Source organism: Schistocerca nitens, chromosome 2 (assembly GCF_023898315.1).
Source record: "Schistocerca nitens isolate TAMUIC-IGC-003100 chromosome 2, iqSchNite1.1, whole genome shotgun sequence".
NCBI lineage: Eukaryota > Metazoa > Arthropoda > Insecta > Orthoptera > Acrididae > Schistocerca > Schistocerca nitens.
The window spans coordinates 1,179,829,914-1,180,983,346 of record NC_064615.1 but is presented as its reverse complement, the minus strand read 5'-3'; the positions used below and the strand labels follow the sequence as shown (position 1 = coordinate 1,180,983,346).

Sequence of the window (1,153,433 nt, the reverse complement as noted above, 5' to 3'; positions counted from 1 at the left end):
GTACAGTGGTGGCTGCGTGTAGCGAGCTGAAAACGATGGGGCACAATGGTCGAGCAGCTCTTCATAAGCATCAACGTTTTGTAGTAAGTGGTGAGCGATGCGGTGCTTGAGGTCGAGTAAGTACTAACTTTATCCCTAGCACTCCAATTCAATGTTGTAAAGTATTAAGTATTTCAGACATTTATGTTGAAACATTATAGATGACTTTCCTCTGAAGACGATACTGTTAGTCGTGCTGAAACCTGGTCAAAGTTTTTACTATGAACTTATACACCCGCCTGCCTGTATACTTACTGAAAAATTTATGTACCTTTTGTTAAACACAACTAAAGAAGTGTGGTGGCTGGATAGCTCTGGAGGAGCAGTGCCGGCCCCCCACCCCTGCCCCCTCCCACCGGTAAATGAAGTAGTCACAGGATACTTCTGTGCGATCTTTGATAATCTTTGCTTCCAGTTGCAAGAACCCCCCCCCCCCCCACAAGTACTATAACTCCATAAATGTCTCAGTTTAGCCAGTCTGTTCGTAGAGAATGGTATAAAAGGTGTACAGTATGACTGGCGGTGCTTTTCCATCCGAGTTTCCTGGAGGCTGAGACAATCCGCCCGTGGACAGTCTTAGGGAGTCGTCGTTTTGGACCCTTTCTATCTCTTTTGCGGAGAAGCTGTATAAGTTGATGTCCCTCACAGAAACTATATCAGCGCCGTCGTATTCTATGTAAAGTGCAATTCTACTTCCAGTGATTCAAAGTGATGAAGCGGAAAGCTACATTATTCGCAATAAATTTATTTACTAAACACCATACACTAATAATATCTACAAAATTAATCATCATTAACTGAAAATAAACAATTTTATGAGAGCATGGTCTTAGGACAGGGCCTAATCGGAATGCATCCTTTCGGCGACTGACGACTATAGTGCGAAGACTGTACCTCGTGCAAACACTCGTGATATTTCGTAGCCGTTCGTTCATTTCCACTAGCTTCAACACTATTAATTTACTTATTAAGCTGGTCGATTTCTGGATTTGTAGTATTGTTGTAAGGAAGCATCTATGCCCTGTAGGCTTCTTGTAATATCTGTAGTGGAAAAAGCGACTTTTGTTAGCAAATATTTCTTAATCAAGACTGCATGCTTGGCGCCACAGTAACTGCGTTCTCCCTACGTACGTCCCTGCTGACGTAACGGGCGATCTACTGTGTAGCCACGGCGGCTCACACCACCGCCCACCGCCCACTGGCTGCGCCATGTGGTCCACATGCCACTTCAACCAGGGTGGCAACTGGTATAACTGGCGACTGGGTGCGTTCTGCAATACGACTTTCTTCACTGAATGCTACATCGTATCTTTAGATTCGATGCAAAACTGTAAATTAGCTTGAAGGTGATGAAATAAAATATGGCTTGGACAGAGAGATACCTTACTCAGTCACAAACTGCTTATTACTGCACTATGCATTTACTACCCGGTTCATGAAGAAATCTTTCTTAAAATTCTAACTGTTCTTCTTCTAACTTCATTTTTTCGTAATTTCTGTGACAAAAAGATTCTAAAACTGGTGTATTTCTTTCATCGTAGTGATGCCAATATTTAAAACAATACTGTTCTGCATTTCACTTGAACAACACTTAAAAACAAATTAGTAGCATATACAAAGTGTGTTCAAGAAGCTGACTCGCAGTCAGTGAGGCTGGCACACACGCATAGAATGCACGGGAGCGTTCCTGAAAAATCTGAAATATCTTACCATATGTACACCTCTGGTCATAGAATAAAAGATATAAAAGTACACTTAAGTCTCACATGCAGCAAACAAACTGGAAGAATTGGAAATTTATTTGTACTTCCTAAAAGCATCTGATCACATGCTAAACGATAATCTCTGAATTCAGTACTCAGTATCAACAACTTTCTTTAGTGTGCATCTACATATTTTCGCGGCGCAATGATTTTTCCATAAAATTTTGGGCTTGCAACCGCATGAATTTCACTTTTTCTTCTAACATTTCGGCTGTACATCGTCCGGCCATTTTCAGAGTGACCCAAGGTCATTGACGCTCTGCCATTGCTCCGTCCTTTCAAATGTGAGGACCGCGCTATTGAGATGCGGCCACAGATACACAAGCCGCCACAGACGTTGATCGGCGGCAAAGGGGTATAATGTTGTTGTTGTTGTTGTCTTCAGTCCAGAGACTGGTTTGATGAAGCTCTCCATGCTACTGTATCCTGTGCAAGCTGCTTCATCTCCCAGCAGCCTACATCCTTCTGAATCTGCTTTGTGCGTTCATATGCCTCAAATTAGATCTGTGGATGCACGGTCGATCCACGTGGTGATATCGATGTATCACCACGAGCTGCATCATCGCGACGTCTTTCTGAGTTTATCACAGAAAGTGCCGCATTCCCTGATTTGTCCAAGCTGAAGCAGCTATCTGTATTAATTAAACTCGTCGCCAACCGAATTTCAGTTGCTTCCATCGCTACTGAGTCCCAGAAAGATGAAGTCGCACACCACAGAGTGCTCAGTGTCAATACAGTGCTCTGCCACCGCCGATTTATTAGTTGTCAGATCCGGGTGTACCTGCGGTGCTCTGTGCATCTCTTACGGACTCTTCGTATCGTCTGTCTGACGTATGGACGGCAAAATTCACGGGGATTTTGTAAACCTGAGGCTTCAGAAGCACCAAATCATCTTTAACGGAACCCAGCAGTGCTGTTGTCTTTGGTGGACGGCGAAAAATCACTTTCGCTTAGTGTTTGTTGTGGACCCGTCCTATTTTTTACGATAGGCTTCCACCGTATGGCAGAAAATACATGGACTTAAAACTTTCCGTGTCTTCTTCTGCATTCCTTATGCCCACTGTTGATTTCATTTGTAGTGTCTCACGTATCTGCTGTGGAGAGTACCCGTTGGCTCCAAAAGCTCTTCACAAGTGTATAAGCTCGTCCTCCAGACTGCTCTCGTCAGCAATGACGCGCGCTCTGTGTACCCTGGGTTCTGAGTACAGTCATCGGCTTGCAGCTATTTGGACGAAAATATAAACCCATATGGGTCGGTTTCCGATGTACTGCATGTCTCAAAGTACCATCGTCTTTGCGTCGGACCAACACATCCAAAAATGGAAGGCACCCATCTTTTTTTTTTTTTATTTACATCATGAACTGTTTATGGATGGAATTCAGATGATTTAATAATTCTTTTAATTTATCTTCATCATGGGGCCCCACGACAAACGTGTCATCAACATACCGCCAAAATACTGTGGGCTTCAATCTAGCAGATTACAGCGCCTTCCTCGATGCTAAGTATTTGGCACAGTCGTAGGTTGGAGAGCCAATATCGGACGCAGAGAAACACCATTCTTATGGGTCTTTGGAAGTCCATAGAGACTCGGAGGAACCGCACCACTTGGTTTCAACTTCTGGTGGAAAGGGTGTAGCGTTCAGAAGCAAAGCAATATTCCTTACCACCTGGCTGGTGGGGCCTTCACAGATCTACCGGTACGTGTTGTCACGTAGTAAAGAGTTCATTTTATCATGACAGTCGTCACGAGATATTAAAACAGTGGCGTTACCTTTCTCAGACCCACTCGCTATCCTGGCGAAACTTAAGTAATGGGGAAACTACGAAAATTACATAAAACTGAGAGTACGTGCATATCTGCCTGGATGTGGCTTCTGCTGGTTTAAGTAACACTAATTTCTTATTAAAATATAGGTGTAGAACGACGTAATTTGCTATAAACAAACAGAAACAGTCCGTATGTATGCTACCTAGCTCCTGCGTGTCTCCAATTATAAAATAGGAAATTCGGCGATCCGGGAAGTGTGGCACCATTCAGCGGTGCGACGCGGCTCCATCTTGGGATGATGGGGTCAACTGGCAAGCGAAGGCTCCGACGAACGTCGATACGATTCTGTGCTGATAGAGCGTGGGAATTTCGGAGGACGCAAGAATTTTACTACTGTCTCCAACACGGCCTTTACGAAGGTACTCGTGAAGTTCCGCTACGGATTGTAGTCGTCAGACGCGTAAAGGCCGTATGAGCTGCCCGTCCATATCGATATGTCATCCGATTTATTTGTTCGAGTCTGGGTCGTAGACTTACACCTGCTCTATAGCACTGGCCCTTTAGATGGTTTTCAGTTATCTTATTGTCAGATCGCTCCCTACGAGGTTGGATGGTCTGTCAAAGTAGTTTTATGTGAGTTTGGTCTATGTTGGGCACTACTTGAACGAAGTGTTCAGAGGGGGATTTGTGCCCGACTCGTTCAAAGTTGTCAATATTTCGTCAGCCGCGCTTGGGAGCCGCGCGGTCTAGGGCGCCTTGTCACGGTCCGTGTGGCTCCCCCCGTCGGAGGTTCGAGTCCTCCCTCGGGCATGGATGTGTGTGTTGTCCATAGCGTAAGTTAGTTTCAGTTAGAATAAGTAGTGTGTAGGCTTAGGAACCGATGACCTCAGCAGTTCGGTCGTATAAGACCTTACCACAAATTTCCAAATGTCAAATTTTGTTAATTCTTAAAGGTTCTAATCAGGTAGTTTAGAACTTTCCGAAATTCAAAGCAAAACGTCTGTGTTATTCGTTCGGCACACTGTGGTGACTATATCTCGCTCAACCCACGCATTCACGTCTCGGTTATTTTACGGTCTACAGCCGAGCAGTGTCTATCCGCCTATCGATGTTGGTCGATTAAATTTCTAGTTAAAACATGTCCTTGAATTTTATATTGCTGTTAGTTAGTTGGGGCTGATACTCCACAGAGTCAGCACCTCAGTACCACATTTGTGTAAACGCGTGGGTCAGAGCTGACTGTACGGCGCCTGTTGAACGGACATCGCCGCAAATTTCTTGGAAGACGGCGTGGTCCCATCTTAGACTTCCTGTTCTATCAGCGGCTGTGGCGTCCTTGTAGCATCCATTGGTACACAACCTACTGCCCGCTAATGAGCGCCTATTTCGTATTGGACTTTGTGTCACGGACTATTGCAGTTGTCTCTCCCAATATACGCTGTCATGGTCACCAAGTGAACTGACGCTGGCTTAAAAAACATTTAGCGTTTCTCACTCGACCCACTGAGACTCCCCTTTCGGTTGATACCCTTTAGTGTCCATTATGTTCACACCCCTCCTCCTTTCCAAGAGCAGAGTCAAATACAACTGCATGGCTGTCGGGTCATTGTAGACGAGGGGGCGTGACGGACCCTCTCACACTCCACCATTGTATGTCCATTGCATATTGGAGGTGTTTACGCCTGTCACGGTATCGCAACTTATTCACCAAAATGTTGAATCCTGTATTTCGTCATCAGTGTATCGATTGAGTTAGCCCGTCTTTGTAGTATTTTTGCCATGGCCCCTTTTCAGGTATACTGATTAACAATTTTTCTTTTGTGGCCCAATTTATATTTAAGTGTTAAAGTGGTTCTGCCATGTAGGATTGTGCTTCTGGAACACGGCGGTCAAGCCTGGCAGTCGGCTAAAAAAATGACACCTCTTCCATTGGCTTAAAAAAAGTTGGCACTGAGTCCCGAGGTATCATATTCGATAACAAAAAGTTTAATGTTTATGAATCCGTTATAACATTAATTTATAGTTACCCAGTAACTGAGGAATGTACGTATAGCATTAATAAGTTATTAAAGCTTGTGAAAACACTTTTCATTAGAAAAATATATGTCTTTGCCTTTATTTTTCTACGACATGCTGCGCAGTTGCAGATTCGAAGTTTGCAGTCAGTGTTGCCACCTTCTGGTGCTCGGGAGAAGCATGAACGAATAAGCTGTGGAAAGTGTGATGTATATCGTACATCGTACCACAGGCCATACAAGGTTCAGCTGCGTACGCTCCCGGGAAAGAAATGAAACCTGGAGGTATCGCATCTGAACATCGGGACTGAAGATATTATGCAGCATCGTGATAAACTACTAAATAGCCGTTTGGTCCACCTTGGGAACGCAATGCAGCAGAGATTCTACGTGGGATGGATTCAGAAAGTTCTTGTTGAAATTCCGGAGACATGAGACATCAGATGTGGACGCATACGTCATGCGGTTCCCATAAATTACGGTCAGCTGGTTTTTGTATGTGAAGCTGTCAGCCGATAGTGCCACACGCAGCGTTCCATAGGGTCCTGATAATGCCGGTTGGTTGGGAGGATATCATAGTGAATTTACTGTCATGCCCTTCATACGACTGCCTTGTGACATGGACAATAATCTCGTTGTCTCGGAAGACATCGAGGGTGAAAGGTTGCATACGCTCCATTCACACAATCCACTGTCGTCACGGCGCTTTCGGTTACCAGCACAGACCCCGTGGATGTCCACCCCACAGCACACTGCTGTCCCCACCATATTCTTCACCCAGCCGATCGCCTGGATGACGGCTGAACTGGACGCTGCCATCGACCTGGCGCAAGTAGAAACTTCATTCATCCGACCAGGCAACACCTATCCATTCACCCACGGCCAAGTCGCGAAGATCCCGTGTTTACTGCACTCGTTATTTACGATGCTGTTGTGCCAAAACGGGAACAGGTATGATTCGAAAGCTGCGGAGCCGCAAGTTAATCAAATCGCGGTTAACGACGCTTGAGCCTTCATCAGTATTGTATTCTGTCGACAGATCTTTTACAGATCCTGCTTTACAGAAGGGGAAATCTCTAGTATCTATATTCTGTGTCTATATTCTTAGAAGAAGCTTGAACGTCACAAATCCTGTCGCCTGCCCCTTATCCGTCTGACTGCTTTGCCAAATTGAAGCCTTCGCGCCCTCTATTGTTGGTTCCTTAACTGTAGACTGTTGGCGGGCTTTGGGCACCGTTGTCTGAGTTTTTGTAAGTACGTTGGGTCGTGCAGGACCTTCACAGTTTTCTTCACGTAGGGGTTTCAATAATAGATGTACAAGAGGTATACAGTAAGTAATGCAAAAATATTTTTTTTTTTTGTGAAAGCTGGGTGGTTTTATTAATGATACCTGTACACCATATTACTGCCCTTTCTTTTCGCTACAAACCTCTATTTCTGAACATTACATATACTCAGTGTGACGCCGCCTTACCGGGAGAGCCTGTAGGCGCTCCTGGTACCACTCCACTGGTCGATGTCGGAGCCAACGTGCTGCTGCGGCAATAACCTTCCCATCAGCCACGTACCGTTTTCCGCGGAGTGCGTCCTTCATTGGGCCAAACAGATGGAAGTCGGAAGGTGCGAGATCCGGGCTGTAAGACGGATGAAAAAGGGTGATCCAATGAAGTTTTGGGATCCGTTTTCGGGTGCACAGACTTGTGTAAGGCCTTGCATTGCAATGGAGAAGGTGAAGTTTGTTTACATTTTTGTGGCTACGAACACGCTGAAGTCGTTTCTTAAATTTCGTGGAGGTATCACAATACCCTTCAAATTGATCGTTGGACGATGAAGGAGGGCATTAAACATATAGCCCCTTCAGAAGTCCATGGCCGTGGCTTTAGAGGCTGAGGGAGCGGCCATGAACATTTTGTTCTGAAGGGGAGCTGCTGTGGTTCCACTACATAGTTTGTTTCAGGTTCGAAGTGATGAACCCAAGTATCATCGCCTTTAACTATGTTCGACATAAAATAGTCACGATCGGCCTCATAACGCGCAAGCAATGGCGCACAGATGGTCCTTCATTGCTCTCTATTGCCTTGTGCTAGGCGGCGAGGAACGCAGCGGGCGCACACCTGTCAATACACCCAACAAGTGGACGTGTGTGTCGGCAAAACCAACAGAAAAGTACAGTTGAGCAGCGAAGTGTCTGACTGTGATCCGTCTATCACCTCGAATGAGAGCATGCGGACCTTCCAACATTACAGGAGTCACAGCTGTGTGGGACATCGGGCAGGTTTGCGCGACCTTGTTCGGTGGTGACACACGCCTTGCCAAAAGACTCAGTGCTTTTGTTCACTGCCAAGTCTCCGTAGAGATTCTGCAAGCGTCTGTGAATAACTGCGATGCTCTGGTTTTCCGCCAAAAGAAACCCAGTGACAGCTCTCTGCTTGGAGCACCCCTCCTTTACAGACGCCATTTTGAAGACTACGTATAGCGCCGCCACCCATCGGAACTTCAAGAAACTACAGTGGTTGGAGCTGGAATATTCCACAACGTCCCATAACAAATTCCGCACTTTTTCATTGGAAACTGTAGTGACTTGGCAAGACAGCCAAGCCACTAGGAGGAAGCCGAAAGGCACGCGTTTAAGCTCACGCAGGCTGGCGTGAGGTCTGGAACAGGTAAAGTAATTATACTAGCAAAAAAAGTGCGTAGCTGCTAGAATACTTAACCTTAATCCATAATTGGTGAACATCGGTGCGACGGTACATGCATCACAAGATAAATAGCAAATGATAATGGCGCCTTGCTAGGTCGTAGCAAATGACGTAGCTGAAGGCTAGCTAGCTAACTATCGTCTCGGCAAATGAGAGCGTAATTTGTCAGTGAACCATCGCTAGCAAAGTCGGCTGTACAACTGGGGCGAGTGCTAGGAAGTCTCTCTAGACCTGCCGTGTGGCGGCGCTCGGTCTGCAATCACTGACAGCGGCGACACGCGGGTCCGACGTATACTAACGGACCGCAGCCGATTTAAAGGCTACCACGTAGCAAGTGTGGTGTCTGGCGGTGAGACCACAGAAACTGGCCGAGAAAAAAGTGTGCTGAATTACTTACAAAACGCCTTTCGTAGTGTGTTGTTGGCTACCTCTTTCAGGTCGTGTTTTTCTGTATTTTTTGGCTGGGTGATCGTTCCCGTTAGGGTATTACAGTGGGAAGGTTTTTGTTTCGGCACTCCCGGGGAAAACGCTATTTTTGACTCTATAGTTGCCCTATTCTTTTAGGGCGGATTGCTTTGCCGCTTCTAGTGTTGTACGTGAAGCATCGTGCCGTATGTCGTCGAGGACTGTCAGGCTCGAATAATTTACGAGATGTAGCCGCATAACGTATTTCAACAGGCGAACACTTCGCCAGTTTCAAGGCACAAATGAAATAACATAAAAAGTTTGAAACTTCCTGGCAGATTAAAACTGTGTGCCCGACCGAGACTCGAACTCGGGACCTTTGCCTTTCGCGGGCAAGTGTTCTACCAACTGAGCTACCGAAGCACGACTCACGCCCGGTCCCACAGCTTTACTTCTGCCAGTATCTCCGTCTCCTACCTTCCAAACTTTACAGAAGCTCTCCTGCGAAATTGGAAGGTAGGAGACGAGATACTGGCAGAAGTAAAGCTGTGGGACCGGGCGTGAGTCGTGCTTCGGTAGCTCAGTTGGTAGAGCACTTGACCGCGAAAGGCAAAGGTCCCGAGTTCGAGTCTCGGTCGGGCACACAGTTTTAATCTGCCAGGAAGTTTCATATCAGCGCACACTCCGCTGCAGAGTGAAAATCTCATTCTGGATAAAAAGTTTGACTCGTTGGTACGGCAATCGGACACAAAAATCGGAGAATCCTGAATGACAATACGTCGCAAATTAGCACCACCACGCAAAGATAACCAAGACCGGACAATATCGATAGCGAAATATTAACAACCCGTGACTAAGTAGCGCTATCTTTGTTTCTCTGTTATTAGCCTATGGGGAGAGCAGTGTTCCAGGCAGTTGTTATATTCTATCGGTTGGCCGGCATTAAGTCAATGTTCTGGAATCACAGATTTCGTCGTCTGTAACAAATGTGCTCTATAATCCCTATCGCTGCATCCCTCCCTCTCTCCGCCTCCACATCAGGGCAATTTCCAGCATCCCCTCTTCCAGATGTTGAACTTGGCCGTGACGTCTATCCTTCCTTCCAACTGTAGCCTGGCCTTGTTCCTCCCGCCTCCCCGCGACCCCCCTTTTCCTCTTCCCTCCTTCTCCCTGAGCGGATTTTCCTCCTTTCCCCTCTGAGTCCCTGCACCGTCCCCTCGACTGTTTCGCTCCCACGTCCTTCCCTCCCTGGCCCTCTTCGGAGCACCCCCTGTCTGTCTCCCCTCCCCTCTCCTCGCCTCCCATTTCCTCCCCACCCCAGCGGTTCCTTCTTCCCCCCTCCCTCGTCTCCACGCCCCTGGCGGATCCTCTCTGTTTGCTCATCGTCATCAGCGTGCTACATCAGTGTTGTGTTTGGTGCTGTTCTCCTGTGCATCAAGAGCTGTGCTTTTATTTGTTTGCTGGACTTGTGTGTAGCGTTACTGTCAGTGATTGTTATGTGATTAGTCGTCCGTCGATACTTCTATCTTATGGGCATACTTCACCTTGTGTTCTTTAATTGTGTGTTTTTTTGTTTTTTTTTTCGTGTGCGCTAATTTTCTACGGTTTTTATCTCCATTTTTCAGTCGCCCATTTTCGTCTGTTTTCTCCCATACTGTTCCCCCTTTTTATTTCAATGTACACCATACTTTCTAGTTTCTGATATTTTTAAAAAAATGGCTCTGAGCACTATGGGACTCAACTGCTGTGGTCATAAGTCCCCTAGAACTTAGAACTACTTAAACCTAACTAACCTAAGGACATCACACACATCCATGCCCAAGGCAGGATTAGAACCTGCGGCCGTAGCGGCCGCGCGGTTCCAGACTGTAGCGCCTAGAACCGCTCGGCCACCCCGGCCGGCTCGCAGTGACCTCTTGATGCGTTGGGAGTATGATTACACTCAGTTGATGAAGTTGGACATCGTCACAATGAAGGTTATAGCGACCACTGCTTCAGTATGTAGAGTTTCTATCAGGTTTTGATCGCAAGGATTATTTTTTTAACACTGCTGAAAAAAGTGCAATATCCTCAAGGAATGTGAGAGGTGGTAGTGTTAATGATTCGTTTGCCGCGGTCATTGGCAATCATATGGTGCTCAGGAGGCTTACCTGTGCAAACTTTGTTTGGACTCCACAGGCGCCGACTGTTCTGAGTTCAGGGGTGAACAGTGTTTGCACTAACTTTTCTGAGTTCAGGGGTGAACAGTGTTTGCACTAACTTTTCTGAGTTCAGGGGTGAACAGTGTCTGCAACATTCACTGTCGGATACAACCATGCACCACTGACGAATGCATGCCCCGCTGAACAGTTCAGCCATTTGTATGGCGCAGCACTGTGGTCCTGGATGGACATACCGGCGGATTGCTGCACATGTTGGCCACCATGTATCGCTGTTGTTTCGCTGCTTTCAACAGTGATCGGTGGGACATTCTCACACCTGTAGACCAGGTTCTGGACGTGCGCGTAGTATGGACGCACGTCAGGATCGACGCACTGTGCCAGCAGCTGTGGCCGACCGAATGTCATCCAGAAACGAAACCCGGACGCACGCTGTACCTGCTGTGTCATCAGGGACCACTGGGAGCCGTCTGCTTTCTGCAGGATGAGGATGACGTGTGCCTCTGTCCAGGCTGCCACTGACACCGCGACACCGCGGAGGTGTGGCTACGCTGGTGCCGTGACTACAGAGTGTAACACCATTCTACTGTCTTCAGTGGTGAAAGTAGGATCTGCCTGCACGAGAGTGACGGGCTTACACGTGTGTGGCGTAGAGCTGGTGAGTGGAGTGTTCCAGAGTGCTCTCGCCTAAGACACGTCCCAGCCCAGGCTTTATGGTTCGGGCCCATCAGTTAAAACTTGCGGTCACGTTTGGTGCTTTTGGAGCGTAAAGTGACCAGTGGCCGCTTCATTAGACAAGCTGTTGTCTCCGTGCTATTGCCATTTCTTCGACAGGAAGGTGTGCTTTTCCAGCAAGTCGATATACGTTCAAGTTCGACTTCTGCAACGCGGCGTTTTCTTTTTTGTGAACAACTGCATTGACCAGCAAGATCACCAGATCTCTGACCAGTTGAAGACGTGTGGGACCTGATGAAGGCCTAAGAGGCACCACTGCCCAACTGCAACAAAAGGAACATGATCATGATGATGGTTTCGCAAGATCACTACCCTTTACTGCGACGTGTGTGTTTCATTTCGTCCAAATGACGAACTGTCACTTCCCTTGTCAGTAAAAAGACATTGTGCTTGAGGCTGATTCATTTTCTTCCGGCAGTGAACTTTGGACAAAATAAGTTGGGCCAGAAAATTGTTAATGCACCGTAAGACAGGCAACCCTACTTACGTCACCTGCACCCTGGTCAAGAAATGTAACCTGGGTTCCTGAGTGCAGGAAGCATTTGCCAGCCGATTTTGCCCATGGTGTGTATTTTCGTATCATGTAGCAGAGTTATTATTTGTATTTCTGCTCATTTGTTCTATCCCTCATAGAACTATCTGAGTATGATCATTGTTGAGGTTTTATACTGTCGACAGACATCAGACAACTGGCTGTTCTCCGTGAAATGGTGCATATGCCATGAATATTGTAAAGGTTTCTTTTGACGGCGTCTACGTATGTTGAGGAGCTCATTTCAGTGGCTGCTTAGACGAATTTTGTACCTTCTAACACCAAATGCCGCATAATTTTTCTGTTTAGCACGTGTTACAGGCACTCTGTGATTGAACAGACGACGCTGTCAGCAATGAACGTGTACAGAGGGGCCGGTTAGTCCTGCGGTTCGTAAGCGCCGTGTGGGCCAGAAGAGTGAGCACGCCGTTTCTGGCTATTCGACTGATTACTAGGGCGACCCTAGCGCAGGGATTTAATGCGACACTCCAGAAAAGGTCTCGCGTAGGGTTCGGCGGGACGGTAGGAGTCCTCTCTGTCCACAATGTCAATTCGTATCTGATCCTTAAAGGTTTAGAGACAATCCAGCCACAGCTTTCCCGTCCGTTTTCTCTGCGCTTCTTACTGTACCGCTTTACACGTAAGCGCTATCGTCATATGGGATGACAGGAATTATGTCTTCTTCCGAAAAAAAAAATCTTCTACCGAAAGATAGTGCTTATGCATAAAAACTTTCGTGTGTGAAGACAGCGTTTTTAAACAAACAGATAGCAGGTTCTCCTGTCTTCTAGGTTGACACGGACACAACCAACCGACGTAATTTGGGTTACCTAGCTAGTGAGCTGGCGACCAGAATAATACACCAAGCGGCCTGTTTTCAGTCGGTTTTAATGACATCTCGGGGCCAGCACGAGACTGGTGGCACCAACCGCTCACCGTCTCTTGCTGCTACTGGTTTTCGTTCGCAGTTGCAACTAGCTCTGCCCTCGCTTCTCGCTTTAAAGCTGCCTCAATGTGTCGAAACTGCTGCTGCGGCCAATGTCAAATGGTTCAAATGGCTCTGAGCACTATGGGACTTCACATCTGAGGTCATCAGTCCCCTAGAACGTAGAACTACTTAAACCTAACTAACCTAAGGACATCACACACATCCATGCCCGAGGCAGGATTCGAACCTGCGACCGTAGCAGTCGCGCGGTTCCAGACTGAAGCGCCTAGAACCGCTCGGCCACATCGGCCGGCCGGCCAATGTCAGATTTCTTTCAAAAATTGTGAGGTGAAACTTTCGATGCAACCCTGCGGACAGTTTCTACTGGCTCTGCTGACATCGTGTAGATGTCATCTGGGTAAGGATGACAGCCTACGACTGTCGACAGCCAGAAAGGGCGTGCTCGCTCTTCTGACCCACACGGCATACAGAGCGCCTGTAACACACACTGAACAGAAAAATTATGCGGCATCCGGTGTTACAAGCTATGACATACCTCTAAGCAGCCACTCAAATGAGCTCCTTTTCCGTAATTTTAGCCTCTCGGTCAATAAGCGAGATGTTTGCTCAACTAAGTGATAGCTTTCTTTATTCATTATAAAACGTGGGCTCTCGAAATTCTGTAAGGTGAACGGTAAAGATTACTGCTTTCTTGTAGCGTCGCCAACTGGTTTCTTGAATACCTGTTCCCATCTAACAAAACAAATCCATAAACAAAGCTTAATTCCATTATCTGGATCGAAGATAGCTTAATTCCATTATTTGGATCGAAGAAGGTTTTTCCAAGTGTCGTCTGTCGTACTACATTTACGTGTTCGGTCCATCTTCAGTCAGTCGGGACAGAATTTTGACATACTTGCCGGCTATCACTTGCTCCAGAGACTGGTACCTGACGCCGTAATCAAATGAAGTCGAACCCTTTGGTTTATTAACGCGAGCTGCGTTACTTCTATTCGCGTTTTTCTTCACCTTGCAAGGCTTGCTTCGGTTACTCACCCACTCAAGTTTGTGTGCATTTCGTAAGGAGTTCCTCACCTCTGGAGTTGAGATGATGTGCTGCAAAAGGAAGCGCCGTAAACGAGGAGTTCCGCGGACACCGTTCGCATCTGCTTCTCGTTTTAGAGATACGTTTATGATGCCCTTTGAAAGCGTAGGTGGTGGACTGTATCACTGAAACCAGTCAAAATTTAATACACACAGCTGATGTTCCGTTATCCAATAGAAGATGGATGTGCGTAATGCCTCTGAACGCGTCACCTCCCCGCTGGATACTTGTATCCCAGAGCGAACTTGTGATTCACAGTAATGTCGGCTGAACCTCTGTAGCCCAGTTCTCTCAGCTGCTGCGTAGACAAGATGCGTCTGTTGAGCATTCGCTGTGTATTACTGCTTCTGTGCGAGTGACACGGATATCTACTATCTGGATGCAGATTTAAAGGTAAGCTTATGCATTTGCTCGCTTTTAGTACTTCCAGAAATCTGTGAAAGGAGAAATTGGAATACACTAGGCGTTAGAAGATTCACCACGCTGCTCTACTTTGCTAAAATCAATGTGTCAGTGAACATCACAGAAGTTTGTGATGTATACCCGAGAATTTTCATGTAATCGAACGCGCAGTTACGAATCAAAGTGGCCTCAAACAGTAGCATAACTCGCTCCATAGGGTACGGCAGCTGGAACTCTCTAAGAAACTGTCGTGTCACGTGACACTACGGATGTGAGCGCCGCCAGAGGGCAGGTATACCACGTTAGCGCCGCCTGCGAAGGCTCTGTCTAGTCAGGCTGGTGTTCAATATGTACAGCACCTGTTACTGCTCGCTTACACCCTCAGTGGACACAGGTAGGAAACGGATACACTAGCTTCATGTTAGACGCTTCTTCTGGACAGGTCCAGTGAGAGTAAGACGTAAACGCCTGTTTGTGGCAACCCAGTTGCATTATCCGATGCGCGGTTTGCATAACGGCAACGAGCGATCTCAGTTAGACTGCAGTGTGTGGGAGGCGTGATAACAGTACCAGACTCCGAGACCGGTACTCGACTCGCATCATTCGATACAGAGCACGTCACGTGTCTATATGTAGGCAATCCATTTAACTGCACAGATGTCCAGTTTGCATAAACCAGAGAAGAAAATGCTATGTTATATCATTCTTAAGTGCATGGTGGATGCAGTAACAGTTCGTATCATCCTGGAACATGAGTAGTTCATCCCGTATGCGACATGTGAAATCTAGGGATGAGCGTAGCCTCCTCATTTTTGTAGCATTCACACTTGACGTCACATGTTGATCGATGGAAATGTGTTATATTTTAACAGATGCAAATAAAAAGGCACAGCTTCTTTTCTATAAAAATTTTACTGAGAATTTTGTAATCCAGTATCCACGGAAGGGTGACGAAGACAGCCCATTTGTAGGGTTGGGCAGCAACAGACTGCCCTTCATTGCGGGTCAGCAACGTCATCTGCCACCCCGAGGAGTCAGCGATCTTTAGCAGCACTCGGGGAAGTGAAGAACTAGCGAAGGACTGGCCGACCGGTCCCAGACCTTTAAGAACGGAGCCAACGGTATTCGCATTAAACGTTGTGTATTCGCGTTACACGAATACGGTTTGATGCGAATACCGTCACACTCCGTGCTATAAGCAGGGGCTGCCACCTCCTCGGTCAGCAGCATCGACGGCGATTCTCCTACCGCAGCATCGGATGGAGCGGAAGCCTGTGTTAGCATCGGAGGGAAACCTCGGCCAGAGCGTGGGGAGAGGCCCTGTGTTAGCTGCAGCAAGGGTCGACGCACTAAACTGGCCGACACCGTGCCACAGCTAAAGGACCACACCCACGCTCCAGCTCCGGAAATCCCTCCTCTGCTGAGGCTACGACTCCATCCTCTGCCACGGCAAGGGGGCACACCTCCTCATACTGCAGGTCGGGAAAACCGACTGTCTTCGCTTCGACACGGGACAGAAATAAATACGTCCCGGTCGCAGCTAGGACGGGCTTTCCCGTGGCCATAGCAGGATAAGGAGGCAAACCCTCTACAACTACAGCTTCGGAGAGAACCGTCTGTCACCGCTTCGGCGCGAGACAAACAAATCTGCCGCATAGCGCGGAGACTTGCCCGCCTCGACCTCAGCTCGGACGGTCTGTCCTCGGCTGTAGCAGCGGAGGAGCCGTAGACTGCTTCTGATCGGGAGGGAGCAGCCGGTGCTCGGTCTGAGACGGTCGGACAGCTGCTTCGGTGCTCCGACTCTGCCCGAGTGCACGTGGACCGCGTCCTCTCAGGGAGGCCTCTCCTCCCAGCCAGCGTTGCCTGCAGCTCCAGCCCTCGAGGTGGCCGCGCCGTCTGCGAGCGCGCGCCTCCACACCGACAGCGTCTGCAATCACCAGAAACGCGCCGCTCATCTAACACTGCTGCTACGTAGGTCAGGGCATCAGTCGCACTTTCCCCAGCCCCTCTGTGAGACAGCAGTGAACGCTACTCACCCGCTACGACGGTCGACGCCCGCCTGCAGCCAATGCGTCGCCTCAGCCAGCCGGTGAGACGCCGGTGTCCGAGGGTCCTCGTAGGCGGAGACCGCACGGAGTGGCGGCAGGCGTCCACTGCTGGACGGAGGCTGTTGCGCCGCAGGAGGCGCAGCCGGGCGACGGCTGGGTGCAGCGGCGCCGCCGGCTGTGCTGGAGAAAGCTGCGGGGCGCGGGCGAGTCCCCACAAGAGGGGCCAGGAAGTGCGGGCCCTCCCCACGCCCCGCGGCCCTCCTGTCCACTGGATTCTGTCGCCCGGCAACTGAGGCGCTCCTACTCTTATAGCCGTTCGACAATGCGGGACGCCGTTACCGGGGAAATGCCTACTGACATCTCGTTCCACCCATTGTCTCTAACAGTTTCGTGCACAAAATTCGCTGTTGTACAATCATCGGCATTCGACGGAGCGGAAAAGTGTACGGACCATCCTCTACCCTCTTCAACCTGCCTGCCTGTACTTTGAACCGTGAGGTTGAAGCATTGATACCTTCTCTAGACAGCCGTCACACACCTACCCAAACATTGCCTCTCACCTCAATCTTCGCATATTATGAGTCTTCTTGGAAGGGAAATTCCCATCTATAGGGATCAATACGAGTTCCGTAAAAGAAATTCGCTCACTCCGGCCATCAGATCGAGAGAGCGGCAGACAGAAGGGCCCAGGTTGTTGCCGTGTTCTTTGACTTTCACAGAACACTCGATACGGTTGCGCGCTGACGCTCGGTGAAAAAAATATTAGCTTAACGATTATCAGTGGAGTGGACTTGAAATCATGTACAAGATAGAATCTAGCACGTCGTTCATAAGTAGACAAGACTCACGGGTGCAAAAATTACTTCGAAACTGTTTAAGCGAGGTTTACAAGGCCTAAATGAGCAGGCCGGCCGCGGTGGCCGTGCGGTTCTAGGCGCTGCAGTCCGGAACGGCGGGACTGCTACGGTCGCAGGTTCGAATCCTGCCTCGGGCATGGATTTGTGTGATGTCCTTAGGTTTGTTAGGTGTAGTTCTAAGTTCTAGGGGACTGAGGACCTAAGATGTTAGGTCCCACAGTGTCCAGAGCCATTTTGAACCTAAATGAGCAAGTCGGTATCTTGACGACCTTTCTTAATGATACTGTGAAGTAACAGGAACGTTGCAATGCAAGAACACTGTATTCAAACGCGGGAAGCCATCGCACAGATTAGTAGTTGGCCATGAACGTGAATAAACGTAGCGTGAGTGAGTATAGCTGCGCTCGACAGCAAGGCATGTTTGGGCCGCACTCTGCTCTGCTGGACACACGGCCCCACAGAGCCGCTGTGTCTCCGCCCCCCTCACACGGCCAGCTACAGGGGGCCGTACAGTTTAACGTGGGCTCCGAACCGCGGCGCACTGCCACCGTTTTCCCAGTCGTACATCAGTGCAAGACACGAAAGAAACGGTAGTCAACGCGAAAACTTTCAGAGCCAATAGCGTATTGAATCTCAGACCTTCTGATTTATGCCCTGTCGCTTTATTTCTGAGTTACCTGAACAGGTATCACTCATAAACAGGCGGAAAGACTGACACCTGAATCCATTACGAAATGGACCGCTCTTCTTTGAAGTTTTGCTACCCCGTCTGTAACGTACTCATACGGCTTCTCCAGTAAAAACGACGAGTGAGCTCTCTTTTCCGGGAAATTTAGGAGACCTCCGCTTCCCACTGTTTTCTGGTTTTTATATGCGAACAGAGCCCGCAGTGTTCCACACAAGAGGTGATTACAGAAACCGTGTTTATTCGTACGCAAAAAGAGTCACCATTCGCTAGCACAGTGTATACACCGTTGCCCTACAAGAAGGTGACGTCAGTGAGACGTTCTGTACTTGTGCAGCCTCCTCACAAACTGGAGCGACCTCGGGCTTATAACGATATGTTTACGTGATGTATATACATAAACATACAGTTATAAATGTCCCCGTTCGTAGTCTCTAATTATAACAATATGTTACTTTTGTGCTGTATCATATAGCTATAATCAGCGGTGGAAACATATTTGCGAACGCCGACCGTCTGCGGCTGTTTCTTGTTGGATCGTCTGATCAGTCGGAAGTTGCATTGCAGAGGAGAGTAAATGCCTATTCAAAATATAATTATTTTGGATAGCTCAACATGAATTTCCTAAGGGACCGTAGTTTATCATGCATTTACCAGTAGAATATGGCGCGGAGAAAATATTTCGCCGCATGCAACCTCCGTCCGAACTCGACGAAAGAATTCGTGACTATGAACTCTCTATTTGGCAGAAACATATAGAAAATTAAATAATTTCATGAAGAAGTGAGACATAGATTCTATAGTAAATGAATAGTCCATACACCAGTTCCATTTAACTCTGAATTTATGGCAATTAATAGACGAACTTACACTGCAATGAAGAAATTAACATGGATGCCGTTTTGACTGGCACTTCTCTTAATGAAAACAATTCCTTTTGACGTTTTCACATACACGTCGCACAATAAATCTACTGCTAGGCACTTTTAGTATTACACATTTACTTTACACTAGAACAATATTAATTTTGACAATAATAATACGGCGGCAAGACATGCGCGTCCGACACAAGTTACAGGAGACAACAGAAGAATGAGTAACTGTTCATCGAGAATATCTCGTACATCTAAACAAAATGTGTAAAAATGTTCTTCTTCTGTCCGTTTTTCGCGCCGCGGTTTTCAAAGTCAATAACTCACAGCATCTCTGACGGCGCTTCGACAATAAACAAGTTACGTCACAGGTCGTCCACCTTTTACATTTTCGCAAAGTTATTTGCTAACTGTAGCTGTTGCCGAGCGACTGCTCGATTAATGAATGATTTAAAATGATAAGGCAATCACATAATGTTACATTGCCTTCCATGGGAATCTTGGAAATCAAGGAGATTACCAAGATTCACATGTCGCCGTTAACATTATGGGATTGAGTACTTTACAGATTTACATTGATCAAACACAGTATTCCTGTCATTTGATTATTAGGATTACACAAATATTGTGATCTCTCATTCATAGACAAAGTCAGTTCTTAAGGTAAAGATACACAAAAAAAAATTTAAAGACTAAGACAGTAAATCTACGAAGTTTACAATTGTACTCATTACAGTCTTTTTTTTTTTTTTACAGAGTTCATAACGACCATCTTTGTGGCCTCAAGTTATTGTCCAGAGCTCATAGGCTCTTTGCTCCTGAAAGAAAACACATAGGATTCATCTTTTTATACACACATAATTCTCACACATGGAATTTCTCACACGTGTCCATTTTTATACACATATACTTCTCACACATGGAATTTCTCACACGTGTCCATTTTCCATTGCTCACTAGTTGTTATAATTTTTACGCTTTCATCGTTTGTGTATTAACAGGAAAGTTAAAATTTGATTCTTCTCCAGGTGAAGCTTATGCCTTGAGAAGTTGGATCGCTACTTTGCGGTCTCCGAGTAGAAAACTTTTCATCAGCTCTGGCGGGCGAGTCTCACTCGCACGTTACGTACACACGTTACATGTAACAAAAAATATAAATACCCATTAGTCTAAAAACTAAGCTTAAATCTAATCTTAGGACTTGGGATTCATAGGAATTTGACTTTGTCACTATTCGCGTGTGGTTTGGCTGTTCGCATTTCATCCACGGGATATAACATTAGCATAGTATGTGATATGTTGTGAACTCATATAAGAGTCTTTTATTTTGGGAGCGGCTTTCATGGAAAGTCCGTTTCGTCGAACTGTAGCAGGAGTGCTGTGCAAGTACATCACTTTAAATTTAACGCGTTTGTTGCGTCGATGGACGTTGACACAGGCTGATTGTTAGAGCTGAATCGCAACTCGAGGCGCTCACTAGCCTCCACGCGGTACTTCAGCTTTTCCGCGCACGGTTCAGCGAACACGTTGCGTCGATGGTGTTGTGGTTTTTTGTGGTTTGCTGAGCTGGTGTGGAGGGACGAAGATTACCAGGGACAGAGACTCCATTGAAACCATCCCTGTCTCCACATTTTCCAGCCGATTTTGAAGATTTTAAGGTAGGCTAGCGCTCGCACTTTGCAAAGCAGCTAACACACTTGGTTTCCGATGCACTGCACGTAATCACATCACCGCCTTCGGTTACACAACTGGACTATCATTGTCCGTCGGCCTATCTGCACGTTTAACACTTTTAATCTTCATCACTTACTTACAACAACGATGCATTGCTTCGTCTCTGTGGCAGACTTCCACACCATTTTAAGCCTTCACTTATACACTACTATGTACACAATTTTTTACAGTTTATAATCAAATAGTTTGTCTCACTTTGAAGCTTGCTAATTGAGAGCTTCGATTATCATGTCCATTTCAATTTCTGTTACTTTGTTGGTAACTATCTTTAACATTTCGCTTTACATTGTTCCTCATCTTTCTCTAAGACTAATTATGCTTTTAGTTCACAGTCACAATACATTAGTTTCTCCGATCTGTTAGCAATTATTATTATTTTAATTCATTTCAACCGTTCTTTCTATTTATTAGATTCATTAAAGTTATCACTGTCATTTCAACAAAAATTCTCTTTTTACTAGATGTGAGGATCAATCAGTCACATTTGATCGCCCTCTCACATGAGAACAGAACACCATTCAAGAAAATATTCAAATTCCTTATCGCGATCTCGGTTTCCGTCTCGGATTGACTTTAAAAGGAAAAATAAAGACATTTCAAAACTAGCTTTTCCCGCTTTCGTTCACGCGTTTCCTTTTGAAAATCGTATGCCAAACCAGCCTTCCACGTCAACCGCATTTCTCAATCTGTGACGTCAAGTCTACGGGACGGGTTTAGGCGGGTTAGGGTATTTACACAAATTCAGAAGAAAGACATAGATATAATAGTACATAGAAGAAGAAATCTAGCAAACAACTCCTTGTTACTTATGACTTAGAGATTAATTTTCCTTTGCGCCGTACGTCTGCGTACGCGCTCCAATTACAAACTAGCTACTTTGTTTTGCCGGCGGTTTCATCGTCATTTTATTCTCGCCTTGACGCCTGCTTGCGCTACACTGCATTGACCTCTATATATGACCTTAAGTCATCATTGCTTTGTCCTTGCCACTTACGCTCTTATACTTGGTATTTATTTCACTTATGGCTTTGAATGTATCTGTCCTGCTTATTGCAATTACAATTAATGCTACTTTGTTTATCTAGCTGAAGGATAGCGCTTTCGTGGTGATGGTGGTACTTACAAGTAACTCACATGCTTCGTGAACATTACGTTATTTTATTGCAGAGATGAACCTGTTCCAGATTTTTGTGTACATTAGAACTTAATCTAGACATAGCTGACTTAGAAACTAGTTACTTGTTTTCCTTTTTTGTGGGATCAGGAACCAATAATTGTCAAGCGACCCTTGTCCTTGACGGAAATAAATTTAGTTTCTGGATCATTGCTCCTTGAACTTAAAAAAAAAATTCTTACATACTATGTTTTATTTTCACTTCTTTAGCATTTCATATCGCAGAAGCTGGCTTGTTAGGCACATCCTTCGCTTTATATTTCATTTTTCTCTCTTAAATATTATCTCCTTAAAACTAAATCTTAAAACTAGAGTTCTTGGAGTTGATCACTTTCTTTGTTAAACAAGAATTTGTTTTTTATTATTTATCAGCTTGTCTGTACTTAAATTATGGCTCAAGATAACATATTTTAAATTCTCTGCTGTATAGCAAGATAGACTCACTGTCGTGTAATTTATTCTAAGCATTTTTTTTTTTTTTTTTTTTTTTTTAACGAAGTCAGATCAGTTGTCACTTAGTCACTAGCGGCTAACCTTCTCTTGCCATTATAAAGCTTTCCTTTTGACTTATTCTGTAGCATGATACTTTTTAAGATCAGAGTGATGGTATAACCCTTTTATTTTTCCATTTGCGGGATCAGAAATCAGATAACAACCTGTGTGCGGTATACGAAGGATCTCGTAAGGTCCCTCAAAAAGACTTTGCCATTTTCGATTTTTGCGTAAGAGCAACGATGGTTTAAAGTGTGTTTTTAGCAAGACCTTTTCGCCTACTTTATAAGTTAACACCTTATCTCAGTACAAGTACGTCATAGTTAGTCTCTCCGTCGAAGTGGTAGCCCCCATTCTGTCTCACAGCATCACTTAGGGAGCTTTCAGATGCTGAACTTAGTTTTCCTGCTTGTGTGGTTTTGATTGGCCTTCATCGTTAGAAAGTTCGACCAATCTGACATTGTGAGAACACTGAGGAACAAAATTACTGTTATGCACAAACCTCGTGTCAAAATGTTGCTGCGTCTGTTCTGGTGTCCAATACGTGTTACTGTCTTCCGCGTTTGCGAAAAATACAGGGGGATTGTAATGCCTTCGCGGGGTCTGATGATTTTTATTACTATTATGATTTCCGGAATTGTTACTGTGAAATCCACCTTCACACTGTGGTTTTCCGTTAAACTGTGTGTTTCTGTACCTTCCCTGCGCTTGATTTTTACTAGGCGCGGAGTTGTATTGGTATGAGTGGGCGTTATCAGCTGTTTGTTGCTGCCCGTAATCTGAGTGTTGGCTGCGCGAGTACGGTGCATTCCATTGCGATCCGCTCTGCTGTTGCCAACCTTTTTGACTGAAACCGTTTCCAAACTTCTGCTTGTACGATTGATTGCCGTACTGGTTACCAGTCGTGTTATACACGGTATTGAATCGGTTGTGTTGATTATGTCTATTCCTTTTGTGCGGATACCCATTGCCTTTATTTCCGTTTTGCCAATCGTTACTATTTTTTGAATCGTTCCCTGGCTTTTCATAGCCGTTACTGTCGTAATGTTGTGGCCAAGAATTGTGCGGAGTATTCCGCGGTTTGTTAGCTCTCATGTCCTCATAGATCAGGTCTAGGGAATCTAATATCGACAGAAAGGTATCTGGATCATCATCTGGTATGGCTATCAGCTTTTCACGAATCGAAATGGGTAATTTAGACTTGAGAATCATAATCTTTACTATTGATAGGGTTATCCCAATACCTAATTTTGCCAAGATATTTTTCGAAGTACTTTCTCAGGCTACTATTCCTGGGGTCAAATTGTTCTGCATTATAGACTTCTTTACGAAGGCGCTTCTGAACACCTTCGCTCCAAAATTTGCTGAGGAAACAGTGCTCAAACTCCTCATATGTTCGACACTTATCAACCATTTCTGTTCCCCATATTGCCGATTCGCCACCTATATATCCGGTAACAAATTGGATACGCTGTCTATCAGTCCACGAATTTGGAAAAATGGCGGAGAATCCACGAAGAAAAACAATTGGGTGGATATTTCGTTTTTCCGGGTTAAAGGTTTGAAAAACTCGATGCTTTATCATGCTTTCTTCCTTCATCATTTTTACTAATGAGTCAGATTCTTGGTTTCGTTGACTAACTGGAATATGTGGTGGTGAAGTGTGTTCATTAGATACAACAGGTATTCGGAATTGCCGAAATAATTCATCTTCTTCCTCTGAGGCTAAAGAGTTAGGATAATTCGGTCTCTGTATTCGGGAACTACTACTCACTTGTGCCTTCAGGTTATTTAGCTGTTCCGTTACCTCTTGCTTCCAATTTGGTAATTCTTGCTGAAGGGTACGCCTAATGCTACCGAGTTCAGACATTACGGTATCTCCGGAGCTTCCAGGAGCTGACAAGATACCAAGAGTGGTTGATTTCACAGTCTCTACTAGGTCTTTGTTAATTTTATCTTCGACAAATTTGTCCTTTCCAGCAATCCAGTTCTCATACTTTTCTCTAAATTCTCTCTCATGACTATCTAGCCTCTCCTTTACTTTCGTTTCCGTTTCCAGAGTCAAGTTTGACATTCCCTCGGTTAATTTTTCTACCTGCGTAGTTACTCTGACTAATCTGTGATTAACCGTGGTTACGGTGGAATCAAGATTCTTGGTTGCGTTTCGGATGTCAGCTGTCTCGCTTTGCATGGTAGCTAAAGTGTCATTCAGTTCGATAATTATTCCACTTCGCATTTGAGAAACAGCATCCTTAACTTGCTTTGCTACTTCTTTGGCTACGTCTTCTCTAACAGTTTTTATTTCTTCGCTTACTGTAGACAGTTTATCTTCAATCGAGGCTAACATTTGGCGATTTTCCTCTTTCAATTGGCGATTTTCGTCTTTCAAATCATTTTTAATGGAATTCACCATTTGGCGATTTTCCTCTTTCAATTGGCGATTTTCGTCTTTCAAATCATTTTTAATGGAATTCACCATTTGGCGATTTTCCTCTTTCAATTGGCGATTTCCGTCCTGCATCATTTGACTTATTTGACTCAGTAGCTGTTTGAATACATCGTCTGTCACTACCCCTGAATTGCTTTCACCTGCATCCCTTGTAACCGGTATATGGCTACGACTACTAGTGGCAGAAACTATGCTGGCATTGTCTAGTTCAGTACCGGTAACATTATGGTGTGAGGCACCAAAGTCCGTAAGATTTCCCACTTCACTTTCTACAATTGATCCAATTGGTGTCTCAGCCATACTAATTATCGTGCGGGACCGTAAGCGACGCGACACTTCACTCGTTTCATTCTGTTCATCTGAATCTAGTGATGACATTTTATCGTCTGCCATAGCTCACTTATTTACAAACAGTAAGTCAATGAAGTTCGTTTGAGCTACGGCCGTCAGCTGTCGACAGAGATGTAATTTATCGGTTGCGAGTCAGTTGTCACTGCTACGTCACAAGATCGGAATGTCGGGAGATGCACGTCACGAGAACAAGAGACTATTCGGGACCGTAAAGAAAGTATGGCTGCACACTGTTCAAAATAAATGAAAACTAAGGCTGGTCAGCTCCGTGAACAGGCAGCGGACATTTAAAAACAAATGATATGCAATACACAACAATGGAATTTAAACAGTACTTGAAGAAATTACTAATCTACTAAATGTAATCTACTGAATTCAAAGCAAATTTTTACTGCAACTACTAAAGACCGTCACAAATTGATTAATGTCGGCTGAAATTAATGAAGTTTGGCTACGGCTAACGAAATTTTAACTTACGTTACTGATGACTGCTTTGGGCGTTGCAACTAGATTTTCGCACAAATTCGGTTCCAAAAAAAAATAATCTCTCTTCCGTAATTTACTCTGAATATCTCCTTTCTTTCGCTCAATGGAAATTTTATTGGATGGCGTTTGATGTCATGTAACAAATAAAAAGCAAAAGATTAGCTACAATTATTTATGAATATTTCCACAATGCCTATCTTACATAAATTTTTATTCCTTTAAGTTTTTTTTTTTTTAATTCGGGTCCCTGTTCGGGCGCCAATTATAACGATATGTTTACGTGATGTATATACATAAACATACAGTTATAAATGTCCCCGTTCGTAGTCTCTAATTATAACAATATGTTACTTTTGTGCTGTATCATATAGCTATAATCAGCGGTGGAAACATATTTGCGAACGCCGACCGTCTGCGGCTGTTTCTTGTTGGATCGTCTGATCAGTCGGAAGTTGCATTGCAGAGGAGAGTAAATGCCTATTCAAAATATAATTATTTTGGATAGCTCAACATGAATTTCCTAAGGGACCGTAGTTTATCATGCATTTACCAGTAGAATATGGCGCGGAGAAAATATTTCGCCGCATGCAACCTCCGTCCGAACTCGACGAAAGAATTCGTGACTATGAACTCTCTATTTGGCAGAAACATATAGAAAATTAAATAATTTCATGAAGAAGTGAGACATAGATTCTATAGTAAATGAATAGTCCATACACCAGTTCCATTTAACTCTGAATTTATGGCAATTAATAGACGAACTTACACTGCAATGAAGAAATTAACATGGATGCCGTTTTGACTGGCACTTCTCTTAATGAAAACAATTCCTTTTGACGTTTTCACATACACGTCGCACAATAAATCTACTGCTAGGCACTTTTAGTATTACACATTTACTTTACACTAGAACAATATTAATTTTGACAATAATAATACGGCGGCAAGACATGCGCGTCCGACACAAGTTACAGGAGACAACAGAAGAATGAGTAACTGTTCATCGAGAATATCTCGTACATCTAAACAAAATGTGTAAAAATGTTCTTCTTCTGTCCGTTTTTCGCGCCGCGGTTTTCAAAGTCAATAACTCACAGCATCTCTGACGGCGCTTCGACAATAAACAAGTTACGTCACAGGTCGTCCACCTTTTACATTTTCGCAAAGTTATTTGCTAACTGTAGCTGTTGCCGAGCGACTGCTCGATTAATGAATGATTTAAAATGATAAGGCAATCACATAATGTTACAGGCTGACCAGTGGCGCGCTGCGTCCCACGGCAGACTGAGGCTGTAGGAGGGGCCAGCAGCTGCCCCACGTCTTCCATACAGAGGACCGCGGGCTCCCCACCACCTCCTGAAGGCTTCCCTTTCTCTAGCGGTGTGAGCTATCTCTCGGTTCCACGATCACCTCTATACCTGCGTCCGCCATATGCTCGAACATGTCATCTTATACGGTGAAGCAGTTTTGGATAAAAGTATGTCCATTTTCGGCTTTAATTTTATCTTATTTCGTCCCGCTGCCATAATGATTGACGAGCATTCGCACAGAAGACTTTATTTCAGTACCAACGTAGGACTAAAATTGTGTAGGTTATTTTTGACAACTCTGCTGGTAATACAGCACATCCGACTTTATTGAGTCCTTATCGGATAGTTGTCACTACTCTCGTTTGTATTTGGTCGAGCTTTCGTCTACCGACAAGAGTTCGGCTTCCTTTCCTGACGGTTTGCCCGCCCATATTTCTACCTGCCACGCTACCTGCCACGTCCACTTCGGGGAACGGCGGCCACACAGTGGCCTGGACAGGTTCGGCTCACGTAGCGAAGGCGAGAGTAGTTTCGGCCTCGGCAGTGGAGCGCACTCTCAGCGAGGTTGTGGTTTGCGGAGAGTGGAGCTGCTTTTGAAGGCCACGAGTCGAGGTTGCTGCACAGCGGGGCTTCGAGCCGTCTGCCTCTGCTCTGTCTCGTGTGGGACAGCGTGGGAGTGTACAGCAAGATCTGTAGCTGTGGTCTGAGATACGTGGGGAACGTTGTTTGTTCACCAGAAGTGAAGTTACGTTTTGTATGTGGTTGGTCGTGTTGGTTTGATTTGCCACGTGTACACTGAACTTAATTCATCATTGTCTTTACAAGATACATGAGACTCTACAGTCATTTAGACATCGTCCTTACACTGTTTTGTATCTTCAAGGTAAATTGTTAGCACGTAAGTTTAGTCTAATTATGGATGCCTCCCTGGATCGTACTGTAAAGTGAACGTGTTATTGGCTGCTATGGAACGCCTGTGGCCGAAAGGGTTGTATGGCCAATAAGGAAAACTTCTAGGGCAAAGTTACCTGAACTGCAATATGTTTTAGTTGGTAAATTATTAATTTAACTCAGTTTACTTCCCAAGTTATCAAAGTGTCAAAGCAGTTGTGTGTATCGCAAGTTCCCTCTTGTGTTGGTTAACATTAATATTGTGTGATATTAGCAAGACTTCATTTGCAGATTTCATCTAAGAATATTTTGGTCTGTTTTGGGTTAAGACTTGCTCCAAGAGAGCAGGTTGCGAGGTTGCAGTCTGTTTAGGTGGGTTATGTAGAGACCATGCCTGAGACGCAGAATGATTTGTAAGTGAAAACTCGTGTGAAAGTATTTTAAAGTTTTAGGATTTGGAATCTTTCTCTTAGTAAGGTTTTTATTGTTTCTTTTGCAAATAACTGTTTCATAAAGATGTTTTACTAGTCAAAATGGCATCGTTTTATGAATATAGTATCCAAAAGCAATTTTGACTTTATAAACAGTTTTTATGCGTAATAAATGCATTACAGTAACGTGATGTTCTTAAATAAATGTGTAGTATGTGTGCAACCTACTTGTGATGTGGCTCAGCCCACCACGTTATCCTTATGTCCCGTCGAGTTTTCCTTTAATTTCAAGATAAAAATACTGAATCTGCTACACTTTATAGTAGCTTCGCAATAGTTTTGTTGCAGCATGAGTGGTATGCTCATTCCTCTCCCTCACACACGGCGGCTCTGTGTGTGACCTACAGTACGTCTGGAGGTGCGGCACCCTTCTTGAGTATTCTCGTCAAGACAGCAGACTACTGGCTCTGGTCCATGTTCAGCTACATCTTTATCATCCTTCTGTCGCACTTGTTAACCGTAAAGCCTTTACTCTCTTAGTGAAGCCCTTGAGGTCACACAATCTGTCAATAAACTTACGCTGCAGACGTTAAGGATGTTTTTTGACCAGTCGTTCTATACATGTGAGAGATTTGGAGTGCCCGGAACAAGACTTCCCTAAACGCCGCTTTACTTTTCAGCGTAAATTTTTACAAAGAATTGATCAAAACCATCCGGACGCTACTCCGTAATGAATAACTGACGGACTAGATGTCACGAGAGAGAGGTCCACAGTACACACGGAGGCGGGGAATATTCTGTTGTCAGTACAGAAGCAGGAATAGCAGATTGGGTCAGTCAGTAAAGCTCAGAGAGTTCGAACGTGGACCAGTCACTGGATGTGACCTGACTAACAAGATCCGTCAGAGACATTGCAATCCTTCGATAGCTGCCTAGATCTGCTGCAGGTGATGTGTGACTGTGAAGTGGCGACGAGAAGGAACAAGCAGAGCTAAACCGTGACCAGGCTGACTTAATGTACTGACGTACTCTGGAAGCATAAGCTATGACCTTTCCAGCACTTCCCAAATTTGTACTAGAACTGACGCTATTTCAAAACCACTTGCGTTGCTGTGAAGTTCTGTCTCGACGTTTTCGTATACAATAGTAGAGTTGTAGGAGACCTTAGCGCCTCCATAAGGACAAGGAAAGAGCTTTCTTGGACCTCGTTTCAGGAAAACGTGGAGTCTCCATGCATAGTTTCTTGCAAGAGAAGTGTCTTGGTAAAGAAGTCCTTAATTAATTTATCACATCACGCGTGTGCCAAGTAGTTACAAAATTTGTGACTGCTCTGATTTTCTGACTCCATCGATATTCACTAGATGTCTCACGATGTTTATTTCTTGGCCGACGAAGAGGAATTTTTTAAGTTGAGTCTGGAGTCTAAAAACACTCCAACACAGTTGCTAGGCATCCCGTATTTTCTTCAAATATCTGTGGAACAACGGCAGTATCAGGCAGGTAGCAGAAACATATCTTCCATTTAAGGTGTCGAAGAAGGTGGGTGAAGTGTTTCACATCCAAACGGCCTCATATTAAGTCATAGAGGCCTCCAGGTGTTATGATGGTAGTCTTTTCCAGTGAGTCTCTTCGGCCTCGATTCGTCAGTGGCCTGTCTACACGTCCATAGCTGAGTAACACATTTCTCCTTAAGAGCAGTCCAGGTGTCATCAGTATGTGGCTATGGGTGCACATCCTTCTTTGTGGTTTTGTCCAGTCATCAGTAGTCGGCACAGAAACTACTACTCCACAAGAAGCAAGGAAGAGGACAGAGGATTTTCTGAATGTTCAGTGATGTCATAATAACACCGTCTCCTCCACCTCCTTTCAGATTATGTGTCGTTGAGCCAGCTAGTTGCCATATGAGGGCTAACTAATTGCTGGATGAGCCAGAGTGATGATATGGTGTTTCAACATGAGGTTCTTGGTCTGTCTCTCCTCCTGAGTTGTTCTCCGAAAATTGGGGCAGAATGGCTGTGACTCACCAACGTGTTTTCTCGGTCAGGCCAGATCGTGTTTGTAGTTCGATAGTCGCTTTCTCACTTGTATTGTCTGTAATGGTGGCAAAGCACGATTTTTCATTGATGACACTACGTTGCACTTTCTGGACTAGTCCGGCTGCCCCCCTGCCCATACTTCAGGGACGAGCTGTGGCTTCTTGTAACAGTTAATGATACAAAGTCCATTTTGGTCACCTACGGTGCTTATTATCGTCGTTGTGTAGACTTGCTTTGTGAGCCTGAATAGGTTTTTACAGCCGATAAGAGATTCACATTTTACCTCAGCATCTCGACAGCCGGCTGGAACTCGTCTTGTTGATGGTGGCGGGATAACAATTTGTTCAACGGCAAATGACCGCTCAGAACAATCTTTTTTTTGGAATAGCTTCGTCGATCTGGAGATCTGACCTTCAACAGTCTATGACTTCATGTAGTCCCATTCAAGGATAACATCAGACTACTGGGGTGTCATCTTCTACATTTTCTGTTACTTCCTGACGTATGGTGTCGGAGATCATGGCTGGTGTCTCTTGTGTACTCCTTTCGACATTCCTGGCTGCCGTACACTGTTCTATCTGTTCTCGGAGAGTGTTCAAAATGGTTCAAATGGCTCTGAGCACTAAGGGATTTAACATCTGAGATCATCAGTCCCCTAGACATAGAACTACTTAAACCTAACTAACCTAAGGACATCACACACATCCATGCCGAGACAGGATTCGAACCTGCGACCGTAGTAGCAGCGCGGTTCCGGAATGAAGCGCCTAGAACCGCTCGGTCACATCGGCCGGCACAGAGCTTGTGAGAGAGGTGAGGTCATGGTGGCCTTTCACAACTGCCACGAGGAGCACATTCGACAATTGGTCACTCTTCTTTCGTCAGTTTATTTTTCTGTTACATTTCCACTATTCGCTGGCACCACCTTGTGAATTCCTCTGTCATTGTGACGTTCTTTACCAGATAAGCTGGATAGACGTCTTCTGCGACCCCTTTTCTATAGTGTGAGATTTCGAAGGCTTCTGTCATATCCGGGTTTACGATGTGACATAGCGACAAAACATTCTGTATGTACGACTGTGCCGGTTCTCTACATTTTTAGGCCTCGAACTTCAATTGTTCGTCCGCTAAGCGGACTTGCTGTTGATCGTCGCCAAAGATTTTCCTCAGTTTGGTCTGAAATTTTTCTTGGCTGTTGAGCTTCTCTCCGTTGCTCTCGAACCACTGCTGGGCTTTGCCGTGCAATTAAAAATACACATTTTCCAAACACATCATGTCACCTTATCTATTTTGTGTGGCAACTCAGTTGAATCCTTCCAGCCCTTTCGTAGGGTCCTGACCAGCGTCTCAGGAAGCACAGATAGATAGCTGATGTGCACCTGACTTACTGCTGTTTTGGAATCCACCTGTGTGCTGAATGTTCGGATCTTTGGAATTCGTGTTCCGGTTCCCCTCCTTGTAGGCAATGGTTTTTACATTCCTCAGTTAGAGGAACGGTGACAGATGTTTTGGAGTATCTGACGTCTCCACCAAACGGCGTCACGTCGTAACCACAGTCAGGTGCGAAACCGAGGTGACGGTCGCCAGTGAAGTGCACCACTTGGAATTGAAATCGCGTTTATTACTGACGCAGACGTACAGCCTGAAGAGAACTGAACTTCTGGACGATGAGTGCGGCTGTTTATAGAAACATTCATTATTTCAGAACATGTAAACGTTGCTAACGTAAAATTGCAAGAATCTTCAGCGAATGGTGCATTTTTGCTAAGAGACAATTGCCCGTGGTCGGGGCTGAACAGGCGACCTGCTGCGCGCGAGTAAGCGACGGCAGCGAGTGCATCACACAGCTCGCGGCGGTGTATTCCTTTCCTCGCCTTTTCTGCGGATAACGTCCTCAGTTCCTACCAGTCAACTCAATTTTCAGCATCCTGCCATTATAAGGCGCGATCAAAAAGTTTCAGTTCGAAGGCCGTACTGTGCAGAATCGGTACGCCAACGACGCCGAATCTCCGCGAGCATCGCGGCAATCATGCCAATGGCGCACCAGGCTGGAGACGTCCGTCTGGTGAAACACCGCCTGCTGCTGCTGCTGCTGCGTCAAGAGGTCTGTAACTGCCTGCCGCACAGCCTCGTCCCACACGAATAGTCAATTCTTCAAGACTTTTTTTTTTTTTTTTTTTTTACATTACTCAAAGCTCCATAATCGCTTGCGGAGAGCTGAGAAGTATAGGGGAGGTGCTCGAATGTCTGCTACCTGAGTTGGCGTAGTTTCTGCATTACAACATTTGCGATGTGGGGACGTGTGTTATCGTGAAGCAACACGGAACTTAGCACACCACTCCACAACGGTGGTTGCGACAGACATGTTGCCCGTAACTTCTTCATTCTCTGGTGGACGTCTACCGGCGTTCGTACTTGTGCAGCCAGGAAAAGAATAACAGCACTTTGGTCTTGTTTGGACGCATTTGGCAATAACGTCACGGTAGTTCACGTTTCCCCATTTACCGCACGCAATTCCGATTTACGCGAATGCCACACTAATGCCTTGCCTACCTGTCGGTGCTTGTATACCACTTGCGTTACGCTGCAGCATAGCTCTCAGACGGCAACGTTTTCATTGCCCCTTATACATGTAACGTCGAGCGCTCCGATCTCTTCCCTTTCCGGTCCTCATACAGCCCACGACTCGCTTCCATGCAGAGCTGCGGCAGGAGACGTACATTCTCAGAAACATCTTCCCCAAAGTTTCTAGCCTATGTTTGACGCTGGTAGAATTCTTCAAGGAAGGAATACTCTCTCTGACTGCACTATTCTCCTTCTCGTATCCTCCCTGTATCGTCCGTCACGCGTTGCTTTTATTCCAGCGTAAGCAAATTCCTCAACTTTATCTCCTTCGTGGATTCCAGTTCTCATGTTACGTTACCTCTGACCTCACATTTGCTACTGCCCAATACTACAAGCCTCATTTTGTGTAGTCTTAATCCATAATATGTCCTTAGTGGACTGTTCACTCCTTTCAACAGCTGCTGTAATGGCTTCTCGCTTTGGGTGAGGACAGCAGAGCATGAGCGAATTATTGATATGTTTTCACGGACAATTTGGAAGCCACTCCAGTAGCTTTCTTTTATTTACCTTATTACAATGAAATGAAAAATCACGTACGTATAAATCACTGCTATGTATATCGTAACTAACGTATTATAATCTGTCTTTGGCATAATATTGATATCGTTTATAATGGGCAACACCCGAAACTAATCCAGTAAAACGAAGTATTACCAACAGGCGGCTTCCGCCAAACAGATAGTTATTAGTATGACGTATTTAAAACTTCTACAAGTTGCACAGCAACAAATGAACAAATTCACGCTGTTCGTTCTTCGATGTACAAGTTGGACAGTAACGCTGAAAGTCTGCATCCTCGGCTCATGCCATTTTCAACATCGGCAGTTCTCCTTTGGTGACCAATTCTTACTTTTCCCCGTTGGTTCTTGCACACATTCCATATTTTCTTGAAGAACCAGGATTTCCAGGATCGTCGCCAATTCGTTTTATTACTGTGACCGGTTGCGACAGATCTACGTTGTCATCATCTGATCTTGTAACATTATTAGATGTTACGAAATCCAATGATGGCAGAGTACATCTGTCTAAACGGGTATGGAAAGAAAAAGAATTGCCAGCGATCTTAGCAGACTTGGTTCTTCAAGAATATTGTAAATTTCAGATCGGCCCAAACGATTAAGGTAATGCCAGACTTGTATATCATCACATTTTACTGTATAGCTTTCTGTTTTTTCTGAGCTTTTGGAACATGTTACACGATTTTACTCTGTAGAGCCCGTGTATACGTCGACAGATCCTATGACGGCGATGTGATTTTTATTAAGTCTGGGCTCCATTTATCGAACGGAACCTCACAAAGATGTCTTTGGTGCCTTCACCTGTAATAAATCCAAACTGTGAATCAGTTTACCGTATGTGTTCCCGACTTTACAGGAATGATGTTGAGGCTGTGCACTGCATCGTTTGCGTTGTTAGCAGTGTCAGTCTCATGAGTGGTCGTTAGGCGCCGCCACTGGTACGGCGACGTAGGGTTGAAAAACAGGCAGCGGCGTGCGTGGCGGTTGCAGACAGTCAGCCCGAGTCTGGACAAGGTGAGCGCAGCTTCACTCGTAAAGCTGTTCTATCAAAACAGCAGCAATCCCGCTGCTGCTCTCTGTGCTTATCAACACTTCAGATGAATAAGGAGAGGTCCTCTTACCACACCTGGGTTGGAGTACACGATTCAGGAACTGGTGACTTTGGAATTGCTCCTCGAAGAGACCGATAGCCAATGGTGCCACAAGTTGTTGAAGAAGTTCCCAGTTCCATTGTTGACAATGCTCGACGCATTGTGCAGTCTTCAAGGAGTGCACCAGCTGTGTCACGACAGCTGAACATTCCACGGTCCACCGTTCGGAAAGCGCTGCGAACGCTCGTGGAATGGTATCTGTACCAACTATCACCACGCGACGCACACACTCGAGTAGCCTCCACTCTTACCTTTCTTGCTAGGGTTGAAGTTGACGAAGTGTGGCTTTGGAACATTTTGTGAAGTGAGCAAGTGCATTTTAGACTCAATGGGGCCGTGAACACTTATAACAGTCACGTTTGCGGATCGTCTCCGCCAACGAATATTCATCGAGTTACCCTGCATACTGAAGGCTTCACTGTGTGCCGTGGCTTCAAGGTACTGTTCACGACTGGTCCATTTTTGTTTGAGGAATTCGGACGCCAAGGACCAAGGACATGCAGCATGAGCGGCACACGTTACTGCGATCTGCTGCGCCAACATGTGATCGGTGCTCAGCAGCACGCATACGCCTTAAACTGAACTGTTTCGATGCACGATTGAGCTACACCTCACATTTTCCAGGAAGACAGTCGCTTACTCCGTTACACATCTGGAGAAAACGCAGTCATTGGTCCACAGTAGATATGAACGCTCTCGAGTTGAAATTAAACTGTGTTGTTTTCAATGGTTTATTCATTATTTGTCTTCCACAACGTTTCATTGTCCGACAGTTATTCGTTTTCTATGAATGCCGTCTCAAGTGAAGAAAGTTTAATTATAAACACTTTGAATTTCCAAAGATATAACAAATTCGCTATCAGAATTTATATTTAAATAATTATTTTCTGCTTTTTAATCTCACGTAACTAATGAGGAGGTATTGAATAGGATTGGGGAGAAGAGAAGCTTGTGGCACAACTTGACTAGAAGAAGGGATCGGTTGGTAGGACATGTTTTGAGGCATCAAGGGATCACAAATTTAGCATTGGAGGGCAGCGTGGAGGGTAAAAATCGTAGAGGGAGACCAAGAGATCAATACACTAAGCAGATTCAGAAGGATGTAGGTTGCAGTAGGTACTGGGAGATGAAGAAGCTTGCACAGGATAGAGTAGCATGGAGAGCTGCATCAAACCAGTCTCAGGACTGAAGACCACAACAACCACAACAACAATCTTGTATGTGTGAAATTTTCCGATGGATTTCAGACGTTTTGATGAGATAACAACAGAACGTGTGGTAAAATTCAGGTTTATTTCAGTTCCTGTTCGCCTGATCCAAACAATACATTGTTTTCTCCCATGCAAATCTCGTGAAAAAACCATGAAGGTAAAAATTAGACACTTCAGTTCAGACGGCGGCTTAGCAGCAATCGTTCTTCCCCAGAACCATTCGTACTTGGAACCGGGAACAACGAGAAAATGATAGTCGTACACAAACTATCCACCACAAACCGGACAAGAAACCGATTTAAAATTGGATTGTCACCCAGTTCTGAGCTATGCCGAAGGTTTCAAGTCGCAAACTCATCTACAAATTACAGCGCCAAACAAAGTACCCCTCACCACACACCAGAGAGCGAAGCACCTTAAAACTGCATTGTCATCCAGTACTTAGCTATGTCGAAAGCTTTCGATGTATGACTCATCGGCAGTTACTTTAAAATCAACTGCAAAATTTGTATCGCACACACAGACAAGGAAGCGACTTAATAAAAACACGTTAAAATACAAAGACGAGAACAGAGATTGGGAAGCACACACCTGCAGAGGAGGACGTTTATTGAAGTAGAGCTAGTGCTGGAGCAGGGCCGTCCAGGAGGCGGCTAGCGGAGCACCGCCGCCGGCACTAGGCAGGAGGCGGTCAGGCGCCTGTATGTAGCGCAGAGGCAGTGCCCAGTCTGCACTACGTTCACCGCCCCACAGACGCAAGCGTGTATACTCGCACTTAAGTGTGCAGTGCTCAAAGTGCACAGTAGCTCTTTGTAAATTGTTGAGAAGCAGCATTATAGCCCAATTATTAACTTCAAAGCGGAGGTCAGACACGTCGGATTACAAGACGTCAATGCAGGACGCCCAGATACAGTCATACGCGGTCCAGTACCACTAATGTGGCCACCGCCTATGTTCAGCGTAAACGTGCAATAACAATACAGAAACGGCGGGTGGAAGTACTAGCAGTGGAGGGTAGATAAAGCGGGTCTGGGGATGTGGAAAACGTTGTAGTTATTGTGGCAATGCGGAAACGGGGCGATTTATCTGACCTCCAGATGTCATCATCACTGGCTATCAGGCCGAGGGCGGAAGGATTTCCGAAACGGATAAGTAGGTAAAGTGTTCGCGTACTGCCGTAGACAACGTATAGCGTGCTTGGAAAAATGGCGCTATCCAAAACCAGCACAGAGGCAACTGTGGTGCAGCGCGGGCCATACGTGACAGGGGCGGACGACGGGTGCGGAGACGCGAGCAGGTGGAAAGACGCGGAACTGACGAGGAACTGACCACCCAGATGAAACAAGTGGATGCCAACGGCGTCTTCTCAGAGACCGTTCAGCTAACACTGCTGCGTATGGGACTCTGCAACGGGCGCCTGCTTCGTGCACCCAAGCTGACTGCTGTTCATCAACTGGAAGTGACACCCCAGTACCACACTGAGTGGCGACGTGTGGCCTTTTAAGAAGAATCATGTTTTATGCTCCATCGGCGTGAAACACCTGAAAGCAAGCACCATGCAACAACAATCGTCGGGCCGGCCGTTGTGGCCGTGCGGTTCTAGGCGCTACAGTCTGGAACCGAGCGACCGCTACGATCGCAGGTTCGAATCCTGCCACGGGCATGGATGTCTGTGATGTCCTTAGGTTTAAGTAGTTCTAAGTTCTAGGCGACTGATGACCTCAGAAGTTAAGTTGCATAGTGCTCAGAGCCATTTGAACCATTTGAACCATCAGTCCCCTAGACTTACAACTACTTAAACCTAACCTAAGGACGTCACACACATCCATGCCCGAGGCAGGTTTCGAACCTGCGACCGCAGCAGCCGCGTGATTCCGGACTGAAGCGCCTTGTACCGCTAGGTCACAGTGGCCGTCTACCATGTCTGTTGCTGACCATGTGACAGCCAAGTGGAAACACGAAGGAGCAACCACAGGTAAACCAATACCAAGGAGACGTTGTCTCCTGGGGGACAGAAATCGGAAGAAATCACTCGAGAGTTCCAAACTGTTACCAGCAGTCCAGGCAGCACAGTGACTGTGGCGTAGGGAGTCGAAAAGAACGACGTTGAATTGTCGAGCAGCCCCTCAGAAGCCACACATTTCTGTAGACAATCCGAGGAGACTCTTCACCTAATAGTGGACGACTGTTAACGAATGACACAAGCGGTGAATCGCGCTGTACCCTGTGTGTTTGGCGAATGCCTGGATAACGCAACCTGACATCTCGTGCAGTGACACCGTTGAAGTACAAAGGAGGTGTTGTTTCGTGGTTAGAGTGTGATCCCCTAACCGCGCTTAAGAAAACGCTAAATCAAAGGATACGAACGTGTGTTACAGTAAGGTTTAGTGCTTACAGCAGAAGTTCGGAGACGACAATGAACCCTGTCATAGAGCAGTATATGATCTGTGGGGCAATGGTTTGTGGACGGTAACGTTTCAGAACTGGGGGACTGGCCTGCTCAGAGTTCCGACCTGAACCTAAAGGAATACCTTTGAGATGCGTTTTAGAACGTCGACTTCCCTCTAGGCCCCAGCTTACAGCACCGGTACCTTCTCTGGTTTCAGCTCTTCAGTAAGAACGGGTCCCCAGGCCTGCACCTCACTGGAGGGAGTCCCCAGCAGAGTCCAGGCCGACATACAGCCGGAGAGCGGACAACACGCACTCTATCAGTGCCCACTAATAGGTGTCTCGATACTTACGATCAGAGAGTGTGTATCCAAGTCTCGTTTCCCGTCACGATATTGTCTATGGATTTTGCATTTTTTGAACATTTCCGTACACTAATCGACACGAGATGGTATATGAATTTGCGTGAACTTAGGCAGAATCCAACGGGAACAATTTTTTTTCACAACTAAATGTCCATGCAAAATCAGATGTACTGTTTTTTTTGTTTTTTTATCGATATAAGATGAACATCAACAAAAGCCAAACGAGGATAATGGGATGTAGTCGAATTAAGTCGGGTGATGCTGAGGGAATTAGATTAGGAAATGAGACACTTAAAGTAGCAAATGAGTTTTGCTATTTGGGAAGCAAAATAACTGATGACGGTCGAAGTAGAGAGGATATAAAATGTAGACTGGCAATGGCAAGGAAAACGTTTCTGAAGAAGAGAAATTTCTTAACATCGAGTATAGATTTAAGTGTCAGGAAGTCGTTTCTGAAAGTATTTGTATGGAGTGTAGCCATGTTTGGAAGTGAAACATGGACAATAAATAGTTTGGACAAGAAGAGAATAGAAGCTTTCGAAATGTGGTGCTACAGAATAACGCTGAAGATTACTTGGGTAAATCACATAACTAATGAGGAGGTATTGAATAGGATTGTGGAGAAGAGAAGTTTGTGGCACAACTTAACTAGAAGAAGGGATCGGTTGGTAGGACATGTTCTGAGGCATCAAGGGATCACAAATTTAGCATTGGAGGGCAGCGTGGACGGTAGAAATCGTAGAGGGAGACAAAGACATGAATAGACTAAGCAGATTCAGAAGGATGTAGGTAGCAGTAAGTACTGGGAGATGAAGAAGCTTGCACAGAATAGAGTAGCATGGAGAGCTGCATGAAACCAGTCTCAGGACTGAAGACCATAACAACATGCACGAAATTCGTCGTCGAGGAAGGCATGAGCGTAACGAAATTCTGCAGACCAACAGTAAACCTTCTTTTCTGAAGGTGATTGATTACAAAAAGTCCACGAAGTGACTGAAGGCATTTTAATTTAATTAGACGATTTCGAAAACCATAAAAAATTATCGCACTAAAGGCTTTGCGTAAAAATTACATTTTTTTCACAACACAAATTCCTTAGATATAGATCAGACTTTATAAAGGGCTCGTGGGTATTGTCAGACATGTAACCTTTTCGAACTTAGATCTGAACATTTTCCATATGAAACAATACTAGTATACATTGCTTAATAGATTATAAAAATCAGAATAACTGAATACATCCCCTGAGATTAAAAATATCTTTTTCTACCTTTAAAGTTTTCAAGGGTTGTATTGGACATGAAATTCCGACGTACAAAAAAGTTAATTCTGCCACAAAATATTTTAATTATATCGTACATGAGAGTAAACTTGAACTTGTCCACCACATCGCCTAATTTTATAAATAAACTGTCAGCTTGTTCCTTGTTGGAACCTGCTGCTCTTTGAAGACTCTTGGCTTCATCTGTCTTCATCCATATGTCTTCATGTTGTTTCATAAAATATAGTCTCATTCAACCACTGCTGTATTTTCACTTGCTCCCCATTTCTGAATATCAGATTTTGGAAATTGTTACTCAAAGTCATAAGCAGGCTACCTAAAGTTTTACCGTAATCCTACATACTGTTTCCTGTTCATCACAGAATGTTTTCACCATAAAAAATTATTGTTTCCTAAAAGAATATTGTTTTCTCGTATGGCTTTATGTATCACGTAACGTACTGCTTGGAACTGAAAATTTCGTACCCGCTTCCCTGACTGTCATTTGAAGATGTCTGACTAGTTTTTCGTCTTCGGTCACGTTATTTTCGTTTCATTTCTGTCTATGCTTATCCATATTTGCTCCTTTAAAAAAATTAAGTGTTTATGCCATTTGTTTTGTCTTGCGCCACCTGAAATTGTATCTGTTGTGCTTTAACATTCCCATTGCTACTACTTGACCTAGACATTTTCTTAGCCCAAAGTCCTATTCTTCTCCTTTTCCCTTTCTCTTTGTCAGTTTCTTACGGGGTCGGCGTTTACATGTCGGTCTTGGCAGTTTTAGTAATTTTGATGGGAGGATGTCCTTGCTGATGCCAATCAACAGGGTTGTAGTGTGAGAAACAACAAACATTTTTGACCTCTCAGCTGGTAAAAATTTGGTTTCGAATTCATTGATGTCTTCTCCGACAATATTACTATCAGTACGCTTTCTTACATTTGATTCGGAAAGGGTTGTGCTCAGTTTGAACCTGCTACGCTGCTCGCCTCGTTCCGTAGTAGATTACTAACAATTTTACTGAACCCCACGCAGAGCCTATCCATCCGTCTCTGTCTTGCACCGCAGTCTCGTGTCCAACACTCGGGTGACAGGGCATCTGAGTTTCTGGCAGACTTCCCGCTCAGTAGACAGCAGGGAGATCGCTGCTGCTGAATACTTAGGTACTTCTTTATGATTTTCCTGTCCATTTGTGCTTGTGTTTCTGTAATGTAGCGTTGCATGGCAGTGAAACGTGGATAGAAAACAGTACAGACAAGAAGGAAATCGCTTGTATGTAGATGAACGCCTACCTGGGGACATTTCAATAAATTTGAATTAATGTCTGTATTTCATAATTACGTTGATTCAATTTCTTTGTTAAAGTGCCTGCACCTAGAGGGCATACTTGCGTTGGCAGTATTGGAGAAACTGAATTTCAATTGGTAAAACTCGAGTTGTTAAGGAAATGTTGAAAAAAGAAGGTTGGTATTTGGCAGAGTATGTATCTGATAACAATGAAGCAGTAGTTCCCGTCCTTAATTGAAGAGATAGTGAGATAACTTTTTCATAAACATTTGCAACATCACGGGCAAAGTGGTGTAATAAATCTTAGAGGAAGTATATTTTCATTCACAGGTCATTCATGGTAAATATAATTGATGACGATCGACAGATTCATTAGAAAATGTAAAAGACTCTTTAGGAGTAAGAGATGATTCGTACCGTAGCTAATTCCTGGTTGTTATACGAGGGTTTTCTGGGAAAACAATGAATTCAGCAGAGTTCCGGCTTGACTCTGAAGAAATAACCTTCAAAATGGATACAAGAGCACCAGGAAGCAGAAAAACAAGGTATTAAGTAAAACCGGATATTCAAGTGAAGATACCCGAAGGCAGGACTCGTATTTTCCACCAAAATCCATACATCGTTATAAGTTGGTCACTGCCCAGTATGGACTAATAGGAAGGTTAGACGCAATTTCTGTAAATGTGCAAGTTATGCAGAAACCACCTGTGGAAAGTCTGGTGTTGGACTCTGTTTCAAAAAAATAATGACTTCTTCCAGAGGTTTCAAATCCAGTAAGACACTAGAAATGAAATGCATCATATGTAACAAGAGCGTCCTCATAGCCCAGTGGGGCACGACTGTTACATATAATTCCTTAAATAAAAGTTGTGTTTTACAAACGAAATGATTTTTTTTCCACCGTATCGTTCACACCGACGAGCAGAACTTCTATATTTACGCTCCAGCTTTTATGCTTTATTTATCCATCTAAAACATATTTCTGTATTGTATATTTAACTGCACGCAGAAAATATATAAAATTACACAGAAGTAAAAGCTAAAGCTGCCAAAATTATATCAACAACAGATTTTTAACAAACTGTATTAGATGTAATTAGCCGTTTTGATGTTATCAATTTACACTATTTCTTAAAGATAATCGTATGCAACACATAAAAATGAATACTATAATGTGAATACTATTAAAAACTGCAGATTTTGGAGTAAAATGGCTACACCAATTGGGCTATTATTTTCAGCAGCACGACTGGTTTGGACGCCGATGGCCATTATGCAGTGGTTCTATGTCAGACGTCCTGAGAGACCACTGGAGAATTGCTTTGGCGGCGGAAAACGGTCGTGCTGTTGAAAATAAAAATGAAAGTCCAATCGGTGCCGTCATTTTATTCCAAACCAATACTACAGTTGCAGAAGAATCATCATCAGACTCCATATGCTGTACAAGAAACTACAGATTTTCCCTGCACTCCCAAGTAACGACCACTTTATATAAAGACGAATGTCTTTGCCAAAACAAATAGAAGACGTTAATTAAGGGAGTTAGTATCACGTATTGACCAATTCCTGCATTAATTTAGATCTTTCATTGGCCAATCTGGGACACGGAGACAAGATGTGGTTCCGCGGCTCCTGAACTCACGTCAGCAGTCTGTACACACCAATTTCAAATGAAGGACAATTCCTGCTGATGGAGCTTGCTTCGCCAAGAACTTCACTTCCTCATTATAGTGGATGCCAGCATGGGATTTTTTGCTGATTGATTGTTTGCCCGACGTATTGTTTGCTCCCTCGGTTTACTGCGGACAAATTGCAGTACCACATCCAAAATAAGCAACTTTATCCCATCTCCGATGCCGAATATTTTTAAGGACACTCAGGGGATAGGACGCGATTACCGTCGTTAAGAAGGGAGTTGAGGATACAAACCTGACTGCTTCCAGTCCCAATTTCACTTGAATACTAATTAGTAAGTGTAATCTAAGGCAGTCATGTTTGGGACATATACACAGCTTTCAGAATGAAATTTTCACTCTGCAGTGGTGTGTGTGCTCTGATATGAAACTTTCTGGCAGACTCAGTCTGTGTAATGGACTGGGACTCGAAATTGGGAAGTTTGCCTTTCGTCGGAAAGTGTCCCACCAATTGAGCTAGCCGAGCAAAACTGAAGACCTTTGCTTGCAGCTTCGTTCTGGAAACAAGCCCCAGGCTGTGGCTGAGCCTTGTCTTTGAGCATACTTTCTTCAATGAATGCTAGTTCCCCAAATCCCGCAGGAGTACTTCTCTCAACTTTACAAGGCAGGAGATGAGGTAGTGGCGGAGGGAAAGCTGTGGAGACAGGTCGTGAGTCATGCTCGGGTAGCTCAGTTGGTAGCACTTGCCTGCGAAAGACAAAGGTCCCGGATTCAAGTCCCAGTCTGGCAGGCAGTTTTAATATGCCAGGAGATTTAATACGCATGGCCTCCTCGGTACCTCACCTGCACGCGGACACGCGCTGGATTACACCCGGTCGGCCCCCTTAGCCTGGAACGACGTGGAACGCGGCCCCGCCGACACGCATCCTCGGCAGGAGGAGTGTGTGCCCCCACCACTCACCCCACCCGCGCGCCCATCTCCCACGCTCTCGCCTTGGCCGGTGGCTCTGCTTGTTTACATCCCTCACTACAAGTGAGACGGAGCGCTTGTTTACCCAGTGGAGCAGGACGCGGCGCGGCGCTGAGTGATCGCCGGCGCTGTTTGTGCTGCTCTCGATGGCCGGCCCTTTGTTGTAACGGCGCTGCTGCAGCATCTGACTGCTCGGCTCCACTCTCGCGGCACCACGATTGCCGACGAGCAGGCGAGGCGAATGGCAGGCCGGGAAACAGCGGCGCCTCTGCTGTACGCAGCACGGACTGCTGTCCCTTGCACTACCTCTATCACAAATACACGGGATGATTCTGTGATGATGTTACAAACTTTCATGGATGTAGCAATCTGAGGTAAGGGATTCTGGTCCGAAAACATCCGCGTCGAAAGTTATAAGCGAATATCGTCCCGACACCTCTGACAGTGGAATACATTTACCGACACTGTTCCTGCAAACATTTTACGGAAGGCAACACGCGGAGGTGGTAGTATGGATCAAAACAAGAAAAATATCAAGTAAACATGGGCTGTAAAATGTAACCTTAAGGACTATGAGCACTTCTTCATCTCCAGTACTGTGAAAAACATCTGCTGAAGAAGAGCTCTTAGATCTTAACGTAACCATTTTTCAGCACGTATTTACTAGACGTGTTTCCTTCTTTTTGAAAGCAAAGACATTTCAGCAGCAGAGATCCACTGTAGAGATGTCAGAAGGATTTTCGCTTACAACTATCGACTCGGCCGTTGCCAGACAGAGTTCAATCCCTCAGATTGATACATTTACCCTTCTGCATCATCCCTGAAAATTTGTAATATCATCACGGAATCTCCCTGTATAGCCAGATACTGATAACCGAAGAAACAGTTGCACCTGGTGTGCAACATATGTGAGACAATCGAAATACCCTCATCCTTGGAGAAGGATGTAATATGCAAAAACGTCATGCTGAGATGTGTGAATTCTAGTTTCTCGCTTGAGAAATACTAGCACGAATTATTACAGAAGATTGAGGAACTTGGTAGAACCCGACCTTGGAGCAGATCAGTAAGGGCTTCCAGAAAAATGGGGGAATACTCGAGGCAATACTGACCCTATGACATACTTAAGACTGACGAAAGGCAAACCTATTTTCACAGCATTTTCAAAAATGGTTCAAATTGCTCTGAGCACTATGGAACTTAACTACTGAGGTCATCAGTCCCCTAGAACTTAAAACCACTTAAACCTAACCAAGCTAGGGACATCACACACATCCATGCCCGAGGCAGGATTCGAAAATGCGACCGTAGCGGTCGCGCAGTTCCAGACTGTAGCGCCTAGAACCGCTCGGCCACCTCGGCCGGCACAGCATTTTTCACTTTAGAATATATTCCTGTCAGTGTTGAGTAAACAATCTTTAAAATACTCAAGACAGCAGGGACAAAGAAAGTATTGAAAAGTTGTAAACAGCTTGAACGTTACCTGTCTGCAGTTATAAGTGCCGAATGACATGCAAGGGAAAGAAGTGATCGAGAAGTGAGTGAGACGTGGTTGTAGATTATCCCTCACTTTCTTCATCTGTGCACTGAAAAAAGCAGTACAGGAAACTAGGGAAAAGTTTACAAAAAGTTGAAGGAGGAGAACTGAAAACTGTCTTTGCCGATGACATTGTAATGCCGTTAAAGATCCAAAGGACTTAGAAGAGCAGTTAAATGGAATAGATAGCGTCTCCAAAAGAAATTATAAGAACATCAATAAACGCGAAATAAGAATAATGGAATGTAGTCGAATTAAATCAGGTGATGCCGAGGTTTGAGTAGCAAAGTAAATGATAATGGGCCGGCCATTGTGGCCGAGCGGTTCTAGGCGCTTCAGTCTGGAACCGCGCGACCGTGACGGTCGTAGGTTCGAATCCTGCCTCGGGCATGGATGTGTGTGATGACCTTAGGTTAGTTAGGTTTAAGTAGTTCTAAGTTCTAGGGGACTGATGACCTCAGATGTTAAGTCCCATAGTGCTCAGAGCCATTTTTGAAATGATGGACACAGAAGAGAGGATATGAAGCTCATGCTATTTACAGCACGGAAAGTGTTTCTGAAAAAGGGGAACTGGTTATCACCTAACATAAACTTAAGTGCTACGATGTCTCGCCTGAAACTGTTTTTGTTGAGAGTAGCCTTGTAAGGAAATGGAACATAGACTAAACATGATGATACAGAAGAATTCTGAAGAACAGATGGGTATACCGAGTAAATAATGAAGAGGTACCAAATCGAATTGGGAAAAAACAAATTTGCGGCTCAACTTGACGAAAAGAAAGTATCTCTTGATAGGATACGTTCTGGGGCATGAAAGAATCGTCAGTATCATAAAAGAGGGGCTGTGGGTTTAAGAATTGTAGAGCTGCGTGCAGACGGCACTTTATTGTTTCGAATGAAGAAAACGACAGAGCCGCCTGTGTAGTTGATAGATGTTATCACAAATCATATGCAAAAATTGCAGTGATATGTATTAATGGATTACTGTTTTCCACAGTTTTACACCTGTATTCAGGAATACCAAGGCAATCTTATTACTATTTGCGGAAAATAATTCACTGATTTTGTTCGACTCTTTGCCTGGACATTACGACACAGACTTCCTTAGGAAGAAAACAAAAAGCCTGTTAATATAATTCGGACTCCATCGGGAAATAGTAGTGTGATTCAGCTTCTGGATAATTTTTTTTTCAATATTGTAAAGCATTTTTCAGAAAATTGTCGAACAACATAAGTTAAGAAAGCTATTTCTGTTTTCAGATTTGTTAGTAAAACAATATTGTTAAACTTCAATCAGTTCTGCACTGTCAGTTTACATCGCCACATTTTACAAATTTGATGCCTGGTACAATATGCAGAACAAGGCCACGATCATCTCTTACTACATTCCAGTTCTGTATAAATAAAGGTAGTAATTACTTTGAAGTGCCTCACTGCTTTTATTTTTTGTAGATCATGTATGCCTGGTAAAAGGAAAATGTTTGTTTTCACCACCAGACACTTTGCATTTTTGTGACGATTACAGGAAATAAACAAGGTGCTGTTTCATAGTTGGCTGACGTAGACCATTCAGAAATTATCATAAGAACTGTGTTACAGGAACTGTTATAAAATATTTAATGTCAGCAAATTACAGTCTCGACTAATGGGAGTAGTTTGTGATGTAACATCAACGCTGCATTGCGGAACAGGAACGGCTGTGCAAACCGCTGTTGTAAGCGATTCTTCGTGTGACTAAACTGCGTAACTTTAACATTTTTTAAATGTACTTGCAGCACACCTTAGGAACTGAAACTTCGTTTCTTTCGGTGTATTTTTCTTGTGTGAAAAATTTCAGGATAAGTTTCGACGGTTTGGACCATACGTTATACGGTCAGTATTCCCTTTCGTGCTCCTATATATATTCAGAACCCAAACTTACCTCCCCTCAGGTCCATTTCTGCCAGTCATTCCACGCATCTATGGGTAATAACAATATAACGTCTATGGGCAATAACGATATAATTTTAGACTAAAAGTGACCTTATTGTCACAAAATAGTAATTCACTTGTCTTCATCATAAAAATAATTTTATTTATAATCTCATGACCCCATACGGGAGAACCACATCATCAAGAGCAGTGACATGAAAAACGCACTGTAAGAAGATAATAAAACGTCGTAACAACGTAATAAAACGTAATAAATGATCCTGCTTCTTTCCTTTCGACATTTATTAAAATTCTATTTTTGATCTTTAATTATTTTGACTGTAGCGCACTGTTGTTTTTAAATAGATTTGTTGTAATTTTGACTGTCATATGGTATTGTTTTTTAAATAGCTTGGTTTATATTTGTGTACTGAATATTCCCATATGCCACACACTTCTATGTTAGTTTCCAGCAGCTCTTAGCTCTGCACCTACAGCCTCCTTGGTAGAATTTCGTACTTCACTTACAATATTTAACTGTTTTATATTGTTATTAGTACTGCTACGGGAAAAAAACTACATTCGAACCAGTTCCTTCTTAAAGAATTCCTATAAAAGGTACCCCCAACGTTGATTCTCATCTCACTTTCTCTAAATTGACGTTATCCTTTGTACAGGAATTTTAAGAGTTTGTTTGACTTGTAGTGTATTTCTAATGGATAAAAATATCAGACTATTATTTCGTATCCTGACGGGATTCCAGTATGGAGCAATATTACAGGCAGTGAGGGATCCAACTAGTAAACGTTTGGTTCCAGGTCTTTTGTATGGTCAAGACAATTTATGACCGATTGCCAGCCTAATTACACACTAAGTTACCTTAATTAGGTTATTCTAAAGTGTAATTGTGATCTGCTATTTTGTATATACCTTACTGTACCTAGGAAAGCAGAGCCAGTTTCTCATCTACGGCACAACAGCTAACTTTCATTCTTACTTTATCTCCAGAGTAATAGTATTACAGCATCCAGATGCATTAGCACTTCCTCTATTCGTTCTGCAGATAATATTATTTAAGTGTAGGCAAAGAAAAATCGGTCATGTGGCGTCTCTATAATTGAGATTTGAAGAATCAGTTATTATCCTAACTCAGTTAAGAAAAATTACTATGTTATGATGCTAACACAATATTAACACACACTTTGAAATTATCATCATTTCATTTATGGCCCATCTCAGCAATTAACCAAATGGTGGCCCTTAAGCTGTACTTTGCCTGAGAATGGTAAAAACTTTCAACTCTCATTAAATCTTCTCTAAACACTTTTCGAAAAATAAGACAAATCGACTAAATTCTATTTTGATTATACCGCTGGATTTAAGCAGATAAGTCTTTTTTATACAACAGTGTAGTACTTTTTACTGCGACCACTTTCATTATTCTACATTACTTTATACACTGAAAAGCCAAATAAACTGATATACCTGCCTAATATTGTGTAGGGCCCCCGCGAGCACGCAGAACTGCAGCAACACGACGTGGCATGGATTCAACTAAAGTCTGTAGTAGTGCTGGAGGGAGCTGACACCATGAATCCCGCAGAACTGTCCATAAATCCCTATCAGTACGAGGGAGTAGAGATATCTTCTGAACAGCACGTTGCAAGGCATCTCAGATATGCTCAATAATGTTCATGTCTGGGGAGTTTGGTGGCCAGCGGAAGAGTTCAAACATAGAAGAGTGTTCCTGTAGCCACTCTGTAGCAATTCTGGACGCGTGGGGTGTTGCATTGTCCTGCTGGAATTGTCCAAGACCGTCGGAGTGCACAGTGAACATGAGTGGATGCAGGTGATCAGACAGGATGCTTACGTACGAGTCACCTGTCAGAATCGTATCTAAACTCACTCCAACGGCACACGCCCCACCAGCTTGAAAAGTCGCCTGCTGACAATGTCGGTGTTGACGGACCTAGGCGAGGCGTAAAGCTTTGTGACGTGCAGTCACTTAGCGTATACGAGTGGGCCTTCGGCTCCGAAAGCTCATATCGATGATGTTTCGTTGAATGGTTCGCACGCTGACACTTGCTATTGGACCAGCATTGGAATCTGCAGCAATTTCATTCTAATTTGAGGAAAGATTGCACTTCTGTCACGTTGAACGATTTTCTTCAGTCGTCGTTGGTTCCGTTCTTGCAGGATCTTTTTCCGACCGCAGCGATGTCGGAGATTTCGTGTCTTACCGAAGGTTTGGTCTTCACGGTACACTCGTGAAACGGTCGTACGAGAAGATCCCCACTCATCGCGTCCGCGGAGATCATGTGTCCCATAGTTCGTGCGCCGACTGTAACACCACTTTCAAACTCGCTTATCTCTAGATAACCAGCCATTGTAGCAGCAGTAACCGATAACAGCTGTGCCAGACACTTGTTGCCGACCGCAGCACCGTATTCTGCCTGTATTTGAATACTTATGCCTATACCAATTTCTTTGGCGCTTCAGTGTATATAAATAAGTTTCTTTTTGATTTTTGCTTTTATTAAGCAGATCTTTCCTTCCATTTCATAACTAACATCTAGAGTTCAGCAAAATTCCAGAAAATTTTAAATTCAATGCTGCACATACAGTACTTACTGAGTAAATAAAAAAACACTTTAAAAATATTTTACGGGTTTAAGTTTGCAAAATTATCGTTCTTTGTAATTTTAGGATACTCGGAATCATTTTCACTAGGATAGAACCCTGTCTATGTATCTGTCTTAGGAAAATGATAGTTTTTGGACAAGTATATAACAGCAACAAACAATTATTTCTAAAAACATACATACACAAGTCACTAACTCAAGCTGTTATTACAGTTCTAAATAAAGTTCTTAACTGTTTGCTGTAGGCGACGGGTGTGGCGTTCCAATGTTGCGGTTACAGAGCCTGTGAATTAGCAGCCAAGCCACTTGATGTTTTTTGGCTTAACGAAATCTTCTTGGCGTCGATTTATTCGTATAACATAGCCCAGTTGTAAGTGCCTTGCTACTATAAAAGAGCAGCCCCAATCTGCGGCTGTTTAGGCAATCATTGGCGCCTAAGCCAATCTCACGCTAAGGCTAAAATATGGCCTCCATCATGCTGCCTACAGACTAACTTCACTCCTCTTTGTTCTACTTAGATGCAGCGCATCAAATGATTCCACCTTTTCGCATTCCCACCTTACGTTCCATCTGAGCTGGGAACTACGAACACTTTTACATTTCGCCTATACAACTCTAATGCCCTCAGCATGAACTTGTTTTCAAGGTGACAGTATTTCTTCTAACACATAAGTGTTATTCAGAAATAAATTGTTTTGAAAACAAGCTATATAAAAATCTTTTCCAAATATATATTTTTATAATTTAGACATAAATATGCTTTATAGCAGTTTTGTTCATAGCTGTTGTTTCCCTACATGTTAATCATTACTGAAACACTAGCACAAAATTACACCTTTGTTATCTTTAACTACAAATATCTTTCAAAATAGCATTCTTGTGCATCACACATATAATTTATCAACATAATTTCTGAAACACATTATATTTACTGAGAAAATTCATTAAAACTGTTTATTCCTTTTCATACTAAAATCATCACATTCACCTATTTTCTAATATTATAATATAACATGATACGATAGTTTAAACTGAATAAACCGATTTATTTATATACAATATACACATATCCTTAAAATCAGAGATGTATTTTGCCGCATATAAAGATACAATGGTAGTTAATTTTTTTGTTTTCGTATATACAAAAAAATATTTTCGTTGCGCAACACTTGTCTGTCTCTTTACAAGAGCTAAGTAATACATTTTTCAAATTTCTTCCTTACTGCACTTCACTGGTTTACCGCTGTATATAGATAGACTATGTATTTTGGAATTTGAAACTTTTATAAATGTTAGAGTTCTGCATTGTAACATAACACAATAGTTAAATAATTATCATCATCAAATATTAAAACCTCCACTTCCATTCTAGTTAAATGTCTACCAGGCTGACTCCATCTCGGACTCCGCATGGTTTTTCGGATCTAGGGAGCACTAGAAAATATGCATTTGGGTCTGGGATCCACTGTAGTTCAAAAGGTACATAATAAATATATTTAAATTTTAAAATTTCATTATTTACTTCACTGAATTTCTCGTATATTTTAATGAGAACTAATTGCCTATAGTGAATTTTACAATTTTTAATTTTTCATCATGCCTTTTAGCTCTAGCTTCTGCTTTTGTTTTTATCAGTTCCCTTACCAATTTCTTTTTCCAATCCAGACTTATCTATTTCCTTGGTGCAAATACAAGTATTACTTCGATTAAACTTTTACTTTTGTAGCCTAACATTATTTCTTCAGGTGTGAAACCAATGCATTCATGGTGTAATTTGTTCAAGATCACTTCAAAATTTGAAATAAATTTGCCCCAAGTTCTATGATTTATGTGACACTAAGTTCCACATAATCTTCCTGACTCACAAGATTACTAGAGAGGTGAAACACTGATATCTGTGTTACTTCTACCCCCTCTTTTCTCCATGCCCTCGAACCATAGTTTAGCAATAAACAGAGGCCGCTGTCCAACTGTACTGTTTTTGGTGTTCTTATTTTATTAAATTATTCTAACATTTTATGAAACACTGCTCTAGCTGTAGCTTTTCTAAAGAGTTGCAATTTTATAAATTTTGAAAATGCATCCAAAATTACTGATACATATGAAAAATTTCCTAATGTTTTGTGGAGGGCTCCATATAAGTCTACTGGTAGTAACTGAAGGTTATCATTTGGTCTTAAACCGTGTGTAGTGTTTCTGTTAGTGTTAGCAGTTACCTCAGCTCTTTGGAAATTATCACAAGGTATCAATCATTCAGTTACATTTTTCAGAGCGTTATGACATATACTGATTACATTTGCTATTTTCTCATTACACTTTGTTGCTCCACAACGAGCGATGTAGTGCAGTGGTTAACACATTGGACTCGTATTCGGGAGGACTGCGGTTCAATCCCGCGTCCGACCATCCTGATTTAGGTTTTCTGGGATTTCCCTAAATCGCTCAAGGCCAATGCTGGGATGGTTCCTTTGAAAGGGCACGTCCGAGTTCCTCCCCATCCTTCCCTAATCCGATGAGACCAATGACCTCGCTGTTTGGTCTCTTGCCCCAAACAACCCAACCCTGCCTCACTATGTCCTTAGGTTACATGAAAATAATCTAGAAGTTCTACTCCAAATTGAGATGGGCAGCAAACTTGCATTTCTTCACTATTGCTTACCTTTCTCTTACACAACACACGTTTAAAGATTTTATAATACTTGAGACTTTGAAGGATACCCTGAACTATAAGCTTAACTTTAACAGATTTCCAGACATTATGTTCATTTTAGAACTTAATATGTTCCCACAAATATTCTCTTTTATGTTGCTACGTGGTACACCGTTTAAATCAAACAGTACAAAAGTTCCTTCCTCTGATGTGCCAGGGTAAGCTGATTTTTATCTTTTGGGAGCCTTGAAGGTGCAGCTGCAACCTGTTTCTCTATGCCTTTTACGTAATGTGTTTGGTAATCAAACTGGTGGAGATATAAAGCCCAATGGTACAATAATCTTTCAAAAAGGTAAATGCATTATGACTTGTATATATTATTATCTTGTGACCCCATAAATAATTGCGAAATTTTTCAGTCCCTAAAATATGGCTAATGCTTCCTGTTCAGAAGTCGTGTGATTTCGTTCTTAATTCGTAGAAGTCTGACTTGTGAAAGCAAGTGATTTGTGGATTACTTATCCCAGGTTCTTTATTTCTTGAAATATTTCTACTCTGTCATCAGTACTCATAAAAAATGGAATGCTAAATCAGGATATTGGAGAACGTTCTTCATTAACACTTCTTACTTTATTTCTTCGAAATCCTTTTGACATGCTGTAGTCTAAATAAATGAGCTGTTTTTTCTCAGTAAATAGTTTAAAGATTGACTGTTAAACACTTGATCCTTAATATGCTCTCTATAAAATCCACATAATGCGAGCAAAGCTTTTAATTGTTTCCTATTTATCGGAGTAGGACACTTTTCAATGGCTTTAAGTTTCTCAGAGTCCTTTTCTATTCCATTAGTCGTAATGATATGTCCTAAGAATTTTATTTCTTTAGTGACTAATTCACCTTTTTTTTTATTTCAGAGTCACAAAGTCATGCCCTCTTTTGTAGAGTAATGAATACTTGTTCTAACAATTCACAACATTCTTTTCATTGCTATGTAGCTATTAAAAAATCGGCTTTATAAACTGTGAGTTTTGTACTTAAATCTCTTCGTAATACCCTATCTAATGCACATATAAATACAGAAACTAACATGTTTGAACTGAATAGTACCGCTTCGTAATGATAACACTTTCCAGCGAAGGGAAAAGCGGTATATATTCTAGAGTGAGCATCAAGGGCGATTTGCCAGTACCCAGCTGTCAGATCCAGATTGGTTCAACATCTAATGTTATAGAAGGTTAGCAACTTTTCGTCCAACGATTCTGGCCAATCTATTTATCTTTTCACAGTTTTGTTCAGTGTTCTGGCATCAATGACTATCCACATTCCTCCATCCTTCTAGCTTACAATAATCTATGGATTATGTGATAACTTCAAACACTTCAGATAACACATCGTGTTCCATGACTATTTGTAACGTCATGGAGGTAAATTCCTGTTCTACACTCTCTTCTTGAAAATCTACATTCATAAGTTTTGCTTCATATTTATGCCAATAATTTCATTGACACAATTGAAGGTTACTTTATGTTTATACAACCAATCAATATCAATAATTATTTCGGCGCTCAGTTGTGAAATCACTAAGAGATCGTGGTTAAATATTTGATCTTTCTATTTTGAATTCCAGTGACGTATTTAGTAGATTTACTTATTTTGCCTTTTTCTCCTATAATCCTGACTCCTTAAGCAGACATAGTTACTAATCCATGTTTGACTTTTATATATTCGTAAAATGACTGAGATAATGCCCTGATTTTCGATCCTGTGTCTAACAGTGCTCGTAATTTATAACCATAAATTTCTACACGAATGACAGTCTGTTTAATCATTCTCACATCCATATCTTTTTCGTCTACCCACAGTAAACACTGTTCCACCATTAGATCATCTCACTAAACGGTGCTCATTTCTATTTCTTCTTCATTGTGAATTAATTCACAATATTCTTTAGTTGCTAAAAAAGAAATTTTTGTCCAGTGGTTTTTTCTTCTTTGGATCCATAATGTCCTATCGTTGTTGGGTAGACATAAGCTCTTCTTTTCTTCTTTCACATTCTGGTAACATTACTATTCCTTCGTAAATTTCGTCTCCTTGTTTAATGTCTTCTTTTGGTAACTTTTCATACAAAGTAAGTTATTCCTCTTGTACTAACATTTCTACAGAACTGACATTTCATGAACTTTCTCTTCGTCTGTTTTATAATCACCTATCTCGTCGGTCTCTTCACCTTCATCTGAGTTAGACTCTTCAAACTCGTTTTCTTGTTCCAGCATAAAAGCTCTTCTTAATCTTTTCGCAAACTACACATCAGCGCTGGTTTTGTAATCCATGCATTGTTGAAAGCGTTCTACTGTAACGAGATCTTCTTTCTTTTCTTCTGGAGAACCAACATTATTTTCATTTATGATAAGTTCGTCATGCAAACTGTCTTCATCTCCTCGTATCACGTTAACTTGAACTTCATTATCTTTCTTTCTTTGTTATTAGGATTCGTTCTTCTGCAATGCTTATCGTTTATTCTTCCGCCTAATGCCTATCCACAACATTATTATTTTCGCTGACCATTGTAGCTCGTGATCTTTTCTTGCCATGATGGCTAAGCCTTTTCCTTTTGTCTGCAGCACATGAACTCTGGGTGGATCCCATTAATAATCTCTCTCTCCACTTTATCTCTTCGTTCTCCAAAATTTTCACCGTTTCAACGGGGCATTTTTGTTCATTACATTTCTGTACGCCGTTATACAGATACTACGTCACTTATCAATTCTGAACAACTCTTTCCTTGATTCCTTTAATATTTGTTCACTCTCATTATTGTCATTTGCGTTAAGTTCCTTCACTACGAGCGGAACACTTTCCGCTTGGCGTGCGCTACTGAACATTACCTGTTATCGGCTCTAGGTCAAGGTATGCTCCTGTGACGTCACAAGCAGCCTGAACAGCTACTGACACCAGTGTTTCTGCTTCAGATCGCTACTGCCGTTCTGGGGCGCTACTTTATATCGTCCATACCGATCGGTGCAGTAGATTAGTCTCGATAGTGACGTTATTTTCGGTTGTTTCCTATTGAGTACGTTTTCTGACACCTGTTACCAAACGGTCCTCCTGCCGATTTTTCGACAACTGTACCAAGAAGTTTTCGAATTCGGTATGGCCTTGTCGTTCGGTTTGCTATGGGGTATTTACACCTATAATGTGTTGTTTTAAACATATTGAGCGGTTCTAGCATTGGATTTAATGATTATTTTACTAAAGTATCACCACAGGAGGCGTTCAGTTGGAAGGTGAGTTCATAATAGACTGTTTCCCTTTGTTTGAAATATGGTTAGGTTAGGTTGTTACAGTGAATGATCACAACAGCAAAAAAAAATTTCGGTCAATATTCTCTCAAAATACCTGTTATTTTTATGCAATTAAGAGTTTAAAGATCATTAAATATCAAGACATCGGTTCTGCTTACGTATATTACATGAGTGTTAGCTGAAATTACGTACTTTTTTCCGCAAATGATTTACTTATTAAGTATCGAAACGCATTTAAAACTTTTAAGGAACAATGAAAAGGAATTTAGTGAAGTCTGATGGAGGAAACCTTCCAAAATTTCACGCATTTATATCTAATGTCCGTATCGCTCTCAAAAATACGATTTTTAGCTCTTTTTATGAACCAAATCGTTGATGTATCATACAGGGAAGTAGGCTGCTTCATCATTGGTATCTCTAGGAGCGAGCTACAACCACATTCTATGCATCTTCTTATTCTTTGACACTCTCTTAAGCAATTTTTTGGGCTCGTGGAGATGTGTTGCGTCTGTGCAACTATTTGCAGGCAGTTTATTCCCATAACCATTTCGCTTCTTTTATTTATGAAGCATCATGAATAAAGGAAGCGAAACGCGTATGGCAATAAACAAACTGCCTTCAATTAGTTGCATAGACGGAATGTTCCTCCATGAATTTTGAAGCAACTAAGGAACGACAGAAAACAGAAAAAATGAGGAACTTTTGGGGGGTTCCTTAGGACGTATTTGTACAGTGTGGTACTACACTCCATTCCTAACTCATGTTCCGAAACGTAAAATCCCAAACAAGACGTCGATGTGACTGAGAATATAATGACATAATGCGACATTTATGACACTTTCCAGAACGCAGTCAATATTCTATCATCATCATGCATTCATGAAAGCATGTGGTCAGCGAAATTTGAACAATATTACGTACTCTAACCACACATTTCAGTACTGTTAAGAATGGCATGCCTGTGTCCGCTGCTAGCCGCTTCGAGTTCGTGCCACTGTGGCGCTGCAGTGCGCTTGCGCGGATCTGAGGCAGATTGCTATTCATTGGTTGGCGAAAGGAGAACTGACAACAGCGTTTCAGTCCGCTAGGAACGTTCGGCATCGCTCTCGAAATGCTTACTGAATAATGCTGGGGCTTTGTTTTGAAAATAAGACCATTCGGAGCGTTTGCTTACCGAAACGATCGGCAAAATGGCGGAAAGATACAGAATAGGGCCCCTGCTCTCGCTCAAGAAGAACTCCTGCTCTTAGCCGACCTTGAGTCATGGCTCTGAGCGTCTGTTGCGGTAGTAGCATTGCCACACACCGCATTAGCACGATACTGCTGTGCTTTAAAATCCGAACATTGTTCCTTCGTCTGGGCAGTGTATCAAGTCCAGTGTCTGTCTTGTGCATAACATTTGCAGATCTTTGTTTTGCACCTCATAAGTTGTAGAATCATAACATGATACATTTCCCTTACCACGATTATTTTACGTAAATCAGCCCCTGCTTCTTCCATTTTGAGCCATATTTCCCCTGTATCTGTAGTTATCATGTTCATGGTTGTTGTTTCTGTGGCTCATATGGTATTCATTCTGGCGGAAATTATGATCCTCACGCCCGTGCTCTTCGTCGATCGCTCTTTCTATCATCATCATCATCATCATCATCATTTAAGACTGATTATGACTTTCAGTGTTCAGTCTCGAGGATAGCCCCCTTATAAAATTCCTCCATGATCCCCTATTCAGTGCTAACATTGGTGCCTCTTCTGATGTTAAACCTATTACTTCAAAATCATTCTTAACCGAATCCAGGTACCTTCTCCTTGGTCTGCCCCGACTCCTCCTACACTCTACTGCTGAACCCATGAGTCTCTTGGTTAACCTTGCTTCTCCCATGCGTGTAACATGACCCCACCATCTAAGCCTGTTCGCTCTGACTGCTACATCTAGAGTTCATTCCCAGTTTTTCTTTGATTTCCTCATTGTTGACACTCTCCTGCCATTGTTCCCATCTACTAGTACCTGCAATCATCCTAGCTACTTTCATATCCATAACCTCAACCTTGTTGATAAGGTAACCTGAATCCACCCAGCTTTCACTACCATACAACAAAGTTGGTCGAAAGATTGAATGGTTCACAGATAACGTAGTCTTGGTACTGACTTCCTTCTTGCAGAAGAGAGTAGATAGTAGCTGAGCGCTCACTGCATTAGCTTTGCTACACCTCGCTTCCAGTTCTTTCACTATGTTGCCATCCTGTGAGAATATGCATCCTAAGTACTTGAATCCGTCCACCTGTTCTAACTTTGTTCCTCCTATTTGGCAATCAATCCGTTTATATTTCTTTCCCACTGACATTACTTTCGTTTTGGAGATGCGAATCTTCATACCATAGTCCTTACATTTCTGATCTAGCTCTGAAATATTACTTTGCAAACTTTCAATCGAATCTGCCATCACAACTAAGTCATCCGCATATGCAAGACTGCTTATTTTGTGTTCACATATCTTAATCTCACCCAGCCAGTCTATTGTTTTCAACATATGATCCATAAATAATGTGAACAACAGTGGAGACAGGTTGCAGCCTTGTCTTACCCCTGAAACTACTCTGAACCATGAACTCAATTTACCATCAACTCTAACTGCTGCCTGACTATCCATGTAGAGACCTTTAATTGCTTGCAAAAGTTTGCCTCCTATTCCATAATCTCGTAGAACAGACAATAACTTCCTCCTAGGAACCCGGTCATATGCCTTTTCTAGATCTATAAAGCATAGATACAATTCCCTGTTCCACTCATAACACTTCTCCATTATTTGCCGTAAGCTAAAGATCTGGTCCTGACAACATTTAAGAGGCCTAAACCCACAGTGATTTTTAAACAATTGTTCCTCATCTAATACTCGCACTTTCTTCTCAACAATACCTGAGAAGATTTTACCCACAACGCTGATTAAAGAGATACCTCTGTAGTTGTTACAATCTTTTCCATTTCCATGTTTAAAGATTGGTGTGATTACTGTTTTTGTCCAGTCTGATGGAACCTGTCCCGACTCCAAGGCCATTTCAGTTATCCTGTGCAGCCATTTAAGACCTGACATTCCACTGTATTTGATGAGTTCCGACTTAATTTCATCCACCCCAGCTGCTTTATTGCACTGCAATCTATTGACCATTTTCTCCAGTTCCTCAAATGTGATCCTATTTCCATCATCATTCCTATCCCATTCTACCTCGAAATCTGAAACATTACTGATCGTATTTTCACCTACATTGAGCAACTCTTCAAAATATTCCCTCCATCTGCCCAAGGCATCCACGGGATTCACCAGCAGTTTTCCTGACCTGTCCAAAATACTTGTCATTTCCTTCTTACCTCCTTTTCGAAGATTGCTAATTACACTCCAGAATGGTTTTCCAGCAGCTTGACCCATAGTCGCCAACCTGTTTCCAAAGTCTTCCCAAGATTTCTTCTTGGATGCTGCAATTATCTGTTTGGCTTTGTTTCTTTCTTCAAGATAACTTTCTCTGTCTACCTGAGTTCTAGTATGTAGCTATTTTTGATACGCCTTCTTTTTCCTTTTACAGGCTGCCTTGACTGTGTCATTCCACCAAGCTGTTTGCTTCATCCTACTTTTACACACTACTGTTCCAAGACATTCTTTAGCCACTTCTAGTACTGTGTCCCTGTACCTTGTCCATTCCTTTTCTAATGACTGTAATTGACCACATACAACTAACTGGAACTATTCTGAGATCGCTGATACGTACTTGTGCCTCATTTCCGTATCCTGAAGTTTCTCCACTCTTATCCTCCTACATATGGACCTAACCTCCTGCACTTTCGGCCTCACAATCCCAATGTCACTGCAGATTAAATAATGATCAGTGTCATCAAAGAATCCCCTGAATACACGTGTGTCCCTAACAGCCTTCCTGAATTCCTGATGTGTTATTATATAGTCAATGACAGATCTGGTTCCCCTGCCTTCCTAAGTATACGGGTGAATGTTCTTATGTTTAAAAAAGGAGTTTGTGATTACTAAGCCCATACTGGCACAGAAATCCAAGAGTTGTTTCCCGTTCCTGTTGGCCTCCATATCCTCTCCAAATTTACCCATAACCTTTTCATACCCTTCTGCTCGATTTCCAATCCTGGCATTAAAATCACCCATGAGCAGAACGCTGTCCTTGTCCTTCACTCTAACAACTACATCACTGAGTCCCTAATAAAAACTATTCATTTTATCTTGATCTGTCCCTTCACAATGCGAATATACTGACACAATCCTAATTTTCTTGTTAGACACTGTCAAATCTATCCACATCAGTCGTTCGTTTACATACCTTATTGCAACTACGCTGGGTTCCATTTCTTTCCTGATGTAAAGCACTACACCCATTGTGCTATTCCTGCTTTGACTCCTGACAGGTAGACCTTGTATTCTCCCACTTCCTCTTCTTTCTCGCCCCTTACCCGAATGTCATAACAGCTAAAACGTCCAGCCCCATCTTACTTGCAGCCTCTGCCAGCTCTACCTTCTTCCCAGAGTAGCCCCCATTGATATTAATAGCTCCCCATCTCATTACCATTTGTTTGCCAAGTCGAATCTTAGGAGTCCCTGGTTTGTCAGTTAGAGGTGGGACTCCGTCACCTCCAAAGGTCCGAGGCATTTTGCTCTGATTGTTGCCAGCATCATATTTAAAGTATCAGGGAAGCAGGTTGGTTGCCTTGCTTGCCCCGAGTCCCATTGGGTTTTACCCCTAACGGCTGAGGGACTAACTGGTGGATTTGGTAGTCTTTGCCGTATGATAACAAAGGTGACCACGACTCAGAATATATCCGAGATGCCCAGCCAGATCCCGACTGTCGGGACCACTTACTTGACCACTCATTCGTTGCCCGTGGTTCATGAACTAGGACATGACTACAGGAACCCACACCATGAACCACTCTTTCTAAGAATAATGAAATGAATTTCTGGTAACTACATATTTTTTTGAGTCTTCAGGTAACTTTTTCCAGAGTTACGAAAATTATTTCGAAATTCGATCTTCAATTTCGTGAATGAGCCAGTCTCCTATACCATGACTCACAAACATGCTTCATGGCCATTCGGACTTTTGCTTTGGACATCCTAACAACAATAAATTCTCTCCAAAGACTGTTCTGTATTTGTTCAGACCAATATTAGCCCAAAAACTTTTGTCTAATCCTACTGAATAAAATTTTTTTCATTGCTTAGGTTGGTCCCCCATCGTTTAGCATCTCCTGCTAAACCACTAATAAGGATATTTACTTTTCCCTAATCAGTGAGATTATCAGTTTGTCATAGTTTTTGATGAAATTTACTGGTGATAATCCACTATTTTTTTCGGCAAGGGCCGAATTTTTCTTCGCCAACTAAAACTTTGTTGTATGCAATCCTTTCCTTTCCATATCATAGAATTTTCCCTAAATACCCCAAGATTTGCTGATACACTTTTCTTCGCATTATTGTACCTTTTTATTTAGTATTTTCTCATATTTGCGAACAATAGTTCTCATTTGCGAAATATGCTTTTCATTGCCGAAATATTTTGCTGAACTTTCGTTTCTACGACTGGTTCGACTTTTTCAGGGATTTTCTCTATTTCAATATCAAACCTTTCATTAATAGTGTTGATTTCTTCCTGCAAGATTTCAAAATTTTTATTGAGGTTGTAAATCTCTGTTTTCACGTTCTTATCTTCATTAGTTACGATATTTACTTTGCTGTCTATATTTTCGAGTTTCATGTTAATTTAACCTCGTTGTTTCTTCACATATTTAGTTTGTGCTTTAAATTGGTCATTTATACAACCATTTGGTTTATAAGCTATTCGTTTATATTACTTGTTTGTGCTTAAGGCTGTACAAATTCAGCTTTTTACAGATTAGAAATAAATGTGATTTATAGAGGTTTTGTTCAAAGCTATTAATTTTCACAAATAAACCATAACATTTACGATCGATTCTTATAAGATAGATTGTATAGAAAAATTTTAGAATGTTACCTATCCATCAGGGACAATAGTGTTACAAACTGATTTTTTTGTAGTATAATTGTAATGACCGATCTCGATGTCACATGCATTACCTGCTACTACGTCAGAAATAGTAGTGGTTCCTTGTAACCATAATAAGTGTCCCTGCTCCATTCCCTCGCCCTTTTTTAAGTTTTATGTTTATTGATCCGTTTGTAATTTTGATTTAGTAATGAAATAATATTCTTTTAACATATTGGTTGAACTTTTTTTACCGAAACATTTCTATTTGTGTTACTTTGTATCTTAAAACTCTAGCTGCTTTGGAATGTTACAGCCACGACATTGTTAGTACAGTCTGATTCCTTTATGAAAAAATTTATTCTATGTATAGTAAGCGTTGTATAGCCTGCCCGGTTAGCCGTGTGGTCTAACGCACTGCTTTCCGAACGGGAAGGCGTGCCGTTCCCCAGCACGAATCTGCCCGGTGGATTAGTGTCGAGGTCCGGTGTGCCGGCCAGTCTGTGGGTGGTTTCTAAGCTGGTTTTCCATGTGCCTCGGCGAATGGGGTCTGGTTCCCCTTATTCTGCCTCAGTTACACTATGTTGGCGATTGCTGCGCAAACAGTCTCCACGTACGCGTACACCATAATTACTCTGCCACGCAAACATTTGGGCTTACACTCGTCTGGTGTGAGACATTCCCGATGCTGTACACTGGGAACCGAACTGCATAATAATCCTGGCTTCGGTGTGGGGCGGCGGTGGGGTTGTGAACCACTGAGGACTATGGCGGGGACGAAGGTTCTCCGTCTTTTCTAGATCCCTAGTTCAACACAATACAATACAAGCATTGTATACAAAATAGATCTCGGGCACTACTGTCAGTAACACCACCTGCTGTCCAAATTGCTTACCGCACACCACGTCGTGCGGTCCATTTCATTTTGGGCACTGGTGGTGTTACCGAACGGAGTAGGAAGTGACGAGAGACTCTGGACTGATTCTAACAGGTACGTTTCTCAGTTTCACTCCATTGTTCCAATTTATCCCTTTTAATACACCGTACTATGTCGTGTGGTTCGTGCCACAGAATTGATGAGGGGGTTCTACTGAAACGCGTGATGAAATGGTAATCAGAATTATTGTAGCGACCGAGACAAGGGTTATATCATTTGATAATAACAGTAAAACGTGTAAGAACAAAAAGATTAGCGAGAACAAAAAGCATAAAAAATGTAAGTGTAATAACTTCATGTGCGCTAATGAAATACCGTAGCGCTTTATACGAAGAGGTATAAATGATGGACAAATTCCTGAATAATTATAGGCCTGCAAACAGAAACGTAGACAAGATGTGGTCGATTAAGTCGAAATGTGGAAACAGATTTAAAAACTGGTCGCTGAAATCCAAAAGAAGTTCAAAATAGATATTACGTACGAATAAATGTTTCGACACTGAGGGAACACTTATTCGGCATCACTTGCAGCTTTATGTTTTCTTACACACGAACGTGTGACTCAGTTGGCAGTTTTGAACCGATATTAATGCATTTATAACTGCAAAATAACTAAATAAATGAACTACGTGCACGCACACACATACATAAATTCTCTCTATCTATCTATCTATCTATCTATCTATCTATCTATCTATGTATCACTCACTCACACACACACACATACACACACACACACACACACACACACACACACACGCAGAGAGAGAGAGAGAGAGAGAGAGAGAGAGAGAGAGAGGACGGAAATGAGCAGTTGTTAGTTTGCCAACAGTTTCTCTGTTAGGCTGGCAACACTTAAGTAAACAAATAAAATGGGCAGATACGGTTACGACAGAAATTGCACACGGTTCGTGTAAGGAAAATATGCAATTAGTGCCAGATAAGTGTTCCACAGCACTTAGCTTATGAAGTATGAAAACTACAAAACAAAAATACTGTGACGTAAAAAAGTGTCGATATTTAATAAAAGGAGAGGCAATGAGTCCCCTAGCCTATTATCAGATGAGACAAAAGATAAATTTTGGCCAGAAAAACGAAGAACTGTAAGTAATAAATTAGCAACATAGCAATTATGATGTGAACTGTTTCCTAATATATATAATTAGCGAATATAAAAACGAAATTGTTTTTTTTTCCATACGAAATCCATTAAAGACGCCTTAATGTAAAAGGCGAAACGTGTGTTCTATATAAATAGCAAGAAAAGAGAGTTTGAGTTTGGAAAAGGCATTTCTTTCCACACGGAAGTGGAGCGGAAGGAAAGAGCGACTATCCTCTTTTGTTATGTTGACAATTCTAAAGACATGGATCCCGCCAAAAAGAGTACGAATATTAGAACTTCATTTCGTTTGGAATCTGTCGTATACACGAGACCTGCTATATTTCTTGCAACCGCGTATACACCCCTACAAATATGAAGACAGAAAGAATAACCATATTTTGCTCTAGTTGGAGAAGCCTGATGACGGCAGTGTGGCATAGGCATGGCATCTACTGAGATCGCCGTGTTATGTACACTCGTGCCACCAAAATCTGCGTCACGGTGTCTGTCAACTCAAACGGTCGTACACATACCAGTTATTTCCCGTGGCCCAGAGCAAACAGTACATCAGAAAATTACTAGCTGATTCCTTTTTTTCTTATTTCCTAAAAATTTAATTTAACAAAATATTTCATTTAAACATTTTCAGTTTAATTATGCAGCAGCAAGGAGCTCGTAATAATTACCTCATTTTCAAGCGTGAAATCGGAAACAAACACGCAAAAGGAATGAAGCCCGGCAGATTGCGCTTCGTCAAGTAATTAAGTAGCACAATTAAATCCGATTACTTCCAGACGTACCACTTTGGAGGAGTAATCCTGTTAGCTGAAGCTGGGTGGGAACTAACCGACACAGAAAGCCTCTTTGGCTCACCGTTCGTTCCTAACGAACACTTCATTTTCAGCATAGCTGACGAGTTTTGTTGCTAAGTCGCGAGGTTAATCGGCAGCTGTATCGCATGTACAGTACTCTTGCATCTAGCTACACTACTGGCCATTAAAATTGCCACACCAAGAAGAAATGCAGATGATAAACGGGTATTCATTGGACAAATATATTGTACTAGAACTGACATGTGATTACATTTTCTCGCAATTTGGGTGCATAGATCCTGAGAAATCAGTACCCAGAACAACCACCTCTGGACGTAATAACGTCCTTGATACGCCTGGTCATTGAGTCAAACAGAGCTTGGATGGCGTGTACATGTACAGCTGCCCATGCAGCTTCAACACGGTACCACAGTTCATCAAGAGTAGTGACTGGCGTATTGCGACGAGCCAGTTGCTCGGCCACCATTGACCAGACGTTTTCAATTGGTGAGAGATCTGTGGAATGTGCTGGCCATGGCAGCAGTCGAACATTTTCTGTATCCAGAAAGGCCCGTACAAGACCTGCAACATGCGGTCGTGCATTATCCTGCTGAAATGTAGGGTTTCGCAGCGGTCAAGTGAAGGATAGATCCACGGGTCGTAACACATCTGAAATGTAACGTCCATTGTTCAAAGTGCCGTCAATGCGAACAAGAGGTGACCGAGACGTGTAACCAACGGCACCCCATACCATCAAGGCGGGTGATACGCCAGTATGGCGATGACGAATACACGTTTCCAATGTGCGTTCACCGCGATGTCGCCAAACACGGATGCGACCATCATGATGCTGTAAACAGCACCTGGATTCATCCGGAAAAATGACGTTTTGCCATTCGTGCACCCAGGTTTGTCGTTGAGTAAACCATCGCAGGCGCTCCTGTCTGTGATGCAGCGTCACGGGTAACCGCAGCCATGGTCTCCGAGGTGATACTCCATGCTTCTGCAAACGTCGTCGAACTGTTCGTGCAAATGGTTGTTGTCTTGAAAACGTCCCCATCTGTTGAATCAGGGATCGAGACGTGGCTGCACGATCCGTTACAGCCATGCGGATAAGATGCCTGTCATCTCGACTGCCAGTGATACGAGGCCGTGGGGATCCAGCACGGCGTTCCGTATTACCCTCCTGGTGCCACCGATTCCATATTCTGCTAACAGTCTTTGGATCTCGACCAACGCGAGCAGCAATGTCGTGATACGATAAACCGCAATCGCGATACGCTACAATCCGATCTTTCTCATATTCGGAAACGTTATGGTACGCATTTCATCTCCTTACATGAAGCATCACAACAATATTTCACCAGGAAACTCCGGTGAACTGCTGTTTGTGGATGAGAAACCGGTTGGAAACTTTCCTCATGTCAGCACGTTGTAGGAGTCGCCACCGGGGCCAACCTTGTGTGAATGCTCTGAAAAGCTAATCATTGCATATCACAGCATCTTCTTCCTGTCGGCTAAATTTCGCGTCTGTAGCACGTCATCTTCGTGTGTAGCAATTTTAATGGTCAATAGTGTATTTTACTGAATGGTTCTGCCTGCATGAGAAAGAAGAACCAGTCTTATAGAGTCCTCGGTCGAGATTTTACCGTGCCAAATCACACCTACCATTACGTGGGAAGAGAGACAGTTTACCGACGACCCATCGAGCGAGGCCCACACCTGCAGTGATTTTACTTCTCTTCATTCTTTTGCCCCTTTAGCGTTCAGTCTTCTGACTGGCTGGATGCGGTGCGCCACGTCCTGCTCTCCTGTGCCACTCTCATCATCTCAGAGCAGCACTTAGAACCAACGCCCTAATTTATTTACCGAATATTCTCCAATCGCTGTCTTCCACTAGAACATTTTCTTTATGTCTCTCCCCGGGTACCATGGAGGTCTTAACACACCTCCTATAGTGCTGTAGCTTTTTATAACCAGATTTTCCCAAATATAATGTTTTCTCGCTGAATCTCTGGGGATCACCCTTATTTCTTATTTTATCACTCTACTCAAATTTCAGTATCCTTTTGTAAGGCTATATGTTGAAAACTTCGATTCTCCTCCTTTCTAGTTTTCTTACAGTCTGTCTGTGCTGCTCAGACTGTTAAGTCCTCTATAGACTGTCTCATTCAACAAGTCATGATATTGTTTGTCACTTTGGCAGAGGGCAGCAATACCATTAGTGAATCTTATCTTTGATATCCTTTCAACCGTTTACTGTACGACTTGATTACCGATGAAATTGTGTAAGAATTAAAAGAAAGCTGATAGTGTGATACAATTAAAATTTAACCACGAACCAAATAATGAAGCACTGAATGCTTTGGATGCCTCGTTACTGACTGAATAAATACAGGACTACTTAGCCAGAATCACGACACGTTACAAATTTAAAATTGTAGCCTGTGTTTATGCTATTTTTTATCTGTTCCACTTGATAACCGACACCAAAACTGCAATCCCTAGCGGGATGTGAAACGCCGATATTTCCAAAAGACACTTTTTTACTTTTTGTGAAAAGTTGATGTAATCACTCCCCTGAAAGGCTCGACAGACCATATCCTGGAAGGGGTGAAACATTTTTAAATTGTTCTCAAGCTCTCAGTTGCCTAATTCTGTTGTGCCATGCCATTTCTCTCGAAAAACCTTACATATGGCAGGTAATTACGGGCTTGAACAGAAGTTTGTCCATCTAAACACAGCAGTAGCATCATTTAATGCTCTGGAAGAGAATGAACGAACTTTTCAGAACTGAGTCGTGCCATTTCTGAACTGTTGAGAGTTGACGCTACCGACATCCGCGTGCCTGCAGTAAATAAACCCCTGACCCAGCTGTTCGTGTTAATTGATCAGCGAGACAAGGGCTGACCTGCCTTTGACCTGCCCCTCTCACACCAGTTCCCTGCAGCAAGGATGTTCCAGGAGAAAGTAATGACGCTAAAAATATTGACGTAAGGCGTGACGTTAGGTGAGTTACAACCAATTTGACAGGTGAGGACTCTAAGTTTCGTGCTGCTGTCAGAGACTAGAATCATTGCTCTTCTGAGCCCCTGCAATCTTACTTTAATTTGACTTGCATTTCTAGCCTACAAACGCCGTTGCAGACAAGTTACGCAAAGAATACCTGGAACATTTTAAAGTCATAGTGCATGTTTTCGACGCTATAATGGAAGAGGCGTCAAATGTGTAATTATTTGAGCGGATTTCATTTGAGAGTGTAGTTTTCCGCGTTTTAATTGCGATATAAGATATCGGCATATTCGCTGAGACGGTGCTTGATCCTCCTCAGGTTTCTCAGCTATTTCGTGAGTCAAACAAACTTGTCGCAACTTACGCTATCCTTTTTCGCACACGTTGAGTATGGCCTGTTAATCATATCAGATAAGGGCCCAACAACGTTAAGCAGTTTTCTAGAAGGAGTCGAATAAGTATTTTGCAAGCAATCACCTTTGTAGAATATGTAGAATTTCCTTTGCCATAGCGATGAACCGAAGTCTGCCCGCCGGGCAGTGTGTCCCTGCGGTTCTAGGCGCTTCAGTTTGGAACCGCGTGACCGCTACGGTCGCAGGTTCGAATCCTGCCTCGGGCATGGATGTGTGTGATGTCCTTAGGTTAGTTAGGTTTAAATAGTTCTAAGTTCTAGGGGACTGATGACCACAGACGTTAAGCCCCATAGTGCTCGGAGCAATTTGAACCATTTGAAGCCTGCCCCTGACTTACCTGCTACGGGCCTTACGCGATATCTCCATTTCATATGGTTCAAATGGCTCTGAGCACTATGGGACTTAACTTATGAGGTCATCAGTCCCCTAGAACTTAGAACTACTTAAACCTAACTAACCTGAGGACGTCACACACATCCATGCCCGAGGTAGGATTCGAACCTGCGACCGTAGCGGTCGCGCGGTTCCAGACTGTAGCTCCTAGAACCGGTCGGCTACACCGGCCGGCTCCATTTCATATCCCCTGAAGCCGATACACCCAGGTATCGGTGTATGAGTTGATTAATTCCAACTGCGACTTGTTCGTATTGTAGTTAAAGGAAAATTTTCATTTTTTTTTTCAATTCGAACAGTTCTTTTAAAATGAAAATTGCAAGTCTAGCACAATGACAGGGAGCTCATTCTCTTGTGAAATTTTCGCATATATACTTTTCACGGCCTTATGTAACACAATAACAATATTACTTGACATTATACTAAAGATTCAAATTCCAGTATGGGTGAACAATTTATAAAAGCTGTCGGACGCACTTAACAATATTTGGATCAGCAAAAGTTTCGTGGGTGGTACGACCGCAAGAGTTCCCTTAAAGCATGCGTGAAACAGGAACTGGGATCTCTGTCGGTGTTTGAGATAAAGTCTACCCCTTCTGATATCGTAGATATAGCATTAATTACCAGTAGTATGTCATGAACCTCTCAGTATTGAAGTCGTATAACATACTCTCAGGAGAAAAACACATCAAGATAGAATATAGAAACTGTCGTTTATGTACTCTGAGCGCAAGCGGTGGTACCGCACTGAGCAGTGCGGGTAGCCGCCGCGACGCCCCGTGTGGCGGCCGTGTCTGAGCAGAGTGTGTGTTGCAGGGCTGCCGGCCGCGCTGGCCGAGGAGCAGGCGGCGCTGCAGGGCCCGGTGTTCCTGCAGGGCCCGGTGTTCCTGCAGGAGCCGCCGCAGCGCGCCCGCTTCTCCAACTCCACGGGGGTGGCGCTGCACTGCTCCGCGCACGGACGCCCGCCGCCGGTGAGTCCCTGCAGCACTGGCTGCCGCCTGCCTGCCTGCCTGGCCGCTACTCACCTGTAAGAGCCTCAGCTGCACCTGCTCCAAGGAGACGTGCCCTTAGCGCTAGGATTTCACCCGGAGCAAGTCCCGCCCATTCACCCCCCTCCATGCCTATCCATAGTGTAAGGCCCTCCCCTATACAGCCGCCAGTTCCGCAAACTAGAAGCTACATCAACGTTATTATCGTCACAATCCAACACATGAGATTCAGTAATGACAATACATTTAAGTTTTACTGGATAGTAATACAACATGAATGTGCATTATTAAAGAAATAAAAATATTTATAGAGAATTGAAAGCATCGCCAGCAATAGAAAACAAAAAATAACGTGATGTTATTTAAGGGCAATAAGGAAAAATTTTCATTAACAAATTCAGATATCATAATACGTTTATTTGAGGTAAACAGCAGAGCAAACACACAATGCGAAAACAGTGGTCTTGAATCTCTCATGTCGTAGTAAAGCCACGGATTCAGTCGACTAACTCTGTTGTCTAAAATCAACGTTATACAGAAATAAGTGAAAGTCGTTTTTTTATGTAGGCCGTCATAGTAGCTCACGATAATTAAAGAATAATAAGAATGCCATAAAGTAGAAATGCCTAATGAAAGCAGTAAGATATTTGCTTGTATGACATATTTCGTTAGTATTTGCATGGGTAATGGGTGAATTTTAACTTGTAAATTCTTCCAGTGCCATACCTGCGCATTATAAACGAGGTTTTAAAGAATTGTGGCTGTTTCTATGTGATTAGTCTCCTACATGCTGTTGCAAACGTCACAGAAAAATAATCTGTCGTTATTCTTTGTCCTGTCTGTTTTCAACCAAAAGATTTATTAATTTTGTAAATGTCATTCAAACCATTTTTTAAAAAATAATAATGATGTGTGTTTTTGTCACAGAGCAGTTATGGAGGAAATAAATGCTGCAGTGTTTCATGGCTCTAAAACGTCCTTCATGCTGTGCTAGTTCTTCCACCCCTAAAACTTTTCGGCAAAACTATTCAGTGAATAACACGCCAAAACAGCTTGGATCGATCTAGCAAGGACAAAGTAATTTTGATGCCATCTGGAAGTATAGTGAACATTGGTGCTTGTTTCACATATACTGTCTGAGTTCTGAAACTCAAGTGTCAAGTATACTGTGGTTCCTCTTTCTTCAAGCAAATTATTCTTTGAGGGTAGGTTTTTCCTCTTGTAGCTTTGGGTGCTTTTTCTCACACAGAAGTATGTTTCTTCATAGGCTGTTCATCTGAATACTGAGTTCTCGTATTTAAAGAATTCAGTGCTAAATTATTTTCTCTTATGTTTGCCGTGGAACTACCTGGCACAGCTGAGGCCAATTGTGCACGTTTTTCGTAACGTGTCTTTTAACTATGTGGCAAAATTTAAGACCTAGCAAGGTATTAATGTAACATCCACTCAAAGAGCAGGCGAACGCGGTAAACCTCGTGGGTCAACTGAAGCGATGCCCAGGCGCCGAACAAAGACCGGGAAAACCGGGGGTGAGTGGGCGGGACTTGTTCCGGGTGAAATCCTAGCGCTAACGATTCCTTCCAAGGAGCTCCTCAGCGTTGTCAAAGCACGTAGCACTCTGTACCACCAAAACACGCACTTCACGGTGAAAGATGCAACCAACAAGAGAGTACCCGGTAAGCCAGTAAAGGCCAAGAGCGTGTCTCCTTCATACGGGGCAGCAGGCAGCACCTGTTACGTGCTATCTTGTTGTCTACACTTTATCCTACAGCCAGAGAATATCCATATATTTCATATATTACTAATTTTTTCCGAAGAATTGCGCATTCAAAGTAGTTTCGGATTTGTAGTCGGTCATTGTTTTCAACACTCCACGACATTTTGACTCAGGTGAGCCGCCGAAGACTTTGATGGCTCACCTTAATGTGACTGGCAGGTGCCCAGCAGACTAATCGCGGAGCGTAGCAAAGCGACGACATGCTGCAAGCCCTGAAGTTTGAATATTTCACTTATTGTTTTATTTCCGGTTCCTTACCTCGTATGTGACTGGCAGGTGCCCAGCAGACTAATCGCGGAGCGTAGCAAAGCGACGACATGCTGCAAGCCCTGAAGTTTGAATATTTCACTTATTGTTTTATTTCCGGTTCCTTACCTCGTATGGAGCCTAGTGGCCTCTGACTTGTCCATCCTTACTGCACTATCTGTAAAATAGCGTGTATATTAAAAGGGAATCGATAGAAAGGAATTTAACTATTGCGTCCACTTGCAGAGGACATGTTTTTACAGGCAAATATTGCATTGGAATAAGTGGACCGTTTTGCCACGGTCAGAACGCCACGCAAGGCCTCGAACGCTGACAGTACACGAATGCCAACCTCCCAGACAACGGTTTCCTTGAACTTGAAAGTCTCTTCGGGTTTGCTGCCGGATCCTAAAATCAATTCGATTCAGTATTTCGGTGATCCAACTCTGCCGCGCGGGATTAGCCGAGCTGTCTAGGGCGCTGCAGTCGTGGACTGTGCGGCTGGTCCCGGCGGAGGTTCGAGTCCTCCCTCACGCATGGGTGTGTGCGTTTGTCCCTAGGATAATTTATGTTAAGTAGTGTGTAAGCTGAGGGACTTTTGACCTTAGCAGTTAAGTCCCATAAGATTTCACACACACACACACACACACACACACACACACACACACACACACATTTGATCCAACTGTATGTTCAGGAGGACGCTAGTTCTGCTGATCAGTCCCGCTGAGAAATGATGCCAGGCTGCAAATCGCCCATCACAGTTGCAGCCCTCCGAGAGTGGGTAGGTGGCGCCTCCCTTAGTAGAACGCCCACGGCAACGATGCATCGCACTCAGAGACGATTTTAGAACACTCGGACTCGCCGCGCCGAGAACGTTCTGCTTTGATGGATTCCACGTCCTGCTAAGAAGAAACCAATTGTCTCTATTGATTACATTACCGGCCAACCTAATTTGAGTTGCCTCTTTACAGTCACTGTTCCAAAAACCATAACTGTTGGAAACTATCGCAGTTTCGTCAAACTTCATACCGTGTCGTTTAAGTAATGTTCTGCTACCACCGATTTTTCCGGCTGTTGTAGCCTCGTATGACGGTGATGTTCCACGTACCTGTCATGAACTATGCGAATCGAATGGCTGATGTAAGTCTTCCTACATTGACTCGGAATTTTATAATGCCAGGCTTCGTAAGCCCCAAATCATCTTTCACGGAGCCGACTAATGCCCTATTCTTGTAAAATAGGCGGGACACACTCTTCATGTTAAAACTTCTTAAAATTCTTTCAGTCTTAAACGATATGCCCCCTGCATAAGGAATTAAGGCCACAGATCCATGCCCCACTTCATGCACCTCCGGTGACGGTCCAAACTCCATACCCCGACAGGTCTACTGTTCAGAGTGCCCATTTTCCTATAAAACAGCCATCAAAGCCGCAAGTTCTTGGGTTACACAGTTCGCGTCGGAAATGGCATGAGCTCTGCGTACCAAAGTCCTAAGGATGCCACTACGTTGGTATGGTGTATGACAACTCATAGAATGCAGATACAGGCTGTATGCGTCGGCTTTCAGTGAACACTATCTGTTTTATTTAATGCTAAGATCTAGGCAGTTGAAGTGGTCCAAAAATCTGATAAGAGCATCACGTCCATGTGGCCAGACGAAATAGGTATCATCCACATACCTCCAGAAGCACGTTGGTTGCAAAGCCGAAGTCCTCTGCGCCACAGCCTCGAAGTCCTCCATATATAAATTGAGGACTATTGGTGATAAAGGACTACCCATAGCTACTCCATCATGTTGTTCAAAATTGTTGCTGTTCAATAAAAAATACCTGGATGTCATCAAATGACGACAAAGCTTTACCAGCTCTTAATTCAGATTTTCACAAATCAAACGAAGGAACTATTCCAGAGGGACTCGTGTAACCAGAGATACCACATCAAAACTCACTAATAAACCAAAAGGACCCAGCCCGAAACATTTCAATTGTCGAATAAAATCCACCGATTCGGAGATATGGTGTTCAAACTTGCCAACATATGGACTGAGAACAAATGTTAAATATTTCGCCTGGCTATAAGTGGGAGCACCCAAATTACTAACAATAGGGACATTTTGACCCACTGCTAAGGTCAGGTGTATACAAAATAATCTGTGACGATTACGACTCCATTTATTCTGCTAAAACAGACAGATTTTTTAGATAAAGATACACGATTAAATAATCTACAATTAAAGAACGTCTAAAAACAACGAAATATACTGCCACAGATATCAATTAATGTCTTAAGGTCTTACATTTTTAAGGAAAGGACGCGCAATGTACATCTTACAAGATTTAGAAATCTATCTGCACTTACACAACCAGTCTATGACTTACTGAAAGACCATACAGACTCCAAGAGCAAATGGTTTTTCGACTGTTTTCGTAATTTCTTATGGACTTAGATTTGTATGCACATATTTGATTGCGAACCATTACGAATTTCCACTCTTTTAATCTATTTCTGACTAATTCCCAGGCTATCTTTTATGACGATTTACCTAGTAGGATATCCAGTTTGGGTGCTCAACGTACTTCATTGTCACAGCGGTATTGTTATTGTAATCAACACATGGAATTTCCTATTTTCCGGTTCTTTTGCACGTACGGTACTCTCGTGGTGATTCAGTGTGTAGTATTTCTGACCACATTATTACTACGGGAGTTCTGCTAGATGTCTCCAAGATCGATAGTGACATGCACCTCAGCTGTCTTTCTTTGACTGGGACCTACGTCTTTGAAAATTACACTGATTTTCATTTTTGACCGGTTTGGTTTGAATATTTGTCAAACCGTCGGCAAACGATGATCGAAGCAATCGCTTCCGTGTAAGGTTTTGGCACGTAACAACCACCTCAGCTGTTGACCACGTATGACCCGATTTCTTGACAATATGCCCATTCATATTACCGATATTTTACGAGGGCAGTTCAATAAGTAATGCAACACATTTTTTTCTGAAACAGGGGTTGTTTTATTCAGCATTGAAATACACCAGGTTATTCCCCAAACTTTTAGCTACACAACACTATTTTTCAACGTAATCTCCATTCAATGCTACGGCCTTACGCCACCTTGAAATGAGGGCCTGTACGCCTGCACGGTACCATTCCACTGGTCGATGTCTGAGCCAACGTCGTACTGCATCAATAACTTCTTCATCATCCGCGTAGTGCCTCCCACGGATTGCGTCCTTCATTGGGCCAAACATATGGAAATCCGACGGTGCGAGATCGGGGCTGTAGGGTGCATGAGGAAGAACAGTCCACTGAAGTATTGTGAGCTCCTCTCGGGTGCGAAGACTTGTGTGAGGTCTTGCGTTGTCATGAAGAAGGAGAAGTTCGTTCAGATTTTTGTGCCTACGAACACGCTGAAGTCGTTTCTTCAATTTCTGAAGAGTAGCACAATATACTTCAGAGTTGATCGTTTGACCATGGGGAAGGACATCGAACAGAACAACCCCTTCAGCGTCCCAGAAGACTGTAACCATGACTTTACCGGTTGAGGGTATGGCTTTAAACTTTTTCTTGGTAGGGGAGTGGGTGTGGCGCCACTCCATTGATTGCCGTTTTGTTTCAGGTTCGAAGTGATGAACCCATGTTTCATCGCCTGTAACAATATTTGACAAGAAATTGTCACCCTCAGCCACATGACGAGCAAGCAATTCCGCACAGATGGTTCTCCTTTGCTCTTTATGGTGTTCGGTTAGACAACGAGGGACCCAGCGGGAACAAACCTTTGAATATCCCAACTGGTGAACAATTGTGACAGCACTACCAACAGAGATGTCAAGTTGAGCACTGAGTTGTTTGATGGTGATCCGTCGATCATCTCGAACGACTGTGTTCGCACGCTCCGCCATTGCAGGAGTCACAGCTGTGCACGGCCGGCCCGCACGCGGGAGATCAGACAGTCTTGCTTGACCTTGCGGCGATGATGACACACGCTTTGCCCAACGACTCACCGTGCTTTTGTCCACTGCCAGATCACCGTAGACATTCTGCAAGCGCCTATGAATATCTGAGATGCCCTGGTTTTCCGCCAAAAGAAACTCGATCACTGCCCGTTGTTTGCAACGCTCATCCGTTACAGACGCCATTTTAACAGCTCCGTACAGCGCTGCCACCTGTCGGAAGTCAATGAAACTATACGAGACGAAGCGGGAATGTTTGAAAATATTCCACAAGAAATTTCCGGTTTTTTCAACCAAAATTGGCCGAGAAAAAAAATGTGTTGCATTACTTATTGAACTGCCCTCGTATATCTGTCAAACTTTTTCTTCTTTCATTTCTTCGTTAGAAGTATGACGAGTACAATTTTGTTGACAACATATACTTTCATAGTATTGAGTTTTTCTGTTTTACTTCTTCCTCTCTAGCTAGAAGTATGACGAGTAAGGATAGTAGACGTATAAGTCACTGCATTCGAATTCTTGCTTCACGTAATTAGGGACGCAGCAATGTTTGTAGATAACATACCAGATTACATTTCCCCTTGCAACAGTCTTAAATACTGACTATGCGTAAGCATTTGAGGAATCTTCCATTCCGTGTTCCTTTTTTTCTCTGTTTGTGGTTTTTGTACTACATGGTATTTACCTTTTTCATAGATACATTATCAGTGAGTTCATACTGATACAATGTCATAGCACTAATTCGTTTGAACTTTACCTAAACTAGCGTTAATGCAGTACTACTTTCATTAAGTTTTCATATTTGACCTGTGTTGACCCTATTGGTGTCACAAGTTACTATTATACATTTCCCTCTTTCCTTCATGCGCCAACCCTGATTAGTAATGACATGTCCTCAATCGTTACTGGTTGATGAAGGATGTTGTGGTTTGTTACTTCATTCCTTTGGACGATCCCAAGGTGCCAGGGGCTTGTTGGATGGTTGTTGAAACACTTTTTATATGCTGATTTGGCTAGGCGCACTGAAACTACTTTCGTTTTACTGATATGCTCGTTTCCTTAGCTTTCCGTCGCCTGTTTGGGTTATGCCCCTGTCAGTATCAGTTTCTGGGTGTGAGTATACCTTTGTTCCTCAGCTTTCCATAGACAGTTTTTTGCTTTGAGAATTCACGCTTATACGATGGACACCTTCGATATCTACAGCTATATCCTTTCTTATACAGAATATAGGTTATTTATTTCATATGGTTTTCGTTTTAATGGTTTAGTTTATTATTGATTTGTATGGCTTAACCGTTTACGGTACGTCTACGTATAGTATGGAGCGTGTAACATGGGGACCTATGTCCCCGCACTATACTCTGATCGTTAAGCATGCTACTATTTGAGGACATTCAGCATATCAGTTTCAGTATGTTGTTTGACTTAGAGTAATCGAACTACTCTTACTGACTCTGTAATCTCCACTAGTTAATTAAGGTGTTTCTCTCCCTTAGTTTTGTACTGTAACGCCAAACAAAACGTCATGTTTCATTTCGTGTGTGTGTGTGTGTGTGTGTGTTTCCTCGCACCCCCCTCCCTCTCTTCCCTGTTTTTGTTCAATCATCACCCGGGATTCAAAAGGTTTCATTGAGTTAACATTTGTCATTTAGACAACATTACGGCGTCTTTAGCACTTTACACGTTGACTGATAACATTAGTCTCGTGATTTTGGTTTAACGGTTTCACATTGCAATAGTTAATTTCTCATTAGCAGTTTATAACACGGACAACCTGGTTATGCATGTTGTTGTTGTGGTCTTCAGCCCTGAGACTGGTTTGATGCAGCTCTCCATGCTATTCTATCCTGTGCAAGCTTCTTCACCTCTCAGTACTTACTGCAACCTACATCCTTCTGAATCTCTTTAGTGTATTCACCTCTTGGTCTCCCTCTACAATTTTTACCCTCCACGCTGCCCTCCAATGCTAAATTTGTGATCCCTTGATGCCTCAGAACGTATCCTACCAGCCGATCCCTTCTTCTTGTCAAGTTGTGCCACAAACTCCTCTTCTCCCTAATTCTATTTAATACCTCCTCATTAGTTATGTAGAGCTGCATCAAACCAGTCTCAGGACTGAAGACCACAACAACAACAACATTAGTTATGTGATCTACCCACCTAATCTTCAGCATTCTTCTGTAGCACCACATTTCGAAAGCTTCTACTCTCCTCTTGTCCAAACTATTTATCGTCCATATTTCACTTCCATACATGGCTACACTCCATACAAATACTTTCAGAAACGACTTCCTTACACTTAAATCTGTACTCGATGTTAACAAAGTTTTCTTCTTCAGAAACGCTTTCATTAGCATTGCCAGTCTACATTTTATATCCCCTCTTCTTCGACCATCATCAGTTATTTTGCTCCCCAAATAGCAAAACTCCTTTACTACTTTAAGTGTCTCATTTCCTAATCTAATTCCCTCAGCATCATTCGACTTAATTCCACTACATTCCATTATCCTCGTTTTACTTTAGTTGACGTTCATCTTATATCCTCCTTTCAAGACACTGTCCATTCCGTACAACTGCTCTTCGAATTCCAATGTCATCGGCGAACCTCAAAATTTTTATTTCTTCTCCATGGATTTTAATACCTACTCCGAATTTTTCTTTTGTTTCCTTTACTGCTTGTTCAATACACACATTGAATAACATCGGAGAGAGGCTACAACCCCTGTCTCACTCCCTTCCCAACAACTGCTTCCCTTTCATGCCCCTCGACTCTCATAACTGTCATCTGGTTTCTGCACAAATTGTAAATAGCCTTTCGCTCCCTGTATTTTATCCCTGCCATCTTTAAAATTTGAAAGGGAGTATTCCAGTCAACATTGTCAAAAGCTTTCTCTAAGTCTACAAATGCTAGAAACTTACGTTTGCCTTTCCTTAACCTTTCTTCTAAGGTAAGTCTAAGGTCAGTATTCCCTCAAGTGTTCCAATATTTCTATGGAACCCAAACTGATCTTCCCCGAGGTCGGCTTCTACCAGTTTTTCCATTTGTCTGTAAAGAATTCGCGTTTTGCAGCTGCGACGTATTAAACTTATAGTTCGGTAATTTTCACATCTGCCTACACCTGCTTTCTTTGGGATTGGAATTATTATATTCTTCTTGAGATCTGAGGGTATTTCGCCTGTCTCATACATCTTGCTCACCAGATGGTAGAGTTTTGTCAGGACTGGCTCTCCCAAGGCTGTCAATAGTTCTAATGGAATGTTGTCTACTCCCAGGGCCTTGTTTCGACTCAGGTCTTTCAGTGGTCTGTCAAACTCTTCACGCAGTATCGTATCTCCCATTTCATCTTCATCTACATCCTCTTCCATTTCCATAACATTGTCCTCAATTACATCGAACTTGTATAGACCCTCTATATACTCCTTCCACCTTTCTGCTTTCCCTTCTTTGTATAGAACTGGATTTCCATCTTAGCTCTTGATATTCATACAAGTGGTTCTCCTTTCTCCAAAGGTCTCTTTAATTTTCCTGTAGGCAGTATCTCTCTTAGCCCTAGTAATATATGCCTCTACATCCTTACGTTTGTCCTCTAGCCATCCCTGCTTAGCCATTTTGCCCTTCCTGTCGATCTCATTTTTGAGACGTTCGTATTGCTTTTTGTCTGCTTCATCTACTGCATTTTTATATTTCCTCCTTTCATCAAATAAATTCAATGTTTCTTCTGTTACCCAAAGGTTTCTACTAGCCCTCGTCTTTTTTCCTACGTGATCCTCTGCTGCCTTCACTACTTCAACCCTCAGAGCTACCCATTCTTCTTCTATTGTATTTCTTTCCCCCATTCTTGTCAATTGTTTCCTTATGCTCTCCCAGAAACTCTGTACAACCTCTGGTTCTTTCAGTTTATCCAGGTCCCATCTCCTTAAATTCCCACCTTTTTGCAGTTTCTTCAGTTTTTATCTACGGGTCATAACCAATAGATTGTGGTCAGAGTCCACATCTGCCCCTGGAAATGTCTTACAATTTAAAACCTGGTTCCGGAATCTCTATCTTACCATTATAAAATCTATCTGATACCTTCTAGTATCTCCAGGATTCTTCCATGTATACAATCTTCTTCTTGAACCAAGTGTTAGCAATGATTAAGTTATGCTCTGTGCAGAATTCTACCAGACGGCTGCCTCTTTCATTTCTTAGCCCCAATCCATATTCACCTACTACGTTTCCTCATCTTTCTTTTCCTACTATCGAATTCCAGTCACCCATGACTATGAAAGTTTCGTCTCCCTTCACTATCTGAATAATTTATTTTATCTCATCATACCTTTCATCAATTTCTTCATCTGCATAGCTAGTTGGCATATAAACTTTTACTACTGTAGTAGGAGAGAGCTTCGTGTCTATCTTGGCCACAATAATGCGTTCACTATGGTGTTTGTAGTAGGTTACCCGCACTCCTATTTTTTTATTCATTATTAAACCTACTCCTGCATTACCCCTATTTGATTTTGTATTTATAACCCTGTATTCACCTGACCAAAAGTCTTGTTCCTCCTTCCACCGAACTTCACTAATTGCCACTATATCTAACTTTAACCTATCCATTTCCCTTTTTAAATTTTCTAACCTACCTGCCCGATTAAGGGATCTGACATTCCACGCTCCGATCCATAGAACGACAGTTTTCTTTCTCCTGATTATGCATATTGTTCTCAATCTGATATGACTGCACTTTTTTTCGGATACTTCCCCCATTGTTCAGTTTACGCCAGGGTATTAAGTATTAGTTCACATAATGTTTTTCTGTACCATTACCGTCGTTGATGGCTAGTGCAACACGTTTCTTTCTTTTTAGTTTGGTCTGCTTGATGTACACGGGCTTTGTTTCCCTAGTATGGTTGTAGAATAATGTACAACAGATTGCAAGTTTAAAATTTCTGATGATATAATTCACTGACAATTTCAATTGGGTTATACTTTATATTTGTATTTTCCTGCATATTATAACTCATTAACATAATTTCCTTATTATGACTGATTGCAACTGTTTCATGTGTAATGTACATATGAGACACCACTTTACGAGGGGTACATAATTATAGATTGTGATTGTTGTATTTCTCGGTAGCAATTTCATACAGTAGACGTGTAACTACACAAGATCTTTTTCATTGGTCTTCAACATACAGAAATATTTCTCTACACGTATTTCTTATTTGGCTTCTAACGTCATTTTTCTTGGCTGCATGAAAGTCATGCACTTACTTTTCTTGAGGTAACATAGATGTTTGTAGGTTTGAGTTCAATGGTTCAAATGGCTCTGAGCACTATGGGACTTAACATCTATGGTCATCAGTCCCCTAGAACTTAGAACTACTTAAACCTAACTAACCTAAGGACATCACACAACACCCAGCCATTACGAGGCAGAGAAAATCCCTGACCCCGCCGGGAATCGAACCCGGGAACCCGGGCGCGGGAAGCGAGAACGCTACCGCACGACCACGAGATGCGGGCGTAGGTTTGAGTTCATTCTAGTTTTTTCACAAGTCCTGTACGCCGCAAGTTAACGTTTCGTTGACTTATTCGCTAACATGTACCCACCATGGTCGCTACACTACGTTTGTTGGCATTATGGTGTTACTGTTGTGAGTTCTTCCCTCTTTACATTGCTTTGATGGTACATGACAGACGTTTGCTTTCACGCGTCTACAACTTCTATTAATTGATTTTTTTTTTTTTACATCGCGTACCTGTACCTGTAATGCCTTGATACTACACGAGACAGAATTCTTGTACAGTCCTTGGCAACCTTATTGTTAAGTAACCATCTAATCATGAAGGAACCACCTGACATATTACACCCTGACGCATGTCTTCTGGCTGTTTTCCTATCGCAGGTCATACTTTCCTTTGCCTTGCTGTGCGTAAAGGCTGCGGAGCAAATAGAGGTACGTGTCCTTGGTTGTTCTGATTGTTATTGATGTCTTTGTAATATACCGCACATGTACTGCAGTTTTCTTTTTTAGACTTACTTCATAATTTATAGTTTCGTGTATGACCCAACCGACACCTTCTTACCAGCAGACTTATCACTTTCATTATAATGTTGGTCATGACCTTTCCCATATATTTCAACACTTACTGCTTAGTGGTAATTCGTTGTGGTATGTTATATTTGATTCGCGGTTTGATTCGCGAAATTACCACTGCATGTAAGACTAGCATCGCCTCCTCTTGTTATGTGTTCCATACTATTATCATTGTTGTCTGCACACAGGGGCCTGAAGATGGCGTAACTTGTCACCGAAAATGGTTGCTCAACAAAATAACAAATGCAAATTTAGACAGCTGAAAGGATTATTGATTCGACAGTCTATTTCTCGGTGAGACTACTGTAGAGAAGTGAAGTAAAATCGGGATGACAGTATTTAAGCATCCCCTGAAACAGAATTTGTGTAATGGTTTCCCTGTTTTTACAGGCTAACGAAGTGTTTTCAAAACACCAGATTCCTATCTGAGTGCAGCAAGGGGCAGCCGGTAAGGCAGCCTCAATTGTAACCCTACTGAATGTCGAACGACTGCGAACGTTGTTAAATGAGAAACCTACTACCTATCAACAGGACATGCAGCACAGCAACTCACAATGTCAGGATAGTCTCTCCACAGAATAATGAAAGAGAAACTTAACGATTTCCCTCACAAAATTTAATGGTGACAACTTTTGAAGGACGGGGATGCGAAGCGGCGATGTTCTTATCGAAATGAGGTGACTGAGGCCTTTGGAAATGGAATAGCCGACACGTATTAATCTGGTTTAGCGCTGAGGCACAGTTCCATCTCCATGGGTACGTCAACAAACAAAAATGGCACCACTGGGCTACTGAGAATGGAAACGTTCAAGCTGCTGCTACAGCCAAAAGTCAGTGTTCGGTGCGCAATCAGTACATAATGCATTATTAGGGTTGTTTTTACTGTGTCATGTCACAGCAGTCAAGTACATGAAGGTACTGGGACATGAAGATGTACCGGCTACACGACGCGGCCGAATGCTCGGAAAATTTCCTGGTACACGCAGGACGAAGCACGTCCACACCGTACTGCGGATTTCTTCGATTTATTTCAGGAGACGCCCAGAGCTAATATCGTCGCCGTGTACACCTTAGCGTTCACTGGAAATGGTGTGGAACGGCCCCCTTATAGTCTCGAGCTCAGCACTTGTATTTGTCAAGGGGTTTTCCAAAGGCCAGAGTATTCAGAGATACACATGTAATACGGCAAGATGTTGGTTCTGCAGTTTCCAGAGAGATTCGTGCAATCTAAAATAATATTTCGCTGAAAGTCATCACAGGATTCAGTTAAAGGTACTACACGCTCATGGCTGCAGACGGAGAGCCCCTGAAAACCTAGTGTATTAAATTTCATGTTGTATACTAACGTAAATATGATATCGAGGATGTATGACCCCATATTATGTTGTAGTGGGCAAAACTTTATGAGCCCTACTTTGCGCCACCTCGCAAATCAAGACCAGACAGACATCAGACACTAACAGACAAGAACTGCGCATTGCGGAGGGCGGTGCATGAAATCAGGGGAAAGAGCCACTCGTGAGTTCCAAGCTGCTGCTAGCAGTCTAGTCATAACGATTGACTGCACGTAGGGAATTGCAAAGGGTGGGCTGCAACAGTCGGGTAGCGCCTCGTGAGCCACACATTTTTCCAGTCAGTGCTGAGCGACGCTTGAGGTGGTGTAAACGCCGATGCCACTGGACAGTGAATGACTGGGAACGAGAGATTTGGAGTAATGACTCATGCTGTACCCTGCCGCAGTCCGATGGGAAGGACTGGGCTTGGCGAACGTTTGCAGAACGGTACCTGTATTGCGTGCAGCGCCAGCTGTGAAGTACGGAGGAGATGGTGTTTCGGTATTGGGGGGTGCGGAAAGTTTCGTGGTTAGTGAGTGGACCCGTTATTGCGGTTAAGAAACGCCAGATACCAAACAATATCAACGTGTTTTACAGTAATATGGTTGGTTGGTTGATTTGGGGGAAGGGACTAAACAGCGAGCTCATCGTTCCCATCGCATTAGGGAAGGATGCGGAAGGTAGTCAGCCGAGCCCTTCCAAAGGAACCATCCCAGCATTCGACTGAAGTGATATAGGAAAATCACAGAAAACCTAAATCAGGATGACCAGACCACGGTTTGAACCTTCGTCCTCGCGAATGCGAGTCCAGTGTTCTAACCACTGTGCCACTTCACTCGGTACAGTAGTATGTATTACGTTCAGTAGAGGAACAGGTTTGAAAATGACTTAGCACGGTGACAGTTGGCTCTAAATAAGGAAAAATGTGAGGTCATTCACATTCTTGGTAGTAGCATCTAGAAGTCTTTTGCAGAAAAGGCCGCTACCACTTGCGCTATATTTCGACGGCATCTATTTTCCCAGTGTGGATCACGCACCTTTTCTTTTGTTTTCTTTTTCTTCTTAAATCTGCACGCGAGTGAGGAAATCTGCAAAGATTATCCACTTATTTGTAACATTGCTTCTAGTTTCTTTCTATTATATGGAATCGTCACTTAATTGTAAAAATGAAAGCCACTTACTGTAGTTCATTATTTCGACCGTGTGAAACAGTTACCGACCATCTTCTTTTGAAATGTAAGACTAAGAACCGCTCTAAAATCGCAAGCGCGAGCACCAACAGGCACCAACAGGAACTCGGGATGGCAACCACTATAATGGCGGCTCCACCAGCGACCATCGCGCTTTTCCACTGACAGACACCCTAGAGCAGTCTCCGGAACAGTACTGAACTCATTGGGCTTGACACATTGCTCCAACTAAGAGACGGACTCGTGTCGTCAGTGGTCGAACAAAGCATCAGCCACAAAAGACGAGCGTCAAAGTAGCGCATTAGTTATGGGGTCCAACATTCACGACTGTGAGCACCGCATTATAAGTGCAGCGTATTCAAAAGGTAGCCTCCCCGCTGCTTGCCACGACAATTAAACCTTTAGCTGTTGCCAGTCGCCACTAATTAGTTTTGCAGACCCTGATACAGGATTGGAGTATGTGCAATTAGCAGCACTGTATCGTCTCTAAAGTATTTAGAAAGTTACGTTAAGTGGTGATCCCGTTAGGCGATCAGTCACCGTCTGACATCAGGAAGCTACAGGCAGTAGCAGCAGCATGAGGTTACGGTGAAACACCTCAGAGTCACAGTAGTGCTGAGAATACGCCAGCAGCGGCAGAGCGGCTCAACGATAGGGACGGAAATCGTGTACACTATTAAAGCAGTAACTTTGTGACCGACGCGGTAGATTCCCCAGAGGCTGAATTCGAGCGCTGGAAAATTCAGCTCACTTTCCGCAGTTGCTGTTCGCCTCTCAGCTGCGATTTCTCCCCAACTACTGTACGTCTGCAGGGCTGCGGAATGCGAGGTGAACTCCTGGACAAAGCGAGAGCAGGACCCCCAGAAGGAATGAACGTAGACTTCTTCAAGCGTTATACACGTTGTATCTTAATTACAAACTTGTCCAACCATTAATACTGCAGTTAACTAAATCAATATGAACTTGCACAATTACTGACTGAATTTCTAGGAAAGTAGACGTTTCCCCAAACTGAAACAGTGCTGTAATTCTTCTACTTCAGAATGAGGGAGACATACAGGCCCTAAACAACTAAAGACCTATCAGCCTCCGCATCCGCAATGTATTAGCACTGAGCGCATTTGGCGTGACACATCGCTCAAGCTAAGAGACGCAGTCGTGTCGTCGGTAGTCGAACAAGGCAGCACCAGCGAAAGACGAGCGTCAAAGTAGCAGTAACATTTCCACAAACTGCAAGCACTACGCATTAGCTTTTCATCAGTCAAAGAAACTATATAATCAGAAGGAGTTGTAGCACGATGGACCTCGTCCAGTGGACAGATACATTTTAGACCGGGATAACGAGAATGAATTACAGGTTTGTCCAAAATTCTAAGATTCTGAGAAAACTACAGTCATTTTGAGCTCAGTCTGTGCCAACACCCTTTGAAAAATGAGGCTGGTGTTTAAATTTGTATTGGTACACTGAAGGACATATAAACCAATACCAACATTGTAAGTCTTGCTCGTAGTATAGAGGAACTAAAAAACTAATGACGTAACTTAACAGAGTATGTTTGATAGTAGCTCTGAAAACCAAAGAATAAAACCGACGGAATAGGCAGTACAAAAACAAACATGAAAATTGACTCTATATGCTGCTTCGCTAACATGTGTGATCCCTGAGCGGACGTCGGTTAATTACGTGAGCTCAAAATAGAGGGTGGAGAGAGGAGGCGGCAAAATCTCATTCATTTAATGTGGAGGGGGAGGGGCAATGAAAATCTCACGTCACCTTTTTTAATTCAGTGAATATACATTATTAGAATTGATAACTTTTGTTGTATACAGTTAAACCCGAGTGTAGACAAAGTTAATGTTCTCGACAGTGTTTATGGCCTCTGTGTGAACTGAACTGAATGTTTTACACGTGTGGTTGACCGGGATTTCCAGTCTGGAAACAGCTGACGCGCAAGTGTCAGCTTTCACTCGGTGAGTTCTCCGCCTGCCAGTGAGTCAGTCGTGATATTCTGCAACGTACATAAAACCGTTGTTATTGTGCTCAACATGAACTTATATCAAAACTTTACCAATGCCTACGTTAAGCGACTTGCAGACGAAGCAGTAAAACACGTTGGAGCAAGAAATCAATTGTCTGTGGAAGAAAGCTAAGCTGAAGTTGACCGACAATAATTCTATTAGTGATCATACGATTCGAAGGAATGTACAACCTGTGCTGTCCTTCATCTGCAAAGTAAGTAAAGATTCAATGATGACATTTAAGGTATATAAATAAAAGGTTAATTTCTTAGGGATCTGTCAAAACGGTTAATACTATTTTTGTGGAGCGTTCTCGTCCGTGTGTTAAAGTCTGTCTGGGCAAATGCTATACTGCTCAATACTCTTTTAATCAATGAATAAAATAAATAGGAAATTTAATTTTTATACGTTTTTACGTGATTGTGGGGTAAACCACGCGTGAGAGATATGGGGAAGGTGGAGTCGCACCACATCTCATCAACTCTCACCAAGGGCTAAGGGAGACTCCAAATTAGGAAAAAAGAACCGTCGCGCTACAAATGGACATCCCCTATTCAGCTGAATAGCGATATCCCGTCACTGAAGTTGTGTAGTTTGCAAATTACTGTAACTGGCTTATGGGATGTAATTCACAAACAATAGTCCACAACTGGTAAGCCCAGGCCGCACATAGTGAATAACTTGACCGAATAACGCTCCTTTCCAGTGATTTTACATTTGTAGACAACTTTCGCCAAATAAACACATAAATTGCATGCAGTTGCAAATCCTCAGTTAGTACTTTGTACATATTGTGTCAAGTTCCGATTACACAAACTGATTCTGAAACACCTAGCGAGTGTAGCTTTCAGAAACATATCTCTCGTAATCATGGACCAGAGTTTAATCTATAGTATCGTACAAGTACACCCGCACGAGTTTTCCTATAGCACAGTACACTAGCACAAAAAAGACATCTTACCGTTAACCACAAAGTCATCTTAACGTGAGCTTTTAAAGTATCGCAAGACACTTCAAGTTCAGTTTTGGTGGCCTAGCTGTGAATACAACCAAGTCCAAATCATGCCCACGGAACACAAAATCCCGCACGACTTTCGAGACGTTTCTCAACATAAATTCCGTCTCTCGCGAAAACGACGGTCCAGCACTGACGTGCGATGCTCAAAATTCAGTTGCGCCATCTGCGAAAGTTTCTGACAAAAGTTCAGTTACGCCGTCTCTGCTAAGTCACGCTGCGGCTTTACCAGTACAGAAGCGGCGTGCCTGCTGTCGCAGTGGGTGCTGCTCCAAAGCCAGACACGCCCCAGCTCCCTGCCGACTTGCTTCAGTTGATCAGTGTTGATTTATTTAAATTTAGCCAGATATTTCATTAAGGAAAGACAGCATGAAACCACTATAAGCTCTTGTAACGAATATTTATTCAGTTATCTAGTTACAGTCAAGCAACCTTCTTCAAGCCAGGGATTCAAGTTGAAGGAAAATTCCTTGGCGTGAGACAGATTATTGGAGCATGTGCCACGCATATATATTACCTTAGGGTCGCTTCTACATCTGCTGGTTCTCTTACAATCACAGCCGGCCGCGGTGGCCGAGTGGCTCTGGGCGCTTCAGCCGGGAACCACGCGGCTGCTACGGTCGCAGGTTCGAAACTTACCTCAGGTTAGTTAGGTTTAAGTAGTTAGTTAGTTAGATTTAAGTAGTTCTAAGTCCAGGGGACTGATGACCGCAGATGTTAAGTCCCATTGTGCTCAGAGCCATTCTTACAATCACAGAAATAGTAAATCCATCGAACATAAATCGAACAAAGGAAACATATCAAACAGTTTTTCTACTGAATAGCACGTCATGTCATTTTGAAGGACCTTTAATCGCTCTTCATTGTTAATATCAGTCTTCATACTACGTATTTTGCTTTCAAATTACACTCAATAGAATTACAACCTATACTAATCGAAAAATAAGTAAATGAGCACTAATAATCGAGAACCTAGTAGATCTTAAGTTGCATCAAGTGGAGAGAGTAGGTTTCTTTTTACTTCGTTATGTAGGATGTGACTGAGATGCAAAATCCAAGTTTTCGACTTCGACAGGCACCCGGATCGCTTTTGAACATCCCAAAAACACTTAAATTTTCACACTTTTTCTTCCTCTTTTGAGTATGACGGCGCACGTTTTCGACAAAGAACATTCGATACATTTTTAAGTTTGATTCAAGTTGCTACAGTTTCGGACCAAAAAGGGCACGGAACACCTAATAGTTCCTGAGATACAGTATTCCAGAGTTTGGCAAATTTTCTAAACTTGAAAATTTTAAGCTTGTTTTCATATTTCATCATATGCGGTTGTCTTTATATATTCATTAAACTGTCTGAAATGATTCAGTGAAGCAAACAATTATTAAATTTGACATTTTGAAGGGCGGTGGGGGGAGAAGGTTTGGTGGGAGGTCACTTTTCACAACAAGGTGACCGAAATTGAAGGAAAAGTGTACATAAGAATTTATTTAACAAACATTTACGTCAGATATATACAAAAAGTGTAAATTAAGTGAATGCTAGTGTACATGAAACGTGTATTAAGGATGATTCCTCCTCTTCGAAGTACCAGGGCCAAGCAAATACCCCAACCCGCCTTCTTTAGTGCCATTTTCACAGTCCTGGACGTCCTTAAATGGAACGAAAATAATTATTTGTTGATTATCCCCAGGTAAATCCTTGTAGAAAAATCCTCATTTAAATGGAACACACACGTTGCTAAGTGTTAATTTATAAAAATAACTTTATTAATAACATCTGTTTAAGTTTTAATTAACGGAAATAACGGTAACTTTCAACAACAACACAAGTGTGGGTATACCTGATGTTGGTCCTCGACTTGTTCGAGCGGCCTATTATCCACCTCGTCGTCGTGGCCGGCGAGGTCGTCCAGTTCGTGGGTGTAAAAATCGACGACTATCCTATTTTCGGGCAGGTTTTCGCAGAACTGGCCATTGCAGGTTCCGCAGGCAGCTGGACACTTCAAACCTGCATTCCTGTAGCTGCAAGCATTTCTGTAACCCTTCTTGCAACTGCCTGAAAACATGTTTAGCAGGTTTTAGGGGGCTACTTCCCTCGACTACATCTTTGGGGAAAGACCTTGGGCTGTTGTAAACCAGGAGTGGATTCTTTTTGTAACCCAGCCACTGCTGCACATGGTGGTACGTGCGAAACGAGTGTATTTTTGCAGCATCTTGCGTGGGAGGAAATGTGGCCAAATTGAAACCCGTCTTGGGTGCAGACCTTGTTAACAACTGGTAGCGCAGGTCGTTGAGGGTCTGACTGAACCTTTCTTCAACGTACAGCTCAATGAGGATTTTCTCTCCGGCTTCTGCTGCTACGGCACGTGTATCAGCTGGATTAGAAAAACTGTAGCTGTCTCTTTGAAGTCTACACGTGGCTGTAGTATTTGAAGCAACTTCAGATGCCCCTGGCCAAAGAAGTACGAGGTTGAATCACGGCCACTGGAGGTATAAGTGAAAGTGATGAAGTTACTGTTAGCGAATGTTTATGTGGTTGAGTAGAAGACACCTTGGGTTTTATTCTTCCATACTTCTAAAAGTACACGGTGCCTTGTTCTGAACCTGTGAGATTAGTGAGCGTCACTGACAAGTCTACGTCTTCTCCTGAAGCAAGCACAACCTGAAGATCAGAGGTCTTTCTGATAGCTGTAGTCATGATTAGCATGTCAGCGTCTTCTTCATCCTGAAAACATCAAAGAGTTTGGCTTCAAATTTCACCTTCTGCTGTTGAATGAATCTTAACTTGATTTTATCACTGGATGAAAAATTTTCTTCGGAAACATTAGGAGTGGTTGTTTCCTCTAATATCACCTTAGGAGGGGAATGTGTCTGAGCTCGGCGATTAATATCAGAGCTCTTTCCACTGTTTTGATCAGGATCTGTTGGATAAGCACCGAATACTCCAGCTAGGTTCTGACCACGCCGTACCCCGACATATTGTACATATCGTGCAGCTATCAACTCAAACAAAGAGTGTTTGGGCCTCACTTCATTGTGACGGAGATGACCACCATCTATAGCAACAAATTTAGTTTTTCCTCGTGACTCATGAGTATTTACTGGTTGAAATCCCATATAGAAAGGGTGAGTAGAGTGAGTTAATAGGAACACTGGGAATGGTGAAAGCTCATACGTGAAGAAATTCTTCATCCTACTTTTTCAAAGTGCATGTGTGTAACAGAGAGTGGGTCGGTAATCCCTTGTCTGTTGCCAACAGTAGCAGTACGAAAAGCACAGGAAAGAGACATAACTTTGGTTTTACCCTCGAATTTGACGTTTCGGAAGTTTTCCCCTACAACATTCCACTTTGCGTTCTTCCTCTTGCCATATGAGAGTTGACTCCGTTTCCTCCTACAGCTCCACTGCTTAAGGACGTCTAGATTTAATTATAACTTCATTCTTCGGGAGCTGCAAGTCACTAATGATATCTGTACAGATATCAGCTTCATATTATCATATCCGTTTTATGAAATACGTTTTACGAGACTGAGGGTACTTCAAAATCAGTGACACAGTCAGCTTTATCTCACGTAATTAGCGATGATCTCATATCCACTGGTAGTTTTTTTTTGTCAACTCACTTATAATATTAGTTTCTATTTCTCACTATATTTCGTCATTCATATATGTATGTATCCTCCTTCTTTAACATACTGAAGAAAATTTTTACTTCACTAAAGCATTTCAGGCACGTTAGTGAACTGCATATGACGAAACACGAAAATTAACTCAGCTGAAGAACAAAATGCTTAAATGTAAATGGAAAGTTGGTATCAGAAAGAAAGTATCGAGATGGCGTATCTCCATCGACATTCAACTGCTACTGTCGTCGCTGTAATCGTATTTTGACCATGCGAACGGATTAAGCCAGGAAAGGTTCGTGTTAAATAACAAACTTTTCAGCACTACAGTTGGCGTTATTCGGTTAGTCTTGCTTCAGCGTAACCGTCATCACGCCGTATGATGTGACGTGTCCACTACAGCTGTACGCACGCAGCCTCGTGTACTTCGCCCAGTTCTCGCCGCAGTAACACAGTGGGTGGGTAAACGTGCTTCGTCACTCGACGGCCGACAGCCTGTAAAGCCCCTGCGTGCATTTATGAGCCCCGTATTAACAGCATCCATAAGTAAAGGCTTACATGCAGGTCGTAAATCTTCATTACTGTCGGCTTTTCTGCTAGCAGCAGCAACACTGGGCAGGATCCCAAGTCAAGACCATCATCCTGTTAATGAAATTTTGTAAGCCCTGTTACCTTTAGACTATGCTCATTAATCAGGCAGAGTGTCGTTTCATTATTTCGAATGAGGCTAACCTGTGTTACGCGAACACTTCTACACAATGAAGAGGAACATTTTAATAAAATCGTCAAACCAAAACAAGTCCGATAGAATAACTTATAGGGTACAGTACACCAAACTATGAATATTTGAATGTGTTTTCCTATAAATGGCATTATTTTTCGTATTCATCCAGTGATGGGGTTCTTCTTGTGGATAGTGTTTTAGTGCACCCAGCATCCTCGGCCAGATCAAGTAATCCTGAGCGTAGATGTAGCAGAAACGAGAAAACTCTGTACTGTGTATCGTAACAAGGTTAGAATTTCTTCAGAAGGAAGGTGGGAACACGTAATGCAGTCACATAAGTTGTCGAACATCGTTTAAAGGAAATTGCAAAGTTTGTATCCAACAGAGAGTCAGACAAGTGCAGGTGTTATGATGTTGGGAGATATAATGTAACTTTATTGTCACACTGTACTCCTTCCCCATGTGCGTCTTTCGAGGGCCGCATTTGGCCCTGACTTCAGTTGTGTCGAGGACAACGCGCGAACGCATGGGGGAGCTCTTGGAGTGAGAGAATATTCGGCGAATCTACTCACATGCCCGCTCCTCAGATTTAAATCCCATCCACATCATGCGAAAATTACTTTCATCGTTTAGTTTTGGCACCAGGTTATAAAAGTTAGTATGAACTATATAATTCATTCTTTAATCAGTTTATTGTCGTCTTGTCTTCTTAGTGCCTCGATTTTGGGTTAATGTTCTATGTTAAAGGCACTGATATTATTCCTTTTGAAGGTTTCATTTAATGCGATACTACAATACAGATTAAATATCAGCTCATTTTGCTACATCTGTTTGACATGGAATACTTAAATTTATTTCTACATGAATAACAATAGTTATTTATCACTATCGCCGTGTACAAGAACACTGTTTATACCTAAAAAGTAATGAAGTACAGTCGCATTTAACTTTAACGTTTGGCAAACAAACTCTGTCGGATCTGCGCTAGGTAGGTGCTGCGGCCACAGAGTGGTCTCGGCGGCGCTGCGCTCTGACGTAAGCAGTCTTCCAACAGCGGCGGCGTACGGAACCTCTTCAGGGTGTGTCCTCGCCGACGGCTCTGATTCGCCGCTGCTCCTTACAGCGACTGTGTGTCGCTTGCGGTTCCGTCGTGAGGTGCCAGCTGTACCCTGGGACATCCCTCTTCGGACGACGCCACACACCGTGTACGAGGCTGCTGCATATTTCCAAACAGGTCCTACTGTAGTGCTGTACAGTACGGTTTCCTGTGTTGCACCAGCCTATTAGAAGCAGCCGTGAAATTTTTGAAAGATCCCCAATGTGACAAAACGTTGCAACATCCGAATATACCGATGTGGCCCGTGTCCGGTAGCACTTCCAATTTATACCGGCCTCCGGCGCTCGACTCGGAGGTAGCCGGTTTGTATCCTAGTCGTGGAAGAACGATACACCGGAAGTAGTGGAGGAGAGTTAGCGGTGTGAAGTTAATGACCCACGGAATTTGCGCCAGTGCCCTGGATTAAATTCTAAACATATAGGCAGCTTCTTGTGGAATGTCGACAGTGTTGATGGTGAACGGTGCATCGGATGGCGATCTTAAGCTCGGCGGTCTCCTTGGTGTCTGACGTCACAAGTAGCCTCTGTGACGGCACCCAGTTTCTCCCTACCCCTTCTCTCATCGTCATATAACACAAACGTTACACCGCACTACACACACACACACACACACACACACACATCCATTACATTGATCTACACCGAACAGACAGAGGTAAGACACAGCTCTCACAAAGGTGCTTTTCAGCTTTCTTTTTGTGGAGCGACGGACAGAGGAAGAGCCAGAGCTGCCTGTGACAACACCGTGGCCGCTGGAGGAGGGGCACAGCGTGCGGGATGGACAGCGCGGCACAGCGTGGTGTATTCTTCAAGTAACTGAACGCGGCTACCCGAGTGGGGGTTTGACGTTTGCGTGCCGAGCTGGGCTTTCTTGAAAGAGGTGATGGAGTTATAGGGGCAAGTTCTGGGGAGAAACCCTGGAGTATCTTCTAAATTGATGGTTGCACCTTCTGAAAGGCCACTGCAATCTATCCAGCGAGAATCAAGTTACGTAAGAACCAGTTGTGGTATGACGAATCTAAAAAAAATGATTCAAATGGCTCTGAGCACTATGGGACTGAGGTCATCAGTCCCCTAGAACTTAGAACTACCTACACCTAACTAACCCGTGGCAGGATTCGAACCTGCGACCATAGCGGTCGCGCGAATCCAGACTGTAGCGCCTAGAACCGTTCGGCCACAAAGGCCGGCCGACGAATCTAAACATTCATTTTCATTATCACGACGCGAAGAGCTCATCGGGACAAAACAACAGTCCGTATGGTGAATCCTGGCAAATTACGGCGTATTAGCTAAATACATTATTACATTAACCTACAAAACATTAATTGCAGTTACATCCTCATAACTACAGACCTGCTGTCAATAGCTACATCCACCCAAATAACTCGGCGACTAATTAACCGGTTTACACAATAAAAGGAAATAAAAGTAAATGGTATGGAAACTGAGCCAAAGCGATGTACGTCAGACGTGTACACGTAGTAACGCAACAATACAGTGTAAACACAGCCATTACTTATCTTCTTACGTGGAAATACTGTAGCTATACGACTAATTTAATAGTAGTATTAAGATTTATTTGCAACGGCGATTAATAAAACTGACGAGATATGAGACCGCTAGGACATGAGGAGGAAAGCGGTGGTTTTTGTGACGGATTAATTTGTAGTAATCAGTGTCTTGTCACGCGTTAGTTTACTAAAATTCATGGCTTGCCAAGAAAATGAAAAAGCTGCCCAGCGAGTACAGCACCGGCATGTAGACATGCAGTCAGTATCAGACAGACAAGAACACGGAATGTATATTTAAAATGCATGATGAACTTAACATTTGTGATAACCACGTATCAGCTCGTTCCACAAGTGTCGACAGAACCTAATATGTGATGATGAAAGTTGTTGTTGTTGTGGTCTTCAGTCCTAAAACTGGTTTGATGCAGCTCTCCATGCTACTCTATCCTGTGCAAGCTTCTTCATCTCCCTTCTGTATCTGTTTAGTGTATTCATCTCTTGGTCTTAGTCTACATTTTTACCCTCCACGCAGCCCTCCAATACTAAATTGGTGATCCCTTGATGCCTCAGAACATGTCCTACCAACCGATCCCTTCTTCTAGTCAAGTTGTGCCGCATACTTCTCTTCTCCCCAATCCTATTCAATACCTCCTCATTAGTTATATGATCTACCCATCTAATCTTCACCATTCTTTTGTAGTAACAAATTTCGAAAGCTTCTATTCTCTTCTTGTCCAAACTACACTCCTGGAAATGGAAAAAAGAACACATTGCCACCGGTGTCAGACCCACCATACTTGCTCCGGACACTGCGAGAGGGCTGTACAAGCAATGATCACACGCACGGCACAGCGGACACACCAGGAACCGCGGTGTTGGCCGTCGAATGGCGCTAGCTGCGCAGCATTTGTGCACCGCCGCCGTCAGTGTCAGCCAGTTTGCCGTGGCATACGGAGCTCCATCGCAGTCTTTAACACTGGTAGCATGCCGCGACAGCGTGGACGTGAACCGTATGTGCAGTTGACGGACTTTGAGCGAGGGCGTATAGTGGGCATGCGGGAGGCCGGGTGGACGTACCGCCGAATTGCTCAACACGTGGGGCGTGAGGTCTCCACAGTACATCGATGTTGTCGCCAGTGGTCGGCGGAAGGTGCACGTGCCCGTCGACCTGGGACCCGTCTCCATGAAGCTGGGCTACGGTCCCGCACACCGTTAGGCCGTCTTCCGCTCACGCCCCAACATCGTGCAGCCCGCCTCCAGTGGTGTCGCGACAGGCGTGAATGGAGGGACGAATGGAGACGTGTCGTCTTCAGCGATAAGAGTCGCTTCTGCCTTGGTGCCAATGATGGTCGTATGCGTGTTTGGCGCCGTGCAGGTGAGCGCCACAATCAGGACTGCATACGACCGAGGCACACAGGGCCAACACCCGGCATCATGGTGTGGGGAGCGATCTCCTACACTGGCCGTACACCACTGGTGATCGTCGAGGGGACACTGAATAGTGCACGGTACATCCAAACCGTCATCGAACCCATCGTTCTATCATTCCTAGACCGGCAAGGGAACTTGCTGTTCCAACAGGACAATGCTCGTCCGAATGTATCCCGTGCCACCCAATGTGCTCTAGAAGGTGTAAGTCAACTACCCTGGCCAGCAAGATCTCCGGATCTGTCCCCCATTGAGCATGTTTGGGACTGGATGAAGCGTCGTCTCACGCGGTCTGCACGTCCAGCACGAACGCTGGTCCAACTGAGGCGCCAGGTGGAAATGGCATGGCAAGCCGTTCCACAGGACTACATCCAGCATCTCTACGATCGTCTCCATGGGAGAATAGCAGCCTGCATTGCTGCGAAAGGTGGATATACACTGTACTAGTGCCGACATTGTGCATGCTCTGTTGCCTGTGTCTATGTGCCTGTGGTTCTGTCAGTGTGATCATGTGCTGTATCTGACCCCAGGAATGTGTCAATAAAGTTTCCCCTTCCTGGGACAATGAATTCACGGTGTTCTTGTTTCAATTTCCAGGAGTGTATTTATCGTCCATGTTTCACTTCCATGCATGGCTACACTCCATACAAATACTTTCAGAAACGACTTCCTGACACTTAAATCTATACTCGATGTTATCAAACTTCTCTTCTTCAGAAACGCTTTCCTTGCCATTGCCAGTTTACATTTTATATCCTCTCTACTTCGACCATCATCAGCTATTTTGCTCCCCAAATATCAGAAGTCCTTTACTACTCTAAGTGTCTCATTTCATAAGCTAATTCCCTCATCATCACCCGACTTAATTCGACTACATTCCATTATCCTCGTTTTACTTTTGTTGATGTTCATCTTATATCCTCCTTTCAAGACTATCCATTCCGTTCAACTGCTCTTCCAAGTCCTTTGCTGTCTCTGACAGAATTACAATTTCATCATCGAACCTCAAAGTTTTTATTTCAACTCCATGGATTTTAATTCCTACTCCAAATTTTTCTTCTGTTTCTTTTACTGCTTGCTCGATATACAGATTGAATAACATCGGGGAGAGGCTACAACCCTGTCTCACTCCCTTCCCAACCGCTTCTTCCCTTTCGTTCCCCTCGACTCTTATAACTGCCATCTGGTTTCTGTACAAATTGTAAATAGCCTTTCGCTCCCTGTATTTTATCCCTGCCACCTTCAGAATTTGAAAGAGAGTATTCCAGTCAACATTGTCAAAAGCATTCTCTAAGTCTACAAATGCTAGAAACGTAGGTTTGCCTTTCCTTAATCTAGCTTCTAAGATAAGTCGTAGGCTCAGTATTGCCTCACGTGTTCCAATATTTCTACGGAATCCAAACTGACCTTCCCCGAGGTCGGCTTCTACCTGTTTTTCCATTCGCGCGAAAAGCGTAAAATCAATTTAGAACTACAACTGCTCTACTAGTACCGCACTTGCTCGAGAAAGGCAAAGTTGCTGATTTCAAATCCCGGTCCGGCACACAGCTTTAATGTAAAAGAAAGTTTCATACCAGCGCGCACGCCGCTGCGGAGTGAAAAAATTGATTCTGGAAGAATGTCTCTGCAGTATCCTTTCTTGCAGAAGGGTGGTCCGGCAAGTTTCGTAGGAGAACTTCTCCGAAGTCTGGAAGGTAGGAGATGAGACACTAGCGGAAGCGAAGCTGTGAAGGCGGGTCGTGAGTGGCGCTTGGGCAGCTTAATCGCATAGGTCCTACTTTCGAGTCCAAGCCGGCACACATCTTCAGTCTGTCAGGAAGTTTTGAATTTAGAGTATGTCCAAAGACAGCATTCCCAGAGTGGATCACAAATGCTTCGTATGAGAAGCTGAATATCGCATCTCAACTGGATGGTGCAGTTCGATGTCATACAAACCAGGAACTGCGTCGAAAGTAAATACGATTTAAAATAAGACTGAAAGCGTAAAATACAGAAATGTAAGAAAACTTGAACAAAAACGTAAGAAAGTTGGGAGCATTGTAAAGGTAGCATTAAAATAAGACAACGCTGAACGTAGAAGTAGAGGTAGCTGTGCAGTGGACGTCAGACGGATAGACCACCGGCGATGGCAGCAGCAGAGCGGGCGGCGGCGTAGGCGGTAGTTTCACCTGCCCTGACGCCTGCATCTGCATCTGCATCTACATACATGCTCCGAAAGCCACCGCATGGTGCGTCGCGAAGGTTATATTGTACCACAACTAGTCTTTTCCTCTGAGCTCCATTCGCATACAAAGCGAGGAAAAAAACAACTACTATATGTCTCCGTAAGTCTTAATTTCTGTTGTCTTTGGGGTCCTTATGCAAAATGTACGTTTGCGGCAGTAGAATCGTTCTGAAGTTCAAATATCGGTTCTCTAAGTTTTCTCAAAATTGTTCTGCGAAACGAACATCGTATTGCCTTCAAGGATTCCCGCTGGAATTCACGAAGCATCCCCGTAGTACTCACGTGTTGATTGAACATAACGGTAACAGATCTGGCAGCTTGTCTCTATGTTGCTCGATGTCCTCCTTTAATCTGCCCTGGTAGGAATCCCAAATACTCGAGCATTACTCAAGACTGCGTCGCACTAACTTTCTACAGTATACCTGATCTCCTTTACAGATCAAGCACCCTGTTCTAAAATTCTCAGTCAACGACGTGGACCACTCAGTGTCCCTACTGCACTCCTCACACGCTCGCCCCATTTCACACCGCTTTGCAGCGTTACGCCCAGATGTTTAATCGACGTGACTGTGTCAAGCCGCAGAATACTAACGCCGTCTTCCAACTTCATCGGACAGCTTTTCCTATCCAGCTGTATTAAATTATATTTTCTACATTTAGAGCAAACTGCCGTTTATCACACCTATTAGAAACTTAAATCGATGGGGCGCTAGGATGTTAACTGTGTGAACGGCTTCCTATAGTAAAGTGGGAGCGAATGAGATGAACTATCACGCGACTAGACAGCATCCAGAAATGATTTCTCATGGCAAATCTCTAACAAATCAAAACATCAAAACAGCTGCAGTGTTGGAACTCACATACGACAGTTGCAGTGTATTAGCATTGCCCTGAAAAAGGGGGGGGGGGGGGGGGAAGCTGACTTGCATCAAATGGTGGTAGCAGGCTTCTTTTATTTCTTGTATGGGATGACGTGACTGAGATGCAAAAACCAAGTTTTTGACATCGGTAGCCTCCCGGATCACTTTGGACATCCAAGAAACTGCTAAATTTTCCCACTTTATTCGCTTTTTCTCTTTTTAAGGAAGAAGGAGCGCGTTTTAGACAAAGACCATTCGACACATTTTTAAATTAGACTGATTATGCTACAATTTGAAATCAAACGGCTTTCTGAGATACAGCTTTTCAAAGCTGTTTTCAATATCGATTCAGGTGTTGCATGCATAGCACTGAGTGGACTTATGCTGCTTCGCTGACGCAAGTTGCAACCCTCTGTCGCTATAGGGGGATGGCGGCGTGTTACGTAGCTACGCCGAGGCTTGGGAAAGAGCGTGCTGTAGTCGAGTTTCTGAAAGCACGCATTCGAAGAGTTCTTAAACACACTGAGCACTCTCTCCTTCAACGTGACAATGGCAGACCACACACGAGCGCTGCGACGCCTGCGCACGCCGACGTCCTGGGTTCCTCTGTCACTGACCGTCCTTCCAGACAGTCCCGACTTGACCCCATCCCTTCTTCATCTGTTCCAATAGCTAAAAAACACGTTCGAGGAGTTAACTTTGATAGTGATGGAATGGTGCGACCAGTGATGAGGTTGTGGCACCGTCAACAAAGTTAACATTCTACAGTGACAGTATAAAGAAACTGGTGTCTCGTTAGGTGATATGTTTTTAGAGCCAGAGTGATTACCTCGTATGTTGAGAAAAACTATGTAGACGTCAAGAAAATAGAGATACCTTAGTTTTCAGCACGCCCTCGAATTTCCCACACAGAAACACCTAAACTGTCGTTTCGTACCGTGGTATATAACACATCAGTTTAATAGTAGAGACTGACTCTCTGCGTATCGCAAAATCGCAGTGAATGTATACATACATCTCACAGCCTTTAGTTTTTGAAGCAGCATGTCATGTGCGTTCTGTATCAAGTACGCTATTGGATCCGGTGGCTTACTGTTTCACACGCCAATAACAATAAACTCGTTTAATAATATTAAAAAAATTAATTATAGAGCTCGTAATAACGTTTATAGTCTGGTGCGCAAAACTTAAGGACGAAAGTAACTTTCGCGTGACGTGTAGCTATGCCGAGGCTTGCTCGATGAAACTTGGACTACACACAGAAATTAATGCTACAGATAATACAGAAGGTAACTGAAAGAAATACGCAATGAGACTAACGGAAATGACACTTTCGTGTCTGAAATCACTGTGATTGATAATGGTCCGTTGGACATTATAAAGCGCGGGACATGGTTCTTCATAGGGTGAGCGATCACCACGGAGGGCAGTCATGCCTGCAATGAGTTCCCATGGTGGCCACAAGACTGATGCGGAATTCCTGCGGCACGTCTTTCTACTCCTCCACCAGCTCTGACTGAACGTCTTCCCATCGCATCCCACACGTACTGTGAGGGAACGGTTAGGCCAGTGCATTCGCCAAATATCCTCTCGTTCCAAGAGCTGCTCTACCTGGGCTGTTCAGTGCGATCACGCATTGTCATCCATAAAAATGATGTCAGGAGCGAATGAACCCCCGAAAAGAAGCAGATCGGAAAGGAATACGGTGTCACAATAATGTTGAGAAGTGAGTGCGCCGTGTTCAAAGATCTGAAGTTCCGTACACCCATGCAACTTTAGGTCTCGTCGCTCCATAACATCTGGACCACCAAAGCGATAGTGTTCGACAGGTGAACCAATTATGAGCTACTCCCCCTATTCCGTAATGGTCGAACTTCTGGAGCAATATTTTGTGGTCAACGCAAACGCATTAGCTAAATCAAAAAACTTACCTAGCTTTCGAAACCTTTTGTTTAACACATCCAGTACCTCACAGAGAAAAGAGAATATAGCATTTTCAGTTGTTAAACGACTTCTAAAGCCGAACAGTACATTTGACAGCAAATCGTGTTACATAAAATTATCAATTATCCTTACATACACAACGTTTTCAATAACTCTTGCAAACACTGATGGCATAGAAATAGGTCTAAAATTCTCCCTTTTATAAAGGGGCCTTAGTACTGATTACTTTACTCGGTCAGGAAACTGACCATTCCTAAAGGAAAAATTACAAATATGGCTAAATACAGGACTAACATGTCCAGCACAGTACTTGAATATTCAGGTAGATACTCCATCATAACCGTGAGAGTCCTTAGTCTTCAGTGATTTAATTACTGACTCAATCTCCCTCTGTCTGTATCACAGGGGAGTATTTCAGACATCAATCTCGGAAAGGTATTTGCCAAGAAAGTTATATGATTTCCGGTACAAACTAAATTTTTATTTAATTCACCAGAAATGCTCAGAAAGTGATTGTTAACTACTGTACATATATCTGGTTTATCAGTAACAGAAATACTTTTACTGGGAACTGACTTTATATCGTCGACCTTGTGCTGCTGACCAGACCCTTCCTTTACAACTGACCATATGATTTTAAATTTATCCTATGAATTAGCTATTCCATTTGCATACCACATACTCCTTGCCTTTCTAATAATATTTTCAAGCACCTTACAATACTGTTTGTAATGGGCTACTGTAGCTTGATTGTGATTACTTGTAACATTTTGATATAATTCCCACTTTGTTCTACAAGATATCCTTAACCCACTAGTCAGCCACCCAGACTGCCTATTACTCTTAGTACCCCGTTTAGAACGTTCTAATGGAAAGCAGCTCTCAAAGAGCATGAGAAATGTGTTAAGGAAAGCATTGTATTTCTCGTCTATGTTATCGGCACTATGAACATCCTCCCACTCTCGTTCCCTGACGAGGTTTAAAAAACTATCTGTTGCTGTTGGATTAACTTTCCTAAATAGTTTGTAATTAAATATGGTATTTGTTTGAGTACAAAAGCCTTTGTGTTTAAATTTGTGCATTATGGTGTGAAAGGCCATTCACGCTTTTACTAGCAGAATGCCCATCTAGTACTGAAGAAAGAATAAAAATATTGTCTATTGCTTTGCTATTGTTCCCCTGCACCCTAGCTGAAAAAAACACAGTCTTCATCAAATCATATGAATTTAGGACATCTACCAACATTGTTTTTCTTGCACCATCATATACAAAATTAATATTGAAGTCACCACATATAACTAATTTCTGTACTTCCTACAAAGTGAATCAAGAACCCTCTCTAGCTTGAGCAGAAATGCTCTGAAGTCGGAGTTAGGGGACCTATAAAAACAAGAATTAGAAGTTTAGTTTCACTAAATTCAACTGCCACTGCACAACATTCAGATATCTGTTCAGTGCAGTGTCGTGATACGTCTGTGGACTCAAATAGAATACTGTTTTTTACGTACAGAGCCACTCCCCCACCCCGCAAGAAACTCCTTGGGAAACAGCCAGCTAATCTGTATCCTGGTAAAGCAACCCTCTGAATTGTCAAATTATTTAAGTGGTGCTCTGAAATATCAACAATTTCGGAGTCAACAGCTATAAGCAGTTCACTAACTTTATCTCGAATACCTCTTATATTTTGATGAAATATGCTAATTCCTTCTCTACTTGGAAACATTACTTCCTCGGAAGGTGAGCCATTAGTTAGAGGGACTTCCTTTAAGCAGGTATACCTATCACCTGACTTCAATCTAAAAAAGGTGCAGCTCTACAACTACTACAGGAACTTTTCCATGGGTGTCTATAAAACACGTCCTGCTGTGAATCCGGACGCCCCCGTCTGTTTCCATACCTCATTCTAGCGGAGCTGCCGATCATTCAGCTACATGTTCATGTTCCACCCGCGATATGGACTGGCGCTAGATACAGATGCAGCAGTAACGATGTGGCTCTCTCATTCGTCGCACTGGACCGTTCTGGTTTCCGATAGAGGGGGGGGGGGGGGGGGAGGGGGAGAGGGATGGGAGGGGAACAGGGGGAGCAGTGGTTGAAAACCTGAGCACGCGTTCGGCTGTAGGGTAGTTTATATCTCCGTCCGGGAATTATTGTTTTATTTTTCAAGTAAATGGATCTAGCAAAGTGTAATGAAGTATTTACTAAAATATACTTCTAAAAAATTTTGGATATTACTCGTAAACAATTACTCTCATCAGTGTGTAAAACATTAAGTTCTTTTTATTATAGTAAATTTAAACCTAACAGCATAACATTTATTAAAGTTAACTGATAAAGAAGCCATGAAAGGCTTCGCCCGTTCGTAATCAAACAAAAACAGTGCCAACAACAACGCAGTTGTATTATGTGCCAACTGGCGTGAAGAAAATATTGCGCTAGAAAGGAGTTAGGTGCAGGCAACTTTGCCCAGCCAGCTGATGACTGAAAGGAACACTAAGGTTTTAAAATCATTAGGGGTCTTGTTGCCCGCACACTGGCTATTTGCTTGAGAACAACATTGTGGATTAATCATTTAGAAACCACTGGAGTTCTCTTTCCCTTCAGTGTACACAGTTTTCTCCCAGTTCACAGGTATAGACGTGAGTTCAAATGTTGCTCTCTCGTAATTCTCACAGCGCACTCTGGTAGCTAATCGTTGTCTTATAACTTTACTTAAATATCGAACAGATATTTTTAACAACTTTTAAATAGATTTATGGCCATTTTTCAGCCGGAAACCTGTGATAACAATATTTAACCCGAAAGTTTAGCAAAAAAACGATTAAAGTTTCGGAGTGCAAAGTAGGTTTCACAGATACATTTCTTAAAGAAACTGATTAATGCATCATAACTTGGAAATATGCAGGGCTAATGAAAGTCAGACCATCAGACGAAAACGTATTGAGCAAATATCTTTGCAATTTGTACGATGTGAATTTAAAAATATATAAGAAATGAATTTTCTTAAACCGTAATAATTGTTGACGAAATTTCGTTGACGACTGATTAGAGTTTGTGGCTGCCGGCATAGATGCATTAAGTGACAACTGGCAATTTCAATACTTACCGCGGAGCTGAAAATATGATATACTCCGCTTGTTATAGAACTCGAAAAACCCCACGTTCTGCAAGAAATGATAGTGGAAAACGGGTGGAAATAGCGAAGCACGAGTGGAAATACGTGGAGCGATCCCAGCCAAATGTGTGCAGCAGCATGACGACCTGCAGAACACTTTGCGAACCAAACAGCGTCCAGCTACCAGTCTCCACTGTGGACGGCGACCTACTGTGGCTTCCGCCTTCGTTACTGAAATTCGCACAAAGGCCTCCGGGTGGCTCTCAAGAGACAAAATCCTTGAGCTCCGCAAGACATTCCGCGTGGGGCCACTGAGAGATATTGCGGAAGCCAGACGAGCAGTGCCAAGCCATTATTACGCGTCGCGATAAACACCTGTGAATATCTGTTTCCACAAACTCGCGACTCAGAATTTTACGTGACCGTTTTTGTTACAAGTGCCATATACCACAACCAGACTCCAAAAATGAATGAATCCAAAGAATCTAATTTAAACCCAAGCTAACACGAGTGTACGTGTATGATTAAAGTTAACGTCAGTGACTGCCAAAGCTACTTACCACATTTCCTCATTAAATTCTTCTGGAGGCCTGTCAGGATGTAGATGGGACTCTTTGCAAGTTGAGCAGAGGGGAGCTGAGCAGGGGAAGGAGGCAGCATCCTACCGTTAGAATAGATAACTGCGCTTTCTGAAGGACGAGCATCGCGCCATCACGAGGGGCTGGGAAGCCAGGTAGAAACATGGGACAGTATGCTCCATATAGGCTAAACGTCTGCCAAAGGGACGCCGTCTGTTTCGTTTCCTAAACGACGTAAAGCCACTGTATCGTGTTTTTAATATGGGCGGTCCAGTAACCCTATGGAGACGCGCCGCGAGCATACAGTGTGGGACCATAGTACCGCAGTGCCCTGCACATGAAGCCAGTATTCTGCGAAACCCAAGGACGGGATGAGCGCAAAGACAAGGTATCTGAAGTGGAGTGAAACAAGAAGCCGTGCGGCTTTTTTGTGTTTCAGAGCACGGAGCCAAGTTAACTGTCCTGTTGTTCACGCTACTGAGAACCACTGGATAATGCAAATAAAGTTCTACAGTGGGAGAATGAAATTAGTGTATGTACATGCGGAAGGCCTGGTTCACTGAAACACAACATGGTAGATGGTAGGAGTAAGAAGCTGCTCGTTTCTAAACTCGTGCACCAAAAAACCATGGCCGGCCGGTGTGGCCAAGCTGTTCTAGGCGCTTCAGTCTGGAACCGCGCGACCGCTACGGTCGCTGGTTCGAATGCTGCCTCGGGCATGGATGTGTGTGATGTCCTTAGGTTAGTTAGGTTTAAGTAGTTCTAAGTTCTTGGGGACTGATGACCTCAGATGCTAAGTCCCATAGTGCTCAGAGCCATTTGAACCATTTGAAAGAGCCATGTCAGTAGCTGAGTCAGTTTAAACTGAGTATGAAAAGGAGATCTTCGAATTCTTACAATGGGTCTGGAAGCATCACTGTCATCGGTGCTTAAACTCATACACAACGCTTGTACATCGAAAGATTGAGTAAAAATTCTGCTTGTTGGTGGGAGCGCTCTGTGGAACTTACTTCCACCCGGGAGTTGCCAGGAGACGCTTCAGCCGCCGAGACAGGGACCTCGACGTCAGGCTCTCGGGGAGAGCAGCCTTCGGTGCAGGCCGCATGACAGAGTTTTCAGCGACCACAGCCGTCACTTGCACGTTAAATATGGTGGGCCACTGCAGCGTTCGCAAACCAAATGATAGGGCATGTGCGCAGTTTTCAGTATTATATTAGGGCCTTCACTTTCCTAATTCAAGTACGCTTATCAGCAATGTCGAAGTTACTCTGTGCTCAACCAAAATAGAAGTTGAATGTATGATTCCTTCTGTCGCTCTTTCCTTCCACTCTGATTAACATTCGGCAGCCAATGTGCGACTTTCGTCAACTTAAATGTTCAATCCAAATGTAGTGCTGACTTTAATCTTTTCACCTCTATTTCATTACCAGAAATTTGCTAAGGCGCTGTTACCCGGGCCGTTAAGAAAGTAACCTCCGGTTGATTTAAAAAAATACACCAAGTTAAATAAAAATATTTTAATATATACATCTACAACTACATCTTTGCACTATTTTTCTACATAGTCTCCATAGCGATTGAGGCACTTATCGTATCTCTTCACAAGCTTTGAAATTCCTTCTGCATAAAAACCACCCGCTTGTGCCTGGAGCCAGCCTGTGACCGCATCCTTGAGCTCTTCGTCGTCATCAAACCGCTGTGACCCGAGCCATTTCTTCAAATGCATGAAGAGGTGATAATCACTTGGCGCCAGGTCTGGGCTGTAAGGTGGATGGTTGATAACGTCCCACTTGAAGGACTCAAGAAGGGCCGTTGTTCTGCGAGCAGAGTGAGGACGGGCGTTATCGTGCAAAAAAACGATACCGGAAGTCAGCATACCACGGCGTTTGTTCTGTATAGCCCGTCGTAACTTTTTTATTGTTTCACAGTACACGTCTTGATTAATGGTCGTACCACGTTCCATGAATTCAACCAACAACACCCCTTTGGCATCCCAAAACACCGTTGCCATCAGTGTTCTGGCAGAAAAATCTTGCGAGGTTTTTCTTGGTTTGGTAGGCGAATTTGAATGTGCCCACATCTTTGATTGTTCTTTTGTCTCAGGGTTCACGTACTTAATCCTGGTTTCGTCACTGGTCACGATTCTGTTTAACAATGGTTCTCCTTCGTCCTCATAACGTGACAGAAAGTCTAATGCAGAGGCCATTCTTTGAGTTTTGTGATGGTCGGTAAGAATTTTGGGCACCCATCGTGCACAGAACTTACGGTAACCCAATCTTGCTGTCACTATCTCGTACAAGAGAGTCTTAGAAATCTGTGGAAAACCAGTAGACAACTCCGACATTGAGAAACGTCGATTTTCACGAAGTTTTGCATCAACTGTCTGAACGAGTTCGTCAGTCACCAATGATGGTCTACCACTCCTCTCTTCATCATGAACGTTTTCTCGTCCACTTTTAAATAAACATACCCATTCACGGACAACTCCTTCACTCATAACTCTTGTTCCGTACACGGCACAAAGCTCACGATGAATAGCTGCTGCAGAATATCCTTTGGCTGTAAAAAACCTTATGACAGCACACACTTCACAAATGCTTCAAATGGCTCTGAGCACTATGGGACTCAACTGCTGAGGTCATTAGTCCCCTAGAACTTAGAACTAGTTAAACGTAACTAACCTAAGGACATCACAAACATCCATGCCCGAGGCAGGATTCGAACCTGCGACCGTAGCGGTCTTGCGGTTCCAGACTGCCGCGCCTTTAACCGCACGGCCACTTCGGCCGGCACGCACTTCACATTTGGCGGGGTTTTCTATTGCAGCACACATTTCAAACTGCCACAAAAACTAAACTAGCGCAGGTACGACGTTCACTCGACCACGGCTTGATGCCGACTGACCTGTTGAGTGCGTGAACGCACAGATGGCGTCGCTACTCCCCCCACAACCCGCACTGTGACCAATCGGAGGTTACTTTCTGAACCGCCCTCGTATTTTAAATCTATTGCAACTTGCGTTAACAACTAGCAGAACTGCTTCGTGTCCTTGTGCACTAGGGTTTAACTTAAAGTCCAGAGCACACTGTAACAAACAGGAGTATATAGTGACCATTGTTTCATTCAGATTTGTTGAAGCTCCTATTTTTATCATCTTGTGAGTTACAGCACCCACGTTTCACCTGTGCTAGGCCACACCTGTTCAATAAATTACATTCATGAAGTAATTAAATTCACGTGATTCTAAGGGCAGTGATCTGATTATCGTTAACGTCAAGCTCTTCCTGACATGTCTATGGATCAGCCTTAACCTCAAAACAACTTCGTATGCAGCTCAATTAAACTGTTTAATTAGTTTTCAGTAAAAGCAAAAACACGTCACCTAACGTCCCTTGACACGCCAAACACGCGGTGTCCATGCTCTCTTGGAATGCTCAAATTCTCATCCAGGTCTCTAACAATTTCCTTATTTTACTGAAATCCTTGAGCTGCATTTCAACAAGCAGACAACTGGGCACAGTCTTCCCCTTTGATCCAGTTCTTTATGGCAGTACTACAGGTTCTGTCTTAATACCCTTTACTTGTGTGGAAGCTGTTCTCAGATTTGTAGATTACGTTATCCAAGTCAAGCATACGAAATGAAAGAGGAAAGGATCAACTATGGATTCCTGTTGGACACAGTACTTTTCAGCTGGAGCTTCCGATACTCAACACCTCAATATAATTCAATACTCAGTTTAATTCCCGCTTGCTATATTTGTATTGCATTGTTTCAAATACAGAATTTTGGAGGACTTTTTTAATCACTGCGCAACGACTTAACACGGCTGATGGTAGAGTAAAGGTCTGAAAGGAAACCACAATTTCTGCTTCTGTTTAACTTGAGCGGGAGTACCAACCTTTACAGCAAGGTTTTTTATGTTTTTTATTTGCGCTGATTGTGAAAATGGCATCATCCAGAAGGAATGGCCTGAATCACTTTAGAGTCGAAGGAAACGCAGAACAGTGGTACCATAATAAATACCCAGTGGCGTGCTCTTTTGTGTGACCGGACAGGTCTGTGTTACGCCATATCTAGTCGGTACAGACCCGTCAAAGTGGAAACGCGCAAGCAGTTGCGGGTACGCTTCGTCGACGTCAAAAGGCGAAATATTAGCATGTTAGTGTGTTCGTCCGGGGCAGAATGATGGCCTCCGGGAAATGGGGTAGTTGTACCGTGATATTCACGTCCCGTATAGGGCACGCTGCTACGACTGTGATACGTGCGTCAAACCGGTGGACACAAGAGGCTCTTAAAGAGCGACGAGTGGGCTCTGGGCCATGCAATATAACACACTTCGGAATGACCGCCTTCTTGTCCATATTACCATTGCTGACAGATTATCTTAGCTGACAGTGTTGGCTCGACATGGAGCACTGCAGCGGGTGTGTCCATGTCTACGTCGACGGTTCGACGCTGTCTGCTGAGGACTAGACAGGTGTCGGCTTCCACTGGCCAGAAACCACCAACGTATCGGATGGTAATAGGCTTGTGAACGACGCGACTGGCGTGCTGAGTGGTAAATTGTAGAGTCCAGTCATGAGACCAATTCCGACTTCAGTGATGAGCACGTATTATTTATTAGATGATTCCGCGGTCAAAGCTATCGGTTAGACTGCATGCTAGAAAACAAACTCCATACGTTTTGGTTCGGGGTGCCACTGGCTACAACGTACGATCTCATCTCCTACATGTTAAGGATAATTTGAAGATGAAGTACTACATCAGAGAGCTTTGAGAGACCGAGGCGTGGCACCTCCTGCACACACCTCAACATGCCTTAGTTCAGCAGGACAATGCCCGATCTCATGTGGTGAGGAATTTGCGAGCCTTCTTCGAAGAATGACGAGTACCGCTGCTTCTCTGGGCTGCACGTTCGCCTGATATGCCACTTGTCGAACATGTCCGGGGTGTGTTTGCTTGGCAATTTTTTCGTTTAGATCCTCCTGTTACCACTATCGATGATTTGTAAACGCGCCTGCAAAACCTGTGGGTGTCCGCTCACTAGCAGCACTTCCAGGCCGTCTTTCATTCCATGCCACAACGTCTAGAGGCTCTGACTGCACCGTGCGACGGCTTCACGCAGTACTGAATTCTCACTCAGAGTCTACGTACAGTTGCGTAATTCTGATGATTTGTGTATTGTCATATTCCTAATCTCCGGAATAAATTTCATTATAACCACATGTGTCCGTCTTGGTGTTGCGTTTTTTTCACATACAGTAATGTACTTTACTTGTTTCAGCTATCAAATATTTCAGGATGAGAATACAAAAAATGGGAGAAAGAAAATGGTTGATACAATGTCAACCCCACGCCGACAATGGATGTCTGGGCGCTAGTAACGCTGCGTTAGGCGCATTTCTGCCGCCTCAGAACCGCCATTAGAATTAAGCGACAATGAACATGAATCTCAGAGCTGCTACACTGAAGGCGCACATCGATCGCGGAGACATCCACCTTAACAGCAATAGCCTTTCTCGAGAAATACTGTGCTAATCACTCAGAAACTCTTCTTTCTTCTGTTGCTTGGGGCTCTGTAGCGTCACACTCAGGGCAGCAGCCAAATAACTCAACCCTTGGTGGTGTGCGGCGTGCGACATCAAATCCACGCCCGTTGCTCCGTGGACTCAATTAGAAACGTTTATTGGTGGACTAGGATTAGTTCTCTGCACTGCCACACTATACAATAAGTTTAAATGAGGGTCGGCAGCATGCCTTTCGCTCATGATACAAGGTTGAACCTCTCACAACTATAAAGTCGTTAGTTGAAAGCGCGCTCCATCTCTATTGACAACATAAAATTACAATGTTTGTTTCAAACCTTACATTAACATGGAGCTGGTTTGGCTCACTGAACTTCAGCTCCTGGAAGAGCTGAAGCCAAAAGACGACGGATTAGAAGCTCTTCATTTCAGTCAGAATGTTGTAAATAAATTTGTTGACTTACGTTGTTTCAGGATGACCATTATATCTTCCCCTTAGAGCTGGCACCTCATGCTGATGTATGCTTTGTTCTTACGTGGTGTAGAATTTATTTTTGGATACGTTTCATTCTGTGTATTAATATCATTAATAAAAGACGTAGCGTTTATAGTCATCATTTATCGCTTTTATTTCATATTTCCGAAAGACTTAATTCAAGCAAATAGTTTTGTTGACAACGCAGCATGTGCAATGCAAAAATTTACTTCCACCATTCAATTCTCGACGACGACAACAACTACTAAATCCGACCTGCTAGAGAGGACAAACTTAAAACATAATTCAAAGACAATCTTCTTTCTACGTGAACAAATTACTTACCTATCTCCCTTCTAAATAGAGTTTGAAAGTTTTTCACATGGTGCTAGTAAAGGTTAAACCAAGGAGCAGGTTTGCTTGAATACTGGTATGCTAAAGTGGTAAGTTCCTGAACTTCTATTTACAAAATTTATTTGCGCAGCAAATACCTGCTAGTTACTTGAGCAGTTATTTTGGTTCACAGTACAATTAATCACAACGAAATTATAAAAGAAACAATGCGGACTTCCGCTCAAACAGTTACACACCAATGGATCGGGCTTCTGTCCGTCAAAACAACAAGACATTAATAGGGTCGTAGCCCACTTACGATTTAACGAAATAGGCTTACAAAACAACCAGGCCTCGGCCCGCAAACACGATTTAAAGAAACATTAACGGGCTGCTCCGTTTAGAGCAACTGAGAACATGACCTACAGGGTGTTTCAAAAATGACCGGTATATTTGAAACGGCAATAAAAACTAAACGAGCAGCGATAGAAATACACCGTTTGTTGCAATATGCTTGGGACAACAGTACATTTTCAGGCGGACAAACTTTCGAAATTACAGTACTTACAATTTTCAACAACAGATGGCGCTGCAAGTGGTGTGAAGGATATAGAAGACAACGCAGTCTGTGGGTGCGCCATTCTGTACGTCGTCTTTCTGCTGTAAGCGTGTGCTGTTCACAACGTGCAAGTGTGCTGTAGACAACATGGTTTATTCCTCAGAACAGAGGATTTTTGTGGTGTTGGAATTCCACCGCCTAGAACACAGTGTTGTTGGAACAAGACGAAGTTTTCAACGGAGGTTTAATGTAACCAAAGGACCGAAAAGCGATACAATAAAGGATCTGTTTGAAAAATTTCAACGGACTGGGAACGTGACGGATGAACGTGCTGGAAAGGTAGGGCGACCGCGTACGGCAACCACAGATGGCAATGCGCAGCTAGTGCAGCAGGTGATCCAACAGCGGCCTCGGGTTTCCGTTCGCCGTGTTGCAGCTGCGGTCCAAATGACGCCGACGTCCACGTATCGTCTCATGCGCCAGAGTTTACACCTCTATCCATACAAAATTCAAACGCGGCAACCCCTCAGCGCCGCTACCATTGCTGCACGAGAGACATTCGCTAACGATATAGTGCACAGGATTGATGACGGCGATATGCATGTGGGCAGCATTTGGTTTACTGACGAAGCTTATTTTTACCTGGACGGCTTCGTCAATAAACAGAACTGGCGCATATGGGGAACCGAAAAGCCCCATGTTGCAGTCCCATCGTCCCTGCATCCTCAAAAAGTACTGGTCTGGGCCGCCATTTCTTCCAAAGGAATCATTGGCCCATTTTTCAGATCCGAAACGATTACTGCATCACGCTATCTGGACATTCTTCGTGAATTTGTGGCGGTACAAACTGCCTTAGACGACACTGCGAACACCTCGTGGTTTATGCAAGATGGTGCCCGGCCATATCGCACGGCCGACGTCTTTAATGTCCTGAATGAATATTTCGATGATCGTGTGATTGCTTTGGGCTATCCGAAACATACAGGAGGCGGCGTGGATTGGCCTCCCTATTCGCCAGACATGAACCCCTGTGACTTCTTTCTGTGGGGACACTTGAAAGACCAGGTGTACCGCCAGAATCCAGAAACAATTGAACAGCTGAAGCAGTACATCTCATCTGCATGTGAAGCCATTCCGCCAGACACGTTGTCAAAGGTTTCGGGTAATTTCATTCAGAGACTACGCCATATTATTGCTACGCATGGTGGATATGTGGAAAATATCGTACTATAGAGTTTCCCAGACCGCAGCGCCATCTGTTGTTGAAAATTGTAACTACTGTAATTTCGAAAGTTTGTCTGCTTGAAAATGTACTGTTGTCCCAAGCATATTGCAACAAACGGTGTATTTCTATCGCTGCTCGTTTAGTTTTTATTGCCGTTTCAAATATACCGGTCATTTTTGAAACATCCTGTATAATTTACGTAGCATTTGCGCGGGCCCTAACCCACTTCAATATGAGCAAAATTATTTTTAAAAAGACTAACGGGCTTCCCGTTCCTATAACCAATAGACAACTTCTAAAATTTACGTTACTATTGCGTGAGTCCTAGTCCTTTTTAATCTGGGAAAAATTATTTCAAAAGAAAGTAATGGGCTTCTGCCCCTTTAAGCAACAGAGAACATGTTCCACAATTTACATTATTTTTGCATGCGCTAAAGCCATACTGTAAACTTAGTAGAATTTTTGGTAAAAAACTGACGGGCTTCTGCCGAAAGGAGTTAAGCACACAGCAAGCTTCTGCTCCTTAAAGCGACAGAGAACTTGCTCTATAATTAACGTTACTTTCATACGAGCCCTAGCCCATTTATGCTTTAAACAGTTAAGTTTCTAAAACCTCTCAGGGCTCAGCACATAAACTTTCTCAGAGAGCACCAAACCAGAGTTTACTGCAGTGGGACGTTAAGGAAATTTTACACATTTAGCATAAAACAGAGTCTGGCTACAGTAGCCAATGAACTCGTAGCACTCATTCTCAAAAAATTTCATGGCTTACAATTTCAGAGGCTTACAACTGAAGCTTACAATTTTTTTAAGGAAACCAGGTATAATAAGACTCAGCTTACAAAGGAATGACACTACTAATCAAGACAACTGCTTGGAAGATGAATACGGTCAATATCCTTTATCCAGACATGCTATCACATAGCACGAGGTATGTTCCTTAAACAGGCGGCTGCTCAATGTCACTGGGGTAGCGTCAACATTTTCAGGCTTTCATTGGTCCCAACTGCCAATGAGGCCGCAGCATGCATTAAATAATCTCTAGCGTACACAGTAACGAGCGGGCTTCTAAAACAGACAGAGAAGCACAATCGGTTAGAGGACGTCTCAAAAGAGGCATCTTTAATTAGGACAGTTATAGAAAGGCCCCTCTTTTTTTTTCCAAAAACTCCTCGAGAAACACTTTACAGATTAACGTTAAGAAGAATGCAGGGTGGACGAACATTTCCAACAAAAGCAAAGTTTTATCGCCAACGAAACCGAAGTAAAGTGGTATATAACCAGTGCCAATAACAAACAATTTCCCTGAGCTATGCCGGCCGCGGTGGTCTAGCGGTTCTAGGCGCGCAGTCCGGAACCGCGCGACTGCTACGGTCGCAGGTTCGAACCCTGCCTCGGGCATGGATGTGTGTGATGTCCTTAGGTTGGTTAGGTTTAAGTAGTTCTAAGTTCTAGGGGACTGATGACCACAGTAGTTAAGTCCCATAGTGCTCAGAGCCACCCTGAGCTATAGGAAAGTGTACTCCTAGATGGAATCCGGCGAACGCCCAACGTTGATTCAACAGCAGGACGGAAGCTCAGACCACACCTTCGAAACAACAGGGCGCTAGCACCACACGCCACGGCTAGTAGGCCAACACAATCGCCATCCATCTGCCCCCCCCTCCCCCCCCTCTCTCTCACACTCTGTCTCTCACTCCGGCGTACGCTGTGGTCGCCAGTCGGTCCAAGACTCCACTGGCGCTGCCCAGCCGCGTCGGGCTGCACTCAGCTCGTGACCCCGGCACGAGGAAAATTGCCAGCTGACGCACCGACCACGTCGAAAGCCTCCCCCCCCCCCTCCCCCCACAACACTTGCGCTTTGCTCGGCGTCGTTTCTTCTGTTGCAGCGACACCCTGTAGCCCTGAGTAGGCAGTGGATACCTTTGCGTTAGGGCTCAGTCGAAGTGAGGAATAGATAGGTACACATCAGTTTTTGGCTAACAGTTTCAATAACATCGAATGTGACAAAATTTCTTTTTCAATAAATATGTAAATTCAAGATCTTAAAAAAATTGAAGGTAGTTGAAAAATTACAAAAACTAGTAACATAAGCACTACATTTCTGTCCAGCTGCCCACACTGTACACAACTCACAGAACTATTTTACTATTGCATTTCAACTATAAGAAATGTGAGGTTGCTATTGAACTTTATTGGATTATACTGTAGATATATGTAATATATCGAGTTGTTGAATGAAAAAAACTGGGAGACTGACCAGTTCGCTTTTACTACAGTACTTTCAGCAAAAGTTCCGAGATCCGTCCACTGCACTAAGTATGTTCACCGCTAATAGTTGAGTATGCCTTCTCAACCTGACTGCTAGCAATTTCTACCGATAATAACCACTCAGAAAAAACAGGAGTACAGTCTAAAGTCAACAAGGAAACAGCCACAAGCACACATTACTCTCAAATTTCCACTGAATAAAGTATGCAAATGCACTTTCGGAACTTCTCAAGAAGTACTCAGTTGATTATTAAGGATCATCTTTCTCCAACATCTGACATACATTGGGAAAGCGCTGCATCTGCCCCAGAGGGTAGTCCACTTCTCGCACATCATAAGGGCTAATGGCCGGTTTCCAGGCCGCTCCACAAAATTATCAGTATAAGGAGCAGGTTGTAGGTATTTTCATTGACATTTACTGCTCACTAGCGGCGCTTCTGTAAGACGCTGCTTCCCGCGAGCACTTTTAGAAGTGTAGAAGAGGAGGGACTGAATAGAACAGGGGAGGAAAGAAATTTGTGGAGCAACGTGACTAAAAGAAGGGATCGGTAAATAGGACTCATTGTAAGATGCCAAGTAATCGTCAGTTTAGTTTTAGAAGGTGACATGGCCCCGTAAGCGTTATCTGGGGGTAGATGCCTGGGAAAACATCAGACAACGCCTGAAGACCAGTGCTTTGAATACATAGAAGTTGTGGGGGTACGGGCAAGCACCGTTTCTCTAGTAAAAGACCCTTTTTTACCTTTAAAATTTTACAAATTTATTAACTTGATTTTAAAATAGCAGGTGAACATTCGTTATCGTTAACAACAAGAACATAAATATAGTTTGTTAATGAAATTTCTTGAACTATTACTTTAACAGATCATAGAGCAGCTTTCAGAATCAAGTTACAACGCTTAAAACTCAAAATTTCTTTTTAAGCAAAGGAAAAAAATGCAAATTGCACAGTGCGAGGTTAAATAAAAGATTCTAACGCCACATGGCAATACCAAAGTTTTCGTACCACCTGTAATCTCTAAAGGCAATAAAATATTTACCACAAAATTGTTAATCAAAACAATTTAACCACAATAAAATCCGATTAGTATCAACGTACACTCAAACCCTGTAGCCTCTACGATGCGCACCGTATCACAAAATATTTTCCTTCCTCTTAAACACTCTACACCGTAAACCTCCCTTCAAGTGAAGCATGATACACCCAACGGATTATGACAATAATGCATAGATATTATAATTAACCAGGTATGTAATCTTTTCCTTTCAAAATAAATAAAAAACACAAAAATCAACTCTTAAACTCAGTGATTGCATACGTTAAAAATGTACAATCCATACCTTTTGATTTCGTCGTCATGCGCTGTTGTGCACCGTGCTCTCCTTCAGTACCACATGCGGGACAGGGAAGATTTTCTACGCTCTACAAAACCGACTTACAGAAACTGCATACTGGGATTATACGTCGATGTGGATGCGGCTCGCAAATCTTAAAACAGGCGAGGGAGTAGCTGCGGTACTACTGAACACTTCTATTTTACCGCACCGCACCAAACGGCAGTACGGTGGGGTAGACAAGAGACAAATCAACAACTTTTGCAAGGCAGCCTCAGCAAGGCAGTAAGAAAATATCTGGGACTTCAAACTCTTGAGAGGGCCACACCAAACCACAGAATGACGTCCAAAACTAATCATGAAAATACTATCGGTGATTTCGCTACGACAAGTTGAACCGTAAAATGCCATAAGAAGGGAGCTGCAATTAAAACGATTCATAAGCATCCAGCTAAACACTTCCACAGTGAATCTTTCACTTTAATTCATAATCAAAAAATTTCGGTCCCAGTTTCGAATCCCGCGGCTGCTTGAATTCTGGCCAATCAGCATTGGTGGCCGAAGACTTCCGGCATAAGAAGTCACTCCTCATTCTGCCAACGGCCTTGTCAAAGAGGGTGGAGGAGCGGATAGAGGTTCAGGGTACTCTCCTGTCCTAGTGGTCGGAAACTGCCCCTAAATTCAGACCAATCAGCAATGATCAACGGCATGAAGATGCAGAAGGATATGGAAATCACTGTATCAAAGACACGTAACGTGTATCCATAGGACATGTGGCCTGTGATTGAAGAAGTGTCATGATGATCTCTCCATTGGCAAAAGATTCCGGAATAGTCCCCCATTCTGATCTCGGAGCGGGGCTGCCAAGGGGAAGGTTACCATGAGAAAAACATTGAATAGTCAACAAAAGGATATCGTTCTACAAGTCGTGGCGTGGAATGTCAGAAGCTTGAACGTGGTAGGGAAAGTAGAAAATCTGAAAATGTAAATGTAAAGTCTTAATGTGGATATAGTAGGGGTCAGTGAAGTAAGTGGAAAGAAGACAATGATTTCTGGTCAGACGAGTATAGGGTAATATCAACAGCAGCAGAAAATGGTATAATGGGAGTAGGATTCGTTATGAATAGGAATTAGGGCAGTAAGTGTGTTACTGTGAACAGTTTAGTGATAGGGTTATTCTTATCAGATTCGACATCGAACCAACACCGACAATGATAGTTCAGGTATACATGCAAACGTCGCAAGCTGAAGATGAAGAGATAAAGAATGTGTATGAGGATACTGAAAGGGTTATACAGTATGTAAAGGGATATGAAAATCTGATGGTCACGGGAGACTGGAATGCAGTTGTAGGGGAAGGAGTAGAAAAAAAAGTTACGGGAGTATATGGGCTGGGGACAAGGAATGATAGAGGAGAAAGACTAATTGAGTTCTGTAACAAGTTTCAGCTAGTAATAGCGAATACTCTGTTCAAGAATCACAAGAGGAGGAGGTATACTTGGAAAAGGCCAGGTGACACGGGAAGATTTTAGTTAGATTACATCATTGTCAGACAGATTCTCAAACCAGACACTGGATTGTAAGGGATACCCAGGAGCAGACATGGACTCAGATCACAATATAGTAGTGATGAGGAGTAGGCTGAAGTTTCAGACATTAGTCAGGAAGAATCAATACGCAAACAAATGGGATAAAGAAGTTCTAAGAAATGATGAGATACGGTTGAAGTTCTCTAAGGCAATAGGTACAGCAATAAGGAATAACTCAGTAGGCAGTATAGTTGAGGAGGAATGGACATATCTAAAAAGGGCCACCACAGAAGTTGGGAAGGAAAACATAGGTAAAAAGAAGGTAACTGCGAAAAAACCGTGGGTAACATAAGAAATACTGAAATTGATTGGTGTAAGAAGGAAGTACAAAAATATTCCGGGCAACTCAGGAATAGAGAAACAGGAATGAAATAAATAGGAAGTGCAGGGAAGCTACGACGAAATGGCTGCAGGAAAAATGTGAAGACATCGAAAAAGAAATGATTGTCGGAAGGACAGACTCAGCATACAGGAAAGACAAAACAACTTTCGGTGATATTTAAAGCAAGGGCGATAACATTAAGAGTGAAATGGGAATTTCACTGTTAAATGCAGAGGAGAGAACGGATAGATGGAAAGAATACAATGAAAGCCTCTATGAGGGGAATATTTGATGTGATAGAAGAAGAGACTGGAGTCGATTTAGAAGAGATAGGGGATCAAGTATTAGAATCATAATTTAAGAGAGCTTTGGAGGACTTAACATCAAATAAGGCAGAAGAGATAACATTCCATCAGAATTTTTAACATCATTGTGGGAAGTGGCGCCGGCCACAGTGGCCGAGCGGTTCTAGGCGCTACAGTCTGGAACCACCCGACCGCTACAGTCGCAGGTTTGAATCCTGCCTCAGGCATGTCTGTGTGTGATGTCCTTAGGTTAGTTAGGTTTAAGTAGTTGTAAGTCCTAGGGGACTGATAACCTCAGAAGTTAAGTCCCATAGTGCTCAAAAGAAGAAGAACAGAAGAAAAAATTGATGTTGGTGTATAGAATGTATGAGTCTGGCGACATAACATCTGACTTTCGGGAAAGCATCATCCACACAATTCCGAAGACGGCAAGAGCTTAGAAGTGCGAGCATTACTGCACAATCAGTTTCACAGCTAATGTATCCAAGTTGCTTAACAATTATGAGTATCGTGTTACATTCTGTATATGGGCATTAAGATAGTACACACCCGAGGTATCATGTCTCTTGTTTAGTGTTAAAGCCACATTTACACACCATGGACAGGTAAACAGCCGAAACATACACTATTGGTCTGTTAAGAATCCTCGTATGCTTCATCAGTTGGAATCTCAGCATCCATGGGGTATAAACATGTGGTGTGGGATAGTGACCCATCCGCTCGTAGGCCTGTTTCTCATAGATGGAACACGGATTGCGCACAAGTATCTCAACCTCCTAATAGAACAACTTCCACGGATGCTAGAAGATGTTCCTTAGTGGGCTAGGAGAAACGTCTGGAGTATTGGGACAAAGTACATTCTACCACGAAGTACCGTTATCTGAAACGGCGGTAATGACGTCATCCAAGATGGCGGTTGTGACGTCATCCAAGATGGCGGATTTTGGCGGGAAGGTTTTATTCTGACGGTAAGATAGGTCACTTGGGTTACCTCCACTACGTCATCCGACCACCACCTCTTCCTTGGAACTGGCGCCAAGTTTGAATTTTGGTGGTAAGGAAAGGTCAATGTGCATATCTCCCCTATGTTAAGAAAATGGCGCCAAAGAAAGGACACTTGGACTACCTCCACTAACCTCAGTCACCCAAACGCCACCTCGTCCTAGGAACTGGCGCAAAGTTTGAAGTTTGGCGGTAAAGAAAGGTCACTTGGGGTTTCTCTACCAACCTAAGACAATTGCAGGAAACAAAGCTCACCTCCACTAACCTAAGTCACCTGAACAACACCTCTTCCTAGGGACTGGTGGGAAAAGGACTCAGCCTGCACTGGGCTGGTGGAGAGAGGAAGTAGTGTACTTTATTTATTTTGTAACAATTTATATCGTATGGAGTATATTTATCACAGTGATACAGAACACACACTCTGACATACCAGACAGCATAGAGACCTGCTAACTACTCATAAATAACTCATGTATAATGCTCTGCACACGAGCCTGCTGGTTGTAAATTGTCAAAATAACGCATTGCACAACCTACAGACATGAGAACCACTCGTTAATAGCGAGCCAGCGTTTTATTTATATCTGAAGTTTGTTTCTTATCGGCGATGGTGTGGCACGAAAATTAATAAAGGTACACGTACACGTTTAACAAAGTTTCTAACCTACCCCCTTTCCTAATCGACCTACTAGATTGCGATATAACTGACTGTGATAGCAGATGCTAATGTAATATTAAAGTGACTAAGGCCATCGTTACCGAATGAAAATAACGCCTGTTAGCTGGAGCAAAGTGCACAACAGACTCTTCTGTAGGAAGAATCTATTCTAAACTTAATCTAAATACCAACCGAACAAGGAGAAAAAAGGTACTACGTAATATTGACTAGAAAAATGACTGATAATACAAAGAAAACACTGATTAGCTTGAAAAAAGGATAGTTACACGGTCGCCAGCCCACTAGGGCAACGAATCTTCAGAATCGTGAGAAAGGTAATGGCAAAGAAATTTAAGCAAATAGTCACTGGTATGGTAACAGAAGATTGTCACGCTTTTCTACAACACAACAGTTCACAAGAAAATAAAAAAATCTGAAAGTACTGAGTTCACAGTTATGTATTCAGAAATTCTAAATATTCAAAGTAAAATTAAATGAAGTAACTAGTTAAATAAATAACTGGCTAAACTTAAAATTTGTTACGAAAAAAAAAATTGCTTTCAGTAACCTCAGTGTAACATAATGCAAAACTAAGAAAGAGGCAAGCAATTTAGTCTTGATTATTGAAATACTGAATTGAATTTACTTCAACCAAACAACAATTGATTTTACTTTTAAAATAACAACAATAAAATACATACCATGCCAGCAGAAGTCACTCGCTAAGCAAAATACAGACTAAATTAAATTTCGCAATCTTAATTTGTGCTGCATCTTTAGTTATTAGTTTTGCCAGTGAAATTTTACTTTACTCTAAGTAGTCTCTGTTATGCAATACAAAATGAACAGTTTCTGAGGGACAAAATTTAGACTAAAACTGGTCATTAGCAAACACACAAAACTGGCAGTAAATAGTTGATCAATTTTCATATTCTTACGACACTCAGTGATTGCATGGATAGAAAGGGGACCTTGCTTTGTAATAATGTCTGAGGAGACACAGGTGCCCTACATGATTTAATTATTGCAGGCTGTTATTCAGCTTAGCCATACTTTGTAATAGAAATGTTGCTAGGTAATGCCTACATAAGTTTATAATTTTTCAGTTAACAGTCTTACAATGTTGTAGCTACGTGGACGGCGAAGAATGAAGCTGACGACAATGCTGAGCTGCTGCTGCTGCTGCTCGATGAGAACCCCGTCCAGATAATTATGGAACAGGCAACAGTCGGAATTTGAGCTCCATCCGCCTGTACACTCCTACCGTGCACCCAATACTTGCAGGTTAACAGACCAAGCGCGTCTTCACTGGTGCAGGCATAACCGCACCCCGCGTCTGCAGAAGCTCCCAACAAACACCTCTGCACTCTTTCATGGCTCAGGCTGTTCTGCCTCCTCTATGCCCGCAACGCGACACAGACTCTCCATACGCAAAGATAAACAACGGCACAGCTACTACCATTTCGTCGTTGCTACCAATACATTTCAACGAAGTTCCTTTGGCTATTACACAGCAATTTACAATATTTTCATTATAATTGCATTCAGTAACATACAGTAAGAAATAAATACACTATTACATCTATTACGTATTAACTGTAGTTTCTGTGATAAAGCTTACAGCTTCAGAATAATAAGCACAGTACAAGTTATCAATGGATATTAAACGGCGAAAATTTTGGATGGTGTTGAAAGTATTTTATCTGCATTTTCGGTGTTACAAGCTGTTTAACGCCTGTGCAGTATTTTGCACGGTAGTTGAACAGAGTTAACCGTTCACACACCACAAATTTAAGAAGTAAAATTATAGGAATTGATACAACAGCGGTATAAATGTTAAGTGCGTCAGCTGAAATAACTACTAGTATAAAATAAGTATTAACACGACAAGAGGGTTAAAACTGTTCCCAGTGAAGCATTTTTACTGCAAAGATATATCGACAGCTTGTAAAAGTTCATAAAGCTCTTTATTATGTGCCGCATTTCTCGAAAAAAGAGTGGCGGCATTCGTAGGAAACCATACTTTCAGACAACCTAACTGCTGCAAAAACGATTGTCTTTGTCGCTCCCCTTTTGCATACGCAAGCAGGATGTGACTGACTTCACCTTCTGAAGTATCAGTGCAGTCACAGAACACATTTGGAGTAATTCCAGTGAGGTGTATGTGCATCGGAAAACATCCGTGGTTGGATCTCATACTGTAGAAAATGCATATCATCCATCTGGGTAGGCGAACATCCCGAAACCAGGATCTGCGTGAAATAACGAGCTGAATACATGCATACCATATTCTCCTGAAGAACTGAAATGAGTTCGGCTATACTTTATACTACACACACACGGGGATAGCTATAATTTTTTCAAATTAAATTTATATCAACCTCTAGCTTATCAAAGAGGCTTAAGTAAGGTATTTCCATTGTGTGTTTCTACTCCTGTTCAACTGGACAGCTCTTACAGAAGTAAGAGAGCAGTCGAAAGACTTCATAGCCTATCACGAGAGTCCCGCTAGGTTGCATTCACACCGCAAAAGCCGGTACCGTGCCTTGCCTTGCCTTTGAATTTCAGCACAGTACTCCGATGCCTTTGCGACACATTTCAGTGCTCACATCCGTTAGCGTTATGTGCCTGTACTCGATGATCCAACAGCTTTCCAGTTTCGTTAAAAAAGATAATACGTTCCACTTTAAAAATCAAAGTGCTTGGCTAGTCAAGATTTACGAGAACGTAACAAGCTCCACAATAACTGCCTCGTTGCGTACCATAATTCGCCGAAAGCCTCGTCTCGATATCTCGATCTGTTCACGGAGTACAAGGGATTTTAAGTTTTAAGCGACTGACATTGTACATTGCCCCGGCTGTACGAAAAGATTTGTGTTGTGCACCTAATGAATTACTGCCACACAACAAGAAATAGCTTGAAGAGTTCTTTTGCTAACAAATGGCAAATTTTTGCATGACCTTCCAAATCGTGTGTCAAGGGAAACGCACCCGGACGCCACACAGTGAGCAGACTTCGGAAAAATCACATCACGCTGCAAGTATTACCCACCTCTACTTGACTTCCATACATATCTGAGGTTAGCCAGCGAGTCCGTAGGGCGTAGACGATGGTGCAAGACGCGTACAGCATGACTGGCAGTGCTTTTCCATACGAGTTTTGAGGAGTAGTGAGTTGCCGTGTAGGATTCTTTCTAGCTGTTTGGAAGAAAATCTTTCGAAGTTTATAGACCGCTCAGAAGCAGTATCAGAGCCATCGGGTTCTTTGTACAGTTCTGCTTCCTGTGATTCTAATTGATGAAGTGGCAAGCTATATTATTCGGAATTATGTTCAAAAGGAATGGCATTATGATGTACACTGAGATGATAAAATTCATGTAACACCCCCTAATATCGTGCCAGACCTCGCATTGCCCGTCGTAGTTGATGGATTCAACAAGTCGTTGGAAGTCCCTTCCAGAAATATAGTCATGCTGCCTCTACAGCTGTCCATAATGCGAAAGTGTTGCTGGTGCAGGACGTTGTGCACGAACTGTCCTCTGGATTATGTCCCATGACTGTTCTACAGGATTCAGGTCGAGCTATATAGGTGGCCAAATCATTCACTACAATTGTACAGAATATTTTTCAAACCAGTCGTGAACAACTCTAGCCCGGTGACATGGCGCACTGTCATTGATAAAAATTTCATAGTTGTTTGGGAACACAAAGTCCACGAAAGACTGCGGATGGTCGCCGAATAGCCAAACAGTGATCGGTTTAGTTGGATCATAGGACCCAGCCCATTCCATGTAAACATAAACTACTAGTATAAAATAGGTATTAACACGTCAAGAGGGTTAAAACTGTTCCCAGTGATGCATTTTTACTGCAAAGACATATCGACAGCTTGTAAGAATTCGTAAAGCTCTTTATTATGTGCCGCATTTCTCGAAAGAAGAGTGGCGGCACTCGGAGGAAACTATACTTTCAGACAACCTAATTGTCGCAAACACGATTGTCTTTGTCGCTCCCCTTTTGCATACGGAAGCAGGATGTGACTGACTTCCCCTTGTGAAGTATCAGTGTAGTCACAGAACACAACTGGAGTAATAAGCACATGCTTATGGAGCCACCAGCACCTTACCTTTTTGCATGGTCCACGGTTTCAAGAACAGTACCATCAGCTCTTACCATCTGAAATCGGGACTCGTACGACTAGGCCACGGTTTTCCTATCGGCGACCAGCGACTACGGCTAACACCCTGTGCGTCATACTTGCATTCGTTATATTTCCTAGCTATTCGTACATTTTCGTTCGATTAAAAATTATTCATTTATTTGTTATGATGATCATTTCTGATGTTGTAATACAAAAGTAGTTAAGACCTGTAGACTTCTCCTAATATCTGTATTGGAAAAATCGACTTTAATTTATGTAGAAAGGTTACTTGCTTCGCACAAGAATAGCAGGTCTTTCCCGATGTACCTCGCGCTCGCGTTCGCTTGTGTAGCCACAGCGCCTGACAACACCATCCACTGTCGGCGCCATGTGATCCAGCGGCTCCTTTAGACAACGTGGGCACTGGTAGAACTGGCGACTGTGTGCTTCTTCCGCTTTACTCACTGAATACTACATGCTATCTGCAGTCTTGATATAACATCGTAAAACTGCAAAAGAAGCAAATGAAAACGTGACTTTAACAGAAGTACATTTCAATGCACTTAAGACTGTTTGCAATGGGTGTACCGCAGCTTCTGTGCCCTTTACGTCGTCTGCTAAAAACCTGAAATGAATCCTTGCCATCTTCTCATCTCCTGTAGCTGTATCGGATCCCAAATTTAAAACAAATTTACACTCTGGATTGAGGTCAGGATAAAATTATTACTACTTCGAAAAATCATCACTATGCACATAGAAAAACATTACGAATATTTCTCTTTACTGTCTCAGACTTGTAGCTACTGCTCTGAACAACATTATCACTATAACTAAGACGAGATGCAGATGCAGAGGAGCTATAGACCAGTATTTTCTTCTGAACCAAATTCTGATTGCTAGTGCGCTGTCTCCATCGATCTCAGATACTCTCACAATCCTCGTACCTGTTGTCTTTCAGAGTACCTAGTGACTCGTCCCTGTGGCTTCTGAGGAGCCCTGCCTGCAGCAGGCGGTGGATTTATCTGCAGACCACTCCCACCCAAACTGTCTCACCAACGGCTACCCTACCTGGTGTCTTGCAGAGGATCTCGTGGCTGGTGTCTGACGGCAGCGAGGCTCTGGACGTGCCCGGGCTGCGGCAGCTGCTGGACAACGGCACGCTGCTGCTGGCGCCCTTCTCGGCAGACCAGTACCGGCCAGAGGTGCACAGCGCCGCCTACCGCTGCGCCGCCCACAACTCGGTGGGCACCATCGTCAGCCGCCGCGTCCAAGTCAGGGCTGGTGAGTAACCTGCTGCCGATTGTGCTCAAAGCTGTGCGTGCCGTGCGGACTTTGCCTTCTGTCTGTACACTAACCTCTGGACTTCCCGTGAGAACTACAGCGTACTGCCTGGTTGCAATGCTGACAAGAAATGCTGACGTCTTCTCACTGTACAGTGATTCTAGTGGTGGTGACAAATTTCTTCACAGTAAGGAAGTGAAGGTAAACCAGACCTCAACCCAAAGATGACTTGAAAACTGCATTGCTTTGCCAGACAGTGTAATATTATAGATGGTATGCCGTTGTCAACATCGGAATCTTGAACTGCCCCGCCTGTTGTTGGCGAACTGCTTTTAAAAGTCGGCTCTCAACCAGAATCCAAAACAGCATTTTTTGACATTTGACAGATATGAAAGAAATGTTAAGCGACAGAAAAAGTCCTAGCAGCAAATGAGGACTGAACACTGCATCTTTTCGTACTCGTAGTTTGACATTCACTGACTTAGCCTGCAATGTACTCCATAACAACATTTTTTCCTTTCAAAAATGGGGTTGAGGGTTGTCTGTTAGTAGAGTAGTGAGGTGATAAACGCTGGAAAGGACAGTGTCGTAGATTGTGGAGATAAGTCTCAGGGGATTACACTCCCAGACAAAGGAAGGATTTTTCAGTGAAATAGATGCCTCCCCGTCACTTGCACCACAGTTGGGACTAGCTGGTTTGGAGGATGCCCAAGCCTCCCGTTAATTGGGATGATTCAGAAAGGGAGTGACACGGACCATTGAATGCTAGGGTCAGTACCAATGCAGATCAGAGATTATGCCTTAACACGGCTCTACTACATTAAGATGTGATACTAACATTCAATATTTGTTGCTAACTCACTTCATTTAGTAATAAACGTCAGTTTTTTACAGTTACGATGCTGTTCTAATAATATGCAATTATTCCATGCTCTGCAACGAGGGAACTATTATTTCTTTTTTGTACCAAATGTAATTAGTTTAATTTTGCATCAGGGAAAATTTTGCTAGAAGCCGCGGTTTCGGAGATATTCAAGAAAAAGCTAAAATGTGATCTCTAAGGCCGGCCGGAGTGGCCGAGCGGTTCTAGGCGCTACAGTCTGGACCGCGCGACCGCTACGGTCGCAGTTCGAATCCTGCCTCGGCATGGATGTGTGTGATGTCGTTAGGTTAGTTAGGTTTAAGTAGTTCTAAGTTCTAGGGCACTGATGACCTCAGAAGTAAGTCCCATAGTGCTCAAAGCCATTTTTTTGTGATCTCTAAACGCTCCCCCATCCCCGTGGTTACACCCCACCGGTCAGTGTTTTAGTATGATGTTCGTGACTCTCCCTCCTACCACTGCACGAAAATACTCATATCCCCCGCCCAGACTACAATTTTCCCTGAGTGGACTATACCTGGCAAATATATGGATGTGGTTATGTGCGACAACAAGACGTCACGCAGCCGTGACCCTTTAAAATCCGTTGCACGGATGGTGGAGGAACTCATTGACGGTGGCTGCGCTGGGCCACGTCCATCGCGACACGGGGGCCGCCGCGATGACCGTCTGGAGAGGAGGGAGCGGGGCGAGCGAGCGACAAGCAGCGGGCAGGCGGCAACAGAGGAAAAGGCCGTCGGATGTGACTGCGCGCCCGCCATGACTGCCGTGGTGGGACGGCGGCAACGAGGAAGCCCACACCTGCGATACGGCGAGGCTGAGCGCAGTTTGGTTCAGGGCTGGCTGGCTGGCTGGCTGCTGGTCCTTTCCGAAGCAGAACCTGCAGGCAACGAGTTCTGCCGAGTTCTCCTGTGTGTGGGGTGGGAGACGGGGCTATTCTCTACTGGCCGGATGTTTGCGAATAATATAAGTTAGTTTGGGCTGTTGCATGTAGTGCACCCTGATCAGGAGACATTATATTACCAGTACTCGCAGTGTGACTTAGGTTCGCGTCTCTGTATTCCTTATATACATCGTCTGAAGTTGTGAGATCCAGTTTCACGTCATCTGAACTCCATTTATGTTTCTGTAACCAACCCTCTCCTTAGAGTGTATTCCCTTTTAAGATTTTAAGTTGAATTAGCCCCTTTACATAATGGTTTTAGTGTCTGTTTAAAATTTTTGACAATTTGTAAGCAAGTTAGTGAGCTATTGGGGAAATGAATTAATTCTTTACAATACGCTATATTTTAATTGATTTTAATTGCGAAGCACCACTGGTGTTTCATGTACGGTATTTTCCAAAGTAAATGGTTTTCACACTATTTCCTGGACATCTTGTTTTTGTCAATGTTTTCTGTTCGCCTGCTACAGAGCTGACTCGTCATTTCGTGTTGTACGTACTCTTCTTCAGTGGGTGGCTCCACGTGACGTGGTTGCAGCTGCGGCGGCGCCTCGTGCGCGAACAAATCGCGACCGGAGTGTGTAGCCCGAGTCTGCCCCGTCTGGCCTGCACACCCAACCTCAGGTTGTGCGGGCACGCATTTCGTCTTCCAAGCCAACTACTCTCACTGAACTTTGGGGGCTCTTTTGTCTGCGACAGTCTTCTCTTCAGGCGCTTTATTCTACTCCGGAACCTTTTTCTCCGTAGCATCTTTTTCTGTAGAGAAAGCCCAGATGCGTTGCTTCCATAAATATATTGTCACTTGACTACAGTCTGTTTCGTTGTACCTCACCTGCTGCAGCTTCACAAAGGGAAACACATACAATGGAGTAGCTGAAGTGAAAATAAGTGCAGTAGCTGAAGTGAGAGCAATCTCTTATTAGTCCAATATCACACCTTTTCAGCGTCAGCCCAGTTCTCTTGCAGGTATATCAGTGAATAAAGAGAACCTAATTACTTTCTCGCTAACTGTTTGTATAATATGAAATAATTGATAATAGCTTCCATTTCTACGCTGTAGCCGTGCAGTTGAAAGGTGTTTGCAAAATATCTATCGTTCTTTACTTAAACCGATCCCTGGACTTAACCGTGAATAGTTATTGCTACATTACATTGTCTAACGATTATGAAATAAAGCTTTCCTTTTCATGGGTGTAAAACAATCTCACCCAATTAAAACACACGCCCAGGAACTAGACCCTCCTTCATAGCCAACCCCTTTGCAGCAGACTGGAAAGGAAGTATCTTCTCGTTTTCCTGCCGGTCCATCATAAGATTTTTTTAATTCAAAATTCCCGTAAAGGAGCTTATAAAATGTGTGATCACTTTTTCAAGTTCGATGGCGCCTTCGGTGTTTGCGGAGCAGAAACTGACCCGCCGCAACGCACGACTGTGTTTTGCTAACTTCGAAATGAGTGATCATAATGGAGGAGTAAATGTATTGGTGAAGTAAAGCGCCATCGTCACAGTGTGGGTACGACAGACTGATCTGCGAGCTCGATCGCCATATCATCAACACTTGAACATTATGCTGCAGTTCCTAGCTGAAGACTGAAAAACTTTACTGCGCAAAGTTTTTGTAAGTCAATGAACTGCTGTAGAAATTTGACAAGTTCAAAGAACTGTAGAAAGAAACATTTCAGTACTCTTCTGGTAGCGAATGGCACGCTTTACATTCGTACCTGTCTTGGCTCGGCGAGGTCACGCAATGCACTGAAGCCTGCAAAATTCCAGCTGTCGTAAGACTCGCAAAAATGTATTGCTAGGCGGCTCAAGCGGCGCACTGTCCCAGTTGAAGGTCGCCTGTCGAAAGCAGCGCTTCCCAAACTTTTCCTCTGACGTAACACTTTCAGACTCTTGCGCTGATGGAGCAACTTGTTTATTTCGAAGCATAAGAAAATGTTTAAATGTCCAAAACTTGTTTTATCTAGTAACTACTTCAATGTTAAAACACAAATAATAATACAGGGAACGTATTAAAATTTTAAAAAATCGCTCAAAATCTCGAAAGAAGGGCCTCTGTGTTATTAATACTTTTCGCCGAGCATTTATTTACTTCCTCCGGAACACAATTGTTGCAGGAATCACTGTCTCCTAAAACTGAGATCTGACGCTTTAAACCCAATGCGACGAGTATTACAGTTAGTTAATGTGCGTAAGTCTCGAGGCAGTGTAAGTGAAAACGCGCAAATTACCGATATTAAATTCACACTGCTTTTGACAAAGAGAGCAGTTAGCTGTATCCACAAACTTTGCGGCTAATTTCAAACCTATTTGAAAAACTGTCTCGCTGGTATTCCCCATAAAACAGTGAAACAAAAGTTTGCCGCTTCCCGTACTTCCGCAGTTCGTGCCGTAAAACTTCAGCATGGGGCATGGCATTTTAATTCGTTACTTCTTTACCGCAACCGGTAACTCGATTCGCAATACATTATGCAGGTAGTATCCACACCTGAAAGCTGCTCACAGCGGTAAAGTACACTGAGGTGAAGAGTCCTGGGATTTCTCACAACACCGTGTCGGACCTCCTTTTGCCCGGCAGAGTGAGGCAACTCGACGTAGCATGGACTTAACAAGTCGTTGGAAGTTGTGCAAGAACTAAACTCTCGACTATGTCCCTAAGTGTTCGACGGAATTCAAATCGGGCGATCTGGATGGTCAAATCATTCGCTCGAATTGTCCAGAATGTTTGCGAACAATTATGGCTCGTTGACAGGGAGCACTGCCATCCATGAGAATTCCATCGTTATTTTCAAAAATAGTTCAAATGGCTCTGAGCACTATGGGACTCAACTGCTGTGGTCATAAGACCCTTGAACTTAGAACTACTTAAACCTAACTAACCTAAGGACATCACACAACACCCAGCCATCACGAGGCAGAGAAAATCCCTGACCCCGCCGGGAATCGAACCCGGGAACCCGGGCGTGGGAAGCAAGAACGCTACCGCACGACCACGAGATGCGGGCAGTTATTTTCCTGCAAATGGTGTTCAGGTAGTGGAACGTAACCATTTCCAATCAATGATCGCTTCTGTTGGACCAGAGGACTCGGTCCATCCCACGTAAGCGCTGCCCAAACCGTTTTGGAGCCACCACCAGCGTGCACAATGCCTCGCTGACAACTTGGCTCCTTGGGTTCGTGTTGCCCAGTGCCTCGCTGACAACTTGGCTCCTTGGGTTCGTGTTGCCCAGTGCCTCGCTGACAACTTGGCTCCTTGGGTTCGTGTTGCCCAGTGCCTCGCTGACAACTTGGCTCCTTGGGTTCGTGTTGCCCAGTGCCTCGCTGACAACTTGGCTCCTTGGGTTCGTGTTGCCCAGTGCCTCGCTGACAACTTGGCTCCTTGGGTTCGTGTTGCCCAGTGCCTCGCTGACAACTTGGCTCCTTGGGTTCGTGTTGCCCAGTGCCTCGCTGACAACTTGGCTCCTTGGGTTCGTGTTGCCCAGTGCCTCGCTGACAACTTGGCTCCTTGGGTTCGTGTTGCCCAGTGCCTCGCTGACAACTTGGCTCCTTGGGTTCGTGTTGCCCAGTGCCTCGCTGACAACTTGGCTCCTTGGGTTCGTGTTGCCCAGTGCCTCGCTGACAACTTGGCTCCTTGGGTTCGTGAGGTCTCCGCCACACTCATACCACGCCATCAGCACTTAATAACTGAAATCGGGACTTTCTTACCAGTCCACGGTTTTCCAGTCGTCAAAGGTCACCTCTATATGTTCACGAGCCCATGAGATGCGCTCCAGGCGACGTTGTGTTGCTAGCAAAAGCACTCTGGTAGAATGTCTGCTGCCACAGCCCATTAAGGCCGGATTTCACCGCACTGTCCTAACGCATACGTCCTTCGTACGTCCCACATTGATTCCTGCGGATATTTTACGCTTGTCATTTAGCACTGACAACTCGACGCACACGCCACTGCTCTCGGCCGTTAACCGAAGGCCATCGATCACTGCGTGAGAAGTAATGGAATCTGATGTTCCCAGTACACTCCTGACACTGTGCATCTCAAAATACTCATTACCGAAATGGAATGTTGTTTGCGTCTAGCGCCCTCCACCATTCTGCATTCAAAGTCCGTTAATTCACATCGTGTGGCCACAATCACATTGAAAACTGTTGTTGTTGTTGTTGTGGTCTTCAGTCCAGAGACTGGTTTGATGCAGCTCTCCATACTACTTTCAATCCTGTGCAAGCCTCTTCATCTCCGAGTACCTACTGCAACCTACGTCCTTCTGAACCTGCCTAGTGTATTCATCTCTTAGTCTCCCTTTACGATTTTTACCCTGCACGCTGCCCTCCTATACTAAATTAGTGATCCCTTGCCTCAGAATGTGTCCTACCAATCGATCCCTTCTTTTAGTCAAGTTGTGCCACAAATTTCTCTTCTCCCCATTTCTGTTCAATACCTCCTCATTATTTATGTCGTTTACCCATCTAACATTCAGCATTCTTCCGTAGCTCTACATTTCGAAAGCTTCTATTCCCTTCTTCTCCAAACTATTTATCGTCCATGTTTCACTTCCATACATGGCTACACTCCATACAAATACTTTCAGAAACGACTTCCTGACACTTAAATCTGTACTCGATATTAACAAGTTTCTATTCACCAGAAACGCTTTCCTTGCCATTGCCAGTCTACATTTTATACCCTCTCTACTTCAACAATCATTAGTTACTTTGCTCCACGAATAGCAAAATTCATTTACTACTTTAAGTGTCTCATTACCTAATCTAATTCCCTCAGCATCACCCGACTTAATTCGACTACACTCCATTATCCTCGTTTTGCTTTTGTTGATGTTCATATTATATCCTCCTTTCAAGACACAGTCCATTCCGTTCAACTGCTCCTCCAGGTCCTTTGCTGTCTCTGATAGAGTTACAATGTCATCGGCGAACCTCAGAGTTTTTACTTCTTCTTCATGGATTTTAATTCCTACTCCGAATTTTTCTTTTGTTTCCTTTACTGCTTGCTCAATATACAGATTGAACAACATCGGGGAGAGGCTACAACCCTGTCTCACTCCCATCCCAACCACTGCTTCCCTTTCATGCCCCTCGACTCTTATAACTGCCATCTGGTTTCTGTACAAATTGTAAATAGCCTTTCGCTCCCTGTATTTTACCCCTGTCACCTTCAGAATTTGAAAGAGAGGATTCCAGTCAACATTGTCAAAAGCTTTCTGTAACTCTACAAATGCTAGAAACGTAGGTTTGCCTTTCCTTAACCTATCTTCTAAGATAACCCGTAATATCAGTATTGCCTCACGTGTTCCAACATTTCTACGGAATCCAAACTGATCTTTCCCGAGGTCGGCTTCTACCAGGTTTTCCATTCGTCTGTAAAGAATTCGCGTTAGTATTTTGCAGCCGTGACTTTTTAAACTGATAGTTCGGTAATTTTCACATCTGTCAACACCTGCTTTCTTTGGTATTGGAATTATTATATTCTTCTTGAGGTCTAAGGGTATTTCGCCTGTCTCATGCATGTTGCTCACCAGATGGTACAGTTTTGTCGGGGCTGGCTCTCCCAAGGCTGTCAGTAGTTCTAGGAATGTTGTCTACTCCCGGGACTCTGTTTAGGTCTTTCAGTGCTCTGTCAAACTATTCACGCAGTATCATCTGTCCCACTTAATCTTCATCTACATCCTCATCAATTTCCATAATATTGCCCTCAAGTACATCGCCCTTGTATAGACCCTCTATATACTTCCACCTTTCTGCTTCCCTTCTTTCCATCTGAGCTCTTGATATTCATAGAAGTGGTTCGCTTTTCTCCAAAGGTCTCTTTAATTTTCCTGTAGGCCGTATCTATCTTGCCCCTAGTGAGATATGCCTCCACATCCTTACATTTGTCCTCTAGCCATCCCTGCATAGCCATTTTGCGCTTCCTGTCGATCTCATTTTTGAGACGTTGGTATTCTTTTTTGCCTGCTTCATTTACTGCATTTTTATATTTTATCCTTTCATCATTTCAATTCAATATATCTTCTGTTACCCAAGGATTTCTATCAGCCGTCGTCTTTTTACGTACTTGATCCTCTGCCGCCTTCACTATTTCATCCCTCAGAGCTACCCATTCTTCTTCTACTGTATTTCTTACCCCCGTTCCTGTCAATCGTTCCCTAATGCTCGTCCTGAAACTCTCTACAACCTCCGACTCTTTAAGTTTATCCAGGTCCCACCTTTTTGCAGTTTCTTCAGTTTTAATCTACAGCTCATAACCAATAGACTGTGGTCAGAGTCCACATCTGCCCCAGGAAATGTCTTACAGTTTAAAACCTAGTTCCTAAATCTATGTGCTAGCATTATATAATCTATCTGAAACCTTCCAGTATCTCCAGGCCTCTTCCGTGTATACAAACTTCTTTCATGATTCTTGAACCAAGTGTTAGCTATGATTAAGTTATGCTCTGTGCAAAATTCTACCAGGCGGCTTCCTCTTTCATTACTTATCCCCATTCAGTATCACCTATTCCTTCTCTTCCTTTTCCTGCTATCGAATTCCAGTCACCCATGACTATTAAATTTTCGTCTCCCTTCACTGCTTGATAATTTCTTTTATCTCATCATACATTTCATCAATTTCTTCATCTGCAGAGCTAGTTGGCATATAAACTTGTGCTACTGTAGTAGGCGTGGGCTTCGTGTCTATCTTGGCCACTAAACTGTTTGTAGTAGCTTACCCGCACTCCTATTGTTTATTCATTATTAAACCTACTCCTCAATTACCCCTATTTGATTTTGTATTTATAACCCTGTATTCACCTGAACCGAAGTCTTATTCCTCCTGCCACCCAACTTCACTTATTCCCGCTATATCCAACTTTAACCTATCCATTTCCCTTTTTAAATTTTCTAACCTACCTGCCCGATTAAGGGATCTGACATTCCACGCACCGATCCGTAGAACGCCAGTTTTCTTTCTCCTGATAACGATGTCCTCCTGAGTAGTCCCCACTCGGAAATCCGAATGGGGGACTATTTTACCTCCTGAATATTTTACCCAAGAGAACGCCGTCGTCATTTAACCATGCAATAAAGCTGCATGCCCTCGGGAAAAATTACGGCTGTAGTTTCTCCTTTCTTTCAGCCGTTCGCAGTACCAGCACAGCAAGGCCGTTTTGGTTAGTGTTACAAGGCCAGATCAGTCAATCATCCAGACTGCTGCGCCTGCAACTACTGAAAAGGCTGCTGCACCTCGTCAGGAACCACACGTTTGTCTGGCCCCTCAACAGATACCCCTCCATTGTGGTTGCACTTATCAGGAACCACACGTTTGTCTGACCTCTCAGTAGATATCTCTCCATTGTGGTTGCACCTACAGTACGACCATCTGTATCGCTGAGGTACGCAAACTTCCTCAACAACGGCAAGGTCCATGCTTCATGGAGGCCAAATGACAGCTTTTCCAATGCACTGTCCTCATATACCTTGTGTACTCGACACTTCAGTGTATATGAACACAACTACACAAATGGTCAATAGCGTATTTTTTTCAGTTTGGGAGACGTTTGGTTTTACAATGGTCCGTACCATGGTGACTAATCCAGCACATTGCGTGGAAGGCTGTTGTAGCAGCCAGCCTGCTTTATAATCTTCTCTCCACTCACTGACGCCACTGTAGCGACATTTCGGATCTGAAGACCTACCGCTCTTTTCTCCGAGTCACGGACTGCTCACCACATAGGAGTGTAGATAGACAAATGGTTAGAGCGATTAAGTTACTTAAAGGTAGGAGTTTTACAGTAATGAAGTTACTTAAAATGTGATGGAAGATTGGGAGCCGCAAGTCGTGTGTGTGTTACATTCTGTTGCACAGCTCAGTACCGCGATGCAAGTGGGTTGCCTGAGCCATCCTTGGACACATTCTCTTCCACATGCGCCCAGAGAACCGACATTCGAATCCGGTGATGGGCGGTGGAGTTCTGTGCCTGTTTACAATTGCATGAGAGGACAGGATAACAACATTTATTGATTAAGGGGGGTAGGACTTCAAACAGGCCGAGTTCGAGCAGCAGAGGCACCACAGGACATATTAATTTCCACTGTCTATACTTTTACAAATAAATTCATAAAACTTTAACAGCATGACCAGGAAGGATTCAGGATTCATACTCATAGCAGTGGAAGCTAAAAAACGTAACAAAACACATTTTTTCCATGTGGAATTTCATCATTTTTTCACTTACTACTGGCTGCATTTGTTGCTATAGGTACACATTTGTTCCTAAGTAAGAGCGATTCTTCGATGACTTTTGCACAGCATACAAACCATAGTTACAAGTGTATGAAAAAATGAATGAAAAGTTAGATTTTAAACTTCATGTTTAGAAAAAACTCAAGTTTTATAGTTAATTATTTCAATTTTTTCCACACTTTTTAATAGATTTGGAAAATTCTGGAGTTTCATACACCTGTAACTACTGTTTGTATGCTATGAAAAATCCATCGAAGAATCTCTCTTACTTAGAAAGAAAAGTGTACCTATAGCAACAAATGCAACCAGTAATAAGTGAGAAAAATGATGAAATTTCACATGTAAAAAAATTGTATTTTGCTACGTTTCTGAACTTCCACTGCGATAAGTGGGAGTCCTCAATTCTTCCTGGTCGTGCTGTTAAAGTTTTATGAATTTATTTCTAAAAGTATAGACAGTGTAAGTTAAAATGTCCTGTGGTGCCTCTCCTGCTCCAAGTCGGCCCGTTTGAGGTCCTACCCCCCTTAAGTGCAATACATTGGTTGCTAGCCCTCTGAGCGAGGTTTGCTTCTGCTCGTAATAGTTTCGGTGACGACTAAGGTGGTCAGTGGACGCTTACACGTGTGCCCGTTGCTGTGACTGTAGCTGTGGTGGCGCAACTTTAAATCGCTGCCTTCGCAGTAGCCCCTACCGCCCTGCTTGTTCGTGACACGGCGGCTGGAACGACGCGCCACAGACCACTGCTGTAATCGCGGCTTGGGATGGCGGCAGTGGGACAGGTCAGTGCCCTGGCTCAGCGACCATCCCCAGTGGCAGCTGTCTTACCTCTGCGGGGCGGGGTCCTTCTCTCCAGCAACAGTCGTGGTGACTGTGGAGGCGAAGTCCCGGGACGATGGCGGCAGTGAGTTATCGCAGTGAACCCCCAGGCAGTGACTCCCGTTACAGCTGGCTTCCTGGTGACAGCGACCGACGATAGTCATAGTGATGGAGACGGTGCCACTCTGGCACCTCCCAGGCGACGACACACTTCACGACGGTGACCACTATGATGACCGCGATGGCAGTGACGACTCCAAACTGGTGGTGGTGGTGACAGGTACAGACTTCAGCGCCTCAGGGTGGTCGACGACGGCGAGCTGGCTTCTGGTCCTTAAACAGGACTTTCTGCTGCTGATGTCTGCGGTTCTTCTTGCACAGAAGGTCGGTGGTATATTCTGGTGTTGCTCAGCTGGCATAACAGACCCATTTAGAGTCCTAGATGTTGACACACTGGCGTGCGGCGAGCTTCCTCTAGTCGTGTCCTCTGCTGGTCGGTGCCACATTCCTCTCCTCCGTGTTGCTTAACTAGGTGCTGCGCCGACTGACTTGCGTCTTCGTACCATACCACTGAGTTGCGCGACAGAATGTAACAGTCTGGCTGTCAGTATTCCTTCACATTTTAACGAACTTCATTACTGCAAAACTCTTACCCTGAATTCACTTAAGCGCTCTAATCATACGACCATCTACAGAAGGTCTCGGCTCTCAGAATCAGTACAGCAGAGGGTCGCCCATCTCCGGTCTGATGACGGAACGCCGTCAGCAGTGGAGTGTGTGGGCCAGGTGGCAGTGGGAGCCACCGTCCACAGGATCCATCATTCTTGTGAGTTTTTTGACACAGCCCACCACGAATTCCTCTGTCTTGTCAACCTCATCATCGTAGGGCAGCACGTGGATCCTACGAACCAAATGGTTTGTTCGCTGTATTCCAGTCTCTGTCTCCTGCTACCATTTTTACCCTCTCCTGCTCTATCGAGTACCATGGAGATTATTCCCTGATGTGTCCTATCATCCTGCCGCTTGTTTTTGGCAGTGTATTCCACATGGTCGTTTCTCCGTATGTTCTGCGGATAGCCTCTTCATTTCTTATCGGTCAATCTAAGACTCTTCTATAGCGCCACATCTAAACACATTGTTTCTTTTATGTGCCGCTTTTCCAACACTCTGTGATTCTCTACCACACAGTGCTGTGATATAAACGTACAGTCTCAGAAATTTTTCCCTCACATTAATCCCGACGTTTGATACTAGCAGACTTCTTTTAACGAGGAATGCTCTCTTTGCATCTGCAGTCCTGGGTTTATATCCTCAAAATGGTTCAAATGGCTCTGAGCGCTATGGGACTTAACATATGAAGTCATAGGCCCACTAGACTAGAACTACTTAAACCTAACTAACCTAAGGACATCACACACATCCATGCCCGAGGCAGGATTCGAACCTGCGACCGTAGCAGTCGCGCGGTTCCGGACTAAAGCGCCTAGAACCGCTTTGCCACAGCCTCGGCTTATATCCTCCTTGACACATTCGTCATGTGCTATTTTGCTTTCAAAGTAGCATGGTTTCCTTACTTTGCTTACTTTGTGGTCCCCAGTTTTAATCGTAACTTCTCATTAATCATGTTTCTGCTACTCCTCATCTCTTCTATGTTCCTTTGGTTTACTCTTAATCCACATTCTGTACTCAACAGCCTGCGTTCTATTCAACAACAAGTTCTGTAATTCTTCTTCACTTTACCTAATGATAGAAATGTCATCAGTGAATATTATCGTTGATATCGTTTCACCTTGAAATTATAAACCAACTCTCGAAGCTATATTTTATTTCCAACATTACTTCTCCTATGTACATATTGAACAGTAGAGCCGAGAAATTACATCCCTGTCGAACACACTTTCTAACCTGAGCACTTCGTTCTTGGTATCCTTTCTTATTGTCCCTCGTTGCTTCTTGTACTTATTGCATATTAACCACGTTTCGCAATACTTTACTTCTATTTCTCTCATAATTTCTAATAACTTGCCCAATTTTACATTTTCGAACAAATCCTATCAGTGTGTCTTGGTTTTCATAAGTCTTGCTTCCGTTATCGTGTGCAACATGAGAACTACCTCTTTGTTGCCTTTACCTTTCCGAAAACCAAACTGATCGGTAGCTAACAGATATTCACTTTTCAAATTGGTTCAAATGGCTCTGAGCACTATGCGACTTAACTTCTGAGGTCATCAGTCACCTATAACTTAAAACTAATTAAACCTAACTAACCTAAGGACATCACACACAACCATGCCCGAGGCAGGATTCGAACCTGCTACCGTAGCGGTCACTCGGTTCCAGACTGTAGCGCCGAGAACCGCACGGCCACTTCGGCCGGTTTCGCTTTTCCTTTCCATGTTTCTGTATATTATTCTTGTTAGCAACTGAGATACATGAGATGTTATCAGACTTATCTGGTCTTGCTATCTTAGGGATTCTCAGCCAGCAGGCTTCCTTAAGCAATCTGTTCATGGATTCCAAAGTTGACTGCGGTGACCTTTTTGATGAGCAAATGGATAACACGTTCTGAACAAATGGTTCAAATGGCTATAAGCAATCTGGGACTTAACATATGAAGTCATCGGCCCACTAGACTTTAGAACTACTTAAACCTAACTAACCTAAGGACGTCACACACATCCATGCCCGAGGCAGGATTCGAACCTGCGACCGTAGCAGCAGCGCGGTTCCGGACTGAAGCGCCTAGAACCGCTCGGCCACAACGGCCGGCTACACTTTGCGGTTTTGTCTGCTGGCACATCACAATTTAGATTTCATTCCTGTCCATAACAACCGCCACATTGCAGCGTTGGTGTGTTCGTTCCATAAATGCAGTCATAAAAATCTAAGTAACTACGATAAATATGTAATTTTCGACAGTGGAAGATGCCGTGGCTAAAAAAGGTTGTGTATAATGAAAATGCTTTTGATCATATATTCGATCGGCATACCCATTTATTCGCAAATAAATAGCATTAATTATCCATTTACAATATTGACAACTATACAGAACCGGATTTTAGCAATCTAAATGACAGTGCTGCATTTCTGGCATCAGTTAATTTAGAATTTCAGTTAACCATAAATAAAACTACCACAAATAAAAATTACTCAGCACAGAGGAATGAATATTAGCAAAGGGCAGAGCGTAAATAATCACTGACAATTTTCCCAACTCTCTTTCATATTTTTCTTCTCTGTGATTCTGTGTGAGAGATACGGTATTACAAACGTTAATTAGTGGCTTTAATAAACTGTTGTAACAACGGTGTATCTTGTAAGAGTACGCTCTCTTGCTGTTGTCACCCTTAAAAAGTGAGTCAGGCGAAAGTAAGTGCGGCCAATAAGAATAAACTTTGTCATTTTTAATCCCCAATAAAGATCTTTTGCGATGTTACTTTCTCTGAAGCTAGAGAACAACTTCTCCATCTGAAAAAAAAAAGATTCAAACAAGAATAGTTTATCCAATTATCGTTGCTGGCACAAAGGTATCTGTACTCCCTGCCCTATTGGGGCCGTAATTTTTGACAGGCAAAATAAGAAATGTCACTTTGATAGTAAGAAAGAGTCCGCTCCCGGTAGCTGAATGGTCAGCGTGACGGATTGTCAACCCTCTGGGCCCGGGTTCGATTCCCGGCTGGGTCGGGGAATTTTCTCCGCCCAGGGACTGGGTGTTGTGCTGTCCTCATTATCATCCTATCATCCTCATCGACTGCAGGTCGCCGAAGTGGCGTCACATTGAAAGACCGGCACCCGGCGAAAGGTCTGCCCGACGGGGGGCCCTAGCCATACGAATAAATAAAGTAAGAAAGAACAGCTAACGTAATAAGTTTGATCATCAAACTACATAAGGAAAGTAAATAAAGTATAAACGATGAAAAAACATATATACCATTAAATGCAAGAAACAAAATATATACGATCCTTTGATAACATCGCCGAGCAGTGGTAAAAACTGACCATGGAAAGATTAAACAAATCGTGTATGAGGGAGGAATTCACCTAGCTACAGAGTGGGCAAAATGAAATTTGGCAGGAAAATATATAATGCCCTTTAAGATAGGCAATAATGCACATCATCTCCCCCAGGGATAAATGTTGTAAGCTGTGTTGCCTGTCTTAAGGTGCGTCGTATACTTTGTAGACCAGTTTTACTTTCTCCGTCCTGTGGAACTGCATTCACAATAGATTACATTGATAAACAACTCCTCTATTTAGACGATGGTTAACCTGGCCCCGTGACCCACAGCCAAGGTTGTGTGGCTTCATGAAAGGCATACTCATTGGACTGCTGAGGGAAGCCGTTAAAAAGAAAGGAGAAAGGAAAGGTGTTCCAGTGGTGGTGAGAGCGTAAATTAATGGATTACATGTGTTACACCGGGCTGCTCCAGCGACGTGTGATCCGCTATGATCTTCTCAGTACCGCGGCACTGTTCCCGCCTTGACATGAATGGGCGGCGAGATTTCAACGCAGTGTCTGCGTAGACACACAAACCAACCGTCAGCAGCGGTCCTGCACCAACATACTGGTTAGACCAAACCATGATTCTTTGTGTTAAGATGAAACATAAATTTTTAGTACGCTTCTAATTGTCCGAATGGAGTTCAGTTTCTCAAGTGTGGACAGATTATTTTTCAGACTGCCACTGAAGCTAGAACTACTGCCGGGTGGATAAGACCTCGTCAACGCGGTGTGGCAAGGAAACAGCGAAATGAAATAAAAATCAAAAAGCAAAACAAAAGCTGGAGCCTACGACATGTCGTGCCAAACCAAGTTGAACGTGACTGGCAACTCGACCGTTCATTCAGGAAGTATTTCGATATAACGCTACTACTGTTCCGGAGATGTCTCTCACCATCTAGAAAGAGAAACCCTCAGTAAAGAGTACAGCACTGTGTTATCTTTATGGTCTATCCGCACTTTCCCCTCCACAAGCGAAAAATCATTAAATTGTGTGAAGAATTTAAAGTTGTGAATAGTTTCATCAATTTGAATGCTGATGAAAATAAGAGGCTAAGAATAGATTATACCGCCGTATTGTAGAGGCTGCTTCTGCAAGCTCCATACCAGGCACCCATTACGCTGTAGTCCCAGCGTCACGTCAGGCATATTTAATTATCACTGGGCTCCAGGCCACTGAAGGTAAACCAATATGATCAAAGTTACAGGTTACAAGAAGGTGCAGGAAACCACACAGATTAAAACAAATACATTTTCATTTGCATTTCCAATGAAACAATGAAATTAAACAGTTTCCTGGTAGACTGAACATTGATTGCACCACGTGAACCTCTTAATGTAGTGTCACATTACAAACTTTCATTGAATAAGTCGTCGCCCACGGTGAGATGCGGGAGATCTTCCGCGCAGTCTGACTGAGATGATAATACTTCGGAGACTGTTGAACTCTCACGAGCGCCCATGAAGGGTTCAGTGTGAAGACATCCAGAAAAAATTAGATCTCAGTACTAGAAAAGTAGACAGTTGTTGGGAGGGGAGGGGTGTGTGGTGGTAGATGCCATTCTGTTAGAAGTACCAGATGTTCATCAGGCGTACACACAAGAACAGTTGAACGAAGGGTACTTTCATGTACGAATAATAAGATGTGAGGCGAAGCTCAACTTCTAGGCTCCGCGCAACTTCACGCTGCTGCTAGACTTTGTAATCTGTCGCTGTATGTCTTCCTCAGGCTAATAATAGCCATATTTTAGTGTGAGCAACTTTACACTCACTTAAAATAAAAGAAGCCTTCGTGGTTCTGAGGGGTTTTGGTCACCCCCCTCTCCCCTCCCACACCCTTATCAACGTCCTGATTACCAAGCCGGAAAACCGAACCTCAATCGTATGTTGAGCCGTGTGTAGTACACTTCTCTTGTGTAGGACAAATGTGTATACCATTTGAGACACATACTGTCTGGAAAACCTGTTATCTGTGAGCTGGTGTGGTGGAGAAATTGAGGCTCGTTGACGCCGTCGCTGCAGCCGCACGCCTCATAGGGCTTTCCAGTCATTCCGTAGAAATCTTGCAGAAGATAATAACAACAGCACGGTGTAAATATGTGTCGTTGCCCTAAGGAGAGTGTGATGGGCAGGAAACGTGCATGTTTTCATGAAATAATTTTTAGTATGCACATGCATAGACGAAAGATTTGTGAGCGAAATCACAGACCGTGTAAGTATACACGGTAATATACTCACGAATGACAAAACAGCTGTAAATATAATCTAATGGTTGAAATCAGTCCCCTGAATCACTCACCCTTCATGGATAATTACAACGCACCAGTTCTAACACTTTACATGTCGCAGCTTTACATTGTCAGAGAAAAATCATGTTAATATCTCAGAAGCGCACATCGTGATTTTATGAGTGAAAGAGAGTGATTATAAGTCCCTGTCTGCACGGATGAATAAATTACCTCCTGGTCAGATTGAAAACTAAGAGTACAAAGGCATCAAGTTCCCCACAGCAATTCGAATGAAAAATGTAACACAAGAAATGAGTTCGATTTTACATAGTTTTAAAGCATATGTAATTTCCTACATTGCAGATGAAACACGACTGTAACTTGCAAACTACAGAGTTCCTTTTAGTAGCATGTTGAATGGGCCCATCACAAACATACAAGTGTCTAAAATACATCCATTCGACGAGGAGGCAGGGACAAGAGTAAAATCTTTTCTCGGCCCCACTAGGTCTGCAGAAACGAATTTTGGTGGCTCGCGCCCTAACTGGGTGTCACAGTTTAAAGCGGCGCATACTAGCGAGATATACGCAGCGATAGCTTGCCAAGATGCACTCCGCTAGCAGACGGAATTTGTTGTCGACCGAGAATCTCTGAGGAACAAGTGGCCTACACATGGTGCGCGTGATGTGAAACAGCAAGTGCTGCCATATTTAAAGAAGAAATAAAATGTTCTGCCAACGATATAAACTGTTATTGTTCGTTCAAACTTCTTCCTTTCACTCAGTTTATCAATGATTCTGTTCTGCCCACAAAGTTCATGAGATTTCTGTGGGCATCTGGAACGAGTTACGCTATGCAGTTTCCATAAGTTCTTAGATGTCAAATGCCTTCGATAGCGATCATGGGCAGCGTCGAGACAGTGCAGCACCGGAGATGCAGTTTAGCCGACGAAACAGTCAGCTGACCACAGTAAGAGGGGCCGGACAATGGAGTCGATGTTTGTGACGGTACATGAGCCCGTAAGGTCTTAGTATTCCTAACATTGCCACACGACGTTTTTAAGGCTTTCTTGTTGAAGGATTTATAGAGGAGCTTTTATGACTTAGTTGTTAAAAACAATCCTCACACACCAACAACAGCATCACAAGAATGTGTATACAAAGTGAGAGCGCCAGTTTAAAGCTATTGACTCACATAGCCATACAGGTGTTTGTACTTTGGTAGGGTGGACGATACGTTCTGTAATGTTTATACCTTCATGAAGAAGAAGCACAGGCATATACTAAGTGCATGGAGCAGCACAACTGTCATCCCTCTTTTTTAGAAAAGGGAAACAGAATAACTGTGATAATTATAGAGGGAGAAGTTTGGCAGTCACAGCCGGTAAGATACATGGTAGGATGATTGATAAGAGACTGTGGACTATATGTGAAATACTTCTTTTAGAAAAACAGAATGGTTTCACGAAGGAAAGGGCTTGCAAAGTTCCTGTATTATTCAATATAAAACAGTTAATAGAGAAAGGGTGCGAGTTTAATATAGAACGTATACTCCCGGTACACATTACGCGAAATCCTTCCATCGTTTAAATGGGCAAATACTATAGAGCACATTAGGCAAACATGGTCATTGTAAAGCAATCATACAGGTTCTAAAATGTATGAATTCAGACACTAGAATAACGTTTAAAACAGCTGCCATAATTTGAGATATGGGACTGTGATCGGGGTGTCAGACAAGGGTGCAATTTTTCAGAGACATTATTTAATATAGTCAATATTGACGACATCTTAGAAAGATGGAAGTAAGAAGTGTGTCCTGGGTTACAGATATCACATACAAAACTGCCCTTTGTTCAGGCGCTCGATTTATGTGTTCGATGATGAAATAAAATTTATGTGCCCTAAATCAATTAATAAAACTGGGTAGTGGCATTTAGAGTTGAGCCAATGAGACCAAACACTGTCATCAATAACAGAAACACACTCTCTCTCTCTCTCTCTCTCTCTCTCTCTCTCTGTGTGTGTATGTGTGTGTGTGTGTGTGTGTGTGTGTGTGTGTGTGTTTGTGTATGTTTGTGCGAGTTCACGCGTATGCATGCGTATGAACTATTAAACCCTTTATTTAAAAATGTATTCACAAATGGGAATAATAGATTGCTACTGTTAGACTGCCATGCACACTGACAAATGAGAGATATTGAAATTAGCACCCTGAGTAGTGAGAGATAACAGAGATTAGACTGCTCAGTGTAAGCAAACTGATATCTGTGGATAATCTCTCTTGCAGGGTGAAAAGTTCGCGCTCCTTCTTATACTTGAGGATCGGCTGCAGTGTGTGTTGTCTGCCTACCAACTCAACACTGAGGTGCTATAGAAGCGTCTGCAATGCTCGTTAGACGTCAATCAAATTAACTTTAATCTCTGCCAATGAACCTGAATGTTCCAAAGTATGGGCATCTGAAACGTCGTCACGGTGAGACAATAACTTAGATGTGCAAATGAATGATTATATTTACTACTTAACGGTCGCCTAATCAGGATCAGTTCTAAAACAAAAGGCAAAGCAAGTCAACACATAGTAATATTAATATATTGAGTCAAAGTTCGACATGAACCACACAGAAAATGACTGCTAAACAGTTACTGGTGAACTGACATTAATTCTTGTTAAATTTGCAGCAAAGAGTGGCTCAGTAGAAGCTAAAATGCGTGACGACACTTTGGACGATATTTGAAAAGTGTCTGGAAGACTGCGAAACGCGATGAACTCTGTTAATCTGCGCATCTCACATTTACGAAGTAAACGGAGTCATGATCCATGAAACAATACACTCGATGGGGCAACACAAGCTGCGTAGCAGATCGCGCGGATTGTGAGGTGCTCAGGAGGCGGAAAGCTGAAACGCAGAAAGTGAAGATTGCTCAAAAATTAAGCTAGCGCGTCGGTTCGGAGCCACACCAGACACCTGTCTTTACTGACGGGCCAAGACGCCTACGTCACACCGAATGTACTCTCCGAACCTCGCTCCTTTATTCTCCAAAAAAACACTACACGGAGGGGAAGACTCCGACCTTTTATCCCAGAGACCAGCTAAAATTTTCCTACATTAACAGAAATGCGGGGGAACCTCGCCGAAGTCTTCCACCCATTGCTTACAGGACGTGACTTAACATGAAAGTTGTTGGTGCTGTGGCTGGTACTAGTGTCCCACCCATTGGTCGTTCCTTCATGGACGGCCTTATTTGATTGGATGACAACACCAGGAAGAAAGACGCTTAATTCCCTCACAGTGCACGGCTTACCTGCCTTACATCTGCCTACAGGCAGGTGCCTTCCACTCAAGCTCAGTGATTCTCTAGGGACCCACGGTGGCTTAGCAAGGGCAACAGAGGCGAACGCCGCCTGTGCCGACAAAAGCACGCGGCTGGTCTGGCCTCCCCAACTTCCGCAAACCGCAGTCCCTTGGGAAGCTACCTGTATTTCCCTTACACAGAGCCCTGAAACCGGCCACCGAGAGCGGAAACACACATCTGGATTTGCTCGTCTTCGTCGTTACAATCTGGAGCTTTATTCCCGAGCTAACAAGCGGCGTACTTTTGTCCAGCATAGTTAAAAATATCAATAAATGGAAAATAATGAAACATTGCACAGCGATAAGTGACTCTAAAGTCACAAGTGATTAGTGCCGTGCGGGTGGAAATGGGCGCAGGCTACTTATGTTTACAAAATGGCTTCAATAGTGAGTGCACAGTACTACAGAGCGATACCTCTGGCGGTTGTCTTTCGCGGGGTCCACTTTCCTCGCGTCCACATTCCTTTGGTGTCTCGCTGTGATTTCCCTTACCTATGTGCTGTCTGAAATCTTAATATTGTCCCGCTTATTGCAGATTACCTATTGAACACCACTGTTTGTTGTTAGCACAAATTAACCTCCTTCGCATTGATGAGTGTCGTTGCACCTTATAGTTGGTAAGGCTGTGCATTACGTTAATTGAAATTGATAAAACAGTGTTCCTTTGATTACCAAATTTTGAGTCAAAGATCGCACAACTTTTGCTGATTAGTGTTGAACTGTGTTACTTTCATGTCACAAGCTTACAATTTGACTATTTCTGCGAGGCCAGAGAACTCATGTGTTAAAAGGAAGCAGGTTTTTGGTCTTGGACAGGCCAGGATTACGTGTGTACCTTGTTGAGTATGTGGATCCTGCATCTACTCTATGTAATTTAAATTTTAATCGTGTTGATAACTTTTGTGTCTTAGCTCAGGGTTTTAGCGTACACTTGTTGATTTATTCGATAATAGAGGATATCTAGAATTTTGAGTGAGAACTCAAATCTTGATTATAAAATTTTGTAATACACCTTTGAACTTTAGGTACTGCTGCATCCCTCACAGAAGAATTTTGACACAGTCGTTTAGGATATTATTAAATGTGAACCAAGATGAATTTTCTTATAATTATCGTATTCCTTTTAAGAAATCTATTTTGGAGGTGTTTCACTTAATAATTTAGTAACTGTTCTCAGTAACAAAGTCGTCAATAATGATATTAGTCCTGTATTATATTTACTCCATCACAAACCTGAGCCTGTGCTGCTTCTTAAGTTACTTCGGTACCGCAATCGAGATGCCCAGCAGCAAATCTAACAGCACGCCTCTGAATACTTCGACGTGTGCCCGTAACCCGAGCTGCTGGGGGGTCGCACACACTCGGCCAGTACTCCAGAATCGGTCACCCAAGTGTTCTGTACGCGGTCTGCTTTACAGGTGTCTCACGACTTCTCCACAACTCTCGCAACGAACCGAAGTCTGTCAGTCGCCTTCCCTGTTGCCGTCCTTATGTGCTCGCTCCATGTCACGTCGTTGCTGCGTCAAGCAGTGCAGCACTAATACTCACAGTATTTTTTCTGCTTTTCAGCCGCCTTCACTTACACTACAAGTTGCCATTCTCAGTACCAACAGAAATTTCTGTCCAAGTCATCCTCACTCAATCTACAGTCAATCAACGTTGACAAATCTGCGTGCGCATCATCGTCATCAAGAAAAAGCCTCAGGTCGCTGCCCACTCGATGCGACAGACGCTTTACGTACATGGAGAACAGGAGTGGTTCTTTATAGTCCTCCTTGGGGCTTCTGGTGAGCCAGTAGCGTTTCACGACATATTCCATATTCTCGGGCTTTCTTGTAAGGCTGTGTAGTATGGCACAGTGTGGAACGCTTTTCGGAAATCTGTTTCAACGATGGAAGAATTTTTTTTTTTTTGCCATTTTCGTACAGACCTAGCCAAGAAAAGTGCTCTCCAATCATTTCGTGAAGGTCGACCATTATTCGTACTTCATTTCATTGACGCCGCACAACATGAGTGAAAAGGTTCGGCTTGTGACTTACTGTGAAATATAAGCGTTCATAGGCACATCAAAGACTGCAGCACATTCGTTTTTGGATGGATATTTTGCTGCGAGAACGATGTGTACTTCGCACATTTTGACCGAAGTCAAGAAGAGGATCGTGTTAATTGCTCTAAGAAAATGCTCAAAAATGGGCAGAAATCCATATAAATCATTGTGACACATAAGAAAAGGAAGCTGGATACAATCGCACGAGCGAGAAACTAAGTAGCTCTCAACCTGTAGTGTGTACCAAAATGAGGTGAAAACAATGACAGTAGTTCCTTGACGAAGCGCTTCCAAGCAACTCCTTATTTCTTTTCTTACTCTGTTCGTCTCGCGACCATTGCTCTATAATACAGTTCACAAACTTTCTGAGACCATTATCCCTGAGTGCAATCAGGTATTAGTTTGACTGTCCCCCCTCTTTCTCATCCTTTCGCCATCCGCCGCCGCCAACTTTAGCGCCTACTAAGTTTTGGCATGAAAAACAAGGTCCTATGAAAAGTTTTATTTTTAAAACGATGAAAGACGAATGTAGTCCTTTTATTAAGCCACAAACTAATGACACGATGAGGCAATTAGGTACTGCATAAGTCTAACAATATTTTTTTTTTATATTTAAGTTTTTCCCAGACAGTGCACATCATAAATCTTGCACCAGATTCATCCAGTTCCTTGTTTCCATTTTCACTGACATCACAGCCCGAAATCTACCATTTCACATTTCTTTTCCATGTGTTGTTTCGTATTGTGTGTGTGTGTGTGTGTGTGTGTGTGTGTGTGTGTGTGTGTTTGTTTGTTTGTGTGTGCTAGATTCAATGCTGAAGCAATTTCCGATGCATCGCGTGTGCAAATCCACCTCAGAAAAGAAACTGCACCTCTTCCTAGCGGCATTTACCTCACCTGCACCCTGTACCCCCATTTAAAAATAACTAAATTAAAATGTGTTTACTATACTTACGTTTGTTTATTACTTAATTCCTGGACTCGAGACTTCTGAACTGAAATTAATGGTAAGACATCAGCGTGCTAATGCTTGCGTCTGATCACTCTAGTGATAATAATAATAATAATAATGCAGCACTAAAATAGTCCTTAAGTAGTTACTCTTTGTAGTGATGTTAAGTGCTTCATCTAGCTGTTTCGAAGTGAGTACAAAAGTAATTTTTTGTCTATTGCTGGAACTATCTACAACTTGGACATTTTCATGGGATATTTTGCATTTGTTACGAAATGTCTGTTTTACTGCCTTCGATGTATGATACAAAGCATGAAGTCTGCGTTTAGTGAGTGGACTATTTCAGGAACCTGCAAGCTACTCTGCATAGTGTCACGCATTAATGCTAGTATTTGAGTATCTAATCTATAGTACTATTAAAAGATTACGGTAATAGTAATGATATTTCAAAAATGGTTTACTTCCATGACTGAAACACAGTTAAACCTTTTTTGGTTTTTACCCGTCAGAAAATATCATTTTACTGTCAGGGGTAATTACCCCATGTTGGGAACTACTGCTTTAGAGGATCTAAGAACAGTTAGCGCTGAATGGTACATAGCTGTAGGTTGACCGCGAGTCGTCGATGGTATAAGGGAAAACAACCTAAAACGTTTATGGGGGCTCCCAAATCCGATTTCCATAAACTAACTGCTTCTGGTTGCTCGAGTTAACACACCAATTTTGATTCTAGAAACTTTGTTCTACCTGCTGGGTATCGTCTACCACAATTTCCTACCGTGTAAACAGTCCACCCTTTTCCACCAGAGGCTCTCACGTTATCAGGCTCCTACTGTTGGCTAATCCAGTCGGAGCAATTTTCGTGCAGCGAATCAGAGGAAATATCAGACTGAAGAGAAGTACTTGACTGAAGACAGGCAGCTATCGTCCTGACTCCGTCGGCAAGCGGGAAATCCGATTTCCAAAGCCCAATCGTGCAAAACAACTGACTACTGGAGATCTGTTATTATACCATGCTTCCAAAATCGATTCAGACCTTTTCTTTTTGGTCATCAGTCTTCTGACTGGTTTGAGCCAGCCCGCCAAGAATTCACGAATTTCTCTCCTGTGCTAACCTCTTAATCTCAGAGCAGCACTTGCAACCTACGTCCTGTATTACTTGCGTAATGTATATCTATCTCTGTCTTCCTCTACAGTTTTTGCTTTTTACAGCTTCCTCTAGTAACATGGAAGTCATTCCCTCAAGTCTTGACAGATGTCCTATCATACTGTCCCTTTTCCTTATCTGTGTTTTCCGCATATTACTTTCTTCATCGATTATGCACAGAGCCTCCTCATTCCTTACTATATCAGTCCACCCAATTTTCAACATTTGTCTGTAGCATCACGTCTCAAATGCCTCGATTCTCTTCTGTTCCGGTTTTCCCACAGTCCATGTTTCACTACCATACAATGCTGTACTTGGTTCAAATGTCTCTGAGCACTATGGGACTCAACATCTGAGGTCATCAGTCCCCTAGAACTACTTAAACCTAACTAACCTAAGGACATCACACACATCAAGGACATCACACACATCCATGCCCGAGGCAGGATTCGAACCTGCGACCGTAGCAGTCGCGCGGTTCCGGACTGCAGCGCCTAGAACCGAGTGACCATCGCGGTCGGCAATGCTGTACTCCAGACGTACATTCTCAGAAATTTCTTTCTCAAATTAAGGCCGATATTTGATATTAGTACACGTCTTTTGACCAGGAATCCCCTTTTTGACATTGCTAGTCTGCTTTTGATGTCCTCCTTCTCCGTATGTCACTTGATATTTTACTGCCTAGGTAGTAGAATTCCTTAACTTCATCTACTTCGTGACCATCGATCCTGATATTAAGTTTCTCGCTGTTCTCATTTCTACTACTTCTCATTACCTTCGTCTTTCTTCGATTTACTCTCAATCCATATTCTGTACTCATTACACTGTTCATTCCATTCAGCAGACCATGTAATTCTTCTTCACTTTCAATCAGGATAGCAATGTCGTCAGCGAATCACATAATTGATATTCTTTCACCTTAAATTTTATTTCCACTCATGAACCTTTCTTTTAATTCCACAATTGTTCGTCGATGTACAGATTGAACAGCAGGGGTGAAAGAATATATCCTTATCTTACACCCTTTTTAATACGAGAACTTCGTTCTTGGTCGTCCACTCTTATTATTCCCTCTTGGCTGTTGTACATATTGTATATGACTCGTCTGTCCCTATAACTTATCCTTATTTTTCTCAGATTTTCGAACATCTTGCAACATTTTACATAGTCAAATGCCTTTACCAGGTCGACAGAGCCTATGAACGTGCCTTGATTTTTCTTTAGCCTTGCTTCCATTATTAACCGCAACGTCAGAATTGCCTCTCTCGTGCCATTACCTTTCGTAAAGCCAAACTGATCGTCGTATAGCGCATCCTTAATTTTCTTTTCCATTCTTCTCTATATTATTCTTGTCAGCAACTTGGATGCATGAGTTGTTAAGCTGATTGTGCGATAATTCTCGCACTTGTCAGCTCTTGCCGTCTTCGTAATCGTGTGGATGATGTTTTTCCGAAAGTCAGATGGATGTCGCCAGGCTAATACATTCTGCACACCAACATGAATAGTCGTTTTGTTGCCACTTCCCCCAACGATTTTAGAAATTCTGATGGAATGTTATCTATTCCTTCTGCCTTATTTGATTCCCCAAAGCTCTTTTAAATTCGGATTCTGATACTGGGTCCCCTATCTCTTCTAAATCGACTCCTGTTTCCTCTTCTATCGCATCAGAGAAATCTTCCCCATCATAAAGGATTTCAATGTATTCTTTTCACCTATCCGCTCTCTCATCAACATTTAACAGTGGAATTCCCGTTCCACTCCTTGTGGTGTCACCGCTAGACACCACACTTGCTAGGTGGTAGCTTAAATCGGCCGCGGTCCATTAGTACATGTCGGACCCTCGTGTCGCCACTGGCAGTGATCGCAGACCGAGCGCCACCACACGGCAGGTCTCGAGAGACTTACTAGCACTCGCCCCAGTTGTACGACGACGTTGCTAGCGACTACACTGACGAAGCCTTTCTCTCATTTGCCGAGAGACAGAATAGCCTTCAGCTAAGTTAATGGCTACGACCTAGCAAGGCGCCATTTGTACCATTGCATGTATCTCAAGATAGTCTCACTTGTATCATCAAGAATGCTGTATACCAAAGGACGATATAAAAGTTAAGTGTTCTAGTAGCTACGTTCTTTTCTTTATCACATTCATTACGAATCCTGTTCCAGACTTCGCGCCAGTCGGCGTGTGTGTACGTGTGCCCTTTCGGCTACCCGTCACTGTGGACTGGCTGCCTTGTCAGTCCACTACACTCCTAATGTTATCACCCTTGCTTTTAATGTCACCGAAGGTTGTTTTGACTTTCATGTATGCTGAGGCAGTCCTACCGACAATCTTTTTCCGATATCTTCACCTTTTTCATGCACCCATTTCGTCTTACCTTCCTTGTACTTCCTATTTATTTCATTCCTCAATGACTTATATTTCTGTATGCCTGAGTCTCCCAGAACATTTTTGTACTTCCTCCTTTCATCGATCAATTAAAGTATTTCTTCTGTTACCCATACTTTCTTCGCAGTTACCTTCTTTGTAATTTTGTTTTCCTTCCCAACTTCTGTTATCACCCTTTTTAGGTATGTCCGTTCGTCTTCAAGGATTTCAATGAGCTACTACTAAGCTATTCCTTATTGCTGTATCTATAGCCTTAGAAAACTTCAAACGTGTCTCGTCATTTCTTAGAACTTCCGTATTAAACGTCTTTGCGTATTGATTCTTCCTGACTAATTTCTTAGACTTCAGCCTACTCTTCAGCACTACTGTATCGTGATCTGAGTCTATATCTGCTCCTGAGTACGCCTTAGAACCCAGTATCTGATTTCGGAATCTCTGTCTGACCATGATGTTATTTACCTGAAATCTTCCCGTATCGCCTGGCCTTTTCCTCCTCCTCTTGTGATTTCTAAACAGAGTATTCGCTATTACTAGCTGAGGTTTATTACAGAACTCGGTTAATCCTCTTCCTCTCTCATTATTTGTTCCAAGCCCATATTCTCCTGTAACCTTTTCTTCTACTCCTTCCCTTACAACTGCATTCCAGTCCCCCGTGACTATTAGCCTTTCATCTCCCTTTACATACCGTAATACCCTTTCAATATCTTGATAAACTTTCTCTATCTCTTCATCGCCAGCTTCCGACGTCGGCATGTATACCTGAACTATGATTGTCGGTGTTGGTTTGTTGTCGATTCTGATAAGAATAACCCTATCACTGAACTGTTCACGGTAACACACTATCTGACCCACCTTACTATTCCTGCTGCTGTTGATATTTCCCTGTAGTCATCTGACCAGAAATCTTTGTCTTCTATCCACTTCATTTCACTGACCGCTACTATATCTAGAATGAGCCTTCGCATTCCCCTTTTCAGTATTTCTAGTTTCTCTACCCCGTTCAAGCTTCAGACATTCCACGCGCCGACTCGTAGAATGTTGATTACTCAGTCTTTTTCTCATGGTAACCTCCCCCTTCGTAGTCCCTTCCCGGAGATCAGAATGGTGGACTATTCCGAAATCTTTTGCTAAAGCAGAGATCATCATGACTGTTCAATTACAGGCCACGTGTCCTGTGGATGCACGTTAGGTGTCTTTAATATAGTGGTTTCCATTGCCTTCTGAATCCTAATGCCGTTGATCTTTGTTGATTCTTCGGCCTTCAGGGGCAGTTTCCCATCCCTAGGTCGTCCGTGGTGGCCGAGCGGTTCTAGGCGCTACAGTCTGGAACCGCACGTCCGCTGCGGTCGCAGGTTCGAATCCTGCCTCGGGCATGGATGTGTGTGATGTCCTTAGGTTAGTTAGTTTTAAGTAGTTCTAGGGAACTGATAACCTCAGTCCTATAGTGCTCAGAGCCATTTTTGAACCCACCCCTAGGACAAGAGTGACCTGAACCTCTGCCCGTTCCTCCGTCCTCTTTGGCAAGGCCGTTGGCAGAATGGAGATGATTTCTTATGTCGGCAGCCAAGGCTGATTATTACTCAAAATTTAAGCTGCGGCGGGATTCGATCCCGGGACCGAAAACATTTTGAAATATGAATCAAAGACGCTACCTCAAGAGCACGGGGTAGGCCAAATGTGTAAATGTAAATTTGTGCAGTGAAAATGGGTAACATACTTTTCTTCACTTTCTGGAATATACGTTGCTTGTAAAGGTAGCAATAGTGGCATTCCCAGTTGTAATACAACAAGTCAACTTATTATTTGACAGATAAAATCACCGTAAAAATGTCACATTGCTCTTAGTGGTCTAATTTATTACCTAAAGAGTTCATTTTAGCAAAAAATGTGCTGTAGCCATTTTAATCACTTCTAGAAGTTATGAGATCAAAGTTTGTCGCGAGGCCAGGGGTTGCGTCCTCTTCTGCACTGGTGGAGGCAGAGCTCCCCTTGGGACGAACTCAATTCAACACGTTTCCACGTGTCTTCTCAGCGTAGAGAGCTCGCTTCCCTCTGTAGCACAAGTCCCGAAGGAACGCCTATTGTGTCGGAGATACAGAGTTAGCGCTCTCCTAGAAACTGCGCAATCGCGTCAAACCAACCCATTGTGTTTCCTCAATTCTTCGAGTATACAAGCAACAAAACAGGTAGCGTCCTGGAAAGAGGAGGCGGACAATGTTTTCCGAGCACCCAAGAAGATAAAACAGATGCTGCGCTCGATTAAGGACAGTCTCGGTCAGAAAGCCCCTGGAATTTATACGTTTCCTTGTAAGTGCGAAAGCAACTTCATCGTTCAGTTTTTCCGTACCGTCACAGACCGCTGTGAAAAACGTCAAAGGTATGTTAAAAATAGAGAAATTGAGAAAACAGTAATTGTGGAACATAGTATCGTAAATATGCAGAGAAAAATGTTTGTCGAAACTGATATCTCCCCCCCCCCCCCCTCGCTGCTCCATATCCATACTGGAATTAAGTTATTAAAGAAGTAGCAGAAATTAAAATGTCCGACAATAATGTCAAGGGAGACAATGGATACAGTCTCAGAAGTCCGTGGAAGCGAGCTCTCGACGCTGGGAAGACTGGTAGCATTCATCTCACGCTAGGTGAGGGAAACCGTACGTCATAGTGACGTAACATTACGACATCGTGACGTAAATAACCTAAATCGACTACATGAGTGCGCATATCGATCTTTGCGGTTGTACCGATAGCGTCAAAGCTAAATGTAAATACATGTGTACAAATGAAGTGACAGGAGTTATCTCTTACGCTCGTCCCGGTTGAATTAATTATTAAGCTGTAATCCAAACAATTTGGGATGGTATTGTGTGTTTCAGGAACATAATGAATGTCTGAACGAAGGAACCATAACGAAAGTAAAGAAAAGCCTTTAGTCAATTTAAAAAAAAAAAAAAAATCCGATGAATCGTGCACAAATCGTGCGGATAGAAACTTGAAGTAATTAATTATTAAGCTGCAATCCAAAGAATATGGGATGTTATTGTGTGTTTCATGAACATAACGAATATCTGAATGAAGGAATCATGACCATAACGAAAGTGTCTTGTTATTTTTCTAGCCTGAAATGAATGCTACCCCATTAAAAAAATTTCGATGAATTGTGTCTAAATGCTGTGGATGGAAACATGAAATAATTAATTATTAAGCTGCAATCCAAAGAATGTGGGATGTTATTGCGCGTTTCATGGACGTAACGAATATCTGAATGAAGGAATCATAACCATAACGAAAGTGTCTAGGCATTTTTTTAGTCCGATTAATCGTGCATAAATCATGTGGATAAAAGCGTGAAATAGGGAGAAATTAAAGTGTTTCGTATTTTTATAAAAGCCAATGAATTGTACATAATTCATGTGGGCAGAAACGTTAAACTGAGAAACTGAAGTTCGAAGTAATTCCGAATGTTGCTGGAAATATTAAACCACCTAGTTCCATTTAATTTTGCCTTGATGTTGTAAATCAACTAAGAACACTGAACAGTGCAGATTCAAGACGCGCACAACAGTCGATGTATATAGAATGCACACAACAGTCGATAGGACAACCCGTGCCACCACCAGTGCAGACGTGGACACAGTCTCTGGCAGCGTGACGTAAAAGCGACGTACGCAGACCGAGCACAAGCCGTCTGTGGGCTGTAAACGATCGCAACAACAGCAGCCACGCCAGTCGCTTGTTACTGACGAAGACGATGGAGGGTTTCGCCATAAGCTCGACATTCTATCCAGATTTGACGCGAGAAGTAAACCTCGAGAAGCTGTTAAATCCTTGGAAAACCATGTATTTTGAGGTATTCACACGTAAAACCCTATAAATTTTAAAGGTGTATATTTGCGAAACGATGTAAGGATTTTTTACAAGAAGATATTTCTTTCATTGTTTATCAAATACTTAAAAATCTGCCTTGACATATTGTATGTTGACAACTCCAGAGTTTCTTCACACAAAGGAAGAGGAATTGTGTGGCCACTAGTTATAAACTGTTTATATCATTTCTGTGTGCTAACATCCTGGACAGGAAAGCAAGTATACCGTGCCTGCTACTGTATTTTGCAGTGTTTTTGGAATTTTCAGTATAAGTTTTCTAAGTTTGTTTCCTTAACGGATTTTTATATCAGTTCATAACATGTAATCTGACTGCTGTGCAATGTTCGTGAATGAATCTACTACATGCAAACTTCAATCTGGATCATTGTAACACCTGAATCTTTGTCTTGAAACAGTGTTGCACTACACAAACGTATAATCTGCTCAGCGCTACGTTTGAGATGATGGTGAGCCCAGCTTGAAGTCGTCGATCTTTTCTTGAAGCCGATTCCTGCGCAAATGCTTAAATGAAATAAGAGACCTACCGTTATTCCTTTCGAGTTACCTCTTACTATTTTCAATTTGTTTTTGGTACCAACTGTTATCATACAGCATCGCAAATCTGGAACCTTAGCATTGACTGCACAATTTTATTTCACTATGTGCATTACTTTGTTATAATAAAACTTGTTCGATAATATTCTTACTGAATAGTCACACCGCTCTAGTGCCTTAACTATTCTGTTTAATAGTGTTGGTTATCTCAATGTTTTTGCTCTACTCCCACATCATTAACCATCGTGAGTCTCACTTGCGCCACTCTCGCCTTTCTGCTCTGTTCTGGCGCTGTCGACATTGCTCTGGCTTCGCCATGCAGCGGTTTAATATTCTGGCGTCGTATTCAATGCTTTTCACCGACTTGCACCGCATGGCTTCATATAATTTGCTACTGAGCGTAATTTCCTTTCACGACAGGTTTTCTTTTTCTTATCAGATTCCTACAAAAAAGTGGGATTGAGTTCAGGATGGATGCCGTTACCTGTACAATAATTTCACTTGTTCTTCAATTAATAGAAATGAAACGTGGCGTCAAACGTTTCCGAATATCGGGTAACGTTACGGTATAAAAATAATGACAGAAAAAAATTTCAACACTTAGAAGGGTTGTCGGACATAAAGCAAAGTTGGTAGGCGTGTTTCTAAATCTGAAAGATAAGGTATATTCAAATATCTCGCCAGTCGCCTAAGAGTGGTGCCACTACGAGGATGCAAATCATGTTTGCCTTAAATTCGCGCTGTAACGTTCATGATCGTTAATTACGTCTGAGATTGGACGTGGTGAGTTGATGTTGCCAAGAACGCCTTGTAAAGTCGACGAAGACACCGTCGTCAGCCCTCACTGAGTTTCAACGAGGTCGTGTAATAGGGCTATGAAAAGCTGGATGTTCCTCCTACGATACTGCAAAAATAATTTCGCAGGAATATAGCCACTGTACATGATTGCTGGCGGCAGTGGTCCCGGGAAAGAGCGGTCACAAGAAGAACCGGACTCCCGACGGCCACGTGGCGTTACTGAGACGGGAGACCCCGGTGGGGCGCACGGCTCCGGCTCATCGTGCAGCACCTGCAGCAGCAGTCTGAGCAGCAGTTACCACCGCAGTCATACAACGAACTGTTACGAATCGATTACTTTAAGTACATTTCCGAACCAGACTCCCTGTAGTGTGCGTTCCACTGACCCGCAAACCACCGCCACTTTCGACTTCAGTGCTGTAAAGCGAGACCTCATTGGAGGACAGGGTGGAGATCTGATGTGTTTTGTGATGCAAGCTGTTTCTGCCTCGGTGCCAGTGATGGCCGTGTGTTGGTTAGAACGAGGCCAGCTGGGGGCCTGCCTCCAAATTGGCTGCTGCTCGTCACACTGCACCTACAACGGGAGTTAGGGTCTGGGGAGCAAAGTCCGTACTGCAGCAGGGCCACTGCCGTTGTTACCCCACGCACCCGGACGGCAAAATTATACGCCAGTCTGGTAATTGGAACTGCCACTCACGAACAGCGTTCCAGGAGGTGTTTGCAACAGGATAACGCTCGCACACATGCTGCCGTTGTAACGCGACATGCTCCGTAGAATGTCGACATGTCGCGTTCGCCTTCTCCATCACCCGACCTGTCTCCAATCGAGCGCATATGAGACGTTATCGGACAACAACTCCGGCGTCATCCAATACCATCCTGTACTGACCGACCAAGTGGAACAGGCATGGAACTCCATTTCACAAACTAACTTCTGGCACCTGTACAACACAATGCATGCACGTTTGTAAGCTTACATTCAGCATTCTGGTGGCTATGCCGGTTATTAATGTACCAGCATTTCACGTTAGCAATGACGTATCTCACGTTTACATCAATCTGAGATCTCGCATTGTTAATCACTTACACAAATGTATTCCTGAAATTTCATTTCCCACAATATTTACTTTCAGTGCTGGACTTTTTTCCGGTCACAGTCCGCCTCTCTGCAGCGTTCTTTAGACAGCGTCGCGTCAGGCCCAGACACCTGCCCGCCGGCAGCGCCCTCTGTGCTCGCCCCCTCCTCAGCCTCCTCCCTCCCCTCTTCGACCTGAACGAGTCCTCACAGCGCCCAACACCGCCCCCTCCATTAAAACTGGAGAGACCCCGCCGAGTCCCGCCTGGGAGCTCCTCTATCATGTGCGCACCCCTACGCGCACCGGCGTCCCGGGTTCTTTAATTAAACGCCCTCCGACCAAAGAGGGCACCCGCGCTCACTCCGCGTAAATCGTCGGCGAGATATTCGGGTCCTCCACGAGCGCTTCGCCATTTTAAAAATTCCCTTTCATTACCTCGTTCTTCATTAAAGACAGACAACCTGTAGCGACAAACTGACCGTCAGCAACTCCATCGGGGCCACAAATGTAGTCCGACGGCTGGAACGACCAGCTGCGTGACCCGCCACCCTTCACTTATCATGTTCCAGCAGTACCAGCGGTAACTGTTCGGCGTGTCTGCACTGCGTCGTATTATTCGTTCACGTAGAACTGCCAGTGACGGCGACTCAAGGCGTAAAAGATACATGCTTCGCATGAGTGAGAGCGAATAATTTATACACGGCGGTCCATTGATAGTGACCGGGTCAAATATCTCACGAAATAAGCATCAAACTAAAAAACTACAAAGAATGAAACTCGTCTAGCTTCAAGGGGGAAACCAGATGGCGCTATGGTTGGCCCGCTAGATGGCACTGCCACCCCCACTTTTTATTACACATTCGTGTAGTACGAAAAGAAATATGAATGTTTTAGTTGGACCACTTTTTTCGCTTTGTGATAGATGGCGTTGTATTAGTCACAAACGTATAAGTAGGTGGTATCACGTAACATTCCGCCAGTGCGGACGGTATTTGCTTCGTGATACGTTACCCGTGTTAAAATGGACCGTTTACCAATTGCGGAGAAGGTCGATATCGTGTTGATGTATGGCTATTGTGATCAAAATACCGAACGGGCGAGTGCTATGTATGCTGCTCGGTATCCTGGACGACATCATCCAAGTGTTCGGACCGTTCGCCGGGTAGTTACGTTATTTAAGGAAAAAGGAAGTGTTCAGGTACATGTGAAACTTCAACCACGACGTGCAACAAATGCTGATGCCCAAATAGGTATTTTATCTGCTGTCGCGGCTAATCCTCACATCAGTAGCAGACAAATTGCTCTATAATCGGGAATCTCAAAAACGTCGGTGTTGAGAATGCTACATCAACATCGATTGCACCCGTACCATATTTCTATGTACCAGGAATTGCATGCCGACGACTTTGAACGTCGTGTACAGTTCTGCCACTGAGCACAAGAGAAATTACGGGACGATGACAGATTTTTTCCACGCGTTCAATTTAGCGACGAATCGTCATTCACCAACAGCGGTAACGTAAACCGGCATAATATGCACTATTGGGCAACGGAAAATCCACGATGGCTGCGACAAGTGGAACATCAGCGACCTTGGCGGGTTAATCTATGGTGCGGCATTATGGAAGGAAGGATAACTGGCCCCCATTTTATCGATGGCAATCTAAATGGTGCAATGTATCCTGATTTCCTATGTTCTACCGATGTTACTACAAGATATTTCACTGCATGACAGAATGACGATGTACTTCCAACATGACGGATGTCCGGCACATAGCTGGCGGGCGGTTGAAGCGGTATTGAATAGCATATTTCATGACAGGTGTATTGGTCGTCGAAGCACCATACCATGGCCCGCACGTTCACCGGATCTAACGTTCCCGGATTTCTTTCTGTGGGGAAAGTGGAAGGATATTTGCTATCGTGATCCACCGACATCGCCTGACAACATGCGTCAGCGCATTGTCAATGCATGTCCAAATATTACGGAAGGCGAACTACTCACTGTTGAGAGGAATATCGTTACACGTATTGCCAAATGCATTGAGGTTGACAGACATCATTTTGAGCATTTATTGCATTAATGTGGTATTTACAGGTAATCACGCTGTAACAGCATGCGTTCTCAGAAATGCCATGTTCACAAAGGTACATGTATCACATTGGAACAACCGAAATAAAATATTCAAACGTACCTACTTTCTGTATTTTCATTTAAAAAACCTACCTGTTACCAACTGTTCGTTTAAAACTGTGAGCTATGTTGTGTTTGTGACTATTACAGCGCCATCTATCACAAAGCGAAAAAAGTGGTCCAACTAAAACATCCATATCTATTTACGTACTACATGAATATGTAATAAAAGTGGGGGTTCCTATTTAAAAAAACTCAGTTGATATCCGTTTGACCCATGGCAGCGCCATCTAGCGGGCCAACCATAGCGCCATCTGGTTTCCCCTTCAAGCTAGACAAGTTTCGTTCTTTGTAGTTTTTTCGTTTGACGCTTATTTCGTGAGATATTTGGCCCGGTCACGATCAATGGACCACAGTGTATATTCGAATAAAATTTGGGGGAAAATATAAATCTCCTTTTATTTAGTGACTATTTATAGGGCTTTGCGAGTCTTTCTGTTGGACCTGCAATGAACATACTGCGCTCGACGGAATGCTAAATGCGGAAAGATTTGAAGGCATTTTACAGCATTCTGTGCCGCGTAGAGTAGAGAAACGGTTGGGTGTTTGCTTGTTGGGTATGACAACACAACTCTCATAAAGCAACATCTGTGAATAGTGGTTTGTGGGCAGTAACATTCTTGAAATGGCCTGGTCTGCCAAGAATGCCGACGTGAAGGCAACAGAACACCATTGAGATACGTTGGGGCGTCGACTTCGCTCTACAACCAGCATCCGACATCGCTTCCTTCTCTGGTGGCAGTTCTTGAGCGAGAGTGGGCTGCCATTCCTCGGACACCTCAATGTAAGTGGCGCCAGCAGGGCCAAAATCGTAAACCGATTGCATTTTCCCAGTATCCTACCAATGAACCGTAGTCTGTGTTTCGGTTTACCGACAATCGGTCCTGTTTGATTATTTCATTTCATATGCCTAAAAATAGTTACACCTACGTATTTGTGTGAGTGGAATTACTGTAACTGTGACTCACAGATATTTTAGTCGTAGGAGAGTAGATTTTAGGTTTTCCGTGATTCCCCTAAATCGCTCCACGCAAATGCCGGGATGGCTCCTTTGAAAGGGCACTGCCGACTTCCTTCCCTGTCCTTCCCTAATCCGATGAGACCGATGACCTCGCTGTCTAGTCTCCTTCCCCCAAAACAACCGAACCCAATCCAATTAATTATTTGTACTCTAAACTGTAAATAAAAATAACAGTGACAATAGAAATAATAATAATAATAATAATGATAACAATCCGTTTGTATGGAATATCGGTTACCAGATCTTGAAGCATAAGAATAAAACGAGTATGAGCAAATACACCGCCGCATCATTTGATACATACTAGTGCGGCACTAAGCCATTACTGCTTTCATAACGGTACCGTACATACGCGTCACCGAACGCCCCGTGTTGCATTTCATAAACTGGTATTGAGCCGGCATGCCGCCCCAATTTAATCATTGGTATCTGGACTGCAGCCCGCTGCGGCACAATAGCTCTGGTGAGGCCATAGCGAGACTGAGCGAAATGCACAGTGGGTGATCCTGCCACGTAACAGGCGAAGCTGGAAGCTCTCTCACGTGTACGAATTAAACACATTTTCTGCAGATTTTCGTCGTACTGACAATTTTATGTAGTCTCGAGAAAACAACACTTTCATTTGAAGGTAGTCATAAAATTTTAATTATCACCTCAATAAAGCCACGTAATTAATTTTTTTCCTGCAGGAGCATGTCCGCAGTCCTAGCACACACTACTAGGGACCCGAGCCACCGCACAGTAGCGGCGGCCAGAGGGCGGAGCAGCTATTCTAGCGGCCTGTCACGGTACTGTGGCGCAGGGATTGTTACCTATACCAGAACTGCAGACACGAATCTGCAAAATAAGTAAGAAATAACATGAATTTTTCAGGTGATAATTAAAAAACCTTACGACTATCCGCTCGTTAAATAACATCCCACCTTGATGCATTATTTGGAATACGTGTACGCAACATCGGTACATATACCGGAGTATCCGTAATTATGACACAAACTTTCAGGGATAGTGCAGAAGGAGAAATGTAGAATTTCGGGATGAGGGAAAAGGGTATGTAAAAGACTGAGTCGAAAGTTCACTTGAGACTGTTACATCTTGCAGCATCAGTCCGATATTCATCAAACTTTGTGGATAAGTTCGTAACATTTCACGTTTCTTTCTCTTTTTGAGTGATCAGTCTTCTGACTGGTTTGATGCGGCCCGCCACGAATTCCTCTCCTGTACCAACCTCTTCATCAAAGAGAAGCCGCTCCAACGTACCTGTACATCCTCAATTATTTGCTGGTTGTGTTCGAATCTCTGTTTTCCTCTACAGTTTTTACCCCCTAAAGATCCCTCTAGTACCATGGAAGTCATGCCCTCATGTCTTAACAGATGTCCTATCATCCTGTCCCTTCTCCTTATCAGCCGCGCGGAGTGGTCGCACGGTTTGAGGCGTCATGTCACGAATTACGCGGCCCCTCCCGCCGGCGGTTCGAATCGTCCCTCGGGCGTGGGTGTGTGTGTTGCGTCAGTTAGTTAAGTAGTGTGTAAGTTTAGAGACTGATGACCTCAGCAGTTTGGTCCCTTAGGAATAGACACACATTTGAACATTTTTCTCCTTATTAGTGTTTTCCACATATTCCTTTCCTCTCCGAATTAGCGCAGAAACTCTTCTTCCTTACCCTATCAGTCCTACTAATTTTCAACATCCGTCTGTAGCACAACGTCTCAAATGTTTCGATCTCTTCTGTTCCGGTTTTCTCAACGTCCGTGTTTCACTACCATACAATGCTTTGCTGCAAACGTACATTCTCAGAAATTTCTTCCCCATATTAAGGCCTACGTTTGATACTAGTAGACTTCTCTTGGCCAGGAATGCGCATTTTGCCAGTGCTAGTTTGCATTTGATGTCCTTGCTCCGTCTGTCGTTGGTTATTTTGTTGCCTAGCTAGTACACTTTCTTAATTACTTCTACTTCATGACCATAAATCCTGATGTTATGTTACTCGCTGTTCTCATTTCTGCTTCTTCTCATTACTTTCCTGTTTCTTCGATTTACTCTCCATCCATATTATGTACTCGTTAGACTGTTCATTACATTCCCAGATCCTGTAATTATTCTTTACTTTCACTGAGGATAGCACTATTCCTTCACCTTGAATTTAATTATACTTTTTAATCTTTCTTTTATCTCCATTATTGATTCCCCTGTGTATACATAGAACAGTAGAGGCGTAAGACCACATCCATGCCATACACCCTTTTTAACCCGAGCAGTTCGTTCTTAGTGTACCATTCTTATTATTCCTTCTTGACTTTTGTATATATTGTATATTACCCGTCCCTCCCTATAGCTTACTCATACTTTTCTCAGAATTTTGAACATTCTGCATCATTTTACATTGTCGAACACTTTTTCCAGGTTGACAGATCCTATGAACGTGTCCTGATTTTCTTTAGTCTTGTTTCCATTATCAGCCATAACGTCAGAACTGCCTCTCTGATGGCTTTACCTTTCCTAAAGTCAAACTGATCGTCATCTAGCACATCCTCAATTTTCTTTCCATTCTTGTGTATATTATTCTTCTCAGCAACTTGGATGCATGAGCTGTTGATTGTGCGATAATTCTCGCACTTGACGGTTCTTGCAGTCTTCGGAATTGTGTGGATGATATTTTTCCGAAGGTCACATGGTATATCGCCAGACTCATACATTCTACACACCTACGTGAATAATCGTTTTGTTAATGCTTCTGCTAATGATTTTAGGAATTCTGTTGGAATGTTGAACACCTCTTCCGCCTTATTCGATCCTAAGTCTTCTAAATCTCTTAAGTTCTGATTCTAATGCTGTATCCCCCTATCGACTACTTTTTCTATTTCTGTCACCTCGGCAGGTAAGTCCTCCCCCTCGTAGAGTATTCAATGTACTCTTTCCACCTATTTGCTCTCTCCTCTTCACTTAACAGTGGAATTCACGTTCCACTGTTCACTTTTAATGTTACTACCCTTGAAGATTGTTTGGACTATCTTACCTGCACTTCCTATTTATTTCATTCCTCAGTGACTTTTATTTCTGTATTCCTGAATTTCGCTGAACATTTTTGTATTTACTTCTTTCATCGACCTACTGAAGTATTTCTTGTGTTATCCATGGTTTCTACATCTACAAGACTACTCTGCAAGTCACACTCTCTAACAGCGTGGGGAAGAGACACCTAGCGTATAACTTTCCGTGCAAGCTCTGGTTTCCCTCATTTTATTATGAGGATCGTTTCTCTCTATGTACGTTGGCGTCAACAAAATATTTCCCATTCGGAGGAGGAAGTTGGTGACTGAGAATTCGTGAGAGGACTGCGCCGAAAAGAGAAACGCCTATGTTTTAATGATGTCCTCCACAAACCCTGTATCATGTCCGTGGTACTCTCTCCTCTGTTTCTAGATAATACAAAACGTGTTGCCATTCTTTGAACTTTCTCGATGTCTCTCATTAATCTTATCTGGTAAGGATCCTACACCACGCAGCAGTACTCCGAAAGAGGATGGACAAGTGTAGTGTAGGCAGTTTCTTTAGTAGATCTGTTGCATCTGGCAATAAAACGCAGCCTTTGGTTCTCCTTCTTCATAACATTTTCTATTTTCTTCGCTGTTACCTTCTTTGTTCTTACTTTTTTTTTTTTTTTTTTTTTTTTTTACAACTTCTGTGTCCACCCTTCTTAGAGATGTCCAGTCCTCTTCAACTGGACTGCCTGCTGAGCTATTCCTACAGCTTCAGAGAACATCAATCGTATCTCTTCATTCTTCTATGGGTACTGATTCTTCGTGAGTAGTCTCTTAACGTGAGCCTGTTCTTCATCACTACTTAATTGTGATCTGATTTCGGAATCTCTGTCTGATCATAATGTAATCTTACTGAAATATTCCCGTATCTCATGGCCTCTTCCAAATATATCTCTTCCTCTTGTGATTCTCGAACAGGATAGTCGCTATTACTAGCTGCAATTTATTGCGGACCTCAATTAGTCTTTCTCCTCTCTCATTCCTCGTACGAAGCTCATATTCTGCTGTAACCCTTTCTTATACTCATTTCCCTACAACCGCTTTCCAACCCCCCATGACTATTAGATTTTCTTTAATTTACGTCTATGGTCACAAACTTTTTGTTAACAGATTACCGGTTCCGGTCTTTAATGACCATCATCAAATCTGTTTCATAAAAACAAAGTCCTAACGTTTTTATGAAACAGATCTGATAATGGTCATTAAAGACCGAAACAGGTAATCTGTTAAGAAAAAGTTTGTGACCATAGACGTAAACTGAAGAAAACTTATTACATATACGGGTCACTGTTTTTTCGCGACGATGTCGCAGCTTGTGATATTTGATTTTCATCTCCCATTATGTACTGAAGTACTCGTTCCGCATCCTCATATGCTGTCTCTATCCCTTCATCTTCTGCTTGCGACGTCGGCATGTTTTTCTGAATTGTTGTTGTCGGTGTTGGTTTGCTGTCGCTTCTGATAAGAACAACTAACCCCTGAACTGTTCACAGTGACACTAACTTCATCTTCATAACGAATCTAACTCCTGTCATATCGTTTTCGCTGCTGTTGGTATTACCCTATACTCATCTGACCAGAAATTCTTCTCTTGTTTCCATTTCACTTCACTGACCATAAATATGTCTATATTAAGCCTCTTCATTTCCCTTTTCAGATTTTCTAGCTTCACTACGACGTCGAAGCTTCTGAAATTCGATGCCCCAACTCGTAGAACGTTATCCTTTCGTTCGTTATTCAATCTTTTTCTGATATTCTACTCAGTCTTGGCAGTCTCTCCTCTCCCAGAGATCCGAGTGAGGGACTGGTCCGGAATCATTTGGCAATTGAGAGATCGTTATGGCACTCACGAAACTTTTTCAGTTACAGGCCACACATTTGTCTTTAATACAGTGGTTTTCATTGCCTTCTACATCCTCATGTCGCTGACAATTGCTAATTTCTCCCATCCCAAGGACAAGAGAGTGCCTTTAACCTCTGTCCGCTCCTCCGCCCTCTTTGGCGAGGCTGTTGGCTGAATGAAGGTGCCAACATCCGACATCATTAGGATCAGTTGTGACCGCCATGGACACGTTTACGCGCTGTATAAGAAGGTTGGAAGGGAGGGTAGAAGCTTATCGTCACTGGTGCTCAACCTGTAAAGAAGAAATATAGAGGAAGTTACGGAAGAGTAATACAAGTGAAAGGACAAGCTATGTTTGGCAGACGACGTAATTCCTCTGATCGGATGTGAGAACACTCAAGGAGACCAATGGAAAACATAGGTAAGCAGACTATGCATAGAATGCGGCTGAAGGATAAACAAAGCAAAGTCCAAGAATGAGAGCGGAATTCTCGCGTCTGGCAAGCAAGATGACATAACTGGACCAGAACAAGAAAGTTATCTGTAATCTGTTGACAGAGGACAAGACACGTTTCCTCAGTATAGCAGCTGCACTAATGTCATATTGTGATATGAAAGCGAGGAGGAATTTTTTGAAAGCTATCTAACAAAATGCCTTTTTTAGCGATCTTCGCTTTTGTTCAGTTACCATTATCTTGCTGAAATGTAAGCCCCTGATGGCTCGCCATGAAGGGCATAGAACATCTTCGATGTACCGCTGTCCTCTGAGGGTGCCACAGGTAACAAACAAAGGGGATCCTGCTACGAAAAGAGGTGGCACCTCAGACCGTGTCTCGTGGTTGTCGGACCGTATGGTGGGCCACAGGCAGATCGGTATCTCATCACTGTCCGGCGGGGTCACCGGACACATCGTCGGCCTGCTGTCTCATTGACTACTGTAGTATTGCCTTCAGTGATGAGTCCCGCTTCAGACTCCGCCCAGATGAAAAGCGAAGGCGTGTCTCAGACGCCCTGGAGAATGCCGGTATACCGGCCTGTCTGTCACCCGCCATACGGCCACCACCGCTTTGGTTGTCATCCGCGGTGTTCTTACACTACAGCTGTACGTCGACGATATTTGACGCCCCCTTTTGTTTCCCTTCACAGCAACCGCCCTGGGCTTACATTTCAGCAAGATAATGCCCACCCGCACACGGCGCGAGTTTCCACTGCTTGTCTTCGTGCTAGGAAAACACTGTCTTGGCCAGCAGACTCGCCAGATCTCTGCCCAGTTGAGAACTTTTCTAGCCCTATGGGCAGGGTCCTCCGATCAGTTCGGGATTTTGACGATCTAGCACGCCAGTCTGTCACTCAGTACTAATAACTACTTCCATAAAAGGGCCGTAGCTGGACTAGCGTGTTACTGACTTGTTCAGTTTGTGAAGCTCTTGCTCTTGCATAACCCATCCAGTTTTTCTGAGATTGTAATCATTCCTTTGTATGTAAGTATGCATCACATCTATCGATTACCGTCCCACTGGGACAATTCTTTTTGTCTTATAATGGGTATCGTTTCAAGCAAATATATAACGTTTTGGTAGAAATACATCGTCTCTGACGCTTGTACATTCACACAGAGGATAATGCTTTTGGACGGTTTTTATTCGCATTTAGCCGTTACAGATGAGGTGCTTCCCGTGTGCGAGACCTTATGACGGCACAAGTCAGACTGACGGGCCGGAAAGTCGAGTTTCTAGCTGGACGTGTGTTTATACGCTGAAGTCACGTACTGTCAAGTTATGGCAGTGAAAACGTTTGTAGCTTCGACTTCTGTTGAGTTGGTCGGCTGCATCCGGTGCGTTGAATCACAGATACCGCCGCTCCATTTCCCCGGAGACACATTTTATTGCATCTCCTTCCGGAGGGCGAGCGGCGGCTCTGCTACTGCTCCCACAACTAATGTCGCTTCTCGGCTGTTTGTCGACGCTGTAGCAGAGCGGAGGCGAAATATGTCTCTTGAAACGCGCGTGGTAGATGCTTCACGTGCACTAACAGGGGACAGGAATGACAGGCACGTAGCAGTATATCCATTTGTGTAAAGTACGAAATTTAATAAATCGTTATAGAAATCAATGTAGCTTACTACTTACCGCAGTAGATAAAATATGCCAACCGCAAGATAACAAAATAACAGGCAACAGATTAATCGAGCTGTAAGTTCGGAACTAGGCCAAGGATCTTCTTGTAAGCAACGAGTACTTGTGGCACTCTCTTGACCAAATGGTTCCAGAAATTCCGATATCGATTCTTTTATTTCTCTTGCACCTCTCTAAGCATTTATAGTGTGTGTTACCGGATTCTTCCTTTTTGCCATATAAAACTGTTATCGAATTCCCTATAGAAAACTTTTCTTCAAAACCTAGTGTGTTTTAGCAGAAGAATGAAAAAGCATAAAAGTTTGTGGAGCAAATTTTTAAATACTTTCGAACCGTTGTTGGAACTTCATAAACCAAACGAGGACTCTACTACGAGGGACGTTCAGTAACAAACACGACACATCTTTTTCATGAAAGCAGGTTGATTTTATTGAGGATTCCAGTGAAGCATATTATTCCCCACTCTTTTGAATAAAAAAACCCTACTCTTCAACATCATGTACGTTCAATGCGACGGCCTTACGGCACCTCACTGGGAGGGTTTGTAGGCCAGCATGGTACGATTCTACTGGTTGGCGTCGGATCCGACGTCTGGCTGCATCAATAACTTCCCCCTCACACACGTACTGCTTCCCGCAGAGTCCACCCTTCACTGGCATAAACAGATTAAAGTCGGAAGGTGCGAGGTCCCGGCTGTAGGTCGGAGGAGGAAGACAGGCGGAGGACAACCGTGCAGTAGTTGTCGCCGGCGCTAGTGGACGGCTGGAACGTCCTTCCTCAAGAACTCCTGACCAATCTGCCGGTAAAGATGTCGGCACACGGACCGTGTATCCGAACGTTCAGCGCTGAGCGTGCCGAGTTGCTAACGTAACTGCGTGGAACAGCGCCTTCGGCACTCTCTACCAACAGGCAGAGCAAAATCTAGCTTGTCAGATATTCTGAACGTGCGTCTCAAGGTTGAAAAATGAGATGGCATAACGCCACCTATGTCTCAATCACGCCATCTCCCTTCGGTAGAGAGTTGTGAGGCGCCATATGGCATTCAGTTGAAGCCCGTATGAATATGCCTTCCCTGAGCACCAGGAAATTGAGAATCTCTCGAAAACCCGTCGTTAATTGTATGATTCGTTGTAATAAAGCAACCATAAACATCATATTTGTTGTAAAAGAATCATTGTAATTTGCGTATTATGAGAGTATCCCATTTGAAGGCAACGTCACGTTGACGATCCATCAAAAGCGCATTGTTCTTGGTACAATTTATTATAATTCAATATCACCTAGTAACGTAGCTACGATTAAAGTTTTCACGAGACGGTAACATGCTCTGATTGGCTAGCCTATATTTGTAGTCGGTTTAGCGTTGTAGCGCTGCGGCCAGGACGTGCTGCTCACGTCCCGTCTGCGCTGCCGCAAGTGTCCGTAGTTGGTTACTGCTTCGTCGCCGCTAGTTTAATCTCTACTGACGTAACGTGGCACATTCATACAGAGAAACCACCATCCAGATTAGCTTTCAACCCGATCAGGCACGGCCGCGAGCGTCTGAAGTGGAACGTTTTATACGTGAAGACGTTAAAATTGATCCGCAGGACATAATCGGTATCCATCTCCCTATCACGAGCAGTGTTGTCTATGTCAAGGTAGAAAGTGACGAGGTGTCCAACAAAATCGTGCGCGCAACAAAATCGTGCGCGCACAGGCGAACGATCTTGCATTCAAACATTCTGATGGCCGTATTGGGGCAGTCTCTATCGATCTAGTAGGGCTTGGCTTCCGTGCGAGTCTTCGAACTCCCCTTCGAAGTAAAACCGGACGTAGTCACCGGGGCTTTCCAGCCTTACGGCAGAGTGGTCAGCCACATGGCCGAAAAATGGGCCACCTTTACAACGCACCCAGTTCTTAACGGGGTACGACAGATCAAAATTTAATTGACAAAACATGTACCATTCTATCTTGTCATCGGCGGATGTAGGGCGATTATTATGTACGACGGACAGCCACGCACTTGCTCCGCTTCTGGGCAAGAAGGACACGTCAGGTCGGATTGTCTCCAACGACGGCTTCCTCAAATCCCGACAGGTGAACCTATGCCTCCTTCTACGGCGACGACCCTTCCTCTCAATTATGCCGGCGTTGAATGGGCGGCCACCCTTTCCGCTGCCGACCACATTAGTCCGATAGCCGCCCCAGGTAGTGAGGCCACGACGGATTCTGCGGTACCGGATCCAGCCACTACAACGACGCCCCCTCCTGAGGACAATCACCGACCGACCTTGCAAGAAAGTACAGATGACAGGATGGGCATTGACCCACGGGTTTTGCCGGTAGTGGCTTTCCTTCCAGACACCGGAGCAGCTACAGAGATCCATCCAAGTTAGGATACTGAAACGCATGTCCGTCAACAGCGTTCCCCGCGGAAACACAAGAGACGGCGGCGTGCTCCATCGGACGAGTGCTTGCAGCGAACGTCTGACATGGACTGTGAACAATCTGACGACGGTACCGGCGGTGCAGAGGCCGCAGCAACATCCTACCCAACAGATCGCCACGGTTACAGCTCCAGTCCCTTCGACCCCACAGAGCAGCAGGATCACACGTAGGCAGCCAGCAGCGCCGAAGGAGTCTGCACCGAGTGCCGCAGCAGCCACCAACAGTCGATGATATGTCATGACGACAGGGCGGACGACGATGAGGAAAACTCCTTTCTCATCGTGTCGGACAACACTGGCGGGAATTCACCGCACTAGTGCTGAACCTTTTTCGCCATCACTGACAGTGATGAGGCAGCCTGACGTCACGTGCACACAGCCCTTACAAAGGTGTTGATGGCCAACACGGGTGCTGTGCATAGACCTCAAACTTATCGTGTTGCGACTATAAACATCAACATTATACCGACGCGAGCTAAGTTACCCTTGCTCCAGGATATGTTGAATTGTACTTCCATCGATATAGCCCTTCTCCAGGAGGTGTACGTCGACGACTTCCCAGGCATATGCGGTTACGATGCTTGCATCTCTCCAGCTTCCCCCACAGGCAGCGGCGTCTGCGGGAAGGCGGACGACATCCTCTTTCTGCTAGGGCAAGAGGAATAGCACTCGCAGTACTGGGTGTCCAACTTATCAATGTCTACGCACCTCCCGGGAGGGACAAACGTCGCGAACGTTCACGGTTCTTTGTGGAAGACGTCGCCCTGCTCTTCCAACGCCGCCACGACCATACGGTGTTTGGTGACTACTATTGCGTACTGGCACACAGAGACCAACTCTCACGACATAATCAGTGCCTGGACCTAGATGGTGGACACTTCACGGCCATCGACCGGGATTTACACACTTCACGAGTCGCTCTACCAGTCGCATCGACCGGATTTATGTCTCACGTTTTCTTACCGCTGGGACACAGGATCCAGAACTGTGGCCTGCACTTTCTCGGACCACTCAGCTAACATCTGTGCCATCACCGGAGAAGCTACAGCACCGGGAAATTAAACGTAGCTCACCTGTCGTACCCGGATTGCCGCCAAGCCGTTGAGGATACCTGGCATTCATGTGAAAATCACCTCCGTGCATATCCCACAACGATCCTCTGGCGGTTGGACTGCGCCAAACCGGATTGAGGCGAACGTTGATTACCTGCGGTCGCGACCATGCTGCTTGACGTTGACATACACACAATTTTTACTTCAGGATACTGCGAGACTGCGATGCTATGGCGCCGTCTCCGGAACGACAAACTGCGGTCCACCGTGCTAAGGCTCAGATCATCGCTAATATGCGATTCCAACTAGTGGGGGGTTGGTCATCCGCTCGTGGGCGCAGGATAGGATAGCGAGAGAACGCCCGCCCATGTTCCACGTACATCGTGAACGTAAACGACGCCAAAGAGCGCTGAGACTCTTCATCGACGCGGAGGACGGTCGTCGCCTCACCACGCAACAAGACATAAGCACAGCGTTGTACGGTCATTATTCCCAGCTCTATTCAGACTCCTGATCAGACAGCACTGGAGGACGTCCGTCAGACGATTTACGGCATCGTCAACCGGGCAATGGAAGAAATCACGGAAGAAGAAGTGATCGACGCCATTAGAAAAGAAGCTGTAACCAAGTATTCGGATCCTGGTGGCCTCCCCTTGGAATTTTACGGGGCTTTTCAATATTTATTAGCCACCCGATGGACAGACATCTGTCGCGGACTACTATCCCCAGAAGTGCCGCTCCCTGCGTCCCTAATAGAACTGATAATTCTTCTTATTCACAAACCGACCGGTGGCTCACGGATGCAGGACTATCGCCCGCTGACGCTATGAATTGCGAGTTTAACATCTTTTCTCTTCTGTTGGCGGCGCGTATCCACCGGTCCATACAACACGTCATCTCACCCGATCAAACGTCATTAGTAGGCGACAATAAAATTCAAACAGCACTCAGTGAATATCGTGACTTGATCTGACTGGCGAGGGCATGTCGTCTTATGGATGCGCTGGCAGCAATCGATTTCAGCGAAGCTTTCGGGACCGCGATTATTTGGAAGCGGTACTCCAACGTATGCGATACCCACAGCCATTTGTCACTGTCGTCATGCGACTACTCCGTGGCGCGACGTCCGAGGTGATCGTCAAAGGCCTACCTACGCAGCCCTTCACCATTTCTCAATATATATGCCAAGGCTGCCCTCTGTCCACTTTACTTTACGCTGTGGCCATGGAACGACTGCTCTGCGGCTTGCGCCAACGACTAACGGGTATGACGTTAGGAGGCCGCACTTTCCGATGTAAAGCGTACGCTGACGATCTGGTGATTGTCATCCGCAACGGCGACTACACCGCCAGCACACTGAATTGTATAGCGAAATATGGCATGGCCACTGGTGGTCGTATCGACGTCGCAAAATCGGTGGCGATGAACATCGGGGTCGGACTGCCTGAGGACAGCGTCACACCCTCACAGCTCAGAGGTACTTTGAAACGTCTCGCCATTGATTTCACAGACGATATACGACGGACCGCAGCTTAGAACTGTTGACGACTTTTACGAAATGTTCTGACGGATAGCGATCAACCGCCTACGAGCCCTGGACATCGTCCAACGGACACAGTATGTCAACACACATTTAGCGTCACACATTCCGCACATCGCCCAGATATTACGTATGCCGGTGATGTTAGCTCACCGTATACTGGCGACTTTTGGGTCCTTCGTGAGTTCAGGAATGCCTTTCAAGGTCAAATATGACACTCTCACCCTTCCCCTGGATCGGGGAGGGCTTGGCCTTTATCACGTTCATGACAGAGCGGTCGCCCTATTTATTGGTGAGCACGTTAGTCAAACTATGGCACCGCCGTCCGGACATTCTGGCGAGTTTGCTAATAGAGGAACTAGCACCACCCTCGCAGATGCCACCTGTGCCGATACACCACGTCCCCTCCTCGCTCTTCTACATCAGTGTCTTTTACCTCGAACTCAGTTACGTTCGGCTTGCCTTACCGGCGACTCGACTGGCGACGGCACGGACGGTTTATAGGGTCCTGCAGCGTGGACGACCCGATAACGTCGTGGAGAGGCAGCACCCGAACGTCAACTGGCGAGCAGTGTGGAGGACAATTCACCACGTAACACTGGACACTCACGTCACGGCGATGTGGTATATCACTGTCAACGGTAAGCAGGTGACCAGATCAAGGCTACCTGTGATCCATGTGGTGGACTCACCCATGTGCACGAGCTGTGGCGAGTCTACCGCAGTGTGGCACTTAGTGAAGCAAATAGCGTACTTCCTTCGAGTGATGCCGAATCATATCGAACCCAAGACTATATTATTCCCGGATGAGACGTGTCACCCAAGCACGAAAACTAATGCCTTGACATGGCTCCGTGGACATTCAGTGCATTATTTGTTTCAAGGCGGCACTAAAGACACTTTACACTTTTGGAACTGTTTGCGGGAATGCCATCGCAAGGTCCTCCGTAACCCAAAGTATCGACAATACTTTTCCAATTATTTGTGGAGTGCGATCCACGCCCCTCCACGCAGCTGGATGATCACTGGTAAGAGAAGCTAAAATTACAAGACGATGATAGAACACTGCAAGGTACAACGTGGGATCTGCCTTGGTCATTGCGAGAAGTCGTACCTGGATGATAAAGCGGATGGAGAGTTTCGTCGGGGCCCCTCGCACTGTGTAGCGGTATTGGGCCCGTTTCCTCTTTTTTTCCCCAGTGCGGAAGGTTCTATGCAGTTTTTGTTTCCCGTCCCATGCAAGATGTAGTACCGGTTAATGGTGGTAAGGATTGCAGCCCTAGGTTTTATTTAATGGCTTCCTTAGCCTCACCCTTTGTTCTCTTTCTGTTTGCCCTTTGCTGCAACTGTCAGTATGTTTTCAGTTGTGTTCGACCCCAATTCGACGCAATGACTGTACTTACGGATTTCAGTTACTTACTGTTTAAAAAACAGAACAAGTTAATTAGTTAAATAAAATAAAAAATTAAATAGACATTCAAAACAATAAAACCATTGCACCCCTTGTACCACATTCGCAGGGATGATGAGAGGGCGGACGCACTGTGGCCAGGCCTCGGGTTGCGACCCCTGCCCACGTTGTCTCCGCCAGTCCACGACCTCGCACATTTTCCATTAAAAAAAAAAAAAAGGCGCAATAAATAACGGTACGGATGGGTATGATAAAGTGGTGGTTCGCATCCCGCATATATAAATAATTTTGTCTGACGTTCCCGTTTTTGATATTTTATGATACTTTCTTATTACTTTAATATTGGTATTACTCTTTTTGAAGAGTACGTTTGTTCGATTGCTTAATCCACAGGACAGCTTGCACTGCTTGTAGTAAGATGTTGAAAGGTCTCTGTTGGATTCCTTTCATGTTAATTTTTTAAATCTGTTGTCATTTACGGCATAAATTCCTCTTGTAAATTTACTGTGGCGTTTCTGACTATCTGGGAGGAGACTGAGCAGTGAAACGTGTTACTTTTACACATAAACAAGAACGATCTGTCACACTACTACACTTTAAAACACAGTTTATATGTAATTCATGTCACACAGTCTCATACGGAACCTACATCCGCTTTCTTTTATATACTGTATATGATAAGATACTGTCATCCCCCGTCCCTTCTGTGTGAGAGGATGAATGAGCAAATGTATTTCTACTTGCATGCTTGATGGTAGCAGACAAGACTGTCTGCTAGAGAACAGTAGGACCAACGTCGGAACAGGTAGCTACGCTTTCTAAAAGCAGAGAGGTTTCTATTCCTAGTATGGTCCTGTCCGTCCCTTGTCATGTTGGTATAGGAAGCTGCCTCTCTGGTCACCTCCGTTTGTATCTGTTAAGCACGCTCGGTAGGAGCCCAGGTCAGTCTGTCCGCGGCGAGCGTCTGAAGTGGTAAGATCTCCGGTTAAGCGCGTGTCTGCTAAGTCTGTAGGACAATGGACTTCTTAAGTTCAGCCTAACTGAAAATTTAATCACCTTTATTTCAGGTTTAGCTCTAAAATATCTAATGTTATCTTAAACTGCAACGCAGTGTAATTAGAGTGTGAAGTTCAGAATATCTTCCGGTAGTTGCTTTGTCACTACTTTGTGAGTTACTGGAACCACGTGTTGATCAGTAACTCTAACTAAGATCATCAATCTTAAATGCGAATGTGCGTGAGATTATAACGCCTCGTCTTGACAATATTTTTCAATATAGCAACTTTTCTTTATCTTCAACCCACGTGCGGTGCACTTTGTGAGACCAGTACCACGTGCTTATACAATTGTTTAACCCATCAGGTTAATAGTAAGACGATAGTAACCAATTCGAGGTTTTTCTTGTGTAAATTGCTTTTCGATCTAATTTATTTTAATTATCAAAATTATTGTGGAGTTACATTCTTTGTGTAAACCAAGTTGACCACGTGCAGCATGTGGTGTAATCATCAAAGTAGCCCTCAGCTATTCTTTTCGGGAAGATTTCAGGGAGAGTTAGTATGAATTTAGTATACCAGTGTGTCGTAACTTCTTTGGGTGAAAATTGAATCAGTTGGTTGCGGTTAATTTCGTCTTGCATATGTTTAACGTTCTTCGTGTGTTATTTTATGAATGCAGTGTCGTATGCAGTCTCCCAATCTTGGCTCCATATTTGATGTGTTCCGTAAGATTACAAACTCACATTTTCACAATCCTAAATAAGGCACCAGTTTAGTTATGAATCAAGTTTAATATGCTGAAATTTCAATGATCAATGTTAAAATAAATTTCCAAATACAATCTGATTTATTTCTTTTTATTTAAATTCTCTTTATATATACACTCCTGGAAATTGAAATAAGAACACCGTGAATTCATTGTCCCAGGAAGTGGAAACTTTATTGACACATTCCTGGGGTCAGATACATCACATGATCACACTGACAGAACCACAGGCACATAGACACAGGCAACAGAGCATGCACAATGTCGGCACTAGTACAGTGTATATCCACCTTTCGCAGCAATGCAGGCTGCTATTCTCCCATGGAGACGATCGTAGAGATGCTGGATGTAGTCCTGTGGAACGGCTTGCCATGCCATTTCCACCTGGCGCCTCAGTTGGACCAGCGTTCGTGCTGGACGTGCAGACCGCGTGAGACGACGCTTCATCCAGTCCCAAACATGCTCAATGGGGGACAGATCCGGAGATCTTGCTGGCCAGGGTAGTTGACTTACACCTTCTAGAGCACATTGGGTGGCACGGGATACATGCGGACGTGCATTGTCCTGTTGGAACAGCAAGTTCCCTTGCCGGTCTAGGAATGGTAGAACGATGGGTTCGATGACGGTTTGGATGTACCGTGCACTATTCAGTGTCCCCTCGACGATCACCAGTGGTGTACGGCCAGTGTAGGAGTGGCGGTGCGGTTCCCTACGGCACTGCGTAGGATCCTACGGTCTTGCCGTGCATCCGTGCGTCGCTGCGGTCCGGTCCCAGGTCGACGGGCACGTGCACCTTCCGCCGACCACTAGCGACAACATCGATGTACTGTGGAGACCTCACGCCCCATGTGTTGAGCAATTCGGCGGTACGTCCACCCGGCCTCCCGCATGCCCACTATACGCCCTCGCTCAAAGTCCGTCAACTGCACATACGGTTCACGTCCACGCTGTCGCGGCATGCTACCAGTGTTAAAGACTGCGCTGGAGCTCCGTATGCCACGGCAAACTGGCTGACACTGACGGCGGCGGTGCACAAATGCTGCGCAGCTAGCGCCATTCGACGGCCAACACCGCGGTTCCTGGTGTGTCCGCTGTGCCGTGCGTGTGATCATTGCTTGTACAGCCCTCTCGCAGTGTCCGGAGCAAGTATGGTGGGTCTGACACACCGGTGTCAATGTGTTCTTTTTCCATTTCCAGGAGTATATATATATATATATATATATATATATATATATATATATATATATATATATATCACCGGTTGTCGTATGACTATGAAAAGATTATAATTAATGTGAGTCTGGTTGGGAATTTGGTAAGCTAGACTGGATACCTGGTGAAACAGTTGCTCAGTAATGCAAGGTTAACTTCCCCAGACAGCTCACAGCTTTTAACCCACTTTTATGGTCTTGAATATCAGCACCGCTTTCAGAACAAATTAATGCAACAACATTACACATAACAACATTACAATATTTTACCCTTTTTTCTTCTAAGCCTCGTATTCCACATGTTGTAAGTATTCTGTTACTGAATAGGAACGGTTATGAAGCAAGTGCTACTAAAGTTTTTATCTTATGTGGAGAACTATTGTAAACTTATATCGCACTATCTGTAATGGAACTTTTATAAGCCGATGTCATTGTTGGCTAGACATGATACTTTCCTTTTGGCCTTAAATAATGTCCATTGATACTGGAGTTTTTATTCGTGTATACTAGAGACAGAACGACGTGCCTAGCATATGGACAACGGAACAAATGTGCGTAGGAATTTCGTAAGCAGTTCGATTTACGAACAGGAAACATCTGACAAGTGCCGCAGTAGCGTGTTGCCGTTACGTATTCGACGTTGGGCCACACGTACCGTGTGCGCATGTCGCACCGTTTCTGAAAGTTAAACGGCCCGTTGGATTCGCCACGCTCAACGTTGATGTTCGACAGGGCGGTGCGTGTAACTTGGAGCACGTTGCAGGCCAAGCATTCCTGTCCGTAGTGGCCGCAAACCCATTCAGAAACGTGTCCCGCCTTTCGTAATGTATAGGGGACCATCGTAAATCACGGTGCCTTCAGTGTAATTCTTATCTTGGAATAAAAATGTGCTTACTGTTTTTTCTCATTGCCCTGTGTATTAGTCTGTAGCAGTTCTTTCAGCGAACTGTGTTCAAATGGTTCAAATGGCTCTGAGCACTATGGGACTCAACGGCTGAGGTCATTAGTCCCCTAGAACTTAGAACTAGTTAAACCTAACTAACCTAAGGACATCACAAACATCCATGCCCGAGGCAGGATTCGAACCTGCGACCGTAGCGGTCTTGCGGTTCCAGACTGCAGCGCCTTTAACCGCACGGCCACTTCGGCCGGCCAGCGAACTGTGTTACTTAGCAGTGAGGCAACAAGAGGAAGTTACTTTCGTCCATAAGTGTTGCAGACCAGTGCAGTAATGTACAAGAAGCTGAAATGTCTTTGGAGAATTACTCGAGCGAGCGTCGCTGAAGAAGAGGCGACGAAAGGTTTCAAATTTCAACTGAGATGCTTGGACCCGCAGATAACTTCACCAGGGGGAGCTGCGAAACGAAGTTTACCTGCGGCTACGAGAAGAACTGCCGGGGAAACACGACCGGCAATTGTCCGGCTCTCTGGGGAGCCATGGTGCGGAGTTGTGCGACGCAGCGCGCAATCTCGCTGTGGCCTGCTGCTGCCGCCACCACAGCCCAACCCCGGGGGCCGCAGCGCCTCTACGTGGCTTCTTCTCCTTCTTCTTTATTCTCATTTCTGCCGTTGTGGTGGCGTTGCTGCCCTCCGGCGCGTCTTCACGTACCGCCGTGTCCTCTGCAAGTCTCTGTGAGGCGCACAGGTCCCACACATCCTGCAATGCGCTTCTGGTTACAGTCGCGGATGTTTTTTCAACTCATTTGTCTGTTTTACAGATTACTCTAACTCGATCATTAGGTAATAACCCAAGCGTACTCTACACACCACTGTGAAGTACATGTCAGAGGACACTTCCTCTTGTGTCAGCTGCTGCAGCTCAGCTAGTACAGTTCCTTCCCTTCCCATTCACATATGGCGCGCAGGAAGAATGAGTGCTCAAAAGCCTCTGAGCACCTCCGCAATTAGCCTCATTTTGTCCTCTCTATCCCTATGACAGCTATACGTAGGTTCAAAATGGCTCTGAGCACTATGGGACTCAACATCTGTGGTCATCAGTCCCCTAGAACTTTTTTTTTTTTTTTTTTTTTTTTTTTTTTTTTTTGTCATCAGTCTACTGACTGGTTTGATGCGGCCCGCCACGAATTCCTTTCCTGTGCTAATCTCTTCATATCAGAGTAGCACTTGCAACCTACGTCCTCAATTATTTGCTTGACGTATTCCAATCTCTGTCTTCCTCTACAGTTTTTGCCCTCTACAGCTCCCTCTAGTACCATGATGGAAGTCATTCCCTTATGTCTTAGCAGATGTCCTATCATCCTGTCCCTTCTCCTTATCAGTGTTTTCCACATATTCCATTCCTCTCCGATTCTGCGTAGAACCTCCTCATTCCTTACCTTATCAGTCCACCTAATTTTCAACATTCGTCTATAGCACCACATCTCAAATGCTTCGATTCTCTTCTGTTCCGGTTTTTCCACAGTCCATGTTTCACTACCATACAATTCTGTACTCCAGACGTACATCCTCAGAAATTTCTTCCTAAAATTAAGGCCGGTATTTGATATTAGTAGACTTCTCTTGGCCAGAAATGCCTTTTTTGCCATAGCGAGTCTGCTTTTGATGTCCTCCTTGCTCCGTCCGTCATTGGTTATTTTACTGCCTAGGTAGCAGAATTCCTTAACTTCATTGACTTCGTGACCATCAATCCTGATGTTAAGTTTCTCGCTGTTCTCATTTCTACTACTTCTTATTACCTTCGTCTTTCTCCGATTTACTCTCAAACCATACTGTGTACTCATTAGACTGTTCATTCCGTTCAGCAGATCATTTAATTCTTCTTCACTTTCACTCAGGATAGCAATGTCATCAGCGAATCGTATCATTGATATCCTTTCACCTTGTGTTTTTATTCCACTCCTAAACCTTTCTTTTATTTCCATCACTGTTTCCTCGATGTACAGATTGAAGAGTAGGGGCGAAAGGCTACAGCCTTGTCTTACACCCTTCTTAATACGAGCACTTCGTTCTTGATCGTCCACTCTTATTATTCCCTCTTAGTTGTTGTACATATTGTATATGACCCGTCTCTCCCTATAGCTTACCCCTACTTTTTTCAGAATCTCGAACAGCTTGCACCATTTTATATTGTCGAACGCTTTTTCCAGGTCGACAAATCCTATGAAAGTGTCTTGATTTTTCTTTAGCCTTGCTTCCATTATTAGCCGTAACGTCAGAATTGCCTCTCTCGTCCCTTCACTTTTCCTAAAGCCAAACTGATCGTCACATAGCGCATTCTCAATTTTCTTTTCCATTCTTCTGTATATTATTCTTGTAAGCAGCTTCGATGCATGAGCTGTTAAGCTGATTGTGCGATATTTCTCGCACTTGTCAGCTCTTGCCGTCTTCGGAATTGTGTGGATGATGCTTTTCCGAAAGTCAGATGGTATGTTGCCAGACTCATATATTCTACACACCAACGTGAATAATCGTTTTGTTGCCACTTCCCCAAATGATTTTAGAAATTCTGATGGAATGTTATCTATCCCTTCTGCCTTATTTGACCATAAGTCCTCCAAAGCTCTTTTAAATTCCGATTCTAATACTGGATCCCCTATCTCTTCTAAATCGACTCCTGTTTCTTCTTCTATCACATCAGACAAATCTTCACCCTCATACAGGCTTTCAACGTATCCTTTCCAGCTATCTGCTCTCTCCTCTGCATTTAACAGTGGAATTCCCGTTGCACTCTTAATGTTACCACCGTTGCTTTTAATGTCACCAAAGGTTGTTTTGACTTTCCTGTATACTGAGTCTATCCGTCCGACAATCATATCTTTTTCGATGTCTTCACATTTTTCCTGCAGCCATTTCGTCTTAGCTTCCCTGCACTTCCAATTTATTTCATTCCTCAGCGACTTGTATTTCTGTATTCCTGATTTTCCCGGAACATTTTTGTACTTCCTCCTTTCATCAATCAAGTATTTCTTCTGTTACCCATGGTTTCTTCGCAGTTACCTTCTTTGTACCTATGTTTTCCTTCCCAAATTCTGTGATGGCCCTTTTTAGAGATGTCCATTCCTCTTCAACTGTACTGCCTACTGCGCTAGTCCTTATTGCTGTATCTATAGCGTTAGAGAACTTCAAACGTATCTCATCATTCCTTAGTACTTCCGTATCCCACTTCTTTGCCTACTCTACATCACTACTATATTGTGATCTGAGTCTATATCTGCTCCTGGGTACGCCTTACAATTCAGTATCTGATTTCGGAATCTCTGTCTGACCATGATGTAATCTAATTGAAAACTTCCCGTATCTCCCGGCCTTTTCCAAGTATACCTCCTCCTCTTGTGATTCTTGAACAGGGTATTCGCTATTACTAGCTGAAACTTGTTACAGAACTCAATTAGTCTTTCTCCTCTTTCATTCCTCGTCCCAAGCCCATATTATCCTGTAACCTTTTCTTCTACTCCTTCCCCTACAACTGCATTCCAGTCGCCCATGACTATTAGATTTTCGTCCCCCTTTACATACTGCATTACCCTTTCAATATCCTCATACACTTTCTCTATCTGCTCATCTTCAGCTTGCGACGTCGGCATGTATACCTGAACTATCGTTATCGGTGTTGGTCTGCTGTCGATTCTGATTAGAACAACCCGGTCACTGAACTGTTCACAGTAACACACCCTCTGCCCTACCTTCCTATTCATAACGAATCCTACACCTGTTATACCATTTTCTGCTTCTGTTGATATTACCCGATACTCATCTGACCAGAAATCCTTGTCTTCCTTCCACTTCACTTCACTGACCCCTACTATATCTAGATTGAGCCTTTGCATTTCCCTTTTCAGATTTTCTAGTTTCCCTACCACGTTCAAGCTTCTGACATTCCACGCCCCGACTCGTAGAACGTTATCCTTTCGTTGATTATTCAATCTTTTTCTCATGGTAACCTCCCCCTTGGCAGTCCCCTCCCGGAGATCCGAATGGGGGACTATTCCGGAATCTTTTGCCAATGGAGAGATCATCATGACACTTCTTCAATTACAGGCCACATGTCCTGTGGATACACGTTACGTGTCTTTAACGCATTGGTTTCCATTGCCTTCTGCATCCTCATGTCGTTGATCATTGCTGATTCTTCCGCCTTTAGGGGCAATTTCCCACCCCTAGGACAAGAGAGTGCCCTGAACATCTATCCGCTCCTCCGCCCTCTTTGACTAGGCCCTAGAACTTAGAACTACTTAAACCTAACTAACCTAAGGACATCACACACATCCATGCCGAGGCAGGATTCGAACCTGCGACCGTAGCGGTCACGTGGTTCCAGATTGACGCCCCTAGAACCGCACGGCCACAACGGCCGGCAGCTATACGTAGGGGATTGTTGTATTGTCTATCCCTAAATTGTTCGCATAAACTTGAGGCTGATCCGTTGAATCCAGAACATGTATTTTACTGCTGTTGTAAGTCATTCCTCATTCCTCTATTGCATTAAAAATCGCTATCTCTTTCTGGAGGAATTAAGCTTCTGAGAAGGTCTATCCTCAATATTTCCATTGGTATTTGGGTACCTGCGTGCCTTTCCTACATCGTTCTCCTATTATTTAAACCGCTGTTCGTAACTGAAGTGAGTGAATGTGAGTCTTCGTAAGAGTGGCACGTGTCTGGTGTCTGGTAGCGCAGATGTCAGTAGTAGTACCTTCGGTGGAAACGTCCGCAGCTGATGGTCTCGCGGTCGCGTTCTCGATTCCCGAGCACGGGGTCCTGGGTTCGATTCCCGGAGGGGTCAGGGATTTTCACCTGCCTCGAGATGACTGGGTGTTTGTGTTGTCTTCATCATTTCATCATCATTCATGAAAGTGGCGAGACTGGAATCAGCAAAGTTTGGGACTTTGTACGAGCACTCATAACCGCGCAGTTGACAGCCCCACAAACCAAACATCACCATCGGTGGAGAGGAAGAGAGGTTTAGCACTACCGTAGGCCAGGTGTCTGAGAGAAGGACCAAAGTTAAGTCTGCAGGGGGCCGTGGTCAGCTCTGGCCGCCCCGTCTCCACTGGAGACCGGAAAGTGGTCATTGTTCGTCCTGTACGACACTCACTCTAGGTTGTCCTTCGAATGCGCTTAGCATGTAGTGTATTTTACCCTTTTGCATATCAGGAGTAAACTATGTTACTTATGGTAGGAGAAATTCCGGATGTACATTTACCATTATTGCTGGTAAATAACCCAACCAGCCACTAATAAAATGCCTTCCTTCATTGCCATTACCAGTTTCCACCTAACGTACCCAATCAGAAGGCTAACATCTCCAATAGCATTGATGTTTTGGTCAGCATCATGACGTCTGCTCCTCTAATAAGGCCGAGTGAACGGAGATCTGTTTTTTGTGGTCCTTATGGTTTTCCAGTATGGTTCAAAAGGTGTTGCATTGCAGTACAACATTTAATTAGATACAATTTACTTAGCATTTCACACTGGATTCGAGAAGGTTTGATAGACTGAGAATGATATTTACACCTTCATTCATCAAATATTACAAGCCTTAAGTAATGAGAGATCGCCAGTTGCTGTTTTTTGCGATCTTTCCAAGGCATTTGATTGTGTAGAACTTGTTACTCTCTTAGGAAAACTGGAGCTTTATGGAACTGATGGCTTTATACACGGCTTACTTCAATCACACTTGACAAACAAAGTACAAGAAAATTGTGCTAAATAATTCGAACAAGGAATTTTGGATCAACTCCCATTCCTGATATACGTGAATGACCTCCACTTAAACTAATGAATTGGTACTTTTTTTGCAGGCGACGCTAGCGTTATAATAAATCCAGTAAGGAGAAAGAAACAGAAGAGATTATTAATTTTTTCAAATAATTATTAACTGGGAAAGCACACTATATTCAGTTCTGTACAACAAACAGAGTCATACCACCAACAGATATAGCGAATGAACAGCAGTCAGAGAACAGGAAAGACAGTCCAAATTTTTGCATGTACCTATCGATGGAAACTTGAACTGGAAGAATCCTGTTACTGAGGCGTTCCAAAAAATTATGTGTCTTTAGCTTGTTTTGCTCTCCGTATGAGTACTAGTCCTGGGAACTGACTGATCAACATCCTGGCAAATTTTGCGTATTTCTACTCCATTGTGTCTTTTGAAACAACGCATCCATTAGAAAGACAATTTTGATTATACAGAAGCGAGTTGTAAGACTAATACGTGGTGTTAACCTATAATAGTGTCGTAGGCATCTCTTCATTGAATTAACTGCACCTGCATATTACATATATTTGCTAATGAAATTCGTCGTTAATAATCAAGCAGAATTTTAGAGGAATATCTACAACGTTAGAGTAAACGACCTGTATGAAACATCAGTCAGTGCCTCAGAAAGCAGTTCTGTATACAGGAACAAACATTTCTGATCGATTGCCAAATATAATAAAATATGTGACAGGTAGCAAAGCAAATTTTAAATTTAAGCTAAAATGATTTCTCATGGACCACTGCTTCTGTTCCATGGATGAATTTTTATTTAAAATCTTGTATATACATTCTGTAGACTGACTCATTCCACAACAATTCGACGAAAGAATCGTTCAAATGATCGACAGAAAGTGTAAAACATTTCTTGTACAAAAAAAATGTCCGTATTAGTTGGAAGGAAGCACAGGTCGTACCTGACTACAAGAAAGGACAGAAGTGATCCGCAAAACTACTATCCTATATCGTTGACATTCTTTATACAGAGAGGTACAGCATGATTGATCACAAGTTTATTTGACAAATCAGCCGGCAACAACTTGAAGACACACGAACTGTCACGAGAACGACTGCTTACAAGGTTTGGCCACCGCTGAGCCAGCGGTAGAAGACTTAAAGTCCTCACATCAGTGATGAAGAGGTCGGCAGCTCTAAAGTCCAGCTGGACAGGCTGGCAGCAGTATCGCAGGTAGCAGTCACCTGGCGAACGGTGATCCGGGCATCAAATGCCCTCCTTGAAACTAGCTCACTGCATCTAGAATGGAGAAGGGCCTGGGAGCCCGGAGCCAGTGACGTCACCCTTTGACGAGAATGACCGAATGTGGCCTGGTCTCTGGTCTCTGGGACTGTCAGCGTTCTTCAGCGCTCCTCAGTGTCTCGTCCGTGACTTCCAGCTTTCCAGCTTGGCACCTTCTGCATGTCAGTGTGCTGAAAGGCGATCTTATGTAAGAATTGTGTAGAGCTACGACAGCGTGCAGTAGTGTCACAATGACGTTGTGTTCCTTGCACTGTGATGTCCTATTGCTGAATTGGCGATTTAGTCATCTCACTCGAGATATATGAGAAGATCGCCTCTGTTGTGTGCCTCGATATTTCCCAGTATCGGCTCTCCTGCCAGCTCGTATTTCCAGATGTGACAATGTATTCGAGCCCCTCTCGACATACCTCGCCGCTGGCTGGGAACAACCTTAAAAAATTCGATGTTCATCCAGTATGTTTTTCTGTGGCACAACTGTGTGATACTTTGGAGGCAAAATATCGTGAAATTGACGAAAGAATGAAGATGTAACCATCAGAGGTGACAGGCAAAGACAGTCTTCCTCACCAAATGAGGACCACTAATATCAAACATTGGCTTTGGCTTGAGGAAGAAACGTCAGAGAATATTATATACCACGAATTGTACAGAAGTGACTCATTGACTGTGGATAAACGTAGAATAAAACAACTAAAGTGCATGAGATTTAGTGTTACAGAAGAGTGCTAAAAATTATGTGGACCGATAAGAAATGGTGAGTTTCTCTGCAGAATCGGTGAGGAAAGGATGATGTTGAAGACACTGACTAGAAGAAGGGACAAGATGATAGGACATATGTTGAGACATCCGAGGATAAACTGGTCGTAATATATCTGTACAGAATGCAGTTGCATCCCTATAATGGTTTGGGGTGCTTTGCAGTCTAGTTTGGGAAACAAACAAACCGCTCACTTCCCTCCAAAAAGTGCCATATTACTACATTACCATCCACAGCCCCGAATAAGTACAGATGGTTAGCCTTAGTCTGCTGTCAGAGGGGACATTCAATCAACATGGAAAATTTCTAAACGTTGTGAAATCCTCACATATAAATAGTTGTTCCAATTTCAGACCGGGTGATTAATTTTTGTCTATGTATACCATCTTCAGGAACAGAGTACATACAAATTTTAAATCGCGTAGAGCCAACATACGTAAATATGGTAGTCAGAGAGTAATATACCAACAAATTTTCGTCTTTTTTGTTTACATAAAACTACAAATCTTTTTCAGCACAGTACTTTACCAAGACCCATATCTACGTTTGTGGTTGAAAAACTGTATGCACTTAGATGTTGACGATGGTGTCCATAGACAGAAAATTAATTACCTGGTGTAAAATATTGTGGTCCATAATTGGAATAATTATAAAACAACTTTCCTGGATAACTGCGAATTTTACTCCGACTATGTCACAAATCGTGAACCCCTTAAATGTGTACTTCATTTCTTGGTCATTTACATATGAGTATCCTATTTACATACCACGGCTGTAGTTATGCAATGAACTCTCGAATGTTTTAATAAGAATGTTCAGCAAACGTAATCCTTATATTTTTCAGATGTGAAAGCCTGCAATTGTGAATTAACGATTCCATTTTTTGCATGAAAACAGTGTAACTTACCTGTCATAATTTCCTTTGTGTAGGAAATCTCCCATGTGACCACTTTCGGGAGATACCATTGTTTACTTTCTGTTTTCGTAGTGAACATTGTATCTCTATGTCTGTTGCGATTATGTTACAGTTTTTGCTACGCATAAGTGAACTGTGATGATTAGCATGTGTTAGTTTCTGTAAAACAGATCAATCAAAATTCTGTAAGTAAACATGATTTCCACGTCGCCTAAAGTCAGTGTTTGTTTTACAATTAAATTTCCGTAGCGATGCACCTCTACACACACAGCGATCGTCACATTGAAGTCGTCATACTGTGAAAGCGTTTGAAAATTGAAATTATTTCCTCAAAAGCGTACATAAATAACACTAATTAAATCACGGCTGACTACATCGAATATTTTAGTTTGTAAAGCGACACTGGTGACAAGTGAACGTGGCCATTTATGCTGATCTATGTTCCGGGGAATGTTAGCTTTAGATGCGTTCTTGAAAATGTGTCTCCACAATGGCATACGGATATTCGTCGGACACTAGTGTGAGTTACACGTGTTACTGATATCGTCACAAGCGTCTTTATGAGTAAACAATGTTAATAGTGTAACTCGGTGATTTGCAACTAGCCAACGACAAATTTCCAATGGGCTACCACCATTTCAGTCTTGAAGCTATTAAATTCGGTATAAATGTCCCGGACAGAGCTCATGCATACGTAATGTCCATCATATTCTTGTATCTCGAGCGTCGATACGTGTAATAATTGAAGGACTGCGAGTCAGCAACCGAATGATGCCTTCTTCTTCCTTCACAAAGTGTTGACTCGTACGTTCAGGAGAGATTAGAACGCTGGACACTGCGACGGCATCGTGCAGTTCAGTGTAAGCACAATACTATTGACTCTGGTACTCTGCCGTCGGGAAATCGTGTACCGTGTTTATATTCTGAAGAGCCAAAGAAACTGGTACACATGCCTAATATAGTGCAGGGCCCCAGCGAGCACGCAGAAGTGCCGCAACACGACGTGGCGTGGACTCGACTAATGTCTGAAGTAGTGCTGGAGGGAACTGACACCATGAATCCTGCAAAGCTCTCCATAAATCCGTAAGAGTACGAAGGGGTGGAGATCTCTCCTGAAAAGCATGTTGCGAGGCATCCCAGTTATGCTCAATAATGTTCATGTGTGGGGAGTTTGGTGGCTAGCGGAAGTGTTTAAACTTAGAAGAGCGTTCCTGGAGCCACTCTGTATCAATTCTGGACGTATGAGGCATCGCATTGTGATGCTGGAATTACCCAAGTCCGTCGGAAAGCACAACGGACACGAATGAATGCAGGTGCTCAGACAGGATGCTTACGTACGTGTCACCTATCAAGAGTCGTATTTAGCCGTACCAGGGTCCATGGATTCATGAGAGTGTCTCCGTACCCGTACTAGTCCATCCACTCGATGCAGTCTGTAACAAAACTCATCCAATCTGGCAGCATGTTTCCGGTCATCAATAGTCCAATGTCGGTGCTGACGGACCCAGGCGAGGTGTAAAGCATTGTGTCATGCAGTCTTCAAGGGTACACGAGTGGGCCTTCGACTCCGTAAGCCCATATCGATGATGTTTCGTTGAACGGTTCGCACGCTGACACTTGTTTATCGCCCAGCGTTGAAATGTGCAACAATTTGCGGAAGCGTTGCACTTCTGCCATGTCGAACGATTCCCTTCAGTCGTCGTCTTGCAGGATCTTTTTTCCGGTCGCAGCGATGTCGGAGATTTGATATTTTACCGGATTCCTGATATTCACGACACACTCGTGAAATGGTCCAACGGAAAAATCCCCAATTCATCGCTATTTCGGATATGTTGTCTCCCATCGCTAGTGCGCCGACTATTACACCACGCTGAAACTCACTTAAATCTTGATAACCTGCCATTGTAGCAGCAATAACCGATCTAACAACTGCGCCAGATACTTGTTGTCTTACATAGGCGTTGCCGACCGCAACACCGTTTTCTGATTGTTTAAATATCTCTTTATTTGAATAGGTATGCCTACTTCAATAGGGCGGTAATCGCACGTCCCCGATGGTCCCTGAGGCTTGTGGATGGGAATGAGGAGACCGTCGAGGAAACTGTCTGGGATCTGCATGGCAGGCGACAAGAGGTCCCGACAAAGACACGTCCACACCGGCACCAGCAGGGGACGAAATGCCCCAAAAACTGTACTGGGGGAGGGGGGGGGGGCGGCGGCTCAGGGTTGGCCGATTTGTTCGTACAATCAGCCTGAATAGCATCACGTACTTCGTTCTACGTGACGTCGGAATGCAGATCCCTAGGAACCGAGCCAAAGGCGAGTCGGAAGTGTTCTGGCGTAACCACAAACACCGAAACGAGGATACGAAATGAAAGACCAGAGAGGGCTGTGAAGAATCGGCGGCCAGTGGTGCGCGCAATCGGACCGCGCCGCGCCGCGCCAGGCGCACCACCTGCCGCAGCTCACGCCTGCCTCGGTTGCACGAGATCGGCACAGTCTATAACGTCATTAGTGCTCCGCTGTACAGATCCGTATCAAGTGGTTCCTCGGACTCGGTGTATAATAAGAACTATGCTGTTTTCATATTGCCTCTCGCTAGTGACGTATAATGTAGTAAAAGTTAAGTATTGTCAATTTGCTTTTCTGGAAATAAAACTACTATTGTGGTTTGTTTGAAATTGTTGTATAGCATTCCGAGAACGCTGCATCCCGTAGCCATCCTATTAGCGAAGAGAGGGCAAGACACCGCAGGAAGACTGCCATAACATTTCAGGGTGCTGATGTTGTGCACAGCACAGTATAATGTAATGAGCGTCGAGGGCACACCCTAAATCGCTCTGGGTGTCTAAGCATTGCTCATCATCAATCTAAAAAACATAAATCAGAATCCTCTGACGGTAGCGCAATTGCGCTATCACGTGGCACATAGGGAGCCCCCCCCCCCCCCTCCGCTAACCTGTCGTGTGTGCACGACCTGAGCACAGCTCCTTTAAAGTGACGTCGGGAGAGGGCCGTGAGCTATACCTTGGCACGATTCATCATCGCCTGACGCTAAGGCGAATACTGCACAATAATAAATTCCCAGAGAAAGGCGAAGGAGAAATCCTTTGCTCGTCGCTGCCACCCCGCGACATACCTTCCACAACCAATCGAGGCCTAGCAGAGGGCCCACCGTGACAGAACAGACTGTTTGCATCACAGCGTCAACTACAAACTGTCCACGTGGTCTCGGTGAGTTTCATAGTGCTAACTCCTCAGCAACCCCAAAGCCTTTGACGGTAGACATATTTGCATCATGAAACTTGAAACTTCCTGGCAGATTAAAACTGTGTGCCCGACCGAGACTCGAACTCGGGACCTTTGCCTTCCGCAGAGTGAAAATCTCATCCTGGAAACATCCCCCAGGCTGTGGCTAAGCCATGTCTCCGCAATATCCTTTCTTTGAGGAGTGCTAGTTCTGCAAGGTTCGCAGGAGAGCTTCTGTAAAGTTTGGAAGGTAGGAGACGAGGTACTGGCAGAACTAAAGCTGTGAGTACCGGGCGTGAGTCGTGCTTGGGTAGCTCAGATGGTAGAGCACTTGCCCGCGAAAGTCAAAGGTCCCGAGTTCGAGTCTCGGTCGGGCACACAGTTTTAATCTGCCAGGAAGTTTCATATCAGCGCACACTCCGCTGCAGAGTGAAAAACTCATTCTGGATATTTGCATAATCGTCAGAGAACGCAGAGGATTAGGTTTCAGTAGCCTGTACCCGACCGACAATATCGCGAGAGAGATAAATGCGCACAGAGCGTGACGCAGCAACTCGAGCCAGATGGCGCATAGTCGTTGATGATCCAGACGCCACTAAACGTGAGTGCCATACCACTGGCATCAGCGATATAGGCAACTGCATCAGCGAGGATACCATAAGACGATCGGCAGTCCACTACGAGGAGGGGAAGCATGGGAGACGGGTGCCTTAAACCATGAGGAGAAATGGTTCAAATGGCTCTGAGCACTATGGGACTCAACTGCTGAGGTCGTTAGTCCCCTAGAACTTAGAACTAGTTAAACCTAACTAACCTAAGGACATCACAAACATCCATGCCCGAGGCAGGATTCGAACCTGCGACCGTAGCGGTCTTGCGGTTCCAGACTGCAGCGCCTTTAACCGCACGGCCACTTAGGCCGGCCCATGAGGAGAAACATGCACCTCCTGAAGGGGGCAGCATCAACGTCCACAGCATACACCTTTCGTATGGAATAATGCCAGTTTATGGCACGCGGGAATGGCATTGACAGTGACGGTGGCTATGCGGTAAGTTTGAAAAGTGCCATCCCCAGGAGGCCGGGCAACGGAAACACGGAGGAAGCGTGGGGAGCTCCCTGTTAGGCCCCTGTGGATGGGCACATGACTGTGATCGGGAGGGGGCGGACGCCACCCAGGAGGTTGTGTCGCTCTGTACATCTCCAGAACGTCCATCCTTAGCGTCGACGTCGTCTGTTCAGGAGGCCATCTCAACCGGCTGGTTCAGGGGAACACTATTTGAGGTGCTCCCACAGGTAAAGTCAAACATAGAACGGGGGCTACCCGTCACATACAGCCGGGGGAGGTTGCTGTCCATAGGATGATACTGAGTGGGTACAGAGGTAGGGAGAGACGTCGCACCGTCCTCAGCTAGGACAGAGCCTCATCAGTAGGAGGATCGTCAGCCTGTGCACACATCCGATGAAGGCACTGATCAGACGATCAGAAGAGGTACGGTGCTGTCTCTTCCTTTTCCTCGGCGAGAGCAACAGCGTTTGCGTAGAATTTGTCAGTGCTAACAGACAAGCAACACTGCGTCAAATAACCATAGAAATCAATATGACACGTACGTATCTAACATTTATGGGACGTAACCGAGAGGTCAGTTCGTGCACAAATTCCTGCACCGGCAACACTTTCGCAACTATGGATGGCTATAGGGGCAGCATGGCTTAATATTTCTGGAGGGGGCTCCTGACTGTGTGCTGAGTCCATCCTACTTAGAGTGGCTGCGCTACACTGGGGAAAAGGAGGTCCGACGCGGTGTTAGGAGGTACCCCATGACTTTAGTCATCCTAGTGTAAAGTAACGCTCAAATCATTATTATTAATTGTTTGCTTTCTCAGAAAATTGATTCCGAGACATGACCCTGTTGTAATATTCCTCATCCTCAGGCTGTCGACAACTCCTCTTTTCTTGCACTAACCTTAGAATTTCTCACAATGCGTATTTCGCGTTTCGGCCGAAGGAAACAAAATGCTTAGAATTTCGCAGACCGTCGTTCGGAGTTTGTACGTTCGGACGCTGACGTCGGTTGCTCCGGGAACACGCATATACTGCCGGACTGATCTGCACAGGTCGGCCGCTTACGGCCTTATATCGGTAGTCAGCGGAATGGCCCGATGTCGATGCCAGTGTGACTGCAGCCTTACAGTTTAAAGTGAACTTCAATCCACCGCGCCGCATTTACAAATCAATGACAGAGGTGAAGGAAACTATAAATGGCGGGAAAAATATTCTGTACTAGAACAGACACTAAACCGTGGGCCTTTCAAGTGGCTGTCGCTGCTCACCTGCCCACTTACTCACCAAGCTAAACAAGCAGGGGCCGAAGCAAAAAGGAAAAAGGTGGAAAAGAAACCGCATCGTGAACGATACGAAAATTTCTACGGATGTGGAACATGATCTTTGAGCATATGCTTTGAGGGGGCAAGGAGAAGCAGTAGGTATGACTATATTCAAAGTGAAAGCAAAGACCATAGCTCTGGCGGCAACTATTACGGACAGGTATTGAATCAGAGAACCGTAGATGGAAAGCGAACAGTTTGATTAATGAGTAGGTTTCTGAACAGATGAAATACGTAAAAATGTTCGAAAGACAAGCTAGAGGAAAACAAGTAAAAAACCAAAAATAAAAGCTAAAGTGCTGCGATAGGTCGACAGGAGTTTCAACGAGCCCTTGACTGCCCCAGGGGTTCGCACTATATAGAGTCATAACAAGACAAAGGGCGTACTTCGGCGCGGAGTTGCTCGCTTCTCGCTGCTGGGTGCGCCCGAGCAGCGGGCTTAGTTGTGGCTTGCTTCGTCCCCAAGGCGCCCTCCGCGAAATATTGCGACGCTGCTTGAGGAGAGTGAGAACCGAAATACGCACAAGGCAGCCACCTGGGCGATTAACTTATAATATTAGTGGGTAGGAATGGTGGCAGAAACTTGCAACAGTCTCGCGGCATCCACGGGGTTAGAGGCGGTGAGCACGTCACATGGTAGAGAATTTATAGAGGAAAAATAAATATGGGATATTTTTGTGTTTACCGGGCGGAATGGCCGTGAGGTTCTAGGCGCTACAGTCTGGTGCCGATCGACCGCTGCGGTCGCAGGTTCGAATCCTGCCTCGGGCATGGATGTGTGTGATGTCCTTAGGTTAGTTAGGTTTAATTAGTTCTAAGTTCTAGGCACTGATGACCTCAGAAAAGTCGCATAGTGCTCAGAGCCATTTTTTTTATTTTGTGTTTACTTCTTCTGTTCGCATTCAACTGTATTTATCAATGTCGAATTTACTGCACATTTACGAATGGCTGTGTCGGTCAGTGTTGAACAGTTTTGTCACGTTCTCTATTGGGAGAGGACACGGACTACGAATTTAAATTGATTCCTGTGCCCTGATAGGTGCCTGAAGAACCAGTCACTAGACTCTGAACAGACAGCATGTACATCTGACAGCAACAATATAGGCGAATGTGAGGAGTAATGGGAAACATGGGAAACGAATATGTATTTCCCTCTGTGAAGCATGTAACAGTATTTTCTTCGCAAGAGCAATTTCGTTGCGTAAAGTTTAATAGACATTTAAAAATAAGACATATTAAAGCTCAGCTTAGGTGACAGCAAGCGCTATAAAATACCTGTATTTGTTTGAGGCTATCGAAGTTAGCGGAAGAGGATGTCCATGCATGTCCTGCGTCGAACTACACAGACAACGTAAAATATTGACAATTTAACTACTGTATCTCATGCCAAAACAAATAAAATCTGACAAGCAAAACATTCCCTCTCCCTGTGCGAAAATATCACAATGTGCGAACAGTATGGGACGAGACACCAGGACATATGGAAGTTTGCGTCGGTCTTGGAGGCGTTCTCGGATAGTCGAAGTGTTGTAACTTTTGCCGACAGACGCTGTGTCACTATGCAATGTGATTTCGAAAATGCTCTCCATGCTCACTACGCTGAAATGTTCGCGGAACACCATCATGCCTCGGACGTGACTGAGGAGATCTCTCGCCTTCCCTATGACACACTAAGGCAGGATGTGCAAATGGAATTACTTCCAGGACCCGAAGGCCTCCCGTTAGAGTTCTGCAGGGCTTACCGCCGGTTACTGACGCTAGCCTGGATGGACATACGCGGTACAGCTTCCTCGCGTCTTCATCAAAGGCTGATTTGTTCCTGCACACAAAGTACATGGTGGAACCTGGGTCAGTGACTATCACCCCCCGTCGCTCCTGAACCCTGAACCAGAATTTTGGCAGCACGCCACCGAAAGGACGCACGCGTCGTGGTCTCCCACTTTCAGGCGACTTTAGGAAGCGATCACAACATCGGAACTGCCTTATGCCGATAGAGTGACGTGATATCGCTTGCAAGGGCACAGTACACGACAGGGGCCTGGGCCTCCCTCGGTTTCTGATCACTGCTATCTGACAACGGTGATGCGGAATGTGGGATTACCAGACAACTTCGTGGAGGTAATAATGCGTCTGCTCCGAGGTGCTACTTCTAGGATCCTGTACAACGGCCGTCTAAGGCCATTCATCCAGGTACAACGAGCGGTGCATCAAGGATGCTCTCTTTCTGCGATGTTACACACTCTCGCCACGGAACCACATTACTTTGCATCTTTCACCAGCTCCCATCGGGACGACTCTTAGCGGCCAGTGTTTGTTGGATGACCTCTCCATTGTGGGTTTACGATGTGATAAAATATCTGGTCATTGATTTTAAGGCCGACTTGCGGCGTTCTGTGCCTCTTAACAGTAAGCCCCTATTACGCCGTATTCGGGCGGAGGTCCTTACCATCGACTCCGAATCCTGAACATGCTTCAATGGACCCGGTATGGTAACGTTTATGTCACGTCGCGAATCCCGTTCGTAGCCCAGCCTTTTCCCATCCCGCCGTAAATGGCACGAAGCATGTTGGCCGCATTGGGTTCCTCTGTGAGGCAAGGAATGTTGTAAGTCAGCTGTGAGTCTCTCACCTTTCTGAGGGGGAAAGGAGGCCTGAATCTTTGTCATGTCCAAATCGACCAACAGCTCTTTTTCTAAGCAGACATATGAATATGTGACGACGTAATGCGACTTGTCTCAACAGCATATTGATGCGAACCCTTACTCCAAGCTCACTCGTTGCCCCAGTGCCGCTGACAGACGTCCCAGAACCCTTTTTCTACTTGAGGTATTTCTTTCTTGAATGCAGCTACATCCGGACTGCGCTTCTCACTCCACGTCTACCGACGGCGAAGACAGTGTAAGCCTCGCTGCAATTGTGCCTTCTTCCGAATCTGAAGTAAAACGCCTTCTAGTCCTGTGTACTGCCCCTAGTCTTGGGTCAGATGTCCAATCCACGTGATACGTGACGGTTAATGGGAAGCATATATGCTAGTTCCGTCTCCACCGGATACAACTGCGGGAATCGCTGTTATGTACTGCGTGTGGCATGCAAGACGACGTTGGCCTTCGACTTGTCTACGGCGAGGAGAGCGATGTTTGACGTCTGGTGAGCCAGATGTTGGCGTTCATCACACACACGACTCCTGCCAGAATCACCACACAAATACTTCTCTTTCTGGACATCGGTATTTTCTGTAAGCGAAGAAACACTCAGTGTCTTGGATCACCCGGCACACTGTCCACTACTTGTTTGGTGGCAGTGCATATCAGTCCTCGATTTCTGGCAATACCTTAACGACGTACATGGGGCAGTTGTTAAGAACCGTATATACCAACAATGTTTCTCGAACTTCCCACAGATATCTTTCCCCAATCCCCTCGCAGCTGGATCATCCGAGCTAGGAGCAGATGACGTACGCCCCTTCTTCCATTTTACAGATTGGATCACCTTAACGGTTCTTCATACACACTTGCGAGAAGACGTGCACCGATGATCTACTGACGTATCGCCACCACGATGTCGAAGACGTACACCAGTCGTTGCGAGGACGTACTGATGCGACGGAGATGTTATTGGAGTCGTTATTGACAGGGTCCGATGGCAGAAGTGGTGGAACATTTTTGGGGAGACTTGTTAAGTTTAGGGTAAAAGTGGCGGTGGCTTTAGCTTCTTTTTTTTATAGGCTAGTATATATTTAGGACTTTGAAGAACCTAGTCAAAAGATAAAAATAAAGTAACATCTCCGGCATCGGTGGGGAGAAAATGAGGATAACGCGCGCCACCACGGCGGCACTCGAATCGGAGGAACGGAGGAAGCCGGCTCCAATCCTGGTGGCCAAACAAAGTTTCACCGCCAGTATTTGAGCGGCGAGGAAAGGAGACGTTATGGTATAAAGCCACTCGTCACCTGGCGGTGCGCCACCGTCCTGGGTAAAGTTTAAAACCGCTGCACGGTGTGTGATGGAGTGATGGCCCGTGGCGCTGCCGGCGCTGATCCGCCCGTGGGACGGCGACCGACGTCAAGCCTGCCGGCCCCGCTGCTGCTACTCGGCAGGCGTCTGTCTGCCGGCACAGAGTTTCGCACTCTCCCTTCTCTCATCATCACGCAACGCAAACATGACGCTACACTGCACACACTCTCATTAAAGTCACTTACTCTCAACAGGTACTCGTAAGATACTTGTCTCATACACCGCAACGAAAGGGCCATTTTGCCATGATTAGGCAAACCCTTTCCGATTAGGCCAACAACGTCATACCACTAATTCTTTCCCTTAATCAGCATTCTATTGCTGCCTTTCTGACAAGGTACAACAGTGTAACATGGAGAAAGAAACGGGACATGCTCATTTCAAAGGAACCATTCCGACATTTACCTCAATTACTTATTAATTTTACGTGACCGGTTGCAACCACTGTATGGTGCAATAAATAGCTTGCACCATAGTCACATTTACTCATTTCCCCTCATGACCCGCCGTCTTGCGGTTAACATGTATCATGGGTTGCTTGTATGGAAAACTGAAATCTTGGACTTGGCATGTCGTGATGATGAATATCATTATTATGAAACTTCCTGGCAGATTAAAACTGTGTGCCCGACCGAGACTCGAACTCGGGACCTTTGCCTTTCGCGGGCAAGTGCTCTACCAACTCAGATACCGAAGCACGACTCACGCCCGGTACTCACAGCTTTACTTCTGCCAGTACCTCGTCTCCTACCTTCCAAACTTTACAGAAGCTCTCATTATTATGTTCTGTAGCTTATTTTCTTGCACCTGTTGATGTGTTAAAAATACAGAGTGTTACAGAAAGAATATACACTACTGGCCATTAAAAGAAGAAATGCAGATGATAAACATGTATTCATTGGACGAACATATTATAATAGAACTGACATGTGATTACATTTTCACGCAATTTGGGTGCATAGATCCCGAGAAATCAGTACCCAGAACAACCACCTCTGGCCGTAATACCGGCCTTGGTACGCCTGTGCATTGAGTCAGAGCTTGGATGGCGTGTACAGGTACAGCTGCCCATGCACCTTCAACACGGTACCACATTTCATCAAGAGTAGTGACTCGCGTATTGTCACGAGTCAGTTGCTCGGCCACCATTGACCAGACTTTTTCAATTGGTGAGAAATCTGGAGAATGTGCTGGCCAGGGCAGCAGTCGAACATTTTCTATATCCAGAAAGGCCAGTACAGGACCTGCAACATGCGGTCGTGCATTATCCTGCTGAAATGTAGGGTTTCGCAGGGATCGAATGAAGGGTAGATCCACGGGTCGTAACACATCTGGAATGTAATGTCCACTGTCCAAAGTGCCGTCAATGCGAACAACAGGTGACCGAGACGTGTAACCAATGGCGCCCCCTACCATCACACCAGGTGATACGCCTGTATGGTGATGACGAATACACGCTTCCAATGTGTGTTCACCGCGATGTCGCCAAAGACGGATGCGACTATCATAATGCTGTAAACAGAACCTGGATTCATCCGAAAAAATGACGTTTTGCCATTCGTGCACCCAGGTTCGTCGTTGAGTACACCATCGCAGGCGCTCCTGTCTGTGATGCAGCGTCAAGGATAACCACTGCCATGATCTCCGAGGTGATAGTCCATGCTGCTGCAAACGTCGTCGAACTGTTCGTGCTGGTGGTTGTTGTCTTGCAAACGTCCCCATCTGATGACTCAGGGATCGAGACGTGGCTGCACGATCCGTTACAGCTATGCGAATAAGATGCATGTCATCTCGACTGCTAGTGATACGAGGCCGTTGGGATCCAGCAGGGCGTTTCGTATTACCCTCCTGAACCCACCGATTCCATATTCTGCTAACAGTCATTGGATCTCGACCAACGCGAGCAGCAATGTTGCGATACGATAAATCGCAATCGCGATAGGCTATAATCCGACCTTTATCAAAGTCGGAAACGTGATGGTACGCATTTCTCCTCATTACACGAGGCATTACAACAACGTTTCACCGGGCAACGCCGGTCAACTGCTGTTTGTGCATGAGAAATCGGTTGGAAACTTTCCTCTTGTCAGTAAGTTGTAGGTGTCGCCACCGGCGCCAACCTTGTGTGAATGCTCTGAAAACCTAATCATTTGCATATCACAGCATCTTCTTCCTATCGTTAACTTTCGCGTCTGTAGCATGTCATCTTCGTGGTGTAGCAATTTTAATGGCCAGTAGTGTACGTATTAGAAAGTATTGTGTTGTAGAACTATCGACCATTGCGCCACGATTCTGTTGCTGGAGGAACTAATGCATTGTCCAATTTATTTTCATTGCCTCTAGATGCCTGTTGTCTTCTGTTTGCTTGGTTGGCGTGTCACGTTGCAAAATAGCTGCTCCGCGACAGAAATCATCTTGTCTTCTGCAGTTTCCGGAGTGTAGTTCCGTGATTACAGTGCAAAGACTGTACCAGTTGAGGTACCAAACTGATGCTCCAAATGGATAGACAATTCGGAGGAGGTTCCCGCAGTTTGGAGACAAAGGATATGTATGTAGGGGGAAGAGCCCTGGCTGTCCTCGTGTTTCTGAGTAAAGCGTCGCACGAATTTAAATCTCTTTCCAAAGCAGTCGTACAAAATCAACTCGGTGTGCCACTCGGGAATCGTAACTGCCTACAATAATTTGGCATGTTTTCATACATCGGTTGGTTATGAAGCCATAAAAGTTACATTTGTTACAGACTCTACGTCATGGCACCTAACACAAACGTGTGGAATTTTCTAATGAAACGCAGAATGCTATGGACAATGAATGATAACACTTTCGCACAATGCGTCGTGTTTAGTGATGGAGCGACTTTCCACCTTAGAGAGAGGAAAAAAAAAAAAAACAGTGTTCGAATTTGGGATCTGCAGAGCTCACATGCACACAATGAACACGTACCAGATTCACCCATAGCCAATGTGTTTTGTGCGATATCCCATTCATTTGTTCACACCTCATTCTTCTTTGATGGAAAAACAGTTAACGGTCAGCAGTATCTTGAAACTTTTCAAAACTGGTTGCTGCCGAGGCTGAACGAGGACTACTTCATTATCAAACGAGACGGGGCGCCCCCTCACTAGAGTAGTCAAGTGCGTGATTATCTGAAGAAAACTATCCCTACCGAGCGTTTGGACTGGTCGTCAAACACCCAGCGACATAGCACCTCTCCGCTGGTCTCCGCGGTCACCGGATTTGACGCCCTATGACTTCTTCCTTTGGGGTTTCATTAAGAACGACGTTTGTGCGCCAATAGAACCACAGAACCTAGAAGAGTTGGAGAACCGGATCCGCATTCGCATAACATCAGCGACGATGGACACGCTTACTCCAGTTTCACAGGGATTCGAGTATCGATGTGTTATTATTTGTGTTGCTGGTGGATGACATACTGAACGTCTGTAATCTAAACTTGAGAGATTCATAAATGTGTGTCCCAAGTTTCATAGTCGTACGTCATACAGCTTAAGAAATATATCCGTTCTTTGTGAAATACCCTGCAACAGTACGAAAAAGTTGACAGATTTTTTAAAACCGAAATGTGATTCGCTGTTCCGTGTAGAAGCATCTTATCGGCTGTATTCATACTGAGACTCTGAATTAATGCACACCCTTGACACTGACACCAGCCACGGAGCAGAAACCGAGTGTTGCACCCATGGGTAACTTCCATTACTTTAGCAGCTTCTGTCTGTTTGGGGCTGCAGAACTGGTCATGTCCGTATTGGAGTGAAGACTACACTAGCACATTCAGTCCCAAGTGCTAACTACTCTCTTCACAGAGTTAATGTACGTACTAATGTTATTACCAGTATAAGAGAGATAAATACCATTCAAAATTTCAAAAAATTACAACAAAAATTATGTTCGCATGTTTGCGGATACAGTCTGTGACGTCTAGGGAGTGTAATGCGTCCGCCCGTAGAAGAAAAGTGCAGGGTCAGGGGCTGACAAAGGGGAGGAAGCAGCTCGCCAGACACTGACGTCACATGGTGGCTAACAGAGCGTGCCTCTGTGCACGTAGAAGGGGCCGCGGCATCTCGGCATGGACGGTGCACCGTGAGCAGGCTACAAGTGCGATATAGGGCAGGTCAGAATATTTACGATACAACATGAAATGCAGTTTTCCGGTTTTGGGTGAGACATCAGCGTCGGTGAGCACATTTCTAGGCAAGTGCGCGGTCCTTTTCTCAGCTTGGAAGCGTCAACGAAGAGCAACGGAAGTTGCTAACAAGTATTTCTATTGGCAAGACGAATAATATGACCTGATCAATCAAGCACAAGAACGCATCCAGGACGAATCTCGCACAACGGCTGGGGGGAGGGGGGGGGGGGGCTGAGAAATGCGCCTATTGCGGGCGACGCTCTGGTTCCGCGCTCATCCTGAGATATTTGAACGTCCGTTGGAAGTTTACTTACTACCGATCGTAAGTGATGTTAATAATATTCTCCGCAGTTGAGCCCCCGGTGCAGTCCAGTCCCGTGCCTTTATGGAAGTAATGCCCGGTGCCTGAAGATGTAGTCTGACGACTTACTCTGTTCCTCCACACTATCCATAGACTCCATGGAAGGAACTACGCCAAAGTACTTCAGTAAAAGTCTTCATCCCACATCGTCTTATTTTGTCTCAAAATAATAATACAGATTCAGGACTGTTACCCGGATATTTTGCTAATCAAACGGACAGACTATTGTTTTGTTTGTAATCTCACATTAGAATGTGATAGAACCAGTGAAAGAAGTTGATTGTTTCAAGGTGCATGATTAAATAAATTTGTAAATAAATTCACTGGTCTATGGGTCAAAACGATTATTCCTTTAGGTGCACTGTAATTTCATTATTATCGCTTGTACGTAGAATACGTTTATTTTAAACGATTTAAATGCTACAATTTCGTTCTTTGTTTAAAATTAATCAGTGTGGCGACTTAAACTATCTCCTAAAACAGAACAACATTTTAAAATCAATGATTATGCAAATAACGTTTAAAAGTGCTTTTAACATGCGTCAAAACATAAATCATCTTCTCAAAGAAGTATACTAGCTCTATCAACTTTTGCTCTGCACCATTTGTCCTGTGCCAATGACTTTCCGATGAATCACTAAACCCACTCTTTTCACTTTTGCACTTCTTTCACTCTCACCATTCGCAGGTCTACCCGTATTGCCTACGCTACATCTTGAAGACCCTATTCGCAGCGTTATAGTTTTCTCCTTAGCGAGTAGAACAGATCGTTAAATAATACTCCCCGTTGTTTGTCATGCTTTAGAACTACTTGTTCTGGAATTTCCTGTTCAGGGGTATAAGTGTCCCTGAGTTTCAAGCCCTGCAAAATATGTCGGAAGGGCGTCGTCCCTTTACGGGGAGCAGCGTATCGCGTCTCTGCCTAGTATAACCCGCTTCCTACAGTAACCATGTATCCAGAAGACAATTTTTAAACAGCAGGCTGTTATTTATGTATGATCAGGTCATGCCCTGGACGACTGTCTTGGTTGCAAATATTGTGCAGCTCTGTGCACAGGCATCTCATTATAAGAAGTGTAGAATAAATTACACGAATTCATCATTATAAGAAACCTTTTCGAGGATGGGTGCCGCTTTTGTAGAAAGCTGATGCCAAGGAAATGTTTGGACCACTCTAAAACCCACTCATAATTTTTAAAGGCTAGAGTGACACAATGTGTGGACGAAATGAAGTGTTGCTCTCGATACTCGACAGTTTAACTCCTGTACCTCAACACCCACCCTCCTGCGAAACGGCCCTCTAACCCTCTCATTTTCGTCATTCGCTCATGCTCATTCTGATGGACTTTACCTTATATCTTACATACCAGTTCGTCACAAACGTTTGCACTCTTTCTGTCTTAAAATATCGGCAGGTATAACGTTCCTGCACTTTTGTCGTGACTGGTCTTGAAGTTTTAACTGTTAGTTGGCTGTCTTTCTCACAAGCGTCGTTTTCGGAAACGAAGTTGCTTTCTACAGACACGACTTTCGGTCTTCAGAACCTTACATGTCAGAGAATTTGGCCGATAGTTTTTTGCATCTGTCCAAATACTGTGACCTGGGCTTTTTTCCCAATCATCAGGAACACTTCGCTCTTCCAGAGATCCACGAGACCTCCTAGAAGAGGGGCAAGTTCTTTGAATACTAGATGTGGAATCGTGTTGGTACCCTGTCAGGTCCAGTGGCCTTCCCCCTGTTGAGCGCTTTCAGATGCTTTTCTGTCCCATGGTCACTTACTTCGAGATCGGACATTTAGTCGTTCGTATTACGATTTAAAAGAGGAAATACAGTGTGATCTTCCTCTTTTAAACAGTTTTAGAAAAAGGCGTTCAGTATTACGGGGCTCTTCTGTGTCGTCCTTCGTTTCACTGTCATTATGGCCGTAGAGCGGGGCCTCTATTCGTTTACTGATTTAACATAACACAAAAGTTGTTAGAATTTTCTGTCCATTCGGCACTCAGATTTTTACTTTCGAATTTCTTGAATGCTTCATGCATGGCACTTCTTGCGCTAATTCGGTTTCGTTTGATTTTTGTTTGTCTGTGAGGCTTTGACTATGTTCAAAGTTGCATTGAAGCTCTCTTTCCTTTCGTAGCATTTGTCTAACTTGGTATCGAACCAAGGTGGGTCGTTTCCCTCTGTCGCAACTTAGCTCGGCATAAACATGTAAGAAATTTATTGTACAATATTCCTGAACTGGTTTTCGCACTGTTAGTGTTGGAGATGAAATATTCGTGCTGACATGTCAGGGCCTGTTTGTTAGCAGCAGATCTAAGATACCTGCACAAGTCGATTCTCTGACTAATCTGCACGAGGCTATTTTCGGATAGGGGGGTTTAGAACAAATTCACATGAACCACCATAATGACTTGACTGTCCCAGTCTATAGACGGTTAGTTGAAATCTCCACCCAGTACCACACAGTGACCAGGAAATTTACGGGAAACATTGTCCAAGTTCCATCACTACTGCTGCTGAGGTGAGGGGGTGGGGTCTATAAAAGCAACCTATGACTATGTTTTATCCACCTTTAACACTCGTCCTACTTTGCATTTGGAATATGAACTGATCTCACTGTATTGTAACGTCTAGATGGGACTCCCGACATGATGGGCACAACTAGAAGTAAATTCATTCTGAGCATCACTTGACAGATAATGCACTTCTAAACCTTTCCAGCTTCTTGCCCATAATCGCAGGAAATTTCTATTATCTGGATATCCAATTTTCTGATATGAACCTCTGACATCGAGTAACATGAAAGCTCCCATGTACAGGGTGTTTCAAAAATGACAGGTATATTTGAAACGGCAATAAAAACTAAACGAGCAGCGATAGAAATACACCGTTTGTTGCAATATGCTTGGGACAACAGTACATTTTCAGGCAGACAAACTTTCGAAATTACAGTAGTTACAATTTTCAACAACAGATGGCGCTGCGGTCTGGGAAACTCTATAGTACGATATTTTCCACATATCCACCATGCGTAGCAATAATATGGCGTAGTCTCTGAATGAAATTACCCGAAACCTTTGACAACGTGTGTGGCGGAATGGCTTCACATGCAGATGAGATGTACTGCTTCAGCTGTTCAATTGTTTCTGGATTCTGGCGGTACACCTGGTCTTTCAAGTGTCCCCACAGAAAGAAGTCACAGGGGTTCATGTCTGGCGAATAGGGAGGCCAATCCACGCCGCCTCCTGTATGTTTCGGATAGCCCAAAGCAATCACACGATCATCGAAATATTCATTCAGGAAATTAAAGACGTCGGCCGTGCGATGTGGCCGGGCACCATCTTGCATAAACCACGAGGTGTTCGCATTGTCGTCTAAGGCAGTTTGTACCGCCTAAAATTCACGAAGAATGTCCAGATAGCGTGATGCAGTAATCGTTTCAGATCTGAAAAATGGGCCAATGATTCCTTTGGAAGAAATGGCGGCCCAGACCAGTACTTTTTGAGGATGCAGGAACGATGGGACTGCAACATGGGGCTTTTCGGTTCCCCATATGCGCCAGTTCTGTTTATTGACGAAGCCGTCCAAGTAAAAATAAGATTCGTCAGTAAACCAAATGCTGCCCACATGCATATCGCCGTCATCAATCCTGTGCACTATATCGTTAGCGAATGTCTCTCGTGCAGCAATGGTAGCGGCGCTGAGGGGTTTCCGCGTTTGAATTTTGTATGGATAGAGGTGTAAACTCTGGCGCATGAGACGATACGTGGACGTTGGCATCATTTGGACCGCAGCTGCAACACGGCGAACGGAAACCCGAGGCCGCTGTTGGATCACCTGCTGCACTAGCTGCGCGTTGCCCTCTGTGGTTGCCGTACGCGGTCGCCCTACCTTTCCAGCAGGTACATCCGTCACGTTCCCAGTCCGTTGAAATTTTTCTAACAGATCCTTTATTGTATCGCTTTTCGGTCCTTTGGTTACATTAAACCTCCGTTGAAAACTTCGTCTTGTTGCAACAACACTGTGTTCTAGGCGGTGGAATTCCAACACCAGAAAAATCCTCTGTTCTAAGGAATAAACCATATTGTCTACAGCACACTTGCACGTTGTAAACAGCACACGCTTACAGCAGCAAGACGACGTACAGAATGGCGCACCCACAGACTGCGTTGTCTTCTATATCTTTCACATCACTTGCAGCGCCATCTGTTGTTGAAAATTGTAACTACTGTAATTTCGAAAGTTTGTCCGCCTGAAAATGTACTGTTGTCCCAAGCATATTGCAACAAACGGTGTATTTCTATCGCTGCTCGTTTAGTTTTTATTGCCGTTTCAAATATACCGGTCATTTTCGAAACACCCTGTATGTTGCCTATTCTATAGACGAACGAAAGAAGAACATTACCTGCTTACTTCCGAGAATCAGCATGGCCAATGTACCTCTTTCTGTTATTTCATTTCTTCACATTCACGAGAATGTGAGGAGAGTTGTATAAAAATATGTTCTGGCATAACCAAAAGCGCCGGAACGAAGATGAAGAACGCGAGAGAAGAGAAGGCGGTGAAACGACGTCGGCCAATGCTGCGCTGATTAGGATCGCACCATGAGAGAGGCGGCCTCGACAAGAGAATATTATCAGCGCTCCTGCCAGCCTCGGACGCTCAGTGTAGGCTCAGTATTAGGACAGGCCTAGCACGGCCTAGCAAAGAGTACTACGATATGTTACTAGTGATCCACAAACTGTGCTTCAAGCTTGCATGAACAATGTATATAGCGAAGGCCTCGGATTTGTGTTGCATGTCGCCCATCGCTTGAGACGCCATTGTAAATTCCAAGTTAAGTATTGTCAATCTTGTTATTTGTAATAAAAACTATTGATGTTATTTTCTTGAATTTTTGTATAGCATTCCGAGAACTCAATTTCATATACGAGACGAGTCTGCAGGACCCCACAAAATATGTATACCTAATTTTTTGCTTACTCTTGAATGCTAATCATTTTCTGTGTATTTCGTGTAAAATCACCTCCGATGGAATCAGAAGCGCCTTATCTTCGAATGTTGTTGGCAATCTATCAAATTGTAACAACGTTTCGCAGCTGTTGCAGTGTGCAATTGTTGGGGAAATGTTTTGTAGGATTTCGATCAACGTTTAAAGAAAATGCATTTGACTCCGTCACAAGATGGTTTAGCGCGCGTTGTCTAAAGAAAATATCGTGCGTTCAGGATTAAATACAGAACAGAATTGCGTGCTGTTGGCCAGTATGAATCATAACAGTAAAGAATGGAAGTGGGCAGCAAGAGGTAGACTGGCTATGCTGGTGCTGCGTCAAGTTCTCTTATTTATTATATGATACAAAATATATTTTATAATAGCAGTCTGATGTTTGCCAACTGAGCACCATGCAGTATCCGATCCCTGGAGAGACTTGGGCACCCTGTGAGGTTTGGGCCCCAGGCATTTTTCCCCCGCCCGACTAATCCAACTCCTGCCCCCCCTTCCCTTGCGCCCCACACCCTCTCCTTGGAGGTAACGATATGCAAGTGACTTGTGGATCGTAATGATCCTCCACATACGTCAATGTTGTACTGGCGTTTTCCATTCTTCATCAGTGGCTGCAAACGTCAATAGGGTGTTCTTTGTTTCCTCGTGTTGCAGTGGTGGTGAAGCAGTACTACGAGGTGCAAGTGTACGATGAGTTCGTGATGGTTGGCAACACTGCGGTTCTCCGCTGCCATGTGCCGTCCTTCGTCAGGGACTATGTCATCGTCACCTCCTGGCTGAGGGGCTCCAGGGACCGCATAGTCACTGACATCGAGTCAGGTACGTCATCGGTATGCCAGTCTAGACTAGAAACCTTCCCTGAAACACATCGTCTGTCTAATACTATCAGGCATAGCATTTCAAAGCAAAAACTGTTTCACTGACTCTCGCGGACCATGGAAGGTAACCAAACACACCACATTTTATCCCAAGTTGAAAGTATCTAATCAAAATCGTATCCTTATATTCAGTGAAAGTATCAGTGATGAGATTGTTCTAAATTAGTTATTCAGCAAACTTGCATCTGGCTGCGTCTGTGAACTTATTTCTTGCACTCTTCCATTTCACCAGAAATGCAACATGTATTTGACTCAGCAATCAAGTTTAAAAGAATAATGCCGTTTGTGCACTGGCATTAAGATGGTACTGGAAAATTAACTTTTGGCCCTGATGTTTATTTGGTTCTTTCATTGGTGGGTAACTTTACTCTACTACTCATTTTCATATTCAATTTAAGCAAAGGATACAATGTTGATCTCAAAAAATTTTAAGTCATACACAAAACCTACATTTCCAACATTTTTGTAGCACGGAACAATCTTACAAAAAATTTTACCAAACGCTTACTGTGTCAAACCTTAGACATACAAATCCTAACTCTGAATATTATCTAACAAAACCAATTTGAAATCATTATATATCTTCTCTCATTTACGTGCTAATGTTTGGTCTGGGGCAGCGAGTGTGACCTACCTTACAGCTGTCACCACACGTGTGCTTCCTCCGGGCACCTACCTGCGACTCCTCCCTTAAAGCTGCCTGCACATGTCTGCTTCCTCCGGGCACCTACCTGCGACTCCTCCCTTAAAGCTGCCTCCACACGTCTGCTTCCTCCGGGCACCTACCTGCGACTCCTCCCTTAAAGCTGCCTCCACACGTCTGCTTCCTCCGGGCACCTACCTGCGACTCCTCCCTTAAAGCTGCCTGCACACGTCTGCTTCCTCCGGGCACCTACCTGCGACTCCTCCCTTAAAGCTGCCTGCACACGTCTGCTTCCTCCCGGCACCTACCTGCGACTCCTCCCTTAAAGCTGCCTGCACACGCCTGCTTCCTCCGGGCACCTACCTGCGACTCCTCCCTTAAAGCTGCCTGTACACGTCTGCTTCCTCCGGGCACCTACCTGTGACTCCTCCCTTAAAGCTGCCTGCACACGTCTGCTTCCTCCGGGCACCTACCTGCGACTCCTCGGTTTTTTTACTGCATGCGCCCGGCTCTCTTAACCATCAAAGAGCCTCCTACTCAAAGATATTATACTCGTTCCACCTTGCGGTTTGCAACTACCGACTATTTTCTGGAGCATACCTTTCAAAGTGAGTTAATGAGAACAATATGAACTTTTAGTGATACACAGTGTGTAAGCAAGCAAATATAAGTAAAACGTTTTGTAGACAGAAGGATAAGATTTTTAGCCTTATGTACAAAGAGAGCAACAGATTACCTACAGTTCCTTCTATAAGCCTCTAGAGAATATAAAGGACGTTTAGTGGTGAAAGAATTACATACTTTTTAGTGACAGCGCAAATCCACCTTCTTATGAAGTTAACAACAAACACTGTTGCATGTGATAACTATCATGTTTTTTTAATAAACTGTTACTGCAGAGATAGTTCCTATGGATTCTATCAGACACGACATACTCCGCTTACAGTGAAGCATTTCCAAGCATCCAGAACAGCCTTACGCTCCTTCGCCTGCTCTGTTGAGTCGTAAGCAAGATTTCTCTTGAAACTCTACAAGAAACTCTCATCTCAGGGCGGTCCAAATAACAGCTGATTTCTACGTATTTGTACTGTAGTCTTCTTGTGCAAACCAATTTATTTGCCAAGGTCGCTATGGTAACACAATTACTGGATTACTAGTTTAGGCAATATTTACTGCATCTTCAGATCTACAGAAGGGAAACAGGCCGAGGTTATAGTCTTACAGTCATAAAAATGTAGTAGGGCATAGACGGCAGCTCAGTGACAAATTACATACTCATAAAACCTGGCAGTGGTAGTTACATAATACAGTGTTTAAACCATTCTGCCACATTAGAACTATACAATATGCGATATAATAATAACGCACAAAATTCTGCTCATATGGACGCATACAATCCAAAGTCAAAATATAAGCATGAATATCTGTAATAAGTAAAATTTAAATAAAAACAGACTATAAGAAAGTCGAGGCCTTACAATGCCATGGCAGTTGCGCTATCATAAGGTATGTACAACTTGGAGTACGAATGGCATGCCGGCCAGGATGGCCGAGAGGTTCTAGGCGCTACAGTCTCAAAAGTTAAGTCCCATAGTGCTCAGAGCCATTTGAAAGAATGGCATGAACAAGACAGATACATGACATATCTTGCCTCTTCGTGGTATAACGCCACGATGGTTGGGACAGAGTACCTAACGACTGGATTTGGAAGCTAGTGCTAAGAGTCACCATCAGATGGCAGTCTGCACTACGTGATGTCAGTTACAACTAATCCAACAGGCTCACACTTCTCTTTAGTGTTGACACTGACAGAAGGAATGTAACATCACGGTAGATAGCCTTGTCCACTGAATGAAAAGGTCAGGTAACCATGATTAGTATTCGCAAACAGCCTCAGACCAATTTGACATGCCAGGAGATCCGGCAGCGATGAGTCCCTGGACAGAGTGATTAACACGTTCTGGTAGGTATCAGCGAGCTTTGGAGCGCCAACAATATATCGCGTAACGTTCAGCTTCCACAGCTGACTGGTACCTTCCAGACGGTATCTCCGCTGCGAGCTAACCCTGTATCACCGCCACCACGCCTGGTTTGAACACACGACTGTTGACAGTGCGGTCTGCCGCCCCTTTTTCAAACTGCTGTTTGCGTGCGTGGTTGAGGGTATGGAAGTGAATAAACGATCGACTTTTATAAGTCTTTAGCCCATATGTCTATTACACGAGTGCAACATAGTTCCAATTCAACATATAGGTTACAAAGTACGGTCTACATAAATTATGAAATTATAGTTCGAGTTTGTTCGTTAATCAAAGACACGTTTAGTGGAAAATAAATAACTGCATTCGAGAATCGTTAGTTGCAACCTGTGCTCATATACTATACAATTACAATCCACGATCAAAGTGCATTGGTTAGCTTCCGTCACCAAGGTAGCTAAATATCACTAGTTCCGTAACTTGGCTTCGTTGCCGGACTTTGCTTCTACGACTCTGTGTGCGCATGCGTCTGTATGTCGCCTGGAAACATAAAGCCCAGCCTGCCTTCGGTGCACGTCGTCCTGCGTGCTATCCCTCGCTAGCCTTTCTCCACCACGTCCGATAAGCATCTCCTGCTATCTGTTCGAACCCATACCTTCTCAGCACGCTCGTTTACCATTCAGTGCCACTTACACTGCACCACTCCCAGCTGCGACAGTCATTCGTGAGACCAGTCACCATAAATCAAATGAAATTCACAACATTACAAGGAATAAAAAAAAAAATAGAAATACTTAAATGTGAAATATCTCATTTATCATTTTGATATAAAACATGATATAATTAGCTAAATTCTGATTGTTCATTGTAAACAATGTGCCATAGTTGTAAGCTACTTTCATTGACCAAATTCTTACAAGACAGAAGTCGTTACACATTACTACGGTTTTGGGCCCTTAGCGCCATAATCAGGTGTAACTGAAACATAAAGTAAAACAATAGTTATAACCTACAGCTTATAATAATTAAAAAGTTTAAAACATTGAAGATTAAATTTAGGACCAAAGAAATCAGATGATACGATTAAAAGACACCCTACCGACCAATTGTAGGGAATTGTGCCCATACCCACATAACTAGTAGACTAACATCTACTGTAGGTGGACCACCATAATAGCATCCCAAATTGTGGCTACAAAGAACCCTAACATTCAAGCGCGACTTAGCAAAGTACCTTTTGTTCCAAAAATGCCACCGAGAAGGCAAGCAGTCTACAAAAATAAAACCATCGTACCAAATTAGGAGGAAGTCATGCGCTAGATAAGTAACGACTATGCGCTGCAGAGAGCGTAAATCAGCTTTAACCCGATAAGGCGAACGACGAGAAAACGGCGTTAACATTCGAGGCTTACCCTTAGCGAACGCTGATACATCGTAGCCTACCTGTGTGACCCGTGTGGCTGCGGCAAGAGGACTGTGCAGTAATGCGGCAGGAGGTATTCATCGTAAACGCGGCGAAGGTGGCGCTTAATATGGCACGGAGAGTAACTAAGGTACAAGCACGTACGAATGCCCAAAAAATGCCGAAGGAATATAGGTAATAACCGAAAGTAATGGCAGACCAGACGTTCGTCTTAACAAGAAAATTCGAAGGAGAAATGACTAACAACAACATAAATGCAAGAGAGCGGCACACACATAGCATGGAATGCACGAATAAAAGCATTAGGCAAAAGGCCAAAACGAATGACAGGTTGCGAACCTATGAAAGTAAAAGATTAAACATTTAAAAGATTAAAAATTTCTACAATAAAAAAATTAAAAAAAATTACAACAATTAATAATATGATGTTATTGCGATAACAAAGGTTATAGGGAGCCCATTAAGTGGTTATGACATGGTTATGAAATAGAAATAAATAAGATGGCAACCTACATCCGAAATGGCCTATTGGAAGCATTGTACATTGTTTTCAAGAAATTTTTATGCTGGAGCTCAACTTGTTCGTTAAGGTGTCAGGATTGTTCAATCTACATTTTAAAATCTCGATCTCTTCCAAAATGTTTAAAGTCAAGAAATATAGAAAAATCCTTAATATCCCCTAGTTCATGATTAATGCTAAGTGCATAGACAGTGCTCCTCAAACTTAGTCTAGAAACATCTGCCAGTGCGTTCAACGTAGTGGTCATCAAACTGCGGATATTAAAGACAATAAATACCTATTCGTGACGAATAAGACGTTGCCCATTATTATGAGGAGTAAAGAAAAGAGGAATTATATTTAAGTCACTCAACTACTTCCCCACTTTCTCCGAAATACTACTGCAATGGGGAATACTAAACTACTTCTATCCTACATCCTGTGCAGGATATATTGCATAAACCTGCCATGACCCGTTAATCTGCAAACCGTAACATTTCTTGTTACAACAACATCAGATAGTCAATTTTGAAAAAAAAAAGTTTTTAATTTTTTTAATTTTTAAAAATTGTTTATTTTTAATCTTCTAAATATTCGACCTTTTAATTCCCCTGGTTCACAGCCTGTTGTTTTCTATGTTGGGATTTCCTGCTATTGTATGTATCTTGTTTTATATCTTTCGGCCTTTCGTTTATCCTTTTATTTATGAATTCCACGTCATGCGTGTGTGTTGCTTTGTTGCACTTCTCCTTTCATTAGTCAATAACAAGCAAATAGGAAGAAACATCATGACTAATAACAAAAGAAGTGCAATAAAGCAACACACACATTACGAGAAATCCATAGCATAAGCCATAGGCAGAGAGACATAAAACATGATAAAATCTACATACAACATCTCTCGTAATTTTCCAATATTACCTTCGGTTATGACCTACATTTTCGGCATTCGAACGTGCTTGTACCTTAGTGACTCTGGAAGCCGAATACGTCCCAAAACGATACCGCACAGTCCTCTTGCCGCAGCCACACGGGTCACGCAGGTAGGCTGCGATGTGTCAGCGTTCGCTAAGGGTAGGCCCCGAATGTTAACGCTGTTTTCTCGTCGTTCGACTTAACGGGTTTAAAGTTGATTTACGGTCTCTGCAGCGCAGTGTCGATTCTTAGTTTAACTTTGGTCTAGCACTTGACTTCCTCCTAATGTGGTATGATGGTTTTATTTTTGTAGACTGCTTGCATTCCAGGTGGCAATCTTGGGACAAGGGGCATTGTCCCAGGCCGCGATTGAAAGTTGGGGTTCCTTGCAGCCGCAACTATGGATGCTACACTACTGGCCACTAAAATTGCTACACCACGAAGAAGACGTGCATCAGACGCGAAATTTAACCGACAGGAAGAAGATGCTGCGATATGGAAATGATAAGCTTTTCAGAGCATTCACACAAGGTTGGCGCCGGTGGCGACTCCTACAACGTGCGGACATGAGGAAAGTTTCCAACTGATTTCTCATACACAAACAGCAGTTGACCGGCGTTGCCTGGTGAAACGTTGTTGTGATGCCTCGTGTAAGGTGGAGAAATACGTACCATCACGTTTCAGACTTTGATACAGGTCGGATTGTAGCCTATCTAAAGATAAATATTTATAATTTCTTATTCATGAAGTTATAAATTTAATATTTACGATTTTGCGCTAAATACATTAGTCATTTTTACTTCCAAAAAAGATCTTACAAATAATAAACCCTTTCACATTTACTCTTCATTTAGCTTCGTCTGGTTCTATCAATTATTTATCTTGCACCGTTTGCTATTCCGTTATAGTTTAGGATACAAAGAGTAAACACAAACGTAATTGCACTTATTCACAATATTATAAAAAAGACGTACGTATGTATGGACCGATTTCAACCAAACTTTGAGCACATATCACTTAGTGTCTGGAATAAATCACTGTGGGGGCGAGAGCTACCTATCAAAGGGGTGGCAGTGGTTGTGCAACAGAAGTGTAGTCCACGACACGCCAATACCCAGACATTATTAATCCAGTATTTGAGAATGAAGGCATTTTGTAACTTGTTACAAACATTACACAGAATTTCAAACCTTTACGAAATTTTTTCTCATTGAAGAACCAGAAAAATGATGAAAGGAAAAACAGTTTATCGGTTACTGCATTTATCCTATTCATCCAGTAAAAATTCAGACGCTTTAGCGTATGACTTCTTTATTACTAACTGTAGTCACGATGTATTTTTCAGACAGTATTCACATATGCTGGTAAATGGACCAACAAAACTATATTATTGCACGAGACATAGTTCAAGAACTATCATATCATAAACATAGTGCTGCGTGAAAAATACACTTCTGGGTGAAATTACAGGTACAGCTAAACTATGTGTACAAATATGTGTGAAATATGTTAAATACAGATATCTTCGAAACATATGTGATGTGTGTGTATGCAGGCAAAGCCACAGGCAAAATTCTCCGCCTAAGCCCCTGGACCAGTTTGAACCAAACTTCACACTCACCTGCATACGATCGGGAAAGAAATACTGTGGCGTACCTCCTATGGGTATCAGGGTGATAAGATGGAGAGAGAAGAGAGCAGGAGGAGATGCAAGAGAAAGGATGGAGAAGGAGGTGGGCAGATAGGAGGAGGAAAATGACAGAGGAAGGGAAACGGAGGAGAAAGATAGAGATGCAGGAGGTACTTTAGAGACAGAGGAGATGGACAGAGAGATGGGTAAGGCGGAGGTGGACCTACTGGGGGTGAGGAGGAGATAGAGGAAGGAGATAGATAAAGGAGGACGACAACAGAGAGAGATGAGCAGATGGACAGAGAAAGTAAAGTGGAGGATATGGACTGAGAGGGGAGGAACTGGAAAGGGAAGTCGACGGGATGGATAGAGAGAGTGGAGAGAAGGAAATGGACAGAGCAAGAAAAGAGGACCAGCTCAGCACAGAGAGGGGAACGAAGGAGCTGGACACAGAAATAAAAGAGGAGATAGAGAGAAGGAGGAAGGGATGGACGGAGAGGGAGAATGAGGAGATGGGCAAAGCGGAGGAGGAGATGGACAAAGAGAGGGGGAGAAGACAATGAGCTCAGAGGGGGAGATGAAGGGGAAGAAGGATATAGAGGTAGGATGGAGGGAAAGATCCTGGTAGGCAGAGAAAGAGGGGAAAGGGGAGACAGACTAATACGGGATTGGAATAAATCCATACCGGGCCACTATTGGGCACTCAGCTAGTATGTATATTTGGGTCATCAGACTGATTTGATGCAGCCCGCCACGAATTCCTCTCCTGCCAACATCTTCATCTCAGAGCAGCACTTGCAACTATGTCCTCAATTATTTGCTCAGTGTATTCCAATCTCCATCTTCCTCTCCATTTTTCCCTCTACAGCCGCCTCTAGTAGCACGGAAGCCTTTCCCTCGTATCTTAACATATATCCTCTCATCCTGGCCATTCTCCTTACCAGTGTTTACGACATATTCCTTTCCTCTCCGATTCTGCGCAGAACCTCCACATTCCTCACCTTGTCAGTCCAGCTAATTTTCAACATTCTTCTGTAGAGATTGTTACACCACATCTCAAATGCTTCGATTCTCTTCTGTTCTGCTTGACCCACAGTCCAAGCTTCACTATGGTGTACTCCAGATGTACATTCTCAGAAATTTCTTCCTCAAATTTAGCCCTGTGTTGCATACTGGCAGACTTCTTTTGGTCAGGAATACCCTTTTTGCCATTGCTAGTCTGTTTTTGATGTCCTCCTTACTCCGTCCGTCATTGGTTCTTTTACTGCCTAGGTAGCAGAATTCCTTAACTTCAGCTACTTTGTGACCATCAACCCTGATGTTCAGATTCTAGCTGTTCTCATTTCTGCTACTTCTCATTATTTCCGCGATTCTTCGATTTACTCTAGTCCATATTCTGTACTCTTTAGATTGTCCATTCCATTCAACAGATCGTGTAATTCTTCTTCACGTTCACACAGGGTAGCTATGTCATCAGTGAATCGTATCACTGGTATCCTTTCATTTTGAATTTTTATTTCACTCCTGAAATTTTCTTTTATTTCCATCATTGCTTCTTCAGTTTACAGATTCAACAGCAGTGGCGAAAGAATACATTCTTGTCTTACATCATTTTTAATCCGAGCACTTCGTTCTTTGTCGTACATTCTTGTTATTCCCTCTTGGCTCTTGTACTTATTGTATACCTTACCCCCATTTTTTCCAGAATTTCGAGCATCTTGTACCATTTTACATTGTCGAACGGTTTTTCCAGGTCGGCAAAGCCTGTGAAGGTGTCTTGGTTCTTCTTTAGTCTTGCTTCCATTATCAACCCCAACGTCAGAATTGTCTCTCTCGTGCCGTTACCTATTCCAAAGCCAAACTGATCGTTATCTAACACATAATAAATTTTCTTTTTCATTCATCCGTATATTATTCTTGTTAGCAACTTGCTGATAGTGTGATAATTCTCGCACTTGTCAGCTCTCGCAGTCTTCAGAATTGCGCGAATGGTATTTATCCGAAAGTCACATGGTATGTCTCCAGACTCCTACATTCTATAGATCAACGCGAAGAGTCGATTTGTTCATGTTATCCACCCCTTCCGCCTTATTTGATCTTAAGTCCTCCAAAGCTCTCTTAAATTCAGGTTGTAACACTGGATCCCCTTTCTCTTCTAAATCGACTCCTGTTTCTTCTTCTGTCACATCAGACAACCCTCCCCCCTCATAGACGCCTTCAATGTACTCGTTCTACCTATTTGCTTTGCATTTAACATAGAATTATCGTTGCATGTTAATGTTACCACCCTTGCTTTTAATGTCACCGAAGGTTGTTTTGACTTTCCTGTATGCTGAGTCTGTCCGTCCGACAATCGTTTCTTTTTCGATTTGTTCATATTTTTTAAGCAGCCATTTCGTCTCAGCTTTCCTGCACGTCCTGTTTATTTCATTCCTCGGCGACTTGTATTTCTGCATTCCTGAGTTTCCCGCAATATTTTTGTACTTCCTCCTTTCATCGATCAACTGATGTATTTCTTCTGTTACCTACAGCTTCTTCGCAGTTACCTTCTTTGTATCTAGGTTTTCCTCCTCAACTTCTGTGATTGTCCCTTTTAGAGATGCCCATCCCTCTTCAACTGTACTGCCTATTGAGCTACTCCTTATTACTGTATCTATAGCCTTAGAGAACTTCAAGCGTATTTTGTCATTCCTTAGTACTTCCGTACCCCACTTCTTTGCGTATTGATTCTTTCTGACTAATGTCTTAAACTTCAGCCTACTCTTCATCACTATATTTGCATCTGGGTACACCTTACAATTCACACAATTTCAGAATCTTTGTCTGACTATGATGTAATCTAATGAAATCTTCTCGTATCAGTTGGTCTTTTCCAAGTATATCTCCTCCTCTTGTGATTCTTGAACAGAGTACTCGCTATTACTAGCTGAAATTTATTACAGAATGCAATTAATCTCCTCTTGCCCCAAGTCCATTTTCTCCAGTAACCTGATCTTCTACTCATTCCTCTACAGCTGCATTACAGCCCCACATGACTATTACATTTTCATCACCCTTTACGTACTGTGTTACCCTTTCAATATCCTCATACACTTTCTCTATCTCTTCATCTGCAGGTTACAACGTCGGCATGTACATTAAACTTTCAAACCACTGTAGAAATTACACTATTGGTCAGAATGACTTCACATTGCAACGGGATACTATCGGAGAAGGGGGAAAACGTATGGCAGAAGAAAAATAAATAGTTACAAAATGTAGCAATAGATGGTGCTGTAAGCATTATAATTTAATAGTGGTCGACTGCAAAAGACGAATGAATCATACAACAATGCTTAAGGCGTATGTTTGACGTTAAACAAATTGTACTACTTAGCGTGCATGGGTGTACACGTGTAATAGTGTTAGTTACGTAAGCCCACCCACCACGGCAAAGTCTACATCTACATGGATACTCTGAAAATCATATTCAAGTGCCTGGCAGAGGGTTCATCGAACCACCTTCACAATTCTCTATTATTCCAATCTCGTATAGCGCGCGGAAAGAATGAACACCTATATCTTTCCGTACAAGCTTTGATTTCCCTTATTTTATCGTAGTGATCGTTCCGCCCTATGTAAGTTGGTGTCAACAAAATATTTTCGCATTCGGAGGAGAAAGTTGGTGATTGGAATTTCGTGAGAAGATTCCGTCGCAACGAAAAACGCCTTTCTTTTAATCATGTCTATCCCAAATCATTTCTGTGACACTCTCTCCCATATTTCGCGATAATACAAAATGTGCTGCCTTTCTTTAAACTTTGTCAATGTACCCTGTCAGTCCTATATGGTAAGGGTCGCACACCGCGCAGCAGTATCCTAAAAGAGGACGGACACGAGTAGTGTAGGCAGTCTCCTTAGTAGGTCTGTTACATTTTCTAAGAGTCCTGCCAATAAAACGCAGTCTTTGGTTAGCCTTCCCCACAACATTTTCTATGTGTTCCTTCCAATTTGTTTGTAATACCTAAGTATTTAGTTGAATTTACTGCTTTTAGATTAGACTGATTTATCGTGTAACCGAAGTTTAACGAGTTCCTTTTAGCTCTCATGTGGATGACCTCACAATTTTCGTTACTCTGGGTCAACTGCCACTTTTCGCACCATTCAGATATCTTTTCTAAATCGTTTTGCAGTTTGTTTTGACTTTCTGATGACTTTAGTAGTCGATAAACGACAGCGTCATCTGCAAACAACCGAAGACGGCTGCTCAGATAGTCTCCAAGGAACAGCAAAGGGCCTATAACACTACCTTGGGGAACGCAAGAAATCACTTGTTTCACTCGATGACTTTCCGTCAATTACTACGAACTGTGACCTCACAAATCCAGTCACATAACTGAGACGATATTCCTTAAGCACACAATTTCACTACGAGCCGCTTGTGTGGTGCAGTGTCAAAACCCTTCAGGAAATCCAGAAATACGGATTCGATCTGATATCCCTTGTCAATAGCACTCAACACTTCATGTGAATAAAGAGCTAGTTGTGTTTCATAGGAACGATGCTTTCTAAACCCATGTTGACTGTGTGTCAATAAACCGTTTTCTTCGAGGTAATTCATAATGTTCGAACACAATATATGTTCTAAAATCCTGCTGCATATCGACGTTAACGAAATGGACCTGTAATTTAGTGGATTACTCCTACTACCTTTCTTGAATACTGGTGCGACCTGTGCAACTTTCCAGTCTTTGGGTACGGATCTTTCGTCGAATGAACGGTTGTATATCATTTTTAAGTATGGAGCAAACGCATCAGCATACTCCGAAAGGAACCTAATTGGTATACAGTCTGGCCAGAAGACTTGCGTTTATTGAGCGATTTTAGTTGCTTCACTACTCCGAGGATATTTACTTCTACGTTTTTCATGTTGGCAGCTGTTCTCGATTCGAATTCTGCAATATTTACTTCGTCTTCTTTTGTGAAGGCATTTCGGAAGGCTGTGTTTAGTAACTCTGCTTTGGAAGCACTGTCTTCGATAGTATCTCCATTGCTATCGCGCAGAGAAGGCATTGATTGTTTCTTGCCGCTAACATACTTCAGATACGACCAGAATCTCTCTGGATTTTCTGCCAGGTTTCGAGACAAAGTTTCGTTGTGGAAACTGTTACAGGCATCTCGCATTGAAGTCCGGGCTAAATTTCGAGCTTCTGTAAAAGATCGCTAATCTTGGGGATTTTTCGTCTGTTTAAATTTGGCATGTTTGTTTCGTTGTTTCTGCAACAGTGTTCTAACCCGTTTTGTGTGCCAAGGAGGATCGGCTCCGTCGTTTTTTAATTTATTTGGTATAAATCTGTCAATTGTTGCTGATACTATTTCCTTGAATTTAAGCCACACCTGGTCTACATTTATATTATTAATTTGGAATGAGTGGAGATTGTCTCTTCGGAAGGCTCCAAGTGAATTTTTGTCTGCTTTTTTGAATAGGTATACTTTTCGCTTACTTTTCGAGGATTTGGGGATTACAATATTCAATCTCCCTACGACAGCTCTGTGTTCACTAATCCCTGAATCGGTTTTGATGTTCGTTATTAACTCAGGATCATTTGTTGCTAAGAGGTCAAGTGTGTTTTCACAACCGTTTACTATTCGCGTAGGCTCATGAACTAACTGCTCGAAATAATTCTCTGAGAATTTGTTTAGCACAATTTCGGATGATATTTTATGCGTACCTCCGGAATCAAACATGTATTTTCACCAACACACAGCGAGGGTAAATTAAAGTCACCACCAACTACTATCGTATTAGTCGGGTACGTGTTTGAAATAAAACTCAAGTTTTCTTTGAACCTTTCAGCAATTGTACCATCTGAATTGGGAGGTCGGTAAAAGGATCCAATTATTTTTTTATTCCGGTTGCCAACAATGACCTCTGCCCATACTAACTCACAGGAAGTATGTATTTCAGTTTCGCGACAACATAAACTACTTCTGTCAGCAACAAACACGCCACAGCCAACCGTGTTTAGCCTATCATTTCGGAACACCGTTAGGTTCTTCGCAAAAATTTCGGCTGAGCTTATATCCGGTTTTAGCCAGCTTTCAGTGCCTATAACGTTTTGATCATCAGTGCCTTCTATTAGCGCTTGGAGCTCTGGTACTTTCCCAACACAGCTACGACAATTTACAACTGTTATACCAATTGTTCCTGTATCTACGTTATTCCTGTGTTCAGCCTGCACCCTTTGTCTCTGAAGCCCTTCTTGTGTTTTTCCTAGAGCCTCTAACCTAAAAAACCGCCCAGTCCCCGCCACACAGAACCTGCTACCCGTGTAGCCGCCTCCTGCGTATAGTGGACACATGACTTATTCAACGGAACCCGAAACCCAACCACCCTTTGGCGCAAGTCGAGGAATCTGCAGCCTACACGGTCGCAGAACTGTCTGAGCTTCTGATTCAGACCCTCCACTCGGCTCTGTACCAGAGGTCAGCAATCGGACCTGTCCACTATGCTGCAAATGGTCAGCCCCGCTTTCATCTGGCACCTGCAGTTGGCTGCATCCTGTGCTCTTCACGGTATCCGGGAGGACCGTTTCCACATCTGGAATGACTCCACCCTGTATGCACAAGGAGTGCACATTGGTTTTCTTACCCTTCTTGTCAGCCTAATCCCTAAGGGGCCCCAATAACGCGTCTAACATTCACTCTCCCAACTACCAACAATCCCGCAGGCTGAGAGGTTTCCTCTGAAACAGGACAGGCGACAGCACCCGGCTCAGCGACAGCGTCAGCCACAGACGGCACCTGGAACCTGTTTGTCAGACAAACCGGGGAGGCCTTACGTGCGGCCGCCTGGGAAGTCTTTCGCAGCCTGCTTCGCCCCAGGGCGACCACCTACTCGACCAAAGGTGAAGGGTCAGTCTCATTGCGAGCAGTAAGTGGGTTGGCCACCGGTGAGGACCGATCGGAGAAATCTGACGTTCTGGGCGTCCGTTGGATCCCCACGGCCGGCTCACAACAGTGGTGCCCATCCACTGCAAATGGTTCAAATGGCTCTGCGTACTATGGGACTTAAACATCTACTGCAGCCTCAAGCTGTGTAACCGAAGCCATCACAGCCTGAGCTGAGAGCGAAGTGTCACGAACTCGGTTCGCATCAGCACTCAACAATCGCAGTCCCTGTCCATACTAAAAGACCGTGGAAAACTAAACTATGCAGATAAACGGACTATCGGCACGTGCTACGCAACTCTGCCCTAGACCCTGAAGGAAACGCACGAACTGTGTCTAGTAATACGCAGATATTCGAAAACCTCATTATCGAAGCACTCAGGTGAAACCAAATAATTTGCCCCTGATTAGGAACTTGTAATATGTCACAAAATCGTTTACTTTCCGACGCAAACGAAAACGCGACAACCGTGGCTATTAGATATTAAATTTACACGGAGAAACTCAAGAAACTAAACTATTAAAGCACACAGGTGATACATTAAAATTCGCTCCTGTTTAGGAACTCGTAAATGTCACAATAGCGGTTACTTTCCTGTTGCTGTGTCTGTCTCGGTCGGCTACTGCTGCCTGATGGGATGAGAAAAATAGGTTTTTATTTGTCATGAAACCAAAAACCGCATACAAAGCATCACTCACATCGGTTTTTAGTTGTACTGAGTCCAGAAACCACATAATAAGCACCAATTAAAATCAAATCGGATTATTAATTTCCGTGTGACTGGCGCAAAACATGTTCAATATGCTGCCCGACGTTTTCTACAACAAGTTGAAACCGAGAAACTGCATGTTTCACAACTGATCCGGGGTCACGTTCAGAATGTGTTGCGCAATGAGTGCCTTCAATGCAGCTATGTTTGCAATCGGGACACTGAACACAACATCGTTCAGATAGCTCCACAGCCAGAAGTCACAAGGATTAAGATCAGGTTTCGGAACGGCCAGGCAGTAGGGAAATTGCGGCTGATAACTCTACCATTTCTGAAATGACGCTTCAGCAGCTGCTTAACTGGATTTGCAATATGCGGAGGTGCGCCATCTTGGATAAACATGATCCCATGCGAACATCCCCGCTGTTGGAGAGCTGGAATGACGTCGTCGCGCAGAAGACACTCATGGCGCTTACCAGTGACGGTATGCGTAACAGGACAGAAACGCCTGTCTCTTCGAAAAAAATATCACCCTATGATAAATGATGCCGTAAACCCACACCACGCAGTGACATTTTCAGGATGAAGTGGTACTTGGTGATTTGCGTGTGGATTTTCTGTCGCCCATATTCGACAATTCTGTGTACTGACATATCCTGTCAGATGGAAATGAACTTAGTCTGTCCACAAAATCTTCCACGGCCAATCATTGTCAACTTCCATGCGAGCAAGAAATGCTAAATCAAAGGTCTCTCTTGCTGCAGGATAACATTAAGCAACTCGTGCACATGGGTAATTTTGAATGGATAGAAGAGAAGGATGTTTCGTAGGATTTTACGCACCGTGCTCACCGGTATGTCCAATATTCGGGCAATTCGCCGTGCACTACACGTTTGCACACCACCACTCGTCTCCTCCTGCATTGCCGTGGCCTCTGCTTCCACCGACGGCGAATCAATTCGTTTCTTCCCTCTACCAGGTTGCACACCAAAAGAACCCGTCTTTTCGAATTTCCGGATCATTTTCTCCAGACCCATGGCAGTCATCGGAGCAACGCCTTTTTTCAAACTCTTCGTGTCCGGAACTTCTGCAGAGCGACGTTTCCACAGTAATCATCCTTGTAACGTAGCTATACAAGCAGAGCGCGATCCTGCATTGAGACAGTCATGGCGAACGTCGCAGACGCGAAAGAAGGAAAAGCCGTGTATCCGGCGTGTTTATACCAACTTTAATTGGTCGTGCGCATGAGAGGTGTTTTCATTTACGTATTCTGACACATACAGCGCCATTTATTGATCAATTTTCACCCTACTTGTTTTCTGCCGGCCGCTGTGGCCGAGCGGTTCTAGACACTTCAGTCCGGAACCGCGCTGCTGCTACGGTCGCAGGTTCGAATCTTGCCTGCGGCATGGATGTGTATGATGTCGTTAGGTCAGTTAGGTTTAAGTAGTTCTAAGTCCAGGGAACTGATGACCTCAGATGTTAAGTCCCATAGTGCTTAGAGCCATTTTTTGAACTTTTTTTTGTTCTGGCATACGTTTTCCTTCTTCTCCAATAATATTCCATTGCAATTTGACCTCATTCTGACCAGTGGTGTTATTTCAACAGCGCTTTGAAAGTTTAATTATAATCACCCTGTATACCTAAACTATCGGTGTCGGTGTTGGTTTTATGTCGATTCTGGTAAGAACAACCCTATCAATGAACTGTTCACAGTAACACACTCTCTGCCCTACCTTCATAACGAATCCTACTCCAGTTATACTATTTCCTGTCGCTGTTGAAATCACGCTATCTCATCTGACCAGTTATCCTTGTCTCCTTTCCATTTCACTTCACTGACCCGTACTATACCTAGGTTGGTCCTTTGCATTTCCCTTTTCAGATTTTCTAGTGTCCCTACCACGTTTAGGCTTCTGACAACCACGCCCCGTCTCGTAGAACGTTATCCTGTCTTTGACTATCCAGTCCTTTTCTCATGGTCACCTCCCCGTTGGCAGTCCCCTCCCGGAAATCCGAATGGGGGCTATTCCGGAACTTTTTGCCAATCGATAGATCATCATGAGCCTTTCTCAATTACAGGTCACGCGGCCTGTGAATACACATTACGTGTCTTTAATTCAGTTGTTCCCATTGCCTTCTGCATCCTCATGCCGTTGATCATTGCTGATTCTTCCGCCCTTAGGGGCAGTTTCCCACCCCTAGGGCAAGACAGTGCGCTGAACCTCTGTCCGCTCCTCCGTCCTCTTGACAAGGCAGAATGAGGTTGATTTGCTATACCAGAAGTCTTCGGCCGCCAATGCCGATTATTAATCAAAATTTAAGTAGTGGCAGGATTCGAACCCGGGACCGAGGAGGTTTTGATTGCTAATCAAAGACGCTACCACCTTCTTTTTTAAAAAAAGAAAATCTCAATTTGTTCATTGTATTTGTTCGGATCCGACGTGTGCTGATGCTTGTTCAAGTTCATCGTTCATCCATTCACTCAGATTTTTTATTACAAAGGGCAGCTAATCTTCTGACCGAAAACGCTGAGCTACCATGCTGGCTAGATCACGGGTGCAGCTAGTATGGAAGAAAAGGGTGAATGATATAAGGAAAAGGACACCTCAACTGCATTCTACGTTAATGTTACTCAATCATTGTTACCATTGCACTGAAAATGATTTGTTAAAAGGCTAATTAAATATGTTTATCATTCTGTTAGTCGGCAGAATTCCCATGTGCCATCTAAAGACATGTTGCTCATTATTGCACCAGCCTTAGTTCCACTGTAATAAATTTCCCTATAAATCTGATTGCTCAGAGATGAATGTTAAAAGGAACGTTTAAAATTAATGCGTGGTTCAAAATTTTACATTAATCTGCGTGAAAACCAGAAAATAGTGTTTCTAGTTTCGTGATGCTTCCAGTGGAAAGTAAGTTACCTGTTGCTGATACGCCGCTGTTCAGACAGTGGGTGCGCCACAGTGTCAGCTTCAGAGAGAGCTGCCCGTCACGCCAGCCAGGCTCTCACCTGAGGGGCACCGCCTCTCCCGCCTGCTTATCCCGCCTCCACTGTCTCCCTGTGCTCAGCCTCTTCGAAAGCACGCAGCGTCTTCAGGTCCATCTCTGAGCTCTTTCGCTGAAACTTTCCTGCTAAAATTCCGGGGTGACCTTCTGTCACCACGCTACACGCCCTGTAACTGTAGATGCGCACTTGAATTACGGTTTGTCTTCGTATGCCAACACTTCAACCCAGTTGTCACGAACACTGCAATAAAAGTGCAGTTGAGTCACAAATAAGTGTTTCATTCACAATGTCTGCTGCGAAAATTTTAAACACTGATTAACATTAACATTCAAGCATAACTGAAGAGCCATATAACCTTGAAAGCCTTATCATGCTATTGAAAGCAAGTGCAGCAATATTTTGATGCTGCCGAAAAAGTTCAAATTCATAACAACTGTAGAGTCATTCCTTGCATTAACATAGATGTATGTCGTATTGTTTAACAGTACGTATAGTAAAATTTAATTTCATCGTAAATGATGTGTAAGACAGCATACAAACTTGAAATAAATGTCTATTTTAATTATTAATTGCATGGAATATTTTGTTTTAAGCGTATTCTTAGTATTCTTTGTTAACCTCTCAAGTGCTTCTCGAAGTTTGATAGGCGTTTCTTTTCATTTACGGCTTTAGACAAAGCTGTACCATCTTCTAACTGTTTTGACATTATTATTTCAGCTCATGCATAAAACGTAATCTTCGGTCCAGCTGCGTTGCACGTGTGAGCCGTAGAATAACATAGGAGTTACTACGAGAGCAGAATATTCAAGTTTATCGTTGGTATTTTCCATGGTTTCAATCTGTGAAATGTCTAATCGGTCTACGATATTCCTTAATACAATATGCACACGCCAAAAGAAGTTTTCATCTCCCCGGTTCCCAGAACTCCTGAAGATAGACGTTGACTGTGGATATTGTACACAGACACAGTCCCTTTGACTGTTGTCACTGAACCCGTCCGAAGATGTAAACAAGCATGCATGAGCAGCGCCTATTAGACGGAGAGAGTCTGACAGCCGATAAGTTCCAATCATTCCACCAGGAAGGAGATACACGGCTCGTGTTTCTGTAGTTCAACCATGCCTAGACTGTCAATACCGCGGTTCGATCGCGTCCGCATTGTTCCTTTGTACCAGGAAGGGCTCTCAACAAGGAAAGTGTCCAGGCGTCTCGGAGTGAACCAAAGTGATGTTGTTCGGACGTGGAGGAGATACAGAGGGACAGGAACTGTCGATGACATGCCTCACTCAGGCCGCCCAAGGGCTACTACTGCGGTGGATGACCGCTACCTTCGGATTATGGCTCGGAGGAGCCCTGACAGCAACGCCACTATGTTGAACAATGCTTTTCGTGCAGCCATAGGACGTCGTGTTACGACTCAAACTGTGCGCAATAGGCTGCATGATGCTCAACTTCACTCCCGACGTCCATGGCGAGGTCCATCTTTGCAACCACGACACCATGCAGTGCGGTACATATGGTCCCAAAAACATCCCGAGTGGACCGCTCAGGATTGGCTTCAAGTTCTCTTCAGCGATGACCGTCGCACATGCCTTCAAACAGACAACCGTCAGAGACGTGTTTGGAGGCAAGCCGCTCAGGCTGAACGCCTTAGACACACTGTCCAGCGAGTGCAGCAAGATGGAGGTTCCCTGCTGTTTTAGGGTGGCATTATGTGGGGTGGACGGACGCAGCAAGGTGGAAGTTCCCTGCTGTTTTGGGGTGGCATTGTGTGAGGCCGACGTACGCCGCTGGTGGTCAGGGAAGGCACCGTAACGGCTGTACGATACGTGAATGCCATCCTCTGACCTATAGTGCAACCATATCGGCAGCATATTGGCGAGGCATTCGTCTTCATGGACGACAGTTCGCGCCCCCATCGTGCACATCTTGTGAATGACTTCCTTCAAGATATCGACATCGCTCATCTAGAGTGGCCAGCATGTTCTCCAGACAGGAAACCTATCGAAAATGCATGGGATGTATTGAAAAGGGCTGTTTACGGACGACGTGACCCACCAACCACTCTGAGGGATCCACGCCGAATCGCCTTTGAGGAATGGGACAGTCTGGAGCAACGGTGCCTTGATGAACTTGTGGATAGTTTGCCACGACGAATACAGGCATATATCAATGCAACAGGACGTGCTACTGGGTATTAGAGGTACCGGTGTGTACAGCAATCTAGACCACCGCCTCTGAAGGTGTCGCTGTATGGTGGTACAACATGCAATGTGTGGTTTCAATAAGCAATAAAGAGGGCGAAAATGATGTTTATGTTAATCTATATTCCAATTTTCTGTGTAGGTTCCGGAACTCTCGGAACCGAGGTGATGTAAAACTTTTTTGATGTTTCTAGAAGGGAAAAATCACCGTGACTGCGCATTTCATCCCCGGGCAAATATGTGTCAGTTCCTAAAAGTTGTGAGACTAAATTTCAACTGATTTGTAGTTATTTTCTCTTATCTTGTGTTGCGGTACCTAAGCCAAATTCGAGCACTTTGCGACACAATCATTGCCTACTAAGGCTCCTGGTAGTATATCGGACCTTGCACGACAGTCCACGTTACCAATGCGTTGCAAAACGCCACGCGCGAAAATGCGATACTTCAGAACGTCATGTCTTTGGTTCTGTTGATCACAGAGATGAGGTGTTTTCGAAAGCGCTTGGCCTATTCATCACTTGTATACCTATTGGAAAAACAAGTATACTGTAACTACCCTACAGTATACCGTCAAAATTTAAACATTAAACTCCACCCCAAGCTGATAAAGCAAATCGGGTGGTTCTTTTGGATTAGGTGTGGTCTAGCGTGGGCCTTAGACAGCTTATAAATGCACCATTTATCCATGGGCGGTTCTCGAAGAAAAAAAAATCTGTGGTAGCTGGGCATCAGAAGTACCAAATGTGCGGATGGAAACTTCTGTAATTTCTTTTCATTTTGGATCGTAAAAATTTTACCAAATGTTTTGAGAAGATTTTCTTGGGGAACCCTGAAAATTTTTTGATACCATTAGCCGTTACCGTGACGCTCAGGTTCAGTTACCGTACTTAGGCATCAAAATTATGCATATAATATCCGGTCTGACGTCGTGAACACATGCAAGGGCTCTGAGATCACCAAACTACGTTTTTACTGGCCATTATTTCACGAATAGAGCTTTATGACGCCGTTTCTCTGTATAATGGGCACTCCACGGCTCTACAGACTGTTTTGTCCTCGAAGTTATTCGATGTCACATGGTGGCGTAAGCACCTTACAGAAAGTCATTTTGACTTTGAAAATTCTTTGTAGCTACATATCAAACACTGAATTTTTTGGTGCACAGTAGGTATAGCCCAAAAATGTTGTGCGTTCTTATGTAGACTAGGTAAAGTGTTTGTGTTAACCTTATATAATGAGTACTTGTCTGTTGTTTGGATGTGTAAAAGTATGTAAATTTGTCGAGTTACGTAAATGAACTGTCAAAGCTTTGCTGATCTACAAAATTATATAAGCAGCACGCCCTACTGTAAAGAGGGAGGAGACAGTGGAAATCAAAAAGAGAGATGCGTAGAGACCATAGGATTTGGTGCTCTTGACTGCTCCAGACTGGCGAACTTTAATGCGAGAAAATTTGCCTACTTTCCCCATCCCCTAAGTTCGCGTGTAAAAGTTTCTCGGTCTAGGGATCAAAACCCTGAGTAAACCGTTCCCAAGAGCATGTGTGGAGAGTAGACAGTGGAGTCGAAGAGAAAGAAAGGAGACAGGAAGCGAAAAAGAAAGAGATAGTGTTCATGGGGAAGAGAAGAATGGGACAAAGACAATGGTAGTGGGACAGAGAGCGAAAGTGGAAGAGAAGGAGACACTGCTAAGAGCGAGAGAAAGGCATGAAGACGGCATCAATGGGAGAGACAGATAGGAGAAAGTGCCAGTGAGAGAAAGAGGAGACAGTGGGAGAGAGACATAATGTAGGCAGTGGCAGAGAGAGGGAGGTGCTGAGTGTGGAGGCTTCAATACAAAGAGAGACTGGGTAAAAGGGTTTAGAATTTTCCGTGTTTAACTGGCGCGAATGTGTTCGCATTACAAGATTTTTGATGAGGAAGTCAATGACCGAGGCAGCTGATTCCCCCCCTTTTTTAGGCTCCAACAGGAGCATTCTTCTACACGACAGTTTCTGAAACTTGTCAGGATTTCCCCGTCTAAATTTGAAAAATCTCATTTATTCGTAACTCGTAAAGGCCCATCTGTTTCTCACGACCGATTAAAGTGTGGTTACTGAGTGTGATTCGGCGATCCGATCCACCGTCTTTTATTTAGCACCTTCGACCTATTTGCATCGCAAAGTGACAGAAAAGGGGAAATAAGCAACGTATAAAGAGGAAAGATAAGAAATGAGGATGATCTCCGCAGAAACAGCGAGGAAAACAATATATACAAACATTTACAGGAACAAGGGATGAGGTGAAGGACATACGTTATGATATTAGCAAACAACTTCCGTGTTTCTAGAGGATTCAGTAGCGTTTAAAAACAGTGTAGGAAGACAGATATTGGAATACAGCCAATAAATACTTGGGAACGTTGTGTGTAAGCGCTACTCTGATCGGTCGCAGGTTCGAATCCTGCCTCGGGCATGGATGTGTGTGATATCCTTAGGTTAGTTAGGTTTAATTAGTTCTAATTTCTAGGCGACTGATGACCTCAGAAGTTACGTCGCGTAGTGCTCAGAGCCATTTAGCTACTCTGAGGTGAAGAGGTCGGCAGAGAAGAGACAGTCGCGGCGAGTCGCATCAAACCAGTCTGAGGACTGACGACACAAAAAAAGAAAGGAAGCGCGAACACTGCAAGACATCTGTACTGGAAAGGAGCAGTCTCTTCTTGCGATAACTGCTTGAGTCAAAGACAGCAAACAGCAGCGCATTGGACTCGTTTCCGTGGTTTCATTGTAAGGAGAGATCTGGCAACTTGTGGAGTTTACCACGTCACGTCACACTGCTTTGCATCGCATAACCTCTGGGTGTCTTGAAGAAGATCAGAAACCACAGGTTTAGCACGGTTGAATGTTACCACATATCATAAAATCCTAAGAAATGTGATTCCGGTTTATCACAACGTATCGCGAGATCAACGACGTATATCAGGGATTGTAGGAGAAAATTGTTGACTGAAAATCCGTAAAATCCGTGAGAAGATTTCCTCATCATCATCGTCTTCTTCTTGGTTCAAATGGCTGTGAGCACTATGGGACTTAACATCTGTGGTCATCAGTCCCCTAGAACTTAGAACTACTTAAACCTAACTAACCTAAGGACATGACACACATCCATGCCCGAGGCAGGATTCGAACCTGCGACCGTAGCAGACACGCGGTTCCGGACTGAGCGCCTAGAACCGCTAGACCACCGCGGCCGGCCTTCTTCTTCTTCCTTACCTTCTTTTCCGTTTTTCACATGACTTGTTACAATGTTAGTGGCAGTTTATGGCTTGTTGCACCTCCTGACGCCACTACTGCCACTGGTGTAGTGACCAGAGTGCTACCACACACGCAGATACCTATTTCTCTGTAGTACAATCACGAAAAACTTTGTTTTTAACATAGTAAATGGTGTCATTCACAAATAATGTCTACGCGAAGGCTATTCCATGTAAGTCAAAAGGACACATGAAATTCAATCTTCCTTAGTAAGGAAGCACAAGAAACTATAAATGACTTGAGGTTAAAACGTCGCTTTACTTACCCTGAGTCTGGTCAGATGCTTGTCGCTGAAGGCAATTGCTTGACAGAGGTGCCAATACTAATGTCTACCAGCGTGTACCACGGCAGTAGCACAGTATCACGCTGCGACATAGGTCGGTGGAGGCGAGGGTTCCAGTAGCAAGTGCTGGCTGCTCCTTGAGGTGCTGCTGTGGTCTGGAGATCCTCTGTGGCTGGTGCTCGGATTGGAACTCTATTCTATTTAGGTTTCACTGAGACACAGTGGACGGATGCTGGCTCCGCACTTGGTGGAAACATGATCTATGTAGGTAATATAGTGTCGTGATGCTGGCGCCGCTCGTTTTTATGAAGTCCACTGTAGGCTAGCTTTTAAACACTTCGGCGGGTCAGTGCGAGTACACCAATTTTATTTACATTAAGCGAACGCCAGCTTCAGTTATGATGACAAGCAGTAAACGTAAATGTCGTGTGATTAGGGCCTCCCGTGGGGTAGATCGCTCACCTGGTGCAAGTCTTTCGATTTGGCGCCACTTCGGCGACTTGCGCGTCGATGGGGACGAAATGATGATGATTAGGACATTCAGGCTTGACATTCTGTCCCGCTGACCACTCAGGTACCGGGGGCGGACATGACAAGCAGTGCCAGCTAGCCCCTGTAGATCTACAGTCAAGCAACCCACCTCTTTCGCCTGCAATGCCAGGTAGTCAAAGTCACACGCGACATCTTGGATTACAACAGTCGTTGCGTAATTTGTGCACCCCATCTGTCTCTGTCTAGAGCAGAGTGTGAGAAGATTTTCTAAATGTTTGGGTAGTGTGTATCTGGGGTAGGATGTAAGCACCAGCACAGTATTTACCCAGTTGGATGAGGGTAATGGCCAAAAGTCACATTAAGACTGGCTGTCTCACTCGCCCTCTTCAATCCAAGACGCAGATTTGATCTGGAGGAGACGCGCCTCCCCAGTCCTGAAAGCAGCACAGTGCTGTGCTTGGTTTTCTGGACGGGTTGTGTGAGAAGATTTCGCTGAAACGAAAATTCGTTCTGATTTATGTATCGCTACCATTGTTCACTGGAAACTTCCTGCTCCATTTCGTGATACCACAAAACCAGGTCCCATTCTTCAAACTTCCTATATGGTAATGATCCCACAGCAGTACTCATGAAAGTAAAGCACATACGAACTGTAATCCGTATGTTACTAGATTTATTGCACTTCCATATACCATTATCTATCAGATCACTCCATTTCAAATCATTTGGAACAGTAATGCATAACTAGTTAATTCCACAACTACCACATCTGAGTCATTCATCGAGTCGAAGATATTCTGCGAAATTCTCTTAATATTGATGTCAGCACCTTACAATTTCTGTGGTTCACGGACAGTTTCCACTTTCTGCAGCGATTAGACATCTTGTTGAAACCGTCTCGTAATTCGTTTTGATCTTCATTTGTCGTTACTAGACGGTAAACTACGGATTCATCTGCCTACAGTCCAAGAAAGCAGCCCATACTGTCTCCTAAATTATTTATATGTACCCTCAAGCCTCAAAGACACAAGTATTGGCATGCGTATTCAAATACACAGATATGAAAACAGGAAGAATACGGCGCTGCGGTCGGCAACGCCTACATAAGCCACAAGTGTCTGACGCAGTTATTAGATCGGTTACTGGTGCTACAATGGAATGTTACCAAGATTTAAGTGAGTTTGAACATGGTGTTACCACAGCATCTCCGAGGTAGCGATGAAGTGGGGATTCTCCCGTGCGACTATTTCACGAGTGTACCGCGAGTATCAGGAATCCAGTAAAACATCAAATCTCCGACAACTCTGCGGCCGGAAAAATATCCTGCAAGACGAGACCAACGACGACTGAAGAGAATCGTTCAACGTGACAGAAGTGCAACCCTTCCGCAAATTGCTGCAGATTTCAGTGCTGGGTGACAAAAAAGAGTCAGCGAGCGAACCATTCAACGAAACATCATCGGTGTGGGCTTTCGGAGCCCAAGGCCCTCTCGTGTACCCTTTAAGACTACACGACAGAAAGCTTTACACCTCGTCTTGCCCCGTCAACACTGACATTCGACTGTTGATGACTGGATATAGTAGGGGTCAGTGAAGTGAAGTGGAAGGAAGACAAGGATTTCTGGTCAGATGAGTATCGGGTAATATCAACAGAAGCAGAAAATGATATAACCGGTGTAGGATTCGTTATGAATAGGAAGGTAGGGCAGAGGGTGTGTTACTGTGAACAGTTCAGTGACCGGGTTGTTCTAATCAGAATCGACAGCAGACCAACACCGACAACGATAGTTCAGGTATACATGCCGACGTCGCAAGCTGAAGATGAACAGATAGAGAAAGTGTATGAGGATATTGAAAGGGTAATGCAGTATGTAAAGGGGGACGAAAATCTAATAGTCATGGGCGACTGGAATGCAGTTGTAGGGGAAGGAGTAGAAGAAAAGGTTACAGGAGAATATGGGCTTGGGACGAGGAATGAAAGAGGAGAAAGACTAATTGTGTTCTGTAACAAGTTTCAGCTAGTAATAGCGAATACCCTGTTCAAGAATCACAAGAGGAGGAGGTATACTTGGAAAAGGCCGGGAGATACGGGAAGATTTCAATTAGATTACATCATGGTCAGACAGAGATTCCGAAATCAGATACTGGATTGTAAGGCGTACCCAGGAGCAGATATAGACTCAGATCACAATATAGTAGTGATGAAGAGTAGGCTGAAGTTCAGGAAGAATCAATACGCAAAGAAGTGGGATACGGAAGTACTAAGAAATGACGAGATACGTTTGAAGTTCTCAAACGCTATAGATACAGCAATAAGGAATAGCGCAGTAGGCAGTACAGTTGAAGAGGAATGGACATCTCTAAAAAGGGCCATCACAGAAGTTGAGAAGGAAAACATAGGTACAATGAAGGTAGCTGCGAAGAAACCATGGGTAACAGAAGAAATACTTCAGTTGATTGATGAAAGGAGGAAGTACAAACATGTTCCGGGAAAATCAGGAATACAGAAATACAAGTCGCTGAGGAATGAAATAAATAGGAAGTGCAGGGAAGCTAAGACGAAATGGCTGCAGGAAAAAGATATGATTGTCGGAAGGACAGACTCAGCATACAGGAAAGTCAAAACAACCTTTGGTGGCATTAAAAGCAACGGTGGTAACATTAAGAGTGCAACGGGAATTCCACTGTTAAATGCAGAGGAGAGAGCAGATAGGTGGAAAGAATACATTGAAAGCCTCTATGAGGGTGAAGATTTGTCTGATGTGATAGAAGAAGAAACAGGAGTCGATTTAGAAGAATAGGGGATCCTGTATTAGAATCGGAATTTAAAAGAGCTTTGGAGGACTTACGGTCAAATAAGGCAGAAGGAATAGATAACATTCCATCAGAATTTCTAAAATCATTGGGGGAAGTGGCAAAAAAACGACTATTCACGTTAACAGCTCATGCATCGAAGCTGCTTACAAGAATAATATACAGAAGAATGGAAAAGAAAATTGAGAATGCGCTAGGTGACGATCAGTTTGGCTTTAGGAAAAGTAAAGGGACGAGAGAGGCAATTCTGACGTTACGGCTAATAATGGAAGCAAGGCTAAAGAAATATCAAGACACTTTCATAGGATTTGTCGACCTGAAAAAAGTGTTCGACAATATAAAATGGTGCAAGCTGTTCGAGATTCTGAAAAAAGTAGGGGTAAGCTATAGGGAGAGACGGGTCATATACAATATGTACAACAACCAAGAGGGAATAATAAGAGTGGACGATCAAGAACGAAGTGCTCGTATTAAGCAGGGTGTAAGACAAGGCTGTAGTCTTTCGCCCCTACTCTTCAATCTGTACATCGAGGAAGCAATGATGGAAATAAAAGAAAGGTTCAGGAGTGGAATTAAAATACAAGGTGAAAGGATATCAATGATACGATTCGCTGATGACATTGCTATCCTGAGTGAAAGTGAAGAAGAATTAAATGATCTGCTGAACGGAATGGACAGTCTAATGAGTACAGAGTATGGTTTGAGAGTAAATCGGAGAAAGACGAAGATAATGAGAAGTAGTAGAAATGAGAGCAGCGAGAAACTTAACATCAGGATTGATGGTCACGAAGTCAATGAAGTTAAGGAATTCTGCTACCTAGGCAGTAAAATAACCAATGACGGACGGAGCAAGGAGGACATCAAAAGCAGACTCACTACGGCAAAAAAGGCATTTCTGGCCTAGAGAAGTCTACTGATATCAAATACCGGCCTTAATTTGAGGAAGAAATTTCTGAGGATGTACGTCCTGAGTACAGCATTGTATTGTAGTGAAACATGGACTGTGGGAAAACCGGAACAGAAGACAATCGAAGCATTTGAGACGTGGTGCTATAGACGAATGTCGAAAATTAGGTGGACTGATAAGGTAAGGAATGAGGAGGTTCTACGCAGAATCGGAGAGGAAAGGAATATGTGGAAAACACTGATAAGGAGAAGGGACAGGATGATAGGACATCTGCTAAGACATGAGGGAATGACTTCCATGGTACTAGAGGGAGCTGTAGAGGGCAAAAACTTTAGAGGAAGACAGAGATTGGAATACGTTAAGCAAATAATTGAGGACGTAGGTTGCAAGTGCTACTCTGAGATGAAGAGGTTAGCACAGGAAAGGAATTCGTGGCGGGCCGCATCAAACCAGTCAGTAGACTGATGACAAAAAAAAAAAGACTAGAAACATGTTGCCAGGTCGGATGAGTCCTGTTACAAATTACATCGAGTGGATGGACGAGTACGGGTAAGGAGACAACCTCATGAATCTATGGACCCTGCATTTCAGCCTCGTACTCTTACGGATTTATGGACAGCTTTGCAGGATTCGTGGTCTCAGTTCCCTCCAGCACTACTTCAGACATTAGTCGAGTCCATACCGCGTCGTGTTGTGACCTGCGTGCTCACAGGGACCCTACACATATTACGCAGGTGTACCAATTTCTTTGGCTCTTCAGTGTACATGAAGAACAGCAAAGGGCATATAACACATTGTTAGGGAAGTTAAGGATATAACTTCAATTTTAGTTGATACGTTTCCGTTAGTTACTAGGGACAGCAATTTTTCTGGCAGGAAATAACGAATCCGGCAGCACAGCTGGGACGATATTCCTTACGCACGCAATTGGATCAGAAGCAGTTTGCGAGGAAGAAAATGAAATGTACTTGAGATCCGTTGTCAATAATACTCACTTCTTCGAGTGGAAAGAGGTCTATTTGTGTTGTACAAAGCAGTTTCCTCTTGTTCCGTGATCCTATTGGAGAAAGATGTGCTGACTTCTTGGTCGTGTTTAACTTTCAGGTTCTGTCCTACATCAACGAGTTGTACTAACTCCAGGCTGTAGAACAGGCAGTCCTGAAAGAGTTGCTTACTTTACAGAATACTGGCTATTTTAATGTAACCCACTGGAGGCCCTGATGGTAACACCACCACAGCTTACCAAAGAACTGTGGTATTTGGATGCAGTGATCCTTTTGATTCTGCGATAGATGATTGAGTGAATTCTTGTAGGCTTCATGAAGGATGATAATAGTGTGGTACGTCGAGCGTCGCTCTGATGGACGTGGGAGAGAGATATGAAATCCAGACGGATGACCAGTAACAGCGCGCAGTTCCCTCACTTCACGAGACAATGGAATTCCACCCAGCCGTTAGGACGTATCCTGGTATTCAGGTTCTATTCCGTTCAAACTAGGTGGGTGAAATGTTTTGTCATTGCCAGTATTTCCTGTAACTAACAGCTAAAGTTGTATCATACGGCATCTAGAGGCGACTATCGCACGAAATATTCTCGCAATAATTTTGCTTGTGGTCGGGTGTCCAGCCACAAGTGAAATACAATTTGTCACTGCCCAGGAGGACCAAATTGTTGGTCTGCAGCTGCAGAATTTGACTTGAGCGCGATTTATTGATGGTCCCTCCTAATGGATGTTATTAATCATGCCAGGATTCGATTCAATCGATTGCACTCACCCGTCACCATCAGTGCTTTTATAGCGACGCTCTGAAACTTTCCATCACGCCTATGTAAGAGCCGACAATTCGCCTCAGCAAAGATTTCCTTGCAAAATTTTCATTCGATACTTTAAGATATAGTCGCAGTTGGTAAATTAAACGCGACGTAGGAATTGAATGAAGAACCCTCTAAAACTACACGGAAACAGCTGCTACGTGCACTCGTGAGCATCACGACACTGCCCACAGTGAGAATGTATGCCTCCCGGCGATGTTGCGCGTGCGTGTCGTGGTAAGAAAAGTATAGGGGTGCCCCAGAAATATTGAGACCAACTTCTAGATGGAACAAATCATAATTGAGAAGTGCATAGCAACCCAAAGCCGCAAACGTCAGTAGTAAGAGCAGAGGTCGAAGATAGGAGAGGAAATAAGAGAGTGATTCATTTAAAACATCTATGGTATTCGACATAACGAGTACACATGGTACATGACATGAGTACAGCCCTAATGATACGACAGATGCTCGGATGTTTGCGTGCCTGATACCGGTGGAGCATTGACTTCCGGGCACGCTCGAACAGACGGGGAATTGCTCTAATTGTAGCGGCTGCCCAGACTATTCTTCCGACGAGATCCACAGGATCGCCGTACATCAAAGAGCTAATGGAAGGATATCGAGGCTCGACAAAACAATGCGGGAATGACCAACGAACTGTTCAAATGCTCACGGACATCCAGTCCAAAATGAGCAGGCGCCCAACCGTGTGTTCATGTCGTACACCATGTGCACTCATTATGTTCATAAAAGTTTCAAGTGAATCATTCTATTGTGTCATTTCCGATCTTCGACTTCTGCTACCACTATCCCCCGACGTTTGCAGAAATGGGTTGATACGCAGTTCTTAGTCCTTACGATGTAATCCTTCCCCTACAACTCCGTCACAAAATTTCTGGTTTACCCTGGATAAGTGGAAGAGGAACGTCGAATCATTCAACTATTATAGCAGGAGCTGTCATCACAAGCACTTTAAAACAAACAAGAAAGACATTGCCTTCCATCATATTCCGTCGGCAGCTCGTGGTCTCGCGGTCGCGTTCTCGCTTCCCGAGCACGGGGTCCCGGGCTCGATTCCCGGCGGGGTCAGGGATTTTCACCTGCCTCGAGATGACTGAGTGTTTGTGTTGTCCTCATCATTTCATCATCATCATGAAAGTGGCGAGATTGGGCTGAGCCGAGGGTCGGAATTTGTACGGACGCTGATAACCGCGCAGTTGATCGCCCCACAAACCAAACATCATCATCATCATCATCATCACCATCATCATCATCATCCATCATGTTCGAGATTAGGACAGATGACTCCAGCATCACGACGTACAAACCGATGGCATATACCATCACCTGCAAAATTTCGAACAGTTTCTAATCGATTAAAGCATACATCTCTGCCGCGCGGGTTAGCCGCGCGGTCTGGGGCACCCTTTCACGGTTCACGCGGGTCCCCGCGTCGGAGATTCGAGTCCTGCCTCGGGCGTGGGTGTGTATGTTGTACTTAGCATAAGTTACTTTAAGTTAGATTAAGTAGTGTGTAAGCTTAGTGACCGATGACCTCAGCAGTTTGGTCCCATAGTACTTACCGCAAATTTCCAAAATACATCTCTGTCTAATAAAAGAGGCCCATTTAGAAGCTAGCTTGAGACCTAAGGTAACAAATAAGACTTGCTACCGAAATTACAGATCAACTGCTGGAGGATGCACTGCCATTCATATCGACAGCTCTCTCAGGCAATACACAAAGCCGCGACCAACTCAGAGGACCATATAAATCACTGCAGCTGCAGTGGAGACGAAAACAGGAGACATGGCATTCGTTTCTCCATACCGTGCGTCACAAGGACACTTGAAACTTGACGATGAGCAGCATTTTTACATCAATGATGGGCGTTGTTTGTCGCAGGAGGCCTAAATTTTAAGCGTGCAGTGTGGAATTCGATGGTCACCAACCATATCGGATGTCTGTTCCTACAAGATGCTGAGAAAGTGCATCCATATGTCTGTGGCCCAGAGGAATCAACTTTATACACGATCAAAGGAGGGCATAGATCCTAGACATTGCCATTCCTAATGCGATAAACAAGTTAATGAAAGTGGAACTTCACAATATGCTTCCATACGATCATCTACCTATAATATTCAAGTTGAACACAGCAGCAGGAGTATGTAGATCAACCTGAAGAGAACAAACTGGACAGTTTACAGGAAGCAAATCACCTGCTCCCTGGCGACGAACCGTGAAGAAGGGGAAGCCGACGTGGATAAGGCTGTGTAACATTTCAGTAACGTAGTGAACGGACCATTGGTGATGTCCACACGACATGAAGAACATTAAACCGTCCTGCCTCTGTGTTGCCGTGGAAGATACTAGAATCGATATGAGAACGAAATCGTATTTGTCAGGACTGGCGAATGACGAGATATCCCCAACACAAGAGGAGGAAATACATACATCGAAGGTAAATTAAAGCTACTGTCATGAACTACGGGAATCGACGACGGGTCGACAAACTTTCGTCACTTCAACCAGATCCATCCGTACCAGACACTGTTGGAATAATCGCGAAGTCATCACCAGGAATGTCGCCACTCGAAGCAACAAGTGGAACAGTCTTCACACCAACAGATAAAACATTAGTAGAACTGTTCGAGGATAATTTCAAGCCGGTGGATGGCTCAATGGATCTAGTGCACCTATGGATGCCCGAAGAAAGCATCACTATCTACCACGACGCACACAACCAGGAAGACGATATGAAGATCTCTCCCACTGATGCCAACTGCCAACAAGATACGCAGCTGCATCAAAACCCGCTGCATCAAAACCCTGCCGAACAAGGCACCAGGACAGGACGAAATCGCTGGAAGAGCAGTAAAGGAATTTCCCCAGGAAGCAAGAACTTTCGACGGCATACCAAGAAGTAGAACTCAACAAAATGGAAGCTAGCTATTACAGCAATAGTTCCAAAGCCTGGGAAGTACAGAAAGGCCCTGACTAATTACAGGCAGCTTAGTAAATCTCCATCTCCGGATGGAATTCCAATTCGGTTTCACAAAGAGCACTCTACGACATTGGTCCCTTAGCTAGCTTGCATTTATGGTGAATCTCTCGCCCAGCACAAAGTCCCAAGCGACTGGAAAAAAGCGCAGCTGACTCCAGTATATAGGAAGAGTAAAAGAATGGAGCTACAAAATTGCAGATCAGTATCCCTAACTTTGGTTTGCTGCAGAATCCTTGACCATATTCTCAGTTCGAATGTTACAAACGTTCTTGAGACTGAGAAGCTTATATCATGGCCTTAGGAAGAAGCATCGCTCGAACAAAACTCCTCTTGCCCTTTCCTCGCATGATATACTGCGAACTATGGATGAAGAGCAATAAGCAGATTCCATATTTCTAGATTTCCGGAAAGCATTTCACACAGGGCCCCATTTCAGGACGTTAGTGAAGGTACGAGCATATGGAATAAGTTGACAGATGTGAGTGGCTGGAAGACTTTTTAAGTAATACAATCCAATATTTGTCCTCGACGGCGACTGTTCGTCAGAGACGAGGATATCGCAAGGAGTGCCCCACGGAAGTGTGACAGGACCGCTGTTGTTTCTATGTACATAAACTATCTGGCGGAGAGGGTAAGCGGCAGTCTGTGGCTGTTCGCTGACGGTTCAGTGGTGTACTGGAAGGTGACGTCGCTGCGTGGTTGTAGGAGCATACAATGTGTCTAAGTTGGTGTGATGAATGGCATCTAGTTGTGAATGATGGAAAATGTAAGTTAGTGTGGAAGTTAGAATACAGTCAAGTCGTTTAAATATCTGGGCATAACGTTGCAAAGTGACATGAAATGGAATGAGAATGTGGGAACTGTGGTTGGGTAGGCTGATGGTATACTTCGGTTCATTGGGGATTTCTAGGAGAATATGGTTCACATGTAAAGGAGACTGCACATAGGATGCTGGTGCGACCTATTCTTCAGTACTGCTCACGTTTTTGGACATGTACCAGGTCGGATTGAAGGAGGACATTCAAGCAGTTCAGAGGTGGGCTGCTAGATTTGTCACAAGTAGGCTCGAACACACACGACGTTAAGTCTTATGGAGATGATTCGGGAACTCAAATGGGAATTCGTGCAGGGAAGCCGACTTTCTTTCCGAGGACCACTGTTCAGAATATTTTGTGAACAGGCATTTGAAGCTGACTGCTGAGGTATTCTACTGCCGCCAACGGACATTGCGAGTAAGGACCACAAAGATAACATACGAGAAATTAAGGCTCACACGGAGGAATATAGACAGTCGTTTTTCGGTCGCTCTATTTGCTAGTGCAACAGGTGAGTAAATGACTAGTAGTGGTACATGACACCCTCCACCAGGCACCGAACGGTGGTTTGTGGAGTACCTGTGTAGATGCAGATGACGATGTAGTCTTTCTCCTCTCTCATTCCTAGTACCAACCAATATTCTCCTGTAACAATTCCTTCTACTGCTTCCCCTACACCCGCTTTCCAATTTTCCATGACTATTTGATTTTCATCTCCCTCTACGTCCTGAATTACCAGTTCAATATCCTCATATACTTTTTCTATGTCTTCATCTTCAGCTTGCGACGTCGGCGGGTATACCTGAACTACCGTTGTCGGCGTTGGTTTGCTGTCGATTCTGATGAGAACAAGCCTGTCAGTGATCTGTTCATAATTAACATATTTTCTGCTCTACCTTCGTATTCCCGTTATACTTCTGCTGCTGTTTATATTACTCTATACTCATGTGACTAGAAATCTTTATGTTCTTTCCGTTTCACTTCATTGAACCATATTGTATCTAGATTGAGCCTTTTTAGGTTTTCTAGCTTCCCTACGACTTTCAAACTCCTGACATTCAACACACCGTCTCGTAGAACGTTGGCCTGTGGTTCGTTATTCAGTCTGGCCTCTTCATACACTTATTAAGTTTGGTTGGTTGATTTGGCTGAGAGGACCAAACAGCGAGGTCATCGGCCCCACTGGATTAGCGAAGGATGGGGAAGGAAGTCGGCCGTGCCCTTTCATAGGAACCATCCTGACATTTGTCTGAAGCGATTCAGGGAAATCACGGAAAACCTAAATCAGGATGCCCATCGCAGGTTTGAACCGTTATCCTCCCGAATGCGAGTCCAGTGTGCTAACCACTGTGCCACCTCACCCGGTACCTATTTATGGCTATCAAACCAGCCTATCTTGCACTTGTAAAATCTGAATTTGTATACATGCAGATTTATATCATTTCGCTACCGTATTACACTTTCACGCAAAGTAGGATGCTATGTAACGTCATGTAAATGACCGGGAGGTCGATGCATGCATGTCATATTTCTGTTCATGTCACGCTGAAGACGGGCGGGAACTTTTGTTGTGTGAGGAGGTTAACAGCTCACACTAGCAGTGAACAGTCAGGGGGCAGGGGAGACATCTGGTCGCTGGGAATTGTGTACAGAATCTCGGCGGCTTTAGCTTTTGATGTCGGGTCTCAGGGACCAGAGTGACGGCCGCTCGCTATTTTTACAATGGCTGGAGCCAGTTTTCTCGCGAAAACTTCATGTTTTGGGAAGGAACACGCCAGCACATAGCCTCGTTTGTGCTGTTGTTTGGGACGTTTCAGAGAAATGGTCGCCGAGTTCCACGGGATAACCGCGAGAATGGCGCCACAAGTACCAGCCCAGTTATCATATACCGTTGGCGCCCATCGCCAAAAATTTCGCCGCACCAAGTCCTGGCGGAGGCTGTGGTAGGCTGCTCGGCTGTTACGTCAGCACACGTTTGCAGTGACCGCCGGGAATTGGCCGGAAGGGCTGGTACTGGCGCCTAGGCTGACGGAGTACGGTAGTGGGAGTCTTCACGACTTTGCTGTAAGTCCAAAAATGGCGAAAGCTTTGTTTATCAGCGACAATTGTTCGTGTTCTGGCACAACGGGGCAATCGCTATCTGGGTGCGCGGCAGAACAGAGGTAGTTGGTACTGGTTCCTGGCCGCCGCAGGAGTCGCTCACTTACTTTGTCGCCGTCGCTGCAGAGTAATTCTATTCGCAGTTTCATTTGTCAAGCCATGAGAACAAACACTTGGTTTCTTCATCCTCGCACTTCGATCGGCATCGAAGGCGGAGCCCACCTGCACGCAACAGAGCCGACCACGGGTAGCAGCCGTCACCAGCACGGCGCAGCTACAGCCTGCACGGTTTCAGTTGATTTTTGAACTGCCCAAAATCGTAAATGAGGTTTCTCAGCTGTGGCATCTGCAGAACCACTTTGCCTCCTCAGTTGATATCGTGGCACTGCACCCGATAACTCACTTGTTTATTGATGTTATACATTTCGCTAATTCTGTTTCTTCCCCCTTCTTGTAGTAGAGAAGCTCACTTGATTCCATGCAGTATCGTTTTACTAGGTTCATGCCCACACCTGTATCAGGTGAGGACTGTTTAAACGTTTAATTTATGTTAATATACATGATTCCAGAATGAGATTTTCACTATGCAGCGGAGTGTGCACTGATATGAAACTTCCTGGAAGACTCGAACTCGGGATTTTTGCCTTTCGCGGGCAAGTGCTCTACCAACTGAGCTACCTAAGCACGACTCACGCCCCGTCCTCACAGCTTTACTTCTGCCAGTACCTCGTCTCCTACCTTCCAAACTTTCTTTCAGGAGCGCTAGTTCTGCAAGGTTCGCAGGAGAGCTTCTGTAAAGTTTGGAAGGTAGGAGACGAGGTACTGGCAGAAGTAAAGCTGTGAGGACGCTGCGTGAGTTGTGGTTGGGTAGCTCAGATGGTAAAGCACTTTCCCGCGAAAGGCAAAGGTCCCGAGTTCGAGTCTCGGTCCGGCACACAGCTTTAATCTGCCAGGAAGTTTCAATATACATGATTGTACCTTGTAAAAATTCATGATCTATTTTCCATTGCTGTGTAAGAAATATAAATGTAGCTATAACTATTTTGGACGGCATTTATCTGTTCAACAGTTGCACTCACCAGAATCCTTTCCCATCATCATTTTAGGAGGGAACTTTGATCAGTTAATTTATCGCACTGACGTCCGCATGCTTAGCTGAGTGATAACGTGTTTGCCTTCTATGCAGCGGGCCCGTGTTCGTTTACCGATCAGGTTGGAGATTTTCTCCGCTCGTGGACTGAGTGTTCGGTTGTCCCCATCATCATCTCATCACACACCAACGCGCAGGTCGCCCAATGTGTCGTCAGCTAAAGTAAGACTTGCAACCCGGCTGCCGAACTTCCCGAATACGGCCTCCCAGCCATCACTGCTACGCGGTTATGTCATTTTTTACCGAATGAACTATATGGGAGGCTAGCAGCCCCACCTTATATCTTGGTCACTATAAGACTGCGTTACACACATTCTGCAGATTCAGTGTAAACCCACGTAGGTGTAATTTGCATGACATCGAAATCTGTCCTCTATCTTGGGTATCAGTTAAGGATCCCACGATACCAAACACGTAACTAGTTTGCAAACTCCGCAAGACGTTCCTTGGGCGCTGTATAGAGGTGACTGCCGCACGCAGCCAGGCAGAGCAGCCTGTCAGAGCTCCGTACTTTTTATACTAAAAAAAAAAAAAAAGGCAGGAGTTTCCGGTGCAGGGAGCTTGCCCGTTTGCCCGTTTACGAGAGGAGTCGGTGTGGACAGCCGAAGCCGTTCAAGTTCAGCCAGAAAAACGTTAAACGTGACTGAGGTAGGGGCTTTTGGTAAGCGAGTCCATCAAGCCCACAGCCCGCTTTTTCTCCCCAAAGCGTCACGTGCCGGTGCCCGCGCTGCACAGAGGGGCCTGCCTTATCGCGTTGCTACGGGAAGGCTCGACTTCATTAATCACCGGCCAAAACCAGTGGCGGGAGCCTATCGCGCCACCTCCGCCTGCCTTCACTATCGCCATAGCTCCGTCAGGTAAAAACAGAGTTCACCAGGTAGCACCCATGGCGCCACGGGGCCATCAGAGTACAACGTCGTTACTCAACGTGACTCATCGCCACGTAATCCATTCTTATGATGCCCCACAGAACAACGACAGGTGTGTGTACATCATTTTTGTGGTCACTGGATTCGGGCCTCCAATACAACGAATAAAGGCAAGTTCGTGTTAAGAACGGTGTAAGGTGGGTTTCCAAACTATCACCACTGTTTGCTTAACCTATACTTTCAAAATGCAGTGAAAGAATTCGAAGCAAATTTCGGAAGGGGATAAAAAAGCAAGGGGGACAGATCCCAGTGCTCAGGTTGGCAGTCGACTCAGAGCTGTTGAAATAATGGACAGGATACTCAGCACAGAACATCGTTCAAGCATAAACTTGTGTATCCTACTGTGTACAGACAGGACACACGTTGTTATCACCAGCACTGGCGGTGACATAGAGGCTGCTGGGACAAATAGGCGGTTCTGATGCTTTATGATAGTGGAGTAACGAAGTGAAAGAAAAGTCAAAAGCAAAGTCCAGACCGCACCGAAAGTCGTTGTAAGCGTGCACAAAGAGTCCAGGCAGTGATTAGAAATGGTTCAAATGGCTCTGAGGACTATGGGACTTAACATCTATGGTCATCAGTCCCTAGAACTTAGAACTACTTAAACCTAACTAACCTAAGGACATCACGCAACACCCAGTCATCATGAGGCAGAGAAAATCCCTGACCCCGCCGGGAATCGAACACGAGAATCCGGGCGCAGTGATTTGAATCAAGAAACATAAACACAGGTGAAGTGAACCACTGTACTATCAATGTCACGTATCTAAGGCTCCAGGGAATAGTGAGAACCGTCAGAGAAGCGTGGGGCGGCGTATTTACGGACTCAGCTGTCGCGTCAGAGGATGGACTCCATGTGAGGAGGATGCAGGGGTGGCGATGCCTTCCGAGCAGCAGTATCGAGTCTGATTATCGCTGACCTTTCTTCCAAGTCGTTGCTAGGCCTAGATGGAGAATCGGCATCACTGCCGGATACTAAATCAACACAGGGAAAATTAAAGCGCTAAAGAGAAGTGGAAAGAAGGCCAACGACCTGCTTTACATCAAAACTGAGATGAACCAGTAGTGCAAGACGTGCAAGAATTCTCCCGCCTAGGAAGCAAAACAGTCAAGGATGGCGAAGCAACGAGGATATCGGTAGGAAACTGGCACGATTGGAGAAAACTTTCTTCAATAAAACAGCACCGCTGGTATTAGATATTGATGTGGAACTGTGGAAAAAGCTCCTGCAACTGTGAGTCGGGAGCACGGCAATCTATGGGAATGAAACGAGAATCATAGGAAATCCGGTGAAGAACAATTCGGAAACCTCTGAAATGTTCAAGCAGCAGGACATGATATATTAGTAGCGCCGTCACCAATGCTGATAACACTTTGTAATAGCATTGGTAGTGTCAGCCGCATCTGTAACCCAGTGAAGGCCACATCTGCCCACAGTGGGGTGTGCAGGAACTGCTCGTTGGGATCTTCAAATACCGCGGCAAGCACAGAGTCAGGCCAACTCTTTCAGTGTCAACATTCTGTATTCAGCGTGACTTCCACACATGGGGAAGATGTCTGGTCCCAGGCAGCGGGCGTCTTCATCGAGTCAGCAGAGTGCTACCCTAGCATAACACACTGTGCACGGGCCCGCGGCGGCGAGTGTATACAGTGCTGGCTCAGTGGGTCGGAAGCGGCCAGTGAAGAGGTCAATGTGGCACAGGAATGGCGTCAGCCCGGCAGCAGACAGCTCCAGCGGCGCTGCTCGAGAGCTGCGGCTTGGCCCAGCTGATGTCTTTCCTTGGTAAGGCTGAAGCTGCTCAGCACCACTGGACCGTCGGCTGGTGCGAGGAGCGTCACGGCGTCGGTGAGTGTGGGAGATCGGATAATAAGTGTTATTGATGGCTGTGTGTGTCTGGGCAGTTCTACCTGTTAGGTAGGTGGAGTCGCGGCGTTGTGCCATGGCATGTGGAAACGCAGTACAGTATTAAGGCTGACTGCTACATTGCAGAACGCTATAGCTTTAGTATTTTAGCATCCAGTAGCAGGATGTCGTAGACGGCTTCCCTGCACGCCACTCGCCTGATTGCGAAGTTTGGATAGCAGCTGATGCCGGTACACATTGAAAAACACAGCTATCCAACAAACTTTTGCGATTTGTAGGCAAAGTCGGCACCGTCGCAAGATATAAAAACATGATAAATGTTCTGGCGTAACATCAAGCGCCGGCACGTCGACATGGAACGTAACCGCAGAGAAGGCTGTGAGGCGACGTCAGGACCGCACCACGACAGGAGCAGCCTCTGTCCGGAGAGAATATAAGCGCTACTCCAGCTAGCCTCGGCCGCGCTAGAAGACGAGCCGTCATCCTAACTGTTTAGCTGAAACTTGTGACCTACATCAGTTGCTTGGATGGTAATTGTATCTATCGACGGATACTGATTATTTGCATGTCGCCCAATTGCTTACGACCCACCTTGTACATACGCAAGTTAAGTATTGTCTGTTCAATTACTGTGATAAACTCCATTAATATGATTTGCTTGTATGTTGTGTAGCTATCCGAGAAAGCAGGTTCCTAGGCAGCCTATAAGACACGAGTGGGCAGGATCGCACAGTAGTAATGTGATGAACACACATCACCCATAGTGTACGGTCACCGTCAGCATGCTAATGCTGGCAGGCGAATGCAAGATCTGGAGCTGTTGGAAACGCTATGGGAAAGTGCGTCGCCTCTGTAGAGGAGATGCTAGTGCCACCAGTTCTCGAAAACTTTTCTGATGTTTGGAGGCGACGAATAAATTCAGAGACGTGCAGCTACCATCGTAACAGGTCCGTATGATCTGTTATGCATTTATTATGTAACAGAAGTGCTTGAAGAACTTAAATGGGAAGCTTAGGAACAAAGACGAAACGCTGTTGGGTAAATTTGGAGAACATCTATTCCAAGGTGACTGCGCGACCATCATGCTGCCACCAACATATGTGTCACCTAGAGATCGTGAGAGAGAGATAACAGAAATTTTGGCCCTTGTATACGAAGGGCGCTCGGTAACTAATGCAACACCTTTTTTTTGAAAGCAGGTTCATATTTTAATCAGGAATCAACTACACCATATTGTTCCCCAGTCTTTTGGCTAGAAAATCATATTTTTCAACATACTTTCTGTCCATAACGACGGCCTTACGCCACATTATTTGAAGGGCCTGAGCGCGGTCATGGTAGCACTCTCTCGACGTCGGAGGCAACGTCTTAACGTCCCCATCATCCACGTATTGCTTCCCGTGGAGTGCCTCTGTTGTGATTGTCAGGAGAGCCATCACCGTGTTACTAGAGGAGGCCGAAAGGCACGCGTTTTTAGCTCACGCAGGCTGGCGTGAGGTCTGGAACAGGACAAGGAGATTAGAATTTAGAAAAACGGACGCAGCTGGTGGAATACTTTAATCCATTAATGATGAACGTCGCTCTTGACGGTACATGATTCACAATATCAATAGTAACTGATAATGGCGCCTTGCTAGGTCGTAGCAAATGACGTAGCTGAAGGCTATGCTAAACTATCGTTTCGGCAAATGAGAGCGTAATTTGTCAGTGAACCATCGCTAGCAAAGTCGGTTGTACAACTGGGGCGAGTGCTAGGAAGTGTCTCTAGACCTGCCGTGTGGCGGCGCTCGGTCTGAAATCACTGATAGTGGCGACACGCGGGTCCGACGTGGCGGTGACACCACATTCCTCCCCCGCAAATCGGCGTACGGTTGTGGTATAAGGCTTCCGCCCGGCGTGGGGAGGACCCCATGTTGACGTATGCGACGAGGTGGGGAGCCTAACAACAGGCGAGGCTGTGCCACCCGCACCCTGCCATTCGGACCGCGGGGAGCTAGGAAACGCCTGAAAACCTGCTCCAGGGTGCACGCCAACATGCGGTGTATGCGCCCGTAGAGAGACAGGAGGGGCCGAAGGGACGACCTCCATCGGGCCGGGGCACCCGACGGGCGAAGACAACACATGGGCCGGAGCGGGTTAGAGTTCCATGTCGGAGGACAACTGGTCACGGGAAGCGATCGGCGGCGCGTGACCCAGGGAGGCGCCCGGCGGCTGCAGCGACGCGTCCACTGCGGGCGTCGCCGGCGGGAGAACAGGCGGCCGCGGCGGTGGCGGCGGCGCGTCGCCATGGGGCAAAATGGAAGGAAGCGTCGGTAACACCTGGGGCTGACGCGAGCCAGTAGATGGGTCCCCAGGGCGCTGACCGGGCGGCACCGTCGCTGAAAGCAGACGGCGAGCGGCAGATCCCGTGCGACGACAGAGGCGCAGCTGGTTGAGATGCCGGCGCACCTCACCAGAGGCCCCCAAAACCAGATACATAGCGCGTCCGAGGCAGCGAAGAATGCTCCCTTCGAGCCAACGCCGTGAACCTCGGTAGTGGCGGTATTAGATAACGTCGCCTGGGGCAAAAGCAGGTGTCTGCCGCTGCACAGGAACCTGATGTGGCGGATGTAGCAAAGACATCAAGGTTCGATGAGGGCGACCGTGGAGCAACTCAGCCGGCGAGCGACCATCTCGGGGCTGAGAGCGATACGAGGACAAAAAGAGCAATAACGCGTCCTCCCGAGAATGCGACTCTTTTAACTTCAACATCTGTGACTTGAAAGTCCTGACCAATCGTTCAGCGGCACCGTTTGACTGTGGCGAAAACGGCACGGACGTCAGATGTTGAATACCATTGGCCTTGCAGAATGACTGAAATTCTGCGGACATGAATTGTGGGCCATTGTCGGAAACAATAGTCTGTGGAAGACCTTCAATGCAAAAGATAGTGGATAACGCTTGGATGGTGGCAGATGACGTCGTGGAAGACATCCGCACAACAAGAGGAAAATTACTAAATGAATCTACCACAACCAACCATCGCGTATTCCAGAATGGACCAGCAAAATGGATGTGTAAGCGTTGCCAAGGGGAAGTGCCTTTTGGCCATGCAAAGAATTTCCGCGGTGGTGCTTATTGTTGTTCGGCACACACCATGCAAGAAGAGCACACACTCGTAATCGCGGCATCGATTCCGAACCAAGTACAGTGCTGACGAGCAAGTTGTTTCGTTCTCACTATACCCCAATGTCCTTGGTGGAGAAGCTGTAAGACAGAGGACTGTAACGAACGTGGGACCACGACCCTGAACTGATCATTATCAGAACGCAACAGCAAAACACCACGTCGAACAAAAAGTCTCTCCTGGTGAGCAAAAAATCGGCGGACCAACGAGTCCCCGATCCGTGACTTTGACAAGGGCCATTGCGTAGCAACAAAACGCAGAACGGTAGCAAGGACAGGGTCGGCAGCTGTGGCTGTAGCTACACGGCGAAAATCAATCGGAAACGATTCGACCACGTCATCGGTTTCCGCATCAATGAACATGCAAGCAAGTTCGGAGGAATCGAATGCCCTATCCTCAGCAACAGGCAAGCGGGACAACGCATCGGTGTTTCCGTGCTTAGCAGTGGATCGATACAAGATATCGTAGCGGTACTGCGAGAGGAAAATAGACCAGCGAATGAATTTCTGCGCTGTACGTGGAGGTACAGGCTTGGTCGGATGAAAAAGCGATGTCAAAGGTTTGTGGTCTGTGATTAAGGTAAAGTGACGACCATACAAGAAATCATGAAATGTTGTAACACCAAATACGAGAGCCAATACTTCTTTCTCGATCTGTGAATAATTTCTTTGCGCGGACGGGAGCAATTTGGACGCAAAGGCAATAGGGAGATGGTGCGATTCATCTTTGTGCGCAAGCACAGCACCGATCCCGAAGTCCGATGCATCTACCATCAACAAAAGGGGCTTCTGGGGATCGAATGGCGTAAGGCAAGTATTGGAAAGCAACGCCGATTTCAACTGGCGAAAGGCGCGTTCACATTCCGTCGTCCAGACGAACGGAACACCTTTACGGCATAATCGATGAAGCGGAGCTGAAATGGAAGAGGCATGTAGCACATATCTGTTACAGTAATTTATTATTGCCAGCACACTCTGTAGCTGCTTCAGATTCTGCGGCGAAGGCAAGTCTTGTATGGCACGAAGGTGCGTGGGTCTGGGATGTATGCCTTGGGCATTGAGTACATTTCCCAGGTATGGCAAATCACGAGCAAAAAACAAACATTTGTCCTTCCGCAAGCGAAGACCATTTTGTTGCAAGACCTGAAATAATGTTCTGAGATTGGCCAAATGTTCTTTTTCCGTCTTTCCAGAGATCACAATATCGTCCAGATAATTTGCTGCAGTAGGGACCGACGCATAAACAGTTTGTAGATATTGCTGAAACGATGCAGGAGCGGATGCACAAACGAATGGCAGTCGTTTGAATCGATACAAACCAAGATGCGTGTTAACCACCAAAACGCGCTGGGATTCTTCGTCCACCGGTATTTGCAAGTACGCATCTGCTAGGTCCAACTTCGAAAAATATTTACCCGGCCACAGTTTGTCAAAAAGATCTTCCGGGCGGGGTAAAGGAAAAGTTGCAATCACTAGTTGTGGATTCACTGTTGCCTTGAAGTCCACACAAAGTCTCAATTTTCCGGAAGGTTTTGGCAAAATTATTAAGGGTGATGCCCAGAGAGAAGCCTGCACACGTTCAATTACACCTTGTGATTCCAAATCGTGTAATGTTTTTGCGACCTCATCACGCAATGCGTGGGGAACATTGCGCGTTTACTTTCAGTTCCAAATGTGCTTTATAGTTCTTAGCGCAACCGAGGCCCGGTGTAAAAATGTCTGCAAATTCTTCACATAGACGAGAAACACTGTCTGAAGGCACAGTCTGGTTCACTGATAGGACATGATTTACTATAGACAAGTTAAACAACTGAAATAAATCGAAACCAAACAAGTTCACTGCAGAAGAAGGACGAAGGACATAAAATGACACAAGTTTTGTTTGTCCTTTGTATGTTGCAAGAAGGCTGCACTGTCCTAACACAGGGATCTCTTGACCTGAATAGCTAGTTAACTTAACATTTGCGGCATGCAACGGAGGTGTGCCCAGCAGTTTGTAAGTGTCTTGATTGATCAGTGAAACTGCAGCTCTGGTATCAAGCTGGAATGGTATCACTTTGCCGTTAATGTCCAAGTCTACAAAAAGTTTATTGTCCTGCTAACGACAAGAGCGACTGTCTCGTGCAACGTGAACTGACACTGGTACATAATCACTTGCGACTTGACGGGAGTTTCGGCGATGTCGACGCACACTATTTGTGGGACGAACACAGTCACTGTTAGAGAGAGTGGCACTGGGCGGAGTGGAATGAACTATATGAATTTCCATGGGCGAAGTCTCGCAAGCCTGAGTATCCTTGGTTCGAATCCGGCGCGAAGCAAAGGGCCTGGAATGGTTGTGAGTTTCCGATCTGAGCTTTTTCTGGCAAACACTCTGAACATGTCCTTTTTTATTACAGAATAAGCAAATAGCTTGGCGTGACAGGCAATTCTCACGCGAATGTCTAGTAGCGCAATGCGGGCATGATTTTAGCAGTGCATTTGCTTGCCTGCGCGGCACACGTGGCTGAGAGCCTGGCGGCAGCAGCGCGGCCGGGCGCGAGGGCTGTTTACTGTTCCGTGCAGCTCGCCCGGCGGGCCAGTTAACCTGACACACGGGTGGCGAAGTTTCAAATTATTCCTGAGCAAAGTCAAGTATGCCCTGCTGATCCAATATGTCCATCACTTGTTGAAGGGAGGGATTGACTAGTTTCAAAATCTGTTCCCTTATACGAGCATCAGAAATGTTCTGTGCAATTGCATCATGTACCATAGTATCTGAATAAGGGAGTCCACATTGACACTCAAAAGCACAATCCCTAGTAAGGCCTTGCAAAGTTGCAACCCACTCCCAATTAGTCTGACCGGCCGTACGTTTTGCAACTACATTGACTGATTCTTCAAAATATGCATCTAATGCAGACAAAATTTCTTCGTAGGACAGAGTTGATACGTCGCATCGGGGAAATAATTTCACCATCACACGGTACGTCTGGATGCCTACGGCGGAAAGGAGAAAAGGCTGCCGCTCATTACCTTGAATTCTGTAGGCGGCGAGATGGAATCCAAATTGGCCTGACCACTCTGTCCAGCTTTCCAGTGCAGCATCAAAAGGTCGAAAAGTTGCTGCAACAGCGCATTCTGGCTGCATTAGCGGTGGAGTGGCGGCTGCCACATCGTTTTGCATTGCACGTTGAGACTGGACGAGCTGTCCAAGGGCATCCGATAATGCCTGTGTCTGCTGATTCTGTAAGTGATAAAATTCGGACAGTACATCTGGAGATTGTGGCGAAGCCATTACACAAGTAAATCAGGGCAGTTTAGAGAAGAACGCGGTTTTGCCTCGTCACCAATGTTGTGATTGTCAGGAGAGCCAACACCGTGTTACTAGAGGAGGCCGAAAGGCACGCGTTTTAGCTCACGCAGGCTGGCGTGAGGTCTGGAACAGGACAAGGAAATTAGACTTTAGAAAAACGGACGTAGCTGGTGGAATACTTAACTTTAATCCATTAATGATGAACGTCGCTCTTGACGGTACATGATTCACAATATCAATAGTAACTGAATATGGCGCCTTGCTAGGTCGTAGCAAATGACGTAGCTGAAGGCTATGCCAAACTATCGTCTCGGCAAATGAGAGCGTATTTTGTCAGTGAACCATCGCTAGCAAAGTCGGTTGTACAACTGGGACGAGTGCTAGGAAGTCTCTCTAGACCTGCCGTGTGGCGGCGCTCGGTCTGCAATCACTGATAGTGGCGACACGCGGGTCCGACGTATACCACCGGACCGCGGCCGATTTAAAGGCTACCACCTAGCAAGTGTGGTGTCTGGCGGTGACACCACAGCCTCCTACATTGAGCCGAACCGATGGACGTCGGAAGGTGCGAGATTCGGGCTGTAGGGTGGATGAGAAAGAGTTGTCTGCTGAAGTTTTGTGAGCTCCTCTTGGATGCTCAGACTTGTGCCAGGCTATTTCGTTGTCATGGAGGAGTTCGTTGGCGACGAACATGACAAAGTCATTTCTTAAATACTCAAGCGTAGCACAATACACTTCGTAGCTGATCATTGCAGCAGGAAGGAGGACGTCAAACAGAATAACCCCTGCAGAATCGCAGAAGACCGTAGCCACGAGTTTATCGGCTGATGTTATGGCTTTGAAATTTTGCTTCGGAGAAGAGCTGCTGGGGCTCCATCCGTGGACGGCACATTTGTTTCCGGTTCGAAGTGGTGAACCCATGTTTTATCGCATGTATAACGAAGTTCGACAAAAAAATTGTCACCGTGAGCCTCGTAACGAGCAAGCAATTGCGCACAGATGGTCTCCTATTAGGCAGCGAGGAACCAAGAAGGCACACTCCTTTGAGTGCCCCAATTGTTTGATGTCTGTGTCAGCACTGCCAACAGACGTCGAGTTCAGCAGCGAGGTGCTCCACTGTGATACGTCCATCACCTCGAATGAGAGTGTCCGCACGTTCCAACAGTGCAGGAGTGGCAGCTGTGTGAGGCCGGCGGACATGTGGGGCATCGGACAGCTTTGCGCGACCTTGTCGTGACGATGGCAGACGCCTCGCCGTGCTTTCGTTCACTGCCAGGTCTCCATAGACATTCTGCAAGCGCCTAGAAATATCTCTGGTTTTCCATCAAAAGAAACGCAGTGACGGCTCCCTGCTTGGAACGCACCTCCGCTACAGACGCCATTTTGAAGGCTACGTATATCGCCGCTACCTATTTAAACTTCATGGAGCTACAAGGGATGAAGTGGAAATATTTCACGATGTCACACAGAAAAGATGGCATTTTAACCGAAATTGGAAGAAAAATAAATCCGTTGTATTACTTACTGAAAGCCCATAGCATATAGGTAGTCCCCCCCTCAATAGAGGAATGCAATATGAAAGACAATTGATAATACTGGTACAACGTGCCTCTCGCCATGAACTGTACAGTGCTTTCCGGAATAGGTATATATAGATCTAGATGTAGAACTGTTGGTCAAACATAGAAAATGAAAGAGGTGTTTTCGTCTGCAAATCCTTGTTATGTTCTGCTTGACTGCTTCTCAAAACACAAGTACATGTATTTGATTATTCAATTATAGCACTGTTTACTGGTATTCTATAGTGTGCCCAGCTACCCTTGTCTGTCTCCTGCTTCCTAGTCTACGAATTACAGTTGTGATCACCCGAGATACAATAATTAGTATTTCTAATTAAATAATGAAATTAATCAACCTCCCGGTGTACCTCAGAACACCTGAGTTTCACGTGAAGATAAGTTGTTTTATACGTTTCTCGTCGTCATATGTAATATCACTTGTGCAGAACCACTTTCGGCAGCGCAACAATGAAGTACGCAGCAGGTGAACCAAGAGGGCACGGTTTTAGTTGCAGCATACACCATTTGGTTTCCTGCTATCTGCTCATAATGTAAGCAATTTGAAGTGGACGAGGAGTGTAGCAGAATGTCCTTGGCTGCAGGCATCGCAGTAAACTGCTCTGTAAAAGGCAAAACAGCTCAGAAGTAGTACGAAACGTCCACCTGCCACAAGATGATGGCGTACCAAACCTTCAGACTAGTAGATTCTTTTTGGGAAATGACACAGTCGCACTTCGTTCCTCAGAACAGCAGACCATAGCGACTGCTCTTATTTTACTGAGCCATAGAAGCAGAATATTTGCCACCAAAAATTCATACAAAGTGTTTTGTCAGTGGAAAAATGAAAGCCATTGTCGATGCTCCATGATTAAAGACAGTCAAGACATCGCTGAAGACGCTACTCAGTGAGACAGGTCCGTGGAGAACTGCAATAGATGGAAAATCCTCAGTGTAAAGGGAGGTGTAGATGCTTGGTGGGAGACGGACCATTATAGGATTAATGGCAATAGCAAAGAGGACGATGCTCAGGATGGAACCATGAGACAGGACGGAGGATATCAGTCCTCCAGCAGGTGTTGTAGGCCTTCTCCAAGTCGAGAAACAAGGCTACAGTTGGGGATTTCCACAGAAAGCTATTCATGACATGGGTGGACAAAGTGACGAGATGGTCAACTGTAGAATGACGCACGCGAAATCCACACTGTACAGTGGTTAGTAAATTGAGAGATTTGAACCATCATACTAGCCGGACGTGAATCGTACATTCTATCACTTTGCAAAGACGGCTGGTGAGAGAGGCGGGGCAGTAGCTAGAAGGAAGGTGTTTTTCCTTACCGGACTTAGGTGTGGGTATGACAGTGGCTTCACGCCAGTGTCTGAGAAACGTGCCCTCTGCGTAGCTGGAGTTGTACATATTAAGCAGAGGTGGAGTGGAGGATCAGGATAAAGTGAGAGCATGCTCTATCTCCCTCATAGTAAAGACGTTATGCCACTAAGCATTTCCCATAATCGATACTTGGTTCGCGTGTGTGAAGATGGTACACAACGATAGGCAGAATGGATGGCATATGTGGATTAGGAGAGAGTTCTAAAATTCTGGTATACAGGAAAGCATGTTGATATTGGCGTTGTGGCCAACTTTGTGGGTGTACGGGATGGTGGGAGATGCAATCCCTATGTCTGCTCAGTTAATTATTTTACCCTATCGTGGACTCTCTGTTGGACAACTAATAGGTGGAATTCTGTTGTGATTATCGGGCCTAACAAAAACGTTACGTAGTTAGGGGAGAGCGGGACTACAAGTTCCGATTTTTAGTAAACCTCAAAATTCGTTAAGAATACTTTAGTATTAATGGGATGCAATCAAAATCAAGACAGTTATTTGCTGTGATATTTTTCAGTAATAGTGTTTTAATGACTAAAGTCATAAAATAACAACATACCCCGACTTGGGGCAAATTGTTACCAAGCTGGCGTAAGTTGTTACCATACATGTAAAAGCAATGATTTGTGAAATAGAAAACAATAAATGATTAAACCATGTCTGTTTATTTAAGTAATGATCAACAATATCGTTCGAATCATCAGGTAAACATTTGTATGTTATATAAGAAGTAACCATAATTTGTACTTAAACTGTTATTAACCCTATAGTAATTAACAGCTTATCAAATAACTTGTAACTACTCAGCCTTGATAATTCAGTTGGAGAGACCTCTAGTGGTAACAGAGGTCCATGCCACCAGGCGCGGACTCGAAACCCATGGCTCTCGGTACAAGAGTGTTCAGTTCATTGTGCTGTGAAATGTGGAAAAAAAAACGCAAATTGGCATTTATAAGAAGAAGAACAACACCAAAAATGGAACAGCAGCGTAATATGTAGAAAATAGTCCACGCAACCTACCACTGAAGGTACTTTGCAGAAAACAAAGGCGAAACGCGTATGGCATGAAATTGTGTTTCATTCAGTTGCTGTCAGATGGTTCATAAACTAAAAATAACCAATACACCGTAATCAATCACACATGCTGAAATAAAAGCAAGATATTGGTTACGTTACGAAACATAGGTAATTTACGCATTGTGTACCAAAACAGTAAATAAATCCTTACAATAAAACACTAAGGCTACTCGTTAAAATTCGTGAGATGGATCAAAAATACCAAATACGAAAATATTTACTTACGTGAACCAGCGACGCAAATGCTATCATTCCAGTGTTCTGGGGACGCCTAGCCTGTTTACGATGACTACCGTCGGTGTGCCGTGGCGTTTCATTTCACGACGTGTTTACTTCATATTCATATGTCTTTCCCTCCCGGAGTTATTTCTAACGGAACAAATTATCTCGGCAACTTCTAGCCCCGCTCTCCCCTACACATCCTTTGAAGAGTACACGACATTTCTCGACGAGAAAATGAAGTGCATTTAAAATTAGTAAACAAATTATGAAATTTTCTCAGAGTGACTAGAGCTAGATACATCGGTTGCGTTCGCTTTTGCCGAATACTTTCGGAACGTATCACACTGCATCATTTATATCTATTGGCTTCAGTGCCATATGTCAAGAGCTGATTGCCAAGGCATCGACAGTGGTGATTAACAGTCAGGAATGTGGCTGCTTTGAATGGTAAAGGCAGGTCAGGCATTTGGCTGCTTTGTGTGGTGACGGCAGGTCAGGCGTTTGGCTGCTTTAAGTCGGTTACCGATGTCTCGCACTGTCTTACCACTAGAAGTGACTAGGACAGAATACTTAGCCAACGACTGTTGCATAAGCATACAACCAAGGGATTACTTCTACAGAACAATGTGCGGGAAATGAACTCCCAATTTCATCATACCTCTATTCCCTATGCAAGAAAGTCACCACATCCGCGCACAGTATGTACGCCACAACCCTACAAGAAGCTGACTACTCAAAGATCGGAGCGCTCTCCGACTTCCACTCCCTTTACAGCTCCCTCTTCTACCGTAGAAGTTATTCCCTGGTGTATAAACAGATGTCCTGTCATCCCGTCGCTTCCTCTTGTCAGTGTTTTCCATATATTCCTTTCCTCGTCGATTCCGCAGAGAACCTTCTCATTCCTTAGCAACGTTCGTCTGCAGCATCACATCTCATGTGCTTCGGATACCTTTTGTTCCGGTTTTTCCGCAGCCCACGTTTCAGTACCATACAATAGTGTCCTCCGAACGTACATTCTCAGAAACTTCTTCCTCATATTAAGGCCTATGTTTGATAATAGTAGACTTCTCTTGGCAAGGAATGGATTTTTTGCTAATGCTAATCTGCTTTTTATATCCTCCTGGCTTTGTCATGGGTTAATTTGCTGCCTAGGTACCAGAATTATTTAACTTTGTTTACTTCGTGATCTCTATTTCTTATGTTCACTTACTCCCTGTTCTCTTTCCTGCTACTTCTCATTACTTTCGTCTTTCTTCGATTTACTCTCAGTCGATATTCTGTACCCATTAGACTTTTCAGTCTGTTAAGCTGATCCTGCGGGTAGCAATGTTGTCAGCAAATCTTATCATTGATATCCTTTCACTTTGAATTCTGATCCCACTCTTGAGGCGTTCTTTTTTTTCCATCATTGCTTCTTCGATGTATAGATTGAATCTTATACCCTTTTTAATGCGAACACTTCGTTATTAGTATCCCACTCTTGATGTTCCATCTAGGTTCTTTTACGTCTTGTGTATTATCCGAATTTCCCTATATATATATATATATATATATATATATATATATATATATATATAGGGAAATTCGGATAATACACAAGATATATATATATAATCTTGAAATTCGAACATCTTGCACCATTTTACAATGACGAACACATTTTTCCGGATCGATAAATGCTGCAAACGTAACTTAACTTTTTATCAGTGTTGGTTTCATTATCAACCGCAACGTCCGAACTACCCGTGCGGTGACTTTACCTTTCCTAAAGTCAAACTGTTCGTCATCCAACAGATCCTCAATTTTCTTTTCCATTCTTGTCAGCAGCTTGGATTCATGGGCTGTTGAGCTTGTGCGATAATTCTCCAACTTGTTTGCTCCCGCAGTCTTCGGAATTACGTGGATGATGTTTTTCGTATAATCTGATTGTATATCGCCGGTCTCATACATTCTACACACCGTGAACAGTCGTTCTGTTGCCATTCTTCCCAATGATGTTACACATTCCGATGGAATGTTATCTATCCTTTCTGACTTATTTGATCGTCTTCCAAAGCTCTTTTAAATTCTGTCTCTAATACTGCCTCCCCTCTATCTTCCCTACAGATTCCTGTTTCTTCTTCAGTCACGTTATTACACCTCCCTCCCATAGAGGCGTTGAATTACTCTTTCCACTTATCTGTTCTGTCTTCTGGATTTGTGGAATTATCACTGTATTCTTAATGTTACATCCTTGCTTTTAATACCACTGAATACTGTTTTGACTTTTCTATAAGCTGAGCCAGACCCTCTGACAATCATTTCTTTTTCGTTTTCTTAACAGCTTTCCTGCAGCTATTTCGCCTTAGCTTCCCTGCACATTCTACTTACTTCATGCACAAGCGCTTTGTATTTCTGTATGTCTGAATCTCTCTGAACATTTTTGTACTTCCTTCTGTCATCGATAGGAAGAAGCATTTCTTCTATTGGCTGTGGTTCTGTCGCAATAACATTCCCGATACCTATGTTTCTCTTTCGAACTTCTGTGATTGCTCTTTGTAGGGATGTCCGTTGCCCTTCAAATGAGCTGCTCACTGACCTATTCATTATCGCTGTATCTATAGCCTCAGAGAACTTCAAAAGTATTTCCGTATCCCACTTCTTTGCAGATTGATTCTTCCTGAACTCTCTTACACTACATCCTACTCTTCGTCATTTCTAAATTGTTATCTGAGCCTATGTCAACTCCTGGGTACACCTTGAAATCCAGTATGTGATTTTGGAATCTCTCCCTGAATATGGAGTAATCTAGCTGAGGTCTATTCCATGTACGCATCCTCCTCTTGTGAGTCTTGAACAGAGTATTCGCTATTACCAACTGGAAGTTTTTGCAGAACTCAATTAGTCTCTCTGCTCTCTCGCCCCTACCACAATCTCGTATTCTCTCGTACACATTTTCTGCTGCTGTTGATACAAACCTATACTTCTCTGACCAAAAAGCCTTGTCTTCTTTCCACTGAACTTCACTGACCCCCACTATATCCAGACTCAGCTTTAGCAGTTCCCTTCTCGCATTATCTAGCTTCCCTTCTTCTGACATTCCATGGCCCGATTCGGAGAACGTTACCCCTTTTTGGTTATTCAGTCTTCTTCTTATGGTCACCTCCGTCTTGTCAGTTCCCTCCCGGAGAACGGAGTGGGGAACTAGTCTGGAATCTTTTGCCACTGGAGAGATCATAACGACACTCTTTCAATCACAGGCCACATGTCCTGTGGATAAATATTATGTACATGTAACGGCTTCTGCAGTCTCATAGCGTTGATCACTGCTGCTTCTTCCGCATTTTAGGGTCAGTTTTCTACCCCAAGGACAAGAGAGTGCACAAAAACTCCGTCCGTTCTTCTGCCCACCTTGACGAGGCAGTTGCCAGACTGAAGGTGACTTCTTATGCCGGAGGGCTTCGACCGCCATTCCCGATGATTTTCATTCAAAATTTAACCAGTGGTGAGATTCTAGCCCGGGACTGACGACCTTTTGATTACTAGTCACAGACACAACCCATAGACCACAGGTGCAACGACTAACGTATCAACAACATACCCACTACTGTTACATTCTCTAGACACATATTTGTTACAATGTATGTCTTGTCCTTTCTGGAACAAGAACATCGTCTCTCGTTGGGCGTGAATGTCATGAAATGTTGCCAGAATTCCAGTTTGTCTGTGCTGCTAATAAGCTGTTTCCTGTGTCGCTCCAGGCGGCCGGTACTCGGTGTTCCCGTCTGGCGAGCTGCACATCCGCCACGTGACGCAGGCGGACGGCGCGCTGGCCTACCGCTGCGAGACCAGCCACCTGCTCACCGGGGAGCTGCGCCTCAGCGCCGCCGCCGGCAGGTGAGCGCAACACACCTCCTACCTGCTGTCAGCCGCTCTGGACACACCGTCGTACCGTCAGACACCGAACAGTCAATCTTCAGAATGAGTCGCACGACACTGAATAAAATTACTAAGCTCTCACAATTCTCAAACTATACATTAAAAAATATGAGCAATTTCCTTTTACCAATGTGTACACATTCTGTCGCTCCTCATACTACAATCTTACGTCATGGGTAAGAAATCGGCTCTATTCTTTACAGGCCATTCTATAGGCATTGATTTCATTCCCTTGAAAACTACTACTAATTGAAACTTCCTGGCAGATTAAAACTGCGTGCCCGACCGAGACTCGAACTCGGGACCTTTGACTTTCGCGGGCAAGTGCTCTACCATCTGAGCTACCGAAGCACGACTCACGCTCAGTACTCACAGCTTTACTTCTGCCAGTACCTCGTCTCCTACCTTCCAAACTTTACAGAAGCTCTCCTGCGAATCTTGCAGAATTAGCACTCCTGAAAGAAAGGATATTGCGGAAACATGGCTTAGCCACAGCCTGGGGGATGTTTCCAGAATGAGATTTTCACTCTGCAGCGGAGTGTGCGCTGATATGAAACTTCCTGGCAGATTAAAACTGCGTGCCCGACCGAGACTCGAAGATTCGCAGGAGAGCTTCTGTAAAGTTTAAGGCTACTGCACAGTTGCGTGTTGTGGCATATTGTTTTTCCTGTACTGCTGCTGGCTACTGGAATTTCTTGGTGCCATGGCATGGCCATGTCAAGAATGTGGAATAACATACCTTGGAGAACAGTTCCACAACTGGTGTGCCCCGGCACACAGGTGTGTGCGGCCAAACTGAAGGGCCAGACGCGAATATTTACATGTTATTGTAGTAAATTAAGGAGTTCCATCTTACGCATACCGCAATTTTTTATGTTCTTAAAGAAATTGAGATTAAAGTATTTCCTTCGGTTTTATGTAAGAATCTGCTGGTTTATTTATTTATTCGAATAACACTTTTGGAGGGCGCAATAAATCGACTTTGGTTTTGCTTTTTGTGTCTAATTTTCGTTTCTCCCAGGCTTCCTTCATCCTTCGAGAGCGATATTCCTTTCCTTCTGGGTCCACTTTCCGTCTTTTGCAGACCTCTTTCTTTCCTAAAATCTTACCTTTTGTATTGTTTCTTTAAAATGTGTTCCGTTATGTATTATGTCCTCTATAATTCCTGTTTCCATATCTCCGTCAGTTTCGCGGAACCATGCGGATTTGCATTCGTAATTGTTTAGTAACTTGAAGATCTGCTTCGTTATTCCGTTATTATGCACTCGGTATATCTGTCCATAAAACCGTAGTCTTCTTCTCCTCATTACACTAGTTATCTTTTCCATTTTCAAATAGAGCTCTCGGTTTGATCTTAATTTGTATTCAAGATAACTATTTCTTCTAGGTCTCAGTATTTTCCTTACAATTCTTCTTTCAACTTTTTCCAATTTTCCAAGATCCCCAAATCGTGTTATTTTAAGTGTTTCTTCTGCACACGGTGTTTCAGGCCTTACCACTGTTTGGTAGTGTCTTAGTTCTGTGTTCCAGGACAAAGTTTTGTTGTTATATATGTTTTCTGTCATTTGGAATGCCCTTTCCGTTTTCTGTCCTCTATTTCCTGTGGCTACCTTTTCTTTTGTGTTGCTTGTTATGTGTCTCCTAGGTAATTAAAACAATTTGTTTTAGATATTTTGTTGTTATGAATTTTAAGATTTGGAGGCGCATCATTGATATTTGCCATAAAATGTGTTTTTAATGATATTTTTAGTCCTATTTTGTCTGCTTGTTTCTGTAGCTGTCTAATTTGCTCCTCAGCATTATCCAATGAGTCAGTTATGAATGCCATGTCATCTACAAAAGCTAGACAATCTATGGCGATTTTATTTGAGTTTTTTCTTACTATTGATTAATTTTCTCCATTCTCTCACTGCCTTCTACAAAGCTCAGTTAAAAATTAAAAGTCATATACCATCTTCCTGTCTTACTCCCGGTTTTATTTCAAAAGGTTTTTGACGGTTTTCCAATAAATTTTACTTTTGAAGTTTTGTTTGTTAAAGATTCTTTTACATCTCTTGTTTTATTGTCGAAATGTTACTCAGTTGATCTTAGTAGATCTATCATAAGCTGTATTGTCATCTTTATGAGACTTTTTGATGCATGTTTCCTTGCTTCTATAAAAAGTTTTCCTTTTATTATCATTCTTATTTGCATTCCAGGCACTTCAAGCTTGTTGTCTCTTGATAATTGTACCCAGAATTAAGGTATTCTTTATCCCAACTGCATTTTGTAATCATTTCCTCTAGGTAGCTTCAGTATCTCAAATTTTCTCGGTTGCTATTAGTTCATTTTTCTAAATATTTATCTAACCTTGAACATAATCGACTTATACACTCCTGGAAATGGAAAAAAGAACACATTGACACCGGTGTGTCAGATCCACCATACTTGCTCTGGACACTGCGAGAGGGCTGTACAAGCAATGATCACACGCACGGCACAGCGGACACACCAGGAACCGCGGTGTTGGCCGTCGAATGGCGCTAGCTGCGCAGCATTTGTGCACCGCCGCCGTCAGTGTCAGCCAGTTTGCCGTGGCATACGGAGCTCCATCGCAGTCTTTAACACTGGTAGCATGCCGCGACAGCGTGGACGTGAACCGTATGTGCAGTTGACGGACTTTGAGCGAGGGCGTATAGTGGGCATGCGGGAGGCCGGGTGGACGTACCGCCGAATTGCTCAACACGTGGGGCGTGAGGTCTCCACAGTACATCGATGTTGTCGCCAGTGGTCGGCGGAAGGTGCACGTGCCCGTCGACCTGGGACCGGACCACAGCGACGCACGGATGCACGCCAAGACCGTAGGATCCTACGCAGTGCCGTAGGGGACCGCACCGCCACTTCCCAGCAAATTAGGGACACTGTTGCTCCTGGGGTATCGGCGAGGACCATTCGCAACCGTCTCCATGAAGCTGGGCTACGGTCCCGCACACCGTTAGGCCGTCTTCCGCTCACGCCCCAACATCGTGCAGCCCGCCTCCAGTGGTGTCGCGACAGGCGTGAATGGAGGGACGAATGGAGACGTGTCGTCTTCAGCGATGAGAGTCGCTTCTGCCTTGGTGCCAATGATGGTCGTATGCGTGTTTGGCGCCGTGCAGGTGAGCGCCACAATCAGGACTGCATACGACCGAGGCACACAGGGCCAACACCCGGCATCATGGTGTGGGGAGCGATCTCCTACACTGGCCGTACACCACTGGTGATCGTCGAGGGGACACTGAATAGTGCACGGTACATCCAAACCGTCATCGAACCCATCGTTCTACCATTCCTAGACCGGCAAGGGAACTTGCTGTTCCAACAGGACAATGCACGTCCGCATGTATCCCGTGCCACCCAACGTGCTCTAGAAGGTGTAAGTCAACTACCCTGGCCAGCAAGATCTCCGGATCTGTCCCCCATTGAGCATGTTTGGGACTGGATGAAGCGTCGTCTCACGCGGTCTGCACGTCCAGCACGAACGCTGGTCCAACTGAGGCGCCAGGTGGAAATGGCATGGCAAGCCGTTCCACAGGACTACATCCAGCATCTCTACGATCGTCTCCATGGGAGAATAGCAGCCTGCATTGCTGCGAAAGGTGGATATACACTGTACTAGTGCCGACATTGTGTATGCTCTGTTGCCTGTCTCTATGTGCCTGTGGTTCTGTCAGTGTGATCATGTGATGTATCTGACCCCAGGAATGTGTCAATAAAGTTTCCCCTTCCTGGGACAATGAATTCACGATGTTCTTATTTCAATTTCCAGGAGTGTATTATAAAAGTAAGCGTACAATGTGCATGCCGCTGAAACTCACAAACGAGTCCCGGCGTTGCCAAGGGAGTTATGTGGTCTGGTGGACCTCTATCCCTCATCCATGAAGAAGGTTCCCGTTTTTTACCTGAAGGGCGTGCTTCTGAAGGAATAAGGGCTGGGAAGGTCCACGCTGTAGAAATTTCTAGAACATTCGAGGGTATTCGATAGCATTCCACAACATTCCAGAATGTTCTGGAGTGTTCCGGGATGTTCTGGAATGTTCGGGAATAGTCTGGAACATTCGCGAAGATTCCGTAATGTTGAGGACATCCCAGATCACTGTGGAACATTGCAGAACACTCTCGAATGTTGCGTAGTTTTCTGTAACGTTATGGACCATTGGTATCTTCTGGAATTCGCCACTGGTGGGACTACCCACTGCCAGGGATATATAAAGCAAGACCCGTCGTGGGTTCCAACGTCAGTTTTTGTAAGTGACGAAGGGAGTAACAGAAAAAGTAGTGCAGTGAGTGAATAAAAAAAAAACAAAAAACAATGAATTGCGTGTAGTCAAAGTGATACAGTGAGTATAAATGGAAAGTAAAGTGTGGAACGTGTGTAATGAGTGTATTCGTCAGTAAAAAGTAGATGTTATTTAAATTTTGGACAACGCCAGTTCTGAAGCAAAATGGCGAAAACAAAAAGAACTGCGAAAAAATGAAAGAGACTAAGAGCGCTAAGCACATATAAGTTTTCAACTAGCGGCAATGAGCATCGTGAGAAGCAGGGAAACCGAAGAACAACGAAATAAGCGTACTGAAGAGCCATGCGACACAATCTTATGATAAGAAACTACGAACTCAACCCAGCCATAAAAATAGGACCGTACGAAAAGCGCGGACGAGGCCAAGTAAACAGCATGAAGCTAGCAAATGAAGAATTCCACTACGACCCGACGAAAGAATAAACACTTCGTAATCGAAAAAATTGATACCATCTGCCAATTTTGCCACACAAAAATTCAGGAAACACCAAGAGTCTTTGCGTGAATGGAAAAATTCGATTACCGCCACTGGAAGCGCCTCCGCAGGAATTTTTACATCACATGGCCGGGGATACTCCAGAATCAAAACTGTGGGATCCTGTCCATTCGTGTTATATAGGGTGCCTAGAAAGCTGTTTTCTCGGATAGCTAGACGACATAAAAGCAAATCACAGAAATCGAGTTTATTAGAGTAACTGAGTTGACGACCCTAACTTGCGTTTCTACAATGAAGTGTCGCAGGCAATTGGCGACATGCAAATGATCAATGTTCTTCGCTGTATACAATTTCTATGCGAGCAATTAATACAAGGCACAAGTCTCAGTTAAACAGTTAGGATGAGGGCTCGTCTTCCGGTGCCTCTCCTACCAGTGCCTCTCCTCTAGAGCGGTTCTTCTGGTGCGGTCGAGGCTGGAAGGAGCGGCGCCCCTGTCGTGGTGCGGTCCTAGTCAGCGTGCTATTGGCCGACGTCCTCTCACAGCCTTCTCTGCAGGTACGTTCCGTGCCGACGTGCCGGCGCTTGATGTTAACCAGGAACAAAAGCACTTTCTTCGAAATATAAAAGCGTACAATGGCTGCTGCCAATTCTTTGTGTGCCACTTCTATCCACACCAACAGACTTGAAATCGATTATGTTTCTTTTCCAACTAAGGTCACATCTATCACAACACGGGATCATTACCATCACTATGCAAAGAAGACCGTAAATTTCTGCAAGTATATTTGATCGGAACTGAAGAAACAGAAATTGATCAACAATTTACAAATACCAGTGGACTCAGACGAGAAGCAGTAGAAGATGTACAGAGTGTCTTACACAAATACAATCAATCGACTTATATATTCAGAACAGCACTTGACCGAATGATTTCTGATGACTATAAAGTTTTAATTAAGCCGATAAAACATCACCTGGAGAATACTAACTTCAATTTAATGCACCTCAAATAGATAAAGTCGCCATCGTAATTGTGGAAAATGAAAACATAAGCAGTGACATAATTGTACAACGAAGAAGAGAAGGACTACAACGCATTGCAGAGACACACCGTTCGTATGATGCCCTCCAACATCAATTACTATTTCTGCATGGAGAGCACGGATACCATTTTGCCGGCCGAAGTGGCCGTGCGGTTAAAGGCGCTGCAGTCTGGAACCGCAAGACCGCTACGGTCGCAGGTTCGAATCCTGCCTCGGGCATGGATGTTTGTGATGTCCTTAGGTTAGTTAGGTTTAACTAGTTCTAAGTTCTAGGGGACTAATGACCTCAGCAGTTGAGTCCCATAGTGCTCAGAGCCATTTGAACCATTTGATACCATTTTAATGTGAAACAAATCCATCCTGAAACAGGCATAGAAACAAACGAACAATTCACTTCCAAGGAGTTCCATGCTTACTGCTAAATGATCACAAACAATGAAACATACACTCAAATTCTCAACACTCGTCGCCTATTCCAACAATTCGTGGTAGACACCTGCGCAAAAAAGAAGCGGAACGGATGCTTAAAGTAAGACTGAATGAGAAGAAGCCACGCACGAAAGAATACATCCATCTTCGAGACGCAATGATAAATGATGGAAACTTTGACGACATAGGAACAATGGTAATCCTACTCTCACCATACATAGGATGTCCGAGAAATACGCACGAATACACCCTGGATTCCATGACCTACATAGGTAAATATGGACCTCCTCATAACATTCACATCACATGCGACTCACTGTTACCAGAAATCAAAGGACGACCAAGATACGGACAAGCTCTCGTGCATCGTCACGATATAACAGCCCTAGTTTTCCAACAAAAACAAATGACATTTATTGAAATCATCACAAAATACCACATCTTAAACATCGTTAGATGGTAGATGTACACAGTAGAATGGCAGAAACGGGGCCTGAATCACTCACACAACCTCATAAGGCTACTCGACAGAATTCATCCCACGGTTATCGACAAAATCATCCAAGCTGAGTATCCCAATCCACAAGAAGATCGGAAACTGTACAACATAGTAGTGAAATACAAGATTCACGGACCATGCGACCCATTAAACCCTAATTCGCCCTGCAGGACTGATGGAAGATGTACAACAATAAAAAAATACCCAGAACCATATTTGGACGACCCTCAAACCGGAGTTGATGCCTATCCCAAATACACAAGACGATCACCGAAAAACGGTGGCTTCACAGCAAAAATATGAATACGAGGCAGTGACGAACTGGAATAGACAATTAATTGGTAGTACCATACAGTGCACTACTTTCCCAAATGTTCCAAGCGCGCATAAGAGCAGAACGTGCAGTTCAGTGAACTCCATCAAATATGTCTAAGTATGTGGACAAAGGCAGTGACATAGCAGTATTTAAATACCAAAGACAGAGGACAACAAAGCAAAAACGACGAGATCCTGATGTACCGAATGGGAAGATAGTCAACAGTAACCAATCAGCGTGGTGGATTTTCAGTTTTCCCACACACAAACGCGAACCAACTGTGCACCATCTAGCAGTATATTTGAAGAATGGTGAAAAGAAACCGCCAGAAAAATTGCAACCTCACAACACAACGTTAATAGCTTTCTACCAACTGTGCCAAATGGATCCACTCCCGAAAACATTACTGTATGTCGACATTCCTACGTATTATGCGCGGAACACAAATATATATATATATATCACGTCTCTGGTCACACATACAAATACTGCGACTATCGAAAGACGAAATGAGAGCACATTTTGCTCAAAAACATTTACACATAGGCGAAGGCACATGTCCTACCGACGAGATGATCGGTCCCATGAAAGTCAACAGTGATTTCTGCAGCATGGCCACTGTTGAAAACGAACTCATGCACCAAATTTATCTAAACATTGTTCGCAACTATACCAATCTGGACTGGCTATCTGAAAGGGCAGTTTTGGTGACCCAAAAGAATATTGTCGACGACATCAACATTAATATGCAAAAGAAAATTCCCGGTGAAGAGAGAATATACAAATCGATGGATACGATGCTAAACGTAGAAGAAAGTGTGAATTACCCTACAGAATTTCTAAACTCTTTGCAAGTACCAGGAATGCCATTACACTGCCTTCTACTTAAAATTTGACCTCCGATCATACTGCTCAGAAATCTCAACCCACCAAAACTATGTACAGAAATAAGGAAGATCGCCAAGCAGCTATCGAATAACATCATTGAAGCCGCACTTATGACTCAACTCAACTGCCATTCCAATTTAAAGGACTGCAATTTAGAATCAAATTAACCTGCAGTTTCATAATTAACAAAGAGAAACGACAAACTTTAAAATATTGCGTCATCAACCTCAAAGACTCCTGCTTCTCTCACAGTCAACTATATTTGGATTGCTCTCGAGCATGAATTTCAAAAGAATTATGCATATGTTCCCCGGATAACAAAATGAAAAATGCTGTTTACAAACAAGTATTATAAACAGTTACAATATGTTTTCAACAATTCCTTTTTACTTCTTACACTTCAAAGTTTGTTCTTTTATTCCATCCACCATACAATTTCATATCATCCCCCTGAGGGAATCTGGAAACCCCAGCTAGTGATAGACAGTCAGTGGTCTGAATCTAAACCGGCGCTCTTGGCAGGTAGTCCATTACATACCTTCATTGCGGAGCATCTGCTTACACCAAAACAAGTTGCTTTTCCTCACAAATCGAATTTGGTAGTTTGTTTTGTAGGTAGTTTTTTGAAGAAACGTAGATTTTAGTGCTATGTTATATTGCCTGCGTAGGTTTAAGACTCTTTCTCCGTTTACGTTGGTTCTTTTATGTGCACGGAGTTGTCCTGCTATTGAACTGTGCTGACGTTCTTTTCCAATTTGTGAATTAAAGTCTCCAGGTAATAATACCGTGCTTTTCGATGAAATGTGATCTGGGACGTTTGACGCATTTTGCGAAAAATTTTTTGTTCGCTCCTCCCGTATTCTGTTTTTTTTTTTCTTTTCGTTTGTTGGTGCTTGTATATTTAAAATAATGTAAACTTCGTTTGATGATTTGAATGTTAGCGTGGAAAGTATTTCATTGTTTGATTAAAATTCTGTTATTGAGTTTAATATGTTTTTGTTTACAGTGACATGTGTTTCCAGCTGGGTCACGTTCTTCATAAATCTTTTTCCTGGATTTACCTTAAATATCTTGAATCCTTGTGAATTGAAAGGATGTTCATCATATCTTTTTTATTGCAGTTCTGTCATTGTTGCCGGCCGGAGTGGCCGTGCGGTTCTAGGCGCTACAGTCTGGAGCCGCGTGACCGCTACGGTTGCAGGTTCGAATCCTGCCTCGGGCATGGATGTGTGTGATGTCCTTAGGTTAGTTAGGTTTAAGGAGTTCTACGTTCTAGGGGACTGATGACCTCAGAAGTTAAGTCCCATAGTGCTCAGAGCCATTTGAACCATTTTTCTGTTATTGTTACACTTTATCTTGTTGAATGTTTATTAAAGTTTTAAGTTTCCTTGTCTTTATGAGTGGATTTACAATAAAAGTGGCTAGGAAACTTGTGTTTCTGTGTCTGATTTTATGGGTTTGTTGTTTAAGGCAGGGTTCAGAATACTCCGACTCATTCCTTGCACGAAATCGTAGGCCCTCAGAATCTGAATGCCTACTTTCCATTTCCTTGGAAATGGGAGATTGGGTGCTCCCTGCGGTAGAATCTCTTTCAAAGCGCATCTCCATTGTTTCCTGAGTTAGACGAAGAATCCCATAAAGACACTACTCGGGGATGTTAGCTCTGAGGAATATGTCTCCAGCCGCACATCTGCTGAACTGACGCTGACCACTTTGCCGCTTTTCACAAGTCGGATGCATTGCGGATTTTTTCCTGTGTTGTTTCTTCGGCTAGTTCGGCCGTTCCAAGATCCGTTCTTTCCGCCTTCAGCACCGTTGAAGTCTCCACTGTAACCCTAACGTGGAGCCCTCACGGGGTGCCACCACCCGGGCCAGGCGAGCCCTGTTTTCTTTAAAACGTTGTTACTACTCGCCTCCTCTCCCCACATCACTTGTAACATGGCGCCCTGGGTATGGGACCGGCATAGAACAGTGAAGTGCTTGTTTATTCATTAATTATTTAATACATGCTGATAACTCTAATATTTTCACGAAAATGATTTTTTTTATATACAGTATTGCTGTCATGCTTTGCTTATCTTCAGTTAATTGTATTCTCGACTGTCCCACTGCACCATCTATGCGGCTAGGGTGAGAGTACCTAGTAGCGCGTACGGCTGGCTGTACCTGCTTTTCCCTGAAATTCTGAGATTAACAAAAATGTCCCTCTCTTATTATTTTTGTTGCTCTGCTTTAATATTTGTTCCAGTCTGTAGCTGCTTCTTAAACTTCATTGTTCTTCTCGTTCGCTACCAAAGGACCCATACATTTCCAGAAAACAATACAGTATTTTAGTTCAATAATATTGTCACTCCACTCTAGACTTCTCATTGTTTGAGTATTTCAGTTTAGTTTTATCACAGCTGTGCTCTGTAGTCTGTGAATATTGCTACACCAGTATTTTCTATTACAATATCATTAAACTATTTTTTTCGATGTAGATAAGTTCATTCTACAGAGTGGTCCGTCATCAAGTGCAAATAATGAAACCATGGAGCCCGAAAAAGCGAAACAGAAAGCAGGTCAAAGGCAACATTGGGGTAATTATTTACCTTAAGGCTTAATTTTTATTTATTTATTTTTTGGAGTGGTGACAAAACGTACCCAATCCCCGAGTGTGTTGCGTGTAGTGAAAAACTTAGTAAATGTCCTAAGCCTCCCATTAAATTAAACTGACATTTATCAAAACAGCACTCATCTGTGTTAAGTATAGGTAATTAATTTCCTCGGTTGTTCGAATAAAATAAAAAACAAGTGAAGCTCATGACCATGTCAGTAACCGTTTCGCAAAAAGTACAGGAAGCTAGCTGTAAGGTTGCGCAACTTATCGTAAAGGCCAAAAAACCACACACAACAGCAGAAACTTTGTTCATACTCGTATGTAAAGAAATGGTAACAATAGCCCTTCAAAAATTCCTCTCTCTGCTCACACAATCAGCTGCTGAGATAGTGTGGCCTGTCCAGTGACGTTGGAGAATAAAATAAAGAACAGTCGTAAGTTCTCACTTCCGAACGACAAGTCCACCGATACTGGCGATCAGGCACAGCTTCTTTCCTAAGTGAGATACGTTGGTGGAGATATACTTTCAATTAATTTCCGTTTTTTGCGAACAATTAATGAATTAACGTGGGAAGATTCCGTTAGTGTTTGTACAGAAGCAGCCGCTTTTATGACAGGCCGAGTGAAAGGATTCATGGGTAAAGTAGGCGAACTAAATCGTAACTTACGAACCGCGCATTGTCTCATTCACCACAAAGCCTGGATCTGACATATTATTGTGGGCTTCACGTATCGATGAGTTGGCATTGAGTTTTCTCTGCGTTCTCTCATTGTAGCAAAGTTTCAGCAGTTACTGTTTTCATGATCCGAGTTACAAAATTGTAAGAGAAAAAATCATATTCTTGCAGTGACCAGGGAAGATGGTTTAGAATAAAGCGAAACGCGTTTGGTCTTAGTAACACTTTTCTCACAATTGCAGAAGCCGGTAATTAAATAATACAATTTATATTACTGTTTCCGCTAAGTTCTCCGAATTATATCATCAAAATAAAGGAAAGTATTGGCTGTCTTTCATTACACTACTAGCCATTAAAATTGCTACACCACCAAGATGACGTGCTACAGATGCGAAATTTAACAGGCAAGAAGAAGATGCTCTGATATGCAAATGATTATCTTTTCAGAGCATTCACTCAAGGTTGGTGCCGGTGGCGACACCTACAGCTTTCTGACATGAGGAGAGTTTCCAACCGATTTCTCATACACAAATAGCAGTTGACCGGCGTTTCCTGATGAAACGTTGTTGTGATGCTTCTTGTGAGGAGGAGAAATGCGTACCATCACGTCCCCGACTTTGATAAAGGTCGGATTGTAGCCTATCGCGATTTCGGTTAGCCGGCCGGTGTGGCAGTGCGGTTCTAGGCGCTTCAGTCTGGAACCGCGTGACCGCTACGGTCGCGGTTCGAATCCTGACTCGGGCATGGATGTGTGTGACGTTCTTAGGTTAGTTATGTTTAAGTAGTTCTAAGTTCTAGGGGACTGATGACCACAGATGTTAAGTCCCATAGTGCTCAGAGCCATTTGAACCACTTGAACTTGTTCGGTTTATAGTATCGCGACATTGCTGCTCGTGTTGGTCGAGATCGAATGATTATTAGCAGAATATGGAATCGGTGGGTTCAGGAGGGTAATACGGAACGCCCTGCTGGATCCCAACGGCCTCGTATCACTAGCAGTCGAGATGACAAGCATCTTATCCGCATGGCTGTAACGGATCGTGCAGCCACGTCTCGATCCCTGAGTCAGCAGATGGGGACGTTTGCAAGGCAACAACCATCTGCACGAACAGTTCGACGACGTTTGCAGTAGCGTGGACTATCAGTTCGGAGACCATGGCTGCATTTACCCTTGACGCTGCATCACAGACAGGAGCGCCTACGATGGTGTACTCAACGACAAACCTGGGTGCACGAATGGCAAAACGTCATTTTTTCGGATGAATCCAGGTTCTGTTTACAGCATCATGACGGTCGCATCCGTGTTTGGCGACATCGCGGTGAACGCACATTGGAAGCATGTATTCGTCATCGCCATACTGGTGTATCACCCGGCGTGATGGTATGGGGTGCCATTGGTTACACGTCTCGGTCACCTCTTGTTCGCATTGACGGCACTTTGAACAGTGGACGCTACATTTCAGATGTATTACGACCCGTGGCTCTACCCTTCATTCGATCCTACATTTCAGCGGGATAATGCACGACCGCATGTTGCAGGTCCTGTACGGGCCTTTCTGGATACAAAAAATGTTAGACTGCTGCCCTGGCCAGCACATTCTCCACATCTCTCACCAACTGAAAACGTCTGGTTAATGGTGGCCGAGCAACTGGCTTGTCACACTACGCCAGTCAGTACTCTTGATGAACTGTGGTATCGTGTTGAAGCTGCATGGGCAGCTGTACCTGTACACGCCATCCAAGCTCTGTTTGACTCAATGCCCAGGCGTATCAAGGCCGCTATTACGGCCAGAGGTGGTTGTTCTGGGCACTGATTTCTCAGGATCTATGCACCCAAATTGCGTGAAAATGTAATCACATGTCAGTTCTAGTATAATATATTTGTCCAATGAAAACCCTTGTATCATCTGCATTTCTTCTTGGTGTAGCAGTTTTAATAGCCAATAGTGTATTTTACTTGGTGAGGTTTCAAGTAGACAGCGGTTTATTACGTATTTGATCTTTGTTTACTGTAGATCTGATTTGAACTAAATGTTCTCTGGTCTTGTGCTAGAGTGGCTGAGTGTCTGATTTGTGCGAGATATTCTCAGTATGTCTGTTAAGCAGATTGTGTATATCAGTTCAACCAGTGGATTGCATGTTCGTGGTTGGTTCTATATATACAATATCTGCCGGAGAATCTAATCAGACTTTCCGATGTATGTCACCCAATGTACTGAAACATTACTTTGTTTTCTGCTTTGGATTTGCAGAGAGTCTCAGTTCCTAACACTATACTTTCTAGGAGACATGTGAATTCACGGATCCTCCAGTATATTACGTCATTTTTCAGTTAATCTCATCCTTCACATTTCTTATCTGGTCGATCATAATAAATTATTTTTGTAATCGTGGTTTTTGAGGCGGCGCAAATCCAGGCGAGGGCTTCTACCGTTAATCACGCTGTTTGCTGTCACAAGCCGCGCCGCCTCTTTCGGTACTCCAGTACACTATTCCGTCAGTGAGCAACTAACATGGGAGGCCACAGCGAGAGGTGTGCCTGATACGTTGGGAGTCTGCTCCAAAACAAGCTCGCCCTGGCCTGTATGAATACAGACAGCCCGCCTAGCCTGACCGAGGTATCAGATCACCAGTCATGAAGTCGGCGCCCACTGTAGTGTGAGCCTCCGCCAGGAGGCCGCCGTCCTGACAGGACCGCCTGGGTCCAGCCGAGGCTGTCACGGCCACCAGTCCACCGGCTGCAGTATGTCCGACACACGCTGCGGTCATCCGCCACCCCTCCACAGTCCAGCTACGCCTACCCACCTCGCCAGCAACTGACCCAGCACAGCACGGCCGAGCTGGAATGCTGGCCTCGCGAGGTCGCCCCGTCGTTGAGCCGAGCTGGGGTCAGCGACTAATGGCTACCACTTACCTACACGTCCCCTGTGGGCGTGAATTCGACGCCGACCACCCACCGCGCGCCTGCTCTGGAAACATGTCTTCTGTACTCAACTGTTGGGAAATAAAGAAAGGGTTAAAATGCGTTGGAGCTGTCAATAACTTGTGCTGCCGACTTACTTCCAACACAGAACACTGGCGCCCTACAGTTTTATTCTAAAACTCTCGGAGTTGCACCTAATTTGAAACAGAAATCGTGTACAATCCACACATTTTCTCCTATTCCAATGGTCCTCTTTGGTGTGTAGGCACACTCGACGAATCCAGGGAAACCCTACAGGTCTCCACACTGGAGCACACGTCGAGGAATCCACATCTCAGCTCATAAGAAATCGACAAAGTTTCTGCGTTGGAGCTCCATACCCAACGGTTCTGATCATCAGAGTCATCCTGTAAATCAGCAGCGAGTCCGCGTGTGAGACTAGCTGTGTTCAGCATGTTGTTGTTGTTGTTGTGGTCTTCAGTCCTGAGGCTGGTTTGATGCAGCTCTCCATGCTGCTCTATCCTGTGCAAGCTTTTTCGTCTCCCAGTACCTACTGCAACCTACATCCTTCTGAATCTGCTTAGTGTATTCAACTCTTGGTCTCCCTCTACGATTTTTACCCTCCACAATGCCTTCCAATACTAAATTGGTGATCCCTTGATGCCTCAGAACATGTCCTACCAACCGATCCCTTCTTCTAGCCAAGTTGTGCCACAAACTTCTCTTCTCCCCAATCCTATTCAATACTTCCTCATTAGTTATGTGATCTACCCATCTAATCTTCAGCATTCTTCTGTAGCACCACATTTCGAAAACTTCTATTCTCTTCTTGTCCAAACTATTTATCGTCCATGTTTCACTTCCATACATGGCTACACTCCATACAAATACTTTCAGAAATGGCTTTCTGACACTTAAATCTATACTCGATGTTAACAAATTTCTCTTCTTCAGAAACGATTTCCTTGCCATTGCCAGTCTACATTTTATATCCTCTCTACTTCGACCATCATCAGTTATTTTGCTCCCTAAATAGCGAAACTCCTTTACTACTTTAAGTGTCTCATTTCCTAATCTAATTCCCTCAGCATCACCCGACTTAATTAGACTACATTCCATTATCCTTGTTTTGCTTTTGTTGATGTTCATCTTATATCCTCCTTTCAAGACACTGTCCATTCCATTCAACTGCTCTTCCAAGTCCTTTGCTGTCTCTGACAGAATTACAATGTCATCGGCGAACCTCAAAGTTTTTATTTCTTCTCCATGAATTTTAATACCTACACCGAATTTTTCTTTTGTTTCCTTTACTGCTTGCTCAATATACAGATTGAACAACGTCGGGGAGAGGCTACAACCCTGTCTTACTCCCTTCCCAACCACTGCTTCCCTTTCATGTCCCTCGACTCTTATAACTGCCATCTGGTTTCTGTACAAATTGTAAATAGCCTTTCGCTCCCTGTATTTTACCCCTGCCACCTTTAGAATTTGAAAGAGAGTATTCCAGTCAACATTGTCAAAAGCTTTCTCTAAGTCTACAAATGCTAGAAACGTTGGTTTGCCATTCATTAATCTTTCTTCTAGGATAAGTCGTAAGGTCAGTATTGCCTCACGTGTTCCAGTGTTTCTACGGAATCCAAACTGATCTTCCCCGAGGTTGGCTTCTACTAGTTTTTCCATTCGTCTGTAAAGAATTCGTGTTAGTATTTTGCAGCTGTGACTTATTAAACTGGTAGTTCGGTAATTTTCACATCTGTCAACACCTGCTTTCTTTGGGATTGGAATTATTATATTATTCTTGAAGTCTGGGGGTATTTTGCGTGTTTCATACATCTTGCTCACCAGATGGTAGAGTTTTGTCAGGACTGGCTCTCACAAGGCCATCAGTAGTGCCAATGGAATGTTGTCTACTCCGGGGGCCTTGTTTCGACTCAGGTCTTTCAGTGCTCTGTCAAACTCTTCACGCAGTATCATATCTCCCATTTCATCTTCATCTACATCCTCTTCCATTTCCATAATATTGTCCTCAAGTACATCGCCCTTGTATAGACCCTCTGTATACTCCTTCCACCTTTCTGCTTTCCCTTCTTTGCTTAGAACTGGGTTTCCATCTGAGCTCTTGATATTCATACAAGTGGTTCTCTTTTCTCCAAAGGTCTCTTTAATTTTCCTGTAGGCAGTATCTATCTTACCCCTAGTGAGATAGGCCTCTACATCCTTACATTTGTCGTCTAGCCATCCCTGCCTAGCCATTTTGCACTTCCTGTCGATCTCATTTTTGAGACGTTTGTATTCCTTTTTGCCTGCTTCATTTACTGCATTTTTATATTTTCTCCTTTCATCAATTAAATTCAATATTTCTTCTGTTACCCAAGGATTTCTACTAGCCCTCGTCTTTTTACCTACTTGATCCTCTTTTACCCATTCTTCTTCTACTGTATTTCTTACCCCCATTCCTGTCAATTGTTCCCTTATGCTCTCCCTGAAACTCTGTACAACCTCTGGTTCTTTCAGTTTATCCAGGTCCCATCTCCTTAAATTCCCACCCTTTTGCAGTTTCTTCAGTTTTAATCCACAGGTCATAACCAATAGATTGTGGATAGAGTCCACATCTGCCCCTGGAAATGTCTTACAATTTAAAACCTGGTTCCTAAATCTCTGTCTTACCATTATATAATCTATCTGATACCTTCTAGTATCTCCAGGGTTCTTCCATGTATACAACCTTCTTTCATGATTCTTAAACCAAGTGTTAGCTATGATTATGTTGTGCTCTGTGCAAAATTCTACCAGGCGGCTTCCTCTTTCATTTCTTAGCCCCAATCCATATTCACCTACTATGTTTCCTTCTCTCCCTTTTCCTACACTCGAATTCCAGTCACCCATGACTATTAAATTTTCGTCTCCCTTCACAATCTAAATAATTTCTTTTATTTCAACATACATTTCTTCAATTTCTTCGTCATCTGCAGAGCTAGTTGGCATATAAATTTGTAATACTGTAGTAGGTGTGGGCTTCGTATCTATATTTTTTCTGTGCTGCCCCCAACTGTTAGGGATAGTGCGAGGGGGGGCTGGTAACCCTCCCAAGCCCCTGGTGCGGTCTTCCACTCTGCGAAATCAGCGGGCCCACGTGAAGGGGAGAAGACCGCAGGAGAGGAGAGGCTAAGAGGGCTAGGCCCATGTATTGCGCATCACTCTCCATGTAACTACAACCCAAGGAAGGTACCTCGCAGCAGCAGCACGACTACATCAAAACCGCGCTTCGAAAAGCCGAGCTCGGATGCAGCCACACCGCCGCCACTTGGCCACCTTAAGAGAGTCACAGTTACTCCCGCCATATGTGCCGGTTTCCAGAAAGAGCTTCTTTAAGTTCCATTTGGAAACTCCCAGATCCCAGCCGATGGAACTCATTGCTGCCAAAGAGAGCAGCGGTCCTCAGTTCGCTGTAACCAGTGCTCCGAATTGCATACGGATGGCCTCATGCCTCTAGCGGCAAATTCCTTCTGTGATGCAAACTGTTTGTATATTTAATTCGTTACCCTCGAGTGACGCACTTTCTGTAGGTGGTGCCATCACACGAGTATCGTTCAAACTACCTACTGTTATATTATTCTGTTGAACTTTCCGGGTTTCTATCAATCTAAGATCGACTGCAACCAGTCTACCAATTCCGAAGTGATTACTTCAAATGTAAACTACTGTCTTCTCCATAACCTAAATTATACGTAATAAAAATTAATTCTGATGTAATTTAAACCACACTTTAGGCCACTTCGCAAAATTACTTGAAATTATCCGTCCCTTTTCCTATCTATAGATTTACTACCATGTTTTGGAAGTCAGAACAACGTCATGCTCTCAATGGCCAGATAGTTTTTCTGGTGGATGAAGTCTATCAAGTAATCTCGCAAAGCAAGATACGAGGACAATGTTCATCTTAATTTTGACGTTAGTTTAGAAAAGCCTTTTGAAGAAACTGGTGTATTTGAATCAAAGCAGGAAGTAAAAATACCTCGCTTCTGAGAAATAATTTCAAGCAAGAGACGATGTTTTCATTACCGATCGTTAATTAAAACATTGACAGAAACATATCAGTATCTTTCATAATACATTGTCTAGACGAAATCCGATCATAGTTTTGCAATCCTCTGATCAAAGAGTATCTTTTGAGTAATATAATGATAAATATTTATTTTTATTTTTAATTAGCATTTTTCTGCTGATATAGACATTATACAGAATTACACAGAAAAACGAAAGCTGAAAGAGAATAATCCCTCTGCATCTGTCCTCCAAAGCCAATCAGAGATCCACAAACAGATTACGCCAGTGAGCCCAATGCCCGATTCTGGTTTTCAGAAAATCGCCCACTTATAAGGTTACTGTATAAGAAGACAGATCCATTAAAAACGCTAAACAGATAATACAGCAAATAAAAGATATAAAAATACCACATACAGCATCACTCCTCTCATTTGATATACAAAGAATGTATTCCAACATAAGGATAGCAGAAACAATAGACATCATAGAAAGAAACCTAAAAACATACAGTCAACATCCCGATGAATGGATTAATGAAATATATAAATCACAGATAGATTTTACCTGCCTGTAAGAGCGCAGATACTTAGCGTCACAAGCAAATATGTAGTTCCTCAGAACACAATATAAACTTCAACCACTCCATGCGAGAAACCTCAATGGTCTGTGGGACTGGTCACGCACAACAGCTAGCTACAGCTTAACACCCATTCTGTCCATCATGCTAACAATTTGCTCGATATGTTAGTGGTACAACTTAAAAGGTGGCAGATATTATGAGACTCCATCCTACATTCAAATTTTGTTTCAAACTATTTTAATACTATTATTACGATTTCATTACTATGTGTGATACTAAAAGTAAAATTTTTAAGCACCTGCGAAGTAAAAAAGTACTGTATGTTTAAAGCCCTGGTCCAGTGCTGAAAGATGACCCTAATCTGATCATGTCACCTAAATAACAGGAAAAAATAAAACAAGTAAGAAAAATCACTCATTAACTTACATAGCTCACGTGAATCATTAAACTTAGATTTATAGATTCTTGCATTCGACCTATGTGTAAAACCTCATTCATGAACACACAAACACCGCTTAAAAAAAGATTTTGCCAGTTGGAACCGTGTTTACAATAACGTCCAACACTTCACTAACTTCCTATCATTACACATTTTAGTTGTGTTTGTATCTCATAAGCCTCTTGACTGAGAAAAGCATTAGCGAAATAAATAAAGGCTTGCGCACTGACATTTCGTAACGCTACATTGCAAACGACCAATAACTCCATTAAACAATCGAACTGATGTGTATAAAACAGCTCGAAACGTCTGATTACTTTACAAATAAGTTAATGCGTTAAATATTTGACATTAAGCCTGTGAAACCTTTATGGCTGAGTAAGCAAAACCCTAGCTTTTCACACATTTCATTACTTATAAAGTCAAAGTTTCTTAACTATGGGTTGTACAGTGATATAATTTTGCGGGTACACTTTATGGCGTACGTGTATGCTGTATGAAAAACGTGTTATGAATAGAGTTAGTAGTAAAGCAGCAAAAACTCAAGACGTCACGCCTGATGCTTAAGTGTCACTATATGAACAGCGCAAATCCAGTAAACGGTGAACTTCCTCCCTTTCATTATTTTGTAGAAGATGTCAGCGATAAAAAGTTTCGAAATGGTTTGAAATAATAAGTAAAGTTTCTTAGCAGTCGCTAAGTCATCTCATTCTCGAATACTGGATGAATATACTGTACTGTTGGTAATTCGCGCACCGTGATTTATATTGCCTCAAGATGCACACACATTTTCTAATTTCAAGACTCGTCTCATTCTGTTAACATAAGATTCTACTTCTTAACCATTGGATAATAACAGCATTTTAAATTGTTTGATTGGGTTAATAATTATGTGAAATACTGAAAATGAAATTTTTGTTGCCTCTGGAAGCCACAAGACAGGCAATCTGCAATTGGGATTTTGCGATCGCTTCAGCCATTTAGTAATATGCACTGCGTGATTCAGATTCTTGGAATTTTAACTGAAGGTATCATGACACAGAGAGGGAAACCCTCGTGAATGATGGTTTTCGGGTAAAACTCGTCGTCAAATGGCCTGGCACATCTACAGGCCGCAAACGATGAGGGTCTGCTTCTTCACTGTCATGTCGTCCGGGCTCCACATGAAACGAAATAAAGTCTATAGTGTCTGTTACATCAGACACAATCTGATAGTAGTAAAAATCGCTGACATGACTCTGAACAGCTTACTGGCTGCTAAGAACGCTTGATACGACATCATGCCTGCTGTCACCCACACTCAAGCAGAAGAGGCGGCGTTGTTGCTGCTCGCAGCTCTGGCCATCTTTGGGTGACGTCAGAGTCTGCTCCAGTGACGCGCTGGCGCTGCCCTCTGTTCGGGTCGGACTGCACCTCGTACTGTGTGGATAGGTAAACATTAAAATCGTTTCGCATCAATGGCTGTGGAGACTCGGAAGTGCAGGTTCAGCTGCCCTGTCCGTACGACAGAATGCCGGAGCAGCAGCCGCCTGCAACTTTAATGCCGCCCCCAGGGAACAGGCGCCAAGCTCTCCGCTTCCAGTGTCAGCCGTCCTGCCGCTGACGCCGGACTTCACTTGTTATCACTGCTGTTTGGACCCTTTCCTACTCCATCCGCGCTTAGAGACCGACATTGATTTATCTTCCTTATGATCTATAGACAAAATAAACTATTCAAAAGAGTTTTGGCACCATCTGCATACCCCATCATCGCATCACCTGCGACTGGCAGCAGCACAGGTACTCAGTAGATGTGGAGCACGCCATCCAATATACATACACAAGTACACTTACACGTACCATACAACTTCATGTTTTTGTATGGGGCGTATTGTTCCAGAATTAAAGTAACAATAGTTCCTATCCCCTGGTTTTGACTAAGGGTAAGATAAAGTGACGATTGGAAATTCCCTCCCAAATATTCCCAGTTGGGACTCCCACTTCCCCAATATCGGCTCTCTTCTCTTTCTGTAGCTGAAAAGTCACTAACTCTGAAGCAGGACAGAGCTAAGAGAGACTGTGGTGTGATCGGAAAAGTGAGGTCCTGTAGTAAAAATGGTACTCACAACGGAACCAGAATCTAAAGATAGCCGATGCCACATGCAGCAACTATTGAAGGGCGTCGGAGATCACACGTCCTCAAGAGGTTCGGTACGCCACTGCAGCTGGAAGTCTACTTAAGTCTCACCGAGCGAAGTGGCGCAGTGGTCAGCACACTGGACTCGCATTCGGGAGGACGACGGTTTAATCCCGTCTCCAGCCATCCTGATTTAGGTTTTCCGTGATTTCCCTAAATCGTTTCAGGCAAATGCCGGGATGGTTCCTTTGCAAGGGCACGGCCGATTTCCTTCCCAATCCTTCCCTAACCCGAGCTTGCGCTCCGTCTCTAATGACCTCGTTGTCGACGGGACGTTAAACACTACCCACCACCACCACCACCATCTACTTACGTCAGACTGCAGCATCACTCACCCCACTCTTGCTTAGCACTCTGATAGCAGTATCATTTGTGTCCCGATCCAGGCAGTGAGCTACTGTCGTTAGTCACAACTGTGTACCAAAATTATAGTTAAATAATATCTGACAGTCATTCCGTACTATTCAAAGTACTAAACAGTTATTGAGTTCTGCAATAATACTACGAGCGGCGATCGACAAGTAATGCGACACATTTCTTTCTTGGCCAATTTCGGTTGAAAAAAAATGTGGAATTTGTTGTGGGATATCATGTAATATTACGGCGTCGACCCCTACATTTTCATGAAGTTTCGATGGACAGCGGCACGATATGTAGCCTTCAAAGTGGCGTCTGTAACGGAGTTGCGTTCGAAGCAGAGAGCTGTCATTGAGTTACATTTGGCGGAAAACCAGAGTATAAAAACAAATCATCAAAGATATCCATTAGCTCTCGCAGAATATCTACGGAGATTGGCAGTGAACAAAAGCACGATGAGTCGTTGGGCGAGACGTTTGTAATCATAGCAAAAATGTATCCCAAACATGTGCGATTTCCCACGTGCCGACAGGCCGCACACGGCTATGACTCCTGTAATGTTTGACTGAAGTGTACTGTGCTACCCACTGAAAAAACGACTTCAGCTTGCTCGTAGGGAGAAAACTGCAAACGTATTCCTACTCTCCATGAAAACGCCAGGCCTCGTACAAGTCTGCGCACGCGAGAGGAGCTCGCAGAACTTCATAGGACTGTTCTTCCTCATTCACACCACAGCCCGATTCTCGCACCTTCCGACGTTCACCTGTTTGACCCAATAAAGACTGCGCACCGCGGGTAGCAGCACGTGGACGACGGGGAGGATACTGGCGCAGCGAGGCGCTGGCTTCGACGTCGTCCAGTACAACGACGTGGTACCATACGGGCAAACAGGCCCTCCCTGTAAGGTGGCGTGAGACCGCCGTATTGAACGAAGGTTATGTTGGAAAATAGTCTTCTGTGGCCAGAGGAGTGAAGATTAATATGGACTATTGGAGTCCTCAATAAAACAACCTGCTTTTCGGGAAAAAATGTTGCGTTACTTATTGACCACCCCTCGAATATTGTCATTCATGTGGATATGAAATCCTTCACTGTTAAAGAGTTTTACTACAATGAATTAGTATTCTTCATACGTGTTATAGTAACCATTCGGCCTCCTCCAGAAGTAAAACTACTGAAATGTCATCTAGGCTTGGTATGACACACTCTAATTTCATGGATGGAGAATGGAAATATAACAAAACATGCACATGTGCAGATCGGTAACGGCTTAGATATGAGAGCAGCGGTAAATGAAAAAGTAAGTCTTGTGAAACGAAAAATATAGCTTTAACGTGAGATAAAAACAAAATATTAACAAAAAATAAAAGCAGTCTGTTTGAAAGTTCATATCTGTGAAATCCACATCCACTAATGACTAACGTTCAATAACATGTTGCTGCCCCTATATATTGTAACGTGCTTCTGTCCTACCTTGCATAACTTCCACTTAGTGCTGGAGATGCTCCTGGTCAAGCTTACACATTCTTCGACAAAAGTCCTCACGTTCTTCGAGAGATGATGTCATCCAAAATGTCAGAAGTGTACCGGAGACGAAGAACTCCAAGTCCCAAGTCGGCCTCAAGCATTCCCATCGGATTTGCATCAGCAGATACCGCAAGCCAAACGCCTCCCTTTGATTTCTGCCATCTGGGGGAAGGTAGTTATAAGATGGGCGTGCTGTGCGCATCCATTATGGACCTGAAAAACAAACGCAGTGCCGAACTGTTGTCAGGTTCTAGAAGAGGTAGGGTAATGCTGCTCCGATTCCACACAGCCCCTCTAATCGCCGCTAGTAGCCCAACGTATGAGAATGATACAGCCGAAACATGATTGACCCACCTCTCTAAGTAACATTCCTGGGACGTTCCTTGTTACGCGCTCATCTTCAGACTCTTTACCAATGTTAATCAACATCGACCAAATCAGCTAGTGAAGAGAACCCCATTCCGTTGACCAAGATTCCACCCTAGGATTTGACGTTCGCCTACTTGGCGCACCACGGAGCTGGGAGACTTCTACTGTTGTGCCTAGGAATCAAATGGACTGTATGGCGATAGAAGCGTAATTTATAGCTCAGCAGCAACCAAAGCAGTAGCGTGCAGTTGTGACATAACGTCGTAATGTGACAAGGCGCGCATCATCTGAATTTCAGATGACCCTGTGAGGAATGCTGAAAGCCCGAACAGTGTACAGAAAACGCGTTGTCCCTTTCACTGTCGGGGACACAAATCGCTGTACTGAACTACATTGAGAATACAGCTTCAGTTTTACCTCCATTACACAACAATTTCCTTCCACCAAAACAATATTCAGAAGGAAGTTTCTCATCAAAAATTACAAAATTCTCAAGTCATGATGATGGTGCAAAAAAATTTTTTACCGGTTTATATCATTTTAGTCTCACCACTCTCTCGCCCCCCCCCCCCCCCCCCCCCGGCCAAACACACACTGAACACATCATATTTCCCATATTTACACCAAATTTGACGCCAACTGCCCAATCGTTTAATCCCTGGTTATTAGTCCTTGTAGTCTGTCAAGCTTGTACCGACACATTGCCAACATTACACTTATTCACTCTCCACACTCCATCTAAACGAAACTAAAACCAGCTGCAATCCTCCGAACAGGGATCTATCCTCCCTTCCAGCTTCGACAGAACTCTCCTTTTTCTCTACATATCTGAGCTCCCGCTCTCCCCAATACTGTTCCTTCCTTCCCAACAGCTTGGTTCACACTTCGGAGTCATCTACCCCTCGTCACATCCAACCTAGATCCTTCCCAACAACTCTCTCTCACAAAAGTCCTCATCACTTGCTCCTCACTTCTGTCTCTAATCAAGAAATACTTTCCAGAATGGGATAAAACCCGCACTGATTTTTTGAATTGAATGCCATAGATTAAGGAGTTGACCACCAGGCGGCAGGTGTGTCTTATTGTAACTTAATGTTCAATGACAGTCGTTCCCGGCAGGTCCTCCGGAGATGGAAAGCTGAGGTAAGACTATTTTTTTACTGCTTACGTGTAACTTTTCTGATGTTTCACTTCAAAATTGTCTAGTACAGGGTTTGAAGAAAGAAGAATAAACGTATTACTCGTTGACACTACTGCATGTAAGTTTCACTTTCACGTGAAGGTAATTGTTCCAGTTGGTCCCTAAAATCAACAATGGCGCTTTTGTCAGAAAATGGTGATGGTGCAAATCCCCGCAGGTGTTCGGGGTAAGTCCTCGCAGCTACATAACAATAACAATGTCCACACTTTCTCCCCTCTGTCACCCCCCTCCCTCCCCCATAACATGTCACTCAGTCTAAACTGTGTGAGATTATCTCACTTGAACACAAAATTCCGCTGCCTAAAATAATGATTTAGGAGAAACTTGCTGGAAAAGCATTGAAATTTGTGCTTCTAACGTCGACGCCCGATAAAGAATGAGCGGGAGAAGAATGCAAGCGAAAAGAAAAGCTGACTTCTGCGAAGGAATAACGTGACAAAGAAAGAAAGAGCATACTATAGAAACAAAAGGCCATAAGCTAAATTTCATTAAATCAGTACCAAAGAAGGAAGAAAACATATCAGACAAGCAGTTAATTGTTATTCAGATTCATATTCAGACTTCTCACATCATGACAGTGCTCAGATATTGATTGGATTTAATATTCGACTAAGAAATATCCCAAGAAGAAGAAGAAGAACAAGAACAAGAAGTACACTGTATATTAGGTACCTACATAGCGTAGCGTCGGTAGCTGAACTCTGCCACGCTACCCTACTAATCCTCCTTTCGTCGAGAAGAAAGTGTTATTTTTGTGCAAGTGTTCTTAAGCATGATGTATAAATTTACGAGGCAGTTTACTCCAGTATTATGTTGGAAAACTTAGCTACTATACAACAATGTTGCAAAGGTTTACTTCAAGCATAATCTTTATTCAGTCATCCATTGTCATCCATATTAGTTTCAAATGGGGCAAAAGCCTGCAATGACGGATTTTATCCATTTTGTTTTAGCTAAATTGCAATCTTCTCCATAATTAGCGATCATACAGACATGGTATTTGGATGGGCTATAGTTAACAACTCAACCTATGACTTCAATCTGGAATCGCGAGATAACTTACCCTTCGTTGTTCACAATATTAAAAAAACTGAAAATTGCTGGGCTGTACCCTCACTGATTCTAATCGCCAACAAAGCCTAATGTAATGAAAGATATCCATTTTATTTGCATTCTCATGAAAAATCGGCTTTTGTCAGGAAAACACGTAGAAATTCATTGATAATGTAACTTTTAAACTACATCTAATTTAACATATTTTAATGTTTCTCAAGCCACTTTCATACTGTCTGAAAAGAGGATGTAATGATCAGCGCTAACAGCCCTTCTCTCTTCACAGAGATGATGTAGCTCTAAAGAAAAATATATAATACTGTATTTACCGAGTTCCATATTTGAGCCCTTTGCCGTTCATAACAAGACCATCGAATTTCTTCTCGTGTTTTCATTAATTTAACTATCTCCGTTAACAAATTGACTGTTATAAGCCAAAAAGTACGCTACCAAGTGTTCAGACGACTTTTTTCAAGCGGACATCACGAGGATCAAATCACTCAAAGAACAACAGTGGAAAGCTACGCACGACTCTGACATCTCGTCCGTCCTGGTTGTATCGCGCGCTACGCTTCAGCAGAAGTCTGTCTACTTTCACACATCGTTTCGCTCCGTATCGAACGCGTTCGTACCGGTGACGTCACAGCGTTCGCCTGAGGGACAGCGTGGTGAATCGTAGCCGGATTTAATACAAGTGCCGGACCAACAACGGCTTACCAGGTAAACCAACCAGTCTGAGACTGTATTCTAGTGGGATCTCAGGTTCTCACATTTTGTTGTTGTTGTTGTTGTTGTGGTCTTCAGTCCTGAGACTGGTTTGATGCAGCTCTCCATGCTACCCTATCCTGTGCAAGCTTCTTCATCTCCCAGTACCTACTGCAACCTACATCATTCTGAATCTGCTTAGTGTATTCACCTCTTGGTCTCCCCCTACGATTGTTACCCTCCACGCTGCCCTCCAATACTAAATTGGTGATTCCTTGATGCCTCAGAACATGTCCTACCAACTGATCCCTTCTTCTGGTCAAGTTGTGCCACAAACTCCTCTTCTCCCCAATCCTATTCAGTACCTCATCATTAGTTATGTGATCTACCCATCTAATCTTCAGCATTCTTCTGTAGCACCACATTTCAAAAGCTTCTATTCTCTTCTTGTCCAAACTATTTACCGTCCATGTTTCACTTAAATACATGGCTACACTCCATACAAATACTTTCAGAAATGACTACCTGACACTTAAATCTATACTCGATGTTAACAAATTTCTCTTCTTCAGAATCGCTTTCCTTGCCATTGCCAGTCTACATTTTATATCCTCTCTACTTCGACCATCATCAGTCATTTTGCTCCCCAAATAGCAAAACTCCTTTACTACTTTAAGTGTCTTTTCCTAATCTAATACCTTCAACATCACCCGACTTAATTCGACTACATTCCATTATCCTTGTTTTGCTTTTGTTGATGTTCATCTTATATCCTCCATTTAAGACACCATCCATTCCGTTCAACTGCTCTTCCAAGTCCTTTGCTGTCTCTGACAGAATTACAATGTCTTCGGCGAACCTCAAAGTTTTTATTTCTTCTCCACGAATTTTAATACCTACACCGGATTTTTCTTTTGTTTCCTTTACTGCTTGCTCAATATACAGATTGAACAACATCGGGGAGAGGCTACAACCCTGTCTTACTCCCTTCCCAACCACTGCTTCCCTTTCATACCCCTCGACTCTTATAACTGCCATCTGGTTTCTGTACAAATTGTAAATAGCCTTTCGCTCCCTGTATTTTACCCCTGCCACCTTTAGAATTTGAAAGAGAGTATTCCAGTCAACATTGTCAAAAGCTTTCTCTAAGTCTACAAATGCTAGAAACGTAGGTTTGCCTTTTCTTAATCTTTCTTCTAAGATAAGTCGTAAGGTCAGTATTGCCTCACGTGTTCCAGTATTTCTACGGAATCCAAACTGATCTTCCCCGAGGTCGGCTTCTACTAGTTTTTCCATTCGTCTGTAAAGAATTCGTATTAGTATTTTGCAGCTGTGGCTTGTTAAACTGATTGTTCGGTAATTCTCACATCTGTCAACACCTACTTTCTTTGGGATTGGAATTATTATATTCTTCTTGAAGTCTGAGGGTATTTCGCGTGTTTCATACATCTTGCTCACCAGATGGTAGAGTTTTGTCAGGACTGGCTCTCCCAAGGCCGTCAGTAGTTCCAATGGAATGTTGTCTACTCCGGGGGCCTTGTTTCGACTCAGGTCTTTCAGTGCTCTGTCAGACTCTTCACGCAGTATCATATCTCCCATTTCATCTTCATCTACATCCTCTTCCATTTCCATAAAATTGTCCTCAAGTACATCGCCCTTGTATAGACCCTCTATATACTCCTTCCACCTTCCTGCTTTCCCTTCTTTGCTTAGAACTGGGTTTCCATCTGAGCTCTTGATGTTCATACAAGTGGTTCTATTATCTCCAAAGGTCTCTTTAATTTTCCTGTAGGCGGTATCTATCTTACCCCTAGTGAGATAAGCCGCTACATCCTTACATTTGTCCTCTAGCCATCCCTGCTTAGCCATTTTGCACTTCCTGTCGATCTCATTTTTGAGACGTTTGTATTCCTTTTTGCCTGCTTCATTTACTGCATTTTTATATTTTCTCCTTTCATCAATTAAATGCAATATTTCTTCTGTTACCCAAGGATTTCTACTAGCCCTTGTCTTTCTACCTACTTGATTCTCTGCTGCCTTCACTACTTCATCCCTCAGAGCTACCCATTCTTCTTCTACTGTATTTATTTCCCCCATTCCTGTCAATTGTTCCCTTATGCTCTCCCTGAAACTCTCTACAACCTCTGGTTCTTTCAGTTTATCCAGGTCCCATCTCCTTAAATTCCCACCTTTTTGCAGTTTCTTCAGTTTCAATCTGCAGTTCATAACCAATAGATTGTGGTCAGAATCCACATCTGCCCCTGGAAATGTCTTACAATTTAAAACCTCGTTCCTAAATCTCTGTCTTACCATTATATAATCTATCTGATACCTTTTAGTATCTCCGGGGTTCTTCCATTTATACAACCTTCTATGACGATTCTTAAACCAAGTGTTAGCTATGATTAAGTTGTGCTCTGTGCAAAATTCTACCAGGCGGCTTCCTCTTTCATTTCTTAGCCCCAATCCATATTCACCTACTATGTTTCCTTCTCTCTCTTTTCCTACACTCGAATTCCAGTCATCCATGACTATTAAATTTTCGTCTCCCTTCACTATCTGAATAAATTCTTTTATTTCATCATACATTTCTTCAATTTCTTCGTCATCTGCAGAGCTAGTTGGCATATAAACTTGTACTACTGTAGTAGGCATGGGCTTTGTGTCTATCTTGGCCACAATAATGCGTTCACTATGCTGTTTGTAGTAGCTTACCCGCATTCCTATTTTCCTATTCATTATTAAACCTACTCCTTCATTACCCCTATTTGATTTTGTGTTTATAACGCTGTAGTCACCTGACCAGAAGTCTTGTTGCTCCTGCCACCAAAGTTCACTAATTCCCACTATATCTAGCTTTAACCTATCCATTTCCCTTTTCAAATTTTCTAACCTACCTGCCCGATTAAGGGATCTGACATTCCACGCTCCGATCCGTAGAACGCCACACTTGCCTGGGCAAATACCAGGCTGCATCCCAACCCCTGCCTTAGAAACACGAGACGCAGCTGAATCGTGAATACACACAGCACGAAATTTATACGGTTTTTCCCCTTGCAGGTAATAGACCATCCTGCTGAAGAAATGCATCAGGCCACATAAATAAATAAAAGTAACATCTCACTCGTAGATAAACGTTTTCCTCTCGTTAGGTACCTGATATTGAAATTTGAGGTCTAGTTTCTCACTACGTACAAAGTGTCAAAATAACTTACGGGAATGCAGCGTGGTGACGTCGTCGACAAACAGATATTTTGACAGCAGACCATCTTCTCATTTTCAAGATAAAACTAAAGCAGGAAAGCGCTTAGCAAGAACATTTTAAACCTAAGTTTGCAAAGCAAGCTAAAACACACTAACACACACACACACACACACACACACACACACACACGCGCGCGCACACACACACACACACACACACACACACACACACACACACACACACACACACAATGTAAACAGTAGCTCCACCACACCAACCAAAGATGAGCGACGGCAGAAGTCATAGATAGTGAAAGCTACTGAACAACAGGCAAGATAGCATTACATCTGTCCCTCTGTTTGTTGACAAGGGAGATAGAGTAGGATTCTAAGCTGTATTTAAGCAAAAAAACTGCATCTATATTTAGAATGGTACTTGCTTAGTAATACTATCCCAATAGCTGGAAGTACGCGGCAGAATCTATTTGTTGTCATATTCTACATGGTGACCGGTGCGAAAACAATATTCTACAGCAGCGTGTATGATGCTTAAGCTGAGTATTCGGGGCCTCCATGGTCCTAATACTTTGACCAATCTATGAAATACCACAACTGGAAGGAATACGGTAGACACCGGCCTTACGGAAACAAGTATCATCCTTAACAAAACCTAAGACGACCCTATTGGAGCTTGGAAAACATTTCAAATCATACACAACAAAAAAGGACGCACAACGAAGAAATTATCCGAATGGGACGGCAGTAAGTAAGTGTGATGCAGATGTACAGACAGATAAATCATTAGAATTTCAGAAAAGTTGGATGATTTGTTCAAGAGAAAAGGCTTCGAAAATTGGGCAAGTCAATAACGCATTGGTCCACCACTCGTCCGCATGGAAGCAATTATTGGGCTGGGGCTTCATTGATAGAGTTGTTGGATGCCCTCCAGAGGGATGCCGTGCCAAATTCTGTACAAGTGGCGCGTTAGATCGTTCAGATCCTTAGCTTGTTTGAGGGCCCCGCTCATAAAGCTCCCAACGCTCTCAACTGGGGAGAGACCCGGCGACCTCGCCGGCCAGGGTGAGGTGTGGCAGGCACGAAGACGAGCAGTAGAAACTCTCCCTGTGTGCGGGCCGGCAGTGTCTTGCTGGAATGTAAGCCCGGGATGATCTGCCTTCAAGGCAAACAAAACGGGGCGAAATATTGTGCCGACGTACCTCTGTGCTGCAAGGGTGCTGCGGATGACAGCCTGTTATGACAAGAAATGGCATTCCAGGCAGTCACTCCTGGTTGTCAGGCCATGTGGCCGACGACAGTCATGTTCGTCTCCCAGCCCTGTCCAGGGCGCCTCCACACGCCTACGCTGGTCATCGGGGCTCAGTTCGAAGCGCGACTGAGCGCTGGAGACAGTTTTACTCCAGTCAGTGAGAGCCCAGGTCGAAGGCAATGCAACTGGGCAACGTAGCAGTTCCCGAAGTTGTTCGAACATTGTACACTCCGAGAGAAACTGAGATCTTACGTTGTTTAGCTCTAAGGAGAGGAAAGATATCATTGCTTGCGACGTTTTGTTAAACTCCGAATCTGTACTATTAGACTGCAATGTGCGCTGTCGTTTTTGTTGAGGTGTCGTGGTTCAAAATACTGTTCCAACATTTGCCAAAGTTGTGCATCATATCAATTCTCCCGCCGCCACTCGCATCAAGCAAAGCACTGGACTAGCTCTTGTTCGTGGGAAGATCCGTTACTCTCGTCGACACTTGGGTTTGGTTTACAAGAAATTGTTTCCACTTCATTTAATGATTGCTTTTCCTTGGGGTTGACTGAACGGTGTTTCATGACTGGGAATTCCATTCTATAACTGCCCGGAATTTGGTGAAGTTTTGACGTTTCCGTGGCTTTGAGTCTAATGACACATCTCGACGTTCTGTAATACATCTCCTGGAGAAATATTTTGACGACGCAGCTTTATCCGTGATAGGGAAAGATTTAAATTTTGCACCGACGCTCAAGCGTTTGCCAGTGGTTGACTGATTAGTTCTGAAGAACAAGTTTCTTTTAAACATTCACGGAAGGTTAGGAGGGAGGCATGTCGTGTGCTGAGTGGGGCACGAGTCACACAACACCAGCAGAGAGGACTGCCTTACATTCACTTAGACTTGATCCGGATATTTTTATGCTGAGCGCGGACAAGGACGATATACCGTTGTTTTGGACTAGCAGGATTACATTCAAAATATGCAGTGTTTATCATCTGATTCAGGGTATCGCAGTATCGCTGCTGTCCCCACACAATGTTTTAAGAGGAAGACAGTCTGCTGAAGAAAAGTTCGCTGCTGCAGGAGACTGTCATGAGCTTTAATACTTATTGCGCTGTTTCCCTCAGGTTATATGGCCTTCCCAAGATCGACAAAGGCTTCCTCTTCGTGTGGTTGTAGCATTGGTGCTCCGACCCATCGTGTAGTAAAAACCTCGCTATTCTGTTGAGTTCAATAACTGAGCATCACATATAAGAACTCAGCGGACTTCTTACGTCAATTACATGGAATGCGTTTGAATGACTTTGATATTCTAGTAAATTTTGATGTGACCTCTCTCTTCACTCGTGTTCCTCTCTCTCATTCGCTGGTTAATTGACTTTAGTTGGTTGGTGTTGAACTAACAAATGTATTTAGGTATGTGTTGGCTTCCAATTATGCTGATGGAGGAACCATTCTGTAACACGATAACGCCTGCCCCCACGTTACCAATAGGGCGAAGGCGAGTCATTCCATGTCAAATCAACACACCTATTTTACCTCACCCTCTTAGATTTTGCTCAAAGATGGTATACTTATAGTGGGCACTGAGACAAAGAAAAATACCAAATTTCAATTTTTTATCTCAAACCATTCCTGAAACCAGCCAAAAATGTGTCAACGGGCTTTTTTTAAATTGTCCTAGGAGCTGCCCTAATTGAGCTAGAGAACTGGGAAAGGTGTCATTTTGCAGCATTTTGCATGCTCTTTCCAGGGATATACAACAAAACATAGCTTCTAATGAATAACCTTTTTCAAAATACTAATTAATATTTTGATTTAATTTTAATTTTTTACAAAAAGTACATAATTGAAAATTTTCAAAATCTGTCCATAACTAATTCACACTATCGTAAAACACATGGAAAAATATAAATCTGGGATGAAGATGGGTTCATTGTTAAAAAAATTATTCTGGACTCTTGTTTTTCACTAAAAGCCCTAGTTTGACCAAATTGACCTTTAACAAACAGGAATTTCTTTAAAATATACTGAAAGGTAAGTAAAAAAAAGTATTAGAAATATCAAAACATCACCTTATTAAACCAAAACTAATCAGCATATTTTATAATTAAGTTGATTGCTTATTTTAATTTCATACAACATCACTAACAGTATATTAACCGATATAACAAAAACATGAAATTGAGCATTTAACTACAAACTGAAATAAAGTATGAATAAGTACAAGTATTTACATAATAGTTCTGGTCCATGATGTTTGAAATGGAACTATTAAACAAATTAAATACATAATGCTTGCTTTTGACTAACAGGTATCTGTACATAGCTAAATTTAACACAATAGGTACTAACAATAATTTTGAAACAACTTTCTATAAAATATACCTTAACACTAACCTGAGACAAAAATTAAGCTTTGAGTTGAAAGCAGTTTCCCAATAAATTGTTTTGGAACTTCACATATTACATTTTAATAAAGCTGACTGGGTTTGGTTTACATCACTTTCATTAAGAATGTATGTTCTCCCTGTCAGAGTAAATGGATTCACTTTTGTGATAACATCCACAACTGACACCCACAGAACATCTGCATGTGCAGGATAAGAGAAGGACTTAGCTGGTCCACATGGATGAAGAAAAGTTATTTTCACTTCATCAAGTTCTTCGTCTTTTTCTAAAATGTACCCAAGCCGCCAGTTTCTGCCATATACGGTGGTGACATAGCCTGATACATCTTGTAACTTCAGTTTGTCTGATGATGTAGTTACTTCCCTTTCCCAACTCTGCATATCACCTGAGAAGTATTTGACTATTAATTTTGATGTAGTGTTGGGAATGAAAGCGTGAAATTGCTGTGTTCCTTTGCTTGCCAATGCAAGTCGGCTTTTTAAGAATATTTCTGAAGTAGTGTAGTCTTCTTGAGTGGAATATGCAAAATCAACATTTGTGATATTATCTACTGCCCACTCAAACAGATCTTGTGCGGTTTGGATCTGATTTTGGTATGGCCTTTGCAAACTTGCACGAGCTGCCAGTCTCTTTACTGAACCCCCTACTCCATCACAAGGCCCTTTCCCATGTGCTGTGGCTGAAAAGTACCACTCAGTTTTTATGTTGAAGTCTTCCTCATGAAGGCAAAGGTTCAGGAAGTTTTTCTTATTTTTATACTGAGCGGCAGAACCGTCAGAATAATAGTATAACTTTTTTGGAATCTTTTGAAATTTATTTGTTAGATATGAAATTAGCTTCTTTTGAAAGTTGTATTGTGCTCCAGGCAATCAGAAACAATTACAAAGCTCATATGCTCAATTTTGTCTTCCTGTTTGTAATATATAACAAAAGGATGAATGGTAATCTGTTGTCTTGTCCAGTGGAAACTCTGAGCTTCATCCTGTAGAACTCTACTATAATTATCTGAAAAATCACATATGACAACAAATTCAGATTCCATAAGGTTTTCTCTTGTGGAGTTAAAGAATGTTCGTTGTTGCTTGGCAATAAAGTCATGCCAAATCAAAGTCGACATCTTACTACAAAATAAATCTATGAATTCTTCAGAAGTTTTCTGAACAATTTCCAGATTACATTGGTCAACTGACATCCACTGTTTGAACTGAACTTGTTCAATTAAGTTTTCATGAAAAGAGTCTTTTAAAATTTTACATATGACAGTTTCTCCTGGGCAGTATTCACAGTTTCCCATGTTGCAATCAACTGATGATGGGTTGCAAAGCATTTTTGCAATACATTGCTTATAATTGTTTAAGCTGCTGTTTGTTACTGTATTTAGTTTGGCATTTTCTATCATTAATTTTATGTTTTGGTGAGTTGTGCACACGCAGACAGTGTGTGCGCCACTCCGGCCAGCTAATACACAATGTTTTGGTCTCAACTCAGCAAATTTAGAGAAACCTATTTTTATGTTAGAAAATTTGTCTTTAAAATGCTTGTAAGCTTCTTTAAGGTTACACAAAATAAGTCTTTTTTGATATTTTTGTTTTATTTCCACTTGTTTCTGTAATTGTCACACAGTCTTTAATACCTGGCATTGCCCTGCTAACTTCATCATTTTCATAAAATGAATGTACAGTTTTGACAGTTTCTGTTGGTAAACACTTCCCTGGTTTTGGGTTTGGACCTTCCATGAATCCTTTCTCTTTCAAAACTTTTTTGGACTGCCGAACAATGTAATTAGGAGCATTAAATTGCCTCATTACTTTCCTGACCCTCCCCTTTTCAGGTAAACTTGTAAGAATCATTAGTTTTTTGCTCTGCTTATAGAATTTTTAAAGTTTATTTTAAGATTTTCTAGAACGGATTCATCAGTATCAGTATCTGACGAAGAAGTTTCAGGAGCAACAAAAAGTTTGTGTGTCATTGATGAGATTTTCTTCACTTTTGATTTGGCATAATGCCTAGATGTTAGTTTTCTCTTGTCAATTGGGGACTCACCTAGCTCTTGATGTGTTGTGTTAGATGTTTTAACAGCTACTGAATTTGGAGTGAAGTCAGGGTCTTGGTCTCGGATGATTATCTCTGATCCAGAAGATTGTTCTTCAACACTTTCATCACTGATGGGCTCTGGGGAATTTTTCAATTTGGTTACATCTTTCCTACATTTATCACAAATCTTGGCACCACTTGGTATTTGAGGAAATAATTTGGGCATCCATGTTGTGACATTTCTCATTTTTTTTCTGTCTGTAATAAAATGATTTGACTTCTTCAATGGATTACAACACTGCATTCTTACTGCAGTGCACTTTTTACTTGGTTCCATATTAATACAAAAACCACTTATAAACTGTCCTTCAATGTATAGATTTACTTGAAAATGAACTATTAAATATAATAGATACAGACTCGTCAACACAGAGGTAACAATTGATTTGCACTAAAACCAGAGTGCACAATAATGCTGTAGTCACACAAAGCCTTAGAAAGTAACAAATCAAACTACATCATCTCAACAATGGCTCCAGTCTCTGAATTATTGTACAGACATCAAGCCCTATGTATACAGTCCTCTTGACGTACTACCTTAAAGGTCAGTTGGGTCAAACTAGGGCCATTAGTGAAAAACAAGAGTCTGTAATATTTTTTTTAACAATGAACCCATCATCATCCCACATTTATATCTTGCCATGTGATTTACAACAGTATGAAGAAGTTATGGAAATATTTTGAAAATTTTCAATTATGTACTTTTTGTACAAAAATTAAATCAAGATATTAATTAACCATTTTGAAAAAGTTATTAATTAGAAGCTATGGTTTTTGTCTATCACTGGAAAGAGCATGAAAAATGCTGCAAAATGACACCTTTTCCGGTTCTCTTGCTACATTAGGGCAGCTCCTAGGGCAATTTAAAGAAAGTCCATTCACACATTTTTGGCCAGTTTATGAAAAGTTTACATGACTATATTTCAGGAATGGTTTGAGGTAAAAAAATTGAAATTTGATATTTTTCTTAGTTTCAGCACCCACTATAAGTATACCAACTTTCAGCAAAATCTAAGAGAGTGAGGTAAAATTTTTATTTAAAGTGTGTTGATTTGACATGGAATGACTCAGGCCAAGCTTCAGCGACTCGAATTGGAAACACTGCAACATCCTACGTACAGCCTGGATCTTCTGCCGAGCGATTTTCACATCTTTGGCGACCTGAAGAAAGACATGCGTGGACCCCGTTTTCAGTCAGACGAGGAGGTGCAGGAGTGGGTGCGTTTGTGTAGCTATTAGCGGGCAGCCGTGTTCTACGAAAGAGGAACTGATCGTCTCCTCTCCCAGTAGGATAAGTGCCTTAACGCACTTGACGGTTAGTTCTGAATGGAACCATTCTATCGTCCCGTTGTGGCTGTTGTCGGTTCTCATTTTATTCCCCCTTATGTTGTAACACTCCACCTGTCACTTAGCTGGTTTTGGTGTGTGTTCACCCTCAGCTAATTGACTAACAGATCAGCAGAGAGTGCAAAACTGCCGCAATATCGGATAATGCAAAAAAGTAATAAGGCCCTGTGACTCCTGATTGAACTGCGGTGGCAGTGTTGACATTAATTTATTCAGAATTGATCACTTTTAATTAAAAAGGGGTGCACATTGATGTTATATTCAGCTATTGAACACCAGATGCAAATGTGGAACATAAAATTAATTAAAAAAGTGACTTGGGATTTCAACTACTTGATTGAAAACAGATGCAGTCGATTAGCACAAATTTATTTTAACTCCCGACCTTCAATCATCACATTACAAGACTCTCCTATCAGGCAGTGGTAATAAATTGCGTTTGCGTGGAGTAAAGCGCGATAACTCAAAAGTAATTCCTATGGACTGACCCAGGCGTAATGCGAAGTGCGAGAAAAATTCTACAATACACGGCCCATGAAACCCTCATGGAAACTTCCAATGTGATCCAACAAATTAATCAGTGGCTGGAGCGGGCGCAATATCACCGAAAACAGCGTGGCGGAGCGGCGTCGTTGTGTGGACGTCGGCCGACCTCGTGGTACTGCAAGGCTGCGCTCGTCTATTCACTCCTAGCTATCTTGCCCAGTACATAGCTCAAACAAAACTTGCTATCTCCAAGTTCAATCGTTCCATTTGCTAAGTCCTAACTGCAGAGATTCTCACTCTTTCTCAGGCAAGCTGAGTAAAGAACGCCTCGTCCGCACTCTAGGCAAACTGGGAACGTAAGACCTCTACCGAGACTTCTCACAGTCTGCTCTTCACCTCGGTTTCCCCTCCAGCAAACTCACTCATGCCAATTGCAGCGCAAGTCGCGTTAATTATGCGTTGCTTCCCAGCGCCGGCCAATGCCTGCTCTGGGATGTGAACAAATTCCCACAAAATTTCCCTTCCTCTCAACTTCTGTTATTTAGTTTCTCCCAGGCCACCCATCAAGGTTAGCGTCTGCATAACACCAAGTTTTCCAGAATTCTGACTCCCAGGAGAGTATTTCAAATTCCTTGGTCCTACGTTCCCATCGGACGCCGGCGTATTTCATTCTGTCGCTCTTCACCTGATTTGCTTCAGACTCTGCAGACCGTGAATTCAGTGTGAAGTTGCTATAGTCACGAACACGCATATTTTGACCTCTGTTGACCGCTCCACCGTAGCTTTGCGTGGCTTTCTCGCATGTTTCACAGAAAACGGGATGACGGACATTTATCAACAGGCATACAAGTTCTCCGTATGTTTCCCGGTACACCAGCATGGAGTCGGGGTCAATCACCCACTCACTGTCACTCATCTTAAGGCGGCTGGAGGCCGCACCCCGTTACCGCTTTCTTAGAGCTTGAGCCGCCCTAAGCTGCCTATTGTCGCTTCCCTTAGCCGCTCCCCCGCCGGCCAGGGTCAATTCTGAGTACTTCCCTGGGGTAAACTAGCCTCCAGTAAATCGACGCGTTTCCACAAAGTTTTCATGTCATGTGAATTACTTTAAAACCATCACCTGACATTAATTATTCCAATACGTCCATACTATACCCTCTACAAGATGCATTGTGCCTTGTCAGTCATTTTTGTTCAGCCCTACTGTTCGCTCAACGTGAGTTAGGTGATCTTTAATGACTTCATGTAAGGGTCATAGTTCTTGCCATCTTACAATGTTTACCATACATAAAGCGAATGGGATTACGCTGTTTTCAGCAGATAGGTCTTGGATCCATGAGGATGGAAGCCCAATCCTCATTTGGCCACCTTGATTTTGATTTCCCCTAACTTACTTCAGACAAATGCAGGGATGCTTACTAGTATAAGACCACAGCCTGCTAACTGCCGCATCTTTCTAAAACTAGACTGAGTAAGTAAATTAAAAACATCAAACATATTTTTTCTTCTTGAACTGTAACATCATGACATGTCTGGTATCCTTGTAACGTGAATAAAACTATTACCATTATTTGATAATACACTCCTGGAAATTGAAATAAGAACACCGTGAATTCATTGTCCCAGGAAGGGGAAACTTTATTGACACATTCCTGGGGTCAGATACATCACATGATCACACTGACAGAACCACAGGCACATAGACACAGGCAACAGAGCATGCACAATGTCGGCACTAGTACAGTGTATATCCACCTTTCGCAGCAATGCAGGCTGCTATTCTCCCATGGAGACGATCGTAGAGATTCTGGATGTAGTCCTGTGGAACGGCTTGCCATGCCATTTCCACCTGGCGCCTCAGTTGGACCAGCGTTCGTGCCGGACGTGCAGACCGCGTGAGACGACGCTTCATCCAGTCCCAAACATGCTCATTGGGGGACAGATCCGGAGATCTTGCTGGCCAGGGTAGTTGACTTACACCTTCTAGAGCACGTTGGGTGGCACGGGATACATGCGGACGTGCATTGTCCTGTTGGAACAGCAAGTTCCCTTGCCGGTCTAGGAATGGTAGAACGATGGGTTCGATGATGGTTTGGATGTACCGTGCACTATTCAGTGTCCCCTCGACGATCACCAGTGGTGTACGGCCAGTGTAGGAGATCGCTCCCCACACCATGATGCCGGGTGTTGGCCCTGTGTGCCTCGGTCGTATGCAGTCCTGATTGTGGCGCTCACCTGCACGGCGCCAAACACGCATACGACCATCATTGGCACCAAGGCAGAAGCGACTCTCATCGCTGAAGACGACACGTCTCCATTCGTCCCTCCATTCACGCCTGTCGCGACACCACTGGAGGCGGGCTGCACGATGTTGGGGCGTGAGCGGAAGACGGCCTAACGGTGTGCGGGACCGTAGCCCAGCTTCATGGAGACGGTTGCGAATGGTCCTCGCCGATACCCCAGGAGCAACAGTGTCCCTAATTTGCTGGGAAGTGGCGGTGCGGTCCCCTACGGCACTGCGTAGGATCCTACGGTCTTGGCGTGCATCCGTGCGTCGCTGCGGTCCGGTCCCAGGTCGACGGGCACGTGCACCTTCCGCCGACCACTGGCGACAACATCGATGTACTGTGGAGACCTCACGCCCCACGTGTTGAGCAATTCGGCGGTACGTCCACCCGGCCTCCCGCATGCCCACTATACGCCCTCGCTCAAAGTCCGTCAACTGCACATACGGTTCACGTCCACGCTGTCGCGGCATGCTACCAGTGTTAAAGACTGCGATGGAGCTCCGTATGCCACGGCAAACTGGCTGACACTGACGGCGGCGGTGCACAAATGCTGCGCAGCTAGCGCCATTCGACGGCCAACACCGCGGTTCCTGGTGTGTCCGCTGTGCCGTGCGTGTGATCATTGCTTGTACAGCCCTCTCGCAGTGTCCGGAGCAAGTATGGTGGGTCTGACACACCATTGTCAATGTGTTCATTTTTCCATTTCCAGGAGTGTATGTCTGTGCGACCCTATAAAGCTTATACGAAATAACTTGCTCCACTTGTACAGCAGGTTATTGTAGGTCTCTGGGGCAGGAAACAGGATACAGGAAGGTTCACATAATCACATAATTATAGGCAATGGGGGATTGTGGGTCCACCTAGATACAAAACACTTTTGTTTAATTTCTTCCCCAAAGTAGTTTCAACGAAAATTTCGCCATCATCAGTCGATTTCTTTATCCTAAAACGTGCAAAGTTAGAATCACTTCAAAAAATTGCATAAAAGCTTTTACTTGTATACTGTATATTTCCACATTTGAATCACTGTATGGTTCCCATACTTGTTGCCGCTTTTCGGCCTGTATCCTATGTTTGTTGGCATTTTATTCGGAAGACAACAAGTCATCTTCTACGGTAGGAGCCTCTGTTATTAGCTAAATATATGGAAATGTGTACATACGCCAGTGTTATGCTGTGTAGATATGTACCTTCACATTTTCAAAATCGCTCAGACAAAACCTGCACTTACTAATAGGAGTGCGCGAGCGGCGAGTGGGATCGTGTTGTTTCAATATCTGTTCCCCAAGATGAACGACCACATGAAACTAGCTGTAGATGAGTCAGATGTCATGTTGAGATTTAATGGAAGAATTCTAAGACGACCTAACTCACCCACGATAAAAACCAACTTACAAAACACTACTTCTGACGACCCTTAAATACTCTACATCATCCGGGGACCCTTATCAGATTGAATTAATGGAAGAGATCCATCGAATAGCGGTGCGTTTCGTCACGGGACTGATTGGTAAGCGCGAGAGCGTCATCGATGTGTCCGACAGAGGCGGGAGGGTTTTGGTATGGAGAACATCATCTGGCAGGCGTATTATGACGAAGAACAAGGATTTCCTTTTGCGACTCTATAAATCTATTGCCAAGTCGAACGTTGTTTTGTTTGATCCCCCATCTTAAGTTTATTTCGTAGTACCGATGTTTACAATAAAACGAAATGCCGCGGGAAAATGACTCAAAGACTTCAGACAATGATCGGCGAAATTTGATCACCTACTACGGAGGAAGAAGGATGGTGGTGCGACACCAGAACACATCCAAGACTTACGAGCGAAGTAAGTGAATTTCTAAATTGTTCTGTCAACAGCATACTAGTGATCTACGTGACACTCTCAGATATTACAGTATGTAAATTGCTACTCACCATATAGAGAAGATGACTCGCAGACAGGCAAAACAAAAAGACTGCTATAGATTTGAACTTTCGGCCAAAAGGGCTTCTTCTAAGGTACAAAACACATATTCAAGCAAGCACAACTCACACATACATAACCATTGTGTCTGGCCACTGAGTCCGGACTCGGACTCAGATAAAGAGGCGAAAAACGTCCGTTGACAGGAAATACGACAAATCATGTTATTCATTAATATGGATCATAATAACTATTGGTATTGCGGATTTACAAATTCAGGTATTTTTAAAGATTTTGAACCGTAACTGCCTTAAATAGAAATAGGAATATATTTTCTGTACTTTCTTTCCTTTGAATCTGCGGATACATACGTTCTTTGCAAGACAATAACGTAAATAGTGTGGGAGAGGGTACACATTCACACTACCTTCTCCTACCTGGGTGGCATAACGGGAAAAAGTATTGTAGATTCCTTGGCGTATAAGACAGATTTCGCTAATTTTACCGTTGCAGTCATTTCGAGAGCTGTATTTTGGAAACAGCAATACGTTTCTTGACACTTAATGCAAGTTGGTAAGGGTTTTCGAGGTTCACGACAGCTGTCTTGGGAGTATTCCCACTAGTGTTTGTTGGGTATTTCTGTATCACTATCCACCATCTTTTACAAAACGAACCTGTGACAAACTGAACAGCTCTTGTTTGAGTCCTCTGTAGCTCACCATAAATCATTCTGGTGAAGGACGAAATTATTCAAGAATTGGTCGAACGAACATCAGTATTACGGAACAGAAAATAGCAGCCTTTCTAACGGCTTCCAGAGGCAACAAACTTGATTTTCAGTTCGTCATACAATTACCGACCAAAGTTAAAAAAATTAAAGTGCTGTCATAATTTACTCATTAAGATGTGTTATCTGTCATTAATGTTTTAACACAATAAGTCAAGTATTAAAGTTACAAAGTGTGTATATGTGTTACGATAAGGCAACACACGGCGCGCTAACTACCCGGACTGTATTCATCTGGTATTTGAGAATGAGAGCATGTAGCGACTTACACCAAATTTACACATAATTTCAGATCGTTTAGAAACTTTTTTCCGCTGACACCCCCACAAAATAATGAAAGGAAAAAATCATCCCATATCAAATCTTCGCTTTTCTTGCAGTAAAACGTCAGCATCAGCCATGCTGTTTTAACTAGTTATTTTTTACTACTAATTTGATCCGCAACACATTTTGCATACAATATCCACATATGCCTTTGAACGTATCTGCAAAATTGTAGCATTGTACGTCACATACTTATGGAGAAATGGCGTCATAAACATTGAGATGCGTGAAAAACTAGGGTTTTGAGCCTTCATCCATAAAGGTCTTACATGCTTAACAACAAATACTGAACATATTAACTCATTTGTAAAACAGTCATGCGGTTGAAGCTGTTTTATACATTGCAGTTAGATTCCTTAAAAATCGGTAGGGGGAGGGGAGGGAAATACTGGTTGGGTTGTATTGTTTGACCACAACGTCCTTAATCAGGGCTCTCTCTTTCTGGATCGGCAGAAGTCAATGGAAGTCGGTTGACTTCGCCCCACTAATGTTTTGTGCCCAGCCGCTGCAACGTTCACGATCTAACAACACAGTTTTTTTGTGTGATTGATTAATGGAGTGCCTTATCTTCAACCCAGTTGCTGATTCTATTTTCCTGCACGATATTTTGACGACCTTCTCTTCCGGTCGTCGAAATATATCGCAGAAAAATGATGTAACTCGGCTGTACACATGAAAGCATACCATTAACTGTTTAAACTGGTCGTTGATTCATCATCATCATCATCATCATCATCATCATCATTTAAGACTGATTATGCCTTTCAGCGTTCAGTCTGGAGCATAGCCCCCCTTATACAGTTCCTCCATGATCCCCTATTCAGTGCTAACATTGGTGCCTCTTCTGATGTTAAACCTATTACTTCAAAATCATTCCTAACCGAATCCAGGTACCTTCTCCTCGGTCTGCCCCGACTCCTCCTACCCTCTACTGCTGAATCCATGAGTCTCTTGGGTAACCTTGCTTCTCCCATGCGTGTAACATGACCCCACCATCTAAGCCTGTTCGCCCTGACTGCTGCATCTATAGAGTTCATTCCCAGTTTCTCTTTGATTTCCTCATTGTGGACACCCTCCTGCCATTGTTCCCATCTACTAGTACCTGCAATCATCCTAGCTACTTTCATATCCGTAACCTCAACCTTGTTGATAAGGTAACCTGAATCCACCCAGCTTTCGCTCCCATACAACAAAGTTGGTCGAAAGATTGAACGGTGCACAGATAACTTAGTCTCTGAACTGACTTCCTTCTTGCAGAAGAGAGTAGATCGTAGCTGAGCGCTCATTGCATTAGCTTTGCTACACCTCGCTTCCAGTTCGTTCACTATGTTGCCATCCTGTGAGAATATGCATCCTAAGTACTTGAAACCGTCCACCTGTTCTAATTTTGTTCCTCCTATTTGGCACTCAATCCGTTTATATTTCTTTCCCACTGACATTACTTTCGTTTTGGAGATGCTAATCTTCATTCCATAGTCCTTACATTTCTGATCTAGCTCTGAAATATTACTTTGCAAACTTTCAATCGAATCTGCCATCACAACTAAGTCATCCGCATATGCAAGACTGCTTATTTTGTGTTCACATATCTTAATCTCACCCAGCCAGTCTATTGTTTTCAACATATGATCCATAAATAATATGAACAACAGTGGAGACAGGTTGCAGCCTTGTCTTACCCCTGAAACTACTCTGAACCACGAACTCAATTTACCGTCAACTCTAACTGCTGCCTGACTATCCATGTAAAGACCTTTAATTGCTTGCAAAAGTTTGCCTCCTATTCCATAATCTCGTAGAACAGACAATAACTTCCTCCTAGGAACCCGGTCATATGCCTTTTCTAGATCTATAAAGCATAGATACAATTCCCTGTTCCACTCATAACACTTCTCCATTATTTGCCGTAAGCTAAAGATCTGGTCCTGACAACCTCTAAGAGGCCTAAACCCACACTGATTTTCATCCAATTGGTCCTCAACTAATACTCGCACTTTCCTTTCAACAATACCTGAGAATATTTTACCCACAACGCTGATTAAAGAGATACCTCTGTAGTTGTTACAATCTTTTCTGTTTCCATGTTTAAAGATTGGTGTGATTACTACTTTTGTCCAGTCTGATGGAACCTGTCCCGACTCCCAGGCCATTTCAATTATCCTGTGTAGCCATTTAAGACCTGACATTCCACTGTATTTGATGAGTTCCGACTTAATTTCATCCACCCCAGCCGCTTTATTGCACTGCAATCTATTGACCATTTTTTCTACTTCCTCAAATGTGATCCTATTTCCATCATCATTCCTATCCCATTCTACCTCGAAATCTGAAACATTACTGATCGCATTTTCACCTACATTGAGCAACTCTTCAAAATATTCCCTCCATCTGCCCAAGGCATCCACAGGATTCACCAGCAGTTTTCCTGACCTGTTCAAAATACTTGTCATTTCCTTCTTACCTCCCTTTCGAAGACTGCTAATTACACTCCAGAATGGTTTTCCAGCAGCTTGACCCATAGTCTCCAACCTGTTTCCAAAGTCTTCCCACGATTTCTTCTTGGATGCTGCAATTATCTGTTTGGCTTTGTTTCTTTCTTCAACATAACTTTCTCTGTCTACCTGGTTTCTGGTTTGTAGCCATTTTTGATACGCCTTCTTTTTCCTTTTACAGGCTGCCTTGACTGTGTCATTCCACCAAGCTGTTTGCTTCATCCTACTTTTACACACTACTGTTCCAAGACATTCTTTAGCCACTTCTAGTACTGTGTCCCTGTACCTTGTCCATTCCTTTTCCAATGACTGTAATTGACTACATTCAACTAACTGGTACCTTTCTGAGATCGCTGTTATGTACTTGTGCCTGATTTCCTTATCCTGAAGTTTCTCCACTCTTATCCTCCTACATATGGACTTGACCTCCTGCACTTTCGGCCTCAAAATCCCAATTTCACTGCAGATTAAATAATGATCAGTGTCATCAAAGAATCCCCTGAATACACGTGTGTCCCTCACAGCCTTCCTGAATTCCTGATCTGTTATTATATAGTCAATGACAGATCTGGCTCCCCTGCCTTCCCAAGTATACCGGTGAATATTCTTATGTTTAAAAAAGGAGTTTGTGATTACTAAGCCCATACTGGCACAGAAATCCAAGAGTTGTTTCCCGTTCCTGTTGGCCTCCATATCCTCTCCAAATTTACCCATAACCTTTTCATACCCTTCTGTTCGATTTCCAATCCTGGCGTTAAAATCACCCATGAGCAGAACACTGTCCTTGTCCTTTACTCTAACAACTACATCACTGAGTGCCTCATAAAAACTACCCATCTTATCTTGATCTGTCCCTTCACAATGCGAATATACTGACACAATCCTAATTTTCTTGCTAGACACTGTCAAATCTATCCACATCAGTCGTTCGTTTACATACCTTATTGCAACTACTCTGGGTTCCATTTCTTTCCTGATGTACAGCCCTACACCCCATTGTGCTATTCCTGCTTTGACTCCTGACAGGTAGACCTTGTATTCTCCCACTTCCTCTTCTTTCTCACCCCTTACCCGAATGTCACTAACAGCTAAAACGTCCAGCCCCATCTTACTTGCAGCCTCTGCCAGCTCTACCTTCTTCCCAGAGTAGCCCCCATTGATATTAATAGCTCCCCATCTCATTACCATTTGTTTGCCAAGTCGTATCTTTGGAGTCCCTGGTTTGTCAGTTAGAGGTGGGACTCCGTCACCTCCAAAGGTCCGAGGCATTTTGCTCTGATTGTTGCCAGCATCATATTTAAAGTAGCAGGGAAGCAGGTTGCTAGCCTTACTTGCCCCGAGTCCCATTGGGTTTTACCCCTGACGGTTGAGGGACTAACCGGTGGATTTGGTAGTCTTTGCCGTGTGAGCACAAAGGTGACCACGACTCAGAATATGTCCGAGATGCCCAGCCTTATTCCAAAGTAACTAGTATCCCGACTGTCGGGACCACTTACTTGGCCACTCATACGTTGCCCGTGGTTCATGAACTAGGACATGACTACAGGAACCCACACCATGAACCACTTTGATTTATCTTGCTTATTCTTTTCCGTGATCGGCTTAGCACTTGTACTTTTGAGGTGGCTGACTCACACCACACCCATTAGATAAGTCCTTAAACAGGATGCTTTCTCTAGAGGCAGTTGAGACGCAACTAATCCAAGAGCAATGTTTTGAAAAAAAATGGTCCTAGTTCTTTAACTAAGCATTAATAGAAATTTCTGCTATCGTCTGTTGCTGTGGGTATGAATAAAACACAATATTAATTGGATGAGTATTTGGAGATACGCTGTTCATCTGATATAACTGTTCGTAACGCCAATGAAGAAAGTTATCGAGAGAGGTATAGTAGGAGCCCTTGAAGCTGATTAATCTCTCACGGGCCATTCACTACTTCTACCGAGTGTGCCGTATGGATAGCTGAAGTATTCGGTGGCTGGGTTAACATCAGACAACGATTAATCAGAAAGGGTAACCGCTCGCGACAAGCAAGCTAGAAATGCTTCGGGTCGAAGGATTTCGGTTTGATCATACTTGCAGCGTTTGATGGAACACTGATGCACGTTAATCGATTCCAGAGCTGCAAGATGGATGGAGAGGCAGTGCAGAATCCGTTATTCGTACCTGTCTTGAATTTATCGAGACAGGAATTCTAGAGAAAATGCATATGTACTTAATGAGTGTCAGCGCATTAGCGGGCCGTTGTGGCCGAGCGGTTCTAGGCGCTTCAGTCTGGAACGGCGCGACCGCTACGGTCGCAGGTTCGAATCCTGCCTCGGGCATGGGTGTGTGTGATGTCCTTAGGTTAGTTAGGTTTAAGTAGTTCTAAGATCTAGGGGACTGATGACCTCAGATGCGAAGTCCCATAGTGCTCAGAGCCATTTGAACAATGAGTGGATAAGCTGTGATGAGAAGAAGGTACGGAATTCTGTTGAGTGTAGGAGAAACCAGAAGAACTAACGCACTAGGGTTCGTAATTGCTCTGAGAGCTTGCCATTATACGGCAATGTGGTTTGTTCCAGTGACCAATTTCAGTGGCGGACGGGCCCAGCGTAGGAGGCAGTGGGTAATCCTTGACGGCGGTGGCCGCACGACACGCTTGCTTTGTGACACCGCCTGGCTAGAGCTGACCTCTTGTTTCCCCGCGGAAACGTTGGACATTCTTCGGCAGTTGACTTCAGGGAATGTCCCGCTCTGGCTCCTCCCATGCTGCCAACCCAAGCGGGCTCTTAAGAGCGTCCCTTTCAAAGGGATCACCGGGGAACTTCTCTCTGATAAGGTTCGTGGTAAGGTCAACGTTGCACATGACCCGCAACTAACATAGCCTTTTTCAACGAATCTGAACTTAGCGGCCTCACTTCCTGTCCCACGAACGGCCACTGCACAAAATTTGCCGGAATATGGAGTGAAGTCGACTTTCTGATTCATCCCCTAGGCGTTCCATTGGGTTCAGGTTCGTACTCTGGGCAGGTCAGACCATCTCAGTAACGTCATTGTCCAGAAACCTTTGGCACACAGATGGTGCTTCACGACAGTGTGCATTGTCATGCTGATATAGTCAGTCACCGGCTTCAAACTGAATCACTATTGTATGCAATACACAGCACTGTGATATGTGTTGATATCCTCTTGCGTTTAGTGCTTTCTTAAGAGCTATAAGGGGGGCATACCCTAACACCAAAAACAACCCCATTCTGTAATAACACTATCTCCTGTACACTGTTTCCACTACACATAATTCCAAGCATTCGCCATGCTGAAACCCTTCCATTCGATTGGTGCGACGTATGACGTCATACATCATTCTAAATCACACGTTTCCAACCTTCTACTGGTCAGAAGCGTCTCCCTTAAGACCATTTCAAGGGCCGCGTAGTATGAAATGTGTGGCTTGTGAGTAGCCGGTCGTCCGTTGTTCCCCATTCCTTTCAGCTCCCTACGCACAGTCATTGTGCTAGCTGCACTGTTGGAAGCACTTTGGAACTCGCTAATGATTCCTTCCGGCCATTTCACGCGATTTTTTACGCCCCCTCCCCACAAAATGTTCGACGGCCACCATCCGTTAGTACGTAAGGTCTGCCTGGTTTTCCTTTTAGCTGAGGTTGTTCATTCGTGTTTCCACTTTACAGTCACATCAGCTGACATGGGCAGCTTCAGAAGTAGTCAAATGTTCGAGATGCTTTTATTACTGAGGTAACATCCGATGACTAATACGTATTCGAATGGATTGAGCTCTCTTGACCGAACTATTCTGGCGTCAGTACGTCTCTACTGACGAGGCAGTGCTCCCCGTCCGCTTTAGTACTGGTAAGTCTGCCTCTCGTGACATACGTTGTTCGATTCCACGTTACAAAGGACTATCCGGAAACTCTTGATCAAATTACGTAAACCACATTGCCTCAATGTCACACATCTAGCTGTGTCACAACGAACATTTGGCTCACTACAAACCCGCTCTCGAGCAGGAGGACAGGAAGGTGAGAGACGGTGGGGCCGCCCGCTCTGTTGCAGACTGCTGGTGACGTCACCGCAGAGCTCGGTGCCGCCGCGCATCACGGACTCCCGCAGCCACGTGCAGGCGCGCTACAGGCAGCCCGTGGAGCTGCCGTGCGCCGCCCAGGGATTCCCGCTGCCCACGTACACGTGAGTACCGCGTGCAGGCCACCACTCACAAGTCCTGCCTTGTCATCTTTCCAATCTCATTGTGATACGTTTAGTTGATAAGCGTCTTTTGAAGGTATTTTTTGTTATTTACAACATTCTAACATTAACATTAACATGGACCTCGGCTCCCTCACCTTCACCGTGTAATGTAACGGACTACTGAAACTACCAATACCACCGGCTGGCGAGGTTTGCGGTGCCGTCAATGAACTTGAAGGAGCAAGTGAACTTCAACTACGTAAACATAAAGTGAAATATTGTTGTTTTGTTACAAAACTGTTAATATGAGGACAATCATGAGGTATATTGCCACAGAACTATATTATAAACATTTTTCATTTTTCATACTATGTTTTTCATACATATATACGTGCGATGTGTAAAATATCGATATACAACCAAGGTTGGCAGTACTGCACAGTTTGTAAGCTCTGTGAACAGGAGCCAGTGGTTGGTGGGTGTAGAGACAATGGGCAGTTGGTGTTGAGACATCTTATCATACGCTTGCTTTGGGAAGGTCAAGGATCGAGGGAACGAAGTGATGTATTGGAAAAACCGTTACATTGAAAATTATTGAATATCGTCACGATGAGCATTTATAAAATAAAAGTTGGAAGTTTACATACGTGTCAGTTCTTACGGAGCAGAATACACACCCTGGACCTCAAATTGATTTAACAAACAGCAGATGGCGAGATTCATCACTGGACCATGAGCGTGCAACAATGACCAATAAAGGTAAGAAAGTTATATTACTCTAAATTCAAATTGTGATGATGCCTTTCTTTCTCCATGTCTTCAACCCTGTATGTACTCTGTTGTTAGAGTGAACGGCGTGACAGGGACTTGTGGTCGACTAGGCACACCAGGGAGACCACACACAGGTGTAAAATTATAATTTGTACCTTAATATACTACTACTGATAATAAGCGCCTTTTGAAGGTATTTTTTGTTATTTACAACATTCTAACATTCTGCGTGGTGTCTGTCTGTTCTAAGTCGTGTCTCCCTACCACTTTCGCGCAACGACGCTCTGAGCGTGTTTTTTAGGGAATTGACTAGTTTAAACCTGGGACCTGTTGCTGGTAAGGAGACGCCAGACCACACATGACATCTAGAGTTCAGAAGAGTTCGGTGAGACTAGCGATGATATAATCAAATACTTAATGATTTCAGCATCAGCTCCACTGCACTCCCTGTAAAAGAATCTTAATACTAACTAAATGTAGTGGAAGGGGTTCAAGGTTTTCCTATTTTTAGTTAGCTGGTAAAATAACGTCGAAAAAGCAGTTAAGTTTACCATTGGAAATTTTATTCTACTCACAAAACATTGTTTATAAATTGCGCTCTTGATAAAAGGAAATATTTTAATACAGGATGATAAAAACCAACTGCGTTCAACAAAAATGTGAACGAATATTCCCTGAATGGGTTTCCAAGTTCTACAATGGATCAAAGGATGACCTATGCCATATCACATCTATAATCTAGGTTTAAGTTAAGATTCATAAAAGAGAAAACTATCAAAATGGTCTACAATGACCCTCAATTATCTTTAATTACTTATCTAACTTGTCGTAAATTACAGTGGCTGATGTGGTTTCTCAATAATTATAAAACAGAAAAATCATCGCGTTTCAGATTTTTATTTCACGTAGCAAATGTGAACACCATGAGATTTAATTGACGATCGACACTAGTATTACTTAAAAAGGGGGTGTAACAGATGAGACTTCTGCAGTTCTGAGTGACGCCTTACGCGCTCAAAAATGCGGCATCGCGTGCGTTCATTACCTTGTCGGTGTTTAGGCAGCGTCAGGGGGTGGCGGGCAGCGCAGCTCCTCACATCTCGCCATCTCGGAAGCAACTCACACCTAACTTCTCCTTACTACAATTTACCGAAGTTGGTTTAAAAAAAGCTATCTGGCTGTGTTTTCAACTGACCAGTCAGTGTCTCAATGTTAACCTTAAGCTCTACCTACAAAAATTCTGTCTATCCAATGAGAAACGTTATACTTTTCGTGGTGGGGCAATGTTTTTAACGTTTGGAACGTAACAGAGACGCGAAAAAGCCTCACGTTAAAACTTGCAGCTGGTGTGGCCCTTTTACTGTTATTGTAAGATCTATACTGTTCTTCTGGAGGGCTCTATCTTTTAACATGGGCTGGGGGGTGGTTTTGGCGGTCAGCTGGCGACGTGGGTGTCCGTCCCTTATCGTAGGGCCTCCTAGCCTACACGATTCTGCTCTCGGCTTCTCGTTTCTCCCCTCGGAACTGCGTCTGTTTCACGGTGGGAAGGTATGACATACATTTTAGGCGTTCTTGTGTTAGTCTGTGGTATTCCATTTGCCCACTCGTTGATCGTATTACTTTGGTTAATTTAATGTCAGGATTTATTCGGAGCTATGTGACATACTGCCGAATTTTGCTATGATGTCAGGGTTTTCGTGGTAGGTGTTGGATTTGCCTGACACCTTACAACATGCTTATCACATTCTACTAGTAAGATGTTAATGACTTTATGTTGACTTATGGCATGACTTTCTAGCTAGGAAACATGTTCGAAATATAGCGCGTACTTCTATGCGACATACTTTTAATAATTTCCACAGCGAAATTCTGTCTCGAAATCTTGCAGAAAAGCCAAAGAGAATCTGGTCATACATAAAGCACACCAGTGGCAAGACGCAGTCAATACCTTCACTGCGCGATAACAACGGTGAAGTCACTGATGACACTACCACTAAAGCAGAGTTATTAAACACCGTTTTCCGGAACTCCTTCACCAAAGAAGACAAAGTAAATATTCCTGAATTCTAATCAAGAACAACTGCCAAGATGAGAAACATAGAAGTAGATATCTTCGGAGTAACGAAGCAGCTTAAATCACTTAATAAAGGCAAGACCTCCGGTCCAGATTGTGTACCAGTCAGGTTCCTCTCAGAGTATGCTGATAAAATAGCTCCATATTTAGAAATTAAATACAACCACTAGCTCACAGAAGGATACGTACTGGAAGATTGCTAAAGTCACATCAATACCCAAAAAGGTAAGTAGGAGTAATCCACTGAATTATAGGCCTTCATCACTAACGTCGATTTCCAGTAGGATTTTGGAACATATACTGTATTTGAACATTATGAAGTACCTCGAAGAAAACGATTTATTGACATATAGTCGGCACGGATTCAGAAAATATCGTTCTTGTGAAACACAACTAGCTCATTATACTCATGAAGTAACAAGTGCTATCGACAGGGGATGTCAAATTGATTCCATATTTTTAGATTTCCAGAAGGCTTTCGACACCGTTCCTCACAAGCGTCTTCTAACCAAACTGCGTCCCTACGGAGTATCGCCTTAGTTGTGCAACTGGATTCGTGATTTCCTGTCAGAAAGGTCACAGTTCGTAGAAATAGACGGAAAGTCATCAAGTAAAACAGAAGTAATATCCAGTGTTCCCCGAGGAAGTGTTATAGGCCCTCTGTTGTTCCTGATCTATATTAACGTCATAGGAGACAATCTGAGTAGCCGTCTTAGATTGTTTGCAGATGATGCTGTCATTTACCGTCTTGTAAAGTCATCAGATGATCAAAACGACTTGGAAAATGATTTGGGTGAGATATCTGTATGGTGTGTAAAGTGACAATTGACCCTGAATAAGGAAAAGTGTGAAGTTATTCACATGAGTACTAAAAAAAATGAGCTTAATTTCGATTACGCGGTAAGTCACACAAATTTGAAAGCTGTAAATTCAACTAAATACTTAGGAATTATAATTACATATAACCTAAATTGGAACGATCACATAGATAATATTGTGGGTAGAGCAAACCAAAGACTGCGATTCATTCGCAGAACAATTAGAAGGTGCAAACAGATCTACTAACGAGACTGCTTACACCACACTGGTCCGCCCTATTCTGGAGTATTGCTGTGCGGTGTGGCATCCGCATCACGTGGAACTGACGGATGACACCGAAAAAGTACAAAGAAGGGCAGCTCGTTTTGCATTATCGCGAAATAGGAGAGATAGTGTCACAGGCATGATACGTGAATTGGAATGACAATCATTCAAACAAAGGCGTTTTTCGTTGTGACGGAATCTTCTCATGAAATTTCAATCACCAGTTTTCTCCTCCGATTGCGAAAACTTTCTGTTGGCACCCACCTAAACAGGGAGAAATGATCATCACGATAAAATAAGAGAAATCAGGGCTCGCACAGAAAAATTTAAGTGCTCGTTTTTCCCGCGTGCCGTTCGAGAGTGGAACGGTAGAGAGACTGCTTCAAGGTGGTTCATTGAACCCTCTGCCAGGAACTTTATTGTGAATAGCAGAGTAATCACGTAGTTGTAGATGTAGATGTAGAAGGGGGATAAGTTACGATCAACAGCTGTTTAATGAACAAATTTATATATTTAGCGTATGTCGTAGTGCATAGCATGAATTAATGAAATACAAACAATACAGACTTTAAAAACATACAGGTTACATAAAAAGAAAGCAGAGTAGACTTACATAAAATATAAAAAACCCACAAATATCTGGAAACACAGCTGAGGCCGAATGTCCATGTTGCTGACATATTCTTTCGCCTTTCGGTAGCATACAGGAAATCGGAGAGGTCTCCAGTGAGGGCTTCAGGTGTATATTTACAAGGCTTGCCTAGTAGCTCCATAATCGCAACTGAAATTCTATTTACGGTAGACTAGATTTTTCAATGCTTATCGAAACCGAGTGCTCTGGTCGTGAGAAATGGCATATTATGAAAGGCAGGGGGTCCCAGTTTAGCCTACTCCTCGTTCCTGCGATTGGTTACACTGTTCAATTTTCTCCAAAATCGTTGGGCTCTTCAGGTGTGAATGTCGAGAGCGCAAGTCAGCGATGTTTTGTTGGAATCTAGAACATGGTTATTCTCGTATTTTTTTGAGTTCTGTAACAAGTGGTTTCTCTCGTCGCAGGCGGGGAGAACTATATTGCTTAGCGTATTAGCCACTATTTTACTTTTACTTTACACGTCTAGTTCCGTGGGACCAAATTAACGAGCAAATCTTCAACGTCAGGGAACGTGTCAGTAGATGAAATTACAACATAAAAGTAATAACAGGTAAGACAAAAAGCTTACGAACCCAAAAAATAGACAAGTCATAACTTTATGCTAAAGCAGTCAAGAATTCAACGCAGGATTCAGTTTAGTTTTCCAAGAAACTCCTTGACAGAACAGACGGAGTGACGCATGAGGAAACTCTTCAGTTTAGATTTGAAGGCGCGTTGATTACTGTCAAGGTTTTTGAATTCTTGTGGCAGCTTATTGAAAATGGATGCAGCAGTATGCTGTACACCTTTATGCACAAGAGTCAAGGAAGTGCAACCCAAATGCAGATTGGATTTCTGCCTAGTATTAACTGAGTGGCAGCAGCAAATTCTTGAGAATAAGCTGATATTGTTAAAAAGAAACGACAGTAAAGAATATATATACTGAGAGGCCAATGTCAGTATACCCAGGCTAGTGAACATGGGTCGACAAGACGTTCGCGAACTTACACTACTTAGTGCCCGAACCGCCCGTTTCTGAGCCAGAAATATCCTTTCAGAATCGGAAGTTAGCCCAAAATATAATACCATACGTCATAAGCGAATGAAAATAAGCAAGGAGACTACTTTCCATCTCGAACTATCACTTACTTCAGATACCTTTCTAATAGTAAAAATGGTAGCATTAAGTCTTTGAACAAGATCCTGAATGTGGGCTTTCCACGACAGTTTACTGTCTATCTGAACACCTACAAATTTGAACTGTTCAGTTCCACTGAGCATATGCCCATTCTCTGAAATTAAAACGTCCCGTTTTCTTGAATTGTTTGTCAGAAAATGTAAAAACTAAGTCTTACTGTGATTTAGCGTTAATTTATTTTCTACAAGCCATGAACTTTTGTCATGAGCTGCACTATGTTGGGGGTTGCCTTTATTGGTACTGTTATGAGGCGCATAGTTCGATTTAGTTTTACGTGGATGAGGCTAGTTTATTTATTTATTTAATCGTGTCTGAGCTACATCTGTAATTAATTAATACGCTATATATGCTAGATTACAAATACAAGTAAATGATAGTTATTCATTCATATATACATTCATGATCTTCACATATTGTAAGTCGTCATTATTGTCTAAGGCAAGGCTCATATCTCTCTCCAGTGTTCGGCACACTTCACTGCAGCGTCGTTGGCCAACCACAGGTCTTGGAAAGTGCATGGGGCCAGCAAAGATGGACAGGTCAGCAGGTGTGTCATGGTTAGTTTTCCTCCACATTGGCAGGGCTCTTCTTCGGCGTATCCCCACTTGATCAGGTTATCCTGTGATCTTCCCATTTGACATCTAAGTCTATGTAGGCTCTTCCAGACTCTCCATTCCAATTGTGATCCAGCAGGAAGTTTTTCTTTAATGTTCCAACTTTTCAGACTGCCTTTATCCAATTTCTGTTTCCATATTGATTCTCTAGTTGTAGACTGACTTTCGGTTAGTGGACGTTCAACTTTTATGAAGTCTTTCCTAGATTTAAGTCTTGCCTCCGCTGGCTGATGTGCGTACAGGGGATGTCTTCTATCTTCGCACTGCCTGCTTCGTTCGGCCATCGCCAACGTTTGCTGTCTGATCTGTGGGGGGGCTATTCCAGAACACATATAAAGGAGATCACGGTTTGTAGGCTTCAGGCATCCCGTGATTAATCGACATGAGGCATTCAGTGCTGCGTCTAGCTTCTGAGCATGTGTGGGGGACAAGGAAGGAGCCTCCCAGAAGATTGTACAAGTACAGTCGGGCGTCCCCTGGGCAGATCCTTCCACACACTGAGCTACGTCTAAAACGACATGTATTCAGAATCTAAAACGAAGGAAAGGCCCTTTTCAGAGCCATGTTTGACAGTCATATCTCTCAACATCGAGGGCATATCATCTGAAAAAGAAGAACTTATATCCAACACATGTAAACTTCATTCCTGCGACGTCCTGTGCCTCCAGGAGACACATAGAGGGCCATCACAACGCCGTCCAAATATTCCTGGGATGACCTTGGTGAAGGAGTGCCCTCACGACCAATGTGGAAGTGCTCTGTTTATTCGGCCTGGAATCAAAGTATCCAACATTCAAGTTTACACCGTTAACAACACGGAAATCATTTCTGTTACTATTGGAAGCATTACGGTGTCATCAATATATAAACCGCCAGGGGAAAAGTTTGCTTTCAGCCAACATGTATGTCACTCACAGCTAATAATGGGAGACTTTAACTGTCACAATAGAGTGTGGGGCTATCAAGACACAAATGAGGATGGAGAACTACTGGAAAGCTGGGCAGAAGAACACGAGCTGAATCTCATCCATGATCAGAAACAGCCTGCGTCATTCAACAGTGCAAGATGGAAGAGAGGGTATAACCCAGACCTCATATTTGTTTCCAAAACCTTGTCCACGTCATGCAACAAATTCGTTCTCAACCCTATCCCAAAGACCCAACACAGACCAGTAATACTGCCACAAAAAGTACCCTTTAAAAGTCGTTTTAACTTCAAAAGGGCAAACTGGAAAAAATTTGCGGACACCTTAGACATGGAAATCGTAAATTTACCATCAAACACTGAAAACTACGGAAAGTTCGTCCAAGCTGTTAAAAGATCAGCAAGACTCAGCATACCTAGAGGCTGCAGAACACTCTACATTCCTGGAGTTTCCAACGACATGAAACAAATATATAACGAATACCTGGAGCAGTACAGCATGGACCCTTTCAGTGAAGAAACCATAAAACTTGGGGATCAGCTAATTGAAACTATAAGCAAAGACAGACAAGAGTCCTGGAAACATACGTTGGAGAGTCTTGACGTGAAGCACAGTAGCAGAAGAGCTTGGAACCTCATAAAGCGATTGTCCAGCGACCCGGCAGCCCCCAAGGATCAGGTTTCCGTAACAGCTAACCAAATCGCACATCAGCTCCTTTTGAATGGTAAACCAACGAGGAACAGTAAGACTGCCACCTCATATAAGAGGCCACAAGTGACTGAAATACCACCTGAGCCATACTTCAACAGAACTGGAAGCTGCTATCAGTTCCTTGAAACCCAGGAAGGCCGCGGGTCCCGACGACGTCATTAATGAATTTATACAGAACCTAGGGCCCATAGCTAAGGAATGGCTTTTAGAACTCTATAATCTCTGCTGGTCAAACAAGACGATACCTAAGCTATGGTTGAAGGCCAAGGTAGTACCTATCCCAAAGCCAGGTAAACCAAGAGATGATGCTAAGAACTATCGTCCAATATCGCTGCTGTGCTGCCCTTTCAAGCTATATGAACGTCTTATCTTGAATAAAATAGCACCACAACTAGAAAGGCAAATCATTCAACAACAAGCAGGATTCAGACCAGGTAAATCTTGCACTGCCCAGGTCCTCTGCCTAACACAATACATAGAGGACGGCTTTGGGAAGGGAGAAAAAACTGGCCTGGTGTTTGTCAACTTATCAGCAGCTTACGACACGATAAACCACAAAATCCTCCTGGGAAAAATTTTCAAAATGACGGGAAACTACCACCTTACTGAAGTTGTGAGATCACTGATCTCCTACAGAAGATACTATGTGGAATTTCGAGAACAAAGAAGTCGCTGGAGGAACCAGAAGAACGGGCTCCCACAAGGTAGTGTTTTGTCCCCCCTACTTTTAATCTGTATACAAATGACCAACCAGTTGGACCGACGACAAGATGCTTTATCTATGCTGATGATGTAGCCATTGCATGCCAATCTAGATTAATCAAACAGATTGAGAGAAACCTAACAGATGCCTTAGAAGAACTAACTGAATATTACAACGGGAACCAGCTTCGACCTAATCCAGCAAAGACGCTGACTTGTTTATTTCATCTAAACAACAAGGAAGCAAACAGGGAATTACAATTGTAATGGAACTCAGTTAAACTTCAACACTGCCCAAACCCAGTTTATCTTGGAGTCCCGTTAGATCGAACATTGTCTTACAAGAAACACGTAGAGAAAACTAGAGCGAAAGTCAACACACGGAACGGCATAATCCGTAAACTTACCAACTCACACTGGGGAGCAAACCCTGAAATTCTACGTGCATCATCCCTGGCATTGTGCTTTGCTCCAGCTGAATATGCATGCCCCGTCTGGAGAAGATCGACACATGCTCAGAAGCTAGATGAGGCTAGTGTGGGTTCTGTTGAGCCAAACCGGTGCACAGTATTCCACATCCAGATAGGGCAAAGCAAGAGCTTGAAGTCCGTAGCGTGAAGCCTGAAGACTCCCATGGAATTATATCTGTCACGTTCGTCTCTTGGATCACATTTCATCATCATAAGCACAGCAATCATGGCTGTGTGCAGACAAGCGCAGAGACTGCCATACCCTCTTTCTTTTTTACTGTCTTATCAGCGTACGTTTTCCGTCGACCTTAACGCTCTTGTCTGAACAACACAGCAGAAAGACGGCTGCCCATCAGAGCAAAATCCTTTTTGTCCGATTCCATCGTTCAGCCACCTTCTCGAATTCCATCTCAGTATTAGGAACCGGACTCTGTAACAACCTCCTGCATTATATTAGAGAACCAAATAACATCTTCACCTTCAGAAGACAGGTAATGACATATCTACCAAAGCAACAATAAGATTACTATTGTCTTTGCACTCACTCTTTACCCTTGTACATCCCTCTTTCCAACCTGATCTTCCTCATTTTCCAGTATTCCTAGCCGATGTATTCTCCTAAAATTTTCTTTACCCACAACTCGCTATATCAGTTAACATTTATTTTGTACATCTATATATTCTTCTTACATCGGCCATTATCATTATTGTTTTTAACGTCACACAATTATTATTATTATTATTAGTATTATGAAATCGTTTAATACTAATTGTCATATTGATATTTTTATTTCTTCGTAACTGTAATGTAATAGATACTGTACGTGTGAAACCCTGGTCTGATGTAAATCAGGATCTGATGGCTCTAATCAGGTTAAATAAATAAAATAATTTAGGTGCCAACCGTTTTCTGCAAGATGTTGTTGCGAGTTTCAAGTTTGGTTGCTGTGTTCTTGAAGCCCTGTGTATCTTTACAACTTACTGCCAGGGCCCAGTTGCGAACATTTTCAAAAATCTGTGAGGTGGCCTCGGACATACCCGTTATGTAAAGGCTAAATAACAGGCGAGCCAGAACGGATCCCTGCGGAAGAGTTTTCTTCAGCTTCATCTGAGTGCTCAGTTCAGCTTCACAAACAAAGAGATGATGCGTTCTCTTCTACAGAGCTTGTTTATGCTAGTTCGCTGGAACACATTCCCAGTGGCACTACCGTGATTGTGAAATGTTTTGATGGCTGATCACTGCGGGGAAATGACCAGCGTGCCTCCTGCTGCTGGTTTAGATGCTTTCGAATTCATCAATTTACAAGTAAATTTGTACTGCGCCGGCCATTATACAGTATGTGGCGGAGATTACAATGTTGGCTGTGAGTATTACCCCTTCCTCAATGTTCTACTTCGATTCGTGAGTAATGTGCTGGAGAGCCACTACTGGTGTAACACAGTACGATCGCTGGATGGCACTAGTAACGTCTGACGTTATTATCGTTGAAAATCTTGTCATTTGATTTTATTAAAGCAATTGCAGCCTGGTAATTGGCCAAGTGTTTTGATTCCAGCGCGTGCTTAAAGAAACTTGTGAAAATAATGGAAATTTCATATGAATGTTACATTTTTACTTTTTTTTTTATTTTCGTAATGGTATACCACAGCAACAGTGTCTCGACTCATTTCGTCCAATATCTGGTAATGAGCCACTCTCTAAAACGAAACAAAATTTCCATATGAATCTGCCTCAAGAAGGCCCAAGAGTACCAACTGACCGTTTTGCAATGCTGAACCGATAGACATAACCGAATGTAGATACGGAGGGATATTTAATCAGCACACCTTTCTCCCAGTCGTGTTCAGTTGCACTTCACTTGCCAATTGCACTCAGCAGATCTTGATGGTAATCCATCCAAGTGCTAGCCAACCCTGACACAACTTCAGTAATGTCACTAGAGTAGTGGGGGAAAGTCGATCCGGGTGCATTTTGTTTGTGTGGGTTGCATACATTTCAGGAGTAAATTATCCGCCTCCCCTTAAACTGTTTTTCTACTAATTGATTTATGACCCCCTGGAAGTTGGTTTATGACCTCCTGGGGATAATCCATCTATCTGGGAAACCCCCATCCCCCATCACCCTCCTCCTCCCCTACCCCTGTGGGAAAAGGGACACTTTTTTGTCACCTTTCCCCAGTTCAGTTCTGAGCCACTTTTGTCCCTCCTGGGAAATACCCAGCCCTCCCCTCCCCATATAGAAATAGACAAGAAAAAGACTGAGTCTATACTGATCTGTTGGTATGAATGTATCTCACAAAACGAAATTCAGTTCAATGTCAATTATCATAATGATATGTTATTCAATTCAGTTTGCATTTTCTTTATTTAATCAGTTTGCAGGAGACAGGGCTCCTCCCCTCCCCTCACCCACTTGGGTACAGCTCCTGGAAAATTCCCAAGCACTCACCTGCTCCCCCCACTTCCCCCTTTCACCCCATATGAAAACTGGTCAGAAAAATTCTCAGTCTGTGCTAAGCTGTTGATGTGAATAATCTCACAACATGAAATTCAAATCAGTGCTAACTAACATAATAATATATTGTTCACTTCAATTTTCATATTCTTTATTTAATCAATTTTTGGGAGACAGGACTCCTCCCCTAAACACTGGAAATACTGAGGCACTTGTGATTGATCACAACAGGTCTTTTGCATATTTGGTGGGAAATATCTCATCAAACTGATTGACTTGTGAAATTTTGCAATTTGTGGAAAAGAACTTCACTTAAAACACTCGCCCCAACCCGTATCTGTAGAAAAAAGAAAACTTCCGATCGCGCCATCCGGCGATTACAGGCTGGTACATCGCATCTTCACACATGTATGCCAGTCAGGAGAAGCCAGCACATGCATCGACCACACCAGAAGTTGCGCAGCCATCTTCTGTGTGCTCTATGCAGCATCGCCGCTGGCCCGCAGAGGTTGAACGCAGCATTCCTTCTATTCCAGTCTTTGGATGTTACCTTACAGCATCTGGCATACATCCTGTTTCTCTCTGATGTTCTGTGGTGACAAACTTTAAGTTCATAAAACAGCTATCTTGTACAGCAAAGAAAACATTGCGTCATTGTAACGAGTCATTTCTGTGTGCTCCTAGTCCTCAATACCACTCAAAGCTGACCTGCAACTGAAGAGTGGAAGAATTTTCTGAGCAACTGAACTGACAATTACCCTACAGTTCTGGTGTTTCAAACGCACACAGATTACAGTTCAATAAATGCTACCACAACTGAAGGAAAATGCTTCACTACTCAACTTAAACATCGAAAGAGTCGTGAAAAAAAACACCACTGATAAACAATGGATCATAATGCAACACTCACATGAAAATCACATATGCATTTTGCAAATCAAGTAATAAAATTTCAGCCACAAATAGATCATAGTGCTAAATATTTATATCCAACATCTTGTATGCACTGACATTTGAGAGCAGGAGCACCCTCCTCCACATGCTGTCGATAACCTACACATCACTGTGTTGAGTCTTGAGCGTCTGCTTGTGTCGCCACTCAACTAGCATATAGGTTAGTTCTCTATTCACCCGCCATGATGGCGCAGCTGTAGACCAGAAGTCGCTTTCCTATGGTATTTTATACCTGGGAAATTCCTGTGGAATTTCTCTCTCTCTCTCTCTCTCTCTATATATATATATATATATATATATATATATATATATATATATATATATATATATATATATCCTCACATTGGTACTTCCTACTATGCATCAAACCCTTAGACAAAGGTGTTCTCCCCCATCCCCTCTCCCACTTCTCATCAATCCACCACATGTGAATTGGCAGGATAAAGACTCAGTGCTATTAGAGGGAAGGATATAAGGTATTTATTTACTTTCTTTATTTTTGTGGGAGGTGTTCTGCTGGATTGTCCTAAAGCTGCCCCCACACACTGCCATCCTCTCCAACCTCACTTTCTGCTGCCCCCTCCCACTTCCTAATTTTTCCAATAGTGCATGTGTGAGTAAACTTTCACCTTGCTGAGTGCCCTAGGCCACAATAACATTTGAAATTGTTGGGGTACCATCCTATTGTCACCCTCTTTTTCCGAAGACAAAGCCTGCTCCTATGAAGGTCCTCGGAGAGGTCTGTGCTTCTACGTCAAAGACTCACAATGCGGTGGTCTACTGCCGACTCGTTATTTATGAAGACGATCTATGGGAGGCTCACACAACATCTGCTGATCCTTCTGTTGCTTGCTCCAGAGGGCTCGCCTTGATGTATTCCACACTCATCCACCTGTATTGGTCTATGGATAGGCGAGGTGGGGTCTTTATTTATTTTCTGGGGTAGTATCCTACAGTGGCCACCTCCAGTGTCTGATATACGTTCACCCCACAAGTTTCATTCCAACACACTGTTGTTGTTGTTGTGGTCTTCAGTCCTGAGACTGGTTTGATGCAGCTCTCTCCAACACACTATGGTGACAAATTTTAAGGTGATAAAACAAATACCTTGTACATGAAAGAAAACGTCGATTCTTTACAACACAGCCAGTAATGCGGCATTGCTGTATGCCCTACACATCAGTACCACTCGACAGACACCCTGCTTTTGAGGGTGTTATCCTATAACTGTCTGCATACACCACTACTTCAACTGCCGCCCTCGCCATGCATCCGATGTGGCCGAGCGGTTCTAGGCACTTCAGACCAGAACCACGCAGCTGCTGCAGTCGGAGGTTCGAATCCTGCCTTGGGCATGGATGTGTGTGATGTCCTTACGTTGGTTAGGTTTAAGTAGTTCTAAGTCTAGGGGACTGATGACCTGAGATGTTAAGTCCTATAGTGCTCAGGGTCATTTGAACCATTTTCGCCATGTATGTATTAATCTATGACACATCGAAAACTTCCAATATTTTGACGTGAAAACTGCAGAACGTCCCGGATATTTAGGAACATCAAACCGAGTAAAAGAGAGAACTATTTTGGTTCAAACTTTAAGTTGCAAAACATCTATTTTTATAAGCTATTGCGAGACGGAAACTTTCAATGGAAGAGTCATATCTAACATCAACCTAGCTCTCATGAGCGACCAGCTATTAGAAAACACAATTGCAATGATAATAAAGCAGTCATGTTTCCACGAGAACAGAGAGAACCTATTTCTTTCAGTTTGATGGACAAGTTGGTTTAGTGTAAAGAGCCTGCCTCGCATTCAAAATTAGTGTCTGTGGAAGTATTGTATATTAATTGTCATGCACATCAGCAGTACATACATTTCAAGTTCAGACAGAACAGTGTCTTTCACGCCTGTCAGAAGGAAAACACACTCATTTTTAAGTTTGACAGCAAGCTACAATGCACATCTTGCTCCCTCCTCGTTATTTTGTAACATCCAATGGAGAAAGATTATGGACTATATTAGCAGCACTCTGATCTTTTTTTTCCGAAATGAGCTTCTCACTTCAATGAACCTATCAGCTAGCTACTATTATTCCGAGCAAAACTCCTGACGGTCTCTCTCTATAAGTATCTTGTGACTGACCAGAAGCAGGAGGGGCCAGTGTGCGCGACTTTTAATATGCGGTGATAGAACAGGGTGAGCTGAGTTCCACATAATCAATACACTTCTATATTTTGCATTCTTAAAGGGCGTAACATTGGTTCCAAACTTGCACAAGCGAATGATGCTGTTGATATAGATTGGTATACTGATTTCAATGTCAGAACTGCCGTTCTGCAAATACTGTTCTGTACCAATCTAACTCACAGTACCCAGTCAAGTACACTCAGTCTCTCTAGATGTGTGCTTGCAGAGGACATTAGCACTCCTTATTGCCCTATAGTATATGTGAAACTTTAGCATTTGAGAGTGTTGTGGTCATATATCATACGGTTAAGTAGAAGAAGAAGAAACATATGTGTTATGCATGGTGGAGGACCAGACAGAAGGAGTTTCAAACATTTTACATTAATCTCATGTGCTATAAATTCTGGAGTATTGTTCTAGTGCTTTGCAGTTCTCCGATAAATTGGTCATGTGGAATACAATGCTGTTAATACTCCAATGCAGTAATATATTTTCAACATCTGTCGTACATTCACTCTGCAAGTTTTGCATCCCAATCACTACGGTGAGGAACATTAAGATGATAAAATTATCTTCTACATCAAAAAATACAGATTTGTATGATACATGCGCTGTATCGCTTATTGGAGGTGTGTAGCACCGACAGTTTACATCTCATTACAGTTCGAAACTCATGCTATACAGGCATAAGTTCTATAAAATAATCGTCAGCAATGGAAAATGCATGAAAAGACACCTTACGGGAAAATAGACAACTGTATGGCAGCTGTGTTTATATGTGAAATTACACACCATGTTGCACTTCATGAAAAGAATAGTCTTCCCATACAGCTGACAACTGTCAAGCGTGTTCCGCCGTAAAGTCAAGCCGACTGCAGCGTCCTCGACACGAAGAGGACATGAGCGCCCCGTCGCCTGGCCACAGCCCAGCTGAAGACTACCAGTTCTACACCAGCGAGATCAAGAATAGCATCAAGACTAGTCATTTCGCTTCTGCTTTGTATCATTGTCTATACTGAAGAGATTTCTTATTTTGTCAGTCGCCCTTTGGCTGTGACACATCTGTTTAACACAAGGTTAAGTATTGTAATCATTTCCTTTTGTAATAATACGATTTGCTTGTTGTCAAGTGATCTGATAAAGTATGTTTCCTAGGCACCCCATATTTGACGAGTAGGCAAGATACAGCAAAGAAAATGTACCTCACAGACCCCTGTCACTGACATAGGATCACTGCAGTTATGAAACTGAAGACTCGATTTATGGACAGAGAACTCTGTAAAACGATCAATGCTCCAGTTACGGTTGAACGCCAGACACGGCAAAGGTCGCAGGAACACATTCATAGGTCAACAGGAGCTTCACATGTTGCCTGACCAGTTCAGGTAGACTCAGCAGTGGCCCGCAACTTGATGTGGAAGTTTCAGTTCATTCCGCTCGCACCCAAGACTGCTAGCTGCACAACGCAACGCCAGACCGCAAGTAATGACTGATAAGCAGACCAGTTTACCTCTCCGTATCGACTCATCTTCCTCTCTATTGTCGTATTTAATCAGGCATTGATGACCATCATTTCACATCCACATTACATCGTTCCACGATGTCTGTCATGCAACACCTCATATGTGAGACTTTAAATAATTCTTGAGACCGTATACTATTATCACGATTCCAAATTCACGTATGATGTTTGATGCTATCAATATATGTCATGACCTCAGTGGCAAGTCCAAACAAAAACTTGATAAACAATATCACGTTTCTTACTGGCCAGCTGGCTATAAGGCGCACCAATTCTCTTTATAATCATGTCCCCTCAACGTAGGAGGAAGTGACTCACAAATTCAGAAACACAACAGGGAAACCTGAAACGTCGTGAAACGATCTGACAGGACAACATGGGACAGGTGTCAGTATTGTTGTACGTGAGTAACTGCATTTACAAGTTAAACCTGTGTGAATATAAACCATGACCATTAAAACTACACACTAAACATACGCTATTATCAGTTATCTAACCTTACACATGGCGTTGTGGCATGACTCATAAATATTTGTCCTGTGTCTAATCACATCGGTTTACGTGAGGTGGCGTTACAATTAGGAGTGATTTGTAAGTACTGGGATGGAGTAAAAATAATTATCAATACAAACCCTATAACGCAAAACGATACTGCCCCATTACTACTATACAACAAGCCACTGGAGGCCACAAGTCCCTTGTACCAACAAACTACAAAATGTCCCTGAACAGCATAGGAAATTACGTCAGAGGAGACCTAGTTCGCCATGTATTCATCGAAGTTTACCAAACAAACCGTTGTACAGCAGTGTTGTCTATACTGGACACGGTACAGAACCGTATTACGAGGCCTAGTACGAATAACTAGCAGCATCACCGAGGAGTTTTAATACTACAGTATTCCTTAGTCAGAGCACTTTAGAAATTCCATGAGATATATATACGGTCCAGCACAGCTCCTATATTTTACAGAGACAAAGAACAGGTCAAGTTAACTACAATCCCTCTGCATGGATCAGCTAGAAACTCTTGCTTAGATTCAGAACAACGATCAACTTAATCACTCTTAAACTCCGCAAAGGGCTATTCTGTTGCTAGCCGCACAGTGTCTGCTCCATTGTATTTAGGCACAGTATCGTTATTGTCTATAAGCAGGTCAAGAGGGATATTTATCAACATATTTTTCATATGTCCTTATCACGTAAGGGGGGCGGGCGGACAATATACTGGGTAGGTTTGAGTAGGACTTGGATAGAACTCGTAGGTGTATCCAACATGCATTACGTCTGGGATAGGGTTCGAAGGTGGATCGCTCACATGTTATGGCCAGGATAGTGTTTGAAGATGGATTTACGATGAATTATGGCCAGTGTAGGGTTCAAAGAACTTGCCCCCCTTCTATCAGCCGTGTATCGCAAGTCTCAAGAGGAACGGAAGGTTCCAAATGATTGGAAAAGAGCACAGGTAGTCACAGTTTTCAAGAAGGGTCGTCGAGCAGATAGGCCTATATCTCTGACATCCATCTGTTGTAGAATTTTAGAACATGTTTTTCGCTCGCGTATCATGTCATTTCTGGAAACCCAGAATCTACTCTGTAGGAATCAACATGGATTCCGGAAACAGCGAACGTGTGAGACTCGCTTTATTTGTTCATGAGACCCAGAAAATATTAGACAGAGGCTCCCAGGTAGATGCCATTTTCCTTGACTTCCGGAAGGCGTTCGATACAGTTCCGCACTGTCGCCTGATAAACAAAGTAAGAGCCTACGGAATATCAGACCAGTTGTGTGGCTGGATTGAAGAGTTTTTAGCAACTAAAACACAGCGTGTTGTTCTCAAAGGAGAGACGTCTACAGACGGTAAAGTAACCTCTGGCGTGCCACAGGGGAGTGTTATGAGACCATTGCTTTTCACAATATATATAAATGACCTAGTAGATAGTGTCGGAAGTTCCATGCGGCTTTTCGCGGATGATACTGTAGTATACAGAGAAGTTGTAGCATTAGAAAATTGTAGCGAAATGCAGGAAGATCTGCAGCGGATAGGCACTTTGTGCAGGGAGTGGCAACTGACCCTTAACATAGACAAATGTAATTTATTGCAGATACATAGAAAGAAGGATCCTTTATTGTATGATTATATGATAGCAGAACAAACACTGGTAGCAGTTACTTCTGTAAAATATCTGGGAGTATGAGAACGGAACGATTTGAAGTGGAATGATCATATAAAATTAATTGTCGGTAAGGCGGGTGCCATGTTGAGATTCATTGGGAGAGTGCTTAGAAAATGTAGTCCATCAACAAATGAGGTGGCTTACAAAACACTCGTTCGATCCATCTTGAGTATTGCTTATCAGTGTGGGATCCGTACCAGGTCGGGTTGACAAAGGAGATAAAGAAGATCCAAAGAAGAGCGACGCGTTTCGTCACAGGGTTATTTGGTAAGCGTGATAGCGTTACGGAGATGTTTAGCAAACTCAAGTGGCAGACTGCAAGAGAGGCGCTCTGCATCGCGGTGTAGCTTGCTCGCCAGGTTTCGAGAGGGTGCGTTTCTGGATGAGGTATCGAATATATTGCTTCCCGCTACTTATACCTCCCGAGGAGATCACGAATGTAAAATTAGAGAGATTCGAGCGCGCACGGAGGCTTTCCGGCAGTCGCTCTTCCCGCGAACCATACGCGAGTGGAACAGGAAAGGGAGGTGATGACAGTGGCACGTAAGGTGCCCTACGCCACACACCGTTGGGTGGCTTGCGGAGTATGGGTGTAGATGTAGATGTAGATGTAGAAAGGTGGATCCGCCACGAGTTATGGAAAGATAGGTTTCGAAGGTGAAGGAAGCCACAAACACCTGAGACGCGCCGGGAGTGCATTCACCAGCGGTGGATCCGGAGTAAGGTCTGGGCCCTCCCCCATGTGAAACCAATAGACACACAGATAGAAAATAGCGCAGTTGCGCTAGGTGTTTACAACTGTATTATATTTACAAGCAAATTTTGGATACGTGGCTAGAAGTGACGTCATGATCACATGAGCAGAAGTGTCTGTATCTCGGATCTTTAGGGTAAGCTGTATATAAAGTTAGCTTTAAAAGTAGGTCGCTCTGTAACATAACTGATGTCTGACAGGCTTGGGAAGGTATGTTGGTGGGCCGACCTGTTTGTTTTGTACCATACTTGTAACCTGTGCAGAATGGAGATACTACTACATTCGCCTCTATAACCAGTATCGTTAAGCAGTTCAAAGCGTGATGTGCAAGAGATTAGGTCAACTTACCCATAATATAGAACAGGCAATGCAAGGCTGGCATCTTTCAAAGACTGGTCTATAGCTATTAAGCAACGTTATGACATACTAAGTGAAGCTACATTCATTTATACGACGGAGATGAAGTCATGTGTTTCCATTGGGTGGAGGGTTGCAATATTGTGATGAAACAGGTTGCCCATGGGTTGAACGTGCTGTGTGGATTTCCAAGTGCTTGTTTGTGCTTCTTACGAGGGTTAAGGATTTTGTGGATAACATCTGCCAGAAGAGAGATGCAAAAGTTACTGCAAAGGTTGCACATCTACATCTATATGGATACTCTGCAAACCACATTTCAGTGCCTGGTAGAGGGTTCATAAAACCACCTTCACTATTCTCTATTATTCCAATTTCGTATAGCGCGCAAAAAGAACGAACACCTGTATCTTTACGTACAAGCTCTGATTTCCCTTATTTTATCATGGTGATCGTTTCTCCCTCTGTAGGTCGGCGTCAACAAAGTATTTTCGAATTCGGAGGAGAAAGTTGGTGATTGGAATTTCGTGAGGTTCCTCTGCAACGAAAAACGCCTTTGTTTTAATGATGTCCATCCCAAAACCTGTATCATTTCTGTGACACTCTCTCCCCTATTTCGCGATAACACAAAACGTGCTGCCCTTCTTTGAACTTTTTCGATGTATTCCGTCAATCCTACATGGTAAGGATCCAACATCGCGCAACAGTATTCTAAAAGAGGACGGGCAAGCGTAGTGTAGGCGGTCTCCCTAGTAGATCTGTTACATTTCCTAAGTGTCCTACCAACACAACGCAGTCTTTGGCTAGCCTGCCTCACAACATTTTCTATGTGTTCCTTCCAATTTAAGTTTTTCGTGATCGTAATTCCTAGGTATTTAGTTGAATTTACGGTCCTTTGATTTGACTGATTCATCGAGTAACCGAAGTTGAACGGATTACTTTTAGCACTCATGTGGATGACCTCACACTTTTCGTTATTTAGGGTCAATTGCCAATCTTCGCACCATACATATATCTTTTATAAATCATTTTACAATTTTTATTTTCTGATGGCTTTACTAGTCGATAAACGACAGTGTAATCTGCAAACAACCTAAGACGCTGCTCAGATTGTCTCCCAAATCGTTTATACAGATAAGGAACAGCAAAGGGCCTTTTACACTACTCTGAGAACGTCAGACGTCACTTTTGTTTTACTCGATGACTTTCCTTCAGTTACTACGAATTGTGACCTCTCTGATAGGAAATCACGAATTCAGTCACATAACTCAGACGATATTCTATAGGTACGCAGTTTCACTGCAAGCCGCTTGTGTGATTCAAATGGCTCTGAGCACTATGGGACTAAACATCTGAGGTTATCAGTCCCCATGAACTAAGAACAACTTAAGCCTAACTAACCTAAGGACATGACACACATCCATGCCCGAGGCAGGATTCGGACCTGCGACTGTAGAGGTCGCGCGGTTCCAGACTGAAGCGCCTAGAACCGCTAGGCCACTCCGGCCGGCAAGCTTGTGTGGTACAGTGTCAAAAGCCTTCCGGAAATCCAGGATTCGGAATCAATTTGATATCCCTTGTCGAAAGCACTCAATATTTCGTGCGAGTAAAGAGTTAGTTGTGTTTCATAAGAACGATGTTTTCTAAATGCGTGTTGACTGTATGCCAATAGACCGTTTTCTTCCAGATAATCTATAATCTTCGAACACAAAATACGTTCCATAATCCTGCTGCATATCGACGTTAATGATATGGGCCTGTAATTTAGTGGATTACTCCTACTATCTTTCTTGAATATTGGTGTGACCTGTGCAACTTTGCAGTCTGTGGGTACGGATCTTACGTCGAGGGAACGGTTGTATATGATTGTTAAGTATGGAGCTATTGCATCAGCATACTCTGGAAGGAACCTAATTGATATACAGTCTGGACCAGAAGACTTGTTTTTATTAAGTGATTGAAGTTGCTTCACTACTCCGAGGATATCTAATTCTACGTTACTATGTCGGCAGCTGTTCTTGATTCGAATTCTTGAATATTTACTTCGTCTTCTTTTGTGCAGACTGTGTTTAGTAACTCTGCCTTCGCAGCACTCTCTTCAATAGTATCTCCATTCATATCGCGCAGAAAAGGCATTGATTGTATCTTTCCGCTAGCATAATTCGCATACGACCAGAATCTCTTTGGATTTTCTGTCATGTTTCGAGACAAAGTTTCGTTGTGCAAAGTATTATACGCATCTCGCACTGAAGTCCGCGCTGAATTTCGAGCTTCTGTAAAAGATCTCCAATATTTGAGATTTTGCGTCTGTTTAAATTTGGCATGTTTTTTTCGATGTTTCTGCAACAGTGTTCTGACCCGTTTTGTGTACCAAGGATGACCAGCTTCGTGGTTTGTTAATTTATTTTGTATAAATCTGTCAGTTGCTGGCGATACTATTTCATTGAATTCAAGCTGCATCTGGTCTGCACTAACATTGTTAATTTTGAATGAGTGGAGACTGTCTCTCAGGAAGGCGTCAAGTTAATTTTTATCTGCTTTTTTGAGTAGGTATACTTTTCGTTATATTTTTGGAGGATTTGAGGGTTACAATATCCAGTCTCGCTACGACAACGCTGAGTTCACTAATCACTGTATCCATTTTCATTCTCGTTATTAACTCCGAATTATTTGTTGCTAATAAGTCACGTGTGTTTTCACAACGGTATACTATTCGCGTGGGTTTATGAACTAACTGCTCGAAACAATTTTCAGCGAATGATGTTTTATGCGTACCACCGGCATTAAACATGAACTTTCGCCAACATATCGAGGGTAAATTAAAGTCACCATCAACTATAATTGTATGAGTCGGGTACGTGTCTGATATTAAACTCAACTTTTATTTGAACCTTTCAGCAATTCTTTCATCCGAATTGGGAGGTCGGTAAAAGAATCTAATTTTATTTTGTTCCGGTTGCCAGCAATGATCTCTGCCCATGCTAACTCACAGGAACACTCTACTTCAATTTCGCGACAAGATAAACTACTTCTAACAGCAAAAAACACGCCACCGCAAACTGTGTTTATGTTCTTCGCAAAAATTTCGGCTGACCTTATATCCGGCTTTAGGCAGCTTTCAGTGGCTATAACGATTTGAGCATCAGTGCTTTCTATTATCGCTTGGAGCTCTGGTACTTTCCCAACACAGCTACGACAATCTACAACAGTTATACCAATGGTTCCTGTATCTACGTTCTTCCTGTGTTCAGCCTGAACCCTTTGTGGCTGAAGCCCTTTTTGTGTTTTCCCGAGACCCCCCACGCCACACAGCCCTGCGACCTGTGTAGCCGCCTCCTGCATGTAGTGGACTCCTGACCTATTCAGCGGAAACCGAAACACAACCACCCTATGGCACAAATCAAGCAATCTGCAGCCTACACGGTCGCAGAACCATCTGAGCCCCTGATTGAGGCCCTCCACTCGGCTCTGTACCAGAGGTCCGCAATCGGTCCTGTCGACTATGCTGCAAATGGTCAGCTCTGCTATCATCTCGCAAGCAAGACTGGCAGCCTTTACCACTTCTGTTAGCCGCTCGAAACCAGAGTGACACATATCATTGGTACCAACTTGAGCAACTACCTGCAGCTGGCTGCACACTGTGCTCTTCATCTTCCTAAGGGGCCCAATAACGCACTTAACGTTGGAGCTCCCAACTATCAATAATCCCACCCTCCCTGATTGTCCAGATCTTGAACGCTGAGAGGTTTCCTCTGAAACAGGACAGGCGACAGCATGTGGCTGAGTGACAGTGTCAGCCACAGACAGCACAAAAAACCTGTTTGTCAGACTAACTAGGGAGGCATTACGTGCGACTCCATGGGTAGTCTTTCGCCGCCTGCTATGCCCTGGGGTGACCTCCCACCCGATCACAGGTGAGGGGTCAACCTCAGTGCGAGCAGTAACTGGGCTGGCTCCCGGTGAGGACAGATTGGAGGACTCTGACGTGCTGGACGTTCGTTGGATCCCCACAGCCAGTCCACAACAGTGGTGCCCACCCACTGCAGCTTCAAGCTGTGTGACTGAAGCCATCACAGCCCGGAGCTGAGAGCAAAGTGTCACCAACTCGGCTTACATCTGCACACAACAGTCACAGTCAGTACCCATAATGAAGACCGTGGGAAACTATACAACCCAACTAACGGACTATCTGCATGTGCTGCAGAACTCTACTGTAGATGCTGACGAAAACTCAGGAACTGTGTCTAATAAATTAAATTAATACGCAGAGATTCAAAAACCTAACTGCCGAAGCACTCAGGTGAAACTAAATAATTTTCCCCTGATTAGGAACTTGTAATATGCCACAAAATCGATTTACTTTCCAACACAAACGAAATCACGAGAACTATGGCTATTAGATATTAAATTAACATGCAGAAACTCAAGAAACTAAACTATCAAAGCACGCAGATGAAGTTATACAGTTCGGTCCTGGTTAGCAAATCGTAAAAGTTACAAAATTGGTAACTTCCCTATTGCTGTGTCTTTCTCAGCTGGCTGCTGCTGCCTGTAGCTAACATGCAGATAACAGCACAGCTCAAAATTACAATTATATCTATAGATGGGAGCTGCTATTGATATATCACACACTTTGCATGAACGGGAATTCATTCATTTCTGCATTTGAGAGGGTGTCCGCCCCCCCCCCCCCCCCCACTCACTACCACCACCCCGTCACATAAGGAAATCATGGTTGGTCTCTCCTGATGCTGGAAAAGAAGATTAACGAAACACAGCCCATTCCGTCAAACAAGACGGATTTGTATATGTGTTGCTGTTGTTAAGTGAATAATTACTGAGAGACAAAGTCTCCTCCGTTCCATATTTGGGGTTCATATCAGCTAGTGAATCCATAACTACAACTGAACTGGACTGTCTGAATCTATAGGGGAACATCACTCCTCAGAAGGCATTGCCATTGGTTGACTTAGTTTGGAAAATCTCTACAAGAGCTGTTGTAAATTTGCAGACATGAAAGTTCCAGTTTCTATCAGCGGGAGGGTGGGTGTGAACACTTGGGGCGCCGGCTGCGGTGGTCTAGCGGTTCTAGGCGCTCAGTCCGGAACCGCGCGACCGCTACGGTCGCAGGTTCGAATCCTGCCTCGGGCATGGATGTGTGTGATGTCCTTAGGTTAGTTAGGTTTAAGTAGTTCTAAGTTCTAGGGGACTTATGACCATAGATGTTGAGTCCCATAGTGCTCAGAGCCATTTGAACCATTTTTTGTGAATAATTGGTGGAAATGGCAAGGTGCAAACCTTGGTCGTGAGCCTTGTCGACAGAAACAAATGCAAGAAGTCCCGACCGCCGCCCATTCAGATTCTTTGCCGTGTACAGTTAATTAAAAAGAAAAGAAACCACAAGCTACCTATGGTGTAGCCAAATTGCTTTGATATCTTCCCAGCCTCTCTCGATCGAAAATATACGTTGATTCCATTATCGTTTTCCATCATTCTTTTTACTGGTGGAGCAGGGAGGGATTCGTCAAAACCAGCACTACTACTACTAAGCGCGACTGACAAAAGAAATGTGATTGATGTTGTGTATATTCTCGAGTTAAAAGACATATAAAATCCACCAATTTTCTAAGAGAACATTAGCTTTGCGACTTAGAAAGTGACTTCATTTTAGTTGATTTATAAGCGATACTTTCATAGCGTGGAACAGCGTGGTCACCTCCTACGACATGTGCACAAAAATTTACTGTGGAGGTGGAAAAGGACCAGCAACTAAACTTTCTAGATTCAGTGGTTACAAGGAATGAAATCTGTGTAAGTTGTCAAATCCTCACCCGAGTTAGAAAGGATTACAACTATGTTCTGTCTGCATAGAGTTTTAACCTTTTACCTGTAAACTACATGGAGATTCTTAGCACTGGCTCCAACAAAGACGATATAAGTGTTACATCACGAGAAACATATTGTCTCATTCTAGGGCGTTGTCCTCCACAATACCATCTAGTGTATATGTCGCTGAATTAGGACAGATACCCACAAATAATGTTATACCTCAAATCTTAAGAAAAAGAACCAGTGGGTCGAGTAGACTTAAACCATTCCCCATTAAACAAACGTCTCCCCTTTAAGCGCACGGAAAAGAAAACCGGAAATGGATGATGTTGAAGTCAAGGAACGAAAACTTAATAAGTTAATGGAAACCACTGCGATAAAGGACTAATATGAAAGCAGATGTATAAGCAAGGTTCATATATTGCTTTAAAAATAGTGTAGGGAGAAGCTTATACGCAATTGGGGTATGGAGGTACTAGCATTTACTGTTAATAGGAACTGTAGATAGTTATACGTTGGAGTAATCACCGAAAATGGCGGATTGGATTATGTTTTCTAGATTAAAGGACACGAGTAAAACTTGTTTACAAAGAGCCCTCTGGATTTGCTTGAAAATGAATGACAATGTTGTATCTAAATGAGATGGATTACACGTAGCGTAACTAGCAACAGAACAATAAATGGTTCAAATGGCTCTGAGCACTATGGGACTCAACATCTGAGGTCATCAGTCCCCTAGAACTTACAACTACTTAAACCTAACTAACCTAAGGACATCACACACATTCATGCCCCAGGCAGGATTCGAACCTGCGACCGTAGCAGTCACGCGGTTCCGGACTGAAGTTCCTAGAACCGCACGGCCACCGCGGCCGGCTAGCAACAGAACAGCTCTTTGCGGAGATCAAGACTGATTAAGCTCAGTCCAAGTCAGTAGCAAGAGTTTCTACCCGCTCTACGCTACTATGCGTTCTGATAAGCAATTGTTGTTGCGTTAGAGGGGCAGAGACAGATTTTAGTTAATTTGAGTTGTTCTCTGTATTTGTAAAATATAGGACATGTGCTAGAATATACGTATCTCATCGAATTCATAAAATTCTCAGACTAAGGAATGCCGTAGTATTAAGCTGATTTTAGCAACTTCTCAGTGCTGCTGCTAGTCATTCTCACTGTGCTGCATAATATGGCTCTGCGCCGTGTCCACTAGAGAGCATATTGCGTATCTACGAGGAGTAAAGCTGTCTGTCTGGTGAACTTCGATATATATGGTGAACCAGACTTCCGACAAGATTTCGGAGGCTGCTCACGGGTATTTTCTGAGTATTTTGGTATGGGAGGCTGGTGGTCTCCTGTGGCTTGTTGTAGAGTAGCAATTCGGTGGTTTCCTCCTGCGTTATTTTCACTGCCTCCCAGCACCTACATATCGCTCCAAATCGTAGTATCACCACATGCAAGCCAATGTGATCAGAACGAGACAGGTCTTCATGAGTCAAGCCACCACACCTTGTGTATGGTTAGACGACTGTTAATTGCGTAGATTTTGTGTGTAGTTTTAGTGGTAACGTTTTATATTCACACAGATTTAACTTGTAAATTCAGTTACTCACATTCAACTATACTGACACTTGTTCCATGTTGTCCTGTCGGATCATTTCGCGATGTTAGAGGCAGCACCGCTGTGTCACTGAATTTGTGAGACACTTCCTCCTGCCTTGAGGGGACATAATTATTAAGAGAACTGGCGTGTCCTACAGCCTGCTGACCAACAAGAAATGTAATACTGTTTTCAGGTTTCTGTTTGGACTTAACGGCTACAATAGGCCTCTGAGATCATAAGACTATTGATATCATCGAACCTCACATGTCAATTTGGATTCGTAACAACAAGTCAGTGACACATTTTTGTGAGGTGCTGCAAACCCTGTGTACACGTTTGCGTAACAGATGTTGTGTGTGTGTGTGTGTGTGTGTGTGTGTGTGTGTGTGTGTGTGTGTGTGTGTGTGTGGAAGGAACAGTACTCTGTTCATGCAGTTAGTGCAACATGGTGTGTTATTTCACATGTGACACACCGCTGCTATGCACTTGTCTATTTCCTCAAAAGATGTCGCTGTACATGTACTTTCCGTTGCTGATAATCATTTTATTGGATGATACGTGCATAGGACGATTTCCGAATTGTAATGGGACATGAACAATGGGTGCTATACACCTTCAGAAAGATATATATTGTATGTCTCACAAAGAATCTGTGTTTTTGAGTGCAGATGGTAGTAGTTTCATCATCTTAAAGTTTCTCACGATAGTGATTGAGATACAAAACATTTAAGGTGAATATATGTTGGGTATTGGAAATATATTTCCTGCAATACAGTATTAATAGCGTTGCATTCCATATGACTAATATATATCAGAAAATCACATAGCTTTAACATTATACAGTGTCTAAGTGTAGAACAGTGTAGCCTTAGCAATACGTGTTTACCCTCTACAATCATTTCTCTCTTTCCAAAACTTTCTTGGTATGGTTTGCAAACACCAGAACAATACTCCAGAATTGATAGCACAGTTGATTCACATAAATGTTTCAAACTCCTTCTGTCTGGAGCTCCATCATGTATAACCCATATGTTTCTCCTCCATCGATTTTTTGTTCTTTTTCTTAATCATAAGTTACATTACCACAACACTCTCAGATGTTTGAGCCTCATATCTACTACACATTAATAAGGAGTTTAACCTCGTTAGCATGCATGTGACTAGAGAGTTCATGTGCACTTGGATGGTTGCTATGAGTTAGATTGGTACGCAACAGTCTTTGCAGAACGGCAATTCCGGCACTGGAGTGAGAATGCCATTCTATATTACTAGCGTCGTTTAGTTGTGCAAGTATCAATGTCTATTGATGACATTGAACTCAGCTCGCTCTGTTCCATCACAGTGCAAAATGCACCGAGTATAGGGCCCTCCTACTTCTGAGCAGTTCCAAATTGAATCGGAGACAATGCTGCATGGTGGGTCGGCCAAATATAGAGGAACAGTTACAATACGCTTACAGAGAGAGAGACTGGCCAGAATTGGCTTAGCATCCTTAGCTGATAGGTTCAACGAAAGGGAAGCTCTTTTCGAAATAAAGTGTGAAGTGTTGCTGATATACTTCATAATTTTACTTCGTTTGATGTTACAAAATAACCAGGATAGAGTAAGATTTGCATCGTAGCTTGCTGTCGAACGTAAAAATAAGTGTGGTTTCCTTCCTAACGTGCGTGAAACACACTGTTCTGTATCGCATCTGAAATTCATGTAGTACCTACGTGCATGACAATTTATTTATTTTTACAAGAGCTCCACGGACACTAATTTTGAAAACTCTTGAACTGTACCATTTTGTCCATCAAACTGAAAGAAATCGGATTTCTTTGTTCTTGTGGAACCATGACAACTTAATTATCGCAGCAGTTATGTTTTTTAATAGCTAGTAGCTTATGAGAGGTAGGTTGACATTAGATATGACTGTTCTACTGAAACTTTCCGTCAGACAATAGCTTATAAAAACAGATGTTTATAGCTTAAAATTTGACCCAAAATAGTTCTCTCCATTACTCAGTTGGATGTTCCTAAATAACACAGACATTCTGTAGTTTTCACGTCAAAATAGTGGGAGTTTTCTATGTGTTATCGATTTTACGCATGATACATATGCACAAGAGATGTGTGACAGGTTAATACGTTCATGGTGTGTGCAGCAATGGAGGCAGTGGTATGTGGAGACAGCTGTAGGATAACATCCTCAATAGTATGGTGTCTGTCGAGTGGTATTGTTGTGTAGGGCACACAGCAATGACGCATTCCTAGCTGTGTTACAAAGAATCACTGTTTTCTTTCGTGTACAAGGCTTTTGTTTTATCACCTTAAAGTTTGTCGCCATAGCAGGGGGATGTATGTCAGACGCTGGAGGCGGCCACTTTACGATACTATCCCCAAAAATAATTAAAGACCCCCACCTCGCCCACGCATAGAAGGGTGGAACGCTGCATTCCCGTCAATTTCGAACAACCTCTGTGAAATAGCTCAGTTGAGTGCCATACATCAAGGTGCAAGTGTTGTGCAGGATCCTATAGATCGTTATCGTCAGTAACGAGTCGGCAGTGGACCACTCAGGGGGGTCTTTGTCCTGCACGCACAGACCTGTCGCAGATCCATCACAGATGTTGGTTTGGTGACAAGAAAAAATGTGTGCAGATGTAGAATATTTTGACGCCAATTCGAGTGGTATTGTGCGCCAGGGCACACAGTATGGTGAAAGTATAATCACACATCATGCACCATTGGAAAAAAGTGGGAGGGGATTGACAGGAAATGGATGTGGAAGAGGTGGTGGGATGTGGAGGCAGCTGTAGGACAATTCAACCAGGATAACACTCTCAAAAATAAAGAAAGTAAATAATACCTTACATCCCTGCTCTCTAGCAACTTAGTACAGACTGAGTCTCTATCCTGCGGATTCACAAGTGGGGGAGGGTTGGGGAGTTGGGAAGGGGGGGGGGGGGTGGGGGGAGGAGTGGCAGGAAACCTAGATCCGCGGGTCTGAGGCACAGGTGTTACAACAGTAACCTGCCACTTGAGAGCGGAAGAGATAGAGAGGGAGAGGGAGAGAGAGAGAGAGACTGTGAGGTCACCGTCCAATGACTGTAGACTGAATGGGCAGCGGCGCTCGTCGTGCCCTCTAGTCGGCTCAGTAGTGAACTATCCAGCATGTCTGTGACTTCGTAGGTTTCTCTGGTGTAATAAGTCTTGAAAGTATTTTTGGGTTTGCGGCCGATCTAGCTGTTCGCTGTCTTCAGAAGCTAGTCCAGCTGGAAATTGGTACCACGGCTGCAGATCGTCGTCTTATATATAAGACGACGATCTGCAGCCGTGGTACCAATTTCTATAGATATCCTAACTGTACATGGTGCATGTGCCACCCATCACAGTTGGTACCCTCCAAGGGTGAGCTGCCCTTAATGGAACAGCGGCGTCATCAATATATCGCACTCAAAGACTATTTTCTCACTCTGATCGGTTAAATAGAAGAACGTTCTCTTTTGATTAGGGCTAGTACAGTGTTCCACGCTCTGTTAAGAGAAAGGCCATAGTGTCTATTAATCAATTTGTCTGCCAACATAATTTCAACTGATTCTTTAAGAACACTGTCCCAAAAACCGGAAGAGTTTGCAATTATGACCAGCTCGTTGAATTTGATTCCATGTCCCTCGCTTAAACAATGTTCTGCTACAGCCGATTTTTCCGTTTGTTCTAGCCTAGTTCGACAGCTATGTTCCACGAACCCGTTTTGAACTGTGAGAACCGAATGGCCAATGTAAGCTTACCCATATAGACGGAATTTTATATATGCCAGGCTTCCTAAGCTCCAAATCATCTTTCTCAGGGACACGTACTGCCCTAATCTTGGAAGGTGGATGGAACACACTCTTAATGTTAAAATTCCTTAAAATTCTCCAATTTTAAACTATATTCCCCCACCTCCAGGGATAAAGGCCACAGATCTGTGCTCCTCTTCGTACACTTCCAGGGATGTCCATAGGCCAACGAATCTACTTCTGATAATATCCACTCTCCTGAAAGACAGCCATCAAATATGGAAGTTCTTGGGTTCAACTGTCTGCGTCAGAAATGGTATATGCTGTGCATATCAGTGTCCTAAGAATGTCACTGCATTTGTGTGGTGAATGGCAACTCTTGGCATGCAGGCACCTATCGCTGTGTGTCGGCTTTCTATGAACACTATGTCCCAGAGTACCATCTCCCTTTTTGTCAACCACGACGTCAAAAATGGAAGCATCTCATTACTTTCCATGTTAAATTTTATTCTAGGATGGAGACAGTTGAAGTGGTCCGAAATTCTGTTGAGAGCATCACGTCCATGACGCCATATGATAACGGTATCATCTAAGTACCTCCAGAAGCACTTTGTTTGCAAAGCTAAATTTCTCGGTGCTGTATTATGAAAGTCCTCCATACAAAAATTGCCGGTACACGACTACCTATAGCCACTCTGCTATCATGTTCTAAAATGTTGCCATTAAAAAAATGGTTTTTCACTAATCATACTCAGAGACTCTACCAGAAGGGCTCATGTAAATAGTGATACCGCATCAAAACTCACTAGTAAATCTGAAGGGCCCAGCCTCAGATATTTCAATCGCTGAATAAAATCCATCGTGTTAGAGATAGGGTATTCACGCTTTCCAACACATGGGCTGAGAACAGAAGGACTGATTATCCCCAGTTTTCATAAATCAACATTACATTACATTACATTAATAAGCAGAACAATAGGTTAATGGGAGAGGGAGGGGATGGTTTTTCCCTGAACGTATGTGTCCTGCTGAATGTATCAAACCCACACAAACAGTGCGCCAAGATTGGGTTAACCCCGATACTGATGGAAACGGGTTTTACCACTGTGACAAGGCCGTTGGCAAATGAATCACCTTCAGGAGGCTTTATTCACAACTGATCTCCAAAATTTCGTCATGGGCGTGATTTTGTGAGCCATGGATTTTGTGAAGATCGACCAAAATCAGTTGTTGTTCCGCAATATGTCTATGTTGTACGTAACACCACTGCAGGAGATGGGCAAACTACTTATCGTGAGATACAGGGTGTTTCAAAAATGACCGGTATATTTGAAACGGCAATAAAAACTAAACGAGCAGCGATAGAAATACACCGTTTGTTGCAATATGCTTGGGACAACAGTACATTTTCAGGCGGACAAACTTTCGAAATTACAGTAGTTACAATTTTCAACAACAGATGGCGCTGCAAGTGATGTGAAAGATATAGCAGACAACGCAGTCTGTGGGTGCGCCATTCTGTACGTCGTCTTTCTGCTGTAAGCGTGTGCTGTTCACAACGTGCAAGTGTGCTGTAGACAACATGGTTTATTCCTTACAACAGAGGATTTTTCTGGTGTTGGAATTCCACCGCCTAGAACACAGTGTTGTTGCAACAAGACGAAGTTTTCAACGGAGGTTTAATGTAACCAAAGGACCGAAAAGCGATACAGTAAAGGATCTGTTACAAAAATTTCGACGGACTGGGAACGTGCCGGATGAACGTGCTGGAAAGGTAGGGCGACCGCGTACGGCAACCACAGAGGGCAACGCGCAGCTAGTGCAGCAGGTGATCCAACAGCGGCCTCGGGTTTCCGTTCGCCGTGTTGCAGCTGCGGTCCAAATGACGCCAACGTCCACGTATCGTCTCATGCGCCAGAGTTTACACCTCTATCCATACAAAATTCAAACGCGGCAACCCCTCAGCGCCGCTACCATTGCTGCACGAGAGACATTCGCTAACGATATAGTGCACAGGATTGATGACGGCGATATGCATGTGTGCAGCATTTGGTTTACTGACGAAGCTTATTTTTACCTGGACGGCTTCGTCAATAGACAGAACTGGCGCATATGGGGAACCGAAAAGCCCCATGTTGCAGTCCCATCGTCCCTGCATCCTCAAAAAGTACTGGTCTGGGCCGCCATTTCTTCCAAAGGAATCATTGGCCCATTTTTCAGATCCGAAACGATTACTGCATCACGCTATCTGGACATTCTTCGTGAATTTGTGGCGGTACAAACTGCCTTAGACGACACTGCGAACACCTCGTGGTTTATGCAAGATGGTGCCCGGCCACATCGCACGGCCGACGTCTTTAAATTCCTGAATGAATATTTCGATGATCGTGTGATTGCTTTGGGCTATCCGAAAAATACAAGAGGCGGCGTGGATTGGCCTCCCTATTAACCAGACATGAACCCCTGTGACTTCTTTCTGTGGGGACACTTGAAAGACCAGGTGTACCGCCAGAATCCAGAAACAATTGAACAGCTGAAGCAGTACATCTCATCTGCATGTGAAGCCATTCCGCCAGACACGTTGTCAAAGGTTTCGGGTAATTTCATTCAGAGACTACGCCATATTATTGCTACGCATGGTGGATATGTGGAAAATATCGTACTATAGAGTTTCCCAGACCGCAGCGCCATCTGTTGTTGAAAATTGTAACTACTGTAATTTCGAAAGTTTGTCTGCCTGAAAATATACTGTTGTCCCAAGCATATTGCAACAAACGGTGTATTTCTATCGCTGCTCGTTTAGTTTTTATTGCCGTTTCAAATATACCGGTCATTTTTGAAACACCCTGTATATGCGCTCTTAGGCACATTGTAGACTGCAATACTTGTGAAAACCTGCTCCTGATCAATTTCATGCAAGTTGATCGGAGCTCAAAAGCAGGCCCTTTTCAATTGTTGTGTGAAAATGTCCAAAACATTCGACCAAGCAAAGGCAAAATCCATATACATAATCGTACCTGTAGATAGAAGTTGGGCATATTCGTACGAGCCAGAAATTAAGCAGTTCCAAGATGAACCAAAGCCAGCTGTAGTGGTTTGTTCAAAAAGCGCTTAGGGGCAAAATCTTTCTTTGGTTACATTGGTCGTGTCGAAACCATCGCTTTAGAGGATCTAGAGCAGTTCATGCTGAATGATATACAACAGGTCGTTCGCTACAAGTCACCGATGACATCAGGAAACAGAACAAAAATCACATCGTTCTTGATCATGACAATGCCAGCTGTCAACCGTACGTCGTTGAAGCCATTGTTGGATGAAGAGAACCCGCTTTTATCGTCTCATCTACATCTAAACCTATATCTAGATTATAGTCCACAAGCCACCTAAAGGTGTGTGGCGGAGTGTGTTCCTAGTACCACATCCCTTTCCCTACTGTATTCGCGAATGCCGCGTGGGAAGAATGATTGTCGTTAATTTTTCGATTTGCTTCTCATGGTCATTGCGCGAGATGTATCCGGAAAGACTTACATTCGTGTGTTGTATAACTCTTCGCGGAAACCGTCCTCTCAAAATTCCAATAATAAATTTCTCCGTGATCCATAACGTCTGTCTTTTAACGTCTGCCACCGGAGTTTGTTTAGCATCTCTGTAACGCTCTCGCGCCTACTAAACGATTCCGTGACGAAACTTGCCGCTCTTCGTCGGCTCTTATCTGTCTCTTCTATTAGTTCTAACTGGTGGGAATCCCAGATGGATGAACAATACACAAGAATTAATTGAACAAGGGACTTGTAAGCCACTTCTTTTGTGGATGGGTACACTCTTTGAGATTCTTCTTGAGAATTTGTCTCACATCTGCATTTTCTGGTACTTTTTATGTCGTCATTGGACTCTAGCTGACTCTGGATAGCTACTCCTAGACATTTTTCTATGGATACTGTTTGCAGCAATTTGTCATCAGTAGTGCAGTTGTACAACAGCGGATATTTCTTCGTATGTATGCGCAATTTGTCAGATTCATTTATGTTCAGGGCCAACTGCCATAGCGTGCACCATTCATAAATCTTCTGCAGGTCTCACATATTCACAGGTGATTTATCTCCTAACTACTAATTTTCGTTCCATAAAGACAATCAAATTTGTCTTGACAGCAAGTTTCATCACCTCGGTTCTTAAAAATGGTGTTTTGTGGTATCAAATTCAGAGTAGATGTTTCTGGAACTGGTTCAAGAACATGAAAAAATATATTAATTTCAAATGCGAATATACTGATGAACAACAAAACGATTTTTAGAAGATTATCTTTCGTAGTTTTTTGTAAAAATTTGAAAACGTGTCCGTCGAATAGTTTTTTCTCTGTATTAGCATCATGACTCAAAACAGAAGAAAGGAGACTATTTAGCGACACGTCAACGACAACACTGCACGCAGAGCGAAAGTACGGGGAAGGAAGTGCGCCGTGTCCGTTTCGAAGATACCTTTCCGGTATTTGCTGCCGGAAGCTATTTAGGAAGACCAGAAAACTTGAATCTGATTTGGCCGGACGGGGATTTGAAACCTGCTCTCGGTATCGTAAGAGTAAGTCTCACCGTGATTCAAAGCAACTTCATTGCTGCGAGACCCATTAGTTTTAGGTGAGCATTTCTGTGGCACGCTCGCTCTCACTAAACAGAACCTAAGCGAACAATACTCAAGAGTCAATATGACAAGTGTTTTGCAAATCAGCTCCTTCGTGAGTGGATTAAATCTACTTATATTCCCTCCAAGGAATCACATTTCAGTAGTCCCGTCGAGTCTGATTGTATAGCGGTAAAACGCATATCTGGAAACTGAGATGGCATGCGATCTAATTTCGGCCGAAGGAAATCTTCAGTCTGCCTTTAATCTAGTCTTCAGCTCTGAACGATGTGGGGTGTCACCAGAAAGGTCACGTAGTTAGGGTTCTACGTTAAGCTGTAGGTCCTCTGTTTCTAGGTGGATAACAGTGGTAGGTCAATGGCGTACATTGAGCTACACGCAGTCTTCCCCATAATGAGAGAGGGACCTTACAATTTGTTCCAGAATGAGTCTTCTGGACGAATTCCCCCAACTATTTACCATTATGTTCCCCTGCTTGACGATTGTGACTGGTTCCAGTAAATGAATGGTATAGGAGTTAAGATAGAGGACTTTCATTAAGGTCAAATGGAGTTTCAACCATCGCGCACTCATTCCGACCTAATTTTTTTTTTTGTTTTTGTGCTTTCGCTAAAGCACATTGAGTAATTTGGAGGATGATTCCTTAAACAAGTAAAGGCCGCCTCTCTCTCCATCCTTGTGCATGAGAGCTCGGTGCAAGTCTCACCTTAGGCCGAATATCCACTTTTTTTTTCCAACGGTTCATCATTGGCGCTATAGTCGGAGAATACTTATTTACTTACTTAGTTAATTCGCTCTTGATCTAACTCGCGTTGTAAAGGTGGTGGTGGGTGGTGGCTAGTGTTTAACGTCCCGTCGACAACGAGGTCATTAGAGACGGAGCGCAAGCTCGGGTTAGGGAAGGATTGGGAAGGAAATCGGCCGTGCCCTTTCAAAGGAACCATCCCGGCATTTGCCTGAAACGATTTAGGGAAATCACGGAAAACCTAAATCAGGATGGCCGGAGACGGGATTGAACCGTCGTCCTCCCGAATGCGAGTCCAGTGTCGCGGTGTAAAGGATACGACGGATTTCCATCTCTTCCTGTCCGCAACAACTATGGCATTTTTGAAGTAGTCACGTCGTGTGTGCTTCATTCAAATAGAAACAACTGAATATCGAATCGTATCAACTATGCTCGTTTTATATGGTTTATTTGCAACAGCAATTAATCCAAGGTTGCTGAAGTTTGCCTCTTGTAGTGCAGGGTATGGGTGTAGTGGGGAGACACAAGAGCGAGGCTTCCGTTTCCAGAACCTCCGCCCGATACTTCATTATTACTACAGACAATGCGACTAGACAGAGCTACCTAATATACTTACAACGGGCAGCAGCATAACACAGAAAAACTTATGGCTCTGTACAACAAACCTCCGTATGAATACAAAAGGCTATATAGCTATCAATCACTTACTCCATCATAGCCACGACTTAGAGTATAGGTCTCACAACTTGTAATAGTTACACGATCTTTGTAAACACAACAGCAGCCACTGGCTGAACCCACTACTTTCTGTGCCCACCACACAATAACTTCACCCTGACAACAACTGCCAGCTGCCCACCAGTATATGTGGGTCATTAAATCAAAGCGCTCAGCATTCTGTGCAGTACAACACTAGTTAATCAACAGTCTTTGCTACCGAGCGAGGTGGCGCAGCGATTAGCACACTGGACTCTCAGTCGGGAGGACCACGGTTCAATCCCGTCTCCGGCCATCCTGATTTAGGTTTTCCGTGATTTCCTTAAATCGCTTCAGGCAAATGCCGGGATGGCTCCTCTGAAAGGGCACGGCCGGCTTCCTTCCCTAAACTGGTGAGACCGATGACCTCGCTGTTTGGTCTCTTTCCCCAAATCTCGTCTCTAGCTGTGGCTGTAGTTCTTCGTCTGGACACCGCTCACCGAGTGGTCCATGTCCTCGTACAGCTTGGCCACGTCCCGTGTTGACCGTTGTGGCTCTCAACACGCTCGCTGGTGCCACGGCACTCCAAGTTCCACACTCCTGACGTTTCCGTCTCGCTTATTGGTCACGGGGAGTACTTGGGCCAATAGAACTGAATCGAAAACAAGTGCAGCACGCTGCCTTCATCCTGTGGCCTTTGGTTACGGTACAGCCAGTCCGAACTTGCAACGCTGCGTTTCCTTTGAAGGCGTCACAATGTCGTTGCTACGCCTTCTGAGAATGACACATAAACAAATACGCTGGTCTCATAGATTAAGAAAGATATTTGTACTAAACCGAAATAAACACCTAAACCCAAGTCACACACACACACACACACACACACACACACACACACACACACATACACCTACTTATGGCTTACAGTTTAATCCCAACTTTTAACCCTTCTTCCCCCAGTAGATAGACAAAATAGTTCACTCTTTTAATTTATAATTTCTCCATGGGCACAGCTGACGGAATCCTTGTATTTAGACTCGTTGCTATGCACACCTGCAGCACCTAGTCATTGCTCGAGGAGGCTTTCTAAATTGCTGTTATTGGTTACTGGGTTATCAGAGATAGTCATTATCAATATGTACGTCCACTACCTGTTTGATATGTTCGTACTCTTGCTCAAATTAGGGCAGCGGTAGCGTTCGTGGAAATAGGTCCCGATACTTGCTTAGCGTTGAAAATCTTTCTACAAGTGGTGATGTTTATATGTGAGTCCAGTAACTGTTGGTATAGCTTTGCACTGCAGCATCGCAGATTTTGTCTGCACATCTCCAAAACGTTGTTGGTGTTTCAGAATAGATCTTATCTTGAGATATTTTTTATGTAGTGTTAAGTATGCTTCTACTGTTTTGAGTAACAGTGCATTCATCGGAGTGGAATCTAGAGCTCCTATGCATAATGGCAGTGCTTCGTTTTGATATCTGTCTAGCGTCTGCAGCAGCTGTCTGGAGGCTGTCCCATACAACGTGCAGGCGAAATCTGTGTAGGTGAGATCGCAGCAGCGCGTCAAATATTTATAAAACTATTACGGGATCCATACCCCACGTCTTTCCCGTCGTGGTACTAAGTATATTCATAATGCTTTGACACTTAGCTTCGATGTGCTCTACATGGCGGGAACATCGAAGCTTATTGCCTTTTATGAAGGCCTACACACACTGATCAGCTAGAACATTAAGACCACCAACATACTATAGATATGAACCCATTCAGGTAACAGCAGCATCACGTGGTGAGGAATGACAGCTAGAGAGATACACGCACGGTGCACAGTGAGCATACTGTCCATGTGTAGAATGGGGAAGACACACAATCTGTTTGAGTTTGACCGAGGGCAGGTTGTTATTGGCTGTGGGTGGCACGAGCATTTCTGAGACGCAGGACTCGTTGAGTGTTCGAGGACTGCCGTGGTGAGTATCTTCAACATGTGGCTAAACGGAGGTGAAACCACGTCCAGACATCGTAGGGTTGGTCGCGCATCCCTCATAACAGATGTCAGTCGTCTTAGGCTGGGCGACCCCTGTGGCCGAGCGGTTCCAGGTGCTTCAGTCTGGAACCGAGCGACCGCTAGGGTCGCAGGTTCGAATCCTGCCTCGGGCATGGATGTGTGTGATGTCCTTAGGTTGGTTAGGTTTAAGTAGTTCTAAGTTCTAGGGGACTGATGACCTCAGTTGTTAAGTCCCATAGTGCTTAGAGCCATTTGAACCATTTTTTTTTCTTAGGCTGTGTAGACTGGTAAAACAGGATAGGCAGTGAACTGTGGTGGAACTAACATCAGACTTTAATGCCGGGCTGAGTATGTGTCAAAACACACAGTCCACCAAACACTACCAATGGCGGGCCTCTGCTACCAACGACCAATGCCTGTACCAATTTTAACACCACGACATAAACAGCTATGACTGGAATGGGCCCATGCCCATCGGCACAGGACATAGGCGCAATGGTAGAGCATTGCATGGACTGATGAATCGCAATACCTTCTTCATCACGCCGATGGGAAGGCGCGAATCCGTCGTCTTCCAGGGGAAAAGCTCTTCAACACCTGTACTGCAGGTCGGAGATAAGCTGAAGGCAGCTCCTTTATGTGCCGGGGAACATTTACGTGGGCGTCCAGGGTCCAGTGGAGCTTGTGTAAGGCACTATGACAACCAAGGTGTACCGTACGTTGGTTGCAGATCATGCTTCCCGAAGGCAATGGCGTTTTTCAACAAGATAATACATCATGTCACAAAGGCAGGAGTGTGATGGAATGGTCTTAGGAGCATAGGGGCGAGTTTGAATTGATGTGCTGGACCCCTGGCTTGGCGGATCTGAACGCAATCGAAGACATCTGGGATGTGACTGAACATGGCGTCACAGCTCATCACACGCCTCCCCTGAATGTATGGGAATTAGGTGACTCGTGTGTGCAGGTGTGGTACGACCTTCCCTCCAGCGACCTACCGAGGCCTCGCTGCTTCCATGACACGGTGCGTTGCCGCTGTTATCCCTGCCAAAGGTGGGCATACCGGCTATTAAGTACATGGTCACAGTGTTCTTGCTGATCAGTGTACACTGCTCTACGAAACTTAAAGGCGAGGTAGATAAAATAACATAACATATTGCTCACTCGGTAAGAATGAATGAAAATGCGAGAGCATGTTGCCAGACGTGAGAAATTTGGACGTCACACGCAGTCAGCGTGAGTATTGCGGCAATAGGCAGTTGAAGGAACTGGAAGAAAGTGGGTGTCAATCTGCAACCAGTTAGGGTGCGCTTTGATGGCGTTTTCACTACCACATACCTTCACACAAGGAAGACTGCAAGGAGGACGAAGCATGACAACTGTAGCCCACAGTTTGGTACTGCTCGCAGCATTGTTTCATTTGCATGGGGAGCGTCCCAAACCTGCCGTGCAAAGGTCAGGAGGTGATCCGCCACGGTCAACTGCAATACCAGATGACCTCTACATTGTTCAACATACAAGAAGGGAACCACGTCAAACAGAAGCTGCAATTGCAACACATTTTACAAAACTGAAGGGCACGCCACCTCTCACTTCACTGTGTCACGGTGATTGCATGGAGGTTGTCTCTTTGCCCGACGACCAGTATGTTCTCTTCCGCTGACATCCGCACGTTGGCAGCACCATTTGCGATGGTACCTACAGCTTAGGGACTAGATCAGCGGGGAGTGGGATTGTGCGCTCTTCTCGGATGAGATCAGATTCAGACTGAGCAGTGATTCTGCACACACCCTCGGACGGCGAAGGATGGGAACACGTAATGTCGCCAGGAACATTGTCGAACAGAATCGTTTTGGCAGTGCACATGTTGTGCAGGGAGGCATAATGTTGGTTTAGCATACTGACCTCCAGATCTTTCAATGCGGTACACTTACAGGTCAACGTCATTGTGACGCTGAACTCCTTCCCCACGTGCGTCTTTTCAGGGGTGCGACCGTTCGTGACTTCATTTTTATGGACGACAGTGCACTACCGTATCGGACGATGCATGTGATTGAGCTCTGGAACGAGAGGACATTCAGCAAACAGAGTATCCTGCCCGCTCGCCGATTTAAATCGTATCGAACACGTGTCGGATTCGTTCAAATGGTTCAAATGGCTCTGAGCACTATGGGACTTAACATCTGAGGTCATCAGTCCCCTAGACTTAGAACTACTTAAACCTAACCCAAGGACATCACACACATCCATGCCCGAGGCAGGATTCGACCCTGCGACCGTAGCATCAGCGCGGTTCCGGACTGCAGCTCCTAGAACCGGATCCGTTGGGTAGGCGTATTGCAGTACTTCCACATGCACCAACGGCAGTCCATTAGTTGTCACCCGTGCTGGTGAAGCAATGAAAGGGCATATTTTTTGCGGTCTGGTCGGGCGGGCTAGTGAGACTCGCCATGTTCTGCGCTTGCTAACGATGTAGCTTTAGTGCAACGCAACGCCATGGCCATCGCTGACATTCACGTTAAGCCGCTGATACCCCTAGAATAGTGCATTGAGAATGGCTAGCCACTAGCCGAAATCTGGATTTGTGTAGTTAAACCTAAAAAAGGACGACTGATTGCTGCACTCTATAATTTATAAACCGCTAGAATAACTGGAAAATAGGGAGGGTGACAGCCCAGAAGAAGACAACGTTATGCGAGCTTTCACATTTTCATAAACGGCCACATGATGCAGCAAATTAAATGCAACATCACTGCTGTTGTTTTAATATTTATCTGCCTTTGTGAAAACTTGGCATCTCAGAAATATTCCATCTAGTTTGTTTGTAGTGAACGTTCAAAGGAACAGCATTGTAAATAAGAAAAAATTTCAAGGGAAGTCTGTCGTTTGTCTTTTACGGTTTGCAGAAATACCTGATTCAATGGTCAATTTCTTCTTCTTCTGCAATTAAATATTAAGCCAATGGTGATCTGTTACGGTTCCCATCTTTTTCTTTTCTTTTTTATCTTTTCTTTTCATCTATCAACTGCCAGTCTCTCTCCTCCATTTTGTTTTAAAGTTCTTTATCTGACGTGGTGGTTTTTGTTTTCACCCAGTTTTTTTTTTTCACACTCCCGATTTTCAACTCCTTTCGAATATATGCGTTTCGTATTTTATCTGTTCTTTTACATCCCTTCACCACTCTTAAAATTCCATTAGTTGTTCCACAGATACTTCAAAATATATTCATCTTAATCTGGATATCTTCTTCGCATGTATACGATATTCTACATTCAAGACAGTTAAAACAGTTTACCTGTAAAGTTGTTTCTACATTAGCTACTATCTTGGTTCACACTGAACATCTTCCACAAAATGCTATTGACTTATATTTACTAAGAGATATTATAATATTATATTCTGTACACACTTTATTTAGATCACAATTTCCTTTTGCAAATCATCGCCTCTAGAAAAAGATCAGTCCAAGATCATCAGCATACATGAATGAGTTTAGCTTTATCGAATTGTTTAGTTGTGCCTTAGTGTTTATCCTAGAATTCCATATGCAGACTGCATCGTCGGTGTAAATATTGAACAGCTTAGCGAATAAACTATAGCCTTTTATCATCTTTTATGATGGTAAATCACGTACAGAGGAGACAGTTCTCGGCACGTGACTATCGTCGAACACTGCCGTACTTTCGATTTTGCAGGAACATTTAGGTATGAAACAGATCTGCCCTGGTGGACTTCGCGCAATTTGGCCAAAGCATAAACTGTCAGTTGGTCTGAAGAAATGCTGAATCACTACGACCGACATACTGCAGAATACGTATATACATCGTTACTGGAGACCAAAGTTGGATACACTCGTCCGAGTCTGCAAGTAAGCATCAAAAAGTAGTTTGGGTGTTCCAAGATGAGTTGAAAGCAACAAAAGCGGTTCCTTTGCGAAGCACGTCCTAGAAGATGACTGCTCGTCTCCTTGGTTACACAGAACATATCGCGAGTACTGTTTTAGAGTATCAAAGAACAGTTACTGCTCAGTGATGTAATGTTTATGTACCACGTGTCCGCGTTGAGCTTATGGAAAGTTCTTCACCGTACACTCTCAGCTGTTGACAATTCATGTAGCAATGGATTATTTGACGGTGGAAAGTGTGGAGTTAATCCCTAGTTACCCATACTAACCTGATTCATTGCAAAATAACTTTTTTGTTCCCTTGTATCAAACAAAAAATTACAAAAAATGTGTGTACATCGAATAATCATCACCTCAGGTTGCTACTGATTATTTCTAGATCTATGTTTCTGAGGTTCAAACATCAGCGTGCAAATCTTTTCCCAGTTTGAGTCGCAAGCAAAACCGTATACATTTTAAAGACGAATATTTTGAAGAGAAACAAAAGTAACAGTCACGTTTTCACTAGCAGGAATGATTTTCTTTCGTCATTTTTGTAAAACCTGAGGCGCCATTATTAAGAGGACGCAGGTGTTGTCACCAAAGTGCAAGCTGTTCTGACTACATGTCTTTCACACAGAAGAGCACTGCAGGGAAGCAGCCTACTCACGCCGTAGTAAATTCACATCAGTCTTTCCATTGTGTGCCAGCCTAGTCCGCTGTAACTAGCTCTGACGTCATGAATGTTGCGCAATACTTTAAAAATCAAGTAAATAACCTGAAACGGTTCTAGCATGTCAGGAGTAATACTAAATCAATATGTGTTGAATATCAGTTAAATAACTTTAACCATTTTCAAAACTTGGACGCTTTTCTGTAAAAATCATTGGCGCAACAGAAAAGAACTAGAGACTTAAAAATTTATATTTAGATTCCTTTTTCATAATTATTTAATAGAAACAGTACTTTGGATTTCACAAATTAAAATTTTAGTGGAAATTCATGATTCTCTGGTTTTTGTCTTAAAAATTAAGGAAGCAAGATAGATTAAGTAGGCTAATAAATAAGGCTAGGATGTTTAAATTTAAGTAGAAGGGAGATCCGCTATAATCATAAAGATGTGAGAAGTTTCAATTGAATAACCATAAAACTATAGCGATAGCGTATCTCCAAAGGGCAAGTTCAGAGCTCGTCTACTGCGTTTAGTGTAATTAAATTAATTCTCTCGCCCAAAATAATTGACTTAGCCACGTCAGACTTTTATTGTGATTACTTACCTGTGTGCTGATTGCACATTTAAATTGAGAGCTTCATCTGCCATCAGCAAAAGAAGCAATGATTTATTCGGTAACTTAAAGTGGTGCTTTACTAGCCCAGCGGCTAGTTGGGGGAGCCGATTTGATCAGGCGTTCCCTTAGCCTTCCGCACCGCGGCTATATATATATATATATATATATATATATATATATATATATATATATATATATATAAGAACGCTGCGCGAGGGAGAAAGGCCCCAGTTCTCTCCAGACGCTGAATAGCACGCCATCTGTGTCGGGAGTCGCGTCGAGTCGGTATCATTGCTATAAACAGCCTCAGATGCCGTAATAAGTTACTCGGGATACGCGTAACCATGATATCATTTTCGTGTGAAGTGTTAATTCTGGGATGACTTTAATTATCTATCTTCAGTTTGCGTATGTCGTATTTTCACGTGCCGCCGCGGGACAGACATTCTACCATTATTTAGCGTGGCGTTTGATGAACCTAATCATCAAATTATGGCGAGCATTCATTTAAACATTTAATTTGGACAGTTATAGTTCCATCAGCGCATTAGAATCTGAACTGCTCTGTTAGTCAGATTGTGTGGATTTTTTTTTTTTTTTTTTCATCTGTGACTTTCAGAATACAGAGAACGTTTTTTCACGATCGTTTTTGATTATGAATCCCAGACAATCTCCTAATTCCTCACAGCTATAAGCTGTAGCTATAAGTGTATTTCTCAGATGAAGTGGGCACTAGGAATTCTAATTACAGGCTTCACGTTTTGCTAATCACTTTCTGGTTGCCAATATTGTAGTTAGAGAGCCAGTGTTGAGAACGGCAAAACAACAGCATAAATAATAGGAACATTTATATAACAATTAATTCCACCCGCAGCCCCACATATGGTTAAACGGCAGAGAAATGCAGTGTTTCTGCATTCTACCAAACATTACATTAATAACAACATAATTCCACCAGCCGCCCCACATATGGTGCATCGGCCGGGAAGTGTTTCTACATTTTAAACAACATTAAATCCACCAGCCGCCCCACAGCACGTTAAGCTCACTTTACAGGGAGACACTATGTTGTAGCGAAATTCACTGGCGGATCTATTCACTTTTAGTACGTTCCAATGTAAACGACACGAAACTAACAGTTGTGAGTGTTTTTAGGTTAGACGCCGTTTCAATAAGTGTGATACGGTGGGTGTAACCAAGACAAGTGCTGGTTTTTGGGCAGTTACACTAGGCATGGATGCTTGTGCTTGTGGGACGTTAGTGATATCATTACAAGAACCAGGTGTCAAGCAATCGTGTACCTGAAACAATTTTTATTGTCATAACCTCGAAGAATTGACGGTGTCAGAGTAACTAACACGTTACTCAAACACCTCTGTTATTTGTGTCCATTTTCTTCATGATCACTTCCGAGGATGAGGCTAACTATCTTTACCGTCTTCAAAGACTATTTTGAGTCCATTTCATTTTGGGCCTGCCAGGAATTCTACTTCCTCTCGGCCTGTATCTGCACAGTTGTTTCGTCAGTCTTTCTTCTGGCATTCTCCTCTCAATCTCTTTGAATCCGTTTCTATATTTTTCTATAGTGTTGTTTACCTTTTCAAGATTAATTTTTTCCCTAATTTGTTCGTTCCTAATACAGTGTCGGTGTGTACACCCTTTTACCGTTCTTAGAAATCTAATTCTGCTACCTGTGTTTTGCTCTTATCTTTTTTTGTGAGAACCCAGGCTTCATTCCCGTGTAGCAGTGACGTGGCAGCCATATCTTCATAAAAGATTATTTTTGTTTCGTTTCTAACGCCATTCTTCAAGCTTCTGTTAATGGTTCAAATGGCTCTGAGCACTATGGGACTCAACTGCTGTGGTCATAAGTCCCCTAGAACTTAGAACTAGTTAAACCTAACTAACCTAAGGACATCACACACATCCGTGCCCGAGGCAGGATTCGAACCTGCGACCGTAGCGGTCGTGCGGTTCCAGACTGTAGCGCCTTTAACCGCTCGGCCACTCCGGCCGGCTTCTGTTAATGGAACCACAAATGTAACGAAACTTATGAAACTAGTTGTTCACATCTCTATTATACTGACAGCCAATTTGAGTTCCTAAATAATTGAAGCTGTTAACATGTATAATTATTCTATTATTGATAACAATTTTTGATCTCATTAGTTCGAGTCCTTTAAATGCTATTAGCTTCGTTTTATTGAGATTCTCTTAACGTATTGTTTCCTAGCAGATACAGTTTATGTAGGGCGCATTGTAAGTTTCTTCCATCGTGAAATACAATAAACTGATCGTCTAGAAAATGTCAATTGTTTATGGTTCCGTAGTGTTATATCTGTAACCCAGGATGCACTTCTTCTTTAGATGTTCTGAAAAGATCGGCAAAGCGTATATTACATAATCTCGTGATAAACTGCACTCTTGTCTGACTATCTTCTTCACAGATCTCGTATCTGAAGTACTTGCATCCCTTTCTATCATTATTTTAGAGTTTGTATACGTATCTTTCAAACCCTTTATGATGTGTTTCTCTAATATTCTCCATAGTGTTTGCCTATTTACACGACGGGGAAGGCTTTTACGTAATCTATAAGGACTGTATGGGTTTCCATATTAAATTCACACCTTTTCTCTATTAACTGTCTTATACAGAATACGCTATGTGTGCACGAATTTTGCTTCCTGTAATCATTCTGTTCTTCTATATGGAGTCTTTCACTCACAGGCTATAACCTGGTGCCTGCATTCTACACATTGTTGTAAGCTTTGTCTATCAACTTTCTCCCTCTATAATTATCACAGTATTCCGTTTTCCCGGTGTTAAAAAGAGGGATGAGAACTGCAGTCCCCCAGGCCCATTCTTACAGCAAATATTAAAAAGATAGATTAATTTTAGCAAGGTACTATCATATTTTATAAGGTCTTTTTGTTTTGTATGAGGAACGATTAAAGAGTTTCCGCTTGAGGGCGTTGCTGCACGAACCCGATTCGGGTCTATCAACACCGACATGTGGACAAGGGGTTAGTGTGGCCTTCCAACCGAAACTTTCTGATTGCGCATTATACTTGTTTAAAGGAGTAAGCCTGAACGCCACTAGTGCCGACGCAACTGCCGCAACTCTCATTTGAGAGACTAAACTAGGGATTCGACACTCGTGAAGCGCCGAAACTGATTTTTTTTTAATTTTGTGCTAATTTCCTATGGGGTCAAGCTGCTGAGGTCGTCGGTCCCTAGGCTTACACACTACTTAATCTAACTTAAACTGACTTACGCTAAGGACAACACACACACCCATGCCCGAGGGAGGACTCGCACCCCGCGAACGATGGCAAGGCACCCAAGTCCGGGCGGCTACCCGTTGCGGCTGTGAATCGATGGTACCGTGTAGACAGCCACTTGCGAAGCTTTATTTGCAACGCTGGTTTCAAGGGCCGAGTTTCGTAACTCGGTGTCTCCGTCTGAACTAGACTTCACTTATGAGCCAGTGCACGCGTGCAGTGCCCGGGCTGGAGGCAGCCACAGCACAGCAGTGGCGCGCGCCCCTTCCCGGCCAGCCACGGGGGTGGGTGCGGGGCTGAGAGCAGAGCAGAGCGGCAGAGTGCGGCGGTAACTCTTGTGGGGGGCGTGGCGCAGCCACTGCCGCGGCCGCGGCCGCTGCCCGTCCATCTCGTGCCCGGAGAGCCTCATTAGCAGCACAACACAGCACGCCACGCCACGCCACGGCGGCGCTCCTACTCGGGAAAGCTCCCTGCCTCTGCCCCGAGTAAAAGGATAGCTCTCGCGGCAGTAATTTTCTTTCTGCCAACGGCGTAACGAAGAAAATTGCGCTTTGTTTCTTGAGCGCCGGCTGTTGTGCATGCAAAGTGAAGGGAACAGCCGACCACTGTATATGCAAAGCGGAAGAGCAAAGCAGAAAGAAATGGAAAAAAAGGAAAGCATATTGGTTCCTGCTTCCTCTTTGTGTGCTCATTTGTACAAAATGCCGCAGCGTAATGCTGCAGATGCTATGGAATTTTAATTTTTGGTGACTCGTGCAAGGAAGCCATGCGGAGATGGGAGACTAGCATACAGATTATATTAATTCTAAAAACAGATACTGCGGTACGAATGGTACGTTTCATTGTAGTTACCTTATTATCTACTGCCAACAAGTTCGACTTAAATTTCCTTGTCTCACGTAATCGAATTAACAAATGATCGTAGAGTTAATTTCTTTTCTGTGTGAAAATTAACTCTTGAAAAGTATTGAACCGTGATTTATTTTCAAAGAATATTGTTAAGAATTTATTTTATTTACTAGCGATTCATCAAGAACATTAACACATTTAATCACACTATGTAAGCATGAAAGTACTTGCCAGGGAGTAACTGATGAAGTCATAACCAAATTCCTTTTAACAAATGGGGATTTTATTCACGTTAATAGTGCCTCAAAGCATTTTTAAAAGGAAGAGATTTAAAATTACAATCAGAAAGCACCCTCTAAATATCCAAGTTACAATTTATTCAGAGGCAGAAAGAAACATGTTTCGAGTATATGAGAACATTGCCGCTCCCTCTTCACACGGCCGTAGCAATGGCCGCTCACGACAGCCTCTGAAACACTACACTGGTGCAAATCTGCAACACACCAGATAACTTTACACTAAGAATTTTAACAATTTACACAAGCACACAAACTATGCACACCGCCCGTAGGAGGGATGGAAATGGTACAAAACACTAACAACTAAAATATTAACCTTGCCACCGAAGGTGCAACTTGATTTTAACTTCTAAGAAAAGTCTTACGGTGAAATGGTGGCAACTTTATATACTAAAATGATCATTTCAATAAAATCCCATGAAATGCAATCTTATATATAATTCTACAAGGTTGGCCAAACAATAGTTAAGATGCTCTACAGTTCTCAGATACCGCCTATCAAGATCATAGGCAATTATATCAAAGTTTCCAAAGATCAAAACATATTTCAGGTACTAGGCCGTTACACTCCAAGCAATAAATTTGTTAACACACGAAATCCGACAAACATGACAGAGGCAGCTACTAACGTACCGTACATTCATAGGGAGATTACCGAACAACCCGAACCGCAGTTTGCTCTTACCCGCCCCTACTCCACAAGGGAAAAACGGACCACCTGATTTATAAACAACCACCTTCTAGAGGGTGGGCAAACGGAGAAGAATGGTGGGACGACTCCAAAACAAAACGGCTGGTGACCTCACTAAGAAAACAAGTAGAATTTAACAAGAATAAATCAAAGAACATATCACCAATCACTTAACTTCTGCAGCGCGGGATTACCCGAGCGGTCTCAGGCGCTGCAGTCATGGACTGTGCGGCTGGTCCCGGCGGAGGTTCGAATCCTCCCTCGGGCATGAGTGTGTGTGTTTGTCCTTAGGATAATTTAGGTTAAGTAGTGTGTAAGCTTAGGGACTGATGACCTTAGCAGTTAAGTGCCATAAGATTTCACACACTGCGATTTCTCGAGAAGACCTGGCGCAGCACCCCCAAATCGCTCTCCCGAACCGTCCGCTGCCAGCCTCTTCACAGGAAAGCGCGCTGATCTCCCCCCGTCTCACGGCGTCGCAGCTCGCGCCGCCAAGACCGATGTCGTGGGTTGACTCCTGTTGCTCTCGTGTCGACCGCTAAGTCACTACCCCTCGCTATACGCCGCGGCCCACTGGACTCACGTGGCGACCTCACATGCGCCGACGCTCAAGACGGACAAGTCATCTTGTGTCTCAGTGCGGGGACAGATGACCTCAGATGTTAAGTCCCACAGTGCTCAGAGCCATTTGAACCATTTTTCTCAGTGCGCGACCGACCAACCGATCGATCCAACCGCCAATGACCATTGCCTGAGCAAACTCGAGCATAATGGCGGCCTAAAGCGCAGACTCAGATGCAAGAACTAAGCCCTGACCGGGCGACCACGTGGCGACCTGTTACTGGCTGAGTGGAAAGACTCTCATTTTTCCGGCTTTAAAGGTTGATCCGAACGACAGACATACTAGCACTGCAACGACAGACAGACACTAACGGCCTAACAAATGCGGACGAGAGACAGAGTAGCAAGCTGGGGACGAGAGACTGACCCAGACTGACTGACTGGCGAGCTCATAGCGCCCCTTAAATGTAGATGAACAGGCAACGTTTCTCCTTTCCCACCAGAGGGAGACGCCAAAGCTGCGATTGCCACAGCGGCGCCACCGTCAGAAACGGAGGGCGACTGCTTCACACTACGCGCTGCGGCGCGCTCTTCAAAACAGCAATTTTCACCACGGCTCGGCTCAAGTATCATATTAGCTCGATATAAATAATTTCGACCTGTGTGCCAACCTTTTCACCTTAGAGTAGCAATTACAGCCTACGTCCTCAGTTACCTGATCGATGTTTTCCTATCTCCGTGTTCCTCTACAATTTTCACCCTGTAGAGTTCCCTCTAGTACAAAGGACGTTATTGCCTGACGTTTTAACAGACATCCTATGATCCTATCCCTTCTTCTTCTCAGTGTTTCTCATATACTCCTTTCCTCGTCGATTCCGCGGAAAAACTCCTCATTCTTTACCTACGTTGCGGTATCCCTGTTAGCACCTCATTTAAAATACTTTGTCTTCTGTTCCACTTTTCCCCACAGTCAGTGTTTCATTGCCATACGATGCGGTGCTCGAAACGTACTTTCTCAGAAATTTCTTCCTCAAATTAAGGCCTATGTTTGATACTAGTAGACTTCGTTTGGCCGTAGTTATGCTCAACAGAAAGTTCCCTCTTATCTGTCTTTGCGACTATCCGTGCATGGTCCGGCAATTTTTGAAAAAGTTTTAAAAAAGGAATCTTGAAGTATTTTGTTGTAATTAGAAGGAATGTTTCGTTGAAAAATACATGTTACTCGTGTTTTATTGCCTCAAATCCCGCTGTCGAACATCCCTGAAATATTATTTGTATTGTTTCCTAATTTATCTTCAGGTAAATGCCGTTCCTTTGCACTTGTAGCATGTCCAGGCCGATTTTTTGTCTATATGCTGGCCCAGTCCCTTCCCTAGGAACTGAAAGTCTATAATTTCCAATTCATTCAAAGCCGATAGGAAAGGAAAAAAAAATTATATTTTATTCAGGGACGGTTCCCTTCAGAATTCCTGCTCTGTGTTAGCGCAAAATGGAAGCTTACCGTTAAAAATTCCTTAGCTGAAATCCAAGTCTCCGCTCGAAACGCACCTGGATTTCTCTCTGTCTTCCGTCCTGTAATATGTAACTTCGTTCGTCACGGTGGATCATCTACTCTCCACTTCAGAAATACACAACGAAAACGCCATCTGCCCCCCCCCCCCTTTCGCCCCAGAAGGCTCACGACTTGCACATCTCACGAGGGCTGCCAGCCGGGTGCTCGACTTAGCTAGCTCCAAATCACTCCACGGAAATATGTAACACTCAGGCATTCCAGCCGGTCACAATCACGATCAGAATGCAGGCTTTCCTGTTCCCTCTAACAGCGCCTCTGCTTCCTAACGGGACTTTTGAGAGTTTCTCTCTGCCATGGATGTTGGTAACACTGGCTATCCCACCATGTCGGCTCCAGCCACAACCCAACTGAGCATTAGGAAAAGAGCAGCCCATCACCTCTAGGTTGAAAATCCTGCTTGCTTCCTCCAGTTCCCGACCCTGTCGTTGACAGTAGCTACAAGGAGAGCGCATAGGTGTGGCTAGAAAATATGTTACAAGCCAAGCTGTACTGTCGTTGCTTAAGTGGCTGTAAACTTCAGTAGAGGCGAAGCTGGGTGATGCACCGCACTTGTGGTTCTAGAACACGAGAACAGAAGAAATTCCCGTGCCACATCAGTTTCTAGTAGAGGAAGGAGGAGAGCTAACGCGTACCTTTGAAGATTGATGGAAAATTTAGCGCTTCGTCGTAAACTTCGCTACGGGAATCGAGAAACTGCTGTTCAGAGCGAAAAACGTAGTGATGGTGTCTTTTTTTTCTTTGCGATGATTTCTTCAGTTACATTGACTCCGGGAGCGTGTTTACAACGCCAGTGAAACTGGACTGCACCTGAGGGGATTCTCACAAGTTCTTTAGCCTCTTTGACACAGGCACATGATAATTTTGGAGATTATCCACGTTTTTCCGTTATCCGTTTACCTAGATAATCGGGAGTTTGCTGTATTTATACGGCAATTTTTCTTGCCTATCACATGTACTTAATACTAATCATTAGTCGGTCGAAGCGGATTTTAAACTGTTGCGGACGTCTAAGATCTCGACGTGAAGAGATGAAGAGACCTTTTCAGATGCAGTAGGCTGACGGTCTATACGTGAGGAAGAACAAGTAGAAATTGACTACAACAGTTTCAAGGGCTATGCAGAGCCTTCAGTCACACAGCAACATCGCTCCTTACAGACCTCCATGGTGTATAGTGTTACGTCGTCCCTAATGGACTGTGATTTAGAAATTGTGGACATTCACAGTATAAAAGGCACATTAAAGCCATTATCTCTGTCAATCACCTTAGTTTGTATTTTATAGTCCATAGGGATGAGTAGTTCCTACGTGCGTGTCATTGTAAACTTGTAAGTTACTAGACACTCCAGAATAACACATGACACTGGATTGTAATATGACATTTTAATACTAATAAAGATGTCGGTTAATTTTAAATTAGATTTACGTGTTGCCTTTTCTTCTTGAAAGTATTCGAAGATTTCGCCGTGAACATTGTTTTAGAATTTTCCAGACTGATTTGCGTCACTCTTAATGCTGTGTTTCTAACGGTCTGTCAATTGAGTTGTTGAACAACTATGTAACTCTTTCAAAGGACAACCCTATTATCACATTCTGTGTCATTCTGTGTGTACACACGACTTGTTCTGTTAGTCTGACCTGATACATTCTTTCGCAGTCAACCAAATTTTCCGGGTGCACACAGTTGAAGCTTGAGGTCTGCTTTTCCACACATGAAGTTACGCAGTAGTTGTTTCGATGGTAGGCAATGAATACCTCGTAACTCCATCTGTCTGTGAAAACTCGTAATTCTAATAACCAGTAATTCCATAATCAAAGAGAGAATTTAAAGTGCATGGATTTTTCTAATCTGCAAAAACTAGGCTTTTACTATGCAGTTACTCATGTAGCAACTTCCTATATCACTTATTTTCTTAAGAAACTGTTTTTGCTTCATCTGAAAAATTTAACGAAGTGGAGTTAAGAGGTTTTCATTGCCTACCGTCGGTCTGTCATATCTCAACACATTCTTCACATGACATTAATGATTTCAGTTGTGATTCATTAACTGTGTAATAAAAACCGCTTCCCCTTTTACAGTTTGCGAAGCATGCCACTGTACGTTTCCTACATTAACGTTTAGTCGCCAATAACTGTCATACAGTCAAAAACATTTTACGTGTTTTAATACATAAATAATTATTCCATCCGCAAATGTAAAAAATAACTAGTACCACACAGTAAGTAATCAAACAAAGACATGAACTGTAACGTCCTTCATACTTCAGTGGAACTTACATGGGGCTATTCATTTGTGCGGTTTCAGTAGACAATAGCCCGGAAACTGCCAGACATACGGAAAGACGACACATACCCGGTGATGGAGCATATTTGCACGTTTCGATCTGTAATACGCAACTTGGCGTAGTTGCATGAGGGGACCAGCGTGTTGGAACACGTAGGCAAACCATCCGCTGCGTATCCTCACACTGATTTAGTCCGCGCCTGCAGATAGGCAACGCAATAAACAGCTTTCCATAGCGGGCTGCGTTCGCTACGTCCCGGGAAATTCGTGTTGGTAACAATAATGAATGGAACATACATACTGACGTTTGCCATGTCAGTAATGAAACCTATATTGAGCGCCTGCAATGTGAGACAAAAACTTGGGGAGATGTTGTTCCAACTGACACGTGTCCGCTTTCTGTGTGTCCTGTAGTCTTCGTGCAGTGGTGTTATGAAACCGCAAGGGGGCTTGTGAAAGCGCTATATTTACTTAGGTATCTGTGGCGGTACGCTTCAATTGAAACCGAGCTTTGTGGCCTTTCAGCCTTAAAATACAAATTAAATTTCTTTTATTTGTGCCTGCCATGGGTTGAAAGAGCAAACACCGTGGAAAATTCATTTTGTCCGTTCCTCGGAGCTTCCGTGGCAACGTGCGGAACGCCAGACAAATTACGCGGCGTATTGCACCGCGGGTTTAATTCGAAACATTTATTGTGAGGCCAGGATTAATTCTCTGCTGCACCAGTAGGTCAGACCAAATATGCGTCTCCAGCCTCTCTGTCAGCCGCGAGAGAGGGTTAAACTTCTCGCGGCTCTGATACCAGTAATCAAAGCCCTCCAGCAGTCCTACTACAGTCAAAAGGATTCCCATAACTGACCACTTTTTCTAGGTTGACAAATCCGACTAAAGTGTCTTTTTTTTCATAAGTCTTGCTTTCGTTACTAACCACAGCGTCAGGACTGCCTGCCTGGTGCCTTTACCTTTACTAAAGCCAAACTGATCGTTACCTAACATACCCTCAGTTTTCTTCCCTATTCTTCTATAGATTATTCTTGCAGCGACCTGCATGCATGTGATTTTATACTGATTGATAGTTCTCGTACGTATCTGCCCTTGCTATCTTCGGAATTGCATGTACGATATTTTTACTGAAGTCTCATGGTACGTCGCCTGTGTCACAGATTTTGCACAAAACTTGGAAGTGTCTTTTGGTTTCCACTTCTTCCAATGATTTTAGAAGTTCGTTTTATCTTATTTGATCTAAAGTGTTGTAAAGCTCTGTCAAATCTGATTGTATTACTCGATCTCCTTTGGCCCAAATCGACTTCCATTTCTTCTTGTATCACGTCGACAGACAGGTATTCCTCCTCGCAGAAGCCTTCAATGTACTCGTAACACCTATCCACTCTCTACATTTACCAGTGGAATTCCCATTTCATTTTTAATACTGACAATTTTGCTTTTAATTTCACAGAAGGTTGAACCGACTTTTCTATACGCTGAATGTTTACCTCCAACCACTATTATTTTTTTCGATTTCCCTGTATTTTCCCTGCAGGTATTTAGCCTTAGATTCCCTGCACTTTATTTCATTGCTAAGCCACTTACGTTACTGTATTTCTGTCTTTTCCCGAGTATTCTTGTACTTTCTTGTTTCGTCCCGCAACTGAAGTATTTCATCGTTGTCGATGATTCATTCGCAGTTACCTTCCTTGTTATCGTATTTCTCTGTGCAACTTCTGTAATTGTTCGTTTTAGAGATGTCTATTCCCCTTCATCTGAAATGACTATGGTATTCACGCAATACATATAGCCTCAGAGAACTTCAAACGCACATTGCAATTCTACATCTACATGGATACTCTGTAAATCACCCTTAAGTGCCAGGCAGAGGGTTCATCAAACCACCTTCACAGTAATTCTCTATTATTCCACTCTCAAACAGCGCGCAGTAAAAAGAAGCTCTGATTTCTCTTATTTTATTACGATAATAGTTTCTCCCTGTGTAGATCGGCGTCAACAAAATATTTTCACATTCGGAGGAGGAAGTTGCTGATTGAAATTTCGTGAAAAGGCTCCGCCGCAACGAAAAACGCTTTTGTTTTAATGGTGTCCATCGAAAATTCTGTATCATGTCCGTGACACTCTCTACCCCACTTCGTGTTGATACAAAACATGCTGCTCTTCATTTAACTTTCTCGATGTACTCCGTTAATCCTATCTGGTAAGGATCCCAGACCGCACAGCAGTACTCCAAAAGAGGGCGGACAAGCGTAGTTTAGGCAGTCTCTTCAGTAGATCTGTTACATTTGCTAAGTGTTCTGCCAATAAAACAGTTTTTGATTTGCCTTCCCCACAACATTTGCTATGTGTTCTTCCCAATTTATGCTGTTCGTAGTTGTAATTCCTAGGTATTTAATTGAATTTACGGCCTTTACATTTGACTGATTTATCGAATAACCTAAGTTTACAGGATTCCTTTTAGCACTCATGTGGATGACCATAGACTTTTCGTTATTTAGGGTTAATTGCCAATTATTGCACCATTCAGATGTCTTTCCTAAATCGTTTCACAATTTGTTTCGATGTTCTGATGACTTTACTAGTCGATAAATGACAGCATCATCTGCTCAGATTGTCTCCCAAATCATTTATATAGATAAGGAACAGCAGTGGGCCTGTAACGCTACTTTGGGGAACGCCAGAAATCACTTCTGTTTCACTCTATGACTTTCCGTCAATTACTAAGAACTGTGACCTCTCTAACAGGAAACCACGAAGCCAGTCAAATAACTGCAATTTCACTACAAACTGCTTGTATGGTACAGTATCAGAAGCCTTTCGGAAATCTAGAAAAACGTAATCACACTTCGTGTGTGTAAAGAGCTAATTGTGTTTCACAGGAACAATGTTTTGTAAATCTGTGTTGACGGTGTGTCAGTAGACCGTTCTCTTCGAGGTAATTCATAATACAATACATTTTCCAATATCCTGCCGAATGTCGACGTTAATGATATGGGCCTCTAACTTTGTGGATTACTCCTGCTACCTTTCTTGGATACTGGTGTGACCTGTGCAACTTTCCAGTCTTTGGGTACGGGTCTTTCATCGAGCGATCGGTTGTATGTAATTGTTAAGCATGGAGGTACTGCATCAGCATACTCTGAAACGAACCTAACTGGTACGCAGTCTTGACCAGAAGACTTGCTTTTATTACGTGATTTAAGTTGCTTCACTACTCCGAGGATATCTACGTCTAAGTTACTCATGTTGGCAGCTGTTCTTGGTTCAAATTCTGGAACATTTACTTAAGTAATCCGTATCCCACATCTTTCCATGTTGTTGCTCCTGACTATTCTCTTAAACTTAAGCCTACTCTTCATCACCACTAAATTGCGCTCTGACTTTGTTAATTCAACTGGAATTTTCCCCTGCCTGAAGTCCCTTTCAGGTATATGTTCCCCTCGTTTGATTTCCGAACAGTGTGTTCGCTATTACCAGCTGGAGATTTCTGCAGACTCCTGCTAGTCTCTCTCCGTGGCACGTAATATCCAGCTGCGATTCCATCCGACCTTATTGTTGACGTCCTTCCAGTGCACCTTATGAGCAGAGTGCTAAATTGTCATCTCCTTTTTGCATACCGAGTTACCAGCGGACTGCCGTCATGTACTCAAAATCCGCTTCTTCTGCTTGTGATGTCGGATGTGTAACTGAATTATTGTTATTTGCGTTAATTTGCTGTCAATTCTAACGAGACTAACGCTATCACGGAACTGTTCAATGTAACTAACTCTCTGACCTACCTTTGTACTCATAACGAATCCTACTCTCGCCGAATATTACATTACTGTTGATATTGCCGTATATTCGTGTGACCATAAATCCTTATCTTCTTCCCATTTCACTTCATCAACCCCCACTATACATACTAAGCCTTTACACTCCATTTTCAGTTTTGCTAGCTACCCTATAAAAGGTACCTCTTATTTTCGGTCCATATTTTATTTCCTTGTTTTTCAGATTTACATTTTATGTTGTGTCTGAGGATATCAGTAGCATTCAGTAACCTCAGGCAGACCTGCAGAACGCTTAACACGGAGTACGATTTCAGTTCCCACGCTGGCATAAGTAGTGGCTGAACCATCTGGCGTTGCCAGCAGACTGTGGGCGTGGCGCAGTGGCTAGCTGTGAGATGACGGTTGCATCAACGAAACCACAGCCAACCTGGTGCGAAGCAAGCGATCTTGTTTAATAAATATTTACTAACAAAAGCCACTTTTTCCAGTACAGATTTTAAGAGAACCTAATCGTTTGCCGGCCGTCGTGGCCGTGCGGTTCTAGGCGCTGCAGTCCGGAACCGCGGGACTGCTACGGTTGCAGGTTCGAATCCTGCCTCGGGCATGGATGTGTGTGATTTCCTTAGGTTAGTTAGATTTAAGTAGTTCTAAGTTCTAGGGGACTGATGACCTAAGATGTTAAGTCCGATAGTGCTCAGAGCCATTTGAACCATTTTTGAACCTAATGGTCGTAAACCCTTTCTTATAACGATATTAAGACGAAAGAAAGCAGTCGCTTCAAAAAACAAATGAACACTGCTTAAGATAAAGGAGTCTTACGAACAGCTACGATGTTTCACGATTGTAAGTACGAGATGTGGACTGTGCGCCATAGTCGCCAGCCGCCAGTAGGATCCCCACCGAACTAATTCTGTCATAAGACCATGCTCTCAAGAAACTGCTGGTTTTGAGATAATAAGTGATTCAGTGACTCACAAAGGTATTCCGCCACCAGTGTTACGTTTTATTTTTACGTCATTATACACAGGCACACATATTACAGGGTAGTCTCGGTACTAAGTGGTATAGGATTATTTAATAAGTAACAGAACAGCATTTTCTTATTTACAAACTTAACTCAAACAACATAAACAATAATACGTAAAGAAACATTCCCACTATCACAGCCAAACAAGTTTTCGGGCGGCAAGTACAACAATCACAAAAATGGTTCAAATGGCTCTAACAACTATGGAACTTAACATCTGAGACCATCAGTCCCCTAGACTTAGAACTATTTAAACCGAACTAACCTAAGGACATCACACACATCCATGCCCGAGGCAGGATTCGAATCTGCGACCGTAGCAGCGGCGCAGTTCCGGACTGAAGCGCCTAGAAGCACTTTTTTTACGACCGCTTTTTTAGTCTTTTTTACCATCTTTTTTCTTTTTTTGCCGAAGAGAATATTGAAAAAATTAAAATAAAAGAAAATATAATTTAATAACAAAAAGTAAATAACGCACCAAACATTTGCGGCGCGATAAAAATATGGCCGCTATGCCTTTTTTAGACCGCTTTTTTTAATCAAAAATGAAAAAAGAATAAAGGGTTTTGGAAGGTTTGTTTTTCTGCTTTTTTATTTTATTTATTTTTTAATTTTTTTTTACGTTATTTTATTTTTATGCAAATGGATAAAAGGAAAGCTTTTCCTCTTCAGCTACATAAACACAATAATAGCAAGTCGTCCCATTACGACAAAGGATGCTCCATACTATAGCCGCTGCTAATTTTTCGATGACTGTCGTCTCGTTGCCATGTTGTTTTCGTTGTTTGTTCAATCTCATAAAAAAAGGAATTGGAAAGAGGCGCTATGGTTATCTTCTCATGTCATCGATAATCCAGCTGCGAGGCAGTTTATGGAATGCGCTCCAAAAAATTAGAAAAATGTTGCTTATATTTAGGGTTTTTGACGATCGCACAATGTCTTTCGTTGAGGTAATAAATCGGGTACTGTCTTTTCGCCATTACCGAACAGGTAGTGAACAGCGTGGCCGCTAATCCACGTCACAGAGTTCGTTTTTGCTCTTGGGAAAAGAGGTGATCGGGTAGTTATTCTGTCGGGAGTCGTGTGTGTGAGAAAATCCAATATCTGGCGCACCAAAAATCAAACGTCCTTTGACGAGCCGCATTCGAAAGGATGTTCATCCGTGTCAATCGCTTGGCATGTGGCACACAAGGTTGAATCGGCGAGGTGGATGTGATGTAGGCGGGACTGGCACAACTGTTTCCCATCAACAGTTACGTACCATGCAAATTGCACGTCAATACCAAGGCTTGTGGCATTCACTGCCTGCCACACAGTGCGCCACTTTGTAGTGGGGTGTTTGTTTTCTATCACATTCGGGGTCCTGTTCATTTACATGGCAGCATATATCGTCGTCGTCATCATCAAGCGTGTGGGTAGTAGTGCGGTGCGGATGTAGCTTAATTCAAGGAAGAACTGGCTAATGTAGAAGAAACTTGCTGGTATGTCAGAGATCATCACAGGGGGTGCCAGTGAGATTGTCGTAAGGCCTCCAGTAAGAGACTTGTGAGGCACGTCGGACTTCGTCGCCATAGTTGCAGGTGAAAGCTGACGAACAGGGCCTTCGCTCTGTTCTGAACATAACAAAGGCCGAAACCCCCTCTGCTCCTCGGGAGGGTTAGGGACTCGTAACGAATCTTAAACAACATGCCCGTATTAACAAAGGATCCCAAAACCGCCAACATGCGGTGAGCCAGGGTAGGTGGTATCGGGAGTATCTGTGCAAAATGGGGGATACCTGACGACAAATAGACGTTAGCATATCGTGTCCGTTGCAGGAGGTCTAGATATCTAAGATGGTGGTCACTTATTCCTGCCCTCATCTGATTCAATAAACGCCTGTAGTTAAGGGCTGTGGAGCGCTTCATGTCAAATGTGAAATCAATGCCAAGACAGCGGATTGTGTCACTGATTCGTAGCGGTGCGACGCTTTCGTGTCATAGGCCTCTGCCTATAGACAGGGCGTGCGATTTGTGGACATTGAGACTGCTCCCCGATGCCGCGCCGTAGGTCGCCACCCACGCCAGTGCTGCACGAACATCGTCATTATTGCGAAGAAGGAGTACCAGATCATCCGCATAGGCAGTGCAGCAAAAAGTGTGTCCACCAAGGGACATCCCACTCAGGCGTTGTCGGAGGCCGCAGAGGAATGGTTCCAAGACGAAGGCGTACAATATCGCCGAAAGAGGGCAGCCTTGTCGCACCGATCGCTGGATCTGTATCGGCGGCGTGAGACGGCCATTATATAACACCTTGGACGTCGCGCCGCGTAGGAGACGCATCAGTGCCTTAACTATAATGTCCGGATACGCCACGTGTCGCAGTACCTCCATCAAGAATGTGTGGTCGACTCTGTCAAAGGCCTGACTAAAGTCGAGTGAGGCCAAAACTCCTGGCAGTTGGCGAGCTTTGGCTACCGCGATCATATCTCGATATCGGCATAGTGCAGTGCGAATATTATGGTCACCACCTAACGATGCCTGGTCCTGCGACACAACACATTGTGCCGATCGCTTTACGCGTGCCGCCAGAAGCCGGGTGAAAATCTTCAAGTCACTATTGAGTAAGGTCAAGGGCCGATAGTCACTGATCCTGGATCCGCCTCGTGGCTTGTGTATGGGCTCAATCAGTCCTTGTAGGAAAGTCCCAGGGATCTGCGTCGTGGGAGACATAAGATCGCGGCAAATATCAGTCCATGCTGGTGCCAGCAATGGTTGATATGTCCGGTAAAATTGCAGAGGAAGGTCATCAGGTCCGGGGAACTTATGAGCAGCCCCCACCTGTATTGCTTCAATTATTTCCTCTTCCGTTATATCTGCAGTCAAATCAGCTGCCGCTGTTGGAGAGATCGTGCCATAAGTGAGTTGAGAGACTTCGGCGATCACCTCTGGGGGATTTCGGTGTTCCGAGTACAGCCTAGTATAGTGAGCATGAAGGGCGTTTCCTTTATCGCACTGGGTATCAAGGCGCCGTCCCTCTTCCGTCGTGATAGCTTGGATCAGTGTCCTGCGTCGGCGCCGTCGTTCTGCAATGACGTGGTACATTGACGGTTCCTCCTGTGCCACTCTGTCGTGAGTGCGCGCTCTGACGACCGCACCCTCAAGGTGGCAACGTGTTAATCTGATCATCCGTGCCTTGGCACGGTTCGCCGTCAGCTGCCGTGCAGGTGAGTACGGCAGTGTTGTACATTCCCTTAACATGCTGTAGTAAAAGTCCATGGTATGTCTCTTCCATGCTGCAACGTCTCGGCCGTAGCCTATCAAGGTCTTCCGGAGGGCTGGTTTGGCGCAGAGTAACCACCACGACAGTGTAGACCGATAGGTGCCACGCCGGTGGCTACAGAGTCCCCGTGTTCTCTATAAGGCGGCGGCATTCCTGAGAGGCTAGTTGGGCGACGTTCAACTTCGGGGACCACGGCTGTGCCATACCTTTTGGCGGCCGAGGGTAATAGCGCAGATGTAGGCCTCGTGGTCAGAAAAATTTGTGGGCCAAACTTCGGCAGCTCCCGTCCCCACAGCTATGGAGCGCGAGATGTAAATCCGGTCGATGGGGCTGGAGGAATGGCTGGTGTAGTGAGTAAATCCGGGCCGATCGCCACAAACATGTTCCCACGAGTCCACCAGTTGAAGATTATTTGTAATTGTCGCAAGTTCTGCGTAGGGAGAATGATGTGGTAACTGATCCTTAGGTGCTTGGCTACAGTTGAAGTCCCCTCCGATTATCAATGCGTCCTGACGGCCCATAAAGAGGGGCGTGATTGTATGACCGATAAAGGTGGATCGTTCGCGACGCCGACCATATCCTGACGGTGTATAGATGTTAATAAGTTTGACTCCTCGGATAGTAAGAGCCATGCCTCTTGCGTCAGGGAGATACTCGACGTCTTCTGCGGGTATACCTTCAAGGAGGAGGATCGGCACACCACTGCCATTGGCAGACATATGTGAGCTCTCAGTCTTGTAGCCATAGGGTTCCTTGAAGTCTGCGACATACACCTCTTGAAGGAGCGCAACGTCGATGTCTGCTGCGTTGAACAGATCCTATAGCATCGCTATTTTATGTCGGGCACGTATGTTGTTGATGTTAATCGTCGCTAGAAGGTATGTTTAGTCAGCCAGGTCAGTAACTGGGTTGTTTAAGAGACCAGGAGTGGGCGGCATGGGTGGCCCCACAGAGGCTGACGATACAGCCGTAGTCACTGTGGTTGGTCGGTGCTGAGTGCAGCCGAGGGAGCATCTCTCCTAGCGCTGTGGTTCATCCTCGACATCATCCGCCCAAGAGTCAGATGCAGCAACTGGTAACTGTTGATTAGTGCCGTCAGTAGAGGGCTCGCCCGTATGTTCAGTAGCAGAAGTGGTGTTGTCAGACCGAGGCTCAGAAATTGTATCCGCCGTAGCATCGTGATGGGAAGGGTGAGTTGTGGTGGTAGAGTCCTGAGTGTCGTCCGACGACGGATGTTCGTCCGGGTCACACATCCGAAGCAGGCAATCATCGGATGGCGTATGACGCAGTTTCTTGCGTTTACGAGGGGACCGTCGTTTCCGAGCATGTTGTTCTGTGTCAGAGTTCGGGCGGCATTCGTCTGATGAGGTCTCGATTGGTAGGAAGGCAGAAGTCGGGACAATTTCCGTTTCTACTTCTCTTTAGGCTTATCTCGGTGGCACAATTGATCACCGTCTCGAGGCAAATCTGTCGATGACGTCGTAGAGGGGGACACGCTGTCCACCACACTGTCATCGACTACTGGCTGCAATATGGTGTTACGATCCTGGGCAGGAACAGCTGTTGCGGTTGCAGCCGCTGCATACGTGATGGCGAGTGAAGTAGGCGTCGCCGGGGATGGAACTCCACCAACCGGTGTCTGAGTCAGTCGGCGTTGAATGCAGGCCGATCGGACATGTCCTTCCTAGCCACAGCCTGTGCAAGTACGCGGTTGTCCGTCGTACACGACAATGGCTCTGCAGCCGCCAATTACTACGAGTAAATAGGATGGCACATGCTTCGTCAGTTCGATCTTAATTTGTCGCACTCCGTTTAGGACGGGGTACGTCTCAAACGTTTGCCATTTTTCAGCCAGGTGGCTTAGCACGTTGCCGTACGGTTTGAAAGCTGTTATCACAACATCTGGCGGGACTTCGAATGGCAGCTCGAAGACTCTCAGAGTGTGAAGGCGTAATCCATCGTGGTCGATCGTGACAGTTCCTATGTGGCCATCAGGATGCTCAAATTTAAGTCCATGAGTGTGTCTGCACACAACATCAGTGCACGCCTTTTCATTGATCAGTTTTATGTAGACGACACTTTGTGTTATAGAAAAGTGGATCCCAATGACGTCTTGGGAATTGTGGACTTGCGGTACGGCTGGGCCACGGCACTACCGAGACACGGACGCGTGACTCTCGCCGCAGCGGACGGTGAACAGTAAACACTCGCGCGCGCGGTGCGCTAACAGGGGGACACAGGCACGGCGACCTTGCCCCACCGCTGCTAACAGCGGACTGAGCACTCGGCCACAGTGGCCAGCTGAAAACCACAACGTTGTACATTGTAATGCCTTGTATGCAGTCCTTTTTGCTTAGTCACTTGTTCCAAGCGTTTAGGCATGCTTTGAACGAGCTTTCGCTTATAATCAGAATTTATATGTCGGTGTTCTTCCAATATTCGTTACTTTAAAGCTTGTTTTGATGTCACTGGCGTTTGTCGTACTTTTCGCTTCAATTCGTTCCAAAGATTTTCAATTGGGTTCAAGTCTAGACTCTGAGGAGGGGTATCCAAAACCTTAGGGCATTTATACAGCGTCCACAGTTTCACAATATCCGCTTTACGCTTCGGATCATTGTCTTGATAAAATCTGAACGTCCTCGAAAGCCCGAAACTTGTAGCTCTTTGCGGTAAGTTCTCTTTCAGGATATTCAAATACTTACGCTTGTCCATTATACCTTCAATGAATGGTAATTCGCCTATCCCAGATGACGACATGGAACCTCAAATCATAACACCTCTATCACCGTGTTTAACTGTGGGTTGCACATGCTTGAATTGAAATTCTTCAAGTGGTTTTCCCCAAATGATGGGTCTTCCGATTGAGGAACATCTGCACTTGGCATTCATCGACAAAAATTACTTTGTCCCACCAACTGACACTTTTATTTACGTGTTGCTTTGCGAGGTCTAGTCGTTTCTTTCTATTCCTCTCATTTATCACAGGCTTCTTCCTGCTTACTCGAGCATTGCACCCCTCTCGTCTGGTAATTCGTCGGACTGTTTCAGGGTGCACGTCCTTCCCATATTCCAGCTGCACTGCGGCAGCAATTTTCGTTGCCGACAGCCTCGGATTTGTTTTAATTTTTCTTATTACTCTGGTTTCCTCTCTTCTACTCAGCTTCTTTAGTCGCCCTGTTTTTGGTTTATCTTCAATTCTATCTTCTCTGTTGAAACTTCGTATAATTTCACCTACAGTACTCTTACTCATTTGTAACAATCTGCCTTTCGCAACGTCCTTTAGCGTGATGGGAAATAACAAATTGTCTCTTTTTCAAATGACGTATTGTTTCCTTTCCGCCCCATCGTACTGTGCACCATGCGTGTCAACAACAGGGGAACGCAGCAAGGGGTGAGCCTGCTCGGTCTACAGCTAGCACCGTCGCCGCCTACACGACCTGTGCCCGAATAATAAAGTGACTGCACGTTGTGGTGTCTTATAATGCAAATATACTTTGCGCGTAGTTAATTATATTATACAGTGACCTGCTTGTGGTACATTGTCAGACAATAATCACACTACAGAAGGGACCGGCAATTGCTTCTCTTGTACTCCAAATATTCGAAGAGAACTTCACCTTTCAAGAACAATGAGAGTGGTCGAATAATTTTGTGATGCACTGTGTATTGTTCATTTTTATCAGATTATCGTTTTTTTCGTAAATAAACACATCATAAGGGCATCTACGAACATTATTACAAAAACATAGCTTCACGTATTATTAATTAGCATTACAGAATATAGAACTGCACTTTTCCAGAAAATCCGATGGGTTTAAAGTCTGACATTACACACTCCGTCTCCAAGCATGTAACCCTTTAGTTGGTTATTCTGCATTTTTTGCTTGGTTACGTCCCCTTTGGCCCGGAGATCCGAATACCGCTCTAATCTGGATACTTTTGCCAATGGAGAGATTATCATCACACTTTTGGAGTTACTGGCCACATGTGCTGTGGATAGACGTTGTGAGTCTTTACTACAGTGATGGAAACCACCGTAGTAAAGACGCAGAACGTCTCTCCATTCTTTGGTTTACAACGTGATCTGTGTGAGCGTTCCAATTTAAGTCACTCTCTCCGACTTACGGTCTCGCTGAGTTGCACAAAATGCAACAAGCAAAGTAACTTCCTACTTCTCCACCCCTGTGTCACGTACGGCGGAGTCCTTACGTGAGGGTGGGTGTCACCTTGCAGCGGCAAGGCTTGGTTTCGAATCTTCTGGTTGATCTGTTGTGTACGCACGTCCTGCGAGTGAGCAGGTGTCCCTTATCCGTTACGGGTACGGAAAGGGAGAGGGGAGGGGACTCAACAATTGGAGATTAATAACCACCGATCGTCAAAGCAGGTAAACCCTATGGTGCAGAGGCTTTCCTCACCTTTGTAAACTCACCAAAAGAGTAGTCATCCTCATGTCAGCCTGAGACAAACAGCACCTTGTTTTTTAGCTCAGACGTACATTTTCACTGTCTTGAACTCATATGAACAAATACTGTATTTACAAATATAATTACAGTATTTCAAGCAACCTACGACGATGAATTGATAAGTTTTGTAAAGAAACTTGGTAAATAATAGTGTTTACTAAACAAAGTATTATTTCTCAATATAATCACCTCTGAGGTGAACGCATTAGGTCCTGTGAGATTGTGAGATTGCACTTCCTTTCATCTACATCCAAATGCTTAGCTTTCCACCCTCGAACGGCGAGAAGGAAAAACGAACACCTAAATCTTTCTGTGCGACATATTATTTCTCTTATTGTATCATGATGATCATTTCTCCCTACGCAGGTGGGCAGCAAAAAAATATTTTTGCAATCTGAGGAAAAATTTGGTGACTGAAATTCCACGAAAAGATACTGCCGCAACGAAAAACGCCTTTGTTTTAATGACTACCACCCCCATTCACGTATCATGTCCATGGCACTCACTCCCTATTGAGGATAATAAAAAACTAACTGCCATTCTTTGAAGTTTTTCCACGTCCTCTCAGTCCCACACTGTAAAGCAGTACTCCAGAAGAGGGCAGACAAGCGTGGTGTAAGCAGTCTCTTTAGCATACCTGTTGCACTTTCTGTTCTGACAATAAATCGAGCTCTTCATTATCTATGTGATCGTTCCAGTTTAAGTTGTTCCTATGGTAGGCCCTAAGTACTGTATTTAGTTGAATTTACAGCCTTTAAATTTGCGTGGATTGGGGATGGAAGGGCGGGGTGAGAAGATGCTGCATGCCGTTGTCGGTGCAAAAGGAGAGGAATTCCTGGCTTCGAAATTGTGGTCCATTGTCCTTGTCTATGGCTTTCGGTAATCCGTCCAAGCAAAATATCTTTGTTAGGGCTGATAAGGTAACGTGCCTGGTCATTGCTGAACACCGAACGACGTACGGGAAATGGGAAAAGGCATCCGTGCCTAGGAGCCATTGGTGGCGCAGAAATGGTCCTGCGAAGTCTAGGTGGATGCGTTCCCAGGAACCGTTCGGCACAGTCCAGTGAAGGAATTTTTGGGGGGACGGGGCAATTGTTGGGCACAGACGGTACAGCGCTGCACCATCTCTATTATGTCAGACGTAAGGCCGATCCAAAAAACATGCCTTCTTGCAAGGGATTTGGTGCGATCCCCCAATGCCCTTGGTGAAGAATGTGGAGGATCGTCAACTGCAGGGATCTCGAAACGTTGACCCTCGGTTCTGCTGAATCTAAGTGAAGGAGAACTCCATCCACCACTGAAGGCAGATGCCAGATGGAATAGCACAACCGGAGGTGGCGTTGATCCTGAGGAGGCGGCAAGGATGGCCAACCATGCAGAACGCAGTGTCGGACGACTCGCAGGAGGGAATCTACTGGGGAGGCTGCAGCTACTTTGACTTCAGTAACGGGAAATGCCTTCAGGGCCTCTTGGACGTCATCATCCATCTGAAAAACGAGGAGGTCCAACTTGTCAAAAGCAGGGTCCGGACCTTGTGGTAGACGCGACAAGGCATCCGCGTTGGCGTGCTGGGAGGTGGTACGGAAATGCACGGTGTAGTGAAACTGGGATAGGAACAACGCCCAACGCTGGAGACGTAGGGATGATTTGGTCGGTAATCGCGCGGCAGGCGCAAATAAAGAGAGGAGCGGTTTGTGGTCAGTAATAATGTGAAAGGACTTGCCATAGAGAAAGGAATAGAACTTGGAACAGGCAAAACCCATGGCAAGTGCTTCTTTCTCGATTTGAGAATATTTGATTTGTGCTGTGGAGAGAACTTTTGAGATATATGCTATGGGGCGCTCTGTGCCATCCGGCAAATTGTGAGAGAGGACGGCTCCCACACCATACTCAGAGGCGTCCGTAGCAAGTATCAAAGGAAGATTTGGATCATAAGGCATGAGGCATGCAGCGGTTTGGCGCTGCTTTTTTAGGGTATGGAAGGCAGTCTCGAAAACTGGGGTCCAACAGAATGGGACATTTTTGCGGCAGAGGTGGTACAGGGGTGCTGCCACTTGAGCTGCAGAAGGAACAAATTTCCTGTAATACGAAATTTTGCCTAAGAAGGATTTCAACTGATGAGGGTGCCGGGGACGGGGTAGGTTGGTAATGGTGTCGATATAAGAAAAATATGGAGAAATGGCATTCTGGCAAATGATGTGACCCAGATAGGAAATAGACTGTTGGAAAAATGAACATTTAGAAATATCACATTTCAGACCTGCAGTTCGCAGGCGGGGGAAGAGGAGGCGGAGGTTGACTATGTGCTCTTCGGAGGAGGACCCCGTGACGACTATATCGTCTAAGTAATTTGTACAGCCCTGGATATCAGTGAGAAGTTGTTCAATGTATCTTTGAAAGATTGCAGGAGCACTGGCTAAAGAGTCGGTTTAGTTGGAAGAGGCCGAAAGGAGTATTTATAACAGTGTATTGTCGGGAGGAAAGATCGAGAGGAATTTAAAGATATGCTTCTGCTAGGTCGATTTTGGTAATGTAGGAGTCCGCTGCCAATTTGCGATAAAGATCTTCCGGTTGTGGAAGGGGATAGTCGTCAACGAGAAGCTGTGGGTTGACTGTAGACTTAAAGTCACCGCAGAGGCGAAGGCGGCGGCCTGGCTTCTGCACAAGCTGAACCGCACTGGCTGGAGAGCCCCTTCATCTTGAAGACGTTGGAGTTGTTCTTTGAGCGGCTGTTGTGGTGCCACTGGTACCTGGCTTGCCCGGAAGTAGCGGGACGGAGTTGGAGCGAGGCCTCAGAGTCCTTGGCGCAGCCGATGCCCGGTGAAAACAGGTCCTGGAGTCCTTTACAGAGTGCATCAACTTCAGGAAGAGGAACGTGCTGAGACACTAGGTGAACATCGTCCGCAATGGAAAATCCGAATAAGCGGAAGGCGTCCAGTGAGAATAAGTCTGCTGTGGAGGAATTGTTGACAACCAGAAACGTGACTGGACGGTGAACCGATTTGTACTTGACATGAGCCGTGCATTGTCCTAGGAGAGCTATCTCTTGCTTATTGTACGCCAGTAGGCGCTTAGGGGCTGGAGAGAGGAGTGGTGAACCGATGTTGGCATATGAAGTGTAATTAATCAAGGATACTGCTGCGCCTGTGTCCACTTGCAGAGGCAGAGGCTTGTCATTGATAGTGACGTCTATAAAAATTTTTGATGTCGAGGAGTTGTCTACCTGGTTGACGTCCATTGGGGTGTTGTTCAAGGCGTCTGGATATGGCCTGGGCTGGCGGTTGCTGGAGGTGGTAGTTTTTGCGCGACAAACGGACGCTAAATGGCCTTCCCTGCCGCAGTGTGTGCACTGCGCCAAGCGGTCTGGGCAGTCTTCTCTGTCATGTGTTGAATGGCAGGTGGGGCAGGAGGGCATGCGCAGACGATCCCCACGACGACGTTGCCCGTTGTGTCGTCGCTGCTGCAGTGGCTTCTGGCTCCGGCCGGGATGGTGCGACTCGGCGTCTTGTTGAGGAGGCGGTCTCCGACCGCGGCGGCGGTAGGAGCGCGGCGTTGAGCCCTGGATTGCTGCGACGTCTTCGGTGTCCGTCGTGGCGTCGTCACGGATTGCTGCTACATCTACCCAGGATTCCAGTCGACGATCGGCGGCTGTAGAAATTTCGAACTTATAGGCTAGTTCTATGACCTGCTCGAGGGACGGGTCTTCTAACTCGAGGGCGTCGTGGCGGAAAGCGGCGTCTGGCGCTACCTGTATCAAGTGGTCACCCACCACGTCATGAGCGTATATGATTCCTTGGAAAGATGTGTGTGAAACTTACATTTCCTGCTGAGACCTTGCAGCTCGGCAGCCCACTGCCGATAGGTGTGCTCGGGTTTCTTCCGGCATTGGTAGAACTCGACGCGGGCTGCGAGGACAAGATATCGGCGTTTGAAGTAGGCATTTAACGTCGCACAGATGGCGGTTGTAATGCACCTCTTTCTCCGGGGGACAAATATCAATTATTATCAGTAGTAGTATATTAAGGTACAAATTATCATTTTACACCTGTGTGTGGTCTCCCTGGTGTGCCTAGTCGACCACAAGTTCCCGTCACGCCGTTCACTCTAACAACAGAGTACATACAGGGTTGAAGACAGAGAGAAAGAAAGGTGACATCACAATTTGAATTTAGAGTAATATAACTTTCTTACCTTTATGGTCATTGTTGCACGCTCGTGGTCCAGTGATGAATCTCGCCATCCGCTGTTTGTTAAATCAATTTGAGGTCCAGGGTATGTATTCTACTCCGTAAGAACTGACACATATTTAAACTTCCAACTTTTATTTTATAAATGCTGATCGTGACGATATTCAATAATTTTCGATGTAACAACTTTTCTAATACATCATTTCGTTCCCTCTATCCTTGACCTTCCCAAAGCAAGCGTATTATAAGATGTCTCAACACCAACTGCCCATTGTCTCTACACCCACCAACCACCGGCTCCTGTTCACAGAGCTTACAAACTGTGCAGTACTGCCAACCTTGGTTGTATATCGATATTTTACACATCGCACGTATATATATATATATATATATATGAAAAACATAGTACGAAAAATGAAAAGTGTTTATAATATAGCTCTGTGGCAATATACCTCATGATTGTCCTCATATTAACAGTTTTGTAACAAAGTAATAATATTTCACTTTATGTTTACGTAGTTAAAGTTCACTTGTTCCTTCAAGTTGATTGACGGCACCGCACACCTCGCCAGCCGGTGGTATCGGTAGTTTCAGTAGTCCGTTACATTACACGCTGAAGGAGAGGGAGTCGAGGTCCAGCGGCTGTAGTTTCGTGAGCAGGACGTACATCTTCGATTGGTTCCATGACAAGAAAAAAGCGCGCTGCCTTGACTCTTGGGTGACTTGATGAATCGTGAAGTGATGCCGGATACGTCATTCGTATGTTTCCCATTCTTCGATTTCATCGTTGAATGCTTGGAACGGCGGTGGCGTCGCGGGGCGGTGGAGGCTTCGGATTTCAGCGATCAGTTGTGTCTGAGTTTCGAAAAACTGGTGCAGAAGTCCTTGAAAGAATTGTTGCCATTCCGTAGGTGCTGCTGTAGCAACCATGATGTTCGTCGGTTCGTTCCACTATACTCGTCGCCACTGAAGAATACTCAGTGTTGTAGAACACTCAGTATAATGTCGTTTATTGAAACTGAACTACACTTCTCGAACAATCACAATACACACACAAAAACAAATAACTTGTAGACGACCATTCATAAAGTGAGTCGGTGAGGTCCGTCGGAGATGGTCCTAGCTCGGCGAGGAACTGGCTGTGCTGCTTTTTTTTCTTTCGTTTATTGATTTTCAATTCCCCCCGAAGGGGGCGGGCTGGCAGCAGCTTAGTGCGCTGCTCTACAGCCTAAAGACTTTTATTTTAAAAAACGGAAGAAGAAAAGAAACAAGAAAAACAGGTGATAAAACGGTGACGTCAAGTGTAAAATGGCGGAAAAATGCGCAAAGTTAAAACAGAAAGCAAAAGGGGTGGGCAACGTTAATAAAAGACACAGGAATCAGACAAGTAACATAGCACACACACAATCAAAAAACACGGCGACAGTCTGGTTTCTGTTCGCAAGAGATAAAAGGCACACTCAGCGAGAGTATGATGGCCGTTCGCAACACTTCCCAAAAAACACAACACGGAACACCCACTGTAATACACTCACTGTAGAACACTCAATGTAGAACACTGCACGAAGTGGCGGCACAAAGATGACACTCCCGAGCCAAAGGCAGATGGGGGGGTGGGGGACCTGGAGGAGGGGGAAGAACAAGGAGGGAGGAAGGAAAAAAACGAAAAAGGGGGGGGGGACCAAGGAGGGAGAGGACTAATAAAGGGGGAGAAGGACGGACGCGAGAGGGAATGAGAGGAGGCAGAGGAGGGAAATGTAAAAGGACTCGGGGAGAGAAGGGGGCAAAGAGAGGGGAGGTGGGGAAGAAAGAGGATGGAAGGGGGGGAGAGGGAGCCCGGGAAAAGGACAGAGGAAAGGAGGGGGAGTGAGGATCAGAGTTGATAGGAGGGATAAATGGAGGGAGAGAGGGCATCATCTGTGAGGGGAGTTGATGGAAGCCACCTTGGGAAATGAGATGAAGGGTGTAGAGATGGAGGGTAGGCGGGACACAACAGTGAAGGCGTGGCAGGGGGCGGGGATGGGAGAGGAGAGGAGCAACCAGGGGGTGAGGGGGTTCAAGGCGGCGGGAGGTATAGAGGATGCGGATATGTTCGAGGAATAGGAGCAGATGGGGGAAAGGAATGAGATCATAGAGGATCTGCGTGGGGGACGGGAGGCGTATACGGAAGGCGAGGCGGAGTGCATGACGCTCAAGGATCTGGAGACAGTTATAAAATTTGGGGGGGGGGGCAGATATCCAGGCAGGACTGGCATAACAGAGGATGGGACGGATTAAGGATTTGTAGGTGTGGAGGATGGTAGAGGGGTGCAACCCCCATGTCCAGCCAAAGAGGAGTTTGAGGAGTCGGAGGCGGTTGTGGGCTTTGGATTGGATGCAGTGGAGATGGCTGTACTGCTGTTGCGCTGGCCTTATAAAGCTGGCGGAGGCCGGCGGAGTACTCCAACTTTCCCTGTATCTGTGAGGCGACGTCTGCAGAAAAAGTTTCGCATTAGTCTCTAGCAACTTCTGTTTGTCTTGAAGAATTGTTTTCCTCTTGGTTGCGCCAGCAAGTGCTTGTGTATGTTATATGGTACACAGCGGTGTCTTGAGTGTAGTCTGCCTGGCAGGGGCTGTCTGTGGCAGACGTAACACTAAAGATATATTTATATTTCGTCTGAAGTAGCATAACAGCGTCATAAACTCCAACCTCATGTAACTTCAACATCTACTACCACGTTTTTGAAACATACGTCCTTAAAAGGCCCCATTATTGTTCTCATCACTCCTCTTTCGAAAATATCAAGTTTATTTCTGTGCACCTTACTTTGGCTCCATGTTACCGGGCCATAGTTTACAACTGGATCAATCACGGCACTTCTTATTTTTGTGATGTGCGACCAAGCTTGGGGTTGCTGAAGATACAACGTTACTCACCCGTGAATTTTGTCAAGACATTGAATCCGGCACCAGAAGGTCGCCGCAATTATGTTACACAAGAAACTTAAGTACGTACAATTGTTGTCATTTATACCACATTGTCAGTCTTTTGCAAATTAGTATTATGCTAACGTCATCGTGTTCGCTGGTCTCGTGGTCACTGTGTAGCAGCTTCGTGAATTTCTGGACATTTCGTGGTCATTATCAAACTCAAGCAGCTTGTAACACCAAAGTTTTGTGTGTAAACATCATCTGCAGTTGGGCCTGTTTTGATAGACACCTTAATCTTCTGTAACTCATTCCGATAGCTGCTCTTGAAGTTGTTGATTTTGTTTACAACTGTCGATTTCATGAAACCTGTATGCTTTCCATTTTTTGCATGTGTCTGGTACATGCAACATCCCACCTCACGCAATCGTGGTATCCAGGGGACCTCACATTCCTGTGTCAGCTTTCGCTTTGATGGAGGCTGATAAACACTTCGACACAGTGCTTTTCCTTGTCCCGTGACTACTGCTGCTTCAAACACACAGATTAAGTACCAGACGCGTACTGAGAGTCGTCAGCTGGCCTGTCAGCCTGTCGTCTCACCCCACACACTGTCCAACGCGTGTGCGCGCTCTTCACTTAGGCCAGATAGACGAACGAAATTCCTTCGTTTCTCCAGCTGCCGCATTAGATAGACTAGCGATGGGATAAACTACGGCTTTTTTCTGTGAATGCTACTTTTCGATAATGGTCATTTTTAGTTATATAGTCACAATTGAAAATCACATTTAATGAATTCACAACCTGTATTCCATACGCTGGTGCCTGCCCAGCAGGTGGTACCGCAGCGCGGAGGGTCGCAGCCAGCCGGTGTTCCAGGGGGGCGGCAGCCGCGTGCGGCAGGTGGGCGGCAGCCTCTACGTGACCGGCGCGCTGCTGCAGGACTCGGGTCGCTACGTCTGCGTCGTCAACAACTCGGTGGGCGTCGAGCGCGCCTCCACGTCGCTGCTCGTCACCAGTGAGTACCGGCAGTCGGCCTCTTAAAACAGGGTCGCCAATTCAAAGCCAACTGTTGTCTTTTTTAAATTAACTGCTCTACCAAGAGAATCTGGATTACATGTAACTGATACTGCTGATTATCCAGCAAGTCCAAGTGAAAAGCGTATGTGACTATAAGTTATGTGTCGACAGCAGTTAGCCTTCACAAAATCAGCAGAAAACAGATTCATTTCCACCAGAAAGAATTAATTATTCTGTACTGCAAGAGGATTCAGTGCATCTCAGGGGGAATAAAGATTATGAAACTTTGAGTAGAGTAGACGATCTCTCTTAGAACATATATGTTTATGCATCTGAAACAACTCTGAAACTTACTTAGATGCAAAAATCCTGGCCTCTGAACAATAAAAAAAGAGAGATTGAGTTTTCGGTGAAACTTGTGTGCTATCAGTGTACTATCAGTGATGCTGCATTAGTTATCAGTCTGCTATATGAGTAATTGTCCAGAAATGTAGAAAAATCGTGTGATATACACTCGTAGTGTAGTAAAATGTGCCATATATTTATGATGACTGGTGCAATTACACAGAGGTTGAATAATTATTATGCCTGCTGCAGATCGTTAGCTTATGTAAACACATGATTGCAAAAGGAACAAGTAAGATTTGAAAAGGAAGTGGCACATTGACATCAGATATTAATAATTGCTCTATTAGATAATCACTTCTTTTACAGAAATTGTAGACCTACATAGAACCTCCTCAACGAACATCGAAATTCATAGACGGCAATGAAGTACTACACGGTATGTGAAAAATAATACCAGAAAAACTAAATGAGTGAGAGGGGTTTTTAGAATCCAAAATGGTCATGGATGACAATTGTGTGCATGTAAAATGGCGTGAAAACTTAAGGACGAAAGTAACTTTCGCATGATGGGTCATTGCTACGTAACCTAGCTCGATGAAACTTGAACCCTACATAGAAATAACTGCCACAGTAAGGTGTGGAAGGTAAGTGAAAGAAATACGCAATGAGATGAACTGAAATGACTCTTTCATTCACAGGCAATAATTACACTGAAGTCACCACTATTTATGAAGGTCCCCAGGGCATTATGAAAGGCGCTAAATAAATCTAAATAGCCTATTTGACCACCACAGACGTCAGTGCATGCTCTACAACGGGCTCCCGTCGTAGCAGGTAGACTGCTAAGGAGGTCTTCAGGCAGCACGACGTGGCTGGCAGCTGCTGGACGGTCGTCGGTGCATGTGTACGTGCCGCGGTTCACCTCCCCAAAGCACCCCACACGTTCCCCACGGACCAACTGGTTGGCCACTTCCCCTGTTGTTCCAAGAGCTCTTCCACTTGAGCAGTTCGGTGTGGTGGTGCATTGTCAGCCACAAAAATGAAGTCAGGGCTGAATGCACTCCTGAATAGACGCACAGAGGGCAGGAGTACAGTGTCACCATAACGTCGGCCATTGAGTCTATGATATTCAAAGATTTGAAGGTCAGTATGCACATGCAAAATTATGCCTGCCCACTCCATAGCACCAAGACCACCAAAATGATCATCTTTGACAGTGTTGGACGTAGCGTAATATGACGAAGCGGAGAACACATAATGTACAGAGGAACACTGTCGAACATTAAAGCTTTGGAAGTCCATATGTTATGGTCTGGCAAGGCATAATGTTGTATAGGCGCATTAACTCCAGAATCTTTGAAAACGGTGCGCAACATTATAGTCAAACCGTCCTTTCCCATAAGCGTCTTTTCAGGGATGCATTCGGTCGTCTGGCAATCTCACATCTTAAGCCAGAAATGAGTATTTGTTCCGGCTGCCAGCTACCTCCGCCACGCACCCGGCCTCCATTCAGAACCGACCTACGAAACCAGCCACACATTTATCAGTGTAATTATAACAAAATATTACAATTGTAGCACCAATATGGTGGCATTCGACAATGGGAGCAATATCAGAAGTAGCTCCTCCGACAACTGTGGCTCTGGAATTATTAATTCTCGCCTTAAATCTATATCCTCCTTATGATTGGATGTAATTCTCCACTTGAAATCTTTCATCCCCCTTATGGGTACGAATGCGCTGAAATAGTAGTTTTTGACATTAGATCTATACCTCTCTTACGACCAGACGTAGTCACACCGTTTATTCCTAATGTCACCTGATACATAAGATATTACAGCGTCTCCTTCTTCCAATATATCGAAAATTTGCACAGACCTGTGTAAAGTTTTATCGCCTGTACTGGAGGAAGACCATATCCCACAGACTATGAGTCACAAGAAGAGGGTTGTTGTGTCGCTGTCTCACAAACAGTTTGATACCTTGATTTTTGCTGTAACACATCGAAGCAGTGTATTAATAAAGCTGTGTACATGCCCATACGTTTTGTTTTTCTATCATGACTTCGAGGTCTGTGCCAAGTGCTTAACCTGCATTAACACGTTTCCATCCATCGGCGCTCACGGAAAGCTGGACATCAAATGGTTTAAGTTAAGATGCTGCCACAATAAACAGGGTGGTTAAAATAAAAGACAGAGGTGGTGTTTCTTATTGACAATAATGTGGAAGACATGTCAATAGAAGTACACTGAAAGAGTTTGCGGCGTTGTGGAGCTCATCCAAACAGCTATCCGATGGTGATGACCTCTACTTTTAATCTTATTTTCCACAAGCTAGCAGGCGTCTAGATATTCTGTTTTTGAAGAGATGCAGAGCATTGATTCCTCATGCTGGTGGTGCATATTGCACCTAGATATGTGATCTCTATGTCCTAGGTGGTAGTCATCCTCACCCCCAAATCTTTGGAGACTGCGTCTTTCATTTTTATGACTTAAAATGCGTGATTGCACGTGGAACAAGGGGGGGGGGGGTATTCTGCAGGACTTAAACGCATAGAGCACAGGTAGCTTGCACCATCAGTTGTCAATCACACCGGTCGAGGAATGAAAAGATTTTCATGCAGACTGGCGAGAGAGCGAGATGTTGTGGTAGGTTATTTATCATACGTTTAACCATTTCTTCCATTGTTCTCTCCGTGTTTTATGGCACAACCTGCGCATGACTAATATACAATTGCATGTTCTGTGTGTGACTTAGAGCGCTGTCTTCCAGCAATTGTTAACAGCATACCCCTCTCAGCAGAGCACTGCCAACGCATGTCTGGTGAATTACGTCTACCAACGCAGTGGAAAACCTATTTTGGCACCCTCCTCTAGAGGAAAGGCAATGTACATGAAGTACTTGATTCCACTACCACATATTGGGCATAAATCAGGTCCTCAGTTTCATAAATGCAGTAATTCTGAGCTAGTTCCAGGGGTTTCGGAGGTACTGCAATCGTGCGTATACATTTGCTTGACAGATGTGTGTGGAAGAGACTGTATTCTGAAAATGGAGTTGGAACAGCATGGCATGTAATTTCACATGTCAAACGCTGCTGCTATGCATTCTATGCATTTCTCTAATTCATCATAAGGTGTTGTTGTTTTATGAATTTTCCGTTGCTGACGATCACTTTTAGGACTGACGATGCGGACATAACAGAATTTCTGAACTGTAATCGGATGTGAACAGTGGGAGCTATATACCTCCGGAAAGCTAATAGTGCTAGATCACAAAGAATCCATATTTTTTTTCCCCGTGTGGAGTAGAAGGTAGTAGTTTTATCATCTTAAAGTTGACCATCATAGTGAATGCAATAGAAAACTTGTAGAGTGAATGTATGCCATATGTTGCAAATAAATTTCCTGCATTGGAGTGTAACAGTCTTTCGTTTCACGCAACTAATATATCGGAAACCACACTGTTTTAAGATTATAGCATGCTTAAGTGCAGAACCATGTAGCCATAAGCTTAAGTGTTAATGTTCTTCGACCATTTCTCTCTGCAAAGTATCTCCTTGGTATGGAATACAAACACTGCAACAATTCTACAGAATTGATAGCACAAGAGATTTACGTAAAATGTTTCAAACTACTTCCGCCTGGGGCTCCTTTATGCATAAATAATGCGTTAGTTCATCTTCTTAATGGCCTCTTATATCACTACGGTACTCTTAAATGTAACACGCTCATATCTACTATACAACAACAAGAAACGCTAAACTCCTCTGCATGCAAGTAGCTACAGAGTACATGTGTAATTGGATGAATGACATGAGCAACATTGGTTGGAACAGTCTTTACAGAACGGCTGTTACGGTATAGGAATGAGAATATTTTTCAATATCACTAGTGTCGGCCAGTACATGCTTGGATCACGCACAAGCAAAATAGCGAAGTGTATTGATTACATGGAACTCAGCTTGTTTTATTCCTTAACGAGACATCAAATGTAGTGGATATAATACCGTCCTACTTTTGGTCACTTTCAAAATTAAATAAGAGGCAGTGTTGCGGGGAGGGTTGGTTAAAGACAGAGGAAGAGTTACGAGACGCATAGGGAGAATTTTGCTCAGGTTCCATAGACGATACGTTTAACGTGGGGGTAGCTCATTTCGAAATAGAGGGTAGAGTGCTAGATCTTTGAATCCCGACTTTATGCTACGATTTCGAGTATACTTTGTGGCTCCCATCCACAGAAGGGGAGAAGCAAATCGTAATAAAATCTTACCGAATTTAAAACAGTGGTTTGGTTAAGGGACGTAGTCTTTGCACCTCCCCTCTGGTGACAGCTATTTCCCACACTAAGATGTGTGATGCAGGCACTGTAACAGGGCTTGCAATACGTCCACGTGTATATGACCATCGCAAGGTAATGTAGTGGGTGGTGTAGCAGTGATACGAAAATTGAGAACTGTGCTGCAGTGACACTGCCTGATAGCATCACGAGATCCACGTGATGAGATGTTCTGTTGACGTGACAGCTTGAAAGTGGTGGTCTGGAATTCGAGTAATTGAGTAAAATTCGTTGAAATTAAGGAAAGCCTGGTAAAATTACGTAAACTGACTGAAAATACGTAAAACTGAACAAAATATGACGAAAAATGTGGAGACATGAGGGTACTTCCTTGCTCGCCTGGGGGTATGAAAATCATTCCATTCCTCCACCGGTGGGATTGACAACTGATGGTGCACACTATCTATGCTTTATGCGTTTAAAGTCCTGCAGAATACCCCCTTATTCCATGTGCAGTTATCCATTTGAAGTCATAAAAATGAAAGATGCAGTCTCCAAAGATCTGTGGGTCAGGATGACTACAGATAAGGAGATCACATATATGGGTGCAATATTCACCACCAATATGAGGAATCAATGCTCTGCGTCTCTTCAAAAACAGAATACCTAGACGCCTGCTAACGTGTCAATGTGGAAGATAAGATTAAAAGTAGTGGTCATCACCATCGGATAGCTTTTTGGAAGAGCTCCACAATGCCTCAAACTCTTCCATTGTCCTTATATTGACATGTCTTCCACATTTTTGTCAATAAGAAACACCACCTCTGTCTTTTATTTCAACCATCCTGTTTATTGTAGCATCATCTTAACTTACACCGCTTGATGTCCAGCTTGCTGTGAGAGCCGATGGATCGAAACGTGTTAATGCTGGTTAAGCACTTGACACAGACCTCGAAGTCATGGTATAAAGACAAAATGTATGAGTGTGTACACAACTGTAGAAATACACTGCTTCGATCTCCACCCACCGAAGTTCTATAAGTCCCTCCAATCCTCAGACGCCATGCTCTCCCTTTTGCTTTCTGCATCTGTTTACGGTCCCTCTCCCCCCACATGGATCCTCTACCATGTCATCAAATTCCCACCCCTCCTAACCTATATTTAACACCTACACATCTCCTCTACCGTCCGCAATAACCCCATTGCCTCGCCTCTGACCACAAACCTTCGTAAACTGCTGCACCTTCACAAATAAATTCCTCCGTCCCTACACCTACACACTCCATATCCTATTCCAACACAACTTCAACCAACTTCCTCTCTCAGACAATAAGATCTTCCCCGATGATTTATCCCTCCTACCAACCTTAATACTTCACCACCTGTCCCATTCCACATCAGGACGTCTCTGTGCTTTTCCTCTCTATCCATCCCCATCCCTTTACTCTTACAGCCACTGCCCTACCATCATGACACGCTATTCCTCACCCTCTGTCTTTCCCAGCGGCTGTATTTTCCTCTATCCTTCTCACCTCCTACCTCTCATCTCCATAGTTTTCCTGTCTAACAAACTCCAGTTTTCCTACCCATACCCCTCAACCCTATGGAATATACACGCTCCTCTAGCAATACCTCTCACCCTGGTGCAGCTACTTCAGATTTTAAGTGACTGTGCAGTGCCTTAATGCTGCTTTAGTGCTTTTTATCCAAAGAATTTCACTTTCCTGCAGTATGTTTTTAAAAAATATATATTTTCTTTGTTTTTAACTGTCCAGCTTTGATTTTTAATTTAAAATAGAGAACAGCCCCAAATATTTTTTTATATTTCTCACTGGAAATTTTTTAATTCACCTCGCTGAAGAGTAGGGAACTGTACAAGAGACAGCCCATCTCCTGCCCATATAGGGTGATGGGGATGAAGTAACAGTGAAGCAGAAAAATAGGTCCACTGGGACTCTGGATCACTGTTCTAATATTATTACGCAACCTTACGTCCCCTCCAGCAGCTATTCACTTCCAGATTGGCAAGAGCTACTCGCTTGCACTTCAGTGATAGATTGCTATCCTATTATTATTACCCATCCTTCCCATATAGAGCTATTGGCAAAAATGTCTGGAGCAACTCTGCGCGCTAGTCTAATATCAACAATATACATCGAGCGATCACTGATGAGACACTCTCTAGTGCTTGATCAGTGTGCAACTACCCATCCCCAACTCCCGTACCTCACACCCAGAGTAAAAAATTAGGATTTTCCTGCAGTTTTAAAATTTCTCGCCAATTGGAGGGTCAAGTTGAACTGCACCAGTATTCTGGATCGGCCATCTTGGATTGTGACATTATAGTTAGACTTTGTCAGTATTCCAAAGAAGATGAAGTAAAGAGAGTACCCAACCTTCTTCCACACCAGCAATACGCAAATTGAATTTTTATAAATATAGCATACATAATTATTAATTGTTATTGTGTCCTCTGCAATACAATGTTATTAGCATTTGAATTTACAGCCAAAATTCGAATTTACCACGCAATTTTGAATTTACCACAGATTTTTTCATTTACCGCCGATTTTTGTATTTCCTGTAAATAGGGGGGGGGGGGGGGGGAGGGGAGAGGAGGGACACTCCGATAGGCTGCGTATTTCTCAGAGGGGATAAGGCAATTAATTGAACTTAATTAATTACTCAATTAATTTGATATGAAAAGTGTGTGCTTGTATCAGCACTGGGGAGGGCGGTTGGGGATTTTCCAGGGGGGTGGGCGGGAGGGGAGAGGAAGTGGGAGTGGGGAGGGGTTTCTCCGAAGGATGGATTAACCCCAGAGGGTCATAAATCAATTAGTGTAACAATAAGTTAAGGGAAGCGGTAATTAATTCATCAGTTTAATTATTTAGCATATGAATTTGATATCAAAATAGCGCCCAAACGATCTTTTGTTTGCAGATTATCAAACTATTTATTCCATGATAATTACACGAGAGACAAAAGATTTTTAAAAAATGTGCCGTTAAGTGTCAGCACAGAAAACACAGTTGTTTCCAGAGTCCAGGCGATTAGCGCCATCTGTGAAGATTGACAACTGAACTTAAACATTAATAAATGCAGTGTAATGTGCGCAAAAAGATGAAAAGGTCTAATATCAATCACAGGAATCGGTCAAAACCACTAGGTTACTAAAAATCACTAGGTTGCTAAGAGTTTCTGTCAGGAATAATATAAGGTAAACCTATTCGCTTACAGATGTATTGAAGAATTCCTAAGGCCTTCCTACAACATGAAGTAAAAGCAGTGGTGGACGAGGAGATGGTCGAGTTTTGTGATGTCTCAACGTGGAATTTCACGTTCCTCAGCATTCTCAGGTGCGAAAGATTGTATAAGACATGTCGGATTTTTACCTCGTGAAGAGGAACGTGACCAATGAGAGGCGATATCTCGTTCTGTGTCGCAAGCCATAGTGGATTCCGTCATTTAGCGTTGGTTGGTTTTATATTAAAACTTGCGTCTTGTGAAAGCAACAACACTTTGACAGTCACTCGAAAAGATCTCGTTTTTGAATCGATTTTTTGTAATAAAAGACAGAAAACGTTATATTGGTGGTTAAAAAATCATCGTATTTAGACGTTATCGTATCATAGCTTGCTCCTTAATAAAGTATGCCATTTCAAAGCAAACGCGCATTCCAGTTTCATTGAAAAAGGTTCGTTTTTGTTACGATTTGTTTTAATTAAATTCCAGTTAATGATGTATCAGCAGTGAAGACTTCAGGTTGTCGTAACATCGAAGAAAAATACATTCAACACCCAAGTTCGCTGTAGTGTAGTGGACAGGGGTGCACAGTGGTGAAGTTGACTGCGGCTAGTTTGTGTCCTACTTTACCCATTTTACATGTTCTAAAAATCCTGGTACTGAATACAGGCAGTATTGTAGCAAGAAAGACCTTAGTGTCTACATGTACATACATACTCCGCAATCCACCATACGGTGCGTGGCGGAGGGTACCTCGTACCACCATAGCATCTTCTCTCCCTGTTCCACTCCCAAACAGAACGAAGGAAAAATGACTGCCCATATGCCTCTGTACGAGCCCTAATCTCTCTTATCTTTGTGGTCTTTCCGCGAAATAAAAGTTGGCGGCAGTAAAATTGTACTGCAGTCAGCCTCAAATGCTGGTTCTCTAAATTTCCTCAGTAGCGATTCACGAAAACATCGTCTCCTTTACTCCAGAGACTCCCACCCGAGTTCCTGTGCATTTCCGTAACACTCGCGTGATGATCAAACCTACCAGTAACAAATCTAGCAGCTCGACTCTGAATTGCTTCTATGTCCTCCCTCAACCCGACCTGATAGGGATCCCAAACGCTCGAGGAGTCCTCAAGAATAGGTCGTATCAGTGTTTTATAAGCTGTCTCCTTTACAGATGAACCACATCTTCCCAAAATTCTACCAATGAACCGAAGACGACTATCCGCCTTCCCCACAACTGCCATTACATGCTTGTCCCACTTCATGTCGCTCTGCAATGTTACGCCCAAATATTTAATCGACGTGACTGTGTCAAGCGCTACACTACTAATGGAGTATTCAAACATTACGGGATTCTTTTTCCTATTCATCTGCATTAATTTAGGTCCGCAGCTCGTGGTCGTGCGGTAGCGTTCTCGCTTCCCACGCCCGGGTTCCCGGGTTCGATTCCCGGCGGGGGGCAGGGATTTTCTCTGCCTCGTGATGACTGGGTGTTGTGTGATGTCCTTAGGTTAGTTAGGTTTAAGTAGTTCTAAGTTCTAGGGGACTGATGACCGTAGATGTTGAGTCCCATAGTGCTCAGAGCCATTTGAACCATTTTTGCATTAATTTACATTTATCTATATTTAGAGTTAGCTGCCATTCTTTACACCAATCACAAATCCTGTCCAAGTCATCTTGTATCCTCCTACAGTCACTCAACGACGACACCTTCCCGTACACCACAGCATCATCAGCAAACAGCCGCACATTGCTATCCACCCTATCCAAAAGATCATTTATGTAGATAGAAAACAACAGCGGACCTACCACACTCCCCTGGGGCACTCCAGATGATACCCTCACCTCCGATGAACACTCACCATCGAGGACAACGTACTGGGTTCTATTACTTAACAAGTCTTCGAGCCACTCCCATATTTGGGAACCAAACCCATATGCTCGTACCTTAGTTAAGAGTCTGCAGTGGGGCACCGAGTCAAACGCTTTCAGGAAGTCGAGGAATATGGCATCCGTCTGATACCCTGCATCCATGGTTCGCAAGATATCACGTGAAAAAAGGGTGAGTTGCGTTTCGCAGGAGCGATGCTTTTTAAAGCCGTGCTGATGCATGGACAGCAACCTCTCTGTCTCAAAGAAATTCATTATATTAAAACTGAGAATATATTCGAGAATCCTGCAACAAACCGATGTTAAGGATATTGGTCTGTAATTTTGAGGATCCGTCCTTCTACCCTTCTTATATACAGGCGTCACCTGCTCTTTTTTCCAGTCGCTCGGGACTTTACGTTGGGCAAGAGAATCGCTATAAATGCAAGCTAAGTAAGGAGCCAGTGCAGTAGAGTACTCTCTGTAAAACCGAATTGGATTCCCATCAGGACCTGGCGATTTATTTATTTTCAACCCATTCAGCTGCTTCAGTGTGAAAATAATAAAAATTATTTAATCTTATGAGGAAATTATTGTAAATTCTTGTCCCGCTATTTGTAATGTATGTTTTGAAAGGTGACGTCATTACTAACTGGACATGCAACTTCCCTTTCTTACTCATTTCATTTTCATGGATAGTGAACTTTTTATTTATGTACAGTACGGACAGAACGAAATAACTAACATGTGGACAAAAAGGAATGCGCTTTTTAATAGAGCTAAAGTAGAAAGTTTAAACGTGGCCGTTTTCATAAATAAACTGCGTGAACTGCGAGAGAGATACAACCGAAAACTGCCGCTGGAGGGAGTCGCAGCCGCAAATCATGGTGAGGATCCTATTCTGTGTGACACACGCGAGAGAGCGCTTTCACAACTCGTTTTCGATAGGTTCTTGAGTGCTGCTTGGGAAGCTCACCATCACCACACTGAATTAATGGAGGAGGTAGAAAAGACTCAAAACTGAACAGTAATATTCCTCTCGATTTTCCTTAATCAACGTGAGAGTGTTACATATATACTGAACGAACCGCAGTAGGAGACGTCACATGAAGAAGGTTGTGCTGCGTGGCGGATCTTGCTCCAAAAGACCGGTGAATCGTGAAGCATATTACTTGTTTCAAAACACATCTCGCATAACGACAAAAGCGATAAAACTTGAAAATTCCGGTTCATATAGAAAGATAATGGCAGTGTTTCTTCAAATATGTCATCCGCAAACGGATTAGAAAGGAGGGAAAATGATGTTGTCATATTTTGTACCCTCGACAAATCTCAGTGTGATTGGCTGCTGTAGTACACACGTAGGCGTAGGATCGATGTACGGTGCAGTTTGTTTTATTACGAGATATTTACTGAAGTTCGTGAAATATGCTTTTCATTCAGGTATATTCCCGTTGTGTGGCAGGAAAGGGCAAATTTCACTAATGTATGCCTCTAGAAACTTAAACAACGCTGGCCTGGGTGGCCGAGCGGTTCTAGGCGCTACAGTCTGGAACCGTGCGACCGCTACCGTCGCAGGTTCGAATGGTTTAAGTAGTTCTAAGTTCTAGGGGACTGATGACCTCAGAAGTTAAGTCCCATAGTGCTCAGAGCCATTTGAACCATTTGAACTTAAACAACTGAAAAATCTCGCCAGTGTTGCTGTATTTCTACGTTCCCAAGACGGTTCAGCCTCGTACGAAACGGATTCTTACCGCGTGGAGTTGCTCAAAGATCTGGCTCTTCACTAGTGTCAATTCAGTTCCAGGTCCAGCCACCAAGATCTGCTGGTGGCGTTCCTAAGCTGCTGAAGTTTAATGGAGAGATGGTTCCCTTGAAAGGGGTACGGCCAGTTTCCTGCTCCACACTTGCCCAGTCCAAGCTTGTGCTTTACCTGTAATGACATTGTCGTCGATGGGAAGTTAAACCCTAACTTACTTCCTTCCAAGTACGTCCTTTGCCTTTCTGAAGAGGAGTTGGTTACTTTGAGATGGGACTAAAGTTCGTGACGTATTTCAGCGCCGCTGTCGGCGTACACGGTTCCGCAGCAGCAGACGGTGGACGTGGGGCGGCCCGCGCAGCTCAACTGCTCCACCGCCGGCCACCCCCAGCTGGCCGTCTCCTGGCTCAAGGACGGCCGGCCGCTGCGCACCTCGGCCAGGGTGGCGCTGCTCTCGCCGCAGGTGAGTCAGTGCTCACCGCTTCTCACCGCGCTGCGCCTCTCCCAGCTGTTAACGGCGGGAAAGCCCGACAAAAGCGACACCCGTTGTGAGGGCTACTGCGCGCGCCATTGCTCCACAGCTTATTGTGCTGCGCTCAGGTACTGAGGAACTGCGTTCTGTGGTCAACTTCAAATCACTTCAATAAAATAATTCTGGATGAGTAAAACTGACGTTTTGCTCACATTTGCAGTAGACATCCTCTGGATCTCGTGCTGTAGTGTGATGTTGGGTGTCCACTTATATTTCATCATAACCCAAATGCCGGGAAGGCGTACACGAAATAAAAAAATGCTTAGATGACATACGGTGGAAGGATTTGGAGGCTTTATTGAATTGGATTCCGGTGTTGAAAGTAGTGGGAATCTACTGTGGTCTGTTGCCCCATTCAGTATTTGTGACGACTGGCAGGTGTCGACACTGTTTTCCTAAGGCAGCACAGTGGACGTGCAGCGGCAGTTTCTTGATGGCACCGCGGGTGTGTCTTATTGATATAGCGAAGTATAGGTCCTGTTGGCTGGCTGCCACGACGGCGAAATCCTGTAATCATCCAGGACGGGTATTTCAATAAGTCAGTGAGATCCTCCATCTTGCACTTCTTCGTACCTGACTGCTTTGCAAGTATACAAGTTTTGCCGAATTTTATGATCTCGCTGCCCTCTTTCTCGTATTCAGCCACAACCAATTTCTTCTCCTACCTGATTCGAATGTGCTCCCGGATGTACTTTGCTTCTGGCGTCCCAGTTTCAGCGATGTATACTAAACTGTAAATGCTCTGTGACTAGGGCCTCCCGCCGGGTAGGCCGTTCGCCGGGTGCAAGTCTTTGGATTTGACTCCACTTCGGCGACTTGCGCGTCGATGGGGATGAAATAATTTTGATTAGGACAACACAACACCCAGTCACTGAGCGGAGAAAATTTCCTACCCAGCCGGCAATCGAACCCGGGCCCTTAGGATTGACATTCTATCGCGCTGACCACTCAGCTACCGGGGGTGGACGCCGATGTACACTGCTCCACACATACAGCCCCCTCGCACCCGCCAACTGTGTGCACAGCGCCGGCCGCGGTGGCCGAGTTCTAGGCGCTCCAGTCTAGGCGCTCCAGTCCGGAACCGTGCTGCTGCTACCGTTGCAGTTTCGAATCCTGCCTCGGTCATGGATGTGTGTGATGTCCTTAGGTTTGTTCAAATGTTCAAATGGCTCTGAGCACTATGAGACTTAACATCTGAGGTCATCAGTCCTCTACAACTTAGAACTACTTAAATCTAACTAACGTAAGGACATCACACACATCCATGCCCGAGGCAGGATTCGAACCTGCGACCGTAGCAGTCGCGCGATTCCGGACTGAAGCGCCTAGAACCGCTCGGCCATCGCGGCCGGCTCCTTAGGTTTAAGTAGTTCTGAGTCTAGGGGACTGATGACCTCAGATGTTGAGTCCCATAGTGCTCAGAGCCATATTTTTGTGTGCAGAGCATCTGTATACTCCCTGCCTCTCTCTCTCTCTCTCTCTCTCTCTCTCTCTCCCTCTCTCCCTCTCTGCCCCCCCCCCTCTCTCTCTCTCTCCGCCTCTCCATTTGGTCAGCCGATTCCGGCACTATGAACTAAACACGCCAATTTCTTCTGCCATGCACTTTCTACCGCAGACTTTCCAGTTTTGAATACATTATTCTGTGAAGCCATCGAGAACGATCTCAACTTTTCCCGCCTTGTTACCCTTGTGCGTTCGGTCTTCACCAGTATTAACGTCTTTTCCAGCGGATCACGTTTCTTCATAATGTGCTCACAGTAGTTCAGTTTTCGTTTGAGTACCAGATCTTCCAAACAGCAGTCTGGTTTTGTTTGCTCTAATACAGACCTGTTTATTCTCTTGCGGTCCATAGACTCCGACGAGTTCCCTCCAACACCACAGTTCAAAGCTGTTTGTTTTGCGTCGTTCAGCCTTTCTTATGGTTCAGGTCTCACATCTGTATAACACAACTGGAAATACCATAGCCCTTGCTACACGTATTTTGTTATTAATGTCTCTACTCCGTAAAACTGATAGCATTTTATCCATGTCGGGCTTGTCATTTGTCACACTTATTTGTGACCATCGCTGTACTTATCAGTTTGGGGATACAGGCATTGGCCATATTTTGTAAGCACATCTCTTACATGTACTACCATGCCCACTTGAGAGGCCATGACGAAATCTTACAGGACCCTAGACGAATCAGTTCAGCAGCAGGTCCAGAGAAAGGCCTTCCAACTGTAACCAAAACTTTGGTTTCGTTAACCCTGATAGTTATTTTACAATATGACGCGACTCTACACACATAAAACATTTGCCTTAACTGAATCTAGCACTTAAAAACAAATTCACTAAAATGGCTATCAGGCAAGTCTGGACAAGTTCTGTGCTTTTAGTGAGTGCTCGCGGTCCTGAAGTGCAACCATGCTTAACCAATACTCCGGGTTTGCCCTGACTCCCTGCTACTTGAAGGTGACAAGTCAGTTACTTCCTTGATCGTGCACTTAACCATAACTGACCCCTGATCTAGGAGCAGGAGTGTGGTTGGAAGAGACGCTCACGTGGTGCACTGTTAGGGCAGTCTACGAAGCCGCTAACTGGTATCCACAAAAAATATTTTATTTTGTACCGTTTCTTTCATTGGGTCATGTTATTATAACGGAGCAGGTGAAACGTTTTCTCATCCAAGCGCATTGTGCCATGGTTGAGCTTCAGTATACAATGCGTAGCTAACGACGAACATAACTTCGATCACTGTGTTTCCCAGTCTCGCAGAATGGTCGCTTCTCGATAACATTTGCTTCATCCCCACTGTATTAAGGTACACTTTCGTTTCATAGACGTCTATGGAGCACCACAAACCTTACTAAAGTTCAGACATCATGCTCGAAGCGTTCACAGATATCGTGCAAATTTCTGTCAGTTCTTCTCCACTTGATGGATACTGTTTACTGGGTTCAAGTTCTTAATTCTTGCCCAAGAGTTTCTACTCGATGTACCCCTTTCGTAAATAAATTACTATCTCTTTTTCGAAACTGTTCGTAAGTCACTACCTAATCCTTGCCCTCTGTTTATCCGTTTGTCTGCCACGAAACACAAGAGCTTCAGGTATTTTGGGTAGTCTGTGTGTGTATTTACTGCTCATGCCATTGTACAGCACCCCCGGAGGGTACTTCGTGTCAGTGACTCCCAATTTATTTCCGATTTTATTCGTGTATTTAGAGAGGTAAAAATGGCTGCCTACATACCCCGGTACGCGCTCTATTGTCTCTCATCCTCGTACCCCAAACGCGAGACATCTGGTGGTTGCAGCAGAACTGCCATGCGGTTCTCGAATACTGCTTCTCTACGTTTATCCAACAGAGTTTCACTTAAACTTCGCTTCTTTTCTTCCAAAGCTTCCCATTTATGTTCCCTTGGAATGTCTGTTGCACTTTCGTGTAGGCGATATCAAAGTGCTACGATCCTACGATAGCGTCTCTGAATTCGCTCGATTTTTGCTATCGTCCAACTAGGTAAAGGCTCTGAGGACTGAAGCAGTACGCTAGGATTACCTGCACTGGTGTCGTGTATGAGATATTCTTTAACAACGCACCACACTTTCTTATACCCCATCCAGCAAACATAAGTTCTTTATTCACCTACTTCACTACAGATTTCATGTGTTTGGTCCATTTCATATAGCTTCTTAGTACCACCCGAAAATATTTGTAGGATCTGACATAATCCACATTATCGCTATTGATCTTGTAGTCAGATGATGTCCAATGGAAATACCGTGGGCTTACTGCAAAAACCCACAAACTCCGCTTTATCTAGTTTCGAGAAAAATGGATTTTTATATTCCTTAGTGAGCCATACATAATTAAATCAACAAATGAATTGTTGCAATGCAATAACTAACTAATGGCGACATCAAGTAAAGGTTAATGCATAAATAGCTTGTTAATGCTTTACAACTTTTTATTAATTAACATGAAATACAAATATTTCATCACATAATTGGTTTTGATAGTCAACATAGTAATTATTTATCGACTTGAGCAAAGTTACATAAAAAACACATACTGAATAATTTGAATCACAATAATGAGTCATTTTATAATATCACTTAACAATTGAAAAACACTGTGGAAGTTTCTTTTCTTCTCCACTCTATACATCTGCTTCGCTGCTGTCGCTGTCTTCTACACCTGGCTCAGGAACTGTGTCAATGGATGCAGCTGATGAAGGAAGAGATTTAGACCAAGAGTAAAATTCTTCAAGAATGACACAATTTTTACATAACTGTATCAGGCAGTTCTTTTTCTTTTTGCTTTTTGACAGAATGTTGCGATAAAGATCTTCTAAGTGAATATTTGCCATATTTAAAGGACGTCCTTTTCCAAATGTATGTATTTCTCTATGATCTGATGTGCGGTCGTATTCGATCACTCCTTTCTTTTTCTTTTTGCTTTTTGACAGAATGTTGCGATAAAGATCTTCTAAGTGAATATTTGCCATATTTAAAGGACGTCCTTTTCCAAATGTATGTATTTCTCTATGATCTGATGTGCGGTCGTATTCGATCACTCCTGGATTGATTTTCTAGTAGCGAAAACATTTCGCTTTTAGCCACTTAACTTTATTTCCGTGAATGTCAGAACTTTTGTTTTTAATGATAGATGCTGAAAGTGTAGATAATTCCATGAATTCTACATTTTTCATTTCATGTACTGCATAAGTAGAACTTTTCTTGTTTCGAACTTTTTTAGATCTTGCAAGTCTGAATATATTAAGCCAATTCTGAATAGTATAAACAGGTACATATTTTTTCGCACACTCAATTGCATTGTGCATGCTATCCACTTCCATGAAGTGGACAACAAATTTCTAAATTTGTTGTCTGAACAAAGTGCGGAAACAACGCAGCTACGTTTTGATTCCTATTTTGACCGCCACAGGTGTCAGATAAAAACTAAATGTGCTTTACACCTGGACGAAGCTGTTTAATATACTTTGTAATGCAGGAACCAATTTCAGAGCTACCTCTCTTTCCGTTTAGCTCAGTCCAAGCGTAGCAGAATGCATCATGTGGCTCAGATAGTTCGTAGACAGTTAAATTGTATGTACAGATTTTCAGGCTGTAGTACATTGGGCTGACATCACTAGTAGGTATATGCAATACAGATTGCAAATCAAATGTGGAACAAAAAAATGGTTCAAATGGCTGTGAGCACTATGGGACTCAACTGCTGAGGTCATAAGTCCCATAGAACTTAGAACTACTTAAACCTGACTAACCTAAGGACAACACACACATCCATGCCCGAGGCAGGATTCGAACCTGCGACCGTAGCGGTCGCGCGGTTCCAGACTGTAGCGCCAGAACCGCTCGGCCACCAGCGGCCGGCAAATGTGGAACACATAAATGTCTTTTCTACCTTACATTTTTCTTTATCAGTGGCTTTTGCTTGGTTCCATTCATTTTCCTTGCAATATGCTCATTATACTCTGCTTTTAAAGCTTTCTTTTCTTCATTACTTTTTGATTTCTAATAACCCACACATTTTTGACACTGATCTTTTTTTGGCTTATAAAAGGCCAGATTATAGTCCTGACAAAATATTCTTCTATAAGTTATTTCGCTGACTGGTTCGGAATCCTTACATTCTTCTTTGTGTAGACTATACATTTTGGATATACTTAGTTTGGAGTCTAAATACAGCCGTTTTGTGGATTTCCTTGAGTAGTGAGATTACATTGTAGGAAACTTTTCTATGTGGTCTTTAACTTTCTGCACTTCAGTAGGTTTAGTTTTATTGTGAGGAATTCCTTTGCCTCTCTTATTACTTCCTACAAACAGTCCACTCTAGTCTTTTCTCTTATATGCAGTGCCTATTACATCAGCCGAAATACAAAGAGTTTTAATAAAGAATTTCTTACATACTCTGACTTTTTTATTGTCTTTGTTCAGGTAGTATACCTTAGAATCTTCACATATTTTCAGTGGCTGAGTAATACTTCGTCTCTGTGCTAGAGTTAAACTCAGTGTGTTGCAAAGAATAAAATCCTTTTGCCTTGTATAATCACACTCCCAGAAGCTTCTACAAATAGAGTACCTAATTTCATCAGGGAAATTTTTGTTGCACTTACATCTACATCTTTCACAGTCAACTACCTCTGGCGTTTTGTTTTCAGTTTTACACTTCTTAATTACAATCTTCTTCCAATTTTTAGGATCACTTTTCTTCCATCTTGATCGTTTACCACTAGTAGTTTCCTTTACAGCACTGATTTCTATGCTCAGGAGATTCGTACTATCTGTATCACTCGAATCTGTTTCGTAGTTAGGATCCTTGATGGAGCAATCTGAGTCAAAATCAACCACCTCCACACTTTGACTGATACTTTCACTTCCACTGTGAACTTACCTTATACAGTTCTTGCTTCGGTTTATCTTCCCCAATTGACTCTATGAGGACTTCATTGAATACTCTGCGTGCATCATGAACTCTGTTTCCAGTTGACACACTTGGAGATACACATTCATTACCGTAAAGTAAAAATATCAAATAAAATAAATTTATTAATTTTAACATGTCAGTATACTGTAACAGTACAGTTCACGTTTACAGTATTATATTATTCTATTGCTTACCTCCAATACCATCTGCTGTGAGTATCGTTTTCTTGGTCAATCACACAGTCGGGGCACTTCCTGAATACATTTTAGAGTTAAACACACTTTAGGCAAACAGGAAAATGCTACCGCACTCACTGAACTAATAGCAGCTATTGCGACAATAGACTCTTATTCAAGCGAACTGAAATAATCGAAAAACTGAAGAAATTGACAATAATGCTGTTCTTGCATTGTTCACGTATTGTAGTGTAGTATAATGGTATTATTACAGCCTATGTGGAATCATGTTCATTGTTGTTGGTTGTTGGAAATACGATACACAGATTTGCCACAGTCTGATAAACGAAGCTGATGTAAGAGATACAAGCTTGCACAGTCGACTTATAAAATTTAAATCCAGTAAGTTGTGGTTTCTTTTTCTGCTGAAATCCATTAATTAAACTTGAAGGATTCTCGTTGTTCAAATTATTTCATCATGCACATTGAAGGGTACTGGAAAAATCATTCAAGCGCACCTGAATAATTTTTACTGTACAAAACAATCACTTATGTACTTAGTGGAATCTTGGCATATCTCTCTAATTCCTTAGAGTGATAAATGCTCTTAACTGGTTTCTCCAGACGAAAGATATTCGTTTACTGATACCGTCTGTGTACATAACTCGAAAATGTCAAAAATTGGAGTTAACGAGTTTTTGCAGTAAGCACACGATATACTAGCCTTGGTCACGACCAGTACCACGCAGTACCATGTGGCCTCCTGGTATATTCCGAACAATGAGACCTGTCGAAAACGATGCGTAGGACCCAGTCGCCATGTATTACACTTTGAAACAATCAGACCTGTCAGAAACAAAATGCAGCATCCTTTCGTCTCCTATTTCGTTCTGAAACAAACTAATATGTCAAAAACAATACACAGTGCCCTATCGTCTCCTACTACATTCCGAAACATAATGATGATGTTCCGTACGCAAAATGATGAGATGAAAAATAAAAATTATGCTGGTGACGAAGACTAGCGCATTTACATTCATTGCTAAAGATGGTCGTAGATCTCCTAAGCGACTTCATGTCAAAAGTGATAAAACAGATGGTATCAGATTCTTTCTCTTTTTTAAACCAGAGGATGAAAGAAAAAGAGGAAAGATAAGGGTTTAACGCCCTGTTGTCAGATTACGGCGTTAACCAGTAACAAATATGTGGTTAACGACCTATACAAACCTTTGAAAGTGAAGATCTTGTAGTAACTGAATGTAAGATAAATTTTATAAAAATATTTACCATGCTATGTTTATTAAGATAGATTGATGTTGTATGATGTTTCTGTAGGGGCAGTTTGTTACCGAAGTCAATACTTGTAACTTTCAGTATGTGAACAAGAATCTAATGTTCCCCATTTTTATTTATATGCTGTGTGATGATTTTTTGTAACTTTCAGTATGTGAACAAGAATCTAATGTTCCCCATTTTTATTTATATGCTGTGTGATGATTTTTTGGTATTATTCTTTTTCGCCTGTGGCTACAAAGATGGTTTTTAGGGCGGGGATGTAAAGGATCCGTGATCCCATGAACATAGATATTAGTATCCGACACCCAGGTCGATTGTAGGCAGGAGTCGATTGTCGAGTGCTGCAGGTGGCAGTGAGACTAGTGTCGAGTGAGTAGTGGTACTGGAGAGACGGGCAAGAGTGGTGGTCGAGTGAGTAGTAAACAGCAAATTCAACGGAGTATGACAAATGAGCGCGTCCCCCTGATCTTCGTGGGGTTGAGCCTCATCAATACCGATTTGCGAGTGATATGGAAACTAAAGTGACAAGTGCCGAATTACGTGTGTCCCGTCAACCGTGTCAGCCAGCAACAACCATGGATTGCAGTGAGGATAAATGTGAATGTTAACCATCATCATTGTGTGTGACGAAGTACTTGAAATCAGCAACCAATAAAAAGATATAACCGTAATTAAACGTGTAAGGCGAAGGTAGCAACTGCCTCAGAATTTGTGTGTTCGTAGAAAATACCATACAATTTGTACATCGCAACCTTTATGGTCTTTAATAATAGACAAACTTTCAATCATTAACTATTCCGTCTCAGAACAGCCGCACTCGGTTGAAATACCTCCGAAACCACAAGAGAAAAACCGATAGCTTTTCATCCATTAAGCACACGGTCATATAATGATAATAATTAACTGTTTGGCGGCTTCGGTAATTCGCGCAAAACCCAGTTAGGACCAATCGTGGGTGTTTCAACGTGCACACTTCTACACTGATAAACATAAAGATAAATAACGAAACAATTGTTTTCCCGTTTATCATGCCACGGTGTAAACTCTTACCTCCAACGCAATTAGAGGCGGCTGTGAAAGGGGGATAATGACGACTGCTGTGTGGAATGAGGCAACCGTCATATCTCGGTAGCAGGACGACTTCACTGAAGGCCTGGACTGAATAGAGAGCAGCCATTCGCTGACAGATGGGAAAGCATGAAACTGTCAGTCCAAAAGCAAAACGGCATCACTTGTTCTTGCATCCACAGTGGTGGAGACGAGCAGGAGGTGGTTTTGGAAGCATGTCTGGTTCCTGAAGAACAACAAGCCTCCACTGCATTGCATCAAATACCGTGGGAAGTCCTACACTAAAGTTCGGAAAAATCGTACATTGCAAAGCTGAGCTGCTCATATGTAGCGTATTTGTAGATACTCGTATTTCTTATTTGTTCTTTATGATTTTTTTACACCTAGTTCTACTGTTCCTACAATGTATCTAACATTAAGGGATAAATGGTTTGCATTAATGTATTTTTTTTCATACTGGAGAATAGTTTGGTACCGGCAGAATGTCAAAGGGGCCTTTTGGTGAGCAGAATGTATGACAACTAAGAACATTTCAGTAGTCTTACCCACAAATATGTCACGGGAGGCAGGAATGGGGGAATGAGGGCGGGGTGAGGGGTTTGGGAGGGGAAGGCTAAAGAGAACGACAGGCATTTACACGACAGGCATTTACAAGAACCATTGTATTGCATTGCTTGTGAGGTGATTGATGTATGATGCATTAGGATAGGAGGAAGGCAGTCTCGATGTCTACAACACAAAGGGAACGTTATTTCTCACACAAATGAAGCTCATTCGCGTGTGAACAATGGAAGATGAATTCTGCTGACGTTTATTTCTCTTCCTTGGAATGCTACACAAAGAGATAACGAGCTTGTGTTATACACTCAGCTATGATTCCGCACAATGATTCGGCGTTTCTCTATGGAGGTTCGTACTTCCGATGAGTCGCGGGCATGTGGTTTTGGCCCTAAACAGAAGCAGCAGTTGTCGCAGTGGATGGCTGGCTCTGAGCACTATGGGACTCAACTGCTGTGGTCATAAGTCCCCTAGAACTTAGAACTACTTAAACCTAACTAACCTAAGGACAGCACACAACATCCAGCCATCACGAGGCAGAGAAAATCCCTGACCCCGCCGGGAATCGAACCCGGGAACCCGGGCGTGGGAAGCGAGAACGCTACCGCACGACCACGAGATGCGGGCGCAGCGGATGACGCCGCTGTTTAAGTATCTGAGCATCTTGTGTGCCTGCAGTAACAATGTCAGTCATGACAGAGTAGTGCTTAAGTTATTTTCCTATATTTCTAGAGTCGTCCATCAACTCTTTGTTCCACCTGCCCAGACTGTCATGGAAAACTTGTACTGCGGAAATGTCAGGAAACTGAGGAAGAATTTTGAGCATGTACTACCAGAGATCTGGAAGAACTGCTTGCTTCAACACGACAACGTGCCATCACGCACCTTACCAATTCTTAGTGAATTTCCTTTAAGAGAGCAGAACAAGACCTGGTCCCTCGCAGCTTCTCTCTCTTCCTTGCTGACAAGGCCACGTCAAAGATTATTTGAACACACGGCACCGACAGTACTTCCCAGTACTTTGAGGAACTTAAAAATCGCTGAAATCACATAACATTGATGAATATTGCTTTCAAAACAGCTGTTACCGTCTTTTAGCACCGTTCACAATTATTCGACACGAATACATTTGTTTTGCATGTTGCTTCAATGGTTTTCCCACTTTTACAATAGCTATTTTATTTCCGTTATATAATTTGGACTAACTGTTGTTTTGCATACTCACTTTATGCAGAAACACTTTTAATGAACTTTTGTAGAAGGTAACAAATTTAATTCGTTTTCGTGGATGAAAAACGATAAATTGTGCTTTCTTAATTTATGACATGGATGCGTATCACTGTAGTCGTATACCGTAATGCGTGGGAAGCTGCAAGAGTTAAATTTCATCCAGCAGTGGATGTCAAATGTCTGGCAATAGTGAAGGTGTCCTGCGACTCTCTGGCACAGTTTTGTTACAGATATGCAAACAGCAGAGGAATTGCGGCTTGGTAGTCAAATTCGATATCATGCTCCCTACGCCAATGCTATAGATTTATTCGAGTCAGGAAGACCATCGCTAGGCAAGCATAGCTATTTGTTCTTGGTAAGTAGTCGAGATGTAACCTGTGTTTCTTTTCCTGTAGTTTGGCATTCATCAACTCACACATAGAGTGATATATGAACACAGATTTCAAATTTAAGCTCATTATTTGTTCTTGGAAATGATTAGAAACAGTCTCCTAATGGATTTCGGAACATGGAACGACAGTGACCACTCAAATCCACAGCCGTTGGAGACGGAAAACGGGCTTCATATAGGATGTATGTCTTCCGAAGGTAGATCCATCTCCTCAAACAGCTCACTTGACGTGAAAAACAGAGATAAGATCTAGCTCCCGTCTGCTGCAAAGACTGCAGTAAAAAGTAGCATCATACACTTTGAGCCATAGTAAACTGATAGCACATTACTTGATACAAAGAACTGAGTTCGGATCAATTATATTTTTCATTTTGTTCTAGACGCTTGAATGCGAAATATGGTAGAATAAAGCAAAATCATAAGACCAGCCGACATTTTTAGTACTTTTTATTACAAGAGCATTGTTTCAACATTAAAGGCCTAACAAATTCCACTAAGCCCTCGAGAAGGACTCTCATCTTTTCAGGAGGAACAGTGTGACTTGACCAAAATTTCCCCGCATATCTCAAGCTACTGAAATGGAACCCACGAAATCTTCCACTGTATCTACAGCCTTACGACGCACTCAGTTCTTCATGTGGCCCCACATAAATTAGTCCACTGCTCCAAAACGTAGCGGCGTCCTGCTGGAATTGCCCAACTCCATCGGAAAGCACAATGGACACGAATGGATGCAGGTGATCAGACAGGATGCTTACTTATGTGTCACCTGTCAGAGTCGTATCTAGACGTACCAGGGGTCCAATATCACTCCAACTGCACACACCAAACACCATTACAGAGCCTCCACCAGCTTCAGCAGTCCCCTGCTGACATGCAAGGTCCATGGATTCATGAGTTTGTCTTCATGCTCGAACACCTCCATCCGCTCGATACAATTTGAAACGAGACTCGTCCGAGCAGGCAGCACGTTTCCAGTCATCAACAGTTCAACGTCGGTGCTGACGGGCACTGGCGAGGCGTAAAGCTATGTGTCGTGCGTCGTCAAGGGTACGAGTGGGTCTTCCACTCTGAAAGTCCGTATCGACGATGTTTCGTTGAATGGTTCGCACGCTGACACTTGTTGATGGCCGAGCATCGAAACGTGCAGCAATTTGCGGAAGGATTACACTTCTCCTCAGTCGTCGTTGGCCCCGTTCTTGCAGGATCTTTTCCCGGCCGCAGCGATGTCGGAGATTTGATGTTTTACAGGATTCCTGATATTCAAGGTACGCTCGTGAAATGGTCATACGGGAAAATCCCCACTTCATCGCTTCCTGAGAGATTGTGTGCCGACTATAATGTCACGTTCAAACTCACTTAAATCTTGATATCCTGCCATTGTAGCAGCAGTAACCGATCTAACAACTGCGCCACACCCTTGCCGTCTGATACAGGCGTCGCCGACCTCAGCGCCCTTTCCTACCTGTCTGTATATCTCTGTACCTGAATACGCATCCCTGCACCAATCTCTTTGGCGCTTCAGTGTATAACGCCGTTGTGGAGGAACTCTTTCTATATGTGACGATTTTTTATGACGGAAATCATGTTTCTGAAATTTGTGGCACCTGCTAACATTGCACGTTCTTATTGCGAAAGGCGTAATGCCGAAACAAGAAATGGTTCAGCCGTCAGATCATGATTTATTCATTTACGGAGTAACTGGTGATAGCTGGAGCAACATCATGCTGGAATTACACGCCTACATCGTTAAGGAATATGACATCCTCTATCAGCTGTGGACGTAGATGATGAAAAATAGTTAACAATTTGTCTATGATCAGTCTATCCGGCCATTCTGTGATTCCTGACATAATGTTCACACCAAACTCTTCTCAGCAGATTAGTCAGAAAAAAAACCTGAATTATCCTAATCTTGGAGCAAGAGTAAATGAAACAAATTTTCGTTTGATAAAAAACAAAATATTGTGGGTGCAGGTGGTGTAATTGTTCTAGATCACAAGGGTGTAATTAGTTCTCATCAAACACGTTCCGAACAATCTTTCATGCTCAGAAAACATTCGCGTGTTCTGCATAGAGTTTCCTTCAATCCACTAGAGAACTTTCTGATCTAAATTAATGTATAATCGCTAGTTTTCTCTGAATCGCCTGTTGATTGTACAAAACGTTGGGTGGCATACATCACCTTATCTGGAACATCTCTTCATAAATACCACTGGACTGGCGTGAACAGCTTAGTGCAGTACCGCAGACAAGGGGGAACTTGGGCAATTTCACGCAAAGGAAACCGCTTGGAAATGACGACACATTAGTATTGCCTATTCCCAAGGTAATGTTCTGTTCAGTAATTGAAAATCAAACGGGAACCAACCACTCTGTCGGTAGAGAGTCAAGAGAATTAATTGCTTTTCTGTAACTCACATCATTAAACGTCTATCTTTCAGCTGCTGCTAACTCCAATGATGTAGAGAAGCAGTTAAAATATTTTTGTACCTAAAACTATTTATTTTGATGCACTCTGGTTCTATTGTAGTTTATGCAGATTTCGTAACATTTCAATTTGTGGATTAGAAATTTCATCCTGAAGCGAACCCTTTGGTTGCGACGGAGTCATTTCCCGCTGTATCTTTGCGTCTCTGTCCTGCATCGAGGGCAGTCATGTCCGCCCCGATAGCTGAGTGGTCAGCGTGACGGATTGCCGTCCTACGGGCCCGGGTTCGATTCCCGGCTGGGTCAGAGATTTTCTCCACACAGGGGCCGGTGTTTTCATCATCATTTCATTCGCATCTGGCGCGCAGGTCGCCCAATGTGGCGTCGAATGTAATAAGACCTGCACCAAGGCGGCAGGAGCTGCCCCGTAAGGGGCCTCCCGGCCAGTGACGCCAAACGCTCATTTCCATTTCAATCGATGGCAGTTGATTCGGTAACAGAGTTTAGAAAAGCCGGAGAAAGGCGAAGTGGGACGCAGATATTCCGGCCTCTGTTTGGGGAGTGCCAAATCAACCGAGTCAGAACAGCACTACCCGTGGAGGTCTTTGGTTCCGCGAACTTCTTTCCACCAACAACCGAAGTTCTTAACGCACAGAAAAATTAACTCGACTGTCAGAAATCACCGTTGTCCACACCCGATCATGACGCCACCACAAAAAAACTTGATATGGAGCTGTGACGTAGAAGAGAAAGATAGGAGAAATCGAAAATTGAACAGAGAGTACAATATTTGTTGACAGAGTAACCACGTGACAGTTGAAAGATGTCGACTGTAAGTGCACTCTGTTCGAAGATATTTTTGACAGAGGCTGAGGCAGAATATTCTCGTACGCCTGTAAGTTGCTAGCACCAATGTGTTACTTACATTGTGGTTCATCTGAAAAGATACCGCATGTAGGACGTTGGTGTGACCTATTCTTGAATACTGCTCGAGTGTTTGGCATTCGTAGCAGGTCGGATTGAAAGAGAACATCGAAGTGATTCAGAGGCAGGCTGCTAGATTTGTTACTGGTAGATTCGAACAACAGGTAATTGCTACGGAGATGCTTCTGGAACTCAAATGGGAATCACTGGAGGGAAGGCGACGTTGTTTTTCGAGGAACACTATTAAGGAAATTTAGAGAACCGCCATCTGAAACTGACTGCCGAATGATTCTACTGCCACCAACATACATTGCGTGTAACGACCACAAAGATAAGACACAAGAAACTAGGGCTCATACGGAGGCATCAGAGAGTCGTTCTTCCCTTTCTCTACTTGCGAGTGGAACAGGAAAGGAAATAACTAGTAGTGGTATAGGGGACCCTTCGCCACACGCCTTGCGGTGGCTTGGGGAATATCTATTTAGATATAGATGTATATTTACCGTAAATGTTACTAAAAGAACACTTCACACAGTTGTAAAATAGGTAAAGAATAATTGTGTAGCCAATAATAATTTCCGTGAGTTTTTAAATCAGCCACCCATCTGAGAGTGAATTACAACAGTTTAAAACCTTATCTGTAGTTTTCTGTGGCTTTCAAGATAGTATCACAATATTCACGCATGGATTCAATCGTTTTGTCCAGAGTAGCGAGTCACCGAGTATTACACTGCACAGTGTGCCTTTCTGTTCAGTGTGCAGATGCAGTAAGCCTGATCTGGATGTCTCCTTCCTTTCGAGTAGATTCAAGGGATCGTTAAACCTTAAATAATTCTAGAGTGAAACTGACCGTCGATCATCTAATGATTTTTTATTTGCGCACATTACATTAAATTTATTTATGAGGCGTAATTGTCAATTTTCACATCAGGCTCTTATCATTTGTTTCAATTTACATCATTTTACCGGCGTGACGTACGCTAAGAAATGGAAACGGTGCTTGACTGTGTATCGTTTCGATACCTGTTGTTTTGATGATGCAATATTGCTATACCTGTGGTACTGTAATTCTGTCCTATTGTTTTCAGACTCTCCTTATAGAACGCGTGGAGAGGTCAGATCGGGGGATGTACCAGTGCGTGGTGTCCAACAACGAGGAGACGGCCCAGGGCACGGCGGAGATCAGGCTGGGAGGTGAGCATCTCCAGGCAGCACCGCCTGCTGCGTGCTAACGTGCTGAGCCCTTGGCTCACTGTTATCCTTGGAACACTGCCAGTCTCCAACTGTTATTCATGTAGGGTCTATTATAAAAACAGATTCAACATCATGACAAATTAAATTTTTCAATTGACACGGCTGCCCCTCAGAGAAAACGCCATACGACTTACTAGCTAGTATAGCAAACATGACAAAGTGACTTTTGGAAAAGCTGAGGACAGGTACTAGGGAATTAAGACTTCGTTCAAAGGAAAGAAGACCGGCAGTGTTTCCACGTCCGTCAGACAACACAGCCCTTGGAAGTGGAGTACCTCGGATTTAACAATGAAGGAAATTCGTCGTAGCTTAGTTTAAAGAGTGAAAAATAACATGGCGCAACAGTTAATTAGCAAATACTCATCTTCCGGCGATCTCCGATGCTGCAGTAGCTGTAAAATAATTTTGCGAGTATCTACTCCATTAAAATTTGCTGCAACTTGCTGAGTTCTTGACAGTGTCGGTTGATTTGGTAGTGGTAAGAGAAATTTCAAGAAATTCGGGTTGACACGATGTTCTCTTTCCAATCACATATTTAATGATTAAGACTGTAACAAAACTGGCTCACATGTGTCAGAAAACTGAGACGCTGATGACTAATTCGCCATTTCTCATAATGTTATACGGGGTGAGTCTCTTAACTATTGCCACCTAAAATACGAAAGTATGATAGCAGCTGAAAAGTTTGTGGGACAAAAGTTACATGGGACAACGGGACCATAATATGACTTTGGGTTTTTGTTGCTAGGTGTGGTCGCGTCAGAGATATGAAAGTCAACTTTGTTTCTTAAGTGGCATGCTATAGTTTGGTACTTATTTTCTGACAGCGGTTACCGGGACAAATCCAATTATGTGTAACAGTAAGGTCTTTGAAGATCAATGAAGGTCAAAGAGGTGGTATGAACGTCCATTTACAGAAGCTGTTTGAAGTGATAGCCATTGGTATCAATGCAGTGCTGCAATCTTTTTATCATGGATTAAGTGGTATTCCTTATCACTTCCGCACTTATTGAAGCACATGCTCTGACAATTCTCTCTCGCATATCGTGCAAATAGTAAATATTCGATGGATACGGCGTATCCATCTAACGTGCCATTGACATGTAAACACCATTCTACTGTTTCGCAATACAGAAATGGTAAGACTAGTATCCTCGGTCAAGAGAATGTGAATGATGTATTCCTTTGAAGAACAAGTCGATATGCTTCTCATTTACGGAGAATGCCAACGAAATTCAGTGAGAGCTAGAGACTTATACGCTGAAATATATCCTCAACGTACTCACCCTACTCATCGAACATTTAAATATGTGTTTGATAAATTGAGAACAACTGGATCTTTAACCGCATCGGAAACATGTCCGGCAAAGAAAAGTTACCAACGACGAAACGGAGATTGGTACTCCTCCTACTGTGGTTCGAGATCCTTGTGTTAGTTAGCGTGAAATCGCAAGGGAGTCTGGCATGAGTCAGAGTAGTGTTGTTCGTATTCTGCATTGCCATAAATATCATATCAGTGTCCACCAAGAATTAACTGGTACGGATTGCATGCGTCACACTGAATTCTGCCAAAGGGCTCAACTCCAGGTTCAGTGGGATGATACATTTATTAATTTGATTTTATGTACTGACGAGGCTACGTTCACGAACCATGCAAATGTTAATTTGCATAACATGCATTACTGGGCAATTGAAAATCCATGTTGGCTGCGTCAAGTTGCACACCAGAAATCCTGGTCAGTGAATGTATGGTGTGGGATTCTGGAGGACAAAACATAGGCTCCTATTTCACCGAAGGAAATCTTAATGGTAGAAAGTACCCCACATTCCTGCAATAAACATTAGGTCTGTTACTGGAAGAAATACTTTTAGGAACAACGAACAGAATGTGGTATAAAGATGATGGGTGTCTGGCACATTTTTCGCTGATGGCTAGAAATGAGTTGCAGAGACAATTCCCAAATCGATGGATTGGACACGGAGGAGGTGTGTCGTGGTCGGCTCACTCGCCAGACTTGGTGCCTCTGGATTTTTTCTTGTGGGGATTCGTAAAAGACATTGTTTATAAAGATGTTCCAACTACACCTGAAGATATGCGAGAGAGAATTGTTAGAGCATGTGCTTCAATAAGTGCCAATGTGATAGGGAATTCCACTCAGTCCATGATAAGAAGATTGCAGCACTGCATTGATACCAATGGCCGTCACTTCAAACACCTTCTGTAAATGGACGTTCATATCACCTTTTTGACCTTCAAAGACCTTACTGTTACACATCACTGTATTCGTCTGGATAGCTGCTATCAGAAAATAAGTAACAAACTGTAACATTCCATTTAAAAAAACCAAGTTGACCTTGATATCTGTGACGCGACCACATCTAGCAACAAAAAACCAACATCACATTATGGCCCCCGTTGTCCTATGCAACTTTTGTCCCACTAACTTTTCAGCTCCTATCATTCTTTCGGAGTTATTCTTAGTGGCAATAATTAGTGACTCAGCCTGTATATTTCTGACGATCACCGCTAATGCCATCGACTATTACAAACAGAAAACTTATGGATTACAATCAAACACTTGCTCGTTGTATACCGATTTGCCTCATCCAGTTACGCATTAATTCGTTCCTCTAACATTCCAAGATAAGGCTTTACATGGCTTTTAATTTCTAGTATTGAAACTGAATAAGGTATTCAGGAATTACATAGGCTAATATTCAGGAATTACATAGGCTAATTAAATAGGCTAATTGGTTGTGTGTTATGTTCAAGTATCGATTAGTAACAGTCTACCAGCGCAGAGATTTTGTATGCCTGCTGAGATCGAAACGAAATTAATATCGGAATATTAATCAGTAAAATATATTAAATTCTAAAATAATTATTACAAAATTTATCATTTCATCTTCATTTCCCCTCTATCCAACATCTGGTCGTGTTGGGGTATAAATTTATATAAGCCTATGAATGTGGCAGGCTGACACCTGAGGTCAACACTTCATGCCATACTCATCCTGACGATCATATACTGGTAAGTTTCAGGAGTTATCCTAGCATACACCTCATTTTACTGAAGGAAAATTCAGAAAATCTAATTTACTACTGCCAAAGTCATTTTTATTCGATTTTAGTCATTCGAGTCACAAACTTTGCAACTATTCAACTCATACACCGAGTGTTTCTCCTATGGGTCGTCACGCGCAATTTCTCTGGCATTTCAGCAGTTATTTGCAGCTTTGTTCTTGCGATAGGTAGCTGCAGACAGTCCAAGCGAATACTACCCAGGTTTGATGGAAAGTGTTGGTTTGTTTTCCACTACAAAGAAAATCGTTTTTAAAACGAAATTTTACTTTCCTATTCGACAGAGCAGTCCTAAATTAGTCCAGTGCTGTACTGTTTTCGTCGATATGTCTTAGCAGGGACAATAAAACACAAAGAATAACCAGTACTCCAGCAGCGGCTGAGCAGCACTGTTGCATGGCGGTAGCAGTCGGCGCTGGCGAGGGCGGTGCTGGTCGTTCTTCGTGTTTTACTGTCTCTGGCAACACACGCTAATGTTTTAGACGACAATAATGTGTAAAGTTGGATTGCAACCTTCCCATTTCTGTTATACTAGTCGACTTACTTGTTGTACACAGCCGATCTTCTTCTCTGGATAGCCGGCTTCTGGAATCTCTACAAACTTCTTCTCCGAAGAATGATGCTCGTTACAGGAACCTTAAAGACTACCTCTCTACTTGCGAAATAATTAGGTACTCGAGGAATACTTTTCGATAACTATCGGTATGTTTGAGCTTCATAAAGAACAAAATTCACACTTCGCACATAAACATTAGACTTCTTGTAAGTCACTCGTATCGTCTCACATTAGAAACAGATTTAAGTACATTTAGCAAAGAGTTGGCTTAACAACCTTAACTCTATTACAAACAAATCGTAAAATACGTCTTGCCTCCAGCAAGTCCAAGATAAGAGTATATTTCAGACTTCAGAATCTCAGTTGTTCTTGTTATTTATAGAAGTGGTCACTGATACGATTAGCACAGAATAACCTAGAAGTTACACGGTTCTTCCGCATATTTTCACTAGAACTTCCGTGGATCGCCGACAAGAACTTGTCGGTGCTGTTTGTGCACCGCGTCTACCTTCTGCTCGCGACTGATTTCACACCTGCACACACAAACATGTGACGTGCAGTAGGTAGGATTCTAGCATCCCATTCTCACATCTAAAATATCGTGTGTTCGAGACGGTAGAAGGCCGAGTGGTTCTAGAATTTACGCAGAAATTCTGGAAACACTACAACGCATTGATAAAAGGAATATTGAATTAGACTGACGTGGGACCACTCTGTCGAATGGGCACATAATATCCCGATTTAACCGGCACGTTCCGTCGATGCTGGGCGTCGGACGAAAGACGTGACGAGCAGTGTTTGTTTCGGCTTACTCCCGCTGCACTCCGTAAAAAGAAAACTGCAAATATCTGCCGAAACACCAGACAAAATGCGCCTGACGATTCTTGGGAGACACACCCTGTACATCGTTCAGTTTATCCATAATAGTTAGTGTTTTTTCCTTACTGTATTACTTTGCTAAAATAAAGAACAACCGGCTTCGGTCACAACCGTGATTTTATTTCAATGCACAACACATCTCGAGCCCCGAGCTCTCATCTTCAGTTGCTTTAACAGTCTCAATCATTTTCTTGTTTTTCTCAAATTTTGGTTAATTCTGGTCCTGGCATAATTACAGTAGTGTATTACGAAGTGCCACGTTGTGAATATAAGATACCAAAACTAAGCCAAATCTAAAACTCACGTACTGTTTCCACTGGTGGATACATGGTTTTGAAGCACACCAGGGAAATGCTGGAAACAGTAACTTATTTTTCGATTTGTCTTAGTTTATTTAACGTATATTCACAATGTGCCACTTTGTAATACACCATTGTGATCTTTCCAAGGCCAGAATTAACACAAATATGAGAAAAAGGAAAACAGTTATGCAGATTGTTAAAGCCCCTGAATATGAGCCCACATACCTCAAAATGCATCGTGCAGAGAAATGAAGTCAAGATTCTGACAGACAGCGATTGTTCTTCATTTTGCAATTATACATATCGGATTTACCCAACACGCACTCACAGGAATTTGCCTATGGCGATGGTTTAGCAATTGCCACACCATGAAAGTCATTTAAACAGCTAGAAGCTACTCTGAATAGTGATCTACATACTCTTCATAAGTATTACACCAAATGGCACTTGGAACCGAATTGTTCCAAATCTGTAAGTATCACTGGGCATCTCAACAATAAAGAAGCTAACTGGAAGTGAAGCCCTAAACTCAACGGAGAGGCAGTTAAACATGAAAACACCTCTAAATATTTAAGAGTTAAACTTGACCTTACACTTTCTTACAGGCACCACCCGGAAGAAGTGAAGCAGAAACTGAAATCGAGAAACACTATACCAGTCAAACAAGCAGGCAGCTCATGGGGAAACGACACAAACACATTGTGCATATCAGCTTTGGCACTGGTTATAGTACTGCAGAATACAACGCCCCAGTCCCAAAAGTAAACGCCCACACAAAAAACTTGATATGGACCCCTACAATCCAATTGCTAGTGCTAGCCAATATACAACCACCAGACATCATACCCAAAGCTGCAATAAAATATTTGTGGAAGAAATATCAAACCAATGTCATCTCCCAGCTCATCAGCATTTACTCACAAAGGACTGACTGAAGTCGAGGATGCCTCTCTGGAAAACCATCCACAGATGAGATGTTTTTGAGGAAGAAAGGGATTGGCAGGAATACTGGCAAATAAACACCCCGCAAAATGGATTCCTTGTTGCTGACGTGACCAAACACGTTCCTGCTTTTGGTCGCCCAGGAAAACTCTGTACAAGATTACACAGAATAAAATCTGGAATGAGTCGCTGTGAAAGCTTAATGAGAAAGTGGGTTCTTGCAAATGGTTCTTTCTATGAGTCTGATGAAATTCAAACTATGGTTGACATTTTAAATTGTGTAATTTATGGTTTCAAAGGAGGAGGAAATAAAGACATCCACTGTGTCTCCGGAGAATCCCTCCAGTGGCAGAGTAATCTTCAGCGTGCTATTTGGCTGTAGTACCTTTCCCTCATATATTATCTGCCTTATTATGATTTGTGTCTTTTTTTCACTTTGTGATGTATCGTTGTGATGTATTTTACTTCATGATATGTTGTTGCCTTTGCCACGTTGAACGAATACACAGCATATTCAGGGTGTTAGGGGTATAAGTGCAGAAATATCTGTTGATGAGTAAGGGCAGTGCACTGAACAACATGACTTCTATGTTTGCTTCATTTGGTCACTAATAATTATAGCTATTACGAAGTAGTGTTTTTAGAAGTACGTCGAAGTACAGGTGGCACAACAAATTGGACCATTGAACAGTAGAAAAACGTTGTGCGGAGTGAGGAATCACGGTACGCAATGCGGCGATCCGATGGTAAGGTGTGGGTATGGCGAATGTCCGGTGAACGTCACCTGCCAGCGTGTGTAGTGCCAACAATAAAATTCGGAGGCGGTGGAGTTAGGGTGTGGTCGTGTTTTTCATGTAGGGTGTTTGTTCCCCTTGTTGTTTTGTGTCGCACTATCAAAGCACAGGCTACATTGATTTTTTAAGTACTTTCTTGCTTCCCACTGTAGAAGAGCAATTCGGGGATAGCGATTGCATCTTTCAACATGATCTAGCACCTGTTCATAACACGCGGCCTGTGGCGGAGTAGTTACACAACAATAACATACCTGTAATTGACTGGCCTGCACAGATCCTTGAAATGAATCCTATACAACACCTTTGGGATGTTTTGGAATGCCATCTTCGTGGCAGGCCTCACCGACCGACATCGATTTCCTCTCCTCAGTGCAGCACTCCATGAAGAATGGGTGCCATTCCCCAACAGACCTTCCAGCAACTGATTGAACGTATGCCTGCGAGAGTGGAAGCTGTAATCAAGGCTAAGGGTGGGCCAACACCACACTGAATCCCAGCATTACCGATGGAGGGCGCCACGAGCTTGTAAGTCATTTTCAGCTAGGTGTCCGGACTTTTGATGACCTAGTGTATTCGAGCTGTACTACTTCCCTTGTCAGATAGAAACTTGGGGAACATGTCTCACATGAACTTACTCGTATGTTTATCACTGAATGGTTATCTCAGGTGCCTTACCTACAGATTCTTCCTTTCCTGTTGGAGATGTGCGACAGCGACCATTTTGTAACTTTTCCTGTAAATAATAATAACTTGTTTTACTTAAAAGGACTCGTTGTAGATGTAGGTGCGCGCGCCTTAGAGCGTGAGCGCTGAGTGCGGTTTTGCCCGCAGACTCGTCGCCGGCGCTGTTGTCTGGGTTCAGCGGGGCGACGCTGCAGCCGGGCGCCGCCTGGTCGGCCGAGTGCGAGGCGGCCGGCTCCCCGCTGCCCTCCGTGTCGTGGCTGCTGGACGGGCAGCCGCTGCGATCCTCCGCCGTTCCCGGGGAGCGCAGAGTCGAGGTAAGACGCCAGGCCAGTCGGTGATAGCGGCAGTAGTAGTAGTATTAGTGGTAGTAACATCTGACTGATGCCAGCGGTCGGGAACGGAGTTGCCTGCTCCCACTCATGACAGGTTCTCATGTCATCGATACTTGCACGTGCACAAAATAGTAGTTACCGACGGTTGTAACGGTGTTCTTCATTGGTAGGGAGGGCGCTGATAACAGGTGCAAGAGCTTCTTATTTGGCTCTGTTTCCCTTCCCCGACGTGGCCGAGTGGTTCTAGGCGCTACAGTCTGGACCCGCGCGACTGCTACGGTCGCAGGTTCCAATCCTGCCTCGGGCATGGATGCGTGTGATGTCCTTAGGTTAGTTAGGTTTAAGTAGTTCTAAGTTCTAGGGGACTGATGACCTCAGAAGTTAAGTCCCATAGTGCTCAGAGCCATTTCTGAACCTTCCCCAATCCTTCCGCCATGCCTGGCTCTCTCCCATTCCAGATGACTGTGTTGTCTGGCAAGACTCTGCAAGTACCTACTGCAGAGGCAACTCAGCATGCACATCGAGCCCGAAAAACAACTGCGACTGGTTTGCGCCCAGCCCCTGCCAATCAACTCACTGTAACAGCAATCCCAATTTTGATCAAACGTAGTTTTAGTTATTGTCCTGTCATAAACGTACATAAAATACAGTTCATAAAATTGTTGACAGATCAACACAGTTTATATAGTCTTTGACCAAAATTTGGCCAGTTCCAGTGCATTTTCCGTTGCCTGCTGCTGTGCAGGCGGGTGGACACAGTCGATACTGAAGCATATGTCGAACAATCTTTTCTTTCCCGCAGCTATATAGGGTTTTGTTTTCTTCAATGTATCTCATTAACGCGTGATCTGCCCTCTCCTCACCTCAGCCTATTCAAGGACCTCCAGATTGGCCAATTCTCATCTTGAGCATCCTGAAAATATTTTCCAGCCAGGAGGGTGGGATGCCTCAGCCCTCCGTAATTGTAGCCTGTCTTCTTCATCAGTGGTTGCTAGTTTCTGCGAAGTTCTGAGGGAACTTTTCCTCGATCTTAGTCGCTGAGGGTAGGATTGTTGCCCATGCATTGGATGCGTTCTTTCCTGTTTCCTGCTATTTCTCTTCGAACAGGGGGTGGTGCAATTCCTACAAGGTGGTAGAGCCGTTATGTCTCGTTTAGCGCAATATTCACCTGTTTGGCATGTGTTCGAGCGGAGTGTTCGAGCGGTTTAAGGCGTCCTGTCACGGCCTGCGCGGCCCCTCCCGCCGGAGATTCGAGTCCTCCTTTGGGCATGGGTGTATGTGTTGTTCTTAGCACAAATTACTTCAAGTTAGTTTAAGTAGTGGGTAAGTCTAGGGACCAATGACCTCAGCAGTTTGGTCCCTTAGGAATACACACACACATTTGAACATTCTTGGCATGTGTTGACTTATACCAAACATGACAGGCACGCTCTGCCGCGGAGTAACATAATTCTATTGCAGAAATAGTCAAATATAGTAGTAGCTGTTTTATTCATTCATGGATCATTTTTACAAGGGTACCGGGCGTGTCACCTGTATCACTAAATGGCTAGAACAATCAGCCACTCAGAGTTTTCAGGTTGCCTATCTAAAAACTTCCAAAGGCAACAAAAATTTCTTTTTCAGTATTTCATATACACTCCTGGAAATTGAAATAAGAACACCGTGAATTCATTGTCCCAGGAAGGGGAAACTTTATTGACACATTCCTGGGGTCAGATACATCACATGATCACACTGACAGAACCACAGGCACATAGACACAGGCAACAGAGCATGCACAATGTCGGCACTAGTACAGTGTATATCCACCTTTCGCAGCAATGCAGGCTGCTATTCTCCCATGGAGTCGATCGTAGAGATGCTGGATGTAGTCCTGTGGAACGGCTTGCCATGCCATTTCCACCTGGCGCCTCAGTTGGACCAGCGTTCGTGCTGGACGTGCAGACCGCGTGAGACGACGCTTCATCCAGTCCCAAACATGCTCAATGGGGGACAGATCCGGAGATCTTGCTGGCCAGGTTAGTTGACTTACACCTTCTAGAGCACGTTGGGTGGCACGGGATACATGCGGACGTGCATTGTCCTGTTGGAACAGCAAGTTCCCTTGCCGGTCTAGGAATGGTAGAACGATGGGTTCGATGACGGTTTGGATGTACCGTGCACTATTCAGTGTCCCCTCGACGATCACCAGTGGTGTACGGCCAGTGTAGGAGATCGCTCCCCACACCATGATGCCGGGTGTTGGCCCTGTGTGCCTCGGTCGTATGCAGTCCTGATTGTGGCGCTCACCTGCACGGCGCCAAACACGCATACGACCATCATTGGCACCAAGGCAGAAGCGACTCTCATCGCTGAAGACGACACGTCTCCATTCGTCCCTCCATTCACGCCTGTCGCGACACCACTGGAGGCGGGCTGCACGATGTTGGGGCGTGAGCGGAAGACGGCCTAACGGTGTGCGGGACCGTAGCCCAGCTTCATGGAGACGGTTGCGAATGGTCCTCGCCGATACCCCAGGAGCAACAGTGTCCCTAATTTGCTGGGAAGTGGCGGTGCGGTCCCCTACGGCACTGCGTAGGATCCTACGGTCTTGGCGTGCATCCGTGCGTCGCTGCGGTCCGGTCCCAGATCGACGGGCACGTGCACCTTCCGCCGACCACTGGCGACAACATCGATGTACTGTGGAGACCTCACGCCCCACGTGTTGAGCAATTCGGCGGTACGTCCACCCGGCCTACCGCATGCCCACTATACGCCCTCGCTCAAAGTCCGTCAACTGCACATACGGTTCACGTCCACGCTGTCGCGGCATGCTACCAGTGTTAAAGACTGCGATGGAGCTCCGTATGCCACGGCAAACTGGCTGACACTGACGGCGGCGGTGCACAAATGCTGAGGAGCTAGCGCCATTCGACGGCCAACACCGCGGTTCCTGGTGTGTCCGCTGTGCCGTGCGTGTGATCATTGCTTGTACAGCCCTCTCGCAGTGTCCGGAGCAAGTTTGGTGGGTCTGACACACCGGTGTCAATGTGTTCTTTTTTCCATTTCCAGGAGTGTAGTTATTGAGTGAAGCAGTATATCTATGAGTTTTCCAGCACACTTTGTTTACCTTTGTGACATCACGTGACAGAGTCATTAATATAGTACGTCACCACTCTTAAGAGTGGCATCATTTTTATCAGTGACTAGCCAGTCTCCCCCCTCCCTATTTCTAACCAATCACAGTGAAGTATTAAAAGTAAAACAGCCAATGAAACATCCAAGATAGCAGAAATAGCCGAACTGTGCTAGTTGGAAATTTAAAACATCCTTCCCTCCCTCCGTCCTACAGAGCAGCCAGTCAGAAATCCAATTTAGGAACTAGCTCTGTTGTCCTTTATGCCCCCCCCCCCCCCCACTTTCCCTTCTCTCCAGCCAGTTGCAGTCAGATATTAAAATGATATGTAAAAATGGGTCAAGTTACATTATTTCCGTGAGACTTACATAAAATTGCCTATACATACATGCCTCTGGTGTAGTATTAAAAATAAGTGTGAAAACGTCGCCAAGTTCAAAGGTAACCATTATTTACGAAAAATTGCATACATATACATACCGGATGGTTATAATTACAGTGCACCCACTCACGGAGGTCCAATGTGTGCTGTAATTATCATATGATAGCTAAACTTGTTAGATATGCTGATGCGTTACTGCGGAACCGATTTACGATTGGGAAACAATTAGTTGTAACTGCGGGCACCAGGAGCAACTCTGGTACTGGAACTTGTTTGTGTGATGTTATGACACCCACGCTGTCATGTCACAAGCCATAACGTGAGTTAATGGTATGGCTATCTAGAAGAGAGACCGTGCGTCTCCAACTGGCCACTAGCAACTCTCGGCCATAACCGCCACAACAGAACAGGAATGCAATTGAAAGTCAATAGGGGAAGAGTCACAACAAACATCATCACTCTCAGACTTGCACGCAAACAACTATAATTTACTGCCTTGAATTAACCCTTACCTAGTTGGTCACATTTACTAAACATCATCTCCAGGGAGATGCCCTAAAGTCCACGGTCACTAATCCACAGCTCACGCCGAGAAAAACAGGAAAGCTCGTACCCATAAATTCCTGCCTGCTTCAGTACTTCGTCGTGCAATAAGCAACTTTGCTGATCGCGAAGCATCACGTACTCCCGACCCAGTTATAATTAAAGTGCATGTACTTAGTGAAATCCTGTGTGGGATGTAATTATCATACAGCGTGAGTCAACAGTAAGGCTATCGAGAATAGAGAGCTTGGGCTTTTAGCGAAATTATTTTATGTGAACGGCAACAATTACAGTGTTGATAAAAGGTGTGAGTAGAGCCCAATGTTATTAAATGGTTTAATGAAGATGGTGATGAAATTCGAAAATATAAGTGACACTGGTGTGGTACCCCGAAGAGTAAGGCGTCCTATACCAGCAGAATTATGGACAGGAGGGAACTTTTGCTGTAACTGACCACACAGAACGTGTTCCGTTTAGTGCAGAGGCACGAGAACCCTCCAGCCCAGGGTCAGCTGTACAGAAAGCTCTGCAGTCTATTTTACACTGGAACCCGTACAAAATCCAGGCTGTACAGCAACTGAACCATCATGACCCGCAGCAACGTTCAAATTCAGAACGTTGCTGCGGGTCATGATGGTTCAGTTGCTGTACAGCCTGGATTTTGTACGGGTTCCAGTGTAAAATAGACTGCAGAGCTTTCTGTACAGCTGACCCTGGGCTGGAGGGTTCTCGTGCCTCTGCACTAAACGGAACACGTTCTGTGTGGTCAGTTACAGCAAAAGTTCCCTCCTGTCCATAATTCTGCTGGTATAGGACGCCTTACTCGATTTCTGGTATGGATCGAAGTTGATGATGTGTGGCAGGCAGTATTCTGTGGAGCGTCGACGCACATTTTAAACTAAAGGGTGCAGTGACTACACAGAACTGACGAATTAGTGGTTGGGTTAAACCACATGTTGTGCAAGAAGAGCCACTGCACGCCCCGTATGTCACTTGTGACTGAGTGGTGTGCATTCACAAGCATCTTTATTCTCGGTCGGTTCTTCTTTCAAAAGAATATACCTAGAGGTCCAATCACGTGTAGCGTCACATCTGCATGTTATCGAGACCTCCTTATACAACATGAATTCCTGCTCTGGAAGAGCGCAGCTGTGTGGAAACCACAGTTTCCCTGCAAGATGGAGCAACAGCCCATGTCGCTAGTCCAGTGAAAGATCTGCTCGATGCAACCTTCCATGAACGTGTTACCTCCAAAGATTTTCCAGATTCGTGGAATGGAAAATCACGTAATCTGAATCCCAGGGACTTTTGAATCTGGGGATATTTAAAAGTTTACCAGGAACACGTTCGGTCTCTACCTGATATGAAGGCCAGTGTACGAGTACAGGAACACATTGCTCACACTCAAACCTCCAGATGTCACACACTCAGATCGGTACCAAATATTGCGTGTCGATAGAGCGTCAACCGGAGCTCTGATTTAGTTTGTACTGTGTGCTGTCATCCAGCAAAATTGGCGTAAACATTAAATAAAAGTAGCATTGGAAATACGGAGCTCAGGAGAAGCATAACTGTGTTTTTTAAGTACAGATTCCGAGGGAAAGTTGTTAGAGCGTTGAATCCTCGTACCGAGGGTCATGGGTTCACTGTATTACGCGTGAAAGTGTTATAAGAAACAACATGTTTGAGGCATGTAAAAGGGCTGTTTGCAGTTTACAGCAATGTTCTCTTAGTCTGCTTTCGCTTCGTTTCTTTGAAAGCAGTAAACGTAAAGAGTACATTTGTAGTTTCACAGAATATACAATTAGAACAGGAAAATAACGAAACAATTTTATCACACTTATGGAAGTAATAGTAATAATAATAATAATAATAACAATAATAATCCCCGTGGAGGCCCGGGAAAAGAATAGGCCTCCGGTATGTTCTGCCAGTCGTAAAAGGCGACGAAAAGAACAAACCACTAATAGGGCTAACCCCCCTTTTAGTGTGATTAGTTGGTTCAGGACAGAACTAAAGTAGCCTCGGACAAGCGCCGTCATGGTCGGGGACGACGCTTGAACCCTATGCCCGCCCACAATGGTAACGACACTGCTAGCCAACTGGAAAATGATTTAAATCCAAATAGAGGTGTTTTGCAGGATATGCTTCCTGCAACCACCCTAGAAGGAAAACAAAGACAGAGGATGAGATGGTCAGATGAAGTTAATCGACACCTCATGTTCTGTTATTACCAAGCAACAAACCTAGGGACCAACATAACTGGATACAGATCACAAGTATACACAACATTTATTACCAGATACCAGGAATTAAAATTTTTAACAGAACAACGACTAGCTGATCAGATCCGTGTAATAATCAAAAATAACAGGATACCACAGTCAGAATTAGAAAACATCAAACAACAAGTACAACAAATACTGGAACAAAATAATGTGCAATCAGAAGAAGAAGAAAATACAGTAATGGACTCAAACATCCCACAGCAAACAAACAAAGAACAACATGCACCAATTAAACAATAAGAGGAAAACGAAATCTTAAGACAGCCACCAGAACAAGCACAAATAGAACACGAAGTGACACAGATGTTAGATATAGAAGAAAAATTTCAGCTGACATGTATAGAATACAAAGACACAAATACAGACATTAGACCATTCTTGCATAGACCACCAAATAACCCACAAGTCGAAACAACAATAAAAACTATCAACACAATCATACACAACAAAATAAATGAAAACACAACTATGGAAGAGTTACAACTAGTGGTTTATATAGGAGCACTCACTACACTAAATATACACACTAGGCAGAGATCAGAACCAACCAACACACAGAAGAAACCCACAAAACCAGCATGGCAACACAGGCTACAGATCAGAATAGAAAAGCTGACAAAAGACATCGAACAGCTAACACAATTTATAAGAAATGAAATCTCGGAGAAAAAACGAAAAAGGTTAGGTAAAATCTCACAACAAGAAGCGACAGAGCAATTACACGAAAAGAAGCAGAAATTACAAGCATTAGCCAAACGACTCAGAAGATACAAAAAAAGTGAAAATAGAAGGAAACAAAACCAAACATTCAACACAAACCAAAAGAAATTTTACCAGACAATAGATAACACACACATTAAAATAAACAATCCACCAAACATAACAGTCATGGAACACTTCTGGAGCAACATATGGTCAAACCCGGTACAACATAACAGGCATGCACGGTGGATACAAGCAGAAACAGACACATACAAGATGATACCACAAATGCCTGAAGTGATAATTTTGCAACATGAAGTCACCCAAGCAATTAATTCTACTCACAATTGGAAAGTCCATGCAAATGATTAAATTGCAAATTTCTGGTTAAAGAAGTTCACCTCAACACATTCACATCTAACTAAATTATTTAACAGTTACATTTCAGACCCATACACATTCCCTGATACACTTACACATGGAATAACTTATCTGAAACCTAAAGATAAAGCAGACACAGCGAACCCAGCTAAATATCGCCCCATAACATGCCTAACAACAATATACAAAATATTAACTCCAGTTATTAAACAGAAATTAATGACACATACAACACAGAACAAAATTATAAATGAAGAACAAAAAGGCTGTTGCAAAGGAGCACGAGGATGTAAAGAGCAACTGATAATAGATGCAGAGGTGACATATCAAGCTAAAACTAAACAAAGGTCGCTGCACTACGCATACATTGATTACCAAAAAGCTTTTGATAGTGTACCCCACTCATGGTTACTACAAATATTGGAAATATACACAGTAGATCCTAAATTGATACAGTTCCTAAACATAGTAATGAAAAATTGGAAAACCACACTTAATATCCAAACACATTCAAATAATATCACATCACAGCCAATACAGATTAAGCGTGGAATATACCAAGGAGACTCATTAAGTCCTTTCTGGTTCTTCCTTGCTCTGAACCCACTATCCAACACGCTAAATAATACAAATTATGGATATAATATTACTGGAACATACCCACACAAAATAACACATTTGCTATACATGGATGATCTAAAACTACTGGCAGCAACAAATCAACAACTCAACCGATTACTAAAGATAACAGAAGTATTCAGCAATGATATAAATTTGGCTTATGGAACAGACAAATGTAAGAAAAATAGCATAGTCAAGGGAAAACACACTAAACAAGAAGATTACATATTGGATAACCACAGCGACTGCATAGAAGCGATGGAAAAAACAGATGCCTGTAAATATCTAGGATACAGACAAAAAATGGGAATAGATAATACAAATATTAAAGAAGAACTAAAAGATAAATACAGGCAAAGACTAACAAGAATACTGAAAACAGAATTGAGGGCAATAAACAAGACAAAAGCTATAAATACGTATGCTATACCAATATTGACCTACTCATTTGGAGTAGTGAAATGGAGTAACACAGACCTAGAAGCACTCAATACACTTATACGATCACAATGCCACAAATATAGAATACATCACATACATTTAGCAACAGAAAGATTCACATTAAGCAGAAAGGAAGGACAATAGGGATGTATCGACATAAAAAACCTACATTATGGACAGGTAGACAATTTAAGAAAATTCTTTATAGAACGAGCAGAAACTAGCAAAATACACAAAGCAATCACTAATGTAAATACATTGGCTACACCATTGCAATTTCATAATCACTTCTACAACCCTTTAGATCACATAACATCAACAGATGTGAAGAAAGTAAATTGGAGAAAGAAAACACTACATGGCAAGCACCCGTATCATCTAACACAGCCACACATCAATCAATACGCATCCAACACATGGCTAAGAAAAGGCAATATATACAGTGAGACGGAAGGATTCATGATTGCAATGCAGGATCAAACAATAAACACCAGATATTACAGCATGCATATTATTAAAGATCTCAATACCACAACAGATAAATGCAGACTTTGCAGACAACAAATAGAAACAGTAGATCACATCACAAGTGGATGTACAATACTAGCAAATACAGAATACCCCAGAAGACATGACAATGTCGCAAAAATAATTCATCAACAACTTGCCATACAACATAAACTAATAAAACAACACGTTCCCACATACAAGTATGCACCACAAAATGTACTGGAGAATGATGAATACAAATTATACTGGAACAGAACCATTATAACAGATAAAACAACACCACATAACAAACCCGACATCATATTCACCAATAAAATGAAGAAATTAACACAACTAATCGAAATATCCATACCCAATACAACAAATATACAGAAGAAAACAGGAGAAAAAATTGAAAAATACATCCAACTGGCTGAGGAAGTCAAGGACATGTGGCATCAGGATAAAGTTGACATTATACCAATTATTCTATCAACTACAGGAGTCATAATACACAATGTCCACCAGTACCATCAACGCAATACAGCTACATCCAAATGTATATATACAACTACAGAAATCTGTAATTATTGATACATGTTCAATCACCCGAAAGTTCCTAAATGCAATTTAACATATACCTTACAGTTAAAAGGAAGTCACGCTTGATCAAGGTCCGCGTCACTTTCCATTTTTAACCAGACATAACGTCTGAGAAAGAAAAGAAATAACAATAATAATAATAATATTACTAATAATAACAATAATTAAACTACTAGCAGTAATAACAAACAAGATCAGTAATAAGTGCTATAAGTACATAACATTCAACAATCAATCCATACACACACACACACACTCACACACATACACACAAACGCACAAAGTGTCATTCATTTAGGAACAAGGGCTTCACCGTAGTGGCTGTATACGAAGAAGTGAGTGAAGCATATTACATATAACAGTTTCATGCGCAAACAGTTAAAAAAATTGTCATCACTGGAGTTCAAAGGCGGAATCTGTGGTACGAGGACCTCATGCTGTACCAACTCACCCATGCGAGATCTACTGACAAGTACTCGCAGATACGCTTTTCCTGTGCTTGGAAGTTGTGTCATTTTTTAACTGCCGTTTACGCATGTTGTACTGGACGGCAGCACATAGCACAAACTAAATCGGTGTTTCGGTTGATACTCTATCGACTCACAACGTTTGGCATCGATCTGTGTCTGACATCTGGAGGTTTGGGTGTCAGATTCCACCGGAACTGCTGCGAACAGCAGTTGATCACATCGTTTTACTGATGCTCATTTTGAACAAATTGTGCAAACGGTGGTTAATAATAAAATCAACATTATGCTTTTCTCTCTCATTTGACCTTTCTTGCCGACGTGCTGTTCCTGATCCATTACATATGGAAACATTTCTGTAAGTCTTTCTTGCATTCACAGCTCCAGATTTGCACCTGGTGGCCAAAACTGCAACTATGTTTTCCATTGTTAATCTGTTCCGCATAAACACCTTAGAATATCTACCATTTTTCGCTCTCATACGATAATTACAGCCCACACCGGACCTCTGTGAGTAGTTTCACTTTAATGATAACCGGACGCTACCGCTGACGTTATATCAAATTGATCTGTAAAAGTGGTCATAAGTTAAAATATGCGTTACTTACATAAAACTGCGTAAGATTCTTTCTCTCAGTTGAATAGACACACATTTCTATGTTTCATACATCAAATACTGCACTCCTTATACAAAGGCATTCCTCTCATACAAAGTGGTCATTTCTTTTCTGTCTCTCGCTCCGTCCCTCCTTCCCTGCTTCCCTCCCTCCCTCCCTCCCTCCCTCATATGTGCGTCGTCATTATACTACAGAAGAAATGAAAATAAAAACCAAACAAAATGTATATATATAAAACAATTTTATTATAAAAAACAACTTTTAGAGTGAATCTTGACGATTCATAGTGTCACATGAAGTGGACATATACTATTTTAATGTATAATTTACATCAAAGATTTAATATAATAAGGCAAATATTAAACTTTAAAAACTGTGTACTAGTTTTGTTTTGGACTTTTTCGTTAGTCTGTGTTTGAAATCTAAAATAGTAAAACCAACACAATTACCATTTTGCAATTTCAGTCTTAACGGTTTCACATTCTTAACAACAAATATTTAACCCATTACTGTATTTGTAAAGCAGTCAGACGTTTGAAGCTGTTTTATGCATGGGAGCTCGATTCTTTCAAGAACTGGGCGGGTGGTAGTGGACGGTGGGGAGGAGGGGGGATAGTGTTACTAGTGATATTAAAATTAAAAAAAATAAAAGTAACATGATTCATGTTAGGCAGATACATACTTAAAAGTACAGTGTGACAATAATGACACAGAGGTTCAGTTGTGACCGCATTATAATCATCGTGACATTCGCGTGAAGTAATTTCGGGAAAGCACGGAAACTGTAAATCAGGTGTCCATATGAAGACTGGAACATCCATCGTCCCGAGTGAAACGCCAGTCTATTTTGAACTATGCTATCTCATTCAGTTTATCCGGTTGGTTGGTTTGTGGGGGTTGAAGGGACCGGACTACAAAGGCCATCGCTCCCTTCAGTTTATCCCTAGTGTACAATACTGTTACGAAAAGAAAATATTTAATGGAAAAGATTATTGCTATGTTGTTCCTTTATTTCTCTTCCTGAGAACTTGCAAGGTGTCGCCTCGAGTTACGTACCTTGCCGTAATACTTGTGCTTCGGACCGGCTGAACCTACTGAATGACGGATCGCTCTCCACTGCGAATTGCAAATTATTGCACAACTGAACACGTGAGAAGGAAAGTATGGCCCACGCATGTGAGTCATAGTTGGCGGCTCTTACATACGACAATAACAATTCATCGTGAGTGAAGGTACTCAGGTACTACACTGACTGTCGTAGTCCAGATTAACCCCAACTTTATTGCCCTTTGTGTCCAAACACGAAAAAAGACCATCATCAATGCAAAAAAGACAATTGTCAATACAAGTCAAAAATAAGAGGAGAACAAGAAATTACTGATCACATACGTTGATACCACCCGGTTGAAACTGAATTAGCTTGAGAAGCCGCTAGGGAAGGATGAGGCAGAGATGCCAAATGTTTTATCAAGTCGCTCCCCATAGATAGGGGTGTGATGACTGGGGGTGTAATGGCTGCTCCAACTGTGCGTGTAAAGTAAGGAAAGTTTCTGCATGCAAAATCTATTAGTGTTGAGAATGAGTAAGCCCATGTTCACAAAACATAACATCAGGGTGCATTAACTATTCAGCTACATGAATCGGATCAAAAGTTCCTAACCCCATCCCTATCATGACATCCCAAACCGTGAGCGGTTCTTACCAGCATCGAGGCTGCGGCTCGACAAAACCTTCACTCACAGTAGCCCGCCGGCAGCGGCCATTCATCGGAGGGTGGGGTAGTGTTTCTGAAGATGCAAGTCTGTTGCCCCTGCCGCCGTCTCAGTTCTGCCATCCCCCTCCCTCTCCATCTAAACTTCTCCGAGGGCTCCCGGCCGAATGTCACCAAAAATCTCTTCTCACCTCTATGCTCCAGCGTTTCCCAAGAAAATTTTGTCACCAGTGGGAAGGCTAGCTAAAAGATTGCCCAAGTACCTTTTTAGGAACAGAGCTCCAATCTCCCACTTAGTAAACGTTTTTCTATTCACCTAATGAGGTGCTTGCTCACTTTGTATGAGAAGAGTTTTGTTGTTCTGCATATTTTCGCGTTTGGCTGACGCCATTCCGCGACCACATAGCGTTCCCATATGAACTCCAGAGAATGCTGTCTTTTCTACGGATACAATTGATTGTTCCCTGCCTGAGAGTGTTTGTTGGTGCGGACCGACAATGCAGCGTGCCTACGTCGAGGCCCACTCAGATCTTCTGCATAATGTCCAATTCATTAATTAGCGGAAAATGCAGTTACAGTATAGACATGAGATCCTCGCAATCACTAACAATCACATGATATGGGGCCTCGTATGCCGATTAATAAAACAGGCCAATTAGTAAACAGATCTCGATCAATGGATGTAAAAGAAGTAAAATATGAAAGAGCAGCCCCAAGATGATGCGTACTGTACATACGTCACGAAACACACTAGACACATTATCAGCAGAATGAAGATTTTGTGTATTACTACCTACCATTTGCCGGCTTGAAAAATTGAGTGAGTATCCCTCTGTAACAAATAAGATGTTGAGCTTAGAAAGAGGGTAAGGTGTTAGTACTATACATTAAATCGTTCTGGGAGAAACGTTTTCCAGAACTGAACAAAAAAAACAGAAGTGGAGAAAACATAGTGTGAAAGTGTTCCGTGGAATGACACAACGGAAACTCCAGGCTGGTATAACAGCAATATAAAGAAAAAAGATAGAGTAGTACTCACCGTAAAGATGACATGAGTTGCAGACAGGTACGAAGGACTGTTACATACAATCTTCCGGCCGAGACCTTCCTCAGCAAAGATAAACTTTGGCACATTCAGACAACCAGTCAGATCTTACGCACATATGACCGCCATATCCAGCAGCTCGGACTGAAATGTGCCTATCTGCAACTCAAAGTGTCACCTTTACTATGAGTTGCAATTTATCTTTTTCCTTATATTGTTGTTCTGTGAAAAGACAGATGCTTTATTATTATTTTTATTATCATTTTTTTTAAATTTATTATTGACCAAACTATTACTCTGTATTGTCCAAGTACATTTTAAGTATATTTTAAAAAACTTCGTTTTAGTAATCTCTTTAACATCCTAGGGCAATTTGTTGCACAGTTTTATACCTTGAAGTTTTGAGTTTCATTTTTATTCTTTAATTTTGTTCCATGATCATGTGCAGAAGTGTTTATGTGCAAAAGATCTTTAGAATGAGCTCGATACTATCTTTTACCATAAATCTTGTGGCACTTTTCAGTTGTTTGATAGTTTTGTTTATATTTTGTGCGTTTGTTCCCCAGAAAAGAATTCCAAAGCCATGGACTGCTTGTATATACGAGTGGTATACCGGGCAGTCACATGAAAAAGGGACAGTCAGAAAAAAGGAAGTAAACTCTTTATTATTTCAAAATTCATCACTATAACTGTTAATAAATTGACCCCACTCTGAGACAATACGGGCAATGCCTTCATGGAAAAATGTTTGCGTTGCCTATGAAAACACGATGGCATCCAGTCATGCACCTCTTCGCCCGAAGCAAATCGACGGCTACGAATGTCTTTCTTCACGGTTCCAAAAACATGGAAATCATATGGGGAGAGACCGGGGTTCTGTGGAGGATCTGTAAGGGCTTCCCAGCGAAACTTCTGCAGCGTACTCATAACAACCTTGGCAAGATGTGAGTGGGAATCATCCTGCAACATGATGCTGTCCTTGAACAATCCTGGGTGTTTAGACTTGATGACAGGCTTCAGTTTCCGAAAAGTGCCCACATACCGCTGTGCATTAATGTATTAGCTCCATACTTAACAATCATATACAACCGTTCACTTGATGAAAGATCCGTACCCAAAGACTGGAAAGTTGCACAGGTACACCAATATTCGAGAAAGGTAGTAGGAGTAATCCACTAAATTGCAGGCTCATATCGTTGACGTTGATATGCAGCAGGATTTTAGAACATATATTGTGTTCGAACATTATGAATTACCTCGAAGAAAACGGTCTATTGACACACAGTCAACATGGGTTTAGAAAACATCGTTCCTGTGAAACACAACTAGCTCTTTATTCACATGAAGTGGTGAGTGCTATTGACAAGGGATTTCAGATCGATTCCGTATTTCTGGCTTTCTAGAACGCTTTTGACGCTGTACCAAACAAGCTGCTTGTAGTGAAATTGCGTGCTTATGGAATATCATCTCAGTTATGTGACTGGATTTATGATTTCCTGTCAGAGAGGTCACAGTTCGTAGTAATTGACGGAAAGCCATCGACTAAAACAGAAGTGATTTCTGGCGTTCCCCAAGGTAGTGTTATAGGCCCTTTGCTGTTCCTTATCTATATAAACGATTTTGGGGACAATCTGAGCAGCCGTCTTCGCCTTCTTTTCCGATGACGCTGTCGTTTATCGACTAGTAAAGTCATCAGAAGATCAAAACAAACTTCAAAAGATTTAGAAAAGATATCGAATGGTGCTAAAGTGACAGTTGACCCTAAATAACAAAAAGTGTAAGGTCGTCCACATGAGTGCTAAAAGGAACTCGTTAAACTTCGGTTACACGATAAATCAGTCAAATATAAAGGCCGTAAATTCAACTAAATACCTAGGAATTACAATTACCATCACCTTAAATTGAAAGTAACACACAGATAATGTTGTGGGGAAGGCTAACCAAAGACTGTGTTTTATTGGCAGGACACTTAGAAAATGTAACAGGTCTACTGAGGAGACTGCCTACACTAAGCTTGTCCGTCCTCTTTTAGAATACTGCTGCGCGGTGTGGGATCCTTACCAGGTAGGACTGATATCGAATAAGTTTAAAGAAGGGCTGCACGTTTAGTATTATCACGAAATATGGAAGAGAGTGTCACTGAAATGATATGGGACTTGGGTTGGACATCATTAAAAGAAAGGTGTTTTTCGTTGCAACGGAATCTTCTCACGAAATTCCGATCACCAACTTTCTCCTCCGAATGCGAAAACATTTTGTTGACACCGACCTACATAGGGAGAAACGATCACTACGATAAAATAAGGGCAATGAGAGCTCGTACGGAAAGATATAGGTGTTCATTCTTTCCGCGTGCTATACGAGATTCGAATAATAGAGAATTGTGAAGGTGGTTCGATGAACACTCTGCCAGGCACTTGAATGTGATTTGCAGTGTATGCATGTAGATGTAGATATAGATGCAGAAGGAACTTCCTGCGCTCCCTCCAGTCTGGTCGCCACCTCGATTGGTGTCAGAGGTAAGCTCCTTACACAGGAACAACAGAACAGATTCCAGATTCCAATTATGAATTAATGTGGGTGAAGTTAAGTATCAAAGATCGGTCAAAAATGGTAATCGGATGCTTTTATAGACCGCTTGAGTCAGGAGCTCTAGCAGTAGAGCGCTTCAGACAGAACTTGCAGAATATCGTTAATAATTTTCCTGAACATGCCATTGGAACTGAGGGTGACTTCAGCTTGCCAGGTATATATTGGGACTGTCATGCTACCGAAACTGGTGCCAGAGACAGGTATTTGTATGACATTATGTAATAAAATGGAAAACCTACAGCCGTACTTACCATGTCATTGATTATATGGCTACCAGTTTCTGCGCTTCAGTGCACCATCTTTAGAGCTTAGCTGACGCTGAGGGAATTAACATCCGTATACAAGATTCATCAGTGGACAACATCCATAACTGGTTTTCGCGACGTTGTCTGCCAAAACCAGTTGCATATATGATCCATTGACAACTTGTGTATGCCTCAGCGTCAGCTGAACACTGTAGATGGTGCACTGAAGCAACGAAACTGGTAGTCACACAATAAACGACATAGTAATGACGACTGTAGGTGTTCCATTTCATTACGTAAGTGAACGGCTGAAGTCCCTCAGACCTCCAATCACAAGGATGGACATGCAAAAACACGTGTGACATTGTCCTGGATGTCTTGTCCGAAAATTATTTTTAGCGGATAATCAAAGAATTAACTCGTGAGAGTAACTTCGTAGACCTCCAAGCCACAAACAGGTCTAAACCTATGAAACTTCCAGTCAGATTAAAACTGTGTGCTGGACCGAGACTTGAACTCGGGACCTTTGCCTTTCGCGGGCCAGTGCTCTACCATCCTAGCTACCCAAGCACGACTCACGCCCCGTCCTCACAGCTTTACTTCTGCCAGTGCCTCGTCTCCTACTTTCTTGCAGAATCAAAGCTGTGAGGACCAGTTGACGTAGAGGAAGGTATCAGCGATCAAAAGGCTGTGATAGCATCTATGACAACGGGTCTTCCAAGGAATGTTAAGAAAGCTAGGAAGGTATTTTTATTTAGCAAGAAGGACAGGATATAAATTTAAGAATATATAAGCAGTTAGCATCAAATGTGGACGAAGATGTGTAGAACAAATTGAAAAAATTCAAAGGCGTTGTGCAATATGCCCTAGATAAGTCTATGTTCAGAATAAGGTCTTAAGGAATGGGAAAGACCCACCATAGTTTAATAGCCGTGTTAGAAAACTGCTACCTTAAGCAAAGAGAGCCTCATCTCAGTTTCAAGAGAAATAAACACCCAGCTGACAAACAAAAGCTAAACAAAGCGAAAATGTACTTATGGAGAGCAGTGGGAGAAGAGTTCAGTGACTTTGAAAGTAAAACTTTGTCAACCGATCTGAGTAAAACCCCAACAGGTTTTAGTCATGTGTAAAATTAGTAAGTGGATCAATATTATCAGTTCATTCACTCAATTATAATGGCACCGAAACAGAAGATAACAAATAGAAGGCCGAAATACTGAATTCGGTCTTCCGAAATTGTTTCACCGTGGAAGATCGTAACACAGTTCCGCCTTTCAACGTGGAAATGGCAGGTATTGAAATAACCGATCGCGGAATAGAAAAACAACTACAATCATTTAGTAGTAGAAAGGCGTCAGGACCAGATGTGATACCTATGAGATTCTACAAAGATTATGCGAAAGAACTGGCTCCTCTTTTAGCAGTAATATATCGTAGATCACTTGAGCAACGGAGGGTGCCAAGCGACTGGAAGAAAGCGTGGGTCATTCCCGTTTCTTTAGAAGGGTTATAGGACAGATGCACTAAGTTATAGACCTATATCGTTGACGTCAATCTGTTGTAGTATTATGGAACATGTCCTATGCTCAATAATTACGACGTTTTCGGAGAATCAAAATCTCTAATATAAAAATCTTAAGCGGATTCCGCAAACAGAGATCCTGCGAAACTCAGATTAGATTAGATTACCTTTTCGTTCCATAGATCCGTGCTGAGAAGATCCTTGTGGATGTGGAACATGTCAATTTTTTAAGCTGAAATAACAATACTAATAGTATGAGTATATACAATACATCATTTGTTTCTATTAAAAAATTCGTCAATGGAGTAGAAGGAGTTGGCCACTAGCCTGAAAGGCTCCTTTTAAACTGATCTTTATTTGTACCTAAATTTTTTATGTTTGCTGGCAAATTATTGAAGATGAGTTTTCCTGAGTAGTGGACCCCTTTTTGAACTAAAGTAAGTGCTTTTAAGTCCTTGTGCAGATCATTTTTGTTCCTGGTATTGTATGTATGAACTGAGTTGTTTGTTGGAAAAAGAGATAAATTATTTAGGACAAATTTCGTTAAGGAGTAAATACACTGAGAGGCAGTAGTTAGTGTACCCATTTCTTTGAAGAGGTTTCTACAGGACACCCGTAAATTTACTCCACAAGTAATACGTATTACACGCTTTTGGACTCTAAAAACTTTTGACTTGAAGAGTTACCCTAAAATATTATACCACATGACATTATGGAAGGAAAGTAGGCAAAGTATGCAAGCTTTTTCATTTTTATGTCGCCTATGTCTGCTAACACTCGAATTGCAAATACAGAACTGTTAAGGTATTTCTGCACTTCTGTGGTATGCTCCTCCCAACTGAACTTATTATCAAGTTGTAATCCCTGGAATTTAAGACTGTCAACCTCTTCTATCTGCTCTTCTTCATACTTTATGCATATGCTGGGTGAAAACCTCTTACAGGTTCTGAATTGCATATAGTGAGTCTTTTCGAAGTTTACTGTCAGAGAGTTGGCTTTAAACCATTTATTAATATCCCTGAAAATATCATTAGCAGATCTTTCAAGAACTACACTCGACATACTATTTACTCCAATACTTGTGTCATCTGCAAACTAAACGAACTCTGCCTTTGGCTGTGTAACTGATGAGAGATCATTAATGTATACAAGAAAAAGCAATGGCCCTAAGATTGATCCTTGTGGGACACCACATGTAATATCTTCCCATTCTGATGATGACTGATGACTTAATTCACTAGTCCCTTGCACTGACACCCTTTGTTTCCTGTTAGCGAGGTGTGACTAGAACCAGTATGCAGCACTGCCCGTGACACCATAGAATTCTAATTTATTTAAAAGGATGTTGTGATTCAGACAATCAAATGCCTTTGACAAATCACAGAAAATGCCTTCTGCTTATAATTTGTTATTTAATGAATTAAGTACATTTTCACTGTAGGTGTAAATAGCCTTCCCAATATCAGAACCCTTCAGAAATCCAAACTGAGTTCTTGATAATATGTTATTTGTGGTCAGATGGTTGAGAAGCTGCCTGTACATTACTTTTTCTAAAATTTTTGAGAATGCTGGCAAAAGTGAAATTGGTCTGTAGTTTGATGGTATCTCTTTATCCCCTTTCTTGAATAGAGGCTTAACATCTGCATATTTTAGCCAGTCAGGAAATGTCCCAGTTATAATTGACTGGTCACACAAGTAACTTAGAATTGTACTAAACTCACAAGAACATGCCTTAATTAACTTTGTTGATATTTCATTGTAACCACTAGAATGCTTTGTTTTTAAAGATTTTATTATGGAAGTTATTTCTTTTGGTGAAGTGGGTGACATATTCATGTACCTGAAGCTATTTGTAAAGGCTAGTTTCAGATATTCAAGGGCATTATTTACTGATCCTGACAATCCCATTCTATCAGTTATGGATATAAAGTACTTGTGAATATAATAGAGGGAAACATTCCACATGGGAAAAATATATCTAAAAACAAAGATAGTGTAACTTACCAAACGAAAGCGTTGGTATGTTGATAGACACACAAACAAACAGACACACACACATACATTTTGTGTGTGTGTTTGTTTGTGTGTATATCAACAAACCAACGCTTTCGTTTGCTGAGTTACATCATCTTTGTTTTTAGATATATAAAGTACTTGTGAAATAGATTTGCCACACTATGCTCATCGGTTACTAATGTGTCATCTACCCTTAGTGCTATTTGCTCCTGTTCCTTTCTGGTTCTACCAGTCTCCTCTTTCATTATATCCAATATTGTTTTTATTTTGTTCCCTGACATTGCTATCTTCTTCTCATAGTGCATTTGTTTAGATGTCTGAATTACTTTTATAAATATTTTACAGTATTCCTTGTATTTAGCTAAATCATCAGCATTGGAGCTATTCTTGGTCCACAGATACATTTTCCTTTTTTTCTTACAGGAAATCTTTATTCCTTGTGTAATCCACAGTTTTATTATAGACTTCTGTTTAATTTGATTAGCTTTTAGGGGAAAACAGTTTTCAAACATGGTACTGACTTTGTTCATGAATTTGTTATATTTTTCATTCATGTCATGAGCACTATAAACATCTTTGAGCAGTTTTCTAAAACACTCAATTTTTGGTTGATTGAATACTCTCCTGTACTCAGATTTGGCAGTCTTGATAATCTGCTTAGAATTTGCATCTAAAACAAGAAGCTGCATGTCATGATCTAATAGTCCATTTATTACAGCTTTTATGATATGATTTTGTTCCTTTGATTTGTCTATAAAAATGTTATCAATGGCTGTCCTTGACGATTTAGTGATCCTAGTTGGAAAGTTTACAGTATGAGTTAGATTGAAAGACAACATTACTAACTGCAGTAAATGTTTACTGGAAGATTGCATTAGAAAATCTATATTAAAGTCACCAGCAATCAAAATTTCTTTGTTTCTTCCTGTTAAATAACCCTAAAGTGCTTCTAGATGTTTTATGAATAGATTAGAATTTCCTGCAGTTCCTCGGTAAATAGTTGCTATTATATAGGATCTGTTATGGAACTCTACTTCTGTTGCACATGCTTCTAGATGCTGCTCTAAACAGAATTTATTAATGTCAATGTTCTTGAATTTATGGCAGTTTTTAATAAATGTGGTAACTCCTCCTCCATCCATATCTACTCTGCAGAAGTAGGAAGCTAGCTTAAATTCTGAAATGTCTAACATATCTATACCAGTGGTCACTTGATGTTCAGAGTGGCAGATTACGTCAATTTGGTTAGATGAATTCATTTCATCAATACAAATGAGTAGTTCATCAACTTTATTTCTGAGTCCCGGAATGTTCTGGTGTAATAAAGATAACTGATACTGCATACTAATGGGATTATAACTGCTTTGGCGAAGATGAACTGGCAGTTTCTGATTACTTTCTGTTAAACATTGTTCAAATGGAGGCTGTATGCTAAAATCTGCCCCCTGTTCATCTGTTTTTTCAAACTGAGTGTGTCTGCCAATCTCTCTTAAAACTCGTTTTCTTTCCCCCTTCCCTATCCTATTAAAGGCATCCCTCTGACACCTGTGACCACTGATATTTTACCACTTTTGACAGTGTCCCCCTTTAAGTTTTCAGCTCCCTCTGTTCCTACAGGAGATCCACGGCGCTATAGATGACGGCGCTCAGGTTGATGCCGTGTTCCTTGACTTCAGGAAGGAATTTGACACCGTCCGGCACTGCCATTTAGTGAAAAAAATACGAGCATATGGAGTATCGGAGCAGATTTGCGACTGGATTTAAGGAGTCCTTGCGGATAGAACTCAACGCGTCGCTCTTAATGGAACGAAATCGACAGATGTAAAGGTGACTTCCAGAGCACCCCAAGGAAGTGTGATAGGACCGTTACTGTTTACAGTATATATACGTGATCTAGCAGCAAGTGTCGGATGTTCTTTAAGCCTCTTCGCAGATGATGCAATTGGCTATAAAATTATCAACGGCAGAAGATAGTAACAATTTGGAGAATGACCTCTAGAGAATTGATGAATGGTGAAGGCTCCGGCAGTTGACCCTGAACGTAAATAAGTGTAACATGTTGCGCATACATGGGAAAAGAAATCCACTACTGTACAGCTACACTACTCATGACAAACTGCTGGGAACAGTATCTACCGTAAAATATCTAGCAGTAACTATCCGGAGCGACCTTAAGTGGAATGGCCACAAAAAACAGATACTGTAGTGGGTAAAGTGGATTCTAGACTTTGGTTCATAGGAAGAATCTTAAGAAATGTCACTCATCCACGAAGGAAGTGACTTATAAGGCGCTTGTTCGACCGAATCTTGAATATTGTTCATCTATCTTGGATCCCAACCAGGTAGATCTGTTAGAAGATATAGATAAGGTCCAACAAAGAACGGCTCGTTTCGTCACTGGATTGTTTAGCGGCGCGAGAGCGTTACGGGAATGCTCAGCAAACTCCAGTGGCATATGTTACAAGAGAGGCGTTGTGCATCACGGAGAGATTTACTATTGAAATTTAGAGAAAACATTTTGGGGAATTGTCGGACAGCATATTACTTCCCCCTACATACGTCTCGCGTAAAGACCATGACGAGAAAATTCGAGAAACTAGAGCCAATAGAGAGGCTTACCGAAAATCATTCTTCCAACGTGCTATTCGTGATTGTAACAGGATTGGAGGGCTCAGTTAATGTTACAAAAGTACCCTGCGCCACACACTATTTGGTGGCTTGCGGAGTATGAAGGAAGATATAGACGCATCGTGTGTGTGTCTGCTTAGCAGTCATTCCTCTCCAGGTGACGCTGAAATCGCCTGGACGAGCTTATTTCGAGAACAGGTCGGTGGCCACAGAGTCCTGGCTGGTCAGTGTACGGAATCACTGTGCTTAGTCAACACGGGAGCGTTTCGGAGGTGCTTCGGGAACTCAAATGGGAATCCATGGAGGTAAAAAGACGTTCCTTTTTGCGAAATATATTTGAGCAACTTTAGGGAACCAGCAATTATGACAGACTGCAGAACGAGTCTACTACCTTCAACATACGTCTCGATAAAAGTTCCGGTCAGCAGATTTGCAGTGAATTTCGATCAGCAAGCATCAGACGTCCAGAGCAGTCAGAAGAAACAGCCAACTACACTGGGATGGTATTCCTGCATTTTTTGACATTGTGTCCATGAAGACTGGCAAGTTCTATAAGGAACACCGAATGAAATATGTCTTTCGTCCTCTGACGCGAGCATGCTTTCGTTGCTTTCTTCACTGATAGGTGGCTCTGAATGTCAATGTCCCATGCGATGGCGTTATAGTCCCGGTTCTTGGCGCTTGCGCTTTTCAAGCAAACTGGTGTTAGGGCTGGCGAGCCACAATAGCTAGCCACAGTCGCAACTGAAAATAAGGGACAATTACTTTGTGGAAATATTGTGCATTTTACAATCCAAAGGTACGCCTGAGAACGTGTCAATCAATCATCGTGTTGTTCCAGTTATGGCGTACTGTGTTCCTCCGTGGATATTCAGGTAACAGTGTTACAACTTCGTTATGTATTACTATGTAACATGGAAGCATGTTGACAGAGATCTCGTCAAAGTCTACAGAGCCACTTCACAACCCAGACAGGAACATAATTCCAAACTGAGTAGAATCTGAAGTAATGTGAATGTGAAAGAGGAAAGGAGTGTTTGCCATGAACTGAGCTCCAGCTTTTAACTTTTCCAGCCGACAGCCACTGCCCAGCTGGATAGCAAATGTTTGTCATTGCAGGAATGGGCTGGGCTCTTGTAAATTGCCGGCGTCCAACTGCGACACCATACTGCCGCAGACTCTGAATCACTAGGACAGCGATCTTTGGTTCCAGCACAGTCTTTCCTTTGTCAACAGATGCCAAGACGATTATTACGAATAAATAACTACATTCACTGACGCTGTGTTGTGTTCCACTGCTGGAGCTCGAAGCCTGACTACTCTGTGATTGCAGGTGACGGTGCAGGCTGGCGGCGTTTCGGTGAGGGGACGGCTGTCGCTGTCAGGAGTGCGGACGACGGACGCGGGGGTGTACGAGTGCGTGGCCAGCAACGCGGCGGGGGAGGCGCGCCACGCGGCCCCCCTGCACGTGCTGGGCCCGCCACACGTGCGGCCCATGCGCGACGCGAGGCTGGTCGCCAGGGAGGACGCCGCGTTCCACTGCCGCGTCACCGGCTACCCCATCAGCGAGATCCACTGGGAGAGGGAAGGTGAGCTGTCAGCTAGTCAGGGGCGCCGGTGTAGAGACAGCCAAGAGTGACTGCCTAAATACCTCCGTGAGTGCTGTAATTGCAATTCTAACTTGTTTCTGCTGTCCCTGCGTGATGGATTTGTGGAGATCTGTAGTATATTACTAGATCCTTCACTTAATACTAGATCTCGAAACTTTGTAAGTAGTCTCCTGTTCGATCGTTCACGTATATCCTCAAGTGTCTGCCGGTTTGGATTTTTAAGCATTTCCGTGATCCTCTGCTGTGCGTCGCACAAACCTGTCATCATTCGTGCTGCCCCTTTTTATGTTGCTGTTGTCCTGCTCTTCACTCTGAACACTGATTCGGTGCAGTTCTCCTGTAAAAACGTCTTTATCTCCACACAACTACTGCAAGCAACAGCATTTCAATTTACTTACAGTATTTAAGCATTCGTCTTCTTCTACAATCTCTATCCCCTTCACTTTCTTCCCTTACCAAATTGACGATTCATTGATGCCTCCGGATCTGACCTATTAACCGATCACCCCTTTTTCTTCAAATTGCACCATCAATTCCTTTTTCCCCAGTACGATTTTCAGTGCCAATTTATTAGTTATTTCGTCTACTCACCTAATCTTCAGCATTCTTCTGTAGCGTCACATTTCAAAGGCTTCTATCTCTTCTTGTCTGAACTTTTTATAATCTACGTTTCACTTCCGTGCAAGGCTGCACTCCATATAAACTCCCTCAGAAAGAATCACTATCGGATTCCTGTCCATCATGATAATTATATTTCCATATCCCTTTACGATCCGAATAATTGCTTTTATCTCATCACACATTTTTCCAATTCCTTCATCATTTTCTCTGCTAGTACGGTTGTAAGTTTGAAGTACTGCAGCTGGTCATGGCTTCGTGTCTATCATCAGTACTACAATGTGTTCACTTTGCTGTTCATAATAGCTCACCCGCGTTACTATTTTCTTATTCGTTATTAGACGTGTTCCTGTGTCACCCTCATCTTGTTTTGTGTTGATAACTGTCAGCTGACCTGATGAAAAGTCCTGTTCTTCCTGCCACTTCAGATCACTGCACTGCAAGAATGTATGTGTGTATGTGCGTATATACACTGATAGAAAAAAAATCGCAACGCCAAGGAGGGGCTTGTGCGGCATAAATGAAAGTTGTTAGACCCGTTTCTACATGTGAAAGGTGATGTCTGTTCAAATTTAGCGTCAGTCACATAGGAGTGGCGCTGATAGCGCCACTATCAGCATGCATATCAGGCAGGTTTGCTTTATTTAAACACTGTAGCGGTCGTGAGCGTTCGTTACGTTTCCCATAGGACATGGTGAGTTAATAATGTTAGGCGAGAATGCCTTTAAGGCAAGCAAGACACCATTACAAACACCTCACTGAATTTGAACAAGGTTGTGTAATAGGGGTACGAGAAGCTGGAAGTTCCTTCTGTGATAGTGTAAAAAGACTTGGCAGGAACGTAGCCACAGTACATGAGGGCCACGTCACTACAGAGGACGACGACCATCGTGTTCAGTGTACAGTTCTGGCACGTCGCACTGCATCTGCAACAGCAATTTGAGCCGTAGTTAACACCACAATGACGCAAATAACTGTTACAAATAGGCCACTTCAAGGACAGCTCAGAGCCAGATGTCCTGTAGCATGCATTTCACCACCGCCATTTGCAACTTCATTTGTGTCAAGTGAGAGCTCATTGAAGGCAGGGGAGGTGTGTAGCGTTTTCTGATGACAGCTGGTCCCGCCTTGGTGCAAGTGATGGTTGTGTGTTGGTCAGAAAGTGGCCAACTGTCTGCGTGCCAGACACTGTGGCGGCTGTTGTAATCTTGATATTTGTTGACCACTTGGTAGGGGTTAGTCGTTGGCGCGGTAACTGTTAATTTTCTTTGCAATAAAATGCCCAGTTTACTGTCTTTAAAACACGTCGTGAAACAGTGTTCGTATCGGAACTGAATATTTCGTAGTATCTTTCTCTCTTTAACTTTCATCTATTAATCGATGAATAAAGACAATAATCTTTAAGCGAGCCCTGTCCAAATTGATTTTACACTCTTGCAAGTAAGTTAAATTCACGTCAAATGTCATTTTTTCTGGCAGTGAAAAATACTATGCCTATGTTAACTTTCGTTCAATTTGATGAAAAATGACAATCGCTACGCTGCGCTGCTTAATGTAGCGATCGAAAATAATTAAATTTCTCACAGTTTCAACTTTGGATTAATTATTATCCTCTGAAACTCCCTATCTCACTCCCCTGAATTCACTTAAAAATTAATTAGCTATTTTTAAGAATAAAACTTTTCCCTTTCAGATAAGATGGAAGGTACTTCTTAAATTAAGTTTGTGATTGCTTTCACACGATATATATTTTCACAGTTAAACATCACAAGCGCTCACACGAGCAACACAATACAGAAAACGTGAGACAAGATAAGCTGAGACAAAATGACAGCGAGACACTATTGTCTCGACTATTTATAGACTGATACAAAACAGAAGTCAACATAACTACAACTTCTTACACCTAGTAATTCTTAGTACACGACTTATTCTTTTGAAATGTTTATTCTTAAATAACTAACAATTATACAAAAATAATAACGAAATTATTTAAAATGATGGCTTATGCCCATATGAGAGTGACTTCAACACACTGGACCTGCACCTGGAGTTACGGTCTGCGGTGCGATTCCATACGTAATAGGAGCAGTCTCGTGGCTATCACACACACCATGGCTACAAATTTGCGCATCAGTCTGGTGTTTCGACCTGTTGTGCTACCATTTGTGAACGGCGTTCCAGAGGGTGTTTTCTAACAGGATAATGCTCGCCCACGTACCGCTGTTGTAACCCAACATGCTCTGCAGACTGTCAATATGTTGCCTCGGCCTGCTCGATCACCAAATCTGTCTCCAATCGATCTCACATGGGACATCATTGAATGACAACTCCATTGTCATCCACAAACAGCATTAACTGTCCCTGTAATGACCGACCAAGTGCCACAGGAATGGATCTACATCCCACAAACATGCGGTACCTGTACAACATATTCATGTACGTTTACATGCTTGATTTCAACACCCTGGCAGTTACACCAGTTAGTAATGTATCAGCATTTCGTATTTACAGTGGCTTAGCTCATACATTAGTTTGTGATCTTCCAATGTTAATCACTGAAATATGCTTCCTAGTTAAATTTACTCCTGAAACTTCATTACTCTACATTAAATATTTTTTGGTGTTGCGATTTTTTTCTGTCAGTGTATGTATGCATGTTCAGGATCTTTCTCCAGACACCTGTATCGATTTCAACCAGTTTTGGCACACAAACAGAAAACTTCACGGGCATCACCACTGTGGGCTTTATAACTTCCTGGCTCCAGTAGGAGAGCAAATACGTATTAGAACGTATACCTGCCGTATAGGATGTCTTACACAGCAGGTGTGCTGTGTCGGAGTAGTATTAGCTTGCCTTCTCAACCGTGCTTGGCATAGCAGCTTACACGTCCGAGGCGAGAAAGTTTCCCAGTCCCTGGGCCATGGGACGCTAAGAAAGAAGGTGACGGCAGGTTGTTAAGGTCAGTATCTAGGTGTTTCACCACTCCTGGATGTGGCCTGTCAGACGCTCGGAGGCGCCAGTGAAACACGATTAACTCGGTAAACATTTATTCCTTAAAAATGCGCAGTTGTCTCGCTTCTGAGGCCGGCTGCAGCGGCAAAACTGGAGTGGCGTGCAGCGCGCAACCGGTTCACCAGCGCCAGCTCGCGGCGTGCAGTCCCATCACGTGACGCCAGCGCGCAGCAGCGGCGTCACGGGCCAGTGGGCACGCTGTGCGGCCGGCTGCTGGCAGCTGCGGGAAGCGGGCGAATTCATGCAGAGTAAAGCTGTGACCATCTGACAGGAAAACGGCCCGCAGAATTGATGTCTAGTCGCAGGACCGTCTACCCACCGTTTTCATGATGTGGAGGAACAAGAACAGAGTACGCTTGCATTGAAGAAGCTAGAACAGTATATATTCTATCAAATAAACCCTTTGTTCCGAAAACTAAAATATTTCCGATATGGCCGGATGAGGAACGCAATAATGCATTGTTGGGATGAAGAGAAGTACTAAAACCATACAGAAGATACATTTCGAAAGAAAATGTCATAAACTTCAATAGAATGCAGCCAAAAGTAAAGCGACTATTCAAAAATAATCTTCGTATATCCATAATTGAAACGGACGACTTGGGACATCAGCTAGTATAATATATGTTAAAAAATGATGAAATTACTCCAGCTGTATTAAGGTGTTGGTTTTATTGCCAACTAGTTTCGATGTTGTCCCATCATCATCTTCAGGCCCTAAATACAACATACCGTACATAAACAACCAATGCAACAACAGTAATTTATGAGTTATTATGCAAAACAATTCTATTATAACCATATTACACAATGGATAATTTTAATGAAACTAATTAAATTTTTGGTCATTTCTGTTAAAATGCCATTACTCTGGACAATAGCCATTTACATGGTATCACTAAATACAAATGAAAAACAGAGATGCTGTAACTTACCAAACGAGAAAGCGCTGGTAGATAGACACAATAAAAAAAACACAAACACACACACAAATTTCAAGCTTTCGCAACCCAAGGTTGCTTCATCAGGAAAGAGGGAAGGAGAGGGAAAGACAAAAGGGTGTGGGTTTGCCGGCCGAAGTGGCCGTGCGGTTAAAGGCGCTGCAGTCTGGAACCGCAAGATCGCTACGGTCTCAGGTTCGAATCCTGCCTCGGGCATGGATGTTTGTGATGTCCTTAGGTTAGGTTTAACTAGTTCTAACAAGGGGAGGCCGCCAATTGTGAAATTCAGATTCGAATCATACTGCGCATAATAAAAGCTCATGGCCAGATGTGAAATGTGGCAAAGCACCAAGATGCACTTCTCAGCCGTTGTCGAGAAAATCGACAGTTAAAAGAAACCGTTGCGGTGAAATACTCTCTACGATTGATAATTTTGCGTAGCGCTGTGGCGCAGCGGTAAGCGCTCGGGTTCGTAATCCGAAGGTCGCCGGATCAAATCTCGCGCCATGCAACCTTTTTTTTAGTATTTGTTTTTTGTAATTCGTATATATAAAATTCCCGACAATCAGTTGCAACAATTATGCATATAATAAGTTGTTGAAAGTCGTTTGTCGTGGAAAAACTGGCGACTTCGAACATCATTATGTTTTCCGCAAGCAAAGTTGTATTTCACAAATGTTATTAATTGTCTTCATAATGTTAACCACGTATAGTTAACGGAAGACGTAGAAACGGTATTCCGAAACGAATACGTATAGCGTAAGTCAAACGTTCGAATTAGAATAGAGACCCCACGAACACAAATTTGCTGCGGCAGGTATGAAATATAAACTCCGTTACTCGCTCGTTACACTTGAAGGACAGATGTTGAATGGGCCGAAACGAGCCGCCGCATAACAGCGTAGTTGCCTGCTAACTTCGAAAGAAGGTAGATGCGGTCCCTAGCGCAACTTATAACATCGTCGAAAATCAGTGCAGACGGGAGAGCTTTGGTACACCCTGTTAAAAAAAAACGGAAAAATGGAGGCGGTACAATTGGAGAGCGATCCGCCTTCACCAACATGCATAAGCAATTCATTAATAGTTTATATATATATATATATATATATATATATATATATATATATATATATATATATATATCTCGGGGCGGTTAGTAGACCCGCAACCGAGCGCCTCCCCAGGTGGCGGATAGGGGAATGCCTCCTAGATATAGGTGGTACCGAGGAAATGAAATACTCGGGGCGGACCAAAACTACTAGTAGCGTCTGTTCCCACAGTGGGCGGCTACAAAAGGCGTCTGCTCCACATGTCAGTGGCGGCCTCAACCAACCTCCTGATCTGGAAAGTCAGGTTGTAGTCGGCAGCATGCCATACATCCAACTACTAAACATCATGATGGTACAACGGGAAAAATCTCACTACCCCGGGCCCCAGTCAATAGACTGGGATCGTCGTGAGCATCGGATTCCGGGGGCTCACGGACATCATGAGAAGAATCGGAGCTTCTCAAACTCCCTCAAGACCAAACGCAAACACTACATCGGCACACTCAACGTGAACACACTGATGAAGACAGGAAAGATGAAACAACTGACAGACACTCTCGAAAAATTTCAAATCAAAATATGTGCACTGCAAGAAACACGATTCACAGACGAAGACCATTTCAACACGGAGAATTTCAGAATATACAAAGGAAAACCATCGAGACAACTGAAAAACCTAAGGCTTTTTGGCACAGGATTTGCAGTACACAGGTCCATCACGGACAGCATAATCGACTTTTCGTCACCAAACGAAAGAATCAGCACAATCACAGTGAAATCAGCCAATAAATCCTACACAATAATCAACGCACATGCACCGACTAATGACTACAACAGGAAAAATCCGGACGAAATTGATGACTTCTGGACGACAATGGAAGAAACTATCAGAAAAATTCCTGCACATAGAGTCAAAATAATACTGGGAGACTTCAACGCCAAACTCGGAAAAGAAAAGATATACAGACATATCACAGGAAAACATACTCCACACAAGGACACCAACAAAAACGGAAAACATCTGATAGACTTTTGCAAAAGCCACGACCTCGCCATTATGTCAACAAAATTCAAGAAACCAACACGAAAACTTACCACATGGAAATTCCCCAGCAGAAAGCAAGAACTACAAATCGACCACGTAATAGTGCAGAAAGACTCACAAAAAGAAATTTTGAACATAGACACCCGTAAAGGCTACTTCGACTCAGACCACCACCTACTACAGATCAGGATTCGTCTTTTGCCCAAGAAAAAGCTCCAGAAGAACAAAATTGTTCGACCAGATCCAGAATACGTTACTTTAAACCAGACACAAATATTACACAAAATTAAAATGGAGAAAACGACAGACTGGACACAACTTTCACGAAGAATCCGAGAGGCCATGAAACTAGCACAAGCACCACGAACACGGAAACACCGTTGGTGGAACCACACATGTGACCAAGCTATTGACCAACGAATCAGTGCATGGAAAAAATTTAGTTGCCATAAATCCCAAGAGAATTGGATGAACTTCTTGAAAACACAGAAGCAATCAAGCAAAATCATTCGCAGTGAAAAACGACAGTATGACAAACGGCGACTGACAGAGATCGAATCGGACTTCATGAAGAACAATACAAGAAACTTCTACAGAACGTTCAGAGAAAATATGACTGGATATCAACCACCCAACTTGTGCTTCAGAAGACCGGATGGAACCCTAGAAACCAATACCAAAAACAATTGTGACATTCTGGCAAAGTACTTTGAAAAACTGCTCAACGCGGACCCCCCCATGGAAGAAATAATGACAGAAACGAGCACATACAATCCAGATAGTGAACCTCCAACTCTGGAAGAAGTTAAAGAAATAATAAAGTCACTCAAGAATCGTAGAGCACCAGGAGAAGATGGCATCATCGCGGAAATCTGGAAGTTACAAGACCCAGAACTCACCAAAGACATCCACAGGATCTTGGAAGACATCTGGAAGACCATGAAAATTCCTGACGACTGGAAAACTGCCCTGATACACCCACTACACAAAAAAGGTGACAAGACTAACCCGAACAATTACAGAGGAATATCCCTATTACCGGTCACATACAAGATCCTCTCTAAAGCTTTACTGAACAGACTAGAATGCCAAACCGACCACTTGATTGGGGAATACCAAGCAGGCTTCCGTAAAGGGCGGTCTTGTGCGGAACAAATTTGGAACCTGAAAATGATTTTACAACACAAACAGAACCTGATCATTACCTTTGTTGACTTCAAAAAGGCGTACGACTCTATCGACCGGAAACTCTCTTCAAAATTCTAGCAGAATACAAAGTAGACAACAAAACACGGGCTATCATAGAGCAAACTTTAACCAACACGACCTCCAAAGTAAAGTTCTGTGGGGAACTATCAGAGCCCTTTGAAATTCGCACAGGTGTTCGACAAGGCGATGGCCTCTCACCTCTCCTTTTCAATCTGGTGTTAGATAAGGTCATAAAAGAATGGGAAACATCACAACAGGGGATAACCTTAGGAAACCTACAGATTAAATGCCTGGCTTTTGCAGACGATTTGGCGATTGTCACGAAAGGTATAAAGGAAACAAAAGACGCTATTGAAAAACTGCACGAAATCGCTGCCAAAACTGGACTACAGATCTCTTACGAAAAGACACAGTTTATGAGCACAAAGAAACTCTCATCTCTGAACACAAAGTATGGCACGATTTACAAAACGGCAAACTTCAAATACCTCGGTGAAACACTACAAATGAGTGGACATAACAGAGACTCAAACGAAGAAAGAAAGACTAAACTGGACAAGGCATACAAAGTAGTGTGGAATCATTACAACAAGAAGTCTATCTCACAAAAAGCCAAATTACGCCATTACGACACGGTGGTGCTCTCCGAGGCACTATATGCAGCAGAGACCACACTAATCCTAGGGCATACACGTATCAGACAATTAGAAAAAGTAGAACGGAAAATACTTAGGAAAATATTTGGCGCAACTAACAACAATGGAATATGGATCAAGAAACCTACAAAGGAACTGTACAAACATACGGAGACAATCACAGAAAAGATTAGAAAACGCAGATTACAATTCTATGGACACCTATACAGAATGCCATCACACAGGCTGACCAAACAGATCTTTGACTGGGTAACCACTAGAAACAACAAATGGGTGGCAGAGGTAGAAAACGACCTGAACCAGCTCAACATAACAGCAGACACAATAAACGACAGAATAAAGTTCAGAAACATCATTAAGAAAAGTAAACTACATGAGATACAATGCGACAAACGAACAGGCATAAAATGGACCGAAGAACGCAAGCAAGATCACAGCCAGAAGATGAAAGAAATATGGGCAACTAAAAAGGCAATCAAGATGAAGCCGAAGACACAAAGCCGACAAGAAGCATGGACAGAGGACCGGAAACAGAAACACAGCGAGCGAATGAGGGAAGTTTGGGCAGCAAGGAAGGCAGCAAAAGGAACTGGCCATGTAGTTTAGTCCAAATGCGCTCTTTAAGGGCAAAACACCAATAATAATAATAATTATATATATATATATATATATATATATTTGAATTACAAAAAAATAATAATAAAAAAATTGCATGGTGCGAGATTCGATCCGGCGACCTTCGGATTACGAACCCGAGCGCTTACCGCTGCGCCGCGACGCTACACGAAATTATCAATCGTAGAGAGTATTTCACCGCAACGGTTTCTTTTAACTGTCGATTTTCTCGACAACGGCTAAGAAGTGCATCTTGGTGCTTTGCCACATTTCACATCTGGCCATGAGCTTTTATTATGCGCAGTATGATTCGAATCTGAATTTCACAATTGGCGGCCTCCCCTTGTAAGTTCTAGGGGACTAATGACCTCAGAAGTTGAGTCCCATAGTGCTCAGAGCCATTTGAACCATTTTTTTGGATGTGGGTTTTAGGCTAGGCGCAAATTGAGACGCGTATAGCGCGTCGCAGCGCAGCGCGTTTTTGTGTAACATCACAGGTTCAAATGGGACCGCGCAAATTGCGACGCGACGCGACTGGGACGCGACACGCGCCTGCGCCAGGTCGCGCGGCGTTGTGGTTGAGGCACAGTTTCTCGCGCCGCACATCGCGCTTGCCTCGCTAGCACCGTGGGAAATTTGAGGCGGGGAGCGGAAAAGTAGCCCGGCCATATGCTCACATCGGAACGGCGCATATCAGCAGTGGTAGTATTGCCAATACGATAAATTTTGCCTTACTGTGTACTGAATTTTATTGCCTTTGGGCAGTGTTTCGTTTTCCGCCATTTAAACGCTCCAGCTTTCTTCGTTAGCACGTTATACTTTTCTGTTATTTATATCTGCATAGTTTTGTTTTGTTTTTCTTCTGTCAAGAAAAATGTATACTTCAGTAACTGATGAGCCATTGGCCGCTGGAATTGTATCATATGCCTCCGCGATGTTTTCAGATCGCAAGAACGGACAGAGGGTAGTGAATAAGGAAGCAAGGAATATTATAAAATCATGTGATTAAGAATCAAGGCAGGAAAGTAAAGCTAGTTTATCTTCTCGCTGCCTAGTAAGCTAGCGTATCTGTACGATCTGTTACAAAAATTTAGAAAGGGATAATCTCCACAGGTGTGATCCCTTTGTGCTTGTGGTAAAAACCGTCCAAGATCTGAAGTATAGAAGTTTCACTGTGATTAATCTGATATGGATGTAATAATGTAATACACCACACTGTACTACATGCATGTGAACAACATATTTCCACTGCAAGCTAGAAGCAGTCGAAAAGCAGTCACAAATAACGATGTTTTAATTGGTTCGTCTTGATGAGTAAAAGCATTTCAATTGTTGCATGGACATTATCAGCATTAATAAACTAATTATACAACAACAGGCTACACAAATGAAGAAAATGGTCGGTATTATTACGAACGTAGGAATATCCTAAAAGAGTGTTATGATTAGATATATTTAATTTGTTGAAATGTGCTGCTGACAAAGGCAGGTCTACTTTTATGACAATGTTTTTCGAACTCCATCTGACAAGGCACACATGGGTAGCTTGTGCATTCCTGTCACACGCATTATCCTTCGCTGCTGACAATACACTGACCATTGTGTTGTGCGACAGACCAATTATTTATTTTTCTCAATAACAACTATTTTATTCGCGATCACGCATTGTCAGGTTGGCAAGCCCTAGGTGAGTGAACAGTATCTGGCATGTGCCTATCATTCCGCCTGAAGGAACGCTCGTCATTATTTTAATACTGCTCAGATCAAGAGAAGGAATAAAATCCTTTGGTAAATTTCCATTCCAGTCGCTCAGTGTTAAAAATACGATGGGTTACGGGGATTCCACCAAAATTCCAACAGAATTGCCAATCTGTTTTTGTGTGAGTTGTTAACCTTTTCTCGTTCGAAGAAGCATCACCATTTATGAGTAAAGGCCACATTTCTCTTGGTGACTGGTTTAATTGTACTTCCTTTGTCACAATGTAATTTGCCCAACTCATCTCACAGCAGCTATTGAGACAGAATTCCGAAACGTAGGGCCTCATTAAACAAGTAATTGGCAATCACAGAGCTCAATAGCTTACGAAAAACCTCATTGTATCGGTTTGCAGTAACATAAAAGAAGAAATTTCATGTTTATTTTCATAGTAGGAAGCTCTTGTTTCGCTAGCTGTCGATAGCTCTTAAAAAATTACAGTCACTGGAGTGAAATAAATAAAAAAAGAAGTATAAGTAGTGATATATCGCCATAGATAAGAAAGTTCCGTGTGTTTAATAATTGGCAAAACACTCTCCTCCTTGTGTGCTATCATTCGCCAAACTTTCGTTTCGATGTCTCGAGTGGTTTAGGAGATACGAGAGATGTTGCGAGTATTTCATTGTCGCGGGCGTGAGATCGGAAGTGAGCGCGCTACATGGGATCCATTTTCTCGAGATCGGAGGCAGATAGAGATCTCCTCCCAAGTCTAAACAAAAATTCAGCATGTTAGCTCAATTTCATACGCAGCAAACGCAAAATCATAGCGACCCCTAATTTTCGTTGCAAACTTTTTGAGTTTTGCTTAGTGCCTCACTAAAATGTGTACATCACAATGTGAATGGTCATTAGCGAGGTGAAGGCACTTCGTCACGAAGCTGACATATAACGCTACAAGTAAGGCAAAAATCATATATTTTCAGAGAATAGTTTCTGTAAAATCGTTTGAGAAAGATAAGAGGTTGCGCGCGCTTCGGTTCTGTCAGCGCAGAGCTTCGCCAGTCGGCGCGTGCGAAGTATGGTGTACGCGTCGCAATATGCGCTGCACCCACGCGTCCCGTGCGGCACGTGCATGTTGCGCTGTAGTGTCGTGTCACGTCACACGTGCTATACGCTTCTCAATTAGCGCCTAGCCTTAAGGGAGAGGGTAAGGAGTCATTCCAATCCCGGGAGTGGAAAGACTTGCCCTAGGTAATCCCGCTCCCGGGATTGGAATGACTCCTTACCCTCTCCCTTAAAACCAACATCCTTTTGTCTTTCCCTCTCCTTCCCTCTTTCCTGATGAAGCAACCTTGGGTTGCGAAAGCTTGAAATTTGTGTGTGTTTGTGAGTTTTTTATTGTGTCTATCTACCAGCGCTTCCTCATTTGGTAAGTTACAGCATCTCTGTTTTAATATATATATGTTTTTCACGTGGAAGGTTTCCTTCTATTACATAAATGCAAATGAAGCTGTATATGCACAATCGTTTTGTTATAGGTCTAGTACCTCATGCCGCGGAAGTCGCACACGCGCCAAAACAAATGGACGTGGTCAGCTATTCCGCGCAGCTAAGGCGCCACCGCTACGCCACGTGCGGACAGCGGCCAATAGCCTCTCCCTCCGGTTTCGTATATAGGGACCCGCTCTGCCCTAGTCCAGCGGATTTCCCTCCTCCCCCCCCCCCCTTGACACCCTGCACCCCATACTTGCCTCTTTCCTTCCCACATCCCTCCCTACCCGGCCCTGTTCAGCGCGCCCCCCGCTCATCTCCGCCATCTCTTCCCCTCCCTCCCTTCTTCAGGTCTCCCTCATCTCCTTGCGCCTGGCAGATCCTCTGTTTTGATCATCGTCAGTGTGCCACATCAGTGTTGTGTTTAGTGCTGTTTCTCGTGTGCGTCAAGAGGTGTGATTTTAATTGTGTGCTGCCTTGAGGTTCGCCGTCATTGTTATGTGCTACGCCATCCGTCGATACTTTTTATGCTCCAGTCATACTGTGCCTTGTGTTCTTTTAATTGTCGCAGTGTGTGGCTTTTTGTGTGCGTTACTTTTAAACAGTTTTTTATCTCCATTTTACAGTCGCTCTTTTTTTCTATTGCCTTCCATGATGTTCCCCCCTTTTTTATCTCTATGTTCACCATATTCTCTCCTTTGTTATTTTTCAATGTCTTCTATTGTTTGTTCTATGTCTTTCGGCTGAAGAGCAGCGCATATGCTGCTGCCAGCCCGCCCCGATGGGGAATTGAAATACAATAAAGAAGAAAGAAGAACCTAGTCCAGTGAGTGGTACTCGCTCTGGATTGAGTTTCTATCTCGGCGGTGCTGCGTTCTTGTCGTTGCTCGTTGTTGACTTTTGCCTGGCTCTGGTTCCGAGTGCATTTACTGTTGGTATTTGGTTTCTACAAACCTCCGTTCTTTATCTCTTCCTTGTTGTGTCGGTCATAGTCGGTTGTGATCGGTTGTTGTCGGTTGTCGTTGGTCTGTCGTCCGACTCGTCCTGTGTTTACCCGGAGGTGCGTGCTCCACCGCCGGCGGCTTCCCCGCCTGGCGGCTCCGACCCGCAGCCCAAGGCGTTCCCGCTGTTGGTTGTGGTTACTACAATAGGTTAATATCAGGTATTAAAAAATGGGAATATATAAAAGCTTAAGTGACAAGCCGTTATTCTAATGGATAATAATATAGGCGTGGAACATTGTAATTTTTTTTAAATAATGAACTATAAAAAGGAGAACATATGCATTGCCAATCAGACATATGTTACGTAAACTTCATTGTTTACTAGTAGTGAACGGTGGGCAAGGTAGACTAAAGTCACTGCAAAATTCTGTACTGTCGTCATACTAAAGTAACAGTGGTATAATTTACTTAGACAACTTCGTTCGTAACACCATGAAAGAAATGGTAAAGGACTGAAAAAATGGTGTGAAACCCAATTGATACAATGTAGTCAATAGTGTAAAATATATACTAATCAATTTAAAAAACTATTCATTCCAATAAAAGTATAAGTTAACACGTTGCTGAAATAATTTCTATGTCGGTGTCTCATCGAAGGCTATGACCAGGGTCTAAAATAATAAGTTCCAGTAAGTTTACATGGTCAAAAAGCACCATCAGGTACATGGCAATGCTCTATAAACTAGGTAATATCAGTTGAAATAAACGGTCATATATGTAACCTATATTTTACTGAGTGCCTGTGTGTGTGTGTGTGTGTGTGTGTGTGTATTTATTAGAGGAACAACAAATATGCTACATATACGACCGTTTATTTCAACTGACATTACCTGGATTGCTTCTATTTAGAGCATTGCAATGTACCTGATCGTGCTTTTTGACCATGTAAACGTAATGGACTTGATTACTTTAGACCCTGGTCATAGCCTTCGATGAGACACCGACATTGAAATTATTACAGAAAGGTGTTAACTTATGCTTTTATTGGAATGAATAGTTTTTTAAATGGATTAGTACAGTGCTATTACAAATGATTGAAGCGATTTCATAAATTCACTGTAGCTCCATTCATTGACATATGGTCACGACACACTACAGATGCGTAGAGAAACTCATAAAGTTTTGTTCGGCTGAAGCCGCACTTCAGGTTTCTGCCGCCAGAGCGCTCGAGAGCGCAGTGAGACAAAATGGCGACAGGAGCCGAGAAAGCGTATGTCGTGCTTGAAATGCACTCACATCAGTCAGTGATAACAGTGGAACGACACTTCAGGACGAAGTTCAACAAAGATCCACCAACTGCTAACTCCATTCGGCGATGGTATGCGCAGTTTAAAGCTTCTGGATGCCTCTGTAAGGGGAAATCAACGGGTCGGCCTGCAGTGAGCGAAGAAACGGTTGAACGCGTGCGGGCAAGTTTCACGCGTAGCCCGCGGAAATTGGCTCATGCCACAACTGAAGACCGACAGCGCCGACTTCATCTTTCAATAGGATGGTGCTCCACCGCACTTCCATGATGATGTTCAGCATTTCTTAAACAGAAGATTGGAAAACCGATGGATCGGTCGTGGTGGAGATCATGATCAGCAATTCATGTCATGGCCTCCACACTCTCCCGACTTAACCCCATGCGATTTCTTTCTGTGGGGTTATGTGAAAGATTCAGTGTTTAAACCTCCTCTACCAAGAAACGTGCCAGAACTACGAGTTCGCATCAACGATGCTTTCGAACTCATTGATGGGGACATGCTACGCCGAGTGTGGGAGGTGTGGTGTCACCGCCAGACACCACACTTGCTAGGTGGTAGCTTTTAAATCGGCCGCGGTCCGCTAGTATACGTCGGACCCGCGTGTCGCCACTGTCAGTAATTGCAGACCGAGCGCCACCACACGGCAGGTCTAGAGAGACGTCCTGGCACTCGCCCCAGTTGTACAGCCGACTTAGCCAGAGATGGATCACTGACAAATACGCTCTCATTTGCCGAGACGATAGTTAGCATAGCCTTCAGCTACATTTGCTACGACCTAGCAAGGCGCCGTATTCAATTGATATTGAGATTCTATTAATGTATCATCAAGAGCGATGTTCTACAAATGTGGATTAAAGTTAAGTATTCTAGAAGCTACGTACTTTTCTTTATAGCATTCATTACGTATCCTGTTTCAGACCTCACGCCAGCCTGCGTGAGTTTAAGCGCGTGGCTTTCGGCTTCCTCTCATTGTGTCTAGGCTGTCTTGTCTAGACACAACAGGAGGAACTTGATTATCGGCTTGATGTCTGCCGAATCACTAAAGGGGCACATATCGAACATTTGTGAATGCCTAAAAAAACTTTTTGAGTTTTTGTATGTGTGTGCAAAGCATTGTGAAAATATCTCAAATAATAAAGTTATTGTAGAGCTGTGAAATCGCTTCAATCATTTGTAATAACCCTGTATGTATTTTACACTATAGACCACCTTGTATCAGCTGGGTTTCACACCATTTTTTCAGCCCCTTACCATTTCTTTTGTGGTATTACGAATGAAGTTGTCCAAGTAAATTAGTCCACTGTTACTTTAGTATGACGACAGTACAGAATTTTGCAAACGTAACTCTAGTCTACCTTCCCCGCCGTTCACCACTAGTAAACAATGAAGTTTACGTAACATATGTCTGATTGGCAATGCGTATGTTCTCCTATTTATAGTTCATTATTTTTAAAAAAATTACAATGTTCCACGCCTATATCCATTAGAATAACGGCTTGTCACTTAAGGTTTTATATATTCACATTTTTCCAAAAATGGTTCAAATTGCTCTGAGCACTATGGGACTTAACTCCTGAGGTCATCAGTGCCCGAGAACTTAGAACTACTTAAACCTAACTAACCTAAGAACATCCCATGCCTGAGGCAGGATTCGAACCTGCGACCGTAGCGGTCGCGCAGTTCCAGACTGTAGTGCCTAGAACCGCTCGGTCCCTCTTGCCAGCTCCCATTTTTTAATACCTGGTATTAATTATATACCTGATATAATTATAAAAACAGTTTTAGAAGGTTATGTAGAAAGGGAAAAGGAGGCGAGGAAGGAAGAGATTCCAGATACTGGATGACATGATGGACGATACAACATACAGCAGGCTTAAGAAGGAAGCAATGGATTGCAGAAAATGGAGAGGCAAAGGATCTGCTAATATAGTAGATAACTGATGATGATGATGATGGTGATATTAACCTATAATAAAACTATTGTGCATATACAGCTTCATTTGTATTTAGTGATACCACAAAATGGCTAATGTCCAGAGTGATGGCATTTTAATGGAAATGACCAAAAATATAAATAGTTTCATTAAAATTATCCATTGTGTAATATGGTTATAATAGAATTGTTTTGCATAATAACTCATAAATTACTGTTGTTGCATTAATTGTTTATGTATGGTATGTTGTATTTACGGCCTGAAGATGATGATTTTAACAACATCGAAGCTAGTTGGCAATAAAACCAACACCTTAATACAGCTGGAGCAATTCCGTCAGTTTTTAACATATATCCGAAAATAAGATGAAATATGCATGGCTGTGACAACTTTAACAAAAGCTTACCCAGCCCAATCATGTGGCAACGAACTGAGTCTATACGTATAGAGTCTGGATCAACAACTACTGTATAACAGGACTTCTGAACAAATTAGTGGATGACTTCGTGGAACGTTTGGCACCAGACTTAGTTGAACAATACATTCATGAGAAACGAGACCATTTCCTGAACAAATGCTCTACTGTTGCGGAATTCCACAGAGAGCTGTTATTTAGGACAGGTAGTGCCCCAGGAACCAGCAATAAACATTACTGCATGGTCCCTTCATAAATGCAGAAAGGGATAAATCATCTTTGTAGTATTTGTAATGATATTTGCAACAAGAGAACTGATATCACCGAATGGAAGACATCATGAATAGTGTCGATAGGGAAACAAGCTAAACCATGTAATGAAACAAACACATAAAGGGCGATAACACTCATACAGAAAGGTCTGGAAAGGATGTAGAAACAAAGACTTCAGTGGTGGTCTGGGCACCACAACTTCTGCCTCAAAACAAACTACAGATTTTGTAGACGACATGATGCGAATCAAACGCTAATACAATGAGTAACCGATATCCAGGTAAGTCTCAGCCGCAACGGATATGTCACTGCTGTTTCAACACACATAACCAAAGCTGGTTGCCAAAACGCGGAGACAGAATATTCCCAGTAGCTTCGTGACCAACTTGCCCACCAACATTTTCCACACTGGTGGAACGTCGTAGGTACATCTGGACATGCAATATATCTCTCCAATACCTTCAATACGTGGTAGATGGAAATCAGGTCGAAAAAACGCGCCGGGCAGTCTATTTGCTTAATATCTCTCATTGCAAGAGCTCTGGCACCTGCAATGTTCGATGCGATCGCGCATTTTTATGAATAAAAATGAAGTGAGGGCCGAATGCACCCCTCAGAAGACCACATGGAGAAGGAGTGCAGTGTTTCAGTAACGTTGACCCGTGAGTGTACCTCACCGTTCGCTTCCACAGAACACCCAACGATTAATCTTCCCCCAGCCTTTTTACCCAGCACAAATGCTTCAGCTTTTTAGTGAAACTGCAGTCCTCCATTTTAATGAACGTCACAACAGTTTTATCATCTTTTAAATGTCTATTTTGTCTTTCTTTCTTTCTTTGTTATTGTTAAACTTTTTGCTTCCTTTTATAAATTATGAAAACTTTTTTAATGATTCATCCATAAATATTCTTGCTGATTTTGGCTGAAGAGCGGGATATTGTACCGAGCGAGATGAAATAACAATAAATAAAAAAACGGGCTGGATCGCTAGTGTGTTTTATATTTGTACTAATATGTTAATAGTATGGTTCAGAAAACCAACCCCCACATCTACGAGAGATGAAGATTAGGGTTTAATGTCCTTTCGACGACAAGGTCATTACATGAAATGTACTTGATGTTGCGAATGTGGACAATCACCAGGTGTACAATGGAATCACGACAATGAAAATTTGTAGCGGACCATGACTTGAACCTGGATTTCCCTCTTATCGCGAGCGGTCGCCTTACCATTTTTTTTTAATGGAATAGAGCTGTCAGATTCAGGCCGTTGGAAGATGGGTGGGCAGGGTTCGAAACCCAAGGCCTGGCCACGATGCCTGCCCCCTTCTCGTCCTTGAACCACCCCATCCGATTTTTTTGTGGGTGTGGAGCAGGAAGGCAGGTTAAACAAAACATCTTTACTCATACAACCTGCCCTTCTAGGGTAAAGAAAGTAACTGAACAACAAGAACAAAAGTAAACCATAAATACAATGTAAAGGACGCCCTTCTGGCAGAACCAACATTAGACACTACACCCACTGCTACCAGCGACCAATATGTCCATGGGACCTTCTAATCTGCCATTGGATCTGGGCATGCATTCACAAAGAAAGGGTCCATTTGGTGCTGTCACTTGTTCCAGTCTGTTCAATAAAATTGATGTGTGCCTCAGGTTAAATTCTCATACTCGACACACCCAATTGTTGCGAGGATGTAAGAAGACACCACCCAGGTAGTTAGCAAAGTACTGGCGGTAGCGCAAGTGACGTCGGAGACAAGTGGATCGCTGCAAAAGCAAGGTCCAAAAATCGAGAAAGTGTTTGTCACCATTCTGGTAAAGATACGATATGGTCAAACCCTTGATCCATGTCACTGCATGCATCTTAGTATGTGGATGAAACGTCATATCTAGGATAAGAAGGGATGTTGTGGTCACTGATGTTGGGGTTGTTTGCTGAACGAGAGCCAACATGAGTCTCATCAACCTCCACACCTCCATGGCAGACCCGCATTCCAGACGATGTTAATCCTTATCACATATATGGCACAGGAAATGTAACTGAGAATCCACCATATGTATAGAATGTAGTCTCTGGCGATTCATATGTTATTGGTTGACCACCAAATACCAGGCTGCTCTGCTGTCCGAATCGAGAAAAGCGCTTTTTACTGAATTCCAGACCACTGACCAAGTAACTGAAGGTAAGCGGCTTTCGGTCAAGTTTTTGGGATGTCCTCGCATCATGTGACAACAAACATCATGGGCCCTCTGCAACCACTCATTCAGCAGGTCGGCATTGACGCGACTGAAGTCCACAAACAACTGATTAAGGTATAGTGTAAATATGCACCACTGAAATCGATGGTTCATGAGAGGCAGGGGCCAGTTCTTCTGTCGAAGTCCTCGTAAAGTGCTGTATAGAAGGCACATGACGGTGTTAATGAATGACAGGGGTGAAGTTAACTGCCATGGCAGATTCTCAAGATACTCATGACACACCCTGTCGAAAGTGTGGTCGAAGTCCACTGACACAAAGGCTCCACACATGCGACATGCCCCCATTGTTGCAATGACATCACGCTAATCACTGACAGCCATAGGGGTATTGCTGTTACTACCAAGACATGTCTTGTCTGTAGAGATGCCTTGGGGAAGGACACTCTGAATGCAGGCAGTCAGAATCTGCAGGCAGTCAGAATCCTTGTTCAGAACTTGAAATTGCCGGCCGCGGTGGCCGTGCGGTTCTAGCGCTGCAGTCCAGAACCGCGGGGTTGCTACGGTCGCAGGTTCGAATCCTGCCTCGGGCATGGATGTGTGTGATGTCCTTAGGTTAGTTAGGATTAAGTAGTTCTAAGTTCTAGGGGACTGATGACCTAAGATGTTAAGTCCCATAGTGCTCAGAGCCATTTGAACCATTTTTAGAACTTGAAATTGTTGTTAAGCAATGTAAGAAGCAGCTAATAGTCAACTTCCATTCCAGCAGATGGCTTGTGGAACGATGTGAGGATGCCATTGACAAAGTCAGGTGGCATTTGCACTGTAGGGTTCATTGGCTCTCAGTACATTGTAACCCATCGGGGCATCATAGCATCATAGAAATTACAATAAATATTGGGAAACCATCTGGGCCCTACAATTTGTTGGTGGCCCCTTTCTGGAGGGCGTTGGCGACATTCTCCGCTGTTGGGATCCATGAGGGTTCCCACCACATCTCCATTAATGGTCCGAGGTAGCAAGTGGAGGACTTCTTCAGTCTCTGGAACATCATAGTCTCCTATGGCATAGAACTGCCCGTAATGATCCAATAAGGTGTTGGTGATATCCTTTTGGGGTGTCAGGCATCGTCCATCTGGTATATCCAGCATGGGAATCATCACTCTTCAATGCCTACTATGTTTGCGGAAAATGTAATGCATGGCTGGCATTTCATCCCAGATCCAGTCCTGACTATGTTCATGCACAAGTGTGCCCTTGAGATGGCGTCATGTAAGCTTAGGGATCTTTGCTTGCACTCACTGAACCTCTGCCTAATGTCCTGGCGATGGCAGTTGGATGGATATCTTCCATAGTAACATAAAGTGATATTCCATAGTGTTCCATTTCCAACACATATCCTCTAGACCACAATAAATCAACATGTGCTGCAGTGCAGGTTTTGCACAATCAAGCCATCACTGGATTGTAGAAGTAAACGTCGGATGCCACCTCTCACAGTTCCCTTACGTCTCCACTATCTTCTGCCAACACTTGGTATCCTCAAGGAGCAAGACATTCATCTTCCATAAGCTCCTACTGCGCCACAGAAACTGTCTTTGAAGGGAGATGGTGCAGAGGTAGGCATCATGATTGGTAAAAGCCATCAACCATATCTCAGCATCAAGCATGTACATAGTACATCCCTGGGAGACATTGACACAGTCAAGGCGACTCGCCAGATGTCTAGTAAATATATGTAACCCTGTCTATAGTCAAGAGTGCTCCACTAGCTATCAATGAGGCGAAGGTCCTGTACCAGCATAATGGTCCCCTGCACGTGCGAAAGTGTAGCACTCGATCCTGTGGTGACAGGTTACAACTAAAATGCCCCCCCCCCGGGTGATAGGATTATATTATCGTGGCATCCCTTGTATAAGGGCACATAAAAAGGTCAAATGGTCTCTCCTCTCGTCTGTACTTGAGTACAGATTTGTACACATTCATAATCCTGCCGCCCTGATATGTGACAGCAAGCCCTTGTGCTGAAGGAGGGTAGGTCGCACCATCGATCACGATGCCGTCCTTCACAGAAATGACTGTACTACAACCACTGTCCGTCCACAGCGGCTGATAAACGTCCTATCCATAAACAGACGGAAACTGGTTGAGGTGCACTTCCTGTAGAAGGGTGATATCGAAATCCACCACCTGCAACATGTCATGAAACATCTACAGTTTGACCTTCAAACTGATGGTATGGGGGTTGATGGTGCGGTAGGCCTGGCAGGGGGAGATGGAATTGTTGGCGCCCATTTGGAAGGGTGGAGATGGGAGACCCAAAGGAGGCCCTGCCATCGACAAAGGTGCCCCTCCTATGTCCATCGCCATTTAACTGTCATGATGTGAAGCAACTGCAATCGCTTTAGCTACGATAGCGTATATAGTGTCCTCAATATCTTCGGCTCTCGTAGTTAGGCTTGTACTGCAATCATTCCTCAGAATTAACAGGGTGGCTCAAGGCTGCAGCACATCCATGATGAGGCAGACACTGTATCCATCTGCTGTCCATTATCCATGCTGACGCTGACGCTGTGAGAGGTCTCCTTTGAGTCCATTGCTGATCAAATCCCATCACGGAAACTGTCGATGATATCTTCCTGCTGAGGGCGATCGCCACCGTCGAGGTCTTCATCCTCTATAGATATCGTACTGCAGGTATTGGATAATGCCAGTTGGCGTTTCATCCGTCTCTTCTGAGCCCATTTTTTTCAGACGTGACTGTTGTCAGATGGAACAGACTGAAGGGCACGCAACACGTCAACCGAACAACCACCATCAGTTTGGGCAACATCTTCTCCTCCTCCATCGACAGTTGCGTGATGCGATGTTACACACAGCTTAATCTGAGTTGCCCCTCTTGCCAGCATCCTGAACTGGTTTTTCGTTGGCCATCGTAAATTGCAATGGAAAAACATCTGCCTATGTTCAAATAGGGCGGAACATATTTAGTAAGATTTATGCACACTTGGCGCACCCCATTCAGAACTGGGTATGTGGTAAAGTGTGTCCATGTTTCCGCCAGATGGTTTATCATTGTGCCATCTCTGCTGGCACCTCAAATGGCAGTTCGAACACTCGGACCGTCCTCTGGCCGAGACCTGTGTGTTCCACTTCCACAGAGTCTATGTGCCAATCTGAATGTCTGAATCAAACTTGCTCATCATATTGAGGATCCCTTCACAAGTAACTTCATCCACCACTTCCATGTAGACCATACTACCCACGATGGAGAGATGAATTCCTCCTAGTTCATGATATTCGATGCAGACGTCACTTCGTGAGAGCCGTTCAATTTCCAATGCTTTTGGTCGCTCATACTTGGTCGTAAAACTAAACTTCAGTGTCGATTTTCGTTGTGAAAATGTGATGGGGCATTGAAGGAAGTAAGCTGCACAGAGACCACTATAAATCACACCATTAGGCTATCCTAGCACAACTCACGGCCTGACACAAACTTCCATATGTCGTCAACCACGCTTACAACCTGCACTCGTACGTTCATTATGTACATTCCTGTACACGGGAGACATTTTAATTGAAAGTTAGCTGACCAGTGACGGCAGATAAATACGATATTGCACCGCCTGTGTTTGTAAGGAGTACAGTGCAACGTTTCCTCAGACATGGATGCATGTCCGAAGGAGCACTGCATAGTACTTCTTACAAACACAGGCGGTGTAATACCGTAATGTCATTATTGGTAGAGTGCAAGCTCGCATTGGAGGAATTATGGGGGCGGGAATGGTGCGCATTCTTTTCAGATAAACAAAACAAAAAGTTCAAATGTGTGTGAAATCTTATGGGAATTAACTGCCAAGGTCATCAATCCCTAAGCTTACACACTACTTAACCTAAATTGTCCTGAGGACAATCACACACACACACATGCCCCAGGGAGAACTCGAACCTCCGCCGCGACCAGCCTCACAGTCCATGACTGCAGCGCCTTAGACCACTCGGCTAATCACACGTGGCTCAGATGAACCATTCTGACATTTGTCTCCAGAGATTTAGAGAAACCGTGTATAACCGTACAGGGGTCTGAACCGGCGTACCCCAGCAGGTGTCCCCCCCCCCCCCCGCCTCCTCCCCCAGCCGGGCAGCCAGCCCGCCGTCACCTCCTGTCCTGCCCGCTGCAACTGCTCGCCGGGTCCACCCGTCACTGTTTCTCTCGCGGCCTCCTCAGCACGTGAACACAACCCCCAGTGCTACGAGCCACGACTGGACGCCCTTTTGAATGACGTGAAATTACCACTCGAGAACCGCTCATCAGCCTACAATCTTTGGGCTGTTCTACGAGATGTAGTATATTTGTAGGCCCATCTCGAAATAACACTTTTGTGTTACTTCTCTACATAACTACCACACAGCAGTTTTCACATCTGATTGTCGGGTGACTTCAGAGCATTAACTGTCGTCGAATTAAAGTGTCATTTCCGATTGTCTTATTGTGTACTTCTCTCAGCTACTTTCTGTGCTGTACTGTAGCACTTCTTTCTGTCTGTGGTCCAAGTTTCATCGAACTTTGTTATTTGGTGGTGACAAATTATGCGAAACCTACTTTTGTCCTTACATCTTGTACACCGAGGTCCTAAACTATATCGAATTTACAATTAATAGTGGAGTGTCCTTTTTTTCAGTTAAGGTTCTTCGAGAGAACCATTCCAGCACTACAATTCGTAATTTTATATTTTTTTCTTGACACTTCTGTATCAGGTATTAGAAAATTCAGGGAAAGCAGATAATACGTACGTAACTACCGAATTTACACTTCATAGCAAAGTGTCCTTTTTGTTTTCAGGTAAAATACTGCCGGAAAATCATCGGCAGCAAGTATTTCCAAACGGGACTATGGTTATCAAGGATGTACGGAAATATGCTGATGAAGGAGGCTACGTGTGTGTCGCTACCAACCCGCAAGGCCAGACCTCGAGGAGCAAAATGAATATTCAGATAATGGGTAAGAGAATTTACTTTATAAGTATGCGTACGGCATATGAGATCGAACTGTCGTATTTTCAATATAAATACAAAATGCTGGCTATCTTTAAAATATGACCCACCATTCTATCCAAGTTCTTCAAGAGCTTGCTAGAGTTATCAATATAAATTTCGTTAAATAATTGGCGAATAATACTTTTTCGTGACACTTTACCACGTTATTTACTCATCATGGTAAACGAGTGCTTGTTGAGACACTGCTCTACAGAAAAACAAAGCTGTATTCAGAGCTGGATTTACGCATAGGCCAGGGAGGCCCGCGCCTAGGAGAGGGAAGGGGCTGCTAGAATTTTCGGTTGACTGGTGAAACAAAAAGTAGGTAACTTGAAAACTTGGAAGGCCAGCCAGTAGCTAACAGCATTTTGTTCACCACTGAGTTCAGTTGGAGAGCGGTTACTGATGTCGCTGGTCGTTAAGTGCTGTATAGGTGAGTTTCGCATCGTTTAGAATACAAAGTGATCACAACGTCCCTTTAGCTGCTATCGTGTGTCCGCTTATTCATAGATCTTCGTAATGTATTAATGTGGGATCGTGACAGAGGACAGCTTTGACGTAGTGTGACTATTCTTTATTATTTATTCCAGACTGTCTGTACACCATCGTTTTCATAACAGAGTATGATTCCCTTTTGTCGCCAGATTACAGATCAGGACTTCGTGATCGCTACTCCAGAGGTGCAGGCAAACGGACAAAACCACGTCCAATCCATTTATTAGGAAATACCTCATTGAGATATATTCTACCAGCAATATCATAACGGGCTGGTGCTCCATTCTACGGCAACCATACAAGACCGAGCAGTTCCAAATCGTGCAGATGTGGAATAAATCAGTCACATAACATGGTGAGATACGCAGTGCGATTCATAGCGCCGTCAAAGAAATATGAACCTACCAAGTGGGTTGCAGACATTTCAGTCTGCAACATGACATGTGGTGGGTTGTGTTAAAGTTTTTCATAAAAATGTGGGTTTTCTTCACTCCAGAAGCAATTATTTCTCGCTTTTGCACTCGATACATTGCACATTTGTCCGAGAAAAACACTTTCCCCGTTGAAGGAAGAGTCGTAAAAGCATCGAACATTCGCCCAGATGCCCTATGATGTCTTTATGTGTCGTTATCATTCAGGTCACTTATCAATTAAGGGTTAAATGCCCTTAACTTCAAATCAGTCTTCATCTGTCCTCGTAATTTCGAGTGTGGGACTCCCAGTTCTGTGACGGATTACGAATGAACGTTTTCGGCGAACATCCAACAGACGCTGTAGCCTCCACACACATTTCCAGTGTTGTTAGTGGTCGTTATGAAGGAGCTTATCTTTTATGCAACCTGCTAAAAAGAGCTTTTTCTCCCTCCACTTTTGTGGAGAGAGTTTCTGAAACGTTAAAGTGAAATCATGCTATCTCTCACTGACTTTCCTGTATGGGGTCGTTCGTGAGCCTACGAATAACAGCAATTCATTAACTTGTGTGTGTGTAACACATAGGGGGGGGGGGGGGGGGGGGGACAACGGCCTTGCCGCAGTGTCAACACCGGTTCGCCGCACGGGATAGTCAAGCTGTCTGTGAAAAATTTAATACCGGTTCCCGTCAGATCATTGAAGTTAAGGACTGTCGGGCTGGGCTAGTGCTAGGATGGGCGTCAATGCGGTATGCCGAGTGCTGTTAGCAAGCGGGGTGCAGTCAGCCCTTGTGAGGTAAACTGAGGATCTACTTGATTGAGAAGTAGAGGCTAGCAAAGCAGTGTGCTGACCACATGCCCTTCCATATCCGCATCCAGTGACGCCTGTGAGTGAGGACGACATGGCGGCCGGTCGGTACCGTTGGGCCTTCATGGCCTGTTGGGGCTGGGCTTAGTTCAATACATAGGGGGTAATCGGACTTTTTGATCATTCTGCGCAAGTCGACATTACTTAAGATGTCAGTTCTTTTAAAAAAATCACATTTAAAAATAAAAAAATGTGGCCTACCCAACATGATGAGTGACGCGAAGAAGCTAAATACTGAAACTTCCTGGCAGATTAAAACTGTGTGCCCGACCGAGACTCGAACTCGGGACCTTTGCCTTTCGTGGGCAAGTGCTCTACCAACTGAGCTACCGAAGCACGACCCACGCCCGGTACTCACAGCTTTACTGCTGCCAGTACCTCGTCTCCTACCTTCCAAACTTTACAGAAGCTCTCCTGCGAACCTTTCACTTGCCCGCGAAAGGCAAAGGTCCCGAGTTCGAGTCTCGGTCGGGCACACAGTTTTAATCTGCCAGGAAGTTTCATATCAGCGCACACTCCGCTGCAGACTGAAAATCTCATTCTGGAAGCTAAATACTGTTCAAAAAAGGGATACAAACTATTGCAGGAAAGAGGAAAACGCCGGTGAAGTTAGAAAAATAAGCTAATATTTTTCTAAGCGTGAAAATGAAAATTTGAACTGCACAGTTGGTGGTAATAACATTAATGGCCAAGGCGTTGTGGCGGTGAAATGTGTGGCGACAGTGGTGGCTGTGACGCGAACCCTGGTTCACGGCGAATATTATAAGCAGCACGCAGTGCTGTAGTTGGAATAAAGTATCTTTGGGTACTCCCCTTTAATCTAGTAGTTTCAGTAGGGTACGATATTCAGGAACCTAGTGTCGCTCTAGTCGAGCCATAGACTCTTTTTGTGGTAAAACTAACGTTTCCTTGCACTTGACAAATTTCATGATTGTTGAATGCAATCAAATTTATGTACATATGGGATAAATATTTTAAGTATTTCTGGGAACCCACCTGTTCCATCGAACTAAAGCACTGGCAGTAGGCACAAGGCGCACCGGGTGTAAGCGGTCCTTCAATACGTGCACGCACACACACACACACACACACACACACACACACACACACACACAAAGACATACATACATAATTTTTTTCCAAACATACACATTTTGCTGTCCCAGTAAGCCATTATTTCACGCCGCGCGGGGCAGCCACGCGGTCTTGGGCGCCTTGCCAGGGTTCGCGCGACTGCCCCCGTCTGAGGTTCGAGTCGTCCCTTTTTGAAACACCCTGTACTTACAATAGTTCTCCACATAAGATAAATATTATTTCATCGTTCTCAATTTTAGTAACTTTCTTATTACTTTGCCACTGTTCCTATTTAGTAGTAGAATCTTTACAACATGTAAAATATGAAACTTAAAACAAGAAAGTGCAAAATATCTTATTGCATCTAGTGCAAAATGTCTTGTAGATTAATCCAATAGAACACTCATTCCTCATGAGAGCGCACTTTTATTTACATAACATCGAATGTTCTAGAAAACACTCTAATGAAAGTAAGAAGCAAGTAAGAGAACCTATTAGAAAATGTGAAAGTAAGTAAAAAAAAAAAGTTTGTATCCAGTGAGACGCGAGCCAGCAACACGTCTGCTGATACCTGACAGTTCTGCGACTCTTTCCATTGTACTACAACGACCATAAATGATTTGTGGCTGTACTTTGCATCTTACCATCTCCTCAAAGCTTTAATCATAGCTATGTTATCAACTGACATCTAATCATAACAAATTTTATCATAAACAATGCGTTTTTTGTGTGTCCTCAATAAGCCGTTGTCTTGAAATGGCATACTTCCATAATACGGAAGTTAAAATAATTCTTTAACCACCAATACAACGTTTTCCTTCATTTTATTACAACAAATCATACAAGTAACGACGGGTTTTCGAGAAATCCTCACCTTAATGCCAGTCAGAAACGACATACATACGAATGGGCTTCAACTCAAAGCCAGTATGGCCTCTTGCGGTTCTGTACGGAAGAGAGGTGATATCCACGTGACGTAGTTGGCGTTCTTCTTCACCAGTGGATTAGTTCAAATGCACTTTCAGACTTTCTGACACGCTAGATATTGCTCTGCACATTCGGCAAGATTCCCCGCCGTGATTCTTTCCAGCTATGAGGTCAGAAAATCGACGCGCTCAATGATCGACGTACGAATGCACGATTAGTGATCCGACTGGCTTAAGCAAGCGATAGGTTTGCCGCTGACCTTAAAGTACTAATCGTTAAAAGTCGACATCATTCGGAACACTCAGTGCTCATTGTTCTCTGCTTTCGATTGCTGCCTCCCTAGCCAACCCCAAAACTGTGACCTGTAATTGTATAACGAAGTGCTGTTATGTTGTGTTTGTGAGCGGATGATAAATTGTCAAATAACACTGTCTCCAGAATGAGGTTTTCACTCTTCAGCGGAGTGTGTGCTGATATGAAACTTCCTGGCAGATTAAAACTGTGTGCCGAACCGAGACTCAAACTTGGGACCTTTGCCTTTAGCGGGCAAGCGTTCTAGCGACTGAGCTACCCAAACTCGACTCACGCCCCGTCCTCACAACTTTACTTCTGCCAGTACCTCGTCTCCTACCTTCCAAACTTCACAGAAGCTCTTCTGCAAACCTAGCAGAACTAGCACTCCTGGAAGAATGCCCCCAGACTGTGGCTAAGCCATGTCTCCGCAATATCCTTTCTTCCAGGAGTGCTAGTTCTGCAAGGCTTCACAGGAGAGCTTCTGTGAAGTTTGGAAGGTAGGAGACGAGGTACTGGCAGAAGTAAAGTTGTGAGGACGGGGCGTGAGTCGAGTTTGGGTAGCTCAGTCGCTAGAGCGCTTGCCCGCTAAAGGCAAAGGTCCCGAGTTTGAGTCTCGGTCCGGTACACAGTTTTAATCTGCCAGGAACATTCAATACTAACTGTAATATTTAAATCCATTATGCAACAGGAGACACAATCACAAATATTTACTAAATGTTTTGAATGTCATTTTCCTGCTATTCATTCAATTGTACTACAATAGCCTTGATTTTATTTCATATTCCTTGCTACAAATGTGTGCCGCACCTGAAGCTGGTCGCCTGTATGATGCATGTTCACGAATACGTGTTACTTCCATTTGAAATTTATGCACAGATGACTGTACGCCTGCTTAGCTGGGTGGTAACGTGCTTGTCTTCCATGCACTGCGCCTGGGTTCGATTCCCGGTCGGGTCAGAGATTTTCTTCGCTCGTGGAGTGGGCGTTGTGTTGTCCTCATCATCATTTCATCCTAATTATTGTCTGCAAGTCGCCAAATGTGGCACCGACTGAAATAAGACTTGCACTTGGCAGCCGAACCCGAATGAGGCATCCCGACCAACAATGCCATCCGATCATTTCATTTCAGGTGACTGCTACGAGGCCCGCACGCTCATGAGTTGTCGGCACTGTGTGACAAGCAAGGAAACACTCCCTCTGTAACGTCCTCTCACCCCATAACGACAAATCTAGCAGTCCCCGTGCCAAGCTTGGTACCTGAGATGATCGGCCAGCTTTTCGCGCGCCTACTATAATACCCCCAGCATATTTTTGATTCGACGAAGGAGTCAGGTACAGTCAACAGCTGCAAATGGTAAGTACTTAATCTTTACTGGAATAGGAGTTACATCTGGCATACTTCCACAGGAGATATTAAATGTTAACACCTATAACAAATGGAAATGTACACTCCTGGAAATGGAAAAAAGAACACATTGACACCGGTGTGTCAGACCCACCATACTTGCTCCGGACACTGCGAGAGGGCTGTACAAGCAATGATCACACGCACGGCACAGCGGACATACCAGGAACCGCGGTGTTGGCCGTCGAATGGCGCTAGCTGCGCAGCATTTGTGCACCGCCGCCGTCAGTGTCAGCCAGTTTGCCGTGGCATACGGAGCTCCATCGCAGTCTTCAACACTGGTAGCATGCCGCGACAGCGTGGACGTGAACCGTATGTGCAGTTGACGGACTTTGAGCGAGGGCGTATAGTGGAATGCGGGAGGCCGGGTGGACGTACCGCCGAATTGCTCAACACGTGGGGCGTGAGGTCTCCACAGTACATCGATGTTGTCGCCAGTGGTCGGCGGAAGGTGCACGTGCCCGTCGACCTGGGACCAAACCGCAGCGACGCACGGATGCACGCCAAGACCGTAGGATCCTACGCAGTGCCGTAGGGGACCGCACCGCCACTTCCCAGCAAATTAGGGACACTGTTGCTCCTGGGGTATCGGCGAGGACCATTCGCAACCGTCTCCATGAAGCTGGGCTACGGTCCCGCACACCGTTAGGCCGTCTTCCGCTCACGCCCCAACATCGTGCAGCCCGCCTCCAGTGGTGTCGCGACAGGCGTGAATGGAGGGACGAATGGAGACGTGTCGTCTTCAGCGATGAGAGTCGCTTCTGCCTTGGTGCCAATGATGGTCGTATGCGTGTTTGGCGCCGTGCAGGTGAGCGCCACAATCAGGACTGCATACGACCGAGGCACACAGGGCCAACACCCGGCATCATGGTGTGGGGAGCGATCACCTACACTGTCCGTACACCCCTGGTGATCGTCGAGGGGACACTGAATAGTGCACGGTACATCCAAACCGTCATCGAACCCATCGTTCTACCATTCCTAGACCGGCAAGGGAACTTGCTGTTCCAACAGGACAATGCACGTCCGCATGTATCCCGTGCCACCCAACGTGCTCTAGAAGGTGTAAGTCAACTACCCTGGCCAGCAAGATCTCCGGATCTGTCCCCCATTGAGTATGTTTGGGACTGGATGAAGCGTCGTCTCACGCGGTCTGCACGTCCAGCACGAACGCTGGTCCAACTGAGGCGCCAGGTGGAAATGGCATGGCAAGCCGTTCCACAGGACTACATCCAGCATCTCTACGATCGTCTCCATGGGAGAATAGCAGCCTGCATTGCTGCGAAAGGTGGATATACACTGTACTAGTGCCGACATTGTGCATGCTCTGTGGCCTGTGTCTATGTGCCTGTGGTTCTGTCAGTGTGATCATGTGATGTATCTGACCCCAGGAATGTGTCAATAAAGTTTCCCCTTCCTGGGACAATGAATTCACGGTGTTCTTATTTCAATTTCCAGGAGTGTATTTTCGAAACTGGTAAATAGTAAATACTTATCATTCGCAACTGTTGGTTCTACCTGACTCCGTCATCAAATAAAATTACTGTGGAGTTGTTGACAATAATCAGCCATGTAAATTGTGGTGTCACTGCCAGACACCACACTTGCTAGGTGGTAGCTTAAATCGGCCGCGGTCCATTAGTACATGTCGGACCCGCGTGTCGCCACTGTGTGATCGCAGACCGAGCGCCACCACACGGCAGGTCTCGAGAGACGTACGAGAACTCGCCCCAGTTGTACGACGACGTTGCTAGCGACTATACTGACGAAGCCTTTGCTCTCATTTGCCTAGAGACAGTTAGAATAGCCTTCAGCTAAGTTAATGGCTACGACTTAGCAAGGCGCCAATTGTATCAGTGCATGTATTTAAAGAGTCTCATTTGTATAGTCAAGAGAGATGTACCAAAGGAAGCATTAAAAGTTAAGTATATTCCAAAGCTACGTATTTTCTTTATAGCAGTCATAAAGTATCCTGTTCCAGACTTGACGCCAGTCGGCGTGTGTGTACGCGTGCCTTTCGGCCTCCTTCTCAGTGTGGCGTAGCTGGCTTGTTACGCCACAACATAAATGACATTAAAATCATGTAATACAGAGAATAAGAATTTTAAATGACTGGGCGCCTGTTCGAGAAAAATTAAATTTTGAGAGATGTATTCCCAGGAGCTGATAGTTGGCACATGCCATTTTGACAACAATTACTTTTTGGAGAGTATTCAAGGGAGTCGACTGTTAGCGCTAACTGGAACAATCGTCATGACATGAGCCATTGACAGATTCGCCACTCACAGAATGACTGCCACAATGTTTGCGATTGTGGGACATAAAGAGCTGCTGATGAATTTAAAAAAAAACTGCTAAAGAAAGAGTACAGTGCGCTGGCCTAATTGAGCCGACTCTGTCCTATTCCTGTGAAAATAAAGTTCACCTGACTTGCTTAGCCTCATAATGTTCACGTCGTTTGACAGGTGCATATGAATGGCGCTGGAAAGGAATGGACACATTAGTAATCTGATCATATGAGTCACTATAAAAACTGACTGGGATCACTGTATTTTGTTCCTTAAGTTGATTTCAATATACTTTTATGCAATATCAGCCAGTTGCATCACTAAAAAATTATGTTACATTATTCAGAAGCTTCATAAACTTCATTCTAATGCTATTATCTCAAATGTTCAAAGTGACAAAAAGCCGATGAGCCCTTCCATTTCCGATACCGTTCACATGCCAAAGGTTTTATAAAAAAGCTACAAGTTATCCTGAAGTCGGATTATTATTCATTCTAATTGCAAAACAAAGTTAGGTTCAAAAATAAAATTGTTAATTAATGTGATTTGTAATGACGTACTTTTTACGGGTATTTCGTCTGTATTTGCCCCGTTCGGATTGAATGGAAAATCGATTACTATATTTATTTTTCAAGTAGTTCATTTTGAAAAAATTAAGTTTCTCAAAAGTAAGTTAAGGGAAATAGTGTTAAAATAAACTGTGCACAGTCTTCTAAATTTTTATAATTGTGAGGCACACGCCTCCTATATTCAACGTACTCGTGTGCTTCACAATGTTCTATAAATAGACTTGTAAGCAATGTGTCCTATTGAAGTCCGACCATTTAATTTATCAAATGAATTTTATGGAACAAAAACTGCCAGAATAATTTGATATCATGATTTGTGTTGGCCAATCATTTGAAAATTTTTGAAATTTGTGGTAAGGTCTTATGGTACCAGACTGCTGAGGTCATCGGTCCCTAAGCCTACACACTACTTAATCTAACTTAAACTAACTTACGCTATAGACAACACACACACCCATGCCCGAGGGAGGACTCGAACCTGTGACAGGGGGAGCTGCACGGACCGTGACAAGGCGCCTCATACCACGCGGCTACCCCGCGCGGTGCCAGTCATTCTTCTATATCACGTTCAGCATATTTTTACCAGCATATTTTTTTCGCGCATTTCAGATTTCAAGTTGACAAACCGTTCAAGCACTTTTCCCGTGCTTAGCCGTCTGACGGAAGTGTGTAGGATAACAACACCGTAGCAGGCCTACAGTTGCTCCAGTAGTTCTTAAAATTTTCGGTGATTAAGATTCACGTGCACGAGTGAAATCTATAACCACATTCTTAAATTTGTTATCCGATAAGACAAAGCAGTGAATGGGCAGTAACTTTGATAAATTCCATTCCTTCTTAATTAATGCCATCAACACATTGTTCATGCCCGTCATTACCGGACAGACGTCTGTACATATAGTATTAAACTGCTTGTAGGTATGGCATTTTCCCTTGCAAACTCCATAATTGCATCCATAAAATCACAACCTTTTGTGTGACGTCTCATGGTTCAAAATGGTTCAAATGGCTCTGAGCACTATGGCACTTAACTTCTGAGGTCATAAGTCCCCTAGAACTTAGAACTGCTTAAACCTAACTAACCTAAGGACATCACACATATCCATGCCCGAGGCAGGATTCGAACCTGTGACCGTAGCGGTCGCGTGGTTCCAGACTGTAGCGCCTAGAACAGCTCGGCCACTCCGGCCGGCTCGTCTCACGGTTCTAACTGCCAGAAAGTCTTCCTCTGTTACCCCTTCATTTGTGCAGTAACGCCAAAATAATGAAAATTGAGCCATAGAAGCAAAATTTTCATTGTAAACACATGCAAGGGGCGAAAGTATTTGCATATTTTTACTTTATTAATTTGTCCCTCCAACACATATTTTGAAATATCGTGTATGTGGTGGCGACAGGTAGCTTCTGGAAGCGTAAGCTTATTTATTTCAGCAAATATTTATTTACTGTTTGAGAACTGTTGAAACAATGTTTGCGAATCAATTACCATATATTGCATTACTAATTCATCATCAATGAAAGATTTCATATTTTTGCAAGGATATTAGAAACTTCTTATGAGACTTTCGTGACAGCCTCATTTTGCCTAACTGCAGGTAACGTGACGTTCTGTTGGTGAGAGTATCATTTAAAATTTTTTCCTTGTTTCATTTGAATCTACAGGAAAAGCTACTGTAATTGAAGTATGCCTACTTGTGTAGTGGTGAAATAAATTGTACGACGCCTGTTCAAAAAGTACCGGAACTTTGTATACAATTTTTTTCTACGCTTACCTTTTGCTTATTGGGCTCCTTCGAAATACTCTCCTCCACAATTGATACACTGCTCCCAACGCAGATTCCACTTCCGGAAGCAGTCTTGGTACACCGTCTGCGAATTTTCTTTCATCTCATCTATCGTTGCAAATCTCCGTGCTTCCAGCGGCCTTTTCAACTTTGGAAAAGTCCGCGAGCTCCATGTCTGGAGAGTCCGGGGAATAGGGCAGCACAGTGATTTTGTTTTTTGTGCAGTAGTCACACACCAGCAGGGATGAATGTGCGGGTGCCTTGTCGTGAATTGCCATGAATTGTCTCTCCACATTTCAGGCCGTTTTCTTCTCACATTTTCTCGTAGGTGTTGCATCACGTCCCCATAGCACCGTCGATTAACAGTGGCACGAATTCATGGTGAACTAATCCTTCAAAGTCAAAGAAAACTACCAGTATGGCTTTGACATTTGACCTGACCTGACGAGCTTTTTTGATCTTTGAGAACCTTTCCTGACCCATTTTGAAGAATGAATCTTAGTCTCAACATCATAACCCATGTCTCATCACGAGTTATGATTCTCTTAAGGAACATCTCATTCTTATTTGAGCGATCCAGAAGCTCTTCACAGAGTACCAGGCGAAGGTCTTTCTGGTCTTGACTCCTGAGTCGTGGGACGAAGTTGGTGGTAACACAATGCACTCCAAGCTGCTGTCTCAGTATTTCATGACATGGTCCAACTGAAATGTTACATTCTTCTTCAATCTCTCGGACAGTCGGTCTTCAATTGGCACGAACAATTTCATTGACGTTCCTGACATGACTGTCGTCGGTAGACGTTATACGACGACCTGAACGTGGGGTCATCTTTAACCTGCGTCCGGCCACTTTTAAACCGTGTGAACAATTCGAGTACTGCTTAAGCACTCATCACCGTAGGTTTCCTGCATCATTTGGTGTGTCTCTGTAATGGTTTTCCTGTGTTTCACGTAAAAATTGATGCTAATGCGTTGCTCCTCTAGCTCTGTCATCTCGAAATTCGCAAAATGTGTGACACAATACAGCACTGAAAAATAACTACAAACATACAACAATGAAACTTACGGCAGTTTCGTATTAAACACAGGTGTGTACACTGTACAGGTATGCCAACTACATTTCGCTCCAACACAGCATTGGCGCGAAATTACGAATGTTACGGAAGTTTTTGTACATACGTCGTATCTCTTCATTGCTAGGACCGTTTCCCGGCGTATTAAGCAAATAGCAGTATCTTCTTTGCGTCCAACTATGAAACAAACTTCTTCTTCCCGTATTCCTTGGAAACTTCTCTTCTGCGCACTCATCTCCCTCATAGCCATTATTTTTGGCGGTACAGCAGATATTATTTAATCCAATAAACACAGTCACATCGAGAACGAGTGCAAAAACACTAACAACATGACTGACGCTCCCGAGTACCGAAACTTGGGGTGCGACTGACACTGCGTCACGTCACGCTGCCTGACACCGAGTGGCGTGACAAAGCTGTGGAGGATGGTGGGCGGGCGCGCCGATGCTGCGCCCAGTCGATGGCGTTTCCCTCGCGCACATAGTCTCTGGGTACGCCTGTAATGTTGATGGGGATTTCGAATTAGATATTTCAGATGAACAATTAACGAAACTCTGGGTACGCCTGTAATGTTGATGGGGATTTCGAATTAGATATTTCAGATGAACAATTAACGAAAACAGAAAGGATACAGGAACATAACAATGAACGGATATTTTAGCATCGCTTTACATACATTAAAAAAATTTCTAAAGCACGTTTCGTCACGGGTGAATGAATTGTAATTTAAATAAAAGCAGAAGCAAATGAAGAGGGAAAAAAATAAGGAGAAAGACTGAATTTGGCAGTGCAGCAACGGTCAGTGATGGACGGAGTTCAGCAGAAAATAATGACGTGGCCTTAGTTTCCACTATAAAACGGCCCAAGCAGTTACGAGAGGAAATGACAAAAAGGCGAGGGGCACGTTCTTCTCCAGAACCCTCCACATCTGAATTGCAATGTAAAAACAATTACATGTTTGGCCTTGAATCTGGATCTTTATTTTCAAAAATTGCAAAGTAAATTTAAGTATAAAAATATTTAAATTAATGTGTCTCCTGATGTATTTTTTTTGCTATCTTAGCCATATTTGTGCCTATTCAGTTGCATGCACCCTTCCTGCGTTTTTTACATGTGGAATGTTTGATTACCATGTAAGCCAGTAGTCTCATTACACATACTGCGATTAAAAATAGTTTGCACCTTGCAGCCGACTGTTTCAGATTGCTGCCAGTCTCAGCGATCCAACAGTTGTGACATTATAGTTGCGTGGTGAAGTGTTGGTTTTACTATGTATGCGGTTGACTTTGTTTAATAATAGTTTTGTTTGCAATACAACCATCACAAAAGCTTGACAAATGATTTAAATATCAGTTTTATTCTATTCACTGTGTTTTACTACAATAGCCTTAATTATTTTAATGTCATTTGCTTCAAATAAGTAACACATTTTTAAAAGACCGCCTCTGTAATCCATGTTACACCCGTGTCAAAATATACATCGCAGCAGTTGATCGGTGCTAGACGTGCATCCCCGTGAGTTGTCAGTACTGGAAGAAAACAATAAAACATTCCCACTCTCACATTTGCTAAAACCCGAAATGGCTGCACCACGTTTCTCTCTGCGCCTGAGGTGAGCGGTCAGCTTTACTTAGCTCAAGGCCGAACTGACCGCCGTCAGTTAACATTGAGCGCATCTTAAAATATTACTGTCTCTGTTAATAATTTTGTTTGTTACTGAGCAGGAAGCTCTTAACATTATATGACATTTCTGGATTCGACTGCCAGTTGCTAGATTCATCTAGTCTCTTCTCTGTGAAGTTCCCTGGTCGCTTCTGCCAGGGTTACTCTCAAGAACAACTGTAGGTATGTCGATCCCCGCGACCGCCCTGCAAACAAGTCAGCGGCGCCCTTGATGCGCTGCTGGCAGTAGTCGGTTGTGGTTGCGCAGTCCGTAAGCGCATGTAAGTGCTGCAGCACGACGGCTGCTTAAATCGTTAGTGGTTATATTCATTACCTAGAGTATTTCTCCGAGTTTTAATCGTAACTCTACGCAAAGCCTTAATACGGCAGTAAAGTCATCTAGCAGTAGATGCTTTGTGTTACCGATGTGAAGCCCAGGCTTCGATAGTATTGTTATAAAATACGTCTGAGAACCGCTAGCCGTACGAATTCTTGAATCCCCAGATAGCACAGTAAGCCGTTTTCAAACTTGTTTCCAGATGTAAAGTTCAAGTATATAAGCTTGATCAAAGCTGGAATATTCAGGCCTGTTAGATGGATTCAAGCTTGAAACAAACATCAAAGTTGGCAGAGTTCAAGCTATATTTCAAGCTTGACTTATCAAGTTTGGCTCCAGCTGTATCTACACACGTGGAATACAGCCTGGTATTTACAGCTTGTTTTAAGCTATATAATTATTAATCTGAATTTATTGAACCTAATTAATTAAATAAATATCAGAATGGAAATGTTGTGAAAAAAATTATCAAGACATTTATGTTTAAAATTTTTTATTTTCAAAGTGTTTAACATTGTTTTATTTCAAAATTTAATTATTCTGAAGCCCCTCCGGCCCCAGCACACAGACCAGAGCAGGATCAAATTTTGCTGACTTCTGCCGGTATAATGATCCTGTAACAGGTAAAAGAAAATGTTAGTCACACCTAAACATAACAAATGTAAAAAGTTGAAACTGATCAACCTAAACATGTAAAGTAATGTTACGCTTATTATAAATACGCTTAACTTTTGCCAAGCATGAGTCACAAGAAATTTTGTGTCCATCACCACAGAAAGAATTAAGAGCTTCAACAAAATCTCTCAAGACTGATGGCGTAATAGCAGACTGCAACTCTGATTTTACTGTTGTCCCAACTTTAAGACTTCTTTGACTTGAATTTTTTGAGTATGTTTACTTTGTACAAGAGTGTCATACTAACGGGAAGAAATTTCATATTACCACAATTAAAGAGCAGTCAAAGCTATGTAAAAAAAGAGACTGACACCTATGTAGTGACTGGTTCTTGATGTACTTTTTCCTGTTCACCATGTCATTACTATTTGTATTCACAAAGAAAACTTTTCGCACTTCACGATTATTCATTCAAGGTGTGACACACGCGAGTACTTACAAGTAAACAAATGTAATAGGGTGATATATATAAAATGGCGAGCTTTTAAAAAGGTAAAATAACATTAAGTTTTAATTTATTGGTGCCACGTACTAGAGAGCTAATTTTAAATGACCTCTTTTTACTGAACAACTTGTAATATGTATTCTTAGCTGGTAATCCATTTCACTTTCATCCAGGCTCAATTTTTCTATGTAAAAGAATATGATATTTCTTTACGTTACGTAATAGTATTTAACATTTGTAATATTAACGTACCACTAGAGAAAAATGCACCAACATACCTGTAATACACTATATATCCTCTTCAGACCCGGTGTAGCAGTAAGGCACGAGACGCCACACACTTACCGAACTATTTTCCAGTATAAAACAAATTCACAACAGTCAACAACCATTAACGCGCGTCACAAAGGTAAAATGGCCATAAACCTAGCAGAGTCAGTGCAAGGCTTATAAACGCTTGTGGCGCTTCCCGTGGACGTCTATGGAAGCTATGCTGCGTGCGCATCTGCTGTACAGCCTTCCATGGAAATTACAGTTTATTTCAAGCTTGGGAAAATTATTTTAATTCAAGCTAAATTTTTACAGCTTGATGTAAACTGTGTAACAGGTTGATTTTTCAATCTTGAATTTTCAACTGAACCTAAACTCAATATCCACCTTGAAATAAGCTGTGTAACAGGTTGATTTTCCAATCTTGAATTTTCAACTGAACCTAAACTCAATCTCCACCTTGAAATAAGCTTGAGTGCTAGCTGGGTCAGGCCGCATGCGACCCGCGGGTGGCAGTTTGATGATCACTGGTCTAAGTAGTAAGTTTGCGGCTGAGTGATTGTCATTCGTTATTTCAGAATGGTTCCTTGGATACTACTTTTACACCCACCATTCTTCAGAAAAATGTATTACGGTATTTCTATTTCATGTTCGTATTTCTTTATTCGACCCGTAAATCATGATGATTTAGTCCCTCGTTCGTACAAACGATACAAGTTGGTCGTACCATACCAAAAGACTATGATACCTTCCGTGATGATGATGATCGTAATAATAATAATTACATAACAATAACGTATAATTAATAGTAATAATAACAATAAACCACTGCCTTGAGTGAAATAGACCTGTGTACATTAGGGCCAACAGCATCTTGGAATGATGCAGTTGTTACTGTACTTTCTTTTTTCATTCCTTAAGTTCAAGCGCATATTAATTCATGGTTGCATGATTAATTTTGATACACTTGCGCTAAGAGATTCCTCTTACGCAATAAGTTAGTCATTTTATTTTTATATGATGATGTTTTCAGAACAAATATGTTCAAGAACACTACCAGAGACAAAAATAACAGAACAAACTTACGCCACACAGGCACAGTACGGTATCGTTATTCTTGCAAACCAAGTGTTGTCATTAAATATGCTTCGAACGTGCCTTAAGCGGGTAACTTTTTCCTCATTTTCGCCTGTAGTTTTGTATATTGCAAGCGAACAAAGGGTAGTAGCAGATAGAAAATTCCAAACACATTTTTCTGTTATTGTCAAAAACTTTTATCCTCAGTTTTGTAAATTGTCAAACAAAAATGTCGCATCTGTTATTGTGGCACCATTAAAAAAAGTGGCTACTCTAACTCACACTCAAGGTTATTTTAACCCGCCAAGTCATTTCTCCATGAAACAGTGCTAATATAGTGTTGGGACCATAGAGTAAATATCTCTGGAGTGAGCTTTCACATGTGCAGAACAGATTTTGTGTTGTTAACATACATTGCCGGCCTGGTCATGTGTTCTCGGGACGTCGTGTGTTTGTCTGTATAGCGCCCTGTATATTTTGAATGTCACTACATCCCTAGAACAGACAGATTCTTTTCGTATGTGTCGTGGATTATTTATATATGTTGAGCAGACATTTTAACAGTATCCATTTGATACCAGAAATAAACCAGCTAAGTAACTTTTAAGGGCAATTGATATTGCATTCTGCTTCTTTGCGATAGGTGTCACAGTTCAGATGCACTCGATTGTTGGTAGTTTTAGGTATGATACGGCACGTTATAGTGTTACAGAGCCTGACGTACATTTTTGCAGTGATAGTCTCGCAAAACGACTTGACAGTACACTAGTACATTTGCAAGTGTCCGAAAAACACCGAATTTGTCACACATTAGTGATAATATTCCTGCTAATTTGTCCTTTTTTTTCTGCTATTTCTACGTATGTATTTTCCCGTTTTTGCGACCTAAAGCACAATTTTTCTTATTGGTGACACTTTGAAGTAGGCCTATTTATTTAACGCATTTTACGTACTTGCTCCCAAATAAATAGTAGACTGAATAAGAAGGAGGGCGGGGGGGGGGGGGGGCGATCGGAGAATAAATGTACTGTATAGCAAATACAGTTGGCCATGTAACAGTCAACCCATACAACACCATTAAGGGAGGTGGAAAGTGACACAAATGAAAGAGTATCGGGACATATTTACTAATATTTTACACTTCTTAATCAAAGGCGGAAGAAAATAAATTGAAGATGAAATACACCAAAGAAGATGAATGTGTACTTCGATTAGCTACACTATTGTGTTTTTTATTTGATTTGTGCAGAAAATGTATTTAAGCTGAATGCAGAAATTTCACACAATACAACATATCATATCTACAAATTCCATTCTGTTCACAGTCCTTCATTCCAATAAACATTAGCATATATTTAACTTAATGTTTACTTTCAATTTTCTGTGATCTAAAAAGTACACACACAGATACAGAGAGAGATTAAAATAAACAGACTGACCATAAATCATATTTACAAATTCCATTTCCTTCACAGTCCATTTCAGTTTGCCATTAGCATATGTTTAACTTCAGGTTTACTTTAAATTTTCTGTAATCTAAAAAGTACAGAGAGAGAGAGAGAATTCACAGTTTTGTCAATGCAGATTGAGTGATTCTGACAAGGGTGCATTATTTTATGAACTTTTTTTTTTTTCAATAAAACACAAAACTTTATCCATCTTACATGGTACCACATGTCAAATAAATTTCAGTTTTAAACTGACCATAAATCATCCAGGTGTGAGCTATTAGGGAAAGGGCCCAATTTCTACCGGTCTCTTTTGAAGTTCACAACTGTCAAATGAAACAGACATTTCTTGAACAGTAGTTCTCAGTTGCCTTTCATGTGTGTGAATACCAACATGGAAGTCACTATAAGGAATGATTACTGCAGGTGACCAAAGGCTTTGTCAACGTTGTTAAACTTCTCACACATAATAGATTTAAAACATTTATATAAGAGGCAACCAAAACAACGAAATACATTAAACTAGTCATTCAACATTCTAAATTCTGTGTGCACCATTTTAAAGTAAATTTGGCCTATTCCATATCTTCAAATACATAATAAATGTATGTTCTGCACAGCAATATAGTTTAACAGCAATCAACTGAAAATATTCCTTTATGTATTTTATTTTTTATTGATCGTGTAAGTCATGTACTGTACAGGAAATAACATCATGACGTGACAGGTGGCAACAGTTGTTGTAATATAGATTATGAAAAACTGTAATTATTCATCTACTGTTACCATACCCCAATACTAATGCCCCTAGAAATGGACCAACTTATTAATTCTATTGTTTTGTAGCAATTCTGTTATTTCTTTGGCTATGTGCCTTAAGCTAACATTGATATGTCACCAAAATCAGCTTAAGTAAAAAGTATCTGTGGTTACCCATTGGTTCTCGTTGAAGAATGTGCTGCATCAAACTACAAAATATGTTTTCATGTTGCATTTCCCTAAGACATTTAATAGCAATGATATTCATGAGGCTTTTCAGGGTCGGTTGACTTCTTGCCTCCACCAATCTGACATGGCTCTCAGCACACTTGCACACTTTAACAGCATCTTGACAAGGAAAAATAAGTTCCCCCAAATTTTTCCTTGAAATGAAGGCATAGTGTTCACTGCTGCTATCATGGAGGGATTCCACACACACTCTGCAATGCAGTGCTTTCGAGATCTTTCTTACGACAAAACCAGAAATGTGTTCCACAATGTCATTCACATAGTCAGTGAAGGTATTTTGTAGAGCACTTGCTGTCACTGCATACAAATGATCATCCTCTGGCAATTGCAATATTGATTCCCAACACAAATCAGTATTTGGCATATCACATATTTTTGCTGAACTGGCATTGAGCACCGTTGTCTCATCCAATGGAACACAATTCGCAAATGCAGAAGAAGTCAGTTGATGGTGAACAAGCAACCGCTTGTAAGCTGCTGCAGATTGTTTTGCTGTGGGGTTGTTATTAAAACCACCTTTATTTCTAATACAACTAAAAACATTTCTAAGTGTCTTGGCTGTGAATTTGTATGTCAGCAAAAACTCTAATTTCTGTATTTTTATCAAATCGCTATACAAATTGAGCACACTTCTTATTGTCACAAGAAATCCTAGGAAACCTGATTTCCTATTTGAGTCTAGTATTTTCACTCCATTAGGCTGGCACAAGGATTTAACATAATTTTCAGCTTCATTAAGGAATTGAAAAACCCCAGAAAAATTTTGTAGTGACATTGGAGATTTCAAGCCTCTGCTTAAAAGATTACGGCTGTTGAGTATATCAAACAAACCATCAAAAATTTTTAGGAACTCAGCTGTTGCTTCAGCACCTAGAAATTTTGGATCCCACCTATCCTCTCCATGTATTCAAGGGCTGTAGCCGCACTGCTGCTGAGAGTGTAGACATTTTGGATCACACCTGTCGTCCTCCATGTATTCAAGGGCTGTAGCCACACTACTGCTGAGAGTTTGTGCAGCGAGATTTACTTTCATTTTCTCCCTCTCCCACTGAACATGTCTTGCCCTTAGCTTAGTTGCTGCAAAAAGACCTTCTTTTACTTGTACTTCTTGCAATTTTACAATGTAATCCCAATTAATTACATTGGACTTAGAGTCTAAAATAAACTGTCTAGAAGCTAAAGTATTCCTCACTAACTTCAGCATGTGACAAACGTCCAGTACAATATATATCTTTTTACCAGTTCCCTTGTGGATGAAATAATTTTGAAAGCCTCCACTATTTACACCCAGATTAGCACCTAGTATATGAGCCATGGTTAAATTGCACCTAGCACCATCAAATGTCAGAGAAACAACTTCCAAACCAATATCTGCAATAAAATCCAGTGTTAAATTGATGAAGTTTGTCCTCTCAGAAGCTCCCAAACCATTGATAAGAAAATAGCCAATTGGTATTTTCCAGTGTCCATTAATAGCATTTAACAGGAAAACCCATGCTTCTTTCGCAACTGGAAGCTGATCAATATCCAGATCTGCCCCATAATCTATGTAGCCATTGAACTTTTGCCCATCCCATTCTACATGTTGCCTAGTCGCAATTTTATCCACTATCATCACACAATATAGTTTGAGCCCCTTACTTGATGCTTCAGAAACTTTTGCTTTTAAAGCAGTTATAGCTTCTGAAGTAAAGGCAGCTGACAGCCATTAACAGCATTATACCACTTTCTCAAAGTGGCCTCACAAGGCAAAGCAATGTCAAAAGTTTCTCTTACATAATTGTAAGCTTTTGTGGAATAGAACTGAAGTGTCAGAGCAAATGTTCTTAGTTCTGGTAAGTATTGTCCCTTTTCCTTGCCCAACAAAGCCCTCTTGACCAATTCTTTCGAAGGTCCTGGGAGTGAGGCCTGAAAAAACACAAACTTATCAAATACCTGTTAATACTATTCAGAATGAAATAATAATTGGACACAATCTTAATATTTACCTCTAAAACTTGACACACTGCATCTGAAATATTTGATTTTACCTTTAACTCATCAAGCAAAGAAGACAAGGAAGTTACTTTCTTCTTGCTCCATGTGTTCTGAATTCTCATAATATCAATCCTTTGGTTTTGTACAGCTACTTGCTTCCTTGCAATAGATAGCGCTTTTTTCACTTTTGTTGGAGAATCCATATCTTCTGGTGTGAAGTCTCCCACATACCTATAGTAAACAATTTTTATGTAGGTTAATGACACAGGTTTAAAACTCTTTGACAATCTATATATGAAAATAAGATATTTTCTGGCAGGTAACAGAAGTTTTTTCAAATGTACATTGAAGGCATTTCTTCTTAACAATTCCTTCCATGCCATGAATTTATTCTTCAGTAGAGATAGTAGTTTTTAAAGAAAACTACCTGTACATTAGCAGGATATACCCATGTAAATATTACATTTTAATTTTTTTTAGTTGTATACAAGTATTCTACCTATGTTGTTTTTCACGTGTTTCATCATATCATAAGGTTTATCATGAATTTGAGCTATGGAACAATTAGGCCTAACTATGGTATTAGTTATAAATATTTTACTTCTTTTACTTTACCTGTGTCGCCTTTTCCTGCTTACTGACATGGAGGGCATGGAGTCAGATGGCAAATTCTCACTTCCAACATCCATCATGGGCTAATCTTGACTTTTTGCACTATTGTCATCACAGTTTGTCAAGGTTTCTGAGTGTAAAGATGAAACGGACACCTCAGTGTACAAACCTATGCCAAATAATGCAGAATGAAACACATTTCTCAGTGAAAGAAAGTAGAAAATATGATAACCACAAGTTATATGTACAAACCTGACAAATTTCGTTTTACAGGTGGTTTTTGTGTGGGTACTTTTGGTAGTAGGTGCTCTGAAAAATTAAAAATAGTTGGTACAGCATCTACCTTCAGCCACTCATGTCCAAATTTTCCTCTGTCTAAACATTCCTCTTCAAGGTGTTTTGAACATACTTTGGAATATTTCGTGGGGACAAAATTACTCCTCCTTATTTTTTGGAGCCACATCTTTACTCGTTTTTCATCCTTCGGGGAACTAAAATATAAATCACACATAATCATTCTCCATGTCCTAGACACACTTAACATTGTCTCCTACTGTAACTTTATAGTAAACAAAAAGGTTTGGACCCAAATATTGTACAAAGACAATTACAGACTCCCATTCTATTGAATTTATCTGTCTCCTGTCTTTCAAATCTATATACATAATTGACAAGTCACTGATAAATGCATGGAGAATAGTATTTTCTGAAACAACTAACCATTCCCTTTCCTGTTCCACTAGCAAATTTACGAGAGGAAGCGATTGTTTGTAAGCTTTTGTACAAGCCATAATATCTATTATATAATCATAAAATCGTTGAAAAATAGGTCTGCAGAATCAAGCCTTAATTATAATGCATCTCGAAATTTTTAAACACATACAGTGTCTGTTACTAATTTGATAACTACAATTAGAGCTACTTGGTATGTACCCATGAAAAGTTACTTTCCCTCCTTTCACATATTTTTCTTTGCATCCGTAGCAACAACAGTAATTCATCAACGCTATTACACTTTTAACAATGGTGAAAACACAACAAAAACTCTTGATATTATAAACTTCAAACTCTGCGGAAAGCACACACGTACAGCAAAGTCCCGAAAACACGTGACAATCCTGGTTTAATGTTGACAACATGCACAGAACGTAATGCTCACTCCAGAGATATTTACTCTATGGTTGGGACAAAGTAAGCTCAAGGAATATCCCTAGAGTAGACATTCATGATCATGAGGAGCAAATAAAACACTAAATTTTGAAGGTAAGGACTGAGAATATATAACTTTATTCAGAAAACAAAGATGATGTGACTTACCAAATGAAAGTGCTGGCAGGTCGACAGACACAAACAAACACAAACATACACACAAAATTCAAGCTTTCGCAACAAACTGTTGCCTCATCAGGAAAGAGGGAAGGAGACAAAGACAAAGAGTTTAAATATGTCTGCTTGTGTCTGTATATGTGTGGATGGATATGTGTGTGTGTGCGCGAGTGTATACCCGTCCTTTTTTCCCCCTAAGGTAAGTCTTTCCGCTCCCGGGATTGGAATGACTCTTTACCCTCTCCCTTAAAGCCCACATCCTTTCGTCTTTCCCTCTCCTTCCCTCTTTCCTGATGAGGCAACAGTTTGTTGCGAAAGCTTGAATTTTGTGTGTATGTTTGTGTTTGTTTGTGTGTCTGTCGACCTGCCAGCACTTTCATTTGGTAAGTCACATCATCTTTGTTTTTAGATATATTTTTCCTACGTGGAATGTTTCCCTCTATTATAACTTTATTCAGAAATAGATTACATTAAATATACAAGTGTTGTACATTTCATCAACTGACTAATTCTCAAGTTACATGTTACACTATGGTAACTATTTGCAAAGAGAATGTATATCTTATGTACACTGTACCATATAGGAACTTTGTTACAATAATTACTGATGCTCTAGTCACATTTTGTTAGTTGTGTTGAAATGATTATTCTTATCAAACCTCCTCAAGTATAAAGGACTTGGTCTTCTTTACACAGTCACTTTACTACCCTCATATCTCACCTCAGTTCCGATTTTGGAATATTCTTCTTAATTGTTTAAAACTGTAGCATATTACCCAACTGCTAATTTATCTTTCCACGTTTTGTGGTGCTGGACATCTTCTTGCATATCACAGTACTTTCAGGATCACCTTCAATTGATAGCACCCCATCATCTTCATTTTCAGCTTACTTTGGCCTGGGCTAAAGTAACTCCATATATTCCAGGAATGTGCACCATTTTACAGAAGTGTTAAATATATTACCTAAATTGAATTTATTACAAATGACAGTTTTCTCATCTTGTTACCTACCGGACGGATTGCAAAATTATACTCATCATATTTAACTTAACTGATGTAAAACCCTACAGGCAGAAGTTACAACTGTTAAAATATTAGGATTACAGAAGCGTCCGATTCCACCCTTCTGCTTTGACCCATGACGTCGCCAATATGGTGGAAATGACCATTCTCAGTGTCTCCAATATGGCGCCTATGACGTCATTACATAAACACGACAACAAACATGGAAATACATATAAAACCAACAAACACATCTCCTCCAAAAATATAATCAAACTAACGGGACCAGCGTGGGAAATTGCGGGTTTGGGGTGGGGACAAACCAAATATAAACACATACAGACACACACCACGATCCCAAATCACACAAAACGATGACATAAAAGCTCCACAAAATTCCAAAACTCCTCGACACTCATAATATCGACAGGAATCAGTCACTTCCCTTCACCTACATAGCTCAACCGCAATTGTCGATACCACAAAATAAAAACTAACTACTCAAAAATTATAATCACACCGTGACTATCGATACAACTAAACCAACACCTAAAACAACAAAATTGGAATCTGATACTTCCCTTGACCTATATAGGTCAACAGCAGCTCATGATACCAAAACACAGCTATGATGACACATTGGAATCGGACACTTCCCTTGACCTATATAGGTCAACAGTAACTCAGGATACCAAAACACACATAGCTACTATGACAAATTGGAATCAGACACTTCCCATGAACTACATAGCTCAAATACAACTGACGAAACCAAAAAAATTGAAATCTAGTACTTCCCCTAAGACGCACAAATCCACCACAAGTGCTGATACCAAAACATCAACCACCAACACATGCATTAAATAACACCAACCCAACAGCACATAAAAACCCCAAACATTAGATACAAAAAACCGACTACTTACCTCAAAAAAGTTCCAGAAATCCACCAACAGTTCCTGGTCCAAGATGCCAGAACTCTGGCCAACCACATATTCTCCTTTCATACGCTGCATTTCACTATCTCCGCCACGAGCCCAAAAAGTTGCAGAAACTTAATGACGGTCAACATGTCGTCCCCCATTTCAGCCCACAGACGTGCACTATTAAACTTAGGAGCCATATCCATACCTAACAAAAGAAGCCACAAATTGAATTAAATGACGTACCATGTGACAAACAGCAAACCAATAACATCAAATGACAGTACAATAACATAAACATAACAGAAACTTTTCTTAACTCACTGAAACCAATTTTCATTCTTCTATAACAGTTACGACTGATAAATGCGCACTTCACACACCGACACCCATATGAACCCAATACACCACATAACATGCCGACCATACATACACCACTAGAGGACACCACCAACCACAACAAGATGACATCTATAAACATAACACACACATTAACTAATCTCCATGCCGTCATGACGTCACACATCACAACACCCATATGTCACGGGTCGAAGCCAACGGGTGGGATAGCACACCTCCATTGACCCAAAATATTTATGACTAACATTGAGTCCAGTTCTGCCACCACAATATTACTTCCTGAAACTCTCAGCCTTCTGGATCACACTTCACACATTGTAAATACATCTCACCTATTTTACTTCTTGCTAATGATGTAATTTTCATGGGGAAAAAAATTTTAAACTTTGGCCCAGCCCTTGGAAAAAGTTACCTGCAAAGGGCCAAAGTAACCCCAGCTTATGGTACCTGTTTCTTATTTTATTTTAACAGTAGAATGTTGTTATTCCACTGCAAGAATTGTGAAACATGTAGTAATTGTTAGAAACTTACTGAAAATTTAAGATGGAATTCTAGTCTGTTAATCAGTCATCATGTTCCATAGTTCCCACAAAGGAGAGGCTTTAGGGGTGTGAAATAAATAAAATTTGTAAACTGATATAAAGATGCAGGTGGCCTTCTAATCTCAGAAATATTTATGTACTCCACTGCTGGAAAGCATATTATTATGCAGTGAAAGCAACATCGTATGAAACCGTTTTGGACAAAAACTTTGTAAAATTAAATTGTACTCATACCATTTTTATATCCAGATTGGACTCATTCGCCACAATACAAAACCAAGTCTTGATATCATAGATACTGGAAACCCAAAGTGTAATGTTAAATAAATTTGAGGGTAAATTACAGTAAACAGTCTACTTTGACAGAATGTACTCAACACCACTTCACTCTCATGAAATAGGCCCATTCTTTCTCTGCCAGAGCCACTTAAGTAAGCTTCCATTCATTCACACAGCATATTCCGAAACTCCCATAGAAGCAGCCACAGCAGGTAAAGTTTACTAACAACAAATTATGACTAGTGCTGTAAGGCCACTGCACTTCCATCCACAGCTTGTGGCTAGCATTGCTGCCTCTGGATTATGCCCCAGGTTTGGTTGCCGGCTGGGTCAGTGATTTTCTCTACGTGGGAACCAGGTGTTGGTGTTGTTCTCATCATCATTCAAGACATGGCAAGACTGAAAATGGAGAGATTGGCAGCCACTACGGGTGCTGACGACCACAATGTTGAGTGCCCCACAAAACACCAATTCCCCCACTGCACTCCCACTTAGATTACTTAGCTGTCATTTTTATCAACTACTTCATACTAAGTGTGCCATTTATATAACTTTTTAGAGCACACAATCAACTGCCTATATATTAGAGAGGTTAAAGTTGTTGAATATGAAACTGAAATATACACACAGTCCAAATATTGTGATAAATTGTAGAAATGGCTAATAAGATACAATTGTGCTTTAGTTTTGGATCGCAGGGGATTCCCATTTTCCTGCTTGATTTCTGTCAGTAGACTCTGAAAGCAACTGTTGTATTTGTAATAAAAGAAAGACAGAAATATTTCTGTTTCATTTTTATTAGTCTCTTACATAAAATTGGTACAATGTCATACACAGTTAAAAAGAGGGTGTATTGGTGCTACATATATATCTACACAAATGCAAGACAAATATTACTGGTATGAGGAAGTTTACATTATTGGAAGTGAGACAAAACTCTTTACCTAAGTTGCTGAACATAGAAATGTTTCTGATTGCAGTCCTACATGAAAATATACAATCATTTTGAAACCTTTCGATCTGTATGGTGGCAAGTTTCACCACCCGGTTCTTTTTATTTAGTTATTTTTTAACTTAGATGTGAATCAGTAATTCCTACCTATCCCCTTTTACACATTACAAAAACAGAAATTCTTTTACATGGCATTTGCTATTTGTGGGAGTTTATTCCCACAACATGTATTACATTGATGATGCCAAATACAATTTTCAAATAGTCTTAGAATACATACATAATGAGAATTTTATGGGTACATTGAAGTCAGGGCAGGTACAGCCTAACTATATTGTTCTTCAATGAGAATTTTATGGGTACATTGAAGTCAGGGCAGGAACAGCCTGACTATATTGTTCTTCAGAATAATGATAATTTTTTGCTGGTTGGTTAATGTATACCGTGATGATGATGGTTAAACCTGTCATTGCTTACCCACCATTCTCTTTACATTAATACAGTCTTTGATAACTTCTTTAGTATCCCTATGCATCACACCTTGCAGTATTCACATAGGATTTCACAATTACGATTAACATAGTTGGTGCTGTCATGACTAAACTGCCAAATCGAATGGTCTGTTCTACATCCGACTACTTATGAACTCATCCTTTTGCAGCAGGTAGTAATGTCATGTCCTCATTTTTTTTACCAGTTAAAATAAAATCGTACAGTAGTTAAAAAACAAATGTGAGGATATTACCAAGGTAATCAGATCAGACATTATGACTAATTACTTCATTTAACAAATGGATAGTATCCTCGTGTTCTGCAAACACTCAAAGCTATACTTTTTGATACTGTAACTTCATGTTTGAAATCTTCCCCAGATTCGAAGAGGGCCATCATTTATATTTAACTAATGTTTAAATTTTGAATTATTCCCTTAAAATGCAGAATGTGGTAAACCAAAGAAGATCACTGTGTTCAGAGAATCATAAGCTTCAGCATTATCAAATTAGATTTTAGAAACATGACAGGGTATAAAAATAGGCATGTCTGGAAATTGCATATTAATTAATTGATAACTTTCAAAGTATTGAAATTTAAGCAAAAGTAATTGCTTTCTTTGAATGAGTAACAGTGGATAACTAAACTGATTAATTAGGTGGCTGGTCGTTTTCAGTTCTAATACATGTAATTTTGCAGAGTAATGAATTTACGTCCCTCGAATTGTATCTTCTGAACCAATTAACTTTCTGTGAAAACCTTGGCCTCATAGTGTTCAGGCTTAGAGAAATCATTTCAGTAATAATAAGAACATGAAATCCTTTACCAAGTGGAAAATTTGACAAATGCATGTACACTAATGGTGCAGTCATAATTCTGTAGTTACGATGACAAGGTAATGTAGGGTGGCATTCACATATGAAGTAGTTATATTAACCATTAAATATGCTACATTTCAGTCTAACATGTCAGCTTTCCTGGAGAAGCAGATAGTGTGCTCGTAAGCTGATATTCTACAAGGTGGCCAATGAGGTTTACTGAGTCAACATCTGTTGAATTACATCAGCTGATATTGATAAGTTTCCAGTCATCATTGTGAGACACATGTTTAGGACCTGTAGACCTGTAAGCTAAACCTGTACCCAGAAGGCATCATTTTAGAGCATTTTTTCCTAATTAAAATCCTGTAATGTGGCATTTAAGATTTATTATCATATTTAATTGTGTAAAATTTTGCTGTACAACTTTAGATTTAATGAACTGACAAGAGTAAAAAATTGAAAAAGATTTAAATCATTGAGATACTGGCATTCAAAAAAATTTATTAAAAGTGCAGTGGACAAAAGATAACTGAGCTTCATGTCAATACTAAACTCAATGTTTCAATAATTATCATTTGGTTTTAAATATCTGAATTTTCATAATTCACTATTTCAATTTTAAAAAATAACATAGTGTGAGCGTAAACACACAAACGTGTTAGGCAAATTCAATATAGCAAGAAGAATGTGTAAACAAAGCATATTTTACCTATGTTGAATTCAAATACAATTCTTTCCCAAATAAGCAGTCTTAAAATGAAAGCTTTTAATAATCATATTGGCTACATGGTTGGTACCTGCACTTTGTTGTAATGAAGCATCTTATAACATTTTCATAACTATATTGTCTTAAATGACTTTCCCCCATTGCGATCATAAGTAACAGACACATTCTCAGAGCGAACTCGATATTAAGAAAATATACTGTGACATTTTATAAATTCTGATTTGAATGAAATGAGATAAGGAGAAATTGACTTCCTGTGATATCAAGCCCATACAAAATAACAATGTCTTTGTCTTTTAGGGTTGTAAAAGGGCTTGCACCACAGTATTAAAACAGGCGGGTTTTGAATTTTAACATTTTGTTGTGTGAGCTCCTCTGTGATGCTTGTCCTTTGGCTGTAACCTAGATAGCCTGTGCATACAGCTGGCCATTACTGCCTTACATAGGTAACTGACAACACATTGTATATTACACATGAAATGACAACAGTGTAATTTCAGATACAGTTAATGCAAATGTCTTAGCAATTGTTGACTCCCTACACCACTTTTGCTTATGCTGACATTGGTGTGCTAAACACAGTCTTGTCTACTAGCTAAGGTTTGTGGCAACCAGAAAAATTGTTAATAATTGTTAATTTTGGCTGATGTTATCCGACTGCCATCACTCAACTTCCTTAGTGCCAACTTAAGAGAATGCATGTAATAAAAAGTTTACAGCTTTATCATGACGAATAGAACTTGCACTCTGTATTGGGAAAGTATATTACTCAGTGATGTATGCACTTAAGGAAAAATATAATTTTGTTGTCTAGTAATTCAGTTCCACAACAAATATAGTAATTTGACAAATATTTTTTCCCTATTTATCTTATACATCGTGGAGATGTTTATTTGTTCAAATGGCTCTGAGCACTATGGGATTTAACTGCTGAGGTCATCAGTCCCCTAGAACTTAGAACTACTGAAACCTAACTAACCTAATGACATCACACACATCCACACTCGAGGCAGGATTCGAACCTGCCACTGTAGCGGTCGCGCGGTTCCAGACTGTAGCGCCTAGAACCGCTCGGCCACTCCGGCTGGCAGATGTTTATTCTCATGTCTTTAACACTACTTGTATTTAGTTTTGTGTTGTATGGTTTAACTCATAATTCAGCTAAAAGTAAATAGTGAAGACTGTGCACAAAGTGTGTGCGTGTTTAACAATAATTGTAATAGTGGTAGTAATAGATCACTTGTAAACTGTGTAAGTACGAGTGTAGTGTATACATAAATAAAGGAAACATGCAGCATATATGTATAAAGAAAAACATTTAATTACTTCTTTCATGATAATATTTAATTATAAGCTGGTCAGTGTTATGTGCTATCTTGCTGTGAATGAAACTGTTCTGTCTTGCTTTATAGGCTATTCAAAATTAACCAATATTTTATTTTCAAAAGCTGACAACTGTTCACTACTCTTTATCTCATGTGGGAGCTTGGAAAAAGGGCTACCGGCAATTATTTGATTCTTACCCATCTGATTCATGTTTTTGCATTTTATGTGATTATTCTTCCAATTTAGGATATTTGATATCTTGAAATCTCTTTCTCTCTGCATGGTTGCCGTAAAGATTATTTCCAATGGAACTAATGGATTTTATCATGTGAAGATCTAACTACTACTTTATATCTAAAAACAAAGATGATGTGACTTACCAAACGAAAGTGCTGGCAGGTCGACAGACACACAAACGAACACAAACATACACACAAAATTCAAGCTTTCGCATCAAACTGTTGCCTCATCAGGAAAGAGGGAAGGAGAGGGAAAGACGAAAGGATATGGGTTTTAGGGAGAAGGTAAGGAGTCATTCCAATCCCGGGAGCGGAAAGACTTACCTTAGGGGGAAAAAAGGACAGGTATACACTCGCACACACACACACATCCATCCACACATATACAGACACAAGCAGACATCTCACAAGCAGACATATTTAAAGACTCTCCTTCCCTCTTTCCTGATGAGGCAACAGTTTGTTGCGAAAGCTTGAATTTTGTGTGTATGTTTGTGTTCGTTTGTGTGTCTGTCGACCTGCCAGCACTTTCATTTGGTAAGTCACATCATCTTTGTTTTTAGATATATTTTTCCTACGTGGAATGTTTCCCTCTATTATAACCATAACTACTACTTTATATGCACACAAAGAACACTGTCCCAGGTGCTAAGATTGTTTATATGTATCCATAGTACATTTTTTATGATGTGTTTCCACGTGTGTGAATTTTAGCTCAGTCCAAAGATTTTTACTTACTAGCAATATACACAGGAAATTCTGCATTAATTGTGAAAAATGGTACCTTCGTTATTTATTGGTGTAGTGAATGCTCATCACCTCCTTGTTAAAAGAAATTGAATTTCATAAAACAGTCAGAATAAATAATTGAATATTTTTGATTATTATGTAAACACTATTTCTTCTGTTTTCAGAGGCACCAGAAATTGATCCAATCATAATCAAACGTGACTTGCAACTGGGCATGCGAATGCGTCTTGTTTGTGTAGTAAGTAAAGGGGACTTCCCAATACTGATTCAATGGCTAAAAGATGGAAGTCCCATACCAGAGGACCAAGATGTTGCTGAGAAGATCCTAGATGAATACTCAAGTACACTGAGTTTCAGTAGTCTGGCTGTAAAACATAATGGAAATTACACCTGCCAAGCTTCAAATGCTGCTGCATCCAGGAACTACTCTGTGGAAATAATTGTAAATGGTTAGTATTTACTTTTAGCAATTTAAGGAAGTATTTCGTATAGTCAAATGATGCCCAGTGCTGCTTCTTATATAGTACAAAGAACGTCCACTCTGTAATTGCATAGACTAATATTCATTATAATACCTGTGATGTTCTGTGGTTACTGCTGACTGTCATTTCTACCCAGTATTTACATCGGCATCTATACTCTGCCAGTCACTGTGAAGTTCATGGCAGGAGGGAAGTTGCCATTGTGCCACATATTAGGGTTTTCTTCCATTCCAGATGCATAAGAAGTGTGGGAAGAGTGACTGCGCATCTCTGCAGATGCTATAATTAGTCAGTTCTTATGAAAGTAATACAGGGTATTACAAAATAGTGTTTTATAGATTTGGAAGATTATAGAGAACAAAATTTTGAATATTTTAAGGTAAAAAACACATGTAACAGGATATATAAAATAAAGTTTCAACAGCCACAACTGAGCTATTGAAAAATCCATGTGCTACCTGTTCGAGAATTCTCAGGTGAGATTCACAGTGAGCATTTGGGCTAGTATTGTTGATCACCTTACTGGACCACACATCTTACAAGATTGCTTGACTGGTGGATGGTATTTGAACTTCCTGGTGTATGCCTTGCCTGATCTTCTGGAGAATATTTCTTTGCAGCTGCGCACTTGTTTGTAGTTTCAGCTCAATGATGGTTCAGCACAGTTTGATCACTGGACCAGGGCATATCTTGCAGACAACTTCAGGCAGAGAGAAACTGAATGGAATGCCCAATGCCCTGCACACTCCCCTGACCTCACTCCTCTTCATTCCTTCCTCTGTGGTTATGTAAAGTCTGTTCTGTACTAAGCGCCAGTAGAAACAGTACCTGAGTTTATTGAGCATATCTTTGCAGCATTTGATGCCATAAGAGGGGATCACAGAATCTACAGAGAATCAGATAGAACATGGTGCACTGTTGAACATTTTGTAATGAAGCTGATAGTAGTCACATTGAACATTTACTCTACAGTAGTGAAGCCGCATGTTCAATTTGTATTATTTGATTGTTCTTTTCTGCCAATAAACATTTTCTAAGTTACAGTATTTTGGTTTTTCACTTAGCCTACCAAATGCACAGAACATGCATTGTGCAATAGAAACTGTATTTCATATTTCTTGCTATAGGTTCCTTATATTAAAAGATTCAAAATTTCATCTGCTACAATCTCTCAAATTTTTAAAACAGCATTCTGTAACACCCTATATACAGTTGTATTACAGCCCTAGATTCCTCACTTATGGCCAGATTCTTGTTCAAACCGATCGGGAATTTGATTTTTTTTTAAATTGCATTTTTTGAAAGTTATATATGTCTGGAATGTTGGGATGAAAAGGTTTTTTAATCCATTCATTACAAAAGTTTCTATAGCCCATTGTTCAGTCAGTGTCACAGCTGCCAAGGTATGCTCTCAGCTGGAGATGCCTGGCTCAGGTAGAAAACTTGTAATGCTGCATGTTCACAAAATGATTTATGTTGCAGTACGATTGCAAACATATTCGCTGATAAAGCTGATGAACAACGTATGCAGGCTGCTGAAAGTTGTATGTCCAGCTCACCCAGATCGGCTTTCTTGTCTAGAAGAATGAGGGAATTGCTGTCCAGCAACAATTTGGGTTAGTGGAAGGGTTCATATACACTCTTGGAATTGCACTTTTCTTGGTCAAATTTTAGTCAAAATTGGTCGAAACATAAATTTTGGCGCGCTGTATTGGATTGGCCATTATCAGTTTTGAAAATATAACTTCAGATTTGTGTTCAACAACAACAAAAATATATAACAACATGTACATTTTGTGCAAATTGGACTAATAATGCATATAAAGGTTTTGTCTAACCATTAAACCATTTTATGCTGAGAAACAACTTTTAAAACTGTGTGCAGCATAAAATAAAAATGGTTCACTGTTTTAACTTCTATCTGTGACCCCTGGGAAACAAATACTTTTCTTGGGAGCTGATACCTATGATATATTAAATTCTTTAATATTAATTATTTCTCATAAATCCATAAAGAGTGAAACAAACCCCCAAAAATCAAACTCAAAGTTTGAATTCGCATCATATCAATAAATTTAAGGTTATTTCATTGTGGTTAGGAAAACATGAAATGAAATGAGCATATGGCATTGTTGGCTAGGAGACCCCATCCAGGGAAGTTCGGCCACCGAGTGCAAGTCTTATTTCAGTCGAAACCACATTGGGCCGACTTGCCTGCCAGTGATGAGGATGAAATGATGATGAGGACAGCACAACACCCAGTCCCTGTGTGGAGAAAATATCCAACCCTGCCAGAAATCGAACCTGGGCCCACTGCACAGGAGGCAAGCACAGCTAAGCAGGCGGACATTATGGTTAGGTATCTCCCATAAATTCAATGTCGCAGCAACTGCTGTTGTTGTTGTTGTTGTTGTTGTCTTCAGTCCTGAGACTGGTTTGATGCAGCTCTCCATGCTACTCTATCCTGTGCAAGCTTCTTCATCTCCCAGTACCTACTGCAACCTACATTCTTCTGAATCTGCTTAGTGTATTCGTCTCTTGGCCTCCCTCTACGATTTTTACCCTCCACACTGCCCTCCAATGCTAAATTTGTGATCCCTTGATGCCTCAGAACATGTCCTACCAACTGGTCCCTTCTTCTAGTCAAGTTGTTCCACAAACTCCTCTCCTCCCCAATTCTATTCAATACCTCCTCATTAGTTATGTGATCTACCCATCTAATCTTCAGCATTTTTCTGTAGCACCACATTTCGAAAGCTTCTATTCTCTTCTTGTCCAAACTATTTATTGTCCATGTTTCACTTCCATACATGGCTACACTCCATACAAATACTTTCAGAAACGACTTCCTGACACTTAAATCTATACTCGATGTTAACAAATTTCTCTTCTTCAGAAACGCTTTCCTTGCCATTGCCAGTCTACATTTTATATCCTCTCTACTTTGACCATCATCAGTTATTTTGCTCCCCAAATAGCAAAACTCCTTTACTACTTTAAGTGTCTCATTTCCTAATGTAATTCCCTCAGCATCACCCGACTTAATTCGACTACATTCCATTATCCTCGTTTTGCTTTTGTTGATGTTCATCTTATATTCTCCTTTCAAGACACTGTCCATTCCGTTCAACTGCCCTTCCAAGTCCTTTGCTGTCTCTGACAGAATTACAACGTCATCGGCGAACTTCAAAGTTTTTATTTCTTCTCCATGGACTTTAATACCTACTCCAAATTTTTCTGTTGTTTCCTTGCCTGCTTGCTCAATATACAGATTGAATAACATCGGGGAGAGGCTACAACCCTGTCTCACTCCCTTCCCAACTGCTGCTTCCCTTTCATGCCCCTCGACTCTTATAACTGCCATCTGGTTTCTGTTCAAATTGCAAATAGTCTTTCACTCCCTGTATTTTACCCCTGCCACCTTTAGAATTTGAAAGAGAGTATTCCAGTCAACATTGTCAAAAGCTTTCTCTATGTCTACAAATGCTAGAAATGTGGGTTTGTCTATCCTTAATCTAGCTTATAATATAAGTCGTAGGGTCAGTATTGTCTCATGTGTTTCAATATTTCTGCGGAATCCAAACTGATCTTCGCCAAGGTCGGCTTCTACCAGTTTTTCCATTCGTCTGTAAAGAATTCGCGTTAGTATTTTGCAGCTGTGACTTATTAAACTGATAATTCGGTAATTTTCACATCTGTCAACACCTGCTTTCTTTGGGATTGGGATTATTATATTCTTCTTGAAGTCTGAGGGTATTTCGTCTGTCTCATACATCTTGCTCACCAGATGGTAGAGTTTTGTCATGACTGGCTCTCCCAAGGCCGTCAATAGTTCCAATGGAATGTTGTCTACTCCCGGGGCCTTGTTTCGACTCAGGTCTTTCAGTGATCTGTCAAACTCTTCACGCAGTATTGTATCTCCCATTTCATCTTCATCTACATCCTCTTCCATTTCCATAATATTGTCCTCAAGTACATCGCCCTTGTATAGACTATCTATATACTCCTTCCACCTTTCTGCTTTCCCTTCTTTGCTTAGAACTGGGTTTCCATCTGAGCTCTTGATATTCATACAAGTGGCTCTCTTTTCTCCAAAGGTCTCTTTAATTTTCCTGTAGGCAGTATCTGTATTACCCCTAGTGAGACAAGCCTCTACATCCTTACATTTATCCTCTAGCCATCCCTGCTTAGCCATTTTGCACTTCCTGTCGATCTCATTTTTGAGACGTTTGTATTCCTTTTTGCCTGCTTCATTTACTGTGTTTTCATATTTTCTCCTTTCATCAATTAAATTCAATATTTCTTCTGTTACCCAATGATTTCTACTAGCCCTTGTCTTTCTACCTACTTGATTCTCTGCTGCATTCACTACTTCATCCCTCAGAGCTACCCATTCCTCTTCTACTGTATTTCTTTCCCCCATTCCTGTCAATTGTTGCCTTATGCTGTCGCTGAAACTCTGTACAACCTCTGATTTAGTCAGTTTATCCAGGTCCCATCTCCTTAAATTCCCACCTTTTTGTAGTTTCTTCAGTTTTAATCTACAGTTCATAACCAATAGACTGTGGTAAGAGTCCACATCTGCCCCTGGAAATGTCTTACAATTTAAAATCTGGTTCCTAAATCTCTGTCTTACCATTATATAATCTATCTGATACCTTCTAGTATCTCCAGGATTCTTCCAGGTATACAACCTTCTTTTATGATTCTTGAACCAAGTGTTAGCTATGATTAAGTTATGCTCTGTGCAAAATTCTACCAGACAGCTTCCTCTTTCATTTCTCTCCCCCAATCCATATTCATCCACTATGTTTCCTTCTCTCCCTTTTCCTACTCTTGAATTCCAGTCACCCATGACTATGAAATTTTCGTCTCCCTTCACTACCTGAATAATTTCTTTTATGTCATCATACATTTCATCAATTTCTTCATCATTTGCAGAGCTAGTTGGCATATAAACTTGTACTACTGTAGTAGGCATTGACTTCGTGTCTATCTTGGCCACAATAATGCGTTCACTATGCTGTTTGTAGTAGCTTACCCGCACTCCTATTTTTTTATTCATTATTAAACCTACTCCTGCATTACCCCTATTTGATTTTGTATTTGTAACCCTGTATACACCTGACCAAAAGTCTTGTTCCTCCTGCCACCGAACTTCACTAATTCCCACTATATCTAACTTAAACCTATCCATTTCCCTTTTTAAATTTTCTAACCTACCTGCCCGATTAAGGGATCTGACATTCCATGCTCTGATCTGTAGAATGCCAGTTTTCTTTCTCCTGATAACGACGTCCTTTTGAGTAGTCCCCGCCTGGAGGTCCGAATGGGGGACTATTTTACCTCCGGAATATTTTACCCAATATGACGCCATCATCAGTTAACCAGACAGTAAAGCTCCATGCCCTCGGGAAAAATTACAGCTGTAGTTTCCCCTTGCTTTCAGCCGTTCGCAGTACCAGCACAGCAAGGCCGTTTTGGTTAGTGTTGCAAGGCCAGATTAGTCAATCATCCAGACTGTTGCCCCTGCAACTACTGAAAAGGCTGCTGCCCCTCTTGAGGAACCACACGTTGTGGTTGCACCTACGGTACGGCCATCTGTATCGCTGAAGCACGCAAGCCTCCCCGCCAATAGCAAGGTCCATGGTTTATTGGGGGGGGGGGGGAACTGATGTTATCCATTTTTTATTCCAGATAACCCGTGAGAGGCTATACTGCACACAGTCTGCGTACCTCAAACTTGTAGACTTTTGATGAAACCATAAATTATGTTCGTCATTTTTTAAAAATTTTTTAATTGAAAGTGTAAAGTAAAGTTCCAGGTATGATCAACCATAAAATCCAGACAGGTCCTTTGAATGTCTTTTCATTGTCTCAAAAAGATATACAAACTTTGCCTATATTTTGCTCATTTGAAAGAGAATCTGGCCTTAATACTGACTCTTGAAACTTAGTAAATAGTCTTTTATGGGATAGTTGGAGTTTATTTTCAAGTATCTGCCAATTCAGATTTTTCATCATCTCTGTGGGTCAAGGGAGAGTGTGACCATGCTGTGTCAACAATGATGTTATCTTAGAAAAATATTAACAATTACGAATGTCCATCCTATTATTTCAACTGAAAACAGCTCGCTCCTATAAATTGTATTGAACGTCCCACAAGCATGTACATGCAGATGTTGTAGATTGTTGTGGATAAATTGCACCTATAATGTCAATGATAGATAAAAATTCTAGTCAGGGTTCAGAATAAAATGACATCTAATTAAATTTTCATTTGTTGAAGCTGTTAGACAGTGTGATAGAAAACATATTTAAACTGAAATTTCATACTATAAATTCCTCCATCTCACTGCTACTACAGTGAATCATCACGTTACCTAATATTATGCTTCTCTCGACTTGAGTCTCAACATCCTTACCATGTCTCTGCTCATTTTCTTCTCTGTTGACTTTTTTAAATTCATTTTTATAGTAGAAATAAGGTTTCATGATATTCTTGGGGCATACATCCTTTCTTGTTCTTTTCATATTTGTATCATAACCATTGGACCATTACTGGTTTTGTGTTTATTACTTCACACACACATATATAAACTCTTTTTGTGTCTGCCTTCCATTACCACTGAACATTTCACACAGTACTGGTAGCACTCATACTTGGACAACTTAACAGGTACTATTATTCAGGACGGTAATCTATTTTTGCCTTACTGCTCTAGTAAATACATTTTGTACCAAAACAAGTGTTCACAAAGTAAATACACATTGTACCAAAACAAGTGTTCACAATTTTCCAGTTTAGCTTCACATAGATCCTTAACAATACTATTGTTTCTGTTCAGTACAACACTTCTGGGACTAGATGGAGGAAAATTTTTCAGCCTCCCAGCCAGCTAAAAATGTTGCATGATATTCATTTCAATTTTAGCCTCATATAGGTTGTGGATTATTACATCAGTAATTCAGATTACATCTAAAGTTCTCCTCATTTCCTCATCTCTTTCTGCTTTATAATTGTTTCTTTTTGTGTCAACCCCACCTTCTTCAGTCTGTTCTCAGACTTAGTACTTCCCTTGCCTCTGATAATACCGGTCAAAATTTCTGACTGAAAAGGAGTGCCTAAAAGGTGAATAATTGCTGTCATACTCAAGCAAACAGAGAGCCCACATGACCTCTCAAAACTTTAACATCGCATTAATGAAGAAGAAATGCAGGCCGCAGATACAGGAAATTAAACAATAGACAATGAAGGGAAATAGAGGTTCTCACAGTCCTCAATCAGGTGATACCAAGATCTCACAGATAAGGAAATAGAAAGTAAACAGAACTCAAACTCTTTGTTCTTTCAATCCTATGAGGCATCACTGTCCTTGAGTATTTTCAAGGATTTCATTGTTTATTTCTGAAACCTACCTATTCATCACTGATAATTACCTGCAGGTGCCCAATTACTTCTTCTCAAATCCTTGGGTCCATCTCAGAATCTCTCCCAGGAATCTATCCCTCTCCTCACCCCTACCACTCCCCAAACTTCTACCTTTATTTATTTATTTTTGAGTCATCAGTCTCCTGGCTGCTTTGATGCTGCCCACTACAAATTCCTCCTGTGTGCATTTAGAGCTTATGTCCTTGATTGTTTGCAGGATGTATTCCAGACCCTGTATTCCCCCACAGTTCGTACCCTCTATAGCTCCCTCAAGGACCACAGATGTCCTGTCATCCTGTCCCTTGTCCACAGCTCATAGTCTAGTGGCTAGCATTGCTGCCTCTAGGTTCGATTCCCGGGCGGGTTGGGGATTTTCTCTGCCCAGGGACTGGGTGTTTGTCATCATCATCATCATCATCATCATCATCATCATCATCATCATTCATGATAGTGGCTAGATTGGACTCTGTACAGAAATTGGGCTGTGTGAAAATTGGGACTTTGTACGGGCGCTGATGACCACGCAGTTGAGTGCTCCACAAACCAAACATAATCATCTTCATCCTGTCCCTTCTTCTTGTCATTGTTTTCCATATATTCCTTTCCTTGTCAATTCTGTGCAGAACCTCCTCATTCCTTAGTGTATCAGTCCACCTGATTCTCAACATTCTTCTGTAGCATTAGACCTCAAATACTTCTTTTATCTTCTGTTTCAGTTTTCCAACAGCCCATGTTTCACTACCATACAATTCTCTGCTCTAGACATACATTCTCAGAATTTTCTTCCTCAAATTAACACCTGTGTTTGATATTAGTAGACTTCTCTTGGCAAGGAATGCACTTTTTGCCAGTGCTAGTCTGCTTTTTATGTCCTCTTTGCTCCACCCCTCATGTATTTATTTGCTGCCTAGGTACCACAATTATTTAACTTCATTTGCTTCGTGCTCCCTAATTCTGATGATAAGTTGCTTGCTGTTCTTATTTCTGCTACTTCTCATTACTTTCGTATTTCTTCAATTTACTCTCAATGCATATTCTGTAATCATTGGACTGTTCATTTTATTCAATAGATTCCATAATTTTTTTCACTTTCACTGTGGATAGCAATGTCATTGGAGAATCTGATCACTGATCTCCTTTCATCCTGAATTTTAATCCCAATCTTGGACTTTTCTTTTGCTTCTATCATAGATTGAATAGTAAGGGTGAAAGACTACGTATCTGTCTTACACACTGTTTAATCCAAGCACTGTGTTCTTGTCTTTCTCTGTTATTGTTCTCTATTTTTCTCAGAATTTCGACCACTTGGCGCCATTTTATATTCTCACTTTCTCCAGGTTAAAAAAACCTATGAAGGTCTCTTGATTTTTCTTCAGTCAGCTGGAATGTCAAAAATGAGTCTCTGCTGCATTTACCTTTCCTAAAGATAAACTGATTGTCATCTAACAGATCACCAGTTTTCTTTTTCATTCTTCTGTATATTACTATTGTCAGCAACTTGGATGCATGAGCTATTAAGCTGATTGTGTGATAATTCTCGCACTTGTTGGCTCTTGTTATCTTCGGAATTGTGTGGATGATGTTTTTCGAAAAACGAAGTCTGATGGTATATTGTCAGTCTCATAAATTCTACACACCAATGTGAGTAGTCATTTTGTTGCCACTTCCTCCATTTATTTCAGAAATTCCAATAGAATGCTGTTGATCCCTTCTGCCTTACTTGATTGTAAGTCATCCAAAGCTCTTTTAAATTCTGGTTCTAATATTGGAACCCTTGTTTCCTCCATGTTGATCCCTGCTTCTTCTGTTGCATCATCAGACAAGTTCTATCCCCTGTAGAGGCCTTCGTACACTCTTTCCACCTATGTCCTCTCTCCTCTGCATTTAACAGTGGAATTCCCAAAGCACTCTTAATGTTATCATCCTTGCTTTCAATTTCACTGAAGCTTGTTTTGATTTCTCTATACGCTAAGGCAGTCCTTCTGCCAATCATTTCTTTTTCTATTTCTTCACATTTTTTAAACAACTGTTTTGCCTTGTCTCCCCTGCACTGCCTATTTATTTTGTTCCAAAGTGAACGCATTTCCATATTCCTGATTTTCCTTGCACATTTTTGTATTTCCTTCATTCCCATCAGCCGAAGTATTTTGTCTGTTTTTTTTTTTTTTTATCATCCGAACTGCCTGTATTTCCATATCCCACTTCTTTGTGCACTGATTCTTCCTAACTAGTCTCTCGAACTTCAGCCTACTGTTCATCATTACTAAATCATGATTAGAGTCTGTATCTGCCCCTGGGTAAGCCTTACATTCCAAAAGCTGATTTCAGAAGCTCTGTCTGACTATGATGTAATCTAACTGGGTTCATCTTCCTTTACATATTTAATTATCTGTTCAGTATCCTCTTGTATCTCCTCTATATCTTCATCCTCATCTTGTGATGTTGGCATGTATACCTGAATCTCGTTTCAGTTTTCTATTGATTCTGATGAGAACAACCTTGTCACTGAACTTCTGCCCTATCTTCCTGTTCTTATATAATGAATCCTACTCTTTTTATACAGCTTTCTGCTGCTGTTGATATTGTCCTACACTTGTCTGACCAGAAATCCTTGTCTTCTTTTGATTTCATTTTACTGTCCCACACTATATCTAGATTGAGCCTTTCAATTTCCCTTCTCAGATTTTCTAGCTTCTCTACCACATTAAAACTTCTGAAACACAACACCTTGACTCATAGAATGTTACACTTCTTATGGTTATTTAGACTTTTTCTCATGGTCAACTTCCACTTGGCAGTCCCCTCTTGGAGAGCCAAATGGGGGTCTAGTCCAGAATCTTTTGCCTATGGAGAGATCATCATGACACTTTTCCAATTACAGGCTGCATGTCCTGTTGATACACGTAGTGTATCTTTAGTGTAATGGTTTCCTTTGCCTTCTGCATCCTCATGCCATTGACCATTACTGATTCTTCCACCTTTTAGGGGCAGTTTCACTCCCCAAAGACAAAAGAGAGTGCGCTGAACCTCTGTCTCCTTCTCCACCTTCTTTGACAAGGCTGTTGGCAGAATGGAGGTGACTTCTTATGCTGGAAATCTTCAGCTACCATTGCTGATATTTATTCAAAATGTAAGCAGTGCTGAGATTGGAACCTGGAACTGAAGACATATTGATTGCTAGTCCAACAAGCTGCCCGTAAACCAGGGTTGCATTATCTTCTACGTGATTCCTAATGTCCGTAAACCCTACCACCCAGGAAGCCACATCAACAACAACCATTTCCTCCACCAACTCTCCACTCTTCCTGTTGTTTACAACACAGAGCTCTGCTCACCACTGTTCATGCCACCTTCCTCTAAAGTATCATCCCTAATGCCCATGGACTTGCTGCTACTGAACACTACATTTCCCAATGCCTGACTGACTCCAAACTTGTAACCTCTCTTCTGGTCACCATGACCAACTACATCCTCACCTACAGTTACTTCACCTTCGAAGGCATCACAAATTTGTGGTACACCAATGGCCACCCACATGGCACCATCCTATGACATCGTATCCATGGGCCATCTAGAGAAATCCTTTACCTGATTTAGATTCATTGATGACGTCTTCATGATCTGTATTGAGGGTGAGGAAACCATATTGACATTCCTCCAGAACCTTAACACCTTCTCTCCCATTCACTTTGTGGGGACCTCCTCAACCCAACCTTCCTCGGACTTCCACCTCAAAGGTGGCTGTGTCAGTACCTCCATCCATATCAAACCTACCAACCACAAGCAATACATCCAGTTCAACAGCTGCCCCCATTCCATACCAAGAAATCCCTCCTATACAGTCTAGCCACCTGTGGCTGCTGCATCTGTAGTGAAGAGCAGTCCCCCTCCAGACATACCAAGGGTCTTTCAGAGATCTTCACATACTGAAATTACTTTCCCGACCTTGTACAGTAACACATATCCCTTGCCTTGTCTCTCCAGTGACCTACCACCTCCCACATTTCTATCACCCAGCCACAGAGAATGACTACCCTTGTGACTCAGTACCAACCAGTACTAGAGCAACTCAATCACATTCTCCACTAGGGCTTTGACTGCCTTTGACTGCCTTTGATCGCGCCCAGAAATGAGGAATGTCCTGCCCACTGTCCTTCTCATCTCCCACCGGCCGTTGGGTGCTCAGCATTTGTTTGCAGGGTACGGGCTTGGTGACCCTGGTGTTTCTGAGCTGGGGACTGGTGAGTGCAGCCATCCTCTGTCACTGTAAGCTCTGGACATGTTTCAGCAACCACCAGGCAGTGTCGCAGTGGAACATTGTGTGTCACAGGGAACAGGGATCTTGGCTTGACTGCCTGGATCCCGAGGATGGTAGAAAGCTCTATAAAAAAAAATCTCTCAATATCAAGGTGTGCTGTTTGCTGATGAGTTGCATGGCTGTTGACGTGGAACAGTCATTAGCAGGCAACTTGTGGAGAACCTGCCACATCTTAGTTGTATAAGGCTTGCCTAGACACATTGGGCTCTGTCTAAGCTGACTTTTATTTCCCTAGCTGCTCATGGGACCAGGATGAATCCTTTGAAATCTTCACTTCCTCCTCCCAACAGAAAGGGTGGGCTGCTGGTAGGTACGAACACTCAGTTAAACAAGAGGACTTGTGTAGCCAGTCCACCAGGCTGGGGGATTACACAGACTCTTTCACTATCGAGTAACAGAACATATGCTGGTGGTCAGAACGTTTCTTATAATTAAATGGACAGAGGGGAGCTCTGAGAAGGATTCACCTTTTTACATAAAAAAAGGATTAGAGGCAATTGCGGGGAGTTTAAAATCTGTCAAGCACTTGTGAAACATAACCCTGTTGGTAGAAACATCTAATTCCTAGCAAGTGAAGAACATCCAGAAAGTTCGATGCCTCAAGGAGTATGCAATAAAAAGTGAACTGCACAAAAACTTGAAATATAGCAAAGGTGTTGTGACTTGCAGGGATCTGGTTGACATTCCCCAAAAAGAGCTGAAAGCTGAGTGGTCCCAGGAATGCAACATTGATGTACAGAACATAATGAAATGAGTGGATTTTGATCTCGTGAAATCAGATTCATTTATACTGATTTTTACCAGTGCAAAACTTCCAGAGCACATTAAGGCTGATTTTCTTTGCCTCAGCATGCGGCCTTATTTTCCCAACCCAGTGTGCTGTCTTACACACCACTGATTTATGCACACTACCTTAGGTTGTAAAGCAGAAGCCACTTGTGGCAAATGTTGTAAGGCTGCCCATGAAGGAGGTGGGTATTCATCTCCTCCAAACTGTGTAAACTGCTCTGGGGATCACCCTGTGTAGAGTAGGGACTGCAGTGTCTGTCTTTTTAGGCCAAAAAGATCATTAAGACCATGCAGCCCTCAATGTTTGCTACCTCCCTTGCATCTCTTCGTAAGCAGCAATTTCAGACTATTGATGCTGCTACACGAACAGAGGTTGCTAGTGTCTGCACTAATACCTCTGTTTGCCAGTGCACTTGTGCTGCTGCAGTACTTCAACGCCTACACTTCCTCCCAGTACATCAGACAGGGCCATGTTTGCTAACTTTGAGGAGCTCCCTGCTCCTGCAAAGGTTCAGTCTGGCCCACTGTCCAGTGCTGCTGCTACCACTCTTGCATTTGTGGCTCCAAAGCCTACCCAGGCAAAAAATCAAAGGTCAGGCATCCGTTGCTGAGCGAGTTGGGAAGTAAACAGTCTGACAATGTCAGTGTGATCCTATCTGACTTCTCTCTACTCTTCGGTAGTGCTAATGGACCTTGTCAGACTGGGACAATCATCTCACACCGAAACTGAGCCCCCACCCATTACGGGCTCCCCTTCCTGTCAGAAAGCCAGGGTGAAAGTGCAACCCCTACATCAGATGGCTCCCATATTACAGTGGAGCATTAATGGGTTATGTACACATGTGGAGGAACTGAAACTGCTAGCACAGAAATGTCCCCTGTGCCTGTGTTTACACTAAAAACATTTTAAAGTCACTGATGCCCTTGTGCAATGGGGCTGTCCCATCACTGAAAAGATAACCTGACTGGGGTCAGTCACAGGAAGGGTTGGTGTGTTGGTCAATAATGGGCATCACTCCTCTGCTATCGCTCTAACTACTGACCTGCGAGCAGTTGCTGTTAAAATTCGCGCGTGTCAGAGGATCCTGTTTGATCACTGTTTTCTCATTGTATCTACCTCCACAAGATGCAATAGACTCTGAGGCTCTCATAGATCATGTGGAACAACTCCCATGACCATTTTGCTACTCGAAGACTTAAATGCCCATCATGTCTTGTGGGGGCTCAACCTCCACTTGCCCCCTGGGTTGGGTTTTTGGAGAGCCTCATGACATCTCATGAGCTGTGCTTCCTCAATACAGGTACTCTCACTCATTTCTGTGCTGCTGCTGCTGGGTCATTCTCAGCCATCGGCCTATCTGTTCTCCAGCCCTCTTCTTTTTAGTGACCACTTCCCACTCCGCATTCACCTACTGGATGGAGAAGCCACCAAAATGGATGGTCAGCAGGGTTAACTGGACACTGTTCTGTCAGCTCACTGTGTTTGAACACTGTGACAGTGTCCACAAATGGGCGAGCCACATTACACGAGTGATCCATCATACCACTGACTTAACCATCCCAAAGTCCCCAGGTCATCTTAGGAGGCAACCTGTAGTTTGGAGTACTGATGAGTACTACTTACCAATCTGGGTCAGGCATGGAACTCTTCAATGATTTGAGTACCACCCAACAGCAGAGAATCTCAAAAGCTTTTGGGTTGCAAAGGCCGAGACTCGATGCATAATTAAGGAGAGCAAGAAAAGGTCAATTAACTGTTCCACGTGTTCTACAAAAGTGTGGGAAGCCATCAGGATTTCTGGTAAACACAGTCATTAACTACAGACCAATTCACTAATGATGGCAGATGGTGCAGCTTGAGACACAGACAGAAATTGGATTGTTGTTGGTTCCAAGTGACGTTTGCGGTAAGTCCATACACGTTCATTGCATTTGGAGAAAGTGTGTGTATTGAAAATTATGTCTCTTGCATGCTAGTACAGAATTAGTTGCTTACCACCACCATCAGCAGTGACAACTTGCAACAAATGGAATAAAAATGCAGTAAATAACTCACTTTGATCATGTTTAATGCTTTTGTTAGTTACAACATTCACAACAGAGTGCTGAGAACACTACTGAACACTCGTTGGTTGCCAGAGAATGCATGACATAGATGTGCAGAACAAATCTAAACTTGACTGCCATCATTGATGACTCTAGCTACAATAGCAGCAGTGCAGAAACAGGAGTGTCCCCAAACAGTACCCAGAGACATTGCACAGACGCTGGCAGAGCCTCATTTTGCAAACACTGCTGCCAACACCAAACAGGATCTAGCATTTTGCTGCTACTGTGCGACTGTACAGAAGGGAAGTTGGACATCAGGTCTTACAATTCAGAGTCTTACAAATACCCTTTCTGTAGGAGCTGGAATTGACACTGTCTGAGATTTGTTATACAGAACATGGTCATGAACAAATTCAGTACTGTCTACACTGACTTTTGCCACCAGGGTTAAAAGAAATCCCCCTCAGATGTTTTCATTTGATATGATAGACAAGTCACTTCCCCAGCTCATGGAGAGAGGCAATTTTGATAGCTCTCCTCAAACCAGGGAAGGATTGCACATGTCCCAGTAGTTACCAGAATATTGCTTTAATGAGCTGTGTAGGAAAGACATTGGAGCAAATGGTAACTGTCATCTGGCCTGGTTGCCAGAGACCAGGCAACTTCTTAGCCACTCTCTGAGGATTCCGGAGATTCAGTCCACTGTCGGCAACCTGACCCTGCTAGGGGCAGCTATGCAACAGGCTTTTCTACGTAAGCATCACTGTACCAACATTTTCTTTGATATCATTGAGGTGTATGATACTACTTGGAGACACAATATTCTCGCACAACTACATTAGTGGGGCTTTCATGGCCACCTCCAAATCTTCATACAGTCTTTCCTGTCTCAGCAGGTTTTTAGGTCCTGAGTTCGTGACACACTATCAGATCGTTTTGAGCAAGAGAGTGGGTCCCTTGAGGCAGTGTTTTGTGTTACCCTCTTTGCCATAGCCATCAGTGGTATCACATCTATCACACAGAGTCCCATACAATGCTCCTTATTAGTGGATGATTTTGCTGTTTGCCATTCCTCTTCTATTGTTGCAACAACTCATCATTTGCTGCATCATTCTCGTCATATTTTTAATTTACCTGACTTGCATATAAGGGATACCATTCTACATTTTAAAGACCCAGTGAGATTTTTGGGAATCATTTTTTGCTCCATACTATCATGGTTACAACATGTAAGAGACGTGAAAGCCAAAACCTAGAAGGTACTGACTATTATCAAATGGCTTAGTCACATATCTTGGGGAGCAGACAGGGTGCATCTGCTCCAGTTTTAAGGCAGGGTGTATCTGCTCCAGTTTTAAAGGGCTTTTGTGTGTACACAGGTAGACTATGGATATGCGGTGTACAGGTCAGCAAGACCTTCTTATTGACATTACCCACCACGAGGGGATTAGGATGGCTATAGGTGCTTATAGGACCAGCCCCGTACCCAGTCTCTGTGGAACCACCACTCACCATCTGGTGGCAACTCCTAATGATGTGTCAGGCATGTAAGTTCTTCAAAGCTCAAAATTCACCTATGTACTATACTGTTGCTTGTCCACACCTGGAACACCTTTTCTCCCATCATCCATTAGCTGTAATGTCATTTGGGATTCGCTTGCAGCGTGTGCTTGATTCGCATGGTGTGTAGTGTGTCCAACCCAAATCCAAGCTTTTAACCACCTGCCACCATGGTTACTACAGAGACCTAGGGTAATTTTAGATTGAGTGCAGTACAGGAGAGATTGCACTCCTGTGTATGTGTGTAATACTGTAGTTTATGACATTTTAACTGAGCACCACAACTGTACAGCAGTCTTTATAGATGGGTTGAAACAGGAGGACTACATTGGTTGTTCTGTTGTTTTCACAGATTGTGTCCTCAAGGTCAGTTGCCTGGAGACCTTACTGTCTTTGAGACAGAATTATATGCAATCTTGTCACTTGAGCAGATGAGATGTGCTTCAAGTGCTAAATTCCTTGTCTGTTCCAATTATTTGAGTTCCCTTAACTCTCTACAATTCTTGTGCGCAGCAGGTAAAGTAGTCCAAAATACCCAGGACGCATGCCCTCAGCTAAAATGCCTGGGGAAGGTGGTGTCTTTCTGTAGGGTATCAGGGCACATGGGTACTGTGGGGAACAAAAGGGCAGATGTAGCAGCCAAGGATGTGTGTCGTGATACTAAACTAGTTCCGTGTGCCATCCCCTGCATGCTATCTCCTCACTGTTGTAGTACAGAGTCGTGCATCAATGGGAAGACGAGTGGTTGGAAGTGACAGTTAATAAGCTGCATCTAGTAAAACCCACTACGTGGCCATGGTTACCTCCATCCAGTCACGAAGACGGGATGAGGTCCTCCTTGCTCATCTTCATGTAGGCTACAGCTCTATGACATATGTCTCCTTACTCCAGTGTGATGACCCTCCAATGTGTGGTGCCTGTGGTATACGGATCACTGTGCACCACATTTTATTAGACTGTTTCTTTTATTTTTGGACCAGAGAGTAGCAACAGGTTTGCCAGCAAATCTTCCCTCTATTTTAAGTGACACTGAAACAAATTTGATTAGAATTTTAAGGTTTTCCAACTTGTTGCTGCAAATTCTAGAGAGATGTGCCTAATGTGTTGTTAACAGGATGACTGGCTCACCCATATTTTTTGTAAGTGGTCAGCCAGTCACATTTCCTTATGCCCTTTTCTTAGCTCTTCTGTGGTTCCATTTCTATTTCAATCCCTTCTCCATTGTATTAAGGCCTGTAAGGCAGAGTGACTGTATGAGTTAAGGTGAGTAAGGTGGGAGTTGTGTGAATTAGTGTCATTTTGTAGGTTTACTTCTCACTGTGTGATGACAAATTTAGTCATTTTCTCCACATTTGTCTCTTTTAGTATGTGTAGAGACACTGATAACCTCAGTGTGACTGCCCATAAGCTGGATGCAATATGTGTCCCGTGCATCCTTCCAACACCAGGTACTCCCTTCCGGTCACAGGCATCGTCTAACCCATCAACGGCAGGGATACTTGTAATATCAATCGTGAAATCTGCAAACTAAGCTGCAACCACTGTGCTGCTTTCTATGTGCACATGACAAGCTGTATGTCCACACGAATGGCCACCGACAAACTGTGGCCAAGAGAAAGATAGACCACCTAGTTGCTGAACAACCTGCCCACCACGACATGCTTCACTTCAGTGACTGCTTCATAGCCTGTGCCATCTAAATCCTTCATACCAACACAATTTTGTGAACTGTGCAGGAGGGAACTCTTCCTGCAATATATTCTACAATGCCATAACTCCTCTGGCCTCAGCCTACACTAGTCCTTGTCCTTCACCCACATATCCCCTTCCATGCTCCCACTCCATCACTACAAAGCCTTCTATCCCACCAGTGCACCCACTAGTACTTTAACCCTTATCTACTTCTCTCCTTTTCCTTCCTCCTACCCCCCCTCCCACCCCTACCCCCCTACCACCCCCCCCTGCCCCCCCGTCAAAACTCCTGATTGTCCCCAACATGTCCCTGCATGCTTCCATGCTTCCACAAGTAGCACTATATCCTATCCCCCCTACCCTGCCATTCCTCCCCCTCCCTGCCCCAGCCACCTCCTCACCCCCATCATTTAGAGATTCCTCCTCTCATCAGGATGTTTCTTGCAGTCTGGCCTCAGTGGGCAGAGACAGTGCTCATAAGTGAAACATACGAACATTTAATTCTGAGTGTTCATCAGCCTCATCTTTTAGTGCAACAAGGCAATGTCAAAGCTGATAAAGTCCTTGCATATTTCTTCATATTTTTTTTATTTTGTGTTAAATTACCTGTGTTGTTTGTCTTTGTTAAGAGTTGTTTTCTAGAACATGGTGTGTAGTTTACAGTAGTTCCAAAGGTAATGTACATCAAAGATATACAGGGCTATTACAAATGATTGAAGCGATTTCATAAATTCACTGTAGCTCTATTCATTGACATATGGTCACGACACACTACAGATACGTAGAAAAACTCATAAAGTTTTTCTGCCGCCAGAGTGCTCGAGAGTGCAGTGAGACAAAATGGTGACAGGAGCCGAGAAAACGTATGTCGTGCTTGAAATGCACTCACATCAGTCACTCATAACAGTGCAACGACACTTCAGGATGAAGTTCAACAAAGATCCACCAACTGCTAACTCCAGTCGGCGATGGTATGCGCAGTTTAAAGCTTCTGGATGCCTCTGTAAGGGGAAATCAACGGGTCGGCCTGCAGTGAGCGAAGAAACGGTTGAACGCGTGCGGGCAAGTTTCACGCGTAGCCCGCGGAAGTCGACGAATAAAGCAAGCAGGGAGCTACTTGTACCACAGCCGAAAGTTTGGAAAATCTTATGGAAAAGGCTAAAGCAGAAGCCTTATCGTTTACAATTGCTACAAGCCCAGACACACGATGACAAAGTCAAACGCTTTGAATTTTCGACGCGGTTGCAACAGCTCATGGAAGAGGATGCGTTCAGTGCGAAACTTGTTTTCAGTGATGAAGCAACATTTTTTCTTAATGGTGAAGTGAACAGACACAATGTGCGAATCTGGGCGGTAGAGAATCCTCACGCATTCATGCAGCAAATTCGCAATTCACCAAAAGTTAACGTGTTTTGTGCAATCTCACGGTTTAAAGTTTACGGCCCCTTGTTCTTCTGCGGATAAAACGTTACAGGACACGTGTATCTGGACATGCTGGAAAATTGGCTCATGCCACAACTGGAGACCGACAGCGCTGACTTCTTCTTTCAACAGGATGGTGCTCCACCGCACTTTTATCATGATGTTCGGCATTTCTTAAACAGGAGATTGGAAAACTGATGGATCGGTCGAGGTGGAGATCATGATCAGCAATCCATGTCATGCCCTCCATGCTCTCCAGACTTAACCCCATGCGATTTCTTTCTGTGGAGTTATGTGAAAGATTCAGTGTTTAAACCTCCTCTACCAAGAAACGTGCCAGAACTGCGAGCTCGCATCAACGATGCTTTCGAACTCATTGATGGGGACATGCTGCGCCGAGTGTGGGAGGAACTTGATTATCGGCTTGATGTCTGCCGAATCACTAAAGGGGCACATATTGAACATTTGTGAATGCCTAAAAAACTTTTTGAGTTTTTGTATGTGTGTGCAAAGCATTGTGAAAATATCTCAAATAATAAAGTTATTGTAGAGCTGTGAAATTGCTTCAATCATTTGTAATAACCCTGTACCTACTCATATACCTATGATCCTTGGCTTTGAGCAAGATCAGTATGTAGTATAAACGGAGGCCCCTCAGACCCCATAACATGCTGTGGCATAGGTTTTACTGTGTAATTATAATTAAACTGATTGTGTTCCGAATGCTGCAGTGCAGGCTGTAAGCATTGCAGGATGCTGAACATCATGGGTATGGTGCGGTATGTTCAGTAATTGGTGTGCATGTGAAGTATGCTAAAAAAATAATAGTTCTGTTTTTCTGCCACAAGGTGAAAATGTGGTGCTGTAAGCAGTCAGAATATGAAACATTTCCTATTTTGACTTCAGTATGATGATTGTCACTTGGTGACACATGTTAGTCTCTTTTTTGAATTGACTGTTGGTGTAAAGGGTTAAGAAGTTTGAAGTTATGGCAGCAACAGCAGTGCCGTATTGCAGGAATATTGCTAACAGAAACAGCTGTGAAGAGGCCCCATGTCAATAAATAGGCTTAAGAATAGGATCAAGAAATTTGAAGAAACAGGTGAATTAGCTGGTGCAGCGTGGAGGAGGAGGAGGAGGAGGAGGAGGAGGAGGAGGCCCTTCCCATGGAAGTTATGAATTTGCTGTAGCAATAGCTGACTGTGCAGCACATGCCTCAAATTCTGCAGCCAGTGCTTGAGCCATGTCATGGGAATTATGTCTCCCTTGGTCAACAGTTCAAAAGATTTTCTGGCACATTCGTTAGGAGATTCAAAATGTTTGCCAAATGAAGCCCCAAGGTAGACTACAACGATGTGACTTTTCCCTTTTTTTCCCGTTTTGACATGCATGGAAATGAATGACATGTGGCCAGGGAAAGTTCTTTGGATGGATGAGGCACATACTACTCTGAATGTTGCTGTGAATGGACAGAATCGTCACATATACTCCATGACATGTCGTGCAGGAACATCCACTGCACTCAGCTTATGTGACTGTGTGGTGTGATTTCACAAGATCATTCATTGTCAGTCCACTTTTCTTCGACAAGATGACACCTTGCAGGTCTCTCGTGTGTATAGTGACATCTGCACGTTGTAATGACCTCCTTGTGTAACATGAGATTCCAGCTTGGAAAGAATGCAACTGTGTCCACTTCATTATTTATATGCATAATGGGGCACAACAATATGTCACTTGCAATGTGAAAAACTTGCTTCAAGAAATCTTTGATAATGACTGCATCATCTCTAGGCAGTTTTGTGCCTTCTAGATCCTCTGACCTAAATCTGTGTGACTTCAGATTGCAAGGGTATCTGAAAGATTGTGTCTGTCAAGGAGGTATCCAGATTGTTCCTGATACAAAGGTCAGTATATGATGACATATTGCTCTGGTTATACCAGATATGCCAAGGGCAGCTGTCAACCATGCCATGTTATTGATGCAGCATGTTGCTCAGTTGGGAGACCATGCTGAAAACGTGTGTAGCTTGTGGTCATGTGCTAATAAATATGTCAGAAGCACTGTTACCAAGTGTTTGATTGTTACTCCCATTTTCCATTTTCCTGCACCTATGCCACATTCTGACTGCTTAAAGTACCATATTTTCATTTGGCATTTTTTGCCACCATACTCCATGAGTGCACCAGTTAATGAACATACCTATGATGTTTCAGCATCCTGTGATGTATACAGCCCACATTGCAGCAGTTGTAACTCTTGTCAGTTTAATTATAACCTCCCATTTTGAGTATTTCATCTCAAAAACTTTGTCTATTTTGTCATACATGGATATGCACATTGCACCACATAATAAGCTATAGGAGGCATAGCCAGAGTCCTGATGCTTGTACCGATATTTTGGACTCTTCCTTTTCTGCTTAACTGGAACCTTCTTAACCCTTTACACCAACAGTCAATTCACTAAAGAGGCCAACAATCATCACCAAGTGATAAACATCATACTGACATCAAAACAGGAAATGTTTCACATTCTGACTGCTTACAGCATAATATTTTCACCTGGGTTCCATGTCAAGCACATATGGAGATCTCTATTGTTTCCTTGAAGCTAGGCCTACTCAATTTAAATTTGAGGTGGAAGATTTCCATATGATAAGCAGTGGCTACTGAGAGGACTATGCACTGCTGGTGAAGTTTTATAGGAATGGCAGCATTAGCAGCACCACACTGTGGGAACATTGCTAACAGAAACAGCTGTAAAGAGGCTCCATGTCAATAAACGAGTAAGATTAAGAAATTTGAACAAACAGGCGAATTAGGTGGTGCAGCATGGAGAGAGAGGCAGCTATTTCCATGGCACTTGTTAATGAAGTTACTGTAGTTAAGCAGGCTGTGCAGAACATGCTTCAAATTCTGCAGCCAGTGCGCAAGCTGTTATTTCTATAGATATGGTTATGATTCCATGGGTCTTCCTCTCCTCATGGCATGAAAATCCACTGATGTGAGAGCTCTTATATCTAAATAGAAGTGCTTCACACTTAGCTTCAAGAATCTTCAAACTCAAACTTAAATTGAGTAGCTTCACTGAAACAAATGTGATCTCCAAATGTGATCAGCATAGTTTTCAAGACTTGCTGACTCATTCTTTTGCAAACACTCTCTGCCCTCAGCACAGTATCTTCTTGCCTACAGCCCTCTCTGTGTGCAGTACATAGCATAAGCTAGTGCACAAGCTGTTGCAATGCGCTGTCCTTGATGTCACAATCCCGATAATAGCTGCATAAGCCTCTACGTTTATCTGGCCACAGCCGTGGAGCCAGTGATGCCACTTGCAACTTCTTGTTTGTGCATTGCTGTACAAACAGGCCAAGTTACAGAATGTGTCATTTTTGGATCTGCCACCTTGTTGTGTTGTGGAAATGGATTATAACATGAATGTTGATACAGCTAAAGTTACTGATGTTCTGAAAGGGCAAACTGTATTTCATGGTAGCCAGTTTGATTTTGCTTGAATTGATGCTCATGTTGTACATGGTCACACGTGGCTTATTATTGCAGAGCTCATGTTGATTCTGCTCTGCATTCATCCGTTATTAAATTGGAGACTCTTCCTCCTTATGATATAAGTAACAACTCAATTGGAAGCCAATTTATGTTTCTTCATTTTCATTTTTCTTCTGACAGTATATGGCATGGAGTACTGTAGCAGATTTAAAATAATTACAGTTTTTACCATACACTACCAATACAAACACATCTAAGAGTTTTTCTGCTTGTATAGTAGCAGCCAGTTGGTAAACACAAAACAATTCTTTGAGGCAAGTAAAGAGCTGAATAGCAATTTTGTGCCAACTCCATGTATGTGTGAATAGGGGTGAGCTATTTCTTTTTTTTTTGAGGGGGGGCGTCAGGTCAGGGAATGAAAGAATGTTACAGTGGTATTCAGCCAGAAGACTCATTTCATGCAGCTCTCCATACCACTCTATTCTGTGCAAAGCTTTTCATCTCTGTGTAACTATTGTAACCTACATCCATAAGAAACTGCTTACTGCACCTGATCCGGTCTCTTTCTACTGCTTTCCCCAATCTCCAAATCCACACACTTCCATTAATTATGAAATTGATGATTTCTTTGTGCCTCAAGATGTCATCTATCAACCAATCCCATCATATATATATATATATATATATATATATATATATATATATATATATATATATATATATATATAAAAAAAACAAAGATGATGTGACTTACCGAACGAAAGCGCTGGCAGGACGATAGACACACAAACAAACACAAACACACACACAAAATTCAAGCTTTTGCAACAAAGTGTTGCCTCATCAGGAAAGAGGGGAAGGAGAGGGAAAGACGAAAGGATGTGGGTTTTAAGGGAGAGGGTAAGGAGTCATTCCAATCCCGGGAGCGGAAAGACTTACCTTAGGGGGAAAAAAGGACAGGTATACACTCGCACACACACACATATCCATCCACACATATACAGACACAAGCAGACATATTTAAAGACTATGTGGAATGAAAGTATAATCTTTATGAAACCAAAAAAATAGTTCTGCTGTGAGATAAAAACAAAACAGTAACCAAGATAAAGACAGCCTACATGAAAGTGTACTTTCTTACACATCTGTGAAATCAGTATCTGCTGCTAGGTAATTTCAAGACCATTTTGGCACTAGCAGCACACTGCAACAAGCTTGGATCCTCTGTGGCATGCTGTCAACAAGGTGGCTGAAGCACTGTAGTCCAGACCTGTCCCTCTCTCTGGCAGCAGCCCCTCCTCTAGTCATACAGTGAGTGAGCTCTGTGAAGTGGGACAGGCAGTGATATGTGGCAGACTGAATGACAAAGTACAATCTGGTGCAGGCACAAGTGTTTTGGAGGATACGATTCAGCACACATTGCAGGACACTTTTGTAAAGAAGTTGGAGTGTTAAAAGTAGGACAAATACAATAGGTACTGGATGAGAAAAAGACCCACCGTGTGAGAAGAAAGTCTTAGTTCCAGCTGAGCAAACTTAAAATCAGTACTATGACTACAAATGTAAATACCTTTCTACAAAATACGTTTCCAAAACCAATAAACTCCAAATTGAGAAGTTAGATACAAAAGTCCTAAATAACTCACTCATAATAGGTGTTGACCTTGAAGTAAAGGGAAAAAAGTAATCAATAGTTCTTCATGGCTCAAGAATACTGTATTAAGACTTTTTTTTTGTTCCAGAGGCCGTTTCATGTAGCTCAATGTCTGGGTGGTAGTATTTTGACTAGACATCACTTTGGTGACTTGTGTGGCCCTAATATACACCCATTATTCAACTGGGAAGGGGCGACTTAAACTTTAACGTGGAATCTGAACCGTGTGTTGTTCCTGGTCTTTCTCCATATTGTTGAGAACTGAAAGCTAGATCAAAGACAGACTGCAAATTTCCATTGTTTGAATTGGATTTGACCCCATGATCTCTCAGTTTCCAGGCATACACTCTACCAGTAGACCACCAGGACTTACAAAGGCTGTTCAGTGCAACATCACCATGAAGTCTACAGTTACAAGAAGAGATTGATCAAATTTATATGGAGATTATGTGTCCATAGTTACACCAAGTGTTAATGTGCAGTGCTTGTGAAACAAATGTGATATGTTACTAATATCTGTAGAAGACATTAAGCCAGATGTATTGTGTGATTGTGAGCACAAGCTGGTTAACGAAGAGGATGAGTACAACAAAGGAATTGATAATCTTTGGATGGCAAGTTCATGGTACCAAGAAACTACCATCTGTGATAATATGTCTATATACTGTGGTGGCCCGGTGTAATGTTAAGCTCTCTCTATACAGCTTAAGCGTTTTCGTGGACTTACTTGTTGAAGAATGCTGGTTCTGCTTTCTTGCAGCACCAATGTCTTCTGCTAGCACTGGATGCTTCTCCGAAGATTTCACTGCTAGGAAGGGGAAATTTTCACTCTCTTGCTCTCTCTCTCTCTCTCTCTCTCTTCTTATTTAAAAAATACGCTACTCTTGGAATATCATTCAATGCACCAGAACATATTTATTTCCACTTTGTAGAAAAAAAGAAAACCACTTAACTTTATGATGTAAGCCCACACATTACCAGGCATCCAGAATCAGTTAATTACACAGTTTTGAACACAATTAATACATAAGTTTTATCGTGGCTGACTAACCACGTCCAGTCCACGTACTCTCAACAGCAGTTCAACGTCTAATAAACAGTCACTATTTCGCGTCTCTCCATTTGTTTTTTAACAATGCAATGCTACATTACTCTTTGCAGCCGGCCACGGGGCTCCCGGGCCGTATTTGTTTATTCTTGGCAGGTCGCGCTGAACACTTGCCAGCATTGAAAAATTATCTCCCTTCCAGTTTCGCCTGCACAGACAATAAATTGGTGCAGTGACTACAGTATGTCAACACAAATCTCAATATAAGGGAAGCAGACCTTATAAATCACAAAAATGCAATATTGGTTATGACACTTGACACGTCTTAGGTTAGCAGTAGTGTTGTGAAGTGGCTTTGATGTATGAATGGGTGACAGAAGGGTACAAAGGAGAGTTCTTGAATTCGGTGAACAGTTGAGGGCTCTTTGTAGTATATAGACTTCCTTCTAAAGATGGTGCATTTCTGACGCCAGTTTAACAGACATTGGTAATTGGGACTACAAAACAAATGCAGATGATCCAGTGCACATAAAGACTGTGGGAAATCAGCAGCCAAATACACTGCAATCAGACTAAGAGTTCATGGGAGAGTTGCCACAGAGGGAAAACAATATGTATTTAGACCTTGACTGTCTGAAATTGGTTGGCAACAGAAAACCATGAATGTTACCTAGTGATGCATTAGAGTACTTGTTCCAGACGCTGAAAACCAAATTTGGAAACATATCTCCACTGATGCCTAAGAAATGTCATAAGGTCAAATCAAAAGAAAGACAAAATAATTGTCAGGGAAAGGACATGGTACACACTTAAACTATATAAACTAATAAGTATTGTTCACATCTTGCATGACTGTTTCAAAGCAACCACAACATTGATACAAAATTTTCTGTAATTTCTTAAAGGCTATAAAGCTATACAGAAAATAAATATAGGAACCAAAGAAGAAGAAGAAGAAGAAGAAGAAGAAGAATAGATTCATAAGATAGCCCATCATTCTTGTATAGCAGCCTGGAACCTAGTGAATGAGCAGAGGAAAATGCGTACTTCCTGCTTAAATGCTAGCAACCGAATAATTTTAACAACTATTTCATTAAAGTTATTGAAAACACTACAAAAGGAATATCAGACCTGGATGTTGGGCTTGTTTTTTCCTTATCAAATAAGATCCACTGTAAAATGGTAAACTGGTAGAAAATGCAACCTAAGGACATAGTGAAAATAGTGAAAACATACAAAGCTTCAAGAAGTGCAAATATTTATGTGATATCCTATACTGTTCTTAATAAAATTATCACTGTACCATCACAGCTATTAGCCATAGCAAGAAACAGTTGCTTGTCCAGAGGAGTCTTCCCAGACTTCTTGAAACTGACACAGACAGTATCAGTTTACAGAAGTGGGACCACCAGTATCAAATTGTAGGCCAGTCTCAATCAGTAAAGTTCTAGCCCAAGCAGTGGAATGTGGTATGAGAAAACAGATTTTTTTTTACTTTGGAGAAAACAATCTTTTCTGTGATGTAAGACATGTTTTTCAAAATAAAAGATGCTGCATTGGATGTATTAACAAAAATAACATTGTCGTTTGAGCAGACTGAGTCTATGGCATGCACAGTTTGTAATCACAGTCAAGTGTTTGACTGCATCCCCCAAAAAACCTCATTCAAACAGCAGACATGCAGTGATGTGGGAGGTGCTGTACTAGCTACCCTTCAATGTCACTTAGAAAGCAGACAGAAGATTGTGTCAGTCCAGCTAGCAATATCTCAGGAGCAGAAGTTAGAAAGCAGCATGCCATGAGTTTCTGTCAAAGCCCATCTGCTTTTACTTATATTTGCAAATGAGCCAGGTGAATATATATGAAGATAGTTAGTATCTTCATATATATAGTTGAAGGCTACCCAGCCATTAACCTTTGTCTGTGCGAATGTGCACAGGTTGCCCAAACTCTTACGGGGATCATCACCTTAGCGTGCGCGAGCAATGAGTGGATGGGCAAATATCTATTAGGCACATTATGTATGTAGATTGGGGACAGTTAGGAATGTGGGTCTCACAGGAAGCATGCAAGGGATAAGTCCCTGCAGTCGCACTATTCATCTGTGACCTCGGTGACTCAGATGGATAGAGTGCCTGCTATGTAAGCAGGATTTCCCGGGTTCGAGTCCCGGTCATAGTATACATTTTCAGCTGTTCCCATCGAGGTATCTCAACAACACCTGTCGGCAGCTGAGGGTTTCAATTAATTATCATTTATTTGAGCCATGTGAAGATAGTCACACAGTATAATTTGCCAATGACACTACTCTGAGTTCCGAAATAAATAATGCTATCTAACCAGTCCTGCAATCAGATGTCCTAATTGAAATGGTGGAATCAGATGTGCTATTTGGAATGGCCAAGGAGTAGTTAATCTCAAATAAAATGAAAATGGATGACGAAAAAAGCTTAGTGTGTGGTTTGCAGCCTCAGAAAACATGTGCTTGGACCGTGTAGAAACTGTGGAGTTGCTTGGTTTTTTAGTATATCAGAAAAGCTCATAGGATGAATACAGTATGTATGGAAGAAGAAACTGTTACATAAAGTATGCCGCATGAGGAGATGGAAAAGAGTAATTACACAGCAGTATCTAGTGATTATATAACATTCTCCATTCAAGAGACGTATTGTCAATGGACTGCAGCTGTTGAGGTCATTCATCAGTATGCAAGGGCATGCTCATACTGCAAAAGAAGGCTTTAAGAATGATGAATAGTAAGCAGTAGCACTGCAGGCCTGTATTCATTAAATTGGGAATAATGTCTGTTTATAGATACTATTTATTATTGTTGCTCATCTTTGCAAGGAAAATATAGCTACTTTCAGCAAGAGGCATGAGACATACAGTGAAAACAGTCAAAAGAAAGAGACCAAGCTGTTGACTGTCAGAAACTAGAGATATCTTTTTGAAGATTGCAGTGAGAATGTTCAGTTCGCCTTTGGAAATCCAGGTCTTACCTCTGGCTAAGTTAAAGAAAAAATTGCAAGAGACTAAAACTATTCCTGCTACATTCAGTACAGATCATTGAGATTGGTCCATTGATCAGTGAAAATGTCATGTGGTGTGAAGAATCACATTTCTTGTTATGCCAGATTGATGGTCATGTCTGGATATACCATCATCCATCATTCATATATGTTTGAAACATGTACTGCACCATGGACTCATGCCGGAGGGGGCAGCAATATGCTCTGCAGGACATTCACCTGGGCATCCATGGGACCAGTGGTAGTAATTTAAGGAATCATGCCAACTGTGGACTACATGCACATTACTGCAGATGACCAACATCTCTCCATGCTTGATGTCTCCACCCGGTGGTAATGGCATGTAGCACCAGGATAACTCTCTGTGTCACAAGATCAGAATCATGGTACAGTGGTTTGAGGAACACAATAATGTTGATGTCTTAGCTCCCAAATTCTCCTGATCTGTACCAAGTAGAACACACCAGACACACTTTTGGTTTGCCATCTCTGCACTATCACACCACCAGCCTCTAGTTTGTGGGAAATCAATGACCCATGCATAGATATCTGGAGCCAAATACCTCCAGAAACCTATAAAAGACTTGTCAAATCATACTATGCAGAACTGCTGCTGTATTGCATTCCAAACTTTGACCAACACACTATTGAGCAGATCTTCATAATATTTTGGTTTGTCAGTGTGTCATAGCTAATAACAAACATCCAAGACAGGTGTACTTACATGTTAAATTTGTACCCATTGCATTGATTATTGAAAGCTGTGACTGTCTTTTTATTGAGTGCAAGTTATTCTTTATTCTTTGTTAGACAGAAAACTCTCTCTTGGAGCTTAAGTTTGATTGACAACTACATGGAAGATCTGCCAGTGGTTAAATGAATTAACAGGAAATGGAACATGAAATATGTCCACAGTTTGCAGTGAGACCATGAATACTGTACACATTAGTGCTTTCTGTAAACTGAATGAGAAAACATAGCAGTTGTCAGGGCTACTTTGCATCATTTCAGATTACAGAGCATAATTTACCAATATTCCATCACACAGATTTTGTTATGTTTTCAGCTTCCCCATTATGTATTACTTTATTCATTTTACTGTAAGTAGCACATTTCTTACGAGATTGTAAGCAACTGGGTGAAAATGTAAGTGTTAGTGTGTGAAAATATTTCTGTATGTGTGTTCCTTCACATAAGACATGTTCTTAACATGGAATTTGGTGAAATATAATTTTGTTTCCTTGATGTACAGAATTAGATAAATGTATTTACATTGAGAACATATAGGCACATCTATTGACTGTGGCATACAAGGAAGGAAAATATGTAATCCAGGATAGCTTCCTGCTGTTCAGTGGAAATTTTGTGGTGTGTTGGTGCTTTGCTTTTCTGACTTTATCCTAAGAAGCAAAGTAAAAAAGCAATCACAAGCGCACAGATGATAGGTAGGTGGGTCTAAGTAACATGTAATAGAGCAGAAACTCGCATTGCCAAACTATGGTACCACTAATATACTAGTGGTACCATGGCATCAATAGTAGAAAAAACACACACGCATAGTAATACCATTTTGGACAGGTAGATGTGAATTATTGAATTTTTGGAAAAAGAGACTTTTTCCTCTAATGAATCTAAATAAAACAAAAATTTAAGAGTTAAAGTTATAATAATTTGAAAATTGAATTATCCACAACACTTTACTTATTATGGTTATTTATTGTGCTATACAAAAAGGTATAATGCATAACACTGGTCAACACTCATTTTCTTGCCAAGGATATTTGAGTGGCTTTAGGATGGGTTAGTGGTGCTGAGGACGAATATAGCAACCATTTATGCAGTTTGGCTCTAGTTTTTGAGATAATGCATGATTTATTCAAAAAATTAGAAAAAATTGCTAATACTGAACTCGAGCGCTACAAACTACAATGAAAAAAGAAAATAATCTTTATAAATAGCTTCTATGAAAACCTGATAGGCATTTGTCCACGTATAAAACATAATTGAAAAGTTTCTCTATAAGTATATCATTTTCCGTCCATGACGAACCGCTTCCTGCACGCTTTCCTTTTATAGGTCTCTTCAGAACAGTCACGTTGCAGATTCCAGCAATAATCTGCCATCATATGCCTGTCCCATCTTCCTTTATATCTTTCCTCTATTCCTTTCATATCTTGATGGGACCGCTCTCCTTGTTCCTCACTGAAATCACCTAGATTACGAGGAAATCGATCCAAGTGGCTGTGAAGGAAGTGCAATTTTATGCTCATGTTAGCTCCTAAGTTTTGAAAGTTAGTGAGCATGTTTTTGACCAGTTCCTCATAATTGGGAGCTTTATGATTGCCCAAAAAACATTTTACAACAGCAACAAAACTGTTCCAGGCCGATGCTTCAGTGAGAGTCATGACACTTGTAAAATTGGTATCGTTGATGAGCCTGCGAATTTGAGGACCATCAAATATTCCTGCCTTAAGTTTTTCACTACTGAGTCCAGGGAACGTATTGCAGATGTATGTGAAGCAATTACCATTTCTGTCTAAAGCTTTGGTGAATTGCTTCATTAGTCCTAACTTAATATGTAATGGTGGAAGAACAATCTTGTCCCTACTAACCAGAGGTTCATTAATGATGTTTGCTTCACCAACAGCCATATGTTCCCTTGGAAGCCATGTTTTCTGCTTCCAATGTTCGTGCTTTGCCCTACTATCCAACATGCAGATAAAACATGGGTGCTTTGTGTATCCACTTTGTTGTCCAAGCGAGAAGTTCACCATTTTCAAATCAACACAAATCAACCACTGGTGCTGCATATACTGAATTTTCTGCAGAACCATCTTGATGTTAGCATATGCTTCACAAAGTTTTGTTGAGTGGGCAATTGGAATAGATGCGTAACGATTGCCATTGTGTAGGAGAACACATTTTAAACTTCTAGTGGAACTGTCTATGAAGAGACGCCAGTCCTCTGGTCTATATTCCGGCAGCCCCAATTCAAGTAAAAGTCCAGGTATATTGCTGCAATACACTATAACCTCTTCTTGGTTGAAGTATGGAAGAAGGTTTTCTTCTCTCGTCCAGTAAGCTGTTATTTTAACACTTGGATGAAGACAGTTCTTTTCCTTAAGCCTGGATGCTAAGAGTTCTGATGCTTGCTTTGAAAGATTGAGTTCTCGTATCAAGTCACTGAGCTCCTTCTGGTTGAACTGCTGGGGCTGTGTCTCACGTCCTCCGTATTCCAAACCACTACTTGTACATTCCTCACCGTGCACATCGTCATCTGATGATGTTAGCGTGGGTAATGTTGTGAAGGTTGGTACAGGAACATCGTTGCTGTGCACCACCGGTCTTCTTGCTGACTCCAAATCGGGATATTCCCACTTTCGTTTTTTGAACCTATTAAAACCTTTCACATTAACAATGCAAAAATAGCAATCATCTGTATGGTTCTTCTGCTCTCGCCATACCATAGGCACTCCGAAGTTTAAGCTTTTCCTTTTTCGTTTTGTCCACTGCCGTAAGCACTCCACACAGCATTTACAAACTTTATGGGGTGCCCACGCCTTGTCTTGATCTCCAAGTTTAATTCCGAAATATGCCAGATACGCTTCCTTCACAAAAGGAGTGATATTCTTCCTGTTCTTTTGAAGAACGTATTCACCACAAATGTAGCAGAACTCATCTGGATGGTTCACGCAAAGACGGCGTGAAGAACTCATGTTTTCCTAAAACAAAATTGCACAAATACTACATATTATGCAGAACTTTCTTGTATTTGCATGTCAATCACATCCAACAAACATCATTAATTGTTTTGTGTGAAATGAATACTCACCTCTTATTTGCTACGTCACGATGAAAAGGTTCTATCTCCTTGAAGCTGCACTGCACATGTGTGTGACTTTCGACCATCGCCATTTTTCTTGTTTACACTGAACGCTACCTATCGGCTGTTGCGGGGATTACCTCGGCCAACAAATGAATGTCGAGTACCGCCGAATTCAAATCTGCACAACCCTCAATATCTTCAACACACACACCGCACAACAGGACTGAACACATGCTGACAGTGTGATGTTTGCATGATGTAATCCTCAACCACACAGATGCACTCCCTGAGCACAATTGTTTAATAAAGATAGTACAATATCACTAATTAAAAAACAGGTAGCAAATACATTACACCATATATGGACCCTGCAGTCGATATTATCCACATGAAACTCTCATTTCCACAAATAACCTATATCTCAAAAACCAGAGCCAATTTGGAAAAAGTACAAATATACTCGGAATGAGTATCATAACAATATCCCATTTTCATTCAAACTTCCCTGGCAACAAAAAAAATTTTATTTTGTAGAGCTGTGTAATATATAAGTTAAAATGAACAGTTAAGATCACAATAATATTTCTTTATTAACCAGTTTCGGGTTATGTACAAGCCACCTTCAGACTTCTGCTGGCACCTCCTTGGATTTCTCGTGACACCACTATCGTACACTCGTGGTGTCATGAGAAATGTGAGGGGCTGCCAGCACCAGCCATAGGGGACCAAACATTCTGAAGATGGCTTGTACATAAGCTGAAACTGGGTACTAAAGAAATATTATTGTGATCTCAAGTGTTCATATTAACATCAGGTTGCTGCTCTCTGTAGACTATGTTGTCAAAATTTATGATGCATCACATTCTTTTGCAGTGCCACCTACATGGAGAGTGGAACCCCAAGATATGGAGGTAATAGCTGGACAACATGCCATGCTAGCCTGTGCTGCAGAGGGGTCTCCAGCACCACATATTTACTGGATGAAGGACACAGGTTCCCTGCCTCCTCAGTATCAGGAACTGAATAACACAAGGATGAACTACAAGTGTGTAAGGCACTTCATAGTGTCTCAAAATTGACAGACAAAATTTATAACAATAATCTTGCATGTTGTTACAGCATCTATGCTTAGTTATTACTGTATTCTGCTACTAGTTCTTGTGAGTGGGAGTGCACCAAGTGTAGTGTTGCCTTGCACATGTTCTTCAATCAGCTGTCATGTGTATGAGTGTGGGATGGCCACTAGAGGCCACTTGCAGGAAGCATGTGCATGGCGCAGTCTATGCCATGCTGTCTACCAGCGACTCACACCTAGATATGAGTGGAGCAGCGCAGACACACTCTCTCAATGTTCTTTTAGTTTGTTCTGCTCACAGGAATTGTTCCATTATTGTTCAGAATTTTATAAATAATGCCATATTTGTGTCGTTTGAAAAAAAAAAAAAAAAAAAAAAAAAAAAAGGAAGTCATGTAGTAACCAAATAATATTCAGAACCAATCAAAGTAACACAAATATGGCTTTATTCATAAACCTCTGAATAATAATGGAAATAAGCCTTTCATGACTCCACACATAATAAGACAAAAGAATCATACAGAAGGTGCAACATAGAACTACACAGAACAACTGATTTGAGCGGTACAAACTAAAAGAACACAGTGAGAGTGAGGATATAGGCATGAGTTGCTGGTAGATGGTTCAGTGGAACCATGCCATGTCCATGCTTCCTACAGGCAGCCTCTAGTTGCCAGCCCATGCTGGTACAGTTGGCAGTTGATTTAAGTACACACATATGGCAACACAGTACTCATCGCACTCACACTCTCACACATTAGTAGCAGACTATTGCAGTTATTCAGTCACTTACAACAAAGTAACCATGTGTTGTGCTGCAGCACTTACTCCAATTCATGGTGGGTCAATGATATACTTCAGAAAGTTTATCGAAGCATGCTGATCATAATGAGTAACTTACAGTGTGAGAAACACAATTACAAAATTGTTATTTTGTTTTGTTATACATTTAGCACAAGGGCAAGCTGAATAGTCTCACCAATGAATGATTGAGGCCTGCAGAAATATATTTGCCAGTGTTAGTACCCTATACATATATATGCATATAATATACCCATTAAAGGACACCACCAGATATATTAAAAATTATAAGACCAACACTTGGAAAAAAGTATTATAAAACACTGCAAGATACTAACATGAATTCTTTGCAGAAGAATGTAAAAGCTGTTAGAAGCCAACATAGGGGAAGATCAGTTTGGATTCAGCAGAAATGTAGAAACATGCAAGGCAATACTGATGCTATGACTTCTCTTAGAAGACAGGTTTAGGAAAGGTAAACCTACTTTTGTAGCATTTGTAGACTTAGAGAAAGCATTTGACAATGTTGAACAGAATACTTTCTTTGAAACTCTGAAGTTGGCAAGGGTAAAATACTGGGAGTATAAGGTTATTTACAATGGTCAAGAGGCATGAAAGGTGAGCAGTGGTTGAGAATGGAGTGAAAAAGGGTTGTATTGTATTGCCGATGTTATTCAATCTGTACACTGAGCAAGCAGTAAAGGAAATAAAAGAAAAATTTCAAGTGAGCATTTAAGTCCAGGGAGCAAAGGAGTAGGGAGAGTAGTTGAATGGAATGCACAGTGTTTTGAAAGCAGGATATAAGATGAACATCGACAACAGCAAAATAAGAATAATGGAATGAAGATGAAGTAAATCAGGTGATGCCGAGAGAATTAGATTGGAGAACAAGACATTTGAAGTAGTAGATTAGTTTTGCTATTTGGGCACCACTATAACTGATGATGGCTGAAGTAGAGAGGATATAAAATGTAGACTGGCAGTGGCAAGAAAAACATTTCTGAAGAAGAGAAATTTGTTAACATCGAGTGTAACTGTAAGCGTAAGAAAGTCTTTTCTGAAGGTATTTGTATGGAGTGTAGCCATGTATGCAAGTGAAACAATACATGGACGATATACAGTTTAGACATCTACATCTACATCTACATCTACATCTACATGATTACTCTGCAATTCACATTTAAGTGCTTGGCAGAGGGTTCATCGAACCACAATCATACTATCTCTCTACCATTCCACTCCCGAACAGCGCGCGGGAAAAACAAACACCTAAACCTTTCTGTTCGAGCTCTGATTTCTCTTATTTTATTTTGATGATCATTCCTACCTATGTAGGTTGGGCTCAACAAAATATTTTCGCATTCGGAAGAGAAAGTTGGTGACTGAAATTTCGTAAATAGATATCGCCACGACAAAAAACGTCTTTGCTTTAATGACTTCCATCCCAACTCACGTATCGTATCTGCCACACTCTCTCCCCTATTACGTGATAATACAAAACGAGCTGCCCTTTTTTTGCACCCTTTCGATGTCCTCCGTCTATCCCACCTGGTAAGGATCCCACACCGCGCGCAGCAATATTCTAACAGAGGATGAACGAGTGTAGTGTAAGCTGTCTCTTTAGTGGACTTGTTGCATCTTCTAAGTGTCCTGCCAATGAAACGCAACCTTTGGCTCGCCTTCCCCACTATATGATTCATGTGGTCTTTCCAACTGAAGTTGTTCGTAATTTTAACACCCAGGTACGTAGTTGAATTGACAGCCTTGAGAATTGTACTATTTATCAAGTAATCGAATTCCAACGGATTTCTTTTGGAACTCATGTGGATCACCTCATACTTTTCGGTATTTAGTGTCAACTGCCACCTGCCATACCATACAGCAATCTTTTCTAAATAGATTTGCAACTGATACTGGTCTTCAGATGACCTTACTAGATGGTAAATTACAGCATCATCTGTGAACAACCTAAGAGAACTGCTCAGATAGTCACCCAGGTCATTTATATAGATCAGGAACAGCAGAGGTCCCAGGATGCTTCCCTGGGGAACACCTGATATCACTTCAGTTTTACTTGATGATTTGCCGTCTATTACTACAAACTGCAACCTTCCTGAAAGGAAATCACAACTCCAGTCACACAACTGGGACTATACCCCATAGGCCTGCAGCTTGATTAGAAGTCGCTTGTGAGGAACGGTGTCAAAAGCTTTCCGGAAATCTAGAAATACGGAATCAACTTGAGATCCCCTGTCGATAGTGGCCAATACTTAGTGCGAATAAAGAGCTAGCTGCATTGCACAAGAACGATGTTTTCTGAAACCATGCTGATTACGTATCAATAGATCATTCCCTTCAAGGTGATTCATAATGTTTGAATACAGTATATGCTCCAAAATCCTACTACAAACCGACGTCAATGATATAGGTCTGTAGTTCGATAGATTACTCCTACTACTCTTCTTAAACACTGGTGCGACCTGCGCAATTTTCCAATCTGTAGGTACAGATCTATCAGTGAGCGAGCGGTTGTATATGATTGCTAAGTAGGGAGCTATTGTATCAGCGTAATCTGAAAGGAACCTAATTGTTATACAATCTGGACCTGAAGACTTGCCCGTATCAAGCAATTTGAGTTGCTTCGCAACCCCTAAAGTATCTACTTCTAAGAAACTGATGCTAGCAGCTGTTCATGTTTCAAATTCTGTAATATTCCATTTGTCTTCCCTGGTGAAGGAATTTCAGAAAACTGTGTTCAATAACTCTGCTTTAGCGGCACAGTCGTCGGTAACAGTACCATCGGCACTGCACAGCGAAGGTATTGACTGCGTCTTGCCACTTGTGTACTTTATATATGAGCAGAAGAGAATAGAATCTCTTGAAATTAGGTGCTACAGAAGAATGCTGGAGATTGGATGGGTAGATCATGTAACTTGAGGAAGTACGGAGTAGAATTGAGGAGACAAGAAATTTGTGGCACAGCTTGACCAAAAGAAGTGATTGGCGATTGGTTGATAGGACACATTCTGAGACATCAAGGGATCACCAATTTAGTATTGGGGGGGGGGGGGGGGCGGTAAAAATTATAGAGGGAGACTCAGTAAGCAGTTTCAGAAAGATGTAGGTTGCAGTAGTTATTCAGAGATGAAAAGACTTGCAGAAGATAGAGTAGCATGGAGAGCTGCATCAAACCAGTCTTCAGACTGAAGACCACAACAACAGCTAAGTGGTGAGCATAGCTGTCTGCCATGCAGAGGAATCAAGTTGGTTTCCCAGTACTGCCAGGGAGTTTTCCTTGGTGGGAGGACCAGAAATTGTCTTGCCAAAAGGCAAGGAATTTTTTTAGGGATTTACATCAAACATCTGCATAATATCATCAAATTTAAAACATCCTCAAGTGACGTTCCCCTGATTGATGACATTTTCTACTGATGCTTTCAGGCTCTGTTGGGTTTTACTGTTGTTATGTATGTTGCTAGTTAATCAGGAATTAATTTATTAATTAAGATGTGAATAGGCAAAAATTTTTGAGTAGGCCAATTTAAAGTCAGAGCTACGATAGAAATATAATTATGTTTCAAGTGAGGATGCTGGATACAAACCATCTGGTACAGCATCTACATACATGTTGTACAGGTAAGGATATTGAGATAAATAGTTGGAAGAGAAGTGGAATCTGAGATTGATTTTTTGGGGGAGGATGAAAGTAGTATCACAACTGTTTGAACAGCGAAATCTGAGAAGAATCAAATGTCAGGTTTGAAGGGTACAGAGTGATGATCAAATTGATACAAGTTCTACTTTGCAGACGTATAGAGTTCGTATTCCTCACTGTTTTGCAGAAATGTGATAGTAACAGATGGCCAGAGCATTTCATTCACTAAATCTAAAAATGTATCGTTTGTTGCTACCTTCAGAAGTTTCTGTGAGTGAATGAGCTTTTGAGAACAGCATAGTAATACTTCTTGTATAGACTGAAGAGACAACATGTATCCAGAAAAACATTACAGTATATAACATCAGTGATACCAAAGTTGTGAAGTCATTTTTGAACTGTCCCCATGACATTGTTGATCAGCTTTATCTCTTACCTCATAGATCAATGTTAATGTGTCAAAAATACTTATAATTAGAAACATGCTTGTCAATACTGGTCACAGGTTTGTCACTGAGTATGTATATTATTTTTTTTTTTGTTATTTTTGTCTGCACTAGGATGGGATGACTGGTTTAGCTAACAGGTAGGGTCATGAGGTATTTTATTGTGCAGCAAGTAATTTGAACAATGTGAGCTGTCCTTGATACAAAATTTCCCAGTAGAACACTACTTCACATAAATTTTTAAATCCCTTGTCAGTTCATAAACAATCTAAAAACTCTACCATTGACTTCTAACTGTACACAGTGTCCTGAAATCTATCAACATGTGATCTTGTTCAAATGTATCTGCATTTATAAAACAGTCAAGTAAGAACAGTTTCTTTTTTTCTGTTAATGAAACCAGGTATGACAAAACTTATTCCACTTAGTATTCAGAATATGTGAGACAAATGGAATACCTGCAGCCTTTATTCAAGAAGATTTCAATAATTGTGATCTTATAGAAGGCAAGTGTTGGCAGTTGTGAATATAACTGACCCATTTGTTTAATAAGTCAAGGCTGCAAAACACTAACACTCACTATTTGCAGTAGAGTAAGAAGACTGCTAGAAGCCAATATTGGGGCAGAGCAGTTTGGATTCCAGAAAAATATATAACTGCGGAATGAACCTACAGTTTATGGTAGAAGGTAGACTGAAGGAGGGCAAACCTGTGTTTTCAGAATTTGAAGGAAAGATTTTTACAATGTTGATTGAAATATACACTTTGAAATCTTCAAGGTAGCAGGGATAAAATACAGGAAGTGAAAGGTTATTTACCACTTGTACAGAAACCAGTTGGCAGTCTAAGGGGTTATGCCATGTCAGGTTCAGTCTGATACTATCCTCTACGCAGATGACTCAACAGCTGTAGTCTGTTGTAAAAATGAGGTAGACCTAATTCGTCATATTGAACAAAAACTTGCGGAAGTGGAGGCATGGGTCAAAAACAATAACTTGACATTAAATTTTACAAAAAACGAAATTGTTCATTTCACCACAAAACAATCTGCACAGTCTATAAGTGAAATAAGGTATATGGACAAAAAATTAGAGACTGCAGACTGTGTCAAATTCCTTGGCATATTAGTCAATAAAAACCTGTTATGGAGTCACCATGTAGACAACATACTAGGTCGACTGAATAGCCTTGTATATATTATGGATATCTTGTATAGTATTACTGATTTAGCTGTAAGAAAAACTGTATATAATGCATATTTTGTTTCAGTCATTAGGTATAGTATAATTTTCTGGGGGTCTGAAAAAACAAATTTCCTTAGAGCTTTTAGACTACAAAAAATAATCATCTGAGCAATGGTGGGAGCAAAACCAAAGCAACATTGTAAACCTTTATTTGTAAAACTAGATCTAATGAGCATTCCAAGCATATGCATCTATGAAACTCTCACTTTCACGAAAAGAAACCCACAACTTTTTGAGGGCAACTTCTTCTTGCATCAATATGATACTAGATATAGAACGAGCTACATGTTACCTACCCACCGTTTAAAATCATATGAAAAAACCCCATACTACAGAGGCATGAAATTTGTAAATAAAATATGGAAAGATATGGAATGTAAAAGGTACCAAAAGAGACCTGGAAAAATATCTGAAAGATAAATGTTACTATAGTGTTGAAGATTTCATGAATGGCAGCAATGCATTATAATTATAATTAAAATACCTCTTTGAAGATGTTACACCATATATATTATTAGTTTATTGTCTATTTTTAGTATTATTATATATAGTGTAAAACTGACAAGGGGAGGAGGGGTGAGGGGGGGAGGGTGAGGGGGGAGGGGGGATAGTGGTGAGGGGCGAGGGGGCGAGGGGGCGAGGGGGCGAGGGGGCGAGGGGGCGAGGGGGTTGACTACTTGACTACAGTAAGCATGTGCAGTAGGATGTAGGTAGTTGTGCAGAACGAAGAAATTTGCACAGGATATGAAGTGTAGAAAGTTAAACAAATCTTCAGACTGAAGACAACAAGAAAAATGTGCGTGAAACAACATATTTTGTGTAAGGTGGCATATGTAAAAGTCTTCAGAGTATTTCATTTTTGTATAGCTTATTTCATGGTATTTTTTAATAAGTACTTTCATACTCTTTCTGCTTAGGTTGATAGTGGGATGTCTCTTGTGTCAATAACTATTCCTCTAGTCTTGAGGATTTCATATCATGGGTAAGTGCTCTTGGCATCAGGACGAGTCATCTCATACTAAGTGTATTGGCAGTCCTGGTCACCATCATAATGTTTATGAATGAATTCAACTATTATAGTGTCATTGTAAGATTTACTATGAAGTGGTGTAGGACTATAATTCATCCCTGAACCCGATTTGTTACCGTTTATTGGCAATTCATGCTTCCCAGACACAGCAGCACTTCCAATACTGCTGTTTGCATTGTGGTGTTAATGTCAGCCTATGCATGGGAAGGTAACTGCCTAGTGTGACTGCTGTTACTCTCACATCAGACCATTGGTGTGGGACGACACAGTGAATCCATTACTTTCTCTTGGCTGGCAGGTGCAGATGTGAAGGAGCTATGAAGTGCTTGGTGCACAACACAGTGGTAGTGCTAGAACATTGCAGTCAAATGTGCCTGCCCTTCCGTTCCCACGTAGTCTAACATCAGGTCACTGTCACACCTGAAAGACCCACAAATCTGGATATTTGACCAGCTGGCCAAATGAAGACCCAGTGATAGCTCAACATTTGATGCTTTTCACACCACTTTCAACCTCTACATCTACATCAATACTCTGAAAATCACACTTCAGTGCCTGGCAGAGCGTTCATCAAACCATCTTCGCAACAGTTCTCTATTATTCCGCTGTTGAACAGCATGTGAAAAAAATGAACACCTATATGTTTCCGCGTGAGCTCTGATTTCCCTTATTTTATTATGATGATCATTTCTCCCTATATAGGATGAAGTCAACAATATATTTTTGCATTTGGAGGTGAAAGTTGGTGATTGAAATTTCATGAAAAGATTCCACCACAGCAAAAAATGCCTTGGTTTTAATGGTGTCCATCCCAAACCTATATCATGTCTGTGACACTTTCCTCTATTTCACAATAATACAAAATGTGCTGCTCTTCTTTGAACTATCTCGATGTACTCTGTTAATCCCATCTGGTAAGGATCCGAGACTGCGCAGCAGTACTCCAAAAGAGGATGGACAAGTATAGTGCAGGCAGTCTCTTTAGTAGGTCTGTTGCATTTTCTAAGTGTTCTGCCGATAAAATACAGTGTTTGGTTTTTCTTACGCATAACATTTTCTATGTGTTCTGTCCAATTTAAATTGTTCTTAATTGTTATTCCTAGGTATTTAATTGAATTTATGGCCTTTAGATTAGTCTGATTTATCGTGTGACCAAAGTTTAACCGATTACTTTAGCACTCATGTGGATGACCTCACACTTTTCATTATTTAGGGCCAATTATTGCATCATTCAGATAGCTTTTCTAAATCATTTTGCAATTTGTTTTGATCTTCTGATGAGTTTATTAGGCAATAAACGACAGCATCATCTGCAAACAGCCTAAGATGGCTGCTCAGATTGTCTCCTAAATCATTTATGTAGATAAGATACAGGAGAGAGCCTGTAACACTACCTTGGGAAATGTCAGATATCACTTCTGTTTTAATCTATGACTTTCTGTCAGTTACTATGAGCTGTGACATCTCTGACAGGAGAATAAGAATCCAGCCACATAACTGAGACAGTATTCCATACGCGTGCAATTTTAGTACAATCCGCTTGTGTTGTACAGTGTCAAAAGCCTTTTTGAAATCTAGAGATATGGAAACAATGTGAAATCCCTTGTCAATAGCACTCACCACTTCGTGCGTGTAAAGAACTACTTGTGTTTCACAAGAACAATGTTTTCTAAATTTGTGTTGACTGTGTGTCAGTAGACTGTTCTCTTTGAGGTGTTGTACAGTGTCAAAAGCCTTTTTGAAATCTAGAGATATGGAAACAATGTGAAATCCCTTGTCAATAGCACTCACCACTTCGTGCATGTAAAGAGCTACTTGTGTTTCACAAGAACAATGTTTTCTAAATTTGTGTTGACTGTGTGTCAGTAGACTGTTCTCTTTGAGGTAATTCATAATGTTTGAACACAATACATGTTCCAAAATCCTGCTGGATATTGACGTTAACGATATGGGCCTGTAATTTAGTGGATTACTCCTACTACCTTTCTTGAATTGAGGTGTGACCTGCGCGGCTGTCCAATCTTTGGGTGCGGATCTTACGCCGAATGAGTGGTTGTATACTTATATACCTTACCAGGAGTTCTGCTCTGAAAGTATTTTTTACCATTTATCCAAGCTTGTACAATTGTGTATCCACACCAATGCACCACTTCATGATCGAGAGAATAAAGTAAAGCTTTTTCCAATTACTGAAGTGGCTCAGTCAGCTGGTTACTGGTAGGTAATGAGGAAAGAGGGATATCTTGTTTAATGTAAAATTGAAGCAGCAGTGTAGTTCAGTATTTTCGTCAAAGAATTTCCAAACCTTTCGCTCAATGAGCATCTGACAACAGTGTAAATGGTATTCTGGCCATAATATTAGGTCAGTGCTGTTGAGGACACTGAGATGTGATGCAGTTCAAATGAGTCAGGGGGACCAGCATGTGGCGTAGCTTCCATTTTGTGGAATAACAGCTAGTGAGATAGGTAGAGCCATAAATAGGCAAGAATTCAGACCAATCTTCTGGCAACCCAGGGAAATTAAAGAAATGCTGTGACCCGTTAAATACATTTTCAGTCAGACAGCATCAAGAAATTATAATATGCCTTGTGACTGTGGTGAAAGTTATGTGGCCAGTCTATACAGACTGTTACCAATCTGTGTTGACCGTCAGTGTCACTTAAATACAGGAATCTTGAAAAGTCAGCTGGCTGAGCATAGCCTGTTAAATAGACAAAAGATTTTGTTTGATAAACAAGAATACTTGCTCATGCATTGAACAATTGGGACTTTGTGAGCTATGAAGCAGTTGAAATTAGACTACATGAAAACAACTTTAGTAGAGACTCTGGCTGTGCATGTATCAGTGTATGGGAGTGTGCATTTGATAAAGTAGGGGCACGCAGGGAGATTTCTTCAAGTTTACCACCCAATGTAAGTAGTGGTACTGCAAGTGATGCTGGATAGACAGCACAAACATAAACTGTGGTGATAGAGTGCACCATACCATTTCCATGATGTCATCATGACTTACTCCAACTAATTAGATACCTCCCAATGGGAATAAAGTGGGAACTTTGCCAGTTTAATGACTATCAGACTTGGCCCCTGGTGGTGGTGATGATGATGATGATTATGATGATGATGATAGATGCAATCATCAAAAGCTCAGGATTCTATCCAAATAAGACACGGCAAGTAAAGAGAGATCTTTTTAACCAAAGAATTTGCTAACTGATATTTATAAAAGGTGCCAACAAAACTCACCAAACTGACTGTTCAGTGTTCTTCTTGACAAAAGTGACATATCATATGGTGGAGGCATTAAGCACTGGATAGCTGTGTAAGTAAGAAGAACTGGAATATAGCAGCTCAGTTTAAGCATTTTTGTTCTTCTCCAAAAGCCACTGGTTAGGGCTTGTATTAAAGAATATACGAGGATATGCCCCCTTTCCTCCTGAACCCCACAAACCTAAGTTGCTACAATAACCAGGGCTACCCCCTAAATGTAGATTAAAGCAGATATTCCATATCACCCCTCTCATACACATAATATTCCATCCTTACATACTAAACCCCTCACAGTATCACTCAATTTCACCTCAGATCTGCTGACTATATCCTGCACCAGGATCTTTCATCACTCTGTGAGGGATATTCTCCCTAAAGTCTTTCTCATCATTTATTGTCTATCCAGTCTACAAAATGTTCTGGGGTGTCTTTATGTTACTTGTATATCCTTAACGGGACCCCAATATCACCAGTGTATCTGTTTCAGCCCAGACTATCTTTGTTGCTGTATTTCTATAGCCTCTCCCTCTATGTTGGTCACATCTTTGTGAAAGGCACATACAAGACTTGTCCCAGGCAAATGCCTGGTGTATTCTGTTCCATCAGAGGCAATGTTACCTGCAGTAGCAGCCGTGTAACATATCAGTTCTGCTGAAACTCTCAGAGGGTATTTTATGTGGGTATAATCCACAGCCTGATATCCAACAGCATGAATGACAACTGCTAAACTGTGGTCACAGGCAAAGTTGAACATACAACGGCAGAGCATCTACATCTTCCTCTACATCTATATTATGCAAACTATTATTAAGTGCATGGCAGAGGTTACTCTTCATCGTACCAGTTATTACAGCTTCTTCCCATTCCACTCACATATGGAGCATGAGAAGAATGATTAGCAAACACCTCTGTATGCACTGTAATTAGCCTAATCTTGTTCTTGCAATCCCTATGGAAGTGATACTCAGAGAATTTTAGTATATTCCTAGATTCATAAGCTTTTTGGGAATAGTTTGTGTCTATTTTCAAGTGTCTGTCAGTTATGTTGGCCTGACAAACCTGTGACCCTGTAGACTTATTGCATTTGGCTAGTATTGTGCCAATGAGATAGTCGCCACCTGCTTTACCTACAACTGAGTTTATGTGTTTGTTCCATTTCAGATCCCTTCAGGTTGTTATATACACATATTTGTATGTGCTGAATGCTTCCAAACATTTCTGTGTTTTGTAAAGTGCACAGTTATACATTTCTGAACATTTAAAGTAATTTGTAAATCTTTCCACCACTTCAAACCCTTGTTGAGATCTGACTGAATGTTTACACAGCTTTTTTTCACACATTGCAGATAACTGCACCATCTGCAAGAAGTCTGAGGTTGCTATTAACATCACCTGCAAGGTCATTAATATACAACATGAACAGCAAGGATTCCAAAACATTTCACTGGGGCACAGCTAAATTTATTTCTACACCTGTCAGTGAATCTCCATCCAAGATAAGATTCTATGTCTCCCTACTAAGAAATCCTCAGTCACAACACAAATTTTGCTTGATACTAGAAGACAACACTTACAATAATAAGCATGTAGCACTGAGTCAAATGCTTTCTCGAAATCAAGAAATACCTCATCTACTGGACTCCCCTGATCCATGACTTTCATTATATCACGTGAGAAAAGGGTGATTTGGGTTTAACATGATCAGTGTTTTTGGAACCCATACTGGTTGGCATGGAGGAGGTCATTATGTTTGAGCTCAGAATATGTTCTATGATTCTACAACAAATAAGTTTGAAGGATATTGTATGGCTCTTTTGTGGGTCACTTTTGCTACCCCTCTTTGAGACACATTTAGTCTGTGTTCTATTCCATCTGCTGGGCATGGTTTTTTGCTGTGCGATAGATTATGGTTAAAAGAGAGGCTAACTCAGCTGCAAATTTGGTACAGAATCTGATAAGGATTTCTCAGGCCCTGGAGCTTTGTTGGGTTTCAACAATTTCAGCTACTGCTGAACACTATGCATTCTAAATCCATTCACTCATCTTTTCATTGGTGTAAGAATCACATTATGGAAATACTCCAGGGTTTTGTTTCATATAGGAACATTTGAAAACAGAGTTCACTGTTTCTATTTCTGCTTTACTACCCTCAGTTTCAGTTCCTGTCTTTGTGAGAGATCTGTCAATAATATTCTGCTACAGTAGTCATTGAGCACTTTGCACAAAGCTCTCTTGACAGCCAAGTGCATTTCACTCATCATCTCTCTAGATTTAGCTGTATACTTTGTTTTACCCCTGTTATGCAGTAGTCTCTTTTTCTTTAGAAATTTCTTTACAGTGACTATTTACTGTGGATGCTCCCTCCCATCATGGACTGTTCTCCTAGGGACATATCTTTCAAGTGATTCATCAACTATTCTTTTAAACCTGAGCCACATTTCTTCTGCATCCTCCTCTCCGGAGCTAAATGTTTTGAGTTCCTTATCAAGATACAACACTATTGCTTCTTTATCTTGTTTGGTGAAATGTAAGTCCCTCTACTTGTTTCATTTTCCTTATACCTTATTAACACAATTGTCAGGGTCACAGGTACAAGTTTCAATGTTGATGTACTCGAAGGAATCCTGTGTATTTGTTGCTGTTAGATCCAATATGTTTCCATCAAGACCTGACTTCCAAACAACCTGTTCTATATAGTTCTCAAAGAAGTCATTTAGTAATGCTTTACAGAGTTATTATCATGTCTGACTTACAAAACAGTAATTTTTCTCATTTGATTGTTGGATTTTTAAAGTCTCCTCCAGTGATGGCAGTACGAGTGAACTTAGGTTTTCTCTAAAGTTCCTTATTACATCTGGAGGTGAGTCTGGTGGTTGGTAGAGGAATCCAATAGAAAGTTTATGTCCACCTTTCAGACTGAGTCTTGCCCAAGCAATCTTACATTTAGCCATGGAAACATCTTGAAAAAGATAGAGTGCTATTAACCATGTAGTGGTAATTGTAAGTGGCACAGACACAACAGAGAGACAGCTAAACATGTAAGCCTTCAGCCTGAAAGCCACCTCTATTTCCTGTTAGCCTATTATTTCAATATGCACTTTGATTTTCTGCAAAAATTTCACTTCTATCATTTTGGGCTTTTACCTGCTTTCTGTATCTTGTATTATGTGAGCTTCACTTTGAACTCTGGCACTTCTTTGCGAAAGCTTTGAAGTTAATCATAAGGATTTTAATACTCTGGCCTGTAGGAGGCATTTCTTTGGACTGCAATCTGACACGGTCTCCTACAGCTATCATTATCTTGACAGAATGCAGAGTTGTCTAAAAAATTAAATTAAAAAATACTTTTCCTGGAATCCACACATAGTCAGCTACCTGGGTAGCAGCATGTGATGTGTAGTGTACACCTAACCCATTTATGGGGCCCTGTAGTTCCCAAGCCTATGTCATAAGTCTGTGATATCACAGCCTAGTCTGTCACACAATAGTCTTTGGTTTAAACATTTTATGTGATGATAAGTCCTGGGGGAATGCTGCAAAATATGAGCTTCGTTGAAACTCAGTGAGTGAGGTTGGTTCTCTCATCCTTCTCTGCTAGTTTCTGGAATGATATAAGTTTGACCTCAGAGCCCAGAGTCAGCATCTTTTGCTCCAACATGTGTCACAATCTGCAGTTAGTTGCACCATGTTTCCTCAATGGCTGCCAGAATAGCCCACTTCAGCATGTTGAATGCGGCTCTGAGGTATACATACTGTGTGCACCTACTCTTCCTTGCCATCCCTTGCTATGATTTCATTATTTGCCAGATGTTTGAATTGCTGATGATCAGTAGACTTCTACTGAGCTGCATTTGTCTAGTAGGTTTCCCAACAATTAAGTGAGTGTTATAAGTTGAGTTTTGGTTTCAGTGGAAGACAATACCTTGAACTGTTTAGTTAGGGTGATTGGAGTAACACTGTGAGTTGGCCCTTGTCCCTGTCTCCTCTGTATAGGGTACCTATCCATATCACTGAGATGTCACTCTCAGTCAAGCGATTTATCCAGTGCTCTCTGTAGAGAAGAGATGATCTGTAGGAGAGGGGAGTATTTGAGGTACCTTTGTTATCATTACTACATGATTCTCAGTAGCCCTCCTAACACATCCATTGGCATCAGCTTCCAATTGCTTGATAGTAGTTGGGGCAGTTTCCAGATGCTCAACAGCCTCAACTAATTCATTTAATGTTTGAGAACAGCATTCACAATGTGGCTGCATTGTGGCTGGTGCAGTGTTTTCAAGAACATTATACAAATAACTTTGAAGTAGACTTGCTGATACGCTTTCAATTTCTGGAGTTGTTAAGCTAAAAGTAGTACTGATTCTCTTTAACAACTGAAACAATTAAGACAAAAACCAAGATTCCAATTGAGGAAACAGAAAAACCCGGTATAAAGTTACTAATTTTCTGAAACTTTTTTATGTTATAATGCTTACAAGCTTCAAAATAATGTTAGTTTATGATAAATGTAGACAGTTCATACTCACATTGAAGAGAAAAAGTAAATGTAACATGAAATGTTTTGCAAACCCTTGTCGCCAGTTTTGTAAACCCTTGTCTCCAGTCTTGTAAAGGCCTTGTCACTGCTGTGGAGGTGTCACGGTAGGTGGAGTTTGTGAGTTTGTGAAACGGCTTCTGGTGCAGTACACTGCTAAGACAATTTCTCCCTGCCACTATTACACAGCTAAGCCCCAGGGTCAGGTTACAGGAGAGGAGAACAAAGGTTCTACAACACTCCAACAAATTAGTAACAAAGCCACACAAATGAGTTAAAAGGTTTACTTATCTTTGTGACTAGTTGAATAATGAAGTATGCAACACTGCTTGTAATATAACACAAAAAAAGCCCTCAAAGGCTAAGTGCAAATAATCGCTGGTAAACTTCACAGTACATAGCAAAAGAAATTTACAACTACTGTGTGCTCACTTCTAAGAGTTCACTAAATGACATTCCCTGTTGAGGTCAGCCCTGGACGATTATCTATAACCCAGTGGGCGAGAGCTGTTCTTCTTTCTTCTGGGTAAGGTTCTGTCCATTTTTGTCCAGTCATTGGCAGAATGTACTTGGCTGCCAACTGGCTGATGCAAAGTCGATATCTGCATGCTCAGCACCGCCGATGGTGCTAGTGGAACTCGTGCAAGTGGCGAGTCTCTGTGGCACTGGCACCAGCTTCCATCTTGGCACCTGTGGTGCTTTTGCCCTGGCTGTGTCATGTTCGTACAACACTGCAAAATGTCAGCAATATTATGTCCTACAGTAACCATAAATCACCAACACTGATTTACCATGAAATATGTTATGCGCAACACATGTGACTTCAGGAAATTCTCAAAAATATGTGTTTACTCACATAGGTGCACCCTGAAATTTGTGGTAAAAATCTTTTTCTTTCTTTTTTAACAGGGACAATTCTGCAAAAATTGTATATAGCTTGAGTGCTAATTACAATGGAAGATAGCACAAAATTGCACAGCATTGCTTGATAATTTACAACTGTCATTGACTATGAAAGCATCACTTGATGCACAGATTAACAAACTGTTCCCTTGCAGTACAAAATGCAACAATTACAAAAGAGCGTTTCATCAGAAACTTTAACTGTCACAGTCCTAAATGATGATTCTGACTGCTGTAGCTGAGGTCTCAAACTGGGGCAGAGCACTTCCCAGATCAGCTCTTTATTGACCTCAGTGTGAGGTGACTGGGTGTTTGTGTTGTCCTCATCATTTCATCAGCATTCATGAAAGTGGTGAGATTGGACTGAGCAAAGGTTGGGAATTGGTACAGACACTGATAACCGCACAGTTGAAAAGGTTGGGAATTGGTACGAGCACTGATAACCATGCAGTTGAGTGCCCCACAAACCAAACATAATCATCATCAGTGTGAGGGCACTGCTGTGCTAAGAGGGAGGTGTGGTCCTGTGGTGTGCCTCCTGTGGGTCGTTGTGAACTGCAGTGAGCTCTCAATAACGTCTGCGGTATTTATTTGTGTTGCCAACTTTCGTGTGGCATCGTGATCTCTGGTCGAACCACAGTTGACCCCACTCCAATTCCTGCCCCCTGAATCACCATACACAATATGCTCATACCATGCCTGTACTGTGGTGACCTCTTTTAGGTGTCACATTGCCAATCCCATTTCCTTGATCTCCTAACATTTACTTGTCCATCCTTTTCTCCCTAATCCTCCTCCCCTTGCCTCTTTTTAGTTTACCTACTCAGTCTGACCCAAACCCTCACCACGTTCAAGTTGTGCAAGGACAATATGTGTGTCTTTAGGGGGGAGGGGGGGGGTGATTGAGGGGGGGCGGAGGGTGGCAGCTGTCATATACGTGTGCATAGGCACTAGCGTGTACATTTCCTTCCTTTATGCATTCCATTGTTTGTATTTCAGACAGAATTTTTCATTATTGTATTTTACCGGGTATATGCTTTTCTACTGAAGTAAGAGATGCAAACTAAGATGTTTTATATCATCTTAAAATTGCTCTAATTATTATTATTATTATTATTATTATTATTATGACTTTGTACCCAAATATGGACTAACAAGAAACTAATTTATCCTTATATGGCAGATACTACATATAGTCCCTAAAGACAGTTAGGAAATAAGGCCCTTAATATCAATTATAATGTAATAGGAAACCATTCTCAAATATTTTTCAAACTCTGGTTATCATACAGTGGTGTCAAAAACATCAAGCTTGTGATGGTTACAGTCAAGTCACATTTGCATATAACATCATGAGATAATATTGATAAGTTTTTCTATTTTGACTCACTTGATGAAACCCAAATGTCTACTATTATTCTGGCTCCTTGGAATACAGGCAAAACACACTTACATAAAATTTCCTGATATTGTTGTTTATACACTGGAGTCATTAGATCTTTTCATTCTCAAAACTTCATCAAATTGAAAATAAACATATGTAATGTTTTCCAGGATTCTTCACAATGGAAGCCTTCTAATCCATAGTGTTCAACCAGATGACAGAGGATATTACTTGTGCCAGGCATCAAGTGGCATTGACTCAGGTCTCAGTAAAGTGGCATATCTTTCTGTTCATGGTAAGAGTGTTTTGTTGGTCTAAGTAGATAACAAATGACCATTTTTTTATTCAGTCATCAAGAAGTAAGCATAGGTTATTAATCATGACAGGGCGGATAATATTAAGTTGTACTTTGCTTATGACTTAAAAAGTGCTGTTCATGAAAGGGTGGTAAATGAAAGTTTGATCTGTCTTAGTGGAATAGAAATTTTCTGTAAAGTTCTTTGTAGTCTCATCCTTGGTGGCTGTATAGCAGGACTAGGATATTTAGGTGGAATTCTGACATGTGTACCCACCTCCTCTCTGCAACTCCCACTCTCATTTTTGGGAAGTGGAACAATCTTATATGTAATATAACACTCATGCAATGTTTTTACAGTTTACAGGTGGTCCATTGACTCTGTCCACTTCTAAAGCCTACTTTTTTCTTTTCTTGACTAAAATTCATTTTACTTTCTGCACAGGTGGTAATAAAATTGTATTGTTGATTGTGAAGAGGAAACTTACCTCATCTCTCGTGTCTATTCCGAAGTAGAGTAACTGCAATATTGTTCCAGTTTTTTGCAATTATCTTTCTCCACAAATAATAGGTAAACAGTTTTCAAAATTCCATTTGTATTACTTTACCCCCAGATTTGGACACTTCTGATTTTGTACACATCATCTTGCATTATTGCTGTTATATTATTCTATTTGTTAGTAATTATCACTGTTTTTTACTTATCTCTTCACCAGTAGAAACAGATGAATGGTGCTGGAATGATTGTACAATGTTCACTCTATTTTTAGTTACTGCACCAATTCCATCTTTATTGATGAAATGTGGTGTGTACCTTATATTGGGTTATGTTTTGTTTTTCTTCATACTCTTTATTATTTTCAATTGTTTCTCTTACCAAATGTCCAACTTGGATACATTTCTGAATATCTTTGTTTCATTAAGCATCATTTGGTTGAAACTCTCTCATTTTCTTTAATAGCTGCATTGTTCTTAATATTTTGCGTTCTTCTGCTTTCTCTGAATGTGCAAGATATTTTGTTGTTTACATAAGTGCCTCTGTTAAATAAACCATGTATATCTCCACAATCTTGACCTCCGTGTACCCTTGTCCTTAGGTGGGTTTTTCTTTCATCTTGAGGTTTGGGTGAACACCCTTCCTTTTTAACTCTCCCTGACATATTTTCTCCTCCTCCCTGATGAAGAAACAGTTAGTTCTGAAAGCTAGATAGTGTGTCCCATTTACTTTTATCTTTGTTTTTTGACAGCACTATAAATTGTACATCTTGAAGGTAAGTTCTAGTTAGCAATTTAGTCTCATAATTTATTAGTTCTTTCGATTGCATTTTCCTTTGATTCAATCGACCTTCATTCTCTAGGATTCTAGACTTGTTGTTTGATTAAATTTGGTATACCCCTAACGAATAAATTCTCATGATTTACATTTTCGAAATTTTTGACTTCCTGCTCGAGGAAAATGTTTTGGGAAAAACTTGTGCAAGGATGCCATAAGAAAAAGGGTAGAACTGAAAACAGAAAAACCATTTCACAAACTTATCAAAGCACTAATGTAAACACTGCACTTATCCAGAACTATGAATGTGGTTTACAGTTTATTGCCAGCTGTATCCATGGACAGTAACAGAGAAATGCATTCTCATGTGTTTACTGCATTCTGCCGGTTGTTTATAATAGCAAAGATCATGCAGAGAACAGATGCATTTCACAGTAGTTAAGATGAACAAGTGGTCATTGCTCTTAAGGTGTGCATTTTAGAGCTCATGTTTACGGAACATTTTTCTTTGATTTGTTTCATATTACCACACATCAAAATATGCAACACATTTTTAACACCCTGCGTACATTCCTGTACATCTGCATACATAGTCTCTTGGCCACCATATTGTACATGGTGGAGGGTATCTTTCATCATTGTTAGTCATTTCCTTTCCTGTTCCATCCATAGATGGAGTGAGGAAAAAAGGACTCTCTATATGCTTCCTCATTTTTTCTTTGAGTCATCAGTCTTGTGACTGGTTTGGTGCAGCCTGCCATGAATTCCTCACCTGTGCCAACCGTTTCATCTCATAGTACCAATTTGCATCCTGTGTTCTCAGTCTCTGTCTTCCTGTACTGCTTTTACCCTCTACATCCCCCCCCCCCCCCTGCCCACCGCCCCGTAGTACCACAGAAGTTATCCTGTCTGAACAGATATCCTATCATCCTATTACTTCTTCTTGTCAATGTTTTCCTTATGTTCTTTTTCTCACCGATTCCATGGAGAACTTCTACATTCCATACCTTATCAGTATACCCAATTTTCAACTTTTTTTGGAGCACCACATCTCAGACACTTCAATTCTCTTCTGTTCTGGTTTCCCAAATTCCATGTCTGCCATACAATACTGTGCTCTAAAAGTACAATCTCAGAAATTTCATCCTCAAACTAACACCTGTGTATCATAAAAGAGGCGAGGAATGTCCTTTTTGCCAATGCTAGTCTGCTTTTTATGTCCTCCTTGCTCCATCTGTCGTGGATTATTTTACTCCCTACGTGACAGAATTCCTTAACTACATCTACTTCGTGATCCCCAATTCTGATGATAAGTTTCTCACTGTTCTCTTTTCTGCTACTTCTCATTACTTTCATCTTTCTTTGATTTACTATCAGTCCATCTTCTGTACTCATTAGACCATTCATTCCATTCAGCACATCTGTACTACTTCTTGACTTTCACTGAGGATGGCAATGTCATCAGCAAATCATATCATTGATATCCTGTCCCCTGAATTTTAATCCCACCTTTGAACCATTCTTTTATTTCTGTCATTGCTTCTTTGATGTATAGATTAAACAATAGTGGCAAAGTCTACATCCCTGCATTACTCCCTTCTTAACCCGAGCACTGTGCTCTTGGTCTTCCAGTCTTATTGTTCCCTCTTGATTCTTGAACTTATTGTACAATACCCATCTTTCCCTATGCTTACCCCTATTTTTCTTACAATTTTGAACGTCTTGCACCATTTTCCATTGTCAATCTTCTTTTTTCCAGATCGCCATTTTTTTTTATTTTTTTTTATTTTATTTTATTTTTTTTTCCCCCCATTATCAACTACAATGTGAGAACTGCCTCTCTGGTGCCTTTGCCTTTTCAAAGTGAGCCTGGTCATGATTTAAAAGATCCTCAATTGTATTTTCCTTTCTCTTGTATATTATTCATATCAGCAACTTGGATGCTTGGATGGAACTGTCAGCCTGATTGTGCAATAAGTCTTGCACTTGTTGGCTCTTGCTGTCTTTGGAATTGTGTGTATGATGTTTCTCCAAAAGTCTGATGGTATGTTGCCAGTCTGGTGTAGATTCTACACACCAGTGTGGAGTTTCATTTTGTTGCCACTTCCCCAATGATTTTGGAAACTGTGACGGAATGTTATCTATGCATTCTGCCTTATTGGATTTAAAGGCATCCCAAGCCCTCTTGAATTCTGATTCTAATACTGGATCCCCTGTCTATTTCCTGTCAACTCTTGTTTCTTCTTTTATCATGTCATCAAACAAGTCTTCCCGTGTAGAGATCTTCAGTGTACTCTTTCCATCTACCCACTCTCTCCTCTGCATTAACAGTTGAATTCACATTGCACTCTTAATGTCACCACTCTTGCTTTTAGTTTCACTTAAGTTTGTTTTGACTTTTCTGTATACTGAGACTGTCTTTCTGACAATCATTTCTTTCCTGATTTCTTCACATTTTTCATGCAGCTATTTTGCCTTAGCTTCCGTGCATTTCCTAATTACTTTGTTCATATGGTCAAGACAGTCTATCCCTGACAGTTTCCAGTGCTATCGTCAGTTTTCAGCAGAAAAGCTCTAATGGATGCAAGTGGAAAGAGTAGCCATCTGTAGAGCTCTGATAAGACTGAGGCATTGCCATAGAGATGTTTACAAAATTATGTATGTGATTTGTCAAGGTAGTCCCATGTAGCTGCTGTGCCCAGCCCACTGCAACTGTCTGGTATGAAGTTAAGCTAACTCAGCTATAAGTGGTCTGTACTTCTGTATTCCAGAATTCCCCTGAACACTACCGTACTTCCTTTTTTCATCGATAAACTGAAGTATTTCTTCTGTTATCCATGGTTTCTTCACAGTTACCTTTATTCTACCTATTGTTTTCTTTCCAACTTCTGTGACTGCACTTGATAGAGACATCTATTCCTCTTCAACTCAACTGCCTACTGAGTTATTCATTATCGCAGTATCTGTAGCCTCAGAGAACTTAGTGTTTCTCTTCAATCCTTTGTACTTCCTTATCTCACATCCTTGTGCACTGATTCTTCCTTACTAGTCTCATGAACTTCAGCTTGCTCTTCATCATTACTAAATTGTGATGCGAGTCTATATCTGCTCCTGCATAAGTGTTACAATACAGTATCTGATTTAAAATTATATATCCAAGCTGTGACTGCCCTAACTACAAAGCCCTCTGCAGAGAACTCAATTAATTTTTCTCCTCTACCTTCCCACTACCAGGCCCATATTTTCCATACCTTTTTCCTACTCCCTCCCCTAAAACTGCATTCTAGCCCCCCATGACTATCAGATTTTCATCTCCCTTTACATACTGAATTACACATTCAATATCTTCATATAATTTCACTACCTCTACCTACATTTTCATCTTCAACTATTGTTCTCAGTGTTAGTTTGTTGCCGATTCTGGTGAGAACAACCCTATTACTTAACTGTTCACAGTAACTCACTCTCTGTCCTACCTTCTTATTAACAAGAAGTCCTAAGCTCATTATACAATTTTCTGCTGCTGTAGATTTTACCCTATTCTCATCTGACCAGGAATCCATGTCTCATTTCACTTTGTTGACCCCAGCTATATCTAGATTGAGTCTCTGCATTTTTCTTTTCAGATGTTCAAACTTCCGATATCCATGTGCCACATCATAGAATGTTATCCTTTTGTTGGTTATTCAATCTTTTTCTCAGGGTCACCTCCCTCTTGGTAGTCTCCTCCCAGAGTTCCAAATGGGGGCTAGTCCGGAATCTTTCGCCCATGTACAGATCACATATCTTGTGGTTACACATGAAGTGTCTTAAATGCAGTGGTTTCCATTGCCATCAGCATCCTTATGCCATTGAATACTGCTAATTCTTCCACCTTTTAGGGGCAGTTTCCCATCCCAAGGGTAAGAGAGTGTCCTGAACCTCTGTCTGCTCCTCCGATCTCTTTGACAAGGCTGTTTGCAGAATGAGGGTGATTCCTTATGTCAGAAGTCATTGGCTGCCATTGCTAGTGATTTTTATTCAAAATTTAAGCAGTGGTGAGGTTTGAACCCAGGACCAAGGATGTTTTCATTACTAGTCAAAGACACTACCCTAAACCATTAGTGGTTCTATATGAGCCATTTCTCTTACATTACATGAGATGTACATTGATGGTAGCAGTATTATTTTACAGTCTGTTGAGAACAGCTGTTTTTTGAATGCTCTCATTAGAGTTTTGTGAAAAGATTGTCTTCCTCCTTCCAGGGATCCCCATTTGAGTTAATGGAGCATTTCTGTAATACTCGTGCACTGATTAAACTGACCGGTAACAAATCTGGCAGCAGCCTTGTAATTGCTTTGGTGTCATCTGACCTGGTAGGGATTCAAAACACTCTAGCAGTACTCAAGAATGTGTCATACAAGTATACTTTCCTGGCAACAACTGAGATATTTCCTGTAGGTAGTACTTATGGGAGCAAACGTTTCTATTTCTGGCACATGTCTCACAGTAACCTCCAAAAAAGCATAGCGAGTTTCCTTCTATGTCCTCCTCTGATCTGAGATTGTATCCCATCTCAGATGACCCAGTTATCAATGAGACATTAAACCCTGATCCTTATTTTGTATCAGAATGGAAATTCACCTGAAAAGTTACTAAAGTTAGAGCTGATTGGCCAGTACTACCTTCAGGTGATGAACTCTGATTACTGCCAAAAGATGCAATAAATATAGCAAGACGAGTTGTGTGTGTAGAAACTGTGTCCAGTCACATTGACTTTTTAAACTCTTTTATTTGTTTGTTAACGAGCTTTTGAACCATAAAAATCGTAAAAATACTCGCAACTTCTGGGATTATATAACATCACCTTAATCCCACCAACTAGCTGGACTTTGGGCAAAGTATGAAGTGTCTGTAAATACCCACCACGTGAAGATCCCCAAGTGAATAAGAAGTTGGGTAAGGGATAAATTTTAGGTAAAAACATTGTGAAGTGATTGGTCACTGTTTCCACTTGAAGAGGTTCTTTGCCTCAAGATGGTGCCAATGGAATGTTTTTATGCAATGATGTCTTGCTGTCTTAAAAAATGATAGTGATGTTTGTAAAATCTGGATACATTAAAGCTTCTACAGAAAAGGTCCTATTCATTTTTTCTCTAAGATAAACAGTTCACATGTTGTAGAGGATCGAAAAATCACAGATTATTAATGCCAGGTTCTTATTCAAATAAGCCAAAAATAGGCAAAGTTTGGAATTTTTTTTACACAATGAAAGGATATACTAGGGATTATGATTGATCATACTCTGAATTTTGTTTTAGATTTTCAATAAAAAATAAAAGTAAAGTAAGATCAAAATAATGGCACCTGTAATTATTATTTGATAAAGGGCCTCAAGTTTGAAGTACACAGACTGCACACAGTGTCGCTCTGCAGGAGTTACTTGAAATCAAAAATTGATATCATAAATTGATACTACATTAAATTTGTGGGAGCTTTTACCTAACCATGATGAAATAATGTTAAATTTCATGATATGGCATTAACTCAATCTCTAAGTCTGGTTTGTGGGGGTTTGTTTCACTCTTTACGGTTTAAAATAGTTAATACTAACAAATTTCACAATTGTAGGTATAAGCTCCCAAGAAATGAGTTTACTTTTCAGGGGTCAAAGGTCGAAGTTAATAGGTTGAACTGTTTATTTTATGCTGCACACAGTTTTGAGAAATCATTTCTTGAGAAAAGCTTGTGTAAAGTTTAGTGAAAACTTTTATTTGTAATATTAGTTCAGTTTACATAAAAACTATGTGGTTTTGCTGAACACAAATCTGAAATAATATTTTCAAAATTCAAAATGGTTAATCCAATATGGTGGATGAAAAATTATGTTTTGACCAATTTTGATCATTTCGTCAGATTTGACCAACTAAAAATGTTTTTATTTCTTACATTAGTCTGTAATTCTAGGACTGTATATCAACCCTTCTTCTAACTTGAATTGTTCCTGGAGAGCAATTCCCCCATTCTTCTTGGTGAGAAAAAAAAATCTGGCTGAGCTGGATATGCTGTGTTCGACGGCCTGCTCATGTTGTTTGTCAACTTTTTCAGTGAATATGTCTGTATACATTATGTAATACAGATCATTTTGTGAACGTATGTCAGAACATGACAAGTTTTCTACATCAGCTTGACATCTCCAGCTGAAAGTGTCTCACAGCAGCCATAACATTGCTTTGTACAATGAGCTGTAGAAACTTTTGTAACACATGGATTAAAAAATCATTTTGTCCCAACATTCTAGACAAATATACGTTTAAAAAAAAGCAAAAAATGGAATCTATTGACCATTTAAACGATAATCTGGCCTTAAAAATAGTTTTTAATGGCATCAAATTAATGTTTACTGTTAAATCAAGTTTTTAATAACAAATATAAAAAGTGATTTCTACTCCTGAATGTAATACAGCTATATTAAGGGATAAATAGTGTACTGTGTATGGACAGGTTAGATGGGGTGGGAGTGGAGGATGTAAGCATGAGGGAGGGTAGTTCACGAGATTGTGCTCATTCTCTTCCCTCCATCACAGGTCTGCATACTAAAGAGTGAGCAGGTAATTCCCCAATCTGTCTATCCCACTAGATCTCAAGAAGCAATTACAGTGTGTTTCACCAAGTTATACTGACCCTCCGCCTTATGAAGCACTGCTGATGCTATGTGCAGACATGGCCGGAGGGTGCTTATTTTCCACAAAGTGCATTAGCATTGCATGAAATACAGATATGAGTTACTAACAATACCAAGATAAGAAACTCATATGCAAAGAAAATATTTAAATCCCTGCACACCATTCTACACTGTTAGAGGGGAAATTGATTCTTAGTCACCCTGTACAGCAGCTGTAGCATCAGAAGACAACTTTCCTCACCACAAGCCCTGCTCGCTTTTCATTTTTCATGGAGACTACACTTCCCAAGTATTTCCTTTTCAGTTCTCTTAAGTGAAGACACAAATTAACTTCACTCAGCTTGTGTTTATGTAATGGAATTATTTTCAGTTTATTAAATGCTTAGCCTACTTATTTGGAGTTGGTATATGAGATATTATGTAAAAAAAAGTTGAACAGCTGAAGCAATCAATGATTTGCCACACAAAAGAGCCTGTTTGAATGTAGCATGTTGTCAATATCTATTCGACAGTGCTCATTTCATTGTCTCCACTGTCGAGGGTGAGGTGCTTTCCACAGCATGATGGGTATCAAATGTATCGCACAGCCTTAGCTCTCTCAGTGTATGAAGAGTTCCAGATGCTTAAATAGGCCCCTCTGCAACAGACGTAGGTAGCCTAGGTTTTGTGAAACTTTGTATAACATAAGTCAAGCAATGTGTTGCAGCTAATTACTATTCTAGACTTGAACACAGTTAGTCCCATTCCTTCAGACATATTCACTCCAGCTTGGAAGATATACTGTGGATATGTTGTGAGTGGCTCCATTCAGTGCAACCTACAACTGACAGCAGTTCCTGAATGGAAGAGATTTATGCAACCTACCACTAATAGAGTTAATGGTGAGAGAAGTACCATAACATTCTGGTCCTTCATTAATTCACTAACAAGTCACTACAACACAATTACTCCACTTTACAATATGCTGCCAATCATAAACAACAGCAAGGATCCCCATTTACCAGACAAATCCCTTTCCCACCAACTCTACAAAAATCACTAACAACTATTCCCTTAAGAATTACACACTTCTCAACCATTATTTATTGGAACATATTTTACATAAAAGCTCACATAAAAACTGCAAATAGGTACCCATATAAGAGAAGTGGACAGGAAATGTTGGGGAAGTGTGGTCTGTCTGCAAAATTAAAAACTACTTTTAATTATCTCTGATTTTTCAATCCCCTGCAATGCAGAAACAGTTAGTCCTAGAGAAGAAATGAATAGGACTTTTTCTGTAGGAAATTTAATGTACTTTAATTTTGTACCAGGTAACATTTTTGTTAGAAGCTGCAGTTTTCAAGTTATTGAAGAAAAATTGTTTCAAAAAGTCAAACACCTCCTCTCCCTTCCCCACCCCACACTGCTCACACCCCACCAGCACATGTTTTTAGTATATTGTTCACTACCATTACTCCTAGCACTGTACAAAAATTTGTGACTACACAATTTTCCCCTCACTGTTTTTCCTTCATTTACTGGACTACACCTACATGATTATTTACAGCAGTAGAGAAACAATGTACCAGTGTATAAAAAGGAAAGTAAGGAAAATGTCTCTAACTATAGACCAATATCACTAATTCCCACCCCTAGTAAGGTATTTGAAAGCAGTATGCTGCCCAAGACAGGTTAGTGCCTTTTTCACAAAACACAGACTGCTTATAGTTTCTCAGCATGATTTTAGAAAAGGCCTAAGCATGACAACAGCAGTTACCCAGTTATGAAGTATACTCTCCGTTGGACCAGAGGGTACAAACTGCAGATAAAATTTTAGACCCAATGAAAGCATTTGACACAGTACACCATAGGTTATTTATAAATAAGTGAAGTCATATTACATAGGAGATTCACACATGCTTGTTATTGCAACATAGTTGTTGAACCATAAGCAATGCATTAAATTGAAATACAAATGGAAACTATCACCCACCAGTGAAACAGTAGTGCAAGCTATATCTCTCGGCTCAGTCCTTGCTCTCTTTCTCTTCCTCATATTCTTGAATGACATGACCCACCCCCTGTAACTCCCATATTACAAGCTCTGTAGATAACATCTCAGTCTTATTCCATAGTAGAAAATGTAAGGAGTTAGATTCTTTTGCTAGAAGTAGGGTAACATAATTAACAAAATATTTTAACTATCAGGGCCTCAAGGTGAATGTTACTAAATCTCACTTATTGGCATTTAAAACAGGGAGTTCTCATCATCATACAACTGTAAATATTGCGTGTAACATCTTGGTGACAGAAATTGGTAGCTGTGATTTTCAAGGTGTATACATTGATGAAAATCTGTAGTGGACAAACCACGTTAGCTTTGTATGTGGAAAGGTCAGTAGTGGCTTATATCTCCTTTGCCAATGTGCAAATATAATTCCTAGTCTGACATTAAAAACAGTTTACCTCTTTATTAAGTATGGGATTGACTTATGGGGCTTTGCATCTGATGTCCACTTAATAATAATATTGCTGCTACAGAAACAAGCAATAAGCTTTATATATGGGATAGGCTGTATAGAATCCTGTTGTGAAGTGTTTGTACAGCAAAAATACTTGACAGTATATTCTTTAAGCATATTTAGATTACTTACACTTTTCTATGAGTCACCCAAGTGAAGTTACCAAGTGCAGTGATGTAAATGAGTACAACAAGAGAACAGAATATAACAATTTTGGATAAGAATAAAATTTGAAAAAAAGATGTTTTTATTTTAACGTGAAATTAGTTTCTTCTGCAGAGGGGAATCAGGAGTAAGTTTTAAAAAGTCATGAGGGAGCAGCAGGTCACTTAGACCCCAGGCTGGTGTAACATACAAGATGTGATAAAATGTAAAGGGAATTTTTTAATTTTGTGGGTTGGTTTTATAAATCTGATTTTTCAAGAAGGTACACATGTTCCTGATGTACATTTGCATTTTCAGCAGTTTTGAATAATTACTTTATAGTTGACAGTCGAAAAGGTTACACATGTTTTCAAGTGCTTGGTGAATTTTTACTTTCAAAAAAGATGGATCAAAGAATGTGCATTAAATTTTGCGTGGAAGATGGAATAACAGGTAACACCACATTAAAATTGTGGACTGTGGTTCTTGGCAAATCTGTTGACAAGGGGTATAAATGTTTCAGAGAGAGTTGAGAAGAGGTTGGAGACGATGATTGCCCCGGACACCCTAGCACATTAATTGCTGACAACAATGAGGAAGAAGTAAAGAAAATGGAAGGAGTAAAGAAAATTTGTCTGAAAATCACCAAATCACCATCAGAGAGGTGTCTGACGATGTCACCATATCATTTGGCTCACACCACACAATTTTTTCAGACATTTTAGACGTGAAATGTTTAGCAGCAGAATTTGTTCTGAAATTGTTGAATTTCAACTGAAAATGACATGTGGATGTTGCTCAAGAATTGCTGAATTATGTCAACAATGACCCAAAACTTCTAAAGAAGGTTATAACAGGTGATGAAACATGGGAATAGGGGTACAACATCTAAACCAAGGCTAAATCATCCCAAAGAATACTCCCTGAAGAGCCAAGACCAAAAAAAAATGCAAAAAGTTTAATCACATGTGAAGGTTTGTCTCACTGTTTTCTTCAATTACAATATGATAGCACATCATGAGTTTCTGCCTTATGGTCAATAAGGAGTACTAGCTGGAAGTTATGTGCCATTTGTGTGACACAATCCAAAGAAAACAACCGGACTTGTGGCAAAACCACTCATGGAAACTGCTCCACAATAATGCTACCACTCACACCTTAAAGCTTTTTTGTGTATTTTTGTCATAAAACAAAACTGTTATGTTACCTCAGCCACCGTATTTACTGGACGTGGCCCCTGAAACTCCACTCTATTCCCAATTCTGAAGAGGACCATGAAAAGATGTCCTTTTGCCACCATTGATGAGATAAAAACTGGATCACTGAAGTGAGTTCCAGAAGTACTTCCAAGATTGGGAAAAGCGCTTGTAGAAGTTCATTATGTGTGAGGGGGATTACTTTGAAGGGGACAAAGTTGATGTTGATGAATAAATAAAGATTCTTAAAAAGAAAAAAAAAAAAAAACAGTTACGTTTTGGTCACACATCATACTGTTCCTTGTCTTACTGCAGCCTTTGGCCTGTGGTCTGGCTGTTGAGGACATCCGAGCCACTTTCCAGTACCTGGTGGAAGGTGGCCTCGCCCAGCCCAGAGTTAATGGGTCAGCCTTTCTGTAATCCATTTAAGTAGTTTTTTGATTGGAGCTTACTGTGATGGCTTTTAGGTTAGTGGCATTCATAATAAGGCAGGAAATAAGCTTGCAAAACGTCCTCCAAGGAAGCATCATTTTCCAGAGATGGACTTGTTGTGACTCGCCGATCATTCAAAGCGCTGCCGCACAATTACGCGCGTCCTCTACGTGCGGCGCTGTCTGCCAGCCATGCAGCAGCTGCGCCACCTAAGCGGCCAGCTGAGCAGCGGCCGCTAGACTGGGACTCAGTGCTTATTCGAATGCTAACGTGTACACATGTCTTGCTTGTCAACTGACTCTGTGACTTATATGTGTTGTGTCGTTCTGAAATATATTTGTTAAACTTGACGTTATAATAATTGGCAACGAGGTAGTGGATTTTTCCTTTTCACCGTTGACCCACAGGGTTCCATGGCTACTGTCGAGCAACTATTGCAAAATCTCCTTGAACAGCAAACGCTTCTAACAGTGGCAATTCGCGATTTCGTCACGGCGTCAAATGCGGGGCATTTCTCGTCGTTGGGTGTACGTCCTTTTCCTCCCTACGACGAGACGGCGGAAGACTGGTCTGATTATGAAAAATGTCTTCAACAGCACTTCTTGGCATATCATGTCATGGACGAACAACAATGTGAGTCTCTGTTCCTTTCCTGGATTTCACCTCAAATGTATCGGTTGTTGTCGCAATTGGCTCCTTTGAAGGATCCTGCATCTTTGTCCTTTGCTGAAATGTGCTCACTTCTGTCTGTCTATTTTCAAAAGCAAATGCATGTGGTAGCCACTCGTGTTGCCTTTTATCATTGTCAAAAACAGCCACATCAATCCTATTGCGCTTGTGCTGCTGAACTTCACGGTCGAAAGTGTCAATTTGTTACTGACGTTCACAAAGAATCCTATGGCGATTCCATGGTATGGGATGCTATTATCCGGTCGGTGCCCGACAAAGAAGTTCGGCAACATGCCCTTCAGTTGGCGAATCCGACTCTAGATGAAGTTCTCGCCATTACGCAGTCTTTTGAAATTTCTCGTGCCGCTGGGGTGCAAATAGAGGTGTGGGTTGATGTTGGGGAAATACAACCTCTGTGCGCTGTTGACGACGTGTGCGGAGCATCCCCGCCGGCCGACGTGGCCACAGTGCGCTCCCACGCGCCGCCTCGGCCTAGCCGTAAACAACCCGCTAAGAAACTGCAGCAAAAACCCCCGGCAACTTCCTTCATGTCCGCGGTGTTTTATGAAACATTCACGCGAGGATTGTCCCCAACGTTAGGCTGTGTGTCACAATTACAAAAAGAAAGGTCATGTGTCTTCCGTTTGCAAATCTGACCGCATACATGATGTTCATGAACATGACGCTGATTCTGATTCTGTGTTGTCTGTCAATTGCACTTCTTCCCTTTCAGGGAAGTTATTCCTCACTGTCCAAATCCTTGGTCGAGATGTTCGCATGCAGGTGGATACCGGTTCTGCTGCCACTATATTTAATTCTCAGACGTATCTTCAGTTGGGGTCTCCACTCCTGTCACCTGTCAATCGGCAATTACGGACGTACAATAGACAGAAGATTTCTCTCTTGGGACAGTTTAATGCTGGGGTATCTTACAAATCCATCGTTCGCACTGTTCCCATATTTGTGGTCGACCAGAGCAACGCAGAAAATCTTTTTGGTTTCGATGCCTTTCGCGTTTTTGTGTTCGCCATAGATGACTCTGTCGATATTGTCTCTGATGCTATTCCTTATGCTTAACTGGATTCCTTGTCGACGACATTTTCGTCCCTTTTTTCTCCAGGGTTAGGCCATGCAAATGACTTTGAAGCTCATATCACGCTCAAACCCACTGCTCAGCCTAAGTTTTTTCGAGCTCGGCCCATTCCTGTGGCCCTTCGTGATCGAGTAAAACGGAAGTTGGATCGTCTCACTACTTCAGGGGTCTTGCTTCCTGTCACTTCCAGTGAGTGGTCCTCTCCTGTCGTTGTCGTTGCTAAGCCAAATGGTGATATTCGTCTCTGTGGCGATTTCAAAGCCACTGTAAATGCTCAATGCCTCATTGACACTTACCCTATGCCCCGTCCTGAAGAACTGTTCACTAAACTTGCTGGAGGCCAGTATTTTTCTAAAATTGACTTGTCAGAAGCTTATCAACAACTTCCTCTCGACGCTGCTTCCCGGCAGTTTCTGGTCCTTAACACGCCTTTCGGCCTCTATCAATACCAACACTTGCCATTCGGGGTTGCTAGCACCCCTGCTCTCTTTCAGCGATTCTTGGAACAATTATTGCTCCCTGTCCCTGGGTGTATCAATTACATGGACGACATTCTTGTCACTGGCTCCACCACTGAAGAACATCTTCAAAATCTCCGCACACTTTTTCATGTCTTACAGACTGCCGGTCTTAAGTGTAATCTTCAGAAATCACAATTTTTTCAGGCATCTATCACGTACTTGGGGTTTCAACTCTCTCGGGATGGTATTCGTCTGCTTCAGCAAACTGTCGCTGCGATCGATGCCCTTCCTTGCCCTACATCTGTTAAGGAACTGCAGGCCTTCTTGGGGAAAATAGCGTACTATCACAAGTTTTTACCATCTGCGACTTCGGTGGCTCAGCCGTTGCATCGCCTGTTGCATAAAAACGTGCCTTTTCACTGGTCCGCGTCATGCAATGTAACTTTCCAGAAATTGAAGACTGTGGTGAAACAGGCCCCGTGCCTGGCTACTTATCGACCTGGCCAACATCTTGTTCTTGCCACAGACACCTCTCAATATGGGGTCGGTGCAGTCCTTGCGCACCATTTTTCTGACAGTTCGGAACAACCCATTGCTTATGCCTTCAAAACGCTCACGCATGCCCAACAAAAGTATTCTCAAATTGAAAAAGAAGCTTTGGCCATTATTTATGCTCTTCATAAGTTTGGTGTTTTTCTCTATGGCTCAAAATTTCATCTTGTTACGGATCACAAACCACTTGTTTCCTTGTTTCATCCATCAACGTCACTTCCCGACAAGGCTGCACACCGCCTCCAGTGTTGGGCTCTTTACTTGTCTCGTTTCAATTATGAGATTCATTTCCGGCCAACGGCTCAACATGCAAATGCTGATGCTCTGTCTCGCCTTCCCATGGGTCCTGATCAGGCATTCGATAGGGACGAACTTTTGTGTTTCCACGTGGATGTTGCCAAGCAGCGGGTTGTGGACGGGTTCCCCATCACTGGGGACAGGCTGGCGGCTGCTACGAGTTCTGACCCTACCCTCTCCCAGGTTTTACGCTGTATTCAGAAGGGGTGGCCAGATCGCCCGTCCGCTACGACTTCTGATCCGTTGCGGAACTATTACGCTTTGCGCTACCGCCTCACTGCTAGGGATGGTGTTATCCTCCTCTCCACTGACAATGCTTCACCGCATGTCGTGGTACCTGCGTCTTTGCATGCTTTGGTCTTGCGCCTCCTTCACCAAGGGCACTGGGGTATGTCTCGCACAAAATCTCTGGCGCGCCGTCATGTGTACTGGCCTGGCATCGACTCTGAAATAGCACACATGGTCGCTGCCTGCGGCCCTTGTGCGTCACAGGCCGCTGCCCAGAAGTCGTCTTTTCCACCGTGGCCTTTGCCTGAGAAGCCCTGGGAGCGAATTCATGCTGACCTTGCGGGACCCTTTTTAGGTACTTATTGGTTCCTCGTAATTGACGTCTACTCTTACATTCCTTTCATAGTCCGTTGCACGTCGCCTACCACCGCGGCAACCACCAGTGCTCTCGCCCACATTTTTTCTTTGGAAGGCCTCCCCTCTACTCTTGTTACTGATAATGGTCCGCAATTTGCCTCTTCCGAATTTGCGGATTTTTGTGCTCGTCACGGCGTTATGCATGTCACGGCCCCGCCGTTCCATCCACAATCCAACGGTGAGGCTGAACGACTGGTCCGCACATTTAAGGCACAAATGCGGAAACTTCTGACTTCTTCTGCTGCTGATGATGCACTTCTCCAGTTTCTGGCATCTTACCGTTTGACCCCCATGGGCGACCACAGCCCGGCTGAGCTCTTACATGGCCGACAGCCCCGCATGCTACTTCACCTTCTGCGGCCTCACACCTCACGGCCGCGGGTGCCTTCCCTTGGCCGGTTCACTGCCGACGACCTCGTCTGGGTACGGGGATATGGCAGGCGGCCAAAATGGAGCCCGGACCGCATCTTAAGACACCGTGGCAGATGCCTGTATGAAATCCAGATGAACATGCGTGTTGCAGTGCATCATTCGGACGAGCTTCGGCCTCGTGTGCCAGCAACGCCTGTTCCGAATGCTGCTACACCACTTTTGGCCCTACCTGACGCTCGGGATCTTGGCATCTCTCAATACTCACAACGCAGCCCTCTCACCGTCATCGCGATGCCAGCACAAGAACGGATGCCACCAGGAGACATGCCCATGCAGCAACCGGATGACCATCCTCTGTCAGAGCAAATCTACTCGCCTCCTCCTCCAACGGATGCCGACACATCGCCCATGTCTCCTGTCATATCAACTGAACTTGCCGCAACGGGCAGATTGGTGCATGGGGCCCCAGCAGATTTGACTCCTACATCTCCTGTCATCTCAAACTGTTATCATCGGGGACACTTCCATCCGTACGGGAAGCCTCCTCCTCGAGACTTTACGGCGAGTCAAACAACGCCTATGGACGTTAGGCATCTCCAGGACACCTCCATCAAGACCAGTGCAACAATTTCAAAGGGGGGAAAAGTGTTGTGACTCGCTGATCATTCAAAGTGCCGCCACGCAATTACGCGTGTCCTGTACGTGCGGCGCTGTCTGCCGGCAATGCAGCAGCTGCGCCACCTAAGTGGCCAGCCGAGCAGTGGAAATGCTTCCATTGCTGAAGATGTTTTGCTGGGATGTCTGAGTGGATAAACAGTTTAGCAGAGCTTCTGGCAGCTCATGAAATTTATGAGGCCCACAGGAGGGAAGTAGTGTGCCTTCTAGAATGTAGTTGGTATGTTATGGATTTAACATTTTTTAACTCTTTAGTTAGTGATCATCAAATCCCTATATGAGAAACTCAGAGGATTTCAAAAGCGTGTTCTTGTGTGCAGGTGTGGGATTCTGATATGTTGTTTTTTGGTTTTATGGGGGAGTGGTGTTATATGCTGAGTATGTAAAGGCCACCTATCTGATTGTAGTTAGCTGGTGATTGTTTTGAATTGCAGAGATGGACTTGAATAGCACTAATTGAAACCAACAGTTGCTTCTGTGACCACTTGAAGTGTGGTGCTTTTATGTAACTTTTCATCTGTTGGCTTTGGATGGTTATCCTGCTTTTTTGTGGATATTATCCACAGAATTATTGGAAACCAGCTGGAGACAGTGTATTGATGGAAATGTAGGTTTCCAGTCCTGTGATTGTGTACTGGAATCTTTCCGAATGCAGCTAGTTAGCTACAGGGCATTAATTACTGGATTAGGGGTAGTGCAAAGGTGAACTGTCTCAAGGGTCAAAGAAAGGCTAGCAACCCTTATTTAGACAGATATTAATAGTGCAGAAATGCACAAAATTAAACCAGGTCTGCTGATTAATATTCCCTAGTAAGTCTTCAGAGCGATCACATAGTTCATCTTGTGTGCCACACTTCACCAAGAGTGGAAATGCCAGGTACAGTACACATCACGAAGAGTGTGCCTTAATCTGGACACAGCCATGAGTAGGACTTCGAGTGATGCCATGACCTCTCCAAGGAGGAGATGAAAAAATGTTCCAAGGAGGAGATCCAGATCCAAATATTGAACAAGCCTGTTGGCTTCATGACAAGTATCAATTTTCTTTGCAGACAGGCCTCTAATCTCATGGAATGACACATAGACTACTGTTTTTCTATTATATATATCTGTGTTGTCATGTAGATAGTAAAACAGCAGTCGAGTATGAACAACAGCTAAGTAATAGAACTGAATAAGCAGCAGCTTTATAAAAGTAATGACCTCCCATGTGCAGGTAGAAAGTAAGTGTCTGTTTGACATAGATAATATTTCCTAAAATAAATGGTCTGTTTTATTGAAATAAGATTCATTACAATCCTTGGAACTGAAAAAATTTATATTACATTGCGAATTATACATAGACGACAGCATCTTACACTGGTTTCTCCAGTTGTTTGGGAATGTTTTCAACTGACATCAAAAGGAACTCTTGTGGTACACTGATGAGAACACACCAGATGCTGGATTATCCCGCATACATTTTTTTGTCCAATAGACTTCCTCCTTCACCCATCCCCACAAGAAGAAGTGCATAGTATAAGATCTGGTTCAATGGTGGCTACTCTTAAGGACAGTGGAGACCCAACTGACATAACAGGAAATGATAGTCAAACCAAATGATAGTCTGATTGTCAGATGCGGTGGGGCAACATCTGGCATAAACATGACATCACTGATATTGCCATACGTGGACACAGGGGAGCAGATTGGGCGTGTCTGCTGAGTTTTATAGGGCTTTCGTCCGATCGCGTCTTGACTATGGTTGCACCGTGTATGGGTCCGCACGGCCTTCGTATCTGAAGATCCTTGACGCAGTACACCATGAGGGTATCAGGCTGGCCACTGGTGCCTTCCGTACCAGTCCCATCCCCAGCCTGTGTGCTGAGGCAGGGGAACCGCCGCTCGCCATCCATCGGAAACTCCTCATGGTGCGGCGGGTGTGTCAATTCCTTGCCTGTCCTACCTCCCCTGCGTACCCTACCGTTGCCTGACCGCCTATGCAACGTCTCTTTTCCAGTTGTCCCAGGGCAACGAGACCATTTGGGATTCATGCCAAGCATTTGCTTGAGTCCCTTGGTGTCGAGCGTGTGGCCCCCCAACGACAAGGTTTTACTCGCCTGCCTCCCTGGTTGCTCCAGAGGCCCAGCGTCCTTTTAGATTTGTCGGAGTACCAGAGGAGCTGCACTCCTGCGTTTGTTTTTACCTCCTTATTTTATGATATTTTAAACCAGCATCCCGACCATGTACCAGTATTTACGGATGGCTCTAAACAGGGGGATTCTGTTGGTTGTGCTGTTGTTTTCCCTGATCGAGTCGTCAAGTTACGGCTTCCTGCGGCGTTTACCATCTTTGATGCCGAATTGTTTGCGATCCTGTGGGCATTGGAGCAGATGAGATGTGTTCCCAGTCGTAAGTTCCTCATCTGTTCTGACTCCCTGAGTGCCCTTCAGAACATGCAACACTTGTACCCAGCGGATACGGCCGTCCAGAACATCCATGATGCCCTACTCCACCTGCAACGGCAGGGGAAGGAGGTTTCCTTCTGCTGGGTGCCGGGGCACGTGGGTATTCGGGGAAACGAATTGGCAGATGTGGCTGCCAAAGATGCGTGTTCCCTCCCTCACGTTGTTGCATGTGCCGTCCCCCTCCATGCTGTTACCTCCCTCCTGCGTTTTCGCGTTCTGCGTCAGTGGGAAGAGGAGTGGCAGGCAGTCAGTGACAATAAGCTGCATCTGGTCAAGGCCACCATGCGGCCATGGCGTACGTTCTACCAGTCATGCAGGCGGGATGAGGTTCTCCTCACTCGCCTCCGCATCAGGCACAGTCCCTCAACGCACGGTTTTTTACTCCGGCGGGAGGACCCCCAAATCTGCAGTGCTTGTGTCATTCAGATTACTGTCCGCCACATTTTACTTGACTGTCTTTTATTCTCTGACCAGAGGGCGGTGGTTTCCTTGCCACCGGATTTGCCCTCTATTTTACAAGATGACTTAACGACTGTAGTTAAGGTCTTACGGTTTTGTGTCCTGTCCAATTTGTTGCCTTGAATTTTAGGGAGAGGGTTTTAATGTGCTGCTGGGTGACTGGCTCACCCAGGTTTTAGGTAAGAGGTCAGCCAGTCACGATTACCTCTGTATGTGAGGATTTGAAACTGCATCATATCTGTGACTTTTAGCCGTTCTCCTTGTTCCCTGTCTGTCTTTGTCCCTTCACTGCATGTGTTCCTGTTTTTATGCGTTTGGGCACTGATGACCCCGCTGTTTAGCGCCCGTAAACCTCAAACACACACACACACACACACGTGGATACAATTGCCCCAACCAAAATTTCCCAGAATGGCAAAGTACGAGCATGAGATCATAGTGTTCAAAGAAGGAACAGACCCATACATTGTTTTGGTGTCATACCACACATCACTGTTATCTTAGGGTGTGTCACATTTTCACAATGGTGGCATGTGGAGAATATTTTGCCCAGTAATGGTAATTAAGATGGTTTACAAATCTTCCATATGAAATGCAAATTTATCACCCCAAATCATATTTGAAAACAATTAGGGAGAAACCTCTGGACTAGAATTTTCCATACTCCAGCCAACAGTAACAGTCTTATGCAGAAAGCCCTTGCAGTAATTTGGCTTCCTCAAATGAAATTCCAGCTTTATTTTAATGACATTTTGGATCATGTACTGCATTAGATCACTTGCAAGGGCTGCCTGGAGTATCAGTTCTTTTTTCCAGTTGAACATTTTCCGTGCTGGGCACCCATTTATCTGTGATATGGTTGCCTTGGGATGACCATTTCTTACACTGTCAATCATGTACCCCATAGCCAACAGTTTTGTATGGCATCTCTTGGTGGTTCTTGCTAAGCAGTGTGGAGCTTGTGTATAGTGTGCCACCATCTCTGTACCCCAGAATGTAACACTTCATGCACTGACAGGCTTCTAACCTTGACAGTCAATTTCTACCAATGCAAAGAAAAAATATCATTGATTTTAAACAAACGTAGTCATATTTATTCAAGTTTCTACATATTTAAAATAGGAACTTACTTCCACCTTCCCCCTTCTGTCCCCCCATAGTTTGCTATGTTACATTTATCCTGAGTAAAGACAGATAGTGTATAGTAGTTTAATAATATATAATAATTATTAATGCAGCTTTGAACAGTTACAGCTTTTTGTTAATGTGTGCACTCATTTGGAAGCTTACTAACAGGGATTCTTCCTGGTCATCATTCAAGAATGGAACAGATTGTTTTATACTGATTTTACTTTTCTTAAAAATTTCCATATTCTCAAATGGTTCACACAATACTGGATGAATTTTTCTTGATGAATTAAATGTAAGCACAGAGGTAATCATCTCAATGGAACTTATTATTTGCAGTACAAATTTATAAAGTACTGACAATGAATCATGGCAAAAGTATTGTTCTATATTTTAAAAAAATGGTAAAAATTAATAAAGAATTTTACTGTATGTGTTGTATTACTGCGATTTACCTTTTTCATGCTGATTGTTATAGAAGTTCTAGGATCATTTTTAATTTGTGTCAGCACTTCTCACATCTTCAGTCAAGTGAAGTGAGATGTGATGAAAATTGGTTGGTTCAAATGGCTTTGAGCACTATGGGACTTAACATCTATGGTCATCAGTCCCCTAGAACTTAGAACTACTTAAACCTAACTAACCTAAGGACATCACACAACACCCAGTCATCACGAGGCAGAGAAAATCCCTGACCCCACCGGGAATCGAACCCGGGAACCCGGGCGTGGGAAGCGAGAATGCTACCACACGACCACGAGCTGTGGACTGAAAATTGGTAATCACCTGAGAGCCTAGTCTTGGAAGAAGAAAGGAAAAAATTGGATGCAAAGATAGTGGCAATGCTTGAAGCTACAAGCAGGGTCACCAAAGCAAAGAGAACCTTGACCCAGAATCCAGTGTAATTGTGTTTGTGACTCTTTCTGTATTCTTCTATTTTCCTCCAATAATTTCCTCTCTTGTGACTGTAGTTCTGAGAGAGAACAGTTATGTGCCATTCTACTTTTTACACTCTTCTGACAATATGTGAATATATTTTTCTGTGTCTATATTGTTAATCTTCACAAGAGTTTTATTGGAGTTGTCACAGTAAAACAAACACTTTTTACAAAAACTTGATTGTTTATTAAGTTTCAAAACAGCAGTTGCAACAAGGGAGATTTTTTGATCATTTCTGATTTTTTGGAGATGATGTTTGAATTGCTTGTATAAAGCACAACTGTGTAAGTAGGAAAAATATTTTCAGGGGGGAATAAAGACATACACCAATATTCAATCTGCTTGTAGCTATCTGTCAGTAATGTGCCAATATTAAATTCAAATATTTATAAATATTATATGAGCACTGGTCACCACTCGCAGCACAGAAAAACAGGAACACAAAGATATGATACTTCTTGTGCAGCTATTGCTTAGGTATGCATGCACATACAACTAAAATTATTTGCTGCAGACAGAAATTGATTAATGAGTTTCAGCATAGCACTTGTGTCATTATGTTCTTTTACCCTTCCTGAGTAATAATACAATTTTTATTTGATCAATTTTAACCTTCATCCTATTGCATATGTTTCTTCTCACTGTTATATCAGGATGAATAAGTATTGTCTGTGGTGAGATTTATCCATGAGGAATATTACCTTCAAACAATTAACAGTCTTATGTTTTCTTAACTTTCAGTTCCTGCAAAATTCTCCACACACTTTACAAATATTACAGTACCAAAAGGAAGCACTGCTTTTCTTAACTGCACCGTGGCTGCTGACAAACCAATATCCATTACCTGGTACCAAAATAATCATGAACTTAAAGCTAAAGAAAACCCAAAAATAAATATTAAAGAAGATAATACAAGCAAAGGAATAACATCAACACTCATATTCAAACATGTTCGCAGAGAAGATACTTCATCCTTTATTTGTGTTGCTTCAAATAAATATGGGAAGGATCAATTAGAAATGAAGCTTATTGTCCAGGAAACTCCAGAACCACCTGCTAATGTTCATGTAAATAACTTCTCAAGCCGATCAGTCTCCCTCAGTTGGGAGGAGCCATATAATGGAAACAGCATCATTGGAGCTTACATAGTGCAGTATAAGAACACAACAGGTAAGCCTTGATACTATTTCCTAATAAAATGTTTCACTCAGTTGTACTTGTTTAAAAATATTAATGTGTAACACTGTGTAATTCTAGCAGTGTGTACATCTGTTAGCAGTTGCTTGGCATCAGAATGTTGTCCAGGTTGTAGTTGGAGGAGATCAGCTGAATGTTACCATCAAGGATCTGAGACCTGCACATGGTTATCAGTTCCAAATCAGAGCAGAAAATTCTGTTGGTGTGTCCAATGCAAGTGAAACAGTAACAGTGACTACAATGGAAGAAATACCAGAGGCACCACCAAGGGACATCAAGGTTAAAGTGAAAGATTCCAGAACACTTCTTGTGACCTGGAGGGTAAGGACTAAATTTAAAAACTTTGTATTCATTTAAAGTGAGAGCCAAAGATAAATAATATTTGTAACAGCAGAGAACCATCATCTTATCAGTCACAAAAGCAGGAAAAACTGGAGTGGCCCCACACTCACACAAATTCAAAATGCAGTTGAAATCACTAAACAGTATAACCGTCAAGTCACCAACAGGCACATAAACAGGACTGAGAAGTTTGCTAGCTTTCAAATGGATCCTTTTTCAAGCTAGAGTACACCAGGAGTTTTTATCACCATATTTAAATAGGTAATGAAATGCGCGTGTGCTGAATAATAAAAGGGTGAATCACAAAAAAATTCTGTATCGGAGATAGTCTAGAGGAAAGGAAATGATATACACTGAGGTGACAAAAGTCATGGTATAATGATATGCACATATGTGGATGGAGGCAGTATCATGTACTCGAGGTATAAAAGGACGATTCACATGAAAAGGTTTCTGATGTGATTATGGCTACAGGACTGGAATTAACAAACTTTGAACGTGGAATGGTAGTTGGAGCAAGATGCATGTGACATTCCATTTCAGAAATCATAAGGGAATTCAATATTCCAAGATACACAATGTCAAGAGTGTGCTGAGAATGCCAAATTTTGGGTATTACCTCACTACAGATGGGTGTAGAGTTGTCAGTGCGGACAGACAAGGAACACAGCATGAAATAACCCAGAAATCATTGTCAGACGTATGATGAACATATCAGTTAGGACAGTCCAGCAAAATCTGGCATTAATGGGCTATAGCAGCAGATGTGAGTGCCTTTAATAATAGCATAACATCAGCTGCAACACCTCTCCTGGGCTCATGACAGTATTGGTTGAACCCTAGATGACTGGAAAAGTGGACTGTTTGAATGAGTCGCATTTTCAGTTGGTAAGAGCTGATGGTAGAGTTTGAGTATGGCACAGACTCCACAAAGCCATGGACCCAAGTTATCAACAAGGCACTGTGCAAGCTAGAGGTGGCTCAATCATTGTGTGGGCTGTGTTTACATGATATGGACTGGGTCCTCTGGTCCAACTGAACCAATGGTTGAGTGGAAATGGTTATGTTCAGCTTCTAGGAGAGCATTTGCAGCCATTCATGGACTTCATGTTCCCAAACAGCAATGGAAAGCAACAGTTGTTCACGACTAGTTTTAAAACCATTCAGGACAATTTGAGTGAATGATTTGGCCACCCAGACCACATGACATGAATCCCATCAAAAATTTATGTGACATAATCAAGAGGTCAATTTGTACACAAACACCTGCACCTGCAACACTTTTGCAATCATGAACAGCTATAGAGGCAGCATGGCTCAGTATTTCTGGAGGGGACTTTCAACAACTTGTTGAGACCATGCCACTTCAAGTTCCTGCATTATGCCAGATAAAAGGAGGTCCAGCATGGTGAAAACAGTGAAAGAAAATACAACAAAGTTGAAGCAAGGGACTGAATTGATGCCAAGAGTCTGGACAGAGCAAATGATCCCTGTACACCATATCTGGACTGTAGTTGCATTTTATGTAGAGAGATGCCTTGGGTGGTGAAACAAGTACCCATTTCCATACCCTAATTTTCAGTAATCGTATATAAAAGATTTCTATAATGTTTTAAATCCATCCCTGGTCTCAGTATGGATTATTGTATACTGATGCACAGGTCTGAATAAAACAGCTCCAGACTTTAAATATAACACCAATAATACTGAAAAATTAAAAAATGGAACGATAGTCTTTTACCTGTTCCTTTGATAATTTTTTTGATTATGTAGACTCCTGGTACTGACAATTGATGTTAGGTAATACCCTTCATAAAATCAGTCTCCAGTTTCACATAACATAGATAATTAATTCAGTACTTGAGATGACGCTCTATAGTTACTTCCCAACTACAATGACAAGAAAAAGAGAAAGAAAATGACAGTAAGCATATGTTGGATGAAAGGAAAATTCCTTGTGTCCTACATTGTCTTCCTACTTCATACACTTTCCTTTCTCCAAAAGTTTAAGAAAGAAGAAATTGAAACCCACTCTTTTATTTTTGTGGATGTGTGTGTGTGTGTGTGTGTGTGTGTGTGTGTGTGTGTGTAAGCAGTCACTTTTTTGTATGTCAGGTATTGTTAATATTTATCGAATGTGAAGAAATGTTGAATTACCAAAGAGGAAGAGTGAGGGAGTTATTACATACTATATCAAGTTGAAACATATAGTTACATAGTAACAGCAGAACAGATGTATTAGATATTATTTTGGAGACAGATCAAAATGGGAGGAATCCAAATAAAAGTCATCACAACATAATAACATTTCACAAGAATGTAATAAATCTATTAGATGAAAGTAACTGCTGCTCTCTAAGTAATGTTTGCACATGATAACTTCATTAGAATATTAGAATACTACATAATTTTGATATATAGATATAAATATAACAGAGGGAAACTTTCCACGTGGAAAAAATATATCTAAAAAGAAAGATGATGAGACTTACCAAACAAAAGCGCTGGCAGGTCGATAGACACACAAACAAACACAAATATACACACAAAATTCAAGCTTTCGCAACAAACTGTTGCCTCATCAGGAAAGAGGGAAGGAGAGGGAAAGACGAAAGGATGTGGGTTTTAAGGGAGAGGGTAAGGAGTCATTCCAATCCCGGGAGCGGAAAGACTTACCTTAGGGGGAAAAAAGGACAGGTATACACTCGCACACACACACATATCCATCCACACATACAGACACAAGCAGACATATTTATTTAACATTATATATTTATTATATTACATATATTACATATTTATTTAACATTATTTAAATAAATATGTCTGCTTGTGTCTGTATGTGTGGATGGATATGTGTGTGTGTGCGAGTGTATACCTGTCCTTTTTTCCCCCTAAGGTAAGTCTTTCCGCTCCCGGGATTGGAATGACTCCTTACCCTCTCCCTTAAAACCCACATCCTTTCGTCTTTCCCTCTCCTTCCCTCTTTCCTGATGAGGCAACAGTTTGTTGCGAAAGCTTGAATTTTGTGTGTATATTTGTGTTTGTTTGTGTGTCTATATATATATATATATATATATATATATATATATATATATATATATATAAAATAGAAAGAAACATTCCACATGGGAAAAAATATTAAAAACAAAGATTCCATGACTTACCAAACGGGAAAGTGCTGGTAGATAGACACAACAAAAAAACACACAAACAAAATTTCAAGCTTTTGCAACCAATGGTTGCTTCGTCAGGAAAGAGGGAAGGAGAGGGAAAGACAAAAGGATGTGGGTTTTAAGGGAGAGGGTAAGGAGTCATTCCAATCCTGGGAGCAGAAAGACTTATCTTAGGGGGGAAAAAAAGGACAGGTATACACTCGCACACACACACACACACACACACACACACACACACACACACACACACACACACACACAAGCAGACATATTTAAAGGCAAAGAGTTTGGGCAGAGATGTCAATCGAGGCGGAAGTACAGAGGCAAAGATGTTATTGAAAGACAGGTGAGGTATGAGTGGTGGCAACTTGAAATTAGTGGAGATTGAGGCCTGGTGGATAATGGGAAGAGAGGATATATTGAAGGGCAAGTTCCCATCTCCGGAGTTCGGATAGGTTGGTGTTAGTGGGAAGTATCCAGACAACCCGGCCATGCACCAAGGTATGTATGGCCACAGGGTGATCCTCATTACCAACAAACACTGTCTGCCTGTGTACTTTCATGCGAATGGACAGTTTGTTACTCGTCATTCCCACATAGAATGCATCACAGTGTAGGCAGGTCAGTTGGTAAATCACATGGGTGCTTTCACACGTGGCTCTGCCTTTGATCGTGTACACCTTCCGGGTTACAGTACTGGAGTAGGTGGTGGAGGGAGGGTACATGGGACAGGTTTTACACCAGGGGTGCTTACAAGGGTAGGAGCCAGAGTGTAGGGAGGGTGGTTTGGGGATTTCATAGGGATGAACCAAGATCTCACGAAGGTTAGGTGGATGGTGGAAAGACACTCTTGGTGGAGTGGGGAGGATTTCATGAAGGATGGATCTCATTTCAGGGCAGGATTTGAGGAAGTTGTATCCCTGCTGGAGAGCCACATTCAGAGTCTGATCCAGTCCCAGGAAGTATCCTGTCACAAGTGGGGCACTTTTGGGGTTCTTCTGTGAGAGGTTCTGGGTTTGAGGGGATGAGGAAGTGGCTCTGGTTATTTGCTTCTGTACCAGGTGGGAAGGGTAGTTGCGGGATGCGAAAGCTGTTTTCTGGTTGTTGGTGTAATGGTTCAGGTATTCAGGACTGGAGCAGATTCGTTTGCCACGAAGGCCTAGGCTGTAGGGAAGGGACCATTTGATATGGAATGGGTGGCAGCTGTCATAATGGAGGTACTGTTGCTTGTTGGTGGGTTTGATGTGGACAGATGTGTGAAGCTGGCCATTGGACAGATGGAGGTCAACGTCAAGTAAAGTGGCATGGGATTTGGAGTAGGACCAGGTGAATCTGATGGAACCAAAGGAGTTGAGATTGGAGAGGAAATTCTGGAGTTCTTCTTCACTGTGAGTCCAGATCATGAAGATGTCATCAATAAATCTGTACCAAACTTCGGGTTGGCAGGCCTGGGTAACCAAGAAGGCTTCCTCTAAGCGACCTATAAACAGGTTGGCATACGAGGGGGCCATCCTGGTACCCATGGCTGTTCCTTTTAATTGTTGGTATGTCTGGCCTTCAAAAGTGAAGAAGTTGTGAGTTAGGATGAAGCTGGCTAAGGTGATGGGGAAAGAGGTTTTAGGTAGGGTGGCAGGTGATCGGTGTGAAAGGAAGTGCTCCATTGCAGCGAGCCCCTGGACGTGCGGGATATTTGTGTATAGGGAAGTGGCATCAATGGTTACAAGTATGGTTTCTGGGGGTAACAGACTGGGTAAGGATTCCAGGCGTTTGAGAAAGTGGTTGGTGTCTTTGATGAAGGATGGGAGACTGCATGTAATGGGTTGAAGGTGGTGATCTACGTAGGCAGAGATACGTTCTGTGGGGGCTTGGTAACCAGCTACAATGGGGCGGCCTGTCGATGTTTGGGTTTGTGAATTTTAGGAAGTAGGTAGAAGGTAGGAGTGCGAGGTGTCGGTGGGGTCAGGAGGTTGATGGAGTGAGGTGAAAGGTTTTGTAGGGGGCCTAAGGTTCTGAGGATTCCTTGAAGCTCCGCCTGGACATCAGGAATGGGATTACCTTGGCAAACTTTGTATGTAGTGTTGTCTGAAAGCTGACGCAGTCCCTCAGCCACATACTCCCGACGATCAAGTACCACAGTCGTGGAACCCTTGTCCGCTGGAAGAATGACGATGGATCGGTCAGCCTTCAGATCACGGATAGCCTGGGCTTCGGCTGTGGTGATGTTGGGAGGAGGATTGTGCAGTTTGGAACTGGTATAGGGACTGATGGAAAGAAGGATTACAGCCAGAGATGGGAACTTTAAGTGTGAGGCCTTTGGGGGTAATGCCAAATGTCAGACAAGCCTGAGTGAATAAAATATGGGAGCGTAATCTGGCTAGGGTGAAGGCATGTTTGCAGAGGGAATGTAAATAAAACTTAATGGGGTCGTTGTGGGGATGTTGTGAGGGTGTCATGTTATTAGAAGGTGGAAAGGGTAACATGAGGCTAAAGTGAAAATAAAAATATATAGGGAGAGATAAAGGTGTGAAAAAAGTCGAAAAAGTGTTGGTTTGAGATGAGCTATGTTGATCCTGTTCTGAACTTAGGTTGGTGAACAACTATGGGTACAAAGGTTAGGTAGTTGTGTTGCCTCCAAAACACGTTAAAGGGTGGAGAAATTCAGGAAAATTTCTAAAAAACTGCGTGTAAATGTATTCAGAAGACCGGTTATGTGCTGGCAGATTATGAAAATGAGGCTAACAATTGTCTGACGAAGAAAGAATAACGTATAAACCTGTGGGAAGCTGCTAAAAAATGATCGGTTGTGTGGGAAAAAACGGGAATGGAAATAAAACGAAAGTTGTTGGAAATAGCTGAAATGATTGTTTAATGGGTGAAAGGAACTGAAGTTGTGAAATACGGTAGTATTCACGAGGTTACACAAAATGTTTGTAAACTGGGAACAGTGGATTTTATAGCAGCGGTAATGTTGAAAGCATTAAAAATATTTAGTTTATTGTTTGGATGTAAATTACGTATCATTGAGTGTATTTAGGCAGGATAAAATGTATGGTAGATTACGGAAAAAAAGGGAAGATGAATACAAAGTGAAACTACTTGTACGAACAAAAAGACGACAGAAAAGATTTCGAAATGCAACAGTGACAATAACAAACGTAATTGTTGGGTTCAAATTAATGATATAAATAAAATAGAAAGAAACATTCCACATGGGAAAAATATATAAAAAACAAAGATTCCATGACTTACCAAACGGGAAAGCGCTGGTAGATAGACACAATAAAAAAACACACAAACAGACACACAAAATTTCAAGCTTTCGCAACCAACGGTTGCTTCGTCAGGAAAGAGAGAAGGAGAGAGAAAGACGAAAGGATGTGGGCTACCGCTGCTATAAAATACTCCATTCCCAGTTCACAAACAGTTCCTATCACCTGTTAAACAACCATTTCGGCTAGTTCTAACAACTTTCGCTTTATTTCCATTTCCGTTTTTCCCGCATCACTGATCATTTTTAGCCGCTTCCCACAGGTTTTAAGGTCATTATTTGTTCGTCAGACAATTGTTAGCCTCATTTTCATAATCTGCCACCACAAAACCACTCCTTTTAATACATTTACACGCAGTTTTTTAGAAATTTTCGCAAATTTCTCCACCCATTAATATGTTTTGGCGGTAACACAACCACCTAACTTTTGTGCACATCATTGCTTACCATCTCAAGTTCACCACAGGATCAACATAGCTCAGCTTCAACCAACACTTTTTCGACTTTTTTCACACCAGATCTCCAGTTGCTTTCTAGTTCTCCTTTATCTCTCCCCATATATTTTTATTTTCATTTTCATTTCAGCCTCATGTTACACTTCCCATCTTCTAATACCATGTCACCCTCACAACATCCCCACAACGACCCCATTAAGTTTTATTTACATTCCCTCTGCAAACATGCCTTCACCCTAGCCAGATTACGCTCCCATATTTTATTTACTCAGGCTTGTCTGACATTTGGCATTACCCCCAAAGGCCTCACACTTAAAGTTCACATCTCTGGCTGTAACCCTTCTTTCCATCAGTCCCTATACCAGTTCCAAACTGAATAATCTATTGCCCTCACCCACCCAATCCTTCACCTATACACCAACTCAGCCAATGAACACACCCGTCAACTCCTAACCTTAATAAAAGTCCCCAATCTTTCCTCCCCCACATGCACACCAGCTGTGCAGAGCATCCTCCTACAGGCCAACCGCAAATTAGAACAGCATGCCACCCTCCACCTCAAAAAACTATCCAATCTCCTGGTTTCCCACCTCCGGAAAGGCAACTCACTCACCCCCCACAACATTTCCAGCTAACCTCAACCTCCTCTCATTGCACACACACCCAGTCCATCCCATCTACTCAATCTCCCACTTCCAGCTCCATTCCCCCCAAAACCTCAAAATTCTAATCAACACAATCTGGAACCACAACACCCTAATTCAGTAGTTAACCTTTCCTCCAAACCTCTCTCCCAATCTGAACCATCTGTCCTATCCAAAGGCCTCACCTTCAACCCTCCTCCCAGATTCAACCAAACAGCCCTCGTCAAATATTTACTGTCCTACACTCGTACTCTCTGCTGGAAATATCACTTTGCCACGAAGAAAAATAATCCTAATCCCACTCCTAATGATCCAACTCCCCAAGACACTATCCAAATTGAACCCTGCCTGGAATAGTTCCATACTCCATCACAGCGGGACCCACCTCCTCTTCCTCAAAATCACCCACTCCAAACCTTCCAGGCATTTCTCACTTCCATCCTTGCCTCCCAATCCTTCTTGAAAAACCTTAATCCTACTCCCAACATCACCACAGCTGAAGCACAGTCTATCCGTGATCTGAAGGCTGATCGATCCATCGTCATTCTTCCAGCGGATAAGGGTTCCACGACTGTGGTACTTGATCGTCGGGAGTATGTGGCTGAGGGACTGCGTCAGCTTTCAGACATATTTATTGATGACATCTTCATGATCTGGACTCACAGTGAAGAAGAATTCCAGAATTTCCTCTCTAACCTCAACTCCTTTGCTTCCATCAGACTCACCTGGTCCTACTCCAAATCCCATGCCACTTTCCTTGACATTGACCTCCATCTGTCCAATGGCCAGCTTCACACATCTGTCCACATCAAACCCACCAACAATCATCGGTACCTCCATTATGACAGGTGCCACCCATTCCATATCAAACGGTCCCTTCCCTACAGCCTAGGTCTTCGTGGCAAAAGAAGCTGCTCCAGTCCTGAATCCATGAACCATTACACCAACAACCTGAAAACAGCTTTCACATCCCGCAACTACCCTCCCGACCTTGTACAGAAGCAAATAACCCGAGCCACTTCCTCATCCCCTCAAACCCAGAACCTCCCACAGAAGAACCCCAAAAGTGCCCCACTTGTGACAGGATACTTTCCGGGACTGGATCAGACTCTGAATGTGGCTCTCCAGCAGGGATGCAACTTCCTCAAATCCTGCCCCGAAGTGAGATCCATCCTTCTTGAAATCCTCCCCACTCCACCAAGAGTGTCTTTCCATCGTCCACCTAACCTTCGTAACCTCTTGGTTCATCCCTATGAAATCCCCAAACCACCTTCCCTACCCTCTCGCTCCTACCCTTGTAACTGCCCCCAGTGTAAAACCTGTCCCATGCATCCTCCGACCACCACCTACTCCAGTCCTGTAACCAGGAAGGTGTACACGATCCAAGGCAGAGCCACGTGTGAAAGCACCCACGTGATTTACCAACTGACCTGCCTACACTATGAAGCTTTCTATGTGGGAATGACCAGCAACAAACTGTCCATTTGCATGAATGTACACAGGCAGATAGTGTTTGTTGGTAATGAGGATCACCCTGTGGCTAAACATGCCTTGGTGCATGGCCAGCACATCTTGGCACAGTGTTACACCGTCCAGGTTATCTGGATACTTCCCACTAACACCAACCTATACGAACTCTGGAGATGGGAACTTGCCCTTTAATATATCCTCTCTTCCCGATACCCACCAGGTTTCAACCTCCGCTAATTTCACGTTGCCGCCGCTCATACCTCACCTGTTATTCAACAACATCTTTGCCTCTGTACTTCCGCCTCGACTATCATCTCTGCCCAAACTCTTTGCCTTTACATATGCCTCTCTGTGTGTGTGTGTGTGTGTGTGTGTGTGTGTGTGTGAGAATACGGCTCAAATAGTTGTGTTAATTTAAATGCGATTCAACCATTACATCATAGTCCACGAGTCCAGCAATGAAAACCTTTTTATTCACTGTGTAATTAAATTAAGATCAAAGTACAAACTTTCTTTATAAGAAGAATTTAAAGGGTGCCAGTCAAATATAAGCAGACGCTATAATCACAAAGTCTTGGCGATAGATTTTATGTATTAAATCTTCTCAGTGTGCACTGGCCAATACCTCTGTTTCCATCATGATGTAAAATATGAGATACGTTCCAATGTACTCTGTGATCTTCAAGTGATCATGTTAGCAGGATAATTGGTATTCATTTTTGGCCATTCTAAAACACTAACTTATGAACTTCTAGATGTTTGTTGGCATCATCAAGTAAATGTTGATAGTGCAACTGTGTCTTTATTAATGAAAATACTATGACTTTGGTTGCCAACTACTTCTCCCTAGGAATTAAACAATACAAAAATCAAGCATGAAATAACAACAGTATTATGAAAAGAATAGTTTGTTACTCGCCATATAGAGGAGACGTTGAGCCGCAGACAGGCAAAACAAAAAGACTGTTACGTAATTTTTGCTTTCCTAATGAGAGAAGAAATCTGTGGGTGGTGGGGATAAGGTGTAGACTAGGGAGGGGAGGGTGAGGGATAGCAGGGTGGGGGTGGGGGAAGGTGTAGTGCTGCTTGTGGAAGCATGCACGGACGTGGCGGTGACAGGGTATGGCTGCTAGGTGCAGTGGTGAGCTTGAGGAGGGTGTGGGGAGGAGGGGTGGAAAAGGAGAGAAGTAGAGGAGGGGGAAAAGCTGTCAAGACCTGGAATGGGAGCATGGAAGAGGAGATAGGTGCATGAAGGACAGGGATTAGCAAAGGTTGTGACTGGGGAGGGGGGGGGGGGGGAGTCCACGGGAACATAGGACACATTGCAGGGAGAGATTTTGCCTGTGCATTTCAGAATTTCAGAAAAGCTGATGTTGGTAGGAAGGATCCAGATGGAGCAAGCTGTGAAGCAATCACTGAAATGAAGCACATTGTGTTGGGCAGCATGTTCTGCAACTTGGGGGACTAGTTAAAAGACCTTCTCTCCTTCTCCTAGTCCCTAGAGTGGAAGCAGTTTCTCATCACCAACCCTACCAATCAGACTCAATGCAGAGCCAATGTTAAATCCTGCCTTACTCAGTCTACTCCTCCAGTCAATCATGATCTATCCCCACTGCGCCCAAACACCACCTGTTAACATTCAAGGATTTGTTAACCTCAAACCTTGCCTCACCATCATTCCCCTAATCCCTCAACATGGAACCTAACCTTTCATAATGCCACACCACCTAAAAACTGATCCTAACCTACTGCCTGCTGACAAAGGCTCCACCACTGTGGTTTTGAACCACAGAGATTACCTGGTCTCTGCCAGCTGTCAGATTCATCCAGCTACAAACCCTTCCACAGTGACCACATTCCAGAAATCCTGCAGTCTCTCCTCATAACATTAGGCCTGTCCCAGAAACTCTCCCCTGAGTCTCTCTCTCTCCTCACCCATACCACTCCTCACACTCATACATTCTACATGCTTCCTGAAGTCTATAGATCCAACCACCAAGGATGCTCCATTGTGCCCGGTTACTGGGGTCCAACTGAGAGAGTGTCTGCTTTTGTGTACCATCACCTGTCTATTGCTCGTAACCTCCTTGCTATATAAAAGACACCAAGCATTTTCTCCTCCAAAGTTCATGCTCCTTTATCACCATCACTGCTCAGCCTATATCTATCTGATCTACCTGACACTTCATCCAGAAAATTCTGCTATGCCGAATGACCTGGCTCTGGCTGTACAACACCAGGAAATGAAGACAACAGAAGAGATTCTAGCCAATGAGCTGTCTTTATCAGACAATTACTTCAAAATCTGGAGACTCCATTCCAGTGTGAGTAAAACAGAAGTGTGTTGCTTCCTTTTAAATAATCAGCTGGCGAACATAAAACTGGAAGTAAGTTTCAGAGGCAGAATTCTTCGCCATAACTGGAACCCCAAATATCTTATTGTCATCCTGGACCAGACATTATGCTTCAAACAACACCTTCTTGACTTTGCTCAGAAGTTGATGACTCGAAACAACATCCTCCATAACTATGTGGAACTACCTGGGGATCTTCAGCAACCACTCAGCGATCTTCTGCTCTGGGTTTGGTGTACTCAAGTGCTGAATATTGTGCACCTTTTTGGATGAACAATCATCATACAAGGCTTGTTGACACCCAGCTGAATACGATAATGCACGTAATATCTGGTGCAATCAGATCTGCTCCAGTTTATTGGCTTCCACTATTGACCTGTATAATGCCTCCTGATCTACGCAGGTGTACTGCCCTTATGAGGGAATTCCACAAGATCTCCAGGAATTCTAACCTAGCTGTGCATAGCAGTCTGCCACTTTTATATCATAAGAGACTGAAATCATGCCACTCAACTCTGTGTGATGCTGCTTACATGGTCGCTAAGGATTTCAAACCCCTTGAAGAATGGAAAGGTCGGTGGGAAGCAGTGATAGATGTGCACTTGCATAACAACTTCACAGATACTAAACTTCCTAGTGAATTCGACATACCACACAAGACATAGACTACTCTCAATAGAATCTGTACCGGCCATGGCTGATGCAGGGATGCTCTCTTTAAGTGGAAGAAGCTGCATAATCCAGCCTGTGACTGCAGGTCTCCATACCAGACTGTTCACCACATTGTCAGTGAATACAGGGTTCGAGCCTATCACAGTGTTGAAGAGGACTTCCTGCTGGCAACTCCAGATGCAGTGCACTGGATTGAAGGACTGGATATTCAGTTGTGAAGCCAAACTTAAGTTTCTTGTGTGTAAATATGTACATACGTATATGTAATTTAATTTTATGATGTCTGTAGTGGCCATATGCTAAATAAAATATCACATGGTGGCCTGTTAGTTGCTATTGATGCCACCTCCCTCTATGCCAGCATTTTCAAAACTGTGTTCCACAGAACACTGGTGTTCCACAGGAAGTAAGTGCTTCATGAAAGACTATTAACAACATTGTGAAATGACAATAGTATGAAAAGGGTAGATTACTACTCACCATATAGTGGAGACGTTGAGACCTGGATTTCCATTTTTTTACGAGTATTAACAACATGCCATTTTTTGAAATTTTGAAGATACTAATCGTATTTCTGTAATTTCATTATGTTTTCAAAATTCTAAAAATTCTCAAAGTGTTCAACCAGAGAAAAAGTCTGGGAACCCCTGTTCTACACTAAAATCCCGAATGCCCATGACCTTACTGCTATTGAACACCATCATTCCCAACACCCTATGGACTCCAAACCTACAACCTCCTTCCTTGTCACCGTGAAAAGCTATATCCTCACCCATAATTACTTCACCTTTGAAAGCATCACCTACAAACAAATCTGTGGTACAGCAATTGGTACCTGCATACTGCGAACGTATGCCAATCTATTCATGAGCAAGCTAGAGAAATCCTTCCTAACCACGTGGAATCCCAAACCCCTCACCTGGTTCAGATCACTGATGACATCTTCATGATCAAGATTGAGGGTGTGAACACCCTATCCACATTCCTCAAGAACCTTCTCCCCTGTTTACTTGTCTTGGTCCTCTTCAATCCAACACACCAGCTTCCTCTATGTTGACCTCCTCCTCCTCAAAGACGGCTATATCAGTATCTCCGTACACATTGGCAATACCTCCAACTCAAAAGATGCCACACATTTCATACCAAGAGTACCTTCCATACAGTCACCTGGGGTTGTCACATCTGTAGTGATGAGCAGATCCTCTCCAAATATACCAAGGGTCTCACCGTGGTCTTCATTGATCGAAATCACTCTCTCTGTCTTGTACAGAAACAGTTCTCTCATGCCTTGTCACTTACCGCTTCCCACATTCCCACTGTCTCTATGCAAATCAGCAATCCCTTCATAATTAATACCACTCAGGACTGGAACAACTGAATCAGGTTCTCCAGTAGGGTTTCAACTACCTCTCATCATGCTCAGAAGTGAGGAACAACCTGCCGACTATCCTTCCCACCACTGTTGCAGTGGTATCCCACTGCTCACTGAATCTGCACAATATCTTTGTTGATCCCTACGCCACCCTGCTCCCAACACCTTGCCTCATGGCTCGTATCACTGCAACAGATGCCTGACCTTCATCATACATCCTCCACCATCACCTGCTCCCATCTCGACACAGGCATCTTCTATCTCATTAGAGGCAGGGCTGCCTGTAAAAGCAGTCACATGATGTACAAACTAAGCTGTAACCACTGTGATGCTTTCTACATGGACATGATAACCAACAAGCTGTCTGCATGCATGAATGCCCAGAGAGAAATTGTGGCCAAGAGACAGCTGGACCACCCAATAGATGAACATGCCACCCAACACAACATGTTCACTTCATTGACTGCTTCGGAGGCTGCTCCATCTGGATCGTTCCTGCCAACACCAAACTTTTCCTGATTTGTGCAGGTGGGAACTTTTCCTGCAGTATATCCTACATTCCCAAAGCCTCACTGGCTGCAACTTTCACTACTCAATACATTTCACCCACATGTCACCTTCCCTGCTCCCACTCCAGCACCTCACAGCCTTCTATTCTACCAATTCTAACCACCCTACCACAACAAAGGTCAAAATTTAATAATGATTGTGGTGTTGCACGCTGCTAAATACTGCATTTTTGGGCAACAACAAAGTTATTATGTGGCAGGTGTCATTAGAGCACAGTTAATTAAGTCATTTCATGTAATAAAGAATAAACTAGGCACTCATCTTTTCGTGTTTCCCATGCTGGTCTCGTTGTAAAATCATGGCTCAATTGTCAAAAATCTAAGTGGCGATTATTCCAAGCTCGGATGCAAAGAGGCGTAGGTTTTATTCTGCTATATTCAAAAGTTTTATAGATGTGTTTCACAAACCATTCTTGAAGATTAAACCTTTGAAAGTTAGCACAATGGTGATGTAAAAATAATCAGCACTCTGAATTTAAGTTACACTTCTTTTTTATTGCTTTCGTTGTAGTATCACGTAACACACAAAACATCACTTCACAATACAAAACATACTTGAAAACATCCTCACTGTTAAAGTTCACATTTTATAAGCTGACTTACAATATGCATCTTTCCAACATGACGTCCAAGACTTGACCTTTCAGTCTCTAACTCTCTAACTAACTAATAATCACTTACACGCCCAAAAATCAGAGTTACAGGTATGCCAAAGATGATAGTGACAAAAGAAAGAATACACATAAGAATAATATCATTGCAACATAAACATATCGATGAATCAAAGTACCTCTACATTAACGAAATCAAATCTGAATGTTGTTTCACAAATATGTCAACTACTTTACAGAAATACAGTAGAATATTACTGGTATTGAGAGGTTCAGGTGAGCTGCCTTAATGGTTACGTAATTCAAGTACCACTACCCAATGTACCAAGTAGTCTTTTTTCCCTTCTTTACTTCTCTCCCCTCCCCCCAAGCTCCCCACTGCACCTAGAAGCCCTACCCTGTTTCCATCATGTCTCTACATGCTCCCCCAAGCAGCAATACACATTTCCCCACAATTATCCTGGTATCCCTCCCACTCCCTGCCCCAACCTACTCCTTACTCCCACCACCCAAAGACTGCTACTCCCACCAGGTACATTTACTGTACACAGTCCAGCCTCAGCATCCAGAGACAATGGTCATGCATGTGTAAGTTGTGCTTATATAATTGTATGTGTATTTTCTACTTCAGAAGAAGGCTTTGTGGCTGAAAGCTCAAATGTATAGCAATCTTTTTTTGTGCCTGTCTGCAACTCAGTGTCTCCTCAATGTGGTGTGCTGCAATCTATCCTTTTCACAATATTCCCCATAGAAATTATCAGATTATTCTAACTCACATTTACTTCCACTTAATTTTTTAGTCCCCCCCCATGAACCATGGACCTTGCCGTTGGTGGGGAGGCTTGCGTGCCTCAGCGATACAGATGGCCGTACCGTAGGTGCAACCACAACGGAGGGTATCTGTTGAGAGGCCAGACAAACATGTGATTTCTGAAGAGGGGCAGCAGCCTTCTCAGTAGTTGCAGGGGCAACAGTCTGGATGATTGACTGATCTGACCTTGTAACATTAACCAAAACGGCCTTGCTGTGCTGGTACTGCGAACGGCTGAAAGCAAGGGGAAACTACAGCCGTAATTTTTCCCGAGGACATGCAGCCTTACTGTATGATTAAATGATGATGGCGTCCTCTTGGGTAAAATATTCCGGAGGTAAAATAGTCCCCCATTCATATCTCCGGGCGGGGACTACTCAAGAAGACGTCGTTATCAGGAGAAAGAAAACTGGCGTTCTACGGATCGGAGCGTGGAATGTCAGGTCCCTTAATCGGGAAGGTAGGTTAGAAAATTTAAAAAGGGAAATGGATAGGTTTAAGTTAGATATAGTGGGAATTAGTGAAGTTCGGTGGCAGGAGGAACAAGACTTTTGGTCAGGTGATTACAGGGTTATTAATACAAAATCAAATAGGGGTAATGCAGGAGTAGGTTTAATAATGAATAAAAAAATAGGAGTGCGGGTTAGCTACTACAAACAGCATAGTGAACGCATTATTGTGGCCAAGATAGACACAAAGCCCATGCCTACTACAGTAGTACAAGTTTATATGCCAACTAGCTCTGCAGATGATGAAGAAATAGATGAAATGTATGACGAGATAAAAGAAATTATTCAGGTAGTGAAGGGAGACGAAAATTTAATAGTCATGGGTGACTGGATTTCCTCAGTAGGAAAAGGGAGAGAAGGAAACATTGTAGGTGAATATGGATTGGGGGGAAGAAATGAAAGAGGAAGCCCCCTTGTAGAATTTTGCACAGAGCATAACTTAATCATAGCTAACACTTGGTTCAAGAATCATAAAAGAAGGTTGTATACCTGGAAAAATCCTGGAGATACTAAAAGGTATCAGATAGATTATATAATGGTAAGACAGATATTTAGGAACCAGGTTTTAAATTGTAAGACATTTCCAGGGGCAGATGTGGATTCTGACCACAATCTATTGGTTATGAACTGCAGATTGAAAGTGAAGAAACTGCAAAAAGGTGGGAATTTAAGGAGATGGGACCTGGATAAACTGAAAGAACCAGAGGTTGTAGAGAGTTTCAGGGAGAGCATAAGGGAACAATTGACAGGAATGGGGGAAAGAAATACAGTAGAAGAAGAATGGGTAGCTCTGAGGGATGAAGTAGTGAAGGCAGCAGAGGATCAAGTAGGTAAAAGATGAAGGGCTAATAGAAATCCTTGGGTAACAGAAGAAATATTGAATTTAATTGATGAAAGGAGAAAATATAAAAATGCAGTAAATGAAGCAGGCAAAAAGGAATACAAACGTCTCAAAAATGAGATCGACAGGAAGTGCAAAATGGCTAATCAGGGATGGCTAGAGGACAAATGTAAGGATGTAGAGGCTTGTCTCACTAGGGGTAAGATAGATACTGCCTACAGGAAAATTAAAGAGACCTTTGGAGAGAAGAGAACCACTTGTATGAATATCAAGAGCTCAGATGGCAACCCAGTTCTAAGCAAAGAAGGGAAGGCAGAAAGGTGGAAGGAGTATATAGAGGGTTTATACAAGGGCGATGTACTTGAGGACAATATTATGGAAATGGAAGAGGAGGTAGATGAAGATGAAATGGGAGATAAGATACTGCGTGAAGAGTTTGACAGAGCACTGAAAGACCTGAGTCGAAACAAGGCCCCGGGAGTAGACAACATTCCATTAGAACTACTGATAGCCTTGGGAGAGCCAGTCATGACAAAACTCTACCATCTGGTGAGCAAGATGTATGAGACAGGCGAAATTCCCACAGACTTCAAGAAGAATATAATAATTCCAATCCCAAAGAAAGCAGGTGTTGACAGATGTGAAAATTACCGAACTATCAGTTTAATAAGTCACAGCTGCAAAATACTAACGCGAATTCTTTACAGACGAATGGAAAAACTAGTAGAAGTGGACCTCGGGGAAGATCAGTTTGGATTCCGTAGAAATGTTGGAACACGTGAGGCAATACTAACCTTACGACTTATCTTAGAAGAAAGATTAAGAAAAGGCAACCCTATGTTTCTAGCATTTGTAGACTTAGAGAAAGCTTTTGACAATGTTAACTGGAATACTCTCTTTCAAATTCTGAAGGTGGCAGGGGTAAAATACAAGGAGCGAAAGGCTATTTACAATTTGTACAGAAACCAAATGGCAGGTATAAGAGTCGAGGGGCATGAAAGGGAAGCAGTGGTTGGGAAAGGAGTGAGACAGGGTTGTAGCCTCTCCCCGATGTTATTTAATCTGTATATTGAGCAAGCAGTAAAGGAAACAAAAGAAAAATTCGGAGTAGGTATTAAAATTCATGGAGAAGAAGTAAAAACTTTGAGGTTTGCCGATGACATTGTAATTCTGTCAGAGACAGAAAAGGACTTGGAAGAGCAGTTCAGCAGAATGGACAGTGTCTTGAAAGGAGGATATAAGATGAACATCAACAAAAGCAAAACGAGGATAATGGAATGTAGTCAAATTAAATCGGGTGATGCTGAGGGGATTAGATTAGGAAATGAGACACTTAAAGTAGTAAAGGAGTTTTGCTATTTATGGAGTAAAATAACTGATGATGGTCAAAGTGGAGAGGATATAAAATGTAGACTGGCAATGGCAAGGAAATCGTTTCTGAAGAAGAGAAATTTGTTAACATTGAGTATAGATTTAAGTGTCAGGAAGTCGTTTCTGAAAGTATTTGTATGGAGTGTAGCCAGGTATGGAAGTGAAACATGGACGATAACCAGTTTGGACAAGAAGAGAATAGAAGCTTTCGAAATGTGGTGCTACAGAAGAATGCTGAAGATAAGGTGGGTAGATCACGTAACTAATGAGGAGGTATTGAATAGGATTGGGGAGAAGAGAAGTTTGTGGCACAACTTGACTAGAAGAAGGGATCAGTTGGTAGGACATGTTTTGAGGCATCAAGGGATCACAAATTTAGCATTGGAGGGTAAAAATCGTAGAGGGAGACCAAGAGATGAATACACTAAGCAGATTCAGAAGGATGTAGGTTGCAGTAGGTACTGGGAGATGAAGAAGCTTGCACAGGATAGAGTAGCATGGAGAGCTGCATCAAACCAGTCTCAGGACTGAAGACCACAACAACAACAACAATTTTTTAGTGGCAGATATTATGAAATGACTTGTGGGGAGTATCAACCCTCAAATGCCACCTTTGCACTTTGAGTGAACAAACTCTTTAGTTTAACTTCACTTTCATTTTAGTTCACTTTTCATGCATTTTCACATACTGTGTATTCGATATTTGTAAATAAAATTGTGTTCAATAAGTTGGTGCTACTATTTGCTTATCTACTGCAAGGGGACAGAAGTTGCCACAGACTCATAGAATAGCTACTAGGTTAACCTTTGTGACTAGCTGTGTCCAATCTTTTTCATGTAGAATTTTGAAGAATATTCTTTAAATATTGCTCCTCATTACCTATTTCATTTTTATCATTATAATATTAGCGCCTTTTTTCAATGGCCATGTGGCATTGCAGCTGTTTGTTGAATAGCATACATCCCAACTTGCAGTCTCCTACAGAAATGTAGAAAAAAGACAGCTACCATTTTAGAAATTGTAATTAGTGGGAGCTACATGGTCAGCTTAGCCACTTAGTTTATCCTAAATCAACCTATTCAGACAGATATTCCTATTAGTACAGTTCCCAAAAGAGAACTGTGCTGAACACTGACATGTGCAGCTAAAATCATATTGGAGGAGAAATATATCAGTGCTGAAATAAACTACCTGAGTTCTGTAATCAGACAAAATATCGATCAGGCACAAAAAATCAAGTCCTCTCTCTCCAGAAACAAGATCACACACAGTATTCTGTATGGTCTGTACAACAATATCAAGTAAAATTTGATTAATCAGAAATGGATTAATCTGAAACAGACACGGGTTTAAAATAATCTTTTGACTACCAAAGAAAATCAGAAAACTGTTGTGTCCTGTGAAGGATGCCCTCGGCCTCAGTACCAGATGTTTACAATACCCATGTAAATTTGACAATATCCATGTAATACTGCCCCTTTGAACTGTTTCCCAATCCTTTATTGAACACCAGTAGTACATACAAGTGCAGAAATCTAGAAACATCTGCTATAGCTGAACGTAGCATCATGAGTAAGCATGAGATCTTATTTGAGGAGAATGAGTTTTTAGCCTGCTTTTCGAACTACTGGGACTTGGTCATCAAGGAGGCTTTGGAAATTGTGTGTGTCAACAGCTTAAATAAAGATACTGGCTACAAACTCAGAGTAGTGTGGAAGTGAGCACTTAATACCAATACACTGTTTAGGAATATCTTCTTCTTAAGTTGCCAATCCTAAGATTGATTTGCAGCAGCTCTCCATTCAGTGTGATTGTCGGCCAGCCTCTTCAATTCCGTGAAACTTCCGCATCCTAGGTCCTGCATTATCTGGCTTATGTACTTTCTTCTAGGTCTGCCTCTTGCCCTTTTGCCCTCCACAAGGCCTTCCGTTATAGTGTGGAGAAGACTTTCATGTCTCAGAATGTGTCCCATCCATATATCTCTCCTCTTCTTGACCGTCTTCCAAAGAACTGGAACTTCCTCCGCTCTCTGCAGGACTTCTTCATTTGTCATCCTGGCCGTCCATGGAATTTTTAACATCCTTCGCAGACACCACATTTCGAATCCTTCAATCCTTCTTCTTTCGTCCTCTCCAAGTGTCCAGGTTTCGCTGCCGTAGAGAAGCACACTCCCAACAAAGGTCTTTATTAACCGCTTCCTTAACGACCGACTTATCATATTTGATGTGAGGAGTCCTTTCCTTTTATAGAATGCAGTCTTTGCCTGATTTATTCTACTTATTACATCTTTCCTACTATGACCATCTGATGTTATTCTGCTTCCCAAGTAGACAAAGTCTTGTATTTCTTTCAGCTTCTCTCCATTCAGCCTTATATTCGTAATTGCTTGATTATTTTGTTTGCTTGCAACTAAGATTTTTGTTTTTGACTTATTAATTTTCATGTTGTACCGTGTAGCAAGAGTGTTTTCCATTTCCTCCAACACTACTTGTAATTCTTCCTCATTTTCCGCTAGGACAGCAATGTCATCCGCAAAACGCAGCATATCAACTATTTTTCCCTGGATCCTGATTCCATTAGCTTGTCCTAACTTTTCTCTGACCTCGTCCATTGCTTTCTGTATGTACATATTAAAGAGGACAGGGGAGAGTGCACATCCCTGTCTCACACCCTGTTTAATTTTTGCTTGTTGTTGATGTTCCCCACATCTCACTATTGCCACCTCTTCTTTGTATATGTTCCATATCGTTCTCCTGTCCTTGTACTTAGCTCCAGTTTCCCTCAATATCTGGAATAGTTTTTTCCATTCAACCTTATCAAAGGCCTTTTCGAGGTCAACAAATGCTATGTAGGTGTCCTTTCCTTTTTCCATTCTTTTTTCTATTATGAGCCTTAGGGCCATAATGGCTTCTCGCGTACCTCTCCCTCTTCTAAAGCCAAACTGGTCTTCTGTGAGCATGCATTCCACGTTCCCTTCAATTCTTCTGAGGAGGATGGTCGTCAAAATTTTTGATGCATGTGATGTTAGGCTGAGGGTTCTGTATTGTGCACACGATTTTGCTGGCATTTTCTTTGGTAATGGAACAATAATACACTTTTTGAAGTCCTCAGGCAGCTCTCCAGTATCATATATTTGGCAGATTAATTTATACAATTTATCTTTTATTTCTGTTCCAGCTGCTTTGATGATTTCTGCAGGCAATGAGTCAATTCCTGGTGCTTTTCCGTGCTTAAGTGCCTGTATTGCCTGATCAAATTCAGACCTTAGTATGCTGTCTCCTAGTTCATCTTTATCTACTTCGTCCTCACTTTCAATCATGTCATCTTGTACGTTGCCTCCATATAATTTCTCTAGGTATTCCTTCCACGTAAGTGCTATATCTTCATGATTATACACCATCTTATTATCCTCTCTTATTAGGGCATTACATCTAATCCTTTGTCCTCCTGAGAAGAAGCGTTTCACTGTTTTCTATGCTAATTCAAGGTTCCCTTTCGTCAGAAGGTCTTCAACTTCTTTGCATCCGTCTTCAAGGAATCTTTCTTTTACTTGCTTCAACTTCCTGTTGATTTTGTTCCTAAGCACTCGGTATGCCATTTTCCCTTCTTCCGTTTCATTATTTTTGAGCTTCCTTCTTTCCTCAAACATAAGTATTATTTCATCAGTTATCCACTCCTTCCTCTTTTCAGGTTTTTGTTTTCCAATTATCTCTTCAGCTGCTTTTATTAGGCCATCTCTCATATTTCCCCAATGTTGTTCTACATTCTCTATAGGATGCTGTTGAATTAGATCCTTAGCCCTTTCTTGGAACTCCTTCTGCGTCTCACGGTTTCCAAGCTTCCCTATATCCAGTTTTCCATTTCCTATTTAGGAATATCTCCCTGCTGAAATGGAAAATTTTTCTCCCATTCATAAAAAACAGTTGCAGATTGTATCAAGAGAGTGCTAAGAAGACACAGTATTGACACATTGTGTAAACCATTAAGAAACATGAACACCACAAACTGGCTACACCTGCTGCTTGCCTTTCAAATGCAATCCAGTGTATATACAAACTACTAAAAGAATCTATAAGACTCTGCTTAAAGAGCAAAATAGCAGTTGTTGTTTGGGCAATACAGATTGTCAGTTGGAGATCATGCACTGGTAGCAGGCAACCACCAACTTTGTTTCTTTGATACTATAGCTTTAAAAGACACAATCCTTACCATTTTAGGAAATCTGTGCTTGGATGTACTGAGAAGAGGCTATAGACATCCAAAAGAACGAAAACATGTTTGACAAAAAGGAATAAAACTGGACAAGTTGTAGGCCTTAGTGTTAAATGAAACAAACAGCATCAACTTTTCTGCACTATGAGCTCTGTAACTTATTTATTGCTTATTTAAGTTTGAAACTACTATCTGAACATCTGATGTTGTTTCCAGCATTAGAAGAATAAATGTTTCACACATAAAAATGCCATAGGAGATGGCATAGTACCTATAAACAAAAATCATGAAAAATGTAAATATCAATGAAAGCCTGTGTTTTATTGGCAGTTGCTTTCCTAACGGAGACAGTGATAAATATTGCTGAAACACAGGTTTATTAGGTAATTAATGTAACAAGTGCACCGAGAACATTTGGTATGACATGTACACAACTTCCTCACACACTTCTACAAACAGTCCTAGTTAAGTACTGCCAGAACAGCACTAATTTTTATTTTGTATCTGACGGCAGCAGCTGCCAGTTATAATGATTTGTACATACTTTTTATGTAGTGTCACCATAAAATTTCCAACAAGAGGGGATGATTAGAGAAGATAGTAACTGACAGTCTGCTTCATGATCCTACAAACTACCATGAAATAAAAACAAAAGCTTTACTCTGATAGAATTTATGTCTGATCATGCTAATAAACCAACAAAATATGTGGAAAGGTCTGCACAACAAGCAGTGAGAAGCAGTTTACCATAAACATTTGCCGGATGAAAAGTATCAGTTACTTTTAAATTCAATTTCTCAACATTCAAGCCATCCTCCCTCAGAAAGGCACCACAACAGATTAACTATGAATAAAATGAAATAGTGACTGGATTTTGAAATTACACAAGGTTTGTCTGGAATGTAATGTCACTGGCTGTATCATGAAGCTCCTATTGATTTGATAGCTCGTGGGAGTTGTTTGGTCCCCAAAGAGACCAATACAGTTTTCTCTGACCTCCTGGAGAGTCAGGAAGTGTCATTTCATGAACCTCTGTTTGGTGACACTGTTCAAGCTGCTACATAACATGCATTTGAACAATGGTATTGAATAAAATGAGAAGTATACTGCCAAAATGACTCCAGTGATTTAGCAATATTTGGGAATGAATGTTTGTCAAAATGGCAGATATTTTGATGGAATAAAGCATTTTTGCTGGATGACTGGAATGATATTGATGTCAAACCCAGCTGTGGAGGACCTTCAGCATTGATAGGTGAAGGCATTGTAATTCATGCATATAAATTTTTGATACATATAGCACATTGAGTGTATGTCTAATAGAATGAAATTTTCACTCAACTGCAGAGTGTGCGCTGATATGAAACTTCCTGACAGATTAAAACTGTGCTCCAGACCGAGACTCGAACTTGGGAACTTTGCCTTTCACGGGCAAGTGCTCTACCAACTGAGCTACCCAAGCACGACTCACGCCCCATCCTCACAGCTTTAATTCCACCAGTACCTCATCTCCTACCTTCCAAACTTCGCAGAAGCTCTCCTGCGAACCTTTCAGAACTAGCACTCCTGGGAGAAAGGATATTGCGGAGACATGGCTTAGCCACAGCCTGGGGGATGTTTCTAGAGTGAAATTTTCACTCTATGTGTGTCTAATAGTTCAGACTCTTGGTATATCTAGAACCACCATCCACAGAACTGTAACTGAACAATTGCAGACAAAGAAAATGTGTTCAAAACTGGTCCCAAAAATTTTGGCATCAGCTGCTTGGTGAGAAATTATCTGGTCAAAAAGGATGTGGCAGTACTGTCACAGCCCACTCCCACCTTACCGTTCTCCCCATGCTATCTCGATCTTTGTTTCCCCAGCTCAAGACAATATGGAAAGTACTCTGTTTTGAAACCAGGGACAATGTGAAAGGTGCTGTTACACATGTCCTAGAAGACATTCCATCCCAGGCCTGCTAGGAATGCATTCAATGGCTGGGAACCTTGCTGGCAAAAACATAATGCAGGAGGGTTCCTATTCTGAAGAAATTTTATGCATTGTACTAATCTTATCAGTAAATTAGTTTGTATGAACTCAGTGACAATACCCTCCAGACAAACTTTGTAGTATCATGTACTAGAAAGAAAGAAATCTACCTAACAATATTAAGAAAAGGAAAGTTTCTACTCACCATATAGTGGAGATACTGAGTTGTAGATAGGCACAACAAAAGACTATCCCAAATAAAGCTTTTGGCCATTAAGGCCTTTGTCAACAATAGATCTCTCTCTCTCTCTCTCTCTCTCTCTCTCTCTCTCTCTCACACACACACACACACACACACACACACACACACACACACACTGCAGTCCCAGACAACTGAAATCACACTGCAAGCAGCACCACCATTGGATGATGGGAGTGGCGACTGGGTGGGGGTAAGGAGGAGGCTGGCGCGAGGAGTCAGAGGGATAGTATGATGGGGTGGCAGACAGTGAAGTGCTGCAGGTTAGAAGGAGGGCAGGGGAGAGATGGGTAGGGGGAGTAGTGGAAAAGGAGAGAAGTAAATACAAAAAGACGGTGTGGAGGTGCATTGATGGCTGTGTAGTGCTGGAATGGGAACAGGGAATGGGCTGGATGGGCTGGGTGGGTGAGGACAGTGAAATAATCAAGGTTGAGGCCAGGATGGTGACAGGAATGTAGGATGCATTGCAGGGAAAGTTCCCACCTGTGCAGTTCAGAAAAGCTGGTGTTGGTGGGAAGCATCCATATGCCACAGGCTGTGAAGCAATCATTGAAATGAAGGATGTCATGTTTGGCAGCGTGTTCAGCAATGGGGTGGTCCACATGTTTCTTGGCCACAGTTTGCCCATGACCATTCTTGCAGACAGACACCTTTTTGATTATCATGACCACACAGACTGCAGCACAGTGGTTGCAGCTTAGCTTGTAGACTGCATGACTGGTTTCACAGGTAGCCCTGTCTTTGATGGGATGTTAGTGACCGGAATGGAGTAGATGGTGGTGGGTGGATGTATGGGACAGGTCTTGCACAAGTCTATTACAGGGGTATGATCCATGAGATAAGGGTTTGGAGCAGGGGTTGTGCAAGGATGGACGATTATATTGTGTAGGTTCGGTGGACGGTGGAATACCACTGTAGGAGGGGTGGGAAGGATAGTGGGGAGGACATTTCTCATTTCAGGGCATGACGAGAGGCAGTCAAAACCTTGGTGGAGAGTGTAATTCAGTTGCTCCAGTCCTGGGTGGTAGAGAGTTATGAGAGGAATCCTTCTCTGTGGCTGGACGGTGGGATGTTGGGAGGTGGTGGGAGACTGGAAAGATAAGGCACAGGAGACTTATTTTTGTACAAGATTGGGAGGATAATTACATTCTATGAAGGCTTCATTGAGACCTTCGGTACATTTTGAGAGTGACTGCTTGTCACTGCAGATGCAATGACCGTGGGTGGCTAAGTTGTACGGAAGGCACTTCTTGGTGTGTCAACTGTCAACGTGAAGGTATTGCTGGTGGTTAGTAGGTTTGATATGGATGGAGGTACTGACATAGCCGTATGCTACTCAGCATCTCTGGTTTATGGTGAGTAGCATATTCGTAATATTGTTGCATTTCATTCTGTATTTTCCATTATTTGATTTTTGCCTGATGGTTTTTCTCTGATCATAACCCACTGCTGTTTCCCTTTGTTATTATTTTCTTATGCATCACTATATTCAATGTCCATCCTTCTTTCCTGTGTTTCTCTTATCACCTTACAAACTGCACTGCACACTCTACTTACAAGCTACACTGTATCATCCGTCTCGGCAGTGCACAACACATAGCTACAAGACCATGCAGATTGTTGGTTAATCTTGTGTCCCACATTAGTCCCGCCGATATAATTAATTCTATACTTTCAAATTGATCGCTCTCGCTGATGCCACATGATCTTGGATCTCATCCTACGAACCCTTCCCCCCCCCCCCCCCGCTTTCCCCCTCCAGTCTCTCCCCCCCCCCCCCCCATCTTCACACTTATCCATTCTCAAACCTGCTACCCACAGCAGTACCAGTGTACATTTGTTATTATTTATTCTTTACTTTGATCCTTGCTTGTGGCTTCTCACCAATTTTAGTGAGTTTTTGCCTTTCACTATCGTCGACTCCCTCAGATTTTATCTTGTTTCCTCCTTTTTCGTCCATTTCATCCTTGTCGTGAAGTTTTACACCTAATTGGGTTTATTTTTGTGAAATCTTCTGGATGTAATTCTACGTTATTTACATAATTTTTTGCAGTTTTTCACCACTATGGATCTTTTCTCCTTCCCTCTGCATCAATACAGAAAAGTTTCCATATCCCTATCCAGATTCCAGTCCCACGTACTGTTCCTGCATTGTTGCTTGGCTCCCTCCATCTGCAAAATTCTCCTGCTATGCAGTCCCAAATTCCTGGGACCTATAACACACATTGAAACACTTGCCTTGCAGGAACTTGAGTAACATGCACATTGCCACCTCAAAAAGCTCTCCATCCTCTCACTTCCTACTCCTGCCTTGGAGTACCATTGTCCACCACCTCTACAACAACCTCCAAACCTCTCCCACGTCCCCTAATAACTGACAAACCCTGTCTCGCAGACCTACTACACTTAACACACCCTCCAAAACTCCCTCCCGCCACCACATAGAATCCAAAACCTAAACAGACCCATACCACAGTCATGAACCTTTCCTCCAGAAGCCTTATCCCCACAGAAATATGTCCTTTCCAAAGGCCTCACCCTTTGCCCCACTCACAAATTCAGTCATGCAGATTTGTTAAAGACCTTCTCTCCTTCCCTACAGTGGAAACACTTTTTCACCATCATCCCTACCAATCAGACTTAACCAAAGACCAGTACTGAACTCTGCCTAACTCAGCTTGCTCCTCCATCCATCCGTGATCCACCCCATAGCCCACAAAATAACCCCCTGTTAACTTACCAGAATTTGTAAGCCTCATACCTTGCCTCACCATCATTCTCCAAATCCCTCAACATGCAAACTAACCTTACATCCACAGAAAGAAACCCAGTCCACCATCTAAAAACTGATCCTGACTTATAAATCTACCAGCAGACAAAGGCTCTACCACTGTTGTTTTGAATTGCAAGGATTACTTGGCAGGAGGACTCCGCCAGCTGTCAGACAATTCCACCTTGTCACAGTGATCCAATTCCAGATATCCAGCAAAATCTCCAGTCAGTACTCAAATCCTTAGGTCAATCCTAGTTCCTCTCCCCAGAGTCCATCTCTCTACTCACCCCTGCCTCTCCCTGCACTCCTACCTTCTACATGCTTCCTAAAGTCCATTGTGGCCAGCTACTGTGGCCCCACCAAGAGAATCTCTGCTCTTGTAGACCAACTACTTCAACCTACTACCTGTAACCTACCCTCCTGTATAAAAGATACCAACCATTTCCTCCACTGATTCTCCACAGTTCCTGTCCCTTTACCACACAGTGCCCTGCTCATTCCTTTTGATGCCATCTCCCTTTACACTAACATTTCTAATGCCAGTGGCCTCACTGCTATTGAACACTGCCTTTCCCAACGCCCGATGGATTCCAGACCAATAATTCCCTTCTTAGTCACCATGACTAATTATATCCTCATACAAAATTACTTCATACAAACAAATACAGGGTACGGCTATGGGCACCCACATGGCACCATCCTATGCCAACCTATTCATGGGCCATCTAGATGAAATCTTCCTAAAAACCCAGAATCCTAAACTGCTCACCTGGTTCAGATTCACTGATGACATATTTGCTATCTGAGTTAAGGGTGAGAACACCTATCCACATTCCTCCAGAACATCAACTTCTCCGCCATTTGCTTTACATGTTACTCCTCATCCCAACAAGCCACCTTCCGAGATGTTGACCTCCACCTCAGGAGTGGCTACATCAGTACCTCCATCGATATCAAACCTACTAACCACCAGCAATACCTCCTCTTCGACAGCTGCCAACCGTTCCATACCAAGCCTAGCCACCCATGGTCGTCACATCTACAGTGACAAGCGATCCCTCTCAAAATATACCGAGGGTCTCACCAAAGCCTTCACAGACCTTAATTGTCCTCCCATTCTTCTACAAAAACAAATCTCTCATGCCTTATCTTTCCAGTCTCCCACCACCTCCCAATGTCCCACTGTCTAGCCACAGAGAAGCATTCCCCTCGTAACTCAGTACCACCCAGGACTGGAGCAACTGAATTACATTCTCCACCAGGGTTTCGACTGCCTCTTGTCATGTCCCGAAATGTGAAATGTCCTGCCCACTATCCTTCCCACCCCTCCTACAGTGGTATTCCACCGTCCACCGAACCTACACAATATACTCGTCCATCCTTACACAATCCTTGCTCCCAACCCTTACCTCATGGCTCATACCCCTGTAATAGACCTAGATGCAAGACCTGTCCCATACATCCACTCACCACCATCTACTCCATTCCGGTCACTAACATCCCATCAAAGACAGGGCTACCTGTGAAACCAGTCATGCAGTCTACAAGCTAAGCTGCAACCACTGTGCTGCAGTCTGTGTGGGCATGATAATCAAAAAGGTGTCTGTCTGCAAGAATGGTCATGGACAAACTGTGGCCAAAAAACAAGTGGACCACCCTGTTGATGAACACACTGCCAAACATGACATCCTTCATTTCGATGACTGCTTCACAGCCTGTGGCATATGGATCCTTCCCACCAACAACAGCTTTTCTGAATTGAGCGGGTGGGAACCCTCCTGGCCTCAACCATCGTTAGTCACTGTCCTCACCCATCCAGCCCCTTCCCGGTTCCCATTCCAGCATACTCCTCTCCTTTTCCGCTACTCCCCCTCCCCGCCTCTCCCCAGACCACCGTCTAACCTGTACTGTCCACCACCCCACCATACTATACTTCCCCCTTCCCGCCCCAGCCTCCTCATTACCCCCACCCAGTCGCCACTCCCATCATGCACTGCTGCTGCTGCTGCTGCTGCTGCTCCTGCTCGCAGTGTGGTTTCAATTGTCTGAGACTGCAGTCGTGTGTGTATGTGTGTGTGTGTGTGTGTGTGTGTGTGTGTGTGTGTGTGTGTTTGTCTATTGTTGACAAAGGCCTTAACGGCCAAAAGCTCTGTTTGGGACAGTCTTTTTGTTGTGCCAATCTGCGACTCAGCATCTTCGCTATATGGTGAGTAGTAACTTTCCTTTTCATAATATTGTTACATTCCATCCTGTATTTTTCATTTTTAGAAATGTACCTGAATTAGAGAATAAGTCGAAATTGAACTTTGAAAGTATAGTGTGAGTGGTATGTTAGACTGTTAATTGAGTGATTAGAAAGGGCAAAGGCAGGAATTGTGCACAGAAAATTTGCAGCTGAAACAATGCAATGAAAAGTTTTTCGTTTTTTTTATTAGTCGAACAGGCTAGAGATGAAAGTAATGTTATTGGTAAAATCAAAAAACGGAAAATGCAGGATGGAATAATCACAATATTATGAAAATGATAGTTACTAATCACCATGTAGCAGTCCGGCCCCAGTAGCTGAGTGGTCAGCGTGATGGAATGTCACTCCTAAGGTCCCGGGTTCGATTCCCGGCTGGGTCGGAGATTTTCTCCACTCAGGGACTGGGTGTTGTGTTGTCCTAATCATCATCATTTCATCCCCATTGACGCGCAGGTCGCCGAAGTGGCATCAACTTGAAAGACCTGCACCAGGCGAACGGTCCACCTGACGGGAGGCCCTAGCCACACGACATTTCATTTCATACCATGTAGCAGAGATGCCAAAGTGCAGATAGTGTAGTGGTTAATAAAAAAGAAAAAGAGAAGAAAAGGAAAGGTTGAAAATGTGGGAAGAAATCGTGAATAAAAAGGAGTTTTTAAAATCTTTAATGACCGTGGAAAAGGGAAAGAATGAAATGCAAGTCGGAATTCGTATTACAGAAAAGTTATCGGACTTTGTGATTTGGAAAAGCTATTGTTGGGGTGGTCCTTGTGGCGTTTCTGAGCAAAAGTCAAACCAATTTCCACTACAAAAATTATTTGAAAGAGAACGGAGAGTAACAAAATGTGATTAACAGGGGGAAATGGCGTAGATAAGAGTTCATTCTTTACCATGTTAACATGTCTTCTCTCGTGTGGCGTCCAGGTCTTATTCTCCAAAAATTTCCTGTTTCATTTCTGTGTGAAAAGTCGTAGCTGCTCCAAAATTTTGCAATCGTCCAGGAATCACTAATTTATACAAATCAAAACCATCTTGGTATTGAATGCAATTTATTTTACGTTGCTACTTCCATCCTCCGAATTTCGTACCAACTTCCACAATACATTTGCATATCAATGAGTTTTTTCGTCTTAATCCGACCGCAACTAGCTAATAAGTAAGTTAAGCTTCCGCTCTCAAAGACAAAAGCGGGTAGAAAAACAAAAAGAGTTACAATTTTAGTACCTTCAATTTCTTATATATTTTCTCTGCCGTCGAGCGCTCGTACAGCTGCGACAGTATAATTTATATCTGAGGGAACAAATGCAGCGCGGCGAAATTCAAAGTCCTGCTACAATAGGTACAACAAAAAGACTGTCAGTCAAAGCTTTTGGTCAAACTGGTCTTCATCATAATTAGACTACATACATACACACATTCACGCAAATGCAGCTCGCACACAGCCTGTGGATATGGCCAGAGATTCTGGTCATGTGTGTGTAAGTAGCATTTACATGAGTGTTTGTGTTTAGGTTGTCTTCACTGTGATGAAGGCCTGTTTTGTTTGGCTGAAAGCTTTGTTAAACAGTATTTTGGTGGGGCCTGTCTGTGAGTCAGCATCTCTGCTACATTGTGAGTTGCAACTATCCTTTTCATAATATTGTCATTAATGTTATGGTAACATTTTTGAATGGTATTTGTACCAGTTTATCAATAGAAAACTAGATGTATGTGTGGTAAAACAACAGAATATGTAGCAATTTAAATTAAACCACACAAACCATGTGCTCTAGACTATGGGAGAATAACTTGAAAGTTGTGCAGAAACATAGTAAAAGATACCTTTGTCAACTGTAACGTAGTTGGAAGTACACAAACTAACCTGTAAGCCAGTAAGTATGAAATACGTAGACTGATCTACAAGTCGGTAAGTTTGAAGGAGGAGACAATAGCCAAAGATATAATTTCCTCTATTTCCACACCACCTTTATTCACTATGTGTCAGAGATGGATTCCATATTCCTTTATACACAAATATTAATATTTTTCTCCATAACCTAATCTCTACAGTCACAGCCACCAAAGTACATTTGTGTAATGGCACTCATCTCTGAGGTATCCAGGTGGTGGAAGAAATTTTAACTGCCAGTATTCAGCCACCAAGGGGAGGAGAGATGGTAGCATAAAGTTCCTGATCACCAGACCTTTTGCCAATATTGTGCATTAAATTTCAAATCTATATGTACTGTATAAGTGATAGTGACCACATGGAAAAATTGATGATGGTCTGTCCATTCGATGGTGATGTTAAAACTTGACAGTCACCTCGGTGCTCTTCCCCCATGAACCATGAACCTAGCCGTTGGTGGGGAGGCTTGCGTGCCTCAGTGATACAGATGGCCGTACCATAGGTGCAACCACAACGGAGGGTTATCTGTTGAGAGGCCAGGCAAACATGTGGTTCCTGAAGAGGGGCAGCAGCCTTTTCAGTAGTTGCAGGGGCAACAGTCTGGATGATTGACTGATCTGACCTTGTAACATTAACCAAAACGGCCTTGCTGTGCTGGTATTGCGAACGGCTGAAAGCAAGTGGAAACTACAGCCGTAATTTTTTCCGAGGACATGCAGCTTTACTGTATGGTTAAATGATGGTGGCGTCCTCTTGGGTAAAATATTCCGGAGGTAAAATAGTCCCCCATTCAGATCTCCGGGCGGGGACTACTCAAGAAGACGTCGTTATCAGGAGAAAGAAAACTGGCGTTCTACGGATCGGAGGGTGGAATGTCAGATCCCTTAATCGGGCAGGTAGGTTAGAAAATTTAAAAAGGGAAATGGATAGGTTTAAGTTAGATATAGTGGGAATTAGTGAAGTTTGGTGGCAGGAGGAACAAGACTTTTGGTCAGGTGATTACAGGGTTATAAATACAAAATCAAGTAGGGGTAATGCAGGAGTAGGTTTAATAATGAATAAAAAAAATAGGAGTGCGGGTTAGCTACTACAAACAGCATAGTGAATGCATTATTGTGGCCGAGATAGACACAAAGCCCATGCCTACTACAGTAGTACAAGTTTATATGGCAACTAACTCTGCAGATGATGAATAAATAGATGAAATGTATGACGAGATAAAAGAAATTATTCAGGTAGTGAAGGGAGACGAAAATTTAATAGTCATGGGTGACTGGAATTCCTCAGTAGGAAAAGGGAGAGAAGGAAACATAGTGGGTGAATATGGATTAGGGGGAAGAAATGAAAGAGGAAGCCGCCTTGTAGAATTTTGCACAGAGCATAACTTAATCATAGCTAACACTTGGTTCAAGAATCATAAAAGAAGGTTGTATACCTGGAAAAATCCTGGAGATACTAAAAGGTATCAGATAGATTATATAATGGTAAGACAGAGATTTAGGAACCAGGTTTTAAATTGTAAGACATTTCCAGGGGCAGATGTGGATTCTGACCACAATCTATTGGTTATGAACTGCAGATTGAAAGTGAAGAAACTGCAAAAAGGTGGGAATTTAAGGAGATGGGACCTGGATAAACTGAAAGAACCAGAGGTTGTAGAGAGTTTCAGGGAGAGCATAAGGGAACAATTGACAGGAATGGGGGAAAGAAATACAGTAGAAGGAGAATGGGTAGCTCTGAGGGATGAAGTAGTGAAGGCAGCAGAGGATCAAGTAGGTAAAAAGACGAGGGCTAATAGAAATCTTTGGGTAACAGAAGAAATATTGAATGTAATTGATGAAAGGAGAAAATATAAAAATGCAGTAAATGAAGCAGGCAAAACGGAATACAAACGTCTCAAAAATGAGATTGACAGGAAGTGCAAAGTGGCTAAGCAGGGATGGCTAGAGGACAAATGTAAGGATGAAGATGCTTGTCTCACTAGGGGTAAGATAGATACTGCCTACAGGAAAATTAAAGAGACCTTTGGAGAGAAGAGAACCACTTGTATGAATATCAAGAGCTCAGATGGCAACCCAGTTCTAAGTAAAGAAGGGAAGGCAGAAAGGTGGAAGGAATATATAGAGGGTTTATACAAGGGCGATGTACTTGAGGACAATATTATGGAAATGGAAGAGGATGTAGATGAAGATGAAATGGGAGATAAGATACTGCGTGAAGAGTTTGACAGAGCACTGAAAGACCTGAGTCGAAACAAGGCCCCGGGAGTAGACAACATTCCATGAGAACTACTGATGGCCTTGGGAGAGCCAGTCATGACAAAACTCTACCATCTGGTGAGCAAGATGTATGAGACAGGCGAAATACCCACAGACTTCAAGAAGAATTTAATAATTCCAATCCCAAAGAAAGCAGGTGTTGACAGATGTGAAAATTACCGAACTATCAGTTTAATAAGTCACAGTTGAAAAATACTAACGCGAATTCTTTACAGACGAATGGAAAAACTGGTAGAAGCGGACCTCGGGGAAGATCAGTTTGGATTCCGTAGAAATGTTGGAACACGTGAGGCAATACTAACCTTACGACTTATCTTAGAAGAAAGATTAAGAAAAGCCAACCCTATGTTTCTAGCATTTGTAGACTTAGAGAAAGCTTTTGACAATGTTAACTGGAATACTCTCTTTCAAATTCTGAAGGTGGCAGGGGTAAAATACAGGGAGCGAAAGGCTATTTACAATTTGTACAGAAACCAGATGGCAGTTATAAGAGTCGAGGGGCATGAAAGGGAAGCAGTGGTTGGGAAAGGAGTGAGACAGGGTTGTAGCCTCTCCCCGATGTTATTTAATCTGTATATTGAGCAAGCAGTAAAGGAAACAAAAGAAAAATTCGGAGTAGGTATTAAAATTCATGGAGAAGAAGTAAAAACTTTGAGGTTTGCCGATGACATTGTAATTCTGTCAGAGACAGAAAAGGACTTGGAAGAGCAGTTCAGCAGAATGGACAGTGTCTTGAAAGGAGGATATAAGATGAACATCAACAAAAGCAAAACGAGGATAATGGAATGTAGTCAAATTAAATCGGGTGATGCTGAGGGGATTAGATTAGGAAATGAGACACTTAAAGTAGTAAAGGAGTTTTGCGATTTAGGGAGTAAAATAACTGATGATGGTCGAAGTAGAGAGGATATAAAATGTAGACTGGCAATGGCAAGGAAATCGTTTCTGAAGAAGAGAAATTTGTTAACATCGAGTATAGATTTAAGTGTCAGGAAGTAGTTTCTGAAAGTATTTGTATGGAGTGTAGCCAGGTATGGAAGTGAAACATGGACAATAACCAGTTTGGACAAGAAGAGAATAGAAGCTTTCGAAATGTGGTGCTACAGAAGAATGCTGAAGATAAGGTGGGTAGATCACGTAACTAATGAGGAGGTATTGAATAGGATTGGGGAGAAGAGAAGTTTGTGGCAAAATTTGACTAGATGAAGGGATCGGTTGGTAGGACATGTTTTGAGGCATCAAGGGATCACAAATTTAGCATTGGAGGGTAAAAATCGTAGAGGGGGACCAAGAGATGAATACACTAAGCAGATTCAGAAGGATGTAGGTTGCAGTAGGTACTGGGAGATGAAGAAGCTTGCACAGGATAGAGTAGCATGGAGAGCTGTATCAAACCAGTCTCAGGACTGAAGACCACCACAACAACAACAACAACCTTTGTGCTAGAGTAGACTATGTACCAACATTGGGTTTCATCTTCTCCTTTTTCTGTTATAAGCATAATCATCCATAAACTCATGGCACTCCACTCCGCACATATTTATCACAGTCACTTACATAAACATGAATAGCATTGAGCAGTATAGCATTACTTTGTTTTTAATTGAATGTACTGATTAAATTACTACAATTTGCTTGTGTTTTTTTGTTGTTGTTAATGTATACCTTGGCTTGTTTCATGTCTGTGAAGGTTCTCCTTTTTGACATGACCTGTGAAACAGTGAATTAATGACTGAATACACTTAAGACACAACATTTGCACTTTACAAAAGAAATGTACCCGATGGGTGTGAATAAAGAAACTCTTTTTAATTTAGGATTCTGCAGTTGTAGAGGATATCTCAACCAACAACATTATATGTCTTTTACATTTTACCTAAGTGGCACATTAAGAGAATACCCCATTCTTCATAAAACTGTGTACTACACAGCATAATGTACTAAGGATACGTGATCACATGTAAATGACATAAATTTATGTCAATGAAAGTGACCAAAAACACTTATATAGTTTTGAAAATATTGTAGGATTTTATTTTATTTCATTTTGACACTGTTGCATATTATGAGGTCCAGTTCTGTCACTTGACCTCCCCTCTGTTTTCGCTTGGGTGGCTAAGGTTTATATATGTTACTTTCTCCTGTGGTCTCCTTGTGATCTTGCAGAAGAGTTCTCTCTTCCCGCGGTCGGGGTCCCAGGTTCGATTCCCTGCAGGGTCAGGGATTTCTCCCGCCTCGAGTTGACTGGGTGTTGTGTCGTTGTCATCTTCTTCATCATCATACATCCCCATTATGGTTGGGGGAAGGTAATACCAAACTGCCTCCACTAGGGCCTTGACTAGTACAGTGGATGGGTCTCCTGCATTGTCCCGTATGTTCCTAGAAGTGTGGGACATCATCATCCTGTGAGATTATTGTAAAACTGTTAAACTATATATACATTTTATAGTCTGTTAAGTTTTTACATCAGTCTGATACATGTACAAATATTTTTCAAATATAGGATTTTACTAAACATTGTTTTTCATAATGTTATTTTATCCATCAATATGTTCACAGCTTGATAAATTATATGTACCAATTTAAATAAACCAACAGATTGTGTAATTTATGATTTTAAATGATTATTTAATTTTTCCATGATCCATTACTAATCAGCCCTTCATCTTACAAATACAGGGCAGTTGTGGGAAGAAATGTATAACATTTGCTAGGTATAGAAAAGAGGTTAGAAAAATTCCATAGCAGCCCTGTCTTAAGCTGTTCAACAGTCAGTTTGTAACGTTCTCCTTGGATCATTACACTTAACTTATATTTCTTCTGCCTGGTCCTCTGATGAATGAATATGAAATTTTCATGCTTCACAAAAATGTATTTACATTAATTTACAACCGAACTGCACACTCATCATGTAAACAAAACACAAACTTACTTCACTGATCTCTTTGACTTCCAAAACTAACTTCCAAACTGACTGACTGACTCCCCCACAGCATTGCTGCATTGCTTTATATAGAATTTTAACAATAAATTTCAAAATAAACCATTATTAATTTTTACAATTTCAGTGTTACAACTAAAATTTATGAAACAAATGTTACAGCCGAATAAGGTATAAAATACAATATCAAATGACGTAATCTTTTATAGTAATATCTTCAGTTTTCCATAAGAAAATCAATCTGAACTTTAATTACAATAATGTCTCTTTTTATTATTTTAGTTATGTAATTAATTACAGTTTGGATTTGGTTACTAACATTCAGTGATAGTACAGAAATCGTGCTTTATCCAATTACATACATAAAATGAACAAATAAGGCCTAAAATTCTGGAAATTGGAAAGTTGTGTAATGTAAACAATTGGAGGGTTAAATAGAAATGTAATAACAGAGGACATAAAAACAGATAACAAATGAACACACATCACTTGGTAATAACTTTTAAGCTGTTTCTCAAGATAATGAGGTTTTCTGTGTTTACTCATTACTCATTTGCAATTATGGTAATTAGAGGCGTTAGTTATTTGTGCCAATATTTCCACAGCCTCTTGTTAACTGTTGCTGAATATTTATTACATAAATTTCTTGATGAGATATTTAATTTAGCATATGTACACAATTTTATTTTTGACAACAATCTATTGACAATCACGACAATGCACGTCCTTCCAGAATATTCTATATGCCTCCACAATGAATATCAAGTGGTTTTGCAAATTGGAGAGAGTGATATATCTTAAAAACAGGCAATCGTAGATGATAATCTCATTATATCAGTAGTTTTGATTTACATTCTGTTCACTGGATGTAACACTGCATGGATTTTTTAATTACAAACATAATACTGTACATGATTTTTGGCTCTACCTATATTTGAAATACATGTAAGGTAGTGACGTAAAAATTTGTAGCAAAACTGAATAACTGCTTTTTTTATTTTTTTAAATTACAGCCACCTGACAAAAACCTACAGAATGGAGATATATTGGGATATTACATTGGGTATAAGATCAGTAACTCATCAGATCCGTTCCACTACAAAACTTTTGAAGTAATTCCTGGAATGGAACTACAAAATACATTCAATGAATTGGAGAAATTTACAGAGTACAGCATCTTAATTCAAGCATACAACAGAGCTGGTGCTGGCCCACGCAGTAAAGAAGTCACTGCTACAACAGAGGAAGATGGTAATCAAATACTGGATGTTATTTTCATAAATTAAGTGGCCATACTTAGAGGTTTTAATAACAGAATCAAGAACTTGCCATGTATCTCAATTTTATTAAATACATTTGTCCTTCAGGAAAAGAATTCAGAGTTGAGAAATGTATAGAGAAGTGAAATTGTTGATTAAGTTACTCAGGTCATTAATTAAGCCACAGGCACTACTTTTTTTTTAAAATATATCATTTATTTTCTCTGCTTTTCTTTCAGCTCCCTAGACATTTACTCTTGTACATTATTAACAAAAAGTATCTATAAGACATTTCATTCTAAACAGTACAACATAAAGCATAACCATTGTGATTAGCCAAGCTGAGTCTGTGGTTGTATCTTCCAATAGTTTGTACATGAAGAAAACATTATAACAAGTCACAGTTTATTAAATACAACATACGTAAAAAAAATGGCTCTGAGCACTATGGGACTTAACAGCTGTGGTCGTCAGTCCCCTAGAACTTAGAACTACTTAAACCTAACCAACCTAAGGACATCACACACATCCATGCCCGAGGCAGGATTCGAACCTGCGATCGTAGCAGTCACACGGTCAACATACGTAAAATGACAGTGATTTTCTTCAAGAATTACTTAATCGGTGTTGTTCTTATCAGCTTGATGTGCATCTACCACTCAGTTTCATAGTTATTTTATCATCAGCTGAAGAACATGCATGATAACACCACTGGAATATATGGGGAAAACATTAATTTCATTCATGTGTTGTGTTCCAAATACTGAAACTGTTAACATGAGACCAAATTGCAGACTTTGTATCAGCCACACACAACAACTTAATCATATTTCTGCTGTGTTAGCAGGATCTTCATATCTACATTTCCAGTTGTCCACCACTTTCCAGCCTAACATGACAACATCATCAGTTTTCTGTTGCGTTAAGAGGTCCTATGCATCTACATCTCTGGTGGTCCATCGCTTCCTTCTTAACACCTCTATATTTTTTCTTGTGGAGCATATCATCTGAGATCTGCTATCTCTTCCTCCCCCACCTTCTCATCCCTTCCACAAATTCTGCGGAAGCTGCTTTTATAAGCCACTCCTTCTTTTTTAGTGTATGTCCTATATATTTTCTTTTCCTTTGTATTATTACATTTAGTAACTGCCTCTGCTGTCTCACTCTTCTCAGTACAGTTAAGAAAGTCAATTGTAAATAGTGCAGCGCAAGAAATAACGCAAAATGCCAAAAACTGCTAAGGGCAGATATGAGATGAAGCCAGTCAACACCAACCATCCACTGATAGTAAGAAGGGAATGAACAGATTATGTGAAGAAACACGAATACCACAGAAGATGCTTTGAAAATAAAAGCAAAACGTATCTGGTGTAATTCTTTTTAATCAGAATCCAGTCAGCTCAAGACAGATAACCTATAATAACAGATATTTTCTTTTTGACTAGTTCTGAAACAGTGTTGGTGTTTGCTTATCACTATTTATAATTTTTTTCTGTATGGTACTTCTTAAAACATTCTCTCAGGTTAAGTACAGGCTTCCTTTTGCATGTTTCATAGTAGGAAATTGTTTCTCTGGTTCCTCCTTTCTCGTTGCATTTTCTGCATACCATGCACTTCTCTGTTGATTTTGTTTACAAATACAAATAAAATTAGAAATGTTTTATTCCACCACTGAGCATATTTACATGCAATTGGCGTTGTCAGTGTTTGCATAACAATAATAATAATATAATAATAAAATAATAATAATATAAACTTTGTCATGACAGATGTTATTAACTACAATATAATAATCCAGGATGGATACAATACATATCTGTGCAAATTTCAATAACAACAAGACGTTTCTAATAGATGAATTACAAGATAAATGAACTACATAGTTGAGTGAATAACAAATGAATAATCAAACAGATGTTTAACAATAAGTACATGAAACAGCAATAAAATAGTTGCACAGTGTGGGATATGTATAGTTTGGAGTTAATTTATTATTTATTCTCTTAAGGAAAGTGGTTCATTAGTCACATACTCAAGAAACTCCTGAGCAGAGTAAATTACTTTACTTTTGATCCACCTCAAAAGACTAGTTTTAAATTTATTTACTGGCACTGTCTAGGTATTTTCAGGTAATTTGTTGAAGTAGACAGGTCCTAGATATTTGTAGATGTTATGTGTCTTTGCAAGCCTAGCATATGGCATATTAATTGTATGTCCACTTCTTATGTTATGGTCATGAACTGTTCTCCTTAAGTCAAATTTACTCAGGTTCTCTTAAACGAAGACAAGGCAGTTGTAAATATACAGGCCAGGACTGTCATTATATTTAGTTTTTTAAAATAATCTCAACATGATTTATATGGGCTAAGTTCTACTATGTACCTTATGGCTTTCTTTTGCCATTTAAACACTAATTTTGATCCTATAGAATTGCCCCATAATAGTATTCCATAACTCAGGTGCGAATGGAAGAATGCAAAATATGCATATAACAGAAGTTCTTTCTGACACTGCTCCTCAGCTTATACGGCAGATATATGGCACACGCCAATTTGCCACATATCTTCCCTGTGTAGGTATCCCAGCTGAGCTTTTGATCTATATGAAATCCCAGTAATTTTACTGTTTTATCATGACTGGGAGCATTCAGACTGAAAACAATAGCTTCAGTTTTAACTTAATTCTTCTGCAGTATATTTGCCTCAAACCGAGTAGTGCACCTCTCCATTGCTACTGCTATGCTGTGTTGCACATTTTCAAGATTAGTATCACATGTGAAGAATGTTGTGTCATCAGCATATAGCATTGCATCACATGATACAACTGAAGGTAAATCATTTATATAAGTAATGAAAAGGAAAAGTCCAAGAACAGATTCTTGAGGTACATCCTTTACAACTAGGAGACATTCTGACATTTGGTTATTTACATTAACTAACTTTTTTCTACTGTCCAAGTAGAGCATTCTCTCTCATTCCGTAGTGGTAGGTTTTTTTTATGAGAATATTGTGGGAGACCATATCAAAAGCTCTTCTGAGGTCCAAAAGTGTTGCACAGGTAATATCTTCATTTTTAAAACAATTTTATATTTTTGCTACCATACTCTCAACTGCTTTGACTGTAGAAAGGCTAGATCTGAAACTATACTGTGAGGAGGTGAGTATATCATTGTGTTCAAAATATTGACTCATCTATTCAAAAAGATTTCGGGCTTGCAGCCGGTCGTTGTTAGCTTCCATCCATGATATTTCGACTGGACAACTGCCAGCCATCCTTAGGTGAGCCATCGAAGACTGACGAAGATGCCCTCCATTCTGCAATATATAGCGTGCAGCGATTATTCCGTGCATGCGTCAAAATCATATTGACCTACGAACTGCACTGCTAGCCAGCAGCACTGTCACTGGTGGAACTGCAGAACTCAGCTGTCTTCGGCATTGTCAATTGCTGCGGCCATCAGAGTACTCTGATGTCTTCATCTGGAGCAGATCTTAGAGATGACGGGTTCCACGCATTATCTAGCTGATAGCCATTGTCGTGGTTCATAAGATTGTCTGCCATGTGAATTTCCACTGATTCTTTTATGATGGAGTCCCAAAAGGATGTTGCTGTGGCCAAAATTGTTGTCTTGTCATACTCCATTGAGTGTCCAGTGGAAATGCAATGCTCAGCAATTGCAGACTTGCTAGGTTGCACAAAAGGCGAGTACAGCATTTATGTTCAGTGCAATGTTCTTCTCCTGTTCGCAATGTTTGTCCTATATATGACATGCCACACTGACAAGGTATTTTATAAATTCCCGCCTTCCGCAATACCAGATCTTCTTCCACTGATCCCAGCAGGTCGGAAATCTTCGATGGTGGATGGAAAATCACTTTCACTTGGAAACCATGGAGGATTCTTGCAGTTTTGAAGGAAATGTTGCCAACAAAGGGAAGAAAAGCTAAAGATTTAGTAGGTGTGCTCGCTTCTTTCTCCACTCCCTGTTTCTTTGGCTTAATTGCAAGTGCCTTGCTAATTTGCTGGGTAGAATATCCATTCTCTTTGAAAACCCTGTTCAGGTGGGCAGGCTCTTCAGGCAAACTATCTGCATCTGTCACTTCATGAGCTCTGTGTACAAGTGTTTTAAGTACACTCATTGTTTGCGATGGGTGATGGCAGCTGGACGAATTTAAATACAAATCAGTATGTGTGGGCTATCGATAAACCGAAAGCCCCATAGAGCCATCACTCTTCTGTCTAACTAGCACATCCAAGAAAGGGAGGCAACCATTTTTCTCTAATTCCATGGTAAACCGAATGTTCTCATGAATGAAGTTGAGGTGATCTAAAAACTCCATTAATTTGTCTTCTCCAAGAGGCCACACTACAAGAGTGTCATCCCCATACCTCCAAAAAACAGTTGGTTTGAGGGCTGCTGATTCAACTGCTCTCTCCTCAAAATCCTCCATAAGAAGGTTGGCCACCAAGGTAGACAAGGGGCTACCCATGGCGACGCCGTCAGTCTGTTCAAAATATTCTTGGTTGAACATAAAATATGTTGAGGAGAGGGCATGGCAGAACAAAGCAGTGATTCCCACCTGAAACTTACGTCAAAACTAACTAAAGGATCAAAAGTACTTAGGCGGAGAACCCCCAGTCTTTTGATCAAATCGGCCGAGTTTCGTATGTGATGTAGAATTTTGCCCACAAATGGCCTCAGCAAGGATGCAAGATGTTTGGCTAATTCGTAAATGGGGGCCCAAATATTGCTCACTATTGGCCGTAAGGGTAGTCTGTCTTTATATACCTTCAGAAGGCCATACAGTCTTGGAGGTACACTGCCATGAGGTCTTAAGCGCTTCATCGTCTCTGGAGGCAACGAGGAAGAATTCAGGAGTGTAGATGTCTTCCGTTGCACAGGTCCTGTAGGATCGTTATCAATCTTCCTGTAGGCAGAATCACTTAGTAGACCATACATCTTATCCACATACAAACTGTGAGGTAACATTACAGTTAAATTGCCTTTATCGGCCTTCAGTACCACAACATCCGGATCTTCTCAGAGATTTCGCAGTGCAGCCCTTTCTGCGGAGGTTATGTTACTGTGTTGAGGAGGAGCTCTCAGAAGAGCACGGCAAGTTTCCCTGCAAGTTTCTTCTGCAGTTTCCATAGGAAGGTGTCATATAGCTTCTTCAACACCACTTACAAAACTTACCAAAGGTGGTGCTCTAGGTGTAGGTGCAAAATTCAAACCCTTACTTAATACCGACAGCGTCGCGTCATCCAAAATCTTGTCCGTGAAGTTAACAACAGAACGTTTTGCAGTAATCCCCTGTGGCGACGACTGTTGTGGCACCAGATGATCAAGTTTTGACATCTGCCGAGAACTTGCATCCTTGTGTACCCACTCAAATTTGGCGGAAGTCACTCCATCAACTCAGTCCCATGATACAGTAGACAGATGTGCTGCAATCTTCAGATGCAGGTGGAACAATTCTTCTGAAATGGCATCCAATCTTCGTCTTCTGTGGCAAATCCTCTCTTTAACAATAGCGTGACCAGCCTTTTCCGTTATCTTCCGTGCAGTGGCAGTCTTAATGAAAGGCGTCACTCTGGCAAATTTTGCTATTATGCCATGGTCCCAACATCTCAATAAAAAGTTCAAAGAACACAAAAGCTTAGCTCTCTTACCACATAGTTTGTCAAAACTTCTTACATGTGAGGCAATCTCCTCCCTGTAAAGGCATCTGATGTGAAATTTAAAATTTTCCCAGCGAACTAAATATTCAAAAAGATTTTGGGCTTGCAGCCAGTTGTCGTTAGGTTCCATACACGATATTTCTTCAGTCTTCGATGGCTCACCTGAGGATGGCTGGCAGTTGTCCAGTTGGAATATCATGGATGGAAGCTAACAACGACCGGCTGCAAGCCCAAAATCTTTACCGAGGGAGGTGGCGCAGTGGTTAGACACTGGACTCGCATTCGGAAGGACGACGGTTCAATCCCGTGTCCAGCCATCCTGATTTAGGTTTTCCGTGATTTCCCTAAATCGCTCCAGGTAAATGCTGGGATGGCTCCTTTGAAAGGGCACGGCCGACTTCATTCCCCATCCTTCCCTAATCCGATGAGACCGATGACCTTGCTGTCTAGTCTCCTTCTCCGAACAACCCAACCCAACCCAACCCCCAAAATCTTTTCGAATATTTAGTTCGCCGGGAAAATTTTAAATTTCACGTTGACTCATCTCTTTAAGCATGCAGTATTCTATTATTTTTGATGTTATGGGTATAAGTGATATTGGGCAATGGTTATCTGATGAGGCTACGTCTCTTTTCTTATTTACTGGTTTAACTACAGATATTTTTAAACATTCTGGATAATTACCTTCTTTTAAAATTCTGTTAATTATTTTAGTCAGTGGTGTTACAATTTGTTTTCTGATATATTTAGTAACATAATTTGAGAGACCATAGTAATCTCCTGCTCTAGAATTACTGAGCTTAGCTATTGATTCATTGACCATCTTCTCAGTTACACAAGTCCAGTGCAAGTTGTCTGTCTGCTTTTGGATTATAAGATGCATCTTCCCATTTACTCTTTCCTTGCTCTCAGAAAATGATAGTCTTCTTCTTTTCTTGGAATTTGCATTTCTCACCTGGTCAACTAGTTGCTGATTAGATCTCTTCTGTAGAAAAGATGGGTCTGCAGTTGTTCCCCACATTTGTTTTTATCTGTTGAGTAAAGAATATAACTGTTTACTACAGCAACTTCAATCAGTCACAAGAATAATTTTTTCTGTTACTTTCCTATACGACAGTAGGTTCAGGAATGGCACAGGCTCTTTTTTTCCTGCAGCCAGATGGGTTTGAGGACAAAATAATTCAACATAGTCACTTAGCTCTCGTCATGCAATGAAAGACACGTAATTTTCTCTCTCACTTTGATAGGCACATAAATCATATTCAGCAAGTTTCATCTTCTTCAAACTGCATGAAAAATCCTTCCGAGAAGCATAACTGTACCTGCTAAATAAAATTTCGTTTTGTGCTGTCCATGAGCAAGTTGAGGGCTTTTTCAGAACATGTCAGTATAGATGTGATAGCCTGAACTACCTGCACAAACAAGCAATTGGATGCCAAATGAAACACTATTTGGGTCTCTAAAGGCATATGAGGATGAATTAGACTTTTTTAGTTGTCTTTCCATTATATGGAATATGAAAGAAACATAATCATTTTCAGAATCACGCAGATGGAAAGCTCATAAACCCCACTTTGTAGGCTTCTTTGGATTGTAGCACTTGGATTGATTTCTTCCTTTGAATCCTTCTATGCTCTCATCTATAGCCACATTTCTTTTTGGTAAATAAAGTTATTTGTGTTTACTGGCAATATACTCACTAACATTCACCTTGATCGCTCTCGTTCATTGATACCATTGAGATACGACAGGTGGAAGTAAAGGCAGCATCTAAAATATTTGGAAGGAAAAGACAGACAAAAAAAGACATCCTTGAAAAATGGAGTTTGTTCTAGCCAGTCTTCTGTAAAATAGTCAACTAATTCTGCTTTTAAATTAAAGGCCATGTTCAGTATTATACCAAAAAAAGCCTTCAATTCTTCTAGTGAAATATCCCTCCATGAGTGCAAGGTTTATACTATCCCTTCCCATCTCCCTTTTAAGGTTTGCTAGTCCTGTCTTTTAGCAGTGTTCTTACATTCAAGGTACCCATCCGTGTTTTGATATCTTGACCGTGCCTCCTGTCAAGATTAAGAAGATTGTATAATGCCCTCTGTTAGCATACTCTGTGGTGTTACTGAATGGTTTGAATCTTTGCCTTGCCAATGTTCTGCAGTGATAGATTCATCACTATGCAAGGTGTATCCTATTTGGGCAGAGTATTTCCTTTCATTGAAGTCAGTAGATTCAACCGCATCATTTGGTGATTTTATGCTGATTCTTTCACATGCAGGGTTATTTATGTGTTGGTCCCATTAAAATGCCAATAACTTTAATGCCATTCATAGAGAGTTCCCTATTTTTGCCCTGTTGAAAAAATGCATTGTACAGTGTAAGTGATGGATTCTTTCCACCAGTAATGAATGTTTTGCAAGTTTATAGAAATAACATGCTTTTCTGGTTCTAAAGTGTGATTGCAACCAAAGGAATTTTAGTATGATGTAAACATATGAATATAACCTTCCTGCACCTACAGATCACTGATATATGAGTAGGTGCATAGACCTCGACAGTCAGTGTCAATTCAAATAAAGTCCTATTGGGTGTTGATCCAAATCATAGTGTTAAAAACAACAATGAGACAAAACTGACATTTTGACTGATACTGATTCCACACTTTTAATTGCATGAGACTATGTTTTGCATACCATTTTATAATTCAAAAAGATCTAAATTTTATCTGGGCTTCTGTTTCAGTGCCAGGAGCACCACCTACTGATGTTAGGTGCACAGCATTGTCTCCACAGAGAATTTTAGTACTGTGGTCAAGTCCTCCAGAATTTGCTATTAACGGAATACTGAAGGGTTACAAAGTACTCTACCGCTCACTGGCAGTCTGGGATGGTAAAAAAGAAACTTAATTTTATAAACTAGAGATATTTTTACCCTCCTAGTAATATGTATGCTAATTCTAACATTATCTCACATCAATTAAACAACACATAATACACTGCTTCTAAACAGCAAGATCCTTGGATTTCATTCTGCTCATTAGTGTACAAGTACTATTCTAAGAATGGTCTTTTTCTCTATTTTTTCATTTTTTAATTTATATTGATGAAGAAATTGTCATTCTCCACTCTCACACTCAGCTTATTACAAAATTAACTGTAACTATAGCTCATACTTTCTAATGAAATATCTGATCAGAAAATATTAAGCACTGTTTCTTTTCTTTTCTCTTTGTTACTAATTTAAATTCTTTGTATTTCTAGTAGATCAAAGATAACACAGTTTCTCTGAGAAACTCCACATACACAATGTGATCAAAAGTATCCAGGCACCTGGTTGAAAATGACTTACAAGTCTGTGGCTTGCTGGAATTCAGTGTGGTGTTGGCCCACCCTTAGCCTTGATGACAGCTTCTGCTCTCACAGGTGTACATTAAATCAGGTGCTGGAAGGTTTCTTGGGGAATGATAGCCCATTCTTCACAGATTGCTGCACCAAGGAGAGGTATTGATGCTGGTCAGTGAGGCCTGGCAAGAAGTTGGCGTTCCAAAACATCCCAAGGGTGCTCTGTAGGATTAAGGTCAGGACTCTGTGCAGGCCAGTCCATTACAGGGATGTTATTTTCCTGTAACCACTCCGCCACAGGCTGTTTATTATGAACAGGTGCTCGATCATGTTGATAGATGCAATCAGCATCCCCGAATTGCTCTTCAACAGTGGGAAGCAAGAAGGTGCTAAAAACATAAATGTAGGCTTGTGCTGTGATAATGGCATGCAAAACAACAAGGGGTGTAAGCCCTCTCCATGAAAAACATGACCAAAACATAACACTACCGCCTCCAAATTTTGCTGTTGTCACTACACACGCTGGCAGATAACGTTCACCGGGCATTCCTCATATCCACACCTTGCCATTGGATCGCCACATTATGTACCATGATTCATCACTCCACACAATATTTTCAATTGTCCAATGTTTACACTCCTAACACCAAGCGAGGGGTCATTTGGCATTTACTGGCGTGATGTGTGGCTTATGAGCAGCCAATCGTCCATAAAATCCAAGTCTTCTCACTTCCCACCTAACTTTCATAATACTGGCAGTGGATCCGGATGCAGTTTGGAATTCCTGTGTGATGGCCTGGATAGATGTCTGCCTATTACACATTATGACCTTCTTCAACTGTCAGCGGTCTCTGTCAGTCAACAGACGAGGTCGGCCTGTAAGCTTTCATGCTGTATATGTCCCTTCACATTTCCACTTCACTATCACAACAGAAACAGTGGATCTGGGGATGTTTAGGAGTGTGGAAATCTCACATACAGACTTATGACATAAGTGACACCGAATCACCTGACCATGTTTGAAGTCCGTGAGTTCCACAGAGTGCCCCATTCGGCTCTCTCATGATGTCTAATGACTACTGAGGTAGCTGATATGGAGTACATGGTAGTAGGTGACAGCACAATGCACCTAATACGAAAAATGTATGTTTTTGGGGGTGTCTGGATACTTTTGATTACATAGTGTAGTTTTTCTTTATTCAAGACCTGAGTACAAAAACGTATACAGAAAATAGGGGTGCAAACTCTCACTGCAAAAAAAAAATTTAAAAAAATAAAAAATAAATAAAAAAAACACTTTTATGGCAGGTGGAAGCAAGTTATCAGATCTAGAAAAACTCTAAATGGGCTTCAAACCCTCAGCTCTTTTATCCCAAAAAGTAGATGAAGGCTTCTGGAAGAATGAAAATTTATATGAGAACTAAGTTTCTAATGGCATATACAATGTTCAAATAACTAGGTTACATCATCAGAAAGCACCGATGTTTTGATAGGAGCTCACACTGTTGTTTTCTAGGCAAACCTGCAGTAAGCAAATGCTGTGCAAGGGAAATTAAAACCTCAGTTTGCTGAGAACCTTGGAAATATTACACACACACACACACTGTAAACACTAGTGCCATCACAAAGTTATTCCATAGGATGATTGGTGTCAAGACAATGTCCTGCATGGTGAATTTGCTTGGCTGTTGTAAGAATCACCATCTGGCTCAGTGTGAAAGAGTACTTCGTACCTTAATTCACAGGGACCACATCATTTCAGACACTGAGAGTTTGTCAGCTGAGTGAGCCCACATCAAAGTCACCTTTTGTCAGATGGTTGTAGTGAAAGACAGATCAGACGTACATTGTGCTATCAACCAAGTTGTGCACTGGGTGAGTGATTATGATACCGCAGGGTGCCAAAGTCTATGTCCTTTTTGCCTTGCATAGGGAGCATTTCAAACAGGTTCGGTTGTATTTTGTGGAAATACAATGTGAAGTATGTTTTACGACCACCAACTAAGATCATTGTCCTTTTAGTTTCCATAAAGAATGATCTTCGATTCCATAAGCCAGGTGTCTGCTGTATTCCTTGCAGTTATCGCACGTCATATATCAGTGTCAAGTAGCCTGTTGCCGATAGCCTACAGTCCCTCTTTGTATTGCTACGTGCCAGGTCTGGCCAGCAGTATGTATGTGTCAACAGGTCTGTACTCGCCACTACTCTGTAGAGTAGGTTGGGGTAAAAGTATGCAGTTTTAGTTTCACTACATATCTAAAAAAAATAAAGCTCATAACAATATTATGCAGTTTCACATATTGGAAACATTGTGTAAAAGTTTCACTGTCATCCAGCTATTATTAGAGAACTAATAAAAGTTTCCTTAAAAATTTCTTTTGCACACTTGCTACATGCTGTGGGGTAAGAGTATGCAGGCCTGGGACAAGAGTACACAGTATGTAATCCTACCCCAGCTGATAAAAATAAAAAGGATTACAATTAAATATGTGAAAAAAATTATAAACTCTTTATTTTATCTGAGAGTAAGGATGAAAAAACTTTGAGGCAAATGCAGTACTGAACTATTGTTTGGTTTTCTTCCCATGAAAAAGTTTTAGTGAACTGGCCAAGGTGCTCACTACTTTTGCTGTTTTTAAGATGATTTCTTAAGGCAATTGGATGCTTGCTGTATATAGCTACCATCTTCAGTAAGGCTTAGAGCTTGATGATAAAGTAGTCCTGTTAATGGCTGTTGAGTTGATGTCCTCAGTCAGTTTGTGGAAAAAAAATTCTGCTGTGGAAGACTTACTTATATTCGAAGTCTGTTCCAGACCCATTGAAAGAACAATTACAGAAAAGGAAAATTAATTTAGGTTTTCTAAGGTGGATAATGAGGCATTAAAGGTAAATAAACACCAATAAAAAATGCATGAATACACTGGAAGGGACTACACAAGTCCTGTGGTAAAGGGTAAAAGTATGCCCTGTAAACTTTTACCCATTACACCTGCATACTTTTTCCCATTCTGTTATTTTTTTCTGGCAGTTTTTGAATAACACAAACAACTAAAATCATGGAGATCAAGGCAGATACTGGAAACTTACAGCTGCCATTTCCAGTATTGAGTTTATCTGATTTTATGTAGATTTAGGTGCACCTAACACTGAACGAAAACTATACAAATTTTGCATCAAAAATGAACAACAGTGACTTATCAGAATTTCTCCAGCTGTGTCGACTGTGTTGAGGATTCAGACTAGAATTGAGCAGATGATGAGGTATGTGCTGCCTGGTGGGGGAATGGTGAACTTCTGCTTCAGAGACCTGAAAACCTGACATGTACTCTTTCCCTATGTGCGCTTAAACCCCACTTACCCTGTGCATCCACAAGCCTGTAACCATCTCTAGGCTATACCTATTCTGTATGCTGTCACTCTGTGTTGTAATAAACTGTGAAGTTTTTGTATCTCTGGTTTTCATTGTGTTCCAAGTTGCAACAAATGTAAATGAGCAAATGTGGGAAGCAGGCAACTGTAACAGAGGTTAGGATATGCTGGCAGTGTGGGTGATGAGAGCAGAGTCCCTCTTGCATGGTTGATAACTGAATATTTTTGTTACCTGTATTCTCAAAAAATTTGAGAAAGGCAGTGTATCATAAAATGGTTGCTTATTTCTTGTAGCACAAGTTTTTGACAGATTCACAGTTTAGTTTTAGAAATTTCTCTTCATTCCTTCTAGAATGAGATAATGGGGATGTAACTTTGTCACATCTCTCTTTTTCTCTCTCTGTTTTATCAGAAGAGGGAATGAGTTTTCTAGAGCTAATGATTGCATTACTTTCTTTCTATGTTTGTCCATGTTTCCAGCCAAATGGTAAGTAAATGTTTCACTTCAATGAGGCTCTCAGGTACTGCGTTGTTGCTAAATGTGATAATTTCATCATTGGTGGAAGGCTCAGTAGGACATTGTCATGGCAAGACATGATTACATGTTTGTTAATGTTAACATGTTTATCAGGAGAAGGAATGAGTTTTCTAGAGCTAATGATTGCATTACTTTCTTTCTATGTTTGTCCATGTTTCCAGCCAAGTGGTAAGTAAATGTTTCACTTCAATGAGGCTCTCAGGTACTGCATTGTTGCTAAATGTGATAATTTCATCATTGGTGGAAGGCTCAGTGGGACATTGTCATGGCAAGACATGATTTCATGTTTGTTAACCAGGTGTACTTTGTTTCAATATCCTAATAATAGTGTAATGTGTCGGAAGACGACAAAAATAAAGAATAGGTTCCAGAACTGAGACTTACACTATTGGATCATCATTTCAAATAATCCTGACCTAACTTCTTCTGATTAGTCTCTGCCTAGTCCACTTAAATACTAGTACAAAGTCAACAGCTTTTTATGAAACAAAAGTTGCATAGCAATAATGCATTCACAAATTTGGAATGCATTAATCAATAAATTATTTACTATTACAAATTTATTCTTACTTCATATTGACCATCTTCGATCATGTCCCAATTTCAATTCATTTTCATTTTTTGTTGTTACAAGTTCTTCAAATATTCCCCTTTCATGTAACTTTCTTTCTTCTGTCCATAATGATCTTGTCTTCTCTGCCTTGGAATATTTCTGTTGTATATCTTGTCCTGGTGAGATTCATTTATTTTATGTATGATTCTTGAATATTATTTCGTTTGAAAATTTTCGTGACCCATTTGAACCAGATGCTACATGTTGTGAAACAGCAATTGGTGTAAGATATCTTGTGGTCAAGTGCATACTTCATTACTGAGTGATCAAATTAGCATTTGGCAACATTTTAGCAGTGGCCAACTTACGAATAGATAGCTGGTTGATCTTCAGAGCCACATAAAAGGCATAAAATAATTGAAAATGAATTCATATTTGACAGAAATAATTTTTGGTATTAGGCCACACTAAACACTAAAAACAAGTAAAATACTGATGTCAGTATTATGAAAAGTGTAGTGGACTGTTAAGGCAGCCAGTCCACAGTGACGGGTAGCCGAGAGGGCACGCGTACACACACGCCGACTGGCGCGAAGTCTGGAACAGGATACGTGATGAATGTGATAAAGAAAAGAACGTAGCTACTAGAACACTTAACTTTTATATCGTCCTTTGGTATACAGCATTCTTGATGATACAAGTGAGACTATTTAGATTCATGAAGTAACTAATGGCGCCTTGCTAGGTCGTAGCCATTAACTTAGCTGAAGGCTATTCTAACTGTCTCTCGGCAAATGAGAGAAAGGCTTCGTACGTGTAGTCGCTAGCAATGTCGTCCGTACAACTGGGGCGAGTGCTCGTACGTCTCTCTAGACCTGCCGTGTGGTGGCGCTCGGTCTACGATCCTGACAGTGGCGACACGCGGGTCCGACATGTACTAATGGACCGCGGCCGATTTAAGTTACCACCTAGCAAGTGTGGTGTCTGGCGGTGACACCACAAAAAGAATATTTGTTACTCACCATATAGTGCAGATGGTGATCTCCACTATATGAGTAGCAATTTATCCTTTTCCTAATACTGTTAGTATTCCATCTTGGATTTTCCAGTGTTTAAAATGCTGATGTATTTTGAAGTGGTCCTCTTCAAGATGAAATGTTAGTATTTTCATTGTTTTTAGTGTTTCATAATGGCACAGCCTTCCTCTCCTCTTCAGGACCACTGCAAAGATACTCAAAATGTTGGTATTTTATTGGTTTTGGTATTTTGTAATGAGATGGCCTAATATGCAAAATGATTATGTACAGATATATTATTATTATTATTATTGTGATTATTATTTTTAATACTGAAACTGGCCATGGTAGTCTGAGGACTTAAGCAGTTGATACCGATAATTGATTTGGCATCTTTGCCCTGTAGCCCTGCATCTAATGTGATGAAATATGTGGAAGCAGGACATATTGGGTGCATGCATCTGATAGGTATTTCATATGGATAGACCTGTGTGCAAAGGATTCAAAGAAGGAGTCAAACTTGAATCAACCGAAGTACTTTATAGGTTGAGTGCGCAGCAGGCTACTCCTTTGGGAGAGGTAGGAAGGGTTTTGGGAGGATGTTGTTAATTTCAAGGCATGTTGAGAGAAGGTTAAATCCGTGATGGATGGACGATTTGATGTAGAAGGTATGGCAGTTGTTGTTAGCACTAACTGATTTAATGTTCTATCTTGCTTTCATTTTATTTTAATAAACTATACAACTTGCATTAGCCTATGAAAATAAAAATTGAAGAAGACAGAACATTGTCTTAATTAGTAAAACTGTGACCTATATAATGATTTTATATTTTACATTGACAAAGGTATTGTCAAATATGGTATTGGTTGTCATTTCCTAGGTTGTAGTATGCAATAAATTCTTAATTCTAAGGGAGTTCCATTGGTGTTGTTCTGGAGGGCCACATAATTGGAGAAATAGCCCAAGTTGATAAGTATACAGTATCCCATATCCTATGCCATTCTTCTCATTCTTGATCTCTCTTATGACAAATTTGGTTTCAAAGTATTTGAAAGAAAGTATCAAGAAAATAATAAATTCTTCATTCACCACACTTTTGTGGTGAACTTCTCCCTGTTGTCCGTTTTTGGACTATCCCAAAATGCGTTCATGTGTGTGGTCTACCTAACTTATTTGTGGCCAGTTAGTAACTTCCATTCAGAAAGTTCTGAATTCATCATTTGCATATTTTTGTAAGGCTAGGAGACTATTATTGTTTATATTGTTTACCTAACTACATTATGTGAAGCCTAGAAAGAAACTGTCAAAAACTGTTTGATTGGAATCATCTGCACTTGCTGAAAGTATCACTGGTGGAAGTAAGTTTAAATCATACATTAATGATTCAAGTATTTTGTGATTGTTTGTTTTATGATAGAAAACCACTGCTGAAATCTCCACAAACAGTGTTACTGCTGTTTTTCTTAGAGAATTTTATTGCGCAGGTTCTACTTTTGCAGGGATATTTTTAATGTACTTAAGGCTTCCCTATAATTTATTAGTGTTACAGAAGCATGTGTTTCTAATTGTGTATTGATGCCATGACATTCATAAATTGGTCAAGTATGTTATCAGAATGCAGGATATGTCTAACCTATCTTTCATTTAAATTTCTCATATAATGATTCCTTGCAGAAGTGTCCATTCTATTACATTAATTCTGGAAGATAAAAGGAGAGCTGCTTTTTGTTTTGATTAACATTTAATTACAGTGACATAATGATTACAGGGCATAGTCTCAATATCTGATGTCATCCTTAGATACATTCACAATTTTGCGAAGTATGAAATGTGTGATGGCTGAGTAAGTTGTAATAATTATTTTGCACAAAATCTGTGGAAGTTGTTTTTCCCTGAAACATTAAAATTCCTTTGTGAATCTTCTTTAGAAAAATGGCAAGGTTCGCACCCAAATGCACACCACACCACAAGTGAAAGAACACATTTATTTTAACATATACACAGAACAATTTTTACAATAAATCATCACAAAAAGAAAATTATGCTTACTTCTGAGTTCATATCACTGATAACCTTCCTAGTCCTTGCCCCCCATTAACTTCCAATGAGTTTTCCATCTCAGGTTGTCGATTGGCTTTGTCAGACAGTCAACACATTCTTATCACTCGCAATATATTCCAAACCTACGTTGTTGGCTTCCACCTCCTCTTGCATGAAGAAAATCTAAACTGATATGCTTGATTCTTTCTGAACAACCACAATTTTTAGCAAGTTTCTTTGCACTTTGATTATCAATGAAAATCTTCATAAGATGGGACAGAAAACTATCTTGATCAATTTCTTTCAGAAAATTGTTCATTCACTTTGTTTTTCTTACAGATTCACCCAGTGCAACAAACTCTGCTTCAACAGTGTAACAGTTCATTATTTTCTGTTGCTGTAGCTTATAGCTCCGCTTCCAACAAGTATCCACTAAAGGGTTTATGGTGATTTGGATCAGGTCTCCAGTCTGCATTGGTATACATTTTGATTTTCTTACCATTCTTGTGGTAAGCAATAATGTAGTGTGTGTGACAGCATGCCAGCACTCCTCACTTGGATTGCTCCTGAACTGGCTTAAATAAGTCACTGGGTGTGCTAAGTCTGGTCTTTCATGTGGTGCCAAGCATAGAAGACTTTCAGATGTAGGTTTGTATTTTGATACAAGCTGTTCCTTAAGCTTGTATTTGTCTGTCACATTTTGTAGCTTTACTTTCATGATGAGAGGTATTTTCACACATTTGCAGTTTTCCATTTGGAATTATTTTAAGATTACTTTTGCACACGCTGCTTGGTCTAAAATCAGTGTTCCACCTTCTCTCGTAACTCGAACTGACTGTATGTCATACCACTTCAAGGTCTCTTACTTCAAATTCAGTGCTTTTACTTATTTCACTTTTCTTGCCATACAACATTATGTCATCCTCATATGCAGTTACAATGAGTTCATGCTTTAGGTCATAGTAAACACGCAGGTCACATACTGACCACAGCATCCCATGTTTGCACAGGTACTTCTCAAGTGCTGCTGGACTGATGCAATCCACAGATGTGCTTTCCAGACCTGCAGATCAATTTGCCATTGTTCAGTTCCTTTTGTTCTGATATGCCAATGAATTTTCATCATAGTTTGTCAGAGGCATCTGTGAAACCTATGGGTGATTCCACATGGGTTTCATCTTTTATGTTAGCTGCCAAATATGCCATAATGACATCTAAATGATGAATTTCCCAATCTTGTGGAACTGCTGTTCCTGTAAGTAGTCACATGGTTTTCATTTTTTTCATCTCGACTGTAACATTTGTCACAATCAGTTCCTGGTCTTTGTTCATTACCTAAGACTACTACCCATGCTGTATGTCTGGCAGTTCCTCCATTTTCATATTTTCACTTGAAAACCGCTTTTATTCATATTGTCTTTGTGTTGTTAGTACATGGTACAAATTTCCAGGTTGAGTTTTGAATTAGGTTTTCCAGTTCTTCCGCAGTGATTCTTGCATTTGTTTTTGTAATCAGCATGTGTGGCTTCCTGTATACTTCGTGGACCTTTTGAACTTTTGTAGTCACATTTTCAATAGCACACACCTTCTTCTTTCCATTTGACTTGCAATGTGTCAGCCACTTCATTGGTTTGACATGTCATCTATAATGTGTTCTGCAATTTTTGTTTATTGTAGGTTCTCATAGTCCACATTTATTATCATATCTTGTGGAGTAATCATTGTCAGCACTCTCATCCTCCCATTCAGTCACCTTTCCTACATCAATGAGTTTGGAGCCCACACATGTTTCCAAATCTCCACTTTGTTTGATGTCAGATTCTTATCCTGTTTACATAACATGTACATTATGTGATGATCCTTCATCATCTACAGTGGTTATGGTCTTCAGATCAACCACTTTTGTAACACGTTTGTCCAACTTTGTGGGAAAGATATTTGCATCAAATACAACTTCTCTGATAATTCTTATATTTCCTATTTCTGTATTTTTCCACAGTTTGCAGGCTTTCATAATTTATAAATATCCAACCATTACAAGAGGTTGCACTTTTGATTCAAATTTGCCATTATGCGTTTTTCATTTTTGCCCATGCGTGACGTCCAAATAATTTTAGATGATTAATGTTTGGTCCTCGTCTGTGCCATTGTTTGTAGGGATTTTCTTCAACATTTGCTGTTGTAAAGCATCTATTTTGCTAGTAATTTCTCATTGCTATTGCTTTGCCTCAGAACTTTTGTGACATTCCACTCTCAAAAAACTTGCATCATACAGTATTTAGAAAGATTTGAGTGTAGCGTTCTGCATCACCATTTTGTTGATGTGTGCCAGAGATGGTCAGCTGCCTCTGAATTCTTTCATTTTGCAGATATTCTTGTAATTCATTCATATATTCATTTCCATCATCCATTGTATGAACATAGCATTCTTATCCTTTCCTGCTGAAAATTTTCTGCATAAACTTTGTATTCTTTGAATGACTGAAACACTTCACTTTTGACTTTGAGTAAATATGTTACTGGATATCTTGAATAATCTTCAATTAATATGAAAACATATTTCACTCCACTGAGAGATTGTGTGGCAGACACTCAATACACCACAATGTACCAAACATAGAGGTTCCTTTGGCCAAGGATCAGCAATCCTGGGCCCATAACCTGGAATCTGCTTGTATAAACTGTGAACCATTGTGAGGTGTACAACAGAGGGTATGTCCCACTGTACCAAGTATTAGGACTCTTTCCCCATTCCATTCATGTGTTGAGCATGGGAAGAATGATTGTCTAAATATCTCTGTATGTGCTGTGATAAGTCCAATCTTGTCCTCATGATACCTATGTGAATGACACACAGGGGATTATACTATATTCCTAGAGTCATCAGTTAAAGCCATTTCTTCGAACTTTTCTTGGGATAGTTTACATCTATCTTGAAGAGTCTGCCAGATCAGTTTCTTCAGCAACTCTGTTACTCTCCCATCAATCAGACAAATCCGTGACCTTTCATGCTTCCCTTTTTTGTAGGTGTTCAGTGTTCCCTGTTAGTCCTATACAGTATGTGTCCCGCCCACTTGAATTATATCCTAGGACAGGTCACATGAGTTGTCTCCTTTGTAGACTGACTGCATTTCCCTCATTATCTACCAATGAACCAAAGTTTCCTATGCCCTTTACCTGTGGCTGAGACTATGGGATCACTCTGTTTCATATCCCTGAAAGTTGTTACACCAGGTATTTGTATAAGTTGTCTGATTGTAATTGTAGTTCATTGCTGTTATAGGCTTAAGGACTGTTTATTTTTATTTTGTCAATTGCATAATTTTTTATGCAAAACTCATCATCTTCCATAAGCAAAGCATGTACCTTCAGCTCATATTGATCTACACAGAGCCATTAATTAGTGTGCACCACTATAAGCAGAAAATACAGGCTACATTGTGTTTTGTGTGCTTATGAAAGCTGATAAAGCTGATGTATTGGGATTGTGCACCACCTAATTTCAGAAGTAAAAGCATAAGAAATCACCAATTATTTGTTTAAAATATGTTCCCATAGAACATAATGACTGTAACTATTTTTCCTAATCTGGATTTATTAATCTCAACTATCAAATATTCAAATAATGTTTAACACTTTGTTGTAATATCATTTCCAGATTTCTCACATCCCATGGAGGAAGTAACCAGAGACAATAAATTGGAGTTAACTAATCTTGGTCAGTTTTGTAACTACAGTATAGAAGTGTGTGCATTTACCAACAAAGGTGATGGTGTTAAAAGCCAACCAATATTTTGTAGGACATTGGAGGATGGTATGGCTTATGTTAGTTTTCACAACAGTTTTATTTTCACCAAGATAATTTTTTTTAATTTTTGTAAACAGTTCATGATGCAATTAAAAGAGTTTTCTATATCAGTCATTTATTAAACCACTAAGCATTTCAGCTGTTCATACCGTCATCAACATGTTTAATGTTATGCAGTTACATTCCTGGCAGTACTCAACAGTAAAACCACATGTGTAGTGTGAAGTACACATTCAACACATAGCAGTATGCAAAGTTTATTTGAAAATTTTCTTCAGCTAAAAAGAAGAAACTTAACCTCTTGTCCACTTAGTCTGCTGCTGTCCTCACTAGCACTATAGCTATAACTATATAACATGATAGTTATGGCATTGCCTGTTAAAGTGGATTGTGGTATAATAAATGAGTGATTGACATAGAAAACTGTTTTATTAGTGTTTAATTATTAGTTATAAGCCTGTCCTTTATGGGCAGATTAATTATTAGACAGCAATTCTTGCTGTAAATATAAGATAGCAAAGTGAAGCTTTTAGCCAGGTAGGTAACTTAGGTGTTGTTAATGCAGTAAGAGCATTGGCCATTAAAGACAAGGGTCCCAGTTTGAGTCCCAGTCCAGCAAACAGTTTTAATCTATCAGAAAACCTCATTTTCTTCCATACATATTCACATGATATTTCTGTATTTGTAACATAATATACACTCCTGGAAATTGAAATAAGAACACCATGAATTCATTGTCCCAGGAAGGGGAAACTTTATTGACACATTCCTGGGGTCAGATACATCACATGATCACACTGACAGAACCACAGGCACATAGACACAGACAACAGAGCATGCACAATGTCGGCACTAGTACAGTGTATATCCACCTTTCGCAGCAATGCAGGCTGCTATTCTCCCATGGAGACGATCGTAGAGATGCTGGATGTAGTCCTGTGGAACGGCTTGCCATGCCATTTCCACGTGGCGCCTCAGTTGGACCAGCGTTCGTGCTGGACGTGCAGACCGCGTGAGACGACGCTTCATCCAGTCCCAAACATGCTCAATGGTGGACAGATCCGGAGATCTTGCTGGCCAGGGTAGTTGACTTACACCTTCTAGAGCACGTTGGGTGGCACGGGATACATGCGGACGTGCATTGTCCTGTTGGAACAGCAAGTTCCCTTGCCGGTCTAGGAATGGTAGAACGATGGGTTCGATGACGGTTTGGATGTACCGTGCACTATTCAGTGTCCCCTCGACGATCACCAGTGGTGTACGGCCAGTGTAGGAGATCGCTCCCCACACCATGATGCCGGGTGTTGGCCCTGTGTGCCTCGGTCGTATGCAGTCCTGATTGTGGCGCTCACCTGCATGGCGCCAAACACGCATACGACCATCATTGGCACCAAGGCAGAAGCGACTCTCATCGCTGAAGACGACACGTCTCCATTCGTCCCTCCATTCACGCCTGTCGCGACACCACTGGAGGCGGGCTGCACGATGTTGCGGCGTGAGCGGAAGACGGCCTAACGGTGTGCGGGACCGTAGCCCAGCTTCATGGAGACGGTTGCGAATGGTCCTCGCCGATACCCCAGGAGCAACAGTGTCCCTAATTTGCTGGGAAGTGGTGGTGCGGTCCCCTACTGCACTGCGTAGGATCCTACGGTCTTGGCATGCATCCGTGCGTCGCTGCGGTCCGGTCCCAGGTCGACGGGCACGTGCACCTTCCGCCGACCACTGGCGACAACATCGATGTACTGTGGAGACCTCACGCCCCACGTGTTGAGCAATTCGGCGGTACGTCCACCCGGCCTCCCGCATGCCCACTATACGCCCTCGCTCAAAGTCCGTCAACTGCACATACGGTTCACGTCCACGCTGTCGCGGCATGCTACCAGTGTTAAAGACTGCGATGGAGGTCCGTATGCCACGGCAAACTGGCTGACACTGACGGCGGCGGTGCACAAATGCTGCGCAGCTAGCGCCATTCGACGGCCAACACCGCGGTTCCTGGTGTGTCCGCTGTGCCGTGCGTGTGATCATTGCTTGTACAGCCCTCTCGCAGTGTCCGGAGCAAGTATGGTGGGTCTGACACACCGGTGTCAATGTGTTCTTTTTTCCATTTCCAGGAGTGTAGATGAAACGCTGGGTGATACATGTGCTCTCCACTTGGAAATCTTATGTATATGAACAAGAGGTACGTGTGCAATACCTAACATGAAAATCAACAGCCAGTAACTTAATGTAATAATGAAAATACCTGTTCATATAATGGATAAAACACTGTATCATTCCAGAGAAGCAGTTATGTTTTCTTGCTTGCTCTTTCTTCATCACTGATTCCATTGCTGACTATTATTCTGGGATGGAACACTTGAAATGACATGTAATTGTAAGTTGATTTTGATTTTTTCTGACTTCCTTTCATTTTCTCTATTGGATTTGAGGCTTTGGGGAAGTCAGAATATTGGTGAATCAGAAGTCTGAAGCATTGTAGGTTTTTTCTATAAATAAATAATCAGTATAATAGAAAGAAACATTCCAAGTTGGAAAAATATATATAAAAAACAAAGATGCTGTGACTTACCAAACGAGAAAGCGCTGGTAGATAGACATAATAAAAAACTCTTTACCCTCTCCCTTAAAACCCACATTCTTTTGTCTTTCCCTCTCCTTCCCTCTTTCCTGATGAAGCAACCTTGGGTTGCGAAAGCTTGAAATTTGTGTGTGTGTTTGTGTTTTTTATTGTGTCTATCTAACAGCACTTTCTCGTTTGGTAAGTCACAGCATATTTGTTTTTTATAAATAATCAGTATTGTTGATAAAAGTGAAACAGTGGTACATAATCAGTAGCTAAATATTATAAATAAAAATGCAACTTTTACCTTTGGAAGTAGTGACTTTTCTATTAATTAAAGTACTTATTGGAAATGGTTTCTTGCTTATGTACAATATTATTTATTTAAACTTATTATATACTTAGAGTAGTGTTAATGATGTTGTTGTTTTGGTAATAAGCAGAAACTTTGTCATGTGTGCTTCTTTTTGTTATTTAACTTCATGATGCATTTCATATTCTCAAAAGTTCTCTTTTATAATGAAGCCTATGGAGTACATTATGTTATGAATGAATGAGTGAATGAATGGATTTATGCTTGTTGAACAAGAAGGTACCACAGGGATTGGTACTGGGACTGCGCTTGTTCTTGTTACATATAAATGATCTTCCATCATTTATTCAATAAACAGAAATAGTTCTCCTTGATGGCAGTGTAAGTATTATAATCAAGACTAGTAGACTATTTACAACATTTGAAAATGTAAATTAAAACTTAACAAATATAGGAGGCATATGAGAGACAGTCCCATATAAAGGTAGACTTAGAGTATGATTCAGCTATAAAATAAAGTCCTTCATCAAATGGATAAAAACACATGCACATTTTTATACATACAATCTCTCTCTCTCTCTCTCTCTCTCTCTCTCTCTCTCTCTCTCTCTCACACACACACACACACACACACACACACGTCATCTTTGGTTGTTGTGGCCCCTGTGCTGTGAGTACTAAACTCAGCTAGGTTCAATAGTGGGGGTACAGATGAGGTATGGTGCATAGAGGGCAAGGTTTAACAGCGTGTATGGGTAAAGATGCTGTTGGAATTGATACCTGAGCTGAAGCACTTGACATTGCAGGGGGGGACTGCATCATTACCCATGACCATTTAACACCACACCATGCCAAACTTAAAGTTGGTGTCACTAATGAAACAAAGAGTGAAGGCCAGGTTTTTTGCTGGAGGCTTGGGAGACCGACCTGACTGAATACATTGAAGGACCCATTGAATTAGGTAGCACCAAGTTGCTGTAGCAGTTTACAGGGAATAATAGGGAACTCGTCAAGCAGTTGCTCCAGTTGGCTTTCCAACTGGGAAAAAAGTGTGTGCTGGCTATCAAATTCAGTAAGTTGATCTGTTGTATGATGAAGCTGTGCATCTGTGATAGAATGCTGAATGGAAGAAAAATAGTGAATGGATATTGGAAATTTGCCAAATAGAGCACTCCGTTAATGAAGCCTTGGATCCAATCAGTGACAAGCAGTTCACAGTTGTTGAAAAGATGAAATTTGTCACAGAAAAAAAAAATGAATAACTCTTGAAATTTATAGACACCAAAGTTGATGTTCCTTTTCTGCCTGAATGTAATGCTGCTGATCTGGAGTAAGTGTTTATAACTTAAATGTGATTGGTTTCTCTGTGCCATCATTACTTTGAGAGAACAGTGGAGTAAATGTTTATGACTTAAATGTGATTGGTTTCTCTGTGCCATCCTTACTTTATGAGAGAACAGCCCCAACACCATGTGAGGTCATGTGGAGGCCTGATTTTAACTTGTGAAAAGCCCAGTTACACTGTTCGGATTGTTCAGAATGGTGTCCCTTTATATGGAGATGATTTAGTGGATGGACTATGGAAACTGGATGGGTTGTGAATAGAAATCACACATTGGTGGAGCAAAGGTTGTCTTCTCTTAGCATAAAATGTAAATAACTGACTACTGCGTGAAAGAAGGAAAAGTTACACTTAAGGTCTTTCTGTGCAGAGATTATGGAAACCAATTGGAGACTGAGCAAATGCTCCCTAGCCATGTCAAAAGGCAACCTATGATTTTTTATAAAGTCAGAATGGCATGTTCAGGACTAATACCTCCTGTGAGTCTTCATCAAGAGGTGACTGGAAATATGCTTCTGCAAATTGATTTTGGAGTATAGTTTACCTCGTGAAAGTTTAGAAAAGAGTTCATCTGAAAAAAGCAACAGATGTGAATCGACATCCACTGTAGCATTACTGGTTTGCTTAAAGTCTCCACACAACCATTGACTGCCCCCAGGTTCCCTGACAGTGACTAACAGTGGAGCCCACTGACTTGAAATGGAGGAAAAACTTGTTGATGTTCTAGTCCATATAGTTCAACGTTAACCCCATCCTTAATGACCAACAGAATTCAGCAAGTGTAAAGTCTAGAACTTGCTGTCCGCTTTAAGCCAATGTAGATCTGTAAGTCAATCAGTGGTGCAAATGAAGTGTATCAATAGGAGCACAGGGTACTGACAAGCTGAGGGAATGTATTGCTTGAAATAATGAAAATCCAAAAGTGAAATATGCATTGAGGCCAAATATATTCTCAACTAAAGGATCCACCACAACCGCCACCTCAAGGCGACTCCATGTCCATGTCTTTGAGTGTGCTTTACTGAGCAAGGGAGCACACGCACACATACATGGGCTGACTTATAACTGAGATCAGTGTGTTGGTATCAGAAAGAAAGAAAACTAGAATGTCTTACAGTGGTGCCTGTAACAAAGTTTTACACAGTGCCAGCATCGGATCACTGCCTGAAATGTTATTAATTTGCATTGGTTGGGGGTGTGCTATCTGATACCAGCTGTGCCACAACATACTTCGTAATGTGACTTCTATGTAAACACTCATAGCACTTATTCTCAAAATTTGGACATTCCAAGGAAAAACAGTTTGGGCAACTTGGTAACAAAGTGAATTGCTGTGAATGATGCCTGGTGCAAGCCCGGGATTTCAGAGAACACAGACAGGTGGCTGCTGCTTGTTTACCACTTAAGAATCTGTGACTGAAACCCACTGCACTGTATCATGTAGCTCTGCGCCACCTGTGAAATGTTAGGACCATCTGAAGAGAGAAATGTGTCTGTTTGCTGAAATAATATAGAGTACAATTGAACTTTCTTGTAACAACATCAGTTACAATGCTAACTCATTTCTGTGGTACATCCATATTCGTTGTAAGGAACATACCTACTTCTCATCCTTGCTTAATACGACAAATGTATATGTGTGTAGCTCATATATAATCCCATTTTCAGCTTGAGTTAGCAACAAGATTTTCCAAGAATCAATGTGCTGTACAAGGAAATCTGTTGTTGTAATACAGCAACCTGGCATATTCTTGTATCTGCCCTTCCATCGGTGGTAGGTGTAGTATATGCTCATCACCTCATAAATACTCTAGCGCATTCATACTACAGTAGTAGTGACAGTCACAGAACTCTTCAACAGTACATGTGATGTCAGTTTCCATAGCAATTTGTTACAAAGCACACAAATTTTAGAACAGCATAGACAGTAAAAGAAAGTTTTAATGGTGGGAGAAAAATTTAAACTGATTAATGAAATCTAGAGTGGAGCTAAAAAGGTTGATGTGTCGCTAATTTGGCCACCAAATTCCACAGGCCAAACAACTTGGAAGAACAAGGATAAAATTGTTACTGCATGTGAACAAACTGGGTCTAAAATTAAGTTTCTACAAAAAGCGGACTGGAATGATGTGCATGAATCACTGCTTAAGTGGTTTAAGCAACATAGAAGCTTCAATGTAATCATTAGTGGACCTCTCCTTATGGTGAAAGCAAAAGAATTTGCCTAGAAATTAAAAGATGAGGAATTTGTGTGCAGCAGTAACTTGATTGACAGATTCAAGCAACATCACGGAATTACTCTTGACAAAGTGAGTGGTGAAGCCTTCAATGTGAATACTAAAACATTTCAACAATGACTCACCACTGTGTTGCATAAAATTCGTGAAGTATATGCAGATTGTGATGTCTTAAATTCAGATGAGACTGTCATTTTCATTAAATCAACACATGACAAAACTCTGCAATTTAAGGGTGAAAAATATCTTGAAGGCAAGTTATCTAAAGAATGAATAGCAGTTCTGGTTTGTGTTAATGCAGATGGAACTGATAAGAAAAAAACTGCTCATGATAGGTGAAAATAAATCCTGGGTGTTTAAAGCATATAAAAATTTAGCCAGTGCACTACAACGATAATAAATGTCCTGGATGACCTCTGAACCCTTTATAGCTGAAATAAGGCATTGGGATCAGGAGCTTAAAATTCAGAAAGGAAAGATACTGTTGACAACTGTCCAGCACATCCTGCACTCTCTGATATGGAGAATATTAAGCTAGGAGTCTGAAGTGCCACTACTGAAAATGATCACATCAAGAAAACATCAAGAAACACATCAAGAAAAAGGCACCACATTATTTCTGATCAACTCTTATGTCTTACTGGAATTTAATTTCTCACATTAAGAATGGACAAGTTGATTTTTTTAACAATATTAATGTGTAGTCATTCTACCATCTATGTTCATCCAATACAATACTCCATTTTCTTTGTCTGACAAGGAAATTTTAGATTTAATTTACATTACAGAGAGTGCCATTAATCAGATCTGAGCCGTGCAGTTAGAGGCACCATGTCACGGATCTTGCAGCCCCTCCTGCCGGAGGTTTGAGCCTCCCTTGAGCATGGGTGTGTGTGTGTGTTGTTCTTAGAATAAGTTAGTTTAAGTAGTGTGTCAGTCAAGGGACCAATAACCTTTGCCATTTGGTCTCTTGGGAATTCACACACATTTGAACATAATCAGATCTGACACTGTCTCTCACAGATTCTTCATAAGAATAATCATCTTGAGGTTCTTCTCCATTGGTGGATTCAAGTCTGCAATTTTGATTGTTTCAGTCTTCTATAACCATTTGTCTGCAGTACTTAAATATTTGTGTACAAGTTTAACAACCATCTCACGTATCACATAATATTCATGTACATATCTTGTTCATGGCTTAATTTGGCACCATGCATAGCTCCATAGGAAGTAGCAAAACAATCAAAGGATTCCCCATAATATGAGTGAGAAAATTAAGTATATAATGGTCGTTAAAAAGTTTCCATTCGAGGGCATTGCTGCAGCATATATGCAGTGTAATACAGCTGAAATGCAGATATAAAAGCACCAACATCTAGACAAAGGATTAGTGTGGCATTCATGTTTTTCCACATGCATCTGGTAAATGTGGAACTGTGAACTATGGCGATGTTATAGCCAAATGTGTGTAAATGGGACTAATGTGGTATTTTCTTTTCTTGTCTACTGGAGGACAAATACCGGAGACATCCATCAAAGAATGAAGAATATGTGTAAGGCAGTATGTCTGTCGAAAACCATCATTGTGAAAGGGTTCCGTGCTGGTTGTAGTTAGACGCAAGATGCTGATTAATCATGGAGGCTAGCTTCATCCATTACATAGAACAAGTGGGTAGTTGATGATGTGATTAGGGTGGGCCAACACATAATCGCACACGCACTAGCAAAGAGTCTCAACATCTGCTTCAGTAGTGTGCAACACACAAGCTGTTAGGAGTCAGGTTACTGTAATGTCTGTGGCCTGTGGTGGGTACCCCAGGTATTGAATGCCAAACAAAAAGCCCGTGGCCTATTGATTTCAAGAAAACTGGTATCTGCATCACTGGGGAACAGTACTGCACAGTGTTGGAGATATTTCAGTATGCACTTAAGGTGAAACACCCAGGAAAACTTTGCCAATGGGTGCTGCTGCTTCATGATAACCCATGTCCCCGTATCACAAATAAAATAATTCAGATGTTATGCCAACTCTAGTGGGAGACATCTGAGTACTCACCCTATAGTCCTGGTCTCTTCCCCTGTGGTTACCTTGTATTTAATACCTTAAGAAAGGCCTTGAAGTGTCAACAGCTCCTGTCGAACGAGGATGTGCAGCGAGTAGGTACAGGCTTCTTCACACAGTAGGACATGCTTTTTTTACCAAAAGGGTATCTTCAACCTGTTACATTGGTGGGATGATTTAATTACCTCCTTGCTCACAGTGATTCTGGGTTGTGCAGCCTCTGGATGGAAACTTTTTTATCGCCTCTGATTCTGACTAATTTTTGAGCTATGAATTTTGCTCCTAATAATGTGTTTCTAAACATTTACCTGAAGGCAGGGCAACTAATTGCAGTGTTAGAGCCATGGTGAGTGAGGGAAGCAGAGAAAGGGAAAGGACTGTGCAAGTCTGCTGGGCGGCGGGGGGGATCAGAAGGTGTTTGTGACACTGGAGTGGGAGCAGGGGAGGGGATAAAGGAAAGTGGGTGACAACAGAGACTAGCAAAGGTTGAGGCCAGGAGAGTTATGGGAATGAATGATGTGTTGCAGGCAGTGTTCCCAACAGGTCTGTTCTGAAAATCTGATGGTGATAGGAAGAATCCAGATGATACTAGTCTGTGAAGTAGTCATTGAAGTCGAGTAGTCCATGCTGATGGGCATGCACAATATCTTGGTGGCTCAGCCATCTCTGGGTCACATTTTTTCAGACACAGCATTAGTAGTGTTCTGCCTGACTCAGTCATGTCATTTAAATATCTGGGCATAATGTTGCAAAGCACTATGAAATGCAACAAGCATGTGAGGATTGTGGTAGGGAAGATGAATGGTCAACTTTGGCCTATTGGGAGAACTTTAGGAAAGTGTGGTTCAGCTGTAAAGAGGACCACATGTAGGATGCTGGTGAGACCTGTTCTTCAGTACTGCTCAGGTGTTTGGGATCTGCAGCTGGCCAAATTGAAGGAATACATCGAAGCAGTTCAGAGGCAGGCTGCTAGTTTTTTTACCGATAGCTCCAAATAACATGCACATGGTATGAAGATGCTTCAGGGAAGACAATGTTCTTTCCAAGATACACTATTGAGAAAATTTAAAGAACCCACATTTGAAGCTGACTGCAGAACGAGCCTACAGCCACCAACATAAATTCTGTATAAGGGCAACAAAGATAGGATAAAAGAAATGAGGACTGATGTGGCGGCATACAGAGAGTTGTTTTCCCACCAATCCATCTGTGAGTGGAATAGGAAAGGAAGTGACTAGTAGCAGTACAGGTTACCCTCTGCCATGTATCATACAGTGGTTTGTGGAGTATACATGTGTAAACATAGAGGCTAAGTTGGTAGAATACATGGCTGCCTACACAGGTGGCCCTACCCTGCTATATCCTTCTCCCTTACTGTATCATGTCCCTTCTGTATCCCAAGTACCCATCCCAACCAAAACTCACTGCAGTCAAGCCTCAGTACCAGGAGGCGACAATATTTACACTTGTGTTAGTTGCGCTTGTGTTAATGTGCGTGTGTTTTTCTGAACTGAAGAAGAACTTTATCCCATAGCTTAGTCTACTTTTAAATATATCTACCTGCTGCTCAACACCTTCTCTTTGTCATGAGTAGCAGTCTACCATAATTAATGTTATGGTTTCATATTAAATACTTTTGGATTAAAGGAGACCACTCACCAAAAAGCAGGAGTGTTGTCTTGTTAATATGCACACGCAAAAGATACAAAAATTACTAGGTTTCAGAGTTACCTTTTGACAAACTAGAGTAAATCACACACACACACACACACACACACACACACACACACACACACACGTGTTCACATGCGTGCGCCAATGTCTCTACATGATGCCAGCATGATGTAGAGGCATAGGTGTGTGTGTGTGTGTGTGTGTGTGTGTGTGTGTGTGTGTGTGTGTGTGTGTGTGTGTGTGGTTTTTTTTTACTCTACTTTGTAAAAGGATAACTCCGCAAGCTAACAAAATTTCCTTCCTTTGTGTGATCCTATCGTTAACTCAATGATCTCCTTTAATCCAAAATGAATTACATTATACAAGAGATTTCCTACAATAGGTTTCATATTAAGCATATTTATGCACTTAATAGGCAATAGATAGTATTCTGTGTTAAGTTACATAAATGCTGTATTTGAAGTACTAGATAAACACAGTAGCTGGGTACTGTAAGATGACAAGTAACAGGATTTTTGAGAGTAGCTGCTATTTTGCTGATATAATAGTAATGAAGTAATTTAGAAGGTATTTTATTCTTCTTCTGTCATGCATTACATCTTGCTTGATCTGTTGAAGCTATGTTTGGTTCTTCCACCTTTTTGCTGGTCTTCTGGTGCATCTTTTACTTTGAAGAATGAATTGCAAAAATGTAGTGGTGATCTTGACTTCTCCACATGCAACTGATGGGATATCCATTTTTGGCTGTTTTCTTCAACCCCTTTGTATACATCAGATATTTTCAGTTCCTTCCTAGTATCTACTTCTCACTGTGGTCTTAAAGTATTTCAGTTTTTTGTTCTGTAACCTTATTTCATCTTCTTTTCATTACTCATACTCCCATGTTGGTACTGACATAACTTTATAAAATTTAAGATAATTTTCTTGCCTTACAATATTTTGAGCAGATGTAATGGTGCTGTATAGGTAACTGAGCTTCTCAGTTTTGTGTTTTTGATCCAGGTACATTAGCCAGTACATCAAAATTTAAATCCATCAACTTGCTCTGTGATCTTGTTTGCCATTGCTGCTTTTGTCCTTACTGGGTTTTTACCACAGACAGACACAGCTTTTGTTTTTTGTTTTGATATTGACATGTTGTACATCTAACATACTTTTTACAGTTCACAGACAGCTCTATGTTGGCAGTTTTCACTGTTCTTCATTAAAATCTGATCTTATACAAGTAGCGTTGTCATTATATAATATTGTTGGTTTAAATTGGATATGTCATTGTGTTGTTTCTTTTTTCATTGCCATACAATTTAATTGATGTGTGTGTTAAAGAACATAGACAAAAGGCTGTAATGTTGTTGAACTTCTAAGTAAATATTATCTATTTCTTTCTTCTTTTTTTAATTATCACCAGTAATTTGGATTCTTGTATTACACAGTATGTTGTGGAAGGAGAAAAGGGGTGGGGTTGGGGGTGGCTCTAGAGTCATAGCAAAGCTAGCTTTCGTAGGCAGTAAACCCTTACAAGAAAATCAGGCAAGTTGGAAGTCCATAAAGTGGCAGCGCCACTGTCCAACTATGCTTCGTAAAATGGGCAGGCAATATCATTAGTTACTGGCAAGCTGCATAAGAGAGTAGGCTACACAGAAGTCCATATAATGAACTGGTACAAGAAAAAGGACAGGAACTTTGGTGTAGCATGATATGTAATCTAGAAGTAATTCTCACAATTAGCAAAGGGAAAAAAATTAACATTACTTACAACTATTTATTAATACTTTAAAGAAGTAGCCTGCAGTCATCCCTTCTGCTAGTTAATGCATAATTTGATGCAATCTGCAACCATGAAGAATCTCATTCATGATGGGATTTATGGATCACTGAATGTAGACAGACAAATAAATAGTGATACTACATTATGATGATTTTGAATACTAGTTCAAGGATGATGAACAACAGAACTGGACAGTTTTGAGCCCGGGAGAAATTTAGTATTATTAATTTCGTAAGTTATTGAGTATATATATTGAAAACACTAGATTGATACAAGAGACTCCTAAAACCATGGAATATTCCCAGTCAGATGGTGGTAATTGACTCTGAAATCTTGGCTTTGAAAATAAATAAATAATAAACTGAACAATGAAAAGTCCAGAATGGAATAACAACAATATGGAAAGAATAGATTGCTACTCACCACATAGAAGAGATGTTGAGTCGAAAATAGATACAATGCAAAATTATGCTAGAAATATTTTCAGCTTATGGACACACTCTTTCGATGCCACTCTTTACACTACCTTGAGTGACACTCACCATTAGCTACAGAAATGTGTGGTTACTGAATTGTTGATCAGTATCACATTCATTTTCACTCTCTACATACAGCCATAGTGCTAGGTGGTCTGATTCCTTCTTCTGATTTTATGTGATTTTTGTAACTATTCTGTGCAATGGTCAATGGCCCCTGTCCTTCAGTAGCTGTGATTGTTCCATTTCATTTCCATATTACTACAATCACATCACCAACAGCCATCTCGAGTAACTTTAGAAGGCTTGAAATATCCCTGATGGTTTTGTTAGGTGATATCCAATGACTGGTCCACAATTGAAGTCACTAAGCTCACCTGACCATCACATTCTGCTATTATACATTCTCTACTGACAAGACAGTACTCCCCATCTCCTTTTATACTGGCAGGTCTGCATTTCGTGACTTACAGTAGTCTGTTCTGCATTACATAGGGGTGTATGGATATTTTTGGTCAAATAGTGAACACTGAGAATTTTTTTTTTACATCTACATAGATACTGTACAAACTGCTGTCAGGTGCATGGCAGAGGGCATTTGGCATTGTACCACCTGTTAGGGTTTCTCCTATTTCAGTCAGGTATGGGGCATGGTAAGATGAACAATTAGTGCTTAAATGTCTCTGTGAGTTCTGTAATTAGTCTAATGTTGTCTTGGCAGTACCTACAGGAGTGATGCACAAGATCTGAAGTATATTCCTAGACTCCTCAGATATTAGTGGTATCTGAAACTTTGTGAGTAGGCTTTTGAGGGATGATTGGCATCTATATTCAAGCATCTGCCAGTTCAGGTCTTTCAGCATTTCTGTGATGCTATCCTAAGAGACAGACATACCTGTGACCACTAGTGCTGCCTGTCTTTGAATAATTAAATAACCTGAGCTTGTCCTATTTGATATGGGCCTTACACACTTGAGTAGTATTCTAAAAGGAGATGCACAGGTGTAATATAAGCATTCTCCACTGTAGACTGACTGCATTTACCCACTATCCTACCACTGAACCAAAGTATTTTTTACTCCCAAATGAGCCTATGTGATCATTCCCTTTCACAACCTGTGGGTGAATTGGCAGAAAGTGGTGCACAATGAGGGCGAGCGGATGTGAATTGGAAGAAGGTGCTAGGACAGAGGAGGTGAACACTGTTGGGTGGAGAGTGTGGTGACAGTAGGCTACTGTAGGTTGGATGATTTCAGGAACCGAGAATATGGTGTAAGGATAACTCTCATCAGCTGGGAAGCAGTCATTGAAATCAAGCACACTATGTTCAGCTGTGTGTTGTGCCACAGTGTTGTCATCTTTGCCCTTGGCCATAGTTTATAGATGACCATTCATCTTGGTGAACTGCTGGTTGGTATTCATTCAAATATAAAAAGCTGTGCATTGATTGCAGCAGAGATGGTATATGACATGGCTGCTTTCACAGACATCCTGGCCTCTGGTATGGTCATGTAGCGATAGTGTCAGAAGGACCCATGCCGGTCTGAACCTGTGCTAGGAGACCATCATTGTTTTTTCATTGAGCAAGATATCAAAGATATATGGGTTGAGAGTGGGAAATGGGCTGGAATAGGGCAGTTGAACTGGTGGCCAGATTATGGCATTACACAGCATTACATAGTCACAACCTGACTATGCCTTGTGTACTAAGGTTTTCGGAGCACTGTGTGTGGTAGATGGTGGCACCTTCAAATTGTGGATGTGGAGCTTCATCTACTGCACTGACACAAGTAGGTCTGCTGGGTTGGGAGTTGGTGAGAGTAGCATAAACTCCACTGGGAGCATAAAGGATTCATTGTACAAGATTTCTGCAATGGAAGCTCATAGCTTCTTCTTAAATTCCATATGGATGCTGAGCAGCACCCATGGAAATGCCTTCATCCACAGTCCACCATGGCACATGAGAGCAGTCTTCAGAGTATGGTGTCACCACTCTATAAGCTCATTACTCTGTGGGTGGTTTGTGGTTGTATGATGGTGGGTAATGCCACAGATGTGGCAGAGTGCATCAAACTGAGAGAATTTGTACTGGGCCCTTAGTAATGGAGGTAATTATTTCCTTGCAGTCAAAGTGAGACATCCATGCACTGATGAAAGCTCAAGCGGTGGACTCCACTGTTATGTCCTTCAGAGGCACGATCCATCCCAGTATGAGACCCAGTCAGTTATTGCAGATAGTATTTTTAGCCTTCTGATTGTGGTAGGGTGTTGATGAGGTCACGGTGCGCATGCCGAAATCATGCACATCGTATATCATAGTAACTGAGAGGAAGCTGCATATGGAAACAGACCTTTCTGTATTGGCATGCCAGACAAGCCTGTGACTAAGTACGGCAGTCATATTTTATGTTAGGTCAAATGAATTATTCAGTTACAAACGAACCCCAGGTTGTGAAGCTGGTCGAAGATCAGTTGTTGTAAGTGGACATGGGGATGAGAGTTCAGCTGCTGTTCTGTGAGACATTGCAGAGGATGTGGCCACATGTGCCAGGAATCACTCACTGTTCACTGCAAAGAATGGAGGTATCACATTTTTCCACAGAGCTACAACATCAATGCTTACATCTCTCTTTGAAAACCATTAATTGATTGAGATAAGTTTGAAATCTTTTCAAATGATGAAAATTGCAACAGCTGCTTCAAAATGATTTATTAATCACAGCTTATATTATGACATTATAATCATATCTTCAGAAACAAACTGTTGCCCTAAAGAAGTAACAAAAATAGTAATTATAATTATCTTAAAACAGCAACTACTGAGTTAATATAATGTCAGTTAACAAGTGAGGTATATGGATCTTTCAAATAATAATATCTTCAAAATCTCTGTAAGGTTAAACAATGGAAGTTCCCTGCCTTCCTTAGCTGCCAAGTGATTTGAGAGTTTGAAATCATTCTTCTTATACATACATTGTCCAAACGATTTGTGAGGATCCTTACACTGTCATGTTGATGATATCTATAGATGTGTTTGTATTGTTATGGAAAAATATATAAAATAAATCAAGAAAAATAATCAGTCTTAGAAAATGTAAAATAGTATCAATAAAAATTATCTACGTACCTGGTGGCAGCAGGAAAAAAAATCTATAAAAGATGTGGAAATGCAGAAGTTTTCATGGCCAGTGGCTCCTTATAGCCAAAAGAGTTTAAGGGAAAGGAAGAGGAATGAAAGAAATGATTGGCAACATTTAGGAAATGGAGAGGGTTACAGAAAAGTACACACAGTCCTAAGTCAGAGAAGACTTACTGGAAGGGTTGGGAGGGAAAGAATGGTTGTTATTGCCTGCACCAGACAAGATATGAAAACCTGAAAACTTAAAGGTGGAAGAAAGGGTCATAAGCAAGACACAGATTATTGGAGGGGAAAAAAACAGTCTGCAATAGTCAATAAGAGAGTAATGCTAAGAGCATTATATGTGGTAGACAGGCAAGGGTGGTGAGAAAATTAGGCAGGTTGGAAAATAAACAAAAGATATAGAAAAATAAAGGGGAGTGAAGAAAATGAATATTTACTGAAAGAAATGCTGAGACCATAGAAATTAACATAAATTTTTGCCATATGAGTAGTGAGAACCAAGCACATGTTGTAATGCCAGGTGGGTTGTGAGAACCAAGCACATGTTATAATGCCAATTCCCACTGTGGGGTTCTGAGAAACTGCTGTCAGGGGAGAGAAACCAAATGGCATGTGTGGTAAAACAGGTATCAAGGCCATGATTGTAATGTTGTAAAGTGTGCTCTGCAACAGGATTTTGTGTACCAGTATACAGCCTCTGTCTGTACCCATTCATTCTAACTGATAACTTGGTGGGAGTCGTTCTAGTGTAGAAGGCCAAACAGTGTTTACATAACAGCTGGTACACAACATGTCATTCCATAGGTGACTCTCCCTTTGATAGTATTTTTTTTTGCCAGTTACAGGCCTGGTATAGATGATGGTAGGAAGCTGCATCAGGCAAGTCTTATGATGGCCACAGGGGTAGGAGCCAGTCAGCCCAGTTCGGAAAGACTTCCCAGGTCATCACATCCAATTCTGGTATTGCTGTAAGGATTTCATTTCTTGTCAGTTAGTACTATCCTGGTCTTGAATGTATTAATCAGCTGCTTCGACAAGGCTGTGACTTCCTAAAATAATGTCCTGAAATGAGGTCCATTCTGTCGACATTTTGCCCGAGCTAGAATAGTTTGCACAATGGTTTTATGGTAATCTTTGCCTTGCTTACTACCCTAAATTCCACCTTGGAGTTCTCAAGTATTCAAATCTTCTCTGGTGTAGCCACCAACAATCAGACTTTCCTTCTTAACCTGTCCAGTAAGTCTTCCATGACACAGGGTTCTGGGCAACTTTTCTGTAATTCCCCTCATTTCGTAAACCTTGTCAGTCTTTTCCTTCATCTGTCTTCTTTTCCCTTCAAGCCTCCAGTCAATATGTAAAATAAATTATGAAAATGTGGCAGTGTTTATTGTTAGTACTGACCCTCTTTGTCAAATATGTTACAGTACCCAGTGAACCTGCAGATATAAAGGCTCTTATAATGGATTCAAGAACAGTTTTAGTCTCTTGGAGACCTCCACAATACCCAAATGGCAGAATACAGAAGTACAAAGTATATGTGAGATCACTGGATGGAATAGGTTTGGTTAGTATGGTCACCTGGATTTCACTAGAATATCAAAATTTTTGTTGAAATAGCTTATACTGTGAAGACAAAAAATTATCTACCAGGCCTGCTCACATCATTAACATAATGAAGTCAGTTTTGTAGCTTTCTGAGTGATGGTCAGATCTTTTCAGATCTAAACTCTGTATCTCTGTTGCAGCTACATTTGCAATTGCATTGTTATTTAATGCAAAATTATTTTCAGCATTAATTCTTACATTAAAAACACTATATGCTGACAGAAGAATGTCTTAATGCAATAGAATCCATGTGCTATAGCTGTTGTTCTCTTTATATCTTCATCTCTGAATCCTCTCTATGCTTCCTTACAGATTACACTGATCAGCCAGAACATCAAGGTCACCAACCTAATGGCTAGTATGTCCACCTTTAGCACAAAAAACAATGGTGACACATCGTGGCATGGAAGCAGTGATACCTCGGTACATCGCTGGAGGGAGTTGGCACCTCATCTTCGCACACACGTCACCTAATTCCCGTAAATTCTGGGAAGGGGGCCAATGAGCTCTAACATCACATTCAATTACATCCCAGATGTGTTCGATCAGCTTCACATATGGCCTGTTGTGGCGATGGCACATCAATTGAAACTCACCACTGTGTTCCTTGAACTGCTCCATCACACTCCTGGTCTTGTGACATGGTGCATTTTCTTCAAAAATCCCGATGCTGTCGGGAAACGTGATCATCATGAAAGGGTGTGCATGGTCTGCAACCAGTGTATGATACTCCTTGGGCATCATGGTGCCTTGCACGAGCTCAACTGGACCCACGGAAGCCCACATGAATGGTCCCCAGAGCATAATGAAGCTGCCACCAGCTTCTCTGTGTCCTGCAGTACACTTGTCAAGGAGCTGTTCCCCGGGAATTCAATGGATTCGTGCCCTCCCATTGGCACGATGAAGACGGTATTCCGATTCGTCAGACCAAGTAACACGCTGCCACTGTGCCATCATCCAGTGCTAATGGAAAGTATCGGGACTCTTCAGACCGTGCAACAGTCTGCCGCTGCACTATTGTCCAGTGCCATTGGTCACGTGCCCATTTTAGTCACAGTTGCCGTGGCTGATCATTAGAAGTGTTCAGTGCACTGTGTGTTCAGACACACTTTTACTCTGACTAGCATTAAAGTTTGTGTTAGTTCCACCACAGTTTGCCACCTGTCCTGTTTTACCAGTCTGACCAACCTACAATGTTGGATATCTATAACGATGGGTGGTCACACAACCCCGTGATGCCTGGACATGGTTTCACATTGGCTTTGCCATGTGTGGAAGACACTCACCACAGCACTCCTTGAACACCCAACAAAAGTTTTGCAGTTTCTGAAATGCTTGTGCTTAGCCTGTGGGCAATCACAAATTGCCCTTGGTAAAACTCAGATAGATCACATGCTTTCCCCACTCTACACACAGACAGCACAACTACATGGATTGTGCTAGCACTAATTCCTCACCATGTGACACTGTTATCGCCTGGAGAGTTTATATCAATAGTAGATTGATGGTCATAATGTTCTTGCTAATCAGTGTACATTCTGGAACAACTTTTCCAACAAACAGAAATTTTGCATTACCATTTAACATTTGTAACATGTTCAAAGAATCAGTTTATGTTTTACAAGGGTCAGTCAGGAAGTAATGCCTCCAACTTTTTAATTTTTATTCTAAAAGAAAAGTAAAAGCCATATACATAGAACAACAGCTACAACATTCCGGATTCATTTGCCACTTTTGAATATAATCACCATCTTTTTTTGACATTTTTTTTCCAGCTTGAAACAAAAGCATGTGTACCTAAGGTGTGAAAATCATGGCAATGGTTTATGACCTTAAAGGTCAGTCATATTCTTTATCAAAACTTGCAACACCCCCATTATTCTAAGTAGCTTATGCCCATTTATTCCTTGTTGCATGAAAGGAATGTAGTAAATGAGCATGAAACTGAAATGTCCTCCATTCATTGAATCTGCAACCACAACAACAAATATCAGCTGATTCTTCTTGAAATGTCAAGTCCAAAGCAACATCTTAATAACAGATATTTCCTTCTTATCATTTACATCCTTTGACTTTAAGGTCATTAACTATAAAGCACTAATTGAAATAAATTCAAACATAATGAAAAACAAGAAAAGAGAGAGAAAAAGCTCTGTACCATTTAGAAACAATCATTGTAATTTTAACTTGGAGATATTGTGGGAGCCATAGAAACCTTAAGTCAGAAAAATTGGGACAGGATTTGAACAGTTATACCCCTTATTGCAAATGTATTATTGTGTGCATCGCTCATTACAAAGCATTTTAATTATGTTTACAGCATCAATGGGAACCTTATTCCTCTCCTTTATACACAGTTCTCTGAATATCATAGGTCTTATGAGTATGATATCTATTTTTATTGATTAATATGTAATCTTACACTCTAGGACAAGGACAACTTTGAAATACCTGCAGAACAGACATTTTACACTATCTCTCATTTGGAGCGGCACCATCGTTATGAATTCTGGGTGTCAGCATTTACAGCAGTAGGAGAAGGTGCTGGATCCAGACATATTGTGCAGGCTCCAGCAAGTCAGGTACCTGCACGAATAGCATCTTTCACACAACAGGTGATAGCTGTACTTCATGGAGACTTGCACCTCTCTTGCCACTCTGTTGGAGAACCTGCACCACTTCGTCTCTGGAGAAAGAAGTAAGTATTTGTTTTTGTAAGTAATATATCTTTCATTATATTTGTAACAATGGCTGTCTGCAGAACTTTATCCAAGGGAGAGCAAGATTCTAAAATTGCCAGTTTACATATAACTGATTTGGTGAGTTTCGTGCATGTCATACCTCGCAAACTAAATTTAAATGATGTACATAATACTCACTTCATCTCAAATGTTTGTCAGTTATTCAATCAGTGAAATGCCTATTTTACATTTTCATGTGGTCCAGACTTCAAAAATGCAAAATTGAGGAAAACATTAAAACCCCCAAAATATGAGCAAAAACATTTAATTGGCATATATGATTAAAAATTGTAATCCTCTTAAATATACACTAATATATTTATGCAGTAATTTGTGGTAATGTATTTCATCAGTTCTTAAAAAAATCACAGATGTGTAACAGCAAGTAAAAACACATCAAAAAATTGAAATTGGTACCTGGGTACAAAGTAATTGAGCTTTTCTCAATATGCTGCAACCACAAGCTATACGTTAAAACACATGTGGTGAATTAAGCTGAAAACTGTGAAGTACAGAATCTAAAGATGTGTTACACTGAGCTTGAAACATGTTTTCAAAACACACAACCATGCAAATACGTTCAACACAGGCTGTCTCCCAGTTCCTGTGATTTGTGACTGAGTGAAAGCTGTTTGAGTTGCGGGCAATAGGCAGTTGCAACTAGTTTTGACTGATTGGAGGAAATTATTCTGACTAGCTCCAAAGCCTTAAATAATTCTGCTCCAAAGAGATCAGTGCATGCATGCGCAGACCGTTTTGTGTTCAGGCTTGTAGCATTCTTGTTGAAGAAAATAAGTCCTAGGTTCCTTTTAAAGAAACTATATATATCTCAAGCTTGTGAAAATTTGATACATCCAAGTGTAATTTTATTTCCTTGAGGGACTTTTTGGAGAAATGTGTTGCATATACAGGGTGATAGTTATTAAAATTAAATTTTCAAAACACTGTAGGAATAACACCACTGGTCAGAATGACATCAAATTGCAACGTAATTTCATCGGAGAAGGGGGAAAACGTATGGCAGCAGGAAAAAAATAGTGTGAAAATTGATCAGTAGATGGTCCTGTATTTGTCAGAATACATAAATTAAAACACTTGTGATGCGCACGACCCATTGAAGTTGGTATAAAACACGCTGGGTATATGGCTTTTCCTCGTTTCACATCTGTGACATTCGCCTTGACTGTCTCAATGCAGGATCACACTCTGCTTGTAAAGCTGTATTACAGGAATGATGACTGTGCACACATCACTCTGCAGAAGTTCTGGACCCTGACAGGTTCGAAAAAGAGTTGGTCTGATGGCTGCCTTGAGTCCGGAGAAAATGATTTGGAAATTCGAAAAGACTGCTTCTTTTGGTGTACCTGGTAGAGGGAGGAAACGAATTGATTTGACATCAGTGGAAGCAGTGGCCACAGCAATGCAGGAGGAGATGAGTGGTGGTGTGCAAACGTGTAGTGCATGGAGAATTGCCCGAACATTGGACGCAAATGTGAGCATTGTGTGTAAAAACCTATGAAACATCCTTCTTTGCTATCCATTCAAAATTACCCATGTGCAGGAGTTGCTTCCTGTTGAACTGCCAGCAAGAGAGAACTTTGCCTTAGAATTTCTAACTTTGCCTTAGAATTCCATCTGACAGGATATGCCAATACACAGAATTTTCAAATCTGGGCAACGGGAAATCAATGCACAAATCAACCAGTACCACTTCATCCTGAAAAGGTCACTGTGTGGTTCGGGTTTACAGCTTCATTTATCATAGGGCCATATTTTTTGGAAGAGACAAGTGCTTATGGTTCCGTGTGACTTTTGGCTGTGGGGCTATCTGAAAGACATTGTGTGCAGTGTTCTGACTGTAAACTTAGCTGCTTTGAAGGCATGCATTGCGCAACACAATCTGAATGTGACTCTGGAAACACTTTGATGAGTTGTGGAACATGCTGCTTCTCGATTTCAGCTTGTTGCAGAAACAGTGAACAGCATACTGAACTTTTTTTGCACCAGTCACATGGAAATTAATAATCCAATTTGATTTTGATTTATGCTTTTTATGCAGTTTTTGGCCTCAGGACAGTTAAAAACTGATTTTTCCCATCCCATGTGATATGACCTTACCGTGGCTGATGGGCTTACATAACTCAAAGTATCACACCTATACACCCATGTTGTATAACATAAAGTGTACACCTTAGGCATTGTTGTATGATTCATTTGTTGTTTGTAGTTGACCACTATTGGTACATTTTGTAACTATTTATTTTTCTTGTGCCATACGTTTACCCCTTTCTCCAATAATATCCTGTTGCAATTTGGCATCATTCTGAACAGTGGTGTTGTTTCTACAGCAGTTTCAAAGTTTAACTTCAATTATAATCACCCTGTATATGTGTGGTATGAAAAGTAACAGGATCTCACTATCCTCTGTTCTACATCTACATCTACACTGATACTCCGCAATCCATCATATACTGCTTGGCAGAGGGTACTCTGTACCACTACTAATCATTTCCTTTTCTGTTCCCCTGTAAAAGTCACATTTATAATTAATAAATTTTCTCTCTTCTGTGCAAGGATCTGAGGACAAGAGCTGATACTTGGGGGTCACATGCTGTACTCATTGATAAAAATGATGCATGCACATTACGTTGGCACACTTTAGAGGGGGGATGGCATAGGTATAAATAAGCATGTTCTGCTGTTACACATATATCAGTGAAATAAAGCTGCATACGAGATTCTTAACCAGTGGACCCATTGCAGCACTCCCTACCAACGATAATTTTTCTTCAAATTAGGTAAACTTAGGTAATTTACAGCATTTATTACATTGTTGTTTATCAAAATTGGTACTAATTATCTGCAATGTGTTGCCAATCAGCACCAAAATTTGTGTTACCAAAATCAATGAAATAAGCTGATCAAATTTTTTCATCATATGCATATAATCAAGACATGTAAAAGAAAACAAGATGTTGCAAAGGAATGTGGTGTCAAGAACAATTAAGAATGTCTTCAGTTTTAACATTTTGTATAACTGGTTCTCCAAGAAGTGCCGGCGAAGCAGGAACATTTGACGGAATTTCGTTCATCTTGATCAATGTTTCTGGAAAACATGCAAGTGCCCTTCATTCTTTAAATATGGTATTGGAACACTGTATTACTTATATATTTTTTCGTGTTTTGCACGACATGTTTTGAGAATTTCTCATCGTCATGATCAAATATTTACATTAGTATCTTTGTGTTGTGCTGCTGTTCTTGCACTGCAACTGTCTTTTTGTGGTTATAGGATGCTGTGCTATCTCCATTATGCAGAAAACCAGACGTATGCAAATCATCATTCATACTGTTTGTGAAATTTTAGTGTGTTTGTGCATGTGTTTATCTCTGTAATGTAGAAGGCACCGTACTGTACCATAACCTCAAAAAGATGACACCATACAGTGCAAAAAAGGCACAACACACATGCAAATAGCACATAAAATACTTACATAAATATTTTAACTTGCCAGTGAGAATATATTGTCAAAACATGTAGTGCTAAGCACAAAAAAAATACACTGTTTCGAGCAACACAAAGAGAACAGAGGTCTCAGCTAGCACTACAGATAGGTATTTTCTTTCTAGGGACCTTGATTAGAGGTTTTTCCCAACTGTCTACTTGTCTTTTGTCAAAACAGCATCTCCGTAGGTGTAAAGCCAGTTGCGCTATATGGGTGATCGTTTGCAACTTGCCAGAATGGAGAACGTATTTGATCCACCTTTTGTGTTTGTGAGGGGTGTAAGTTCATATAAATCCATTAAATTCTTTAAATATTCCCTAAGGGACTTGCTTCTAGGGAAAACATGGATACAAGTATATGTTTAATGTTATGAGTGTTCATGAATTCTTTCCAATGGTTGCCTGTAAAACACAGTGTGTTGTCCATCAACAGTATTTCCGGCTTTCCTACTCAGGGTAGATAATCCATGATGAATCTGATGATGGCGCTCGCTATCACTGACCACAGAGTGTACAATTAGACAGACCGTCGTATAGTGCTACAACATATCTTACACCTCCTTTCCCTTGTGGATACGTCCCATCTGCATCCAAGGGTCCTTCAGGTAGTATCAGGTGTTGTTCATTAGTTTTGACTTATTTGTAAGCTTAGCCTTCTGACACACAACAGATTTCTGTATTACGTGCAGAACGTTTCATCTTAAATTTGGATAGTAACAATAAGTGCTTATCTTACTAAGGCACTTGGAGATACCACAGTGACTCCAAACATAGTGAGTGTGTAACATGACATCATTAATGTGATCTTCTGGTAAACAAACACACCACTCTCTCTGGGTGGTGCTGGTGAAAAAATAAATCATGCTAAATCTTAACTTTTTCTTTAAACCTGTCATCGTTGTTCTGCACCAGTTTTAGCCTTATCTTTCGCCATCTGGGATCCTTCTGCTGTACTTGCACCGTGCTTTTAGACATCCTAACATAGTATGGCTGTTGTGTTTTATCTTTCATAACAAAACCCTAATGTCTGAATTGTTCTCCATGAATTCCAACCACAAGCAAAATGCTTTGTAAAGGGAAGCTATCAATTTGAATAGGATACCATGCCTGCAATTTTACACCTTTACACTTACCACCTACAGCTGTTTGCATTTTACAGTTTTGGACTGGAAGCACCAGTATGTATCATAATTTCTGTAATTTGTCGAACAGACTCTATGAAATTATATTCGAGGTAGCTCCGGGCGAAGTACTGTCAGAACCCTTATACCAAGTTTTTGTACATTGACTACTGCCTGCACTGTGTCTTCATTTTTATCTACACATTTGGTAGTATCTTCCTGATACAGCATCTTTGATATCACCACCGATATCATATTTAAAAAAAACAGCTTTTAACTACAGGGTTGCCATAAGTTCTGGAAATCAGGGAATTGCAAACCAGTCGGGAGGGGGGAGGGGGGGGGTGGAATTGAAAAATCTCGTTTTTTGTCTCACTACCGTATTTACTCGAATCTAAGCTGCACTTTAAAAATGAGACTCGAAATCAAGGGAAAAAGAATTCCCCGAATCTAAGCCGCACCTGAAATTTGAGACTCGAAATTCAAGGGGAGAGAAAAGCTTTAGGCCGCACCTCCAAATCGAAACAAAATTGGTCCATTGTAATATGAGAGACAATTTAGGTCGAATGAATGATGATACAGCTACAGTAGTTTGGTTCGAGTCATAAGGTTAGCAGTTACGGTTTACCAGGTAGCCATTGCTACGCGTCACGCGCTCCGTCCGTATTTATACGGATATCCTTCCTTTTTCACGTGCTTCATCTGGTTTGAATTGATTGCTTATTTTTCTTTGATCTGATAAGTGCCGATCTCTTTATTATTAGGTGTTTACGTCACTCTAAGCTGGAAGTGCATTACTGTACTGTGTCATGTATTGTTTGTCGCATTCTGATAATGAGAGTTTACGGCCTGTTGCCGCCCATGGCATGGCTTGCTTTTGTGCGCGCTACTGCCAGTTACAATAATAAAAAAAAAGAGAGCTATTGTCTCATTAGCGAAACAATGACAAGAGACTGCTATTTGTTGTTACTTACACTGCTGCTTTCGTTGATAATGATCAACAAGAACCAAATAATAGACTGCCTATGATAGAAGATGTTCTGAATGAGAGTTTAGCAAAAATTTTTCTCCATTTGAAAATCTTTGCAGACCGCTCTTTAGTACATTACATTCTGCACAGAAATTAGAGTCATCTTAGATTTAAAAATCTAGTCAATTGCTGTGCTTCATTCTGACTGTATCACTATTAGGCATAAGAATAATATGAATATAAACATGACACGATACGTATATTCTTCCGCGTTTGCTGTTGTCTCACTCTAGTTTCGTAGTTTATTAGGCAGACAGGATTTAAATGAGATAGCAGCAAACACGAAAGAATACATGGCAAAATGTTTATATTCCTATTATTCTTATGGTGAAGAGAATACTGCATGTGATTCACAGTTCATAAAAGTTCCTATTAGCAACCATCTCTGCTCACAGGTAGGGAAAAATTCAGAATGTCGAGTTGGCCATATTGACAAACATTCCAAACAGTCTTGCCAGTCGGATTTTCATAGTACACTGAAATGCTGCTGCATTCAAAGATGAACAATACGGAATTTGTATTTACTTCGTTGTATAATGTACAAAAATGCAGTGGTCGAAACTCGGGGTGGAGAAATAAGCTCATCTTCCACCTTTTTTTAATTTATTTACTGACGCAGAGGTTTTGGCACCAGTATTTATTTTTGTGCCTGCAAAGCATGCCTGTGTAGCACTACATATATTCGATGGCAGAAGTTAGTTATGGCGGCACCTTCCAACATTTTTCAGAACTTCCGCTTACTTTGCACTCGATTCTAAGCCGCAGGTGGTTTTTTTGAATTACAAAAACCGGAAAAAAGTGCAGCTTAGATTCGAGTAAATACGGTAGCTCCGGGTGAAGTACTGTCGGAACCCTTATACCAAGTTTTTGTGCATTGACTACTGCCTGCACTGTGTCTTCATTTTTATCTACACATTTGGTAATATCTTCCTGATACATCTCATCTTTGATATCACCACATATATCATATTTTAAGAAAACAGCTTTTAACTACAGGGTTGCCACAAGTTCTGGAAATCGGGGAATTCCAAACCCGCCGGGGTGGGGGGATTGAAAAATACCATTTTTTGTCTCACTAGATAAATGGTTTGTGTACTGAGATGTCAAGCATTGTCGCTGGCTGAGCCCAGCTGAGTATGTGCACTGCCTCCCTACTCCCCCATACCTGCTGCTTCTCCCCTCCTTACCACTCTCCTGAGCTTGCAGTCAGTACTGCCACCATTTCTTGCCACTAGCCTGGCAGCTGCCGACTAGAGGCAGGGAGGCGTGAGGACTGGTTTGTTTGCATCTAATTCTCAGAGACTGTAGACGCATTGGCTGAAAATGGCAGTCGGGTGTGCACGAATTGTATCTGAGTGATTGAGTAAATGTATGTATGTATTCTCATTTTCTAACAAAGGCTGTGGCCAAAAATTTTATTCTCAGAGTGTGATTGTCTTTTCTACATGCCTGTTTGTGGCTCAATGACCATCTACATGGTGATTTGCTAGCTATCTTTGTTATCTTTGATTCTCAGAGTGTTTGAGCAATTTATTTGTTGCACGGAATGATCAACACGGTCACATTTCATCGACAGGCTGTCAGTGATGCATGAATAGTTGGCCACTCGAGTGGATTTCTATGACAAGCCGAAACTGGAGGCCATTTCTGTGGATATCTCTAATTTATCAGGCCTGCCGATCAGAAGCTCGTCCTCTCCCGCTAATCTGCAGACCCTGCCTGTCGGATCTAGTCCCACCGATCTGTCCGCAGGCCAGGTCTGTCTATGTGTGGCTTAATGCTGTGGATTTTTGTGGTTTATCCATGGACCGAAGACTGTGGTGCTCCACAGCAGGCTAGAGGCCACGGGCAATGGATTTTAGGAACTAGAACCGTCTCACCACAAGTACATTGTACAGTGCAACATTTTATAGACATTTTATTTATCGTAGCACTTCGAAAGTAGTTTATGTATTAGAGAGTATCGATGATAAGAAAAAGAAAACAGTGGCAGTCACTGCTGGTTTGTACACTACGTACTCATACATTTCTCAAAAGAAAAATCACACTATAGTTGTAAAATAGTAGATGTAACACAGTGGGTAATAACTGACAATAACAAACATAGTGGAACCAACATTTTATTGGCGGTCACCTGTAGTATTGGTTTACACAACTATTTCCTGCCTCACACACTTCTTTCAAGAGGCCTACTTTTTGCTGAGGTTATTACTGAAAAAAAGTGAAGGTATTTTAAATCTGTATTGTGACTTGAATGTAATGCCTTTTTTTTTGTCACCAAATATTTTTTGTTTTATTGAAATAAAATAACAATAATGGTCTTAATGAAACGTACCATGTGGTTTGCTTTCTCCATCTAAAGAATTTCATTTCAAAAGATGATGACATTAGTACTTAAGATTTTCACTCATGCAGGGGAGAAATACAGAAGTCCATACATATTTTTGAGATCTCAAAATTTGTCAAGGAAAAATGCTAAAAGTTGTCTGAAAATCAGGGAATTTCACTCGGGGAAACTTGTGGCAGCCCTAAACTAGTTCTGTACCCCACCACTATTACCAGTTACTGAATGGGGCCTATCAAGACTGGTTCGAATTTTCCAAATTACGTTGAGCATTCACATCCCAATTAGGGGTAACCTCAACTGTGTGCACATTATGTGTCTGCTTTCACCAGTTAGTATCTTGTGCAGCTCTCAGTTCAAAATTTCATTGTCCCTGACCACTATTCAAAATGTAATTTTGATTATACTGATTATAATCAGGTGGTAGCAAATTATTTCATCAACTGGTTATGTTCTGCCCTTGCCAGTTGCCATTTGGGTCACTGCCCGTGATTGGTGGTGCATAGTGCATTATCTGACTATAACCACTCTGGCCATTAAATCATGGCTGACTGAAATTCTGTCTTTGGTTATTTCTATATCCTTGCTTAAATTTTTGTCTATTTCCACTACCAGATTTTTTCCTGTTGGTCTTGCTGTGAGGGGGATATGGCTGCCAGCGGTGTTGGTTGTTATTGCCATTCCTGCTGTGTTAGTTGTTAGTTCTTGTGGGGTCTGCCTGCGCACTGTCACTCTGCATTTGCGCAGATCTCTCTTTATAGATAAGATCAATGGAATCAAGAACCGAGAGGAAATTCTCTACATTGTACTCAGGAGTGGTGATCAATTACTCACGTATTATAGCCGGTAGTCAGTTTTCCAAAATTTTTAGGGCATCTATGTGTTACATTGGATTTTTCCAGTAAAGTGTTTTATTTAGATGCTACTTGGACTCTCTTATGAGCCCTCCGTGTTTACTGTTGAATGGAGCCAGGTTAAACACTTCATGACTCAGTCTCTCTTGTCCTGCAATGGATGAGAACTTGTCTAGGAATGTGCTTTCCAGCTGTTCGTAGGTGTGACAGTTTTCTGCCATGCCAGTGACCCACAGCAAAACATCACCCTGTGTATAAACTACCACAAAGCATATTTTCTGTGCTTCAGTCCAGTTCCTTAGTGAAACATTCCAGAAGTGTCTTATGAACATGACAGGGTTTGCTTGCTTACCTTTGGAAGAAAAAAATTGGAAACTGCCAGTGTTGTAATAAGTCCTCATCCACGAGCAAAGTAGAACAGCATGCAGCACTGTCTGTTGTTGGCGTGGCATTGTTTTGATGTATTGGATCATATTCCACACACCTCTGTGCAACAGGGACAGAAGTTAGCAGTGCCTGCTGCATTTTATAGTTGCGATTTATTTCACCTGATAGTTTAGGGTTCAAATGCGGACAGTTGTTTGGATTATCTATCCTGTCAGTTGACATCTGATTACTTAGGGTTGAATGTTTCCTTTCCTTTTCAGTGTTACTAATGATGGTAGTCCATGGTTTTTCCTCCAATGCTTTCAACTACCAATCTATTTCAGCTCTTTGTTCTGCCTTCTGTACCTTCATTGCTTCCTCAATCACATCTACATAACCCTTGTATTCCTGGTCTACCTTCTGTGTCAAGGTGCTGCCTTGGTTCAGCATACCAGCCTTTGCTCTGTCCTTTATTTCCTTGATGTCATTATATATCCTTTCTTATGAACTGAGTATTTAAACTTATGCTACCTAGTTGCAATGACAGGTACTGCACCTATTGAGGTAGACATCTGTGTACTGTTTGCAACCCATAAGTGGTAACTTTGAGTGTATTTATATTCTGGTGCAATTGTGACTGATCTTGCTTTAATTTTGCCTGAGCCTTAGATATCTCCTTCACCTTTTCCAAGAACTGTTCTTGTGTCTTACCTACTGATGACACTTTTTGGCTTAAATTATTTATATCTTGTGACAAATTAGCGAGCAGTTGTGTTTTAGATCTTTCCCCATACTTACAAGTTTATCTGATAGCTCATTTGAAAGATCACCACACAAATCTTTTGGCAAGTCATTGAACTGTTGTGTTATGTCAGTTTGGAAAGCATCAAGAGTTTACTTTTGCTGTTCAAGTAATTTCCCTTGTGTATCTGTCTGTTGCATTGAAAACACATTAAATTTTTCATTTTGTTATTTTGAAAAATCATTAAATTTTTCATCATAACATTGCTTAAGTGTTTTATTTTGTTCATTAAGATTATTAATTTTTTTTACTCTTCCTTAAACTCGTTCTTGAAACCATGAAGCTTTATTTAAATAACTTTTGTAACATTTACATTGTAATGAGGGTTTCCAGTGTGCCCAGTGCACTCTGTCCAGTCATGTTGTATGTCTGTATTAGGTGTGAGTGTGGAAAGCAAAGAAGTACGCTCTGTCACATGCTAAATTTTCACCGGGGGGGAAAATACTCCCTGGAGAAAATTGTGACCCTGTCTCATCTACTGTCATTATTGTATCACTTGGAATTGTAATGTTACTGTCATCTGTGTCAATGTTAAGTGAAAAAGGGTAATTGGTTGTCGTCACTGGAACTGACATTTTCAGTTTCGATTTCATTTTTGCCACATCCATGTTGGTGACATCTTGTGCCTGGCTATCAGGCAATGGACTGGAAACAGTGTGCCTAAGTTGTGTACTCATCTCTCGAGAATTTTACAAAATGGCTAAATAAACAAATCCTTTTGAAAATGAAATATTCCATTTGTAATAGTGAAGATACCACTGAAAACCAATTCAGTGGTGCCTCGCCAACACATATCAAAATATATTATTGGCATAGTTCAATTGTATGCGCACATCTCCATAAAATTAATGTTCTGTTCAAATGTCTGCATATTTTACGAGAATGCTTCAATTTGGGAATTGGTTTAGGGAAGGTACTATGATCACTATTGGCAGAAACGTTACTAAACGCAGCCATGCACACAACGTGGTCATGAATTTTCCTATCTTTCATTGGCTTTTGCACTCCTTCCAGAATTAATTCACCAATTGATTATGTTGAATCGTTTGCACATAGTGTGATTTCCATCCTCGTTATGATAACATAGTAATTCCATTCATGAATGGAACAGAGAAAGGTAACAATTAGTATAACAGAAAATTTACAAAATCACATAATCATTTTAAATTACTACAAACTTGCTAATCTCTCCCAATAGTGGCGCCCTAGTATAGGGCACCAGATATAGTGGTTGGGGAAGAGAGATTCAGAGCTGAAGTAATTATCATTTAGCCACACCAGACTTTGTATGCTCAGAAACATGCACAGGTGTGGATGTGTGCATGTTAAGAAACATTGTGGCAGTTCTGGAACATTAATTCAATGTTAATTCCCTTGAGTTTTGGTGTACAGCTTAATATTCACCCTGTCTCCTCAATGATGTACAACATTGCCAGCATGGCTGTGGCAGCTGGGCTCTCTTTGTTTTGACTTTTTCTCTCAGAAAGTCCATTTAAAAATGCAATTCCTCATCACATTGGGAGGTGGAGGTTAGGACAAAGCTCAGTAGGAAAATGAAAACTTGCAACTTCCACATATAATAACTTTTAATTAATACAATACTGGGAAAATGCAATTTCATGTGTCTTAATCATCTCTGCTCAAAAGACCAACAGACACTGAGATTGGTTGAGGGAAAAAAATGAGGTACATGAAATAAATGATGATAGTTTAGCCTCCAATTTTCTGTTAGCTTACTCAGATAATAATACCTCCCCATGATATCTTTGTCACACAGGGATGGGGTGAATATTTATTTATATGTGCAGGCCATCTTAATAAACTACACAGTACACCATTTGCACTTCGAGCTCATTGCTTTCTGTAGTGAAAACAGCAGGTTTTGTGAAAGCATGTTTACCCACACAAGTTTTCCTTCGCAGGATGTATTTATTTACACAAATGAATATAAAATAAAGTTAAGCCTGCTGTGATTTCAGTGTTTCTCTGTCTGAACATCAGTTATATTTGTAACGATCCGTCTCCCCTTACAGTGCATTAAACACCATTGCATACTGCAACAAAGACAAACAAGTCATTGTACAACTATTCACTGATCACATCCCATTAACAGTGATGCAGCACATAGCAAATAGAGTAGCCTATATTGGCTGCAGTCAATAGAGGCATGACATGTTACAGATTCCATGGACAGGCTTTGTGCAGAGCTGCTGTAAGTAAAATTAGTGCTGGTAGTGAAGGGCTTATATGGTATAACCATATACATTAAACCTAAATGGATTCTGTGGGCAATCCACTTGCTATACACCAATCACATCAGCTGTACTTTGGAATAAGCCGCCAAGTAAGCTTTTGTTTATTACTCCATAAGCTAGAAGCCACTGCATTTGTGTGACATTACCTTGCTATACAGTTATTGGATGCAGGTGGAAATCAAACATTCAAGATGTTACAAATATCTGAGATGATGTAATCCAGCAGTTTTCACCATATTTCAAAATTTTCATTTTATTCCACCATGTAGGCTTTAAATTTTTTCTATTTTTGAGGTGAGCATAAAATGAAAAAACACTCAAAGGACAGCATGCTTTTAGGTATAATTTGTGGCAGTAGTATGCTGGAAATGCCTCAATTATCTCGTACATCATTAGCAGAAGTGATAGTGTTTTCAGTTATATACTCTACAGTATCACTAGTGGCAAAAATCACTTTTTTTACTAATAGATTTATTAGATGATGTAAAGTTTTGAAATTTCTTTCTTGTGTGTTTATGGATTTGCAGTTTGGTATGTCAGTTGATTTTATGTGTTCATAAAATTGTTACCTATGAGGAGAAGAGTTTATACTTTATAATCCCGTGCTGTAGGACTTTCGAATGTTTTGTAGGCTAAGGTCTGTTAGTGTGGTGAGGTGGCTGTATTGGCTGCTGGGTGACATAACAAATTGCCAGCTAATAAGAACTCACTAGCCAGAAATGACCAATGTTTTCTTGATCCTGACCAAGTGGATTCTTCGAGTCTCAGTGTTGGAATTTAAAAGGTTTATGATCGATATTGTTGATAAATACATGCAAAAAGATGAGTCTCAGTTACAAGTGGCACAAGAAAAGGTCTCTTCATCATGTATTGACTCGGTCCAAAGCATTTCACATTGACTGTCCTATTCTTCCATTGCTGCCACAACCTAGCAGTAGTTTTATCATTATTGCATGGTGAAGCTAAATGTTGGAAGTTGTGTTGACAATGCCAATTATGAATTACATCAGCATTTCCTCTCTCAAGTCTCCCCTCTCTGAAATATCCTAAAATATTCCCTTAACTTTGCCAGCCAGAATCCATGGTGCAAAATGGTATAGACATGCATATTCAAATGCAGAGATATGTAAACAGGCAGAATACGGCACTGCGGTTGGCAACGTCTATGTAAGACAACAAGTGTTTGATGCAGTTGTTAGATCAGTTACTGCTGCTACAATGCCAAGTTATCAAGATTTAAGATAGTTTGAACGTGGTGTTATATTCGGCACATGAGCGATGGGACACAGCATCTCCGAGGTAGTAATTAAGTGGGGATTTTCCAATATGACCATTTCACGAGTGTACCATGAATATCAGGAATCCAGTAAAACATCAAATCTTCAACATCATTACAGCCTGAAAAAGATCCTGCAAGAACGGGACCAATGACAACTGAAGAGAATCATTCAACATGACAGAAGTACAACCTTTCTGCAGACTGCTGCTGAGTTCAATGCTGGGCCATCAACAAGTGTCAGCATGTGAACCATTCAACATAACATCATCGATATGGCCTTTCAGAGCCAAAGGCCCATTCATGTACAATTGATGACTACCTGACACAAAACATTACACCTTGCCTGGGCCCGTCAACACCAACGTTGGACTGTTGATGACTGGAAAAATGTTACTTGGTCAGAAGAGTCTCATTTCAGATTGTATTGAGCAGATGGACATGTATGGGTATGGAGACAACCTCATGAATCCATGGATCCTGTATGTCACCAGGGGACTGTTCAAGCTGGTGGAGGCTCTGTAATGGTGTGGGGCATGTGCATTTGGAGTGATATGGGACCCCTGATATGTTTGGATATGACTCTGACAGGTGACATGTACATAAGCATCCTATCTGATCAGCTGCATACATTATGTCCATTGTGCATTCCATCAGACTTGGGCAATTCCAGCAGGGCAATGTGACACCCCATACATGAAGAAATGCTACAGAGTGGCTCCAGGAACACTCTTCTGAATTTAAACACTTCTACTGGCCACCAAACACTCCATACATGAACATTATTGAGCATATATGGGATGCTTTGCAGTGTACTGTTCAGAAGAGATCTATACCCCCTCATGCTCTTAGGCATTTATGGACAGCCCTGCAGGATTCAGTGTATCAGTTCCCTCCAGCACTACGTCAGTAATTAATCAAGTCCATGCCACATCATGTTGCAGCACTTCTGCAAGCCTGCAGGGGCCCTACATGATATTATGCAAGGCAGGTGTACCAGTTTCTTTGGCTCTTTGGTGTAGAACGAATTCAGTCACATCAAATGTCAGTAGAAAGAAAACGAGATGGAGTCAAGTGAGACAGCAAGTAAGAATGTAGAACTGAAGTAAAACTTACAAGGAAGGAATGTAAAATTGGGGGATTTTTAGCACTCATCTTATGGTTTTTTTACAGGGATTACAAATTTATGGTGTAGAATCATGAGAAACATAAAAATGGAGAACAGAAAATTCTATTCAAACTGATATGAAAATAGAAATCTGATATAACCATCTGAAATTACATCCTCATGTAATTAAATGAAGCATATCTAATGAGTTTACTGAAAAAGGTGATATGCTGTGGTAAGTCATACCATGGTTGTTCAAACCCCATCCAGCTATCCAGATTTAGTTTTCTGTAAGTTCTCAAAATTGAATGGTGTGAATGTTGGTCATTTCCTTTGAAAAGACATGGACAGTTTCAGTCCCCATGCCTTCCCAATTGGAACTTGTATTCTGTTTCCAATGAAACTGTCGTTGACAAGATGTTAAACCTTGATTATTCCCCCAATGAGTTAGGAACTAAAGCTAGAAAAGATTCACAATATTATTCATTTACAAATAACATTTAATTGAGACTGGGAACCAAACATCTGAAATAGACATAAAAATCAAATTCATTCAGAAAATCTTGTTGGACATCAGCAAAAATAACTAGTGATAAATGTCACAGATTAATACTCATCAAAGTGGAGGAGGAGGATTACATGTTAAAAAATAAAAATGTTTATTTAACTGTGATGTCAAGTACAACATTTTTATTGGTTACAAAACTTAATATCTGATTTTAATTAATTAAATGCGTTATTTGAATGACTTTCATTTTTTAATGCTGGTGGGCATAATAGAATTTGAGCAGAATATGTTTTGGAAGCTACATTTACAAGGGTAACCAAGGCTTAAATTTGACAACTTATGCAGCACATTCCAAAACAGGCATCAAATTGGCTTTTAGAACAGACTCTTAACAGCCTGTGACTGCACATTATTTTGCATCCTTGGCAACTGGACTGCAGAAATCATAACTCAGTAGCTGCATGTTGCTCTGTGTTGCAAAACATACAGTTTGAGAAGGTTACAACTCCAGGAGAAGATATATTTTAACCTTGAAATTCTTACCTTTTTTTGTATTCTAGTGCATAAGATGGTATTTCTTCGTTTAATTGGTGTATTTGTGTCAACAGATGAAACATGAATGAACACATTGAAAATAAATAGAGTGGCCATTTTCTTCAGAATTTTATAAAAAGTAATCTCAGGAAACTTATTCTCAGACAAAAGTTAAGCTACTTGATGACAGAGTTGTACAGCATAGGAAATTGCTATCCTTCTGAGAATTTGAGGTTGGATGTCAGACAGGTATAGTGTAACTATTTTTACTTTGTGCTGGCTGTTGAAAATGCTCATTGACAATGACTTTGCAAGGAAGGGACAGAGAACAGGTGGGGACTTAACCTAAGAAATGGCATAATCTCCCATGAACAGCCTGACAATCAAACAAAGCCAAGCTTTGTAATGCCTACTAAATCCACAATGTTTTCTGTTGCATTCACTAGTGCTGAATCTGCACTTTAGACTGTTATTTTTAGAAATGAATAAGAATTTTGGAAACATTAAAAGGTCTGTACTCTAGAAACTGCAAGGGCCAAGTCTACCCTCTTTCCCCCATTGCAGATGCTCATTGCTGTAGTATAGATTATTAACTAGCTGTCAGACTAAAACATTTTCCCCAATAATGCCCTGATATATTTATAGACCGGCCACATGATTGTACTAATTTTGTCCTGCTAGTTGCAGTTGTTCATGGTCAAGACCACACATTGATTTCATTAGTAGAAGAATGAATAAATAAACAAAAGATCCAAGCAGTAGAATGTGAGAGCAAAACTCTACTGCCTAGTTTGTCATTTGTTTCAAGTTTTGACTGTTTGACATCAGATTAATTATTTTGTTGGGGTAAGGAAACCCCTCTGTTTTACAATTCACTTTTCTAGTTCATTGCGTGGGGGTAGACGTGCGGTCTGAGGCATCTTGTCATGGTTTGGGCGGCTCCCCCCTTCGGAGGTCCGAGTCCTGCCTTGGGCATGGGTGTGTGTGTTGTCTGTCCTTAGCATAAGTTACTTTAAGTTAGATTAAGTAGTCAGTAAGCCTAGAGATTGATGACCTCAGCAGTTTGCTCCCATAGTCCATACCACAAATTAAAAAAAAAAAAAAAAAAAATTCTAGTTCTGAAATTACGTGTATACTTGTTTTTCAAGTATCTATTTGAGGTTTTTGAGTGCTAATAGGTATATGTGGTGTTATTGTTCCATGTTTATTGCTCATATTTAAACATGCAGGGATCCAGATCATGCCAAATGCAGCCATTCTTTGGGAAGAGCTCTATCAACCTCAGAAATAAATGTGAATTCCTGTAGCAACAAAGAGTGATTAATTTATAATAGTAAGCTAGGTATTGGATCTATCTTGGATGTGTTTTACCTGTTTCACTGCAAATTTTATTAGTTTCTGTTTTTGTAAGTTTTACATCTATTTCAATAAGTTTTCAGTAATAGGGCCTTATGATGAAGCACATCACAGACTGTGAACTTCAAACAGAAAGAAGGTTTTGTAAATAATTGATTTCTGCTATCAGTTGTCCTTTTTAAATTTTATTGGCAGATCTAGATTTCAGCTAGAAACTGGCCATTCTCAATGCACTATCATTTTTGATCAATACATGTAATGCCTGTTGGTCGGGCTTCATCCACAGTTCATTGAGTACTGTATTCAATGAACTGTGGATGAAGCCCGACCAACAGGCATTACATGCATTGATCAAAAATGATAGTGCATTGAGAATGGCTAGTTTCTAGCTGAAATCTATATCTTCCAATAAAATGTAAAAAGGACGACTGATAGCTGAAATCTATTATTTACAAGTCAATATAACAGTCGCTGCATGCAACAACCTTCTGAATGTAAGGTAACCTGAGAAAGAAGATCATCAGGAACATGTTGTGGCTTTAGAATTACTTTTTTAACTATAAATTCAAAACACTAATTTACATTGTAATGTAAGACAAAGACTATGTTATGAGACTTTATTTTAAGAACATTACCGCTAACCGATAAAATACAATTTTCTGCCAAACAGTGAAAAACCAGTACAAGGCAGCAGTGTGAAAATTAATGATGAATGGCAGCTTTACATCAGTCCAGTTACAGCTTTACATGCTGGGAATTACACATGCTCTGTGGAAAACATATTTGGGAAAGATGAGATTACATATTATGTGACAGTTCAAGGTAACTTAAGAAATATATATCTACTTTTTGGATGTGTTGAAAATTTTCTATTTGTTTTAATAATGATGTATCTTGGTGTCTTTTTCATGCACCATCAGGAAACAGAAATAAAGGAAGTAAGTATTTTTCATTTTGCATTAACCTTCAGTTTTTTAGTTGCTTTCACTACTAACTACCAGCTGTACAGCTTGTTTTGCATCATTACTTACAGGTAATACCTCATTTAAAATCTTCATGGCTCATCAGTACTATTAATGTAAGCAAATAATGATCATTTGTTAGGGACTTGGCTAGGAAGCACTGGCAACATTGAGGTTCATCAGTTTCTTCTGGCATATTAGTTGGTTGAACAATGCGTGTGTGTGTCCTGTCTGTTCATAGTGTCAAATGGACCTCAGATTTTGGTCTTCAGAAGGCTAGAGCATACAAGGTTCTGTGCTATTGTGGCAGAACATTTGTTGAACAAACAGTTTGCACCATTGAAGGTAAATGATAGCATACTAGTAGCACACTCAACTGATGTGTCCTGACAAGTTGGCAGTCACCAAGCACTGTTTGTCTGGGACTCACATGATTACAGCATCAGGATTTTAGCACAAATGTCAAAATATTGGTACACTGTCTTTACAGGTACACACCAGAGGAGTTTCACAACTGGAACTGCAGCTAAAGTCCCAGCAAGGCTTGATTACCAGCAATGAGTTTAATTAAGAAGGCATTCAATAAACACAGCAAGCTGGTGGCCGGGGCAGATGGAGTACCTACATACATGCCTCCATAGCCAGGGCCCCACACTAGGTGTTCCCAGTCACAGTCACCAACACAATCACCTCTTTGGCCTTGAATGTGAGCCTTTGGATGTAGATTACATAGAGAGTGCTCAGTTGAGAGAGGGGATGTAATGTAAGTTGGCCATGCTATCCCAGGTCATTTTGTCAGCTTACCTAATTACGGCAACATGGCTCTTCATCAAAATATTGTACAGCCCAATGAACCAGTAGTAAAACTGTGGCGTGTTTGATCTGCTAGCAACAATAGTTATGATGACATGGCTTTCACCTTTTCTCGGAAATCAAGCTGAAATTTCTGGGCATTGTGCAGCATATGAGAACTTACACAATTGGATGATGATGTTATTTATGAGGTTCTCATGGTCATAGAGATGCCTAAAGTATCACTAGCAAACTTTCCTCCCAGTGAGATGAACTCCTAAACAGTTACACAGACAGTTTACCAGATAAAGAATATTCAGTAATCTTTTTTGAAAAGTGATCTCTTCATAACACACTGAATATGGAAAAGAACAGATATAGTCACACAGTTTTGATTATAAGAATGATGGAGAAAAAGAGTATTATATAGCACAACTTTATCATACAGAAAGAGGACACGTTCATTCAGTACATTTAGGAGAAAAAAACTGGATTAAATTTTATTATTGGAAACTGATGTTGCCCTCAGAATTGGTTTATCCACATCTGCAGATCAAGATTTAGGTTTTCCTAAAGCTCTGAAGATGAATGCTGAAATTCCTGTTGAGAAAAGACTGAGAGGAAATTCCTATCCTGAGCTTGCGTTCCACACCTAATAGCATCTTTCTCAATAGACTGTTATACCCTAATCTTTCTTCGTACCATCATTTGGAAACAGAAGTAGTTGTTGCATGTTATAGAAATAAGTAAGTGCTCACTTCAGTGATAATCAACTACAAAAAGTTCACCTTATGACCAGCTCCTTACAAACTTATAGCATTTGACTGTGACAATGTCCATGCAAAAAAAAAAGTATGTAAGCTGTTACTGTTTTAGGATGTTTGTTTGCTAGAAGATGGTCTTTTGATTGAAACTAGTCCATTAATAAAATACTACTTAATGGTTTTTGGTTGAAAATGTCATTCATCGACTGTGTCAGGGCTTCATAAGGACTGTTGGCCTTAGGTCGTCTATTGCTGACCTACCATGTTGGCAGACTGCTGTACAGTTACAATCACCTCTTATATTTTTCTCTTATTGGGAAGTAGCTGAGTAGTTAGTATGTGAGTTTCTCAGAACTGTATAGTTTTTCTGCACTCATTATGATGTTCTTCATTAACTTGCTGCTGAGACTTGCAGCTGTCTTTGTAGACTCCAAGCATGTGCAGCATGCCAATCACACCCTGTATGTTGTCACATCTGTGATTTGTTGCTGCTTTTGCTGGTTATGTAAGCCTTTTAACACACAATACAGATGCTAAATGGCAACCTTAAAAAATACATCACTCTGAACAGACACACTTGATATGCAGTTATTGTTATATTGAGATTCACAAAAAGAGGAATGATTATTAGCTAATATGGGAACAACGACTGCATGAGTGAAATTTTCCTGGTTTATCAGATGGATAACAACGTAAAGGTACACAAATTGGAAGATATACAATGATAGCACTTGGACTTGAAGCTTATCTATTCCCACTGCTGTTATTGTCATCTACATCTATGTATATACTCTGCAAACCACTGTGAAGCACATGGCAGATATTACTTATTGTTGTGCCACATGTTTGTGTACCATCCCAATCCAACTGAATACGGAACATGGAAAGAATAACTGCTTAAATGCCACTGTTTGTGAAGTAATTGGTCCAACCGTATCTTCACAGTCCTTAAGAGAATGATATGTAGAGGGCTGTAAATATTCTCTCAGTTCTTCACTTAATAACAGCTGTAATTTTCATAAATTCACTGTGAGATAGTGTGGCCATTGATTGCATTAAAACACTTTTATATGTCTTGACCACAGTATTTATTCATGTACACCTTGTGGCTTTCTCCATTTCCAAAGGCTACAATAAGTCATCAGTGAGAAAAGATTAAGGTAATACTAAAAGATGAACATTACACAGTGAAATAAAGCACTCACCAGAAATATATAATATCATTTGTGCATATGAAGTCAACCTTAAGTAGTGATGAGCAAGTACAAATTGATTTTACAGTACAGTGATAGTGTAAAGTGAAGAAAGCCACTAGGTGGCATTGCAGTCATGATGATTATGATGCATCACAATTTTTGAAATAGAAAAATATTCTGCAATTAATGAAAATACTAAGCATTAACAGCCACATTTCTTTTGTCTGTCTATTACACAATATGGTTAATTTTACATTATATAAGTCAATGTAGGAATTCAGTGCATATAATCAAAACTAGGTAATGCTAGTGTATAACAGAGGGTGACATAATGGAAAATTGTTACAAAATTGTAGACTGTGAATGATATGCAATCCAGCATCTATGGAAGAAGGTATACAAGGCCAAAATCATTGATAAGAAAATGTAAATAAATATAAAACAAATTATGATGTTATACACAAGGCAGAAAGTATGCAGGTATTTAAAAATGTGTAAAATATTTAAAAAATAATAGAAATATAGGCAATAAAACCTAATCAGCAACTAATGAAAACAATCAATCAATAAATAAATCTATTTATTCATCTGTTAACAATATATATTGTATGGATGTAGTCAATTACAATATAGTTTCTTATCTTTAATTTGTTTCAAAAACCTGGATAATAAATACAAATATTTTATATCAGTATATATAAATAATATTACTTTTCCATATTCAGATATTCTTCAACACTATAAAAACTTTGTTTTAGTAAACATTGTTTAAGATCTACCTTGAATTTATGAAATTCTTTAATTTTCTTTATTGTAATAGGCAATGCACTAAAAGTATTTTGGGCTGGTAGTTTACACTTTTTTGGGAGAGTGCTCCTTTGTGGGTGTCTATGTGAAAATCATCCCTGTTCCCTGTTTCATGGTTATGAACCTGATTATTTAATGTTGAAAATTCCTGGTGAGTTTTCAGAAAGCATACACATTCACAGATGTATAAGCTAGGAGGAGTCATTATTTTAAATTCTTCAAATATTTCCCTGCATGACACTCTGCAAGGAACCCCATGCATTATTCTAATAACCCTTCTTTGAAGTTTGAAAGCTTGTTTTGACATACCTGTATTTCCCCAGAAGATCACACCATATCTAAGCAAACTGTTCATGTAAGCATAATAGACACACAGCAATGATTCGGTGTTGCAGCATTCCTGAAGCATTCTTAGCACATAGCAGCATTTACTTAATTTTTTACTCAAAACTTCTAGATGCTTTTTCCATCTCAAGTGCTCATCCACCCATATACTGAGGAATTTCGTGCATGGAGCTTGTGCAATAACATAGTTCTCTAACTCAGCTTTTACTCTTCTTCTAGCTTTAATTTTAATATTAATGAAATTAATCAGTACCGTTTTATCCTTATTTATGATCAAAGAATTATCACTAAACCATTTTCCTGTCTCATTTATTATCCTAGAGGCACTCTGCTGTTGATCATCCTCAGTGTATCCTTTTATAAAAGTGCTAGTGTCATCAGCGAACATCACCGTTTCTGCAACTGTCAGAAGGTTTGGCAAATCGTTTATGTACAACAAGAACAACAAAGAGCAAAATACCAAAGTTCAAGGATGGGGATAGAAAACTCTTGGAAATACATTTATTATATATTCATTTCTGCTCAGAATTTGCAGTGAAAATAAGTTTCAATGCCAAAACACTGAATTTCAGAAATTTTCATTTTTTATACAACTGAAAAAATCCTTGAACATTTGTTCCTGATCAAAGATCAAAGTGATATTTTTTATTAAAAATTAAAAAAATAATCAAATTAACTATTTAGTCTTTAATTGTGAATAAATGTTTGAGCAGTTTTTTTTTTTCAGTTGTCTGAGAAATGAAGTTTTATGAAATTCAGTATTTTGGCATAGATGCTTAATTTCTTTATTGTTTGCGAGCAGGAATGAATATGTACATACATATGCTTCCAAGAGTTTTATATCCTCAGCCTTGAATTTTCTGTTATTTTATCATTGTTGTACAACATGTTGCTAATTGGGTTTTATTGCATATATTTGTCTTATATTTTTACACATTTTTTGAAATATTTGTATGTTTCGTGATTTATGGAGAACATCATAAAACAAAAATTATATTTATTTATATTTTCTCATACCTATTTCCTTAGATTCTGAATTGCACATCATTCGTAGTCTGTTACGTCACACATTGTCCAACACTAGCATCCTATAGTTTTGACCGTATGCAGTGAACTCCTACACTTGTTTCATATAATGTAAAATTAAATATATTATTTGAATATAATAGAGGGAAACATTCCACGTTGGAAAAATTTATCTAAAAACAAAGATGGTGTAACTTACCAAACGAAAGCGCTGGCATGTTGATAGACACACAAACAAACACAAACATACCCACAAAATTCAAGCTTTCACAACCAATGGTTGCTTCATCAGGAAAGAGGGAAGGCGAGGGAAAGACGAAAGGATGTGGGTTTTAAGGGAGAGGGTAAGGAGTCATTCCAATCCCGGGAGCAGAAAGACTTACCTTAGGGGGAAAAAAAAGGACGGGTATACACTCGCACACACACACACACACATCCATCCACACATACACAGACACAAGCAGGCATTTTAAAGGCAAAGAGCTTGGGCAGAGATGTCAGTCGAGGCGGAAGTACTGAGGCAAAGATGTTGTTGAATGACAGGTGCCGCAACTACCCTCCCAACCTGGTACAGAAGCAAATTACCAGAGCCACTTCCACATCCCCTCAAGCCCAGAACCTCCCACAGAAGAACCCCAAAAGTACCCACTTGTGACAGGATACTTTCCGGGACTGGATCAGACTCTGAATGTGGCTCTCCAGCAGGGATACGACTTCCTCAAATCCTGCCCTGAAATGAGATCCATCCTTCATGAAATCCTCCCCACTCCACCAAGAGTGTCTTTCCGCCATCCACCTAACCTTCGTAACATCTTGGTTCATCCCTATGAAATCCCCAAACCACCTTCATTACCTCTGGCTCCTACCCTTGTAACCGCCCCGGGTGTAAAACCTGTCCCATGCACCCTCCCACCACCACCTACTCCAGTCCTGTAACCCGGAAGGTATACACGGTCAAAGGCAGAGCCACGTGTGAAAGCACCCACGTGATTTACCAACAGACCTGCCCACACTGTGAAGCTTTCTATGTGGGAATGACCAGCAACAAACTGTCCATTCGCATGAATGGACACAGGCAGACAGTGTTTGTTGGTAATGAGGATCACCCTATGGCTAAACATGCCTTGGTGCACGGCCAGCACATCTTGGCACAGTGTCTGGGTTATCTGGATACTTCCCACTAACACCAACCTGTCAGAACTCCGTAGATGGGAACTTGCCCTTCAGTATATCCTCTGTTCCCATTACCCACCAGGCCTCAACCTCTGCTAATTTCAAGTTGCCGCCGCTCATACCTCAACTGTTATTCAATAACATCTTTGCCTCTGTACTTCCACCTCGACTGATATCTCTGCCAAAACTCTTTGCCTTTACAAATGTCTGCTTGTGTCTGTGTATGTGCAGATGGATATGTGTGTGTGTGCAAGTGTATACCTGTCCTTTTTTCCCCCCTAAGGTAAGTCTTTCCACTCCCGGGATTGGAATGACTCCTTACCCTCTCCCTTAAAACCCACAGCCTTTCGTCTTTCCCTCTCCTTCCCTCTTTCCTGATGAAGCAACCGTTGGTTGCGAAAGCTTGAATTTTGTGTGTATGTTTGTGTTTGTTTGTGTGTCTATCAACATGCCAGTGTTTTCATTTGATAAGTTACATCATCTTTGTTTTTATATATATATATATATATATATATATATATATATATATATATATATATATATATAAAAAGAAAGATGATGAGACTTACCAAACAAAAGCGCTTTCTTTTTAATATATTTTTTCCACGTGGAATGTTTCCCTCTGTTATATATATATATATATATATATATATATATATATATATATATATATATATATATATATATATAATTTAATAGATGAACTAAGGAAAATTGTCTGTTAATGCTTACTATTTTTGTTAATTGTACATAGTATCTCCAAGATGGCGTCAAGTGCAAATGTGAACAATATTAGTGCTTCTAAAAGTTACAGTTACATTGTAAAAAGTGGTGCATGCGAAAAGTGTCAAGGCGAAATCAAGAGGATAAATGAAGGTTTAAGAAGTCTCCAGAAAAAGCACTCTGACCCTACTCTGACACAAGAACTCACTAATCTCAAAAACAAAAACCACGAGTTACAAACAACGGCATCAAGCAAAATACCAGGTAAAAATGCAATACGGAAAACTACTAATAATTTGAAGCTCCTGTACACAAACCATCACAGTGCAATAGTGGAAAATAATGCCTATAATGGCCAGAAGTGTGTTAATAATTCAAACACAGTTCCAAGTGAAGATACTGATCTAAAGTGTGTAAACCATTGAAACATTTTCCCTGTTTCTCAAGAACTGCCTAGCGACTAAAAAAGTAACCTTCTCTCAACAAAATTCATCAAACAAAACCGGTCGTGTATGCACAAATTGGTTCAGTGTTTTATCGGAAGACAGCAGCAACTTCGTAAACATTGAAAATAGGTTCAGTGTTTTATCAGAATACAGCAGCAACTTTGTAAACATTGAAAATGAACATTACATCCAACCGGAAAATCAAATTAAAATGGCAAACGGTAAAATCAAAATCACCAGCAATCGTAGGCAGCAGGCAAAGAAATGCAATGTTCTTTTCTAGTGGATAATCATGGGAGAAATCAAGCTACTATTTTACAGGAAGTGAATACAGATTTGGGTGCAACTGGCATCATGAAACCCGGCGCGATGACCAAAAACATTATTGAAGGTGTCTCAGAACACGGGAATACACTGAAGAACAGTGACATCGTTTGTGTGATGGGTGCCAATGATGTAGGTCATAACAAAGCCGGATTGTGCATAACAGGTTTGAGGGATTTTTTAAACGAAAATATGAACAAAAACTTTGTTGTAGTGACGATACCTCATAGACACGACCTCATGTACAATGCGTGTGTGAATAAAGAAATCCACAAAACCAACACCAGAATAAAACAATTATGCTCTACTTACGCAAAATGCAATGTAGTAGATATTAACAGACTGGCAAAAAATCTGCACACTGAACACGATGAGCATCTGAATTACCAGGATAAAAAATTTCTTTGTCATGAGGTAATCAAAATTATAAATGAAATTCAAGAACGTAACTGTCTAGTTTTAAAAAGACACTATTTCTGGGGTCACTTATGGACCTCCTTTCTTAGGCATCACACTTTACAGGGGAAGGAAGGGTAGAAACCACGTTAAGGGAAAACTGCAGCAAAGTAATTAATTCAGATAACTGTGTTGTTTTAGATCAATCGGTGAAAATAAATGAACATGCAACACCTTGTGACATCAAAATACCTTTCTGTGCAGATAACAATGTTCTTCTACAGATAAATGTACAATCACTTCGTGGTAAAATCAGCAAACTGCAGTACTGGCTTGATAAAATTAACTCCAGTTTATTGTGTATCAAAGAACACTGGATGAAATAGTCTGAAATAGACTTGTGTGATCCTCCAGGATATTTGCTAGTTACTAGCTATTGCAGAAGAAGCATTTCACATGGTGGAGTCTCAATCTACGTTAAAAGCAAATTAGATTTAGATTATTCAGTAGTAGACCTTAGCAAAATGTGCCTTGAAGGCATATTTGAAGTAGCCGGTATGGTAATACATGCACAAAAGATTGTAATTGTGTCAGTGTATCGAACTCCAAGTTCTGATGAAATAATATTTACAGAAAAAATTAACACACTAATTTTTCAGTTGTCCAAATATAAACAACATAAAATTATAATTGTAGGTGATATTAACATAGATATAAGGGCAAAGAAGAAAAATGTTATCTATATGGTTAATTCTTTGAAGTCATTAAACTATTATTGTCTTAATGAAAATCCCACCACACAGAATGCATGTCTTGATAACATAATTAGTAATGTATATAAAGATACTCTTGAATGTGACGTAATAGAATTAGGAATATCAGATCATGCAGGACTATGGCTTCGAATAGAAAATTCAAAACTCAACACTAAAGAAAGACAAGTGACATATAGACTTCTAGGAGAATCCAACGTAAACAACATGATTAATGAGTTACAGGAAATTGATTGGTCTCATAAAATTAATAATAATAAGGCAACTGATAAATGCTTTACTATTTTCCTCGCAGAAATTAAGCACATTGTAGAATAGACATGCCTCACTGTAACCAAAAGACAACATCTTAATAATACACATAAGCAATGTCGTACTAACAAGTAGTATACTCCAAAACTTAACAAACTTAAGATACTACTTCTAATTCTGAAGAATAAGTCTAATAAAAGTGATCAAGACAAGGCAAATTACCTAAATATGAGAAAACTTTACGAATTAGAAATAAAAGGGGCTCAGTGCAATGCAAATGATGAATACATTTTGAATTCCAAAAATAAATGTAAAGCAGCCTGGAATGCCATAGGCTAAAACAGGAAATGAATAATAACCCATAAAGAAAACAACATCCCTATAGACTGTGATACACTCAATGATTATTTTGTAGATAGTGCCACTACCACTCCACTCAATAATTCTACCATAGATGCAGAAGCACTACTCATCCATACAAAACAGACTAGTGAGAAATTTACTTGGACCCCTATCACCCTAAATGACATTTGCAAATTGATAAACAAACTAAGTAATTCCAAAACAGAAGACTGTTATGGACTCAGTAATTTCATCATAAAGCGTATAGCAATGGAAATCAAAATGCCACTTCTCTCACTGTCAAACAGAGTACTAGATGAAGCAATTTTTCCAGAATGTCTTAAGCTCACAGTTACACTACCTATGTATAAAAAAGGTGATAAAAACCTCCTAAACAGCTACAGACCCATATCAAGAGTACCAATGATATCCAAAATAATTGAAAATTGCATGCATATGCAGCTATACAGCTATTTTGAAAGCAACAAACTATTAAATGAACAGCAGTTTGGATTCAGGCCTCACCTAGCAACTGTAAAAGCAATTGAAGCTTTGGTGAACAATGTATATGAAGCATATGAAAAGAGGCTGCATATATCTGGAACACATTGATTTAAGCAAAGCATTTGATTCAGTGTCTCATGACATAATGATTAAAAAGTTAGAATACTATGGCATTGAAGATATACCACTCACCTTACTCAAATCTTATGTAAGCCATAGGTTACAGCTTGTATATGCAAATAAACAGAGATCAGCAATACTCCCTATAAAAGAAGGACTACCCCACGGCTCGGTTCTTGGGCCTTTCCTGTTCATTGTCTATATTAACGATTTCTCGAATTGTATATCATATAAGAATATACTGTATGCTGATGATATAGCACTAATAATCTTGGGTGACAATTTACAAACTGTGCTGGATAACAAAATAGAAATAATGCAAATGACTGGTCACTGGTGTCAGGCTAAACAACTGTGCATAAACAATACAAAAACAGAAGAATTAATTTTTAATCTAAAAGCTACAAAAAGTAAAAATAATGCAGTGAAACTACTTGGATTGCACATAGACCAATAACTCTCCTGGGAAGAACACACCAATCACCTGTGCAACAAACTAGCCTGTGTGTGTTTTTTTTTTACTGTACAAATTGAGAAACAGTGTGAGCAAACAGCTGTTACTCCACTCATATTTTGCTTTCTTCCATTCCCATCTGGAGTATGGAATTTGGCTCTGGGGTAATTCCGCAGGGGCTAAATGTATTTTCAGATGGCAAAAGAAGGCCATCAGATGTATACTAGGATTAGCACCCAGAGATTCCTGCAGAAACCACTTTAAATATCTCGGTGTAATGACAGTACCTTGCATGTACATATATAACTGTTTAATGTATGCTAAAGAAAATCTGGACAAATTCAGCACGAGATGTGATGTACACACACACAATACCAGAAATAGTCGCTTGTTGTATTTTCCTTTCTCAAGGCTAGCTGTTGTCCATAATGACTATAAACATTTGGGCATAAATTTTTTAAATAAGTTACTATACTCAGCTCGTACAGCCCCATTTAATAAATTCAAGAGTGTCTTGCAAAATTGGTTAAAATGCAGTGAATCCTATACAATTGAAGAATTCCGAGGAAATACTCATTATAAGTTTTTAATAAGTGATAAAGAAATGTTTTCAATTCTTAAATAAACTAAATACTTCTGTGTACGTAAGTGTTTATTGTGCTTAACTGTACTCCATTGTAAACTTTCATGAAGCCAATTGTTTGAAAAATACTATAAGGCAAATAAAAGAAAATTCTATTCTAAAAAAAAAGAAAAAAAAATCATTATTTTTCCTGTCTCAAAAATGATGTTGTATCCCCACAACTGGAATACCACCTAGTGATTTTCTCCACTTCACTCCAACACTTTAGTGTAAAATCAATACACACTTGCTTGTCACAACTTAAGGTTGACTAGATACTTTGTATTCATATTGGACAAATCTCTTTGGCTTGTTATGGATGGGTGATATTATGTGTGCATGGTGAGTGCTTTATTTTGCTGTACAATTTACACTTTATGGTATTACCATGATGTTCATTCACTGATACCAGTTTATGTATTTTTGCAGCCTTTGAAAGTGGCAAAAGCCAAAATGTGTAAGGCGCAGTAAATAAACCAGGAAAATTTTAGCAGTTAAATTCACTCAGAAATATGTGATCAAGACATATAGAAGTGTTTGAGTCTTCACTTAGTACTGGTTCTTGAAACATTGTAAGTAGGCTTCATGGGTTACTGGCAGTTGACATGAAGTTTTCTGGACTGAGCCAATATATGACGAAGGGGCTCAGCCACCATCTTTTCTTGTGCCACTTATAACTACCTCTCATATTTTTGCATGTATTGCCAATGTACTATATTCAGGAACAATATCAATCATCAACCTTTGAAATTCAAACACTGAGTCTCAATGTTTATGCTTGGTCGCAATTGCAGAAACATCACCCATTTCCGGCTAGTGAAGTCTTGTTGGTTGGTGACTTGCTAAGTCACCCAATAGCCATTTCAGCCATCACCCCACACTAAGACATGTAAAATGAGCTCACCTACTGGATGTGTGGTGAGGGGAAGTGACCCTTTAGCGATAGGAGTGCAGGTAGGCGTGAAAGCATTTTGTAAAATGCTGAAAGCCCCATTCTTTTTGTGCAGATCATGTGCTATGACAGAAATGTCACACAGAAGCAGAATTAAGGTTTTGCAACAGCACATTTTAAAGACTTTCAAGTTCAAATATGACATGATACAGTTGCAAGACCTACATACACTACTCATGTATATACTGGGCATCACACATTGTAGATTGTAAAGATTGGCAACAGTGATAGAGCGCATGAAGCAAAACTGTAGCACCCGAGCTTTCCTACAAATTTACATTTTACACAATGTACAGAAATTCAATGGGTTGACTTCTGATAAGCTTGTAATGTCAATTGGGGGAGTAAACTCATTTTTTCAAGTCTCTGTTTCTCTCATCAAGCCTAAATTCTCTCATCAAGCCTAAAATAACACTTTAACGGTGGTGAGCATATGAAGTGTGACTTACAAGAAAAGCATTAAACAATAACAGCAATGGTGACAAAGTATGTTATTAAGCAGATTTCCGCATTTATTCTTACGGTTTAACCTCTTAGCTGCTGTGATGTTTTTGGTTTAATTTAACATGTTCATCAATTTTTGTTTTTTTTTTCTGGGTGACATAAAGGATGATCTCTCAAAAATGTGTGTTTTGAATGAATAATTTGTACTCATAGCATGTTGGAAAACAGCTCAATTACCTTGTACTTAGATATGAATTTCAATTTTTTGATAAGTTTTTACTTTCTGTTACACACCTTTGATTTCTTAAGAACTAATGAATTCATTACCGTAAATTATTGTGTAAACCTTGTATTGTACATCTGATTTCCTTCACTTAGACAGATTTTACACAAATTATTGGAGAGGATTGTGTTTTTTAATCATATATGTCAGTTACATGTTATTTTGCTCATATTTACTCTCTGACACTATACTCAACGATACTACCTATCTGCATAGTGTGATGTTGTCACGACCTGGTGTGTTTTTTGCATGGGACTGAGCAACAGAGGTTTGTGGTACAGGGAATTCATTCAGTTGACCAAACTGAGGAGGAGAATTGATTGTCTGATGTAAATTCCCTGATGTAAATTCCCTGATGTGGATGTAGAAGATGGGAGGATGATGAGGAGTATAAGCACTCAAAAGAAATAATTAACATTGAAATTTATTCTGCCTATCACTGTTCCATCTATCCTAACTGAAACCCTTGTCTCAATACAGGATCAAGAGAGCCTTGCAGCTATGTAATTCCATCCCAGCAATAACAGACTGACACTCTTTCTGCCTCTGCCCATGCCTATCTCCGATGACGCTGTCTCCTCCTCTCTGTTACTGTCTGCTACGAATCTCTCACTGGACCCCAGGTCCTAGAATTTTGTTTACCCTTCCCCATAGACGCTGCCAGTCCCTGACTTGATGTAGCATCTAAGGCTTCATTGGTTATATTACTTTCTTATTCTTTCATTATCTTTCAGAGGCTGTGTGAAGGAAATAGAAAGCTTTTCTCTATGGGGCCACCAAATTCATCCTAATCCTTCCAGTGGGTTTTCATGGCATATAGTTGTCTCCGCCACAAGCTCCCTTCTCTTTTTCTGCCACAGCTTAGTTCACCAACTTGCAATTATTGCCTAAGGCGTTTGGTTCATTAATTCTGTCATCTAATTTATCTTAACGGTCAAAGATCTTTGCTCACTAATGCTGTTAAATAACTTAGCCCTTATGTCTACAGGCCTCTTGAGTCTCTCTTATGGCTCCTGTAGCCCAACTGCTTGACATTTTCACAGTAGGCTGCCCAAGCCAGCTCCAATTGTCCAACATGTGCAGCACTTGTGGCTCCTCCTGACACTCTAACAGTTCCATCAGTATTCTTACTAATTTTTAATATTATTCACAGGACGCTTTTCAGCTAAGGATATGACAGTGTGCAGTGTACATGTTTCAACATTTAAAATAGGTTTCTGACCTTTGCACTACTTTCAAATCTTATCTAGCTCAAACTGGACAGCTGTGCAACATTTTCAGGTAGCATTTCATTATAGGCAACTGCATCATCTTAAAACTGAGGCAGTTACTATTAAAACTGTCTGCCAGATCAGTGCTATATGACATGAACAACAAGGATCCAATCCATTGTGTCTGGCATGCTTGAGGTTACATCTGATGCTGTCGATGACATGATATGTCCTCCCTGCCAAGAAATCCTCACTTCATTCACAAATTTAGTTTGGTACCCAATATAATCATACTTTTTTTTAATAAATCTTGTTTAGGTACACAGTAAAACACTTTTTGTAAGTCAGAAGTAAGTGAGAAAAGTGTGAGCTGGGTTTCATATTTTGGAATTCATGCTGGCTGACATGGAGGGCATTCTGTTCGAGATACTTCAACTGTTTGATGTCAGAATATGTTCTGGGATTCTGCAACAGATGAGATTGGAAGGTAGCTTTGTTGATCACTTTTGCTGTCGTTGTTGTAGACTAGTATGACCTGTGCTTGCTTTCTGTCACTAGGCACAGATTTTTATTCAAGAAATCTGTTGTATACTGTTGTTAAAATGAGAGCTAAGTCAGCTGAAAAAATATGTGCAGAATTGGATTCCATCATAAACTGGAGCATAGTTTAATTTCAGCATTTTTAGCTATTTGTAACCACTAATATCTTCGTCAGTCATTTTTTTAGTGGCAGTAACCTGCAACTTCATCAATAAAGGATGTTTTGGAAATGGAGTTCAGTATTTATGCTTTCTTGAAAGATTCCATGATGTCTTCAGCTAGCATTCTCTTTATTTTATGTACAATTGTACAGTTTTGGCCTTAGGCCATTTTCAAATATTTTATGGATAATTTTGGTTGGTTCAAATGGCTCTGAGCACTATGGGACTCAACTGCTGAGGTCATTAGTCCCCTAGAACTTAGAACTAGTTAAACCTAACTAACCTAAGGACATCACAAACATCCATGCCCGAGGCAGGATTCGAACCTGCGACCGTAGCGGTCTTGCGGTTCCAGACTGCAGTGCCTTTAACCGCACGGCCACGGATAATTTTGTAGTAGTAAGTTATGCCACGTATGTCATTGCTCTTATGATGAGATGTTTTATGCTGTTTTAGGAGCATGTACTCCTAAAAAATCGTGAAACATTTCAGATTTATTTTATGAGCATAACATGGAGTCATAGGGGCAACAACATACATGGCATAATTTAATACTGAAAAATCATCCATAAAACACTTGAAAATGTCCTAAGGCTGAAATTATACAATTGTTCATGAAATAAAGAGAATGGCAGCTGAAGCCATCATGAAATATTTAAAAAAAATTCATCGCAGCTGCAGACCCTATCACATTGAACATTTATGCCTTCGCTTTGCTACCCACGTCTTTAGTTCTCATTTCAATCTGTGAGTGTCTGGACACCAACCTCTGAGCCACAGACAGACTGTAGAAATGACCAGAATTTCTTCAGGTTTCATGAGAGGTCTTTTGATAAGATACTGCTAGTGTAGTTATAATAGCTTCACATCTTTCTTTTTTAAGAGCCAACAGTGTTTCATTTAGCATTTCTTTGCCTGTAACCATATGCTTTGTTGTATACTTGTGCTGTAATCACAGTGACTGTATACCATGGAGCGGCACACACATTATGAATAGTTCTACTACTTACATGTTGTCCAGTGCTTGTCTCCTAAATTTGAGCTTCAATTCCTGAACAGTTATACTACTTCCATGTCTGCCCAGTGCATGGTCAGCTATTCTTCTAAATTTGAGCCTCAATTCCTCTACATGTCCCTGTCCTGAGGGAAGTATTTTGACTTCTTCTTTAAGTTATGACATGACTGGCTCTCTATCTAACTTACTGAACATGTTATTCTTCCTACTTGTTTTTTGCTACCTTTCATACTTTAGTAATAATTTTTGCTACAGTTGCCTCATGGTTGCAGCACGGGATAGCCAAGTGGTCTGAGGCATCTTGCCTCGGTTCACGTGGCTCCCCCTGTTGGTAGTTCGAGATATCCCTCGGGCATGGGTGTGTGCTGTTCTTAGCATAAGTTATATCAAGTAGTGTGTGAGCCTAGGGATTGATGACCTGAAGTTTGGTCCCATAGGAACTTACCACAATTTTCCAAAATATTACACCATGGTCACTGATACCAGTTTCAGTCTGGATAGTCTGGAGAAATCAGATCTGTTTTTGTATCTTTTATGTGTAAAATATTTCCATCATGAACAGATTTATGACCAACATTCTAGGTAATTTTCAGAAGGCATTTATTAATGTTTTGGAGGACATCCTGCCATGACCAGCATTTACAGTATTGTAATTATACCAATGAATTATTGGATGATTTAAATCATCAATGATGAGAGTGTCATTGGGGAACATAAATACCAGCAAACTGAGTTTTTTCTAAAATTTGCAGTAACATCTGGGGTGACTCTGGTAGTTTCACAGGAATATCCAGTTACAAGTTTTCACCCAACCATGATACTCAGTTTTGCACATACAAGCTCATGTGCAGCATCAGTTTCTATCTCTGTAGATCTCAGTTGTTTCTCTGCTGCAACAAATGCACCACCTTGATTTTCCATTATTATATCTGTTCCATATACACTTTGATTTGTCCCAAACATCAAAGTGGTGGCAATTTAGCCAGCTTTCTATGTCCAGTATCATAAGCTCTGCTGCTTTCTAGGCACACTTCAAACTTAGGCATTTCACTGTGAATGCTTCAGCAATTAACTACTAAAATTTTAATACTCTTGCCTATGGAGAGCATTACATTAGATCTATCAGTGATACTTCTGGGTCTTTTACGGCTATCATTAACTGGAGTGATTGAAGAGTCAACTAATCTATAAAGCAATTGTGTGCACCCCACTCACAGTCAGCTACACTGCTGATGTTCAACTCTCATCTATTTAGAAAGATGCTACAGTTTTTAACTCTACAGTTTCCAGCCCTACATTGCAAGTCTAGAACATTGGAGAATAGCTTCTCACAGAACTTTCGAAGTCTCTGGTTCATACATTCAACTCTGCTCAGAACCTGGGTGCCCCAATAAATTCTGGGGAATTTGCTGCAGATAGTGAGCTACCATGAAATTCTGTGAGGATTTGGCCAAAGCCTTCTTCAGAAAAGGAAACAAACACACATTCATTCACATGAGCAAGCACACATAATGAACACATAACCACCATCTTCAAAAGCTCAGGCTAGAATGCAACTGTCACGGAGAATGGAAACAAGAGTCTGGAGGGGGTGGGGAAGATGTATGGGTTGGGGGGAGGATTTTGGAAGTGGAGGATGTGTTGTAAGGAAAACTTCCAGCTGCGCAGTTTAGAAAAGTTGTTTGTGGAGGGGAGGATCCAAATGGCTCGGGTAATGAAGTAAGCACTGTGATCAAGCATGGTATGTTCACACCCTCTTTGTACACTGCCCTCTGGAAGCTGTTGAGTAGAGGGAATGGGGATGGTAGGTTACTGTGGATTGGGGCTGGGATAATTTAGAGAGTAGAGAATGTTTTACATGCACAGTTCAGAAAAGTTGATAGTGGAGGGAAAGATCCAGATGGCCTGGGTAGTGAAGTAGACACTGAAATGAAATGATAATTAAATGGACACCCTAGCTGCAAACAGGCGTTGATGTACTTCATTGGGGACATGTTGAAAATGTGTGCCCCGACCGGGACTCGAACCCGGGATCTCCTGTTTACATGGCAGATGCTCTATCCATCTGAGCATCTGCCATGTAAACAGGAGATCCCGGGTTCGAGTCCCGGTCGGGGCACACATTTTCAACATGTCCCCAATGAAATACATCAACGCCTGTTTGCAGCTAGGGTGTCCATTTAATTGTCATTTCATTTCTAGCAAAGCTGCATGGTCATCCACGGTAACTGTTCTTTCTGGAACAGATACTTCCGTCATATATAGACACTGAAATCAAATATGTTATGTTCACATCGTCTTTATGTGCTTCCCTCTGCCACCACACCCCATGACTTTTTCCTTCACCGTTGCTCTCCTCTTTACTCCCTGTTGTCCCTCCCCCCTCCCCCCTCCCCACCTCCCTGCCCCATAGCAACCCCCCCAGGGGGTCAACAACTCTTTTGAGGATACGTGCGTGGCGAGCACAGGGCCCCGAGCTATTGCAGCCTTCCTTCTTTCCAGGGCTGCATTTCCTTCCCCTTCCCCTCCTTTCCTCTCCTTGCTTCTTCCCCCTCGCCCTCTCCTCTCCCTCTCTTGGTGTCCTTGGTTATGTTGGCCCCTGCTATCCTCCTGGTTATGTTGGTCTTGCAATTTAGCTTTGTTGCGAAATCACCTCCTCCTTTTGGCACTCCCTGGTCACCCTCTGGGGTTTGAACTCCATTACTAAATTTCTCTTCTGTACTGTGAGCCATTTGGGGAAGAGCACCTTACCTAGTGTCTCCGATGTGTGCCCTCCTAGTTCATTCCACCTTTCCTTTCACGTCATTGTCTGATGCTAGGGTGCATAGCCAGCACGATAGCCAGCCCGTGTGGTGGGGTCGTTATGTACCCTTTTGGTTGAGCCCCCTGAACACACAGGGATCACACTTCTGATACCTTAGCTGTGACCACCTCATGCAAGCCTTGGAGTGGTTGCTCGTCATCCTGGAGCATCGGAACTCCCGGCAATGGCCGGCGTGCCAGACGGCTCTTGCTGTGGCTGGGTGGCGCCCGTGAGGAGAGCCCCTGATCGGATTGGGTGGTATCAGGGCGGACGCTATGCAAATGAAACGCATACGGGTCAACAACTGTGGCCATTCTTCTGTGGCTGCCTCTCTGCGTGGGACTGATTCTTCTAGTGCTGCTTCTCCTGCCCCTTCGGCCTTCCCTTCCATGGCTACCCCCTGGGAAGAGGGTCAGGCCCGTCGGCTAGGGGCGAAACCTTTCCCTGTTATCTGGTTTGCACCAGGACTGATGGGGATACTTTCACCAATACCAAACCTGTATTCTTTGTGGAACACATTGAAGACAAGTTTGGCATAGTGGACTCCCTGAGCAAGATGTGGTCGGGTTTGTTGCTGATCAAAACTACTTCAGCTGCCCAGTCTGCGGCCCTTCGTGCCTGTACCCATCTTGGCACAATTCCTGTGTCCATTACCCCCCACCAGTCTCTAAATATGGTTCAAGGTGTGATTTTTCACAGGGACCTCGTCCTTCAAACTGATGAGGAACTTCGGGACAATCTCGGATGGCGGGGTGTTCACTTTGTTCGGCGTGTTCAGAAGGGTCCTAAGGACAATCGCATTGATACTGGTGCCTTTATCCTGGCCTTTGAAGGGGATACCCTCCCTGAGAAAGTAAAGATCATGGTTTATCGATGTGATGTGAAGCCGTACATCCCACCTCCTATGAGGTGTTTTAAGTGCTTGCGTTTTGGACACATGTTCTCCCGCTGTTCACAGGCCCCTCTCTGTGGTGACTGTGGATGTCCACTCCATGAGGGGAGTCCCTGTGTCCCCCGTAATGTGTGTGTTAATTGTCATGGCAATCATTCTCCACGTTCATCAGATTGCCCAGTATATAAGAAGGAAAAGAAGATCCAGGAGTATAATTCTCTTGATCGTTTAACCTACACAGAGGCTTGTAAGAAGTCTTCACCCTGTGTCCATGACGTCTAGTTATGCTTTAGTTACATCTTCACCCCTTCCTATCCCTTCCTTACCCCAGTCCCGGAACCCTCTCCTCCCCCACCCATCCCCTGTGGCTCACACACCTTCTACTCTGGGCGCGGCTCCCCCTCCCCAGCTGGAGAAGCGTCCCACTCCTTTGGCGTCTGCCAGTCAAGGGCGCCCCTCCCGGGATGCCCCTTCCAGGCCAAAGGTCTGCTGACACGCGCCGACCGCGAAAACCGCGGTCTGTCGGCCCCCAGGTCGCCCGATCTCTTTCTGTTCCCAATCTTGCTGCAGTTGCCTCCTTTTTGCCACACAGCCCTCCTTGATCTCAACCAGAAAAGAAGAAGAAACATAAGTCCTGGGACAAAGAGCCTCTGGTGTCACCAGAGGTCCCATCCCTGGCTTCACCACCAGATTCTGACCTGTCATTCATGGATGTCGCCCCTCCTTGTCAGTGACGGGTGGTGACCCGGCGGTATGACTGGCTTTAGCATGTTCAACCCCCATTTAAATCATCGTTCTATGCTTATCCAATGGAATTGTAATGGATACTACCGTCACCTTCCAGAATTGAAATCCTTTATTTCGTCTTACTCTGCAGCTTGTGTGGTCCTACAGGAATCTCATTTTACTGATGCTCACTCACCGACCATCTGTGGGTTCCGTGTTTTCTGTCGAAATTGGGTCAGACCCCTGCAGGCTTGTGGTGGCGTTTGTATGTTGGTCCGTACAGACATTGCTAGCACGTGGATTCATCTTCGAACTACATTGGAAGCGGTTGCTGTTAGGGTCCACCTGGACTCTGAGGTCATGGTTCACAATCTTTATCTCGCTCCTGACAGGACTCTTACACCTGCTGCCTTAACTGCCCTTTTTCAGCAACTTCCTCCTCCCTTCCTCCTTCTCGGGGATTTTAATGCTCATCATCCCTTGTGGGGCAGTGCATTTCCAGCTAGACGAGGTCTTCTCTTAGATCAGTTTATTACAGACAACGACTTGTGCCTTCTTAATGATGGCTCCCCTACTCATTTCAGTGCCACTCATGGTACCTTTTCTGCCATTGATCTTTCTCTTTCTTCTCCCTCTCTCCTCCCCTCATTACACTTGTCACCACATGACGACCTTTGTGATAGTGACCATTTCCCGTTGATTCTCTCTCTCCCTTCCTGCTCTCCGATGGGCAGGTTACCTCGTTGGTCTTTCCAACGTGCCAATTGGACCCTATACACTGCACAGGCCATGTTTTCTCCCTCTTTGTCGGGTTGTATTGATGACGTCCTACGTGATGTGTCTGACGCGATTGTTCACGCTCCTAGCCTTGCTGTACCACGCTCATCTGGACCATTTCATCGCCGGCAAGTCCCATGGTGGAGTACGGCCACTGCCATTGCCATCTGTGATTGCTGTCGAGCTTTGCAACACCTTAAGAGGCACCCATCCATTGCCAGCCTTATTACCTTTAAGCGCCTTCACGCTAAAGCCCGTTATTTAATCAAACAGAGCAAACGGATGTGTTGGGAACGATTTGTTTCTTCCCTTGGTTCTACTGTCCCTATGTCACGAGTATGGGCTACACTTCGCTCTCTCCAAGGTTGCCATCGGCAGTCCACCTTCCCAGACCTTCACCTCCCAGATGGCCTTTGTACAGACCTGTTGATTCTCGCGGAACATCTTGCAACCCATTTTGCAATGGCATCAGCACCAGCCTCCTATCTGGCTGCTTTCCTTCACCGGAAACAGCAGGCCAAAGCTTCCGCCTTATGTTTTACCCCTTGTCAGTCAGAATGTTACAACGAACCTTTTACTGAATGGGAATTTCTTTCCGCACTTTCTTCTTCTCATGATACGGCCCCTGGCTCAGACTCCATTCATAACCAACTGCTTCAACATCTCAGCGCTCCACAATGGCAACATATTCTCCGGGTGTTTAACCGTATCTGGCTCCAGGGTGACTTCTCTTCTCAGTGGAGGGATAGCATCACTGTTCCTGTCCTTAAGCCTGGTAAGAACCCCCTATTTGTTGACAGCTATCAGCCAATTAGTCTGACTAATGTTGTTTGTAAGTTACTTGAATGGATGATAGCCCATTGGCTCAATTGGGTCCTCGAATCTCAGGATCTATTGTCCCCTTACCAGTTTGGCTTCCAAGAGGGACAGTGTCAAATCGATCATTTACTTCGCTTGGAATCCACAGTTTGGCAGGCTTTTTCCCAGCACTGCCATTTGGTTGCAGTAGTTTTTGACATTAGCAAGGCCTATGACACGGCCTGGCGCCATCACATCTTACTTACCCTTCATCAGTGGGGTCTTCGGGGCCCACTCCCAATTTTTATCCACCAGTTCCTGTTCCATTGGTCATTCAGGGTTCGGGTTGGTACTGTTTTTAGTTCTCCACGGACCCAGGAGATGGGCATCCCACAGGGTTCTGTCTTGAGTGTCCTTCTTTCCATCATTGCTATCGATGGACTTGTGGCCTCTGTCAGTCCTTTGGTCGCCCCTGTCCTGTATGTGGATGATTTCTGCATTTGGGTTAGTTCCTCCTCGATGGCCTCTGCAGAGCGGCAGCTCCAGGGAGCTATACGGCATGCCTCTGCATGGACCCTCTCACACAGGTTTCAATTCTGTCCTTTAAAATCGCGGGTGGTCCACTTTTGTCGCCGTACTATGATCCACCCTGATCCAGAGCTCTATCTTGCTGCACAATGATTGCCTCTGGTCCCACAGTTTCGTTTCCCTGGTCTTCTTTTCGACAACAAGCTCACTTGGCTGCCCCATATCAGACTTCTGAAGGTAGGATGTTTCCGTAAAATCAATGTCCTTCGCTTCCTTGCCCTCTCCTCTTGGGGTGCGGACCACTCCCTCCTTCTCCGTCTTTATTGTGCTCTAGTTCTGTCTCACTTGGATGATGGTTGTCAAATTTATGGTTCAGCTGCTCCTTCCACACTGCACGTGCTGGATCCAGTCCACCATCGTGGTATCCGTTTGGCCACCGGTGCCTTCCCTACTAGCCCTGTTGATAGTCTCCTGGTTGAAGCTGGGATTCCCACCCCCCCTTTCTGTTCGGCGTTCCTAGCTTCTGGTGTCTTATGCACTCGCTATCTGTTCCTCTCCCACTCATCCTTCCTATTCTATCCTGTTCCCAGACCATGGACGTCGCCCACCTGATTCCCGCCCTCGGGCTGGTTTACCGGTTGGGCTCTGCCTTGCGTCTCTTTGCCGTGATTTTCAGCTTCCTTCTTTGTCCTGTCTTCCTCACTCCCTCCCCCCCACCCCCACCCCCCACCCCCACCCCACCCCCCTTGTTTTTTACACTGATGGCTGTAAATCTGCTGATCATGTGGGGTGTGCCTTCACGTCCTCTGTTGGAACGGAAAATCATCTGCTGCCACCTACATATGGGGTGTTTACTGCGGAATTGATGGCAATTTCCCAGGCCCTTACCTTTATTAAACAGTCCCAACACAACCGCATTTCATTATGTATGGACTCGATGAGTGGCTTTCTGGCTATTGACTGGTGTTTTTCGCGCCATCCCTTGGTCTCTGCCATCCATGACCATCTCACTGATATTCACTGTGCTGCTTGTTCCGTTGACTTCCTTTGGGTCCCTGGGCATGTGGGTATCCCAGGTAATGAGCTCGCTGATCATTTGGCTGGGGGAGCAGTCACTTAGCCCCCCCCCCCCCCCCCCCCATTTTCTGTAACCCCTCCTGCAGTGGATTTACGGCTTCACATCAAATCCTACTTTGCACAATCATGGGCCAACTCTTGGGAGGCTACTCCCCCATCTAATAAACTACATGCGATTAAGGTGACACCAGGCCTATGGTGTTCTTCCTTTCACCTCTCCCGAAATGACTCGACCACACTGTGTCGTCTCCTCATAGGCCATACCAGGCTGACCCATGGTTTTCTTTTGCGTGATGAGCCACCCCCACTTTGTGGTTGTGGAGCTTTCCAGTCAGTAGCCCACATTTTGGTTGAATGCTTCCTTCTTTTGGCTCTGCGTGCTAAGTACAGACTCCCCCGCACTTTACCTTTGATGTTGACTGACGATTCCCGGATGGTCTCTCTGGTTCTTAGTTTCCTCCGGGAAAGTGATTTTTATTCTCAGTTTTATGGTTTTTAATCTCTCTCTGGTGTTGGGGCAGGGCTGTGAGTGTTGGGGTATCTCCCACTGTAAGCTGTGTTTGGAGATTCCCAACTCCCCTCCCTGACCGAGATCCTCTTTTCTTCCCCCTTTTACTCTGTTTTTATCTTTTCTTTTCTTTCTTTCTTTCTTTTTTTTTTTTTTTTTTTGATTGGTTAGTCTCCTTTTACCATACATACTTCTACATTCTAGCGGTTGCACCTTTTAAGTCGCAGGTGGTCTTGCCTCTGCTGCTTCAGCATAGCGTTGGGTTCGTTCTCTTGCTGACTTCCCTCATTTTGTTTTTAGCAATGACAACATGACAGCCCTTTTATATTTTTAGCCTTTTCCCTTTTATTGTTCTGACTTTTCTGAGATGTCACACTAGTGGAGTGGGCCACATTTGAAACAGGGACTGATGACCTTGCTGTTTGGTCCCTTAAACCCCAAACAACCAACCAACTAACCAACCCACAGCATCCCAATTCTGTGCTTGTTGGCAATCTAGTCCCTGTCCCTGCACACTTTACCAGACAGCATTCTTCTGTCCCCCCCCCCCCCCCCCATCCGTACCCTGCTATCCCTTCCCTGCCTGCTCCATATTGCTGCTTCCATTCTACATGACAGTTGCGTTCTGGTTCGAGGTGTCAGAGATTGTGGTCTCGTGTGTGTGAGATGTGCTTGCCTGTGTGAATGAGTGTGTGTATGTTTCCTTTTCTGAAGAGGATTTTGGCCAAAAGGTAGTGTGTAAGCATCAAGGTTCTTTTTATTTTGCATGTCTGCAACTCAACATATTAGGTGGGTAGCAATCTATCTTTTATTTACATTGTTAAAGTATTACTTCAGAACCAAGATGACTGGCATCATTTGCTTCAATGGGCACTACAATCTAAAGTTGACTGGACCCTGGTCCCCAATGGCTGCTGGAGCAGTCTCTTCAACAAGTTCAATTTGGCTTCCATTCATGCACAATGAGTGCAAATGTTTAACCTTCTCACTGCATGCTTCAGTTTTTTCTTAGGGCATACCATCATTCACTGTAAATTTCAACTACTGTTGATTAACAGACCTCTGCACATTTGTGCTTGCCTTTTCACGGCACAGGACACAACAGGCTTCTCAATAGGTGAAATGTGTTTCACTGGCTCTTTTTAAGTTTCTGTTGCAGACAGTACCTTGAACTTGTTGCTTACACCCTGGTCCCTGTCTCCCCCATACAGAGCCACTAGACCTGCCACCAGCACATCACTCATGGTCAAGTGGAAATACACTGATAGATTATTTATACACTGCAGAGGACACGTCACCCATTGAAGAAGGTAGGACTTGAAATACCTTTGATAGCTCTGGTACACAATCCTCGGCAGCTCGCTCAACACACCAATATGAAGCAGCAGCCACTTGCTTGAAAGCAGTTAGAGGAATTTTCAGCTGCTTGTGAAAAGCAACCAACTCATCCTACGCCCAAGTGGCTGCATTTTGACTAGTGCAGGTTTTATCTGAACACTAAATAAAAAACTTTAAATTAGCCTCACTGGGATTGTCTTAATTTCAGGATCCGTAGTGCTACATGGATTGCAACTTCTTTTTAATGCCTGGGACAAAGAACACCCAATGATTTGGTTTGTGTAAATAACAAGAGAAAAACCTGGCATAAATTTCACACAATCCTTAATGATAACTGTATGTAGCACTTTTTTTGTAGTTATATTCAGTAACAGAGTTGTGTAACAATTGGTAACAATGTCGATAAAGACAAATGTTGTCAATATGCGCTATTTTATAAGGGGAGACTAAATAAAACATACCACAGTTACAATAAGCACAAGGCACAATACTAAACTGCAGCAGTTGAATTCAAATGACATAATATTTCAAACACTTGCTTAGAAGAATCAGGTAAATGAGAAGAAAAAGTGGAAATATTGTAGTAATCACATAATTAAGTGCACTGCTGTAAGATGAGTTGATGTCGTGAACATGTACTGCTGACAAAATTTTCTGAACACAAAACTGTAGCTCTCAATATGCCATGAAATATGTTAAACACAACACTTGTGTCTGAAAATTTTCAAAAATGTACCTTGTATCACATAACAACACAACAAAATGTGAAGGAAACTATTTTTTTTAACAAGGATACTGTTGCCAAAAGTTTATAAGAAAAACAAATATAGTTTACAATGGACAATGTAATAGGAAATTTTGTGCAGCTTCAACAAATGTTCAAAGACACACAATATATCATAATACATACAGGCCTTGCAACAATCAATGATGGATTATGGGAAAATACACAAACAGTAGAAGTTTTTCCCAGATTTGAGAAAAATTCTAGAAACCGTCTTGCTCATGTAGCCTCACATAAAGAAAAATGTTGAAGTTGGCGTGTATATAGAAATGAATATGTAAAGAAATGTGTGAAGTGCACAGATTTATACTTAGCTCGATTTGTGTCACCTTCTACACTAACATGCCATTGATGAACACTGTAGTGTCTCTTTATAATCCTCAAAATAGTGAAGATCTTGGAGTGCCAACAAATTATAATACGTACTTGGAGTAGCTAATAATGCAATTCTGCTGCTTGAGATAAAGGTACACAATTTACCTGCTCAATACTCTGATGTTCCGTTAGGGGCGAAGGGCACAGCCCAGAATCTTTAAAAGATGGGTTCCTGTAGGGTGTTGACATTTTGCCAGAATAAGTTTAGTAAGAAACTTCTGTAAAATGTTACTCCAAGATGCTAAGTCTTTTTTTCTCCCATTCCCACATTCGAGGTCTGTTCAAAAAATTCTTGAACTTCGTACAAAAATTTTTTCTACACCTAGCTTTCAATTATTATACATTGTCCCCTTCGAAATGCTCGCCGCCATAGTTGATACACTGTTCTCAGCACCATTTCCACTTCTGGAAGCAGTTTTTGTATGCCTCTTGGTGGATCACATGAAGCACCGTCCTCGAATTTTCTTTTACCTCATCCATTGTTGCAAATCTTCATCCTTTCAGTGGGGTTTTCAACTTGAGTTCTGGTTTTCTTAAAGAACATCTTGTTCTTATGTGCATGATACGAAAGCTCTTCACAGATTGCAGGGCGAAGATCTTTCTAGCATTGTCTCATGAGCCATGGGGAAAATTTTGCAGTAACATCAGTATCATCAGTACCTGTTGAAGGGTGTCCTGAACAAGGGACTTTCATCTGGCCATTTTTAAACCATGTGAACCATTCATAATATCAAGTATGGATTAAACACCCATAGGTTTCCTACAGCACATTGTGTGTCTCAGTAAAGGCCTTCATAAGTTTCATGCAAAATTTAATGCAGATGCATTGCTCCTCTAACTCTGCCATCTTGAAACTTGCAAATTATGTGACACAACATTCTACTCATTAAAACACTGAACGATAACTAACAGAGATACAACAGTGAAACTTCCGGTAGTTACACATTAAACATAGGTATGTGCAGGAATGCCAACAGCATTTTGCTCCAACACACCATTGGTGCGAAATTATGAATGTTCCAGAATTTTTTGAAGTTACAGAATTTTTTGAACAGCCCTCATACAGTGGACATATTGCTCGTTAAACATGTGGGATATGACTGATCATCAACCTGTTTCCTTACAATCCTCAAGAAAACACTGTTGAAGATTTGTGGACTTGCATACAAATTGTGTAGATTGTTATATCCCAGGTCTTTCTAATTTAAGATCACTACATCAACAACATTTGATTGAAATGGCTGGTAGCTTCACTCCACACTAAACCTGCAGTCAGATGTCATGTACAGTGCTGTGTACTATCATGTACATTATGTAGTATGTGGTTAAGTGCAGTCATATGAGTCTTTCTTGGTGTTCCAATTACTTTCTTTTCCAGGAACATTGTTAGCTTCGTTTTTCAAACTCAGTTCAGTTTACCAAATGTTAGTGGTCTATTTATTTCTTTTGTTGACCATCCTGTCATGGGCTCCAACTGCCCTAAATAATAGAAATCATCAAGTCATCCTACAAGTTCATTGTTAATCTTGAAATGGCGTTCAAAAATCTCAAATGAAATCAGCAAGAGCTGTCATACTACATGTGAGGTTAGCACAACAGAATCCAGATTTGCAGAGAAAACCAAGTGCTTTAATACGATTTACTTATCTTGAGTAACAGTGCTCTTGTAGATATCGAAACTGGATAGTTCATTGCTCCAGGATCATATTCTGTTTTGTTCAGTTCTGTTATATGGGGTTCTTATGATATTAAAAGTAATAACAATGGCCATATAATTATTTAATGATTTATATTTAATTTTACAAGCGTACTCAGTTTGACTCAATGTATCAATGCCTTTCACAACAGACGCCCCACATGCACAATTCTTTGACATAGACAGGATCTACAGAAGCACATGTGCTTCTGTTACCATCAAGAAACCACCTCTCACTTAGTAAAAAAAGCTTCCAATATGGTGGACTTACTCCAAAGATCAAATGAGTAATTACATTTTAGTCTACTTACACAGAAAACAAAATAGAAAACGGTGTTTATGATAAAAATAGAACAGATGCTGATGATTTTCATATACTTGTTCTGTATTTATGTAATGACCATTAATTATAAGGGGTGATCAAAAAGTTTCCATCTGAGGGCTTTTCTGCAGCATACGTGGAACACAGCATGACTCTGTTGCAGGTATATAAGCTCCAACATGTAGGCAAGAGATTAGTGTGGAATTTATGTCTTTTTGATGTGCATGCAGTAAATGCAGAAATTTTGACAATGGCAACATTATTACCATATGTGTCCCGACATGACCAGTGTGCTGTTATTCTTTCCTTGGCTAGCAAGAGAAAAACACTGTGGGACAGCATGTCTTTCATAAAACACCATTTGGGAATAGTGTACTAAATTCTGTGCTGGTCGTGATTTGACACAAGATGCAGGTCGATCTGGGAGGCCAGCATCATCATTTACTCAAGTGGGAGACACTCAAGCACCCATCCTATAGATCTGATCTCTCCCCATGTAATTACAGCCCCTTTGGTCCCTTAAGAAAGGCCTTTAAGTGTTGTTGATTCCTGTTGGACTAGGATGTTCAGCAGGCAGTTATGTACTTCTTGATGCAGCAGAACACTGTGTTTTTAACAAACGGTAACTTCAGCCAGGTGCATCGGTGTGATATTTTCCTCAATGCTCATGGCAGTTTTGTTTGATTCTGGTCTGCATGGCCTCCAAAAAGAAATTGTTTGGTCACCCCTTACATCTTAAATTCACATTTTAAAGTTTGTTTTTGTCTAAACATGATCTGTTAAGTGTTGGTATTATATTAACAGTTTAAAAACGCAACAGAATTGTCGTGTCAACGGTTTTACAAATTCTGAATAATACAATTACACAATTTAGTATTTCAAATTTCAAAAACAACATAATCCAGCAAGTTTGACATGATATAAAATGCATTCTGCATATTCTGTCTCCTAAACTTCGTGATGAGCTATAAATTCAAAGAAAGTAGTTGCTTTTTGTAAATAAGCAAATTCATAATTTATTTATTTCATTAAATTACATTACATTTCATTAATATCCTGAAAATCTAATGTGTCTTTTTAGGTTTCATTAGGAAGTTGTGGCCATTATCAAAGTATATTGGATACTGTTCATATTTAAATTGCTTTGCAGTATATTAGTTTTGAATATTTGCATATGGTAAACTTGGTCATAATTATAGTTTGCTAAAAACATTTCTTTTCTTTGCTAACAGTAAGAACATAAGTCAAATATTATGATATTGTGCAAGTATAGGCAATGAGAGTATTCAAAATATGAATTTTGTATGCTGCCAACTGATCATGGAAAATGTTGCTAAACAACCTGATTCACGTTGGGTGACAGCTGACCAGACACCGTATTGTAATGATCATTATCTTGCCTAAAATGTTATAATCACTACAGTTCAGTTTTGATATGTAGGTATTTATTTATTCATATCTAAAGCATCAAACTTCAACATACAAGATACATACAAATACGAATGCAACACTTGGTAGAGATGTGAAATGAAATGATTGCATTACTTTATTGGCACAGTGCTAGAAAAATGTAGTGAGTCTAAAAAGGAGAAGACCTACAAATCATTCAGGGGGATGGTAGCAAATAGGAGTAAAGGGGATATCGAATTTATACAGAGAAGGGCAACACGAATGGTCACAGGTTTCTTTAACCGATGGGAGAGTGTCACAGAGATGCTGAAGGAACTAAATTGGTTGAGACTTAGAGATGGAAAGTATCCTGCGAAAGCCTAATTCCAAAGTTTCAAGAAGCTTAAATGATGACTCCATGAATATACTTTTACCCCCTATGTTCATTCCTGTAGTGTTCAGGAGGACAAGACTAGGTTAATTACAGTGCCCTCAGGGGAATTTAAACAGTCATTCTTCCCATGCTTTTTAGGGAGAAGCCTTAATAATTGTTACAGTGGAAAATACACTGTGCCATGTACTTTACAGTGTTTCACAGAATGTGGCCATAGATGTAGAAATAGCACTCGTAGACTAATTGCTAATTTAAAATTTGATACAATGGTACATCTTGCAGGACATAGTCTTTACTGGTATGGTTTGTTGTACTCCAGTTATGATCTCTTATAAGGTATTGCAAATTTTAACTTTGTAGAATACATCAAATGAAAAGGTGATGATGACTATCTAAGCAACTTTAGCCCAGTGTATGGCAATCACTGTGCCTTTAGAGCTTGCAGACATCAAATCAACAATGACACTTCTTGTAGGACACTGTCTACATTGCTGTAAGTGCTCCATAGTTTGTTGAACTCCTCAGGTACAAAGGATTGATGATATGAAATAACCCCATTTCTGGAAATTGTTTTTCGACCTTGCAAACCCTGTGTGAACTTATTCAGTGTTCCACAAGGGACATTCTTCAGAAAAACCAGCAGCTGTATTTCCAAAGGAGTTATCCAGTGTTGTTGAGACATCATCTTCTTCATAGATTATTGATAACACATCTTTTGGCCAGTGTTATCTGATACCCTTATGACACTTTTTCTGGATGTCAGTTTTTAAGGAGCAGGATGATTGCTGTATGATGGCTGTTTATCAAAGGCTGATATTGTATACCTTTCTCTGCATACAGCTACCTCAATCAGATAAGTGGAGTGACAATTCTAGCTAAATGGTAGAGTTTATCCCATGTGTAGGATTCAGACATCCAGTAATAAGCCTACATGACTGATTGAGAGTGATATCCTCTTGTTTAACATAGCCAGAATTGTATCTGCAGTATCCCTGCCACCAGACACCCCAGTGGAGCCAGTTAAGGTGGTGTGAATAGTGCTTTGGAATAGTGCAGAAACTTTTTGTAGATGGTGCATGTCGTGCACCATATGGGCAGACCCGCTGACGGAGGTGTTTACCTCTGTGGGTCAGTAAGCCGAACAGGGTAGTGGTTACACAGAGTTCAACTACTGCAGACCACACCTTCTGTATCATCCCAAGTGTTGTTGCCGAGAGCTCAGTCAACAGCTGCTGGTCCCAGCTGTGTGCTGAGTTAACCACGGGCATATCTCTACGAGGATTAAGACTTTCTGCTTCCCATAGATTGACTCACAAGGTGAGTTGTTTCCTGTCACGAGGTTTGATTCTCTGTTTATTATCAAACCATCATTGGCCAATGAAGTCCCCATGCCAAAAGTGTAATGTAGCAGCAGTGTCACACCAGTGCAGATCTTAAAAGTACCTAACAGGACTCGCATGTTCATCTGCTGTGGGACACAAAGGTGAAGCTGTAATTTTAACTGTTTTAGCTGCTGCACCACAGGATTATCACACAATTTAATGCAGTATATTGTTTCTTGCAGATAATTTTTGTTTTTCATTAAGACACTGACGTTTGAAGGTCAATGTCTGGTCAGTAGTGACCCCATGATATGTGGGTGAGAAACTGAGTTCCAGCCGCACTCATCTCCAAGCCACGCATACATTTCTGAGGACATCTGTTACTCAGATGCAACATGAACACTTATGTTTTGCTTGGATTTGGCTTTAATAGATTCTTACCCTAGTATTAATCTCACGCCTCCAAAGCAGTTTTAAGATTTATTTCCACCTGTTTAAAGGTCTCACTGTGAGAAGAGAGGGCAAGCTTATCAGCATGAATGAACCTTCATTTGTTATTATGCAGGGGTTGATCATTGGTATAAATATTAAATAACAGATGAGTCAAAACATTGCCCTATGGTAACCTCTTCTTTTTGACCCTCCACTGACTGTGATGATCTTGAATCATTTTCTTAAAATGGTAAGCTTTAGTTATTCCATGTATTTTTTGTAGGTGTGTTTGATGGTTTATTGTGTCATAAGGTGCTGTTAGGTCAATAAATGTTATTCCAGTGACCTTTCTTGTCTCAAAGTCATTTCAGTATGCTGGGTTAGATTTAATACTTGTGCTTTAGTGTTCTTACCCAGTCTAAATCCAGCTTGCTGTGGGATTAAGAGGTTTTCAACTGCTTCTAAGAGTCTGTTATGGTTCATTTGTTCAAAAGTCTTGCAGAAGAGCCATTAGTCTGTAACTGCTTGGTTTCTCAACTTGCTTGCCTGGTTTCAGAAAGGCAGCTACATGAAACTTGCATAATTGAGACAATTGTTGAAGAAACATAGTAGCTAGTTTTTGGACTAAAATGTTTTATTTGTTTGACTATTATATAATGTAAGCCAGCAGATTTACCAATTTTAGCACTGGTATTGCTCTCTCCAGTTTTTCTTGGACAAATGGTTGAGAAAGGTGACTCAATTCCTCTTCCAGAGACCTAAATATTTTAGTTGGAGACTTATGTGTATGACTCTCATTTACCATTTTAAGCATGGTAATACCTATCTGATCATCATAAATGTTGCTCATACATATGTCTTACCCAGATTATTATTTAATCTCTTCAGCAGTCTCTATATATCTTCCACCCCCCCTCCTTCTTCTGGATATCTCTAGTTCTTTAATAAGTTCCACCCACTGCTCTCTTTTGACTTTAGTGATCAATTTGTTAAGGTGTTTGCAGCTACAGTTGTTTCCATGAAAGGTTTAAGATACGTCTTAAGCTATTGCATTGTGCTTGGGGCAAGTTCATATACATAGCTGATTCAAGAAATAGTCATCCATGGGTGTTTTCTGTGCAATTTCAACAATTTAATCATGGACTCAGTTGTAGCGACTACTTTGATTATCTTCTATGACTTTCAGTTTCTCCCAATTAGCCTTTAAGAAGTTAACCTTAGATGGAGTGGTACTACCTGTGGTCTTATTGCCAACATACGTGGACATATCATAGCCTGATGTTGGGTATTTGGGATGGGTGTGCATCCATATGGGCTTTGCACATTGTTCAGCAGTGTTATCAGCAACAAAAAAATAGTGTTAACTGATAAGTGCCTGCCTAATGGAGAACATTTTCACAGTTTTTGTTATCATCATTATAACCCCATACAATATTATGATTGCAGAAATCTTCAATTAAGAACTTAATTTTTCCTATATGAAAGTTCTCAAGCTCATCAAAACCAAATTTGTTACCTGGAGGTTTGTATAAAGATGAAATACACAAGTGTTATGCTCTAAGTTGTTTCCTTCTCTGACATCAGTGAATATTATCTTAATATCCAGTTGTTCGAACATTGAACTCCCACACTGTTGATGGGACTTTCACGAATGAGAGACAAACTAAGGATCCTGGAGCACAGTTTACAGTTGTCTTTGTGTGTTTCTTGGATACATGTGACATCATATTTCTGTTCAAAGCATAGCTGCTTCAGCAAATCTGTGTTGCTTAGAGGTAACCCTTCTATGATGATAGAAATTATTGTCATTTTGGATCTGACAAAGGCTGAATTTTAACTGGAAGATTGTGTTTCATTTCTATGAATGCTTTTGTATTGAAAGAGTCAGTTGGTAATTACACAGTACTTTGACAGTTGTACAGGTGGTGCCCAATTGCAAGTAAATACTACAGCCTCTTGGGGCATTCTATTTGTGCCCTCTGCTATGTTGGTTATAAATTATTTTACCATTGTTATATTTGATTTTCATGTCTACATTCAAACTTGTTTTTTCAATTCCTTCCATTAAGTTTTCCCAGCAGGATCAATCTTCAGCAAGATGAAGGTTCAGGCATATTCAATTAAAACAATTGGCATCTTCAACTTCCCAGTTCAGGGAGCCAAAAACTTCCTGTAGTGTTACTGAGAATGGTTTTGGTGACATTGACTCTCCTTGTCCAATCCCTTTTTCAGTTTTGAATTTAATACTATTCTGATAAATGTCTGTTGCATGTGATAGTAATCATACCTATATTTTTTAGTGTGCTAATGTAGATTGAATCAGTGCCTGTTTTTCTCAAAAACTGTTACTGCAGATTTTGTTGAATTTGAGTCTAAGGCTTTCTCAAACTCCCTGAATCCCCAGAAAAATGGTAATTCATACTCATCACTATTTTTTTGAGACTTTATTTAATAGTCAGTCTTTGTGATAATCTGACGAAAAAGGAACCATAATGTACAGGAAAGCTCAGGAAAGAACCACTCTCTGAAAGAATGTGAATGCAATCATCATGTCAGGAGGTGGCTCACAAAATATTTGCTGTAATAGAAAGAATCAGTCATTTGCTCTCAAGCTAATAGCTTTCAGACAAAGTGTGTGTAATATGAGAAAATCTGAATTGTTAGACATTGTACAAGTTATGTGAATAATGAATCAATTGTTTGTAATCAAACTAAATATACAAATTTCTCTCTTTCCATAATATATTCTTGCTTCACAATTACAATCTCTAATATTTGTTGTAAGGATCTTTACATGGGAAGCTGTCAGTAAGCATGATGTGTTTTTCTCAGTTCCTCTGACACCAAGTGATCTACAAGTTACTTCCGCAAGCATTTCAAGCATTCTGCTTCAGTGGAACATCTCTTTGGCAATTAATAACGTTATTCAAGGTAAGTATAATCACACAAATTTATTAAAATGTGTCTAAACTAGCAGTACATATAATGACAACAACACAAATAGTCAATTTTTGACAATGTAATGTAACTGAATAGATAAAAAAGATCAACGCACCAAGTAGCAGCAGGACAACACACATATAAAAAAGGGTTTCACTTAAACAAGCTTTTGGGGCTGGTAGCTCCTTCTTCCAGCAGAAGGGCTGCAGGGGAAGAAAGAGGGGTGAACAGAAAGAAACTCTGAGACTGGGTTCTGGGGACTTTTCCAAACTCTACCCCTTTTCCTAAACCTCTCCTGTTCCTTTCCATTCACACCTCTTCCTTCCCCTTCACACTTTCTGCTAGAAGAAGGAGCCACTGACTGCTTACTGCATAAGTAAAATGTTTTCTTATATGTGTGTTGTCCTGCTGCTGCTTAGTGAGTAGATTGTTTATCTATCCAAGTACTTATAACTAGTTTCTGCAATGATAATTTTTTCTATGACACACCACTAAGAAACTTAAAGCAGACAAAAAGACATGTTACATATTGGATAAGTTATGATAAGTACTACACTGCTCTTTACTTATGAAAAAATAGACCACTAGTTTTTTACAAAGAATACAACTTTGGTAAAGATGTTACAGTTAAAAGATGTGTTGTAAGAACTTGCAGAATAAAGAACACTTACTATAGTGCTGATGAGTTACACCAAAAATATCAAAAAAAAATTGTTAAATGAATATAAAGGGAGAGTGATGGTGAGAGGTGTCACAAGTTGCACCAAACTAAATTACACCTAAAAATGTTGCTACAGTTAAATTCAAAATTGTAATGAAAGAATTATTTACTCCTATAATTTACAAATAATGAGACAAGTTTTAGATTGGCCAGCGCACTATTGTCAGTGGTGGGATGGAGATAGCATGTATGTAATTCATGTCGGGACTGATTGCTATTTCAGTAGCAACAGAAAGTGGACTATAGAGTGTTGCACATTCACATATAATTCCTTCATCATAAGTGTTGATTCAACATGGCAGATGTTTCATCTTCATTTTAATTACACAGCTCTCAATCACAATATGATCTCAATGATGGGTTACAGCTTCCAGACCTACAGGATAGATTCTTAAAAAGAAGGTGGAATGTCCTGTTAAAGAGGCAGGGAGTATAAAGCATTGCCATTGTGACAGAGGCAATCATCAAATGTCTGAGATGGTCCACAATAAACATACGCACTGTGTATAGATGAACATTGAGTCTGTGAGAAAAAATTTATGTTAGTATGTTAGGATTTATACACTGATGTGACAAAAGTCATGGGATATCTGCCAATGACATGTTGGGCTCCTTTTGTCCAGCATAGTGCAGCAACTTAACATAGCATAGACTTAATAAGTCATTGAAAGTCCCCAGCAGAAATATAGAGCCATGCTACCTCTACAGCTGTCTGCCATTGCGAAAGTGCTGCCTATGCAGGATTTTGTGCACAAACTGATGTCTTGATTCAGCCTCATAAATGTTCAATGGGATTCATGTTGGGTTGATCTGACTGACCAAATCATTTGCTCGGAGTGTCCAAAATGTTCTTCAATCCAATCTCGAAAAATTGAGGCGTGTGAGATGGCGCATTGTCACCCACAGAAATTCCACCATTGTTTCAGAACATAAAGTCAATGAATGGCTGCAGATTGTCTCCAAGTAGTCAAACATAACCATTTCCAGTCGATGGTAGTTTAGTTGGACCAGAAGACCCAGTTCATTCCATGTAAACAGAGTCCACACCATTATGGAGCCACCACCCGCTTAAACAGTGCCTTGTTGTTAACTTGGGTCCATGGCTTCACCTTGTCTGCGCTACACTTGAACCCTAGCATCAGCCCATACCAAATGAAATTGTGACTCCTCTGAGCAGTTGCATAGGGTCCAGCTGATAGGTCAGGAGCTCAGGCAAACTCGTACTATTAGCAAAGGTACTCACATTGATCATCTGCTGTCACAGTCCATTAATGCCAAATTTTGCTGCACTGTCCTAACAGATACAATTATCGTACATCCCACATTGATTTTTGCAGTTATTTCATGCAGGGTTGGTTGTATGTTAATAATGACAACTCTACGCAGATTTTGCAGCCCTCAGTCATCAAGTGAGGTCGTTGGCCACTCTGTTGTCCATGGTAAGAGGTGATGGCTTAAATTTGGTGTTCTCATGATACTCTTGACACTGTGGGCCTTGGAATACTGAATTCCCTAATGATTTCTGAAATGGATTGTCCCATGTATCTAGCTCCAACTGCCATTCCATATTCAAAGTTAGTTAATTTCTGTCATGCTGCCATAATCATGTTGCACATCTTTTCACTTGAATCACATGAGAGAAAATGACAGCTCTGCCAATGCACTGCCCATTTATGCCTTGCATATTCATTGCTACTGCCATTTGCATATGGGTGTATCACTATACCATGACTTTTGTCAGCTCAGTGTAATTCCATACTTATAAAATGCCAGAGATTCACTAAATTAAAGGCAGGGATGTTGTTAGCTGCATATCATATGTACTGATAGTCCACTGTAACATTGCATTTCTTTCCTTGGTTCACATGTGGCGGCAGTAACTGTGAAAAGACAGAAATTTAATTATGTGGTAAAAGGAAATTATTGATAGTTCATGTATTTGTATGCTGTGTAATAGTGCAAACAATACATTCAGTGCAAATATTAATCTGATTTCTGCATGTTGTAATATTTCCATACTTCTGTTGTGCCATATTCACTGAACTGTGAACATCATGGTTATGTACACGAAAGAACAACCAGTAGACTAGTGTGATTTTGACTGCGGAAGTGATTAAGATTTATATATGAGAACAGCTTGTGAACAGTACAGGCAAATTTAAGAAAAGATTGATTTTTACCAAAACTGTGTTACCTTAGTACAATAGCACCCATTCATTCCCACCTTGTCAAACTTTCTATTTTACTGAAACATTTGAGTATATCTACAGACAGCAGTGCCATGGACAAAGGGTCATCCTGTGCATAAGCTTTGTGTAGGTGGTACAGGCTACAGTCATGAAGCATAAACATTTTTATCGCCTACTAAATGTACCATTATCCCACCTGGGGTGCTTACAGTGTCAGTTTCTTAGATCACTCTGTATAAATGAATAGAGTCCCACATTACTGCATGGTAGACACACACACGAAGAGTGCAAATGTGAAATGTTCTAAGGGCCAAATTCCACATTTGTCAGGATAGTGAGGAAACAATCTATCCCTTTTTCAACATAATATTTGTATCCAAAAAACTGAGAAAGTAATATGATACCACAGAATTGTGCTGCTGACCACATCGTGCCAAAAAGTAAAGAGACACATTAGAAAACAATTTATTAACAGCATTCTAGGTAACATATCAGGGAACTGACTGATTCTAAGTGTCAATAAAAAAGTTTTTGTTCCAAGTGCCATTAACACTGAGGCACTACTTTTTTTTGTGATAATACAAGTGCAGAAATACAGCAGCTATGTCTTAACTAGTAAAACTGTAGTCAATAACAGTCATTTCAAATTTTTGTATAAGATAATAACAAAATTAAATTCAGGAAAAAAATAGTTCAGTATTGTCTTTTACTGCTTATACATTTTCATTCGTGGGATGAGATGTTCCAAAGTTTTAACAGTAGACTCCCTGTGTTGTTGAGGAAGAAATTACTTTGTCTGTTCACTTCTCTAATGTATTACTATTTCTGAAACCAAAATAAGATCTTTTATTGATAAAAACAAAATATTAAATGCACTCTGATTTCCACACAAACTGTCCATCAACTAACTGGAGAAGAACCTGATGCTTGACACTTGGATATCCAAATTTAAGCACTGTTTGGCACAAAAATCATGCACCATCTAGTAACGAATGTTTTAAATATTTCCCCCCTTATTTATTACTTGGAATAAGTCCAGGAACATGCAACAGAGAACCAAGAACACAATAACATTGGAAACCCATATTAAACAATGAAAATCACCAAACAGCTGTGTGATTTGAGAAGTTATTTTATTTTATTTTGACAGCCGTTTTCAGCAATTCAGTATTCCATCCTCAATCCCCATATGCACTTCATGTATTCAATGCTACTGATACAGGAGCCATCAGTATCTGGATACTGTGAGTTCGTATTTGGAGTGCTTCCTTCGAAGACGTGATGAGTTGTTGTCAAGTTTTCAAAGAAAGCACTTGAAATATGAATTGATGGTATCCAGATACTGTAGGCTCCAGTATGCCAATAATGATACAGTTGAATGTCTATATGTGAAGTGCATATGGGCCTGATTTGCCAAACTGATAGTCAAAATAAAATAAATTCCCAAATTGCTCGGCTGTTTGATGATTTTCATTGTTAAATACTTGACCAGTTGCTGTCCTGCATCCACAGTGGTTTGACAGAAAACATGTTGTGTGAAAAAATAGTACTTGGGACATTTGACATTTCCACTCTTCATATGGCAAAAGAGCAAATCATTTAGAAATTTGAAATATATTAAAAATTCAAAATTATAAAAAAGGGGATGAGTGGAATGCAGTAACGAGGGAAGTTTGGAGAAATAAGGATTTTTTACGCAATAATGATAACAGCTTCAGCTGTGTGTATTAGTATTTATTTGTCTGTGACAGGTTTTGGTGATACAGTCCACTGTATTCAAGTCCCTGGATACAGCAAAAGTATCATTTATCATTATTGCTCATAAATAAAACACCTGTTGTCCCACTACCCATCAGAAGATGGATGTATGGAAAAAAGATTAGATGAAGTTTAGGTAAGGAGAAGTACTAAGCGAAGAAGCTGATTCATTTTATAGAAGAAAATAACCTCTTCTCAAAATCACAGCACAGTTTATGTAAATGTAGGGCCACAGAAACTGCCATCTTTGATTTTATAAATGAAGCCCTGACCTCAGCAGACCATAAACAACACTTATCTTCTATATTTCTGGACCTCAACCTCACCAATGCTTTTGTTATCATTAACCACAAACTTACTACTCCCAAAATTGGAACATGTAAGTGTCAGGGGACTGGAACACAAATGGAAACAATCACACTTGACCAAAAGGTGACAAATAGTGGAACTATCAAGAAGGAAACAACATACATACAGGGTGTCCAGAAAAGGGCTCCCTGATTTCAAAATTAAATATCTCGAAAACAAAGATCGATAAAGGAATGCAGTAAACGGTACGTTTATTGTGAAAGCTGTAAGAAGTTTATACAGCAGTTTGAAATAATAGTTACAAAAGCTGCTAACAGACGGCGCTGTACACTGTACAGCTCATATCAGCATACATAAGTGAAATAATCGTATGAAAACAATCTTTGCAAACAATCACATCACAATGTTTTCAAAATGTTCACCATGGCATTACAGATGTGGTGCAAACGAAGAATGAAATTCGCCATCACATTTCGTAGTGTCTCAACCGAAATGGATTCACATGCCACAGAGATCGCCGATTCAAGCTCGTCCAGCTTGGCGGGATGCTTCAGGCAGACCATGTCTTTCACTGTGCCCCACAAAAAAAAAAGTCACAGGGAGTCACATCCGGTGAATATGGAGGCCAATCCATGCCTGCACCAGTAAATTTGGGATATTCCAAAGCAATGACTCGATTCCCGAAGTATTCCTCAAGAAAACGAAACACTTGTTCAGTCCGATGTGGTCGGGCTCCATCTTGCATAAACCATTCAGTACCTGGTTGATCCTCTAACGCTTGCTGTGTGGTGACAAATTGTTCCAAAATTGCAACGTAACATGCACCAGTGACCGTTTCTCGAATGAAAAAAGGGCCAATAATGCCTCTGCTGCATGCTGCAGCCCACACACTAACTTTAGGAGAGTACAGGGGTTTCGCTTCACACCAATATGGCTTTTCGGAACCCCAAAATCGCCAGTTCTGCTTATTCACGTATCCATTCAGGTGGAAGTGTGCTTCATCTGTAAACCAGATGCAGCCAACATCAAATCCTTCACTATCAATCATTGTGAGCATCTGATTAGCAAAGGCAACCCTTTGTTGCACAGCTCATACGGGTATGGCCTGGTGCGTTTCAATTTTGAATAGAAACATTTGTAGGCTCTTTCTCAGTATTTTCTGCATGCTGTAACGCTTCAAACTAGTCTCAGATGCAATTCTATGGACGGATGACTTTGGATTTCGCTGAATAATTCCAGAAACTGTGGCAATATTTTCAGGTGTAACTGCAGTTTGCTTGCGGCCAACATGCCCCACTATATCATCAGTTTCGCTGCCTGTTCATTGAAATTTTGTGAAAAGCGTAAGAATGGTTTTCACATCGGGTCCTTTTGGAACATTAAATCGTGCTTGAAAACTTCGCCTTGTTGCCGTAGGACTCTCTTCTAACCTGTGGTACTCTAGCACCAGAAAAACACGTTGTTCAATGGAGTACATGGTTTTAATCTCTTCCTTTGGTACGCTAACCTCCTTTAACGTTTCAATAGTGGAACTGATGGCTCTGGGCTTTGGATCACTATTTATACTAGGCATTACGTATGGCGATTACAGCGCCATCTGTTAGCAGCTTTTGTAACTATTATTTCAAACTGCTGTATAAACTTCTTACAGCTTTCACAATAAACATATCGTTTACTGCATTCCTCTATCGATCTTTGTTTTCGAGATATTTAATTTTGAAATCAGGGAGTCCTTTTCTGGACACCCTGTATATACCAGTCAGGGAAACAAAATGTTAAATACAGTGCGCCCCAAGTTTCCACTCTAGGTCCAGTCTTGTTACTGTTGTTTATAAATGACAATCAGCAAAATCATCCAAAACATGTATAAAATTTGTAGACAACACCTGGGTGTTGTGTGATGTCCTTAGGTTAGTTAGGTTTAAGTAGTTCTAAGTTCTAGGAGACTGATGACCATAGATGTTAAGTCCCATAGTGCTCAGAGCCATTTGAACCATTTTTTTGTAGACAACACCAATATTCTGATAAAAAGGAAGACTGTAGATGAACTGGAGAATGAAATCAAAGTATGCACATCACGTTACACACAACTGATAGGTTCTAAAGAAACAGCCTTATCATAAATGCAAAAAAGACTTTAACTGTGCATTTACATACAACACAAAGTATATACCTGTCAAGCCCTTTCATAATGTTATCTGGCAAACAATTAGAAACTGTAAAGAGCACTAAATTCTGTGGAATATGGATCTAAGGAAATCTAAAGTGGGGCAAACATGTAAGCTTCATCAATAAGAAATTGAATACCACCTGCCATTGCATGAAAATTCTTACTGGCTGCATGACACAACAAATTATATATATATAAAAAAATAGAGGGAAGCATTCCACTTGGGAAAATTATATCTAAAAACAAAGATGATGTAACTTACCAAACGAAAGCGCTAGCATGTTGATAGACACACAAACAAACACAAACATACACACAAAAACAAGCTTTCGCAACCAACAGTTGCTTCATCAGGAAAGAGGGAAGGAGAGGGAAAGACGAAAGGATGTGGGTTTTAAGGGAGAGGGTAAGGAGTCATTCCAATCACGGGAGCGGAAAGACTTACCTTAGGGGAAAAAAAGGACAGGTATACACTCACGCGCGCGCGCCCACACACACACACACACACACACACACACACACACACACACACACACACACACACACACACAGACATTTGTAAAGGCAAAGGGTTTGGGCACAGATGTCAGTCGAGGCGGAAGTACAGAGGCAAAGATGTTGTTGAATGACAGGTGAGGTATGAGCGGCAGCAACTTGAAATTAGCGGAGGTTGAGGCCTGGTGGATAATGGGAACAGAGGATATACTGAAGGACAAGTTCCCATCTCCAGAGTTCTGACAGATTGGTGTTAGTGGGAAGTATCCAGATAACCCGGACGGTGTAACACTGTGCCAAGATGTGCTGGCCGTGCACCAAGGCATGTTTAGCCACAGGGTGATCCTCATTACCAACAAACACTGTCTGCCTGTGTCCATTCATGCGAATGGACAGTTTGTTGCTGGTCATTCCCACATAAAAAGCTTCACAGTGTAGGCAGGTCAGTTGGTAAATCACATGGGTGCTTTCACATGTGGCTCTGCCTTTGATCGTGTACACCTTCCGGGTTACAGGACTGGTGTAGGTGGTGGTGGGAAGGTGCATGGGACAGGTTTTACACCGGAGGTGGTTACAAGGGTAGGAGCGAGAGGGTAGCGAATGTGGTTTGGGGATTTCATAGGAATGAACCAAGTGGTTACGAAGGTTAGGTGGACGGCAGAAAGACACTCTTGGTGGAGTGGGGAGGATTTCATGAAGGATGGATCTCATTTCAGGGCAGGATTTGAGGAAGTTGTATCCCTGCTGGAGAGCCACATTCAGAGTCTGATCCAGTCCCGGAAAGAATCCTGTCACAAGTGGGCACTTTTGGGGCTCTTCTGTGGGAGGTTCTGGGTTTGAGGGGATGAGGAAGTGGCTCTGGTAATTTGCTTCTGTACCAGGTCGGGAGGGTAGTTGCAGGATGCGAAAGCTGTTTTCAGGTTGTTGGTGTAATGGTTCAGGGGACTGGAGCAGATTCGTTTGCCACGAAGACCTAGGCTGTAGGGAAGGGACCGTTTGATGTGGAATGGGTGGCAGATGTCATAATGGAGGTACTGTTGCTTGTTGGTGTGTTTGATGTGGACGGATGTGTGAAGCTGGCCATTGTGTCTGCTTGTGTCTGTATATGTGTGGATGGATATGTGTGTGTTTGTGCGAGTGTATACCCGTCCTTTTTTCCTCCTAAGGTAAGTCTTTCCGCTCCCGGGATTGGAATGACTCCTTACCCTCTCCCTTAAAACCCACATGCTTTCGTCTTTCCCTCTCCTTCCCTCTTTCCTGATGAGGCAACAGTTTGTTGCAAAAGCTTGAATTTTGTGTGTATGTTTGTGTGTCTGTCGACCTGCCAGCACTTTCATTTGGTAAGTCACATCACCTTTGTTTTTGTAATTATTTAGAGTGATTATTGCTAATTCATAAGAAAAGTGCCATGATGTAATGTAAATTTGTTTACTTATGCAAAAAAAAAAAAAAAATGTAACATATGATCAACACACTGATGTAAACATCCTCTTGCTTTTTAACTAGAAAACTAATATTAATATAAGTTCTTGTGAACAGCATGTAGACATTAACCTGTATACATTTACTTACAATTATGTAAACTTATTCATGTTGTAGTAGATAAGAAATTTGTAATCATCACATAAATTCACAGTGTCTCACCTCATCATCTCACAAAAATTGACTTGTCCAATATCAGTTTTTTAACTACACACATCAAATAAAGTTTTGCGTCACCCCAGTTATCAGAACTCCTGAAGATAGATGTTGACTGTAGATATTGTTTCACAGACACAATCCCTTTGACTGTTCAGAGATGTCACTAAACCCACCCAAAGATGTTAAGGGGCTCTGGAAAGGCTCAAAATCATGAAAAGTTCAATTTTTACTTTTTTGCGTTTTCTGAATCTGCAGACTATTACCTTTTAATAGATACATAATTTATTCAATTCCGAAGACTACAACTATTTTTAAATTTTTTTTGAAATGTGTTCTACATGGGCGTGACCCACTGTGGCGCTGTTAAACTGCTGTCAAATGGTGTTATTATTAACGTCCGTGTTCATCAGGTACATTTTAGTGATGTGAGATAAAGTATGTGTTGTGGCTAACCTGTGATGGCTCATTATATATCGCTGGTGTGATTGTCGATTGTTTCATGTTTATTTACTCTGTCGTTATCTCGAAAATATTCGTAATTAATTCTGTTTCTTGAGTCTCTGTTTTGTTGAAGTATAATAATGAGTAAAAGTAAAGTTATTAGAAATCCCCTGAAGGCTTTTAAGAAAAGGAGAAATGTTGGAAAGCCAAAGGTATGTGTTATTACTGTAAACAATAAAGACGATGAAAATCCCCAACATAGCTTGTGTCCCAAAGAAGAAGACAGTTGGTGTAAATATAACAAAGGATTGCTAACTGGTGAAGTGTACACTCATAAGCATAGTCTGCCTCATGCAATAATGGAGGTGATAAAACCTATTTTCAGAGACTTAGCAGCACCTGAACTGTTGAAAAAGTGTATTCACGGAAAAACTCAAAACCCCAATGAAAGTGTAAATAGTGTTACATGGTCGAGAATCCCCAAGACTGTATTTGTTGGAATAGAAACACTTCACTTTGGTGTGTATGATGCTGTTGCGACTTTCAATGATGGCAACATTGTAAGGTGCAAGGTATTTAGAAATATGGGAATGAAGATAGGTTCTAACATGGTACGAGCGATGCTTGCTTTAGACAAGGAACGCCTTCGGGCTGCAGACAGGGCTGTAAAGAGTCTAGAAATACAAGCAAGAGTAAACAGGAGGAGGAACAAGAGGGAGCTGGAGGAGGAGTTTGCAGAGGATGAAGATAATCCATCCTATGGACCTGGAATGCACTAAAAAGTTAATCCAATCTTTGTCGCTCGATTCCCAAAACTTTTATTTTCTCATACTAATTACATGTTTTCTAAGGATCTTCCAAACATATTTGTTTCAAACTTTCAGTAAATGTTACACAGTACCTTCTGCATAATTTAACACAGCCTTTTTCCAAAATACTGTATATTTTTGAATATATAAATAAAAAATTGCAAAAAAATGTTGTGAATTTTCATTACAATTGAAAAAAAATCATCTTTAATAACTGAACTAAAATTTTGTAAAATCCCTGTGTTAAGTTGTAGCCCATATTCTAATACATAATCTGTAAAAATTTCAACTTCCTACCTCAAATACTTTGTGAGGAAAGATGTAATTTATAAGCGTTATTTTAACATTGCAAGTATAGGGCGTTCCGGAGCCCCTTAACAACAATGCATGATCAATATCTATTAGATGGAGGGGGTCCAGCAGCTGATCAGTTCCAGTCATTCCACCAGGAAGGAGGTACATGGCTCGTGTTGTCTGTAGTTCAACCATACTTAGACAGTCAATACCATGGTTCGATCATGTCCGCATTGTTACTTTGTGCCAGGAAGGGCTCTCAACAAGGGAAGTGTCCAGGTGTCTCAGAGTGAATGAAAGCAATGTTGCTCGGACATGGGGAGGTACAGAGAGACAGGAACTGTCAATGACATTCCCTGCTGAGGCCACCCAAGAGCTACTACCGCAATGAATGACCACTACCGAATAATGCTTTTCGTGCAGCCATAGGATGTCATGTTGTGACTCAAATTGTGCGTAATAGACTGCATGATGTGCAACTCCACTCCCGACCCATGGTGAGGTCTATCTTTGCAACTAAGACGCCACACAGTGCGGTACAGATAGGCCCAACAACAGGCCCAGTGGACCGCTCAGGGTTGGCATCACATTGGCTTCACCGATGAGTGTTGCATATGCCTTCAACCAGACAATCATCAGAGCCATGTTTGGAGGCAACCCGGTCAGGCTGAACGCCTTAGACACACTTTCCATCAAGGTGGAGGTTCCCTGTTGTTTTGGGTGGCATTATGGGGGCCAACGTGTGCCGCTGATGGTCATGGAAGGCAGAATAACGGCTGTACGATACGTGAATTCCATCCTCCGACCAATAGTGCAACCATATCAGCAGCATACTGGTGAGACATTCGTCTTCATGGATGACAATTCACACCCCCATTATGCAGATCTCGTGACTGTCTTCCTTCAGGATAACGACATTGCTCGACTAGAGTGGCCAGCATGTTCTCCAGACATGAACCCTATCGAACATGCCTGGAACAGATTGAAAAGGGCTGTTTGTGGAAGACATGACCCACTAACCTCTCTGAGGGATCTATGCCGAATCACTGTTGAGAAGTGGAATAATCTGGACCAACAATGACTTGATGTGGATAATATGCCATGATGAATGCAGGCATGCATCAGTGGAAGAGGATGTGCTACTGGGTATCAGAGGTACCGGTTTGTACAGCAATCTTGACCACCACCTCTGAAGGTCTTGCAGTACGATGGTATAACATGTAATGTGTTGTTTTCACAAGCAGTAAAAAGGGCAGAAATGCTGATTATGTTGATTTCTTTTCCAATTTTCTGTACAGGTTCCAGAACTCTTGGAACCAAGGTGATGCAAAACTTCTTTTGATGTTTGTATGTACAAAAATGATAAAACAGACCAACAAATCAATGAGTCAATCATTTATACCACTGTGGGACATGATGGTCACTGTGTTCATGGAAAAATGTTTGTGGTTGCCTACATAACCATGATTATACCCAGGTATGCAGCTCTTCATCTAAAGCAAATTGACAACCACAAATGTCTTTCTTCAGAGCTCTACAAATATGGAAATCACTTGGGGAGATATCAGGACTATGTGAAGGATGTGTAAGGACTTCCCAGCAAAACCCCTGCAGCATTGTGAAAAGAATCTTGGCAACATATGGATGGGCATTATCCCACAACAGAACAATGCCATCCATCAATATTCCTGAGCATTTGAACTTGATGGAGTGTTTCAATTTTGGCAAAGTGTTCATGTACCATTGTGCATTAATTGTGGCATGGTGTTCGAGAAAGTCAACAAGCAGTGGGCACTTGAAGTCAAAGAAAAAGGTCATCATGACTTTCTTGAAACTGGCATACCTGTTGTTTCAACTGCATTGTAGCAGTTCTACTAAGAGTCCTTATGCATTCTTCATACTGTCCTGATCCCTCCCCATGTGATATCCATATCTTTGGAGCCTTGAAGAAAGATATTCATGGCCACACATTTGCTTTGGGTAAACATGACTGGGTACAATCATATTTCCTTAGGCAACCGCCAGAATTTTTTCATGAACACATTGATAGTCATTTATTTATTTATTATCTGCTCAGAACACATAATTTTAAATGTATGGCATTGTTAACAATGTATCAATTTTTGACATTTACAAAGTACAAATATTTTACAATATGCTACACTTACTTAACTTATTTCTAGTACAGGACTATTTCTTATGTTGTTGTTCATGTTAAATCTGAGTTATATGGGCAGGTTTTAATAAGCCACTGCTTGAGTCACATTATAAAAGTATTTCTGACACACATTAACTTCATTTGCTAACAAATTATGAGAGACATCTCCTTTGACATAAGGGCTTTTTGCTGTTAAAGTTAATCTTCTGTTAATCATGTGAGACTCTTTTTTTTGTATTGTGGTTGTGAATTTCCATGTTCCTCTTGGTGACCTTAGTATCATCTTTCACTAGCGTAATGATTTACAGCATACAGATAGCATTGTGGTTGTTGTGGTCTTCCTATCCTGTGCAAGCCTATTCATCTCCAAATAACTATTACAACTTATGTCATTCTGAATCTGCTTATTGTATTCATCTCTTGGTCACCCCCCCCCCCCCTCCCCCAATGACTTTTGTGTCCCCCCCCCCCACCACCACCACCACCACCACCACCACCACACTTCCTTCCAGTACTAAATTGGTAATCCCTTGATGTTTCAAAATGTGCCCTATCAACCAATCTCTTCTTCTAGTCAGGTTGTGCCACAAATTTTTTTTCTTCCTAATTATATTCAGTGCCTCCTCATTAGTTATATGGCATAAGTTGTGAGAGTATTGAATCTAGTGAATACCTGTAGTCTTTTGCAAGATGTTCCTTGTTTTACTTTTGCTATGATCTTCAGGGCCCTCTTTTGCATTATGAAAACCCTTTTCATATTAGTGTGGCAAGTCCCATGCCAAAGTACTATTCCATAAAACAAGAAAGGGCATACTAATCCAAAATATACAGTACTTTCTGAACCAATTTTTGACAGAATTTCATCAATCACAATATTTTGCCTATTTGGACTACATGTTTTAAAGTGTGTAATGTTTATTTGTTCTATGTTTACTTTTAAGTTGTCTCTTTCAAAGTGAGTTCTAGCTGTTTCAGTGAAGTTTTGAAGGCTAAGCTTGCTGGCTGCACAACATAGTATTCATCCTCTTCAATTTGGCTAAGCTCACTAGTTGCACATCAGACGCCAGATGTGGAATCGGTATATATAATGATCAAATGTTTACTATCTAGAGAACTTTGGATATAATTTACATAACATGTAAATAAGAATGGAACTCAAATGGAGCCAAAATGTATATTTCATATTCTTCACTGTCTCCCCTCCAGTATTTCTCCATTACCATGTATGATTTTTGTACACTTTTGTATAGCTTTTAAAAATATTTCCAGCAACTACATGAGTTTTCCAGTGGCACTACTCATCACAATTTTTGATAAGAGCATATTGTGGTTTATTTATCAAAATCTTTTGAGAGGTCCAAGATCATGCTGCATAGTGGGATAAATTTCTGGTGTTGATAGGTCGTATCGACCACAATTAACACCATCTTTGGACTCTTATTGCTCTGCCGAGCCTCCGTATTACTTTTTAGTTCTGTTCTGTATCCCAAGCTGTGTACTCCTTTATGACTAAGTATGAAATATATCTCTATGAGGAATTTAATGGGGATAGTTATTGCATTCGACCGATAATCATATCCCTTTCCTATACTGGTGACGCTACGTCTTCCGCGCTGGGTGTTGGAAATCAACAGGTTATGCGCATGATGCCATGACTACCTCACCCAATGCTTTGTTTGAAGATTTGGAGGCCCAACTACAACAACCAGGCCACTCCAATCCTTCACCAATGGCCAGCTGTCCACTAATCGACAGTGATTTGCGATCTCCAACCAAGTTAAACTCAAACCTTGTTGTTCCACAATGGTCGAGTGCTACACTGTTAACTCAAACAGTAGACTCAGGTTTCATGTCGCTGAACACTTAAGTGCCAACCGCACTCAACACTTGCTCCCACGTTATGTTCAGGATTGATCTGTTAGACAACCTCTGCAATCACCCTACGTCGGCCCCTTTTAAAGTACTCCAGTGGGGCAAGACAACGTTCGACATTATGGTTAAAGATCGTCCTCAAACTGTTTCATTGCACTGGCTCAAACCTGCTTTCATGGTCTCCGATGACCCTCTGCCGTCTCAGCCGGATCCTCCTAACGACTTTTCCGCTGTGGAGCCTGAAAATACTTTGTCTCATCCCATGGTGGTGTTTTCTCCAACCCATGATTCATCGTCGCCATTTGCTATCTACCTCATATGTGGGTTTTGCCGCCACTCCACCGACTGCGGAGACTCGCTCTCCCACATTCAATCTGTGCTGCAACGTGCCACCACACCGCGTGGATGACGTGTTGATCATCACATTCGTGCTCGTGCTCCTAACAGACACCACAGCCTCACCCTCCAACAGGCAGTTAAATGTCAGTGTAGTGCATAGCCTGTCCCTCCCCAGCGAGTGTGACCTGTCAGAAATTCGAGCGTTCATCCCCTCGGATGGCTTGATCTGCATTCTGGGCAGGCCTACACCATGCTGCAGGCCATTCCAAATGCCTGCTCTCGGGCCGGCCGACTCATTGTCCGTCCCCACCAGTTGACTGACTATGAGGTGGACCTGCCACCAATCACTCCACCTCCGCAATTCGCCTCGACCGAGATGGAAATCCCAGTCGTGCGCCTACCACCTCGCATGGCTACTACCGATGCCGACACACACATGACCTCCACTAAAGCCTCACAGGGGAGGGGGGGGGGGGCGTCGATAGGTCATATTGACCACAATTGACACCATCTTTGGACTCTTATTGTTCTGCTGAGCCTCCATGTTAGTTTTTAGTTTTGTTTTGTATCCCAAGATGTGTACACATTTATGACTAACTATGAAATATATCTCTATGTGGAATTTAATAGGAATAGTTATTGCATTCTACTGATAATCGTATCCTGTTTCCATAAATGCATTAACACTAATGGCAATTACTTTTGAAAATATAACAGTTCATTAACTTTTTTCCATCTGTCTTGTTTCATTTGATTGTCCATTCTGTTTTTCTTCATGAAAGCACTTGTCATTTTGGAACATGATATATTCATTTAAATGGGTGCAGATAGTCTTAAAAATATATTTTGCTACCTCATAAAATTTTAGTCTTTTAACTTCAAAATGTGTCTTCATCATCTACAAATAAAAATGAAACATCCTAGAAGTACCATTACCAAATGTATGTGAATATTTTCTCTCTAGGGTTTTATTTGCATCTCAAAAGGGAATTTGGAGAATGGGAAAAAATAGTATTAACAGCAGATGATATGAGTTATTTATTGAGTAATCTTCAATGTGGGACCAGATACTATTTGTATTTGCAAACCTTCAACCAGCTGGGGCAAAGTTCACCTACATCCACAATCGTGACACGCACTCAAGGCTCAGGTAAAGTATCGTGCTGTGCTATTTATGTTTGTTATTGATAAGTCGTCATTTTAAGTATTCCTTATTTTCTAAGAAGTGAAATGTATAAGTGCACTGACAATAGTTTCATTGTGTTTTTTGTCCTGGAGTGTGATCTTCAAAGTTACAGAAACAGTGTGCTTCAGTGGAAGGGTTGCACTATATTACAAGCAGTGTGCTGTAATGGATACACTGTATAATGCTGAAAGCGGTTCGTATCACATTCACAGAACAGTGAACATTATTGTTTGCCAGTTTTGGCAATTGTAATTTCTCCAAGGTTCTCTTAATGTTATTTCTATTTACTCTAAAAATGATTCTTTAAGTGAAAGTGTATGTAATGCAGATAAAGAAAATTGGCTCACCAAACATGAGCAAAAGTTGGTGAATGGGCATAGCAGAGAATATATACTGGCAAAATGCATTACCCTAATGCAGACTATCCAATGGAAGGTACTAGGGGCTATTTTACCACACTAGCTGCCATGATTCTCCCTCCTAATATATGCTCCCCAAAATCTTGTCAGTGGGTAATCATTCCATAACATGTACATAGCCTCAGTTATGCCAATGTTTTCAGTAATCGTTTTCCTTCTTTTATCATTTACTTACATTTTTCTTTCTATCTATTTGGTTATTTTGTCTTCCCCCCCCATCTGCATTTTTCCCTTTGCTTACTCCTCTCTTTCAGGGTCATACATGACATATTTTATTTCTGCTAACCTCCAACTTTTATACTCCCCTCTCTGCAACTTTCAAGTCCTTTGCTTGTAAATCTTATCTCGTATGAATAATCCAATTATTATGTTTCCCAAGTCGTTTTTGTATAGATAGAAGAGTGAATGAGATGTAGCAGTGTCACAGTATACTTTCCTAGGTAGTGAAGGTGATGATATGTGTGAGTCTTACTTCATTTTCCAACTTTCTATCACAATTAGGCACTAAGTCCACTTTCATCAGTACCCGCATAAACAGTGTATCTGTTTCCAGAAACTTTCACTTTTTGATGATTAAACATTTACCTCTGGTATAAGATGTACCTGGGATCAGTTAATCCAATAACAGAGTGCATACTGTGAGTGGGATACAGACTGATATGACTGCCTACAGCAAGACTACCTAGAGGAAGATTCTGTTCCAGAGCTTACCGTACCGTACAAATTTTGAGGCGTATGTTAATTTAAATAAAGGAGATTAAAATTTTCTTGAGAGATGAAGTTATAATCAGAGAAGCAAATCCAGATTAAATAATATGCACTGTTTTTGTTTCACTCTGTATAAAGATGTGTATGTGTGAGATGCGTTTCCATGTGTGTGTGTCTGTCTATATTTTCTGATGAGGAAGAAGTTCTTTTGGCTGAAAGTTTTATTTGCTTAACAGTCTTTTTGTTGTGCCTATCTGTGACTCAACATCTCTGCCGTATGATGAGCAGCAATCCATCTTTTTCATAATATTGTCGAAAGATGATTAATGGTAGGGAGTAACATTTGTCTGCTACTGTTGCATTCACGTGCTTAGGCAGATCATTAGTCAAGAGGTCAGTCATGAAGCCCTTCTTCTTATCATGGACACAATACAAGCTTAATCTCAAGTTTGCAGCATTGCATTCTCTAGAAATATTGCCATTGACCTGACTATGCAATTTAATATTTTTATATTTTATTAAATTATTGAAGCCTTGATGTTACTAGAAGACTGATAGAGGGGAGCTTGTATTCCATTACTGCATTAAACATATGAGGAAAATACAACCTTGTCTTTCCACAGGCTGTTTATTAAAATTTACTGTATGCACCATGTAATTTGTTTTTGAAACTGTTCAAAAAGTCTTGGTGTTTCTCTAATTATGCAAATTCCTTATGAAGGAAAATTGCTAAAATATATATGATTAAAAAGGAAGTTAAAACATACTTCACAAGTCAATACTACAAAATTAAACAACCCTTACTGTTTGGCCACGATATGAATACCCATCATGTGGTTGCTGCTGGGAAGACTAGGAGGCATGCCCTGCCGATGCATTAGGACAATCACTAAGAAAGGAGCACTGAGGGAAGAAGAGTACTGACACCTTCCTGCAGTGCAGACATCATTACCTATATCTTACACTTACATGAAAGCAGAGGTAACACACACAAAAATATTATTACCACTTGGAGACAAATATCTTCCAACAAGTGTCAACATTGTCCAGCACTGACACCACTAGTAGAAAGTCTCTTTCTATTGTGGACCAATAGTAGAGGCCTCTTAGAGTATGGGTTCATAATGGAAGGGGACAGCTACAACATCCCACCACATTACAATACCTGATCACATTGTAACTCTTTTTATAAGAAAATCATGTGCTCAAGATCTATAGGGCATAATATTAATACATTGTCATTCCCCTGAGTTCAATATCTCACTCATTATATTGGGGAAATAGGGTGCTGAGTCAGTTCTCTAAATGGATAAGGAGAACGGCATGCAGCATAATAACACATTTATGACCTTGGAACCACTTTTTCAGACATACTGAAGAGAGTGCAAGAAGCATAGCACAGTGAAATCTTCTTGGCCTTACACCCATGTGGCCACGTTCAAATTCAATGAAGTTTTGAGGAGTATCATTCTCGTCTTCTTTACCAGAAGATGATCAGGTTGACACTCATTAAAACATCATGGAATTTTAGAGAAGCCACCAAAATGTAAGCCTGAGAAGATTTCGTCAGCAGTACACGCTGGGATAGCCTACATGCAGACATAGCAGCATGTTTGTTGTCCTGCAGTTATCAATAGGTATCCATAGTGTGTGCAGTGACAGTGTATAGAGATGTGAAGAAACAGATAAAGGTTTACACTGTAAGTTAATCTGTGCAAATTACATAGGAACAAAAGTACATTGTACAGTAGAGATCAACCAAATGAGTCAATGCAGTTGGTAAGACACTGACTTCTTGTTTGAGAGAGTTGAATTTGCTCTGTCTGGCCACCCTGATTAGCTTTTCGTAAATCATTTCAGGCAAATGCAGATATAGTCCATAGTTCCTATATCAAGACGACAGCCAACCACCTGTCCTATCCTCATAAGAATATCCTTATATATTCATTGTGTTTGTATGTTTGAAACTAGTTATTTTCCTTGTGTTTTGTTGACAAATCCTGTACCATTGTCAGATGATCTGTGGATTAGTTAATGATTAAATAATTTTCAGCTCCAGTGGCTCCAAGCAGTGCAGATTTGATAAAAGTAAACTCTACCTCAATATCTTTGAACTTGAGTTCTTGGAGTGATGGTGGATGTCCAATAACATCACTTGTTGTGGAGTATAAACAAAAGAAAGCAATAGCATGGACACTTGTTTCAAATAATATCAAAGTAGGTAAACCAGAATTCTTGGTGCTGGACCTGGATCCAGAAACCTGGTATACATTACGCATTACAGCTCATAATAGTGCTGGATCAACTGCAAAGGAATACAACTTTGTAACACTTACATATGGAGGAGGTATGTTGGCATTTAATTCTCGCATACATGTTAGCTTCTGTGCTAAGTGTTCACATGAATTATAAATGAATGTGGCAGCAATATTTATTTAGATGTAACCAGTAGCATTAAAATATGTATATGTTGAAAAACAATACCTAAATTTACAATGTAGCATTAAAACATTTATTATATGTTGAAAAACAATACCTAAATTTACAATGTGATGTTGCTACTCCAGTTGTTACATATTTTGCACACGAGCTATAAAATTTAGCCTGCAGTCAAGAACAAAGCTGCAGGAGAAAACACACATACATTTGCTATATATGAATGTAGCATGAAAATATAGATACTGACTGCAAAGCTTTCCAACACGGAAATTTCATCTTTGATAGCCAAAATCAATTTTACTAAATCTGGTGTTCTTTCCTTCTGTACTGTTGCTGCTGAACATAAAGAAAGAGAAATAATTTGACTAATTTAACTCATATTTTTATGTGATGCTTTAATAAATGTTTGGACAGACATAGGCTACGTATTTTTAAATATTTATGGTGTATTTAATATATAAATTGGAAACATCATTAGTAAAAATCTCAAAAAGTTCTTGACTGATTTACTTCACATTTTTGCAAAGTACTTTAATAAATATTTACATGGAAATAGTCTATACATTTTCCCATGTGCGGGACAGTCATATGACTGGATTTACAGTGATGTGCCAACCACGGCCAGCACCTGTGGCTGAAAACGAGGAAGTGCCCCTTCAGTTTACTACCATTTGGTAAAGATGACAAAAAGAAAACCCATGTTACGTCACGATTATTTATTATGTATCTGCTCTTATATCGGGCTTTTTTCACCATAATTTTTCATGATGTTACATATTAATTTGTAGGATCATGACAAATATAACATCTGTTAACTGCTTTTTAACATAAAATAATAAAAATGTTATCTTCTTATGTGTAAATAGCAAAATGCTTCTTGGTGGTATTTTTTTTCATGTTTTTACTGTGGTGTGTTTGCCATGTATCTAGATCTTAAAAATATTTAACACCAGTAAAAAATAATATTGAAAAAAGCAAATACTGTTAGAAAATCTGAACACAGTTATACAATATCAACTATTCTAGCTTTTCTGTTGGCAGAGTCGTTAGTGATGTTGTGAGTATCTGTGTTATTTAAAATGTTCCCTCCTACCGATATTATGGCCAAGTTGGACAGCCTTTCCTGATTCATTGTTGAGCACAAATGATTTTTATTATTTTTAATTTGAACAGGATCTTTCCGTGCTTGCTACTGTGACTGGCATCATTATTAAAATTTGTAATGAAATTTTGATATTAGGGTATATGGCTGTTAAATTGTTTACAAATATAAATTTCTGAATTTTTGTCACATTATTGTCTAAATGTTTAAAAAGGAAATGAAATGATGTAATTTATGTTCAAAAATCTTCAGCAACTCTATCTGACAAACTATCAGTCACAGAAAGGCTTTCCTTTAAATGATAACATTTAATCATAAGATGGCTTTTATCTTGAGTTTCAACAAAAGGCTAAATACATTGTTGTAAATAAATAACAAATGCAATCTTTCTTTTACTAACATTAGAGCTTGGTCTAAAATGTAAAAGTAGACATTAACCTTGGTTGGTTGGTTTTGGGAGTGGGACGAAACAGTTTGGTCATCAGTCCCATTGAATGAGGGAAGGATGGGGAAGGAAGTTGGCCATCCCCTTTCAAAGGAACTAGCCCAGGATTTGCCTAACGCGATTTAGGGAAATCACAGAAAACCTAAATCAGGATGGCCAGACATGGGTTTGAACCATTGTCCTCCTGAGTGTGAGTCCAGTGTGCTAACCACCACACTACCTCACTCGGTCAATAACCTTGAAAGAGGTTTTTGAGTTCGTTCGAGGGGCCTGGTCTCCATGTTCATAGTAAAAAGTTTTCAGAGTTTTACGGTGCATAGTGGGTCTGTAAGTTTCAAGTTCAGCTTCTATTTCTAATTTTGCAGCAGTTTCTTTGCATTATTTACAGCTATTTCAAATTTTTCGTCAGTTCAATACTTTTTTAAATCTGCTATACATCTAAAGCGACCTGCATATTCACATTAATAGACTGAAAAATTTTACTAACAAATTTTGCTTTTGTCAGTACATTGTGCTGTACATATATTCAACAAGTAAATGAAAATGTACATATTTTATCTGTTGGAGTTCTTACATAATATTTTGCCTTTTGGTCAAAAGAAAAAGTGTTGTTTATTTCATATAAAGCATTGTAAATCTCTGGTAAATTATTATGGAACAGTCTTATGGCAATTATTCTATTTGTCAGCTTGTTCCAGGCAATGGTTTTAAAGTGAAAATAGTAGTGTGTGCGTTTTTTTAATATATCCAATTTTTTGTAGACAATGAAAAATAATTGTACAGCTCTTGCACTATACTGAAAAAACCAGTAGTGTAGTAATTTAATTAGCTGCATTGATAACAATTAAATTTAAACTATGGGCAGTGCATGGTATCTAATAAGCTTGCAGATTTAGCTCCAACAATTGCTTTTGTAATCCCATTGATTTTGCCACAAATGTTCAAACCATTGTCCTGTAAATTATTTGGATCCAAATTATGTTTTGGTAGCTGTTCTTTAGTAAAAGAAGACAAACTGGCGCCAGTAGCATCAAAAATTGAACAAAAAGGTAAGGAGTGTTGTCTTGTTTCCAACTTGTTAAGTGTTCATTAAAATTAATCAATCTGATAATAACACTAATTTGTTCCACATGTGAATAATCAGGAGTACAGTCAAGAGTAAATGAAAAATATTATTAGTTCAGCATAGATTTAAAATGTGGCTTTGGACTTGGGTTGCAAGTACTGAGATTATTTCATTCTGAATTTTGTCTCCAAGATGTGTCAGCATATCCATGAGACTTTTATCATTCATCCCATGTCTTATGTGCTCAGTAATACTTCGATCAAATTTTCCTAACATTTCAGTGCATTTTAGAAAATAACCACTGTTCCGGTCATTTAGTTTACCGCTCTTCCCATGAAACTCCATGTTTTGTGAACTCAAAAATTTAATCACTTAATCCTTTTAATAACAGTGTCCCGACTCTCTTTTTCAGTGTAAATAAGTTTTTGATATACACACTGTCAACAGTTATTTTGTTTTTTAAAGACTTATCCAGTTCGATACATTTCTTATAATTACCGAAATGTGGAGAACTGTTTAAATCTAAAGCTAAATCCTGCTATTCACTCATTCCCTCACAAAATTTGTTATGTTTTGTTTTAAAAAGCTTATAACATAAGCAGAAAATAGCATTTTTTTAAAACTGAATAAAGTAGCCATTCTCTGTGATACTTCTCACCATTTCCTAAAGGCCTTTCATAATAATAAGTTGAGAACATTCGATTGAAAGTGTCACATGGATAATCATGCTTTCCCACTTGTCTGAGTGGATTTTTTTATCAAACACTGCACCACTTCAGAATTTAAAACTGCAGGCTAAAGTCCAGAATCATTTTCAGAGATACTTGATATCGATCTTGGTATCCGTGGAGACAGTGGTCTTCGCGGTGTTGTTTGTGTACAAGCTACAGACATAATTTCAGCAGCATCAGCTTTTAACTTATCTTTGTCAGGTAATCTCCAACACTAGAAAACAATTTTTTGCTTTACTTTTTAAATAATGCAGTACATAGAAATTGATAGGACAAGAAAAGCATGGCCCAATACCGAATGGCACAAAAGATGGTACAGTTAATGAAAAAACCGCAATAGCTCTTATTTAAAATTTATACATTGATATAAAATAAGTTTTATATGTTTTATCACTGAACATTTTAAGAAAGACAAAGAGAATTGAATGTTGTGACTGCACTCATACATGTATGTGAGAACAGACAAGGTTGGTATAGTGGCAAAGGGGCTTGACTCACCTTTGAGGGACCCAGGTTCAATCCATGGGCCAGCTACCAAATTTGGGTTTACTGTTGGTTTCTCTACCATTTTATGCAAATGTCAGAATGAGCCACTGAAACAGCTATGCACACACCTTTCTCTTCCACTGTTTCTAACGACCTTAGCTGTCAAGTGGATGTAAAACTTACTTCCTTCTTTCAGTATTCATTTACTGGACAGTCTCCATTATATTCCATTACAGATTTTACCACTTCAGCTGTGAGAAATTAGCTCTCAGCATTAAACAGTGCATTTTTTACTTTCTAAAATCACGTTGTACACTTAAGGGAACCGGTTAGGGTATACGAGCTCACATTTGCAGTTATGAACAAAAATCATTATACCTACTGAAGTTGTTAGTGAATTTTAATGAATATTTTATTGTACATGGTATATATCATTGGTGTAAATTTTCATCGCTTATGGGTTTCAAATTCAAAATATAGAGATTAATTAGTTAATATCAAATACAAAAATCTACTCTTCTTTAGGTGCCACTTTCTCAAAAAGTATAAAAGTTATTATTATGAAACTTATGCCACACTCCTGAGTAGTGTGGCATAAATTGTGTGTTTAGATCAAATAGTTCATCTGTTATAATATTTATTATTTGCTACAGAAGTTACTTGAAAATTTTGTACTGTGTTTCTCTCACTAATGCCTTATAATACCTAAATTATAAATTCGGTATTAGGCATTAGAATACGCAGTACAGCATATAGGGTAATTTCTATGTTATAAAGTGTCTTACTAACTCTTTAAATTCAGTTTTAAAGCTTTTAGGCCTGGAGCTTTTTAGATGACTTGAATAATTTAAGGAATTAAAACACTATTGTACACAAAGGGAACAATGGTTTAAGGCTTTAATCATAAAGTACACAAATGTAAACAGATGTAAGAAGCAGATTTATCCCCCAACATGTACTGTAAGCATGTAAAAAGTTTGCCAGTTACATTACGGGAGAGGTGGGATTGAAAAGAGCAGTAGCTAAGCTGCTAGAGGGAAAGAGAATGTCAAAGCACAAATTATTAGTTGTTTCTTGCTGAGTGCTGCCCTGCTGCCCACTAATAGGCAAGCACCGCAGATAAACTGCTATGATATAAATTTCATTGGTAACATAGATTTATAAATGTCCATTGTAGAACTGACCAGCTTCAAGTGTGGTTCCCATTTGTAGCGAAGAATGTAAAATTAAGTCTGTTGTACAATGCAATAATTAGGAAAAAAGTAGCCACTCATGATCATTGAGGCTGGTGACAATTGTAAACAGAAGATATTCAACTTGAAATGCTCCAAAGGGGACTGACATGTGGAGCCAGCTCGAGCAGATTTTGCAGCCCTTTGCAATAATTACAAGCACCTCTTCTTCCTTCCTTACACACAAAGACACAAAATTATAATATTTTATTAGCATTATCATTCATTAAGAATTGTCTTATTTTCATGTACCCAGTTGTTTAATTCTGATGGTTTTTTATGTGAATATGCTACAATACATGAAACTGAAGTGAAATGTTTGTAGTGTAATGCATTTAGAGTTATCTGAAATTATTATATGCACCAAGATGCAGCAATATTGCCTACCAAGTGTATACAGGCAAGACACTGAAATGACCCCTAACAATGAATTTGCAGAGGGAAATGGACGATATATAATGGTGAATTTCATAATCTCTTTTCGTTCTTGATAAATTTGAAAAAGAGTGTTTCAAGAATGTTGAGAATACTTTTTATAATGCACTTCACAAAATTTTTCAATTTATACATTAAATAAGGATTTCAGCTTGTTGAAATCTCCAGTGGACACAATAGCACAAAAGTCTGACACAGCACCATCATTGTAATAATTGTAGCAGATTTTCCAGTTATTTCTAAAGAAATATACAGACTTGAAGTAGTGCACTTCATATGAGCAATATGAAGATCTAACTGCATTTAAAAAAAAAAATGAATTTTAGATGTTACAATGTGACAAGTACTTTGAATTTTATGGAACCACAATTGCTACGATGATTCAATTTGGAACTCTCTCCAACTACATTCAAGATACCTGCCACTGCAATTATCATAGCTGAAATGTTGAACATGTGAAAATACTAGTTGTTCAGTGGTGGAGTGAATGAGTGGAACTTCTGTGATGAAGAATGCTCCAGCCAATGATTCCTAAAAGCATCATGCTATCATGAACTATAGGAAGTCGATATGGGGAATGATTTGTCCAAGGTTACTGCATATGTTTTGTTGGGCTCTCATACAATGCTGCCATAAGGTGCAGTGAACCAGCAAGTGTAGGATAAATTGCACACAATGTAACAATATTTTGTGAAAACACTTTATAGATCATGAGCATTCAGTTGTTTTACTTATATGCTATTAATTATTTCTCAATTGACATATACACAACACAACAAGACTTGACCATATGTTATGAAGCCGCAACTGTAAGATCTCTGAAGTTATATTAACAGACTCTTCCGTCGGTTCTTGGTAGAATAACATTATAATAATAAATGAAAAGCACCAGTTTGCTTTTGTTCTACAATATTGTAGAACAAAAGCAAACTAGTACTTTTCATTTATTATCTCTGAAGTTGCTAGCAGTTAGAAACATAAGACAGTATACTAATTTTTACCAACATACACCTATTAGAACTAGGAAGCGGAAGCTCATATTTTCCTATACAAGCAATTAAACTGTGTGTCTCACCACAAAGCCACTCTATTAATTAGTAAATAACTAACCAATCATACACTACATACAATAACAACCTAACAAGTATAATGTCTTTTCCTATTTGTGATAGTAATAAAAGGTCTCATCAGCATTGTGCATATAATAAAACTGTAAATTTGTGTTAATTCCACATTTAATTGAGAAAAATCACATCAGAGATGCCTATAACATCAACAGAAGCCAGATTATTCATTTTTGGCGTTCCTATCTTTCTGAATGTATTAAATAGTCTTAAAAGGTTTGCCACCAGATGACATTATGAAAATTCTACAATATTTCCTTGGAGCAACTGTCCGAAATCTTCAGGTGGCTCAACCTTGCTGGTGGCTAGGTACAACTGATGGTATCCACACATGGACACCACTGTATATAGAACACGCATGCACAGGTGCAGAAATCACACGTGCGCAATGATCTGCCGATTGATGCCACCGTATTCAAATGCCCTCTGCTGAAAATTGCAGAGCAGCCAGCATTCCTAAATATGAACTGTATGCTATGTTCACTAACAGTGTGGCCATATGTCTCTCACTAAAAAACCATACTCTATTATCAAAAAAATCTTGAGTTTCTCATCATGCTTTAATGGCAGCCAATGCAGAGTTCCAAGCTGTGCCCAGTTGAAGTCCCGTAAGCTGTATGAATACATATTGCTTCCTTCATGATGCAATCCCAGAAAGATGATGGCAGGTATAAAACTTCCATATTTTCATAAATCGTGCAAAATGATGCATTCAGATAGTGTTCTGCAACTGCTGGTTTTTCCAGTGGGCGTGGGCGTGTATGATGCTGATGTTTATTGCAGCGTTTTTGTACTGCGCGACGTGTCTGTCCTATATATGCTACCCCACATTTACAAGAAATCTTGTACATACCATGTTTCCTCAGGCCAAGATCATCCTTAACCGAACCCAACAGATTCCTCAGTTTTTCAGATGGTTGAAAGGCACACTTAATGTCATATCCTCTGAGGACTCTTCTGATTCTTGACAAAACAGCACCAAAATAATGACAAAAAGTCCAAAGTGAAGGGTGTCTTCGTATCTTCATTCTGCTCCATAGATTGAACTCACTTGGGCCAGAATGCATTATGTATCTGTCTCTCAGAATAACCGTTTCCTTGGAACACTGTCTTCAAAAGTTGTATTTCACTCAACTGGCTTTCAGAATCAGGTACTGCATGTGCTCTTTGAGTTAACATACCTAATGCACTGCCACACTATACACGTTGATGGCAGCATGTGGCCTGCAAATATAGATCTGTATACGTTGGCTCGCAGTACACACTGCATCCCAAGGTTCCATCTGCTTTCCTTCATACCCAAACATGAAGAAAAGGTAAAGTACCATCTTTTTCCACATCCATTGTGAAGTTTATATTTGGATGGAGTGAATTTAAATGCTGAAGAAACATAGGTAGAGTATCAAGTCCATGTGACCATGCCACAAATTTATCATCAGGCTTTCACTATTTTTTACTGAATAATATGATCTGATTGCTATAGCTGTGTGTATTGTGGACACGCAAAACATGTAGCCATTGGCACCAATGTCAGAACCTCTTGGAACCTTTCATGCCAACTGTTCTGAAACTCATGGTAGTGTCAGTTTTTATTCTATTCGTTGCATCTGGGCCTATTTTACAACAGCCTTCATTTAAATTCATATTCCTTGTTACAGAGATCCAGTTCATAAGTCATCCCTGGCATATGAAGTCCATTGGTTCTAATGTGTATGGCCACAAATCTGTATTACTACCATGTGAAATTTATAGCACAGCTGCTGATCAGTACAGAAGAATGTTGAAGATTAGGTGGGTAGATCACGTAACTAATGAGGAAGTATTGAATAGGATTGGGGAGAAGAGAAGTTTGTGGCAAAACTTGGCTAGAAGAAGGGATCGGTTGGTAGGACATGTTCCGAGGCATGAAGGGATCACAAATTTAGCATTGGAGGACAGCGTGGAGGGTAAAAATCGTAGAGGGAGACCAAGAGATGAATACACTAAGCAGATTCAGAAGGATGTAGGTTGCAGTAGGTACTGGGAGATGAAGGAGCTTGCACAGGATAGATTAGCATGGAGAGCTGCATCAAACCAGTCTCAGGACTGAACACCACATCAACAACTGCTGATCAGTTCAAGGTGTATACACCTCTGATTTATCAGCAGTGGAAGTCAAATGAGAAAGAATTCCCAATAAATGGATGATCATTTTCTCCTGTCACTCACTGAGAGAAATGGGGAATGAATTCTCACCTCAGTCCCAATCCTACAGATTTCAATTTTCTGTTTGTGACACCCAACAAAATTGTAATGACAACCACAGCTCATTTTTCTGAAGAGACATAGCATGATGTATACTGTAATCACTGTGGTATAATAGTACTTTGAAAATGAGACATAAGAATATTGAATTTCTCCATGTGTCAGTATAGGTGATGCAAGAGAGTGCTGGGATGATGAGAGTGACTATCTGGGTGCCTGCAACCTGTAAGTAAAGGCGTGCATGAGGAGATGCTGACATAAGCCAGTATTGGCACTGTCAACCCACATTAGGGCATTGCTCGATGCCAAGTGCCTCTTGCACTGATCGACTGCTGCAGTATAGATTTCACGGGGAGGTAACATAAATCTGTGAACACATAATATAGATACGTTCCTATTCAGATGCAGTGCCACGGTTGCCACAGGTTCAGGAAATCAGGGAATTTCAAATATGTCAGGAAAATATTAGGGAAACTTGGAAAAAAACTGGAAAAATTTCATTTTTGTCTCAGTAAATGAAATGGTTTGTTTACTTTACTGAGGTGTCATGCATCGTCGCTGGCTGGGTGCAGCTGAGTATGTGCGCTTCTTCACCACTCCCTCATTCCTGCTGCTTCTCCCCTTTCTACCACTCCCCTCAGCTTGCAGTCAGTGCTTCTTGCCACTAGCCTAGCAGCTGCCAATGAGAGGCAGGGAGGCATGAGAGGATTTGTTTGTATCTCATTCTCAGAGGTTTTAGATGCAGCAGCCGGAGACGGCAGTCATGTGTGCATGAGTTGTGTTTGCATGATTGTGTGAATATTTGTTTGTATCTCATTCTCAGAGGTTGTAGATGCAGCAGCCAGAGACGGCAGTCATGTGTGCATGAGTTGTGTCTGCATGATTGTGTGAATATTTGTTTGTATCTCATTCTCAGAGGTCGTAGATGCAGCAGCCGGAGACGGCAGTCATGTGTGCATGAGTTGTGTCTGCATGATTGTGTGAATGTGTGTGTGCTCTCATTTTCTGACAAAAGCTATAGCTGAAAATTTAGTTATGAGAGTGTGATTATCTTTTCTACGTGCCTGTCTGCAGCTCAGCAATCATCTTTATGGTCAGTTGCTACATATCCTCATTATTATTGATTATCAGAATATTCGACAAGTTATCTGTTGCATGGGTTGAACACTGTGGTCTCATTTCATCAACATGCTGTCAGTGACCTGTGAATAGCTGGTCACACAAGTGGATTTCTGCAGTCTGGGCCAAAACCAGAGGCTGTTTGTGTACGGATCTGTAATGGATCGGGCCTGCCGATCTGAAGCCATTCACTTCCCACTAATGTGCAGGCCCTGCCCATCAGATCTAATCTCACCAATCTACCCACAGGCTAGGTCTGTTTGTGTGTGGTGTAATGCAGAGGATTTCCATGGTTTATCCACGGACCCAGGACTGCGGTGGTCCTCAGCAGGCTAGAGGCCATGGGCGACAGATTTCAGGAATTTCGTCTCATCACAAGTACGTTACATAGTGTAGCTTTTTATAGACATTTTATTTGTTCTAGTACATTTTGGCACTTCAAAAGCAGTTTATATGCTAGAAAGTATGAACGATAAGAAGAATAAAATTGTGTCAGTCACTTGAGGTTTGTGCAGTACGTACTCATACATTTCTCAAAAGAAAAATCACACAATACCTGTAAAATAATAGATATAACACAGTGGGTAATAGCTGAAAATAACAAACATAGTAGATTCATCATTTTATTGGCAGTCACCTATAGTGTTGGTTCATACAATTCTTCCACACCGTATACACTTCTTGCAAGTGGCGTACTTTTTTCTGAGGTTATTTCTGAAATCAATGAAGGGATTTTAACTCTTGTCTTGTGGCTCCAAGGAAATGTGTATTTGGTCACCAAATGTGTTTCATTTTATTGAAATTAAATAACATCAGTGGTCTTAATGAAACACATATACCATGTGGCCTGCTTTCTCCATATAAAAATAGTTCATTACAAAATATATATATATATATATATATATATATATATATATATATATATATCACTATTGTTTCTTGTACTGTAGCTGTAAAGACAGATTGTCAACTTACATCTCAATTTACCCTTGAGATCTCAAATTTTATCAGGGAGAAATGCTAAAACTTGTCTGTAAATCAGGGAACTATCAGGGAATTTCACTGGGGAACTTGTGGCAACCCTGAGTACTCATTAGTAGCAAAGAACACAACACTACTCAACAGTGTTACAATTAACTTTGCCACAGAAGTATGATGCTACAACTGGTAGATCCCAGGGTTGGCAGCAATAGCAACAAAGAGGACAGTCAATGTGAAATGATCTGTAAGGAACCATTGTGCGATGAAATTGAACTGCGAGCTTGCAGGACAACTACTCTTGTGCTAACTACTCTTGTATATTGAAATATCACATTTTTCTCAACTTCATATCATATACATTTGAGTAATGACTGATAATGCCCATATGCAAATTGTGCCATTTGCAAGATACATACACCTTTGATTTATCAGCACTGGATGACAAACAAGAAAGCATTGTCTCGCGGCACCCCAGTGTACTTGATGCTTGTGTGCATCCCACACATTGCACACTGTCCCCATGTATTTATAAAGTGTATGGCATTTACAAAAATTTTCAGTCACATAACTTGCAAATTTGTTTTGCTGTGTAGATTTTCTCTCCTCTTTGGCAATAGCTGCAGTTTACATAATTAATTAGCTCACAAGATGAACAAATAAACATGGTCATTAAATGGCAAATTATGTGTTTAATAAAATAGTTGTTTTCATTATTCAACTAATATGATTATGGGTAGTATGAATTTTCCATTAAAACATGTTCATCTTAATTCATGCACCCTACACTGTCTGCTTATTTTGAACTAAGTGAATTGTAGCTGGTAGAAAATTGTCAAAAAATTCATGACCAGTTTATTTCAAATTTTTATGTGATGCTTTAATAAACGTTTAGATTGACATAGGCTACATTTTTTGAATATATACATGGTATATATAATGTACAAAGGAGAAACATTGTTAGCAAACATCTTGACAAGTTCTCGACAGATTTGCTTAAAATTTTTACACAATTTATATCTACTGCAAACCACTGTGATGAGGTCCCGTACCAGTTATTATGGTTTCTTCCTGTTCCATTCTTGTATGGGATATGGGAAGAATGATTGTTTGAATGCCTCTGTGCATGCAGTAATTATTCTAATCTATGCTCACAATCCCTATGTGAGTGATATGTAGTGGGTTGTAGTGTATTCCTAGAGTAATCATTTAAAGCTGGATCTTGAAACTTTGTTAACAGACTTTCTTGAGATAGTTTACATCTATCTTCAAGAGTCTCCCATTTCAGTTCCTTCAGTATCTCTGTGACGCTCTCCCATGGATTAAATAAACCTGTGACCATTTGAGCTGCCCTTCTGTATATACATTCAATATCTGCTGTTAGTCCTATCTGTGACAGGTTCCACACACTTGAACAATATTCTAGAACTGGTTGCATGAGTGATTTGTAAGCATTGTCCTTTGTAGACTGATTGCACTTCCATAGTACTCTTCCAATAAAGTGAAGTATTACACCCATGTATTTGTATGAGTTGGCCAATATATATATATATATATATATATATATATATATATATATATATATATATATATATATCATTTTACAAAGTAAAAAATTTTACATTTCTAAACATTTGGAGCAAGCTGCCAATCTCTGCACCACATTGAAATCTTATCAAGATCTGACTGTATTTATGCAACTTTTTTCCGATAGTATTTCATTATAGATAACAATATCATCTGCAAAAAGCCTGATTTTACTATTAATATTGTCTGTAAGGTCATTAAATACAGCGTGAATAGCAAGGGTCCCAACACACTTCCCTGGAGCACACCCAAAGTTACTTCTACATCTGACAGTGACTCTCCATCCATGATAACTTGCTCTGTCCTCCCTACCAAAAGGTCCTCAATCCAGCCAGAAATTTCGCTTGATAGTATTTTTGGCAGTAAGTGTAGGTGTGGTACTCAGTCAAATGCTTTTTGGAAAACAAGAAATACTGCATCTGCCTAGTTACCTTGATCCAAAGCTTTCAACATGTCATATGAGAAAAGTGCGAGTTGGGTTTCATGTGACTGATGTTTTTTAAATCCATGCTGGTTGGCACTGAGGTCATTCTGTTCAAGATACCTCATTATGTTTGAGGTCAGAATATGTTCTAAGATTCTACAATAAATCGATGTCAAGTATATTGGACAGTATATTGTAGAAGTTCTTTTTCCAAGAACTAGGCACAGTTTTTTGTTTGAGGTATCTTTGATAGATTATAGTTAGAAGAGGGTCTAATTCAACTGCAAATTCTGTATAGAATCTGACAGGGATTCGATCAGGGCCTGGAGCTTTCTTTAGTTTTAACAATTTCACCCGTTTCTCAACACCACGGACACTAATACTTATTTCATTCATCTTTTCAGTGGTACGAGCATTAAATTTGGGAAATTCTCCTGGTTTTTCCTTTGCAAAGGAGCATTTGAAAATATTTCAATTTTTGCTTTACTACCCTCACTTTCAATTCTTGTCTCATTCACTTAGGACTGGACACAATACTCTAATAAACACTCAGACAAACATAGGCTGTTTATTTTTTTAAACAACAATGTACAGGTTTTCTGTTACAATGTCTGCAAGAAAGAAAATGCTGTGGTGAGCTGTGAAAATATGAGGCTTCATTTCCTTTCTTGCAATCAGTTTTAACTATGATAGCAGGGCATTGAAATCATTAGACAAATTGTTTCTCCCAAACATATACTCCTTACATATCAGTCTTCACATAAATTATATTTACAATAATGTGCTGATGTGCTTTTTTTTAATTTTTTAGTTTTAACAGAAAGCCAGATTATGGTTAGTATGTTGCTGAGAATCTAAATCATCCAATCCTGCAGTTAGTTTTAACAGAAAGCCAGCTTATGATTAGTATATTGCTGGGGACTCTAAATCATGCAAAACCATGTGAAACACTATCACTGAAGCTATCATTCTCACACATCTAGCAGCTGGAGAGGGCTTCCTCATACCCTATACACCAATGATCACAACTGTTTTATCCATCAATTTTAAGTGACTTCAACTCCCAATCAAGGTTTGTTTGCTATAACAGTAACCAAGGCTCACTCAAGGTCAGAAGTGTGGAGAGGGGGGGGGGGGAGATAGCCTGAAGGGGGAGGGGAGGAAACTGACACAGAGAGGGTAAAGGAGGAGGTGTACATAAGTGGAAGGGGCACGATGAAGTGGAGGGTGGACAAGCAGATGGCCAGAGAGAGGGAGAGACAATTGGTGGACAGAGAGAGGGTGCGAGCAGAAGAGATGGGAAGATGCACAAAGAGAGGAGCAGAAGTAGATTAGTATATCCAATTCCCATACATACTAAGCAATTTCAAAGCACTGCCAGGTTTGCAAGTTTAATTATAATTATAGGCTTAATCAAATTTCTTCCAGACCAATAAATGGCATGTCTAACTTATAATACAGGTTCAGTTGGACACTGCAGTTGTGATTATTGCATGAATATAAAAAAAAATTCACCTAAGCTTTAATCAACATAAACATTGTCATACTGGCAGTAATTTGTTCACCTTGTTCGACTTCCCACTAATCAGATACTACAATTCATTTCAATTCCAGTTTTTAAATATACTTGTTACAGCAGTATTACATTCATCAGTTTCTACATAGATTCATTGGTATAACATGGTATTCAGTAGTAGGGTTATTATGTCAAAATCCTGTGGAATAGCTACAAACAAAAACACTGCAAGAAAAATATTCTTCAGCTCATACATTTTTATCGACACACTGAATTAGTATATTGCTCCTTCATACATATATAATACTGATGTAGGAGAAGTATACATTTTTGGACCGTAGACTGCAACATATTGTAAAATGAATGCAGCGAAACAAAAATATGGAAACTGGTTGCATATAATAGTTGTAACTAATAAAAGAAATTACAATATTGAAATTAATGTTGAGTGAACAAATATTTAAAGAATATAGTTAACTGCTTTTTTGCAGATGATCGAGACTGGCAACATTACTTTTGTTTCTGATACTACTTGTCTTTTAATGAAAATATAAAGATATGAAAGTAAACAAATTACAAGACTAGCATATGACACAGGAAACCATAGGTCACTCATTACAAAACTGTATGACACATTTAAAGATTACCAGATTGCAAAGATCACTTATGGGAATGGCAGACGAACAGTCTTGTCCAAGGCAGTGTCGTGACTCCTTTCCTATCCAACCTTTATACCAATGACCAAATAACATAAAATTACTTGAGCCACTTCCTGTACGTTGATGATCATGCTGTCACAGCACAAAGAAAGAGTTTTAAGGAGGTAATGTGCTGGTGTAAACTGTTTCCAGCACACCAGTCGGCAAATATGTAGTGCGGAGATCCATAGTAGGTGCTGGATCAAGTTACCCTATCAGAAGAGAGGCCAGAGGCAGGTTTGCAAGCAACATGTTACCAATGCCCTTATGACAGTAAGTATTTAGGCCGCCACAGCTGACTCGAGGGCCGCACTAACTCAGTCACTGACACACTAACTCACACTCCAGTTTGGCGTCTTGTCAGTTCACATCCCAGGCTACGATCGTACATAGTGACCAGTATTGTGCCCCTAGCTAGATTACTAATATTGTTTGCAAGAGAACTATTATGGATGAGCTTGTACCACAATACATGGACTCCATTAAATTTAAGTAGCAGCTATCGGTTCATGTAAATAAAGAACTGTGTTAATCCATATGTGCATTTGTGCTGTAGAAAGAGGATACCGGCCACAAATAACAACATCCTCTCCCTTGCTCCCCTATGGTGCAATACTCTACAGTGGTGATGAGGACTACAGGCAGAACAAAATGTTGAATGTGCTCCAATAATCATGTCAGTATACTATCACAAAAAACACTTAAACCAAAACCCTCAAACACAAAGTCAGTGCCATCCACCTTCACTCAAAACAGTCAAATTGAAAGCTGAATATGTACAGATGCAAATGGAGGACAGGACCAAAGATGCTGAAAACCACAGATCAGGCACTGTGCTTCTCCACAGCAAAACGTGCTTGCCCAGAGTAGTACAGATCTTTAAATGCCAAAAATATCAATGTAAGCTCAAATAAAACATGATGAAACTCCCACTGGTTGGTAAACTATATAAAGCAGCTAGACTTACGGTCCACAATACACGATGAACTGATCACAACCATACAGAGAGGCTTAAGCATATCTTCAATGAGTGCCACACCATGCCTTGTTTTGGAGCTTCCTGTGGGCCGAAAGACTTAAATCTGACAAGAAATTTGTGAGCAAAGAATTCACTGAGCCTCCAAATGATTACTCCCCACTACAGAAGATACCCAGTGGTGACAACCTGAGATGGAAGAGGAGGAGGAGCCTGAACCTCATCAGAATAAGGATAGCACCAGTGAAGGCAAACCTGATCAAGTGGTGCCTTATGGATGAACATGATGACAGATGTGATTTTGGTGAAGATCCAGATATGGATCTTCCCTTGTAGAGTTCTCAATATATGCTTTCCCCCTTTCAGCTGCTTCTTCCTTGCTTAGTACTGGCTTGCTGCCTTAGCTTATAGTTTTCATAGTGAAACTTCTGTTTTCTGCATAGGTCTGTTTAATTTGACTGTATACAGCATATATCATTCCCATAGTTATGCATAGTTGTACAATCTTGAATTTCTCCTCTAGCCATTCCTGCTTAGCCGTTGAGCATTTTCTGTCAGTCTCATTTTTAGTTGTCTGTATTCCCTTTTACCTCATTTGCTACATGTATTCACATAATTAACTAAGTAGACATACTTTGGTGTTAGCATACTTATTAGAAATAGCCTGCAGTGATTGTTTCTGCCTATCTTTGTATACATTGACTTGTTCTGCATTCCTGAAGGCTCCCCTGTGGGATGGATTTTACAGAACATTCTGTGTGAAAGAAGGAATGAATGTGTGAATGGAGAATACAATTTAATTGTGATAGAGACTGTAATTTGGTAGTAAGGAAAGGGGAGAAAGAAAAAATAGTAGGAGTACGTGAACTAGGGGAAAGGAATGAACAAGGAAGCCATACAGTTGAATTTTGCACAGAGAAAAATTTAATAATTGCTAACTCTTGGATTAAAAATTATGAGTGAATATCATACAACTGGAAGAGTACTGGAGACATCAGAAGTTTTCATATAGATTATTTAATGGTAAGAGAGAGAAATTTTAAAATCATATTTTAAACTGCAAGAAATATCTAGGGGTAGATGTAGACTCTGACCTTACTTATGAATTGCAAATTAAAACTGAAGAAAGTGCAGAGTTTCAGACAGTGCATTAGCCAATGATTGGCTGAGACAGAGGAAATGAATCACTGTAATGGCAAATTTAATAATAATGGCTACTTCTGTATTAGAGATACTCTTTCTATTTACACGGTTTTAATGTGGTCATGTTTCAAACTTCTGTAGAGTCTTCAGAAATAAGGTATGTTATTACAGATCCAAATTATATCTTTTCTTAATTGTTGTGAAATTTACTTTCAGCCACAATTTCACCTGATGCTGCAGAGCGTTCAATATCTGGGGGCAAAATGTTCTATAGTGATCTTGGAATTATAGGACCAACAGCATCAGCTGTTATAGTTCTTCTAGCAGCTGCCACTGGCCTTTTATTGTACCTCAGAAAAAATCAAGAGATGTTGTCATCAAAACCATTTGGAGGTATTTTTATCAAACAGCTACATATGAGTATCAATTAATAATAACTGAGATGAAATTAATCATGCCAAAAGCACTTTGGAATGCTTGGTATTGTGACTCTACCACCTGTATACATTTGCAGTATTATATCCTTCCAACTTATGAAACAAAGTAAACATTCTTTTCATAATTACAAAACCAAGCAATTCTCCCTTGTATTCTGATTCTTATTTAATGATCCATAGTTTGTAGCTAATGTAATACCTGCTATGTTATTTGTTTATTGCAGGGATTTCTGTGTAACTTATATACAGTAGACATGTTTCCTTGATTGTATCTGTGCAAACTGAAGTGACAAATACAAATTTATACCAAGGCCAGGATATGAAGCTGGGTTTCCTGCCCACCAGGCAGATGTGCTAACCACTGCGCCACCCTAGTGCAGCGACTTTGCACAGTTGCATGGAGTACCCTTACATTCCTCCCTCCTCAGTCCAAATTCTCATTCACATCTTAGCCCGTTTGGTATTCCCCCTAAACTTGAACAGCACGAGAGGTTCTCCAACTGTATTAGAATATACCTCAGCATTGAACAAAATTCCAAGTGAGCTGAGGCATGAATGGAAATTTGGACAGACCAGCAGGCATGCTGGTGTAATCCATGCTGTTGTGCAAAGTCACTGAGCCAGGGTGGAGTAGTGGTTAGCATTCCTACCTAGTGAGCAGGACACCAGGATATGAATCGTGGCCTTGGCACAAATTTTCTTTTGCAGTTTTAGTCTGCATATATACATCAGATAGGATCCCCCATTTAATTTGTTGCCGAGGTGCTATTCCACTACAGTTGGGGAGCCTCTGCAGTGCTGTTCAAATTGAGGGACAATAAGAAAGTGTACCAAGGCATGAATGGGAATTTGTGCTGAGGAGGGAGGGATTACAGGGTTGTCCATGCAGTTGTGCAAAGCTGCTGTGCCAGGTTAGTGCATCTGCTTAGCGAGCAGGAGACCCAGGTTTGAAACCCAGCCTTGGTACAGATTTTCATTTGCACTTCAGTCTGCATTTATACATCATAGACATTTGAAACCAAAGCTCTCTGGAACCATATATTTTCATCTGATTCAAGCACCTGTGCCCCAGTTTCAAGCAGGTCAAGGAGAATACCAATTGAGCTGAGACATGAATGGGAATTTGGATTGAGGAGGGAGGAGTGATAGGGTAGTCTGCGGCATTGTGCAAAGCTACTGCGGCAGGTTGGTACAGTGGTTAGCACTTATGCAAAGTAAGCAGAAGACCCAGATTCGAAAACTGGCTTTGATGCAAATTTTCATTCATCACTTCAGTTGTGTGTATACATAATAGATGTTTTTGAGACTTGAAGGAGGTCTCACGAGCTATATAGTTTTATTTGATATCTTTGACTGGTAAAATAATATTGTAATTGGTATCGATATTTCAGTACAATACAAAAACCCACAGCTTTTGTGCACGCCAAAGTCCAACCCAACAGTAAAGGCCACTCATACATCAGTGTAATTTTAGTTCAGTTCTGTACATGTTCTATCGTTATGTTTCTTATGTCATCCCAGGAGTAAATGATGAGGATAATGTGGCACTTAAACACAAAAGGGCAGTAACACAAATAACAAAATTTTGATATTACTTAACTTTATAACATGCGGTTTCCAAATACACAGGAGGGTCACAATGCAAGCAAAGTGTTCAATAAGGCAGCTCAAATCCAATCCGTTCATGTGGAGGTCACAAAAGTCTAAGTAAAAATGACTGATTAGCAGGCCTCTTCAGCTGCAAGTGAGTGACCCCAAGACTGAACCAAGACCACCCATGAGCAGGTCCATGCCTTTCCAGCTCTCCCAATGGGGTGCTGCAGTCTCTGCCTGTGGATGCTGTCTCCACTGGAAGACATAGATTGGTACAAAGGCCTCCATATGTCCATATGCCCCCCCCCCTCCCCAACCCCCCCTCCCACCACCACCACCATCATATACTGGAGCTGAGCACCCACCCACCCCCTGGCATATGCCCTGAGCTCACCTAGGAACACCATCCCAAAAACCTGGACAAAGGGTATGTCCCCATGCCCAGCAGTGACCAGAGTCTTCCTCCCTCGACAACGGCAATGGCATGGGCAATGACAGTGGCATAGGTGACAGTGATTCTGAGGGGCCAAGGCGGCCCAGTGTAACACAGCTGAGTGGAGTCGTGCACCCTGCTGGTGCTGCAGCAATGGCAACATGGCAACATTGACATCCTTAGGCTCCCCATCCAGCACTGCCAGCATAGGAGCAGATGGAGGCAAAGATGGCAGAGGCTGGGGGGTCCTCCTGGGCAGTACGTCTCCATATTGAGAAGCAATCGCACAACAACCAAGCCCACAAACGTGCAACTGATTTTTATGGAGTTGTAACACTCCAGAGGGCACCTGTACTAATTTAATGGAATAACCAATGATTTTCAACACAATTACCTTCTCCCAGCACTTGCTACCATGGAAGCATCTGAAAAAGACAAGATTATCAGGCTTAAACTGAGTGTGCAGCTGTGGAATGATAGCCAACCATGATGGAGGATGCAGCAGTTGGAAGAAGGATCCAGTGTCAGCAAGCATGCAACAGCACCGGTGGTGAGCATTCATGTCGTGGCTGGGAGCAGTATGAGTCCAGAAACAACAATAGTGATTCCTCTCTAGTGTGAGAAGCATACAACTTGGACATTTTTTGCTTCAATGTCTGAACCAATTGTTCATCTACACCGTTGGATTAGGAGTGAAGCGGTGCAGTGGTGATAACGCTTGATTCCATTGGCAACACAAAACTGCTGGAATGCTACTGATGTAAACTGTGGTCCTTTGTCTGGAATGGTCAGTTTAGGGATGCCCTCTATGCAAAAAATGGACCGCAGTGTTTTCACTGTGCTAATAATTGTGGGGGAGCACATCAGAACCACAAATGGGAACTTTCTGTAAGCATCAGTCACAAGAAGCCAGTAGGGTTCCAGAAGGGGCTCATGTAATCAATATGCACTCTTTGCCAAGGGAGGCTAGTCTGGGATCAGTCAAAAATTTTTTGTCATGAAGAAGCGCGGTGCTCCATGCAAACCATACACTGTGAGGTGAATTGTTCAATTTGCTGCCCTTACCAACTCCTGTGCAGTGGCATCAGGCAAGCTGCTTAGTTCTTGCCATGCCCCAATGGCTTTGATGCAGGAGGCCAAGAATTTACTGCTGAAGTATAAAAGGAACCACTTCATGACATTGGTCATTTGTCTATGTGAAGAAAATAACATGACTTTAAAGTGACAAATTGTATCACAGTGCAGAGTTTCACTATCCTGAGCATCAGTGTGGTAGCAAAATTCTTCAGAAGTGTCAAACACCAAGTCAGTGCTTACTGAGAGGCATGAAAGAGTATTAGCATTTGAGTGTTTTGTAGGTGGTCGATACACACTCTCATATTGATAACTGGCACTGCAGTTTTGTGCTGTACAGGGAGGAACCAGCCCCATCAAGCTGAACAGTGAAACATCTGGCTTATGATCTATCACCAAGCAGAACTTCCTGCCATATATGTATTGGTGAAATTTGGTGACACTGTAGCAAGAGCTTCTTTCTCTATTCATAAATAATTACTCTAAGCTTTGTTCAAGAATTTGGGCCCAAAAGCAATTGGTATGTCTACAGATCCAATTCTATGAGAAAGGATAGTGCCAATTTCATATGACAAAGCAACAATAGCAAGAATGACTGGCTTTGCAGGATCAAACTGCACAAAACAATAGTCACTTAGCAAGGCATCTTTTGAGTTTCTGAAGTACAATTTGACGATCATGAGACCACACAAATGGAACATCCTTTCTGTAAAGGTGATACAACAGAGCAGCAATCTGCACAGCCTGTGGGATGAATCGAATGTAATATTTAATTTTTCTAGAATAGTTTGCAATTCAGTTTCTCCCAGAAAAGCTTGCAATTCAGTTTCTGCCAGAAAAGCTTGCAATTCAGTTTGGTTGCAAGGAGCTGGCAGATCATGTATAGTAGTGAAGCATGATTGCAAGGGGTGAACCCTCTGATTGTTAATGACATGTTCTAGATACACAATTTCAGGTTGAAAGAATGAATACTCTCCTTTATTGCAGTGTAAACCTACATCTTGAAGCACTTGAAAAAGTTTGCATAAATTTGCTAAATGTTCCTCAGGAGTACATCTAGAAACAAGAATATTGTCTAAGTAATTTCCACAAACTGGGACCTGGGTCATTAACTATTCAAAGTAGCATTGAAAGATAGCAGGTGCGGAAGCCCTGCCATATGGCAAATGTGAAAATTTGAACAACCCCTTATGGTTGTTGATAACAAGAATGTGCTGGAACTGTTCATCAACAGGTAACTGCGAAAGTAAGCATATTGCGTATCAGCCTTTGAATAAAAGTGACCAGCACCCTGTTTGTGCTTTAATTCGTCAGGCATATCAAAGGAAACGAGTCAACCACAATTTGTGGATTGACTGTTGACTTAAAACTTGCACACAAATGTACTTTTCCTGATAGCTTCCATATGATGACTAACAGCAATGCCCATTGGCTGGTACCAAGTGAGGTGGCGCAGTGGTTAGCACACTGGACTCAAATTCAAGAGGATGACGGTTCAAAGCTGCATCCGACCGTTTAGATGTAGGTTTTCTGTGATTTCCTTAAATCACTCCAGGCACATGTCAGGATGGTTCCTTTCCAAGGGCATGGCCTATTTCCTTCCTCATCCTTGACACAATCTGAGCTTGGGCTCCATCTCTGATGACCTCGATGTTGAGAGGGATGTTAAACCCAATCTTTCTTCCTTTTTCCCATTAGCTGGCTGCAGTGGGTACAATCATTCCAATTTCTTGTTGAGCTAATAGTTCCTGAGTAACTTGGCCCCTAATTGCATGAGGAGCAGGGCAAGCAAAAACAAAGTGAGGCTGAGCATTGCCTTTCATACAGATACAAATCTCAGAATTGTTAGCCTGCCTAAATCATCTTGAAATAAGCCAATAAATTCCTTGCAACTTCCCAATATTGGAGTGACAGGCACAAATGAGTTCACTAATAAAACATGTCTTGTACTTTAAAGTCAAATAACTGAAAAGAATTCATTCTAAAAGTATTTTCGTAGCCACATGAACACAACACTATAAATGGAACTGTTTTTGCGATGCTGCAAAAAGTAGTGGGTGGGTTGCACAGACCTAACACCAGAATGTCATTACCATCGTAGGCAGACAACATAGATTGAGACTGGTGTAATCGTCTCTTTATTGAACAAGTAACCATTGTCAAACCGCAAGCAAATTTTCTGTTTGGCAATTTCCACTGTGACAAAAAGTTTGTTGTAGTGATGTTGAATGGAAGAAGTGTTTGACATTTTCTGTGATGCATTAGAATGTGACTGGGCTACTGGATAGTCACAAGAAGGCCTTGAAAATACTGCATTCACTTAGTGCACTGACTGTTTTTGCACTTCATTCCTTTTCCAGCAAACTGCCTGTAAGTGTCCATGTTTCCCAAAATGGAAGCACAATGTCATGAAATGACAGGCTGGGCACATATGTACTTTGAAGCAATGGGGGCAAGAACTGACACTGCTAGACTGTTTGTGTCAGTGCTGCTGGTGTTTACTATATTGCAATGAGACTTAGCATGCCTTGTCTGGCTGTTAACGGGCATACACTGTTTACAAGTATCCTGCACAGCACAAATCGGTGTGGAATCAAAACAAGCCACTGAAATGTCATGCAAGTCCTGATGTTCAATCAAATGAAGCACTTGTTTGAGGGTGGGGTTGGGGTACTTTAAAATCTGATCAGAAATGCAAGAATCTGACATATTTTATGTGATAGCATCTCTAATACTTTCATCACTAAATTACCGACCACACTCAAACTTCTAATTACTGGGACAGGTCAACCCTGCAGTACAGCTACCCATTGCTTATAGGTCTGATTTGCTTGTCATTGGAGGCAAAAAAATTTATTCCTAGCTGCAGCCACATTGACCTGAGAATCCTAATACTTGTGTAGCACAGCTACCAAATTTTTCTAGTTGCACTTTCAGGGCACATGGTCGGGAACAGTTTTATAGTAAGATGATAAGTAGGCACACCAACTGTAGCCGCAAAATAAGGAGGTTTTGACATACCTTGCACTTGATGCACTGCAAAATGTACATTGAGCTGAGTACAATACTCAGTCCATTCCTCCATGTTAATTTCAAATGGCCAAAAAGGTGGCCCAAAGTTGGCACTTGGAGTAGTTGTGGTTGGGCTACAGATTGTGGGGTTGGTGGTGATGGTGCTGCTGCTGCTTGATTTGACAGGATCTGTGTCATCATTTGCATTACGTGTTGCATTTCCTGGGCCTGGAACTGGATAACTTGAATTGAAGAGGGTTCTTGCACTGTCTTTTGCAAATTGCTAGCCATAATTAAATAACAAGAACAAAACAGCCAAAAGAAATTAGCTAAAAGGCACAGTGTTAGGTGCAACTTGAATAACAAGAGAATTGCAATAAATGCAGCAGTGGAAGTAAGCACAAATACGCACAAAGACAAATAACAAATCAGTGCAAACAGTGAGAGCAAGTGGAAAGCAAAAGTGACTGCAAAACAAGCATAAATTTTAAATCCAGTTATGTTTAGATGCAGTATCCACATACACAGCAGGTCACCATACAGGCAAAGTGTTCAGTAAAGCAACTCAAATCCATTCCATTCAGATGGAGCTCACAGAAATCCAATTAATGATGACAGATTAGCAGGCCTCGTTAACTGTCAGCAAGTGACCACAAGACTGAACCAAGACTGCCCTCAAGCTGGCCGGTCTGCTCCTTTTCAACTCTTCCAATGGAGCACTGCAGCCCCTGCTTGCAGAGGCTCTCCCTGCCAGAGGATATGGATTTGCTGCAGCTCACATGGCTTAGGCTGTCAGCCTCTGCGAGTGACATGGCAGGTAGTGGAGTCAATGGGGAAGCATTCCACAAAGCTTGTAGACCAAGAATAACTCATACATTTTTTCTTTTCTTACATTTGAAACCCTCACTGAAATTTCTTCTTGGCAGTGAACTATTACTGTGGAAACCATCAAATCTATTCAGTTGTAAAGTATTTTGTTCCAGAACTTCACAGACTACTGTGATGGGCAATAAATTAGAATAATTATTCTGCAAAATTGGATTGCAGAAATCTCAGCTAAAGTCAGTAAATCAACATTGTGCAAAGGCCTCTTCAAATAGTCTTATGTTTTTACATCCCTTTCCCATTATGTTTTCTTCTTAACGAAATGTGTGACTGGTTTAAAAACTTCTTAAAATAAGTGTAATAGATTTTCTGCTAATTATACCCAACACTAAGTTGAGACTTGCTCTGCATCTTTGAGAATTCTATCTCATTGTGGGACTAAAAGAAGAGTTAATGGAGAAAAAGCTAAATGTCTACATCAGTTCTATCTGTGCATTTGGTAATTAAATCTTGTTGACTTGCATACCTGCATTATTAGTAGTATATTAATGAATTTTAGGTTATATTTGTCTATGTGCAACTGATAAATGCAATTTTTGTGTTAACCAACCGATTTTACCTTACTTTAGCGAGGTATCTTTAGTGGCGTTACGTATTGTGCTCTATTGCTTATAAGCTACAAACATTATATAAACAATACATATATTTTATTATTTATGGTATGTGTTTGTCTTTCACGTGTGTTGTGCTGTTCTTCTGGTGGAGCTATTCTTATTTCTTTACCACTAAGGAATCTTATCAGCAAAGACAAATTAATAAAATGGCAGGATCTGAACTGTTTGTACAGCTTGTTCACAATAACTTGGCACTTTTACTGGTGCTGTAAAAAACAGAGAAAATTGGAACTAGTCAAAAGAATTTTATTTGTCTCTGAGTGCTGCCAGTGTTAAGCTGCCACTAGACACGAAGTGTTACTGTACGATTCGAAAGGCACAAAACACATATAATAGTATCAGAAGTGCTTCAAACAGCTAATGCTGGCCTCCCCTCACAGGTACTCTCCCTTCGGCAGTTCTAGTTTGGGGGAAGACACACTTTCTGCAATTCTTGACATCCACCACACACATTGTCAACTTATCATGTTGTTATGGACATGCTGTAGCTTACAAATAAAGTAGCATGGAAAGTAAATGAAAAGTGCTGCATTTAAGGGAGAATGTATATCTGTTTAAGGTCACAGAAGATGTTTCATAAAGTAATGTAGAACACTTGTAACAAAGTGAAAACTAGATTTATCATTTGCACATTCACAAACAGAACATAAATATGATTAATATAATACAATAAACAACAGAAAATCTGGGAGTGAATAGCAACAATATGAACTGGGAAAGATTGCTACTCACCATACAGGGGCACTGAATGGCAGACAGACACATTTTAAATGTACCTGTCTGTAGTTGGGAGCTCCAATGTTAGGCGCGTAATGGGGCCCCTTAGGAACACGGTTGCCAAGGAGGGGAAGGAAGCCAGTGTTCACTCCGTGAGCATTGTCGACAGAACCAACTGTGGTCCTTTGATGCACAGCCGAGTGGAGAATCTGAATCAGAGGCTCAGGCGGTTCTGTGACCATGTAGGCTGCAGATTCCTTGACTTGTGCCATCGGGTGGTGGGTTTCCTGGATCCGCTTAATAGGTCAGGAGTCCATTACAACCATGAAGTGACTACATGGGTAGTGGGGGCTGTGTGGAAGGGACTGGGTTAGTTTTTAGGTTAGAGGGTCTCAGGAAACCACAGAAAGGGTGTCCGTCTAAACAGGGGCAGGTAAACCACAGTAAGATAGTTGTAAAAATGATCATTATTGTAGTTGTAAATTGTCATAGCTGTGTTGGGAAAGAACCAGAGCTCCAAGCCCTAATAGAAAGCACTGAAGCTCAAATAGTTATAGGTATGGAAAGCTGGTTAAAGCCAGAAATAAGTTCATCTGAAATTTTTTCAAGCGACCTAACAGTGTTCAGAAAGGATAGATTAAATATGGTTTGTGGTGGAGTATTTATTGCTGTCAGAAGTAGTTTACCTTGTAGTGAAATTGAATTAGATAATTCATGCAAAGTTGTATGGGTAGAGGTTATACTTGACAATTGTACTAAAGTTTTTTTAACTGATCTCCCCCCCCCCCTCCCCCCCTCACTCCTGCCCCCCCCCCACTCCCCCGCCACTGAAGGTATAGTTGCTGAACAGTTCAAAGAAAACCTGAGTCTCATTTCAAATAGGTACCCCACTCATACAATTATAGTCAGTGGCGACTTCAATCTACCCTAAATATGCTGGAAAAATTATAAAGCCAGTGGCAGGCATAAAATGTCATCTGAAATTGTACTGACTGCTTTCTCAAAAAATTATTTTGAATAATTAGTTCATGAGCCCACTCGAAGCGTAAATGATTGAGAAAGCATACTTGACCTCTCAGCAACAAATAATCATGGACAAATAGGGAGCGTCATGATAAATACAAGGCTTAGCGACCACAAGGCAGTATTGCTAGACTGAATACTGTAACACTGATAACCATCAAAAAGAAACGCAAAGTACATCTATTTAAAAAAGCTGATAAAAATGCTCTTAATGCCTTTTTAAGAGACAGTCTCCACTCCTTCCGATCTGATCACGAAAGCATAGAAAAGATGTGGAATCATTTCCAAGGGACAGTATCAACGGCAATTGAGAGATATATACCCCATAAATTAATAATTGACGGTACTGATCCCCCATGGTACACAAAATGGGTCAGATCGCTGTTGCACAAGCAACAAAAAAAGCATGCCCAATTTAAAAGAATGCAAAATCCCCAAGATTGGCGAAGTCTTGCAGAAGTTTGAAATATAGTTTGTACTTCAATGTGAGATGCTTTTAATAATTTCCACAACAAAACTCTGTCTCAGAAGCTGGCAGAAAACCCAAAGGGATCCTGGTCATACATAAAACACAACAGTGGCAAGGTGGAGTCAATACCTTCACTGTGCGATTACCACGGTGAAGTCACTGATGACAGTGCCACTAAAGCAGCATTATTAAACATGGTTTTCCGAAACTCTTTTGCCAAAGAAGACAAAGTAAATATTCCTGAATTCCAATCAAGAACAATTGCAAAGATGAGAAATATAGATGTTGATATCCTCGGTGTAGCAAAGCAGCTTAAATCACTTAATAAAGGCAAGGCTTCCAGTCAAGATTGTATACCAGTCAGTTTCCTTTGAGAGTATGCTGGTGCGATAGCTCCATATTTAACAATTATATACAACCGCTTGCTCACAGAAAGTTCTGTACTTAAAGACCCGAAAATTGCTCAAGTCACACCAATACCCAAAAAAGGTAGTAGGAGTAATCTGTGGAATTACAGACCCATATCACTAATGTCGATTTGCTGTAGGGTTTTGGAACATATACTGTGTTTGAACATTATGAAGTACCTCAAAGGAAACGATTTATTGACACATAGTCAGCACGGTTTCAGAAAATATCATTCTTGTGAAACACAACTAGCTCTTTATACTCATAAAGGAATGAGTACTATCAACAGGGGATGTCAAATTGATTCCATGTTTTTAGAATTCCAGAAGGCTTTCGATACTGTTCCTCACAAGCGTCTTCTAACCAAACTGAGTGCGTATGGAATATCGCCTCATTTGTGCAACTGGATTCACAATTTCCTGTCAGAAAGCTCACAGTTCATAGTAATAGATGGAAAGTCATTGAGTAAAACAGAAATAATATCTGACGTTCCCCAAAGAAATGTTATAGGCCCTCTGTTGTTCCTGATCTATATTAACAACGTAGGAGACAATCTGAGTAGCCCTTTTAGATTGTTTGCAGATGATGCTGTAATATACCATCTTGTAAAGTCATCAGATGACCAAAATGAATTGCAAAACGACATAGATGATATCTGTGTGGTACAAAAAGTGGCAATTGACCCTGAATAAAGAAAAGTGTGAAGGTTTTCACATGAGTACCAAAAGAAATCTGCTAAATTTTGGTTACGTGATAAGTCACACACATATGAAGCCTGTAAATTCAACTAAATACTTAAGGATTACAATTACAAGTAACCTAAATTGGAACGGTGACATAGATAATGTTGTGGGTAGAGCAAACCAAAGACTGTGATTCATTGGTAGAACACTTAGAAGGTGCAACAGGTCTACTAAAGAGACTGCTTACACCATGCTTTTCCGCCCTATTCTGGAGTACTGCTGTGCGGTGTTGGATCTGCATCGGGTGGGACTGACAGGTGACACTGAAAATGTTCAAGGGAGGGCGGCTCGTTTTGCATTATTGTGAAATAAGAGAGATAGTGCCACCGACATGATATGTGAATTGGAGAGGCAATCATTAAAACAAAGGCATTTTTCATTGTGACTGGATCTTCTCATAAAAATTTCAATCACCAGTTTTCTCTCCCAATTGTGAAAACATTCTGTTGCCACCTACCTACATAGGGAGAAATGACCATCAAAATAAAATAAGACACATCATGGCTTGCACAGAAAAATTTAAGTGCACGTTTTTCCGCATGCCGTTCGAAAGTGGATCATTAGAGACAGCTTGAAGGTGGTTCATAAAACCCTCTGCCAACACTTAATTGTGAATAGCAGAGTAATTACATAGACGTAGATGTAGATGCCCCTCAATGCCTTCTCCATGTGCTGAGCAGCAATCTGTTCTAATTCATATTCTTCTTTATAAATATGTTGATATTTTCTTGTTAGCGGGCTATAAATGTCATGGTGTTATAAGGTCTTGTATGAAATTTTATGACAGTTAACTAAAACATAGTTCATACCATTATGTCAAAATTAAAGAAAAAGTAGCAACTAGAAAACAAACATATTAAGAGCAATTATTTTTATTGTAATCATCGAAATTAGCAAATCAAAGTACAACTGGACAATTCTTTACATACCAGTGAGAAAAATATGTCTTTGATGTGTTTTTTTTTTGTAGGAAGAGATTTGCAGCAATTACATTTCATGTCTTCCAGATAAGCCATTGGAGAAGGACTTAATGTCAGGAGCAGATAAGAAGACTGTTGCACCCATTTATGACAGTGATGATGGTCTGATGGCACTAAGTCCAACACCACAGGAGTCTGTGTACCTACCTACACCAGTGAGAGTTTCACCTGCCCACAGGAAAGGCATAAGCCCCTACGCAACATTTCGAGTTCCTTTAGAAGTATCAATGAAAAATGCTGAAAATATTGAGTCATGTGTGTCATCTGGACTTGTTCAGTACCCTGAGAACATAAAGATCTCAGAAATGGTAAGTATATTTTTGGATGGGGGGAAAGGAATGCATTCTTTGTGAGTTTGTGTGGTCTATTTAGTCATCATTTATTGAAGTAGCTATAATGCTTCTGTCTGAAAGTAATGTAATGTTCTCTCAGTTGGTAGATCACTTGCAACCTGGGGCCTGAGGGACTTGCACCTCTTTTCCAACTTTTCCTAATTGCTCTTTTGGCCTTGACAAAGGAAGATGAAAGTTACAAAAGCCTAATAGAACCTGTGTGGGTGTCTAATTGGAGAAACAGGAGGGGGCACATCAGTTCACAGTTGACCAATGTACATTACAATGTAAGAGACAGTTTCATAAAAATAATGACCAGTTCACCATCAAAAACATATATTTTTAATACTTTCAAATATAATGCATTAAAAGTTGCTGTGAGACTAAGACAATAAATCTTCCCATATGAATCCTTCATATCTTGTCTCCTTGGCAGCCCTGTTAGTGCATGTGCATCAGTCACTGAAATAGAGAGAGAGAGAGAGAGAGCAATATAAAGTGGAACAACAACATAAATCATTCCATGTGGTAGGTGAATACCAGACTTGGATTTATTGGAAGAATCCTAAAAAAGTGTAATTAATGCCAAAAGAGGTCTCTTATAAAATACTTTTTTGATGAGTTCTTGAGTATTGTGAAACCTAAGTTTCTCCTTGTGTAAACAAAGCTCAAATAACTTATGGGAATGCAGCTGGGTGACATTGTTGAAATATTGGCAGTTGTCAACTACATCATCTGGCTGCATTCCTGAGTATTGTTTGTGAATCTGGCACCCTTACTGAGTTGGATTAAGAGAGGCAAAGATTCAAAGAGGCACCTCACAATTTGTCATGGATACATTTAGTCATCATGAGACTATCACAAAAATGGTCAACAAACTGCTGTGGATAACACTTCAAGGAATATGTTGTTTGTTTTAGTGAGTCTTATTGACATGATTCCAAGAGCCCACATCCAGAAACATATTACATCCTTCTAGTTCCTACAGTTATCATGCTGGCAAAATTACAGGAGTTCTAGTAGTCTCTTCTCATGTATCTTCCACAAGTGTAATAGTAAAGGGAAGGAAATTAAAAAAAAAAAAAAAAAAAAAAAAAAAAAAAAAAAAAAAAAAAAAAAAAAAAAAAAAACTCTGGTACAAACCCTACGGCTGCTTTGAGAGTGTGGATGTAGATGTTCACAATTTTGGGGTTGACAGTTCATGTCCTGGTAATGGAAGAACTTTTCACCAACAGTATCTATACTTTGCAAGCCACTTTATGGTGTATGGTGGAGGTAGCACTGTTATTTTCCACTTCCTTGTTCCATTTCAGATTAGTGCATGGGAAGAATGATTGTTGGTAAACACCATACAAGTTCTAATTTCACTGATTTTCACACTGAGGTCATTTTGTGAGATATATTTGAAAGGAAGTAATATGTTGCCTGACTCCTATTGAAACATAATCTCTCAGAATCTCAACAGGAGACCTCTTCGTGATGCACAACACTTCTATTATAGCATCTTCTGCCACATGCTCTTGTACTGAATGATCCCATGATGGAACATGTTTGTCATGCATGTATCTTTCCTGTCTCTTTTGTTAGTCCATCATTGTAAGGACTGCTGATTGATGTGCAGTACTAAAGAATTGGTCAAATGAGTGTTTTGTTAGCAACTTCTTTTGTAGATGAATTGCTTTTGGTTGATATTCTTCTAATGAATCTCAACATGGTATCTGATTTCCTGTAATTAGTTTTGTAGGGTCACATCAGATGGTTATGGCTAGGTATTTTACAGATGCCAGCAGTGTAATTTAACAATAATATATCTCTGCATCTATTTACATGAAGTGTGTTACATTTATTTATACTCAGGGTCAACTGCCAGCCCCACACCAATTGCTGAGCCTCTGCTGGTGTCCCTGCTTTTCATTACAGTCCCCTGGTGTTGAAACCAGTGGTTCTCAACCTTCCTGAGACCATTACTCCTGAACAGGATCAGATGTCATGCACATCCTATACAAAGTTTGGGATCTAATTAAATGTTAGGTTGCAAAAACTATGACAGTGCAATTCTAATGTGTTAGAAAAAAAACTGTTTACAGTACAGATATAAAGTACAAACAATGGGTACTCAACTGTTTTCTGCTGTTTTCACTAAATAAAAAAAATATTTGGTCAAAAAAATAATAAGTCAATGGGTTGCTTGGTTTTGCTTATTTATAACAGTCTTTCTTTTATATTTGCTCTGGTGTCTGTCATTTCATATTGTAAGTGATGTACCAAGTTCTTCACCTTAATTTTCATTGCAAAGATAGTCAAAAGTCTACTTTCAGTTGTAATTCATGGCAAATGGAATCAGTGTTCCTAAGAAATCTCCCTACCACTTCTACTGTATGAAAATCTTTTTATAGGGTGTTACCTTTACAAGATCCAGCAAATTGTACTTTGGCTTGAACTTCACAATGTGAAAATATTCCTTCATCCACTGGAACAATCTTAGAACACAGGCCAGTTTTCCAAATCTGAAAATACGGTTGCTATTAAAATTTATTACTGGTGGCAAATGATTATTACCATTGAATGAACATCAAAAGCAGTAAATAGAAGAGTAAAACTGATCTTGGTGAAATAAATAAATTTTGAAAATGAAACTTTTAATCTATATGAAACAGAAAAATAACAAACAGTATGTGTAAGAAATTTTGACTCATGACAGTGAGATATGATCTTTAAACATATGGAGAGATGCAAGTTGCAAATTATTGGGAGAGAGAGGAAAGCAAGTAAATGGATTAGGGAACAGATTAGAGTGAGGGATATAAATGATTAATGGAAAATCTAATATAAAGATGTGAATCTTTTGTGTTCTGTTTTGTGTATCTATCGGCTGTACTGAGCTGAGGTAAGTACTGGCCAGGCCCTCTATCTCTTTGTTAGTGAGGGATATAACTATGACATTGATGAAAAAAGTAGAGGTGAGCCACACAGTTCCCAGGAAGCTGGATAGTAGAATGCCAAAGGAAGCTATTTCCAAGAAACAAGAAAAGACAGAGAAGATATACTTGTGAAATGTGTGCAGCAGCAATATTGATTCATAGTGCTAAAGATCACAATTCATGGAAACATGTAGAGAAGGCCTTTATCCAGCAGAGGATATTAGATGGCTGATGATGGTGATAATGAAGTGTTATGTATTGTAATGTAGTGAGATTTTGATAATAGAGATTATTTGTACAAACTAATTTAGAGAGGCCCTTCAGAAATCTTCACTTTACCCCTCAGGGGGTAATTATCCCCAGGTTGAGAACCACTGCTATAGATCAGGGGTGTACAAACTTGCTAGTACTGAGGGCCACACACTCCTCACTCTGTCTAAATAAGAGCTGAAAAGAAATGACCATACTCTAATGAGTGGACTGACAAAGCTCTTGGTGAAAGATATTGTCTGTAGAATACATGAAACACTGACAACTGTACAATGTCATTTCCTGCAGGCTCATATGCAGCTCTTATTGCTGCAACAACTTTGTTGCACAACTTCAAAAACTGTGCGCTGTTAGATGAGTTATGATTCCAAATTGAGATCCCTGTGCCGCAATGTCATATAGATGGGTGTGGCTCATAAGAATGAAGTTTTACGAAGAACTTACCTTTTTTTTCTGGGAGGAAACGAATGGTGAGTAAAAACAAGAATTTACAAGAATGAAAGGTGATGGGTGGGGGATCAGAACAGTGGGGGCGCCCATACATCTAAGGGACTGCGATCTGTGCATTCCTGTTACAGACAGTAGCACTGTCTATGAACTGTCTCATAGAGCTTTCAGCAATCCCTCTTATAATTGTCCATTGTCATGCCTGTTAAAAATTACATGTTGAGTTCCATCCGCTAGGAAGTTTTAACACAAGTCACAAATCTGGACCAATCATCAATAAGGTCACATTTTGTTCACTAAATGAGAATGCTGAACTGTATTGAGTGTCTTCTGGAAGTCAATGAAGATGGCATCAAACTGCATGCTGTTGTCTATGGCACTTTGGGTATTGTGAAACTCATTTCGCAATGAGGTTCACATGATACCTGTTTACTTAATCCATGTTGATCTTTGTAGAAGAGACCAAGAAGATCATAATATGGTACCATAAAACTACTAGTTCAATAATTCTGCTACATAGTGATGTCAGTGATAAATTATAAGCCTGTAAATCTGTGCACCTGTCTGATGGCCCTTCTTTAAAATGTGAATGGCATGTGTTTTTTCATGTCACTTGGTATAATCCATTGCTCAAGCAGCCAACAACAAACTACTACTAGAGAAACAAATTTTTTCACATAATCTAGAGTCTTGCAGGTAGCTCATCCAGTCCAGGTAACCTTCCATTGTTGAGTAGTGTTAGTTTTTTATTCTGCAATTACTTATCTCAACATTTGTGTGTTGACTGAAAGAAGAAAAACATATGACAGTCTTCCTCAGTGAGATACTTTTGGAAGACTGAATTCAGTATTTTGGTCTTCTTTCTGTCATTTTCTGTTTCAGGACCAGTATATTCACTGAGTGACACAGTAACTGATTTTGATCTGCTTAGTGATTTTAAGTGAGGCTGAAGTTTCTTAGGTTTTTTACACAGATTATTCGGTAATATTTTACTTTAGAATTCATCACACTCCAGTCACATTGCTCTCCTTTCTCTTTTTTGGCTGTCTTCAGGTTTTGTTTAGTAATAAGGCTCTAACCTCATGTAAATCTGTGTGAAGTTCTCTTTGCTTCCATACCAACATTCCAACAAGAGTATTGATCCACTGCACATGTTTGCCATCTGTTTCATATAGGTTGAAGGTATATTGTAGAATACTTACAAATTTAAGCCATTTGTGACACAACTCTCATGGTTTGCAGAGGAAGTGCCCAGTGGGTGGAAACAAAGAAAGCCATTCTGATTTCGGCAACTGAATGACTAGAGGATATCTAAGACAACTACACCGAGCGAGATGGCGCAGTGGTTAGCACACTGGACTCGCATTCGGGAGGACGACGGTTCAATCCCGTCTCCGGCCATCCTGATTTAGGTTTTCCGCGATTTCCCTAAATCGCTTCTGGCAAATGCCGGGATGGTTCCTTTGAAAGGGCACGGCCGATTTCCTTCCCCATCCTTCCCTAACCCGAGCTTGCGCTCCGTCTCTAATGACCTTGTTGTTGACGGGACGTTAAACACTAATCTCCTCCTCTAAGACAACTGTTACACACAACATATTTACTTTGCAAACTGCAAAACCAATACAGTAAAGTCAGAAATGAGGTGTCCTTACAATTTGCCTCCCTCTCATTCTATCTCAATTCAAAGATATCAGTCATGCCCAAAGATCTTGCTGTGTTGTTACTGCTTGTTATTGTGAAAACAGCTAAATTCTTGTATCAAGGTTATTTTGCCATTAATCTCAGCTTTCAGATCAAATTGTCATGATGTTCGGAAGGAGAGAATAGATGTTCGTCTTCAAGAACACACTTTAATATAACAGTCCCTTAATTCTTCACTTCAGTGCATCATTTGACTGTAATGCAATGAATTCATATTTTGGCTGTAACACAATTGGGTGGAGTGTCATTATCACATCAGCAGTTATGTTTTCATGAGTTTCTGTGCACAGAATGTAGCTATTGTACTTTGTTTTGTAGGTGTACTGTGCTCTTTTCCACATTAAAATGTAGTGAAACTACAGTTCACGCTTATTACAACTATAAAGGGCAATAACCTTTCTCGTGTCACAAAATTTATTTTATAATCACCTGTAAAAGAGTACTTGAACAAAAAGATGTATCAGAAGTATTATACCACACACAATATGAAATAGCAGATCCTCCTCCTGGAAGGGAAAGCTGTGTGATCAAAGTTCTACATTAATCAAGTAAGTCAATGGGTGATTTTATCAATAACATCATCCTCAGCCACTCATATACCACTGGTGCATACTGTATACCCTCAACAGTAACATCACAGTGTTCAGACGGATACCAGAGTGAGTGATAAACAGCTGATACACAACCTTAAGTGAGGAATCTGTTAACTTGTTCTTATAAGATATCCATCCTCCCAGACACTCAACATATAGGCACCATCTTCCCCAGTCCGAGCAATTGGAGAAGAATGTTCTGGATGTTTAGATCTAGGGCATATAAAAGGCTGCGTAACATTCATATAATAAAACCCAATGAGAAAATTTAACCTCTAATCATCTGCTTTAGTAGTCTTAACATCTATGCAGAATTTGGCATTAATTGAATCCTTTCTTTACCAAATTCTGAATATGTAATATTGGGTACCATGAACCAAGGACACCACCAGCATAGACCTGACAGCGTATATTATCATCAAGCCCTTCTGTTTGTATGGTTTAAATTAATTATAAAAATGAAATCACAATTTTTGTAGTTCTGTAGATGTATTACAAATGTGTATCTCATTAGTAGCTAAGATGAGTTATTGATTCAACTCGTAGCCCCTGATCATTCAGTGGTAGCTACCCTTTCTTCTGAAAATGCCATGTTTTTCATGACTGACTGTTGTGCATGAGGAATGGCCAGAAATGCAAATTACTGCAGAACTAAATGGAAACAAAGCATCTTACAATACTAGGAGCTGCTGGCAGCTCTCTTATGTTACCAACACAGAAGCTGTTTTACAATTTGTTATAGCTAACTTAATGTCCTCATGGTGCCACAAAATGTAGAAAACCAGATTTAAGTTTAATATCTCGCAGCTGTTGAAGTCATTATCAGTGGAGTGCCATCGTAGGTAGATAAGATTTCTGAGAGATTGAGTATGATGCTTTTCCCAAAATTTGACTTCAGTGATGGAAGGGAATGATGAAAACGTACATTGGTAAGACCAAATGTATATGCAATGCCACCTTGATCTCTGGTGCATTGAAACTGTGCATTTTAGATCCAAATTCAGAGTGGAAACATATACGACACAGCAGTAATTTGATTAATAATGAAATACCTCTACAATTGCTATTTGGGATGGTAGCCTTTTCTTCTAATGTGCAGACATTGTCAAAATACCTAGTGAGATACCCTACCGTGAGATCCTCCAAATATGCCAGCCAAGTAAATTTTGCATGGAATATGATGTCCAGAAACTCACTGATTATTTAAATGTAGGCTCTCTAGTACTACTGAGATAGATTAAAAGCACAATAATATCCTCAATTTGTTTATGGCTTATATTGATTTCCAATGTGTCCACAACACTTCTTAACAGCAAAATAAAATGCCACATTACTAAATCAGTTGTCAAGATTGCTGAAAACTTTACTTATTAATACACCTTTTCTTTTCTTACAACTTGATACTGTAAAATAAATATTTTTTTCGGGCTTCCTTTTGCAGCTACAACAAATAAAAGTACATTAACATCATTGTCTCTTTGTTGATGCACTGAGAAAGCTTTAAGCACAAAGCAGGATGAATATCATTGCTACTATCCAGTCTATTGCAAAAGCAGATGGGTTTTCTGTCCTCATTCTTCCATTCAAGATATAGTTTAGTTCATTATAGTATGAGCACCATACTGTACTGGATGCATGCATGCTTTCAGACACTTTTTCAGAGATAGCCATTACATGTAAAAAAATGGAATACATAGATTCCTGTCACTTTTGTAGATAAATGACTCATTGCAATAGATGCAGTCATAAAACGCAATCAACAAGATTCAACAGTGGCAGATCAAGGCAAAAAAAAAAAAAAAAAAAAAAAAAAAAAAAAAAAAAAAAAAAAAAGCTGTGAACATTAAAAATAACATATTCAAGGATAAAACCATCAAAAACAGTACAAAAGTTATTTCATTGTGTGATGATGTAATTATACCTGATGATAAAATCCATTTGGAGAAATTTTAAAACTATAAAGAGACAGAATGTCTGGCTGGTACTTACTTTCAGGAGGCAATATTCTAGGTACCTTTTTTTTTAAAAAAAAATACTCTGAGCCTTTAATGCAAATCCTATCATCACTCTTGCAGTCTGTCCTTGACAATCAGAGACACAGGTCATATGTGTGTGACTTGTGTTTGTGTGAATGTGTATGTTGTCTAGTTCCAATCAAGGTCTTCTTGGCCAAAAGCTTACATGTTTGGCAGTCTTTTCATTGTGCCTATCTCTGACTCAACATCTCCTCTATATGGTGACTAGCATTCTATCCTTTCCATAATATTGTGTTCCTTTTTCTTATCAGTGTTTTCTGTATGATCCCTTCTTTGCTGATTCTGAGGAGAACCTCCTCATTCCTTATCTTAACGATCCAACTAATTTCCAACATTCATCTATGACACCACATCTCAAAGGCTTCAGTTCTCTTCTTTTCCTGTTTTCCCACAACCTATGATTCACTACCACAGTACAATGCTGTGCTCCAAATGTACAGTTTCAGAAATTAATTCCTTAAATTAGGGCCTTTGTTTGATATTAATAATCTTTGTTTTACCAAGAATGGCCTCTTGGCCTGTGCTAGTCTGCTTTTTATCTCCTACTTGCTCTGTCCATCATGTGTTCTTTTGTTTCCAAGGTAGCAGCATTATTTCATTCAGTCTACTTCAGGGTCATCAGTTTTGATGCTAAGTTTATCACTAATCCCATATGTGCTGCTCTGTATTTCTGCCACCTTCCTTGCGTCCATAGTGTATGCTCATTAGCCTGTTCATTTCATTCAACAGCTCCTGAAATTCTTCTACACTTTCACTGAGGGTAGCAATGTCAGCAGCTAATCTTATCATTGATATTCCATTCAGCATCAATTTTAATCTTACTCTTGAAACTTTCTTTTATCTCTGTCATTACTTTTTTGACATAAAGTTTGTACAATAGGGGTTAAAGACTGCAGCCCCGTTGTACACTCATTTTTATGTGAGCACTTTGTTCTTGATCTTCCATTCTTATTGTTTCCTCTTGGCGATCACAATATTTATATCAATAAAACATCAATATTACGGCCAATGCTGACCTTCCTTTTAATTTAACATATATGATCGTTGTGCACACAGCACTCCATGGAGTCGCCAAGCAACTATCAGAAACATTAGGAAAGTCATCCCGCAAGGAGGAAATCATAAAGTATCTGTTTTCTCTCACCATATTGTCCACTTCCTGCACCAAACTTTCATGAATGACCGAAGGACGCCCACTCCATTGTTCACCATGCACATTTGTGCGGTTATCTTTAAATGCTCTCACCCACTTTCTTACCATTCCATCACTCATAATGTTTTCTCCGTAAACTGAACAGATCTCACAATGAGTATCAATCGATTTTAGGCCTTCAGCACTAAGAAATCTTATAACAGCCCATACTTCACAGTCGGCTGGACTCACAATGGTCGGAGGCATCTTAAACACTCAGTACACAAGGTAGACAAGGAAGAATCAGACTGTAATGGCGTCAGTGCGTAGATTAATGTACAGGCTTTCATGTAACAATAAAATTATTGAGGTATCTTAGCATGCCTTTTTTAATTGCAAAATGGTACTTACTTAAAATACACGCCTCGTAGTTCATTCCTTGAGCAAAACATCCAGTAGGGTGGGATTTTTTATAAGAGGTCATCATGACACTTTTTCAGTTACAGGCCACACAAGTCCTGTGGATACACATTGTGTGCCTTTAATGCAGTGGTTTCAGTTGCCTTCTGCATCTTCATGCTGTTGATCATTGCTGATTTTTCCATCTTTTAGGGGTAATTCCCCACCCTAAGGGTCAGGGAGCCTTAAAACTCTGCCAGCCGGGCTGGCCGAGTGGTTCTAGGTGCTACAGTCTGGAGCCGCGCGACCGCTACGGTCGCAGGTTCGAATCCTACCTCGGGCACGGGTGTGTGTGATGTCCTTAGGTTAGTTAGGTTTAAGTCGTTCTAAGTTCTAGGGGACTGATGACCTCAGAAGTTAAGTCCCATAGTGCTCAGAGCCATTTGAAACTTAAAACTCTGTCTACCTCTCCATCATTTTTGACAAGGCCATTGGCAGAAGAGGGTGACTTCTTATGCCAGAAGGCTTCAGCAGCTGCCCTTCTGATAATTTTCATTCAAAATTTAAGGGAAGACAAAGATGAACAGAAAAGGGGGGGGGGGGGGTTTGGAGGTGGAGGTGGCACTGAAGAGAGAGTAGGAAGTCAAAGATAGTATGTGAGTCAGTGCACAGTACCAGTGCATACCAAGGAGCAGTGTGTGATAATGCATTTTTTTCAGGAGGACATATCTTGGGTTCTATTGATCACAGAGGTAAGGGATCAAGTGTTTTGGGGTTCATGAGTAATTCCTGAGAAAAAAAGCCATAATTTTCCAAAACCAAAAGTACTCACTGTGGGGAAGGCCACTTCTATAATTTACATTCAAGCCAAATCATCAAAATTCTCAACATATGCTCTTAAGATTATCATCTCAGGAAAACTTGAAACTTTTTTCTATACCACAATCCATTACCAACTCCAGAAGTTCAAACTTATGGTACTTATGCATGTACAAAACATACACAATATCCTGTCTGAGATATAAATGTAGTTTCAACTGACATAGTGAACACACGGAAAGGGTTCTAGGGTCGTCGCAGTGTTCTGGTGTCACCAAACTTAGTTGTCATGTTTTCCCCAATAAAACAAAATTATTCAATGGTGCTACCTTATAACATAAGCACATTACAATAAACTATTTTGTTATATGGAATTCTTTGTTCTTGCAAATCAGACACCACATCTTTGGTGTACTGTAGGTGCAACCTGAAAATATTGTGCATTGTTGTGCAAAGTAGTGTAGCGTGAACTTGCTTTGGAAGGGAGACAATTTTATTTTAACCATATATTATATTTTTGTTGGTATGTATCAGAGGAATATAAGTGTGTCAAAATGTATAAATAAACTGTCAGCAGTGGGAACAAAAGAGAGACAGAGATGGATGAAGACAGTAGCAGGGAGAGCAAAAGAGAGAGGAGGCAGTATAAAAGAAAATGAGAGAGATAAGTGGAGACAATACATAGGCTTGTGGGGCAGGTGGTTTGGTCCCTTTTGCCACCCCATCCCATTTGCTCCACAAGCAATGAACTTTAACATGAAAAAATTACTAGCCCACTTTCTCCCATCTTTAATACCAAGATTTAAACTTTCTCAGTCTAGGGCTCAAAAATGGGGTAGTACCATATGTGGTTCATGTTTGGGGATAGGTTTGGAAATACGTTTTCTAAGCCACAGTGTGACAGGGATATCCCAGGCCCACTTCATCAGCAAGCCAGGCGAACTGTTCTTGCAGGGCTAAAGTCATGAATGATGTTCCAAATTGTTGTGAGACTGAGTGACACAATAGAGATGCCAAGGTGACAATAGCTGTAGTGAGTGTGTTCGGAACATTGTTGTGTGTGTGTTGATGAGAAATGTATTTCCTGGAGCTTAGGAGGATACAAGGCCTCAGAACAGGACATGAGGACACAAAGAAACAGTTGCCAAGGGCACAAGGCTAGCAGAACAAAAAATAAAGGCACAATGTGTTGTTTGTTCCAAGAAATCTGATGGTCTATTAAGTGGAGTGGTAAATAAGTAAAATAGTAGTATAAGAGAAAGTCTAATAAGCAAACTTTGCAAATTTAACATGGTTTCTGAACCATGTGGTTAAAGGTGACAGACACTTCTGTAGAGGGAACTGGTTCCTTAAACACGATACGATGTTCACAGGACTTGGGGATCTCTGGTACACACTGTTTCCAGTGGGGTACTTGGGTATCAAATCTTCGCATAGAGGGGAGTAGTGTAGCACCACTACAAGGCAAGTGCAAGATGTAGGCAGTAATAGATGAGTTTATTCATTGTGACATGGGCCAGGCAGAGCTCTGCAAAAAAATGTCATTACAGCGGTAAGATGTGGTTCTTGCGATGCAGGCAAGGAGATTTCACCAATGGGCTTTAGTATTGTTGTCAAGAATGTGACTTAATGGTACATTGGCATAACTGGTGTATTTTTATCAGGAATAAATAGCAGTAATTTTGTAGCAGCTTTGTTTGCAGCCCGGTGGTACTACTAGGAAATGGGTGGTATAACTGATGAAGGGACAAATTGGAGCCACCAGCACCAGTCACAAGTTTGGCCTACCTGCTCCCCACACCGAGTTCAATTTCTGGACTTGAAGCCTCAGTGTGAGAGAGATATCCCAGGCCCACTTCGTCAGCAAGCCAGATTCCTGCTCAGGCAGGCAGGAGGTTGAGTTCCAGGCATGGCAGTCACCCTCCGCTGCTACTGGTGCAGGCACAGCCACGTTTCACATCATCACTGGCACGGGTGTCCAGCTGCCTTCAAGTGCTGCTCATGTTGTGTGCGACATGCCAGGCACTGACGGCATCAGTGCTAGGCCCGTGTGTCTCGGCCATCTGTCTAGTGATCTGATGTCACCTTGACGTGTGCTGAGAGAGGCAGTGTTTATTTTGATAACTGTCTTTCTCTGGGCCACCTCTGGCTAGCAACCCTCTGCCACCAGCATATATTACACACAGCTATGCCTGCAAATATGAAAAATCATGATGTGATGAGATTATTCCTTCTTTGAGAAGTGGATAGAGGGAGCATGTAAAATCATGTTACTGAGAAAAATATAGAACAGTAAGCAATAAATCACATACCTAATAAATTTCGTACCTGTGACATAGCAGTTAAAGTATTCCTAAGATATGTTCATTGCTTATAACTGTCCTAGTGACACCAATACCGCAGAGCAAAAATTTAATCAGAATTATCATGTTACGATAAGATAACATCACAGCCAAATAAACTCATCCTTTATTTTATTTTATTTTTCAGCCTGACAGCTGCACAGAATCAACATATTCAAAAATCCAGGGGAATTCACAGAATAGTAATGAAGGAACTGAATGGATTCCACTTCATAACTTGTATCAGGCTCATAGATACTAATGACTTACCAGTATCAGAAAGCATTACATGTTATTGCCACTAAAGGCACTTGCTACATAATTTAATAAGTGCCTTTCGATAAATAATATTTTTAATGAGTTGAGTGTTGTAATTAACGTACTGTATGAAACTGTTTCTCCATCTCAGGTAAAATGAATATTTCAGTAAACTGTGTTGTATGTAGCACATTTATATTTGACAATAATGTTTGTAACAAATGGTCATTAAAAACTTTTGAGAGAATGTGTCTTCTGTTTTTAAAGATGTTTGTTTACTGCCCCTTTATATCCACTTTTACTGTATGGTTCTGAGTCCAAAATTTTGTCTCATAACAAAATACTAAGGAAGAGGGAATGGTTTCAAAAAGACTTTGACCCAGAATAGCTTGGAGGAAGAAAGAACTTTTTAAGTACTCAATTTTGTACTTCTACATGACATATGATGTAGTGATAATAATCTTCAAGCAGCACAAGAAGCTAATACTTCAGACATTATGATGATGTTCACAAATATTAAACAAATAATTAATATTAACCATTTATAATTTAGTTGAAAACTAATTATAGCCTGAGAAAAATATTTTGTGATAATCATACAATTTTAGTAGGCATGTAAAATATACCCAGTTCTCAGACATAATGAGAAGAATTATTTGAAATAGATAATTAAAGCTCTCTGTTGTAAGCCATTCTACCAGTTCTTGCAATTACAGCTAGATCTATATGATTGTACAAGATTTTTTTTGTTCTGTATAGTTCCACTTGAGTGGTGCCTAAGTAGCTCAAGGTCTATGATATGTTTATTGCTGCATCAAATAATAATACACTGAACTGAAATGGCCACATTTTTCAAAGCTCACAACAGACGCTTCATTAGACTACTATTCAGTGACTCTCAGTATCCTCATTTCAGGCAGGGCCACAACTAGGCTGGGTAGTGCCAGAGATTGCTTTAGGAGCTGCCCTTGGCATGCAAAAGATAAACAGGAAAAAATGAAAAAAAAAGGAAATTCTGATAAAATAGAAAAGCAACATTTTTATGGTCAGTGGCGGAGTTCTGAAATTAGTATGGAATTCAATCTAAATTACTGAATTTTTTAGTTGCCCTTCATTGTAATAATATGTGATTATCAAATATGAAAAAATAGCAGAATAGTGCAAAACACTAATAAAAGAATATATGCAGAGGCATAGAGAAGTAGCCCATCTATTTTGTGAATATGTCCAGGTATCAAACAAGATTCTGAGCAAATGATAGTACTAAGGGATGTGTACTTTGATATGTCATAAAGTGTCTTAATATTGAAGCACGTATGATTTTTTAAATAGAATGATATACTTTCTTAACTGCATCCGAAAGTGGTCTAAAAGCTGCATGCAGCAGTATAATGCCTTTTAATGTTGAGAATGAAACTCTTCACAAAAGATTCCAAGAAACACACTAAAATTTCAAAGAAAGGTATCCGGAGTCTGAACTATTGCAGTATAAACACCACCAAGCAGAACTGTTATGCGACGCTCCATCATTATGTAAGGCAAGATGGGTGAACACCACTAAGATAATCCCTCATTTTCTATTTGACATAGATACAGGGACAACCATTATTCTTATATATGGAACTACAGCATCTGCTACCTTTGGGTGTGTCATTTGGGGCTTAGGGAAACTATTTCAAATGTGTGTGTGTTTACAGGTTTTTATGGAAACGACAGTTTCATCAGGCACTTTCCCATTTAGACCCTCCTTGTCACTGTTTACTTTCAGTCATAACAGTAAACATCCTTATTGAAGGGAAAAAGGAAGCTAGTGTATTAACTTTCTTAGATTTGAACAAAAATATTACCTTATGTGTCTTTGCCTGGAGACAACAGAATGCTCCTTAAAGTAAACCACCTGCTGTCAGGCAAATGTGTCTATAAATACCACTCAGCACAGTAATTAGATGGAATACACTTTAAATAAGCTAAACAGTGTATTCAGAATGACTGGCAACCAGTCTCCCACAATACGAATACTTTTCTTAATGAAACATACTTTTACATTTTACTTGCATATGTGCTCAAATTGTTTATCATTGACTGCAGGATGCATTTTCATTTGCCATTTAAGAGATAGATGAACATTTTAAAGTACATAAGATGGCAGTTCACTGGCACTTATCATATGGCATAGTTGGGGCTTCATGATAGACTACATCGTTCAGTGCTCCCCATAGAAAAAAATCAGGGTGAGACCTGGCCAGCTATTGTACTGCAGTATTCCATTCCATCCAATGATCATGAAACTTTTCATTCAGTATTTGCGTTGCAACACAGGAAGCATGAGCTGGGCAACCATCGTATTGAAATCACGTATACTGTCGCTTATTCAGTGGCACTTCTTCTATAAGAATAGAGAGAATGTTCATAAGAAAGTGTGCATAGGTATTTTCACTTAACAAGTCTGAGATGAGGTAAGGTCCCACAAAGGAATTTCCTATGATACTGCACTAGAAATTTACACGTTATGGATGGTGATGTACCTGACAAAGCCAGCACAGAATTTCAGTCTCCCGGTAGTGAATGCTGTGTAAATTTACACTACCATATTTCATGAAAGTTGCTTTGTTGGTAAAGAGCACACATTGGAAAAATGTAATATTGTCTTCCAAGTGAAGCAGAGCAAATTGATGAATTCTATACAACTTTTAAAATCGTGTCCTTCAAGTGCCTGATATAGTGACAGATGAGACAAATGGAATTTATGTTGGTGCAAGATGTGAATGACACTCCTCTTGCTGATCCCACATTCCTTGTATGAATGACACTCTTCTGCCTGATACCACATTCCTTGGCACATGTGTTGTGGCACCATTCACCATATAAAATTAACACCTCCAAATTCTACTCACTGATGTACATATCTGCATGCAAGGAATGTTGAAGCAGAAATGACCTGCCTGTAGATGACGCAGTGTCTGCTAGTTCTGCAGTGCAGGCAATTTGAAAGGCTTGATACAGTGACATAGCCTGACATGAGCTATTTGCATTGCATTAGCTGATTCCAGCTGACGTGAGTTTTAGAAAATTTCTCCACTTTGTTTCTGGACAGTTTCAACCTCAACATTAACAAGCCTTACATCACTGTACCCATCTTTTCAAACTCTTTTGGATCCTGTTTAAAAAGTACATCAGTCTATTTTAAAAAATCGTACTGGCTTCACTATCTTGATCAGTACAAGAGTTAAGACTACTTACCACATACCAGAGGTCAGGCTCCTGAGCACACTATCATTTGCTGAAAACCTCGTTTTAGTATCGAGAACTATTCACAAAATAAAACCCCATTACATCTTATGTGAATCACTCCATATATGGTGTTTTTAAAAATTATTAATAAATCAACTTATTACTTTATATGAGCAAACCTTACAGTATAAACAGAGACAACTATTCAAGTTTTTGATGGACTACCCACTATTTGCTTGTCATGCTTATGACGCAGGTGTAACTTCTGTATTGAAGATGGGATGACAGCAGGAAAAAATGGTACCAAAAATTTATGGGATCTGGATGCCTTTGTCAGAGGAACAGTTCTGGTCAACCTTGTATGAGGTGGAATCCAAAATTTTTGGGACTAGTGCTGTCATCTGGAAAGTAGGAGTAGCAGATCTTTGCACCGCTAGGTGGCAAGAGCTGCATATCTGATGAGTCAGTGTGCAGAGTGGCATTCAGCCGGGAGGACATGTTACGTGTCCACAATGATTTCCGTAATACTCTGTGTTTGGTGTGTAGTGATTTTACAATGGATTCACGAACAGGACTGACCTTCGTCAGACTGCATCTGATGATCCAACCTTCTTGTAATGGGTTATAACTGACAACGAGAGCTGGATATATAGTTATGACCCAGAGATAAAGCAACAATCATGGCAGTGAAAGACCCAAAAAAGCGAGACAGGTGAAGAGCAAAGTGAAGAGCATGATCATCGTTTTCTTTGGTACCAAGGGAATTGTGCACAAAGAATTCATCCCACCCAACCAAAATGTGAATTTCACATACTACTGTGATGTTTTGTGATGCCTCCATGAAAACGTGCAGCAATGACGGCCCAAACTTTGGCATCAAAGGAACTGGCTGCCACATCACGACAACGTGCTCTGTCACATGTCTATGCTCACCAGGATCTTTTTGGCAAAAAACATCATGGCGGTTGTACCCCACCCACTGTATTCGCTAGATTTGGCACCTTGAGACTTAGTATTATTCCCAAAACTGAAACTCAAGTTGAAATGACATCAGTTCGCCACTCTAGAGAGGATTTGAGAAGCATCACTGGCGGTGATAAACACCCTCAAAGAACAGGACTTCCAGAAAATGTTTGACCAGTGGCAGAAGGGCTTGGACCAGTGGGTACTTGCGGATGGGAACTACTTCAAGGGTGATGGTGATCATTAGTTCAAAGGTAAGGTTTACAACAGATGGCAGCACCAGTCCCAAAAATTTTGGATAGCACCTCGTATGTCTGATGCAAACATCAAAAGAGTGTGTGACACATTTCACTGAAGTCCTTGAAAGTCACTTAGTAAAACAAGGAGGGAATTGTTGATGCCAAAGATTATAGTTGTCGAGGGTACTGTACAAGCAGCTATGGTTTAAACTACACAAAGTGGGATTAGTGTTGGCCTTATACCAGCAGACAAAGTGAAATGGTGTGACTTTTGTGAAGTACTGGAGTTAAAAATGGGGCACACAGATTTTTTTTAAATAGAAAGCCTCACCTTCTGTGATGAAGCCACTTTCCATGTAAGTGGCAAAGTGAAAACACAATGTCTATCTCTGGGCAAGCCAGAAATCACATATGCTGATATGTAACTTTCCAAAACTGAACATTTTGTGTGTAGAGTCACATGGGAAAGTGCAAGGCCCATTTTTTGTCAAGAACAAATGGTGACAGATAACTCATTTCAAGACATATTCAAAATCTGGTTGTAACCCCAGCTGAACACCATTTACGATGATTACATTTTGCAGCTGGATGGTGCTCCACCCCATTTTTGCAGGAATGTATGAGAACACCCCATTTTCATAGGAATTCATGAGAGCTTCTTAATCTTGGTCTTCACTAATGCTGGACTGGATGTGCTGGAACAGCAGACGATAACATTCTCCTCTTGCCATCCTGTTCGCCAAATTTAACACCTTGCAATTTCGTTTTGTGGGGGTTTGTGAAAGACTGAATTTATGTACTGCGATTGCCTGTGTCCCTTGAGAAAGTGTGTTATGAAATAAAGCATGTACTGTAGACCATCATGGAGGACTTGTTACACTGAGAACGAGAAGAATTTGATTACCATGTAGATGGGTGATCAAGGGCGCACATATTGAAGATTGTGATTGATGCATCAAAAACTTGGACTTATGGTGTAAGGTTTGCTCATATAAAGTAATAAGTCAATTTATAATTAATTTTTGAAACTGTACCATTCATTTAAAAATGCCCTGTATACACATGACTGCCACCAAAGCATGTATTTAAAACTCAGTGGACCTTGAAAAGAATATGAAAACCTATTTATCTCACACTGTAGTATATTATTATCCTTTGATGTCTGCAATTTGTTTTCCATTGTACCAGTCGGGGAATGTGTTATTATTCTGACTGAATTGATGTACAGGTTTAACACTAACAGTATGGAATTGAATTACTTTGACACTGACTACTCTAACATGCTTAGTGCAAAAGTATTTCCAGTTGCAAGGGAAAGTGAAAATTGAAAATAAAAAATACCTTCCAGGCAGAAATTCCAATATAAATTTAAGTACTAAGGATAGTAAGTTTCAGAACTCGTGTTTAACTCCAAACCTGACGGTATTTCATCAAAATGTACAATCGCTATACAACAAGGTAAACAAATTTCAAATTTTGTTGGAAAGTGACATGAAAAACACCTCTGTATTATGTTTTACTGAACATTGGCTTGACAAAAAGAAACTTCATATACTATGCATTACAAATTTTGTACTGGGTAGTTATTTTTGTCAGACATTGTATAAACATGGTAGTAGTAGCATTTATGTTAAAAATAGTATAAATTTTAAATGTATGCCATATCTAGAAAAATTATCCATAGAGAAAGATATTGAGGTAAATGAAATTGAAATCACAGATGAAAAAATTGCTATAATTTGTCTATACAGGGCGCCAACTGGCAATATTAACATCATGTTAAAGAACCTTGAAAATATCCTACACAAGACTACACATAAAATTTGAAAACTAATTATATGTGGGGATTTCAACATTGACTTTGCAAGTGATTCCAATCAAAAAACTGCTTTACTGAACCTCTTAGCAACTTTCAATTTAAAGGCTACTATAGAAACACCAACACACATCACAAAAACCTCAGCCACAATCCTTGATCAAATATTTACAAATATGCCCTTGAAACATACCACACAAACCCGCAATACAGGCTTTGGGGACCACACTGCCCAAGAAATTAGTATAAGATTAGGAAAACCGTTTAGTTCAACTGAATGTCTAACTACTACATCTAGGAAGTATAATGACCAGAATATAAAACATTTCCTTAACTATCTGTGTAAAGAAACTTGGGAAGACATCTATGAATGTAAAAGTAAAAATGATAAGTTCAACAAATTCCTAAATAGCCCCCCTGCGGGTTCGGGGGTTAGAATAAGCCCGCGGTATTCCTGCCTGTCGTAAGAGGCGACTAAAAGGAGTCTCAAACGTTTTGGCCTTCTGTGATGGTCCCCTCTTGGGTTTGACCTCCTTTTTTCCAAATTTCCGTTGTTAGTGCGTGCCATTTGGGGAAGGACGCCTTACGTGGTGTTTTTCTATTGGTCCATCATGCACCACCATCTTGCATGTTCCCTATTGTCGTGTGGCGGGATTTACACCCAACGTCTTCTGGGTGGCCTCCTTCTCGTCTTGTGTGCAATCCCCTACTTAGCGCCCACGACAACTGTGGACCCTTTCAACACCTAAAATCCAGCACGGTAGCCAGTCCGTTGTGGTGGGGTCGTCATGTACCCTCTTGGTGGTAGCCCCCTGACCACGCAGGGATCGCACTACAGATGCCAGAGCTGTTTCCTCCCCATGCATGCCAAGGAGTATGTGCCCATCTTGTCTGGGGCACAGGGACTCCGGGCAATGGGATATCGGCCAGATACCCGTTGCTTTGGCTGGGTGGCGCCCTTGGGGAGAGCCCTCGTTCAGAGTAGGTGGCATCTGGGCGGATGTGGCGCAATGAAGCGCAATAAATCACACCAAGCTGGTGGTCGCACGGCCACCAGCATCTCTAAGCGAGGCAGAGTAGACTTTGATGCTGCACAATACGACCCTCAGTCGTTCCCCTCGTTGGCTGCGCCATGGGAGGGACGTAGATCTAGTGCCAAGCGGGAGCCTTATGTACCACAATACCTTGTCTGCAGCAGGACTGATGGTGACTCCTTTCTTACGACGAAGCCTCTGTTTTTTGTGGAACACCTGGAGGATAAGTTTGGGGAAGTGGCGGGGTTGTCTAAAATGAGGAATGGGTCCATCCTCCTCAAGACGTCTTTCCCAGCCCAGTCACGAGCATTGCTCTTGTGTGATAAGCTGGGTGACGTCCCTGTTACCGTCACTCCCCACAGTAGCTTAAATATGCTCCAGGGGATTATTTACCATCATGACCTCTTGTTACAATCCGATGACGAGCTGAGAGCCGACTTGGAACGACGTGGTGTACATTTTGTCCATCGTGTACATAGAGGACCCAAGACTAACAGGGTGGCCACCGGTGCCTTTATCTTGGCCTTCGAGGGTGATGTCTTGCCCAAGAAGGTCAAGGTAATGGTTTACCGTTGTGACGTCAAGCCATACGTCCCTACCCCGATGCGGTGCTTCCAGTGCTGAAAGTTTGGGCACATGTCCTCCCGTTGCCCATCCAGCGCCACATGTCGAGATTGCGGACGCCCCTCTCATCCCGATTCCCCATGTGCGCCTCCACCAGTATGTGTCAACTGTGGGGAGCACCACTCTCCATGCTCGCCGGATTGCCCCATTCTTCATAAGGAGCGGAAGATAATGGAATTTAAGACCCTGGACCGGCTTACTTATCGAGAGGCAAAACTGAAATATGAAAGGTTGTATCCTGCTTCCATTCGAACATCTTACGCTGCAGCCACGTTATCGTCGCCCTCGCGAGCGACGGTTGTCGCCTCATCTGTGCCGCCTTCAGTGGGCCCTCGGGGCCGTGCATCTCTGTCTGCCCCCATCGTGTCTGGGGGCAAGCCTTCCTCTGTTGCCCCCTTAGCGGTTGGGGGCAAACCCTCTTCTGCCGCTCCCCCCACTCTTACTTCGGGGGTGACATCTCCTCCAAAACCGGGGGGCTCGATCCCTCCCCCTCCTTCTCCGCCGGCGTTGCCTCTGCCGGTTCCTCTCTCGCGGAAGGGGTCCCTCGGGGCTCTCCCTTCCTCCGTTTCTTCTCCTACCCAGCCGGATGTCAGCCAGTGGCTGAAGGTTCCACCACCTGCTGGTCGTGGGGCTTCTGCGTCGTCGTCAGCCTCCGATGCTCCTTCAGAGAAGCTCTCCCAGCCCTCTCACCCTAAGGGCCGACGCGAGAAGAAGGAACGGAATGTGTCCAAGAAGAAGGACGTTCCGGCGGTTTCAGTACCGCCTGCTGTACACAGTCCTGGCTCCGGGGATGAGATGGAGATCCTCGCCTCTGCCGCGGATCTCGCCCTCACGGAACCCTTGGGGGCCTTTCCTATGGACACAGCTGACTCTCCCCTGGTGGCGGCAGTTGGCTCTGAGGCGCCGTCTGCCTGTTAGTTGCATTCACGCCCTCCCAGTCCCTTCCTGCTTCCATTCTCCAGTGGAACTGCGGCGGTTATTTCCGCCACCTGCCTGAGCTCCGGATGGTTCTGAGTGTTTCCCCTGTTCTCTGCATTGCTCTGCAGGAAACTTGGTTTCCTGCACTGCGGACCCCCGCCCTTCGCGGTTATCGGGGATACTATAAGAACCATGCTGCCTGTCAACGAGCATCGGGTGGGGTTTGCCTCTTTGTTCACCACTCTGTCTGTAGCTCGACAGTACCTCTTCAGACGCCTTTAGAGGCAGTCGCTGCCAGGGTTGAGCTCTCGCCGGCTATTACTGTTTGCTCTGTTTACATTCCTCCGGATGGGGAGCTCCCCCGACATGTCTTGGCTGCGCTGCCGGCTCAACTCCCGCCACCATTGCTGCTTCTGGGCGATTTCAATGCCCACAACCCTCTATGGGTTGGGACTGTCTCCGATGACCGCGGTCAGGCCGTGGAGCATTTGATGGCAAAGCTCGACCTTAGCCTCTTGAACACCGGTGCTCCCACGCATTTCAGTGTGGCCCACGGCTCGTTCTCGGCCATCGATCTCTCTCTTTGCAGCCCCGGACTTGTCCCTTCCCTCCACTGGAGAGTGCATCCTGACCTGTGTGGTAGTGACCCATTTTCCCATCTATTTGTCACTGCCCCAGTGTCATACTTCTGGGTGCCTGCCCCGCTGGGCTCTCCACAGGGCTGACTGGCCGGCTTTTACTTCCGCTGCAACCATTGAGTCTCCCCCACAGGGTGACATTGACGAGGTGGTCAGTGTCTTAACCACGTCACTCATTTCGGCGGCCGAGGCTGCCATCCCCCGCTCTTCTGGACTCCCTCGGAGGAAGGCTGTACCCTGGTGGTCGCCGGAGATTGCTGAGGCTATTCGAGACCGTAGGCGGGCTCTCCAGCATCATAGGCGGCACCCGTCTCTAGAGACTCTCATCGCCTTTAAGAGGCTGCGTGCCTTGGCCCGTCATCTTATTGCACGGCGTAAGCAGGAGTGCTGGGAGAGGTATGTCTCATCCTTGGGCTCCCGTGTCTCCCCCTCGCTCGTGTGGTCCCGGATGCGGCGGATTTATGGATACCAGACCCCTATGGGTGTCCCTGGGAACTCCTTGGACGGCGCTGTCTGCACGGACGCTGCCGCCATTGCTGAACACCTTGCTGCGCACTTTGCTCAGAGCTCTGTGACTGCAACTTATCCCCCCGCCTTTCGCTCTCTCAAGGAGCGAGCCGAGCAGACGCCGTTATCGTTCCGCACGCGTCGTTCTGAAAAATACAATGCTCCTTTCAGCGAGAGGGAATTCATCGCTGCCCTCGCCGACTGCCCTGATACGGCACCAGGACCAGACTGCATCCACGCACAGATGCTGAAGCATCTCTCCAGGGACTGCCAGAGACACATCCTCACCATCTTTAACCGCATTTGGAGCGAGGGCGTGTTCCCATCGCAATGGCGAGAGGGTCTTATTGTCCCCATCTTGAAGCCCGGTGCGGACCCGCTGGCGGTGGACAGCTATCGTCCCATTACCCTCACCAACGTTCTGTGCAAATTGCTCGAACATGTGGTGGGGCGGCGTTTGTGTTGGGTCCTTGAGTCGCGCGGTCTCCTCGCTCCATCCCAGGGTGGCTTCCGTCGGGGCCGGTCTGCAGCGGACAATTTGGTGCGGCTGGAATCTGCTATCCGTATGGCCTTTGCCCGACGTCAGCATCTCATTGCTGTCTTTTTTGATCTGCGGAAGGCGTATGACACCACATGGAGGCATCACATCCTTGCTACGTTGCATGAGTGGGGTCTTCGTGGTCAGCTCCCGGCTTTTCTTCAAACCTTTTTATTGCGCCGCTCTTTCCGGGTGCAAGTGGGTGCCGCCTCTAGTTCATCTTATATACAGGAAAATGGGGTCCCGGGGCTCGGTGTTGAGCGTCTCCTTATTTCTAGTGGCCATTAATGGTCTGGCTGCAGCCGTGGGGTCGTCAGTGTCTCCTTCTTTGTATGCCGACGACTTCTGCATCTCATTTAGCTCCACGACTACGGGAGTCGCCGAACGCAGGCTGCAAGTAGCCGTTCGCAAGGCAGCATCATGGGCTCTGACTCATGGTTTTCAGTTCTCTGCAGCCAAGACTCGAGTTATGCACTTCTGCAGGCATCGGACGGCCCACCCTCATCCTGAACTTTACCTCGACGGGCACCTGCTTGAAGTGGTGGACACTTGCCGCTTCTTAGGACTCGTCTTTGATGCCCGGCTCACATGGGTTCCTCATATTACTCAGCTGAAGCAAAAGTGCTGGCGCCACCTCAACGCCCTCCGCTGCCTCAGCCACACTTCTTGGGGTGCGGATCGCTGCACGCTGTTGCGATTGTACAGAGCCCTTGTGCAGTCCAGGCTTGATTATGGGAGCCTGGCCTATGGGTCTGCATCACCCTCAGTGTTAAAGTTGTTAGAACCCATACACCACTGTGGGGTTCGACTTGCAACTGGCACTTTTCGTACGAGCCCCGTGGATAGTCTACTGGTGGAGCCCGGGGTTCCCCCGCTGCGGATTCGCCGCCATCGACTGCTTGCCGACTATGCTGTCCACGTGCATTGCTCGCCGGGCCATCCCAATCATCGCCTTATTTTCCCTGTCACGGTCATCCATCTGCCCGAACGGCGACCTCGGTCTGGGCTTTCCATAGCTGTCCGCGTCCAGTCCCTGCTGTCGGAACTGGGGTCATTCCCTCTTCTGCCTCCCTTCCGGGTCCGTGCACCTACGCCTCCCTGGTGTTTGCCCCGGCCGTCCGTCCATCTGGACTTGGCACAGGGACCCAAGGACTCGGTTCCGCCTGTGGCCCTCCGTCGCCGTTTTCTTGCGCTCCTCGCCTCATTTCCGGGCTGTGAGACTGTCTACACTGATGGTTCCCTGGTTGATGGTCGCACTGCCTACGCTTTTGCTCACGCTGCCCATGTTGAACAGCGCTCCTTGCCGGCTGGCTGCAGTATTTTTACTGCAGAGCTGGTGGCCATATTGCGCGCTCTTGAGCATATGCGTTCCTGCTCAGGTACGTCCATCGTCATCTGCAGTGACTCCCTGAGCAGCCTCCAGGCCATCGACCGCTGCTATCCCTCTTCTCCTCTGGTGTCCTCTATTCGGGAGTCTGTTTCCACCATTACCCACTCTGGACGTTCGGTGGTCTTTGTTTGGATGCGAGGTCACATTGGCATCCCGGGGAACGAATGTGTCGACAGGCTGGCCAAAGGGGCGATCGACGCCCCAGCTTTGGAGATCGGCCTCCCAGCTCGAGATCATCAGTTGGTGTTGTGCCGTAAGGTGCTTGTGATGTGGGCCGCTGAGTGGCGTGGCCTGACATCCCCAAATAAAAGGATCTGAAAATAAAAAGGGTCACAACAGGGATACAAATATCTGTGAAGAAAAAGAAATGAAATATCTAGACAGCACACCACATCCCCAGAATTTGATTCCTATTTTAAGAATTACAAAAATATTTTAACTAAAGTCATAAAAGAAGCTAAAAGAATGGCAAGTAGTTCCTTCATAGCAAATGTACAAAATAAAATGAAAGCCATATGGGACATTGTAAGGCATGAAACAGGAGTAAAACGGAGAGAATACCATAATATCAAACTGAACAAAAACACTTCTGTAATATCTGATCCCCAGCAGATAGCAAATAGTTTTAACTCATATTTCTTTGAGGCAGCTGAGATTCTGGTGAAGCAAAACTTTCAATATGCTGTCACTGCAAATCAGATTAAAACTATCACTAGTAACATGTCTCTCATCCTATACGCAACAGATGAACAGGAAATGCTAAAAACAATAGGGGAGCTAAAATCAAAATTTTCCTCTGGTACTGACAACATACCAGACCATATCATTAAAAAATGTCCACCCTTAGTAGTTAGGCCCATGGTAGACATATGCAATAGTTCACTTTCTCAGGGAATCTTCCCAGAAAGGTTAAAATAGCTAAAGTGAAGCCATTGTATAAAAAGGGTGAAAAACAGATATAACAAATTATAGGCCAGTCTCTCTACTATCTGTTTTTTCTAAAATAATTGAAAAATCTTTTATAAAAGACTCATAGATTTCATTGAAAAAAATAAACTTTTCTCAGCTACACAGCATGGTTTCCGAAAATGTAAATCCACTGAGACAGCTACTATCGATTTCTTAAATGAAGCTTTAAATGCATTAGATAAAAAAATCACATAGCAGCAATATTTCTAGATCTTTCAAAAGCCTTTGACATCATTAACCATGGTCTATTGCTTATAAAGCTAGAAAATGTTGGTGTCAGAGGCCCAGCCTATGAGTGGGTAAAGTCATATCTACAAAACAGACACCAAATAGTTGAAGTCTTGTACAAAGAAGGTAACAATTTAACTTCCTATCAATCAGAAAAACAGTGTGTTAAATATGGTGTGCCGCAGTGTTCCGTACTGGGACCAATCTTGTTCTAGCTGTTTGTAAATGACCTGGAACCATCCAGCCCTAACTATAAGTACATTAAATATGCCGATGATATAAATATACTTATCAAAGGAAAGACCCCAGAAGAACTCCAAAATGAAATAAAAAAGAGCACTTCACATGTATCAGAATGGTTCGCAATGAACAACTTAATAATAAACACACATAAAACAAACACTATGCATCTACACACAGTGCAGAATAAACAGCCTTTAACTGCAACCATAGAACTGTTAGGCAAAAGCCTTGAAATTGTAAATAGCACCAAATTTTTGGGAGCTTAGATCCAAGATGACCTAAGACGGCAGAAACACACACAACACCTATGTAGTAAATTAAATACCATTTGTTATAGTATAAAAATTCTTGCTGGATGCACATCAATGCAAGCCATAAAAATGTGTACTATGCCCAAGCAGAATCCCTACTAAGATATGGTTTAATTTGCTGGGGAATTTCACCACCCAGCAAAAGCCGTTTTATTGCACAAAAAAGAATTATGAGAGCCATGGAAGGCTCAGTACGTCAATGTTCATGCAAACTCTCATTTAAAAAGCTTCATATTCTTCCATTACCATGCCTATATATCCTAGAAACAATAATGTTTATAAGGAAAATCGTAGATGAAAATAGCAAGATTGCACCAAAAAACCATATATATATATATATATATATATATATATATATATATATATATATATATATATAACAGAGGGAAACATTCCACGTGGAAAAATATATCTAAAAAGAAAGATGATGAGACTTACCAAACAAAAGCGCTGGCAGGTCGATAGACACACAAACAAACACAAATATACACACAAAATTCAAGCTTTCGCAACAAACTGTTGCCTCATCAGGAAAGAGGGGAAGGAGAGGGAAAGACGAAAGGTTGTGGGTTTTAAGGGAGAGGATAAGGAGTCATTCCAATCCCGGGAGCGGAAAGACTTACCTTAGGGGGAAAAAAGGACAGGTATACACTCACACACACACCCATATCCATCCACACATAAGCAGACATATTTAAAGACAAAGAGTTTGGGCAGAGATGTCAGTCGAGGTGGAAGAGTAGAGGCAAAGAAGTTGTTGAAAGACAGGTGAGGTATGAGTGGCGGCAACTTGAAATTAGCGGAGATTGTGGCCTGGCGGATAACGTGAAGAGAGGATATACTGAAGGGCAAGTTCCCATCTCCGGAGTTCGGATAGGTTGGTGTTGGTGGGAAGTATCCAGATAACCCGGACGGTGTAACACTGTGCCAAGATGTGCTGGCTGTGCACCAAGGCATGTTTAGCCACAGGGTGATCCTCATTACCAACAAACACTGTCTGCCTGTGTCCATTCATGCGAATGGACAGTTTGTTGCTGGTCATTCCCACATAGAATGCATCACAGTGTAGGCAGGTCAGTTGGTAAATCACGTGGGTGCTTTCACACGTGGCTCTGCCTTTGATCGTGTACACCTTCCGGGTTACAGGACTGGAGTAGGTGGTGGTGGGAGGGTGCATGGGACAGGTTTTGCACCGGGGGCGGTTACAAGGATAGGAGCCAGAGGGTAGGGAAGGTGGTTTGGGGATTTCATAGGGATGAACTAACAGGTTACGAAGGTTAGGTGGACGGCGGAAAGACACTCTTGGCGGAGTGGGGAGGATTTCATGAAGGATGGATCTCATTTCAGGGCAGGATTTGAGGAAGTCGTATCCCTGCTGGAGAGCCACATTCAGAGTCTGGTCCAGTCCCGGAAAGTATCCTGTCACAAGTGGGGCACTTTTGTGGTTCTTCTGTGGGGGATTCTGGGTTTGAGGGGATGAGGAAGTGGCTCTGGTTATTTGCTTCTGTACCAGGCCGGGAGGGTAGTTGCGGGATGCGAAAGCTGTCGTCAGGTTGTTGGTGTAATGTTTCAGGGATTCCAGACTGGAGCAGATTCGTTTGCCACGAAGACCTAGGCTGTAGGGAAGGGACCGTTTGATGTGGAATGGGTGGCAGCTGTCATAATGGAGGTACTGTTGCTTGTTGGTGGGTTTGATGTGGACGGACGTGTGAAGTTGGCCATTGGACAGGTGGAGGTCAACGTCAAGGAAAGTGGCATGGGATTTGGAGTAGGACCAGGTGAATCTGATGGAACCAAAGGAGTTGAGGTTGGAGAGGAAATTCTGGAGTTCTTCTTCACTGTGAGTCCAGATCATGAAGATGTCATCAATAAATCTGTACCAAACTTTGGGTTGGCAGACCTGGGTAACCAAGAAGGCTTCCTCTAAGCGACCCATGAATAGGTTGGCGTACGAGGGGGCCATCCTGGTACCCATGGCTGTTCCCTTTAATTGTTGGTATGTCTGGCCTTCAAAAGTGAAGAAGTTGTGGGTCAGGATGAAGCTGGTCCTACTCCAAATCCCATGCCACTTTCCTTGACGTTGACCTCCACCTGTCCAATGGCCAACTTCACACGTCCGTCCACATCAAACCCACCAACAAGCAACAGTACCTCCATTATGACAGCTGCCACCCATTCCACATCAAACGGTCCCTTCCCTACAGCCTAGGTCTTCGTGGCAAACGAATCTGCTCCAGTCTGGAATCCCTGAAACATTACACCAACAACCTGACGACAGCTTTCGCATCCCGCAACTACCCTCCCGGCCTGGTACAGAAGCAAATAACCAGAGCCACTTCCTCATCCCCTCAAACCCAGAATCCCCCACAGAAGAACCACAAAAGTGCCCCACTTGTGACAGGATACTTTCCGGGACTGGACCAGACTCTGAATGTGGCTCTCCAGCAGGGATACGACTTCCTCAAATCCTGCCCTGAAATGAGATCCATCCTTCATGAAATCCTCCCCACTCCGCCAAGAGTGTCTTTCCGCCATCCACCTAACCTTCGTAACCTGTTAGTTCATCCCTATGAAATCCCCAAACCACCTTCCCTACCCTCTGGCTCCTATCCTTGTAACCGCCCCCGGTGCAAAACCTGTCCCATGCACCCTCCCACCACCACCTACTCCAGTCCTGTAACCCGGAAGGTGTACACGATCAAAGGCAGAGCCACGTGTGAAAGCACCCACGTGATTTACCAACTGACCTGCCTACACTGTGATGCATTCTATGTGGGAATGACCAGCAACAAACTGTCCATTCGCATGAATGGACACAGGCAGACAGTGTTTGTTGGTAATGAGGATCACCCTGTGGCTAAACATGCCTTGGTGCACAGCCAGCACATCTTGGCACAGTGTTACACCGTCCGGGTTATCTGGATACTTCCCACCAACACCAACCTATCCGAACTCCGGAGATGGGAACTTGCCCTTCAGTATATTCTCTCTTCACGTTATCCGCCAGGCCTCAATCTCCGCTAATTTCAAGTTGCCGCCACTCATACCTCACCTGTCTTTCAACAACTTCTTTGCCTCTACTCTTCCACCTCGACTGACATCTCTGCCCAAACTCTTTGTCTTTAAATATGTCTGCTTATGTGTGGATGGATATGGGTGTGTGTGCGAGTGTATACCTGTCCTTTTTTCCCCCTAAGGTAAGTCTTTCCGCTCCCGGGATTGGAATGACTCCTTATCCTCTCCCTTAAAACCCACAACCTTTCGTCTTTCCCTCTCCTTCCCCTCTTTCCTGATGAGGCAACAGTTTGTTGCGAAAGCTTGAATTTTGTGTGTATATTTGTGTTTGTTTGTGTGTCTATCGACCTGCCAGCGCTTTTGTTTGGTAAGTCTCATCATCTTTCTTTTTATATATATATATATATATATATATATATATATATATATATATATATATATATATATATATATATATATATATATACACACACTCCTGGAAATGGAAAAAAGAACACATTGACACCGGTGTGTCAGACCCACCATACTTGCTCCGGACACTGCGAGAGGGCTGTACAAGCAATGATCACACGCACGGCACAGCGGACACACCAGGAACCGCGGTGTTGGCCGTCGAATGGCGCTAGCTGCGCAGCATTTGTGCACCGCCGCCGTCAGTGTCAGCCAGTTTGCCGTGGCATACGGAGCTCCATCGCAGTCTTTAACACTGGTAGCATGCCGCGACAGCGTGGACGTGAACCGTATGTGCAGTTGACGGACTTTGAGCGAGGGCGTATAGTGGGCATGCGGGAGGCCGGGTGGACATACCGCCGAATTGCTCAACACGTGGGGCGTGAGGTCTCCACAGTACATTGATGTTGTCGCCAGTGGTTGGCGGAAGGTGCACGTGCCCGTCGACCTGGGACCGGACCGCAGCGACGCACGGATGCACGCCAAGACCGTAGGATCCTACGCAGTGCCGTAGGGGACCGCACCGCCACTTCCCAGCAAATTAGGGACACTGTTGCTCCTGGGGTATCAGCAAGGACCATTCGCAACCGTCTCCATGAAGCTGGGCTACGGTCCCGCACACCGTTAGGCCGTCTTCCGCTCACGCCCCAACATCGTGCAGCCCGCCTCCAGTGGTGTCGCGACAGGCGTGAATGGAGGGACGAATGGAGACGTGTCGTCTTCAGCGATGAGAATCGCTTCTGCCTTGGTGCCAATGATGGTCGTATGCGTGTTTGGCGCTGTGCAGGTGAGTGCCACAATCAGGACTGCATATGACCGAGGCACACAGGGCCAACACCCGGCATCATGGTGTGGGGAGCGATCTCCTACACTGGCCGTACACCACTGGTGATCGTCGAGGGGACACTGAATAGTGCACGGTACATCCAAACCGTCATCGAAGCCATCGTTCTACCATTCCTAGACCGGCAAGGGAACTTGCTGTTCCAACAGGACAATGCACGTCCGCATGTATCCCGTGCCACCCAACGTGCTCTAGAAGGTGTAAGTCAACTACCCTGGCCAGCAAGATCTCCGGATCTGTCCCCCATTGAGCATGTTTGGGACTGGATGAAGCGTCGTCTCACGCGGTCTGCACGTCCAGCACGAACGCTGGTCCAACTGAGGCGCCAGGTGGAAATGGCATGGCAAGCCGTTCCACAGGACTACATCCAGCACCTTTACGATCGTCTCCATGGGAGAATAGCAGCCTGCATTGCTGCGAATGGTGGATATACACTGTACTAGTGCCAACATTGTGCATGCTCTGTTGCCTGTGTCTATGTGACTGTGGTTCTGTCAGTGTGATCATGTGATGTATCTGACCCCAGGAATGTGTCAATAAAGTTTCCCCTTCCTGGGACAATGAATTCACGGTGTTCTTATTTCAATTTCCAGGAGTGTATATTGCTGCTTGTGTCTGTATATGTGTGGATGGATATGTGTGTGTGTGCGAGTGTATACCTGTCCATTTTTCCCCCTAAGGTAAGTCTTTCCGCTCCCAGGATTGGAATGACTTCTTACCCTCTCCCTTAAAACCCACATCCTTTCGTCTTTCCCTCTCCTTCCCTCTTTCCTGATGAGGCAACAGTTTGTTGCGAAAGCTTGAATTTTGTGTGTATATTTGTGTTTGTTTGTGTGTCTATCGACCTGCCAGCGCTTTTGTTTGGTAAGTCTCATCATCTTTCTTTATATATATATATATATTAAAAAAACAAAGATGATGTGACTTACCATACTAAAGTGCTGGCAGGTCGATAGACACACAAACAAACACAGTCATACACACAAAATTCTAGCTTTCGCAACCAACAGTTGCTTCATCAGGAAAGAGGGAAGGAGAGGGAAAGACGAAAGGATGTGGGTTTTAAGGGAGAGGGTAAGAAGTCATTCCAATCCTGGGAGCGGAAAGACTTACCTTAGGGGGAAAAATGGACACGTATACACTCGCACACACACCCATATCCAACCACACATACACAGACACAAGCAGACATTTGTAAAGGCAAAGAGATTCGGCAGAGATGTCAGTCGAGGCAGAAGTACAGAGGCCTGCTGATGTAATAGTGTTTCTTATAGTGCCTTCCTTTCTGTTGCTTCATTCATCTATACTGACAAACTATGCTAAGTGATTGTTTTGTCACTTCTTAGTAGAACAAATTAATTATAAATGAAAACCATAATATTATGTACATTCTACATGATTTTTGGCTTACAACACTATCATCGGACTTAAACTGACTATTGTAATCAATAAATTACAATAATGTGAACAGAATTGGAAAAGATATTCTCATATGTAGTGAGGCACAAACTCTGAGTAAATGTCATCTTTGACACTGCAATGGTAACGTAATGAAAAAGTAAAAAAGTGAAGAGTAAGTAACTGTAAAGGGAATAAACCTAGGAAAAATATTAACATTAAAGAACTTTTAACATTGCAGTGCATCATTAGCAATTGTGAATAATTTAATGATTATAAAGAATCCACCTGGAATGCAAATAGAAACCAGATGTTGACCTAGGTTTCAGCGTGGATAAACACGCATTCTTCGGAACACACTAAAACTACAAACTGCCTAAAGACCATGTTGGACCATGCCTTTTTAGGCAGTTTGTAGTTTTTGTGTGTTCCAAAGAAGGTGTGGTTATCCCCACCGAAACTGTCAGCATCTGGATGCTATTCGCAATTGAGGTGGATTCTTTATAATCATTAACATTAAACTCAAAAACAGTGCGTACATAACAATTTGAATTAAATTAACTTTCCAAATAAGTAAAATAAGCTATGAATGAAAACACAGGACACTGGTGTAATATACAGTAGTTTCATTCTTAAAGTTCAAAATATTCTACAAAGAACTGAGGGAACATTCAATCAACACAATAAAATTAGTTTTTGATGAGAGTATTAAAAAAGAGTTTGAACAGGTATCACGTATGGAAAGTGATACAGAAATGGAGTAAAAGATAGAACTGACAGGTTTAACAACAGAATACATTGACTACATATGCAGCCACAATAAAATAAATAAATACAGGAAAATAGAGGTGTAGAAAGGAACAGATAGTGTGGAATACATTGGAAAACTGTAAGGATTAAGAGAAGTTTAAAAGTAGGGAAGTGTTGAGCCATGTTTTGTCATTTAATATTAAATAAGGACTATGGGCCAGATGTTTGTTGATTACCAGGGCTTCCAACAAGCTGAGTTTTTGGCCTTTGTTTGCTAATTGGAGGTAACAGGACTGTGGCTCACTCATCAGTACATGGTCAGAAAATGTGGATCGCAATTCTGCAACCTCCAGCTGCATTCATGTTCAGCTGGTCTAGTCTGCCTGATTGCCCAGTACAAAATTTATTGCTATCAGGACAATTAATTTTTATGCTATACTGTAATTGGATCCTATGTCTGCTGTTGGAAGTACACTGAACTGTGGTGTTCCTCAAATACTAGGAAACCCTATAGTTTCAGGATTTCATTGTTTTTGCTACACTCTGTGATACATGTGCCAGATATGGGATTGTACACCACTTCCTGCAGACACTTGAAGAAACAGCAGAAGGAGCATAGAGGACAGGTATAATTTTCAGTTTCTGTTTCCTATGAAAGATATCGTCAGGCAAGAACAGGTTGTAGCCATTGGTTGAGGCAATAAATTTTATTGTGTCTAATTCTGCCTTTAAATCTTCTTTGGACATGGAAACAGATAGGAAATGGTGCACCATTAAGTGGAAAGCTGCATGTTTGTATGTTACCAGTTGTTGTGAGGTGAAAACACATTACTGTGTCTTTAGCTGCAATTTTTCTATAAATTTTGAAACTATGTTTGTGTGCTGATGTCAATGGTTAGATGTACGAAGTTTATGGGTTTGTTGCCAGTCTCCATTTCTGAATTGAATACTTTCATATTGATTGTTTCAGTTATAAAAAAAGCTGTTGAGGATATATATATATATATATATATATACATTCCACATGGGAAAAATATATCTAAAAACAAAGGTGATGTGTCTTACCAAACGAAAGCGCTGGCAGGTCGATAGGCACACAAAAGTTTGTCTATCGACCTGCCAGCACTTTCGTTTGGTAAGTCACATCATCTTTATATATATCTCTGTGTGTGTGTGTGTGGAATGTTTCCCTATATATATATATATATATATATATATATATATATATATATATATATATATATAAAGACTTACCAAACAAAAGCGCTGGCAGGTCGATAGACACACAAACAAACACAAATATACACACAAAATTCAAGCTTTCGCAACAAACTGTTGCCTCATCAGGAAAGAGGGAAGGAGAGGGAAAGACGAAAGGATGTGGGTTTTACATCTACATCTACATTTTAGGTATATTTTTTCCACGTGGAATGTTTCCCTCTGTTATATATATATATATATATATATATATATATATATATATATATATATATATATATATATATATATATATATATATATATTCTAGTGTCTTGAAGATTCAGTGGCATAATATGTATTGCAAGAGATTTCAGGATTGCAAGTGTATAATGTAGACTTCTGGTCCCATTACTTCAGCTGAAAATAAAGCAGCCATAATCAAGTAAATTTTTGTTTGAAGATGCTGCCTGGCTGTCAGTCAAAATATTGAGGTAGGTAGTTAGCAATTGCAAGCTTCAATCCAAAAATTTGTTAGAATTCTGTTTCTTTGTTTGTTGGATATTGGTTCTGCGCCATTAAGTGATTGGCTTATGTGGAATGGTGAGCTGTTCCTTTCTAGGACTATGAGAGGCTCAGAATATCTTCGTTTCTAGTTCCTGCTGGTCTCAGCTACATGTGTAGTCTGACAAGAATTACATATTAATTGGCAATGCCTGATTTGCTGAATTTGTCAGTGACTGCTTCTTGTTTTCTAACTTTTTACTGGATAGTGTTATGTGTAATATATCTTATCTGAAGTCCCTGTTTCTTTGAGATATTGGTTAATTCAAAAAGACTTTTGTTAAGATGGATGTTATCTTAAGTCCCTGTTCCTTCAATATATTGATTACTTTGAGAATTTTGTTATGGTATGTGCATGGAATCTTTTCTTTCCTTCCTTTCTTCATCGGCAGTTTCATTAACTTTATGAGTTGCGTTTATCTACTACATGTGCACTTTCTCTAAGCCTATTCGTGTGAATGACTTTTTTCAAGATTTTTCAATTGAGGGCGAGCTTAGACATGTGTCTGTATATGGGCAAAGCTTTCTTCCTTAATTTGTGTGTGGTGTTCTATTTCTGCATAGGGATTTTATGTAATTTGTAAAGTAAGTATCCAAAAATTGTTTACTTGTGTGTCACAGGGTAGTTTTATTTGATGTAAATGGTAGTGTTTGTGGCTGATTTTGATATATTATGATTTCATGTCTAAGAGCCCAAAAAATGCTGACCATATAATGGTCCACACCATTATTCAACAAACATAGGCATAGTAAGAATAGTAATAAAATCCACCCATGATCTGAAATCTCATCACTGCAGAAAATGCATACAGAGGGCAATAACAGGTTTTAAATGAGTACAAAACATTATGTAATGGCACACAATTCCATATTATACAGAGAAGACAGGAGAACCACACACACACACACACACACACACACACACACACACACACACACACACACAGAGAGAGAGAGAGAGAGAGAGAGAGAGAGAGAGAGAGAGAGAGTAACAGACAGACATTCATATGACACACCAGAGACAGAATGAAATCAGCTGAATGTCAGCAATAGCCAGACACATAGTGCAAACGTAAAAATTGTGTTTTATGTCTAATGGACTTAAGTAGTATTGATAAAGCACACATATACATTGCTTTTGTGATTATATTCGTATGGTGAACTGCACATGAGAAGAATAACCGCAGAAAGGCAGTGAACATGTAGGGAAAAAATCTAAAATGAAAACTTTCATGGTCCGAACTATTACATTTATTAAAATTCTCTAGAATGTTATGTAGGGGTCCCATTGATTTTCTTGTAAAACCAAGCATCTGTGCTCTACAGTTTCATGAGGGGTTTGGCCTTAATATGTGTCTGATTCACACCGCAGCTTGCAGCTGACTGAAGTTAATGTGCACGTGTCACTGCAGACATATGACATCGCCCATTATTGTTATTATTTTTGTTGTTTAGAGTGCATTTTGGCCATTGGTTATTGATTATCAACATTGCTGATATTATCCATTGTTGGGAGGCTAGTGAGTGGTGTACATCTTCATTATCAAGAAGCTGAGCTGCACAACATCCTTTTATTAATGTTGCTGGCGTATGTGGTAGTAGTGATTGACTCTCTGCTCCAGATGGCGAAGACCAATGTTTTATCAAATAGAATTCTGTGGCTTCCTCATTGAAAACTGTGTCCTTTTACACCAGATTTACCAATTTCTTGCTTTCAATAGTTTTCTTTATGCTCCTGTATTTGTTTGTCTATCTTTCTCTTCATAATACTAATATGCACCTGCTCATAAAAAAAATTCTATACATCTATCCTCTTCCTAAGGCGTGGTTCTCACTGAGGTGATACAATTCGCAATCTGACATGTTGCAATCAAGGTATTTTCAGTGCAACAGTTATCTATGTGACACTCATGTTCCAACATAAATGATATGATAAGCAGCAAGACACAGCAGGTTGCAATAGCCTCACATGTGGTGCATCGCTGCCAGACTTGTCTTAGACAACTTCCAAATATATCACGTATCTCCTCAAGACTGGAAAGAAGTAAGACTGTCCTTCCAGAGTTAGAAACAATTTTGATTTGTTAGCTACATTGGGTGTGCAGCACTGTATGACCTGAAATGCACCAAAAGTAAACTGGTCAAGATTACATTTTTTTACTGGTTACTTTTCAAAATATGCACTGCATTTTACTTTTTTTTTCAAAGTATCACAATAACTGTGACAGTAACTGAAAGAAAACCAGTCATTATCAAACAGTGGTATCAGTCTATAAGAGGCAAAAATACCAAGCTTTTACTAAGTAGTTTTCTCAAAATTGAATGTAAAAGACTGCATAGAGGAGAACACATGCAAATCCCAAAGCAAATATTTTTATTTTTTATGCAAAAAATAAGAGTTGTACTGAGAAACTAACCATACTGCTTCATCTACATAAAACATTTTTTTCAGGAACATCAGGTAACTTGAAATTTCCCTCACTGTGTATTATACAATACAGTTGCGTGGAGCAAGGAGCACTCTGTATCGTTCTGGGCGATATGATGGAGACTCGTGCCACTGTTGTATTGCTGTCTTTTCAGTGTGAAGTAGTTAAGTCATTTCAACTACATTTCTACATTCTCCACCAATGTGGATTGCTTCTGCATCGTATCGCATTTTGCATCACATATTGTATCACATATCGTATCGTCTGACTGACTTTTGCACCCAAAAGTTGGTGAGATTCCTTAACTGAACTTAGATTGTTCTCTGTCTTGTTTTAAAAATCAGAGTATACAAACTACAAAGAGAATGGAGAAAAATGTATAGAGGCACATAAAGGCAGCTTCAAAGGGAGCTTCTAGATAAATTATTTGTAGTGTGACACATTCTGCAGTGAGTAAATCAAAAATAGGCCCATGCCACCACAAGTTGATACTATGGCACAAATCACAGAGGTTACCACACATGCAGTTAATTTTAATTAGGAACAGAAAAGTTGGAAGCTTAATGAAATCAGGTTTCTGATTATAAAGAGGATGTATACCAACACATCCTGCAGTAACTGTTTGATTACAGCATGGTAAGGTGACAGAATTCAAAACCTTGTGCTCTGAGTGCTTTCAGTGCAACACTAATGTCACTAAACTCAGCATGTTGATCTGGGAGTATGACACCATCTGTGAAATTAAAAAAAGATTTGTTGTCATTCTTAAGCCTCTCACACACATAATTCTTATGATTAAATAATGTGAGAAGTGAATTGTAGCAGTAAGTCTTAAAAATAAAACTGAATCCTAGAACTGTGTTACTCTTCCAATAATTCGGAGCAAAGTACTAGAAAAAAATAGACCACAAGGGGCCTTGCACTTTTAGAGTATGGACATAACAGGTGCATATGAAGGTCTTTAAAACAGTGTGTGCTCTGCAGTTGTAAGAACCAGAAGCAACACAAGTTGATGGGGATTATCTGGAGAAGTGGTGCTGTGAGATTTTGGACAAGAGCAGACTGTTACCAGCCTTACGCAGTGTGATTTATACCCAAGCATTTTCACTGTTAAAGAGTGCATGAACACCATTTGCATTAGAGGCAGCCAGCTTTTGGTCCAAAATTTCCTAGCTCCACAATATTATAGGTTACGTGTTTGTTTATACACAATTGGAAGTTTTACAAATTGATGTTTACATTATTCATCCATTGTTTGTTGTTATATAGAGCGTTTGATGATTATGATGTGATTAAGTAAATGATCTCTTATAACAGTGCCATCAAATGTTTAGCATCTAATGACCATTTGACAAACTGCTTGTCAAAGCTTTCAACATGTATGAAATATTGGCATTAAGAGTTTATTCTCTAGCATATGATTGCCATAATATGCACAAAGGGAAAGGAAGAGGGCTGCGGGACATGTAACAATGCGTGGGTGACATTTTGCGAGCACGGAAGTATGGAGAGTGCAGGCATGGAAGTTGAGGGATGGGGCCATGATTTGGATGTGTGCGCTGGAGCCCCAACCATTGTCATTATGGCCCTGGTTCCACGTTCATAAATTTAATTCTCATTTATATTTATGATATTTAACCCTTCTGCTGCTTTGGACATGTTAAGATTAACTGCTGGAGCTCTTCCTAAGTTGTGTGGACATCATAAAACAACTTGTTAATCTGCATTAACTACAGTGCTACTCATGTTACCTGCTTGGCCCCTGAGTGCTACGGAGAGACTTAGGCATAGTACCTCTTGGCTACATGTATGCAGTGGTTATCTTAACAAACACAGATGTATTTCTGTTCTGTTCACCATGTTGATCTTCTGGTTCAAGCGGCTTCGTTGGAGCATTAGTGGGTGTTTCGTATTGAGGCCTCTTGTCAATGTTTTGGACATTTCTTACTGTTCCCAGCTAGTGTTTAGTGCTGACATTAGATTGTTGTTCAGTCAATGGTGCTATTCTATACAGCTCCTCATATTTACACAGAGGAAGAATTACTAAAGGTACAACAAGTTGGTTAATTTTTTCTGCGCAAAATTCAATGATTCGTTTTAAGAACATCAAAATAATGGTCCAGAAGAATGTAACTCAGCAGGTACAGCACACCATTGTATTTGTCATATAACAAACATTCTTGACAGTTCTTCAAAATCGAAAATTTCTGAGAAAGATGTTGAAACTGTAGGGAAATAATCAGTCTTTAGTCTCACACTTTACGGAGAAAAATGTGACTTTTGTGCATTTACACATGGTATTTAATGACCTGGCTTTTGTAAGCATGTGTCTGGTAATGCTCGTCCTTGTTGATATTTTCCAATACAATATTTCACGTAATTGAAGTCAGTCAATTTTATTCATGCAAGATTAGATTAGATTTGTAGATTCAGTTTTCATTCCACAGACCCAAAAATGAGATGATTGTTATGGATGTGGAACTTGTTAGAAACTATAACATAAAAAACATAGAACATTTGAATATAATACTCACTTCCCTGATCATTTTGTCAGGAGATTGTCAAAATATGTGAATACATTACAGTAAACTGGAACTGCTAATATTTACAGAATGCATACACTGTCAGAATGAAATATAGTTATGCACTTTTAATAAATTTATCATATACAAAATATATAATCTTGACTGTTGTGACTAAGTGCTGTCAAAACTGAAACCTAACAGACATTTTTATTGAAGCTGGTCTAATAGCCCCTGTTAAGATATTCAGCTTTAGAATAGAATGAGTTACCTATCAAAATGTCTTTCAAACTCTGCTTAAACAGTGCTCTATATGAGACCAAGTTTTTAACCAAGGATCAATGAATTCTCATGATTATACTAGGGAGGTGTGGGATTTGCTATTTATTTTTACATGACGCAGATGAAATGATAGTGATTGTTGGTCCACAGATGTACTTTTGAACATTACATTCTTCAATGAACTTATCCTCCCACTGAATTTTGTATTTATTTGAGAATACTCCACTCCAATTACTTATCTGCCAGTAGTTAAAACTTTTTTTTTTTTTTTTTTTTTTTTTCAAAATTAGAGGCAATGTCAGTAAAATTTTTAATGTATCCAGTAGTGAATTTCGTCTATTTCAAAAGCATTTCATTGATTACAGCACTTGGCAATAAAAATTATCTGTCAATCAGTTTACTTAATTCAGTTGATGTAGGTTTTTACATCAGCAGGTGATACCCAAGCTCAAATGTGTTTCAATGACTTCACAGTCACAGAACAATCACTCAAGGGACATTATGTAGGAATAAGGCATCTTAATTGTCACTTTGCCCTGGGAGACCATATGCTTTCTGTATATTGTGCCACGAATGATTTCTGTTCCTGACTTTTGTGGCCCATTCTCCTTTTATCAGGCCCTTCATCTCTGTATCTCTGTTGATATCATCCTTCCATCTTGTCTGTGGTCTTCCTCAGCCCTTTCAGATCTCCACAGGTCCTGAGAATACTACTTCATAATCATTCCTCTTCATGTACATCAATCTAACTTTCTTCATTGTGTGACCAATATTAGCTTTTAAGTATAGGTCTGCCATTTCCTAATTTTTTTTTAAATATCCTCCATTCGTATGACCGTGTGCCCCTCTTGGGGCCAAATATTTTCCTCAATATTTTTCTCACAAAGACAAGAAGGTTTGGTTTATCTGTTGTCTTAAATTTAATGTTTCAGACTCATTTAGAGCTACTGGGAGAATAACACTTCGGTCTAGTCTGATTTTACAACTTCTCAAAATTGATATACTGCATAGCACATCCAATAAGCCAAAATATGCCCTGTTTGCAGCTGTGATCATTGCCTTAATCTCATTTTCCATTATATTCTGTTCGCTAAAAATGCTTTTTAAGAATTTAAATATGTCTGTTCTTTTAAAAGTGACTTAAACAACTGTCAATGCAGTGTTATAATTGGGTACCATGCTCACGATCATGTACTCAGTTTTCTCCTCATTACTTTGTAGCCCTGCTTGCCTTGTAATATTTCTGTGAGAATTTTTCATGAGCTGCAAGTCCTTTCTTGTAACATTTATTAGAACATCATCATCTGAATATGCAGGCCAGTTTCTTGTGTTGTTACCCAGTCGTACTCCAGCGGTTGGGTCCCCCTTTTGTCTCTGTTTTCTAAAATTGGATTAAAAAGTGTCAGATGTAGTACATTTCCTTGTCCAAGAAGGGGCACCTGTCACGTGTCCTTCTCTGACGCAGTGGAAACTTGGCATGGTAAAAGAGGGGTGAAAATAAAGTGAAACCGGCTTCGCCTTAGGTGCCAATACTAGGTAGTTTTAGAGAAAATAATGGTCAAACTTTTAACACAACTTCAGTCTCGCATAGTAAAAACAAGTGAGTTGGTAGTGCAATCGCTGAGAGCACAATTTCGCGCCCCTTGTTCAAATCCAATATTGTTATGTTACATAAATATTTATTGCGACATTGTAAATTAAAATGGAATTATTGATGAAATAATTAGGCATTTTAAATCTTATTAAAAACAGATTGCATCACGAATCTTATATCGTTAATAGTAATTGAAGATTCTTCTTCCGTAGTGGTCAATCCAAGCATTGGTTTGCAACAGCTACATTTATTTATTTATTTATTTCTTACACCATGGATCCAACTGTGACAATTTCACATGGATGTAGTGTGTGTCAATTTTTACATTGTCAATGACAAGTACTTGTACACTATGTTTACAGGTAAAGAATATAAAGTTACTTAACCACTACAATGATCCATAACACAATATAATGGAATGAGAATCCTTAGACCTACAGATTACAGGTATAAAACAAAGTAAATTAAACCTGAAAAGGTCATATAACCCAGACTGTTAAATATAAGCAGTTAACACTAAAAGAGTTACATATGTGACAAGAATGTTCAGCTTAATGTTCAATTTATATGATAATACATCATATTTTAAGGCCGTTTCTCACTGTGTTTCATAAACTCTTCCAAACTGTAAAATGACATGGCTAAAAGAAATTGCCTCAGAAGCTCTTTAAATGTAGATTTGTTGGCAATTTCACATTTGATTTCTGGAGGAAGAGCATTAAATATCTTTATACCAGAGGACTGTACACCCTTCTGCACAATCTTCAAATTTTTACCTTCAGTGTGGAAATCATGTTTCCTCCTTGTGTTATACTGATGGTATTCACTGTTACATTTGTATAAATCAGTGTTTTTACTTATGAAACACATAAGTGAGTATATATATTGAGAAGTAGTTGTAAGAATTCCCAGATTCCGGAATAGGCTTCTGCAGCTGCATCTAGGATCTACACCAGACATCACTCTTACAACACGCTTCTGAGCAATGAATATTTTCTTTGCAAGAGGTTGATTTCCCCAGAAAATAATTCCATATGCCATCAAAGAATGGAAGTAACCATAGTATGCAGCTTTTTTAATGCTTAAGTTTGCACTGACAGAGATGATTCGCATTGCAAAAACTGAAGAGCTGAGTCTCTTGTAAAGATCTAAAATGTGATGGGACCAGTTTACTCTACAGTCAATCTTCACGCCTAGAAACTTTGTTACTTCCACTCTTTCTATGACCTGTGTGGCATATTTAACAGTCATTTCTTCCTCAGTTTTGGCAGTTGGGGTGAACTGAATATAATTAGTCTTACTCAGGTTAAGTGAAAGACCATTTGCAGTAAACCATTTCATTAAATCTATAAGAATAGTATTAATAGACTCTTGAACATTTTCACATTTAAGACCATTAACCATTATGTTAGTATCATCTGCAAAGATGGTAAAATTGCACTGAATCATTGAAGAATAAGGTAAATCATTTATAAATAACAGGAACAGTAAAGGACCAAGAATAGAGCCCTGTGGAACTCAACAATTTATGTCTCTCCATTCCGATGAAATCATTCCACCACACAAATTGTCTGACTTATCTAATGGTAGCTTGTCTCCATTCTGTGCGTCTTTCAGCTTTTCTCTTCATTTCTTTATAGGTGTTACATCCCACATCTTTCACAATTTGATCCATGTACCTCAGTCGTGGTCTTCCTCTTGGTCTTTTTCCCTTCACATATCCCTTTATGATTGTGTTCAGGAGTCCTTTATGTCTTAATAGATGGCCTGTAAATTGCACTCTTCTTTTAACAATGAAACTCCAGAAGCTTCTCTTCTCACCTGCTCTTTCCAGAACCACTTCGTTTGTGACCTTGTCGATCCATTTTATTTTGAGCATGCGTCTATAGCACCACATTTCAAAAGAATTTAGCTTCTGCTCTTCCTCTGTCCCAGGAGTCCATGTTTCACACCCATAGCATGCCACACTCCACACATATGATTTCAAAAATCTTTTCCTGATTTCAAGGCTGATGCTCTTAGATGTTAATATGTTTTTCTTCTTGTTAAAAGCAGCCTTTGCTTGAGCTATTCTACTTCTCACTTCTGTCTTGCTCCTTCCATCCCTGGTAATATTACTGCCCAGATAAGTAAATTTATCAACTTGTTCAAGCAGTTCATTGCCTACATGAACTTCGACTTTCACTTAATCTTCTTTGTTGCATGCCATTACTTTTGTTTTTGCTTTATTAATTCTCATACAACACTAAGAAGAATCGCTTCTCGGCTTTTGGCAAGATCAATGTGTAGTCTTCTTTACTAATACAATAAACGCGGTAATAAACATTTAACCTAACTCACAAAACTTGATTTTAATGAAACACGGTCTTGGTAAATCTAGAGACCGTGTTCGCGCACCAACTCCTTATCAGCAACTTGATTTTCCTGCACCGGAAGCGATAAGAGCGCGTTCTCCCGTAAGAATAACACAGGCGGAAGTTGCGCAATCTTGATTATAGTGCAACACGGTCTAAGTAAATATATATAGCGGTGCCGGAGGCGCACAGCGCGTGAAACATTCTAAGTCCGTCCACTCTATTCAGTAGGACTACAAGATCTTCTTCACTTTCAGCCAGGACAGCTATATCATCGGCATATCTTATCATATCTATTCGTTGGCCAGGAATTACTACACCTGGCTGTGAATTTTCCCTTACTTTTTTCAGTGCCTCTTCAATGTATACGTTAAAGATAACAGGGGATAGTGCGCAACCTTGTCGGACACCTTTCCGTATCTGCACCTCTTCTTGTTTTGTCCGTCCACGGATAACTGCTGTCTCGATTTTGTACGGGTTCCATATCATTTTTCTATCTTTATGGTCTATTCCTACTTTTTTGAGTACCTCAAACATCTTATCCCATTTAACATTATCAAAGGCTTTCTCTACATCTACGAAAGCTATGTATGTTTTCAGGTTCTTATCTAGTCGTTTCTCTATTATTAGTTTTAGAGCAAATATTGCTTCTCTGGTTCCTCTATCTTTCCGGAATCCAAACTGGTCTTCGGAGAGTGTAGCTTCGACTTTTTGTTCTATGCGTTTTAGGATAATTGAGGTTAATATTTTTGAGGCGTGAGTAACTAGGCTGAGCGTCCTATAATTTTCACATCTTGTAGCATTTGCCTTCTTGGGAATGGGGATAATAATGTTTGTGTCAAAGTCTGTAGGAATTTTACCCTGCTCGTACATGTTGAAAACAAGATTATACAGATTTCAGAAGTTCGGCTGGGATATTGTCTATACCAGGCGATTTTTTGTTTTTCAATTTTTTCAGAGGTAGTTCAAACTCTTCCTTTAATATAGGTTCACCTATGTTGTGTGCATCTACTTCTGTTTCTTCTTCCATGATGTTTTCAGACAGGTCTGGTCCGCTGTACAGTTTTCCTATATATAGTTTCCATCTTCTTGCAACTTCATCATCGTCATCCAACATATTGCCATTTTCATCCATCACAGCCCTACACTTGTTTCTTCTGCCTCCAAAGCAATGTCTCACACATTTATAGGCCTTGTCGATATTTCCCTTGCTCATGTTGTCCTCAACTGAAATACAGAGATCATCAAGGTATTCGTGTTGTTAGAAATGCAAAAATTAATCATGTGAACTTGTTGATTTCATCCAAAACATTGCAAGAGTACCATGACAGATTTGGTCATCAAAATAAACAACATGTGAAGAACATTTTAAAAGGAATGAACATTAACGTGAAAGATGCCAAGAGTGAATTTTGTGACAGCTGTGCGGTTGGAAAGATGCATAGGCTGTCATTCAAAACACGAACAATACGCTCTACCAGTACTGGTGAATTAATCCACGCGGATGTCAATGAACCAATGAGCGAAATCTTTTGGAGGTAAGCATTATTATGTATGTTTCAAAGACGATTTTAGTCAATTTCGTCGAATTTTCTTTTTAAGACACAAAAGAGAAGTGTGTACTGTGCTTAATCAGTTTTTAAATGAAGCACAAACTAATGGACATGTTGTCAAACAATTTAGATGTGATGGTGACAAAGAATTTAACAATAATAATGTCAGTGAACTGCTTGCAGACAGGGGAATAGAGCTACTGATTCCTCCTCCTTACACTCCTGAACAAAATGGTATGGCTGAACGGGAAAATAGGACCATTGTTGAAGCTGCCCGGTCAATGCTAAATCCAAGTAAATTACCTAAAGGGTTGTGGGCAGAGGCATGTAACACAGCAGTCTACCTAATAAATCGTACTGGAAAATCTTATGAACTATGGTTTAATCGACCAGTAGGACGACTTGATCATCTCAGAATTTTTGGCACAGGCTGCTATGTTCACATTAAAAAACAATTCCGTACCAAGTTTGATGATAAGTCAGTTTTTGGACGACTTGTTGGATATGCTGATGACAAGGATGGGTTTAGAGTTGGGATTCCATCTAAAAGAAAAGTGGTGTGATTTACACAGTGATCATGTTGAATTTGAAGTCCCCCAGGAAGAATTTAATGGTCCGAATTCATCTAAAGATGACCAATGTAAATCTCCTAGGCAGTACACTTCTGGAGGAAGTCAAACTGAAGAAAAAATTGGCACTCTCGATTCTAGAGAAAGTCAAGAGTCCAGTGAATCTGATGAAAATAAAGAATTAGCAGAATTTCTAAAAGCAGAAGCTACTGAATCTTCTAATGAAGAGAAACAGAAGAATAAAAGACAACGAAGAAAACCAACCTGGATGGAAAGTGGTGAATTTTGTATGGCAACAAAAGTTGATGCACTTGAACATAAAGATCCAAACTGTTTTTCAGAAATATTGCAGTCAAACGAGAAGGCAGAATGGATGCAAGCTATCACTGAAGAACCTCAACCACTATAGGAAAACAATACCTGGGTGCTGGTTGACCGCCCGAAGAATGTCGAAGTATTGCAAAACCGAAGAAGAGTTATGCAGATTTCGCAGGTGATAACCAGACAAGGCGCTCAACAACTGGAATTCTTGCAAAGTACTCAGGTGGTGCAGTGTCATGGACAAGTCAGTTGCAGAAAGTAAAGCAATAATTTCATGATTTTTTCTTTTGGAGGAAGTGTTAAAAGAAAAGAAAAAATTCCTTGAGGTTTATGCTTATGTGCTGCTCCATGACTCTGCTGTCAATACCCTTTATTCTTGGCTTTTGTGTAACTTCAGTGTTTTTTTCAGTAAATGTGTTTTTTTTCGTATCCAGGGTGTTATTATAAATAAAATGTTTTCTTGCCTTTAAAATAATATTTTTCATCAGATCTCGAACCACAGCTGCAACAGTACCAATTTCCATTTCCTCATTTGTAACTTTCCTTTGCTGGACATGTTTCCGATGCATTAAAAATCCAGTTGTTCCCAATTTATCATACACATATTTAAATGTACGATGTATAGGGTGAGTACATTGAGGATATCGTTCAGCGTATGTCTCTAGCTCTCACTGAATTTCGTTGGCATTCTCCGTAAATGAGAAGCATGTCGACTTGTTCTTCGAAGGAATACATCATTCACATTTGCTTGATTCGACGACACTAGTTTTACTGTTCCTATTAGTGTTGTATTGAGAAATCATCGAATGGTGTTTACAAGTCAAAGGTACGTTCGATGGTTACACCTTGGTAGGATATGTGTCGAACGCACAACTATCACAGAACAATATATCGATTTTGTTCACAGCGATGACATATAATCTGCGGCAACGTATCTCGCTTCGAGCGACATCATTGATACAGTAATTGATAAAGAATATCTATTGTCAGTAAACTCGTAGAGATGACCGAAGCAGCTACAGTTTCCAACAGAATTAGTCTCACGTAGCCTGATTTGATTCCCTGGTTTAGTAACGCTTAACACTGTTTAGACTTCTGTTTGGAGTACCATCTGCTGCCGAATTACGGTACTAGAAATTGCGTGAATTGTTATGGAAAGAACTGCGTCAGACATGGTTCCGTTCAAAAAGTAGCGATTGTGACTTCCTTATTACAGTTGTGTTGTAGCAAACATCGGAAAAGAACAAGTATAAGAAAAACATGGTCTGATAATTCTAAACTGACAATACAGCAGAGCATTACCTTGGTTTCATGCTGGATTAGATATACACTGTGGAAAACACAGCGTGGGAAACTTGTCTGTCGATTAATACTGTTTGTGACTATTACAGTTTCTGCAGAGAAGTGTGTTACGTAATTGTGACTAATGATAGTGGTCCAATGGGAGGTGTCAACAACAGTGTGGAAATAGATGAGTCGCACATAACCACTCAAAAATACGGGAATGGACGACTTCTCAAGAACGAAACTGGACAGAATTGGGTATTCAGCATAGAGAGAGACTCAAGAAAGTCTTTCATTGTGAAGGGCTATTCCAGGACTAAAAAAACGATAATGGCTCTTATTATGAGCTTCATCTTGTCCGGCAACAAAGTCATTAAACATGGATGGAAATCGTACAACACTTTGAAGGAAGAGGGATTTCACCATGAGTTTGTATACCATTCTGTCGAATTTGTGTCTTCTGATGATTCATCTGTGCTTCGAGAATGGGTACCTTCACCTTCAGCAGTCATGACTGCGGTACTCCAAGGAGACATTGCACAGCCGAGTTGGATGAGACCGTACTGCAACATGTTAACAGAGAACCTGTCAACGAGTATATAGGCAATTTCTTTGGCTATTAATGAGCGGAATTGTGAAACAAGTGGTGTACTGGGTCACGCCTAATCAATCAATCACTTTTGAAAATGGCCGCATTGCCTACTTGTAGTCAAATGGTTGTAGCACAGAAACGGTACGTTTCCAAACGTGGGTTCTAGTTCAATATTGTAATTCAATACTCATTTCCCTCTACAAGTCCTAGAAGTTTGTACAGGAATTTCCGAATACCGTGTATAAGAGATCAAGTTATGCGAGGTGGGACACACTGTTGTTCAGACTTCTGAGATCTGTGTTAATTCTGAAATAAAATGTTATAAAAAGTTTCTCGGCCTTTCACATTCCACACACTGTACAAACGGAACATGTGAATCCAGTTCTCGGCAAAATCTCCAAAACAATGATCAGATCGCAAACTAAGTGTTAATCGTTACTAAGTTACGCCACCCACATAGACGGTTTTATTTCATCGAGTACACTGCGTTACAAAGTGAATGGAATATTTAAGTGCCATCCAAAAGTGAACAGAAACGTAACAAACTCCTGCTCCCTCATATTTTCTAACCATCTCTACCTAGGCAACATCGTCTCTTCGTTTTTTTCTGGTCCATCTGATTGAAGCACACACAATGTGACCTCTTTCGTTTGCCTAGAATTTCAGATTGATTGATACCATAGTCTCGAACCTTTTCATCATATTTATTTGAATTTTCTGCTTGTGTTGACTCATATTTTGTTTTTGTCTCTGTCTCTTTTAATCTATTTACATCTTAATGTTTATTGTGCTTAGCTATTCTACACACCTTCTTAAATTTAATGTTCACATTGTTTGAACAGTAGTTAGGAAAATTAATTTAATTTAATTACCTAGCTACAAATTTTGAAATAACTGGGGCGTTGGTCTGTAGATGTAAGACAAATAGATTTTTGCTCATGAATTTCCTCTTGATCATTCCCAAAGCACCAGTTATATTTACTTTTTAGTAGAATCATAATTTTTACTTTTGCTTTCAAATACATCCCAAAACTAGCTACTGGTAGTACAAAATTATGCTGCCTAATAAATATTGGGTCATTACATGTGCAAATCTCAAACTAGAGCAGATCTGAAACTTAAACTGATTTGCCAGGTGCAGCTGCAGTAGCATATATAAAGGCATAACAGTGTAGATTTACAAATCCATAATTTAAAGCTTTTACATTAATAAACTTAAAGTGATATGTCGCAAGGTAGCGAACCCCCAAGTACATCACTAGGCTTTCCAAAAGGTCAGAAAATATTTGAAATAAACTGAATTTTGACATAGTTGGTTTTATGCATTAAATTTTATGTAATGTTGTCTGTAAGATTTTAAATTACTTTTTATAACACAATTATTTTGATTCCTAACATTTTTCACTAACTCTTTTTGCAGTGAGGAATATACTATTAAATAAAACTAACTCTTTGTCTCTTTCTAGAGTTTTCCAGAAGTTACTCTACAATACTATATGAAGAAAATATATTTTCGAACGTTGTTGTAAAAAATCTGAGAAAGCTCCTGACCAACTTCCTTCATAGTTTTGTATGATACCCTACTAAGCACACACTGTGTGTGTGTGTGTGTGTGTGTGTGTGTGTGTGTGTGTGTGTGTGTGTGTGTAATGTATTTATAGGTTATAATAAAGAGGGGAAATTGTTAGCAAAAATATCTAAAAGTTCTTGATTCTTGAAAAGTTTACTTCATATTTTTGCATAATAATCTAATATAGATTCAATGGATATAGGTTATTATTTTGTAATGTGTGTAATATATAAATATGTATATAATACATGAAAGGGAAATGTCCTTAACAAATGTCTAAGAAGTTCTTTACCCACTTACTTATGTCCATTTTTGTGCAACACACTAAAAAACATTCATAAGGGCATATGCTTTACATGTTTTAAACAACAATGCAATCTTCTCTTCAGACCGAATGTGAGAAAGAAAATACTATACTGTGAAAATGTGTAGTTTCGTTTTGTTTCTGACAGTCAATTCTAACTATGACCTCTAGACAAATACTTTCTTCCAAGTATATTCTTTCTGCTTGTATACAATTTAAAACAATATTTCTGTGCAGAGCAATATGCCGTTTTATTTTCTTACTCGCAGTCGGTTATTAGAGGAAACAGGAAAATGGTATTATCGGTTTAATTCACAGAGTAAAACTATGCGAAATACTGTCTTTGAAGCTACTATCCTCATATATCCTCGAGCTGCAGAGGTCCACTTTCTCAACCTATGTACTAATGAAACCAACTAATTTACCCATTCATTTTAACATACTACAGTTGACTATCAATGTTTCATTTACAACAACAATAAACAAGGTTGAAGGTCAAAGAAAATGGAGAAAAGGTGGTGGACAGAGAGGGGGTAAGAGGAGAAAGGGAGAGAGAGGGGTGGGAGATTGAGAGAGAGGGCAGGAGGAGGTGATGGGCAGAGATAGAAGGGAGGAGATGGACAGAGAGGAGGGAAAAGGGGATTATGACATATATCCAATTCCCATAAATATTTAGGAATTCCACAGAATTATTGGGTTCCTTCGTTTCATGCAAAATTAGTTGTACTGAAACATCTAAATAATATACAGTTAAGGTTGACAGTACTTGTATACTTTTATCATGTCAAACACAACTGGCCATTGTGAATAGTGATTATATGACATAGCAGCTCTCTTGAACTGACGCTGTGCATTACATGAACACATTGGCTGGCATGTGTATCAAACTGATACACAAAGCTACTCACCTGGCAGGCCATATGCGTCAATTCGATAAACAAGTTCCAAGCCGTACACACAGCTACATTGAATTCAGATGGATACTTAGTTTCCTTGGCCTCCTGGAGAGGCCATGCACTTTTGATTATAAAACTCGGTGACAGATAGTGTGAAGGTCATTTCTTGTAGTTTGCCCTACAGTCAACTGTTTCCTAGCATTCACAATCTCTGTTACACTCGCAGTAACGTGCTTTGCAATGTTGCTAGACTTTATGTGTATTTGAAGTCATGTATCCATGAAGATTTGAGCTCGTTTTTCGTGTAAGTTTGTAACAATGTGCGACATGGAGACAACTGTGGGTTGGTGCGACAAGGAAAGCGAATTCAATGAGAATGAGGCCAATTGTTTGGTGAAGTGTCTGACAGGGATGATACTGAATAGTCTCCTGAGAGTTCTAATCCGTATTTCTACGCTTCTAATGCAGGCAGACTGAGGAAAAGATAAAGACCAACGGTGGGGAATCAGTAAATGTTTGAACTGGATTTGTACCGATTGCTATTTGATGACCCAGTTATATAAATGATTGTCACTGAGACGAATAATTGGCAATATAGTAAATTTGCAGACCACAGCAGACTACAATAATGTGTGGACACAAATAATTACGAAATGCCACTTTTCTGGATTCGTTTTGTACCCAGGCTTGGATCAAAAACCTACACTACAGAACTATTGGTTCAAATGGCTCTGAGCACTATGGGACATAACATCTGAGGTCATCAGTCCCCTTGAACTTAGAACTACTTAAACCTAACCAACCTAAGGACATCACACACATCCATGCCCAAGGCAGGATTCTTCGAAGCTGCGACCGTAGTGGTCGCACGGTTCCAGACTAAAGCGCCTAGAACTGCTCGGCCACATCAGCCGGCTACAGAACTATTGGACAAAGAATGTACTGCACAAAAATGATGTAAATAAGGCTTTGTTCCATAACAGGTTTGAGGCTCTTTTAAATACGCATCATTTTTCGGGTAATTTCGCCACGAACAAAGGCAAACTGTACAGAATATCACAATTAGTTTATCTAATAAACGATAAATTTAACGAAATGCATTGTTCTGGTAAGAAAGAGTGCTTTGATGAAACTATGGTCTATTTTGGAGGTAGTCTACGGTTTCGCGAGTATATTCCGGGGAAACATCATACACACTCCTGGAAATTGAAATAAGAACACCGTGAATTCATTGTCCCAGGAAGGGGAAACTTTATTGACACATTCCTGGGGTCAGATACATCACATGATCACACTGACAGAACCACAGGCACATAGACACAGGCAACAGAGCATGCACAATGTCGGCACTAGTACAGTGTATATCCACCTTTCGCAGCAATGCAGGCTGCTATTCTCCCATGGAGACGATCGTAGAGATGCTGGATGTAGTCCTGTGGAACGGCTTGCCATGCCATTTCCACCTGGCGCCTCAGTTGGACCAGCGTTCGTGCTGGACGTGCAGACCGCGTGAGACGACGCTTCATCCAGTCCCAAACATGCTCAATGGGGGACAGATCCGGAGATCTTGCTGGCCAGGGTAGTTGACTTACACCTTCTAGAGCACGTTGGGTGGCACGGGATACATGCGGACGTGCATTGTCCTGTTGGAACAGCAAGTTCCCTTGCCGGTCTAGGAATGGTAGAACGATGGGATCGATGACGGTTTGGATGTACCGTGCACTATTCAGTGTCCCCTCGACGATCACCAGTGGTGTACGGCCAGTGTAGGAGATCGCTCCCCACACCATGATGCCGGGTGTTGGCCCTGTGTGCCTCGGTCGTATGCAGTCCTGATTGTGGCGCTCACCTGCACGGCGCCAAACACGCATACGACCATCATTGGCACCAAGGCAGAAGCGACTCTCATCGCTGAAGACGACACGTCTCCATTCGTCCCTCCATTCACGCCTGTCGCGACACCACTGGAGGCGGGCTGCACGATGTTGGGGCGTGAGCGGAAGACGGCCTAACGGTGTGCTGGACCGTAGCCCAGCTTCATGGAGACGGTTGCGAATGGTCCTCGCCGATACCCCAGGAGCAACAGTGTCCCTAATTTGGTGGGAAGTGGCGGTGCGGTCCCCTACGGCACTGCGTAGGATCCTACGGTCTTGGCGTGCATCCGTGCGTCGCTGCGGTCCGGTCCCAGGTCGACGGGCACGTGCACCTTCCGCCGACCACTGGCGACAACATCGATGTACTGTGGAGACCTCACGCCCCACGTGTTGAGCAATTCGGCGGTACGTCCACCCGGCCTCCCGCATGCCCACTATACGCCCTCGCCCAAAGTCCGTCAACTGTACATACGGTTCACGTCAACGCTGTCGCGGCATGCTGCAAGTGTTAAAGACTGCGATGGAGCTCCGTATGCCACGGCAAACTGGCTGACACTGACGGCGGCGGTGCACAAATGCTGCGCAGCTAGCGCCATTCGACGGCCAACACCGTGGTTCCTGGTGTGTCCGCTGTGCCGTGCGTGTGATCATTGCTTGTACAGCCCTCTCGCAGTGTCCGGAGCAAGTATGGTGGGTCTGACACACCGGTGTCAATGTGTTCTTTTTTCCATTTCCAGGAGTGTATATGGTCTGAAGCTATTCAAGCTGTGAGTTTAGGGAGGCTATACCTGCATTGTGAAAATGTATGCTGGAAACGAGATTGCTCCCACAGATCATGAAGTATGCTTTCGTGTAGTGATGGAGTTGATGTATCCATTGTTGAAGATCGGGCGCACTGTGTACATCGACAAATTACTGCGTAAGTGTTGCCTTAGTCCATAAGCTGAATAAACATTCAACCTACCTCATAGTTACATTGAGAAATAACAGAAAGTACAATGCAATGACAGTAGTAAAAGGAAATGTCTAGAAAGGTGAAATGTTATGCACGCAGAGTAACACAAACGTTATTTAGGAAAATGGAAGGGCGAGGGAGATGTTCTGTTTCTGACCACTAAAAAGCTCCAGAAACGGAAGCAACCCCCTCAAGAAAAGGAGCAACCAAAAAACCATCCACAGTTTCGGAATATGACGCCGCAAAATCCTTCATAGACGTGTCAGATCAAATAGCATCTTAAGCCTCAACTTCACGAAAAGGAGTGAAGTGGTACTGCCAGATTGCATTCAAGCTCCTCACAAATACTGCAACTATCAGTGCCCATGCTATCCACAAGCAAGTAATTGACAAAAATGCGCACATACCTGAATTCCAAAAGAAAGTTGCTCTTGCTCTGATAAACATTAGAAACTCAAAAGCTGCACCAGGAAAATCAAGTTCATGGAAACTTGTCTTGCAAGAAATGAGCAGCAAGAGAAACAGGTACATGCCTTTTTACTGAACAGTAGTATGGTGCTGTGCGTTACGGCAGATTTTGTCATGGGTGAAGCCTCTTCCGCTTTTGTATGTCCATAGCCATTCTTTTCATTTCTGAATATTTGTCTCCTTTGATATTGTCCAGCATTTGATATCTTCTTTTTCCTTTTCCCCTTTTCCCTCCACCATTACTTCTATTCCTTCCTTCAATGAACAGTCCCTCCTCAAACAATGTCCAATCCAGTTCCGTTTTCCTTTTGTGATGACTTTCAGCATGTTTATTTCTTCTCCGACTCTTCTTAATACTTCTCCGTTCCTTACTTTTCCATTCTTCTCCATATCCACATCTCTAGTGCCTCCAATCTTCTTTCCTCATCCTTCCTCAATGTCCAGGTCTCAGCACCATACAGTGCGACACTCCATATGTAACGTTCAGTAAGTCTTTTCCTAAGATCTTTGTTTAATGGTTCACAAAGTAATTTCTGTATGTATGCCACTGAAATTCTTTTCCTAATTTCTGTTGAGCAATACATATCATCCATTATTGTTACTGACGACATTCTTTAAATTTTCGTTGACCTAAAGCTATAAAGAAATCAGAGCAAGTCTTACAAACAGTAAGGGTTGTCTCAACGAAAAGTTCAGGTGCTTTGACTTTTTTTTCAGCATGCCCACTTGTAAATATGGCATACGATCTATTAATCGCTTCTAGTATGTTGTTACATCAGCTTTGAGTCTGTAAATCAACCTGCTCAGGTACTAAAAATTTATAATTTCTATTACTTTTGCTCTGTTCTTCCAAAAAATAAATGTTATTATTACAGCTCTGCTTTTCCAAAAATAAATGACATTCATCTGAAATGCTAAAAGGAGTTTTGATTTGTTATTAAAGGTTTTTACATAATTCTGTACCTGGCAGGAATTATAAGAAGAAATTAACTCCACAGGCAATTTGTGTAACAATTACACAACATGAAAAAGGCTTTGGCATGGTATAAAAACTTGGGTTATTCAGGTCCAGCAGAAATTGTGGCAAACTTGTGTATCATACTCTAAAGTGTGTACTTCTTGGTCTATCATGTCCCACTCCACTCAGAGTTCCATGCATAAAACTTATGCATGAGATTCTGTTAGAGTATACATGCACAGAAAAGAAGAATGACAGCTAGGCCACGTCTCCATGGATAAATTTCACCATTGCAAAATTACAAATTAAAGTACTAAGAGCAATACAGACAGAGTCTGAGCATTATGTTGTAAATATCATACAACTAAGTCATACGATAAAGAAGAACCCTCCAAAAAATAGGAGAATATTCAAACAAACAAAATTAACGAAAAACATTGAGTGCTACAGGAAACCTGTGGAAGAGTTTGTCAAAAACAAGTCACTACAAAAATTATCCATCAAATTAAAATAGCAGAAGAATTAGCTTCAATAAATCCCAGGAAGGAATATGATTGGCTAAATGGAGAATTCGGCCGAAAAATTCCAATATATGATTGTCAGGACAAGCATGAAATGAAGTGTTGACCCCAGGTGTCAGCTGCCACAGTTACACGCTTATATAAATTTTATAGCAACCTTATTACAATTATCTGCTCATTTAGAATTCAAATTGTTATATTGATTCATCTTCTGTCATTAATTTCATTCTGACTTTAGCAAGTATACACATATCGCTGTGCTTGTTCGACTGTTGCTGATCAATTCTTGAACATAAAATATAAACAATTCTTATTTTGTAATTGCCGTATAGTTTTTGTAAGGACTGGTATTAGTATTCCGTTATATTTGTGTAATTAGCACACAGAAATGTTAGGAACATTTTTCAACCAGTAAGATTAATGATATAAGCAACTTTATAAAAAAACATTTTATGAACATATTTTACGAATTTCAATACTAAAAGCTCAAAGATGTGTAAAACTTCATGTTGCAGTTTCAGAGGAGCAATTAATGCATAACTGAATTATGTGTACACTAGCAAATTTTGATTGTAATCCATAAATTTTCTGTTTCTAATAATGGATGACATACGCAGTAACTGTTGTAAGTATAATTAAGGTGTGGCAAATCAACCATGGGAGTGTCAGTTGTTGGATGGTTTTTGTGAACTAGTTTTGTTACAGTATTATGCAATAAACATGTGATTTTGAAGTGGACATTGTGGGTGTGTGGTCTTCAGTCCAGAGACTGGTTTGATGCACCTCTCCATGCTAATCTATCCTGTGCAAGCTTCTTTATCACTCAGTACCTACTGCAACCTACATCCTTCTGAAACTGTTTAGTGTATTCATCTCTTGGTCTCTCTCTACGATTTTTACCCTCCACGCTGCCCTCCAATACTAAATTGGCGATCCCTTGATGCCTCAGAATATGCCCTACCAACCGATCCCTTCTTCTAGACAAGTTGTGCCAGAAATCTCTCTCCTCTCCAATTCTATTCAATACCTCCTCATTAGTAATATGATCTATCCATCTAATATTCAGCATTCTTCTGTAGCACCACATTCCGAAAGCTTCTATTCTCTTCTTGTCTAAACTATTTATCGTCCACGATTCACTTCCATACATGGCTACACTCCATACAAATACTTTCAGTAACGACATCCTGACACTTAAATCTATACTCGATGTTAACAAATTTCTCTTCTTCAGAAACGCTTTCCTTGCTATTGCTAGTCTACATTTTATATCATTTCTACTTCAACCATCATCAGTTATTTTGCTGCCCAAATAGCAAAACTCATTTACTACTTTAAGCGTCTCATTTCCTAATCTAATTCCCGCAGCATCAACCGATTTAACTCGACTACATTCCATTATCCTCATTTTGCTTTTTTTCATGTTCATCTTATATCCTCCTTTCAAGACACTGTCCATTCCGTTCAGCTGCTCTTCCAGGTTATAGCGTCCCCAGTGCTATATTACGAAAAGACTTAAGAAACAGTATTTATAAAGAAGAGACACTTAAAAATTGAATAATATATTTTTATCATGTAGCCGTAACATAATAATTTCTCTGTGTGAGTTTCGAATGCAAAGAAATATAACTAAATGATCTAAAGAGACGACAAGATACGCTCTTTTGTTAATTTTTTTATTCGTCTTCACTTCTTCTCTTGTCTTGGTTGTGTGTAGACGGACATCTTGCGAGTGCTGGCAAATGTAAGCATATTTGTATGAGTTAAGCAGATAATATATTGATTTAATATTATTGTGCGCTTTTAATTTGTAAGAGGTGATCCCGATTTCATGTCCGCCTTCCATGAATTAACCTGCATTCAAGCAATTAACAGTTCAACAATCGCAGCGGCCGATGCAGCCAACGACGCCATTACGTGGCGATATTAACTTATGAAAAATTAGCGGAAGCGCAAAACTCGGCCGCTATTAACATAATATTCATTTTTCTCCACAGCCACACGACGTTGCAGAAAATACGTAGCTTTAAGATTCTTATTTTCAATACCATAGCCGAGAGCCAGAACCAGGACTCCGACTACCATACAACGGTTATCGGAGGTAAGAAAAACTACTCTCGCGCGTGTGTGGGCCGCAATTGTAATTAATAACTAAAGATCTTTTGCTTTAAAGTGAACTGACTTGCCGAGGAAATGAATATGAAAAGTTTATTCCATTGTTCAACTTATACGCTCATGTTTTAAGATTCAGCGAGTCTAACATTCATTTACGTAACAACTAATTTAAGATTAATATTGTTAAAAAGGAGACATCACAAAAGCATTTAACCGTAAACCAAAATTGAATGAAATATAATTTTTATTAAGGCCCACCACGTAAGTAGGCAACAATCAAAAAATAATAATAACAATAATAATATATTAAATTACGACGGCTGGCGGACGCGAGAAGGTCCTTTGCTGTCTCTGACAGAATTACAATGTCATTGGCGAACCTCATATTTTTTATTCTCTTCTCCAGGGATTTTAATTCCTACTCCGAATTTTTCTTTTGTTTCCTTTACTGCTTGCTCAATATACAGATTGAATAACATTAGGGATAGGCTACAACCATGTCTCACTCCCTTCCCAACCACTGCTTCCCTTTCATGCCCCTCGACTCTTATAACTGCCATCTCTGTACAAATTGTAAATAGCCTTTCGCTCCCTGTATTTTACCCCTGCCACCTTCAGAATTTGAAATACAGTATTCCAGTCAATGTTGTCAAAAGCTTCCTCTAAGTCTACAAATGCTAGAAACGTAGGTGTGCCTTTCCTTAATCTAGGAGGTCGTAGGGTCAGTATTGCCTTGCGTGTTCCAACATTTCTACAGAATCGAAACTGATCTTCCCCGAGGTCGGATTCTGTCAGTTTTTCCATTCGTCTGTAAAGAATTCGTGTTAGTATTATGCAGCCGTTGCGTATTAAACTAATAGTTCGGTAATTTTCATATCTGTCAACACCTGCTTTCTTTGGGATTGGAATTATTATATTCTTCTTGAAGTCTGATGGTATTTCGCCTGTTTGATACATCTTGCTCACTGGATGGTAGAATTTTGTGAGGCCTGGCTCTCCCAAGGCTGTCAGTAGTTCTAATGGAATGTTGTCTACTCCCAGGGCCTTGTTTCGACTTAGGTCTTTCAGTGCTATATCAAATTCTTCACGCAGTATCATATCTCCTATTTAATCTTCATCTACATTCTCTTCTATTTCCATAATATTGTCCTCAAGTACATCGCCGTTGTATAGACCCTCTATATACTCCTTCCACCTTTCTGCTTTCCCTTCTTTGCATAGAACTGGGTTTCCATCTGAGCTCTTGATATTCATGCAAGTAGTTCTCTTTGCTCCAAAGGTCTCTTTAATTTTCCTGTAGGCAGTATCTATCTTACCCCTAGTGATATGCGCCTCTACATCCTTACATTTGTCCTCTAGCCATCCCTGCTTAGCCATTTTGCACTTCCTGTCGATGTCATTTTTCAGACGTTTGTATTCCTTTTTGTCTGCTTCATTTAAGGCACTTTTATAATGTCTCCTTTCATCAATTAAATTCAATATTTCTCCTGTTACCCAAAGATTTCGACTAGCCCTCTTCTTTTTACCTACTTGATCTTCTGCTACCTTCACTATTTCATCTCTCAAAGCTACCCATTCTTCTTTTACTGTATTTCTTTCCTCCATTGTTGTCAATCGTTCCCTAGTGGTCTCCCTGAAGTTGTGTACAACCTCTGGTTCTTTCAGTTTATCCAGGTCCCATATCCTCAAATGCCTACCTTTTTGCAGTTTCTTCAGTTTTAATCTACAATTCATAACCAATAGATTGTGGTCAGAGTCCACATCTGCCGCTGGAAATGTCTTACAATTTAAAACCTGGTTCCTAAATCTGTGTGTTACCATTATATAATCTATCTGAGACCTTCCAGTACCTCCAGGATTCGTCCATGTACACAACCTTCTTTGATGTTTCTTGAACCTAGTGTTAGCTATGATTAAGTTATGCTCTGTGCAAAATTCTACCAGGCGGCTTCCTCTTTCATTCCTTAATCCAATTCCATATTCACCTACTACGTTTCCTTCTCTTCCTTTACCTACTATCGAGTACCAGTCGCCCATGATTATTAAATTTTCGTCTCCCTTCACTGTCTGAATTATTTCTTTTGTCTCATCATACATTTCATCAATCTCATCGTCATCTGCGGAGCTAGTTGGCATACAAACTTGTACTACTGTGGTAGGTGTTGGGCTTCGTATCTATCTCGGCCACAATAATGCGTTCACTATGCTTTTTGTAGTATCTTACCCGCATTCCTATTTTCCTATTCATTATGAAACCTACTCTTGCATTACCCCTATTTGATTTTGTATTTATACCCCTTTATTCACCTGACCCGAAGGCTTGTTCCTCCTGCCACAGAACTTCACTAATTCCCACTATATCTAACTTTAACCTATCAATTTCCCTTTTTAAATTTCCTAACCTACCTGCCTGATTATGGGATCTGACATTCCACGCTCCGATCCGTAGAACACTAGTTTTCTTTCTCCTGATAACAACCTCCTCCTGAGTAGTCCCCACCCGGAGATCCGAATGGGGGACTACTTTACCTCCGGAATATTTTACCCAAGAGGAGGCCATCATCATTAAACCATACAGTAAAGCTACACGCCCTTGGGGAAAATTACGGCTGTAGTTTGCCCTTGCTTTCAGCAGTTTGCAGTACCAGCACGTTTTGGTTAGTGTTACAAGGCCAGATCAGTCAATCATCCACACTGTTGCCCCTGCAACTACTGAAAAGGCTGCTGCCCCTCTTCAGGAACCACAAGTTTGTCTGGCCTCTCAACAGATACCCCTCCATTGTGGTTGCACCAATGGTATGGCTATCTGTATCGCTGAGGCACGCAAGCCTCCCCATCAAGGGCAAGGTCCATGGTTCTAGGAGAGAAAGGGGGGGGAGGGAGGTGGACATTGTATCAATATGAATTTTTTGAAATTTTTCTGAGCACTACGAAATAAACAGCTCACACTCAAGAACTCAGCAAATTGCAGCAAATTTTGGTGGAGAAGATAACTTACAAATTCTTTTACAGATACTGCAGCATCGGAGATCTCCAAGAAATGAAGATGAGTGTTTGCTAATAATTGTTACACTCTGGTACATTTCTCAGCCAAGCTTGGATGAACCATCAAACCGAAAAATCAGAAGAATCAAATTTAGAAATGATAAGCTATAGTAAGTCCACCCTAGAAACATCAGAAAAAAATGTAAACATCTTAAAAAACCCTAAAAGCGGTGGCTCGTTTTATTTTACAGGTTACTATCCCTGTGTGTAGGGGCTGTAATTTTTGATATTCTTTTTTTTTAAACCAGCAAGGTAAAACAGAGGCCACTACTTCCACCACATCAAGTGGATTTAGTGCTCACGTACTCACACTGAGCCGTGAACACTTCCCAGTTTATCAATTGGGGATAGTTGAAAATTGTTATTACTATTATCGGTGCCATGCGTGCAATGGTCGTGCCAGGCGCGCGATATTGAATCTTGGTCCTATCATTAATGGCGCGAGACCCGCACGACCTTGTAGCAACCGTTATAGTTTTTCATTATTCTACTGTGACACTAAGGAAGGTTTCACGCAATGAAAGGGAGAATGTACAGATTAAAGGACTCATTTAGTTAACAGTTGAATACTGAACAATTATACAACCAAATGGGGGTGTGGGAAGAAAGAACTGAGTTCAGCAGCTTGCCCCAACGCTCGTTCATAAGAAGCCACGATAGCATGAGACAAGGAATTTTAGGGACGATCGCCGTATTATCAAATGGGGTCCAATTTACTAAAGGAAGGGGTTTCAGGCATGCAACGACCACCACCATGAATCAGCCAAAGACTAAGAAGGATGCTACTGTGGGTGAATCGCTAGGTAGCCTCCTGTACTAAAGGAATACAACCAGCAAGACGCGAAACTATTCATATAACTTTGGCTCGCGGTCCGACTACGTTAACGAAACATGAAGGGGCGCAGACACTCACCACGTGGCGTAGGACAAAGGGCACAAGTTTTCAAGCTAGGAAGACACAAATTCTGAGTCGAATTTTACACAGGATAACTGAAAGAGCTACTGTCGGACGAAGTGGAAAAGTGAGCATGAATGTATGCACTTTAGTGCCGTACTGCAAGCTTCTGTGACTAACCAACACGTCTCGCACATTATGCCCGACTGTATAAGGAAAACCCTACAGTCTTATAACACGGAAAACATGGCATAAACCGTAATTCCAGGAACGCACATCAGTACAATGACCTATAAGGTTCCCTCTGGGCCGCAGGGCGCGAATCTACAGTGCACGTCGGCGCTCATGCTTGCCGAACTTCATCTCCTGGAAGCAGCACCTCCGGCCTCAGGCACGGTCACACTAGAACTGAACTACTGCCCCTTTGTCCACCATCCATCCGCGGAGGGCGGTTGGCGCCGCCCGCGAAAAACGGGCGCGCACCTGAACTGGCCAATCATAGGGCCGGAATTTCACAGGGAGGCGACCTTGCGACGTTAAAGTTGAGAAGAAATATCAGTTACAAGGTTGGTAAGGCAGGTTGGGGAACTGAGAGCAGGAGAAACTTTGTCCACTACTGAACTTTCAAACGCCACCACGTGCTACCCTGGCGATCGGAAAAAGGATAGGAAACGGGGAGCCATCATGGCTTCTAGGAAGACTGCTGCCCTCGCCCATAAATAAAGAAAATTCCTCGAGCCAAGCTCCTCTCACAGATCACTGTGAGACAAGCTGTAAAAATTGTGAAATAAATCAGGCAACCCATAGAAATTATTAGTATTACCTGAATTATTATTTTACCGAATACCAGAGTGCGTGGATTAGAAATATGAAATGCGAGCACTGGATGGTGAATGAAGTGCACGTTTTTCAACCCTATAAATGAAAAAAGGAAATTTCAAGGAGAACCACTCAGGAGACTGTTAAAAAGACCTTCGGCAGATATCTTAAATATACGAAACTTTAATGCTGACATAATAGTCAGAAAAATTAGCACATAACAACTTAGAAAGAGTAGACATCCTCAATGAGATATTCATCAATATTTTAAATTGTGATGACCCACTGGTCTGGTATAATAGGTCCTTTGACCATTGTTTAGGCTGGATGCACAGTCAAAGAACTAAGCAATTACAATGCAAGCAGTGAAGCAGGCAAGCAATCTGTGCAATAACCTGGGTATATGCAAGAAAAGCTGCAGTCATAAATCTCCACGAATGTCTAGTCACAACATGGATCACAAAGAAATTTCCAGAGCCCTGGATACATTCATTGTTTATCTCACCGACTGCAGCGCTTTAGTGATGCAAGTTTCACCCCAAGCCAGGCCAGACAAATGGTCTTAGGTGTGCTGCTGCGGCCACATCACACTTCACTGCAGAGGAATAATTGGAGACTGCACACACGAAAATTTTTCTCGTATAGTTTGCAACAAGGTCAAAAACACTCTGGAACCATAACTTGGAGAATATCAAGGAGGGATTTGGTCTGGAAAGCTTCTGTAAGGGAAAACTCATAGAGAAGCTTTCCAGACTAAACGCACATCTGAATCTAATAATGGAATACCACAAACACACAAAGAAAGCGCTCTTTATGTCATACAAAGGTTTTAGAAAAATCATAAGATAATATCCACCAATTCATATTTTTGTAATTTCGGTCTGGAAAGCTTCTGTATGGGAAAACTCATACAGAAGCTTTCCAGACTAAACGCACATCTGAATCGAATAATGGAATAGCACAAATACAGAAAGAAAGCGCTCCTTATTTCATGCAAAGGTTTCAGAAAAAGTAAAACATAATATCCACAAATTCATATTTTTATAACCCTCAGATAACACTGTTTTCGTACCAAATTAACAAAATTCCTTGTTAGAACTTTAACCAACAGAAATTCCAAGTTATAATTAAGGGAAATATTCAAAATACTTTCACAATTAAAACTGGTCTTAGATTGGCTCATGGAGTATCCCCACTGCTTTTCAATGTAAGCCTCGATTATGTCATGAAGACTTTGGAAAAAGAAAACTGACATAAAATTGGGGCAAATCCCTCAACAAGAACAAACTGCCTGGGGTTTATAGATGATTTATCCGTCTCAGCTTTTGGCGTGGAAGAAATTTATGCTCACATCACCAGCCTCCAAGAATTGACCTTAAAATTGGACCTAAACTATCCTTCAACAAAACTGAGTTAATGCCCATGAAACCCCCGTGTATAAGTAGTCTTCATAAAAAATCAAATAATTAACATAATTTTACAGTTTGAACATCTTGTAAGAAACATCAGTCACAACGTAAGTGAGAAACAAGGATAAATAGAACCAAAAGAAATGAAAGAATGCTCAGTTTCTAACTTTGTGAAGGTATATTAACAAAAACTCGTCAGTACAGTACAGTAAAACTAAAACTCACCCAGAAGCCAGCAATAATTGATATACGCTGTTCCAAATTAAAATTAAAGAAGAACTTAATAGTTCCTCTAAACTGAAAGAAGAATTTGCATAAATAAGGAGTCTGGGGAGGTCAGAGAAGTCTGGGGAATCTGCACCAATGAAACTATCTGTCGATATATTGGCCCCATCGTGAGCAGATTTTTAGATGTTTATTTATAACCTTCAACATTTTTACCATGAAATTGGCTTCATCAACTGAAGTCATACATACACATGTACTTTTTAGTAAATACATACAGTTTAAAGGCATTTATAAATAGATAATATTCATTACTTAATTTACAGTTTATTATATCTCATTACAGATCTAAAATTTTTAGTACATTTCATTACATACCTACACAGTTATACTTGAATAAATACATTATCTCTTTCATTATCTATCTGTCTGTTGATTACAAAGTACACAGATTTTCTTCCAATTTCAAATTATTTATGATATATGTCTATGAAAAGTTATTATGTTTATGAAAAAGTTATTACGATTACACATGTGATTTGAAAAATTAGACACCTATGAAACTCTTATTTCCTAGTAAGTAGTATGCTGTCAAATGATCTTTCAGAAACCCCAAATAAATTATGGTCATATGTAAAGACGTTAGTGGCAACAAAGTTAATGTCCAGTCACTCATGGACGAATCATTAACTAAAATAGAGAGTACCAAAGCAAAAGCAGAAATTCCAAACTTTGTATTCAAATGTTCTTTTACAAAGGGAAACCGAGGAGTATTGCCCCAATTTAATTCTCGTGCCTCTGAAAAGATAAGTGAAATACAAATTAGTGTCAGTGGCGTTGAGGAACAGCTGAAATCGTCAAAATGGAACAAAGCCCAAGGGCCCAATGGAATCCCTATTCAGAGCTGAATTAGCCCCTCCATTTACTATAACCCTTCACAGATCCCACAAACAAAAATGTGTGCCCAGTGGCTGGAAGAATGAACAAGTCACACCTCTCTGCAAGAAGGGTAGCAGAAGTTAAGAATGGAATTATTGTCCAATATCCTTGACGTCAATTTATTGTAGAATCTTAGAGCATATTCTGAACTCAAACATAATGATGTATCTCGAACAGAAGGACCTCCTCCATGCCAACCAGCATTGATTTCGGAAACATCGATCATATGAATCCTAACTTGCATTTTTCTAATACCACATGCTGAAAGCTATGGATCAAAGCAGTCAGGTATAGTCCATGCAAAGTACCGTGGCCAGTATATGTGCAGACTGCAGGGCACTGTAGGGAGGGCGGTGGTGGTGAGGGTTATGGGCAGCCATTGTAGGAGAGACGCCGAGTGCTGGAGGGGAGGTGCCATTCTGCCCACGCTCAAATATTTGTAAATATTCAGTGGAGCCCCTCCACACCCACACTTGCATTGTGACGATTCATAAAGATCTACTGTCACGTCCGCTTTGGTTAGTCTAAAAAGAATTCCTCCGAAAATGCAGTGATTTATTTCTGTGTGGCTTGTTAACCATTTGTAACTCTCAGAGAAACATCATGAGTGGCGAATTTTGAGTAAAAGCTACATGTTTCTCTGGTTGCCATATTCAAATTTGCTTCTTTTGGCAAATTACAGCGGAGCTTACACAGTCTCATCTCACTAACGTGTTGAGCAGACACAATTGCGAGAGAACTCTGAAATAGTGGTTTATTAAGTTCACTAAGTGAGGGACTGAGAAAAAAGTAAGGTTAGTAGCTTATGAAAAAGCACATCCTTGGTGTAAAAAAACGTGTAATGTCTTCACTTATGATGTTTCAAAACCCATAGCACTACTCGTTTCACCAGCTATCGATGGAACTTAAAAATTACATTCTTTCATCGAAAAAGTCTGTAGTTTATGGAATAACACAGTGGATACAAAATCGCATTTCGATATCTCAAACCCTTTATAAAATATGAGCAATGTGGTAGATGTTTCACTCTGGCTTTATTGCTGCCATGGCGCTGTCACAAATGATAGCACTACATAAAATCAAATATTTCGAAATTGTTGACAGATATAGTGGCGTCCAAAAAATTCAATATATTAGCTAAATTTCATATGCAGCAATATATTATGTAATATGTACCAAACACAAAGTATAGCGGCCTCTAAGTTCTATTGCAAACTTTTCCGAATTTCGCGCAGTGTCTTACTACCACGTAAATATCACAATTACTATGACTATTAACGAAATGATTGACACATCATCATGAACCTGACATATAAAGCTATAAGTAAAGGAAATTCTTTTTTCCCTGTAAAATCGTTTGAGAAAGTTTGCAGGGCGCGCGCCTCCATTCTGTTATCGCTGACCGCCTCAAAGGTGAAAAAGACTGGTCGCCCTCTCGTGGACAAACGAATGAACTCTGCCAGCGTTTTGGACGAAAATTGATCACTCCATATCAGCCACTGTATCCTACACGTGCCATAGATACAGTATTTTTCGATTTCCGTAATTCATGTGACTCAGAATGGTTCAAATGGCTCTGAGCACTATGGGACTTAACATCTGAGGTCATCAATCCCCTAGACTTAGAACTACTTAAACCAAACTAACTTAAGGGCATCACACACATCCATGCCCGAGGCAGGATTCGAACCTGCCACCGTAGCAGCAGAGCGGTTCCGGACTGAAACGCCTAGGACCACTCGATCACAACGGCCGGCTCATATGACTCAGTATCATACCTACTCATATTATCAAAAGTACGATCATATGGATTATCGGACGATATATGTGACTGGAATGAGGATTTATTGGTAGGAAGGATGCAGCATGTTATCTTAGATGGAGAGTCATCAAGACATTTAAAGTCACTTGGGTGTACTCCAGGAATGTGTGTTGGTTCCCCTGTTGTTCATGTTGAGTATTAATTATCTTACATCATACCAGTTCTGTTTTTGTTCACTTTCAGTTATTTTCGAGAAGCTCAAACTGTTGGCACAAATGTGCATTTCGTGCAACTGTTTCGGCGTCATGATCGGCCCCATCTTAATGCAGCTGTTAGGCGTGTAACATGGGCCTGGAGAAGCATGGCAGAGGGCATGGGTCACATTTCAGCGGTGCCAGTTTAGTCTATCAGTAGATCAGGTTTCAATAGGCATGGCCTGCAGCTCAATAGGTATGGGAAGGGGAGGTTGGCAAAGCTTATTGGTGACAGTGTAGTAGGTGGTGGTGGGATCACACATGGAAAATTTCCTGTAGTAGTTGGTGTTAGAGCTGCACGTTTCTTAAATTGAAGTCAGCTGATAGGTATACCTGCTTAAAGGAAGTCTCTCTAACTAGCGGATCACTTTCAAAGGAGTCATGTTTGCAACCAGAGAAGGAATTAACATCTTTCATCAAAATATAAGAGGTATTAAAGTTAGTGAACTGCTTGTAAATGTTGACTCGGAAATTATTGGTATATAATTGAAAGAAAAACAGCACTCGGTCACTATTTTTAACAAATTAACCTGGTTTCAACACTGCTAGGAGTGTCTTCCTCAGAATTTAAAACAGAGAATGGTCTGTATTCTATAACATGGTCACAGAATTATGACTAAAAACGTATGATAGGGAATCATGTTAAAGACTGGCAGTACTTATGTGTCATTTATAAAATAATAAATATGCCAAAAGGGCATTAGTCACAAAGATATTTAAGATAAAGAAAACTGTGATGGCGAGCCACTAAGGGCTGCTCGTTAACTTGCGTGGTGCAGGTTGTAAAACGGACTGAGGTGCCCGCGTTAACAAATGCGGCCAGGTGAACACGGCACTGCAACGAGCGCGCCGTCTAGTAGCCGTAGATACAATTAGGCTATTTGACATTGAAATATAGTCAGAAATCATTATAAATAAACAGTATTTGGTACATAACGGAAAGCAATGTTGGTTTGATAGTGGTATACAACATAACATTTTGTCTACATCAAAGCTTATAACAGTAAGATAAAACATGAAAACATGATTATGAAAATGTAGATAGGACCGAATGACAACTTGTAGAAAGCAAATATTGACGTGAAATGCAGCCAAACAACATTTGATGATTGAAAAACATAGGACCACCTTACAAGGAAAAGAACATTTCGGTAACCTGCACTAAGAGACCCGAAGTCAGATATCGAGTAACGGCTTTATACCGTTGAAAAAATTTTTGTTACGTAGCTGCAGCTGTTTGTTAAGGATGAGGCTATCATTTCGAGCAAAATGCTTGAAAATCTCTAATTCTTCTAGAATATCTAGTCTACGCCCTTTCTTTTCGGTGTGCAAAATGTCGCTAATGCAGATGGCTATAGGTGAATGATTTGTAATTAGAAGATGGTCGGCAAAAGACGAATTTTGGGGGCTAGTGCCATTTTTTCTTAGCAAGTATTCTTTATATCTGGTAGTGAAGGCACGTCCTGTTTGTTCTGTCTAGAAGAGGAGCAAGTATCGCAGACAATTTAGTAGACACCAGAATTTTCTAAAGGGGAACGCATAGAATGTAAATTATGAATGAAGTTTGTTTTCTATTGAGAGGCACCCACATGCCTTGCTCATACTGTGGCATCAAGCAGTCAGGCCTGCAAGATGAGTGGTCTGCCAAGCGAGTGGATTCATTCTTATTTATCGAGTAACATGAACTCTCGTACTCAAAATTAAGTTACAAATTATCCTCCTGTATGAATAATACGCAACGGAAACGCATATCTGACTATCAGTGATTTACAGAACTCTGACTGTTCACTACGCACTGGCAATACCACATTTTCTTTTTGTCTTTTATTTAACGGCTTTTATCAACACGTGGCCACCGCACTGAATGTGAATGGCGCACACATTATAAATTCAGGACATCATGACAACATGCAATTCGAAGGAAAAATCCACCAATCTTTTTCTTTTCACTATATTATTTATTCCGATAAATTCTCTAACCTAAACACACAAATTCTATAACCTACAACAATAACACATGAGAAATTCCGCCCAGTGGGCATGGCTTTATATTGGTGAATCTCTATATTATGGTCTTGTAATTATTTAACGCTACAGTGCACTTTCTGGATAGGATGGTGGATCTTTTATTATATCTCACACTTCGACTCTCACAATCATCATCACGAAACTATCCTCCAGACCGAGCAGTACAGAAGGAACAAGCATAACCCACTAATCTTTTGAAACTACCTTGCTACTCTCCCATGCAAACCACACAAACCCAAATTACATGACATACACCACACTACGACATGAAATACTACACAGAGAATAGTCACAACATTATCACTTTCAGCTTTCCCACTTCAATTAATATTTATCCTAGTTTCACACGACACTGCCCCACTTCGTAATTCTACTTTCCTACTATGAACTCTGGAGATATATGCACGTCTTCCTGCGCAATGCAAGCCGAGTGGCGTTGCTGGATAGACGGCCGACTCACCTTGCTTCTCTCTCAGAGTTTGAATCTAGCGTCACACGGAATCATATCACACAAAGTAATATTAAGAACGTATTCATCACACACGCGAGTCCTCAACTGATACCATGGACGAGCACTTCTCTTTATCCTTTGTCTCATACACAGATTGAGACTCACACAGTACTCACCACGTGGAAGTACTCGTCTCTAATTTCAAGTCCTACACACGCCATTTCTTAAATATTTCAACTTATGGTACACACGCTATTTCTTAAATATTTCAACTTATTGTACACACGCTAGTAATTCAGCTAAACTTAAGCACACGGAAGTATTTCAACTTATTGCTACACGTGGTTTCATTGTGACCGTTGGTCACTTCCGAAGATTACTACGATCCCATTAATATTACCTGCCTGACATTTAGTTCTCCCCACAAAAGTTCCTGAAATAGAGAAATTATTATTTCAAACTACTCTTAAATATTCCACATGCATACCATGTCTCCACTCTTTTGTCATTACGGAGCACAACTAAAAAAGGTCTTAACAGCACAAGATACAGCGGCAGAGTGCTGAAACATGGCCATTCTCGAGGTCCTCTCGCACCTCTGTCGAGGTGGGGGAAGACCATGCTACCGTATTGGTCAGCCACATTTCAGGCGCTCAAAGCTCAGGTAAATTTCATCTCTTTGGTCCCACCAAAGGTGGCCAAAGGAGTGTCTCAAAGATGATGATATATTCACATTCACTATCTGCAGTTAGCAGACGACCATACATTCATTCATTTCACAGATCTCACCAAACTGGATGTAGGGATTTACTTTGTGGGAGTGCACATGTGATCAATTAAATAAATAAATTGTCATTCTTGCCCACACTGGTATCCGGCTTCGCTGTATTAATTGAAATTGAGTTATTTTACAAAAAAAATGTGTTGTTCTGACAAAAATAATGAAGAATGTTGTACCCATTTTCAATGTCGGGCGGTACTGTACCCTTTCACTATAACATACGTCAAACGAAATCGAACATCAGTCTTAAAGAAAAATGTAATGAATGTGTGGTATTGTTGGCCGGGAGGTCCCATTCGTGGCAGTTTGGCCGACGAGTGCAAGTCTTATATCAGCCGACGCCACATTGGGCTATTTGCATGCTGGTGATAACACAACACCCAGTCCACGAGCGGAGAAAATCTACAATCCGGTCGGGAATCGAACCCAGGCACGCTGCATTGGAGGCAAGCACATTACCGCTCAGCTAAGCAGGTGGACAACCTTCAACAAATGAACCACCATTAAGACTTTATGTCACGTGCTAATCGAAAGCATAAAATTTACAAAATTGAATTAGCTTGTAAACAGGGCTGAAGAATGGCTACAATGATCAGGTTTATTTGATAATAAGCTGAAGGTAGCACTGTGGGCCGATGGAGAAGCGGCGCTACATTGAACTTTCCAGTATCTTGACGCAGAGGCCGGCCGCCGAGTAGGAATTTTCAGCGACGCGAGGGCTCGGTTTCGCCACGGCTGAGCCATCCGACTGAGTGGCGAGCGCGAGGTCCCCGTGCGTCTGTACAAGTAGTCTTCCCGTTTAGAGCATACGCCTATAGATCGTATCAGAACTACTTCCAGCACAGTACTTCTGCGTTAGTAACTTAAAACCGTAGGCAGATAAGGGCGTAACGTAGGAAAATGTGATTGGCACACTGACCACTATATAAATTAGTGCCCCGTGGCTCTGTCTAGTTATCACAGTTAAGCCATATTTAAAATAATATATTAAAAATTAATTACATTAAAAAACACTTAGACATCTTGACTAGGCAGAAAAGTCGAGGGAATAAATGAACAACCAACATATGTAAATGGTCGCTCTTAACAATGGAAAGCTTTAAGAAAATAATGAGATTAGAAATCTCAGTTGAAGAGAGTAGAAATACAAACAAAATACACCTGCTTCTAAGCGAGAGCTGATCATTCCGGACGGGAATGGTTATAAATTTCAATCTCGCCAAATAGATTCATTTTGCACCGTTTATCGACTAGGTGCAAGATTTCCATATTAAGTAACGAGGGCGGTGGGTGTAAATGTTTTTCAACTTCAAGATGTTGTGCGAACGTTGACTTATGAGCGTTCTCGCCGTCTTTGTTCAATACATGTTCACGGAACCGAACCTTAGATGCCCTTCCAGTTTGTGCTATATAAAAGCCTGGGCATTCGCCAAACCGAATTTTGTATATCTCAGATTTTAAATATTTATCAATAGAAGGTCTTTCGTTACTCATGAAAAAAAGCTTGGATTATTAATAACCTTGTAATCTGATAGGAAATATCACCTAAGAACGGAGTAGAAAAATGTTTTTTTTTGCAGTAGCGCCATCTTCATTCAGTAAAGATATACTACAGTTCTTATTATTTCTGACCGTGTAAAGTTTTCGCACAAGCTTGACTTGACAGCCGTTACTCACAGAAATATGCTTGATATTCTTAAGTTCCTTGACAATAGGGGACGGGGTTGAAGGGACCTAAAACACCCGGGTAATCATAGCACGAAAGAATACAATTTTATTCCTGTAGGGATAGCAGGAAGATGCATAGACGATATTACCAGTAGTAGTGCGTTTTGTATAGATGTCAGAGCTAGTTTCCCCATCTGTTAGCCGCAATTTCAGGTCAAGGAAGCTAAGTTCATGAGACTGATTCTCTATTTCTTACGTGAACGTAATTTTCGGGTGGAAGCAATTCATTGTGTCGCTAAGAAATATGAAGTCATCGACATCACCTATGAATAGTATGGCGGTATCATCTATGTACAGCCTTTAGAAAGAAATTTTACCAGCCAGGACGGAGTAAGATTGAGAGAATCTGATCTCGAAATGATTAATGACAATGTCAGTTAAAAACCCGGCTACGCAGTTCCCCATGGCGAGGCCTTCGTTTTGTTGGAACAATTGTCCATTGAAACTGAAATAATTGTACTTAAGAAAAATGTTCAAAAGCGTGGTCATTTCTTCAATTTTGAAATTTCTTTTTTTATTGAGATTGTTTTCGATAATCGTGACTGTCTCTTTTACTAGAATGTTAGTGTAGTGGTTGATAATGTCAAGGGATGCAAGCAAATGGCCAGAAGGAAACGTAACAGTTTTTAGTGAATTAATTAGTTCTTTCCCGTTTTTAACAGAAAGAGAAGTCGCAAATACGTAATTTTTTAGAAGAAATAACAGTTTTTTTAGATAGGAAGTAGCCAGGGTACCAATTCCATGGACAGTTGGACGAATCGATTATTGTTCTTCATGTTTCTTAACTGGTGATCGCAGGGTTTGTGTCCTGTGGTTCATAGATAACAATCTCGTACGGTCTTTAGGCAGCAGAGGATCAAGTGGATAAAAAGACGAGGCTAGTCGAAATCTTTGGGTAACAGAAGAGATATTGAATTTAATTTCTTAAAGGAGAAAATACAGAAATGCAGTAAATGAAACAGGCAAAAAAGAATACAAACGTCTCAAAAACGAGATCGACGGAAAGTGCGAAATGGCTAAGCAGGTTTGGCAGAGCACAAATGTAAGGATGTAGAAGCATATATCACTAGAGGTAAGATAGATATTGCGTACAGGAAAATTAAGAGACCTTTGGAGAAAAGAGGACCATCTGTATGAATATCAAGAGCTCAGATGGAAAACCAGACCTAAGCAAAGAAGAGAAAGCAGAAAGGTGGGAGTATATATAGGGTCAATACAAGAGCGATGTACTTGAGGGGAATATTATGGAAATGGAAGAGGACGTAGATGAAGATGAAATGGGATGTATGATACTGCGTGAAGAATTTGACAGAGCACTGGCCTAAGTCGAAACAAGGCCCCGAGAGTAGACAAAATTCCATTAGAACTACTGATAGCCTTGAGAGAACCAGCCATGACAAAACTCTTCCATTTGCTAAGAAAGATGTATGAGACAGACGAAATACTCTCAGGCCTCGAGAAGAATGTAATAATTCCAATTCCAATGAAAGTAGGTGTTGACAGGTGTGATAATTACCGAACAACCCGTGTAATAAGTCACGGCTGCAAAGTACTAACACGAATTATTTACAGACGAATGGTAAAACATAGAGGCCGACATCGGGGAAGATCAGTTTGGATTCCGTAGAAATGCTGGACCACACGAGACAATACTGATCCCACAACTTATCTTAGACGATAGGTTAAGGAAAGGCAAGCCTACACTATGTGATCAAAAGTATCCGAACAACACGAACAACATACATTTTCCTATTAGGTGTATTGTGCTGCCACCTACTGCCAGGTACTCCATGACAGCGACCTAAGTAGTCATCAGACTTCGTGAGAGAGCAGAATGGGGCGCTCCGCGGAACTCACGGACTTCGAACGTGGTCAGGTGATGGGCTGTCACTTGTGTCATATGTCTGTCCCCGTGGTTTCGACACTCCTAAACATCCCTAGGTCCACTGTTTCCGATGTGATAGTGAAGTGGAAACGTGAAGGGACACGTACAGCACAAAAGCGTACAGGCCGACCTCGTCTGTTCATTGACAGATACCGCCGACAGTTGAAGAGGGTCGTAATATGTAATAGGCAGACATCTATCGAGACCATCTCACAGGAATTCTAAACTGCATCAGGATCCACTGCAAGTACTATGACGGTTAGGTGGGAGGTGAGAAAACTTGGATTTCATGGTCGAGCGGCTGTTCATAAGTTACACATATCGTCGGTAAATGCCAAACGACGCCTTGCTTGGTGTAAGGTGCGTAAAAATTAGACTATTGAACAGTGGAAAAACGTTGTGTGGAGTGACGAATCACGGTACACAACGTGGCGATCCGACATCAGGGTGTGGGTATGGCGAATGCCCAGTGAACCTCATCTGCTAGCGTTTGTAGCGCCAACAGTAAAATTCGGAGGCGGTGGTGTTATGGTGTGGTCGTGTTTTTCATGGAGGGGGTTTGCACCCCTTGTTGTTTTGCGTGGCATTATAACAGTACAGGCCTACACTGATGTTTTAAGCACCTTCTTGCTTCCCATTGTTGAAGAGCAATTCGGGGATGGCGATTGCATCTTTCAACACGATCGAGCACCTGTTTATAATGCACGGCCTGTGGCGGAATGGTTACACGACAATAACATCCCTGTTGTTGTGTCTATTTCATACAGCATAGACACAATGAGGTAGCTAGGTGCACGCTAAACTAACGCAGACGGGCTTGAAGTTCTGGAACATGAGACTTATTAATGAATAAGAGGAAAAGTACGTAGATGCGTTTAATACTTATCTTTATTCTCTTGTGGGAATACATCTCTCTTGAATATTAGTACGCTATAAGCATTGATACAAATGGCGCCTTGCTAGGTAGTAGCTATGGACTAAACTGAAGGCTATTCAATCTGTCTCTCGGCAAATGAGAGGAAAGCTTCGTACGTCTGGTCGCAAGCTATGTCTTCCGTACAACTGGGGCGAGGTCTAGTCCGTGTCTTGTGACCTGCCATGTGGTGGCGCTAGGTTTGCGATTACACAGTGGCGACACGCGGGTCCGACATGTACTACAGGACCGCGGCCGATTTAAGTTACCACCTAGCAAGTGTGGTGTCTGGCTGTGACACCACACCTGTAATAGACTGGTCTGCACAGAGACCTGACCTGAATCCTATAGAACACCTTTGGGATGACTTCGTGCCAGGCCTCACCGACCGACATCGATACCTCTTCTCAGTGCAGCACTCAGAGAAGAATGGAGTGCAATTCCCCAAGAAACCTTCCAGCATCTGATTGAACGTATGCTTGCGAGAGTCGAAGCTGTCATCAAGGCTAAGAGTGGGTCAACACCATATTGAATTCCAGCATTACCGATGGAGGGCGCCACAAACTTGTAAGTCATTTTCAGCCAGGTGTCCGGATACTTTTGATCATGTAGTGTACTTTTATAGTATATGTAGACTTGGAGAAAGCTTTTGACAGTGTTGACTGGAATACTCTCTTTCAAATTCTGAAGGTGGCAGGGGTCAAATACAGCGATCGAAAGTCTATTTAGAATTTGTACAGAAACCAAATGGCAGTTATAAGAGTCGAGGGGCACGAAGGGGGAGCGGAGATTGAGGAGGGAATGAGACGGAGTTGCAGCCTATTCCCGATGTTATTCAATCTGTATATTGACCAAGCAGTAAAGGAAACAAAAGAAAAATTTGGAGTAGGTATTAAAATCCATGAAGAAGAAATAAAAAACTTGTGGTTTGCCAATGACACTGTAATTCTGTCAGAGACAGCAAAGGACCTGAAGATCTGTTGAATTTAATGGACAGGGTGTTGAAAGGAGGATATAAGATGAACATCAACAAAAGCAAGCCGAGGATAAAGGAATGTAATCGAATTGAATCTGGTGATGATGAGGGAATTAGATTAGGGAATGAGACGCTTGAAGTAGTAGATGAGTTTTGCTATTTGGGAAGCAAAATAAGTGATGATGGTCGAAGTGTAGAGGATATAAGATGTAGACAGGCTATGGCAAGGAAATCGTTTCTGAAGACGATAGATTTATTAACATTGAGTACAGATTTAAGTGTCACGAAGTCCTTTCTTAAAGAATTTGTATGGAGTGTAGCCATGTATGAAAGTGAAACATGGACGATAAATAGTTTAGACAAGAAGAGAATAAAAGCTTTCGATATATGGTGCAACAGAAGAATGCTTTGGGACAGATGGGTAGATCACGTGACTAATGAGGAGGTGCTGAATAGAACTGGAGAGAAGAGGAATTTGTGGCACAACTTGACTAGAAGAAGGGATCTTTTGATATGAAACGCTCTAAAGCATCAAGGGATCACCAATTTAGAATTGGAGGGAAGCTTGGATTGCAAAAATCGTCGAGGGAGACGAAATGATGAATGCTCTAAGCAGATTCAGAGGGATGTAGGTTGCAGTAATTACTCGGAGATCTATTTAATCACAAGATCGTAAACTTTACACTCTAATTTCCAGAAAAAAAACTCAAAAATGCCTTTGACGCTTGTGATTCCCTTTTTTCCCTTAAAGAGCATACGATATTTTTGTCTAAGAACCACAGGACTACAACCCTGCGATCACAAGTTAAGATACATAAAGAACAATGGCCGATTCGTCCGATTGTCCATGGACTTGGTAGTCCTGGCTACTTCCTATGTAAAAAAAAACTGCTATTTCTTCTTAAAAAGTTTTACACATTTGAATCTTCTTTAAAAAAACAGCAAAGAGCTAATTAATTGATTAAAAAAGATAACGTTTCTTTCTGGTCATTTGTTTGCATTCCTTGACATTACCAATCTTGACACTATCATTCCAATAGAGGAGACAGTCGCCATTATCGAAAACAATCTTAACAAATAAAAGAATTACAGACTACAGAAATTGAATAAATGACCTCGCTTTTGAAAATTTTTTTTAAGTACAATTATTTCAGTTTCAATGGATAACTGTTCCAACAAATCGAAGGCCTCGCTATCCTGGTTAGCCGGGTTTTTAAATGACATTTTCATTAATCATTTCGAGATAAGATTCTTTGAATTTCACCGGCCTGGTTGATAAAATTTTTTTCTAGAGGCGGTATGTAGATGATACCACCATACTATTCAAAGGCGATGTCGATGTCTTCATATTTCTTATCTACACACTGAATTGCTTCTGCCCGAAAATTAAGTTCACGTAGAGAATCAGCCTCATGAACTTAGCTTCCTTGACCTGAAATTGCGGCTAATGCTATATAAGAAAACGAACACTCATTCTAGTGAAACAGAAAGAATTGTTGGAGCGTTTAATGGGTTGTATGAGAGTTTACGACAGAGGTAATTTGAGTAATGTGTGATGTGCAAATTGCCAAGAATCATCTGAACTAAATGGTTGGAATTCCGTCGAAAGTTGCGTTAGGAGTGAAATCTGTACTGCCGAGCATAGATTATTGCGTGTTGAGCTGTCTGTATCGCCACTCTAGTGTGTCTGCTGTGGCTGTTTTTAAGGATGAGTGTTTGAATGTACCTGCGAAGATGGAAGGCTTGAAAATGGACGTAATGTCAGAAAGTAGTCACCACCAATAAATAAAGGATACTTGCGAGACTCTGGACGGAATTCCAAACATTTATTTCAATAAAGGAAAAGCTACTGACTTATTTCATCTGCAGCATGCCGGAGGTCCATAAAGAACAATTCACTTGATGTTGATATTGTCCTGGTAGAGAAGAATAACCAGTCTGGTTCTCGGTCACATCTTCATTCAAACGCTTATCAATGTTTCCCCGAAACTGCAATTTCTCTTTGGCAGACAACTTCTTCGTAGATGACAAAATACTCTCGAGAAAGACATAACCTTCAATGCATTTTGATTTCTCATTTGCTTCTCTCTCACTTAGTCTTTTCTCCGTCAGAAAAAGTTTATGTTTTTCCGATGCCAGTGTGTCTTCTCGTGAAGCATTAGCATTTCGCTTCCATTTCATAGACGCTAATGGCGAATTGTGGGATGAGAGGGCCCATCAATCTCTTCATGTTCAGATGTTCCTGTGATGTTTGAGCTGGAACTTTCGGCTTCCCTCATACCCATTTCTGTATTTTACTTGTCTATTGTCTTAGCTGGTATCACGCACCAAGCAGGAAGAATATTTTTTGGAAGTACGGCCATAACGATACGCAGTTTGAAGGGGCTTCTAAGCCAAACCTACTGACTTTGGTTTTTAATTTATTTTCTGTACGTATGTTTCCATTGTTATTTCAGTGTCTCATCTAAAAGAAAGGAAAAACGAAAATTATACAGTCATATACACTGTGATCTTATGTTACAGGTATCTTACTGCAGGAATAGTATTCAGAGTTTTGGCCTTTGGCTTCCTCTGGCTTAACAGTAGGTTAATAACAATAAGTGTACAGCAATAAACAGATTATAAACGTAACTTGGTTAAAACTTTTAAATAATACTGTCAAGCAGTTAAACAGTAATGTAAAAAATGCGAAGATATGGTGACCACAGAAACTAAGCATCGTAAGTAAATTATTAAGAAACGTGACACATACGATGATGAGTGCCAGCAGATTGATGATAGTTTGATTGTGAAGGGTTTCAATTATACGAGGTCTGTCTAAAAAGTATACAACGTTTATTTTCCCGCGAAAAATAGAGACGATAGAGCGGCAAGTACACAGTAAAGGAAGGGATCTTCATGCGTATGCGTGAATTTTGTCCCGCCTTCCAGCACGTCAGTCGCTGCCTGTCGGTCGCTGGGTAAGGTGCTACACAACATGTTCGTCGGATTACGTCGGATTACCGATTATCCCAAGATGACTGAACGTGTTGAGAAAAGATACTGCATCAAATTTTGTCATAAGCTTGATGATTCTCAAAGCGAAACAATTCTTAAGACTCAGCAGGTGTTTGGAGACGATGCGATGGGTGTAACACAAATTAAGGAGTGGTTCAACCGATTCAAAAATGGCCGCATGTCAGCTGAGAATGACCAGCGTTCTGGCAGGCCCCAAACTGCTCGGAGTGCAGCTGTTGTAGGGAGGGTACAAAATTTGGTGATGACAGATCGTCGTTTGACCGTGCGGGAGATTGCCCAAGAGGTTGGAGTGAGTAACGATTCATCACATGCAATTTTGTGTGATGGTTTGAACAAGCACCGAGTGGCTGCGACATTCGTGCCCAAGCTGTTGTCGCCGGAACAAGACGTTGACGTTGCACAGGACTTTGTGGACACCACCAACACTGATCCTGGGTTTCTGAACACCGTGATAACTGGAGATGAGTCATGGATGTACCAGAAACAAAAAGGCAGTCGTCGTAATGGAAGAATCCCGAGTCTCCAAGGCCGAAGATAGTGTGGTAAGTGCAAAGCAAAATCAGGGTGATGCTGACTGTTTTCCCTTTTATGTTCGTGGAATTGTGCATCATGAATATTAACCAGAAGGACCAACAGTGACAAAGGAGTACTATCAAGATGTTCTCCGGTGACTCCGTGACGCAGTTCGGCGCAAAAGACCGGACATATGGGCGGCGAAAAACTGGCAACTGCATCACGCCAACGCCCCCGCAAATTCATCTCACTTGATCCAAAATTTCTTGGCCAAACACGGAATTACAGCCGTTCACCAAACTCCCTATTCTCCAGACATGGCTCCTTACGATCTCTGATTTTTTTCCAAAATTGAAGACGCCACTGAAAAGATCCCGTTTTGAGAGTAGAGAAGAGAGAACGCGGAACACTGTGACATTACAGTCTTTATCACTGCGATTTTTAACATGTAAAAGTTTTTTTTTCTGTATTCGCGTCAGTATGTGCGAACTTTTAACATATACCAATGAATGTTGTAACCAGATATCTTTGCCGCGCTCCTGAAAAGCGCAGAATATCACGATAGCTATAAACTGTTATACGCTGCTATCGATCAGTAAAAAAAAAACGATGCACCTATGTTTCAAAATAACAATTGCCAATTCTTACTTCTGCAGGGAGCCGCGCCGCTCTCTAGCTGTTCTTCTGTGAATGTGTTGCGAGTCGGACGCAAAAGTATTGTGCTCCATACTGATATAATCATTTTATTAGAACTTTAAGAGTTTAAGTGATTAAAAAATATATGTAGCCACAAACAAGCGGGAATGTATATCATGAAAATTCGCTCCACCGCCACAATGGGTGGCCATGTTAATGTAAGTTTCCGTTTCATAATATAATACTTGAAGCCTTGAAGTTTATTTAATTTCAAAGAAAATCTCTCAACCTTATTTTCATTAATTATACTTGTGATAATCTTTTCTGTTTAAAAGATTTATGCAGCTTATGATCCAGCGTGTGTTCTGTCGGAACAGGAGGCTGTCGTGACGACATCGTTATAGTATTTATTCCAAGTTCTTTCAGTTCCGTTTATATGTTCGTACAAATCCAATTAGTTGGTCCCTTAGGTTTCTTTCATGTAACTTCTGTCTGTTTTCTCCGCGCGATCTTCCTCCGAAAAAAAAAATTCTGTTTATTTTTTAGTAATTTTCGATATCGCGAATGAGAAAAGACAGCCGCCTCCTGCTCCGAACGGAACACCACGACTTTTCTAACGTCGGAGAGTACCGCACGAATTTTCCGCTAAAAGGTAATATAATTTCTTAAAGCTGGATCAATTACACATGTTGCTGCTGTTCTCCGACAAATCTGGTGTGATTAATAGTAATTTTTTCTGTCACGACAAAAAGAACCAATTTTATTTTTACCAAAGAAACAAAGCTTTCAATTAAATTACTAAAAAAAAAATCATTCCAGATCTGGCGCCCGAACAGGGACTTGACTAAAATATTGAAAGTGTCACGGTACTAATATATGATTGTCTTATTTCATGTATCGCTCTTTGGAACCCAATGCTGCATAAAATTACGGATGAGCAATAAATATACGCAATATTGAAGGACGCGGTATTTACACAAATATCTTGGGATTTAATAAGATGCAGATTTGCAGTTTTGAAGACAACGCCGAGTGAGTACCAAATTTTCGTTTGCCATAGTTCTGTCTAAAGAGTAGCTCATTTGACCTTCAAATTCGACCTCACTCTATCCTTTCTGTAGCTTAACGTAAAAAAAACACTTTTTTTTCTACGTAAATATTTGAACATTTTCTGTAACCTTTTGCTTGACTATTTGTTTTATACTGTAGTTAGTATTCTCGTGTAAGTTCAAGATGGATGCCATTGCCGTCTTTTCTGTGTAACAGCGTTGGCAATCAATTGTTTCAACGGCGTTGACTCCATCTTGTCTTTTTGCTACAGACGTGTGTCAGTTATTACCCACGTAACATTAGACATTTGACGAACGCGCCGCGACTTTAACTTGCGCGGCAAGAATAATTGACAACCAGAATTTCAGTTGGCAGTACCCATTTTAAGTTGGCAATAGTTGAATTTCATTATGGCGGACGGACAATCGAGCGCGAACTCTGCAGACGAAAGCGACGGCACTGTTAACAAACATTACCGACTCCGCTCACGCGGAACGACGGCCAGGACAGACGACAGACAAGAGGTAGTTAACGTGGACGACACTCAGCAGGAAACACCCACCTCCCCGATAACGGTATCAATTGACATTGTCAAAATGTTACAGGAATTGATACTAGACAGACAGGAGAGGGAACAGCGCGAACGTGATCGCGAACAACGTGAGAAAGACAGAGACAAGTTTTTATCAGAGTTGAAAACGGATATGACAACACAGATTGACTCAGTTAGGAATGACGTAAATACCACCATTGATGCGAAAGTAGGTACCCTCACTACGCAAGTAGGCTCTCTCACAGCACAGATAGATTCGGTTAAGGGTGACGTCACGGCGCAAGTAGCCACTTTGACAACACAGATAAGCACTCTGAATAACAAAATTGGTAACATTGGTCAGAATCTCACAACTCAAATCGAAGCGTGTCGCAAAGAAACCGATTCGGTAAAACTTGCGTATAAAACAGTTGCACGACAGGTAGACGAGTTAGCGACAGCGGTAGCCACTGTAGAATCAAAAGTAAGTGCAATGGCGAATGACATTTCGGACCGAACTATTGAGGAAAGAGTTAACAGTAGTGTTGCTTCGCACACTAAAGCACTTACCGAACATTACAAAGAATGGATTGATGTACAAGAGAAGCTTGTTGAGGAGAAGGTTACACGTGACTTGAAAGATGTTAAATCCGCAACCTTAGACATATTATCTGCACCCGGCAGTTCAGGAGACACTGTTTGTACTGAACTAGGCCAAATTAGACGAGTGTTTACCCGGGATTTGCCGGAATGGCGGATGCAAGTAACAGATGAGATATCCGACCTGAAACAGCAAATTCAAACACTACAGTATGATAACCAGAGTGATGGGAAACACTCACTACCTTCTGAGCCAGATGAACATCAATACCAGACAGCACAACACACCACAGTACATTCCACGACCGAAAAATGAATTTAACGATTCACACAACAACAACACTGAACAATTGACACTCACAACCCTCATGAAAGAGGAAAGTGTATTGAAACAGAGTTTTCAACCATTCCAACCGGAAAAGCGAAATATTCATCCAGTCGTTTTCCTAAAGAACTTTTCAGGAGTCTTTCCAGCTGCCTGGAATGACAAACAGAGAATACAATTCATTACCGGATACATACAAGGAGAAAGTGCTATATGGGGAACCGAGATGGTTGATAAGTGCAAAACATTTAGCGAGTTTGAGAAGAACTTTTTAAGCAAATTTTAGAGCGCAGGTGTTCAGCAACGCCTACGCAAAGAGGTCTACAACGCCGAACCTTTCCATTCGAACAGTGGCGGACTCCGCCGGTACTTTGAAAAGTACTTGAGAAAGATACAATATTGGGACACTCCCATAACAACAAAAGATGTTATTATGATCCTTAAGTCAAAACTACCCATTTCCATACGCGAAAAATTAGTGAACGTGTCAGAGGAAGATCAGGACGCATTTTTATCCGTCCTTGATTCGCTCGATCTTATACACGAAGACGCGCGTGCGAATGCTAACCGTAAGAACAACAACGCAGGCACGTATTCGAATGGAAACGGTAGTAATGGAAATGGTTCACACGAAACACAATACGGAAACAAACAGTACAATAACCGCAATAGAGGCCGAAACAATGGTTACCGTAATGGTAAACACAAAAACAAGCATTACGGCAACCAACGGTACAATCCAATATACAACACGCAACAACAGTATTACGGGAATGCCCCATACCAATCAAACAATAACGGTAGTAACTTCTACCAGAATGGGAACAAATACAAGGGTAAACGTTGCAACAATCAAAATTGCGGAGGTCAGCTACCTCCACCACAACCCTATGGGCAGCCACAACACCAGCAACAACAGCAATACACGCCTCAGCAACAACCATTCATGCAACAACAACAGTACACGCCACCACAACAGGACTTTAGATACAATAACAATAAACCAAGAAAACAATACAATCCACCGGTATATTTTACGCAGGCAAGTAATGTACCGATTTTTCAGCCTGGTAACCAAGTGCAGTACCAACAAGGGTTTGATACAAATCAACACACACAATGGGTAAAAAACCAGCGAGAATGGTCAAGTGATGTGACAGAAGAATCAAATCAGTCGCATCACAAGAAAGCGGAAAACTAAAGGCAGCACCTTTTCGCCTCCTTGGGGATGCTGCGGGAAATAATGGGGGCAAACTCGACCTTGAACGACTTAACGTAATACGTTATGATCGCGACACTGACTTGAGAGACGATTTGTTGCAGGAAAATATTGAGACAGACTTGAATGACGTATGGGAAGACGAAGTACAAGCAATGACTAAAATTTACATAGCCAATACACCAATAGATGCTATTATTGATACTGGTGCAAACGTAAATGCTTTATCACTATGTATGTTTAAGAAAGTTTCTGCAGGGATGAAAATTTTAACGTTACCAGTACAAGGTTGTTCAGTAACAGGAGTGGTAGGATCTTTATCACAGCGAGTCAATTTGCAAGCTCAGGTACCGATAAGGATTAATTCTACTTCTTTCATGTGTGTATTTCTAGTAGTTAAGAATTTGTCAGTGTCATGCTTATTAGGAATGGAGTTCCTGAGGAAGAATAAGGCAGTGATTGATATGGAAAAGGGTATCTGTACAATCCGAGTAGGTGAACAGGATGTAACGCTGCAATTGTTGCGCGGCAAGGTCAAAAGAGTCAACACTGAGCACAAAGTTAAGGTACGCAGACTGGTACAGCGAATGTTTTTGAACCAAGCACACATGACAAGACAGGGTAACAGTTGGACGGATTTTGATACTGATGACGGAGTTCCGATTAGAGAAGAGATTTTGAATAAAGTAAGCGAATCAAGTGAACTTGATTACATACAAAGGCAAGATTTACTGCACTTACTTATGAGGTATCTTCATGTCTTTTCTTCGAAACCTGGAGTAATGCGTGACTACGAATATGACATGAAGGTCGCTCCCCATTCTACTTTTTGCAAGACAACGTACTCTGTCCCGTATGCAAGGCGCGAGGCTGTGAAAAATGAAATACGTAAAATGCGTAAGTGGGAGATCATTGAACCGTCAGACTCACCTTACAGTAGTCCGTTATTGCCAGTTTTGAAGCAGGATGGTAGTGTACGTATAGTTTTGGATGCAAGAAACATAAATAAAATAATTATTCCAGTAAGAACTCGACCTGAGGCTATGGATGAACAATTACAAAGGTTTCATGGAGTAAAATTCCTCACATCGGTAGACTTGAGATCGAGCTACTGGCAGGTCAAGATGACATCACAGTCTCGAAAATATACAGCGTTTATATTTGCAGGTAGATCATACCAATTCAAAGTAGTTCCATTTGGTTTGAATGTGAGTTCAGGCGTATTCATAGCTACGCTTGATCATGTATTAGGACCTGAACTGTTGGATCGAGTAACAGTGTATGTTGATGACTTACTGACTACTACGAAATCTTGGGAAGAACATTTAGACATAATAAGCAAAGTTTTCCAGAGGTTTGTTGACTATGGAGTCACAGCTAATCTACATAAGTCTAAATTTGGAAAAAGCGAGATTAAATTTTTAGGACATCTTGTATCATCACAGGGAATTACCCCAGATCCAGACAAACTATCAGCTATTAAAAACTTTCCTGTGCCCTCTTCTAAACGCCAGTTGAAAGGCTTCCTCGGAATGACTTCCTTTATCAGAAAGTTTATTTCGGACCAGTCGATGAACAGTCAAGCATTGGACGCCAGAGTGTCAGGCAGATTTTGATCGCATTAAACAAGCACTTCTTAACAGCAATATTTTGTCCCATCCAGACATGGATAAAGAATTCTGTATTTCGTCAGATGCTTCATTTCAGGGGCTTGGTTCTGGTTTGTTTCAAATAGAAGTAATTGATGGAAAAGAAGAGATAAGAGTTATCAGCTTTGCAAGTAGGGTTCTCACAGAATGTGAGAGGTCATACTCGGTGACAGAGTTGGAGGCTCTGGCCATTGTATGGTCCTTTAAAAGGTTCAATTACTACATCCATGGTCGGAAAGTTAAGGTCTTTTCTGATCACCAAGCTCTTAGTTTCTTGCTCTCGTGTAAACTTCTTCATCCTCGTCTTACACGATGGAGTCTCTTCTTGCAAGAGTATGATTTCGAAATAGTATACATCAAGGGGAAAAACAACATTATCGCGGATGCTTCGTCACGCATGCCGCAAGGACTTCCCGAGTCCAGTGAACTTATCGAGCAGATGTCTAACTACCGAATTCTTCTAATGAAAGACCCACTACATAGAAAGTATTTCCTTCAGCTCTGCAAGCAGATGCGTATACTCCAAGAAACAGATCCCAAATGGCGTAAGGTCAAACAACTTCTTCTAACAAAACCCGATCACCACTTGTCCAAATTTTATAAACTACACAACGATGTTTTATTCCATCGAACTTCTCTCCTCTCTGGTAGATGGTGTGTGTGTGTATACCACACGCATACGTTGAACACCTTATCTGGTACACACATCTATCCTGGGGTCATTATGGACCTGAAAAATGCAAACGAAAGATTTCTGCGTATTGCTATTTACCAAACTTGCACCATCGAATCCACAAGTTGTTAAGTACATGTCTTATCTGCCAGAAGGCAAAACCCTTCAACCATTCGAAACTAATTCCTCTGAATCCAATTATTACTGAGAGACCAAATCAAGTTCTGGCCCTTGATCTCGCCGGCCCCCTGCCGCAAGGGAGGGGAGGGGTGAAATACCTAGTCGCATTGATGGATCTTTTCACAAAACATGTGAGACTTTATGCAGTGAAATCATCCAGTGCACTTCCGATCATCCGTCGAATCGAACAAGACTATTTTCCTCGATTTGGCAAGCCGGAGGCCATTTCATCAGATAATGCATCGAATTTCACTGGCAGACAATGGCGCAACTTTCTTGCCAGACATGGCATCAAACAAATACTTATATCTCGTTTCAGATCGCAATCTAATCCCACCGAACGTATCTTCAAAGAGTTCAATAGATTCATTCGAACCTACACACCTAATCGACAAACCCGCTGGATTGACTTTGTATCTTCATTCGAGCAGATTGTCAACAATCTTCCACACTTCTCAACTGGATTTACACCTGCGGAATTAATAACGAGTCATCGGGAAAGAAATGAATGGTTAGATCCCATACCTAAAATTGTAGAACCAGAATTAGATTTAGATGCAAAACTTAGGCAAGCATTGGTATCCTTAGCTGTACAGGCGAATCTACGCAAGAAGTCTTATGATAAGAAAGTATCTAAGGCTCTTACATATGATATTAATGAAAAGGTGCTTTTACGGACACATTTTAAGCCATCGAAGTTGTTGAAAAGAAATCGGAAATGGAGGCTATTGTACGACGGACCATTTGTAGTAATTAGAAAACCACATACAGGATGTTATCTAATAGCGGATCCAGCATCTGGCAGAATTAAAGGATTGTATCACCACCAGGATCTCAAGAAGTATAACGAGGCAAAGTAACAAGCAAAGGAACATTAGCCTAAGGTTTAACCTGTGAAACACTTCGGTATTCAAACACACCAATACGAGTACTCACACTTTGGCGAAAAACTATGGAGGTAATTGAAGAATTGATTTATTATGGCGTACGAAAAAGAAAGCACATTCCATTTGAGAGGACAGATTCTCAGTTAGTTTTAAGTTAGTCATAGGTGTAAGCAGTCCAAGTTGGCTGTTGGCATTGAGAAATGCCGTTATTGGTGAAAGGAGATACGGAAGGAAGTAGCAGATTGCCACCTTCCAACTCCAATGAATATATATGTATGTGAAATATTGGGTTAAGCAATTTCTTTTTCAGCCCTCAAGATGGAATGTTAGTCTTTAAGTGTACAGAGTACAGCCTATTGCGTGTAAACTGAACTATACCTTTTGTTAGCGCGATCTTCAGAATTAAATAGATTTGTGTAGCCAAGTGTTTGAACTGTCAAAAGCAGTAAATAACAGAGAGAGAGAGTATCACGTAGTATTTGATAGTTTTCAGGAGATTCAATCTCAGATTCAAAGTATTATCTACGAACAGTAAGCCTCATAAAGATTTAATAGCTAAGCAACAAAGCATTTCCTTTATTCTGTTTTACAACAGCTGTTAGGTCATGTAGTCGAGAGTGCCACTACATGGAAACATATACGTCGTACTGACAAGTCTGAAGTATTCCTGATGGTAAACGTTTCTTCTTTAAACATGTAAGATGCACTAAAGTAATTAGCTATTTCACAGCCAAGCCCGACAATCGCCCAGAAGGAAGCGTGAGAAACTAGAAAGCTGTCACCAGATATGACTCACATTACAATAATAAAACTAAGATCTGATATTAGATTAAAGAATAGCCACTTGAAGGCACACGTGACGCATGTCATGCATTTAAGGTCACAAAAAAATATCCTAGTGTAGTTGTGCTAGAATTTGTATATGTATATAGTGTATTTATGTTCATATTTGATCCTCTCCTCTTCCACTTCCCCATCCTATCCCATTAAAAAAAAGTGAGGATAAAATTTGACAGGCTCATCTGAGTGCTCTTTAGACGGTTGAAGTGGAAACGAAATTTGTGGGAGAGATCCGTTAGCGAAAGTTTTGTTCTAATCGCGTATCGCGAGTAGCAATGTTGAGAGATTATAATACATTCCGCGAGTAGTACTTGCAGCCAGTAACTTTATGAAGCATGAATCTTCCGGAGAGAAATGCATGAGTATGCTCGACCAGTAGAGACAGAATTGGTTCAATCTGTGCTCTACATAAACAGTGACACTAAATTTCGAAGAGAAACGAAATAACAAGCTGCTTAAAAGATTTGTTTTAAAAAAAAATTTTACCTTTGTAAAAGGGAGAGAGAATAACCGAAATAATCGTGCCTTGATGCACAAGTAGTGGTATTCAATACGCTAATCCGGCGTGGCGTGACTGAAAAGGTTAATAGAATTTTGTGACTGTAAGCAAACTTAAGAAATGTATGTATGTATGTATGTAATTTATGGACATTGTTTAATCTTGTAATGTATTTACCTGTGAGTAACTTGAACTGTGAACTTTGAAATCACAATGTGAGATGGGAGATGTGAATTTGCAGACACTCTAAGACGTTCTAAACAAAATGCGAGTGATAAAGTGTACAAACTACGTGTGCAGTGACATGTGTACACGCAAGTGCAGGTAGTGACAGTGATCACAGCAAAGCATTTTGCAAACTATATGTAAAACGTTGACTTCACTTACCTGTGTGTAAGCAGCATGGCAGGTCGCAGGGACTGTCGTATGAAATCCTCGAAACAGACGGTGGTATTTTCTATCCAAGTTTTCGATACGCCGATCGACGATGCAGAAAGGACACTAGACGTGTGTTTTCCGCGTGTTCTCATTTTAGCAGAGCGCGAGTGACACACGGTAAACTTCATACGAGCATACACGAGCGCGTGTTGCACTGGACTAGTAACCGGCAACAGAGCGGAGCTCCTTGCAATTCGACTCAACAATTAACATTTGAAACACAACCGACGCGCGCGCTGTGGAGGCGTGTCGTTGACCTTAGAATGTTTTCCGTCTCACAACTACGCAAGAGACATTGCTAAAGCTATCACAGTGAAACTTAATTATGAACTTTATTTATTCTGTAAAAAGAGAAGTCTTAGCTTCAAATTAACTTCCATTTAATCAGTCACGTCGTATATTTTGCGATAGATAGTTAAATAAAGACAAGGCATTACTGAGCACTGAAAAGTTAACTGGAAGGGAAGGTTATCAATCCTGTCCAGAATCCTATAAAACCTTTACCTGTAAGTCTACATTATAGCACGAACCTAACACAGGTTTCTTTCTGTTTATTTGCATGTAAACGACATGACGCTTGATGCGAGACACTAGAGAGGCAACACGAGCGAACACAAAAAAGACGCTACCCAGGGTCGTGACCTCTCGGACGACGCCGCTCACTGAGCGAGAATAGACGTTGCAGACTTCGGTTAAGTGAACGCGTGACAAATAAAAGTGTACAGTGTAGTGTCAAGTGAAACGTCCTGATTAACAACGACATTCTAAAAGAATCTAATGAAACGGATAAAAAACATTACGAGACCAAACAGGTCACAGACAATTTTAGAGGACTGTTTAAGTAATTATTTCAATGTATCTGTGTATGTTTATCTACTGACATGTTTTGTTTTCTATATAGAGTATTATTCATTTATCTGTGTGTGTGTTAGACTCAAGAGTGTTTTTTGTCATATTTTGTTTCACAGTAACAGCAATTAAGATAACAGTGCAAGGACACCTTACAATGAACTGAGAGAAGTGCCAAAGTGCACAAAAGACACTGAAAGACTATTTGTTTTCATAACTGTACTGGAAGCATAAAATAACTAGATGACAAAACTCATTCCAATTTTATGTTAGAACGAAAGTAAACAGATGATAAAACACAGTAATGTCTTGAAACTACATGTGATTCCTGATGATCCTGCGAGGTGCCGGGGCTAGCAGTGTATTTAACACTAAATTCTAGCATCTACATATGTAAATGATGCTCTAAGCCCCCCCCCCCTTTTCTAACTCCGACTTTTGCTGTTGCACAAGGATTAAAAAATATACGCGAACTGACTGTAATCAACCCTGCAAGTGGAGTAGAAAAGAGTTTGGCACCTGCAATAATTTAATTTGATAAATAAGTTAGATAAAGGAAGGTTTCATAAACATAGTGAGAAATGATGGGTTGCTCTACCGATTAACAGAATGAAAGTTCTGTCCAAAATAACAATATGATTTATTAAGACTAAACACAAAATAATAAACAAAATCACGTGAATTCTAATTTGTAATACATCAAATTGACTCAAATTGGACACACATACAAACACTGTAAAGGTGAAGTTGTCCCTAAACTAGATCGTGAGGTTGAAGATGAAGTGGTATGTGGAGCCAATTCCTTGCCACTCAAATCTCAAGAGAGACACACAGCTAACCCAACAGTAATTGCTGCTACTCAAGACAGAACAAAGTTAGAAAAAGACGAACAGGCGCGCTCTGCTGAGCTCTGATTATCACCTAGAAAAATCCCTATCTGCCGGTGCTGCGGACATACATTACCAAACTGTCTTCTTAACTGCCCGAAACACGATCTGGCGTCCCGCAGGCGAGGGCTGGTTGCTTCGACGTCCTCTACCGAAAGGCGACTGCCGAATCTCCACAAGAGCACCCGTACAGGCCGAACACAGAACATTCCCGCCCCCACGACAGTGGCCGTGGTTAAACGTTCCAATCAGCAACTCGAAAACCGGCGGAAATTCCACTCCATTGCCGGAGCACTACCATTCCACCAATGGAGATTCTTGGCGCCAATTTCTGTGCTGATTTTGCTACGTCACGGCGCTATGCCCTGAGCAAACCAATCACCGTTACTATTTTGCAGAAAGTGCGGGAATTTTCCCGCCACAACTGCCTGGGTACACAAGTCATTCCCACGCCTCGCTGGTAGCCCGCCAGAAAGTGTTTTCGCTAAGTTTCTCCGAAGTAACGGAACCTCTAGCCCAGCCACTACTTCACACCCCAGCGGGCGTGTCTCTTGACAATGTCGGCGTCTGCAAAGCATTCACTCGACTGCCTCACACACGTCGGCTTAACCCGCCTGTCACCGGACCACCCGGGTGACGAGAGACACTGCGTGGGAAGTCCGCATGTGAAGGAATAGCAACTTCCCACCGCATGCAATTAGAGAGGAGAATCGTAAGATAGAAATATGAGAGGGGGCTCATGCCACCTCTCATTGCCCCTACGCCATTTTAGATTGTAATTGGTGAGCGGTTGGCTCACTTAGGAGCAAGGTAGTGAGTCAATCGCCCAAGAACAATCTTAAAAACTGACTCCACATGCCGCACTCTATAAAAAAAATCACTGCAACTGAAAAATGCAGCTCATAGAGGGAGGATTATTTATGATGTAGCCAACTTCACCTTCTTAATATGGAACACTAACACTCACATCACACATCCATACCCAGGGAGCCCCTTCCAAACACCGATTCACACAGACATTCACGCTCTAAATATGGCCCGGGCATGTGAGCCAAATATGGAGCAGTTTATTCTTTACAATCAGAGTTGGAGTGCTCCGCAATTAAATGCCCAAGATTTTACAACAATTTGAATCATGAAACTAACCTGACTTCACTCACACATGGTAATATTTAAGTTAACAATCTCTTTGTGAGCTTTCAGAATCTAGTTACAACCTCGGATTCATTCTGTCTCCCTGCAGCAAGAATAACCTTTACAAAATGTTCCCTGAACTGATGGTCCATTCACAATGACAGTGGTGGTATCTGCTTCAGTTTATGGGGACTTCAGGCACACTGTTTGCATACACACAACAATAAATACAAAATACAAAAAAAACATGGTGTGGAGAACAATACAGTAATTTGTAATAAGAATTACAGTGTAAAACACAAACACATACAAGGTATAACATACATTACAAAAACAATATTAGAGAAAGAAATTTAAGAAAAAAAACAAGGTTCATGGGGCATCAAGCTGTGCGTGCACATTGCACAAAGTTCACGACTGTGCTGAGAATGAGGCACTAAATCACATTGTTAGAAATATTCGAAGCACTTCACAAATTCGACAGTACTGACATCTCATAGGGCTAAACGCCGGGTGTTGTTGCTACGTTGTTGCAACGGCAATAGGGTAGGAAGACACAGTGATAGGCTCTCCTCACGTCGAGTAATTGTCTCTGAGGTCTATTTGTTGGGATACATCACTAGTCTAGGTCTCTTCTCTCGCTGGACAGTACTTTACGTTTCCCAATATTGCAGTTCGACGAGGGATGATGGCACGTGGAGTAACTCCACAAGTGTGTGAGGTCATCCATACAGGATCGAACTAGGAGTGACGATTGCTAAAACTGCTCTCTAAAAGAGAGGAGAAGTTAGAAATGAGACCATACATTTGTTAGTGTGGCACGATACTGCTTTGTGTATGCAGATCGGCCAATGCTAGTGAGTTGTAAAAACCCAAACAGGTGAGTATATAACGTCCCTTTCTGTCCTGAGGCACATGGGGCGCAGGTTCTGACACGATATGTGATCTTCTTCGTGTACTCACGACAACGTGGTCTGCCGCAGGGAATCCCTCCAAACGTCTGCCGCGTCTGGAGAGCTAGCAGGCTGTCGCGTGTGGGTCGCGTGTCAGTGTCAACGGCCAGCCTCACTTTCGCTTGTGGCCCGGCGAGGACCCCGCGTAATCCCTCAGGTACACGGCCCGGTGACTGTCAGCTTGCAGGACCGGACGCTCGCCCTCTAGCAGGTAGCCGAAGACCTCTTGTTTTTGCGCTGGCTGGCCTCTGTATTGCCACGATACCCGTCATCTGCACAGTTCTGACAAAAATCTTAAGCCGAACTTTTTCCCATGACCTTCTATGTTATAATAAATTTACATAATGACACATTGATGGTCTGTCATTTCAGACGCTCTTATTTTACTTTTATAGTTATTTATCTGTAGCTATCATTATAACATCTAATCTAGACATGGAAATAATTTATTTTGATATATGTGTAGAGACCGATCTCAGTATTGTACATGGTGTGTGATAACTGATGCTATGTAACGGATGAACAACTAAATGTGCGGGCCCGCACCAATATTACTATTACTTATATAGATCGACAGTAGACATGCTCAAGAATTAGCTACCATATGCCAACGATCTACATTCTATGTCTTCGGAATAAATTATGTTATTATGCAGGCTGAAGTTTTACTGTGCTATATGGAACATTCAACTCTGCTACTTTCGCTCGCCCGTCGTCCCTCCATCTCGGGTCTGTGGTTTGGTGACCTGAAAAATAGCATCTCAACAGGCGCGTGCCACGCTTGTGGTAGAAAACCCCCACAATAATAATCTAGTTATTGTTAAATCCTACATTTTAACTTATCCTAGTATATCGTACTTTCCCTTTTATTTATTTATTTTATTTATTTATTTTTTTTTGTTTACCTTATAGAATACTCTTACATAATTCCTGTTACGCTGAGATGTCTCGCTGCTCGCCGCTATTGACGACAGTGATGTGCGCGCCGTACGACATGGCCTCCGAGTTCTCACTACGCCTCACTGAAACTCCAGAGACTGGGTTAGCCATGGCTATACACGACAATAAATTTATAGTTGCAACTTCTTTTTTTTATGTTATGCAGTCTTCGCGATCAAAGCACACCTTTCCAGAGGCAATGTAATATGACCAAGCCAGGACTGGTTCCTGTTGCGGATTCAGTCGCCCAACACACGCCAGCCACAGAGTATGTCACGAATCTCCAAGTATAATTCCTTGGTTATTCATCTGTGACAGTCACGAGCAGCACGCTAAATCGCCAACCTGCACATTGGCATGGTAGGCTTTATGCCCGCATTTCTATCGTCTAGGGCACCATTGGCGTCAAACGCTCACAGGTTCACCCCGACTTGCAAGACAACGATGCTGGCGCAGCTCTGCAAAAACTATACTGCCCATATTCATCCTCTAAATCACACAATATACCACAATCTTGCAGTGCACTGACGCGTGCCTGCAAGCATTGGTATGAACGACTCACGAACTGGTTGTGGCCACTATGGAGCGTATCACGACTTCTCAGAACGCTTCTAAGAGCACGTTCTTGTATGCGCCCGTTTGTGCGACATCTCGTCACTCATCTTTATCCCTTAACATGGACACCAGATAGGAAAGGACAAAAACATTGCTCGTGGAAAGGTAGTGCCTCTTATCGCAACGACAGAGGAGATCCCGAACATAGATAAAAAAAATTAACAGCAGTAAATTCTTATGCGAGAAAACGCAGCGTGTTAATACTTTAACAATCTTAATCTTATAATGCAACGATTATTGTTCCCCGAAGAAAGGTTCATATCTTTGCCTATTCTACTATGTACACCACTTAAACTACTATTATTCCACGAACTTCTTTGTGTGAGAGAAGTGGTGGAGTCCTATGGACTAGCGTCAATCTCTTCTTAGACTCCCCCTCCTCTGACGTGCATTAGGATTTGGAGGTCTAATTTCAATCTCCTGGTTCTCCTGTTGTCCTTGATTTCGCTCTCTCCAATTACGGTCGCTTTGCCGTTCGTCATTCCTCCTGTCCCAGATTGCTTGTCTAGATTGACCCTGTTCCCTGACGTTCTGGTTTCCGTGTCTCTGGTTTCCATAACCTTGATTAGCGTAACCTTGATTTCCGTAACCCTGGTTTCCTAACTGACCAGTGCGATTATGCGATCTGTTGTCGTCTTCCCTTGCTGGCCCGTGGTATTTGTTATTTTGCGCCTCCTTCCTGTCCTTTGCGTCTTGTTTATCGAAGACTACTTCGAGTTCGCGCAGTAGACTCTTGAATGCATCTATGTCAGATCCACACTTCCCGACAAGTGTCTGTTGATACCTAACTGGCAATTTCGAAAAGCAAAATTTAATGATTTCTCCGTTGCTATATGGACTATCTAAAAACTGATTCTTCTTGAGTAAATCATCAAAAAATTTGGTTGCGCTCCTATGCCCGGACACTTCCAGTTCAGGACAAAATATTATTTCCTCTTTAATCCTGTCTTGCGTTTCCTTTGACCAGTAGGTCCGCAGGAATGCACCAACAAATTCCTGATAAGTCCGACACGTCGCAGCCACGCCCCGCATCTTTTCCGCTGCTTGGCCTTCGATGTGTCCACACATGAATTCTAATTTTGCCTGGGTTGGCCATGATGCCGGTAATGAATTTGTAAACTGCATCACCCAGCTCTTCGGATGCATCGACCCTCCATTTTCTTTGAACTTCTGGAATTTTAGTATCGACAGGAAGTGATTGTGATCAAAATCCTGTCTGATTCTCGCACTGGTGTTGTCACTCGTTTCCGATACTTGCACGTCTGCTGAGTGTCCTGTTCTATCTTGCTGATAACTGTGATGTGCTACGTCTGTATCACAGTGGAAGTGGCATTCAGCATTCACTCTTCTAAGTGGGCTGCAATTATTGGAGCTATTACTCGCTGATTCTGCGTGTGCATTGTTCGTTCCGCACGCTGTCACTGGGCTAGAGCACGGCGGGCTTTTCCTCGGAGATACAATCCTGTGTACTCCATCATTGGTATCCGAACGCGCAGTGCTCGTGTGCCCGTTTCGCTCTAGTTTCGCTATCCGACTCTCTACTTCTTTCATTCGTTTCGTGATGTTCGTAACCGCAATATTACCTTGAGTGGACTTGTGTCGCACGTCGCAAGCGCTCTGCGAGTTGAGAAGTTACTCTTGCGATTTTCATTGCCCCTGTTGCTGCAGTTTTGGCTAGGCCTGCTACTTTTTGTGCTACCATTGACATTTGTTTTGCTTCTCCACATTCTTTCTTTATTGTTAATAATTCCCCACTAATTTCCCCTAAATGCGAAATTATTGCCTCCATGTCCTTCTTACGCTGTTCGTCAGCTTCTTCTTTCTCCTTCTTACGTTGTTTCTCAGCTTCTTCCTTCTCCTTTTTACGTTGTTTCTCATCTTCTTCCTTCTCCTTCTTACGTTGTTTCTCATCTTCTTCCTTCTCCTTCTTACGTTGTTTCTCATCTTCTTCCTTCTCCTTCTTACGTTGTTTCTCATCTTCTTCCTTCTCCTTCTTACGTTGTTCATCAGCTTCTTCTTTCATTGATCGTAGGAAGCTCAGTATTGGGTTTACGTCATCTTCTTGATCCTCTTCAAACATGGGCGATGTAACTCTGGACACCTGGGCGCTAGAGCTCTGACGTGACCGAGCTGGCCTCTGTCTGCACTCGTTCGTTTGACTATAAACTTCTGCTACCGTCTCGACCTGTGTGCCTGTCTCTGTTCCATCCTCCAATTCACTATCATAATCATGACCGCGACGTTGCTCTAAGATCGCGTCCAAATCACCTTCCTCATCAATGACCCTGTCGTCCTGTGCTGCTAAAAATGTGCCCATCTCATCTCTGAACCTATCCTCGTCAGTAACCTGCCTCTTATCCATTATGCTATTCTCTTTTGTTTTAGTTTCGCTCGCTAATAGTCGTGCCTTACTTCTCGTGATCATTCATGAAAAAAACAAATTTATCTAAAATATACAGTAAAAATTATCTACTCACTGTAGTTTTACACATAGACATAAAATTTCAACAACGCTGTTCCACCGCTGTAATTAACAACACAATTTGATGTGGTACAGAAACCGCACACAAATCCGACAAAGTGCGATGTGGTACGGACACCACATCAACGAAACACAAAAAAAACAATGAACAAAAAAAATATATACACTGAAAACAAAAACTGTAATCATGCGCCGCTACTTAAAACTAAACGCGGAACTACCAGAAAAAAACAAGTTGGGTATTAATCATTAAAAAAGTAGAGGAAAAAAAAATTGAATGTTACTACTAAGAATCCTGTTTGCTTATCAGAGATTCACAGGAAAGATCCGAGGCCAAGGGTCGCCATTTTATGCGAGGTGCCGGGGCTAGCAGTGTATTTAACACTAAATTCTAGCATCTACATATGTGGTGGTGGTTAGTGTTTAACGTCCCATCAACAACGAGGTCATTAGAGACGGAGCTCATGCTCGGGTTAGGGAAGGATTGGGAAGGAAATCGGCCGTGCCCTTTCAAAGGAACCATCCCGGCATTTGCCTGAAGCGATTTAGGGAAATCACGGAAAACCTAAATCAGGATGGCTGGAGACGGGATTGAACCGTCGTCCTCCCGAATGCGAGTCCAGTGTGCTAACCACTGCGCCACCTCGCTCGGTGCATCTACATATGTAAATGATGCTCTAAGCCCCCCCCCCCCTTTTCTAACTCCGACTTTTGCTGTTGCACAAGGATTAAAAAATATACGCGAACTGACTGTAATCAACCCTGCAAGTGGAGTAGAAAAGAGTTTGGCACCTGCAATAATTTAATTTGATAAATAAGTTAAATAAAGGAAGGTTTCATAAACATAGTGAGAAATGATGGGTTGCTCTACCGATTAACAGAATGAAAGTTCTGTCCAAAATAACAATATGATTTATTAAGACTAAACACAAAATAATAAACAAAATCACATGAATTCTAATTTGTAATACATCAAATTGACTCAAATTGGACACACATACAAACATTGTAAAGGTGAAGTTGTCCCTAAACTAGATCGTGAGGTTGAAGACGAAGTGGTATGTGGAGCCAATTCCTTGCCACTCAAATCTCAAGAGAGACACACAGCTAACCCAATAGTAATTGCTGCTACTCAAGACAGAACAAAGTTAGAAAAAGACGAACAGGCGCGCTCTGCTGAGCTCTGATTATCACCTAGGAAAATCCCTATCTGCCGGTGCTGCGGACATACATTACCAAACTGCCTTCTTAACTGCCCGAAACACGATCTGGCGTCCCGCAGGCGAGGGCTTGTTGCTTCGACGTCCTCTACCGAAAGGCGACTGCCGACTCTCCACAAGAGCACCCGTACAGGCCGAACACAGAACATTCCCGCCCCCACGACAGTGGCCGTGGTTAAACGTTCCAATCAGCAACTCGAAAACCGGCGGAAATTCCACTCCATTGCCGGAGCACTACCATTCCACCAATGGAGATTCTTGGCGCCAATTTCTGTGCTGATTTTGCTACGTCACGGCGCTATGCCCTGAGCAAACCAATCACCGTTACTATTTTGCAGAAAGTGTGGGAATTTTCCCGCCACAACTGCCTGGGTACACAAGTCATTCCCACGCCTCGCTGGTAGCCCGCCAGAAAGTGTTTTCGCTAAGTTTCTCCGAAGTAACGGAACCTCTAGCCCAGCCGCTACTTCACACCCCAGCGGGCGTGTCTCTTCACAATGTCGGCGTCTGCAAAGCATTCACTCGACTGCCTCACACACGTCGGCTTAACCCGCCTGTCACCGGACCACCCGGGTGACGAGAGACGCTGCGTGGGAAGTCCGCATGTGAAGGAATAGCAACTTCCCACCGCATGCAATTAGAGAGGAGAATCGTAAGATAGAAACATGAGAGGGGGCTCATGCCACCTCTCAATCCTTCCGGAATCATCATGCCTCACATGGGAGGCATTGTGACATTACAGCCTTTATCACTGCGATTTTTAACATGTAAAAGTTTTTTTTCTGTATTCGCGTCAGTATGTGCGAACTTTTAACATATACCAATGAATGTTGTAACCAGATATCTTTGCCGCGCTCCTGAAAAGTGCAGAATATCACGATAGCTATAAACTGTTATACGCTGCTATCGATCAGTAAAAAAAAAAAGATGCACCTATGTTTCAAAATAACAATTGCCAATTCTTACTTCTGCAGGGAGCCGCGCCGCTCTCTAGCTGTTCTTCTGTGAATGTGTTGCGAGTCGGACGCAAAAGTATTGTGCTCCATACTGATATAATCATTTTATTAGAACTTTAAGAGTTTAAGTGATTAAAAAATATATGTAGCCACAAACAAGCGGGAATGTATATCATGAAAATTCGCTCCACCGCCACAATGGGTGGCCATGTTAATGTAAGTTTCCGTTTCATAATATAATACTTGAAGCCTTGAAGTTTATTTAATTTCAAAGAAAATCTCTCAACCTTATTTTCATTCATTATACTTGTGATAATCTTTTCTGTTTAAAAGATTTATGCAGCTTATGATCCAGCGTGTGTTCTGTCGGAACAGGAGGCTGTCGTGACGACATCGTTATAGTATTTATTCCAAGTTCTTTCAGTTCCGTTTATATGTTCGTACAAATCCAATTAGTTGGTCCCTTAGGTTTCTTTCATTTAACTTCTGTCTGTTTTCCCCGCGCGATCTTCCTCCGAAAAAAAAAAAATTTCTGTTCATTTTTTAGTAATTTTCGATATCGCGAATGAGAAAAGACAGCCGCCTCCTGCTCCGAACGGAACACCACGACTTTTCTAACGCCGGAGAGTACCGCACGAATTTTCCGCTAAAAGGTAATAGAATTTCTTAAAGCTGGATCAATTACACATGTTGCTGCTGTTCTCCGACAAATCTGGTGTGATTAATAGTAATTTTTTCTGTCACGACAAAAAGAACCAATTTTATTTTTACCAAAGAAACAAAGCTTTCAATTAAATTACTAAAAAAAATCATACCAGAACACGACGACGGAGCTGAACACCATTCCGAAAGAAGACTTCCAGAGGTGTTTCCAGCAGTGGAAGCATCTGTGGGCTAAGTGTGTGGAAGCACAATGGGCGTACTTTGAAGGGGATCAGGGTCCCAACCCCGTCAGGTATCCGGAATATTTTTTTCTGGCCAAAGATCGGATACTTCTTAGACAGGCCTCGTATAAGAAGCACAGAGCCGTAGTGTGCCTAGAAGCTTATGAAAACTAACCACAATGAGGGCGCTCGTGTCTATAAGTCAAACGAAACCAAATATCAATATTAAAGAAATGAAGCACTATTAAGGCCTTATGTCACATGCTAATCAAGCGCATAACGTTTTACACAAAAATGGGTTAGCTTGTAAAAGGGGCTGAGGAATGGATTCAATGATCAGGTTTATTTGATGATAAGCTGATGGTGGCACCGTGGGCAGATGGAGTAGCGGCGCTACATTGGACTTTCCACTACCTTGACGTAGAGGTCGGGCGCTGGATAGGGGTTTTCAGCAACACGCCACGCCACGCCGCGTCTGATTCGATAGCGAGCGCGAGGTCCTTGTGTGTGATTACAAGCTGTCTTCCCGTTTAGGGCCTTCGCCTACAGCTCGTATAAAAAGCAGGTGCAGCACAGTACATCTGCGTTAGTAACTTAAAACCTTATCAACATAAGGGCGTAACGTAGAAAAATGTGTTTGGCACACTAACCACTATACAAATATTTTAAAAAATTAATAATAATGAAAAGCACTTAGACATCTTGACTAGATAGCAAAGTTGAAGGAAGAAATGAGCAACCAACAGATGTAAATGGGCGTTCTTAACAATAGAAAGCATTAAGCAAATAGGGAGATTATAAGACATCTTCCAGATATGTATCAAACTAGTTTACAATGCCTCAGATTCCGTCGTTTGTCTGATCTGTGCAGAACGCTACTAGGCACCGCTGAACGAAGACGTGCTCCTCGTCAGGACGCTACAGCGCTGGCTCGCGCTCTGACGTCATCGTGCGTTCTGCCCCCTCCACGCCGCGCAACACACACAGGAGTGTTTAGCTTTATCGCACCGCTTAGGACGTTACGTAACCATGACGCTGCAGTCAGACGCAATACAGAGAGCAGCAGCTGACGAGTGTGTTACGGAATCTACGTTGGGCTGCAGGCAGTACGTGCTACTTTCACCTCGTCCGGTATGTAACGCATCAACTGTTATTCTGTTACGCTGCAAAGCTATAGGTCTGTGAAATGAATGTCTAGTCGGCTGTAGAATGTTGTAGAAGCTGTTACCAGGAAGAGGACATAAAAGAAGTCACTAGCATAGGCCCTAGGCACATTTTTAGATATTACCGATCCACACGCATAATATTTCAGAGCATTTGCCTTTCCAAACAAACCAGAGGCGTGAACAATATACTCGACAGTTGCTTCGCATTTAACGTCAGTTCCCTGGTGTACTGCCAACATTGCACAAGGACTGTGCGAGCGAGCGTATTGCCTGACTTACGGTATAACGTATGTTAATGGAATTTTAACAACAAACCTCTACCCTCATACATAGTTGGCAAGCATGAAGTGGAAGTTCTTTCAGTTGTGTTAAACACTCCAATATTTCGTGCATCCCACTAAAGCAAATTTAATTAAGATATTGAAATCGCTGAATAAGTTTCTTGACAATAGTTTTGTACCCACCAAAACTAAGTATATTTCCTGCCGAGGTTAGTTTCCTTTGATGAATTATCTTAAATAGATTTTTAATAGGGACAGTGTCATATTTGTTAGTCTGCTTACAAACTGTCGTATATTACTTTTCCATCTCAAAGTATGGTCAATTTAGTTTGTTATACTGTCACTGATCTTAAGCCTATTATGGAGAAAGTTACTTTACAATTTTTTTCTTTTAAAAACATTAATCCTCTCTGATTGCCATTCGATAGCAGCAAACGCGTATCTGCATCTTTTTTTTTCTTTTTTTTGTGATCTTTCTGATATCACAGAACAATGAATGAAGTCACAGGGATTCTACAACCACTGAATCATAACACGAAAAAGTGCAGTTATTTCAATAACTTTATTTTAGCAGAATATGTTGGGCCTGTGAAACTGGGATTTACGCGTAACGGTCTTTTCTCCTGTTACTACAAATCATTGCCTTTGTTTAAGACAAAATAAAGTAAATGCTAACTCTTTCCACCGCTTGCATAATACTCAAAATAAAGAACCTTTCGGTTTCGCTCATAAGCTCCTAACTACTGTCTTTTCTCCAAAGACAAAGTTCCCTCAGTTTATACTGGGAAGCGTAGTGCTGAAGACATTTCTGCTTCTGTAGCTACAATATGTCGCTTACTCTTGCATATGCAAAGCTTCTTCCAGTTATGTCTCCTAATAGAAAACGTCTGTTCAACATGAGACTCGCTTGGGACTACAATAGAAAAATAAGAAAATGGCAAATGGATGTAATTCATTAGCTACACTGTTCAAAACAGTTAGAGGACCCCGTGTATCAACGTCCTGTATGTTAAATCTATTTTGATACAGGCTGTGCCCGTGGTCTTGTTGCATGGCTTGAGACCTTCGCTTTAAATGTAGACAACAATTAAAATCATTCGCCATCTGCTTGTGTTTTGCATTACAGCATCAGGTGACCAATCAGGAGGAAGTGAGTACCGGTGTCCCAGTATTTTCTAGTGAGGTCGTTTGTGGACGTTGTAGTCAATGCGACGTCTTTGTGCAGTGCAAGTTGCAAGTGGGGTCTTTTTTTCACAAAAAAAAAGATGGACTTTCGGTCGCGTTGCTGAGGATTCCAGTGCCTCTCCAAGCGTCAGGTTGTGGACAAGCCACAGGGAGACAATTCAGTACACAAGGCGAGTTCAAAAAATGATCAAATGTGTGTGAAATCTTATGAGACTTAACTGCTAAGGTCATCAGTCCCTAAGCTTACACACTACTTAACCTAAATTATCCTAAGGACAAACACACACATCCATGCCCGAGGGAGGACTCGAACCTCCGCCGGGACCAGCCGCACAGTCCATGACTGCAGCGTCTTAGACCTCTCGGCACAAGGCGAGTAGAGTAGGTCTTCGAGGCATTACAATCCCATGAGAAGACCGGTGTACGGTTATCTTCGCGTTGCGGCGTCGTATGGGAACCGCCTGAGCACCGTAAGAAGGCCTCAGAAGGACCAATGCAGCTGCTGTGTCCGATCAGAGTGTAATGAACAGGTTACGAGAGAGGACCTTACGATCCAGACGTCCTGTTCGAGTACCTACTCGACATCTTCCAGCTCGGATTCAGTTCTGCTGTTATCATAACAACTCACAACTTCGTGGTTGGCGAAACTTGGTGGTGAGCAGTACCTGCAGATTTCCGTGGTTGTGTGATGTTGCGGGGAGGCTTCAATATTGGCAGCCATACGGATCTTGTCGTTGTCCACGGTCGCCTTATCGCGCCTTACCGCCTGGCAGTACGTCGAACACTTACCTTGCCGTTGGACTACATGGTAGCTGCTGCATACAGTGGTGGTCCTGAATTCCTTCTAAAGCAACGGCCTGTGTGGCGGGCTTTAGTAGGGATGTCTCGCGAAACCTCGACGTTGACGTAATGCACACCCGGTGGTGAGTCCTGACCTAAGCCCCATCGTGCATACGTGGAATATGCTTGACAGACGTTTTCGTGGTCGCCCTGTTCAACCACAGACTCTTCAAGAACTCTCATCGGCTCTCATTAAAGAACGGGAAAGGGAACCACAGGGTGCCCCTGCAGACTGATACGGAGCTTGCCATGTAGGTGTCAGACAGTGATAAACGCTCATGTGGGGCAAACACGTTTCTCAAGCTCTCAAAGTACAATGAAAAACGCCCAGGATGACGGGATGAATGTTTCCTCTCTGTTTTCGACGCCTGTCGGACATTTCAGTTCTTTTTATGCAATCGATCGAGGATGTACGATGTCTAGCTGTGTACTTAATTTGTGAAACATTAAGGTATAATTTGGTAACATAACCAGGCCCCAATTGTTGTTCAGTGGAGTATGGCAGACGCCCAAAGACATGTTTCCCTAATACATAATCCGCAAGCAGAGGGCACCCTGTCCCACAGGTAGAAGCATGTTATTTGTACTATCATCGTTCTGCAGTCTGTCGGAGTTTCCGGTGGAGTTCCTCAATAGTGTTTCCAGAAAAGATCTTCTTCTTCCCTTCAGAGCCTCCCATTCGAGTTCACAGTGCATTTTTGTAATAATCGCGTACTGATCTAACCTACCGATAACAAATCTAGCAGCACGTCTCTGAATTGCTTCGCTATCTTTCTTTAAACCGATCTGATGGGGATGCCAAAGACCCTAGAAGTAGTCAAGAATGGGTCGCACAGGTAAGTGCACTGTAGGCTGTTTCTTTTATTGTTGTGCTCTACTCTCTTGGAACAGTCTCAATAAACTGAAGTCAACCATTTGCCTTCCCTAGAGTCGACCGACTTAATAATGTCAGAGTTCCACAGTGATGTACTGCGCTTGGTTTAATGCCCGCGCCGGTGGTTGGTCGCTGCAACCGGCGACTAACTGATGGCTCTGACCATGCTCGGGTACTGTGTTGTCACGTACTGCATGGTAATAGCTTGGCAGTGCTTCTCATACAATTGAATGACAAGTATAATTAACAAATTACAGTACATAAAAATATACGTAACCCTTCTGTGTCTTTAATTATAAACACGTCTGTGCTAGAGATGGCGCGAATACGACTGGAAATTCTCTCTTACCTTGAAATATCACACTTGAACTGCTGTGAACAAAGGTGTCCGTTAATTTTCTTTACTGATATCATTTTAAAGGGGAAGGCGAAAATTGTTTCATGATGTCGTCAAAGGGGTTCGTCTTCCCAAATGACGAGGAACTTGGACCTAGGGGTGTATCCAGTAGTTGGGAAGACACAGTGGTCTCTTGCCTGTGGTCGTATCTCTGTTTGGGGCCGTGAGGTCGGCTGTTCACTGCAAAAGTGTCACGAAACCTTTCATTAGGACAGTCATAGTACTCACACTTCACAGTATCTGGTGTATCTTTTTTGTATTTTCATTACTACTGTTTTTATTTTATTTTTGGTTGCTTCCTTGACTGATAGTTTTATTAACGAGGCAATTATTTTTAAGTCGGCCCGTAGGGAGGCGTTCGTTGCTTGTTTTACTGACCTTTTCTACGTCTGGTGCGTCAAAGTTGGCAAGACTTCTTCTCAGTAGCTTTATAAAGGGTGTCCCATAAAGAATGTAGGCCTACTTTCGAAATTCCGTCATTTTTGTTCTAGTAAGTTGGCAGCCCTGAGCGTTGCACAGGTTTCATCTGTTTTCTTTGTGGTTAATAAAGAAGCGCTACACGACGGAACAAAGCGTTGTCATAGTGAAAAAGTATTACAACAGTGCAGAATGTTCTGCATAGATCCTTTGCAAACTCTGTGAAATATCTGATCAATGTAATGTACCTAACAATTCAACTGTGAAGAGACTGTTTTCTATACTTGAGAACACCACTTCGATTGTGAACATTAGCCACGTGTTAATCGCTCCGAGGAAAAAAATCGCCGTTGAGTGTGACGATGTTGCTCAAAATCTGGTGAAATCTGTTTGTAGACGTTCTAAACAACTGGATATTCCAAGAAGAAGCATGTACTGATTTGTGAAAGAAAATATGCGCCTTTGGGGCTATAAAGACCAACTGAGACGAGCACTGAAGGCAAACAACCCACGAAAAGCGCAAAACTTTATACACTCAGTGCTTGCGAAACAGAGAGCGAACAACAATTTCATCAAGAAAATGATGTTCACTGAAGAGGCGTACTTTCAGTTGAATGGTTTTGTGGGCAAAGAAAATTGTGGTATTTGGGATAGAGAAAACTCTCTTGTAATTAAGTAGAAGCCATTACATTGGTAACTGGTGTATAATTTGAGTTGAGGGCGTAGCTGGACCGAACTTCTTCGAATATGACGCCGAAAACGCATTAACTGTATACCGCGAACACTACAGCAATATGTCTTAACATCTGTTTTTAAGATCTGAGCTAGGTCATGTGAATGCTTGAAGAGGTTTGGTTTCAGCAATATGGCGTAACCTCATAAAAATGTGTGGTGTCACCGCTCGACACCACACTTGCTAGGTGGTAACTTAAATCGGCCGCGGTCCTGTAGTACATGTCGGACCCGCGTGTCGCCACTGTGTAATCGCAAACCTAGCGCCACCACATGGCAGGTCACAAGACACGGAATAGACCTCGCCCAGTTGTACGGACTACATAGCTTGCGACCAGACGTACGAAGCTTTCCTCTCATTTGCCGAGAGACAGATAGAATAGCCTTCAGCTTAGTCCATAGCTACTACCTAGCAAGGCGCCATTGTATCAGTGCTTATAGCGTACTAATATTCAAGAGAGATGTATTCCAACAAGAGAATAAAGATAAGTATTAAAACGATACGTACTTTTCTTCTTATTCATTAATAAGTCTCATGTTCCAGAACTTCAAGCCCGTCTGCGTTAGTTTAGCGTGCACCTAGCTACCTCATTGTGTCTATGCTGTATGAAATAGACACAACAAAATGGATTGCAAAAATGGGCTTTTTACGAGAGAGTTTCCCTGGCCGGGCGGTTTCCAGTAACGAGGACGTGAATTGACTGCCCAGGTCTTGTGATTTGGCACCATGTGAATTCTTTCTGTGGGGGTATTTGAATTCTTTTGTATACGACAATGAAGTACGATCACTTACAGAGCTCGAGTGGAGCTCCAGCATGTAATTTCAGAACTAGAGGTTCACACATGCCGAAAAGTTAGGGAAAATTTTGTCGAAAGAACGAGAGTGTGACTGTATAGTCGTGGACGGCATTTGAGTAATTTATTACGTATATGATCGTAGATAGGATACATCGCAGTTAAGTAAATTACTTAAGTTGATAAATAAATTTGTATGTTACTAGGCATTCAGAAGTTGATTTCTTTGTGGGACACTTGTTATATCAGTCTGCGCATTTATTGTTGTTTGTTGGTCTCTCTGCGGCATATGGAGCCTCCTGGTTGGGTTGTTCGTTTATTCGGATTTCTCTGTGTAAATAAAGACTTTTGTAGTTTGTGTCGTTCACTTTCCTAATTCAGCTTTGTCAGCAGCACTACGGTTCTTTCCGACGGTAGTGGCGATGACGGCACGTCCTGTCCATGAGGCAGGTCCGCCACTGCCCACACTCAACAGTAATCGGTCCTCCCAGTCTTCAGACAACCTTTTCGTAGCCGCGTTTGATGCATTTCTCTTGATGTCAATTAGCAGATTTTTTTTTTTATTTCTCTGTTCCTCTTCATAGTCATCATTCCTCGTAGAGTATTCTGTACTATGTAGTCTATTCTCTATCAGTGCCCTAGCCTAGTTTTTCCTCCTCTTTGTTTCCAGTAATCGTCTTCCCTGTGGAAAACAAACTCACGCCCTATTATATCCATAATTTCACACCTTCCATTCTTGTCTAGAGCCTCATCTCAAAATCCTCTAAATATTTTCTCCTCTGCGTGGCATGGTCCATGTTGGGGTACAGTTACAGGTCAGCACATCACACAAACCGCTTCCCTAGTCTTTTACTTAACTGTTTATTTAGTAATCCGCACAAAATACTCCTCCTTCTTTAAAACATTTATTTTGCAATCGCTGTCCTTTCTTGATAGAGTTCTGGTTATTTTCCATCGTAGATAGGTGAAGTTAACAACTTGTTCCACTAACTCATCAAAGATTTTCGCTTTTTCATCTTCCTTGCTTACCTTCTAAAAGTCAATTTATTTTCAGTACACTTTCCTCACATGTTGTTACTTGCGTTATGATTGTCACTTAGTACTACCACGTAATCAGCATGTTTTATGCGTTATACTATCCTTCCGCCTATTATCAAACGACTATTGTTTGAAAATATATATCAAACAAGGTAGGCGAAAGACAATACCCTTGCCTACCGTACTAATGACTCTAATTATGTATTTAGTTATTTTGTTCTTCCGTCTTTCAACACCCGAGGTGTGAAAAGTCATTTTACAAGATAAAAATTAAAATATATTTTCTGACTAAAGGAAGCACTACCTTTAGACGTGTAATCATTTTCATAAGCTTGCGATTGTAGCAATTGTGCATGCTGTGAAATACATTTACATAATAAGATTCGAAGCGGTGTTCGATGTGGTCAATGGAAGAATTAAAATAATGAGGATAGATGTGATATAATCTGAACAGTGCGGAGTTTATTAGCAGACGACATTACAGACTTGCAGTGAACGAATCTCTAGCAGGCATCATTTCCTGCACCCACATCAGTTTCTACTCAGCACTTGTCACTGCGAAGCTGAAGTTTAATTCGTCAACACTTGTGTATGGAAGGGTCTTGGTTTTAGATCCGAAATTAGCAAGATTATAATCTCTCACGCCGATAATAAATGTCGAAGTGGTATGGTGTTACAGTACGATCTACACTCTAAGAAAAAAATGACTTACCACGAAGGAATTCTCGAAATTGCACAGAAATCCGTATATCTGATGTACATGTACAGACAAACAAATGTTTAATATTTCAGAAAAATTGGATGATTTGTTCAAGAGAAAGAGCCTCACAAACTGAACAAGTAAATAACGCGTCGGTCCACCCCTGTTCCTTATACAAGCGGTTATTCGGCTTGGCACTGGTTGATAAAATTGTCGAATATCGTCATGAGGGATGTCGTGCCAAACTCTGTCCGAAAGACGCGTTGGATCGTCAAAATCACGAGCTGGTCGAAGGGCCCTGTCCCTAACGTTCCAAACGTTTTCAATTGCGGAGGGATCTGACGAGCTTGCTAGCCAAGGGAGGGTTTCGCAAACACGAAAATAAGCGGCAGAAACTATCGTCATGTGTAGGGGAGCATTATCTTGTTGGAATGCAAGCCGAACATGGTTTGCCATGAAGGGAAACGCAACAGAGCGTAGGATACCGTCGACGTACCATTGTGCTGTAAGGGTGCCACAGACGACAACCAAAGGGGTCTGCTATGAAATATAATGGCACCCAAGACCGTCACTCCTGGTTGTTGGGTCGTATGGCGGGCAACAATCAGGTTCGTATCCCGCTGCTGTCCAGGGCGCCTCCAGATTCTGGGCCGAAGAGGTGTCTGGGAACAGCCTTGGGATACCAGCCTGACTGTTGCCCGCCATACGACCCAACAACCAGCAGTGATGCTTCGGGATGCTACTTTATTATGTAGCAGAGCCCCTTTGGTTGACGTCCCTGGCACCGTTGCAGCACAGTAATATGTCGACGATATTCTATGCCCCGTTTTGTTGCCTTTTATGACAAGCCCTCCCGGGCTTACATTTCAGCAAGGTAATGCCCACCAACATGGTGAGAGCTCCTACTGTTTATCTCTGTGCTGCCAAACGCTACCCTGTGCAACAAAGTCACCGTAGGTGCAACCATAATGGAGAGTCATGTGTTGGGAGGTGAGACAAATATGTGGCTCCTGAAAAGGGGTAGCAGCAACATTAAAGAAATGGCAGCCCTCAGTCGCAAAAAAGAAGTCTTTTGACCTAGGTTTCGGCACTGCTAAGAGCACCTTCATCAGAAGTAAAGCTCTCAAACTGGGCTATAACAAAATTACAAAATCACAGGAAAATTTTTTTAAGTACTAACTAGTAGTACAAAAAAGAAACATTACTTATATGTCATGTATAAAATTAAATATCAAGCAATAAAGCTGAAGTCCAAAATTTATAAAACAGTACACGGAAGTCGAGCCGCTATGTGCTGCTTACCCGTGTCGAGCTACTGTAGCGTCAGACTGAGGCGCACGCGTTAGCAATTGCAGGCAGGTGAACATTACACCAAGAGTGCCATCTAGTAGCCGCAAATACAAACAGGTTACTTAACATTCAAAATACAGACAGTTGAATGTTATGATGAGTATTATTTAGTACATCAAATAAAAGGCAATTATACACTTCGTCTTGATCCACCTTACGATGTCCACGAGTCCACAGTATGAAAGGAATCGTACAATACATGTGGTATTATGAATTTTTTTCTTAAAAAGGATGAGAAATTTAGTTATGGTGCTGGATAGCCTACCATGGCTATAGTTTGCTGTGGAGGTGTTGAAAGTGTAGGTGGCCTTGAAAGTTTTAACAATTGTGACATCAGTACTTATATTAGTTTTAATGTTGGTGAAGTTTTTAATAAGGACATAGACACATCTTATTCTTACTGTGTGATGCCTTTTGTATCGACGAATGTGGATGTTGTAAGGCGGGCCAAGGTGATTGATAACACTGAAATCAATACTGGGACCAATACGAAAAATAAGGTGAAGGTAAAAGGCATTACGTCCCTTGCTGTCCTTGATGGTCCCTCTGTTTTTCTAGGTGGTTTATTGAAATTTTCCTTTATAAAGGACGATAAATTTAGTCATATTACTGGATGGTTTTCCTTATAACAATGAGCCTGTGCCTGAACCTATAAATTATATCTACTAACATAATTTCCTTTCAACTCATTCACCTCAGTTCTTACTTTCTTGCAAATCAATCATCTAAATGTAAACATAATGAAAAAGTAAATATGTAGGGAAATGACCATTTTTCCTCTGTAGTTTTCACCGTGTACGACTTCCTCTAGCAGCATGGACGTTGTTCCCCGATAGCTTACCAATGCCTTTTTCTTATCAGCATTTTCCACATATTCCTTTCCTTAACGATTCACCACAGGATATCCTCATTTCTTATCATTCTAATTAAGTTTCGGAATCCTTTTGCAACACCACCTCTCATACGCGTCGATTCCTTTCTCTTCCGGCTTTCCCGCAATCTACGATTCACTTCTGTAGAGCGCTCTGCTCCAGAAGCACGTTCTCAGAAGTTTTTTCCTCAAATTATGTGTTGTATTTGATACTATATTAGTTTCCAAAGCTTAAGGACGAATGTACCTTTCGCATTGTGTGACTGCAGGTACAATTCCTACATGCAATTTGATCTTACAGAGAAAGAACTGCTACGTTATTGTACAAAAGGCTAGTGAAGGAAACACGCAGTGAGACGCACAAAAATGATACTTTTATTCAAAGTCCCCCCCCATGAACCATGGACCTTGCCGTTGGTGGGGAGGCTTGCGTGCCTCAGCGATACAGATGGCCATACCGTAGGTGCAACCACAACGGAGGGGCATCTGTTGAGAGGCCAGACAAACATGTGGTTCCTGAAGAGGGGCAGCAGCCTTTTCAGTAGTTGCAGGGGCAACAGTCTGGATGATTGACTGATCTGGCCTTGTAACATTAACCAAAACGGCCTTGCTGTGCTGGTAATGCGAACGGCTGAAAGCAAGGGGAAACTACAGCCGTAATTTTTCCCGAGGACATGCAGCTCTACTGTATGATTAAATGATGATGGCGTCCTCTTGGGTAAAATATTCCGGAGGTAAAATAGTCCCCCATTCGGATCTCCGGGCGGGGACTACTCAAGAGGACGTCGTTATCAGGAGAAAGAAAACTGGCGTTCTACGGATCGGAGCGTGGAATGTCAGATCACTTAATCGGGCAGGTAGGTTAGAAAATTTAAAAAGGGAAATGGATAGGTTAAAGTTAGATATAGTGGGAATTAGTGAAGTTCGGTGGCAGGAGGAACAAGACTTTTGGTCAGGTGATTACAGGGTTATAAATACAAAATCAAATAGGGGTAATGCAGGAGTAGGTTTAATAATGAATAAAAAAATAGGAGTGCGGGTTAGCTACTACAAACAGCATAGTGAACGCATTATTGTGGCCAAGATAGACACGAAGCCCATGCCTACTACAGTAGTACAAGTTTATATGCCAACTAGCTCTGCAGATGATGAAGAAATAGATGAAATGTATGACGAGATAAAAGAAATTATTCAGGTAGTGAAGGGAGACGAAAATTTAATAGTCATGGGCGACTGGAATTCGTCAGTAGGAAAAGGGAGAGAAGGAAACATAGTAGGTGAATATGGATTGGGGGGAAGGAATGAAAGAGGAAGCCGCCTTGTAGAATTTTGCACAGAGCATAACTTAATCATAGCTAACACTTGGTTCAAGAATCATGAAAGGAGGCTGTATACATGGAAGAAGCCTGGAGATACTGACAGGTTTCAGATAGATTATATAATGGTAAGACAGAGATTTAGGAACCAGGTTTTAAATTGTAAGACATTTCCAGGGGCAGATGTGGATTCTGACCACAATCTATTGGTTATGAACTGCAGATTGAAACTGAAGAAACTGCAAAAAAGTGGGAATTTAAGGAGATGGGATCTGGATAAACTGAAAGAACCAGAGGTTGTAGAGAGTTTCAGGGAGAGCATAAGGGAACAACTGACAGGAATGGGGGAAAGAAATACAGTAGAAGAAGAATGGTTAGCTCTGAGGGATGAAGTGGTGAAGGCAGCAGACGATCAAGTAGGTAAAAAGACGAGGGCTAATAGAAATCCTTGGGTAACAGAAGAAATATTGAATTTAATTGATGAAAGGAGAAAATATAAAAATGCAGTAAATGAAGCAGGCAAAAAGGAATACAAACGTCTCAAAAATGAAATCGACAGGAAGTGCAAAATGGCTAAGCAGGGATGGCTAGAGGACAAATGTAAGGATGTAGAGGCTTGTCTCACTAGGGGTAAGATAGATACTGCCTACAGGAAAATTAAAGAGACCTTTGGAGAGAAGAGAACCACTTGTATGAATATCAAGAGCTCAGATGGAAACCCAGTTCTAGGCAAAGAAGGGAAGGCAGAAAGGTGGAAGGAGTATATAGAGGGTTTATACAAGGGAGATGTACTTGAGGAAAATATTATGGAAATGGAAGAGGATGTAAATGAAGATGAAATGGGAGATAAGATACTGCGTGAAGAGTTTGACAGAGCACTGAAAGACCTGAGTCGAAACAAGGCTCCGGGAGTAGACAACATTCCATTAGAACTACTGATGGCCTCGGGAGAGCCAGTCCTGACAAAACTCTACCATCTGGTGAGCAAGATGTATGAGACAGGCGAAATACCCTCAGACTTCAAGAAGAATATAATAATTCCAATCCCAAAGAAAGCAGGTGTTGACAGATGTGAAAATTACCGAACTATCAGTTTAATAAGTCACAGCTGCAAAATACTAACGCGAATTCTTTACAGACGAATGGAAAAACTGGTAGAAGCCGACCTCGGGGATGATCAGTTTGGATTCCGTAGAAATGTTGGAACACGCGAGGCAATACTGACCTTACGACTTATCTTGGAAGAAAGATTAAGAAAAGGCAAACCTACGTTTCTAGCATTTGTAGACTTAGAGAAAGCTTTCGACAATGTTGACTGGAATACTCTCTTTCAAATTCTGAAGGTGGCAGGGGTAAAATACAGGGAACGAAAGGCTATTTACAATTTGTACAGAAACCAGATGGCAGTTATTAGAGTCGAGGGGCATGAAAGGGAAGCAGTGGTTGGGAAGGGAGTGAGACAGGGTTGTAGCCTCTCCCCGATGTTATTCAATCTGTATATTGAGCAAGCAGTAAAGGAAACAAAAGAAAAATTCGGAGTAGGTATTAAAATTCATGGAGAAGAAGTAAAAACTTTGAGGTTCGCCGATGACATTGTAATTCTGTCAGAGACAGCAAAGGACTTGGAAGAGCAGTTGAACGGAATGGACAGTGTCTTGAAAGGAGGATATAAGATGAACATCAACAAAAGCAAAACGAGGATAATGGAATGTAGTCAAATTAAGTCGGGTGATGCTGAGGGAATTAGATTAGGAAATGAGACACTTAAAGTAGTAAAGGAGTTTTGCTATTTAGGGAGTAAAATAACCGATGATGGTAGAAGTAGAGAGGATATAAAATGTAGACTGGCAATGGCAAGGAAAGCGTTTCTGAAGAAGAGAAATTTGTTAACATCGAGTATAGATTTAGGTGTCAGGAAGTCGTTTCTGAAAGTATTTGTATGGAGTGTAGCCATGTATGGAAGTGAAACTTGGACGATAACCAGTTTGGACAAGAATCGAATAGAAGCTTTCGAAATGTGGTGCTACAGAAGAATGCTGAGGATAAGGTGGGTAGATCACGTAACTAATGAGGAGGTATTGAATAGGATTGGGGAGAAGAGAAGTTTGTGGCACAACTTGACTAGAAGAAGGGATCGGTTGGTAGGACATGTTTTGAGGCATCAAGGGATCACAAATTTAGCATTGGAGGGCAGCGTGGAGGGTAAAAATCGTAGAGGGAGACCAAGAGATCAATACACTAAGCAGATTCAGAAGGATGTAGGTTGCAGTAGGTACTGGGAGATGAAGAAGCTTGCACAGGATAGAGTAGCATGGAGAGCTGCATCAAACCAGTCTCAGGACTGAAGACCACAACAACAACATATTCAAAGTCAGGCTCTCGATGCAATTTAAGACGGGGGAACGGGAAGGTCAGTTCATTCGCTGAATATCGCCTTTTTCCAAGAAAAGTGGCCTGATGCGAGCAGGACTAGCGACTGAGGATTTCGTAGGAACTTATATATATAATCCATCCTGGGAATGGATAAACTCAACGATATTTGCCTATTATCGACATCGAAGATACTGGTCCCGCAAATTCCAATAGCTTACCAACATCTGTACAGTTGTTCCTCACTCAGACTAGCCCGGACATACTAAAAGAAGCGACCAGGGGACTTCAGTTTATATATGTAGACAGAGAGTTTATGTAGTAAAACAGTTTTTATTTACTTGCTAAAACATTTTATGCTTGCTTGCAGTTATATTTGTCTATTACGCTTTTTAAGGGTGATGAATACAATGTATGGTCTAGTGGCAGAATATATTTGATATGAGATATGGTTACAGTTTCACGAATTTCAATGTTTTTACTTTACTTGCAGTGCGAAACCTTGCCTTTCGTCGAATTTCATAATTCTACGTCATCGGAAAGTACCCTATAGGTTTCGATGAGTCAGTTAGCGAGTATTAAAATATGTGACATATTTACCCACGTCTTTTGATTGCATTTATGTAGAAGCTTACAATTTTTACGTCGCCAAAAGAACATAGACCATAGTATGTGGCAAAAATTTCAAATATTTAGGTCTAACTGTTCCAGAGAATACGAGTCGTATCAGATAATCAAACAGATGCATAAAAAAGAGACAAAAATATTTCCGTGTGATATAGTTGCAAATTAGCAGTTTTCGGATTTTGCCCTTTACTTGTACTGCGATATGTTTCTTCTCGCCAAATTTCATGATTCTAAGAAACAGGAAGCACCCTGTAGGTTTTGATGAGTGAGTTTTCGAGTATCAAAATATGTAACATAAATGGCCATATATTTTGACTGAAGTGGCTTAGAAGCTTTAAATTTTTGCACACGTAAGGGAAAATAGACTTCAGTACGTGACATACATTTGAAGTTGATAGGTCTACCCCCTCCTGAGAGAAAGGGTTCTTAACAGTCAGTCAGAGAGACAAACAACTAAACAATCCTATAAGGGTTTGCAGATTGAGACACGGAACGCCAGAATTAAAGTCAGAGCCAAATGTAGCCCTGAAGAGACGCACACTGGAAAGGAATACAGTGTCATACTGACCTTGACTGGGAGTCAAATATTTGGAGGTCAGTATGCCGATGCAACATTATATCTGCCGACACCGTAACGCCTGGACCACCAAAACGACCGTGTTCGGAAATACTCCCGTATGCATTAAATATCCACGCCTCTTCCCATATGACGGTACGTGTTGCACCCGGAATATTGTCGAACATGCTCGTCAAGGTGGTCAGGTGTTTCAGTGTCGGGAGGTATAATGTTGCACCGGCATACTGACCACCAAATATTTGAAACTGTATATTGTCCGGTCAGCGTGATTGTGACACTGTACTCCTTTCTTATGTGCGTCTTTTCAAGGGTGCATACGGCCCCGACTTCACTGTAGTTATTGTTGTTGTTGCGGTCTTCAGTCCTGAGACTGGTTTGATGCAGCTCTCTATGCTACTCTATCCTGTGCAAGCTGCTTCATCTCCCAGTACCTACTGCAACCTACATCCTTCTGAATCTGCTTAGTGCATTCATCTCTCGGTCTCCCTCTACGATTTTTACCCTCCACGCTGCCCTCCAATACTAAATTGGTGATCCCTTGATGCCTCAGAACATGTCCTACCAACCGATCCCTTCTTCTGGTCAAGTTGTGCCACAAACTTCTCTTCTCCCCAGTCCTATCAATACTTCCTCATTAGTTATGTGATCTACCCATCTAATCTTCAGCATTCTTCTGTAGCACCACATTTCGAAAGCTTCTATTCTCTTCTTGTCCAAACTATTTATCGTCGATGTTTCGCTTCCATACATGGCTACACTCCATACAAATACTTTCAGAAACGACTTCCTGACACTTAAATCTATACTCGATGTTAACAAATTTCTCTTCTTCAGAAACGCTTTCCTTCCCATTGCCAGTCTACATTTTATATCCTCTCTACTTCGACCATCATCAGTTATTTTGCTCCCCAAATAGTAAAACTCCTTTACTACGTTAAGTGTCTCATTTCCAAATCTAATTCCCTCAGCATCACCCAACTTAATTCGACTACATTCCATTGTCCTCGTTTTGCTTTTGTTGATGTTCATCTTATATCCTCCTTTCAAGACACTGTCCATTCCGTTCAACTGCTCTTCCAAGTCCTTTGCTGTCTCTGACAGAATTACAATGTCATCGGCGAACCTCAAAGTTTTTATTTCATCTCCATGGATTTTAATACCTACTCCAAATTTTTCTTTTGTTTCCTTTACTGCTTGCTCAATATACAGATTGAATAACATCGGGGAGAGGCTACAACCCTGTCTTACTCCCTTCCCAACCGCTGCTTCCCTTTCATGTCCCTCGACTCTTATAACTGCCATCTGGTTTCTGTACAAATTGTAAATAGCCTTTCGCTCCCTGTATTTTACCCCCGCCACCTTTAGAATTTGAAAGAGAGTATTCCAGTCAACATTGTCAAAAGCTTTCACTAAGTCTACAAATGCTAGAAACGTAGGTTTGCCTTTTCTTAATCTTTCTTCCAAGGTAAGTCGTAAGGTCAGTATTGCCTGTAGTTATTTGAATAAAAGCGTTCATTTCTGTTCGTTTGATTCTTTATTTCTTTCATTCACGTCCTGTACTGTACTATAGCAGTTGTTTATATGTAACGTCCAAGTTTCATCGAGGTATGTTACTTGGCAGTGACACGTCTTGCGAAAGTTATTATCTTCCTTAAGTTTTGCACAACAGAGTAATAGACTTATTTTGGCCTGCAACGTCGTCTTTGCCTGTACTAGATTCCTTGCCATATCATCACTGCTTCGTCCTTCATAGGCTACTCTGCTTCAAAGGTAGCAAAAGTCTTTCACTTGGTCTACTTCATGGTGCAAAATTGTCATTTTAAGTTTATCACTAAACTGTTTTCTTCTACTCCTCAGTAGTTTCCTATATCTTTAGTTTGCACTTAAACCATATTATGCGCTTATTAAATAATTCCATTCAACCGTTCCTGTAATTGTTCCTCTTTTTCGGTATGGATTGCAATGTCATCAGCGAATCTTGCCATTAATATCCTTTCTCCCAGAATTTTGATGACACTTTTAAACGTTCCTTTTGTTTTCGTCGTTGCTTCTTGGATGGTTTAACAGTAGCGGAGAGAGTCTGCAACCTTGCTTTTGCGCCGTTGTTAATCCATGTACTACTGCCTTGGTTATTATTTATTACATTTATTACATTTATTACATATTCTACATATTGTATATTATCCGTCTTTCCCAACAGCTTTACCTACTTTTCTGCTAATTTCAAATACCTTGCGCCGTTTTACGTTGTCGAACGCTGTTACTTGATCGATGAACGTGTGCCCGTAAACCTACGAGTGCGAAAGAGCTGCCAACCGTATTGTGAACTATTTAAGATGTGTGTTGTTTTGTAGGAACAGCCATGTCCCCGTTGACTCTCTACAACAGCAACCTGAGCATCCCCTGCCGCTTAGTTCGTCTCGTGGCTGGCGCTGTTGGAGTCGATCTGAAAATTGTTAATGTCAACCCGAGGGTTGATCTGAGGAAGCCTGAATGGTTGAAGGTAACAAGTCTGTGTCCAGCTACAACATGGCTATAAATTAGCTCAACTAGACAACTTGCAAAATCTTAACGGAATTTATATTATCTGGAATAATTCTCTATTTCACCATGCAGATAATGAATTAAAGTATGTAGAATGACATATCCTTGCAATTTTTTTACGCTTTTACTAAGAAAGTCATATTCTTCAAGAATTAGATTATGCTGTAATGATCTTAGTTAATTTGCATCAAATATATGTAAATGCGTTGTTGGCAGAATTAGCATTAGTTAAAGGCGTACTGACTTTACTTTTAATATCTTAAGCCGGGTACGTTTTATGGTATCGTTAATTAAAAGTGATCTTTAAAGTTTTACTCGAGGTTGTTAACTGAAACTGCACTTGTTACAGAGAAATCCACAACACACAGTTCCGGTACTGGAAGATAACGGCTTGTGGCTTACTGAAAGGTATGTGCTAAGTCTCACCTATTTCAGAGAACATATGTTATGGCATGTATGGCATGTGATTTTTCTCTTTGAAAGAGAAATAAACAAGATGCAACTACTAAAATCAATCTTATAAGCTTATGTGCGTACAAACATATGTTAAATTCAAGAAAATATGTTCGTACGGTAATATGTTCGTACTGGTAATCTTTACCTGAATATGTGTTGAGGCTCAAATGGTTCAAATGGCTCTGAGCACTATGGGACTCAACTGCTGTGGTTATCAGTCCCCTAGAACTTAGAACTACTTAAACCTAACTAACCTAAGGACATCACACACATCCATGCCCGAGGCAGGATTCGAACCTGCGACCGTAGCAGTCCCACGGTTCCGGACTGCGCGCCTAGAACCGCGAGACCACCGCGGCCGGCTACATGTGTTGAGGGATCAGCGCTATAGACGTGTTTTAAGTAACGTTCCATGATGGTTCGAAACCTTTTTGCTTGTTTAAAAAACCGTTTAGCTCCTTTCAGATTTTCTTCTGTCCGTTTTGAGCTTAGACTGAATATTAAGCAAGTACCAAAAGTAATGATAACTTACGGAGAGCAGTAAGACGGCCTTGGCTCGTGACCGCTTGTTAGTATGTTCTAGTGACATAATCAGAGTGTCTCACGTGAAGCGAGAGATAAGACTCGTCTTATCGGAGCTATTTCAGAGAGAAGAGATTCTTATTTGAACAACTGCTACCGAACTACAAAACGAACGTCAGAGTGGTGCTAATTTCGTTCATAATTTTTATAATGCTGATGAACGGGTTCCTTCTGATTACTTTTGCAGGTCCTCCGGAGTTCCATGTCTCAAAACTTTCGCTGATGTTAATGTCTTCCATTTCTTTTCTGTCATATTGTCTCAGCTTTGGAGTCGCTTAACAAGTTTTTAAGGCGAGTACGTGTTTTGTTACTACTACGTGTTTCGGTTAGTAGCCATCAGGTCAGTATAAAAACTGTATACTAGTTGCATGTCATATATAATGATATTTGAAATCACGTCGTATTTGATATGACCTGCCGCGCGGAGTGGCCGCGCGGTTTGTGGCGCCATGTCACGGATTGCGCGGCCCCTCCAGCCGCAGGTTCGAGTCCTACGTCGGGCATGGGAGTGTGTGTTGTTCTTAGCATAAGTTAGTTTAACTAGTGTGTAAGTCTAGGGACCTATGACCTCAGCAGTTTGGTCCCTTAGCAATTCACACACTTTTTGTATTCACACAGTATTTCAGAATGAGAGCAAATTTCACACATAATTTCAAACGTTTTAGGAACTTTCTCTCTCTCTCTCTCTCTCTCTCTCTCTCTCTCACATACACACACACACACACACACACACACACACACACACACACACACGCACACTTATCGCTTACTACTTTAGCCCGACTCATTTTCCTGGAAGAAACTGAATTTCTTGCGTTGGGTAGGAGATGAATTTCTACGAAGTGGTCTAGCTCTACATTCTTGGACGTTTAACCCGCTGGAGAACAGGCAGCGCAGCAGAGACATGACAAGGTTTCCGCACCCTTCCTCTTAGATATCTGGGAGAAATGCAGGCCTTACCCGTGCTATTACAAGAGAAAACCTGGTATACAATATGCTGATCGTATGCAGCTGGTTTGAACATTATATCTGGAACGTTTGATTTGTTGATGTTATTATATTACGAAATGGTTAACATGGGATACGGCCAAAGTGTTTTGATTAAATACAACCTTCTAGTAATTAGAAGAAACAATAAAAGCTTACAGAGAGACGTGCTGATAGACATTCGTTCATCAAATGTTTTAGGTGATTTTCTTTCTTTTCCTCGTCAGCCATTGAGCAAACCGGATGCAGGTAGACACCATTCCTCGAATAGCTCACTTCGTGTTATTATTATTATAATGAATACACTAATATATCAGGACGGGTGGCACAGATTGATGTAAATTGTTATTTTGAAAAGAAATAATAACACTAACGTAAAGAAACTATTCTCCGCTTCCGCGCACTCATGTCTTAGACGTTGTAACCTTGATCATTAGTTAAGCACCCGGTCCTCTTTTATTTTGTGTAATATTTTTAAAGCACGTTATGTAGCACCGTATACTCATAATGAAGCAGACTACGGCACCTGTTAAGGAAGCACTTCACTCAGAAAATTTGTTGGCATTTAGACTCTGTTCAAGAGGATCTGCAGTTAGGTTTTACAGCAAGTCCTCTACACGGACCGTAAATAGAAGTACTGCTGTTCAAGTTGAGATATTTAATTTTTTATATAATCATATAATTATACATTTATTATATTTTTCGTAGCTCACGGTACGGTAGACAGTTCACAGAACCGGTTGCTGCTTGCCTGTCTAATGGCTTCCAGGGGGAATCTGATTTTTTCAGGATTTTATATAATGATGGACCGAATTTAAAATTCTGTCTTAATCTACGCATTGAGAGGTACGATCGTATGTTAAAGGTTTAGCACAGACAGACAACTATGTATCACAGTTAGAAACTCTTTTTTATCTCTTGAGGCAGCGAAACTCACTGCGCACAAATTACCTAGACTAATTCGTCTAGTATTTGAGAATGAGAACGCTTAACATCTTCCAATAAACTTTGTAGATAATTCGAAACCTTTACCACACTTTTCTCCCTCTCATTCTCCACAAAATAATGAAAGGAATAGGAAGTTTATCTCTTACTATGTTTCCGCTGTTCATGCAGTAAAACTTCATCATCAGGCATGACGTATAATTTATTACTTCTCTACTAATAACTATTCGAAACACATTTTCCAGACATTATCCACATATTCCACAGAAAGGGCCTGCAACATTATATCGTTGTACGACATAGACTTAAAATGATATGATGTCGCAAAAATTGATGAAAAAACAATCCTTGATTATAACGAAGCACAAATTACCCAGACTACGCTCTTCCAGCGTTTGACAATAAGAGCACTTAGCGATTTCCAAAAATCTTTATGTTTGTATAATATCAAATCTTTCCTGAACCTTTACTCGCTTGTATGCTTACCGTCAAATACTGAGCTGCTTCATACGTGGAACATGGATTCTTGAGATCAGCTCCCGTTGTCAGAAGTGTCCGTGTTACCTACTCCTTACGTGTCGGTCCTCGCCACGCCCACCGCTTCGACCAGTCCGCCGTACGGTCTCTCGGATCGATACGTCCCGCCATCCCACCGCCCTTAGGACGATACAGTCGCTCAATCGGACCAAACGGCCGCCACCCTGACTCCCGCGACGGACGCCATGGGTACCTCTCCACAACACCTGTTCGACTTCTTCGTTGTACCGACCGAAGCCTTCGAACCAAGTCGACACTCCTAGCCGTCGTCTGATAAGGAAGAATGCGAACGTAAACAAGGCTCGCCGCGTCGGCGCAAACATCGCCACTCGCTCACGGGTCCTCTTTTCCAGGATAATGGAGACGCAGCCTAACCAGCGGAAGGTCCTGCGCAGATGTCACCGGACGGCACTAGCGATGACCAACAAGTTTTTTTTGCCTGATGGTCAACCAGTGGATACTGCAGGATAGATCGTAACGACTGGTGCGGAGGTTCCGACTCCTGTCTTCCTGCCGACGCCTCGTGATCTCTCACCAAAATGACGCTCACATGGACACTGGACAGACCCTCGGCACGGGAGCGTGTGGGGCGACGGCGTGAGGGGCGAAACGCCTCCTCCACAGGACTGTCTACCACCCACCCTCCCTCCCTCCTCGCCCGACGAGGTTGATCTTGAATGTTACCGGAATCGACGCACGGCGCCAGCGGGTCGGGCCCTCCTTACACGCGTCCAGCACTGCGCTAGCACAGACGTACCGGTTCGCCACACAGGACGTCAGCACGGTCGGCACTCCACCAAAGTTGCTGTTCCTCCGTGATATGCTTTGGGCCAATGATCGATTATTCTTCAGCAAGTTTGTGTTGCCACGCTACCAGCAGTTTACGGATGTGACACGTACACGTCTGTAGCCAACCAATCTGGGTGCGGAGTGGCCTTTTACATACACAGAGGGATCCCGGTCATCGGTATGACACTGCTCCCGCCCGGACAGGACAACCCTTGGCGTGCACGTCATCGATATCTGGTTTCACGAATCGGCGGCAGCGGTCCACGTTCTTCGCAGATGATGTGGCCCATCCGATTTCCAGATGCTTTTATCGCTTCGTTGTGGGCGGCGATTTCGACTGCATCCTCACCTGAAGGACGATTCACTTGTCGCCATGGCCTATGCTGTGTACCCTAGTCGAAGACTTCCGTTCGTTGACATTTGGGTGACGACCCACTCCGATACCCCGGTTACGAGGGATGGAACTTAAATTGTGGCAACTATTTATTCAGAGCCGATACAGAAGGGTTACATGTTTGCACCTGTTACTGTCCTTCAAAGTAATCACCAGCGTTGCGCAGAACCCGTTGCCAGCGATGTGGAAGGCGTAGTATACCGTCAGCAGAGCCTGTTCTGTTGATGGTGCGAATGGAGCGGTCTACTGCCTGTCGAATCTTTGGAACAGTTCTGAAGCGAATGCCAGGAAGTGGTTCCTTCATCTTCGGAATCAAATCAAAGTCACAAGGACTTAAGTCGACCGAACAGAGCAGCCACAGCTTGCGCTGTATGCATCCTCGCATTGTCGTGCAAAATGACGGGTTCATCACCCATTCATCCTCACTATCAAGACATGCACAGTGTTCCCGTCACTCTTTGTGGACGCCATTCATCATTACTCCTCCCGCTGCCTCTGTGGTCCAAGTCAATGGGAGATTTGCTGGACCGATAGGAATCGGTCCAGCAAATCTCCCATTGACTTGTTCTGCAAGTCAGGGATGCCCCATGCCCACACTACCATATGCCATCGCACTGGAATCCCTCATCGCCAGTCTTACAACTCACCTACAGGATTTCACCTTGTGATCATAATGTCACTGCAGGACCTATGCAGAGGATCTCCTAATTCCCTTCTGTTCCCCGCTGGAATTCAATGACGCCATCCACTGGATTCAGCACTGGGGACATATGTCAGGTCGCATCCTTAACGTTCATAAGTCGATGATGATGCACATCAGGCATGGACTCCAGGTTGTGGAACCAGACGCATTTCCCATCAGTACCACTCTTTGTTACTTACGGACAGACTTTACAGGCTCCACACACTTTCCACTGGATTTTACAGCCCATGTGGCACTATGTTCACTTCCATGTCCAGTGCAGCTTGAACCAACACCAGCATGTATGTGGCCTCTAAACTGGTATTTGTTGCCCAGATCCTCCCGATGCCATTACATCTTGGTCCCCGACTTAAATCGGCCCTCGGATACTTCGCGTCAGCAGGTACCCTTTGCGAGGTCCGCTACAACATTGTCTCCTCTAAAAGGTGGCGTCAGACTCGTCAAATTGCGAGCGCGAACCATCGCGCTTTTTGTGAATACTATACTACGGCAATGGTGGGCGTCCTCCCGGAACTTAACACGTAGTCTCTTGGAATCCTCCGACGAACTTCTCCCCAAATGCTTTTTGTGGCACTGGTGGGGGTCCTCCCAGACCTTAACACGTAGTCTCTTGGATATCCTCCGACGAACTTCTCCCCAAATGCTTTTTGTGGCACTGGTGGGGGTCCTCCCGGACCTTAACATGTAGTCTCTTGGATATCCTCCGACGAACTTCTCCCCAAATGCTTTTTGTGGCACTGGTGGGGGTCCTCCCGGACCTTAACACGTAGTCTCTTGGATATCCTCCGACGAACTTCTCCCCAAATGCTTTTTGTTGCACTGGTGGGGGTCCTCCCGGACCTTAACACGTAGTCTCTTGGATATCCTCCGACGAACTTCTGCCCAAATGCTTTTTGTGGCACTGGTGGGGGTCCTCCCAGACCTTAACACGTAGTCTCTTGGATATCCTCCGACGAACTTCTCCCCAAATGCTTTTTGTGGCGCTGGTGGGGGTCCTCCCGGACCTTAACACGTAGTCTCTTGGATGTCCTCCGACGAACTTCTGCCCAAATGCTTTTTGTGGCACTGGTGGGGGTCCTCCCGGACCTTAACACGTAGTCTCTTGGATATCCTTCGACGAACTTCTCCCCAAATGCTTTTTGTGGCACTGGTGGGGGTCCTCCCTGACCTTAACACGTAGTCTCTTGGATATCCTCCGAAGAACTTCTCCCCAAATGCTTTTTGTGGCACTGGTGGTGGTCCTCCCGGACCTTAACACGTAGTCTCTTGGATATCCTCCGACGAACTTCTGCCCAAATGCTTTTTGTTGCAGTGGTGGGGGTCCTCCCGGACCTTAACACGTAGTCTCTTGGATATCCTCCGACGAACTTCTCCCCAAATGTTTTTTGTTGCACTGGTGGGGGTCCTCCCGGACCTTAACACGTAGTCTCTTGGATATCCTCCGACGAACTTCTGCCCAAATGCTTTTTGTAGCACTGGTGGGCGTCCTCCCGGACCTTAACACGTAGTCTCTTGGATATCCTCCGACGAACTTCTGCCCAAATGCTTTTTGTTGCAGTGGTGGGGGTCCTCCCGGACCTTAACACATAGTCTCTTGGATATCCTCCGACGAACTTCTCCCCAAATGCTTTTTGTGGCACTGGTGGGGGTCCTCCCAGACCTTAACACGTAGTCTCTTGGATATCCTCCGACGAACTTCTGCCCAAATGCTTTTTGTGGCACTGGTGGGGGTCGTCCCGGATCTTAACACGTAGTCTCTTGCATATCCTCCGACGAACTTCTGCCCAAATGCTTTTTGTGGCACTGGTGGGGGTCCTCCCGGAACTTAACACGTAGTCTCTTGGATATCCTCCGACGAACTTCTGCCCAAATGCTTTTTGTTGCAGTGGTGGGGGTCCTCCCAGTCCATAACACGTAGTCTCTTGGATATCCTCCGACGAACTTCTGCCCAAATGCTTTTTGTGGCACTGGTGGGGGTCCTCCCGGACCTTAACACGTAGTCTCTTGGATATCCTCCGACGAACTTCTCCCCAAATGCTTTTTGTTGCAGTGGTGGGGGTCCTCCCAGACCTTAACACATAGTCTCTTGGATATCCTCCGACGAACTTCTCCCCAAATGCTTTTTGTGGCACTGGTGGGGGTGCTCCCAGACCTTAACACATAGTCTCTTGGATATCCTCCGACGAACTTCTCCCCAAATGCTTTTTGTGGCACTGGTGGGGGTCCTCCCGGACCTTAACACGTAGTCTCTTGGATATCCTCCGACGAACTTCTCCCCAAATGCTTTTTGTGGCACTGGTGGGGGTCCTCCCAGACCTTAACACGTAGTCTCTTGGATATCCTCCGACGAACTTCTGCCCAAATGCTTTTTGTTGCAGTGGTGGGGGTCCTCCCGGACCTTAACACGTAGTCTCTTGGATATCCTCCGACGAACGTCTGCCCAAATGCTTTTTGTGGCACTGGTGGGGGTCCTCCCGGACCTTAACACGTAGTCTCTTGGATATCCTCCGACGAACTTCTCCCCAAATGCTTTTTGTTGCAGTGGTGGGGGTCCTCCGGACCTTAACACGTAGTCTCTTGGATATCCTCCGACGAACTTCTCCCCAAATGCTTTTTGTGGCACTGGTGGGGGTCCTCCCGGACCTTAACACGTAGTCTCTTGGATATCCTCCGACGAACTTCTGCCCAAATGCCTTTTGTTGCAGTGGTGGGGGTCCTCCCGGACCTTAACACGTAGTCTCTTGGATATCCTCCGACAAACTTCTGCCCAAATGCTTTTTGTTGCAGTGGTGGGGGTCCTCCCGGACCTTAACACGTAGTCTCTTGGATATCCTCCGACGAACTTCTGCCCAAATGCTTTTTGTTGCACTGGTGGGGGTCCTCCCGGACCTTAACACGTAGTCTCTTGGATATCCTCCGACGAACTTCTCCCCAAATGCTTTTTGTTGCAGTGGTGGGGGTCCTCCCAGACCTTAACACGTAGTCTCTTGGATATCCTCCGACGAACTTCTGCCCAAATGCTTTTTGTGGCACTGGTGGGGGTCCTCCCAGACCTTAACACGTAGTCTCTTGGATATCCTCCGACGAACTTCTGCCCAAATGCTTTTTGTTGCAGTGGTGGGGGTCCTCCCGGACCTTAACACATAGTCTCTTGGATATCCTCCGACGAACTTCTGCCCAAATGCTTTTTGTGGCTCTGGTGGGGGTCCTCCCGGACCTTAACACGTAGTCTCTTGGATATCCTCCGACGAACTTCTCCCCAATTGCTTTTTGTTGCAGTGGTGGGGGTCCTCCCGGACCTTAACACGTAGTCTCTTGGATATCCTCCGACGAACTTCTCCCCAAATGCTTTTTGTGGCACTGGTGGGGGTCCTCCCAGACCTTAACACGTAGTCTCTTGGATATCCTCCGACGAACTTCTGCCCAAATGCTTTTTGTTGCAGTGGTGGGGGTCCTCCCAGACCTTAACACGTAGTCTCTTGGATATCCTCCGACGAACTTCTGCCCAAATGCCTTTTGTTGCAGTGGTGGGGGTCCTCCCGGACCTTAACACGTAGTCTCTTGGATATCCTCCGACGAACTTCTGCCCAAAAGGTTTTAATGGCAAGGTGGGGGTCCTCCCGGACCTTAACACGTAGTCTCTTCGATATCCTCCGACGAACTTCTCCCCAAATGCTTTTTGTTGCAGTGGTGGGGGTCCTCCCAGACCTTAACACGTAGTCTCTTGGATATCCTCCGACGAACTTCTCCCCAAATGCTTTTTGTGGCACTGGTGGGGGTCCTCCCAGACCTTAACACGTAGTCTCTTGGATATCCTCCGACGAACTTCTGCCCAAATGCTTTTTGTAGCACTGGTGGGCGTCCTCCCGGACCTTAACACGTAGTCTCTTGGATATCCTCCGACGAACTTCTGCCCAAATGCTTTTTGTTGCAGTGGTGGGGGTCCTCCCGGACCTTAACACATAGTCTCTTGGATATCCTCCGACGAACTTCTCCCCAAATGCTTTTTGTGGCACTGGTGGGGGTCCTCCCAGACCTTAACACGTAGTCTCTTGGATATCCTCCGACGAACTTCTGCCCAAATGCTTTTTGTTGCAGTGGTGGGGGTCCTCTCGGACCTTAACACGTAGTCTCTTGGATATCCTCCGACGAACTTCTGCCCAAATGCTTTTTGTGGCACTGGTGGGTGTCCTCCCGGACCTTAACACGTAGTCTCTTGGATATCCTCCGACGAACTTCTCCCCAATTGCTTTTTGTTGCAGTGGTGGGGGTCCTCCCGGACCTTAACACGTAGTCTCTTGGATATCCTCCGACGAACTTCTCCCCAAATGCTTTTTGTGGCACTGGTGGGGGTCCTCCCGGACCTTAACACGTAGTCTCTTGGATATCCTCCGACGAACTTCTCCCCAAATGCTTTTTGTGGCATTGGTGGGGGTCCTCCCGGACCTTAACATGTAGTCTCTTGGATATCCTCCGACGAACTTCTGCCCAAATGCTTTATGTTGCAGTGGTGGGGGTCCTTCCAGACCTTAACACGTAGTCTCTTGGATATCCTCCGACGAACTTCTGCCCAAATGCCTTTTGTTGCAGTGGTGTGGGTCCTCCCGGCCCTTAACACGTAGTCTCTTGAATATCCTCCGACGAACTTCTGCCCAAATGCTTTTTGTGGCACTGGTGGGGGTTCTCCCGGCCCTTAACACGTAGTCTCTTGGATATCCTCCGACGAACTTCTGCCCAAATGCTTTTTGTTGCACTGGTGGGGGTCCTCCCGGACCGTAACACGTAGTCTCTTGGATATCCTCCAACGAACTTCTCCCCAAATGCTTTTTGTTGCAGTGGTGGGGGTCCTCCCAGACCTTAACACATAGTCTCTTGGATATCCTCCGACGAACGTCTGCCCAAATGCTTTTTGTGGCACTGGTGGGGGTCCTCCCAGACCTTAACACGTAGTCTCTTGGATATCCTCCGACGAACTTCTGCCCAAATGCTTTTTGTTGCAGTGGTGGGGGTCCTCCCGGACCTTAACACATAGTCTCTTGGATATCCTCCGACGAACTTCTCCCCAAATGCTTTTTGTGGCACTGGTGGGGGTCCTCCCGGACCTTAACACGTATTCTCTTGGATATCTTCCGACGAACTTCTCCCCAAATGCTTTTTGTGGCACTGGTGGGGGTCCTCCCAGACCTTAACACGTAGTCTCTTGGATATCCTCCGACGAACTTCTCCCCAAATGCTTTTTGTTGCAGTGGTGGGGGTCCTCCCAGACCTTAACACGTAGTCTCTTGGATATCCTCCGACGAACTTCTGCCCAAATGCTTTTTGTGGCACTGGTGGGGGTCCTTCCGGACCTTAACACGTAGTCTCTTGGATATCCTCCGACGAACTTCCGCCCAAATGCTTTTTGTGGCACTGGTGGGGGTCCTCCCAGACCTTAACACGTAGTCTCTTGGATATCCTCCGACGAACTTCTGCCCAAATGCTTTTTGTTGTAGTGGTGGGGGTCCTCCCGGACCTTAACACATAGTCTCTTGGATATCCTCCGACGAACTTCTCCCCAAATGCTTTTTGTGGCACTGGTGGGGGTCCTCCCGGACCTTAACACGTATTCTCTTGGATATCTTCCGACGAACTTCTCCCCAAATGCTTTTTGTGGCACTGGTGGGGGTCCTCCCAGACCTTAACACGTAGTCTCTTGGATATCCTCCGACGAACTTCTCCCCAAATGCTTTTTGTTGCAGTGGTGGGGGTCCTCCCAGACCTTAACACGTAGTCTCTTGGATATCCTCCGACGAACTTCTGCCCAAATGCTTTTTGTGGCACTGGTGGGGGTCCTTCCGGACCTTAACACGTAGTCTCTTGGATATCCTCCGACGAACTTCCGCCCAAATGCTTTTTGTGGCACTGGTGGGGGTCCTCCCGGACCTTAACACGTAGTCTCTTGGATATCCTCCGACGAACTTCTGCCCAAATGCTTTTTGTGGCACTGGTGGGGGTCCTTCCGGACCTTAACACGTAGTCTCTTGGATATCCTCCGACGAACTTCTCCTTAAATGCTTTTTGTTGCAGTGGTGGGGGTCCTCCCGGACCTTAACACGTAGTCTCTTGGATATCCTCCGACGAACTTCTCCCAAAATGCCGATCGACATATCACTCATCTCCGTCTTAATGTACCATATCGTATCTTATTTCATAGCATTCAGCTACGTTCGGTACGATCTCCTGGTCACCTGCCGCCCTGTGCTAAGGGCTGTTATCCTTTGTGTGCATCGCCCACTCCTCACAGGCCTGTGGAAGTAGAGTACGTAGACGTTAATTGGCAGATGTTCTGGGGTTGCGTCCATGCACCTATTTTTAGCATCGTATGTGTCTGCACTCTGGCATGTCGTTGTGCAGTGGTAAATTCCTGATCAGTTGTCGCCCTCATCATATAGGACTGGCTACTTCGCCACTTTGCTTTGGCTGCCAAGCCGACAACACCGACGCTCTGAAACAGGACGTTTGGCTCCTCATCCTGTGCATCGTGGGCTGTTACCTCTGTGCTGCGCCAATGCCGGTTCCACGGAGTTCATCCTATTGGCCCAGACTTCACACTACGTGCTTACGAAACACCAACCAAACATCCGGTTTCGAAGTCAGGTGTTAGAATGCCTCTTTCACAACAGTCCACACAGAGTCCTTAACTTCTGGAATTGGGACGTGATCGCGCAAAGTATGCTCAGCCGGTTACCGACGAACTTTTTTGTTTTCCTTTGCTGGATACCCTTAACAGCCTAACCAAACATAACTAAAAAAATTTTAAAAATTCGGTAGAGCACTTCACAAAAACAAAAAATAGTAAAAAAGTGAACGGGGGATATGGGTTCGAATGTCGACTTTAGAAAAAAAAAAATTTCATCCTCTGTACAAATTTTCATTCGTCGTTTCTGTCTGCATACATACATCAGAAGGGAATCCGTTGTTGCAAATGATTTACATCTTTAATCGGGAAGAACACCACTGATATTCTTGATATCACCTTCTATACAGACGTCGTCAGATTCCGACTCTCCTGTCACGTTAACACACAGAACTCAAGATTATGGTCAACGGAGAGTCATCGAGGTGTGCTTGAAGAGCCATTGCACAACCGTAAAATTGGAACGTGGATAGAAATATTTAGACGGCGCTCTATTGGTCTTTTATTTTTTGAAGAAACCGTGGACAGTTTACGGTACTGTTTCAATAAATATCCACGACTTCATTGGTCAGCTAAAGGAAAACGAAATCAATGACAAGATAATGCTACTATGTACGCAGCTAACAACACTGTGCTTCTTCTGTAAGAGTTCTTTAGGAAGCGTGTCATCTCAACAAACCTATGGTCCCCTCGTTCGCAGGACCTTACTCATCTGGCTTTCTTCTCTGGGGAGCAGCAAAATCTGTTGTGTATCGCAATAGCCCACGTACGCTTTGTGATTGGGAAACTTAAGTAACTGGGTGTTGTTGTTGTATGATCTTCAGTCCTGAGACTGGTTTGATGCAGCTCTCCATGCTACTCTATCCTGTGCAAGCTTCTTCATCTCCCAATACGTACTGCAGCCTACATCCTTCTGAATCTGCTTAGTGTATCCATCTCTTGGTCTCCTCTACGATTTTTACCCCCACACGCTGTCCTCCAACGCTAAATTTGTGATCCCTTGATGCCTCAGAACATGTCCTACCAACCGGTCCCTTCTTCTTGTCAAGTTGTGCCACAAACTCCTCTTCACCCCAATTCTATTAAATACCTCCTCATTAGTTATGTGATCTACCCATCTAATCTTCAGCATTCCTCTGTAGCACCACATTTAGAAAGCTTCTTTTCTCTTCTTATCCAAACTATTTAACATCTATGTTTCACTTCCATACATGGCTACAATCCATACAAATACTTTCAGGAACGACTTCCTGACACTTATATCTATACTCAATGTTAACAAATATCTCTTCTTCAGAAACTCTTTCTTTTCCATTGCCAGTCTACATTTTATATCTGCTCTACTTCGACCATAATCAGTTATTTTGCTCCCAAAATAGCAAAACTCCTTTTCTACTTTAAGTGTTTCATTTCCTAATCTAATTCCCTCAGCATCACCCGACTTAATTCGACTACATTCCATTATCCTTGTTTTGCTTTTGTTGATGTTTATCTTATATCCTCCTTTCAAGACACTGTCCATTCCGTTCAACTGCTCTTCCAAGTCCTTTGCTTAAAATGTCATCGGTGAACCTCAAAGTTTTTATTTGTGCTCCATGGATTTTAATTCCTACTCCGAATTTTTCTTCTGTTTCCTTTACTGCTTGCTCAATATACAGATTGAACAACATCGAGGAAACGCTACAACCCTGTCTCACTCCCTTCCCAACCACTGCTTCCCTTTCATGCCCCTCGACTCTTATAACTGCCATCTGGTTTCTGTACAAATTGTAAATAGCCTTCCGCTCGCTGTATTTACTCCTGATACCTTTAGAATTTGAAAGAGAGTATTCCAGTCAACATTGTCAAAAGCTTTCTGTAAGTCTACAAATGCTAGGAACGTAGGTTTGCCTTTCCTTAATCTTTCTTCTAAGATAAGTCGTAAGGTCAGTATTGCCTCACGTGTTACAATATTTCTACGGAATCCTAACTGATCTTCCCCGACGTCGGCTACTACCAGTTTTTTCATTCGTCTGTAAAGAATTCGCGTTAGTATTTTGCAGCTGTGACTTATTAAACTGAAAGTTCGGTAATTTTCACATCTGTCAACACCTGCTTTCTTTGGGATTGGAATTATTATAGTCTTCTTGAAGTCTGATGGTATTTCGCCTGTTTGATACATCTTGCTCATCGGATGGTAGAGTTTTGTCATGACTGACTCTCCCAAGGCCGTCAGTAGTTCTAACGGAATGTTGTCTATTCCCGGGGCCTTGTTTCGACTCAGGTCTTTCAGTGCTCTGTCAAACTCTTCACGCAGTATCTTATCTCCCATTTCGTCTTCATCTACATTCTCTTCCATTTCCATAATATTGTCCTTAAGTACATCGCCCTTGTATAGACCCTCTATATATTCCTTCCATCTTTCTGCTTTTCCTTCTTTGCTTAGAACTGGATTTCCATCTGAGCTTTTGATATTCATACAAGAGGTTATCTTTTCTCCAAAGGTCTCTTTAATTTTTCTGTAGGCAGTATCTATCATATCCTAATGCGATAAGCCTCTACACATTTGTCCTCTAGCCATCCCTGCTTAGCCATTTTGCACTTCCTGTCGATCTCATTTTTGAGACGTTTGTATTCCTTTTTGCCTGCTTCATTTACTGCATTTTTATACTTTCTCCTTTCGTCAATTAAATTCAATATTTCTTCTGTTACCCAAGGATTTCTACTAGCCATCGTCTTTTTACCTACCTGATCCTCTGCTGCCTTCACTATTTCATTCCTCAGAGCTACCCATTCTTCTTCTACTGTATTTCTTTCGCCCATTCTTGTCAATTGTTCCCTTATGCTCTCCCTGAAACTCTGTATAACCTCTGGTTTAGTCAGTTTATCTAGGTCCCATCTCCTTAAATTCTCCTTTTTGTAGTTTCTTCAGTTTTAATCTACAGTTCATAACCAATAGATTGTGGTCAGAGACCACATCTGCCCCTGGAAATGTCTTACAATTTAAAACCTGTTTCCTAAATCTCTGTCTTACCATGATATAATCTGATACCTTCTAGTATCTCCAGGATTCTTCCATGTATACAACCTTCTTTTATGATTCTTGAACCAAGTGTTAGTTATGACTAAGTAACTAGGCAGGTGAGAAGAATTTCAAATCAGATCTGCAGAAAGTGTTTTTCAAAAAAATTACATGAGTTCCGGCTTGTATAGCCTTGGGTGCCATTTTGAACATATGTTGTGGGTTGGCAGGAGAGCCAACACCGGGTTACAAGAGGAAGCCGAAAGGCACGCGTTTTAGCTCACGCAGGCTGGCGTGAGGTCTGGAACAGGTCAAGGAAATTAGAATGTAGAAAAAACGGACGTAGCTGGTGGAATACTTATCTTTAATCCATTAATGGTGAACGTCGCTCTTGACGGTACATTATTCACAGTATCAATAGTAACTGGTAATGGCGCCTTGCTAGGTCGTAGCAAATGACGTAGGCGAAGGCTATGCTAACTATCGTCTCGGCAAATGAGAGCGTATTTTGTCAACGAACCATCGCTAGCAAAGTCGGCTGTACAACTGGGGCGAGTGCTAGGAAGACTCTCTAGACCTGCCGTGTGGCGGCGCTCGGTCTGCAATCACTGATAGTGGCGACACGCGGGTCCGACGTTTACTACCGGACCGCGGCCGATCTAAAGGCTACCACCTAGCAAATGTGGTGTCTGGCGGTGACACCACATGTTACAACAGCACAGCATCTTTGTGAACACCTTGTACATAATTGCACCATCTCTGAAAATTCTGAGGTTACTATTAGTAGTCTGTCAGATCATTAACATACATCATGAAGAGCAAGGATCCCAACACTTTTCCCTGGAGCATGATTAATGTTACTTCTACATCTGTCGATGAGTCACCGTCCAAGTTAATATGCTGCCTTTTCCCTACCAAGAAATCCTCAGCCCTGTCACATATTTCGTTTGAGACTACATCCTGTCGTACTTTCGGAACGGCCCTTGGTATGGGAGTGAGTGAAACATTTTTCAGGCTCCAGGAAGGTACCGCCTCTACCTTACTGCCTTGATTCATTGTTTTCAGGATGTCAGTGAGAAAAGCAATAGATGTCTTTCTGTGTGACAGTTATTTTCGGAATCCCTTCTGGTAGTCATGGAGGAGGTCATTCTGTTCGGAGTACCTCGTTATGTTTGAGCTCAGAACATATTACAATATTCTACATCATATGGATGTCAATGATGCCGGACTGTAGTTTTGTGGACTACTTCTGCTACCTGTCCTGTAGACAGCTGTTACATTGCAACTACTGACAAGGTATTTTTTGTTCGAAAGATCTATCGTAAATTATGGTTAATGAAGTGGATTACCCATACGCAACATTTCATAGAAACTGACAGGGATTCCGAAGAGCTTTATAGCCCCATTCCAAAGAACTCTCGACGCTACTGAGACTAATCTCTCTATCCCTTATTCCTGTAGAATTGCGAGAATTTAGCTTGTCTGGTAACTGCGAGATATCTGCTGTCGATAACCCCCTTACTCTAACAATCGATGTGATAAGATACAGCAGTCAGATGTGTGGCATGATGCAATTTCAGATCTTCCATACAAATTTCAAATAACTTGCGCGTAATCGATGGCAAAACATTTACTAACACAAGCGACCACGCGAAAACAAGTAACACGTTAGGTTCTAAGATATAATAAGTTTAACATGATATATGGATAATATTATTGTCTTTTTCTGTAACAGCCGCGCCATATCCACGTACATCGTCTCAAAATATGCAAAAGACGACTCTCTGTACCCGAAAGATGTGAACAAACGTGTTCTCGTCGACCAAAAGCTGTTTTTCGATCAAGATCTATTCAACAGATTGGCCAGCGTTTTCGTAAGTACAACGTTGCTCGTTTCTATGTATATGTATAAACGACTCTCACGTGTTTAAACTGATTATCTCATTTCTCGCTTTAGCTCCAATAACAGCAGTAGTCACTGTCCTTGATTTACCTCAGAATCCTGAAAATCCCACTACATTAATTTCCGACATTAGTCACAATCTCGTCCCGAATTTGTCTAACGGCCCCATACCTGCCAGGCCACAGAGACTGTAACACCATGAGGACGGTATGAGACCTACATTAAACTGGTGTTACGCATACTACAGGCACGGATATCTAAATTATTAGCTTCTCAGCTCTACTGCACAAAGTTGATAGAAGTACCGCCATCTACATTTCTCATTTAGGGAAAGATAACGCAGCGAGTCACTTATTTGGAAATCATATCCGAATGTTGTTTGTTTGTGGTAATATCATTTTATGACACATGTTAGAAGTTTAGCTAGCATCTTATTATCAATAATCTTAAGTAATTGTACTGTTATAATATTAAATATAATATTACACGGGAAACATTTCCTGAGATTCTACAAAATAAGCATTTGTTTCGTCACGAAACGGCTTTCGACTTCTTGGTCATCTTCAGGTGACAGCTTCATATCGCAAACACGGCTACAATGACGTACGAGTTACACACACATTATTTACACAGAAGGTACACAAGATTAAAAAATATGACATGTAGAATGTTTACACAGGAAAGTATTACATTTTTTGTCACGCAGAAATAAGTACATTAACTAAAAAAGGAAACAATTTTTTTGTGAATGTACTTTTAACAACTGATGAAAAATAATTGTTAATTTATAATTTCAATCTATTACTTGTAACTAAAACTAAATTTGAAAGAAAGAAAAACGGAAATCGAGTTTGATCATCTAATACTAAGATGGCATGTGTCACATATATTGTGTATAATCATACCTGCGTGTCAAAAAATGTAATACCTCTTTATGTAAACACTATATATCATATTTGTACCTTTTGTATCTTCTGTGTAAACGGTAGTTGTGTAAGTAGCACGTCATTTGTGACATTCAGTTGTGACTTGAATATGGCCTAAGAAGCTGAAAGCCGGTTCGTGACCAAATAAATCTAATTTCGCATAACGTCAGGAAGTTTTGCCTGCCAAGCACTAACGGAAAGTAATCCACGCTATTATAAGAGAATATTTCTCCTACTTACCTCATGTCGATTCTCCATCAGTGGCATTATCGTTGTTAGCACAGTTGTGTAATCGGAAATTCCTGTTTGCTAAAAGACTATTTTCTCAGGCTGGGACTCATGCCATGTTCATACATGGTCTTGTAAACATGCCTTTGCATTTGTTCTTCTACATATTTTATTCATTCTTTTGTTATTTTTCCGCATCACCCTGACAGTTTACAAGTAGTACTTCCTCATCACATTCTCACAAGACTGCTGAATCTTTGATATCAGTAGACTCAAACCCAGCATTTCAACGTGAACAAAAGAAATTCACTTATCAGAGTGAGATTTTCACTCTCCAGCGGAGTGTGCGCTGATATGAAACTTCCTGGCAGATTAAAACTGTGTGCCCGACCGAGACTCGAACTCGGGACATTTTCCCGCGAAAGGCATAGGTCCCGAGTTCGAGTCTCGGTCGGGCACACAGTTTTAATCTGCCAGGAAGTTTCAAATTCACTTATGTCACACATTTTTGGTTTACCATTTACAATCTTTATTAAACAATAATATTAGTTACGAATGTATAATACAACAAATGTTTTCCCTTGTAGTTTATTACATACAAATAAGTGACAAAGTGTATAAAATGTTGTTAGATTAATATCATTGAGATTAAGTCACAATTGACGAAAGATATTCATATTGACTCAGTTATATATACTTAGTTATAATGACTTGCTAGTAAAAATTGGTTCAAATGGCTCTGAGCACTATGGGACTTAACATCTGTGGTCATCAGTCCCCTACAACTTAGAACTACTTAAACCTAACTAACCTAAGGACACCACACACATCCATGCCCAAGGCAGGATTCGAACCTGCGACCGTAGCAGTCGCGCGGTTCCGGACTGAGCGCCTTAAACGCGAGACCACCGCGGCCGGCGACTTGCTAGTAATACAGGATGTTCACGAAGTCCCACTAACATTTCAAATAATCATAACTTTGAAACAATGAGTGTTTAGCAGCTCTCAAAGTTTTTTTTGTTGTGACAGAATTTCAATGTATGCCCCATTCGTTGCTCACAGGACAGCAGCGTGAAATTCTTCTGCCCATGTACGGATTAGCACTGCAGCATCAACAGTTCTGCTTGTTGCATTGATCCGTACATGAAGGGTAGCAATATCACTGACTAGTGCAGTTTAATGGCAAGACATCGTGCGTTAGGGAACATCAAACATTAAGCCTCAGGCTACTAATGATGTGTTCACGCGTTTTGTGTAAGTTTTCGGAGCCCTAAGTTGTGGCGATTCACATGTCCGGAAACGTGAAACGTTGTCTCTTCTAGAAACAATAACTTTTTCAAGTAGTCATTCTCAGCATCTCTGGAGGTCAGAATGGAACATGCGAATGTATCCGTGGAGGACGATCTTTTGGCTGCCGACCTTAGGCCATTTGCTCTTCGTAGCCAAAAAGACGTAACCGCTAATGTAATACGAGGGCGCGCTACAAAATAATATCCCCGAATTTTTTATGTGGAAACTTTTAAAGCTTTTTATACAAAACAAACGTTATTATATTCTTCATCTTTAGTCTTCATGTCTACATATTTACAAGCCTTTGTCGCTGGAGGGCTCTGAATTGGTCGGTACCGTGTAACATGGCGGTATATAACGTAACTTTGTCGGTGCGTGAGAAAGAGCGTGCTGTAACCGTGCTCCGAATTCGAAGAGTTCGTCCATACATGGAGCGCACTATCCTTCAGGATGACAACGCCCAACCACACACGGGCGCTGCGACATCTTCTACAATTCGGCGCCTTGGGTTCAGTGTCATCGATCATCCCCCATTCTGTCGATGAGTTCCTTGAAAAATCGAGCTGATTCTTGTTGCATTGCTGATTGCGTTTACTTAAACTTATGGCTTGACTTTTTTCTGGTTCATATACACTTTATTTTTATCTGTTATTACTTTTATGTTGTAATTTCACGTACTGACAAGTTCCATGACCTTGGAGATATGCTCCTCAATTTGGTCTTATGGAACTTGACGTGTAAATAAAATAAAATAAAAACGACTTGGCCCCATCCAATTTTCATTTTTTTTCAAAACTTAAAAACACCCTAGAGAAATTCGTTTTGATAATGATGAAGCGGTGCAGCCAGTAAAAACGACTTGGCCCGATCCAATTTTCATTTTTTTTCATAACTTAAAAAACACCCTAGAGAAAATCGTTTTGATAATGATGAAGCGGTGCAGCCAGAGGTGAGATGGTAGCTCCGTCAACGAATTCAAACATTCTACAGTGACGGAATCAACAAACACATCTCTCGAGGTATGTGTTCGTCGCCAGGCAGAATATGTTGACAAATATATATCTAGACATGAAGAATATAGATTTAAAATACAGTTGCTGTATCGGTTCTGATGTACACTTTAAAATCGATGCACCATTGGAGAATTATCCGGATGGGACGGAAATCGGTAGATATGATGTGCATGTACAGACAAAGCAATGATTGACAAACTGCCTATTGGCTTCTGTCTCGGGTTCTTCGGCCGACGTTCATCTAATGATTTTTCTGACGTTTCGCCAGCACGAGTGGCTGGCATTGTCAAAGCTTCACCCTCCATTGCCGGTGGTGAACTGGAGCCGAGCTAATAGATAGAGATGGGGCACCTCCACGCCCGCACCAACGTGGTGACCAAACCAAAAGTTCTACTGTCACCTCCGTAAAACATGTTAGTTATCTAGTAAGTGGATCACAGGATGCTGGGCTGTGATGTTGTCCGTGCGTCTGGGTAAGGCTACGCATTAACACGGTCCATCAGGTAATAGATAGTGGACGAAACGCGAGTGAGGGTAGCGATTTGAAGAGCAGAGGGAAAAAAGTGCCATGGCTCGTGCCGTGGGAAAAAAACCTCTGCGACAGTGGGATGGGTAGTAAGAGCAGTAGTGGCTTACTAGCTGCGATAGCTCATGCAAGGTTGGATTTGTTAGTATGGGTATCATGCATCATTACCGTGACATGCGATGGCGATGTATCCCAGTGGCTGCAGCTGCTACATTCCTGGAACAATCAAGATCGTTATACAGTAGTGGGAGATCGGCCATAGATTGTCTCACTGTGTGGGGGATGTGTGGAGCTTGTTTGCATGCGGTGTACGGTACGGCTTCCCTGTGTGGTGCCAGTTATTCGGCAGTGTATTTCAGCTGGATATCCAGTAATAGCGTCTGATTAACAGGGGCTCGCCTGTGCCGTTATGTTTGCGTATGCTTGGCCATAGATGTTATGCCCTTGCAAGTATGTCTTTTGGTCTTTTATGTTTCCATCTATGGTTGTGGTCGTAGTTCCCCAGATTCAGAATAAACGGGTTCTGCGAATGTCTGGAGTTTCTGTATAGTCTTGTGGTGAGTTTGTGGATTACCTCCGTGAGAGTCTCAAGTCGGTATTCCCGGTGAAGGTCCGCGATGCGTGTGTATCGTGGAGCATTGCTTATGATTTTGAGTACTTTGTTTTGTATGAGCTGCAGACGGCGCAGGCGTGTAGGCGCGTATCCCCAGACAGGAGCTGCGTACGTCATCAGGGGTCGGATAAGTGTCATGTACATGGACCTCGACACCCTTCTGTTCAGTGTGCTACGCCTGTTGAGCATAGGATAGAGCTGTTTGAGCCTCGCGCTAGCTCGGTTGGTCATGTGTTGTATGTGGTCCCCCCAGAGTAATTTCCGGTCCAGCCAGACACCGAGGTATTTGACTTTCTCGCGGAAACGTATTGGACGTGCATGTAGGGTTATTGGTCTGCAGTAACGGTGTTTGCGCAGTTGCTTCGGTCTTCTAGTGAACAGAACGGCTTCGCACTTGTCGACGTTTACTCTAACACGCCATTTCTCCAACCAACGCTCGGCCACTCTGAGTGCAGTCTGTAGGCGTGACGTAATGTTTGATGGTTTCCAATCTTGCGCAAGGATGGCTGTGTCATCCGCGTAGATTGCCATCATTGTGTTGTGTGTGGTTGGGAGATCGTTTATGTAGAGGTTAAACAGTAGGGGCCCTAGGATGCTTCCCTGGGGTACTCCCGCGTGTATACCGTGTCGTGTTGATTGTTTTCCCCGCACATCAGTGTTGAAACTCCTGTCTGTGAGGTATGAGTGTATTAGACGCAGCAGCCCGTCGGGGAATCCCGCGTCGCTGAGTTTGCGGATGAGGCCGTTGCGCCATAGACGGTCGAAAGCCTTTTCGATGTCCAGGAACACTGCCCCTGTAGCTTTGTTTATGTTGAAACCATGTGTTATATGTTCAACGACCCGTAGGAGTTGTTGTGATGTGGAGTGGTGATTCCTGAAGCCGAATTGCTCCGGTCTGAGGATGTCATTTGTTATGCAGTGCCTAGTGATGCGTTTGAGAATCACCTTCTCAACAATCTTACTGAGCGAGCTCAGAAGGCTGATGGGTCGGTAATTTTGTGGGAGGCTGTGGTCTTTCCCCGGCTTCCTGAACATCAGGACCTTGGCCGTCTTCCAAAAGGCGGGGAAGTGTTGGTGTTTTAGTATGGCATTCGTTATGTGTGTTAGGTACTCAGTTGCTTTATCCGTGAACTCCTGGAGGACACGGTTTTGAATGCCATCATGACCAGGGGCTTTCCTAGCGGCGGAATGCATTATAGCCCAGGAGACTTCGGCTGTGCTAGCATGTCGAATGTCGTCGCGCGATGGTTGGGCTAGAATGCGTGTAACCTCTTGGTCAGAAGCAAGTGTGAACACTGGATCTGATGGTACCAGGTTCGGTGTGAATGACGCTGCGAGTGTTCGGGCCATTAGTTCTGCTTTCTCTTCCGCTGAGTATGCAGGTCCGTCGGGCCCTTGAAGCGTTGGGGTGTATATTTTCTCCCTGGTGAAGTGTCGGGCTAGTTGCCACACGCCAGGTCGTGTGGTGTCCAGCCCTTCGAGTTTTTGGTTCCACTGTTGTGTTCTATGTGTTTGTATTTTATCATGTATGATGCCCTGTAGTCTGTTAATGTGCCGTTTGAAGTACGGACGCCTGGTGCGCTGCCATTGTCTCCTGAGGCGATTCCTCATTGAGATTAGGCCCAGGATTTCCTGGGGCAGGGCCGCACTGCGATGTTGTGAGGTGCGATCAGGTATGGTGCCTGTCATTGCGTCCTGGACGGCGTTAGTGAGGGTTTCTACTGCCTCGTCAATTTGTGCTGTTTCATTAATTTCGTGTATAGGTGGGATGTGGCTATCGAGCGTTTGCTTGAACCTTGTCCAATTCGCACGCCCGTAGTCCAACATCTTGCGTTGTTCCATGTGCTGCAGTGTTTCCTCAATGTATAGTATTACAGGTTGGTGGTTTGAGGGCAGATCGTTTTCAACGGCAACGTTGAGTGTCGTTGTAATGCCCTTGATGAGGGCCATGTCTATCACGTCTGGCCTGAGTCCCCTCTGATAGGGAATGTGCGTCGGTTCAGTCGGCGCTAGCTTTCCTCTTTCTTGTTCAAACTGTTCGCGTGTTTTTGTATTTCTACAGCTTCTCTGAATAAGCGCGTGTGATAGTGGTTCTCTATAGCCAGAACTTCCGTGTCGGCGAATTTTATTACGTGGTCGGTCTCATTCAGTGCGTGTTCTGCCACGGCCGATTTCTCCACCTGCCCCAACCTGCAATGTCGCTTATGCTCCTTGATCCTGGTGTTAATGGATCGTCCAGTCATCCCGACATAAACTTTTCCGCATGTGCATGGTATGCGGTATATTCCCGACATTGCAAGTGGATCTCTGTTCTCCTTCGCCGATCTAAGACACTCTTTGATCTTCCTTGTCGGTTTGAAGATCGTCTTTACGCCATGTTTGCGCAATATACGGCCGATTCTGTCCGTCACTCTGGGAATGTATGGCAGACGTTCGGGTATGTTTAATTTTAAGTTTGAAGTTGGGTAACAAATGAGGAAAGAATATTTTTTCGTGTTATATAATTACAAATTAAGACTTTCCCAATTTTTTCCCTTTACTTGTACTGTTAAACCTTGCTTCTTCACAAATTTCATGATTAATAGGTCAACGGGAAGTATCCCACAGGTTTCAACGCTTCAGTTTGCGAGTATTACAATATGTGACATAAGTGGTCGTATCTTTTGAGTGCATTGACTTAGAAACTATAATTTTTTACACCGCCAAGGGCTCGTAGACTCAATAGGTGACATGAATTTCAGCTTGACGCCTGTAATGGTTCCTGAGGAGAAGGGTTTTTAACAGTCGGACAGACAGACAGACAGACGGACTGACAACAAAGCGATCCTATAAGGTCATCAGACCCAGAAGAAGGCCGCTGCAATCGTGGCGGAAACGCTGGTTTTTTTTTTTCCAGAAGCAGTAGTTTTTACATTATCCCGCGGTACCATACCCAGAAAACTTTTATGTCGATCCTATAAGTGTTCCAATTTTACCGATTGAGCTACGAGACCCTATAACTGAAAACAATAAAATAAAAATTCCGCATATGGACCCGACCACACGACACTCGGATTACCGTACTGGGTCCTTACGGCTGCACGAACCGCTGCCAAGATTCTATGCTAACATAAATGGCTCACGTCTCACCCGATCAGCGCCAAAAATACCGTAAACGCGGGCTGCTTGAGCCCAGTTTTCGAAACTTCTGACGCTATATTTAAAAATGGGCACAACAGATTTTTTCACAGAGATACATTATATTATTAAACTATCGTTTATTATGGATACTTTAACGTGCAGTACGCATTGTTTGTGACATAGTTAATATTTTTATTTTTCTATTTTATTAGCGTTACAGTTGGGTTACTTGAACCCAGACTGTAATTCCCATAGATACTACCATTTGAAGGCAGTTTGGGTCCAAGTAGGTTGATGGTTATTTGAAAAAATAATTTCTTATTATCCAGTGAACTTCCAAACGTTTATTTTAAGTACAAATATTAATTTTGAACAACAGTTTTTAGATATTGTACAAACAATAGAATGTAGGGATATAACAATGTTTAGAGTCCAATTAAGGAAAACAAACCTCTTTTAATTAATTTTGAGGGTTAAATTGTCATTACCACATTTTCAAATTTATACAACAAGACATCCTTATTTTTAGGCCACCCCTAGGCTTTTAGTGCAGGCTCCATGCAGTCTACTCTAACACCTTCTGCTTCTATAGCGAGGATGCTTCCTGGGTATTCCTTCTCGTTCCATTTTACCAAAACAAACTTGCCTATTTTTAGGTCATCTTTCGTTACAGTTGCCGGTGATGGTGTTGATTTGCCTTTGGTTTGGCAAGAAGCCATAGACAAGTGTCCTATGTGTTCCTTATCACTATTTTGGAGGCTGATGTCGCTGTCACCTCCTGATCTCAAACTGAATGCGTCATCTTCTTCTGACGTGGAGTCTTCCAATTTTTGTTTTCTTTTTCGTATGATGCTCTTGGTTGTTTTTGAAGATGCTTTCATTTTTGGACTTTTTTCCTGCTGTTGGGTGTTTTCCATGGAGGCACTGGTATTACTGGTAGAGCAGAAATCAGACACACTTACACTCTGTGAAAGTGGCACATGGAGTTTTTTCCTCTTAGTAGAGCGAGGTGTAACAAACTCGCCCCTCTTCTCTTGAAGTCGTTGAAGAAATACATTCCCAACCATAGACAAGTCTACATTTGCCTTGGATTTGTCTTGATTTGGCAAACGGCGTATGATTTGATTTTTATCTAGAGGCACCAATCCAGCTTTCTTGATACTTGCCTTTAGGTTACTTTTCATGTTTGGACCAATTTCTTCTAAAACAACTCGCAACAACATGTGGAACTGATCCTTTGGAAGCACACCGATTCTTTTACCTGCATCTGATTGCTTCAAACGGTCAAGAACATCCTTCCACCTCATTTTGCGCTCAAGTTAGCCTCCAGGACTCAAGTAGCCCGCGTTTACGGTACCTATTTTTTCTAAACGCTTGTCCATCTGTAGCTTCTGTCACTCTCGTTTCTGGCCAAGCCCTGCATATGCAATAAACATGGACGAAATCCATGATTGATGACTGGGCGTGGTCCGTCCGTAAGGCCCCCGCGGTGGCGGTTGGCGCCCGCCGGCGAAGCGTGAAAACGCGAGGTGGCACAGGGCCACGAACTCACGACCTCTGCGACCGAATGGCGGGCCGATGGCGATGTCAGCTGTCCAGCGGATGCTGGAGCGTCCAGCAGCGCTGGGGGCCGCTGTTGCTGGCAGCTCGATCGGCGCGAATAGACAACGCCCCAGTGTCTGCCCGGAGACCCCGTCTACGTTCACATAATGAGTCGCGCGTTATGCACATTGGTTGCATCGTCAGACGCGTGACTTCGGGACGGTGTACAGCTTCACAGCATTTGGTAAAGTTATTGGTGATAGTCACTGACACAGACAATACAGAGTGTTTACAAATTAGTTATAAGAAAGTAACCTTTATTGTGAAAAGGGTTAACAACTTACAGAAACGTTTGATACAGCACTGAATGCAGTATATGTTCAAGTTTTATTCCCGCCTAACACTGTTAGTACCCGAAGTTCCAGTTAGGTGGCATTCGTAAATCAGTTATTCCAAACATCGTGATGAAGTCGTATAACGGTCAGAATGTACGAAGTGTACCTCATGGTTTCATGAACCAAATCCGCTACTATGGATCAGAGACAATTGTGCACTAAATATCGCAAGTCACCGCCTCAAAGACGAACTAGCATTAATCGGTACAACTGTTTCTCAATCACATCACATAGGAGGCCGTGTCATGGTCGGCCAGCAGTCTCTGACGCACCAATTGAACAAGTTCGGCAGTCTTACATTCGTAGTCCAGATATATCAATCAGACATGCTAGCCTAGAATTGAATATGGCCTACTGTTACACTGTGGAAGGTATTACAAAAAACCCTGTCATTCAGACCCTGCTAACTGGAACTGTTGCAAGCTTTAAGAGAAAGTGACAAAGACAAATGAGCTGAGTTTTGTGTAGAAATTTTTAACAAAACGCATACTAAAGATGACTTTCATTCCATATACTCAGTTGTACAATAACTACAATGTCTCGCAGACAGGCGTGTGAACAATAAACGCAAATGTCAGGATTTGAGAGAAGGCGTGTAGTTGGACTCAGAGGAACCGTTCGGAGTAATCGATGACTCGCTCGACATTGAATACGAGTGATGTAATTATTCGACGATGTTGGCAGGAATGGGTGAATCATGGTCGAACACAGTGTCAAGAAGTAAGCGACCGATCGAGAGAGATGACGGAACGAGATGACCGAGCAATCGTCAGAGCCGCTGCAATCTCGTTGACTGGCGTGGAATTGTCTTTGGTGGTAAACCCCTCGTCGAATTTAGCCCTGATGACCAGCGATACGCGTCTGGAGACGCGCTGCTCAGCAGTAGCATACCAGGCTGACTGTCAACCGCCATACCGCCCGACAGCCCGGACTGATGTTTTGGGGTGCCATTTCCTTTTATAGCATGATCTCTTTGGCTGCCATCCGCCCCAGACTTACACGCAGCTGCATGTTGACCCTATTCTACTCCCCGTTTTGTTGCCCTTCATCGCAAGGCATCCGCAGCTTACATGTCGACAACACGATATCCGCCCGCACACGACGACAATTCCTACCACGTGTCGTCACGCATACCGAACCCAGCCTTGGCCAGCAGCATAATGGGCAGGGCCCCTACGTCTCAGGATTTTGACGAACTAACGTGCCAATTTGGCGGAATTTCCCACAATATCTCTCTGGAGGATATCCAACAACCCTATGAATCAATGCAAAGCCGAATAACTTCTAGTATAAGGGCCAGAGGTGGTGCAACTCGTTATTTACTTGCTCAGTTTGTGAATCTCTTCCTCTTGAGTAAATTATCCAGTATTTCTGAAATTATAATAATTTGTTTGACTACACATGCACATCACGCCTGCCGATATCCGTCCCATTTGAATAATTCCTTCGTGGTGCGTCTTTTTTCTTTTTTCTTTTGAATGTGTTATCTTTCTAAAATTTTTATATTGTTTTTCGTGTTTGTCTCTACAATGGTTATCGGTTACGTTGAGGTCTTGAACATCTTCCGACCTATTGCAACAAATAAGTTCGACATCACGACAAACTTTCAAACGTACGTTGTTTGTTGTCGGACGGTTAAGAAACTTATGTAGTACCATTTCAAACCTTTTCGGGAATGCTAACATAAGGAAGATTGCAACAAAGGTATTTTCTCTTTCCATATGTTGCTGCATTGACATTCGTCCTCGTCACAAATATATTTGTGCAAGGTGCTGTAAGGGTTACAGAGAGAGATTAATAGAGATAGCAGACGCTGGAGCCACCTTTTAGTGCTTTGTTAGCCTCACTATAGAGAATGTTTCTGTCGCTTACAGTTCAAGCATATTTTGCCCCTCTGCGGAAATAGAGCAATCTTTGCTTTCGAACTACTGCTACTGCTAGTTGTTTGTCTAAGATGTGCCGCTGACTCGATTTTCTCACACAAGTCTTTACCTCTGTACTCGACTTATGGTCGAACGTATGAAATGTAAAACACCGCTTAGAGGATGTAGTTCCAGGAAATCTCCGTCAGAGACTAGAACTATGAAGTTTTTCGACCTTAGTCTAATCGTTCAGGAAACTCGATCTTTCTTTCTAATGCCTCATTGTTGCTAAACGTGAGAAAACCGTTAGTTATTGCATTCGTAGATCTAAGAAAAGTCTTCGATAATGTGAAATGGAATATTTTAATGAAAATTGTTGAGTGTTGGTCTAGGTCTCAGAGATCGATGAATAGTATATGGATTGTCTATCAGCGAATTATTTAAACGCTAATGGTGAAATATGTTCAACCCGTACATTGATAAAGAAATTGACGAATATAAAGAATATATCGGAGAAAAAACTTAAAATTCGCTTCGACAGAGTTGTCACTGAGGAGAACGAAGAGAAAGCGTTAGCAACAACGAACAAAATCAAGAAAGCAGGCATTAGAGTTAATGATACACCGTTCGTTCTGGGTAGTAAATACCGTTAACTACTTACAAAGCAAAATCATATCATATGTTAAAAGCTCAATGGATATAAATAATAGAACTGCACAAGCAAAGGCAACCTAGTACAAGAAAATGGTGGTTCTTACGTAAAGGAACGTAAATGATGCTTCGTCTGGAGCATAGCCTTAGTCGACTCAGAAGCATGGACTAGTAAACGAAAATTTCTTAGAAGAGTAGGTGAAGAAAGAAAGATCGCTGCTAGCAACAGAACGGAAAAGACGTAGTGCATTAATTAGTCATCTCGACCGACACATTCGTGTTCTAATTCATGCTTGGAGTGATTCAGGATAAGCGTTAATTCAGATGAAGCATGATGTAGGAGCAGGATCATATAAAGCAATGAGAGACTAACTGGAAACAGAGAGCAGTTAGAAGAATTTCTGCCAATCGATCATCGAATAGAGAATTAAGAGACCACATCGTTGTTAAGTCTGTAATGTTCAACTGTCTGCAAGAGAATAAATTCGCTTTGGTTTTCTGCTTGCCTTGTGAGTATTTTACCTGTAATTCATGTTTACTCGCAAGTCCGCTTAGATGAGTTGTAATGGTTACTAAGTAATCATTTACCTGTGTATTAACCTTATGCTTTTTTACAACAGCGGCCACAAATTTTTGGCACATCGTTAGATCCCAGCAGTGTGGACAAAGTAAGCGACAGTCTAGAGAGCCTGACACGAATGCTGGAAGACAAACAGTGGTTGGCTGGAGAGAAGATCACCCTTGCAGACTACGCTGTAGCTATTACTCTCGCTGGAGTTGAGGTAAACCTGCACACATATGCTATTCGAAAGTGACTACACGCTTATAACACTCTTCGTTCTGTTTTTTTATTACACTCAAAACATAGCATATGAATGTTCTTCGTTGTTCATAAAATATTGCTGTTTGAAGCAATACTTAGTGAAATTAGTTTACTTCGCCGAGAACTATCACGTATTTTTTTTATTGCAATGGCCGTTGACGCCACACGTTAAGTAGTTACTTTATTAGCGTCTAATCTTTGTAATCTACACGTTAAGTAATTGTTTAGTAAGAGTCTAACTATTATAACTTATTCCTTCCAGCTCGCTCCAGAGGCTGCTGGACTTGACCTCACGAAATACTCTAACATCAAGCAGTGGCTTTCACGTTTTGAAGGTTGCACTCCACAGATTTTTGAACATCGCAAAGGATTACGTGAAGCTCTCGTGCAAAGATTACAGTCAGTAAAGTAAATTACGTAATAAGAATTTGTAAATATACTATTTTGCTGAAATAAATCTCCTGTGTTCCTAACACCTTTTCGTTAAATGAAAATACCGATCCGGCATATTTTCCAAAACTTTTCGAGATAGTGACAGAAGCAGAAACAGAACTTGGAAAAGATTTAAAAGTATTATGAACTCGAGAAATTACGTATCCATGAGACTGACATTTGCACAGCCTTTCTCCGCAGCTGATATTGCTGAGGCATCCGTCTGCGAAGGCGTTTGGCTCGTAGGTATACCATCTGTATACATCCAATTGCGTTCACTGATTGTGATGCAAAAGCGGAGGTCAATATGATAGAGCATGAGCAGTTAGGTTCAGATCATAGAAAAATCCTGGAGATGGTAGTGCGGAAGAAAATTTTAACTCTTTCTTATATATATTTCTACATAATTTGAGTCTCGCTTTCCCTAACAGAAACAAGGACAAAATTAAAAGAAAGCAGAGTTGTTTCAATTGGATTGCAATGAAGAATACTCTGACGTATTGAATCTGAATTGCCTTCTTTGTAATTTTCTTTTGATGTTTCCTTAGAAGAAGATTGACACTAGCTACTGAATTATCAGTGTTATGACCACCGATAGGAATTCAACCTTTCAGTTGCATACAAATTCCCTTGCTTCATACAGTTTCAGTACCTCCTCATTAGTTAAAGTCTCAACGACAGAAGTCAAATAATTTTGTGTAGAGACGTGAACATAAACACAAGTATTACAAATTAAACTAGTAGCTCCATTACAAATATCCTTCAGAGTTTTCAAATGACCCTGCTGATCGATATCGCAAGAAGTGTAACCAAAATAACTGCCTTTCCTGCCAAATAATAACAACAGTATCAGCTGTAGACCTAACAAATACGTTCAACAGAAATCAAAATATCAGATTTTTCAAGAGAAGTAGCAAATCTGAGTTAGGATGAAGAGTATAGAGAAACCAATGCAAACAGGAAATTCTCTAAGTTTTCTAGGTATTTGGATTTAACTGAATCGCTTATTTCACAAGGGCCCTATGACCACCCAATATAGTTTTGAAAAAAAGTGGAAAAAACTGTTTTAATATTTTACAGGGTATTTTCTTAAGTTTTTGCAGCTACCATGTGAGAGGTACACTATGAGCAATTATTCTGACTTATTATAGACTCAAACATTTGTCTATTTATTGTCTGGAGCTGAATATTTCTCTTGGACATAGAGCTTTTCTGTGGTAAGTGAGAAATAAAAATCTTAAAACCTTTACGTCAGAAACAAACTGTTTAACGAACATGTAAGTAAATGTTAGGGGCAATATTTAAAGAATTCACAATATCTGTTCATGAAAACAAACTATTTGCTAGTATTGAAAGTTACAAATCACACATCTTCTATGTCTGGTGTTCCCTCAGCAGTTCGCCACTGATGAACAGTACTCCAGAATTCTGGTCTTCTTTGCATTGATAGGAATTTAGTCATGTGAATAGGCCCCATCAGCAGAGAAATTGATGTTGGATCGAGGCAATCCAAGTAGTCCTAATCTGAATGTGTGGGTATTTAAACCACAGGCAGTTACAGTACCAAATACCTCATCACTGAAGAGATAATGATGAAGTGTTGAAACACTGAACGCTACTTTCAGGTCTGTTCGTGATGTAACTGTCTCTAGTGAATGAGTTGTCCTCCTGTAAACTCTTGTCCACCACCACTTGGAGCCTAAGATTTCATCTGTTGAGATAACATTTATAGAGAATCGTCGTCTTGTACTCGATGATACGGTCAGTTCAACGTAATCCATAACAGTATATGCTCTGTGAATTCTTCGTAGTGATCTCTTGATTGTGTCAAATGTTGTATAAGACGGTAAGAAAGAGTGTCTCCTGACAGGAAATAACACCTCTATTTACTGAAATTTTCCAGCATTCACGAAAGCTTCTCACATCCGCATTAAACAGTGATTTTTGTTTTGTGCTGTGTAGTTATCACAAAACAGATGGACAATTTTTATGTCCTTCCGGACACACGAGGTGAGGAAATGGTACAAGGAAGTGCACACTTCTTTAGGACCTTTGTGGGCGACACCTTCGTGATAGAAGTAATGAAATGCCGTATTGTCTGGCCGATTGTGAATGCCGAAAACATTAATGCCCTGCTGCCGGAGATAAAATAGGTCTTGAACAGGTACTTTTGGTAGATGAAGATTCTGCATGAAATCAGACCTCAGACTCAAAATATGTTTATTTTCTTCTCACAGCCTTTCACTTACATTCAAATCAGTATAAAATTTCTTGGCTTTTCTCTTTTGCACGATTAAATCACAAACCGCAGACCGTCGCGATGCCTCATTCAAACTTTTGTTTTTAATTTTTGTTAAATATTTTCACATAGTATTCCTATTTGATAGAAGAAAGATGGTTGACTTCGTTGTAAAGTTCGTACATGATCTTTGTATTAAGTAAAGGTACGCTTTCCCATCATAATGGGACTGTTTTGTCGGAAATTATGATATGTGTTCATGAACGTTGGCAGTTTCGAATCCTGATATTGAATTACCGCTCTTTGACTTTCCTCGTTCATCTTTGCCGCTTTTTCCAAGCAGAAGTAGCTGTTTTGTTCTTCTGACCCTTTTTTAGGCTACTGCAAACAAGCTTAGAAATGTTCAAAGAATTTCCCTTTATACTTTTTCCTTCCCCTGATCTATGGCGTTTTACTTTTCTTGCTTGTATTAGGCTTTGAAGGTAAAGATCTTGTTCATCTTTACTGCTAAGATCTAGAAAATGCGTGAGAATTGTTAACTGAGCAGGTAAAGATCTTGTTCATCTTTACTGCTAAGATCTAGAAAATGCGTGAGAATTGGTTACTGATCATCTTGACTAATGGATTCAAAACACTTAAAACTGCATGTAGAGGTTGTTCGACAGATCTTGCTGGTATTAGCTTACTTCGGTAATTGGTATACTCCAGTCCCTTTAGTTTAGCAGTTTTGACTACATTTCATTCGTACTGCTTAGGATGACATACACTTTTCCTCCTCCTTTTCTAATGGGCAGCCTCCTCCTTTTCTAATGGACAGGTTCAACTTCACAATCAGATTCACTCATACTGATATAAGATATATGAAGACTCTCCACCCCCAGTGATGCGTCGACCCCTAAAGAACAAAGAAATGTACATAGCACAAAATGTCATAGAAATGTACTTAGGGCCCTTCTGAAATACATGATCCAATTTTATAAAAACATGTACTGAAGTGCTCACTACAGCAGCAATAGGTCATAAGAAGAAATGGGCAACAGCATGTACTAGGAAGTTCTCCCAATCCCTTCAAAGAAAGAAAGTCATAAAGAATTCTTAAATTTCTGTTACAGATATTAAGATATTCATAGAAGGACTTTTGTTGATGGGAAACAGTCATTTATGTGACAAAATACAAATAATATGCAATGCAGAGAAGAAGAACAACGTAGTCTGGGTTGTCATTAAAAAGGAAACGTGGTGAGTCGAATAAAAGCATAACATATTCATAAGGGAGGGCTCAACAAACTAATAAACGATCCACGCTAATTAGCAGACTGTGTGAGGAGCATTTTTCCAGTATTGCAGAGAAACTACAGCAACAATTTCCTAAGAAATGTTACACTTGCAAATAATTATCTAAGTGCAATAATGTCGTCATCTTGGAAAGTCGGATTTTCTGTAGGTAATACGCGTTGTACTTGTATGATATTTCGATTGCATAACCTGCAGTCTTCAACATGTGCTCCTAGAGGTTGAATCGAGAGATTTCTTTTTTTTTTCTCTTTTCATTCCTGCTTCGGAAGGAGAAGGGTGGGCTGTTGGAAGGCTTGCTCTGCCCTTTTCAGCCGGACGTGGGTGATTTACATTTATATTTCTTTATTTATTTAGTTCATTTCTTTTGCTGCTAGTTGGAAGTTCGATACTTTCTTGTGGGTTCTATTTTGGTTTCTTGTCCTTCGTGGTTTTGGGTGGCTTTAGTTTCTCCCAACAGGGAATGTAGGAGGGATATGGAGGACAGCTCTGGCATTTGCCTTACGGCCGAAGGGAAAACTCCTGAAGCCCTGGCTAGAGCTGCTGGTGCTACTACCGCAGTCCTTGTCGAAACATTGTTGCGAATGTAACTCAACAACAAGTATAAATTAACAGTAGTAAGAATAATTCAGATCTTAAAGCAACGAAGCAGCACGTTCCAGGAAGGAAACGTTGCGACAGTATTTAATGATCGCGTTTACCCAGCGCCGACACAGCGGCGTCAGGAGGCAGATAATCTTACGTGACGATAACAAGGAACGAAATAGCTTTCACGCGTCTCGTAACTATGGAAATGTACCAGTAAGTGTGGCCAGCCTCTGGGCCAGATATATGGAACCTTCTAGAATGTTCTAGAAGCTTTCAGTGACGCTCGAAGGTAGTATAAATAAGGGGTCGGGAGGGCCATTCAGGCAGTCGCTGGTTAGTTGAGACCCACAGAATATACCGACACAGCCTCTGTGTCTTTCTACGGCAGACGTGGGGACTTAGAAAGACTCGCTGGCCTCGGCTCTTCTGCAACCAGGGAGATAGATTCCATACTATGAGATTCAGCTGATAGAAATTAGGGCAAGACAGTGCCAGTAGAGAATTCTCAGTTGTCAACCTATAGGGGATCTTATGAATTCTGCCCTGCAGCAGTACCCTCTCCTCACCGAGTTCCGTGTCCTGCACCTTAACAATTAGCTTGCTCCTTCACGCTGTTGGAGTTGCGGAAGCTGCCCGTGCCTACTTCTACTCTTCGAGAAGATCGAACGAGGTACCACCCTTGAATACAGTTCGTGTCAATCTCACTCCCTCTCTGGACACGACAACATATTTCCACTTGTTCTTTGCCTGGTCTTCCGAGTTGCCTCCATACTGCCACCACTATTTGTGGCTATGTTGGGCTAGGCGCCCCGTCATCAGTCCGCGCCTCGCCAGAGGCTCCATCCGAAGTATGCGCCGGTCAGTAGCACCAACCGTAATATTTTCTAGCCGTAGATGTTCCGGCTGGTGTGTGCGTACTTTTTGGCTGTCATCAATTAGCAATTTCGTCATCTGGTGTTCTGTTCCATCTCCTAGTTGTACTAGATATTGAGTCTTCCGACTGCCGTCATTTAAGCTTCCCTGCGAACTATGCTGTTCCATTACCGTCGCTGGCCACGTGAGGTGCTCCGTCCGAGTTACGTGCCCGCAAGGGGCGGCTGTCGGATTATTTTCTGGACACTTAATTGAAGAGTTATTTGAGGCTGAGACAAGGGATTCCATAGGGATAATGCGGAGTCGACGTAAGTTGAAGATAAATTACAATTGGGCATAGGTCCCAATGTGTATAATGATGGAAGTTAGAGAGATATAATAAGGGTATTTAGATGTGATTATTTGGGAATTTTGGCAGAGAAAGAAGAGGAAAATTTAGTTGAATTGAGGAAAGACGAAGATAAATATGGAGAAGAAGAGAGAGATAGTGTTCGAGACATATCCTACAGAAGCTTCTAATTCACAGGTAAAAATCCTGCAACGACCCACGTATGATTCAATAGAGGATGCTTTAATGAAAGAAGACGAGGAAGAACAGAGCAACCCGGTCGAGATTCAACCAGTTGTGAAGGCCATGGCAGCAAAAATCTCAGTTAATGTAGTCGTAGATAGCGGGACCGAGCTAACCGCGATTCTGGAGAACTTATTTCACAAATGCAATGATAATGAAGAATTGCCGATCTTGAAAACGAAGAAGATTAACGTGAAGGGTCCATTTAAAATTCATGCTGCGGGTGTCGATAAGCAAACAAGGCTAACTCTTTTGTGGCAAGGTCAAAAGATCGTAGCCAATTTTGTTATCATAACGGCAGACGTGATAATAGGTGCGGATTTTCTGAAACAGAGACAAGCTGTGATAAACATGGGAAAAGGTAGCGTCACTTTTGAGAGCACTACACTTCTCTTTGAGCCAGGGCTGTCCAGAGGTGGAAGAGCAAGAGTCTTCCAGACCTAAGGAACAATGTTCCACCACTCAAAGAGAATCGTATAGACAGAACGAACCGATCACAGAACGAGACAGGTAAAAGTTTACGACTTCATCATGTAAGCCATATTTAAAGGTATGATGAATAGTCACTTATAGGCATCAGTAAGTAACGTCAAGTACGTTTCAGACAGGACGTGTGCAGGAGTCTTAGCAAAAGAAGAGACAGAGAAATGAGAAGTACCTTAAATGATTATATGTAGCAACTAATATGATATGTAGAGTCTGCAAAGGTGAAACGGATAATTCATGATCTAAGAGCATGACATACTAACATGCCACAACACGACACCACAAATAACGAACACAAGGAGTCTCATTAGCTTAAGATACCAGGAAGAAATTGGAACCTGATAGAAAACTAGAACTGTAACGCAGAGATAGGACGGTGAACCATGCAAAGAATTTCTTAAGAGGTGTAAATTAGGCATTAGACATAAGGTAGGTTATAAGAAAAGATTTTTGTACTCAAACCTCCTGCAAGAAGAAATGGTCAGCTGCCCACGATGATGTGTCAGATGGCAACTGCAGAACATAAAGAATATGAATGGATACTACCAACAATCTTGTACAATGGGGAGGCGCTGGCAAGAGCACGAGAAAGACGGCGACTTGCAACTAAGGTAAGCCAACCCTTGTACCTGACAGCGGTAGTAACCTTGCAAAAAAAAAAAAAAGTACAAGGAATGAGGAACAGACGAAAAAATTTTAACATCTCGGCGAAACCCGAGCTTGGCTGAGGCACAATTTAGCAAACACAATTATTTGTAAAATCGTACTGTCGCCACCTGACTGCGCTATTAAAACCATAGAGCTGGAGGAAAGTCAGTCAATGCTGAATTCCACGTCCTAATAACCAAATAAAACACCAATGAATGTAAAACTTCAAAGAAACTAGTAGTCAATAATTTGCTATACCCTGCCCAGAGAAGAGTCAAGGTTCAAGTGAGAAGAATGGAAGATGCTAGGACAAACAGGAAACGAATAGTCCCAAGACAGAGACTGAAGAGAGAAGATGGGGATAAATTACAAGACATACCTTTCCAAATACCCATCCCATTGGAAACTAGTTATCTACGAAGTGTTACAAAAATTACAAATACCTCCAGCAATGTCTTGAGAAGAAATAAAGAACGTTTTTAATTGCAAATAAGCCACGAGACTCTTCACTAAAAGGTTCTCACTATTATGAGGCCACATAAAACTACAACAACATCCAGTTGCAAACGAATCGACGAAGAACGACACTGTCCACTCAGAAGTTGCCGACAATCACCTTACTCAAGTCTAGCAAACTCGTGCAAAGACATTTGACGAACTCATGCAAGAACATTCGTAGGTATCATGTGAAGGTAATTGTTGAAATACTGTAATGATCAGTGTCAGACAGTGAAAAAGCTGCAAAAACACAACCATTAACATAGGACTTCGATGTATTAATATCGATTTGATGCAATTTACATCTCTCTATACAATACGTGTAAGTGTCTGAATACGAATTGTATAACAGTCGTTCCATAATCTTTGTTTCATAAGTCACGCAGGAGAAGCCTTTTTGAAAAAAAAAAAGTTTGGTACACTTATAGTGATAGCTAGAGTAATATGTTAAAAAGAAAATCTATATATGTATATTGTTAAAGCAACATTTTTGTAAAGTCAGTTTACAGTCTGTGAGTGTAATATTTTAAAATTTTATTGATGCATACTCATTAATGTAACATTTCTTAAAACCTATATTGTCTATTAGAATAATATTTTTTTTAAGAATAATGTGTATGAATTACCTAGTTTGCGACTATAATATTTTTGAAATTGGTATGGTTTATTAATACAGAATTTTTAAAAATTTTATACCAGTAGGATTTATTAAAATAATATTTTATTCTACTACTATTTGTAATAATTGAATGTAGATATTGCATTCTTTATATTATGTGTAAAGTCATTAAAAACTTTAGGTAAATTTGCAGATCAGAAAGAAAACTAGGATTTGAAGCCATTAGCTAAAATGTTGGAATTAATATTAGAAGACTGATATGGAAGGCTCCTCATTTTCGACATAAAACTTTAAACACACACAACACATTTAAATGAATAAAGAAAAAGAAATTGATATAGGTATTAATAAAAAAAATTATAGTCTTAAGGGAGACCATTAAATCATTAACGAAGTTAACCATGATAAAAATTAAAGTATTGAAAAGAATAGAATTAAATAGAATAAGGACTAGAGCAAGTGCCTGACCAATATTCAGTGCTTGAGAAAAAATATGATTTTCGACTTAGACAACGCCACAACCATTGTCTAACTTCACTACAAAAATTATCGCGGAAGGGTGGTGATAGTAAGGTGTCACACAAATAACACACCTTACACTGAATTCCCGAAACAATTCCAGCTAAACTGATATGTCTCACGACAAAGTAACATGAAAATGTACGAATTTTACTGATATGCAATTTGAATAAACAAGCCGGCGTTTCGTAAATATAAAGCACTACCACTCACACTAGTAAGTGCACGCAAGTAATTTCCCAGACTGGAGCTACGAAATGCAATTCTGAGGAAAGGAGAATTTTACGACTGCAACGCCAGTCCCACGTTCGGCCGAAACCTTCACAGTGAGACACCCAGCGGAAACAATGAGAAGCCGTAGCCTCTGCGCAGGCCATTGTCAAAAGCCGCCCTTGTCCCTGCCTTTAATGATGATCCTTCGGAAAGCCTTTCTGCAGGAACACGGCTGGAGATGGCAGATAAACGTCTGGAGCAATCCAACTCCAAACATTGGTGACTCACTGTGGCCACCCCCGTAAAAACCAGCGTGGAAAAAAGCTGTTTGTCTCAGTATTATGTAGCCGAATTTAAACTCTGCCCTATAAAAGAAATGATGCCTTTGACAGGCTATAGAAACTCTAATGCGTGGAGTTATAACAAGTACGAATGCTCTGATTGGCCAGAAACAAAAAATGTGGCCACCAGTTTTGATATAGGCAAAATGCAGACAGAAAAATTCGCTCTTCTCTTGCAGCAAATCGTCGAGTGTTTGAGCAAGGCGACTGGCGCCGCGCTGAGACGATTGCGAAAGTAATTATGTGAACACTTATTCACAGGCTCGTCTAAACCCTTAAGGAGTTAAACTGCTAAGTCTCCTAGTATGGAGAATAGCACCGAGCACTGACAGTTAACACTTGTGAGCTATTTGAAGGCATGACATATGTGCTTTTCCATGAAATAGCATGTACCATGCCAATTAACTTAGCGAAAGAATAACTAGGAGTCTGGGCTTCACCAAAGATGTAGGACGTGTATCAGACAAGTGCTTAACAATTGAGAGATTTTTGGAATAGATTCTCAGGTTCACTGCTCATGCCAACGGCAGCCACTGCTAACGCCGACGAAAGGTAAACACGCGAGCTCGCACTGCACCAACAATCCGGTCGTCTCCGTCTCTGCTATTTTTTTCGTACACTCAACATATTCACGATTGTCGAGCTTAATTGAATGGAAAACACGCGATATATCCGATCTAACGAAAAGGATCTATCAGCCACTGCAGAGTGCTTTATACCCTGAAGTTAGTGAACAGTTTCAATTGTGCAATTATGTTTGCAGTGACATTTACGTACCCTATACATACCCAATTCATTTTTGGGTATTTTTCTTTTGCATTTTTAGCTTAATTAATATCTCGGGCCCCAACTGTATTTAATTTTTTTGTATTTTATCGACCACATATATGCTCATCAATCATCTTACTCTTAAAGAACCTTAGAATAGGAATTTCGCTTCACAGTTGTGAATGCTCAACATCAATACTTTGCCATCCTGTAAATATTAGAATTATGATTACTATGTCATGAAGTCATACTTAGAGTAAAAATAAACCTTAATAACGAAAATGTAAGATTTTCAGTTTTGCTAAAATATAGTTATGCGTGAACCCATACACTAATTTCTGTTACCGATGAGGTTTCCTTTACAGGGCGTGTAGTAGAACTGACGCTGAAATCGCTGTCTGATTACATCACTGTCCATACTGTTGCACTCTTCTGAACTCTGCATCTTGAGCTGGTGTCTTCCCACCTTGCAAGCCGTAGGTTCAACACAAATTCCCGAAACACTCGCAGAGTGTCCTTGTGCAGCTGTGGTAGGAAGATAGATCAGAACCAGTCTCACACATGTCACGCACTCCGTAGGGAGAGGAGTGATGCTCAAGCAGCAGTACTGTGCAAACCTGAGCACACTCCGCTAGGATACTGTGACTGAAGGCTTCCTGCTGCAAAAAAGCAATTTGTTGTGTTCTCTCAAAGCAAATTGTCATGATGGGAACCTTGCCATGGCAGAACGAGCGACCAGGGTTTTGTTGCGCTTATGCAAAGGGATGGTGGGTCGCTGTCTGGAGGAAGTTTTTCTTCCAGAACCCCCACCTGGACACCCACTTATGACAGACTCAGATCCTAACTCAGACAACGAGATGGATAACGAAATGGACAATCACCTCAGGTCATGGATTCACCACTGTGTCTACTCCCTAGAGAGGAGGAGGAAATGATTGTTGGCAGAAGACCTCATTTCCGCCAAACTGGAGATGGAAACCGCGAGTAGATCGTGGGGTCGTTCCACGGATGCAGGGAGAACATGGTGCCGAGACCGAACTCAATCGGTAGGGTCTGCGGATGTGACAGTTGGTATGCACCGCCTTGCTGCTGGCAGAATTCCCTGCAGGCATGAGAGGGATGAGACCATTGTTTTGTGCCTGCACTCGGTTTATACGCTGGTAAATGACGCCACTATACCGCAGACTACTGCCGCCATCTCTGTTGCATGTCAACAGCACCAGCCATAACTGCAGCCGATGAGACAACGACTGACAAACTGAAGATGGGTGGAACGAGCTCACCCACTCATGATGAGGACATGGAGGTGACCCAAACCTCATGGAAGCATCATGCCGCAGCCACAGAGGTGTGGCATGTGCAGGCCGAAGCAGAAGACAACAGCTTGGAGAAGATTCGCTCCATGTCATCCAGATTGGAATGGCTTCATCAAGTCTTATCAGAAGCAAACGGGCAGAGCTGAGCTCCAGCAAGTGCAGATGGTTAATTTGGAGACTGAAAACTGGTATGGCAACAAACAGGAAGCAGCCAAAGTGGGTAGCACCATGCTGCAACAGATTAAGGAGTCTCAAACAGGTTAAGAAATTTTATCATCTCCCGAGAGTCACCATCTGGTGGCTGGAGGGTTACCAAATTTTCCATCAGAAGATCCAGTCCATCGCCAAACCCCATTACTTTCGTGGGGGAGGCTCGGGCTTTTACAGGGTCCAGATGGAAAATGCCAGTCACTAACGCAAGCTCATGACGGTTGTAGTGAAGCAGAAATGGCATTGTGTCATCCACAATGCCAAGATGCAGAAGCAGTTCTGAATATGGAGCTGGAATTCCTCAATCAGCAGCTCGCACACCTGAGTTTCCCAGCCTTCTCTGCCTGCCTGATGAAGTCACCCAGGACACACAGCGACATTTACGTGTTTCTAGTCGTCCTGGCCAGCAACATCGTAGCTCGGAAAATTTTCCAGATAGACAAAGCCACCGACATCTCAACGAAGGTCAAGGCTCTTAGCGAGAAAGGTAGAAGAGGTCAGTGCCACTCCTGCCAAGGCGTGGACCATGTGGTGCGCTGCTGTCACATGCCAGTTCACTGCGCCAACTGTGGCAGGCCACACCAGACCAAGGAATACCAGAATAAGGAGGAGGACGCGCCGACTTTCTGCAACTGTAGCCACATGCGGCAAGTTACAGGGGCTACAATGCATCCAGTCACAGAACAGCTGCCATAGGCATCCTGCCAGGATGCTGTTTTGGCGATGCTGCCAAGGGAAAGGCACCACCTGCGACAGCAGAGGCTGTTGTGGCTGTGCCCTTTTGTAATGTTTTGTGGTTCCTGACTGGAAGTGATTAAAATACACTTTATTACGGAAACCAGTTGAGTACTTAACTTCCATGATGTCCAGTCTGAAGTTCTGTGGTTAACAGCAATCAAATAACATGTACTAATTCTTGAGTCTAGTCCGTGTCCATATCACGACTACAGGGTGTTACAAAAAGGTACGGCCAAACTTTCAGGAAACATTGCTCACACACACAAAGAAAGAAAACATGTTTTGTGGACATGTGTCCGGAAACGCTTACTTTCCATGTTAGAGCTCATTTTATTATTTCTCTTCAAATCACATTAATCATGGAATGGAAACACACAGCAACAGAACGTACCAGCGTGACTTCAAACACTTGTTGGATGAACCATTCGCAGAAGTGTACTCGTGGAGGCCAATCAGTTGCTGATAGTGCCTGCACACGCTGTACATGGTACGGAAACAACTGGTTCTCCCGTAGCACTCTCCATACAGTGACGTGGTCAACGTTACCTTGTACAGCAGCAACTTCTCTGACGCTGATATTAGGGTTATCGTCAACTGCACGGAGAATTGCCTCGTCCATTGCAGTTGTCCTCGTCGTTATAGGTCTTCCCCAGTCGCGAGTCATAGGCTGGAATGTTCCGTGCTCCCTAAGACGCCGATCAATTGCTTCGAAAGTCTTCCTGTCGGGACACCTTCGTTCTGGAAATCTGTCTCGATACAAACGTACCGCGCCACGGCTATTGCCCCGTGCTAATCCATACATCAAATGGGCAACTGCCAACTCTACATTTGCAGATTGCATTGACTGCAAAACCACGTTCGTGATGAACACTAACCTGTTGATGCTACGTACTGATGTGCTTGATGCTAGTACTGTAGATCAATGAGTCGCATGTCAACACAAGCACCGACGTCAACATTACCTTCCTTCAATTGGGTCAACTAGCCGTGAATCGAGGAAGTGCAGTACATACTGACGAAACTAAAATGAGCTCTAACATGGAAATTAAGCGTTTCCGGACACATGTTCACATAACATATTTTCTTTATTTGTGTGTGACGAATGTTTCCTGAAAGTTTGGCCGTACCTTTTTGTAACACCCTATATATACAATGACTAATGTTCCCTTCCAGTTAGCTTAGATGCAAGGCAATGGCTATCACTGTAGAAGACTAGAGCACAGTCTGAGATATTGAGGTGCAATGTGAACTGAGTCCTGATGCGATGTGCTGAGGTACTGAGCTTGTGAGATTGAGATAGCTCAGTCGACAGCAGCAGCCTATGTGCACGCTGCCTAGGTGGCGTTAACGGCACATACACTGGGTACGTTTCTTAGTCTTCTCTTGTCATAGGCGCGCCTTGTGCAGCGCCTGCTATACAGTGATTCCTAGAGCTGACCAGTGCACTGGTGAAGGCTTACACCAGCATGGAGACCATCACACCTGCGCCGCCATCTTCGCCAAAAGCTGCAGAATGCGGGCACGGACGTCAGACAGAGCAATGCGCCACATAACAGTGTGCAGAAAACATGCAGCAGCCAGTGAACACCATCTCAACATCGAAAACCAATATCGCAGCCCCCAGAGAAGACGCCAGCGGCTCAGTACGGTTTTGCGAACACAGAGCCAGATTATGTGTCAGCTACCTGCACTCATCGACGCAGTTATGGGGACCCTCAGCGTCAATGACGTTAAGAACCAAGCCCAAAAAAATGGTTCAAATGGCTCTGAGCACTATGGGACTCAACTGCTGAGGTCATTAGTCCCCTAGAACTTAGAACTACTTAAACCTAACTAACCTAAGGACATCACAAACATCCATGCCCGAGGCAGGATTCGAACCTGCGACCGTAGCGGTCTTGCGGTTCCAGACTGCAGCGCCTTTAACCGCACGGCTACTTCGGCCGGCTAGCACCAAGCCCAGCGTGGATAATGTCCACATCCGTGGCCTAACTATCGGTACATTCAATGCGAACGGCCCACATCCACAGCAGGGCGAATTTCGCCAGTTCCTACAGGCTGAGGATGATGAAATCTGTCTTGTGAAGGAAACCTTTGTAAAACCTGGTGTCAACACGAGGACAGCAAACTACTGCTGCTGCTGAGATAACGGGGCCACCCACAAGGGGGCACTGCTGTCTACATCAAGAGGTCACTGTGGTGTCATCAGGTCCACCTACAACAGCTTCCCATGTTTGAGGCCACTAGGGTGGCTGTCAACACTACCACAGGAAAGGTTCTGGTCGTGTCAATATACCGGCAGCTGCATGACAGACTGCTACGTCAAGCTAAATATGATGTCCTGCTGTCAGCGCGGTGGAGACTAGAGACTATTCATTGCAGGGGACTTCAACACACAAAAACCAGAATAGAACTCTCGCCTCACCCCCAACAGCAGGGCGCGGGGTAGCTGAGCTGTCTGAGGCACCTTGTCAGGTCCGTGCAGCTTCCCTCGTCAGAGGTTGGAGTCCTCCCTTGGGCATGTGTGTGTGTGTGTGTGTGTGTGTGTGTGTGTGTGTGTGTGTGTGCGTCGTCCTTAGCTTAACTTATATTACGTAATGTACAAGCTTAGGGACTGATAAGCTCAGCAGTTTGGTCCCATAAGACCTTACCAAAAATTTCCATCAGTGGTACGCTAACCCTCTACTGCCCACCGTGACTCTGAAGTCACGTAAAATTTTATCGTTATATTTCGCATTAGGATCGTTATTTCTTTCTTGACCAGTGTGACTTGAGTGTTACAATATGACTGCTTTATACACAAACAATGTAACTGCCCACTGTGACCTCAGAGTCACAGAACTATTTTTAAAAAATAATTTTTTTCAAAAACAAAAATTCACCTGATATGTGTTAAATACATTATTCTCTAACATTCTGTGCATATAAATATTTTTTTCTACAGGAAATAATAATTTGGGCAATAGAGGGCTAACTCTCCTGCGTCGTTCACTGAAATGGCTCAGTCGGCCTGGAACCGTCTTACCCCACAGTCCTGACAGAGCTGACCAAACACGATCGATTTTGCGCTCCTGAAGGGGAAAATTCACATATACCAAGATGCAGAACGTCGTGTCATCTGAACACGTTCCAGTCACCTTTGACATGGACATGATCAGTTATGGAAACCTGGACCGCGAGCATTTCCACACGGAAATACTCGAAACATTCGAGAACGCAACAAATCCCGAATTAGTTGGGACCAATGCAGCTCTAGCCTTCTTCAACCAAAGAACGCTTTGAGTAGCAAATGCAGCTATCACAGGGTGACCGCAGCGACCACGAAATTTCTCACATCAGCTACCGCCCCACATCCTCATGGCGATCACCGAGAAGGAGCAACTGTTCCATGTGAATGGCAGCTCACTTACCGAGACACGAAATGCCACGTCAACCGCATGCGACGAGAGATTAAGACAGCAGTCGAAGAATACAGTAGTACTGACTGAGTGGACCTGGTGTTCACACTCAGTCCCTACCAACACAGCGGCTGGAAGGTCGTGAAGAACCTTCTGCCCTGCCGACAACCACCATTACAAACCGGCAATGACCACGTTAGTGAGCCTGATGCAAAAGCCAACTCGCTGGCAGACCCGTTTGCAGCTAACTCCACGCTGGTGACCAACGTTGTGGACAAGAGCCATACCCATCGACTCGATAAGCAGCCAGAAATGAAGAAGACATTATTGAGCCATGCAAAGAGGAATAAGTCAGGGTACGTTTTGCTCACTGATCGTCTAAGAATCGGAGTTGTTCATTTTTCACTTCTACTGTGAATTTTATGTTAGGGTGGCTTGAGTTCAGTTGTTCCAGGAAAACAAGAGCTTGCTCCTGCCGTGGAGCCTAATAGCCCATGTATCTGAAGAAACACTTGGGCTGCTCCGTGCCTGACGCAAGTACCTCATCTTCAAATCGCTCCATAAACAGCAGATTATTGATCTTTTTGTATGTGGACCCAAAGCAAATGTGAATTTCTTAAGGGAAGTCATTTCCCTGACTACACTTTATTTTGAGGTAAATACTTTAATTATTTAGCTATTAGGTAATCTTGCCTTCCCCAGTCCACTTCATCAAGCTACAGCATATTATGTCCCACCCATGACTTGGGGGGAGATACAACGTATGATGCCGTCCCTGAAAGTTCTATGAGAGTGGACTGCTCCATTGCCGCTCCTACTGTTTGCTCATAGGATGTATGTTGAAGTTAAAATGTCTTGGAGAGCACCGTCGAACTTTTCTTCAATCAATTCTAGGGATTCATTCAGTGGTATCCAGGTGAACAAGGAAATGATGTACTCAAAACTGTGGTTTACTGGGCACGAACTCTTTCGGATCCGACGACTTGGCGAATATGGAATACCTGCAATCTGCGTTCTACAGAAACGAATATGCTTCCAGACATATTCGGAAGGCACTGCGCCGGCCGTTGTGGCCGAACAGTTAGCCGCTTCAGTCCGGAACCGCGCTGCTGCTACGGTCGCAGGTTCGAATCCCGCCTCAGGCATGGTTGTATGTGATGTCCTTTAGTTTGAGGTTTAAGTAGTTCTAAGTCTAGGGGACTGATGACCTCAGATGTTAAGTCCCATAGTGCTCAGGGCCATTTGAACCATTTGATTCGGAAGGCACTGGACCCAGTTTCTCTGCTAGAGGGGTTGGTAGAAGTGGAACAAGAAACAAAGAAAGTTGCTTTTTTCCATATTCCGGGCCAATATCTGCAAAAATCAGCAGAATTCTTCTGAATTATAACGTCAAGAGGGTTTTCTGCCTACCAGCTAAAATTGAGACTCTGTTAGCGAGTGCAAAGAATTATCTTGGCCTACAGAAACCGGGTATTTACCTCATAGCATAGCAGTCATATATCTGCCAGACCACGAGGACCTTTGACATGACGCCTAAGGAGCACCAGTGGCACACTACACTCAAAGAAGCTTCCAAGTTAGCTTTAGCAGAACGTTGTTTGGAACTCCTTGATTCGATGAATTACGATGGTGAAAAGATTCTCACACAGACCCCCAGCTACTGGGATAGCGTTATCAAAGAATCCATCGAAGTAAAAGTCACACGTAATCTTGTCAATGGTGATACGGGATATCATCTTAGCTCCACGTTGAAATCGGCTCTCGATCTCGAACAGAAGCAACGGAGGCAACATCCAAACTCTGGGGGAAATAACTTTCGAATTTGTGACAGGAAAAATAATCCTGCACAACCAACACAAGCCGCACGGTCGGGGGTACTTCAAACGGCAAATCAAGTACCTGAGGAAGGTAAAGGCACCCTCAGAGCGCGCGTACCTCGGAGGGAGTACCAGACGCAGCTGGTGACGGTAACAGAACAGCATAGTCCAAGGGGAAAGTTTAAATGACGGCAGTCAAAAGACTGAACGTCCAGTACAACTTGGAGGTGGAACAGAACGTTAGATGTAATTATGTAATTATTAACTGACAACAGCTAAAAAGTACATGCACAGCAGACGGAACCTCTATATCTAGAGAGTACTATGGCTGTTGCTACTGACCAATGTGTGCCTTGGACGGAGCGAACCTGTTCCACACTGGATTCAGCCTCAAGGAGTACCTGATGAAGGCTGGGAATTACGCGATCGAAATGTCCTGCAAGTTCGATGCGGATTACCGACAGAAAACTCGATTTCTCAGGATGACAGTGCCTCGCTGGGAAAGCCCGAAGACCTGCAATAATGTTACTACTAAGTTACTATAGAATAAGTACAATCATGTAATTGAGTCACAGTAGGGGTTCTGAAGTGGTAGACGTCTAGAATGAGTCATAGTAGAAGATGAGTGTGATGAGTGTGTCTTTATTAAATTTCTCTAAGAGTTTTGGTACTACTGACCAAAAGATTCTTCTAAGTAAGCTAGAATCATTAGAAATAAGAGACAGCCAGTGACTGGTTCTTGTCATACCTGGCAGATAGTGTACAAAAAGCAGCGATAACACAAACCTCACACAATGGTAAACTATTAGTGAAACATCACAAGCAAAAGACATTAATATAAGAGTTCCTGAGAGCAGTGCAACAGGACAAATATTTTTTCTTGTATATCAGTGAGTTTACCAGTACTGTTAGTCACAGGAAAAAAGTTCCCTTTGCTGATGACAACAGTACTATAATTGTACAGAGAACAGGAGAAAGCACTGCAAAGGAAGTAAATGAGAACCTTGAGATGAAGCAGTGATAAGTTAGTAACGTATTTTCGCTTATTTCTGAACATAATCCTTCTTAAGTTAAGCAAAATCATATTTTTTGCAGCACAGATCAGAATATAGATGACTGAAATTTTGCAATTTACTGATGCAGCCCGCATCAAAGTCTGATGTTTGGTTCTAGTGTTATGTCATTTTGAATCAAACACGTACATCCAATATGTATGCTCTGGTGCAGTATGAACAAAAAGCAAATATTCAATGTTTTCAGTATAAAAACCCATATTTTCTTGACCACAGTTTTCTGAAGCCCACTTGGGTAAAATTTTATTTTTAACAAAATAAATTTATTCAGTTAAAATTTAATATTTAACAAAAAGTTAACTTTATTAAAAGTTTTCAGTTAATATTCTGTGTTGTGAATCAGATGTCAAATTCTTTGTACCATACATAATTACATTTACAAGTGTGTCATTTGGAATTTTTTCCTCAAAAGTAGCATATATTTTCATCATTGTTTTTTGTGTAGTTAAAACATTCATTCTTTGAGTCTTATTTGTAACATAGATCAAATAATGTTCTATAACATTTAATGGATTTACATTAACGTTATTATTTAATTATGTTGCTCTTTTAGAATCTTGAAAAGTGTCTTAAGCTTTTAAAAAGTGTTATGGTGGATCTAGGTTCCATAATTCTTGCGGAATTTCTTCCATTTTTATATAGATATATTACAATTTGACATGATCGAACAATGAACAATCAATTAGCTGAATTTTTTTTCTGTTTGCTTGGAAAACAACAAAAATTAAGTAAGGCATATTACATTCTACAGAATTATAATAATTAGTGATACCTAGCTAAAAATTTCTGTTTCCCCTTAACATGCAGTCTCTATGGTTTGTCATTCAAAGAACGATATGGGAATTTTCAGATTTTTTAGTCTTTCTTGTTCTAGTTCAAGCGAATATTCCAGTTCACATTTAACAACTGGAACAAAAATTTCCATCGATTCCACAACAATTTTACCTTCTTTTGAAGTTGTATCTTTTATTTCAGCACAGTAATCATTTTTATCATACTATCTAAAAAGAGAATCTCCAGGACTTGAACTCTAAGTAAAATTCTCAAATCCCCTTCTCATATTATTTCTTTAAATTTTTAAAAATCTGCCAAATAATTCTGCTGGAAAAAGTACTTAGTTTTTTACTTTCTATTTTTCCATTATTAAGAATAAGAACTCCCATAGTTAATTCAGTGGCTAGAGACAAATTTAAAATAATTAGACTCGATGAAGAAACAAATGGATGTTCTATCCGAGACGAAATATTGTTTCCTGTTTTAACTGTAATAACTTCAAGCAGTTTTGCTACATAATTATGGATTAATCTTTTATTGGATCTTTTATCATGTGTTGGATCATCTATGCCATCACTTTCAGTAACACTGAAATTCATATAAAGTTGTACATGGGTAGGATGAATCCATCTGTCTCCAATATTTATATTAATCTCTCCTTCATTCACTAGGGAAGGAGGGAAACTGGTAGTTTTCAGTCTTATTCATTTATAAAGGATAAAATTTATTAAGATGTTTTCAAAATAATGGTTACAGTTGCACCATTAAAGTGAATCAAATTATCAGTCTCATCAGTTATAGTAATTTTTAAATCATGTATAGTATCAAAACTGGTACATTTATAGGGCAGTGTGGTTTAATTACTATTGGTCCTCCAAATATTGCATTTGGCTTAAATGAAGCGATAATATGCGAGTCTTGATTGAAATGACCAAATGTTTAACAAACATTGCATCAGTTAGATTAAAATTTATGTTTATTAATACAAATGGAATAATTTTAGGAACACTGTTTGCAGCAGTTTTCTGATTGGGATCAATAATTCAGTTACTAAATCCTAATAAACTTTCAATACTATCTCCTATATCCATAAGTAATTTAACATTGCTCTCAGTAGTTGCCCTGTTGAAAATTTCATCTACTTTAATGAGTATATTTGATTTTTTGAATGAACAAATTTTTCCAAGTTTTTGAAGCTATACTGTCCAACAGGAATTTCTATTATTTCTCCATTAGCATACAATTTATCATTTTTCGATGCAATATATAAAGTTCAAAAAGTTGTGTAGAAGCTAACTACTGGTACATTTACACAAGCATCTCTTACAGGAACTGTTAACATTTTTTCTGGGAACAGAAGAATCTGATGCATATTGAAAATTCGTTTTTTGAATGAAATATAGTGGTATACATTGCAGTGCAACGTTTTTGTCTGTGAAAATAGAAACATCCTTGAGAATGTACTTCACTACAAGAAATTCGCTAATACAAATGCACCAGATGGACATTTCATGTAAGTTGCATTAAAACACAAGCATGTAGAACAAAAATTTTGGTTAGACATTTGTAATTTACAAATTATTGTTTATACTAGGGAAACTCAGAGGAAATGAACGTTTCATGTGTATAGATGAAAGCATGAGAAACTGCCTTCATTGTTTCATTTTTTTCATTTATTTATTTATTTGTTTTTTGCATAAACTGTCACAACTGGTTGAGACAGAGGTGAGTCTTACAAGGAATTGTGCTGTTTACTAGAATCTTACTACAGTCAGAAGAATCATGTGTTATTTGCAACTCTGCAGTTTCATCAGCGCACAAAGTTATCTGAGAAGCCATTCATAATCTGGACTGAAGTTATTTGTGGCATCTGTCAGAAATACACAGTCACATGTGATAACCCAAAATGCCTTAAGTCGAGGATATGCGACCTTTTACCTGGGCCACATTGGAAGATGAGAATTTCTGGGCCACACAAAATTTACTTAATACTAATAATAACTGCTGAGCTAAAAAAAAACAGTAAGAATACACATTTAACACATTTAGGTTATGTATAACTGAATTAAAAAAAAATCGAAACCACTAATGTTTGTTTTTGAATAAAGTAACTTGGTACCAATTTATGGCTGGTTGCTATGCACCATAAACAATTTATTTTATTTATCAGCCACAGTGTCAAACTATGCCTGTACATAACAAAACTGCATCTATTAAAACTGTTCCAGTAGATGTAAAAATAATTTTATTTGGCAGACTGATGTTAGAATGAAATGATGATCATGAAAGAGAAAAATAAGTATTTAATATTAAATCCATACAAATGGAGAATCAATTAGCCCTTCACAACTATGACATGGCGTTAAATGTAGTAAATTTTCTGAACTCGTCATTCTCATATAGAACAACTAAAAATGGAAGAAGAAAGCCCTTTCTTCAAGTGCAAAACTAAAAAGAGTAAATTTGTGAAAAATATTTTGTAGGTAATGGTCATAAATAATCATGAATTACATAAACTGATGGGAAAAAATTTTAAACGAGGAAGCATAATTTCTCCAAGTATTAACGATTTATGACATGTGGATCCAATCAAAATGAATCCAGGTAATTTCAGAGGAGTTTCAGAAGTAAGTAAAGGCTGTAAATATTTACTAATCATTATTGATGTGTTTTCAAAGTTTGCTTGTTAAAGATAAGTCAGGTAACTACACATCTAAAATAATATTCAAAATACATTGTTGAAGAAATATATAGACATATAACGATAAAGAAGTTTATAATAAAGATTTTCAAGAATGTGTGAAAAATACAGCATTAATCACTATTTAATGTTTTCTGAATTAAAAGCGTCCTTCGCTGAAAGATTTAACAGAACATTAAAAGAAGAAACTCTGTAAAAATTTGCTCTTAATAGTAGTACTAAATGGATTGGTCTAATCAAAAATTTTATTGATGACTATAATAAAACAAAGTATTCAAAGATGAAAATGAAAACTAAAAACGAGAGTAAAGAAAATGAAAAAAATGTTGTTGGAATCTATTTGTGTAACAAAGTTGCAAGATATTGGTGCCAAACATAAAAAACCAATAAATTAACAATAAGGAAATTAAAAGGAATCTTTGAGAAAAGATATACAGACAACTGGTCAACAGATATATTTGAAATTGAAGATGTTACTCTTTGAAATCCAATCACATATAAATTAATAACCTAAGACAGAGAGTATGTGAAAGGAAATTTTTAAGAACAATAACTGTTGAAAACAAATTATCAAGATGTCTCTCTCGTTGAAAAAATTTGAGAAACAAAGGTGATAAAGCATATGTTTACTGCTTTGGCTTCAATAATTCACACAAAAGTTGAATTTATAAAAATAAAATAGTCTTATAAAAATTCTTTCATATAAATTGGACTCATTACTGACAATTTAAACATTTTTGGTATTACATATAGTATTCATTCTGCTGATAGTTTTATTAAAGACGATAGAGTGCATTTTGAAATTAAAATTAATGGAAATGATTTAAGTCCAGAATCATTTGAGTTGATTGAATCAGTTTTGTTTATTAGATGTTTATAGAAACTGTTATGAATGTTATTTTCAATTTAAGTATAAAAAAGTATTTGGCTCTTCACTTAGATTTTTACCAATAGCTAAAATGGTGCTTACAATAATTATATTATCAAAGAATCCTTCTTATGAGTAGTTATCCCAAATAATGAAATAATTACCATAACTAATTATATTTAAGCTTTCTTTCTTACTTTGGCATAAATTGATCAAATGAGGGACCAAAATAATTCTTAAAAATCATCACAGTTTAAATGTCTATTTCTAATAATATGAATTCGTTTTTGAAGATTTTTAGCTTTTATTTGAATAACATAATAATCACATCTAAATTTATTATAAAATAAAATGGTCTTAATTCTGGATTTTGTGTGGTATAACAAAATTTCGTCTCGAAGTATTAACACTATTATTTAAAAAGTCACTTTGGATACTTGGTATTCTACTTAAATTTGTAACTGAATTATATCATTGTTATAATTTTCTGTTTTGTATCCATCATAACTGATCGTTAAACTACTCCATAAACCCAATCTTGGAAACTTTCAGGAAATGGCATTAAATACCAGTCTCAGTCTCATTGATAAATTTTGTATGAGGAGAAATATTTTTAGATAGCACGTTTTTTATGCTAATTTTCGTATCTCTTACAATGATTTTGTTTAAGTAGAATATTAATTCCTATCCTAGAACTTACGTATCGTAAAATATCAGCAACTTAATTTGCAAAAAACCATTATTCTTTTCATCAAATATTATAAGCACTTGCCTATTATTGTATATACACTTGTTCTTGAAGAGGTTGACAATTGGTTACATTTACAGATATAACATTTAATAAACTATTTTGTACAGATAGTAGGTACAAATAAAGTGATTTGCCCTTAGTGTGGACATGAAAAAGGAATTAATAATGAGATAAAAATAACAAATAAGTGTTTACCTTCAAAAATACATTGTGTTGTTTTTATAAAAAAGGAATGAAAAGAATACAGAGAAAATATCTAGAAGGTATAATATCTAAAAGGTATAATGGTCCATAATTGGAATAATAAAACGTATACTTATGAAATTTGTAAAAAAGCACATAAAAACATTCTAAATAAGCTCAAAGTGTTCTCCAAAAAGAAAGAAGAATTTGACATTACATTGATAAAGAGTGTAAAGATGCTAATACCAGATACAGAAAGATAATAATTAATAGAAAGTTAAATGTTTTTGTGGAAATTCTGTTTGTAGAATACATTTGAGGAGACATCAGAAATTAGATAATGATGAAACAATATTGAAAAACTGATTAGAGGTAGACCTAATTTGGTGCTAATACAGGGTAATCTATACTTTTAACTATTAAGTTCACTTAACAGATTTTTAATACCATTACTCTTCAATGTTTTTTCATTTCGTTTTGATTTAATCCTGGATATACTTTCTATAGCTTTTAAATTCATTCAATAGATTTCTTCATCACTGTTCGTGTTAAATTGTCTTATTTTTTAATGGCTTGTAGCAAAGTATTTATTCCATCTTTTAATATAAATATTTTATCTTCACCAGAGTAAAACAACTTTACTGCTTTTGATAGTCTATAATTCGTGTTAAAAAGGACCTCATCAAATTCATTTTTCTATATTGTTTTATTTTGTTACGTAAATAATTTGTACTATCATCAAAAGCAATTTTGTTCCTTACAACAGATTTTTTAACTCCTTAAGATCTTTTATATTCTGTTTCCTCTACTCCATAAGCATTCATTTTGGAATTTAAACTAGCATGTTCTAACATAATATTTCCACCATTTGCATCTTTCATTTTTCCTACAACATTTCCGTTTACATGTGGAATTATCTTTTGGATAATCACTTATATCAAATTCGTCTATCATCTATTTTTTACCATCATAAAAACCTTTGGTTCTTATATCATGCATAAAAGAATCGCTCTCCTTACAACATGAATCGATGTTTTCTCCATATTTTGGTTTTATAACATTATAATTAAATTCGTATATTTTTAGTTTAGAATTATCTAAAATAACTATTCCAACATAGATAGTTTTACCGAATGTCAATACTGTTTTTCTCGTACTGAGTGCTACTAAATTTTGTGGAATTACAGTGAGTGTTCATAACTGGGCTTTCAAACATGTTCTATATGTTTTTTGGACTGATATTACTTTAATATTGGGTCAGTTTCTAATATTCTCCACTGTTTTACCGAAAACAGAATTATTCATTGATATATAAAACTCTCTTTCAAAATCATTGGCTGTATGTTACTCATTTCAGTATTAAAATCAATGTATTTTTTAAGCAATCATATAGGTTATATGCTAAAATTCTAGGACTTTTGTTAATTTTAATCTTAGGTTTAGATAATGCTTAAAATTTCAATAGTCAATGTATTTTAATTTATTATTAAATGTTGTTAATAATTCATTTCCTGCATCAGGTGCTAAAGGTAAGGCTTTGTGTATATCATATTATTCCTTTGGATATTCTGAATGAACTTCTAGAATAAATTTGTCTTTATAATGGACTGATGTCTTGAGTATTTTGCTAAAATTACAATTTTCTGGGGCTAGCCACTTGAAATTTTTAAATGCAAAAATGCAGACATGACCCAGACATAAAAATTACTCAATCTAAATGTGCTACATCATGTGATTTATCGAAACCTTTCATGTATTTATTATTAGCCTTTGCATATAATTTAATACATTGATAATACCTCCTCAAATTCCTTTTTTAGTAAATGCAATCATATCATGATCATTTAGTACTTCTAGTTTAAATTTATTCATAGCATATCTTTTAAAAACTTTGGTAAATACGTCCCCAAATTTCTTTTCAAATAAATGAAATGAAACAATAATCATTTAATACTTCTAGTTCAATTTTACTCAAAGTACCGCAGAGCAGTAAAATAACAATCTGGAAAAATTTGTAAGATTTAATGAAATGCTTCTAAAATTTTCGAAAATACCTGCTAATATAAAAATAATTTGTTCTACAATTTTGTATATTCTTCACATTTTTTAATACTGAATTTGTTCCTAACTAATTGTGCATGGAAATAGTCTTAAATTTCTCTATGATATTTCTTAAACCTTCACTACTAAAGGCCTTTGTCAAGTAATTTGGGTCTTCCAATTTTGCTTCACAATCCGTTTATCTGTAGAGATAAAGACTTTTTAATCTTTAAATATAATATATCATCTTTGAAATATTTGGTTGTTTCCCTAAATTGTTCTTTTCTTAAGATTAGCAGATAATTTATCGATACCTCATGCCATAAATTTAAAAGTATCGAAAAATGTGAAAGATATCCATGTTTGGTTACTTTATTAAAACAAATGTAGTTTTGTTTTTCTTATTTACAATACCGTTAAGATCTTTATTATATAGTGCTAATTCCTAATCAAATGAACATAATAATTTGGTAAATTACCAATATAACCTAGAATAAATGAAGGAGTTTGATAATTAAGATTACTGTCTTCATGAACAGTTTTTCGATATTTCCCAGTTAAATGAAATGGTCCACTTTTTCTCAAAAAAAATATTTTTTCACAAATAAAGTAACTTTCTGAATTTTAAAAATTTGTTTTATCTTCTTTAATTATTATTATTGGAACAATTTGTTCATATACAGATTTAATTTTTCTAGATCCTTGTTTTAACTTTTCTACCAATTTCTGTATGGCATTATTACTGGTATAAGTTACAGGTGCTTTACTATCGCCAAAAGAATGTTTTATATATTAACTAAATGAAAACTGATATGTTTCTGATATTTATTAAATAAGTTTTTCCAGGATTATGTTGACAAGTAGTAACATCTTTTAAGAATCATTCAAAATCAGCGTAAATTGCCAAAGGAAGCCATAATAAATATTTAAATTGATTGTTTTTACTTTTCCATGGATATTTATTTTTACTTCTTTACGGTGTTTTCAATCGTTTTCGTGTTTGTTTCGTTTTTCTTGTCAATAAAGAAATCTTAAACATCAATCGTATGAATAAATTTTTCTGTATATTTAGTTCATTATGATCTAATTAATTTGGAGACATCTGTGATTCAATAAAAATGAGAAATATTTTATTTTGAATTAAAGGAAGATTTTATGTTTTTCAAGTTTATTTTCTGTGTCATTAAGAGAATATACAATCAATTTTTGATCATAAGCATAAAGATTAATGTTAATATTTGATTTTGTCCACTTTTGGAATATTTGTTAAGTGTGTGGGAAAATTGATTTTTTTTCTTTTTCAAAAATTGCGACTATTTCTGGACCTAAATTTTTATATTTGCTAACTCTTTCTGCATCACAATGTACTATATACAAAGTTGATTTCATTGCATACAGAAAACGCTTTTGAGCTGTACTTGTAACAGTAATTATAGCTTCTCTATCTTTAATTACTTTTAGTGAATCGCTGTATGAAGAACGAAAAATCGGATTGTAGCTATTAACACATAATTCTAAATCGTTTAAGGAATGTAAAGCCCAACCAATTTTTTTGCTGTTCTTCCATTTATATTAATAATTTGTTTGTTGATTTATATAATACTCTTCCAAATCTGTTTTTCTTAACAAAAATTTGGTACTTGTTTTAAAATTAAATTCTTGTATTTCATCTTGCCTCTTAAAACTACAATAAAACTTTGTATTAACTTTAATCATCCTCATTTGTATGAAAATACTCTTAAATTTAGTGATCGATTCTTTAATTTAACTAAAAAATTCTTGTGGTTTTATGATATTATCAGTATTATTACTTTCATATTATTGTATATTGAAAATCTGAAACGTTTCTCTCAGTTCATTATATTTTAAATTGTTCATCATCAATATTTAGGATTTTGTAACCTGTGGTCTAGAGGTCATAATCAAAACGTCTTTGGTCCCGGGTTCGATCTCTGCCACTGCCTAAATTTTGATAAATATTCAGCATTGGTGGCCAAAGACTTCCGGCATAAGAAGTCAGCCTCATTCTGCCAACGGCCTTGTCAAAGAGGGGGGAGGAGTGGATAGAGGTTAAGGCACTCTCTTGTCCTAGGGGTTGGAAATTGCCCCTAAAGGCGGAAGAATCAGCAATGATCAATGGCATGAGGATGCAGTAGGCGATGGAAACCACTGTATTAAAGACACGTAACGTGTATCCACAGGACATGTGGCCTGTAATTGAAGAAGTGTCATGGTGATCTCTCCATTGGCAAATGATTCCGGAATAGTCCCCCATTCGGATCTCCGGGAGGGGACTGCCAAGGGGGAGGTTACCATGAGAAAAAGATTGAATAATCAACGAAAGGATAACGTTCTACGAGTCGGGGCGTGGAATGTCAGAAGCTTGAACGTGGTAGAGAAACTAGAAAATCTGAAAAGGGAAATGCAAAGGCTCAATCTACATATAGTAGGGGTCAGTGAAGTGAAGTGGAAGGAAGACAAGGATTCTGGTCAGATGAGTATCGGGTAATATCAACAGCAGCAGAAAATGGTATAACAGGTGTAGGATTCGTTATGAATAGGAAGGTAGGGCAGAGGGTGTGTTACTGTGAACAGTTCAGTGACCGGGTTGTTCTAATCAGAATCGACAGCAGACCATCACCGACAACGATAGTTCAGGTATACATGCCGACGTCGCAAGCTGAAGATGAACAGATAGAGAAAGTGTATGAGGATATTGAAAGGGTAATGCAGTATGTAAAGGGGGACGAAAATCTAATAGTCATGGGCGACTGGAATGCAGTTGTAGGGGAAGGAGTAGAAGAAAAGGTTACAGGAGAATATGGGCTTGGGACAAGGAGTGAAAGAAGAGAAAGACTAATTGAGTTCTGTAACAAGTTTCAGCTAGTAATAGCGAATACCCTGTTCAAGAATCACAAGAGGAGGAGGTATACTTGGAAAAGGCCGGGAGATACGGGAAGATTTCAGTTAGATTACATCATGGTCAGACAGAGATTCCAAAATCAGATACTGGACTGTAAGGCATACCCAGGAGCAGATATAGACTCAGATCACAATATAGTAGTGATGAAGAGTAGGCTGAAGTTCAAGACATTAGTCAGGAAGAATCAATACGCAAAGAAGTGGGATACGGAAGTACTAAGGAATGACGAGATACGCTTGAAGTTTTCTAACGCTATAGATACAGCAATAAGGAATAGCGCAGTAGGCAGTACAGTTGAAGAGGAATGGACATCTCTAAAAAGGGCTATCACAGAAGTTGGGAAGGAAAACATAGCTACAAAGTAGGTAGCTGCGAAGAAACCATGGGTAACAGAAGAAATACTTCAGTTGATTGATGAAAGGAGGAAGTACAAACATGTTCCGGGAAAATCAGGAATACAGAAATACAAGTCGCTGAGGAAAGAAATAAATAGGAAGTGCAGGGAAGCTAAGACGAAATGGCTGCAGGAAAAATGTGAAGACATCGAAAAAGATATGATTGTTGGAAGGACAGACTCAGCATACAGGAAAGTCAAAACAACCTTTGGTGACATTAAAAGCAACGGTGGTAACATTAAGAGTGCAACGGGAATTCCACTGTTAAATGCAGAGGAGAGAGCAGATAGGTGGAAAGAATACATTGAAAGCCTCGATGAGGGTGAAGATTTGTCTGATGTGATAGAAGAAGAAACAGGAGTCGATTTAGAAGAGATAAGGGATCCAGTATTAGAATCGGAATTTAAAAGACCTTTGGAGGACTTACGGTCAAATAAGGCAGAAGGGATAGATAACATTCCATCAGAATTACTAAAATCATTGGGGGAAGTGGCAACAAAATGACTAGTCACTTTGGTGTGTAGAATATATGAGTCTGGCGACATACCATCTGACTTTCGGAAAAGCATCATCCACACAATTCCGAAGACGGCAAGAGCTGACAAGTGCGAGAATTATCGCACAATCAGCTAAACAGCTTATGCATCGAAGCTGCTTACAAGAATAATATACAGAAGAATTGAAAGGAAAATTGAGAATGCGCTAGGTGACGATCAGTTTGGCTTTAGGAAAAGTAAAGGGACGAGAGAGGCAATTCTGACGTTACAGCTAATAATGGAAGCAAGGCTAAAGAAAAATCAGGACACTTTCATAGGATTTGTCGACCTGGAAAAAGCGTTCGACAATATAAAATGGTGCAAGCTGTTCGAGATTCTGAAAAAAGTAGGTGTAAGCTATAGAGAGATACGGGTCATATACAATATGTACAACAACCAAGAGGGAATAATAAGAGTGGACGATCAGGAAAGAAGTGGTCGTATTAAGAAGGGTGTAAGACAAGGCTGTAGACTTTCTCCCCTACTCTTCAATCTGTACATCGAGGAAGCACTGATGGAAATAAAAGAAATGTTCAGGAGTGGAATTAAAATACAAGGTGAAAGGATATCAATGATACGATTCGCTGATGACATTGCTATCCTGAGTGAAAGTGAAGAAGAATTAAATGATCTGCTGAACGGAATGAACAGTCTAATGAATACACAGTATGGTTTGAGAGTAAATCGGAGAAAGATGAAGGTAATGCGAAGTAGTAGAAACGAGAACAGCGAGAAACTTAACATCAGGATTGATGGTCACGAAGTCAATGAAGTTAAGGAATTCTGCTACCTGGGCAGTAAAATAACCAATGATGGATGGAGCAAGGAGGACATCGAAAGCAGACTCGCTATGGCAAAGAAGGCATTTCTGGCCAAGAGAAGTCTACTAATATCAAATACCGGCCTTAATTTGAGGAAGAAATTTCTGAGGATGTACGTCTGGAGTACAGCATTGTATGGTAGTGAATCATGGACTGAGGGAAAACCAGAAGAGAATCGAAGCATTTGAGATGTGGTGCTATAGACGAATGTCGAAAATTAGGTGGACTGATAAGATAAGGAATGAGGAGGTTCTATGCAGAATCGGAGAGGAAAGGAATATGTGGAAAACACTGATAAAGAGAAGGGACAGGATGATAGGACATCTGCTAAGACATGAGGGAATGACTTCCATGGTACTAGAGGGAGCTGTAGAGGGCAAAGACTGTAGAGGAAGACAGAGATTGGAATACGTCAAGCAAATAATTGAGGATGTAGGTTGCAAGTGCTACTCTGACAAGGGGAGGCCGGCAATTGTGAAATTCAGATTCGATTCATACTGCGCATAATAAAAGCTCATGGCCAGAGGTGTAATGTGGCAAAACACCAAGATGCACTTCTCAGCCGTTGTCGAGAAAATCGACAGTTAAAAGAAACCGTTGCGGTGAAATACTCTCTACGAGTAATAATTTTCTACAGCGTCGTGGCGCAGCGGTGAGCGCTCGGGCTCGTAATCCGAAGGTTGCCGGATTGAATCTCGCGCCATGCAACCCTTTTTTTTAGTATTTGTTTTTTGTATATAATTCCCGGCAATCAGTTGCAACAATTATGCATATAATAAGTTGTTGAAAGTCGTTTGTCGTGGAAAAACTGGCGACTTCGAACATCATTGTTTTCCGCAAACTAAGTTGTATTTCACAAATGTTATTAATTGTCTTCATAATGTTAACCACGTATAGTTAACGGAAGACGTAGAAACGGTATTCCGAAACGAATACGTATAGCGTAAGTCAAACGTTCGAATTAGAATAGAAACCCCACGAACACAAATTTGCTGCGGCAGGTATGAAACATAAACTCCGTTACTCGCTCATTACACTTGAAAGACAGATGTTGAATGGGCCGAAACGAGCCGCCGCATAACAGCGTAGTTGCCTGCTAACTTCGAAAGAAGGTAGATGCGCTCCCTAGCGCAACCTATCAGTGCGGACGGGAGAGCTTTGGTACACTCTATTAAAAAAACGGAAAAATGGAGGCGGTACAATTGGAGAGCGATCCGCCTTCACCAATATGCATAAGCAATTCATTAATAGTATATATATATATATATATATATATATATATATATATATATATATATATACATATATATGTGTGTGTGTGTGTGTGTGTGTGTGTGTGTGTGTGTGTGTGTGTGTGTGTATGTATGTATGAATTACAAAAAACTAGAAACTAAAAAAAATTGCATGGCGCGAGAATCGATCCGGCGACCTTCGCATTACAAACGCGAGCGCTTACCGCTGCGCCACGATGCTGTAGAAAATTAATAATCGTAGAGAGTATTTCACCACAACAGTTTCTTTTAACTGTCGATTTTCTCGACAACGGCTGAGAAGTGCATCTTGGTGCTTTGCCACATTACACCTCTGGCCATGAGCTTTTATTATGCGCAGTATGAATCGAATCTGAATTTCACAATTGGCGGCCTCCCCTTGTGAGATGAAGAGGTTAGCACAGGAAAGGAATTCGTATCGGGCCGCATCAAACCAGTCATTAGACTGATGACCAAAAAAGAAAAAAACCTAAAAAATGGTTTTGATAATTTTTATATTTAAATTCTTGATATTTATCTACCATAAGTACTGGAATAATTTTATTTTTCATTCTGTCTCATTATTATTATTATCCACAGATGTTTCGTATGTTGGATTAACTCTTGTTTATTAATATTACTCTCAGGATTTTCGATAAGTTCTATTAGTTCATTTTTATTAAGTTTCGAATAATTCTTTACATTTCTCATTTTACAAATTGCTTGAAGTACATTTTAAGTTTTACTTTTCCATTCATTATCGATTTTATTAATATTAACTTCAGATTTTTCGATAAGTTTGATTAATTATTGTTTGCTAAATTTAGAATATCTTTTTAAATTTGTCATTTCACTGATTTAATGAAGTTGTTTTAAAGTTTTATTTTTCAATCGAACGCCATCACTATTAATACTGGCCTTAGGATTTTTAATAAGTTTGATTAATCCTTTTTACTATTAAGATTGTGATACTTTTAAATTCTTGGTTTTTACAGATTTTTAAAGATATTGCACATACTTATGTCTTTATTCATTTGCATTATAATTATCAATAAATGCTCTGAGTTTAACGAAATTAATTTCGAGTAACCTTTCAGTTTATTTGTTTTACAACAGTTACATAAGTGTGATAATTTAGATTTGTGTGACAGTATCTGTATTTTTTCGTTTTATTTATATAAACAGTTTATATTTCTAAAAATTTTAACATTTATTGTTGAAATGTACCTGAGGATTCGTGTTGGTCCCTTTTCAATTGTAAATAATTTAATTTTTAAAAATCGACATTTCTTATATATAAATAAGGTGTAAAATATGACCCTGAGCTATAGCACTGAACATCCATTAAGTGAACTTAATAGTTTAATAATGGTGGTGAAGAAAGGTTTACTAAATTATCAGAATTGAAAACAATGTGTCTTTCAATGTTTCGAAAGCTAAACTTTTGATAACCAAATATGGTCAAAGTATTTTATTAGTTACAGACAAAACATTTATAATTACTCTTCCAGATTGTTATACTAAAATCTTTTCAGAAGACACTCATAAAATGGAGAAAATTATTGATTTAAAATTTATTTGTCGATTCAAAAACAAATTAAAGATAATTCAGTTCATGTTATTCAATTTCAATACCCTTTTTAATTTGTCTATTTTTAAAATGTGAACCAAAAAAATTTATTTTGTTAAATATGAAATTGTAATTGTATAAATTAATTTTGTTACATATTAAATTTTATCCAATTGGGCTTCAAAAAACTGTAGTTAAGAGAATATTGTTTTTTATGCTGAAAAAATTGAATATTTGCTTTTTGTTCAGACTGCACTAGAACACACATCTTAGAACTACTTGCACAAAATGTCAGATTTGAGAAGGCGAGTGGCAGCCACATTTGACTATTGTCACACAAGACGAAAATTCATGACCATGGGAGACAAGTGACTGCTGCGAGTGCATGTAGACCAAGAGAGGAAAGAAAGACTTGTCTTGAATGTTCTGTAATTCTGACATCAGAATACTTCTGTCAAAACTAAAAAGTAAGAAGCAGCCAGAAGGGAAAGACATGCTAGGTAGCAGGAATATGGACTCTTCCTTTTACTTGGAGCATGGTAGAAGTAGTCTTTTCGGAAAAAATATGTGTTGTGTGAGATGCATCAACCCTACAATTATCACAAGAAGGAAGGCCTCTGAGTTACTACTGTTGTGACCCATAAAAGTAACTCAGTTCGGAATATTAGGGAAGCGAGATCTCTGACATTGCAGGCGAAGAAAGGATTACTATTGGAGTAGTGTTCCCTTGCTTTGAGCAGGACCCAATGGATGTTGGCTTAGGTCAGACTATGTAGCTCGTGGCAGAACAACCTCAACGATGCAGTAAGCACTACTGCTAGTTCACCTTATGCTTGCGAGATATATCCATGTGCAGTCTCATAATGTGTGCCTTTGATTGGTGCTCAAATGTTATATTCTGAGGTATGACGATAATTAAGGTATAGGTGTCATTAGTTCAGAAAGCAAAGTTTAACTCATTCTATTGTGTCAAGTCACTCAGTGGTACCTGTAAGTAGAACTATGCTTATTGTGTTACTGTGTATGTGTTGAGTGTTGCAGATAACTTTGTGGTCGCGACTGACTGTGGAAACATAGTAGAATCTTCTGGGCTATGGTGCTAAGCAGTATCCGAACAACCCTGGCGTTTACATTTACAGTGAGATGACAAAGTCTTGAGATAGCGATGTACACATATACAGATGGCGTTAGCATCGTTTACACAGAGTATAAAACGACACTGATGGAGCTGTCATTTGTATACAGGTGATTCTTATGAAAACCGCACAGAGGGAATTAACAGACTTTAGGAGAGTAATTTCAGGAATTACCTCTCTCCACGGATAACACAGTGGCCGACAGCCATCAGTCAATGACTGAGAGCAGTGGCGTTTGCCTAGAGTTGTCAGTGCTAACAGACAAGCAGCTCTGCGTGAAATAAATGCATAAGTCGGTGTGCAGTGTATGGTGCACATACCATTAGGACAGTGTGGTATAATTTGGCTTTAAATGGCTATGGCAACTGACGACTGACGCGAATGCTCTTGCTAACAGCACAACATGGGCTGCAGCACCTGTCCTGGGATTGTGATAATTTTGGTTGGCTCCTAGACGAATGGAAAACAGTGGCGTGATCAGGTGAGTCCCGATTTCAGTTGGTAAGAACTGAGGGCAGTGTTCGAGTGTGGTGCAGACCGCATGGAGTGATGGACCCAGGTTGTCAACAAATCACTATGCAAGGTGATAGTGGCTCCATAATGTTGTGGGATGTGTTTACATGGTAAGGACAGAGTCTTCTGGTTCCACTGAACCGATCATTGAATAGAAATAATTATGTTCGGATAGTTGGAGACCATTTGCAGCCATTTATGGACCTCATGTTTTGTTTGATATGTGACTGCAGTCGCTAGTACGTCACAGTTATGTAGGAAAGACGATTGCTTTGAATTAGCGGCTTCTGTGAATTCCGGTGCGGTGCACGCAGGGACTTAAAAATGTAATCTGTTTTTACCAGACACATTGGGTAATTATTTTTCGACCAACAAGCCTCTTCCCCATCTCAACACTTCATTAAAGGTGTATGCATATACCACCAGTCCTGCCACAACGTGCAGGACTGGTAAGCCATCTGGGTTTTTGGTAGGCAGCAACTCGCTAATACAGACCAGATGGCAGCAACCAGCAGATGAGTTTGCGGGTGTGCTAGGTTATGGAAGCTTGTAGCTCAGCCCGTCATGGTTGCAGACAGTTTCTTTTCATGGAGATGCATACTTTGTACTTTTACCTGTTTTATAAAAACTGATAAGTAAATAAATTACACCTCAGAGAAGTTTTATTATTGAACAGTATGCAATTACGTTAAATCTGACATGGAGAAAACATATGCCGAAAATTTCTGTTTGGAAACGGAAAATGGCACTGTTAAATTAAATGTAGATGGTACCAGTGTAGACTACTTTACTAATACAGAATTCCTAGAAGGGAAATTATGTGATGACAGAAAGATACTTGCAAACTGAATGTCATCAGCATGCATGTCTTTCGACTCCTGTCATAAGAGCATAGCAGCCAGTGTCTTTTGGTAAGATACTGTTCATACACTGATCTCCTTTGACCCAGAGTAGTGCAGCAACACTAATTGCATGGATTTAACGTCCTTGGAAGTCCTCTGCAGAAATATTGAGCCATGGTGCCTCTGTTGCCGTCCACAACTACGAAAGTGCAGCATGTGCAGTATATTGTGCACAAACTGACCTCTCGATAATGTCCTATAAATGTTCGTTGTATTCATTTTCGGCCATCTGGCTGGCCCAATTATTCACCCAAACTGCGTTCTTCGCACCAATCGTGTACAATTGTAGTACGATGACATGGCGAATTGACATCCACAAAAATTCCATAATTGTCAGGCGACATGAAGCCCATGAACGGCTGCAAATCGTCTCTAAGTAGCCGAACTATTTCCACCCAAAGATCGATTCAGTTGGACCAGTCCATTCCGTGAAAACACAGCCCACACCATCAGCTTGCACTGTGCCCTTGTATAATCTGGGTCCAACGCTTTGTGGGGTCTGTGCCACATTCGAACTCTGCCATCAGCTCTTACTAACTGAAGTCTGGACTAACCTGACCAGGCCATGGTTTTTCAGTCGTCTAGGGTCGAACCGATATGGCCATGAGGCCAGGGGAAGCGCTGCAGGCGGTGTCGTGCTGTTAGCAAAGAAGCTTTCGTTCGTCCTCTGCTGCCACAGCCCATTAACGTCAAAATCTGCCTCACTGTCCTAACACGTATGTTCGTCGTACGTCCCACATCGGTTTCCGCGGTTATTTCACGCAGTGTTGCTTGACTGTCAGCAGTGACACCTCATTGCGAACGTTAATTGAAAGCCATCAGCCACTACGTTCTCCATGGTGTGAGGTAATACTTAAAAAAATCGATTTTCTTGTCACACTATTGTTACTACGACTTCTGAAACAGAATGTCCCATGTGTCTAGCTCCAAGTACCACTCCGCATTCAGAGTCTGATTATTACCGTCGTGTGGCCATAATCACGTCGGAAAATTTACGCATAAATCAGTTGAGCACAAATGGCACCTCCACCAATGCCCCGCCATTTTATAATGCGATACTACAGCTATCTGTATATGTGCATGTCGCTAAGCCATGACTTTGTCGCCCCCGTGTGTGTACAATGAATTCTTAACTCTGGAGTCCTCTTCCAAGGGACAAATGCACAAAACATGAATACTGTTCTCAGACTACAGAAAATGGTCACAAGAATAATAACTAAAAGTATTAGGTAAGCTCATTGTAAAGATCAGTTCCAAAGACTGGATATTTTAATTACACTATATGAGATCATTTGCCAGTCAGTTATGCATATGAGAAATAAAATGGCTAGTCCTTCATAAATAACTCTGTCCACGATAAAGGAATAATATCTCCAATGAACTGACATTTATGAAGAAGGAATTGACACAAAATTCAAAATGGTATTTTCTACCAAGGGATAAAATTGTGTCATAAATTGTCGAAGAAGATTAAAGATGTTACTGAATGAAAGTTATTTAGAAAGACAGGAAAATAGTACCTGTTAATCTATAAGTCTATGCAGTGAAGTATTACATACATAATACATTGTAGGAGTTTGATTAAAATGTAACACAAGTAAGTAATAATAACATATTCACCTTATGATTGTTCTCCTTTTTTCTTTTATTTTCCGGAAAACGTTACTCCCAATGCTATGCATTGTGTAATACTAACACCTTATACACTTTCTGAGCTCAACATCTCACTCAATGCAGGGATACGCTGACCTTGTTTCTCAGGCAGTACACAAGGTAAGAACCATCATTAACGTAATCCTGATGTCAGCTGATAGTGTGAGTAGTGTTACAGTGTGAAATTATGTGTGGATATAGTATGTAGTGACTGGGAATGAGAAAAGAATGAACAGTATAGTACTAGCCCTTACAGTATCAAATAACCGCTTTGGAAAAAGTATTGAACAGTAGCGGTGGATTGAATCAGGTAGCGTTGATTTACGCAGACTGGATTTTTATTTAAGAGAACAAAGGTTCCAATTTTCATCTCGCCATCTCAGGTTTCCCGCGGTTTACCTAAATTAGCTCAGTGAAATACACGGATGGCTCCTACAAGAGGGCCATGGCTGATTACGTGTGTCATTCTGAAACTACACCTCCACCTGTATAAAAACCCATATATAATAATTATGTTGTTTTTGTTGTTCTCAAACTGTAGGGTTATCACATGTCCTATATTCTTGTAAAAGCTATCTACAGATAAATACTACTACCTACATCTGTTTCATTATGATTAACCTTATCAAATTTAATGTCTGACTGTTTTTATGTTTGCTTATATGATCAGTAAATTTCAGTAGTGGAGCTGCATATATAACATCAAGAAACGATTTACTATACCAGAGGACCAAGCTACTGACCTGACTTTTTAAAACTTCCACAGGGCGTTATGTAGGAGTTGTTTTATAGCTGATTTTTTAATGTAAAGCATCACATTTTCTTTCAAGTACTTCAATACGTAGCATGTCTTTCCTAAAAATACTGAATATCACTAAATGCTCCTATGAGTAACATTTCCTTCTTCCATGTGCTGGAGTATGTACTCAACGATATAACGCAGTGGGGATACTCACAATATCTGTTTAGATTACGCAGGATCAACAGAAGGCACATTAAAATCTATAACTAGCTGTAAGTATCTACTACAGATATTTGTAACAATATTTTCGACACATTACAGATAATTTATTTCACAAACTTGTCAACACATATTGTTAATGCAAGAACCCATCAGTAGCAGACATGTCAGTTGGTGTGGATGCCGGCTCTATGCTGGCATCTCACAGATAAACCCATTAATGTCGTTACAGCTGACTTTTACAATCTCCCCTGTGGGCGATATGGCGCTACATAAGTCACTGCTGTCGTTGTAGTCTGATTTCTTGATCCATTTGCCATACTCAGTCAATCTGACAGGTTCACCTGCCGAAAGAGAAGAAAGAGCAGTTAGGCAGTGGTGAACGACAGGGCTCTTGATCAACTGCAGTCTGTCTAAAATGAAGAGTCTGGGATTCAGTGTTTTCTGTTGTATTTCTTTAGAAGTATCCACTTACCAACTTGATTTGAATTCTAGTGAAGAAAAAATTTAGTACAACATTGCTTTCTAAAGCTTGTCCACAAATATCTGTTACACAATTCCCCAGGTTATATAGTGCTATGCTCTCACGATTAGACAAAGTCACAAATTACTGAAAATGCCTCTGTACCACAAGACTAGACAGTAAAGTTAACGCCAACAGGTGTTGTGGATCAACACATATGAAAACATTCCATAGTGCTAAGTATAATAGTATCTGTGATATCCTTAGTAAGGTGTTATTCATCTCACCCACTCCCATTTAAATGACATTTCAAGCAGTTCAGAATCTACAAAATATTTGAAAAATTCGTGTGAAGGTAGTCTTGACCACTGAAATATTTCAAACCATCATAGTGTAATTCCAGCTAAAGGAAATAAAATACAGCCTAAGTTTTAAATCGTCTACACCGTTTTATGAATGTATGTGTATTAGAGCCACTAAGGATGTTATGACTTGTACTGATAAAGTTGTATGGGATAACTGTCTGTTGCAACTAACTTAAGGTGATAGAGTTGTGGGAGATAGTAATCTGTTGGAACAAATTTAATTTGATAAAATTGTGAGAGACAACAATTTGTTGGAACCAACTTAACGCGACAGAGTTGTGAAAGACAACAATTTGTTGCAACTAACTAAACATGATAGAGTTGTGTGAGACGACGATGTATTGGAACAAACTGAATGTGTTAGAATTGTTGGAGACAAAAATCTGTTGGAACAAACTTACCATGATAGAGAGGTGTGAGACAACAATATGTTGGAATAAACTAAACATGATAGTGTTGTGGGAGACAACAGTCTGTTGGCACAAACTTAACATGACAGAATTGTTAGAGACAAAAGTCTGTTGGATCAGACTTAACGTGATAGAGTTGTGGCAGACAACAATATGTGAGATACAACAATCTGTCAGAAAAAACGTAAAATGATAGAGTTGTGAGAGGCAATAATCTGTTCGAACAAATGTAACGTGGCAGTGTTTTGAGAGACAACAATTTGGAACAAATTTAAGATGACAAGCAGGCTTCTTTTAATGACAACAGTACAGCACTGTGGTGGTGCGGTTTGTGATACAAGTACTGGGGCTCGCGATTTAGTGGGCTGAATCGTGAGGATGGCAAAACCTCTATTTTTTTTCAAAAAGAAAAAAAAAGACCTGAATCTCAAGCTGAGTTATTTGCAAATGGGGTTGATGACTGTTGAGGTGAAACAGTTTACAGAGCACACCTTCAGGGGAGCCTCCCACATCTCAGTTATATACAACTAGAAACAAGTGGTTTTTATCTACATAAAGAATTGCAATGTATAGCAGGCAGAATGAGGAATGGAACACTACTGGCAGAAACAGCTAAAGCACATCTACCTGAACAGATACAAAAAGCAAAAGCGCTATGCGAATACCCAATTGATGCTGAACTGCACAATACCCAGAATTCTGGTAAGGGGGCCTTATCGTGCAGAGGTGTCACTCATACTAAAGTGATGAAACTTAAAGAAGAGTGGGAACATTATGGCATGACTGGATTCATCGGTAATGAAGTGAGATCATATGTCGCTAACTTAATGTACTGTTTCACACGTCACCACTATCGGCAAACCATCACACATGCAACTAGCGCAAAATCTGTACAAGCTGTATTTGAACCTGCGAACTGTTGTTCGCCACCTTTATTCTGTGTTAACTGCAAAGGCAACCAGTGTGTTTGGAACTGTGATTGTCATGTATTCTTGAATGGAAGCAAAATTCAGGAGACTAAAGCAACTACGACAAAATTCTATTTGTATTCTAAAAAAAGATATGTAAATGGCTCCGAAACAACAATCCTTTCGAAGATCACTTTCGTCAGTGGCCAAAAGAGCGTTTCATCTACGGAGTTCCTCAACGCAGACTATCCCAGCTAGAGCTGCCTCAAACAATGCCACACAAAAGTTCTCCTACGACGACGGAGATACTGTAAAGTGCCCAAAAGAGCGTTTCATCTACGGAGTTCCTCAACGCAGACTATCCCAGCTAGAGCTGCCTCAAACAATGCCACACAAAAGTTCTCCTACGACGACGGAGATACTGTAAAGTGCCCAAAAGAGCGTTTCATCTACGGAGTTCCTCAACGCAGACTGTCCGACACAACACACAAAGTCCATAGACAAACGGATTTCTCATGCTACAAGTCCATCTCTCCAGGTCCTCAAACCAAAGTTGAGCGGAGTGTCCACAATAACAATAAGGGAAGCCGTCAGATCACTCTTCACTCGTATGGTGGGTCAAATAAGACAAAACTTGAGAGGTTATGGGCTCTGAAATCAGCCTGAGAGAACCAACAACCCCCCTCAAATGAACTACATTCTTTCGCATCCTCATCTCGACTGAAATGTAAAAGCAAAGAACACATAAATATCTCACCTATAAGATGCCTCTTGTTTTACAGCGGAATGTAAATGACTTCAAGACATATGAGAAGAAAGTCAGGCTTCCGGCACAGACGAGACTTTATGTTTGCAAAAAATACATTTTAAATTGACTGAGGCCCCTGTGCTAAGCGGTTATAATCAGCACAGGAGAACGACAAGTGGGGAGGGAGCTAAGGGAGGAGAGGCAATATTTGTACACGTTACATACCACGGCTCTCCCCTCCCCATCAGTATCAGACTACAAGACTTATTAGAGCGTATGTGCGGGAAAGGGGTTCATAATGCTCCTTCTAGCTGCTTGTCCAGAACGCAACTGACATAAAGATTTTCAGTGACATTGTCACAGAACTCCACAGGCTTTAGACCTATGTGAGGATTTTAATGCTCATCACGTGCCATGGGGCTCCTCTACCACCGATTCTCGGACTCCAGTTGTTCAGAGCCTTTCTGTGTACAGAAATGGAACAGAGCACGAACTTTGTCACTGCTACAGAATCGTTCTCCGCCATTTATCGCTCGTTATAATCTCAGTCTCTCGCACAGTCTGGTCTGGGGATCCTAAGAGTCCAGTGTCGGCTTCCCAGATTGGATACATCTACCGTAAGAAGCAGTTCTCTAAAGACAACTGCCAAGATGCGTGCTCAGTAGCGCAAGCTGGAGGTTTTACAGCGAAGTGGCTGTATTTGAACGTAGAGAGAGCGTCCAGCAAGAGTGGATCACGTGAGAAGCACGATCCACCAGGCTACTGATCCATCCCTGCCCGTTAGTCGAGACAAGCTGAGAACAGCCTGTTCACTGGTGGAGTGAAGAGTGTCACCTCACAACCAGGGCTTGGTGCACGGCACTACGGAGATTCAAGTGCAGGCCATCGGTGGGGAACTCTTCAGCTTTCCGGTAAGCGAAGGCAAAATGACGTCGTGCCAGAAAGGACAACGAGAAGCGATCATGGTAGGCAATCCGAAGCTCCTTTTCCGCAGACTGTATAAGAGATCATGAAGAAGTTATGAAGAAAAAGTGGAAGGTGCTCAGTTTCTGTTTCAATGACGGATGGTATTTTCAAGAGCAACAAAGGACGCATTGCCCCGACTATGGCGAAACATTTTACCCACATAACTTCTACCGCCACACAGAACCCATATATCGATCAACATAGAGCGACTGCTGGGAGAAGCTGAGTTGACTTTAGTCCCACCAACGACGAAGTTTAGTATACATATTTTATTTATTTTCGTGACATAATTTCTGTTAATCAAAATATCCACGGGTGTACTGCCGGTCTACAGTGTCCAACGGGCACAATATTTCGGCGATCATACATGTCGCCATCATCAGGTGAACTGACGGACTGAGCTCCTGTTAACGTGCCGCCACGGAGATCCGTACACTATGGCTGCTCAGGGGGAACTGGGTTCGGTCGCGGCGGTGGCCGATTTAAATACCCTCCGCCCGCGGCGCGCTCACTCCGCCGTCCGCGCCCCGCGCCACAGTCGCGCGGTGGAACAGATTCCGACGGCGTCTGAGATGACGTCGGTGTGATGGCTCTGTCTGCCGTGGTCGTCACAACTATACATTTGCTCGATTTACCCTTGATTAACCCAATCGCTGGTTCCCAATCCTTGCTAAGATTATAGCCACAGTCACGGTTTATGAGGTCGTCATTGCTGCGAATTTCAATGGCCTCTCTAACAACGCTGGACCAGTATCTCGACGTATGTACCAGAATCCTCGTGCGTTCATACTCCATAGCGTGATTTTCCGACAAACAATGTTCAGCGACCGCCGACTTGCTCGGATACATCAGTCGAGTGTGCCTCTGGTGTTCACGGCATCGATCCTCGGCGGTACGCATCGTCTGACCAATATACGACTTGCCACATTGACACGGAATCTGGTACACGCCGGCCTTCCTCAAACCGAGGTCATCTTTGGCGCTCCCCACCAGTGCACGAATTTTATTCGGAGGACAAAACACAGTTCCGACCCGGTGTTTCTTCAAAATGCGGGCGATTTTCCGCGAGAGTGCGCCTGTATATGGGATAAACGCAGTGCCTACCTCCTCCCTCGTGATTTCATCCATCTCCACAGGTTGTGCTGTAGTGGGTGGGCGGAGAGCACGTTGAATCTGCCACTCTGAGTACCCATTTTTTCGAAATACAGTTCTCAGATGTTCCAATTCCTGGGGTAGACTCTCTGCGTCACAGATAGTGCGCGCCCTATGTACTAGAGTTTTAAGCACCCAATTTCTCTGTGAAGGGTGGTGGCAGCTGTCAGCGTGCAAATACAGATCAGTGTGCGTTGTCTTCCGATACACCCCATGGCCTAGGGTGCCGTCAGTCCTTCTCTTGACCAAGACGTCAAGGAAAGGTAGTTTACCCTCCGTTTCAGTCTCCATAGTGAATTTGATGTTGGGGTGTATGGAGTTCAGATGTGTAATGAAATCAAGGAGTTTATCCATACCATGTGGCCAGATGTCGAACTTGTCGTCCACGTAAATCGGCCGCCGCCGCGACCGAACCCAGTTCCCCCTGAGCAGCCATAGTGTTCGGATCTCCGTGTCGGCACGTTCACAGGAGCTCAGTCCGTCAGTTCACCTGATGATGGCGACATGTATGATCGCCGAAATATTGTGCCCGTTGGACACTGTAGACCGGCAGTACACCCGTGGATATTTTGATTATCAAATACGCCGGGAGAAACTCAAGAATCACATCATACACCTTTACGGGGAGGAGATGTACCGCAGCATGAAGAAATTTGGAAAGTTGCGCCACCGTAGATGTCGTTTGCTAAGTACTCTTGCCTTTCTAAAGAGATGTCGTTCCGAGAATGTTGTTCCAAATTTTGCTAAGGTTATGCATCACATCGATTCTGCGGCAGCTAAGAGAATCAAGAAACGAGCCAGCTTCGCATTGGTACGTGAGAGAGTGCAATTCACCCGCCGGAGCCTTGAGTTTATCTCACAGGAATTACTGAAACTACATTTGCAACTGGCTAGTAATTTCACTTCTTTTTCCTGGGATTGGATTGATGGTGTCACCCGGGTTGCAGCTGATTCCGCCCATAAGAAGGCAACGGGACGTCAAACAGCTGAGTTCACACGTCTCCTTGACAAATCATCTCTGCATGTTCCGGGCAAGACTGTCATCAATTTGAGTGGCATGGTGTTAAGTGATGATGCGGTCTCGGTTTTGCAGAAAGGTCTCAACTTCGCTCCCACCCCCAAGTTCACTCCGGTCGCAGAAATTGTTAGTGCTGTTGAACAGGTTGCAGCTCGACTTCCGCCTGAATCAGCTGAGGAAATACGTCGTGAAACTTGTCTTGCGTTGACGAAATCCAAGCCGATGAAGTCAAATATCACTAGTAAAGAGAGGGCGGCCATTCGTGATCTGAGGGAGCGCTCTGAAACTGTTGTCTTACCGGCTGACAAAGGCAATGCTACAGTTGTTGTCTCCCATAAGGACTACACTGATAAGATGCACAGCCTTCTAAATGACGATTCCTACCGGAAGTTCAGCGTTGACCCTACAAAGAAGGTGGACAACAAGACGAGGTCGCTTCTCAAGGACGCAGATTTACCGGAGTGTGACGCTAAGAAATTGTTACCCCAAGGTCCGATACCGCCTAGACTATATGGACTCCCGAAGGTTCACAAAGAGGGGGTACCATTACGACCCATTGTCAGCAACATCAAGGCACCTACATATTTGTTGGCCAAATACCTGACGGGAATATTAAGTCCTTATGGGGTAAATGCCCTCATCACATCCGTAATTCCGTGGATTTTGTTGAACGCCTTGACAGCTTCACGTTGGGTGAGTCAGATATCATGGTGAGTTTTGACGTCGTTTCCTTGTTCACGAGGGTACCCCTGCGAGAGTCACTAGAATTGATTAGTCAGAAGTTTGACGAGAAGACCACTGAACTTTTTAGGCATGTCTTGACTTCCACGTATTTTCTTTTTAATGGAGAATACTACGAACAAACGGAGGGAATCGCCATGGGTAGCCCACTCTCACCGGTGGTAGCGAATTTGTACATGGAGAACTTCGAGGAGGAAGCCCTGTCGTCATCCGAATGGAAACCTACTTGCTTTTTCCGTTACGTAGACGACACGTTCGTCATCTGGCCACATGGTATGGATAAACTCCTTGACTTCCTTACACATCTAAACTCCATACACCCCAACATCAAATTCACTATGGAGACTGAAACGGAGGGTAAACTACCTTTCCTTGACGTCTTGGTCAAGAGAAGGACTGACGGCACTCTAGGCCATGAGGTGTATCGGAGGACAACGCACACTGATCTGTATTTGCACGCCGACAGCTGCCACCACCCTTCACAGAGAAATTGGGTGCTTAAAACTCTAATACATAGGGCGCGCACTATCTCTGACGCAGAGAGTCTACCCCAGACATTGGAACATCTGAGAACTGTATTTCGAAAAAATGGGTACTCAGAGTGGCAGATTCAACGTGTTCTCCGCCCACCCACTACAGCACAACCTGTGGAGATGGATGAAATCACGAGGGAGGAGGTAAGCACTGCGTTTATCTCATATACAGGGGAAAATCGCCCGCATTTTGAAGAAACACCGGGTCGGAACTGTGTTTTGTCCTCCGAATAAAATTCGTGCACTGGTGGGGAGCGCCAAAGATGACCTCGGTTTGAGGAAGGCCGGCGTGTACCAGATTCCGTGTCAATGTGGCAAGTTGTATATTGGTCAGACGATGCGTACCGTCGAGGATGGATGCCGTGAACACCAGAGGCACACTCGACTGATGTATCCGAGCAAGTCGGCGGTCGCTGAACATTGTTTGTCGGAAAATCACGCTATGGAGTATGAACGCACGAGGATTCTAGTACAGACGTCGAGATACTGGGACAGCGATGTTAGGCCATCGAAATTCGCAGCAATGACGACCTCATAAACCGTGACTGTGGCTATAATCTTAGCAAGGCTTGGGAACCAGCGATTGGGTTAATCAAGAGTAAATCGAGCAAATGTATAGTTGTGACGACCACGGCGGACAGAGCCATCACACCGACGTCATCTCAGACGCCGTCGCAATCTGTTCCACCGCGCGACCGTGGCGCGGGGCGCGGACGGCGGAGTGAGCGCGCCGCGGGCGGAGGGTATTTAAATCGGCCGCCGCCGCGACCGAACCCAGTTCCCCCTGAGCAGCCATAGTGTACGGATCTCCGTGGCGGCACGTTAACAGGAGCTCAGTCCGTCAGTTCACCTGATGATGGCGACATGTATGATCGCCGAAATATTGTGCCCGTTGGACACTGTAGACCGGCTGTACACCCGTGGATATTGTGATTATCAAATACGCCGGGAGAAACTCAAGAATCACATAATTTCTATTGTTTCAGTCGCTTCGTACTAATATCTAATCAGCAATACGCGTTTCATCAGCGTGTTACCATCATCAGGTGCATTCTAGTTACATGTACACTACTTTAATCTGAGTGTCATTTTGTTCATTTGCTGCGTGTGGCAGTGAGGTCATGTCTCGAAATACAATTCTGTACAGAAAGATAAAGATACGCAGAAGATGCTCGAAGGTCGTGGCATCAATTCACTTAATCCAATTGGAATTCATATGAAATCAACATTTAAAAACAGCTCCGCGATCATATAAACAGCTAAGTAGCACTCGTAAATCCATATGTGGAGGAGACACAGCGGCTCCTTAAGTCTGATGGAAACATACCAGGCCAGATGAGCTGCACCTGCGTCCATACACGACCGCCTTTATGGGGTCCTGGGTTCGATTCCCGGCCGGGTTTTGGATTTTCTCTGACCAGGGAGTGGGTGTTTGTGTCGTCCTTATCATTCCATCATCACTCGTGAAAGTGCCTAGATTCGGCTGTGTACAGATTGGGAAGTTAAACGGTCGCTGGAGATCACGCAGTTGAGTGCCGCACAAACCAATCATCATCATCACCATTATCATCATCATCATCTAATGTCCTTTGACCGTTGGTGATCCCGCTCTGTCCCTGCTAGCAGTTCCAGGCTATGGAGGTTTTAGCGTTATCTTGCTATTTTGAACTCCAGCAGCAAAAATGCTTGTACCCCTTCGTGACATTCTCTTGTCAAAGGCTTGTGCATGCAAATTCAGAATCAAAGATATCATTCACATTTCAGTTTGAAAGTTGGCGGGATTACTGCAATTCGACACGAGAGAAAACTCGACTGCTACACACATCAAAAAAAGTTTTGCATCACTCCGTTCTGGGAGTTCCGGAACCTGTACAGAAAATTGGAATATAGATCGACATAAACATCATTTCCGCCCTTTTTATTGCTCATGAAAACCTCACATTGCATGTTGTACCACCATACAGCGATAACTTCAGAGGTGGTGGTCCAGATTGCTGTACACACCGGTACATCTAATACTCAGTAGCCCGTCCTCTTGCATTGATGCATGCCTGTATTCGTCGGGGAATACTGTCCACGAGCTCATCAAGGCACTGTTGGTCTCGATTGTTCCACTCCTCAACTGCGATGCGGCGTAGAGCCCTCACAGTGGTTGGTGGGTCACGTCGTCCATAAACAGCCCTTTACAATCTATCCCACGCATGTTCAATAGGGTTCATGTCTGGATAACATGCTGGTCACTCTAGTCGAGCGACGTCGTTATCGTGACGGAAGTCATTCACAATATGGGCACGATTGGGCGCGAATTGTCGTCCATGCCTCGCCAATATGCTGCCGATATAGTTGCACTATCGGTCGGAGGATGGCATTCACGTTACGGTGCCTTCCATGAGTTCCTTGACCACCAGCGGCGTACGTCGGTCCCACATAATGCCACCCCAAAACATCAGAGAAGCTCCATCTTGCCTGCCGGAGTGGCCGAGCGGTTCTAGGCGCTACAGTCTGGAACCGCGCGACCGCTACGGTCGCAGGTTCCAATCCTGCCTCGGGCATGGATGTGTGTGATGTCCTTAGTTAGGTTTAAGTAGTTCTAAGTTCTAGGAGACTGATGACCTCAGAAGTTAAGTCCCATAGTGCTCAGAGCCAAGTTCCGTCTTGCTACACTCTCTGGACAGTGTGTCTAAGGCCTTCAGCCTGACCGGGTTACCTCAAAACACGTCTCCGATGATTGCCTGGTTGAAGGCATATGCTACACTCATCGGTGAAGAGAACGTTACTCCAATCCTGAGTGGTCCATTCGGCATGCTGTTGCGCCCATCAGAACCGCGTTGCATGGAATCGTGGTTGCAAAGATGGACTTCACCATGGACGTCGGGAGTGGCTGCGCATCATGCAGCCTATTGCGCACAGTTTGAGTCGTAACACGACGTCCTGTGGCTGCAAAACCGTAGTGATCGCGCGGTTCCAGACTCTAGCGCCTAGAACGGCTCGGCCACTCTGGCCGACCCTGTGTCTGCACAAAAAGCGTTATTCAACATGGTGGCGTTGCTGTCTGGGTTCCTCCGAGTGCAGAGCGCTCTAAGGCGCTGTAGTCATGGACTGTGCGGCTGATCCCGGCGGAGGTTCGAGTCCTCCCTCGGGCATGGGTGTGTGTGTTTGTCCTTAGGATAATTTAGGTTAAGTAGTGTGTAAGATTAGGGACTTGATGACCTTAGCAGTTAAGTCTCATAAGATTTCTCACACATTTGAACATTTTTTTGTTCCTCCGAGTCATAATCCGTAGGTAGTGGCCATCCACTGGAACAGTAGCCCTTGGGCCGCCTGAGCTAGGCATGTCATCGACAGTTGTCCGAACAACATCGCTTTGTTTCTGCCCGAGACGCCTGGACACTTCACTTGTTGAAAGCCCTTCCTGGCACAAAGCGACTATACGGATGCGATCGAACCGCGGTATTGACCGTCTAGGCATGGCTGAACACAACACGAGCCGTGTACCTCCTTACTGGTGGAATGACTGGAACTGATCGTCTGTCGGACTCCCCTGCCCCCTCCCCCCCACCTCCTCCCCGTCTAATAGGCGCTGCTCATGCCTGGTTGTCTACATCTTTGGGCGGGTTTAGTGACATTTCTGAACAGTCAAAGGGACTGTGTCGTCTATGATACAATATCCACAGTCAACGTCTCTCTTCAGGAGTTCTGAGAACCGTGGTGATGCAGAAGTTCTTTTGATGTGTGTATTACGGCATTGCTAGAGGAACAAAAAAAGAATGGGGATACATACTTTCAAGCGTAAGTCATTTATCCAGGTATATGAATCTCCTTATGCTTTTAATGTCTGGGGGAGCTTAAAATGTAGCTCGAGCTACGAAGCCTGTCGGTACATTTGAAACACACTGACGAAAATTATAATTCTCAGGATTCGCATTCTGTTGAAAACGTTCTACGGAGCATTATTGTGAATGCTGTGGCACTTACCAACTGTGTCGAAATAGTCTTCTTGTCTCTTGTAGCGCAGTCCAATAAACAAGCGACGATGATGGGCTATGAGCCTCTTTATGACCTCCTCTTCTGTCTTTGAGTTAATTTCCAGCAGATGGGCGCCTTCTTCTTCGCAGATCCTCTTCGCCTCCGACCAGGTCCTCGGTGACTGATGCAATTTGTAAGAACCAACTCCGACATATTTTTCGTAGTCAGGCCGGTCATACCGATTCTTCTCCGAGTCTTCTTTAAGGACACAGGGGCAACGATTTGGTTTATCTGTAAACAAAGCAAGTACTTTAGTGTGTAAAGAGAGCTTTCTATTGCGTTTCTTTTTGTGCTTTTAAATAATTTTCTTACGTTGCCTTCCACAACCGATACTAACTTGCTAAAATTTACACCGTTGTTCGTAAATTTTTTAAAGGCTTTCGATCCTTTTCTCTTGAATTTTGACACTATTTGTTTTGTAGTTACATGACGGGCAAAGAAGCACACTTTCGAATACTCTGAGTACCAATTACCAAAGGAGTGCTCAAATTATTGATCCTGCCACCAAGTTCGGGACTTTCCGCGGTGGTCGTCCTCACGAGGAGAACACGCCCCGTGCCGTAACCCGATATCCCAGAAACTTCGCTCAGTGGAAAAGCGGTCGAAAGAAGCGAACACTTGTCTCGGCTTATCTGTAGATACTCGATCGTTTCTGAGCAAATGACAGTCAAAGTTTCTGATATACTTTACATTCCGGTCAGCAAGCAACCTCTTTAGTCGAAGCGTTGGCACAGTGGCTAGCGTCGCGTCTACACGCTTTTGTTCTCGTGTTCGAAACGCGGTTAGTGCTTTAATTTATTATTTTATTATTTTTTCATATCTACCCATATCCGTAGAAGAGTACTGCATAAATGTGTAAAACAATAAATGAGTGAAAAAAATTTTAAATGGTTTTCAGTCAAATTCCCGTTGTGTGACTTGACAGTAATATTATTGGTGTTGCGTACTTGTTCCCGCAAAGTGAATTTCAGTCGGTTTCGAACACTCGGCGGAAAAGTGTAACGAGAACCTTGACGGTCGTTTTCTCAGATACGGTCGAGTATCTACGGATAAGCCGAGACAAGTCTTCGTTTAATTTGACTCCTCTTCCACTCAGTGAAGTTGCTGGAAAATCGTGTTACACCTCTTCCGTGTTCTCCTTGTCAGCTTGAGCTCTTCACCAGCTGCTGACCATTAGGACTCCGCATAGCTCTGCTCGTATTTTTCCTGCACCTATCCAGAGTGAATTTACGCGTTAATTCACGATTCTCTGAAAAATATGAAGCAATTCACAGGACAGTCATTAACTTTATGCTCTCATGCATGAGACAGACGACGCACCGACGTCTTGATTAGCATTGGCCAGTGTCTGTGAGGTCGGTGCCGAAATCCCTTCTCGTCGCGGAATATGGAAAATTATGTATGACGTTCCAGGCCACTTGTTAGCGGCAGCGACAAGATGTAAGAGCATGTTGAGTGATGGTGGTACAGTTTTCGTGGATTACGAAAACAAAATAATAAAAAAAGGAAATGAATGACACGATCGCGGTAATGAGCTATCATTGATCAGACGACGATGATAAGCCTTCTAAGAGAACATTTTTGTATTTGTTTTATTTATTTCCTCAACTTTGTACGAGGTGCTGAGGCTCACCTCATCGAAACTATTTCATGAACGAATTCTTTTCTACGTGAGTTCAGGCACTTTAATACCTTCAGCAAACTTTATTTGATCACGGTGGACAAAATATAATGGAAAGTGAAGGCAATGCCAAACGCTGTTTCTGATGCTCACGAAAACACATGTAAAATGTCTCGTAGTAAAGGGCACGAAGAGAATCACTTGCACCAAATCTACATCCCCTGTGTCGGTAAATGAACTACACAACATTGATATTAAATTGCCACTATTTTCGGAAACGTCCATTTCATTGCAAGTAGAAGGTCCTTACTATGCTTCACTACATATTTGTGAGATATTATATTGTTCAGACTGAGAAATTCTGTGGTTTGAGCAACTTTAATAAGTTTATCGTTTCGCCGGTGCGTGCTTAAAAATCGTGAATTCTCTGTTGCATGGCAGAATTTTGGTAGTGCTCGTATTTTGTCCATGTCCTATGAAAATCTAATTGTATGTCAGTGTGAATATCAAGAGCAGAGATGTAAAACCTGTCCTATGCAAGGAAGGTAAATCTGGAAAGTGAAAGACGCATATAGAGAGTCTGTACAGGGCTAGATGGTGTTGAGGATGGTCAGGAGCGGGCAGGCGAAGTTGGGGCCTCCCTTCATTTTAAAGCAAAAAGTCAGGTTAAACCACAAGGAACGTTTATTGAAGTTCAGTAAACAGCGTCACCAGGGGGACACCGCCAGTTCAGTGGTCTAGAAGCCGGGGGGGAGGGTGGAGAGAGCGTCTGAGAGGAGGCCATCAGGGAGATGAAGGAGGTGCGTCTGTTCGGTTCGGGAGCCAGCAGAGAAGAGAGCGTCTCTTCGCTGATCGCACCAGAGACTCACGTCATGTATCCCTCGCACACCATTGGTTCCCCCTGAGCGGACCGCGGAAGTGCGGCGCCATGCACTCAGTATTTTTACCCATGGGTAGCTGCGTGGTACTCACGTAGTTCCTTCTGAACTAGAGGCCCTGCACAATGAATCCTTTGGCAGTATTACAGAAATGGAGGAGGTTGTAGATGAATATGAGATGAAAGATATCACACTGCGAGAAGAATTTGACAGAGCACTGAAAGACCTAAGTCGAAAAAAGGCACCGGGAGTAGACGACTTTCCATCAGATGGACTGACAGCCTCGAGAGACGCAGGCATCGTAAAAGTCTTCCATCTGGTGCACAAGACGTGTCATGACTCACATATGGCAATGGCAGGGAAAGCGTTTCTGAAGAAAAGAAATTTGTTAACATCGAATGTAGATTTATGTGTTAGGAAGGAAATCTGTTCTGAAAGTATTTGTGTGGAGTGTACCTGTGGTGTCACCGCCAGACACCACACTTGCTGGGTGGTAGCCTTTAAATCGGCCGCGGTCCGTTAGCATACGTCGGACCCGTGTGTCGCCACTATCAGTGATTGCAGACCGAGCGCCGCCACACGGCAGGTCTAGTCTAGAGAGACTCCCCAGCACTCGCCCCAGTTGGACAGCCGACTTTGGTATCGATGGTTCACTGTCTACATATGCTCTCATTTGCAGAGACGACAGTTTAGCGTAGCCTTCAGCTACGTCATTTGCTACGACCTAGCAAGGCGTCATATTCAGTTACTATAATGACTATCTTCAAGATTATATTCTGAACTGATAATATTGTGAATCCTGTACCGTCAAGAGCGACGTTCATCATTAAGGGATTAAAGTTAAGTATGAAACTAATTACGCCCGCTTTCTGAATTCTCATTCCTTGTCATGTTCCAGACCTCATGTCAGTATGGTTCTTCCCTCCTCACGCCAGCCTGCGTGAGCTAAAACGCGTGCGTTTCGGCTTCCACTCGTAACACGGTGTTGGCTCTTCTGCTAACACAAGAGTAGCCATGTATGGAAGTGAAAAATGGACGATAGGGAGTTGAGACAAGAAAAGATTAGAAACTTGCACGGGATACAATAGCATCGAGAGGTACGTGAAACCACAGAACACCATAGTAACAAAACACGCCGGCCGAGGTAGCCGAGCGGTTCTAGGCGCTACAGTCTAGAACCGTGCGACTGCTACGGTCGCAGGTTCGAATCCTGCCTCGGGCATGGATGTGTGTGATGTACTTATGTTAGTTAGGTTGAAGTAGTTCTAAGTTCTAGGGGACTGATGACCTCAGAAGTTAAGTCCCATAGTGCTCAGAGCCATTTGAACCATTTGAACCAGTAACAAAACTACATCATCTGTATGAATTTTCAGCCACTAAATGTATGTAACATACGTATTTCCCTGACAGTGCGTGCCTCAAAAAACAGTTCGTGCTGCTGAATTTGTGAGTATCCCGGATGTACAGGAACAGCAAACGCTTTGAATTACAATCTGTGGTATTGTAGGTATTGCAACTCGTCCTATAAGATCAAGCAAAGTAGGAAATGTTTGAAACAAAGCGCTCAACTGGAAGAAAGCTGTTTATAACCGAACCTACACTACCTGACCCAATGAATGAAGAACTCAGAAAGACAAGAGGAAAGGAACTGAAACTTCAAGGTTTGCGAAGGTCATTTCAATTATTACAAAATAGAGTCACATTTATAAAGAGCTTGGCAGTATGAGCTCACTCGTTAGTATCATGTTGAATCACCTAAGGCCTGGATGCGTGCACTGATTCGGTTGGGAAGGGTTTCATAATGTTGTTGTGTCCTCACCTGATACAAGATGGTCCACAAATGTTGTATCTGGTACTTGATATTCTTGATACCGGCGGTGCAACGGAATTTACGTCAGAGAAGACCCCACACGTTCCATTGAGGGCACATCTAGTGTTCTTGCTGGTCATGGGATTACTGCAACATATAGTAGATAGTTCATATTGATACATGCCAAGTGTGGACGACCATTGTCCTCCTGAAAAATTGCAACACGGTACTGTCACATGAGAGGTGACACATGAGGTCGCTTTATGTACGTTACGTACCGCTGTGCTTTTAGAGTTTCCTCGATAGTTACCATCCGTGACCTGAAGTCATACCCCATGGCTTCCCGCCCCATGACGCCAGGAGTAATGCCGCTGTGCCTCTCCAAAAACTTGGAAGAATGAGACCGCTCCGCAAGTCGTCACCACGGTCGCCGACGAAGGTCTACCAGGACAGCGCAGAACTGCAAGTCATCGCCGACCACAATCCGACGCCTTTCATAATCACTCCAAGCGGAGACGTTTGTGCTGTGGCAGTGACGGCAGCCTACGCTACGGTCTGTAACTCCCTAGCCCAGTTGCTGCCGGTCTCTGGTCGATGGTGTGGAAGGATGCGGAATGCTCCAGTGAGTCCATTACTTGTCCTCGGATGCGAGGCGCAAACGTGAATGGGTTACTTTGCGCCCTGTGTAGAGTATTGTGATCCTCCCTCGTGGTGGTCAGACGTGGTCGACTGGGGGAACCTTCACGGCCAGTATGTCTGCCCTCATGCAGTCCAACATATGGCTTTATCCGAATGCCTCACAAAGCTGGGTGTTGCGCGATTCGACCAGTCGATATAACGGAGACCAACAATGAGACCCCTTTCGAACTCTGTCGGTACTGATAACGCTATCTCACACGAGTCTCTGATCGATGGTGAAATAGTGTTTAGTGTATCCGGTATTGTAAAACAGTTAAGATCCTTAGACGCCAGGAAGGCATATGGCCCAGACGGTATCTCAGCACCATTCTTATCCATCATCTATCAGAGGTCAGTGGAACAGCGGAAAGTTCCACGGGACTGGAAGAAGGCTCAGGTCACAGCAATCTACAAAAAGGGTAGAAAATCGGATGCACATAATTACCAGCCAATTTCACTGACATCGATTTGTTGTAGAATCATGGAACATATTTTGTATTCAGACATAATGGCCTTACTAGACTCTGAGAAGCTCATCTGCCGAAACCAGCACGGTTTTAGGAAACAGCGGTCGTGCGAGACACAGCTGGCCGTCTTTCTGCATGATATACAACAGGTTCTAGATACCGGCTCCCAGGTTGATGCCGTATTTCTCGATTTTCGGAAGGCGTTCGACTCAGTTCCGCACTGTCGCTTGCTGCAAAAAGTGCGCCCTTACGGTCTATCCGATGAATATCAGGTTGGATGTAAAGTGTTCTGACAGAAAGACAGCAGTATGTCGTCCTCAATGGGGTGACTTCAACAGAAACAAGCGTGACTTCAGGCTGCCCCAGGGCAGCGTAAAAGGTCCGCTGCTTTTTACTATTTACATAAACGATCTGGTTGATGGTATTGACAGCGGCATTAGACTGTTTGCCGGAGATGCTGTAGTCTACAGGAAAGTAGTATCACACGAAAGTTGTGAACAAATCAATGAGGATCTGCAGAAAATAAATGCGTGGTGTAATGACTGGCAGTTATCTCGTAGTATTAGTAAGTGTAACCTATTGCGTATAACAAAACGAAAATTAATGTACGAGTACAAAATAAATGCCCAGTCTTTGGCAGCTGTAACATCCGTCAAGTATCTGGGTGTGACTATTCGAAATGATCACAAATGGAATGATCAGATTACACAAGTAACGGGCAAGGCGAACTCTGGATTGCGGTTTATCGTTAGAATCCTGAAGCGATGCACTCCTTCAACGAAGGAAATTTCTTACAATACGTTAGTTTGTCCAGTATTAGAGTATTGTTCATCCGTATGCTACCCTTACCAGTTGGGTCTGATTCAAGAGATTGAGAAGGTGCAAAGGAGAGCGGCAAGATTCATGATTGGTACATTCAGCAATCGCGAGAGCGTTACAAATCTGATAGAAAGTTTGAAGTAGGACACACTTGCAGATAGACGACGCCCTAAACGGAAGGGGCTGCTCACTAAATTCCGAAATCCGATCTTCGCCGAGGATGTAGAGCACATATTATTACCACCAACTTTCAAATCGCCCAATGATCACCATTCAAAGATAAGGGATATTAGAGCTCCTACTGAGGCGTTGAGGCAATCGTTTTTCCCTTGAACTGCGAGTGGTACAGAGGGGGTGGGGGGTGGGGGGGGGTGAATACGACTTTGGCGCGAATTGTGCCCTCTGGCTAGCGGAGTATATATGTGGATGTAGAGTAGCCAGCATGTCCTTGTCCTTCACTCTACATCTGAAGCCACGTTACACACCACACTCTGCCAGGCACTGTGGTGGCCGTTTTACTTGTCACCGCCAATGGTATTTAAGAAGCTACATTGACACCCGACCATGATGTCTGGATATTGCGCTTTTTGTCAGGTAATGTGTATGTTAATGGTTTTTGTTGGCGTCAGTCAGTTCTACACTGTCCTTTAGCCGTAGCCAGACGGTTATAGGAGCTGATCCAACAAGAAGAATCCCGATTTTATGCTATTTATAGATGTAATAGGAAATACCATGTAAATGATACACCATTAAAATCTTGCAACTCTTGTAGCCGCCAGTTAATGACAATAGAAATTACAAATTGCTATTTAACTATCAGTTAAATAGGTGTTGTAAGTGTCAGCTTAGTCCTGGTAGCTGACTTATTACTGAAGTCATTTTTCAGTTACAGTCCCTATCGGCAATAGGCAATTTATTTCAAAAATTTCGACAGCTCTACGCGTATCTGCAGGAGTCTCGAGATCGAATATTTGAATCCGAGGAGGAGGGAGATTTTTTAACATGTTCAGCAATAGTCGAGATAGGCGTTCGACGCTTTCGCAACTACCTGCCTACTCATAATAGTATTTATATTACTGTACGGAGCTATTCGTCTCTCAGAGTTAACCTACATTCAGATATTTTGTATATTCTGACAGCAACAGACAAATGTATCTATGAATTATTTAATAACAGCTGAATTCTTAAAATATATTGTTATTGATATTTCATGCATCAGAGGGCACTGACGATCAAAAACAACAGAATTTCTCTCACCTGTTGTCGCTTCCAGAGACCCATGTGTCACTTCCTCAGACCCCTCATTGAATTGGTTTATTGTGATGTGATTCGTGACAACGATTTCGTATATCAAGCAAGCCGCCGATTTGCCAGCATCGTGTCCGGAGTTTGATGTCCTGGGAGTTACGGTCGTCTATAAATGGACCAAGAGTATCACATGAGAAAGAAGCATCTAGATTTGCCACCTCATAGTACACACCGCACCACTTACTTTAACAGTCGTATTCACTACCGGATGCTGAGACATTGCTTCGGAAGTATGCGCCGACTCTCCTGCAGACACTGACAATGAAGCGACTGCAATTGTCAGAGTAATCACAGGCGTCACGAATACTGGAAAAGAAATCAGCAGATAAATAGATGGTCCTTCACAGTACTGCAGTTATGTAGTACTGTGTGTTCGCAGCCTACGTAATTGGGTGTCATACTGCAAGTGCCAAATTTATGAGAAGAATGCTATGAACATGGCAGAACTCAACTCCAGACAAAGCATTTCTGTCCAAATGCATTGATGGCAGCAGGCTTCACCTTGAGGGAGAGAATATGTTGCAACTAAAACAGCGGCGGGTTTCTGTGTTCAAAATGAAGAAACTAAGGTACGGTTAATATTCTGCAATCACGATATCGTGTTGTGAATGCGCGGAAATCAGCGTCAATCGGATTTAGAGACTGAACTTTCCTTAGCTTATACGCTTGCTCTCTTATATCCTCAGAATATTCAATTTAACTCGTTATTGATCTGCCCTAATAAATGTGCTACACAGTATCACGTTTTGCTAAGAAACACTTATAGTTTCGATATGAATGTCTCTTCAGGAAACATTAAGGATGTCGAGAAAAGCTGTGATAATTTCAATTTGAACTGTTTCTAGTTGCTGAAACAATAACAATTTGTTGCAGAAGTTGAGCATAGAAACGTGATGAATCCACGTCACGTTCCGTGCACATGTTTACGTGAGAAGAAGAATACTAGCAGCACCATATCAACGACAGACTCGTGCATCACACATCTCCTGTTAACAGCTGAATTACAGTAAATTAAAAAACTTGGTGCTACTGTAGATATTATCTTCGTCGCAAGCTGCAGGGGCGGCGATCTGAATTTCTTTATGTCCCTTAATCTAGTTATACATAGTATCAATTTGACACAGTCATTGGCCAACGTAAATAGTCCTTCAGAAACCCGACAGTTCGAGATAAGTCTGCGAAACTACCGCCAAATCGTTAGAACGTTTAAACAGTATCGCAAGAGAGTGTAACAATTTGAGGCTGGTTATTTTTCTGTTAAGATATTGTGTACTGAGACGTTTATTGAGTCTTTAAGAGTGTTCTCGCGAGCTTCAGAGACTCCCAGATGTTAGTTCCGTTCTAATCAACAACATTTTATATAGTCCACACATTCTCCAATCGCACGTATCATACAGTACCGTTCGTTACTATTAGTCGGTCAAACTAATTTATTTCGTCCAATAATGAATAAATTACGACTATAAAGTCTTCCAATAACATTAAAAATGTAAATTAAGAATTTGGGCAGCACAAATATTTCGTATTTTCCCACTGAATTTTGCTTTCGCCGTTTTACAACGTCGTTAGTCGACAAGCAGACTAATAAATCGAAATCTATGTTTTTAACATACACATAGTGCTACTTTAAACAGACATTTCTCAAGGCAACCTTGAGATAATTGGTGTCCTTGTGATAAGCGGAGCTGCTTTAAAGTGGTTACGAAATCTCTCCGCGCGGAGCCAAATGAGAAGATTGTTTGATTTATAAACAGTAAACTTCATTTATAATAATACAAAGTCGTATCATGAATGACAGATATATTCATCCCAGGTAGGCTTTCACGGCCGGCGTCTTCATCAGTAAATACTTCCGGGCTAAATTGCCGTGGTCGATCTGTAGAACTTCTTCTCCCTGACGTTTCGTTCTCAACTACGGAGAACATCTTCCGAGGTGAGTCGACGACTGGCTGCTAGGAGCTGGGGCCGCCGCTTATATGGAGATCGTAGAGGGCGCCACCGCACGTCACGTGGCGTCGATGTGCAGCTATCTCTGGCTATCGTCTGTTCTCTCGATTGCAGGCAGTCGATTGTCAGGTGATTGATGCAACGTCGACCGCCATATCGTGTCCAATTTTAATCCTTCTTCTTTACGATTAAAATTGTATTGATGGCTCAAATGGCTCTGAGCACTATGCGACTTAACTTCTGAGGTCATCAGTCGCCTAGAACTTAGAACTAATTAAACCTAACTGACCTAAGGACATCACACACATCCATGCCCGAGGCAGGATTCGAACCTGCGACCGTAGCGGTCACGCGGTTCCAGACTGAAGGGCCTTTAACCGCACGGCCACACCGGCCGGCCTTGTATTGATGTTTGTGGATTTCAATTGCCTCTCTATACATACTTGTGTAATAATGCGACGTCCTCGCTAGCACGCTTGTCTCACCAAATTTTATTTCGTGATCTCCATCCTTAAAAACATGTCCCGCTACTGCCGATTTGTCGATATGTCGCAAGCGACAGTTTCTTTTGTGCTCCGTCAAACGTGTATTGATGTTTCTTTTTGTAGTTCCTATGTAAACCCTGCCACAACTACACGGAATTTTATATACCCCTGGGGTGGCTATGGGGTGACGAGCATCTTTTGTTGATCTTAGGCATTCACTAATTTTCTTAGTAGGTCTGAAAATAGTCACCACCTGAAACTTGGCTAGTACTTTCCCAATGCGATCCGTGATGTTATGGGTGAACGGAAGAAATACTTTTCCAACTGATGGTTGTTGCTGTCTCCTATTTTTAGGCATTTTTCTACTTGGGTGAAGTGCTCGGTTAATCTCGTTTTTCGTATAACCATTTTTCGTAAAAGCCATTCGTAAATGATTTAGTTCTTCTTGTAAGTAGCCTAGTTCACAAATATTATTGGCCCTATCCACTAGTGTTTTTACGACCCCCCTCTTTTGCCTAGGGTGGTGGTTTGAGTTATTATGGAGGTAGCGATCAGTATGTGTACCTTTCCTGTAGACCTTATGGCCTAAGGTCCCACCCGCCCGTTTGATAACTGATACATCCAAAAAGTTAAGTTGTCCATTATTCTGTTTCTCCATGGTAAATTTGATCTTTGGGTTGATGCTATTTAAGTGCACCAGGAAATCATTCAAGTCCTCTTCCTCATGATTCCATATTACAAAGGTATCATCCACATACCGATACCACTTCGAGGGGCTTTTTTTGGCCGACTGCAGTGCTTGATGTTCAAAACATTAAAATTGGACAAGATATGGCGGTCGACGTTGCATCAATCACGTGACAATCGATTGCCTGCAATCGAGAGAACAGACGATAGCCAGAGATAGCTACACATCGACGGCACGTGACGTGCGGTGGCGCCCTCTACGATCTCCATATAAGCGGCGGCCCCAGCTCCTAGCAGCCAGTCGTCGACTCACCTCGGAAGATGTTCTCCGTAGTTGAGAATGAAACGTCAGGGAGAAGAAGTTCTACAGATCGACCACGGCAATTTAGCCTGGAAGTGTTTACTGATGACAGGTATATTACTATAACAGCCATCACCTTTGCACAAAACATAAACAAATTCATCATAATTAATTTATCGTCGATTATGTTTTTTTTAGCAAGGTGGGCATACTAAGCGTATAATATGATTTACCAATATCTTTATTATAAACCTCTCCAACATTGGAAAGTACATGATGTTACTACGCTACTAAGTACATCAACATAAGCCAAAACTATTATTTTCACGATGATATGATCATCTCTAATAAAAAGGTTTCTGTAAGTGAGTTTCCGCATGCGTTATCTAGGGAAACATAAGAACATTGGCACTGAACTGTGCTGTAGTAGGTAGTTCATTTTGTCATTTAGTAAGGACACGCTAATAAAGTGCGTTACTTATAAAATATATAGGCTGACATAATATAGTAGAGTTTGAAGAACAATTTTTGCTGTCTAAAGGGTTACACGAGGGGGTTCCATTATCGACTTACACTTATTTTTCCCATCATTCATGGTGCGCCATTTGACTCATCACTACAGTTGGAATTACGTATTACTTTGATTTAATCGTAGGTGGCAGAACAGTCTCTAGCAGAGTATCCCTTCACGGTAGGACTGCAGCAAATTTTACCAACTGCTGTCATTACGTAGGTGGACAACATGGACTGTGATCATCAAAGACAGCGGTAGACGATGTGATTCCTGTGGAAGGAGGGTGTAAACAATGCGAGATTCAGAGGTGATTGGCGGCAGTGTATGGATAGTGTGCACCGCCATGGAAAGTGCTCTTGTAACACGACAAGACTCGTCGGCACGAGTCGGAAAACCGCGGCTGCCATCGCAGGAATGGGGTTCCAGGTGCTGCCACACCGAACGTATTCCCTTGACCTGACCCCATTAATTTCTGCAGGCCTTCCTCGAACCATTTTGGAGTCTGTCACATTCACCGAAGGACATCTGCTCGCAGTTCCTGGAAGTCTGCGAAATTACGTCCTCGCAGAGGTTTCTTCGTAGCCCCGAGTAGGTGGTAAATCAGAACGGGACGAGAATAGGGTGGATGTGGCAATACCTGAAACCCCAGTTCAGCGATGGCAGGCGTCGTTTTTCGAGTGGTGGGAAGGAGCGTTGTCGTGTTACGTGAGTACTTTTTCGTGATTGTGCACACTTCTACATCTACATCATACTCCGCAAGCCACCTAATGGTGTGTACTAACTAAGCCCTCCAACCCAGTTCCACTCGCGAACGATTGTCGGTAAGCCTCTGTATTGGCCCTAGTTTCTCGAATTTTCCCCTCATGGTTATTACGTGAGACGTATGTAGGGAGAAGTAATATTTTGTCCCACTCTTCCCGGGAAATGCTCCCTCCGTGATGAATAACTTCTCTCTTTAACGTCTGCCAATGGACTTTGTTTGGTGTCTCCGTAACGCTCTCTTGCTGACTAAACGATCCCGTGACGGAACATGCCGCTCTTCGTTGGATCTTCTCTATCTCTTCTATCAGACCTACCTGGTAGAGATCCCAGACAGATGAACAACACTCAAGAATCGGTCGAACAAGCGCACATTTCCTTAAGATTCTTCCTATGAATCTGAGTCTGACATCTGCTTTTTCCACTACTTGTTTTATGTGGTTATTCGACTTAAAGTCGCTCTGAATAATTACTTGTTCAAATGTGTGTGAAATCTTATGGGACTTAACCGCTAAGGTCATCAGTCCCTAAGCTTACACACTACTTAACCTAAATTATCCTAAGGACAAACACACACACCCATGCCCGAGGGAGGACTCGAACCTCCGCCGGGACCAGCCGCACAGTCCATGACTGCAGCACCTTAGACCGCTCGGATAATCCTGCGCGACCTGAATAATTACGCCTATGTATTTTACTGTAGGTACTGTTTCCAGCGTTTTGTCATCAATAGTGTAACTGTGCAGTAGTGGATTTCTTTTCCTATGTATGCGCAGTGTGTTACATTTATTTATGTTCAGGGTCAACTGCCAGAGCCTGCATCATTCATCAATTCTCTGGAGGTCATTCTGCAAATCGTTACTACCTTCTGGCGTTGCTACTTTGTTATAAACAAGCGCATCATCTGAGAACAGCCTTAGAGAGCATCCGACGCTTTCTACAATAGCATTTATATGTATTGCAAACAGTAATGGTCCTACCACACTTCCTTGAGCTGCACCGGAAACTACATCTGTCGATTTTGTTCCGTTAAGAGCGACGTGTTGAGTTCTGTCTGCGAGGAAGTCTTGAACCCATTCGCAAATCTGCGCAAATACTCGATAAGCTCGTATTTTTTTCACTAAACGGCAGTGCGAGACGGTGTCAAATGCTTTCCTGAAGTCAAGGTATCAAACCGAGAGCCATTGTCTGCGGCACTGCGGACCTCGTGGAGGGACAGAGAGAGCTGAGTTTCGCAGGACCTCCATTTGCGGAATTCACATTGATTTTTATAGATTTTTATAGAGCAGATTTTCGTTCTCCAAGAACGTCACACTCTTCACACACTGCCACCACTCGTCTGTGAATATATGCAGTATTTACACCCTCCATCCACAGAAGCCACACCATCCAGCGCTGTCCTTAGTGATCACACTCTATGTCGTCCGCTGACGTAATGGGAGCAGTTGGGAAAATGAGCTGTACTCTACAGGGATTACAATTCCAGTGATTCTCCAGCCATCCAAGCAGGACCGTGCGACGACATTTTTCCAAGCAAGCGACTTATTATGTAGTGACCCCCTCGCATCTTGCCTAGTTTCTTTTTCACCTGTGTCAGTTTTCGATACTAACCGTAATATGTACAGCACAGAAGTCGTACGGTTGTGGCGCCTCTGGCGAACCTCTAAATTTCGCGCCCCAGGCGGTGGCTTATGTTGCTTGGGCCTAAAAGCAGCCCTTTTTGCAGAAGTATTACTGTAATATTTCTGGCTTCACAGCCATCATATTCGGCTAGAAGAAGCTCTTCTTGCAGCAGTTGAGAAGGCAGCAGGGACAAGATCAGGTATTGTGGTGTGAGGTATGGATGACAAATGCTTTATCGAAACGGGTACAGTGAGAAAGACCTCCTAAATTGTGGTCCTTCTCCTCGAATGGCTGCTGCATTCGGAATTTATACGCAAAAATAATGATCTTCTATTATTATTATTAGTCAAACTAAACAGCATTCTTACTTTCATTTGCCATTAAAGCATCTCTCAATGAGTGCTACCATTCCATTATTTCAAAAGTGTTAGTTACGAGCTGAATAACAAACAATTTCTAAACGAAGAGGCAGACAATGCACTTCGGTGATCTTCGGATCGTGCCTAACTTGGATGGCGGGCGAAGAGATTAGGCTGTAAGATCAGAGCTGGTTCGGCAGTCTTTTGACGACAGACATTTTGCCTTCCGCGGTCGGTTTTGGTTAAGACTTAATTAGCAATTTTTTGTTCTGTGGATACGCATTTGAGAAAAAAATTGATAGTAATTGCGCAAATACGCAGTTAAATGATTTGTTTTGATGAAAGTATAAAGATTGGAGATTATTTGTGACTCATAAAGTGGAATGTAATTGTGAGTTCCTCATATTATGCGAACAAAAAAAGAGTGGCATCCCCTATAAATAGACTAGCTGGAGATTTAATTATTTAAAAATATCAGTTCCTCACTAAGAGTTTATTACAGCCTCAAGATAACGGATTGACGACCCACGTGCTGTTTAGAAGGCTGCAGGTTGGTGAACATCAATTATAAGTTACGCATTTAACTCAGGGTGGTGGAAGGAAATAGGCACCTCGCGTGCACCGCAATCTTAGTACAAATGCGATCAGTGACACTTAATCTGTGGTAACACACAGGAGGTATGAAGGACATAAGGTTTCGAGGGAAGGCGTTAATAATACATTCGTATATATATCACCCTCTCTCTCTTCCCCTCTCTTTTTCAACTTGCTGTACTAAACGTTTGTAACTGTAACGGCGAGTTAAATGGTGCACCATGAATGTTGGAAAAGAATAAAGTTTAAATCAATATGGAATTCTCCTCGTATTTGCTACTTGCAAAATGAATGTTTTAACTTGTTGCTGTGGTCTTCAGTCAAAAGACTGGTTTGATGCAATTTTCTGTGCTGGTTTATTCTGTTCAAGCCTCTTCGTCTCTTCATAACTACTGCAGTCTACATCCATTTGAACCTGCTTGTCATATTCATCACTTGGTCTCCCACTAGAATTTTTATTCCTCAAATTTCGCTCCAATATGAAATTGAAGATTCTTTAATGCGTCAGGAGGTGGCCTATCAACCGATCCGCTCTGTCAGTCAAGTTCTGCATTAATTTCATTTCCCCTTATTAGGCTGAATACCTCCTCATTAGTTACTCGAAGTAGGCATGTAATCTACGGCGTTCTTCTGCAACAGCACATTTCAAAAGTTACTGGTGAGCCTTCCGGGCTGTATGACCGTGATGTAAGAAACTTTTTGGTTCCCGACGTTACATTCCGAGCTGCGATGGACATCTTCGGGGGTGATCCTGGCCATAAGGACCACAAGACTCAGCAGTAACTATGGCGTCTGGTCGTGAAAGCTTTTGTTACATTTCAAAAGTTTTTGTTGTTGGCTGTGCTGTTTATGGAGCACATTTCACTTCCATACAATGCTGCGCTTCAGACAAATACGTTCAGAAATGCCTTTCTAGTAATCAAATTTACATTAAATGTTAAAATATTCCGCTTTTTCAGAAATGCTTGTTGCAATAGCCATCATGTTATTTTCCTGCCCAAATAGCAAAATTTATCTACTATAATTAATATCTCATTTTCTAACCTAATTCCCTGAACTCATTCTTCTCCATTTCATTACCCTTGTTTCACATTGCGTGATATTGATATTATGACGTCTCTTGAAGGTACTATCCATTTCGTTATTTGATCGAAATTCAAATTATGCTCCTCATAATGTATTACTTGTTTAATTCTAGAAATCAACAGTGTATCTATGTGACTTTCATAACGTGCAAAGCTCAGTACGATACTTAACAGCCGGCACTGTACCTTTGGAGCCCATTTCGTGCTGCTGGGATCAGCGTCGGAGTGGGTACTGATCTACCGGGACGACTGTCAGAACAGCTCCGGACACGTGGCTGTGCTAGCCTCTATTAGACTCTTTATAACAGACGTAACAGCGTAATTTGCACGACTTCGTCCATTGTACGGCAGGTGAGTTGGATGAGATATCTCTGTTACGTGCCACAGGTCGAGACTCGTAATGAAGTAAGCAATTCCACTAGACGTTGTCCCTCAGACGTATTCTGGTAAAAGATCCGAGCAGCTGATAGCGGGTATCGTCTCAAGCACTTTAAGGACTCCATTACAGACTTCATTGCACAGTAAACAAGCAGACAGTAGCTGAAAAGAATGACGTCGTGCTGCAGCGCTGCTCTTCTCGTGTCCATACCTCAGCCGCCCCTGCGTCCCGCGGTAACACGCTGGCGGCCGCGCGCAGTGCCGAGGCAAACCACGCGACGCGTTGCTCCGCAGACTTGCACGGAAACATCTGATGGGCGACCCGTGTTGGTTCACTGCACCGCTACCAAAACATGCTCAGTCTAAATAAGAGTCACCAGCCTTGTTTAATTAAAATTTGTCACTAGACCTAGTCAGTGCCCGGTAGCAATCTAAACGCTTTTAAGAAAACTCCCATATCTGACCACTGGACTGCAAAACGAGCACTGCAAACAGTCACTACAGCATCACCACCCGATTTCTGCCATGTCCTCTACAAACAAAGAAAAATATTAGGTTGGTGCATAAGTTCTTAGAGTTTTCCCGTAAGTTTAATAAACATGACAGATACATATAAAAGGGACTTTAGCCATCAATAATACACTCTTCTTCAGTATCTACAACAGGCTGTTAAACGCTGGGTGACTTTCGATTCAGCGACTGTAGAAACTGTAGTGTTAGCAGTTAGCCAACCCTACGCACACTACTTGGTTGAGGAGGCCGAATGCACGCGCTTAAACTCACGCAGGATGGCGTGAGGTCTGAAACAGGATACGTAATGAATGCTATAAAGAAAAGTACGTAGCTGCTGGAATACTTAACTTTAATCCATCATTTGTATACATCGTTCTTGATGAGACATGCTTCATACGATAACTATCAATTGCTATGGCGCCTTGCTAGGTCGTAGCCATTGACTTAGCTGAAGGCTATTCTAACTATCTGCTCTGCAAATGAGCGAGGCTTCGTCAGTGTGCATCGCTAGCTAAGTCGTCCGTACAACTGGGGCGAGTGCTAGTCCGTCTCTCGAGACCTGCCGTGTGGTGGCGCTCGGTCTGCTATCACTGACAGTGGCGACACGCGGGTCCGACATGTACTAATGGACCGCGGCCGATTTAAAGCTACCACCTAGCAAGTGTGGTGTCCGGCGGTGACACCACAGAAACCACGAGGTTTTGAGGCGAAGACCTTCTCGAGGCATGTCTGGAATGCATTTTCAGTCGGAAAGGAAGTTTCTTTAAGGTTGTTCGATAGAGAACGGAAAAGGTCCAAGTCTGAGGGTGCAAGTGAATAAGGTGAGTGCGGAATGACGTCCCAAACCACTTTCTTTATGGCGTTTTTCGCCGGTGTAGCAGAATGCGGGCGGGCGTTATGGTGGAGTAGCATCATATTATGTAGTCTTCCTGGCCGTTGTTACTGGACTGTGTCTGCAAGACGTCTCAGTTGTTGACAAGAAGTGTCAGCTGTGATGGTCACACCCCAGGGAAGCAATTCGTGGTACACCACACCGTCTCTGTTCTACTGGATGCATAACTTCATATTTTGAGGATGCGCGGAGGTCTTTGCACGAGGAACTGCTGCTTTGTTTGGGCTTTCTTTCTCGTACGTTAGCACAATCACACCATTTCTCGTCACCACTAACGATACAGAGCAGGAATGGTCGTTGTTGTTCACAAACTAATTGATGAAGAGCAAGCAGAGACGAACATATGGCCACTCACAGATTTCTGTGATTTTGGCACGCGGTACCCATACGCTCCACTTTCGAAGCTTCCCCACTGCAGGGAAATGTCGCACGATGCTGGAATACTCACAGTTCATCACATTTGCCAGTTCTCGAGTACACTCACGTGGATCATTATAGATTAGGAGGTTTAAAGGATCTTCATAAACCCTTAACGTCTTCCTGAAGATTCCGAGCCACTAATGTCAAAACTATACTCCTTAAAACGAAAAAGACCTTTTTCTAGCCGTAATCTGTCCAATGGCATTATCGCTACACACAGCACGAATTTTTCTGGCTGTCTCTGCTCCTGTCAGCCCTCTGCTAAACTCTAACAGAAGAATATGTCGGAAATGTTCCGATTTCTCCACTTGCCACTCCCATTTCGTAGCGTCCACAGCTCCTCTCACTATCTCCAAATGACGAAATGACAATTTGTAAACTCAGATAACGACAGTGAACTATAAGTAAAAAATGATAATCGATAAATAAACCCATAGCAACCGGAATACCGACACTAACATACTACTTAAAGACAAAAACAAAAAGGACAAGGACGCACGCAGGATCTCCACATTTCAAATTTTCATTGGGGAAATACGGAACTTACTACTTTCTAATAACCCTCACGAAGTACGTTTGCCGGCCGCGGTGGCCGTGCGATTCTAGGCGCTTAAATCCGGAACCCCGCGACTGCTGCGGTCGCAGGTTCGAATCCTGCCTCGGGCATGGATGTGTGTGATGTCTTTAGGTTAGTTAGGTTTACGTCGTTCTACGTTCTAGGGGACTGATGACCTCAGAAGTTAAGTCCCACAGTGCTCAGAGCCATTTGAAGTCCATTTCGTTCACTAAACAACACGTCCTGCTTGCTCGTGGTTCCTCTTCCTGCAGAGTACTCCCAGAGGACAGCAAGACGCCCTGTGAAAACAGGTAAATGACCCCACCAGTACCCACGCCAGAGCATGGGAACGTACTCTTCAGAAACCCTCCCGCACAGAGAGAACCACTTCACTGATTACCGACAGACAACTTTCAAAATACGCTCCGGAACACAGTCTCCGTCTCAAGAACTACAGAAGTAGCCGCGCTCGTCCCGCGAGGACTGCCCGTTGACCTACGTTTCCACGCGACACTAAATACGCTCTACGAGCTCTATTTTAACAGGCATATCTCTCGGCGAATCAGCCTCCAGAACGGATTTTAGGCAATTTAATTGGTCATTACTTGCCAGCGCCTGTAGTAGTTGCTGTAAGATAGTGATTACTGTCAATTTTCATAGAAGATTCTTTTCCAAAGCGAATCAGGAAAGACTGATTTACTTGTGGAATTCACTCGTCTACGGAAACGGCACGGTCGCTTCACAGACCACCACCATCCACATCTACATGATTACTCTGCAGTTCACATTTAAGTGCTTGAAGGAGGGTTCATCGAACAACAATCATACTATCTCCCTACCATTCCACTCCCGAACAGCGCGCAGGAAAAATGAACACCTAAACCTTTCTGTTCGAGCTCTGATTTCTCTTATTTTATTTTGATGATCATTCCTACCTATGTAGGTTGGGCTCAACAAAATATTTTCGCATTCGGAAGAGAAAGTTGGTGACTGAAATTTCGTAAATAGATCTCGCCGCGACGAACAAGTCTTTGCTTTAATGACTTCCATCCCAACTCGCGTATCATATCTGCCACACTCTCTCCCCTATTACGTGATAATACAAAACGAGCTGCCCTTTTTTCCACCCTTTAGATGTCCTCCGTCAATACCACCTGGTAAGGATCCCACACCGCGCAGCAATATTCTAACAGAGGACGAACGAGTGTAGTGTAAGCTGTCTCTTTAGTGGACTTGTTGCATCTTCTAAGTGTCCTGCCAATGAAACGCAACCTTTGGCTCGCCTTCCCCACAATATTATCTATGTGGTCTTTCCAACTGATTTTGTTCGTAATTTTAACACCCAGGTACTTAGTTGAATTGACAGCCTTGAGAATTGGACTATTTATCGAGAAATCAAATTCTAACGGATATCTTTTGGAACTCATGTGGATCACCTCACACTTTTCGTTATTTAGCGGCAACTGCCACCTGCCACACCATACAGCAATCTTTTCTAAATCGCTTTGCAACTGATACTGGTCTTCGGATGACCTTACTAGACGGCAAATTACAGCATCATCTGCGAACAACCTAAGAGAACTGCTCAGATTGTCACCCAGGTCATTTATATAGATCAGGAACAGCAGAGGTCCCAGGACGCTTCCCTGGGGAACACCTGATATCACTTCAGTTTTACTCGATGATTTGCCGTCTATTACTACGAACTGCGACCTCCCTGACAGGAAATCACGAATCGAGTCGCACAACTGAGACGATACCCCATAGGCCCGCAGCTCGATTAGAAGTCGCTTGTGAGGAACGGTGACAAAAGCTTTCTGGAAATCTAGAAATACGGAATCAACTTGAGATCCCCTGTCGATAGCGGCCATTACTTCGTGCGAATAAACAGCTAGCTGCGTTGCACAAGAACGATGTTTTCTGAAACCATGCTGATTACGTATCAATAGATCGTTCCCTTCGAGGTGATTCATAATGTTTGAAAACAGTATATGCTCCAAAACCCTACTGCAAACCGACGTCAATGATATAGGTCTGTAGTTCGATGGATTACTCCTACTACCCTTCTTAAACACTGGTGCGACCTGCGCAATTTTCCAATCTGTAGGTACAGATCTATCGGTGAGCGAGCGGTTGTATATGATTGCTAAGTAGGGAGCTATCGTATCAGTAGGATTACGACCGGCCCACTCGTTATCTCCGGGTTGGAGAACAGGCCTGGCCCCGAAGACGGCCACTCGTGTAGAAAATAGCAGCCAGTGCCGGCCGACGACGTCTTCACCACAGTTGAAAAGTGAGCAGAGCTACAAGGGTGGAGATAAACTGCTATGTTTTCTTCAGTTCACATAAGTAGCAGAACACAACAATATTTGGTTTAAACGCCAAGTAACGCCGCTCTAGAGTTAGGAATGCCGAAGAAGACGGATTCAGGGTACAATGTTTTTCAAAAATACGTATCTGAGTTCACAAAATCATATCTTTTACATGAATAAAGATCGAAGCAAGGTAAGGTTTAACATGCGCCTCGCAACTGAAAGATATGCACAGCGGTATTTGAGGATTGCTGGTTCCTGTGATTGCCGCTAGAAGACTAGGTTGGTGCAGCTAATTCATTCGCTCATTCATTACCCATTTCTTAAAAAGGACGTTGTCACAGAACACTCTGATTACCGACCTACTTGCATTCTTCGTGCACTGTCCAACAGCTCACAATAAAGAGTTCACAACCAGCTAACAAACTACCTAGCTACAAACTAGTCAGGCTTCCGTAAACATCGCAGCAATACATCTGCCTTAATAAAGGTAACAGACAATCTGAAAGTTGGCACTGAGGCACAAGAGGCCACTATCATGTGCTTCTTATGCTTCAGCAAAGAATTTGACGCTGTCTATTATGATATTTGACTTTCCAAACTTAGTAGCCCAGATTTCTCTTCAAGTGCACTCACGCCTCACGTCTCGCCTCCAATGTCTCTTTTCCGGTCCCATAATGTCACAATGGAGGCGACACAGAGAGTTCGCTACTACGTCTTCTAATCCTTTATTGTACGTAAATTACGCGTCATCAGTTGTGTCCTACTGAAAACATCCTACGAACAATACCACGTGTACGCTGAAGAGCTCAAGTTGTGTCTAAGTGCAAAACAAATTAACCTGGAGACATCTGTTGATAATCTCAATACCGACCTGTGTGCTTGATGAAAATGGGCGCAGGACATATGGTTAAAGCTCAGTCCATCTAAAACACAAGCGGTACCGGCTCATTAGCCCAAAATATCGGGAGTCCCTACCACCTTTAACCATAAACGGATCAAATATCAACTTCTCTCAATAATAGATGAAAATTTAAATAGGACTGATCACAAGCCCTTCCCTTTTGACCTGAAGAAGAAACTCTAAGGTCTTCCTCAAGAAAGTTCACGGCGCCTTGAAGTCGTTATGACTGCCTCTGTCCTTTACACCTGTGATGTCCGACTCTTTGATCACATTTCAACATCGTATGAACCATGGACCTTGCCGTTGGTGGGGAGGCTTGCGCGCCTCAGCGATACAGATAGCTGTTCCGTAGGTGCAACCATAACGGAGGAATATCTGTTGAGAGGCCAGACAAACATATGGTTCCTGAAGAGGGGCAGCAGCCTTTTCAGTAGTTTCAGGGGCAAGTCTGTATGATTGACTGATCTGGCCTTGTAACACTAACCAAAACGGCCTTGCTGTGCTGGTACTGCGAACAGCTGAAAGCAAGGGGGCATGCAGCTTTACTGTATGGTTAAATGATGATGGTGTCCTCTTGGGTAAAATATTCCGGAGGTAAAACAGTCCCCCATTCGGATCTCCGGGCGGGGACTACTTAGGAGGACGTCGTTAGGAGGGGAAAGAAAACTGACGTTCTACGGATCGGAGCGTGGAATGTCAGATCCCTTAATCGGGCATGTAGGTTAGAAAATTTGAAAAGGGAAATGGATAGGTTAAAGTTAGATATAGTGGGAATTAGTGAAGTTCGGTGACACGAGGAACAAGACTTCTGGTCAGGTGAATACAGGGTTATAAATACAAAATCAAATAGTGGTAATGCAGGAGTAGGTATAATAATGCATAAAAAGATAGGAGTGCGGGTAAGCTACTACAAACAGCACAGTGAACGCATTATTGTGGCCACAATAGTACAAGTTTATATGCCAACTAGCTCCCCAGATGACGAAGAGATTGATGAAATGTATGATGAGGTAAAAGAAATTTTTCACATAGTAAAGGGAGACGAAAATTTAATAGTCAGGGTGACCGGAATTCGATAGTAGCAAAAGGAAGAGAAGGAAACGTAGTAGGTGAATATAGAGTGGGGGTAAGAAATGAAAGAGGAAGCCGTCTGGTAGAATTTTGCACAGAGCATAACTTAATCATAGCTAACAAAAAAAATGGTTCAAATGGCTCTGAGCACTATGGGACTCAACTGCCGAGGTCATTAGTCCCCTAGAACTTAGAACTAGTTAAACCTAACTAACCTAAGGACATCACAAACATCCATGCCCGAGGCAGGATTCGAACCTGCGACCGTAGCGGTCTTGCGGTTCCATAGCTAACACTTGGTTCAAGAATCATAAAAGAAGGATGTATACATGGAAGAGGCCTGGAGATACTGGAAGGTTTCAGACAGATTATATAATGATAAGACAGAGATTTAGGAACCAGGTTTTAAATTTTAAGACATTTTCAGGGGCAGATGTGGACTCTGACCACAATCTATTGATTATGTACTGTAGATTAAAACTGAAGAAACTGCAAAAGTCGGGAATTTAAGGAGATGGGACCTGGATCAACTTACAGAACCAGAGGTTGTACAGAGTTTCAGGGAGAGCATAAGGGAACAATTGACAGGACAGTTTCAGAGAGAGTATTAGGGAGGGATTGAGGGGAATGGGGAAAAGAAACAGTGAAGGCAGCAGAGGATCAAATAGGTAAAAAGACGAGGGCTAGTAGAAGTCCTTGGGTAACAGAAGATATATTGAATTTAATTGATGAAAAGAGAAAATATAAAAATGCAGTAAATGAAACAGGCAAAAAGGAATACAAACGTCTCAAAAATGAGATCGACAGGAAGTGCAAAGTGGCTCAGCAGGGATGGCTAGAGAACAAATATAAGGATGTGGTGGCATATCTCATTAGGTGTAAGATAGATACTGCCTATAGGAAAATTAAAGAGACCTTTGGAGAAAAGAGAACCACTTGTATGAATACCAAGAGCTCAGATGGAAACCCAGTTCTAAGCAAAGAAGGGGAAGCAGAAAGGTGGAAGGAGTATATAGAGGGTCTATACAGGGGCGATGTACTTGAGGACAATATTATGGAAATGGAAGAGAAGGTAGATGAAGATGAAATGAGAGATATGATACCGCGTGAAGAGTTCGACAGTGCACTGAAAGACCTAAGTCGAAACAAGGCTCTGGGAGTAGACAACATTCCATTAGAACTACTGACAGCCTTGGGAGAGCCAGCCCTAACAATCTCTGCAATCTGGTGAGCAAGATGTATGAGACAGGCGAAATACTCTCAGACTTCATGAAGACTATAATAATTCCATTCCCAAAGAAAGCAGGTGTTGACAGATGTGAAAATTACCGAACTATCAGAAGCAAGTCACGGCTACAAAATAGTAACGTGAATTCTGCACAGACGAATGGAAAAGCTGGTAGAAGCCGACCTCGGGGAAGATCAGTTTGGATTCCGTAGAAATGTTGGACCAAGTGAGGCTGTACTGACCCTACGACTTATCTTAGAAGATAGATTAAGGAAAGGTAAACCTACAATTATAGCATTTGTAGTCTTAGCGAAAACTTTTGACAATGCTGACTGGAATACTCTCTTTCAAATTCTGAAGGTGGCAGGGGTAAAATACAGGAAGCGAAAGGCTATTTACAAATAGTACAGAAACCAGTTGAAAGTTATGAGTCAAGGGGCATGAAAGGGATGTAGTGGTTGGGAAGGGAGTGAGACAGGGTTGTAGCGTGTCCCCGATGTTGTTCCATCTGTATATTGAACAAGCAGTAAAGGAAACAAAAGAAAATTTCGGTGTAGGAATTAAAATACATGGAGCAGAAAAAAAAAACTTTGAGGTTCGCCGATGACATTGCAATTCTGTCAGAGACAGCAAAGGACCTGGAAGAGCAGTTGAACGGAATGGACATTGTCTTGAAAGGAGGATATAATATGAACATAAACAAAAGCAAAACGCGGATAATGGAATGTAGCCGAATTAAATCACTTGATGCTGAGGGAATTAGATTAGGAAAATTAGAGACTTAAAGTAGTAGAGGAATTTTTCTATTTGGGGAGCAAAATAACTGATGATGGCCGAAATAGGGAGGATATAAAATGTAGACTGGCAATGGTAAGGAAAGCGATTCTGAAGAAGAGAGATTTGTTGACATCGAGTATTGATTTAAGTGTCGCCGGTCGGTATAGCGGAGCGGTTCTAGGCGCTTCAGTCTGGAACCGCGCGACCGCTGCGTCGCAGGTTCGAATCCTGCCTCGGGCATGGATGTGTGTGACGTCCTTAGGTTAGTTAGGTTTAAGTAGCTCTACGTTATAGGGGACTGATGACCTCAGATGTTAAGTCCCATAGTGCTCAGAACCATTTGAACCATTTAAGTGTCAGGAAGTCGTTTCTGAAAGTATTTGTATGGAGTGTAGCCATGTATGGAAGTGAAACATGGACAATAAATAGTTTGGACAAGAAGAGAATAGAAGCTTTCGAAATGTGGTGCTACAGAAGAATGCTGAAGATTAGATGGGTACATCACATAACTAATGAGGAGGTATTGAATAGAATTGGGGAGAAGAGAAATTTATATTATAACTGGACTAGGAGACGGGATCGGTTGGGAGGGTAAAAATCGTAGAGGGAGACCAAGAGATGAATACACTAAGCAGATTCAGAAGGATGTGGGTTGCAGTAAGTTCTGGGAGATGAAGAAGCTTGCACGGGATATAGTAGCATGGAGAGCTGCATCAAACCAGTCTCTGGACTGAAGATCACAACAACAACAGCATGGACAGCTCATCCTGACTGCTTGTAGACAAGATCAGAGATATTCATACCCTCTGTTTTCTCTACTGTCTTATCGATGAACAATGTCCTTCGTGTCTCTCCTCGACGTTAACGCTCTTGTCTGAACGACTTGGCAGAAACACCCGCTCCCAACAGAAAAAAATCTTTTCCGTCCTACTCCATCGTTCAGCCACCTTCTCGAAGCACTTCTCAGTAGCAGGGCCCACGTCTGGAACAACCCTACATATTATGTTAGAGAGCTAAATAACATCTCCAGCTTCAGCAGGCAGGTAATGACATATCTATTAAAGCAACAGAAGATTACCATTACCCCTGTACGCACTCGTTATCGTTGTACATACTGCTTTCCAGCCGTATCTTCCTCATTTCCCACTATTCTTAACTGATGCAGTATTCTCAAATTTGTTTTTCCCAGAACTCGCTATATCAGAAAACATCTGTTTTGTACACCAATAAATTATTCTTATATCTGTCACTATCATTATTGTCATTATTACCACTATTAGCGGGGACAGCCACAGTAGCACAAGTACTGCCAGTATTAGCTTTATTAGTTCACAGTCAGTATAATTTACTCACAATGCCACTTCAGACATTCATTCAACTGTCATATTATAATTGTGATTTCAGAGGTAATAATTATGTAAAAAAAGGTCTGTGTGTGTGAAACCATGCTCCGATGTAAGAGAGGATCTGCTGGCCCTAATCAGATCACGTTAAATAAATAAACCAGTAAATAAATAAATACCCAGTTCGCATTCAGTCGACATGCAGATAACACAACAACAAAAGGTGTTAACTCAAATCTGTTTCAAAAGCTGCAATGCAAGATTTTCGTCTAGAGTATAGCACTCTACGTCCTACAGCTGGAAGCATTCGACGATAGCACCAACTGTTTCAAGAGCCTAGTTGCATGTGCCATGGAAAATCCACAGCTAGCTACAATATCCTCCTTCAGAACGTGCATAGCGTTCAGCAGAGTTCTACACATGACCCAGAGTAGTCTACTCGCCAAACTGCGAGAGTCAGTCATTCCGCATATATTTCGCTGGCGTGTTTGCCGGCGACATGGCAATTCTTCTGTCCCCCAACAGGACGGAGCCTCGGTGCACTGGCAGCTTCATGTAAGAGCACTCTTTCACAATGAGCTGTCTCAACGATGGATCGTCCACCGTGGGCGTACTGATCTCGCATTGCACTATTGGCCTAATCTCAAAGGATGCGACAGTTTTTTTCGTTGGGGGTGGGGGGGAGGTGGGAAGGGAGGGGATGGTTGTGAAAGACTGTCATGTAAGTGTCGCCCCTTCCAACTAATTTGGGGGAACTACCACGCAGGGCAACTAAAGCAGTGAAAGCAGTAAGTCCATACAAGTACGCAAAAGTATGGGACAGGTTTCGCTGTCGTCTGGTTGTTTGTCGTTCGTCCAGTAAAAGACACATTGAATAGCTGTGAAAAGTAAATGAAAAGTTTGATATGAACGTAATTATAAAAATACTTCGTTGTCGCACATCCACGTTCTTTACCCCATATATACCCCTGTAAAACCTGAAGGTTCTCTTAAAAATGAAAACTATGTAACCCTTTGCGTCAATTAAAATTCGCCCCTAGTTTCTGTCTTCATTCGCCGCGCGGAATTAGCCTAGCGGTCTCGGGCGCTGCAGTCATGGGCTGTGCGGCTGGTCGAGGCGGAGGCTCGAGTCCTCCCTCGGGCATGGGTGTGTGTGTTTGTCCTTTGGATGATTTAGTTTTAGTAGTGTGTAAGCTTAGGGACTGATGACCTTAGCTGTTAAGTCCCATAAGATTTCACACACATTTGAACATTTTATATCTTCATTCAAGTTCAAGATACATTCTAGTGAAATCGAATGAATCTTTTCGGAACACCCTGTATATTTCTTGCAACAAGAAAAGTGTAAGGAAAGCATATCAGGAAAGTAAATCATTAATAAAAGACAGTGTCAAAAATGAGTGCACAAGAGAAACCTTAGGAAAAGAATCGGGGTTACGATTGACAATGAGCTATCGAAAGAATACTTCCCTCCACCCTAAAATACCTGTCTGCACGATGCAGATTGTCAAGTGTGAGTGATCCAGAAGGGTTGTAGGCTGCCGTTTCAACAAATATACCACCACAGACAGTGAGTTGAACATTACAATAATAATTCAATCAAATAAGAAATAGTTCTAGAAAGTGATATTTAACAAATAATGCTCCTGCATTTAAACAGTTATGGGAAGGAGGAGGAAGGAGTAAGTTTACTTTAGGGGCTCTTATTGTTTTTCAGCCGTTGAGAGTGAACGACTTTACGCGTAGCGGTCTGCAGGTCGGCACTTCAACAGCAGTTCTCTCTCGCTCACGAGACCTCTGTGGACAGTGATTCAGTAGATGAGACGAAGCGGCACCAGCTGTAAATCGTTCTGTACTCCAACTTGTGTTCTTTTGGATGCTGGCAGTCAGTGAGCATTCCCTGTGCTGGTGGTTACGTAGCAGTTTCCATAAGACACATTTAGAATTCACGTAGTATGAACTGTAGTAAAAGCAAGTTAATCATATGTCTAAAATGTTAATGTGATATTGATGCTAGATATAGGTACAAGGTTACGAAAATCATTTGGTTCATCCAAGTTAGCTTCTTAAAAATTCAGGTATTTATTTATGGGTTTACAATTTACTTTAGACTTGCAATTTACATTTCTGCCTTTTTTTCAATTAACGCTCTTAAACTCCAGGAGCTTACCTTATGCATATTTCTAAAGGTTCTTTTAACATTGGAAACTGTTAAATTAGAGTTTATTAAATTTGATGCAGGAAAAAGTGTTAATGGTAAAAAAAAAAAAGGGATTCAACATGGGAACGCAATCATTGTAAACTGTAAATCCTTGTACGACAACTTTTGCTTCTTGTCGTACTAAACAACAAGTGGTAGCTGTTCTGTAAATACTGTAAGGTGGAAGTAGAAAAAATAGTAACCACTTCCCAAAAGTTCGTCTCATACATCTCAATTTTTATAGTACACACTTGATTGGGACGATTGAAAGAAACAACATTTCCAAGCCACAATACAGGCCCTGAACATATATGGTAACTAAAACGTTAAAAGGGGATTCGAGGCACACTAGACGCAAGTACTAAATATCAAAGAACTTCTGAAGTAAGGATGTAACCTTTATCCCATTTTATTGAACAGTTAAATTCGAAGAATCATTAAAGAATGAAATAGTGTATTGAGACAGGGTGTTAAATAAAGTCAGAGCAGCTATCTCAATATTTAGCTATCTCAATATCTCTTACGAAATGATTTTTCACCGATATCCGGATATAGTTTGTATCAAACACAATTGGAAAATATCAAAACAGGCGATCAAAACATTACTTTCAAATAAATGCCTGCCTTCAGAACAAAGATCTGTATTGATTAACAACCAGTGAAACAGATGCCACATATCAGCTATCTAATTATTGACACAAACTGTGACTATAGCTAAAGAAAGAAAAGTGTGTTACGGTTCAAGGACCTGTGAACAATGAAAGTCGAAAGGACACACTGCAAATTTTCTCTAAGACAACTGCACTGAATAAAATACTGCGTGGATGTGGAAGCTAGATGAAGAAATCAATTATGCTCTCGGGTCAAATGAAGTTACTGAGGGGCTGAATGGTAGCACACTCCTACTGACACAGACAAATGTGAATGTTGTATACTGTCGTTTGCTGATACACCTCCTGGGGTTTCCAGTCGAAAAAAATTTCTTTGTTTATACAAATTTGTCTTATTTTCGTTTTGATGGGCGAATCTTGTGACGTAAGTAACACTCTGTGGTACTGTTAGCACGAGTACGTAATTGCACGTTTGGAAGCTAAACAAAACAGTCTTTATTCAAAGCTACAGAGAAAACAAAAAGCAGTGTATGTAAAAAAAAGATGGGTGTTATGAAACAGATAATAAAACAAAGCTCAGGCGGCACAACTGTTTTTGTGAAACTGACTCTCACCTTTGCATATGAATTTTAGTGTAGTGATTATAATGAAACAGGTAAGCTAAAGTCGGTCCATTCCTCTAGAATAGGAAGATGGACTCCGCTAAGATCAGCATCCCCATCTGCCAAACGGAACACCAACAACAGTGATGCCTGCCCAGATTGTCCGAGACACGGCGGCGTAGTTTCAGACTGAGCCCAGTTCTACCTGTCGCCACTGCCGTCGGTTAACCTGGGGAACGAGGTCGTAGGTGCCACCTGTCAGTGAACAGTGAATCGTGTAAATTTTTTGCATGTTTTATCGTATGTTTTAAGTCGAGCGAGGTGGCGCAGTGGTTAGTACACTGAACTCGCGTTCGGGAGAACGACGGTTCAAGCCTGCGTCCAGCCATCCTAATTAAGATTCTCTATGATTTCCCTAAACCGCTTCAGGCAAATGCCGCGATGGTTCATTTGAAGGGTCACGGCCGACTTCCTTCTCTATCCTTCCCTAATCCGATGAGACCAATGACCGCGCTGTTCGGTCCCTCCCCCAAATCAATCAACCAACCAATACGTTTTAAGGCGGAAACTGGGGAACAGCCTAACACTTCCCTAAGGCAGCTTGGAAAAACACCTAAAAATCGAACCAGATCCACGAGAGTCAATTTGCAGTTTGGATTCGATACATCTATGGCCCACCTCCCAGTCTTGATGGACGTTAAACTAATTGAACAAATCATGAAAAGTAGCGCGGTATGAAAGAAAAATTATTTACTCTTAATGACTGTTACAGAAGTGAGGGAAGCATACTGAAATGTTTTTACAGAAATATTTTTGACAGAAACAATATTTGGACAAGAAGTAAAGTGAAGAAGATTGAATACCATTTAATTACAAATTTTCTGTGCAGATTTCTTAATAAATTGACTTTCTGAATAGCGAAAAATTTAGGTCAGGTTGTTTAACAGGGCGAGGGAAATACACCACCGAATGCGCCTACAAAATTATATCATTATACGATACATGAGTGTCTGGTTTCTTTAAAGAATCGGGGGTGGGGGTACTGCTTCTGACTAATAAACTCGAAAATAACGGAAAATTACGACAGATGTAGGCAATATACACAGTTACTGAAGGGGCTAATAAACTGCAACAGCACATGACAGATAAAATAAATGCAGAACGACATATTACACTCGCAGTTCTAGGCGCGCAGTCAGGAACCGCGCGACTGCTACGGTCGCAGGTTCAAATCCTGCCTCGGGCATGGATGTGTGTGATGTCCTTAGGTTAGTTAGGTTTAACTAGTTCTAAGTTCTAGGGGACTGATGACCTAAGATGTTAAGTCCCATAGTGCTCAGAGCCATTTGAACCACATATTACGTAACAGTAGTTGCTTTCGGAAGAGACTTCTTTATGGACTACTCGTACACCTTCGAACTGTTCATAACCTACGCCAATTTCCCGGTGTATTAATGACGTGTGTGACCTGAAGTTCTGCACCTCAGAGAAAAGGCATCGATTCCGAAGAATAAACTTTAATCGAAGGAATGCCAACTAGTTATCGTCGATCGTCGTTAAACAACTGTACAACAACGATCAGGAACAAACGTTTCATTCAAGTTAATTTAGCCTAGCTAGCTAATTTTGTTATTAAAATATTATTGAAATATTAATCAGTAAATGATTATTTATGGTCGCCAGCTCATGTTTGAGCATAAGCTACGAACTTGTACTGTGTGGTCACATACAATTTTATGTAACAATAGCTTGTATGTGTTTAGTTGGGAACATTAAAATATACGCGAGGAAGTTCAAATGAAATTGCCTCTTATAGCACTATCAGCTTCATTACGTCCCCTCACGAGAAAGATATCTACCGGTATAAAAACATCAACTGTAATAAACACTTTATAACCGGTGAAAACAATACCAATGAGCTGCTAGCAACCCGTAACGCGGTATGGATCAAGGAACGCCACGCGCGACGCTCGTGGCAGCAATTGTGGATACTGTATATTGTGGTGAGTAAAGCGACGACAAGAGGCGAACGTCTACAAAGTTAACATGGCAGGATTTTTATATATCGGTATCGCACTTTCAGGCACTAAATCACAACAGACCGAGAAGAAAAGGACGTCTCTTGGGTAGAGCTTTAAAGCACTGTAGGATTCAAATTGTATATTTGTGGAATAAGCGGGTATAAATACGAATCCCACCAAATACGACACGGAAATTGTCAAATTGTGAATGCACTATACGATATGTTTTTGTTACAGAACCTACTCAGCCAGTCAGAACACAGAAGGAGAGCACATTACATGTTATGTAATGCCCCAATCGTAGCTCACACTTATAATGCTCTAACACACAAACTACGAAAAACTGTTAAGAATGGAACACGAATAAAGTAGATACTCCAAGGTAATGTACTAAATGTGCAGTACCAAATAAAGCGATGCTCTAACAAACCTGTAATGTTGAGGGAATTGAAAGCGCCGGTTTCTCCGAAAGGCAAGGAATTGGGATAAACTATAGTGTTCGATTACACTCGTCAGCTTTGAGCAATAACGTTATACCAGAGGCTAGGACGCTAGATAGAGGCAGTATTTGAAAGAAGCGGATGATATTCGTAAACAAAGGAATGTAGCATGGTATGTACTTAGGTACGAATTATATTGAAACAAACTGAAGATAACGAAGATAAATAAGAGCAAAACCGAAGAGAAACATTTATGCGTGAAATAAATTACTGTCGTAATTTATGCGAGTAAGGAAAGCACAGAGAAACTTTAAATAATATTCATTACAGGGTAGCGCGTGATGAAGTCGTAATATTATGAAATAGCGTTAATTTATAACAATAATTATTGAATCTAACGGTGCTACCGCTGGCGAGTGGGGGTTTTGGGCCGAGAGAAACTAAAATGTAATACAGCTAAGGGAAAATGAAATAAATAATAACATATATGAAAAATACAAAAAAAGCGGGAGCGTGAAATGTGGAGAAACCGACACAGAAATCCTTCTCTTTTGATGGATGAGTTGTTATGTGCAACTCATTTATTTCCAATCTTGTTGACATCACCTATTGGACCATTGTCGTTAGTCAGAATTACGTAACACACTTTTCAATACCCCCCCATGAACCATGGACCTTGCCGTTGGTGGGGAGGCTTGCGTGCCTCATCGATACAGATAGCCGTACCGTAGGTACAACCACAACGGAGGGGTATCTGTTGAGAGGCCAGACAAACGTGTGGTTCCTGAAGAGGGGCAGCAGCCTTTTCAGTAGTTGCAAGGGCAACAGTCTGGATGATTGACTGATCTGGCCTTGTAACAATAACCAAAACGGCCTTGCTGTGCTGGTACTGCGAACGGCTGAAAGCAAGGGGAAACTACGGCCGTAATTTTTCCCGAGGGCATGCAGCTTTACTGTATGATTAAGTGATGATGGCGTCCTCTTGGGTAAAATATTCCGGAGGTAAAATAGTCCCCCATTCGGATCTCCGGGCGGGGACTACTCAAGAGGAAGTCGTTATCAGGAGAAAGAAAACTGGCGTTCCACGGATCGGAGCGTGGAATGTCAGGTCCCTTAATCGGGCAGGTAGGTTAGAAAATTTGAAAAGGGAAATGGATAGGTTAAAGTTAGATATAGTGGGAATTAGTGAAGTTCGGTGGCAGGAGGAACAAGACTTCTGGTCAGGTGACTACAGGGTTATAAACACAAAGTCAAATAGGGGTAATGCAGGAGTAGGTTTAATAATGAATAGGAAAATAGGAACGCGGGTAAGCTACTACAAACAGCTTAGTGAACGCATTATTGTGGCCAAGATAGATACGAAGCCCACACCTACTACAGTAGTACAAGTTTATATGCCAACTAGCTCTGCAGATGACGAAGAAATTGAAGAAATGTATGATGAAGTAAAAGAAATTATTCAGATAGTGAAGGGAGACGAAAATTTAATAGTTATGGGTGACTGGAATTCGAGTGTAGGAAAAGGGAGAGAAGGAAACGTAGTAGGTGAATATGGATTGGGGCTAAGAAATGAAAGAGGAAGCCGCCTGGTAGAATTTTGCACAGAGCACAATTTAATCATAGCTAACACTTGGTTTAAGAATCATGATAGAAGGTTGTATACATGGAAGAACCCTGGAAATACTAAAAGGTATCAGATTGATTATATAATGGTAAGACAGAGATTTAGGAACCAGGTTTTAAATTGTAAGACATTTCCAGGGGCAGATGTGGACTCTGACCACAATCTATTGGTTATGACCTGTAGATTAAAACTGAAGAAACTGCAAAAAGGTGGGAATTTAAGGAGATGGGACCTGGATAAACTGAAAGAACCAGAGGTTGTACAGAGTTTCAGGGAGATCATAAGGGAACAATTGACAGGAATGGGGGAAAGAAATACAGTAGAAGAAGAATGGGTAGCTTTGAGGGATGAAGTAGTGAAGGCAGCAGAGGATCAAGTAGGTAAAAAGACGAGGGCTAGTAGAAATCCTTGGGTAACAGAAGAAATATTGAATTTAATTGATGAAAGGAGAAAATATAAAAATGCAGTAAATGAAGCAGGCAAAAAGGAATACAAACGTCTCTAAAATGAGATCGACAGGAAGTGCAAAATGGCTAAGCAGGGATGGCTAGAGGACAAATGTAAGGATGTAGAGGCTTATCTTACTAGGGGTAAGATAGATACTGCCTACAGGAAAATTAAAGAGACCTTTGGAGATAAGAAAACCACTTGTATGAACATCAAGAGCTCAGATGGAAACCCAGTTCTAAGCAAAGAAGAGAAAGCAGAAAGGTGGAAGGAGTATATAGAGGGTCTATACAAGGGCGATGTACTTGAGGACAATATTATGGAAATGGAAGAGGATGTAGATGAAGATGAAATGGGAGATACGATACTGCGTGAAGAGTTTGACAGAGCACTGAAAGACCTGAGTCGAAACAAGGCCCCCGGAGTAGACAACATTCCATCGGAACTACTGACGGCCTTGGGAGAGCCAGTCCTGACAAAACTCTACCATCTGGTGAGCAAGATGTATGAAACAGGCGAAATACCCTCAGACTTCAAGAAGAATATAATAATTCCAATCCCAAAGAAAGCAGGTGTTGACAGATGTGAGAATTACCGAACAATCAGTTTAATAAGCCACAGCTGCAAAATACTGACACGAATTCTTTACAGACGAATGGAAAAACTAGTAGAAGCCGACCTCGGGGAAGATCAGTTTGGATTCCGTAGAAATACTGGGACACGTGAGGCAATACTGACCTTACGACTTATCTTAGAAGAAAGATTAAGGAAAGGCAAACCTACGTTTCTAGCATTTGTAGACTTAGAGAAAGCTTTTGACAATGTTGACTGGAATACTCTCTTTCAAATTCTAAAGGTGGCGGGGGTAAAATACAGGGAGCGAAAGGCTATTTACAATTTGTACAGAAACCAGATGGCAGTTATAAGAGTCGAGGGACATGAAAGGGAAGCAGTGGTTGGGAAAGGAGTAAGACAGGGTTGTAGCCTCTCCCCGATGTTATTCAATCTGTATATTGAGCAAGCAGTAAAGGAAACAAAAGAAAAATTCGGAGTAGGTATTAAAATCCATGGAGAAGAAATAAAAACTTTGAGGTTCGCCGATGACATTGTAATTCTGTCAGAGACAGCAAAGGACTTGGAAGAGCAGTTGAATGGAATGGATGGTGTCTTGAAGGGAGGATATAAGATGAACATCAACAAAAGCAAAACGAGGATAATGGAATGTAGTCGAATTAAGTCGGGTGATGTTGAGGGTATTAGATTAGGAAATGAGACACTTAAAGTAGTAAAGGAGTTTTGCTATTTGGGGAGCAAAATAACTGATGATGGTCGAAGTAGAGAGGATATAAAATGTAGACTGGCAATGGCAAGGAAAGCGTTTCTGAAGAAGAGAAATTTGTTAACATCGAGTATAGATTTAAGTGTCAGGAAGTCTTTTCTGAAAGTATTTGTATGGAGTGTAGCCATGTATGGAAGTGAAACATGGACGATAAATAGTTTGGACAAGAAGAGAATAGAAGCTTTCGAAATGTGGTGCTACAGAAGAATGCTGAAGATTAGATGGGTAGATCACATAACTAATGAGGAGGTACTGAACAGGATTGGGGAGAAGAGGAGTTTGTGGCACAACTTGACCAGAAGAAGGGATCGGTTGGTAGGACATGTTCTGAGGCATCAAGGGATCACCAATTTAGTATTGGAGGGCAGCGTGGAGGGTAAAAATCGTAGGGGGAGACCAAGAGATGCATACACTAAGCAGATTCAAAAGGATGTAGGTTGCAGTAGGTACTGGGAGATGAAGAAGCTTGCACAGGATAGAGTAGCATGGAGAGCTGCATCAAACCAGTCTCAGGACTGAAGACCACAACAACAACAACAACACTTTTCAATAGAAACCGTAATAGTCAAACACAGTATTAATCGAAAGTCCAGTTTCTGAAGCTGCGTTTTCCAGTATATAATCTTTAATTCAGCAGGAAACTAAACTGATGCTTTGCTGTTTTTTCGTTTAGAATTTCCTTATACTCTTTCTTTTCCGACATTTGCTACAATACAAGTGTAATGGAAACTCGAAGCGAGATTCTTTGCCACAGACTGTGTGTCATTGCTGTAAAAAACAAAATGATATGTTGCTCCATGACAGTCACGTGTTTGATATATATCGCTGACAAGCGTTCTTGGAAATTACTGCCAACTCTTCATGATTAAACCATGTATTGTGACCCGGGTATATGCTCGCTCATTACATATTTATAATACCTTGCTACTCGCACACACCACACCGAGAATGCATTTCATTACGCATTCTAGCTCAGTCACTTTGATTCCATCAACGACCATTGTTTGCTTGCCAATTTTTGCCCGTCTGCGCGCTCTCCTGCCTCAACGATGTTAGTGCCACACTCTTAACAATGTCTTTGGATGTTACATACTGCACCGTCCCTGACTGGTATATTTTCTACTACAGTATTTTAAATTATTATTTCTGGATAGTTTATTACAAATATACAGTAAAGTTCTTCAATCAATGATCGCTACTAAGAAAATAACAGTATAAATACATTTATATTAAGAAAAAATGACATCAAAGTTGCAAAATAAATAAAGTGATAAGTATGAAGCACTGTGTTGTAAAGCTATAACTTCCTTCGAAAAACTGGTAAGAGAGCGGTAGTAGGTGGAAAATATTCGCCAGTCATGTATCTGCATTGTAATTAAGGGAGACGATTTTCAGAACAACATAATGCTGCCAAAATTTAAAAATACACAAATATAGTTCACAATCGACGATTTATTACGAAATACATTGTTCGTGGCATTCTTAAACTCCCTGAAAACCTCAGAGATATACCTTTAATTACATAACCCAAATTTATCCACGGATCATTTTACCATTATATTTGACATATTGAACACATCAATAGTACATAATCAAAAGCCAATATTCTTGTTAGAGTATAATTAATTGCAGGTCTCGTTAACTCGAAATATAATGTTGCATTATTTATTCACACTTCACTGCAAGTCAGTTCTGATCATTCAGTGACTTTTTAATCTCTTATTTGATTCCTTTTACAGGGTCTTTCTCGGTACATTTATTAGGCAAATATGGCTGTAAGCCTTGGGAATTTTTACTTCGACAGCTTCACAGTTTATTCACGCATTCATCTGTTAGTTTGACCATGTAAGGGATATTGTAAGAGCTTAGTGATTTTGCCATATCTTCCGGTATGTCATCCGGCCGTTTCTATATTCTTGTATAAATATGTGGCTGCTGTATTGGCATAAAGCTCTTCGATCTCTTGTCTAATTTGTTTCTGGTATTCAGTGCCATCATTATCATCATCTGGAGGATTACCTTGAAGGAGAACTTTAGCAGATTCCTATCAGCTCAACAACATTCGGCCCTGTATTTGTCGTATAAATATAACAGTGCAAGATATAATTTTCTCAGCAGTAATTTCATAACAAATCTCACTCAGATAGCCCGTCTGTAACACCTTGGTTCACGTTAATATCTCTTTATTAATCACCTGCCCCAATGTTATGTCTGAACGGATTTTTTTGCATATTCTTTCCGTCTTCTGAGCTTGTCTTCTAAACTAAAAAAAATGGTTCAAATGGCTCTGAGCACTATGTGACTTAACTTCTGAGGTCATCAGTCCCCTAGAACTTAAAACTACTTAAACCTAACTAACCTAAGGACATCACACACATCCATGCCCGAGGCAGGATTCGAACCTGCGACCGTAGCGGTCGCGTGGTTCCAGACTGTAGCGCCTAGAACCGCTCGGCCACCCCGGCCGGCTGTCTTCTAAACTCTAAGTACCAACGTCTTCACTGTGTCAGTTGTTGTATAGCGACTTGCTTCTTTAGTGACGCCAATTTATCTATTGCTCTTTGAACTGATTCAGATTATTCAAGAGCTTTGTCGTCAAAATTTTCTCCTGGCTATGCTAAGGGTGGAGAAATATACATAGTACACCGAAGCTTCATGATTATGTTTCAAAACTTTCTAATTCTCTTAGCTAGTGATTGTTGTGTTACTTCCTGACCTTTCCAAATTTAGCACAACTTTTTTAAACTGTGATCACTTGTTACCTCTCTCTGGATGCGTGAGTTATTGATTTTACGACAAGTAAGTAAAAATAATGAAGTATGAGAAACTTGCCCAGATATTAAGTAAATTATATAAAAAATTGTACAACTGTAATGTTAACTAAAATGACACTAATTAACCTCTGTATACGTTTAGAACAGTCATTATTGTATGTATCCCATTATAGTCTTCCCCTTAGTCTGTTTCTCTAAATGAGATGAATAGTACTGGAAAAATAACTTTCTTCGACTGCCTTTTTATATTTCCTTAATTCTAAAGTGTTGGATACCATACGCATGATACAGTCTACTGGTGACCATTCTCCGTGTTTCACATAAGTTACATCTGTTCTTCATGAGCTCTCTCAACGAACTCCTTAGTTTCGAAACATATGTCGGTCGGAGATGGCGCTAAAGCAGAGATAAGAGATACAGTTGACTGATTTAATAAATGATAAAATTTTATATTTTATAGAGTATTTTGGTGTTCACAAAATATATTTTACAAATATTCTTTGAGAAATTAGTGCTTACATAATTTTTGTGAGGCGTTAAACTGACCTGTAGTTTCATCATGGATAGTATGTCTATGTGATTTACTAATTTTATGTCAGAGAAAAACGAATGTTAAAATTTGACAAACTGCTCTTCAGAACTTAACAAAGGAAAGCATGGCGCTAAAGCAGAGATAAGAGATACAGTTAACGGATTTAATAAATGATAAAATTTTTTATTTTATAGAGTATTTTGGTGTTTACAAAATATATTTTACAAATATTCTTTCAGAAAATAGTGCTTACATAATTTTTGTGAGGTGTTAAATTGACCTGTAGTTTCATCATGGATATTATGTCTATGTGATTTACTAATTTTATGTCAGAGAAACACGAATGTTAATATTTGACAAACTGCTCTTCAGGACTTAACGAAGGAAAGCACAAGACCCTATATAAAAAATTTACGTTGTGACAAAACTGTCTAGGACTGAGAGAACAGCAATTATATATGGAAAAGACGATAACTGGGTCTCGAAAACTGTAAATTAACTGTCCGATATGTTTCGTCTCTGGAAACTACAAATGAAGTGATCGATGCCTTGCGTCACAACAACCTGTAGTGAACTATTTAATATCACAGGTAACATTACAGATAACGTCACAGCTCTCTACATCTACATCTACGTCTACATGTGTGGCAGAGGGTTCCTTGTCCTACTACTTGTCATTCCTATTCCTGTTCCATTCGGGTACAGGTCGAGGGAAAAACGAATGTCTATATGTGTCCGCAAGAACTCTAATTTCTCTTAACCTATCTTCGTGGTCCTTACGCGAAATGTACTTTAGCAGCAATAGAATCGTTCTGCAGTCAGCTTCAAATACTCAGTAGTGTTCCTAGAAAAGAATGTCACCTTCCCTCCAGGGATTCCCATTTCAGTTCCTGAAGCATCTCCGTAATACATGTGTGTTGATCAAACCTCCTGGTAACAAATTTAGCAGCCTGCCTCTGAATTGCTTAGATGTTTTCGTTTAATCCGACCTGGTGGGTATCGCAAACACTCGAACAGTACTCAAGAGTGGGTAGTACTGGTGTTCTATGCGCCGTATCTTTTGCAAATGAACGACATTGTCCTAAAATTCTCATAACAAACCGCAGTCGGCTATTCGCCTTCACTGCTACAACACTTACATGCTCGTTCCATCTCTTATCGCTTTGCAAAGCTATGTTTAGATATTCAATCGATGTGACTATGTCAAGCGGCTCATTAGTATTTCTCTATTCGAAAATTAATGGATTGTCTTTCCTACTCATCTGTATTAACTTTTTTTTTTTACGTTTAGAGGTAGCTGCCATTCATCACACCAACTAGAAATTTTCCCTAAGTTATCTTTTATCCTCATACAGTTACGTAACGACAACACTTTGCCGTACACTATAGTATCATCAGCAAACAACCGCAGACTGCTGCTCACCCTGTCCGCCAGATGATTCATGTATGTATAGAATAGTATGTCCTATTACACTTCCCTGAGATACTCCTGACGGCACCATGGTTCCTGATGAACACCTGCCGTCGGGGACAACGTACTGGGTCCTATAACTTAAGACGTCTTCGTGTTTCTAAGATATCTGCGAACCTATTTCGTATGATCTTACCTTCGTTAACAGTCTGCAGTGGGGCACCGTGCCAAACGCTTTCCGGAAATTTAGCAATACGAAGTCTACCCGTTGCCCTTCATCCATAGTTTGCAATATATCATGCGAGAAAAGGGCGAGCGTAGTTGCGCGCGAGGCACACTTTGTAAATCTGTACTGATTCGGTTTCCCGACAGTCATTCTTCACGCGCACTATTGGCGAATGGAACGGGGTTGGATGGATCAGATAGTCGTACCGAAAGTACCCTCCGCCACACACAATCAGGTGGCTTGCGGAATATGATGAGACGTAGCTGTAGATTTGTGGACAGAGGCTTTTCGTCTTAAGCAAATTTATTATATTCGAACTGCTATTATGATCAAGAATTCTACAGCAAACCGATGTTAAGGGTATCGGTCTGTAATTTTGTGGGTCCTTTCTTTTAGTCTTCTTATATACAGGAGTCACTTGTACTTTTTTCCAATCATTTTGAATTTTGCGCTGGGTGAGAGGTTCACGATAGTGCATGCTAAATAAGGGGCCAATGCCGCGGAGTACTCTTTGTAAAACCGAAACGGGATGTTTCCACAATCCTATCGATAGAATAATAATAATAATAATAATAATAATGCATTGAGATACGTACTAAACAGGATGCAGTTACCACACTCAGTGTTCAAATGCAGAATTAGTGGGACCATGGTGATAACACATACAAATAGTAACCGAGTTTGGATATTATTCGCAAAGGACGTTGTTAGTCCTACTGGTAATGTAAGGCCCTAACGAAATGTAATGGACCTGAAAAAGGCAAGAACAATAGTTGGTACTAATCTATGGGACCACTGGAGGAAGGTACAAAGAAAACAGGTTTCACATCTAGTAGGTGAAGTGGTGCGAATACATTCACGCCCACGATGTGGAAAGGGCTTCTTCCAAAGATGAAGAGTCTTCCATTTCTACGATTGTATTACGTAAGTCCAAATGTTTTCTAGAAGACCCACTGCAATCGCTGTTGATGATTAAGATACCAGATACCGTACCACCTGGACTACATTTACCAAATAAAAAATGCATGGCTCAACCCAGGATCGAGCCCTCCACCTCCTGCACGCTAACCCAAAACTTTATACATTGCACTAACTGCTCAATAGAACCAATATGTGCTGGCAGAGGTAGCCACCGTACATGTTGTTACAGCGTTGGCACATTTTTACTCTTTAACGTCCTTTTTCTGCTGGATGTACTCGCCAGACGAAATTTTGAGAGAAACATTTTTTATCGCTGGCATGCGATGTGTCGCGCTGCGAAGCCCGAGTGCACGAATTTCGTTGCACCCTGTATTTTCACTGGTTTCTCGCCTTCAGCAAGAAAAAACGTATAACAGAACGTTGTTCAACAGATGTGGACTTTCGAGCGGCCTCGCCATCTTGAAATGTATTTTTGAGGTTATAAACAAAACGATGTTGACATATCACCTGATCAGGGCTCATCCCAGTGATGCCAACTTAAAGCCATAAAAGTACCAAACTTGCCCTGCTAACAGTTTTTTCCTAAGACCAATTTGTCTTTTTAATTATTGAATAACCCTCCTATAGCATGTACAAGAGCCAAGAGGGAATCATAAGAGTGGACGATCAAGAATGAAGCGCTCGGATTAAAAAGGGTGTAAGAAAGGGATACGATTCGCTAATGACATTGCAATCTCGAGTGAAAGTGAAGAAGGATTACAAGATCTCCTGACTGGAATGAACAGTCTAATAAGTAGAGAATATGAATTGAGAGTAAATCGAAGAAAGACGAGAGTAATGAGAAATAGCAGAAATGAGAACAGCTAGCAACTTATTAAGTAGATGAAGTTAAGAAATTCCAGTGACGGACGGAGCAAGGAGAACATCAGACTAGTGCTGGCAGAAAGGGCATTCCTGACCAAGAGAAGTCTACTAGTACCCAACATAGGCCTTAATTCGAGGAAGAAATTTCTGAGAATGTACGATTGGAGCACAACACTGTATGGTAGTGAAACATGGACTGTGGGAAAACTGGAAGAGAAGAGAATCGAAACATTTGCGATGTGGTGCTATAGACGAATGTTGAAAATTAGGTGGACTGATAAGGTAAGGAATGAGGAGGTTGTGTGCAGAGTCGGAGAGGAAATGAATAAGTGGAAAACATTGAGAAGGAGAAAGAACAGGATGATAGGACATCTGTTAAGACATCAGGGAAGACTTCCCTGGTATTAGAGGGAGCTGTAGAGGGTAAGACCTGTAGAGGAAGACAGAGATTTGATTATATGCAGCAAATAACTGAGGACGAAGGGAGCAAGTGGTACTCTGAGATGAAGAGGTCGGCACAGGAGAGGAATTCGTGGTGGGCCGCATCAAACCAGTCACAAGACCGATGACTCAACCAAAAAAAAGTAAATTTTCCTACAGTAGCAGCCCTATTGATGAGTCCATTCTTTTGCCTACATGTATCGCGAAAGTGTTCATTTACTCCTAATTTTGTATGGCTTTCTACTTGTGTGAATCTATCTTCCGTTTAATACGTCAAGTAAATGAGAAGAACGAGCATTTGTTTTCTTTCGACATATATGTCAGCCATATTTCAATCAACATCACTTTTGAAAAGATGGTTCTTCACACATTTTCCTCTTTGCGAAATGTTAATGACTTAAGAAACCAGTGATCTGCGTTCGTCTATAGAATTTACGGCAATGTGCTGCCTATAAGATCAACAGCTACGACTACAGAATCGACAGTAATCGAAAGGAGTGCTGGCTACATTTTGAACGCGGTAATCGATTTGTCGGTAGAAGTTCCTCATCCATCATCGTTGCTGTCTCGTGTATGTCTTCAATGTGTTTGTGGTGCAGACGTATTTCAGATAGTTTACTTATATGCACAAAGCGTCATTTGTGACGAGCGGCGAGGGATTACGAATACGAGCTCGGAGCATAGCCGTCACTGTGAAGGTAAGAGCAACAGCGTTGCCCCAAGTTTACAAGAGCCGGCGCTCGGTAAACAACACGCGGTTGTACGCCTTGCCTCGGCTGACACATTTCTGGTGCCCGTTCAGTCGGCAATGACGGTGAATTCAAGTGGCTTAGAAAATTCTGAGCTCGTAAAACTGGAAGACAACGCGTATAGCTTTTGAACGTTCCTATGTTTGGAAGGCAATCGTTTTGTCGTATATTCCGTCAACAGTTCTTATTTTCGCGTCAACTAGTGAGGTGGGCATAGTTCGTAAAAGGGCTATCATATATTTTCGAATTATCTAGGGGATGGAGCGTAGCACAAAACGTGATTTTTTTGGTCAGATGACATAACTATTTCAGAAATATTATGGGAAGTAAATGTGAAAGGATCGAAAGTGTGAATTGTGAGTTACTTACAATCATAAGTTCGTATCGTAGCTCAGGAATAACTTAAACGTACATTCCAAATCTCTCCTATTTACATACGGCGTGCGGTAAAACTAGCTGGCCTAATTCATTCATTCATTCATTCATTCGTTCGTTCGTTCGTTCGTTCGCTAATGTTTCGCAGGTCCTATCAAGGAAGAGTACCTTCTGGGATGTGGAAAGGGTAAATGTATGAATTAATAAAGGACAAGTAAATACTAGAAACTCTTTGTGCTTCGTTAACAATAAACTATCGCGATCGTGTTTAATGCTACTCGTGCTTACGCCAACTAACATTAATAGAATTTGAAAGGAAGTTACTATTTTGAAAGAAGAAAAAGCTGCCGCTAATTCCTTAGTTGTACAAAATAACTGCTGTTTGTCACCTATTAGTGGCTTAATATTTGCTTGATTACAAAGGAAATAGTTGCCTGTATTTGTAAATACTGACACGTCCCGGCGGGGTCAGGGATTTTCTCTGCCTCGTGATGGCTGGGTGTTGTGTGCTGTCCTTAGGTTAGTTAGGTTTAAGTAGTTCTAAGTTCTAGGGGACTGATGACCACAGCAGTTGAGCCCCATAGTGCTCAGAGCCATTTGAACCATTTTTACTGACACGTGTTCACAGTACATTAGTACTTTTCAACGAACAGCGCTTGTTGTCATGAAGTTGAATCCTTCAATCTATACGTTCACTAGATTGTAGAAAGGGTGGAGAATGTGGTTTGTTTTTAATGTTTCATGTACCAGTAGCTTGCTTTTTTAGATGTGATTTTCAGTTTCTTTGTACCAGGGTACATAACTCTAATCTGAACCCTACAGGAGGAGTTTCAGTATCGTGTTTGTATGTTTACAAGGGAATCTAATTCCTTGGTTGTTTGCCATTGCGTGGGAGGGGTGTGTTTTGGTGGAGGAGTAGAAATGGTACTTGTTGCTTATTTTTGTAGAAAGCGCATCTTATCGTCTTGTTAAGTCTAGAAGACTAGTCTTCCGATGTAAGGTGACACTTTCTCATAATAGGTAAATCTGTTGTCTTTTTATTGTAGCGAGGAGAATATAACCATTGCGTAAGAGTGTTCACCAGAGCCATGTGGTTACAGCGTGATTTGCAGCGCGCCGTGCTGCTGCAGTGTGACCCTCAGACCTAACCAAGTGGTTCAGGCACTGGATCCGCTGTGGTTTCCCCCACTCATTCACTCTCCCCCTCCCCCATTCAGAACAGTGGTAGTCGTGGCTTCCCTGAATTTATTGAGGCGAATGACGGGATGATTGCTTCCGGAGGAGGATGACGGACTTCGTTTCCAACCCTGTACAATCACAGCTTGTGTATCATCAGCAAAGATGTCGTCCATGGCGCAACGTGGAAACTATATTTTAGTTTTGTCACTAGTTGCGACATAGTCGCAGCAAAATCCGCAGTGATCCAGGAACGGCTTATTGTGTTCCAGTGACGGACAATAGCCGGCCGCGGTGGCCGGGCGGTTGTAGGCGCTACAGTCCGGAACCGCGGGACCGCTACGGTCGCAGGTACGAATCCTGCCTCGGGAATGGACGTGTGTGATGTCCTTAGGTTAGTTAGGTTTAAGTAGTTCTAAATTCTAGGGAACTGATGACCTCAGCAGTTAAGTCCCATAGTGCTCAGAGCGATTTGAACGGACAATATTTTACTTCTTGGCTTTAATTTTGGTCTTTGATAACCCTCTTCAGACCTCATTACAAACAAGTACTCGATCACATCGAGTCTATATGCGTAAATATAGTACTCTCAAAGTAGTAAAGAAACAAGCCTCGTCAGTTTTATGGAAAGTGATAAGTACCACATATACTATTCGAAGAGACTTTGGCTCTATACGGTACCTTAGCAGACTTTTCAAGGGCTATGTTTCGTGTTGCTATGTATTCTTTGTGTGTTTTAAAATGTGTGCTGTAATACTGCAGTCTATGATATTTACACCCAGTACTGGAGAGAAAAGTCAAAACGTGTAGATATACTGAAGGCATTCTACTCTGTTACCGGCACAGATCAGTAACTTCACTTTAATACACCCTGCGGTGTGAAAGGTGCTGTAACGCGAGTAATCGGATAGCCATCAACTATATACATTCGCCGTGACATTAGCGCTGTGGAAAAAAAAAAAACGGTCTTACATATGAAGCTGATATCGTCCCAAAAGCACTCGGCGAATTTCTTACGCATTTCCTCCATCTGCAACGGTGGCGGGGATAACAATAAGCAAGGAGTTCGCTTGGGAAAGGTGTGTGCTTCGGAATTTAGTATTTTATTGCAGTTTTTGTTTTTGCATTGCATACCTTTTCGGAGGATGTAAATGAACCACTCTAACTGTATGTCCAGCGCGAAAATGGTGCAGCTTTGTATGGGAGTGCTGCTGAAAAATCAGCACAGTGAAAACGTAACAGAGAAACGAGGCAGTGGTATTGGTGATCAAGGATACCAGGCGAAGTGGGCAAATTGCGGACAGACAATGGCGATAGCTTGTGATATCCTTAATTTCTCTCAATTAAAAAGTTAGCGGTTTTCAGTCATCCCTACTCAAAACTATCGATTGCCTACGCAGCTGCACGGCAAGACGATTTGCAAGATTATTCTCGAGGGCCTTGTAGCAGTCACCTATCTGTCGCATATGCAGGATACATAAATTTAATTTGTTAAAAACGGTCATAGAAGAGAGGGCGTTACTAGGCACAAGAGATAGTAGTGCGCTACATGAAAATACAGAATGAGTGACGATGACACAGTGACTCTTTTCGCTACTGACAGAATGCGTTTTGCCAATCCTAGTTGCTTTTCTAATTCTGGAAGCAGCTGTTCACTGTCGCAAAACGTCATAACGCGATAAGCATTCCGCTTCGCATTCCCACGGATTGAGTCGTCATAAAGTAGGCGCCACAATTTGCGTTATCTCGAAACTTCTATAGCGTGCACACAGTTCCAACCGCCGAGTGCAAATGATTGAACACTCACACTACAATAGCATAGTGGTTTCCAAAGTGCGAAACCATAACACTCTAAAGGAACACAGGTATTGGCCAATACTCGTAACAAAGTTTAGTGCTTATTGCCCTAAAAAACTAATCGTAGACACGGCTGCAGCAGGAACTAGCTGATATAAAAAAAAAGTTCAAATGGCTCTGAGCACTATGCGACCTAACTTCTGAGGTAATAAGTCACCTAGAAATTGTTGTTGTTGTTGTTGTGGTCGTCTTCAGTCCTGAGACTGGTTTGATGCAGCTCTCCATGCTACCTAGAAATTAGAACTACTTAAACCTAACTAACCTAAGGACATCACACACATCCATGCCCGAGGCAGGATTCGAACCTGCGACCGTAGCGGTCGCTCGGTTCCAGACTGTAGCGCTCAGAATCGCACGGCCACTCCGGCCGGCTAGCTGATCTCGTGACTAGGTACATTCACGGTCTAGTCAAAAGTAGAGCGCCTCACCTTGTAGTGCGTTCGTGGGAAGTGATAACGAAAAATTCCTCTGTGGGTAGTCACTGCGGCCTGTTGTTAATTTAATTAAATCTACTGATGATGAGAAGGAGAAAAGTATGACCGTGCTGACGGAGACGTTGAGGGAACGTGTGAACAAAATTTTGGAGTAAGTCAGTAGTCAGCTGATCCGAACGGGGGGGAACCATGTTCAGAGAAGTAGATTTCAGGAACCAAATTGCACATAAAGCATTTCCCATTTATGATGTGGTAAATGTGTTATTACGCAGCAGTTGCGATGATGTTATCTACGGTGCAAGGAGAAACGTATTTTGCGAAAACTTCACGGCTTTTGTTAAGCAGAGCTGGACTTCAGTGCTAGCAAGCAAAGTCTTTCAAAATTTGTTCTGTACGTGGGATTTGGATTTAAAATTTGCCAGAATGAACGCGTTATGTGTCGAATAGGACGACATCCTTTAAATAGAGGCAAACTAAATTAAATTTTTACTAAAAGCGTGGAGCATCAGATTTAATGCGGACACTGGTTTATTTAGGCTAAACATGGATTCATATACATTACATTGTGAATGAATGTTAGTATGCGAACAGTATTCTCACGGAATGTTTAATTGTTGCGCTGTGAACGGCGCTGGCATATAAACGTGTAGCGTTTCACAATACTGGAGTGAGCGCTATTTATGCCTACCTACCCATGTTACTTGGGCATAAACCCAGCCGTGTTATGATAAAAGGCCTCAGTTAACTTTCCTGAGTTATAATGGTCACGTTCGAATAACTGAAATTTGTTTGTTTTTGCAAGTTTTTCACTGAAACAGTCAGACTGGTGCAACTGCTTATTACTAATCATCTTTCGTTTACACTGACGAAAAAATCGCATAATTAATGTAGAGTGCTGAAATTTGGGAAATACATTTGCCTAGGTAACATATTTGAGTGATTAACATTGAAAGATCAAAGGTTAATGTGCGCGCGAGATAAGCCATTACAAATGAGAAATGCAGGTATATTAATGAGCGGTTTGTGGTATACAAGCATGCAGACGTGCGTGCATTGTGTTGTACAGGTGCTGGCTGTCAGTTTGTTCCCTCCTTGTTGCACTTCGTCGGTCAATACAGGGGCCGTTAATGCTGGTTATGGAGGACGCTAGAGTCGTCGTCGTCGTCCTTATGACGATCCCACACGTGCACGGTTGCAGAGATAAGAGTATATGGTGATCGAAGAAGGCCAGAGAAACATGTCCACACTTTGTAGAGAATGTTATGTTACAAGAGCCGTATGTGAGCGAGCTTTATCCTGTTGGGAAATACCTCCTCGAATGCTGTTTATGAATGGTAGCACAACAAGCCGAATCACCAGACTGACGTACAAATTTGGAGTTAGGGTGCATGGGATAACCACGAGTGTGTTCCTGCTGTCATACGATATCGCTCCCCAGATCATAACAGGTTTAGGACCAGTGTATCTAGCACGCAGAGCCGACTGCTGTGGCCGAGCGGTTCTAGGCGCTTCAGTCTAAGTCCCATAGTGCTCTGAGCCATTTGAACCATTTAGCACGCAGACGGGTTGATTGCATGCCCTCAATTGGTCTGCTTGTAACCAATAGACGGCCATCACTGGCACCGAACAGGACCAGTTTTCGCGACCGTCACCACCTCTGCCAGCAGTCATGTACGGTGGCTACATTCCTGTCAAGTCTTCCTACAATATCGCAGAAGTAACATCCAGCTTGTCGTAGCCCTATTACAGGACCTCGTTCAAACTTAGCCAGGTGTTGGTAACGGCCTCTCTGTCGCCTTAAAGCCACTCTAGATTAACATCAGCTCAGCACGTCCAATCTCAAAGATAACCAACGCTCACGATCGTTAAGAGTGTTTAAAGCAAACCTCTTATGCGACTGGCGTGGAATAAGAACAGGCATCATCTTTCAGATGTAGAAACACGCCTACCAACTCTCGTTTATATCGCACAACTCCTCCTTCGTTTTGCGATTTTTTTGCGTCAGTGTATATTCGGTTTAATATCTGCCAATGCATGCCGCGAGAAATGCTCATACTTAGTTAGGTACCTCCCTTTTGTTACCGATGTCGATAATCCATCTAGATATGCAAAACTGAATCAGTTTTCTTCTTACGGTAGCAATGGATACTCACCCCAAACCATCGGGCAAAATGTTGCCATTTTTGTGTTATCAAAGTCATTCTCCTGTGTTATCTTCCTGAATTCTAAGAAATAGTGCTTTGCATTGAATTTGCATTTCGTCATGTATTAAAAGTTGTTTTAGAAGCTACTTTTTTATTTGAAGATTTTCTATATCAATGAAACGCACGCTGATAAAATTCGTTACTAATGACGTTTTCTGACTACTGAGACTGGATACACAACAAATGCAATACAAAAAAGAGCAAAATGGCGTGTCATTTTACTGTTAATTAAATAATTTCTTGAAGAAACTAACAGCAGGTCTGAAACTGAAAGTTTTCGGTCGGTGTGTGTTTGGACTCGTAGCAGCGAGACGTTAACTTTCGATGAGGAAACCATTAGGAAACAGAGGTTTGCTAAGCTAGCAATGGATATTGTAAGTATAAGAAAAGATGTCCTTCGTCTCAGTACATATATTTTATTTCTGTTATAGTCAGTTCGATAACTCGTATCAGCAATCCTAAACGCTTCACTATCTGTCTCGAATGCTTGTTTTGAGAAATTTGGCGTGTCTGTTATGTTAGTCTAGCAACAGAACTGCTACGTATAAATAAATTTGTGAGATCAAATAACGAGTGCATATAGGCTTGTTCCAACATATAGAATAACTATATAGTTAGACCTAGGGACAAGTAAGGGCTTGTGGCACCCAGAAATGCTGCATGATTAACTATACAGATCGTCCGTACGAATAACGGCTACTCCAATAATATTCGGTACTTATCCACTTTAAGTTGTAAAGGAAATCCGCTATTAAGTTGAAATAGGAAGATTACAATAAGACTCGGTATCTTCCGAACAACTGCCGCTTCAACATGAATATAGTTAACCACACCATTCTTTGTAAACAACACAGTCCACGATTTTGCAGTCCAAACAATAGCGAATAACTTAGTAAAGGCTATATTGATCTTTGATATTGTTTCTGATCAGTGCAGTATCACACTAAAATACCTGGTTACCAACGCCACGTCACGTAAGTTCAGCACTGTGTATGGTAGACCTACTAATAATCTGTCGGTGATCCATTTTCAGAGCGATCTTCGTATTTTGTGAATATTATGGCTATAAATAGTAAATTAAATTTCTGACTTTCTGCAAATCGCCCATGAATATTCGGCTACAAAAACTTTCTAGCTGCCGATAATATTAAACGAAGACTGTATCTCTCATTCAGTAAGCAGGAAGACAGAACGCATAGATACATTACGAGCTAGCTTCTCTTTAAATTATTACTGATGCTCAAAAGAGAAAGTTTTATTCTTTCAACCTTTCATTTACCATTTACCGCGTATTATTCACTTTGCGTTACTATTGAATAGGCTTCATTGCCTACTGCTTTGAAATTACTGACGAGCTGGAAAAAGATAGGCCGCGTTGGCCGAGCGGTTCTAGGCGCTTCAGTCTGGAACCGCGCGACCGCTACGGTCGCAGGTTCGAATCCTGCCTCGGGCATGGATGTGTGTGATGTCCTTAGGTTAGTTAGGTTTAAGTAGTTCTAAGTTCTAGGGGACTGATGACCTCAGACGTTAAGTCCCATAGTGCTCAGAGCCATTTGAACCATTTGGAAAAAGATATGTCAATAACAGAGTCATAGTCCAACTATCTTCTTTAGCTTAGCGAATTGCACGAGAACATTTCTTTACCTTTGTATAGTTTATACGTTTACACCGTTCAAGATATTACTACTACTACTACTACTACTACTACTGTTTCCGCTGAAGCTTATATCCTTGGAGCTAGTTTCACAATTTCACAACTTCCACAAACGTGACGTCATTTTGACGTCACACGTAATATCGACGACCGCATTATCGGCTATCGAGTTTCATTAGCTTTCGCTGTGGGCTTTTCACAAGACTTCATGTGCACGTACTGGAGATTTGCAAAAACATTGTTCTTGGAATGATTTATTATAATTGTTGCTACAACAAAATCACATAACTATTTATCGATGGTTAATGCATTATTACTGTCAATAATTTACAAATTAAGCATGGTACACTCTTGTTTTATAATTCGCAGTATGCCATTTCAAGATAAGGGAGCATTAAAAATTTATCACAAACACATCACTATCATTAAACATTACTTAATAACGCATCAACGTCATAAACCTTAAAGAGAAAACACGGTAACCGAGACAGAAGACAAAATTCACATGATAGTGTTTGTGTAATGGATGTCATGCTTTCTGGAGTCGAAAGTTGTGGGTTCGCATCTTATCACATATAACTTTTGTTTTATATTAGCGTTGATGACACGTTCTGGGAACTTCTTATGAATGTAAAACAAGTATGTTCTGCAATAAACGATGTTAATTACATTCCGTCTGATTTGAGAACGAAGGACAAAATAAATATCCAGCGATTTCCAAGTGAATGGTTTGACAGGAACATGAGGAAAGCTTAAATTGCTGCGAGTGAATCGAGGAGTAATACGTCATATTCTTCCTTGTCACTAAGTTGACAGCCGATTATGTGGTCGTCGATGTTGCGCGTGACGTCAAAATGACGTAAAGTTTCTGGGTAGAAGTTTGAAACGAGAGTTACTTCTTTTAATCAGAGTTGGCTATAATCTCTGATCACTTAACGCATTGCACGGTATTTTACTTACTACTTTGATTGATTAATATTTTTTTATTTATATTTGACATACTATGATTTACTTCCTTTTCAGTGAAACTGAACCCCAGATAAGGGAAGAATCACAAATTGGAAAAAAACAAGTTTTATTTTTTCTCTTTTATACTTTATTAAACAGTATTATCCATTACATAAGACGCTTTGCAAGAGGGACCGTCTCCCCCAAAATATTAATATAGCCTATTCGAAAATAAAATAGCTAGTGTCACTACCACTTTTCATCTCTATTTAACCCCTCAAAACAATGTTGAGTATATTCAGGCGTTGGGATCTATCTGATCAAACACCCACTAATGTAGTCGTAGACTGGACCTCTCGACACCTGTTTCTTTTAAGAGAAAAATGACGCTGTTAATGCTTCAATCGATGGTTCCTCCTCTTGCAAACTTTTACAATTCAATTGAGGCTTGAGATAGTTCTCTGCTGGGGTAAATTCAAAACTAGCTTACAATTGCCATTTTCCGTAATTACAACTAGATGGATATTGCTAAACGATAAGCTTGCCTTCGAGTCGACGTAACGTACTCAAAGCTTCCTTCACCATTCAACAGCATCACCAGAAACTAATCAATAACCAATAGTGTTCTGAGCAATATTGCCATCAACAACACCAAAAACCACTCGGCTACCTTAGTGTAATGAGCAGTATTACCAGTCCACGGAACCAAATCAGAGTCGAGCCGATTCCTAAATAAATCAATGCTAGACAATGATGCGTCTAATGACCTCAAAACAACAATCGGTAGCTGAATTCCACCAGACCACAAACCATCTTGTTATGTCTCAGCTTTTAACATCTCTAAAGAAGATACCGAATTTTACACGATACACCATACGTCACGGGACCCTGGTTTAATGAAACTATTCGTTAAGGCCTTGGCTAAATTTTCCGAAAAGTCTTGCTCTGATTGGTACCTCGACGAGAAACTAGCACCTTACAACCAGCTATCCTCGGTGCAATTCTCTGCCAGTCATCCAAACTGGTACCACATCTGACCCGCTACTCAGTAAAACCAGTATTGTCCGTTTAGACCACTTGAAAGCCACCCTGAATCATTAAAAGGAACAGTTGAACAGCGTCACTACTTGTTTTAACAATTAGTTAATTGTCTGCACCGTGGGGTGACGTTTCTGATGGGCAGATCGCTCTCGTTGCTTGTTCTCTGGTTTGCAGCCCTCTGCCTAGCGGGACAACATATGTCCACCACGAAACGGCGAATTCTTCACACTTCAGCTATCTATAGCAACATTTTTGATAGACAAAGTCAATAGCATATTTATAATAATAAAACACACATGATTATCTATTTAACAAATGATATGTAATTAGTTAAGGCGATCCACTTACCCATGCCGTGACACGTGTATTGCCACCTCACAGTATTCGGATGCCGGGGAAGATAAATGGTTCAAATAGCTCTGAGCACTATGGGACTTGACGTTTGAGGTCATCAGTCCTCTAGAACTTAGAACAACTTAAACCTAACTAACCTAAGGACATCACACACATCCGTGCCCGAGGCAGGATTCGAACCTGCGACCGTAGCGGTCGCGAGGGTCCAGACTGAAGCGCCTAGAACCACTCGGCCACAGCTGTCGGCGGGGAAGATAACCAAGAAAAGTAGAGGGATCAATAAAGAGATTGCAATGGCAGGCGGCGGGGCTGTCCCGAGTACACGTGAGAAACGCAGGGCATGCAAAATTCTGGCGGAAACTTTGTCCAACGGTGGATGTCGCCAGGGTGGTGTTGATGTAGTAAAAACTATTGCACCGAAACGATGATGACGGCAATTCTTAATATTGTAGAATCATGACTAAACCACAGTGAACGTCTTATTTTCCCATATTGTTCAGTTTATAGACATCAGACGAACAATGTGCAGTGACAAGTTGAACTATATGGTGAAACCATGAAGCTTAAACAGTGGACTCAGGTGCTGTAGCTACGATTTTGATGTCAACGAACAGTCTTTCCATGATACTGTCGTTGGTTGTTTTTCTCGCTGGCAGTCTCCAGTTGCATAAAATGTTCAGAATGTCTCTATAACTATACTGATAATTACAACCAAAACCTTGCCGCCTTCTATTTCGTACAGAGGAGGGTGAGTAGATAATACGACAGGTAAATATCAGTTACTCCGGACGACCTGTGCGTACACAGAAACGTTGAGAAATTCGATGGAGGACTGCTGGCGTGGTGGAAAGAAATGCGTTCCGAACGGCAGTTTCGAAGCCCTCAGCTGTGTGGTGACGACTGTGGGCGCCTCTCTGACTGCGTTCCCACGGTGCACAGCCACGGGGCTCAGGGGAGGACGGCGGGAGGTGCCGTCAACACTGGCGGCCTTCTGCCACATCGGAAAGGAATTCCGGTCCACTTCCTGCAAAATGTGCTGCTGCCCTGTCTGGTGGCAGCTAGATTCAGTCGAGAAGAAAGAAACACATATAAACTAGTCACGTAGCACGGCTAGGTATGTTTAACGTAATCGCAACCACTCTGTGTCTTCGAAAAAATATGGACCTATGAAACTCTTAGCACACATTGCACCCCATGTAATCACAGGCTATGCTTAATTTACAACTGAAGAAAGAACACCCTGTTCGCTTACACAAGAACGCGCATGTCTGACTTTTGCACTACTGGAAATGGTGGTGCAGCTACACTAAAACGAATCTCAAAATCGTATTAGACCAATCAACGAAGACTAGAACGTTTCATCTGAGGGGAGAAAAAATGTAGTCGCAGTTTTTCTATAGTGGTAGGGCAGGGTTAAGGGAGGGGGAGGGTGGGGGCAGAGGTGAGAAAGGGTCAGGAACAAGATACTAAAAGTCGCGACCGGTGTGTGTGTGTGTGTGTGTGTGTGTGTGTGTGTGTGTGTGTGTGTGTGTGTGTGTGTGTGGTTGCCGAGGCGGCGATAAGTGAAAAGGGCACTTTTTTAGGTTTTACTCGAAAACCGCGGCTTCTAGCAAAAATTTTTCCGAACAAAAAATTAAAATACCAGGTAATCAAAAACTCAGTATAAATTTGAAAACTGAATAAATCACGGAATAATATAGATACAGGTACAAATTGACACGCGTGCTTGGTATGACATGAGGTTTTATTAGAACCAGAAAAATACAAAAGCTCAAAAATTGTCCGACAGATGGCGCTCCATCTGATCAGAATAGCAATAATTAGCATAACAAAGTAAGACAAAGCAAAGATGATGTTCTTCACAGGAAATGCTTAATATGTCCACCATCATTCCTCAACAGTAGCTGTAGTCGAGGAATAATGTTGTGAACAGCACTGTAAAGCATGTCCGGAGTTATGGTCAGGTATTGGCGTCGGGTGTTGTCTTTCAGCATCCCTAGAGATGTCGGTCGATCACGATACACTTGAGACTTCAGGTAACCCCAAAGCCAATAATCGCACACACTGAGGTCTGGGGACTTGGGAGGCCAATCATGACGAAAAGTGGCGGCTGAGCACAATATCACCACCAAACGACGCTCGCAAGAGATCTTTCACGCGTCTAGCAATATGGATGGGGTGGAGCGCCATCCTGCATAAACATCGTATGTTCCACAGCAGGTGTTTATCAGCCAGGCTGGGGATGATGCGATTCTGTAACATATCGGCGTACCTTTCACCCGTCACGGTAGCAGTTACAAAACCAGAATCACGCATTTCCTCGAAGAAAAAAGGCCCGATAACGGTAGATGTGGTAAATCCAACCCATTCCGTGACTTTCTCGCCGTGCAATGTAGTTTCCACGACAGTTCTAGGATTTTCGGTAGCCCAAATTCTGCAGTTGTGGGCGTTGACAGACCCTCGGAGCGTGAAATGAGCGTCGTCGGTCCACAACACGTTACTCAACCATCTTCCGCCATCTTTTGAAACGCCCACACCGCAGATGCCCTCCGCTTCACTAAATCGCCAGGTAACAGTTCATGATGCCGATGGATTTTGTACGGATAGCATCGGACGGTACGCCTAAGTGCCAACCAAACAGTAGTGTATGGAATGCCGGTGCGACGTGCGACTGCACGAGCGCTGATTTCCCCGTGCATAGACGAACCCACTACAGTCTCCATTTCTTTCTGAACTGTCTCAGCAGCATTACGCCTTGAGCTCGGTCGGCTACCACTGGCTCTATCGTCTAAACAACCCGTGGCTTCGAACTTCGAAATCATTCTCGCCACAGCTGCATTTGTCAACGGCCCTTTACCCGCTCGAATCCACTCCCTATGGCGATAGGATCGTAACGCCGAACTAGCACATTCCCCATTCTGATAATACAGCTTCACCAAAAGCGCCTTTTCAGGTAACATCAACAAACTGCGACTGCTGGCGCATCTGATGTTCTCTCTCTCTCTCTCTCTCTCTCTCTCTCTCTCTCTCTCTCTCTCTCACACACACACACACACACACACACACACACATTACAGCTCCTTTTATACACGATTCTCATGAGCAGTCACTGACGTTTTGCTGTCCAGCGCCATCTGTCGGACATTTTGTAACTTTGTTTCTTTTTGGTTCTAATAAAACCCCGTGTCATTCCAAGCATGTGTGTCATTTTTTATCTCTCTATCTACATTATTCCGTGGTTTATTAAGTTTTCATATTTATACTGACTTTTTGATCACCCGGTACATTAAATTTTCTACAAAAAATATAGTACTTTTCATACGACTAATAGTTATCACATTTGAAAGAGTTGGAAAAATAATTAATAAAATTAGTGTTTTATCGGTATAAAATAAATGTGTATTTTTAAGTAACGCTGTAGAACTGTCGTAAGGTGTAATTTGTTTTCAGGGGGTGTAACAGGGTGGAAAGGCGGGGGTGGCGGTTAGAAGCCTGAGTGGAAAGTAGGTCGCCTGACTGTAGTCATCTCTTCCCTCCTTCATAGGTCCGCAAAATGAACCGCAAGGAGGCAGTTCCCTATTCTCTCTACCGTACTGCGTCACAAAAAGCAACTGCAGGGTAACAAAGTTATACCGACCCTTCTGCAGCTCTCCTTATGAATCTTTGGCGAAGCAGTGCGAGGAGACTTCTGCCGGCAAGATGTTTACTTCTCAAAGACGTGTTAACACTACACTGTATGCAGACATGTGTTGCTAACAATATAAACACAAGAAAAGCGTATGGGTAGATTGTAAGTTCTAAGCTGCTAGATGCTAAATTGATTATTAGCGTTCTTCCGGGAAACGCAATCTCTTCCACCACGAATTGTGCTAGCGTTTCGCTTTACAGACAGGCTATACTTCCCCAGCATTTCCTGTCCAGTTCTTTTATGTAAAGACACAAAATAACTTCTGTACGTGCGGTGTCTGTTCTTTTGGGCATGTCCGACACCATTCATTGATCTGTTAGCCACTAAGAATTGGTACATTCTTTAGTAGCGACGGGTAACAGTCATAACACCCCGCAGCAGCTGTTGAGAAACTTCATTCTATTCTACGCTTGGCTGTGATGTATTCTGTATTTACTGGGTGAAATAAGCAGGGAAGAGCGATAGTCTTTTGTGCATACATCTGACTGGTGATTTGCATGTTCTTCTCAGTCTTTAATGGTTTTTATGCAGCTCTCCACGACCCTGTTCAAGTTGCTTCATCCATCCTTAACTATTTCACCCCATTTCCACTTGAATCTACAGCTTTGATCTCTCTCTTCCATTTTTACCTTCCTCTAACCACACATTTGCTTCCATTATCACTCCGACTTCATGCCTCAGGAAGTTTACTATGAATCTATCTTTTAGTCAGTTTGTGCTATAAGGCCCTTTTCTTCCCAATACAGTGCAGTGCAGTACTGTACTGTACCATTTCGTTAGTTACTTTATGAATCAGTCCCATTTCAGTCCTTGACATTTAATAAGCTCCTCTAGTCTGTACGGATACAACACGTCTCGTTTCCATATAGGTCTACTGAAAAGACTTTCTAATACTTGGATTTGTATTCGATGTTACCAAATTTCTCTTTCAGAAACTCTTTCCTTACTACTGTTAGTCTGCGTTTTACGCCCAATTTGCTTCTGATATCAGTTACTTTTTTTTTTTTTTGGCCATACAATAAAGTTAATCTGGTTTTACTGTCTTATTTCCCTCATCTAATTCCCTCAGCGTCGCCTGATTTAATTCTACTACACTCCGTTGCCCAATGTTTTTACTTCTGTTAATGTTGATCTTATAAGCTTATCTAGAGATACTGTAGACAAACATCATCAAAGCTACAATACTGCGGGCCACACTGGTCAATATGAAAGAAGTGTCATTAGAACACGAAAGAAAATACTTCCCGTTTCTGTAACCACGTGAGTCTTACATCGGATGTCAGTCACAACAAAATGAATTGTTTCAAACCAGCTGAACTACGAGTGACAATTGTCCTTTATTTCGCTTAACGTTGCTCATACGCTGTGTTGTCAGAAAAACTGTGTTGCGAGGTAGAGTATAACTCGACAAATTGTAACCTTGTTTCCCAGATATTTAAATAGTACCTGTAATTACATCTTGAAAGAAGCTGACATTGTTTTTCAGAAACGCCATCACAGATGGTTTTGTACGAAGTCAGATATTAAAATATACAAGTGGAACTACTTTCTAGTTAATAATGAAATACATATTTACATACTTGGTATCTGAATTATACATTGCCTATGTCTTTTGTTTCCACTCTAACCGATAGTGACACATAATTAGTTATGTCAACACGAAATTAAATATCGAGTTTTCAGAAATTATTTTACAAATAATTTATGAGTCATTTCCCAACAATCTACTGGGACACCTTAGAGATTGTGAGGGTAAATATTCATACCACACAAAATGTTTCTGGAGCACCAAATTTGTTTTGCTATTTGTAGGAACAAGACCAAGAGCGACTGAAGAATTCGTAGGTTACCTGAAGGACGGAAGTTTTCTGGCCGATGTGGGCGTCTTCTGATGAAGTATTACATTACGGTGTCAGATACATACTTGGTTTGGACATCCTAAAAGGAAATGACATAAGCTTCATAACTGAAAACAAGTAAATAATATTTAACAACTTACAGACCGATACAAACTTCTTGCCTAACTAATGTATGCACGGAATCTACAAGCCAGCTAAAGTTCCCTGCTCACAGAACAGAGTTCTACGTCCAAATATTATAGAGATCACTTAACTTTACGACATATTAGCTCTCATAACCTGCTCTGTATTAACAAGATTAAAAACCTAAATACTTATTTTGCTGTAAGTGAACAAAACTCAGATAATGGTGTGAGCGTATGATCCTCACAGCATGCAGACTGTTTTAATGTGAACTCATAGACACTTTACTAAAACAGGACAGCCGGACCCACCTTTATGGAGGAAGTCATTGATGATATAAGGAATGTTGCTGCACCAGAGATATCAAAGCACAAGAAACGAAGGAACCGACGCCACAAGTCGCAAGAGGCCAGGTATGTGTCACTAGATTTAATACGTCGGAAATTCGTTGACTGAAGGTACCTAAACTGGTTTTTCTTGGATAATACTTAATAATTGAATCGTAAATTATATCATTGCAATTAAATCTTAAGAGCAATCAAATGAGTAGAGAGTGAATGCCTACCACAGTTTTTCCATTTAGTGGGTGCCTTTTTTCACCTTGACAGGGCCAAAGATATCGCTTAGAGACTAAATATAAACCGGCAGCTGCGCTGCGTTGGCTGCAGACTGATTAGACGCAGTTTCGGATTCAGAGCCGAGTAAGATTCTTCAGACAGGTCGGAACAGAACAACGACGTCACACAAGGAAGAACCTCGGACCCAAAACCTGATGTCCTTGTCATCGCTATCCAATAGCACTACGTCCATGTTAAGGAAGGTACTATAGTGCGCCTGCTTGTGGGTGGTGCTATAATGATCTCCCAGCAGTAAGCCTCATTTCAGTGTGCGGTCGAGGATGCTTACCGTACCTCTTCGAGTTGCCTCTTTCCGAGGTGTCAGTCGCGAATGGATCACGGGAAGAACAACCGTAACATTCCGAATGACACAGAGGGACCGTGACTTCCCCCAACGTCATTATTTCGCTGATGAACGTCTTATGAAGCAGTACGAAGCCTGACCGTTGCTGTAACTTGCTAGCTTGGAGGTGAAGTAGTTAACAACTTGGTGATGTACGACTTCGCTCTTGTAGCTTCTGTCACCAGAGTTCACGGGCCTACCCGCTAAGCTTAAGAGCTCACCTACCAAACTCTTGCGGAAACGCCCTGCTCTTCCTACGAGGGTCTTCAATAAATAACGCCCCGCATTTTATAAAAAAGCCATTAATATACACAGACAAACGTCCTGTGCGCCGGTGAAGTTTCAAACCGTTGTGGCAGATGGCAGAGCCGTAGTACAGCGTCAAAATGGCGTCAACGTACGACTCACATCACAAGCAGCGTACTGTAATTGAATTTTCGTGTGCAGAAAAAGAAACCGTGGTGAACATCCACAAACGTTTGTGTGCAGTATAAGGCGATGCTGCAGTTGGCAGTACCGTTGGGCGATGAGTAAACAAAGTTACGGCCTCACGAAAGGCAGAAACAGAGCTCCATGGCCGGCCGCCATGGCCGAGCGGTTCTAGGCGCTTCGGTCCGGAACCGCGCCTTTGCTGCGCTCGCAGGTTCGAATCCTGCCTCGGCCATGGATGTGTCTGATGTCCTTAGGTTAGTTAGGTTTAAGTAGTTCTAAGTCTAGGGGACTGATGACCTCAGATGTTAAGTCCCGGAGTGCTTAGAGCCATTTGAACCAACAGCTCCATGATGAGCCACGCTCGGCACGTCCTGTCACAGCCACTGCTCCAAACAAGCTGAAGCGTGCGGATGCCATTATTCGTTGCCGGCCGCCTCATCACAACTCGACAATTGCTCTACAGTTGTCGGCCAGCATTGGAAGTGCGTCTGCAATCACAGAGACTCTCCGATATTCATAGCGGACCCCAAGATTAAAAGAAAGACCATTTCATCTGAATTGTTGGAGCACTTTGAGACCGTCGGAGAGGTCTTTCTGTCATGGATCCTTATGGAGGATGTAAGCTGGGGGGGACCCCTTTGCACCGCAAACAAAATGGCAGTCCATGTAGTGGTATCATCCCCATTCACCATAAAAGAAGCATTTCAAGACAACCCCCCTCTGCTGGAAAAGTCATGGTGAGTCTCCTGGGAGTGTGATAGCGTCATTCTCGTGGATGTGATGCCAAGAGGGTCAACCATCAATTCAGAGGCATGCGTGAAGACTCTGAATAAACTGAGGAAACGTTTCCGATGTGTTCAGTTCGACAAGAATCGAGCAGAAATCTCGTTCCAACACGATATTGCACTCAGACACACAAGTATGAGAACCTGGGAATAGATCGCCATATAGGGTTGGACAGCATTCCCTCATCCACCCTGCAGTCCAGACCTGGCACGCTCGGACTTCCATCTCACTGGGCCGCTTAAAGATTCTCTACGGGTAACACAATTTGAAGATGTCCTGCATCACTCGTCAAAAGCTTTTACTAGCAGGGAATACATGCTCTTCGACAACATTGGCGTATGGCCATAGAAGGTGATGGACACTACCTAGAAAAAAAAATAGGACTTGTACAAGACATGTTTATTTACATTGTCACCAGGTGTGACTCTTAACCATAAATATTTTCTGAGAAAAAAATGTGGCGGATTGCTTATTGAACGACCCTCGTAGTATTATATCTTCTGTATTACTCCTGCTTTATTACAAAGTGACGAGCAGTGTGAAGAATGAATCCAACGAAGTTCTTATAAAACACCTCTTTCTTGGAAGGATCAAACTTCCGTAAGGTAGGAGACGAAGTACTTGCAGAATTGAAACTGTGAGGACGGGTAGTGAGTCGTGCTTGGGTAACTCAGATGGTAGAGCCCCCCAGGGGGTCCACAACTCTTTCGTGGATATGTGCGTGGCGAGCACGGGGCCCTGAGCCATTGCAGCCTTTTTTCTCTCCCAGGCTGCATTTCCTTTCCCTTCCCCTCCTTTCCCCTCCATGCTCCTTTCCCCTCGCCCTCTCCTCTCCCACTATTGGTGTCCTTGCTTATGTTGGCCCCGCTATCCTCCTGGTTCTGTTGGTTTTACACTCCGGCTTTGTTGCGTAATCGTCTCCTCCTTTTGGCATTCCTTGGTCCCCCTCTGGGGTTTGACCTCCATTCCAAAATTTCTCCTCCGTAGTGTGAGCCATTTGGGGAAGAGCACCTTCCCTAGTGTCTCCGACGTGCGCCCTCCTAGTACATTCCACCTTTTCTTTCACGTCGTTGTCTGATACTAGGGTGCATAGCCAGCACGGTAGCCAGCCCGTGTGGTGGGGTCGCTATGTACCCGTTTGGTTGAGCCCCCTGAACACACAGGGATCACACTTCTGATACCTGAGCTGTGACCTCCTCATGCATGCCTTTGAGTGGTTGCTCGTCATCCTGGAGCATCGGAACTCCCGGCAATGGCCGCCGTGCCAGACGGCCCTTGCTGTGGCTGGGTGGCGCCCGTGAGGAGAGCCCCTGATCGGAGTGGGTGGTATCAGGGCGGACGCTATGCAGATGAAACGCATACGGGTCCAAAACTCTGGCCGTTCTTCTGCGGCCGTCTCTCTGCGTGGTACTGATTCCTCAAGTGCTGCTTCTGTTGCCCCTTCGGCCTTCCCTTCCATGGCTACCCCCTGGGAAGAGGGTCAGGCCCGTCGTCTAGGGGCAAAACCTTTCCCCCATTATCTAGTTTGCACCAGGACTGATGGGGATACTTTCACCAGTGTCAAACCTTTATTCTTTGTGGAACACATTGAAGACAAGTTCGGCGAAGTGGACTCCCTGAGCAAGATGCGGTCGGGTTCGTTGCTGATAAAAACCGCTTCAGCTGCCCAATCTGCAGCCCTTCGTGCCTGTACCCATCTTGGCACAATTCCTGTGTCAATTACCCCTCACCAGTCTCTAAATATGGTACAAGGTGTGATTTTTCACAGGGACCTCATCCTTCAAACTGATGAGGAACTTCGGGAAAATCTCGGACGGCGGGGTGTTCACTTCGTTCGGCGTGTTCAGAAGGGTCCTAAAGATAATCGTATTGATACTGGTGCCTTTATCCTGGCCTTTGAAGGGGATACCCTTCCTGAGAAAGTTAAGATTATGGTCTATCGCTGTGATGTGAAGCCGTACATCCCACCTCCTATGCGGTGTTTTAAGTGCTTGCGTTTTGGCCACATGTCTTCTCGCTGTTCCCAGGACCCTCTCTGTGGTGACTGTGGACGTCCACTCCATGAGGGGAGTCCCTGTGTTCCCCCTCCTGTATGTGTAAATTGTCATGGTAGTCATTCTCCACGTTCACCAGATTGCCCAATCTATAAGAAAGAAAAAAAGATACAGGAGTATAAGTCCCTCGATCGTTTAAGCTACACAGAGGCCCGTAAGAAATATGCACGACTGCACCCTGTGTCCATGACATCTAGTTATGCCTTGGTTACATCTTCACCCCTTCCTCCCCCTTCCTTACCCCCATCCCGGACCCCACTCCTGCCCCCCTCCCCTGCAGCTCCCACACCTTCTTCTCTGGGCGCTGCTCCCCCTCCCCAGCCGGAGAAGTGTCCCACTCCTTCGGCGTCTGCCGGTCAAGGGCGCCTCTCCCGGGATGCCCCTTCCCGGCACCTTCCAGGTCAAAGGTCTGCTGCCGCGCGGCGACCGCGAGAGCCGCGGTCTGTCGGCCCCCAGGTCGCCCGGTCTCTTTCTGTTCCTGATCTTGCTGCAGCTGGCTCCTTTATGCCACACAGCCCTCCTCGATCTCAGCCTGAAAAGAAGAAGAAACATAAGTCCCGGGACAAAGAGCCTCTGGTGTCACCGGAGGTCCCTTCCCCGACTTCACAACCGGATTCTGACCTGTCATTCATGGATGTCGCCCCCTCCTTGTCGGTGACGGGTGGGGACCCGGCGGTATGACTGGATTTAGCGTGTTCAGCCCTCATTTAAACCATCGTTCTGTGGTTCTCCAATGGAATTGTAATGGCTACTATCGTCACCTTCCGGAATTGAAATCCCTTCTTTCGTCCTACTCTGCAGCTTGTGTGGTTCTCCAGGAATCTCATTTTACTGATGCTCACTCACCGACCCTCCGTGGGTTCCGTGTTTTCTGTCGAAATCGGGTCGGACCCTTGCGGGCTTCTGGTGGCGTTTGTACGTTGGTCCGTACAGACATTGCTAGCACGTGGATTCCTCTCCAAACTACATTGGAAGCGGTTGCTGTTAGGGTCCACTTAGACTCTGCAGTCACGGTTTGCAATCTTTATCTCCCTCCTGACAGGACTCTTACACCTGCTGCCTTAACCACCCTTCTTCAGCAACTTCCTCCTCCCTTCCTCCTCCTTGGGGATTTTAATGCTCATCATCCTTTGTGGGGCAGTGCCTTTCCATCTAGACGAGGTCTTCTTATAGACCAATTTATTGCAGACCACGACCTGTGCCTTCTTAATGATGGCTCCCCTACTCATTTCAGTGCCGGTCATAGTACCTTTCCTGCCATAGATCTTTCTCTTTGTTCTCCCTCTCTCCTCCCTTCATTACACTGGTCGCCACACGACGACCTTTGTGATAGTGACCATTTCCCGTTGATTATCACGCTCCCTTCCCGCTCCCCGATGGACAGGTTACCTCGTTGGTCTTTCCACCGCGCCGATTGGCCTCTATACACTGCACAGGTCGAGTTTTCTCCCTCTTTGTCGGGTTGTATTGATGACGTCCTACGTGACGTGTCTGACGCGATTGTTCGCGCTGCTAACCTTGCTGTCCCGCGCTCATCTGGACCATTTCGTCGCCGGCAAGTCCCGTGGTGGAGTACGGCCATTGCCATTGCCATCCGTGATCGCCGTCGAGCTTTGCAACACTTTAAGAGGCACCCATCCGTAGCCAGCCTTACTACCTTTAAACGACTTCGCGCTAAAGCCCGTTATTTAATCAAACAGAGCAAGCGGATATGTTGGGAACGATTCGTTTCTTCCCTTGGTTCCACTGTCCCTCTTTCACGGGTATGGGCTACACTTCGCTCTCTCCAAGGTTGCCATCGGCGGTCCACCCTCCCAGGCCTTCACCTCCCAGATGGCATTTGTACGGACCCATTAGTTATCGCAGAACATCTTGCGACCCATTTTGCAGTGGCATCAGCGTCAGCCTCCTATCCAGCTGCTTTCCTTCATCAAAAACAGCAGGCTGAAGCTCTCACCTTATGTTTCACCAGTTGTGAGTCAGAATTTTATAACGAACCTTTTACTGAATGGGAATTTCTTTCTGCTCTATCTTCTTCTCATGATACGGCCCCTGGCCCAGATTCCATTCATAACCAACTGCTTCAACATCTCAGTGCTCCACAACGGCAACATCTTCTTCAGGTGTTTAACCGTATTTGGCTCCAGGGTGACTTCCCTTCTCAGTGGAGGGATAGCATTGTGGTTCCTGTCCTTAAGCCTGGTAAGAACCCCCTATCTGTTGACAGCTATCGGCCAATTAGTTTGACCAATGTTGTTTGTAAGTTACTTGAACGGATGGTAGCCCGTGGGCTCACTTGGGTCCTCGAATCTCGGGATCTATTGTCCCCTTACCAGTGTGGCTTTCGAGAGGGACGATCTCCAATCGATCATTTACTTCGCTTGGAATCCGCAGTTCGGCAGGCTTTTTCCCAGCGCCGCCATTTGGTTGCAGTGTTTTTTGACCTTCGCAAGGCCTATGACACGGCCTGGCGCCATCACATCTTACTAACCCTTCATAAGTGGGGTCTTCGGGGCCCACTCCCGATTTTTATCCGCCAGTTCCTGATCCATCGGTCATTCAGAGTTCGAGTTGGTACTGCTTTTAGTTCTCCGTGGACCCAGGAGACGGGCATCCCACAGGGTTCTGTCTTGAGTGTCCTTCTTTTCCTCATTGCTATCGATGGACTTGTGGCCTCTGTCGGTCCCTTGGTCGCCCCTGCCCTGTATGTGAATGATTTCTGCATTTGGGTTAGTTCCTCCTCGATGGCATCTGCAGAACGGCAGCTCCAGGTGGCTATACGGCGTGCCTCCGCATGGACCCTCTCACACGGGTTTCAATTCTCTCCTTTAAAATCGCGGGTGGTCCACTTCTGTCGCCGTACTACGGTCCACCCTGATCCAGAGCTCTATCTCGCTGCACAGCGATTGCCTGTGGTTTCACAGTTTCGTTTCCAGGGTCTTCTTTTCGACAACAAGCTCACTTGGTTGCCCCATATCAGACTCCTGAAGGTAGGATGTTTCCGTAAACTCAATGTCCTTCGCTTCCTTGCCCACTCCTCTTGGGGTGCGGACCGTTCCCTCCTCCTCCGTCTTTATTGTGCTCTAGTTCTGTCTCGCTTGGACGATGGTTGTCAAGTTTATGGTTCAGCTGCTCCTTCCACACTGCACGTGCTGGATCCAGTCCACCATCGTGGTATCCGTTTGGCCACTGGTGCCTTCCCTACTAGCCCTGTTGATAGTCTCCTGGTTGAAGCTGGGATCCCACCCCTTTCTGTTCGGCGGTCCCAGCTTCTGGTGTCTTATGCCCTCACTATCCGTTCTTCTCCCACTCATCCTTCCTATTCTATCCTGTTCCCAGACCCTGGACGTCGCCCACCCCACTCCCGCCCTCGGGCGGGTTTACCGGTTGGGCTGCGCCTTGCGTCTCTTTACCGTGATTTTCAGCTTCCTTCTTTGTCCTGTCTTCCTCGCTCCCTCCCCTCCACCCCTCCTTGGTTAGTTCCTCGGCCTCGAATTCGGATGGATCTCCGCCGCGGTCCGAAAGATTCCATCCCCCCGGTGGTGTTCCGTTCCTTTTTCCGCCAAATTTTATGGGAGTTTCGGGATGCTGTTGTTTTTTACACTGATGGCTCTAAATCTGATCATGTTGGGTATGCCTTCACGTCCTCTCTTGGAACGGAAAATCATCTGCTGCCGCCTACATGTGGGGTGTTTACTGCGGAATTGATGGCAATTTCCCGGGCCCTTACCTTTATTAAACAATCCCAACACAACCGCGTTTTGTTATGTACGGACTCGATGAGTGGCCTTATTGCTATTGACCGGTGTTTTTCGCGCCATCCTTTGGTCTCTGCCATCCATGACCATCTCGCTGATATTCACCGTGCTGCTTGTTCCATTGACTTCCTATGGGTCCCTGGCCATGTGGGTATCCCAGGAAATGAGCTCGCTGATCGTTTGGCTGGGGGAGCAGTTACTTACCCCCCGTTTTCTGTAACCCCTCCTGCAGCGGATTTACGGCTTCACATAAAATCCCACTTCGCACAGTCATGGGCCAATTCTTGGGAGGCTACTCCACTGTCTAATAAACTTCGTGCAATTAAGGTGACACCAGGCCCATGGCGTTCTTCCTTTCGCCTCTCCCGAAAGGACTCGACCACACTGTGTCGTCTCCGCATTGGCCATACCAGGCTGACCCATGGTTTTCTTTTGCGTGATGAGCCACCCCCGCTATGTGGTTGTGGAGCCTTCCAGTCAGTGGCCCACATTTTGGTTGAATGCCCCCTTCTTTTGGCTCTGCGTGCTAAGTACCGACTCCCCCACACTTTACCTTTGATGTTGGCTGACGATTCCCGGATGGTCTCTCTGGTTCTCGGTTTCCTCCGGGAGAGTGGTTTTTATTCTCAGTTTTAAGGTTTTTAATCTCTCTGGTGTTGGGGCAGGGCGGTGAGTGTTTGGGTGTCTCCCACTGTAGGCAGTGTTCAGAGATTCCCGATTCACCTCCCTGACCGGAATCCTCTTTTCTTCCCCTTTTACTCTTTTTTAACCCTTTTTTTAAAGGCTTGGTTAGTCTTTCTATTCCCATACGTATTTTCTGCATTATAGCAGTTGTACGTTTTAAGTCACAGGTGGTCTTGCCTATGCTGCTTCAGCATAGTATTGGGTTCGTTCTCTTGCCGACTTCCCTCATTTGTTTTTTACCAATGACAACGTGACTGCCCTTTTACGTTTTTCCCTTTTTCCGTTTTATTGTTCTGACTTTTCTGAGATGTCCCGTTAGCAGAATGGAGTATATTTGAAACAAGGGACTGATGACCTTGCTGTTTGGTCCCTTAAACCTCAAACAACCAACCAACCAACCAACCATCAGATGGTAGAGCACTTTTCCGCGAAAGGCAATAGGTCCCGAGTTAGAGTCTCGGTCCGCCACATGCTTTTAATTTGCCAGGAAGTTCATTACATTTCCATGTTATTGCAATGAATGTTTCTGGCGCCTGCTTTTCCATTGGTTTCTGAAGGCTTTCCCCAGACATTTTACGCTTGACAGTGTTTCTAATGATTTATCACAATAATCTGATAGAACAATGATGATTCTTCCAGCCTATTTATAAACAGTTAAATCACTGTGTTGTGTGTGTGGAGTGATAGATGGAAACTAGCCGCGTGGTTGCTATTGTGCGACCGTTAACTGATACGTAAGATTGGGGGGGGGGGGGGGGAAAGCAGATTACACTCAGGTGAGTTTGTTGAATCTGCACAAACTGTGTAACGCAATCTTGTAATTGTCCTGATATAAATCCTACGTGTTGTGACTAGCTTCTCACATAATTGATTCAGTAAATTAATTGAAGTTCCCCTGCAATAATGATGATGGGAAAGGATTCTGGTGAGTGTGTCTGTTTAATAGATGAGTGCCCTCCTGCAAAGTAAGTTACGTTTATTTTCTTTAAATGGAACAAAAATTGGTCATCAACTTGTACAGGGAACAATAATGTACATTAACGTAAACCAAACATTTAAATAGTCCTCACTTAAAAGAGGTGTTGGTTAGAACCTTGTATAATCGACTAGTGTTTCTCTACTGCGACAAGGGGGAGCAAAGAGAACAGGCGAAATGTATAACATCGATAAAGAAGTGGGTAATCGGTTGCAGTACCATGGTATCACCCAATGGGGCAGAGTGGGTCTACAGATGCAACCGCTGGAAAACCTCAGTTCGAATTTTGTGCGACTGAAAATCAAATGGAAACCCTATAGGCGAGAGCTGCGTGTATTAACGACAGCACGGCGCAAGGCGGTGTGCTGGTGACGGCTGCTGCTCGTGGTCGGCTGCTGCATGGAGATGTCGAAGAGCGAGAGAGAGGAAAAAAAAAACATTTTCTGTCCGAGTGACCTCACAAGTAAAAATGTCGATGAAATTACTCTGCAGCAAGGGCGGCGAAGTACGCGACAGACTTCCGCAGCGGCCAGGAACCAGCTCCCAAATTCTCTTCCGTCCTGCACCCAAAGAACAGCCGCTCCACTGTGCCAGAACTCGGCCAATCGTCGCTGATAAACAGAGCTTTCGCCAGTTATGGCCTTACAACAAATTAGTCAAGACTCTCACTACCATACTCCGTCAACCTAGGGGCCAATACCATTCCTTCCGCCAATTCCCGACGGCGACTGCAAGTGTGTGCTCACGTCAAAGTCAAACAGCCTAAGGTAGCCTCCACCCGGACTTTCCGCGGGAATCTGCATGGCGGCGGGTGCCAACGAAATATGGTAACTGGGGTACTACATGTGACGCCATTTTGTCGGCTATTCCGTGAAGCTCGGCAACCATTTCTCTGAAACGTCCCAAACAACAGCACAGCTGTGGTTCCGAGCTGGCGCGTTCCTGCCCAGAACGTGAGGCTTTCGTGAAAAAACTGCCCCCACCCATTATAAAAATGGCGGGCGTCCGTCACTCCGTCCCCTGAGACCCACCAGAGAGAAAGCCATCCGCCAGGGGTCGTGACTCTGCCTGGAATTTCCAGTGATAGGATGTTCCCCCACTGCCTGCTATTGTGAGCGGCCCGCATCCTCATAGCCCAAAATTTCCTGCTCGATTCTGCATAAAATGAGCAGAATAACGAAATTCAATCATCTTACTCTCGGTCTTCTACATGCTGGTACATAGCATCCGATTACCTACTTTGCATTACAGTGTAATATGGTAGCAAAATGACATTAAAATTGCATGAATGCAAATTCAGATTTTAGAAATTCAAATAGTCTGGTTTGATGGCCCTTTACAAGTGCATGAAGAGGACAGTTCCTTTTCTAAATGCTGAAGGTCAGCAGTTACTCTGTGGAAGAAATATACTTGAAACAATGTGTTAACACCTGCAGTACTTAGCCATAGCTTCCAAAACAGAAGTTGCCGTATGTTCTTCCCTTACTTGTCACCAAAGCGCAAATGCGGAGTTCCAGTGATGCGTTCATAACAAAGGGGAATTGAAGAGTGTGGACATTTGACAAGATTAACATGTGAACACGCTACATTATTTGCAATCTGCCCACACTGCCGTAGTCAGATATCAAAAGCCAGAGGTTACGTTGTCCAGACCTTTGGTGCGGGCTGTTCCATTCGGCTGTGTTCTAATCACTGGACTGAAACTCCACATTGGTACTTCGACGGCGATTGAAGTGAAAAACGTACGTCACGACGACACCACCACGTCTGTTTTTGCATATACTCTATGACTGCCAGTACTGCTTTTGTCATTATATAATTTCAACCAATTGTTTAGCTTTTTTTGTCAAATATACCTTATTTACGGATTTTGTGAATTGCTGTACATAATTCTTTCACACGGTGTTGTTTGTTCAGCGAATTGTGCTTCTCTATACGTGTTTGAATTCATAAACATACAAACTTCGATCATGCACAAATGCAGTTTTTTTACACATACATGATCTTGGTGGTTGGTGGAATACCCATCTCTATATTTTAAACTGGTTTCAGCATTAGTAACTTGAGTACTTTCCTTGCAAGTGGTCTCTGTAATAGCTGAGGAGATCAGCGAAGTTAAATGAACAACATGAAAAACTACTAAGTCCTGAACCAAATTAAGACGTAACACACTTTATGAGTGTCATATACGGGGCACTGTAGATCAGTCACATTGTGGATGACATACTGGTTCATTGTCACACTGTCAGTGTCAGGTCATCTAGCCACCTTCTATCTGTTACCATAATGATATCTGTATGTGGTTCAGTTCATCGCTATTTATCACAGCATCATTTAATTCTGCTCTACTTAATTTTCACTGATATTTATGGGAATGTATTTCAACTGGCATCCATCTTCACTGCTGGTATATCACGTACACAGGGCGTGTAAGAAAAGTAATGAGGCTGAATTTTTATCTACCAGAGTTTTTTTCTTCAAAACACAATACTGTCCCCTTCAAAGAAGTTCCCTTTTGCAACTACATACCGGTGGAGGCGTTGTTCCGAGTCTTGGTAGCAGCGCTGCGGCACTGCTACTGGTAGGACCCTTAATATGTCGGTCACATTGTTTTGAATGTTTTCCAGTCTTACATTTTTTAATTTCGCAAAAAGAAATACGTCAGGTTTCAGATCGGCCGAATAAGTGGCTTGTGGAACAACAGGAATGCCTTCTGACGCCAAAAACTCGGTGGTCAGAGTGGCCGTGTGAAATGCAGTGTTTTCATAATGAAGCATCCAGTTAAGTACAGTGTGAGATGTCACTCGATTCACCCTTTTCCTGAGCCTTTCAAGGCCATCTTTATAAAAACATTTGGTCAACAGTTTTTCCTAGAGGAACAGATTCCTTATGCACGATACTCCTACTGTCAAAAAAGTAAATGACATTGTTTTGATCTTTGATTTGCTCATTTCAGCTTAGTTTGCCGCATACTCAGGATCCTACTCAGATATACAAGATTCATCAGCTGTGATCAAACCACTGAACCACTCGTAGTCATTGGCAGTCCTCTCAAAAAGATCAATGCATACGTTTCTTCGATTGTCCTTCTGCTCAGCTATGTGTTTTTTGGCACAAATCTTGAGGCAAAATTTGATGCACAGTGAAAGTTTTTAACATGGCACCCGTATTGTTAAATGTCGGTCTGACCTCAAAAGAGCACGCACACCCTCGGTTTTTGAAGTTTCAGGCCTCCCTGAGCGAGGTTAGTCTTCAACGTGTACTTGGCCTTCCAAAAATGATTTGTGCCAGTGAAAAACTTGTGCTCTCGATGAAGAATGTTCTCCGTAGTCCCTTTTCATAACACGCAACAAAAACATAACTTCCTTGATGGCTGTGCGGAGCTGAAACTCGGACTGAGCTTCTGGAAGGTATGAACACGCAAGTCAACACAAGTAGAATAATACAGTGTTGCCAAATCGCCCGCAGTGTTGTAAGTCTCATTACCTTGCTCACAAATCACGCACATATTGTGTCTGAGACGTAAACCGTCAATTTACCTTTGTTTGGTTGTAAGCATAACTTCACACAAACCCAGTCTGTTTCAGTATGGTCTCAAGCACACGATGTATTGAAACAGGACAGTGGAGCCCAGCGCTACAGTGGAAGCTGTGCCAATCGACGTAGGCCGCAGAGCCGACAGCTCAGCACGGGTGGACGCAGCAGATGGTGTCGCCGCAGCCTGTGCTGCTGCCTCGATGGGAACACCTGCAGAGCGGAAACCCGCCTCAGCGAGACGGAGATCTCGCCGCCGCAAGCTGCCCGAGACCAGGTACGTCGTCACCAGACTGTGCGTGTCGCAGTCAGGTGAAAAACACCTGGGATGACAATTTGCGGCGATATAAAACAGAACGATAACACAGATTTAGTTGTAGGTGAAGCAGGTGGAAGACTTGGATTCGTAAGTAGGATGCAGAGAAAATACTGAGGAGACTGCTTAAGAAACACTTGTGCGACCCGTAGTAGAACATTACTCAAGTATGTGGTTTCCCTATCGAATGCGACTAACGGGAATATTGGATTTATGCAAAGAAAGGCAAAGAAAGGCAAAGAAAGGCATGACAGGAAACAAAGATGAAATTTAAACAGTTATTAACTCATAATGGTAAATTCTCCCACTCCTGTGATGAAATTTGAAGTGGGCCTATTGTCGATGAACCTACAGTAAGTAAATTCTGTGCCAGTCACATTTACAAAGTGTCTTTCAGGTATGGTCAATTTCCTGAAAGTGAAACAAATTCATAAAAAAAGGGCGAAACACACAATGCAGAAAATTTCTGACCGATTTCTTAGTTGTCAGATACAACATCAATTAAGTTCGTGGATGAATGATAATGTGAGGATAAATTATACTCACATTTGTTACAGTGCCAAATTTCAGGCCCGTCGTATCTTGTCCAGAGGTACATCACAGGAACTGGATTTTTAATTTCATAATACAGACGCTTCTTCACGAGATCAGAGAACAGTTTTATAACATATTTTGATGTGTCTTAGCAGTAGAAATTTATCTCAACTTTATTTTCTGTGCTAAAGAGAGCGTCTACACACGCATCTTTTTCATGCTCATAAACAAATACTAACTGCGCAGAATCTTCTCCGATTACAGTATCGTGGCAAGGAGACTGACCCTCGATGTTCTCACCGCCATAGCACGTGGCTAAGTTGCTGGCCTAAATACTGAGAGATTTCGTCAGGGACAAAGACCAAGTTCCACGGTAATTTATTACAAGAAAGAGGAAACTCACACTATACGAGAGAAGCTTTTACAGAATTTGGCCATTTATAGACGGCTTAGAACCTAAGACAATGGTACAATCTTTTCCTTTTTATCTTCCCAGAACTTCTCCATGTGCTGGCATATAGCCTGCCTCTGTTCATTTGACATCACCCTCCTAGGTTGTGAATTTCGTTGTAGGACAGGAAATTTTACAGTATTGACCTTTAGCCTGAAACATCCTCTGTTCTGTATGGTGTTTTCTCCGACCCTTTCTTGTCTCTCCCAGCCATTCCGTGGTATTTTTTAATTTCAAAGTGAAGTTAAAAATTTCCTTAGCTAGCCTGGTGTCATTCATTCTATACATATGACTGTAAAATTTTAATCCCCTCTTTCTTACTTTATCCGTGAGTATTTCTATGTTCCTGTATAGATCTTCATTTCTTCTCTTCTTCCAGTTGATATTTTTCTGAGTATTTTCCTTTCTTTTCCATTTCTTTTTGTTCATCTCTTTTAATCAGTGTTAGGCATTCGGATCTGTAAGGGCTTCCGGTTTCATTACTCATGCATAGTGTTTAATTTTTGCCTGGAAATCTTTCATTATATCGGTTATGGGTGAGTTTGTATGCTAATTCCACTTTCTTCGATCTTCCCTTACTTGTGGTGTTATCTAAACCATTTGATTGTATCCATTCTCCCAAATACCTATCAACTCTTTTGATGTGACCGTATTGGGTTCGTATATATTTTTCTCTGTTGTGTTTAAGATCATCTTATTCCATTTTCTTATACCAGTAATCCGATTTTAGCTGCAATTTTGTGAAGTGTTTCTATGATTATCGTTGCATGTCTTGTTCTTAGAAATTACTACAATATATTCAGTAAAAGCGAGACTTTTCACCTCAAATCTTCCTCTGCTAGATGGGTGTTTTTCTCTTGTTCTTTATCCCACTCACTCATGACCTTGTCTACAGATTGAAGAGAATCGGTGAGAGCCCATCACCCTGCCGAACGCCTGTGTTGAATCTGAAGGGTTCAGAAATTTTTCCTAGAAATTTAATTTTTGAAGTTGTCTTTGAGTGTCTGTTCGACTAATTGTGTGGTGGTTTTGTCGCTACCTGCTTCTTACCGCGCGTGCGCTGAGGTCATCAGTTCCTAGACTTACAAACTACTTAAACGTACTTACGCTAAGAACAACAGAGGCGAACCCATACCCGAGGGAGGACCCGAACCCCTGGTGGGAGGGAGTTCTTACACTGTTAGGAATACTGTCTGTCTAAAGATAAGTATGATTTTTTGAAATCAATGAATGTAACGACCGTGTTTAGGTTCCGTATTGTTCTGATCCTGAAGATAGTTTTAAAATCAAAAATTTGCTCTGGGCACCATCTATTTTTTGAACCCTCCTTAGTACTTGCCAGTTGTGTTTTCTGCTATGCTATTCAGTAGAGCTTTGGACATAATTTTGTAGATGACTGAAAGTAGAGATACGCGTCTATGATTGTTGGTGTCTGTCCTGTCACCGTTCTTATGTAGCGGATGAATTATGGCTTGTTTCCAGTCTTCTGGTATTCTTTCTGCTCCCAGTAATCTTTAATAACCTCATAAATGGTTTCAGCTGCCCGCTTCCCTCTGTTTCCACATCTTAGCTAACGTGCTGTCTTCACCTTGCGCTATGTTGTTTTTCATCTGTCCGATGTATTGTTCAATTTGATGCAGTGAAGGTGGTTCTGAAGGTGAGTTTTCCTTTTGAGGCCGTTCGAAAACTGATAGTTTTGTTGGTTCCTCGCAGTTTTCAATATTCTAGCAACTCAGTTGTTTTTGTCGTTGGTAATCAGTTTGTCTGTTGAATCTTTGAAGTGGTTCGTCGTCTTGTAACCTGTTACTTCTTCTTTGGAAAGTTTGTAGAAGTACCTAGTGTTGTTCTGTCTGAAATTTGTTTCTATTTCCTATAATCGTTTTATTTCTATGATGTCTGTTTTATGATCTCAGGGAGTGTGTTCAAGTTTCTCTCTTTTTTGCGGAAGTTTCATTTTTTTCCAAGCAGTTAGTCTGTTCTATCACTTCGTCACGTATCTTATTCTACCATCAATGTTTGCTTTTTCTTCGTGATTGCTCTAGTTCTTTCACAGTTTCTGTCATTGCTTCTCTGATTTCATTCCAGTTTATCTTCTTCGTGTAAAGCTTTTTAACGAATTCGTTCTTGTTCTCTGACAAATTTTGTCAATTTTATGGAATTTTTAATTTGGGGTTTAGTCTTTTAGGTCGAAATTTGGCTTTGATTTTGTGGTGTCACCGCCAGACACCACACTTGCTAGGTGGTAGCCTTTAAATCGGCTGCGGTCCGTTAGTATACATCGGACCCGCTATAAAATAAATAAAAATAAAATGGAATAAAATATTAATGATTAATTATTCTGTATGTATGATGATTGGTTGTAAATGGTATTTGCTTATCTGGAACGTGGACGTTTAATTATTCGGTATCAGACGCTTGACAATGGCTATTTGGAAAAGGCAATGTAACTCGTAGTTGACCGTGAAATAAAACTGAAATAATCGGACTTCGTAATTAAATCGTTTCCAAAGACTGCTGCGGTAGGTACGGACTCATGATCTAATCTCAACATTACAATGATTTGCCAGCCATGCCAATACGTCGTACAGAGGTGATTGTCTACTAAACATAAAAAAGTTACACAGTTAGTTAAATCAGATATATTCAATGAAATAGCCTACAGTTCATAATCCTATTTACTTTTATAAATATAAATTCATTACAGAATCGAGTGCCTAGTGTGGTTGCAACTCGCAGTATTCTTCTATAACATGAAAATATGGCGGTGTGCCAGACAATAAAATAAAATACGTGCTTCTCGCACCACTTCTACCTGAGCTCTCTCTCTCTTAAACAGACATAAGAGTAACGTAATTATTCTTTTGTCTTTATCAGCGACACAGCGCTGCAGTTGTGTGCCATAGGCTTTATTTATTAGTCACTGATTATTTATTTAATTAATATTTCGCGTTTCCGCGGAAACTCACGCTCGGCATGCAAATGTGCCTTTATACCGCGTGTCGCCACTATCAGTGATTGCAGACAGAGTGCCGCCACACGGCAGGTCTAGTCTAGAGACTCACTAGCACTCGCCCAGCTGTACAGCCGACTTTGCTAGCGACGGTTCACTGCCTACTTACGTTCTAATTTGCCGAGACGATAGTTTAGCATAGCCTTCAGCTACGTTATTTGCTACGACCTAGCAAGGCGCCATTATCAGTTACTATTGATATTGTGAATCATGTACCGTCAGGAGTGACTTTCATCATTAATGGATTAAAGTTAAGTATCAAACTAATTGCGTCCGCTTTCTGAATTCTAATTCCTTGTCATGTTCCAGACGTCAAGTCAGTAGAGTCCTTCCCTCCTCACGCCAGCCTGCGTGAGCTAAAGCGCGTGCATTTCGGCCCCCACTAGTAACATGGTGTTTGCTCTTCTGCCAACTACAACAGATTTTTGTTAAAAAGTGGCATACTCGATTTATGGAATACATTACTTGCAATAGTGTGATGAATCATTCGGTACTGCAAGAGGTGACAAGAGAAGTATTACAGCTTTTACTTCTAAACACTTGAAAATGAATACAAATTGTGGATATATCTCTTTTACCACCCATAGTGGTCTTTTATGTGTAAAACTCTGCGCTAGTGTACGATCGATGTTTCAAGGTTTAACGACTCCAAACACTACAGAAGTAATCAAAACACAACGTAATGGAACTGCTCATAGCAGTGATATGGATAAGGTCATCACTGTGGATTCGAAAGTAGACTACTGTAGTGCGGGTACAAGAGAATGATGTAACATGTCCGCCTGTTGAACTTGGACACATCTCGCGACTTCGAAATAATCTTTTAGTTTTAGCCGTTAGAGGTGGGCAGCTTGTCTTCTAGATAGTAGGTGCTGAAGCTGACACCAAGTCGTGACTGCCACAGGGCAGAGGGTGGCGTGGAGGGCGCGGCGCCCACCACCGCCTCCCCGGAGGGTGCCTGCGGCGGGGGCGCCGGCGACGCAGCCCCAGTGGGGGCGCGAGGTGCGGCCGACTCTGCCGACGACCCCATCGCCACGCAGGGTCCCGACGGCGCCGTCACGTTCACCATAGCGCCGCAGAGCACAGACTTCTCGGCGGAATGCGGCGACCTCCTGCAGTGGCTCAAGGATGCCAGGTAACGGTCCGCTCTGGCCAGTCAAAGTTCTCTCTCCCGTCACACTTTAGCGTCCTGCCGCACGAGTGGGCACGACCTAGAACTTGTAATACAGCTTTCTAGTGATATTTTGCTCTTTCATTAAATGTTCATATTGTGAATGTAAAAAACCATTTAGGCACCTAAATGTATCTGTTTTGAAGTTTGTTCAGGAGACAATTCATCCTACTAACAAGAACGCAGACTATAAATTTAGGTGTTCTAGCATTTGTTTTAAATGTTGAGTGCTAAAAGTTAAAAATGAAGCAACATTACGCCAGATAACATAAAATCAGAAGAAGTCGTCCTTTTGAGACGCACAACGAACGTTCGAAATAATAACAGAAAGTAATAACACGAAGTTCTTGTACAATTGTTGACGTATTCAGGCTGAATGTCTTTCACGGGTAACTTTACGAAGAAAGCGGGGTTCTGAGATCTCAAAATGTTGAACTATACTGCAATGACGAAATAAGAGAACAAATATACTAAGAAAACTATTTGAGCCACACAGTAAGTGTTAATGTCTTAATTCAGTCAATAAGCCTGCAGACATGTTATGAAATTATAAAAGACTGTCAACGCGATTTGTTCAGCAACAAATGTTTAGTTGCTTATTTAAAGTGAACAACGCTACAGCAACTAACAGAAACACGAAAAGACGTGCTAATAATTTACACTCGTCAAAAGTAAGGCATAATACAGAAAGGCAAATAAAGCCTGGTATTCTGGAACGAAAAAAACTGGAAGTGAAAATGTGTTACCGAGAATGTCTAGCCTATGCAGGCTTCGTATGCACGAAATTTTCGACAAATATACTGCGGCAAAAAATCCGTTCAATACTTTTTGGTGCAAATCAAGTTTACAGAAACAGACTAAAACAGCCACGTAAATCTGAGTCACTGTGAATAAAGTAAAGAAGAAAACAATGACCTCAATAAGCATAAGCATCCCTCGAAGGTGTCGTATCATACGTTCTTCTTGTGTAAACGGGATTCAAAAGGTAGGAATCGGTATAGCGTATACACAAAGATCATGTAGTGAGTTTCAAATGCCTTTTTCTCCGTGTGTGTTTTGTGTCACCTCCGTGTGCTACAAATTTCCGTTGACTTCTTCTGTCCTCATCCCGTAAAACAGTTAAAAGTAGATCATTCTGGCCTTGTTGCTCTCTGTAGAATGAATGATAGACGGCCAAATAAATGCTACACAAACCTTCTACATCTACATCCATACTCCGCAAGCCACCTGACGGTGTGTGGCGGAGGGTACCCTGAGTACGTCTATCGGTTCTCCCTTCTATTCCAGTCTCGTATTGTTCGTGGAAAGAAGGATTGTCGGTATGCTTCTGTGTGGGCTCTAATCTCTCTGATTTTATCCTCCTGATCTCTTCGCGAGATATACGTAGGAGGGAGCAATATACTGCTTGACTCTTTGGTGAAGGTATGTTCTCTAAACTTTAAGAAAAGCCCATACCGAGCTACTGAGCCTCTCTCCTGCAGAGTCTTCGACTGGAGTTTATCTATCATCTCCGTATCGCTTTCGTGATTACTAAATGATCCTGTAACGAAGCGCGCTGCTCTCCGTTGCATCTTCTCTATCTCTTCTATCAACCCTATCTGGTACGGATCCCACACTGTTGAGCAGTATTCACGCAGTGGGCGAACAAGCGTACTGTAACCTACTTCCTTTGTTTTCGGATTGCATTTCCTTAGGATTGTTCCAATGAATCTCAGTCTGGCATCTGCTTTACCGGCGATCAACTTTATATGATCATTCCATTTTAAAGCACTCCTAATGCGTACTCTCACATAATTTATGGAATTAACTGCTTCCAGTTGCTGACCTGCTATTTTGCAGCTAAATGATAAGGGAACTATCTATGTATTCGCAGCATATTACACTTGCCTACATTGAGATTAAATTGCCATTCCCAGCACCATGCGTCAATTCGCTGCAGATCCTCCTGTATTTCAGTACAATTTTCCGTTGTTACAACCTCTCGATACATCACAGCATCATCTGCAAAAAGCCTCAGTGAACTTCCGATGTCATCCACAAGGTCATTTATGTTTATTGTGAATAGCAACGGTCCTACGACACTCACCTGCGGCACACCTGGAAACACTCTTACTTCGGAAGACTTCTCTCCAACGTTAGGGTCTTTCCCTCAAAACCGGGCTTCGTGAAAAATACTTTCCTATTTAGACTTTGGAAACGTAGTCCTTGCCGGCCGCGGTGGCCGAGCGGTTCTAGGCGCTTCACTACGGAACCGCGCTGCTGCTATGGTCGCAGGTTGGAATCCTGCCTCGGGCATGGATGTATGTGATGTCCTTAGGTTAGTTAGGTTTAAGTAGTTGTAAGTCTAGGGGACTGCTGACAGATGTTAAGCCCCATAGTCCTTAAAGCCATTTGAACGTAGTCCTCAGAAGCGGACATCATGGAGTGGTTACTTTGACTTATTCATACTTACAGGGTTTAAAAGTCAATGCCTGGATATAAATTTCCTAAAACAGTACGATGAAATTTATCAAAGATCTCGTAACGTTCGTGTTTCATGATTAGATGTATTTCGAGCACTGTTAAGTACAACACACGTACTTCGCTCTTCTCATGATCGTGGGCAGTACAGTGGGTAGTGGAAAAATTCTTGTAATCTTGAAGTATCTGGTTGGATTCTAGTTAGCAGCAACGGTAACTTTTATTTAAATTCCATATTTATTAACAAATGGAAATGTTAATTAAGAAACATATAATTATTTTTAATATGAGTGGTAGGGTGGGGGAGCTGGGAATTTGCAAGGTTCTGGGGATAATATTAAATAGGGTATCAGCTCAAAAGTTATTATTAACTTATTCTTCTAGTAAATGACAATTGCAACAGTTACTTTCCAAACAGATTTCTACATTTCATCACAAAATGCGTTTCTAAATTCAATAGGAAAAAGAAATAGCCACGAATTTAATAACAAGCACAACTTTCAGCTAGCTGAATTAACATCATTTACCTGAGAAATTAGTGAAATCATTAAACAATAAAACATTAAAAACTTTAACTAGATGTACTAATAATTGTTTCGAAACAATAAAGGAATTATTCTTCTAGTTCACCAGCGTTGGCTTGATTAGCAAACTGGCGCCTTGGAATGGTAATAACAAATTGACAGCATAACAAATAGAAAAGTGCCATAATAGAGGGAAAGCGACAATTTTTAAACAGAAATCAAGTCTGGTGACTAATAGTACGGGAGATGTACAAACATACTTGCCTTAACCTGAAAGTGTTTTGAATTACACCAGAATACGAAGATAGTTACGGTTGAGTGCTGTTAACTGTGCTCTGCTTCGGCACTACTGAAATCAACATAACTCAAGAACAACAAACAATAGTTGTGTTAAATGATTCCACAGCTGAGGTAGTAATAAAAAAAAAAGACACACAATATTCAACCGCCGCGCAGGGTACGGCGCGGTTTAAGGTGTCTCGTGACGGTTTGCGTGGCTCTCGCCGTCGGAGGTTCGTACATATTATCACTATGACACTGGTGAACCCAGTCACAAAATGTGCTCCACGGCTCACAGCACTAAGTTAGTCTAATGACAGTCCCCGGTAAGACTCGAAACGTCAGTGTTCAACATACGGTTCTCAAAAAAGTAATCTTCCTCTGTGAGCGTGCTGGAATAACGATTCCATAGCTGTCAGTCATGTGACACTGTTACTGCCCACGGCGTCAGTTCCATCTTAAGGCCAGGCCTGGTCTTCAAGAAACGCACCAGAAACACAGGTCCCAGGTGTGAGCCTCCGGCTGGGCTTCAGTAGTGGGCGACATGACAGAGTAGTCAGTAACACACCTGACCTGTGATCTGAGTCACTGACCCGCGCTTCCTCCAGCACCCGACTCCCACGGCGAGTGCGACCGTTTCGTTCATAAGTTCGCATACTACCTTGCCGCTGGTGGGGAGGCTTGCGTGCCTCAGCGATACAGATAGCCGTACCGTAGCTACAACCACAACGGAGGGGTATCTGTTGAGAGGCCAGACAAACGTGTGGTTCCTGAAGAGGGGCAGCAGCCTTTTCAGTAGTTGCAAGGGCAACAGTCTGGATGATTGACTGATCTGGCCTTGTAACACTAACCAAAACGGCCTTGCTGTGCTGGTACTGCGAACGGCTGAAAGCAAGGGGAAACTACGGCCGTAATTTTTCCCGAGGGCATGCAGCTTTACTGTATGATTAAATGATGATGGCATCCTCTTGGGTAAAATATTCCGGAGGTAAAATGGTCCCCCATTCGGATCTCCGGGCGGGGACTACTCAGGAGGATGTCGTTATCAGGAGAAAGAAAACTGGCGTTTTACGGATCGGAGCGTGGAATGTCAGGTCCCTTAATCGGGCAGGTAGGTTAGAAAATTTGAAAAGGGAAATGGATAGGTTAAAGTTAGATATAGTGGGAAATAGTGAAGTTCGGTGGCAGGAGGAACAAGACTTTTGGTCAGGTGAATACAGGATTATAAACACAAACAGGGGTAATGCAGGAGTAGGTTTAATAATGAATAGGAAAATAGGAACGCGGATAAGCTACTACAAACAGCTTAGTGAACGTATTATTGCGGCCAAGATAGATACGAAGCCCACACCTACTACAGTAGTACAAGTTTATATGCCAACTAGCTCTGCAGATGACGAAGAAATTGAAGAAATGTATGATGAAATAAAAGAAATTATTCAGATAGGGAAGGGAGACGAAAATTTAATAGTCATGGGTGACTGGAATTCGAGTGTAGGAAAAGGGAGAGAAGGAAACGTAGTAGGTGAATATGGATTGGGGCTAAGAAATGAAAGAGGAAGCCGCTTGGTAGAATTTTGCACAGAGCATAACTTAATCATAGCTAACACTTGGTTTAAGAATCATGATAGAAGGTTGTATACATGGAAGAACCCTGGAGATACTAAAAGGTATCAGATTATATAATGGTAAGACAGAGATTTAGGAACCAGGTTTTAAATTGTAAGACATTTCCAGGGGCAGATGTGGATTCTGACCACAATCTATTGGTTATGACCTGTAGATTAAAACTGAAGAAACTGCAAAAAGGTGGGAATTTAAGGAGATGGTACCTGGATAAAGAACCAGAGGTTGTACAGAGTTTCAGGGAGAGCATAAGGGAACAATTGACAGGAATGGGGGAATGAAATACAGTGGAAGAAGAATGGGTAGCTCTGAGGGATGAAGTAGTGAAGGCAGCAGACGATCAAGTAGGTAAAAAGACGAGGGCTAGTAGAAATCCTTGGGTAACTGAACAAATATTGAATTTAATTGATGAAAGGAGAAAATATAAAAATGCAGTAAATGCAGCTGGCAAAAAGGAATACAAACGTCTAAAAATGAGATCGACAGGAAGTGCAAAATGGCTAAGCAGGGATGGCTAGAGGACAAATGTAAGGATGTAGAAGCTTATCTCACTAGAGGTAAGATAGATACTGCCTCCAGGAAAATTAAAGAGACCTTTGGAGATAATAGAACCACTTGTATGAACATCAATAGCTCACATGGAAACCCAGTTCTAAGCAAAGAAGGGAAAGCAGAAAGGTGGAAGGAGTATATAGAGGTTCTATACAAGGGCGATGTCCTTGAGGACAATATTATGGATATGGAAGAGGATGTAGATGAAGATGAAATGGGAGATACGATACTCCGTGAAGAGTTTGACAGAGCACTGAAAGACCTGAGTCGAAACAAGGCTCCCAGAGTAGACAACATTCCATTGGAACTACTGATGGCCTTGGGAGAGCCAGTCCTGACAAAACTCTACCATCTGGTGAGCAAGATGTATGAAACAGGCGAAATACCCTCAGACGTCAAGAAGAATATAATAATTCCAATCCCAAAGAAAGCATGTGTTGACAGATGTGAGAATTACCGAACAATCAGTTTAATAAGCCACAGCTGCAAAATACTAACACGAATTCTTTACAGACGAATGGAAAAACTAGTAGAAGCCGACCTCGGGGAAGATCAGTTTGGATTCCGTAGAAATACTGGAACACGTGAGGCAATACTGACCTTACTACTTATCTTCGAAGAAAGACTAAGGAAAGGCAAACCTACGTTTCTAGCATTTGTAGACTTAGAGAAAGCTTTTGACAATGTTGACTGGAATACCCTTTCAAATTCTAAAGGTGGCAGGGGTAAAATACAGGGAGCGAAAGGCTATTTACAATTTGTACAGAAACCAGATGGCAGTTATAAGAGTCGAGGGACATGAAAGGGAAGCAGTGGTTGGGAAGGGAGTAAGACAGGGTTGTAGCCTCTCCCCGATGTTATTCAATCTGTATATTTAGCAAGCAGTAAAGGAAACAAAAGAAAAATTTGGAGTAGGTATTAAAATCCATGGAGAAGAAATAAAAACTTTGAGGTTCGCCGTTGTTGTTGTGGTCTTCAGTCCTGAGACTGGTTTGATGCAGCTCTCCATGCTACTCTATCCTGTGCAAGCTTCTTCATCTCCCAGTACCTACTGCAACCTACATCCTTCTGAATCTGCTTAGTGTATTGATCTCTTGGTCTCCCTCTACGATTTTTACCCTCCACGCTGCCCTCCAATGCTAAATTTGTGATCCCTTGATGCCTCAAAACATGTCCTACCAACCGATCCCTTCTTCTAGTCAAGTTGTGCCACAAACTTCTCTTCTCCCCAATCCTATTCAATACCTCCTCATTAGTTACGTGATCTACCCACCTTATCCTCAGCATTCTTCTGTAGCACCACATTTCGAAAGCTTCTATTCGATTCTTGTCCAAACTGGTTATCGTCCAAGTTTCACTTCCATACATGGCTACACTCCATACAAATACTTTCAGAAACGACTTCCTGACACTTAAATCTATACTCAATGTTAACAAATTTCTCTTCTTCAGAAACGCTTTCCTTGCCATTGCCAGTCTACATTTTATATCCTCTCTACTTCTACCATCATCGGTTATTTTACTCCCTAAATAGCAAAACTCCTTTACTACTTTAAGTGTCTCATTTCCTAATCTAATTCCCTCAGCATCACCCGACTTAATTTGACTACATTCCATTATCCTCGTTTTGCTTTTGTTGATGTTCATCTTATATCCTCCTTTCAAGACACTGTCCATTCCGTTCAACTGCTCTTCCAAGTCCTTTGCTGTCCCTGACAGAATTACAATGTCATCGGCGAACCTCAAAGTTTTTACTTCTTCTCCATGAATTTTAATACCTACTCCGAATTTTTCTTTTGTTTCCTTTACTGCTTGCTCAATATACAGATTGAATAACATCGGGGAGAGGCTACAACCCTGTCTCACTCCCTTCCCAACCGCTGCTTCCCTTTAATGCCCCTCGACTCTTATAACTGCCATCTGGTTTCTGTACAAATTGTAAATAGCCTTTCGCTCCCTGTATTTTACCCCTGCCACCTTTAGAATTTGAAAGAGAGTATTCCAGTCAACATTGTCAAAAGCTTTCTCTAAGTCTACAAATGCTAGAAACGTAGGTTTGCCTTTCCTTAATCTTTCTTCTAAGATAAGTCGTAAGGTCAGTATTGCCTCAAATGTTCCAACATTTCTACGGAATCCAAACTGATCTTCCCCGAGGTCGGCTTCTACCAGTTTTTTCATTCGTCTGTAAAGAATTCGCGTTAGTATTTTGCAGCTGTGACTTGTGAAAATTACCGAACTATAATTTTAATTTGTCAACACCTGCTTTCTTTGGGATTGGAATTATTATATTCTTCTTGAAGTCTGTGGGTATTTCGCCTGTCTCATACATCGTGCTCACCAGATGGTAGAGTTTTGTCATGACTGGCTCTCCCGAGGCCATCAGTAGTTCTAATGGAATGTTGTCTACTCCCGGGGCCTTGTTTCGACTCAGGTCTTTCAGTGCTCTGTCAAACTCTTCACGCAGTATCTTATCTCCCATTTCGTCTTCTTCTACATCCTCTTCCGTTTCCATAATATTGTCCTCAAGTACATCGCCCTTGTATAAACCCTCTATATACTCCTTCCACCTTTCTGCCTTCCCTTGTTTGCTTAGAACTGGGTTGCCATCTGAGCTCTTCATATTCATACAAGTGGTTCTCTTCTCTCCAAAGGTCTCTTTAATTTTCCTGTAGGCAGTATCTATCTTACCCCTAGTGAGAGAAGCGTCTACATCCTTACATTTCTCCTCTAGCCATCCTTGCTTAGCCATTTTGCACTTCTTGTCGATATCATTTTTGAGACGTTTGTATTCCTTTTTGCCAGCTTCATTTGCTGCATTTTTATATTTTCTCCTTTCATCAATTAAATTCAATATTTCTTCTGTTACCCAAGGATTTCTATTAGCCCTCGTCTTTTTACCTACTTGATCGTCTGCTGCCTTCACTACTTAATCCCTCAGAGCTACCCATTCTTCTTCTACTGTATTTCATTCCCCCATTCCTGTCAATTGTTCCCTTATGCTCTCCCTGAAACTCTGTACAACCTCTGGTTCTTTATCCAGGTCCCATCTCCTTAAATTCCCACCTTTTTGCAGTTTCTTCAGTTTCAATCTGCAGTTCATAACCAATAGATTGTGGTCAGAATCCACATCTGCCCCAGGAAATGTCTTACAATTTAAAACCTGGTTCCTAAATCTCTTACCATTATATAATCTATCTGATACCTTTTAGTATCTCCAGGATTCTTCCAGGTATACAACCTTCTTTTATGATTCTTGAACCAAGTGTTAGCTATGACTAAGTTATGCTCTGTGCAAAATTCTACAAGGCGGCTTCCTCTTTCAATCCTTCCCCCCAATCCATATTCACCTACTATGTTTCCTACTCTCCCTTTTCCTACTGACGAATTCCAGTCACCCACGACTATTAAATTTTCGTCTCCCTTCACTACCTGAATAATTTCTTTTATCTCGTCATACATTTCATCTATTTCTTCATCATCTGCAGAGCTAGTTGGCATATAAACTTGTACTACTGTAGTAGGCATGGGCTTTGTGTCTATCTTGGCCACAATAATGCGTTCACTATGCTGTATGTAGTAGCTAACCCGCACTCCTATTTTTTTATTCATTATTAAACCTACTCCTGCATTACCCCTATTTGATTTTGTATTTATAACCCTGTAATCACCTGACCAAAAGTCTTGTTCCTCCTGCCACCGAACTTCACTAATTCCCACTATATCTAACTTTAACCTATCCATTTCCCTTTTTAAATTTTCTAACCTACCTGCCCGATTAAGGGATCTGACATTCCACGCTCCGATCCGTAGAATACCAGTTTTCTTTCTCCTGATAACGACGTCCTCTTGAGTAGTCCCCGCCCGGAGATCCGAATGGGGGACTATTTTACCTCCGGAATATTTTACCCAAGAGGATGCCATCATCATTTAATCATACAGTAAAGCTGCATGTCCTCGGGAAAAATTACGGCGGTAGTTTCCCCTTGCTTTCAGCCGTTCGCAGTACCAGCACAGCAAGGCCGTTTTGGTTAATGTTACAAGGCCAGATCAGTCAATCATCCAGACTGTTGCGCCTGCAACTACTGAAAAGGCTGCTGCCCCTCTTCAGGAACCACATGTTTGTCTGGCCTCTCAACAGATACCCCTCCGTTGTAGTTGCACCTACGGTACGGGCATCTGTATCGCTGAAGCACGCAAGCCTCCCCACCAACGGCAAGGTCCATGGTTCATGGGGAAGAAAAAAATTATATAAACATAACCTCCCATAAATGAGCGTGCTGTTAAAGCCTGGTGTCCATATATAAAAAATTATATATTCTGAATGAAAGAGAAAAAGTTGATACTAACGAGATCCAAGCAGACTTTTTCATGGACACCAGGCTTTAACAGCACGCTCATTTATGGGCGGTTATGTTTATATAATCGAAATGTTTTGTAGTTAACACCGAAACACCGGTTTAAAAGGTAGTAATTTCCTAAGGCGACCTTTCCGAGGCTTTTTTTTTTTTTTAATTTTGTCGTACTTCTTTTGGAAAATAGATGTCCATGCATTGATTTTAAAAACATAAGTGTGGAAAAAGTCAGTAAGGCAGTTCCGAAAATACATCAAACACTTTTTGAAACCTTCAATTATGGATAAGGCGGTGAAAGGCGAAAGATTAGGGCCCATGCACCATCATGTATCATTTCCTGTCACAAATACCTCTGTAACAGGTAGGCCATTGGAAATCACAATTTCACTTAATCACAATACAGATTAAGATATCAGATCTCAATAATAGGGCAATAAAAAAGGTAGTCCTCGATCAACAGTTTCAGCTAAGTAAAATTACCAAATAGAAAACAGGCAGGCCTTCTTTAATAAAATAAAATTACTAATTAGAACCGGCAGCCTTTCTTTAATAACAGATAAGAAATCGCAATGACCGCTGCAGACCTATAGGCATCAATAGGAAAATAACAGTTAAGTCGTCGAAGTCCAAAACAACTGAAGTCCATGATTCGAGGCCGAAGCTTTCCGGTTCCAAAGGGCGCCTGGAATTCAGCACAGCGAAACTGGCCTCAACTCTCTCATTGGAATGCCACGTCCCAGAGCTGGCTGCCCAGGCTGCGCACAAGACAGCACTCGAAGTCAGCCACGGATTCAAATCGGCCGTAACTGTGCCCAGGAGCCACTCGCCCGACTCCGTGCCCAAGACGCTTTACGCGAGTGGTCGCCTTGCTCGCCGGTCGGACATCTGTCACGGTCCTCTTCGCTCCGTTACCACTCCCCAACTCACCACGCCACCACGCGCCCTGTCCCCATCAACAACTTCGAGCAAAGATCTTAGTGGCCTCAGAGCAGTGGGACATAACACGACAGATCGAGCTAGTGGCGCCAGGAATACGAAAGGTGACGCCAGCAACTCCCTCACGGTTCCCCTTGCATTCGTTTTAACGAGTCTACGATACAGTATTCCATCACGGGAAGACAGTACGAACACACGAATTGTGTTGGACCCGCTGAGAAAACGTGGTGGCGCAGCTGATCAGCCTGCCCGCGCGATTTCACGTACGGTCAATTTCTCACTGTACGTAGGTTCTATATTGGTAATTGCTACTGTACGCACAGGCATTGTACTTTCAGATAACCAATGCTGGAAGTGGCCCCTACAGAACACTTGTTGCTCCAAGTCGACATCATACTGCAGACTTCAGCCCATCCGCAGCGAAGAGGACCTCGGCTAGAACGTCATGAACACATGGTTGAAAATGTACACTTTTTAACCACAGCATCACGGTGACATCTCTCATGAACTTCGCTGAAAACAGTAAGAGTTCAGGAATAATAATAGCATCATCAGTACTATAACAAAATGACGTAATTTACTCTTCACCAGCTCGGAATGGGGTGAACGACGCCACTACCAAAATCTTTGATAACTTACGGTGTTATAGTCCCAGCAGATATCAACTGAAATGTGAGAGTAAGCCTTCTCATTCTGTTCCATAGGAGAATATTTATTTAGACACGTGTAATTTGTTTTTTGCAAAAGTTTTACATAAGCACTTGTGTTATTAAACTAAATTATGTTTAATACAACTTGCCTGTAAATGGTTAGTATATAGCCTGATTTAAGTACAAACCAAGCTAATATTTTGGAAACTGACTCGTTCTATCTCATTACAATATGCTGAGGTGACAAAAGTCATGCGATACCTTCTAATACCGTATCGGACTCCTTGTGCAGCAATTAGACATGGCATGTACTCAACAAGTTGTTGGGAGTCCCCTGGAGAAGTACTGAGCCATGCAGTCTCTATAGCCGTCCATAATTCTGAAAGTGTTACCAGTGCCGGATTTTGTGCATGAACTGGGCTCTCCATTATGTCTCACAAATCTACCGTGGGGCTGATGTCGGGCGATATGGGTAGCCAAACCATTCGTTCCCATTGCCCAGCGAGTTCTTCAAGCCAATTGCGGACATTTCTGACCCGGTGACATGACATCTTTCAATGGAAACATGAATTCGATGAATCGTTGCACAGTCAATGGTCTGTTCAGTTGGGCAAGAGAACCTATTCCATTCCATGTAAACAAAGCCCACTCCATTATGGAGCCACCAAGCCACCACCAGCTTACACGGTGTCTTACAGGCAACTAGGGTCCATGGCTCCGTGCGGTCTGTTCCACACTCGGACCCTACCATCAGCTCCTACCAAAGGATATCGGGGCTCATCTGACGACGCTAGTTTTCTTGTCGTCTATGGTCTAACAGATTTGGTCACGAGCCTAGGAGAGGTGCTACAGGTGATGTGATGTGTTCAAATGGTTCCGAGCACTATGGGACTTAACATCTGAGGTAATCAGTCCCCTAGAACTTAGAACTACTTAAACCTAACTAATCTGAGGACATCACACATCCATTTCCGAAGCAGGATTCGAAACCGCAACCGTAGCAGCAGCGCGGTTCCGGACCGAAACGCCTAGAACCGCTTGGCCACAGCGGCCGGCTGATGTGACGTGTTGATGAGTCGCGTCGGTCGTCTGCTGCCACAGGCCGTTAACGCCAAATCCCGCGGCACTGTCCTAATGAATATATTCATCTTACGTCCCACATTGATTTCTGCAGTTATATCAGGCAGTGTTGTCTGTTAGCACTGACAACTCTGCGCAAACGCCGCTGTTCTCGGTCGATAAGCGAACCCGTCGGCCACTGCGCTGTCCATGGTGAGAGGTAATAAAACTGAAATTTGGTATTTTCGGCACATTATTGACAATGAGTATCTCGGAACACCGAATTCCCAAACGATTTCCGGAATGGAATGTCCCATGCATCTAGCTCCGACCACCATTCCGCGTGGAAAGTCTGTCGATTCCCGTCGTTCGGCCACAACACGTCGGAAAACTTTTCACATGAATCCTCTGAGTGCAAATGAGAGATCCGCCGATGCCCTGCTCTTTTATACCTTGTGTACGCGATACTACCGCCATCTTGATATGTGCATATCGCTGTCGCATGTCTTTTGTCTCCTCAGTTCGGTCTGTACATGCTAGCTAGAAACAGTCTGAAGAGGTCATAATGTTGTTGCAGAGTAGGCTATACCGAGAAATAATTGGTACGAAAAAAAGCGATAGGTTGCGCTTTTCCGAGTTAATTAGCGTTGAAGTTAACCAATCAGATCGTCGCACTAGCAAATTCAAGCGGTCCGGCAGACAAAATTAGTGTCAGTTGAGGTGCTCTCTTAGTGTAGATGACAGCTCACAAGACTGCTCAGCCTTTGAATAGGGCTCGATCCTCCGCCCAGTGTCCAGTTTTTGTATTTTTTCGTGTTCGCGTTAGCAAACCACACGAAGAACACGTTGGGGCACCGTCGCTGGCGGACTACTTCAAATTCGGCGCTCAACGGCTAACTTCAGTGCTAACAAACTCGGAAACGGCGCAGCGTATCGAATTTATTTTTCCTTAAGTTATTTCTCAGCACAATGTGCCCTGCAACACCCTTACAATCGACATAGCGCTTGCATAGCGCAAAGACACCCACAGAACACATAACTAACTAGCTGTGTGTGAAACGCAAGATGATTTTCTCCACGATACTTCATGGGCATAACCTGTCAAAACAGGGCAGCGGCTGATCTGCCCACGACGACGGAAGACATGCTCGTGACGTTCACGATCCTCGTGTCGCCTCACGGCGCCGCCCCCGCCCCCTCTCCCACAACCGCATCAGACGCCGCCCCAGACGTAGCCACCGCCGCCGCTGACGACGTCACGGTTGCTGAACAGCCACAAGCTGCAAGGAAGCGCCGCAATCGACGCCGTAAGCTGAAGGCTGCCAGGTAAAAGTGCACTAGTGGTTCACGCCATCGACCGTTGGTTTGGTACCGAGCGGGGTAGCGCAGTGGTTGGCACACTGGACTCGCATTCGGAAGGACGACGGTTAAAACCCGCGTCCCTCCATCCTACTGCTTCTGTAAGTTTCCACAGATCCTGACGCGGGGGTAGTATGTCTGGAGCTGCGATCGCTCTGCCCTGGCTCTCCATCTTCCTGGGAGGTGCAGCCTCAGTGGACTCCACCAGTCGTGAACGGTATGGGGTGTGGTGAAGCAAAGGTCAGTTAACTCGGGCTACGTCACAACTGGTATTCGCTTACTTCTAGATCGATCCCAAGGGGATCGGCTCCATCTCTTGGTGTATCACTCCTCAAATAAAGGATTTGCTGCCTATGATGCAAGTGCTGTGCCGATTGTTCAGCGAGTTGACGCCGTGCTTCATAAAAAAGCAGCATTTTAAGATAACCTCTGCCAAAATTGCAGCAGCGGGTTACAGAAATGGCGTCGAGCAACTCTACCTGAATTTTTCAATCCATTCTATCTTTACTTTGTAAGGTTCGAGTTTGTGTACAGCTCTAAATCTACTTCTGCAGCTAGAGGCACCCACTGCTAGCCAACTTACGGTCTATGGTGGAGGGTACTTCGTGTATCGGAGTGAGTTCCTCCTTTCCCCGTTCTAATCGTTGATGGTTCGCAGGATTAACGACTGCTAGAAAGCCTCTGACTGGAATCTCTTTAGTCACCTTCATGCACTTTCCGCGAGATATGCGAAAGAATTAGAAGGAACGCACCCTCTCGGAACTTGAATTGTAAACCAGACCGTACTACAGAACGCCTCTCTTGCAGCGTCTGCTAGTGCAGTTGGCTAATTATGTCACGCTTTAGATCTTACTAAATGAACTTCTAATGAAAGCGCTGCAGCTATTCCCCTAAAACTGACAAGCAAGCGGCCAGAGCGCAAGGAACTGATGAGAGCGAATCTTTTACTCGTTCGTGGAACATCCTGTGTTCTCCACAGCTGCGACTGCTCGTTACCACGTTCCGTAGTAGTATTTAGTTAGCTGCCAGTCCTTAGATCGGGTTTCACTAGGCGTTGCCTGCACCTTAAGAGGTATGGGAAGGGGAGGCTGGCAAAGCTTACAGGTCACAGTGGAGTGGGTGGTGGTCGGATCACTCGTGGAAAAGTTCCTGTGGTAGTTGGTGTTAGAGCTGCACTTTTATTAGATTTAAGTCAGCTGATAGGTATACCTGCTTAAAGGAAGTCTCTCTAACTGATCACCTTCAGAGGACGCCATGTTTGCAAGTAGTGATGGAATTAGCGTATTTCATCAAAATAGAAGAGGTATTAGAGATAAATTTAGTGAACTGCTTATAGATGTTGACTCTTAAATTATTAGTATCTCGGAGCACCACTTAAATAATTTCACGCTTCCTTTACCAGGAAACAGATTAGCTGGCTGTTTTTCAAGGAGCCTCTTGCTGGGTGGGGGAGTGGCTATGTACGTAAGAAACAGTATTCTATTTGAGACCATAGACGTATCACGACACTGCACTGAACAGATATTCGAATGTTGTGCAGTGGCAGTTGAATTTAGTGAAACTAAAATTCTAATTGTTGTTGTTTATAGGTCCACTAACTCTGATTTCAGAGCATTTCTGCCCAAGCTAGAGAGGCTTGTTGATTCACTTTGTAGGAAGTACCAGAAATTAGTTATATGTGGTGACTTCAATATGTCTACATCGACATGATTACTCGGCAATTCACATTTAAGTGCTTGGCAGAGGGTTCATCGAATCACAATCATACTATCTCCCTACCATTCCACTCCCGAACAGCGCGCAGGAAAAACGAGCACCTAAACCTTTCTATTAGAGCTCTGACTTCTCTTATTTTATTTTGATAATTCCTACCTATGTAGGTTGGGATCAACAAAATATTTTCGCATTCGGAAGAGAAAGTTGGTGACTGAAATTTCGTAAATAGATATCGCCGCGACGAAAAACGTCTTTGCTTTAATGACTTCCATCCCAACTCGCGTATCATATCTGCCACACTCTCTCCCCTATTACGTGATAATACAAAACGAGCTGCCCTTTTTTGCACCCTTTCGATGTCCTCCGTCAATCCCACCTGGTAAGGATTCCACACCGCGCAGCAATATTCTAACAGAGGACGAACGAGTGTAGTGTAAGCTGCCTCTTTAGTGGACTTGTTGCATCTTTTAAGTGTCCTGCCAATAAAAAGTTGTTCGTAATTTTTACGCCCAGTTACTTAGTTGAATTGACAGCCTTGAGAATTGTACTATTTATCGAGTAATCGAATTCCAACGGATTTATTTAGGAACTCATGTGGATCACCTCACACATTTCGTTATTTAGCGTCAACTGCCACCTGCCACACCAACAGCAATCTTTTCTAAATCGCTTTGCATATTTTGTATATGATGGTGCAAGAAAAATGGTGTTGGTAGATCTCCTAAATTCATATGAACTGATGCAGACTGTTTTTTCCCAACTAGGTTGCTGGGGAACAGTAGCACAGCCATAGACAATATTTTTATTCATTCTTCATTACTAGACGGGTATTCTGTTAGTAACAGGGTGAATGGCCTTCCAGACCATGATCCATTAATTTTAGCACTAAAAGGCTTTTTTACTCTCACAAATGTCACATATAATAACAAACTGTGTAGGAAATTTAATACAACAGCAATAGAGAGTTTTTTAAACGTTGCCAAGGAACAAGAGTGGCAGGATGTTTATAGTGCCTATAACACAGATGACAAATACACTCCTGGAAATTGAAACAAGAACACCGTGAATTCATTGTCCCAGGAAGGGGAAACTTTATTGACACATTCCTGGGGTCAGATACATCACATGATCACATGATCACACTGACAGAACCACAGGCACATAGACACAGGCAACAGAGCATGCACAATGTCGGCACTAGTACAGTGTATATCCACCTTTCGCAGCAATGCAGGCTGCTATTCTCCCATGGAGACGATCGTAGGGACGCTGGATGTAGTCCTGTGGAACGGCTTGCCATGCCATTTCCACCTGGCGCCTCAGTTGGACCAGCGTTCGTGCTGGACGTGCAGACCGCGTGAGACGACGCTTCATCCAGTCCCAAACATGCTCAATGGGGGACAGATCCGGAGATCTTGCTGGCCAGGGTAGTTGACTTACACCTTCTAGAGCACGTTGGGTGGCACGGGATACATGCGGACGTGCATTGTCCTGTTGGAACAGCAAGTTCCCTTGCCGGTCTAGGAGTGGTAGAACGATGGGTTCGATGACGGTTTGGATGTACCGTGCACTATTCAGTGTCCCCTCTACGATCACAAGTGGTGTACGGCCAGTGTAGGAGATCGCTCCCCACACCATGATGCCGGGTGTTGGCCCTGTGTGCCTCGGTCGTATGCAGTCCTGATTGTGGCGCTCACCTGCACGGCGCCAAACACGCATACGACCATCATTGGCACCAAGGCAGAAGCGACTCTCATCGCTGAAGACGACACGTCTCCATTCGTCCCTCCATTCACGCCTGTCGCGACACCACTGGAGGCGGGCTGCACGATGTTGGGGCGTGAGCGGAAGACGGCCTAACGGTGTGCGGGACCGTAGCCCAGCTTCATGGAGACGGTTGCGAATGGTCCTCGCCGATACCCCAGGAGCAACAGTGTCCCTAATTTGCTGGGAAGTGGCGGTGCGGTCCCCTACGGCACTGCGTAGGATCCTACGGTCTTGGCGTGCATCCGTGCGTCGCTGCGGTCCGGTCCCAGGTCGACGGGCACGTGCACCTTCCGCCGACCACTGGCGACGACATCGATGTACTGTGGAGACCTCACGCCCCACGTGTTGAGCAATTCGGCGGTACGTCCACCCGGCCTCCCGCATGCCCACTATACGCCCTCGCTCAAAGTCCGTCAACTGCACATACGGTTCACGTCCACGCTGTCGCGGCATGCTACCAGTGTTAAAGACTGCGATGGAGCTCCGTATGCCACGGCAAACTGGCTGACACTGACGGCGGCGGTGCACAAATGCTGCGCAGCTAGCGCCATTCGACGGCCAACACCGCGGTTCCTGGTGTGTCCGCTGTGCCGTGCGTGTGATCATTGCTTGTACAGCCCTCTCGCAGTGTCCGGAGCAAGTATGGTGGGTCTGACACACCGGTGTGAATGTGTTCTTTTTTCCATTTCCAGGAGTGTATAATACTTTCCGTAACACATTTCTAATGCTCTTTAACAGCTGCTTTCCGTTAGAACGTTCTAAACGGGGTACTAGCAGTAATAGGCAGCCCGGGTGACTGACTAGTGGGATAAGGATATCGTGTAGAACAAAGTGTAAATTTTATGACAATGTCAGAAGTAGTCACAATCAAGCTATAGTGGCCCATTACAAACACTATTGTAAGGTGCTTAAAAATGTTATTAGGAAGGCAAAGAGTATGTGGTAGGGAAATGGTACAGCTAATTCACAGCATAAAATTAAAACTATATGACCAATTGTGAAGGAAGTGTCTGGTCAGCAGCACAAGGTCGACGATATGAAGTCAGTTCGTAGTAAAAATGTTTCTCTTGCTGATAAATGTATGTACTGCATATAAATATATGTATTGTGCTTAAAAATCATTTTCTGAGCATTGGTGGTGAATTAAATAAAAATTTAGTTTCAATAGGGAATCGTATAACTTCCTTGGCAAATGTCTTTCCGAGATTGATGTCTGAAATACTCCTCTGTGATACAGACAAGGGAGAGGTTGAGTCAACAATTAAATCACTGAAGACTAAGGACTCTCATGGATATGATGGAGTGCCTAGCAGAATATTAAAGTACTGTGCTGCACATGATAGCCCGACATTTAACCATATTTCTAATTTCTCCTTTAGAAATGGTCAGTTTCCTGAACGATTTAAGTAATCGGCAGTAAAGTCGCTTTATAAAAAGGTGGAAAGGGATATTTTAAATAATTTTAGACCTATTTCATGCCATCAGTGTTTGCTAAAGTCGTTGAAAAGGCTGTGTATGTAATGATAATTGATCGTTTTATACCGCACGATTTGCTATCTAATGTACAGTTAGCTTTAGAAGTCGTTTCACAACTGAAAATGCTATATTCTCTTTTCTCTGTGAGGTACTGGATGTGTTAAACAAAAGGTTTCGAAAGCTAGGTAAGTTTTTTGATTTAGCTAAGGCGTTTGATTGTGTTGATCACAAAATATTGCTCCAGAAGTTCGACCATTACGGAATAGGGGGAGTAGCTCATAATTGGTTCACCTCTTACTTTAGCAACAGACAACAGAAGGTCATTATTCACAATGTTGAGAATGACTGTGATGTGGGTCTGAGTGGGGTACGGTCAAGTTGGGGGGTGACCCAGGCATCAGTGATGGGGCCACTCCTGTTCCTTATTTATGTACGTGATATTCCCTCTAGTATTACGGGTAACTCTAAAATATATCTGTTTGCTGATGACACTAGCTTGGTAGTAAAGGATGTTGTGTGCAACACTGGCTCTGTTTCAAATAGTACAGTTCATGGACTAAGTTCATGCCCTGTAGAAAATAAACTAATGCTAAATCACAGTAAGACTCAGGTTTTACAGTTTGTAACACAGAATTCAACCTAAACGGACTTTTTAACTTCAGAGTGGGCATATGATTAGTGAAACTAAGCAGTTCAAATTTCTAGATTTTCAGATAATAGTAAAATAGTCGTGGAAAACCCACGTTCAGGATCTTGTTCAAAGACTGAATGCTGCCATTTTTACTATTCGAACGGTATCTGAAGTAAGTGATCATTCAACACGAAAATTATTCTACTTTGCTGATTTTCATTCGCTTATGTCTTGTGCTATTATATTTTGTGGGTAACTCTTCGCTTTCTAAAAGTATATTTTTGACTCAGAAATGGGCGGTTCGGGCAGTAAGTGTTGTAAGTTCTCCAACCTCTTGTCGACCCCTGTTCGCTAATCTGGGTATTGTGACAGTTGCCTCTTTGTCATTTATTATTAACAATATCAGCTTATTCCCAAGAATAAACAGCTTCCACTCAGTTAATACTTGGCAGAAATCAAACCTGCATTTGGATCAGACTTTCTTAACTCTTTTGCAGAAACGTGTGCAGTATACTGCTGCATCCATTTTCAATAAGCTACCACCCGAATTAAAAAAAAATCTTAGCATTAATCAACGCACTTTCAAATAGAAAATGAAGAATTTCCTCAAGGGTAACTCCTCCTACTCTGTCGAGGGGTTCCTTGAAAAATTAGGCTGATTCTTGTTGTATTGTTGACTGCGTTTACTTAAATTTATGGATTGACTTTTTTAGGGCTCATGAATATTTTTTTTTGTCTGTTACTACTTTTATTTTGTAATTTCATGTACTGACATCATCCATGATCTTGTAGCCTTGCTCCTCAATTTGGTCCTACGGAACTTGAAGTGTAAATAAAATAAATAAACGTCTTGTGGCATTACTGAACTGCCTGAGGTTAACGCAATGTGTACAGCATTTGTTAGTCTGGTGGCTCCTCTCAAAGATATTACCACATAGACATCTCTGATGACTCACGGAAAAGTTCGAGAAACTCATGCGACTTCTGCTCCAGTCGTTAGATGACACCACATCTGCTCCCCCTGCGGGTCCGGGGTAAGAATAGGCCCGAGGTATTCCTGCCTGTTGTAAGAGGCGACTAAAAGGAGTTTCAACCGTTTCGGCCTTCCATGTGATGGTCCCCCTTGCGGTTTGACCTCCATTTTTCAAAATTCTACAGAAGTACGAGCCTTTTGGGGAAGGACACCTTACGTGGTGTACCACTGGTCCTAAGTGCACTAAGACCTTGGCACTCAGCATTGCACCGGCGTTGTAACCATACCCACTATTCCTCAAATTGGGCCTAAACGCCTGATGGGTTGTCCAAGTTACGCCCATAGTGCATCTCCATCTGCACCAGCGATCATGATGGACTTTCCATGGCACCAGAAATCCAGCACGGTAGCCAGCCCATTGTGGTGGGGTCGTCATGTACCCTCTAGGTTGTAGCCCCCTGACAACACAGGGATCGTACTGCCGATACCTGAGCTGCACCCTCCCCACGTCGGCCAAGGAGTAGATGCCCGTCTCCTTGGGGCATCAGGACTCCCGGCAATGGTCATCCTGCCAGGTGGCCCTTGCTGCGGCTGGGTGGCGCCCGTGGGGAGAGCCCCTGGTCGAAGTGGGTGGTATCGGGGCGGACGTTTCGCAGATGAAACGTCAACACATATCAGGTCGCTCTGCGGCCGAGTCTTTCAAAAGAAAAGGTACAGTTTCAAGTTCTGGTTCTCCTGCCCTTTCCCCCTTGGCCACTCCATGGGAGGAGGGACAGGCCCGCCGGCTTGGGGCGAAGTACTTCCCCCGCTATTTGGTCTGTTCTCGAACCGATGGGGGGACATTCGCCACCTCCAAGCCCATGTTCTTTGTTCAGCACATTAAGGACATCTTCGGGGAAATCGAGGCTCTCAGCAAGATGCGTTCAGGGTCCGTTCTTATCAAGACCACCTCCGCCACACAGTCGGCGGCGCTCCAGGCGTGCGACCGCCTAGGGGACATCCCAGTATCCATTGTCCCACATCTCGCACTAAATAGAACGCAGGGGGTTATTTTTCATCGTGACCTCCTGCTACAATCTGATGAGGAGCTCAGGGCCAACCTGGAGCGCCGAGGCGTGCATTTCGTCCGGCGAGTCCAGCGCGGCCCCAAAGACCGTCGCATCGACACCGGGGCCTTTATCCTCGCCTTCGAGGGGGACGTTCTCCCGGAGAAGGTAAAGGTGATGTGCTACCGGTGCGACGTGCGACCTTACGTCCCGCCTCCTATGCGCTGTTTTAGGTGTTTGCGCTTTGGGCACATGTCGTCACGGTGTGAGGCTGAGCCCCTTTGTGGCGATTGTGGACGTCCTCTTCGTGAGGAACATACATGCACCCCACCACCTCGGTGCATTAATTGTCCTGGCGTCCACTCGCCTAGATCCTCAGACTGCCCCGCATATCAGAAGGAGAAGAAGATACAAGAAATCAAAACTTTGGATCGGCTCTCTTATTCTGAGGCCAGGAAGAAGTACGACCGCCTCCATCCCGTGTCATTGACCACTTCGTTTGCCTCAGTTGTGTCCTTCCGCGGTATCCTCACCCCTATCCTGTCCCCCCTCCGCCTCCTCCGCCCATCAGGGGGCTCTGCCTCCGCCTCCCAAATCCCTCCCTTCCAAATCCTCCTCCCCCATGGCCCCCACCCCCTCTGCCCCATGGGCCACCCTTCCTCCTCCTCCTGCCCCCATGCCACCTGAGCAGCGATCCTCTTCTCAGGCGTCCATCGGGGAAACGTTCCGGACCCCAGCTTCAGAGGTCCGGCGTTCCAAAACGGACCCCGCGCGTGAGGACCTTCTTCGGGTCCAGGCCACCATCCCTGTGCCTCCTCGGCCTTCCAAGAAGGCCTCCAAGAAGAAGTCTTTATCCCCCTCTCCACCCCGGCGCGTTTCGTCTGACGCTCCATCCGTGAGTCGCCACTCCCGGCCGTCCTCAGTTTCGCCGGGACGCTCTGCTGCCAGGCGCTCAGCTGGCCTTTCGTCGGCAAATGATGCTGCCCCTCCTACACAACCAGGGACAGCGGCCGCAGCTGGCGACGAGTCGATGGAACCGGATCCGCCTCCCGTCGGTTGTAGCGTTGTTCCCTCGCAACCTGGCCCTCCGCGGCCGTCGAGGTGACCAGCTCTTCCCCCGTCTCGTTCCCCCAACTTTTTGACTAGCGATGGAGTTGTTTTATTGGAACTTAAGAGGTATTCGATCTAATCGGGAGGAATTACAACTGCTCCTCCGCCTGCACTGTCCGCTCGTCCTTGGTCTCCAGGAAACCAAGTTGCGCCCGACTGACCGTACTGCCTTTACCCACTATACCTCGGAGCGGTATGACCTCACCCCTGTGGACGGTGTCCCGGCTCATGGTGGGGTCATGTTGCTCATTCGGGACGATGTCTATTACCATCCCATCCCATTGACCACCCCACTCCAAGCAATAGCTGTCCGCATTACTCTTTCTGCTTTTACTTTTTCAGTTTGTACCATCTACACTCCACCGTCATCTGCTGTTAGTCGGGCTGACATGATGCACCTGATCGTTCAGCTTCCCCCGCCGTTTTTATTGTTTGGCGACCTCAATGCCCATCATCCCCTTTGGGGCTCTCCTGCATCCTGTCAAAGAGGCTCACTCTTGGCGGATGTCTTCAACCATCTCAATCTTGTCTGCCTCAATACTGGCGCCCCGACTTTCCTCTCGGACTCTACTCATACTTACTCCCACTTGGACCTCTCGATCTGTTCTACCACTCTTGCCCGTCGGTTCGAGTGGTATGTTCTTTCTGACACCTATTCGAGCGACCACTTCCCCTGTGTCGATCGTCTCCTGCACCACACCCCATCCCCACGTCCTTCGAGCTGGAACATACTGAAAGCTCACTGGGGACTTTACTCCTCCCTGGCGACCTTTCCGGACCACGATTTTTCCAGTTGTGACAGTCAGGTCGAATACCTCACGGCTGTTATCATCAATGCTGCCGAATGTTCCATTCCTCGTACTACTTCTTCTTCACGTCGCGTTTCTGTCCCCTGGTGGAACGAGGCTTGTAGGGACGCTATCCGCGCTCGACGACGTGCTTTACGCACCTTTCGCCGCCATCCTACGTTGGCGAATCGTATTGAATACAAACGACTCCGAGCGCAATGCCGTAGAGTCATCAAAGACAGCAAAAAAGCTTGTTGGGCCTCTTTCACCAGCTCCTTTAACAGTTTTACTCCCTCTTCCGTCGTTTGGGGTAGCCTGCGCCGGCTGTCGGGCATTAAGGCCCACTCCTCGGTACCTGGCCTGACCTCAGGTAATGAGGTCCTTGTTGATCCTGTGGCTGTCTCCAACGCCTTTGGCCGCTTTTTCGCGGAGGTTTCAAGCTCCGCCCATTACCATCCTGCCTTCCTTCCCAGGAAAGAGGCAGACGAGGCTCGGCGACCTTCCTTCCACTCGCTGAATCTGGAAACTTATAATGCCCCCTTTACTATGCGGGAACTCGAACGTGCGCTTGCACTGTCCCGGTCCTCTGCTCCGGGGCCAGATGCCATTCACGTTCAGATGCTGGCACACCTTTCTCCGGCGGGCAAAAGCTTCCTTCTTCGTACCTACAATCGTGTCTGGACCGAAGGTCAAGTCCCCATGCGTTGGCGTGACGCCGTTGTTGTTCCTATACCCAAACCCGGGAAGGATAGACACCTTCCTTCTAGTTACCGCCCCATTTCTCTTACAAGCTGTGTCTGTAAGGTGATGGAGCGCATGGTTAATGCTCGGTTAGTCTGGATTCTTGAATCTCGACGGCTACTTACTAATGTCCAATGCGGCTTTCGTCGCCGCCGCTCCGCTGTTGACCACCTTGTGACCTTGTCGACATTCATCATGAACAACTTTTTGCGAAGGCGCCAAACGGTAGCCGTGTTCTTCGACTTGGAGAAGGCTTATGATACCTGTTGGAGAGGAGGTATCCTCCGCACTATGCACAGGTGGGGCCTACGCGGTCGCCTGCCCCTTTTTATTGATTCCTTTTTAACGGATCGAAAGTTTAGGGTACGTGTGGGTTCCGTATTGTCCCACGTCTTCCTCCAGGAGAACGGAGTGCCTCAGGGCTCCGTCTTGAGCGTAGCCCTTTTTGCCATCGCGATCAATCCAATTATGGATTGCATTCCACCTAATGTCTCAGGCTCTCTCTTTGTCGATGACTTCGCGATCTACTGCAGTGCCCAGAGAACATGCCTCCTGGAGCGCTGCCTCCAGCGTTGTCTAGACAGCCTCTACTCATGGAGCGTGGCAAATGGCTTCCGGTTCTCTGAAGAGAAGACGGTTTGTATCAACTTTTGGCGATATAAAGCGTTCCTTCCGCCATCCTTACATCTCGGTCCTGTTGTTCTCCCATTCGTGGACACAACTAAGTTTCTAGGGCTCACTTTGGACAGGAAACTGTGTTGGTCTCCACATGTCTCTTATTTGGCGGCCCGTTGTACACGTTCCCTTAATGTCCTCAGAGTTCTTAGCGGTTCATCTTGGGGAGCGGATCGCACTGTCCTGCTTCGCTTGTATCGGTCGATAGCCCGATCGAAGCTGGATTATGGGAGCTTCGTCTACTCGTCCGCTCGGCCATCCCTCTTACGCCGGCTCAACTCCATCCACCATCGGGGGATACGTCTTGCGACCGGAGCCTTCTACACTAGTCCTGTCGAGAGTCTTTATGCTGAAGCTGCCGAGTTACCGTTGACCTACCGGCGCGACGTACTGCTGTGTCGGTATGCCTGCCGGCTGTTGTCTATGCCCGACCACCCCTCTTACAAGTCCTTCTTCGCCGATTCTCTCGACCGTCAGTACGGGTTGTATGTGTCTGCCCTGCTGCCCCCAGGAGTCCGCTTCCGTCGCCTGCTTCGACAATTGGATTTTGCCCTCCCTACCACCTTCAGAGAGGGTGAGAGCCCGACACCACCTTGGCTCCAGGCTCCGGTTCGTATTTATCTCGACCTCAGCTCACTCCCGAAGGAGGGTACTCCGGCTGCAGTGTATTGCTCACGGTTTGTCGAACTTCGTGCTCGGCTTGCCGGTCACACCTTTATTTACACCGATGGCTCCAAAACTGACGATGGTGTCGGCTGTGCCTTTGTCGTCGGGGCCGCCACCTTTAAATACCGGCTCCTCGACCAATGTTCCAGCTTTACGGCCGAGCTTTTTGCTCTCCATCAGGCCGTTCAGTATGCCCGCCGCCACCGCCATTCATCGTATGTACTCTGCTCTGACTCAATCAGTGCTCTTCAGTGCCTTGGAGCTCCCTATCCGGTCCATCCCTTGATTCAACGGATACAGCAGTCCCTCCATTCTTTCGCTGATAATGGTGGTTCTGTCAGCTTTCTGTGGGTTCCCGGACATGTAGGAGTGCCTGGGAATGAGGCTGCGGATGCTGCAGCCAAGGCTGCAGTCCTCCTGCCTCGGCCAGCCTCCCATTGTGTCCCGTCATCTGACGTTCGTGGGGATGTATGTAAGAGGCTTGTGTCGTTGTGGTGGGATGCTTGGTCATCCCTCCAAGGAAACAAGCTCCGGGCAGTAAAACCGCTCCCAACTCCTTGGACAACATCCTCCCGACCATCTCGGCGCGAGGAGGTCCTTCTGACCAGGTTGCGGATTGGGCATTGCCGGTTTAGCCACCGCTACCTGCTCTCCGGTGACCCAGCCCCGCAGTGCCCTTGTGGTCAGGCATTAACAGTGCGCCATGTTTTATTGTCGTGTCCCCGTTTTAGTCAATTTCGTGTTGTCCTGTCCCTGCCATCTACTTTACCGGATGTTTTAGCTGATGACGCTCGAGCAGCTGCTCGTATTCTGCGTTTTATAACTTTAACTGGCTTGTCCAAAGACATTTAACCTTTTTCCTTAATTGTCAGGTCCTTCTGGTGTCCCCCCATCCCCTTGAGTTTTACCAGATTCCATGTGCTCTCACAACAGTGACTGGGCGCTAATGACCTCAGCAGTTGAGCGCCCTTAAAAAAAAAAAATAAAAAAAAAAAACACATCTGCTAGCTCTCTTTGTATCACGAACAGGAAGCAATGAGATGAGTCAATGAAGTATATTGCATGTTTCTGAAATACTTAAAGGAATCTTTGCCTGCTACACTAATTGACTTTATCTACTTTCTCATGCTTGTTACGGTCAGAAACCCAGCTACCCAATGATTAGATTCTGTTTGACCCTGGATTGTAGGTGCTTCGACAAGACAGTAGATGAAGAGGCGGTACAATGGGTCCCCGCTCTGATTTTTCACACTGACTGCCGCCCTTTCTTTACTGCCTACTTAAGAGTTAATGTGCACATACTACGACATGTCTTTGACTTATTTGTCACACAGTTATTCAGGAAAAATTTATGGTCAAGAAGTATAATTTGTTTTATAGAACCTTACACAATATGCGAAAAAAGTGGTGCTGATAACTTGAGGCCTGGGGATAAAATCAAAATATTAAACCAGAACTTACAAGAAAGGCAGTTTTATTAAATGAAATATAATTACAGGAGCGTTCAATGTGAAATTCTTCTTGCAGATCGTCGCCATAATTAAATTTATTTAACAAACAGTGTTTATCAAGATTCATATAGCTTCAATATCTTGAAATACATTTTATTTACATAAATCACACAAATTATCATCATCCTTACAACTAACATACTCATTGCCGGCCCACGTTTCACAAAGCACACACCGCATCCACAGTTCGCCACTACAGTCCTCTGTACACATCACATCACAAAAGAGGCAAGCAGTGGCATCACTAAGAGGTTTCCAAACACCAAATGCAGCTTCAGGGACTCACCAGAATCTATACATGAATGACGTGACTCATCGTCAGAAACTTTGGGGGACAGAAGTAATTTTCTATTGCAGGACTTCATGGTAATCTGCGTTTTACTTATTGTTCTTCATTTTTTAGGGTGATACGCTCTCTCTTACTCTCCTTCCGAGAGTCTATCATGACACTTGGTTTCCTTTTCTGCCGCCGCGCCGTCTAGGGCATCGTGTCTCGGTCGGCGCGGATCCCCCTGTCGGAGGTTCGAGTCCCCCTCGTGTGTGTGTGTGTGTGTGTGTGTGTGTGTGTGTGTGTGTGTGTGTGTGTGTGTGTGTGTGTGTGTGTCGTCCCTAGCGTATGTTAGTTTAAGTTACATTAAATAGTGTGTAAGCCTAGGGACCGATGACATCAACAGTTTGGTCCCATAAGACCTTACCACAAATTTCCATATTTTTTCTGCCTTTTATCTTTGAATTTCTTCTTACATTCTTTCTCTGCTCTCTACTATTCTCCATTAACTAACGCCAGTTTATATGGATGTGATGGTAATAATGCAGCTTTTACAGACTTAAGATCTTTGATTGCCATTTTTTGTTTGGGCTTCCGAATGGACCAGATACCTTCTACTGAAGCAGTTACCTTAGGTTTCACTGATTTAGAAAGTCCGGAAAACCAGCTTCTTCTATATCTCTTACGCACGGAAAAATATTCTGTTTGGAATTACTTGAGGTGCCGACAGTAGAATTCGTGGAGGTTTGAAGAAAGCGTTCTGCTGTTGTGTCTAACTGTACCGTGTTGCCACCAGGGGAAGCAAAATTAGCTTTACCAAAAGGTAGTTGGTTGCAGGGGCAAATTCCTATCACTACGAAACAACTGGCAATAATTCTTCCAGTTTGACACATCTGGCAAGCCTTGCCAAATAGTTCTGAAATGTCATACGGCCAAAGTGGCATGTCATTATTGCTCATGTATTATCAATTGTTTTCACTGTACTTGTGGTGTCTTGTCCGAGGGTTGCATTTTATGCTTTGTTTGAGGAGGGGACAGCTTATAACGGTAACGTAATTATTCCGCGCAGATCAACCACCTCAATATTTTTCCTCTGCGTCAAAAATTAGGACAGGATCATCTGCTGTGGGCTTAGTCTTCTTGATAAAATGTTTGGACCAGAGTGTAGAGATTTCGTGAAAGAAATGTACCTCTGGCACTCGCACACCACCTAACAGTAATGATGCTCCCCCACTCAGCACCACTAGGAGCATCAATTTGACGTTTGACGGTAAGACCAGTCACTCGAGGAACCTTGTTTAGCGCGACTGTTATGCCTGTTTCATCCACATTGAATATACCATCGGATGGCACGTATGTTTATCAAATGCAGCCTCCAGAAGAAAAGCTGTTTATAGCGTCCTTAGTAAAACCATTAGCACGGGAAAGTAGAGTTGCTGGACGTTTTAGGATAGGCAGAACACTTTTGTGTTGGTTCATGAAATGGTCGAACCAGGCATACCCAGCAACATCGCCACTAAGAGGATTGGAAAGCTAAACGCTGCACATCGCCTCTTGTGAAGCCACGGAACTTGGATTGCATTACAATTAAATATTTAACAAGTAGCAGATAAAATTAATTTTCTTCCGACTTCTCAACTAACTGCTTCTTCGAAGGGCAAGTCAAGACAAAAGAGCCTTTTTAGGGTTGCTCTCGGCACTGAAAGCGATCGTGTTGCATTTTCTTAGGTTCATTCTTTTCTCTGAGAGTGCCTTTAAAGCTCTTACCATGTCTTGTATATCCCAAGCTATTCTTTTTTGTTTTCTCCTACTCATTAACTCATTATGGGGCATCTGCAACACAAAATTGAACAGAAGTTCTGTAATGGTTATAATTTGTGCCCCTTTTGTTTAGGAGGCTCATATTTTCAGCACGAGAGACGCTCATAATATCAACATCGCCATGTTCGTGTAAAAAATGTATCATTGTGTAACCTTAAACATTAATTATAATGTTAATACTGGTACATAATCTTTGATACATGGGCAACAGAATAAAAGTTTCATAATGAGTATTTTCATATATCATAGTATTTTCAAAGTAGTATTGCTTCAAATCCGTGTATTACATAGCTTTTGTCGCTGTTGAAAAGAAGAGAATGTCGCTGTTAGCTGTTAAAACTGGCTACTCGCGTTACCGAGCTCTAAAAGTGAAAATATGAACAACTATTAGTGAACGATGCATTCGCCAAAAGTATTCACCATGATGTTTATTAGATATGTAGGGCACCCAAATTAAACGGAGTCCCACGATACCACCCCTAGCTCTATATTATTCTTCAATTAGAGGCAATTTCTTTCTTACCAATTATTGAGACTTTGGCATATTGACGAAATAACTAATAATACGTCCATTAATTACGTGAGTCATAACAGGGGGCCCAGCAAAAACTGAATGAATCTCATTTAAAGGAGGGAGAGTAATGAAAAACTCACATGATCATTTAAATTCAGAGACTAGACATTATTATAACGGACAATATTTTGATTTCTGAAATTAATCCCGAGCATGGGAGTATTAAAGTACCCACCAACCTGTTTGGCTTCTCTGAACTGAACTGATACGAACGTTTTACAAGCGTGCACCCCCGGGATTCCCCGGTTTGAACACTTTCCGCATATGTCAGATTTCATTCGGGAAGATCCCAGCCGTCCGGCCGGAATAGCTGTGTCAGCGTGTCAGTCATGATATTCTGCAAGAAACATAAAAGTGAAGTTATTGTGTTCAACACGACTTTGTGTCAAAAACTTTTGCAATGCGTATGCTAAACGGCATGCCGACAAGTCGTTAAATATGAATTTGTGTCAGTAAAACGTCAGTTTCTTAGGGATCCGTCGAAGCGGTTAATTCTGTTTTCGGGGAGCTTTTCTGTCTGTCCGTCCACCCGAGTAGTACTCCTGGTTGGCGTGTTTAAAACATCCAAATTAATGATACAAGTGTAGACCAGATGTGCCTTGATTTCAGAGAAACAGTATCGACAGCAATTGAGAGATTTATACCAAATAAATTAACAAACGACTGAGTTGATCCTCGTTGGTACACAAAACGGGTCAGAACACTGTTGCAGAAACAACGAGACAAACATGCCAAATTTAAACAGAAGCAAAATCCCCAATATTGGCGATCTTTTACAGAAGCTCTAAATTTAGCGCGGACTTCAATGCGAGGGCTACAACGAAACTTCGTCTCGAAACCTGGCGGAAAATCCAAAGATATTCTGGTCGTATACGAAGTATGTTGGCGGCAAGAAACAATCAATGCCTTCTCTACGCGATAACAATGGAGATACGATCGAAGACAGTGCTGCCAAAGCAGAGCTGCTAAACACAGCCTTCCGAAATGCCTTCAAAAAAGGAGACGAAGTAAATATTCCAGAATTCGAATCAAGAACAGCTGCAAACATGAGTAACGTAGATCCTCGGAGTATTGAAGAAACTTAAATCAATTAATAAAAGCATGTCTTCTGGTCCAGACTGTGTGCCAATTAGGTTCCTTTCAATGCCGACGCAGTTGCTCCATACTTGACAATAATATACAACCGTTCTCTCGACGAAAGACCTGTGCCCAAAGACTGGAAAGTTGCACAGGTCACACCAGTATTTAAGAAAGGTAGTAGGAGTAATCCACTTAATTAAAGGCCCATATCATTAACGTCGACATGTAGCAAGATTCTGGAACATACATTGTGTTCGAATATAATGAATTACCTCGAAGAAAACTGTCTATTGACACACAGTCAACATGGGTTTAGGAAAATTTGTTCTTGTGAAACACAATTGGCTGTTTATTCGCGTGAAGTGTTGAGTGCTATTGACAAGGGATTTCAGATCGATACCGTATTTCTGGATTTCCAGAAGGCTTTTGACACTGTACCACACAAGCGGCTTATAGTGAAATTGCGTGCTTATGGAATGTCGTCTCAGATATGTGACTGGATTTGTAATTTCCTATCAGAGAGGTCACAGTTCGTAGTATTTGACGGACAGTCAACGAATAAAACAGAAGTTATGTCTGGCGTTCCCCAAGGTAGTCTTATAGGCCTTTTGCTGTTCCTTATCTATATAAACGATTTGGGAGACGATCTGAGCAGCCGTCTTAGGTTGTTTGCAGATGACGCTGTCAGTTATTAATTAATAGTCATCAGAAGGTCAAAACAAATTGCCAAACAATTTAGAAAAGATATCTGAATGGCGTGAAAATTGGCAGTTGACCCTAAATAACGAAAAGTGTGAGGTCATCCATATGAGTGGGTGTTAAAAGGAATCCGTTAATCTTCGGTTACACGATAAATTAGTCAAATATAAAGGCCCTAAATTTAACTAAATACCTTGGAATTACAATTACCATCACCTTACATTGAAAGGAACACACACAAAATGTTGTGGAGAAGGCTAACCAAAGACTGTGTTTTATTGGCAGTAGACTGCCTTCACTACGCTTCTCCCTCCTCTTTTAGAATACTGCTGCGCGGTGTGGGATCCTCACCAGATAGGAATGACGGAGTACATCGAAAAAGTTCAAAGAAGAGCTGCACGATTTGTATTATCGTGAAATATGGGAGAGAGTGTCACTGAAATGATATAGGATTTGGGTTGGACATCATTAAAAGAAAGGTGGTTTTCGTTGCGACGGAATCTTCTCACGAAATTCCAATCACCAACTTTCGCCTCCGAATGCGAAAATATTTTGTTGAAACCGACCTACATAGAAACGATCACCACGATAAAATAAGGGAAATCAGAGCTCGTACGGAAAGATATAGGTGTTCTTCCTTTCCGCGTGCTCTATGAGATTGGAATAATAGAGAATTGTGAATGTGGTTCGATGAACCGTCTCCCAGGCTCTTAAATGTGATTCGCAGAGCATCCATGTAGATGTAGACTAAAGACGTAAGTATGGAATCATTGTTAATATCAACAAATTTAACGATATTCTGAAATTTTCTATTTCTATGGTTTCAGAAATTTGTCTTATATTCATTATGTCTCGGTGCAATATTTTTCTAAGATATACAGATTATCCTCTAGACATTCAGTCTCTTCACTTGCAGTTGATTCGAAAAAGAATACGTAGATTTTGCTACGGAATGATGCAGTTACTCTGTAAATACCAATAATGCTGTGGCTGTCATCCTGCAGCATCTCTTACTGTGCCTGGAGCGTTAGTTCAGCAAGGTGCGTAAGTCAACTTCCGTGGAGTTTGAAATTTTGAGACACAACCGTCAGCAGATTTAGCCAGCGCATTGGAATGGGGGTATGGCTCGGTTGGAAGCGCTTGACATGCGACTATAAAGGTTTAGCTTATGCATCCGATATCTCACAGAAGGAAAAATAAAGTAGGTCTTTCTGCCACGTTTTGAGCAGTAGATTTAGAAATTCTATACCGTTTATAGGCCTTCTACAGTCCTCAGGCCACCAAATCACTGAATAAGACTGCACTAATACGCAGTTACGTCTTGATTACACAACCATTAGTCAGCATTAAGCGTTTCACTGCATTTATCATCGGAATCTGTTTTTCATTTAATTAAAAATGCATAAAATTCAGCTAAATGAAAATCGAAGATATCTTCGTTGCTACGTGGTGAAGACATGATCTGTAGCCGGCAACGTTCAAGTGGCGAGTCGGATTATAGATTTTATCTGGTTGATTGTAAATAAGAAAGTTTTAGTCGATGTGATCTTGCTAGCTGTTTCATTGGGGCAGTGACGTGCCTTTAGCAGCATGTTCAGTTCTCAGGGAGGACTCCGGATCATCACTACTTTTTCATTTGTCAGTACCAAACAATTGCGAAATGTGATAATAATACCTAAGAAACAGAGCTGCTTGGAAACTATTGCCATAAAGCCACTACTGCCACTTAATATGTAGTCTCAGTATATCAGGATATTGGCAGAATGAATGTATGATGGTTTCATGTAGCATTAGGAATGTTTACCAGAATCTTTCACTTTCTTGAACATTCCTGAATGGCGCTACAGCTTTCAATAGCAGAATTTTAAGCCATTTAAAAGATGTGAGATGATATTAATGTTCCTCTATTAATAACGAAAACTTCTTTCATTGTGAAAAACACTCAGGAGCTAACATTCATTGTGATGTTTTGTTGAAGCAGGACGACAGATAATCTGTCACCAGCTGCTGAGGTTACGGCTACAGACACCACTGGTTCCACAATAGCAGAGTCGGATCCTCAGACCGTGGTTGGTGGCGCTGTTGCGTCGCCCAGAAGATTTTGTGGCGGCTGGTTCACGAGGCTGTTCGATGGTCTGGTGCGCCGCTTTCGTTGAGGTAATACTTCAATTGGGTATCCAGCTAGACGCGTCTCCAAATAGTTGCTGGTCGCGAAGAAGAGGTCTTAGCTTTTAGTGTCCACACACACAAATTCTAGGGTCACTTCTAAGAACTAATGAAAAATAGCTAATTCTGTGCAGGACGCCTATAGTTTCAGACATTTGGCTGAGAGAGGACTGAACTGGCTTGCGCCCGGTCGGGTTAAAATGAAGTGCAGGTAGATATTCACACATTCAGAGAGAGAGAGAGAGAGAGAGAGAGAGAGAGAGAGAGAGAGAGAGAGAGAGAGAGAGGTGGCCAGGAAGAGGATGCTGAGCTTGAACAGAAGAGACGACCCGCGGCAGCTGTAATAATTTGGCCTCTGCATGAAGCAATTTATCCACGACAGAGTACATATTGAGTTCGCTGCTCTGGCTGACATACTTTGAATAGATGTTTTAAAATAGTTTCGATATTAAATTTTCATGTATTCACAAGTAACTCATAAAGGGAAGTTTAAATTATTGTGACTTCGTAAACAACTGTCAAATTTCGTTGAAATGGCAGAGCTGTTAGAAGGTTCGTTCTTCATTGTTTAGGTAGTTTGAAAAGCAGTTGTCACCGTGCTGGTGGGATGAGGTACTCTCTTCAGACTTCCATTCATTCTACATAAAGTAAGCCCCGCCGACCTGAGGATTCAGAGTATTTCGGCATCACTCGTTATTTCCATCCTATACGGGTGTGTTGTCGTTGCTGTAGCAGTTTTAAGATTATTTTGTCTCATGGAACCGTAAAAACTTTCAGGAATTTGAGACTGCACTTCTGCGTAATTTCGATTGTCTGTCGGGAGGATTGACGCATTCCTTTGCTTACCTGTAAGATAAACATAAAGATACAGTTATTGTGGAATAACAGAGTTAGTGGTTTGGAACTTGCATCACGCTTAGCTTCAATTGGTCCTCCATCTCAATTTGTGTCACGCCACTGTTCCCTTTGACCCAAAGTGATTGCACTCGTTCATGCTGGCCCTCGTATTCATGGGGAATTCCAATACATGGATAAGTGTTTCATTGTCAGTAGTTGTCACGGATGCGTGTGTGTGCTATCAGCTCTAAATAACGCGTGGTTCGTTCCTGTCATGGGTCAATCAGCATTGATTTAGATATAGAAATCTTATTTTACAAAAAGGGGTTCATTATGCCAGGCCTCTTCCTTCCATTCTTCACTGTAACTTTTATTTGCTACACGTGACTTCCACGTGCCTCACTTTGCCATACGTTTTTTTTTTCTTTTTTCTGAAATGGTGAGTCGTAGGAAGTTGCGTCACAGCGTATTTTTTATTTAAAATTCATTGTCGCTTACAATTTTCTGTCAATCGCCACATGTTATTTACCTTCAGCCAACATGCCCTTGTTTTAGTCCTACTACGAATTGTATTTGTTCTTGATGCTACTATGTAGAGACTTCGTAAGATTAACTTCATCTAGCAACTACAGTCCTTCATGATGTATGTCTGGTGTTTGAGGTAGCACCCCAATATGTGTTCGCGGTATTCTGTCCAGGAACGGTTTGATGGAGCTGTCCATGCTACTCCATTCTGAGCAAGCCTATTCATCTCTAAAAAAGTGCCGCAATCTACATCCACTTGAAACTCTTTACTCTACAGGTGCCTAGGGCTCTAACATTAGTGATTAGATTTAACCACACGACGACGAGAAATTTTCTATATCACCACGTTCCAAAAACTTCTGTTCCCTTTTAATCTCACTGCTTATCGTGTTTGTTTCGTATACGGCTACATTTCAGACAAATTCTTTCGGAAAAGATTCTCTAACATTTAAATCCACGTTAGTGTCAACAAATTCCTTTCTCTAAGAAATGCTTCCAGTGCTACTGCCAGCTTGTATTTCACATTCTCTCTTCTTCGGCCTTCATCAGTTTTTCGAGAGCTCAAATTTCCTGATATAATTATGTCACCATGGAGAGATTTAATTAGACTTCATTCGATGGCACACATCATTTCAGTTGATCTTATCTCTTTCTCTGATTACAATGTCATCGTCAAACCGTAGATTCTTTATTTCTTTCCTCTCTACTTTAAACCCGTTTCCTAATTTCTCCTTCGTTCCGTTGACTGCGTTCTCAGTGTAGAGGTTGAATAACACTGACGACAGGCTACTGGTCACACTCATCTCAACTCTTGCTTCCCTTTTATATCCTTTTACTCTTGAAACTGCAATCTGATTTCTGTACGAAATATAAATAGCCTCCCACTCCGTTTATTTTATCTCTCATACTTCCGAAATTTGAAAGAGTGCAGTCCAGTCAGCATCGTCAATGGTATTCTCTGAATCTACAAATGCTATAAACATGTGTGAAATGTCTTACTTTGCACGCTGTGTGGTTCTGTGGTTCTTTAGTGGATACAGGAGTGAGAAACAAATGCTGTTCATGAACAGACAATTCCGATATTAATTTACACTACATCTCATATCAAACAGTAAAAATAATGCATAGCTTGTTGCCGTATTTGCAGCGTCAGCTGCTACGATGACATTTGAATGTAGAAATGTATACAGCTACAAAAGATTTGCAAATCTGTCACTCTTCAGTGCAATGCCTATACAGATTATGCCGAACCCCGGTCATTAAAGTCTGTAAATGTCATTCAGCTGTCAAACATCCCTACCCTCTTCCCCAGGGGACCCACTACTCAAGTGCTTGGCTACCATGGGGCCCCAGCCTTTGAGTCATTACTTCATTTCCGTGCTGCATGCTTACACTTCCCTTTCTCCCTCTGCCTCTCTCTCACGTGGTTTCCTTGATGCCGATCCTGCTTGGACCTAGTTTACGATTGGACCCAGAGTTTCCACTTCCGGCATACTGCACAGTTTTTCACTAAATAAACACATGGTCCATAGTGTTGGATTTGACCTGCTACCAATTTCCAAAATTCTTCAGAGGTGCAGATGGAGTAGTGAAAGTCGTAGAGTGCGGTGTGTGCTTCACCTTTGTGCCTTTCATATGTGCACCCTTCCCCTTAGTATAGTGGTACACCCAAAAAACCCAGCATGGTAGCCACCCCATTGTGGAAGGGGTAGTCAAATACCTGCATGGTGGTAGTCCACTGACTAGGGATTGTACTGTTGGTGCCTGAGCTGAAGACTGCCCCTGTATGCCAAGGTGTATATGCCTGTCATGACTGGGGCACAGGGACTCTGAGCAACGGATTACTGGCCAGGCAGCCATTACTCAGGCTGGGAGGTGCCCACGGGGGGAGCCAACATTTGGAGTGGATGGCGTCTGGTGGATCAACTGCAAATAAAGTCGATGAAGTTACGTACCGCTAGTGGCTTTACAGCCCCAGCAGTCTCTATGAAAGGACAGCCCTCTTTCAATGCAGAGAGATACGTCCCTAAAATGTTCTCTTCCCCAGCTGGGCCATGGGAGGAATGTAGGACTAAGGGGCGAGCAGAGTGAGACTCCCCGCAATACTTGGTTTATATGAGGGCTGATGGTGGTTCCTGCATGGCCACAAAGCCGCTTTTCTTTGTGGAGAACATAGTAGACAAGTTTGGGGAAGTGGCAGCCATCCCTAAAATGAAAAGTGTGTCGATTTTGATAAAAACAGTATCCGCTGCCTAGCCACTGGAACTGCTCATACCAGTGGCTGTCACTTCCCATAAGCCTTAGTTCAGGACATAATTTCCCAAACTGGCCTGCTCTTACAATATCATAATGAACTACGCACAAAGTTGTAGTGATGGGGTGCACTCACTTTATCATGTACATAAGGGGCCAAAGGACAACAGGGTTGCTATCATCGTCTTCATCTTGGCATTTATTGCCTGAAAGTTCAAGGTGATAGTATACTGTTGTGATGTGAAACTGTGTGTCCTCCCCCTCCCCCCCCCCCACCCCCTCGTGGTGCTTATAGTGCTTGAAATTTGGGCACATGTCTTCACACTGAAATGCTAGCCCATCTGTAGATATTGTGGACGAGAGCTGCATGCAAACGCTTCATGCATACGTCCTTCCATTTGTGTCAATTGTGGAAAGCACCATTCTCCAAGCTAATCAGATTGCCATGTTTTCCAGAGAGAAAAGAAAATACAAAAATACTAAACTCTGGACAAACTTAGTTAACAAGAGGCCAAGAAGTAGTATGAGGAGTTGCACCCATCATTTTCAATAATGTAATGTGCTACTGTTCTGATAATGTCAGACCCTTTGGCGATGGCACTCCCACCCATTCCACCTCCTACAGTCTGCTTTGAGTGCCTTTCAACCATGCCTGCCCCCCACCCCCCTCTGATTTTGGGGGGATTCCCCACAAATCGTTCAGGATCAGTGGCTTCCCATTCGGCAGGGACATTGGTCCCCATTGGCCACCTAGAGAAGAATCACCTTCCTCTGGGTTCTCTCGCCAGGTAGGGGTCCTTTGGGACACTTCTTTCCAAGGCTTCCGCCTAGCTTTGTGGTCATCATCATCCTTATCTGAAACTGATTCAGGGAAGTCCTCACAATCATCAAAATCCTTTCCTCAAAGAATTTCCATGAAAGACAAAAGTCCTCAAAGGAGGACATTCACGCCACCAGGTTCCACCTGTTCAGCCCTTGTGATTTAGGCTGAAGATTATGGCAACGTCTGAGGCGCCACCTCACAACACACAATAGATCCCAGAACCTATGTATATTGATACCACAAACACCCAGCCAATGGCAGCAGGTGACCCTAAGGCATAACTTGGCCCCTTGCCTCGCTGTAAATAGACAACATGATTCTCCAGTGGAATTGTAGCGGTTTCTCAACCACCTGGCTGAGCGCATCACCTCCCTTCTGTATTGCCCTTCAGGAGATTTGATTTTTAGACACGCAGACCCCAGCACTTCGTGGATACAGTGGATATTTTAACAATCGTGCTGCCTATGACAGGGTGTCAGGCAGAGTTTGTACACACATTGTAGACACTTTGTGTAGTGAACTAATGCCTCTTAATATGCCTTTGGGTAAGGGCATTTGAGGAGATAACCATTGCAATATTTACCTCCCTCCCAATGGTGAAGTGTCTCAGAACATAATGTTCACATTGGTTTCTTAGCTCCACCCACCTTTCCTAAGCTTTGGTGACTTTAACGTTCATAGCACTTTGTGGGGTGGAACCATGGTCACTGGCTGTGATAAAGACCTCCAAAATTTAATGGCACAAATTGACCTTTGTCTCTTGAATACCAGTATGCCCACACATCTCAGTGTGACACGCAGAACTTTCTGAGCCATTGACCTTTCCATTTGTTGCCCTTCTCGTCTCCCATCTATCCAATGGAGGGTCCACGATGGCCAGTGTGGTAACCACTTCCTGATTTTCCTGTCCCTTGCTCAGTGTCACTTCCCTGGATGCCTGCTCCGCTGGGATCTAGAGAGTTTGCCTTTGTTGTCAACTTTGGCTCCCCATCATATGGAGATATCAATGAGGCTGTCTAGAATTTGAAGACAGACATTCTGTTGGCAGCTGATATAGCGGTTCCCTGTTCCTTGGGCCTTCCTCAAAGGGAGGCAGACCATGGTTATCCTCGGAAACTGGAGAGGCCATAAGCAGCACATGCCGATAGAGCACCTCACTGCCTCCAAGCCCAGATACACCACCTAATAAAAAACCAGAAACAAGAGTGGTGGGAACTGTAAATTTCAACCAATGGACTACATACCTCACCTTCAAAGGTTTAGGCTAAGACAAGACATCTCAATGGATACCAGACACCTGCAGGTGTATCTGGTATTACCATGAATTGCACCCAGACGCCATTGCCAAACATTTTGTCGTACACAATGCTCAAGCCTCAGAGAATTGTCAACCTACCTTTCATGACCTAAAACAGCAGTTGGAGCGAGAGCAATTATCTTTTGCGGGGTCAGGGATTTTCTCTGCCTAGTGATGACTGGGTGTTGTGTGCTGTCCTTAGGTTAGTTAGGTTTAAGTAGTTCTAAGTTCTACGGGACTGATGACCATAGATGTTAAGTCCCATAGTGCTCAGAGCCATTTGAACCAATTATCTTTTACTGCATGCCACCTAGAGCCATATAATGCTCCATTCAGTGAGTGAGAATTCATCAGTTCACTGGCCCACTGCCCTGATACAGTCCCAGACCCACAACCAAATGATTAAGCAGTTACTAATGTATTGTCAGCGTCATATCCTTGCCATCTTTAACCACATCTGGAACGAGAGCGTGTTCCCATCGCACCGGCGAGAAAGGATCATTGACCCATGGTAATGGAAATGAGCATTTGGCGTCATTGGCCGGGAGGCCCCTTGTGGGGCAGGTCCAGCCGCCTTAGTGCAGGTCTTACTACATTCAGCGCCACATTGGGCGACCTGCGCGCCGGATGGGGATGAAATGATGATGAAGACAACACAACACGCAGTCCCTGAGCGGAGTAGATCTCCAACCCAGCCGGGAATCGAACCCGGGTCCGTGGGATGGCAATCAGTCACGCTGACCACTCAGCTGTCGAGGCTGCCCCATTAATAACATCGAGTAAGCACCCTCTCGAGATGGACGGCTATTGCCCAATAAGTCTCACCAATGTTCTCTGTAAGTTGGTTGAATGTATGGTGAACTGGCGGCTGTGTTGGCTCAGGGTCTTCTGGCTCCATCACAGGGCAGTTTCGCCAAGGCCGTTCCACTACTGATGATCTGGTTTACATAGTCTGCCATCTGAACAGCTTTTGTCTGATGTGTTGACATCAGACAAAAGCGGTCTTTTTCGACCTGCAAAAGGCTTATGACACTACATCCTTGCTAACTTACGCGAGTAGTGTGTCTGTGGTCAGCTCCCGTTTTTGGTCCAGAACTTCCTGTCACACCATACATTCCAGGTTAGAGTTTGTGCTTCCCACAGTACCGCCCATATCCTAGACAATGGGGTTCTAAAGAGTTCTGTCCAAGTGTCCTCTTCTTCTAATAGCGATCAATGGTCTAGCAGCAACTGTGGCGTCCTCGGTATCACCCTCCTTGTATGCTGACGACTTTTGCCTCTACTATTGCTCCTCCAGTGTGGATGTCACTGAACGTCGACTGCAAGGCAGTAAACAAAAGGCGCAGGCATGGGCTCTCACCCGCTGCCTAGACATGCATCATCCACTTCTGTCGACGTCACACAGTTCACCCACAACCAGAACTTTGCCTCGACCACCACCTACTCAGTGTGGTGGAGAGTTATAGCTTTTTGGGACTGGTATTCGATTCTCGGTTGATATAGGTTCCCCATTTTCGCCAGCTTAACACTAGAGCGACGGAAGGGGTCAAAAATGACTCCTGTCATAAGTATTTCGTTCAATGTCACATCCAATTTATTTACTTCGTTAATGAAATTATGACTTTTTGTAACATTTTCTTCTCTTTCTCAAGATGTTTTAATATTTACAAAATACTTCAATTTTCTTCGCCATTTAATTCGGTAAACCTACAACGGCGGAATGGGTAAATTTGACCACACTGTAATTTCTCTTCAAAATACAATTAACTACCCAACAATACGGTGGCAACCGTGAGCAGTAACGTAGAGCTACTCATTGACGCAACTTGGCGCGTGTATACTTCAGTCCGCCATAGTTTATGTTGTCACTCAGGCAGTCTTCGTCTGTGAAGCGCGTTTTCGAGTATGTATAGCCAGTTGCTTACGCTTGCCAACGAGTAGACAGCTCTGTCATCAGTGCCTTCCGTCTTACTTTTGATGAAGCAATGCTACGTCTCATGAAGAAATACACAGAATAAAATGCTCGAAAAGTACTAAAAACAATGACTGTGAGAGGCACCCACATGCCTTGCTCATACTGTGGCATCAAGCAGTCAGGCCTGCAAGATGAGTGGTCTGCCAAGCGAGTGGATTCATTCTTATTTATCAAGTAACATGAGCTCTAGTACTCACAATTAAGTTACAAATTATTCTCCTGTTTGAATATTACGCAACGGAAACGGATAACGCACATCTATTAGTAATTTACACAAATCTGTTCATTACGCACTGGCAATACCACGTTTTCTTTCTTATTTAACGGCTTTGATCAACACGTGGCCATCGCACTGAATATGAATGGCGCACACATTATAAATTCTGGATATCATGACAACATACTATACGAAGGAAAAGGCCACCAATCTTTTTCTTTTCACTATCCTTTTTATTCCGATAAATTCTATAACCTAAACACACCATTACATTTTCTACAACAATTGCACATGAGAATCTCCGCCTAGTGGGCATGGCCTTACATTGGTGATTCTCTATCTTATGGTCTCGTAATTATCTAACACTACAGTGCACTTTCTGAATAGGATGGTGGACCTTTTGCTATATCTCACACTTCGACTCACACCCATAATCACGAAAATTTCCTCCAGACCGAGCGGTAGAAAAGGAACATTCATAACCCAGTGCCTCTGAACCTATCTTGCTACTCTCCCATGCAAACCACACATACTTAAATGACATGACATACTCCACACTGCAACATGGAATACAACACAAGGAATAGTCACAACGTTATAATCACATCACTTTCAGCTTTCCCATTTCAATTAGTATTCATCTCAGTTTCACACGACACTGCCCCACTTTGTAACTTTTCTGTCCTACTATGAACTCTGGAGGATATATGCACGTCTTCCTGTGCAATGCAAGCCAAGTGGCGTTGCTGGATAGACGGCTGACTCACCTTGCTTCACTCTGAGTATTATAGTTTGACTCAAGCGTCACACGGAAACATAACACGCAAAGTAATATTTAGAACATATTCGTCACACAAGCTAGTCCTCAACTGAAACCATGGACTCCAAAGATTACTACAATCCCCTTAATATTACCTGCCTGACATTTAATTCTCCCCACAAAAGTTCCTGAAATAGAGTAATTATTATTCCAAACTACTCTTAAGCATTCCACCATTCTATCCACTCCTTTGTCTTTATGTAGCACACCTAAGACAGGTCTTACCAAAGCAAGATCCAGCGCCAGAATGCTGAAAACATCGCCGTTCTTCAGGTCATCTCGCACCTCAGCCGAAGTGGGGGAGCACCTTGCTACCGTATTGGTCAGCCACATTTCAGGCGGTCAAAGCTCCGGTAAATTTTATCTCTTTGGTTCCACCAAAGGTGACCAAAGGACCGCCTGAAAGATGATCATATATTGCACATTCACTGTCTGTGGTTAGCAGACGACCATACATTCATTCATTTCACAGATGTCACCAAATCGGGTGTAGGGATTTATTTTGTGGGAGTGCACATGTGATCAATTAAATAAATAGTCATTCTTTCCTACACTGGTATCCGGCTTCAGTGTATTAAGTGAAATTGAGTTACTATTACAAAAAATATGTTGTTCTGACAAGAATAACGAAGAGTGTTGTACCTATTTTCAATGTGAGGCGGTACTGTACCCTTTCAACTGGACTGTGTCAAGTGAGGAAATGGAGAAACTGATAGCCACTGTGTGTGTCTGGGGTGTATTGTGCACAAAAGGTATGTCTCTGGATGATCTCTGGTCGCACTCTTGGGGGCCTGCTTTTATCGAGGACATTATGCCAGATTTTAGGAGCTTCTCAGATTTCTCGTTTTGATGAAAAATCAACCCGGGCTGAACGCCTAGCAGACAACAAATTCGGTCTTGTATCTGAAATTTGGGGAAAGTTCATTGAAAACAGTATTCGCACTTACCACCCTGGAGAAAATATAACCATTGACGAGCAACTGTTACCAAGCGGAGCAAGATGCAGGTTTACTCAATTCACGTCCAACAAACCAGACAAATATGGTCTCAAATTCTGGTTAGCTGTTGATATAACGACACCCATACCTCGGCGAAGAGGACACGCATAGAAAGAAACAACCGCTTCGAGAGTACATCGTTCTGCGTCTCATGGAGCCATTTAAAATCAAGGAATAAGTGTGACCACGTCTCTTCAGCTTGCTAAAAAGATTCGAAGAAAAGAAAACTTCATTAGTTGGTACAATGAAAAAGATCTGCCGTGAAATCCCCAATGAAGTAAGGAAGCCAAATGCTGAAATACGGTCCACGACAACATTGAATGCACCTTGATTGTATACCAAGGAAAGAAGAATAAAAATGTGATTCTTCTGAGTACACTGCATGCTGAAGTAGCAATAAACAAGGAAGAAAAGAAAAAAAAACCTGAAACCGTAACGTTCTACAATGCAACAAAGTACGGGGTGGACGTGGTTCATCAGCGGAGGTAGCATGTAGGAGATGGCCAGTGCATGTCTTTTACAACATACTGGACATGGTGGCAATAAATGCATGGGTCATCTATAACACAGTAACGAACAAGACAATGGAAACGAAGCAGCTCCTACTGCAATTGGCCTATGAACTCTAGAGAATGAAAGAACAAGAACATGAGGCAAAGGAAGATGAAATGGGACTGAAATCACGTAGAAAGCGAAGGACGTACGAAATCGGCGTCTGCTAAGGCATCAAGCTCAACGAAAATTGTCACAAAGCAGTGTGCAGAGAATGTGCGCGTGTAACAGAAATCACTTGTGCTAAAAACGTGTAGCAGGTTCAAATTACTTGAGTGAAAATTAATAGAGAGCTGTTTGTAAAACACATACGAGCGTAAAATTGACCAAATATACTAAATAATAGTTACTAAATTAACAGCTATAGTTAAAAAAACTTGTTAGCAGTAACAACAATAAATTTATAAGATATATCGTTGTTCAAATAAATTAGTAATTGTTATTTATAATTGTAAAAAAATTGTTTTTATTACTAGAAATAAAGTATGGATTAACAAACACTAAAAAAGTACTTGTTTAAGTCTAATATGAAAATATTTTATGTGGCGTCAAAGCGACCCCTTTCTGCCGTGTTACGTGAATACGCTGGCTGCACCTTAATACACTTCGCTGCCTGAGTAACACCACCTGAGGTGCCGAACGCACAACCCTTCTGGAGCTTTACGAAGCCCTGATACAATCCTGCCTCGAGTCTGACGTACAGTTTAGCATTGCCCTCAACATTGTAGGTAGTGGATCTGATACACCACTGTGGGGTTCGACTGGCGACAGGAGCCTTTCGGAGTAGCCCTGTGAATAGCTTACTCATGTAGGCTGGAGTCTCTCCATTGCTGGTCAGGCGCCAACTACTACTTCTCAGTTACGCTACCCACACTGACAGCTCCCCTAAGCATCCGAACTGCCATCTCCTCTTTCGAAACATGGTAATCCATCTCACGCGGCAGCACCCCAATCAGAGATTGTGATCGCAATCCGCATTTGGTCTATCTTCTTCCACCTGTCCTCTTGGACCCTCTCCTGTACACCTCCATGGTGCATATCTCTGTCACAGCTTTGTTTTGACCTAATACACGGCCCAAAAGATTCGGGTCGTCATGATTCCACTTGCCGCCAAGTTTTGTCCGTCCTCGACGTATCCCAGAGTTCAGAAGTAGTCTACACTAATCTCTCGATGGTAGCAAGTCATGTAGGCTTTGCTTATACTCACATAGGACATATTGAGCTGCTCTCCTTGCTGAATGGCTGTAGTGTTTTCAGTGCAGAATTGGTAGCCATTTCTTGTGCTCTTGAGCATACCCGTTTCTGTACTGGTGTGGCCCTTTCTCATTTGCAGCGACTCCTTGAGCAGTTTGCAAGTTTTCAACCAGCGATACCCTCGCCATCCCTTGGTCAGTGCTATCCAGGATTTTATTTATGTCCTTGAATAGTGTGGACACTCAGTGACCTTCGTCTGGACCATGGGCCACATCGGGATACTAGGGAATGAGCTTATTGGCCGAACAAACTGGCTACCAGTAAACCGACTCTTGAGATTGGTATTTTGGAAACAGACCTCCGCTCGGTATTACACCACCATGTTTTAGTTGCCTGGAACAGGGAATGGCTCACTCTGTCTTCACGAAACAAGCTACAGGTGGTAAAGGAGACCATGAATCAGTGGAGGTCCTCCATGCTCGCCTCTTGCGAAGCGTGGTGGTGGTGGTGGTGGTGGTGGTGGTGGTGGTGGTGGTGGTGGTGGTGGTGGTGGTATCACTCATGGAAAAATTCCTGTAGTAGTTGGTGTTAGAGCTGCACCTTTTTTAGACTGAAGTCAGCTGATAGGTATACCTACTTAAAGGAAGTGCCTCTAACTAAGGGCTCACGTCCAGAGGATGTAATGTTTCCAATCAAAATATAAGAGGTGTTAGAGATAAAGTTAGTGAACTGCTAATAGATGTTAACTCTAAAATTACTGGTATATCAGAGCACCACTTAAATAATTTGATAATTCAGAGGCTTCCCTTACCAGGCTACAGATTAGCTGGCTGTTTCTCAAGGAGTTACTTGCGGGGTGGGGGAGTGGCTCTGTATGTAAAAAAACAGTATTTCATTTGAGTAAATAGACGTATCACGACACTGCACTGTACAGATATTTGAAAGTTGTGCAGCATTAGTTGAATTTAGTGAAACTAAACTTCTAATTGCTGTTGTTTATAGCTCCCCTAACTCAGACTTCAGAGCATTTTTGCTTAAGCTAGAGAGGGTTCTTGATTCACTTTGTAGGAATTACCAGAAAGTAGTTATATGTGGTGACTTCAATATTAATTTTGTACATGATTGTGCAAGAAAAAGGAGATCTGATGCAAACTGTGTTTTTTCCAACTAGGGTGCAGGGGAACAGTAGCACAGTCATAGACGATATTTTTATTCATTCTTCATTAATAGATGCGCATTCTGTTAGTAAAAGGGTGAATGGCCTTTCAGACCATGATACACAAATTTTAACACTAAAAGGTTTTTGTACTCAAACCAATGTCGTATTTAATTACAAACTACGTATGAAAGTTAATCCAACAGCAATAGAGTGTTTTTCAAAACTTGTCAAGGAACAAGAGTGGCAAGATGATAAATACAATGCTTTCCATAACACATTTCTCATGCTCTTTGAGAGCTGCTTTCCATTAGAACATTCTAAATGGGGTACTAGCAGTAATGGACAGCCCAGTTGGCTGACTAGTGGGATAAGGATATCATGTAGAACAAAGTGGGAATTATATCAAAATGCTAGTAGTCACAATCAAGCTACAGTAGCCCATTACAAACAGTATTGTAAGGTGCTTAAAATGTTATTAGCAAGGCAAAAAGTATGTGGTATGCAAATAGAATAGCTAATTCACAGGATAAAATTAAAGCCATATGGTCAGTTGTGAAGGAAGTGTCTGGTCAGCAGCACAAGGTTTATAATAAAAAGTCAGTTCGCAGTAATAATATTTCTGTTACTGATAAATCAGATATATGTACAGTATTTAACGACCATTTTCTGAGCATTGCTAGTGAATTAAATAAAAATTTAGTTTCTACAGGAAATCATATAAATTTCTTAGCAAATGCCTTTCCGAGATTGACGTCTGAAATACTCCTCTGTGATACAGACAAGAGGGAGATTGAGTCAATAATTAAATCACTGAAGACTAAGGACTCTCATGGTTATGACAGTGTCTAGTAGAATACTGAAGTACTGTGCTGCACATGTTAGCCCTGTATTTAGCCATATTTGTAATTTTTCCTTTAGGAATGGTCAGTTTCCTGAGCGATTAAAGTACTCAGTAGTAAAGCCGCTTTATAGAAAGGGAGAAAGGGATAATGTAGATAATTTTAGACCTATTTCTATGCCATCAGTGTTTGTAAAAGTTATCGAAAAGGCTGTGTATGTAAGGTTAATTGATCATTTTATATCACACGATTTGCTATCAAATGTACAGTTCGGCTTTAGAAGTCGTTTGACAACTGAAAATGCTATATTCTCTTTTCTCTGTGAGGTACTGGATGGGCTAAACAAAAAGTTTCGAACGCATGGCGTATTTTTTGATTTAACAAAGGCATTTGACTGTGTTGATCTCACAATATTGCTCCAGAAGTTGGACCATTACGGAATAAGGGAAGTAGCTCACAATTGGTTCACCTCTTACTTTTACAACAGACAGCAAAAGGTCATTATTCACAATGTTGATAACGGCTGTGACGTGGGATCTGAGTGGGGTACTGTCAAGTGGGGGGTGCCCCAGGGATCAGTGTTAGGGCCGCTCCTGTTCCTTATTTATATAAATGATATGCCCTCTAGTATTATGGGTAACTCTAAAATATTTCTGTTTGCTGATGACACTAGCTTGGTAGTAAAGGATGTTGTGTGCAACATTGACTCGGTTTCAAGTAGTGCATTACATGACCTCAGTTCATGGCTTGTAGAAAATAAACTAACGTTAAATCACAGTAAGACTCAGTTTTTACAGTTTCTAACACACAAATCAACAGAACCTGACGTTTTAATCTCACAGAACGGGCATATGATTAGTGAAACTGAACAGTTCACATTCCTAGGTGTTCGGATAGATAGTAAGCTGTCATGGAAAGCCCACGTTCAGGATCTTGTTCAAAGACTGAATACTGGCATTTTCACTATTCGAACGGTATCGAAAGTGAGTGATACTTCGACACGTAAATTAGTCTAATTTGCTGATTTTCATTCACTTATGTCATATGGTATTATGTTTTGGGGTAACTCTTCCCATTCTAGAAGGATATTTTTGGCTAAAAAAAATGGTTCAAATGGCTCTGAGCACTATGGGACTCAACTGCTGAGGTCATTAGTCCCCTAGAACTTAGAACTAGTTAAACCTAACTAACCTAAGGACATCACAAACATCCATGCCCGAGGCAGGATTCGAACCTGCGACCATAGCGGTCTTGCGGTTCCAGACTGCAGCGCCTTTAACCGCACGGCCACTTCGGCCGGCTTTTTGGCTCAGAAACGGGCGGTTCGGGCAATAAGTGGTGTGAGTTCACGAACCTCTTGTCGACCTCTGTTCACGAGTCTGGGTATTTTGACATTGGCCTCTCAATATGTATATTCCTTATTGTCGTTTCTTATTACCAATATTAGTTTATTTCCAACAAGAAACAGCTTTCACTCGGTTAATACTCGGCAGAAATCAAACCTCTATTTGGATCGGACTTCCTTAACTCTTGTGCAAAAAGGTGTGCAGTATACTGCTGCATCCATTTTCAATAAGCTGCCACTCGAATTCAAAAATCTTAGCAGTAATCCACGCGCTTTCAAATCAAAACTGAAGTTTTTCCTCATGGGTTACTCCTTCTATTCTGTCGAGGAGTTCCTTGAAAAATTAAGCTGATTCTCATTGTATTGCTGATAGCGTTTGCTTAAACTTATGGACTGATTTTCTTTCAGGTTCATGAACATTTATTTTTATCTGTTATTACTTTTATTTGTAAGTTCATGTACTGACACGTTCCATTACCTTGGAGATTTGCTCCTCAATTTGGTCCTACGGAACTTGACATGTAAATAAATAAATCGGAGCAGAGAATGAAGAGACTGGTCGGATGCAATCAAAAGTCAATGTTTGGCCCAGTTATCCGTTCCTGTCTTTCAAGATACGCTTCTATACGCATGGTATGCATCCAAACAGACATCTGATAGATCCGTGTTTAGCAACGTGAATCTGACATGTTTTCCACGAAGAGTATACCGGCAAATATCTTCGTGCGGAAAGATCTCATTTGCGTGTTGCGCACAATGCGGAAAATATTTGTTTTGTCTGTTTTTGTGGTAGCGTTTCACATCACTGTTTGCGAAAACTCAAAAAAATATACGATCACTTAGAATTACGCAATAATACGCGCTTCGGGTGTGTTTTTGAACTATGTATCTCGATGAAAATAACTGTAAATACACTATGTATACTTTTTTGATTATTAATCATCCCCATGTTTCCGACTATCCTAAGACTATCAGATATAGCGAAAAAATATCGAACGAGAAAGAAGCGACGACGGTGTGTGGAACACGCACCAGCGCAGCGGCCTGGCAGTCCAACGCCTCGACCGCCGACCTCACTCTGCAGGACGCGCAGAACGACGGCTGCTCGGGCTACAGCACGAAAGCCGCGCGTTACTCGAAAGTTGCTAACTTTGGACCCCATAATATATTGATAGAAAACGTTTGGTTTTAGACGAACTTCCTACTTACAGCACTGAAAATGTGATTTTCGGTCATGAACTTTGACTTTGATTTTTGCAAAAACTATGGCGCGTCCAGGAAAATGCCCAAAGCCATCTCTTTTTATTTTCCGTATAACACTTCCTTGCAAAACTTGAGCGAAATCGGTGACCCTTATGTCAAATCCTCTGCTTAAAAGCCCCGCTGTAAGTGACCTAAACCTATCCATTTCCTTGTTAAATTCTCTAATCTACCTCCCCGATTAAGGGACTGAACATTCCATGTTCCGATCCGTAGGATGACAGTTTTATATTTCATTATGACGGCAGTCTCCTGAGTAGTTTTCACCCGTAATTCCTAAGGGAGGTGGGCGAGGACTAATTTACATCCGGTATTTTTTTCCCATACGATGTAATAATATTTAACCCATATGGCAGAACTATGAATAGGCCCACATATCCTCTTAAGAAGTAACAGCTGCAGGTTCCTTTTGCTTTGCGCCATTCGCTGTACCAAACAGCAAGGCCATGTTGGCTGATGGTGCAAGGTCAAATCAATCGATCATACAGACTGTTTCCCCTGAAACTAATAAAAATGCTTTCTCTTCAGGAACCGTTATGTTAGTCGGGCATCTCCATAGTTTTTGTAGTTGCACATACGATATGGGTATCTGTAACTAAGGTTTTTTATCGTTAGTCACAGATGTTTCGTCTTTCTTGTGCGTTAACTGAATAATTAACCCAAGTAAGAAACAAAACATTCATACTCTACACAACTTCCGATCATCTCTAGACACAACTATACCGAGAGTCAACACTGCAAATCGTGAAAATGCAATGAAAAAGATGCATCATGTTATGTGTCGGCACAATTTCCAACACAGTAGAATATTTGTGTAAGGTGTCATTGTCTGGAGTCCGAAGACCGGTTGGATGCAACTGTCCCCTGTAGTCTTTCCTGTGCAAGCCTCATTATTTACAAATAATTACTGCAACCTACATCCATTCGAAATTGCTTGCTGTACTCATCCCCTAGTCTCCCTCTACTATTTTTAACCCCCTCCGCCGGCCGTAGTGACTATCTGTTCTAGGCGCTACAGTCTGGAGCCGCGCGACCGCTGCGGTCGCAGGTTCGAATCCTGCCTCGAGCATGGATGTGTGTGATGTCCTTAGGTTAGTTAGGTTTAAGTAGTTCTAAGTTCTAGGGGACTGATGACCACAGATGTTAAGTCCCATAGTGCTCAGAGCCATTTAAGCCCCACCTCCCAACTCTCTCTCTCTCTCTCTCTCTCTCTCTCTCTCTCTCTCACCAAAATGACGGTCCCTTGATGACTTGTCCATCAATCGATCGATTCTTATAGTAAAGTGTTACCACAAATTCCTTTTTCCCTGGCTCTGATGGTGCAGTTAGCTTACTGGCTCGCTCGTTCATTATGCGTCTTACGTCTACTCGATATGACAGTTACAGAACAATGAGACGTCTTTTGCGTCCTCCGTTTCAGCAGGCGCAATTCATTGACAACTATCGGACGTAATTTTCATAGAGCGCTTGGTTCTGCAACCGTTACAGCTCAAATCATTCGACAGTGTTAACACAGCAGTGTCATGACATGGTTATTTGAGGGGAAATCCAAAGGTCGGCTGTTTTTGCTGCGTTATCGCCTTCTTGATTTGACCCACACTGGATAATGAAGCAGCGAGCCAGGTAACTGCCCCTCTGCGTACCACGTCAACACGGAACTTACAACTGGCGGCAAGGTAACCCTTGGTTTCGATATGTAAGTTATAATTACAAAAGTTCGTACTTTCATTCGACTAGAAGACATGATCTTGTGAAATAACATGGATAGTTTTTGCATTGATTCCGTTAGTTATCTAGTTACGTCACTGAAGCGTTACCTTCTCAACCGCCGTAGTATGCACACGTGGTAATCTCAATAATTTAACGCAGCAGGGGGCTCACCACTCTTCGGTCAGTTCGTGTTTGGCTACCACGGGGTCCCGGCCTTTGCAGCACCTTTTCCCTTTACGTTCTGCATGTCTGTCCTCCTGCTATTCTTTTTCCTCTCCCATGGGGAACGTGGCTGGGATATTTTCATGAATGTGTTCTGAGGTTTTAGTAGGCTGATATCAGAACAGTCCTTGCACTGTTTTCTTTCTTCATCTCAAATCCTTCCTCAGCTTCGGTGTTTGAGGTTCCTCTTTATTTCTTCTTACTCCCGTGCGCTCTTGAAGGCCGGCCCACGTATCTGAAGCGTAGCGGGTGACTGGATAACTTGTAATTACCAGCAACAGGCCGACAGGTAGGGTTTGCACGTACCTCCTGGTACAGATCAGGTCCAGTTACGGGTGACTTCTTGAGCTGTTACCTTTCCAAATATCCAGTTGGAGTTCAGGAGATGTTAACGATCACCTGAGGCGAGTGAGTCCCCATGGAATGGGGGGGCTCCAGCTGAAAGGAGCGCGCCATTGGAGACGCTGGCCATCATGGGATATTTTGTCGCAATGAACCAATAAGGATTTCAGTTTACATCTGCTAAACGTAAACAGCATGAGGCTAAAGTTTCCAAGAATCTCCCAACTGTATCTCGGTTCCTCGAGGTATCACGTATGGAAGGTCAGTCCCTTGCTACAGTTAATCCGTTTATTATTCAGAAATATGTTGAGGCAGTTGCCGGCCCTGTGAAATCCTGCTCTCGTTTACGTAATGGCATTTGGCTTTTGGAGACCTATTGTGGTTTTAGCCCAACAACTGTTGGAGCTTTACGCCTCCATGGCTATCCTTTTCATGTCGAGGCTCAGAAAATGATGAATTATTTGCGTTGTGTTATTTACACTGTACTGCTATATGGTCTGACTGAGGGAGAAATCCAAACTTACCTCTTCATCAGGGCCTCACTGCAATCTATTAGGTAAGGAAAAAGCTTGATGCAACCTTAATGGCTTCACGCACTCCTTTTCTCATGTTCTATAGAATAGTGCTTCCATCAACGATCAACGTACTCTATGAAGTCGTCACGGTTCGACTTTACGTTCCAAACCCGATGCGCTGCTACCGTTGTCAACGTTGCAAACACACTCAACTGTCCTGTGGAAACCTGGGCAAATGTTTTACTTGTGGTAGGGATGTTCATGAGGGCAATTGCCCCCCCCCCCCCCCCCGCCCTCCTCCTCCCCACCGTATCAGTTGTGACAGCGACCATCCTTCCTCATTCCGTGAGCATCCCGTATATCTCGACGAGCGGGCCATCCAGGAGATCAGGCTAAAGTAAACTAACCTGTCACTCGCAAGTTGTTGACTAGTCGAAGGCCCTGCATTTTAGCGTCCAGCAGTTAAAGTATCATTCTTACTATGCCCCGCTCCATGAACAACATGGCCACATAGACTTGCGATTTCAAATTCAGCACTGCAGTTGTAAAATCGCCCATTGCCACAGAAGCATCCCCATCTCCTGCTCCTGCAACTATTCGACAAAACACCAAAACTTTGCCTCCAGCAGTGAAGTCATTGGCTACACAAGGAGGACGGAAAGGGCAGAAGGGATACTTCCACGAAGACTTCTGATGTCCCTCCTGCCAACGAACATCTAAGTCTTCATCTTCCAAACGAAAATGCTCTAAGAAATCGAGCAAAAACAAATTCTCTTCTTTGCCAACTCAGAGATCCCTTTCAGGTTGCCGCCATGTGATACCCTGACCCAGCTGACTTCCGTTTCGCTGGTGCGCACCACCAACCATTTTCCCGCCCTGGAATCTGCACACCGACTGCCAATGCCTCTATAGATCTCGTGGATCCTCCAACCTCTGTGCCGTGTAGCAGTAAGTCGTCAAAGGCTGACAACCCTTCATTCATTTCCGAGATCCCCTGTTATACCCACAGAACAGGACAGATAGTTTAATTTGTGGAAAGGGGCCAAAATGAGTGACTGTTAGTTGCACTCGAACGTACTACTCGTACTTTATTCATTTGCCAAACATTACAGGGTGAGCCAAACATTAATTTTAGTACTCGATTCCCTGCTAAATGCGCCATTCAGTGTCACGCCTCAAGGACAAAACAACTTTAGTGTAAAACCGGCTGAAGGCCAATCACTTAAGACTCAAAACAGAAATTTGAATTTTAAAAGGCGGAAGACCTTATCCTAAAATTTCTTTAAATCAGGCTGAAGGCCCAATCTCACGCCTTAAGGAAAAAAAAACTTTAAAATTGCCTAGAAGCCATACATAAACAAACAACAAGGATAAATAAGAAAGGGTAGCACATCAAACGGCGCTTAGAAGTTTCCAAGGCTCGGCGTGGAATTCAACCACTAACGCTCGCTTAGGTGAGACAAGCACTTGGACCAACAATTCTCAATCCGACGGCAACCCAACCGACAGTCAATGGACCAAGCGACAGGATAACTTCCACTCCACCCGACCAGCACACAACAGGGAGTTCAATGGAACAACGCAGAAAGTATCGGCGCCCGCAACGAATTACTCATTCAGGTGTCAAACTACATGCCGTGCTGGACAGCCACAGCACGAAGAGGAAAATACACTGCCTTAATTTACTTTAACGGCCAGGGCAGGTAACTGGAACGTTAACGGCCACAAGGCAGAATATTCCGGTGGTCCACTTCAATTCAGAATCATCAACTCAAGTTAAACTCCACAGGAGGGCGGCTAGAATTTCGCCAACTTGAAAACACGTTGTTGCTCGCGGGAATGTCCCAACAGCCCACAACAAAATTCCAAAGACACATTGTGAACAGTTTGGGCTGACTGGTAGATTAAATAAAGACTCAACTTTCGTGTCCGGGATCGGAGAGCCACGGACCTCGTAGCAATGGGAGCAGCCCCTCACACTACGACCGCGCGTCGACGCCGCCAGAGGCCCCGGCCAGGCACGCGCCACGGACACTTCCTCGCTGCTCCACGCCAACCGACCAACTGCCCGCACACGGCACAGCCCGAAACTATAAGCGCGAGGCCAAAGGTAGTAGCAGCAGCGTGTATCGATATTCCCACCCTCCCACTCGCGGAGAGAGGATAACAGCATAATCGCGATAAGCGCGGGAGACTAATCACAGAACAGCAACCAAGGTTTAATGCAAAGCATAACACGAGCCAGCCACGGCTCAATTCCCTCCTCCCCTTTACCCATCATTACTCTCCTACAAAGGCATGTTCACTTCATTAGTTGCAACAATGAGGAATTACGGCTGCTGTTGGCATTGCAGCGTCCACTTGTTCTCTGCTTCCAGGAAACAAAACTGTCCTCACGACCGCTTTGACCTCTTTCCACTAAGCCTTCACTTGCCCCCCCGAGGACAGAATTCCATCTGATGGGGGGCGTCATGCTGCTCATCTGGGACGACGTTCAGTCAGATCATCTCACTGAACACCTGGATGCAAGCTGTAGCAGTCCGCATTTTTCTTCCTCACGTCACCTCTTATCTAATGTCATTTGGTGTAACAAGGGCAGCACATAATCACCTTGGACTTAATTCGCTTCCTAAGGAAGCTGCTCCAGATGCGTTCTATCGCTGTAAGGTTCTCGACCTTGGCATCGACCTTAGCAGTAGTACCTTTGTGTACACTGATGGCTCTCGGACTGACTGAGGTGTCGGATGTGCCTTCGTCACTGGCACCAAGGATTTTCGGTATTGGCTTACTGAACATTGCTGTTTTTACAGCAGAGCTTTCCACCCCGTACCAGGCCATGCAGTACATCCGTCAACACAGGCTTTTCAATTGCTCTGACTCTCTCTCTGTGCCCTTCAGACCCTCTGTATCCTGTACACAGTCCATCCCATAGTGCAATGGGTCCACGAAAGCTTCCACTTGCTCAGTCTTGAGGGAGCCATTGTGATGTTTTGTGGGTACCTGGTCACGTCGGTATGTCGGGAAAAGAGGATGCTGACGCTCCTGCCAAGGTTACAGCCCTCCTACCTCGGCATGCTGTTTCTTCCATGGTTTCCTTTGTATCCCACCTGAACAGCCGGAGCGTGGTCTACTCCTGTGAACTGCTTCTAACATAGACCGAGAGTGAAGGAAGCGAGTAGGAGCAGAAGAGATGAAGCACTTCGGTACTGCGTGTAACGTTAAAACACAAGTAAATATCAACGGCATACATAACTTCGGCTAGGGTGAGCACATAGGTGTGTAGCCGTAGTAGAGGTAAATACAAAGTCTCAATAGCATGCTAGCCCCCCTCGGTAGTCGAAGTGGTGTTCCCAGATAGTCTGCTCTTGGTGAAATCGGCAGAAATCAAGACGGCACTCGCTGAGCTCCACAGCGTCGGCCAGAGGGCTCTGTAGTCTTCTCTCGTAGTACCAACTTCAGAGAGCGTACACCTTCGTTGTGGCATCGTAACTATCGACGCCACACCTTCCGATGATCTTCTTGTTGCCGTCTGTCAGCAGGTGGTGTCACTTTGGCGTCGGCACTGGTCTTCCCTTCGTGGGAACAAGCTCCAGGGAATTAAACCCCACAAGTGGCTTGGCCGACCTCCCCTCGGCCCTTTCGCCGCAAGATCATTATTTTAGCTAGGTTGCGGAGTTTTAGCTAAATGGTGATCCCCACCATTCTGTGCTCATTGTCATCAACGTTTGGCGGTTTTCTGTTTCCTGGCAGAATGTCCTTTTTTATCACTTACGTTCTAATGTATATTTACCAACTGAGTTATCGGCTGCTTTAGCGAATGCAGGTTGTGACAAGAGTTTTACTTTTTATCACGCGTAGCAATATGGCGAAGGATATTTAATGTTTAGTTTGCGACCTCATTTGTCTCTACAGCGTATTTTGTTGACCTTTCTCCAAGAGGAAGTTGTTGTTCTTAGCTCTTTTTCCTTCCATCGTGATGTTGCCAAACAAAAATATAATAGCAATTTTTTAAAAAAGCAAGCCAAAGGAACGTAGAGCGGCTAGTCAAGCTTCATCGAAACATATTTCGCCTTTTAGTAACACAGTTCATTTAAGCAACCGAAGATTTTTCAATTAAAAATTTCCGCCAATGTCTTGAGAAATGTAATTTAAAGCAACAACCTTTTCTTAAAATAATGTTCAAAGCAATTAAGAGTAAAGAACCATTTTAGTGATGAGCTACATATACATTCAAGGCAACCTTTAATTATGTATGACTGCCACCGTACTTAATAAAATCTTACATGTTTCAGTTAACCAACAAGAGAACGATTAAAATCTTAATGATTTAAGAAAAGCAGAAAAACAAATTTGTGAACCCTGGGCCAAGGTACACCAACGCAAGCCTTTAACTATGTATAATGCTTCACATAACTCTTGATTCGGGGAGGTGTCTGCCGAGCCGCCATCCTTGGGTTCTTGCTGGTACTGGCTTCCTCCCGCCCCGTCAGAGCGGCGTCGTCTTCTACAAGGTGTGGCCCTCACACCGACAAGACACTAAAGTGTGTGTTAACGGCCGGGTCCATACCATGGGTTGCCTAGGAGTTTAAATGAACACATACAGGAGAGAAATGGAAGTCCGGTACGAAACAGCACAGTGTCTCTGTAAAACTTAATATGCAAATGCCAGGCTAACAGGGCCTCAAAGGTAGCGGGCAGAAACCATGGCCCGCAGCTGGACGAGTCGAACCGAAACACCACAGAGTGAAACGTCCGCTAAACCCGCAGGGCAGAACAGGGGATTAGGATTGTGGAAAGGGACAAATAAGGTGGCGGTCAGTTTCACTTCAAATTGTAATTTATTGTAATTTAGTAACACATTTAAACCAAAACGGCACATAGTCGCATCTTTCAAACTACGAGTTTCAAAATCCAATTCTTTCACGGCTGAAGGCCTCCAAACAAGAAATCTTAAAAATCGACAAGATAAATTTCAACCGACTGAAGACACAGAGTTAAAATTGCAAATAAGCCTCAAGGCAAAAGTGGATAGAGCAAACATAAACAAGGTGCAATACAAATGGCTAAAGGCCACAATTACATTTCAAAACTTTAAAACATATTACCATAATTTTTTAACAGAGAAAGCCGCAATGTTTTCGTTGAAGGGTAAGTTTCGAGAATAAGGTTTTAAGCGGCTGAAAGCCCACAATTGATTTACATAAAACACAATGAAATTGTTTTTCTTTTAAAGCATTGGCTATGATAGGTTACTAACAGACCATTAAACACGCATGAAAATTACAGTTAGACAACGGCACTCACACCTCCAGGAGAGAGAGAGAGAGAGAGAGAGAGAGAGAGAGAGAGAGAGAGATAGGGGGGTGGAAGGGAGGGTGGGCGGGCGGGCGGGCCTGCCCTCGAAACATTAACGTTCACTTAGGTGAGACAGATGGTGGGACCAAATACACCTGATCCGTCGGTAACCCAACCAAGAGACAGTGACAGACTGACCGACCAAACAACTTGCTAGCCACCAATCGGTACATGAAAACTCAAAGACCAAACTGTTACGGACGTGAAAGAAATTTTCACTCTGCAGCGGAGTGTGCGCTGATATGAAACTTCCTGGTAAATTAAAAGTGTGTGCCGGACCAAGACTCGAACTCGAGACCATTGCCTTTCACAGGCAAGTGCTCTACCAACTGAGCTATGTAAGCACGACTCACGCCCCCCCTCCTCACAGCTTCAATTCGCCAGTACCTCGTCTCCTACCTTCCAAACTTCGCAGAAGCTCTCCTGCATACCTTGCAGAACTAGCACCCCTGGAAGTTTGGAAGGTAGGAGACGAGGTACTGGCGAATTGAAGCTGTGAGGAGGGGGCGTGAGTCGTTCTTGGGTAGCTTAGTTGGTAAGAGCACTTGCCTGCGAAAGGCAAAGGTCCCGAGTTCGAGTTTCAGTCCGGCACACACTTTTAAACTGCCAGGAAGTTTCTGTTACGGACGTGATTATCCACAATGAAATATGTGTTAAACTGTCAAAACTACACACCATGTTGAACAGCGATAATAGGTGAGGAAAGGACATTGCCTGAAATTACGTTAGTGGCCAGTGCAGGTAACCAGAACACTAACGGCCACAGGGCAGAAAATTCCGCTGGTGCACATGAATTGTAGTGAACCAATACAGTTAATTCCACCGTATGGTGGCTCGATTTCACTACTACAAAGACGCGGTGTTGCTCACATGAAAATCTCCCGAACAGCGAACCACCAAAGCGAACGACACAACATGGACGGACGTGGCTTGGGTACTTAAGACACCACTCAACTTTGCCCTGTGTCGGTGAGCCACGGAGCTCGTAGCGATCGGACAGCTCCACACACGCTCCGACACTGAGCAGGGACCGCCAGTGGACCCAGCCGACTGCACGGAGATATCCTCCCTGGTCCTCACCAACCGACCGACTACCCTCAGAATGCCGACATCATCTAAAATAGTCGTCAGTGGAAATAACGCCAACTACACACACAACCTACAAACACCTGAACCGTACCCAAGCATGCACGAAGACACAGCCGACTCATGATCGGTCGGCGAGCCAAAACGCGTCGTCCGGTAGGACGAGCGACCGACCGACGATCTACCAAGATCGTGGCCCGGCTGAAGTGACGCGTGGCGGCAATGGTCGGGTGAGCCATGTCGACGTTGACTTCACAGCTCCAACCCGACTGCACTAGTGCCGCATTACAATTCCCCGACTGGCAGGTGCGGACTGCGCTCCTGACGCGTTGCAAGTGACTGGCTGTCGGAACTCGCGACCCGAACTGGCCTACGACAGGCAACGACCGGGAAGTAATAGCAGTCGAGCAAAGATACTACGAGAGGGGATATATTGATACGAGCTGCTAGCGCCACTCACGGTCAGGCTAAGCAGCAACTCAGTGATACCAGTAATTTATCGTAGGGAGGTGGAAGTTCGTTAAAAACAGGGTGTAAATACAGGATGGCGGGAACATGAGCCACGCACGGCTCACAGAGAGGATACCGAAACCCATAATGACTGACGAGGTGGCGGGCAGAAGCAAAGCTTAAACAGAACCGTCCCCCGACTTAGGTCAACTCGGAGGTGGCAGTAACTTATACCGTCTATAGGTTGAGGTAATGGTACACACCCATAAGCGTAAAGATGTCAGGAGAGCGGGCGGGCGGGCTTTCAGATTACTTGGATCAGTATGACAACTGCCAGCAAGGCGACATCATCCAAGCGTATTGTTCCAGTAACACAGGGAAGCAAACAGCTCAGCCATAAATAAAGTTGATATCTAGGATCAAAATTCGTGTCCTGGATCACAGTATTAGGGCCACTCCACCGAATAACGGAAATTGAAGGAGGTCACTAAATAGTGGAAATACGACCAGGGCGGCCGATAATCCCCTTGCACCGGATGACAACACCTGTGGGCCTCGTTCTGAAAGACGATGGGGCAGTCTCGTGTCTCTCCTAGTGGAAGCGCCCTATCTCCTATCACCTCCGTCCTGCCAAAAGTGCTCCACCCGACTACCCTGCATCGATCGCTCTGTCTGCCGTATTTCTGACCGCGCCCTCTCGCGGCCACTCTATCAAAAATCGAGCTGTCGCTGCGAGACGAACGCCTCCACCAGTACCGGAACATCTCGGAAGTGAAGAAACAAAGGACAAACAGGATCCAAGAGTTCGAATAAAGCTGAGCCTCGCGGCTTAACTTCTTTTTCGTAATAGTGTTCAAAGGTTTTGTCAAGCGCGCTCACGACATTCGTTGTATTTGCGTCCTAAAACAAAAAAATCAATCATTTAACTGTATATCACTATGACTAGGCACTGGAATTGGTACCTGAAGAAAGTAATGCACTTGTAGTTCTGATCGCATCACTGAATCTCTTTGTAGGTTTACATATTTCATAGTGGGCGCATCCCCAATGTACTCTTTCTATTGTACTCTGTCGTCAGTCTATTCTAGGTGGAAACTTTCCAGAGGAATTGTTCGTTTTTATTTTGCAGGTTTTGTGGGCGCCAGTTCAGACTCGAGGTAAAACGCGACGACTTCGCTGCTACCGGAGAACTGGATGCAGACACTGTGAGAAGCAACAATTCCGCAGCTGCCAATCTGCCGAGTGCATAGAGGGGGAGGAGGCTGCGGAGTAGTCTTCAGATTTAGCGGGCAGTGGTCGTGTCGTGTAGCTGTTACAGTCCAACACACAACGAGCATTTTAAGGAGCTGGAAGCATTTATGGAAGGAAGAAAATGGATAGAAATGATTTCGCATGGTTAGATCGAACTGTAGTTAGAGCACAGAACTTTGCACTTTTATTTTATTTATTTATTTTTATTTTTTCATAACCAGTCCTATTGAAGTGTATCAGATAAGGTATAGGAAGGCCAGGTTCCATAATGATTTTAAGTATTATATTTCTCTCGGTGTTGAGTATTCATTATGTTTTGGTCATTGGTCGTCACTGATCATATAATGCTGCTTAACTTTTTGCATTGCCTCGCAACTGTTCAACAGCTTTCCTTCAGCGTGATTTACAAGGAAAACGACCAAGCCAGTTTTTTAAATGAACCTGTTTAAAAACTAAACTGTAATAAAATTTCTAGTAGTCTCACAGTTCCTGAAATCAAAAGCCTGCCGGGGTGGCCAAGCGGTTCTAGGCGGTACAGTCTGGAACCGCGCGACCACTACGGTCGCAGGTTCGAATCCTGCCTCGGGCATGGATGTGTGTCACGTCCTTAGGTTAGTTAGGTTTAAGTAGTTCTAAGTTCTATGGGACTGATGACCTCAGAAGCTAAGTCCCATAGTGCTCAGCCATTTGAACCATTTTTTGAAATCAAAATACAGTACCACTTTCACGAAAGTTAAGTTATAAATAAGTCTGCGGACCACAAAAAGGAACCACAAAACAATGAAATGCTGATGTATCGTTGTTGACGCAGCTATGTTCTCTAAACACAACACACCTTTACTAATGGTGGAACTGATGAAGACTGCCTTACCTCTGATTCCCAATTAACAGGCTCACCGAGCCTTACCTGTCCTGAGCGCTGCCAACATCGGACACCATTCGTCTAGTAGGGTCTCCTTATTGCTAAAGGATATAGTTTTAACAGGCGAGAGGGAAATTCACAGATCAGAAGTCTCGCAAATCTGATAGAAACTAACTTTAAAAAACCACATGGAAATGCGAGGTGTTCTGTTAAAAGTTAACTACGACTTATCCACGCAGAGTTACCCAGTGTGACATGTCTTGCTTGAGGATAAGACAAAAGAAACATGTAACTGCAACATAAAAGAGCGTTGAGGTAACTTCTGATAAGTGAGAGAGGATGCACTGGGGGATTCGTCAAAACGATTAACGGTCACGAGAATTATTGAGATTTGAAGCTCAGGCAGGGGAAGCCCAAAGTACTATTGCAAAAGTATTGCTAGCTTCGTCGCGCCGACTGGCTGAGATGCAAACCGTTGCATCTCTACGTAGTCACGACCTGAGTAAACGCAGTTGAATTACAGTGGATGCGAAACAGCAGTAACCCGAGCTGTGAGGGCCACAGCTACTTATAAGAACATTAAGCATGAACGACGACATACAAATGGCAGCTACAATTGCGCTGTTGAAGATCACAAACATACTCCAATCGAGAGCTGCAAAAGACAGACGAGAAGGCCTCCCTCGTCAGTTTTGTTACCGACCGCACTGCGCCTCAGAGCCGGTAGAAAAGGGCGCACATTGCTGACGGAAACAGGCTGTAATTTAGGATTTGAACTTACTGGTCAGGCTCGGTCTCACGGTTCAGATAAGAATTCTGCGGAAAGGCGAGACGGACTGCTGTCATCGAGTCGCGAGGGAGCAAACGTAAGAAATCCTAAGTAACGGCTAGACCGTCTAATCGCTATTTTGTGACTCATTACGAATAATTAAACCAAGGCTTGGAAAATTCCTCTGCTTAGGCTAGTCTAAAACCATCTCTAGATACCGAGGGAAGTTAGGATGATATCATTTAATTAATGATTAATGTCATTGACTTTTGGAATATACACTGAAGAGGCAAAGAAGCTGCTACACCTGCCTAATATCATGTAAGGTCTCCGCGAGCACGCAGAAGTAAAACACGACGTGAAATGGACTCGAGTAGTGTGTGAAGTAGTGCTGGAGGGCACTGACACCACGAATCCTACAGGGCTCTCCTTAAATCTGTAGGAAGACGAGGACGAGGAGGGTGAGATCTCTTGTGAACAACACGTTGCAAGGCATGCTAGATATGCTCAATAATGTCCATGTCTGGAGAGTTTTGTGGCCAGCGGAAGTGTTCAAACTCAGAACAGTATTCCTGGAACCAATCTGTAGCAATTTTGGACATGCGGGTTGTAGCATTGTCCTACAGGAATTGGCCAAGTCCGTCAGAAAGCACGGATGCAGGTGATACGACAGAATGCTTTTGTACATGGCAACTGTCAGAATCGTATGTAGACGTATCAGAGGTCCCATATCACTCCAACTGTACAGGCTCCACACTGTTACAGAGCCTCCACCAACTTAAACAGTCTCCTGCTGACATGCAGGGTCTATGGATTCATGAGGTTGTCCCCATATCCGTACACGGCCATCCGCTCGATACAATTTGAAAAGAGACTCGTTCGAACAGGCAAAATGTTTCCAGTCATCAACAGTTCAATGTCGGCGTTGACGGGCCCAGGCGAGGCGTAAAGCTTTGTATAGTGCGGTCATCAAGAGTACACGAGTGGGCATTCGGCTCCGATAGCCCATATCGATGATGTTTCGGTGAATGGTTCGCACACTGACATTTGTTGATGGTGTAGCACTGAAATCTGCAGCAATTTGCGAGAGAGTTGCACTTCCGTCACGTTGAACGACTGTCTTCAGTCGTCGTTGGTCGCTTTCTTGCAGGATCTCTTTCCGGCCGCAGCGATGTCGGAGACTTGCTGTTCTAGTGAAGTCCTGATATGCACAGTACACGCCACAAGTGGTCGTATGGGAAAATCGCTATGTCGGAACTGCAGTGTCCCATCGCTCGTGCACCGGCTATAGCACCACGCTCAAACTCACATCTTGATAACTTGCCCAGACACTTATATAGGCGTCGCTGACTGCAGCACCATATTCTGCCAGTTTACGTCTCTCTTTATTTGAATGCGTATGCCTATACCAGTTTCTTTGGCGCTTCAGTGTAGTTCGGGAGCGACCCATCACATACAGGAGACGATGATGACGATGATGACGATGATGACGATGATGACGATGATGACGATGATGACGATGACGACGATGACGACGATGACGACGATGACGACGATGACGACGATGACGACGATGACGACGATGACGACGATGACGACGATGACGACGATGACGACGATGACGACGATGACGACGATGACGACGATGACGACGATGACGACGATGACGACGATGACGACGATGACGACGATGACGACGATGACGACGACGACGACGACGATGACGACGATGACGACGATGACGACGACGACGACGACGATGACGACGATGACGACGATGACGACGATGACGACGATGACGACGATGACGACGACGATGACGACGATGACGACGACGATGACGACGATGACGACGATGACGACGATGACGACGACGACGACGATGACGACGATGACGACGACGATGACGACGATGACGACGATGACGACGATGACGACGATGACGACGATGACGACGATGACGACGATGATGACGACGATGACGATGATGATGACGACGATGACGACGACGACGACGACGACGATGACGACGATGATGATGGGCCACCTTAAGAAAATATGTAATGAAATTCTCGGATAATTTAATAAATATTTTATTTTCAGTGTAATTTGAACATTACGCTTTGCATTTCACTGTAGTAGACGCAGAAGTCATAAATATTCAGTATTAATAAATTATTTTAAGAATAAAACCATGTGTAGATGTAACTCCATCCTTGACTCAGGCGCTTGGGACAGTGGCTCGGTGATCAACTGTAACAATACTGAGACAACAACCGCTATTTTGGTATTGTTTTATTCGGCAACCAGTTTCAACGTTCAGATCACATCTTCAGGCATTTCGCATGAATAACACCAAGTACCCTCCGTGCATGTATAAGGCAAGGCACCAATATTCGTATCTTGTTCCCTGGATGTCCAAAGTTCATAGGCATGTGCGCCATTCACATGTCACATGACGTCATAGACGTCAAAGAGCCTGTCGCAGTATTTATGGTCTTGGAATCCCTATCCTAGTATTATAGGTCAGCCATCTTGCATAGCCATTTTGTGCTATGACGTCGTAACGAGACTGTGCCGGTATTACAAATCTTGGATTGTGACAGTAAGACTGCAGCTTAGTACCGCCATGTCTCGTTGCGGTCGGCTATCTTGTCGGCCATACTCTATCTAGTCTCTGTTGATCGATTGTGGACGTCGGACAGTAGCTTGTCAAATATTTAACTAATTAATTGGCGAAACAGACATGCAAATCAAGAAGTTATATTATTTTCGCTACCAGTTTCACTGAAGTCGGGTCTTAGAAGGAAGCACTTGGGAATTCACGATATCTCGAAACAGAGGGCCCCAGTATGCCAATATCGATAATTTTTTAGAGGCGCATGTGGGGCGTAAAGATAGCTTATTGAATTTCCGAAGCTGGTAACAAAAATAGCATGAAATAAGTTTTTAATTAGCACGACTGTTTGGCGAATTTCTTTGTTACATATTTTATCTAGCTCCAGCGTCTTGTTTTCTGATGTCAGAGAAAGACTGTCCCAGTATCCCAAGTCTTTGGTGCCACTTAGGCATCGCCTCTGCTCCTCTCCTCATGGGAATAAGCTCCGGGTTATTAAGACGCTCCCGTCGGCTTGGACGGCCTCCTCTCGGTTGCGTACTGGGCGCTGCCTTTCTAGCCAATGCCATTTAAGTGATGCTCCCCCACCGCTTTTTTTTACATTGCGTCCAGCTTTTAATTGTCCGTCATTTCTTGACGGCATGCCTTTTTCTAACCGTTTACGTCCCTTTCTCGACTTTCCGCCTGAGTTATTGGCCGTTTTAGCGAATCACCCGCGGACTCGCAACTGCATTTCACTTTTTACCCGTCGTAGCAATATGGCGAAGGCAATTTAATTTTTACGTTCTGGACCTCCGTTTCTCTAAGGGTATTTTTAACAGCTTTCTCCACGTGTCTGTTTTTAGTTGTCTTATCTTGTGTTTCACAGTTTTGAAATAGGCGCGTATTATCCTAGTTGTTTTACCGCCCGAAACAAGAAAAAAGCAAAAACAAAAAACAAACGAATCACGTTAGTGCCTTCAATTTACGTTGCTTCCTTTACTCCCTACCTCCGTATGTTGTTACAGTAAAACTCTTCTTCTCTCCCTTCTTTGTTTTGTTTGCTATGTTCGGTACTGAGTTTCCTCAACAAAATTGTTCACATTTCGTCCTTTAGTACTAACTGATAGCGGACCATGTTTAACAGCCCTAACGTTTTCAAGTAGTGTATACACACACGCACTATATATATTATTGTCTGGAGTGCAGTTAATGATGGCACCTGGCTTCAGAACTGGCTCTATTACCTATCGAAACACTGCCTGGCAAAAAGAGTAAAGCACCCAGAATACACAGTCGCATGTCAATGTAAATTCATATACGCACGCACCCTCGCCGGACATGTAAGAGAGCTGCTAGTCTCTGTGACAGGCAGAACGACCATCAGAGTACGCTAGTGTTGTTTGTGTTGTTGTTACCGGGGATGACAGGGACCTTGAGCAGACTCTGACGTTGAGTAATTGTGAAGAACGTCAAAGTGTCACGTACTACTCTCAGGCAGTGTTACAAGCACCTGACACACTTTGTATATTTTTCCAATGTTTTGGAGGGACACAGCGCAGTTACTCCTGGCATCACGGTGTGGGCAGCCGTCTGGAATGATTCCGTGTCACAGCTGGCAGTGGCTGAGGAACCAGAACACTACAGCGGTACGTCATTATGTGTACGAGGGGTACCCCCAAAACACTGGATTTATTTTTTAGAAGCTACATATTTTCAAATTGTTTATGAAACAACTTTATCCCCTTCAAACAACCAATACATTTGCCTCACCAATGCTTCCACAGTTCAAAACATTTTTTTATAGTCATCAGCAGAAATGATCGACACCTGCTCGATCGTTTTTCTTTCCTTCTTCAGTGTTGTCAAATCGGTGTCCTTTCATGCGTGTTTCCACGTCTGAGAAACAGAAAAAGTCTCACGGAGCCAGGTCAGTCGAGTAAGGCGCGTGAGGCAGCGGAACTGCGTCATTTTAAGCCAAAAACTGGGCAACGGAGGTGGCTGTGTGTGTGTGTGTGTGTGTGTGTGTGTGGGGGGGGGGGGGGGCGCTGTGTGTGTGTGTGTGTGTGTGTGTGTGTGTGTGTGTGTGTGCAGATGCGTTGTCGTGGTGGAAGAACCAGTCTCATGCCTGATGCCTGCCAAAAACCTGGTCCTTTTTTAACAACACTGTTGCGCAATCTCTTTAAACCTTCGAAACAGAAGATTTGATTGACGGTCTGACCTGGGGAACATACTCTGAAGGAACTATGCCCTTAGCATCAAAAAATCAAATCAGCGTTGTTTTGATGTCGTATTTCACTTGACGACATTTCTTAGGACAGTGTGACGATGACGTCTTCCATTGGCTTGACTGTTGCTTTGTTTCCGGGTCGTAACCACAGCTACAAGACTCATCACCACTAATAACCTCTGACAGGAAATCTGTATCAGTTTCAAGTGTTGTTTCAAAGCGCGACCATTCAACTCGAAGTTCCTTTTGTTAGTCAAAAGCCGAGGAACAAACTTTGCAGAAACTATTTTCATTCCAAAATATTGCGTTAAAATTCGCTGAACCGAGCTCAGAGATGACCCACTAATCTCGGACAGTTGATCGATGGTCTGCGAGCACAAGCTCTCGAATTTTGTCGATATTTTCGTCGATTTGGGCAGTTGATGGACGTCCAGAACGAGGTTTGTCATCCATCGGCATGTCGCCACTTTTACATTGGGCAAACCATTCGTACATTCGAGCTTCTCACATAGCGTCATCTCAGTAATCTGTTTACTTCATTAAAACAGTTTCAGCAACATTTTTATCTAGTAAAAAAATTCACAGCTGCTCGTTGTTCACATCACAACAAACAAGAACAAAAAGGCGCTAGCGGAAACAGTCACTGCAGATGAGCAGAAGAAGCCAGGTACAGAGCCGAGTGGAGGGTCTGAATCAGAGGCTGAGACGGTTCTGCGACCGTGTGGGCTGCAGATTCCTCGACTTGCGCCATAGGGTGGTGGGGTTTGGGGTTCCGCTGGATAGGTCAGGAGTCCACTACACGCAGCAAGCGGCTACACGGGTAGCAGGGACTGGGCGGTTTTTTTAGGTTAGATGGCCTCTGGAAAGTACAGAAAGAGCAGCAGCCTCAAAGGGTGCGGGGCAAAGTCAGGACATGCGGGGGCCAAGCAGCAATCGGTATTGTAACTGTAAACTGTCGAAGCTGCATTGGTAAAGTACCGGAACTTCAAGCGCTGATAGAAAGCACTGAAGCTGAAATCGTTATAGGTACAGAAAGCTGGCTGAAGCCAGAGAGAAATTCTGCCGAAATTTTTACAAAGGTACAGACGATGTTTAGAAAGGATAGATTGTATGCAACCGGTGGTGGCGTGTTTGTCGCTGTTAGTAGTAGTTTATCCTGTAGTGAAGTAGAAGTGGATAGTTCCTGTGAATTATTATGGGTGGAGGTTACACTCAACAACCGAGCTAGGTTAATATTTGGCTCCTTTTACCGACCTCCCGACTCAGCAGCATTAGTGGCAGAACAACTGAGAGAAAATTTGGAATACATTTCACATAAATTTTCGCAGCATGTTATAGTCTTAGGTGGAGATTTAAATTTACCAGATATAGTCTGGGACACTCAGATGTTTAGGACGGGTGGTAGGGACAGAGCATCGAGTGACATTATACTGAGTGCACTATCCGAAAATTACCTCGAGCAATTAAACAGAGAACCGACTCGTGGAGATAACATCTTGGACATACTGATAACAAACAGACCCGATCTATTCGACTCTGTAAGTGCAGAACAGGGAATCAGTGATCATAAGGCCGTTGCTGCATCCCTGAATATGGAAGTTAATAGGAACATAAAAAAAGGGAAGAAGGTTTATCTTTTTAGAAGAGTAATAGAAGGCAGATTTCAGACTACCTAACAGATCAAAACGAAATTTTCTCTTCCGACACTGACAATGTTAAGTGTTTATGGAAAAAGTTTAAGGCAATTGTAAAATGCGTTTTAGACAGGTACGTGCCGAGTAAAACTGAGAGGGACGGGAAAAACCCACCGTGGTTCAACAACAAAGTTAGGAAACTACTGCGAAAACAAAGAGAGCTTCACACCAAGTGTAAACGCAGCCAAAACCTCTCAGACAAACAGAAGCTAAACGATGTCAAAGTTAGCGTGAGGAGGACTATGCGTGAAGCGTTCAGTGAATTCGAAAGTAAAATTCTATGTACCGACTTGACAGAAAATCCTAGGAAGTTCTGGTCTTACGTTAAATCAATAAGTGGCTCGAAACAGCATATACAGACACTCCCGGATGATGATAGCATTGAAACAGAGGATAACACGCGTAAAGCTGAAATACTAAACACCTTTTTCCAAAACTGTTTCCCAGAGGAAGACCGCACTGCAGTTTCTTCTATAAATCCTCGCATAAACGAAAAAATGACTGACATCGAAATAAGTGTCCAAAGAATAGAAAAGCAACTGGAATCACTCAATAGAGGAAAGTCCACTGGACCTGACGGGATACCAATTCGATTTTACACAGAGTACGCGAAAGAACTTGCGCCCCTTCTAACAGCCGTGTACCGCAAGTCTCTAGAGGAACGAAAGGTTCCAAATGATTGGAAAAGAGTACAGGTAGTCCCTGTCTTCAAGAAGGGTCGTCGAGCAGATGCGCCAAACTATAGACCTATATCTCTGACGTCGATCTGTTGTAGAATTTTAGAACATGTTTTTTGATCGCGTATTATGTCGTTTTTGGAAACCCAGAATCTACTCTGTAGGAATCAACATGGATTCCGGAAACAGCGATCGCGTGAGACCCAACTCGCTTTATTTGTTCATGAGACCCAGAAAATATTAGATACAGGCTTCCAGGTAGATGCTATTTTCCTTGACTTCCGGAAGGCGTTCGATACAGTTCCACACTGTCACCTGACAAACAAAGTAAGAGCCTACGGAATATCATATTAGCTGTGTGGCTGGCTTAAAGAGTTTTTAGCAAACAGAACACAGCATGTTGTTATCAATGGAGAGAAGTCTACAGACGTTAAAGTAACCTCTGGCGTGCCACAGGGGAGTGTTATGGGACCATTGCTTTTCACAATATATGTAAATGACCTAGTAGATAGTGTCGGAAGTTCCATGCGGCTTTTCGCGGATGATGCTGTAGTATACAGAGAAGTTGCAGCATTAGAAAATTGTAGCGAAATGCAGGGAGATCTGCAGCAGATAGGCACTTGGTGCAGGGTGTGGCAACTGACCCTTAACATAGACAAATGTAATGTAATGTATTGCGAATACATAGAAAGAAGGATCCTTTATTGTATGATTATATGATAGCGGAAAAAAACACTTGTAGCAGTTACTTCTGTAAAATATCTGGGAGTATGCGTGCGGAACGATTTGAAGTGGAATGATCATATAAAATTAATTGTTGGTAAGGCGGGTACCAGGTTGAGATTCATTGGGAGAGTCCTTAGAAAATGTAGTCCATCAACAAAGGAGGTGGCTTACAAAACACTCGTTCGACCTATACTTGAGTATTGCTCATCAGTGTGGGATCCGTACCAGATCGGGTTGACGGAGGAGATAGAGAAGATCCAAAGAAGAGCGGCGCGTTTCGTCACAGGGTTATTTGGTAACCGTGATAGCGTTACGGAGATTTTTAGCGAACTCAAGTGGCAGAATCTGCAAGAGAGGCGTTCTGCATCGCGGTGTAGCTTGCTCGCCAGGTTTCGAGAGGGTGCGTTTCTGGATGAGGTATCGAATATATTGTTTCCCCTACTTATACCTTCCTAGGAGATCACAAATGTAAAATTAGATTCGAGCGCGCACTGAGGCTTTCAGACAGTCGTTCTTCCCGCGAACCATACGCGACTGGAGCAGAAAAGGGAGGTAATGACAGTGGCACGTAAAGTACCCTTCGCCACACACCGTTGGGTGGCTTGCGGAGTATAAATGTAGATGTAGAATACAGGTGGCAGTAAACTGGCAATGAGTTCCGCCATACTCGCGTACCGGCAGAAACGCGTGCTACACAAGCTCCGCCCATGGCAATGTTATTCCGATTTTTTTGGTACCCCTCATATTACCTCTCATAAGCCGTCGTGGTGCCATTTCTCAACAGTACAATATTGACCCAATCACAGCAGTGTCTGTGAAATGCCTGTGTGATGTTCAGCTACTGTCGTGGCCAGTAATGTCCCCAGATCCGACGGCGAAAGAACAAGAGCGGAAGCATCTCCCACGTGAACTCTGCTGCGGTGCCAGCAACCGGGACATCGAGGACCAGTCGCAACAGCTGCGGGCCGGCTTGCCTCGGGACACAACTGCCTCGTGACTCGCTGCCCAACCGACTCAGTGCGTGCATCCAGGCCAGGTCATACCGATAAGTCGGCTCATACTGTCGTCTGTAAACGTGACTCGATTCTGTAATCGGTGCAATAACATTATGTATCCTCTCAGCCCGTGGAGTTTCATTTTGTTTCTTGCTTCCCTTCGGGCTCCTCCTCTCTCTTTGTCAGGCGGTGTATTTTGAAACTTGACACACCTAAGAGATACGGAAGCTTCCCAGATGACCAGGAACTGAAAAATTTCGACGACTGCTGATGAGGCTGAACGCCTGGCGCACAATGAGCAGCAGCCTCTGGGTGGGTGACGGCGACAGCACAGGTTGCTGTGGTTACGCGAAATCCTGAGGCCAGTCTGGTTCACTTACGTTAGAACGTATCTCGACCTCTGGTTCTTCCGGGAGAAATCCACGTTAAAGTGGTGCAGGCGCGCTCCCTGAGGCGTCTTACTGATGAGAGAAACTCCCCACCGCATCCCCATCAGATTTAGGGGTAAAATGCTCCAGTGGATTGCCCGTCAAAAACTGAACACAGAGCGAGCATGAAAACAGAAAGAAGGTGTACTGAACTGTGAAAAAAGTAGTAATATAGAAACAGTGAATGTTCCAAGTTCAAGACAACGAGTCAATTGCAAGAACAACAGCGTCGTGGTTAAGTGGTCACTTTATTGGACTACAGCGCGGGAGATCGATATTCACAACTCCCTCGTGCCCCGCTTTTTTCAAAATTACGAACTTCCTGGCTGATCCCGGCGGAGGTTAGAGTCCTCCCTCGGCCATTGGTGTCTGTGTGTGTCTGTGTGTGTGTGTGTGTGTGTGTGTGTGTGTGTGTGTGTGTGTGTGTGTCTCTCTCCTTAGGATAATTTAGGTTAAGTAGTGTGTAAGCTTAGGAACTGATGACCTTAGCAGTTAAGACCCATAAGATTTCACACCCATTTGAACATTTTTGAACTTCCTGTATGGTCACTAACGCGGTCTTGGCAATTGCCACACTGTACATTGGTCATAGAATATGAGTCATGTGGTAAGAATATGTTACCGTCGCACGTTAAAGTGATGAATACTGAGAGCAGGCCAGATGCTGCATGGAACTCTTATACAAATGAAAACAATAAACGGATGTGAACTATGTTACAACAAACTAATTCAAGTGTCAAAACTTCCAAAACGCAACGCAAGAGTCGTAACATGCAGTACTTGCGTAGAACAAGTAGGATGTACGTATAACTGGAGATCCCTTCCTTACACCTAGCTGTTGCAAACAGACGTTACACCACGACACAGACTCAAATCTGAATACATTGAATAAACACGTAAATGATGGAAAGGACAGTTCATAATTTTGCGGAAAAGTAATTTGGAGCACGAGGGAAATTTGTACTCAGATCTCCCCCTTCGCAGTCCATCACCGTGATCACATAAACCAAGAAGCCATGGCGATTCATATGCGCTAGATGTTTAACATCTGGAACTTGGACCGTTCACTCTATATATTTTGCTTCTTTTTTCACAGTTCAATACACCTTCCTGTTTTCATGCTTGATCTGATTTCAGTTTTTGATGGCCTATCCACGAGGCAATCTTACAACTAAATATGAGAAGGGGGGGGGGGCGATGGGAGTTTCCTTTTGAGCTACTTTAAGACTAAAGCAAGTGCTGGGATGGTTCAGGGTGGGGAGGCTTGCGTGCCTCAGCGATACAGATGGCTGTACCGTAGGTGCAACCACAACGGAGGGGTATCTGTTGAGAGGCTAGACAAACATGTGGTTCCTGAAGAGGGGCAGCAGCCTTTTCAGTAGTTGCAGAGGCAACAGTCTGGATGATTAACTGATCTGGCCTTGTAACCCTAACTAAAACAGCCTTGCTGTGCTGGTACTACGAACGGTTGAAAGCAATGGGAAACTACAGCCGTAATTTTTCATGAGGCCATGCAGCTTTACTGTATGGTTAAAAGATGATGGCGTCCTCTTGGGTAAAATATTCCGGAGGTAAAATAGTTTCCCATTCGGATCTCCGGGCAGGGACTACTCAGGAGGACGTCGTTATCAGGAAAAAAACGCGTTCTACGGATCGGAGCGTGGAATTTCAGTACCCTTAATCGGGCAGGTAGGTTAGAAAATTTAAAAAGGGAAATGGATAGGTTAAAGTTATAGTGGGGAATTAGTGGAGTTCGGTGGCAGGAGGAAGAAGACTTTTGGTCAGGTGAATACATCTACATCATTACTCTGCAATTCACATTTAAGTGCTTGGCAGAGGGTTCATCGAACCACAATCATACTATCTCTCTACCATTCCACTCCCGAACAGCGCGCAGGAAAAACGAACACCTAAACCTTTCTGTTCGAGCTCTGATTTCTCTTATTTTATTTTGATGATCATTCCTACCTATGTAGGTTGGGCTCAACAAAATATTTTCGCATTCGGAAGAGAAAGTTGGTGACTGAAATTTCGTAAATAGATCTCGCCGCGACGAACAAGTCTTTGCTTTAATGACTTCCATCCCAACTCGCGTATCATATCTGCCACACTCTCTCCCCTATTACGTGATAATACAAAACGAGCTGCCCTTTTTTGCACCCTTTCGATGTCCTCCGTCAATCCCACCTGGTAAGGATCCCACACCGCGCAGCAATATTCTAACAGAAGACGAACGAGTGTAGTGTAAGCTGCCTCTTTAGTGGACTTCTAAGTGTCCTGCCAATGAAACGTAACCTTTGGCTCGCCTTCCCCACAATATTATCTATGTGGTCTTTCCAACTGAAGTTGTTCGTAATTTTTACACCCAGGTACTTAGTTGAATTGACAGCCTTGAGAATTGTACTGTTTATCGAGTAATCGAATTCTAACGGATATCTTTTGGAACTCATGTGGATCACCTCACACTTTTCGTTACTTAGCGTCAACTGCCACCTGCCACACCATACAGCAATTTTTCTAAATCGCTTTGCAACTGATACTGGTCTTCGGATGACCTCCTAGACGGTAAATTACACCATAATCTGCGAACAACCTAAGAGAACTGCTCAGATTGTCACCCAGGTCATTTATATAGATCAGGAACAGCAGAGGTCCCAGGACGCTTCCCAGGGGAACACCTGATATCACTTCAGTTTTACTCGATGATTTGCCGTCTATTACTACGAACTGCGACCTTCCTGACAGGAAATCACGAATCCAGTCGCACAACTGAGACGATACCCCGTAGGCGCGCAGCTTGATTAGAAGTCGCTTGTGAGGAACGGTGTCAAAAGCTCTCCGGAAATCTAGAAATACGGAATCAACTTGAGATCCCCTGTCGATAGCGGCCATTACTTCGTGCGAATAAAGAGCTAGCTGCGTTGCACAAGAACGATGTTTTCTGAAACGATGCTGATTACGTATCAATAGATTGTTCCCTTCGAGGTGATTCATAATGTTTGAATACAGTACATGCTCCAAAACCCTACTGCAAAACGACGTCAATGATATAGGTCTGTAGTTCGATGGATTACTCCTACTACCCTTCTTAAACACTGGTGCGACCTGCGCAATTTTTCAATCTGCACGTACAGATCTATCGGTGAGCGAGCGGTTGTATATGATTGCTAAGTAGGGAGCTATTGTATCAGCGTAATCTGAAAGGAACCTAATCTGTATACAATCTAGACCTGAAGACTTGCCCGTATCAAGCGATTTGAGTTGCTTCGCAACCCCTAAGGTATCTACTTCTAAGAAACTCGTGCTAGCAGCTGTTCGTGTTTCAAATTCTGGAATATTCCATTCGTCTTCCCTGGTGAAGGAATTTCGGAAAACTGCGTTCAATAACTACGCTTTAGCGGCACAGTCGTCGGTAACAGTACCATCGGCACTGCGCAGCGAAGGTATTGACTGCGTCTTGCCGCTTGTGTACTTTACATACGACCAGAATTTCTTCGGATTTTCTACCAAATTTCGAGACAATGTTTCGTTGTGTAACCTATTAAAGGCATCTCGCATTGAAGTCCGTGCCAAATTTCGCGCGTCTGTAAATTTTAGCCAATCTTCAGGATTTCGTGTTCTTCTCAACTTCGCAGGCTTTTTCCGTTGCCTCTGCAACAGCGTTCGGACCTGTTTTGTGTACCATGGGGGATCAGTTCCATCTCTTACCAGTTTATGAGGTATGAATTTCTCAATTGCTGTTGCTACTATATCTTTGAATTTGGGCCACATCTCGCCTACATTTGCATAGTCAGTTCGGAAAGAATGGAGATTGTCTCTTAGGAAGGCTTCTAGTGACACTTTATCCGCTTTTTTAAATAAAATTATTTTGCGTTTGTTTCTGGTGGATTTGGAGGAAATGGTATTGAGCCTAGCTACAACGACCTTTTGATCACTAATCCCTGTATCAGTCATGATGCTCTCTATTAGCTCTGGATTGGTTTTGGCTAAGAGGTCAAGTGTGTTTTCGCAACCATTTACAATTCGCGTGGGTTCGTGGACTAACTGCTCGAAATAATTTTCGGAGAAAGCATTTAGGACGATCTCGGAAGACGTTTTCTGCCTACCACCGGTTTCGAACAAGTATTTTTGCCAACATATCGAGGGAGGGTTGAAGTCCCCACCAACTATAACCGTATGTGTGGGGTATTTATTTGTAACGAGACTCAAATTTTCTCTGCACTGTTCAGCAACTATATCATCGGAGTCTGGGGGTCGGTAGAAGGAGCCAATTATTAACTTAGTTCGGCTATTATGTATAACCTCCACCCATACCAATTCACACGGAGTATCTACTTCGACTTCACTACAAGATAAACCACTACTGACAGACACAAACACTCTACCACAAATTCTGCCTAATCTATCTTTCCTGAACACCGTCTGAGACTTCGTAAAAATTTCTGCAGAACTTATTTCAGGCGTTAGCCAGCTTTCTGTACCTCTAACGATTTCAGCTTCTGTGCTTTCTATTAGCGCGTGAAGCTCAGGGACTTTCCCAGCACAGCTACAACAATTTACAACTACAATTCCGACTGTTCCTTGATCCAAGCACGTCCTGTATTTGCCATGCACCCTTTGAGATTGCAGCCGACCCCGTACATTCCAGAGGCCTTCTAACTTAAAAAACCGCCCAGTCCACGCCACACAGCCTCCGCTACCCGCGTAGCTGTTAGCTGAGTGTAGTGAACTCCTGACCTATTCAGCGGAACCCGAAACCCCACCACCCTATGGCGCAAGTCAAGGAATCCGCAGCCAACACGGTCGCAAAACCGTCTGAGGCTCTGATTCAGACCCTCCACCCGGCTCTGCACCAAAGGTCCGCAGTCGGTTCTGTCAACGATGCTGCAGATGGTGAGCTCTGCCTTCATCTTGTAAGCAAGACCGGCAGCCTTCACCAAATCAGATAGCCGCTGGAATCCAGAGAGAATTTCCTCAGATCCAAAGCGACACACGTCATTAGTGCCGACATGTGCCACCACCTGCAGCTGGCTGCACCCTGTGCTCTTCATGGCATCCGGAAGGACCCTTTCCACATCAGGAATGACTCCACCCGGAATGCACACGGAGTGCACACTGGATTTCTTCCCCTCCTTAGCCGCCATATCCACAAGGGGCTCCATTACGCGCCTAACATTGGAGCTCCCAACTACCAATAATCCCACCCTATGCGATTGCCCGGACCTTGAATGCTGAGAATTATCCTCTGAAACAGGGCAGGCAGCTGCATCTGGCTCAGCCAGAGACAGTGCCTGAAACCTGTTTGTCAGTCGCACCGGGGAGGCTTTCAGCTCAGCCTCCGGGGACGTCTTTCGCTGCCTGCCACGCCTTGGAACGACCTCCCAATCAACCACAGGCGAGGGCTCAGCCCCACTGCGGGCGGCAACCGGGGCAACCACAGCGGCAGACCGATCTGGGGACAGACGGGACGAGGTTGACATCCCCGTGATACCCAAGTCCGGCTCCCCACAGTGGTGCCCATTGGCAACAGCCTCAAGCTGCGCGACCGAAGTCAGCGCCGCTTGCAGCTGTGAGCGAAGGGATGCCAACTCAGCCCTCATCCGAACACAGCAATCACAGTCCCTGTCCATTCTAATCGATGTTGAACAATAGTTACTGAAACACGAGTGCCTAGATAACGCAAGGGAAACACGCAAAGAATGTATGAAGTAACCTGTACAAATGCCTAACGACTGCGCTACAATCTGCTTGAATTTACGATTACAGTAACTAAAACTCGAAATTACACCTCCTATACGAAACTCGCACGCAATTTAAGTAAGAATCTACGAAGTAAACACAGAAAAGCAGCTACATACGAATCTTTCTGCGCTGTCGATGTGCACCAACTGGGAGCTCAGGCAGCAGGGAACACACAGGCTGTGACCAACCGACACTGGCCGTTCAAAACAAAAACAGAAGACAGACGACTACGCGAATTTAAACTATTCAGGTACTTAAGCGCGATACAACAACTCTGAAATACTACAATACGCCCGAAATTTATGAATTAAACAATGCAAGTACCCAAAAACACGCAAAGAAATTAAGAATTAAACTATGTAACAAATAAGTGAGCTAGGAGTATACGACTTGCTGCTGGCAGCTGCTTATCCAACGGCGGCAGGGAGCACAGGGTTGTAAATACAAAACTAAATACAAAATACAAAATACAAAATTATAAATACAAAATCATATAGGGGTAAAGCAGGAGTAGGATTAATAGTGAATAAAAAAATAGGAGTGCGGGTAAGCTACTACAAACAGCATAGTGAACGCATTATTGTGGCCAAGATAGACACGAAGCCCACGCCTACTACAGTAGTAGAAGTTCATATGTCAACTAGCTCTGCAGATGATGAAGAAATTGATGAAATGTATGATAGATAAAAGAAATTATTGAGGTAGTGAAGGGAGACGAAAATTTAATAGCCATGGGTGACTGGAATTCGAGAGCAGGAAAAGGGAGAGAAGGAAACATAGTACGTGATTATGGTTTGGGGGTAAGAAATTAAAGAGGAAGCCGTCTCGTAGAATTTTGCACAGAACATAAATTAATCATAGCTAACACTTGGTTCAAGAATCATGAAAGAAGATTGTATACATGGAAGAACCCTGGAGGTACTAAAAGGTATCAGATAGCTTACATAATGGTAAGACAGAGACTTAGGAACCAGGTTTTAAATTGTAAGACATTTCCAGGGGCAGATGTGAACTCTGACCACAATCTATAGGTTATGAACTGTAGATTAAAACTGAAGAAACTGCAAAAAGGTGGGAAATTAAGAAGATGGGACCTTGATAAACTACCTAAACCAGAGGTTGTACAGGGTTTCAGGGAGAGCACGAGGCAACAATTGACAGGAATGGGGGAAAGAAATACAGTAGAAGAAGAATGGGTAGCTCTGAGGGATGAAGTAGTCGAGACAGCAGACGATCAAGTAGGTAAAAAGACGAGGGCTAGTAGAAATCTTTTGGTAACAGAAGAAATATTGAATTTAATTGATGAAAGGAGAAAATATAAAAATGCAGTAAATGAAGCAGGCAAAAAGGAATACAAACGTCTCAAATGAGATCGACAGGAAGTGCAAAATGGCTAAGCAGGGATGGCTAGAGGACAAATGTAAGGATGTAGAGGCTTATCTCACTAGGGTAAGATAGATACTGTCTACAGGAAAATTAAAGAGACCTTTGGAGAAAACACATGTATGAATATCAAGAGCTCAGATGGAAAACCAGTTCGAAGCAAAGAAGAGAAAGCAGAAAGGTGGAAGGAGTATATATAGGGTCTATACAAAGGCAATGTACTTGAGGACAATATTATGGAAATGGAAGAGGATGTAGATGAAGATGAAATGGGAGATACAATACTGCGTGAGGAGTTGGACAGAGCACAGAAAGACCTGAGTCGAAACAAGGTCCCAGGAGTAGACAACATGCCATTAGAACTACTGACGGCCTTGGGAGAGCCAGTCATAACTCTACCATCTGGTGAGCAAGATGTATGAGACAGGCGAAATACCATCAGACTTCAAGAAGAATATAATAATTCCAATCCCAAAGAAGGCAGGTGTTGACAGATGTGAAAATTACCGAACTATCAGTTTAATAAGTCACAGCTGCAAAATACTAACGCGAATTCTTTACAGACGAATGGAAAAACTGGTAGAAGCGGACCTCGGGGAAGATCAGTTTGGATTCCTTAGAAATGTTGGAACACGTGAGCCAATACTGACCTTACGACTTATCTTAGAAGAAAGATTAAGGAAAGGCAAACCTACGTTTCTAGCATTTGTAGACTTAGAGAAAGCTTTTACAATGTTGACTGGAATACTCTCTTTCAAATTCTAAAGGTGGCAGGGATAAAATACAGGGAGCGAAAGGCTATTTACAATTTGTACGGAAACCGGAAGGCAGTTATAAGAACCGAGGGGCATGAAAGGGGAGCAGTGGTTGGGAAGGGAGTGAGACAGGTTTGTAGCCTCTCCCCGATGTTATTCAATCTGTATATTGAGCAAGCAGTAAAGGAAACAAAAGAAAAATTCGAAGCAGGTATTAAAATCCATAGAGAAGAAATAATAACTTCGAGGTTCGCCAATGATATTGTAATTCTGTCAGAGACAGCAGAAGACTTGGAAGAGCAGTTGAACGGAATGGACAGTGTCTTGAAAGGAGGGTATAAGGTGAACATCAACAAAAGCAAAACAAGGATAATGGAATGTAGTCGAATTAAGTCGGGTGATGTTGAGGGTATTAGATTAGGAAATGAGACACTTAAAGTAGTAAAGGAGTTTTACCATTTGGGGAGTAGAATAACTGATGATGGTCGAAGTAGAGAGGATATAAAATGTAGACTGGCAATGGCAAGGAAAACGTTTCTGAAGAAGAGAAATTTGTTAACATCGAGTATAGATTTAAGTGTCAGGAAGTCGTTTCTGAAACTATTTGTATGGAGTGTAGCCATGTATGGAAGTGAAACATGGACGATAAATAGTTTGGACAAGAAGAGAATAGAAGCTTTCGAAATGTGGTGCTACAGAAGAATGCTGAAGATTAGACGGGTAGATCACATAACTAATGAGGAGGTATTTAATAGGATTGGGGAGAAGAGAAGTTTGTGGCACAACTTGACTAGAAGAAGGGATCGGTTGGTAGGACACGTTTTGAGGCATCAAGGGATCACAAATTTAGCATTGGAGGGCAGCGTGGAGGGTAAAAATCGTAGAGGGAGACCAAGAGATGAATAGACTAAGCAGATTTAGAAGCATGTAGGTTGCAGTAAGTACTACGAGATAGAGAAGCTTGCACAGGATAGAGTATCATGGAGAGTTGCACCAAACCAATCTCAGGACTGAAGACCACAACAAACAACAGTATTACAGACCAAGAAACGTTACCGCATGGTTTACATTCAGGATGGCATCTCCTGTTACTACTGAAGGTTTACTGTAAAGATGCTTTTAACGGTGCTCATGGAGCAACGTTGTTTTCTCTGGCTGAATCTTGAAACTTGTGCCCTACTTACAGTCCGACAGCAGCTGACAATCGTGATGGACCCTGCAACTGGCGTGCTGGTGTTGCAGGCATTGAAGGGGAGCAAAATGTCACAAAACAGCCCTCCTTATCCTGGAACTGTGTGATGACAGTACTGCTGACTTCTTTGGCAGTGCCTTGGATCACGCAGTCTGCTGATCAAACTTGTCCCGAGGGCTTCCCCGACTCGATGCTCAAAGTAGCGATATGTCAACATAATGCTTATAAGCATGGAAATAGCCCGGAAACAGTGATGGAGGCCATACGATATTGTGCCTCTAAGTAGTGTTCCAGGTCTTCTCAGTGTAAAACCCTGCTCTCCTTTTATCACCAACAAAAGCCTTCTGTATACCAACCAGCATGGAGGTTAGATTATCCGTAGCTGAGTATCATCTCCTGAAGCTACATAACAGAATGCTACATATTGCCGCTTGATGTGTGTATTATTCAACCAGTACCAAATAACGTAAATGTTGCAGCTTATGATAAAACGAAATTTTGTCACAACGTACACAGTAGCTGAAAACAGATAATCATAGCACATCATGGTAATAGGTAACAAATTTAAAAAGGGGAGGACAGTACGAATTCACTAATTTGCTCTGAATTGGTGTAGCGATTTCTGGTTGTAGGTGACTTTCAAAAGGCAGGTATTATGTACTCTCGCCCAAGAGTGTCCGTGGCATGGTACTCTTAGGGAATAAACAATTAAGTATGTATGTTACAACTGCTTAAAAAGTCATTCAACGTTCTGCAAGTTGTTACATGTTCTGATGCAGAAATAGCAGTGATGATAGTGAGGAATCGGAAAAGACAGAGAGCTGTCTTTATTCGAGAACTCCGAGTATCTTACTGTCACAGTAAACTGTCCATCGCAACCACTGGCATGTACCACTAAGATCATCACACGAAAATGTTAGGTCCTTGCCGGGATTCAGGGTGGTCGTTCGTTAACGTCACTTCCCTATTGAGATACGTCGTGTGTTCTTCATAAGGATTTCCTTGATGTAAACTTCCATAACGTACTAAAATACATCTTATCGCCGTCAGGTGAGATGTCGCGGGTTGCGAAGAAACCTTAATCAGCAACGAAAAAATGCACCTGAGCGGTCTTTAGCGTGCTGATAAAGCTGTGAAACGTAGCTGCCCACCGGATTAGTATAGACATTCTGGAACATCTCCTAGGTGGGTCGGCGTCTACGTCGATGGTGTTATGGATGGAACAGCAATGTTCTCGGTGATTGCCTAATGAGAAGCTGTTCGCAGTTTCAGTGGATCCCTGTTCTGGTGCAACAGTTTCTGAATCTGTTTCAGATTACTCGTCAGTTCCAGCTGTGATCGAAACAAATACTTGACTTCGTCTCCCGTCTGAAGACAGGTTCGATGCACCTCTCACGCTAGTCTAACCTGTGAAAGTCATTTCATCTCTGCTTGACGACTGTAACCTGCTTCTGTTGTCGAGCCTCCGTCTCCGTTTATAGTTTTAACCCCGCTACCTGCTGCAATTATCGGCGTAGTTGATACCATCCTATACTTGTATTTCACGTCATTGCCCCTCACTATATCTAGACTGAGTCTTTTCATGCGCGTGTTCACACTTTCCAACTTCCCTACCACATTCAAACTTCTGACCCTCCACACTCTAACTGGTAGAATGTTACCTTTTCGTTGGATATTGAAACTTTTTCCTCGTGGTCATCGCTTCCTTGGTAGTCCATCATAGCGATCCGGATGGGAGACTATCTTCGGATGTTTTGCCAGTGGAGAGATCATCGTGACACTTTCTTAATTATACGCCACATGCATGTTACGCATTTTTAATGCAGTGGTAGCCATTCATGATTCCTAGGCCCAGTTTTCCACTCTAAGGGGGAGAGTGTGTACTGAATCTCTGTCGTCTCTTCTGCTGCACTTTCTTCTATATGGTCCTCGTGCCGGACAGCTTTGGTTGCCGTTGTTGACGTTACGTAAACAGTGATGGTGATCGGAACGAGAATCCAGGGTCTTTAGATCATCGGGCAGATATGCTATCCTTAGACCACAGTGAAACGATATATTGCGATATGCCACAATGTCTTATGAAAACATACCTGTTAGTTGACATTAGTATGGAGTCTGTCCACGTTTCGCCTTTATGACGACCTGAGCCCTGCTGGACACACTTCGAATGATGTGTCTGAATTTCTATGGACGAACGGCAGCCCATCTTCCTCAAGAGCCGAAACCAGAGAAAGCAGTGGCGTTGGACGCTGTTGACGGTCTAACTCAGCTGAAGACTGTGCCACTGGATTCAAGTTGGGACTCTGGTTAGGACGGTCCATTTCAGGAATGTTTACAGTTCACAATCAATTTTCTGAGATACTGCTTCATGACAGGGTGCTTTACCATGCTAGTACAATCGGTCATCGTCTCAGTTGACTGTATGCTGTAAAATATGTCCACACGATTCCGTTTTTAATGTTTCCTTAAGCTCAATAAGGGGGCCACACCCTAAACACGAAAACTCACCCATACCACTTGCATTATCAGCCGTATTTCCCTACAGCCTGGTCGTCCACATTTTCTGATCTGAATTCGTGCGGTTTCTGGCTGCGGCATTATATGGAACACATTGTGCTCAGTGCTCCTTTTACGAACGTAGCTGAATTGGAGGCACGAAATGCGCAACGCATTCTGTACGTGATCCCAAGACAGTGCAATCTGAAGTGCAACATGCTGTTTCTCGACTTCAACGTTGGCAGAAAACGTTGGACGGCGCATTTAACTTGTCTTCCGTCGTCTCACGACAATTAGGAACTGATGTCATTTTGCTTTTTATGCGGTTTCTGGCCTGAGGGCAATTAGAAACCGAATTTTCCCATCTGATGTGGTTCGAACTTGCTGTGGCGGATGGGCTTAACTAAGCCTACCACAACAGTCGACAGTTGAACTTGTCCAGTCATGCCCACTACACTATTCGCACTGTTCAATTTGCAACTCAAACCACAGCCGACTCGGTTACATTAAGATACTTACAGTACCACCTATTTGTAAACTTTTCGTTAAATTAAGTTTTCTTCAGCGACGTTTCCCCCTACATCAATAATATGCTATTCAAATTTGACGTCGCTCTGAGCTGTCTTGCTCTTTCTACAGCATTTTTAATCTGGAACTGTAATTATGGACACACACAATATATATATATATATATATATATATATATGTGTGTGTGTGTGTGTGTGTGTGTGTGTGTGTGTGTGTGTGTGTGTGTGTCCATAATTACAGTTCCAGATTAAAAATGCTGTAGAAAGAGCAAGACAGCTCAGAGTGACGTCAAATATATAGGACGTACAGAACAGAAAAACACATTTATTTCGATGAGGAACTTACGGACGCTGAAGTAAAAAGTAAAATTTCAATGTCGAGGAACATTTTCTCACTGGTGCTGATGTAAGGAATTCAAAACTGCACAGTGTAGGGATGACTGGCACTGAGGTCTGCTTGGAAACATACAGATTCATTCGCAATCATTACCGCTTTGTGAAAAAGAAACAGTGAACGTGGAGCAATTTATGTATGCTGAAATGGGTGACGTGCATCTGATACACAGATCTATGGATGGAGAGAGTATCGGCAGCACTTTCCCAACTGACGAGTTCCACAACACCAAGCATTCGGACGTCTGCATCGCCCGCTACGTGAAACAATGACTTTCCGTGCGAGTATGAATGATTAATGCTCCATCGTAACGTCAAACGCTGGCACGTCAGCCAGGAACGTTACAGCAGAGAAGGCTGTGAGACGACGTCAGCCAATAGTGCACCGACTGACCCCTCTCTGGGACCACACCGAGACAGGAGTGGTCTCTGCACCAAGAGAATGTAAGCGCCGCGCCGCGCCGCCTAGCCGCGGCCGGAGTTGGAAGTCCAGCCGACCTACGAACGCTGCAGCAGTGACTTAGAAAGTGTATTGGTTCACTTGTGTTACTAATTATATATACTGAAGAGCTTGCTTATGTTTCTCTGTCGCCCCCTTGCTTGCGACACGTGCATATCTCACAAAGTTAAGTATTGTAAACATTTCCTTTTGTAATAAACTCGTTTAATACGATTTGCTTGAATTGTTATCTAGCAACCCGAGAAAGCAGCTATCCTAGGCACTATATATATACACAGGGTGTTTCAAAAATGACCGGTATATTTGAAATGGCAATAAAAACTAAACGAGCAGCGATAGAAATACACCGTTTGTTGCAATATGCTTGGGACAACAGTACATTTTCAGGCAGACAAACTTTCGAAATTACAGTAGTTACAATTTTCAACAACAGATAGCGCTGCGGTCTGGGAAACTCTATAGTACGATATTTTCCACATATCCACCATGCGTAGCAATAATATGGCGTAGTCTCTGAATGAAATTACCCGAAACCTTTGACAACGTGTCTGGCGGAATGGCTTCACATGCAGATGAGATGTACTGCTTCATCTGCTCAATTGTTTCTGGATTCTGGCTGTACACCTGGTCTTTCACGTGTCCCCACAGAAAGAAGTCACAGGGGTTCATGTCTGGCGAATAGGGAGGCCAATCCACGCCGCCTCCTGTATGTTTCGGATAGCCCAAAGCAATCACACGATCATCGAAATATTCATTCAGGAAATTAAAGACGTCGGCCGTGCGATGTGGCCGGGCACCATCTTGCATAAACCACGAGGTGTTCGCAGTGTCGTCTAAGGCAGTTTGTACCGCCACAAATTCACGAAGAATGTCCAGATAGCGTGATGCAGTAATCGTTCCGGATCTGAAAAATGGGCCAATGATTCCTTTGGAAGAAATGGCGGCCCAGACCAGTACTTTTTGAGGATGCAGGGACGATGGGACTGCAACATGGGGCTTTTCGGTTCCCCTATGCGCCAGTTCTGTTTATTGACGAAGCCGTCCAGGTAAAAATAAGCTTCGTCAGTAAACCAAATGCTGCCCACATGCATATCGCCGTCCTCAATCCTGTGCACTATATCGTTAGCGAATGTCTCTCGTGCAGCAATGGTAGCGGCGTTGAGGGGTTGCCGCGTTTGAATTTTGTATGGATAGAGGTGTAAACTCTGGCGCATGAGACGATACGTGGACGTTGGCGTCATTTGGACCGCAGCTGCAACACGGCGAACGGGAAGCCGATGCCGCTGTTGGATCACCTGCTGCACTAGCTGCGCGTTGCCCTCTGTGGTTGCCGTACGCGGTCGCCCTACCTTTCCAGCACGTTCATCCGTCACGTTCCCAGTCCGTTGAAATTTTTCAAACAGATCCTTTATTGTATCGCTTTTCGGTCCTTTGGTTACATTAAACCTCCGTTGAAAACTTCGTCTTGTCGCAACGACACTGTGTTCTAGGCGGTGGAATTCCAACACCAGAAAAATCCTCTGTTCTAAGGAATAAACCATGTTGTCTACAGCACACTTGCACGTTGTGAACAGCACACGCTTACAGCAGAAAGACGACGTAAAGAATGGCGCACCCACAGACGGCGTTGTCTTCTATATCTTTCACATCACTTGCAGCGCCATCTGTTGTTGAAAATTGTAACTACTGTAATTTCGAAAGTTTGTCTGCCTGAAAATGTACTGTTGTCCCAAGCATATTGCAACAAACGGTGTATTTCTACCGCTGCTCGTTTAGTTTTTATTGCCGTTTCAAATATACCGGTCATTTTTGAAACACATATATATATATACATATACGAGGGTCACTCCAAAAGAAATGCACACTATTTTTTTTTAATCCATCTTTTATTCTACATGTTTGAAAGTTTTACAGTGTGTAGATACATCCCTTACGAACAATATTTTCATTTCTCCACATAATTTCCATCCCTCTCAACTGCCTTACGCTATCTTCGAACCAGCGCCTGTATGCACGCACGGTAAAATTCTGGACCAACCCGTTGGAGCCACTGTTTGGCAGCGTGCACAAGGGAGTCATCATCTTGAAACCTCGTTCCACGAAGAGAGACTTTCAGTTTCCCAAAGAGATGATAATCACATGGAGCCAGGTCAGGACTGTAAGGCGAGTGTTTCGGTGTTATCCATCCGAGTTTTCTAATCGCTTCCACGGTTTTTTGACTGACATGTGGCCGTGCATTGCCGTGCAACAGCAAAACATCCTGCTTTTGACGTTGTGGTCGAACACGATTCAGTCGAGCTAGACGTTTCTTCAGTGTCGTCACATACGCATCAGAATTTATGTTGGTTCCACTTGGCATGATGTACACAAGCAAGAGTCCTTCGGAATCTAAAAACACTGTAGCCATAACTTTTCAAGCAGAAGGTGTGGTTTTGAATTTTTTTTTCTGGGTGAATTTGCATGATGCCACTCCATTGATTGCCTCTTCGTCTCTGGTGAAAAATGATGGAGCCGTGTTTCAACACCTGTCACAATTCTTCCAAGAAATTCATCTCCACCATTCTCGTACTGTTCCAAAATTTCGCTGCATACCGTTTTTTTCTTGTTTCTTTGTGAGCCACTGTCAACATCCTGGGAACCCACCTGGCACAAACCTTTTCTAAAGACAACACAGTATTCTGCAAACGCTTCCTTCCTTCCTTCGCCGGCCGAAGTGGCCGCGCGGTTCTGGCGCTGCAGTCTGGAACCGCGAGACCGCTACGGTCGCAGGTTCGAATCCTGCCTCGGGCATGGATGTGTGTGATGTCCTTAGGTTAGTTAGGTTTAACTAGTTCTAAGTTCTAGGGGACTAATAACCTCAGCAGTTGAGTCCCATAGTGCTCAGAGCCATTTGAACCATCTTCCTTCCTTCCTTCCCGTATCCCAACGTAGTGTGACAATTCGTTCACTGTTATGTGTCTGTGAGCAGTCACCAATTCGTTAACTCTCTGCACATTGTCTGGAGTGTGTGCAGTACAAGGCCTGCCGCTGCGAGGACAACCCCCAATATTGCCGTGCCCGCTTTCATCACGTAACCTGATTGCCCACCGACTAACTGTACTGCGATCGACAGCAGCATTTCCATATCTTTTTTTCAACCTCTTGTGGATGTTTCCCACCGTCTCGCTTTCACAGCACAGGAATGCTATGACAGCACGTTGCTTCTGACGAACGTCAAGTGTAGAACCCATCCTGAAAACATGCTGTGACGGCGCCACTCACGGGAACAGGTTGAACTAAGTTTGAAAACAAGAGGGAAGAATGTATCTACACACTGTAAAACTTTCACACATGCAGAATGAAAACTGTATTTTTACAAAAATAGTGTGCATTTCTTTTGGAGTGACCCTCGTAGACTAGTGGGTAGAAGTACCACGAGCCGACAGCCACCACTGCCTCCCTGTTTTGACTTTTCGTGGGCTGTTGTTTTGTTGGTGCCTTAATTGTCTCTTGTCTTTTCTTTGCAGGGGTGTTTACTTGCTTTAACAGTCTCTTATCGTGTTTTTGCTAATCAGTGTTTTCAGGTGAGTTTTGCACAAATTTTCTTGTCTTTTGTACTTATTTTTCCCTCTTATCTTGTCTGTTTATTGCATTTGTCTCTTCCAACGTGCCCACCCCACCTGTCACACCCGCTGCTCAGGCGCCACAGCTACAAGCGTCAGATGGATCGCAGCTAATGCAGATGTTTCAGTTTCAGAGCCAGCAAACATCCTCGCTGCTAAACGCAGTACAGCAGCTCCTGGTCAACCAGACTACTAACGCACCACAAGCAACACGTGCGGCAGCTCAGTGTGCTGTTCCGCCCTTTCGTCAGCTTCATGAACAAGAAGAGAAAGGGCTCGAGTTGTTGCACAGTTTGAAGCCCATGTATTTGCTCACAACGTACCAGGTACTGTCAAATTGTATTATTTATTGTCCACAGTAGGAATTTCAGTGTTCCACCTCGTTCAAAAACTCTTTCCTAACGCCACTCTAAGCGAAATTTCGTATGATCAGGTTGCAGATTCGCTAACTATTTATTATGACTAACAAGCGAATGTGGTACTGGCTAGGTACCAATTCTTTAATTCCAAGAAACGGTTAGAACAAACTTATCGGGAGTGGGTAACAAATTTGCAGGGTATCATGAGGAAATGCAAATTAAAATGTGCTTGTGGTGCTTTATGTTCAGATGTTGCGTTGCTTGATGCGAACATGTGCAATGAAGCTGATGTCAAACTCAGAGAACAGAATCTTAAACACTAGCATCCATCATTTCAGGAAGTAGTGCAAATACTAGATCAGTAAGATTCAAGTGCCGTGTAGGCCGACAAATTTGAGCAGCTAGCAATTTATCAGATTCAGTCGTGCCGGCCGTGCGGTTAAAGGCGCTGCAGTCTGGAACCGCAAGACCGCTACGGTCGCAGGTTCGAATCCTGCCTCGGGCATGGATGTTTGTGATGTCCTTAGGTTAGTTAGGTTTAACTAGTTCTAAGTTCTAGGGGACTAATGACCTCAGCAGTTGAGTCCCATAGTGCTCAGAGCCATTTGAACCATTTTTCAGTCGTGCCATGTGGCATAAACAATTTTTCCAGCCTGCGTAAGCAGTTCGGTAAACACGTGGCTACACAGGTGAACAGAATTATGTCCTCGATGTTATTCATGGTACAAACGCCAATACTGCCCCTCATGACAAGCACAGGACACGTACAATCTCTATGTTTGCAACAGAACCGACATAATAATTCGGCTCACTCACAAAAAGCTAGTCACAAGGCCGAAGTAGTTAATGTAGCGTGTTAAAAGCCTGAGAAAGGCATTAGCAACACTAGCAAGCGAGCAGTTTCTTCACTCCTAAGCCTGTCCAACAAACGTTTTCTTCATTTGCTCCTTTATGGAAATCGTGAGAAATGGCAGTTGGGCACAAGTGCCTCTGTTACATTGCTAAATCGTCACACATACTAACTGTTCCGCTCCACACGCCTGTCTAAGAATAGCACGCATCTGACAGCTTATAATGGACACGACATTCCCGTTCTCGTAAAATGTGCTTTGCCCGCCAAGTACCGCTCGCATACACGAACAGTGACTTTTACGGCGCTACAGTCACACGATTGTGAGAACGTATTTAGTCTTGATTCATTTGATTTGTTTGGCTCTAACATTCAGGACAAAGTGTTGTCACTGTCTGCATTCCGTGCAAAAGACAGTGTAGTTAGCTTGCTGAAAGAATTCCCTGAACTTTTCTCTGAAGGTTTAGGCAAGCCCAATAATTGTGTTGCACATATTACTATGAAAGACAATGCCCAGCCGAAATTTTGCCGGGCCAGACCCGGTCCCACTGCATTATGGGACAGTCAATTTGGAAGTCACGGAATTGCAAGATAGCGGAGATATTGCGCCCATACAAGCTAGTTAATGGGCAAGTTCACTGGTTTTGCTCCCCAAACCTTCGGGTCGCATTCGCCTCTGTGTTGTCTCCGTCTACAGTCAACCCACAAACTGCGATTGATAGTTACCCATTGCTACGCCCAGAGGATCTCGTGGACATTTTAGGCGCTGGTCGCTACTCTTCAGAAATTGATATCGCGGCGTGTGTCTTCAAATACCGCTCAATGAAGAAACTCAGTGTGTGTTGTGAACACGCATTTGGGATTGTTTAAATATTTGGGTTTGCTTTTGGCAATGCTTCCGCACTCACCATTTTCCAACGCTATTTGGAACAGTACCAAACTGTTCAAACGTTTTGGACGATATTATCGTAGCAGGTCGTACACCTGAAGATCACATAGCAAATCTGCGTGCTTTGTTTCGTTTGTTATCTGCTGTAGACTAGAAAAGTGTGTTTTTTTTTCAAACCTGAATGCAGTATCTTGGTAATGTCACAAACAGTCAAGGTGTACATCCGCTTCAGTCGTACTTGTTATCGATACGAGGTTTGCCAGTTCCTCGCGATGTCACAGAATTGCAGTCAGTCTTAGGGAAAATAAACTACTATATTCGGTTCATACCGAATGCTGCACAAATCGCAGCTCCAATGCATCGCTTGCGTCGCAGGAATGTCCCCTTTGTTTGGGCAGATGAGTGCCAAGTAGTATTTCAGAAACTTAAAGATGCATTGCTCAGTGGTCGATGCTTAGTTCACTTTGATCCTGACAAAACACCTGTGTTGCAAGTTGACGCTTCCTCTTACGTAATCGGTGCAGTGCTTTCGCACAGAATTTGTGATAAAGACGACCCTATCGTTTTCCGATCAAAAAGGTTGTCCATAGCTCAGTGAAACTATTCACAAATAGAGAAAGAGGCATTGACTATTGTGTGTGGTGTCAGCAAATTGCACAGAAAATTGTACTTAGTAGCGGATCACAAGCCATTGCAGCCCTTGTTTTATCAGACGAAGCCGATTCCTGTACGAACTGCCCAAAAATTGCAAAGATGAGCTTTGTTGTCTCAATACCAGTACGAGAATATGTATCGACCGACAGCTCAACATGATAATGCAGACGCACTTTCACGTCTTCCGATTGGCCCTGACACAGAGTTTGAGGCTTCTGCTGCATCTTGTTGTCACATTGATGCTCAGGATTCTGAGTTGCTTCAGTCTTTTCCGCTGAACTATAAGAGAATTGCACAGGCCACGGAAGCTGGCCCAGATTTGAACACTTTGCTAACATATATTCGCACATTTTGGCCTCGTTCCTCGCATAGCGTAAAGAACTCTGTAGTGCATCGATACTTTGCACGTCGGCAGAGCCTCGCATAGCTTCGCTATACAGAAACATGTGATTTTTGTTCAAAATGACAGTGGGCAGTCACGTGTGTTGATCCCTAAAGCTTTGCAACAAGAAGTGTTGCAGTTACTTCACCAATGACACTGGGGGATTGTTCGTACGAAACAGTTAACGCAACCACGCTGTACTTGGCAGGGTATGGACACCAAAATAGAAGAGATGACGTCACAGTGTCACGCACGTGCGGAAAGTCAGTCAACTCCGCCACAAAAATTCTCTGCTCGGCCTAGGTCGCAATCACCACAGCCACGTGTGCACATGAACTTTCCGGGACCTTTCTGGAACACTTGTTGGTTGATTGTGATTGACTCATATAGCGAGTTTCCTTTTGCGATGCCAATGAACTCAACGACGTCACGTAGCACAATTCAGGCGTTGTCCTCTATTTTGTGCCTCGAAGGTTTACCTGAAGTCGTAGTACCCGACAACTGGCCTTATTTCACGTCAAATGAATTTGGAACATTCTGTGAACGTAATGGCATACAGCATCTAACTAGTGCACCGTTCCATCCACAGTCAGATGGCGAAGCGGAACGTTGTGTCAGAAACTTCGAGCAGCAGATGGCCAAACTTCGCTCCGCGCACACCACTGCAACTGTTTCTCGCCTCCTATCGTTCGCATCCTCGAGATGGACCATCACCGGCGGAATTGCTTCACGGCCGCCGCCATCGCACACTGCTCCACTTGCTCCACCTGCTCCATCCCCCCTCGGCATCGGGCGCCGCAGGAAGGGCGCAAGTATCGCTTTGTGCGGCATGAGGTTGTGTTTCACAGGGTTTTTAGCCGCAGCAGACGATAGGCGCGAGGCGAGATCGACCGTCGGCTTGGCGCTCGTATGTATATTTCAGGTCCAGACGGATTGCAGCGCCGACACGACAATCAACTTCGCCACTGTCATGTGCACGGTAATCCTTCTGTGTCTCTTCCCCAGATTCACGGATCCAGAGGACAGCGAGGCTACAGGAGCCGCCAGGGAATATCATCACGGTACCTCGGGACGATCCCAGGAAGACGGAGCCTTCGCCTCCTCCGCCTCGTCTCGTCCTAGCTCTGGAGCTGGATCCGCCCACGCTACAGCAGCCGACGCCTTCGACATGTTGCTATTGGCCTCAGGAGGTAGACGCGCACTGTTCTTGTCGTTCCGTCTACAGTGTAGGCCGGATGACCGGGAACGACGGGAGGCATGACGTCCCCTGTAGCCACAGCTTCCGTCGAGCGCAGCGTCCACACTCCTGCCACCCCCGCACGTCGGCCAGGAACGCTGAGCGACGACGTCAGCCAATAGCACGCTGACGGGAACCTCTCTGGGACGACACAGAGACCGGGGCGGCCTCTACACAAAAAAAATATAAACCGATTAGCTGTGACCGAAGTCGAGCCGATATACGAACGCTACAGCAGTGACTTAGAAACTGTATTGGTTCACTTGTATTACGAATTGTATGTATTGAAGAGCTTGCTTATGTTTGTCTGTTGCCCCCCTTTTTTGCGACACGTCCGTATGTCACAAAGTATTGGAATCGTTTCCTTGTTTAATAAACTCCATTAATACTATTTGTTTGAATTGTTGTCTAGCGATCCGAGAAAGCACTTTACTAGGCTCCCTATATTAGACGAGTGGGCAGAACAACAATTTACGCCGGCCGGGGTGGCCGACCGGTTCTAGGCGCTACGGTCTGGAACCGCCCGACCGCTACGGTCGCAGGTTCGAATCCTGCCTCGGGCATGGATGTGTGTGATGTCCTTAGGTTAGTTAGGTGTAAGTAGTTCTAAGTCCTAGGGGACCGATCAGCTCAGAAGTCCCATAGTGCTCGGAGCCATTTGAACCATTTGTTATACTGCATAGGATGCCAAAACAGTTCTCCAATGGCGGATTTGCTCGGCTGTTGTGAGCATGTGTGACGCTTTTCACTATACCGGTTCTGATAGTCTGACTAATGAATGACACGCCACAGCTGTTAGGTATACGGAGACACCCGCCTTACCCAATTCAAGACCATCCTTTACGGTACCTAAAAGGATCCTGATCTACGATGATAGCCGAAAAATGAATTTCACACACATTTTCGCAAAATACAACCTACCCCCTTCGAAATGTTTTCTACGTAAGGCAAAACGGCCACAGACTTGAGCGCCACATCGCTGTTAACACTCACCCCGCGCACTGTTGGTCGATAGCCTAACGCGCGTCACTCTATCCACTCGGACGGAAGATGGCGCCGAGGTGGGCCACCTCGGCTGACCCGGGGCCCCAGGTCACGTGGGGCCTGTAACCGAGGTACGTTGGGCCGGACGGTGGCGACAATCAGCCGACACTAACGTGGTATACTCTCAACTGTTTCACAAAACATTGACCGCACTGACACTTGGCCATCGGTGTAAGTCTAACATTGCAGTAGGTCAGAAGAATGATCACAGACGTTCTGGCAGCTCACAACTCTTACAGGCGAGTGCCAGTACAAGACGGAGCAAATGGCTACAGCAGTGCATTGCAGATAAATCAAACTCTGAAAATTAAATGTACACTTTCCTGACACTTGCAAGTAAATGGTTACCTTAGTAAAGTTAATGTTGCTTCTTATCGTTTCCGTTACAGTAAAAATGTCAAGGAGCGTTTAATATTAACGTGTTGCTGAAATGTTAAATGTTGCTGAAGAAACTCTCGATTTCAAAAGAAAGTTACCATTACTCTTTGGCAACTTGGGTTTCGTGTATGCCACAGAATACAGTGTGATTCGTCACACGTTGCAGCTATACAGTATGACCTCACACCAAACACCATATTCGACATGGGATACATTCTGTGAGTTGCCCTTCCTTCTGGACATTTCCTCACATCATTTAATAGAGCAATCCTTTCCAGTTTGTGGAATGATAGTTCTTCCGTTACACAATCTAGTGCATCTTCAAATCCAGAACTAAGTTTCCAGAGTGAGTGAATAACAAGAAACATGTTGTATCTCTCAAGTTCAGGAAATTAATCTACCATTCTCCATTTGAAATGTAGATTTTACTAATGTTTGAAATATTTTATAGCTTGGAAAAGGTTCTTACTTTTTAACGCTATTTTTATTTAAAATAGCGCATATTTTCAGTGATGCGAATGTATGAAGGTGTAACTTTCCCTTACGCTTCCTGTATTGCCATGTACTCTTAAGCTAAATTCATCAAAAAATCTACAGTCCCTCTAGATTTATAATTTACACATAAATCATCGTTCGATAATAGTGGTTGCGGGCAGTTCTTCTCATTTGGAGAATTTTTCTATTGCGTCCGTTAATTCAGAAGTTCACTGGAGACAGAGCAAACCGTCACGTGGTTAGTGGTATCAGGCTACCTATTTCGCATTCTAATAAAAGCTTACGAAAAAGTGATTGTCCGCATAGAGCGGTCTCTGATGTCAGTATTTGAACAATACACGGTAGATTAGTGCTTTCCACAAATGTCCCACTAGTGGATAATGCAAATGAATCAAACCTTAGTAACTCGCTCAGCCCATTGTAGGTAATGTCGCACCCCACCACCTTGGCTTACTGCCGTAGTAATGCACACTCGGTGGCCTCGTTATCAGCATCCCTGCAGAATTTCAACCAAACGTTAGTGAGAGGAACAACGTTCTTCCTCGTGAGCAGTGTTACTGGGACTAATCACTCATTAGAAACTGTTAGAAGAAACATCGACTTCGTCTCTTACTTTCAGGATTAATTAGCCCGAGCCATTAATTGAACTGACAACGAATCAGCTAGTAGATCTTAAAACGGTTTTATTATAGAAACTGAGATAAATGCTGGAATACCACTGAAGGACACTTGAATATTATTCTTTCACTAAAACAAGGATTAAAGAATGACTAATGTATCTCACATTCTCACTGTCAATAACTATCACGCTAAATATTACTTCTACACCTGGGGGGGGGGGAGAGGGAAGAGAGAGATTTACACATCTCATTTCAAATGATAGAAACTGAGACCGATGCTTCAAAATAATTTATCACGAGCAGTTTAGTGACATTTAATCTCATCTTCAGATAACAAACTGTCGATCCAAGGGAGATCCGCAAATCTCAATCGGAACAGGAACTAAGTAATGCAAGTGAGATGCACGGACTTCTCAGTACACAACGCCTTTAAAATCTTCACAAGGGTAAATAAAAACGTCTCCTACCTCCCACAGTAACTAACAAATGTCCCCCATCTCTCACCACAAAACTGACTCCATAGAAGTGTGCAGCCATCTTAAACAATATAGCCAATGGGATTAGAGAAAGACGCAACTCAAGAAACAAAAATCGTCGAATAAGAACCGGCAACATGGGAAAGAACCCCCCCAGCCTACACAAGCTTACCAGACAGACATGCGAGTACGTGGAACGTCTTCTGAGGACCAGCGGCCAGCGCCACAATTGCAACATAGACGGGATAATCAGACCCCGACCCAGGAAGGATGTCCAGCAAGCCGGCCGCTGTGGCCGTGCGGTTCTAGGCGCTTCAGTCCGGAACCGCGCTGCTGCTACGGTCGCAGGTTCGAATCTAGCCTCTGGCACGGATGTGTGTGATGTCCTTAGGTTAGTTAGGTTTAAGTAGTACAACTAAGTCTAGGGGACTGATGACTTCGTGAATATAATTATATAATTGTTCTCACTTTTTTCTGAATATTTACCATGAGATAAAATAGTTCTTGGTAGTTAACAAAATAAAATAAGAGAACTTAAGAACTATTTTCAGTTATGTATGTTTGGTTGCCACTGCTACATAAAAAATAAGGGGGTGGGGGGGTGGGAGGGAAACACCATCTACTCTGATACAAATCAGCGTCTAAGCCCCAACTATTTTTGCAGGAGTCTAGACAACACACACATACTTTTCAATTTTAAAACTTGCGCTAATCTTACCTTACCATTGCTTACAATATCAAATAGCAGGCAAGTCTGTAGCTAGTTGTAATTGTAATCGTAATCTGCTCTCTTATCACTAAGTAAAGTGCAATGAACTAAATGTTTTACAACTGTAGGATGCTACAAGAACGCCACACTGATGTAAATGGGGAGTATCCTATTGGAAGTGTGTGGAAAGTCAGCCTCATCACATCTCTTTGACAGGAGAGAAACAGAACTGTGCTGTGGTGTGGATCTGACAGACCGCTGGCTTTTACCCTGGACACGACTCACGACTGCTCTCTCTTCGTCAGGGTTGTCATTATTAGTGACTGATAGGAAACATGTCATGTGTTCCACGACTGTTGCAAGTATACCTCATACGATTTGTCACCAGAACACAATACTACGTGTTCCCTTTCCTGGAAGTTAGCTGTGACTGTATTGTAACTTTGCTAGTAAGTCAAAGGCGTATCAGAAAGAGACTGCAGCGTAGCGTTTTGTCACTTTTGCTCTCGGTTCACAAACAAACTACTTTCACCCTGTCAGCGAAATAAGCATCAATGTGTAGCAGCACATGAAGATGTGCTGGTGAATTCATACTTAATTGTGGTAATTCAACACTCAAGCTAACAGGTGTTCTTAAAATCAGTATTAAATACCACATGCTATCAATCGACAAGGGACCATTTGTCTGAAATCAAGCGTGTGAAAATACTCCGATCAGACGACTAAATTATTCGTCAAAAGACTTTCCAATGTAGCTGTCACTTTCCTCAACACCTATATATAATTACTGAATTATTCTTTCCTCCTAATATGTGCACAACAGTGCCAACACTGAAGAGCATCACGATATTTCATAATCACTTGTGTATTATTAAGTAACACTTTGCATTATGAAAACAGTTATGAACTGAATCTGTCACATATCTCACATAACTGGAATAACACTATTACCTTTGTTCGATGTTTTTAACACTGAAGTCAGCACCAATTTTTACAGATTAGTACAAATACTGTGCCCTCTCAATGGAGATAACACGTTTACGTAGAAAACATCAAATATTCATAGCTATACCCTACCTTCTGTCGAGTTAAATCTACTGTTCTCTTGACTTTGTTTTCGTTCATGTAAAGCATGGTAATTTTTCTTTGAAAATCTAACAAAGCCACAGTGCATATTTTTTAATGATTATTAGGACACATTTCATGCGATTTTCAACTGCCGTAGCACTGTGAAGTTTCTACTGTTACTTATCTGACAAACCTGCGGTCGAAGCAGAAATTAATTGCGTTTCTTCAAACCATCGATCTCACACGTGCGGGTAAATGTACGTCTCACTCCAGCTAGCGAGATCGTATCAGCCCGAGGCAGCTTTACTAAACGTCACAGCTCGGTCTAGCCGTCGTCTTTTCTCCAGCTGTTATTTCTCGACCAACCAATACTTAGAAAGTGGAAAGTACGGTAGAAAGCTCTATCGCAGTTACTGACTATTCTGACAACTGATATTGCCAACTTTTACATTGTTACGTCGGTGCGTGATCTGAAATATCATGAACTTAAGAAAAAATGATTATTCTCCTCAATACATAGCAGGATACATCAGATGTAATTCACAAACCACATTCTACAGTGTACTCTATTTTATCATTTTATCATTTTATCATTACCAGACATTATGTTTACATAAAATTCATTATTTACATATAAACATTTTAGTCTACTGCTTCCTGTATCCTATAAATTACATCATGACTAAAGATACCATTTAAAAAAAAACACATTCCATGACAAATATCAGTGCTGCCCCTGCAAATCATAAAATTCATAACGAACAATGTCTGAAACAAACTGTTTCAGATAGCTAGGAGAATGGATAATATGCAACACAAAAGAAAAGATAGCCACAGAAAATAGAGTACATAAAATGGAAATGACAAACACAATAAACATTTATAAGAAAAGGATTTAACAGCTACAATTCCACACGCACATGGTTAATCGAAATTGACAAAGATTTGAAGAACACAGTATTTAGAATGGACATAGCAGATAACGGAATACGTTCTAGAGAAGCAACAGAAAAGGCAAATTTCAGGAACGAAAGACGTCTGCAAAAGAAAGAAGGTGGACCCAAGAAGAAAAGGAACTACACTCTCAAAGAACAAAGGAATTCTGGGAACAACGAAATTTAATACAAAGATGCAAAATCAAAGTTGATTTATTGTACACTGCGAAAGTGTTATTCGATACATAAAATAAAACAGCGTAAACGGTCATTCAGCCTAAATTAGTTAATTACGTAACGTTTCCGAAACTTTACTCCAGCAGCTGACAATTTTGGTGTTTAGCTCAGTAGGATTACTTATGGGAAGTCAACGATGTCAAAACTGCTGCAGTCTTGCAGATGTGAGTTGCGTTTTGTTTTTTTTAGTGAGCACTCCATTTGAGCCTTACATTCCCATTGTTTGCAAACCGTGCTTATCAAGGATAATACGCTGTGTCGGTGAACACGACAGCAGAAATTTCGACATCGTTGGTTTTTTCCCGTGAGTAATGCTGCTGAGCTGAACACCAAAAGTGACGCTTGGAGCTGGAGCGAAGTCTCCGAAACTCCCGTGACACCGTGACATACTGTCTGTTGGAACAGCGACCAACACAATCAGAAGAAAATTATTTGCTTTTTTATTATTGATAATGACTATCAGTTTCAATACCAAGTACCATCGACAGATCATCCTTCGATCAAAAACATCACGGTACGTGGGTAAAATATTCTTTAAAATCATTTACAAAATGTTTTCCCGTGATAACTGGTCTATGGTATAAAGTGTAACCTTAAAATATAGGCATTCAATTATCCCAACCACACAGTCGCCAAGCTCGCTTACCAAAGTACATGTGTCAAGTACTAAAACTACGGGTAAGTGTATTGTCATAGCGCTGGTTTAGTTGTGGAGTTTCTGTGCGGGCAGCCGCGTCTAGAGAGTCGAGCACGGGACACGAAAGTGTTATGTTCTGTAGTGTGTAGCCCTGCATTTTAGAAGCATTGTTAGTATTCAGGTTCAAGTGTTGCTACAAGTGCTATTACAGTAAAGTGATTAAATATGGAAGTGATTGAGAGGAAAGTGCGTCAAGATGTAATTAAAAATGAGCAGTGCCGCCGATAACGTATTTGTGCACCCTCTCGTTGCGTGTCGCACACTATCAATCATCCGCGCCGTGTTCGGTCTCCCAGAATGAACTGATGTGAATCAGTAGAAATTAGTTACCATAAAAGAGTGCAGTCAAGTGCCAGTGTCTTGTAGCGAACTTGAGGACGTGCGTTCGATCATGGCATTCCTCATCATCAACAATCAGCCGCGCCGCGACGGTTACGCGCACGCTCGTACAAGGGAGAACTGAGAACTGAAAAATTAGCTTTACGAACAGTGTTATGTCATTATTAGTGACAAGGGGGACTATTACCAGATATCTGTATGTGTGACGAGCGTAAGAACTTTCTTTCGATCATTCGGCTTCCGCGTAATCAACAATCACCCGCGTCGTGTCGGTTACGCGTACGCTCGTCCGAATGATATTTTTGACTGTTAATCATCAAGATTGTTAATTGGGATAACATTTACGATTGAGAGTGTAAACGGTCAAATCTGTGGTTTCCATACCATCTCAGAATATAAATGTTCATACCAGACATACGACAGTGTTGTGTTTTAACGTTGAGTGGCTCTGCTAAACCCGCTTACATATTTCGATAGATAATTTCAGGCAAGCCAGCAGCAGTGTGGAGCAGAACAGTACGACCGCCGCGGGATTACCAAGTACGTGGTGTGGACAGGGCGCAAGGTCAAGAAAAGCGAAACGACAAACAGTTTAAAAGGACGCCACCCATTCGTACTCCCGCGCGTGTTACATGGCGACATGTATTCAGGACTTTCAATTTTCGGATAGGAAGTGCCGTATAATTTATTAGGAGAGGAAACCATTTGCGTACAAACACTGATTGTTGGTTTATATTATTGAGTGACGTCACGCGAGCTCTGGGATGTGTACGTCAAAGAACTTGTGACAGTGTATATGCTCGTCCGATCCATGACAGGCAAAGAGCTAGTGCTGCGAAGTAAATATACTCAACGGTGGTGCGCTTTTGATCATTCTAGCGACACCTATGTGCGAAAGTGAGCACTAATATGGCAGCCATTACGATAGACGACGCTAGTGTCGCCTGTGGGCAAAAGTGAAAACTTTTTGGCAGCCATCACCTTGTACGACGTGAGCGGCGCGTAGGAGCGACGCAGCAAATATTAGCACGCTATGCAGAGAGGGTGCAGTGCTGACAGGCGGACGGCGTCAACTGAGTCTGCCCTACGCAACAGCCGTGACTACGGAGCCAGCAGACAAGGCAAAGTCAGTCGCGCATCACAACATTACTTCACGCAACTGAAGCAACGAGAATAATTAACTGGCAGTGCAGATTGCGTTCTATCTGTAATTACAGACAGTAACAGTTGAAATACTTTTGTTCATAAAATTACGAGCCATAATTACTTAGTCGATCGTACAGTAAAGTAAATGTCACTGTCAGATCCTGCTTATTTAGTAGTCTAATTTTTAATAACAGTTAATACAATTGCAGAACTATATTTACGTTAGCTTGTATTTTTCTTACGTGATCTTGTACGTTATGTGTGCTTCCGAGCACGAATTACAGCGTTGAGTGCATACGGCGTTGTAGTTTGGTTGTGGCTATTGCCATCCATTCTTTGCTACGAGTGTTGTGATTTGTTTATTGCTCGCTTGAGTGACTTATGTGTGGTTCAGTATGGCAAATAACGAAGTTGGTGCAACTGCACTAGACAGAGAGGCGAAAGTATTCAGGTGGAGACGAAAACAGAAGCAAGTAGTAATGAAATGTCGAAGGATGCCGGTATAGGAGACAGTAGTCTATCAGCAGAGATGGGAAGTCCTAATGCAGTGTCGTCACCAATCATGGAGACGCCTCGATGGGATGAGTGTAAACTTAGGCCTGACCTATCCATCGTTGACATGCTCAAAATATTATTGAATGATAACAAAATATTATTGCATGATAATAAACAAATAAAGGAAGACATTAAGCACCAGAGGTATGAAAACAAACAATTAAGGGAAGATATTAAGCATCAGAGGGAAGATATTAGGCATCCGTAGAGCAGATAAACGAACGACTCAGTAAAACGATTGACGAGACTAATGAGGCTCTGAGTAGGCTGATCGAGTCAAGTCATCAAACGATAGATGAACTTGCAATTCGGTTTGAGGAGAGCGTTGCAGGCAATACTAAACGTTTTGAAAAGGTAGAATCGGAACTCAAAGAAGTGAAGGAAGAACTTACGATGAGCATTTCGAACAACTGGATGAGGAAGTGAAACACTGTTAACACAGGATATCAGCTGTTGCACTAAACCAGGATGCATACGCACGGCGAATAGAAGAGGTGTACGATGAGGTAGGCAAGACTAAGGAACAGGTCGGTCAGCAGGCGAAGAGCGAAGTGAAGTCACTATTATGTGATGGAAGCATTGCTGGAGGTAGGTTAATTGGTATACAAAATGATGAGGTCTTCCTTGGCATAGGGAATTTTAAGAACTTAGAACCAAATGGGACACGGCATCCTAAAGATTTCTTAGTTCAATTTAAGGGCGTGTTACCTGAATTATGGGACGAGCAAAGAAAGGTACGCTTCGTTGCTGCAAGATTGGAAGGTGAAGCTGGTACCTGGGGCATGAGAATAGGACATAAGTGTACAAGCTTTTCTGAATTTGAAAAAGAATTTTTGCAACAATATTGGTCACGACGGAAACAAAATGAAGTATGTAACAGTCTATACCAAGGAAGAATGTTTGAGAGATGGCGTGACCGGAACTTAAAGAAGTTTTTTCAAGATTATTATGAAAGGAGCTTCTATTTAGGTGAACCAAAGACGACAGAAGCAATAGTGTCCCAACTGGAGTTCAGGATAAGTTGCTAGCAATCTATAGAGATGACAAAGAGGCAATGAAGTCGGTCTCAGGACAATTAGACATGTTGTATGAGTCACAAGGAACAGGAGGAGGAGAAGATGATAGAAGAGTATCAGGGAACAACGAATCCAATACAGATGCCCATTTAAAGCATCACAATAGACACGATGGATGATATTGGAATAATAATGGTAGGAGATATGGAGGTAGTTTCCGTGGCCACAGAGGACACCGTGGTGGCTACGGATATCGGAACTCAGAGCATGATGTATCACGAAGCTCAAATCATAGCCCAGATAGGCAGCATAGGGAAGGAACACCAGAAAACCTGGTGTGGCCCGATCAGGAACAGATGGAGGGCCCATAATTATGTCTATTTGCAAGCTGGATAATGTGACAGAGATTGTGGAATACCTACTGCAAGAAGTTGGTGAAGGCCATCAGGAAGCTATACAGCCTGTCATTGAAGCAGAAATCTTTGGTACGTGTATCAATGTTTTAGTAGATTCTGGTAACCATGAAGTGGAATATGTATCACAGGTGCCATTGGTGCAAAGAGCAAGGTTATTAAGCAACAGATCTTAGTCACAATGAAGCTTGGTGATGAAGTTATGATGTGTCGGCATTAGTCGTTCCCGGGTTGGCATTTCCCATGATCTTAGGGGTCGATTGCTTAAGTGAACAAAAGGCTCAATTAAACTTTGGAAAGGGATGTGTGGAAGTGCAGAACGGAGAAATGGAAGTTGTTATTGCCTTTAAAGAGAGGATCAATGTCAAAGAATTAGTTGGAACGAGTAAGATATGCTGTGATATCGATCTGCAACTAACACCACAGGGCGCTGTGAAAGGAGATTTGGGAGCTACGAGCAAGAAGCAGTGGGGATGGGAAAGCAAGACCAGCACAGAAGACATGGAACCTGTTGTCAAACGGAAACTCCAGTTATTAGAGCATCAAGACCGTGAGATCAAAGAAGAATTGGTGAGGTTCCTGCGAAGGTACAGGCAGGTTTTTTCAAGAGAACCTGGTATAATCAAGACAGCTGAGTGCAAATTACAAGTGAAGGAGCATGAACCATTTTTTGTACAGCCTTATGTGATACGTCAATCGAAACGTGAAGCAGTAGAAGAAGAGCTCCAGAGGATGTTGCGAATGGGAATAAAAGAGAGGTCAACTAGCCAATATAACAACCCATTGTTTGTTGTGGAAAAGAAGAATGGCGATGTCAGAGTAGTATTGGATGCACATCCACTGAATAAAATTATTATTCCAGAAAGATACAGACCTGAGAGTTTGGAAGAGTTACTTCAAAAGTTTTATGGGGCAAGAGTATTCAGTAGTATTGATCTCCGATTGGGGTACTGGCAGGTCCCTCTGCATAAGGATTCAAGACCCTTCACAGCATTCCTGTATGGAGGAAGAAGCTACCAGTATCGTGTACTACAATTTGGCCTTAATATTCTCACATCTGCCTTTGTTAGAGCATTGGATTAGGTACTGGGCGAGCAGTTGAGTAAGAAAGGTCACTGTGTACGTTGATGATATCTAGATAGCAATTGCAAACTGGGAAGAGCATGTTAAATCACTTGAAGAAGTACTCATGGTCTTTGAGAAACCAGGAGTGACAGCGAATTCGGAGAAATCGGATTTTGGAAGGAGTGGGGCTAAGTTTCTTGGCCACATCGTTAATGCACAGGGGATCAAACCGGATGAGGACAAACTACAAGCTGTCAAGGATTTTCCTGCACCACACTGTAAGAAGCAATTAAGAGGTTTCCTTGGTTTATGTGGATGGTATAGGAAGTTTATAAGTGGTCAGTCACATAGTGGCCCACACTTGTTGAATCTGCTGAAGAACAAGGTGTTATGGGACTGGACAGATGAATGCCAAGGTGCTTTCAAGGAAATAAAGCAACAGCTGTGCGATCCTAAGCTGCTTTCGCACCCAGACTTAAGCACGGAATTTTACTTGGCTTGTGACAGCTCAGACTATGGATTTGCAAGCAGGGCTCTGACTAAATGGGAACAGCAATATACAGTCACTGAGAGAGAGGCACTTGCTGTCCTGTGGGGTTTCACTAAATTCAGATATTACCTGCCTGGCAGAACCACCAAGGTAGTCACAGACCATAAGGCACTGACCTTTTCACTTGATGGCAAATTATACCATATATATCTTACCAGGTGGACGCTTGCCTTAGGAAAGGCAATATCAGCGAGAATGGAAAATGACTTTTTTACGCAGGTGTGCGAACCGAGGCAAGTGCTATCAGACAATGGCCCACAATTTGTATCAAAGGAGTGGAAGGAGATGTTGCGGAGGACCGGTGTGGAACAGGTTCTGATAGCCAAGTATAGACCAGCCTCAAATCCAGCTGAGAGAGTCATGAAAGAGGTGAACCGCATGTGCATGACTTATTGTAGTCGTAAACATAGCAAAAGGAAAGAGTATATAACAGATTTTGAGGGTGTAATCAATAGCCTACCTCATGCCACGACAGGTTTTGCGCCATGTGAAATCCTGCTGAACCAATCACCTGAAAGTACACTCCTGGAAATTGAAATAAGAACACCGTGAATTCATTGTCCCAGGAAGGGGAAACTTTATTGACACATTCCTGGGGTCCGATACATCACATGATCACACTGACAGAACCACAGGCACATAGACACAGGCAACAGAGCATGCACAATGTCGGCACTAGTACAGTGTATATCCACCTTTCGCAGCAATGCAGGCTGCTATTCTCCCATGGAGACGATCGTAGAGATGCTGGATGTAGTCCTGTGGAACGGCTTGCCATGCCATTTCCACCTGGCGCCTCAGTTGGACCAGCGTTCGTGCTGGACGTGCAGACCGCGTGAGACGACGCTTCATCCAGTCCCAAACATGCTCAATGGGGGACAGATCCGGAGATCTTGCTGGCCAGGGTAGTTGACTTACACCTTCTAGAGCACGTTGGGTGGCACGGGATACATGCGGACGTGCATTGTCCTGTTGGAACAGCAAGTTCCCTTGCCGGTCTAGGAATGGTAGAACGATGGGTTCGATGACGGTTTGGATGTACCGTGCACTATTCAGTGTCCCCTCGACGATCACCAGTGGTGTACGGCCAGTGTAGGAGATCGCTCCCCACACCATGGTGCCGGGTGTTGGCCCTGTGTGCCTCGGTCGTATGCAGTCCTGATTGTGGCGCTCACCTGCACGACGCCAAACACGCATACGACCATCATTGGCACCAAGGCAGAAGCGACTCTCATCGCTGAAGACGACACGTCTCCATTCGTCCCTCCATTCACGCCTGTCGCGACACCACTGGAGGCGGGCTGCACGATGTTGGGGCGTGAGCGGAAGACGGCTTAACGGTGTGCGGGACCGTAGCCCAGCTTCATGGAGACGGTTGCGAATGGTCCTCGCCGATACCCCAGGAGCAACAGTGTCCCTAATTTGCTGGGAAGTGGCGGTGCGGTCCCCTACGGCACTGCGTAGGATCCTACGGTCTTGGCGTGCATCCGTGCGTCGCTGCGGTCCGGTCCCAGGTCGACGGGCACGTGCACCTTCCGCCGACCACTGGCGACAACATCGATGTACTGTGGAGACCTCACGCCCCACGTGTTGAGCAATTCGGCGGTACGTCCACCCGGCCTCCCGCATGCCCACTATACGCCCTCGCTCAAAGTCCGTCAACTGCACATACGGTTCACGTCCACGCTGTCGCGGCATGCTACCAGTGTTAAAGACTGCAATGGAGCTCCGTATGCCACGGCAAACTGGCTGACACTGACGGCGGCGGTGCACAAATGCTGCGCAGCTAGCGCCATTCGACGGCCAACACCGCGGTTCCTGGTGTGTCCGCTGTGCCGTGCGTGTGATCATTGCTTGTACAGCCCTCTCGCAGTGTCCGGAACAAGTATGGTGGGTCTGACACACCGGTGTCAATGTGTTCTTTTTTTCCATTTCCAGGAGTGTATATTTCCAATATCTTGAATGATTCTTCCACTGTGGATCAATCGTGGGACAGAAAAATTTAATTGGCCATGGAACATTTAGGTGATGAGGCTCAACGGCGGAAAGAAAGACATGATAAGATCGTGCGACCGATTAAGTATGAAATCGGTGACCTTGTGTTAATCAAAACCCACACATGTTCTAGCAAACTGAACGAAGAAATTAAGAAGTTCCATCATGAATAACAAGGACCATATCGTATCGTTGATATCAAATGTCCTAATACTGTTGAACTGGTTCGTGTGAAGTCACGTAGACACGAGGGAAAACACCATGTGGAAAACATTAAACCATACCATAGTGTGCGAGATTAATGAGTGTTTGTTCTGTGACATGTGCAATCTTTTTTCTTTCTTTTCACTTTCTATCTGTTTAACCTTCTATCTGTTTAACCTTCTATCTGTTTAACCTTCTTGCCCACACAGTGATATGGTTCGAGTGATAACTAGTGTCTAGTGTATATAGATTGTGCTATCCAAAAGTTGTTGCATTACAAGTGCTACGCACGAAAGAACTACAATGTGTGGGTAGAAGTGATAAGGCTGTCCTCTATATAAAGAGAATTTTTTATTTCTTAAAGCCAGAATGTAAAAGATGTCTAAAAATAGAAATGGCATAAAATATGGAATGCAAGAAGTTAAATAACAAAAAACTGATAAAACGTCAGAAATGAAACAGTCCCCAATGTAAGGTAGAACAACACATCCAACTTGCTACGTGTCCATGCACCATTTGTATATGATGTGTAGTGTTGCGCTAACACCACTCTTTAGAGACTTCACAGTCTGTGATGTAGTGGGGACGATAGCTTGTTGCCAAGGTCTGAATATTGACGAGACACGTGATGCAAGACGAAAATCCATCATAGTGTCGCCCTGAATTATCTCATGGCGTGACCTGATGCTGCGCTGCCTCTGTTCCCTGCTTCCGTCTGCTTAGCTGAGTGGTAACGCGCTTGCCTACTACGCAACAGGCCCAGGTTTGATTGTCAGCTGGTTTGAAGATTTTCTCCGCCTGTGTGTCGTGTTGTCATCATCATCATTATCATCATCATCATTACCACCGACGCGCAAATCGCCCCATGTGGCGCCACTTGGAATAAGACTTGCACCTGGCATCTGAACTTCCACAAATGGGGCCTCCTGGTTGACAATGCCACACCATCATTTCATTTCGTTTCCGTGCCCTACATGAAGGCGGTGTTGGGTCATATCAAAGCTGGGAAAACCTACTATGGTCTAGCAGTTTCCTATCTTCAGCTACTACCAATGCCGATATATAGTCCACACCAGCCACTGTCCCATGTGGGCCAGCTGGCTTTATCCATCTGTAGGCGCTTCATCTGCTCCAGCATCCCCCGTGTGTGATGCATTGCCCAAACCGCCGGCTATCCGCCACCCACAGATACAGATATTCCCGGCGCTATTCTATGGTGTGCAAGGTAGCCCGTGCTGCTACCTCACTGAGGCTGCTTTCCTGGCTGGAAAATATGGGCCATCACAGCCAAACTGCCACATCGTGCTTCGCTGAGGCAAACTTTTCTGCCTGAAGTGAATGTGCGCCTTCAAGTTGCCATCTTGAACCACTGTTCGAGCAACTCGCTAAACAACTATTTTCCGTCTGAGCTCCACTGATTCCTTTACAGCTGATTTGCTGGTGTTATGCAACCCATTGTCCTACATCCTGGGTTAAGAAAGGAAGTTCCAGCCATTAATTTCGGCTCGCGCCAACAACCCATTACAGCACCACTGGAATACAATGATGTGACCACGATTTACATAAGTAGGTACATCTTGTCCAGATCGATGTTATAGTGTTGCATGCAGTGTATACAAACTGCAGAAGGAAACATAGGAACTTAGAATTTTAAGTCTCTGTGTGTCTATCTTTACAGATATGCTTGCGCGACTCGGCTGTTCAGTGCAGAATTTCAAACCAAACAACTTCCAGCTGTCTAATTTCCAAACAGTTAATTTATTGGGCTGCCACTTTCGGCGATATATTACACGACCTTCAGACTCCTTGACCGATGTGTAAGAAGATTTAGCCTCGGTTCCGGTCAAAAAAGGGGCCAGCATTCGGAGACTGGTATGTGTAGATATCTGCTTGATGCTGCCAGCAGATGATGTTTGAAACTGGTAGCCCTATAAAATAACAATTTGGGAATTAGACGACTGAAGGGTGTTTGACTTGCCATTCTTAGAATTTTTATTTATGAGAGTTGAAAAGCAAATTTGGTGACTATGTGCCAGGAGCAAGGAGCTGACTGCATTTTAAGGTTGCACTGAATACATACTTTAACTATCGTCGAAAAAAAATTGTAAACATTTTTAAACAATATTTTAAATTTTATCTCTGATTTTTTGATGATAAGGTGACTTCATGATGGTACTTCGTAATACAATCACTAACCACCAGATATAACAGAAGTTCGACTTTATGCTAGACAGAACAATTTTATTCTTAATAATTAGAGTTTAATGTGTTAGATATGTTGTATTCGTTTACTTGAAGTTACAGTGATTTCTAAAAACTAAACTCCGCCAGAACAGCAATGAAGGCCCAACGGTAGCGACCGACCGCCTTGACATTCTCAGACCACATTGTCACTTGTACTGGGACGCCCTCCTCTAACATTACCTTTTCTTATAGAAGTAGCCGATACTATTTATACTATCGATTCTTGTATAGGTGAACATTATCTGATATTATTTCATATGATTTTGTATACGATATATTATATGTCATTCTAAAATGTATAAAAAGAAAATAATTTGTTACACACTGTATGTACAGTTAATTTATTCTTCTTTTAGATATATTTGAAATTACGAAATTTCTGATATAGCCTACTTAAAATACACATTATTAATTGCACAGTCAAAAGCTAATTATTGAGTCTATTTGTGGATTCATTTATAAAATTATGTTCTATCTTGGTGATGATTCTTCTTTTGTCAAGAAAGTATTTAAAGTCTTCTGCTTCGTAAACTCTTTGGAATATTGTGAGTACCACAGAATATAAGAAGTGGTGGGCATGCCTGTGATGGAGACAGACATTTTTAGGTGATCGACACTGACAATTTGGAATGTTAAGTGGAAATTGTAAAAACGGTGTGAGGTTTAATAATGTGACGAAGAATAGAACTCAAGAAATATACAGGAAAATCTTCATCAGTTATTTAGTCATCAGCGACCCGCAGTGTTAAATCAAAAATTCAGCTGCAAGAATGTATCCCTAGAAGCGACGACTCGGAGCCAAAGAAAATGAAGATTGGTAACAACTTTTTCTTTTGAAAATCTGAAGTCTTTCGAAGTTTTTGAAACTAATGAAGACACTAAGAAAAATTTGATAGTGACCTGTGGGAGGGTAAGATTACACACTGGATGCAGATATGGAGGGGCATGTGGTCAGCACACTGTTCTCGTGACCGTATGTCAGTATACGAGACCAGAGCCGCTACTTCTCAATCGAGTAGCTCCTCAGTTTGCTTCACAAGGGCTGAGTGCACCCCACTTGCCAACAGTGCTCGGCAGACCGGACGGTCACCCATCCGAGTGCTAGCCCAGCCCGGCAGCGCTCAACTTTGGTGATCTGGCGGGAACCGGTGTTAGGACGTTGGCTACAGTGAATTCAGGTATCGAGAAGAGACGTTATATTGTTATGCATTACTGCTCATTGTGAGTCACAAACTTTGCTCATTTGCCACTTGACAGCATCATCACAGTTGTATGACCATTTTCAGCATATTGCTTTGCTGACAGTGTGTACCCAAGAACTCGTGTACTGATGTTTTCCCAGTATCAGTTCAACAAAACAACTCGGGTCGTGTAGTGCTAATAAGATGCAAATCGTGCTGTCATTGCGTAGTCGAGATTTGTCCCAGCATGACGAGGTAGGTGACGACGAGGGCGAGGGCGGAGACGACGAGTGGCCGGTCGACGGTGAAGAAGCCGGCGGCCGTGAAGGAGAGCGGGGGGCCGTCGACCGCCAGCCGCAGAAAGGCGTCGAGGGCGGCGCGCGGGCGGCGGCCGTCCCAGAGCGCGGCGGTCCTCAGCAGCAGCTGGCCGGCGGAGGCGGCGGCGTCGGCGGCTGCGGCGCAGGGCAGCGCGAGCAGCAGCAGGCGCAGCGCGTGCAGCGCCAGCCACAGCAGAGACGCGGCCGCCGAGCGCGTGTGCGACAGCTCGAGCAGCTGGCGCGGCCGCGTCGCCAGCATCAGCAGCTCGTAGGCGCTGCAGGTGCCGCCGCACACGCAGAAGGCGACGTCGGCCGCCAGCACCGGGCCGAAGTGCGCCTGCAGGCAGTCCGCGGCCCGCCGCAGCGCCGCGTGCGCCTCGCGCAGCTGCCGCAGCCCGGCCGGCGGCCGCGGGCGCCGCAGCCCCAGCAGCTGCCGCAGCTGGGGGCCGCACGAGACGCACGCCGCCCCCTGCAGGCCGCCGACCAGCCTCCGGAAGCGCGCCTGCAGCTCCAGCACGAGCACCGCGAAGTGCAGCGTGACGAGCGACTCCAGGAAGACGGGCACCGCGTACGCTGCCGGCACCAGCACCGCGCCGCAGCCCCAGAAGGTCGCCGCCGTCGAGCCGACCACCGCGGTCAGCTGGGCCAGCAATATGGCTCCTCCCACGGCCTTCTCGTTTCTGGTCTTACCGGCTGCCAGCCGCTCGTCTGCACGGTTCACGGCTTCCGTGTACGAGCGCAACCGTCCGAGTCCGGTAGCCGTGCATATCCCGAGCGCTAACAGCACCTTCACCCTTCCGATAACTTCCACTACGACGTAAACGAGCGGCGCTATTTCTGGTACGCGGAGATACAAGTGAGAGGCGTTGTACGAAAGGAACGCACAGACGCAAGTATACGCAATGAGCCAGAAAGCCGAAGGGGTTAGGAGTTTCCTGGCCCAAAATTCGCGTCGCTCAGTACAACACATCTCGACTCGCTCTCGCTCGTGCAGTGGACCCAAGCCAGTTATTCTCCATGCCGCGCACAGTAGTCCAAACCCGAAGTGATAGTCGAGTGTCTCCGTTCTCGTATACGAGGCCATCTCACGTACGCTTTCAAAATTTTTCCCCCGAGAAAAATTCTATCCGCGTCGTGAAATTCAGACACAGGTGCTGCTGACCTCTGGCTTCCGTACCACTGTTGCAAAATAATGTAGTTCCAACTCGTATCCTCATTTTGTAGTCAGTGAGCGCCTATTGTGGCTACAGAAAACAACTCTGAAGGCAATTAAGCTCGAATGAAGTACAGCACAATCGTCTGTTTGCTAAGACTTCATTCCCTGACAGCCCCTCTGCTTTGATACCAAACAGGATATCAAACAAGCAACTGTAAGGCTACATATTAGAGGATTGCTGTTATGTTAGAGACATTCTACAGCAGAACAATGGTCTAAAAGCGATTACATTACCTACGTCATGGCCATAATTTCGAATACATATCAATATGCAAAGGCAACATGAGGTATACTGACATTTGTATAGCTGTACTTCATTTATAAATCAGTCTTCATTTTTCTTAAAAACTGTCCTTTTCAATGTTAAAAACTTAACACACGTTACATAAGTTATTTTTGCTTTATGCTTTGTTAATTAAGATTTTTCCCTATAGTTCCCATATTATTTGTCAATAAGGATAGGCTTGCTTCAATAACCGTAGGATAAAAGATGAGCTTAGGTGCAGATCTAAGGAGGGGAGAGTGAACCATGAGGATCTTGATCCTCCCTCAAAAAAATCATTTACTGTAACTTTTCATATTTTTACATTTTTACATGCAAAAAATGCAACACCGGCAAGGACTCAGTGGCACTCAACGGCACCAGCGTATAATAGGTGCATAGAGGCGTCTTTTAGTCTGTGATTCACTTGTCATCGGCAATGAAAGAGCGCTCAGGAGGCCTGTCTCTCCACTTACTGCTTTGACACTGGAGGCAGTAAACCTGCTAAATTCGGAGGTGAACAGTGTTCAGAACATTCATTTTAGGACACAACTATGCCCCATCGACGACTACATACTTCTATTGAAAAGCTGCAGCCAATTGAATGGGATCACACTGTGGGCCTGCGGGTAGCTGGATGGACTTATCAGTGGATTGTTACAGATATTGCCCACAGTGTATCAGTGCCTCGTCGCTGCTCTCTGTCTGTGGTCTATGGAACATTTGCAGACATGTAGACTAGATTTTGTACGTCAGTGTAGTACAGAAGCACGTAATGATCGATGCATTGTGCGAGCGTGTAGTCGGCCGAACATCATCCACAGACGAAATTCGGGAACTTATTGCACCTGCTTCATTGAAGCTCGATTAACATCACATGTGCCTCTGGTCCGGTTCCCACTGGCGCCATGACACTGCCAAATGTTCAAATCACTCTGAGCACTATGGCACTTAACAGCTGAGGTCATCAGTCGCCTAGAATTTAGAACTACTTAAACCTAGCTAAACTAATGACATCACACACATCCATGCCCGAGGCAGGATTCGAACCTGCAAGAGTAGCGGTCGCGCGTTTCTAGACTGAAGCGCCTAGAACCGCTCGGCCACGACACTGCCAAACATGGCTACTCTGGTGTTGCGAAAGAGTCAACTGGAAGGCTGAATGGCACTCTGTTGTCTTCTGTGATGATATGTTCTGTCTCTATGGGAGTGATCGACATGCATGTCTGCGGCGTAGACGTGCTGAATGGCTTACTCTGAGTGCATACACACATGACACGCAGAGGCCATACCAGGTTTCATGGTGTGGGGGACCATCAGTTACGACTCACGGACACACCGGGCATTTCTGCACGGTAAAGCAACCAGTGCCCGGTACACTGCACAGCCTGTTGTCCCTGAGCTCCTGCCATTTCTTCAGCAGCAAGGTGGTGGGCTTATGTGAACTCTACATAGTTGAGCAGCGACACAACGTGCTCTTTTTGGTGTACAACAACTGCCCTGGCTAACAAGATCAACGCATCTCTCGCGAATTGGACATGTATGGTACACAATTCAGTAGCAAAATACTCCAGGGCTTGCCAGAAACATTTGAAAATTGCAACTAAACATGGAAGGCGCTTGTGACATCCAATCACAGGATGCCTTCAACACCTTTGTGGTCGTTTTCATGGATAATACACCCCTGCACTGCCACTGAGGTTGGTGCACTGTATTGATGATACTCTTTGGAAACAATTTACCGTGACATGTGTGTTTCGTTTCGGCTGAGTTTGTTATCATATGCACTTACAGTGATGAAATGCCTGTCACGCCATTTACTAATATAATGACTTTGTCGGTAAGGGTGTAGCACTTTTTTTCTAGCAGTGTTCACTGATGAGCCAAAACATTGCGACCACCTGCTTAATAGCTTGTTTGTCCTTCTCTGGAATGAAATACATCACTAATTGTGCTTATCAGGGATCCGACAGTAGACAAGCCTCTGAACCCCACGTTCTGTGAAGAGTTGTGCTTAGTACCTAGCGGTAGCTTCACTGTCCTCCTACCTCTTTCCATAGATGCTCACGAAGGTAGTACATGAACGTTCGACCAGCTTCGCTTTTTTCGAGATACTCTCTCACAGGCTCTGCTTAAAAGCAATCTGCCGCTGTCAGAGTCGCTTATCTCAATGGTTTTTCCTGTTTACAGCACATACCTTCGCTAGTGTGATCCCCAGTCCGTGTCTGCTGCTCTTACAAACTCTGGTTACCGCTTGAAGTTCCCACAACCCCACCAGGCGGTGTCTAACGTCGCGCTAGGTAGTAGTCATAATGTTTTGCCTTATGAGTGTATATCAGTACCCAAATTTCTCAGATAATTTTCAGGGAATAATGTACCTGGGATTTACTTTAAAAGTTTTAAAAATGGCAAGGAATTTTAGAAAGTTACAAGCCATGTTGAAAGCGGAATACTTTTCAGTTCTTGCTTGTGGGGTAGCCCACGCCCATAAACTGGTGGTCTGACAGGCAGCAGAAAACATCCCACCCTAGTAAAGGCATACGTCCTACACAGTCGGTGAATCCACTGTAAGCCACACGAAGTTGAGATAGGCAAGTCATAAAGGGACAGGGGGAAACCCTCCGCTAAGAAACGTAGCGGAGTCTGGGTGGAAACAGCTGAAGGAAACAATATACCGCACCTGCCACTCCTCTGCTCTCCCCCTCCAGTCCAGAGCCCCTGTTACACTCTCGCATGGCTGTAATCGGCAGATCTGTTTTCACACTCGTGGTAGAGGCGCGTTTCGAGAGGGAACAGCGGTAGTGGTGGGGGCTCCCTTGCTGACAGGAAAGCGCGGTGGAGGATGTGTAATCGGACAGCTTCGAAGCTACAGGCAACGGGTCTGCAAACGACCTTATTAACAGGTTTTGCCGGTTTGACAAATAGTAATACAAGAAGTGAACCATTTGTTATTCAAAACCCAATGGGACATGATTGTGCTGAAATTACAACAGAGGGAGGAAAATTACAAAAGAGGGAGCCTGTGTAGCACATCTTTTTTCTATTTCCCTTGTTTAAATGCTAAAATTAGCTTCCCCAAAACACAGCGATGTTCAGACGTTCACACAAGTTTACCTTACGAACATGCTAATGCAGCTGGAGTTGCGACAGAATCCTAAGACAGTCTGCTATCAGTCAAATAACTGAGAACATGTAATGTCAATAACTTATAAAAAGCACATGTTCGGTGTATAATTAAACGTGTAATTCATTCACTTATGTTGCTGCAAGCCAGTACTACTACTCATTTCACCGATTATCGATGGCCCTTCGAAGAATTACATTGTTTCATTGAAAAACCTATAGTCAGTCATATCTCGCAGTCGGTAAGAAATTTAGGATGTGGCAAAATACTCTCTGCTTTGTAAGGTATCATTTGTCAAAAATTTCATTCGGTATGTCGAACCGTGTATGAGATATGAGGATTGTTACAAATTTTTCACTTCCATTCTTCGTTTGCTCACATGATCGGGAGTGAGTGTTCCATATAGACTGAGGTACCAAAAGTGACGTGCACGTACACAGCAAGCGGTAGCACGACGCACACGAGGTGTCGGAGGCAGCGCATTGGCTGGCCTGTCATCCACACGCAGGTGATTCATTGAAAAAGTTTTCGACCTGGTTAAGGTCGCACGGCGGCAATTAATAGACTCTGGACGCATGGGACATTTCATACTGGAAACCGTTAGTGAATTCAGTATTCAGAGAGCGACTGTGTCGAGAGTGTGTCGAGAATACCAGATTTCAGGCATTACCTATCACTACGACAAACGGCCATCACTTGAAGCAGGCCGGCCGGAGTGGCCGAGCGGTTCTAGGCACTACAGTTTGGAACCGCGCGACCGCTACGTGGATGTGTGTGATGTCCGTAGGTTAGTTCGGTTTAAGTAGTTCTACGTTCTAGGGGACTGATGACCTCAGAAGTTAAGTCCCATAGTGCTCAGAGTGATTTTTGAACTTAAAGCAGCAGCGTTTGCATAGGGTTATCGGTGGCAACAGACAAGCATCATTGTGTCAAATAACCACAGTAATTTGGTTAGGGTTACTTACCTCCAATTATTTTATGAAGAAGCTCTCAACTTCATCTGAAATCTCTCCTCCATTTTTCCCAATCCATAGAAATATATATTCCTTATCTGATCCACAGTCGTGGATACCTCTTCTAAAATGCTGCACCCACTGTTACTTTAGGTGTGAGTAACATTTATTGCATGTCCCTCGCCATTGCTTGCAGCTCTTTCGCGTTCTCATCACGTTTCGCCCACTGTCAGTCTTTCTGAGATTCAGTTCTTTTATGTAACGTCTGCTGTACATAGATCTGCGTAATTCACTGCCATCAGAAACGCATCATATATTGAACTGCTGCCGCTTTTTGGCAGTTCGAGACCTATGTAGCTGACGTACCACAAGATGTTGGCACCTGATGGACACAGGCAATTAACGAAACTCTGCACAGACGTACTTTGAGCACCTGAGATATTCTCCATTCTCTCATGGTGGATAGCGTACTTGTTCTTCAGACACTGTGAATAATCGACGAATCATCTGGATCTGCAGTCAGACATTTTCAAGAACATATTTCAGATGAGCAAAGCCTTTTTCTGTGTGCAGGTAGACGGGTTCTGCATTGTCGTCCACTGCATTGCAGTGCTGTCATGTGTGTCTGGCATAAAGTTTCTGGGTAGTGATAACGGCACCTCGTTTACAGCAAATTTCTCCGGGATCCGTCAGGACGGTTACTGTCTCGAGTACGAAGGCATTCACGACGGAGCTGTATAACACGACACCTTGCTCGGAAACGCAGTCGTCTTCACGCTGTCCTGGCACCCGCGTGTGCAGGTAAACTTCTCATTCTGAGTCTGAGCCAATCTGTTTGTTCGTTGTAACCAATGCTACTTATGGCAGACAAAGTTACTTTTACTGAATCCTGCATTACGCTTCAAAATCGCACAAACACGTGATACTTTTGTTCATCATAATCATAAAGTTTCCGCACACAGCGACCGGAACGTTCTGCCAATCGTTCAGCTCCTCGACGGTACAGATCAGCTCCCTCGTCACGGAACAATTCGAGAACCACTGTCTGAACGTCTTCATCTTTGGAAAATTTCTTTGTCTTCATATGATCTTGCCCGTTTGCCTGAACATTTTCGTCTGTTAGTGATGTCATCCTTCCCGATCACCATCAGCGTCAGCTTGCCGAAAAGATGAATGCATCGCATGCTGAAAAATCTGGACGTCCCGATCAGCATCGTCGACGTCTGTACAGCCTTGGTCAAACTTTCGGCACAATTTCATTGCGACTGAACGCGATATTTCATTTGGTTCATATACCACCAGAATATCACTGTGAGTCTCTGTGCAATCTAGGCGTTTGGCTAAAGGAATCCTACTCTGTAGTGTACTTAAACTTCGGAGTAGGTGTCCACATGCCAAGCCTTTTCAGTCGCACAGACCTTTGCCCGCAGGAAAACCAGAACGTAATTTCTTCCGACAATGCGTCACCCTTTTCTCCGCTATGCTCTTAGGAAAGGACGACATGCGTGCGAGACAAATTACATCAGATAGCTGCAGCGTCAACAGTTGCTGCTAAAAATTCATTCACCCCATTTTTTGATCGTACCTCGCAACTTACTTTATGAAGTCCCCACGTTGTTTCTTGATTTACGTCAATTTATGTTACTACTCGTATATCCTGTTCATTGTGAGTTTAACACTGAAGCCAGCACTGCCTACGTATTTCTCGACGTTTGTCACAGGCTCGGGCTGCAAGACGGATGTATCGTTAAGAGCCGAACAAAAGAACGTCAAATTGGAAGTACAGATAATTTGTACAAACGACGAGCAGCGAGCAAACAAAGAATATTCAAATACTATTCAGTACAATTCATGAAACTAGAGAGGCATCATGCGGTAAAACACTGTAAATATCTTCACACGCGGTCAGTCCGGAAGCGGAAAAACAAGAAATAAGAACTACTTTGCTTAAACATTTAACGTAGTGATAAACATAAAACACAAACATTTCAATGTTTTAGCTCGGTGCAGTGTACATTTCTCTCTTGAATAATAACTAAATACCCGAGTCGTTTGAATTTACACCGGCGTTACAATAGCAATATGACGATCACTGCAGTTATTACCAATCGCTGAACATTAACGTCGAGGTTAAGATTACTAGAGCATATCGGCAAAACAGTTTGTGAAGAATAAACAGCTGAAAAACTTACATCTTCTCATGTTGCCTCTTTTCTTTTGTCGTAACAAGAACTTGGATTCAGAAATCTGTTGTTTGCTCTTTCATATATACGACGTCATAATCCATCCCACATGTGACATCGCGTATTAAATTACATTAATTACTATTAGCATTATGTGCGTAAGTTCTTAGCTATTTAGTTAGCGACAACACCCGAAGAGACTTGCAATATGTAGAATACGTTACTATAAAGCAACATATTTTTCCAACACACAGTGTGAAACCAATTGTATTCCATAGTGTAGTCATTACTTGTGTAACAAAATAAACATGATTTACGGCAGAGACCTTAGAGTAAACTTGCTGATTATAGTGCCCACAAATTTGAGCGTCCTATAACACAGATTTCTTAGGAATTATCTGAAACCACTGTCAAGAAGCAATAACAGACGGGTAGCAGCCTTTTCAGTAGTCGCAGGGGCAACAGTCTAGATGGTAGATCTGACCTTGTAACATCAACCAAACCGACCTTGCTGTGCTGGTACTGCGAACGGCTAAAATCAAGGAGAAACTAAATCCGTAATTTTTCCCGAGTGCATACAGTTCTTCTCTATAGTTAAATGATGATGCCACTACTGTATGGTTAAATGATGATGACGTCCTCTTGGGTAAAATATTCCGGAGGTAAAATAGTCCCCCATTCGGATCTCCGGGCGGAGACTACTCAGGAGGACGTCGTTATCGGGAGAAATAAACGGATGTTCTACGGATCGGAGCGTGGAATGTCAGACCCCTTTACTGGGCAGGTAAGTTCGAAAATTTGAAAAGAGAAATAGATACGTTAAAGTTGGATATAGTGGGAATTAGTGAAGTTCGATGGCAGGAGGAACAGGATTTCTGGTCAGGTGAATACAGGATTATAAATAGAAAATCAAATACGGGTAATGCAGGATTAGGTTTAATAATGATTAAAAAAATAGGAACACGAATAAGCTACTATGAACAGCTTAGTGAACTCATTATTGTAGCCAAGATAGACACGAAGCACAAACCCATCACAGTAGTATAAATTTATATCCCAACTAGCTCCGCAGATGACGACGTGATTGAAGAAATGTATGATGAGATAAAATAAATTATTCAGATGGTTAAGAGGACTGGAGTTTGATAGTGGGAAAAGAAAGAGGAGGAAAAGTAGTAGGTCAATATCGACTGGGAGAAAGGAATGAAAGAGGAAGTCACCTGATAGATTTTACACAGAGCATAATTTAATCATAGGTAACACCTGGTTTGGGAATCAGGAGATAAGGTTGCATACTTTGAAGAGAGCTGGAGACACTGGAAGGTATCGGATTGATTATATAATGGTTAGAGGGAGATTTAGCAACCAGATTTTAAATTGTACGATATTTCCAGGTGCACTCTGAATACAAATAATTGGATATGAATTGCGGATTAAAACTGAAGAAACTCTAAAAAGGTAGGAATTTAAGGAGATGGGACCTGGATAAACTGAAAGAACCAGAGGTTATAGAGGGTTTCAGAGGGAGCATTAGGGAATGACTGACAAGAACACGAGAAAGGAATGAGAGATGAAACAGTGAAGGCAGCAGAGGACAAATAGGTAAATAGACGAGGGCTATTATAAATCCTTAGGTAACGCAAGAGGTACTGAATTCAATCGAGGAAAGAAGAAAATACACTGAAAAGCCAAAGAAACTAGTACACCTGCGTAATATCGGGTAGGGTCCCCGCGAGCACGCAGTACGATATGACATGCACTCGAATAATGTCTCAAGTAGTGCTGGTGGGAATTGACACCTGGAATCCTTCAGGCCTGTCCATAAATCCGTAAGAGTACGAGAGGGTGGAGATCCTATCTGAACAGCACGTTGCAGGGCACCCCAGATATGCTCAATAATGTTGATGTCTGGGGAGTCTGGTGGCCAGCGGAAGTGTTTAAACTCAGAGGAGTGTTCCTCTGCCACTCTGTAGCAATTCTGGACTGTCGGGTGTCGCATTGTCCTGCTGGAATCGCCCAAGTAAGTCGCAACGCACAATGGACATGAATGGATGCAAGTGGTCAGACAGGTTGCTTACGTACGTGTCACCTGACAGAGTCGTATCTAGACGTATCAGAGGTCCCATATCACTCCATTTGCACACACCCCATACCATAACAGTCTCCACCAGCTCGAAAAGTCCCCTGCTGACATGCAAGGTCCATAGATTCAAGAGGTTTCCTCCATATCCGTACACGTCCATCCGCTCGATACTATCTGAAATGAGACTCGTCCGACCAGGCAACATGTTGCCAGTCATCAACAATGCAATGTCGATGTTGACGGGCCCAGGCGAGGCGCAATCATCAAGGGTACACGAGGGGGCCTTCGGCTCTGAAAGCCCATATCGATGATGTTTCGTTGAATGGTTCTCTCGCTGACACTTGCTGATGGCCCAGCATTGCAGTCTGCAGCAATTTGCAGTCACCGAGATGTCGGTGAGTTGATGTTTTATCGGATTGCTAATATTCACGGTACAGTCGTGAAATGGTCGGACGGGAAAATCCCACTTCATCGCTACCTCGGAGATGCTGTGTCCCAGCGCTCGTGCACAACCTATAACACCACGTTCAAATTTACTTAAAGCTTGATTACTTGTCGTTCTAGCAGCAGTAACCGATCTAATAACTGCGCCTGACATACATGCGTTGCTGACCGCAGCGCCGTATTCTGCCTGTTTACATATCTCTGTATTTGAATTGACAAGCCTACACCTGTCTTTTGGCGCATCAGTATATAAAAATGAAATAAATGAAGCATGTGAAAGGGAATACAAACGTCTAAAAATGAGATGGACAGGAAGTACAAAATGGCTAAGCAAGAATGGCTAGAGGACAAATGTAAGGATGTGGAACCTTGTATCACTAGGGGTAAGATAAATACTACCTACAGGAAACTTTACATTTGGAGAAAAGAGACCCACATGTTTGAATATCAAAAGCTCAGATGGAAAAGCGGTCCTAAGCAAAGAAGGGAAAGCAGTAAGGTGGATGGCGCATATAGAAGAAGGGAAATGTACTTGTGGGTAATATTATGGAAATGGAAGAGGACGTAGAGCAAGAGGATAAGGCAGATGTGATACTGCGTGAAGAATTTGACACAGCACTGAAAGACGTAAGTCCAAACAAGGCGCTGGGAATAGACAACATTCCGTTAGAAATACTGATAGTCTTGGGGGAGCCAGCCATGATAAGCTCTTCCATCTGGTGAACAAGACGTGTGAGACATACGAAATACCATCAGACTTCAACAACAATATAATAATCCCAATTCCAAAGAAAACAGGTGCTAACATGTGTGAAAATTACCGAACTACCAGTTTAATGAATCACGGCTGCAAAATACTAATACGAATCCTTTACAGAAGAATGGAAAAACTGTTAAAAGTCGGCATTGGGGAAGATCATTTTGGTTTCCTGAGAAATGTAGGAACAAGCGAGGAAATATTGACCCTACGACTTCTCATAGATGATAGGTCAAGGAAAGGCAAACCTAAATTTGTAGGTAGACTTAGAGAAAGTTTTTGACAACGTTGGCTAAAATACTCTCTTGGAATTCTAAAGGTGACAGTGGTAAAATACAGGGAGCGAAAGGATATGTACAAGAAAGAGCGTATTATGTTGCATCAGAATCGGTTTTTACTGCGTAAAATTTTAGATTATACATTGAAAAGGATTTTTCATCGGAAGCAATCGATTTGAAATAGATCGAATTTTTGCAGTCAACCTTGGATTTAAGAAAGGAGAGACGATTTCAATAGAATTAAATAAAAATACAATATGTGAAGACTCTGAAATTAATGCTACAGAATAACAGTGATGATCGAAAACTAATTAAATGGCACTTACGTGGCGCGGGTTGCCTTGCATCTTTTATGGGGGTAACTATTCACAATGTTATTATTTAAATCTCTTTAATCTGATGTTTCAGTGTTTCAGCGTGTTGCCTTT

General features: G+C 42.3%; 4 protein-coding genes across 4 annotated transcripts; 3 read left to right on the top strand and 1 right to left on the bottom strand.

Moving 5' to 3' along the window:
* The first annotated feature begins 255,781 nt into the window (after positions 1-255,781).
* Positions 255,782-448,746, top strand: LOC126235647 (Down syndrome cell adhesion molecule-like protein Dscam2). The gene is made up of 11 exons (XM_049944361.1): positions 255,782-255,797; positions 261,737-261,872; positions 311,146-311,277; positions 358,737-358,913; positions 374,999-375,106; positions 385,301-385,482; positions 397,281-397,444; positions 413,103-413,208; positions 420,655-420,821; positions 444,584-444,839; positions 448,550-448,746. The coding sequence occupies exons 1-11, from the start codon at positions 255,782-255,784 to the stop codon at positions 448,744-448,746; spliced, it is 1,641 nt and encodes a 546-aa protein (XP_049800318.1).
* A 20,412-nt stretch (positions 448,747-469,158) lies between these two features.
* On the top strand, positions 469,159-768,725 carry LOC126234823 (Down syndrome cell adhesion molecule-like protein Dscam2). The gene is made up of 20 exons (XM_049943568.1): positions 469,159-469,270; positions 499,909-500,193; positions 533,427-533,598; positions 551,067-551,191; positions 573,884-574,312; positions 574,419-574,660; positions 612,388-612,625; positions 621,052-621,198; positions 632,827-632,982; positions 649,978-650,117; positions 652,588-652,856; positions 670,629-670,780; positions 670,879-670,896; positions 705,579-705,677; positions 721,847-722,032; positions 725,249-725,542; positions 728,183-728,230; positions 743,157-743,333; positions 755,356-755,636; positions 768,469-768,725. Exons 1-20 carry the CDS (start codon positions 469,162-469,164, stop codon positions 768,580-768,582), a joined length of 3,681 nt encoding a protein of 1,226 aa, XP_049799525.1. The 5' UTR covers positions 469,159-469,161; the 3' UTR covers positions 768,583-768,725.
* Positions 768,726-856,700: 87,975 nt separating this feature from the next.
* On the top strand, positions 856,701-904,211 carry LOC126234821 (glutathione S-transferase 1-1-like). Its single transcript, XM_049943567.1, has 6 exons — positions 856,701-856,825; positions 873,585-873,733; positions 874,124-874,182; positions 890,580-890,718; positions 903,534-903,695; positions 903,999-904,211. Exons 2-6 carry the CDS (start codon positions 873,593-873,595, stop codon positions 904,146-904,148), a joined length of 651 nt encoding a protein of 216 aa, XP_049799524.1. The 5' UTR covers positions 856,701-856,825; positions 873,585-873,592; the 3' UTR covers positions 904,149-904,211.
* A 38,331-nt stretch (positions 904,212-942,542) lies between these two features.
* LOC126235646 (hemolymph lipopolysaccharide-binding protein-like) lies at positions 942,543-961,745 on the bottom strand. The gene is made up of 4 exons (XM_049944360.1): positions 961,449-961,745; positions 961,214-961,370; positions 953,633-953,914; positions 942,543-942,697 (listed from the first exon to the last, which is right to left on the bottom strand). The coding sequence occupies exons 1-4, from the start codon at positions 961,482-961,484 to the stop codon at positions 942,543-942,545; spliced, it is 630 nt and encodes a 209-aa protein (XP_049800317.1). The 5' UTR covers positions 961,485-961,745.
* Positions 961,746-1,153,433: the final 191,688 nt, after the last annotated feature.

Excerpts from the sequence above, each read along its gene's own strand:
- LOC126235647 (XM_049944361.1), top strand. Across the intron at positions 311,278-358,736 it reads TTCCCGCTGCCCACGTACAC|GGCCGAGTTTCGTAACTCGG; the intron begins GTGAGTACCGCG and ends GCTGGTTTCAAG. Across the intron at positions 358,914-374,998 it reads CAGAGCGGCAGAGTGCGGCG|AAAAGTGGATCCCAATGACG; the intron begins GTAACTCTTGTG and ends TTTGTGTTATAG.
- LOC126235646 (XM_049944360.1), bottom strand. The coding sequence starts at position 961,484 with ATGTCTCAGCATCCGGTAGTGAATACGACTGTTAAA. Across the intron at positions 961,371-961,448 it reads TAGTGAATACGACTGTTAAA|ACGACCGTAACTCCCAGGAC; the intron begins GTAAGTGGTGCG and ends GTCCATTTATAG. Across the intron at positions 942,698-953,632 it reads AGACTATTTCGACACAGTTG|GTGAACCTGTCAGATTGACT; the intron begins GTAAGTGCCACA and ends CTCTTTCGGCAG.
- LOC126234823 (XM_049943568.1), top strand. The coding sequence starts at position 469,162 with ATGGTTATCAAGGATGTACGGAAATATGCTGATGAAGGAGGCTACGTG. Across the intron at positions 621,199-632,826 it reads CTCACTGGCAGTCTGGGATG|ATTTCTCACATCCCATGGAG; the intron begins GTAAAAAAGAAA and ends TATCATTTCCAG. Across the intron at positions 650,118-652,587 it reads CACTGGATGGAATAGGTTTG|GACAAGGACAACTTTGAAAT; the intron begins GTTAGTATGGTC and ends CTTACACTCTAG.
- LOC126234821 (XM_049943567.1), top strand. The coding sequence starts at position 873,593 with ATGTCCCCGTTGACTCTCTACAACAGCAACCTGAGCATCCCCTGCCGC. Across the intron at positions 873,734-874,123 it reads GGAAGCCTGAATGGTTGAAG|AGAAATCCACAACACACAGT; the intron begins GTAACAAGTCTG and ends CACTTGTTACAG. Across the intron at positions 890,719-903,533 it reads ACAGATTGGCCAGCGTTTTC|CGGCCACAAATTTTTGGCAC; the intron begins GTAAGTACAACG and ends TTTTTACAACAG.